The sequence below is a fragment of the Felis catus genome, chromosome D3, assembly GCF_018350175.1.
Source record: "Felis catus isolate Fca126 chromosome D3, F.catus_Fca126_mat1.0, whole genome shotgun sequence".
Taxonomy (NCBI): Eukaryota; Metazoa; Chordata; class Mammalia; order Carnivora; family Felidae; genus Felis; species Felis catus.
The window spans coordinates 13,882,183-14,915,000 of record NC_058379.1 but is presented as its reverse complement, the minus strand read 5'-3'; the positions used below and the strand labels follow the sequence as shown (position 1 = coordinate 14,915,000).

Genomic DNA, 1,032,818 nt, shown 5'->3' with positions numbered 1-1,032,818 from the left:
ACTCTAGAAGATAAATAGATGATGTGTACTGTGATGGAAATTAATCAAGGATTATTTTTTTTTTCAACGTTTATTTATTTTTGGGACAGAGAGAGACAGAGCATGAACGGGAGAGGGGCAGAGAGAGAGGGAGACACAGAATCAGAAACAGGCTCCAGGCTCTGAGCCATCAGCCCAGAGCCTGACGCGGGGCTCAAACTCACGGACCGCGAGATCGTGACCTGGCTGAAGTCGGACGCTTAACCAACTGCGCCACCCAGGCGCCCCTGTGATGGAAATTAAAATGTCACTGCTAAAAGATTTGCATTATGTCAGCTTGGAAGGACCTGGAACTTCTGGGTTAGGCTTTGTTTTCTCTACTAGCACTATCATTCATTTTACTATTCCAGGATAAAGGCACGCAAACTTAAAGGCATGGAAAGGAGAAACTTTTATCAATACTTGGCCAAAGGGCAAAGAGACAACTTCAAGGGCAGTTATAGTAAATAACTTCTTTAGCTAAGTCACCAAATAAGGTAGAGTGGTAATTACTTATTCCAATTTGAATTCTTCATAAGAAGTTGTCCTGGGTTTCCTTTAACGTAAAAGGTTTGGTTTTATTTCTCTAAATTTTTTAGCATTATATTACGGGGGCAGTTTAGACATTTCTGTTGTATATAAGTTTACTATTGAAGTATCGGATAAACCCTTACAATTACTATTGACAGTAACCTTTCAGATGTTAGAGTGCCCCAGGTCTCAGGTGAAGTTCTGAGAGACAGCCTTTCTTTCTTGGTAATACAGCCAAAAACACCTTTTCTTCCTGTAATGTCTTGCCTGATCTTTTTGCTAGGATCCAGTATTACCTCTAATTGGTTGGCTATCTTTTTCTTTAGGTTGTAAACTATCACTTTTTACAGATTTCATTTTGTTTGCTTTTAATTCTTTCTATTTTTAAATAGCTGTTCAGCCTCTTCTCTGCATTTTTTTTCCTGTCTTTAATGATAGGGATTTTTTTTTTTGTCAGTTTCATTTTCACTCCAGTTTTTAATACAAGGCTCAGCAGAAAAGAGCCTCAGCAGATAAGCACTTTTGATTGATGGAATTCACATCTGTTGTGTTTCCCCAAATGTATTTTTTCCTCCACAGCCTTTCAACACTCCCATCTTGATTTTGTTGTGCTAGATCATGATACTACAGGCCTCTGGTTAAGATTGGTGTTACTCAGTACCCAAAAATAACGTGAGAGTGCAAGGTTGTGACAAATGCTGTTAGAGGCAAACAAAAAAAAATCGTGGTAGAAGTGATACTCTTCTTCTCCTGATTCAATATGCAACTTTGGGTACTTGGTTTCATTTAGCTTTGCTTTCATTTCTTCATTTGTAAAATGACACATAAGCTGTGTTACGGGCTTTGTGAATAATTCAACTTACCAAACATTTGTAAATTGTGATGCCTATTGAATTTGGATATTAGTAATCAACCTTTAACAAACAAATTATTTTAAGAAGCTATTCCCTCAGCACTATCCAATTCCCTATTCCCAAGAAAAATATCTTGCTTTCTTGTGATTGTCCAAGGGCATGACTAGTAGTAGGTTTTAGAAACATAGGCAACTCTATCAAACTATAATCCATAATTATGGTATTGTTGCTTATTTACAAAATCACAACTGCTTATATAATTTAACTATGTTTCCTCTATGGTTTTTAACTAGTCCTAACAAATGTTAAATTATATGTTACGTGACTAGATTTTCTTAAAATTTTATTTATTTATTTTTTTCAACGTTTATTTATTTTTGGGACAGAGAGAGACAGAGCATGAACGGGGGAGGGGCAGAGAGAGAGGGAGACACAGAATTGGAAACAGGCTCCAGGCTCTGAGCCATCAGCCCAGAGCCCGACGCGGGGCTCGAGCTCACGGACCGCGAGATCGTGACCTGGCTGAAGTCGGACGCTTAACCGACTGTGCCACCCAGGCGCCCCAAAATTTTAAACCTTAATATGGGGGAAATCACTTAGCTTTTACAATTTTATTCAACTCATCTGTTTTAATTTTCTATAGCTATAATTTTTGTCTAATGTTTCTTATGGGAAATAAGGAATACACAGATGAAAAATTATTTTGTTGAAGACTATTAATTTTTAAGCCAGTAATTATGGTAGTCTCCAGGTAGCAAACATTCTCAAATTTCTTCTTGAGACTTTTTTGCCTGATTGCCTGAAGAATATTTTTAATTTTTGGAATTTAGTAGCTTCATTATGACATGTTTCAGTGTTTATGATCATTTTCTCTGGCATACTGTGAGCCCTTTCAATCTGTAGCTTTAAAGTCTTTTTTTTTTTTTTTTTTTTTTTTTAAATTTTTTTTTTTTTTTTCAACGTTTATTTATTTTTGGGACAGAGAGAAACAGAGCATGAACGGGGGAAGGGCAGAGAGAGAGGGAGACACAGAATCAGAAACAGGCTCCAGGCTCTGAGCCATCAGCCCAGAGCCCGACGCGGGGCTCGAACTCCCGGACCGCGAGATCGTGACCTGGCTGAAGTCGGACGCTTAACCGACTGCGCCACCCAGGCGCCCCGTCTTTTTTTTTTTTTTATTCCTAGAAAGTTTTAAAAAATGTTACTAATTTTCAAATTTTATATTTCCATTCTCTTTTTCAAGGATACCGATTATGAATATGTTCATCTGTCATATCTATAATTTTCTCTAATTCTTTTTTTTTTTTTTTCTTTTTTTCAGGGCCCTTTTGTTACTTTTCTCAATTCTATACTCTATGTCTGTTACTGTGTTTTCTTTAACACTACAGTTTCTTCTTCATTCTGCTTTCAGTAGAGCCTTCATTTCTGTAGTGGTTTGATTTTTACCCACATCTCTCTTGACTTGTGCCAACTCATTTTTCATTCTCTTTCGGCTCACCATATCCCTGCTCTTTATCTCTTAACTCTTCTGTCCCTGCTGTGAGCTCCTACTTTATTCAACTACTTCATTGAGTTATTTTCTCTTTTTTAATTCATTGGCAATATGTTTTGACATAACTTACATCTGATATATGACTTTTTTTTTTCCCTGAATAGAGTTCTTCACCTGCCATTTCTTTTCCCTATTTCCCTATGGTTTTTCTTTGTTTTTGTTTTTACCATATCTTGATGTAGATCTGATGCTGTTTCCTTTATATCATTTTCATCTCTAAATGAGATGAATTCTCCTTGGTCTTGTAGGATTCCTTTGGGGAAGGGTCCAAGGCCATGTTTTAAGCCAGCCAAGAGTTTTCCCAACTTAGTGATTAGAATCCTTGTAACAAACTTATTTGTGAATTCTTCAGTCTTTACTTTTACTGAGACAATGGATTTGCAATTTTAATGCGTTGATTTTGAAGATAGAGCCAATATAAACCTCTTCTGGACACAGCTCATTAGTTGTACTTAAAAATTAAAAAGTTTCTGGAGCACCTGGGTGGCTCAGTCGATTAAGTGACTGACTCTTGATCCCGCCTCGGATCATGATCTCACAGTTCGTGGGTTTGAGCTCTGCATCGAGCTCTGTGTTGACAGTGTGAAGCCTGCTTGGAATTCTCTCTCTCCCTCTCTCTTTGTCCCTCATCTGCTCATGCTCACTCTCTCTCTCTCTCTCTCTCTCTCTCTCTCTCTCAAAATAAACTTAAAAAAAGTTTAAAAGTTCCTGCATAAATATCCATGAAACATTTATAAGAAAAAGCAAAGTTATAGACAATCTGTGAATATCTACACACATTTTGTGGATATAGCCAGTAGCTATTATTTACAGATGGACTGAGGAAGTAATGCAGTCGTGAAATGTTGTATAAATGCAGTTAGTTTTCCCACTGCCCTAAAACTCTAAATTCAGAACGTATTAAGGTTATCTTCATTGTAGAGTTTACACACTCTTGACTGCTTTCTGTCCCATACTTTAAATCCCTCCTCCATAGTCTCTCCTATAATAGGAAAAAAGAGCTACCAACTTCACTAAGCAGGTATGGTAAACCTATTTATATGACTAGCAATAGTACAATAGAAGGGCAATTATAAACATATAACAGATTATTTGAAATCTATATTAAATAGACAATAGAAATATGCGCAAAACTATGGATAGTTTTCATATTTCCATTTTAATACAATACAAAAAAGGGAAAGGAAAAGTTTCAGGAATTAAATTAGCTCAATTAGGAGCATCCAGATATCATAAAGAAGTAGATTATAGACTTTTTCTACAGTGTCTGCTTTCCCGAGAGTCATTTTTTGGGTAGCACCCTTGTCATGTAGAAGTATTGGTGTGCCTGAAAACATGAAAAACTGGAAATCAGATACTAATAAAACATCAGAATAACAAGTGATCTTTTCTGTCTTACCAAGATGTTAACATTAAATGTGATTAGGTATGTGAAAGCACTTTATACGAACGTAAGCTTTAATGTTTGTCAAAATGTGCAGGAGACCAAATTTGATTCTAGCAGCCTCTTTTAGTCAGCTGTTGAGAACAAGTACCAGCTTCTATACTGTAGTGCCAAACTCTTTTATACTATGACCAGTGAAGATGGTAACAAGTCTTAAAAATACTCACTGGAGCAGTATGCAGCCTAACCTATATAGCGTTGAAGTAATGAGATATCATCTCCTCGGGCAGAGAGCTCTGCATTCTGGAAATCATTTAAGGCAAAACTCCCTGAAACTCCTTACTGGTTTAGGGAGGAAACCATTACCTCTAGCTAGTGGACTGTTGAGCGCTTGGAAATTTGTCTCACAGAAGGAAGGAGGAGCCACGGCCACTGTCCCTGTGAAAACACAGATTCCTACACATGCTCATCCTTCCTATTGCTAGACGACGAAATGGAGCAGTTCCCGTTTCCTATGGTGGTTCTCTTTCATTCCTGTTTAAAATGGAGACAGCTGGTCAGGGAGCTAACTAAATGTAACCAGCCTGAGGAAGATACTGGAGAGAGAAAGAGAGGGCATCAGTGACAATACCCCCATCCCTCAGAGGTTAGGCCGGCAAAAATAACTGAATCCCCATAGGAGCCTCCTTAGCATTAGACTACTAGTTAGATTTTATTTATTTATTTATTTTTAAGGTTTATTTTTTTATTTTGAGAGAGGCCGGGGGAGAATCAGCGGGGGAGGGGTAGAGAGAGAGGGAAACAGGATTTGAAGCCGGCTCTGTGCCGAGAGCAGAGAGCCTGATGTGGGGCTCGAACTCATAAAGCGTGAAATCATGACCTGAGCCAAAGTTAGGTGCTTAACCGACTGAGCCATGAAGGTGTTCTTGAACTACTAGTTTTTAGATCTTAGCTTTTTGTTCTGCAAATGATTTCAAAAAGAGAGTATGAGGCCACCAATGATGGCAGGAAGGCAGAGGGTAAGGCTGGTGGAAGGTCGATTCATAAATTGGTAAAACAGGGCTGAAACCTCAGTACGTCTTGCTCAATTAGTCAAGAGATGTGTCTTCAGTTCCTGAGGCAATGATACAACTTTTATAGTTTTGTTATAAGAATCATTATTATTCATTTTCATCATAATTACCAATGTTTTTTTAAACTATCTAGAAGTGTGCTGTCCAACATAGTAGCTGCTAGGCATGTAGTTATTTAAATTAAAATGTAACAAAATTAGAAATTCAGTTCCTCAGTCATACTAGCCACATTTCAAGTGCTTCATGGCTATATATGGTTAGTGGCTACCCTATCGGACAGTGCAAAGATACACTATTTCCATCATGATGAAACATTCTATTTGAAAGCACTGATCTAGAACATACTCTGAGAGCAAATGTATAATGTTAATTATATCTAGTTTACAGTCAAACAATTAAAGTCCAAAGTATGTATGTAAAATAATTACCTTTTAGAGATGGAGCCTACCATTGTAGCTTGGTTATTCTAGGCATAAATAATAAGATTTCTGAAATGAATGATTAGTGTCCACTAAGAAAGAACAAATACATGTTAATTTTAGACTCATGGACTTGAGGGAAACATGTATGGATAATGAAGGAATTCATTCCACTCAAAACCCTTCAGGGTAAGTCAAGATGAGAGAAGGTATTGATATAATTAATGTTATTGGTAAATAAAGAATAAAACATGAAAAACCCAATTCAAACAATCACACAGGATACTTTATACATTCCTGTTTTATGAAAATATGATGTCTTCTTGAATATATCTTAAAAGTGGTTCCTATAACAAAACTAAGCGTCTATAAAGGAAGAAGACTGATCTAATCCTTGTTCTAATATAGTAATGAATGTTATTACTATATCCAGAGCAGTGGGGGGAGGGGGATAATCAAATGGCAAATGAGCCCATTTTTTGGACATAAATCGAATAGTAAAAAATGAACAGTTAAGTACTTTGTAATTTATAGATATGCTCTACACAGACTTCACATTTAATTATTTCATTAGTAGTATTAGACGAAGTTTACTGAATGTGTGTTCTGTGCCAGCCACCTTCTTTACCACTTTACATGGACTGTCTTACTAAATTTTCACAGTAAACAATTCTATGAGTTAAAAACATTAATTATGTCCATTTTACGGATAAGGAAACTGAACCTTAGATAGTTTTAATACTTGCTCATGATGATATGGCTACCTAGGGATAGACTTGGATTTGAATGCAATTTTGCTTTAATCAAAACCCTGCAATCTTAACTGTGGTTGCCTTTCCAAGGACCAGGCTGAAGACCGCAGTAGTAAGCAACAGAGTAGGATTTAAACACATGCCTTTCTAATTCTAGGTGTGATGTTCTTTCTAGTTTGCCATATGCCTCTCATATGAACTGAAAATAAAGAGGAAATGGCCATAATTTTATATGTACTTTTAAATTTATTTTTTAATGTTTATTTTTGAGATAGAGCTTGAGCAAGGGAGGAGCAGAGAGAGAGAGGGAGACACAGAATCCAAAGCAGGCTCCAGGCTCCGAGTTGTCAGCACAGAGCCTGATGCAGGACTGGAACCCACAGACTGCAAGATCATGACCTGAGCTGAAGTCGGACACTCAACTGACTGAGCCACCCAGGCACCCCAATTTTATAATATTTAATGGGAATTCTTGAAGTCCCTATAAGGACAGTTTTCCTAAATTTACTACACATCAAGATTTGCTAAACAAGGGGCACCTGGGTGGCTCAGTCGGTTTAGCCTCTGACTCTTAATTTCTGCTCAGGTCGTGATCTCATAGTTCGTGAGATCAAGCCCTATGTCGGGCACACACTGACAGCAAGGATCCTGCTTAGGATTCTCTCTCTGCCCCTCCCCCACTTTTTCTTTTCAAAATAAATAAACTTAGAAAGATTCTCTCCTCCTCCCTCTGGCCCTCCCCTGCTCTAGCTCTCTCAAAAAACAAAAGCCTTAATGTAACAGTGATGATATTTACCATACCCTTATTTTAACATTGTCTTAATTTCAGATTACATTCATTTTTAGAGAACATTACAACCATGCAAACTTGGTGAAGAATATTTAGGGAGTTTCTTACTTGTAAACATAAATTATGATAATTTTCCTAAACTGGGTTATGAAGAAATAATCAAATATCATACCAAGAAGTCTAGGAGGAGGCAATTAATAATTCAAGACCAGGTAGTAGAGGCCTCTTTTTAGTTAATACATTTTGTCGTCCAAACAGTCCATGTCGGTTACCTGAGAACTTTGAGGGTTCTAGCATTCAGCATGAGAAATATCATGAGATGTGAAATTTCTGAAGAGTAAAAATCAGTTTTCTTTACTGGAATTCCCCTCAAAGTGAATGAAATCTAATTCAGCCAGTTGAATCACCGAACTCTTTTATTGCACTGGAACTCATAAAAGAATTTCATTCGAAAAACACAGCCTGCCATTTTCAACAACTTAAACCGATAGTCCATTCAATCACCTCATAACAAAGTAGTGTGGAGAATGACTTCACTGAAAAGGTGCCAGACTCTCTTGAGCAAAGCGGAGTTGGCATGAAACAGCAGAAGGGAAGGGCAGGACCAGGAAAGTAAAGAAGAGTTAACTATACTTTTTTTATTAGCTAGCATTTAAAATACGAAAGCAATAGGGGCCCCTGGGTGGCTCAGTCGGTTGAGCATCTGACTTCAGCTCAGGTCATGATCTCACAGTTCGTGAGTTGCAGCCCCGCGTCGGGCTCTGTGCTGACAGCTCGGAGCCTGGAATCTGCTTCGGATTCTGTCTCCCTCACTCTCTCCCTCTCTCTGTCCCCCAACTCATGCTCTGTCCCTCTCTCAAAAGTAAACATTAAAAAAATTAAAATATTTTTAATAAAATATGAAAGCAATAAAGAAATGATCAAGAAATAATATATAGAGCATCTTCCTGAAAATTATAGTCTGAGAGAAACCAATCTATATGAAATAATGGGAGATTTGTAAACTAACAATAACATAGGAAAATGATACATAGGTAAAAGTCAGTGCAAAAGAAAATTTTTACATCATTTTGTTGTAATGGGATTGACTGATTCCGTCTTTCATCAACTATCTTGCAGAAGTACTATCTGTCAAACATTGTTTCAGGTATGAGAAATGCAGTAGTGAACCAAACAGGCCCAAAAAACCTGCCCTTATAGAGTTTACATACTAGGAAGGGAGACAGAAAATGTATAAATTAGGCAAAGTACATAGTATTTTAGAAGGTGATAAATGCTATGGAATAAAAAAGCAGAGAAGAGGCAATGGGGGAGGTTGCAGTTTCAAGAAGGGTAGTTAGAGGCTGTAATACATCTTTTTATTAAAGTCATGGTAGTCTGTGGAGGCTGAAGTTGAAACAGGGCCAACCCCTTCTCCCTCCTGAAGGAAGAAGTGAAAGGAGTTCAGTGAAGAAATGAGAATGGTGTCAGGTACTTTGTTTATCCTTTTGTTGATTCTGGATTTGTTCTTTTATTTGTTTGGCCATTTTAGAAGTATATTTGGCTTTTTGGTGGGTCAGTTGGCCCTTTAGATAAAATTGGGCAGTGGTCTTAATATTATCCCTGATAGTAGACCACAGGTCCACTCATCATCCCCGGAGATCTCTGCACACACAGGTACAGTTCTGAAGAATACTAATATGGAATGATATTTCTGATAATGAGATTTTCACTTACAGAAAAAATTTTGCTCTATCCTCTTAAAATCTTGAGAAGTAATCCTAGTTAAAATCCATCTGCCTGTTCCCATGTCTCTATAAAACCAAGTCTTTCAAGGTATTGGCATTGAGTTCTTGGCAGTGTTCATTCATTGAGTGAGTAATGTACAGAAGATGTTTTCTTTTCCAAGCGTATCTAAATATTTCTTGTTTTGTCACAGTTTTACAAAAATGACTAAGTATTAGCTGTCCTTGTCTCTTCCTTTCCACTGACCCCTTCCCTCTTTCCTTTAGGCAAGCACAGATCTCTACGTATCTACAGAAACCTGTACTTGACCCTACTACTCTATTTTGTCTTACACTAGTGTGCCTCTAAAAATTTCCCCCTGCCTTCATTTCCCTCACTCCCCACCATGGTCCCAAACAAACCCCATTCCAGCTAACTGAAATAGTCTTCTCAAAGATCATCAGAAGTTCCATTTTGCCAACTCTCATGGTCTTTTCTAAATCTTTATTTAACTTTACCACTTGACCCTTTTAGAGAATCTCCCACCTTGCATTATATCCCTTAAGTGGGATAAAATGAAAGCATCCATAATGCCTGACACAAGAAAGTACTCAACAAATGTTGGGTGAATCTGAACTGAATACGACTCTATACTGTCTTAATTCTCTTCCAGCCCAATGATTTATGCGTTGTAGATACTCAGTGCACTTTGTACTTGTTTTGTGTATGAATGAATGCATGAGCCTGTTACTTCCCTGTCTCTTTGCATGGTTCCTCTTCCTCTTTCACCTCAAACATATGTTTAAGAACTTATATATTCGTCATTGTACTAAAGGCGTAATATTCATCGTGTCATTTAATTCTCACACCCAATTGATATGGTAGTTATTTCTCTTTTACAGATGAGGAAAATGAGACTTAGAACTCTTACATGACTTACCGCCTCACCCAATTAACTAGTACATGCATGGTGAAACCACCAGTTAATCTAATTGAGGTTGCTCTAGAGGACTCGAGTATTAGCTCTCTGCCCTTTCTTTATATTCCTCCCTTAAGGGAATCTACCAATTCTCCTCATTTCAGTATGCCAGTGCCATCGAAATGGATGCCTTTAGGAATCGACGTGCTATCTCGTTTCTCCAACCACTTGCTCCGTGCTGTCTTGCTATTATGTTGAACTCAAGCTGTTTAAAACAGACTTCATCCCTGTTACCTCAGGTGGTACTCCCTTTTAGTGGTTTAGTCAGTGACATTCTCATGATCCTAATCACTCAGACTTGAACATCTTTAACTTCTTTCTCTTTTCCATTTTCTTATCCTAACTCGCATCAACTGACACTGGGTTATTCCCAAGGGATACACAAATACATGAGTAATCCTTACACATGTCTGCCACAGGTAGAAAAGTCAATCTGAGAAATGTCTTTATTACTTCCCTTTAGTTAACAACTTACTTATTGTTCTCTGTCATTTTAGAAACATACCGTGAAAAAACTAAGAGCTGTTGGAAATTTTTTATTTATTGGAAACTGTTTTTCCAGAATCTTACGTAACTGGATAAATGATACTGGTCACTCTAGCTTCCTTCCTTGATCTGTGCAGAAAGGCATGTTTTCTTTTTCCCAGTTAGAAATGAGTGAATAGAGACAGAGTGACAAAAGACATCTAGAAAAACATCAGAAAGCACACAAATATTCTAAAAGAGGTATTTTTGTCCCTATGTAATATAATTCTGTGAAAGGGAATTGTTCTGAGAAGAAATAAATCTCATCTCCTGTCTCTCTTACTTTTGATGCACTCATTCTTGTCATGATTTGAACTGTGACCTATTCTGACCACAGCTTAAGGCTTTAATAACTGCAAATTTGAATGAAAACAAAAAGCATCTTTGCTGAATCATGAAGAATTTCATGAATTCTTGCTTTGGGGAGGAATCTAGTTACAAAGTACAAGGTTAGTTGTGGTGAGAAAGATCCTTAAAACTTCAACAAAACACTTAAGCACACGTATTACCAAGTTCCTTCTGGACCAGGCATTCTGCTAAGTGCTAGAATTTTTTTGTTTTCCCCAGCTTCTATCAGCTGTTTTGCTTTGATGTCTCCTCCTCTTTGCCACTGTAATCAAGCCTTCCTGCTGATGACATTTGCTTCTACTTGTGGCATTATACTAACTAACGTTTCTCGAGTGCCAAGGAAACCCAGGCAGGGATGAGTACTGGTGAAGAGGAAACAAAACTGTAAAATGGGCTAAAACATCCATACTGGAAGGAGACCTGGATTTGGTCATTTCTAACTATATGAAGGAGGTATAAAAGAGGAAAGGGGGGGTGGTCCTTAAAAACAAAAGAAGATGAGTAGAGAATGAGGAAATAATTATTAGACCATGGGCACTTACAGCTGTTGAGGAACTGAAAGAATACCAGAAATTCAGAAAGAGAAGAGCACTTGGCAAGATATCCTTCAGTACAACTAAAGATCCTTCAGTGTGCGGGTATTTACTGTGGGGAGGCTGTTTAGAAAACTAGCTCTGAACTCATTTTTGCTTAGGGTGAGTCTTAGGGTTTGTGAGCTGGCTTCACTCTGCTTAATCCTCCCCTCTTTGGTACTCAACCCCCCACCCGGACACACAAACGCAGAGTCTCTGAGAATTATCTCTTTTTTCACTTGAAATTCAGCTCACATTTACTTACTCAGACTTTTGGAAGTTACCACTCAGACAGATGCAAATTCAGTATTATGCCTGCCAAAATGTGCAGAAAAGAGACTCTTTTTTACACCTTCCATCTTTTGAGCTTTGGTCCTGCTCTTTCAATCTCTGCTAAATAGTAAATGGGGAGATTGTTGTTCAGATGAACACGAGTACATTTGCATTACTGAGCTTGCTGTTTCTAGTTCTAAAGCGATTCTTTACAGTTTCCTTATCAGCAAAGGAATTGCCTTGATTTCCTTTGATGATGTTTCCCGGCTGATATTCTAGAACTAACTAGCACAGAAGCAGTTCATACCCTCATGAAATGGCTCTTGCCCAGTAATCCTGCTTGATTTGAACATATTAGGCTTTAATTACAGGGTTAAGAGGATGGATGGAGAAGAAAGCAAAAAAATACCCACTGCCTCCAAATGAGCTCTATCAAATCAGCTTGACTCCCTCAACAGAATACAGGAATACATTTATATCATAACTGTTTGTTTATTTGAGAGAGACAGAGAGAATGAGCGGGGGAAGGGCAGAGAGAGAATCCTGAGCAGGCTCCCCGCTGTCAGCACAGAGCCCGACTCGGGGCTCGATCTCACAAACCGTGGGATCATGCAGGACCTGAGGTGAAACCAAAAGTTGGACACTTAACCAACTGAGCCGCCCAAGCACCCCTATCATAACTGTTTTTAGCCCTAGTTGCCAGCCATGAAGAATAAACACTTTAAAAGATGTAGTATGGGTTAATGACCTACTGAGAGATGGAAAGATTTTAAAAGAAGAGAAAACCATTTTTGACTAGTAAAATCACCCAGATTAAACTACCAAAATGAGTGCTCTCTTTCTATCTTTAACATTTCAGTGTATAGTTTTTTCAAGGTGTTGCCTTGAAAAAAATCTGGTTCTATAAACATGGACATGAATTTATGGGGCAATAAGATGGATGAAGGGAAATTAGTAGGAATGGCTTTAGAAAAACTCACATCCCCTTTGCAGCTTTCAGCTGCCTAGCATGGTCTCTTCCTTTCCTATGAATATAAATATACATTTTTAAATCATAAAAATATAGTGACAGAAGAGCTTTGTTTTTACAACTTTATTTTGTGCCTTGCAATTCAAAACATAGTCCATGGACCAGCAATAATAGCCTGGGAGCTTGTTAGAAATACAGATTCTCGGGTGCCTGGGTGGCTCAGTTGGTTAGGTGCCTGCTTGATTTCAGCTCAGGTCATTATCTCAAAGTTTGTGAGTTCCAGCCTTGCATCTAGCTCTGCGCTGTCAGTGCGGATCCTGCTTGGGACTCTCTCTCTGCCCCTCCCCTGCTGTATTGCACACTCTCTCTCTCAAAAATAAATAAACTTAAAAAAAAAAAAAAGGGGGGCGCCTGGGTGGCTCAGTTGGTTGAGCGTCCAGCTTCAGCTCAGGTCATGATCTCACAGTTCGTGGGTTCAAGCCCCACATCAGGCTCTGTGCTGACAGCTCAGAGCCTGGAGCCTGCCTCAGATTCTGTCTCCTCTCTCTGCCCCTCCCCCGCTCACACTTTGTCTCACTCTGTTTCTCAAAAATAAATGTATAAAAAAAAAAAAGAAATATAGGTTATCTGGCCTTAGTCCTACTGACACTCAGAATCTGCATTTTAACAAAATACCCAGGTGATGGATGCCCATCCAGGTTTGAGAATTACTGATCTAGGATTTGCAATTTGGGCTGAAAATCTCAAGAATAGTTGCTAAATTTCTATTTTATTTTTAGTGACCTCTGTAAGCATGTAAAAGTAGCATTAATTGAGTAATTTCAGACTAATATGCCTTTCCCAATTAATAATTTACTGTTCAAAAGAAATTGTGAGAGTAGGGGCGCCTGGGTGGCGCAGTCGGTTGAGCGTCCGACTTCAGCCAGGTCACGATCTTGCGGTCCATGAGTTCGAGCCCCGCGTCAGGCTCTGGGCTGATAGCTTGGAGCCTGGAGCCTGTTTCCGATTCTGTGTCTCCCTCTCTCTCTGCCCCTCCCCCGTTCATGCTCTGTCTCTCTCTGTCCCAAAAATAAATAAAACCGTTGAAAAAAAAAATTTAAAAAAAAAAAAAAGAAATTGTGAGAGTACCTTGGAATTTGAGAGACTTTATAAGGAAGGGTTGAAATACAGAGTGACTTCCTGTTTCTGAGAAATAGTTCGGGTTAAAATCAAAAAGCACCTTATATTTGGGTATATACCCTGGCATTACCAGTTGTGTTATCCACATTCCCAAATGTTATTGCATTTTTGTTATACTTTCAACAGTGTGTTTTATCTGAAAAGACATTAGTTCTTTTGGATTCTTAGTAGGATTTAGCAGATCACTTTTTACCATGTGATTGATTTCACTATAATGATATAATTTGAGTATCTCCTTTTATTCTAGCAAATGTTTGTTGAGTGTCTATTATGTATGAGAGAATGTACATATGAGCAGAACAGACAGGAGAGAAACAGTAACAATATAAACATAATGACAATAGTCCCTAAAAGGGTGAAAAAACACTTTAATAAGGGTGCTCCGGGAGGCCCTCTCTGACATGGTCACGTTTGAGCAGAGATCTTAAAGCCATACCCTTGGCATTCCTGATTCCCATCCTGTGCTGCTCTACATTTTTCTTCTTCCAAAGCACTTATCATTCTTTTAATTGCTAATTTACTTCATTATGCTCATTGTTAATTGTCTATTTCTCTCCACCAACAGGTTAGGGAGCTTTATTTTGTTTCTCCAAGTGCTTAGACTGGCACATGGTCAGGGCACTAAATAAATATTATTAGTAGATAATGAATTAAATTGAAACTGCAACTCAGGTCAGCCTGTTTACATCCACACATTGAAAAATGACACAGAGCTGCTAAAGAGCAGAAGAGAACAACCATAGCTGTATGGAAGAAAAGATCAAAGAACTTACTTGCCAGTGGAGGAAGCAAGTATGTTCACAGAACACTGTTAATTTAATACCTGCTGTAGATGATATGTGTTATAACAAGAGTACACATAATGTGCCGTGATAATTTTGAATTTTAGCTCTCAGAGTAAGGAAGAGAGGTGAAGTTTAACTGGGTCTTCAAGAAGCTGTAGAATATTGGCTTGAAAAGAAACAAAAAGATACTCCACGCTAAGCAAAAGGCGCAAGCAGTGTGGACACTGAAAGTATCTAGCACATTTCAGAAATAACTAGAAACTGGTAAACTTAGATTGGAAGCGTATCTTAGCAGCCTTGGGTATTTTTTTATGGAGTTTGGGTGTCTTCATCAAAGGTATTTGAATAGCAGTGTGATACTGTTAGGACCTTGTCACAGGAAAAGGACATTTCAGACGATGTATAAGTGAGTTTGGAGGCCAGAAAATGTAGGAGACGATTGAACTTACCATAGGTGGCATTATTTGCTTATGTGGCTCATCTTGCCTTCTACATCTAAAACAGATGAAGGATAAAAATTTACTATGTATTGCTAACAGTCCTCTAAATATTAAGTTGGGTTCCTGGTACACTTTCTCCACCCCTCAAAGTTAACTTGGAGATACCCAAAGTCAGTTGTTGTAGGAATGTTTACTTTTAAAAAGCAATTTCGTATTGAATTTTGGTGTTGCCCTGTACATGAGCTAGACTAGCTAGAGATTTGTATACTTCTGAAGGCAGTTCTGCGAGACAGGCAGCTCGCAACAGGAGAAAACTGCTCTAACATGTATTCTGTCAATGTATACGGATGCTTTGCCCTACCTGCCAGTGGCAAGGCAAAATTAAAAGTGACTAAGAATGCTGAGTTATCCTTTCAACATTGGAAATTAGGCAAGAGCTTCAAGTTCTAAATGCTAACTTTCTAGGGTATAAATGCATCTCTGAAAGTCTCAGGACAGGATTACCTCAGAAGATTTTAGATACTCAGGCCTCTCTTGTCTTTAATCGGCATACTACTTTTTACTGAACAGAAATTCTCAGTGATGATACTGCCTTTTTCTTTAAGGCAAAAAATGAAAAGAAAGATTTGGGTTTAAAAAAAAATTTTTCCTTATGTAATCTCTACACCCAACATGGGCCTTGAACTCATGACCCGGAGATCAACTGAGCCAGCCAAGTGCCCCCAAAAGAAAGTTTTAGATGGGAGGGCCTTGATCTTTTGGTTTGGCCATGGGGAAAGCAAATCAAAATAATTAAGCAGTTAGCATTCAGGAATATTGTAGACTAGATAGAATCCTTTATAATTTATCAAGTCATTAATTTCTGAAATCTCTCATACAGTGATTTAACTGAAAATTGCCGTAGTGGTTAAGAGAGTGGGCTTAAGAGGTTAGACCGTCTAGATTTGAATCCCAGCTCTATCATACACTAATTCTGTGAAGTTTGACCTCAGATTTTTATCTGTAAAATGAGATCAATAATAGTACCTCTTTTATAGTATTATGTTAAGGTTTGAATGAGATAATGTACAGTGCCTGGCCCATACTACGCATTGAATCAATGTTTTTTATATTGATGATATTGTTGATTACATTAAACTGGGTCCTGCTAATGAAAGTAACTTTTCTATCTTTAGGGCCTATAGTAGTCTAAAATAAATGCTTGTTGATTTTCTCTATTATATTTGTCCTAAAATTAGGTCATTTATAAAGGCAACAATGAATGAATATTTTAAAATCCTAATAAAAGACTGAATGATGTCCTATAAACCAGTGTAAATGATAATTTGGACTTGCTGACTGAAGGCAGGCCTAACTGTTAGATTGTAAACTACTTAATGTATGGATATCATGTATTATGACTGTCCACGAGGAAAAAATATTGCAGAGCAGAATTAAGTTTTTAACATGTAATATAGCTGTTATTTCACTTTTTAAAAATGAATATGTATAGACTTGGACTCCAAAGAGTTTTCTAGATGTTAAAATGGGATAATATCAACTGCCAGTTTTTTTTAAGACATCCATTAAAATAGATAGGTTTTTCAACAAGTAAGTTGAGAGTACTGATAATTCTGAAATTATTAACATTTGGGTACCATGTTGTTCAGTAAAATACTAAATTTCCACAATAAGGGTCAGATTCATTTAGGTAAAGCAACCCGTAGAAATAATAATTTAAAAAACATATTGGGGCACTGGGGTGGCTCAGTCGGTTGAACGTCCAACTCTTGATTTTGGCTCAGGTCATGATCTCGCGGTTTGGTGGGTTTGAGCCCCATTCATTGAGCACCCAGAGCCTGCTTGGGATTCTCCCTCTCTCCCTGTCTCTCTCTGCCCTCCCCCCTGCTCACACTCTCTCTGTCTCTCTCAAAAATAAATAAACTTAAAAAAAATAAAAAACACATTAAGGGGGTGCCTGGGTGGCTCAGTCAGTTGAGCGTCCAACTCTTGATTTCGGCTCAAGTCATGATCCCAGGATCATGGGATCGAGCCCCGCATCAGGCTCCACATGTGGAGCCTGCTTAAGATTCTCTCTTTCTCCTTCTGCCCCTCTCCCCTGCTCGCTCGCTCGCGCTCTCTCTCTCTCTCTCTCAAAAAAAAAAAAAAAGCACATTAAGTAGTGATGGTTACTTGCTTAACAAAAATATCTGCTATAATATTCCTTAAAAAAATGTTTTAATATATTTGATACATGAATTCATATAATTCAACAGCACCTGCATGGTACCAGCCAGTATTTTAGACACTGATGATATAACTATTTCTCAGTCCTTTAGCAGTTTATGGTCCTAATGGGAGACATTTACCTAAGATAATCTAAATCTTGTGTTTATACCATGTATATGAGAAATGGTTACCACATCCTTCTGTGGAAAAAAACCCACCCCAGCTTAGGGGACAATCAGGAACATTACCCTGAAGTGGTACTATCTGAGCAGATTCTTGAATGCTTTCTAGTTGTCTGGGAAAAAGGAGAAGAAACAGGTTGCCAACAGGTACTACTTTTTCTTTTCCTTTTTTTTTTAATTTTTTAATGTTTATTTTTGAGAGACACAGAGAGACGGGCACGAGCAGGGGAGAGAGAGAGGGAGACACAGAAACTGAAGCAGGCTCCAGGCTCCAAGCTGTCAGCACAGAGCCCGACATGGGGCTCGAACCCACAAACCGCGAGATCACGACCTGAGCCGAAGTCAGGCGTTTAACTGACCGAGCCACCCAGGGCCGCCACCAATGGGTAACTTCTTGATATCCCAACGAAGTAGTTAGAAATAGCTGGGGCACCCCGTGTGAGGACCTGCAGTTACTAAGGACAAGGGGCAAGAGCAGACAAGAAGCAGATCACAGAGGATTTCATTTGCCATCTATCTACAAGGAGCTTGGATTTTATATCCTGTACATGACGGGATTAAAGGGTTTTAAGCTGGAGAGTGGCATGGTCAGATTTTACTTTCAGGCTGATAATGGCTGGCAGTAGTATAGGGGATGGATTCCATTCATAAACAGCTTTAAAGAGTTTTTGAAATCAGGTGATATGTAGAGAACTGACAGAGTTCATTCAGTTTCTGAATTTCAAGTCCGACTCAATCATGAAGAAGTTGCTTTAAATACTTGAACAAGAAAGTACTTGTAATCACTTATATCTTGTGGAACTTACACATTCAAAGTTCATATTCAGAGGCAGTATTGTTGAAAGATCAAATAAATGTAAAGACTCTTTCGAAATAGATTTTAGGTCAGGATTTTATGCTTAATCAAGTATGCATACTCTAATTACTGACTTGTGTGTTTTTTACGTTACTATTATAATGAAATCATTGTGAACTTTTTCTTCTGGTTCAAAGAATAGTATTTCTACCCAGTTCTTTGAATTATCAAGATATATTTTTAAAAGGAAAAGGATTATGAAAGGATCAGTTTCTCTAGCTACCTGAAAAAGAATGCATTTTCACTCTTAATTTAGTAGCCATTTGAATATTGCCCAAATCTTACTCCAAAAATTCTTAAAGAATGCTCTGTTAGTATGTGGTGCCTGGGTGGCTCAGTCATCTAAGCTTAGGACTCTCGATTTCAGCTCAGGTCATGATCTCAAGGTTCCTGAGATTGAGACTGGAGCCCCACATCAGGCTCCGTGCTGTCAGCATGGAGCCTGTTTGGGATTCTCTCTCCCTCTCTCTCTGCCTGCCTCTCTCTCTCTCTCTCTCTCTCTCCCCCTCTCCCTCCCTCCCTCCCTCCCTCTCTCTCTCTCTCTCCCTCCCTCCCTCCCTCTCTCCACCCCCTCTCCCTCCCTCCCTGTCACTCAAAAATAAATAAATAAACATGTAGGGAAAAAAAGAAGAAGAAGAAGGCTTTCATAGTCTGCTCAGGCTGCTATAACAAAATACCACACACTGGGTAGCTTAAAAAAGAGAAATTAATTTTCTCACAGTTCTGGAGTCTAGGAAGTCTACAATCAAGGTGCCAACAGATTAAGTTTCTGGTGACATCTCTCTTCCTGGCCTGCAGAATGACCACCTTCTGGAGCTATATTCAAATGGACTTCCCTCCTTGCCAGTGTAAGGGAGGAAGGAAGGGAGAGAGGAAGGGAGTGAAACATGGAGAGAGAGAGGGAGGGAGAGGAAGGGAGGGAGGGGGAGAGAGACAGGAAGGGAGAGAGAGGGGCAGGGAGCGGGGTGGAAAGAGAGATTTGAGACCATTCTCTTTTCCTCTTCTTATAAAGCCACCAGTCCCATTGAATTAGGGTCCCACCCTTATGACTTCATTTAACCTTAATTACCTCCCAAAAGCCCTATCTCCATATGCAGTCAATTTTAGATGTTGGAATTTGAAAATATGAATTTGGGGGTGGGGGGAGGGACACAATTCAGTTCATAGCAGAGGCCAAGTAGACCTTTTCCAAGAAGTAAATAGAAGTTTAATTTTGAAGTTTTGGGGTCCCTAAATCTGTGCTTCAAGAAAACTTCTATTTTCAGGGCAGTAAAGTGGAGACAGAAGAGAAATAGTCCCAAACAAACACAAAAGGGACTTGCTAATAGCTGTGACATTTTAGAAAAATTGCATGCCAGATAATCCTTCATTAGCTGTAAGTAGGTTTATTTTCAAAGCTCTTATTTCTGCATGTTCTATTATCTCCAATGTCTGCCATTGTAATCCTGTAGCAGGGAGTCAAAAGGTATAAATACAGGGCTCTCACAGTGCCTTCATGTATTTGGTGATCAGTGGCAGGTAAAATTTGCAGAGACTAAAAGCGTTTACATCTTGGGTTTTTCTTTTATTTGACTTTGGAACAATTAAAGTGAAGATTGCAGGGAACTTTAGTTATATTGAACTCAGGGCATTTTTATGTGTGTGAATCTGAATTCAAGATTTTAAATCGAGAAACCTGCCAAAATCATACAATTTTAGAGTTGGAATAGAACTGAGAAAGTGTCTCAACTAGGCCCAAGACTGGGAAGGTGAGGCTTAGAGAAATTAAAGAACTTGATCAGTGCCACAGAGCCATTTAGAGACCAATATGGGACTAGGATCTACAGCTCCTGTCTTCCAGTGCAGAGTTCTTCGACTATACCCTGATGCTGTTCCCCATCATAACCAGCAAGTATTCTCTGATCAGGAATTCAATCTAGACTATAATGGCACGAGTACCAAGTCATTAATATTAAAGTTAAAAGCAACTTAACTTCTTTGAGCCCACCTTAGATACATTCTAAATCTAAAATTCTGACTACAAAAAGATAGTAAAAAAAATTAAACATATGTTAATTAATATATCAGTTGGTTCACTTTATTGCTATACTGCACATATTTTCTTTTCAAAAAATACATTTCTAACGACAGGGGACTTTTTTTTATATAATTAACATGAAGCAAAAGCCAGTCATACAAAAATCTAAATTTTATTTCTGATAGTATTTTTTTTTGACTGTTCATCTCACTTTGTTAGACTTAGGGAAGTCATTTTAAGCCTTTTGATTAAATTGAGTATAATGGAGAGAATGCCTGATTATAGAAATATAATATTGACTTAGCATTTATCTAACGTTCACTAAGATTTCAACTTCAAAATATTTTTCCAAGATTTCATTCTCAGCCTTCTCTTTTCTCTCCATTCTTTATCTGAGTTACCATAGTTCCTTCTTGAGTTCTCATCTACCTTATACAAATAGTTCCAGATCTGAATGTCTAGCTCCAACATTTCCCCCGAATTCCAACCTTCATTTCTTACTGCTTGCTGTATATCTCTCCTTGGATGTGCGTCTAGCACTTAAAAGTCCATTTGGCAAGAAAACACTCACCTTACTACCATTGAACTTGTCCCTTCTACTAAATTCCCTATTTTTGTTCACAGAACAGTTGCCTCCTCTGTCACTTGTTCTCAGAGCCTCAGAGCTAACTTTGATTTCCATGTCTTTTCGAGGCTATTCAGCCAGTCAATTGCTGACTCTAAGTCATGTTATCATTGTGTTATTCTTGCATCCAGAGTCATGGTATCTGCCTTCTGCTTTCAATTTCATTGCCAACATTCTAGGATAAGATTATTATTCTTTCTTGTTTGGTAGCCCTAACCTGACCTTCCTGATCTAGTCTCCTTCTATTCCAATTCAATCTTTTTTTTTTTTTTTTCAACGTTTATTTATTTTTGGGACAGAGAGAGACAGAGCATGAACGGGGGAGGGGCAGAGAGAGAGGGAGACACAGAATGGGAAACAGGCTCCAGGCTCCGAGCCATCAGCCCAGAGCCTGACGCGGGGCTCGAACTCACGGACCGCGAGATCGTGACCTGGCTGAAGTCGGACGCTTAACCGACTGCGCCACCCAGGCGCCCCACCAATTTAATCTTTTAAAAATATTTTTTACTTAATGTTTCATTACAAAATAACATACGTTCAATGGAGAAAATATAGAAAATACAGAAAAGTAAAAAGAAAACAGAAAATGCCTATATTCCCAATACTCAAATATAACCACTATTAACATTTCAGTCTGTATTCTTCCAATTTTTTCTGTGATGTGTGTATAATGTTTTTAAACAAAATCTTCCTAGTTCAGCCTGTATATTACTGCCAGACAATTACAGTATTATTCTTGAAGACTGAGTCTAATAATGGTTTTTCATCATTGCAGAAAAAAAGCTTAAAATCCTTTGCATGATATTTAAGACTCTTCCACCTTTGTTTCTAAAGGATTCTTGCCCCAGATCTGCAGAACTTAAGTTACTTGCCATTTCCTAACATGCTACAACCTCCCATCATAAGCTCACAGCATTTCCTGAAAATTCTACCTGTTCTTTACAGAGCAATCCAAATGTCACTCTCCCATGAACCCATCAATCACCTGCCCACCCCTATCCCCTATTCTTTAGGGAGTTGGTTCTTTTTACCTCCTTTGAACCTCCACACTACTTGCAACAATCACTGGTTCTACAAAATTAGTTTCTGTGTTACATATTTTCAACCTCTAGCATGATGTCTTAAGGATAATGAATATCTAGTAGATGTTGAATGAATAAATGAATGAATGAATAGTTGAGCACTACTCTGGGGTCACTACACCTCTTATTAAACTCATGAGAAAAGTAAGATTTTGTAGATACAGAAGAAGCTTAAAGAAATAAAACTTAAAAATAAATAAATAAAACTTACTTAGGTTAAAGGAAATTGATTAAGGAGACAATTAAATACTGGAATGCTGCAAATCCAAGTTTGTCACTTAGCTTCTGAGTTGTGATTTGGCTTTTGATCATTAATGAGTAGATGCTTATAGGGTGGGTTGCCCATTGCTTGAACATTATCCCGTTTTGAATAGAAAGGAGGTGGGGCGCCTGTGTGGCTCAGTTGGTTAAGTGTCCTACTTCAGCTCAGGTCATGATCTCACAACTCTGTGCTGACCTCTCGGAGCCTGGAGCCTACTTCAGATTCTGTGTCTCCCTCCCCTGCGTGAGTGTATGCACTGTCTCTCTGTCTCTCAAAAAAAATTTTTTTAAAGATTTCTTTTATAGAAAGGCAATGTTAGTCCTTCTGCTATGGATATGGAGGAAGTACAGGTAGATATTCCTTTCCCAGTTGCCTGGCAGCTGGCATATGGACATGTGACCTCAGTCAATTAGATGCCCCAACCCAGGACTCTGAATCTTCAGAGCTCGGGGCACAATAAATAGATAGGTATGGTTTGTGGCAGTTGCAAAGGAGTCAAGAGTATAGTAAAGCAAAGTAGCAGTAGCATCTCAGACATTTACTGTGGCATGATCTTGAATATGCATTTGCCCTTTTAGGGGCCTGCCCATTTTCTGAGCTTTCTGGTTCATCCTGAGATAGCCTATTCCGATGTGTGTTTTCCAAAACCACCAAACAATTAACTCAATTCTGACACTGCCTACCTGGAGACAGCGTCAGATCCCGCAGGTCAAGAGCTCAATCCTACCAGACTGCCCCCCTTCCCCCCACTTAAGATGCCTGCTGCAAGTCTGAGTTGTTACCACTGCTTCTGACTGACCATCTACATATTAGAGCTTCCCACAACCCCCTCCTCAGGTTCAATTAATTGGCCAATTGGTTCACAGAACTCACAGAAACATCCACTTATATTACTAGTTTGTTGTAAAGAATATTATAAAGGATACAAATAGCCAGATGAAGACGCCCATAGGGTGAGGTCTGGAAGGATCCCCTGTGCAGGAACTTCTGTCCCTATGGAACTGGGGCGTGCCACTCTCCCAGATGTGGATGCGTTCACCAACCTAACAGCTCTCCAGACTCCCTTTTGGGAGTTTTATGGAAACCTTATTCCATAAGCATGATTGATTAAATCCTATGTCATTGGTGACTGAATTCTTTATCTCCAGCCCCGCCCTCCTCCCTGAGGTCAGGAGATGTGGCTGAAAATTTCCCACCTTCTAATCAGGGTTGGTTGCCCTGACAACTACTTCCCATCCATAGGGGCTTTCCAAAAGTCGCTTCATTAACAGAAACTCAGGTGTGGTTGAAAGGGGCTTCTTATGAATAACAACAGGCTTTCTACCTTTATTGCTCTTGTCACTTAGGAAATTCTAAGGGTTTTAGGGATTCTATGCCAGATGAAGACCTAATATAATACAATATAATATAATATAATATAATATAATATAATATAATATAATATAATATAATATAATATAATATAATATAATACAGTACACACACACACATCTTATTACAAATCAAAATATCACACCTATAAACAAATGTCTGGCCTAAGTTGACTAGAGTCGGTTTCTGTCATTTGCAACCAAAAGCCCTGATAGAGACTTTAGTGGCGTAGCATCATACATGCATTTCAACTCCTAAAACATAATGAAGTAATTCTATAGAAATGGGACTACTAATGCCAAAAGGTATAGGAGTGAGGGCTATTTAGTGGAACCGCAGGGGGAAATGCCAGGTTCCTCTCTACAACTTTTCAAATAACAATGCATATGATACAAATGTGATCAAGTAAGAATTATGTTCACATCTGGCAAATCTTTTTCCTGCATCCACTATGTGCTCAGCATATGTTATTTAATCCTCACAACATTCTGTTAATTTCTACTAATAGAAGTTATGGAAGCTTGATAGGAAACAATGGATTAAACTCTGTAGATAGTCAGGAACTCTTTAGAATTCCTCAGCAGTACCCATTTATACTGGTTTTCTTTTGAAGAGAGAATGGTTTGAATACCCAGATTTCTGTAGCTCGAGGAATGTGTTAGAAAACATTCAGTTTTGTTTTTACTAACCTCTAATTTTTTTTTAACATTTATTTGTTTTTGAGAGAGAGAGAGAGACAGGGTGTGAGTGGGGAGAGGGGCACAGAGAGAGATACACAGAATCTGAAGCAGGCTCCAGGCTCTGAGCTGTCAGCAACAGATCCCAACACGGGGCTTGAACTCACGGACCACGGAGATCATGACCTGAGCTGAAGTCGGACGCTTAACCGACGGAGCCACCCCAGGCGCCCCTAACCTCTAATTTATTAATGTTAGCAACAAGCCACACAAGTATTAACAATATCTGGGACTTTGTCATCAGCTACCAGTAGGTATTTTAAAACATATTACAGTTACAGAAATCTCAAAATATTATTTATGTTGATACTGCTTTTTATTTTTTTCAACGTTTATTTATTTTTGGGACAGAGAGAGACAGAGCATGAACGGGGGAGGGGCAGAGAGAGAGGGAGACACAGAATCGGAAACAGGCTCCAGGCTCCGAGCCATCAGCCCAGAGCCCGACGCGGGGCTCGAACTCACGGACCGCGAGATCGTGACCTGGCTGAAGTCGGACGCTTAACCGACTGCGCCACCCAAGCACCCCTTGATACTGCTTTTTGAAATGGTTACAGTTATTAGACAACCTACTAAATGAATTAATAAAGAAGCATACATATTACTATATCACAATTTTTAAAAATATTTTGATAAGATTATTTCAATATAACTGGTTTCCTTTGTAATTCTAAGTGGCTAATTTTTTTTCATTTAAAACATTGTTCTGAGAAGGTATCCATAGGCTTCACTAGACTTCCTAAGAATTATTTTTATACTGGAACTAATATAACACTGTATGTTAACTATACGGGAATTGAAGTAAATTAAAAATCAAAAATTTTTTAAAAATTTGAAAATAGGGGCGCCTGGGTGGCGCAGTTGGTTAAGCGTCTGACTTCAGCCAGGTCACGATCTCGCGGTCCGTAAGTTCGAGCCCCCGCGTCAGGCTCTGGGCTGATGGCTCAGAGCCTGGAGCCTGTTTCCGATTCTGTGTCTCCCTCTCTCTCTGCCCCTCCCCCGTTCATGCTCTGTCTCTCTCTGTCCCAAAAATAAATAAACGTTGAAAAAAAGAAATTAAAAAAAAAAAATTTGAAAACAAAGAATTTTTTTCTAAAGATTTATTTTTATAAACTTTTCTTGTTCTCCTTTAGACTAGCTCAATGACTCCCACACTTACCTGTGCACAAGCATTAATTTAAAGGATTTTATAAACAAAACCATATATAGTTGGCCCTTGAACAACATACGTTTGAACTGCATGGCTCCACTTATCTGCAGATTTTTAAAATAAAAACAGTAGAGGGGCGCCTGGGTAGCTCAGTCAGTTGACCATCCGGCTTCGGCTCACGTCATGATCTCACAGTTTGTGGGTTCAAACTCCACATCCGGCTCTGTGCTGACAGCTTAGAGCCTGGAGCCTGCTTCGAATTCTGTGTCTCCCTCTCTCTCTGCTCCTCCCCCGCTCATGCTCTGTCTGTCTCTCCTTCAAAAATAAATAAAAACATTAAAAAAATTAAAAAATAAATAAATTATTAATCAATTAAATAAAAACAGTAGAGGGGCACCTGGGTGGTGCGATTGGTTGAGCATCTGTCTCTTGATCTCGGCTCAGGTCATGATGTCATGGTTCATGAGTTCAAGCCCTGCATCAGGCTCTGCGCTGATGACACGGAACCTGCTTAGGGTTCTATCTCTCCTTCTCTCTGCCCCTCACATGCGTGTGTTCTCTCTCTCTCTCTGTCTCTCTCTGTCTCTCTGTCTCTCTCTCTCTCTCTCTCAGACTACGTAAGTAAAAAAGCAAAACAGTAGAGTACTATAAGTGTATTTTCACTTCCTTATGATTAATAACATTTTCTTTCCTCTAGCTTTATCAAAAGAATACAGTATATAGTACATATACAAAATCAACTGTTTTGTTATCAGTAAAGCTTCTACTCAACAGTAGGCTATTAATAGTTAAGTTTGGGGGCAGTCAAAAGCTATACACAGATTTTTGGCAGCATCGGGGGGTCAGAACCCCTAACCCCTGAGTTGTTCAAAGACCAACTGTATACTGGCATTTTCAAGGATAATTTGCACTATATGCAGTTTTGGCCTTAAATGTCCACCTTTGAACTCAACCACCTTGGGTAAGATATGACTCCATTGTAAAGTGTTTTCAAGTAGATCCATTGACTCCTGGGAATTGGAAGACTTGAAAATAGCTCTAAAAATTCTCTGTGAGGTTTTTTTGTTATGTTTTCATTTTGATGATTATCTCCTTTAAAAAATGCATAGTGGAGCATGTAGATAGCCACCTTATTGCCAAACTTCTATGATTTGCTATTATTTCTGGATGTGAGTTTGTGTTTGCCATAGTCCCAGTGCCAAGTGGTACTACTCTGTCTCAGAGTAATAAGAAAAGTATGGAAATGGAATTAATGCATAGATGTTGGATTCTTGACTTGGGAAGACCAGATGATGTAAAGTCAAGCTGTGTAAATGAATTTTCCCCAGGAGCACAGGTAGAGACAAGTGGTGGGAGAATTAAGCCATCACATGGTCAATAAACATAAGACCATATTTGTTTGGGGGGCTACTGTATCAACAAAATAATAACATCTATTATATTAAATCAGTGTTGTTAACTTTGATTTGTGGAATGTTTGTAAACTTGTTTTAGAAGTTGTACAAAAGCTGTAAGAAGTTTATTACAGTTTTGTAAATGGGTAGTTTCAGTAGCTCAGGCCACAAACTTTCAAGTCTCTCTTCCTTTCTTTCTCTCCTCTTTCTTACTCAGCTAAAGCACCAAAGCCCATTGTCTATTCCAGAAGTTATTCCAGAATTAAGCCATTTCTCACTATCTCCACCACCATCTCCTCCACCTTGGTACCAACTACCACCATTTCTTGCTTGGACTTTGTAATGATTTTTCCAGGGCTCCCTGTTTTTAACCACGCTCCCATATAATCTGTTTTCCACGCAGTAGTCAGAGTGGTCCTTTGATAAAATCCAAAGTCTTAATCATGTTATGCAGACCTTGTCTCCTCCCCTGTCACACTCCCCATGGCTCACTCTGTTCTAGCCACACCAGCCTGACTTCTCTTGGAATACACCAAGCAGTCTTGCTAGGCCCTCTGCCTGGATTGCCCTTTTTGCCACGTATCTTTATGGCTTTTACTTCACTTCCTTTAGCCTTTAGGCCTCTGTCAGCTTTTAAGTTATCTGAGAGATCTACTCTGACCACTGACCTTGGCTTTATTTTTTCTTTATAATATTTATTAGTACTTGAAGTATCAATATTCATGTGTCGCTCTCCACTAGAGTATGAGCTCTCTGAGTAGAGAGAAGAACCTAAAGCCTTGTTCAGTACAGGACATGTGTTAGGTCCTTAATAAATATTCACTGAATGAATGAATCGATGAATAAATAAATGAAGTGGATGACTAAAATTAAGAAGATGTTAGAGATCTGTAAGAACTTTTTTAAAGGACTTGAATATCCATCAAGTTTAAGAAACTCTTTGAAAGAGTAAATTATCATTATGCATTACAATGATATAAAGCCATACATATGGTTAAGATATAGGGCAAAGTGAAAACTTCAAGCCTAGTCAAATCTTTTAGAATAGTTTGGGGGGCGCCTGGGTGGCTCAGTCGGTTGAGCATCCGACTTCGGCTCAGGTCATGATCTCAGAGCTCGTGAGTTCGAGCCCCATGTCGGGCTCTGTGCTGACAGCTCAGAGCCTGGAGCCTGCTTCTGCTTCTGTGTCTCCCTCCCTCTCTGCCCCTAACCCACTCGCATTCTGTCTCTTTTCTGTCAAAAATAAATAAACATTAAAAAAAAATTTAGAATAGTTTGGGATTTGTGGAGACATATCAGCACCATTTTTGTACTGGTCTTGACTCCTATTAAGTACCATTTTCCCCCAAATTGATGCATCCTTGATTTCAAGTTGCCAGCCTTGTATCAAAGTATCAGAACAATAATTTCAATAAATTTAAGAAATCCAAAGGAGCTTCTCCTTTCCTCTCTCAATCTAAACATCTTTTTTTACAGGAGAAAATAATATATATTAAGAAACCAAAATAATTGATATAATTACTTTTTAGCACACATAAGCTCTTAAAGGGTGACTTGGGAGAGGCTTCTTTACAATATTTAATATCATTTGACCCAAGAGTAGACTAAAATTTATCATTGTTATGATAATAAACTCCAGCCACTTCTGCATTATTTGCTAAGTAGAAATTAGATGACTTTAAAGTCCCTTTCCAGTTATGATATATGATCACAATGGCATAAAAAGCAACTAGCATCTAGTTTTATTTTCGAAGTAAAAGTATCATAAAAAAGGTTTCTTACTTCAGAATAACAAGTAAATATTAGTGGCAGACAGTAGCAGCAACTAACCAAAACAGTTTTCTGTTTCTTTCTTTAAAAACAATTTTCTTCAAGTCTATAAAGATAGTTGTAGTATAAAAAAGGGAGAAAAACTGGTCTAGTCTTGACTTTGAAAACATCCCATCACCTAATTATACTTCATTTTTCATTGCTGTAAAATGAAGATTTTACCTGCCTCTGTCTCCCTCTGGGAGCAAGCTAATGAATGAAATAATAGGATTTTACAATGGCTGGCTGGGGTGTCTGGGTGGCACCTTTGTAAACCGCCTCAGTCAGTTAAGCGTCTAACTCTTGGTTTTGGCTCAGGTTATGATATCATGGCTGGTGAGGTCGAGCCCCATGTTGGGCTCTGTGCTGACAGCATGAAGCCTGCTTGGGATTCTCTCTCCCTCTCTCTCTGCCACGTACCCCCCTCCCACCCACTCATATGCTCGCACTCTCTCAAATAAATGAACTTTTTTTTTTTTTTAAAGAATTTACACAGGCTAATTTATAGTGAGGCTTAAGTTTCAGAGCCCCTCGTATGCACCAGCCCCTTCTAAGGCCCTAATATCTATTTCTGTATGGGAATTTCGTAAAATGTTTTTTTCTTTTTCTTTCTTTTCTTTTTTTTTTTTTTAAAGTAGGCTTCATGCCCAGTGTGGAGCCCAATGCGAGGCTTGAACTCACAACCCTGAGATCAAGACCTGAGCTGAGATCAAGAGTCTAATGCTTAACTGACTGAGCCATCCGTGCACCCCTGTTTTGTAAAATGTTTTCTTAAATAGATCCCTAAATTTGTTTACGCTTCAGTCTGTATAAGAACTAAATCCACCACTGCATACTCAAGTGTTATGAGGTCTTTTGGAGAAATAATAACACAGAAGTCCAATTTTATGTTTAATTACCCTCCACTATATAGCAAAATCGGAAAACTTTTTGGTGTTTTGAAGTCTGCCTTGGGCAGCTTGATTTAGAAGGAAGTTTTCTGGAATGGGGAATCAGAAGACCTGGGTTTTAATTCTGGGTCACACTACTGCATAGGTGTGATTTGACACTTGTCTGAGATTTAGTTTAAAAAAAAAAAAAGTTGAAGGGTCTGATCTTTAAAACCTTTCCAATATGAAACATTCTGATTCTTACTCCCTAATGCTGAAATATTGTAGTTTTTTGTTGTTGTTGTTGTTCAAACTTGTTGGTTTCAGGTTTATTGTTCATGTAGTGTGATTACAATGTTGAAAGTCAACTAAGACCTTCGGAGAATTATCTTTCTTGAAAGTTTCTGGGAAAAGGGAACTTCTGAAAAATAATTCTATTTCTACTCTCTATCAAGTGTTCTTACTTACATTAAGTTAGGGTGTCTGTAGAAAAATAATTTATTTGATTGCCATTGTTGAAAGATTTCCATTTCTTAAAGAGTGAAGAAAATCATTTCAGTTGCGCATCTCTGATGAAATCATCTACTCTCAGCAAGCTGGATGGTTCTGTTGGCCCAAGGGCCTAAGACCAGAAATACTGCATTCTTGGCACAGTTCTCAGTTCTCACTATAAATGCAGTACCTGAGGTTGCAAGAGGTCAAGGAAGAGGGAGACAATAATTCCATGCCTAGCATTTCATCTTCAGTTAATTCTTAAAATGCCATCCTCTTGGAAGGAAAAATGTCCTTGTTCATGTTTGGAGGGAAGGATGAATTTAAAGATCATTTTTAGAGTAAGATTGGGATGGAAAAGGGAAAGAGATATCAGCAGATTTTTGTAGAGTACTTGCTCTGTAAAGATGTCACAGGGCCCAGCAATTCGACCCTTAGGTATATAATCAGGACAAATGAAAATGTATGTCCACACAAAAAATTGTACGCAAGTGATTATAACAGCATTATTCATAGTAGCCAAAATGTAGAAACAACCTGAAATGTCCATCCGCTTATAAGTGGATAAACAAAATGTGGTATGTTCATATAATGGAGTTTTATTCAGCAATAAAAGAAATTAAATACTGATTCATGCTACAACATGGATAAACCTTCAAAACAGCATGCCAAGTGAAAGAAGTCAGTCACAAAAGATGATTCAAAGGAAATGTCCAGAACAGGGAAATCTATAGAGACTGAAAGTAGACTAGTGGTTGCTCAGGAATGGAAGGGTGGGAGGGTAATAGCTAATGGATATGAGACTTCTTTATGTGGTGATGAAAGTATTCTAAAATTGACCATGGTGATGATTGCACGTACCTGTGAATGTGCTAAAAAACAACAACAACAGTGAATTGTACACTTTAAATGGTTGAATTGCATATCTTTATGTGAATTATATCTTTAAAAAAAACCCACTTTTTTAAAAGATGTCATGGGATACAATGATTAATCAAAACAGATTTAGACACGTATCCACCTCTGAAGAAGCACTTGCCATCCAGTTAGAGTATATGTGTGTATATATATATATATACACATGTATATACACACTCTATATATATATACTTATGTGTATATTTAAATATTTATATGTATAAATATATAATATAAATATATATATTATATATAATATATATTTATATATTTTTATATATAAATAATATATATATATATAAATATATATATATTTAAAACCGAAGCAAAGGGAGAAAATAGTAGGTCTTATACCAGGGGTGATGTTCAGCTGGGCTGTGAAAGTGGTTTTGGAGTTTGGATATTCTAGTTAGAGGGAATAGCATAAGCAAAGACAAAGGTGTAAAAATGTAACTGAATAGTAATTCATTTTTTCCTGATTATGGAGTTGAAGAATTTTGGTTAGAAAAGTGGTTTGAGGCCAGCTTTGTTTTGTCTTCTTTTGTTTTTGTTTTTTTATTAATATGGAATTTATTGTCAAATTGGTTTCCATACAACACCCAGTGCTCATCCCAACAGGTGCCCTCCTCAATGCCCATCACCCATCCTCCCCTCCCTCCCACCCCCCATCAATCCTCAGTTTATTCTCAGTTTTTAAGAGTCTCTTATGGTTTGGCTCCCTCCATCTCCACCTTTTTTTTTTTTTTCCTCCCCCTCCCCCATGGTCTTCTGTTAAGATTCTCAGTATCCACATAAGAGTGAAAACATATGGTATCTGTCTTTCTCTGTATGACTTATTTCACTTAGCATAACACTCTCCAGTTCCATCCACATTGCTACAAAATGAGGCCAGCTTTGAATCTTAGTTAGGTAAAGTTATTCTTTATACTGTAGGCCGTAGGGAGACATTGAAAGATTTTGAGCAGAGATGTGATATTATCTGAACTTTGCTTCAGGAAGATGATTATGATAATGTTTTTAAGATGAATTCCAGAAAAGATAGAATAGAATCTCACCAAGAAGAGGCAGAGGAAAGAGATAACAGAAATGGAAAGTGAAGAACAGATTAAAAGAAATATTTGAAGCAGAATTATAAATTAACTGAGACAGGGAATAGGGAAGGGTCAAAGTTAACCTGAAGTGTATGTGAGGGAAGAAACCAAAAACATACTTGAAAATATGGGCGTGGGGCTGGGAAAGGAGGTCGGCACAGTCTGATGCCATAGAGTTACTGGGACCCATTGAATACACGGTAATTAGGATAGCAGCTTGCAGTCACACACAGGAGCTTCGGGCGAATATTTGGAGCAACATTCATTTAGAGATCAGAGAAAAGAAGAGAAACTATAGGAGGAATAATTTGGAAAAACAAGACAGTTTTATGGAATTCAAGAGATATTTATAAAGAAGGGAGCTTGTGAAATGGAAGAAAGCTGAGAAACATCCCTTAGGTGTAATGGACAAACTTGAGTATAGTTTTCAGGCTCAACAGCGTATGCAGTCTTCCAGCAGGGGGAAAAAAAAACAAAGTTTCATTTCTAGAAGTCATAGAGTTTATTATATTTATAGAGCTATGCAACTGAAGATAAAGAACACATTTTGAGAAAACTATGTAAGAATGAAGGAGTATTTAGAGGAAAAAAAATACCATGTGTGTCGATTGCATGTCCAAATGCCAGTGAACAGTTCCTCCTGCATCTGAAATTAGGACATGAGGATGTTAGTAAATGCCTTATTTTAAATTACTTACTTAGAAATCTTGCAACTGGTGGGGCGCCTGGGTGGCTCAGTCGGTTAAGCGTCTGACTTCAGCTCAGGTCATGTCTCACAGTCCGTGAGTTCGAGCCCGAGCCCCGCATCAGGCTCTGTGCTGACGCTCATGATCTGTCTCAAAAAAAGAAAATATTTAAAAAATTAAAAAGAATGAAATCTTGCAACTGGTGTTCATTTAATATCTTAATGAATATTTTAGCTTATTGAAGCTATAGTCAGGCTATATCAGCAGGTAGGTATGCAGACATGGCAGTGTTTGATTGGTTTGATGGTTAGGTAAAATGTGATACAGAACTCGGGCAAGTTTTACCTACCACTTAACCTAAAACATTCCACAGCTATAGAATCAGAGGGAATAATAAAAATAATGAGAAAGTTTAGTTTGTAAATATAGACATGAGAGAAGATTGGGATATCCTGAACAGGAAAAATGTGAAAATGGAGGTCAATACCTTTTTTCCTATTTTTTTCCTCTCTATAAGGCCTTTATCTCCAAAGCCAGTCCGCTTACCTAAAAATTATTTCATTATACATGTTATATGTTTTAAATTGTTACATTCTTTGACCAAATAACTCTAGTTCTAGGAACCCATTCCAAAGAAAGCCCTAAAATATAGATGAATAATACGCTCAAAGATCTTCCAAACACAGTAATATTTAATAGTTCAACAAAGAGTTGAATACAGTCTTGGCTTCCAATTGCGGAGAAAGAGTTGTGAATGAATAAGGAGATACACACTGAGCAGTCATTAAAGTGATCTTTCTGAACAGTGACAAAATGGCAAAATGTTTATAATGCAGAATCAGATAAAAGAGGTAGACTGTTGGGGGCGCCTGGGTGGCTCAGTTGGTTACGCATCCAACTTTGGCTCAAGTCATGATCTCATTCTCCGTGAGTTTGAGCCCCACATTGAGCTCTGTGCTGACAGCTCAGAGCCTGGACCCTACTTCGGATTCTGTGTCCCCCTCTCTCTCTCTCTGCCCCTCCCCTGCTTGTACTCTGTGTGTCTCTCTCTCAAAAATAAACATTAAAAATAAATAAATAAATAAAAGATAGACTATGGAATTATATGTATAAATGGTCTCAGCTATATATAATAAAATAAATATGAGCATGAAGAAATAAACATAAGCATGGAGAAAAGTATGCCAAATTGTTAATGGACTTTGTCCTGGGTAGGATTATGGGCTTTTCTTCATAATAGTATATTTTTCCCAGATTTTCTACATTGGGCATGTACTTTTTTAATAGAAAATAAAGAATAATCATTACCCCCAAATGCAGAAGATCAGCTATAGGAGAGCCAAAGAACGGGAAGATAGATAAGTCAATGTGAATCATCATGGCTACCGAAAAAGCAATTTAGAATATAAGCCTTACTGACAATCAGTAGCATCACCACGTGCTGTCAGATTAGTCCTGTCTACTGGTAGCCTCTATTGAGTTTCCCTGGACTCAAACTAATGGAAGTCTCAATATAGATTCTGAAATCTAAGGACACTTTTATTTCCCTGGGATTGCTTGTGAAAGTGTAGCCTAAGCCTTTGATCTGAAAAATCTTACTTTTGCATTTATAATCACAAACAGATGAAGATAAAAGTTTTAACTTCATAATATTACATTTGCAAATACGTAAAACTACCATATGATCAATTGTTGCCTCTTTAATTTTGCTTCTACAATTATGTGTTTTATTCTTCTTTTTCCATAGGTGCATCATAAATGCAAAAGACTGAAGTTTTAAAAGAGGACAAAGGGTTTGCTGCTAAGATGAATCTGAGCAATACGGTATATTTTGTGCCATTCACAAAAAGGTATCATCCATAGATCCATGATACAGCTTTCTTCTATAAAACGGGAAGAGATTATGTCTTCTGGTTTTTCTATAGTTAATATTTATTATATTTTTAACAAAAATGGTAAAGTAAAAATATTGAATTGGAATAAAATTTTTTTACTTTCAAATTCTTTTTTTTTTTTTACAGATTTTCATCATTCTCAGTTATAGCTTACAATTTGGAGAAATATTTGTTTGAAAGAAGTATGCTTACCTAAATTTTCTTGGTTCCCATTATCAAATTATCTTCTGGAAATATATACTGCCTTTTTTGTTGTAAAGTTTTATGATTAGACTTTGAAGTAACATAAGATTTTTCATATCACTTTTACTCTAATTACAGAAGTAATAGGCTTTGCAGAAAATTTAGAAAATACAGATAAGCAGAAAGAAGAAAATTTAAAATTACCTGAAATCCCTACACCCACTTCAGATAAAACAAGCCTGTACGGAAATCGAAACTTGGAAATCCCTCTACCTGCTTACATCCTGCCTCTTTTGCTAAAACGAAACAAAAAGGACATTGCCTTATATAAGTTCCTAGAAGGATATTACTTGGTCCAAGAATGTACCCATTCTGTTCTTCTGGCAATGTGTAAAAATGACTGTTTCCTTATACCCTCACCCAAAACTGTATCTTTTCTCTATTACTTTGTCAGTTTAGTAGATGAAATTAGTTGTCTTATTATTTTAGTTTTTGCTTCTTTGATTACTAGTGGAACTATATGTATTTCATATCGTTAGTAGCCACTGCTAATTATTTTTTAAATTTCCTATCTGTGTCCTTTGACTATGTGGGTGGATGTACATATATGTTTGTGCTTACTTATATATATGTTTTCATTGAAGTATAATTGTGCTTACTTATATATATGTTTTCATTGAAGTATAATTAACATACAGTGTTATATTAGTTTCAGGTATGTACAATATAATGATTGAATACATTACTAAGTATGCATCAAGATAAGTGTGCTCTTAATCCCGTGTTTATCTATTTAACCCTTCCACTCACCCATCTCCCCTATAGCAACAACCACCAGTTTGTTCTTTGTATTTAAGAAGGTTTTGTTTGTTTGTCTCTTTTTTCCTTTGTTCATTTGTTTCTTAAATTCCACATATGAGTGAAATTGTATGGTATTTGTCTTTCTCTGACTTATTTCATTTTGCATTATACCCACTAGGTCCATCCATGTTGTTGCGAATGGCAAGATCTCATTCTTACTTTTACAGCTGAGTAACATTCCTGTGTGTGTGTGTGTGTGTGTGTGTGTGTGTGTGTGTGTGTGTACACATCACATCTTTATCCATTCATCTATGGACACTTTAGTTGCTTCCGTATCTTGACTACTGTAGGTAATGGTTCAATAAACATAGGCGTGCATATATTTTATTGAATTGGTTTTTTATTTTCAGTGGGTAAATACCCAGTAATGACATTACTGGAGCATATAGTTACTCTGTTTCAGTTTCTTGAGGAATCTCTATACTGTTTTCCACAGTGACTGCCCCAATTTGCATTCCCACCAACAGTGCATGAGTGTTTCTTTTTATCCACATCCTCACCAATACTTGTTATTTCTTGTGTTTTGATTTTAGCCATTCTGACAGGTATAAGGTGATATTTCATTGTGGTTTTGATTTGCATTTCCCTGGTGATGAGAGATATTGAGCATCTTTTCATGTATCTGTTGGCCATCTGGATGTCTTCTTTGGAAAAATGTCTTTTCAGGTTCTCTGCTCATTTTTTACTTGGGCTATTTGAGTTTTATGGGTGTTGAGTCCTATAAGTTCTTTATATATTTTGGATATTAACTCCTTATCAGATATATCATTCACAAATATCTTTACCCATTCAATAGACTGCCTTGTCATTTTGTTGATGGTTTCCTTCTCTGTGCAAAAGCTTTTTATTTTGGTGTAGTCCCAATAGTTTAATTTTGCTTTTTTTTTTTTTCTCTTGCCTGAGAAGACCTGTCTAGAAAAATGTTTTTATGGCCAATGTCAAAGGAAGTATTGCCTGTATGTTTTCTTCTAGGAGTTTAATGGTTTGGGGCCTCACATTTAGGTCTTTAATCCATTTTGATTTTATTTCTGTGTATGGTGTAAGAAAGTGGTATAGTTTCATTCTTTTGCATGTAGCTGTCCAGTTTTCCCAGCACCATTTGTTGAAGAGACTGTCTTTTTCCCATTGTATAATGTTGCCTCCTTTGTAGTAGATTAATTGGCTATGTAAGCGTGGGTTTATTCCTGGGTGCTTTCTCCTGTTTTATTGATCTTGTCTTTTTTTGTGTCAGTACAATTCTGTTTTGATTACTACAGCTTTGCAGTGTATCTTGAAATCTGAGATTGTGATAACTCCAGCTTTGTTCTCCTTTCTCAAGATTGCTTTGGCTATTCGGGGTCTTTTTTGGTCCCATACAAATTTTAGTATTATTTGTTCTAGTTCTGTGAAAAATGCTGTTGGTATTTTGATAGGGATTGCATTAAATGTATAGATTTATTTGAGTAGTGTGGATATTTTAATAATATGGTTCTTCCATTTCATTAATATGGAATCTCTTTCCATTTGTTTGCATCATCTTCAGTATCTTTCATCAATTTATATAGTCACCTGTCTGATATTAAGAATAACTTTTAACCAGCATATATTTTGCAAGAATTATTTCTACTTTATTTGCCTTTCAGTTTTGTTTATTGAATCATTCTGAAACAACCTTACTGATGTATAAGTGACATACAATAATCTGAACATATTTAATGGATATAATATCTTTTACCAAAATATGTATCTGTGAAGATAGTAAATCTATCCACCATTCCCAAAAGCTTCTTAATACCCCTTTTTAATCCCTCCATCCTACATCTTCTCATTCAACCCTATCCCCAAGAAACCACTGATGTGCTTTCTGTTACTTTAGATTAGTTTGCATTTTCCAGAATTTTATAGACATGAAATCATAAAGTATGTACTCCTTTTTGGCGGGGGGGGGGAGGTCTGTCTTCTTTTCACTCAATGTAATTATTTTGAGTTTCATTCACATTGTAGCATGTGCCAGGAGTTCATTTTCTCACTGTGATGCATTCTATTATCTGCATGTACCACAAATTGTTTATCTGTTCCTTTGTTGATGGGCATTTGGGGGCTATTAAAAATAAGGCTGCCATGAACATTTGTGTACCTGGCTTTGTATGGTCATATGCTTTCATTTTTCTTGGGTAAATACCGAGGAGTGGAATGGCTACATCATATGGTAGATATAGGTTTAGCTTTTTAAGAAGCTACCAAACTTTTCCAAACTCTATCATTTTTACATTCTCTCAAGCAGTATGTGAAAAAGGTATTTGACACCCTTGCCAACACCTGGTATGCCCATTCTTTTTCATGTTAGCCATTCTAATAGGCATGTAGTAGAACCTCAGGTTTTAACTTGTATCTCCCTAATGAATAGTGATATTAAGCATCTTTTGTTTTGTTTAGTTGCCACCCATATATCTTCCTTGGTGAAGTGTCTATTTTTTTTTTAATTTTTTTTCAACGTTTATTTATTTTTGGGACAGAGAGAGACAGAGCATGAACGGGGGAGGGGCAGAGAGAGAGGGAGACACAGAATCGGAAACAGGCTCCAGGCTCTGAGCCATCAGCCCAGAGCCTGACGCGGGGCTCGAACTCACGGACTGTGAGATCGTGACCTGGCTGAAGTCGGACGCTTAACCGACTGCGCCACCCAGGCGCCCGTGAAGTGTCTATTTTAATCTTTTCCCCATGAAAAAAAAATTTAAGTTTTTTTATTTATTGAGAGAGAGACAGAGACAGCACAAGTGGGAGAGGGGCAGAGAGAGAGGGTGAGAGAAAGAGAATCCTACACAGGCTCCACACTGCCAGTGCAGAGCTTAACACGGGGCTCAAACCCACGAAGCTGTGAGATCGTGACCTCAGCCGAAACCAAGAGTCAGACACTTAACTGACTGAGCCACCCAGGCGCCTCTAATCTTTTTCCCATTTAAAAAATTGGGTTGTTTACTTTCTTTTTATTGAGTTTTGAGGATTCTTCATAGTTTCTGGATACAATTCCATTATGAGACATATTTTGCAAAAATTTCTTCCAATCTGTGGCTTGGCTTTTCATTCTCTGAACAGAGGTCTTTCAAAAAAGCATGTTTTTAATCTTGATGAAGCCTAATTTATCAATTACTTCTTTTATGGATTATGCTTTTTTTATATGTCTAAGAAATCTTTGACCCAACATCAGAAAGATTTTTCTTATGTTTTCTTCAAGGATATTTTTAACTGTATGTTTTACATTTAGTTTTATAATCCGTTTGGAGTTAATTTTTGTGATGGGTAGGCATGGATCAAAAAAGATCCCTTTCTTTGTATATGTTTATACAGTTTTTCCAGCACCATTCATCAAAGACTTTCTTCACTGAGTTACCTTCACACCTTTGTCCAAAATCATTTGTTCACAAATGTGAGGGTCTCTTCCGGACTTTGTTTTGTTACACTGATTTGTTTGTCTATATATAACAGTATCACCCTGCCTTGATAACCATAGCCTTATGATAAATCTTGCAATTAGATTATGTCAGCCCTCCAAATTTGTCCAGCCCTCCAAAGTTGTTTTGCTTATTTTATGTCCTTTAGCATTTTCATATGCATTTTAGAATCAACCTCTCAATTTCTTTTTCTAAAGAACAATTAATATTGATTCTTCTGACCTATAATCACAGTTATTTCTCTTTTCAGTCTTTAATTTCTGTCACCTTTATTTTGTAATTTTCAATGTATAGATCTTGCACATTCTTTGTCAGATTTATCCCTATGGATTCATATTTTTGATGCTATTGTGATGTTTTAAAGATTTGATTTCCGTTCATATATAAAAGTAAAACTGAGTTTTAAACATTGATCTTGTATTCTGCCACTTTGATAAAATCACTTATTAATTCTAGTAGCTTTTTGTAGATTGCATTGAATTTTCTACATAGGTGATCATGTTATTTGTCAGTAAAAGTCTAACGTCTTCCTTTCCAATCTTGATGCTTTTTAAATTTCTTTTTTCTTGCCTTATTACACTCACATACCATCCAGCACAATATTGCAGACAAGTCTTGAGAGCAGACTTCCTTGCCTCATTCCTGATCTTAGGAGGAAATCATTTGGTCTTTGATATTACCTATAAATATTTCATAGATTTCTTTTATCAGGCTGGGGATATTACCTTTTATTCCAGGTTGGCTCAGAGTTTTTATCAGGTTTGAATATTGGATTTTGTCAAATGATTTTTCTGCATCTATAGAGATGATCATTTTGCATTTTTTTCAGATTGTTGATTTGGTGAATTACATTGATTTTTGAGTGTTAAACCAACTTTGCATTTCTGGGATGAATCCCACCTACTCGTGATATATTATCCATTTTATATGTTATTGAATTTTATTTGCTGTAATTTTGTTACAAGTTTTTGCATCTATATCTGTCAAGAATTTGGGGGCACCTGGGTGGCTCAGTTGGTTGGGCATCCAATTTCAGCTCAGGTCATGATCTCACAGTTCTGTTTGTGAGTTTGAACCCCCCCGTTGGGCTCTGTGCTGACAGCTCAGAGCCTGGAGCCTGCTTTGGATTCTGTCTCCCTCTCTCTCTCTGCCCCTACCCCGCTTGTGTACTTTCTCTCTCTGTCTCTCTCAAAAATAAATAAACATTTTTTAAAAATTATATATATGAAGAATTTTGATCTGTTTTCTTTATTGTAATGTTAGTTGTTTCTGGTGACAGATAATAAATCCAGTCCCCATTACTCCATCTTGGCTGGAAGCAGAAGTTCATTTAAGTTCTAGAAGTTATTAATCGTATGTAGTCAGACTTACTGATTTTAGTTAACAACTTTTGCCTCTGATATCTTGCTTATTAACTAAATATTCACCTGCAATTTATTTTAGAAGTTTTTATGGTCTCATTTTTTTATATTTAAATATTCATTTCTTTTGAGAATTAATTTAATCTATAGTATGACATAGTGATCTATGTGTTTCCTCCAAATGATTATCCATAGTACTTAGCTTTACTCACACTGATGCCAAAATATTCAAAAGTTTAGAATATATTTTCACGATTGAAAAGATTTTACTTCTCATAAGTTTAGTTCGTAGATCTTTTTGTTTTTCTTAAAAACAATCTCATAACTTCTTTTTTTTTGCAGTCTTCAAAAGGGGTATCTTTGACATGATGCATTGTTTCTCTTTTCTTTTCTCAAACATAAGCAGTGGTGGCAGTAGCACTTTTTGAATATTAGTTGTGTATTAGTCACTTGATCGACAACTAGACTTAAGTCACTTTTTCAATAGTATTGATATATTGACTTTATGCTTGATTATCAGCATTCATGGATTGACAGGATGACCTTCCATGATTATAGGCATAGTGCTGCAGGGGAATCCCTTTTTCCTGTTTAAAACCTTCAATGGCCCCCCAGTATACTTAGGATGAAGTACAAATTTCTTAATATTGTTTAAAAGGTTTACTGTGATTTTCCTTGGCTTAACTCCAGCTTCATAATTTCTCCTTCCAATTCTACCATACGTCCATATTGAAAGAACTACTTTTATTTTTCCTTAAAAAAGCATGCTTTTTCATATCCAAGAAAAAAGAGACTGGGTCACCCAATTATATGCTTCTATTAATTGTTTTTTTTCCTTTTTTATCATAGCAATCATTTATAACCATTTTGTTATTTGTATCATTATAGTGTAATATTTATTCCCCCACTGGACTCTAACTAAGCCCTTTAAGGACAGGGACAACATCCCATTTGATGTGGGACCAACACCCAGTATGTGCCTGGCATACTAGGCACTTGACAAATATGTGTTGAGTCAGGGAAAGGGTTGACTGGATAGATGGATACTTAGGGTGATGACCTACATATTCTAATGCTCTAACTAGACTAACCATATGAAGTAATATACAGTGTCACCTAAGGCTGTCATATCACAAGAGAAAAATTCTTCTTAGCACTAACTAGTTGTACTTCTTTGTTAATGACCCTCTCTCTTCTCTTCTCCTTGAACGAAGCCTATTGGCTCACGTTTTTAAAAGTACAATTTTATTGGCCAATAACTAAATTTCTAGCATAGTAATCTAATGGGTCAAGCAAGAAACAGAAACTGTCCCGTGTGTTGGAATGATTGATTCTCTTGGGAGGTGGTATTTATAATAAAAAATATAGGTGAAAGTTAATATTTCAATATTTTTCAAAAAATACAAAGGATGTATGCCAACTATGTGTAACTATTAACAACTAACATGTAAGAATGTCAAAATAATGTGCTTTTATTAATAGAAACTTTGAACTCAGAATGTTTTGTATAGCAGTCAAATAACCTGCCTCTTCAAGTGAACATTTAGCATAGTCTCCAAATTATGGCAATTTGTTACTTAATTACCTGATGTGTATGTCCATATTGTATATTAAGAGCATGGGCTTTACAGTTTGATCTGGGTTTGAGCCCCAGTCTGACAAATACTACCTGCCTGATAATGGGGGAGTAGGCACTTTCAGTCTTCCTTAGTTTGTTGTATAAAATCAAAATAATAAAGTCCTGCATTATGAAGCTGTTGTAGAGATTAAAGAAAATAACATATACATGTATGGAATGCTTAATGAATGTTAGCTGTTATTATTTCAATGTTAATTAGACCAAAATGCTTTTAAAAATAGATTTATTGAGGTACAATTTTAATACCATGCAATTCACTCATTTAAAGTGTACAATTCAAAAAAATAAAATAACAATTCAGTGGTTTTTAGTATATTAACCGTTGTGCAGCCATCACCGCAGTTTTCTTTTTTTCACAGTTTTAGAACATGTTCATCCCTCTAAAAAGAGAGTCCATTCCTTTTAGCTATCACCCCCAAACTCTCCTTCCCCCAGCCCCAGGCAACCAATAATCTACTTTCTGTCTCTATAGATTTAGTTCTTCTGGGTGTATTATATAAATGTAATTGTGTAACATGTCATCTTTTGTGACTGGCTTCATTAACTTGACATTGTGCTTACAAGTTTCATTCATGTTGTAGCATATATCGGTAGTTCATTTCTTTCTATGCCTGAATAATATTCCACTGTATAGATGTACCACATTTTGTTTAATCATTCACCAAATGGACATTTGGATTGTTTTCACCTCTGGCTACTATGAATCATACTGCTACCAATATCCATGCACACGTTTTTGTGTGGACATATGTGTTTATGTTTTGGGCTTATACCAAGGAGTAGAATTTCTGGATCAAATGGTAACTTGATGTTTAAGTTTTTGGTGAACTGCCAGTCTGTTTCCCAATGGTTTCACCATTTTGCATTCCCACCAGCAGTGTTGGAGGCTCTAATTTCTCCACATCCTTGCCAATAGTTATTTAAGTTTTTGATAGTAGTCATCATAGTGGGTATAAAATGGTATATTACTGTGGTTTTAATTTTTATTTATCTAATGAATAATCAGAATATCTTTTCATGTGTTAATGGTCACTTGTGTATCTTTGGAGAAATGTCTATTCAGATCCTTTACCTGTTTTTCTTTTGAGTTATTTGTCTTTTTATTATGAAGTTGTAAGACCAAGATGCTTTCTAATATTAATTTGTATTGCAGCCAACCAAGATGTTTTAGAAATAAGTTAATATCAAATCTTCTTTTTCTACAGGTACTAAAAACTTACCACCCAAAAATTTTATAAATGAGAGATAAGGCTGAGTGGGATATCAAAAGCAAAACGTTTGCAAATACCGGTCACCATGCCTAAAGGGGTGCCAAAGGACCCAGAGATTGCTGATCTCTTCTACAAAGATGATCCTGAAGAACTTTTTATTGATTTGCATGAAATTGGACATGGAAGTTTTGGAGCAGTTTATTTTGTAAGTAATTTTAGAATGGTTTAGAGAGATTAAGTTAGGGAAGTTTGAGTTGTACACATTCTATTACTTGTAAAATATACTTAGTTTTAATGTTTATTCTACAAATTAAATGTCTACAGTGGAGGCAAACAGTCATTGCTGAAAATCCAGTCCTAGAATTCTAGGCATTATTAAAGTCAGTGGTATCTATATCAACTGATTCTGCTATCAGGGTACTCCAAAAAATGTTCTAAGCTTGAATTTGAGCCCTATGCATTTTCGCTATATGCCAAGCTCTTTTTTGCCTCAGGGCCTTCCTATATGCTATTTCTCCACCTAGAAAACTCAGCACATTGCATCCCCATCCCTGCCTAACTCTTGCTTATCCTACAGATTTCAGATTAAGTCAGCTTACATCCACAAGATTGCCTTTCCTGTTCAACTTTCCAGCACTAAATTAAGACCTTTATGACCTCATAGCACCCTGTGCTTACACATTGTTGCGTTTATCATGGTTATAATTAAATAATTATGTGTGAGAATTTTTGAGTCATGTGTGTCTCTACCCCGACATAAGCACCATGAGGACAGGGGTTCTGTCTATCTTATTCATTGCTATATGCCCAGTATCCTGTATAATGTCTGATAGTAATAGGTACTCAATAAATGATGGACAGATGGGCAGATGGATGGATGAACATTATGGCCACACCGACAGATGGCCTAACAAAGATTTTTAGGAACGTTTCATGTCAAGTCAGTGTTTTAGGTTAAAGGGTACAAGGCTTAGCCCCCTAAAGTCAGTTTGAATTCCCAGAATGTGATTATCTTCTGATGAGAAGAATGAGAAGTGGCTGAAATGTTACCTTAGCTCATCACCTGAAATTCATTGCAGAAAATTTAGTTGGTCATTTACTTATTTAACCTTAGAAGTTTGCCTCCTCAAAGTCACAAAAACTTCCTTGAGAGCAAAGTAATCCATAAAAGCAAAGTAATATTTAAGTACTACTTATTGCTTGTTTCTCTTCTCAACCTGTTATCGAATCTGTTTTGTTTTGTTTTGTTTTAACTCTTTGACTTTTAGGTGATCTTTTATGTTTTGACATCTAGGTAGGGCTTATCTTCAGTTGTCCTTCCAAATGAGATTTTATTAATTGCATGTTTAGCTCCTCTTTTTGCTTCTGGCCAAATCTTCAGCCTGGGTTTTCCCTGAACTCTTTCTCATCCCTTCATGTCTGCGCTCAGCACTACTACATTTCTCCTTGACCCCCCTCTAATACTTGGCTTCCACTCAAGTACATTTTATCTTTGAGTGACCGTCCATGGCTGAAGAGGGTGCTAATTTTCTAGTCAACACTTCTCTGTTAGTCTTTAGGCTAAGAATAGTATTTAAGGCCCAGTCAAAGTCCTGTCTTCCTCAGTCACAGGGATGCTTTTATTTTAAGTCTATTTATTTATTTGCTTATTTATTTACTTAAAGTAATCTCTACTCTTAATGTGGGGCTCGAACTCATGACCTCAACATCAAGAGTCACATGCTCTACCAACTGAGCCAGCCAGGCACCCCAGGGATGCTTTTTTTTTTTTTAAAAGGACTTTTAAATTACAAATATACATACAGAAGTGTGCATAAATACATACCCATATATCTTAATATACAATTTAAAGAGTAATTAAAAGGTAAATCCTTTTATAAACACCAGTCAGTCTTGGTGTTTTATAAACACCAAGAAATAGAATATTTCCATCACTCTGGAGGCCCCACTCATATTAGGAGAGTCCACTATTTTGAATTTTATGGTGATTATTTTCTAGTTTATCTTTTTTTTTTTTTTTTTTTTTTAAAGCAGGCTTCACACCCAGCGTGGAGCCCAGTGCGGGGCTTGAACTCATGATCCTGAGATCAAGACCTGAGCTGATACCAGGAGTTGGACGCTTAACCAACTGAGCCACCCAGGCACCCCTCTAGTTTTTCTTTATATGTAACCCACAATATAATTTGGTTTTGCCTGGTTTTGAACTGTTTAAAAGTGGAAACCTTCTGTATATGTTTGTTGGTGGCCTATTTATTCTGCTCCAAGACACTTTCCTCAGCCACCTTTTCTTACTTTCCTTCTATTTATAACTCCTTCATCCTCTCAGAGTCTCTCTTGGCCAGAGTCAGAAGGTAGTTCCAATCTCTATTTGACTCATATTTTAAAAAGCAGCTAAACCCCTCTCAAAGTTCTCCTTTAGAATGACTACAATAAGCCAAGCATGTTTTGAAACTTACTAGCAAAGCTTTGGACTAGGGACCTACTTTATAATAGGCCACAGAAGACCTACTCATTCATTTGCTGTTTGATCTAAGGCCTCTTTAGCCAGAGTATATGCCTTTTGAAAATGAGGACTGTTTCTATTTCTTTACAACTCTAAAGGCTAGCCAATGCCCATTTACAGTAGGCACTAAATATATGTTATTTGTTGATATGATAGATGGGAGAAATAATAAAGATATTTGGGTGGTTTTGAAAATGTAATCATTAACTATATTGTATATTGTATTGCCTGTATACAAAAGTGAGTAGTACAGGCCCATATATACCCATAAGGCACTAAAAAACAGATTAAAGAAGAATTAACTTACACTTTACTGTAAAATTTAGAAAAACTTTAATTTTTTATCTATAATGGTCATGTGGTAACACCTTAAAAAAACAGATTTCTCACTGGCCACAATAATGTTTATGTGTAGTTCCTCCCTCACTGTTAATAGATTCTTCCTCTTGTCACTCATACCATGATGACCAAGAACCATCATCTCTTCTTTGGGCAATTGCAGTAGCATCCCAGCCCATCTCTGTGCATCCATTCTGGTCTCTGTTTAGGCTGCTGTCCACACTGTAGTGAGCTTAGGGGAAAAAAGAAGTGAGTCTAATCACATCATCTTTTTCTGTAAAGCCTCCAGGGGCTCTCTGTTCTTAGACTGAGATCAAAACCCTTACTGTAGCCAGCCTTCAAGGTCTTCCATGATGTGGTCCCTGTCTGTACTTGAGACATATTCCCACTCATTCTCATTGCCCTCGCTATAATATAATAGCTTTCTTTTGACCATTGTCATAGGATCTTCACATAAAGTGTTCTCTCCGAAATGTTTCCCCTTCCCCTTCTTCTTAACTCCTGTTCCTCTTTTAGCTCTCAGCTGAAACCTCATTTCTCAGGGAAGCCTTGCCTGACCTGCCAGAGTCACATCCTCCCATTTTTGTTTCTCAGAGCAACACATACCCTTCTTCCTAGCAACCGTCACAGTTGCAATTTCACATTTGTTTGTTATGATATTTTCATTACTCTCTATGCTACTATACAAGAGATAGGTACTGGGCATATTTACTCACTTCTTAGCCCCATACCTGACAATTTTTGAATGCCTATTAAGTATTTGTTGAATGAACAAATGAATCATAAAGAACTCAGAGAAGTTGGTACTGCTAATTAGTACTTTTCATGAATCCTAGCCATGCTAGCAAGCCATTAAGATCAGATTCCAGCAACCAACATTTTTATACCTAAACACTATAATTGTGTTAGACTTTTTGTAGTTTACAGCTTTTACGCAGAATGTTGCCAAGAAATATGTTTAAAGTGAATTGTAAGCTGGCACAGCTCACATAGAATCAATCAACTGAGAATATTTTCAGAAAAAAAATGGAAGCTATTAACTTGGTAAAATATCTGTGTGTTTGGATTTACATAAGTAATGCAGAAATTAGCAGTATTAACACATCAGACAGTAAGAAATTCTATATTAAAGGAAAATAGAAACAGGCTGGGCATGATTATTTTTGTATTCACTTAAACACTATGAAGCTTCTACGTTTCCACTGTTGCCTTGTTGAACTTAACATATCTTCTATAATCCACCTAAAGCTGATGATTAAGTTCTGTTCTTCTGGGTATACTTATTACCTTTCAGTTTTAGTTGAGACTTAATAACTAAGGCAAAAAGAAAAACTTATTTTTAATGTTTATGTTTCTCTATAAATTAGCAACAAGTGGACAGTAATCTAATTGTAGCTGGAAATGGTTAAGAAAATATCAGAAACAGTACTCTAAATATTTTTTGAATCAATGATCTTGCTTAAACTCCCTGAGATCATTAAGACTATTGGAAGTGTTAAATATGAATAATAAGTTTTAAGAATAACACTTGAAATTTTTTAAAAAGGGGACACCTGGATGGCTCAGTTAGTTAAACATCCAATTCTTAATTTCAGCTCAGGTCATGATCTCACAGTTCATGAGATGGAGCCCCGAATTGGGCTCTGCACTCACAGCACACAGCCTGCTTGGGATTCATCCTCTCTCTCTCTCTCAAAAATAAATAAATAAACAGTAAAAATTTTTTTAGAAAGAATAACACTTGAGATGTGTAGAAGTGGTAGTCATTCATAATATTATATGAAGTACTGGAAAGCTGAGACCCCACTGATAGTTGCCTTTCTGTGTACTAAAACATTGATTTTTCCTTGAAGTTTCATTTGTGAATTTTAACCAGTATAAAATTGCATTAAAAACTTCACATCTAAACAGACTCTTAACAATAGAGAACAAACAGATGGTTTCCAGAGGGGAAGGGAGTCAGATGGTGGGGGAAATAGGTGATGGGGATTAAGGAGTGCACTTGTTTTGATGAGCACCGGGTGATGTATGGGATTGTTGAATCATTAAATTGTACATCTGAAAGTAATATTACACTGTATGTTTAACTGGAGTTTAAATAAAAACTTGAAAAATAAATTTCACATCTAAGAAAAATCAACATGGAAATGTTTTTCAATTTTCAAGTCTGTGCTCCAGTAGACAGATTGTGTAAGCAAGTATACTTACAAAGTTCTAAGTAATGATTACTCTGTAAATGTAAAGAAATGTATTTTTATTCTAGAGAGATTCTTTTTTCAAAAGTCTCTGGTTCCAAATAAGCATTGATTATAAATAAGCTTAATAAGCAATTAGATAATACCATCTGATTCCATATTTGTCCTTCTTTTTTTCTTTTTATAAAGGTTAAAGATTTGGTTTAAAAAAAAAAAAAACCTGCAAGTTAAAATTACTCATTGCTTAAGCATTTCTTAAGCCTTTCCCAGGCTGCTTAGGCTGCACAGTAGATAGATTCATCCCCAAAATATCCGCTTTTCAGATACAATCACTCTAACCTTTATTGAAATACTGAATTTGCATCAACATTTCTTTGTTGCTGTCATATAAGCACTGTCTTAGTGTTAAATTTTAAAAGCCAGCAAAATGTGAGAGATTTTGTTTTCAACAAAAGTCCATCTGTACCTTATAAATGAACAAAATATCTTAAAAAAATGCCTTTGTACAGGCCTGCTGATTTGAAAACTCTAACTAGTAGACACCTTGTTTTTATAATAGGTACTTTTACCTTTAGAGCTTATAAAAAAAAATTTTTTTTTCAGTAAGTGTTCATTTTGTCAACAGTTTGTCATTCAGTAAGACTCTGGGGTTGAATTCTTTTTACATAAATAAGTTATTGTTTATTTTTTAATTTAAAATTTTTTTAATTAGAAATTCAGTTTTATTTGACGAGCTTCTTTAAGTGTATTTAAGAAACTGATTATGCATTTTTCTCTAAAATTGATGACCTGATTTTATCAGGGAGTGAATTTCTAATCTCTTACCTCAGAAACACCACTATAGCTTTATTGGTTTACAATAATAATATTATAGCACCAAAATAGCTCACTTATATCAGGAGTGTGTCACTGATATAGAGCCCTGTTATTAAAAGAAAGCCAAAATTAGATAATCTTTGAATGTCTGACATTTATTTTTCTGAAAATTTTAAAGAAATTATTTATTTTAAATCTCTTAAGTAGGAGGAAGACTGTTACTTGACCTGTTATTTTTATGTGTGCTTTCAGTGAACTATTGTATTTTGGGTGTAGAAAAGATAAAGAGAGATCATGAGCCAAGGCAATCTTTGTAGATGAATACACACACACATATGTATGTATATACGTAATACGTTCTCATTATAAAATATCAGTGCCTTTGGAAGTGAAAGTCCCTTTTAACATTTATCTTCTGCATTGTTCAATGTAGTAGACTATTTAGATTTAAATTAATTAAAATTTAACCTTCATTTCCTCAGTCACTCTAGCCACATTTCACATGCTATCCTATACAATGTAGATATAAAACATTTCCATCATGACAGAAAGTTCTATCAGACAGCACTCCTCCAGGGATTATCACTGATATATATTCTGGTATAAATTCTTTCATATTTTTTCTTCACATACATCACATTATTACTCTTTGGCAAAAGTAAGATAGTATACAGCTTGTTTTTTGTCATTGTATTTTTTACATCTTTCCATTTTACTCTGTATTCATATAGATTACCTCATTCTTTTAATGTTTACCTTATTATATGATCCTACCACATTTATTTAATTGATTGTCCATTGATGGACGTTTCACATGGTGAAGCCAGTGTGGACGTTTTGGAAATTTGCCTTGTTTTTGTTTGATTGGATATATTTTGTTAAACCCTTATCCTTTTTTATGTTATAGTATTTGCATGTATATAGATAAGGATGAAGAAAAGTTGTACCTTACGGTGGGGTGGAAATGTCTCTCTAGCCTAAAAGTTACAGCGTCTTTAAATTGTGATAATGAAGTTAATCAAATGTTAAAGTGGCTGAAACATCATTCATTCTTTTTATTTATTTATTTATTTTTCTTCTACTCTCTCAACACAGGCCACAAATGCTCACACCAATGAGGTGGTGGCAGTTAAGAAAATGTCCTATAGTGGGAAGCAGGCAAATGAGGTATGTTAAAGACAGTTGTGTACCTAAACTGACATAATCTAGTTAGTATGAAATTGACAGTAGAAACAAAGTTCTTTAAACGTTACTTTATCATATCTTTTTTATTCCTTTTTGTAGAGCATATAATAAATATTCTTAATATTCTAACTCAGTCAACTAATTTGTGGAATAGAACATAAGTTAGTATAATAGATTTATTATATTTGCTAATAGATTTCCATTTACAGGTACTAAAATTAAATAACACAAGTTTAAACAGCGTCTTCATTTATTAAACATTTACTTTGTGCATTTAAAATAACAAAAAGAATATTATATACGTATAGTTGATAATAAAATATTATTTTCAGTCTAAACATTGTATCATTTGCTTTATTACTTCAATAGAAATGGCAAGATATTCTTAAGGAAGTCAAATTTTTACAACAATTAAAGCATCCTAATACCATTGAGTATAAAGGTTGTTACTTGAAAGAACACACTGCTTGGGTAAGTCAGAGGACCTGTATTATTTATTTCCTGTTTAAATTTTTTTTCTATTATCTCTTTGATCTGTAAAATTGTCAGTCTCATTTTTGTCCCATTGACTTTTGTTATCAGTATTCAACATGTGTTAATACCTCAGAGTGTACCATGTGGTATACATTCTGTAAGACCAATATCATGCCTAGCCTATGGGAAATTTTATTCTATAAATAATCAACAGTGAAATTTTAATATCCTCTTATAATGGTTTATTTGCAAAAGTAAAAGAACCTTTTATTCTCATCCTAGAATTTTTATCTTCGTTATTTCTCACCCCCTACTCCATTTCCCCCCAAATTTGGAATCGTGCTTGGTGTTACCATCACTGTCTAAGTATTTTCAAACATGGCCTAGCATATGAGTAAAATGAAATAAGTCTTTTGTTCCACTCTGTCTTTTGAGTATATTTTTACACGATCGCGCTTCTGTTTTTAGGTTAACACCTTAGGCACTGTTGAGTCCATCAAGAAGCTACACTTTGTGCTTTAAGCAAACTGCATCTTCCAGTTTAAAGTCCAGCCTAACATTTACTGAGATTCATTTGTTGAGAAGTTACCATGTATAAGTGCTTTCCTATACGTGCTCTCCAGTTAGGGAATGGAATCTTTGTTCCTACATCGACTATCCAACAAAATACTTAAACGTTTCTTTTCAAGAAGCTTTTAAGACATCTAGAGCCATTGCTTCTGTTCTGAGCAGAAGAAATTAGTCAGAGGAGTATCTCATTATCTGGAAATCAGTTCTCTGGCAATCTCCACCATCTTGAAGGAGTCAAGAAAGGGATTTTAAACATGCAGAATAGATGTTACAAAATTAAGTGGTAAATCTCACGTGTTTCGAGTCTTCAGAAAATCCTCTGAGCTCTTATTTAAAGCCTATTTACTCTGAGATTACACAGAGTGCTAGTAAGCTTGGTTAACTAGTCTCTGTCCACAGTGGATTTGATAGGCTAAATAGAAGGAGCTCATAGGAACTAAACTGCTGGAGACATGCCTGCAAACAGCCACAAGACTGACGTGACCAGAAGGAAGAAATAAGGACGTTAGAAAGCAGACCTAACCATTTAAAAGTAGAGCAACTAGAGCTGTTTAATGTCCGGAGCAAACAACCAGCCACAGTTCAGATGTCCTTGTGTTACCGAATAGTAGGGAAAAGAATGTACGTGACAAAAATATAGACTTAACATGGAATTTTAAAAAATATAACTGTAACTGTAAACATTTTCTCTCCATTTGGTTTTAAAGTTCTATGATAATATTCTACATACTTAGTTAAAGGAAGTTAGATATGCATACTAATATACTTAGTTTAAGAAACAGAAGCTCAGTCAGCTTGACTTCGGCTCAGGTCACAATCTCACAGCTTGTGAGTTCGAGCCCCGCGTCGGGCTCTGGGCTGACAGCTCGGAGCCTGGAGCCTGCTTCAGATTCTGTGTCTCCCTCTCTCTCTCTGTCCCTCCCCACTCACACTCTCTCTCTCTCTCAGAAATAAAAATAAACATTAAAAAAAAAAAAGAAGTACGAACTTCCAGTTATAAAATAATGGTGATAAAAAGTACAACATAGGCAATATAGTCCATAATATTATAGTAACTTCATATGGTGACAAATAGTAACTACATTTAGGGTGCTGAGCATTTCATAATGTATATAATTGTTGAATCACTGTGAAGTATACCTGAAACCAATACAATATTGTACATCAACTATACTTCTTTAAAAAATAAATAAAATTAATGTTTCTGATTCTGCTTATTTTAATGTCAAGCAGAAAACTATAGTATGTCAAAACTTTAAACTCCTACATTTCTCATGTTGTTTTAAATTATTCTGTAATGGAATAATGTTAACCTATTATGTATAGTTATATATTTAATTACATATAGGTATATAAAAATTTAATAATTTAGATGTAAACATATAACTATTATACTTAATAATATGTAATATGTATGATATGTATTATGTACCTGGAATTACTGGAATTATACAGAATAATACCAATATATAAATCATATGTAATATATGATTATTATATACTGTAATAATATATATTATGATTATAACATTACATATCATGTAGTATATAATTTTATCTCTTATTCTTCTAAATTATGTACAAAGTACATAATACATGATTATGTTTTTACCTTAATTTTTTAAATGAAAAGAGCTAATATGTTAATATTGCTTATGTGTAGTTGATGATAGGAAATTTGTATTTCAAAAGGAAAATATGGTGTTTTTGAGAATAAGAAAATAATTTGTAGGAGTGTGTGTGCGTGTGCACATGTGTAGAGTATTGGTCACTGGCCACTCATAGGTCTGATCTTGTTTATAAATCAGTAGTCTGGGACACATAAAAAAAAAAATCTAAGATGAGAATAAAAGAATTTTCTCCTTTTTGCTTTTAAAAAGCCTCCCAAGATTGCAAACCCAAAAAGTATCAATAGTATTTTAATAGTATTGTTCCAGAAATGTTTTAAGTGAGGGGCGCCTGGGTGGCTCAGTTGGTGAAGCATCTGACTTCGGCTCAGGTCATGATCTCACAGTTCGTGAATTCGCATCAGGCTCTGTGCTGACAGTTTGCAGCTTGGCGCCTGCTTCGGATTCTATATCTCCTTCTCTCTCTGCCCCTTGCCTGCTCACTCTCAGTCTCTTTCAAAAATAAACAATAAAAACCTTTTTTAAAAAAGAAATGTTTTAAGATAAAAATTTAAATATTCCATGTCAGACTTGCAAGATAAGGTAACGATACATAGCAGGCTACGTCTTTAGATTGAGTTCTAAACGATATTTTCTTGTTTAGAACTGTTTTAAATGTGAAAATAAGAAATTTACTACTTACTGGTTTATTCTATTTAATTAGTATTTCCCAGCATAGGTTATATTGGCTCATATATTTGGTTGCCACTTTCCCCAAGTTACAAAATTTAACTTATACTGCAACCTAGCTACCTTAAAAGATTTTGCAACAAGGTAGCTTGGAAACTAGTAAATAAGTGGCAGTCTTAGCTTGACCATTTCATGTCCAGGACACTTACGGTGTTAGAACATTGCAGTTCGAAGGAGGAAATAACAAAACTATATGGTAAAAGTTATAAAAATGAGTTAGTGTCAGATGACCAAAATTTAATCCAGGTTCAATTGGGTCAGAATACTTATTCTTCTAGTAGTCTTAGTTTCATGGTTACTTGGTTGGTTTTAGCAGTTTCTTATTAACTGTGATTATTCTGGTTATTATTTTAATCTATTACAGTTGGTGATGGAATATTGCTTAGGCTCAGCCTCTGATTTGTTAGAAGGTAAGAATAAAAGCATTATCCCCTCCTTTCTGTTTTGCCTTGACAAGAATATTATCTACTCCTATATTAAAGAAGTAGTTTGGGGTTGCCAAACTACAGTTTGGGGTTGCCTGGGTGGCTCAGTCAGTCAAGCGGCCAACTCTTGATTTCTGCTTAGGTCATGATCTCTGGGTTAATGGGATTGAGCCCCGCATTGCACTTTGTGCTGAAAGAGTGGAGCCTTGGAGCCTGTTTGGGATATATTCATTCATTCATTCATTCTCTCTCTCTCTCTCTCTCTCTCTCTCTCTCTCTCTCTCTCTCTCTCTCTCTCTCCCCTGCTCTGTTCTTTCCTTCCTCCCATCCTCCCTCTCTCTCTCTCCCCCCCCCTCCCCTGCTCATTCTCTCTCTTGCTTGCTCTCAAAATAAATAAATAAACTTAAAAAGAAGTGCAGTTTGGGCAAAGCAAATGGATGGATGACTTAGACTTAAGGACTGCGTGGATAAGCTGTGCAAACTTTATCTCCACAGTAGCTCAAAGTATCTCAGTAATGATTAGCGACCTCCTACTCTTTAGTTCATGGCCCATCCAGGGCAGGTACTACTAAAATGTTCAGCTAGTGTGATGTAATAAATGTAGCCAAAAGCATCAAATTCATATGTGTGTATGAAAGAGAGGTAAATGGTGTCAAATTATACTGATATTTAACTCTTTCAAATATCTTGGCTTAGTTCTCTTCTGCAAATGCTATTGTAACACAGAGACTGTGTTAAAAATTTACATTAAAAAAAAACTTTATTCTTATATCATCCTTGATCTCCGAATAGAAATTGCTTATTAGCTGCTTTCACAAATAATGAAAACCTGTAGTTAGAAGAGGTAATTATAGAAGCTCTGTGGAGAGGAGAATAATACAACCTAAAACACTCCAGGCATTTAACATGTCAGAAAGGACTGGTAAATTTGGGCCTGGCCAGTTGGAATCAGTGGTGGCTTTGACTTCAACTGACACATCAATTAACAATTCATTACGATGACTATTAGTCTTCGTTTTATTTTATTTTAAGCAGTTCATTTGTTTGTTTTTGTACTTGGGTTTCCTGTTATCCAATTACTTACTGCAGTTCTATAGGAAATATATATCCCGTATATTTAGGTGAATGTGTTCCTAAATTGTCATTTGAGAGTACAAGATACTAAGAAGAATGAAACTCATTACTGCTTCTAAATTTTTCTTTCCTTCCTCAGTTCATAAGAAACCACTTCAAGAAGTGGAAATCGCTGCCATTACTCATGGTGCCTTGCAGGGGCTGGCCTACCTGCATTCTCATGCACTGATTCATAGGTAAGATTGGAGACCAGTTACAGGACTGCCTATTCAGGGAATCTTGAAAATTAGCGCATGCTCCACTTTGTAGGGTGTCTGTGGATTTATAGGAAGCAAAGAGATTGCTGCTGCTTCTGGATGTGAGAAGTTGTCAGAATTTAGCTTCTATCTCTGGGTCTCTCCCAGGTTTACCCAAAGACTTGCCTCACCTCTGTTCTATAATTAACTGTTCTCCAGGCAGGATGTTGGGGGAAATTTGAGGAAGGGCACAGCAATTGTTTGATACTATGCCAAGAAAAAAAATTAGCCTTCCTTGCATATATTTATTTCCTACCTGAGTTTGTTTCCCTCCTTCCTTCCTCCCTTCCTCCCTTCCTCCCTTCCTCCCTTCCTTTATTTATATTTTAAGAGAGAGTGGGGGAGGGGCAGAGAGGAAGGGAGAGAGAGAGAGAGAGAGAGAGAGAGAGAGAGAGAGAGAGAGAGAGAATATGAATCCTAAGCAGCCTCTTCACTCCCAGTGCCCCAGTGCAGGACTCAAACTCACAAACTGTAAGATCATGACCTGAGCCAAAACCAAGACTCAGACGATTAACCCAATGAGCCACCCAGGGGCCCTTCCTTCTCCTTTTCCTATTGCAAATTAACAAGTCAATCTTAAATAATTATGTGCTGTTTTCACCACTTTAAAATATTGTGCATTTCGATACTCCATATAGATATGTAGGAAGATATTATAGTCTTTACCTTGGCAGAAACTGTAACTCTGAGAGATTTAAATAACTGCCCATAGTTTCACAGGTTTTACACAATAAAGATTGAAGCTCAGATTTCCTAACTCTTAATCCAAGGCTTTCCTCTACCTTGTATTTTCTCTACCACAACCCCACTGTCCTCCCTCCAGTGTACTTCCTGCCACTAACTTCTCCTAACTAAAGATGTTGTTCTTAATCTTTCCTTCTCTCAGTAAAGAATTTCTAGTACAGTTACTTTAATGAAAAGTGGAAGAAGTAGTGGAATATGAGGTAGGTGTAAAGAATCTCAGATGGCTCAAAAGCAAAAGAAAACGCTTTGACATTTACTAGGAAGAAATGAGACTATTACATCATAGGTTCCCCTTTTGCCTGTTTTAATCACCCTAGAGTAGCCGTTACCAGTTACTGGTACCACAAAAGCAGAACTTCCTCATTACAGGCAGACCGAAATCCCTGCTGTGAAGTTGGCTTATTTTTAGAAGCAAAGAATGAACTTAACCACACCTAAAAAATATTGGTGAAATAGATTTAGCCATCACATCCATGGATTTGACCAAAAAAAAAATGTTTTTAATACATATCTTTGGTACCAAAATGTCATTACCGAATGCCAACTTGTCTATATGTGATTTTGCTGGTTCCCATTTAAAGCCATGGTTCATTTTTTTTTTTTTTGTGCCTGTGTTACCAAAATCTGCACATTAATTTAATGTTTTATTTTATATTATACTTTATCTTCTTTAATGTATAAAAGAAGTTGAAAAAACAAAAAAGCCCTTTAAAATATGCTTCCTGTTTAAATACCATGTCTCAGATTTTTTATTATTTTGATTTAAAGACAAGTCAAGAGCACCTGTGGGTCCAGTCGGTTAAGAGCCTCCAACGTCGGCTCAGGTCATGATCTTATAGTTCTTGAGTTCGAGCCCTGTGTCAGGCTCTGTGCTGACAGCGTAGAGCCTGGAGCCTGCTTCAGATTCTGTGTCTCCCTCTCTCTCTGCCCCTCCTCCCCTCATGCTCTGTCTCTATCTCTCAAAAATAAATAAACTTTAAAAGACAAGTCAGTGTTCTAACTGAAAGTAATAGAGAAAAGATATTTTTCTGCTGTTAGAGAAATAATGTTTTTTTAGTTTTCTCTGCCAACGTCTAAATGTCATCGTGAATAAAGAAACTGAATTTTCAAGAGAAGATTTTTGGAGACATTGTTTTCAAACATTTGAACCTTACCATTTTCACCTTGACATAAGTTTTCCTCATTCTCTCTGCTTTGTCTTTCCACGGCCCATCGATTTATAACTCTTGGTTCCTAATAGTCATTACACCTCATGCTTTTTTTGAAGAGAATAGAGAGTACATCCACATGTTTCATTCTAAATTATCATCCTAAACAATGAATTTTTTAAATCATATTTCAAAAGCTTTTTGCTGCGTAAAATATCTAATAGATTTAGTAATAACCACTTGCGATTCTTTGTCATAATACAATAGAAATGCAATTTCCTAATCCCTAATCCTTGTTTGTTTTGATCTTTCAGGGTCTTCTTTTTACTGTACAGTGTTATTTTTAAAATAACACCTTCTATATAACATGTACCCTCAAATGCCTTAGAGTTGCAGTTACAATTAAGGCAGAGAGAAAGGGTCACAGGCAAGAAAGAAAAGGTATGTGTGTAGTTGAGGTTTATTGGTAGGTAGATAATAGAGTTATTGAAGGTTTGTTTAGACTCTAAAAACCTTATGTAATTTGGAGAAAAAAAAAAAGGCAGTTACAAATGGTGCCAATTTTCCCAGCGTAAGGAATACCGTTGACGACTGGATCAGCATCTGAGAATATGCTTTTTTGAGTGTAGTAATTGAATGGATTTCCTTGTCTGCCATGTCTGCCTTTTCTCTTTGCATTCCCTCCCTCTAAAGAAAGCTCTACCTTTTAGTAATTACTATGACCTACCTGTAAGTATACCCAGGAATCTGGGCCCCCTTATAACATGCAATAATTACTAAATCCCCTTCTGGCAATCTGAGCAAGCTTTTTTTAAATAAACTTTTTGTCTTATTAATTGCATGCTCTGACCTATTCCATAATCAGAGTTGAAAAGTAATTTTCTAACCCTCTTATTTTTTCCTATAGGGATATTAAAGCTGGAAATATTCTTCTAACAGAGCCAGGTCAGGTGAAACTAGCTGATTTTGGATCTGCTTCAATGGCCTCTCCTGCCAACTCCTTTGTGGGCACACCTTACTGGTATGTAGAATTTTAAAACTAGAATTTTAAAACGTGCATACATGAACAAGATGGACTCATAGCACTGGTTTGTTTTGGTTTGGTTTTTTGACAATGTCTCACCATGTGCCCCAAATGAGATTTCATTAAAGAAGGATAGAAAACTCACTAGCAAAAAAAGAAACACTCTTAGTATAAAATTTCCAGTGACTTTAACTTGTTCAAATAAGGTTGATGTCGCTGGGTGTAAACTGAGCAGGATTATCAACTCACTGGCCAAGCTCAGGTTTTAGATTTCATTTAAGTTTCTTTTGAACTTTTCTCTTGAGGCAGAATGTCTAGACAAGGACAAGGTATTCTCTTTAACCTGTAACTAGCCAATAAGTAGAAATATTACTTTCTAATAAAAGAAATCCAGGTTCTTGTTTTTGTTTTGTTTTGAATTAATTTATTTAAATTCAAGTTAGCTAACATATGGTGGAGTATCGGTTTCAGGAGAAGAACCCAGTGATTCATCCCAGCAAGTGCCCTCCTTAATGCCCATCATATTTAGCCCATCCCCCCACTCTCCTCCCCTCCAGCAACCCTCAGTTTGTTCTCTGTATTTAAGAATCTGTTATGGTTTGTCTCTCTCTCTCTTTTCATCTTATTTTTCCTTCTCTTTCCCGATGTTGATCTGTTTTGTTTCTTATTAAATTCCACGTGAGTGAAGTCATGTGATATTTGTCTTTCCCTGACTGACTTATTTCGCTTGGCCTAATACCCTGTAGTTCCATCCATGTTGCTGCAAATGGCAAGATTTCATTCTTTTTAATCCCCAAGTAATATTCCACTGTATATATATATATATATACACCATGTCTTCTTTATCCATTCATGGACATTTGGGCTCTTTCCATAATTTGGCCGTTGATAGTGCTGGTATAAACACTGGGGTACATGTACCCCTTTGAATCAGCATTTTTGTATCCTTTGGATAAATACCTAATAGTGCAGTTGCTGGATCATAGGGTAGTTCTATTTTTAGTTTTTTGAGGAGCCTCCATACTGTGTTGCAGAGTGGCTGCACCAGTTTGCATTCCCACCAACAGTGCCAAAGTGTTCCCCTTTCTCTGCATCCTCACCAACATCTGTTGTTTCCTGAGGTGTTAACATTAGCCATTCTGACAGATGTGGTATCTCATTGTAGGTTTGATCTGATGGTGAATGATGTTGATGATGAGTGATGTTGAGCATCTTTTCATGGTGTCTGTTAACCATCTGTTAGCCAAAGAAAGGTCTTTGGAAAGAAGACATGTCTTCTGCCCATTTCTATCCAACATTTCTAAAGAACTTTGTTAAGTTTCCTGAAACTTTACCTAACTTGTCATTCTCACTTAAAATTTCACCCCCATCTATTCAAGATTCCTTTTCTTCCTTCCACAGATACATTGGAATTTCGTTGTACCTTGGAGAATGACTTATATCCCTGGATAATTACTTACCTACTAAAAAAAGTCGGCTACTATTTGAATTTTTTTTCTGTCAATGATCATCAAGTAGCATTTACTAAGCAGCCACTTACACTAACAGAAAACAAAGCATATTAAACTGATAAGGCCCCTCCCCTCCTATGAAAATCTATTATGGACAAACAGTATCCATTGCCATAGCCTGTTTGTTTATTTTCTACATTGCAGTATCTTTGAAATAGCTGATTATATTGTTTTAAATAGCTCCATAAGTATTTTTCCTGTTGTCTATAGTTATTTCTTTAAGTGTTTCATACATATTAATCCTTTACAAATCTTTCTGAGGTAGCTACTAGAATTCTCTCCACATTACAGATGGAAAAAGTGATATACAGGAAGGTTATGTAATTTCGCTGAGATAAAATGATAGTTAATGGTGGAACCAGGATTTTTTAAAAATAATGTGTTGTTTCATGTAAATCATTGAGTATATTGGCTATATTTTGAACAGTGTTTTTCCTAATGATTTGTGTAAGGAAATAATATCCTTATCAGATAAAACTTTAGAATATGCTCAAACAGCTGTTTCACTTTATTAGACGAATTTTGTTTTTAATTTGCAATATGAATTTTGCACATTGCATTTGGCAGGATGGCTCCAGAGGTGATCTTAGCTATGGACGAAGGACAGTATGATGGGAAAGTTGATATTTGGTCACTTGGAATCACCTGTATTGAATTGGGTGAGTAAAAGAGTTGTTTGTATTATACTTTTGAGAAACACTCCTGATTATGATTATGAATTCATTCATCCATCTATGTATGATTTAATAGGCTACTATTATATGTGGGCCAGGCACTGTGAATTGTTATATTTTTTCCTATGCTTTTGTATAACATCAGAAGATTGCTTTCTCTCTGCTACATTTTATTATTAACTTAAAAGAGTTTGAGGGATGCCTGGGTGGCTCAGTTGGTTAACCAACTTTGGTTCAGGTCATGATCTTGCGGTTCATGAATTCGAGTCCTGGCTCTGTGCTGACAGCTCAGAGCTTGGAGCCTGCTTTGAATTCTGTGTCTCCCCCTCTTTCTGCCCCTCTCGCACTCATGCTCTGTCTCTCTTTCAAAGATAAACCTCAAAAAAATTTAATTAAAAAATAAATACATAAATAAATAAATAAGAGTTTGAGCATACATAGCAAGTAACAAATGTGGGAATATACAATAGTAATAAGTGTTAATATTTGAAAAATATCCATTCTCCATATCATGAATGATAATTTATGTCCTCCTTCCCAGTAGTAATTTACAGTCCAACTTGTAAAGAGGAAATCTGAAAAAGTAATAGCAGGCTTATCAAAGATCTGACTATAAAATCTATATTTGACCCATTTAAAGAGCAACCTCAGAGACTTCATGTTAGATAGAAGTTAGAAACTCAGATGCCCTCGGCTTTAAAGTTGTTCCCCAAACATTGTTGCATTCATCCATTTATCTAAAATTGTCTAACATGCCACAGATTCTTATTTTTCTGATTGTGTATTTTGAACTTTAGTGTATCTTAAAGTCACCCTTATCCAAAGGTATACTGGCAAATTTATTTATTTTTTAATTTATTTTTATTTTTTTTATTGTATGAAATTTATTGTCAAATTAGTTTCCATACAACACCCAGTGCTCATCCCAAAAGATGCCCTCTTCAATGCCCATCACCTACCCTCCCCTCCCTCCCACCCCCCATCAACCCTCAGTTTGTTCTCAGTTCTTAAGAGTCTCTTATGCTTTGGCTCTCTCTCCCACTCTAACCTCTTTTTTTTCTTTTTTTTTCCTTCCCCTCCCCCATGGGTTTCTGTTAAGTTTCTCAGGATCCGCATAAGAGTGAAAACATATGGTATCTGTCTTTCTCTGTATGTTTTATTTCACTTAGCATCACACTCTCCAGTTCCATCCACGTTGCTACAAAGGGCCATATTTCATTCTTTCTCATTGCCACATAGTACTCCATTGTGTATATAAACCACAGTTTCGTTATCCATTCATCAGTTGATGGACATTTAGGCTTTTTCCACAATTTGGCTATTGTTGAGAGTGCTGCTATAAACATTGGGGTACAAGTGCCCCTATGCATCAGTACTCCTGTATCCCTTGGGTAAATTCCTAGCAGTGCTACTGCTGGGTCATAGGGTAGGTCTATTTTTAATTTTTTGAGGAACCTCCACACTGTTTTCCAGAGTGGCTGCACCAGTTTGCATTCCCACCAACAGTGCAAGAGGGTTCCCGTTTCTCCACATCCTCTCCAGCATCTGTAGTATCCTGATTTGTTCATTTTGGCCACTCTGACTGGCGTGAGGTGATATCTGAGTGTGGTTTTGATTTGTATTTCCCTGATGAGGAGCGACGTTGAGCATCTTTTCATGTGCCTGTTGGCCATCCAGATGTCTTCTTTAGAGAAGTGTCTATTCATGTTTTCCGCCCATTTCTTCACTGGATTATTTGTTTTTCGGGTGTGGAGGTTTGGTGAGCTCTTTGTAGATTTTGGATACTAGCCCTTTCTCTGATATATCATTTGCAAATATCTTTTCCCATTCCGTTGGTTGCCTTTTAGTTTTGTTGATTGTTTCCTTTGCTGTGCAGAAGCTTTTTATCTTCATGAGGTCCCAATAATTCATTTTTGCTTTTAATTCCCTTGCCTTTGGGGATGTGTCAAGTAAGAAATTGCTGTGGCTGAGGTCAGAGAAGTCACTTCCTGCTTTCTCCTCTAGGGTTTTGATGGTTTCCTGTCTCACATTCAAGTCCTTTATCCATTTTGAGTTAATTTTTGTGAATGGTGCAAGAAAGTGGTCTAGTTTCATTCTTCTGCATGTTGCTGTCCTATACTGGCAAATTTAACCAATGGTTCTCAGGTGGTGGGGGAGGGGGAGATTGGGTTATTGTGGAGTTGGAGAAAGGTATGCCCATTTGACCTTCGGGAGACCAGTGAGAGCTGGCTCCAGCACAAGACTGACTTTATCTAGATTTTTTTAATTTAAAATTTATATAAATACCTTTACTTTTTTAACATTTGCTTTTAAAAATTTCTTCATCTAGTTTTGGTTTGGTTCGGTTTTTGGTTTTGGTTATTTTCCTCCATTCTGGTATCCAAATTGATCCTATAAGAATTTCTGAGTTCCAGTTTGATTCTCAGACTATAGTTTTATTTTTCCTAAAATGTTTGGCTTGTGAAGACAACTTGAGATACTTGGTATTCCATGTCCCAACTGCTTCATTGACCCCTTCCTTGAACAAAGAAACATATGATAAATATACATGACTTGTCTCTTTTTTTTAACCTTAAGGAAATATTAATTTTTTTTAAAAACTGAATCATGGAAGAGAGAATATGTACTTAATTTTGAAAAAATACGTAATATTCACATGGTTTGTAAATCAAAAAATATATAAAGACATGCAATGAAAGAACTTCTTCAACCTCTGGCCCTATTTCCCCATTTCCTTTCCCACCTCTGCCAGTACACACGGGACACCGTTACTAATTTCTTGTATATCTTTCCAGAGTTTCTTTACAAATGTACAAACAAATATAGATATACATCTATTATATTCCTTTTCCCACCCAAATTAACATATGAGTGGTACTTTGATTTTTCACTTAACGACATCTTGGAGATCTGTTTTATATTAGTAACTTAAACCTGTTTTTCATTTTTCACTGTATCATCTTACTCTACTATTAAGGATATACCATAATCAATTTGACTGGTCCTCTGTTAAAGGATATTGAGGAAATATATTTCTTCTTTACATTCTAATATTGTGTTATTCTCTCTTCCACTGAAAGGGAAATTAACCTAATTTATTCACAATGATGGGGGGGGGGGGACTCAGAAATATATGCATACTTTAAATGGGACACCTGATGCACTTCCAACAATAGTATGTAGAACTTGACAAAGTAGTCCTCAAAGTCATAGGGCCAAAACTAGCCTAGACAATTTTGAAGAAGTAGAATTTGGACAGAAAAATCACTGTGCCAAAATCCATACCATCATAATTAAATCAATACAGTGTCAATGTAGGGAGAGACTAATACCCAATAGAACAGACAATAAAACCTAATTATATAAATTAGTATGTCAACTATACTCAAAAAGTATAGATACATGAAATACTTAAAACATGGCATGTCATATAATAAGCACTATCTAGGGGCGCCTGGCTGGCTCAGTCGGTTGGGCGTCCGACTTCGGCTCAGGTCATGATCTCACGGTTCGTGGGTTCGAGCCCCGCATCGGGTTCTGTACTGACAGCTCGGAGCCTGGAGCCTGCTTCTGATTCTGTGTCTCCCTCTCCCTCTGTCCCTCCCCTGCTCATGCTCTGTCTCTCTCTGTCTCTCAAAAATAAATAAATGTAAAAAAAAAAAAATTTAAATAAGCACTATATAAATGTAATTATTGTTACTGTTGTTACTATAGGAGTATACACCTTTATGGGTGTGGGAATAATTTTTCTAAAAGTATTTTGAAAACAGTGACAAATATGATAACTTTTAGTACTTTGAAATACAAAGCTATAACTCTCAACAATAGCCAAATTGTGGAAAGAGCCTAAATGTCCATCAACTGATGAATGGATAAAGAAATTGTGGTTTATATACACAATGGAATACTACGTGGCAATGAGAAAAAATGAAATATGGCCTTTTGTAGCAACGTGGATGGAACTGGAGAGTGTGATGCTAAGTGAAATAAAACATACAGAGAAAGACAGATACCATATGGTTTCACTCTTATGTGGATCCTGAGAAACTTAACAGAAACCCATGGGGGAGGGGAAGTAAAAAAAAAAAAAAAAAAAAAAAGAGGTTAGAGTGGGAGAGAGCCAAAGCATAAGAGAATGTTAAAAACTGAGAACAAACTGAGGGTTGATGGGGGGTGGGAGGGAGGGGAGGGTGGGTGATGGGTATTGAGGAGGGCACCTTTTGGGATGAGCACTGGGTGTTGTATGGAAACCAATTTGACAATAAATTTCATATATTGAAAAAAAAAAAAGAAATACAAAGCTATGTAAGGTACAAAAATTAAAAGACAAGCCAGAGGCTAATAGAAAGTAGTTAAAACATATGTAACCAACAGAGTATTGGTCCAGAACATATAAAGACCTCTTATAATTTCTTTATCACATTTCTTTATCAAAAATAAAAAGAGGGGCACCTGGGTGGCTCAGTCAGTGAAGCATCTTCTTAGCTCAGGTTATGACCTCACAGTTTGTGAGTTCAAGCCCTGCATCAGGCTCTCTGCTGTCAGCTGAGAGCCCATTTCAGATCCTCTTGTGTCTCTCTCCCTCTCCCTCTCTCTCTCAAAAATTAATAAACATAAAATAAATGAATAAATAAAAGGACAAACAGCCAGTAGAAAAATGGGCAAAGAACATAATCAGCCAGTTCATTGAAAAGGAAATCTAAATGGACATCAAACCTTCCAAGGTACTGAGACTCACTAGTAATAAGGGAGATGCAAGTTAAAACCCTTTCACATTTATCAGACTGGCAAAAGTTCTTGAGTCTGAGGATAATAAATTTGGGGAAGCTGCTAAGGAAACAGCAACGCACACACTATTGGTAGAAATGTAAATTGGTATAATGACTTTGGAATATAAATTGGCAACATCTAGTAAAGTTGATGAGGGGCAGTCTCAGTGACCCAACATTTCACTTCTAAGCATATTCCTTAAATAAATATTTACGCACGTGCACTGGAAATGTGTACGATAATGCAAGCTGGTGTAGAAGCTAGAAAATGTTGACACAACCTGAATTCTTACCCAGTGAGGAATGGATAAATTAATTATGGAATGCTCTATCACAGTTAAGGATGAACTGGATCTACATGTATCATCATAGATAAATCTCAAAATCATAACATTGAATATTTAACGAAGTTGCAGAAGTCTAGGTACAGTATGATGCCAATTATGAAAGTTTTATAAACACTTTATATTGTTTATGAGTGTTATTAGTATACATATACTAATAAAACATAAGAACATAGATGTAAAATGTAACTTCAGAATAGAAAATTCTCGGGAAGGAGGAGGGAGAATAAAGATATATCTACTTTCTTACTTTATTTGGAAGAAAAAACAAATATGGCAAAATACTGATAAATCTAAATGGTAGGTGTCATAATCTGCATGTTTTTACATATTTGAAATATTAAAGAATTTAACTTTTTAAAAACGAGAAATTAAATTCCTTTGATTAAACAACAACAACAACCCTACCCTCTGCCTAGCATGGAGTTAGCAGTATAGAGTAAATTTCAAAATTAGACACCCTGGATTTGAATTTTGACTTCGCCAACACTTAGTGGGCAGGACCACCCCATGTGGCTACACATAACACCAGCGGGCATTCACATAGTCTAGGATGTGGATGACACCTTTTGGAGTTGCATAACATGTTCATTCTGAGTGTGAGAGCCTGAACAGCTTTCTTAACTTCCTTGAGCCTCAGTTTCTCATGTAAGTGAAAATAACAATATTTATCAATAGATGTTGCTGGACTTCAGTAAAATAACACATGTAAAGTGTTTAGCATAATGCCTGGCACATAGCAAATGCTCAATTACAGCTAATGGCATTCGTACGTAGGATTATTCCTTTTTTTGTCATTTATATTCCAAAGTGAACCAAAATTATACTTAAAACACTGAAACCGTAGCAGCATCTCCTCAGTTATGAAAATTTAAGAGGATTACTACCCAAGTTGAATTTCACAGCTTATTAGCGTCCACCCATTGTTTTTACAATTTTTTTTCTTACCATAACCTTTCTAAATGTAGTATAGATTCTACCCTTTCCAGCCTTCTTAAATAAAGCAAACAGAATATACCCTTTTATGATCATTCAAGATCACCATTACATCAGTTTTTGTACTATGTAGATGTAGTAATGACTGAAGTTTCAAACAGAAGTTCACACTGGGTGAAACAAATAGTCATCCCAGGAGATGCTTCTAGTACTTTCTCTCTTGAGAGAGGCCCTGGTTTGTGCTTAATTTTTGATTTTATTTTTTTATAAAAATGAATTAAAGTATGTATGAAAACACTGTCTCTGTATCAGCCTAACTTTGATTGCCTTTTATAAAATGAACTACACTTACAAGCATAGACTTTGGTCAGACAAACTTGAGTTCTAATTCTAGCTCTGCCATTTCTTAGTTGCATGACTTTGGTCAAATTGTTTGAACTCTCTATGAAATTTGTGTAATAAGATCTCCTACCTTACTAGAATTGTCTGGATTAAATGAAAATCTGAATTTAAAGTTCTTCTTATTATAATCTCTATATACTGTACTCAATAAATGTTGGCCATTATCAACGCAATCATGATATATGTCATATTTCATCCAAGATTTTAATTGACATTCTAACATCTCTTGAAAACTGGTGGTCATTTTATAGGCAATCACATTTTATAATTATAATTGGCAGCATTTTTCCCCAAGTTTTACATAAAACAGTGTACATTTTATAGTCGGTAGCATCTTAGATTCAGAGAAAAATGGTAGTACCTGCTCAGTTAATATTCATTAAGTAAAATTGTTACCAAGGACATTTAACTTATCAACAATTATTCAAAATATATTATATTGCTAGTGCAATAGACCATTCAAGTACCTTTTTGACAGCTTTGCTATATATCTCCTTAGCATTAATCTTGTTAATGCATATATAAAAGAAGAGTATTTTTTTACATGAAGAAAAAAAAAGACCAAATTGCTGCATATAAAACTGGAAGCTAATGATTTTTCCAAGTTTTCTGTATGTTTGCAATACTTTAAATTGTACTTTTAATATTGAAATTACCTTGAAACTTGTGGATAATGTTGTACCCTTTCCTTATGACATTACTTCTATAATACTGCATTTTTTTTTCAAAGCTCCCTAATTTGTAATTTAAATTGCTAGGGTAACATCACAAAGGAGGAAGATGATAATGTTACCGGCACTGTCCCTTTTTCCTGGATCAAGCTCTACAGTTCCATAGTGGTGAAGCCTATTCTATAAATTATCTTTTGCTAAATTAACTTTCCACTGAGAGAACTAGTTACATGCAAGAATCTTCTGAAAACCTTGGACACTGAAATTGGCCAGTCAGCAAAAATTTTATTTTTCAAGATTATTTCAAGAGAAGTTAATATGATGTTCATTTGTTTAACCTACAGATGCTTAACTTAGTTTACCTATAGAGGTTATGATAGAAGCTGGCAAATGGTCCATTAGCCTCGTCAGGGCATTTATTGTGCTCAGAAATGAATTCTCCAGGAAAACAAAACAAAACCCAAAAACATGTCTTTATGTAGGTTTTTTGCCTGGACTTTTCTTCTTTCAGGTTAGCCACTCATTGTTTATCTGTTAATAAATGAATGTTGTGATGGCTGTTAGGGGAAGGCAGGCATATTTACTTTTCTGAAGCTGTTGCTGCTGCTTTTTTTTTTTAATTTTAAAGTTTATTTATTTAGTTAAGTTTATCCATTTTTAAGTAATCTTCACACCCAGTTTCGGGCTTGAACTCACAACTTTGAGATCGAGAGCCACAGACTCCTCTGACCAAGCCAGCCAGGACCCCTCCCACCTTTTTTTTTTTTTTTAAATCCCAGTACAATCTATCATAAAATGCACCAGGTTGTTAAAAAGACACTGAGACCTAGTGAAAATAACACATTTCTTGGATTCTTACAAGGTGGGTTGAAATCCCAATTTAGCCACTTACTATGTGACTTAGTTTCATTTTTCAGACTAGCTGAACCTCAGTTTATTTAGTTGGAAAATAATGCTTGGAATGATCACGCTTACCTTGCCGAGCTATCGTGAGAATTACAACCGACAGCAATGAGTGCCTGACATGTAGTAGGGGTTCAGTAAGTGGTAGTAACTATTGTTATCACTAATTATTATGTTTTTCAGGCACATTGGTTTGTAAGAAACCTGTTGCCACAAAAACTTGACCATTGTCTTTAAATAGAAATCACTATTTTTTTCTTTTAGTTAATACACCTTTTTTAGGATTCCACCCTCCTCCCTTCTTTTGAGAAGATATGAATTACATATCACAAGGTGGCTTCAAAAGCACTCCTAATTCCTACTTTGCTGCTTATGTGGAAGATCGTATGCAGACTATTATATTCTATAGTAAGGAGTTGACAAACTTTCTGTAGAGGACCAGATAATAAGTGTTTTAGGCTTTGCAGACCATACATTCTCTGTCATAACAACTCAACTCTGCTGTTGAGCATAATAACAGCCATAGACAATATGTTTATAAATGAACTTGGCTGTCGTTCAATAAAACTACATAAACAGGCTTCTAGGTGAATCTGGCCCGCAGGCCATAGTTTCCCAACCCTTGCTCTATAGTATGCTGGCTTAGCAATGAATCCTGTCACCATGGCCCAGAGGATTTATGTAGCACATCTAGCAAAGGACTTGAGCATAGCTGAGGCCATTTGAAACTAGTATTTAGCAAATGCTTCTCAGACCATAGAACTATGTTGTGTGTTTCGAGTACCTGTGGTCATGTGCTTCTAACTACTAAAGCTATTCTACCATTGTGTGGCTGGCTGTTGTCTTGTGTCGTTCACAGTGGAGTGTTGGCTACTTACGGCCTCACCATTCCCTCTTCATTTCCAAACTACTGCCTTTCTTGTCACTGTTGAATTGGGTTTTGTTGTTGTTTTTTGTTCCTTCATCCTCTTTCCAAATTCCTGTTCTTTCTTTAGTCCCCCTTCCTGGCTGTTTCTCCCGTGCAATTCAGTGTTCTTCTTAGCAGCTTGAATTTTATATCTTTTGCCATTTAGTGAGAAGGTTCCTATCCTTCTGGCAGTGAATGAAGCCATCACATAGCGTCTGACGGAAGCCCCAAGACTTAGTCGCTCCTCAGTCATTTTTGTGACTTCTTGCTGCCCAAGATGATTTGCTAACAAAGTTTCTTCCTTGCTTTAATTTGCCTTACCTTCATTTATTTATTCTATGGGTATTTTTGAACCACCAAAAATAGATACCAGGTGCTATGCTTAGCAGTGGGAATGCGAAGATGAATATAGTAGGCATTGTCCTTGTCCTCATGAAGCTTAGCAGAAAGGACCCACATTACGTAAAGAATTACACAAATAATTATGGTTGTGGTCCATAGTAGAAAGGAAAAACATAATTTGCAGTGACAGAATCTAATAGTCTGAGAAGTCAGAGAAGGCTTCCCTGAGGAAGTGCTTACAAGCATATAATAATCCCTGAATAAATATTTATGAAATGAATGCAAAACACAGTTATATTTAAGGTGAAGTCTGAAAGGTTGGCAACAATTAACCAGATAAAGTTGAGGGAATGAAAGTGAGAGGGGAGTCCAAACAGAGGAGGCAGTATGTGTGAAAGGTTCTAAAATTGGTTCTCTCAGTGAAGCAAAAGAAGAGGGTGGAGGCATTACTTCTCAGAATGAAATGCTAGAGGTCGCCAGGGTCATGTTTGTTTAATTTTTTTAATGTTTGTTTAATTTTTTTAATGTTTGTTTATTTTTGAGAGAGACAGAGAACAAATAGGGGAGGGTCAGAGAGAGAGAGAGAGAGAGACAAAGAATCCAAGGCAGGCTCCAGGCTCCAAGCTGTCAGTACAGAGCCTGACATGGGGCTTGAACTCCCAAACTGTGAGATCGTGACCTGAGCTGAAGTCAGATGCTTCACCGACTGAGCCACTTAGGCACCTCATCTACGGTCATGTTGATAAAGGTAAACTGGCTATGGTTTAAGGATCCGGACTTTGTCCTAAGAATGATGGGAAATCATTGATGGTTACACGATGAGGTCCTAGTTCCACCTGACTTTAAATACTTGAAGTTGGCAGAAGGCCAAGCTTTCCAGCGTGTCCCTGCTGAAAAATAAAAAAAAAAAAAACCCTGAATCTAAACCTGAACTCTTGTACATTTGAAACAGATACAAATCCATTTGTCCACATGACAACTTTTTTTTTTTTTAATGTTTGTTTATTTTTGAGAGAGAGACAAACCATGAGCGGGGGAGGGGCAGAGAGTGAGGGAGAAGCAGAATCTGAAACAGGCTCCAGCCTCTGAGCTGTCAGCACAGAGCCCAACACGGGGCTGGAATCCACAAACCATGAGATCATGACCTGAGCTGAAGCTGGACGCTTCACCGACTGAGCCACCTAGGCGCCTCCACACTATAACTTTCAAATTTCTACTTATTATCAGTTCATGCCCCTGTAATACTAGTATCTATTTCATGAGTGTATAGTATCCTGTTGAGAGGTTAAGAAAAAATATTTGCAGAATAGTAGACTGCCACATTTTAAAGGTATCAGAGAACATTTAGTCAAGACTGTAAGAGGCCCCTCCAAAGTATCATGAATGAATAACCATAGTTGTCTTCTGTGGGAATACTGTCAATGGCTTAAAGTTCACTACTCTTTTTTTTTTTAACGTTTATTTTTGAGAGAGAGAGAGAGAGCAGTCGAGCAAGTGGGGGAGGGGCAGAAAGAGAGGAGACAGAATCTAAAGAGAGATAGCCAGAGATAGCCAAATTGAGACGAATGCATTTGTAGGACAAGTCCAGTCTTAACACACCTGGCCTTTAATGTTTGTTTATTTTTAAGAGAAAGAAAGAGGCAGAACGTGAGCAGGGGAGGGGCAGAGAGAGAGAGAGGGAGACACAGAATCCGAAGCAGGTTCCAGGCTCTGAGCTGTCAGCACAGAACGCAATGCAAGGCTCAAACTCACATAAAGCAAGATCATGACCTGAGCCGAAGTCCTAAGTCCTATGCTTAACCCACTGAGCCACCTAGGCGCCCCCTAAAGTTTACTGCTCTTAACATTGTTCTTTCCAAATTTGGGGGGGAGGGGTTGCTTTCTTTTGTTTTCTCACCCTGGCTTTTTACAAGTTCATCCTTCTGTGAGTGAAAATGTCTTTCATATTACTTCTGCCCTAAGTTCTTGTTTCTTAGAATTGCAAAGAATAAGCCCTGTTTTCCATTTTAAAAGAGGTTGATAGAAGAATCTTTGCTTAAAAACCAAGTTACTCTGATAAAACCTGAGAATTAGATTATGAATTACAAGGGGGAACTGTGTAAGGAATCCATTAGGATAAGCACAGTAGAATGAGATTGTGATTTATCTTCTAGGGTATAATAACTAGTAACTAATATAAAATTAAGTGCTCAGAACTTGTTTCTTTCCTTTGGTCAACAAACTGAGCACCTTATATGTGAATAACATTTTATTACATGTTGCTTGAGGAATAAATAAAAGCTAAAGAGTATTAGGGTTATAAGATCTTCCTCTTAGAGCTAATGATTTTTTTGTTTCTTGAGAGAAAAGATTTGTATGTTTATGTCAGTGCAATAAGAGAGCACAGGCCAAGTAGGCAGTATACTAAAACAGAGCTATAGAAATTCCCAAAAAGAGACCATGATGGGCTGGGTTGGAATAAATCTATTAACAAATACCTAATTGCACTGAGTTTCTCTTTAAAGGGGGTGAATCTTGGGGCACCTGGATGGCACAGTCAGGCGTCCAACTCTTGACCTTGGCTGGGGTCATGATCTCATGGTTGGTGGGTTTGGGCCCCACATCGGGCTCTGCGCTGATGGTGTGGAGCCTGCTTGGGATTCGGCCTCTGCTTCTTTGTGACCCTCCCCTGCTTGTGTTTTCTTTTTTTTTTTTCCTCTCTCTCTCTCTATCTCTCTAAATAAATAAATAAATAAACAAATAAATAAATAAATAAACTTAAAAATTTTTAAATAGATACATAAAAATAAAAGGGAGTCAACCAAACCTTCCTTATTATTTATCTTCCCCTTCCTCCCGTATCCCGTCACCACCACCACCTGTATCATTTATTTGGCCCAGATGAGCCTTCAAACAGTGTTTATTGAATTGAATTATTTTATCTCACATGCTATGTTAGTAATGCTTAAGATGTTCCATTCTATAATAATGCTTCTCATTCTGTTTTTCTGTGCCGTATGGGTTTCATTTCCAATAAATACATATTTTTAAACCAATATACATACACACGAAGATGTTCATACCTGTTGTGGAAACACAAGCCAAGACCAGCCTTTTGAAGATACGTGAAAAAGAAAGAAATTTTTCTTTGTCTTTTTTGAAATGGGCTTGTTAGGAGCTTTGCCAGTGTACATTAAGATGACCAGCAGCCTCTTCTGAAGGACTGTCCTGGGCTGACCTTAGAGATTCAAATAAGTGGATTATGTCGCATGATGACAGTAATGAGCCGTTGATTTAGCAGCAAAGCTTTGCCCACAGATCCTTATTTCTCTATCTGCCTGATTTCTTTCAAGAAGTACTTTATCGTTTCTTTTCTTTCAGCGGAACGGAAGCCCCCCCTTTTCAACATGAATGCCATGAGTGCCTTATACCACATTGCCCAGAATGACTCCCCAACGCTACAGTCTAATGAATGGTAAGACTCTGCTCTCATTTTAAATCTCTAAGGAAATCACCATATGTATTTGGCACGCATTAAATTACATTTTAAACATCTGACCTAGAAACCATGTCATTCCTTCATTGTATGTTAGAGGAGGTGCAGTGGTGCTTTACAGGCGTGAACTGGTGATGCACGCACACACACACACACATTTTTATGTATTTATTTCTCACTGTCACTTGTACTGTGTTCTTAAACTGCGTGTAGGAACTGAAATTCTATAGGGAACATACCCTGTTATCTTCCTAATAAGTCTTGTCTTTTAAATCCTGACAGTCTCGTATTGATCATCTTAGCTCTTATCACTTCTCAGCAGAGATAAAGTACCTTCTCTGATGTCATTATTTTTCCACTTGTCATTTCTTTTATTATATGTCTATTTAAATATGTTGAACATACACTATCAGACCATACACTATCAGAAGATGTATCATTCCATATAGAAAATTATGACACTTTGATAACTGTTTGGGTCACAAGAGTTATAGAAGAAGGACAGTTTTAAAGAGACTGGACAAAATGGGATTCTCAAGAGAACGTTTTTTCATCCAGAAGGCATATTCCGAAGTTCTCTTCCCTTATGCTTCAAATTTTCCTACCTGGTTATAGGTGGTGGGTGTTGGAGAGGTTGCCAACTGGCCATGAAGAATATAGACTTGAGATTTAGGAGAGTTGTTATCTTGGGAAAGAAAAATGTGCATAAAACTATAATATGTGTAAATAATAGTATTTTTCATTTTCTTATATAAATTATGTTTCGACCTTGCTTATATATTAAGATATGTTTATGTGTTGACTAACTTTAAATTCTCCACATTCATTATCCAAATATGAATTTTTAGATACTATAAACTTGAAAATGGTCCACTTCTAATATTCCATATATTTTATTAAAAAGCTCTTAAAATGTAAAATTTTCCCTTGAGTGAGAATTATTTTAAGTAATCAGTGTATTCCACAGACCCTCATTTTCTTTTCTGTCAATGTATTTGCACATGCAGGACAGATTCCTTTAGGAGATTTGTTGATTACTGCTTGCAGAAAATACCTCAGGAAAGGCCAACGTCAGCGGAACTATTACGGGTAATTTTTCAAATTTGTATTTGAGAAGGGGGATTTGAAGTCATGTTGTAGTGGAATATGGTAAATCATTCCTATGGCGCCTCATCATGACAAACTAGATTAGAACATGCCGCCTTGTCATTTATCCAGAGATAACAGCAAGGCATAGAAACGGCAAGATTATCACAATGGATGTGCTGTACATTCCCCTGGGTAGTCTTTTCCCAATCTTTTCCATCCTCTCTGCTTCCCCCTCCCTCTTTTTGCCTTATGACAAAGAGTATTTCTCTTTGCTCTGGTCATCACTTGGATGTTCCTGTGACTAATATCTGCATGCACTTTAATACGGTGCTCTCAGGACAGTCTGCCAATGGTCCACATGCCAACCCTGGGATTTTCAGTTAGGTTGTTGACAAATCATCAGGCAGTGAAGATACACAATAAATACACAAAGCATACATTTATATCGCCTTACATCATACATGTTGGTGACAAGAGTATCATGTTAACTTTATTCATTTGATTTAAGCATCGTGGTTTTGAGCCTCTCTTCATGTAACATTTTATTATAAGCTTTATATGTAGGTTCCCTCAATATCAGTGAAGTATGTGGAGACTTGTACAATATAAAGATCTTTTATTTGGCACAGACTGGGCCAGATTTATTTAACCTCTTTCTGGATGTATATTTTTCAACTCTTTCGTTGGCTGGTTGGTTTTAAGGAAAACTCAGAAAGATTATATTGCCTAAATTTGAAAGCTTAAAACTGTCAGCTGCCTTTAGAATTGAAGAGCACCTTGTGTAGGTCACAAATTCTTGGTTTATGTTTTCTTTTTCTTACAACTCTGTAAACATTATCGTATTATTTTCTGGCTGTAAGTGTTTCTGAAGAGGTAGATCTGAAGGCAGCTAATTTTTCCATGGAAAATTAAGTGTTTTCATCTTGTAAATAGCAGCCCACAGGAACACGGTGGCAGAAACAATAGGACAAAGGACTCCCATTCCCTTTGGTGTAGAGCCATCATGCGTTCTAGACATGTGCTCTACTCTGTGTGTCTCAGCAACAGCTCCACACGTCTTCAGGGAAAAATGACAACCAGAACAAAACACCAGATAACCCAAGATAAAGTAACATCTTTATTACTTTGAAGTAGGTGAAGATTAAGAAAAAAAGGGGGGTGACATAGAAAGCCCTACCATAAAGGGGGGAAAAAAAGGATAATTTGGGGCTGTATTAAAATTAAGGGGGAGAAGAAAAATTAAAAATATTAAAAAAAACTAAGGGGGAGAAGCACCTCAAAGAAGAAGATACTATAAGGATTCAAAGACAAATTTTAGGGCACAGACAACAAAAGGATATAAAAAGCAAGTGGGCAGAGGTAAGAAAAGACACAGAAGAGAAAAATTAAGACACAGAATCATAAGCAATAAACGAATGTAATAAACCAACCCATTTAGGGTATTTCCAAGGATAGAAAGTTGTAGGGAAATAAAAGTTAAATGCAAGGGAAAAAATTCTAAAGATGATTATAATGAAGATGGCATCTGTGGAAGACAGGAGATCTAATTATATGCCAACCTATTACTCCTGAAGAAGAAAGCAAAACACATCTAGCAGAAGATACTTAAAGATATACCTGAAGAAAACTTTATTGGAAATAACTGTTTGGATCTTTATTTGACTTGATTTCATCTTAATTTGATTTGGTGGGCCAAATCAAACAAGCCCACCATTTACTCAACAGTTACTGATTGTCTACTACATGCCCAAGCACTGTTCCAAACACTAACAAGTAAATATATGATAAAGTAAATATATATTAGTTGGTAGTAAATTCTTTGCAGAAAAAATAAAGCTGGAGCAGGAGCTGGTGGTTTGTTTGTTTGTTTGTTTGTTTGTTTGTTTTAATTAACTCTACCCACAACATGGGACTCAAACACACACCCCCAGGTTAAAGAGTTGCATGCTCTTCTAACTAAGCCAGCCAGGTGCCCCAGGACCTAATGTTTGGGTGGGGTTTTTTCCCCCCTAAATTTATCTATTTTGAGAAAGAGAAAGAGATATGCTGGGAGGGGCAGAGAGAGAGGGAGAGAAAGAGAATCCCAAGCAGGCTCCTCACTGTCAGCAGAGTCAGATGCGAGGCTCAAACTCATGAAACATGAGATTATGACCTGAGCTGAAGTCAGACATTTAACTGACTGAGCCACGCAGGTGTCTCAGGAGCTAACTTTTTAGATGAGGAGTTAGGGAAGGCCTTACTAGAGAGGTGACTTTTAAGCAGAGGCCTGAAGAAAGACACCATGGAACTGATTTGCAATAACCTGATAAAATTCCTTGAATTCCAAGGGTAAAGAAAGACTTATACAAATAGGTTGAAAAAAATATTTGGGGGTGGATCTTTGTCCTGGCTAAGGTGCTCTTCAGTTATAAATGCAGCTTAGATTTTCAAGCCTTAAAAATTGAATCAATTTTTTTTTCTTAATAGCTTTTTAAACAATGGCTCAATAGCAAAATCCAGCCAATCTAGTGATAAAACAAGAAAGAAAGAAAGAGAGGGAGGAAAGGAAAAAGGAAGAAAGAATAAATTAGGAACCGAAGAAACTGGAACAAGGACTGGCAGCAAACACTGAATTTAAATTGGCCCCAGAACTTTTTATATATTTCTTTTGCTTGGTTAAAGGGACTACATTCTTCGGGGCTCCTGGGTGGCTCAGTGTCCGACTTCAGCTCAGGTCATGATCTCACGGTTTGTGAGTTCGAGCCCGGCTCAGTTCGTGTCTGGCTGTGCTGACAGCTCAGAGCCTGGAGCCTGCTTCAGATTCTATGTCTACCCCTGTCTCTGCCCCTCCCCTGCTCAGGCTCTGTGTCTCTCTGTCTCTCAATAATAAATAAATGTTAAAAAAAAAAAAAGTTTTTTTTTAAAAAAGGGACTACATTCTTCATATTGGTAGGTAATACGAATTTAGGAAGACAGAGTGAGAAAAGTAAATCTTCTTCCTATTCTGAGCCCCTCTCTAGAGGCAGCAACCACTATCACCAATCTTGTGCATATTTTTCTAGAGATATTTTATGCATATGGAAGTAAATATTCTTATTTTATTTTTGCACCAGTGGGAGCTAGCTCTAAACATTGTTCTAACTTGATTGTCTGTTTTACTTTATAGTATGTTTTGGGTACCTCATTCTTATGAGTGGCTCTCTAACATTCTCAGAACGACCATGCTTTTTTTAACCAACTTCTTTATGGGGTTTGCGATCTTTTGCTATTACAAACTGCTGCAGTGAGTTTGTGTACATGTGTCATCGTGTACTGTATATGGATATCTAAAGAATAAAATCATGGAAGTGGAAGTGCTAATCAGAGGGAATATAGATTTTAAATTTAAACAGATACTGACAAATCGTCCTCCAAAGAAGTTGTACCAATTTATAGTCCCACTAACAAAGATGAGGACCATCAAATTTTCAACTTGGCTCTCAGATCAGTGAAAAACTCATAGTTTTAATTTGTATTTCTCATTATGAGCTAAGTTGATGCATCTTTCATACGTTGAAAAGCCATTGGTTTCCTTTTCTGTAAACTCTTTGTGATCTTTACCCATTTGTCCGATCATTGGGCTTTATTATTATTATTAATTGGTAGTAGGTCTTGCAAATATTTTTTCCCTATTCCTCTTTTGGTGTTGTTTATGGTGGGCTTCTTTTGAGAGGTGATATAAAAATTTGTTGTAAGGAAGTCAACTTCCCCCCTCCTCAGTTGGCTATCTTATTCCTAAATATTCTTAATCCATTTTTTCTTCGCATTTTCTTCCTGACATTAAAACGTCACCTTCACATTGAATCCATTTCAATATAGAACCAAGGTAAAATCATTTATATGGTTAAAGAGCAGAATGTAAATGCTATAGGCACTGACAGTGTAAAAATACTAATGTAACTAGAATAACCTAGGGGTAGGAAAGAAAGATAAGTGTACTAATTTTCCTCTTTTTCAGAGTAGCTGGTCGATAATAATTCTTAAGTTGAGATGCATAATTAAAAAAAAAGTAATTCTAATCTCTGTCATCTTTTTTTTTATTTCCTTAACTTTAGAGGATTTTTTAAGAACTGGTAACTATTGGTGAAATTATAACTGAAGTTAAGCAATTACTTTACTTCATTGTTTTCTAATTCTGCTACATTTAAGTATACCTTAATTTCACAGATTTTCTTAAAATTAGCATGCATAATCTTCCCATGTAAAATTGTTTCTAGATATCCATTATCCTGTGTGAGAACATGTAAAATAACATTCTTTATTTCTGGATGACGGAATTTGGGATGTTTTTCTTTTACTGTCTTTTATGCATTTTTCTGTATTTAAACGTTTCAAGGAAATATACTTTCAAGAACAATGAAATCATTCTTTTTAAAGGATCTGGGGACCTTTTAGTTGTAAGGGTGTCAAGAGTAATGGACTTTGGAGAACAGGAGGAGATGGGGTCGCAGGCAGAGAGAACATGAGCAAAGGTATACAGGTATGAAACACATGTCATGAGTCAATAACTATCTAGACTGTACTATATGCATTGGATGGGAAAGAGGTCTAGGAGTGACTAGATTTGAGCCTACAATTACAACCATGAACCTGGCTGTAAAAGGCTAGACTTCATCATCAAGGCATGTTTTTTTGTTTGTTTGTTTTTTGAGAGAGTGAAAGAGCAAGCATGAGCAGAGGAGGGGCAGGGAGAGAGAGGGGGAGACAGAATCCCAAGCAGACTTCTGCCGGCAGCGCAGAGCCTGACTGGAGGCTCCAACTCACGAATGGTGAGATCATGACCTGAGCCGAGATCAAGAGTCAGATGCTTAGCCCATTGAGCCACCCAGGTGCCCCTGAAGGCATGTTTTGAAGACTTTGAGTATATCAGTTTTAAAAGGCTTGAACGGGTTAAGGGCTTAATTACCTTGTGCAACAAGTGCAGGGCATTGAGAAAGAAGATGTTACGAGCAGAGTCCAGAGCTGTAAGCAGCTCACCAATGTCATCATGGATCCAGGCTCTTTCTAAATTTTTTTTTTTTTTAACATTTATTTATTTTTGGGACAGAGACAGACAGAGCATGAACGAGGGAGGGGCAGAGAGAGAGGGAGACACAGAATCGGAAACAGGCTCCAGGCTCTGAGCCATCAGCCCAGAGCCTGACACGGGGCTCGAACTCACGGACCGCGAGATCGTGACCTGGCTAAAGTCGGACGCTTAACGGACTGCGCCACCCAGGCGCCCCGATCCAGGCTCTTTCTATCTTCCTACTTTATCATCTTCAGCAGGTGGTTTTTATCTTCTTGGTCACAAAATGGCTCCTGCATCTCTAGGAAAAGTCTTTATCCCAAGAGGAGAAAGAAGGAAGGGCAGAGGGGAAAACACCCTTTCTTCAGGTGCCTTGCCTGTTTCTTCTAGAAAACAAAACTGCCCTCAGAGACTTCTGTGCCTAGACAGCGTCTCATTTGCCAGAACTCTGTCATATTGTTATTTTTTAAGTATAAAAAAGGCTGGAGTTCAAGCAACCCTTTTACTTTCTAGTGTTCACAGTAGATGAAGGCAAGGAAAAGAAGCTGGAATGGGAGACAAATGGGACACCAGTGTCTGTTACAATGAGTGACACAATCAAACCCATGTTTTAGAAAGATGATAGTGGTGATAGCCCACCGGAAAACGAACACCAAATGAGCAAACCTGAGTTGTAGCCCTAGCTCTTGCAGTAGCTAGCTGTGTAAGTCACCTAACCCCTCTGTGCCTGAATTTTCACACCTTGAAAATGAAAGAGCTTCTAACAGCTATTCCTGTTCTAAAATTCACTGATCCTAAATACTAGCTTGAAGTTTACTCAAAACCGGTTTGCTCTTGTATAATTGCAAGCAGTAGAGGAGCAAAATAATTTACTCTCTCCCTTTCACTCTCATCTTGAAATATGCGGGCTACTCTTGCTTCTGGGAATGGTGTTTCATTTTCAGAAAGGACTCTTGGCAGAGGAAGAGATGTTTTATAAAAGCAAGAGCAAAAGCCACAGTTCCCCTGACAGCAAAGTCGGGGTGAAGAACCACAGGACATGTACGTGTTTTTCTCACAATGGCCCTACTTCTCTTTTATACCTGTTTAACTTAGGAAGAAATGAAATCTGTTCCATCATCTAGGGCCTAGCACATTATATCCCATTTACCCAATATCTTCAAATTACAATTTCACATAAGTGAATTTTCCGTGTAACTGAAACTTTTCCTTGAAAAAAACAAAACTTCCCACTTTTGATCATTTTCTGTGTAATCTCGTCAGAATCCATGATGTACTTTTCTGCCTTCTTAAAGAGAGCATAATGAACGTAATTTCACTTCTTGACGGCTCAGAAGCAGTAGTGTTTCGTCAACTCGTGGCATATAAAAGGACTGCCTGAGGAGCATTTTCCCCTTTGCAAAATAGCCCACAAACCTTTGTTCATTTTTATGTGGTTGGTTGGTAGGTGTGTTAGTCGTGGAATTTCTCTCTTTTTATTGTCAGGCTGCCCAAGAACTTTCAAAGACCGTTCTTTTTTACAACAAACAACCCTAGTTCTAACAGCTCTCCCTCCTCTATTCTCCCACTTTTATTCCCTCTTTCCAAACTGCTACAGACTGAGAAACCAGGAAACCATAATATGTGTAAAGATCACTGATAATATTGAAAGTGAGGGCTGTTTATACCAGGAAAAATTTATGGACTTTGGGGTAGTTCTTTTCACTCTTCAGAGGCCCTTTTCCCTTATTTCTGGTTGTGCAGTTCTGTAAAGGGAAAATGAAGCTGCCAGAATTATGACCTCTGAGTAAAGCTGCCATATTTTCACGCATAAACTCTACACGACCACCAAAATAGAAAACAAAATACACACAGTCGTTTAAAAGGGGTGTTGTGGAGTGGGTAGGAGAATTGAGGCAGATTATAACAATAATATTCTTGAACTCTACATCACTTATTATATAGCTTCAGACTTGAAAGTTACAAGCGTCTAAAGTACTAGTCATTATCGGTTACATGTTAAAGTAAATCTCAAGAATTCTCAAGTAGACTCCAGGACAAAGTCCACAAAATGGGGCTTGAGGAAGAAGAGAAAAGCATAGTTATCTCTTTATAAGATTTATACAAATTGAGAGGTTGTGCGAAATGAAAGTCATATCTTGTTATTTCCGCAAAATCAGCAGACCTGGTTATGTCTGTTTAGCTTTATAATGTAAATCTTGTGCCCCCAAATGTGTTTTCTCACTATCAGTTTCTGTTTTTTCTCCTCCCTCAATCAGCATGATTTTGTTCGACGAGACCGGCCACTACGTGTCCTGATTGACCTCATACAGAGGACAAAAGATGCTGTTCGTGAATTAGATAACCTACAGTACCGAAAAATGAAAAAAATCCTTTTCCAAGAGACACGAAATGGACCCTTGAATGAGTCACAGGAGGATGAAGAAGTAGGTCCAGTTTATTATAGCAGGTGCTCTAAGAGTGGGAAAGTTCTGGACTGGGCACTTTGTAAACCACTTTAGGCGATAAAAATGTAATCGGTGCCCCGTGCCTCAAGAAACATGCAGAATTGCAAAAGAGACATTCGTAAAACAAGTGTTAAACAAGACAAAATATGAAAAACGTTATCAAGATATGTCACCATGCAAGGGTCATAGTGGGGAGAAAATAAGCCCGCTGGGGAGAATTAGTGAAGGTTGTATGAAGGACACGACATGGGTGGTTTTTGAGAGACAGGCATAGGGCATTTTAGACTCAGGAAAGTGCTGTACTTTAGGGAGATTATCCTGGCAACAGACTGTAAGATGGGCTTGAATGTGTTACATTCTGTGGACTAGTCCATGCAAGAGGCAATAGGGCAATGTTGGTGGTGGGGGAGGGGGAAGGAAGACTTTTGAGAAACACTGTAAAGGTAGATTAGAAAATACAGTGCTTCTCACTGAAAGTGACTGTGACAGATGAGGAGGAGTTTGAGGTGACTCTGAACATTTTAGCCTGGGTGAATTGACTATGGCAATACCAAGAACAGAGAAAAAGAACCAAGGAGAAAGAATGGATTTAGGGTGATTTCGGTTTGGTGATGTTGAGTTTAAGGTCCCAGCATCATATGCTGCTGACCTAGTATACGGACGAAGTTTTCAAAGGAGAGGTGACTTTCTGGTTTCTCATTAGATAACTTAAGAAGGATTTGTTGAGGCAAGGGTAAGGACAGTTGGGATGCCTGAATAGTGATGTCCGGCAGTTGGTTGGGAAATTCAAACCCAGAACATAAGAAAGAGGTCTAGGTAAAGGGTGCTTAGCTGGGGGTCAAGAGCATTATAATAATAATGAATGACAAGAGAGCCGTGCCATATAAGAGACCCTAAGGAACAGACATCACAGGTGTTCTGAGAGTCCACAACTTCAAGCAGCCAGTGTATTGGATGCCACAGAGAGGTCATGTTAGACAAGGACCAAAACCAAACAAACAAACAAACAAACAAACAAACAAAAAACACGTTAACTGGGTTTTACAAGTAAGGCATTCTTGATGACCTTCATAAGAGCAGTTTTACAGGAATAGTTAGGATGAATAATAGATAACTGTGGGTTTGTAGAATAAATGGGAAGGGGGAAAGTAGAAACAGGGAAAGCTGGTTATGTTAAGATTCATAAATTTGGCTGAGAGAGAAAAGTGACAAAGGGCAGTATGTAGAGAGGTATGCGAGCATGGGGCAGGCGTCTTCATGTTTACAGGCAGAGTGGAAGAAGTCAGGACAGAGGCATGGAAATTAGAAGAAACAGACATAGTTAAAGAAGCAGGATCTCAGGAAGTGCATGAGATAGGAGCAGGAATATTAGAGCCTTGAACAAAAAGAAAGGACTCCTCGGGCACCTGGTTGGCTCAGTCGGTTAAACATCTGACTCTTGAGTTCAGCTCAGGTCATGGTCTCGTATTTGTGAGACTGAGCCCCATGTCAGACTTTGCACTGACAGTGTGGAACTTGCTTGGGATTCTCTCTCTCTGCCCCTCCCTCATGCACACATGCACGCTCACTCTTGCTGTCTCTCAAATGGATAGGTAAACTAAAAAAAAAAAAAAAATCTTCTTCTTCCTTTAAAACTAGATAGAAAAGAGGAAAGAAATGAACAATGAATTTTATTTTACCTTTTTGATGTGAAAGAAAAAATAACAATTATAAAAATGAAATTCAGAAAACTGAATTGGACTATAAAATCTCTTGATTGCACATATACCAATGTTCCCCTTTAATTGGGAAAATAAATCTATTAAACATGTAATGTGTTATCTACCATATTAAATTACCCAAATTACCTATGCCAGTGATTCCTTATATTGCCATGGCTAAGTAACAGTTCATTAAAGTTAGATACACACAGTATGACTCTTTGAAAATAGGATTTTTTTTGGAACTAAGGTGCTCTAATTATATTATTTAATCTTATATCAAAAGATATCCCACTGTGATGAGTAAATTATATGTGCTGATTATTTTACCACTTCTCAAATAGTAGTCTTTGGAATAGCAGTGATGAATACCAGTATTATTTAACAGATATATTTAATAAGATTACAGAGGTAAGCACGATAGAATTGCTTGAGGGAGGCAGAATTTAATTACCTATCCAGGACAGTAGAAATAGTATCCCTGCTTAGGCATGAAGTTATTCAATAGTGATTTGCCAAGGAGTATATTGCTTGTCGATTCTCTGGAAACTCTTTCCACTCTTAGTTTCCAAAGACCACCACCCTATTTGTAAATATGGACGGTCTTTATCTAGCACCTTGATTGTCCCTGAAAGTCTCTTACAAACCTGGCCTGATTTCTGCTTGCTGAATAGCCATACAATAATATGATCATTGCATCTGACAGGGGAAAGCCCTGGGATAGCAGCATTTGGGGCCTTATGACCCATGTCCATAATGGCCCCTGAGGAAGGCATAGAAGTGAATTTGAGATGTCTGAAAATGAGGGGGGAGTAGTGGAATCACTGCATAAAAAGTTTATCTTGGCAGATTTGGCAGAAAAGCAACTTGGCACTGCAGAATTGAGTGTGCTTAATAGCTTAGTCAATGAATTGGGACTTTATCTCTAGTCATTTTTTTTTTAACCCCCATGCCCCATTTTTATAGGACAGCGAACATGGAACCAGCCTGATCAGGGAAATGGACAGCCTGGGCAGCAATCATTCCATCCCAAGTGTGTCTGTGAGTACAGGCAGCCAGAGCAGCAGTGTGAACAGCATGCAGGAGGTCATGGAGGAGAACAGCTCTGAGCCTGTCTTGATGCACGATGATGAAAGCCCAGTCAATTCCAGTTCCTCTGTTGTGCCCAAGAAGGTAGGTTTCGGTTCTGTGGTACCCTCCGCAGCTCTAGGCTTTACCAATCGTAGTGAAGCCAGCTCAGGCCGCTTAGCATCCAGACATGTCAGTGTTCTCTTTCTACAACTGAAATATGGGACTAGACCAAGCCCTTGATAGTTCTCTTACAGTAAAAAGGTAACAAAGGACTCTGCAAGCTATAGCTGGGCCTATTTTCTTCATCTTCCTCTTGCTGCTCTGATGTCTACCATCATCAATAAATAAAAATAAATAAATCCATAGCCTCCAAGTCAAAGAAATTGATAAAATCCTCTCTAAACCAATAACTTTAATGCTGTACATCTTTTTAAAAAATTTTTTAATGTTTATTTATTGTTGAAGGAGAAAGAGAGCATGAGCAACAGAGGAGCAGAGAGAGGGAGACACAGAATCCGAAGCAGGCTCCAGGCTCTGAGCCATCAGCACAGAGCCTAATGCAGGGCTCGAACTCACAAGCCGTGAGATCGTGGCCTGGCCCAAAGTCGGACGCTCAACAGACTGGGCCACCCAGGGGCCCCTAAAACTGCAAATCTTAACAGCTTCCTGAGTATAATCCGTTGGTTGTACCCTTTCAGAAGTATGCTCACGGAAGTTTGTTTCTTGGGGTGCCTGGATGACTCAGCCTGTTGAGCATCCAGCTCTTCATTTTGGCTTGGGTCATGATCCCAGGGTCATGGGATAGAGCTCCATGCTCAACATGGAGCCTGCTTGAGATTCTCTGTCTCTCCCACTGCCTCTCTCCCCTGCTCGCACCCTCCCTCTCTCTCTCTATAAAAATTAAAAAAAAAAAAAAAGTTTTTTAATAAATATGTTTCTTAATGTATATTCCCAAGATACCATTTGTTTTAGATACAGTTTCTATTCTTTTCTGTTGTTCTCAGATTTATTTCTAATTCTAAAACTAGTTCTGTCAGCTGAAATATTCTGACTTTTCAGTGAATAATTCTGTTTTTGTATTTTTACTTTTCCAGTTAAAGATTCTCATTTCATACAGGATTATCATGTTTCATAAGTTGAAGCACTTCATAAAAAAAAAAAAACATAAAGTTCCTTTCGGAGCATTTTCTATGAGTATTTCACAGAATTACCAATAATTCTTTGGACCGAGTCCCAAAAATGTTTTGTGTGACTTTAGGTAAATAGTCCATAGTGTAGAATTATAAAAAAGAATCCTTTTTTATTTTTCCTTGTAAGGAAGGTGTGTATGTACTAATTTTAATAAATCTCAATAATTACACCCTAATTCCAGTGTACTTAGACTTCAATTGGTGCATTTTTGTGGGAAGGAAAAGGAAATTGAACAGGTAAGGATGAAGGGCAGGAGAAAATACATTGGTCCCTGGTCGTAAGTAGTGAAAGGATACACATCTATTTTCTAAACTGATTAACTTGGGGCGCCTGGGTGGCTCAGTCAGTGAAGCGTCTAGCTTCGGCTCAGGTCATGATCCCACAGTTTGTGAGTTCGAGCCCCGCATCGGGCTCTGTGCTGGAAGCTCGGAGCCTGGAGCCTGCTTCGGATTCTGTGTCTCCCTCTCTCTCTCCCCTCCCCTGCTCACACTCTGTCTGTCTCTCTTTCTCTCTCTCTCTCTCTCAAAAATAAATAAACATTAAAAAAGCTTTTTTAATAAACTGATTAACTTATTCATTTATCCGACAAAAATTGGTGAGGACCTCTACTATGTGCTAGGAACTATGGTAGGTCCTGTGGATGTATAGGAAATAAATCAGACATGGTGCTTTCATGAAACTTATTGTCTCTGGGGGAGATTAGGAAAATAACTGTGCAAATAACTGTATCATGTAATTATGAAACTTCTGCTCTGGGTAAAAGGATTTAGTCAATCAGGGAGTAGTGGAAAGACTACCTTATGAAGTGACATTTAAGCTAAAATTTCAAAGATAAGTAGAAGCTAGCTAACTTGGGGTGAGACAAGGAGGTGAGTCAGAAAGTAACAAGCGCAAAGGCCCTGAGACAAAGAGAACTTTGTATATTCAAGGAAGAGGGAAAAGATCAGAGAGGTTAGAGCTTGGTGAGCTATGTAAAAAGTGAATGGAGTCCAGAGAGACAGCAAGGACCCAGATTATCAGAAAGCCATGGAAGCATTTTGAAGAAAGGAGTGATACCAGACCAAAGTAGAAATCCACTAAGAGTTCAGCATTGGCAGCCAGCTCTCTTTGAACATGGGCAAGTGATCCTATATTTGAAGGGTAGAAAAGAAGGCTTTGCTGGAATCTCTTTTTGGAAGGAGCTATCATGAATGCTGACAGATTTGGCTCTCTCCCTTCTGTTCCCTCTGGGGCTCCATGGGTACAGGGATGAAAGGAAAAGGATTTCCACTGGATCCAGGACCCCTCAAATGAGAACAGAATTAGAAGATACTACTAGCATAGTCAACAAGAAGGAAAACCCTAGTCTTGAACTTATTGGGGATTTTAATTCTAATTTTTGTGTGATGGTACAGAGCTGTCTTATGATAATACAGGTTTTTCAATATTTTTTTCTCTTGCATGGTATAACCACTTAAGGATAGATGTTAATTTATATTCTGAAATAGAAGGTAGTTGTATTTGATCCATACGAAATGTTTGTCAGGAATAATTTAAGTTATATAATGCATTTCTATTTTATTATGAAATAAATATATAGAGAAAGTGTGATGGAAGAAATTTAAAAAACATCTGCAAATAAAACTGAATGAATTAACTTGAAAATATAAGCAGGCTAATCAAAAGACAACATGAACAGAGTAAAAAAGCAACCCACAGAATATAACAAAATATTTGCAGATTATATTTGCAAATCTAATGTTTGCTTATCTAATATTTGCATATCTAATAAGGGATTGATATCTATAATAGAGAGAGAGCTCCTAAAACTCACCAACCAGGGGCACCTGGGTGGTGCTTGACTCTTGATGTCGGCTCAGGTCATGATCTCACAGGTTTGTGAGTTTGAGCCCCGCATGGGGCTCTGCACTGATAGTGCTGAGCCTGCTTTAGATTCATACTCATTCATTCTCTCTCTCTCCCTCTGTCTCCCTCTGTCTCCCTCTGTCTCCCTCTCCCTCCCTCTCCCTCCCTCTCCCTCCCTCTCCCTCCCTCTCTCTCCCTCTCCCTCTCTCCCTCTCCCTCCCTCCCTCCCTCTCTCTCCCTCTCTCCCTCTCTCTCCCCCTCCCTCTCTCTCTCAAAATAAATAAACTTAAAATGAAAAAAACAAAAACAAAAAAATTCAACAGCCAAAAAACGAACAGCCCAAATCAAAAATGAGCAAGGACTTGAATAGACATTTTTCCAAAGAAAATAAAAACCATAGCACATGAAAAGATGCTCAACATCATTAATCATTAGGGAAATGCGAATCAAAACTACAATAAGATACCACCTCTTACCCATTAGGATGGCTACTATCAACAAAACAAAAAATGACAGGAATGGACAAGAATGTGGAAAAATTGGAATCCTTGTGCACTGTTGATGGGAATGTAAAATGGTCTAGCTGCTGTGGAAAATAGTATGGTGGTTCCTCAAAAAATTAAAAACATAATTACCACATGATCCAGCAATTCTGCTTCTGGGTATATATCCTCCCAAAACATGAAAGTAGTATCTAAAAGAAATGTCTGTATCCATGTTCATAGCAACATTATTTATAATTGCTAAAACATGGAAGCAACCCAGCGTTCACTGATGAATGAAGAGATAAGCAAAATATGATATATGCATACAGTGGACTATTATCCCACCTGAATGAGGAAAGAAATTGTGTCACATGCTGTAACATGGATGAACCATGAGGACATTATACTGAGTGCAATTTGCCAGTAATGAAAAGACAAACACTGTATGATTCTACTTATATGAGGTATTTAGAGTAGCTAAAACCATAAAGACAGAAAGTAGAATGGTGGGTGCCAGAGGCTGGGCTGAAGGGAGAAAAGGAGAGTTGCTTAATGGGGACAAGTTTCAGTTTTACAAGATGAAAGAGTTACGGGGATGGATGGTGGTGATGGTTGTGCAACATTAGAAGTGTATTTAGGAGCCCCGAACTGTATACTTAAAAATAATTAAGATGGTGAATTTATGTGTATTTTACCACAATAAAAAAGGGGGAAAATATAAGCAGACAATAAAAGCAGAATATGTTATATATGAAAACTTAGTGTTAAATATGATATTTCTTCATGAGACCCATTTAAATCCTATACCTGGGCTTAAAAATACATCATTTTAGGGGCATCTGGGTGGCTCAGTTGGTTAAGAGTCCGACTTTGGCTCAGGTCATGATCTCGCGTTTGGTGGGTCCAAGCCCCATGCTGGGCTCTGTGCTGACAGCTCAGAGCCTGAAACCTGCTTGGGATGCTGTGTCTCCCTCTCTCTCTGCTCCTTCCCATTCATTCTCTGTCTCTCTCTCTCTCTCTCTCTCTCTCTCTCTCTCTCTCTCTCTCTCTCTCAAAAGTAGATAAACATTAAAGAATTTTAATATGTATATCATTTTAAACACAATAGAAATAAAAAAGTATTCAGAAACTTTATATTTGTTGGTATGCTTGAATTCCTAAAAGTTTTCCACTTGGGAACATAAATGAAATAGGATTTTAAGTTCTCAATAGAAAATTTTATGTAATGGATTACAGGAATAAGGAAACTAGTTTATAATTCTGTCTGCAACTGTTAGTGTTATTTTATGTCGCAAACCTCTCTGGGCCTCAGTTTCTCCATCTGTAAAATCAGGAGTTGTTCTGTGTGGTTTCAGAGATCCCTTCCAGGTCTTAAATTCTATGTTTCTTTTCCTGTAATCTTTAAAGAAGCAGATCTCTAATGTGACTTTTAAGCTATTTTGTAAAGAGGTGCCTCAGGAACAAGCCTCATCCATACCTCCCCCAGGACAGGGCCTGCTTTTATATCTTACATTTTATGTTTGGATTTCACTTGAAAAGGAGGATTTTTCTTTTTCTTTCTTTTTTTTTTTTTTTTTTTTTTGAAAAGGAGGATTTTTCTAAAAGCCACTGTTCTGATCAGTCCCTCCTTCTTCATGCAGATGGCATAGTGGTGACACGTAGGTACAGGTAACATTTAGGTCACGGGTTGGATTCTCTGGGAAGCAGAGCTGAGACCATTTCATGCAGCAATTCATTTGCTTATTAGGAGTTTCCTTGGGGATCAACACCTGTGGAAGAGAGAGAAGGGAGCCGCGTTGGCCAGAGGGCAAAGTTGAAGTGAGATGGCTCCCAAGGAGCTCTGGGGCTAAAATGACCCTTCAGAGTTGTCCGAACTAAGCCAGAATGGCTGTGCCTTGTTACCCTCACGCAGATCAGTCATTGAACGTGAGCGCCCTGGGAAGGGTATGAACTTGCACAAGGCCGCTCTCTGCAGCCAAGGCAGCCCCTAAATGGACTGACAGCCCAGGAGGATTCTGGCAGCAAGTCTTTTCTTAGAGGGGAATCTAGGTGGTGCATTTCGGAGTCCACCATAATTTGTGACCACAAAGAATGTTTTTGAAAGGAAGCGGTCAAACTTGTCTTACAAAACATTTACCAGTTTTGTTTGGGTTTGTGACCAGAATCTTAGAAAAACCTACATATCACTGAATTACCATATTACAGTGTTTTACCCATTACCTCATTATCCTATTTTCTTTTCTTTTTAATATTTGTCACTAATATTATGTATTAAATTTTTTATCTCTTATTTCATTAGTAGAATGTAAATTTCATTAGGGCAAAGACTGTGCCTGCCTTGCTCCATAACGTATCTCAACACCTAGAACAGTGCCTGGCACAGCACAGGCACTCAGTAAATAACTACAGAATGCAAGAATGAACAAATAAAAAAAAAACAGGGGCACCTGGGTGGTTCAGTCAGTTAAACATCTGACTTCAGCTCAGGTGATGAGCCTGCTTCGGATTCTGTCTCCCGCGCTCTCTTCCTCTCCCCGGCTTGTGCTCTGTCTCTGTCTGTGTCTCAAAAATGAATAAATTAAAAAAAAAATTAAAAACACACACATACACACACACAGGGAATGAATTAATTGCCAGAGACTAAACATCATGCTATTTTGGTTCATTGAACATATGGATTAAAAGGGTTAAATAATCTTAAGTATTATCTTTATGGTTTAAAAGACTTGAGTGAAGAGCATTTCTCCAATAATTATACTCCAGTAATTAGAACAAACTTAATAAATATCAAAATACACATTTGTGTCCCCCCCCCCCACCTTGATTGTTACAATCAAGCAGGCATTATCCTAAATTAGTCAAACTGTAGATATGGAACAGATTACCGTTTTATATAGGAAGTAAATTTACTTTTAAAGGCCATGTGCAACCAATAAGAGTATGACTTGCAATTAACTGCTCTGCCTCCAGAATAAAGATGCCCTGATTTTAGCAGGATGGTTCTATCACACATCAAGCCCCAAAAAATGTAAAGTGGGACACCGAAAAATTTCCTTTGACGTTAGAATTCCAGGTTACTTCTTTCTCTCCAGTCCTCACCTTGAATCTGGTCTTTCCCAGGCCCTGAAGGGACCCTAATCTAATCTTCCCTTTGAGCACAAATGATTTGATAAGTCTAAAAGTATATTCTGACAAAATAAACTTTAAGCATTTCTTTCATTTTCCCTTGCTAATGTTGCCACCCTGCTCTTTCCAATAACAAGAATAAACACTGGGGCGCCTGGGTGGCTCCATCGGTTGAGCGTCCGACTTTGGCTCGTGTCATGGTCTCAGGGCTCGCAAGTTCGAGCCCCGCGTCGGGCTCTGGGCCGACAGCTCGGAGCGTGGAGCCTGCTTCGGATTCTGTGTCTCCCTCTCTCTTTGCTCCTCCCCCACTCGTGCTCTGTCTCTATCAAAAATAAATAAACATTTAAAAAAATTAAAAAGAAAAACAGAATAATCACCGTATCCTAGACTGTTAGCTCCTCGAGGGCATCTCTCTTCTCCTACCACCCAGCACAGTGTCTGTTACACAGTAAGCATTCAATAAACGGTTTGTGAACTTTTACAGGACACAACTCTACGTACACCTCAGTTTTCAATTATTCCCAAATGGCTCCAGGACAAACTCTCAATCCAGATTAGGTGTTTCGCTGTCACCTAGCCTGCTTCTCGGCCTCTACCCCACTCCTTAAAATCATGTATGTATGTATGTATGTATGTATGTATGTATGTAGCAGTAGCAAACAGATTTTAATAGCATTCTAACCAACAAAATCTATTCAGTTTTCCAATTAAAAGGTACACTTTTATTTTGTTAAAGTCTAAAGTCACTTACCTTTGCCTGCTGCCGCCTTCTATTAATATAGATCATAAGATTTTAATATATTAAAGTATTCGTTTTCAATTTATTATATTAGACATGCCTAATGAACTCTAATCATCATGGCCCCCTTTTAGGTATTATTTTAAAAGATCATTCTATCTTAATTCCTAAAGTTTTATTTGCCCTCTTTCCTATTAGTCGATGGTAGTTCTTTTTTTTTCTTTTTTCCTCTTTTTTAAAAAAAGAACAGCTTTCACCATTTTTGTGGGAGGGAAAAAAAAAAAAGAAATGTCCTTGAGGGGATAGGATGTTCTAGTTTAATTTTCACTTGCTTCAGTGGCCTTTCCTATTATTTTTGCTGAGGAGAGGGGCGGGTTCTTTGACTCTTCAACTCACATTTGGCAAAGTAAAAGTAAATTAACATATGAAGGTAATGTTTCTTAAGCAGGGCAGTCATACAGACCAGTCTCTATGGTAACATCTTTATCCTCAGCATGCTAGTCATTTTTGCTCCTTAGTAGCCACCCTCCCAGGTTGAAGAGAGCCTCGTCCATCTTCTTCCCTTCCTCCAGCCCCGGCTGTTGATAGCTACAACTGCTCATGTAGTAATTGAATAATTTTGAAATGAACAGAAACAAAAGGCATAGTAGGTTTGCTGATCCCTTCTGCACAGCGTAAAAAGTGTGGGAGTCTATAAAAAAGCTTCTCATCATCCGATAAAAGCCATTTTTAGATCCTCTTCCTGCCCCCATGTCAAGGTATGCTTGTGTGTCACTATTTTATGACTTCCTTAGAGTACAGAGTGGCAGGTTTTTACGAAATACAGATTCGAATTCTGTTAAATAATATAAGAGAAAATGTCATTTTCTCAGAATCTTCTCAGACCTGATTTCTTCTCAGACCTATATTCTTGAGCTCATTTATTCAGCAGACATTTCCTGAATGCCTACTAAGTGTCAAGCACTAAGAACTGCTAGGGAGACAGAGTTTTCAAACCACATCTGCTGTCTTCAGAAAGCTCACAGCCTCACACACAGACACACAAGTAAGTATGTGATAGTATGATAAAGATATACCCAAAATACAACAGAGTCCAGAAGAGTGGTTTCCAAGAGTTGATTTCAAGTTAACCTGGAAACTCTAAACAAGTGACTACACCATGAATCTTAATTTCAGAAGCATAAATAGATAACTTAGAGAAAAACTTTTAAATAAAAGTAGAGCCCTCTGTCCAGGGTATAATAGCAAAGTTTGTGCTTCATGCTTCATATACTTGACTATATTGTATAAAAGTTCAATTCTTTTTACTAATGATTTCGAACAAACGTTATGACAGCTTTTTTTTTAATCTGAAAAAGTTTTATTTATTTTTTTTACAGTGAAGGAACAGTATAAATTTACCTGGTTAACACAGATTTATTTAAAACTGGTCTTCACCCATATTGGTATTTCAAAGAGCAATTTTGTTTATTCCCAGATGATACTGTGTTAAAGATAAATTACAAACAAGGCCTATGATTTATTTGTCTTGGTAAAATAGAATATGATATTTGTTTTTTTTTTTTGAAGATTTTATTTTTAAGTAATCTCTTCCCTCAACATGGGGCTCAAATTTACAACCCCATGTTCAAGAATCACATGCTCTACCGACTGAGCCAGCCAGGTGCTCCGATATTTGTTCTTAATCTTCTAAAATCATTATTCAACATCAAAGATGTTGCCCCTCACATTATTTGTAAATAATATACATCAGTGCCTAACTGCATTAATTAGCAGATTGTCCCTTTCCATTATTAATCTTAAAATGTGTTCAGTTCAGAAAGTTTGGGAGTCAGATACGGTGGTCATTTTCGAAGGGACTGCGATTTGCAGGGACAGTATAACCGACAGACAAGACACCCAGTAAAGTTGATAGTTTAATTTATTTGTACTTGCTTCTCAAGTCACATTTCCCTCATTTCAAAATTGCTTCATTGTTTAAGTTGTCTTCAGAATTTTAAACTTGTTTTATGCAATGTAACTGAATATTTTAAAATTCATTTATTCATTCATTGGGACTCAGTCCGTGGAGCATGTAACTCTTGGTCTCAGGGTTGTGAGTTCAAGACCCATGTTGGGTATAGAGATAATGTAAAAACAAAATCTTAAAAAAAAATGATTTAAATTCATTTTCTTATGCATTTGAAATGGATATCCACTAGTAGGCTAAAATTTTACCTCATTTTGTGGTCTCTTGCATGACATTTGAAGACTTTTAGTGTGGTGATGTTATGAAGCTACTGTGAAAAACTAAGAATACTTTTAAAAATGAAAAAAATTTTAAGCTGAAATAAAGAATTATACTGTTGACATTATTTACTATATTTGAAGTAGATTAAAATTTTAGACCTATTCTCAGACTAGCTTTTAAAATAGTATTATGTTTAAAATATACCTTAGTGGGTTATTGAATTAACTACATTTTAACTAAAATCACTATGATTTCAAGTCTTAACTTTCCTGGTGTATCCAGTTTAAAAACTTAGAAAATATAATGTGAGGGGCGCCTGGGTGGCTCAGTCGGTTAGGCAGGCGTTCCACCTCCGCTCAAGTCATGATCTCACAGTTTGTGAGTCCAAGCCCCGCGTTGGGCTTTGTGCAGACAGCTCAGAGCCTGGAGCCTGCTTTGGATTCTGTGTCTCCCTCTCTCTCTGCCCCTCTCCTCCTTGCACTCTCTCTCTCTCTCTCTCTCTCCCAAAAATAAATATTAAAAAAAAAAATTAAGAGGCGCCTGGGTGGCTCATTCAGTTAAGCATCTGACTTCAGTTCAAGTCATGATCTTGTGGTTCTTGGGTTCGAGCCCCACATCAGGCTCTGTGCTGACAGTTCAGAGCCTGGGGCCTGCTTCAGATTTTGTGTGTCTGTCTCTCTCTTCCCCTCCCCTGCTCGCGCGCGCGCACGCTCTCTCTCTCTCTCAAAAATAAATAAACATTAAAAAAATTTTTTAATTAAAAAAAAGAAATATAATGTGACTTCTAATTTGCTAATAAGCAAGGTCCTAACCCACACGTGTTAATTTTTATCTGAGAGAAGATAGACTAATAGTAGTAAAATTATACACATTTGTGCGTGAATATGTTTCACTTTATTCTGTTCAGCAAACAGTGTAGATTCTGGTGTCACTATTTACCTTTGTAAATCAGGTTATTACAATTTGAAACTTACCTGCTACATCTCAGTCAGTTTACTTAATGTTAGCTAATTAATAATCACCAAAACTTTGACTTCTTAAGCCCTCCTGTAAAACCACAGGACTCCACCTCACCTGTCTCATCTGCTTAGTGGCAGTTAGAAGCTCCTTGTTTTTCTGGGACTGTAATATTAGGATACACGTAACTTACTAATAAACAGTCAGCAATGTGAATGGCGGTAGATCCCAGTGCCTTCCTCTCTAGAACCTTAAACCTAGTGCGTACATCCCAGTCTCACACCTGATCTCTCTTTGCCCTATAAAATAAGAGGTTAGATTTCCTGGGAAATAATATAGAAAAGTTTTAATTGGCCTTTCAAGGTTTTTTTCATATAAATCTCAAAAATATGGGTTGAGATATATTTTTAACCTACAGTACTATCTAATAGAACTTCTTGCAGTGATGGAAAGGAACTGTATCTGCACTGTTCAGTATGGTAGCCATAGTTAGTGGCTACCTTGAAATATAACTGGTGTGACCTGGGAACTGAACTTTACATATCTTATAGGACAGCACAATGGTAGCATATCCTTGAATTTGATGTATATGTCCCCAATGGCCTTACAGGTCCCTTCATTATTTAAAAACAAACTAGACCTCAATACAGTAAATTGAAAAGAAAAAAATCTCTAGATATAGATGTAATGGCATATACCTTCCCAGCATTCTGGAGCATTCTAAATTTATAAAAGGAAAAAGAAAATCAGCCCAATGGTAAATTTAATCTTGGCTCTTGGCTTTTACATAAAAACCTGAATATAAAATTTAATTTCCCTCAAGAATATATGTGTCTTGACTTTTCAAAATTTTAGACTATATAATAAAATTTCGTGTTTTCTAAACCTCTTCAATTTTTGTTTTCTGTTGAAAGAGGAATTATTAAAAAAAAATTCAAATAGTCATAGACAAAATGCAAAACCGACTTCTCACAAAAGAGAAGTGGATTCTCTTGAAACCCTAGGACAATAAGGGAATTAATTTCTCCTTCCCCTCCTGAACATGTACTATTTAAAAATCCCCCATGGTTGTACATGTTTTTGAGCTATTATTATAGTATCTTTTTCCCTGAAGGGTTAGAGCTACTTACTGACTGACCACTCCATCTTTTATAGAGAAAAGCATCACCCTTTGAAAGCATTTTCCCCTTTAAAACTCATTTAAATTACATTTAAGAAACACCCATTATTACCCTTCCAGGGAATGTTATTTTTCACTGGGCGTTACACCAAGATTAATCATCTCTGCCTATCAAGAAGCACAGATTTGATTAAATCAGCCAAGGGCATTAAATCCCAGCCTCACTCACTCTGGTGACCATACCGAGACTGAGTTGAGGAAGAATTTGTGAAAGTATCATTTGGTTGAAATTGCATGCCTGTCTCTTTAAATCTAAAAAAAAATCCTTTCAGAAGCTGTAGAGAGAAGGTGCTAGAACTGTGTACGATCATGACTGGAAAGCAGGATCCCTCAGTGACTGCCGAATCTTCCCAGCACAAGATAGAGAGGCAGTTCAGCACAAGCCTACACTGGTTCTAGGCAGAACGATGATCCTACCGAACAGATCTCAAATAAAATTAAATTGAGAAAGCAGATCTTTCAAGGGAATGAGGCGGAGGCTCGCTTTTATGTTAAAAGCAACCAGCATCCTCCTTGCTAGACATGGACATGACATTTTTAAAGGAATTATTTGGTTACAGCGTTTTAAGCAAACCGTTCTAAGGAGTCTGTACATTGCATTGTTTTTTCTATTCTTTTTTTCTTTTGCATATATGTAATTCTGGAGGTAAAGAAAAAGCCTGCCAGGGATTCAGAAGGCATCCCACTAGCGATCAGCTGACATTCCTAACTGAAGGCTGCAATGTGTTGCTTATTCATTTTGTACCGTGGGAGCTGCGGGGACTAGCAGAGAGCTAAACTATGCATTTCAAACAGCAGTGCTTGTGCAGAAAGAGGGGTGAGAGAGAGGCAGCCGGCGAGGAAAGAGCACAGCTGGACTTTCTCCTTGTTTTTATCCATTTCTGCAGGATCATGTATTCATAAGGGATGAGGCGGGCCACGGCGATCCCAGGCCTGAGCCGCGGCCTACCCAGTCAGTTCAGAGCCAGGCCCTCCACTACCGGAACAGAGAGCGCTTTGCCACGATCAAATCAGCATCTTTGGTAAGCAAACACCCCTCTACCCACCTTCCCTTCCTTCCCCTCCTCCCCATCTGGCAGCCTCTCGCCCTCCCTGAGCCTCTCTCGGCTTCATGGATGGGAGGAAAGGAGTCAAGAATGTTTTCTCCCTCCTAATAATTTTATTCATTTTAGAAAAAATCTGTTGGCATGGCAACCTGATCTCAGATATTTTAGCATTGTCTACGGCATGGAAAAAAAAAAACCTGTGTGTGTGTGTGTGTGTGTGTGTGTGTGTGTGTGTGTGTATTTATATATGCTGTATATGCAAAATAAAAGGCCTTTGAGATGAAGTTGCTAACCTATCCAATTTTTTAAAAGCTATTTGTCTTTTCATTGAAATAATAACGCTAAAAAAATTTTTAAAGGTGTTTGATGTATGTGTATGCAGGGCACTATGCTTCTTTTTGTATAGATGCATGTGTGTCTGTAATGTATACACACACATCAAAAGATAAAACACAATATATTTTTTCAAATATATCATTGCTGGTTAATGGATGTAATTGTAGAAAATAAGATACTAGCTTCCCAGGGCCGAGTTGCTGGTTCGTTCTGGTTCATTCATTTATTTATTGCAACAATGGTAGTGGCTGCACTTCCCCATTTAACCCCTGAAGAATTCCGTGGCACCAATAAAGCAAGAAGGGCTTTGTAGGAGAGGATAGGGGTGGTTGTAGAAGAAGGGATACTGTAGGATCCTTCAGCATTTTTACTATTGCAAATGTGATTGCTGGATGCCCTTGTAGTAGCAAAAGGGGTGTGTGCTGGAAGAGTTAGTTTTCATGCCTCCTCCCCTTGGCCCCCCACGCGTGCGCGTGCGCGCTCACATACTCACACACACACACACCGCTTCACCCTTGGCACTCTAAACTCTCTTTAATCTTTTGCTTCTGAATCTCACTTCACGGCCAAAAAATTACTGAAATATTCATTGTTTTGCCCAGATTGATGCTAGAGGTCACATGGGCAGAAAGAGTTAGTGTGTACTGCCTGGCTATTACATTTAGAACCTATGATGACATCATCCGAGGCCGACCCAGAAATTGTTTTTCTTGTCCTATTTTTTAAACCTGATTTCCACTTTTATCTCTCAAGTCTTTCAAAAGCTTCGATTGTCTTTGGAATGGATAATGGATTATCATCTTAAAATAAATAAATAAATAAATAAATATAAGGAAAATGGAAGTTAAAGCACCTACATATGGCTGTGCCTGCTGCTGTCTAAAAGCAAGCAATTTAATTGAGACTCCTTATCAGTAAGCCTGCCTTTAAGTTCCTTTGTGTGGAAGTTTCTTGTAATCTCCTTAATGGGCAATTTTTCATTTAAATGAATGTTATACTGTGTAATAGAGATCTAAAAATGTCCATTCTGTGTTTGCTAATGATTGCTAAGCACCTAAAAGACATGCTTTTGAGTCTACATAAAGCATCATGAATTTATTAATAAATAGCTTCATGTTATGATACCTGACCAAAAAAATATGTTATTTATGTAATATTATTACTTACCACCGACTCTAGTGAGACTTGTATGTCTATCCAGACATGCTCATGTTGAAATAAGAGGAGAAATGGTGAACAGCCACTGAGACTCAGAGCACCAGAAGCAGGTTTTGAATATGAAACAAACATTATACCAAGTAGATTCCCACCCCCCGTCTGGGACAGAGGGACAGATTCTCTCCTTTTGTCACCTGCCACACCCTCATTCTCACATCACATATTCATGACCTCTCCTACCTCCGAGTGTGATGTTACTACTGCCATGCCACAGTGCTCTGAAGTTCACATTTGTGCCTATCAGCCATCGCAGTCGTCTTCTCTGCTTCCCTACTAGGCCACCTCAGGACTATGGGCAAAGTCCTCAGGAACCCCTCTGAATCCTATAGGCTTCCTAGTGCCCAGACAGAGAACAGCTGAGGTCAGTCTCTGATGGACTTTGGATTTGCTAAAAGGCTCCCTGCCCCTATATTAAGTGAAAAACTGAGTAGCTGATAGGCTGTTGCAGTAGCCGCAAGATAAGTTGTTGTATGCAGAAAGCCCTCTCCAAATGTAATGCTTTGGGAGTCATGGTGGGATTGATGGAAGTTTATTAGAGGTCAGTGGTATTTGCATCCAATGGTTTTTAAAGAAGAAAAATGAATGATTAGAAGGGGAAAGTGGTATGAAAGTGGTCACACAGTTCCATGTCTCATTTTGGACAATCTAATTATTGGTATGGATATTTCAATGTATGTTACCAAGTACTACAGTTCTACGACCTATGTTGTTTTAAAGGTTAATTCCAATAGTCCAATAGGAATATATAAGTCAGGACACTGGAATATCAAAAAGAAGTATCCAAATTTTAAGAGTAGATCATGAACCCTACTGCTTTTCATGGATCTCAGCTCAAAAGAAAAGGACTAAAGTTACTTAAATGACATAAAGGTAGAAGCAAGATGCTGAGAAAATGAAAGTCCAGTATAACGAACAATCAATCAAGTCATTGTTGAAACCTCCCTTCACTTCCCATGATTGGTAGCAATACTATGTTGATTGATTGATTTTGGTTTAACTCTTTACAGTCTTCTAAATAGAAGTGCTGGCAAGTCACAGAGTGACTCAAAAGTGAACAACAAAAAGAAAAAGGAATTTAGAAATTATTTTTTCAATTAATACATAAATAAATAGATAATGAGTTTATATTTCAGACAGACTTGCAAACTGACAAAAAATTTTATATTCATTAAATTTGTTTTATCAGCCTACCTCTTCTACATAAACCTAAAAGAGGCCTACACCTGTGGTTTTTGCCCTTGGCATTTTTTTGTACATTGTGCTTTTGAATGGGGTTATTGACCAGTGTATGCAGTCCATGGGCTACAGGCTTTTACTGCTAGATGTTTGTACCATTTGGGCCCCTTAACACTGAGATTTTTGTGTTCTTATGCACCGCTGCACAATTACGTTTGTAACAAAGGAAAAGCAAGGACTGTGAACCTAGACAGCAGAAGAAACCCTGAGGAAACTTTAGAATCAGGTATATTTGTATTATAATCATTGAAGGGCAGAGATGATTGACTTTATTTTGAAAAACTAGGAAAAAGAAGGGCATATCATGGAACCTTTTTTATTTCATCCTTTCTTTTTCTTCTCCTGTAAGAAAGTTCATATTGGACTGATTCATTATCTGGAGAAAGGAGTTGTTTGTATAGTTCTTCAGAATTTCTCATCTGATTTATTGGGCCTTTGAAATGTGCCTTCCTTAAGTTTTTATTACTGGTGAATGGAGATCCTAATATTTTAATTGGATTAGTAACCCATGAGAGTGTTTTCAGCTGTTGTTACATCTGATGTCATTTCTTAAAATTTCATAATGTCTTGGGTCATATGGTAGTTCCTTCCCATAGTCGATGTTAATATAAAGAGCACCAAGCCCATATCTATCAAACAATTCAGATTTTGATCTTCTGAAGGAATTCTCACTGGAATGAGTGGTCTTACTACACAGGTAAATGTATGTTAGAATACACATTTGGGCCGGGGGCCGGGGTGCCTGGCTAGCTCAGTTGGTAGAGGATGTGACTCTTGATCTTGGAGTCGTGAGATCAAGCCCCATGTTGGGCGTAGAGCCTACTTAAAAAAAAAAAAAAAAAAAAAAAAAGGAAGAAGAAGAAGAATACACATTAGGGACAGGGGCACAAAACTCTTAGTTTCTAATCTCTAGGAAAGCGCGCAGACAGAAATGATTATTGTTCTATCCATGCAAACAAATATGGATTCTTTTACTTTCGTTTTACCAGATTTAATAGAAAAGCTCTTATAAAAATGGAGTTTTCATTTTGATTTTAAAAACGCAACCTAATTTTCAGCTAATTATAGAATTGGATACCTGAATGAGTTTGATAGACGAGCATAAAAATATTAGCGCCTCTGCAGTAAATGCTGTTTCACCTTTCATCAGCCCCACTGTTCTGTTTCTAAATACTTGAAGATGTGTCCTCTTCCTGGATAGTATAAGTGTACCAGAGGATGCTTATCAGAATGTTGTGTAGCTCCTCTTTCCTTTCTCTTGGCTTCTTAATCTCACTAAGATCATTACTGATACCATTTTTCACTTATGCTGCCCAGTCTATATGCCCAACTCCCATGACCAAACTCTCTGAATAAGCATGTTGAATGAATGAATGAACAAGTGAATGAGTGAAGTCTCTTCCAGTTCTGCTATCACAGGAGAATTTGGATTTGCAGGTGTACATTTCAAAGTTCTTCATGCCAGTGTTTATGTGTAAGGCAGAATTGCCTATTATCCATCATCAATTTTGGTATGAACTTAAAACGTTTTTTCCCTAGGTATTCTAAAGAGGGGGGTGTCAAATTTCTAATGTCAAAATGTGACCCGTTGTATTATTTTTTAAGAATTTGCTATAAATTTCATTTATTCTAAGCGCTGAGGTGACCAGTTTTTATCATAAATATCATATGTATTATTTTGATTGCATAAGTTGGCTTTGATCTCTTAAGAGGGTAACATTACCAGCCACCGTGCTTCTCTTTTATGTTCAGTAAGTTGTTTATTAGCCCTCTAGTGCAGTGTTCTGAACTTGGTAGGCAAATAGCACACTTTGGATGAAGTAGTGTGTTTTAGGTCCAAATTTTTGCTGGAATTAAACAAGGTAGATGGAATGACTGTAGAAATTTTCCGGAAAAAGTGCAGTCTAACTTTATGGCTCTTAACTTTTATATATTACTCCAGGTACGTGAAATGGTTAATAATTCAGTTTCATAAATTATACATACTTATTTTATAAGCCACAATCTGGATAAAACCAGTACAGTTTTATTGTTAGACTTCCCCTTTCTCTTGGATCTACTTATTCTGATCTATGTCCGCATCACTGGAAATGCTTGGTGGAGGGAAACAGAGACATACTGCTCAGACCCTGGCAGGACAAGAAAGAGAATCAGCATATATCAGACATCTGTGTGTCAGACACCTTGCTGGGCACAAGTGTTATCCCACTAGTGATCTCATCATAGCAGTGGCTCCTCTTGGGAGACTTCAAGATGTTAAGTAATTTGGCCAAGGTCAGTTGTATAGTAAGGGAGAGAATGAGATTTGTGTCCAAGGACCCTACTGGGCATGGCAAGATGCTACTGCCCACTATTAGTCAATCACAGTTTTGAAACTAGCATTATAAAAACTACTACAGTCACTACATTCCTATAACTTTCTTTCATTTTCAGACTTATTCAGCTTGTAACTTAGACTTATCACTCTCTCCAGCTTTGACTTTTGGGGGTGTTGATTCCTTCCATTACTTAATAACAGAAAGTTCATTCTTTTCTGCCTTGATGAGGTAGATTTCCTCAGGCAATTCAAGAACCATAGGATCTCAGTTCAAATCCTAGGCTTTATAAAAATTAAAGAGGCAAATTGCATGTGAAATGACATTGTAAACTGTATAGCATGATAAAATTTAAAATTATGAGTGATTTTTTTGTTCTGATCAAATAGTATATTCGTAAGACACCCAGTATAAACTTAAAACATGCAGGTGTACATAACTGTAGATAAAAATATTTTTGTGTATCACATTAGACTTCATACATAAAACATCTGGCCATACTTTTATTTAAATCTGTCTACTTTGCTTGAGTATGGAATTCTAAAACTCAGTATCTCTCTATGTGCCTAAGAAGGCAGTCACGTCGAAACGTAGAAAGTTTTGTTGCAACAAATGGAAGGAGATATTAGGAGTTTAAGAAGGTGATTATCCAAATTTCAGGAAGCATTTAGAAGCAATGTGTTTCTCCAGAACCTCAGTGATGTAAATGATAGCATGTTGAGCTTTGTAATTTGTCTTTGCCACATACTTGTGTGATCTGGTGTGCAGTGTGGCCACCCTTTTCACAGGCAGTCATTTACCAGTTAGGATAGAAAATGTTCCGACACAACTCATTTCCGTTTTATCTTTAGGTGCCTGGTTTAGGGAAACACCCATCCTGAGACTATTTGACCACAAGCTAGTCAGACATCCTGCTGGCAAGTTTTAAATGTGTCATGATAGCTTTAGGGTGTGCCATGCCCCAGCTTTGGGAATCTGATTAAAGAAGGAATACTAACGCGAAAAAATAAGTTTAGGGATAATACATATCTCAAATGCAAATTACCCTAGAACAGACACTTTACTGCCATAGTTGTATGAAAAACAAGTAAATTCAGAAAGGACTAAATGGGATACTTTCTGTTGATTGGAATTGTTGTTTCCTGATAGTTGAACTTCAGAAAGGCACAAACATGAGGAAGTGAAATATACACATATATTCCAAATGACTTCTTTCTTTCCTTTTATCGTGAAATAGTCCATTAAAAAGAAACATGATATTGTGATGACAAAATAAATTTCCTTTAGAGTGTTAGGTGCCCCTTTGGTGATGCTGTCCTTTTTTTTTTTTTTTGGTCTTGAAATATCTTCTGCTCTTATGTTCTTCATACTTTAAAGAGGGTTGTCCTTTAGAAAAGAGAAATGAATATGAAACCTAGTGTTAGTTTCAGCTGGAAAGGTTTCAAAGTTCGGCTAATGTTTAATGGTATACTTTGATAATACTATCCAGTTACAGAACAGCACTCTCTTGATAGTAAGGACTCAGTCTGGTATGCAGGGACACCTTCTGAAAGGAGCAAAGAAACAAACTGTTCTTTGTACAAAATGCACTTTGACCTATAAACTGAAAATAGTAAAGAGAATTAATAGCACAAAAATTTCTAGTAAAACTTGTTTAAGGGTTAGGTTGGGGAGAATTGGCTTATAGTAGATAGGAGTGACTAAATTACTAGTGAAAAACAAAGCTGAAGTTATAATTTTGTAATTAATTTTTTTCCCTAAAACAGGAAAGATGAGAATGAAGTGAGCAGAGAATCTAACAGGAAAATAAAGAGGGGTGACATATTGAAGGAAGGAGTGGAAAATCAGAAAAGGTTTAATAGAAAGACACAAGAGATGCCCAAACTTATATTTGCAATCTTGAGTTTCTTGAATATTCACTTGAGTGAAGGAAAAATTACTAAGAAAAGTAGCCACCTAAAAATTATAGAAATGCTTTCTCTTCTTTAGGAGAGCAAGTAAATAAATATATTGTAATTTGCTAACATCTCTTCTGGGGGAAGGGGAGGTGGAAGATAGAGGATTTAAAAGAAGAGAGTGTGCTCTCTCTCTCTCTCTCTCTCTTCCTCTTCCTCTCTCTCCCTCCCTCTCTCTCCTTTCACCTTCCATGTCTCCCTCATTCATATTAAGAATCAGGAATAAATCTTGTTCAACTTTAGGAATATACTCAAAATTCCTATTAGAAACATGATCTTTAAAAACAAGCAGTCAGATATAATGCAGTGGTTCTCAACCAGAGGGATTTTGCCCCCCAAGGGACATTTGTCAATGTCTACAGACATTTTTGATTGTCTTGACTTAGGAGGTGTGCTGGCATCTAGTGGGTAGGCCAGAGATGCTGTTAAATATCTTACAATGCAAGGATAGCCCTTCAAAGAATCATCCAACTCATTGTCAATAGTGTTGAGGTTGAGGAATCCTGGTGTAGTAGAAATAGCATAACTCTGGAACCTGACAGACCTGGGTCTGAATCCCAGCTCTGTGCCTTACTAGCTATATGACCTTGAGGATACGTATCATGATATATCAAAAATATGTAAATATAGTTCGGCTGAACGAATAAACGAACTCCCTCAAGTCTCAATTTCTTCATCTACAAATTGGGGGTGGTAACACCTACCTCATTAATGAGTAAAATGAGTGCGTGAATGAGATGGTTTTCAGGATTAGGGATCAAGAATATAAAGAGCAGGGGCGCCTGGGTGGCGCAGTCGGTTAAGCGTCCGACTTCAGCCGGGTCACGATCTCGCGGTCCGTGAGTTCGAGCCCCGCGTCAGGCTCTGGGCTGATGGCTCGGAGCCTGGAGCCTGTTTCCGATTCTGTGTCTCCCTCTCTCTCTGCCCCTCCCCCGTTCATGCTCTGTCTCTCTCTGTCCCAAAAATAAATAAAAACGCTGAAAAAAAAATTAAAAAAAAAAAAAAGAATATAAAGAGCATACAAAATAGCACCTGGTACAGGTGAGCATTCAGCCAATAGGTAAGTTGATGGTGGCAGTGTTAGAATTATGCCAGAGGGCTCCTCTACTTTGCCTGAAAGTTTGTCTTCCGTGAATCTGGTTACCTGAGTTCTGTTCCCCGACCCAAATCAGGTTACACGACAGATCCATGAGCATGAGCAGGAGAACGAGTTGCGGGAACAGATGTCAGGTTATAAGCGGATGCGGCGCCAGCACCAGAAGCAGCTGATCGCCCTGGAGAACAAGCTGAAGGCTGAGATGGACGAGCACCGCCTCAAGCTACAGAAGGAGGTGGAGACGCATGCCAACAACTCGTCCATCGAGCTGGAGAAGCTGGCCAAGAAGCAAGTGGCTATCATAGAGAAGGAGGTCAGTGTGCACGCTCGTGCCTTGTGCCGTAACCGGGCCAAGCCTGCTCCAGTGGCATCACGCGAGCAGGAGGCAGGAGAGGTGTGCTTTTTGGTGTTGGAGGGACAATGTTGCTTTGTGGTGACAGTTAAGAGGAGTTAGGTTTTGTGGGGCTACTTAAAATCGTCAATAAACACTGCAGGTATATGTTACGTTCTTGTCTATGCAAATGCATTCTGGGAGTCAATCCCCTGAGGGGGTCTGGGTACAAATAAAAAGAAACAAGGGACTTCTATCCTACAGAAACTTGTAGAGTTAAGACCTGCCACTGTGCCTGCCATACCCACAGTCCTCTTCAAAAGAAAACTGCCCTACAAATAGTCCCTTTTAGTGGTGACAGTCCCTGGCTTCACTGGACTAGGAATGGGCACCTGACCAATGGCAGCGAGTAATTAACCTGGCTATTGCTTACATCTTCTAGGAAACATCTCTTTTCCCCATCCAGGTCCTAAACCAATTTTTAAAACAGAGGAGAGAGTAAGGCAGAGAATCAAAATATGACTTTGATTACTGCTAAGTGTTAAATGGGAGAAGTGATTTATGTCTGAAGGGAAATGCATTAATAATACTGGACAAAACTAAACAGACTCACCTATCTAGGCACTGGAAGCACTAAACCAGTCGTCTTCCATGCCACCCCCTGTAAGACTTACACAGTGTGGGAAAGCAGGGGTGAACGTGTGCTCTCTGGGAATGGAGTGACTGGGGACAGAGTGCCAGGGGTGTCTCAGTAATTAAGCTCTTCTCCACATGGAAGGGAACATCAGAACTGCAGAAGCAACTTTCCCCCAGCAGCCATCAAGCTGTGAGGCAGCCTGGCCTGAAAAACCTCTGCCCAAACAGGGATGATATTGGTTAAATAAACCAGTCAGACACTTTCTTGGGGATTTGGTTTGGTAAAGATGTAGAGAGAGTTGTTAATAATGGGAAAACTGTTGATAATGGAAGCTAAAGGTGAAAAGATACATAAAAAGAACCATGAAGCATAATCCCTTCTCTGTCTCCTAAGTACCTCATCTTACGTATGTGCTGATATAATGGTCCCCTGACACACAGATTTGGTAACTTTCAGAAGCCAACGTTTTTGGGGTTATCTTTTATTTGGTCTGTGTTCTATCCATTTGGGAGCCCTCAAAATGTCCCAGTGTCTGACTGTTGTGGATTGTAGCAGGTACCTAAGAAAACAAAATATTATTAGCTTTGCCTATTGTACTAGAGATGACTCTACCCAGAAATCCAATAGTTGAAATAATTAATCAATTAGAGTTAGGTTCTTGGAAGAAAACTGGCCATAGTTACTTATCCATTGTTATAATTTAACCTGTGAGCTACCTACAATACAAAAAGAAAAAAAAAAACAACTTTTATTATAATCCATAGTTCACTTTTCATCCCATGTATTTTGTGTGTGTTCAATAAAACATGTTTATGGCTTACCTTCATATTTTTCCCATAGTTGGGAATGTTTTTCAATGGTAAACATTTCAATTTTTTTTAAGATACAAGAGAATCAGAGCAGGCATTTCCTTATTTTGTTTTTTATTCTTTGTTCACAAAACATTACATTATTCAGCGCTTATGGACTCTCTTCATGCATTGGAGAATATAGACAACTGAATTCTGTGTGAAGAACAATTTATCCTAGATTGTATATGTCATTTTATCAGGCAAAGGTAGCTGCAGCAGATGAAAAGAAGTTCCAGCAACAGATCTTGGCCCAGCAGAAGAAAGATTTGACAACTTTCTTGGAAAGTCAGAAGAAGCAGTATAAGATTTGTAAGGAAAAAATAAAAGAGGTAAGAGTACCAATAATTGTCATCACCAATTTGCCATTAGAGTGCTTTGAGTTTAAGGGCCTCCTGGCTGGCTCAGTCAGTGGAATATGTGATTCTTGATCTCTGGGTTATAAATTCACACCCCATGTTGGGTGTAGAGATTAGTTAAAAATAAAATCTTTAAAAAAAAAAAAAAGAATGGTTGGAACTTAAAATTGATTAACCTTACATTGTGATCAACAGTCTAAATCATTGAGTCTTTTTTTCAATAATTTTTTTAGTGTTTATTTATTTTTGAGAGAGAGAGAGACAAAGCATGAGTGGGGGAGGGGCAGAGAAAGAGGGAGACACAGGATCCGAAGCAGGTTCCAGGCTGTGAGCTGTCAGCACAGAGCCTGATGTGGGGCTCGAGCCCACGAACCATGAGATCATGACCTGACCCAAAGTTGGACCTTTAACCGACTGAGCCACCCAGGAGCCCCTGATTCTCAAACTTTTATCACCTAAAGGGATTATTAAAATGGATTGCTAACTCACCCCTAGATTTTCTGATTCAGTAGGTCTGGGTGGAATTTGAGATGTGCATTTCTAACAAATTCCCAAGTGATGCTGATGCTGCTAGTCCAGGCATCAGATTTTTTTTTTATGTTTATTTGTTTATTTTTGAGAGAGAGAGGAGAGAGAGTGAGCACAAGTGGGGGAGGGGCAGAGAGAGAGAAAGAGAGAGAGAGAGACAGAATCTCTCTCCAGGCTCTGAGCTGTCAGCACAGAGCCCGACATGGGGCTCTAACCCACAAACCTTGAGACCATGACCTGAATCGAAGACGAAGTCAGATGCTTAACTGACTGAACCAACCAGGCTCCCCCAGGCATCAGATTTTAAGAATCATTGATCTAACTCTAAACCATTCTTGCCGACTTCCAGTTTATTCTTCAGCCACTTGAGCCAGAGTGATCTTTTCAAACCATAAGTCTCATCATACAACCTCATGATTGTAACAGTCCGTTGGCTTCCCGTTGCTCTTAGGATAGATCAAAATACTAGAAATCCCGAAGTGATCGGCTGCTAGCCTCCCCTCCAGTGTCGTCTCACACCGCTGTTCCCCCACCTGTTTTCTCTACCCCTGACTCTTCACTGCTCCTGCCACTATGGTCACCTTTTGGTTCTTCAGATGTATCAAGTTCCACTTTTCTCCAAGATCTTTGGAGAAGACTGTTTCTTCTACCAGGATGTTCTCTGCACCCCCACCCTCGAACCCCAATCTTTCCCTCCGCTGTTAATTCTTACTCCCCTCCTTGTAAGACTTAGGATTGTTTATTAATACCTTAACTTAAACATCATTTCCCCAAGGAAGCGTTTCCTGACTGCCTCAACCGAGACAGGTGCCTCTGATTTCATAACACTAGTTTTCAGTTATCCTTTTTGTTTTTTTGGTTTTTTTTTTTGCCCATGATTGTATCCCTGCACCTGGTACATGTGAATCTCTGATAAATGAATGATTGATTCCTGAAAGTTTGGTTGTGGACCATTAGTGGACATGGAGAGTCCTCCTGGGGAACTGCAATGTGACCTGAAAGCTCACATCTCTTCAGTTCTCCCACCAGTGCTTATAGGTGAATTGCCTACAATTCCCTAGACTTTCCTTCTCATAAGACTTAGGATTTCTGGGGCGCCTGGGTGGCGCAGTCGGTTAAGCGTCCGACTTCAGCCAGGTCATGATCTCGCGGTCCGTGAGTTTGAGCCCCGCGTCAGGCTCTGGGCTGATGGCTCAGAGCCTGGAGCCTGCTTCCGATTCTGTGTCTCCCTCTCTCTCTGCCCCTCCCCCGTTCATGCTCTGTCTCTCTCTGTCCCAAAAAATAAATAAACGTTGAAAAAAAAAATTAAAAAAAAAAAAAAGACTTAGGATTTCTAATTTGTAGACTACTGGTGTATTAAGGTTTAATAAAATTCAGTATGGGACATTCTTTCAGTTTGTAAAATAATTTATTTGAGCTCATAGTCTCCATTAACAATATGGGACTTAGCAAGGCTCCTCTCCAATTCTTTTTTAATTAGGAAGTGAAAGCAAGTGGGTGAGGGTGAGCCTCAGGATCTTTAGTCCTGCCCAGATGAGCCACTGGTGATTGTTGGGACTGACAGATTTTTGTATTTAATCCCCACTGCCTAACTGGGAAAAATCTCTGACACTATAAGGTCTAGAAAACCAGACTGGGGGTGCCTGGGTGGCTCAGTCAGTTAAGCGTCCAACTTCAGCTCAGGTCATGATCTTCCAGTTCATGGGTTTGAGCCCCGCATCAGGCTCTGTACTAACAGCATGGAGCCTGAAACCTGCTTCAGATTCTATGTGTGTCTCTCTCTCTGCCCTTACCCTGCTCATGGTCTGTCTGTCTCTCTCTCTCTCAACAATAAACATTAAAAAATTAAAAAAGAAAAAGAAAAGAAAACCAGGCTGTAGGGAGAAATAGCCTAAGAAGGTTCATATTCTATTTTCTCTGAGTTATTGCTTGAGCCTAATTATTACATCATGATGGAAAGATGTTACTGGATCACAGGATAACATTGACTTTTCCCTAAGAAATTTGAAATGTTCTCATTTGCAGTTACATTCTGATGTCTAACACTATGCATTTACTCACTTTCTGCGGCCACACTTTGTGTGTGACTGCAGCCACCATTTTGAACTTTTATAACACTAAGGTATTTGGAGATTGCATGAACTCAGCCTGTAGAAGATTCTCCCACAGAACAGCATTTGAGAATCCTCACTCAGTCCTCAGGCATAGGCTATTTTTGGTATTCAGATTTATGAGTGCAGGAAACCACAGGCCTAAACTTATAAGTCTTTCAACATGCTCATGAAGAAAAACAAGCCTAAACTCAGTTTGAGATAGCCTCAATAAGCCTTTCTGTGCAAGGCTAATCCCCCTTATGAAGTAAAGCTTAGTTCTATGTAAGGTGGCACGTATATTTAGATATTGATATATTAAAGGTATTGCCCTTGGAGTGACAGAACAATCTCCATTATCCTCACTATTTGATAGATGACAGGGGTGTGAGCGATACAGGATGACAGATGGTCCAGAAATAATTTATTCTTTTTTTTTTGATAAACAATAACATTTTATAATAACAGTTTCTAGTATTTGTAAAATGCTAGAAATTTGTAAACTTTTTATGTTGAGACAATTATAGATTCACATGCAGTTGCAAGAAACAATGCAGAGAGATCCAGTATACCGATTACCCAGTTTCCCCCACTGTAATATCTTGCTCAAGTGTAATGCAATATCACAAACAAGACATTGACATTGATAGTCAAGACACAGAACATTTCTACCACCACAGGGATCCCTCATGTTGTATGTTAAAGCCACACTCACTTCCCTACAGAAAGAATTTATTCTTGATTTTAGAGTGAGGTTTGCTTGTTTTTGTTTTTTGTTTTTTTGTTTTTGTTTTTGTTTTTGAGAGAGAGAGAGAGTGCTCGAGTGAGCAAAAAAGCAAGCCCAAGTGAGGGAGGGGCAGAGGGAGAGGGAGAGAATTCCAAGCTGGCTCCACACTCAGCCCACAGACTGACGCAGGACTCAATCCCACAGTTGTGACATGATGACCTGAGCCAAACTCAAGAGTCATACGCCCAACCGACTGAGCCACGCAAGTGCCCCGGGAGTGCGTTTTCATGGTCACATTTGGATTTGGGTGTGCAATGTAGTGGTTAATGCCAAACCTAGTAGTGAAATCATGGCATCAGGAGACGAGTCACCCAGCCTCGCTGATGTGATCCCAGTTTACTCCATGCTCCATGCAGCCTGCTGTCTTGTTGACTCTGCTATTTCACTCAAGACTTCACTAGAACAGGAAAGTTGAAAATTGATTTACAAGGACTTCTTGTTTAAGGGCAAACATACTGTAAATAGTGTTGATGTCCATATCACAAAACATCAGGTAAAATAGATATTAGCATTTGAAGGAGATTTTCACTGAGCAGTCAGCCAAATCTTATAGATCAAGCTGTCGGTATGAACAATATGAACAAAAAAGAGTGCACTGTGCTTTCTCTAAAAATGGTCTTCTTGCTTCCTCCATAGAGTAAAGTAACATCTTAAGGGTTCCAATTCCCCGCTTTCTTCTCTTTACCCTTATGGTCCAGAGTAGTTATGAATTTTGTCCTTTTGGAAATGGTTCATTTACCCACTCATACCAAGTAAAGGATACTTTTTTCCTGGGGCACCTGGGAGGCTCAGTCGGTTAAGCATCTGACTTTGGCTCAGATCATGATCTCACAGTTCGTGGGTTCAAGCCCTGCATTGGGCTCTGTGCTGACAGTGCAGAGCCTGCTTGGGGTTCTCTCTCTCTCTCTTTCTCTCTGCTCCTCCCCCGTGCATGTGTGCATTCGCTCTCTTTCTCTCAAAATAAACAAACAAACTTAACAAAAAAAGGAATGCTTTCTGAAATTCACACTAGAGACATTTGCAGAGTTACCTCCTGTCTGTGAAATCTGTCTGCTTCTCCCAGCCTTGTCTTCTTTACTCTTGCTCCACATGGCAGCAGGTTATCTTTTCAAGATGCATCTCATCCTGTCACTCCCACATGTATAAAATCCTTTTCTCCTGTGCTACAGATCAGTGTCCTTAATTTGGCCTATGAGGCCTCTGAGGGTCCTGCTTCATCTCATGTCACACCGCACCCACCACCCTGGGCCTTCTCTCCGCTCCTCAGTTGCACCATGTTTCAAATAACCCACCTGATTTAGCACATGCCGTTTCCTCTGCCCAGAGTTTTCTCCCTTCTCCTCTTTCATTGGTTAGCTCCTACAAGTTTTCAGTTTAGTTGTTACCAAGATCCAATATATTCTTTAAAAAAAAAATCTTTTAATGTGTGTTCATTTTTTGAGAGACAGAGATGGAGACAGAGTGCAAGCAGAGAGAGAGGGAGACACAGAATCCCAAGCAGGCTCCAGGCTCCGAGCTGTCAGCACAGAGCCCTTGGTGGTCAGCACAGAGACGCGGGGCTCGAACTCACAAACCATGAGATCGTGACCTGAACCGAAGTCTGGCGCTTAGCCGACTGAGCCACGCAGGCGCCCCTCAAATAGGTTCTTTTAAATAAACATCCTGGTAGAACCAAGTCCTCCACCCGCATGGCAGCTGTGGCAGTAATTTTTGGTTCATTTCTCTGGTTCTTTGATTAATTACTGATTCCACATTGTGGCGCCCCACGATGGCGGTTATCATGTTCTTTTGCTCACCGTTGCATCCTCGCGCCTTGCACAGTGCCTGTCACATGATGAGAACTCAGTAAGTGTACGTTGATTGAATGAGGGAGCCGGTTATTTCCGAGGCTGAGAAGCCAGAGACCTGGGAAGTAGCAGGCCTCCCTGGCACTTAAATAATCAGTAAACACAAGTTGGGAGAGAAGGATTGCAGCACCAAGTATTCCTGTCCTTGTTCTCAGTTGCTCTCCCAGCAATTTCATCTACCATATTGTAAGAAACTATCAGTTCCTTTGCTCGATGAGACCAGCAAGTTTTCTGTTTTGTTTTGTTTTGTTCCTCTTTTTGTGAAGGAGATGAATGAGGACCATAGCACACCCAAGAAAGAAAAGCAAGAGCGGATATCCAAGCATAAAGAGAACTTGCAGCACACGCAGGCTGAAGAGGAAGCCCACCTTCTCACCCAGCAGAGACTGTACTACGACAAAAACTGTCGTTTCTTCAAGCGGAAAATAATGATCAAGCGGCACGAGGTGGAGCAGCAGAACATTCGGGAGGTATTTATTACATTCGTAACCGCCATCCCTGACTTACGAGACAGTGAGCTTTGTGAGGATCGTCCCTGTCTGTTTGTCCGGCCTTATATCCTTCACGTTTATAGTCTTTTTTTTTAATGTTTACTTATTTTTGAGAGACAGAAAAACAGAGTGCAAGCTGGGGAGGGGCGGAGAGAGAGAGGGAGACGCGGAACCCGAAGCAGGTTCCAGGCTCCGAGCTGTCAGCACAAAGCCTGACATGGGGCTCGGACCTGCAAACTGCGAGATCATGACCTGAGCCGAAGTCGGACGCTCAACCGACTGAGCCACCCAGGCACCCCGTGTTTATAGTCTTTATTGCCGTCCCTGACCCAAAGCAGGTATGCAAAAGTAGTCAGGGAATGAATTCACCACTGAGTAGAAGAAGAAAGCCCATTTACAGAACGAGGAGTCAACATTTTCCAAATAAATGTCACAGTTTTATCGAACACCTATTATAAGCTGTAGTATGCGGTGGAGAATCAAAAGAAGTAAAACAGAGAATTTCTGCCTTCAGCCTGCGTGTCAAACAGTTGTGTTTTTGTGGCTCCACATGAAACACAAAGTGACGGTATGATGCTCTACAGTTAAGTCATTGAGGCATCCGGTGCCACCTTAGTGCCAGGCGTTGTGCTGGTGATGCCAGGACTGCGGAGTTGTTGTGTATACATCCCGCCTTCCAGCAGCCTCAGTCTGAGGAGAAACAGACATGTAACAGGCTGGTTCCAACGTAACAGGTCAGGTACAACAGTGGACCTATAAATGAAGTGTCCTGGGAATCCCGTCACGAAAGGGCTGAGAGGGCTCAGGGCCTGATGAGAAGCTGAGTGTTCGAGGTGTACGAAGTGGAATGTCAGAACGAGGGGAGTCAGAAGCAGAATGCAGAGGGCCTTCCTTGTTAAGACATGTTATTTCCGTTTTAGCCTGAAGGCAGTTGCATCACCATCCTAGGTGTTTCAGCAGGGGAGTGAAGAGAGTTTTCTTTGAAAGACCTAGTGCACCAGTGTGAGGCTAGGCTACAGCAGGAAGAAGCCAAGTACAGTGAGGTCAGCCAGGACGTTCTTTCTCTAGGTCCACCTGGAAGAGGCAGTGGGGGCAGAGTGGATCGGAGTGACATTTCTGAAGCAGAACTGACAGTAATTCCAACCGAACGGCATAAGAATTTCAGGAGAGAGAGGGGTCAAAAATGGCTTCAAAGTTTCTAATTTGGGAAACTGGATGAATAAGACATTATTCACTGAGATGAGCACAGAATGTGACTCAGTCGCAGATACAAAGTTCAGTAAGAAATCGTTGTGACCTGGAGTAATCAGGGAAACCCTCACAAATGAGCTAGCATGGTAAAAATATCAAAGTCTGCGAAAAACCCAGTGTTCGTCTGCGCGAGGGAAAGAGGCACCAAAGGCACGTTTATGGAATGAGCATCGGTACATTCTGAGCTCCTTGGAGGGCAGCATTCAACTGGGAGGGAAAAAGGATGGAGCAAACTAAAATTTATCAAATACATGCAGTGAGCCAGGCCCAAGCCCTTTGTCTGTGTTGTCTTGTCTCATTGGAAGACAGACAAACCGCTGCACGTTTTGAGCCAGGCAGTGAGTGATATGCTAATACTGTGCGTTAGAGAGATTAGCCCAGTTTGGTTGGTGGCAGTTCACGGACTGATTCTAGCACGCATTCTCAGTGGGGGGTGGTACTGCCCCCGGGGGAGTAAGCATAGGCTCTTGTGGGAGAGGGGTCTCAGATATTACAATGGCCACAGTACATAAAGGGATATACAGTGTATCAGGTAGTATTCATTCACCTTTTAGGGGAGGGGGAAATCTAGAAAGCTCCCGGTGATGAAAACATAAAAATGATGATAATGGAAAAAGAAAAAAAAAAAAAAAAGAAGAAGAAGAAGGTTGCGAAACATTGGGTTGGGGGAAGACACTAGAAGCAAAGTGATCAGGTGGTAGGAAATAGGGTATGGACAAAGATGGTGGTGGCACCTGTCAAACAGGTGGATTTGAAACGTATTTTGAATATAAAAATAAGCAGGATTGGGCAGACTGTAGGATATGAGAGGAAAAAGGAGGGTAGAATCAAAGTTATTTCTAGGGTTCAAGGCTTAGTTACATGTAAATTTGGTCAGAGACAGAGAAGCCTAGAGAGAAGTGTCAGTAAGAAACTGATTAATTCCATATTAGACATGTTGCCATATTTGTTAGAAGGCAAAAAAGCCCAAATGAAAAAGCCTAGTAGCCATTTGGAAATAAGATGTTTGGGATTCTTTTCATCTGGCAGTTATTTCTCTTCTGATAGCACATATTTGGAAGAAGTGTGAAGCCAAGGGAACAATCAGTGCCAATAAAAGCTGTAGAAGACAATTATTCCTCAAAAGTTATAGAGACTATTATTTGTGACTTCACTAGAATCAGGTTCTAGTCAACTGAGTGAAGAATAACTCTTATAAGGGTACTTTTTTAAGAGTCTAAGTTTTTATGTACAAAAGTAATGCAAGAACATTAAAACAAGACAAACACAGAAAAATACATAGTTGAGTAGTGAAAGTTCTTGATAATCCCACACCGCCCAGTCTCTACCCTGACTACCATTAATTTGGCATCTGTATTTCCAGATTTCTTTCTCCTTGTATGTATGTACTCATACATTCAGCTTATATAAAACTTTAACTTTACAAAAATAAGGTTACATTAGTATCAGTGGGTTTATTTGATTTGCAAGCCATAGAAACAAATTCTGGCTGCATGAGCGTGGAAAGGAATTTGTTGGAAGGATATGCGGTAGATAACAGCGATGAAGAACCAACCTGGAAAAGATGAAGAATCAAGCTGGAAAAGCAAATTCTGTGACCTAGAGAGCAAGAGCCTAATGGACATTCCTCAGAGCACTGCCATTTGGTTGTATTTCCTCCCACCATATTTAATCTTTGTATCATTTCAGCTTCAGATTCAAATTCCTAGGAGGGCTACTCTCTGATTACAGATAGGGTGGAGGAGTTTCTCAAGCAAAAAAGAGGAGCCTGTTAACAAGAGAAGGGAAATGGATACTGAGCCTACAAAAATGTCTAGTATACTGTTTTGTAACTCTTCTCTTTCTTTTTCTCATTTACTCTCTAGGACATACAGCCCTATGTGGTTCTTTTTAACCATTAATCGTAAACTTGGGGGGTATGGCTATAAAATTATTTATTTAATGACATACTTCTCAGTGGATATTTTGTTGACGTTTTATAATATTACTAACAGTGCCACAGGGAGCATCTTTATACACAGATCTTTTTACACGTATGCAAATATTTTGTAGGATATATCCTCAGCAGTGGAGTCTCTGGGTCACAGTGTATATATGTAAATTTTTAATAGATATTGCCAAACTGGCCTCTATGGGTTTTACTCCCACCAAAAAGAGCACTTGTCTTTCTATTTCTTTGCCAAAACTGAGTATGAGCAGTCCTTTTAATTAATGGGAACATTTAAAAGGACCACCATAGACTGAGTTGAGCCTCTTCCTCTATCATCACAGATGCTCGCTATTTTCTAACCAGTTATGAAACCAAGAACTGAAACTAAGAAAGCGTTAAATGTCATAGGCTAACAACATCTCCATTAAAAGTCTGAACTCTAGTTCTTACTCAACCTCATCGGGCACGAGGACAAAATGTTTTACTTGAGCGAGATCAACTCGCTTTAAAGAAGTCAGTCGCACTTGGATCGTGGCTGGGAAGGGTTTATTATGGGACAAGGCCTGGATTCACAGCTTACACAGGACGTAGGGTCTTATATAGTATGGTGATGTGTTCAGGGGCCGTGGTGTATGAAAAGTACATGTGTTTTGACACTAAGCTCTCTCTCAGCTTGGGGAGATGCACCCAGCGTGTGATGTGAGCCAAGGGAAAGGGGGCCCTTGTGTCTCTCAGCTTAAACCGCCTCCAGGGCATATAGGCGTGGAGTGCGTTGGTGGGCAAAATCACTTGTACATTAAATCTGCTTTTGTTTTTGTTCAGCTCACTTTATTTAATTGGTATGAGCTAAAGGTGTGCACACAGGCGCACAGTACGTTGTGTCACTTGTACAGATGAAACAACCACTGCATCGTGTCTAGCTAGAACAGAGGGATTCTTCAGAATATTGTGTCACAGGCTGAGAGACAGCGTAACGCAGGAAAACGTAAACCATTCTCTGGGACATCTTTTAATGGGAACTGTTGAAAATCCCCAAACCTGAGCTTTAGCCTTAGTTCTGCTTTATGGAAATGGAATGATCTTATGTTAGTCTCTCAATTCCCAGATGTTTTACTGTCATATGTAAAAGGGGTAAGTCCTTGCAGTCTTAACACCTCATAGGGTTGCAGTGGGCATGGAATGAGATGCAAGAAATCACCTTTAAAAACTGAAAGCACATTACACGTTTTTACGTAGGCACAGCAATAGGCTCATAAAAAGTCAAAATAATAATAATAATAATAATAATAATAATAATAATAATGGCAGCTTATCAACTTATGTCTCAGCAACCCAGATGTATGAATTAAAGGTAAAGGGAATAACTTAAAATTGTTGACAGGAAAACCATTTCATTATTGTGTTTCTCTCACTTTTTAAATCATTTATAAACACTAGATTTGAGATATTATATGCAAATTTTCACTTCTGAATACAGAAAAATAATAATGATATGTTAATATGTTCCAAAGCATGTTCTTATGATCTTTCATTTCTTCACAAAGAATCACAGTTCATGGTGTAGGTACTGTTATCCTCACTTTACACCTGAGGAAACTAAAACATATATTAAAAGACGTGCCCAACATCATACATAATGACTGACTCACACACCCTGAATATTTTTCTGTCGATTCTCAAACTTTACAATACATCAGAATTAGCTGGGTGGCATGTTATTAAAACCAGTCACCTGTAGCCCCGGCATTTCGGATGCAGATATCCTGTGGCTAGCATCCTGAAACATCCCGTTAGACATAAAGGAAACCGTTTGATTTCTTCTGAAAGTGTTGTTTGCTTTGTCTTGTATTTTGTCCCCCCCATATGTTTCAGGGCTCTGGGCAGCCCAGACTCAGTTTGGACTTCTCAGTGTAGGAAAACATGTAATGAAATAAATGTCCAGTATTGGGAGACCTGGTACTCAAAGGTTAAAAATGAAATAGTAATCTAGGAACAGGACCTCTACCAATTGAAAGGGCTTCCCTTGGCTTTTCTCTTGGTCACTGGCCTAGAATAGCTTTAGTCTCTGAGGCCTCGCCATCCTTTGGTGCCACCTAGGGGCCAGTTATTGATTTTTAAAAGAAGACCGTTTGATGGTCCAGGTAGAGGAAAAATAAAACAAGGGAAAGCAAAATGCAGGAGGGCATGGGGAACGATGCTCTAGGAGATTATCTTTTTCCCTTAAAACAAATACAAATTGCATTTATACTTTAGATATTTCCCCACTAGCAAACATGCTCCCTGAGGGGATGTACTTGTTCTTGGCTCTATCCCTAGTGCCTACAGCAGTGCCTGACACATAGGACGTGTGCAACAAATATTTGCTGAATAAACAAATGAATGATTAGTGACTTTGCTCCAGTAATAGATGCTGTGCTGTTTAAAGGACTTCTCTTCAAATGCATACAAGGCCCAAGTATGCAAGATATTCTCACCAACACCAATATACAAATGTTATTGATATTGTGTGAAAATAAATGACTTGCATTTTCTCCCATAGTGGATGCCATCAGAGAAGAGAGGCACTCTTGTTCTAACTGAAAGTCCTACTCACAAGCCTTCTTCTTTCCTTGACCTTCTTAACTAATAGTAATACCAACCTCTGCAGAAATCTTACAGCATAAAGTTTGCCTCTTTTATAGCACTTACCACTTTCAACATTGTTCTTTCTCTTTTTTTTAATTTATACATAAAACCTACTTCCTTGTGTTAATTTAGGTTCTTTTGTCTGTATGTTAGTAAAATTTATTTGAGCTCGTTTAAGCCAAAACCAGGGAATTCATTACAGAAATATAGAAATACTTTGTAAAACCCAATAGCAATAATACTGCTGGTGTACAGGACAGCTTACCAGTTAGGAATATGGGCATCATTATATTCCCTGCATGTCTGTCTGCTTTTTCATTCTTTATGTTCTGAAGTCCAGCTTTCTCTAACCCTCAGCCCACATAGCAGTGGGTGGCTACCACATATGTAGTTTTCATATGCCCCTCAGTTCCAGCCACACTTAGAGGTTAAGTGTCTCTGCATCCCAATTCCAAATTCCCAGGAGAGAAAACGGATTGATTCACTTGGCTGTGAGTTGAGCATATAGCACTTCAACAACTGTGTAGTACATTTCCCTACTAGAGTGTTAGCAAGTTGAGGACAGAATCATGGCTTAGTAAACATTTTTAAGTACCCAGAGCACAGGGTACTCTGTTTTCTAGTTTTTTCTAGTTTTCTTTCTTTCCCCCCTTAAAGACAGAAAAACAAACGTACAAGGCAGGACAAAAAGTAAAAGAAAAGAAAGACAGACAGACATGAGTAGAACTGGAAAGAACAGAATGATTTGATCCAGAAATCATTAAACAGACTAATGGAAAAAATGGAAGACGAGAGATCTCATCTGTTTTTTCCCAGCCTGCTCTTACTCTGAGATCTTTTTTTTTTTTTTAATGTTTACTCATTTTTGAGAGACAGAGGCAGAGCATGAGCAAGGAAGGGGCAGAGAGAGAGGGAGACACAGAATCCAAAGCAGGCTCCACACTCAGCATAGAGCCCAACGTGGGACTCGAACTCACTAGCCGTGAGATCATGACCTGAGTCGAAGTTGGATATTTAACCACCTGAGTCACCCAGGTGCCCCTACTCTGAGATTTTAAAAAACAGATCATTGGCCTACTTCTAATACATGCAAAAATGAGGTTTTTTTTCCCATGAAAACTAAGAATATTGCAGACATTGCCAGTTTAAGTCTGTGATTTTCAAGTCTGACTACACGTTAGATTCACCTAGAGAACTCTTAAATATAGTGATGTCAGGGTCCTACCCCAGACAGTTATCAGGACTTCAGGTTGTAGGGTTGAGGCATCTTAAGCTTGCAAAGGTTCTTCACATGATTTTAATGGGCAGCCCATATTGAGAACCAGTGGCGTAACTGAAGAAAAATGTACTTAGATCTCTCCAGGAGACCTCACCCGAGGAGGGTTCATGGCAGCTCTAGGAGATATAAGAAGGGGTCAGGTGGAATTAATCCCACTTTACAGCTGGTGTAGTTGTGATGGCTGTGAAGTTGCCCATCTTGTAAAGTGATGGACCCACAAACAGAACCTAAACCTCCAGGGACAGTTAATCTAATCTCACTGAGTCGTGCTGCCGAGCACTAATGGGCTTAATTAAGAGACCGTTAGTAGTGCCATTCCTCGCCATCTCTCACTTAGTGGTGCATTCCTTCTAATTCACCTCCAGTCACCTCTCGCCATGTATCTTTTGCTCCTGAATGCAGGAACTAAATAAAAAGAGGACCCAGAAGGAGATGGAACATGCCATGCTAATCCGACATGACGAGTCTACGCGAGAGCTGGAGTACAGGCAGCTGCACACGTTACAGAAGCTACGCATGGACCTGATCCGTCTACAGCACCAGACTGAACTGGAAAACCAGCTGGAGTACAATAAGAGGCGAGAAAGGGAACTGCACAGAAAGCATGTCATGGAACTTCGGCAACAGCCAAAAAACTTAAAGGTAAGAGGAAACGGAAGTGGTTCCCTATTTGTGCTCCAGGATACGGTTGCGCTGGATTACGTAGTCCCTGCGCCTGGAGGACTGTCAGATGTGCCTGGGCAACTCCTCAAAATTACAAATTTCTGGGCCCCACACCCACGGAATCAGAATCTCCAGAAGTGAAGCACAGAGGCCGGATATAACAAACGCCTGAGGAGATGCTGCTTTGGAAACCATTGTACTGGATGATCTCTCCATTTTTCTTTGTATAATGGCCTGCAGTTTCTCTGACCCCTTCTTGTCCTGCCCTCTTTAAAATGGTAAATTGCGGACAAACAGCAGCCCGTGGTTCTAATCCCAGGAGATGAGGAAGTTACCTAGCAGGTGTATGGCAGAGAGATTTCATCTGTCATGCTGGATTATTCGTAGTAACTACATTGAGTGCTTCTATATTGAGAAAGACTAAAGCTACATCCAAGCTTGGTAGGAAAGAGTATGACTGAGTAGTGACATCTGCATGGGAGTGAAGAGTGAATCTACATGTGCCAGGCCCTGCACTAGAGATTTGGAATTCCTTTGGGCCTCACTGCCTGCAGATAATTTTAGCTGACTGCTGATTCACAGGCTCTGTGGACTAAGCCATTGCTGTATGTCAAGGGGGTCGCTGTCAGTGTTGACAGAGATACAAGGCCAGCCTCACAGTGGCCACGCTCCTGCCTAACCTGCCAAATCCTAACCTGTCTAATTAGTGATCTCTGTCATCACAACTCCAAGTGTTCGTGATATGCACATGTGACCATGAGGCAACCTGATGAACACCTTCGGGACTCCAGTAACACGGCCTACCTCCTCCTTGCCAAAATGCATATTTGATATTGCCACGTGAAAGTCTAACTTCTTCATGGGGGAAGAAATCTAAAATCACTTTTCCCTTTACACTTAGGCTGAAATCCAGTGGCATTGGATTATGATGTGAGGTATTATCCAGATGTTCTTTGTTGATTTGTCAGGAAATGCAGAGCAGTGACAGCCAGCTTGTACATTGCCACCCCCTTTCTCACCTGGAAATGGGTTGGGTTGGGCGGGGGGAGATGACCAAAAATCATAGGGGGAGAAAACAACAAACAATAGAAGACACCGAAGATTTTGACTTGGAAGCCATTAAAATAATGAGCAGGCTTTCAACAAACTAAGCTTCATAGTTTAGTTCAGTAGTTCTACAATCTGCTTAGAGTTGTGATCTCCTTGTAGTGGTTCATTTTTTTAAATCCGTCTGTAAATTCAAAATTACTTCTATGTATTTAATATAAGACCGAAAGTACTGGCAGTTAACTCTTATCTGTGTCGTATGTATTATTTTCATCATTACTGACTAGCAATGTGGGTCCCTGCACCAAAAGACAACGGGTCCCAGCACCTGTATTGTATTGTTACAATGGAAGTTTTCTGTATTTACTAATGTATTTGCGTTTTTGTCTGCACAGGCCATGGAAATGCAAATCAAAAAACAGTTTCAGGACACTTGCAAAGTACAGACCAAACAGTATAAAGCACTCAAGAATCACCAGTTGGAAGTTACTCCAAAGAATGAGCACAAAACAATCTTAAAGACACTGAAAGATGAGCAGACACGAAAACTTGCCATTTTGGCAGAGCAGTATGAACAGAGTATAAATGAAATGATGGCTTCTCAAGCGGTAAGTGGTTAGGTTTGGTGCCACACCTTCAAGAGCTTTGGGAATCAAGAAAATTCAAGATCCAGCCTTTTGTTCCCAAGATGATTCTTGCACAAATTTAGGATATTGGCGTTTTTTCTGCCCCAAGAACCGAGGAAGTGACGACGCTGAATAAAGCCAAGCCAATGTGGATATTTGCTGGAGTGTGTCTTGTAAGACAGAGCTCAAGGAATAACATGCTAAATCAGACCCGTGGCACATAGGGACTTTGAGGGCGAGATGGGATAGATACTGCACATAATATCATTTTTTCACTCATCAAAGATTGTGCAACTAGTGTCAGACACGAATGAATAAGACACACTCACACAGACACATTCATTCAATACACTTTTACTAAGCATCTGTGTTCAGCACTCTGCTGGGCTCAGAGAGAGTCATAAGCTAGAGAAACAACAGTTGGTTCTTGTCTTCACACTATTTGTTAGTCAAAAAGGTCAGATAATTAAGCGATAATAAAAAAGCATAATAAGTGCTTTGCAGTGGGAGGTATGGGGAGCTATGGGAGGATGAGTAAGAACAGCTAATCTGGTCTAGGGAAACCTTCCCAGCAAGAGCCAAGGAGCTTGAAGGCATGTACTGAAGGAAACAGGCACCATGGAAAGGGGCCTACATGGGCAAAGACCCAAAAGATGGAAAGTGTGCATTTGGGGACTGAAAGAACTTCGGTTTGAATACAAAGTTCAAGGAGGATGGTGGGAGCCCAAACTGGAGAGGTCATAAAGGTCATGGTAACCCAAGGATGGGAGCTTGCCTGTGATTCAGTGAAGTTTTCCCAATGAGATGAGTCTTAAAGAGTAATCGTTTGTCAAACAGGCGGAAAAGGAAAAAGTTATTCCCAGCAGAGGAAACAGTAAATGCAAAGATGCAAAGCCTCAAAGAGGACAGCACGTTTGAAGAACAATGAGTAGTTGTTATGGCAGGAGTATAAAGGGAAGCAGGTGAATAGTTGGGGATCAGACCCTCAAAAGTCAGGAGTTCGGACATCATTCTATTAACAGTGGAGAGCTGCTGAAGGCTATTTTAAGAAGGAAAGTGACAGGATCAGATTTATGGTCCAGAAACATACTGGCAATAATGTGGCAACTGTAGGTCTAAAGAGACGTTAGGAAACCATTGTAACCCAGGAACAAAACTATTGAAAGCCTGAACTGAGAACATGCTCCTGGAGATGGTGAGGAGGCAGAAGGATTTGAGAAATATTTAGAAGTTAGAATAGAGGGAGCTCAGTGACTAATTTGGGAGGTAGGTTTAATAACAGTGGAATGGGTCATGATTTTAGCAAGATAGAAAAATAGAAGGAAGGGTGAGTTTGGATGCTGGGCAGATAATTGAGCAAGTTGTGGACATGTTATCTGAGCTAGATGGGTATCCAGGTAGAGAGGTACAGAGATAGAAATCTATAGTTCAAGAGTGTTAGTAGGCAAAACAAATAACTAGGCATCCGTGTTATGTGAGACGGGGAAGTTGCAGCTGTTGGGAATACCCTGTCCTTCTAGCGACAGGAGATTTTTATTAGGAAGAGGACCAAGGGAAGAGTTGTGGACACCACCATTTGAGAGCAGAGTAGAAGCAGACCAAAGAAGGTGAACAGTCATTGTGGGAGGGGAACTGGAGAGATCATGTCATAGACACCAGAACAGAAGCTTCTAGCTGATCATTTCAAATGTGGCAGAGAGACCAGCCAGACCTAGCAGTGGATTTGTCCAGTGAGTGTCACAGACAATCAGTGGAGGGGTGGGGGTGAAAGACATTATAGTGCGTTGAAGAACGTGATTATAAAGTGAGATAGAAACTTTATAACGAATGAGATTACTTTTCCCAGCTGCTCATCAGTGAAGGACAAGAGAAAGAACTAGTAGCTAGAGGAAGAGACAGTTGAAAGAGGACTTCTGTTATTTGGGAAAGGCTTAAACGTGAGGTTGAGGGTAAGAGTGTATTCATTCATCCATCCATCCATCCATCCGTCCATCCGTCCAGTAAGTGTTTATTGAGTGCCCTACCATGCCCTAGGCATCCTGGGGTACTGCAGTAAGACAGTCATCAATCATGTCTTCTTGGAATTTATGGAGGAGTGAGGAAGCAGGTCGAAAGAGTCCTCTCTGTGTAACGGCAGAGTAAGTGCAATGTGCCAACAATGTAATCAGGAGCATAGGCTCGTCTGGAGAGTCAGAAAAGACCTCACAGATACAATGAGTATTTAAACTGAGGTGTAGGGAGCACATCTAGGCAAAAGGAACTGTATTTGTAAAGACAGGAGCTTCTGAAGAGCTCAGAGTCCATTATGTTTGGAATATAGAGAACGAGTCAAAGACCAAATGAGAGTAAGACTGGAGGGGTAAATAGGGGCCAGATCACACAGGGGCCTGTAAGTTTTCTTAAGGATTTTGTTCTTTATCCTAAAAGCAATGGGAGGCCATAGAATAGCATTAAGGGAAGGGAGACTGGCATCAGATTTGCATTTTTAAACAATCAGTCCAGTGACAGGCAGAGAATGGCCTGGAAGATGGTCAGATGGATCTCAGGGGATGGTGTATATATAGTTGCTGCTTTTACCTGGGCAGGAGCAAGTGGTGGCTAGACCGGAAGGGGGGATGGGATGGAGAAAGTGATGAAATTTGAGAGAGAAGCAGGAGGTGGAAGTGAAAGCATTTAGTAACAGAGTGAACACAGAGAATGAAGTAGATTAAGGATGACTCCCAGTCTCTAGTTTGAACAAAACAGTAGATGGTGGTGCCACTTATCTCTGTGGTAAAGAGGGAAGTTGAGCAGCTTGGGGAAGAGGGAAGGGAATGATCATTAGCTAATGTTAGTCATGCTGAGCTTGAGGGCCTGGGCACCATCCAGGTGAAGATGTCTCTAGCAGACCAGATAAGCTAGTCTGGGCCTCAGGAGAGAAGTCTGAAATAGAGGTGTAGAGGTGGGAGTCATCCGCATATAGATGGTAATGGCAACCTTGGGAATAGACGAGATTCCTTAGGAAGAGAGGTTCGAGGAAGACGTGAGCCCATGTGTAATGGCTGGAAGGGAGGGAGTAGCTGGAAAGGAGAGGAGGGAGGGAAAAACCAAGAAGCTGTGGTATCTCAGAAGACAAGAGAGAGATTTCCAGAAGGAAAAGGCAATCCATGGTATTAAATGCTGCTGGGAGTCAGGTAAGATAAAGACCCCTTGCCATAGAAGTAAGGAGCAGGATGAGAAAGTACAGGGAGAGGTTCAGGGGTAGGAGAGGGGAGAGAGAATTGCTAGGGACATAAAGGCCGATAGGATTTTCGTCTTGTTCATCTTTGTGTTATTAGCATCTGCAACAATTCCTGGTTGGCATACACCAAGTGCTTGATGAATGATTGTTACAGAAGATGGACAGAATGGGCTCCAAGAATATAGGTTCATGGTTGCCCTTGAATAAAAGGAAGGAAATGCCCTTTCTTCTGAGGCAGGGAGGAGATACAAGTAGGCATGATAAATGCTGCTATCCTTTACTGACTCCTTACCATGTGCCAGCCACTATTTTGGATATTTTTAAGTGTTATTTCATTCTTGTGAAACCCCTTTCACCTTTGAAGTAGTTACTGTTTCAACCCCAATTTACCCGCAAGGAAACTGAGGTTTATTGAAGTAAAGCCACTTGCTTAGGGCAAGAGTTGGCAAACTGTTTCTGTAGAGGGGCAGGTAATAAATATTTTAGTCTTTGTGAACCACAGGGTTGCTGTCACAACTACTCAACTCTGCTGTTGTAGTGCAAAAGCAGTCCTGGATGGTACATAAATGAATGAGCGTGTCTGTGTGCCAATAAACCTTATTGACAAAAATAGGCAGCAAGTCAGATTTGGCCCTTGGGCTATAATGTGCCAGCTCCTGGCTTTGGGGCTCACACAGTGGTAGTTAGCTGAGTAGTGATGAAGCTGGGATTTGACCCCATTTCGGGAGGAGTTCGTAAGCCTGGCCGTGTTACGTTATGAAGCTGCCATCACCTCCTTTCATTCACATTAATCCACTTCAGGAAACAGACATGGTATTTACCTACAACTCATTAAAACATTTTAATGAGTTTGATATGTGCAACTTTGGGATGATGAACAGCAGATACTGGAATATCCCCTCTGATTTCCAGGCTGGCACTTTCACAGAGCAGAGCTGGGACGGAATAACATAGTTACGGGCATTAATAATAGAACGCCAGAAAGAAGAGAAGATGGAGACGTTCCAATGGTCTAAACCGCCCATAGGACGAACCTCTCACCCACTGGGCCAGGGCTCATACTAATTAACAGAAACAAGGAGAAAAGAACAGACTTTCATTCCCTTTATTGGTGAGGAAACTCCCATATTGAGAGGGAATTGATACATTTTATTGGGAGCCAGTAAACCCTTTGGCATTTATCTGTAAGGCTGCTCCTGCTGCAGACTGTCGTATCTTGTGTCTCTTCTCCCTTCATTTGGGAAAATAAGAAAAGAGGTTTCCTCTTCAGCGGATTTTAGTGAAAGCTGGGTAGGATTAATTACTAGAAAATACCATGGAGATATGATTGTTGTTTGTTTTATGTTCATGTGATATACTTCTCTAAAGTACTAAAGAAGACACTGTGCAGATAACTTCCTAAAACTATTCTAACAACATACCAAAAGTTTCTTAAGATACTGAAATATATTGCTAATTGTCAAAAATTGCACCAATTAGGGAAGGGAGTGTAAAATGGAGAATAAGTGTCTTGGCGAAGTGGTCTGTGTAGAAACATGTGGATAAATTCAGTGTTGGCAGAACTACCTAATTCAAGGATTCTAATCTCTTAACTTCCCAGCTAAACTGAGGGCCTGATAGATTTAGACAAAACCAAGCCTAAGACAGGAGGATCATCAATCTCAAAACATAGTCCCACTAATAGCCCCAAACCTTCAGTTATGCTCATTGAAAGGTTGGCATTTGTGCTGGCTGACTTGGCCCATTCCCTATACAGGATCAGTAGCGTGGCATAATAATACAAAGTTCAGGAGCTAGAGGGAGCAAGGGGCACTCTATCGGCCTACTTTATAATCTGGCTTTGCCGTTTCAAACCCAAATGTGCTCCTTGAGATCATCATGGCTATCTTCTGTGGGGAAGAGATTTTGAACCTTGGCTGTCTTCTGTGGGGAAGAGTTTTAGATTGGCTGGCCAGCAGGACAACTTGTATGGCCAGGAGTAGGGACCGCCATCACTTGCTAGGATCATAAGTGTACTGTGGGATAGGCCCCAAGTGTAATGGAGATTTGACTCCTTTTTTAGAGCTAAGGATATCTCTATGTATGGTGGTTTGAGAGTTAAAGATACATAAGTATGAAAATGGTTCGTCAAAACCAAAATGATGATAACAGCTACTATTTACTAAGCGCTTGGTATGCATCTAGAACCGTGCCTAGGATGTCGTGTGAATTCCTTCATTTAATGTTCATACCAATCTTAGACAGTAGGAACTATTACTGATATTTTCTTGAGAGGAACAAAACGGGACCCGGAGAGGTAACTTCTCAAGGTAACACACCCGAGCGAATCGTGGAGCTAGACCTCAAGCTCGGGAGTCTACATCCAAAACCCACCGGCTTCATCACTGGGGCACGTAGCCCTCCTGACTCCTGCTACTGTGGTTTTAAGAAAACCAGTTTTTCTTAAGAAAAGAATGTGTTTGTTTTCCTAAGAAAGAATGCTTTAGGAATGTGTTTGCAGAACTTTGTAGCCCATGGGGCAGAACGCACTATTTCTGATTTCTAACTCTGAATGTACCCGGGGCCTCTGGTGTTCTGAGGGGGTCTGTTCCACTCTACACAAGGAGGCGTCTTCCAGCAGGCAGCAGGCACTGTGAGCCAGGGATGAATTACAGCGTGTGTCTTTTGTGCCCCACAGTTGCGGCTCGATGAGGCGCAAGAAGCTGAGTGCCAGGCCTTGAGGCTACAGCTACAGCAGGAGATGGAGCTGCTCAACGCCTACCAGAGCAAGATCAAGATGCAGACAGAGGCACAGCACGAGCGAGAGCTCCAGAAGCTGGAGCAGAGGGTGTCTCTGCGCAGGGCACATCTTGAGCAGAAGGTACGAAAGCACTGACTACTCTGGGTGGCGCACAGCTGCGCGGAGGACGGGCCCTGGCCCAGGGAGCCGCCCTTCGCGGAGCCCGGCCCCTGCACCTAAACCGGGCGCTGTTCACTCATTATCTGCTGTTACACTCCTAGGACCCCTGAGAGGTAGGCCTGATCTCCATCCCACAGGCAGGATACTAAGGCTCCAAATGCTGAAGTTACTCGCCTAAGTCTGACCCCACAGCCTAAGGAAGCTCTTTCTATTACCCTGCCAGGAAACCCTGTGCCTTCACAGCCAGAACAACATGGGTCAGCCGGTAGTTGATAGGACACTTGTGAAAGGCACAATGAGCGGGTAGCATGGCTGCTGAATGGTCCGAGGAAGCCAGATGCGGATTTGTTTTTTTATTTCCAGCTATTTCTAAACCGAAAGAAATCACCAGCAGGGCTCTTTAAAAGAAATTAAAAGGAAGAGAAGCTGATATTGCCCCGCATAATAAATGTTATCAGAAGTGAAATAGTCATTGCTGTAAATATTGCTGAGGAATAGGAAGTAGAAAAGATTTCATAAACCATCTAAAAGCTGTTAAGCATTTATTTGCTTAACCAGTTATCTGTACCTTCTTCTGATACTTCCCTGAGACCAACGGAAGAGACTATTTTCACAGCTCCTGTTCTAGAACTAAATTGCTAATGACCCAGGGGGCGTTTGGCTCTCTATGGGAAAGCAGCACAGTCTAATTGTGCTTGAGTGTCTTTTAGCTTCTCCTGAGCCATCTCCTGCTGAGACAAGACACTGACCCGGATCAGCCAAGCTGCTTGGTCTGCTAGAATGATAGCGCTGGCTCGCCCCAGGCGGGCCCCAAACATTGTTACTCTTGTGAGCAGATTTTGAATATAATGGACTAGATACAAGACGTTTATCCCAGGATTCTCCCAGGATTCTCCCAACCTTCCCCAGTCTAGTTTTTTTTTTAATTTTTTTTTTTCAACGTTTATTTATTTTTGGGACAGAGAGAGACAGAGCATTAAAGGGGGAAGGGGCAGAGAGAGAGGGAGACACAGAATCTGAAACAGGCTCCAGGCTCCGAGCCATCAGCCCAGAGCCCGACGCGGGGCTCGAACTCCCGGACCGCGAGATCGTGACCTGGCTGAAGTCGGACGCGCAACCGACTGCGCCACCCAGGCGCCCCTTCCCCAGTCTAGTTTACGTTTAGTTCCTGGGTGTGCGTTCGTCACACGTGTGCATGTGTGTGGATGTGTGTGTTTGTGAGCGCCTGCCACTAAGAGCGGCTCCTTGCTTGTGCTTTTGCAGATTGAAGAAGAGCTGGCTGCCCTTCAGAAGGAACGCAGCGAGAGAATAAAGTACCTATTGGAAAGGCAAGAGCGAGAGATTGAAACTTTTGACATGGAGAGCCTCAGAATGGGATTTGGGAATTTGGTTACATTAGATTTTCCTAAGGAGGACTATAGATGAGATTAAATTTTTTTGCCATTTACAAAAAAAAAAAGAAAAAAAAAGAAAAAAAAAGAAAACAGAAAAAAATTCAGACCCTGCAAAACCACATTCCCCATTTTAACGGGCGTTGCTCTCACTCTCTCTCTCTCTTACTCTTACTGACATCGTGTCGGACTAGTGCCTGTTTATTCTTACTCCATCAGGGGCCCCTTCCTCCCCCCGTGTCAACTTTCAGTGCTGGCCAAAACCTGGCCATCTCTTCTATTCATAGTACACGTCACAGTATTGATGTGATTCAAAATGTTTCAGTGAAAACTTTGGAGACAGTTTTAACAAAACAATAAACCAACAACAACAAAAAAGTGGGTATATATTGCTTTAAGCAATCACTCATTACCACCAATCTGTGAAAGTAAAGCAAAAAACTAAAAATAAAAATAATAATAATAATAATAATAATAAATGCCAAGGGGGAGAGAGACACAATATCCGCAGCCTTACACCTTAACTAGCTGCTGCATTATTTTATTTTATTTTATTTTTTTGGTATTTATTCATCAGGAATAAAAAAAAAACAAAGTTTTATTAAAGATTGAAAATTTGATACATTTTACAGAAACTAATTGTGATGTACATATCAGTGGTGACATATTATTACTTTTTTGGGGACGGGGGGGTGGGCGGGGTGAAGAGATCTTGTGATTTTTAAGAACCTGCTGGCAAGAGTTTAACTTGTCTTCAGCATATTCTGATTGTATCATAATCATTTTCTGCTGTTGCAGAGGATGTGAATACACTTAAGGAGCTCACAGAATCCCAGTAGCACAAATTGGGCTTTGGCAAATCGTGTATTTTGTGTATAGAAGGAATTTAAGGAGAGGTATTACTTATTTTCATATTGTATTTTAACTGTTTCTCTGATCAAATTTTTTTACTTCCTCCTCCTATTCCTCCCCACCTTCCTCCTTTTCCAATTCAGTATTTGGAGTTCAACACTGTCTCTCAATCAGATCATCTGGATCTTTTTCTTTATTTCCCTTCCCCTCCCTGAGTCCCATAACTTGGTCATAAATATTGCATTATTCACACTTTCAAACTGTGTATTTTCTTACAATAAAAAATGATGAAAAAAAAAAGGCTTTACTTCTTTTGCATGCACTTTAAAAAAAACAAAACAAAACATTTTTCAGGTTCCAAGGAAGAGCATGATAACTGTCAGAGCTTTTAATTATATTTGTAAATAAAAGTGTTCATCACATCGCCTTGCTGTGTTATTGTAGCAGGAAGTTTCCCTTCTAGGTTCACCAGTTTGTAATTCAGAGGGAGACCTGCCCTCCAGAAATCATTCTCCGTAGCCCTGGTTGCTTCTTGAAGAAGAGCCATCCAAGACTTTCAGGTAAAGCTGTATCTTCCAAGTTCTTCTACAGGGATGAAGATAATGTTGCACTGTTTGAAGTGGTCAATTGCTCCTTTTTGCCCTTTAGAAAAAGGCACGTGTGCATGCATGTGCGCGCGCGCGCGCACACACACACACACACACACACACACACACACACACACACACCAATGTGCCAGTCATACTTAGGCACATACACTGCAGAGAAAGAAGCAAGCTATTAAGGAGAGATTATGACCAAACATGTGAAATGATCCCACTGTAATAGTAGATCCCCTCAAATTCTGATTTCATTAGAATAATTTTATGTACATAACAATGAGGTGATAAAATATATAACTTTTTTTGTAATGCTTATTTATTTTTTGAGAAAAAGAGAGAGACATAGGCAGGGAAGGGGCAGAGAGAGGGAGACACAGAATCCAAAGCAGGCTCCAGGCTCTGAGCTGTCAGCACAGAGCCTGACATGGGATTTGAACCTACGGACCATGAGATCTTGACCCGAGCTGAAATCAGATGCTTAACCAGCTGAGCCACCCAGGCGCCCCTAAAATATACAACTTCTAATATACAGTTTTGGGGTCAAGACATTTTCAGGAAAATCTTTTATTTTTATGGTCCTAAGTCCTGGATGTTGAAAATTTATCTTTAGCATGATGACCTGAAGATCATTCTTGTGTCCTACAGAATGTTCAGTCATCATTAACAAATGTGACCAGTCATGTTCACTCTGACAGACTAAAGCAGAGAGATCTACTCAAAAAATTATAGGGGCGCCTGGTTGGCGCAGTCGGTTAAGCGTCCAACTTCAGCCAGGTCACGATCTCGCAGTCCATGAGTTCGAGCCCCGCGTCGGGCTCTGGGCTGATGGCTCAGAGCCTGGAGCCTGTTTCCGATTCTGTGTCTCCCTCTCTCTCTGCCTCTCCCCTGTTCATGCTCTGTCTCTCTCTGTCCCAAAAATAAATAAAAACGTTGAAAAAAATTTAAAAAAAAAATTATAAAATAATTATCAACCATAAAACCTTTGATAATTATCACCCAGTTTCCTAGCAGCTTCGTTCATTGAAGTTTCTATATTAGGCACCTCAGAAAATAACACTGGAAAGGGCTGGAAAGAATACTCATAATTGTCCATGAAAAACAGATAACCTGTATTGCATGCTTCTGCTTACTATTTGATGGGACACTACATTAAGCATTTTACAGATGAGGAAATAAGCTCAGACCAAGGGAAAGTGGTGGCCGTGGAGTATGAACTGAGACCTGTCTGATTCCAGAACCCACACTCCTAAGCATAGGTCACGCTGCCACTCAGAAGGACATATTATATGATTAGTAAGGCAGAAAAACTTCCCATGGTTTGTTTCATGTCCCTCGGGAGTGAAAAAAAAAAAAAAAAAAAAAAAAAACCATCTAGCTAGCCTGTTTAAGGGCTTATTTCCATGAGATTGTAAGTGCTGATCTTTATAAAAGTTCCTCCTCCACAAGTTTGTCGGTGATGTGCCCCAAGGTAGAGTCACCAGAAAGAAGGAATGTGAGTCCCTGCTCCTAACACCTGGAATAGACTGAGTCTTCCACCTCCTAGGACCTACATGAGGAGGCAGTGAGAAGAGACAGGAAGCAGAACGGCAGCAAGAGAACAGGAACAAAAGTGGTGCTAGGGCAGCAGTGGAGAGCCTGTGTCCTGTATTCTTCCAGCATATACTAATCTCCCTGGAAATAAGAAAGTATTGCCGGCTCGTCATATGTATGGTAAGGACTGCTTATGTTTGACTTGCAACTATTCATTCAATGAGTACCTTACAGGTCCGATACAATGCCAGAAAACGTAACGTCATAGCATCAGTGTCTCTTAAAAAGGTAAAGATGCTTGCCCTCCTGGAGTTTACATTAAGGGGTAGGAGGAAAATGATAACACAGTAATTATAATAAATTACCTTACACAGTCATAAGTGCCATAGATAAAGGAAAAGGGGAACGATAAGGGGGTACTAGAAGTGCCAAGATCATATTTTGCTCATTCACTCAAGAAATAGTTATCGAACATCTGTGTGCCTGGAGGGTGTGGCAGTAAACAGGTCCCTACTCTGTAGGAGCTCATGGTTTAAATCTCCACTGAAACAAGTAAGTCAAGGGACTAGGTTAATCAATAGTGGACTAAGACAAGCCATGACAATTCAAGTGGTAGGTACCACCAGGAGTTGGACTGAAACAATTACAGTCATAGGGAATACCAGACAACACTTACCAGTGATGTTGAATTGAGTAAAAAAAAAAAAAATTTTTTTTCTTGAATTTGCCACCATCTGTAATTATGTATCTGTTGAAAAAGCATATTCCAGGGGTGCTTGGGTGGCTCAGTCAGTTAAGGGTCTGACTGTCTTCATTTCAGCTCAGGATCTCACAGTTTGTGAGTTGGAGCCATGCTTTGGGATCTATGCTGACAGTGCAGTACAGAGCCTGCTTGGGAATCTCTCTCCTCCCTCTCTGCTCCTCCCTGGCTTGCTTTCTCTTTCTCTTAAGAATAAATAAACTTTAAAAATCCTTGGAGTTAAAAAAACAAAAACATATTCTGGGGCAAGTGGAAACATGCCCATGTAAGAACACCACATCCCCCTCCAATTTTAATGGAGTAATGTATTTTGTCAAAGGATAAGGTATAAAAAATATATTTTTATTCTAGTTTGGCATAGTTTGGCATAGTCGCATGCAAGTCTTTTCCACTGATTACAACTAAAAACTAGACCAAACACAAAAGAAACTATCTGAGGACCCTAGGGGAAAAAAAAAAAAGCATGTGGATTGTGGAAGAGTCACCTAGACAGAGGAATGAAGGTAAAATAAAATCATCCTCAGATGAAGAAAAATTAAGAGAATTTATTGTCAGCAGGCCTACTCTACCAAGAAATGCTAAAGGAAGTTCCTCATAGTGAAGGAAAATGATACCAGAAGGAAAAACTTGGATCTCTGGGAACGAAGGAAGAATAACAAATGATAAAAATCTAGATAAATAAAAGACTTTTTCCCGTCCTACATTCTTTAAAATATATATATATTTGAAAGCAAAAATTTTAACATCATCTACGGAGGGTTTTGATGTATGTAAATGCAATTCATGTGGCAACTATAACAAAATTTGGGGGTCAAGGACCCATATGGTTGCCATGCTTCTACTTATTACGTGAAGCTTATACTTGTTACAAAATGAAGAATTTTGTATTCTTCTTCTAAGCAGATTATGAAAAATTAGGTATGTATATTGTAATTCCTGGAGTAACTACCAAAAACAAAAAGAAAACCTAAAGAGGCATAACAGTCCAAATTCCAATAGGTAAAATATTCAAATAATCCAAAAGAAGGCAGGAAAGGGAAAACAGAGATATGAAAAGAGGAGCAAACAGAAAACATAACAGGGTCAACCTAAATCCCACCATTAGCAGGAATTACATTAAATATTAGCAGTCTACGGGGTGCCTGGGTGGCTCAGTCGGTTAAGCAGCCATCTCTTGATCTCGGCTCAGGTCATGATCTCACGGTTCATGAGTTTGAGCCTCACATTAGGCTCTGCACTGATGGAGTGGAGCCTGCTTGGGATTCTCTATGTCTCCCTCTCTCTCTGTCTCTCCCCTGCTTGTGTGCTCTCTCTCAAAATAAACTTAAAAATATATATATTAACGGTCTCTAAATAATCCAGTTAAAATTGACAGAGTGAATTTTTAAAAGGACTATATGCTATCTATAAGAGACAAACTAAATATTAAAGACACAGATAAGGTGAAAGTAAATGATTGGGCCCTGGAGTCTTGTTTTTTGGAAGATTTTTGATTACCAATTCGATTTCTTTACTGGTTATGGGTCTGTTCAACTTTTCTTGTTTCAGTTTTGGTAGTTTAAATGTTTCTAGGAATTTGCCCATTTCTTCCAGATTGTCATTTTATTGGCATATAATTGCTCATAATATTCTCTTATTATTGTTTGTATTTCTGCTGTATTGGTTGTGACCTTTCCTCTTTCATTCTTGATTTTATTTATTTGGTTCCTTTCCTTTTTCTTTTTGATCAAACTGGTGAGGGATTTATCAGTTTTGTTAATTCTTTCAAAGAACAAGCTCCTGGTTTCATTGATCTGTTCTACTGGTTTTTTGTTGTTGTTGTTTGGTTGGTTGGTTTCGATTTCTGCTCTACTTTCTGCCTTTATGCTGGCTTTGTGTTTTATTTGCTGTTATTTTTCCAGTTCTTTAAGGTGTAAGGTTAGGTTGTGTATCTGAGACCTTTCTTCCTTCTTTAGGAAGGCCTGGATTGCTATATACTTCTCTCTTATGACCGCCTTTGCTGTGTCCTAGAGGCGTCGGGCTGTGGTGTTATCATTTTCATGGACTTCCATGTACTTTTTAATTTCCTCTAAAAACTGAGAGCTTTCCCCCTAAGCTCAAGAACATGACAGGGATGTTCACTCTCACCAGTTATTCAACATAGTCTTAGCCTCCAGTCAGACAACACAAAGGAATAAAAGGCATCCAAATTGGCAAGGAGGAAGTCAGACTTTCACTCTTTGCAGGTGACATGATACTCTATATGGAAAACCCAAAAGATTCCACCAAAAAACTGCTAGAACTGATCCATGATTTCAACAAAGTCGCAGGATATAAAATCAATGCACAGAAATCAGTTGCATTCCTATATACCAATAATGAAGCCACAGAAAGAGAAATCAAGGAATCAATCCCATTTACAATTGCACCAAAAACCATAAAATACCTAGGAATAAACCTAACCAAAGAGATGAAAAATCTGTACACTGAAAGCCATAGAAAGCTTATGAAATAAATTGAAGAAGACACAAAAAAATAGAAAAAGATTCTCTGCTCCTGGACAGGAAGAACAAATATTGTTAAAATTACCCAAAGCAATCTACATATTCAATGCAATCCCTATCAAAATAACACCAGCATTCCTCACAGAGCTAGAACAAACAACCCTAAAATTTGTATGGAACCAGAAAAGACCCCAAATAGTTAAAGCAATCCTGAAAAAGAAAAACAAAGCTAGAGGCATCACAATCCCGGACTTCAAGATGTATTACAAAGCTGTAATCATCAAGACAGTATGGTACTGGCACAAGAACAGACACTCAGATCAATGGAACAGAATAGAGAACTCAGAAATGGACCCACAAACATATGGCCAACTAATCTTTGACAAAGCAGGAAAGAATATCCAATGGAATAAAGACCGTCTCTTCAGCAAGTGGTGCTGGGAAAACTGGACATTGGCATGCAGAAGAATGAACCTGGACCACTTCCTTACACCATACACAAAAATAAACTCAAAATGGATGAAAGACCTAAATGTAAGACAGGAGGCCATCAAAATCCTAGGGGAGAAAGCAGGCAAAAACCTCTTTGACCTCGGCCACAGCAATTTCTTACTCAGCACATCTCCGGAGGAAAGGGAAACAAAAGCAAAAATGAACTATTGGGACCTCATCAAAACAAAAATCTTCTGCACAGCGAAGGAAACAATCAGTGAAACTAAAAGGCAACGGATGGAATGGGACAAGATATTTGCAATTGACATATCAGATAAAGGGTTAGTATCCAAAATCTATAGAGAACTTATGAAACTCAACACCCAAAAAACAAATAATCTAGTGAAGAAATGGGCAAAAGACATGAATAGACACTTCTCCAAAGAAGACATCCAGATGGCTGACAGACACATTAAAAAATGCTCAACATCAGTCATCATCAGGGAAATACAAGTAAAACCACATGAGATACCACCTCACACCTGTCAGAATGGCTAACATTAACAATTCAGGCAATGACAGATGTTGGTGAGGATGCAGAGAAAGAGGATCTCTTTTGCATTGTTGGTGGGAATGCAAACTGGTGCAGCCACTCTGGAAACAGTATGGAGGTTCCTCAAAAAATTAAAAATAGACCTACCCTATGACCCAGCAGTAGCACTGCTAGGAATTTACCCAAGGGATACAGGAGTACTGATGCCTAGGGGCACTTGTACCCCAATGTTTATAGTAGCACTCTCAACAATAGCCAAATTATGGAAAGAGCCTAAATGTCCATCAACTGATGAATGGATAAAGAAATTATGGTTTATATACACAATGGAGTACTACGTGACAATGAGAAAGAATGAAATATGGCCCTTTGTAGCAACGTGGATGGAACTGGAGAGTGTGATGCTAAGTGAAATAAGCCATACAGAGAAAGACAGATACCATATGTTTTCACTCTTATGTGGATCCTGAGAAACTTAACAGAAACCCATGGGGGAAGGGAAGGAAAAAAAAAAAAAAAAAAGAGGTTAGAGTGGGAGAGAGAGCCAAAGCATAAGAGACTCTTAAAAACTGAGAACAAACTGAGGGTTGATGGGGGGTGGGAGGGAGGAGAGGGTGAGTGATGGGTATTGAAGAGGGAATCTTTTGGGATGAGCACTGGGTGTTATATGGAAACCAATTTGACAATAAATTTCATATATTAAATAAAAAATAAATAAATGAAATAGAGGATAAACAACAAAGAAACCATCCAAGCCAAAAGCTTATTCTTTGAAAAGAGCAACCAAATTGACAAATTCCTGGCTAGACTTACCAAGAAAAAACAAATTGCCAGTATCAGGGGTGAATAGGGGAGTTATCATCACAGATCCTACAGATATGAAAAGGATAATGAGAGAAAACTATGAATAACTTCATAGCAACAAATTTGACAACCTGAATGAAATACACTTATTTCTTAAAAAACCAACTTAACCAAAATTGACACAAGTAGAAATAGAAACTTAATAGCCCTATATCTTTAAATTTTTTGAATTTGTCATAAAAAGTTTCTCCAAGAAAAAACTTCAATTCCAGACAGTTTCACTAGTGAATTCTATCAACATTCAAGGAAGAAGTAACACAAACCTTACACAATTTTTTTCAAGACATAAAGAAGACAGGATCACTACCCAACTTGTTGTGTGTATATGTAATATCAAAACCTGACAAAGAAGGGGAGAGGGACAGACAAAATAGGTGAAGGGGATTAAAAGGTACAAACTTCCAGTTATAAGTAAGTCATGGAGATGAAAAATACAGCATAGGAAACACAACAGATGGTGACTACACTTGTGGTAAGCACTGAGTAATGTATAGAATTGTAGAATCATGTACACCTAAACCTAATATGACATTGTATATCAACTATACTTCAATAATAAAAAATATGGAAAGACTTTATTTAAAAAAAAGCAAAATATAAATGAATGTACCTTATAAATATGGATATAAGATTGCTTAATAAAATATTAGCAGATGGAAACTAGCAATATTTTAATTTTTTTAAAATTTTTTTTTAACATTTATTTATTTTTGAGACAGAGAGAGACAGAGCATGAATGGGGGAGGGTCAGAGAGAGAGGGAGACACAGAATCTGAAACAGGCTCCAGGCTCTGAGCAGTCAGCACAGAGCCCGACACGGGGCTCAAACTCACGGACCGCGAGATCATGACCTGAGCTGAAGTCGGACGCTTAACCGACTGAGCCACCCAGGCGCCCCGGAAACTAGCAATATTTTAAGAGATTTGTATTACAGGACGCCTGGGTTGCTCAGTCAGTTGAGATTCTGACTCTTGGTTTCGGCTCAGGTCATGATCTCATGGTTCATGGATTTGAACCCTGCGTAGGGCTCTGTGCTGACAGTGCAGAGCCTGCTTTGTATTCTCTCCCCCTCTCTCTGTCCCTCCCCCACTCACGTACTCTCTCTTCCTCTCTCTCTCAAAAATAAACATTAAAAAAAAAAGGTTGGTAGTACACAATGAACAAGAAAGGTTTATCTCATAAATACAAAGTTGATTTAACACTTGAAAATCAATGTAATCACTATATTAACAAAATAAGTGGGAAATTCATGAAATCATTTCAGTAGAAGCAGAAAAAGCATTTGGAAAAAGTTCTACATCCATTCATTAAAAAGATAAAAACCAAGAACTCCTAGCAAATTAAGAATAGCAGGAGGGGCGCCTGGGTGGCTCAGTCAGTTGAGTTTCCGACTTCAGCTCAGGTCATGATCACTGGTCCATGATTTAGAGCCCCACATCAGGCTCTGTGCTGACAGCTCAGAGCCTGGAGTCTGCTTCAGAATCTGTGTCTCCCTCTCTCTCTGCCCCTCCCCCACTCATGCTCTATCTCTCTCTGTCTCTTTCAAAATAAATAAATATTAAAAACAGACTGAGGGAGGCTATCCCCCTATTTCTAGGGTTATAATATCTTTTCCTATGTATTCTTTTCATGTGATCTTCTTGCGCATACACTTGACCTTCTTTGGTTGGGTTGTTGACCTTTTTCTGAATCATTTTTGAGTCTATACCTGTCCTAGACCAGGAAACTAACATACTACCATAATTCCTCATTGATTTTTCAGTCTCTATGAGTGAGAAAGTACTGTGGTTAGCAGAGAAGTCTCAAAGAAAACAGGAGTTTAGAGAGAAAAGAGTAAATTATTAAAACAAAATTTTTTAAACACTTATTTATTTTTGAGAGACTGAAAGAGACAGAGCATGAGCAGGGGAGGGGTCCAGAGAGAGGAAGACACAGAATGTGAAGCAGGCTCCAGGTTCCAAGCTGTCAGCTCAGAGTCTGACATGGGGCTTGAACCCTCAAACCGTGAAATAATGACCTGATCCGAAGTCAGACGCTTAACAGACTGAGCCACCCAGGCTCCCCTCATCTTAAATACAATACACATAAATACCAAATTATTAAAATGTTTAAAGTTTGAGAAAATCAGTTAAGGGCACGGGGAGAAAAAGGTACTTTCATATACCATTGACGTTGAGTATAAGCATGACATTTTTGGAGGGTGGTTTGTCAGGATCAGGACTAAAAATGTATATACCCTTTGACCTATTTATATGGTAGAAATTTACTAAATTACTTGCAAAAGCATTTATACATCTAGAAAAATGTGGACACACCGTTTATAATAGCAAACTACCAGAAATAATCTAATCACAGTAGGGGAACTAGACTGGTTCTTTACAGAACTCCCATAACAATAGAATATTTGTTCAAAATATAGATGTGAATTGTAGGCACCTTTTAACTAAAGATATACTGCACAGGGGTGCATTAGTTGGGGAAGAAACAGTGCCTAACAATGTATGCTAACATGGGTAGAAAGACCCTAATTTTTAAAGAGGAGATATGTAGATATATGGCTGACCTGGAGATTTAGGTTTCTGAAAAAAGCACAAACTGCTAACTGCTCCTGAAGAACCAGGAAGGTGGAAGGCACTTCTTCCCACGCTGTGTTCCTCGTCTAACCATGGGTGTGCGTTATTTTGCATATTTATTTTTAAGGTCAACAGGATAGTTGTTTTCTTTATAGGACTTTTTGTTTTGCAAATTATTTATTTATATATTTTTTAATTTTTTAAACGTTTATTTTTGAGAGAGAGAGAGTTTGCGAGCATGAGTGGGGGAGGGGCAGAGAGAGGGAGACACAAATCTGAAGCAGGCTCCAGGTTCTGAGCCATCAGCACAGAGACCAACCCAGGGCTCAAACCAATGAACCCTAAGATTATGACCTGAGCCTAAGTTGGATGCTTAACTGACTGAGCCACCCAGGTGCCCCTTATTTATATATTTTTAAAAGCTTATTTATTTTGAGAGAGGGGGGTTGTGGAAGGACAGAGAGAGAGGGAGATTGAGAATCTCAAGCAGGCTCCACACTATCAAGCACAGAGACTGCTGCGGGGCTCGAACCTACGAACCGTGAGATCATGACCTGAGCCGAAACCAAGAGTTGGACACTTAATCAACTGAGCCACCTAGGTGCCCGTTTTGCAATTTAAAAATTGAATTTTAAAACCCTGAAGTTAGAAAATAATTACCTTCTTCCTTCCCCCACCCCTCCAGAGAGGACACAAAGCAGCATTTCCAAGTTTTTTCAGAGAAGGAATTGCAGCAAAAGGTGGGGGAAAGACCCAGCCTCGCTTAGCACATGACAGGCCCAATCACGACCCCTTCTCCATCACAGACCAGGTCAGTGATGTGGACCTTCAAATATCTCCTTTCCTTTCTTTTTGGTACATTAAGTGGTGTCCAAGTACAGGTGACCCTTGAACAAATGGGTTTCAAAACTGCGTGGGTCCACTTACATGTGGACTTTTTTCAAGACGGTATGGTACCATAAATCTATTTTCTCTTCCTTATAATTTTCTTAAGGACATTCTTTTCTCTAGCTTCGTTCATTGTAATAATATGGTATATAGTGCATAGAAGATACAAAATGTGTTAAGCAATTATTTGTTAATTGGTAAGGCTTCCAGTCAACAGCGGACTATTAGTAGTTAAGGTTATGGAGACTGAAAAGTTATACACAGATTTTTAACCACGGGGTGGGGCGGGGTGCCACAAACCCTGAATTGTTCAAGGGTCAACTGTAACCTCCCCCCAACCCACCCTCCCACCTTTTGGGTACAGATTCCGTATGGATCACAAGTCAGAACAGTGAGAGGTGTAGCCTATTTTTTGGTCATTGTTCCTGTGCCCAACAGTACCAAGGGAGAAGGTGTGCCACTGGTTTCACTCAGGTGGAGAGAAGTCCTTTTGAAAAACAAAGGTACTTTTTGGGCAAGAGTTGGCCTAAAGCTTTGTGATTTATTTTTTTTTAAACCCTCAAGTTGGAATGGTTACTTTTTTTTTTTTTAATGTTTATTTATTTTTGAGAGGAAGAGACAGTGTGAGCAGGGGAGGGGCAGAGAGAGGGGGGAGACACAGAATCCGAAGCAGGCTCCAGGCTCTGAGCTGTCAGCACAGAGCCTGATGTGGGGCTCGAACTCACAAACCGTGAGATCATGACCTGAGCCAAAGTTCGACACTTAACCAACTGAGCTACCCAGGAGCCCATGCCCATGGAATGGTTACTTCTGCTGTAGTCTGATGGCACATATACAGCGTGGATTCTCTGTATGGTCCCTGAATCAAGTCCCGGTCATCAATGCTGGTCAGGGAAAGGGGCTGTCTCTTGACTTCCCACATTTATGAAACCCCATACCCAGAAGGGCAAAATATCTAGAGACCTGATTCATCCACACAATGTTTTTACTTTTATTCAACTATAAGCAAACAGCATAATTAACACAATAGTCCGCAACCCCAGATCGGCTTTTCTTACACAGACGAAGAGTGACCAGTTCAACAGGTAGACAACTTAGGGATTTTTGACAAACTCACTCAGCCCTGTAGTTCATCTAAATGGCAGTGCCTTAACCGCAAAGCAACTCTGCCTATTGCTTTTTCCAATACTGCTATTTCAAGGAGGCAGAGCAGGACACTTACTCCTAGTAAATAGTCTGAGATGTTGGGGGTTAGTGGACACACCAGCCTCTGGCTTTCTTGGTGAGAGACATGGCCATGGAAACATGACCCAGAAGTGCCATCATGCACAATTCCAGACTCAGCTCACAAAGGCAGAGGCAACGAATCTTTTTCTTTTTTTTTTTTAAACCTCCCTTCAAGAGTCTTTGATGCTCTGCTCTATTGCTAGAAGACCTGGTCTTTTTACCTGAATTTTTTCTTTCTTAAATTCTGGGTTGCTACTCTCATATTAACAATGTGATGACCCCATCCTGGTACCAATATATCCCTCACAAAGGAGTTCAAATTTGATCAAAACATAAACTGGGATGTGACTCTCTGAAATTATAAAAGGACAGGCAGAAGGAAAAGTCACTCTAAACCACTATCTGATTGCTCAGGCCTCACCTGTGAGGATGGGACACGGGAAAGCAGAGAAATCTACATGCAACACTGAACTTGAGAACACTGCTCCAGACCTCCAGGATGCTTTCTGTCTCCTAGCATTTCCCTACTTCCCAGACAGCTGCTCATAGAGTTTGGGCACATAGTCATCCCATTCAGCTTGGTAACATGTACCGGCCACCGGGGGCCCAAGCTCGTACTTTTTGCGGAAAGATGCCACTTTGAATTTGCCACGGTGGTCTCCAGATCGGTTGCTGAGAATGGGCTCGTCACACTTCAGCGGCCCGTTCTGCTCGTAAACCAGCCAGACGTAGCGGTGAAGGCCTGGAGGGAACATGCATACACAGCTAGGCATCAAGGATGGAGAGGTCACCCATGTTCATGTTCAACGTGCCAACTGGGAGGGACCCAGCCACCCCACTGACAAGAGGGACACTGAGGACCCGCAGAGGTAGGAGTCAGGACACTCACCTGCTGAAAACCCACTGCAATTGGCATGAAGTCCACAGCTGGCAGCAGGGCCTGGGCCTGGCCCTTGCTCACCCCTCCTACCACCTCTGCCCCCCACTCATCTCATTCTGGGCTCCCAGCCCATATCCACTGGGACCCGATTGCAAGTCATCTTCCACCACCCCCATCTGAACACCCACTTCACTTCTGCCGTAGTAACACTCCTCTAAGAGTCTTACTTTTCAGTTTAGTCTCCTCACTAGAAAAGAGCTCCATAAAGCTATGCTGTTTGTCTAGTTGACCGTCTTCACCGCAGGACCTACCCTAGTGCCTGGTAAAACTCACTGCAACCAACTAAGTAGCAAAGATGCTGAAAAACAACTAGTGTTCAAAGGTGCTTACAGGGTCACCTTCATCTGTCAATATTCATGGACTAAAACAACTATGGTCTGGGCATTTTTTGCTATGCATATTGTACTTTACTAAAGGAATATTTTTTAAAAAGCAAAAGGGGGAAAAAAAAGTCAGTCACTGAAGCTTTTTTTGCTAATGAGAACACAGCTCCTACTCGAGAGAATTGCTTTATTCTCCTGTGTGTACTTCCCATAATTAAACTGCCTAATTATATAACTGCCCTAGAGAACTTAATCGATCCCTGGAAAAGATGTACCTTTACTTTCCTCTTATGAATACATGAGAGGGCCTGAAGCCATCTGAAGCTTCAGGGTCTACAGATAAAGCATGAGCCTATGGCCAACTGTTCTTGTCGGGAACCTTCCTGTACCTCTTCAGACTAACACGGCTGGACAGTGTTTCCAACCACCTGACTTCCTTATTCCAGCAAATGAAAGCACCCTGTAACGCACAACAGGTGTAACATCTGACGTGGGGAAGTTTCAGTATAGTATTCTCCCTCTCTTTGTAACACAGCACATGCAATCTGTAATATAACACCACACAACATGTGTGCGTATCTTTAGTATACGTCTTGCTTCCAAGTCTTTTCAAGAGGATACCACCCTACACTTGCAACAGAAAGGAGCTATAAAGAGATAAAGAAGCCAGTTCTTTATAACAAATTTGGAAACTATGGTAACTTCTGAGGTCTTCCATGGGAACCAGCGAAGGCTGAATGTAGAACTCAGATGGGTTAACTGTGTTCCATCCACGTGCAGCAGCATGGCACTGCCACCCCCACCGCCCACCCCCGGGAACTGTTCCAAGCTTTCTGCAACACTGCTTCCTCGGAATGCTCTCACCGACTTCCCTGCATATGATGGCCTAGTGGCTGAGAGGCAATCATTAACAGAGGTGCCATCTGACCAGAACCCAAGGTTCTAGCCACCTGACGTCACTGCAGGTCTCAATGTCTCTGGCAGGCAACTGCCTTGGAGGTTGAACTGCACTGCCTGAAAGCCCCACTAGGCTAAGGGATCTCTGAGAACCAAAGTAAAACTTGCAGCCCTTTGGGCCACTCCTAATGTGCACCCACTACCCCCGCCTGCCTCACCCCCCAAAGCAGCTTTTACTGACCTGTGCCCTTGGGAGGCCCAGAGCCGACGTAATCAGAGAGGACTGTGCCACTGCTGATGTCGTTGCCCTTCATGTTGACCACCAGAAAATGGTGCCATTCCCTATAATGAGGAACACAGGACAGTCAACACACAGGAAATTAGTACACACTCACTGCACAGTCAGCAAGTGTGCACGAAGCACAGGCTCTGGGCCAGGATGCAGCGATGACACAGACAGACAGTCCTGCTTTCTTGGCCAGCACAAACCTCACCACTCTGCACAAGAGAGGGCCCAATACCTCCCTCTGAGATTTTCTAGGCAGTATCTGCAAACACTTTCGGGAAAGGGCCAGACAGTAAATGTTTTAGGCTTTGCCGTTCATACCGTCTCTGTCACTATCCAATTCTGTGGCGATAGTGTGAAAGCTGCCATTAACAAGACATAAATAAGTCATCGTGGCCGTGTCCCAACAAAACTTAATACATGAACACTGAAATTTGAATTTCTTGTAGCTTTCACATGTTACAAAGCATTATTCTTTCAATTTCAATCACTTAAAAATGTAAAAACCATTCTTGGCTCATGGGGCTCCACAAAAATAGGTATGAGACAGATGTGGCTCTGGGCTACAGTTTCTAGACTGCTGCACTAGGGACTGAGAGGTAGGAAATGCACACTCTGGCTTAAGCATGGGTGTGGACATCCCAAACTGGGTCTATTCTCCTGGCACAGCATGCCAGAAAGCACTAGGTCATATTTGGATGACCTGGGGTTCCTGGTGTTCCCCGTCTTTCCCCAACTTGCCTGTATTTGGGGTCCTTCCTGCTGGGAGCATCTGGGTCTGTCATGACCAAGGTGTAGAGTTTACCTGGATCAAGGCCATCCCATGCAATACTGGTGGGCCGGTTTTTAACCTGTAGGAAGGAAGCAGTGTGGAGTTAAAAAGTCAGAAATGCAGAAGCCAACACTCTTTGATTTCAGGTTCCTCAAAGGTAACACACAGTAGATTATTAATAAAAGCTAAAGTTTATTGACTCTGCTGAGAGCCAGGAGCTTACTAATATACATTATTTATTTTAGTCCCAACCACACTACAGGGCTGTTACCCTAGCATGTTATTAACAGAAAGAGGTGGGGTCCGAATTTAAACCCTGCCGCTGACTGAGTCCTCTAAACTGCAACCTCACACGGTCTGGAATGACAGGTCCTCTAGATTTTGTGACCAGGAGCTTAGCTGGGGCTTGCTAAAGTGCAATCTGAATTAACTGGACACTTAAAAATGCACAGAAAATGAGAAAGTCCAGGTGGCCCAACTGCATAGTGAGCCTGGGAAAACGTGGGCTGCAGAGAGGCACTTTATTTAAAACAATAAGCTCTGTAAACATCCAACACAGTACACTGTCAGAACAGTTTATTCACACCATTGCCCCGGAGCTTCATGACCGATAACTAGCAAGTGTCTGGCACTCCTTTCTCCGCTTGCAGCAGCCAGGGCCTGGTCTGGTCTCAGGCCCAGGCGTTGGAGGCCAAACGGTAGAACACTGCAGGCTGTTGCCCTCGAGCATTCCAGCTGCAGAACGAACTTAGAACTTACCTTCGGGTGGCTTCTTGCTCTTGCCCGCTAAGACAAACGGAGGAATCTGGGGGCGATACTGGTCACCCGTTACATAACGCGTCACATGGCCTCGGGTGGGGCCTCTGCCACCCAAACTGTGGCCTAAAATTCTGGGACCCGAGGGGAGGCTCTGGGGCAGCCGGGGCGACCTTGGCCATCACTTCCCAGGCACCGCCCCCTCCCCGCCCCTGCCCCCAAGGCCCAAGCAGTTTCTGGGCCTAGGCCCCGGCCAACGCCACGAAGTAAGTCCCTGCAAAGCAGATCACTTTCTCCTGCAGGCGGAGCTCCGCCCGCCACGTGCTGCGGTCCTGGTGCCCGCAGGTGCCTGCAGGCCTGCAGCGTGGGCACCGCGAACCCCTTCCCTCTGAGGAGCCGGCACACAGAGGCCGGAACATCCTTCCCATCTCCGCCGGGTCCCCTCCCCGGAGGCCTCCAGGCCTGGAGCAGAGACACGCCCGCCGCCCTCGGGTACCTGGGTGGGCGTCAGCACTTTGCCCAGCTCGTCGACCTCCGCCCCCGTGTATTTGACCTGCAGCGGATGCTGCGGCCGCTCGTCCACTTCCTGCAGGCTCAAAGGCCCGGACCACTTGCTGAGGTCAACCGGCATCGCTGAGCCGAGGTGGGCAGACGGCGGAGAAGAGACGCGGGAGGTAAGGGCACAGGCCTGCAACAGCAACTCCCAGCAGTCGGCGAGCTGGCGGGAGGAGGTGCGGGACCAGCAGCCGTGGAGACGCATGCGCCGGAGCCACAGCCTTGCCCTTCCCCTATCCTCCAATCACAGGCGAGGCCCGGCCTACTCTGCACTCTAATTGGTCAAAGCCGGTAGCACGGGGCGTCTCGCGGTCCCAGATCAATGCAGTAGGTTTTGCCTTTCTTTTTGCACTGAGGGTAGTTGCTAACCCGCTGCAGTAGCAGATTTCCAAGTTGCTGTGCCTCAATTTGCAAGACTGTTGTATCAAGAAATGCAATTAAACTAGCTTATATATATATATATATATATATATATATATATATATATATATATATATATTTATATATATATATTTTTATATATTTATATTTATGTGTGTGTATATATATATTTATTTATATGTGTGTATATATATATTTATTTATACATGTGTGTATATATATATATACATATATATGTATATGTATATATATATATTTTTTTACCATTTTGCATGATTCTTGCTCTATTTTTTAAATGCAGAAATGATAAGGCCTTGCTTCTTTTCCCACTTCTTACAGCAAACCTGGTTGCCCTCACCGCCCTGTACTTTTTGCGCATGCTCACGTTTTGGTGACTGCCAAGTGAGAGGGCCTGAGATCGAACTAATGTGCATTTTTCTAAACGGACAGATATATTTGCACATGTATTTGATTCCCCTGTACCCACTTGGTGCAAACAAGATTCCTGGGAAGTGGTTTTCTTTTTTAACTTATTAAACCATAATGATTCCTGTGTTGCTGACAATGGGCTCTGCCTCTGCCAGAACTGCTTTCATGGTGGCCACCAAATGCTTTCTTTTTACTAAATATAATGGGCACTATTTAACAGTCCTTAACCAATTTGACCTTAGGACAGTTTTTGACATTGATTACCACCTCTCTCCTCGCCCCCAGGTAATTAAAAATTGTCTGTTGTTTTCTTAGTGGTAAGAATACAAGTTCATTGTAGAAAATTCGGAGGAAAAAAAAACTAATGAATTAAATTAAAATCATTTCTATTACACTACATGGATATAAACATCAGTTAACAATAATTTCGTTCTGTTTATTCATTAATATAAAAATTGCATTAACCTCCAACATTATGGAATATATCAAAAAGGTATCAAAGTATATATCAAAAATATCAAATCAAAAATAAATCATTATTTAATGGCTTATTCTGTTCTAGATGCACCATAATTTATTCAACAATCCTCTTGATGTTGGACATTTATGGTTTTTGTTGTTTTTTCCTTTTACAAACATCAAGGAAATGAACATCTTTATACACATATATTAATGAGGGGCACCTGGGTGGCTTAGTTGGTTAAGCTTTGGACTTCGGCTCAGGTCATGATCTCACTGCTGGTGAGTTTGAGCCCCACATCGGTCTCTGTGCTGACAGCTCAGAGCCTGGAGCCTGCTTTGGCTTCTGTGTACCCCTCTCTCTCGCTGCCCCTCCCCTGCTCAAACTCTGTGTGGCTCTCAAAAATAAACATTAAAAAAAAAAAACTTGGTAGGTAGTTTCAGGAAAATTTTATTAGGGATGTACTAGGCCAAAGAGTACTCCAATGAGGACTGTCATTTACTGACGGTTAGCACTACCCTATGCCAGGCCCTAACTGAAGGGAGGCCTTGAAACTCAGAGTCTCATTACATCATCACACCAACCCAAAGTGGAAGGCACTGCTGTTACCCCATTCCATAGATAAATAAACTGAGGCTTGGAAAGGTGTAAGCCTGCCTGGCTACAAAAGCCAGACGCAAAGCCCTTAGGCACACCCTAGCTGGGAGTGCAAGGGTGAGGGGGGCGGGGGGTTGTAGAGGTGAGGCGGTCATGATCTGGCCTCCAGAAAGCTTCCTCTAGGAAAGGTGTCACCACGAAGAGCCCACTTGGCAACCATGAGAATGCGCCTCTTAGATCTGACTGCTAGGAGAGAATTTGGGTCCCAGCTGCTATGCTCTCTCTGCTTTTAAGCCAAGGTCGTGCTTTGGCAGACTTCCCCCACTGGCAATGACCGAGCTCTGCAGAGATACTATGGCAGAGCCTGAAGACGGGCTCCTCTGTAGTCAGGATGGACTTGCCTGCTTTCTTTGAAACTGCACCTCAGGTAGACGCTTCCTGCACAGGTCAGACAGCTCTCCCAGCCTCTTCACTCCCTCCCACTTATTTGCACAGCCATTTCCCCTAAGAAGTTTTTTGCACAGCTTCTCAGATGACCAAGAGTGACACTCCCAAGTTTAAAAGACAGTATGAGGACAACCTGAAATGGAAGTGAACTTGGAGTGTTAGGTCTTGGAACAGTGGGCAGGTGGATTTTGCTGGAATGGGGCATTTGGGTAGGGGCAGGTGGATGGCATAGCAATAAGGCTGAATAAGGCTGAAGAGACACAAAAAGGAATATCCTTTTATTTTTTAACCTAGGAAAAGTTTAAAAATTTCTTCAGTACACAAATACCCAGCCACATAGCATAATCTAAGAGCATGGGTATAGGAAACAGAATGAGTTCATATTCCAAATCACTCACCCAATACCTATGAAACCTTGGGCATGTATGACAGGCAGAAAAATGGCCTGTCAAAGATGTCCACATCCTAACCTCAGAATCTGTGAATATTGCATGGCAAAGGGGAATTATGGTTGCAAATGGAATTAAGGTTGCTAATCAGATGCCCTTAAAATCAGGAGATTATCCTGGATTATCTGGGTGGGCCCAAGGTAATTTCAAAGGTCCTTAAATCGGAGGGGGAAGGCAGGATTGTCAAAACCAGAGTGATGCCATGTGAGAAAGACTCAACCAGCCATTGCTGGCCTTGAAGATGGAGGAAGGGACCATGAGACAAAGAGTGCTGGTAGCCTCTAGAAGCTAGAGAAGACAAGGAAACAGATTCTCCCCTAGAGCCTCCAGAGTGTACATAGCTGTGCTGACACTTTTGATTTTTAGCTCGGTGAGACTTCAGACTTCTACCATCCAGAACTATAAGATAATACATCTGTGTTGTCTTAAGCCACTAAGTTTGTGGTCATTTGGTACAGTAGCAACAGGAAACTCATACAGCACGTGACTTATCCTCACGAGGCCTTAGTTTCTCCCTCTCTAAACTGGGATTACCAACACCCCTGAAATGATCATTGTGAGGATTCCATGCAACTCATCTGATGTGCTTCACACACAGCCTGGCACCTCCAAGTAGGAAGCTATTACTTTATTAGACATTCACTGTGTAAGACTCATATATAAAAATAAGCAAACATAAAATTAATTAGTTAAGTAATGTCCTTTAGTAATCCTACCACCCAAGTCAATGAACATGTTGCTGTATTTCCTTCCAGACTTCTTTCTATGCATATAAATGTGAATATGCATATATGAAAATATGATTTCAATATGACATACATGCTGTTGTGTAATTTGCCTCTCTTTGGCTTTCTCCGGTCATGTCTATAAATAAATACAGCCACACTTTTTTTAACCTGGCTTTTTATTATTTTATTTTATATTTTATTTCATTTCATTTCATTTCATTTCATTTCATTTTATTTTATTTTATTTTATTTTTTGAGAGAGACAGAGAGCATAAGTGAGCAAGGGGCAGACTCACCCAGGGCTTTAGTGGGGCTCGAGCTCACCTGATGTGGGACTTGAACTCATGAACTCTGAGATCATGACCTGAGCTGAAGTCAGATGCTTAACGACTGAGCCACTCAGGTGCCCAGCAACATTTTCTTTAATGTTTATTTTATTTTTTAAGTTTATTTAGCTTTGAGAGAGAGACAGAGAGAGCTAATGGGAAGGGACAGAAAGAGAGAGAGAGAGAGAGAGAGAGAGAGAGAGAGAGAGAGAGAATCCCAAGCAGGCCCCTCACTACCAGCATACAGCCTAATTTGGGGCTTGAACTCACAAACCAAGCAGAAACCAAGAGTCGGATGCTCAGCCAACTGAACTACCCAGGCGCCCCAAATGTTTATTTTTGAGAGAGAGAGAGAGAGCACCAGCAGGGTAGAGGCAGGAAGAGAAGGAGACAGAGGATCCAAGGTAGGCTTTGTGCTGACAGCAGAGTCCGATGTAGGGACTGGAACTCACAAACTGTAAGATCATGACCTGAGCCAAAGTCAGAGACTTAACCGACTGAGCCACCCAGGTGCCCCTACAGCAACATTTTTAATAGCTGCACAAGATTCCATTGTATGGATCGTCACTTGTTTATAAACACAAACCCCCCCCTTTGGAAACATGGAAGGCATTCTCACTATTATGCTCTAGAAACATCTCTGCAATACTTACCCTTTTGCATGAGGCCCTTATTGGGTTGGTTGTTTTCCCTTGAGGATAAAAAAAATGCTAAAAGTGGGTCAAAGAAAATTTACATTTTAAGTTTGAGATACTATGTTCCAGATTGGGTTGGGCCTCTGTGGTCAATTTTTAAGTGAAAAGGGTACCTAACGCTTTTATTACCCTGTCATTTATTTCAAATGTTTCAACCTCCACGAAGTTCTATATTCATGCTTTTAACAATATATGCAGAATATGTGATCCACATAAGAATACATACATAATTCTGCATTAGCCCTCTTTTAATATTTTATTTTGAACATTTCCTGATGTTAAATACATTTCCAAAAATGTTTTCTTTAAAATGGCTGACACAGGGGCGCCTGGGTGGCTCAGTCGGTTGGGCGTCCGACTTCGGCTCAGGTCATGATCTCTCGGTCCTTGAGTTCGAGCCCCGCGTCGGGCTCTGTGCTGACAGCTCAGAGCCTGGAGCCTGTTTCGGATTCTGTGTCTCCCTCTCTCTCTCTGACCCTCCCCCATTCATGCTCTGTCTCTCTGTCTCAAAAATAAACGTTAAAAAAATTTTTTTAATAAAATAAAATAAAATAAAATAAAATAAAATAAAATAAAATAAAATAAAATGGCTAACACAATGGGGTCATGCATTACTTAATCATGCAATCATGGCTTTTCATTTTCTCCCTTGTCAGACAACTGAGGAAAGTGGAAGTTCAGAAATTTCAGGGACTTGCTGAAGGCTGACAACCAGCTGAGAAGAAAGCCACTTGGTCTGTGCTAAGTGGTCTGCGGAGTCCAAAGCAGGTCTGGGCAGAGAGGCAGTTCTGTCAGCCAGAGCGGAAGGAGCCAAGCACTCCTGCAAATGTCCACGGTAAGTGTTTGTTTTCACCCAGAAACCAAGAAGTGCCCCAGAAATCCAGGTTAAAACCCCAGCCCTGGAGAAGTACGGAGGCTCCTGGCATACAGCAGAGGTGCTCAATATTTACTGATTACTCAGAGCACTGTTCACATATTAAAGGAGGTGGGGAAAGCAATTTTTAAAAAGGAAGAAAAGAAAAACAAATGTTATATTTATTGACACACATCCGCTATATACTTGCCTTTCTGGATTGTAGTGTGTGTGTGTGTGTGTGTGTGTGTGTGTGTGTGTGTGTGTGTGTGTCTGTGTGTGTGTGTGTGTGTGTGTCTAGGCAGGGAGTTTCCGTAGGTGCTGTCCTTGGGTAGCCTCAAATGAATGAGTCTGAGAAACCGCAGGTTGTTTTTGTTTGTTGAGTGAGGGGAGGAAATTCACTGATGTGGTTATTCGGTGGAGTGGCTTCATTCCAATTTACTCATTGTGCTTCTGCTAGAGAAAGAGTTTCACCAGGCAGGCCTAAGGCAAAAAAAAAAAAAAAAAAAAAAACAACCCTCTGTCCTGTGGCCGTGATTCAGAAACTGTTGTTGAGGCCATGCTTGATTTGGGATTGTGACATCAGAGGATCCAGGCACAGGCTGTTGGCCATGGAAGCTGGGCTGAGACATTGTTCTGGAAGTTGACTGAGATCTTGGTCTCCAGCATGCCACTTGTTAGGTTTTTTATACTGAGATTTTTGCTTTTCTGCTATGAGAATTTCAAAGCATTTTATTTTATTTTTAAAGATTTTATTTTGAAGTAATCTCTACACCCAACATGGAGCTCGAACTTAAAACCCCGAGATCAAGAGTCAAGTCACCTGCTTTACCAACTTGGCCAGCCAGGTGTCTCAAAGCATTTTAAGATACTCTTTAGGTTCACGCTGTCATCTTCTACATAAAATATCTTTAGGAAAAAATTAGACAGAAAATTAATTTTAAAAATGAGCAAGTCTTGGGGCTCATGGGTGGCTCAGTCAGTTAAGCATCTGACTTCAGCTCAGGTCATGATCTCACGGTTTGTGAGTTCGAGCCCCGCATCGGGCTCTCTGCTGACAGCTCGGAGCCTGGAGCCTGCTTCAGATTCTGTGTCTCCCTCTCTCTGCCCCTCCCCTGCTCATACTTTGTCGCTCTCTGTCGCAAACATAAATAAAAACATTTTTAAAAAATGTTTTTAAATAAAAAAAAGCAAGTCTATTTCCTCTAAAAATTGAAAGTAGGCTTACTATATGACCCAGCAATCCTACTTTTGAGTCTATATCCAAAAGAACTGAAAGCAGGATCTTGAAGAGATATTTGCACATCATTTTCACAGCAGCATTATTCACAGTAGCCAAGAGGTGGAAACAACCCCAAATGTGCACTCATGAATGAATGGATAAGCAAAATGTGGTGTATCCCTACCTGCAATATTATTCAGCCTTTAAAAAGGAGAAAGCCTTTGGTGCCTGAGTGGCTTAGTCGGTTGAGCATCTAAGTTCAGCTCAGGTCATGATCTCATGGTTTATGAGTTCAAGCCCTGCGTAGGGCTCTGTGCTGACAGCTCAGAGCCTGGAGCCTGCTTCACATTCTGTGTCTCCCTCTCTCTCTGCCCCTCCCCTGATCAAGCTCTGTCTCTCTTTCTCAAAAATAAACAAACATTTAAAAAAATTTTTTTAAGTTAAAAAAAAGAAGGAAACCCTGTCACAAGCTATAACATGGATGATCTCAAGGACATCATGCCAAATGAAATAAGTCAGTCTCGGAAGGACAACTACTGTATGATGCCATTTACATGAAATATCTAAAGTAGTCAAATTCCTAGAGACAGGAAGTAGAATGGTGCTGCCAGGGCTAGGGGAGGGGGCAGGGGAGAGAATGAGGAAAGTTCTAGAGATGGATAATGGTAATGGTTACCCAGCAGTGCAAATGTATTTAATGCCACATAGCTGTGCTTAAAAACGGTTAAGATGGCAAATTTTATGTGATGTGTGTTTTACCACAATTAAGCATAAAAACATAAGATAAAATAAGAACCAAGCAAATTCTGGATATACACACAATGGAATATTACTCAGCCCATAAAAAGGAGTGAAGCACCCATACTTTGCTACAATGTAGATGAACCTTGAAAACATTATACTCAGGGCATTGGGTGTGTGTCAGTCGGTTAAGCATCCAACTCTCGATTTCAGCTCAGGTCATGATCTCGTGGTTTGTGAGATCAAGCCCTGCGTCAGGCTCTGTGCCGACAGCACGGACCTTGCTTAGGATTCTCTCTCTCCTTCTCTCTGCATCTCTCAAAATAAATAAAAAAACATTATTTAAAAAAAAATCTTTGAAAACATTATGCTAAGTGAAAGAAGCCACACACCAAACAAAGGCCATATATTTTATGACTCCATTTATACGAAACACCCAGAATAGGTAGACACAGAATGCAGACTGGTGGTCACCAGGAGTGCAAGGAGGAACGACTGAGGAGCAACTATTTAATGGGCATGGGGCTTTATTTTGAGAGGACGAAAAATGTTCTGGAACTAGACAGAGGTGGTAGTTGCACACTGAGTGCCACCACTTTGTTGACTCTAAAATGGTAAATTTTAGGTTATGTGAAGCTCACTTCAATTAAAAAAAGAAAGAGCAAGTTCTAGAAGTCACCTGCAAACATGGTAAGCTCAGAGGATGTTAGCAGGATCCGTTCATAAACAACACACGCTTTTAAAGACTGGGAGGCAGAAACAGACAGATTATCAGGTGTAGACACTAGTGTTGTTTTTGCTAGCATTCATTTCTCTTTCAAGCACTACAAACAGCCCACTCCTCTGTCACTCTCATTGCTTACGGTTTAGGTGGCAGGCACGGGGATGGTCATGTAACCAGAGACATGGTTGATTGTCAATCAAAGCATTGCATCCCTCTCCTCTAGCCATTGGTTCTGGGATGCACAGGTGACCAAGCCAGGCCCATGAGACTCTATTTGGGAACCTTGGGTAGGACCACTGGGAAGAAGGAATCTCTCTTCCAGCCAGTGCTGCTGAGGAGAGAGGATGTCAGCCTGGGGCTGCAGGGGATCATCTTGTCCCCAAGACAAAAGAGGCTGCTTGAGAATGAGCCAACACAGAGGAAGGTAGCTCCTAGAGAGAGAGAGAGAGAGACATCATGACATGATGACATTGACACTGTTTGACCTCTGGATGGCACGAAGCCTGAAGCAAGAACTACCCTTGGACTTTGCAGATACATGAGCCAGCAAATTCCATGTTGGTTCTGTGCCTGTTTAAATTGGATGTTGTTCATTTGCAACAGAAAGAGTCCTTAGTTAATGCAGATAATCTCCTTATTAAAAAGGAGCTAGAAATAGAAACCAGTTCTCCCAAATCATGCTAAAACTCAGGGAAGCCTCATTCATTCAGGTTTTAGTGCTATCAAATTAGTGATTATTCAAACTGGGATCTCGACCATCTTCATGAAAAACAGCTTGCTTTGTGTCTTTGTGCCTGCCATGCCCACAGATCCTAGGAAGCCCCAGGAGTCCAACCCAACCCACCTGACCACCGGTCCACAAACTTGTCAAACAAATCACCTATGGAACAGACTTGCTCCACAGGATGACCTGGACCAATCAGATTTGACCTCTTGAATCTGCACTGGTATATAAGGAGAAACAGGCAGGTGTAAATGGCAGAGCTAATGCAGAAAGAAGCTGTACAGAGGGTGTAAAGGGGCCATTGAGAGTCTTGCACAGGCTGAAAATCAGAGGCAGCAGGGAGTTTGGGTAAAAACATACAGAGAATAGAGGAGAAATGGCTCATCACCAGTGCAAAAACAATGGATTCACAGAGAGAAAGAGGCACCTGGAGAGACAGAGACCTCTGAGCTCCAAAACTGACCTACTCCACAACAGGGCTCCAGGTGGGTGCCGGACCACCAGCATCCCTTCAGCAAACACTTTGTCCTTGATGTGACCTCAGCACATCTCTATCCCAAGACACCCAAAGAATCTGGCCAACTTATTTTTTTTTAATTTTTTTTTTCAACGTTTATTTTTGGGACAGAGAGAGACAGAGCATGAACGGGGGAGGGGCAGAGAGAGAGGGAGACACAGAATCAGAAACAGGCTCCAGGCTCTGAGCCATCAGCCCAGAGCCCGACGTGGGGCTCGAACTCACGGACCGTGAGATTGTGACCTGGCTGAAGTCGGACGCTTAACCGACTGCGCCACCCAGGTGCCCCCTGGCCGACTTATTTTTATGTTAATCAGGAAAACATAAACTGAAAAGTCTTTTCAAGTCTCAAGACTCAAGCGACTAAAACTGGAATCAAGTGCAAACTGGAATCTTTAGGGGCGCTTGGGTGGCTCAGTCGGTTAAGCGTCAGACGCGGCTCAGGTCATGACCTCATAGTTGGTGAATTCGAGCCCCACATCGGGCTCTCTGCTGTCAGCACAGAGCCCACTTCAGATCCTCTGTCCCCCTCGCCAATAGGTGCTTGGCTTCGGAAGTGTCTGGATCCAGGGGCTTAAGTGATGCCATAAGTACCTGTCTCCCTCCTATTTCTCAGCTTTGTTTGCCTCTGGGCTTGTTTCAATCTCAAGTAGACTCTCCCTTTATGTTGCCAGAAAGCCATTGTGATGGCAGCTTCTAAGAAGGCCCTGGAGATTCCCACCTCCTGGCATTCATGGCCTTGTATAGTCCCTTCCCCCTCAGTAACCCAAGCTTAACCAATAGCATACAGCAATGTTAATGGAATGGCACTTCTGTGATCAGGTTACATGAGATTGTGACTTACGGCTTGCTAGCACACTTTCTATATTGCCTTCTCAGCTTGCAGGCTTTCATGAAATAAACTGCCACGTGGAAAGGCATATGGCAAGGAACTGAAGGCAGCCTCTGGCCAACGGCCAGCGAGGAGCTGAGGTCCTCTGTCCAACAGCCCACGAGGAACTGACTCCTACCAACAACCACCAAGAGAGATTGGATGCCAATGATTCTCCTGTCAAGGCTTCTGATGAATAGGGTGTCCAGCTCCTGGTTAAAAACCTACGTGTGATTTCTCAGGCCTGCCCAGAGGCAGTGACAAAGGCTTCACCTGGCAGGTCTCACGGGGGAAAGCTGCCCTCCCCACACCAGCCCTGGTGCACAGCAGGCACACGGCAGTCTCTGAAGGGAGACGCATCAAGGACCACACCCCTCTGACCAGTCATGCTCTTGCACATGTCTGCAGTCATTCCTAGGCCTGGTGCCTTCATTCCTAGGTCTCTTCATCTGAGTTCTTGGGCAGAGGTCCTTTTCAGATACCTGTGCCAAGACCTCCTTCTGGAGGGAGGACAGGACCTTGCAGACACTTCCTCCGCCGTGAGTCAGTACCAGTAATTTTCCACCTCCAGCCCTGCTCTCTCACCCTCTGCACTCCCACCTCCCAATCTCTAAGATCCATAAAACAGCTGGAGCCTTTCATTCAGGTTCTTTCAACAGCAAGATGACCCCCACGTCTGTGCTGATCCCCCTGTGGCATTCCATGGGGGAAAATGCAACAGGGAGACAAGGTACTTTCGCCAGGTTCAGCCTCTTGCTTACACCATCACGCCAAGAGTAGCGGCTTGATGCTTTCGTTTTTGGCCCGACACTTCAGCGCTTGACTGAGCTCCTGAAAACGAGACCCAGCCTTGTCTGACACCTTGAGACGCCCTGATTCACAGTTCCCAGCTCAGTCACACCCAAGCCCCTAATCCACAGAAATTGTGAGATAATAAATGTACGTTGTTTTATTCATTTTTCTTTTTTAAATGTGTATTTATTTGGGGAGGGAAGGGGCAGAGAGAGAGGGAGACGCAGAATCCGAAACAGGTTCCAGGCTCCGAGCTGTCAGCACAGAGCCTGATGCGGGGCTCGAACTCATGAACCATGAGATCATGACCTGAGCTAAAGCCGGACGGCTAACCGACTGAGCCACCCAGGCGCCCCTATGTATACTGTTTTATGCCACAAAGTTAGTGGCCATTTGTTCTGCAGGAATGGATAACCAGTAATAGCCACCAGCAGCTTCAGGCTCACACTGACTCGGGTTAGCAACCCCAGCAGAAAGGAGGCTTCCACTGCTCAGCACCTCTAGCAACATCCAGGGGCTGCTTCTCACCAATCCAGACAAGGTTGTGCACCCAGCCCTCATCAACTCAACTCCCACCATGCCTGGGTTCTCACCCATCCCCATAGCTCGATCCCAATCGTGCTTTCTTAGGGTTGGGGCTGCTCTCCAAAGGAAAACAATTGTGCTGATACCAGCAAGAAGAGAAATAGAGACAAGAAAAGCAAAAGCAAGAGACGTCCTCTATGAGGAGCAAATGAGTATTGTTCACACCTGCACAGAGATTCTGGTCACCAGGTCAACAGAGCCACAGGAGGCCCTGTGTTGGCAAGTGCCTTGCATGAATACACATCTAATACTAATTACATATAATTTTGGTCACTTTAGTCGACTCCATCCCTACTTACTGACATTTTATGAGCTTACTAGAACTTTCTGCCTGCTCCAGAAATGAATACATTTATTATCACACACGAGCCTGGAATTTATTTTGACTTCCTCAACCCATTTGAATTAGTTTTTGCTGTCTAGAGGTCCAAGGAAAGTGAACAGAGAGAATAGATAACAAAAGGGTCCTAAACCACTTCCCTGTGGTTGAGTCAAAGTCCCAGAAGGGCAAATGTCACATGCATAGAAATGTATCTGTGTATCTATCTTTCATCGTCATCTGTTTTACGATTAGATGAATCCAGTCAGGGACACTAGCTGCTTTGAACACTAGGGTGTTGATGACTTGGGAGTTTATTTGCACTTTTTGTGGTGGGAGGGGTTGAGTGTGAGAAATGGAAGACATTTCAGTGAAATATAGCATCTTACTTGCCTTTGTAGTGACTCGAGATATAAATTCACGGTCGAGGGGGGCGCCTGGGTGGCTCAGTCAGTTAAGCATCCAACTTTGTCTCGGATCAGGATCTCAAGGTTCATGAGTTCAAGCCCCATGTCAGGCTCTGTGCTGACAGCTCAGAGCCTGGTGCCTGCTTCTGGTTTTGTCTCTCCCTCTCTCTGCTCCTCCCCCACTCACACGTGCATTCTCTTGCTCTCTCACAAATAAATAAACATTTAAAAAATTAAGTAAAAGCACAGTCACGGAATCTCATGGGCATCTGAGAACAGTGCACCGTATCTTACATAGAAGTTAGGATCCAATGTCAGTGCGTAAGGCCAATAGCAGGTGGAGCTCCCCTAACCTGTTTAAATTGTAGTCAATGTACATTTGAAAAGCACATTTCTGTTTAAGTAAACTTAAATTTCTCTCTCTTTTCTAAGTGAATATAGTGGAATTCACCTAAGTTATATATGTAGATGATGTATCTCCATTGCACAGTAAACAGTACCCAAAATAGGGGCACCTGGCTGGCTCAGTCGGCAGAGTGTGTGACTTTTGATCTCGGGGGTTGTGAGTTTGAGCCCCATGATGGGTGTGGAGATTACTTAAAAATAATAACAAATCTTTAAAAACTATCGAAAATAGACTGCAGATGGGATAGGGTTAGCATATGGAACATTTCTCAGGCAAAGAAAGGTCTCTCTAGTTTCAAAACTCAGAGGGGCACCTGGGTGGCTCTCTTAATTTCAGCTTAGGTCACGATCTCACGGTTCGTGGGTTTGAGCCCCACATCGGGCTCTGCACTCACAGCGTGGAGCCTGTTTCAGATCCTCTCTCTCCCTCTCTTCACCTCTCCTCTGCATACTGTCTCTCAAAAATAAATAAAAAACATTAAAAAATAAAAATAAAACTCAGATATCTCAGATATTAAAAATCCAATTTAGAATCATATCAGTCACATGGGCATACTGAACTAATGCAGGCCTTCTCCTGCTTCAAACACATAGAAATAGTAAAAAATTAATTAATTAATCAATTAACAGAAAATAATTAAATTAGCTGTGGTAAAAAACATATAACACCATCTTAACTGTTTCAACTGTACAGTTCAGGAGTGTTAAGTATATTCACATTGTGGGTGCCTGGCTGGCTCAGTCAAAGGAGCGTGCAGCCCGTGATCTTGGGGTCGTGAGTTCAAGACCCATGTTGGGTGTAGAGATTACTAAAAACACAAATAAATAAAGACTTTCAAAAATGTATATTCCCATCGTCCAACCAATCTCTGGAACTTTTTCATTCTTGCAGAACTAAAACTCTATACCCATTAAACACTAACTCCTGTCTCGCTCTCCCTGCAGCTCCTGGTGACCACCACCATTCTACATTCTGTTCCTGTGAGTTTGACTACTTTATTTTATTTTATTAAAAAAAAATTTTTTTTAACATTTATCTATTATTGAGAGACAGAGCATGAGCATGGGAGGGGCAGAGAGAGGAGGAGACACAGAATCAGAAGCAGACTCCAGGCTTGGAGCTGTCAGCACAGAGCTTGACAGGGGGCTCGAACTCACAAACCACGAGATCATGACCTGAGCCAAAGTCAGATGTTTAACTGACTGAGCCACGCAGGCGCCCCGAGTTTGACTACTTTAGATACCTCTTGGAAGTGGAAGCATACAGTATTCGTCTTTTTATGACTAGCATATTTTACTTAGCATAATGTCCTCAAGGCTCACTCATGTGGTAGCATGTGACAGAATTTCCTTCCTTTCTAAGGCTAAATACTAGTCCACTGTATGTATATACTGCATTGTCAGTGGACATTTGGGGGGGTTTCCCACCTCTTGGCTACTGTGAATAACCCTTCTATGGACATGGGTGTGCAAATATCTTCTCGAGACCATGCTTTCAATTATTGTGGATATATACCCAGAAGTAGGGTTACTGGTTCACATGGTAGTTCTATTATTTTTTTTGTAAGTAGGCTCCATGCCCAACATGGGGCTTGAACACATGACCCTGGGATCAAGGGTCTGATGCTCTACCAGCTGAGCCAGCCAGGATCCCCAATAGTTCTATTATTTTTAATTGCTGGATGAACTGCCAAATTGTTTTTCATAGCAATGGCATCCTTATACAGTTCCAGCAACACTGTATGGGGGTTTCAATTTCTCCACATCATCACCACTACCTGGCTATTTTTGGTGGGGGGGGCGGGGTTTGGAATAGCCATCCTAATGGGCGAGGTGATACCGCATTGTGATTTTGATTTGCATTTCCCTGATGATTTGTGATGGTAAGCTTCTTTTAGTGTGCATGACAATGTGAATATGCCTAACTACTACTGAACCATGCACTTAAAAAACAGTTAAAATGGTAAATTTTATATGTTTTTTACTACAATTAAAAAATATTTTAGGGGCGCCTGGGTGGCCCAGGCAGTTGAGTGTGTGACTTTGGCTCAGGTCATGATCTCACAGCTCATGGGTTCGAGCCCCACATCAGGCTCTGTGCTGACAGCTCAGAGCCTGGAGCCTGCTTCAGATTCTGTGTCTCCCTCTCTCTGTCCCTCCCCCACTCACACTCTGTCTCTCTCTCTCTCTCTCAAAAATAAATAGACATTAAAAAATTTTTTTAATATTTTTACATGAACAACAAAAAAAGGAATGAGGTACTGATACATGCTACAAGGTGGATGAATCTTGAAAATGTTAAGGGAAAGAAGCCAGATGCAAAAGGCCAATGTTGTATGATTCCACGTATATGACACGTCCAGAAGAGGCAGATCCATAGAGACAGGAAATGGTTGCCAGGGGTTGGGGTGTATGAGGAGGGAAATTGGGAGGTGACTATCAATGGGGTATGGGGCTCTTCTTGAGGGGATAAAAATAATCTGGAATTGGCTAGTGGTGATGAGTGCACAATATACCAAAACCCACTGTGAATATACCAAACCCACTGAACTGTACAGTTTATGCAAAAGCGTTTTTTTAAGCAAGTAACTTAAAAATATGTAGTGTTAAAAATACATAGCTTTTTAAAAGTTGTATCTTTATATGCCGTCTATAATGCATACGTATGTAAATGCATAGCTGAAAGGATAAACAACAAATGGTTTACTGCGGTTTTCTTTAGGGAGGAATACAGAATTTAAGAAGACTTGTTACAGGGACTTTCACTTCCCACAAATGGACTCAATTGTTTTAAATTATATTTTCACAAATATTCCTTTCAAAACAACGAACTTAACTTCTTCTAACTTGATTAGCAGAAAGGGTTTTAAAAGGTAGGAGACTAGGGGCACCTGGTGGCTCAGTTGGTTAAGCATCTCACTCTTGCTCAGGTCACGATCTCATGGTTGTGAGACCGAGCCTGGTATCAGGCTCCTCACAGAACATGGAGACTGCTTGGCATCCTCTCTCTCTCTCTTTCTTTCTCTCTGCCCCTTCTTCATTCACACACACTCTCTCTCTGAAAATAAATAACAATAAAAGCTAGGAGACTAAAGTAAGCCAGATAATTAGCATGGCTAATTGATTATTTGATATATCAAGTGTAGAGAAATTATAATTTTTATAATTATAATCATAAAAGACTATACATTATAACGAGCTATAATTTATATAATATAATTAGTACATTAAATTGTATTAATATATTTTCATATGATTATAATACAATAAATCATAAAATAAAATAACATGGGTACATATTCTGCATTCCCAGATGGCATGATGGTATTTATCCGGTTTTCTTCTTTGCCAGCTTCCATGCTAAGAGGTAAGGGCAACAGTTATTCCCATTTAAAAATGGAGGAACCTGAGGCTCAGAGAGATCTTGTAGCTTAGAAGCAGTGGGCTAGCTATAAATCCAAGTGCGTTTGATACGAGAACCCAGGGCTTTCTCATGTAGTCAGCCAGAAAAGAGTGGAATGTGGTGTGGGAAACAGAGAGCATGAGAAAATGAAGATGTCACTAAGGAGGTAGATGTTGAGGCCAAGAGCAGTGAAACTGGTGACTTGATATATACTTGGGTGAAGATGCCCAGGAAAGATGGCCGCTGGGGCGCCTGGGTGGCTGGCTCGGTTGGTTAAGCTTTCGACTTTGGCTCAGGTCATGGTCTCTCACTGTTCATGAGTTCGAGCCCCATGACGGGCTCTGTGCTGACAGCTCAGAGCCTGGAGCCCGCTTCAGATTCTGTGTCTCCCTCTCTCTCTCTGCCCCGCTCCCAGTTGCACTCTGTCTCTCTCTCTCTCTCTCCAAAATAAATAAACATTAAAAAAAGATGGCTCCCAAAAGACAGACTGTACCCTGCAGTAGAGAAGATAAGCAACTGAAGGGAGACCAGATGTCCCCTGGAAAGAGAAAGTAAATTGATTACCAAGAAGATAGTTTCTGTCAAATAAGAACCATCTGCAAGATTCGAGAGTTGCTTTGTTTTTTTACATTTATTTATTTTTGAGAGACAAAGTGAGACAGAGCACGAGCGGAAGAGGGGCAGAGAGAGAAGGAGACACAGAATCTGAAACAAGCTCCAGGCTCTGAGCAAGCATTCAGCACAGAGCCGGATGTGGGGCTCAAACCCATGAACTGTGAGATCATGACCTGAGCCGAAGCCAGTCACTTAGCCGACTGAGCCACCCAGGTGCCCCAAGATTCGAGAGTTTTGTGAGCAAGAGTTGCCAAAACAAATCCTCTCCCAGTACTACATTCAGTGTCCTCTTGGGCTGGGGCCAGCTTTCAATTTGTTCACTTGCCATTTACTGACCATCTATTATGTGCCAAGTCTTGTGCTAGATTCTGGGGATGCAGGAATAGATGAGACATTGTCCATACCTTCAAGGAGGCCTCAGGCTGGAGCAGGAAGACAGACATGGAAAGCAATGATTACAATTCAGATATAAGTTTCTGCAGGGTGCTAGGGGAACGCAGGGGAAGGGTACCTGCCCCTCCTGTATACACCACGGAACACTTCCAGGAAGAGGTGACCCCGTGAGCTTGAAGAATTGCTGGTAACTATCCAGATGAAGAAGGGAGCAAAGGGCATCCCTTGTAGTGGAGAGAGCAAGAACAAGGTCGGGGGCTAGGGAGATGAGAGAAAACATGGTTTGGTTGAAACAGCTGTTGTCTGATGTGGCTGGAGTTTGGGGATAAGGAGGAGCTCCGCGAGACAGAGGCCACGCTGTGTTTGTTCCCCAGTGTCCAGCACACCAGCACAGTGCCTGGTATCCGGTCAAGGTCAGATTTCCAGTAAAGACAGGGAACAGAGGGGAGGGGATGGCCTCCAAGGCTGGAGTGTGTGTCCCTGAAGGGCATGCATCTCTAAAAGAACGAACAAATCTGCTGAAAGGTGAAATGTCACATTCCTTGGGGTTTTGCCTTTTGGTGGTCTCATTTTATTTTTTTATTTTTTTAAGTTTATTTATTTGTTTTCAGAGATAGAGAGAGGTGGGGAGAGCTGGGGAAGGGCAGAGAGAGAAGGAGAGAGAGAGAATCCCAAGCAGGCTCCGCACTGTCAGCAGAGAGCCCCATGAGGGGATAGAACTCACAAACCATGAAATCATGACCTGAGTTGAAACCAAGAGTCAGGAGCTTAAACGACTGAGCCACCCAGGCACCCCGGAGGTTTCATATTTGTAAAAATACAATGTCACTACTATTTTGCCCTTGGAATGGGCAGAAATACATGTTGAAAAGAAAAAGGGGATCTAGGGATATTGAACCTCAGGGCAACTTACTTTTCCAAGAGTCTAATGTTCCATCTCCCTTCTGTTTCCACAAATGCCCTCTATCCTTTGAAAGCACCCAGCTGGCACCCTGCCTCTCCAGAACCCAGCTGAGAGCCGGGACTGCCAAGTCACAGAACCACTGTCCCAGAGCCCATGAAGGGATGGGCACTTTTCTCTTTCAGTGCCTATGTGTTCTGGTTTTACAGAGTGTTGTAACAAATTTAGTCATCTGGGTTCCAAGGAAGATTGTACATAAGTAGCAATTAAAGTAGCATATTGACTGGAGAAAGAAGCACGATCATATTAATAGTTACCAATAATTGGATATCTACTACATGCTGGGGGCTCTACTGGCACATGCCTCATGAAATCCGCCCAGTGACTTCCGGAAACTGAGGCTCAGAAAGGAGAGGATAGGGACACATAGAATCATCAGCAAATCTGATGCATAGGAAGACTGAAATCTGTATTCAGTGCCTCACCCACAAGCAGCATCAACAGAGAAACAGCAGTCTGGTGGGGTGCATTGGGTGGCTCAGTCAGTTAAACGTCCGGCTCTTGATTACGGCTCAGGTCATTATCTCACAGTTTGTGAGTTCGAGCTCCGAGTGGGGCTCTGTGCTGACAGCACAGAGCCTGCTTGGGACTTTTTCTCTCTCTCTCCGCCCCTCCCCTGCTCGCATGCTCTCTCTCAAAATAAATAAATACACATTAAAAAAAAAAAAGCAAGCAATCTGGGGCCATTTTGTGTGGGTGATAAGTCCCTCTAGTTTTTACAGATAGCACAGGACAGGACCCAGTGTTCAGAATGTCCACACACACAAAAGCTCATTGCTTGAACCGTCATGAGAAAATACTGCATTGTGTCCACTGGGCCCTGTTCAGAGTAAGGGAACTATGTGATACATTTCAGAAATATGTGAACTTGGATAAGTGGGTGAGTCCTGGCTTTGTCCATGAGCTGTGACCTTGAGCAAGCTCCTTGACAACGCTGGGCCTCCTCTCCTCCTCTAGATGGTGAGGGTTATTGTTGGAACCAATAATCTCTGAAATTCTTTGAGTTCCACGCAGCTTGGACCAACTCTTACCTTTTAGAAGACCTTGGCTGTGGGACCCAAAGTCCATTCAGGGCTGAGAGCGCCACCTGGTGATTCAAGTTCCTAAGTGAGATTTTCCCCTTCCTCCTGGGCCCAGCCAACAATTCCAGGTTAAAACTAAGAGATATTCTGTTTTGCTCTTTTCCTAACCCCTTGCATTTGCTTTTAAATGTTGGAAACATGTGCATTTTCCTAGGAATAAGGTACAAAGTTTTCACCACAAGGTTCATTTTGTTCTTTTTTTAAAAAGATTTTATTTTTGGGGCACCTGGGTGGCTCAGTTGGTTGAACGTCCGGCTTCGGCTCAGGTCATGATCTCGCGGTCTGTGAGTTCGAGCCCGGCATCGGGCTCTGAGCTGTCAGAGCCTGTTTCAGATTCTGTGTCTCCCTCTCTCTCTGACCCTCCTCCGTTCATGCTCTGTCTCTCTCTGTCTCAAATATAAATAAACGTTTAAAAAAAAAAGATTTTATTTTTAAATAATCTCTACACCCAGTGTGGGGCTCGAACTCACAACCCCAATGTCAAAAGTTGCATGCTCTTCTGACTGAGCCAGCCAGGCACCCCTCATCACAAATTTCTTAATCCTTGAAGCATTCCCCCCACCCAATCCAAGTTTTTACTACTCTGAGTAAATGTGAGGCCCAGAACAGAAGTGATTCATTTTATAAATATGGGCTTGAGGCCGTGACTTTATTTGGAAAGTTATTTCACCTCTCCGAGCCTTAGCTTGCTCACTAGTAAAATGTAGGTAAGAATAGTACCCACTTCAGAAGTCTGTGCAGAGGATGGAAGGAGACATTCCAATGAAGATTGGGCATGGCAGGAGCAAATAGTATATATTATGAGGGAACTTTCTGGAAATCTGACAGGAAGTCAGCCATCCACTGGGAAAGAAAGGATGTGAGAGGTGACCATGTATTTACCAGTTTAGCAAGACTAAGTTCTCCTGGACATGGAATGCAAGAATCTTAAGGTTGAATTAAGGTTAACACATTTGGTGTCGAGAAATGGGATGGGACGTTTGCAGGTTGGGGAGACAGACCTGACACAAACAATACTCAGATGCTGGAACCCCAAAAAGTTGGGAATTTCTGCTTCTATACCCCCAAAGGAGTTTGACTGAAATCTTCAGGAAAAGGAAAAATAATGGCATGAAATTCTGCCTGATCGAATACTCATTCAGGTGCCTTGGCAAATGCAGAGACCAAACTAAGTAAAGAGACACAGGCTTTTGTAAAGGCCAGTCTGCTCACAGTAGAGCAGTGAGGGAAGGAAGAACATTTTCTTTCCAGAAGACATACATGGAGTGATGGATAAGTAAGATAGAGAAGAAACTAGGAAAGAGGTGCCCTGAGTTCTCTGAGTCACTTAGTGGCTTAAATGTTTATTGAATGTCCATCACCTGCTGAATGGATAAATAAAAATGTGGTATCTCCACACTTCTCATGGGAAGGAGACTGGGCATGGGGGAGGGTGGGCAGAAGACTTACTCTTAAGATACAATTTCACTATAAAATTGTTTGGATTTTTTGGGTAATTCACAAATAACCAATGAAATATCTCTGTTCTCTATCCCATGTGTATATTATTTTTTTTCTCATCGTTCTCCCACTTTCCCATTTTTTCCTGCATTAAATTTTTTTATGTTTGTTTACTGAGAGACAGAGAGAGAGAGAGAGAGAGAGAGAGAGAGAGAGCAAGCAGGGGTGGGGCAGACAGAGAGGGAGACAGGATCTGAAGGGGGCTCCGAGTTGTCAGCGCAGAGCCTGATGCTGGACTTGAATTCACGAACTCCGAGATCATGACCTGAGCTGAAGTCAGATGCTTAACTGATTGAGCCACCCCTGCATTTAAACATTTTTTAAATTGTGGTACAATATACATAACATAAAACTTACCATCTTAACCTATTTAAGTATGCAGTTCACTGGCATTAAGTACATTCACCCTGTCAGGCAACCATCACCACCATCTGTCTCCAGAACGCTTTTTCATCTTGCAAAACTGAAACCCATACCCAGTGAACACTAACCCCCACTTCCTTCCCCAGCCCCTGGCAACCACCTTTCTAACTCTTTCTTAGGAATGTGAGTGCACTAGGCACCTCAGGTAAGTGGAAACAGTATTTGTTTTTTTGTGACTGGCTTATTTCATTTAGCACAATGTCAGCAAGGTTCATTTGAATTTTCTTTTTTGTACCATTAATGTTTTATTACTTTTCCAGTTAAAAAGACTAGTAATTACTTGTCAAAAAAAAATCACAATGTCGACTTATAAGACTAAAGGAAAAAGCAGAAATCAAAACTTAGTGTAAAATGTCATGACAGCTTTGTGGGGAAAAAAAATCACACACGTTGGAACTCAGCAGAAACAACTGGACGTTTCTAGTGACGTTAGTGACTATTTATAGATGGGTCATAGTTACATTTTATTTCCTATTTTTCTGTTTCTCATTGTTCCATGATGAGACCGACAGGCTTATAATCAGGAAAAAGCAAATGCCATCTAAGAAACAGGTATGTCAACTTTGGAAAAATGTTTCGTCCAAGTTTTCTCTGGAAACCCTGAGTTTACTAAGTTCTTCTATTGCCACAAATTAAATATACTTGCAGCCATGAATCTACATGTCCCAATTGGAAGTTAGGAACATCACATTGATTTTGGCCAACAAATGGCATTCCATCGGTGAGTGTGAGATCAAAGAACAAGAGACCGATCAAAGAGTCTTTTCTACCCGAGTCATCTGTTTGGCTCCTGGGAAATCCAGCCAGAAGTCTGACGTTGTGTCACTGGGGGAAAGTGGCGTCTTCCAGGGGTACTGGCTCTCGGCAGAGCTGATTGTAGATACAGTGTAGTGACGTCACAGTGACAGCCTGGAATTGGTTACGGCAGAGGTATTTACATCATGGAAACTGGCAAACACTGCAAGTCAACCCTCGCCCCTGCCCTGGCCTCCCCTCCCCAAGTGACTACCAGCTAGAGAATCTGTGGTGAAATATTTGCCAGGTGCTGCTAGGTGCAAACACACCTGTCTCAGGTGGGTGAGCCATTCCCCTTCCCTTCAGTCCCTGGCTGCTTGTTCCTCAGGGCACCAGATGGCCATTTCCTTGATCCGTCTGTTAGCACCATCTTGCTTTCTGTGTTTGGATCAGGCTTCCACGTTCTGTGGTTCTTTGCCTCTCAGAGACACCAAGCTTCACCCTCCTGTCTCGAGTCCAGAGAGGAGAGGCTGGGCTCCGTCAAAAATAGTAGACTCTAGGGGCGCCTGGGTGGCGCAGTCGGTTAAGCGTCCGACTTCAGCCAGGTCACGATCTCGCGGTCCGTGAGTTCGAGCCCCGCGTCGGGCTCTGGGCTGATGGCTCAGAGCCTGGAGCCTCTTTCCGATTCTGTGTCTCCCTCTCTCTCTGCCCCTCCCCCATTCATGCTCTCTCTCTGTCCCAAAAAATAAATAAACATTGAAAAAAAAAATTTAAAAAAAAAAAAAAAAGAAAAAGAAAAAAAATAGTAGACTCTAGGGCGCCAGGGGGGCTCAGTCGGTTAAGCGTCCGACTTCGGGTCGGGTCAGGATCACACAGTTCATGGGTTCGAGCCCCGCGTCGGGCTCTGCGCTGACAGCTTAGAGCCTAGAGCTTTGGATTCTGTGTCTCCCTCTCTCTCTGCCCCTCCCTGACTCACACTCTGTCTCTCTCTTTCTGTCTCTGTCTCTCTGTCTCTGTCTCTCTCAAAAATAAACATTAAAAAAAAAATAGACTCATCAGGGTGCTTGGGTGGCTCAGTCAGTTAAGGGGCCAACTCTTGATTTCAGCTCAGGTCATGATGTCACAGTTTGTGAGTTCGAGCCCCGTGTCGGGCTCCACACTGACAGTGCAGAGTCAGCTTGGGATTCTCTCTCTCTCTCTCTCTCTCTCTCTCTCTCCCTTTCTCTCTGCCCCTCCCCTACTCATGCTCTCTCCCTCTCTCTCTCAAAATAAATAAACTGAAAAAAAAAAAAACCATAGTCGACTCATTTGATGGCTCTCCATGTTTCCATTTTCTCATTTCATCCTGCCAGCCTCTTCTTAGAACTTCTCCAGGTTTCAGGAACTTTCTTGCTACAGGCTCTGTGTTCCAGTTCTTCTGGGCAGAAGGCAAGAGGGGAAATGGGAGGAGGGAGTGTCTGGGGAAGGTTTATCAGGCTTTCTTTCCCGGAGAACAAGCCGGGTTGCTTTTGTTGTTCCTTTCCCCCTGAGGTGCCAGCCTGTGGGTCCCGGGCCCATCCCAGTGGGTGTGGGTGGGATTCTGTCATCCACCTGTTTATACCTGTTGAAGTGAGGGGTGCCCAGCTGACTGAAGGGCCAGGCTGCTACCTGAGCTGCTCCCTCCCCACTGGCCTGCCCTCTCTGAAGCCCCCAGGAGAATATCTCGAGGTGGAACAGAGAAGCAGATTGTTGCTAAGAAACCTTTCAGCCTTGCCTCCAGGGAGAGGACAGAGGAGGAGTAGTGAGGCAGAAATAATAGGTAACCTGATGGCTTCAGAGACCCAGGCTGCAGGAGGGCTGGCTATGGAGTCAGGCATCCTGTCTCTCCCTCAGACACCAAACAAGACAACTGTGCCTCAGACCTGGGTTCAAATCAGCCCCCCTCCATTCATTTGTTAGGCTACCTGGCCTCGCTGAGCCTTCTGTGTAAATCCTGAGTGAGAATGCCTACCTCTCAGGGTTGTGCTAAGGAGTCAATGAATTAATGTAAGTAAAGCGCTTAGCCACAGTAACTTTTCAATTCACAGGAGGTGAAAAGGAAACAAAACAAAACCAGCCATGTGTAGCAGCCTGAGCAGAGAGGTGTTTGAGTCTCATGTTTAATATGTGATTGTGGGATTTAGGATTAACATGTGACTGTAGATGGGGGTCGATGCCTTAACGACACTTCATTGAGTCCCTTCCTACAAGTCGACTCTATCTTTCCAATGACCCACGAAGTGCAGATCATAAAACGAAGGCTCTGAAAGGTCCCTACCTTGTTAAGGACCCCACAGTGAACCCCCACGTCACTGGTCACTGTTCTAGACAGGGAGCTTTCTCCTGTCCAGAGCCACCTGAAATGTTATGGGACACCAGGGCAGGGCATTTCCTGACAGCTCCTGTCTCAGGGTTGGCCACAACCTGTACCCAGACCAGGGAGGGTGGGGGGTTTCCTGGGCTACAGAGCTGTCTTGAGACCCGTTCAGGGACGTGCCCATGTCGGCTGGCCCGGTAACACCCAAAGCATCTGGACCATGGCAGCTCATGCATAAGTGACAAAATTGAATTTTGCTTGGCAGGACTTGGTGTGGGACAAAGATGGGCTCCAGTCCTGGCTTTGCCACCAACCAGCTTTGTGACTTGGAGCTTACCCTCCTGGATCTCTAGGTATCTCATCTATTAAGTGGGATTGCTTGTACAAGGGTTGTAGGGAGGGCCCAATGAGATTAAGTTTCTAAAGTAGCTTTGGAAAAAGTCCCCAGCCATGCAAACTACTCAGCATTGTCAACCATCCTGAAGGAAGTTGATCCTTGTGGGGGTGGAGAACTAACTGGTCAGGAGAACCTCACCTTTGACTCAGCAAATATATCAGGAGGGCCGGCTCTGTGCAGTTCCTCTCTTGAGGTACCACCAGGGTCACAGAAAATTCCAGAGCCTCAGCTGGAAACTTGCCAGCTATTGATTTTACCTCTATCTTGTTGGCTTCAGGTCGGGAATGTGAGGTCAGGAGTTTGTCAGAAAAGCCTGCAGAGCTCCAAGACCAAAACCAATGAACCTCTCCTTTGTTTATTTAACAAATACATAGTGGGTGGTTAAGAGGTGCCAGGCACTGAGGAAACAGGAAGAGGTCAATGAGGATGAAATTTACTTTCCATCACAAGGTAGAAGATGAACCAACAAAACGGAAGGGAAAGGAAGAAAACTGTCAGGAGCTGGCTGAAGAGTTAAATCACTGCGGGAAAGAGGGGAAAGGGAAGAGCCGTACAACTTTATGGCTCAGTTCATCAGGCAAAGCACACGTTTCATTAGTTTCAAGAGGATTTCATCATGGAAGAAGTATTTCAGTAAGGGGCCTTTGGGCAACAGAACAAATGATTTTTGTCAATAGGAACTCGTGGGTTTTGTCCCAATATTTTATGATGAACATTTTCAAACACAGAAAAGTTGCAGGAAGGCAGGCACCCATATACCCCCCTCCTAGAGTCTAGAGTAATATTTTACTGTACTAATCGCAATTAAAAAAAAAATTGTGTTTACTTAGAGAGAGAGCAAGTCAGGGAGCGGCAGAGAAAGAGGGGGAGAGAAATCCCATGTAGGCTCAGAGCTGTCAGTGCAGAGCCCCAGGCGGGGCTGGAACTCACCAACTGTGAGATCATGACCTGAGCCAGAACCAAGAGTCCACGCTTAACCCATTGAGCCACCCAGGCACCCCACACTTTTTTTTAAAGGGGCTTCCTCCTAGGGCAGTTTCAAGTGTCAGCTCTTCCTGAGGATATAGAAACCTTGGTTTTCCTAGGACGGGATGGGATGAGGATGTGGCAGGGAAGAGGGATTTCAGCTCTCTGGGAATCACACTGGATGCGGTTGAGCGTGGTGGGGGTCGGAGGGGGGGGGGCAGAAAGCTTCCGAGAACAAGTTCTGCTGACCCCAGCTCTCGCTGTGTGGTCTCAGCTAGTTAACAGGAGAACAGGAGTCTCGTGGCCGCTTTTGGCTGGAGGTCTAAGGGATCATCTTTCTCCTGCTGTAGACTTGCCTTCGTTCTGCAAAGGGTAGGCGGGGACAGCCATGGCGGTCCTGGCGTCCGCCGGAGCACAGGAGAGCACGGGAGCACCCTGGAAGAGCTAAGCTGGGACGCCGAGGGGACCCTGAATCCTGCAGCCGGGCGGCCCGCCTCTCCGGGTGCTGCAGCCGGAGCGCCCGGCGGGCCGGGGGCCGGGGACCGGGGTGCCGTCCTGCGGCAGCCGCAGGGCTCTGCACGGCCCAGCGGTCCCCGCGACTCCAGGCTGCCGTCCCGGGCGCAGTGGGCTCGGGGAGGGACCGGCCTCCGCGCTCCACCCCCGACCGGGCCGGACTCGGCTCGGCGCGCCCGGGCGCGCGCCCTTTGCATAAAGCCCTCCTCCCCGGCCAAGGTAGAGGAAGTTGGGCTCCCGCCTGGAAGGGAGGCGGGAGGGAGTCCGGCTCCTGTTGTTTTCCGCGAGCGGGAGTGGGTGGCGGGCGCAGAGGGCGGGGTGCGCCCTCCCACCCCGGGCCGGGCGCTCCGGGGCCAGAACCGCGCCGGCAGCCCGGCGCAGCTCCCAGCCCCGGACTTCGGGCTCAGCCCAAGCATCCTTCCTGGGGGCTGCGTTAAGCGGAGCTACTCGGTCGTTCCGAGGACTCGGGAGGAGCGCTCAGTACCCCGGGGGCCGGGGCCCTAGGGGCGGGGGCGCACGTCCACCCAGCCGGCGCCTGCGCTTCCTGAGGAGCCCCCGGCCGGCATCGGGGGCGAGATGGCCGCGGGCGTCCGGCCGTCCCGGCCGCAGGTCCTCGTCTGCCTCGGGGTGCTGCTGGCCCGCTGGGTCGCCGCAGGTAAGGGGCCGCGATCCCGAGGGAGAAGTTGAGCTTCGCCGGGCCACGGGAGGGGAGGGGTGGGGAGAGCCGGAGACCCAATTCCCTCCGACTCCGCGGGAGCCCGTTGTGGCCGCGGCCCCGCAGCCGCCCCGGGAGGGTCTTGAGTTTCCTGCTCGCTGCTCGGCTCTCTTTGCAGGAAGGAATTTTCCCGGGCGCCTGATGGAGGGCAAGATAGCCCCAGTCCCTTGGAGTGGGCAGCCAGCGAGGCTGCGGAGGGCCTGCGGAGAGGTGATGGGAAAATTGGGGAATTTGAAGAGGGAAATTTTGAAGATAGGAAAATTGAAGAGACACGTGTAGGGGGCAGAGTGGTGTTTTGTTTTGGTTTTTTTGTTTTTTTTTTTTGTTTTTTTTTTTTTAAGGCGTCGGATGTAAATTTGCGTTCTGGTTTTACCTGCTGTGTTGGGGCTCAAACTCTAGGCTCCTTTATTTTTCTCTCCTTCCTCTGCCCAAGGTTGAACTCGCCTTACACTTGTAACCTGTGGCTTTCCCTACACACCCCTGCAAGCCGACCTGTGCAGACTAGCACATTCAGAACCCTGCCTTCCTCCTTCACCTAAAAAACAAACAAAACTGTTTTATTTTGACGTAATTTCACTTACAAAAAACTTGCCCTTGCACTTGACATGACCTCTTCCACTTGACATGATTGGCAGAAAGTCTTAAATGCTCCATCTGCGCTCTCCCTTGTAATAATAAGATCAGAGTGTTGCTTGAGAAAATATATAGGGTAAAAAAACATTAAAAAAGCATTTTTGAATTAATTCACCAGTGAATGCATGTCTTTTGTGTGCAGGGCAGGGTGATGAGCAGTGAGAGTGAGGGCTCAGGTAGAGGGAAAGGAGATGGGCCCAGGAGGGTGATGTAATTTGCCAGAATACTTGGAGCCTTATTTTCTGTGTTGCCCAGTGCAGCTCACACTGCTGATCTCCTCTTGTAGGTTCTTAGAGGAATTGCACTTTGAGCTTCCTAGCAGCAAGTGCCAAAAGTTCCTAATGGTCAGGCTCTCATAAGATTTTTTGTTTTGGGGCGCTTGGGTCATTCAGTCGGTCGAGCATCCAACTTCAGCTCAGGTCACAATCTCATGATTCGTGAGTTGGAGCCCTGCGTCGGGCTCTGTGCTGACAGCTCGGAGCCTGGAGCCTGCTTCAGATTCTGTGTCTCCCTCTCTCTCTGCCCCTCCCCCACTCATGCTCTCACAGTCTCTCTCTCTGTCTCTCTCAAAAATAAATAAACATTAAAAAAGATTTTGTTTTGTTTTGTTTTCAGCATTCATTTAAAAGCAGTAAAATTTCTCATAGTCTAGGTTTCTGGTTTATCTGGAAAAATCAGATGATCTGGCAGCACAGGGCCTACTTTTCCACTGAGCAGTGGTCACCCCTTCTCTCTAGGGCATGTGACCCCAAATTTGTCCCATCTCTCCTGTTGTAGTTACCCCTAACCCCCTTCAGTGATGGACCTTATGTGCTGACCCCTGCAGGCTTTGGACTTGATGGCCACTGTGCTAATGGAGAAAAGGAGAGGCCAGACAGTCTCCAACTGGTTGTGTCCAGAAGTTAAAGGTGATTGTTCCCTTTTCTCTGGCTGTCTGCGGTGTTTACTGCTCTGTGAATATCAGGGACCTGGGGACATCAGACCTCTGCGTTGATATCATCGCACTGGAATGAACCAGCTTCTAGGCTGTCTGCCGCTCACCACACAGGGACACTTTCTCTACCGCCATGCCCGGTCATTTTGATACCCAGGCTAAGTTCACCTTCGTGTGTAGTGCTAGGAGGGCTTCCGTAGCTTGGTGTATGTTTGTTGTTTATCTTTCAAATTGGGAGTTATCTTAGGGGGAAAAAAAAAAACAACTTTCTCCTGTCACCTAACTCTAGACAGTCTTCATGCCTGCACTGTCACCTGAGCTTATCAATCCTAGGTCATTCTTGGGGAGAAGTTGGTAGGAACATAAGTGGGTACAATCCCCCAACTCTGTAAAGGATGATAATATGAGGGCAGCACTGGGAAGTGGTTGCTCATGTTGCTTTTGGGACCATATTCTGAATTTAAGGTTGGTGGCCCGGGGCGGGGAGGGGGGGCATTCGAGGACCCTCTAGATACCGTGGGGACAGCTTCTAGTGACACAAACAGTTGTCTCATTGTCTCATCTTGTCTGATTGGGTGACCAGACGTATGAAGACCTCAGTGGCCGTCCCAGCTCTCCCAGTGACTTGTGTGGGCCCTTAAGTAAATCACAGAAGCTTTGTGAACCTCAGTTTTCTCATCTGTGAAATGAGGACTTGGCCCGCCTCATCTTGACCCCAGCACTCAGGACTGCCGCATCTCAGGATTGAGATGACCTCCAAGGTCACCTTCAGCTTCAGTGGTTAAAAAGAACGGAGTGAGCGGAGCCAGGAGAAGGGGAATGCTTCCAAATGGTCTCTTTTGTGATTGTGTCTTTCTGCTCCTTGGAGGAGAAGACAATGTTAGCTCAAGTTCCGAGATTCAAGTTTTGCCGGGGTTTTTCCAAGTTCTTTCTTTCTTCCTTTGCCAGGGAGCCCAGGAAGGGGCAGGTCTGCAGGTCTCATGAACACCTACTGCGTCTGTAATGCTACAGCCCGTCTTCTCTCCTCTATGGGGATTGCCACTGAGGACCTGGGTCCTCAGGCCTAATCACTTAAACTAATTCTTACCTGCCTTTCCAAGTGATCTTTCAGAAAGATTTCTTGCTGTTTTGGAATCTCTATCATTAGACGACATTCTCCGCCTCCCAGCGACTGACTTAGAGTTTTTTTTGTTTTGTTTTGTTTATTTTTTCCGTGCTGTCCCGGCATGTGGGAGTGGTGCAGCTAGGATGAGGGAGAGTTGGAACGTCCTGTGGCTCCAGGCTGGCTTCCAGTCTTTCAAAGGGAGCCCCTTCTAACCATACAAAGGGCCAAAGACAAATCACTGTTACTCTTTCTTTTATAATCGGGAAGGGTTGTCAGAGGCAGGTGGCAGTTTATTTATTTTTCTACCACTTTATTGAGATATAACTTACCTACGATAAAATGCACCCTTTTAAACTATGTCAGTCAGTGGTTTTGAGTATATTCACAAGGTTATGCAACCATCACCACTAATTAAGTCCAGAATGTTTTCATCACTCTAAGAAGAAGCGTCAGGCTTGAGTGTTAGCAGTTAACGCCTCACTACCTCCTTCTTCCCCCCACCCCCGCCAGGCCACTTTCCTCAGCCCTAGCCACCTGCTACCCTACTTTTTATCTTTGTAGACTTGCTCATTTCGGACATTTCATATAAACGGACTCACGATATGTAATCTTTTATGACTGCGTTCTTTCACTTACTATAATGTTTTCAGGATCCATCCATGCCGTTCATTCATCCCTTTTTATGGCCAAATAATGTTCCCACCATATGGATATACCATTTATCTACTCATCAGCTGATGGGCATTTGATGGACATTTCCATCTTTTGGCCATTATGAATCATACTGCTGTGAATGTACGTGTGAAGTCTTTGTGTAGACACGGTTTCCTTTCTCCTGGATGTCCACCCAGGAGTCGCATTGCTGAGTCATCCTGTTACTTTAACCTTGTCAGGAAATGCCAACCTGTTTTCCAAAGTCGCCACACCGTTTGAGAACCCTACCGACAATGCAGAAGGGTTCCAGTCTCTGCATCTTTTCCAGTATTTGTTAATTTGCTATTCTCTTTGATTCCAGCCATTCTAGTAGGTATACCGTGGTAGGTCCCTTACTGTGGTTCTGATTTGCATGTCTTTAGTGACTTATGAGGAGCATCTTCTCATGTGCTTACTGGCCTTTTGTAGATCTTTTTGGAGGCATGTGTTCAGATCCTTTGCCCATTTTTAAGCTGTATTATTTATCTTTTTATTGTTGAATTCTGAGAGTTCTTTATATGTTCTGGGTACAAACCCCTCATCAGATAAGTGATTTGCAGGTATTTTCTCCCAGTCCGTACATTGTCTTTTCACTTTCTTGATGGTGTCATTGGATGCACAGAAGTGTTTAATTCTGACAAAGTCCAATTTATCCGTTTTTCTTTCCTCGCTTGTGCTTTTGGTGTCCTGAGAAACCATTGCTTAACCCAAAGTGACAAAGATTTATTCTTTTATTTGTTTTCCTAAGCACTGTATAGTTTTAGCTCTTACATTTAGATCTGTGGTCCAGTTGAGTTAATTTCTCACATATGGTGTGAGGTAAGGGGTCCGCCTTCATTCAGTTGTCCCAGTACTGTTGTCAAAGGCAATTTATTTTGTGATGAAATACCACCTTTCGCAAGTCCCGTAGATTCACATACTTTGGAAGCTTCTGAGGTGGCGGAAAGAGAACGTGCTGGAGGATGGCAAGAAGTCTAGCTTCTGGTCCCACCCTGCTGCCTTCTCACTGCAGGACTTGGAGTTAGCCCACTCTCCTTCTTGGCATCACACTTTTCTCCTCTACTGAGTGTGACAGCATGAGTCAAAGACTCCTCATAGGTTCTGCCGATTATTCCTGTGCCTGTGGCCTCTTTGTATTTGGTTGTTGACTGTGGGGGGCAGGCTGGGGCGAGGGGGGGGGGCTGGAAAATTTCCACACTTCTCAGCAAAATGGGCTGCGTTTGCTTCTTGTTACCTGGTGACAGTCTGTGCCAGATCAGTGGCCCTTAGCCAACTGTCAGTCGTGAGTGAGCATCAGAATCACCTGGAGGGTTTGTTAAAATGCAGCCTACCTTCCACTGCCACGCCCAGATGGGTGATTTATCTGATTTAAATGTTCTGGGGTGGGACCTGATCATTTGCATTTCTAACAGAGCCACCGCCCTGCGGCTGCTGCTGCTGGTCTGGGTTTATGAACTTGCTGTTCCCTCTACCTGGCTAACTCCTACCTGTCCATCAGATCTCAGTGTGGCCTCCTGGAGGAAACCTTCCCTGGCGGTCACCCCAGCTGGACTTAGGAGCCTCTTCTCGGAGGCCCTGTCATAGTACTTATCACGCTGTATTGTAATTGCCAGTTTATTGTCTGTTTTCCCCACTAGCCTGGGAGATCCCGGACGTCTCCCTCTGTATTGCTTATCCTTGGCTCCCCCTGTTTTGCCCATCCTTGGCTCCCCAGTACCTAGCATAGGGCATGCCCAAAGTCGGAGCTGCAAGAGAGCTTTGACTCCAGGATCATTCGCACCTCAGATGGAGAAAGGACTGTGGGAACAAAGCCCAGGCCCTCTTCCTTTCGTCCCTTCTGGATTTCTAGGCAAATAAAACCATTTGGGTTCTGTATCGGTTATTTATTGCCACAAAGGTGCTGCATAATAATCACAAGATGACAGTAAGTGCTTATTGCTTAAGGGCTGGGGTTAATCAGCTCTGCTGATCTTGCCTGGGCTCACTGGCATGTTGGGCCATCGACTCAGCGGCTGAAGGCTGATCTGGAATGGCCTCAGCTCAGGTGATTGGGACCACTGGGGTCTGCACACCTAGCTTCCATCTTCCTCCTGGGATCTAACCTGGGCACCTTGCTTCTCAAGGTGACGGCTGGAGTGACAGTGAGCAAGCCCAATTACACAAGTGCTTTTTAAGCCTGTGTTTGCATCACATTTGCTGACATCTTATTGGCCAGAGCAAGCGTCAGGGTGGGAGGGCAGTGCAGTCAGGCGGTGAAGGGCGGTGAGGGGCCCGGGTAGTGGGGGAGGGGGACATTGGGGCTGTCTCTGCAATTGCCATTTACCACACGTTCATTAAAATCAGCACTGGCCAGTAATTCCCCCCCAGAGTGGAGGCTCTTAAAAACACACACCTGATTTTTTAAAAATCCTAATGTAGAGGGGCGCCTGGGTGGCGCAGTCGGTTAAGCGTCCGACTTCAGCCAGGTCACTATCTCGCGGTCCGTGAGTTCGAGCCCCGCGTCGGGCTCTGGGCTGATGGCTCGGAGCCTGGAGCCTGTTTCCGATTCTGTGTCTCCCTCTCTCTCTGCCCCTCCCCCGTTCATGCTCTGTCTCTCTCTGTCCCAAAAATAAATAAACGTTGAAAAAAAAAATTAAAAATCCTAATGTAGAGAGATTGTGCACAAGGGAGGGTGTTCCAAGATGAAGAAATGTAGTAACGGCCTGACCTTTCCTTGTGCAGGATTAGAGGCTCCGGTCATCGGAGAGGTTCACGAGAACGTTACTCTGCACTGTGGCAACATCTCGGGACCAAGGGGCCTCGTGACCTGGTACCGGGATGACTCGGAGCCTGTCTTCCTCCTGTCCTCCAATTCCAGCTTCCGGCCGGCTGAGCCGCGCTTCTCTCTGGCCAATGGCAGCTCGCTGCACATCAAGGCGCTGAGGCTGCAGGATGAGGGGAACTACACCTGCCGGGAGGTCCTGAATGAGACGCGGTGGTTCCGAGTGTGGCTGCGGGTGGCCCGTAAGTGCGGTGGCGGGACACTGGGGTCGGCTGGCCGTGCGCTCGGAGCCTTGGACTGGAGGGAGGAGGGCTTTGGAGCTGATGCCTGGGTTTCATCCCTGGCTCTGCTTCCTGCCCGCCGAGTGACCTCTCACGCCTGGATTTCCTTCTCTGTAAAATGGGGACAGAAAGAATTCTTGCGTCCTGGAATTCCTGTGAAAACTAGATTCTGGTTTATCTAGATAAAGTGCCGTTAATGGCTCCTGGCAGAGTAGTTAGCGATTCCTTTCGGCTAGTTAGTATCATCCTTGCTGTTTAATATCGTTTGATTGTGCACCAGAGTCAGAGTGTAACATGATGGAGTCAGTCTTGCCTGAGTTCCAATCCTAAAGTTATGTCACCTTGAGGAGGTAGCTTAATATCTCCGAGCATTAGTTTTTCTTTGTTAATTGGGGATAATGCATTACGTACCTTGTAAGGCCTAGTGCTCTTATGCTATAGTGCTGACCACGGGGCTTGACATGAGCTGCTATTATATTACATAGTGCACGTTCCAAAAACACCGTCTTATCTGTTGATATACACGCATGAATTTAGAATGGGGGTGGCAAACTATAGCCATATCTGTGGGCTGTATCTGGCCTGCAGGCTGTGAGTATTTTTTACATTTTTATTTTATTTTATTTTATTTTTTTAATTTTTTTTAACGTTTATTTATCTTTGAGACAGAGAGAGACAGAGCATGAACGGGGAAGGGGCAGAGAGAGAGGGAGACACAGAATCAGAAGCAGGCTCCAGGCTCTGAGCCATCAGCCCAGAGCCCGACGCGGGGCTCGAACTCACGGACCGCGAGATCGTGCCCTGAGCTGAAGTCGGACGCTCAACCGACTGAGCCACCCAGGCGCCCCAACATTTTTAAATGGTTGGGGAAAACAAAACCAAAAGAAGAATATTTGTGACATGTAAAAATTGTATGAAATTCCAGTGGCCATAAATGGAGTTTTATTGGAACACAGCCACACTCATCCATGTACATCTTATCTCTGACTGCCTCTGGTGCTGCCACGGCAGACTTGAGTGGCAGCGATGCAGATCGTATGGCCTGCAGAGCCTAAAATACGTGCTCGATAGCCCTTTACAAAGACAGTGTGCTGCTTACTGGTTTCGATGGGTATCCGTGTAGAAATATACGTGTGATCACTGCTCCCTCGTTTCCTCATCTGTAAAATGATTTACTTATTTCTGTATTCAACACAGATTGATTGAAAGCCCAATGCCAGGTACCGTTCAAGGCCCCGGCCACAGGAGTGAATAGGACAGACAAGGCCCCTGCCCTCGTGGAGCTGACACTCTGGTGGGGGAAGAAAGGTAGACAATAAGCAAGTACATAAATGCATCAGGAGATATCACAGTGATGAGGGCTATGCAGAGCATTGAGTCTGGGTGATTCTCCAAAACATTTTATTTTTATCTATCTATCTATCTACTTATTTTTTAATGTTTATTTTTTTGAGAGAGGAGAGAGAGAGACAGAGTGCGAGTGGGAGAGGGGCAGAGAGAGGGGGAGACACAGATCCCGAAGCAGGCTCCAGGCTCTGAGCTGTCAGCACAAAGGGGCTTGAACTTGTGAACCTCAGAATCATGACCTGAGCTGAAGCTGGCCGCTTAACTGACTGAGCCACTCAGGCACCCCCGAAACACTTTAAATTAGGGGGGTCAGGGCTCTAGGGTGGCTCAGTTGGTTAAGCGACCGACTTTGGCTCAGGTCATGATCTTGCAGATCGTGGGTTCGAGCTCCATGTCGGGCGCTGTGCTGACAGCTCGGGGCCTGGAGCCCGCTTCAGATTCTGTGTCTCCCCCTCTCTGTGCCCCTCCCCCACTCACACTCCATCTCTCTGTGTCTGTCTCTCTCTCAAAAATAAACAAAACATTAAAAAAAAATTAGGGGGGTCAGAGAGAACCTTTTAGAGGAAATGACATTTAAGCTGAATGATAAGTAGGAACCAGTCATGCAAAGATAAGAGTGATCCAGGCAGAACGATATCCAGTGCAAGGTGAGTTGAGTGTGGTGTGTGTGCTCCCGAGACAAGGCAGTGTGGTGCGAGCCCAGTGCGTGAGGGCATGGGACGTGTGAGGTAGGGCCCAGTAGGACTTGTGTTATGGGCTGAATTATATCCTTGTCCTTCCCCCCTTGCCACCCCCCCACCAATGTGCCAATATTGAAGTCCTAACTCCTGGTATCTGTGAACATGGTCTTATTTGGAAATAGGGCCTTTGCAGATGAAATCGTGTTGAGATGAAGTCATTGGGGTGGGCCCTAATCCAAACTGACTGGTATCATCCTAAGGAGAGGAAAATGCTGGGGCGCCTGGGTGGCCGAGTTGGTTAAGTGTCCAACTTCCGCTCAGGTCATGATCTCACTGTTTGTAAGTTCAAGCCCCATGTCGGGCTCTGTGCTGACAGCTCAGAGCCTGGAGCCTGCTTCGGATTCTGTGCCTCCCTCTTTCTCTGCTCTTCCCCCACTTGTGCCCTGTCTCAAAAATAAATAGATGTGAAAAAAGTTGTTTTTTTTTTAAAGAGGAAAATGCAGAGACACACAAGGAGAACATCATCTGATGACAGAGGCAGGAAGTGGGGGATGCAGCTGGAAGGAATGCCAGGGACTCATGGCCAGCTCCCTGGAAAAAAGCAAGGAAGGAGTCTCTCTTGGTCCCCTGGGCCCTTTGGAGCAAGAGTTGCCCTCCTGACTCCTCAATTTCAGACTTCTGTGAGAGAACTCACTTGTATGGTTTTAAGCCACCAAGTTCATGGCACTTGGGAAGGCGGCCCCAAGAAACTAATATACCTGGCAAGGAATTGAGATTTTTGTTGTGGTTGTTCTGGATGCCAGAGGAAACTCCTGGAACTTTAAGCGTGTGTGTGGCATTATTTCACTAACACATGCAGAATGTCTGTGCGTGATCTCAAGAAGGACTGATGCAAATAGGGAAGCCGCTTGGAGGCACACAAGATGTTGGTGGCCAGAACCATGGTGGTGGCAGTGTCCTTGGTGACAATGCACAGCTTCAGACTATTTTGGAGGTAGGCCAGTGAGACCTGTTGGGGGGGATTGGAAGTGGAGGATGAGGAAAAGCAAGGCTTCAAGGACACTTCTAGGTTTTTCGATGGTCTCCAAGGTTGCCCCCAACCCTTGAGGCTTATAGGATTTGGGAGTACAGTGTTTTCGTGTCTGGAGATGCCGTAGTTGAACTGCTGAATTGCCTGGGATGAATGTGGGTGTATTAAAAATGTCGCCCACCTTGGCCCAGCTCTATTCAGTGCTCACTGTGCTCTCATGGGCAGGTCACTCCAACTGCCGGTCATTAATAACTCCTCATGTCAGTCTGCTCAATACATATCTTCTCTTCTGACCCCCGAGTAAGATGGCAATACAGCTTGTTACTTTTTAAAAAATTATCATCACTCCCTCCAGTTTATGATGACTTTATCTGACATTGATTAATCATTGGCTAAGTTTACTGGAGGGTGGATTAGTTTCATTATTGCCCTGTAGGGAGATAAACGCAAGGCCTTTTTATGATGAATGTGAACTTAATTTTAAAAGAATCCCTAAAGGCGCGCCTGGGTGGCTCAGTCGGTTAAGCATCCGACTTCAGCTCAGGTCACGATCTCGAGGTCCGTGAGTTTGAGCCCCGCGTCCGGGCTGCTGACAGAGCCTGGAGGCTGCTTCGGATTCTGTGTCTCCCTCTCTCTCTGTCCCTCCCCTGTTTGCACTGTGTCTCTGTCTCTAAAAACTGAATAAAAATTGGGGGCGCCTGGGTGGCGCCGTCGGTTAAGCGTCCGACTTCAGCCAGGTCACGATCTCGCGCTCTGTGAGTTTGAGCCCCGCGTCGGGCTCTGGGCTGATGGCTCGGAGCCTGGAGCCTGTTTCCGATTCTGTGTTTCCCTCTCTCTCTGCCCCTCCCCCGTTCATGCTCTGTCTGTCTCTGTCCCAAAAATAAATAAACGTTGAAAAAAAAAAAAAAAACTGAATAAAAATTAAAAAAAAAAAAAAAGAATCCCTAAATGCAAATAGCTTTTGGGGCTTCCTGAGTTACTGTGATGTGATTCATAGTATGGACACTTATTCAGTGTCCTCAACTGGTATAGGCTCGTTTGTGAAAACAGGACACCGACTGTCTTAGTTTGGGCTGCTGTAACAAAAGTAACCTAGGCTGGATGGTTTCAACAACGAATACTTCTGGCAATTCCGGAGGCTGGGAAGTCGAAGATCAAGGTGCCGGCAGACCCAGTGTCCGGTGAGGCTTGCTTCTTGGTTTGTAGATAAAGTCTTCTCATTGTGTCCTCACTTGGCAGAGGGTAGAGAGAGAGAGGAAGCAATCTCTCCGGGGTCTCTCCTCAGAAGGCGCCAGTCCCATTCATGAGGACTCGACTCTTAGGGCCTTATCACCTCCCCCAAAGGCCCCACCTCCAAAAACCATCATACTGAGGATTAGGTTTCAGCATGAATCTTGGAAGGGTTACAAACATTTGGTCTGTAGCACAGATGTCCTCTGGTTCCACGTATACCGGAGCCCTCCAGAATCTCAGGTCTTGCTCCCTTTCTAGGAGAAGCCCAGACAAACACCAGACCCTCCGGGCATCAGGGAGCCTCTCCCTGCTCCTCCTCAGACAGTGGCTGAAGGAGAAGCCTTGACATCTCAGATTGGACTCAGCCCTTATTTTGCATGGAAGATTTTGGAATACGGATTAGGTCTGATCCAATCACTATTTCTGGGAGGGCCATGGTATTGCTGAGTGGCTACGAGCATACACTGAGGTCCAGCTGCCTAAGTTCAAATCCAGGTGCTGCTGGCTATTGTCCTTGTGACCTTGGGGAAATCACTTGAACATCTCTCACTTCAGTTTTGTCATGTGTGAATCAGGGATAACGGTGGAACCGAGGGACAGATTCACTGCGCACATTCGTGACATTAACGTGCACAGCCCTCAGCGCAGAACTGGACACGCTATACGCACTTGGTTTATGTTATCTTGACCAACTGGTCAAGCAGGTGATGGGATTCCTGTGGGAAAACTGCATCTCAGGTTCCCTGTAATCCGTTCATATCGAAGCCTTTTGAACAGGACCTTCTGTGGGTCAGGGACTCCGTGTGTCCAGATCTTGCTTTTCCCGTCTTTTCACTGACATGGTTGATAACTAAGTCTCTTAAGAGAGAAGTTTGGAAACGTTTCAACATGGCCTTGGAAGCTAGGAAAACAAATTCTGAGATGTGACAAGTTGTTATCTGTGAGTTTGAGTGCGTGAACGGACAGAGATGCTGTAGAGACACAAGCTGACTATGAAGCCAGTAGCCTCTCCCTCCTTACTGTTTAGACGTCTGCCTATTGATCAGGGGGCGTTTTATACCTCTGCCTTCCAGGGAGTCAGGTGTTTTACAATCCTGGAGTGATTTAATGTGCCAGGAATGGGCATTGCAATGTGATTTTGTCGTTTGTCTCAGAATGAAAGACTGTACTATTACTTGTTAATTTAATGGTGCAGTTGAAAAGCCTTGCCCTCCAGATTGGGACCGGCGCTCCCGAAAATCCAGAAATCCCTTAGTCCGGAGCAGTTCAGGGCTGCCAAGGCTGTTTATTTCATTGACTTACCCATCCTCTTCTGCCTCCAAATTGGGGTGGGTATGAGGGTAGAACTCCTGTGTGTTCCCTGCTGGAGGGATGGGCAAGGTAGCAGAGACCTTAACACATTCCACTAGACTTTGTTCTTCTTTAAAGATATCATCTCTCACGCACGGGGGAGCTGAGCAATCAGATAAGCCCACGAAAGCCACAGTCAGATCTCATGGCACATGGTGCCAAACTCCCTGTGTCTGTTTTTCTCAGGCCAAGCAAGTGTTGAGGGAACATTTGAGCCGTATGGCACACGGACAGCGAGGAAGCTGGTTTGTATCAACCTCCAGGACTCTCTTTGGAATCAGCTGGGGTTTGGGAGATGGGGAGCACTTTTGTCTAGCAAGTGATGTGGCCACCATTCCAGACTTCCAGGAAAGGGGCCTCAGGAAAGTCCCACGTTCCCTGGCTAATTGAGCTAATCTATTTGCACTCATTCTGTGATGCTGGCGGTGACACTCTGCCTCATGATAACATAAGGTCCTAGGGAAAGGGTGTGTTGGGCAAGTTGAAGAAGCATTGTTGGCCCCTTTCAGAAAATGGAGGATCCTTGCCCGGAGCGCGATTAATTTGAGTCTCGCCAAACTCATCTGAAGCAGAGATGCGTCCCTATAAGAAGCTGAAGATCTCTGGGTTCCGGCTTTGTGGATGGGATTGGCAATCACTAGGGAAATCGGGAGGCAGTGGGGTTGTCACATATGTCTCTATATTCAGTCTCTAAAAGTGGTATCAGAACAGTCTCTGCGAATTTTCCCAAGGATCTTATCTCATTCTAGAATCATAGGTATGCCCACTGATTAGCAGAGACTACCTGATATATTCTTAGGTCATTTTTTTTAATGTTTTTTATTATTTTTGAGAGAGAGAGAGAGAGAGAGAGACCGAGAGTGAGCAGGGGAGGGGCAGAGACAGGGAGACATAGAATCCGAAGTAGGCTCCAGGCTCTGAGCTGTCAGTACAGAGCCCGACGCAGGGCTCGAACCCACGAACTGTGAGATCATGACCTGAGCTGGAGTCAGTTGCTTAGCCACCTGAGCCACCCAGGCGCCCCTATTCTTAGGTCATTTTTAAATCAAAATGCTGGTATAAAGAGAAATGCCTGAAGATAACTCTTCTAATTGGCAGGGAACCCAAGATACTGAGGTGGAAATCTCCCATTTTGTGGGTCCCTGAGTCGTAAGTCAACTCTTCGAGACCCTTGACTGGCCAAACTATGGTTATTGGGGTCGGGGGGTGGGGAAGGAAAGAAGTGAGTTCCAACATCAAGAATGTTGGCAGAGGGGCATCTGGGTGGCTCAGTTAGTTGAGCGTCCGACTTCGGCTCGGGTCATGATCTCACGGTTCGTGAGTTTGAGCCCCACGTCAGGCTCACTGCTATCAGTGCAGAGCCCACGGCAGATCCTCTGTCGCCTTTTCTCTGACCCTCCCCCACTCACACTCTTTCGCTCTCTCTCTCTCAAAAATAAACATTAAAAAAAAATGGGTGTTAGCAGAGAAGAGGAAGGCAGTGGCACTGGTACGTTGTTCTAGAACAGGAATCGAACTTTTTCTGTAGAGGGCCAGATGATAAATATTTCAGATGTTCTGGCCCAACTGATAAGGTTAAAAACGTCCAAAACAAGAGTGTAAACGCATTACCACATTTTTTTAATTGACAAAATTCAAAGTATAATAATAAATGAGTACTTTTTTTATAGTATAGTGTAATGAGAAAAATAGAATTCCTTTTTTTGGGGGGATAACATTTCACTTAATTGTGATTCAAAGTTAGCGTTCTCTCTCATCAAATCGATTGCGAATATTCATCTGTGAAAACCATTTTTAGCCTGTGAGCTGTACAAAAACAGATAGTAGGCCACGGTTTGCTGATGCCTATTGAATCAATCAACAAGGATACTACCGATAATAATGTCAGGTAACATTTATAGAACATTGACCAAGGTCAAACACCAGGCTAAGTGTGCTGCTTGTATTTTCTTATTGGGTCCTTCAGTAACCTGGTGATAGATGTTTTTACTGTTCTTTTCGTCTCATAGGAAAGGCAGGAGAGAATGAGAAGGATGGGCACTTACCCAAGGTTGTCTATCTGTAAGTGGCAGTAGGATTTACACCCAGGTCTCTGAATTCAGAGGACAAGGTCATGGCCCCCAGGCAAAGGCACCCATCCAAGATAGAGCTGAGAACTCAAACTCCAATGACCAAGGCCTCAGTAAGACGCCGAGCCTTTGTAACCACTTTATATTTTTATTTATTGGCTGTTTTATTTTTGTTCCCCATCTCTCTTTCCCTTTGAGTGATTGTCACCATCACCCTGCAGGCAAAAAGGGCTGGTAGTTTCTGTTTGGGGATAAATTATCAAGCGGGTGGAGAGAGCAGTGGAAGGGAAGGAAGTGGGCACCTTCTCCTGTGTAGTAAAGTCAGAGCAAGGGAAGAACCCCAGGGACTCAAGATGGCGTCAGCTTTAATTAAGAAAGCAGACTCGGGGCACCTGGGTGGCTCAGTGGGTTGAGTGTCCACCTTCGGCTCAGGTCATGATCTCATGGTTTTGGGTTCGAGCCCCGTGTTGGGCTCTGTGCTGACAGCTCGGAGCCTGGAGCCTGCTTCGGATTCTGTGTCTCCCTCTCTCTCTCTGCCCCTCCCCTGCCCACGCTTTGTCTCTCTCTCTCTCTCCTTCAAAAATAAATAAACATTAAAAAATTAAAAAAAAAAAGAAAGCAGACTCAACCCAAGGGCTTTATAGATGAGATGTGACCTCTGAACGCTTCATTCAGGAGGCCTCTCAGGTTCTTTCATTTGATTTCTTTTTCTAATCCTTCCACCTGTTCCTTCTCATCCATTCCCTGTATCCAGCCCTGTTTCTTAATGAGAATTGTACTGGTCAGAAGCCCCTCCCACCCAGTTTCTGGGGGTCCACAGTATCCATTCTAGGCCACTAATGGCCCTCCAGACCACAAGTCGGAAGACTCAGGCTGGCCAATCTAACACACTACCTCTTTGCTGGCCTGGGCTTTGGCTGTCAGTGCTGCAGAGGTACCCTCTGTTTAACTGGATGCCCGCCAACTGTGGGCACGCCCTATTACCTGTTGGTCTGCATACCTAACCAGCTAGCCAGCAACAGTAAGTGGTACCTCCCATACTAATGGCATCATTTTAAAAACAGACCCTCTATGGCAGGTGACATGGTTCCAGCAGATCAATGCAACTGTTGGGAACCAGCCCCAACCTGAGAAGGATATGTCAAGAATTCTGACCTGGGAAATGCACAATTTCTTTTTTTTTTCTTTCTTTTTTAAAATGTTTATTTATTTTTGAGAGAGATAGAGCGTGAGTGGGGAGGGACAGAGAGAGAGAGAGAGAGAGAGAGAGAGAGAGAGAGAGAGAGGGAGACACAGAATCTGAAGCAGGCTCCAGGCTCTGAGCTGTCAGCACAGAGTCCAACACGGGGCTCAAACCTGCGATCTGCGAGATCATGACCTGAGCCGAAGTCGGACACCCAAAAGAGCGAGCCACCCAGGTGCCCCGGAAATGCACAATTTCTAGAGTCATACAATAGCCTCAGACATAGGTGAAATAGATGCTGTACTTTGAGGGGCTCTGGGAAAGCCTTTTCCTCCCCGGAATAATTTTTCCCACTGGCCTATTTCTGTTCAAATTCTACAGTCACAGATTTATTCCTTTGGCTAAGTGTTGCCCTTTCCGGATTCTTTCTGAAAGGGCAGAGGTAACACACTAAATGACTTTGGGATAAATAGGTGTTAAATATATTCTTTTCATCAAAAGAGATGCCTCAGCTTGGATGCACTGGCCACCAGCCATGGGATGGCATTTCTGGGGATAAGAAAGAAGTTCAGAAACGTAAGGGGAATCCGGAGAAGACCCAGCACTTACCATGCTTCCAACCTGACCAGCACTGTTCTGCTGTACTACTTGAGTATCACCATAGCTCCTTGCAATGGGTTCTAGCTTTGCCCGCATTTTACAGATGTGGAAGTGGAGGCTAAGAGAGGTTAAGTAATTTTCCCAAGGTCACACAGCTAGTGAATAGAGGCCATAGTTGGGCCTGGAACCAATGTTTCTTGTGTTTCAGTGTGAAGTTGTGCTAGGAGTCCCCCAGCCCACCCCCAGGCTCAGTGATTTCTCTGGGAGAACTCACAAGACTCAGCATTTGTAATTTGATTTATTACAGTGAAAGGATACAAAGCAAACTCAGCAAAGGGCAAAAGGCACATGGGGTTAAGTCTGAGGAAAACCAGGAGCAAGCCTCCAAGACTCCTTTTCCAGGGGAGTCCCATGGAACACGCTTAATTCCTCCAGGAACGAGTTGTGGCAACATGGGTGAAATGTGTTAGGAAGCCCACGAGACACCCAGCACCCTGGATTTTTACTGGGGGCTAATCACGTGGGCACCCTCGCCTAGCACGTACCCAAATTCCAGACTCTCAGGGGAAGCAGCTGTACAGCGTAAACCACACTGTTTGTGCAAATGGTTCAGGCCCATGAGCCTCCCTCTTGTCAGGTCTAGAAATGGCGAAACCCTCCTGAAATCCAAGTTCCAGTCGCCAGCCAAGGCCAACCTTACAAGCAGGCCTTTTTAAGGAACGCACTTGGGCCTGCCGTGTTAGCTCTAATGCACAGGTAGCCTATCCCCTCACCAGTGTTTCTGAAAAGGAGCGGTTTGCAGTTTCCCCTTTCCTATAAGGGTTGAACCCCTCCCCCAATAAATCAACGTTTATCTCAGGATTAGAACGCATAAGGGCATTTAAGCATAGCATTTGTCACATAGTAAGTATTCGATAGATACTGACATCCTCATTGTTGCTTCCTGATCATTTCTGCGTCTGTTAGATCTGGTAAGGAGCTCAAGTTAACTCTTAAGTAATGAATACTTTCCCCATTCCCCCTGTCATTCTCAGGCGGCCCCTATGAGGTTGAGGTCAACATCTCCAGCACCGGCACGCTCCCCAATGGCACCCTCTATGCAGCCAAAGGCTCCCAGGTGGACTTCAGCTGCAGCAGTCGCTCTTGGCCTCCGCCAGTGGTTGAGTGGCAGTTCCGGGCCCCCGATTCCAGCACTGAGCCCTTTGGAAGCAACCTGACGGTCAGCAGCTTCATTCTGCTGCTCATGTCACAAAACCTCCAAGGGAACTACACGTGTTTGGCCACGAACACGCTCAGTGGGAGACAGCGGAAGGTGACCACTGAGCTCCTGGTCTACTGTGCGTAAGAGGCGCTCCCCTCCCCCATGTCCTCACCTCGACCCTTCGTGAGCTGCATGTTTGTGCCTCTTCCTCCTGTCTACAAAGGCATGCCTGCTGCACGGGCCCGAACGTGCTTCTGCGGTTCCCTCAACACACACGTACACACCCAGGGCTCTGTGTCAGAGAGGAGTCACTTTTAGGAGCTTGCTGCTAAGTGGGGGACACAGGAGAGTCCCTGTGAGCTACAGAAGGAAATTAATGCCGAGCCTAATGCTTGCTTTTCTTTTTTTTTAATTGAGGTGAAAGTACAGAACAGCCGTTTAAAGATGTACAACTCCGTGGCATTTGATACATTCACAGAGTTGTGCGACCATCACATCACCTCTGTGTAGTTTCAAACATTTTCATCACCCCAAATGGAAATCCTATCCCCATCGAGCAGTCACTACCTCCTGTCTTCTCCACCCCCTGGCAACCACCGATCTGTGTTCTATCTCTATGCACTTGCTTATTCTGGATGTGTCCTATCAATGGACTCCTACCAATGTGGCCTTTCATGACCAGCTTCTTCTGCTGGGCATTACGTATTCAAGGTTCCTCCGTTTTGTGATGGAGTTAATATCCCACTGCATGGAAAGACCAAAATTTGTGTATGCATTTGACCATCCTCATTCTATGCATGAACTTGGGCCCTTTAGCACTGTTAGGAACCAGCAGTTTGTGAACCTTTCTTGTGGGAGTGAGAAAACAAATTCCTTGGGTGAAAACCACTGTAGACACATAGAGTGTGCTCATAACCCATGCTAACGACAGGAGGCATCAGAACAGCAAATTACTGAACAGGATAATAACACCTTACTTAATTCATACGTTATTCAGAGCCTTTATAAGTCTCTGTGTTCTCTCATAAAATGGCATTTATTGTAGACGAAGTCATATGTGCTTATTAGAGGAAACATGAGTGGAAAGAAAAGAATATCTCACTGTCATTTTGGCATATTATTAATAATTTTTCTTGTAGAGGACTTGTACCTACCCATCCATGTAAGATCCAAATTCTATTTGTGTGTATTATATAAAATCTATAAAGCATGTATAATACGTTTAATACATACATAATATACATATAGAACATATGCACAATATACATATATATGTGAATTTTCACATATAGCTGTTAACACATGGGTTACATAGGATTTACAGGTTTGTAACTTGTTAAATGTCTGTGTGTTCTTAGTAATGCCTGCACAGAGTAAAAAGGAAGTATATGTTAAGGGTGGGGGCGAATCCCACCTGTCACCCCCCCCGGGGACCAGCACTGTCCAGTCGAGCTTTTAATGATGATCGAAATGTTCTATTCTTTGTGGTCCAATACAGTAGCCACCCACCGCATATAGTCACTGAGCCCTTAAATAGCCACATGTAAAGGTCATCGTGGCTAGTGAGAATTGCAAAGACGAATGAGGCCCACGTCCTTGGAGACTGGACACTCCACAGAGGAAACCCGGACTACTGTCATGCACTAATTTGTGCTCAGGAGCTATTTCAGGGCACACTAAATGAGCATGACTGTTTCTCTGATACACTGGTTCTGTAATCCTTAGGGCCAGCTCAGTGGCTGATTTTGGAGTCTCTGATTAAGCCCGCATCCTCTGCTGTTTTGCAGCACCCCCTCCGTCAGCCCCTCAGTGCCGGGCAGAGATGTCACAAGGACAGCTCACGCTGCAGCTCACCTGTCGCTGGGACGGGGGATACCCAGACCCGGACTTCCTATGGACAGAAGAGCCAGGAGGTGTGGCCGTGGGGACGTCCAAGCTGGGGGTGGAGATGCTGAACCAGTCCCAGCTGTCAGATGGCAAGAAGTTCAAGTGTGTCGGGAGCCACATAGTGGGACCGGAGTTGGGAGCCAGCTGTGTGGTGCAGATCAGTGAGTCTGGCCTGCCTTGTCCCGGGTTGGGGTCCACCCATCTTCCTTTATTCCAAGAGCACCTTCTGCAAGAAGGTCTGGGAAAGAAATCCCAAGATGTCGTAGTGAACCGAGTTCTGTTTCTTCCTTTCTTTTGCTTTGTATCTCCTTCCTTTCAAACTTTAAAGATGCTTCACCAACCTTCTTGGTTCTCATCCAAACCGGTTTCTACTTGATGCATCCTAACTAAGCACCTGTTGTGTGCCAGGCACAGTTTCTAGGTACTGGAGGTGGAACAGTGAACAAGAAGTACGTGGTTCATTTATTAGCTATCTCCTGTTATGTAACAAACACCCCCCGACTTAATGGCTTAAAACAACAAATCATTTATTTATCTTATGATTTCTTTGGGCCAGCAATTCGGACAGGGCACAGTGGGGATGGTCTGTCTTGGCTCCGTGATACCTGGGTCTCAGCTGCAAGACTTCGTTGGGAGGGCTGAATTGTCTGAAGGATCTACTTCCAAGGTGCTCACCCATATGCTTGGCAGGTTTGCTTTCTCTCCATGGGGGCCTCTCTACAGAGCCCCTTGACTGTCTTTGCGACATGGCACTGGCTTTCCCCAGAGCAAGTGATGCAAGAGGGAGCAAGCCAGACAATTGCAATCCTTCCTCTGACCTACCTAGCCTCAGAAGTCGCACGGCATCCCTTCTGCCATATTCTGTTCATTAGAAGTGAGTCACTCAGTCTGGCTCCACTTTCACGGGGGGAGTGGGTGGAATTAGGTTCCACTTTTTGAAGGGAAGAGTGTCAAATCATTTCTGGTAACGTGTTTGAAATCACGACCATTCCTCTTTCCTAGGGCTTAAATTTTTGTGTGTGGGGGTGGGGGTCAGAGGAAGATAGAAAACCCAAAAACAAGTAAGATAGGTTCAGATAGGGATAATAATAATTATTTTTTTAATGTTTGTATTTTAATTTTGAGAGAGAGTACGCATGCGCTCATGAGCAGGGGAGGGGCAGAGAGAGAGGGAAACACAGAATCTGAAGCGGCTCCAGGCTCTGAGCTGTCAGTACGAGCCTGACGCAGTGCTCGAACCCACACACTGCGAGATCATGACCTGAGTTGAAGTCGGATGCTTAATCAACTGAGCCACCCAAGCACCCCAGTGATAATAGCTATGAAGAGAATAAAATAGCTATGAAGAGAATAGCTATGAAGAGAATAAAAGAGACTTTTAAAGAGTCTATCATAGGAAGAAGGCTACTCTTCCTAGGAGGTAGGGAGGTCTCCTGTGGTAGTAGTATTTTGAGCAAAGACCTGTAGGATGAGGAGCTAGCTAGGTGGGCTGAGTATTCCTGGCAGAGGGAATAGCAAATGCTAAGGCCCTGAGGTGGAAACTTATCTGGCACTTGAGGAACTGAGAGTAGACCACTGTGCGTGAGGCAGTGACTAGGCTAGATGGCTATTGTGGGTTGAATTGTGTCTCCCAAAAAAGATATGTTCAAGTCCTAATCCTGGGTCCCAGTGGATGTGACCATATTTGGGCTAAGAGCCTTTGTGGGTGTGATTAAGTTAAGATAAGGCCATGCTGGAGTAGGGCGGGCTCTATTCCAGTGACCAGTATCCTTACAAGAAGAGGGACATTTGGACACAGACACGCGAGGAGAATGTCACGTGATGATGGAGGCAGGGACTGTAGTGGTCCATCTACAAGCAGAGAATGTCCCTGGTTGCCGGTGACTGCCAGAAGCTAAGAGAGAGGCACGGGATGGTTTCTCCCTGGGGATCCTCCAGAGGCCTCAAGCTGCTGACACCTGAATTTCAGACCTCTGAGTTTCTGCACTGTGAGAGAAAGGATCTCTGATGTTTTAGGCTACCCACTTTGTGGTACTTTGTGAGAGCAGCCCCAGGAAACGAATACCACTGGAAGCAAGGACCTGAGGGTGTTGGGCTTTGTTGGCCATGGTGAGGATTTTCCTCCTAGTGTGTCAGGACGATCCTCAGAGGTGCGGCCACGGAGGGCTGACCTGCTGAGAAGTGAGCACTGTTATGCCAGGAGATGCGTGTTTTCCCAGGAGAGTGGCATTCCCATGGTTGACCCTTCCCCAGTGACTCATTCAGCAAACATGCCCCGAGTGGCTCATCTGTGTCCGGTACCTGGCTGGCCCCGGGCAACAGAAGGGACCAAGATTCACTTTCTACATTAGAACAGGGGTTGGCAAACGATGGCCCGTGGGATACACCCGGCCCCACTGGTTTTTTGCAATTTGATTAAAAAAAAATTTTTTTTAGTGTTTATTTATTTTTGAGAGAGACAGAGCATGAGCAGGGGAGGGGCAGAGAGAGAGGGAGACACAGAATCAGAAGCAGGCTCCAGGCTCCGAGCTGTCAGCACAGAGCCTGTCGCCTGGCTTGAACCCACAGACCGTGAGATCATGACCTGAGCCGAAGTCGGACACTCAACTGACTAAGCCACCCAGGCGCCTCACAATTTTATTTTTAATGAGATATAATTCACACAGCATAAACTTCATTATTTTAAAGCGTATAATGGTGGTTTTTAGTATATTCACAATGTTGTACTATCATCAGCACTGTCTACTTCCAGAACATTTCCATCGTTCCACAAAGAAACCCTGTACCCGCTGGCAAGTCCCCTCTAGGAAGACTGTGCCACTGACATTGAGTGTTATCTTTAATTTTTTAGACTTTTCCTATTTGTTTGTTAAGACATGGCATAATTTTTAATTTGGGTTTCTTTGATCCTAGGGGAGTTGACAATTTTTATATACTAATTGGTACATAATACTATGTACTAATTGGTTCCTATATATTTTCTGCGAATTGTCTGTTCATATCTTGTCCATTTGTCTTTCTTTTTTTTTTTAATATGAAATTTATTGTCAAATTTGTTTCCATACGATATCCACTGTCTTGTCCATTTTTCTACTGGGTTCATCTTTTCTTATTATTCCCTGAGAGTATTTTATATTCACCTAGTCAGTTAATTTCAGAGAACTGTCACTGCATGCCATGGATATTTTTCTGTCCTACTTGGCTCCTAAACTGCATTTGTGCTTCATTTCTGCTAGTTATCAGCAGTTTCTGATTGTGAAGGGGTCACCTACCTGTGTCAGCCCTCTACTTTTAGGTTTCTGGGCTCAGAAGTCCTTTTCCTGTTTCCAAATTGCTGACACGACGTTTGAACCCTCACAGTAGCCCGCAGATTAGACACGACAGTTTGTAAGTTGCAGAGGGGACATCGTGTGAACTAACTTACCCACGATCACCCAGCTTGTAAGTGACCGAGCTGGCACCTGGCCCAGGCTGATCTGACTCCAGAACCCTTGCCTCCCTCAGGAACCCCTTCCGCACTTAACCCAGCAAGTCCTTTCGGGGAAGAGTTACATACTCAGCATGGTGTCAGGTACTCTGAGTACCGAGTCCTTAACCTTCAAACGACTTAAAATTTCCTCAGAAAGATAAGTCATAGAAACGTGAAGTAGGGAACTGGCAATATCGCAGTAGTGACATCAATATTTGTTGAGCGCAAACCATGTACAAGGTGCTGTGCTGGGTGTTTTCCACACAGTACCTTGCTTAGTCCTCACGATCACCCTGGGAGCTAGGTGTTCATGTTATCGTCATACATTCATTTCCTGGGACTGCCATAACAAAGCACCTCAAACTTGGTGGTTTAAAGCGACAGATATTGGGGTGCCTGGGTGGTTCAGTCGGTTGAGCGTCTGACTTCGCCCAGGTCCTGATCTCGCAGTTTGTGAGTTCGAGCCCCGCGTCGGGCTCTGTGCTGACAGCTCAGAGCCTGGAGCCTGCTTCCGATTCTGTGTCCCCCTCTCTCTCTGCCCCTCACCTTTTCGCGCTCTGTCTCTCTCTGTCTCAAAAATAAATAAACGTTAAGAAAAACGAAAAATAAATAAATAAAACAGAAATGTATTCTCTCCTAGCTCTGGAGGCTGGAAGTTTGAAATTGAGGGGTTGGTGTGTCGTGTTCCCATCGAAGGCTCCAGGGGAGAGTCCTTCCGTGCCTCTCCCGGCTTCTAGTGCTGCCAGGCGTTCCTTGGCTTGTGGCTACGTTCCTCCAGTCTCTGCCTCTGTCTTCATGTCTTCTCTGTGTCCGTGTCTCTCTGGGTCCACTCCTCTTGTAAGACACCTGCTGGTGGGCTTAGGGCCCACCCTGAATCCAGGATGATTACATCTTGAGATCCTGAACTAGTTACATCTGCAAAGATCCTGTTTCCAAATAAGGTCACGTTCTGGGGTCCCACGTGAATTTTGGGCGGACGCTATTCAATCCACTGCACTCCCTGTTATGGATGATGAAGCAGAAGCAATGGGCTTGACCCGATTCCTGCAGCCGGAAGCAGGGCACGCCTTCTGAGTGGCGGGTAATGAAGACTCCCAAAGTGGGCCGTGGACGGCAACTCCCAGGAAGTGGCTAAATTATGGACTGACCCTGAGACAGGGTGAAAATGGCAGAGGCAGCTGACAGGTTTGGTGTTGTTTTTCCCCCACCCCTTCGTATTTTTCCTGCAGATCTTGTCTGACTCATCATTCTTGTGGCCCCTGAGTCCTGGCCAGTAATTTGAGTCTAAATATGTGCTCAGGATTAAGAAATGTGTCTGGAGAAGAGAACTGGGTGGACGTTTTCCCAATTCCAGGAGCATAGGGAAGCAGGCACAAGGGCCTAGAACCTTCCTGACTGACTCTGACATTGTCCAATTCTCCCCTCTTTCCTCTTGGTCATTTGAGCCCAGAGCTTCTCAGCCTTGATGTCCATACAGGTCACCTGCGGGTCTGGTTAAAAGGCAAATTCTGTCTCTCTGGGCTTGGGGTGGGCCCAAGACTCTGCATTTCTAACCAGATCCTAGAAAGTGCTGTTGCTGCTGGTCCTGAGAACATACTTTGAATAGCAGTGCCCTTGGGGGAGAAGAAGTCTCTGGATCATTGCCCTTGGGAGGACTAGTAAGTCATTGAAAAGTAATGTTAATGCTCACCTTTTGGGTACAGAACAGCATAGCTCCCCAAATGATGAAAAGTGATACTTTTGGGGATTCCTGCTGCCCACATCTCTTTGAATTGCTTGTAGGCCCCTACACGGAAGAAATCAACTCAAATCGTGATAAGCTGAAGCACTAACCAGCCCATTATGTGAAGGCCCTGGTGTCTATTCCATCTCTCGCAGATCTCTGAGGGCCCTGCATCCCCTCACCCCCGCCCCTGACCCCACCCCTGCACACAGCATCCTCTTAGGTGAAAGAAACTCTGAATTTATAGGTGCCACACTCACTGTTTGGGTGACTCAGCTTTTTGAGGGGCAAATGCTGTTTGGCAGAAGCGGGTTTACGTACATGACCTCTGTTTGCTGGGGAAGGGGGCACTAGGGGGACTGTTTGCTTTGCTTTTTATGCAGGATGAGGAGGCTGTGTCTCAAACTTAGGTTTGGGGGCCCCTGAATTGCAACATACAGATGAGGCATGTCACTGCTGCTGGCTTTGTGACCCCAAAGGACACAGGAGTTAACCACAGAGAAGGGGAAAGCACAATTTGGCAACATGGCAGGAACCTGACAATTGATCCAGAAGGGGGTGGAGCACCTGAGTTTCCTGAGGAAACCTACGTTTGGGTCTCTTTTGCTGACCTAATTTAGAGGGAGAGCCTTTGGGCTGCTCTATACCCCCACCCTGTCGCCCGTGTACATTGCCTCTTCCGTCTCCCCAGGGCTCCAGCACTGAAACCCTAGATTCTCTCTTGGGACAACCGCCTGTGGGAAGCGTGTGGTTTCACTCTCCCAGGCAGGAGCCCAGTGTGCCAGTCTGTGCCCTTCAGCTGCTGAAAATAAGGGCTTAATATATCACCCAAGATGAATTTGTGCATTTTGGGAAAGGCTTTCTGCTGCAAAGAAAATAAATGCATCGGGGGCACCTGGGTGTCTCAATCAGTTAAGACTTCGGCTCAGGTCATGATCTCGCGGTCCGTGAGTTTGAGCCCTGCGTCGGGTTCTGTGCTGACAGATCAATGCCTGGAGCCCGCTTCGGATTCTGTGTCTCCCTCTCTCTCTGCCCCTCCCCTGCTCACACTGTGTCTCTCTGTCTCAAAAAAATTATACAAAAGGAAAGAAATGGATTGCTAGGGTGCACCTTAGAGTTCCCCACGGCCCACTCAAGTCAGACCCTGAGGCCACAGGGACGCTGCATTCTGAGTTGTCTATGACACACTTGTGATAGACTGATGCTCCCCCCAAGATGTCCGTGTCCTCATCCCTGTGACTGTTACCTTACATGGCAAGAGAGACTTTGAAGCTGTGATTTAAGATCTTGGGATGGGGAGATCATCCTGGATTATCGGGGTGGGGCCGTTGTGATGACACTGACCTTCTGAAAAGGAGACAAGGAGGGTCAGAGTCAGCAGCAGGAGATGTGACGACAGGTGTAAGAGCGGGTCAAGGAGGGGCCACGAGCCACGGAATGCAGATGGCTTTAAAAAGCTGAAAAGGACGTGGATTTGGCCCCCAGAGCCTCCAGAAGGAATGCGCTCAGCCAATGGCTTGATTTGAACCCCATAAGATCATTTCCAACTTCTGGCCTCCAGAACTATAAAAGAACCAATTTGTGGTGTTTTAAACCACGCAGTTTGTAGCAATTTGTTAACCGCGGCGATAGGAAATGACAGCTGCTTTACTGTCCCCTCAAACGCTCTTGGCAGGCTGCGTGCCCATTTTTCATATGAGCAATCTGGTTATTACGCATAGAAGCCTATAGCATAGACATAAGGAGCATGGGCTACAAAAGCCTGGCAACTTGGCTGGTTTGCCCAACTCATCCTGGTTTGCCCAAGACTTTCCCCTTTTTCTCCCTGAAAGCCCCATGTCCTAGGAACCCCCTCAGTCGAGCAAACCAGGACTCTTATTCATCCTAATCCTAGCTGCACCACTTAACTCATTGTGTGACTTTGAGCAAGTTACTTAACCTTCTCTGGGCCTCCATTTCCTCATCTGCAAAATGGGGATAAGGACAGGGTTTTTGTGAGAACTAATTGGGTTAATAAGCGTAACCGTGCCTATCCCATAGTAGATGCTAAATAAATGTTAGCTTTTATTATCACACGAGACCAAGTGTGGTACAGAACTTCCTGTAGTTGTTTCATTAGGAAGGTATTAATATCCTTGAAAATCTCAGGCCACTGCTTGAGTCTCCTTGAACATTTGTCTTCTTTCTTTACCTTCTGCTCGCCAGGGAGCGCCTCCCTTGTCTCTGAGCCCATGAAGACTTGCTTCGTGGGGAGCAATGTGACGCTCACCTGCCAAGTGTCTGGAGCCTACCCCCCTGCCAAGATCCTGTGGCTGAGGAACCTCACCCAGCCCGAGGTGGTCATCCGGCCCAATGGCCACTATCTCATCACCCAGAATGGCCAGAGCTCCACACTCACCATCCGCAACTGCTCCCAGGTCCTGGATGAGGGCTACTACGTCTGTCAGGCCAAGAACCCGGTGGGGGTGCGGGAGGTGGACATCTGGCTGAGCGTGAAAGGTGAGTGGCCCCAAAGGAGGATGGTTGAGAGCTTCAGAGGACCTTCCACTAGCACGGGGACAGTTTGGTGCTTCCATATATGACCAGGTGGTCACTGCCATCTGGGAGAAGGCCTATCTGCTTGCCTGCGACTTGACAAGGTGGACAGATTATTATCCAGTCTTACATTTCCAACATTGCATGGGGAGAAAAAAGTAATTTATGTTGAGGCACGTGGCAGGCTCAGTTGGAAGAGCACGTGACTCTTGATCTCGGGGGTTGTGAGTTCAAGCCCCACGTTGGCATAGAGATTAGTAAAGAAAATATAAAATAAAGCTTAAAAAAATAATCTGTTACATCCCTAAGAATATATATTATAAAATATATTTTAAAAATACAAAAAGTGTAAGTTGTGACGCATAAGAGCAAAATGAACACCCAAGAAACTAGCAGCCTGCTTAAGATACAGAGCAGCGCCAACAATGCGCAAGTTACTTGTAGGTAGTGTGGCTAGATTTAGGAAATTAGAACAAAGCTAAAAAACCTAGGATGCCCTCTGAAATTTGCATGTCAGAAAAACAGAATTTTTTTAGCGTAAGCGTGTCCCACATTTTGCATGGGAGATGCCTATTCTAAAACATGATTCATTTTTTACCTGAAATCCAAATTTAAGTGGGCATGCTGTATTTTATCAGGCGACTCTACCTGTAGACTCCTTTCCAGTCTCATCCTGGGCCTCCTGAAAAATGTAATCACTATTCAAGAAAAATTTTCCTACATAAGTGAAACGCCTGCTTTTTTCACTCCACGTTTTTGTTCCTAGGATTTATTCACGCCAATATGTGTAATTATACTTCATACCTCCTCACTGCTGTAGGATTTTCTGTTGTGTCACGATTACACAACTAAGTCACTAATTTTCCTGCGATGGACCTTTGTATTGTTTCTGACTTTTTGTTGTTGTGATGAACAGAAGTGTTACTATGACAATCTTTTACCCAGTTTCTCCTGTACTTTCACAGCAGGTCCCCAGGCAAATACTTCTCTGGGCTATATGTAAAAGGAGTAGAAATGAAGGGTTATAGGGCATGTGCATTTGTATCTTTATGGGATAATACCAAATTATTTTCCAAAGTGGTTCTACTGATTTCCATTCACAACAGCAGTATGTAGGAGTATTGAGTTGTTCTACATTTTCGCTATCAGGCTTTGTGATTTTTGCCCGTCAAGTATGTGTGGGGTGGAATCTCACTGTTATTCTAATTTGCCTCTCTCTGGTTTCTAAGAAGATTGAGCATTATTTCATATGTGTATTTGCTATTTGTGTTTCTTCTGCGAAATACACGTGTGTCTTTTGACATTTCCTCCTTTCTTATAGATACGTACAAGTTCTTTAGAAATTCTGCTTACTAATCCTTATTAGTTTTACATGTTACAAATATCTCCTTTTAGTTTGTCTTTTTTTTCTTTCTTTATGCTATCCTTTCATGAGCGTTCTTTTAGTAGTTAATTTTATGAGTCTTGTATCATTAGCAATTTTTTATGTCTTAAGACATCCTGTCTCCTCCATGGCTGCAAAAGTCCTATCCTATATTTTCTTCTAAAAAGTTTTAATGTTTTGCCTTTCACAGTTAAATCTTTAATCCATCTAGAATTGATTTTTGTGAATGGTGTGAGGTAAGGGTCCAGTTTCTCCCCCACCCAACACCACCCAAATTTGGATAGCCATTTATTCCAACACCATTCTTGAATAATTCCTCTTTTACCCACTAATCTGTCATAAATCAAATTTTCTTTTATGTGTAGGTCTGTTCTTAGATTCTTGATTCTGTTCCATTCATCACTGTTTATCACAGCACTAATAACTCATACTCTTAATTTCTGTGACGTTGTAAACAGTCTTGATGTCTGGTAGACGGAGATGTTAACTTTCCAGTGTTTTTTTGTTTTTTTTTTTTAATGTTTATTTATTTTTGAGGGAGCAAGAGTGTGAGTGGGTAAGGGTCAGACAGACAGGGAGACACAGAATCCAAAGCAGGCTTCAGGCTCTAAGCTGTCAGCATGGAGCCCGACACAGGGCTCAAACTCATGAAACTCAAGATCATGACCTGAGTCAAAGTTGGACGCCTAACTGACTGAGCCACCCAGGCGCCCCAACTTTCCAGTGTTCTTTTGTATCACGTGCTTCATTTGATTCCCACAAATTGAGGAAATGAGATATTTATCTTGCCTTATGGAGAGGTCACATGCTTTGCCCAAGCTTATGGAACCAAAGGAAGACTAGGACCCAGGCAGAGAAAGGGCAATGTCGCTCTTTCACCTGCCTGTGTATCAATTTTAATACATGTTGCCCAAGCGAGCACTACCTACGGGTGTATCCAGTGGAAGACTCAACAGTGTGATTTGTCTTTGTAGAACCTTGGAATATTGGTGGGATTGTGGGCACCATCGTGAGCCTCCTTCTGCTGGGACTGGCCATTATCTCAGGGCTTATGTTGTATTACAGCCCTGTGTTCTGCTGGAAAGGTAAGGATTTCTTGGGTCCTTTTGCTTACCTTTTAGGCTTCTCGAAAGGGTGTGGGTGGGGGTCACCTGGGTGGCTCAGTTGGTTAAACATCTGACTCTTGGTATCTGCTCAGGTCATGATCTCATGGCTTGCCAGGAACAGCTCTGCCCTGACAGCGTGAAGCCTACCTGGGATTCTCTCTCTCCCTCCCTCTCTTCCCACTCTCCTGCTTACGTGCATGCATTCTCTCTCTCTCTCTGTCTCTCTCTCTTTCTCTCAAAATAAAGAAACTTAAAAAAAAAAGGGGTGTGGGTGGGGGAAGGAGGCCCTAACTGTGCTCCCCATTGAGGTCCCATTCTATAGGCTTCTTCCTTGGGTCCAGATGATGTGCAATAATGAATATCCTAAGTACCATTCCTGAATACCCTGTCACCTCTCACGTTGGGTCAGTCTTCTCATTTCTCTGTCCTTTTGTAAATGTTAGATCAAAAACATTTTTTGAAAGACAGATACCATATGTTTTCAATCTTATGCGGATCCTGAGAAACTTAACAGAAGACCATGGGGGAGGGGAAGGAAAAAATTTAGAGAGGGAGAGAGCCAAAGCATAAGAGACTCTTAAAAACTGAGAACAAACTGAGGGTTGATGGGGGGAGGGGAGGGAAGGGAGGGTGGGTGATGGGTATTGAGAAGGACACCTGTTGGGATGAGCACTGGGTGTTGTATGGAAACCAATTTGACAATAAATTTCATATTAAAAAAAAGATTATACAAATATTAAAAAAAATGTTTTTTGAGGCCGAAGTAGATGTTATTGGATATTAATTTTTTTCCTTTCTCCCTTCAGTAGGAAACACTTTCAGGTGAGTGTTCCTAGCATTGAGTCAAAAAGCCATTTCTGTGATCTGTCTTCACTGCAGTTTTTGTTTTCTCTCGTAAGAGCATTAATAGCAGCCACGGTTGAGGACCCGCCATGTGCCGGACACTGGGTGAGGGGCTTCATTAGGCGTGATTATAAACTCTGTCGTAAACTCTTCTGGATGGTGGTGGCATCGCCATCATCCAGATAAGGAGATGGACCCTCGGTGAAGTAATGTCTGCAAGCTCGTCCAGGAAACGGAGGGCTGCGCCTGCATTCAGATCCCGGTCTGACTGATTCCAAAGTCTATGCTCGTTTACAAGGCCCGGTCTCAGGGTGGGGCACGTTGCTGGGCTGTTACTGAAGCGGAAAGGCGGTGTGTATGCATGAAGCCCGGCCGTTTGTGCATTTATTTCATGTCATTTTCTAAAAAGAGCTAAACGGAAGCCTAAGTCCTGGTCTTACAGCATGTTTTGGGAGACTGGTCTGAGCTTGCCCAGAAGCCCCTCCCAAAAGGAAACCTCATTCGGGACAAAGCAACTAAATGGAACTTGGGTATTTCATTTCCTAAGGAGATTCTGGGTGGGAGCAAAGAACTCTTCTCTTTGTTCCTCTCAACCGGTGGTATTACTGTTCTGGGGTGATCTTTCCTGGGGAAACGTCACCTTTACTGCCCTATATTTGAGGGCCGTGAAAGACTCACTTTCATTCCCTGGGCTTATTTTCTCATAGGAGGAGACAGCAAGGCATAGCGGCAAAACGCTTTGGAATTAGTGGGCCTGGGTTCAAATTGCAACTCTGCCGTTCTCAAGCCCTGTGCTCATGGAAAATCCTTGACCCTCTCTGAGCCTCTGTCTCCTCATCTGTTTCCCAGAGGGAGACTGAAAAGATCAGATGACAATGTAATGCTCCCAGCACTGTGACTGGCCCATGGCACGAATGAGAAACGTACAGTCCAGCCGGGTAGGCAGAGCCAGTAATGAATCAGACAATAATTAAATGCCAAACCGCTGGGCATTCCCAAGTGCAGTCGTGGTTCAGGGCTTCCAGGGAGGAAGAGGACTTTACCTGGGCCTTGAATAACGAGTAGGAGGAGAAATTTCAGGAAGTAGAGCAGAAATAAAGGGCATTTCAGGAAAGGAACGTAGTAGCATTCGTGTATGTGCTGTGAGAGGTACTCGGATGGTAGGTCCCTGGGACAAAGAGTCACCTACCCAAGGGGCAGGCGGAGATAATAAAACCCACCCAGGAATATGTGATTGTCTGTAGGAATCTATGGCAGCATCGCTTTGAGAGATTCGTGTGTGGAACGCACAAAGATTTTTCCACATTACAAAAGAGGTTGCGATAAATCTAGTGTTTTGTATTCGGTAAAGGCTGATATTGGAAAAAGGTATCTTCTTGATTATTTCTCCCCCTTTGGAAATTAGGGGGCAAGACATGGGTGATGTCATGGTTTTGGTGGATTCAGAAGAAGAGGAAGTAGAGGAGGAAGATGTGGCCGAAGAGGAGGAAGAAGAGGAGGAGGAAGCAGATGAGAGGGAGGAGTCGCCAAAAGAAATAAATAAGCATGGCCACATCCATAGAGTGACCGCACTGGTGAATGGGAACGTAGACTGGATGGGGAATGGACTCCAGGCTCTGCAAGGTAAGCTCTTTTTCCTTAAAACCACCCTGCTAGGTTGCAGTGAGATTCCCAGTAAGAATCTTTGAGTGTGGGTTTTTCCAAGGGTGGGGAAGACAGTTAAAGTTTAATCTAGCATCTGCTATCAACTCCTGACACCACAATTAAACTGCCAAACATTTATCAAAGACCTACTCTGGGGAAGGTGCGATATCGGCCCTGTTTAGAGGAATACAAAGGACCGATGATAACTGTAAGCTGGGAGCTTTGCAAGACCAGTTAGGGTGCACAGAGTGAAAGCTGGGGAAGATTTAAAATGGAAGCAAGATTTTTTTTTTTTTTTAACATTGATTTATTCTGAGAGAGAGAAAGAGAGCATACACAACTGGGGGAAAGGCAGAGAGAGAGGGAGAGAGAATCCCAAGCAGGCTCTGAGCTGTCAGCACAGAGTCCGACGTGGGGCTCGATCTTATGAACTGTGAGCTCATGACCTGAGCCCCAATCGAGAGTCAGTTGCTTAACTGACTGAGCCACCCCAGGCACCCAAAAATGGAAGCAAGATTTAACCATCATTTTGAGAGAGTAGCAGAGGAGGAATTGGGTTAATTTTGCCAGATGGATGATAGGTTTAAAAATAACAGGACCTCAGAGAGAGTCGAGTGCCTTGAGCGGCACATTAGTTAGGAAGAGCTTAATGGCACAAGTAGGATATGAGGCAAGTCTTTCAGGGCAGTGTTTGAATAAGCAGAAAGGAGAGAGCATTCCGGGTGAAGAGAACAAGTTTATGCAGGTTAGACAGCATACCCAAGTGTATGCAGGGTAGACAGTGAAAAGAACGGGAGAGGGTGCCTGGGTGGCTCAGTTGGTTGAGCGTCTGACTCTTCAACGTTTATTTATTTTTGGGACAGAGAGAGACAGAGCATGAACGGGCGAGGGGCAGAGAGAGAGGGAGACACAGAATCGGAAACAGGCTCCAGGCTCTGAGCCATCAGCCCAGAGCCCGACGCGGGGCTCGAACTCACGGACCGCGAGATCGTGACCTGGCTGAAGTCGGACGCTTCACCGACTGCGCCACCCAGGCACCCCGAGCGTCTGACTCTTGATGTTGACTCAGGTCATGATCTCACGGTTCGTGAGATCAAGCCCCACATCAAGAGAGATTCTCTCTCTCCTCTCTCTCTGCCCCTCCTCAGGATTCTTTCTCTCCTCTCTCTCTGCCCCTCCTCTCTTCTCTAAATACATAAATAAAAGCATTTAAAAAAAGAAAAGAACAGGAGAAAAAGGGGAACATATACCCTGCCCCACCTGCTCCCCCATGAAATCCAGTTCTGAGGCTCTCCAGTAAAGGACTAGAAATTGCAATGACTGAAACCTGACGGTGGAAATGGAGTCCCCTCTTGTCGACCTCACTCAGACTCAGATTGGCTTTTCCCTCCTGTACAGATGACAGCAGCGAGGAGCAGAGTGACATCGTTCAAGAAGATAGGCCAGTTTGAAGAAGAGAACTGTCCTTCGTTATCCTGTCTTGAAAGCTTTGACTTGACTCACACCCCTGCCTGAGGACTTAAAATGGTTTGGGACTCTCAGCAAAAAAGAAAAACACACACACGTATATTTCCTGCCCCCCTCCCTTTTTTTCCCTAAATCGGTTGACTTGCTGTAAGTTTTCTCATTGATGTTAAAAAGTATCAGGAACGGGCAGTATGGGGGGGGAAGGTGCGTTCGGCATCTGAGGTGCCCCTTTTCACTGTGACTTCTGGCTTTATCCAGCTTGACTGATGCTGATCTGGGGGGAGGCACTTGAGCTCTGTGCTCAGGGCTCTCAGTGCACCATGAAAGGTCAGTGATCAGCTTGCCCCAACACACAAGGGAATAATGAGGGGTCATGGCCCAGGTAAGCTGGAGATCCAGGTGGACGTCACCTCCCTGGAAAAGGTGAGGAGATGTCAGTTGCCGATGCTAGTCAGAGGGAGGCAGTTTGGCTCAGGTTTTGGAGGCTTGAATCTGGGCCCTGTTTCTTGTTTCACGGGCTCGGGCACGTTGCTTTACCTCTCCCCGGGACCTCAGTTTTCCTCATCTACCAAATAGGTGGAATCATACCGGCCGTACAGGGTACGGTGGGTCCTAAATGAGGTACTTATGGGTGTGAAAGCGCCCAGGAGGTGTTCAGTAGATGTTGGTTATCTTCTCTTTTGCCCTCCCTGGTGGAAGAAACAAGGTCAACTGTAAATTACAAGCTGCCACCTTGGCCTCCCGTTCTTTGTTGAATGGTTTCAGATGAGAGCTCTCCTGATGGTATTTGCTTCCCCGGAGGTATAGTTCTTTTCAAAAGAGGTAGGGGCCCATAAGAGGAAGTGCCTTTCACTAGAACCTCTCATTTTGCAGAGCTTCATATTTATACAAAAGCCTCTTAGGTGACACCCTATTGGTTTTCAGAATTTCCCATTCTTCCTTTCTCCTGTGGCTTTGAAAGAAGGCAGGAGAAATGTTTTGCAGGGGAGTATCTGGTGAGAAGTACTCCTTGGGCACACAAGTTCATCCGGCCTCAGTTTCTAGATCTTGGAAATGGGAATGAGAAAACTTGTTTCCTTCCCACTTCCTAAGGAAATAGATTATGAGGCTACGTTGATCAATAATGCGAAGTTTGGACTGAAAATAACATATGATGAGTTTAAGCTGCTGTTTCCACATCCCTGGACAGTTCAGAGATTTTTGTTTCTCTGATTTCATCCAAATCTCTTAAACGTCAGGGACCTACTAAGGGCGCAAAAGATGTGTGCTAAACCTGAAAATCTGATGACTTGAGTTTGCACTCTTTACTGTTCATATCCTGCCTAATGGGCAAGACGTGGGGCTTCATGGAGAACTTCCTTTCTCCAGCAATAGGGACTGGGACTCCTGTGAGACGAGAAGCTGGTTATCTGCAGGGTTACCCTGGAGGTGTGGTTGGGACAGGTCTACTTTCTTGGATGACAAGACTGAACTGAGAAAATCACTAAAAGTGAGCCCTGTTCCCAGCTCAGAGCCCTGGCAATCACAGGAGCTGGCTGCAATTTCTACCCCTCAGGAATAGCTGCGACCTGCTAACAGTTCTTGTGTACTGGGTCTTTTGCTGCATTGTATTTCAGTACTTAACCACTCTGGCCAGCCTGAGTTAGCATTGTTTCAGAACAGGAGACTTGAGTTGAGTTGCCTAAAGTCACTGAACACTGAGCTTGTCTCCCTTTAGAATCTTCCGTCATTAAATTCCTGAGGAGCCCACTCTGCAGAGGCAACCATGTTTAAAAAGAGAATAAGAAAAGAAACAGGAAAAAAAAAATCCTTAGGTAGGAACACAGAGAATGATTTGTAAGATCACTGAGATGCTTTCCAGAACTTCCCTCTTCTCTTGCACACGCACTTGATGATCGAAAATCTTCGGGGAGGCGTTGTTCCACTATCAGTAGGGGGCTTCAAACACTATAAAGCCTAGATTAGCTGACCCATGACTTCTGTCACTTATATCTGAGCCCTATGTGCACATTAATATAGCTGGGTCAATTAAGAGTGCAGGTACTGGGATTCTTCAAGCTTTAAGGATTTTTACAGAATTAGGGCTTGCTTTTTATTTTAAGTCGACCCCCACCCCCAAAATTACAAGCATGTTAACAGTGGGTTACAAAATCTGTGTGGCAAAGTCCAAATTGTTACGTTGCGCTGTTACACAATCTTAACTGAATGTATTGTGAACTCCAAGATCTCCTTATCAGAAGCAGGAAGATAAATACTGAAGGGCTATCACAACTGACATTTCAGCAGGGGACACTGGGGAAGGGCTCTGGCAATCCTGTGGCTTTGATATTAGTCCTAATTCTCACAAGTACACGCAGGCCCTATTACTGCAGAAAGCCCGTGATGGAAAACTCCAGAACCCATGCACCAACACCTGGAAAATCATTCCTGCCGGGTAAAGTCTATCATGATGCAGTAAGTGCCATGGGACTGACCAGGAACTGCTGCAAAGAAAAATTAGCAGATCCCTCTGCGTTATTTACATTTTAATATTTGGTGTGTGTGTGGGGGGGGTGGGGGGAATGGGTAAGAGAAATTTATTCTGAGGTTATAATGTGGATTTTTTTAAAAAGATTATGGAATAAAGTTATTTTTAAATAAATATTTTAATGGTCTTGATTTAGACCTGATTAATAAAACTGAGAGATTTGGAGAAATGGGTTTAACCTCCCCCAGTTTTTTTGTTTTAGTTATTTATTTTTTTACTAGCTTTCCCATATTGGTAACAATAGCGGTCTCTTTGCCATTTTATTCCTTTCCTTATAGGTACTCTCTTATGCTTACTGAGACACCATCACCTTTCCCACCCTCCCTGAGAAACTTGTTCTTCCATTTTTTTTTTTCTCCCTGTATACACCTCTGTTTTGGTCAGACTGCATGCACCCTAACATGAGAGGAGCGGTCATCGTGGAGACCACAGATCTGCTGGACTGTCTGAAAAGATGACTTGTATCAGCTGTCCCTGTAGTTGTGGCTGGTCTTGGATTTCTTCACCGGGCTCAGCTAACTGGAGCCCCCATAGTGTCTCACTTTACCTCACACTTGAGGTGGCACCACTCACACCCCTTTCCTATTCTAGGCCCAGACTACCCCCCCCCCCCCCCCCCCCCAGTTCTTAGAGGAAGCTTCAGGTCAGTCTCCTTCTTAGGTCATCCCTCCTCCAACCCCTCACACTCCCTTTCTTCACTGCCCCCCAGGCTCCCTCCCCATTGTCCAGCTCTTTATCACAGCTGTCCCACCTTAACTTCCTTCCTTGCTAACGGAACCCATGCTTCCTACCTTAACCCCAGTATCCCCATGTTCCTTCCAACCAGCCCCTCCCCCCTCTTTTTTTTTTTTTAACGTTTACTTGTTTTTGAGAGAGAGAACACAAGCAGAGAGGCAGAGCCGGGAGACAGAATTTGAAACAGGTCCCAGGCTCTGAGCTGTCAGCACAGCCCAATGTGGGGCTCGGGGCTCGATCTCACCAACTTACATCATGACCTGAGCCAAAGTCGCACGCTTCACTGATGGACTGAGCCACCCAGGCATCCCCAGCCACTCCATTTTAATATGTATGGGTTTAATCAGAGCTGATTTCTGAGCCCCCACTTGGACTTCTGGCTGTTTCACTTCTCTCCTGCTGCTCCTGAGCACCCCCTTTCATGACCTTCAGTCCTAGGTCACAGCCATTTTTACCCAGCTTGTCCATTTTCGGACCCCCACTCTTCTTGGATCCCCCCTTTTTTTCTGGCCGGCTGTCCCTTTCTCACCGCCCATTTTAATCTTGACCTGGTCGTTTTCTCTCTCACACACACACACACACACACACACCCCGCCCCAACTGTCCACTGGGCTTGTCTTTGATTCCCATTTTTAAAAACCTGTGGCTTACGCCTTCCTCTGGCCCTCGGCTTTCCTCCCGCCCCCTGGGCTCAGCTCCTCTACCTGGGCTCCCATTGAAGCTTTGAGCTCCGGGCCTCAGCTCTTTATTCTCACTTTATTCTCCAGGCTCGTTCCTTCCCTGCCACCTTCTTAACCGCCCGGGAGTTCCCGGACCCCCTCCCCCAATTCTGTCCTAGGCCTTCGCTTTTTGTCTCCCTTCCCCCCAGTATCCCCGATCCCCGGTGTCTTCAGGTCCTCGTTCTCACGCGACAGTCTCCTGTCCATTCGCGCCCCCTTCCTCTTCACCTGGTTCCCACCCCCTCCGGTTTTCTTCCCGCCCCATCTCCTTGCCGCACCCCCTTTTCTACCCACACCTCCAGTAACCCCTTCACCATCCCCCCGCCCTCCCCCCCCCCATTGTCACCAGCCGCATTCCTTCCGCTCCCGGTTTCCCTTCCGCCCCATTCCTTCCCACTCCGTTCCTACCCCTCCCTCTCTTCTCTTCATCCCCGCTGCCCCCCGGTTTTAGCCTGCTCCGCTCACCTGCCCCCCCCCCAGCTTTCCCTCAACCCCGCCCCCCGGTTTGTATCCGGTCAGCGTTCACCTGCCCGGTCCCCCCTCCCCGCTTTCCCTCAGGCCCCGCCCCCCCCGTTTTGTCCTGTCTGCGCCCCACCTCGCTTTCCTCTCAGCCGCGTAACCCTCCCCTCTGTTTTATCTTGCACCCCGGTTTCCTTTAGGTCCCCCTTCGGTTTATCTTGCCCCCACTCCACAGTTTTCCCCCAGGCCCCGCCTCCCGTCGCCCCGCCCCCCGCGCGTCCCCGCCCGCGCCCGCCGCCATGTGACGGGAAGCAGCTGATGGCCTCTCCGGGCGGCGGCGGCGGCGGGCGCGGCGGCGGCGGCGGCGGGGCCGGGGCCAGGGCCGGGGCCGGGGCGGGCGGCGTGGGGGCGGTATGAGGGCCGGTGGCCCGGGGGGCTGAGGCGCCCGCCGCCTGCCGCGGGGCCGCACGCGTCCTCCATGGAGGCCGGAGGTGAGCGGGGTTGGGGTGCGCGGCTTCCCGCCGGGCGGGGCCGGGGCCGTTCTCCCCGGGGGCGGGCGGGGGCGCGGGCTCGGCCGTGGGAGGGGCGCGGCGGGGGGCGCGGGGCCTGGGCGGTCCGCGCGGGCAGGCGGCTGGGGGCGCGCCCGGCGCCCAGCTTTGTTTCACTTTCGCTGTCAGCGGCCGCCACCCGGTCTCCCGCCCGCCGCCGAAGCGACCCGAGGAGCACGGGCCGTTGCGTGCCGGGGATCCCCGTCCCCCAGGACAGTGGGGGGCTCCCGAGGCCCGACGCCTACGCCCAGGGAGAACGCGGGGGTTCGCCAGGCCCTGGGGGGGGGGTGATACCCAGGGGGGTGGGTGCCCAGGTGCCAGGTGACGCAGGTCTGGATGGGAGTCCGCTCTGCCCCTTACGAGCAGTGTGCTCTTGGACGGAGCGCATAACTCGAGTCTGTTTTGTATCTGCAAAATGGGGTAATAATAGCACGTGCCCCAGCGGGTGGTTGGGAGCTTCCCAAACTTGCATAGTCATAAGAATGGGGTCTGGGGTCCCTATTAAGAAAATTTATTGCGAGCCTCTCTCGGTGGAGACTGATTGGTAGAGGTGGGGTGGGGCTGGGGATGTTGATCCTTGCTGGCGTGTTTGATAGGGCAAGTGTAGGAAATACTGATGGGTGAGGTTCATGCTTCTACCCTTGTTAACAGCTGTCATCAGAAGACGGTGTGGAAGTCTGAGAATATCAGATACACTTGGAGAGTCAGTCCAATGAACATGTAATCTCGGAGTGCTTGTTATGTGTGCTTGTTACGCGAAGGCAAAACCTTCAGGTTATCCCTCCATCTCCTCCTTTCCAGCCACCTTGCCTTTAAACCCCACCTGTACAGAAATTTGGGGTGGGCTTGGGGTTTATTCTGGGAGTTCCAACTCTTGAATATATACCCCCGTGCTTAAAGGCAGTGTCTTTAGAGAAAATTCTCAGAAGGGGTCAAGGCCTAGGGTTCAGAATTTGTTCCAGAACCTCTTGGTATTCTTCCAGTGAAGTTCACGCTTCTTCTTGGTCTGGAGAATTCTGATTGTTGATGTTTGTGTTTCCCAGGCTTGTTTGATGGAGCCAGGGATTGTGGGTGGGTAGGTTCAAATCAGGGTATTCCCTGGGGTGGTGTAACTTTTTTTAATTTGGGAAATGACATTTCTTTGTTTGCCGCAGTCAGGCATTCAGTAAAAGGTGTAGAGGCAGCTCTCTCTGCCTTCCCATCCAGATAAGGGCTTTCTTTTCAGTGAGTGTGTTACCACTTTTTAAATGGCCCCTACTGTTTGTCTGAATCTTATGTGAATCTTTTTATAGCTTCCGCTGTTGTTTCCATTGACTCCTTATACTTAAAACTGAAAGCGATCTGTAGTTAGTCTCCCTTTTTAGCTGGAATCTGTTTCCAGTTCTGAGTTTTTCCTGATGATTGACGACTGTGTTTTGGGGTGTGGGCAGAGCTGTTGAGAGCTGCCAAGTTACTGTTAAAAAAAAAAAAAAAGGCCAGAGAGTTTTATGTTCTTTTGAAACTGAATAAAGCCCATTGTAATGGGATTACAATGGACAACAGTAGATATCTTCAGAGCAGTGGTTAGAATTCACTTTTTCTTTCGACAAATATTTATTGAGTATCTACTGTGTGCCAGGCATTCTCTAGGCCAGTCCTGACCAATAGAAATATAATGCCACATCTGTAATTTAGAATGTTCTAGTAGCTGCGTGAAAAAAAAGTGAAACCAATTTTAAAATTGTATGTGTCAATCCAGCATATCTAAAATATATCATGTCAACATGATTATTGATTTATTTTAGTTTTTTTTTTTTTTTTTTGGTACTAAGTTCAAAATCTGGTGTATGTTATATACTTAACAGCCCATCTTAATTCGGACTTGGCATATTTCAGATGGTCAGTGGTCAACTGTGGCTAGTAGTTACTGTATTGGACAGTACGGCTCAATAGCGAGCAGATAGGCAAGTTTGGGGTGTGGGTGGGGAAGAGAGAGGCAGTGAATACATGAAAACAAGTAAACAATCAAGAAAAGATGAGTGAGTGGTGCCCATAAAATTAAATGGGGTGAACAGAAAGAGACTGACCGATAGTAAGACCAGGAAGGTCTCAGAATGTGACATTGACACTGAGCCCCTGAGTGGTAGGATGCAGCAGGCAAAGATCTGGGGCCTGCCAGGCTGTTTTCCAGGCCCAGGGAACAGCTAATGTCAAGATCGCAAGGCTGGACAAACCAGCAAGCTTCCCGCTGGCTGGAGTCCTAGCTTTCTTGTCTGTGCTCAGGTGAATCTCCTTGCACAGAAGCAGCCCATAATAAGTATCTTTCCATTCAGTCTGTTTGTCCAAGTACATCCCAATGATGGGATGTACAAAAACCCTGATCCGTGGGCCTTTTCACTAAGAAGGGCCACGGCAGGTGCAATCCCGGATGAGAGCTGGATCCTCTCGGCTCTGTTTTTTGTTTTTGTGGGGGTCTTTTTGTTTTGTTTTGCTTTTTAAGTTCTGCACTAATTATGGCTTTTTCCCCCCAGCAGCCAAGTTTAGTTTGGGTTCAGACTCCCCTTCAGAATTTCTTTAACTCTAGAAACGAAGAGATAGGAGTCAGTGAGTTCTTTTCTTCTTTTGGCTCCTGGATTCCTGAGCCTGAAATAGCAGGAGATTAAATCTCCATATCACAGAAATAGAGTGTGAAATCTGGGTATGGCTCATGTTTAAGAAGCATTTTGTATGAAATGTTTGGCACAAGCGTCATAATACTTTAAGGGGCTTCATTTTGTTTATATTTAAAGAGGTATACCACATATATTTTTTTCAGCAAATACTGACTGACTGCCTGCTCTCTGCCAGGAACTCCGCTACGCACTGAAGAGAAAGATACAAGGTCCCTTTTAGCATGGAGTTGATGTCCTGGTTGAGGGGAGACAGATACTCCTCATCGTGGTGATTGTGCTATAAAGAACACGATGTTGAGGAGTTGTGAAGGAGATTGACTTGGGGCAGAGAAGAGCACTCTAAGGAGTTGTTATTTGAGCCAAGACTGAATGAAGAGAAGGGCCAGTCATGGAAGGGCATTCCAGGCGAAGAGACCAGCTGGTGCAAAGGCCCTGAGTTCGGAACTAATTGGGCACTGTGAAGGGGTGAGTGAAGGCTGGAGTCAGGGGCAGGGAGAGGAGAGTCATAAGCCCAGGTGGGGTTGAAGGCAAGGGGCCAGGTTATGTAGGACTTTAAGGGCACAGTAAGGAGTTTGAATTTTTAAGAGTGGCTGAAACTGATCACTCTAGGAAGTGAGGAGAATGGATGGCAGGGGCCAGAGTGGAAGCTAGGAGAGCAGTTGGAAGACTGCTTGGCGAGAGGTGATGTTGATGAAATGGTTTGCATAGATTAGAATAGTAGCCATGGAGATAGAGAAGTTAGGTTTGCCAAGTGTTTTGGAAACAGCCCTGATAAAACTAGTTAATGGATTTGGTTTGGGGAGGAAAGAAAAGGAGTCAAGGGGGACCCCTTTTTATATTGTGCAAAGCCTCCACAGTGCAGGTTGTGGGAGAAATGACCCAAGTGTGAATATTATCAGGGTGGGATAGAGACGTTTCCATCTAACAGGAAAGAATGTGCCTCCGCATCAGTCGATGACATCCAAGTTGCTCCACCTTCGCTCTCCCGACATTTTAAGCGAGATAGTCCTTAGTTGTGGGGCTGTCTTGTGCACCGTAGGATGCTTGGCAGCCTCCGCAGCTTCTGTTCATTAGATACCAGTAGCACCACCCCCAATCGTGACAGCCAAAATGTCTCCAGACAGCGCCACGTGTCCCCAGGGGGCACAATCCGTCGAGAACCACTGGATTACGGGAAGGAAGCATTGACAGAGATTAGGGCCAGGCCACCACAAGAAAATATCCAGGAATAATGAGAATGAAGACAACACCACAGGGGGTGGCTGGGTAACATTGAGAGACCGGTTTCGGATTTAAAATATAAAGTAACTTCTTACCATGCAGATAGTCCCATCCAAAGGAATATGCTCCCGTAGACCGGTACTTGTGTAGATGAAAAGATCTCACGTACAGATTTCTAGGAGGAATTACCTATACAAATAACAGTTTAGACAGACCCAATGTATTAAAACCTAGATTTATACATAGAACCTCAGGAAATGACTATTCTCTTTGCAAAGGAAACTTCTTAAATTTTCTTTAAATAGCAAAGCCACCAAAGGCTTGATATGATTAAAATGCTATTTAAAGAGAGAATCTTCAGCAGCACATTTATTTTATAACACAAGATCATACCCACATCTATAATGCATATACCAGGAGATATTCTATGTATACAGACATGCATCTCTCTATGTATACATGTTTACCACCCGTTTCATTGAACACAAGATACCAAGGTTCATATGTATCACTGAGAAAAAATGCTGCCTATTTAGCTATAAAAATTCACCGTTTGTAGGATATATCCTGATTTCAGTGGTCATATATGAAAAGACCTATAAAGATGTCTCCTAAAATATATGAAATAGGGGCAGTTTAAATCAGTATCTATCTGGTAACAGGTATAAAAAGGGTCAAGGTCTTGAAACTAGTGAAGTGGAACATAGACATCAGGAAATGACCTCATTCGGAGTGGAAGCCAGTTTTTATATTAGTATATATCATAATCATAATTAGTAGTCAGAAAATCAATTCTGAATGCCTTTAGCTTACGAGCTTCCATTGAGAACCTTCCTCTGGAGTAGAGGCTTGAACTAGGAAATGCCCTTCAGGTGGAGGAAGAAACACCAGCGCAGCACGTGCTGTTCACAAGGCACTGTGCTGGGGCCCTGAGAGAAATGAAAATGAACTCCTTTTGGTGTTTGAACAAGGGCGCTTAAATCCTGGTGGAGGGTGGACCAGAAGGAAATTAGTAAACTATAGGAGAGAATGAAGTCGGCAGGGTGGGACTCACTTCCGCTTTAGTAGAGATCATAGAGATAGGGATGTGCGCTAGGGATTCTCAGAAGCTCAGGTGTGCATACCAGTGAGCTGTGTGGGGCCTGGCCAGGTGAGACTCGTGTGGCCAGAGGTCATGGAAAGGAGGCGGGGCCGGTGGTCTGGGGTTCAAGGCCCAGGCTCCGCTGCTGTTCTGTGTACACAGGTGGGAGCCTGGAATGTGTTTGAGAGAAATGTCCTGATGTGATGTGTGTTTCAGCTTTAGCGGAGTTCCCTGGGGCGGGGAGGAAAATCAGGAGAGTCTTGTAAAAGATCTGGGCAAGATGGGATGAAGGTTTAAAACCAGAACAGACTGGAGATGGAAATGGAAGGCCAGATCGAGAGGTCTGAGCGGCAGGAAGCTGGGCAAACGCTGAACATTTTAGCCTCCGTGATGGGGAGGATGCTGGTGAATGAGAGGGAACCTTCTCGTGTCGGATATTCCTTCTTTCACCTGCTTCCCAGTGGCAGGTTCTTTTAAGGAGACTTTAAATACATTTGAAGGCCTCCTGATCTGCACTGTCTAGCTAGCGTGGTCCAGCCTGGTCCATCTCTCCTCTTTCTTCCTCTTCGAGCATTCATAGGAAAACGAGGCCTCCATTCACTGGGTTCACTGGCACAAAGGTTACTGTGAGTCACGGTTAACCAGCGGTGGCCAGTGCCAGAACTGAGTAACCGCACTGGAATGTGGCCTGTGGCTACTGCTATTGCCGCAGGTCATTTAAATGACAACTCCCTCCCGGAATCCAGAATATCACCCATTGCCTTGGGGAGACCGCGGCTTTCCTGGGTCTGAGTCAGCGGGGCGGTCCGGAGCCCGGCTCCCCACTTTCCCGGGGAAGTGAGGGTGTTTGTCTGAAGCATGCTGTCTCCCGTCTTAGAGGAACCGCTGCTGCTGGCTGAGCTCAAGCCCGGGCGTCCCCACCAGTTCGATTGGAAGTCGAGCTGCGAAACCTGGAGCGTGGCCTTCTCCCCAGATGGTTCGTGGTTCGCGTGGTCTCAAGGACACTGCATCGTCAAGCTGATCCCCTGGCCGCTGGAGGAGCACTTGTAAGTTCTGTCGACCCAGACCCAGACCCAGACCCAGACCCAGAGGAGCGAGGGAGTCCTCACGGTGGGGAACTTGAGAGTGCTTTCCCAGATTACTCCCTACCCTTTGTGGGTCTCCCTGCCCAGGAGCAGGAGAGAGGGAGTGGCTGAAAACCAGGAATTGATCATTGGGGTTTCTGGAGCCCCCTCACGTTTGGTATGTGTGAAAATCAATCCAGTGGAGATGATGTTATCCGTACTGTCATTTTTTAACAGCTTTAATGAGCCATAATTTACCCAGCATACAATCTGCCCATCTAAAGAGTACAGTTCAGTGGCTTCCAGTAGATTGACAGAGTTGTGCAACCATCACCACTATCAATCTCAAAACCACTGTCCTTGCCCCAGAGAGCGAGCCCACATCCCTTAGTTGTCGTCCTCCAGTCTCACTCTGTTCTCCAGCCCCGAGCAGCCGCTAATCCACTTTCTGTCTTTACACGTTTGCTTCTCCTGGACATCTCACATAAATTGAATTGTACACCGTGTAGTCTTTTCTGACTGCTTTCTCGCATTTAGGATCTTGTTTTCAGTTATCCGTGTTACAGCACGTATCCGTACTTCCTTTCCTTTTATTGCCAGATAAATGGCATAAAGATAAATGCCACATTTATTGCCAGATAAATGGCATAATGTGGAGACGGCACATTTTGTGTATAATCTGTCCATTGGTAGACACTTAGGTGGCTTTCCCTTTCTGGCTATTAGGAATGATGCTGCTGTGAACATTTATGTGTAGGTTTTGGCGTGGACGTATGCTTTCAGTGTTTCGTCGCATTAGAAACAGACTGTTGAGCAGGGGGGCTGTAGCATCCTGCAGTCCCACCGGCAATGTGTTATTTCCCCATCCTCACCAACACTTGTTGTCTGTCTTTCTGATTGTGGCATAGCCGTCCTGGCGGGGCAGGAAGTGGCAACTCATTGTTTGGATTTGCATTTCCTGATGGCTTCTGACGCCAAGCACCTTTACTTATGCTTTTTTTTTTTTTTCCTTATGCTTCTTGATCCATCGCAAATCTTCTTTGGAGAAATGTCCATACACATTCTTTGCCCATTTTGCTTTGAGATGTTTATTTATTTTTGAGAGAGTGCAAGTGGGGGAGGGGCAGACAAAGGGGGACAGAGAATCTGAAGCGGGCTTTGTGCCGACAGCAGTGAGCCCGATGTGGGGCTCGAACTCATGACTCTGGGATCATGACTTGAGCTGAAGTCTGTTGCTCAACCGAGTGAGCCACCCAGGTGCCCCTGCCCATTTTTAAATTGGGTGTTTGGTTTTTTTTCTGATGTTAACTAGTTTCTTTCTGTGGGGTTGGACAGGTCCCAGCATCCGAATGCTGTGAGCGCCTGGTCAAAGGGCCCAGCATCTGCATTTTCTCATTTGTGGCAGGGCAGTTCCATGTCTGCCTTTATTTATTCAGCCAGTATTGTTGGAAATCTTTTTTGGCCTCACACTGAGCCAGGGTCTGAGAATCCTGAAAGAAACCCAGCAAGGCCCCTGCCCTTGAGGGTCTCATTTGTTTTGTATTAGGCGTTTCTTCACATCACACATTTGATTTGACGTTTAATGTTTCCTAAGTGGAGTCTGAAGCTCCTTGCCTTGATGACAGGCACCGCCGAAGAGAACTCGCTGAGACGGTCCTCTGCACGCTGCTGGGTTTGAAGGATGTCCATTTGGCTGTTTGGCAGGATGCATCAAGGACCTTGAAACTGTTCTCTGGCTACCAGGGATCTGGGATATGGGGTCATCTATTTTTATTTACATACGCTGATTTTTGTCACGGAGTTGGTTCTGTAGTAGTGACAAAACAGAAATCCCTTAAAATCCAGTGATGAGAGGATGGTACAGGAACTTATGGCATTGCTATAGGGTATTTTTTGCAGCCATGAGAGATTTTCTTGCTTTAATCATGATATTCAGTTTCTTCTGTGTAGTCAGTTTCATGAGAATGCCAAAGCCATTCTTTTTGCTTAGTGAGCTCCTACTGTAAATGTAAGAGACTCAACTGTATATCCAGTCCGGTACGAATTTAGTCAGAAAAAGAATTTTTAAAAAAAGCATAAAAATGGAAACTTTTTCCAAAAATCACTCCTATCCAAACATCTACATTACCACAGGTAAATATATCCTTCTAGTATGAACTTAGGAAAACGGAAGTCGGAGTATTAATCCTTTTTGTGTCTCTGTTCTTTAAATATGAGAGAAATGTTATTGTTTAGTATGTTAAATGAGAAGTTACTTGTTTTAGGGAAAAATCACACATTGTGAAGAATTACTAGTAACTTATGATAATGCTTAATAATATAAGGAAGGTTTACTGAAAAAAGTAAGCTATAAAACCATATATGTAATATGGTCCCAAATTTGTCTTTAAAAAATGTGGGGGTGCCTGGGTGGCTCAGTCGGTTAAGCGGCCAACTTCGGCTCAGGTCGTGATCTCGCAGTTTGTGAGTTTGAGCCCCGTGTCGGGCTCTGTGCTGACAGCTCAGAGCCGGAGCCTGCTTTGGATTCCGTGTCTCCCTCTCCCTCTCTCTGTCCCTCCCCCACTCACACTCTGTCTCTCTCTGTCAAAAATGAATAAACGTTAAAGAAAAAAAATTTTTTTTAATGTATGTACATACACGTAAATAAAAACTGATCTGAAATGTTTACTCTGGTTAGAGTGGTGTTAGGATTATAGGTAATTTTTATTTTATTTGTCTCCCTTCCAAATTTTTCCCATAGTTCTCTATTATTTTTATAATTTAAAATAATTGATATTCTTAAAGTCCTTTAAAAGGGGAACTCTGAGGTCTTTATATGCTTGTTTGGATTGTTACACATTAAAAAAAATTAATAGCACCTTTGGTATTGAGCAAATAATCGATACTAACCAGAGAATTGTATTTTAATAATTTTAGAAATAAAGTTTTTAGAAGCTTAAATTGCAGTGAAGTTAAATTCCCCCTATGACCCTCCCTTGCCGCTAGCCATCCCCTCCCTATGCATGCACCACCTCCACACCCCCCCCCCCCCCCCCCCCCCCCCCCACGTAACTCAAGGGAGTTGATTCAGTGGCAAACTCCAAAGTCCAGGGGATCTGTTGAGTAGTAGGCTTGGATACCCAAGACTTAAGTTCTAGTTCTGCCCCAGATTTTGTGACCCCATGATAGAGGTTTTAGTATCTCTTTCTAATTTTTTATTTTAACATTTTATTTCTTTTTTTATTTAAAAAAAATTTTTTTTTAACGTTTATTTATTTTTGAGACAGAGAGAGACAGAGCATGAATGGGGGAGGGTCAGAGAGAGGGAGACACGGAATCTGAAACAGGCTCCAGGCTCTGAGCTGTCAGCACAGAGCTCGACTCGGGGCTCGAACTCACCCGATTTGCGAGATCATGACCTGAGCCAAAGTCGGCCGCTTAACCGACTGAGCCACCCAGGTACCCCAACATTTTATTTATTATTAAGAGACAGAGACAGAAAGAGCATGAGCATCGGAGAGGCAGAGAGAGGAGGAGACACAGAATCTGAAGCAGGCTCCAGGCTCTGAGCTGTCAGCACAGAGCCTGATGCGGAGCTCGAACTCACGAACTGCACAATCATGACCTGGGCCAAAGTCGGTCGCCCAACTGACTAAGCCACCCAGGCACCCCGAGTGTCCAACTCTTAATTTCAGCTCAGGTCATGAGCCAAGGGTTGTAGGATATTGCCCCGTGTCGATCTCAGTGCTGACCATGGAGTCTGCTTAAGATTCCCTCCCTCTCTCTTTCCCCCTCCCTCCTTCTGCCACTCACCCATGCATGTGCTCTCTGAAAAAAATTTTTTTTTGAATGATAAAGCTCTAAGCCAGGCCCAGTTTAGGACTTTTTAGCTCTGTTTCCTGTCTCCCCCATCCCTGAGGATACTTCCTCCTTGTTCCTGACTTTAGCGTGTGCCCATACCCAGGATTAAGCCCCCTTTTATTTACTCAGCAATTCATTCTTCTATCCTGGCCTTTTTCTCTTGTACCTCTCAAAACCTGACATATGCCGTATGTGTGCGTGTGTGTATGTATGTGTGTATACATACACATGCACACACACACATATATATACACACATAGATGTGTATATACATAATTTTTTTTTTCATTCTCTCTCAACTAAAACGTCAGGTCCTTGAGGGCATGGTTCCCTGCTGTTCCCACGGGACTCCAGAACAGGTCTGGCAGATGAATGGTCTCTCCCTGTCTTCAGCTCTTCTCCATTCTTCTCAAACACAGGTCTGATTAGGTCCCGTAGCTGCTTACACAATTCCAGTGGGTCCTCACGGTAGTGGGATGAGAGTCAAACAATGCGGCCAGGCACTGACAGGGATGCACAGGAGAGTGCTTGCTCTCCACTGTGCGGCCCCCTGCCCTCAGTGTGCACCGATCACACCTCTCAGCACCACTGTGTTCCTTCCTGTTCTCCACAGAAGGCCCTGTCCCAAGCTCCTTTACCTGGAAAATCTATCCTCATTTTTTTTTTTAATGTAAAAAAAATTTTTTTAACGTTTTATTTATTATTGAGAGACAGAGACAGAGCATGGGCATGGGAGAGGGAGAGAGAGGAGGAGACACAGAATCCGAAGCAAGCTCCAGGCTCCGAGCTGTTAGCACAAAGCCTGAGGTGGGGCTCGAACACACAAACTGCGAGATCATGACCTGAGCCAAGTCAGACGCTTAACCAACTGAGCCATCCAGGCGCCCCAGTATCTCTTTCTAGAGAAAGTACATTTAAAAAAAAAAAAGAGAGAAAGTAAATTTATGATACTTAAATGAATTAATCTGCAGATATGCCTTGGGGCGCCTGGGTGGCTCAGTCAGTTAAGTGTCCGACTTCGGCTCAGGTTATGACCTCATGGTTCTGAGTTTGAGCCCTGGATCCCGCTTTGGATTCTATGTCTCCCTCTCTCTCTGACCCTCCCCTGTTCACACTCTGTTTTCCTCTCTCTCAAAAAATAAACATTTTTTAAAAAATGTGCAGATATGCCTTAATTCCTTTGGAATAAAATAGCTACTACAGATTATTCCTTAATTCAAAGGCAAAAATTAGGATTCTGTAAAAAAATAAAACAAATGGAACTTCGGTCGTTCCCAGGTGTCCTATAAAGCTTTCTCTGCGTCTTGCCTTTTCTGTGCTTCTTCCCTGGATGGCAGACTCAGGCTCCTGTGCCTGGGCCAGGCAGGTCTACAAGGCGTGTGGGTTGAGCAGGGTCAGTCGAAAAGACATTATCACATTCAGATGTTTGTCAGGACGACAGGTTTTCAAACTGCATTGGCCATTGAGACCTGGGGTCAGCAGACTTTTACTGTGAAGGCGCGGATGTTAAATATTTTTGGCTTTGGGGGCCATACGGACTCTGTCGAGACCACTCAGCTCTGCCGTTAACAGCGGAAAGCAGCCATTGATGGTATGTGAAGGAATGAATGTGGTGGTTTCCGATAAAACTTCGTCTCTGAAAGCAGATTGCTGGCCTGGACATAGTTTGCCAACCTCTGATTTCAACTAATAGAGTTTTAGAGCTGGAGGAGCCTATGTTTGCCTCAATTCCATCTCCTCCCTTCTAATTTTACAGGTGAGCTTAGTGAAAATTTTGTAATAGATTTCAACCACACACTTGGCAAAAATATGATTTGCTTACAGCTTTGGGGGACAAATCTAATACATAAAGACGTCCTGTTATGTATACTCTGAGTATGGGATTTTTCATGGAATGGAGTTCCAGCTTCCTCATCTCCATTTCCCCCAGTTTGGTATGCCCGGAGTATGGTCAGGGCCACCCAGAAAGGTAGGACTTAACACTTGCACTGATAAAGTATACTGCAGATGGGAAACTTTGATGTTGGGGGCTGAACCCCTGGGGCTGTCCAACTTCTCAAGCCCGTGAGGTGGTGTCTACTGGGGGGAATGGTGGGTGGGGCCTGCGTCTTCTGTGACTCATCTGGGCCTGTGTTTTACCGTCAAGTAGAAGGTAAAAGCAGGGGGTCCGGCCACGGGATCTTTGAGGTCAGTGCAGTTCTGCACAATTCGGTGGGCTCTTTCTCTCCTTGATCACCTCACTGGTCGGTTCCTGTGCTGGACATACCGTCAGAGAGGTAAGCGAAAGAGCCTCACTGATTGGTTGGAACACAAAGCGAGTGAAGGTGGAAATCAGCGTGTACCAAGCAAACTGTGTTGGTCGGAAGAGGGTTTATTTTCCCGCTCCTTGGGGCTTTCTAAGCTCGAGATAAAGGGGCTCATCAGGCAGGGGAGCAGCAGTTGGGTATTCAAGTTCTAAGATCTGTCCTAGTTCCAAAGCTACGGCATGCCTTCTTTCTCATGGGAAACACTGAGTGCATCTTTCCTTCCATGCACCAAACCCAAGAGAACTTTCTGAGGAAGCGTATGGCTCCCTGGGGCTTCTGTGATCTAGTTATCCCACAAGGCGGGTCACCCCGTTGCAGGGCTATCACAAATGGGATGAACCAAGGCTAATGAAGTCTCTGTTACATGGATTCTAAAAAGAAATGAAAAGTCATGCCAGAATTCACGGAAGGCCAATTTGTTTCTAGAACTTTAATGTCTCAGATACCCTAAAATGAGAAGTTGGTTGGTTGCCTTGGTGACAATTTTAGACTCATGAAGGGATCTCTGCTTCCTCCAGCATCCCTAAAGGGTTTGAAGCCAAAAGCCGGAGCAGCAAAAATGACACAAAAGGGCGAGGCAGCCCAAAGGAGAAGACTCTGGACTGTGGGCAGATTGTCTGGGGTTTGGCCTTTAGCCCGTGGCCTTCTCCACCCAGCAGGAAGCTCTGGGCACGCCACCATCCCCAGGTGCCAGACATCTCTTGCCTGATCCTCGCTACAGGACTCAATGACGGGCAGATCAAGATTTGGGAGGTGCAGACAGGTAGGTCATTTCTGCCTGCGACAGGGGGCAGGGTCTGCCCAGACAGGGTCCGGGTGTGCATGTTCTCATCAGGGATCACGGGGGCCGCCAGGCCCCCAGCCGGCTGAGGGGTGTGGCTGTGACCAGCAGACCCGGTGCCTCCTCTTTCCCACTGACTGACTACTCCTGCTCCCACGCCAGGGCTCCTGCTTTTGAATCTTTCCGGCCACCAAGATGTCGTGAGAGATCTAAGCTTCACGCCCAGCGGCAGTTTGATTTTGGTGTCAGCATCTCGGGATAAGACTCTTCGCATCTGGGACCTGAACAAACATGGTATGGAGGTGATGGCACCACCGAGCGGCTCCGCAGATAACCATATTTGCTCCTTTCTCCACGTGACCCATGTCACCTTTATCTAGAACAGTGTTTCTCAACCAGTTTTCCTAAGGGGTCTTTTAAGACATTTTTTCCTAACCTTCCTCATCCCCATGAAATACTAGTATTGAGAATATACCATTTACTTAGGCACTGAGTGCGTATCTTTGCACATAAAAAAAGTAAGACTCCACCCCTATTGAAAATACATGATAGAGCATAGGTTTTCTCAACCATGGCATCGTTGACATTTTGGGCACAGTAATTCTTTCGTTTTTGTTTTTTTTTAATGTTTATTTCTGCGAGAGAGAGAGCACAAGCAGGAGAGGGGCAGAGAGGAGGAGAGAGAGGGAGACACAGAATCCAAAGCAGGCTGCAGGCTCCAGGCTCTGAGCTGTCAGCACAGAGCCTGACTTAGGACTCGAACCCATGAACTGCGAGATCATGACCTGAGCCTAAGTTGGACACTTAACTGACTTAGCCACCCAGGCGCCCCTGTGCATGATAATTCTTTGTTCCAGGCCGTCCTGTGCATTCTGGGAGTTGAGCAGCACCCCTGACCCCTACCCATTAGATACCAGGTGCACCTTTTCTTGTTCTGACAACCAAAATGTCTCCAGACACCACGCCCTGTCTCCATGTGAAGGGCAGAGTCTCCCCAGGTTAGGAACCACAGATCTAGAAGTCCTCCGTGTGGGATACTTCCTGTCAGAAATCATGTTTCTCTGTGAAGCGGAATCTTTGCCTAGAAGAGATCTCTTAGACTTGAGAGGGTCAACTTTTGTGGAATTTTGCTGTGAGCAGAACCGCATACAGAGGTGGCCCAGCAAAGAATTCCATACATCTCCAGTATTGAGCTTTAACTGGAAAGGTGACATAGGGAAGGAGAATTTATCTCCAGGCCACTTCTTCCCCACATGGGCAGGGACTTGGGGGCTGGAGGGAGGAAATGGCGATGTGGACAGTTGATGAAGAGGGCGTTCATCCCTGATAACGCAGAGGGACCGGTATTCCTGCCTCAGCCGTGACGGGGCCAGCTCCCCACAACCATGAGCTACTCCTGCCCTCTTAGAAACAAGCCTGCTGGGGGCTCTTCGGTGGCTTAGTCGGTTGAGCGTCCGACTTCAGCTCAGGTCATGATCTCGCGGTCTGTGAGTTCGAGCCCCGCGGAGCTTGTTTCAGATTCTGTGTCTCCCTCTCTCTCTGCCCCTCCCCTGCTCATGCTCTGTTTCTCTCTCTCTGTCAAAAATAAATAAAAACATTAAAGAAAAGAAACAAGCCCACTGACTTGTCAAACAGCCAAGGAGGTGCTTGTGGTGTCCTTATCCAGGGGCATCTGGTCACCAAGAGAACTCTGGCAGTTTCTGCCCTCGGCTGTGGAACGTGAAGTCATAAGATAGGTCTGCTGCCTGGGAAGGCTCCTCCAAGGTGGCGCCATTTTTAATGCATCCTGAGGCAGCTTGTTGCCACCATGTAAGGAAGGTTCTTGAAGCGACTTGAAAGTCTTTCGGTGGTGAGGGGCTCCTGGGTGGCTTTGTGGGTTGAGCATCCGACTTTGGCTCTGGTCATGATCTCGCAGTTTGTGAGTTCGAGCCCCGCCTCGGGCTCTGTGCTCAGAGCCTGGAGCCTGCTTCGGATTCTGTGTCTCCCTCTCTTTCTCTGCCCCTCCCCTGCTCACATTCTGTCTCTCTCTCTCAAAAATAAAAAAAAAATTAGAAAAAAAATTTCTTTTAAATAATAAAACCTTTCAGTGGTTGGGAAGGCAGGACTAGCTGAAAGGGACTGGGAGCAGGCCAGTGCACTAGGGCATTCCCAGGAGGGGAGGGGATGAAGTCGTGTTCCCAGGTCTGGGCCTGGCCCTACCCTTATGCCTGAATTTGTTCAACACTCACAGCCACCCTGGGGATAGGTGCTGCTCTGATATGACAGCTGAAGAAACCATGACTTACCTAAAAAAAAAAAAAAATTATATGGACCCACATACATATATGTAAACTCTTCAATGCATGACTCTATGTGTTCATGTAAACTTTTTTTCCCCCTTTTTCCCCTTTCAAACCCGAGTTCGTCTTGGTACCTCCTCCTACCCCGTCTCTTTCCCCATCTCATCCTCCCCTCCCATTGCATCCTTCCCTGTATTCCCCCGGCGACCTCCTGGCCCATGCTCGCAGCCTTCCGCATTCCCCTGTATACTTACTTGCATATTCCTGCTTGGAATCAGGGGTCAGTTATGGATTTGGGAGTCATCGTTCCACAAAAAGATTCATGTTATTCGCATATTTTATGCAAAATAGTACTCCATGGAAATTCTAATTGTTTTTCTTAATGTTTATTTGTCTTTGAGAGAGAAACAGAGCGTGAGCAGGGGAGGGGTAGAGGGAGAGGGACACACAGAATCCGAAGCAGGCTTCAGGCCCTGAGCTGCCAGCACAGAGCCCGACACGGGGCTCGAATTCATGAACCGCAAGATCATGTGACCTGAGCCGAAGTCAGACGCTCAGACGCTCAACTGACTGAGCCACCCAGGCACCCCTTCCGTGGAAATTCTAGGTCCCTAATGCCATCTGAATTAACGGGGTAGATGCATTCCATATGTTTACCCATTCTCTTATGCTTATGGACGGACATTTTAGTTTTTCCCCAAGACAGAACTGGAGAGGTTATGTAAGTGGCCCTTATGTGCTGAGGAAACCGTGGAGTCAGGGTTCAGACCCAAGTTCGCCTGACAGCAGAGCACGTGGCCCTCATTACTCTGCACCGTTGCTCATCCAGACACTCTGGGGAGGGTGAGAGAGCAGGAGAGGGGGAAGCCATTACAGAGTGTAAATGACAGAAGTACAGATAAAACAGTCTCAAATTTGGGAGGATGCTTCAAAGTTCTAGAGGTGGTTGAGGGACCTAAAAAGAATGTTCTCTCATGTCAAAGGGATCTGTCAGATCTGATCTATGTATATAGCCTTTCTCCCATTGATCTGGTGGGTTTTGGTGAAACAGAAAGTAGTGATTTCCTTGGGGATCAGAATATCGTATGAATCGGTTTCAGTGTTTAATGACAAATCCTGTCTTCTTCCTCTGCGTGAAAAAAGTGGGCCTTTGGGCTCAGCTGACAGAGAACCAGATGGGTGTACTGGGCAGGTGGGTGACCACCAGCTCTCCGGTCTTCTGACTTTGTGGTTTCAGGAACTGGCTCACCATTCGCTCCTTTTCTGTGCCAGGTAAACAGATCCAGGTGTTATCGGGCCACTTGCAGTGGGTTTACTGCTGCTCTGTCTCCCCGGACTGCAGCATGCTGTGCTCCGCAGCTGGAGAGAAGTCGGTAAGTCTCAAACGTTGGGTACCATTTTCTCTGCTGCCTGAGTTCTGCGAGACCTGGAGGTCTGAATGGGCCTCGCGTGAGAGGGAGAGTAGGCCCAGTGCCTCAAGATTCATGTGCAAACCAGCCCCAACAGAAGGCATGCTTGTGGGCCGTGACCTCCTCTTGCACACCTCTCTTCTGATACGCACTTTGACACAAACCAGAAGAGAGGAGATGCTTGAAGTGGGTGGTTGCTCTCACCACTGGATGAGGGCTGTCTGCCTTCACAAAATGGTAAAGGTGTGCTTTTTAAATTTCTTTCCCCTCCCCAGACTCTTAAGAATTTAAAAGTTGCAGCCCATGTATGGGTCTAATTTCCTTTGAACCATTTAACTTGAATCTCCAGAATGGGGAATGCCATTTCAAATCAGAATGGACAGTTACGTGTGGAACTTTGTCCTGAAATCCTGTCTGTTATTTCAGAAAGTATTAGAAACCCAAGAACAGTTTGGGAACGTTTTGTTTGAAGTTTAGATCTGTATTGAGCTATTTGCTATGATCAACCAAAAGTTAAGAGTTCACTATATGGTACAGCCCAGGTGGTTAATCATTCGTTTGGGGTTTGGAACTACGTGAAACCGAGTTTTCTTAAAGGGAAGAAAATAAAATCCCGTTTTTAACGATTAAAGGTTTAAAGTGATGAACTGTGTCAGACGTACGCACGATCGTGGGGCAGATTTCCACCATTCTGTGAACTCATGGTGTAAAATGGCTCGACAGGGTACGATCGCTTTGTTGGGAGCCCTGGCGTTCACCTCGGACCCTGCTGTTTGGTTTTAAGTGAAAGGACAAGATAATTCTTGGCTTAGGTCTGCAATAGCATATACTGTGATCTTGCAGACAGGGTTCAGAAGCAGAACTCAGAGAACATCTAGCTGGTGGCCTTCCTGAGCTTGGCTGGGTTTATTCTCCCTTACAGTAAGCTCCTCGAACGTGTACGTTGGTTGAGTGCCTCCAGAATTCAGACCTGTTTCTTTACTTAAACCTTTACGATGCGTTCTGGAAGAGCTGTACAAAGCGGGAGTGGAGAGCTTGGCTTCACCTGGCCACGGGGCCTGACGTGGGCATCGCTGTGTCGCTCGCTCACCATTCACATTCTAAGCAGTTTGCTGCCACCCCTGACCAGGCACCTGTTCCTTTCCACAGGTCTTTCTGTGGAGCATGCGGTCCTACACGTTAATCCGGAAGCTAGAGGGCCACCAAAGCAGTGTTGTCTCTTGTGACTTCTCACCTGACTCCGCCTTGCTCGTCACGGCTTCTTACGATACCAACGTGATCATGTGGGACCCCTATACTGGCGAGAGGCTGAGGTCACTCCAGTAAGGACGGACTCCCTGCTTAGGACTTTCTTGGCGGGGGTGGTGACTGATGAGAAAGCTGCCTTGGGTTAGGCACGTCCCTCGCAGAGTCCAGGGCATGGGAGGGGACAGTCTGGGTAAAAGGCACAGTGGGTTCGGTGTTTCTCAGGCGTTGGCTTGCAGGGGCACCTCGCCGTCAGTTACGTTCTCAAATTAGACCCGAGGGCTTCAGGGCTCCTGATACAGGAGGCGGTGTGTACTCTGGATTCAGCGTTAACGAAACCTCAAAATGACTCTTTCTTTCCATTTACTAATAACTGTAGTAGCAAATTCAGAACAGTCTTCTTACTGAAACTGGTATTTCCAAAATGAATTTTCATGTTCTCACAAACTTGGTCTTTTTCTCTTTGTCTCTGTTGTTTTCTGAAGCAAATAATAGGCAGTCCTATAATTATCATGTATCTTAACCTAAAAAAGGCTTTCAGTTTGTACTGTGGTATTAAAGTGAGGGCTGACCTACTTTGCATAAGGAAATCAGCGCAGGGAGCGCGACTAACCCTTCAGCCCCTTCCACAAGGCACCTGGAGCCTTAGGAAATGCGCTTCCCCCCCCAGTCTGCTTATCCTGAGGTTTTCCAGACGGGGTACAAGATGGGTCTTGAGCCTTTCCTGGTCGCACCATTTTGGCCTCCTGCCTGGGAAAGAAGATGAAGGGTGGAGAGTGGCCCATCACTCCAGGCCTGTCATCCTGTTCCTTTCTCCTCAGCCACACCCAGCTTGACCCCCCCATGGACGACAGCGATGTCCACATTAGCTCCCTGAGGTCCGTGTGCTTCTCTCCCGAAGGCTTGTACCTCGCCACGGTGGCGGATGACAGGTAACGAAGAGACACCTCTGTACGGGGCCTCGGAGCAAGTCCCTGCGAGTAATTGTAGCATTACCCTCTGGCCTGGCCTCAGGTCCGCTGATGCGCAAACGTGTCTTTTCTCTCTCCGTCCAGACTCCTCAGGATCTGGGCCCTGGAACTGAAAACTCCAATCGCATTTGCTCCTATGACCAATGGTCTTTGCTGCACATTTTTTCCACATGGTGGAGTTATTGCCACAGGGTATGTATCTGATAGCTGAACAGATGGGTAGCAGTTTCTGCTGAGTGTACTATGCAGCTTTTTAAGGGAAGAAAGCCTCTAGAATTTTCTTGCCTACGGTGAAGCCTTTAAAGAAATCCAAGAGGACACAAAATTCTAATATTCTATTCTGCCAATACAGGTTATCATTTACTCTTAATGTTCAATCTAAATGTAATTAAAGAGCTGTGATTCATGCCACTTAATGGGCCAAGTTCACAAGGAAGCAGAAATTGAGATGATGCAGAAATTTATATGGGAAACCATTTAGGGCAGAGACCACCTTACAGGGAACGTCCATAATTCAGGAGGTGGCGCTCTTCCCTCCGTTACATTTGAACTCACGGTGTGATCTAGAAGGGCTGTGCTCCCAGATAGCCCTTTGGTACCCCACCTTTGGTACCAAAGGTACCCCTTTGGTAGCTCACCTTTGGTACCAAAGGTGTCTTGAGTTCTTCTAATCCTCCCCGAAGCCTTAATTATTCAGCATTACAGCCTTCACATCGATTCCAACCATCAGGGTTGCACTTAAGCGTTGCAGTTCACTCTCTGGGTGTCTCCTGCCAATGCAAGTCAGAGTAGGAAGGTGAATACCCGTCACAGTGAAAACATGTATTTCTGAGGTCGGCCTTAAAGCGTCCGTCTCTGTTTTGTTTCAGGACAAGAGATGGCCACGTCCAGTTCTGGACAGCTCCGAGGGTCCTGTCCTCACTGAAGCACTTATGCCGGAAAGCCCTTCGAAGTTTCCTAACCACCTACCAAGTGCTAGCACTGCCGATCCCCAAGAAAATGAAAGAGTTCCTCACATACAGGACTTTTTAAGCCACGCCCCATAGTCTTATACTTGTTTTCTTGGTAGCAGGATAAACCTCCCTGGCAGGGGAGCAGCTGGAACCAGGGGCCAGTCATCAGGTCTTGGCTCCGAAGATCATTTCTTTTTGGGACTGTGAACAGAATGTAGGGAAACCAGAAACCAGTGGACTAGTCACCAGGGATTTTCTCCGTGACACGGGGAGGTCAGTCACAGAGGGGGACTCCGGCTCCACGACAGCTGAGCCTTCCCTTAAACCCTGAGTCCACTTACAGACGGCAGTGCCCAACACCTTTTAAAGTCATGGTTTTGATTCAAGCGCAGTTACTCATGTTGATTCGGTAAGAAGGGTTAGCAGGCCTCAGGAGCCTCTGTGTCGGGGCGGAATTGGGTCCCTCGACTGGCAAGCGTGGCTTCTGCCCCGCACTTAAGCGTTGTCGTGTTTCACACACAGTGGTGACACTGTTCTGAAGTTCTCTCCTGCTGGGTCAGAGTGGCTTTGATGTTGGCAAGTGCCGTCCTTCCTCTGGCTCCCCTCTGACCGGCAGGACAAAATGCAGGACAAAGTTTTCACGGAGCCGTGTGCCGTGAGGTATTGACTAAATTGCAGCTGACTCAGAGGCCGTGCTCCCGACTGATACACTATAAATGGCTTTTTTTTTTTTTTTTTTTTTTTTTTTTTTATAAACAGTGGTGTGCATGTGCAGGCGATGACAGATGTGTATGTCCGGTCCCACACAGATGTCCCCCTAAACTGCATGACTGTTCAGATGGCCACCGCGTTGGCAGGTGTTTGCCATTTGTAGCATATTTATTTGTATTTTCTCAGCAGATGTTAAGGTACAACTGTGTTTCCCTCCACGGTATCTAAAAACCATAGTTGTTAAGCCGACCAGTTGTGAAGATGTCTCTTCTTGATTGTGTAGAGAATTGGTGTGGCCGCCCCTTCGGCTGATTCTCGTGTACGCGGTCTTCCTCTGCTGCGTCACCTCATCGGACTCCTCAGCCGGTGTCACCTCCGCCCCTTCACAGAAATAGCTCCTTGAAAGTACTGTTCTCCTTCCTTCAGTGGCGTGTCATTATCTGATCAAGACACCTCATTCCAATGAAATCTGCCTTTGGAAAATTTAATATATTTTAAATTATTTTAAAAGAAACACAACACCTTATCCTTTGGCTTTCTTACTAGGTGCTTTTTGGAGGCCAGTGTAACATTATAAAACTTGTTGCAAAAGTACGAGAGTCCCCCCTACCACCTTTGTTGCCGAAGAAAAACATTTCTTTTCAAGATGAGAGGCTTCCATCGAAGGGAAAGTTAAAAAGCTTTTGGCTCACCGTTTCATTTTTTCCACTAAGAAAAAAATACCACCTCTCAAACCAAGTGAGTACAGCAGGACAGCGGGGAATGGCTGGGGCCAATTTTCAATTTTGTGGTTATCTTGAAATGTCACAGCGTAGTCTGAGGCTCTGGGCGGCTTCCCCGAGGCCCCACTTTGCCATTAGCTGCAAACTTTGCTTGGTGTCCTCGGGGAGCGGGTTGAACGCGAATGATGGAAGTAACCAACTTCTCCCTTTTGAATAGTATAAGAACCTGACACCTTTGTAAAGAATAGCCTCCGAGGAAAGCTTATTCTGTGATACCAGAGATGGGGGAGGCTTTTCACATAGATGCAAGTTGAATGACCGCGTGCTTATAATCGGCGAAGGAGTCACTCGTAACACAGCCAACACGCAAGCTGCTTTATTTTTATTGAGAACACTATCATAAATGCAGCCTGTTTGCTCTAAAATGCACTGCCACACTGCACAGGGCCTCGTCCTTGCGGCTTCGAGTCCGGCCCACGCTTGCCTGCCCTCCTTGCATTAAGGAGGGAATCCTAGGCCTGGCCCCCACGGGCACAAAGTGACTCTTCACTGTCCACACCGCAGTTAGGAACCTACTTTAAGAGGCGAAATAGACACTTTTCAAGTAAGGGAAACTGAGGCCCTGTGCCTCAGGTTAATGGGCCAGAAATCCATTAACACCTATTTTTTTCTTCATTAACACCTTTATAAAGTAGATATGGAGATGGTGCCACAGATTAGATTTACACACTTGATTCTGGAGATGTTCAGTTTACCTTGAGTAATCGAAGACACTGGTACCACATGAGATTGGGAAGCTTTTGTTCTAGACCAAAATGGGGTAGGCCAATTTCCTGCCATCTAAGCAATTGAATGGTAAAAAGCCTTAAGGCTAAAAGAAAGCCTTTTACTCTTTTTTCCTGTAAAACAAATGGGCAGTGCAATAAGAGAGCTGTGTATTAAAACTGTTTGCTATATACCTGCTCCAAACACAAACATGGTACTTTTTAAACCTTTGCCCACCCGTGTCTGGAACAGTTTTCCAAAACTTGGGGTGACTGTGGCTTCATCCCCCAGCCCGCACAGCAGTTCATCCCGTGACAGAGTCCCCTCTTCTCCAGTCACTGTGGGGCCCGCGAACGGTGGCGAATGGTCCTCAGCATTTAGGCCTCTGTGACGATCAGGTCCCTGGTGACCTGGAAAGCGGCTATGAGGGAACTCAGCTGAATCTTCTCGTTGGTGCCAACAGAAAGTCTGTACCTAAAAGAAATCAAACAAGGTAAGAATAGAGAATATCACGGACAGCTACCTTTTGACAAGAGAACAGTAGAGATCAAAGACAGAACATCTGCTGAAGGAGGAAAGGAGGCAGTAAAACTTCATTGTGAACAGTCCTCTTGAATGTGTCCCCTAACATTTTCTTCTCTGCCCTGAACACTCATTTATAATTCGATCCAAACTGGTGAGGAAAAGTTAAATAAAAAAATTGTTAGTTGTCAACGGCAGCGTCCTGAACTTAACTTTGTTCTAGCTGTACAGGGGTGTGCAGAATTTACATGACTAAGGATTACTTCTTCACTCGCAAAATGAATTGAGAGAAATTATCATTCAGATTCCCTTCCTCTTAATTCACTGGGAAGTATGGCTGACTGTGGTTCTGTGCTCTAGTAAAAGGTAAAGCAGGACACCGGTAGTCTATCTTGCCACCTTTCAGGCGCCCAGCCAGCGAAGGCAAAATCACGACATTCACAGCGTGGGGCTAAGGGACCTAAAGTGCGCATGTGGAAAGCCAGAGATAGCAAATTAGAGCTGGCCCTGTGTTGGCCTCTGTTTTGAACCCAATGCTTTTGTCTACTTAAATGATAGCTGCCAGCTTCACTGGGGGCTAATAACTGTGTTTATGGAGCCAGGCAAAGTGGAAAATTGAGTTTATGTTTACTTTTCCCCCCAATATGCTTTGCTATGCCAAAATGCTTTAATAACAGCTGGATAGCCGCTTGTCCCCAAGTGACCTGGATGTCGGAACCGAAGCAGGCCTTCCAAATAACAGCATTTCTAGAACCGATGTGGACCAGGCCTCTGAGGCCTAAGGAGAAGCCTTTATCTCAAATATGTAACTGAGCTGAACCTGTCCTTGTTTATTCATATGTTCTTTAGATACGCAAATCATGCCCTTCCCCATGTTTCTTTCAGCGATCTCACCACAAACGAGATTGTGCCATTTATGAATGATGTAGACAAAATTGCAACCATGCAGGTAGGAGGGAAAAAAAACACTACAGGGTAAAAAAAGGAAAAGAAAATTGGGAAATACTCACTCAATGTCTGCCATTTTGGTCAATAAATGTACTCGAACTGAAGATGGAAAGTCAACTGGGGGAAAAAACAAAATCAACTGAGTGAGGTCTGCCACTCGCTGCTACCAAAAAAAAAAAAAAAAAAAAAAAATCACACCATGATTAGGAATTTAAACATCAGGTGACACTAAACTTGTCTGGAGGCCTCAGATCACCAGGGACCGCACTTCTGAAGTGAACACTACAGGTTTTCAGTGTTTACCCATTTTGTGAGCAGGTTCCAAAGTGGTCACAAGGACACAAGATCAGCAGCACTGCTTTAGCAAGGGGGCAGCTCTACAAGGGAACTGGAAAGCCCAGTTCTCACTTGCTGTCCCGGTTTTACAAACAAATGTAACCAACTGAATTTTAAACGTCTATTCACACTCATTTCCCACAAAGTGCAGAGCTGGGCTTGAGTGGACCATGTTCTCGGGCAGCAGCCGTGCCGGTTGGCCCGGTGAGGCCTGGAGAGGCCCCGGCAGGACGATGGCGGACCGGCAGGACGAGTGTCTGTAGTTGGCTGTCGAGGAAGGAAGGGTTTGCCCGAAAAGGCCACACAGCAGATCGCCTGGAGCGCCTGAGAAAATCCTGATGCCCAGTTCCCTCCAAAAGGCCAACTGAATTGGTCTGGGGGGCTTCCTATACACTGCCAAGGAGGAGAACCACTTCTCTGTACAGAAGTTTCGACCAAGTGTGGAACTTCGCGTGGTTCGCTTCAGACTGCTTTGGTTTACACTGAAGACAGATGTTCCTCCTCCTCTCCTTTTGGGGGAAGATACCCTTAGAAATGACAGCGTGAATTACAGCATACTATTTGCTGCTATAAAGTACAAACCCTTGGAGGAATGAAAGTTGGCCCTCAGGAGTTTCTTTCCCCAGCAGTTTTAGAGGTTGAGAGAGTAGCTGGGGAACAAAGTTTCAAATAGCAACAAGACAAAACTAAAACTGAGGGGTCAGGTTCCTACTTCATTCCTGTTTCTTCGCTTCCAAAGTGGAGCCTCGTGTTCCCTCCCCACCACCCTTAAAGCCCGCCACACGCCTCCCCCTCAGCTTCTCAGCTAGGAAGAGCCTGACTTACCTCTGTGCACAAACAAGTGTATCTCTGTCAGGATGTCCTGTAACGCCAACCCCTTCAGTGTTTTCAACTCTGTAATATCTAGAGAGGAATGGTTACGGCAAAAGGCACAAATTCCAGGAGAAACCCGCTGCACACAATTTTGAAGCCAGACTCTGGTCAGAGTGACTTTGGGAAGTAGGGTTTTTAATCCTGACACGGCTGTTTCTTTCGATTTGAACCTGCATGCGTTGGACCCCAATTCTTATCTTTATTTTATTGTAGAGTGAGAGTGTGTAAGGGAGAAGGGCAGAAGGAGACGGAGAGAGAATCCCAAGCAGGCCACCTGCTCAGCTCAGAGCCTGACACGGGGCTTGATCCCATGACCCTGGAGTCATGACCTGAACCAAAATCAAGAGTCAGACGCTCCAGCGACTGAGCCACCCAGATGCCACTCCCCCCCTTCTAAAAAATTGTTTCTATCTTCAACAAGAGCTTCCTTCTGTCTCGTAGAGAACAGAGCTAAATGCATCTCCCAGAAGGCTACCCCTAGCTTTCCATTTCACCGCAAAATGAGAATAACAGTGGCCACTTGAAAATGATCACATCTGCCACCCCAAAGTCTAACTGCTTCTCTCATCCATGAGGAAAGTGGCTTCAAGCCATACCCAGGTCAGAGCCCTTGAGGAGGAAGGGCTTTAAAGGCAGGGAGCCACTCCACCCAGAGACCTGTTGTTCCCACTGAAAGCTGACCAGATACATACACAGCCAACTGCCTTTTGCCAGTAGGGTGTAGACACCGGCTGCAGGCTGGGCTCCTGGGCCAAGTTCTGGCCTGAGGTACCTAATGCGCCATCGGCAGGACGTGAGAAAGGATACTTCTGTAGGCTGTCGTGAAGTCTTGATTCAACATCCAGTCCAGAATGTTGGCGATGTCTGACTTGAGTGGGTGCCCAGTGCAGGTGTAGACGGTCTCCTCTGTCACCTTCCCAAAGGCCATATTGGTGCTCTGTGCAGATAGAGGGGAAGAATCATGGTGGCCGTCACCGCGGCGGGTCAGGAGGACACCGGAGGCAGCGATACAGGTAGGCAGTAATGTTATGTGGGTGCAGGGCAGCTCGAACCCCGCACGGTGTACCCTGGGAAGACCTGGCCTCGTGAGAGGATGCCACTGTGGTGTTACAGCTGCAGCGTCCTTCCCTAGCTTTCCCTTGTCTCCAGCAAATTATTCTTGCAATTTTTCAAAACACAAAGGTTAGGGGGAAATCTTTGGTACGTAGTGAGACGGAGATCTTACCAGGTGTGGATTTCTGAATTTCTAGGTTGGCTGTGCTGCTGCTTCTGTCTTTCTTGAGAAACTATTCCAAAGCAGTGCCTAAAGATTTGCTAGGAGTAGTACCATACCTGCAGAATGTTCAGAGCCCTTCGCATATCTCCGCTGGAAAGAGTCACAAGTGCTTTCATCCCGTCCTCACTTATGTCCACCCTGAAAGGAGAGAGGCAGGAGGACCTCAGGGGCCTGGAGAGCGCGAGCGTTCACCAAGGGAACGAGATGGCCTGGAATGATTAAGGCTTTGAAGTAACGAAAGAAAGGGAAGGACGGAGGGAGCAGAACTCTCCTGATCTATAGGACCCAGAATTCAGTCTGGTTTTAAGGAGTGTGGGCTTCGCATTAGCAGTCACAGCCCACTCAGAGTCTAGAAAGACCCTTATTTAGGACCAGGCATCGCCATGCTGAGCGACGGGCTTTGAGTTCTGTTCTGAGAGGAAAGAGCACCGGCGAGGCCCGGAGCATGAAGCCAGAGCACCCCCTTCAACAGGCAGCAGCTGGGGTTGGCTACTTGGCAACCGATGGATTCTACAGAAGGCAAAGTCTCGGTACCTTCCCTTCTAGTCAAAAAAGGCTAGAGGCATCTTAGCAGAAGGGACCTGGCAGCATGCAGTCTCCAATGACAAAAGGAGAGTAGGAGGAAATCGGGACAGCTTCCACGGGGGAGGAGGATGGAATCAGGAGAAGAACCAAGTGCCGTTTACGAAGAAAGTCCAGGAGATACCAGAGAGGATGACGACAGCTGACAGCCCGATGCTTCCTCTGTGCCCGGCACCCTACTTCGTTGTCTACACACATGATCACCTGTAAATGTCAACCGGCCAGCCATCCCAGAACCCGGCCTACGCTGCTCAGTCCCCAGGGCCCTCACATTCCCTGCTTTCCGATGTACTTACTTCTCTTCTTCTACAACATGTTCCAGGCGGGGAACCATGAGTTCAGGAGTCAGAGGACCGAATCGGAACCTCGTACAGCGGGACTGCAAGGCGGGGATGATCTTTGACAAATAGTTACAGATGAGGCAAAAGCGGGTATTTTCGGTAAATTTCTCAATCACTGGCAAGGGAAAAGAAAACAACCTCGTGTCCATTCGGATTCTTCAAAAGACCTGGAAACCCTGAACTCTTCCATGGTCACGTGAAGGGTACAGAAAACAAGAGGTGCAGATTACAAGCATGGAGGGGATGCTACTGTAACAAGAGAGGCGGTCCCTGTGGAGGTCAGGATGGGGGCAACGGCCACTCTCTTCCCAAAAGCTGGTGAACCGGTCATCTCTACAGGATTTTATAAAATGCTTCCTTTTTGAGGACTTGCCCTGATTCTGGCACCCCTACCATCGCCCTCCATAGCACCCTGCCCCTGCATTCCCCCTCCATAGCACCCTGCCCCTGCATTCCCCCTCCCCATCACCCCTGTCATCCCCCTCCAGCACCCCTGCCACCCCCCTCCATAGCACCCCTGCCCCTGCCATCCCCCTCCATAGCAAGCCTGTCCCTGCCACCCCCCTCCATAGCACCCTGCCCCTGCCATTGCCCTCCCCAGCACCCCTGCCATCCCCCTCCATAGCACCCTGCCCCTGCCATCGCCCTCCCCAGCACCCCTGCCATCCCCCTCCAGCACCCCTGCCACCCCCCTCCATAGCAACCCCGTCCCTGCCATCCCCCTCCATAGCACCCTGCCCCTGCCATCCCCCTCCCCAGCACCGCTGCCATCCCCCTCCAGAGCACCCCTGCCCCTGCCATCCCCCTCCATAGCAACCCCGTCCCTGCCATCCCCCTCCATAGCACCCTGCCATCCCCCTCCCCAGCACTCCTGCCCCTGCCATCCCCCTCCATAGCACCCCTGTCCTTTTGCATAAAATTCTATGGCAGGTTGGTGATGCTCCACCTTCTAATGGCGGGGCTGGGGGTACCTCCGTGTGGACTGTCCGGTGCACTTTGTCTCGAAGCCTTAGAGCATTCGAGAGAGTGATGAATTCAGAGAAGCTTATGAAACACCAGTTTCACTCTGCAGTTTCCCAGTGCTCTCGCATGGGGATCTGCCCAGACTGACAGCCATTCCACGGAGCAAATGCTGAAGAAAGGCTGCCAAGGCTTTTAAGATCAGAAGATACTCTAACTGTCCTCCTCCTCCTCCCAAACATGGGCTGCAATCCACTCCTTCTCCCCCAGAACTCCAAAAGATTGTTCTTCTCTCCTAGTTGGTTACCTCAGAATCTTTTTTTTTTTTTTTACATTTATTTATTTTTGAGAGACAGAGTGAGACATAGAGGGAGAAGGGGAAGGGCAGAGAGGGAAGGAGACACAGAATCTGAAGCAGCCTCCAGGCTCTGAGCAAACAGTCAACACAGAGCCTGATGTGGGGCTCGAACCCACGAACCGGGAGATCATGACCTGAGCCGAAGCCAGACACTCAACAGACTGAGCCATCCAGGTGCCCCAGTTACCTCAGAATCTTAATGCCAGAGATTACCAATGTCCTTTCAGAGAAATCAACTGCACCAGGCCCCTTAAGACAGACAACTAGCGTGATACTCTCCTTCCCTGCCAAATCATTCCCTTGGCAAATACAGAAGTCACGTCAGCTTTCTGAGTGCGACAACATTTCCAGTATTATTTTCTTGGCTACTGTGTATCTCGGGGTATTGAGAGCAGAAAGGTCTACCTAGCAGCTGAGGAATACAAGACGTTCCGTACCCGCTCTCCTCATCAAAGAATGCAAATTCTCAGCCCCAAAATGAACCCAGTGGAAAAGGAGGATGCAACACCTGTGTCTGGTCGGACTTGAAAGTCCCAACAGGGCTTCTCCCTTTAAGCTGCTGCAAGGGGAAACCCCCAATACAGGGAGATTTTTGTTCTAGACCGTCGGGTGGGATACACAGAGAAAGGGAAACCGATTTCTCTGGGCCAGAAGATGAACAAAAATTGTCAACAGCCCATGTCATTATCTCATGTCCAAAGTGCCTAATTCTCCTTCTAATGCACTCATGAGCCAACACACTATACCCGACAGGTCTTCCTACCTCTCCTCAAGGCGTTCTGGGCGTCTTGAGTCATGGCGTCAGCTTCATCCAAGATCACTAGTTTGAAGCCTTTCCTAGGAAAACAAATGGTACCATATGAAGATTTATTATTATTTTTTTATTTTAGAGACACAGAGACTGTGTGCACCTGTGCAAGTGGAGGAGGGGGTGGAGGGAGAGAGAGAATCCCAGGCAGGCTCCACACTCGGCACTGAGCCCGACACGGGGCTCGACCCCACGACTCTGGGATCATGATCTGAGCAAAAATGAAGAATCAGACGCTCAACCAACAGAACCACCCAGGCGCCCCCGAAGATGTCTTTAATCTCCCTTCAATCTCCAGGCCGAAACCTACATGTTCACATTTGTGCCATCAGGCCGGGCCTCAGAGAGTCCACTCCTCCTTGACCTCTGAGTGAAGCAAACAAGTGTGGCTGTGCAGAGGACATGCCCATCACTCTTTCAGCTCTTAAAGGGAACTGAGGTCTGACTTCTGCATTTTTTGTTACGCTGCTGCCTCTGGCACCTTCACCTTTGTCTCCACTCCGTGTCCTGTTGCTCTGGCCTTGCTTTTTTCCACCACCTCCACTCCTGCCTGCCTTCACCTTTCCCTTTTTATCCATCCTCATCACAATTTATTTTTGTTTAAATTCAAACTAGCTTAGGGGCACCTGGGTGGCTTAGTCGGGTAAGCATCTGACTTTGGCTTAGGTCATGATCTCACGGTTCGTGAGTTCAAGCCCCGCGTCGGGCTCTGTGCTGACAGCTCAGAGCCTGGAGCCTGCTTCGGATTCTGTGTCTCCCCCTCTCTCTCTGACCCTCCCCTGCTTGTCCTCTCTCTCTCAAAAAGAAAGAAATTAAATAAAAAAATAATAATAAATTCGAACTAGCTCACCTGGTCCTAGGATGTAATCGGTCTTCAGTTAACTACTAAAACAAAGTTAACGCTTCCCCAAGGAACTTGCTAATATAGCAAGTTCTGAGATGATGTTTTATTTTCACATTTGCATTATATCTTACCACCATCCTTGTACTTTTATCTCTTTTTAATGGCTACTTTTGACAAAGGCATTGTTTACCTTTATAGACTGGCAAAGGGGGAGGATTTAAAACATTAAGCTCTGTCATCTCACTGATCAAAACCTCTAGGGAGAGAAATTATACAAATAATTCTTACTTAAATATTGTCCTTGTGCTGGCAAAGCTCAGGATTGGTCCCCGAACGATATCTATTCCTCGGTCGTCTGAAGCATTCAGCTGAATGTGGAAGAGAGAAGCCGAAATAAATTAGACACATGTTGGTGAATTATCTATGAATTAATTTATCTTTTCATCAGTCCAGCTCGGCAAGCTAGGTCTCTAGGTCTAACAACAGCTAAGAGATAAGCACTATTAAAAAACCAAGATCACAATTGTATTTAAAACTCACAACTCACTAGATTGGTACATTACATCCTGAAAGGCCAACAACTGTGTTTCCTCCCCCTTTTGAGGACAATCACCGACATACTCTGGAGGAATAACTAATTGGCCTGGTCACAGTGAACACCTCTGGCATGAGCAGAATCGTGTTCAGTTTTAGCTACTGCAATCCAGAGCAACCCCGAAGTTACCAAGTCTTTAATGCATGGAATTAAGAACACTGGTGGCAGCAAGGTTCTAAGATCTCTGACAACAAAAAAAGTTAAACATTTTTTTTTGGGAATAGACAATATTTAGAATTCTGTGATCTATCAGTCAAATCTCAGCAGCAGACAGATGGCAGACTCAAAACTCAGTGGTTTGAAGAGAATTCCGTGAAGAGAGATTTTAAAAGGTATTGGTGGGGTGTGGGGAAACCACGAGGGCTACGCAATCTCTCTGGGACTATCGGGGCCCGTTACCAGCCCTAGGTCCTCAGAAATGAGTTGGGGTGTGGTGTTGGCATCTGGAGAAGGCAGTGTGACTTGCTCTGTGGTTCAGGATGCTGTCAGCCTGTGGTGGCCCCCAGGGCAGGACCAGGCATCATTCTCCTCTGACTCCAGCCAGGACCCCTATTAGCCAAACCTAACCAGGAGCCCGAAGACCAGGCAGCCTGCAGTCAATATAGCTTGGCCTTCCAGGGCAAGAACAGGGTGGAACAACATGAAGAAGAAATCTGGACAGCAAGCTACTGAGCGACCACTCCCTGAGTGACCACTGAGTGTTTGAGTAGAAATTGGCAATGGCAGAGATATTTATCTAGCCCTACAGCTGCCCCTATCTAATGCCAATCCAGACCGAAACATCAATTCCAGGAAAAGTGACTCGAAATATTTTATGTCCAGCAAAGCAACTTACTTGTAAAGTAAAACAAATCTAAGAGAAAAACAAACAAGCAACAAATCTAAGAGACTCTCCTTTGTGGACTAAGAATAATCCTATTTACCTCCAAGACCATGGAGCCAAATTCCTTATCTTTGTACAGCTGTTTAGCACAGGCTAGGATGGTAGAGGTCTTTCCTGTCCCTGGAGGACCATAGAGAAGCAGGTGCGGCAGTCGGTCTTCGCTAATAAATTTCTGAACTGAGGATTGGGAGGGAAGAGAGACCCCATCAGTTTCCGGGAGTTGCCTCATTCGCTGTGGGCCCTTGAGTTGGGCTGAATGCACATCAACCTCACATCCAACTCAGAGGCAGATGCAGGAATGAAAAATGGGAAGGACTCAGCTCTTAGAGCAACATTCCATAAAGCTCAATCAGATCTTTCAAGGTTATTACTCAGCAGAGACATCACCAAGAAATTCATACAGGTCCTCCAACCAGACTAACAGCAAATGACACATGGATGCTTACTGGTACTCAAAATGTCCTGATGAGAAATCAGATCATTCAGTGTCTGTGGCCGGTATTTTTCAACCCTGAAATACAATTTAGCATGGATTATAACATATGCAAATGCAAGGACATGCTGTTACGTGCAAAAGAATCCTTTCATATCCTAACAAAAAGAGGAAGAGAAGCAAAATCCTTTAAGTTTGAATACAGACCCCTGGTTCTCAACCAGGGGCAATTTTGCCCTCCAGGAAACACTCGGTGATATCTGGAGACATTTTCAGTTGTCACAACTGCGTAGAGGGTGCTACGGGCCTCCAATGGACAGGCCCCAGGGATGTCACTAAACATCCTACGATGCACAGGATAGTCACCATGCGCACACCCACCAAATATCTAGCCCAAAATACCAATAGTGCTGAGGTTGATAAACCCTGCTCTGATTTCCCCTCTCCAGCTGTCTGCCTATAAATAATCTCAACCTGGATGGGCACCTATCATTTCAAAGTAAATTAAAAACTGAACTCGTTCCCAAATACACATCAAAGATGAATGGATAGATAAATGGCGGTCTATCCATACAAGGGAAGGCTATTCAGCCATAAAAATGACTGACGCACTGGGGCGCCTGGGTGGCGCAGTCGGTTAAGCGTCCGACTTCAGCCAGGTCACGATCTCGCGGTCCGTGAGTTCGAGCCCCGCGTCGGGCTCTGGGCTGATGGCTCAGAACCTGGAGCCTGTTTCCGATTCTGTGTCTCCCTCTCTCTCTGCCCCTCCCCCGTTCATGCTCTGTCTCTCTCTGTCCCAAAAATAAAAATAAACGTTGAAAAAAAAAAACAAAACAAAACGACTGACGCACTGATACCTGCGACATGGATGAACCTTGAAAACATGGTGCTAAGTGAAAGCAGCCAGTCACGAAAGGCCACAGATTGATTCTATTTATATGAATATCCACAATAAGCAAATTCAGAGAGAGAAAGTGGATCAGTGGCTGCCAGGGGTGCAAGGGGATGGGGTGGTAATGGGGGAGTCACTGCCAACGGTATGGAGTTTCCATTTGGGGTGATGAAAAGTTTTGGAACCAGGCAGTGAGATGGTAGCACGACATCCTCAGTGTACTTAATGTCACTGAACTATACACTTTAAAATGTTCACAACTGCAAACTGTATGTTGTGTGTTTTTTCCACGATAGAAACAAACTGAACTCCTTACTAGACAAGACCGACTTGGAGCTTTCCGAAATCAAGCCAAATCCTATCAGTTTCTAAACCATCATTCAGATGCAGCTGTGAAAGTAAGACGGTTTGGAGTGCAAGCTCTGAATTCACCTGGGTTCAAATCCAAACCTATTTTCAAGCTCTGGACCTTAGGCAAGTCATTTAACCTTGCAGTATTACAACTGGAATAATAACAGCACATACCTCCTAGGGTCCTTGTAAAGATCAAACATCTAACAGGGTCCTTGGTGATCTAACAGGAAGCCATTTAAATACCACTTAACTAGGGAGCGTTATCATCATCATTATTTCAGTTTAGAATTTGAACAATAACTGCATTGAAGATTACGCAAGAGTAGAGGGCATTTTGGCACGGAAGCCGATGCAAAGTCGGAAGGGACTGAACCGCTACGCTGTCACCCACCGCGTAAAAGGGATGGGGGCGGTGGGATTAGGGCAGCGGAAGACATGACAAAAGTCCTAAAAGAACGGAGGGGACCGGGGAGTTGCGGATGCCAAGGCGAACTTCTGGGGCTCCGTTCGGCTGCAGGTCGGGGGCGGTGGAGCGAAGTCGGGCTGCGGCCGCTCCACTTGACCACCCAGGCCACCGATCCCCTTCCCCGCGGCAGCCGGGCCTCCTCCTACCAGGGCAGGTTTCTGATCTTGGCCTCCGCGGGCTGCTGCTGCTCCTTCTTCGCTGAGGTCTCCATGGCGGGGTGAAGAAGGTGTCCGGGTCCGCTGGAGTCGTCGCGTCCCCCGGGGGCCTGCACAGCCACTAGCCACAAGCGGACCCCGGGACCCTGGCACTTAGAGTTCGCGCGCAAAAGCAACTCTCGCGAGATTTAGCCGCCAGCTTCCGACTTCCTCCCTGAGTCCCGCCCCCTCTCCGTTGCCAAGGCGCCGGTTACCACGTTACCGGTAGGCGCCGGCTGCCAGCCTCCCTCCGGGTCCGCCCTTTTAGACCCGCGCTGCCCTCTAGCCGGTGCGGCTGGGCTTCCTGAGCCCCGGGATGTGGGGGAGCTGGAGAGGCAGGGCCACCCCTTGCAGCCGCCAGTCACCGTTACAAACTAAAGTCTCACGGTTAGTGCCAATTCCAGCCACCACCAAAGTTCAAACACCTACCGTTCAAAGGAACAGAAAGCCGCCAGCGCTAAAATAAAAAAAAAAAAAAAAAAAAAAAAAAAAAATCCGGAGGAAAAAACAACCCCAAATGATGGGGCCAGTTCTTGAATATAGATGCCCTAGGAAAAAAGGCTTGAAATACCTTTTGGCCCCAAAGCTGGGAGGTGAGTACTTTGAATTGATAAACGACTCCAAACACATACATTTCCAATCTACCGCCCAAATCCATGTCCCTCGCCCAACAAAAGCTAGAGAACCAAGCTCCAGAAACAAGTCCACAGTGAAAACAAAAAATAAACTTCCAGCTAGGTGAATATGTGTACCTGGAAAGGGCTAGTTATTAAGCACAGAGGGCAGGGTCCCTGATCTGAAGATCAGAGAATCAGTACTAAAATTTTAGTTGGGGGGGGGTTGTTTTTTTTGTTTTTGTTTTTTCTGAGATGAGGTGATTATAGATCACTTTTATTTTCTTCTCTCCTGCTGATCTGTATTTCCCAGCAATGAGTATGTATTACATCCATAATAAGTGGTTTTGTTTGTTTGTTTGTTTTGTTTATTAACGTTTGAGAAAGACAATATGGAGACAAGATGAGGCTGGCCTGGAGTCAGAAGTGTTCTTTTTTTTTTTTTTTTCTTTTTTTCTTTTTATTGTTTATTCTTGAGAGAGCGAGTGAGAGCGTGAGCGGGGGAGGGCCAGAAAGAGGGAGACACAGAATCAGAAGCAGCCTCCAGGCTCTGAGCTGTCAGCCCAGAGCCCACCAGGGGCTCGAACCGTGAACCGTGAGAACGTGACCTGAGCGGAAGCGGGACGCCCAACCGACTGAGCCACCCAGGGGCCCCAGAAGTGTTCTGATTCAGAAGTAGCCGCTCCTTCCACCTTATTACATCACTGACACCTGCTCTAGGAACACAGTAGAGGGACACTGGGGCAAATACATGATGGCAGTTATGCTTTACTCTAGCGCCTGCCTGGGGATTCATCTGAATCTGGTCAGATGTGGCTTGTGATATGACAGTGCCCATATTCTCTGCTTCGTCCCCAGCCAACTCTTAACTTTGTTCAGTTCCTTCGTGTTCACTCCGCCACTGAGCTTTGGCCAGCTTGCTTCTCTCCTTGTCCAATAATCTCTACTCCAAAGGTGTCTGTGAGGATTAAGGAACACATGTAAAGCATCCAGTACATTGCCACCTTACTCTCTCCTTCCCTTCTAGCACACTCTCCACCCACCCTGTTCTTGTTTCAAAAGCTTCCTCTCAAGCCAAACCTCCTCAAGAATTGGCTGGTCTGAGTATGCCTGTGAGGGTTCATTTTATGGGTTACATGACTGGAGTCTGGACGCCCAGAAAGGTGGTAAAATATTATTTTGGGGGTGTGTCTCTGAGGGCATTTCTGAAAGACATTGGCATTTGAACGGGTGAACTGAGTAAAGAAGATCACCTCACCAGTGCGGGTGGGTATCCCGCAATCCACTGGGGCCCTGAATGGAACAAAAAGGCAGAGGAAGGGTGAATTTGCTCTCTTTTGAGCTGGGACATCCATCTTCCCTAGCCCTCAGACATCGGCGCTCTTGATTCTCAGGCCTTTGGATTCAGACTGAATTATACCACCAGCTTTCCTGGGTTTTCAGCTGGAAGACAGCAGATCATGGGACTTCTTGGCCTCCAGAATCACGTAAGCCTATCCCTGTGGTATATAAAATATAAATATGAATATAAAAATATGGAACATAAAAACATAAGAATATATAATATTGACTCTAAATAAATGTTATTGATGTAATATATAATATATAAATAGTACATATGATGTCATATATATGTTTTTTAAATCTACATAACTATAGATATAAATTACACATAGATAGCCATTCTGCGAAGGGGCCTTTGCATTAGAAACATGATGCTACCATCTCCTTGAGCTGGAAGACATGAATGAGACTGGACCGAGTTCTCATAAAACGCTGTGTGCACTGTTGTTCAGTTTGCTTGGAATGCAGAATTCTTCTGAGTAATATTATATAGTTATGAGGTCAAGTATTGTGTGCCTCCCCGGTGGATCGTGAGCTCATTGGGAGGCCACGCTTTGATTTATTCAGCACTGTATTCCTGGTGCCTAGAATTGTGCATGGCTCAAAGGAAGCACTCAATTATTAATCATTGTTCCATGAATGAATGAATGAATGAATGATAATAGCTACTATTCATTAGACAGTTACTATGGGCCAGTGTTGTAAGTGCTTTACATTTATCATACCCACTCAGTTGTTGTGATAAGCCAAAGCAACTACCGTTGGCCCCATTTCATAGACGTGTTGAGTCACTTGCCCAAAAGTTTAGTAGGTTTTGTGGCTCGGTATAAGGGGCACAACTGGATCTTGCCAGGACAGGGTGATTCTATAGCCTGAACTCTTAGCTGCTAAGCTTGTATGGTCCTGGGACCAGCAGCAGCATCCCCTGGGAACTTGTTAGAAATGGTAATTATTCTTCTCCCCACCCAAACCCACTGAATGTGCAACTCTGGGGGTGGGCCCAGCCATCTGTGTTGTAACAGGCCCTCCAGGGAATTCTGATGCACTCAAGTTTGAGAACCACTGCCCTACCCTCTACTGCTTTTCAGTTCCTGAACATCTGATCACTTCACTTTCTAAGAAAGAGAATGCCACTCACGTGCGTACGCTGGAAGAACAAAAGTGTCCATTTAATGTTGTGAGTGTGTTTGTGTTTGTTTTTGTTATTAATTGAAGGTATAGTAACTTTGGGCAAGTTACTTAATGCCTTTGGACCTCAGTCTTGGCATTTGTAAAATGGGCAGGGGTAGGGGGCTGGACTAGAGACAAGGATGGCATTAAAAGCGTCTGAAGATTTTACACAATTCCAGTACCTGAAGTCCAGCCAGACCCATTAAAGTTGGCCTCGGTGTGGGGTGGGACCAGGGATTGGCATTTTAAAAAGCTTCCGAGGTGGTTCTAACAGCCAAAGTTGAACTAGGGCCTATCCTAAACCAATCACAGCAATCTTCGTCCCCTGATTGGCGTAAAGGTGAGCATGTGACCCAGTTCTGCCCAATGAGATGTAAGGGAAAATGGCAAGGTGGCAGGGGGTGGGGGTGGGAAGAGGTCCCGGTGGGAAAATTTTCCCCGTTTGAACTCTGTGGATCCTTGCCCTGGGTGATCTTTAGCTTTACAGAGAAAGAGATGAAGACCAAAATTACAAACTCACATGTCTCTAAGCAGCCTGGGAGTTAACTACGGCCTGCGTCTAGGGTGGCGGAGTTTGTAGATGAAAGATTTAAGCAGGAAAGGACTGTAGTAAGGAAGTACTGGATGGCTCACCATCAGTCACAAGACTGGAGACCCCGACTTCGCAAATGGGGCAAAGACGGCCCAAGGAACTGAAACCAAGGTCAAAAGTAGGCCACGGAACCAAGCCAGTAAGGAAAGTGCAGCTACTGCGGACCTTCGGAGGCTACTACCCCCGCTGCCGCTAGAAACTGGATGTCGCTTTCACCAATTCTGCTGTCAGGGAGAATTCACCAATTGTCTCCTGCACTGGATGCTAACTAAAGCTAGCGCCCCATTAAAAGCCTGGGGGAGACATGCGTAATTGTCCAGGCCCAGGTCACATGCTAGTGAATCCCTGGTATGTAGCTTGAATGTCGGGAAATGACCCCGCCTCCCACCAGGACTTGTAAACTGAGGACATCCTTGAATATAGGGGAAGGGTGCAGATACCGGTGGCCAAAAGATCATAAACGTCCACACAAACGTCCACTCTGCCAGTATTTGGCCACGAGGGACGGCCTCCAAATGTTGCCGGCACTTCTGATTTTTTAAAGGAAATCAGAAATTTAGATGTTTATGTGAAATTACTGTAAACATGGGCAACTAATTAAATTTCTTTTTTTTTTTTAACGTTTATTTATTATTGAGAGACAAGAGAGACAGAGAGAGACAGAGCATGGGCATGGGAGGGGCAGAAAGAGAGGGACACACAGAATCAGAAGCAGGCTCCAGGCTCTGAGCTGTCAGCACAGAGCAGGACGCGGGGCTCCCACTCACAAATGGGGAGATCATGACCTGAGCCGAAGTCTGACGCTTAACGGCTTAACCGACTGAGCCACCCAGGCGCCCAGGCAACTAATTAAAAAAAAAAAAAAAAAAAAAAAAAAAGACACCTGGTCAAGCAAAAATGTTGGATTACTTTATGACTTTTTATTTCCCGTGGACAGATGATCAGGCAAAAGATGCAGTCACTCCTTACGCTATGCCTAGATTGTAGACATTCTGGGAGGATTTAGGGTAAGTCATACTGGTATCTCCCTGTGAATTATGACATTGATGAGCATAGCCACAAACTTTTCTTAGGTAGGGACACCTGGGTGGCTCAGTCGGTTGCGTGTCCGACTTCGGCTCAGGTCATGATCTTGAGGTTGGTGCGTTCGGCCGAGCCCCTAGCGGGGCTCTGTGCTGCCAGCTGGGAGCCTGGAGCCTGCTTCTGATACTGTGTCTATCTCTCTCTGCCCCTCCCCTGCTTGTGCTCTGTGTGTCTCTGTCTCTGTCTCTCTCCCTCTCAAAAATAAATAAGTATTTAAAAAATAAAAGACAAAACAAACAACAACAACAACAGAACCCTTTTCTTATGTAATCAGAACCAGATGTGGGAGTGCTTTGCAAAAGAGCAGCTCCTCGAGATGGCAGGATCAGAAGTTACAAACAAAATTAGCAACGAAAGGCATTTGCTCTTAAAATTGAATTAGGGAAAGGGAGCCCTGGATTTTATTACTCTCAGCTTTGGAACAAACTTGGCTTTGGACACAGTACTTACTGCCTTAGTTTATTTTTAAGATTTGTTCTTATGAGAGAATGGGCTGCGAGGCTATCTTTGGAAGATGCTGGCAGAAGAAAATCAAACTGGGTCTTTCTTCTGAACATGTTTATACTGGTGAAATCATGTTTAAATGAAGAGCAAGGACTTGAAGGAGGGAAAGATCTCCCAAGGGCTATTGAAGCGTGTGTGTAGAGGAAGGGCCATCTTCTTTGGTGACCGCGGCAAAATCATCGACTGATAAGGAATGTGAATCCTCAGATCTTTTGGGGCACTTGTTCCCTTCAATGAGTTTCTCTTGTCAGAAGCCCCCAAACGCCCCACATCAGGGTTTAGGAAAACCACTCATCACCCCCTAACGTGTGTTAATTGAGTAACTAAGGAATGGTTATTTATCGATTCCTAAGTCTGATTCTCTTTGAGATTGAAAGGGTGATTCATATGAGTTTGCTCCATGGGCTCAAAAAATTTCACGTTTCTGAATTTTTTCTAAATTAAATATAACCTGGCACAAGTTCCTCCACTGTTTCTGCCTCAAGTCAAGGGAGTTTGGAAACGCATTCAGTTGGAGTTGTTGGGTACCTTGACTTTTCCTGGGATCATTCTAAAAGCCTAGGAGGTTGTGGGGAAAGAGGCCAGGAAATTTGAGTGAGGGCTTTCTAGTGTTTATATTTTTCTGCAGTCTATCGGAATAGATGCTCCTTGCCACAGATTTGAGGTTCAGGCTTCCCTGTACCCCTCCTTCAAAATTCTTCCACCTTCTCCTCCTCGCCTACTAACTCAAAGCGAGGTCCCGGAACCAACAGTAGCAACACTCTTTGGGAATTTGTTAGAAATGCAGGGTCTCTGGACCCACTCCAGAGCTCCTGAATCAGAGTTGCATTTTAACCAGGTCTCCAAGCAGCTGGTGTGCAGATTTTCGCCGGGAAGCCCCAGATACCACATAATGTATCTCTCTCCCACCATTGTGCTCCTCACTGCCACCGTTCTGCATCTCTAGCGTGGAATTCAGGGAGTCAGACCTCTGCTCTCTCAAGTAACACTCCCACCTCCTCACATTTTGATAATTCAACTCCCAATCCCAAAGTTTCTAGGCATCCAAGCTCCCCTGAGCCAGGCAAACCCAAAACCTAACCCCCAGGACTCTGAGGCTTAACTGCTCAGGAGAAAAGAAAAAAACAAAAACAAAAACAAAAACCCTTACTCTTCTGTGATGAGTCTACAGTAGAAAGTTAAGTCCAGTTAATTTCTCAGTCACATTATTTTGTCACATACATTATTTTGTCACAGGCCCTCCAGGCTGGTGAAGTTTTAAAAATATTTCTTCTTCCGGAGTCTTTCCTGATTCTCTCGAGTTTGAGACCCGCCTAATTGCCCTGGGCTAGAATCTCTGGGGTCATCATGATTACAAAAAGAGGAACAGGCGTTAGTTAATAAGGAGGGGCTGGCAGTGTAGTTACATTATGCTGGCTCTGTTTGGTGCTGGTCCGCCCATGGACCACACCGCCTTTGGGTCTATGAGATGGAAACGCAGAGGCCAAAAGCAGTTGGTGCGTACCTGTCGCACAATCTGTGTGCAGAATGAGGGAACTGTTTATCTCCCCTCTCTCGTCATAGCAGGGACCCTGGGGGATGTAAGGATGTGAGAAATAGACCTTAATATTGGCAAAAGACCGTAGATTCAATTCGAGGATGAATAGTAATAAGAAAATGCAAATTACTATCATTACTTACGTTGCATGGCAGAGTTACACAACACTTTATTATACAGTCGATGCTACACAAAGAACTGTTATTTATAGACATTTTGTCCTGTTCCTCCAATCCCCCTAAACCCACTCTTTCAAAGCATTTGGCCCAAGTTCAATGGCAATGTGATAAGACAAATGCATTTACTTCAAATACATCCAGTGCCGAAAAATCAAACGAGAGAGCAGTACTGAAAATTGAAGAGCCAGGCTTGCCCCAAGTCAACGTGGAGGAGAAGTTTTAAGCCTGAAGATATTTTAAGTGTTTCGAAGATAGAGGGTTCAAAATATATTTTAAAAACTTCTTTCAACTTAAGAGAAAGTGTATTTTTTTTAAAGGGAGGCACCTTAGAATTCAGTCGTGTTCCAAACTGAAAATACTTGGCAGATGTGCAGGAAATTAAAATATCTGCATGTTCATTAATATGAGGATTGGACAGTCGTGTCTTGAAAAAGTCATAACATTTAAAGGCCATTTAAAGGTACAGATTTAAAAAAAATTTAAGGAAAGCAAATTTCTTTCTTAAAGGGGTATCTAATTAAGTTTTCACGAATCTCATGGGAGTAAATGATTTTGTGCCCTCTGCTTTAATTTTGTTCTTAAATTTAAGGGATGTTGGACAAAAACAACATGCTCAGTATGTCATATTTTGGCAAATGTCAACCAGAACTGGCTTGTTAAACATGGGTTATCTTCAGTTTGTGCCAATTAATTAATTTAAAATGTTTTCTTAATGCTAAATTCAAATAAGTTCTTGGTTTTGATACAACGTCTAATTTTCTTCTGTTTCTCAGGTGATTTGAAATTATAATTGAGAATAAATTTCACAAAATTAACACATAAAAGGGCATCACTGGAAACATTTTCCATTGCATAATTCCAAATGCCATGGAAATGGTTGGCGTATTTGGATAGTCATGGAACTTAATTCCATACGTACATATTTCAAAATTATCCATCTGCTCAACACCAGGAAGGGTTTCAATGGTAAGATCTTGGTGTACCCAATTGTGGAGAACTTGGTGTGATAAAATTTGCAAAATCAAAATCGTGTTATTTCTTTAAAAAACAATTAGTGGGATTAGAAAGTTGGTCCAAGCCTGCAATATGGTGTTATGAGAACAAGAAAACAAGATCCTTTATTCACGTCTCCGTGTACTCCTGTGTGACCGCCAGGGAGAAGGTGCACACAGAAGTTATGAACTAAAGGTAACCCCCCAGATTCTGAGGACTAGGTGACGTTAGCTTAAGTTTTACTGTTAACCAAATGAGACCTTCTCACCTGAAATTGTAAGCGCTGAAAAAATAACAGTGACATTCAAACCGTGCCCTAAGTATATTTATATTGGAAAAATACCTTGACATCTTTAGTCCAAGTACTATAAACTATCCCAATACTAGTATTGAGCTATAGTTAATTCACTTCTCCTTTGATTTGTAGCAACTGTATAAACAGAATGGGTGCCAATTATTTATAAACACATAAATAAAGTGACCGTGGTAGATTGTCTGCAAAGATGGTTGCTGGCCATTCCTCCCATCCCTATGGGTGCATGAAGCTCCTCCTCTCAAGAGATGGAGTCTATTTCCTCACTTCTCGAAGGCTGGCCTTTGACTTGCTTTGACCACGAGAACATGGTGGCAATACTATCCCGGAACTTCCAAGCTGAGGCCTGGAAGTTTACACTTTAGCTAGAGGGAATACCATCTGCTGTGTCAAGAAGTCCAGGGATTCCTGCTGGAGAAAGAAGCCAATGGGAGGGGACTCCAGGAACTCAGCTGACAGCCAGAAGGCCCCGGAGACATGAGGGAGTCCAGCCAACACCACAAGAAAAGAGGCCCAGCTGTCCTATGCAGTCCCCAGTTGTTCAAGCCATTTCGGCTAAAGCCCCAGCCCTGTGAGTGAGGCCATCGTGGGTCTTTCAGCCCCTCGTGAACCCACCCCAGCTAACACCACATGGAACACGGAAGAACTGTCCCTCTGTGCCCGGCCCTAATTCCTGACCCACACACTCATGAGCAAATAAAATGGTTGTTATTTTAAGCCATCACATTTAGATGTGGTCTGTCTGTTACATCTCAGTAGATAATCTCACAGCGACAACTTTCTAAATCCTTAAAATTGGGGTTTACTAAATCTTAAAACATTTCGGAGGCTGAAAGGAAAAGGCCAGTAGAATATTCATTAGCCAAAGCTGTCATAACTAAGGGAATTTTTTAAAAGTCCTTTTGAAAAAGTTTGTGGCTGTGTTTATAAACTATCTCAGTTGCTAATATTTCTGTCACCGAGAGGGATTTGTTTGTAAGTTAGCTAATGTGTAACCTTGACCATAGCAATGACAAGAGTAGTTACTTCGATACTCACTTCATTTTCACTTGGTGTTATGTAAATGCAAAATTCCAAGGAAGGTGGGAATAATGAAAAACAGCATTACAAGCTGGGCCCTCTGCTAAGCACTCTGAGGCTGCAAATGTTATCTCTATAGAGCACACCCAACACACACGTATATTAATAGAAATACTTGTGTGCATGTATACCTGGACCTAAGACCAAAAGCAATTTATCTAGGGCTAGAACATGCTTTAAGCGAGTCAGAATTGTTATTCAAATTATAAATATGACTTGCAATACTAGTACTGAATTTTTAAAAACTTGGCCACCTCACGTTACCAAATTTGCCAGCCTTTTGACAATGGTGTGTGTGGAAACATTGCTAGCAGTTTTGTCGACCTCGAGATTTTTTTTTTATCTGCAAAATTGGGATAGATTTTTTTTTAAGAAAAGAACATTTAAATTAGCAGGTGACATATGGATCAGATACTAGCTATATTTGGTGCCTGTTCACTAGAAAATTACATAAAAGGATAGTTAGGAAAGGAGGTGAAAAAGAACCAGTAAAAGGAGCCAAATACTAAAGGGAAGAAAAGTCTAGTTTATACATAAGACATTATTAGCATAAGGCATTTTGTTCTGTAATGTAACTGTTGTAAATGTAGGAAGAGGATAGGAGAAAAGTGGTAAATATACAGAAAATAAGAAGAGAACAAAGTGAGTTTTTAGAAAACCAGACGCATGCACACAGAATGAAGGAAAGATCTATAAACTAGTCTACTGGGTTTCCATTTTTGGTTAATATTTTGGATTAGATCATGTAAAAACTTTTCCCACATTTGATACTCGTCTAGATAATGCTGGATAAAATATAATGACACGAGAAAAAAGGGGATAATCTTTAGGAGTCAGCAAAACAGAGGGTGAAAACCAAACTGGTAAGGATTATCTTCATGGAGCTGGGGAGGGGTTTCAGTTGTAAAAGTCCCAAAGGACAGGGGACAAGACTGGGGGGATGGAACTGTGGCCTCCACATAGACAAGGACCCTCAAAGAGCTACACCCTTAGGGAAAGGGTGGAGGGACTAGAAAAACTCATCCAGCCAACATAGATAATAAGGAAGCTTATCTCTTTTTTTTCTGGACCCTGAGTAGGAAAGAAATGTCCCCTCTGAATTCGTCACAACAGGACTATACTAACATAGGTTTAGAGTTCAAATTTATACAATGGGGAAATGAGCTAAACAAACTCTGAAAGGACAAACCTTCAGCCTAGATGTACCAGATGCCCACAAACAAAGATCTATTTGTTCAAAAGCACAGAACACACAAGGAAACAGTCCACCATGAGCGAGAGTCAACAGAAACAACCAACAACAAGATCAGATCCCAAACAGTTCAGATAATTGGTTTATTAAAGACCCATTTAAAATACATTGGTTGACAATGATTAAAGCCACAAATAAATGAATAAACACAAGAAAAGAACGACTCTTACAGTAGTTTTGAAAAAGAAACTAGGGTGCATTCACCTTGGTAAGCGATTTTTCCCTTTATCATTGTCAGTGGAACCAAATATTCAACATGAGACTGCACCTACGCATTGTATATTAACCAGAAGCAGTAAAGTTTCCCCATGAGTCATCCATTGTCACTCATTTAGCAAACATTTATCAATATCTGCAATGTGCCACCAATTGTGCAGGGCCTGGAATGGGGGCGTGGGGAGCGTTCAGCAGGTGAAGGAGACAGACTCTCCAGAGGGGCAGAGAGAATTGCAGGCAAAACAGACATTTAAATTAATTTCTAGCGTGATGCATGTGCCCAGGATGAAGGGAAGAAAACAAAGACCCAGGCTAGGAGGGGCCTAGGAAAACCCTAAGGAAATGATGCTTCAGCAGAAATCCAAAGGATGAGTAGAATTTATCCTGATGGAGGGAGTAGAGGAAGCTGTCCAAGCAGAGAGGAGAGGATGTTGGAAGGCCTGGATTCAAGATAGGCTGGTGCCTTTGAGAGTCTGCAAGAAGGCCACTAAGGTGGAATGAAAAAACCAGTGGGGGCGTAAGGTGTATGTGTAGAATCACCATGTGAGGCTGAATAGCTCTAGGGGCCATATTCTGAATATCATTATATGCTAGGCCAACCAGTTCAGATTTGGATTTATCCTGCAGGCACTGGGGAAATTTGGGAGAGAAAAGACCCGTCAAATTTAGGCTTTGGAAAAGACCTTTCTGGGGATGAGGGGCTAGATGGTTTAGAAAAAGGTAGACCCGTCATTCCTCAAGGTTGTTGTAACCACAACGAAAGGAAGTTCTTATCCTCCAAGTTTTGGGGGAAAATACTTGAACTATTTTGATAAGCATCAGTGGGGGAATAAAACAGTTAAGAGGATGTAAGCTTGGAAATACATCCACTGTGCATTCCTAAATGCAAAGACAAGCATAAGAATAATATATAGAACAGACTTCCATTTTTACAAAGAGAAATAAAACCTAAAGTCATCCCTGCATACATGTGTGTGCACAGTAAAAAATATATATTAATATGAAAGAAAAGCTCAAAAACTTCCAGCCCCCTCTTCTTATTCTTCAGGCTCCTATTGTAGATAGGTGTTGAAAACAATAACAACGATGCTTCCTGTTTTCAAATTCACTGCTGATTGTCTAAAGGAATGAAAAAGGAGGAAAACTCAAAATTGCTCCAAGGTCAAAATCATGACTCCCTCACTAGAAAGTGAGCTTCCTGGAAATAAGCCACATGTTTTATTCATCTTTGAATTTCCCCAGTCCCTGGCATGTAAATGCCCAATAAAAGTTTATTGGATGTGAGAATAAGAATATGGGAATTTGGGAATGCCCTAAAGGTTATGCAGAAACTGGCCAGAGATTACATTTTGGGGAGTTCAGTTCAACACATATTTATCAAGCCTTTGTCGTGTGCCACCCTGAGCTGGCATGTAGGGTGAGGGAGGCGGTTGTGTCTAGCAGCTTAAAGTCCTAACCTTAGCAACAAGCAAAGGAGGATTAGAAAGACATGGTCAAGGGTACCTACCAGCTTTGGAGTTAGGCAGACTGGGGTTTAAATTAGGATTCTTCCACTGACCAGCGGTTTGACCAAGCATAAACAGCTTAACCTCTTTAGTCCTCCACTTCCTTATCTGCAAAATAAAGATTATGATAATAGTGCCCACCTCAGAATGTTGAGAGACAGAAATGAGATATTCATGTTGTGCACTTAGCACAGTCCTTGGAACAGAGTAAGCTCTCGGTTCACATGAGATATTACTGTAGACAAATGTAGGGCTCAGATGAGTGTATCTGCTTGGTGCTACTCTTGCCAGTTACTCTAGAATATCTCTTTGGTAACTTTGGTAGGGAGAATAATGGTCCCCCAAAGATGTTCATAGCCTAATCCCTGGATCCTAAGAATATGTTACTTTCCATGGCAAAAGAGTCTTTGCAGATGGGATTAAGTTAAGGATCTTGAGATGCAGAGATTATCCTGGGTTATCCAGTGGGTCCTGTGTCATCATGAGAGTCTTTATAAGTGCAAGAGGGAGGCAGGGAAATCAGAGAAAGGTATGGCGGTGGAAGCAGAGGTTGGAGTGCTGTGTTGCTGGCCGGAGGTCACAGGTCAAGAATTGTGAACAGTCTTTAGAAGATGGGAAAGGCAAAGCAATGGATTCTCCCCTAGAGCCAATACTTTGACTTTAGCCCAACAAGATGCTTTTGGACTCCTGACCTCCAGAATTGTAAGATAATAAATTTGTGTTGCTTTGAGCCACTATCTTTATGCTAATTTGTTACAGCAGCCATAGGAGACTCATACAGTAATGATGGACAAAGAGATGGGCTGCCCAGACCGTATTCAAGGAAAGACTTGCTGTCCCGTTGCCGGGAACACAATCAAGAGATGGCCTCTGCTGTTGGCTTCTTTGGCTTCCGCCTTAGCTGCGGAGAGCTGTTCATCCAAGGTCATGTCCTTTTTGGGGCAGCTCACACCGGGTGACTGAGGGAGGCAAGAGTGGGATGGGGCTGTGCAAGCCTGTTACTTTGGCTCAACTCAGAAACTCTGACAGGCAATCATTGCCACAGAGCTTCCTGTGGGTTTGGCGGAGGCTTTGTTGGACGTGCACCATGGTTGGGCTTTTCTCTCTGCCCAGTTCTGCTTTGTTTAGAAAAAAAAAAAAAAAAACAGTTCTCCCTCCTGTGTTTCTCCTTTACTCTCATACTACCACACTCACAACACTTCTGACACCAGATACATGGGGGTTTTCCCCGCACCAAGCAATTCTGCAACACCAGCTGGGTGTCCTACAATTCAACTCAATTCTGACACTATATGCAGATAGCATCACATCCCACGGGTTCAGCGCTCAGTCTTGCCAGACTGCCCCCTCAACCGCCACCCAAGATGCCTGCTACAAGTCCAGCTCATCACCTATACTTCTGACTGACTGGCTGTAAATCAGAGTTCTTGCAATCCCCTTCTCAGGTTCAATTAATTTGCTAGAGCATCTCACAGAACTCAGGAAAATAGTTACTTACATTTACCAGCTTATGAAAGGATGTGATAAAGGATACAGATGAGCAGGCAGATGGAGAGATACATAGGGCGAGGTCTGGGAGTGTCCTGAGTGCAGGAGCTTCTGTCCTTGAGGAGCTGGGGTGTGTCAGCCTCCCAGCATGTGGATGTGCACACCAAACTGTAAGCTTTCCAAACCCCAGAATAGTGGGATTTTATGGACGCTTCCTCATGTAGCATGCTTAATTATTAACTCCATTTCTAGCCCCTCTGCCCTCTGTAGAGAACAGGGAGTGGGGCTGAAAATTCCAAGCTTCTAATCCTGGCTTGGTCTTTCTAGTGACCAGCCCCCATCCAGGAACCCATCCGGGAGGCTACACAGAGTCGCCTCTTTGGATCAAAAGATGCTCCCGGAGCTCTTATAGCTTAGGAATTTACAAGGGTTTCAGGAGCCCTGTGTCAGGAGCTAGGGAAGAGACCAGCTTTTATATTTCCAATTATCCCACATGCTTCCTTCCACTTGTTTTCACAGATGTTGAGTCCTAACTGTTGTACTTCAAACTCTGTTTCGGTATTCTACTTCCAGGAAAATCAACCTGTATCAGAAACCCATCTGACAGGGAAGAACTATATCTTTGAGATTGTAGGTCACTATTTAACTGTCTGGATTTTTTTTTTCAACGTTTATTTATTTTTGGGACAGAGAGAGACAGAGCATGAACGGGGGAGGGGCAGAGAGAGAGGGAGACACAGAATCGGAAACAGGCTCCAGGCTCCGAGCCATCAGCCCAGAGCCTGACGCGGGGCTCGAACTCACGGAGCGCGAGATCGTGACCTGGCTGAAGTCGGACGCTTAACCACCCAGGCGCCCCACTGTCTGGATTTTTTAAAACTTTTAAATTTCTTTAAAAATAGAAAATAGTAGCATTTTATCCATAATTCTTTCACCAGTGTGTTCACTGCTCTTCTGTCCCTTTCTTAAAACATAAAATAACATAACGTAGCATAATGTAACATAACATAACATAACATAACATAACATAACATAACATAACATAAGGTAACGTAACATAACATAAATAAAATAGAAATAAAAGCAAAAATCTGATATCTGATTTAGAGGGGCACCTGGGTGGTTCAGTTAAGTGTCTGACTTTGGCTCAGGTCATGATCTTGCAGTTTGTTAGTTCAAGTCCCATGTCAGACTCTGTGCTGACAGCTCAGAGCCTGGAACCTGCTTCGGATTCTGTGTTTCCCTCTCTCTGCTCCTCCCTGACTTGGACTCTCTCTCTCTCTTTCTCTCTTTCTCTCTCTCTCTCTCTCTCAAAAATAAGTAAACATTAAAAAAATCTTATTTAGATCTGGGGATAACATAACCTGCTCATGTTGTAAATAGGAAAGCCAAGTATAATTGCATTTGTAATTTCATGTGTGCAGGAAGTAATTTGCAGTGTTTAGGTGCTAGCCAAGTTTAGCTGAGGAGTAGAGATCTCATAGGAAAGTATAAAGTGGTCTTGTCTCCTCAGATGCAAAAGAGGGCACAAAATTCATCCTTTGGAGGGCTCACCCTCTGTTCATGTGTATGGATATTTTATTACCTGATTCAAGACATTTGAGTTTTATTTAATAAACCATTGTGAAATTTCCAATTAAAGCCAGTATATTGGGAGACACCTTTATTTCCTCTTCCTCCCAAAATCTGACTGAAAGACAATAAAGGGATGAGAAAGTACTAACTCACAAGGACAAAGAGAGTGGGAGAAGAGACAATAGTGGATAAGAGATTTCAACAAATACTGGAAGACAAAAAGTTGTTGGGGGGATTTCTGGTAAACATGGTAAACTAATACTCTACATTTGTTTTTGCTTCTTCCAGAAACCCCACTAAAACAACAAGAAGGAGGGGCACTTTGCTGGCTCAGTCAGTAGAGCACATTGCTCTTGATCTTGGGGTCATGAGTTCAGGCTCCACATTGGGCATAGAACTTACTTAAAAAATATATTGGGGCATCTTGCCAACCCCATCAGTAGAACATACAACTCTTGATCTCAAGGTTGTAAGTGTGAGTCCCACATTGGGTGTAGAGATTACTTAAAATTTTTTTTTTAATTAAAAAAAATAAAACAACATAAAGGAATAAAAAATCTATGTATTAGATATAGATGTGCCACACCTGAGGGGAGAGCAGTCACCAGCTTTCCATCTAGAATTTTATACCCAGCCAAGCTGTCACCAGAGTAACAGAGCAAAGATATTTTCAGACATGCAAGGACGTAAAAAAACTATCTCCCATTTACCCTCTTTCAATAAACTTTTGGAAATGTACTCCAACAAAATGTGAGTAAAATAAGAAAGAGTGAGATAAGACTCTAAGGAAGAAGAGATTCAAAGTGAGGAAGAGGCAAAGGAAATTCAGAGGACAATGGCAAAGGGATGATTCAAAATGACAGCTGTGCAGTAGGCCCTAGAGAATAACGTGTCCTGATTGGAGTAAGAAAACAAAATCTGAGAGATCTTGGAAAAACACGGAACTGATTCTTTGAATGTAGAGAACATACTGTTGATAAACCTATGACAGAAATGTTGGAGCCCTTGGAAAATTACTTAGAAACAATACTTAGAAAACCAGAGAAATAAAAAACCCAAGCCAATAATTAACTCTAGGAAAAGCAAAGGGTTTTATAAGAGAGGAAGCATGGTCATAGAGCATCTACTTGGTTTGATAGAAAACAATATTTATATGGTCATAATATAAACATTTCCTACCCCCAAATTGCTGTGTAATGATGTTGGAGAGATAGGAGAGGCCAAGTAAGGAGTGGTGTTAGTGTGGGGGAAATGAACCAATAGACATTCTAAAATTGATAAATCAAGAAATAGTAGTTTAAGTTTCTTATTTAGAAGGATGGTAATAAGTACCAGGGAAAAATGTATAAGGTTTGGGGATGGTTGCCCCTGGAGAATAGGACATGAAAACTAAGATGGGGAAGGGTAGGATAGAGGGGTTCTTTTAAATTATGTGCTTTTCAACTATATTATTTTGAATAAATCATTAGATATTGAAGATAGCAATATATACTATATTAGACTATAATAATAAGTCAGTCAGAGAAAGACAGATATATGTTTTCACTCACATTTGGAACTTGAGAAACTTAACAGAAGACCATGGGGGAAGGGAAGGGGAAAAATAGTTTCAAACAGAGAGGGAGGCAAACCATAAGAGACTCTTTAAATATAGAGAACAAACTGAGGGTTGATGGGTGGTGGGGGGGGGGGGGGGGAGAGGGGAAGATGGGCATTGAGGAGGGTACTTGATGGGATGAGCACTGAGTGTTGTATATAAGTGATGAATCACGGGAATCTACCCCCAAAACCAAGAGCACACTGTATACACTGTATGTTAGCCAACTTGACAATAAGTTATATTAAAAAAAAAGATCTTTTGAAATTTAAAACATTAATTAAAAGTTGCTTTGGTGCACTTTTAGAAACAGAATCTTCTCATGAAAATGAAGACTTGAGAAAATAGTCTCAGAATAGTGGTCAAGAACATAGACTTTGGGGTCTGACAGTTTGCTTTTTAGCCTTAACTCTGCCATGTGCTATGTGACCTTAGATAAATCACTTCACTTCTCTGAACCTTGATTTTTATTGCCATACAATGTGGTTATCAATAATACCTATGTCATAGGAATGATTTGAGAATTAAATGAGATAAAAATCAGAAAAATAACAATTAAGGAACTGTGCTGAGCATTTTGTACATATTATCTTACTGAATCTTCATAATCTGTAAATTTTGTGAAGAGTAGACATCACAATGCCTAATTGTTTAATTACTAATTATTTAATAAACATCAGCGGTTTTCTATTAGTATTTTTATGGGCATGAAGATGAATAGGAGAAAGAGAATGAAAAAAAAAGACAAACTCAGTAACATTCTGCTTACTTTGAGGCCAGATCTGTGATATCCTCTGTCCCCCTATTACACATAGTCTTGAATGTGAAATAAGAAGAAGGAAGTCGCCAGGACATCCAAGTTCTGTTCACAAGTGACACTTTTTTTGTTTAGCTCTGCATTGTTTTATTTAACCGTGGTAGGTGTGTCTGACTGGCTCAGTCAGTAGAGCATGGGACTCTTGATCTCAGGGTTGGGAGTTTGAGCCCCAGGTTGGATATAGAGATTACTTACAAAAAATAAAATTGTGGTAAAATATACTTAACATAAGATTTACCATTTTAACCATGTTTAGTTGAGTAGCATGTAGCACATTCCCATTGCTGTGTGACCATCATCATCCTTCTCCAGAACTTTTCATCTTCCCACACTGAGACTCCATCCCCCTTAAACACTAACTCCCCATGGCCCACTCCCCCAGCCATGGGCAGCCACAATTCTACTTTCTGCTTCTATGAATTTGACTGTGATGGGTATATCATATAAGTGGTGTTTGTCATTTTATGTCTGACTAAGTTCAATAAACTTAGCATAATGTTTTCACCCATGTTGTAGCATCTCTCCAAACTTTATTCTTTTTCACGGCCGAATAACACTCCATCGCACTATACGCCACATTTTGTTATTCGTCCATCAGCGGACACTTGGGTTTTTTCCCCTCTTGGCTATCATGCATAATGTTGCTATGATACATGCAGGTACAGATGTCTGTTTGAGTCCTTGCTTTCAATTCTTTTGGGTGTATAACCAAAAGTGAAATTGCTGGATTGCGTGGTAATTCTACGTTTAATTTTTTGAGGAGCCGCTATACTGTTTTCTGCAGCAGTGCACCGGGGTTATAACTTCTCCCCATCCTCACCACCACTAGGGGTTTTGCACATCCAATCCTGGGTCCATAAGGAAGAGACTCTGTTGCACAGATTTTTAGAAATAGAATTGCCAGGCCAAAGGATATATGCCCTCCAGAAGAGTTGTAACCATTGACATCACCACTCTTGGTATATGAAAGTGCTTATCTGCCATATTCTCACCAACCTTAGATAACTGCACTGTTAAAATTTGTTATGCTGATGGACCAAAAATATCTCGTTGCATAAATTTGTATTTTTCTGATTACCATTAGAGTATCTTTTTTGCATTTTTATTGGCTACCCATGTAATTTCGCTGTGTTTTAATCAGGTCTCTGTCTGAGGACCTTTGGCTTGTCAACCCACCGCATATGTGGAATGGCCAAACAAGAAGATGAATATGGGAAAGTGTTAGAAATGCATCCAATGACAATAAAATGACTGCAGAGACATTCAAGATGATCACCTTGAGTCATCAAGTTACACTGCATTTAGGAAGTAGAATAGTGTTCTACAAAGAGTTCTATCAAAAACGGTTAAAAATATGAAGTCTTAGTAATTTTTAAAAGCTGCCATTTATTGAACATCAACCATGCGTCATCCTCTGTGTTAAGGCTTTTCAAACATCATTTTATTTCATCTTGGCTTGAACAAGTATCGTGTCATTTTATGTTGTAGAAAGGAAGGTTTCTGGAGACTTGCCCAAGGTCACAAACCACGGTGAGTGGGTAGTTGGGTCCTAATCCAAATTGGTGACACCTTCACCCTTTGAGAGTGACATCTGAGGGAGGTCCTGGAGACTCATGGACCACGTGTACTATGCTTACCAGTGTCCCAAATAGTACAGGCCTTTGCTTTTGTTTTTGTTCTTGTGTGTGTTTGTTTTTTTTGTTTTGTTTTGTTTTTGCAAATCCAGAGTCAGTAGACTTTCGGGAGAGGACTTTATTGCAGTTCTGCTAAAGTGTGTGCCGTGATTCACTGGGAAATGACTTTAGGTGGTGCTTAGGCAACATTCAATGGGACTGAATCACTCAGTGAGGAAGTTATTCTCCGTTCCGTCCCTCTCAATCATCTCATCAAGGAGAGAGTCTCCACGTGGTGCTCCCAAGTCTATAACACCTCTTTGGCATTTGCTGATGTTGTCTTTTCACCAAATGCTGCCACAGATTCAGTGCTTCAGCAGGTACTAATGTCTAGGTAGAATTTCATAGCATTTTTAAAAAAATGATATTTACTTTTACATTCATCATCTCATTGTGGCAAGATGTCTGTTTCTCATTTGAACTAATAAAGCAAATTTCTCTTTTAAAATGAATTTACTTTTGTAAAGATAGTGACTCACTTTACAGAAAATTGTAAGCATACACTGTTACCAATTATGAAATAACTGGACAAAATTGTGAATAAAGGTAACACTTGAGTGAAGTTTTGGAGACACTGCTCCCTGGGTTCATAAGGGCAATATCTAAGCTCCATGGGTGTCACTATTTGTTAACTCTATTCATACTTGCCTGACTGGATACATTATATCACATGGGATGCTTGTTATAAACTTTTTTTTTCAAGTTTTTTAATGTTTATTTATTTTTAAGAGAGAGAGAAAGAGATAGAGCATGAGCAGAGGAGGGACAGAGAGAGAGAGAGAGAGAGAGAGAGAGAGAGACACAGAATCCAAAGCAGGCTCCAGGCTCCGAGCTGTCAGCACAGAGCCCGACGCGGGGCTTGAACCACGAACTGTGAGATCATGACCTGAGCCGAAGTCAGACACTCAACCGACTGAGCCACCCAGGTGCTCCTGGGATGCTTGCTATAAATGCGGATTCCCAGGACTTTAACGAAAGAGCCTTGGTAGGTAGATCTGAGATGGGCTGAGGACTACTGACATTCCAGCTCAGTTGAAATGGTGGACTAGGACTGTCTTCAAAAACTAAAAGCCAACCTCTGTACTTCCTATGACGAAAATAAAAAGTGTTCTCAATTTACCAGGTAAACTAAACTGGTACTGATTTATCTGATTCTGTGCACAGAAGCACAAGACAGGGGAAAACCTGTGATCTGTCCCACTCAGCATTTCTAATTTTTTCCCCATTTCTTCAAAGGAAAGGAAAGTCTTAAAAATTACAGAAGAGACTTGTAAAGGACCATCCGTTCCATCTTTCAGACTCAAATGCAAAAAGAGGTTCAATAACCTCAGGGTCTGGCCTTTCAGAAGGCAATCAAATTGTGGATGATTTGAGGCTCATCCGGGACAACGTGGGCAATTTTGCTCACTCACCACATGAATTTCTTTTTTCTTTTTCTTTTCTTCCTCCCCCTCCTCGCCAAGTCACAGATGGGTGCTGGAAGCCGAGCCAACACCGTGCCCTGAGGTGCAGACAGCTGTGGTGGGGTATGGAGAGGAGGCACAGAATGTGCCTGATGAAACTGACCAGACAGACGTTCCGATCGTGAGCCGGAAGGCAGGTGTGGGCTTCGTTTCTGACCTGGGCTGTCTGTGGGGAAGGTATGCGCCAGGGTAGGATAGCGTGCCTTGAATATGCCCCGGACTGTGGAACAGGTTTTGTTTTTTCTGCCAGCAGATGCTTTTTTGTAGTGTTGAAGGGCTTGGTGGAAGAACCAGCACATAGGAGCACATGGAAAATACATGGCCAGGATGTCAGCAATCACGTCACGGTTGCACTCTGGAAAGGGGTGATCACTTTGAACAACGCACACGCATTCACATGACAATCCATTAAGACTCCAGCCTGGGTAAACAGCGGGTGTTCTTTATCAGATGGCCTCCTTAGTGTATGGCGTGCTACAGGCTAGGGCCCTTCACGCCAATTGAACAAACACGGGGTTAACTTTTCAGTTTTCTATGAGGTGCTTTCGATGCTGTTTTTGGTAATGAAGCAGTGGACTCCCCTACAAAAAACAGATTTTTTATTCCTGTGTTTCTTGTATCTGTCAAGATACCTGTTGAGCAGCTGAAGATAGCATATGTTTGTAGGGGTAGTTACCAAGAACAACAAAAGATATTGACTTTAAAAACTTTAAAGATTCTCAACGTGTGTGCAGTTTGATCTGTGACATCTGAGGCCAGAAGAAGGCATGTCTCTAAAGGGAAAATGTAAAGCAGGAGTTCTCAACTTTGTGCTGATAGACTCTGTGCTGATAGAAAGACCCCTACTCGGGGCTCAGAATTACCCAGGGGGCCACACTCCAGACCAAACAAATCAGAATCTCCAAGGTGGGGGGTAGGACCTAGGCAGCAATAGTTCTAAAAGTTTCCCAGTGGATTCTCATGTGCAGTTGAGGTTATGAATCATTGCTTTAAGGGGACATTTCCTTACTGTTTTGAAAGTGGAGTAACACTTTTGGGGAAAACAGTATCCATTGACATCTCATTTACAAGGGAATGAAAACAGAAATCACCATACCATTTGCCTAATTTCCGCATTTTATTTTCTGCCTCGTTTCTAATTGTTTTATGCGAGTATTGGAAATCCTGCACTTTAGTGCCAATGGGGACCAAACAGAGCAGATGAAGATCCCAAGGGAAGATTGGGGGAAAAGGGACTGGAGGGGATCAGACAGTGTGAGCCCCAAAGTTGAGTAGCAGCCCTGCTCTCCTCCTGACGTGGGGGTGGGGGCAGACACAGCTCAAGTGGGGCCAGGGTTTTTGATTTCCAAATAAATTGCTCATCAGAATTTTTATATGTGAAATATCCCATTTTAGATATGTTAGCCACAGATTAAAAAAAATTTTTTTTAAACTCAATGCAGCCCAATGAAACTCATGTACAAGCCAAATTTGGCTGCCTTCCAATTCACCTGGTTTATATGCCTTTTAGGGAGCCGGGATTCTTCTTCTTTATATTATTGTGGTAAAATACACTTGCCATGAGATTTACCGTCTTAACCATTTTATTTTATTTTATTATTTTTTTTAAATTTTTTTAACGTTTATTTTATTTTGAAAGACAGAGAGAGACAGAGCATGAAAGGGGGAGAGTCAGAGAGAGGGAGACACAGAATCCGAAACGGGCTCCAGGCTCTGAGCTGTCAGCACAGAGCCCGACGTGGGGCTTGAACCCACGGACCGCGAGATCATGACCTAAGCCGAAGTCAGACGCTTAACCGACTGAGCCACCCAGGCGCCCCTTATTTTATTATTTTTTAATGTTTATTTTTATTTTTGAGAGAGAGAGAGAGAGGGAGGGAGAGACCATGAGCGGGGGAGGGGCAGAGAGAGAGAGGGACCGAGGATCAGAAGCGGACTCTGTGCTGATAGAAAGACCCCTACTCGGGGCTCAAACCCACGAACCGTGAGATCATGACCTGAGCTGAAGTCGGACACCTAACCGACCGAGCCACCCAGGCGCCCCTATTTTAAACCATTTTCACGTGTACAATTCATTGGCAGTAAGTACATTCATGGTGTTTTGCACCCGTCACCTCTGTCTAGTTCTAGAACTTTTCCATTACCCCAGCTGGAAACCCCACACGTATTAATCCCCTCCTCCGGCCCCCTGGCAACCACCAATCTGCTTTCCATCTCTATGGATTTGCCTATTCTGGATATTTCTTATCGATGGAATCCTACAGACCATGGCCTTTTATGTCTGGCTTCTTTCCCTTTGCATAATGTTTTCAAGCTCATCCATGTCGGAGCCGGAGCCGGAGCACGCCTCAGTGCTTCATTCCTTTTTAAGGCTGAATACAATTCCATTGTATGGATATGCCACATTTTGTTTATCCACTCATTAGATGATGGGTAGTTGGGTGGTTTCCACCTTTTGGCTGTTGTGAATAGTGCTGCTGTGAACCTTTTTGTGGGCACAGTTTTGTTTCAACAGAGGGATCATCCTTACATAACAGATGCCCCCATACCACTTGTCCCAACTCTGTGCACACTAAAAGGTACTCACGAGTCGGGGACTTAAGTATAGGGGGACCGAATTGTCCCGCTTTGCCTTAGATTGTCCCGGTTTTGGCACTGAAAGCCTCACATCCAGTAAATCAGTAGAGGGAGGTCTGGCAGTGCCTCAACTTGTCCACCAGTAAAAGTCTTCTCAAGGCAAGGCCTAATGGTTTTCATATTTTGACTGTGACTTCAGAAATCATTGTGACAAGTATGGGTTTCTTGCAGGTGTCTGCAATCACAATGATTTCAGGACGCTGTGCTTTGGTACAAGCCAGTTCCTTTACGTGCACCTGGAGGATTCCATTCCTTTAGTCTCAGCTTCAGAATTACCTCCTCAGCAGAGCCTTCCCAGAGCCCCTTCCCTTGCACGGGAGTAAAGAACTCCTCTTCTTTACTCCCAGAGCATAGTTATAGTTACCGGATGCATGTGCATGGGTCTCCCCATTAGACCAGGACTCCCTCAAGGATGGTGGAATGTTGCTGATGGTTTGGTCGGCCCAACATCCAACTCCTCTTCTGACAATAGCATTCCCCCTTTCCTTTTGGGAGTTCCCAAAGGAATTCCCCTTCCCGAGGGGAAAGCCCTCCCCTAATCTCCTACAACACAGTTTGGGTAGAGTTGATACCACTTCCCCACAACCTACACCTCACCTGTCCTCATATTCCATCCCCTTGGCTCACACAACTGGCTCAGGAACAGGCGGCCTACACCAGGTTAGTGCGAAACCAACTCTGCAGCTTATGCTGGAGCTGGTGGGAACTACATTGGAACTAAGCAGGAAGGAACTCTATTTGCGATAGGGTTGCTAAGCTCTCTGTGGCCACCTTTGCCACATCCTAGGGGAAAGCCACCTAAAAGTGCAGCCAGCACAGAAGAAAGCAGAACAGAGGGACAGAGAGAGAAAGGGATGGTGCCGGGCTGCTGTGAGTTTCCTCCCTTGGGCTTCCTGGTTATATCAATCACTTTTTTTGCTTAAACTGGGTTGCTGTGGGTTTTCATCTCTTGCAGTGAAAAGAAAACTGAAGAATGCACTGTGTTGTATTAATGTTTAAGTCCCATACTATAGCATCGTCCTAGCACATCATAGGCACTCAAGAAATGTGCGTGTCAATGCAGACTTTCGGACGTATACCGTCACTAGGTTGTTTTCGTAATGAAATAATATCGATGCAAGAAGAGTCAGGAAGGGGGGTTGTGGAGAAGTTGGAGGCCTCCCACATGGCTGGCGGGAACATTAAATGGGGCAAACAGCTATGGAAAGCAGTTTGGCAGTTTCTCGAAAAGTTAAACAGAATTATCATATGACCCATGAATCCCACTCCCGGATGTACAGGCATACCTCGTTTTATTGCACTTCCCTTTACCGAGCTTTGCAGATACTGTGTTTTTAACAAATTGATGGTTTGTGGCAACCCTACATCAAGCAAGTCTGCGGGTGCCATTTTTCCAACACATTTGCTCACTTTGTGTCTCTGTGTCACATCTGGGTAATTCTTGCAATATTTTCGACTCTTTCATTATTATTATATTTGTCATGGGGAATGTGATCAGTGATTACACCACACTGAAAGCTCAGATGATGGCTGGCATGTTTTAGCAAGAAAGTAGTTTTTAATTAAAGTATGTCCATTGCTTTTTTTAAGACACAATGCTATTGCACACTTAATACACCACAGTATTGTGTAAACATAACTTTTATATGCACTGGGAAACCACAAAATTCATTTGACTTGCTTTATTGCAATACTTGCTGGTCTGGAACCAAAACTGCAATGCCCCCAAGGTACACTTGTATGCCTCAAAGAATAGATAACAGGTGTTGAAACAACCCATCGTACACAAATGTCCGCAGCAGCACTATTCCCAATAGCCAAGCATATTTGGGTGGAAAAACTCAAACGTACCAGCAGATGAATGGGTAATCAATGCGGTTTATCTACACAATGGAATATTACTCAGCCATAAAAAGGAATGAAGAACTGACACCTGCTATGACATGGACGACCCTCAAACACATTATGCTACAGCGAAAGAAGCCAGACACAGAAGGGCAGGTACTGTAAGGTTCCACTTGTATGGAACATCCAGAACAGGTAAATCTGTAGAGACAAAAAGTAGATTAGTGGTCGTGAGAGGCTGGGAGAAGGAGGGAATGTGGAGCAGTTGCTAAGTATGTACGGGACTTCCCTCTGGGGTGATGAAAAAATTCTGGGTCTCTATAGAGTGGTGATGATCCCATGGCGCTGTGAGTGTAATAGATGTCACTTAGTGGTCAACCTTATGTGCATTGTACTGCAGTCAAAACAAAACAGAAGAATCAGGCCCTTCATCCAGGCTGCCACAGATGAATGCCATGTGGGGTGTGTCCTTTATCAGGTGCCCAGACTGTGCTCTGCCCCACGAGCCATGACCCCTGGGACCTGTGCAGGGCAGATGCCTTTCTTCTCCTTACCATTCAGCCGAATGCAGAGCTTCCTAGACCAGATGGTATAAGAAGGAAGCCAGTTTGGTTGATGGCACGACTTCACTGCAGTTTTCGACGCTGCTCCTTCACCGTGCCCGAAGTAGTCAGTGCGTGCCACAGCACACATCCTCTCCCATCCTGAGGGTGCTGCTGTAACTGAAAACTCACAGTGCGGCGTTGAGTGCTTACTGTGTAAAGCTGGCATAAATCACTGGACTAAATTGTCCATTATCGTGAGCCGAAGTTATCTTGCCATCACAAGAGTGATCTGGTTGCTTCGCTTGCAGTGGAAAATTAAGAGACAAAGAGGCAAAAGGCCAAAAGGAGAAGAACTCTAGAAAAGTCAGTTTTCTGATGTTGGAAAAACTTCACAAGGTTAACGCTAGGAGAGTTCTGCCTGCACTCATAAAAGGTATTTTTTTTTTAAAGCCATTTATGTTTTGGGGATCAATGAGAACAGAACAGTAATACTCCTCTCACAACTAGAAGATTTGGTTGTGTCCTGGGGGCTCGCATTCTGAGATTTCTTCCCCACCTCAGAATCAGTAGGAAAAAGAAAAAAGAAAAAAAAAAAAAAGAAATGCCCTGGGAACACAGTGTGTTGAGCCCTTCAAGAAGTCAGTGTTAGTTTTGTTCAGTGCCAGGGGTATTGGTCACCCCCCTACTTTCCAGTTTGGGTCCCTATTCACAAGGCAACTTAGAAAATATTGGGGACAGCTTATCGTTAATATAACAAGATGTGGAATGAGACTTTTCCTGTTGACCCAGAACTTCAGCTAAAGCTTCAAAGCTAAGGGCAGTGGGTAACAATACTTCCTCCTGTCAAGAGGTGGCCAGACTGGTCCCCTGACCATCAATAACCATCAACCTCCAGCCTATATAAAACAAGGTCAGATTTTATCCAGGGCAGTTTTTATCCAGGTTTCTCTGACAGGTCTTTGTAGGGGGTTTTCTTCTCCCCTCTGATCTCTAAGCCAAGAGAGAAGAGCTCAAAGAATCACTTGTGAGACTGGGGGCAGCAAGCAGGGGGTGGCTGGCATCTCACTGCCAGCTGAAGGCTGCCTGGGGCTGTCCATGACAGCAGGGCGAGGAGCGAGGGCAAAGGGCAAAGGGCAAAGGTGTATCCTATTTCCCATGGGCCAGGGTGTTTGTCTGGAGGTCTGAGTCATCCTGAAAAGACTCACCCAAGAGGGTGGCCTCCAGGACCTCAAAAGAGAATGTGGGGTACTTGCTGGGGTATGAATGAAAAAGAGGGTGTGCAAGAGGTCACCCAGTATGCACACTGAGTCCCCACAAGGTCCCCACAGAGGTCTCCAGTGATCCCCCAGTGTGCCCGAGTAAAAGAACCATGTGAGCGCTTGCCAGGACGTGGTGGTGGTGGTGGTGGTGGTGGGGTCATCTAACACCAGAGAGAACTATCCCTGAAGTCACCTGTTCTCAGCAGAGAACGCTTTCCCTTTTCCACACGCTCCCCTGCTCCCATACTCCGGCAGAGCCAGGAAGGGGCAGGAGAGGACACACCTGCCCTAGTCCCTGTTGCAGATTCCCGAGCCATCTTTGGGTCAGACCAGGGCAGGTGGGGAGGAGGTATTAAACTGGATATGAGAATAGAGTTTTGATTGGACTGGACTTCTAATATGAGACTCTTCTTACAGTTGAAACTAGTTGGAATTGGTGGGATTCCTATGGATCCAAGGTGCAAACTACCTTAAGCTATCCCAGGGGCAGCAAATGCAAATGCCTTCAGGGGCTAGGCAAGAAATATAAATAATGAATGAAGGGGCTTAGTGGAGGTCATGGTGAACTGGAGGGAGCTGTGTCCCATCTGAAAGGGGTTGCTGTCTCTCACATCCAGCCAGTTGTTTACCAATGAGGCCAGATCTTCCTGATTTCCTAGAAATGCCAGAAATCTCCATTTTTGGTAGTGTCTCCTGATTTTGGAATTTTTGGTAAGATTATCAGTCAAGGTTCTTTGTGACAATGATACAATCTACTCCAGGTAGTTCAAGCAAAAGTGCTTTAACAGGGTGGTGCTATGGACTGAATTGCACCTCCCCCCCCCCCCCCCCCCCCCGCCCAAATTCATGTTTCAGCTCTTCTCCTTAATGTACCTTTGCGATGTTTAGGAGGTAATCAGGGCTAGGGGAAGCCAAAGGGTGAGGTCCTAATTCAAAAGGGGGATAGCCTAATAAGAAGAGAAAGCCATGTGAACCATGCCTGTATGTGAGGACACAGCAAGAAGACGCCCTCTGAATCCAGGAAGAGGTCTCTCACCAGAACCTGAACATGCTGGCACTGTGATCTCCAGCCTCCAGAAGTGTGAGAAAAACACATATCTGTGTTTTTTAAAAGGTTTTTTAAATTACTTATTTTGAGAGAGAGAGAATGCATGACAGCAGGGGGAGGGGCAGAAAAAGGAGAGAGAGGATCCAAAGCAGGCTCCATGCTGTCAGCACAGAGCCCGACACAGGGCTCGAACCCACGAACTGAGAGATCATGACCTGAGCCGAAATCAAGAGTCGAATGCTCAATCGACTGAGTCACCCAGAAGCCCCAATTTATTTTGTTGAAGCCACCCATCAGTGGAATTTTGTTATGTCAGCCAAGACAGACTAAGACAGGTAGAAAGCCTGTAGAATCTCCAGAAGGACAAGAGTTGTAGGCTCGGGCTGCACAGCTAGGAATGATGCCCAAACCACCCCTGTGAATACCGTGCCGTGCCTTTCAGCACAGACCCCAAGCTTACACAGGGGCAGGACACCTGGAAGCAAGGTGCACTGGCTGTCATGCTTGTATCAGATAGAGTCCTCTTTGTTGCTCATTTCCAAGTATAAATCTCATGTGTCATGTTTAATAGAAGTGCTTAGGTCACATGAAACTCAGTTGCAAGGAAGGTTCTGGAAAAGTGCTTTGGTTTCTCTTGAGAAGGGCTGGATGGATGCAAAGTATAACAAATGTCCACTATAACAATTAATTGCAAAGGAGGGGTGGTGGTTGCGTGTGGGGGGATGTCAAACAACGCATTTGTGTGCTGCTTACAGCCCTGCCAGTGGATGACTTCTGAACTATGGGCTACATTCATTTTTTGCAATTTCTACTTGCTCTGAGGACAACTAGAAAAGCCAAATCAAATCATCATCATCATCATCATCATTATCATCATCACCTATTTAAAGGCATTCACATTGCTGCTGCAGCCACCGGGAATAGGGGGGCCAAGATTCTGAAACAATGTTGAGGTGAGCTGATGTATGAGGTGGCTGATGCAGCCACTTTTCCCCTTGGGGAACTTGCAAATTGGGGGACTTGGAATTTAGACTTTTCCCAGGTAAGGCTGCTGCTGCTGGGGGACAGAGAAACCAGCAGAATTTTGGCAGTGTCCTAGGACTGGAGAGACAAAATTAGGGACTATCCTAGAGCAAAGGGAACGGTAGTAAAGTGAGCTTGATAGATGGTGGTTTTCCCCTTAAGACATTTGGCAAATTCTGAAACTGTGCAGGCCAAGAGGCTAGAAGCCAAACAGAAAGCCCCTGAAAAACAGAGGAGAGTGTCCAGCAGTCTTGCCATGTTATGGCTATAAGGTTAGAACACAGGGCTGGGGGGGGGGGGAGGGGCCTCGGTGAACACCTAAAGACCTTAGTTGGAATCTCTAAAAGGCAAAGCCTTAGACGCAGGAGCCAAAGTTAGATGATATCTTATCAAAACCACAACCCAGCCTCCACCCAGCTTAGCTAAGATGATCAGTCCCCTTGCCATCTGCTTCCAGAGGGTGGGGAGCCCTCTCCAGAGTTAGATATTACCTGGAGACTTTATATATATTTTTTCATACACAGATGTTGTATGGTATTCAACAAAAATTACAAGGCCTGACAAGAGGCAGGACCAAATGGCTGAAAACAAATAGAAAAACAGGCAATAGAAACAGACTGTGCAGGTGACTAAAGTACTGGAAGTAAACCAGGGCTTTAAAATAACCATGATTAATATATTTAAGAGAAACAAAGCAAGAGAGGGAGAAAATAGACGAAAAGAGAATTTTACTAGAGAATTGGAATCCATGAACTTCATAGTCCAAGAGACTGAGAATATAGAGAACGCATTTGAGCTCCTCACCAGCAGAGGGATTTTGAAAATGCTGATTCAAATCTGTAGGAGCTGGAAAACCTTATGGCCCAGAGTCTGAGGGGAAAAAAAAAAGTCTGCCATCACTGGCTGTCATTCTCTGTACCTCTCAAGTGGCTTCCTTTAAGGGACACGTATTGTACAATGTGTTCTGAGTCACTCCGCTCCATAAACTCAGTTGCCTGGCATGGAGCTCTGTTTACCTGGAGAAAGAGGAGCCTTTTGCTAATTATCCTAAATACATCCTTCGAGCAATGTGTGTTGGGAATACTAGTAGTTAAGATGTTCAAGAAGTTGAAGCCTCTCTGGGATGACATTTGAGTTGACACCAAGTGACAAGGAACCAACCAGGAGAGAACTAGGAAATGCGGTCTGGGCAGAGCGGACAGAGAGAATAAAGAACTCTGAGGCAAGAATATGTTTGGTGATCAGTCAGGGCTGGACAAGCTTTTCTGGAAAGGGCCAGATAGCACATATTTTAGGCTTTCAAGTCACACAGTTCCTCTTGCAACTACTCACTTTTGCTGTTACAACAGTAAACACTGACATAAAAGGAATGGGTGGCAGTTGTCCAATAAAACTTTATGGGCACTGAAATGTAGAATTTCTTCTAATTTTCACATGTCACAAAATCTTCTTTTGATTTTTTTCCCCCAACCATATAAAAATATAAAAACCATTCTTAGCTCTGGGGCCATAGTTTGCTGGTATAAGGTCGTTTAGGTAGGCTGGTATCAGATCGTGGAGGACATTTCAGACATGGTAACAATCAGGTTAACGCCAAGCCCCTTTCCCCCTCCAAATGGAAAGCCACTCGTCAGGGTAACTGCAGGCCAGGGTACCAAAGCGGGGATGCAGCTTCCTACAGCTCATGGAAGATGATCAGGTTTGTTTTATTTTTTCCCATTAACGAGAAAGAACAAACGAACAAAAAGACAGGCAGACAGACAGACGCACACAAGGCTCAAAGAAGACGATCATGTTTGTTTCAACACACACACACACACACACACACACACACACACACACACACACACACCGAACCAGAAAGCCAGAGAGGACGTGAACAGGTTCACGCTGACGTTTCTCCGGCACGCACTAAAGGTTTCAAAGTTGGGTGCACACCTGCTCCCAGCCCCAGCGCACCTGCTGAGCGGTACTCCGGCCTCGTCTCGCGAGAGCGTGCCGTAGTAGTGGCCTCCACCCCCGCCCCTCCCCCTCCCCCTCCCGCCCCCGCGCCCAGCCCCCGAGGCCGGGGGCACTCCCCGCCGGCTCCCCCGCCGCGCGCTCCTCCCCCGCGCCCCCGCCCGCCGGCCCGCACGCACGCACGCCCGGTAGTAATTTCCACGCGAGCTCCGCAGCCCCGCGAAGCCCGCCCCCAGCCCCACCGCGCCCCGGCCCGCGCCGGGAGCCGGCCCCTCCGCGGGCAGGTGCGCGAGCCTGCGCGCGCCGCGGCCGCCTCCTCCCGCGGGTCCCTGGCGCGCCGGGCCGGGGCGGCTGCGCGCACGGCGCCGCTCCACCAACCCGCTCCCCGCAGGTCCCTCTCTCGCTCTCCATCCCTTGCCGGCGCTCGCTCCCCCCCCCCCCCCCGCCCTTTGATTGACAGGCAAGATGTCGGTGTGGAGCGAGGCAGGAGCGAATGCAGCAGCCGTCACCCCCGGAGCCCGGCGGCGGCAGCAGCAGCAGCAGCAGCAGCAGCAGCGCGAGGAGGAGACAGCAGCCAGCCGCAGTCGCCGCCGCAGCCGCGGGAGCAATGCAGACAGCATCTTGAGGACGCGCTAAAGCACCCCAAACGGTGGACAATGCCGTGTCACTGCAACTGGGAGGGGGGCAAAGCAGATTTTTTTTGACATAAAAGCCAGCCAGCCAAAAATATATAAATTTGCCCTTCACGGAGCCGGTGTGTAAAGAGTGAGCGCTGTTTTCCTTCGCCTCCTCCTCTCCTCCTCCTCCTCTCCTCCCCCCCTTCTCCTCTTTTTCCTCCTCCTCCTCCTCCTCCTCCTCCTCCTCCTCCTCCTCCTCCTCCTCCTCCCCCTCCTCCCCCTCCTCCCTAAGTGTACAGACAGCATCACATCACCTGGTTTGCTTCTGAGAAACAGCATCTCTCCTTTTCAGGGACCAGAGACTCAGAGAGAGGAGACATTCTAATGGAGTCTGCTTGATACCCCAAAATAAAATAATAAATTTTGGCTCTTGTCCCCTCCTCCCACCCCACCCCCTCAGCCCTGTGTGAGATGTTGGGTTTCTTCTTCATGAGACATTGTTGAGAAGTCGCAGTGGTTGGAGAGCGTAGGGGGTAGACTACCTCTACTCCCCCCCCCCCCTCTTTTTTCTCTCTGGGAGGAGGAGGAGGGGAAGGGGGCTTGCCGAGCAAGCGATGGATGAGGAAAACATGACGAAAAGCGAGGAGCAGCAGCCTCTGAGTTTGCAAAAAGCCTTACAGCAGTGCGAGTTGGTCCAAAACATGATAGACCTGAGCATCTCCAACCTGGAAGGGCTTAGGACCAAATGTGCCACCTCCAACGACCTCACACAAAAAGAGATCCGGACCCTGGAGGTAGGTGTCGCCTATGGGGGGAAAAGGCAATCTTTCCTTCCCTTTCCTTGCTCCCCACCACCCCCTTTCCTTTGATTCTGTTTGTTTGGTGGGGGGGAGGGTGTGGGAGGGTGGCAGGGCGGGCACGATTTGGTTTTCTGTGATTTATCTTCTTTGCAAAGCCTGCACTGGATGTCCCTTGACTGTACCGCTGTCATCTACGCTTGGCTGGATGTTGGTAGTAGTAGTAGTAATTGTTATTCTTTATGTATTATTATTCCTGCGGCTGTTATTATCATTTGCTTCCTCTCCGAGGAGTGAGTTCTCTCTTTTTTCCGCTTGTGGATTTGTTTATATGCCACGGGGGCTTGTGTGCTGGGTAAGACATTAAGGCGCTGCAGAGAACCCACGTGACCTTGCGCATTCTGCAGGTGGTCAAAAGGTGGTTTTTGCTCCCAGAACGGGGCTGCCTATAAATATAGACCTCTTCTGCTCTGGGCCTCCTTCGCAACTCCGCGATTGCTCCTTGGAATTTGTTTTTGTTTTTGTTTTTGTTTTATTTCAGTGATATACATGTCAGGAGGCAAGATGCATTAAAAAAAAAATCCCCTTTGAGCTACCCGTTTCCAAATCAAATCGTTTGATGCAGGGAGCTGTTGCAGGCCTGAAACGTGTAAAAAGATAACAAAAAAATATGCCTGGATCAGCACACACAAGTGGTGTAGGAAAATACTCTTGAATCTCCATAGGACGGTGAGGAGAGGGGTCGGAGGAGGAGTCATCGCTGGCGAGTTGTAACATTGTCTCCAACAGAACTTGAGGGGGAGTTTGAAGCAGTTTGGGGGGTGGGGTTTGATGCAAAGTTACTCAGAAAGAAGATGGCAGAAATTATTTCTTCCGAAGGCCATTTGGTCAAAGGAGGAAGGTTTCAAGAGCTGTAGAAAATGTCTGGTGTGCACATAATCACTGGGCATCCACGTTTGTTGGAAACATCTGAAGGGTTCCACTCACTTCTCCTTCAAACCAGCTGTACACACGGCTTGATTAAATTTGGGAACTCCTATTAGCTGGCATTTGCTGAGGGTGGTGGCTGTGGGGCTGGAAGCAAAGTAAAGGGGTTCTCCCTCTGGCGAAGCAGGCATGTGCAGTGCTGGGGAGGTTCCCTGTTTCCAGCCCACGAGTTTCCAAGGCCTGAACTCTTCAGCCCCTACTGAATCTTGGAGCCCTGTGCCTGGGTTCCAGCACGGATGAGCACTGCTGTCTGATTTACTTTTAAGTCTTTTTTTTTTTCCTCCATGATTTTAACTTTGGTTGTCAGCACACAGAAAGGTCATCAGTTTGAAAGTGGAGTGTGTGTGTGTGTGTGTGTGTAATATGCTGTTTGCTACCCTAGAATGCGTGTCTGTGTGCCCCTGTCATCTGGGAAAATTTCTGTCTTGGTGTGAGCAGTGCCCAGGATAAGATTCTGTTCAGAACTGCGGGTGGTGAGTAACTAAATAACTCAAAAGGGCCACCTGAGTTCTCTTCTGGCCTTTGGAGTCAGGAGTCCCAGGTGCTAGTTCATGTATTACTGTGCGCGTTTCTCCTGTTTTCTTTTCCTCTTTTCAACATGCCCCATCCTCTGATAACTCCTTGATGATGGTGATGGTCACAGCGTATCCTGGACTCCGTGGCTTCTTTTCTGCATAGAGGTTTTCTTTGCAAACTGGGGGATGGAGTTGCCGGAGGTTAGAGTTATTGGGAGTGCATCTGGGTGTTAGTTTCCTGGTTCCGGGATGCCACAGATCCCTGGTTTCCAGATTGCTCAGGGAAGGGTCTCCAGCAGTCAGGCCAGCTTCTTGCTTCTCAGGTCTCTGGGGCTGGGGTGGGGACACTGAGGAGGGGCTGAAGATCCCAGGTGCAGCCAAGTCCTGCCAAACCTCATCTAGGCTTTGGACCCGAGGGTTTTTTTTTTATCCCCCAAACTGTCACATTTTGTATGTTAAAACCATCTGAGGGAGCTCATTGAAAATGCACATTCTCAGCCTCTAACCCCAGAGACTCTAATTCAGGTGGGACTGGCAGGAGGCCCAGGAATCTGCATTTCATAAACAGTCCAGGTGTTTCTGATGCATGTTTTCACATTGACACTTTGAAAAATACCAACATAATAGGAGATAGGTGGCATATTCCTGCTCTTTGATGGTAAGGACTCCCTGCTCACAAACACTGGAGTAAGTAGTGAATTGAACAGACCATCCTGAAAACCGTGATAATAAGCAAAATTTAGTAGCGTGCATATCACCCCATATACAGTATGGACTTAGACTTCAAGATGTGTACTGCGTGGTTGGGGAGACAAGGCTAATAATAATATATGTGTGAAATAATGATGAAATCCAAACAGCAAATAATATGGGAGACAGCACGTAGGTCCATTAGGAATGTGTTCAAGCTACACGAAATGGAAAATCCAAGTGCAGTTTTAAAGCAAATGATGGCTTCTTTTTCTAGTATCGCAAGAAGTATGGAGGTATATGGCTGCTTGAGTTGGGTCAGCAAGTTAGTAAGCTCGGGACCGTTGTCTCTTTGAGTTCTCAATGGTCTCTTCCTTTTGGTTGCAAGATGTCTTCTGAAGCTTTAGCTGTCTCACTCAGGTTCAAGGCAGGGAGGAGGGGGACCGGGCGAGGAGCAAGCAGGGATAAAGGGTTCATGTCTTTGTTTCGCTACCTACCCCACAGATGATGTTGAATTATGTCTTCTTGGCCAAAACTTGGTCAGATGGCCAGTCCTTGCCTCAATGCTGGGAGGTGGGGACGTGGGGACACCATGGTAAGTGGTTTAGATGAGTCATGGTCCATCGCCTGGGTTGACTGGTTGCCACCCCATACATGCTGACATGGAAGAAAGCATGAAGGGATATTGGGTGGATAGCCAACAACAAGGGCCATGGCGTGTTATCAGGAGGTAGTCTAGCAGAGAAGAAAGACCATGACCTTTGGAGTTACACAAGTAAAGTTGTAAATTGTAGCTTTTCTACTTACTTTATCTTGGGCTAGTGATTTAAATTTTTTGACCCATGGTTTAATTTTTGGCAAAGTGGCAATAAAAGAATAACATTACCTATTTCAGTAGTTATGAAGATCGAAAGGGAGGACATTTTCAAGGGCCTGGTGCCATTTGTAACACAGCTGCAGGTGCTGAATAATTGATAGTCATGATGATGATGGTGGTATGATTAACATTACGTGGTGTGGAATAGATGACATGGAAGGGAACAGCTCAGATCAGGGGTAGAGAGGGAAGAGTTTGAACAGCATTTCCAAAGTGTGTTCTGTGGGTCCCTTGGTCTGAAAAATTAGCATTTTTCATTCTTGCGGCGAGTACTGAAATCCGGGCCCTGTACTACATGCTGGTGGTCAACAAGTACTCTGTAGACAAAACGAATTCCTTGGAGAATTTGGCAAAGGTTGAGATAAACAAAGGGAAACAGGCATCTTGACTGCAGAGACTTCTCAGAGCCGTTAACGATATCATCTATGTGCACGGTGACTCCGCGAGAGCGTGGAGTCTGCGGTGTTTCCTTTTTCCAAGGATATCCCTTGGGATTGATGTTCCATAGAATACACCCAGGGAAACATTTGGCAAAGCAGTTAGGGTAGCTCTCTTGGTTGGGGAGCTGGGGACCCTGAGCGCAGAGAAGGATGGGGAGAGCTGGCAGGTGGAGAGAGCTCGCTCAGCAAGAACAGCTAACCAGATAAAGGTATTTCATACCAGTTCATGCCTTCGTGGGGCAGCTGAGAGACCAGTTGGTCTAGAATGGAGAGTACCTGATAGAATGTCATAGGAAATGAATTTAGGTCACAGACTCTTGAGATCTGACTAAGGACAAGGGAGCCAGACTGACAAAGTTTCACTCCTTTGAGGAAGGAGATAGAAGTCTTCAAAGGTTTTGGAGTGAACACAATAAAAAGTTGTTTAAAGGTTAGCCTGCCAGCAGCCTGCAGCAAGGGCCAGCAAACTCTTTCTGTAAAGGGACAGGTAGTAAATAGTTTAGGCTTTGTGGGTCATACAGACTCCATCACAGCCTCTCGGCTCTGCCGTTGTAGCACGTAGCAGCCGCAGACGGACAGTTTTCCACTGCAGCTTCATTTATGGCCCCTGAAATTGAAATGCGATGTAATTTTCACATGTCACGAAATACTATTACCCCCACCCCCCCTTTTTTTACGTTTAAAAATGTAAAAACTATTCTTAGGTTGTGGGGCCTTATGAAAACAGGTGGTGGGTCAGATTTGGCCCAAGGGCTAGCTTCCTGATCTCTGACCTCTAGGGTGGATGATGCGGTTCTGCTGATCTTGCCCACATCACTCATGTGGTTGTGTGATCATCAGATGGCTCAGCTGGGCTGGATGGCCCAAGGTGGCCTAGCTCACATGGCTGGTGGTTGGTGGGGGGATGTCAGTTTTTCTGTACATGGCTTTCCAATAGGACAGCTGGATTCCTTACCTCGTGGAAGCAGCCATGTTCCAAGAGAACAAGCCCCTTTGCACAGCCCCTCTGAGGCCTCTGCTTCTGTAACCTTTGCCAGTGTCCCATATGCCAAAGCACGTTAAGTGGATAAGCCCAAAATCAATGTGGAAATGACTGTCTAAGGGTATGGATTCTAGGAGGTGTGGTTCATCGGAAGCCAATGAACAATCTCCTATAATAATGTAACAGATATGGAAGAAAAAAAAAACCCAAACCCCAAAATAAAACCAAAAGAGCATGGGAAAGAGGGAGGGTCATGGGATGGTCAGCAGAGGCCCCCTTGAGGTTTTACTGACTTGAGGAAGCAAACCAAGACGTATCTGGGGAAGGGACCAGGCAGAGGGAAGAGCAAATTCCTTGGGTGGGAACGTCCTTGGAGTGTCGTTAGAACAGCAAGCAGACCACTGTGGTTGGAGTTGAGTGGGCGGACGGGCAAGGGGTGAGGGACACAGTGGGAGACAGAATCAGGGCCCTGGTGATAGAGAGCTTTGATAAGATACTTGGATTTTGTCCTGAGTGTGAACGGGGAGGTGACTGACTTAGATTTTTAAAAGATCCTTCTGATTGCTTCAGGGAAAATAGACTGCAGGGATTAAGAATGGGGGCAGGGAGACAGTTTGGGAGATTGGTGTGGAAACCAAAACCAGGAGTCACTGTGCTTGGGACTATTAAGGTGGTTGGCGGGATGGGGCCGGCGGCTGGATTCAGAAGGTCAGGTGTGCACGAGGCGTTCATGAATCAGATATGGGGACAATAAAGAAGGGAGGGTTATCCCTGGGTGTTTGGCTTAAGAACTGAGCGAATGGTGGTGCCTTTATTTGAAACATGAGGACTAGAAGTGGGATAGGTTGGGCTTGATGGTCAGGTCCTGTTTGGACATGTTCCGTTTGTCGAGTAGGCAGTTGGATATTCCATCCTACAACTCTTGAGGAATGCTGGAGATGCAAAATGCACTTAAAATGTCAGGAACAGCATTTCATATTATTAAATATTATTAGTGGCTGCATGCTATTCTATGGACGTACCATAATCTAACAAATTCTATTGTCAGATCGTGTACATTTACAACTTTCTGTCATTATAAATAATGCCACAGTAGATATCCTTGTGGTTTGTAGCGGTCCTTTGATTCCAGCCCAATTGCTGAATCCAAGGCTATGCCAAGTTTCAGGACTTTTGGTAGGTGTTGCCAAATTACCTTCCCCCAGCCGTGTGAAAAAGGGCCTGTTCCCCCCACCCCCCCCCATCCTCAGTATGGGTTTATGCTTTCTTTTTTTGGTTGCCTATGTTTTGATGACTGAGAGCTCAGGGTTTAAGGAGGCAGTTGCTTCAGGTTAGAATATCATTCTTCCTGTTTCCAGTTGGGAAGGAGCTGGGGACCTGTGGACATAAGAGGAATTCTTGGTTTTCCGTACAAAGTGGCCCAGCCTTACCCCCTTCTGCCTTGTTCCCTTAAAGATATGGCAGGAGGTGGTCTCACAGCTCCGAGTTAGTGGCAGAAGTTATTTCGGAAGGGTTCACTATCCCATCTGGGTTTTTGGAACGGATCCTGTTAGGGAGCTTGTGATTTTTCGTCCTCGAATGGGCAGAATACTGAGGAGTCTTCCTCCTCCCTCCAGAGAATCGGTCATTTTCTGGGCTCCCACCCTCTGGGCCCCAAGTCTTGGGACCTGGCCTTCCTCCTTGCCCTCAGAGTGCTGCTTTGGAGCTGGGGAATGGGGAGGTGTCCAGAAGCTGAGGAAGACAAGGGACACAGGGCAGCTGTGACAGAGGATGGAGAAGCTGAGAGATGGGGAGGAGAGAGTCAAAGCAGGGACCCATTGTCTGCAGGGTTTCTGTGACCCTTGCAACATCTCTCCAGTGGGCAGTGACTGCAACAGTGGTTGTTCCTGTTTTACAAGTGAGTTTACTGAGGTTTAGAGTCACTGATGTGACCCAGTGTGACCCAGTGTGGAGGTTAAGACAGCCCCAGATACCGGAAGAGGTTTACTGCTCTACTGTGGACTCCCCAAAGGTGGCATGGCCTGGAAGGGAAGACGAGAGCAAACAGAGGGCAAAGGGGAAGTGCTGGTGATCTAGTTAATGAGAATCATCATGGTGGCTCCCTCTGCTGCTCATATACTTTGGGTTCATGGGTGACTTTATAGATGAAAACTATTGGAGAGAAACATAGAACCAACGGAGACAGAGTAGGGCATCCACAGAGACAAGGAAGAATGAGAAAAAGAGAGGGAAACAGACCTGAGATGTCCAGTACAGTAGCCACTTGCCACTTGGCTTTTGACCAGTTGAAATGTGGTGACTTCTGATTGAAATGGTATAAATGGTGTGATTATATTGGTATAAAATACACACCAAGTTGTGACCTCTTAGTATGAAGAAAAAAGTGTGGAAGATCTCATTAATAATGTTTTTAAGTTTCTTTATTAATTTTGAGAGAGACAGAGAGAGTGAGCAGGGGAGGGGCAGAGAGAGGGAGGGGGAGAGAGGATCTGAAGCAGGCTCCGTGCCCAGAGCAGAGAGCCTGATGTGGGGCTTGAACTCGTGAACTGCAAGAGCATGACCTGAGCTGAAGTTGGATGTTCCACTGACTGAGCCACTCAGGAGCTTCACCATTAATAATTTTTTATATTGACGACATGCTGCCATGATATTATTTCAGAGAGATTGGGTTAAGTAAAATTTCTTAAAATGAATTTCAACTGTATCTTATCCCTCTTTTTTCCCCTGAGGCTACTACAAAATTTTAAATTACACAGGTGGCTCACTGTATATTTCAGCTGGACAGTGCTGCTTTTGGCCATTGAGGTGGTTTCTCTGTTTTGCTGTAGTAGAAATCTTGTTCTTGATAAAGACTGAGAATATGGCCCCCCCCCCAGGGTTACTAGTCAGCCATTGATTAGAGCAGTGGATGCATTCCAAAGACACATGCCCTGAGTTTCCCTGGATCAGTAGGAAAGTGATATGAAGGCTCAGAAATAATAATTGAGTCTCTAGAAATTTTCATGGATTCTTGAAGTAGTATAACTTAGCGGTTAGGACGGCTTGGGATCCACAGTAAGATTGCTTGGATTCCAGCCTGAGTTCAAGGTACACTAGCTAAGTAACCTTGGGCAAATGAGCTCTCCTTTCTGCGCTTCGGTTTCCTGGCTTATAAAATTGGGATCACTTTGCATAGGATTGTTCTGATTACATGGGATCTTGCGTTAAGGGGTTGAGCGGAGCACCTGGCACAAGGCAAATGCTTAAAGGTTGTTAACTTTGATGGGTTTCATGATCATCCCCCCATCCCCGCCAATAGATTGGCTTGGGGAGGTTAGGGGATCTCAGCTATCCAGGGAGGTGCCACCCTTGAGTGTATCCTTCATTTATTCAGTGGATCTAACTGAACTCCCAATGTGTGAGAGCAAGGAGTGAGAAGAAACCCGTAGAAGCCTTCCATCCTTCCATGGGATGACGGCACACCTGCTTGGGCTGCAGGTGACGTAAGGGAACAACATTCTGATACTAGGTATGGATCTTTGAATTCGCCCACAGATGACTCACTCCCCATCAGTGCCTGGCAGGCTTTAGTCTTTAAACCGTGTGCTCAGCTCACCTCCAAGTTGGATAACAGTTACGGGGTTGGGCCTTGTAGTTCCTGGACTTCTCTTATGCTTATGAGGTGAAGAGAACGGTGGTATCCAATTGCTCGAAAATCATATTCTCTATATTCTCTCAAGATAGAAGGATGCTTAAGGGGTTGGCTAGGCTTACCTTTTGGCCAGTGTCCAGCGTGGTGATTTGGGGTGAGCACTACCTCCTACGGTGGCCTCTTAAAAAACTCATTTTTTAATGGCGGTAAAATATACATAGCATAAAATTTACCATTGTAACCATTTTAAAGTGTGCAACTTGGTGGCACAAAATACATTTACAGTGTCGTGCAACCATCATCGCTATTTATCTGCAGAACCTTTTCATCATCGCAGATAGAAATCCTGTGCCATTGAGCAATGAATGACTCTCCCCAGCTGCATGGTAACCCTGCTTTCCTGTCTGTATGAATTTGACTATTGGGTATCTCGTGTGAGTTGAATCGTATGCCCTGTACCTTTTGTGTCTGGCTTCTTTCCCCTGGCATTATGTTTCTAAGGTTCATCCACATTGTAGTAGGTGTCAGTTCTTCATTTCTTTACATGGTTGACTAATATTCCATTGTATGTATAGTCCATATTCTGTTTATCCAGTCATCTGTTGATAGACACTTTTGAGTAGCTTTCACCTTTTGACTATTGTGAATAATGCTGCTTAGAAACTTTGATGTACAAGTATCTGTTTGAGTCCCCACTTTGAATTCTTTTGGGTCTATATCTAGGAGTGGAATTGTTGGGTCATATGGTGAATCTCTGTTTCATTTTTTGAGGAACTGCCGTACTATTTTCCACAGTGGCTACACCATTTTACATTTCCATTGGCAAGGTACCAGGGTTCCAATTTCCCTACATCGTTGCCAACACCTCCTATTTCTGATTATTTTTTCATTAATTTTTTTTAAAATTATAGCTTTCCTACTGGGTATGAAGTGGTATCTCATTGTGGTTTTGATTTATAGTTTCCTGATGACTAATGATGTTAGGCATCTTTTCATGTGCATATTGGCCATTTGTATGTCTTCTTGGGAAAAATTCAAATTCTTTCACAAGGGCAGCCTTTTGATTGGGGTGAGTTATAGTGGTTAGAATTATTCTCCGTCTTTTGAGTTGAGTCTGCTCTCTGATGACTTAGATCCTGTGGCTCTAGTCTCTGGAGCAGAGAGAATGAGGCCACTCCTTCTTTTCGCTGAGAAAACAGCCTCAAGAAGAGTCTGCATCTAAGATCTGGAACCCACCAGGTAGAGACAAGAGATAGCTGTGCGCACAGACTCCTGACAAGTCTCTGGCCCAAATTCTGCAGCCACCACCTCTCTGCTGTATCCTCTGTTAGTTCCATTACAAAATTCCAGAATCTGGAGTCATTGGCAATGGCAAATTTCCCCCTTTGCGTGTGCACCTCTCCTAGCCAGAGAATCATGCTTCTAGGAAGTAGTTGTGAATGTTTCTCTGTGTGCTCATCCTCAAAGGCACTGGCGTGGTGCTTGGGCGGGGTTGGGTGGTTTGGACTCCAGCAGTAAGGGACATAGGTATAGAAAAGAACTCATCAATCAAGTGAGGGCATTCTGGGACTTTATTAGTTAGGAGGCAGAGCACATTTAGATGCCCCTTTTTGTATTTTTACCTTTATCTGGCTTGGGGAGACAGAGCTTTGTGATAAACCCTAAAAGCAATATTACTCTTTTAATATGTTGCTGGATTTAACCCATTAATATTTTGTTGAGGGTTTTTGTGTCCATGTTTATGAAGGATGTTGCTGTGGTTTCCTTTTTTTGTACCATGTTTGTTTAGTTTCTGTATCAGGTGACACTGGCCTCATAAAATGAATTGGAAGTGTTCCCTATACTTCTGTCTTCTGGAAGACATTGTGTACAATTGGTTTTATTTCATCTTAACATATTTTAAATGCTGGTAGAATCCAGCAGTGAAACAATATGGACCTAGAGATTATCCTTGCTATTTTTGGGGGTGTGGAAGTTTTTGAACTATAAATTAAATTAAAAAAAATTTATTCTTGGGGCGCCTGGGTGGCTCAGTCAGTTAAGCATTTGACTTTCGCTCAGGCTATGATCTCATGGTTCGTGGGTTTGAACCCCATGCTGGGCTCTGTGCTGACAGCTCTGAGCCTGGAGCCTGCATCGGATTCTGTTGCCTCCCTCTCTCTCTGCCCCTCCCCCACTTGCGCTCTGTCTCTCTGTCTCTGTCAAAAATAAATAAACATGAAACATTTAAAAAAAAATTTCCAATTTCCCTACATTTATTCTTGGGTGAATTTCGGAAGTTTGTGGCTCTTAAGGAATTGGCACATTTTATCTAAATTGGTGAATTTACATGCCTAGAGTTGCTCCCAGTATTCCCTTATTATCCTTTTAGTGTCTATGGGATCTTTCATTGCTGATGTCAGTAATGTGTGTTTTTTCTCTTTTATTCATTGCCAGTCTGGTTTATCAGTTTTAGTCACCTTTTCAGAAAACCAGGTTTTGGCTTTATTTATTGTCTCTGTTGTTCTGCATTCAATTTGATTAATTTTTGTTTTCATTATTATTGCCTTCTGCCTGTTTTGGCTTTATTTTGCTTTTCTTTTTCTGTTTTCCTGAGATGCTTAGACTGTCGATGTGAGACCTTTCTCCTTCTCTGAGTATTTATTGCCACCACTTTCCCATGAAGGACTGCTTTAACCGCATCCCACAAATTTTGATACGTTGTGTTTTCATTTCTTCCTCTCCGATGCATGTATATTTTTCAGACGCGTGTTCAGTTTTCAAGGGTTGTGGATATTTTCTGTTCTTGACTTCTGGTGTTTAATTCACTTACGGTCCATGAGGACATTTTATGTGGTTTCAGGTATTTTAAAATGCTTAGGGTTTATTTTATGGCCCAGAATATCTTCTGTCTTGGTGAAGGTAACATGTGCCCTTGCAAAGAATGTGTGTCCTGCTGTTGAGGGGTTTAGTGTTGTAGAACCACCAATTGGATCCAGTTGGTTGATGGTATTGTTGAGATCCTCTATATCCTTGTTGATTTTCTCTCAAGTTGTTTTACCGATTACACTGAGAGGAGAGTTGATGGCTCCTCCTGTCATGGTGGATTTGTCCCAATTCTTCTTGCAGATCCATCAGTTTTCGCTTCATGTATTTTGAGCTGTTTTGTTCAGTGTATACACTTGTTTTCTTAGTGACTTGCCCCTTTTCATTGTGTAAAGTTACATTTATTCCCAGTACTTTTTCTTGCTCTGGAAACTATTTTCTCTGATAATAATATAACCACCCTAGCTTTTATTTTTTTAGGTTTTTAAAAATTGAGGGAAGGGGTGCCTGGGTGGCTCAGTCGGTTGAGCATTTGACTCTTGATCTCGGCTCAGGTCATGATCTCACGGTTTGTGGGTTCGAGTCCTGCATCGGGCTCTCTGCCGACAGCATTGCGCCTGCTTGGAATTCTCTCTGTCGCCCTCTCTCTCTGCCTCTCCCCAGCTCACGCTCTCTCTCTCTCTCTCTCTCTCAAAATAAATACATAAATAAATAAACAAACTTTAAAAATTAAAAAAATAAAAATTAATGTAAAATTCATATAACATCAAATTCAACATGCTAACTACTTTATGGTATACAATGGAATGTTTTTTAGTATATGCTGTTGTACAGCCATCGCCCTTATCTAATTCTAGAACATTTCCATCACCACATACACACACACTCCTTACCTTATACAGGTACACCTCAGACATATTGTGGGTTTCAGTTCCAGACCACTGCAATAAAGTGAATATTGGGGATTTTTTGGGTTTTCCAGTGCACATAAAAGTTATGTTTACACTACACTACAGTTTAAGCGTGCAATAGCATTGTGTCTAAGCGAGCAATGTATATGCCCCTTAATTAAAAAATAGTTTATTGTCCGGGCACCTGAGTGGCTCAGTCGGTTGAGTGTCCGACTGTTGATTTTGGCTCAGGTCATGATCTCGAGGTTCATGAGCTCAAGCCCCACATCGGGCTCTGTGCTGAAGGTGTGGGGCCTGCTTTAGATCCTTTGCCCCCACACACCCCCTGCTCCTCCCCAGCTAATGCCCTCTCTCTCTCACTGTCTGTCTCTCTCTCAAAATAAATCAACTTAAAAAAATTAAAGAGTTTATTGCTAAAAAATGCTGATCCTCATCTGAGCTTTCGGCAGCCTCTTTGCTGGAGGAGGGTCTTGCCTCGATGGTGGTGGCTGCTGACTGATCAGGGTGGGGGTCGCTGAGTTGGGGGTAGCTGTGGCAGTTTCTTAAAATAAGACAACACATCATGTGCCACATCAATTGACTCTCCCTTTCATGAGCAGTTTCTCTGCAGCAGGTGATGCTGCTTGATAGCATTTTAGCCACAGTGGAACCTCTTTCAGAATTGGGAGTCCGTGCTCCCAAACCCCACCGCTGCTTTCTCACTTAAGTGTACAGAACGTTCTGAGTGCTTCGTTGTCACGTCAGCAGTCTTCACGGCATCTTCACCAGGAGCAGATTCCATCTCCAGGAGCCACTCTCTTTCCATGAGAAGCAACTCCTCCTCTGTTCAAATTTACCACGAGTTTCTAGCAATTCAGTCCCATCTTCAGGCTCCACTTCCAATCCCAGCTCACCCGCTGTCTCCACCCCATCTGCAGCTCCTTCCCCTACTCGAGTCTAGAACCCTCCCCACTCCTCCATGAAGGTTGGAATCCACTTTTCCCACACTCCTGTTAACGTGACTCTCTTGACCTCTCCTGTGAATCAGGAACGTTCTCAGTGTTCTCTAGAATGGTGAAGGTTTCCAGTTGACTTGGCCCAGATCCGTCAGACGACCCACTGTCTACGGCAGCTCATCTAGCCAGATGTATTTCTTCAATAATAAGACCCGAATGTGGAAATGACTCCTTGGTCCACGGGCTGCAGAGTGGACGTTATGAAAACAGCATTCATCTCGTCGTACATCTCCACGCCATCAGAGCTCTTGGGTGACCAGGTGCACTGCCAGTGAGCACTAATGTTTTGAAAGGGATCTTTTTTTTCTGAGCAGTGGGTCTCCACAGCTGGCTTAAGATATTCAACAAACCATGTTGTAAACAGATGTGCTGTCATCCAGGCTTTGTTGTTCCATCTGCAGAGCACGGGCAGAGTAGGCTTAGCATAACCCTTAGGGACCCTTGGATTTTCAGAACAGTAAATGAGCAGTGGCTTCCACTCAAAGACACCAGCTGCACTAGCCCCTAACAAGGGAGTCAGCCTGTCCCTTGAAGCTTTGAGGTCAGGCATTGACTTCTCCTCTCTGGCTACCAAAGCCCTACACGGCATCTTCCCCCGACCGGCGCTTCCACCTGGACTGAACATCTGCGGTCTAGTGTAGCCACCTTCATGAATGACCTGAGCTAGATCTTCTGGATAACTTGCTGCAGCTTCTACACGAGCACCTGCCGCTTCACCCTGCACTTCTGTGTTATGGAGATGGCTTCTTTCCTTAAGCCCCGTGAACCAACCTCTGCTAGTGCCACACGTTTCTTCTGCGGCTTCCTCACCTCTCTCAGCCTTCACGGAACTGAAGACAGTTCGGGCCTTGCTCTGGATTAGCTTTGGCTTAAGGGAGGGTTGTGCCAGGTGTGTTCTGCCATCCAGACCGCTGAAACTTTCTCCAGATCAGCAATAAGGCTGTTTCTTTCCTTGTCATTCGTGTGTTCACTGGAGTAGCACTTGTCATTTCCTTCAAGATCTCTTCCTCTGAATCCACCCCTTGGCTGATGGTTGGTGCAAGAGGCCTAGCTTTTGGCCTTGTTCAGCTTTTGATGTGCCTTCCTGACTACGCTTAATCATTTCTAGCTTTTGATTTAAAGTGAGAGATGTGCAGCTCTTCCTTTTACTTGAACACTTAGAGGCCACTGTAGGGTTATTAATTGGCCTAATTTCAGTATTGTGGTGTCTCAGGGAATAGGCAGGCCTGAGGAGAGGGAGAGAGACGGGGGAATGGCCGTCCGTGGGGCAGTCAGAACATACTCATTTACCAATTATTTTGCCATCTTATGTGGGTACGTTTTGTGGCACACCGAAACAATTACACTGGTAACATCAAAGATCACTGATCACAGATCATCATGACAAATATAATAATCATGAAAAACTTTGAAATATCGTGAGTGTTTCCAAAATGTGACCCAGAGACACCAAGTGGGCAAATGCTGTTGGAAAAATGGCGCCGGTAGACTTCCTCAATGCAGGATGGCTACACCTTTAATTTGTAACAAACAAACAAACAAACAAACACAACTACATACAACACCTGTGAAGCGCAACAAAATGAAGTGTGCTCATACCTATTTGTTAGCAATCAACCACCGTTTCCTTGCCCTCCATCCCCTGGCAACCATTCATCTATTTTCTGTCGCTACATTTTTCTTCTTTTCTGGGTATTTCACGTATATGGAATTATACAATATGTGATCTTCTCTGTCTGGCTTTTTTTCACTTAGCATAATATCTTCGTAGTTCATCCATTTGAATCGTGTATCGGTACTTCATCCCTTTTTGTGGCTGAATAAAATCCCATTGTATGGGTTTATCCACCCATCAGTGGACATTTGGGTTGTTTCCATCTTGTAGCTAATGTGAATAGTGGCGCTGTGAACATTTGTTTGGCCAGGGGCATGGGGCACTTTGGGAGTGAACTGTTTTGCCTCTGCCAGAAACTAAAGAAATGTTCCCAGGTTCAGGCTGGAACGCAGGAAGGAACTCCAGAGTTAGAAGTTCCTACTTTTTTGTGATTGTACGACACTTTCCTGGACACTTTATAAGTTCTTGGTTGGCTATTTAGGTTCTATATAACAGGTTATGAATTGTTTACACAGACTTCAGAAAAAGAAGTCATTAAACAAAAATGTCGTTTTAAAGACTTTTATAGACATGAAAGCAAATCATATTCATTATAGGAAAAATAGAATATGTGCTTAATTAAAAAGAAAAATGAACTCACTCCTCCCACCACCCATAGATGAATATTTGTTAACATCTTGTTATGGAGTCTTATAGACTTTACCTCACACAAACTTGTGTTTTTATGTTTTAGTTAAGAATAACTATACATATTTCATAGTCTCCTCTTTTCATCTTAAAGTTGGTTTAAGACATGAACGTCTTTCCCTGTCAAAAGCATTTCAAATGGCTCATAATATTCCAGCATAAAGATAGAGCATAATTGAGTTGACTGCCCACCTTTGGTGACTTATTTGGGGATTTTGTTTGTTTGTTTGTTTGTTTTTACTCTCATAAACACAGCCTTAATGACTACTTTTGAAATGAAATCTTTGTGAAGCTCTTTCATTGGTTTCCCTAACAAGTACACGTAAGGTAGAATTACTGTGTGCTTATAAGGCTTTTTTTTTCCCTCTTGGGCCCAATGGTCCTTTAGAAGGATACCTGTTTATATAGCCTACTTATAAAAGTTGAGGAGAGTAGCCTGTAGCTTTGTATCTTCAGGAATGACAACGGCAAGAGGGAAGTGTTTCCAGCAAATCTTCAACTTAATAAAAAACATATAAAGTCACTTTACTGCATCTGTGAGTCAACTTGTAATGAGCCGAGAGGCTTGAGGTGGGCCTGGTTTTTAAAAATGCACACTTTCCTTTGAAATAAATACAGTTAGAATCATGTCAATGACAAGGAAGCCTCATGTGAGATGAGATTTTTCTGAAACGACATCATGAAGGGATTCAGGTTTTATAGAGGAGACTTCTGATTTCCAGGGATCACACAGTCGGTCAGTTTCTGGGACCGGGCAGGAAAGGAAAATAGGCCGGGGGTAGGATATTTGGGAGGTGACATATAAGGGCCATGGTTAATTGGAGAGCCTGTGTCACATCTACATATGTCAACATTGCCAATGGATAGTATTTAGACCTAATATTTTTGGATGTTTCCATTTTCCTATGGAACCCCAGAATCAAAACTATGAATAAAAAGCAGACATTGCCTCGTTGTTATCTGATCGAGACCTTCACCATTCTCGTCTTTAATTCACATGTGTGTGTATACGTTTAATTCTGAGTGAGGAAAAGGGAGGTACAGACAATCAACACTACTGAAATAATTTGTGAACACCAATGGTTTGTTAATTGCTATTTCAGATGTTTTTCTCCCAGTCCCACCCATTCATGGTTTGAAAAAAAATTAAGTTTATACCGCTTAGCCTGGAGAAGGTGGGATGACCAGTTACCTGTTGATTTGATGATGTTTGCTTATTTTCAGTCTATAATGATGGCAGAGTAAGAGAGGTGACTGGGGCCACACATACACACACTTCACACCTACACGAAAGTAGGGAGAAGAGCATAATGGACCCTTATGTACCCATCACACAAACTCAATACTATCAAATTATAGCCAATAACTCCTCCCCCCCATCATGCCTAGATTACTTTGAAGCAATTCCTAAACCATCACAGCATTGCATCCTCAAATATTTCAATGTGTATTTCTTTTTCTTTTAAGTATATTTATTCATTTTGAGAGAGAGAGGGTGTAGGAGGGGCAGAGAGAGAGACTGAGAGAGAGAATCCCAAGCAGACTCTGCACCATCAGCACAGAGCCTAATGCAGGGCCTGAACTCATGAACCATAAGATATGACCTGAGCTGAAACCAAGACTCAGCCGCTGAACTGACTGAGCCTCCAGGCACCCTCAATGTATATTTCTAATAAATACCAAGTACTCTGTTTTAAACATAACCATATAACTATTATTGCATTAATAATTCCTTAGTCACTTATTTTCCTAAGCCACAGATCAAAATACTTATACACAAAAGAGAGGTGTACTTTAAAAAAAATTTTGTTAATCTTTATTCATTTTTTGAGAGACAGAGAGAGAGAGAGAGCACACGCACAAGTGGGGGAGGGGTGAGAGGGAGGGAGACATAGAATCTGAAGCAGGCTCCAGGCTGTCAGCACAGAGCATGACGTGGGGCTCGAACCCACGAACCGTGAGATCATGACTTGAGCCAAAGTTGGACGCTTAACCCACTGAGCCACCCAAGTGCCCCAAGAGGGCTGCACTTTTGAAGCAGCCACAGTGGAAGGCATTGCCTTGTCCTAATTCTGCTGGCATTCCTTAAAGACATCCTTGAAAGTCATCTTTCGAGTCACTTTACAAGAAAGCAAGTCTCTTGATTTTTTTCTTTATCCCCAGTAGTGGCCTTGATGGTGGCTGTTTGATTCCCAATGACTTTTGTGTGTTTAAAACATGAAAATATTCGAACCTGCTCTCCACGAACAAGATGTGTTGCCATGGCATCTGCAGTCATGACAATGTCCTGGGCACGGTGTCTGAAGGGAAACTCCAAGAGGAGAGTCATGGCTTTGGCCCTGGGGTACGTCTTCAGCCATTTCTAGTGTCTGCTCCAAAAGGGCACCTGGTCGGTTAGCTCCAGCACACATCCACTCTCTTCTTCAATCATCCCGCTTTGCGTTACATGCGTTAGACCTACAAAGCCATCCTGCCCACGTGGGGCTTACAATGTACAAATACATGTTTCGCGTGTCAGGCGCTGTGCTAGGTGCTGAGTACTAGGTACTGTGCTAGGTACGGGGACACAGTATTTGCTCAAGGTTCCAGGGATGTGAGAGTAAAGATAAGACTTGAAGGATGATGGAATTAACTGGAGATGAGGACAGGCTGTTCCAGGCAGAAGGATGGTGTGTGCAAAAGCCAAGGGGTAGAAAGATCACGGGGTGCTTGAAGGACCACGCAAGTCCAGCGTGGCTGGATTATAGAGTAATTCAGGCCCATTTGTAGGCGAGGGAATGGGACAGCTCTGCTTCCTTTCTCTAAACTGGGTTCCTTTGCATCCTTTCCCTGCCTCCTCTCCTCCTCATTATAGAAAAATGAGGCGGTCTCATTTGCCAAATTGAATAAAAGTCTAATCTATGATCTCCATTTCTGAAATACGATTTGAAAGCATAACATGAATTTATTGGTCCCCCAAGGTGGAAGCAGGTCCTTGAACACCGCAACAACACAAGCCATCCCTTAATAATGGTACATGGGCAAGACCTCCAGCCGGGCAGGGGGGAGGGGGAGGGAGCATAAAGCCGGGAGGAAAGAGGTGGCGAAATGGAAATACGTTTAAAACCCCATGCTTTGTGGTTTATTATTAACAGCAGGGCAGAAAATGTCTCTGCAGAGTTATGAAAAATTCATTAGTAGCATGCTACAGGTCTGAGATGCTGGTCATTATTTGATCAGATTAACGCTAATGAGAGCAGTCTTAAATTAACTCAGATTAAGAGGAGGACTCTCCCCCTTACTGTTCAGTCATATGTGTATAATCACATTTTCTCACAGCCAGTTGCCCCTAGTTGTCTGCTAAGATGGGAACGAGGGGCTTTTTGCAAAGGTGGAACCGGGCCGGCCAAGGGTGCGCTGAGCCCAGATACCATCTTGAAACCAGGGTCCGATGGAGCAAGAGTCCCTGGGCTCCAGCTTTTGCCTCGTCTCCCTGACACTGCTCTTCTCTTTTCCAGACCCCTTTCCTTCTTCCTGGGTCTGCTTCATCCCAAGTACAATATCCCAGCGCTGAGTACCCACAGCGTGCCATACAGCTTTCTAGGTGCAGGGGATACATCCTTTGAGTAAAACAGGCAGAGTCCTGCTGTTGTGCCTACTCAGGGGAGACAGACAATAAATAAACATAAGAATAAGAAAAACTAATCGAAGGTGGTAAGTCTTATAGCAAAAAAACCCCAAACAAAATAGAGCAGGCTTCATGGAAAAGGTGACATTTGAGCAAAGATTGAAAGGAAGTGAGCAAGCGAAGATGTCCAGGGCAGGCAGAAGAACATTCAGAGTAAGGCAACAGCTCATGCAAAGGTCCTGAGGTCTTGGAGGAACAGCCAGGAAGCTTGTGTGACCAGAGTGGAGCATTGAGGATCAGGTCAGAGCAGCGAAGTAAGACCAGTACAGAGAGCTTTACTGAGTGAAATGAGGTGCGTTGAAGGTCTTTGCACAGAGGAGTAACATGATCTGACTTGAGTTTTAATGTTATCCTTCTAGGGGCGCCTGGATGACTCTGTCGGTTAAACATCTGACTCTTGATTTAGGTTCAGACCATGATCTGGTCGTGGGATCGAGCGCTATGTTGGACTCTGTGCTGACAGTGCAGAGCCTGCTTAGGATTTTCTCTGTCCTTCTTTCTCTGCCACTCCCCTGCTTGTGTGCACGTGAGCTCTCTCGCTCTCTCTCTCCCTCAAAATAAACAAACAAATATTACTCATTTAGCTCATGGTTGAGAATAGATTGTGTAGTAGAAGCAGACAGAGGAGTTAGAAGACTATGTATGTGAGAGATGAAGGTGTCTCACACCAAACTGGTGAGCCATGGTTGGATTTTGGATATATTCCGAAATTACAGCAAACAGGATTTCCAGATTAAAAAAAAATTTATATTTGTGTATAGTCGACACACGACATTACACTAGTTTCAGGTACACAGCACAGCGATTCGTCATTTCTGTACGTTACGCCGTGCCAACCACAAGTATAGCTGCTATCTGTCCGCATACGATGCTCTTACAATACATTGACTATATTCCCCATGCTGTAAGGATTTCCAGATGCTTCTTTCACCTTGCCTGTTGATCGATGTGAAAAATGATGGTATTTACTGGTTGCATGAACCCGAACTCTTGGTCGCAAGTAACAGAAACGTACCTCAGATTGCTTTTGCAAAAAGAAGGAATTCTCCTTCCTTATACAATTGAGAAGTTTATGGGTAGCACTCGCTTCCACATGGCTGGATCCAGGTACTTAAAGGCAGGGATGCTTCTCTCTGTCCCTGAGCTCAGCTCTCTTGCTGTGCTACTTTCATTCAGGTGGCCTTTCCTGGTGGTAGCAGGATGGCCACTGGAAATGCGACTCCTACATCTTATCACCTTAGCTGCTGTGGAGGAAGAGCATGACTATTTTCTATTTTTGTGTTTAAAATAATTTTTTTAATGTTTATTTTTGAGAGAGAGAGACAGAGCATGAGCAGAGGAGGGGCAGAGAAAGAGGGAGACATGGTATCCAAAGCAGGCTCCAGGCTCCGAGCTGTCAGCACAGAGCCCAATGTGGGGCTCGAACTCAAGAACTGTGAGATCATGACCTGAGCCCAAGTCAGACGCTTTAACCGACTGAGCCACCCAGGTGCCCTGAGCATGACTATTTTCTGGTGACTCTGATAGATGTCCTTTTTGTGGGTCATGCGTGGTTCATTTCTCTATTCCTGTAGTCAGGAGGGCACTGTGTTCTCCAGTTCAGTTCTGGAGGGAGATCAGCTCTTCCCAAGCTCCTGTGGACTGAGCAGGGAGGTTCTCCAAATAAAAGCTGGGATGTTGTATCCAAAAAGTAATCAGCTTGGTCGGAGGAAACAATAGATTTTGTCATCCCAGCATAGCTGGAATTCTTAACCCAGAATTCCAGCAAATGCAGGAAAGTCGAAGCAGGGTGTAAGGATCGAAAGCGTAAAGCATATCCTGAGGATGTCTGGAAGTTCAAAGTGGGGTATTTCAGGGACCTTTCAACTCAGCATTCACAAAGTCAGCTGGATTTACATAATAGAATCACACCACTAGTCCATTCCAGGAGCAAGAAACCTTTGCTTCCAGCGTGTTCTCCTGTCTGGCCTCCCAAGATGGGCCATGTGTCTTTGTTGGGATAGTAATTGGCTGGAGGACTGGGACATCGTGCCCAAATCCCAGCCCCACCAGCCTCTCGCCACTATCTGGCTTTGCAAGTCACATAACTTTACTGAGTCATAGAGGATACTGGGAGAATCTAGGGAAAAAAAGGATTTTTGTTTTTGTTTGTTTAGTTTTGAGGGAGAGAGAGAGAGAGAGCACATGAGTGGCGGAGGAGCAGAGAGAGAGGGAGACACAGAATCCGAAGCAGGCTCCAGGCCCTGAGCTGGCAGCACAGAGCCTGATGGGGGCTCAAACCCATGAACCGTGAGATCATGACCTGAGCCCAAGTCAGAAGCTTAACCAACTGAGCCACACAGGTGCCTGGAAAAAAGGTGTTTTTTTTTTTTTTTTTTTTGAAAAAAGGGTTTTTAAAAAGTGCTTGGGAGGGGCTCCTGGATGGCCCAGCTGGTTAAGCATCGGGTTAAACGTTCAGCTCAGGTCATGATCTCACAGTTTGTGAATTTGAGCCCCACATCGGGCTCTGTGCTGATGGCTCGGAGCCTGAAGCCTGCTTCAGATTCTGTGTCACCCTCTCTCTGCCCCTCCCTGCTTGTGCTCTTTCTCTCTCAAAAATAAATAAATAAATGTTTTAAGAAAAAAAAAGTGCTTGGGAGACTGTGGACCCACAAGGCGGGGCCTGACTGCGTTGCTTCTGGTTAATGAATGCTTAACATTCCCTAACCAGAGTTAGGGTTTCCAGAGAAGATACAGGATGCTCAGTTAAACTTGAATGCCAGGTAAATAATGAATACTATTTCAATATAAGTATACCCAAATATTGCAAAGGACATACTTACACGAAAATATTATTTTTATTTATCTGAAACTCAGATCTACATGAATGCCCTTTATTTGCCAAATCTGGTGGCACAAGATGATCATACCAAGGGAGATGTGTTATTGTTACCAATCACCCATGACTGCTCAGTGAAAACCACTTCATGCTAGGTAGGACCAGGAACGATGGGACTCCAGAGTGTAGACATCATTAATGTTTTTTTTTTTTAATTTTTTAATGTTTTTTAATTTATTTTTGAGAGACAGAGCATGGATGGGGGAGGGGCAGAGAGAGAAGGAGACATAGAATCTGAAGCAGGCTCCAGGCTCTGAGCTGTCAGCACAGAGCCCAACGCGGGGCTCGAACTCATGGACTGTGAGATCATGACCTGAGCCGAAGTCGGATGCTTAACTGACTGAGCCACCCAGGCGCCTGCATCATTAATGTTTTTATATTGGATGTGAATGAATGTTTTGTACTGTCTTTTGACTACAGGTTTATGGCCAAGTCTGGATTCTCAAATTTGGCTGTATACATATGTCAGTCCTATAATATCACATTTAAAAATTTTCCTTTTGAGGGACATGTTGGTGGCTCTCGGTGGCTCAGTCAATTAAGCATCCAACTTGGGCACAGGTCATGATCTCACAGTTGGTGAGTTCGAACACTGCATCAGGCTCTCTCTGCTGTCAGTGCAGAGACCGCTTCAGATCGTCTATCCCTCTCTCTTTCTCTGCCCCTCCCCTGTGTTCTCTTTTTCTCAAAAATAAATAAACATTAAAGAATTTCTTCATTTTGAGATAGGTTTAAGTTTTGGGTAACAGTGTTGGGTCTTCCAGGTTTTTTTTCTTTTATTTCTTCTTTGAATGTTATTTATTTTTGTAGGAGAGAGAGATAGAGTGTGAGCAGGGGAGGAGCAGAGAGAGAGGGAGACACAGAATCCGAAGCAGGCTCCAGGCTCTGAGCTTTCAGCACAGAGCCCGACATGGGGCTCAAAGTCACAAATGGTGAGATCATGACCTGAGCCAAAGTCAGACTCTTAACTGACTGAGCCACCCAGGCACCCCTTGGCTCTTCCAGTTTCGAGCCATAACTTTGGTCTTACTCCCCTCAGCATCTCAGTTTCCCCATCTGTACACATAGGATAATGACAGTGCCTACCTCATAATGTGGTCATGAGGGTTAGCTAATATGTGTAGAGTGCTTAGCTCAGCATCTGGCATATGACTGTGCTCTTAAGTGTTAGCTGCTGCAGGTGTAGTAAACCTGTAGAGATTAATCTGGCTGCTCTATAATCAGTGTTCCAAATTAACTTCTCAGCTCTCTTTGGAAGTTTTCTGGTTGAGTCGTTCCTATGGTTTGGGCTTGTGCTTATCAGGTTGAACCCCTAAAGCAGAATAACAGGATGCAGTGTTGAACTTGACACGTATGGGAAACTTTCAGCTCCAAATTGGGGGGAGAAGGAAGGAAGGGGAGGACTGTTGCCTCTAGGTTTGGTGGGCATGATTTTGTCGGTCTTGACTGTACATTCTGCCCCAGGTCCAAACAGGCATGCGGTGGTTAGCAAGGGGGATGGACATCGAAGCCTGCCTTTAAGCCGAGCCATGGACACGTGTCCCCTTTTGAGCCAATGTCTTCAGCTCCTGGTCCCTAACTATTTCCATCTATTCCTCTGCACTTGGAGGCCCTGAGCAAATGCTGGGGATAGGTAAAAATGAATGATGTCTAGGGGTTGCCCAAGAACAGGGGTAGACGGGGCTAGCCCAAGGTTCACCCTGTGTGTTACATATGCTTTCTTTTGCTTGAGATCATTTAAAATGGAAATGTTTTTCAAGCTTGGTGTTTTTATCCGTATGCTGCTGAGAGAGAAATGTTTTTAGAGGACTGTGGGAGACACAGCCGCTGAAGTCTCTGTTCTGCAAGACTCTCATAGCTTCTGTAAAAAGAAGGTGCTTGGGGTTATGAAATTTCAAGAGGCAGGTCAAAATGTGCTGCTTTTTTCTTGAAATGAGCATTTTACCAGTGAAAGACCAAGTTGTTTGAAAAGTCTGGATCGACTTCAGTGTTAATCTTGTAACCATAGCTAGCATTTGCTTGGCTCCTACTGAATCCTGGGCACTTGCCTGCCCTTTCTGTGCGTGGCTGCCCAAAGTGTGGTTCGTGAGGGCGTGGCACTGGTGCCACCGGGAGCTGGTGACACACAGAGCCTCAGAACCTGGCTCAGACTCATCGAATCGCATCTTAATACAGCCAGGTGATTTGTGTGCACAGTAAAGTTTGAGGAACACCGATTGAACCCTCCGAACAGCCCAGTGTTACACATTGCATTAAAATTTTTATTTTTATTTATTTTTATTAAAAAAAAATTTTAATGTTTATTTTTGAGAGAGAGAGACAGAGTGTGAGTGGGGGAGGGGCAGAGAGAGAGGGAGACACAGAATCCGAAGCGGGCTCCAGGCTCTGAGCTGTCAGCACAGAGCCCGACATGGAGCTCGAGCTCACAAACCGCGAGATTGTGACCTGAGCTGAAGTCGGACACTTAACTGACTGAGGCACACAGGTGCCCCTCCATTAAAATTTTTATTGTGGTAAAACATACATACTATTTATCATTTTAACCATTGGTAAGGTTATGATTCAGTGATGTTAAGTACATTGACAGTGTGGTATAATCATTATCACTGGCTGTAACCAAAGTGTTTTTTAAAATAAATGTTTATTTATTGATTTTGAGAGAGAGCAAGAGAGCGAGAGGGAGAGAGCAGGGTAGGGGCAGAGAGAGAGGGAGAGAGAGAGACAGAGAGAATTCTAAGCAGGTTCCATGTTGTCAGCAGTGAGCCCAATGTGGGGCTCGATCTCACAAACCATGAGATCATGAACTCAGCTAAAATCAATAGTTGGATGCTCAACCGACTGAACCACCCAGGCGCCCCTATACCCAAAACGTTTTTATCATCCCCCGCACAAACTCTGTACCTGTGAAATAGCACCCTTCTCCTTCTTCCCCCAGTGCCTGGTGACCTGTACCTTCTGTCTTTATGCGCTTGTATATTCTAGGTACCTTGTATAAGTAGAATCATACAATATTTGTCCTTTCATCTGGCATATTAAACATAGCATGCTGTTTTTTTTTTTAATTTTAATGCTTATTTATTTTTGAGAGAGACAGAGATAGAGTATGAGCCAGGGAGGGGCAGAGAGAAAGGGAGACAGAATCTGGAGCAGGCTCCAGGCTCTGAGCTGTCAGCACAGAGCCCAACGTGGGGATTGAACTTACCAACCACGAGATCGTGACCTGAGCCGAAGTCAGACGCTTCACCGACTGAGCCACCCAGGCGCCCCCGTAGCATGCTGTTTTCAAAGTTCAGCTGTGTGGTTCTAGCGTTTATCATCACCTGATTCCCTTTTATGGCCGAATAACATTCCATTGTACGAACAGACCACATTTTGTTTATCCGCTCATCTGTTGATGGACATTTGGGTTGGTTCCACTTTCTTGATTTGGGAATAATGCTGTTATGAACATGAGTGTACATGTATCTGTTGAGTCCTTGATTTCAGTTCTTTTGGGTGCACTCCTAGGAGTATTAACTCCCTTTGCCTATGAAGAGATTGAGATGCAAAATGACAAGGACTTGTCTGGAATAACACAGCGGTTTGGTAGCGATGCTGAGTTTCTGCATTTCCGCGGTCCCTCTTCTTGACCCCCAAGGCCCCAGGCACGTGCACTTTAAAGAGAAGGTTGGATGTTTTTCTTCCTTTCTAGTGGTGACAGCACAGCCTTCTGGGAAATCTTGGGCTTCAGAGTCTTCCAGATCTGAGTTCAGATACCCAGCACTTGCCCTGGCTAAGTTTGGTATCATGCACACATTACCTACCCAATTTCAGGTAGGTCCTGAGGTCCATTTTCTCATCTATAAAATTGAGATAATGTGCCTACGGCAATTTCTGTGAGGATTAAATGAGGGGAAAAATAATCCCAGTGCCTGACTTATAAGTATTCAGCAAGTAGAGTAATTCTGCATGTTAGTAGAAATAAGGAAGTTCCTAAAAAAAAAAAACAGTTATACCCAGAGGTACCATGTGATCCAGCAGCTTCACTTCTGGGTATATACCCCAAAGAATTGAAAGCAGGGACTTGAACAGATATTTGTACACAACTGTTTATAGCAGCATTATTTCCAGGAGCCAAAGTGTGAAAACAACCCAAATGTCCATTGATGGACAAATGGATAAATAAAATGTGATACATACACACAGTGGAGTAGTATTCAGCCACGAACAGGAGGAGGCTACAACATGATGACCCAAGAAAATATTAAGCTAAGTTAAATAAGTCAGACACCAAAAGACAAATACGTTAGATCCTTGAACAACACAGAGGTTAGGGAAACTGACCCCCCCCCCCCGCCGCCACGCATTTCAAAACTCACATACAACTTTTGACACCCCCCAGACTTAACTACTAATAGCCTACTGTTGACCAGAAGCCATATCGGTAACATAAAGAGTCAATTAATAATATTTTGTATGTTTTGTGTATTGTATACCACATTCTTATAACAAAGGCTAGAAAAAAACGCTACTGAGAAAATCACAAGGAAGAGAAAATACATTGACAGTACTGTATTTATTGCAAAAAAAAAATCCATGTATCAGTGGACCCACACAGTTCAAAGCCATGTTGTTTTAGGGGCCGCTGTACTATATTATTCTGTTTACATGAGAAAGCTAGCGTGATCAAAGTCATAGAGGCAACACTGTGGTTTCCCCGGGGCTGCCGGAGGGGGCGATGAGGAGTCCGCGTTTTCCTGGGGACAGAGTTTCAGGTTGGGAAGATGGAAATTTCTGGAGATGCATGGTGGTGATGGTCACGCAACGATGTGAATGTACGTAATGCCACTGAACGGTCCACTTACAAATGGTCAAAACCGTACATTTTATGTTAGGTATCTTTTACTACAGCACAAAAATAAGGAGACTGAAAGAAGGGAAGAATGACTTTTTCCAGGTACTTATTTTGTATGGGACTGCGTTGATTACCTTGCCTTTACTACCAGTGTTTGGTGCCTGAGAAAGGCCTGGTTCTTTTTTTTTTTAAATAATATAATGGTGACAAAATCATCACCCATAAGTGATCAGTGTTGTTATTTGATGCTGACCATGTGTCGGAGACTGGGTAAAACGCTTCCCGTATGTTACCCTGTCTTCCTCCACGCAGTAGCCCGTGAGCTAGGTGCCATCGTGAGCTGGGTGCCACAGTTGAGAGACGAAGTACGTTTTCTGGGTAGTCATTGGTGGGAGCAGGATTTTAGAGCCTTGGGATGTGCTCTCCTGCAGGCCACCCTGTGGTCCCTCCTGGGATGCCTGCCCATGGGCGATTTACCAGGGGCACTCTTTGATCTTAATTATGCCTCCACATTGCCAGGGAAGGGTGGGTGGTGAAGGTCACTGGGCCACCTCTGCCAAAAGCAAGGTCATCTGTGGCTTTCACTGCCAGTGGCTGCTAAGCGATTTTTCTCCTCTGGGTTGGTATAAACACATGATGAGGAGAACGGATGTTCAGGGAAACTTCCTCAGTGCCAGAAAGTGCTCTTGGAAACGGCACTGGTCCCTTCTGGGAGAGACCCACCCGTTTCCTCCATCGAAAGCAGCCCTGACATATGCAAATCAAACTCGTAATTCACCTCCAAAGCAGCAGCTTCCAGACTCCTAATTGAGAGATGCTAATTAGGGATTATGGAGTGCTCGTCATCCTTGGGCATGCACTGCACACGATGTTCGGTGCTTATAACACCCCTGTCAACAAGTTATCAAGACTCCTGTTTTTGTTCCAGAAAATATGATGGGCCGGTGAAGCTTTACGTGGTTCCCTAAGTACGAAACCAAGGCGAGGATGGGGAGAGAGCTGGTTTTTCTTCCCTTTTCTCTGTTGTTCGATTCCACACGCACACGAGAGAGATCACCAGGCGGCCATTACTTCGTTTCTGAAAAGGCTGCGTTGGCCCACGTCGCAGGGTAGATCAGCGCACACTTTGGAATCGGGCCTGCGTCCGGATCTCAGATTTGTTCTTTATTTGTTGTGTGTCTATGAACAGCCCCGTGTCTCAGTTTTTCCATCTGTAGAATGCAGATAATCACAGGACCTACCTCTCAGGGTTAGGATTTAATGAGATAATACATATAAAATGCTTAGCCCTCTACCAGGCATGGAGGAAGCAATGATATGAATAGCTTATGGCTGCTGCCAGTATTATGTAGTTATTATGTAATATGCCACTACATTAAAAATTATTAGCATGAACTCTCTTACCCTTTAAGGAGTAAGGTCAATAGACTATTATTATTATTTTAATATTTATTAAAAAATTTTAAAATGTTTATTTTTGAGAGAGAGAGAGAGAGAGAGAGAGAAAGAGAGAGAGAGGGGAAGATACAGAATCCAAAGCAGGCTCCAGGCTCTGAGCTGTCAGCACAGAACCCAATGTGGGGCTTGAACTCACAAACTGGGAGATCATGACCTGAGCCAAAGTTGGACGCTTAACTGACTGAGCCGCCCACCCAGGTGCCCCTGATTGTTTGTTTATTTTGAGAGAGAGAGCACGAGCAGGGGGAGGGGCAGAGAGAGAGGGAGACAGAGAATCCCAAGCAGGCTCCACACTATCAGCCCCATGTGGGGATCAGTCTCATGAACTGCGAGATATGACCTGAGCTGAAATCCAGAGTTGGAGCTTAACGGACTGAGCTACCCAGGCCCCCTACAATTTATTAGTTTTGAAGTCCTTTTTAACAGAAAATTTTAACATAAAAGGAAAAAATAGTAGAATAAGCTTTTGTGTATCACCCAGATTTAACAATACTTAATAGCTGGCAATCTTGTTTCACTTGTCTCCATCGCACTGTGTGTGTGTGTGTGTGTGTGTGTGTGTGTGTGTGTGTGTGAGAGAGAGAGAGAGAGAGAGAGAGAGAGAATTTTATTTTTTTATTTTTGTTTTATTTTTTAAATGTTTATTTATATTTGAGAGAGGTGGGGGAAGGGGCAGAGAGAGACTGAGACAGAATCTGAAGCAGGCTCCAGGCTCTGAGCTGTCAGCACAGAGCCCAACATGGGGCTTGAACTCACGAGCCATGAGATCATGGCCTGAGCCAAAGTCAGATGCTTAACTGACTGAGCCATCAGGCACCCCTATTTTATTTATAAACATATTTTTTAAGTGTTTTTAAGTATTTATTTTGAGAGAAAGAGAGAGCAAGTGAGTGTGAGAGGGGCAGAGAGAGAGGGAGAGAGAGAAAATCCCAAGCAGGCTCTGCACTGTCAGAGTAGAGCCTGATGCAGGGCTCGGACTCATGAGCCGTGAGATCATGACCTGAGCAGAAACCAAGAGTCAGTCACTTAACCAACTGAACCACCCAGGCGCCCTGAGAGAGAATTTTAAAGCAAATCCCTACGATTATAGACTTTTATCTGTAAATACTTCAGCCTGCATCTCAAACAGATAAGGACTTTTATATGAACACAAAGCTGTTACCCCAGCTTACAAAATAAAAGAGCCTAACTTCTTAATATAATTTAATACACAACCCATGTCCAAATTTCTCCAGAGATTTTTTAAATGTCTTTTGCAGGTGATTGGTTTAGATGAGGATCCATAAGAGGAGGTCACATTGCATTTGGTTGATATGTCTCTTAAATTCTTAATCTTCACATGTTCCATCTATTTTCCCCACATCACTTATTTGTTGAAGAAATGGAGTCATTTGTCCCATAGCGTTTCCATGCCTCCTTGGTCTATGGTTCACCTTGTTCCTGTATCCCCATATTTCCTGCCAAACAATAGCTAAATCTAGAGACGGTTGATTAGGTTCAGGCATATTTATTTATTTTTCTTTTGCAAGAATATTGGGATTTGTAATGCTTACACCAGAAGGCACACAGATTGCACTTTTAGTGATGCTGAGATTGATCCTATGGGATCAGGTGTTGTCAGCCCGATCTACCCATTATAACGTGTCCCTATAGGCTTTTACCCAATGACTGCATCCACTGACAACTGTATCTAAATCTCTTATTCCATTAGGGGTTGCGGTATGATGCTTTCCAAATTCTATCATACCTTCTGTATTTTAAGCTATAATTACTTTATAAATAACTTTTGTTTATCACCTTTGTGGTTACCTGTGATTACCCTGAAATCCAGTTTATATGTAAAGGCAAGATACATGCCTATTCTTTCCCTTTACCTACCAAAATTTCAAATATAGAGTTGGTACACCAGCAACATCCAAAGATGACCAGTGATTCTTAAGAGTATTATTATAAGTTAATGGATTGAAAAAAATTGACTTGATATGTTTCGACCCATTACAGACATTACTCCTTTTGAAGCTCAAAATATACATTTTTGGCTACTGGGAACCACTTTAAGTTGCCTCCAAAGTTCTTTGGATATGATCTCATCTTGAATGGTTTCCATGCCTTTTGGTACAATAAGTTTTCCCAGGATTATTTTGTTCCCCTTACCTCTGGAATCAGCTGTTTCTTGAAGAAGCCCTGATTCTTTTTAGAGAGAGTGGTATTTAGAAACCACAGTTGGGCATCAGTGGTGCTCATTGCTAGTGGGTTATCATTCCAGTAGATAGATATGTAGATAGTAGTAGATATGTCTTTTCCAGACATATTTTTTTAGAAAGAGAAAAATGAATCATAATGATATTTTCAACTTAAATGTAAGATTATTATGATTTTACTTAACTTTTGATTTTATATTTGTATCTCATTTCTCTTAAGCTAAGCATCTTGGTTTCTAACTACATTGACCTGGATATTTACATATGTTTCAAAATAGTGATATTTATACTGTTACTATTTAAATAGGAATACTTAGAAATACTTAATAGAATTAATAATTTTGCAATTTTGTTGGTCATTAGGATACTTCCTGCTAGATACCTGTACACTCAAAACACTGTTTTAAAAGAACACCTTTTTTTCCTCTCTTTAGCTGTGTCACCAACTTGTCATACAGATAGGTTCATTTGCTGAGGTTTTAAATTTTAGTTTTAGCCTTTGTCAACAAAACAAATATATATATTAAAACGTATTAATAGTACCTCTTTCTTACACGAAAACTAGAGTCCGTTATGCACTACATACTCTAATAATCTAAAGTAGGGCACCCCTTGCTTACTTCTACTTCACCTTAGTTATTTGCATCATTGCATTTATAGATTTGGGTTGCAGTCGATTCTCGTTATTCATAGTCGTTATGTTCTATAAAGTCATCACTGAATTAATGAGCACTGAACCATTGCTCCAGGGGGGCCAGGGGTGGGTTCCTGCAACAATCTGGTCACGTTTTCACCAACTGATCAACACACAGCCTTGTTTTATGTGTGTTTCTGCTTAAAGACACCTTATTTAATGTACATTAATGTTGAACTCATGGCCAACACTACTGTTACTCATGCTTGAACGAAGCTTCTGTAACACAAATTTTCTCTGTAAGGCACATCACAGCCTTCTTGTGCTTAGGAACACTAGACAGCACGTCACCACTATGCTTGGGGACCATTTTTAAACAGTGAAATCACAAAAAAAGCACAAAAATATGTCTCTAAATAGACCGTAGAAAGAGAGCTGAAACGGGAGGCCAGATCGTCACTTTCTCTGACCTCAGTGAGCAACTCAAATTGTTTATTTGCTCCGCGTATGTCCCCAAATGACTGAAAACACCATGTGCATTGATTTTGGGGTTACAAACACATTTTAGCAAGTGGGAAAATCTGCAATAGGAAATCCATGAATAACAAGGATGAATTGTATTTTATTTGTTGATCTTCACTTTTTTTCCCCCCCTCCCTCTCCAAAAAATTGTAAGCCCCATGAGGGGAGAGACCATGCTTGTGTATGTCTGGTAGACGGGGGAGGCTTAATAATGACGGATGAATGACTCCCCAAGTGAGAATGGATATTTTCTACTCTTATAGCTCTAAATACTTGTGTTTAATTTGTGTTTCCATGCTTCTGAAAGAGTAGTTCTTTGTCAATAAGACACTGGTCGGGCACAACAGTCATCACATCTATGAACTCTGTTAATTCTGGGTCTTTAGAAATGACGTACACAAAGTCAAACTCATATAAAATTCCCCCAAGTTCTTTATTTGGGACTGTTGTTCACCCTACCACATGATCTGCTTGGATTTTTTTTAACTAGGCAACTCTACTAGTCTGTGCAAACTGTGCTTTCATTCACCCGAAGGTGACTGACGTGTCCTCCTTCAGCCACAGAGACTCTGACCAACAGGCTCGTTCCATCGTCCTCATAGCTGATATTGAGCCATGAACTTTAGCCGGTTCGGGAGAATTTCTCACAGAATTTCTCTGAGCAGAAGTTAAAGCATTTGCATGAGATTGGCTGATGAGATTTTGTAGGATGTTGCTAATTTGAGACTCGCTGGGTTTGCCCTGTCTTCAGATAGGTGGGAACATTTCTGGGTGTGATTAACAGCCTAAATATACCACATCAACATGCCTGCAGAGGAGCTAAGCTTCCAAGGAGCTTGGGAAGGAGCCCTGGCTGCTGTCTGGGGAGTGCTTCTATTAGAGTCTCCATCATACTTTGTTTACATTTAGTGCATCAAATTCTAGGCAAATAAAAGTATACAGCCTCCATAAATAGCTGTCACACAAACATACATTTGCTAAACTCTTCAGGGATTTGCATTCGTATATGTAAGAAGAGCATCTACTATTTACTGATTACTTCTTATTTTCAAAGGTTCAAACTACTTTACTAGCTGTGCATTCCTCTGTGGATGCCGTTACAACATTATTTGTGATGGAAAGGCGTAGGGTCAAGTGAGTCCAGTGCATTGACTTAGTGATTGATAATAATTACTGTCACTTAATGAGTATGTGCCACGTGCTAGGCATGGTGCAAAGAGCTTAGCATTGATTGAATTTAGCCCTCACAGCAGTTCTGAGCAGATCGTATCAACATCTCCATTTTGCAGATGAGTAAGCTGAGGTTCAGAGAGGTGAAGCAACCTACCCAGAGGCACACAGCCTGTTAGTGGCAGAGTCTAGGACTTCCTGACTCTAAAGCCTGTGCGCTAACCGCCTTGGTTAGAAGTGCCTCTAAAGGTTTCTTTGTGATAAGGTCTCACTGTGTGGCCTCAACGACAGCCTCATTCAACTTGCTTAATATTTCTGAGCATTTATCATGTGCCAGACATCACGGGTGGCATTTGTGCAATTGAGAATAGCGGTGGCAGCAGCCAGCACTTAGTATTTAATGTGCCCAGTGCTGTTCTGAAGATTTTACACATATTGGCTCATGTAATCATCACAACCACCATTTGAGGGAGGCCTGATTGTCATACTCATTTTACAGAGGAGGAAACTGAGGCCCAGAGAGGTTAAATCAGAAGTTAAAGTCACACAGTGAATGAATAGCAGCCAGGATTCATACTCAGGCACCGGGGTCTCTGAGCTAGACCACTCCACTGTTAACTGCCTCTCAAAGAGAAATAAAACAGTGGCATCAGGAGTAAGGACAGGACCTAAGTAGTTGTAATTAAATGAGAAGGGTTGTTGTGTGTCTCCCTGCGGTGCGTCCACAGTTTCATAAGTTTGCCCTCCTAGCACTTTGCTACCTGTTGTTTGAAAATCCGTTTTGAAGCCAGGTCGGCCCTAAATTCAGAAACTCTGCTTCTATTTTTTTTCCCTCTTTAATATTTAATTTTGGGGGGAATGCAAGTGGGGGAGGGGGAGAGAGATGTGGGACAGAGGATCTGAAGCAGGCTCTGCACTGACAGGCTCACAGCAGCGAGCCCAGTGTGGGGATTGAACTCATGAACCGTGAGATCGTGACCTGAGCCGAAGTCGGACGCTCCCCGGCTGAGCCACCCAGGCTCCCCAGAAACACTGCTGCTCTGTGCTCCAGTCCTTCCTCCCCTCCACCCCGTTCTGTGCTGTGAGCAGCCCCTCTGGGAACTTGCCATGCCCACCCTAAGCACCGAGTTTATTTACTAAAGTTAAGAGACTGCATTATAGGATGTAAGTGTAGGAAAGGCATTTCACCTCCCTGAGATGCTCTTTCTTTATTTAAAAATTGAAAATCATAACTGCACCTGTCTCAGGAGGCTCTTGTGAGGTTTCAAGTTAAACGCATATGAAGTAGTTGGTTTAGTGCCTGGCCTATAGTAAGTGCTCAGTAAATGGCACCAATGCATTACTATTATTGATCTGTTCTATTTCAGTATAGGCAATGCTCTTATTATTATTATTTTTTAATGTTTATTTTTGACAGAGAGAGAGAGACAGAGCATGAGTAGGGGAGGGGCAGAGAGAGAGGGAGACACAGAATCGGAAGCAGGTTCCAGGCTCCGAGCTGTCGGCACAGAGCCTGATGCGGGGCTAGAACTCACAGACTGCGAGATCATGACCTGAAGTCGGCCGCTCAACCGACTGAGCCACCCAGGCGCCCGTTATTATTCTTGATTCCAGGTCAAATCCACCGTCATAGAACCTCCTTTATTATTTTTTATCATTTAAGTCGTTAAAAAGTACTGATAGAATGTATGACTCATTCTGCTGGTTAAAAATTAGAATATTACAGAAAGCAAGCACTAAAATATCCTTGACCACCCTTCCAATTCTGGGGGCTTACTCCCTGCTCCCCCAAATTAACCAGCATTGCCAGTTTGCTGTGTATCCTTCTAGACTGTTTTCTGTGTATTTGCATATACATCGTTTTGTGTAAAAATACATATTTTACACATTTACTATGTACGTCATTCTGTAATTCTCTTTTTTCACTTAGTAATATTCCCTATCATTCCTTCTTTTTCAAGAATCTCTGTTTTTGCTGATTTTGTGTATTTCTTCTATTGTTTATTGAGAGTGGAATATTAAAGTATTATTAAATATTTAGAGTATAAAGAGTATTCAACTAGTGGGGTGCCTGGGTGGTTCAGTTGGTTGAGCGTCCGACTTCGGCTCAGGTCATGATCTCATGGTTGACGAGTCAAGCCCCGCGTCGGGCTCTGTGCTGACAGCTCAGAACCTGGAGACTGCTTTGGATTCTGTGACTCCCTCTCTCTCTCTCCCCCTCCCCTGGTCATGTTCTGTCTCTCTCTGTCTCAAAAATAGATAAACATAAAAGAAAAGGGCTTTCAACTACTATTATTAAATTGTTTCTCCCACCAGTTCTGAGAGTTTTTTATTTCATGTATTTTGGGGCTTTGTTGTTAGGCACGTATATGTTTATAGGTGTTAGTCCCATCTTTAGAGTGCTGCATTATACTCTGTGGAATGTATACCAGTCAGCAGGGGTGAGGGTATGCAGTAACAAACAACCCTCAAGTTTCAGTAGCCTAACACAATAACAGTGTGTTTTCCTCTCATGGTGTATGTTCAGTGCAGGTCAGCAGGGGTCTCTGGTAACAAGAGCTCGTGGGCTTAGGCTGGTGGGGGCTTCAGCCTCTCAGTCACTGAGGCAGAAATTCCCACACTGACTCTTGAAAGCTTCTATTTGGATGTGTTAGCTGTCATTTCTACTCTTGTTTCATTGGCTAGAGCAGGTCATATGGCCGTGCCTTACTTTAAAGGACATGGAGAGGTGTATAGTCTTTTATGAGAAATGAACAAGGAATTAGTGAGTAGCACTAATGGCAACGATCATATGGATGTTCAATAGCTTATTTAACCATTTTCCTATTAAAAGTCATTTACGAGGTTTATTTATTTATTTGTTTTTAAGTAGGCTCCACACCCACTGTGAGCCCAATGTGAGGCTTGAACTCACAACGCCGAGATCAAGATCTGAGATCAAGAGTTGGGCACTTAACTGACCGAGCCACCCAGGCGCCACCATTTAGGACATTTCTGATTGTTTTGTTATTGTACACAGTGCTGCAACAGGTAGCCTGGTACATGCCTACCTGAGGATTTGCCTTCCGCCACATTGCGTTTAAAGCTGATGGGTACCCTGACCCATTCCTTGGAATGTTCCTCTCACCTGTTACTTTGTTCAAGGCAGTTGATAGCCACAAAGAGACACAAAGGCCCTGCAAAGCAATTCTGTGCCTAGGACCAAGGTAGCAATCCCAAATCTCTCTTCACTGTTGGGGGCTGAGCAGCCTGGGCCTCCGGGACTTGTTTACCAATAAGCTACAGTTAGAGCACAGGGGTTGTTCAATGCAGGGGTAGGAACATGCCTGGTTTGAAGGACCAGAGAAGGTTTATAAGAAACAGTATTTGAAATGCGTATTGAAAGGTCGTTAGGAGATGATAAGGGGGAAGGAATAGAGGTTGCAAACAAGAAACAGGGCAAGGGAGCGCAGGGTTTGTAGCTGGATTGCGTGGGAGTTGATCGTCAAGACCGGGGCCCCATTGTCGAGCGCTTTAAATACTTCGTGGGATGGGCATGGGGAGCCACTGAAGGTTCATGAACAGGAGATTGGCATGATCACAAGTGCCTTAGGATGCTGCCCAAGGCACCACGTAGGGCTTCTGTTTGCAAAGTCAGATGCTTAGAGGTGCCAAAGAGGCCATGATGATGAACGGGGCAGTGTTGCTGGAGATAAACCTACAGTCTGAGTAACAGTAGCTTGCCTGCTAGGCCAGGGCAGCACGAGTCAATTGTCAGTCCTCCTCTTTCAGTCAGGAAGCCATTCCTAATGGAGTTGCCCTGGACTGGGTGTAAGATGATAAGGAGTGAGGGTGTGGGGAGGAGATGGGACACGCTGGGAGAGGAGGACAGCCACTACCACGTGCCCACTGAGGTTTCTGTGCAGAAATGCAGGCTCCGAATTGCCAGATCTTCTGTTGTCTTTCAAGAGAGGCCAAACGTTCAGATTTTAGGGGATTCCTGCTAATTTTTGTAAGTTGACTTATTTTTTTGAGAGAGAGAGAGCATGAGCAGGAGAAGGGCAGAGAGGGAGAGAGATAGAGGGAGAGAGAGAGTCCTAAGCAGGCTCCATGCTCCGTGCAGAGCCTGACACGGGGCTTGAACTCCCCAACTGGGACTCGAACTCTGGAGCGGTGAGATCATGGCCTGAGCCAAAATCAAGAGTCAGATGCTTAACCAACTGGGCCACCCAGGCACCCCAATTTCTCCCAATTTTTAAAGGTTGCAAACCAATGCAAAATTGAAAGAACACTTTTGTGGGCTGGATGTGGCCTGTGAATGGTCCATTTTCATTCTCTGCTGCTGGGGAGAGAAGGACACAGGCCATATAAGGATATAAGGATTCAGTGTATTGATTATATTTTGGTAGACCCACAGATATGTTCATCCGTGGGTGCTGCTACCCAATTCTTGGGGTTTCTCAAACCCAAAGAATATTCCTCTTATAAAGGAAAAAAAAAGACTTTTAGATACGTTATATAGACTTAATTATTTTAATGCTACTTAAATCTCTTCCAACATCAGACTGGTTCTCAACCAGCAATGAATCTGCTCCTGCTCCCTCCCAGAGGTCATTTGGCAATGTCTGGAGACATTTTTGGTTGTTATGATTTTGGGGACCATGTTGTGCCACCAGCATCTAGAGAGTAAAGGCCAGGGGATGCTGACCAACATCCTGTAATGCATAGGATGGCCCCCACAACGAAGAATTGTCTGGCGTGTGGGTCAGTTGATTAATGTCTGACTTCGGCTCAGGTCATGATCTTGTGGTTGGTGAGTTCCAGCCCCACATTGGGCTCTGTGCTGACAGCTCAGAGCCTGGAGCCTGCTTTGGATTCTGTGTCTCCTCCTCTCTCTCTCTGCCCCTCCCCCAATCTCTCTCTCTCTCTCAAAAATAAATAAACATTAAAAAATTAAAAAAAAAAAAATTGTCTGGCCCCAAATATCAATAGTGCCCATATGGAGAATCCCTACAGAAACCTATGTATAAAAGTCTTTTGTTTATAGATGTTAAACAGTTATGAAGGCAAAAGAAATTTGCAAAAATTAAATGCAAACTATTTTGCAAGCCCAGTACATTCCAATGGATAACGTCAATGATATTTTACTGAAAGTCAGTCGCTCAGTAAAACTTGCACAAGACATCACCTACCCTCACACAGGTTGTTTTGTCTTTGGTGAGCCTTGTGTGTGTGCCCTTGGTGGCTTTGTGCTCCCGTAGTACAAGGAAGGAGGAGCGGTAGGCATGACCTCATTTGGCTTTTACTGGTGGGGGCGGGGGGGGGGACTCATTATCTGTTTTCATTAGCTTGTAATAATTAAAGTAAAACAACCGGGCACCAAAGGCTCATAAATTACAGGCATTAAACTTGCCGGGGAGGACTGGTTTATAAAGTGGGCCTCCAGATCATCCAGCAGGTGTATATTCTATGTTCCGTTTTTAAAAATTACCTTTGAAGTGAAAACTCAAAAACTTCTTGTATGGAACTTATGGAGAATTCTGAGAACTCACCCGAGGACCCTCAAGTTTCCACGTATCCTAGGTTGAGCAGCACTAACGTGGACAGTATCAGGATACGTGGGGTTGGGGAAAAAAGAAGTGGTAGTGGAATTACTTGCTAATCATTCACCTGGCAAAGTCATAAATTGGCCATTTCCTCAAAGTCTGCTTAGTGATAGGGAAGGTTTTGGTAATTCTGCGGGGGTGGGGGGCGTTTAGATGGCGGGAGGGTGTTCCGGGTGTGTAGGCAAGAGATCGTTGATCTTCTTCAAGTCTTGGAGAAGCTTCAAGGAGGAAGAGATCTTTGAATCAGGTCTCGAAAATAAAAACAGGAAAACTTTTACGGATATATCGCAGGCCAGAGCTTCTAAATTTGTCGGGATCCATGAACACGCAGATATGACAGTTTTCCTCGGATTCCCTGGGGAAAGTTTAGCCTGTGAGGTCAGCCTCACAGCAGTGGTCACATCAGTGTTGGTTACCACTATTTCCCCCCTGCCTGGCAGGTATGCATACACAATACATGCAAGCAGGTCATTGCATATTGCTTAGAAGAATGAATGCGTGGTCATGTTGGCTCAAAGTTCCCTGCCCTCATGTCTCCTTGAGGGGCTTGTCAGACCCGGAATCTTGGTTCTGGGGGAGGAAAAAATTCACTGCCGGCACAGACTATTCCTGGGACAGTAGTGGTTTTGTATGACCTTGTACCCCAGCTGACATGGGATGTCGCCGATTCTCACCGCATGGTCTTGTCTCTCTGGGATGTTCTGCTGACCCACAGCCCTCCACACGTGGATCCATCCCTAACTCCACACTGTATTTAGCTTATGCGTATGAACGTGGCTCACCTGCCACTTTCATCGAAGCAGTGGCAAAGCACTTGGTATTGCCAGCCACGGAGACAGGCGCAGGGATGGAAGGGGAGAGAAATCAGAGATCTTATAATCTCTTTGTGATATTACAAATCCGATTTGCCAGAAAGCAGAGGAATGGCCATAAACGTTAGTTGAGCGTGCATTCAACAATCTGAGCTTCTGTTTTCTTTATCCATACGACGGGGGTGAAGGCTTCTCCTCCACGAAGTCATGACGAGAATCAAACAGATCACACAGAGTGGAAGTGGTTTGCAAACTCTAACGTGGGTAACATCTCTGGGATTTGGCATTTAGTACCCGTGAATTTCTCTGCATCCTTCCGGGGAGCCCAGAATCCTTCACTGTTCTCTTGGTTCTGCTTTTGTCCACGGCTGTGCAGATGGACCCGGGAGGGAGTGCCGATAAAAGGGCCATAAGCAGCTGAGGAAACGCACTGCAGATTCCCACAGGTAAAGTCAGTTGAGTGTTCCCCAAGTGTCCAGTGTGCCGAAGTGCTTTGCATGGGTTACTTCTTTGACTCCCCAACCCTCCCGCCCGCTCCCCCCCCAGTGACAGCGAATGCCAGTATCCCATTCATCCCAGTTTGCAGGTGGGAAATCTGATGCACCGAGAGTCTGATGTCCAGAGCCACACGGCCAGTAAGTGGCAGGACCGGCTCACGACCTTTCTGGAGCCGGTGGCCCCACTGAGAGTAAACAGAGGGACAAAGGAGAAAAGTCACAGGAGATGGTCACAGGTGGTTAAGAGCCAGTTTCAAGAGGCAGGGGTGGAGAACACGGGTGAAGGTAGGTGCATTAGTTTCCTGGGGCTGCCAAAACAAAATTCCACAGACCAGGTGGTGAATACAATGGAAATGTGTTCTCTCACGGTTCTGGAGGCCAGAAGGCTGATGCCAGCTGTCAGCAGGGCCTGCCTCCTTCCAGAAGCTGTAGAGGGAGGATCCTTCCTTGCCCCTTCCGGCTCCTGGTGGCTCCCGTGGTTGGTGGCCGCATCCCTGTAGTCTCCCTTCCCTCCCCCCTTCCATCTTCATATGGCCTTCTTCCCTCTGTGTGTCCTAGTTTTGTCTTTTATAAGGACACTCTCATCGGATTTAGGGCCCACTCCAATTTAATATGACCTCCTCTCAAGTCTTACCTTAGTTACATCTGCAGAGATCCTATTTCCAAAGAAGGTCACATCCTGAGGTCCCAGGGGGACATGAATTTTGGGGAGACACTATTCAACCTACTGCAGTACGACAGACAGATTTAAGTGGAAGACCCGTGGGGGGCGGCGTGGCACTTGGTGGTGGTGACTGCTTCCTTGGGGGGATTTCGAAGCTCCCCCAACCCCCTGACATGTGAGCGGCTCACAGCAGAAAGAAACCAGGTCCCTGCGTCCTGGTCTAGAAACTCACTGTACGAATCCCAGGGATGTTTCTCCTTTCGGGCCCCCTGGGGATCAAGCACTCTGCTTCTGAAACTGCCTCAGCGAGGGGTCAAGAGATGCCATTCATTGCCTAGTCAAAGATGTCACAGGCACCCCATCTTTATTCCCGGGCTCGGCTCCCCTGCCCCGGGTAGGGCCTCTCACCTCTGGGCCCGCTGGAGACTCTCATCAAAAGGTTAATTTGGAACAAACTGTTTTCAGAACTGCTGGAAACAGTGTCTGCCCTGAGGGGACTGACTGCCAATGAATTTTTTTTAACTAGGTAAGCCTCCCTAGCTGTCATTTCACTATCTTTACAGGCCCCCCGATTGCTCTCTTCCTGAAACACAACATTCAAAGAGCCGCGATCAGAGAAAATTCTGGCCTCTGGAGCGTTGAGCTTTTCTCTCTACTTTGTGTTTTAAAATCTGGCTCCTTGTCGAACATTTAGACAGTATGCAAAAGTGTTAAGAAGTACAAAACAGTTCCATAATCCCACCACCCAAAAGCCTTCGCTGAACCAGGTTTCGTATTTGTTTTTTCCTCTTTATGTATCGGGGTCATCTACATTCAGTGCTTTGTATCTGGTCTTTCTGGCTTGACCTTACCTTATTAGCATTTCTGTATCATTTCAAAACTCTCAGACAGTGGGGCGCCTGGGTGGCTTGGTCAGTTAAGCGTCCTGCTTCGGCTCAGGTCATGATGTCACAGTTCACGGATTTGAGCCCCACATCGGGCTCTGCGCTGACAGCTCAGAGCCTGGAGCCTGCTTCCGATTCTGTTTCCCTCTCTCTCTGCCCGCCCCTCACTTGTGCTCTCTTCTCTGTCTCAAAAATAAATCAACATTAAAAAAACCCTCTCAGACAACTTTAAATCCCTGTGGACAAACGGAACGACAGTTTTCCATAAGGGCATTCATTAGAACGCAGTCCTTCTATACTGACAAGATTTTGCCGTAAGAGTCCAGGGTTCCAAATGGTCTGAAGGCCACAGGTATATTTTTTTGTTTCCCAGAACAATATAATGTACCATCATTTGAATAATACTAATCTCTACTTTTAACGAAGAAGCCAAGGTACAGGACCAAGCAAGGTTCAAGATCCAAACAGCTAAATACCAGCAAAGTAGCTTTTCCCACTCAACGTTGGCTGCTTAATTAGATCTTGGGAGAAGTTAATTTTCATATTCAGTACATAACGGCATCAGAAATCTAAGAGTGTTGTTTATTGCGTCACCTCCCAGGGGTTGAGAGAGGCCTAGCCCACTTCTGTTCTTTTCGTTAGGAAAGGCCCAAACAGAATTATGCAAATTGGGTGTATATTTTAAATGTTTTCACTTAGAAAAGCAACACGTTTATCACATACGATACAGTGACTAACGATTCACACGGCCTTTTGAGATGGCATCAGATGGCTGAGCTCATCATTTCTGGCTTCAAGGCTCTGGACAGTTGGTCCTCTTGGTCTAAGAAGCATAAGCCCTAGCTTTTTTTTTTTTTATGTTTATTTATTTTTGAGGGAGAGACAGAGAGAGCAAGCAGGGGAGGGGCAGAAGGAGAGGGAGAGAGGGAATCCCAAGCAGACTCCATGCTGCCCGTGCAGAGCCCAATGTGGGGCTTGAACTCACTAACTGTGAGATGACCTGAGCCAAAATCAAGAGTCAGATGCTTAACTGACTGAGCCACCCAGGTGCCCCAAGCCCTGGCTTCTTGCCAAGCAATATGGTGGGTTTTAAAATTTCCTGTGTGTGCTCCTTGTGGTTGTAGTGATGGAGAGTTTGCGATCACTGTGAATCGTATTTGTCTGGTCAGTACTACAATGTATTCAGCAAGTGTATTGAATAGCGTATTTCTGGAAGAGATATGGTTCCTGTCTTCAAGGAATTAACTAGCTCGTGAGGACATGGACTTGTAAAGAAAAAAATTTAAAGTGTGATAAGAAGTCCTTGGTTCTCCAACCAAGTTCTTGAGAGTTCTACATTCAAGAACTGTGATAAGCAGAGGAGGGAGCTCTTGCTTGGAGAATGTATTAGTCAGCTTTTGCTGCAGAAACAAACAGTCTGCAGTTTCAGTTACTATAACAGACACTCTCATTTCTTGCTCATTAGTCTGTGAGTCAGTACAGCAGCCGTGCTGGAAGGCTGTGGCTTGGGTTCAGGTCTGCTTCATGGGACTCTCCTTCTGGGACCCAGGTTGTACGAACAGCAGCTACCTGGGCATCTTCTCATGACAGATCACAGGGGTACAAGAGGCCGAACCGAGCTAGGTGTATGCTCAGTGTGGCAAACATCGTATCAATTTGCATTCCATTGGCCAGAGCAAGCCACGTGACCAAACCCGTCATTAATGGGGTATGGGGATTGTTCTCCGTTTGTGTATATAAAAGAGAGAGAGTGGAGAGAGAGAGAGAGAGAGAGAGAGAGAGAGAGAGAATGTCTGCCAATCAATAATCTACCATAGAGAAGATTTAACAGAGGACATAACCTTCAACTGGGTTTTGAAGGATGCATAGAAGGTCATCAGGCATGACTGATTCATGGAAGTGTAGAAACACATGGCATGTTAAAGACAAAGTCGTGACTACTACCGCCGCTTCGTCTAGTGGGACCTATGGGGCCTATGTGGCAGGAGTGTCGGTAGTGAATTTCAAACCTGATCAGTTATAGGAGGCAGTGTGCCCTCTGGTCTTTGTGAATGATATCCTTCCCTTAGCTAGGGACGAAGCAGCAGAGATGAGCATACAGGTGCCCACCTGTTTTCTTAGGATCACACTGTGGTGTGCTTCCTGCTCAACTCATGCCTGCCTTTTAAACTGACATTTGAAGAAGAAAGATTTCCCAAAGAAACACACTTCAGAGCCTCCTTTCAAGAATCCCATGGTGCTGTATAACACTGTGTCCCGTAATAAGAGGATACAGGTGAAGCTTTGGCCCTGCCCGTGGCGCTCAGAGCATTCCTCTAGTTGTCTCTAAGCGATCTTGTAAAATCTTGAAGCTTTTCTAAAAGCGACGGAAGTTTAAATTGTGATAACGTAGAAAATATTGCCATGGCTGGGGTATGCCCTCTGAGGGCAGGAGCATTATTCAAACCTGCCTTCCTGAGCCTTTTGCAGGAATAAGTACAAAGCAACCACTGGGGAGTTGTTAAGGGTATAATAGCACTAAACTGAGGCTTTCTTGGTATAAACTTGATGTAAGGGCAAAAGAATTAGAAAAGGGAGTAACTTTCACACCACGTGATTCGGGATTATTTAATGCCATGTGCACATTCCAGCAACAGTATTCCCTGATATTAACAGGTGCACACATACTACACTTTGGGAAATGGCATCTCAGGTAATTGTGCTGGAGGATAAAGCCAGTTAAAAAAACATAGGATCCGGGTTTGGGGGCAGTGGAAGGGGACCTGGAGAGGCTTTGCCACTGTCCTTTTGGTAAACGAGGTCAGGTAACTTAGACCTGGTAGGGAGGAAATTTGTTTGATAAAAGACAACGGTACGGGTAGTGATGTCCAGATCTTGTTCAGGCGGTGGAGTCCCTCTTTCTAAGTGAGATCTTACAAAGATTCGAACATAGAAAGTGGGTAAAGTACCACTACTAGGATACTGGAATCCTGCCTTTTAGACTCTGCATGGAACCCCTGAGGGGTCCATGGAACCCAGTTTGAAAACCATGAGTAGAAGGCCATGCTTCTTGGTCTTGGGAGTCAAAACCATGTTGGAGTCTTGATGCTGAGACTAACTTGCTTCTTGGCTTTGCACATCATGCCCCTCCTCCACGTCTTACTTTCCTTACCTGCAAAATTGGGTTGGCTCACTTTTCGTTTTGATATTCTAAATATCGAAGGCCACAGTGAATTAAATACTGGAATTGCACAGGACGTTTCATTGCTCAACTACCTCATTGCCTGAACAGCTCGAATGAATAGCCTACAGCTTGGTGTGGAAACCCGAGTGTGACCTATTCAGAGTAGATAGCTTTTCTCCGGGTGGTGTTGGAAGGTTTGTTTGTGTATGGTAGTGTATGACTTAAGACAGTAGGATCCTCCGTTCCTGTGTGAATCAGAGCAGACATCGAAGTCTCTTTGGCCTCAGAATTCTATGAATTCTCTATTCAGATCCCAGAGATGGAGTCCGGTCTTTATGTATTTGCGTCATAGTGATACTTAAGAGCTACACCGTAGACATCCTCCAGGTAGGGCAAATTTCATGAATCGTGCTTCCGTTTACGGTTCTACTACTGAGGCTGGGTGCTTGGGAATATTTTGCCTTGATGATTTCCCTTAAAGGTGAAGGTGGGTGTGTATTTCTCATTTGTTCAGATTTTAGAAGCCTTGTTTTTCTCACAAAGCAGCCTCGCTCAGAAAACCTGCTAGTGGATTCGAAAATGTAATCCAGAAGAAAGCTCAACTCGGTAGATAATGAGTCTCGCAAACAAGCGTGAACAGAGCCAAAGTTCACGAGTCTTCTAGTTATTTGTTCCCGATGTTTATTTGGAAATGTGTGTAAATGGATATACGACAAGCTCACGGAAATCTGTTCTGTGCTTCGCTTTTCCATTGATGAATTGCTTTCATTTCCACACGTAATAGAATTGAAGGTTTTGAAGACACGCTGTAGATTGATTGCTGTCAGCCACTGTCTTGCAAATACCCACCCCCGATGTCTTGCTTTTTGTTTTTTTTCTTATTACCTTCTTCTTTCTTGGGAACTAATTGTCACTTCACTTTTACCCAACCTGAATCTTCAGTGTTTTCCGGGTCTCACCAGGAGCTTCCACCTGATTCTTTCTCTCTAGAAGACAAGTAGTATGATTATATTGAATACCTTCTCAGTAAGCCATCAGCTCCCAAAGAGGGTCAGTGAAAGGATGATTATAATGCCAGCGTTATATCGCTTTATAGGAAGACAAAAGGGAACATGCTTTTTTTTTTTTTTTTTTTTTTTTTTTTTTAATGCAGGAAAGATGTGGCTAAAATCCCCCCTCCAGATACTTCTGGAAAGCTATCACATTAATTTCTCTTCCTTTGAATTTCATGACGAAACCCTGTGAGGTCAACTTACTTTAACCTTGCCCTCTTAGAGGTGGCTGGTTTGCTTGCAGATTTTTCCATTCACTTTTTCTGATATTTTCTCTCTCTCTCTCTGTGTTCTGTGTTCTCTTAATCTCTAAACAGGTCAGGGCAGGAGAGCAGTTTCCATTGGGGCTGACGTCAGTCCAGCCCTGCAGATTAGTTAGCAGAGGGTGTTGGGAGAGAGGTGCAGCTGTTGTGCATTTACCTGGAGACCAGATCTCACCTGAGGTGCCTGGCGAGCGCCGTCTTGAGCTCCCAGATCTGGCCCATCCAGCTTCACAGGGCGGAGGACTCATTTCTTTGAATTTTAGAAATTCTGGCTAAAGAAAGCACACCTGTTCAGTCTCTGCTGCATCAGTGTGGCAGGGCTCCCCATCCTGAACAAAGACAAATCATGGTGGCTAATCTCATAGATGGAGTCAGAAAGAACCAAGCATGAATCTTGGTGTGGTCACTTCCTGTGTTAAGCTGAGCGGGTAATTTAACCTCTCTGAGCCTCAGTTTCCCTATCTGCCCAACGAGGAAAATAAAAGTACCTGCCTCATAGAATTGTGGAAGGGCAGTGGCTCTCTGAGGGAGGTCCCCGGCCAGCAGCGTGAATTAGTATCAGCTGGGCACTTGTTAGAAACACAGATTTTTCAGATCCCACCCCAGACTTACTGAATCAGCAACTCTAGAGTGGGGCCCGGCGATCTGTGTTTTAACCAGTCCTCCAAGGGATTTGGTCTGCCCTAACCTTTGAGAACCACTGCTGTAAGAGTCAGTGAGATGATCGTGGACACACCCAAAGCTTATCCCTGCCCAAGGTAGAAGCTGTGTGAAGGCAAGTGATTTTTAAAAAGTTTAATTCCAGTATAATTAACATACAGTGTTATATTAGTTTCCGGTGGGCGATACAATGATTCAATAATTCTATAAGTTGAAGGCAATTGATTTTTAAATGTGTATCATCCTGGAACAGTGCCTGGCACATTGTAGGTACTCAGTAACTATTTGTGGAATGAATGAATGAATGTTAATTATGATCATGGTCACCCTATTGCTTTTTTATTACTAATTATGACATACTATCTTCCTACTTTTTAAATCATGGGATCAGATCAGAAAAAGGGAAACTTGGTGTAATTTAGTCCAAATCTCTTCAGAAAGACGAGGGTGTATGGTTTGTCCTTTGTGGTTATTTTATTTAGTATTTTCCTTTCATTATGGCTCCGTGTCTCGTCCCCAGGCGTAAGGCAGCGCTGTGATTCCGACCCTTGTCACCTGGCTCTTCCGCATAATGTGTTTTTCTGCTACAAGGTGCTGTCCTTTTTGGGAGGAGAATACATTCACAGTAGTTCTCGGTTCTGCCTAATTTTCCATTGCTCGTGTACCGTAGCTATGGTACGTAGCCTGTGAAGAAGCCTTTTCTCCTTCCTCCTCTGAACACCTGCCCTCCTGCATCGCTTTTGCTGCTTCTGGAGTTCTGAGCGTCCCAGAGTAAGTTGCATTGACCACTGGTGCGCACACGGTGATTTGGGGCTGCGTGTGGCATGTGAGCAAAACATTTTGCATTTTAATAGCTATGTGTTCCATTTTATTTGTGTTAGCAAATACATAACTAGCACATCAAAATTTTGGCTGTTCAGATGTAGGATAGCGCTAACATGAGTCGTGATAGCAGGTCTTCATTAGCTTGAGTACAAATTTGACAGACGTAAAAATCACTGATTTTATTTATTTAATTTTTTAAAGTTTATTTATTTATCGTAGAGAGAGAGAGAGAGAGCACAAGCAGGGGAGGGCAGAGAGCGGGAGAGGGAGACACAGAATCTGAAGCAAGCTCCAGGCTCTGTGTGACAGCTCAGAGCCTGAAGTGGGGCTCCAACTCACAAACCGTGAGATCATGACCTGAGCTGAAATCGAACACAACCGACTGAGCCACCCAGGCACGCCGAAAATCCCTGATTTTAAATAAACAGCAGTGGCTGGGGCAAAGGTCAGAAAGGTGGTAAGCAGGTAGCAAGGTTGGAAACAACACCGGTCCAGGGCCTGGGAGCATTAATCTTTTTAGGGTTCAACACAGCTGGGTTTGAGTTCAGGATCTGCCATTTACCAGCTCTGTGACCTTGGCTAAGCCATTTAACATCCTTAAACAACTGTTTTCTCATTCATAAAATGTGACTAATAATTTTTCCCTCCTCCCAGTATATGGAAGCTCTGTATGTTTAGTAGAGGAAGGGGATTATGATGCCACTAGAGTCTGTTTTCTGTTTTTTAAAAGACAGTCTACAGTTTTTTTTTTGTAATTCTTTTTTATTTTTAATTTTTTTTTTAACGTTTATTTATTTTTGGGACAGAGAGAGACAGAGCATGAACGGGGGAGGGGGAGAGAGAGGGGGAGAGAGAGGGGGAGACACAGAATCAGAAACAGGCTCCAGGCTCCGAGCCGTCAGCCCAGAGCCTGACGCGGGGCTCGAACTCACGGACCGCGAGATCGTGACCTGAGCTGAAGTCGGATGCTTAACCGACTGTGCCACCCAGGCACCCCTACAGTTTTTTAAAAGATTAAAATTTTATTTAAAAATTTTTTTTAAATGTTTATTTTTGAGAGAAAGAGAGAGCGTGGCAGAGAGGGACAGAGAGGGAGACAGAGTGCAATCAGGGGAGGGGCAGAGAGAGGGAGACACAGAATCTGAAGCAGGCTCCAGGCTCTGAGCTGTCTGCACAGAGCCCGACGTGGGGCTCAAACTCACAAGATGTGAGATCATGACCTGAGCCAAAGTCAGATGTTTAACCAACTGAGCCACCCAGGCACCCCTAATTTTTTTTAAGGTTTATTTATTTATTTTAAGAGCGAGAGAGTGAGAACGAGCAGGGGAGGGGCAGAGAAAGAGGAAGAGAATCCCAAGCAGGTGCTCTGATGTCGTCGTGGGGCTTGACTTGGGGCTCAAACTCACAAACAGTGAGATCACGACCTGAGCCGAAACCAAGAGTTGGACGCTCAACTGACTGAGCCACCCAGGTGCCACAATGAATGATATTTTCTAGTTTAAGGATGTCCCATGCAATATTTGGGACATATGCTAAAAAAAAAAAAACAAAAAAACCCGATTCATTTATCCAAAACTCACATTTGACTAGATGTCCTCTATTTTGATTTGCTAAATCTGGCAACTCTGTAGCCCTACAATATTTGCCACTGTGCTTTTGGATAGAAAGCCCACTTTCCTGTACTTTAGCTATCTAAACCAGGGTCAGCTGCTGGCCAGCCTGTTTTATGACCCCAGAGAATCGTAAGATGTAAGTCAAACCCTTATTTTTAGAGGTGCTTTATTTATAAATTGTAGCCTTTCTCAACTGTGATTTTGTCCAAAGTGGTGACAAATGTAACTGAAAAGAAAATCAAAGGGAAAAGTCTTTCTAAATACGTGTTAAGTATGAAGACCAAACTCCTGCCCTTGTCAACACGGCTCACATTTGTCAGGGGCTCGCTCTGTGTTGGGCTCTGTCCTGGGTGCTTCAAGCCTATCTGTTCATTGGGTCCTCCTCATGACAACACTGTGAAGTAGAGATGATGATCATCCTCTGTTTCTCAGCTCAGAAAAGTTAAGGCACTTGCCCAAGGTCACACAGCTCATACGTGGTAGTCAGGGTTTGAATCCAAGCGGTCTGACTGCAGAGACAGTTTTGACCTCTCCGCATTGTTCAGTATATATGTGTGATGAACTTGTAAATAAAACGTGTGGAAACTTTGGAGGAACTTTTTTTTTTTTTTTTTATCGGGGCTGGCTTAACAGAGACATTTTATAATGGGAATTTGTTGACCTTTATACTGAAAATCCCCTTTTTCCTTTCCTGGTACATTTCCTGGTACATTACCTTTAGCAAGTGTAGACATTTGTTACATTGCAGAATTTTCAAATTTTCAAACCAAGCTCAAAATTATGTTCATTATGTTTGGCCATTCAGTGTTTATGAAGACAGAAATTAAAAAAAATTTTTTTCAATGTTTATTTATTTTTGAGAGAGAGAAAGATGGAGTACAAGCAGGGGAGGGGCAGAGAGAGAGGGAGACACAGAGTTGGAAACAGGCTCCAGGCTCTGAACTGTCTGCACAGAGCCCGACATGGGGCTCAAACTCACAGACAGCAAGATCATGACCTGAGCCAAAGTCGGATGCTCAATTGACTGAGCCACCCAGGCACCTGGAAGATGGAAGTCTTTGATCACAAATGACATGCTGGCCCGGGGAAAAGGTAGTTGTGACAGTTTCTCTTCGCGAGGATCAGAGCCATATCGGAAAAAGGAAAAATGTGTGCCCCTATATGCCCTTATCAAACTATCTTCCCATATCCTGAGCCAAGTGGGAGACTTAGTAAAAGCTCTGCATTGTCCAGACTGTTTGCAGTCAACCCTCATTAACCAGCCCGCTGGGGGGACGTGATGACCCTGTGGGTGTAGGAACTGCGGGCTGACCAGGAGGGACAATTCCTATTGCACAGTGACACAGGGTCTCGAAATGAACAATCAACCACAGCTTGTTTTTTTTTTTTTTTTAATTTGAGTATTTTGTTTACCATGAATTTTTTCACATTGATTTTGGAAAGCATTGCATTAAAATACCGTAATTTTATTTATGTTTTTTGTATATATTTGTTATTGCATTGAATATTTAATGTGTATTTTATTTATATTTTATTACTTATCTATTCTAGTCCTAAATTTTTTGGCACCCCTTAAACTTTGCACCCAAGGTAACTGCCTCACTTACCTTACCCCAGCCCTGGTTCCCCCACTTAGCGACCCCGTCACGCGCTCTCTTCTTCTTGAACATTTGTCACAATGATGATCTCCTCAGAAGCTGACTTTTTTGGAAGAGCCCTTCATGTTTCTGAATTTATTATGCCAATAGGTTCTTTGCTGGGAAAGATGAAACCACCTTTTGGTCTCAGTGATTTGATGTGTTGCCATGCTGTTCTAAGCACTTTGAAGAGAAAAGGTGCCTTTGCCAGAATCACTGGTGGTTTGGAGGCATGTGAATTTGTGGTGTCACATCAGGCATCCGTGCAGCTCAGAGCTCATCCTCCTCTCACTCTGGCCCGTCACATTTGCTTTTCACAGTTAATAGTAGGGTCTAATACCAGTTGACTGAACACCTTATCAGTGTTGGGTACATTCTTAAATACGGGTTTCAGTCATGATGCCGATGTTCTAATGATATGAAAGATAATAAAATGCAGTGGGTTACAGGGGTGCCTGGGTGGCTCAGTTGGTTAAATATCTGACTTTGGCTCAGGTCACGATCTCATAGTTCGTGGGTTTGAGCCCTGCGGTGGGTTCTGTGCTGACTGCTCGGAGTCTGGAGCAGAATCTGCTTTGGATTCTGTGACTCCTTGTCTCTGCCCCTCCCCTGCTCATGCTCTGGCTCTCTCTGTCTCAAAAATAAATAAACATTAAAAAAAAAAAGCAGTGGGTTACAAGTTGTAGGTTGGGCTTGCCTATCTGTGATATCTCAAAAACCCAATCAATAATAATGAAAATAACCAGCTTGTTATACCTACAGTGAAGAGGAAACATACATGTATATAAACTCCCTAGCACTGTGCCTGGTGCGTGCTGAGTTTTCAATAATGGTAGTCACTATTATTTTGAATTTTATGTGTATTTTCTGTTTTTCTCACCTTTTTTTTGATGCATCCATTAAATGTTCTTTGAGTACCCACCGTGTGTCAAAGACTAATTATAGCACCTTGCCTACAGGCAGAATCTCTTTCATAGAGGGTCTGTTCTTAATGGGTATGTCTTTTTAGTACTACGTTTCTTACTCGTTGTGTTCCAGAAAAATATACACACAAATTTAGGTATTGAATAAGAACTAATAAGCCTCTGTATTGGATATTAGGTAAGAGTCAGTAAACCTCTGAATAAGTAGTGAAGGACTTTTGTATTACTTTTATATTGCTGCCTACAAATTGTCACAAACTTAGTGGCTTAAAACAATACACATTTATTATCTCAGTTTCCATGGGCTGTAAGTCCAGGCACAGTTTGGCCGAGTTCTGTGCTCAGAATCTCGCGGGGCTGCAGTTACAGTGTTGACTGGGCTGCATTCTCCTCTGAAGGTTGGACTGGAGAAGAATCTGGTCCCGAGCTCATTCACATTGTTGGCAGAATGGATTGCCTTGCATCTTTGGGATGGAGGGCCCCACCTTCTTGCTGACTGTTGCCTGAAGGCCACCCTCACATCCTAGAAGTTGCTCATTGTTCCCTGACCATATGGCTATCTCTGTAGGCAGTTTACAGTATGGCTCTTTGCTTCTTCAAGACCAGCAGGGAAGCCTTTCTCTCCAATCTGCTAAGATGCAGTTTTATATAATGAGTCCTAATTATGGCAATGACATTCCATCACTTTTGCCCTATTCTTTTGATTAGAAAGCAAGTCACGTGTTCTGCCACCATGTCAACCCATGAAGGGCAAGGCTTGTACCAGATCATAACAGATCATGAGGCCACCTTAGAATTCTGCTTACCATGGCCTCCTTGGAGAAAACACTTTGATGTTAGTGTGTTGGCTTTCTTTAACCTCTCATAAGACTTTATTTACAATTTATTTTGTGATTGTGTCTCAAAGGGGTGGGGAGTTGATGGAAGTGTAGCCTTGGGATAAGTAGAGATCTGTGTTTTTATCACATGCTGAGTGTTCATGATGTACCAATCGCATTCGTGAAATTGTTGAGATAGTCTGTGCTTGCAAGATGCTGGGGATCAATAGTGTCGAGGTCCTGTAAAAGGGAAGGACTTTTTTTTTAAGTTTTAATTTAAATTCCAGTTAGTTAACCTACAGTGTAATATTAGTTTCAGGTATACAATATAGTGATTCAGCACTTCTGTCACACCCAGTGCTCATCAAGACAGGTGCACTCCTTAATCCCCATCACCTATTTCCCCTGTACCCCCAACCACCTCCCTCATAACCATCAGTTTATTCTCTGTAGTTAAGAGTCTGTTTCTTGGTTTGCCCCACTGTCTCTCTTTTTCTCCCTTTGCTCATTTGTTTTGTTTCTTAACTTCCACATACGAGTGTAATCATATGGTTTTTGTCTTTCTCTGACTGACTGCGCTTAGCATTATACTCTTTAGTTCCATCCATGTCATTGCAAATGGCAAGGTTTCATTATTTCTTATGGCTGAGTAATATTCCATTGTGAATATATATCTTCTTTATCCATCCCTCTATTGATGGGCACTTGGGCTGCTTCCATAGTTTGGCTACTGCAAATAATGCTGCTATAAACATAGAGGTGCATGTATCCCTTTGAATTCGTGTTTTGGATTCTTTGCGTAAATACCCAGTAGTGCAGTTGCTGGATGGTAGAGTAGTTCTGTTCTTAGCTTTCTGAGGAACCTGAAAGGAAGGACTTTTAACAAGAGTTTACATAGCCTGGGGTCATCTGATCCTGCTTTCTGCCTCCTAGCAGGGATTTACTTTAGATGGAACTTACCCTTCCCAAACAAAAAGAATCCAGGAGACCAAACAGCCCCTTAAAAACCGCCTACTGTTTTCTTCAAGAAAGGGGAAAAAGAAAAGCTTCACTAACCCCTTCTCAAGCTGGAGGACTTTTGAAGTGTGATTGCATTTGGCTCTCTGCTAAGACAGTTGTGGAGAGGTGGGAGTTTGGCCATCATTGTCTGTGTTCACAATCCGTCACCCTTTTGAAGTGCATTTGAGTCTCCCAACCCTCAAGGTGCGGGTGGGGGTGTGGGGGAACAGGTTGCAAGCGGCTGATGTGCAGAAGGGAGGATCCGCAGGAAGCGACCCGGGAGAGGTGTCAGGTTGCTGAGTGGAGTGTAATATATGAGTGTTTGCAAGCGTGAGCGCACGCGCGCGCACACACACACACACACACACACACGGTGTGCACAACAGACTGCCAACCTTTTTGTGTGGGTGGACATAGTCTCAAGCCAACTGAAACTTCTGCGGGGGTGTTTTCATAGGAGACTGCAAAATAAAACAGTATTCCCAACAATTTGGGGACTTGAGCCCATTATATTTGTAGGGCATCTGCTTGGTGGTTTCTGCTGCATTAATGATCTGGCATCACTGGGTATCTTTGCACTGCACAAAGCTAGCACCCAAGTCACCTAGCTCATGTTAAAAAAAAAATAGGAAAATTACCAACCGAGTGCTTATTTTTGTACCAAAGGGGATTTCCACGGGGGGAGAATTTTCCTCCCCTCTGAAGGCCGTTCTACCTCAAAGGCATGTCTGTTCAGCCAGGTAATGGGGACGGCATGAAGACAGAAGGAAACCAGAATGCAGCCCCTTGTATGGGACTCACAGGAGGTGCCAGCAAGGCTTTGATTGTATTTTTGGACACTGCAAAGCTGGTGTGGTTTCCTAGTCAACCTTTCATGCCACCTGATAATGGAAACTGCTGGACGGACTGGAGTGCTTTCTTTTTCTCCTAAAAGAAGCTGAGATCTCAGACTCGCTGGGTCAGGGAGAGCAACCTCCTCACCTTTCTTCTGCACAGCATGCTGAGTGCCAGAGCTATTCTTAGTTCATGTGTATTTCCTTGGCACCCATACCTTGGTATTTTTTTTTTCCTCCAGATCGTTCCTGCTGTGCATCATGTGGCTTGAAACTGGCATTTGCCACAGCTCAGGAGGTAGATACTAATGAGGCATTAATTCCTGATAACGAAAGCGTGGGTGCTGGATGCCTTCCGAGCTGAGCACCAATCTCTGTTGACCTGGGCAAAGAGGAACAGGGCAGAGGGGAGGAAACCACTCCCCTGTGGCACCTCATGGTTCTCTGGGGGAAGTGTCTCAGCCCTGCTTGGCACTGCACCTGCCTTGTCAAGCTCTCTGCGTCTGAACCCTAGCAGAGCCTTGACCTTGCTGATAGGAAGCCAGCTACCAGAGTACCCATTTTGTAGAGATGGAGACCGAATTCCTCGGCTGTGTGTTTGAATCACACCTGAGCTTTGTTTTAATTGAGGTATAATTTGGGACACCTGGGTGGCTCAGTGGGTTAAGTGTCTCTTTCTCTTTTTTTTTTAAGTGTATTTATCTTAGGGAGAGAGAGAGAGAGAGAGAGAGAGAGAGAGAGAGAGAGAGAATCCCAAGCAGGCTCTTTGCTGTCAGCATGGAGCCTGACTCAGGGCTCTGACCCATGAACTGTGAGATCATGACCTGAGCCGAGATCAAGAGTTGGTTGCTTAACCGACTGAGCCACTGAGGCGCCCCTCAGTGTCTGACTCTTGATCTCAGCTCAGGTCTTGATCTCGAGGTCATGAGTTCGAGCCCCGCGTTGGGCTCCACACTGGGTGTCGCGCCTACTTTAAGAAAAAATAAATTGAGGTACAGTTTACATCCTATAAAATCCCCCCTTTAAAAGCGTACAGTTCAATGGTTTTAGTATATTCACAGGGTTGTATAACCATCACCGCTATCCAATTCCAGAACTTCCCTCACCCCAGAAGAAACATGCTGCCCATTGGCAGTTGCTCCCCTACCTCCCTCTCACCAGCCCTTGGCAGCCACTAATCAACTTTCTGGCCCTCTCTATTTGCCTATTCTGGATGTCTCATAAAATGGAATCATATAGTATGTGGCTTTTTGCCTCTGACTCCTCTCACTTGGCATGACATTTTCAAGGTTCATCCATGTGGTAGCACGTATCAGTGCTTCAGTCCTATTTCATGAGCAAATAATACTCCATTGTATGGATGTGCACATTTCATTCATACATTTCGCGGTGGACGGACATTTTGGCTCTTTCTGCTTTTTGGTGATTGCGAGTAGTGCTGCTGTCTGTGTTCATTTGTGTATGAGTTTCTGTATGCACGTGCGTTTTCAATTTTCTTAGCATATACCTACGAGTGGCGTTTCTGGGTTGTGCGGTAACTCTATGTTTAGCTTTGGAGGGACTGCCAAGCTGTGTTCTGCCGTGGCTGGTGCCCTATTACTTTCCCACCAGGAGGGTACGAGGGTTCCGGTTCACCACGTCCTTGCCAGAACTTGTGACTGTCTCTCTTTTTGATTATAGACAACCTAGTGGGTGTGAAGTAGTTTGGAGAACTTTTTAAAAATACCACCACCTCTCTACTTCTGATTAACTGGTTTGGGGATAGGTTGTAGGCATTGCTTTTGTTATTACTATATTTTTAATTCCCCTGGTTGAGTCTTACGTACAGCCAGGTCTGAGAACCACTGGGCCGATGAGATAGTTAGTAGGCCTCTACCCAGGGCTGGGACTAGGCACCACCCTTGGGTGCAAAGTGTAAGGGGCAGAGGGAAAAAAAAAAAAGTGAGTGATCAAGGCATATCCTTTTTTAATGCAATATTTAAAAATCAAAATTGGGGTGTCTGGGTAGCTGACTCGGTTAAGCGTCCAACTCTTGATTTTGGCTCAGGTCACGATCTCACAGATGTGAGATCGAGCCCTGCATCGGGCTGCGTGCTGGGCACGGAGCCTGCTTAAGATTCTCTCTCTCTCTGCCCCTCCCTCGCTTGTGCTTGTTGTCTCAAAATTAAAAAAAAAAATTATTGCAAGAAGTCATGATAAATAAGATAACATTTTCTATAAAGACAGCCACGACCCAGCATTTGTATGATTTAATGTCTCTCTCCTTACCCTAGACCTGGCACAGTTTGATCCTGCCTTTATTTAAAATTGTGAAAGTTTGTTCTCCATGGATTTTTTGGGGGAGTATTAATTAAAAAAAGTTTTTTTAATGTTTGTTTATTTTTGAGAGAGAGAGAGAGAGAGAGAGGGGGAGGGGAGGGGCAGAGAGAGAGAAACACAGAATCCGAAGCAGGCTCCAGGCTCTGAACTGTCAGCAGAGCCAGATGCAGGGCTCGAACCCATGAACTGTGAGATCATGACCTGAGCCAAAGCAGGACACTTAACCGACCGAGCCACCCAGGTGCCCCAGAGGGGAGTATTAATTTTGATTTACAAAATTAATTGCATTAAAATAGAATTCATCTTGATTATTGGTTGATTTTGTGTGTGTGTGTGTGTGTGTGTGTGTGTGTGTGTGTGTGTGTGTGTGTGCTTCGTTCAGTTTTGCACCTGGGGGTGAATTCCTCATTGTTGTCACCTCTTCTACTGGCCCTGCCTTTTCCTGCTTCCAGATACTTAATTAAACACCCACTATGGTTTGGGTACTTTTAGTTATTGTTTGTGATCTCATTGTATCACACCTAATTCTTGTAACAATCCATTTGAATGTAGATGGTAGAATCCTCAGTTTATAGATGAAGATACAGGGTTCAGAGACACCATGTGACATAACCCAAATCACTCAGCTAGTATGTAGTGAACCTAGATTTGGACCCAGATTTTGAGCCCAGAGATGATGCTTTTCCCACATTATGGGACATGTTCAAGTTCACAAGCCTCAACCAACCCTTCCAAAGGACAAAGATGAGAACACTGAGCCTGAGTCCCTAATTCATTGGACACTTGCTCACTATTTTTGAAAAGGCTTTTTGGTTTACATAGAATCTCATTCCAGTTTTTCCTTAAATTTCATTAGCAATTCATTCACTTGGCTCAGCAAATAATTATTGAGCCCAGCTGTGTGTCCTGTCTTATGGTGATTCTGGGGCAGGGACCAGATAGCCACAGTCCTGCATGTGGAGTAGAGATGTAGTACTATTTGTTAAAATTCACTTTATAAGCAACTTCTCATAAAATTGATTTTTTTTTTTGTATGTAGAGCAGGGGTCCCCAAACTCTTCTTTTTTTTTTTTTTTTAGTTTATTTTTTTATTTAGAGAGAGAGAGAGTGTGTGCACGAGCCGGAGAGGGGCAGAGAGAGGAAGGGAGAGAGAATCCCAAGCAGGCTCTGCACTGTTAGTGTGGAGCCCAACACAGGGCTCGATCTCGTGAACTGTGAGATCATGACCTGAGCTAGAGTCAAGAGTTGGATGTTTAACTGACTGAGCTATCCGGGCGACCCCCTTGCAAACTTTTCTATAAAAAACCAGGTAGTAAATATTTTGAGCTTACCAGGTAGCGCAGTCTCTTATAGCTACTCAACTCTGCAGTTGTAGCACAAAGCAGCCGTAGACAGTATGTAAACTAATAGGTGTGCCTGTGTTCCAATAAAACTTTATTTGTAAAAACAGGCTGAGGTCTGAATTTGGCTTTTGGGCAGTAGTTTGCTATCTGTAGAGGAAGATGTATCTTTGAATAGAAGCTAGTGTGGGAGAAAATGCTTGGAAGAGCCTGAAATTGGCCGATGAAGAAGACAGTATCTTGAAAGACAGGAAACAAGATAGGAAGAAATGGGAGAAGTGGGAATATTGTGTTGTGAGAGTCCTCAGTCTGGGAGGCATGCGGAGGAATGAGAAATCAAAAAAAAAAAAAAAACCCAGCCAATTAAAAAAATTTTTTTGGGGGGGGTTGCTTTTAATTTATTCTTGAATTTTAAATAGGAAAAAAAAACCTGAGTTAGAACAGATATGTTTAAAAGGACATATGGGCTGCTACTTTTCCCCCTTTGACTCTCATCTTCCTTTTTTAATTATTATTTTTAAATTTCACTGTGGTGAGAACATTTGACATGAGATCCACCCTTTTAACAGATATTAAGGGCACAACACAGTGCTGTTAGATATATGTAGGCACAAGGGTGTGCGTCAGATTCTGGGATGTATTCGTTTTGCATAACTGAAATCTTATGCCTGTTGATTAGCAACTTCTCATTTCCTCATTCCCCCCGACCAATGTTTCAAAGATCGCTTTTGAACAAGACACTGCTAATTTAAAAAGTGAGCTGTAGTGATTGAGACCGTAGGGCTGAGAATGTAGGAATCTCCCGTTCCCCTGCTCCGCACACTTCTCATGTGACTTTTGAACGATTTCGCTTTTCTCAAGTGAGAGATGACCGTGCTTAACCACGTAGCAAGGTGACCCAGTGGTAATTCCTCATCAACAAGGGAATCCAGTAGCCCTTCGAGGTAGAAGTTGGGATGTTGCAATATTCCACTTTGAGACCTCCTTTTCCCATCTGTTGGAACTCAAGTCTCCTGGCTCCCGGTCCAGCATTATTTCCATTACACCATTCAAGTGTGATGCAAGGTTTGGCAGAAAAATGTCCCAGGGTGGATCCAAGTGGGAAGAGAAAAAAAAAAAAACACAACTATGGTTTATGGGTATATACACAACTTCAAACGCAGTGAAATGGATCTGAATGAAGCATGAGGGGGCGGGGTCTCCATATAAAGTAAATCAGTGAAACCATGGATAAAATATTTTTTATATAAAAAGTTTCTAGAACCTGAAAAGGGCTTTAACACAGAGAGGACCTTTTTAAATGGTGATCTTACTTGAAAATACTAGATTTGTAAGCACTGTTTCCAGGAGAACTAACTCTATTGTGGAATTCTGAAGTCGAGCTCCTAAGCCTGAAACTTACAAGTTCCGTTGACAGGGGATGATCATGGTTGGAGGAAACACATAGCAAAGGTACCATCCTGAGCTCCTAGGACACTTGGCTGAACACTGAAGCCTGTGGGCACCCAAAATGGCTGGATGTTGTACCGATCTGAGTTTGAATACTGGTTCTGCCAGTAACAGCTGGAGTGACTTTGGACAACACTTTCCCCCTTTGAAGGCTTAGGGACTCGCATCTCTAAGGGAGGATAGGAAGGATAGTGCCAATGCCTCACAACAGACTGTTGTGAGGATAACCCAAGACCTTCTTTCTCACACTGTAGTCCCTGGACCGGGAGCATCAGCATCACCTGGGAACTTGTCAGAAATGCAAAGTTGGGCATCTCCCCAGACCTGCTGAATGACAATTCTGGAGCTGAGGTCGGCAATCTAGTTTTTTTATTATTTTATTTGAGAGAGAGAGAGGAGGGGAAGAGAGAGAGAGAGAGAGAAAGAGCGAGCGAGCCAGAGAATCTTAAGCAGGCTCCATACTCCGCATGGAGCCTGATGCAGGGTTGGATCCCACAACCCTGGGATCATGACCTGAGCTGAAATCAAGAGTAGCTCAACTGACTGAACCACCCAGACACCCCAGTTTTTTTTTTCTGAGGGAAAAGATTTTTTTTTTAATTTAAGTATAGTTGACACACAATGTTACATTAGCTTCATAGTGTACAACATAGTGATTGGACAGGTGCATCACATGTGTGTCACCAGCTGTCACCACATGATGCTATTAAAATATCATTGACTATATTCTCTATGCTATACCTCTCATCCCCGTGATGTGTTCATTCCATGGCTGAAAGTCTGTGTCTCCCACTCCCATTCCCCATGTTGTCTGTGCCCCCACCTCCACAATCTATATCTTACCAGGCCCTCCAGGGAATTCTAATACACGCTCCAGTTGGAGAACCATTGGCCTAGGAGTGGACTTCTCACCTCAACACCATGGATATTTGGGGCTGGGTAATTCTTTGTTGCAGGGGAGGAGATGCCGTCCTGTGAGCAGCGTGTCGGGCCTCTACTCACCAGACACCAGTAACAACCTCTCCCCACCAAGCTGTGACAACCAAAAATGTCTCCAGACATGGCCCATTGTCTCCTGGGGACCCAAATCACCCCTAGTCGAGAGCCGCAAGTTTAGGATAAAGTGAGTTCCTGGCCTCCGGTAGGCTCAAAGCATTAATTATCTTTATTTTCCTTGGCAGTTTGGCCATTTGAATCGTGATAGGAAAAAAAGAAAAAAAAAAAAAGAGGCGAGATGCCAGCCTTCCTACTTCTGTGCGCTGCTGACACGGTGGCCTGATGTCTCATTTAAAAATAGTTACACCCTTTAAACTTTCTAACAACATTTTCCTCTGGGTTGAAGCTAACCACGGAAAATCTCAGCCCTGGGGACTCGTGTTAATTCTCCCCCAAGAGCTAAGTAGCTGCGCGTGGGGATTTTGGTGGAAAGTTTTAGGCCTCTGTGACCACAGGGCTTGCTGCCCAGATGCGCGGGCACACGGTCCATCCACTTCACCTTGGACTCCTCTCCCGTGGAAACCACACAGCTGGTGCCCTCCACAGCCGGCTGCCTCACCTCACTAATAATAACCAGGAGAGATCTGTCTTCCTGTGCCGGTGAACTGTCTCTCGTGCCTGGATTCTCCTTCCACACGAGACCCGGGTTGGAACAGGCATCTGAGGCTGGGAAAGGAGGCAGTGTCCCCGTGGCGTGCCTTGGAGTTGGGTGAGCTGGGTTCTACTTCTTCCTCTGCTGCCAAGTTGCACAGGAGATGCCGGCCAAGTCTTTGTGCTTCTGTGTCTACATCTGTAAAGTGGGTGCTGTGACATATCTTTTTTTTTTTTTTATTACGGCAAACTATTCTGTTACATACAGTAGCATAAAATTTGCCATTTTAACCATCTTAAGTGCACAGTCCTGTGGCCTTAAGAAGGTTCACAGTGTTGCACAGCCATCACCATCATCCATGTCTAGAACGTTTGCAACATCCTGATCTGAAACTCTGCACCCGACCAACCATCACTCCCCGTCAGCTCAGGCTGCCTTAAAATACCACAGGCTGGGGGTGGGAGGGGTTCAAGCAACAGAAACTTATTCTGTCACGGTTCTGGAGACTGGAAATCTGAGATCAGGGAGCCAGCAGGGCAGGGTTCTGGTGAGAGCCCTCTTCCTGGCTTGCAGAGAATCCCAAGCAGGCTCTTCACTGTCAGCGCAGAGCCTGATGCGGGGCCGATCCCACAGACCGTGAGATCATGACCCGAGCCGAAATCAAGAGTCGGATACTCGTCCGACTGAGCCACCCAGGCACACCTCCTGCTTTAGTTTTATTGAGATAGAATTGACACACAGACTGTATAAATTTAATCTGTACAGCATAATGACTTGTACACAATAAGTTAACATCCATCATCTCATGTAGATACAACAAACTAAAGAAGAAAATGGTTTTTCTTTGTGATAAGAGCATGTAGGGTTTCCTTCTCGACTCCCCCCTGCCCTTAACCTCTGGTGACCACACATCAGATCTTTTTTTCTATGAGTTTTGTTTTGTTTTAAGATTCCACGTATAGGGACGCCTGGGTGGCTCAGTGGGTTAAGTGTCTGACTTCGGTTCTGATCATGATCTTGCGGTTCATGGGTCCGAGTCCCGCGTCTGGCTCTGTGCTAACAACTCGGACCCTGGAGCCTATTTCAGATTCTGTGTCTCCCTCTTCTCTCTGCCCTCCCCAGCTCACACTCTGTCTCCCTCTGTCTCAAAAATAAATAAACATTAAAAAAAAAAGATTCCACATATGAGTGAGATCATATAGTATTTGACTTATTTCACTTAGTATAACACCTTCGAGATCCATCCATGTTGTTGCAAATGGCAGGGTTTCCTTCTTTTTTATGGCTGAATCATATTCCATTTATCCTTATAAGGATGCTTATATCCTTATGTCCTTATGCTGATCCCATCATGGAGGCCTGGCTCTTGTGACCTCATCTGAATCTAATTACTTCCCAAAGGGCCGCCCTCCAAATAGCATCACACTGAGGATTAGGGCATCAACATATGAATTTAGGGGAGATATAGGCTGTCCATAATACTCCCTACCCCCACCCTCCCTTGGTACTCTCTAAACTACTTTCTGCCTCTGGGAATTTGACTACTCTAGGTACCTTATATTAAGTGGAATCATACAATATCTGTCCTTTTGGGGAACGTAATTTTGATATGGTGGAAGCTTTTATTTGTAGTATTCGACTCCCTTTGAGTCTTCCCAGGAACCTTCAGGGCTGAGTCTGGCCTGCGGAAAGTTTGGAAGTGATGAGCCCTGGGGAAAAGCCAAAGGTCACATATCTGAGTGAAAACTGAAAAAGAGAAAAACAATGCTGGTGTTTTATAATCACTCTCAATAGGGGGTTAGGGCAGAAGTTCTTTGGGCTGCAAATGATTCGAAATTTTGGTCCCAAAGATTCAGCCTTCCTTGAGTCAAGCGCTGAGTGGGGCAGACAGTCTTGTTTGCTTTTCCAAAGCCATGCACCTTCCTTCTTGCTTCCCGAATCCTAATCTGATTTTGTTCCTGCTGTCTGAGTAGCATGCCCTAAAACAGCTCACTCAGGAATGGTCTAAGCCAATGATGTCTTCCTTGCAGTGATTGGTTGACCATCTGACGCACAACCACTAGAAATAAAAGGTTGTGTGTTTCCTTGGTCTTGAGGCAGCTTTTTTGATGACATCTCCTCTTCTTCTTCTTCTTTTTTTTTTTTTTAAGTTTACTTATTTTGATGGGGCACCTGGGTGGCTCAGTTGGTTGAGCATCCAACTTCGGCTCAGGTCATGATCTCAGAGTTCGTGGGTTCGAGCCCCACGTCAGGCTCTGTGCTGACAGCGCAGAGCCTGGAGCCTGATTCTAATTCTGTCTCTCCCTCTCTCTCTTCCCCTCCCCTGCTTGCATCTGCCTCTGTCTCTCAAAAATAAACATTAAAAAAATTAAAGTTTGTTTTTGAGAGGGGGGAAGAGAGAGAGGGAGAGAGAATCTCAAGCAGGTTCCAAGCTGTCAGTGCAGTGCCTGATGTGGGGCTCAAACTCACGAACCATGAAATCGTGACCTGAGCTGCCGAAATCCATAGTCATATGCTTAACCGACTGAGCCAGACATCTCTTCCAATTATCACCTTTTGGTGGAAACCAAATATGTGGGCCTGGCTGGCCATCAGGATTCTGGGATGACTTCTTCCACCCACCAATTCCAAGGTATGGAATTTCAGAAATTTCCCTTTGAGAAGACCATTTTCAGTTCTGGCGGTAGCTGGCATCGTCGAGGGTTTTGCCTCTCTGATACGGAGCTGAAAATGTCCATCCCAGGTCAACATGCATTCGTTAATGAATGTTGTGCAGAGGCCTTGCTGGAGACAGGATTTCTCCTCCTCCTTGGTCTCATGCCTTCTTTTCTTCTCTCTTTTGTCGTGTTGTTCTGCTGTGGGATTGGGGATTGGGCCGAGGTGTAATCTCTTGGAAGGGCTTCACCATTTAGAGGTGGGAGGAGACCCAGAGGGCCAGCTGGGTGGATTACAGAATTATAGGTCTTGTGAAGGTGGGTCAACTGGTGCTTCTCTCTCTCCCTTTGTAAAATAGGTATGATGACATTGGCTGAGAGCATCTCTCACAAAGTTGCTTTTCAGGACAGATGAGGTTTTTTATTCGTTTTATCAAATAATGTCACTCCACACTTAACAAGGCTTCTGCAGTTCCCCACAGCACAGGCATGAAATCTGCCTCCTTGCCATGACTATAATAGGACCTCCATGATCTAGCCCCTGCTTGTATCTTTGACCTCATCTCCTTTTTCCTTCACCCATGATATTCCAGCCCTTAGTTCTTGAAACATGCCAAGTGCTTTCCCACCTCAGGACCTTTGTACATGCTGTGCTTGGCCTCCAGCCCTCTCTGTAAGGAGATTTCTTTGCCTGGTTCGGGTCACAGACCATCCTTCCCTGTTATGTGCTCGAAGCTCTTTGTTGAAACCATTGCATTTATCACAATCTGTGGTTATCTTTTTTATTGCTTACTTGTCATCACTTTTTCTCACAAAAATACAAGTTCCATAAGGGCAGGGATCAAGTCGACCTTGTTATCCTAGGGCTTAGCACAGTGGTTGGCAGTTGTGGGAAATCAACTATTATTCATTGTTGTCTATATGGCAGTTACTATGAGAAGCACTTGAAAATATTATCTTATTCCACTATGTGTTTGGTTATAAACTAACCTTATTATTAAGAGTAGTAGTAGAAATTTATATCAGTTAGATGTAATAACTACACATAGCCTGATATACCCATTATGATGTCATTGGCTTCTTAAAAAATTTTTAATGTTTATTTATTTTTGAGAGATACAGTCAGAGTGCAAGGGGGGTAGGACAGAGAGAGGGAGACACAGAATCCAAAGTAGGCTCCAGGCTCTGAGCTGTTACCACAGAGCCCGATGTGGGGCTTGAACTCACAAACCATGAGATCATGACCTGAGCCGAAGTTGGATGCTTAACTGACTGAGCCACCCAGGCACCCCATTGTCATTCACTTTCAAGATAGGAACCAATCCTGGCTTCCTTGTGTATTCACTTTTTGGTGCTAGGCAGGTACCATGCGTGAAATGCATATGTGATGGATAGATTGTTGCACAGATGGGTGGATGGACAGATAGTGGGTGGATGGTTGCGTGGATGGATGGGTCTGTGGGTAGATGGTGGATGGACTGTTGCGTGGATAGATGGATGGGTGGATGGACAAATGGTGGGTGGATGGTTCCATGGATGGAGAGCTGGATAGAAGATAGGTTAGGCCCCAGATCTCTGAAATCATAGGATTCCAGGGTTGAAAGGAACATCAAGACTCATCTAATTCAACCTCCCACCTACACGTGATTCCTGTCTGTTCAAGTAGAAAGAAGCCAGTATAGGTGTGTTCATGGGTGTGTAGGGGGCAATGAATGGTAATTTGGAACACAGGAAGTTATAAGTATCTGTCAAGACCTGTTTGGATGTCACTTCCTCCAGGGAATTAGCTCAGATTGTCCCTCCCAGACATCATCTCTCTATCCTTAGAGTACTTTGCTTATGCCTCTACTACAGTGCCCACTGCCCTCTACAATCAGGTGAAGGAGCTGTGTACGTACCTATTCGCTTCTCTAGGTTCTGAACTCCTTGAGAGGGGGATCTTGTTCGGAGCTGCAAGCTTCTTTCCTCCTTAGGTGGTCTGGCCTCTTACAGCTGCACAGTGTTTTCCTGCTGAGGCCTGTAGCTGCCTTTGAGATTTCAGCGAAACAGGTGTCCTCTGTAAACATGCACAGGACACCATGGCATCTTCTTAGAGGGTCCCTGAATAGGATTGTGGTACAGAGGGTGGGGACCCCTAAGCTATTCAGTCTCCTGTTCCCTCTGTTCTCACGAGCTTGAGTGATATGACTTGTTCTAAGATACATAGTCACTAATGGACCCTGCTGGACTTGAACCCACAACCTTGGCCTCTGGCTCCCTCTTTTACCAGCTCAGCTGGCTGCCATGGCTCGTGAAAGGGCTGCAGCTTCGGAGCCAGATGGCCCCGGGGTCAGCTGTGCCACTGTCCGGCCAGACTCGTGCCAAGCCAGTCAGTTGACCTCTTGCTTTTGTCATGTTGACAGTGAGGCCAACCTGGTAGGTTCAAGAGAGTATACACGAAGAGCCTGAAACCTGGAGCCTGCTGTTGCCATATGTTAGTTGCTGAGACAGTTGGGAGGCACGGTCCAAGGAGGGGCTGTGGGGCAGCAGTGTGGTAGCACAGTTACCATATGAAAGGGGGTCACAAGAAGAAAACAACTTCTTTCTCTCTCTCTCTTTCTCTCTTTCTCTGTGGAAAGTAGCTTTTCACTTCTCTTTGCTGTCAACAACCTCATCGCTAGGTTGGTAGCAGATGGTTGGAGTTGCCAATCTGTTGTGTTTGTATCTCTTTTTCACCAAACCCCCGCCGCACCCCCCCAAACAAGCCAAAACAAACAAAACAAAAAAAGTACTCCAGAGTCCAGGCTGGGAATCCAAACCCAGGACCGATTGGGCGGCTGCGGGTTTTGTGCATGGAGAAGGCCTTTCATTCGTTCATTTGGTCATATCCTTCATTCATTCGTGGATCCATTCTGTGGATTAATGGCTTCCCAGCAGGGGGAAACCACTGTGCTCAGAGTGGGGAGAATGCAGAGATGAAAAAAGACAAGGCCCCCTGCCCTTTGATATGTAAAATCTGGTGGAGAAATTAGGACGTGAATATAAATAACTCTAATACAAGGAAATATGTTTTAGGGGGCAGGCGTAAATATTGTGCCTTAGGAGTTGAGGGTGGTAAGATGAGGATTATACTTCTGGGTAGGGAAGAAAGAGAGCTTCCGGGGACAGTGAGCATTTGAGCTAGAACTTGAAGCATGAGCAGAAGGTCACAGGACAGGGACGTCATTTCAGAAGCACAGAAAGTTCTAGAGCAGGACCTCTCAAACCAGCATGTGCATCAGAATCACCTTGTAGAAGACACACTGCTGTGTCACCATCAGAGTTTCATTCAGTGGGTCTTCTTGTGGACTTGGAGTGAGAGGCTGTGGGGTTCATGATGGGGGAGAAGTGGGCAGGGCCCCGCTGGCCAAGGTAAGGCATTGGGATGGTCATCAGCATGCGTTGGGGATCTATGGAATGCATCTTTTGGGGAGAAAGGGAAAGCATGTAGGCCACCGGAGAGCTTCCTTGGGTGACATCCTCAGGACCTTGGGCCTCTGTCCACCACCACAGCAAGTGGGAGAATGCCCCCAGCTTGGCTCGACGGCACCACACTTCTGAAGGGACCTTCTCTCAGCAAATCCTCAGCCCTCTGTAGTCATCCCTTTGTTCAACCCCCAAACACACCTGGAAAGTGGAAAGGAACAGGAACGGCTTTTCGCTGAGGGGGAAGAAACGGGGCTTGGGGGAAGAAATACCTTGGAGAAAGGCTTGCATCTTGCTGTCCAAGATGGCAGCCACTGATCAGTTGCACATGGCTATTGAAAGCTAAATTAATTAATAGTCAATACAACTTTGAATTCAGCTTCTCAGTTACACGCAAAAGCCACATTTCAAGTATTCAATAGCCACATGGGGCCACTGGCTACCATCTTGGACAGCGCAGATACAGAACATTGCCCTCGGCAGAGAAAGTTCTATTGGACGGTGCTGGCTTAAGTGGTTTGCTGAGTGAGGTTCTGTCAGCTTGTTCAGGAGAGAGCCAGCTGGGAACCTGGTCTTTGGAACAGCTCTCGGCGTGGTGCTCTTTGTGCTCTCTGACTTCACTTTGCTGATCCGTGGTAGCCACGTGTGTCCAAGTCTCCCTGCTTGGAGCTTTGTGTGCTTGTAGAACAAAACCGGGGGTCACGCTCCAACCCTGCGCCCCACCCGCCTGGCAAGTATTCTCCTCTGAACACTGACTCTGTTGCCAAGGTCCCAGGTGCAACACAGAGACACGGAAAAATGCTTTTCCTTGCCCAGCAGAGCCGAGACTAGTGTAAACCTACGTGGGATACTTTTGCCCTTGCCCCGTTGGTGTCACCTATGGGGATGATCGTGGAATTTTTGAACTTGGAGTCACTCTGGAGAGCAGCCATTTTTTAACCTCTCATTTAATAGAAAAATGAGTCCATGAGACGTCCCACAGCCACTTAATTGAAGGACAGGGAGTTGAATTGGGGGGGGAGGGGCTGTCTTTTATGTTAGTCTTTTGTCACCTGTGTGTTCAAAAAGCCTAGTGAGGGGTGCCTGGGTGGCTCAGTCCATTAAGCATTGGACTCTTGATTTCAGCTCAGGTCATGATCTCACAGTTTGTGGGTTCAAACCCCACATCGGGCTCTGAGCTGGCAGTGCAGAGCCTGCTTGGGATTCTCTCTCCCTCTCTCTCTGCCCCTCCTGTGCTCTCTCTCTCTCTGTCTCAAAATAAATAAAAAACCTCTTAACCCCAAAAAGCATAGTGATGTTGTATGGTTCATCTTGGCTGGACCATTTTCTGGCTCATTTGAACATTTCCAGCTGTATTTTGGGGTCAGAATCCTTTCCTGTGTGTGTGAAATTTACCAACTGGGGAAAAAACATAAAAATCACTCAAACCACTCCCTGATTTCCCATCCAGAGCTGCTCAGTATAAAGCAAGGGTCAGGGTGACAGTAATATTGAGAGTTTGGCAAAAATCCTTATAAAACGGGAATGAGGTTAGTGGATGCGTTTATAGCCTTTGTGCTTCCTCCTGAGGGATTTTACAGATTCCCCTCATTCTGGGGTAAATTGCACAGCCCCTGCTCTGTTCTCCACCTCTCCCACTCAGATCTGCTCCATGCCTATGCCCCATTTCCTTCAGGAGCCTGCGTTTGCCATAGGGATAATCCTGCAAATCTTGGAAAGAGTTATATTGTGCGTTCAAGGGAAAGGGCTTTGGGGTGTTCATTTCCTAAGAGATCTGCTAAAACTGGGTGTGTGGTTTAGAAGAATCCTCCCCCCTCCCCACCATGAGATGATGGACATATTTTGTATCTGTGGGGTCCAACGCAATAGCCACAGGCCATGTGTGGCTACTGAGCGCTTGAAATGTGGTTAAGGCAGCTGAAGAACTGAATGTTCACTTTTATGTAATTCTTTTCTGGTTTTAAAATTAACAGTTTATTAAAGCCATACCCTTTATGGAAAAGTTCCATACTCTCACTGTCCTTATGCTTTTAGTTCAGCTTCTATATAGTATTACCCTGTTCGTGTAAGTCTAGCAAATTCGGCGGTCCTATAGAGGGGATTTTGCATCATCTTTGCTTCCGCTGACAACTGTAGTGAATTTAAGCATTGTCAAACAATTTAAACCATATTTGTAAATTTAATATACAGGATTTTTTTTTTAAACATACTCTAGGGGCACCTGGGTGGCTCAGTTGGTTAAGCATCCCACCTTGGCTCAGGTCATGATCTCATGGTTCGTGAGATTGAGCCCCGCGTTAGGCTCTGTGCTGACAGTGTGGAGACTGCTTGGGAGCCTACATTCAGGTCATGATCTCACGGTTTGTGAGTTCGAGGCCTGGAGCCTGCCTCAGATTCTGTCTCCCTTTCTCTCTGCCCCTCCCTGGCTCATACTCTATCTCTGTCTCTCTCAAAAATAAACATTTAAAAAAGAATAAATAATAAAAAAAAAGCCATGCTCTAATTGTTGACAAACAAGCCTTCCCAACTATTTACATAGCACGTATAAATCTTAAAATATCAAGCTTATAAAAATGTGCTGGGCCTTACTTAAGCCCCTTCCCAATAGTGTACATAAATTGGACACAATTTCAATGTAAAATGCACGTCTAACTCAGTTATTCAGTTACACATTTCAAACCAGAAAGGTGAAGTCTTATTCTAACTGGCCAAATTATTTAAAACTTTAAAGGAATAGAAAATAAATACTCCAAAGGCTCGAACTCTTTAATCCAAATATTAATACTATGGGTTTAATTATCTCATATGTCTGTTATTCATCCTAGATTTTCCCAGAACTTAAAGATGCCAACCCATTCTGGAAAGTAGTTTATCTCACACAATTCTAAGCTCAAATTCTAAGGACGTTCTTTGGGCATTGAATTCTCTGATTGCCTGATGTCACATAATGACTAGGAAAGGTGCTTTCTGGATTTTTTTTTCTCACTTTCTGGATTTTTGGTCAGGGGTGCCCATAAGCTGCCCTGACACTGTTTATTCACTGTGCTAAATATTTATCTACTTTTGTTCATCTTAATTTCCTTGTGTGCAGCCACATATGTTGAGTCGCCGGCTGGACTACTGAGCAGTGCAGCTGTGGACAGAACAGGCTTCCATGGTCAAAGTTAAGTTGTTGCCTAAAAGAGACTTCCTTTTAGTGCCCGTGTGTTTTGTGTTTTTCCTCTGATGCCTCTGGTCTTTATTTCTGGGATCTTAGTTCTACTTTTCCTGTAGTTTAAGCAGCGGGTAATAAGGCAACATATTGCTTAGGGCAACCCCTCCACGGATATTTTTGGCTACTGATTGCATCTACCTTTGTCTCCCGGCTGTCCATTGATGACAGATATGGCATCTAGAACTTCTGCCTGATTCCTCGCCAGCCATGCTTCCTCTAGTGCAATACCTGCTCCTTCCTTCCTTCCTTCCTTTCTTCCTTTCCTTCTTTCTTTCTTTTACATCTGTCTTTGTTACCCGGAAGTCTCATGGTTCAAAATGTAGGTGCAGGGGGGCACCTGGGTGGCTCGTCGGTTAAGCTTTTGATTTCGGCTCAGGTCATGCTCTCACGGTTTGTGAGTTCAAGCCCTGCGTCGGGCCTTTGCTCTCAACATAGAGACTGCTTTGGATCCTCTGTCCCGCTCTTTTCTCTGTCCCTCCCCTGCTTGCACCATCTCTCTCTCAACATAAATAAACAATTTTTAAAAAATGTAGGTTCCGAGGGTGGGCCCCCACCTTAAGAGCTTATGTTTCTCTGCCCAGCTTGGTCCCTGGTGAATGATTGCAGAGGGCAGAGGGGTGGGCAGTGGGAGGTGATTTAGATGGCTGGCTTTTTGCTCCCCTAAAAGGTCAGCCCTGGACAAAATGTGTGTTATTACTTATCACTCTTCACCCAGGCCCTCCTCGTTCCAGAAAGGTTGGGAGCATTTCCACCTGTCGCCAGCCTAAGATTGCCTTAGGGGGCACTGCATCTTGTTTTTCTCCCTTCTTCTTCTCCTTTTTAGGATTGTGGGTACTCCATACATCACTCGAAACTGTCCTCTCTGGAATTTCAGCCCCTCAAGACTCATTAATTTAATCAGATCACCTAATTGGCACTGCAGTGGTAATGAGTGATTTAAAAAAAAAAAAAAAAAAACAACACCCAACAACACAAAAACCCCCGAAGGCAGTGGTTCTAGACTTTTTGCCTTTGTCGGAACTATCTGGGGATCTTGTTTAAAAGAAATGAGAAACCCCCCTGTGGCCCCGAGTGTATTTGATCCTGCATGTGTGGGTCGGGGCAAGCAGGGGCTCAGCATGTGTATTTCTAACACTGTCCCCAGGGCGTTCCGCTGGAAGTAAAGCGGGACCATTTTCAAGTGTGTTGTGAAAATCAGGAATGGGATAGGAGGCATGGAGGCCGATGCGGCCTCTGCTTGTTTGCCAGGGGACTTTTAGGCAAGTTACATTGTCACTCTGTGCCTCCAGTTTCTATTTTCATGATGGGAAAAACTGGGCTCTTAGCCCTTAGTGTATGAATGCAAGAAAATATTAATGAAGCACTTAGTACAATGCCTGGCACATAATAAGTGCTCAGTAAAACTTAGCTGTGGTTACGTTTGGGACTCTGTTGTATCGAATAGTGTGTTGATAACAGCATCACTATTCGCATAATGATGTAGCAAAACAGTAGGCTCAGGCTGGCATATAAGAAGTATCAGCAAATGTCAGTTTTATCATTCGAAATACATCCTACAAATACTGTTATATTTCTAATTATATATTATAGGTCTATGAATTCCTATCTATGATTTATATACAAATATATATTATATAGTATGTATACTACTGTATTCTGTATTTTAGCATGTTTTGTTATAGCATAAATATTAAAAAAAAAATTTTAATGTTTATTTTTGAGGGAGAGAGAGACAGAGTGCAAATGGGGGGGGGTGGGGTGGGCAGAGAGAGAGGGAGACACAGAATGGAAGCAGGCTCCAGTCTCTAAGCTGTCGGCATAGAGCCTGAGGTGGGGCTCGAACCCACCAACCACGAGATCGTGGCCTGAGCCAAAGTGGGATGCTCAATGACTGAGCCACCCAGGCATCCCAAGTTATAGTATAAATGTTAAAATTATAATAATGATTATGTGAGAAAGTTACCAGTGGGCCTGGCATCTAGTAAGTGCTCATTAAATCCGTGAGCTCTCTTTTCCTCCTATTGTTATAATGTTTGTTAGCAATAATAATGTAAAGAAAAGGCAAAGCCACCAGCAGCAATGAGGGTTTTGACTCCGAGTGGGCATGCAGCGGACATTTTCCGGCAGAAGGAGGTGGCCTGGTCAGCATCCCTGGCCTGGTGGACAGCCTGGACTGGGGGGTCCTGTGTGCTCCTGCCTGAGGGATGCTGCCCTCACTGGGAACTGGGGTGGAGAGAGGAGGAAGGGCGCATCCCCCAGGCCTCCAGCCCTCAGCAGGGAATTTGCCTGCAGATGCATATTGGGCGGGTTACTTGAGATGTTATCCAGTGGAATAATTCTCTCCCCTGTCAGCTGGCCCCACCACCGAGCTGGGGATGTTATGACAATGGTCGCCCTGGCAACCGCGGGAAGGCGTCGGGTGGCTGAGCCTGCTGCGGGCCCTGGGAACCCACAGCCTTGGCCTTAGAGCCAGGGCCCTGGTTCTGAACGTGCAGCACCCGCTGGAAGAGGGGTTGGGACTCACTGAGAGAGGCCTGGCCCTCACTCGCAATGAACCACCAAGAAAAATGTCTTGAGTACTGACTGTGTGCCAGGCGTTGCTCTGCCTGCTGGGGGGGATGGGGGGGCAAAGCCTGTGGTGCTCTTTTGAGCTGGCATTCTGATGGGTGTGTGTGATGGGGCTGATGGGGGGGCGTAACCATGGAAACCAATCAACAGGATCATTTGTGGGCTAACGATAAGTGCTACCGAGGAAAAAAGCAGGGTGGTGTGATGGTGACATTCACGGGGGGGGGGGGGAGGGTGGGGGTGGGGGGTGGGAAGGGGTGGCACCCGAAGGGTAGGAAAGTGCCATTTGTGCCTGCAGCTGGAGGAGCTCCGGGCAGCAGGAAGAAGTGCAGAGGTGGGGCGCTGTGGGTTCATGGCTCCAGTGTTCTGCTGCTGGCCGGTGCCTGGTAGCCAGAAGGCAGGAATAGTGGGGTGCTTGCCGACAGGCAGCCCTGAGGGGTACAGAGCATTCTGGAGCCTGCCTCTCCCTCCGTGTGATTTTAAGGCCCGGGATGCCACATTTCTGAGCCTCAGTTTCCTCGTGTGTAAAACGGGTAGGAGATGAGACCCTCCCCTTGGTGTTGCCATGAGGTTTATGTGAAGGTGATTTGTGAAAGGTCACTAGAAGATGCTCAATCTGCCCTGCCCTCCCTTCCAGCTTTCACATACTCTGCTTTTGTTATTTTATTTAGAAAATTTTTAAGCATTTATTTATTTTTGAGAGAGGGAAAGAGAGAGAGAGAGAGAGAGAGAGAGAGCATGAGTGAGGGAGGGGCAGAGAGAGAGGGAGACAGAGTCTGAAGCAGGCTCCAGGCTCTGAGCTGTCAGCACAAAGCCCAAGGCAGGGCTCGAACCCATGAACTGTGAGATCATGACCTGAGCCGAAGTCTGATGCTTAACCGACTGAGCCACCCAGGCACCCTTGCTTCAGTTACTTTCCAAAAAAAAAAAAAAAAAAAAAAAAAAAGCCCCTAAGGGGCACCTGGCTGGCTCAGTTGGAAGAGCATGTAACTCTTGATCTCTGGGCTGTGAGTTCGAACCCCACATTGGGTGTAGAGATTACTTAAAAAAATAATAAAACAAAACGAAATAGTACCTAAGCAGTGATGGTTTTGGACCCCACCAAACCAAACCCCAGGGGCTTGTCCATGGGTGGTAGGGTTTATCTTAGTTGAGATTCTAAGTGAAAAGTTCCCCATTTCACATTAGAGATTTCAGACATGATTATTTATAGCTCTGTCACATGTCTTGACTTTAAACAATTTTTTTGTTGTTTATGCGGCTAAATTTCCCATCATGCTAATACAGAGTACAGTAATAAGGCACTGACGATGCTCAGATCCAGGAGGGTCTGAAAAATTTTTCCATCTGCAGTGGAAGGTGCCAGGCTGCCCCCTGGTGTGCAGATAGAGAACTACATCTCTGCATTCTCTCTTGAGACTCCCAGGATCCTTAGGACCCCAAGGCCCAGAGACCTTATTTTGCACCCTCCCTGCAAAGGCAGGTGGTGGGCTCGGCATGGATGTGCTATTTCCAGGAGTGCTGTGTTTCTTCACTTGCAGGTGGAATCTTTGGACCTTTTACAGTTCTGCTCTGCTTGGACTTGAATTGAGGGTGACCTAAAAATAAATGAGGGCACCTGGCAGGGTGAGGACATACAAAGACCATTTCCAGTTGCGCGTCTCAGACTTGACCTCTAGGCTGTTCGGACCCTCTGCTTCAACACAGAGTTCTTGTGAAGAAGGCACATGACTGGTAATCAGACCCTGAGTTTAAATTCTGACGTGGTGCTTCTTCAGTTGTGTGATCTCGGCAGGATTCCAACGTCTCTGAGCCTCAGTTCCCCATCTGTAGCATGTTAATAACAATCTAACACCTACTTCAGCCTTGTTGTGGTGCTCTTATAAGGGAGAATTCTCGAAACCAGTGTGGAAAGGAATTTATTTACTGACGTAGAGGGATGAGCTTTACCACTGAAATCCCCCCTCCCCAACCCCCACCGCCCCCCTCCCACCCCCGAGTGTGGAGGTCAGTGCCCCTCACACCCTCTGGGGCAAAGAATCAGCGTTTTTGTTTTCCCGATACTTTGTAGCCAACGCTTTTGTAAAATATAAAATGGCTTAGCGGAAAGATGAAAGGGACCGAAATACCCAAACAAAGTACGAGCCTCACTTTGAAAATATTAGATTCAACAGACATAAAAGCACTCTGTCAAATAGCTATCGAAGTAACTAAATGCTCTCAATTTCTGTATTTATCGGCAGGCGGCTGGCCTTGGGGCAGGAGTCCTCAGGCCACAGCTAGAATAGCTGGTGTGGCCTTGCCTTAGGGCAGGGAGGATGTATAATTGATTTTGGATCCCTAGCTCTTGGTATTTAGAAAGCACCTTAAAAAAAAAAAAAAAAACCACCACACACACACACACACTGTAAAGGAATGAATGACAAGCCTTGCTTCTAGACTAAACATAGAACTCTCATAATTATCATCCTGTGATCGTGGCACGTTGGCCTCTTAATTTTGCTGTTCTCTTAATTTTGCATCCTTGGTACCTAGGCTAAACCCTGGCTGCTCTTCTGTTCTGGCTTCTCAGGATTTGTGTTTGCACGTCTGTCTCATCTGCCCCGCTGGGAGCTCCTTCAGGCCTGGATTGGTCCAGGCTGCTCTTGGGATCCCCGGGGCCCTGGACAGGGTCGTGTGCCTCAGTGCTGCTCTGTAAATGCCTGCTGCTCACAGGAACCCACAGCTCTGGAAGGGAACTGCATGGCTAGGGTGCTGCACCGTCTTCCAGAACTCAGTTTGTGCCCTGGTTTTATTGCCTAAGGATCCGGATGCTTAAGCGTATCAGGGAAACAAACTGCTTTCATTACATAATGCAGGCAGTAGATGGACCTTGCCTGACCCTCAGAGTCATTGGGATGCTTGTGTTTTTTATGAATTCTTGGCCCTTCCCCAGATTCACTGAATCAGACTTTCTAGGGAATGGGTCTGGAAGGTTGATTTTTGAACAGACATCTCCAGATGATTCTTATGGTCAGGAACTTGGAGAAGGAGGAAGTTAATATGTAAAATCATCTGATACCTTGGAGAGCTGCAGAAACTCTATAGCCCTCAGTCTCCTCATCTGTAAAATGGGATATCACTTTGTAAAGATTCAATGAAATAATGTCTATGAAATGCTTAGTAGGTATGTAACTATATATGTTATATATAGTTATATAGTTACATCTATAGTTCTACATAGTATAAATTATTACATGTATAACAGTTATATATATGAATTAAAAAAAATTTTTTTAATGTTTATTTTTGAGACAGAGAGAGACAGAGCATGAACGGGGGAGGGTCAGAGAGAGGGAGACACAGAATCTGAAACAGGCTCCAGGCTGTGAGCCGTCAGCACAGAGCCCAACGTGGGGCTCGAACTCACAGACTGTGAGATCATGACCTGAGCCGAAGTCGGCTGCTTAACCGACTGAGCCACCCAGGCGCCCCTATATATGAATTTTTATATATAAATTTTTTTAATGTTTATTTTGAGAGAGGGAGCAAGTGGGGTGGAACAGAGAGACAGAGAGAAAGAATCCCAAGCAGGCTCTGTGTGTCAGCACAGAGCCCGACATGGGGCTCAGTCCCACGAACCGTGAGATCATGACCTGAGCCCAAATCCAGAGTCAGACGCTTAAGTGACTAAGCCACCCAGGCACCCCATAAACATTTATATGCAAACTTATTTAATGAAATGGTTGACAATTTTACCTATCATATACCTATACGTATATCTATATCTATATCTATATCTATATCTATAGATAGATATCAAGTATTGATACACGTGATTTCATGTAATCTTCAGAAATACAGTAAAAATATAAAACTTAATGAAATGGCTGACAGTGCCTGTGTCTCTCTTGTTGGTAAATGTCTGAGTTTCATGAGATATGCAGCCACTTATCATATAATTAATTCAAGCTTATGGAAAAATTGTAAGATATACATGCACGGAAATAAGCAAATAAATCTCACCTGTGATAACCCAGAGATGCAACGTAACCATTTCTCAACTTTAAACGGGGCATCAATTGGACCTGTATGGCCGTGTCACCGTGAAAATTAAATAGACAATTCATAAGGAGTGTTTATCGCAGCATTTGGCTCGGAGAGAACCCCTGTTGGCTGATCGCTGCTGCTGTTATTCTAACCACTGATCTTGGGGACCTGGTGGGGGCAGCTGCTGATTCCCAGGGTACCCATTTGGGAAGTGTTGTTTGCTCTCTGCCTAGTCCAGCTTCACGCTTAGGGTGGGTTTCTGGGATTTCCCCCTGCTTAGATGAGCTGCACTCTTGTCCTGAAAGGACAAGGAATTCTTGTTCGTCTTTGCCTCAAGGGGAAGCCCTGGTCCTGTTAACCCAAGAAGGCTGCCCTCCCTGCCCTTCTTCCCTACTCCGTCTGCTTCCTAAACCCATCTCTCTGCCTCGTTCCTAATGCATCAGAGTGAGGGATGCCCCTGGATTCTTGGTCCCGGGCAGGTGTGGGTCTGGTCTCTGGGTGACTCTGGAAACACCTCCCAGAATTCAAACATTCCTTCGACAGAGAGTTAGGGCACGGTATTTGTGTTGGGGGAGGGCTCAGCCTGCCTTCTGCACAGACAGTATCTCACGTGATGTCTCGGCAGGCCTGGGAGGAATACGTGCATCTTACCAATGAGAAAGTAGGGGCTCAGGGAGCTGACATGACCTGCCAAAGTCTCGGAACTGGAATTTAGAAACTCACTTCTCCCACAATACGTGGGGACCTTCCCGAGATGCGTGAAGGGTCCATGCCCGACTTTGGATTTCCACTTCTGTGGGAAGGACCCATGAGCAACCCCTAGTGCAGCATCCTCGTTTAGGGAGGGAGCTCTAGATCATGCCGTGGCTCCCTTACTTAAATTGTTGTGTGGATCTGGGTAAGTCGTTTAACCTGTGGACACCTCAGTTTTCTTGTTCACAGAATGGGCTCAGAACCCCAGCCTCACCGCTAGCATTGTTGCATGGGATTAAAAATGAACAAACACACTCAAAGCACTTACCCCACCGCGCCAGGCTCACCGCAAGTATTTAGTAAATGGTGGCTGCTCTCCCGGCTATTATTCCTGAAAATGCTTTGTCATAGCCGACAAAGATGCCCCCAGCAGACATCACAGAACTGCTCCCATCATGGGCTTTTGACCCTGCTATCAAAGGAATCCTTCATGCAGAAGATTAAAAAAGAATGAGATAGATCTGTATGAACTAACAGGGAAAGATTCTCGAGGCTTGCTACTGAGCACAAAAAATAAGGTACAATTTACATGAAAAAAAAGAAAAAACAACCCTACACATCCAGTTCTGCAGAGTTTACACACACACACACAGACACACACACACACGAATGTGCATAGAAAAAGGGCTGGACAAACTAGTCTCAGTAGTTACCTCCATTACCTCCAGGGAGAAGACAGCCAGCCTTAGCGGAGTGAGCAAAGGGAGCCTGGCTTGGCCTTATCTGAAATGGTTTAGCTTTTTTTTTTTTTAAATAAAAAAATGCTTAAGTAATTAAAGTTAAAATAAAGTTATCCTTTCTGCAATATTGTGGCTTTGGAATCAGACTTGGGTTTGAATCTCAGCTCTCTACTTACTAGCTGTGCGATTATAAACAGATGACTTAACTTCTCTGTGCCTAATTTCTCCACCTGTAAATTGTAGATCTTCACAACATCCACTTCTGGGAACGGGTGGATATCCTGCTAGGGTGCATGTTAGCCCTTCAGCCGGGGCTTGGCATGTGAAAGTGCACAATAATGGGCCTTTTATTTCCACATTCATGCTTATTTCATTTACACTTCCAGATCTAGAAAGGGCTCCTTCACCCTTTAAGATATCCAATGTCTTCATTATTAACCAGTTATTTTTTTAATGCTTACTAATTTATTTTGAGAGAGAGAGAGCACATGAATGGGGAAGGGGCAGAGAGAGAGAATCCCGCACAGGGTCCACACTCAGTGTGGCTCAATCTCAGAACAACTGTGAGATCATGACCTGAGCCAAAATTAAGAGTTAGATGCTTAACCGACTGAGCCGCCCAGGTGCCCCCATTATCAACTGGTTAAAATGCAAGAAAAACTGGGATAAATTTTATGACAGAATAGGTAAAAGTAAAATGCCAGGGAAGATTTGATAAGGGTTTGCTGAAGAAGGTGACATTTGAGATGGAATCTGGAGAAAAAGTCAGATTTCTATGAGTGGGTGGAGCGGTGTCTCAGTTAGCTGTGTATCCCACTAATGCTGTGTAACAAACAACCACAAAGCCTTAGTTGCGTACAACGTACACATTCACTGACCATGCTTCAGGGGGTCAACTGCAGACTCCCGGTTGTTCTGATCTTGGCTGCGCTCGCTCACAGCCAACAGCCGGGCAACAGTTGACTGTTGCCTGAGCCGAGATGGCTTTGTCTGGGATGTTCGGGCAGACTTGACTTGGCTCTGTGTAGTATCTCCTCCTTCAGCTGGTTCACCGATTAGCCTGGACGCGTTCTCTTGGAGATGGCAGGTCTAAGACAGCAAGTAGAACCATGCAACGCCTTTTTCTACCTGCTGAGGCAAGAAGCGTTGCCAACTGATGGAAGAGTTATGGGCGCAGACTCTGCCTGTCTTGTGAGCTCATTGTAGAGGCACATTGCAAAGGTACGGAGGCAGGAGGCATAGAGGAATTGGGGCATCTGTATAATCTGCCACAGGGAGGCATAGGAAGGACTTCCAGATGGGGGAGCCTGAGCAAAATCATAGAGAGGCGACATTTGAGGTGCTAGGTTGGGGAATTGGATGGAAATGAAAGAGGTGAGGAAGGAGAAATGGACTGCAGTTGAGCCCCGGATAATGTCTGAATTTGAATGTTATTCTATAGAACAGTATTTCCCAAACTCATTAGTTGGATGCCACCATTGTGCTTTTTGCCATATCTTCGTATGGACTTTAAGCCAACTCAATTTTATTTTACTTTTTGTTAAAAGAAATTTAAGTTTATTTATTTTGAGGGAGGGAGGGAGGGAGGGAGAGAGGGAGAGAGAGAGAGAGAGAGAGAGAGAGAGAGAGAGAGAGAGAGAGAGAATCCCGAGCAGGCTCCATGCTCATTGTAGTGCTGGATGTGGGGCTCGAGCTCAGGAACCGCGAGATCACGACCTGAGCCGAAACCAGGAGTCGAACACTTAACTGACCAAGCCACCCAGGCACCCCAAGCCAACTCAATTTTTAAAAACATACATATATTTAAAAATAAAACATTATGCAACTAGCATAATGGAAAATGGTACCACTTGCCCTAAATGGAAGGCAGTCAAGAAAATAAACACAATGAAAACAAAAGTGTCATTACTTTGTGCTCACTAGTTACCTGCCCCAGGCAGTGTCCTGCCTGTTCTCTATTGTAAAGAGAGATTAGCCAGTGTTAGAGATGCAGTGTCACCGAGTAGAGATTGCTTCCTGGATATATGGTCAGAGGGGTGAGGAGAGATTTGGATAGAGACGGACACTCTTACTATGGGATCCGTTGTTACTTAAAGTCACGCCTGGGGAACTCCTCAAGTTATCAGTGGTACCCACACTTGGGAGGTGCTGCTATCCAAGAATGGGTATTTGAGCAGGGTATTGACATTCCTCCCCCCCCCCCCAGCTCCTGCCATTCAACATCAGGGCTTAGTCTGGTTTTTCAATCTTCTGTGACACTGAATGCTTTATTAAAGGTGTAAGAAACCTGGGGCATCTGGCTGTCTCAGAAGAGCGCACGACTCTTGATCTTGGGGTTGTGGGCTCTGTGCTGACCGTGCAGAGCCTGCTTGGGGTTCTCTCTGTCTCTGTCTTCCCTGTTCATGTGTGTGTGCACTCTCTCCCTCTCTCAAAATAAATAAATAAACTTAAAAAAAAGAAGTTGAGATAGCATTGTTTTTATTTATGTCAAGAAGCCACATTCTTATTTCTTTTGCCATATTTGAAATCCAACACGGGCATATATAGGCATAGAATCATAAACAGTAGAACTCTTTATTTAGGAGAAAAGCCTGAGGAAGGCCAGTTAGCAAAAATCCCAACTTTATGGATATTGTTAACAAAGTAAGCATGTATTACTTTTAAGCAATTTCTGTAAGTTGGTGGACTTGAATCGTATGAATTTCAGAATCAAGATTTAAATGATGAATTAGGAAGACAGCTGTTTTTTTTTTTTTAAATGCAACCAAAAGCACATTTTCTTACAGTATAACTTTGTATGTTTTAAACTTTGGAGAAAGGATACATTTGATCTTTAAAGAATATACATTTTGAAAGGTGCCTGGGTGGCTTAGGTTAAGCATCTGACTTCAGCTCAGGTCACGATCTCATGGTTCAAGCTCTGCATTGGGCTCTGTGCTATCAGCACGGAACCCCTGTCCCCCGCCCTTCTCTGCCCCTCCCCACTCTCTCTCTCTCAAATAAATAAACATTAAAAAAATCTTTAAAAAAAATATACCTTTGAAACAGATTAATTTTAACTTTTTGGAAATGCTTTTGGGGATGGTGGTAGTTAGTAAATTTGGGGCATAACCCCTCCAAGGTAACTGTGGAAGATGCTTGTGACTTATGTAGCACAAAACCAGCACCACAGCTATGATTCGGAGTGGTTCTTCAGTGCCACTTTGCACGAAAAATCCCTTTTAACCCTCCCCACAATCCTGTGAAGTAGGTGCCCTTTAATCTTCATTTTTCAGGTGAAAAAAAAAACGAGGTTTAGAGCAGTTTTGAAGCGTATGTGAGGTTGTGGGCAGTGCAGCAGGGACTGGAGCTCAGGGTAGCCTGGTTCTGGTGCCGAAGGTTCTGGCTCTTCCCTGGAGTCAGACACTGCCTCTTACTCCCAACACACTAGCATGAGATGAAAAATGAAAGACTGACACAGGAGCGTCATCTTCCTCTGGTTCTATATTGTGCTCTTCTGGGTTTTCAGTTATTAATGAGCCCTCAAATCAGTGCAAAGGAAGCGGGTCTGCAAGGTGCACTTACTGCCATAAAAGCGTGATCTCAGGGTCCGAGAGATCCGCTGTGCTCTTTCTTCTCTCTCTCTCTCTCGTTTTTTTTTAATGTTTATTTTTTGAGAGAGAGAGAGAGAGAAAGAGAGAGAGAGAGAGAGCAAGCTGGGAAGGGGCAGAGAGAGAAGGAGACACAGAATCCCAAGCAGGCTCCAGGGTCCGAGCCGTCAGCACAGAGCCCGACGCGGGGCTCGAACTCACGAACTGTGAGATCATGGCCTGAGTCGAAGTTGGACGTTTAACTGACTGAGCCACCCAGGCACCCCTGTACCTTTTTTAAAAAATGTTTATTTATTTAATTAGAGAGAGAATGCACGAGCACAAGCCAGGCAGGGGCAGAGAGAGAGAGGGAGAGAGAATCCCAAGCAGGCTCTGTGCTGTGGATGTGGAGCCCGACGTGGGGTTCCATCTCACAATTGTGGGATCATGACCTGAGCCAAGATCAAGAGTTGGACGCTTAACCAACCGAGCCACCCAGGCGCACCAATGTACTTTTTAAAACACTGTTTTCAAGTTTTAAAATGACTAACTCTGCTTCAGTAACAAGCCAGCCGTTATCCCATGTGTGCATGTGTATAAGTATTTCTGTAGGGTGCATTCCTAGAAGTGCAATCCCTGAATCAAAGTGAGTGACTATTAAAACTGAGACTAAAATCAAATTGCCTTCTTGTGGCATTCTCAATGGTTTGTCCCCCTCTTGCTGGAACTAGATAGCATAGGTGCTAAAAAAAAACCATTGCTCATTTTAAACATTTTTCCATTAATAAGCAGGTAATACATATACATTGTGTTTTCTTTTTTAGCATTGTCTCATAGGACACCAGTTCCTTTGTGTTTTTGTTAATGTTTATTTTTGAAAGAGAGAGAAACACAGAGCATGAGCAAGGGTGGGCAAGGGGCAGAGAGAGAGGGAGACACAGAATCCAAAGCAGGCTCCAGCTCAGCTGTGCTGACAGCTCAGAGCCTGATGTGGGGCTTGAACTCATGAACTGTGAGATCTTGACCAGAGCCGAAGTCGGCTGCTTAACTGACTGAGCCACCCAAGCTCCCCTATACGTTGTATTTTCTAATTTTGCTACAGAGAAGCAAATAGAAATCTCTATCAATAATCTTAGAAAAAGTTTTTAAATATATATTAACTTTTGAGAGAGAGACAGACAGACAGAATGTGAGTGGGGGAGGGGCAGAGAGAGCGGGAGACACAGAATCCGAAGCAGGCTCCAGGCTCTGAGCTGTCAGCACAGAGCCCGATGCGAGGCTTGAACTCTGAACGTCAAGATCATGACCTGAGCTGAAGTTGGACACTTAACTGACTGAGCCACCCAGATGCCCCTCAATAAATAATCTTAATATTTATTAATCTCATTGTTAATAATCTTTACTAATCTTAATTATAATAATTTTACTGATCTTAATACTTATTAGTAATCTCATTAATAATCTTGATCTTAATCATAATTGTTATTAATCTTAGTAATCTTAGTCACCTGTCTTTTTCTATTCACCTGTACATGTATAGTTTTATAAAATTCATGCATTATTTATACATTATAAATATTATACATATTTTATATATTGTTTTTAATGATATGCGATCATATGGACACATTGTAATTTATTTACATCATCCCCTATTGTTGAAGAGTTGGATTGTTTCCAGTCTTCCATGGCTATTATCAACTTAGAGCAAAGCTTCATGAATATACTTACTTATTTCTTTAGTATAAAACCCTACAGCAACACTGTCGTTTAGAAATACATTGAAAGTGCCAGATGTGTGCCAAGTGTATAATTTTAAATTTCCTAGTAGCCACATTAACAAAGAAACAGATGAGGGGAGCCTGGATGGCTCAATAGGTTAAGCCTCTACTTCGGCTCAGGTCATGACCTCTTGGTCCATGAGTTCGAGCCCTGTGTCGGGCTCTGTGCTGACAGCTCGGAGCCTTGAGCCTGCTTCGGATTCTGTGTCTCCCTCTCTCTTTGTCCCTCACCCATTCATGCTTTGTCTCTTTCTCTCTCTCTCTCAAACATAAACATTAAAAAGAAACAGATGAAGTTCATTTTAATAATGTATTTTATTTAATCTGGTATATGCAAAATACTATCATTTAAACATGTAATCAGTATAAAAATATTAATGGGATATTTTACATTATTTTTTTTCCTACTAAGTCTTTGAAATGTGGTATGGATTTTACACTTGGCACATCTCAATTCAGGTGCTAAAATTTCAATTGTATTTATTTATTTACTTTGTTTTTTGAGAGAGAGCGTGTGTGAGCATGTGAGTGGGGGAGGGGTAGAGGGAGAGACACAGAGAGAGAATCCCAAGCAGGCTCCATGCTAACCACGGAGCCTGACACAGGGCTCAATTGCATCATCCTGGGATCATGACCTGAGCTGAAATCAAGAGTTAGACACTCCCCAACTGAGCCACCCAGGCACCCCTAAAGTTTCATTTTAAAGTAAAGTGTAAGTCTATTAAAATAGCAGTTATATTCAGCAGAAAAATATTTTATATGGCTTCCATTTTTTTATTAGAAAAAAAAATTTTTAATGTTTATTTTTGAGAGACAGAGCACAAGCAGGGAGGGGCAGAGAGAGAGAGAGAGAGAGGGAGACACAGAATCCGAAGCAGGCTCCAGGCTCTGAGCTGTCAGCACAGAGCCCGATGCGAGGCTCGAACTCACAAACCATGAGATCATGACCTGAGCCCAAGTCGGACGCTTAACCGACTGAGCCACCCGGGTGCCCCTGGCTTCCATTTTTTAATTTCAGTGAAATAAAATTTAAAATACCATTTTGGACATTTCACACAGACATTAGATCAATTTAATTTTTATAAACCAAAGCAGAGATGGGAGTATGTCTGGGTTTAGGATCTGAGAATCCACTGACATGTGTCAGGGTCTGAAAAAACAACTTAATCTCAAAAATGAGGTGACAGAACTCAGGAAAGGATGAAAAAAAGGAAATTCTATTCATTAGGGTAAATAGGCAAAAAGTAAGAAAACTTTGTACGAATCAGACATATGTGAAAATCTCCACAAGACAGGCAGTGATGCTTGAGTAAGAAGTCAGTCCAGCAGGAACAGAGGCTTGGATGGGAGCATCCGAGCAGGACAATGGTCCAATGCTCTGGGAAGTTAAATTCAGCAGATTGAGCAAATAAAAAAAAATACTGAGGATTGTTTTTCTCACTGCCTGAGAAGAGTGATACAGATGTGGGAAGAAAAAAGGATAGAATAAACCCTATGGTGTTGGATTGTGATTGGAGGTATTGATTATCGATGCATATAGATGAAAAAATAAATATAGGCATAAACTTGCGCATCAACATATACATAGATGCATTTCACATGCACACATCTATTGCCTAGGTTGTCCACTGAGGGGATTGCAAACGATGATACCCCAACATCAGTAAGCACACCAAGCACCCAAATCTTGGCTTCTAAATACCATTTCCCACTTAGAGGAACCAGTCAGTGCTCCCCCTTGGAGAGGGGGCTGATTCCATAGCTGGGGCTGGAAAATTTTTGTGTTGGAAATCAAAGAATGATTGTGTATACATCAAAATATATTTCTTTCAAGTGTTTTTGGTTTTGTTTTTTTGTACCTGTGTAAAGAAAATGGTTAAAACAAGTCAGAAAATAAAAAGACAGGTGGGAGAGTTCTGTAGACATCTTAGTCGAAAGCCTTGCTCTGATGTACTGATAGATCAGACCTTATTCATACAGAAGTAAGTTAGAGAAAAAACATTCTTTTTGGCATTTTTGATTCTAAAGCTCTAGATTGAGAGGCATCTGAATGGCTCAGTCAGTTAAATGTTCGACTCTTGATTTTGGCTCAGGTCATGATCTGATGGTTCGTGAGATTAAGCCCCACCTTCGACTCTGTGCTGACCGTGTGGAGCCTGCTTGGGATTCTCCACACCCCCCCCCCCCCCCCCCGCTCTCTCTCTGTCCCTCCCCTGCTTGTGCACACACTCTCTTTCAAAATAAATAAACTTTAAAAACTCCCAAAACTCTAGATTGAGATTTCAAATGAGAATTGGAGCATTGATACATTAGCTTGATGTAATTTTGTGCCACTGTTGCAATGGAACGTAGACTTACCAAGAAGAAGGCAACTTTCATTTTATTAGTAAGATGAATCAAATTAATATTAACTTAAAAATGAGTTTTCAGGGGGCACCTGGGTGACTCACTCGGTTGAGTGTCTGACTTCGGGTCAGGTCATGATCTTGTGGTTTGTGAGTTCTAGCCCCACATCGGGCTCGCTGCTGGTCAGCCTGTCAGCACAGAGCCAGCTTCAGATTCTCTGTCCCCTTCTCTCTGTCCCTTCCCAGCTTGTGCTGTCCCCAAGATAAATAAAAGACTCTTGAAGAAAAATGAGTTTTCTGGTTTCTTCCAATGGGCTTCAGTCTCAGGCAAGCTCCCCCATATGGCAGCAGGGCTGGCCCTGGGCACCTTCTGCTCTGACGATATCCCTTCCCCACCCCCAACTGAAAAGGGAAGTGAGGGCTGTCTCCTGAGCACTTGGGAAGGGTAGCTGGGGAGGGTCCTTGGGGGACCCAGTCTGGCTCACTCGTTATCCTTGATCCAAATGCCGTGGCCAGGCCTGGGTCACGTGCCCACCCTGCAACCCGGGTGAAGTGGGTTGGTGAAACCAGCCTTACTGGAACCATATGGACTGGGATCCCAAGAAGGAAGGTTCCCCAAAGAAAGTTGAAATACTCTTTTCAGCAAGAGGGGAACGCAGACTAGCCGAACAGAAGCAACAGATGCCCACTCCCATCATCCCCCGCTCCGAATTTTGTGGTCTTAGAATTCCAGGATTGCCTTCCTGATAAATGTTGGTTGACAGTGCTTTGAAATGCCAAAGGCATTTACACACCTATGGATTTCATTTTTGTTTCATTTAATGATCTTTATTAAACTTATTTTATTTTTAAATGTTTATTTATCTTGACAGAGAGAGAGAGAGAGAGAGAGAGAGAGCACGTGTGCTCACGTGCAGGGGAGGGGCAGAGAGAGAGGGATTGAGAGTTGCTGGGCTGGGCCTCACCAACCGTGAGATCATGACTTGAGCCGAAATCAAGAGTCGGATGCTTAACTGAGCCACCCAGGAGCCTGCAAATATATTTTAAGTTATAAAGATGACAGTAGGCTTTGGATAACGAGTGAAACCAAGCAAAAATATATTTACGTCTAACCACTTTTCCTCACCCCATCCACAGAGTCTCCTGTGGCTCGTTAGCAGCCGGGGGCGTGTCTTCCGTACCGTTCTCTGCTCACGCGCACGTGGATTGCCTTTCTTTTGTTAATGTTGTTAGTTTTTATATAACTAGTTTTCCTTTCTTGTGTCAAGGCATCTCTCTATAAGCGTGGGTTCACGTCCATCCATTTCTAAAAAGAATTTGTGAATTTGTGAATATTTGCATGTGAATTAAGATTCACATAGTGCAAGAGGGTTTAAATGAAACGTTTCTCTGCTGTACTTTTCATCTCCGCGGCTTATTTATTTTATACCTGGAAGTTTGTACCTCTTAATCCCATGAAAAATGCAGCATTGGGAATATAGTTAATAATACTGTGATCACTTTGTATGGTGACAGATGTCACTGCCCTTCCCCACTTATGATAGTGCATAATACATAGAATTGTTGAATCACTGGGTTGTACATTGAAACGAATCCAATACTGTATGTTGATTATACTTCAGTTAAAAACTAAAAAAAAAAAAAGCGCAAAAAAATGTTTCTCCCACCCTTCTTTCCCACTCCTCACTCTTCCCTTCCCTGGAATATTAGGAATCCTCCCAGAGAGTATCTGCAGGTATAAAGATATGTAGGGACGCCTGGGTGGCTCAGTCGGTTAAGCGTCTGACTTTGGCTCAGGTCATGATCTTATAGTTCGTGGGTTTGAGCCCTGCGTCGGGCGCTGTGCTGATAGCTCAGAGCCTGGAGCCTGCTTCGGATTCTGTGTCTCCCTCTCTGTCTGCCACTTCCCCACTCATGCTCTGTCTCTCTCTCTCAAAAATAAATAAACATTAAAAAAGTTTAAAAAAAGATTTAAAGATATGTAAATGTAAACATTTCCCACATGCATGGGAAACTATTTTTATTTATCAATGTATCTCAGAGACTGCTCTGTATGAGTAGGTAGCACGCTTCCTCACTTTATTTTATCGCTGCATAGTTTCCTTGTGTGCATATACCTGCATTTATGAATCTCCTGCTGATGGACCCAGGGTGTTTTCCATCTTTTCCCATTGCAAGTAGAACCGTAAGAAATATTCTTTTTACCGTCACTTTGCACAGGATGGCATCTCTAGGTGAGTTCTTAGAAGTGGAATTGTTGGGTCCAAGGACTTGTGCAGTGGAAATGTGGAAGATTGCAACCAAAAGGCTCCCCTCAGTAAAGTGCTACCAGCGTGTGTCCCTCCTCACTGCTGTGACACCAGTCTTTAAAATAGGAGTTGCAGGGGAGCAGCGCGTGGGTGGCTCAGTGGGTCAAGCAACTGACTCTTGATTTCGACTCAGGTCATGATCTCGCGGTTGGTGAGTTTGAGCCCCACGTAGGACTATGTGCTGACAGTGTGGAGCCTGCTTGGGATTCTCTCTGTCTCTGTCTCTCTTTTTCTGCCCTTCCCCCTGCTTGCTCTCTTTCTCTGTCAAAGTAAATAAACTAAAAAAAATAGAATAGGAGTTGGATGGTTTTCGGGCAGGGTGAAGGCAATGGGGAGATTCTTGCTTGTTCTCCTATGGTGGTGTCTCTGAGATGTGTCCTCTGTTCTCCTCCGTGTCTCCCCAGAGCAAGCTGGTGAAATACTTCAGCCGACAGCTGTCCTGCAAGAAGAAGGTGGCCCTGCAGGAACGCAACGCCGAGCTGGACGGCTTCCCCCAGCTCCGGCACTGGTTCCGGATCGTGGATGTGCGCAAGGAAGTCCTAGAGGTGACTAGAGACCGTCCCCTGCCCCCTGCCCCTTACCGGCTGATGCTGGTCCCTCGGAGACATGGTTTTTGCCTGTGCCTGGCACATGGTAGGCCCTCCATAAATATGCATTGGGTGAAGGCACAGAGGATCTTCGATGCTGTCCAGATGGTTAAGAGTGTGGTTCTCTGTTCAACTGGGTCCTCTTCCAGCCCTGCTACTCATTAGCTCAGTCACCGTGGCCAAATCACGTTACCTCTTAGACCAGTGCTGCCCAGAAGAACCTTCTGCTATGGTGGAAATGTTTTGTACCCGTGCTGTCCGATACGGTAGCCACGGCCACATGTTTGCTCTTGAACACTTGAATTGTGATTAGTGCGTGTGTCATTAGTGTGGCCAGTGGCCACCATATTGGGCACCCCAGACTGAGGGCCTTACTTTTCTCATCTGTTAAGTGGGGTGATGATGGTCTCCTCTTCTGAAGTAGCTCGTATGACAAAATGAGATGATCCATCTAAAATGTTACATTCACTCTCTGGCACCTAGTAGCATCCAGCGAGTATCAGCTTGTTATTATTGTTGAAAACTTTGATAGTAATAGGAGTGGACCACGTCCTGAAAATCTCGAGGATGGTGAGATTTTGTCCTACCCTCTTGGATCCCAGGCTGTTTCCAGTAGCCAGTCCAGCCTGTCCCAGTGAAACCCACTTACATTCGTTGAACACATGGGGCCAGGCATTGTCCTAAGGGTTTTACACCCAGGACCTCAACTGTTGAGGCTGTTCAGACCCTCACAATGACCTTTTGAGGTAGGGACCGTTATCCCCATCGTGCGGATCTGGAATCTGAGGCTCAGAGATGAAGCGGCTTCCCTTGCTAGTGGGTGGATGGGTCTGGAAGCTTGGGAGGACTCTGGAGCATGTGGGAGGCACTGTGATTTCTCTCCCTCTTCCTCTGGCCTGGGACTCTCTGAGCTGGGTAGGAGCGAGGGTGCTGGGGGCCCCTGGGTGGCTCAGTCAGTTAAGCTTCTAACTTGGGAAGTTTGGGAAGCTGACTGCTGTCAGCTCAGAGCTGGCTTCAGATCCTCTGTCCCCCTCTCTCTGCCCCTCTCCCTCTCAAAAATGAATAAACATGAATAAAAAGGAGAGCCCCCCCCCTCCCTCCCCCCGCAGGACCAAATGCCATTTCTCTCAGTGCACACTTCTTGCTTGAAACGGCCTTTGTTTTTTCCAGACCTTGACCTCTATGACAGCTCGCCTGAACCCACCGGATCCTGAGCTAGACAGAGGACCCGCACATTGCCCCATCCCTGCCCCCCATTTCACGCATGCGCACTAGATGGTGTTTGATTCTATGTTATTTCCTTCCCAGGATGGAGGTTTCATGTGAATATTCTTAAAATGAAAGGTCATATATAACTACAGGCAGAACATCTTATTTTATTTTAAGTTTATTTATTTATTTTGAGCGAGACAAAGCACGAGTGGGGGCGGTGGGTGAGAGGGAGAGAAGGAGAATCTCAAGCAGGCTCTATGCTGTCCTCAGAGCCGGAGGCGGGGCTTGAACCCATGAAGCCGCGAGATCATGACGCCAGCGAAACCAAGAGTCAGGAGCTTAACCGACTGACTCCCCCCCCCAGGCACCCCCAGATAGTGCATCTTACTTGCACGAGCCAGTTCACTTCTGGGAGGCTTTTGGGACCATGTATTTATCAAGTGGGATCAATACAGAAACACAGTCTTCTCGGCCAGGGGTTGAAAACTGGTGGCCCCTAAGCTGTATGCGATACACAGACATTTTTTTCTTTGTCTGATACAGCATTCTCAAAAAATTTTTTTGAGCTAATATTTAACAGATAAGAGTTTGCATTAAAAAACCCAGATCTCTGACTTCTGAAAAAATCCGAATTACTGAACACACCGACCTAAATTCCCATTCTGCTGCCCCGTGGATCTTACAGGTCCCTGCTAGTTAGCAGTTTTGCTCATGTACATTTACCTGGCCTGCAGGTGCCCCAGCTCTGGCTCCTACAGTAGTCTGTTCCTGTCCTGGGTCCAAGGCCACTAACTGGGGGATAGGGAGGGAGCTGGGCTTCCAGCCCTCTGACTGCAGCTCCTGTGTGAGTCCCCCCCACCCCCCCAGGTCCCCTTTCTGAGGAGGAACCAGCAGTATGGAAAAGGCTCCCAAGCAACTGCCTGAGTTCCTTTCTTCCTGTGTGACCCTGGGCAAGTGGACTAACCTCTCTGAATTTTAGCATCCTAATTACAGACTAATGGTGATGATAAAAGTACTTACTTTATGTGGTCTTTGTGACAAAAGAAAATCCAGGAAAAGCACTTAAAACAGTGCTCCATCCACTTCATTTTCATTTATTATTATTCTTTTATCAAACAGACGTGCATCTTCGCTTTTAGTCTGGGTTGTTAAGGCTTTGTCCATTTTTGATGTCATTATTACTTCTGTGATTTTTTTCTGTGGCCCCAACTTTTCAGTGAAAATTGGATATTTGGGGGGTAAATTATGGGATTACAGTGCACAAGTGAGTCCTGCAGTGAAGAGGAGAATTCTTTAATGTTGTGAATGAGTTCTTCTAAATATGATTCATTTTGTACCTTCAGATCCTGGACTGTCACTTTTCTTAAGGTGGGGTTTATGTGCACTGCGTCCCTATATGAGAAACCCCAATTACCGTTCTCTCCTGCTCCCTGACCTAGTGCGCTGGAAGGGCACTGACTGGGCTTCGTGGCTTTTGCCCTGCCTCTGTTTTGGGGGGGGTGGATTTTTTTTTACTAATGCGGTTTTCCCCCTTCTGGCTGCCAGTTTGTGTGTGTGCATTGGGGATGTGTGTGTGTGGGGAGGGGGGGGACAGGGTAGGTGTCCGATTTTGTTGTAATACACAGGCATGGCCACAAGAGGGCAGAAGTAATCCACAATGTTGTCCTAGAGTCTCCGTCTTTAGGTATTTAAAATTCTTATTTAAATAATAATATATGTAAAAACATTGCATACCATTAACTGCTATAAAATGAAGGCTCTCCATTTGATACACATGTATAGATGTCAATGCATAAATATGCATAAATGCATAAAGATGCATAAGTATCGAAGTTTGACAAATTTAAAGGTATATCTATCTATATTATGGTGTCCAGGGACACATCATTTTGGGAAAGGGGGTGTGGGAAGGGACACCTGCCCAAGACATTTATAGCTGGCAATCCTACTGGTTCTGTTCCCAGCTGATCTCTCCAGAGGTGTCCCTGTCCCCACCCCGTGTTATACCCCAGCCTTACCATTTTGTCTTAGAATATAGACCCATGCCCTGGGGGGGCTCAGTCACCAGTCCAGTTTCATTTCCAGCACATACCCACAGTGTTCCAGATTACTGCCCCTTAGGGTTCCTAAAGCCCCAGTCTGGAATCTCGAATGGGTGGCTGGGGAGGACAGCCACCAAGAGACTTGGGCTATCCAGTTTGCTCTGCTCCAAGTTTGCCCTGCACTGGGGACAAGCCAAGCTGAACAGGACACACAGAGAGCCATCCAAAGACAAGGAAAGTGGAGCCCTGCCCATAAAGACTTCAGAAGCTACCGAGGGGGACAGATAATTAACTATCACCATCTATGGAGCGCTAGCTATGTGCTAAAGATAGGTGCTACCTTACAAAGTACAAGCACTTAAGACACCCTTTGTAAAGGTGAGTAAAGTGAGGTTCAGAGAGGGTAAGTGACTTGCCCGAGGCAATGAGTGGCAAAGCTGAGATTCAAACCTCAAAGGGAGGCCTGTTGGACCCAGGAGTCAGAGACCCAACCTTCCGCACAGGGCCGGGTGTTCCGCTGGGTACCCCTAGAGGGCAGCACGGAGGCTCAGCGCACTTTCCTTCCCTCTGGGTGCTTGAGGTCCCTTCACGTTCACCGAGCTCCTTACTTCCCTCCTGCAGGAAATCACCCCTGGCCAGCTGAGTCTGGAGGACCTCTTGGAGATGACAGATGAGCAGGTGTGTGAGACCGTGGAGAAATACGGAGCCAACCGGGAGGAGTGTGCCCGCCTCAATGCCTCCCTCTCCTGCCTCCGCAACGTCCACATGTCAGGTGAGCGGGCCTTGGGGATGGAGACCCCTCCCCAGCACATCTGCCTCGGTTCCTCCAGATTTCTGTGCCCACTCTGCAGGCCAGGATGAGACGGAGTCAGCTTTGGATGGTAAATTCCACTCATGAGCAGAGGAGAGAGGAGCAGTGGTGGGGTCAACTCTTGGAAGCTCTTGCTCAAGGAAGAGCTGAGGTCAGAGAGCATATGGATCTGGAGAATAAGGGCCCAGATGTGGAGATACAGGGTGTGCATAGGTGATCAGGGTCTTTTTACCAGAGACATTCTTAAATGCCTTTGTATTTGGGTCTGTATCCATCTAACTTCTTATCTTATTATTATTATTTTTTACCTAAACCATATACATTCATTGTAAAACAAAACAGAAAATAGATCAAAAGAAAATGATTGCCCAAGCTCTACCCCCTAGGGAACTTACTGTTGTGATTTTGGTAAGTGTTTTGGTGTAATCGGTACAGACAAGGGGGTATGTGCATAACTATTTAAAAAAATTTTTTAATGTTTATTATTAAGAGACAGAGAGAGACAGAGCATGAGCATGGGAGGGGCAGAGAGAGAGGGGGAGACACAGAATCGGAAGCAGGCTCCAGGCTCTGAGCTGTCAGCACAGAGCCCCGTGTGGGGCTCGAACTCACGATCCGCGAGATCATGATCTGAGCCGAAGTCGGACTGTCAACCGACTGAGCCACCCAGGTGCCCCACATAACTATTTTAAAAAAATTAAAAAAAATTTTTTTTTTAATGTTTATTTATTTTTGAGACTGAGAGAGACAGAGCACGAATGGGAGAGGGGCAGAGAGAGAGGGAGACACAGAATTGGAACCAGGCTCCAGTCTCTGAGCCATCAGCCCGACACGGGGCTCGAATGCACGGACCGTGAGATCGTGACCTGAGCTGAAGTCGGACGCTTAACCGACTGAGCCACCCAGGCGCCCCTAAAATTTTTTTTTTAATGCTTTATTTATTTTTCAATTTTTTTTCTTAATTTATTTTTGGGACAGAGAGAGACAGAGCATGAACGGGGGAGGGGCAGAGAGAGAGGGAGACACAGAATCGGAAACAGGCTCCAGGCTCCGAGCCACCAGCCCAGAGCCCGATGCAGGGCTCGAACCCACGGACCGCGAGATCGTGACCTGGCTGAAGTCGGACGCTTAACCGACTGCGCCACCCAAGCGCCCCAATGCTTTATTTATTTTTGAGAGAAAGAGAGACAGAGCATGAGTGAGGGAGGGGCACAGCGAGAGAGGGACACAGAAAACGAAGCGGGCTCCAGGCTCTGAGCTGTCAGCACAGAGCCCGATGCGGGGCTCCAACTCACGAGCCGTGAGATCATGACCTGAGTCGAAGTTGGACGCTTAACCAACTGAGCCACCCAGGCGCCCCACATAACTTTTTAAACAATAGAATTAGGATTATCCATGCACATTTTGAAACCTGTTTTTTTTTTTTTTTTTCACCTCATGAAATAACTTCTGTGACTTGTTTCATCAGTTTGGGGTCCAGATTGTTAAGAAATAAAATTCAACTGGAGATCAGTTGCGAATCAGGCGGCATCCTTTCCAGCAAGTAGAGAAGTTGTACAAAATGGAAGGTTTTTATAGGCAGGAGGGAGGGACAAGGGAGTTCTTAACAAAACAAAAAGGAAGATTGTTTCAGGAGAGGTTAAAACTAATTAAGTCCGGGTTTGCTATCTTGGTAGAATGACTCAATTTTGGGCGTGTTTTTTTCTTCCTTAACATCCTCTTTCTTTGATCTTTCCCATTAATTGCTCAGACCCCTGTTTGCCTTCATTAGCGGGACATCAGATACCATCCTCTTGAGGCCTCCTGCGTCTCCCTAACCTCATGATTTCCCCACAAATTCTGGGGCCTTTGCAGTCCTAAGGGGTCAGCTGGGCAAACACCAGCCAAAGGGTTATTGGTCCGTCTGCCTGCTTGTTTCCGTTTCGGCCACAAGGTGTCACTGTAGAACTTTAGTCTGGGGCAGTCAGGCAGGTGCTTAGTCACAGATGCCTTTGCTGGACTCAACGTGGAGCATTCAACAAGTATTTACTGACTATTGTGTTCCAGCAGGGCTGGAATACAGCAGTGAAGGAAAGAGAACATATATGACACAGGTTATTGGCTCAGATCCCCACGCATGCCCTTTTGTATTCTTTCTTCCTAGCAGATCTTTATCCAAGCTACAATCAAAGGGACCCTGAGTTGGGGGCTGTCCTGTCATTGAAGGATATGGTAGCATCCCTCGCCTCTACCTGCTAGATACCAGGAACACCCTCTCTTCCCCCAGTCCCGGTCATGACAAACAAAAATGCCTCCAGATAGTCTGGTGAACACTGCCACGTAGCTTTCCAGAAAGTTCGTCTCAATTTATGCCCCTCCCCTGTCCTTCCTCCTTGCCCCCTACAATGCAGGAGAGTGAGGATTGAGGTTAGGTTCTTAATTGCTTTTCAGAGTTCAGTTTGCACCTTCTCACAGAGTTGTGCTACTGAGTTTGGAGAAGCCCTTGTAAGTGGAGCTGCCCTCCGTGGGTTGAACACTCAGCCTTTGTGACATCCTGGGCTGGGTGAAACCTCGAGAGGGCCTCTAATCTGCTGTTTTTCAGTTTTGATCTAGATGCACAGAAATGAGGGGCGCCTGGGTGGCTCAGTTGGTTGAGCATCCGACTCGTGATTTTGGCTCAGGTCATGATCCCAGGGTTGCAGGATCGAGCCCTGCGTCGGGCTCTGCACTGAGCATGGAGCCTACTTAAGATTCTCTCTCTTTAAAATAATAATAATAGGGGCACCTGGGTGGCTCAGTCGGTTGAGCGTCCGACTTCGGCTCAGGTCATGATCTCACAGTCTGTGAGTTCGAGCCCCGCCTCAGGCTCTGTGCTGACAGCTCAGAGCTGGCAGCTGCTTCGAATTCTGTGTCTCCCTCTCTCTCTCTGCCCCTCCCCCGCTCATGCTCTGTCTCTCTCTCTCTGGCAAAAATAAATAAACATTAAAAAAATTAAAATAATAATAATAATAAAGATACACAGAAATGAATCAGATTTACACTGTACACACATACACACAATGTACCCACACAGGTACGTAACTGAAATGAGTCTCATGGAATAAGGAATTACCATCAAACTCATCTTACCATGCACACTATTTAGTATTCTTTGCTTTTTTATTCTGTGTCACTTACCAAATACTGGTAATGACTGCCACTTTTATGTCACACCTCACTTACGGGTTGTGAGCCATGGTTTGGGAAACACTGATGTCTTTGATCCTTGTGGGGAAGAAAAAATTTCCCCCCTACCCTTCTTGGTACTGGGCTGGGAGGGCCTCTGTAATATAGGACAGATTAACAGGAGAAAAACAAACAAGGTCTATATACATGGAAGAGCCCAGGAAAACTGAGTAGCTCGTCAGAGTGGCCCGTCTCTAGCTAAAGACAAAAGAGGGTGTTAGATGGGGGTGTGGGAGGCAGTTATGGGACGTGACCAGGAAAAGCACAATTAACAAGGGTAAGGTGGTTGTGCGAAAGAAGTCTCTGCCGTCTCCACTGATAGGAGTTTGTAGAGATTTAGAGTCACGTTTCTGATGCTGACGTGTGGAGGTTTCCCTTGTAAATGTCAACGTCTTTTATAAAAGCGTGACTTCTAATCCGTTTTCAGAGCTTCACCTGTGTCTGCTGTTTCTTAAAAATAACCAGCCTAGGGGCGCCTGGGTGGCTTAGTAAGTGTCCGACTTTGGCTCAGGTCATGATCTCACAGTTCGTGAATTCGACCCCTGCATCAGGCTCTGTGCTGACAGCTTGGAGCCCGGAGCCTGCTTCCGATTCTGTGTCTCCCTCTCTCTCCCCCCTCCCCTCGTGTTCTGTCTCTGTCTCAAAAATAAATAGAAAACATTAACGATTAAAAAAGATGATCAGCCTAAAATAACCCTTATGCCAAAGAGACATGCTTTGGGGTGGCCGGTTCAGTTCCCCTTCACCCTCCATGCCTCTACCAAGTCTTTCCCAGGCAGCTCAGATTCCGTCTACGGGTCCTGCCTCTGATGCCGGCCTTACGGCCACTGGGGGCCTTGACGGCAGTGGCCAGGTGCTGCGCGTTTGCCCAAACCTTGTGTCGCTTAGCACACAGGTCGGCATGAGGGGCAGCTCCACTCAGTACCGCATGGGGTGCGTCACATTGAATACAACCCAAAGAACTCTTTATTACTTGTTACAAGTAAGGGGAGCCCTCGGAGCATCGCCTCTCCCAACAACGAAACCGGGGGAGTTTGGAGCCGCGGGCGCGTGTGTATTCACAGAGGAGCTTGGCAAAGGACATTTCGGTCTAGAATTGGGGCGAAAGACAGAGTCCAGGTCCTGGTTGATGGAAGTCACGGGGCCGGCCGGGGTCGGCATCCTCCGTACTCTGGCTCCAGTGAGTCCCATGTCTGCGTGCTCACAGGGACTGGAATCCTGCAAAAACAACACGAGTGGGCATTAGGTCAGTGTTTACTTTCGAAACAGCACTGGGAGTTCTACCACTGATTTATTGTCTCTGCAGCGGCTGGACTCTGTCGCAGCTTGGTGGTGGCTGTTTGTTTTTTACATTCTTTCGTTCCCTTAAAGTCATTAACTACTGAGGTATGTTTTTCTGCAATCTTTATGTATTGCAGGGGGTTCTGCAAGAAAAGTGCTTGTGCAAAGAGGTGCCTGTCAGGCGTCGATCACAAAATGGCTGGGGTCCTAACCTGGCTTCTCTGATGTTAAGAAAGCTGTATCTCATCTTCTCTGGGGACCCCTCACTCTGTCTTGTCGACACACTCAACTCCAAGTTCCCTTAATGTCATACTTTATTTCTCCTCTTCCTGTACACAGCAGGGACGCTTGTCACATTTTAATTTAAATTTCAGCCTTTTAGGGGGAGTGAGTTTTTTAAATTTTCTAATTTTTGTAATTTTATTTGTGAGAGAGAGGCAGAGCACAAGTGGGGGCGGGGCAGAGAGAGAGAGAGAGAGACACTGAATCCGAAGCCGGTTCCAGACTCCGAGCTGTCAGCACAGAGCCCAACGCGGGGCTTGAACCCACGAACCGTGAGATCGTGACCCGAGCCGAAGTCGGACACTTATCCCACTGAGCCACCCAGGCGCCCCGGTTTTTTTTTTTTTTTTAATTAAAAAAATGTTTATTTTTGAGAGAGCACAAGTAGTGGGCTCTGTGTTGACAGGCTGACAGCAGCGAGCCCGATGTGGGGCTTGAACTCAGGAACTGTGAGATCATGACCTGAGCTGAAGTTGGAGGCTCAACCAGGGTGTCCGGGGATGCCTGTCTCCCCCTCCACAGGTCAGGGATCGTAACTCTTCTTGTGAACCATTTTACTCCCGGCCAGACGTCAATATCTGTAGGGACTTAGTAAATATTTCTGAATTGCTACCTGAAACCCATGCAGATCACCAGTGGCTTAAAGGGCATGGTCTTTTGCACGGTTTGCAAAGTAGCTCAGGACTTGGCTTCTGTTTGGAGCCCCACCATTCCCATTTCCCCCTCAAGCCTTAAATGTATTGGACAAGTCTACTGGTTACTTAGCGTTTCCCAGGTCATGCACGGATTTCACACCTTGGCACAGGCACCACTACCTGGAGTCCCCTTTCTCTTTGTTCTCCCAGTTAATCCCTCCTCAGACCTGACTCCTGCCTCAAAGCCTCTGCACTTTGTTGAATGGGTGAATGAATGAATACTTCTGTCACCAGCTGACCGTGTCTTACGGTGATTGTCAGTCTCCTCTCCTTACTCCCTCATGTGACTGTGATCTTCCCTAGGGCAGGCACCCTGCTAGTCACCCTTTGAATGGATGTATCAAATCTGAGCCTTGCTCCCGGCTCAGATTGCCCAGGTGGAGGAAAGATCCGGGAAGCTGTCTGATGTGCTTGCTACCGCTCTCCACCAGGGGGAAGCAGTGAGCCATCCTCGACCAGTTCTTTTAAATATTCTCTCAGAGACGATCATCATTCCTTAGAAACTTCTAATGATCTCAGGATCTGTGTGGTTCCACCATTCCCTGCCCTTCACTTTAACCAAAAATGTTGTCCCAAGCTAGGGAACAAGCTAGTGTCTTTCTCACCAGACTTTTAGACTTAAGCGTCATACTGTATTTATTGGCCTTGGTGGCACCAGCTCTCAGCCAGAGGACTGGGGTCCTTCACAGTGGTGAAGTCAGATGTCTTACATTCTGGTGGGTAGTGGTGATTCAATGCATGTTTGTTAAATGACTGAAGGAATACAGGTCGTATTGAGAAAGTCGTGGAATCCTATGGAAAGCGGGAAGCTTTATGCCTGGCAAAGTGTATGATCTTGGCCCGTCTCTCTCTTAGAGGATCGAGCATCTTTTATTTTAGACTTGGGACTCTAATCTTAGTTTCCTCCTTGGGTGTTGAGGGTTTCTTTATTTCCCAGTGTCCAAGAAGCCTCCAAGTTAGGAAAAAACTACCCCTTCCTCCCATCTGTGAGCGTGTTAGATCAGCCTGAGCCTGAAACCCAATTGTTCTTTCAACAAGTTCAGGGGACCCCAAAGCCGTAATGCCTTAATCCTTTCTTGTCATATCAGATGTGGCCTGAAACCAAAAAAACCATCCATAAATCCATTCAAAACGTATTGAATGCCTGCAATATGTCAGGCACTGTTCCGATCTCTGACAGTGCACGCTTCGTGTCTGTCCTCAAGGGGTTTACATGCTATGGGGGGGGGGGGGGAGACAGATGACACGTTATAATCGTAATAAGAAGTACATTATCAAGTATGTTTGGATGAGTGCTGTGGGGGAAAGAAAAAGTGGAACAGTGTCGGGGGGGTGGCCATGCCCTCCAGGAACAGGAAGGGGGCAGGTTGTCCTATGAAATAGCATGATGAGGGCAAGCCTCCTTCCTCTTCCGTTTTCTTTTCTGCTTCCCCTTCTCAGTCCCTCAGTGTCTGCCAGCAGAATGGAGTCTGGAATCAGACGAACCCGGGTTCTGCTACATTCTGGGTCAGCCCCCTGTTAGCTGTACGATTTTGAGTATGGCATCTCGCGGTTCGGAGCTTAGTTTTCTCGGTATGAGGATAAACATGATGAGCATTTTCCCCCATGGGTCGTTGGTGGGATTGCATGAGGCGATACGGGCAAAGCGCAGGGCCTGGCTTGGATTCGATACACGGTAAGTCTTACTGTTACCGTTACTGTCATTGTCATACCCTCACCCCTGCCCCCGCCCTGCGACTGCCATCACTTCTACCTGTACTGCATTTCCACCAACACGATCGCTGCCCCCATCCCCATCCCCACCCCCACCACCACCACCAGGGTCCTCTGGCCTTTTTCTGCCTCCGGCTCTTTTCCCTCGACCTTCTCTCCATCCTTCTCTCTTTTTTTCTCCAAAGGGCCCCTGGCCTTCGGTGTTCTCTAATTCTTTGTTTCTCTGATTTCCCTTCCCTCTGAGCCACTGTCTCCCCCAACATTGCTGCTTCTTTAGAACCTGTTTACCCCCTCTGTTTGACTTGATTGCACTCTAGAGGTGACCCACCTTCCCCTGGCCAAAAGCATTAAACAGACAAGCCCAAGCAATTTTTCCATGGCACACAGCCCCATTGTCTCCATCATGGTCGCCACAGAGCTAAGGTCCTAGGGTGAAATTGATTTGTTTCTGGAAGAGTGTGTTCCTGCCCTTTGCTCCCCCTGCCCCCTCCAGCCCCAGACCGGAGACCTCAGGCCTGAAGACAACAGGCTCCCTCCTTTCCTCTCTGGGTCACACACACAGCTGCGTATCAAAGAAGGGCCTGGAAGGGACAAGGCTCAGATATCAGAATACAGATGCTGTGCTTTCTCTCTCTTGTTTCCTCTTTGCCCTTATTCTTCTTGGTCTTTGGGCTGCTTTCAGGCCAATAATGGGCAGTCATTTGCGTGTTTGCTTTCCCAAGGAAAAAAACCCCAGGTTCCAGATGATGGAAGACCTTGCTTTTCTCCTTCCTTTCTTCCACACTTCCTTATCAAGCACTCAGTGTCTGTCAGGCGCTGTGCTAGTTTCCAGGGCTTGGGGACTTTCTCAGGCTTCAGGGTGGAGCTGAGACCCAAAAGCAGGAGGAGGAATTCTCCTGATGACTTGGTGGGGGGAGGGGGGGGCGGTGGGAGCACGCAGAAGTGCCTTGGGGCAGGAGGGAGCAGGTGGCACCCTAGGCTCAGAGAGCCCAGTGGAACTGCACGGAGCTTGCACTGCAGAGTTTTGAGCCGAAGATGCATGATCACCGTCCAGTTTGCAGACCAACACTCTGGCTGCAGAGTAGGTGGGTGGCCTAGACTGAGTTTTTGGGAAGTGCAGGAGGAGGCTGGGGGTGGGGGCGTGCTGGTGTTGCAGGATTGTGGTGCGCAAAGGTCAGGAAGGAATTCTTGAGAGGCTGTATGGTGCAACTTTGTAAGCTTATTTGAGTAGCTCGCGGACAGGACCCGGAGGCCGAAAGGGCTGCACTTTTGCTGTGCGAAGCTGGTGATTATACGCTTAGTGCTCGAGGGGATTATATGCTGCGTGCAGGGAATAGTAGATCATAAATGTCTTCGAATCTCTACTCATAAAACCGCTTTCACAAGATTTTCCCCGTGCTTCTCATTGAGCTTGACGTTAATTATGGGTGAGATGTGCAGGCAGTCACGAGACCCTTGAAGAATGTAGCCACCGGCACGTATCTGATCCTTATCGGAACTGTGCAGGCTGAAGTTCAGCCTGCTGAGCTAAGGGTGAATGTTTTTCTGCTTCTGCCCCTCATCACAGGGAGAGAGAGGAGGCCAGGGTACCCCCATACCCCTGCAGCCTCTCGGAGCTCCCTTTTGTCAGCTCCCCTCCCTGCCAGCTCCTCCTCGGGCACGTCCAGAGGGAGAACTGGCAGCCAGGAGGAGAACAGGATGCAAAGTGGCCCTGAAATAGGACAGCCTCAGATGCTCTCTTGTTTCTTCCCAGTTTGGGCTTTGAGCGGAGGCCACTAGAACCCTGCCTTCGCTACAGCCTTCCTTAGACTGGAACAAAGAGCCGTCCTGATTGCCCCATTGTTGCACTTGCTTCTAGCTTTGGGCTGGCCCGGCAGCCCAGGGAGAGGGCCCCTCCCGAAGCCTGAAGCGGCTGGTGTGTACCAGACCTGACTTCCTCTCCTTCCCTCATTGTGCGCTCCCCAGCCCTGATCCGTAGGTTCTCGGGGGGCTGCTTACACAGACGTAGCACCGCGCTGGGTCTCTCCACGGCAAGGGAGAGGCACCGAATGCCACCTTACGGGCAAATGGCTCATTCGCTCCCAGGATGCATCCCAGTCTAACTTCCTGTCTGAGTCGCTGTCGGGGACGAGGACATAGTGGTGGCTAAAACCCACCGGCTTCCCGCTCTCATGGACCTCATATTCTAGGCTGGCTAGATTCATGTGATGAGTGAAACTTACATTCATGAAATTGAAATGAAATTAATTTTGTACAGTCAATAAGAAGTGAAAAAAGTTTTCACTTAATAAAAATTTTCACTCAATTTTTCACTTAATCAAAAGTGAACAGATTCACTTTTTCCGTCTCACCAGCCACCTTAAAAATTCTTTTTAATGTCTATTTATTTTTGAGAGAGAGAGAAAGAGAGACACAGAGCACGAGTGGGGGAGGGGCAGAGAGAGAGAGAGAGAGACAGAATCTGAAGCAGGCTCCAGGCTCTGAGCTGTCCGTACAGAGCACAACGCGGGGCTCGAACTCACGAACCATGAGATCGTGACCTGAGCCGAAGTTGGATGCTTAACCGACTGAGTCACCCAAGCGCCCCTCATCAGCCACCTTTCTAGAGATACATGGAGCAGCACGGATGTCAGGCATTCCCATCACTGCAGAAGGTTCTACTGGACAGGGCCGCTCTAGAATGTATTGAGAGAAATGATAAAATAGGAAAAATGACAAATGGTGACCAGTTTCACGTGGAGAATTAAAGTGGGGTGATACCATGGTGACCAGGGGCCTGGCTTCGATGGGGTGGTCACAGTGGCTGTGTCAGAACAAACCAGCGAGGCAGAACCAGTAAGATAAGTACAGTGAAGAGATTATCGCAAAGGCTTGGCTTAGGGGGACTGTTGGGGCTGGTAGGTTAGACTCTCAGGAAGGGCTGGCTGGCATCCACATTGCTGTCCCCCTGTGTTCCCCTCCTTGCGAAGGACTGAATCAGGCCGATCCAGATTATTGAGGATAATCCCCCTTACTTAATAAAGTCAGCTGGCTGCTGACCTTCATCACATCTACAAAACAGCTGCACAGCCTCACCCACATTGACGTTGGACTGAATAAGTGGGGACTACAGCCACGTCGACACAGAGGACTGACCGTCACAGCGAGCCTCTCTGAGAAGGTGCCGTTGAAACGAAGTCTCAAATGACCAGAAGTTACCAGGTATGAAAAGCTGGGGAGACGAGCATTTTGAGAAGCGCAAATGAGTCATGCCAACCTCCAAAGCATTTTTTTAAATGTTTATTTATTTTTGAGACAGGGAGAGACAGAGAGCATGAACGGGGGAGGGTCAGAGAGAGAGAGGGAGACCCAGAATCCGAAACAGGCTCCAGGCTCCGAGCTGTCAGCACAGAGCCCGACGCGGGGCTCGAACCCACGGACCGTGAGATCATGACCGGAGCCGAAGTCGGACGCTCAACCGACGGAGCCACCCAGGCGCCCCCCCAAAGCATTTATTTTAAGAGGCAGAAAAGAGGCCCTCGTGGCTGAACCATAGGCTGTGCTCCGGTGACTTGTTGCTGTGTGACCGTCGACCCCCAAACTTAGTGACTTAGAACAACACGTGCATTGTTATCTCTTCACGATTCTCTGGGTTGCCTGGGCTCAGCTGGGTAGTTCTGTGGTTCCACGTTTTCTGTTGGCTGGGCTGGAGCATTCAAGACGGCTCACGCCCATGGATGGCAGCTGGCAGTGGTAGCTGGTGGGAGTGGAGTTTGGGCTGCCTGCTGGGGCACCCACCTGTTGCCTTTCCGTGTGGCTTGGGCTGCTTATAGCGGGAGTAAGCGTTCCAAGAGGGGGCAAGTGGAAGCTGCCAGGTATCTTAGAAGCTAGTTCTGGAACGGGTACGGTGTTGCTTCTGTTGGTAACTGTATCAGCGGGGGCAGTGGGAGAGCAGGAACGCTGCGAGTGTAATGGAAGAAGGAATTTATCGTGGGACTCCAGACCTCATACAACTGTCGGAAGAGCTCAGGAAGTAAAAGTTCAGGAGGGGAGACTGAAGATTCAGAGAAAGGTCTCTAACCTGTCCTGATGCAGGTAAGCCCACCTGGCGACATCTGGAGGGAAACCAAGAAGACGACTGGTGTAGACGCCTCTGGAGGTTTCTTAGATCTTTGGAGCTGGTGCCTCTGTGAGTTTGCAGGCCAGTGTCTGGTGTTGGATTTGAGGTCGCTGTTGGCCCCCAGGGCCCAGTGTCAGGATGAAGAGAGCTGGCCGTGGAGCAGGAAGAAGAGAGGATAAACCAGACCAGCACCCCCGCATCTGTCTCCTGCTGTCCCTGACCCGCGCATCAGAGCATCACAGCTTTACTTCGCTTCCCAAATTCTGTGCAACTTTGGCCGATTTTAACCCGGAACCATACAGAGAAGGGGAATCTGGAAACGAGGGCGCCAGCATAGCCAAGCTGACAACACGCTAGACTAGTGCAGGGAGCAGGGGCCGCTGGAGAGAAGGTGTGGGGGAGAGACAGGCAGGGACCAGCTCAGGGGCCTCGGAGCCGTGGCAAAAAGCTTGGGTTTCTTCAGAACAGAATGGGAAGCTGTTGGAGAGGTTTTAAGGAGGGGATTGTCTTGGGGCGCCTGGGTGGCTCAGTCGGTTACGTGACCGACCTCAGCTCAAGTCGTGATCTCACGGTTCGTGAGTTCGAGCCCCGCGTCGGGCTCTGTGCGGGCAGCTCGGAGCCTGGAGCCTGCTTCGGATTCTGTGTCTCCCTCTCTCTCTGCCCCTCCCCCTCTCATGCTCTGTCTCTCTCTCTCTGTCAAAAATAAACATTAAAAAAAAAAAAGGGAATTGTCTTGACTTGATTCCATTCAACTCCTAAGTCAAGGGCGGATGGAACTTAGGGACGTTTTGTCCATTGGCCACTCTCCCTTTCTCCTCCTTCGTCCGTTAGTTCTGCTTCCCTTGGGCTTGGCCTCAACTTGCCCTGTTTGTTTGACTCTACCTTACCTTCCTTACCTGTAGAATGGAGGTGCTGGTAGTATCTTCCATAATTATGACACTATTGCCAGAAAAGAAATGAGTTAACGTAAATAAACACATAGCCAGATGTCTGGCAAATTGCATGCTTACTACATAGTTGGCTATGATTATCTTTATTATCATTTTGAAAGTCAGAGCCCCCACCCCGCCCGCCAGCCTTTGTCTTACAGCCAAGGAAGCAGACCCCTCTCTGAGAAACCTGGTCCAGGGCTCAACCTGCCCTTCCCGATATAGCTGCTACTCTCACTTTCTTGCAGGCCACCTTTGACCCTTCTCTTTAGCCCCCTGCCACTTCATGCGGTCCGCTCTGGCTTTTGTGGGAACCCCCCAGTGGGAACAAAGAGGGCCTGGCTCCCGGCTATCATCTCTGATCTGAGCCATGGTCCTCCTTCTCTGTATTCCTTGCACCTGGGAGGTAAAAGAGCGGAAGCATTGGGCACAGAACTTGTACTGTGTAGTCTGCAGGGGCCGAAATGTTTGAGGATCGTGGGTCCCGCGTCCACTAAACCAGATGAACTGAATCAGACCCAAACTGTTAAATCTTAGAATCAGACCCCAGCTCCTTCCCCCAGGCTCCTGGTTGGTCCATCTCCAGATGTCTTCATTAGCTCCTCACATCAGCTACCCTGACCTAATTGCATTTCCTTGAAAAGCCTGCCGCAGGGCCTTTGCACAGGTCATCCTTTCTGCCTGAAGCGTTCTCCCCTCATCTTTCCGTGGCTGGTTCTTTGTCATTTTGTTCTCAGCTCAAATGCCACCTTGCCAGAGAGTCCCACATCCGTCTCAGTCACTCACAGTCCCATTACTCTGTTTTGTTTTCTTCACGGTTCCTATCACATGTGAAACGATTTTGTTTATTTGTTTGTTTCTCTACTCCTCACCAGAGCAGTGGTGCTCAGACCTGAATGTGCATCAGAATCCCCGGTAGGTCTCTCGGACTTTCTGTTTCAGCCGGTCTGGAGAAGCGCCCAGACACCTGCGTTTTGTAACGAGTTCCCTGGGTGCTGCTAGTTTGGGGATGCCACTTTGGGAGCTGCTGTGCCAGAATTGTTCCAGAGCCTGGCTCAGAACTGTCGAGCAAAAAGTAGTCAGTGAGTGATCAGATGAATGATGGAGACCCATGAAAATAGTTAAGAGCAGATATTGGTTGGGTCCTTACAGAGACAAGTGATGTGCCGGGCTCATTTAATCCTTTCAACTTTCTAAAATATTTATTTAATTTTGAGAGGCAGAGAGAGACAGAGCGCGAGCAGGGGAGGGGCAGAGAGAGAGAGGGAGACACCGAATCCAAAGCAGGCTCCAGGCTCCGAGCTGGCAGCACAGAGCCCGACGCGGGGCTCGAACTCATGAACCGCGGGATCATGTCCCAGGCCGAAGTCGGACCCTCAGCCGACTGAGCCACCCACCCCGGCACCCCCTCATTTAATCCTTTCAGCAACCTCATGAGGTTCATATGATTATTCTTTCTGTTTACTGGTAAGAAAACTGAGGACCAGAGAGGTAGCCTCCTTGGCCCGGGTCACGTAGCAACTGAGTGCGTGTCAGAGCCTGGGTTGGAGCCCAGGTAGGTCTAGCTGCTGTTAAGCCAAGTCTCCTCCCGTAAGAAAGCCATTGAGAGATGGCTTCTCCTTAACCCTGCGGGCGGGGTTGGTCCGTATATTTCCATTTGCTCAGTTTGAGTGTGCATCCCCCTGGTGGTTATGCAGGGTAAAGCAGCTTAAACCAGAAACGAGATAAAAAGACCTTATTAGAGCCCCCCGTATACATACTGAATAACAATGGCATTGCCCGTCCACAGAACCCTTCAGTTTTAGGAAGCCCCTGTCTGCCGGTGATCTTATTTGATCCTCACAGATGTACCAGTGGTGGGTAGACCAGGATGAGCACCCATTTCACAGGTGGGAAAACTGAGGCCAGCAGAGGGACACTTTGACTTGCTGCAGAGCAGGGGTTGGAACTGCGGAACCCGTTCCTGCTTCTCAGTACAGAGCCCTTTCTGCTGTGGGCTGTTTGGGGATGCTGGCCGGGACCTCGTTGCCCCTCCAGGTTGAATCCCAGAGCTGCCCAGCTGGGACACTGCCCTGTGGTGGGTGTGGCTGGGAAGGGTCCGAAGTCCCTTGAGACTCATCAGAGCCCTGGGAGGCTCCCCTTTCTCCCAGCAAGGGTCAGTCTCCCTCGGTGAGTATTTCTGCCCTGTTCTTAGCAATGGTTCTGAGAGAGAGTGGGTATGTGATCCTTGGGCATGTGATTATATTTGAAAAGCTGAGTCAATATGCAGGAGGAAGCAGGGAGGGCGGGGAGGATGGAGAGAAGCGTTATCGGGTGTTATTTTTAGGAACCATATTCCCTACCCACCCCCACCTCACGCCCCCAGTGTCCCAATATTGGGATGGCATTGCTGGAAATGAGATGGTCTCAGTTTGTTATGGTCATGCTTTTCACTCAGGTGGCCTTTTAAGGCGTTGTTTAATTATTTCCCTGATTACTGATTTAACAATCTTGCACGAGAAGTAACCCAAAGCTATTGTTTGGGGGAGGGGGAAGACAAGGACCCAGCTCGAGTGTTACTTACTATTTTCAAAACGGATACATAGAAAACAGTTCCAGAAGGAGATACGCTTGGATATTTTAGCATCTTGGATATTGTAGCATCGTTGTTTTGGATTAGGGGTGGTTATGATTTCTCTTTTTTTTTTTAATTTTTTTTCAACGTTTTTAATTTATTTTTGGGACAGAGAGAGACAGAGCATGAACGGGGGAGGGGCAGAGAGAGAGGGAGACGCAGAATCGGAAGCAGGCTCCAGGCTCTGAGCCATCAGCCCAGAGCCTGACGCGGGGCTCGAACTCACGGACCGTGAGATTGTGACCTGGCTGAAGTCGGACGCTTAACTGACTGCGCCACCCAGGCGCCCCATGATTTCTCTTTAGGTTGTCTGCATTTTCTATCTTTCTGGGCACGAAGCAACCAGTTGTGTAAGTTCCTAGAAAAAAATTTGAAGGAAAAAACTCCTCCTCAAACCCAGTTTGTTTATCTTGTTCTGTCCCCCTTGTCATATGTGCCTCCCCCGGCTGCTGGTGCCTGTTGGGGCTGTTTGCCCAGACCCTGTAGAGTTCAGTGATATTATCTATTCATCAAACCTCTCCTCTTTGTGTCTGTTCAAAAGAAAAACTTCCTGGCTGCGTGTTCTTGAAGCAGGCCTTCCCATGGCTTAGACAACTCCTGATGACGCCTCAAGGTGCCACTTAAATGCCACCACTGCCAGGAAGCCTGCCTTGATTGCCCCTGCTCTTCTCTTGTTATCAAGTTATCCTGTAGTTGTTTTGATATATAAGTATATAAGTCTCCCATGTCAGATTATAAATTCCCAGACAGCAGGTACCCTCTCTTGGCCACAACAAAAATAATAACAGGAAATGATTGAGTGCATAGTATGTGTCAGGGATTATCCTGCGCTGATTTTAAGGAAAACTCCACTTACTCTTCAGAACTTCCCCACGAGAGAGGGACTTTTGTTTTGTTTTCTGATGATCGGACGGAGGCACAGTGGGTGAACGAAGGGGTCCAGGGTCACGTGGCCAGTAAACTACAGGGGCCAGGACTTGAGCTCTGCTGACCACACACTTGAAACACAAACAGGTGCTTCTTTTGTTTTCTAGAAAAGTCTTCCTCATGGCAGCAAAGTAGCATTGAATGAATTAACAAGCAAATGAACCGTCACGATTTAATCATGGAAATGATGCCCTTGGAGCAGAAGGTTGAAGCATTTTTAGATTTGCCCCAGGAGAGAGTAGTGAGCGGAAGACAGTTTCTGTCTAGATGTCAGCGGTGGGCTCCCTCAGTAGAGATGAGGAACAGATAATGAGAGAGAATTCTCTCTAAAATAGACGTTGGCAAACAGTCCACCGCCACGTTCTCCCTCGACTTTTGTAAATAAAGCTTTATTGGGACACCACCACACCCACTTGTTGACAACATCTATGGCTGTTTTCACACTATAGCAGCAGAGCTGAGCTATGTGGCAGGGGTGGTAGGGCCCAGAAAACCTGAAACACTAACTGTCTGACTTCTTACAGAAAAAAATGTGGTACCCTTTGCGATGAAAGGCTAGGCAGGAGAGGACTGTCGGCTCAAACAAATACACACAGGCTTGAAACCGGGAGAGGTCTCGGTCTGATGTAGAGGATCCGCCTTTGGGAATAGGGGAGTCAGTAAGCAAAGCGGTCCCCAGGCTGGAGGAGGGACATTGTCCCTGGAGAGCTCTACGGTGAGGATAAATTACGGCTTGCACCGTGGTTCAGCCTTTACGTGGAGCTATCCTTTCTGAATGCCTTACAGTGCTGTGTGCTCAGGGGAGGGAAGAAAGGGCGTGAAGGATGCGCATGCTCAGAGAGGTTAAGTAACTTGCCCAGGGTCACACAGCTAGGACCTGTTAGAGCCTGCCTGCACTCAGACTCATGCCAGTCTCACCCAAAGCATGCACTGTCATCACGCAGAGTTTTAAATGCCAACTTTTCTTTCTTTAAAGAAAAAATTTTTAATGTTTATTTATTTTTGAGAGAGAGAGAGAGAGAGAGCACGAGCGGGGGAGGAGCAGAGAGGGAGACACAGAATCGGAAGCAGGCTCCAGGCTCCGAGCTGTCAGCACAGAGCCCGAGGCGGGGCTCGAACCCACGAACTGTGAGATCATAACCTGAGCTGAAGTCAGACGCTCAACCGACTGAGCCCCCCAGGTGCCCCAAATGCTGACTTTTCTTGCCTGTCTCCGCCAGACTGTGGGTTCTCTGGGGGTGGGGACCACGGCGCGTTATCTCTGGAGCACCTTCAGACCAGTGCCCTGCGAGGCGTCCCACTGGCCCAATGGGATTCTGAGTGTGGGGCGCCTCACGCTCCAGATCTCCCTCCTGACCTCACCCCTCACTTGGAAGAGGAAACGCGAAACGGCCTCCCTTCCCGCAGCCACACAGAGGGCGTGTCGACACCTGCACGTCAGCCCCGTCCTTGGGAACAAGCTCAGTTTAGCTCTATCATCTGATCGTTTGCTTTCTTTAGCGCTTTTGTTTTCTCCTCTGTCTGGTGCTTTGTGGAGGAGAAATGAGGCGGGCGGGCTGTGTCACCGGATACAGGGATGCCCTCCAGAAGTGAGGCTGACACTGAGCTTCGAGCTCTCCCTTCTGAGGACCTTCTGCCTTCATTGTCACAGAGGTTGGAGGGCTTGAGACGCACGTGGCTGTGGTTTTGCTTTAAGCCCTAGACTCCTTGCTCGAAAAAGTGAGGGTCAAATAGCTGCTCAGCTGCAGACACTTGGATGCTTTTTCCTCCCAGTGTTTATTGCCCTGGAGACACCATCCCACCGGGACCACCTTGTGATGGTTCCCGACGGCCACCAGGGGGTGCTGCCCGCTAATCTTCCCTTTGCCGAGCCGTCAAAGAATTGGCTCAAGTGCCACTGAAAAGATCTACGCTGATGTGCCAACGACGAGGAACCTCGGTCTGATCCTCTCAACTTTCAAATAGGGAAAAACCGAGTCCCCGAGAGGAGAAAGGCGTGGCCCAGCCACGGCAGGGGACAAGTGTGGGCTTAATTCTGTGAATTCTGTGCTACCCACAGAGCATTTTGGGCAGGCTGAACACAGGTGGGTGGGGGACCTTTAGTCTGGACTCGAGAGAGCTGCCCGGTCTCAGCACAGGCTGCTGGTTCCTTCCTGCCTCCCATCGGCTCAGCAGGATAACCTTACTGCAGGGCTCATGTCACTGTCACTTGTGCTCTCTCTCTCTCTCTCTCTTTCTCTCTCTCGGTCTCCCTGCCATGCTGTAAGACCAATTAAGACAAGAAAATGAGCCGTAAAAGAAGAAACCTTGAAAAGCAGGCTCCAAATCATAGCTGCTGGAGATGCAAAGGGAGTTCAAAGAGACAATGGCTTCATTTCCTTGGGAGACATCTCAAAAGAGCTTGGGGCCAGATGTGGGGTGACTCCTGCCGCAGGAAGCTTCCTGGAGCCTGTCCATAGAATGGCTATGAAGAGGAAGAGTCTGACTTTCACTTTTGCGCATGCCTGGCCCTGGGGCACATAGATCAAAAAAGACACAGCCATAGTTGGTGTGGGAGACCCCCGGGCTGTAGTGAACCTGGGCCTGCCCCCTCCCCCCTCCCAGCTTGTCTTGGAAACAGGTGTAAAAATGCTTAACCATTTGGTGTTGTCAGCAGGGGTGAGATGAGGTACACTTTCCCCTGTCTGGGCCTGACTCCCCGTCCCCCCCCCCCCCCCCCCCCCGCCGTGTTTCAGCAGGACCTTACTTTGGGTCTTTTGGTTCGAGTGAATTGGAAATCATATGACCTAAATGAATGGGCTAAGTCAAAGATTTCTCTCCCTGTTCTGTTCTGTCGCCAGCCTGCTTCTGGAAGACAGGTTCCTCAGGAGCTGACTGGCCACGGGGCCCAGGAGCTGGAACCATCCTGCTCTGTGATGGGTGTGGGCAGCTGAGGGTTTTGCGAAGACTTTGTTGGGTTAAGCCCCTGAATTTGACAGAGCTGGTGCCCCTTGGGTGGGGGGCGTTGTGACCTTCTTAGTATTTTGGAGCAGACAAAAGGTAACGACCAATCACAATCTTCCCTTAACATATTTGGGAGGTTGGAAAAGTTCCCAGAGTCTTTTATAGAACCATGGGACTATATTTATTCCCCCCAAATGAGTAAGCTTTTAGACTAAGGGGCTTTTAGGCAGGAGATCAGTGGCCATGTGAGGGGTGGGGGAGCCATGCTTAGGAATGTGATCCTTGTCTGTTAATGCCATCGGACGTCACCAGATCTCAGGGCCCAGGTAGGACTTGGGGAGCACAGCATGTAAAGGGATAGCACAGGGTTTCTCAGCCTCGGCACCATTGATGCCCTGGGATGGTTAATCCTTTGTGGTGGGGCTGTCCTGTGCATTATAGGGTGTTTGGTGGCATTCCTGGCCTCTACCGCTAGATGTCAGTAGCACCCCCCACCCCCCCAGTCTTAAGCTGCAAAATCAAAAATGCCTCTAGAAATTGTCAAATGCTCCTGGTTGAGAGCCACTGCCTGGATGATGCTCTGGGTCTGATGATGACAACGTAAGTATTCTGAGGCCAGACGAAAGCCAGGAGATTTTTGTGGACTGAGGTTCTGTAAAAGCACAGAAAACCATAATTGAGTTGGGAGGATGATTTTCCCAGGGGTCCTTAGTCACATTTACAGGAACCAGATGAAAGCTAGGAGCTTTGATGTGCCACACACACACACACACACACACACACACACACACACTTACACAATCTCCCCCTCTCTTCCTAGGGACCTTGTTACAACTTCAGTGTTGCAGGTAAACAGCTCCCAAGCATCCTTTTCCTTGAAGAGAGATTCTGTGAAGGGGGACGATTGTGGACATTGCTCAGGGCTGGAGCCCAGATGCTTGCATCAGCCCTGCCCTGCTTTCTCTGGATAGGGGAGTCTGGACGAGCCACATGGCCTAGTTGAGCCTGGTGTCCTGGTCTGTAAAATGCCCCGGGGAGAGGAAGGATGGTCAATGAATCTTTCCCCAGTGACTCCTTCTCTGCGGTTTGACCTTCATGCCAGGCCAGTGAACCGACAGCAGTAACCATGTATGTCCCCATGCTCATAGACAGCTCTCCAGCTCACACTGTGGCCTCCAACTGATATTAGCATTACATTGACCCCTCATATCAACTCCATGGTGCCTCCTTTGGGGCCTTTGAACATAAGAAATTATGTTGCGTTGTTTCTTCTGGGCCCTTTGAACATAAGAAATTATGTTGCGTTGTTTCTTCTGGGCCCTTTGAACATAAGAAATTATGTTGCATTGTTTCTTCTGCCTGCTACAGAGGCTGTGGGCTGCCCCCTTTCTCACTAGTCTCAGCTCCAATGCCTTAGGAAGCGTTCAACACACAGTATGATTACCTTTGCCATCATTATTTGTCATAGACGGGGAAGCACGGGGGCCGAGAGAGCCCAGGGGAAGGCCTGAATGCAGCCAGGTGAGTCCAGGGGACACTTTCTAGAAGAAGGACCCACTACATGTGATGCCAAGGTTGACAGGCTGTTTGGGCTTCCTTCCTTGCTTCCTGCGTTATTTTGATTTACTGCCCACCAGATGCCAAATCTCAAATCTGCCAAGGGTGGATTTGTTTTCTTTCAAATCATCGTGGCTCAAAAACTCTTTCTCTCCCCCCTGCAATATCTTTTTGGAATTTTTTTTTTTGCAATATCTTTTTGGACCATTTTGTGTTGTAAAATCTATCTGCAGACTTTCAGTGCTGAAGTCCTTAACGTGCATGTTCTATGGAAAATGTGCCCTCTTTTCTTTTTTCTTTTCTTTTCTTTTCTTTTCTTTTCTTTTCTTTTCTTTTCTTTTCTTTTCTCTTCTCTTCTCTTCTCTTCTCTTCTCTTCTCTTCTTTTTCTCTTCTTTTCTTTTTCTCCCCTTCCCTCCTTTCTCCTTCCCTTCCTTTCCCTTTTCTGGAAAGAAGAAGGTAGTGTGTAGGGGAAAATGCCAAAAGCTTACCCAACTTGCACTTGATCCTTGTAGCAAAGACCAGAAGGTGAATGAGGAATTCTAAATGGAATCCCTTGTCAGCCCTGACCATGGGCTTTATTCAGCAGGACGTTTCAGGTTCTTGTTAATTCTATGACAAGACACTGAGCTTTTGGCAAAGGGGCATTATGTCATCATGGTGGGGCCAAGAACGTTGGAGTGGAGGAGATTAGAGGTTTCTTTCTGAAGGAAGGGCTTGGTGTCCAGTGGATCTTTCTAGATATTCATGGCGCCAGTGCACGTGGAAAGAAGGATCTCCCCCCTCGTGGTGCCCGCCTTTTGCGAGTCTCTCCCTGAGCCGAAGTCTGGCATTCCTGCTTCGTGCAGGGCATCGCTCCATGTTTGCGATGCGCTAGACGTGAGGTGTGCAAGGGCTTTGCACGGGTGGCCCTCCTTCATTCTTTTCACAACTTTGTAAGGTCGGAGCTGCCCTTTAAAAAGGGATGAGGTGGCCCTCGGAGAGGTGGATGAATTTGCCCAGGGCTGCACAGCTTTGACAAGTCGCGAAGGCGGCATCGCATTTGGCACGTGACCGCTGCTTTGCAGCATACCCCGAGGCTCTGAAGGACAGCTCAGAAGAGGGCGGCATTTATTGAGAACCCAGGGGCTCTACAGAAGTCACCCGAGTGGATTCCGCCAGGTCTGCTGAAAGAAAACCCAGGACTTGGGGAAGAGGCACCATGGCGTAGCAGTGACCTGCTGGCTCACATCCAGGCTAATCCCGGCGGGTAATTTGATGCCCTACGAGTAGACTGGACCAGAGCAGCTCAGCAGTTAGGCCTGGAGGGAGAGGGAGGTGAGGAGCAGGGAGAGGCGAGGTGATGCCAGGAGGAGGTGGGGACAAAGCCTGGAGTCTGAAGGAGAGCCCTGCTCTGCGATTTCAGGCAGCTTCTGGCCTGGGCGTGGCTCTCTGATAGAAACAGAATCAGGGTGCCTGTGTGTCTCCCGTAAAAGGCTGATACCGTGAGGTGGTGCATGTGAGAACTTGCGGCTCTGCACCTGTGTGTAGTATGTGCTCAATAAATGACAGATGCCACCTTCGCTGTATTACTTCTAGGGCTCTGGCTCAAACAGAGGTTTCCCAGGGGCAGGTATGAGTGGCCACTGCCTGGGAACTTTCCTTTAAATGAAGCATCCGGTGAAGGGAAGACCTGGGGTCCATGCAGCGAGGGGGCATCGCCCTTGTCTGCCTGATCGTGACATTTTCCTTTCCCAGTGGGCCGAGTCCAACTTTCAGCCAGTTTTGAGGCCCGAGGGCTCCGTGCCTCAATGCTGGCAAGTCGATGGGAGCCCAGGTACATGCGGGGGTCTAGGGTGGGCGCCGCTGAGGGGGAGAGCAAAAGGAAGAAGTGTCGGGCGGTCCCGTGAGACGGGCAGCACCGACTCTGCCATCACGTGGTCCTGGTCTCAGTGTCTGGGCTCCTGCGAGGGACTTGCTTGTAACCTCGGGGAGTTGGTTTATCCCTTCAGGCCTCGGTGTCCCCACCTGCACGGTGGGGATGAGGCTGGGCACTTGGGGGAGGCCGTGGAGGAGGGACTGTGTGAGCAGGTGGCACCTGGTGGCTTTGCAAGCTGGAGAGGGCCCAGCAAAGCAGGCAGGGGACACGGCTAACAGTGCCACAAGGTCACGGTGCACAGGGACAAAGGTCAGCATGGATGCCACTCGCCACCTGCTTGCATCTTGTGGCCGCCCTGTGGGTTTGACGGCTTCTCGGGGCCACAGAATATCCCTGGATTCTCTGACCAGCAGCTGCTCCTCTCTCTGACTCGCTGGCGTCCTCTCAGACTTGGGCTGTGGGCAACGGCTTCCCGTGGTGGAAAAACAGCTCCGGGCAGGGCAGAGAACCCTGGATTTGGACCCCAAACCTGCCTTGAATCCCTTGTGCCCACTTCCCGGGTCAGGAAGGGAAGTCATGTCACTGTCTTTAAAAAGAGAACTGGAATTCTTGTTCTCCTTTCCTGCTGGGACCTTGGCGAGGACTAAACAAGGTGAGGTCCCAGAAGTGCTTTGCAAGCTGTCAAGGGCAGGGAGTCGGGAGGCACTTGCCGAGATGGCTGCTTCTGAAGCCTCAGTGTTCTCCGGGGCCGTGAGCGATGAAGAGGCGGAATCTCTCTGTTGGAATGAAGTCCTTGGACCTCTAGTTGCCTACCCCAAAACATGTGCATGCAGACACGATACAGATTTTATAGACACACACTCGAGTGTCTTTAACGGCATGCCCTTGAAAAGAGCCAGGTTTGGGGCGCCTGGGTGGCGCAGTCGGTTAAGCGTCCGACTTCAGCCAGGTCACGATCTCACGGTCCGTGAGTTTGAGCCCCGCGTCGGGCTCTGGGCTGATGGCTCAGAGCCTGGAGCCTGTTTCCGATTCTGTGTCTCCCTCTCTCTCTGCCCCTCCCCCATTCATGCTCTGTCTCTCTCTGTCCCAAAAATAAATAAACGTTGAAAAAAAAATTTAAAAAAAAGAAAAGAGCCAGGTTAGCTGTCTACAGAGGTCTTGGCAGTCAAGAGACAATGGTATTTTTTTTATTTATTTATTTATTTATTTATTTATTTATTTATTTATTTATTTATTTAACTTGTTATTTATTTAAGTACTGTCTACACCCCACCTGGGGCTTGAACTCAAGACCCTGAGATCAAGAGTTGCTTGCCCTCGGGGTGCCTGGGTGGCTCAGTCGGTCGAGCGTCCGACTTCGGCTCAGGTCATGATCTCGCAGTTCGTGGGTTCGAGCCCCGCGTCGGGCTCTGTGCCGACGGCTCAGAGCCTGGAGCCTGCTTCGGATTCTGTGCCTCCCTGTCTCTGTCTGCCCCTCCCCCGCTCATGCTCTGGTTTTTTTTTGTCTGTCAAAAATAAACCTAAAAAAAAAAAATTAAAAAATAAAAAGAGTCGTACACCCTTCTGACTGAGCCAGCCAGGTGCCCCAAGATACAACGATACTTAAGAGTCAGTTCGCTCGCACACTTGGCCGTATCCAGAATTTATTAGATACCTACTGTGTTCCCAGCCATGTGGCCCTGGGTGAGTCATTTCATCTCTTTGAGACATCATTCCTGGCGTGAAAATTCGGCAGTGGTTGTTCCTACTTCTCTGCTCGTTGTGGGGGCGAAATGAGATCAAATATGCACAGCGCGGAGCCTGGCATAGAGTTCCAGTAACTGGTCCTTGCTGTTATGATCACGGAGCTCTAATTGTTACCGTTAGGTTTCTGCACCCGTCTGATCTCATTTAGTGCTTCCGGCAGTCCTCCAAGGATGCTCTGACTTCTCTTCCGATGCCGCTTGGTTTTCGCACACTGTCTTCTGTGTGAATTAAGTGCCTGGCGTTCACGGCCCCAATTTATGGACGAAGAGAGAAGGAGAGCTGTCAAAGCAACACCGCCTGATCTCGGAGAGGCAGAGAAGAGGGGTCCCTCGCCTGCCTCTAGGGAGACGCACCGGGTTGGAGGATTCTGCCGGTGTGATGCTGGCACAAAACTTATCGTCTAAGGAAAGAGATGGCCAAGTGTTGGTGGAGAGAGATTATCAGCCAAAAAGTAGGATAGAAGAGGAAGGAGCTGAGAAATGAACCCAAACTTTCTTTTCAAGTGTATTTATTGGGAAGGGAAAGAAAGATGTGGCCGGGGCGTGTTGACAATACCATCAAGGAGTTTCTTGCTCTGGGCAAGTATTTGGATTTCTCATGCTCCGCCAGTTCCCCTGGAGACAGGGGCATGGGAGGAAGTCAGATTTGGGGACATGTCACATCTCTTTTCTTTTACAGTCAAGAAATCTATTTAATTAAATTTCCTTTGAGTTTGAGCTAATTTTCTCTTCTGTTTTGTTTCTTTCCTAAGACGTCGGTCAGCGCAGAGTTTATCAATAGAAATGACAGTATTAGTAATAATAGAAAAAAAGGGTAATAAAACCCAAACAGCACCCGCATCCTCTGTTACCTTAAGTCTGTGAAGCCGCCTCTGTCTCTTCAGAGGAATCGGTCGTTAGCTCGTAGCTCACTTAGATTTTATTTTCGTGTCTGCCTCAAGGGTTTGAAGCTTGAGATCTAAGAGAGTTCTGAGAATATCTTTTTAATCATCCAGGAATTATTCAGGCTTTCTTAGGAGCTGGCATATCCTCCTTCCTTCCCTCCTCCTTCCTTCCCTTCTTTCTTCCCTCTTCCCTTCCGTCCCTCCTTCTTTCCCTCTTTCCTTCCCTCCCTCCTTCCCTCTTTCCTTTCCTCCCTCCTTCTCTCCCCTTCCTTCCCTCCATTCCTCCTTCCCTCCATTCCTCCTTCCTTCCCTCCCCCTTCCTTCCCTTCAACCTTCCTTCCCTCTAGCCTTCCTTCCTTCCTTCCCTCCAACCTTCCTTCCCTCCCTCCAACCTTCCTTCCTTCCTTCCTTCCTTCCTTCCCTCCCTCTTTCCTTCCTTCCTTCCTTCCTTCCTTCCTTCCTTCCTTCCTTCCCTCCCTCCCTCCCTCCCTCCCTCCCTCCCTCCTTCCTTCCCTCCCCCTTCCTTCCCTCCAACCTTCCTTCCCTCCCTCCAACCTTCCTTCCTTCCTTCCTTCCTTCCTTCCTTCCTTCCCTCCCTCCCTCCCTCCCTCCCTCCCTCCCTCCCTCCTTCCTTCCTTCCTTCCTTCCTTCCTTCCTTCCTTCCTTTCCCTATTCTAGCCTGACCAGCTCTCTCTGGGGGGAAATGGAGAATGATTTGGTAAGGATGAGCCTGTCTCCTTTATGCCACTTCGAGATGTATTATATCATCTAATCCAGGTATTGGCAGACTGTGCCCTGCAGGTTAAATCTGGTCAGCTTCCCACTTTTTAAAATCAAATTTTATTGGAATACAGCTATACTACCTATTCATTAATGTATGGTCAGAGGGTGCTTTTGCTCTATAACGTCAGAGTTGAGTTACAACAGAGGCCATGTGGCTCACAAAGTGAAATGATTATTGTCTTGTGCTTTATAGAGAAAGTTTACCAGCCTCTGTTCTAGTCCCTGACTGTTGTTTTCCTGCTATGTATGCTTGTAAACAAGTAGGCTCTTTCACTTATTCATTCATCAAGCATTTAGGAAACTCTTTGTGCCAAGCTCCATGTTAGGTACAGGGGTTTCTTTTCTTTGAAGATTATGCAATGCAGTAGGGCACAGAGGACCATATGGTTGCAGTGGTGACACAAAGGAGGAAACAGGGAATGTTTTGGAGGCTGAGTGCCAGAGAAAGCTGGGAAAGCCTTCATAGAAGAGAGGAGATATTTGAGTTGGGTATAAAAATGGAAAGTTACCAAAAGGCTGGGGGACTATGACCTCCCAGGTGGGAGTAGCCTGTAGTGAGGCATGTAGTTGTGATAAAATGAGACCAGCTCAGGAAGTGGAGGTCAACCTGGAGGAGGGTTTGGGGGATGAGGAAAGAGATGAGGTTAGTGACATAGGTGAGGAGCCACATGAGGAGCACTCTGTGGACAGGAATGATGACTTCTGTGTAGTTCCGTGGTGTTTAGCTCTAAGCCACAGTTCATGGGCAGTGTATAGTTGATGGGATTAATTAGACTAGGGGGCACCCCAAGGTCACCTCATCTGCGGGTAACTGTGTTGCTGACTGATCTGGATCCAGGTTGGCTTTCCACTTTTATACCCATCTCAGATGTCTCAAAGGTCTCCCAGACCTTCAGAATGACTTCATCTTTTTGGAATTTACTCCTCGCCTTCTAAGGCCAATGGAAATGTTAGTAGCAGAATTATCAAGGCACGGTTCCTGTTTGCACAATGGAGTGCAGATGGCAGTTGGGAGACTGGCCAGGGGACAAGGACCTGCAGTCTGGTGTGTTCCATAGAATGTCTGAGCAAGTCCCAGAGGGTCAGCCATGTGTCTGGATACTGGATGCCCTTTGAGGGCCTGAGGTCAGGGCTGAGAGGTCCCAGAGTTGGCAAGATTCAGATTAGTTGACCTCAGATGCTGGCTGCCCTTGTAACTCAGGACAGCTTGGCCACAAGGGCAGGTCCATGGTTTGTACATTTGCTTTGATACTGAGGTTTGGAGATCTGTGCTTCTTCATCTGTGAAATGAGGACAATTAGAATACTCCCTTCTTGTGATTATTTTAAGAATTTAATGAGTTGCAATATATAAACCAAGTGCATGGTATATAGTAAGCTCTCGATAACATGACTTAGTAAATAAATACTGTCCAGGGAAGCATTTTCTAAATGATATTAGGATTTTCACTTAAAAAAAACAAAGCAAACTGGTTTCTTCTCTGCAGGACTCCTTGGTGTCGTTTGTATGTTGTTGTGCATGTGATTTTACTTACAACATCATGATTCCACCTGAACTTGGCTACCTAGTATCTCGTGAAGCAGGCTTTGGGAAATGCTGTTCAAGGAAACAGTGGGTATTGGGGTGATATCTACTGAGGATTTCCTCTCTGCCAGGCACCATGCTGGGCTCTGGGGACACAAGAGTGAAAAAAAGTACACAGTTTTGGCCTCACAGACTTTGGGGATAGCTCCTAGAGCTAACACGAGAGTCCTGAGCTTCTCTGCTCCTCAGTGTTAGAGTCTGTAAAATGGGAACAGTAGGAACCCCTGCTGCATTTTATCTCACTAGGGAGTTTGGAAGATCGTATGAGATACTGGCTCGGGAAGGGGGTTAATGAAACTGAACTGTGGAGGGGGCATACATAAGCATCATGCAGGAACTAAGAGCACAGACTCTGGAATCAGTTGGCTGAGGTTGGGGACGGCCATGTGTGACCTTGTGCAAGTACCTTAACCTCGCTGCATCTCTGTCTTTTCTTCTACCAAACGAGGGGCGAACTACGACTACCTCATAGGATTGTTATGAGGGTTCAATGAGTTGTAAGGCACTGACATATACAGAGTGCTTTGTAAGAATTACAATAATATTAATAATGGCCAACACTGACCCACTCTTTACTCTGTGCCAGGCACTTAACATGGATTGTCTAATTTATTCCTCACAATGACTTTATGTGGTATTATTATTATCCCCATTTAACAGATGAGAAAACTGAGGCTTAGAGTTAAGCCACTGACAAGGGTATGTAACTAAGAAACAACTAAATGTTAAATCTGGTTAATGGACACTGCCCCGGTTATTTTGGAGGCAGGACATGGCCACCAGGCAGAGGTCACCTTCCAGGTGGGCATGGAGAGGGGAGCCCAGAACTGGTGAGGGGGCTTGCTGCATTCGGTTTAAGATTTATGAGGCCACCCAGGTCCAGCGTTCAGACTTCTGGGAACAGGTACACCTTCTCCTTTCTCTTTTTCAAAGTCGCAGACTTGATTCTCTTTCTTCCTCCTTTAGCCTTTGGGATGGCTTTCTGAAGGCAGAAGTAGAGTTCAGGGCTCCTGAGAACAGATCTGTAAAAGAGAGAGCTACTTTCCACAAGAAAATGTGAGCCCAGATACTTTAATCATTTCCGTGTGTGTGTGTGTGTGTGTGTGTGTGTGTGTGTGTGTGTGTATCTTTAAAAAGATCTTGCCAAGTACTAATACCTGCCTCTGCTAATGTCAGGCAGTGATTTATCGAGGTCCCTTTACAGTTCATGTGTCTCATGCTTGTCATCTTCTGAATATTTTGAGTGTGGGGTGCCCGACCCTTTCCCCAAGAAACAGCATATTTTAAAAATGCTTCGTTGTTGTTGTTTGTCTGCCTATTAGAGTGTTTTTTTCCTCCTTGTCTCTTAAAAACTCCCTTTCTCCTCCTTCCCAGTGCCTGGTAGCCTGACCCTGCCTTGCTTATCTCAGACAGTAAAACAGGAGCAAGCTAATGTCAACCCCCAGGGACAGGATGTTGCCGCAGCTGTGGCTGAGTGGCCTTTGCAGAGAGAATTTAGTATTTTAGCACCTGGAAGGGTAGTGCCTCTTCTCAGAAGGTGGCTGAACACAGGTTCAGGGTGAGACTAGGTCAAGGGGGTGGTTGTCCTGAGCATAGGTTGTTAGGGAGTGGGGTACATTCATTCATTTATCCATTCACCCATCCATTCTTCCTCCCTCCCCCTCCAACATTCTTTCTTTCTATCCTCTTCTTTGCTCCTTCCATCCATCCATCGATCCATCGATCCATCCATCCATCCATCTGTCCATCCATCCATCTGTCCATCCATCTTTCCATCCATATATCCAGCCATTCATTTATCCATCCATCCATCCATCCATCCCTCCATCCATCCCTCCATCCATCCCTCCATCCACCACCCATCCATATATCCATCCATCCATATATCCCCCCACTCATTCACTCAGTCCACCCACATATCCATCCAAACATTCATCTATCCTTCCACACATCTATCTATCCATCCATTCCTCCACCTATCAATTCCCTCACCCACCCATCTTCCATCCAGCCACTCATCTGTCTATTACTCACCTATACATTCACTTCCTCCTCCATCTGCCCATCCCTCATCTATTTTATGGGCACAGAGTCCCTCACAGTCCCTTCTATGCACCAGGTGCTCTGCTGAGTGCTGGAGATTTAGAAATTATGAACAAGTCCCTGCTCTTGTGGACCAAACTGTCTAATGAGGGAGACAGACCTTTAAACAAAGAAAGGAGATGATTTGAAAATTTGATAAACACTTTGAAGAAAGTAGTGAGAGAGCCATGTTAGCTAGAGTAGTCAGAGATGGTCTCTCTGAGTAAGTAACACTTGAACTGAGCTTTGGAAAAGGTGAAGGGGAGAGGAAATGGCATAAAAGAATTTTCTAGACTAAGGGAATGGTTGCATGAAGGGGAGAAGTGGTTCCTGCTTGAGGAGCTAACTAGAGTTCTCTGTGGGTGAGGCTATTACATCCATGCTCCATCCATGTACCCATCCAGCCATATGCACATCCGTGGATGTGTGCATCCATACGTTTACCTATACATGTATCCAAGCACGTACCTGGCCATCTATGCATCTGTCCATTCATCTGTGTGCACAGCCACGCACCCGTGCATCCATCCATCGAGTCATCTATCCATCTATGGCCCATCCACCCATGCACAGATCCATGTACCCGTGTACCCATTCGTGTATGCATCTGTCCATCCATGTACTCATCCGCCTATCTATACATCTAACGGACATTCATTGACAACCTACTATATGTCAGACACATCCGTTTTCTCTTACTTGATCTCCTACCAGCATGAACAACTGACCACTTTTCCCTTTTGGAAACATTCTCTTCTCTCGGCTACCAACAACACACTCTCTCCTGGTTTTACTCTTACCTTATCTGTCCCTTACTTCCGTGCCTAACACTGAATGGACTCCTCTTCCCCCAGAATTGCTCTTCCATTCGAGTTTTTCCTTCTTAGTAAGAAGGAGATGGCAGGTCCATCTTTCTAGTTGCTTAAGCTCCAAGTCTGGGCGCCATTGTGATTCCAGCCCTCTCCTCCCTCCTCACATGCTTTATGGCCCCAGGTCACATTAGTTTTGTCCTTAAAATGTGTGTCAAGTCTTTCTGCTTTTCCCCACCAGTACCCTAGTCTTGCTTGAATGACTGTAGCAGCCTCCTCTCTGGTTTCCTTACTTTCAGACTTGCTCCCCTCAATGCCTTCTCCATGACTCCCCTGCTCAAAACCCTCCGTCTCCCTGTCTACCTCGATGGCCTCATCTCTTTCTATTTTCTCTCTTACTCCAAACCGTTCAGTCACACTGAGCTTTTTTTCCCAGTCCTTGGAATACTTTTCTCACGTCAGGACCTTTGCATATGCTGTGCCCTCTGTCTGGAGCCTTCTCTCCCTTCCTTTTCCCTAGCTGACTCCTAGGGAGTTACATTCTGGCTTAAAAGTTTTTCCTCCGGGGGCACCTGGGTGGCTCAGTCGGTTGAGCGTCCAACTTTGGCTCAGGCCATGATCTTGTGGTTCGTGGGTTTGAGCCCCACAGCGGGCTCTATGCTGACAGCTCAGAGCCTGGAGTCTGCTTTGGATTCTGTGTCTCTCTCTCTGTCTGCCCCTATCACACTTGCACTCTCTTTCTGTCTCTTTCTCTCTCTCAAAAATAAATAAGCCTTAAAAAAAATTAAAGAAAGTATTTCCTCTGGAGAGTCTTCCTGTCCCCGCCCCCTCCCAGCTCAAAAGAGCACCCCTCTGTTTTCCCTTGGACTACCCCATTCCTTTTCTTTGTAGCACATGCCCCAGTTTTTAATTACATATATATTTGGATGCTTATTTGTTTAAGATCATAGTACTGTAGGACTCCCTGAGGCCAAAAACCATCTCTGTTTTGTTCACCATTGGGTCCCTATCACTTCTTCCAGAGACTGGCTCTCGGTTAACATTTATTAAAATAAGATGAAAATGTTCTCACAGAGCTTATATCATATAAGGATATGATAAGTTTGCATAAAAATATACTAGGTAGGAAATTCTATAAAGGTAATTCAGACAATAACAGTATCTAACTTGGATTAATTACTCTGTATCTGGCATTGTGCTAAGCGCTTTGTATGTATTATCTCATTTAATCCCATAGCACTCACTCTGAGATAGGTGCTCATTTCACAGATGAAGAGACTGAGGCACAGGAAGGCTGAGCCTGTTCTGGTCTCACACGCAGTTCATGGCCAAGCTGGGATCTGCACCAGATCTGTCTGAATCTAGAGCTCTTGCCCCTCGGTCTCCGCTTTCTAGGGCTTTAACATAACAGAAGCTCAGTACAGGTTTCCAGACCAGAAACAGGGCGAGGCTCTTTAGGTGGTCTTGGCGGAGAACTTGAGAGCTCTTTTGCTTCAAGACAGGGAGGTAGACCAGATGAACCACACCTGGAAGTCCAGCACTGGCCTTCCTCGGAAGGTCCTACCAGGGCAGGTAGTGCCCAGGTAGATGTGTTTTCCCACCTGCTGTGGCTTCTGCCAACTTTGGTCGCAAAGTTGAGGGCAGTGTGCAGCTGTTGAACATCTGGTTGGGCCGGGGCGGTGGTAGCATGCTTCTCTGCCCTTGGTGTTGGGTGACCTTGTTCTCTGCCCCAAGCCCTTCTGTTTCTTCCTATTCGTCCTGCCCCCGGGATCTGGAACCAGAGCCTGGTTTTCAAATTGCAAGATAACGATTTGATTTAGCAATTTATCTGATTAGACTTAAATGTATTTATTACATGCTTCAACATATTCCAGTGAGCTCTGAAAATGAACCACAGGACTGTCCTGGGGTGAATTTCCGGGACCCGCTGGAGCAAGTTCAAGAAAAGCGTAATCTACTTAGAGGAAAACAGAAGCAGGCCCTAATCCAATCGGCATCTGTTTCAGGCAGCACATCCCCTGCCTCCTGCCCACAACCGCGGTGCTCCCTAGACCTCTGTCTGGAGGTTGGAGAGGGTTGTAGGGGTTGGTCTTTGGGACATTAGCGGTCCTCTGGATTCTCCCTCCTCGAGAACTGCAGAGAAGACCTTACTTACCCTTTATTTATTGTTTTAAAGTAATATTGATTTCCCTTTTTGATACTAAAATCATTTTTATTCGTAAAAATTCTGGATAAGAAAAAGTATAAAAGAAAACCCAAATCACTCATCATCTTGTCCAGATTCGCATTTTATGGTGGGTCCTTTCAGTATTCAAAAATGATTTCAAAATGACCTAAGTAACACAGGATTCCATTTTAATTGCTTTTTTTTTTAAAATGCATTTTTAGGGGCATCCGGGTGGCTCAGTTGGTTAAGCATCCGGCTTTGGCTCAGGTATGATCTCGCGGTTCGTGGGTGCAAGCCCCGTGTCAGGCTCTGTGCTGACAGCTCGGAGCCTGGAGCCTGCTTCCAATTCTGTGTGTCTCTCTCTCTGCCCCTCCCGGCTCGCGCTCTCTCTCTCTCTCTCTCTCTCTCTCTCTCTCTCTCTCTCAAAAATAAACATTAAAAATTTTTAAATGCATTTTTAACAAAATAGGAACAATATCAAATTATATAGATTCTCCTATATCCTTTTTTCTCCTCCCCCCCTTTTTTTTGATGAAGGAGGGTCATGTCATTATTTAGCTTTTGAAAACATCACATTTAATAGCTACACCCTATTTCTTCCTGTGGATGTAGTGAATTTACATAACCATTGGCTTTTGGTTATGTTGTGCTTTCTGGTGATGTTCACCGCCCTGAACATCTTTGTATCATTTGCTGCTATTCCACTTTTTAAAAAGATAGTCTATTTTGGGGGACGCCTGGATGGCTCAGTCAGTTGAGCATCTGACATTGGCTCAGGTCATGATCTCACAGTTCATGAGTTTGAGCCCCACATTGGACTCTGTGCTGACAGCTCGGAGCCTGGAGCTTGCTTTGGATTCTGTGTCTCCCTCTCTGTCTCTGACCCTCTCCAGCTCATGCTCTCTCTCTCTCTCTCAAAAATAAATAAACTTAAAAAAAAAAAAAAGATGGTCTATTTTTTAAGTTTTATTTATTTTTTTTAGTAATCTCTACACCCCAGTCTCACGACTCCGAGATCAAGAGTCGCATGCTCTACTGGCTGAGTCAGCCAGCCATAAAAGATGGTCTTTTTTTAAGAGCTGATATAATCAGCATATAATGAACTGCACAAAGTATACAATTTAATGAGTTTTGACATATGATCCACATGGCGAACCATCATCATGAATCAAGACAGTGAATGCACCTGCCATCTCCAAATTGTCTATGAGTAGTACCTTTGTTCTCGCTGCACTTTAAATGACCTCCTGTGGTCTAGAATGTTCTCGGCAACTCTGGATCCCCCCCAAGGGGCCTGCAACGCACCCTAGGGCGTGTCCTGCACGTGGAAGATGTCTTGGCGGATGCTTTCTTGGTGAATGTAAGTTAAACTCCTGCTTGGTGCAGGCAGCTGCTGGCCATGAATGCCTTCAGTGACAGGGAGCTCACTCCCACATACGTCAGCCAGCCCCTTTCCGTGGCTGTGTGCCTGGCCCACCGCTGAGCAGTCTCAAAGTGGCCTCCCAGCACATCTTACGCCCTCTGGAAATTCTGACCCCCAGGCCCCACGGGGTGTACCCCTGGCCTCCCTCCTGACCACTGCTGTTTTCCTTTTCATCTTTCCCTGGGGCCGATGTGAGTTTGACCAAGGTGATGAGTGGGACACACCCAGTAGAGCTCAGTTTGGTAGGAGAAAAGACATTCAGCAACTAATTATGTAAATGATGATTTAACCCCTGGAGTGAGCTATGAGAGCGTGTAATAGGGATCTGGCCTTTCTTGGGGGGTGGGGTGGGAAATGCCACGGTCAGGGAGGACCTCCATGGAAAGTGATGGTTAACTTGCCTTTTGCTTGTTGGAAGATAGCATCGTATATGGTTCTTTTCAGTTCTCTTCTCTGGACGAAACATTTTCAGTTCCTTTGGCCATTTCTCAGTGGGCTGGACCTTCAGACCTCTCAATCCCCTGCCTGTTCTTCATGGTCTTTGTGCCACATGACCAGAGGGCATGGAGAGCCCAGCCTCTGGGGACAAGATTTGCCTAATCATGCGGCCAGTCCTTGCTTTAACGGTTCCTGTTCCAGCCCCAGGGCATCTTCAGCAGGATCAAAGGCTAGCTTAGAAGCGACAGTAACCACAATGAAACAACAACACTCTGGAGTATTTATCACATGCTTCTCTTCCCTGTACTGAGCATTTCCATGCACATGTTCCGATAATACTCCCAATGACCATATAATAAACGCCAGCCCTTTACAGCACGTGCTGTGTGAAGGCTCTGTTGTGAGTGGTTTATGCATCTTCGCTCACTTAGTTCTTATAGCAACCTTACGAGGTGGGTATTTTTATTATCCCCTCTTTACAGATGAGGAAGCTGGGGCAGACAGGTTAAGCAACTTGCCCCAGGCCACACAGCTGGGATCAGACCCTCCGGGTCAGTGGTTGGAGCCACTGATGCTCTAGACGGCCTCGGCTGTGGCTCCAGGTGAGGAAGTTAAGGCTCGGTGGGGTCCAGAAGCCTCCCAAGGAAATGGTGACGTTGGGAGTTGGCCCCAGCAGTGTGACTCCAGAGGTCACCCTTAATCCCTGTTGTGTTTTACCTCCTCTTTGAAGGAACATCTGGAGGAAAAGGAGTTTGGGTGAGTGAGGTCCCAGCCTCTGTAGGGAGAAGGGAGTCTTTGTTTATCCGTTGCCACAGTCCCCAGGGTCCACTCTGGGCGTCGTGCGCAGCATCAGTGTTAGCACCCAGACAAGGAGGATTGCGAGAGAGCCATTCGCGAGAACCCCAGTTCAGATCTGGAATGGGGTGCCTTGAAAGAGCAGTGAGCCTGCTGTCGGAAGGGAACTCAGCAGGGGCCAAAATGCGTATTGATGATCTGGAGTGAGTGTTGTGCCAACTTTTCCCCCTTTTCTCTGTTTATTGAGTCATTAATTAGAGCTGTCTAATTTCCCGTGCTGTTCTTATCTGGGAACGCGAGGAGGGTGTTTGAAGGAGGGAGAAATCAGATCATTATCTCCCATGCCACGCTCCGAGCCTAATGAAGTTTTGCTAGAATGGTTTAGAAATTCAGATGTGAACGGACAGTTAGGTCTTAAGGGACTTCTCTTTGTCAGCAGACTTTCTTTCCCACAGCAATAGAAACTTCTTTGGAAAGACCAAACGTTCTTCAATGGTTTGTTAAAACTTCCACGAATAGGAACTGAACGTGGTTGAAAGCCGAGTTGGGGGATTCCTGGCAACATTGGCAAAAGGGCATTCTGCCCTGTGACCCGCCCATTGCGGGAATTTGGCCAGAGCCGTTTGGCCATTCGTTTTTCCCGAGGCTTCCTTGTGCCGCGTTGCGCAATGGTTCAGAGTGCGGGGAAATGAGGATGTGAGAAGGTCTGTGATATGAACCTTACTTAGAAAAAAAACCAAACATGTTTATTTATGGGGCGCGTGGGTGGCTCAGTTGGTTGAGTGTCGACTTTGGCTCAGGTCATGATCTCGCAGTTTGTGGGTTCGAGCCCCGCATCAGGCTCTGTGCTGACAGCTCAGAGCCTGAAGCCTGTTTTGGATTCTGTGTCTCCCTCTGTCTCTCTTTGCCCCTCCTCCACTTGTACTCTGTCTCTCTCTCTCTCTCTCTCTCTCTCTCTCTCAAAAATAAAATAAAATTAAAAAAATTTTTTTAAATGTTTGTTTATTTTGAGGGGAGGGAGGGGCAGAGAGAGGGAGAGAGAGAATCCCAAGCAGGCTCTGTATTGTTAGTGCAGAGCCCAATGTGAGGCTTGATCTCATGAGCCGTGAGATCATGACCCGAGCCAAAATCAAGAGTTGGATGCTTAACTGTCTGAGCCACCCAGGTGCCCCCTGGACCTTACTTTTAAGGAACACACAGGTTTCTGTAGGAGACATATGTGTATACTATTAAATAGAATGAAGAGTTACACCTGCTGTGGTCCAGGACTTGCCCCCTCAACCATCATGATCTACCAGAGGTTCCATGATGACTAAGAAAAGACAAAGCCAGTTCACAGATCCTTGGAAAATGTAACTGCTCCTTCTGTGTAACAAATCACTCCAAACGTGGTGCGAAACCCTTTTATTGTGTGGATGGATTTTGAGGGTCAGGAACGGGGAGAGGGTACAGTGAGGATGGCTTGTCTCTGCCCCATGATGTCTAGGGGCTGGAAACATCCAAACGCTGACCCACACTCGCATGTCTGGAGATTGTTGCTGGCCGTTGACTGAAAGAAAGCTCAGCTCGCTCCTCTGTGGTGTTCCTTATGGCCTGCCCACAAACACAGTTCTGCGTTTTCTGGTCATCACATTAAAAAAGAATAAAGAAACGGGCAACGGTTTTTTCTCCCAGCGTTACTGACCTAGAATCGGCATATGACATTGCGTAAGTTTGGGGTGTATGATGTGATGATTTAATCTGCACGTGTATTGGGAAATGATGACCACAGCAAGGTTAGTTAGCACCTCCTTCACCTCACATAGTCACCATTTTGTTGTTGCTGTTGCCATGGTGAGTAAACCACAGCTCTGCTCTCATAGCAACTGGAGGATATAATGGAGCGCTGTAAACCGTAGTCACCAGGCCGTCCGTTAGATGTCAGAAACGTATTCATTTGTAACTGAAGGTTTATACCCTGACCGACGTCTCCCCACTGCCCCCACGCCTCGAGTCCCTGGCAACCACCATTTTTGACTCTCTGTTCCTGAGTCTGATGTGTCCAGATTCCACATAAAAGTGAGCTCATGCAGTGTTTAGTGTTAGTCTTTCTCTGACTGGCTTATTTCACTTATCATAAGGCCCTCAGGGTTCATCCGTGTTGTTGCAAATGACAGGATTCCTTTCCTTTTTTGTGGGTGAATAATATTCCATTTATCTCTCTGTCGTCTATCTATCTATCTATCTTATCCGTTCATTGATGAACACTGAGGTTAACTTGGCTATTACAAATAATGCTGTGGTGCAGGTGGAGGTACAGATATCTGTTTGAGGAAGTGATTTCATCTCCTTTGGATGTACACCTAAAAGTGAGATTGTTGGCTCACGGGGTGGTTCTCTCTTTAATTTTTTGGAGGAACCTTCATACTGTTTTCCATAGTGGCTGCACCAGTTTGCATTCCCACCAACAGTGCACGAGGGCTCCCTTTTCTCCACATGCTCGTTAATACTTGTTCTCTCTCTTTTTTGTTTTGTTTTTGTTTTGTTGTTGTTGTTTTTGGTAATATCCACTCTAACAGGTGGGAGGTAATACCTTCATGCAGTTTTGATTCGCAGTTCCCAGATGATGGGTGATGTTGAAACACCCTTTCTTGTACTTATTGGCCCGTTGTATGTCTTCTTTGGAAAAATGTCTGAGTCCTCTGCCCGTTTTTTAATCAGATGTTTTCCTTTTTGGCCATCAAGTTCATAGGAGTTCCTTACACATTTCGGTTTGGAAATATTTTCTCCTGTTCCGTAGCTTGCCTTTTCATTTTGTTGATTGTTTCTTTTGCTGTCTAGAAGATTTTTAGTTTGGTGTCATCCTGTTGATTTTTGCCTTTGTGGCTTGTGATTTTGGTGCCACGTCAAAAAAAATCATTCCCAAGACCAATGTCAAGGGACTTTTTCCTTTACAGTTTCTTCTAGGAGTTTTATTGTTTCACATTTTACATTATGATTTTTTAATGTATATTTATTTTTGAGAGAGAGAGAGAGAGAGAGAGAGAGAGAGCGCGCGCATGAGCAGGGGAGGGGCAGAGAGAGAGGGAGACACAGAATGTGAAGCAGGTTCCAGGCTCTGAGTTGTCAGCACAGAGCCCGACGCGGGGTTCGAACTCATGAACCTTGAGATCATGACCTGAGCCGAAGTTGGACGCTTAACTGACTGAGCCACCCAGGCACCCCTCACATTTTACACTTAAATCCTTTATCCATTTAGTGTTAATTTTTGTGATAGGTGTGAGTTAGGAACTCAGTTTCATTCCTTTGTAGCATGTATTGAAGAGACTGTTCTTTTTCCGTTGTGTATTCTTGGCTCCCTTGTCAAAATATTAGTTGACCACACACGCATGGGTTTATTTCTGGGCTCTCGCTTCTGTTCCACTGGTCTATGTATCTGTTTTTAGTGCCATTTTGTAGTATAATTTGAAATCGGGAGACATGATGCCTCCAGCTTTGTCCTTTCTCAAGACTGCTTTGGCTCTTTGGGATCTTTTGTGGTTTCAGATACATTTTAAGATTGTTTTCTTTTTTGTTTCTATTTCTGTGGAAAATGCATTTGAATTTTGGTAGGGATTGCGATGAAATCTATGGACAGGTAACATTAATATGTTTTACTTAACCAAAGTTACCTGCAAGATATACTTGTATTATGTCATGAAGATAAAAAATTATTGAGATATTTTACATTCTTTTATTTCTTGCTAAGTCTTTGCAGTCTGGTGTAGATTTATACTTGTAGCCCATCTCAGTTCAAGTAGCCACATGTCAAGTCCTCCGTAGTCGTGTGTGGCTGGTGGTTTCCCTAATGGACAGGGAGCCTTCAGAGCTTCCAAAGATAAGTAGTTTGTGAAAATGAACAAGAAATTTGTCACGCTGGGGACTTTAACCTATTTCATGCAGAACTCAGTGGTCTGGCCCCCAGCGGCCTGCTGAAGGAGATGAGAATAATGAAGGCCTTTTCCAAGTTCCAGGCGGGGCTGTGAACTGTCCAGGAGATGCTCTCAATTCCTGCAGAATCGCCAAAGCCTCTCCTCTTCTAAACAGGCAAACCTAAGACGCCCTCCGCCACTTTAGGACCCCTCCTCTCTGTGGCTGCTCAGCCTTAGCACACAGCTGGTGACAATAGCAGTCACGAGAAGCACCTTTTACTGACCTTCTAACCAGGCGCCAGGCGCGGTGTTAACCCCATCATACATACCTTATCGCACGGATACTCCCACCACCCTGTGACATGGATCCTTCTAAGATCCCCATTTTATAGAGAGGGAACTGAGGCAGAGAGAGGTTAAAGTAGCTTGCTAAGAGCTGTCCCCATGTGAAGCAGTGGTTTTCAAACTTGAGCCACGGGGACGCCTGGATGGCTCAGTCGGTTGAGCATCTGACTCTTGGTTTCAGCTCCGGTCACGATCTCACAGTTCGTGAGTTCGAGCCCCGCATCAGGCTCTGCGCTGACAGCACGGAGCCTGCTTGGGATTCTCTGTCTCTCTCTGCCTCTTCTCCTTCCCTGCTTGTGCGCGCTCTCTCTCTCTCTCTCTCTCTCTCTCTCTCTCTCTCAAATGAATAAACTTAAAAAAAAAAGGAATTCCCAGGAGGGCCTGTAAAAAAACAGACTGCTGGGCTCTACCACAAGAATTCCTGATTCGCTAGTTCTGGGGTGGGGCCTGGGAGCTTGCATTGTTAATGAGTTCCCACTTGATGCCGATGCTGCCGGTTTGGGAGCCCCAGTTTGAGAAGCACTGAGCTAAAGTTACCCCTTCCCCCAAGTTGCTTCGCTTGCAGGATGGTTGAAGGAACTCAAGGGCTTTATTCTGAAGCAGAGGTGGGGACACACTCATACTCCATTGTCACAGAGAAGAAGGGCTGTCACAGGGCAGAGGGGGCTGTGCGGTGTGCGTGTAGAGGGCAGAGCAGGGGCAGGAGGGTGGCAGTCACCTTACCTGGAGTTGGGCTTCGTACAGGGAAGAACTTTCTCTTAGCCAGGCCTGCCCTCCACGCGAGGGACCTCTAAAGTACCCGGGGCCAAGAGGGTTTGAGCTGAGACCTGGCATCAGTTGGAGAGCAGGAGAAAAATCCCTTCTTTGGTGGATTCTGTGAGGACTCATCAATTTCTTGAGTTTGACACTCTTTAAAAAAACATCCCAGCGCATCTTAATTTTGATTTAATTTTATTTTGTTTCACAACATTATTTTTTCACTTATTTTTAGCTTCGTTTTTATAAGCTCATTAACTCTGCTTGTTTTGTTTTTTTCTTTCTGTTTTCTCTTTTCTAAAAGCAACCAAAAATAATTCCCCACAACCGAAACAAAATGAGGACTTTGCCGAAGGTCTGGGATGGTTAAGTGTGGTGTGACCATCCCCATAAGGCTGTGACTGCCCTTCCTTCCTTCCTTCCTTCCTTCCTTCCTTCCTTCCTTCCTTCCTTCCTTCCTTCCTTCCTTCTGCATACTAGCTGGGAATGTTAAGGTGGGTGGGGGGGAAGCTGTGATCGTTGGATTGCCAGTCAGGTATCTCCTCCAAAATGAGAAATGATTCATTTTATATTAAACCGGTGTTGGGTCGAGACGCTGCAGAGTCTAGATTAATGGAGTCCTAGCTCATGAACGACGTGGACTTTGCTGCTTGACAGGGAGGTTGAAAACCAGGACAGCTGGTTGGGTCCCCTTGGCTAGCCGCTCACCGGTGCTCAGTCCCCGAGGGGTCGTGGCCTTGATGGAGAGGCAGTCTGGACACCTTTTCCTTCCAGCGGCTGTGGACAGAGCCACAGGGATTGAACCTCACAAATGCTCCATGGCTGACGAGTCAGTGATGCTGATTCTTGCTTCCCAATGACCTGAGTCCACTTGTGCTTCGCGAGTCATTGCGTTAACTGGGGTCAAACCATGGGATCTTTCCCCTGAGTTCCAGCCCTGCCGTCCCAGCCCACTGGCCACCTTGGCGTCCCATTCACCTGTCGTTCCTTCAGCAGATATGTATTGAGTCCCCCCACTGGGTACGGGGTGCTGAGCTAGCGGGAGGGACAAAGTGCAGAACAGGATGGGCAGGGCTCGCACGGGACTCATGTTGGAGCAGGGCAGAGAGTCCACAGACAAGTAAACTAACGAATAGCCTGGTGCCACCCACTGACACGTTTTATGAACGAACGACAACCAACAGGCAGGGTGAGGGGACGGAGGGGGGTGTGGATGAGCTGAGCGGATCACGTTTAGGTTGGGCAGCCAGGGAAGTGCTTTCCGAGAAGTCAGCAGTGCCTCAACTTGGCAATCTCGGGACGCAGTTTTGGTTGTCACAGCTGGGGGATGGGAGAGTTCCCGGTCTGTAGTGGGTACAGGCCCGGGGTGCTGCTGTGCACAGGACAGCCCCCCTCACAAAGCATCACCCAGCCCCAGATGTCAACATTACTGCAGTTGTATGTTGATGTAGACATGCAACATCTACAGAATCCTGGAAGAAACTTCTGGAAAAGGGAAGAACAACTATAAACCTCTAAGGTGATGTATTAAGGCAATGCTGGCTCTCGGTGAGGGTAAGTCTCAGCAGCTAAACAGAGTAGGAGTTAATTTCTTTATAACGTTTATTTATTTTTGAAAGACAGAGCGTGAGCGGGGGAGGGGCAGAGAGAGAGGGAGACACAGAATCCAAAGCAGGCTCTAGGCTCCAGGCTGTCAGCACGGAGCCCGACGTGGGACTCAAACCCACGAACTGTGAGATCATGACCTAAGCCGAAGTCGGACGTGTAACCACATGAGCCACCCAGGCGCCCCTTAATTTCTAAGTCATGTAAAATCCAAAATGGTTGCTTGTGCTTTGGAGGTAGGGCCAGTGCTCTGTTCCAAAGGGTCATTCAGAGCCCGGGACCTGGGAGCCACTGTCTTCAACATGTAGCTACCAGGCTGCCCTGGATATTGGCACCCAGAGGGAAGGTTGGTGATGGGTGGGAGTCGGAGGTTGCAGTGGATGTTTTGAGGGACCAGGTCTCAGTTCTGTCCCTGTTCTGTTGGCCAGAGCGTTAACTGCAAAGGAGTCTGGGAAATGATGTGTAATGTTGGCGTCGGAGGAGAGAGAGGAATTTTTCTGTGTTTGGCCAGCCAGGGTGGGGATGAGCTGGTGTGTTGGAGGCTCAGCAAGTTGTTCCCCGGAATGGGGTTGGGGGAGAGGGGAGATGGGCAGGGGCCTCAGTTCGAGATGCAATTAGACAGACATGCCCTGTTTTCTTAGTAATAATACTGGCCAGTGAGATCTAGCCGGGATTGGGCCTCAGCTGTGTACCCAGCCCTGGGCTAAGCCTCTTTCAGTGGAAAGCTCACCTGATCCTCATACCAGCCCTCTGAGGTCAGTACTATTTGTATCCCCATTTCAGAGATGAGGAAAACTGAGGTTTAGCGACGTTGTAGAACTTGCTCATGGTCACACAACGAATGAAGGTTGGATCCGGGATTTGACCCCAGTCTCTAAGAGGCTGTGGTGGAGACCTTTGGCTAGTGGTTCCTGAACTTGAGTGTGCCTCAGAATCATCTGGAAGGCCGGCTAAAATGCAGACGGCGGGGCCCCACCTCTGTGGTTCTGCAGTGGTAGATCTGAGGGCCCTAGGAGAGGGCCGTATATGTCATATAGATTCATCATACTCCATGCAGAGAGACTTCCAGAACACCTTCTTTGGACTGCACACAGTGGGGGTCAGGAGGGTGCAAGCAGAGACTACTTTCCTTCCCCAAAAGGAGTTTACAGTGTGACAGAGAAAACAAGACATAAAACAGGGAAACTTAATAACCCGAGAGATTATGAAATCTCAGCATAATTATTAGGGTGCTGTCCTAGGCAGAGCACAATTAATTACCTTCTGAATGGTGCAGATCGCAAATATTGTGGGAGCTAAAAGAGGGAGCCGTTACCCCTGATTGGAGGAGGCAGGGAAGGTTTGAATAGAGATCTTTCTTTCCCACTGAAAGAGTGGATTTCAGGATTTTCTGGTTTATTGATTTACTTTTTTATTATCCATTTCCACCTACTAGAATGGAAGCTCTTTGGGTGCAGGATTGTAACTATCTTTTCTACCACCACACCCTTAATCCCTCGAATCGTGCCTGGCATACAGTAGGTTCTCAAGAAACATTTGTTAAACAAAGGATTCATTCTGTGTAGGGACTCCTAAGATGCATTTATATATGAGGGTTCCCTCACACAGAGAAATATTTCCTTGATCAGATGCATTAAATGAGTATAATTTCCTTTCTTGCAGGACTTGTCAGAGCCTTTAATTGGCAAACTTGCTTGGAGACTCTCCAGAGTGAGTTGCTGACATACAGTGATACCCAAACTTGTTAGAGCATCGGATCTCTCTTTCCCATGGCACCTGTCGATGCATTGTGGAGGAGTTTTATTTGGCAGAGTCCAGTTTGGGGAATGTTCTACAGTGAGAGTGGTTTTATTGTGCATCTTCTCCCCCGTCTCTCTTTTGTCTACATCACACTCAAGTCCCCACTCCGTGGTTTTCAGGTGGCAAGGGGACATCCTGGTGGTCAGGTGGAATTGGGAGGAGGGTTTCTAAGATACAGTGCAGCCGTGAGTTTCCCTGAGAGGCCCAGGAAACATCTGCTTCGTTTTCTCCTCCCTTTGTTTCTGGAGCAGGCATGTGACAGTGATCAGCTGTCGGGTTTCATCAGGCCTCGAAGCCTCCTTGTGGTGCTGCGCATTCCCCACCATGAAAAGGAAGTGTCACAGTTGCTCTGGCTGAGTCTGAGTGGGGCTGAGCGGAACAGGTTTGCGTGACCCACATCCCTCTTGTAATGGATCCTGACGGGGAGGGGGGGAAGGTAGGTGACAGGCGTGGGGGCACAGTCACTCTGGAAAGCAAGATGCCTGTTCTTGAGGTCCAGCCGATGTCTTGAAGCCTCCACAGGGATTAATTTGAGTTTTGATTCACAGAACACTGGAGTCTGAATGTGACTTAAAAGGAGTGGCGTTTCGACACCTGCTAAAATGTGGGTGAACCTCAAAAACATTAGGCTGAGTGACTGAAGCCAGTCTCGAAAGGCCACGTATTGTATGATTCCATTTCTGTGAAAAGTCCAGAACAGATAAACCCATAGAGGCAGAAAGCAGATGGCTGGTTGCCAGGGGCTGGGGGAGGGGGGTTGGGGAGTGACTGCTAATGGGTATGGTCTCTCCTTTGGGGGTGATGGAAATGTTCTGGATCTAGATAGAGGTGTTGGTTGCACAGCGTTGTGAATGTAAATACTGCTGAAGTGTGTACGTTAAAATGGTGAATTTTATGTTAGGTGAATTTCACCTCAATTTAAAAAAGTCCTCAGTCTGACTCTGTCAGTGTGGACAGCGGGACATAGAACTGAACGGATTTGGGGATCCATTCTGGACTGGAACAGGGAGTCTCACCCCAGGCTACGATTGCAACGACCTGGGGATTTTTTTTTTTTTTTTTTTTTTTAACGTTTATTTATTTTTGAGACAGAGAGAGACACAGCATGAATGGGGGAGGGGCAGAGAGGGAAACACAGAATCGGAAGCAGGCTCCAGGCTCTGAGCCATCAGCCCAGAGCCCGACGTGGGGCTCGAACTCACGGACCGCGAGATCGTGACCTGAGCTGAAGTCGGACGCTTAACCGACTGAGCCACCCAGGCACCCTGGGGATCTTTTAAAACCCTGGCTGCCTGAGCTCCACCCCCCAGAGCTGATATAATTGGTCTTTGGTGGGGTCAGGGCAGCAGGAAGCAGGGGTTTAGAACATGTCGGCAGGTGAGCAGCAAAACCAGGGCCAGAGCAAGTGTCTCCTGAATCCCGCCCTCCCATCCCGTGTTCCTTCTTTATACCCACATCCCTCCTGAGTTTCAACGGTCAGGAAATGCCAGACTTTAAGACAGCGCTCATGTTCTATTGTGCACGTGAATCACTCAGGGAGCATGTTCCAGGGAAGGGGCGGGTTCAGCAGGTTCCGGATGGGGTGTGAGAATTTGCACGCTTAACCAGCTCCTGTGTGATGCTGCTGCCACTGGTCCCGGGACCACACTTAGCTGGGGCCTGAAATGCAAATAAATCAACACAGACACAAATTCGGGTGCAGAGATCTTTTTTAAGCCCACCTAGCACAAGGTACTGATTGAGAATCAAGCTCTCTTGTATGTCCTCTGGTCATTTTAACTCATTTAATCCTGACACCAGTTCTATGAAATAAGTATTTTGATTGACCCTGTTTTGCAGAGGAGGGCTCTGGGGCTCAGAGGCAGGAGTAACTTGCCCACACTCGTTCAACTAGCAAGTGGAAGTGGTGGGGGGGAGAAGGGGGTTCTGTACTTTCAACTCTTCTCTGTCTCTGCTCCCAGAGTGACGGGGAGGGCCAGACCTGCTCCTCTTGGCCCAAGATGGCTCAGAGGGGGCCCTCTGATGTTCAGAATTCAAATTGAGCACAGCTTAGCCAGTTCTTACAAAGGTGTGTCTTTGGCGGGGGGGGGGGGGGAGCAGGGGTGGGGGGGTTTAGGATTCAACAAGTGGGTCCCTTAAATTAAGAGTTTATAGTTGGCTTCATTAGAGCTTCCCATCTTCCTTCCTTCCTTCCTTCCTTCCTTCCTTCCTTCCTTCCTTCCTTCCTTCCTTCCTTCCTTTTTTGTTTACTTATTTTTGAGAGAGAGAGATCGAGAGAGAGCATAAGTGAGGGAGGGGCAGAGAGGGAGAGAGAGGATCCTAAGCAGGTTATGCACTGTCAGCACAGAGCCCAACTTGGGGCTCAAACTCACGAACCATGAGATCATGACCTGAGCTGAAATCAAGAGTTGGACGCTTAACCAACTGAGCCCCCACCCCCACTCCCGCCCCCACCCCCGCCCCCGCCCCCACCATGCACCCCAGGGCTTCCCATCTGTTGAGGGTGAGCTCCTGATGTCTCGGGCAGTGGATGACCAACTCCTCCTGGTTTGCCTGGGACTTTCCTGGTTTGAGCAGAGAGAGTCCCGCATCCCTAGAGATCATCCCCCAAGTCCTTGACTCCCCGGGATGATCGATCCCCCAGCTCAGGATTCAAGAGTTCTTTCCCAGCTTCCAAGGTGGCTAGGTTGGCCAAGGCCAGCAAGGCAGGACGTCTGAGGATGCCCCTACGCTGAGCCATTCCCACCTATGGCCTGCCCCGGTGACTAGCTTCCACCTTTTCTAACTATGTGCCTTTGGGCACCCCTGGCATTGGTCTGTGATGGGAAGGAGGGCCCTGCTCGCGCTTTCGGAAGAGCCTCTTGAAGGCCACAGCTGTGGTTTCGATTCCTAGTAAGGCCCCAGAAGCAGTGAGCGACTTGAACTGTGGCTAACTATGTTGAAGGATCTTCGGATTTACTGCAGGAAACACAACACTTATTATCTTGAAGGCTGGTTACGTGATGGGACGGTCGGAAAGATTTGTCTTTCCCGAGGAGGTAAAGATAGTGAGAGCAGCACAATGATAACCATGACGACAAAACCACAAAACGGGTAATAACGACAGTGATTATTCTGGCTACTATTTGCTGAGCGGGGGGTGCTCCAAATGGACCGTCCGCGTGCTGGCAGGCGGTATCCCGGCAGGGGTCAGCACGCTTTTCCTTAAAGGACTGGACAGTGATACTGTAGGTTTTCCAAGCCGTGTGGTCTGGGTCGCAGCTCCTCACCTCTGCCGTTGCCGTTTGGTGAAGCCGGCCATACGCAATATGTAAACGAACCAACGTGGCCGTGTTCCGGAAACATCCCCCCCCCCCCCCCCCCACGAAAATAGGTAGCCTGGTCTCAGGCTGCAGTTTGCCAAACTGCCAGGGTAGCGGAAGGAGCACTGTCTTGGGGAGTCAAACTCGGGTTCCCCCGTACAGCTCTGCCGCTTTCTAGCAGTGGAACCTTGGCCTCCCTGAGCCTCAGTATGCGCATCTATAAAATGGGGACAGTGATGGGCCCAGTCTCAGAGATTAAGCAGTGAGGATGAATGCGCGTCCAGAAGACCTGCGTCACAGCAGGTGCTCGTGTCTAAGCTCCCCAGGGTGGCACGGGGTACACGGGAGGTAACTGGTACCTCCTCCAGAAGCCGCGGCGACGGGACGATGATCTGCGTTGTCCAAACTGTCTCCCCAACCTGCAGACTCTACCTTTCTGTGCAATGGACGCGCCCGCCCCCCTCCGGGAAGGAACGCGGCGTTCCTTCCCCCAGGTTTTGCTTAATGAAGGAGAAGCTCAAGTCCTTCCCTCCTTGTTTTCATGCCCAATAAATCACCCTGACAAGGGCTTGTTATTACTTAACTCTGTACCTTGTTTCGGCAGTTGCTGTAGGAGTGGGAGGGGGAGGCGGGCGGAGAAAAACATCCTTGGGCCCTGAATTGCTTCGGGAATGGAAATATTTTTTTTTGTGAATTAATATTCATCAGATAGATCAGGTAAACATCCAGTAATGACAACGCACAGGCGATTTATCAATTCCGGTTTCAGATCGCAATGATCAGTCGAATGGCACCGGGACACTGCAGTGAAGACTGCCTAGAAAATCCCATTTGCTCCCAGATTGGAGGGTGTGAAATCCATTTTTCAGTTTTATATGAAGAATGATACCCTCTTGTCAGAGCTGGGGCTGGGAGTCCACTGGAACTCCTTCCTGAGCCTCAGACCTGGACAAGAAGGTTGGCAAACGCTGATTTCGGACATGCGACAAGACTCCTGGGGTTTTCTGGTAAAGAGTAGGGGAGGGGGGAGAAAAGAGGAGAGGGACCCCAACTTCCCCCTCCCCCCCACATCTCGTGTTTCAGCTGCTCTGCTCAGAGATCATATCATTCCCGCTGTCCTCACGCAAACCCAGACATTGGTGCTATTTATTACTATTATTCGTCGTATCATCCCCATTTTGCAGGTGAGAAAGTGGAGGCTCAGTGTGGAGAAGGTAGCTGCGTGCTGTGGTAGCAGAACACTGCCCCCCACCCCCACCTCGCAGAGATGTCCACACCCTAATCTCTGGACCCTGAGAATGTGTTATCTTCCATGGTCAAAGGGACCTTGCAGATGGGATTAAGTTAAGGGTCTTGAGATGCAGAGATTATCCTGGCTCATCCAGTGGGCCCCGTGTCATCTCAAGGGTCCCTACAAGAGGAAGGGGAAGGCAGGAGGGTAAGAGAGAGCCGGCTTGCAAGATGGACGCGGTTGGTTTAGAAGGTGGGGGGGGGGGGGCGTGAGTCAAGGAACGCAGGGCCCTGCAGAAGCTGGAAACGGCAAGGAAACATTCTTCCCTAGGACCTCCACTCTGGCGACACTTTGACTTTAGGCCAGGAAGACCCATTCTGGACTTGTGCTGTCCAGAACTCTGCTCCGCTGAGCCCCTGAGTCTATGGTGATGTGTTACAGCAGCCGCTGGGGACGGACATGCCTGTCCGAGGTTACCCGGCCGGCAGGTGGCTCTGCTCAGCACCCCTTCTGCAAGCATATCTCATAGCCCTTCTGTACTTCTCAGTTACCTTCCTCCAGGGCAATTTCCGTGGTAAGAAACGCAGAGTGTGTAACATTCCTCAGCCCCAGGGCCCCTCAGGAGTCCCATGCAGGTGCCTCGTGGCCTTTCCTCAGCTGTCGGCACTTCCTGCTCCCCAGGCCCTTCCCACCTCTTCTCCATCCAGCTGGATCTGCTTTTGTCCAACTGAGTGGCCAGCGAGGCTTGGCCTCCCCAGCTGCGCAAAGAACATGCACCCAGGCCTCTGTGACTCTTGGGGGTTTATGGTTTGCTAATTAGGAATAGCAGGTGAGGAGGCACCAACAGGAACTCCTTCCTCAGAGGTCCCTGCTCCCCCAGGGCTGGGCACAGGTGAGGTCCCAGTAATGCCTATAGAAGAGCCATCTCGGTTCCTCGTTCTTGTGACCATCTGACGTGGTGTCCAGAAGGCCACTGGAGCCTCTGTTCCCCCCTCCCCCGCTTTTTAATGTTTATTTATTTTAAGAGAGAGAGATTGAGAGAAGAGAGCACACACACGCGTGAGCAGGTGAGGGGCAGAGAGAGAGAGAGAATCCCAAGCAGGCTCCGGGCCGTCAGCACAGAGCCAGACGCGGGTCTCAATCCCACGAAACCCGAAATCACGACCTGAGCCGAAATCAAAAGTTGGATGCTTAGCCGACTGAGCCACCCAGGCACCCCACGGAGCACGTGACTCTTGATCTCAGGGTTGTGAGTTCGAGCCCCACGTTGGGTGTCGAGATGACTTCAAAAGAATGGAATCTAAAAAAAAAAATAAATAAATGAACAATAACTGAAGTGAACGATTCAGTGGTATTTAGTACATTCGCGATACTGTGCCACTGCCGCCTCCCTCTAATTCCAGAACATTTTCATTAATCCCAAACAAAACGCCACACCCATTAAGGAGCCGCTCCCCGTTTCCTCCCCCACCTAGTCCCTGACAGCTACCAATCTGCTTTCTGTCTCTAGATTTGTCTGTTCTGGACGTTTCGCATAAGTGGAATCCTACAATATTTTCCCTTTTGGGTCTGGCTTCGTTTACTTCGTGTGTTTTCAAGGTACATCCACGTTGTAGCATGAATCAGTGTTTCAGTCCTGTTTATGGCTGAATAAAACCCCATTGTGTGGACGGAGACACATTTGATTTATCCATTCGTCCATCGATGGACATTTGGGTGGTTTCCCCCCTTTTAACGACCGTGAACATTTGTGCATAAGGCGTCGTGTGAGTACCTGCTTTCAATTTTTGGTGTTTATACCCCACGGCGAAATTGCTGAGGCATGTGGTAACTCTACGTTTAACTTTCCGAGGAACCCCAATCCAGTCTTTGTGTGATGATTTCTTTCACGATGGCAGTTTGTCCCGCGAGAAGCAGGGGCTGTCTTGTGTCTGCTCTCTAGTGTGTTCCCAGCTTCTGGTTCTGAACTCGACACAGAGACGGCATTTCGCAAATGCTTGTCCGGTGAGTGAGTGGTGAATAAAGGGACCGTGGGCTGAGCCTCCTGTGCAGAGGGATCCCGGGCACTTTGGGGGCTGAGCAGTGGATCTGTGACCTATTGGCTCTATTGGCAAATGGGTTGGATTGGAGATCTGTGGAGGGGGTCAAGTTGAGCCAAGGGGGGGGGGGTCATTCCTGGCTCCATTTTACTACCGAGGAAACTGAGGCTTGGAATTAAGGGCACATGCCTGGTAAATGGCAGGGCTTGGATTTGAACCTACATCTGTTTGACTCTGAAGAGCATGCTCCTTGCCCAACAAAATGTGCTCTTGTGGGTAAACAGCTTCACTGGGCCCTTTCAGGAGTGTAATACGAGTCTGGAAATGTGCAGGACAGCTTATATCTCTTCCACGTTTCGTCGGGAATGATGACGATGGCACCTCGCTCCTTGCTATGTGATCCTAGGTGATTTCCTTGCATTATGTCCTTGAGTCCTCACTCACCACCTTACTGGGTAGATATCATTTGCCCTGACTTACAGACAAGTAAACTGAGGCTCACGCGATCTCTTGCTCACAAAAGCTTAACTAGCAAGAAACAGAGCTGGTATTTAAACACGGGCTTCGTGGGGCGCCTGGGTGGCTCAGTCGGTTAAGCATCCCAGTTCAGCTCAGGTCATGATCTCGTACTTCGTGAGTTCGAGCCCCGCATTGGGCTCTGTGCTGATGGCTCAGAGCCTGGAGCCTGTTTTGGATTCTGTGTCTGCCTCTCTCTCAGCCCCTCCCCGGCTCACATTCTGTCTCTCTTTCTCTCAAAAATAAACATTAAAAAAAAAAGAAAAGCAAGTTGAAGGAAAAATAACATTAAAAAAATGAACACAGGCTTCTGACCCTGGCCTCCACTCCTCCTAAACTCATGTTCTCCTGCCGGCAGGCTGGTGTGGCCTCTTCCATGCGTCTTGGAGACCGGTGATTTTCTCTAGGTGCCAGAGGGGATCTGGATCTTTCTGGATCACTCCCAGAAAGTCTCAGTGTCCTGGAAATGCAAACCTTGTCACGTCTCCCCCGTGTTCTAGCCTGTTCCACTTGGCGTGCAGATCTCTGTGTGAAAAGGTGGCAGCGTTTTCCAGAGTGGGTGTTGCAAGGAGGCCAGGAGGGTGGGGGGTGTTGCTGGAAAGATGCCACCCCGACAAGCCGGGCCTCGTCTGTTTTCCAGAAAATACTAGAGATTTTACAACTCTGTGCCCATAGCCTCTGCAGTGTGTGGGAGAGAGGCACACAGTCCTGGTTTTCCAGGCTCTTCCAACAGCAAGGGACGGATTTCCAGTGGCTGAAGGATGATGAGTTGGTATCCCTTTGCACTGCAAGCCAGAAGGATGTGTCTGGGGGGCATTTCTCTGCTAAAGCAAGGAAGCCTGACACCAGCTCAGAACAAGGGGCTCTCTTGTGGCAGATGATGTCCAGGGAGGCTGGTAGAGTGGAAGTCAGTGCTTCGCCGCGGCTGGGGGACAGCTGTTCGCCAGCGGTGTTCTCTGATCCCCACTTAGTTAGGCTGCCTCATTCTGTCCCCATCCGGCTGCCTTCTGACAAGAGCCCTCTAGTAGAACATCACCATTGTTGACCCAGCGAGCTTGATAAAGGAGGAGAGGACCTTCTGCCCCTTGGTTGCAGTTGGTGTGCCTTCCCAGCCCATTTAGAGCGACCGTTGTGTGTGTGGAGATGTGAGAATTGATGTGTGTGTTATTGACGTGTGTGTTGATGTGAGTGTTATGAGCATGTGTGTGTGTGTGAGTGTGTGTGTGTTGATGTGTGTGTGTGAGTGTGTGTGTGTGTGTGTGTTGATGTGTGTGTGTGTGTGTGTGCCTGATGCAACCCAGTGTTTGCCGTGGCGCCTTCACTTCCAGGACACCCGGTTATTTTTAGGGATGACGCGTCCACCATCAAAATAACTGGCTATTTTTACTATTGGGCGCGTCAATCACATCATGACATATCCCGGCTCTGGAGAAATAGCGGCCAACAGCAGTGAAGACGGGGAAGGACGCGGTGTGAGTCAGACACGGGGGCAAGGGGAGAGGGCGAGGGGCCGCAGGGCCGCGAGTGGCTGTTGATCTGACTCGAGTGACTGGGACCCCTGCTAAGAGCCCCCTTGCTCGAGGGCTTGCTCTGCACCAGGCCCAGCGCCTCGCACGCGGCACGTGGGGTCCCAGGGACTCGGCACGAGCATCCTCGAGGTAGGGACTCCCATGATCTCTGTTGCGAGTGCGGCCACTGGGGCACAGAGCCCGGCAGCCTGCCGACGTGTCGCCTGGAGTGTCACGGGCTGCGTCTGAGCCCAGAGCCTCACTTCTGAAGCATCGCGTCTGCTCACAGGTTTATTGCGGAAACGCCACGTCCTTCCCCTTTGTCGACATCCGCCTGGTTATGAAGCGGTCGCTCGCTGTGGACACCGAGCTGGGCAGCTCATCTCCTGGGGGTGGAGAGAAGTACAGACAGGGACACGGAAAAGGCGTGTCTGTTTCGTCAATAAGGAACAGTTGAGCTAGGACCCAAAGAGCCCACGCCTGGACACGGCGTCCACATCTGGGCGGTGCGGTGGGATGGCCCGCGGGCCTTCTGATTGGTGAGGCTCCCTTCCCTGCCTTGTCCACGCCCATCCGTCATGTGTTCTGTCCAGATGTCTCTCGAGTTGACGTGCGTCCCTCCTCCCCCACACCCATGGCTAGTCTGGCCGCCCTCGTCTCTCTGCTGGCTTCCCTGCCAGTCTCCAGAAGGCTCTCCCTGCCATCAAGGGCACCCGCCTTCCACCAGCAGTCCGTTCGACGGGAGATAAGCGTCGATCCGTGTTTCCAGAACTGTGTGCCATAGAATAGGGGTCCGGAAAATACATTTGAGAAAGATGCGTGCTGTACCTCTCCCTCCATTATCAAACAGAGTCCCAGTGTCCCATCAAACAGAGGCGTTTTGTTTTGTTTTTTGTTTTTTGGCCGCTCACTCATTCAGTAGCTATTTGAGGACCTATTATGTGCCAAGTTCAGTTCTAGGTGGGAGAACAGTAAACAAGGTAAAGTTCCTGTTTTTATGGAGCTTATATTCCAGCTGGGGGAGACAGACAGTAAATGAATAAACCAGAAAAAATCAGCGAATGACTCAGTACTTTGAAAAAATACAGCTTTGATATAATGGGGGGGGGGGGGGAGCGGGAGGAGAGGGGAGGCCGTCCGGAGAAGGTGACATGGAAGCTAATGAGCTCCAGGACAGGGAGCCAGTTCTTGAAGGATCTGGGGAGAAGAGCTTTGCAGATAGGGATGAGCAAGTGCAAAGGCCCTGAGGTGAGTCAGTATATTGGAAGGAGAGAAAGAAGGCCAGTGTGGCAGGAGGCAGGCGGGTGGGGGAGGAGGCAGGGAGGAGTGGAGAGAGAAGCTTGTAGGTGCCAGAAGGAATTTGAATTTTAAGCATAATAGGGAGCCATCGAGGTTTACAGTAGAGGAGTGAGGGAGGGCCTGTTATATGACCCATGCCAGATCAGTTGTTGGAGAGTGTGTTGGAGGGGCGTTAGAAGGGAGGCAAGGAGGCCAGCCAGGAGGCATGAGCTGTTGGTGCTTTGGACCAGGCAGTGGCAACACTGATGAAGAGAGCAGGATTCAGGATGTGTATAGAGGTAGCATGGACAGGCGTTCTGAGGGATGAGAGGGACAGAGATGCGTCCAGAAGGCTCTCAGATTTTGGCCGCAAGCAGCTGAGTGGATGGCGGTGCTGTGTATGGGGTTGGAGAGTTGTGGGGGAGTTGCAGGGGGCCAGGGGGGACGGTGGAGGGGTCCACCCAGAGCTCTGCTGGGAGAGTGAACCCCCGGCTGACTGTCCCTCCCCTCCAAGATTCAGCTGACGCCATCTCCTCTCGGAAACACCGCCTGAGCTGCCAGACAGGCCACGTGTCTGCGCGTGGATGAGGCGTTGCACGCTTTGTGACCGTCGTCTGTCCGCGTGACTTTGCTCTGACCCCAGCGGGGACGGGTGCCTCGTCTGTCTTTCTCACAGCTGTGTCTCCGGGTACCTGACGCTTAGTAACTTTTTGTGGAAGTGAGCAGAACTGATTATGGGAGAAGTCAATGGAAGGGAGGGGCTTCCCTCAAGAATGCATTCCCGACATAAAGACAGGGATTGGAGCGTAGCCAAGAGGGGGGCATCCTATTGGTGGGAAGAGAGTCAGGTAGTAGCAAGAGTCCCAAACACGGTCTCAAATGGTCTGGGTTCAAACCCCAGTTCCTCATCTTTCTACTGTGTGACCTTAGTCAACCACTCTACCTCCTGAACCTTAGTTTCGCCACTAGCAGGAAGAGAATCGTCGTAGCTGTTGGCGTAAATGAGGCAGCGTGAGTGAAAGCATCTACACAGAGTCTGGGGGAACGAGGAAGTATATGATGGCAGTAGAACCTGAGAGGTTCTGAGCACAGGCTGGCAGTGATCGGCCTCCCCCTGGGTTTTCTCTGCCTGGAGAGGACTTTACAGACTGTGTCTCCATCCTTAAGGATCAGATTCCTTTTTTTTTTTTTTTTTTTTTTTTTTTGCCTTCCTTCATGACCTCCCATGTTTGGAATGAATTGTAGGGCTTGGAGTCTAACTGTGAGATGTATGAAGCTTTCTGACTTCAGGTTGGTTGGGACACTAAAAGGTCTTAATCTTGACATCTGGATAAATGATTTCCAAATGGAAGTCCCTGGACCAGCAGCACGGGTACCATCTGGGGACACTCGCTGGAGGTGCAAAATCTCAGACTCTGCCTCAGGCCCAAGGCATCGGGACCTTGGGCGTGGACCCCATGATAAGTATTTCAACAACCCTCCAGGGAATCCAGATGCACACTCAGGTTTGAGACCCACTGGCCTCGAGCTTCCAGCCTGTAGTATGTCTTTGTCTTTCATGGGGAGAGGATCAGAATGTTCAGGTTGAGGTCAGAGTTATCTTCTAGTCCAGGTTATTTGAAAGTGCTCTGTAGAACACTAGTTTCCCCCACGTGTGGTGGAAACTCGGTGACTCGAGTTCCATGATCAAATAAGTTTGAAAGATGCAAAGCGTCACAGAGCTCAAGTCCTCCTCTGTAGGACTTATCAGAGCCTTTAAGATGTTAATATGCTTTGTGAATCTCCAGTGGGAGGGTAGAGCACACGTTCTTTCTCAAACTTACTTTCAGGACTTGTGTTCCACGGCGCACAGTTTGGGAAAGATGGATCTAGCCCAATCTCCCATCCAATGGACAATTTTATCTCTAAATTTATGATTCTGCAACTTTTTCCCCAAGGCATCTAGAGACAGGGAGTTGTTGACTTTATGAGGCCTCTCATATTCTTTTTCAGAAGGGCTGTTAGCAACTGTTCGCATTTGCCTTATACTAAGCCAAATCTGCCTATCTGCCATGTCTTCCAGAGACTCCTCTCTCATGGTTCCCCTTCCATGGACATGGTCTGTCTTTGGTAGCTAGTGAAGTATTGGGGAATTGCTTCTTTTAATTTTTTTTTTAACGTTTATTCATTTTTGAGACAGAGAGAGACAGAGCATGAATGGGGGAAGGTCAGAGAGAGACAGGGAGACACAGAATCCGAAACAGGCTCCAGGCTCTGAGCTGTCAGCACAGAGCCCGACGCAGGGCTCGAACTCATGGACCGCGAGATCGTGACCTGAGCCGAAGTCGGATGCCCAACCGACTGAGCCACCCAGGCGCCCCTGGAATTGCTTCTTTTAAATGGCTTCTGGCCCATGTGCAGTGTCCTAGAAGTGATTACAAAGCACAAAGGTAATATCATTGAGCAGAGAGGTAGTTTAAGACTCTTCTGTTGTAATTTGTCCCCATTCTGTCTATTTACCACAGTTAGTAGGTCCAGCCTAAAGATCTGGGGGAGATCACAGCCTTTCTCGTCAACCTGTTTCGGTGAAATCCAGAAGTTTTGCTCCTGTGAAACTTCCTTATGCCTAGCCACGTGGTTTACTACTCTTCCATTCCTAAACTACATTTGCATTTCACTTTCACTAACGAATCAATTGATGGATTGACTTCCTTTTTTTTTTTTCCATTTGTCCATGTATTCATTCCAACACCTCTCTGCCAAGTTTCCACTAGGTGCTTCAGAGCCAAGGCTGAGCAAGACCAATTTGATGTGCACGGACCTTACGGTCTATAGGGAGAAGAACGATGATAACATTAAAAACAAAACCCACAAATAACGCCTTTTGAATTTGTGCTAAGTGGGAAGGCAGGGATGGAGAGTAACAAGGGGTGGAGACCAGCCCTGGTGAGGTGGTCAGGGAAGGATGCTTGATGTCGGAACTGAGGGCTGATGGAGCTATAACCCATTGCTTTTGGCTTCTTGATTCTATTTGATTGTTTATATCATTATAATCAGACTTAGATTATTAGGACCCAGAGGGTGGGAACCAGTTTTCATATTGTGCTTAGTATAAAGACATAGGCATTGTGGTTTTTCTCTCCTTTCTTCATATTATAGCTGTCATATGTATCATACGAATACACATTGGAGTAGTTTTTGGAGTATCTCCTGGGCATTTGGAATATCTGTTGTCAGATTCTGAGTCTCCTTTGGAGAACACTGATTTTTTAAAAATATAATTTATTGTCAAGTTGGCTTACATACAACACCCGGTGCTCATCCCAACAAGTGCCCTCCTCCATGCCCATCACCCACTTCCCCTCTCCCCCGCCCCCCGATCAACCCTCAGTTTGTTCTCTGTACCTAAGAGTCTCTTATGGTTTGTAACTATTTTTCTGTAACTATTTTTCCCCCTTCCCCTCCCCCATGGTCTTCTGTTAAGTTTCTCAAGATCCACATATGAGTGAAAACATACGGTGTTTGTCTTTCTCTGACTGACTTATTTCACTTAGCACAATACCCTCCAGTTCCATCCATGTTGCTGCAAATGGCCATATTTCATTCTTTCTCATTGCCAAGTAGTATTCCATTGTATGTATAAACCACAACTTCTTTATCCATTTATCATTTGATAGACATTTGGGCTCTTTCCGTAATCTGGCTACTGTTGAAAGTGCTGCCATAAACATTGGGGTACATGTGCCCCTATGCATCGGCCCTCCTGTGTCCTTTGGATAAATTCCTAGCAGTGCTATTGCTGGGTCGTAGGGTCGTTCTATTTTTAATTTTTTGAGGAACCTCCACACTGTTTTCCAGAGCGTGGAGAACACTGATTTTTGTTTGTTTGTTTTGTTTTGATTTTCTTAAGTAGTCAATCTGTTAGGTTCAGGCTGCACATTCTGTCTTGCCTTCTGTGGGTGGTGGTCCAATGCCAGATCATTTCTCGAAGTTTTTGCGAGGCTTCTTTGGGTTGGTTCTAAGCACACGGAGTGTTTCTCATACAGAGTCAGGGAGTGCCTTCTCCAGCTCTTGCCTTTTGGGGATCCTTTCCACATTCTCTGGTTCCCAGGGGCTTCTGGCCAAAAGCTTTCGCCTCCTGCCCTGTTGCCTGGTTCTAAGAGGCTGACCCTGTCCTTGCGTTGAGACAAAAGAGGGCGAGAGAAGCCCTGTGGATTCTCCCTCCCATTATTGGCCCCTATTCCCAGTTCCTCTGTCCAGAGGAACGGGTTTTCTCTTGGGGGCGTAGGTGTCTGAGTTGTTTCTGTTTCATGTGGGTGCAGTTTTATGGCTAAGCTGACATGGGGGCAGGGCTGAGAGAGAGGGAATCAAAAAAAAAAAAGAAGATTCTCTTCACATTCTTCTGCATGCAGGGACTCGTTTCGGGGTGCTCTGCGTGGAAGGCAGGGCTGCCCTGGAACATTGACTCCCCACCCCACCCTCGTGCACGGTTCTGCCTGCTTTCAAGGCAGGGGCGGGAATTGAAGGGAACGCATCATTTGCCGTATAATTGTCATTCTTCACGTTTTTATCTCTGTCCCCTATCACCCTGCTGTTAACTTACATTCTTTGAACCTTCAGGCAGCTGCCTTTGTGTTTTTCCCAGAGTTTTTGGGGGCCCCGGTGGGGACGACAGGGTGCCACCATGGACACACGCCATCAGTGCCCAAACCAGAACCGGGGTGGGTATTTTCTACGTGTTGGCCCACTAGACCCTCATAACAATCCCGTGAGGTAGGTGATGCTATCCCCATTGCAGAGGTGAGAAAACAGAGGCGCAGAGAGGTGAAGTCAGGATCTAAACCCTCACCTGAGCATCGTCACGCTACCTGGGGTCTTGTCTAAAGCATGTACATGGTGTCGAAGCTGCTTCCCTGGGTCCCTTGCCTCCCTCTCCTGCTAGGGGACTCTTGGGTCAGGGGCCACATCCCCCCTGTCCTTCATCTATAGCATGGGGGAGATCTTAGCATCTCCCTTGTGGCACCATTGCAAGGACTGGGTTAGGAAACGTAAGCAAGTGTTGAGAATCGTGTCTGGCACGCAGTGGGAAGCTCTCGGTGAAGGGTGGCTGTGGTCCTTGTCACTGTTATCATTTGTTCCTTGTATACCGAGTGCTGAGCAACACAGCAATCCGCATACAGAAGGCTCTGTAAGTATTCGTTGAAATATTTATGGGGTTCAGTCATTTGTGAGACCCTTTTACCCTTTCTTTGCAAGTTTATTTACTTATTTTGAGAGAGACAGAGGCAGTGCGAGCAGGGGAGGGGCAGAGAGAGACGGAGAGACGGAGAATCCCACACAGGCTCTGTGCTGTCAGTGCTGAGCCCGATGGGGGGCTCGAGCTCACAAACTGTGAGATCATGACCTGAGCCAGGCGCCCTGAGAACATTTTCCCCTTAAAACACAGTGCATTTTACTTTGTCGTTTCTTTTTTCAGAAATATGTCGGCATTTTTTGGCCATTACCCTGTTTCTTTGCCCAGCTGTTGAACTATCCTTGGGTGGCCCTGAGGAGGCTTGCACTGGGGGGCTTGTGCCCATCCCTGCTTTTTCCCTGTTTTTATCCTTTTTTTTTTTTAATTTTTTGTCAGTTGAACTACTTCTGTGTCCCTCCACCACAAGAGGGATAAGGAGCAGCTCTGGGTTCCTATTTTGGCTTTTTCATTTAGTAGCTGTATAGCTTAGACAAGTAAAACTTAGGACCCCCTTCCCCCCCATCTCACCTGTACCTTGTGAATGAATTTCTACCTCATAATGCTATGAGGAGTAAAATGAGATAGTACAGGCAAGGTGTCTGCATAGCTCCTGGTGCATAGTGGGTCCTGAAAAAATGTTTGTTTCTTTCTTTTTCTCTTTTTTAAATGTTTATTTATTTTTAATGTTTATTTTTAAGAGAGAGAGAAAGAGATGGGGGGGAGGGGCAGAGAGAGATCGAGACACAGAATCTGAAGCAGGCTCTAGGCTCTGAGCTGTCAGCACAGAGCCCAAGGTGGGGCTCGAACTCCCTAACCATGAGATCATGACCTGAGCTGAAGTCGGATGCTCAACTGACTGAGCCACCCAGGCGCCCCTAAATGTTTATTTATTTATTTTTGAGAGGCAGGTTGGGGGAGAGTACAAGCGGGAGAGGGGCAGAGAGAGAAGGAGACACAGAATCCGAAGCAGGCTCCAGGCTCTGAGCTGTCAGCACAGAGCCCGATGCGGGGCTTGAACCCATGAACTTGGAGATCATGACCTGAGCCGAAGTCGGATGCTCAAACAACTGAGCCACCCAGGCGCCCCTGTTAGCGTCTTTATTTACCCTTGATAATAAGATAGCCAGGAGTTCCTGCTGCAACGGAAGAGCAGTTCCTCCAGATCTGAGCCGGGGGTTCTGGTCTAGATACAGCTGGCAGGAAGCTGGCTGAGCAAGACCTCAGCACCTCCCCAGTCCTCACTCCCTGGTAAGTGCCCTGCAAATGTTTGTGGGATGAAGGAGTGCCTGGACGGCTCAGACTTGAGGCCTTATCTGTCAGCATCAGACTGCCCCCTGGGGTTAGTAACTGGGGCAGAGCACCCCCATTGCTAATATCTAGACTCGCTTGTTTTCATCTTGGTCTGTGATTTTTATCAATGTAGATGGTTTAATTATTGTTGAGACCTGGGGGGACATCTTTAGTTTTCGCATTTGTTCCTTACCCCTGGGCTTGGCAGCTTCTGGTTTCAGAGATTCCTGTGGAATCATCCTCGACAGGGTGTTTGGGCTCCAGTGACAGGCGGGGTGCGGGGCAAGGTTAGGTGTTAGGGGGACGGGCCCACTTGTGTGGGCCTCTTCCAGATTGAGCCAGCAAATATTTATTGGTGCCAGTGTTGTGCCACGGGCTGAGATGGAGAATGCCAAGACGTGGCCTCCAGGAGTTCACGGTCGAGCTACAGACGTGGACAGATCCGCTACTCAAGTGCAGCGGGTGGTCTGCAGGGTCATGGGAACATCTGTGGTTGTCCTCTGGATAAGTCCTCAAATCCCCACCTTGGCCTGTAGGTCCCTGCTGGCCTCCCCTGCCTCAGTTTCCACCCACCCCGGCCCCACTGGCCCCTTGCATTTCCTCCTGTGGGTCCCCTCCTTGCACATGCCGGTTCTGGCTGGGACACCTGCCCTCGTCCTTTACCTGGTTCACGTGACCCCAGCTCAAAGGTTACTCCTTAGGAACCTCTCCCCAGCCCTCAGCTTCTTCTGTTCTCTCGTAACTAAGTCACTGAAGTATGATTCTGCATTTAGTGCCTACATCCTCTTCTAGACCCGCGTGGGACACTGTATGTCTGAGGGGAAGATAATACCAACCATGTATGTAACTTAAAATTTTCTAGTTAACCACATTTAAAAAACACACAAAGAAATAGGTGACATTAATTTTTTTTTTTTTACTGTGGTAAATGTACACAGCATAAAACTTACCATTTTAACTTATTGTTAAGTGTGCATTCAGTGGCATTAAGTAAGTTCACTGCCCCTCCCCAGATCTTTTCCATCATCTCAAACTGGAACTCTACCCATTCAGCAACCCCAGCCCCTGGTAACCTCTATTCTGCTTCCGTCCGTGAAGTTGTCTGCGCTGGGTACCACATGTAAGTGGAAAACATAACAATATGTGTCCCTTTTGTTTCTGGCTTATCTCAGCATAGTGTTCAATGTTGGTGAATGTCAAGGTTCATCCATGTGGTAGCGTGTATGAAAATGCCCTTCCTTTTATGGCTGAATAATAGTCCACCGTATGGATATATTATGTTTTGTTTATCCATGCATCGGTCGATGGACACTTGGGTTGTGTCTTTTAGATATTGTGATGAGTACTGTTTTGAACATGGGTATACAGGTATCTGTTTGAGTCCCAGCTTTCTATTTTTGTGGGGTATATACCTAGGGATTGCTGGATCGTAGGGGTAATTCTGTGTTTAGCCTTTTGAGGAAGGAGGTTAAATTTTATGTTATATTTTCTATAACCCAGTATTTCCAGAAAGGTATCATTTCAACGCGTAATCAATCTAAAAATTACTGATGAGCAATTTTGCTGCATTTTCACGCGAAGCCTTTATGATGTGGTGTGCAGGGCGTAAGCTCTGTGTGGCTGGGGAAGCCATCCATCTTGTGGACCCGAGTGCCTTGTACATAGTGGGTGTCTAACCCGAAGATGTATACACATAGCTACCTGCAGGGGGAACTGAATGACGGCTAAACAGCAGCAGCTGTGATAGTAACAAAATGATGGCCTACTGTGTGCAAGGCTCTTTATTTTCATGAATTCTCAAAACAAGCCTATAAAGCGGATACTTTTTTTTTTTTTTTAACATTTATTCATCTTTGAGAGACAGAAGGAGACAGAGCATGAGCGGGGGAGGGGCAGAGAGAGAGAGGGAGACACAGAATCCGAAGCAGGCTCCAGGCTCCGAGCTGTCAGCACAGAGCCCGACGTGGGGCTCGAACCCACGAATCGCGAGATCGTGACCTGAGCCGAAGTCAGACGCTTAACCGTCTGAGCCCCCCGGGCGTCTCTAAAGTGCGTACCATTATTATTCAGTTGTAGATGCGCAAACTGCCGCTCAGAGACATCAAGCGACGTACCTCAGGTCACACAGCTGGGATTCAAAGCTGGCTGGGTTCTGTTGTCCTGGGGCAAGGAGTTATCTCAGGAGGCACTAAATCTAGATGTCTTGGAGAAGCCCCATGGCGCCCATGGGTGGTGTTCGCCTTTGTTAACAGCGGTGGAGGAGGAAACGAAGGTTTACCCAACACCCGTTTCCTGGAGGCATCCGCATTTCTCTTTGCCTCTGGGTCAAGACTGTGAAGGTGACCTCAAAAGATATACCTCCCATCGCGCCAGGCTGCAAAGCCCTCACAAGCACTGTCCCTGTAGAGCGAAATTGGGAGAGAGAGGAAGGCAGCTGCCCGCCCCGCTGGATCCATGTGGCGAGGGAGAAGACGGAAGGATTGGGGAAAGCTGTTCTCCAAGTCAGTTGCCCGGAGATAAAAATAAGGTGCTTTGCAGCGTGCAAGGTGATCTAATGTTGCTTTGAGCTTTCTCGAATTTGCCAACACAAGAGGTTATGAAGCTAACATCATGCCTGTCAATCAAAGGCGGGCCGAGCGCTGGAATTCGAGCAACCTCAGAGGTTATCTTTTCGAATGTGGCCTCTCCTGGTGTGGACGCTCTCCTGCCGCATCCCTCAGAGCTGATGGGAGCCAGACCGGCCTCCTAGCGTTACCCCCTTCCCCTTCCTCAGAGGCCCCTGGGGCAGCCCGTTCTTCTGCAGGGATAAGGACATCTTCCCACCTGCTTTCTTTGGTCCCACCAGACCTTTATTTCTCAAGACTTTATCCACCCAGGGCAACCCCAGGCTTGAAAGGAATTTCGGCTCTGACAAGGCATTTCCCACCTCCTTTGTTTCCTGCATTCAGGATGGGTGATACCAATAATAGTATCCGTCATGGCCGTTAGGATTTATGAGTGTTCAGCAATTGATTCATGTCACAAATATTCATTGAGGCAACATGTCATTTATGCATCATGACAAAATATCTACATTTATTAATTTTTCCCCAGATTCGTGGAGATGTAATTGACCAATAACAGTGTATAGGTTTAAACTGTACGATGTGATGATTTGATATACACATATGTCGTAAAAAAAAAATCTGTGTTTGTTTATTGCCAGGCACTGTGTTAGATGCTGGGCACTACAGTGGTAAGAAAGTCTGGGCCTCTGCCTTCTGAGAACGTGTATTTTAGCAGGGAAGACAGATGGTAAGCAAATAGACAGATAATTCCCATCAATCCTCATCATTCTTGGAGTCCATATTTGCAGATTCTCCTTGGTGCAAATACAATGTATTTGTATCTCCCAAATCCATATTTGTGTGGTGAAAAATTTGAGTCCCGTGCTGCTCACATCCTCAGCTGAGGTCCAAGGAGGCAACACTGTCTGCTTTGCTCTTACAGTGATTTGCAAACAAGAGTCCTTTCTGAGGTCTTAAATTTAGCGTCACTTTTCCCACAGTTCTTGTGGTTTTTTTCTGTTGGGGTTTTCAGTGTTTAAAATGACCCCTGAGCAGAGGACTGATGTGCTATCTCATGTTCCTGAGCACAAGAAAGTTGCGAGCTGCCTTATGGAGAAAAATACATTGTTACAGAAGCTTTGCTCAAGCTCCCTATCACAAGCCATGGTGCTGTTGGCCATGAGCTCAGTGTTAATGAATCAACTATCTATACTTAATAAGGTGTCTTTAAACAGAAACCCACATAAAAGGAGATGACATATGGATCAGGTGACAAAAGTGGGGCAGAGGCTTGTGGGAACCTAATCTTGTGTTTCCACGAGGAACAACGGTTCGGTGTTTGCAGCATCCCTGTAGAATAACGAAATTTGACTGTATAACTGCGAATAATGTAAATTGACTGTGTAACATAATAATTCCACTGAGTGGTGAGGGTTTGAGGAAATGGAGGAGGAGGAGGACGACGACGACAGACAAGGAGGGTGGAGGTGGTGAATAATGATGATGAGGGCTCAGCACAGTGGGAAGGCAGGCAGGGCCATGCCCGAGGCCGCGTGGATCCCAGCAGTCGTGGTGTTGGACTAGCGCACTGTGTAATCTACTCCGCTCACTGTCCACGTCGGGCTGTTGCGGGCTGCAGTGTGATGCTGACAGTCACTGGGGTTCAGAACCATGGTTCCAACAAGACTGCAGTACCCAATGTCAGACCCCATTACTACCAACAGCGTGGATGTTAAAGATGGTGCCCTGAGTGCTGCTTCTATCCTTGAGCCCCTAGATCTGGACTCGTGTGAATTTGGGCTTCTGTCAGTTCTTCCAGGGCTTGCTGCTCACGGCTGTATCCAACGTCCTAACCGCGAGATGCTCTGGGATGTGTTTTATTGCAAAATTCCCTGTATAGATGCTAACTGTGAAATTAACCAAGAAGCCTCGCTTTCAGTTTCAAATGTCCAACAGATGGTCACAGTTGTTCTCTTCAATCTGGAGACAGGAAGCAGCCCGGTCACAATTTTAATTGTTCTTGACAATTAAAACACTTAAATATTGTCAAAGAGTATTTACACAGTGGAGGCGAAACACCGTGGGGTTTGGAGCAGGATAGACCTGAAACTTTTTAGATGGGTGGACACGGGGAAGGTCCCTGCTCTTCTCCAAGACTCAGTTTCAACTTCTGAAAAATGGGGCTGATAACCTGTATCTGCCCAGGGGGCTGTGAGGATCAATTCAGAAACGCCGTATGTCATTGTCATGGAGCAGCCAAGGTAACATACTCTGGGGTCAGACTGCCAGAGTTTAGATCTTGGCCTTGGGCAAGCGTTTCAACTTTTCCAAGCTCTGATCTCACCAGCCTCACAGGGTTGTTAACGAGAATTAAATGTAACGAGGCATGAGGTTAAGAGGGTGTGTGGCCACAGTGAGCACTCAGTGAACGTTAGCTATGGGGTCATTATGAAAAGTGCTTTCTTAAACGCTCACTGGGATGGCAATCGTCACCACCATCGTCATCATCATTGAAGACAAATCACAAGTCGGCTAGGATGTGTAGAAGTCAGAACCCTTGGGGCACCTGGGTGGCTCAGTGGGTTGAGCATCCGACTTCAGCTCAGGTCATGATCTCACAGTTCGTGGGTTCGAGCCCCGCAATGGGCTCTGTGCTGACAGCTCAGAGCCTGGAGTCTGCTTCCGATTCTCTCTCTCTCTCTGTCTCTCTCTCTCTCTTTCTCTCTCTGTCCCTCCCCTGTTTGTGTGCAAGCTCGCTCGCGCTCAAAAATAAGTAAACATAAAGAAAAAGAAATCAGAACCTTGTAATTGCTGGTGGGAATGTGAAATGGTGCTTGCTGCAATAGAAAAAGTTCAGTGGTTTCTCAGAAGGTTAAAACGTCGAAATACCACAGGACCCAGCAGTTCCACTCCTGGATATATACCCCCAAAGAGTTAAAAACTAGGTGTTTGAACAAATAACTTGTATGCAAACATTCATAGCAGCACTGTTCACAATAGCCACAGGTGGAAACAGCTTAAGTGTCCGTCCGCTGATGACCGGATAAACAGTATGTGGTATAGCCAGACAATGGAGTATTATTCAGCCGCGAGAACGAATGGAGATTCTGAGACACCTACTACACCGTGGATGAAAACATTTATTCAAAGTGAAAGAAGCCAGTTACCTAAGACCGCATATTATATGATTCCATTTACACGAAACATCCGGAATAGGTAAATCCAGAGAGACAGAAAACAGATGGGTGGTGGCCAGGGGCTGGGAAGAGGTGGGGGAAGGAGGAGTGGCTGCTTCATGGGTATGGGAGTCTCTTTTGGGGCGATGAAAATTTTTTTGGAATTGATAGAGGCAACATTGCAAATGTACCTGATGCCGCTGGATTCTACACTTTGAAATGGTCGATGTGAGTTGCACCTCTGTGTTTAAAATTTAGCAAATAGAGAAGAAACTTCATTAGAGCGGAAAAGCTTCCCTGAAGTTAGTAACTGAAAGGCTCATCTCTCTGGATGTTTCGGTGGGTAATCAAGTCGCAAATGCTGTATCAAGCAGGGTGTGAGAGGCATTACTGGGTCAGAGTCCAAGCTCCCTGCCCCGTCTATTCTCCCAGATAACTTGCCCAGACTGGGGTCCATGCATTTGTTTGCTCCTACGTGGGGACACTGGGGGGGGGGGGGGAGGCAACAGTGCCCAGTGGGACCCACGGCTTGGCTAGACGCCGAGCTCTTTAATGAGATCTTAGATTAAGATTCTTGCCAGTGTTGAATTGCTTTGGCAACTGTGTGTTTTTCATTTGTCCTTATTTGCTTCTTTTTGCAATTGCTTCCAGAAACGCAAACATTCTTCCTGGGTTTCAGGTTTCGCTCTTTCAGGAATTGTGGCTAACACGGGTGTCATCTTTGACTTTTGGAGGGTCAGACAGCATTGCTTCTGGTGCTGATCTAGAAGGTCTGTGTAAAACGGTTCAGCCTTTCCAGGGCCTTCTGGATAGTTCTCTCATTTCCAGAGGGTGTCAGGAGGCTCCCTGGAAGGTTGTGATGGTGATGGGTGTAGACCTGGACTGGAAACCACACTCCATCACTTACTAGCTGTGTGATCTTGGGTAACTCAGCCTCTCAGATAATTGCCACTTCCTTCACTGTGAAATGGAGACAGTGGCAGAAGTTTCCTCCCAGGGTCTTACGAGGATAATGTGAAGGTATGCATATAAAATACTTAGAACACTATCTGACACACAGCGTTCAATAAATAGTAACTGTCATCAGTGTCAGTAACAACTGTTGTTACTTTTTCTCTTTACCAATGACTCCAGTGAAATATTTTCTTTTTTTTAACTTTTTAAAGTATACTTATTTATTTTGGAAGAGACAGAGACAGCGTGAGCAGGGAAGGGGCAGAGAGAGAGGGAGAAAGAGAGAATCCCAAGCAGTCTCCACGCTGGCAGTGCCGAGCCCGATGCGGGGCTTGAACTCACGAAACCACAAGATCGTGACCTGAGCTGAAACCGAGAGTTGATTGCTTAACCGACTGAGCCACCCAGGCAGCGCCCCTCCAGTGAAACATTTTCAACTACTTCTAAAAGTTCTGTTTCTTGCTGCAAAGTTATGAGGATTAAAGTAAAAACTTTTTTGTTGTTCCTCCAGTGACTTCAATCTAATATTTTCAGCCAACATCTGAAAGCTGTGTTTCTTGTTAGGAAGTTGTAAGGATTAAACTAACAAGTGCTTTGAAATAGTCACGAAAATTACAAGTAGTGGTGAGGCTGGAATAGCAGACTTTTTCCAGTTCTGCTTCTGAAGGGCTAAAGCACATATGCATTCTGATGCCGGCTCTGAAATTCAGACAAGTTCTAAGTCACACGTTTGCCTGTTTATAAAATTTTAATGGGAAGGGACAAAGAAGTTAGACACTTGCCCAGACCTTCTGAAATCATTTTTCTCCCTTGAGAATGGCTTTTATTTCTGTTAGTCCCTTATCGGAGAATGTCAAAAGAAAAACCCTTACACCTTGAAATGTCTTTAATCAAGCCTCAGACCTTTCATTTCTTCAAACCTATTCCCTTCTCCCCGCCCATTTCAAGACTTGAAATAAAACGATTTTCCAGAAACGGATGACAAGATAGCAAGAGCCACGATTAATAACCCCCAGAGCACCTTGGTACCACACCTTCCCTATTTAAAATGAAAAATTACCTTTTTCCCTCAGACTTTATTAAAAAGAGGATCAAAGGAGAGAGGGGAAGAGTTGATATAATACAGCCCATCAGCGAACACACTTCTGAAGCTGCAGCAGAGAGAAGCCGCATCCCCGTCAATCGAGCAGCTGGCAATTTGGATAATGAAACGAGGCACTTGGCTTCTTCATTCCCAAACTTCTGATTTTGAAATGCAGGGGTGGAGAGGAAGAGTAATTGATGGAGAGGAGAATTTGGTAGGGGTAAAGCTTGCTTGCGCCCTTCTCATCTTTCTGACTTCAAACAACTTTAGGGCAGGGATTCTTGGGGGCAACTCGGTGCTTTCTTGAACCTGGTGGAGGGTGTGTGTGTGTGTGTGTGTGTGTGTGTGTGTGTGTGTGTGTGTGTGTGTGTTTGGAGGAACTCTTAAGCTTCGGGGGAAGGTGGGTCCCAGCACAATTGCAGGATGCCATGTGACAAAGAGGGAAGAGAAGATGTAGGTTTATTAGCCACATCCTAGCACTCATCCAGAGCTCATTTATTTTCTTTTCAATTTTTTAAAAATTTTTTATGTTTATTTTTATTTGTGAGGCGGGGGGGAGACAGAGCACAAGTGGGGGAGGGGAGACCGAGAGGGAGACACAGAATCTGAGGAACAGGCTCCAGGCTCTGAGCTGTCAGCACAGGGCCCGATGTGGGGCTCAGACTCACGAACTGCGAGATCGTGACCTGAGCCAAAGTCAGATGTTTAACCAACTGAGCCCCCCAGGTGCCCCCCGGAGCTCATTTATAAAATGGGTCAATAATACCTACCTTAAAGCGCAGGTAAGATGAGCACTGAACCCCCTGAGTCTGGCCGGTGCCCTCCAAATGCCAACTTTTATATCCTAACTCCCCAGCCTGTAGTCAGTGAATGTCCCTGGCTCCTGGCTGAGGACTGTATTCATTTCTTAGGGCTGCCATAACAAAGCCACCCAAAGCAGGTGCTTGCAAACAGCAGAAACAAGGGTGCCCGGGTGGCTCAGTCAGTTAAGCATCCGACTCTTAGGTTTGGCTCAGGTCGTGATCTCACCCTCTGTGAGTTCGAGCCCCGCACCAGGCATGGACACTGACAGTGTGGAGCCTGTTTGGGATCCTCTGTCTCCCTCTCTTTCTGCCCCTCCCCCTGCTCATGCTTTCTCTGTCTCTCTCAAAATAAATAAATAAATAACACCAGCAGAAATACATTTCCTCACAGTTCTGGGGGCTCCAAGTTTAAAATCAGGGTATGGGCAGGGCCATGCTCCCTCGGAAGTCTCTGGGGGGAGAATCTGCTCCCCACCCCTCTCCTAGCTTCTGGGGGTTGCTGGTAATCTTTGGCGTTCCTTGGTTTGTATCTTCACCTCTTTAATCTGTGCCTCTGTCTTCACATGGTGTCTCCTTTGTGTCGTTTTCTTTAAAAAATTTTTTTTTTTTAGCTTTTATTTTTTTTATTTTTTTTTTAATATGAAATTTATTGACAAATTGGTTTCCATACAACACCCAGTGCTCATCCCAAAAGTTGCCCTCCTCAATACCCATCACCCACCCTCTCCTCCCTCCCACCCCCCATCAACCCTCAGTTTGTTCTCAGTTTTTAAGAGTCTCTTATGCTTTGGCTCTCTCCCACCCTAACCTGTTTTTTTTCCTTCCCCTCCCCCATGGGTTCCTGTTAATTTCTCAGGGTCCACATAAGAGTGAAACCATATGGTATCTGTCTTTCTCTGTATGACTTATTTCACTTAGCATCTCACTCTCCAGTTCCATCCACGTTGCTACAAAAGGCCATATTTCATTTTTTCTCATTGCCACGTAGTACTCCATTGTGTATATAAACCACAATTTCTTTATCCATTCATCAGTTGATGGACATTTAGGCTCTTTCCATAATTTGGCTATTGTTGAAAGTGCTGCTATGAACATTGGGGTACAAGTGGCCCTATGCATCAGTACTCCTGTATCCCTTGGATAAATTCCTAGCAGTGCTATTGCTGGGTCATAGGGTAGGTCTATTTTTAATTTTCTGAGGAACCTCCACACTGCTTTCCAGAGCGGCTGCACCAATTTGCATTCCCACCAACAGTGCAAGAGGGTTCCCGTTTCTCCACATCCTCGCCAGCATCTATAGTCTCCTGATTTGTTCATTTTGGCCACTCTGACTGGCGTGAGGTGATACCTGAGTGTGGTTTTGATTTGTATTTCCCTGATAAGGAGCGACGCTGAACATCTTTTCATGTGCCTGTTGGCCATCCGGATGTCTTCTTTAGAGAAGTGTCTATTCATGTTTTCTGCCCATTTCTTCACTGGGTTATTTGTTTTTCGGGTGTGGAGTTTGGTGAGCTCTTTGTAGATTTTGGATACTAGCCCTTTGTCCGATATGTCATTTGCGAATATCTTTTCCCATTCTGTTGGTTGCCTTTTAGTTTTGTTGGTTGTTTCCTTTGCTGTGCAGAAGCTTTTTATCTTCATAAGGTCCCAGTAATTCACTTTTGCTTTTAATTCCCTTGCCTTTGGGGATGTGTCGAGTAAGAGATTGCTACGGCTGAGGTCAGAGAGGTCTTTTCCTGCTTTCTCCTCTAAGGTTTTGATGGTTTCCTGTCTCACATTTAGGTCCTTTATCCATTTTGAGTTTATTTTTGTGAATGGTGTGAGAAAGTGGTCTAGTTTCAACCTTCTGCATGTTGCTGTCCAGTTCTCCCAGCACCATTTGTTAAAGAGGCTGTCTTTTTTCCATTGGATGTTCTTTCCTGCTTTGTCAAAGATGAGTTGGCCATACGTTTGTGGGTCTAGTTCTGGGGTTTCTATTCTATTCCATTGGTCTATGTGTCTGTTTTTGTGCCATAAAAAAATTTTTTTTTAACGTTTATTTATTTTTGAGAAGAGAGAGAGCACGAGCAGGGGAGGAGGGAGAAAGAGAGAGACACATAATCTGAAGCAGGCTCCAGGCTCCAAGCTGTCAGCACAGAGCCTGATGCAGGGCTCGAACTCACAGACCGTGAGATCATGACCTGAGCTCAAGTCGGACGCTTAACCGACTGAGCCACCCAGGTACCCCTGTGTCCTTTTCGTATAAGGCCAGCAATCATTGCCTTTATGGACCCCCAACCCAGTGTTACTTCATCTTAACTTGATTACATCTGCAGAGAACTTATTAGCAAAGAAGGTCACACTCACGGGTACTGAGGGTTAGGGCTTCAACGTGTCTTTTTGGTGGCTACAGTTTAACTACCATAAGGACTCATTGGCTTTGGCTTCATGGATTTGTTTTCTGTAGGGCAGGTTCAGGGATATAGTCACCGGATGCAAGTTTATTTATATGCTTGTTTTCTTTAATCCTCTCCGGCGTCTTGTGAAATGTATGGTTTTACTCCCATTTTACATAAACATTTATGCAACATTGGCTGGGTGCCAGAGATTACGCTAAATGGTCTACTTCGTTGTCTTTATCATCTTCAGAGCAAGCCTAGGGGAAAAGCTCCGCCGTGAGTCCTCTTTTAGAGTTGAAGAAGCAGGGTCTTGGCAAGGCAAGGTCAGAGCAAGTTAACTTCTAAGCATCGTGTTGCAAAGTTGAGGTGTTCTGCTTCCTTGCTTGGTGTTTGTTTAGAATTAATTCTTGTTCTTTCCGTTCCGAAAGCCAGTCTTCCAAACACAGAGCTGTCTCTCTGTCTTCTGAGGGAGCCAGAGAGTGGGGCGATGTGCTCATTACCTCCCGTCCCTGACCTGTAATTCAGGGCCATGGAATGTCTGCTCTGGAGACTCAGGGATCCGGTGGGAGAGGAGACAGAGGGAGAACATGATTCAATCATATCATGTCTTTGTTAAAAAAAAAAAAATCTAAGATGAGCCTGACTTCTGGACAGACCCAGGAGGTTTTACAATCTCATGCTCCATTTTTCTCAGTCTAGAAAAATAACTTCTTCCTGAGGAGCGGTCTTAGGACTCCTAGGGAGCAGAAGGGGTGGCAGGAAGTTCTGTAACATCCCAGGCATCTCCCCTTGATGTCCTGCAGGAACCTGAGGCTCAGCCTGTGTGACCCTGAGCTCGCCACCTCCTTTTTGCAGTTTCCCTCTCCTGTACCTCCTGTCGCTGTGATCAGTGCCACCAGCCACCGTGTGACCCAGGCTGGAAATCAGGAGGCCAGCCTTGGTGTAGTGTCATGTTTAAAGATGTGGACTCCAACCCCAGCTGTCTTCCTTCTAGCTGTGTGGTCTTGAACAAGTCACTTAACCTCTCTGTGCCTCAGTTTTCTCATCTATAAAATGGAGTGATCTTTGCTTACTACCTAGAATTGTTGTGTAGCTATATAATTCTTTTACATGTAAATTACACAACAGTGTCAAAAACGCAGTATGTTTCCAATAAAGGTTAGCTATTTTTTTCTCCTCTGCTTGTGGCCATTCAATCCATGTCTCTTCTTCTCCCAACCCTGCCCCAGGTCCTTATCATCTCCCATCTAGATGCCTTCGGTGGCCTCAGGCTGGGCTTGCTGCTACCTCTGATCTGTCCAGCGCTTTCTCCATACTCTGGCCCATATAGCTTTCCTAACGCTCATCTGATCGTGTCCCTTCCCTCCCCTTCCCTGATCATGTCCTGTTGAGCCACAAGAATGGATGCCTACACGTGAAAAGATGCTCATCATCACTCATCATCAGGGAAATGCAAATCAAAACCACAACGGGATATCACCTCACACTTGTCAGGATGGCTAAAATCAACACACGCAAGAAACAACAGCTGGATGGCGAGGATGTGAAGAAAGGGGAACCCTCATGCACTGTTGGTAGGAATGCAAACTGGTGCAGCCACTTTGGAAAACAGTATGGAGGTTCCTCAAAAAGTTAAAAATAGAACTGCCCTACGATCCAGCAGTCCCACTACTGGGTGTTTATCCAAAGAATACAAAAACACGAATTCAGAGGAATTATATGCGCCCCTCTGTTTATAACAGCATTATTTACAATAGCCAAGATATGGAAGCAGCCCAAGTGTCCAAGGATTGATGAATGGATGAGGGAGATGTGGTATATATACAATGAAATACTCAGCCATAAAAAAAGAATGAAAGCTTGCCATTTGCAGCAACATGGATGGAGCTAGAGAGTATAATGCTAAGTGACATAAGAGAAAGACAAGTACCATATGATTTCACTCATATGTGGAATTGAAGAAACAAAATAAATGAACAAGGGAAACAGAGAGAAGCCAAGTAAGAGACTCTAAATTATCTAGAACAAACTGATGGTTACCAGAGGGGAGGTGGGTGGGGGGTGGGGGAACTAGGTGATGGGATTAAGAAGCACGCTTGTCATGATGAGCACAGGGTGACGTGTGGAACTGCTGAATCACTATATTGTACACCTGAGCCTAATACAACACCATGTGTTAACTATACTGGAATTAGAGAAACAAAGAATGGATGGCTACACAGCCGTGCCCCCGGGTCTCTGGGACAGCTTTAATCACAGAGGGACAGGACCATCCCACTGGGCTCCAGCAGGACTTGATGGCAAATGGACCCCATTGGGCTATGTGATTTTTAAGCCACGTGATCGGGGAAGCACCAGCCCCTGCCGGGGTGTGATCAGGGGCTGGGATATAACAGTGATATGACGGGCAGAACTTTGACTTCCAGCCCCAGACTACTTCTCAACATTTGTCTGTTGGGAAAGCCAGCCCTTCCCTTGGCATGAGCAGGGATTTGGGGGCCCAGGTCTTGTGGATCTAGCCGAATGGCCAGGAAGGAACTTGGCTTCGATCGTTTATGGTTGGGGGAAGTTCCAGCCCCTCCCTTGGCATGAGCATAGGGCTGAAGTCTGGGCCTTGGGCTCACAGCTGCGTGGTGTGGCGGACCAGAGCGTTAGCCTCCTCTGTTCCCCAGTTTGACGGCTGCTGCAGGTCTGAAGGAGCTCTGCAGGAGACCACCTTCCCTTGGGAGGCTAGCCGCAGGGGATCCCGTCATGTTGACCCCTCCCTCTCAATAGCCCCCTGCACTTAGGAGAGCAAGTCCCTGCATGGTCCTCCTTAGTCGTTATTTCCAGTCTTGGCTTGAGTTTCTTCCTCCCTCCAGAGAGCTCCACACCCTTTTAGGTTTTTAATGTCACAATTTGCCTCACGCTGAGCTGCTTTTCCTCCAAACACATCACGTTTGAGCATCTCCTGGCCTTGACCCTGCTGTTCTGTCTCGACCTTCCTTCCTCCACCCTGAACCCCATTCCTTTCCTAGCAAGTTCTCTTTCAACCTCGAGGTTTGGGTGTAGGTACCACGTCCTCTGGGATGCCTATCTCTACCCTTCCACCGGGAGCTGGGTCGCTCACGTGTGCTCCCACCTGCACTTCCTCTGACGTCAGATTCTCTGCCCCATCGTGGGTACTTACTTACTTATGTAATCGAGGTGAAGCTCACAGAACAGTGGCCAGTCATAACCTGAGCTGAAGTCAGACGCTTAACTGAGCCACCCAGGCACCCCGAACAATGGCCATTGTAACGTGAATAATTCCATGGCATTTCGTGCATTCAACCACCACCTCTCTCCAGTTCCCAAACATTTTTGTCACCCCAGGAGAAACCCTGGACCCATTAAACACTAGCTCCCCATTCCGCCTTCCCTCCAGCCCCTGGCAGCCACAAATCTGCTTTCTGTCTTTATAGATCTGTTCTGGACACTTCATAAACGGGATCGTATGTAATGTGGCTTCTTACACATAGCATAATGTGTTTGAGGTCCATCCAAACTGTAGCACCTGCCAGTACTTTATTTTTCACGGCTGAATAGCATTCCATTGCATGGGCATACCACATTTTGTGTATCCATTTGTCAGATCAGTGGACATTTGGGTTGTTTCTACCCTTTGCCTGTTGCGCTTCATGCTGCTGTGAACATTCACATACAAGCGTTCAGGTGTCTGCCCTCACTTCCTTTGGGTCTGTACCTGGGCGTGGAATTACAGCGATTATTGCATTATCGGTCTTCCTGCCAGACCATGAGCATCCTGAGGGCAGGGGAAAGACAGACCCCCCCCACCCCAGGGGCTGGCACAGTGAGTACCCGAGGAGCAAATCGGATGAGTCACAGGCATCCAGAATAGACGTCTCCAGCACCCTCAACCATCTGCCCATTGGCCTGCCTCATGTGGTGGTCCAGGCTCTGTGCTGATGACGCGACTCATTTTATCTCGTTAACTCACTCCTCACTCACTCTGATACTTGCTTGTGTCCACTGTCCCTCCTCACCCTGGTCTGTCTGAAGTAGTCCCCCAGCACATTTTTGTGGCCACGCCCACTTTCTTTTCCTCCATAGCACTTATTACCACTGGCTCAAAGATGAGATATTTTATATGACATCTTATAGACAATGTATTATATATGTCATTTATTTGTTCATCCCCCCTTTAATCTGTTTCCCCACTAAGAACATGTGCTCTGTTAGAGGACAGGGATCTTGGTCTTTTTAAGTTCATCGGCCTATCACAGTGCCTAGAACAGTGGCTGGTATACGAGAGGCATTCCAATATTTATGAAATAGGGGCGCCTGGGTGGCTCAGTCAGTTAAGCTTCTGACTTCGGCTCAGGTCATGATCTTGTGGTCCATGGGTTCGAGCCCCGCACCAGGCTCTGTGCTGACAGCTCAGAGCCTGGAGCCTACTTCGGATTCTGTGTCTCCCTCTCTTTCTCTCTCTGCTTCTCCCCCGCTCATGCTCTGTCTCTCTCTCAAAAACAAAATTTTAAAAATAAACTGAAAAAAATATTTGTGAAATACTCAGGTGAACGAATGCATTTAATCCTTACCTACAAGGGAACCATGATCATTCTCATTTTACAGACCCCAACACTGAGGCTCAGAGAGGTCACAGAGCTGGTCCTTGGTGGCACCAGAGTTCTGAACCAGATCCCTCAGAGTCCCAATCCCATATTTTTGTCCATTTCCCTGGAGGCGGGGGGAAGAGCTCTAGCAAGAACACCCACGGTACTTTTCTGTGGCCTTAGAACGCAGTGTATGATTCAGACAATTTAAAAAATAGATTTATTCTCTTAAACATATTTTATTTAGGTGAATCGGACAACGAGTTTATATTTTCTGAGCAGATACATCAAGCCAGAGCTTTCCGGGTAACAGAGAAGCTGGTCTGGGCTTGACTCTGTCTGCCTCCAGCGCTCAGAGTTCTTCAGCCTCTCTGAGCGTCAGCTTCCGGAAGGTGCACAGGATGGTGGTAACATCTGTGGCACGACACGTCTCCACACAAGTGCGCACTCTTTAAAGGGGAGGTAACAACTTAGCACCACGGTGTTGAGAATCACAATACGAGTAGCTGACATTTATGGAGTTCCTGCCATGTGTCAGGTGCTGTCCTGTGCTATCGCATATGTCCTCATACTATTCTCCGGAGGCAGGTCCTACTGTCCCATTTCGCAGGTGATAAAGCTGACTCAGAGAGGTTAGGCGAGTGGCCCAGGGCCGCACAGCCAGACATAGGGCCAAGTCATAAGACTCCAGAGCTGGCTCTCTTAGTCACTGGGCTAATAGTATTTATGTCTGAATTTCGAGATTTACGCACCACCATAGTGTTGGTGACTTTGGTAGAATGTTCTGGCAAAGTCTGGGAGAAGGGAAAAGGGAGAGCCATGTCAGAAATGAGTCCTGCTCTGGTATCTATTCCCATCTGGCTCATCCATGATGGCCTAGGGCCTTCGGTGAATGCGGATCCCAGCCCTCTGTGTCGATGCCCCAGGGTCCTGGTTGTTGAGGTGGCCCAGGCCCTGGGTTTGAATCCCAGCTGCCAGTCCCCATCTCTGGTGTGACCTCGGTACATCTTCGTCTCTGCACATCCATGACCTTATCTACAAAGTAGAGATCAAAATGGCCCTCTGCCCACAGAGTTACGAATATTAAATAAGATGTAAAGCAGTCCTAATATTACAAGTGAAGAAAGCAGAGACGAACCATTAAACAAGATCTTACAGCACTTCTTAAAAAAATATGCACAGCAAACCATCTGGCAGGCTCCACAGCCAAACGTTAATAGGGATGATGGCTGGGCTGTAGACCAACATTGCCTTTTTCCTTATCTGAATTTTCTAATTTTTCTATAATGAATATATAATAACAAAATGGGTAGTTTTAATTAAAAATGGGGCAGTGAGTCAGTCTTCACGAAAGCACTTTGCAAACTGTCAAATGTTCTATAAATCAGCTCTTGTTATGGTCCTTATAGTAATTATTCTCGTTATTGCTAGTTGGCCACGAGCTGGAATTTATTTCTGCCCCTAATCTCTTCCTTGGCCCGTGATGGGGGGGCCACTCGATCGCCTTCTGCCAGGTCCTGCTTTTGCATGCAGCGGTCCCCACTGGTTTCTCTTTTCGCAGCCACCACCACCCACGTGGGGACCAGCGACACCTCTCGCCTGAAGCCCTGCAAAACCTTTCATGGGCTCTCCTTGTCCTAGCAGGATCTTCGAGAAAGGAACCTCCCATCAGAACTCTCAATGGCTTCCCACTGAACTTGGCATATAACCCACACTGCGTTTTGGTGCACGGTCCTGGTGGTCTGTCCCTCACCTGTCCCTTCAGCCTCTCCTTGAGCCACCCACCCTATTGTTGCCACACCTTGGGCACACTGCCTTCGAGAAGGCACCCCGAAAAGGGACCTAGGAAAGTGCCTGCCCTAACGTAGATAGGAGTCCGCTTAGCATGGAGTCTGTGCATATAGACCACATTGATATTTACCCTTTCAGTATGGCGGAGGAGTGAGAAAATGTTAATGCGCAATTGGAATTTTTATTTTTATTTTTTGGTTTAACTTATACCAGGGCTGAAAATCCCAAGCTGCATTCAGACAGTGGGGATTTTTTTTTAACGCCTCCATTCTTTCCCTAATAAACGGCTGTAGGACTTAAAAAAAAAAAAAAAAGCTCCTTCCTACCTGTATGCCCTTTCCTTGGCTGTTGGCGATCCCCTTCTTGTCCTCAATGCCAGCTTAAATGGGGCTTCCTTAGGGAGCTGAATGCTCTACCTGAAGCCAGCCCCACCCCCAACCCTTTTACTGTTAGTTTTTTTCAGTTGAAATTTGTATTGAGCTAATTGTAGATTGCCATGCAGTTGTAAAAAATAACACAGAGTGATCCTGATGCTAAAACAAATACCACAGACTGGGTGGCTTAACCAACAGACATTATTTCTTACCGTTCTAGAGGCTGGACGTCCAAGATCAAGGTGCTGGCAGATGTTTTCTTGTGGAGGGTCTTCTTCCTGGCTGATAGACAGCCACTTTTGTAGTCTCACACGGCCCTTCCTTCCTCGGACTTCCTGTCTCCCCATCTCCTTATAAGGGCTCCACCTTCACCACCTCTCTTAACCCAGTTATCTCCCAAAGGCCCCACCTCCAAAGGCCATCACTGTAGGGGGTTAGGATGTCAATGTCAGGGTTTTGGAGGGACACAAACATTCAGCCCGCAACAGATCCCTTGTCGAGTTTGCTCAGTTTCTCCCAATTGGTAACTTTTGGTAAAATTGTAGTGCCATGTCACAGCCAGGTTATTGACATTGATGCAACCTCCTGATCTTGTCCGGGTCTCCCCAGTTTTATGTGTACTCGTGTGTGTGTGTGTGTGTGTGTGTGTGTGTGTGTGTGTGTGTGTATTTAGTTCTATGCAACTTTATCACCTGTGTGGGATCACATGTCCTTCACCACGTGAAGATACTGGACAGTTCCAATGCTCTAAGGGTCCCTTGTGTGTGTCCCTCCTGCCTGTGTCCTCCAGCCCTAAACCCTGGCAACCACCAATCTATCCTCCATTTCTAAAATGCGGCCATTTCAAAAATGCAATATGAATGGGATCTTCTGGGATTGGCTTTCTCTGCTCAGCGCAGTTGTCTGGAAAGTCACCCAGGTTGCTGCATGCTCAGTAGTTCATTCCGTTTTGTGGCTGAGTCGTGTTCTGCAGTGGGCAGGAACCACAGCTTGGTAACCATTCACCATTACTAATTCTCTTATCACATCCATTCTGGTTGTCCCCGCTCCCGGCACTCATCACCCTCTGAAATCCTTTCATGACTGTGTTTTCTGGTCTATTGTGTCTCTCCTTAAGTGGAATATTAAACCTAGGGTACCAGAGAGCCTGGACTGGGTGTGGTCTGCTATGCCTTTCTGGAGCATAGTGCCTGGTGCATTCACAAAGCGTTGGATGATGGGACACCTGGGTGGCTCAGTGGTTAAGCGTCGGACTTTGGCTCAGGTCATGATCTCATGGTTTGTGGGTTCGAGCCCTACATCAGGCTCTCTGCTGTCAGCACAGAGCCTGGAGCGTGCTTCAGATTCTGGGTCTCCGTCCCTCTCTACCCCTCCTCCGCTTGTGCTCTGTGTCTGTCTCTCAAAAATAAACATTAAAAGAAAGAAAGAAAGAAAGAAAGAAAGAAAGAAAGAAAGAAAGAAAGAAAGAAAGAAAGAAAGAAAGAAAGTGTTGGATGAGGGTTTGACCGAGCACACAGCCACAGCAGATCTGGGAGAAGTTGGTGCAGTGTCTGAGAAAGAGGTCAGGGCGAATTTGACTTCTGCAGAATTCCTGTATCTCATATAGGGGCTAGCTGTTAAAATTGCTACGTAAGGGAAAGGTTATCCTCGAAAATCCTATCAATCATCCTGAAACTGCTGGAATTAAGATCCTTGGAAATTCAAAAGCGAGAATTCACTCCTTTGCTTTTCTGGATATTTGACTTGTGGGCTTCACAACTACAGGAGAGCAGGTGGGCAAGGCTGTTGAGTGGGGGTTATAGTGAGAGAGTCAGCAAAGGGATTTCATTCTCTGGAGGAGCCAAAGGGGGATGGATTTATGTAAATGTGTGTGCAGTATAGTATGAACACGGTGTGGTGTTCATACACAGCGCAGTGTATATAGGATGTAATGTGCATAGGCTGTAAGGTCTATAAGGCGTAGCATGCATGCACAGTGTGGTGTGGATGGCGCGTCACGTGCACATACTGTAACGTGCATTCGCTGTAACGTGCATACGCTGTAACGTGAATACGCCGTATGATACGTTCACGGTAATGTGCATGTGTAAAGTACGTTCTCTGTAACGTGCATACGCCGTAAGGTACGTTCGCTGGAACGTGCATACGCTGGAACGTGCATACGCCAGAACGTGCACGTGCTGTAACTTGCCAGGCTTTGTCAAGGCTTATCTGTTGTCTCTCTGCTCCTTTATTCCAACTCAGGAGGCAACCTTTCCAAACAAGACTGGACCATCCAGTGGCCTACCACGGAGACGGGGAAGGAGAACAACCCCGTGTGCCCCCCGGAGCCCACGCCGTGGATCCGCACCCACCTCTCTCAGAGCCCCAGGGTCCAGACCAAGTGCGTCCAGCACTACTGTCACGCCAGCCCCTCGCCCGGGGCCCCCGTGTACACCCATGTGGACAGGCTTACCGTGGACCCCTACCCGGGCCTGTGCCCGCCACCGCCGCTGGAGTCAGGCCACCGTTCCCTGCCCCCGTCGCCCCGGCAGCGGCACGCGGTCCGCACCCCGCCGCGCACCCCTAATATCGTCACCACCGTGACCCCTCCCGGCACACCACCCATGAGGAGGAAGAACAAGCTGAAGCCCCCGGGGACCCCGCCGCCCTCCTCCCGGAAACTGATCCACTTGATTCCAGGTTTCACCGCTCTGCATCGGAGCAAGTCCCACGAATTCCAGCTGGGTCACCGTGTAGACGAGGCCCACACACCCAAGTAAGTGTGTTTGGTGGGTGCCCTGGGGCCGCTGAGCCCCGGGGCTTCTGGGGGCTGCTTCATGGCCCCAGGACCGTGCCAGGTTAGGGGAGCCTCGAATGCGCTTGTGTTTCTCTTCTTCACTTGAATGAAAGGTGGCTTTTCATGGAGGGCCCGCGAGAAGATGAATAGCATTTCCCAGAAGTGACCCTTTAAAAACTTTTTGTTTTCATTTAAGGTTTTATTTTGTTTTTGAGAGAGAGCTACATGGTGGTGCAGGCAGAGGAGGGGTAGAGAGAGAGAGAGAGGGAGAGAGAGTCTTAGGCTCCACGCTCGGTGCAGAGTCGGATTCAGGGCTCCATTTCATGACCCTGAGATCATGACCTGAACTGAAATCAAGAGTCCGGGGCTTAACCGACTGAGCCGCCCCAGTGCCCCAGAAATGACCCTTTTTACGGTATGGGTCTTCCTCAGTTGGGGTCAGCAAACTGCAGCCTGGGGGCCAAATCTGTATTGATGGCAACACAGCCAGGACCGTTCCAGTGCGTGTGGTCTGTGGCTGGTTTGTGCTGCAAGGCTGAGTTGAGTGTGGTCTGCAAAGCCGAAACTGTTTGCCATCTGGCCCTTGACAGGGAAAGCTGGCCGGCCCCTGCGGAGTCTATCCCAGTGATGCTCCTAGAAATAGGCTGTGAGCTGCACACCTACCCTTCCATTTTTCTAGTATTGCATTAAAAAGAGTAAAAAGAAACAAGTGATGTTTTAAAAAAAAATTTTTTTTTAAATATTTATTTTTGAGACAGGAAGAGACAGCATGAATGGGGGAGGGTCAGAGAGAGAGGGAGACACGGAATCTGAAACAGGCTCCAGGCTCTGAGCTGTCAGCACAGAGCCCGACACGGGGCTCGACCTCACAGACCGCGAGATCACGACCTGAGCCAAAGTCGGACGCTCAACCGACGGAGCCACCCAGGTGCCCCAAAGCAAGTGATGTTTTTATAATAGGTGTCATTTAACTCAATATATCAAAATATTACCACGTCAACATAGAATCACTGTAAGATGATAACACGGAAATGTTTTGCATTCTCTTTTCCATGCAAAGTCTTCGACATCCAGTGTGTGTTTTACTTTTTTTTTTTTAAATTTTTTTTTTCCAACGTTTATTTATTTTTGGGACAGAGAGAGACAGAGCATGAACGGGGGAGGGGCAGAGAGAGAGGGAGACACAGAATCGGAAACAGGCTCCAGGCTCTGAGCCATCAGCCCAGAGCCTGACGCAGGGCTCGAACTCACTGACCGCGAGATCGTGACCTGGCTGAAGTCGGACGCTTAACCGACTGCGCCACCCAGGCGCCCCCAGTGTGTGTTTTGCACCCACAGCTCCTCTCAGTCCAGGCTCCCTGCATTCTTAGTGTGCAATGGCCCCTTAGGGCAAGTGGCTGCTGTGCCGGGCAGCATGTGTATGGGACGCGCTCGGTGCTTATAATGAAAAGGCACGTCCAGGTCGGGGTGGGTCAGAGAGTAGAACCAGACTATCGGAGCAGAGGTCTTGGGACAGAAGCTTAGGGTCAGCCTACAGGCAACCAGGGGAGAAAATCATGAAAGTGGGTACCGTGTGCACCCGGCTCTGGTTTGGGGAGGATCTTGCTGCTGGCAGGGTGACATGGTGTCTGTAGCTACATACTGGCTGCTAGGAGGGGATGGGAAGCTCTCTGCAGGGCCCCTCAGAGGCTGACTGTGGCCAGGTGCCTTGCAGTCTTTGGAGGTTCTCAGTGTCTTTTTTTTTTAAAATTTTTTAATGTTTATTTATTTTTGAGAAAGAGAATGCGAGTAGGTTAGGTGCAGAGAGAGAGGGAGACACAGAATTGGAAGCAGGCTCCAGGCTCCGAGCTGTCAGCACAGAGCCTGACGTGGGACTCGAACCCACAAACCGTGAGATCATGACCTGAGCCGAAGTCAGACGCTCAACCGACTGAGCCACCCAGGCGCCCCGGTTCTCAGTGTGTTAAAAATGGGAAAACATGCTAAGCAGGCTTATGAAAGTGGGTAGCATGTTTTAAAAATTTACACTGGACAAAATCGCCATGAAGGCATAGAAGATAAAATGATAGTTTGTGATCTTGCCGGGAGATACCATAAGGAGTCTGAAGCTGGCACCTGGTGTATGTAAGAGCCCCGCATCCCTGCTCCGGGATCCCTGCAGCTAGGATGTGGGGGGGCAGTGGGGAGAGTTTCCTCGCATTCCTAGTATGTGGAGGCCCATGTGAGGGCTGAGACCAGCCACAGACACCATAGAGTGTCCTGGGAGGAGCCACAGGCAAGCAGGGCTGGTCCAGACTTCTGTAGGAAGCAAAGTGCAGAGGCCCTGACTGAATCTGACCTTCACTTTGGCTTCTTGTGACATTGCAAGGGCTCTCAGGGATTTCCTGACCCCCACTCCCTAGCTGTGCCCGTTTGCCTTTGACTCGGGCATTTATCCAGGGCTGGCTCTCCAGCCTGGGCAGGTATGCAGAAGGACTCAGGGGGCCTGTCCCAATCTCAGACCCTCTCCCTTCCTCCTGTCTTAAGCAATAGAGAACCCACATGCCTGTGAAGTGTTGCTTTTTTGACATGGTCCCAGGACTCTCTTGGACTCCCACCTGACCACTTCTGTTGCCCTCAGCCACCCCTTTGGGGGTTCAGAGCGGCACCTGCCTCTGAGCGTCTTCACCGATTGAGCCAGTGTTTTGTGAGTGCTCAACGCCGTATGCAGGTGGATGTAAGACATTGGTTATCAGCTGCATCCTGCTATAAATGTAAAAATTCGTGTCTCTTAGAATTAATGAACTATGGTTTGTTCTAGGCTCTGGGCTAGTCGGTGGGGGTATAATGGGAAGCAAAAAAAGACATAACCTTGGCCTCTTGAAGTCTGACATTAATCAAATAACCACACAGAAGTATTATGAAATTGTGTCCAGTGCTTATGCACAGTGTTACAGGCTATAAAGGTGCAGGGCAGGACACCATCAGAGCTCATGACCAGATAGAGCTGATCGAGTTTGAACTGGCAGGGAGGTGGAGGGGGGGAGGACTAGGGAGGGTCTGGTCAGGGCGAGTTCCCAGAAGTGATAATTTAGACTGAAGGCTAAGACGCAGCTAAGATAGCGAAGGGGTAGAGGTGGAGGGTATTCTAACCGAGAGGCGGGAGGGGCCACGATACATTTGAGGAATTGACAGAAGGTGACAGAAGGCGTCTGTGGCTACGGGACCGAGGCATGTGATGCAGGAGGCGACTCGAGTTAGGCAGGAGGCAGCACTATTCGCAACAGCCCCAAGGTGGCAGCAGCCTAGGTGCCCATGGGCGGATGAGTGGAGAAACAAAATGTGGCCTCTCTACCCGGTGGAATATTATTCAGCCGTCAAAAGGAATGAAATTGTGACACATGCTTCGATGTGGATGCATCTCAAACACGGTATGCTAAGTAGGAGAAGCCAATCACAAAAGGAAAAGTAGAAGGGTGGGTGCCGGGGGCTGGGGGAGGGGAACGGGGAGTTCGTGTTTACTGGGAGTTTGTGTTTACTGGGTACAGAGTTGCAGTTTCGGAAATGAAAAGGTTCTGGAGACGGATGGTGATGATGGTCACACAAAATGTGAATGTACCTAATGCCGCTGAAACTGTAGCCTTAGAAATGGCCAAAATGGTAAATTTTATGTTATATATATTTTACAGTAACAACGACAAAAAATTAGGCAGGAAGCGTGCTCTGTCTCTTTCTCTCAATGTAAATAAACATTAAAAAAAGTTTAAAAAAAGTCGGGGGGAGGTGCCTGGGTGGCTCAGCCGGTCAACCGTCTGACTTCAGCTGAGGTCATAATCTTACAGCTCGTGGGTTTGAGCCCCTCATTGGGCTCTGTGCTGACAGCTCGGAGCCTGGAGCCTGCATTGGATTCTGTGTCTCCCTCTCTCTCTCTCTGCCCCTCCCCCACTCACGTTCTGTCTCTCTCTCTCTCTCTCTCTCTCTCTAAAATATAAATAAACATTAAAAAAATTAAAATTAGGCAGGAAAGCTAGAGGTTGGCACACTTTTTCTGTAAGGGGCCAGATAGTGAATATATCAGGCCGTGCGGGCCATGTGGTATGGTGGCAAAAGCAGCCATAGGCAATAGGTAAATACATGGACATGGTGATGTTTCAATAAAACTTTATTTGTCAAAATAGCCGCCTGGCTGGGTTTGGCATCACAGGCTATAGTTTGCCCTGTCAGAAGCCATGCTGTAGACAGTGATTCTTCTCCCTTGATAAGGCACTGGAAGGTCTTTAAGTGATTTTGGTGGAAGGCACGATCATATGTGACGGTCACTCGTAGTCTGAAGCTGTGGTTTCTCCCAACTGTGCGTCTTCCTCCCCTCTCCCTGTGCTCTTTGGACACATGATCTTTGCTCTACGTTGATCATGTGTTCCGACACATGATCTTTGCTCTACGTTGAACAGGTGAAGTGAGAGAGGCTGACCTTTGGGGGTTTTCTCCAGCTGTCTTGAGCTTTGGTTGACATATAACATTATGTACATTGAAGGTGTGCAAGGTGATGATCTAACACACATAGGTATTGTGAAATGATACCACAATTAGGTTTTGTTAACACATCCATCACCTCACCTCACATAATTTTTCTTTTGTGATGAGAACATTTACGATTTGTTCTCTCAACAACTTTCAAGTATATACTATGGTGTTGCTAACTACAGTCACTAGGCTGTGCACTAGGTCCCCAGAACTTACTCACCTTCCAATGAGAAGTTTTTATCCTTTGGCCAGTGTTTCCCCATTTCCCTCACCCCTAACTTCTGGCAGCCACATTCAACTCTGTTTCTATGTTTGATGGTTTGAGATTCTACATGTAAGTGGTATCATGCAGTATTTGTCTTTCTCTGACTTATTTCACTCAGCATAATGCCCCTTCAAGGTCCATCCATGTTGTAATGGCAGGATTTCCTTCCTTCTTCAGGGCTGAATAATATTCCATTGTGCACACACACATGTGGGTATCATTTTCTTTATGCATTCATCTATTGATAGGCACTGAGGTTGCTTCCATGTCTTGGCTCCTGTAAATAATGCTGCTACAAACATGGGGGTGCAGGTATCTTTTCAAGATGGGAATTTCATTTCCTTTGGATACACACCTAGAAGTAGAATTACTGGATCATACTGGTAATTCCATTTTAATTATTTTGAGGAACCTCCATACTGTTTTCCATAGTGGCTGCAACAACTTACATTCCAACCAGCAGTGCACGAGGGTTCCCTTTTCTCCGTATCCCTACCAGAACTTACCATCTCTTGTCTTTTTTGATAATAGCCATTCTAATGGGTGTGAGGGGATGTCTCATTGCAGTTTTGATCTGCATTTCGCTGATGATTACTGACATTGTTGAGCACTTTTCATTAACCTGGTGGCCATTTGTATATCTTCTTTGGAAAAAAAAATGTCTATTCAGGTTCTCTGCCCATTTAAAAATCAGGTGATGATGATGATGATGATGATGATGATGATGATGATTTTTTGCTATTGAGTTGTAAGAGTTTCTTCTTTTATTTATTTTTATTTATTTTTTAAATATGAAACTTATTGTGAAATTGGTTTCCATTCAACACCCATACCCAGTGCTCATCCCAACAGATGCCCTCCTCAATGCCCATCACCCACTTTCCCCTCCCTCCTACCCCCCATCAACCCTAAGTTTATTCTCAGTTTTTAAGAGTCTCTTATGGTTTGCCTCCTTCCCTCTCTGTAACTTTTTTCCCCCTTCCCTTCCCCCATGGTCTTCTGTTAAGTTTCTCAGGATCCACGTAAGACTGAAAACATATAATGAAAAACCACTAGCCAGTTTGATCAAAAAGAAAAAGGAAAGGACCCAAACAAATAAAATCAAGAATGAAAGAGGAAAGATCACAACCAACACAGCAGAAATAAAAACAATAATAAGAGAATATCATGAGCAATTATATGCCAATGAAATGGGCAATCTGGAAGAAATGGACAAATTCCTAGAAACATATACACTACCAAAACTGGGACAGGAAGAAATAAAAAAATTGAACAGACCCATAACCAGTAAGGAAATCGAATTAGTAATCAAAAATCTGCCAAAAAACAATAGTCCAGGGCCACATGGCTTTCCAGGGGAATTCTACCAAACATTTAAGGAAGAGTTAACACCTATTCTCTTTAAGGTGTTCCAAAAAACAGAAATGGAAGGAAAACTTCCAAACTCTTTCTGTGAAGCCAGCATTACCTTGATTCCAAAACCAGACAGAGACCCCACTAGAAAGGAGAACTATAGACCAGTTTCCCTAATGAACATGGATGCAAAAATCCTCAACAAGGTATTAGCCAACTGGATCCAACAATACATTAAAAAAATTATTCACCAGGACCAAGTGGGATTTATACCTGGGATGCAGGGCTGGCTCAATATCTGCAAAACAACGTGATTTATCACATCAATAAAAGAAAGGACAAGAACCATATGATACTCTCAATAGATACAGAGAAAGCATTTGACAAAATACAGCATCCTTTCTTGATAAAAACCCTTAAGAAAGTAGGGATAGAAGGAGCATACCTCGAGATCATAAAAGCCATATATGAATGACCAAACGCTAATATCATCCTCAATGGGGAAAAACTGAGAGCTTTCCCCCTATGGTCGGGAACAAGACAGGGATGTCCACTCTCACCACTGTTATTCAACATAGTATTGGAAGTCTTAGCCTCTGCAATTAGACAACACAAAGAAATAAAAGGCATCCAAATTGGCCAGGAGGAGGTCAAACTTTCACTCTTTGCAGATGACATGACTCTATATGGAAAACCCAAAAGATTCCACCAAAAAACTTCTAGAATTGATTCATGAATTCAGCAAAGTTGCAGGATATAAAATCAATACACAGAAATTGGTTGCATTCCGATACACCAACAATGAAGAGACAGAGAAATCAAGGAATCGATCCCATTTACAGTTGCACCAAAAACCATAAAATACCTAGGAATAAATCTAACCAAAGAGGTGAAAAATCTATACACTGAAGACTATAGAAAGCTTATGAAAGAAATTGAAGAAGACACAAAAAAATGGAAAAAGATTCCATGCCCCTGGATAGGAAGAACAAATATTGTTAACATGTCGATACTACCCAAAGTAGTCTACATATTCAATGCAATCCCTATCAAGATAACACCAGCATTCTTCACAGATCTAGAACAAATAATCCTAAAAATTGTATGGAACCAGAAAAGACCCCGAATAGCGAAAACCAAAGCAGGAGGCATCACAATCCCAGACTTCAACCTATACTACAAAGTTGTAATCATCAAGACAGTATGGTACTGGCACAAGAACAGACACTCAGATCAATGGAACAGAACAGAGAATCCAGAAATGGACCCACAAACATATGGCCAACTAATCTTTGACAAAGCAGGAAAGAATATCCAATGGAATCAAGACAGTCTCTTCAGCAAGTGGTGCTGGGAAAACTGGACAGCGACATGCAGAAGAATGAACCTGGGTCACTTTCTTGCACCATACACAAAAATAAATTCAAAATGGATGAAAGACCTAAATGTAAGACATGAAGCCATCAAAATCCTAGAGGACAAAGCAGGCAAAAACCTCTTTGATCTTGACTGCACCAACTTCTTACTCAACACGTCTCCAGAGGCAAGGGAAACAAAAGCAAAAATGAACTACTGGGACCTCATCAAAATAAAAAGCTTCTGCACAGTGAAGGAAACAATCAGCAAAACTAAAAGGCAACTGACAGAATGGGAGGAGATATTTGCAAATGATATATTAGATAAAGGGTTAGTATCCAAAATCTATAAAGAACTTAGCAAAGTCAACAACCAAAAAACAAATAATCCAGTGAAGAAATGGGTAAAGACATGAATAGACACTTCTCCAAAGAAGACATCCAGATGGCCAACCGACACATGAAAAAGTGCTCAACATCACTCATCATCAGGGAAATACAAACCAAAACCACCATGAGATACCACCTTACACCTGTCAGAATGGCTAACATTAACAACTCAGACAACAACAGATGTTGGCAAGGATGGGGAGAAAGAGGATCTCTTTTGCATTGTTGGTGGGAATGCAAGCTGGTGCAGCCAGTCTGGAAAACAGTGTGGAGGTTCCTCAAAAAACTAAAAATAGAACTACCCTACAAGCCAGCAACTGCACTACTAGGCATTTATCCCACAGGATACAGGTGTGCTGTTTTAAAGGGACACATGCACCCACATGTTTATAGCAGCACTATCAACAATAGCCAAAGTATGGAAAGAGCCCAAATGTCCATCGATGGATGAATGGATGAAGAAGAAGTGGTATATATACACAATGGAGTATTACTCGGCAATCAAAAAGAATGAAATCTTTCCATTTGCAACTATGTGGATGGAACTGGAGGGTATTATGCTAAGTGAAATTAGAGAAAGACAAAAATCATATGACTTCACTCCTTTGAGGACTTTAAGAGACAAAACAGATGAACATAAGGGAAGGGAAACAAACATCATATAAAAACAGGGAGGGGGACAAAACAGAAGAGACTCATAAATATGGAGAACAAACTGAGTGTTGCTGGAGGGGTTGTGGGAGGGGGGATGGGCTAAATGGGTAAGGGGCACTAAGGAATCTACTCCTGAAATCATTGTTGCACTATATGCTAACTAATTTGGATGTAAATTAAAAAAATAAAAAGTGAAAACATATGGTATCTGTCTTTCTCTGTATAACTTATCTCACTTAGCATAACATTCTCAAGTCCCACCCACGTTGCTACAATAGGCCATATTTCATTCTTTCTCATTGCCAAGTAGTATTCCATTGTATATATAAACCACAACTTCTTTATCCATTCATCGGTTGATGGACATTTGGGCTCTTTCCATAATTTGGCTATTGTTGAAAGTGCTGCTATAAACATTGGGGTATAAATGCCCCTGTGCATCAGCACTCCTGTGTCCCTTGGGTAAATTCCTAGCAGTGCTATTCCTGGGTCATAGGGTAGATCTATTTTTAATTTTTTGAGGAACCTCCACACTGTTTTCCAGAGTGGCTGCACCAGTTTGCATTCCCACCAACAGTGCAAGAGGGTTCCCGTTTGTCCACATCCTCTCCAGCATCTATAGCAAAGACATTCCAAACCCAGCAGAAGAAGAGAAATAATAAAGATCAGAGCAGAAATAAACAATATAGAGTCTAAAAAAACAGTAGAGCAGATCAGTTATACCAAGAGTTGTTTTTTTGAAAAAAATAAACAAAATTGGTAAACCTTTAGCCAGGCTTCTCAAAAAGAAAAGGGAGAGGACCCAAATAGATAAAATTATGAATGAAAATGGAATTATTACAACCGATCCCTCAGAAATACAAGCAATTATCAGGGAATACTATGAAAAATTATATGCCAACAAACTGGACAGCCTGGAAGAAATGGACAAATTCCTAAGCACCCACACACTTCGAAAACTCAAACAGGAAGAAATAGAAAATTTGAACACACCCATAACCAGCAAAGAAATCGAATCAGTTATCAAAAAACTCCCAACAAATAAGAGTCCAGGATGAGTTTTAAGAGTTTCTTACAGGGGCGCCTGGGTGGCTCAGTCGATTGAGCGTCCGACTTCGGCTCAGGTCATGATCTCACGGTCTGTGGGTTCGAGCCCCGCGTCGGGCTCTGTGCTGAGGCTCAGAGCCTGTGCTCAGAGCCTGGAGCCTGGTTCGGATTCTGTGTCTCCCTCTCTCTCTGCCCCTCCCCTGTTCATGCTCTGTCTCTGTCTCAAAAATAAATAAACATAAAAAAAAATTTAAAAAAAAGTTTCTTACATAATTTGGATGTTAATGCCTTACCAGATTTGCAAATATTTTCTCCCATTTTTTAGGTTACTTTTTCATTTTTTAAATTGTTTCTTTTGCTGTGCAGAAGCCTTTTAGTTTGATATAATTCCATTTGTTGATTTTTGCTTTTGTTGTTTGTACTTTTGGTATCATATCTAAAGAAGTCAACCAAGGGCTCTTTCCCTATGTTTTCTTCTAGGATTTATAGTTTCAGGTCTTCCATTTAAATCTTTGATCGATTTCAAGTTAATTTTTTGTGAGCGGTGTAAAATAGGCATCCAGTTTCATTCTACTGCGTGTGAATATTCCATTTCCCCAGGGCCATTTATTGAAGAGATTATCCTTCCTCATTGAGTGTTCTTGGCTCCCTTGTCAAATATTAGTTGACCATATATACTTGGGTTTATTTCTGGACTTTTGATTCTGTTCCATTGGCCTTTGTGTCAATTTTTACGCCAGTACCACACTTTAAATGTGAGCGTTTCCCCAGACTCTTGAGGGATTTACTTTGGATAGAGTTGAATCACCAACTTTTTCGAGACCTTCCAAATCGACTCATCCACCGTCAGTTGTTTTGGAAATTGTCTATCAGGATTCAGGCCAAGTTTAGCCTTGTTCATCAGGGTTCTTTTATCCAGTTTAGCAAGCTCAACACTTGTTGCTGGTGGCTCACCTCAGGAGATTCTGAGATTCATGGTGTGAAGGTGCAGGCTGACCACTTGGCCCGGGACCCTGCTATGAAATCTACAGGGATATTAGGGCACTTGGCCTTTGGGAGTTTAAAAAAAAAAAATCCAAGCCAGAGACATGGTACCTTGGACTATGTAGGGAGAGGGAATAGGGGAAGAGATTAAATCTAATCAGTGAGATTTAGGAAGAGATTTTAGAGAGACACTAATTAGTTGAGTTGAGTTCCCCTAAGTAGACTTAACAGCCAAAATTTGCTTTGGTCTCAGCTCCTCCTGGTTCTGCAAGGGAGTAGCCTTGTGACTTTGGATTTAACCCGAGTCTTAGTTTTCTCATCTGTGAACCAAAGGGTTTGGAATATGTGTGTGCTATTTAATCTGTGGTCATGACCCGTTTGTGGATGGTGGCACTATTTTAATGGGCTGTGACCCGCATTAAAGTAATGAAATAGGATAGCCTTAGGTATCAGGACGTATTGCATATGGTGAGCCTCATTATTAGTGTTGTTTCCTGAAGCACACATATATGTATGTATGAATATTATACGTGCTCTGGGAGCTCTTTCTACTCCGGGCAGCTTTGATTCTAGAACAAACCCCATCAGTGGTGAGGTGAGAAGGTTTGAGAAGCCAGCCCTTCATCCTGAATTACTGGGCTTACTCTAGTTTCCATTGTCTCATATCTGGTTTCTTCTCTCCTTCAACCCTGTCCCCCCTGCTGGGCACGGTTTTTGGTTACCAACTTGGCCATCCTAAGTCCACCTTTGTTTCTCCTTAGCGGGTAAAGAAGAGCTTCAGAAGTGACAGGTCTGAGTCTTTCAAGGCTGTTGGTTCTTGTTAAGTTTTCAAGCCCCAGCACCCTGGTAGGTTTCAGTTTGGAGGAAGGCTGGGTTTTAGACACTTTATCCTTGGCACCCCCATGGTGGTGAGTATCAGATGGTCTGTTTGGGTTTGAATCCTGCCCCCAGTAGTATACCATGGGCATTTTTAGAAAAAAGCATAGCAAGAAAAGAAAATATATTTTTTAAAATATTTGTTTGTTTTTGAGACAGAGAGGGAGCATGAATGGGGGAGGGGCAGAGAGAGAGGGAGACACAGAATCCGAAGCAGGCTCCAGGCTCTGAGCCGTCAGCACAGAGCCCGATGCGGGGCTTGAACTCATGGACTGTGAGATCATCACCTGAGCCGAAGTCGGACACTCAACCGACTGAGGCACCCAGGCGCCTCAGGGAAAGAAAATATTATCCATAACACATCTCTCACCTCTATTGGGAGCCTTGGTATGTTGGAAAATATCAGAATTGCTGTGATTGGTTTTAATCAAAACCATTTTTCTTAGTTAGTATTCATTCTCAAAGTCCTGTTTGCTTTCTTCTTTTCCTTTTTCCTTTTTTTTTTTTTGCATTTAAGTGTGTGGTTTTACTTATGTGGCATTACTAAAACTCACGCATGTACACACGTATGTACATGCAGGGACAAAGAACTACTCTGTTTTTTCCTCCCCTGCTAAAATCAGTACTTGATTATTGTGGAAATTGAGACAACACAGGACGTGTGATGAAGAAAGTGGAAAATACATGCTGGCCCTTTGTTTTCTGTATATGTGTATATGTGTTTATAGAATGTATACACACATACACGCACAGAGTGTGTTTTATCAACAGGGCTGAATCGTCCCCAAGGGAGCAAAAATTGTTTCTTGGTGGAGGAAGACAAAATAAAACCCTTGATATTACAATAGTTTGTGGCCCTCCAAAGAGCCACTTATGTAAACAGATATATTGTATATCTGTGGTATTACAATTTTCATTGGAGTTAGGGATGACAGTTAGAACAAAAATCCAAAATGTTTCCTTGAAGGTTCATAATGTCAAAAAGATCGAAAAAGACTGACATGGCTCTATGGATGTAATCCTATAGATACAGTTAGGCTTATACATTGGGAGTTATCAAGGGTCCCCCGTATTCTTATCAGTCTTTTCTCTCTCTGGTTTTGTGGCCACACTTACATGGGTCAGCTGGCATCGATTCCTTATCAGCCGTTTGGAAAATTAAATCCGTGCAATCTCAGGGATTCTTCTGGTCATCTGACCTTCAGCCCAGAGGTGCCATGGCATTGGTGTTGGAAGAAGGAAAAACGTAACAGTTCTTATGTGTGGAATGAGTTGTATGTCTTCACATTCCTCCCTTTGCCCATGATACAAAGGCTTGCTTTCTCTTGTCAGAGCATCTGAAAGGGTCAATTGGATTCCTGAAAACTGATCACATTTTAAATGCATGAGAGAACCTCCGTGTTCCATAGGAATTCTATTGTGAACCCCTTCCCTTTTTGGCAGATCTTTTTTAAAGGTAATTTTCTTTCTTTGAAAAAAATTTTTGAAATGTTTATTTTTTTGAGAGAGAGAGAGAGAGAGAGAGAGAGAGAGAGAGAGCAAGCGTGTGAGCAGGGTGGGGGTAGGGCAGAAAGAGAGAGGGAGACACAGGATGTGAAGCCGCCTCCAGGCTCTGAGCTGTCAGACGCGGGGCTCGAATTCACGAACCATGACCTGAACCATAAGTCAGACGCTTAGCCAACTGAGCCACCTAGGCACCCCTTTGAAGGTAATTTTCAATGACAATTTTGTTTTAACGACAGAAGTGACTCCCAGATACATCTTTATTTTGAAAATACAAGCAATCGAAGTGTAAGCCATACAAGGCCGAAGTCCCCCTTTCCCTTGCCATAGAGAGAGGCTCCAACTGTTAATACTTTGATAGGAATCCTTGCATAAACACATATATTTGTATTGCATATATAATATATTTAGTTTACTTTCTTCATAATCCGAACCACACTCTATGCAAAACCGTGTGACTTACCTTTGTCAGCCCTGCATGAATATGAATATTCCATTTACGACTTTCTCATGCTTTGATCCCTTTGAGAAATTCTGTTTTCCCACAGGCACATCTGGGAGGTGCCATTGGGCAAGTCTCTGCTCTGAGGCCTCTGTACTGTTTTGGGGTGACACATTCCACCGCTGCCCTTCTGAAAACCCTCAGCTGGCCAGTGAGCGAGGGAACCAGGCTGGATGAGACTGACCTTCATCCTCACGCTCCTGGTTGTCGCAAATTCAGATTCTGTGTGTGGCCTGGGCTGGATCATTTATAGCCAGTAAGAGCAGGCTTTGCTCAACAAGTTAATTATGTGCATAGGATTTCAGGAGGGATCTTTTTGTTTATCTTAGAAAACTAATTACATGCAAGCACTCAAACTCCCTGACACGCATCTATAGATCATTGTGCTAATTATTTATTTTTCAGGTTTTTTTTTAACTTTATTTATTTATTGAGAGAGAGGAGAAAGAGAGAGAGAGAGAGAGAGGGAGGGGCAGAGAGAGAGAATCCTAAACAGGCTCCCCGCTGTCAGTGAAGAGCCAGATGTGGGGCTTGGTCCCACAAGCCATGAGATCATGACCTGAGCCAAAATCAAGAGTCAGATGCTTAACCAAGTGAGCCATCCAGGCGCCCCCATCATAAGGGCAAGAGTGGAGTGATTATTTGTACATAATAGTATATTCCTTTAAAAGGAAGGTTCTGGGGGCACCTGGGTGGCTCGGTCGGTTGGGCGTCTGACTTTGGCTCAGGTCATGATCTTACAGCTTGTGGGTTCGAGCTCCGCACTGGGCTCTGTGCTGACAGCTCAGAGCATGGAGCCTGCTTTGGATTCTGTGTATCCCTCTCTCACTCTGCCCTTCCCCCACTCATGCTCTGTCTCTCTCTCTCTCTAAAAATAAATAAAACTTAAAAAAAAAAAGGAAGTTTCTGCCATGCTCCTGCAAAGGGTCCTTTTAGGTCTAATTAAGCATTCAGACAAACGAGATTAATATAAGTCACGAGATTGACCTGGGGAGGTGCAGGGTAGCATCAGGTGTCTCTTCTGTGGGTCCTCAGGGGCTACTCTTCCATGCACCTCCCCCTCAAGGGCAAGGTGATGAGACTCACGTTTAAGGAGGTATGGGAGCCATCCCGACTTAGGGGGCAGTAGCTCTTGTAACAGCTCCATCTATGTGGCTTCCAGGGGTCCCGCAGGAGATGTGCCCAGTCGTAACAGTCATGCAGCTCGGAGTCCCTGAGGCTGTGGAGCCCTCCTTAGGTATTTCAAGTTCATGGCGAGAACTCCCAGGGCACACGCAATCTGCCAACAAGAGGCGATTCTACCGCGAGCGGTGTGGTGTCTTAAAACCGTTGACATTTCCCGTTTAGGGATGTTCAGAGGATCAGAGCCAGAGAATCAGCTCAAGGTCAAATGTCCATTTACAGAAGACAAAGAGGTTACGTTCGCTCTTTTCCGTAGCTTCTCTTTAAAAGTCTTGTAGGGTGTACTTGTCACCAATTCACACTGAATTTCTTCTCGTTTTGAATCAGGGAGGTCTTTAACAAGATCTTTTACAATTTATATACTACCAAATAATATATATATGTATATATATGTATTTATTTATATTTATATATTATATAATTATTTAAAAACATACTATTAATTTATAATACATTAATTAATATATTAATACATTATATATTAAATTATATAATATAGATTATAAATATATATATATATAAATATATATGTATATTATATAATTTATAAATATCTCCAGTAAAATCTATGCTTATCAATTTTTTAAAGTGTCGCTATTACTTTGCATAAGAAAGTGACATCCGCAGCCCCGTCTTCCTAATCAGTATTGACACAGGGCCCCCTCTCCCAGAGAGGGAGAGAGAGGATCCTAAACAGGTTCCGCACTGTCAGCACAGAGCCCAGTGTGGGTCTCGAACCCACGAACCGTGAGATCATGACCTGAGCTAAAATCAAGGGTTGGGCACTCAACCAACCGAGTCACCCAGGTGCCCTTGCCCCCGAGGCTTATGAAAGCACCAGTGAGGCATCATTCATGGCCACATTCCCACTGACGTCGCAGCTCTCAAGTTCCGTCATGAAAAATTAGCTTAGCCGTGTGCTTAGGGTATCAGAAATTATTGTGGTCATGTGTGCTGTGAGCTGGGTAACCTGGCGTTTTGTCGGAAGTACCTGGTTATTTACAAGGAAGATGCTCTTCTGGTGAGATTTGATCCTGTTAAGTTAAGAAGTTTTACTTATCTGGCCCCCGGCTCAGTCTTGTGTTCTACACACTCTCTTGGAGGGTGTCCAGAGGGACCGAGCCCCAGTTGCCCGTGATGGTACAGCCTGCACCCCCACCCCACCCCCGACGTCACATCCTTTATGGGCTTTCCTTCCTTCCCTGCCTCACGTCTCGACTTTATCATGCTTCCTGGGATCACCTTCCAAATACACTGTTTGCACCCCCAAAATTTCTCTTGGGGTCTGATTTTGGGGGGACCAAGCTAAAAACAGGTCATTATTAATATAGTTGCATTAAGCTCGATACACAGCGCATTTCCACTAAATGAAAAGGTTTGTTGATGGAATAATGACTATAATAATATGCATGACGGCCATCACTTACTGAACACTTCTGGCATACCGGCATTTTTTACATGGTTTATTTTATTGACTCCCATTTTGCAGGTGAGGAAATAGGCTTTAAAAGAGAACATGTGGGGCGCCTGGGTGGCTCAGTCGGTTAAGCGTCCGACTTCAGTTCAGGTCACGATCTCGCGGTCCGTGAGTTCGAGCCCCGCATCGGGCTCTGGGCTGATGGCTCAGAGCCTGGAGCCTGCTTCAGATTCTGTGTCTCCCTCTCTCTCTGCCCCTCCCCCGTTCATGCGCTGTCTCTGTCTCAAAAATAAACGTTAAAAAAAAAAAAGAGAACATGCGTTGTCCAAGCTCATTCAGACTAATTAAGTACTGGAGTTGGAGTTCGTTCTCCCCCAAAGCCCCTGGGGACACTGGAGGATGGGGGGGGCGGGTAAGGGCATGGGCTCTGGAGCCAGATGGCCTGGGTTTGCATCCGGACTTTACCACTTCCCAGTTGCGTGCCTTTATTCCGATTTCAGTGTCCCAGTCATGCAAAAGAAAAATGGAGACCATGCAGTGAATCCAAATGTCACCACCCCTTAGTTTCTCTTGCTGTGGAAATGTCCGTGGGACGTGCTCCATTTTATAGACCGTGTCTCAATTGGGGTTTGTCCGGTGTTTCTTTATGATTATATTCAGATTATACAGTTTTAGTAGAGATGTGGTGGCATCCTCAGTGCATCAGAGCAGGAAATGCTTGTTGATTTGACCCATTACTGGTGGTGCTAATTATGATCATTTGGTGAAGGCGCCCTCTGTGCGATTTCTGCCCTGGACGGTTACCCTTGTACCCATTGAAGTTAATACATATCTTGTGGGGCGATACTTAGAAACCACGTAAATATTTTGTTTACTCCTCAAGGTTTCACCACTGATTTTAACATCCACTGATGATTCTTGCCTGAATTAATTATTACTATGATGGTTTCCAAATGGTCATTATCTAATTCTGTCATTTCTTCCACATTTGCTGGTCAGCTTTATACCGGAAGGATAAAACTTCCCCTTTTTCCTTCCTTGTTTGTATCAGTGTGGTCTCACGGATTCTTACTTGATTCCATAGGCTATAGTCCTTTGTTATTATTATCTATTTTGACGCTCAGTTACTTATCTTCAGTGTGGCCAGTGGAAGCCCCTTCGAGCTGGTTCCTGCTCGAACCATGTTAAGACATGTTCTTCTCTTTCTTTGAGCATTGCTTTATTTTCTGGCACAAGAAGATACGGAATTTCTACCCGAAGGTGGATGTTCTTTATTTTTTTTTCCTCATGTAGAAGATACTGTTTGTAAGGAGCTTGGCGCTGTGCTTGGTGCAAAGTAAGTGTTGGCTCTTATTAATATCATTACTCTTACGATGATGTGCTAGCCCTTGACAGACCCTCAGACCTCCTGATCTTTTTCTAGGAGCCGTGGACGGGCAGGCTCCGCCAGAGCACAGCTGGGTGTCATGAAAACACGCAGTATCTGTTTTTTTCTGGTACCCAGACCCTTACCTCACAATGATACAGTCTTCAGGGCTTGTCCCCCGAGAGGTGTAATTTTCTGAGAAATTACCAAGTACATAGAAAAGTGCAGTGACTAATGGAATGGACCTTTGGGTCCCAACCATTGCTCAGAATGAACGCGTAGGAACATCTTGTCCTTTTTGCTCTGCCATTTTTGCCCCCTACCCTGAAACAACAATGTGAGATTTGTTTGAAATCCATCCATGTTGATACACACGTAGCTTCTTAGTCATTCGCTTTCATCTGCTGTGTAATATCCCGTTGTATGAACACACAACTGAGTCCCCTGTGGTTTGCTGAGTCCCCCGTTGATGGATATCTCAGTTGCTCCCACGGCTTTACCATTGTCACCGGAGCCGCAGTGCGTGTTTCCTTGTGCCCGGGTGCAAGTGTTTCTCTAAGAGGCATCCTTCAAAGTGGAATGGCTGGGCCAATGTATTTAATACATTAAAATTGTATTTTAGGGGAGGGAGGATCGCTTTAAGATGGCAGTGCTTTCAAGAATCAAAGGGGCGGCTCCTGGGTGGCTCAGTCGGTTGAGCGTCCGACTTCGGCTCAGGTCATGATCTCGCGGGTCGTGGGTTCGAACCCACATTGGGCTCTGTGGTGACAGCTCAGAGCCTGGAGCCTGCTTCCGATTCTGTGTCTCTCCCTGTCTCTGCCCCTCCCATGCTCATGCTCTGTCTCTCTCTGTCTCCCAATAATAAACGTTAAAAAAAAATTTTTTTTTGAATGAATCAAAGGAAGGCTCAGGCATTAAGACTGGGAAGGGGGTAGGCATTTTGGTGGCAGTGGGTTTTTCTGGAGTCCATCAAATGAAATGTCTAAGAAGGCTGGTACTGCACCTGTTGCCTCTTGCTCTTGACCACCAGAGACAGAGGGGGGAAGTATTAAGAGCCAGAGGGGGAAGCGATGTGCTTCTCTCCTCCTTTCTCTTTATCCTAGACAGATGACCAGACTGGAGGTGCTCCGAGAGGGGCTGCCCCAGAGGGCCCCCAGGCACAGTTACTGAGGAGGCCAAGCTTGCTGGGAGACAGTTTGCAAGGAGCTTATGTTGCCTTTCTTTTACCACTTTCATTATTAGCATCTGTCTGGAATGTGCCAGGTTCTATTAAAAATAGTCAGGAGCGCCCGGGTGGCTCAGTTGGTTGAGTGTCAGACTTCGGCTCAGGTCATGATCTCGTGGTTCGTTGAGTTCGAGCCCCAGGTCAGGCTCTGTGCTGACAGCACGGAGCCTGGAGCCTGCTTCGAGTTCTGTGTCTCCCTCTCTCTCTCTGCCCCTCCCCTGCTCGTGCTCTGTCTCTCTCTGTGTCTCAAAAATAAATAAACATTAAAAAAAAGGCATATCTAAAATATGCCCATCTAACCACGCACCTCTCTCCCTCCCTGATCCTGTGTCCTGGGCAGATTTGGGGGATTGTGTTGGCTCCCAGGTCCCCGAAGGTGGCCCCCCCATGGCTCACCTCATCTGGTCTCTGGTCGCCCTGTACAGTTGTTTCCCATCTGGCTCATTCCCTAGGTTGCCTTTGCCGCCACTCTTAGCTCTGGGAGAGCCCTGCTGGTCTTTTCTCAGCACGAGGTTCTTAGTGAGGATTCAGTAGACACTTGGTGGGCATCTGTTGAATGAATGGATGTTGGTAGTAGCAATATCAGCATCAGTGATGTATTGAGTGCCAGTGAGGCCTCAGGCATTTTCTTGTTTAATTCCACAGCACCCCATGTGAGGTGGGCATTGTCATCATCCCCATATTACGCACGAAGAAACAGAGTCTCAGAGAGGGTAGAGAAACTGCTTAGTGTCACAGCCAGTAAGTGGGAGCCGAGAGATCAGACTCAGCCCTGACTCCAGATCCCTTAACTGCTGCACCTTACTGCTTCCTGGATAGTGTTGACTTCTGCCCAAGAGAGACTTGGGTTCGAATCTCTGGTGTTGGTAGTCCGGATACAACAGGTTGCTACCTTGTTGTATCTGTGTGTTTGTGGAACAATACTTTAGGGCTGTGATTTAGATACTCTGGGACTCCAACCTCTCAGGCAGGCAAGATGACTTCAGGAGGCCCATGGGACAACTTGAAACCTTTCAAATTATGTCAACATTTAAGGGCTATTCAAAAAAAGTATGGTTGGCACATCAGATCCAGGATTCATTAGAAGCTGTTTGTTGCTTAAGATGAGGCTGGCAAGCAAGCAAGCAAGCAAATAAATAAATGTCAATTTATTTTTAGTTTATTATTATTATTATTTTAATGTTTATTTGTTTTTGAGCGAGAGACAGAGTGCGAGCAGGGAAGGGGCAGAGAGAGAGGGAGACACAGAATCCGAAGCAGGCTCTAGGCTCCGAGCTGTCAGCACAGAGCCTGATGCGGGGCTTCAACTCATGAACTGTGAGATCATGACCTGAGCCGAAGTCAGACGCTTAACTGACTGAGCCACTCAGGTGCCCCTAATTTCTTTTAAGTATATTTACTTTGAGAGAGAGAGAGAGAGAGAGAGAGAGAGAGAGAGAGAGAGAGAAAGTGGGGGAAGGGCAGAGAGAGAGGGAGAGAGAATCCCAAGCAGGCTCCACTCTGTCAGCGAGGAGCCCAATGTGGGGCTTAAACTCATGAACTGGGAGATCACAACCTGAGCCGAAATCCAGAGTTTGACGCTTAACCAACTGAGCCACCCAGGCACCCCGTAAGAAGTCAGTTTAACAAACCAGTAAAAAACGATGGTACTTCGATATGGCTTCAGAAAGCAGTTCAGACAGCGAATGAAGTTTGGGGAGTACCACCTCAAAGTTATCTTCCGACCACAAAAGGTCAGGTTTAGCTTTCTAAAGTGGATGAAACACACAAGTTCACAGAGGGAGGAGGCAGTGTCTAGAGTTGTAGGTGGAAGGGTTTGGATAACTGGTGGGGGAGGTGTGCAGTTTTCCCGTGTGGTTTTCCACTTTGTGTTAATTTCCCTGCTTCCCTCTCTGCTGCAGAGCCTGGTTCTTGGAGGGGGGAAAAAGCCTTCCTACTCTGGAGCAAGCTTGTTGGAGTCTCCCCTTTGTGGAAATATGTCTGTACCCCTTATCAGTGTTAAAAATTCTCGGGATGAGACAAAGATGTATGGAATTTGTTCACATGGAATGTGAATCCAGGAAACATTTTCTGGGCCCCGACCGTGGACCAGGCACTAGGGTGAGAATAGGGATACAGCGATGGGTGTAGACGCAGATTCCCCTGGTCAGTGTCAGAAGTGCTGGGGTAGAGGCAGACATAGAGTTTACAGATTTGATCCCTTGTCGTGTTTGAACGACGGAGGGAGTTTATTTCCTCTGAGCAGAAGTGAGGAAGTGACATTTTAACAGGACCTTGTGCAGGTGTGTTAGAGTTGTTGGCTGGGCACGGAGATGGGGAGACATTTTGGTACCCATTTTGACCTGGCTCAGCTGTGGCCACATGTCTGGTAAGTCTAAGGCTGGCTATTGCCCCTCCAGTTCCACGAGCAGGCATTTTTCACAGAGCCTGGTATGACTTCAGAATCCTTAACACATTCCGGGAGAGTCGCTCTCGGTCAACGGAAGGTTTGACTAATATCTGATTTCCATCCTTTCCCAGGGCCCTTCCATTCTGGAGGTTAGAGCAAATGGTTCTTCTCTCGATGGAGATGTGACTTAGAATGTGAAACTAAGATAGGTAAGAAAGAACTAGAGGGAGAGCATCCTCCTTAAGCTGGGAAACATCATTTTTTAGCTACGATTTAGGACACCCTGTGGTTTTATGGCACTGTGATTATGTTATAGATGCACTTATCCCCAAATCATCCAGAAGCATCATCCTCCAGGCCTGTTGTTTATGCAGGCCACAGGCTGCTTAACCACAAGTGAAAAGATATGTTTTGCATGGCGCTGGTATCTTGAATGCATAATTATAGTTACTGTTATTACCCTGATCAAAGGAAAAGTATGAGGATTAGATTCGGTTTGAGGTGCCCAGGAATAAACGCCTGTCTCGTGGGCAGGACAGTTCGGGGTTTCCTAAGAGACTTCATTCGTCCGGTAGAATTTATGGTTTCTTTTTCTCTCTCCTCGTGGCAATCATGTTGAGTTTTTGCTTCTCCAGCTTTCCTCGGCACTGGCAGGCGCCAGCCTTCTGGGAAGCAGTGTCATTTGGCTGCCGAATTAAATGCCCCACATCCACTCACTCTAGAGAGTGGTGCCATTTCTGGAAAGAGAAGGCCCTGCTCTCTATCTTGATATTTGACCTAGTTGATGGAATTTGAAATGAACCTTTTAGTGTGATAAATGGGGAGACATAAAAACTCCTTCCAGGGCCAGCTTCTCCACTGTGCTTTGGCTCCTGGATGGCACCTTGAGTCACAGAGGGCATCTGCCCAGCACTTTGATTTAAGATAATGGGGGCCTGGATGGAGGTATGATATCAGCATCACGTGGGGCAGTCACACCGAGGTGGGCAGCATGTGAGGCCTTTGAAAGCCAAGGCAGAGGTTAGGAGCAAGGCCGGGGACGGCTGAGACTGCAGAGATGGATCCAGAACCTGAGGGCCATGAGAGAGAAGCTGTTCAAAGCCAAGGGTGTGGCCTTAGCATGCCAGTTGGAGGGTAGCCACGAACCAGTCATGACCACCCTTACGTAGGCTCTTCTGTGTTCCTTACTGGGTCAGGGGCCAGGCCTGGATCCACCCCAGAGTGAAATCTGGCCCCAGCTGTAACTCTGTACCATTATATGCCAGATGGAAGGCTTTGATAATTGAATTTCATTCATTCATTCATTCATTCATTCACTCATTCATTGGTCATGTATTTTTGCCCACATGCTGCAAAGTCCTGCAGGGACCCTGGTGAGCAAATGACCCCTGCTTTCCAGGAGCTGACAACTGAGCAAAAAAGAGCTATTTATCAGCAGGCTTGTAATGTGTGTTGTGCCAGAGAAAGAGGACCAGTGGTTGGAAGCAACGGTAGGATTTAGAGTTCGGGTCCCGACTTGGAATTATCGTCCAGGCCCCAGCTGTTAGTGAACCTTCCCTCTCTCTTCCTTTGTGTGCTCTGGGAACAGTTCCCCAGGAGATACTCGGGGGCTTTTTTTGTTCTTTGGACACGCGGATGCTCGGGACTTCTCTTTTCTCAGTTCATCCCAAAGAAATACCACTGCCGTGAGGTTTCCTGATCAGGCGTCAATGGTGTGCATCAGTTATACGGTCTTTGGCGGTGTCCTTGGGCTCTCCGGCACCGCATCAAAACCCTCACTCATTTGTCCATTCTTTCATTCTGCAGACTCTGTTTTCAGTGTTTATGATGTGTGAGAGATCTGGGGTGCAGAGTGGCAAAAAACCCAGCCTTCCTCTTGCAGAGCTCAGAATTCAGAGGAGAGACAGACTGGAAGCATCAGTTTGTTTATTATTTATTTTTAAGTTTTTATTTAAATTCCAGTTAGTTAACGTGCAGTATGATATTAGTTTCAGGCATACAATAATGTGGCATTTCCATGTAACACCTGGGGCTTATCAGAAGTGCCCTCCTTTTTTTTTTTAAGTTAATTAATTAATTAATTTTGAAAGAGAGAGAGAGAGAGAGAGAGAGAGAGAGAGAGAGAGAGAGAATGCATGGGGGAGGAGCAGAGAGAGAGAGGAAGAGAGAGGGAATCCCAAGCAGGCTCCATACGGCCACTGTGGAGCCCAACGCAGGGCTCGAACCCAAGAAATGTGAGATCACGACCTGAGTCCCACATTTAGGCCTTTAATCCTTTTGGGATTTATTTTTGTGTGTAGTGTAAGAAAGTGGTCCAGTGTCATTCTTTTGCATGTTGCTGTCCAGTTTTCTGAACACCCTTTGCTGAAGAGACGGTCTTTTCCTCATTGGTTATTCTTTCCTGCTTCGTCAAAGATTAATTGCCCATAGAGTTGTAGGTTCATTTCTGGGTTTTCTACTCTGTTCCATTGATCTGTGTCTGTTTTTGTGCCAGTCCCATACTGTTTGATCACTACAGCCAGCTTTCTAATACAACTTGAAGTCTGGGATTGTGTTGCTGCCGGCTTTGTCTTTCTTTTTCTAATTTGCTTTGGCTATCCTGGGTCTTCTGTGGTTCCATACACATTTGGGGATTGTTTGTTCTAGCTCTGTGAAAAATGCTGGTGATATTTTGATAGGGATTGCATGAAATGTATCAGTTGCTTTGGGTAGTATACACACTTTAACAGTATTTGTTGTTCCAATTCGTGAACGTGGAATGCCTTTCTGCTTCTTGATGTCTTCTGTTTCTTCCATCAGTGTTTTCCAGTTTGCAGTGTACGGGTCTTTTACCTCTTTGGTTAGGTTTATTCCTAGGCATCTAGTTGTTTTTGGTGCAGTTGTAAGACCGATTCCTTAATTTCTCTTTCTGCCGCTTCATCATGGGTGTATAGAAACGCAACAGATTCTGTGTGTGGATTTTGTATCCCGTGACTTTACTGAATTCACTTACCAGTTCTAGCAGTTTTGGGGTGGCGTCTTCTGGGTTTCCTATATATAGTATCATGTTATCTGCAAATAGTGAAAGCTTTATTTCTTCCTTGCTGATTTGGATGCCTCTTGGGTTTTTTTTTCTTGTTGTTGTTGTTTGATTGCTGTGGCTAGCATGGAAGCATCACTTTCTTTTCTTTCTTTCTTTCTTTCTTTCTTTCTTTCTTTCTTTCTTTCTTTCTTTCTTTCTTTCTCTTTCTTTCTTTCTTTCTTTTCTTTCAATTTCATTTTTTATTTTTTAAATGGAAGCATCAATTTCTAATTCAGTAAGGTAAGGTCTAGGGGAGAGGAAGTAACACTAGGGCTGAGGAAGCCGCGATGAGGAGCCCCTAAAACATTCGAGGGAGCCAGGGGCAGCTTCCTAGAGGACCTGTCATCTCAGACGAGGTGAGAAAACTGTCCCTGTAAGGGCTCAGGTAGTAAATACAGCAGGCTCTGCAGCCCTGTAGTCTGTCTTACATCCACCTAACTCTGCAGCAGTGAAGCAGAAACAGCCATAGGTGGTTTGCCAGTGGATGAGCCTGGTGGTTTTCCAATGAAACTTTGTTTACAAAAACAAGTGGGGGGCCAGATTTGGCCCTGAGGCTGTAGTTTGCCAACCCCTGACCTAAGATGAGACCTGAAGAGTCAGTGGGAGTTGGCCGGGTAAAGAGAGGGAAAGTGTCCAGGCAGGACAATAGCAGGTGGAAAGGCCTGGGAGCCAGGACTGGTTGGAGAACTGAAAATAGTTTTGGGGCTAGCTGTGTATGTGTGCGTGTGTATGTGTGCGCGTGTGTGCGCGCGTGTGTGTGTGTGTGTGTGCGCGTGTATTGCGTGTTTTTGTGTGTGTGTGTGCATGTGTGTGGGGGGGGATGGGGTAAGGAGGGAAGGAAGGTTTAAGGAAGCGCTCTTGGGCACTTTGGAGTTTGTCCTGGCGACCGTCAGTAGGGAACCGCTGCAAGGGCTAGGGGCGGCATGACTTGCCCTGTATCACTTTCAGGGAGGCCCGTTTTGGCCTCAGGGCCTCAGGCCAGTTGCTCGGAGCCCCTTTCTTCCTGTTTCCCATTAATTAATTCTCTCAGGTATGCGGTGTGCCTTCCAGAACACAGGAGAGTGTGGCTCTGGTGACATGGCTGAGCAGAGGTTAACGGGAGACGGTGCCATCTGCTCTGGGTGACTGGTGGCAGATGAGGGAGCCCCTGACCCCTGTCCTAGTGCTGCTTGCTTCCCCACGTGTGTCACCTCCAGTGGCCTCCCAGCCTGTGGCTCCTGATGGGCCCTGCTGGGACTCTGTAATTCAAAATGAACATGGCCAGGGGCTGTCTGGTCGCCAGCACTGAGCTCTCCACCCCCTCCTCCTGTTCCCCTTAGGCTGGAGGTATTTATTAACTTGGGTTAATAGAGGAAGAATAAAAGTATTAACAACTCTCTAGGCCTCCAGCCGGGGCTCCCTCCACCATAGCTGGGCTTCCGGAAGCTCCGAGGAGAGCAGGCCAGGTTAGTTTTCTGGAGTGGTGCTTAATGACTTTTAGGAGACAGTCACCGAGGTCGTTCCTTGCAGCCTGGCAGTGCTTCAGGATCCTGATGCGTACATTGGGGAGGTGGCCCTTCTGTGTCTGTCAGCTGCATCGGTCGCTGGGTTAGCCGTTGCCGCCTCACCACCTTGGGCTTTAATCACCGAGTTGGGGTGGGATATACCTGGGGGTGAGGCGAGCTGTGTTGGATGTCATCTCACGGGACCTGGGGTTGGTACCAGCTTTGACTGGACTCTCCGAGAGGTTGCGACTTAAAATGTTCAGTTTTCAGGGAAGATGTGGAGAGATGGGTAAGAGACATGTTCTTCGCTCCGGGAACGAACGGGTTCATTTCCTTATATCCTCGTGTCGCAGAAACCCTGTGTTTGAGAACCTGACGGTTTTCCAGTGTTCAGGAAGCTTTTTGAATAGCAATCCAGCCCTGCGGCGAAGTTAGTTGGGCTTTGACCTTGTTCGGACAGGTGAACAGAGAGAGGTTCAGGGCGACACTGTTAGCTGTGGTTTCCCTCACGTGGAGCTGACCCCCCACTCCTCTTTGGCTCTGTCTGAATGCTTCTATTATCATGCTACAGTGCAATTAATAATAATAGGAAGAGCTAACATCGATTGTATCTCTACCATGTTACGGGCACTGTGATTTACATGGAGTATCAGCTTGTATCACCCTGTGAGGTAGCTGTTATCAGTAACTCTCCTTTATAGTAAAAGAGACTGAGGTGTAGGCAGATTATAAAACTCACCTAGGATCACGCCTTCTCTCTCAGGGATTGGCAAACAACCACCTGAAGACCCAGTCTGCCCCTCCCCCCCCCCCGCCGCCTGTTTTCGTAAATAAAGTATTATTAGAACACGGTCACACCCATCCATCGACCTATGGTCTGTGGCTGCTTTCACAGTGCAATGGCACATTTGAGTAGTTACAACCCAGACCGTATGCTCGGCACAGCCTAAAATATATGCTATCTAGCCCTTCCAGAAAATGTTTGCAGACTCCTAGCCTTAGCTGAAGTGGCAAATGGGATATAAATCTGACCCACGGGCTGAACTCATGACGATACGTATGGTAGGCTGTCTCTATAGCTGCCATGCCCATGCCTGTCATCTGTTCTTCCAGCAGGTTTTAAGTCCCTGTTTTCCAGACTGCTAGCCTGTGAGTTCTTTCAGTCAGACCCTGTCTTACTCATTTCTGTCACTTCTTTGCTTAACACAGCATTGGGTACATAGTTAAAGGGTCAGTGAATGTGGATGGATGGGTGTGTGTATGTATGTATGAGTGAATGAGTGGATGGATGGACAGGTGGATTGGTAAGTGGATGAATGTACCCACAGCATTGGGTACATAGTTAAAGGCTCAATGAATGTGGATGGATGGATGGATGGATGGATGGGTGGATGGGTGGTTGTTCACATGGGTGGATTGGTAAGTGGATGCATGGATGGATGGATGGACAGATGGATGGGTTGGTAAGTGGATGCATGGGTGGGTGGATGGATGGATGAATGTATGAATGGATGAGTGGATGGATGGATGGATGGATGGATGAGTGAATGGGTAGATGGTTGGATGGTTGGATGATTGCCAAGTGGATGGATGGATGTGTGGATGGATGGATAGATGGATGACTTTCTCAGCACCACCCCCCCCCCCACTTCATTGGAAGTCATCCCTCCTAACTTAGTCTAGTGTTCTCTCTATTACACAGTGAATATAAGAGAAGCTGTTACAGGGTGGCCCTTTTCCAGTTATGCTCCTTTTTAAAAAAATTTTTTGGGGGCGCCTGGGTGGCTCAGTTGGTTAGATGTCCGACTTTGGCTCAGGTCATGATCTTGCAGTTTATGGGGTCAGGCCCCATGTCGGGCCCTAGCTTGGAGCCTGAAGCCTGCTTTGAATTTTGTGTCTTCCTCTCTCTCTGCCCCTCCCCACTCACAGTCTATCTCTCTCTGTTGAAGATAAATAAACATTTTTTAAAAATTAAAAAAAAATTTTAAGTGTTTATTTATTTTTAAGAGAGACAGAGTGTGAGTGGGGAGGGGCAGAGAGAGAGGGAGACACAGAATCCGAGGCAGGCTCCGGGCTCCGAGCTGTCAGCACAGAGCCTGGTATAGGGCTTGAACCCACGAACCCTGAGATCATGACCTGAGCTGAAACCAAGAGTTGGATGCTTAACCCACTAAGTCACCCAGGCGCCCCACAGAGGAAGCGTTCTTTACTGTTTTTTGACACAAGCCTCTTAGAGTTGTCCTTACCTGGAATTCAGTTTTCTGAGCATTACTGAAACACCATTGTCTTCAAGCGATACTTACCGAGTCACATGGCAAGCACAGTCCTGAGTGTGAATTCATGGGGGCCCTTCCCTAGAGCTGCTGCAAGACATCTGCACGAGAGGGGTACTCTTTTGCTAAGCCAGCCGGGAAGGAAGTCCAGAGAGAGGCAAAACAGCATCACCTTTTTGAAAGGGCTGCGACGAGCCCAGACTCGGCGATGTGCATAGACGTGTTTTTATCAAATGCCAAGGCTCCAGAAAAGCAAGTCCCCGGCAGGGTACTTTTCTGTAAGTGAAGGATATAATTGGTGTGCAGTTTGCAACCTAATGTCAAGGGTGCTCCTGACTGCATTTCGCAAAAAGATACCAGCAGCTAGTGGGCTCCCGTTCCTGATATGCCCGCATCTGTTAAACCACACAACGTTCTTCCCAATTCCCAGCCGAGGAATTGATGGCATAAAGAGCCCGGGGAAGAAACAGTCTCTGCCCTTGAACTCTGGACTGTCTGGAGACAAAGTTAATGATGTTGGCCTCCCCCCACATTTGCAGCGAGCCTCTGGTGTGGTTCTGCTGTGAGTGGGACAGCATGGGAGCCTCTGGCCCCTGGCTGCTACTTCTTACCTGAGCCCTGATGTGCCAGCAGCTTGCTCTGGCCGGGTCTGCATATGCAATGAGAGCCTGGTGCTGTGGGGGGCTTGGGTGGGGCAGGGTGAGAGCTGTAGGACTCTCCTCCCCACTTGGAGTGTTTCGTGGCCTGGAGGATACACACGGCACATGGGTTCCCAGGCACTGCATTCCCAGTTTTTCCTCAGTTGTCCATTTAGATTTCAAAGAATACTCCTGAAGTGTGGGGCATCTAGGGGCTCTGTGGGAGCCAGAGGGGCCTCTCAGAAGTTAATGTTGCATTCCAGGTTATAATGGACAGCAGCTGGGATGTCCGCCTGGGCCAATTTGCTGTGAGCGGCTGGGCAAACTTGGCCTCCAGTGGAGAATTTGTGAGTTCATTTAGCCATGGTGGCGAGTGCAGGTGTAACAAAATGATAGAACTTGCTGGAACTGTTCAAAGTTTCCAGGGTTCTGCAGTTTGTCTTTTTCTCATGTGACCCCGTGCCTTCTCCCTCTCTTTTCCTTATCTGCCCCTTCTCATTGGGAAAGGGTCACATGCTCCCCCATTTTTTTCCTCTTCTCCTTAGCTTCTTTAAAAAAATTTTTTTTTAATGTTTATTTATTTTTGAAGGAGAAAGAGACAGAGCGTGAACAGGGGAGGGGCAGAGAGAGAGGGAGACACAGAATCCGAAGCAGGCTCCGGGCTCTGAGCTGTCAGCACAAAGCCCCACGCAGGGCTCAAGCTCACAAGCCGTGAGATCGTGACCCGAGCCAAAGTCAAATGCTTAACCAGTTGAGCCACTCAGGCACCCCTCTTCTTAGCCTCTTGATTTGCAGTTTCTAAAATTGAGTATTAGTTTATATACAAATAAAAACAGGCTTTAATTTAAATGAATTTTGGTCTGTGTATATCCCCAGGGACCCACCTCCTCAGTCAACATATAGAACATTTCCTACGCACTCTGGAAAGTTCTCTCATGTCTCTCGTGTCCAATCATCTCCCCACCTTGAAGGCAGCCACCGTTCTGATTTTTATCACGTAGTTTAGATCTCGTACAGAACTTCATATAAACGGAATCATGCATCACTTATGCTCTTGCGTCTGGCTTTTCTTCACTCAACAGAATCTTCCTGAGATGAATCCATCTTATTGTATATATGAGTAGTTCATTCCTTTGTATTGCCTTATTACTCTATAGCAATAATGTTTCCTTGTGTGAATACGCCAGGGTTTAGTTACCCATCCTCCCTGGGATAGTTTCCTGGGATCACTGTAACAACCTATCACAAACTTGGTGGCTTAAAAAAAGCAGAAATGTATTCTCTCACAGTTCTGGAGGCCAGAAGTGCAAAATCAAAGTGTTAACCTTGCTTCTTCTGAGGGATCTGGAGACTGACTTCCTTGCCTTTTCCAGCTTCTGGGGGTTCCCAGCAACCCTTGTTTTTTTGTTTCTTGTTTTTGGCATATAGCTCTATTGTTCCTATCTCTGCCTCTTTCTACCTAGGCCTCTTCCCTCTGTACATTCTCTCTTATAAGGATGCCAGTGTTTAGATTTCATGCCCGCCCTAATCCAGGATGAGAGCCTCTTAACTTGATTAGATCTGTAAAGACCCTGTTTGCAAATAAGGTCACATTCACAGTTGCTGGGGGGTTAGGACTTCAGGATATCCTTTTGAGGACACAGTTCAGCCCCGTCCACACACACTGATGGACATTTGGAGTGTTTCCAGTCTGGGAGCATTGAGAAGGAATCTGTTACAAACATTCTTTACAAGTTTGCTTGTTTGTTTTTCTTTTTTGGTCAATATACATTTTTCATTTCTCTTGGGTAAATACCTACCGATAGAATTTCTAGGTCATAGTGTAGTAACGTGTTTACCTTTATAAGAAACCGGCAAACTATTTTCCAGAGTGCTTGTACATTTTACAAACCCACCAGAGAAGTCCATGGCTCTGCATCTATGGTTCCCAGCATGGAGCAGTTTTGTCTCTCAGATATTTGGCATTGTCCGGAGATGTTTTTGGTTGTCTTAATTTGGGAGAAGGTGCTATTAGCATCTAGCACCTGGGGTAGAGACCAAGGATGCTGATAGACATCCTACAATGCATAGAACAGCCCCCACCTTCAGCCTCCAGGAAAGAATTATCCAACCCAGAGGTGCCTGGGGTGGGGGGAGGGCATCCGACTTTGGCTTAGGTCATGATCTCACAGTTCATGGGTTTGAACCCCACTTCGGGCTCTCTACCGTCAGCACAGAGCCCACTTTGGATTCTCTGTCCTCCGCTCTCTCTCCCCCTCCCCTGCTCATGCTCTCTCTCTCTCTCTCACTCTCCAAAATAAACATTAAAAGATTATCCAATCAGAAATATCAATAGAAAGGGGTATCTCATTGTATTTTAATTTGACTTAATTAATTCATTAAGTTGCATTTCCCTGATGACTAAAGATGGTGAATGTCTTTTTGTGGACTTAATAGCCATTTCTCTCTCTTTTTAATGATCTGTTCATCTTTTGCCTGTTTATAAATTAGGTTGTTTTTCTTTTAAAAAAATTTTTTTATGTGTATTTATTTTTGAGAGAGAGAGAGAGAGAGAGAGAGAGAGAGACAGAGCGTAAGTGGGGGAGGGGCAGCGAGAGAGAGACACACACATAATCTGAAGCAGGCTCCAGGCTCTGCGCTGTCCGCACAGAGCCCAGCACAGGGCTCAAACCCACAAACCATGAGATCATGACCTGAGCCGAAGTTGGACACTCAACCCACTGAGCCACCCAGGCCCCCCAGATTGTTTTTCTTTTTAATATCATGTTGTAGGTCCTTTGTCAGTGTATGTATTGTAGCTGTTTCCTCTCGGTCTGGAGCTTCCTTTAACACTTTCTCGCGATTATCTTTCAAAGAGGCAAAGTTTTCCATTTTAAATGGAGTCCAATTTATCACAGTTTTTTCTTTTATGCTTAGTGCTTTTTATAGCCTAAGAAATCTTTGCAAATCCCAAAGACACCAAGGTACACTCTTGTTTTCTTCGCGAAGCTTTATAATTTTAGCTTTTATGATGGGCATATTATCCATATCACGTTAGCTTTTGCATATGGTGTGAGGTAAGGGTCAAGGTTCATTATTTTCCATTCAGACATCCAGTAGTTCCCATCCTGTTTGTTGAAAAGACCACCCACTGCCCATTGAGTTACCTGACACCTTTGTCAGTTATGAATTGGTCATTTACACGTGACTCTATTTCCGGACCCTGTTCTGTTCTTACACCAGCACCGCAACTGTCTTGATTACTGAAGTCTGCCTGGTCTCTTCTCTCCTTGTCTACCCCTTCTGTTTCTCTCTCAACTTCCCTCCTTCCACTGGGTATCTGGGAGAGAAAAACCAAGCTAATTTCCTCTTCTTTCCTGCCTCTTTGCAGTCTGTCTCCCTTTCCATCGTGCGCGCGCGTGTGCGTGTGTGTGTGTGTGTTGATTGATTAAGCCAGGAGTAACAAGCTTTAAATGACTGCACCCAACATCCCTGTTCTTGTTAACCAGTGTTCTTATCTTTCGGTCAGCACCTTAGTTCTCACGGTCCCAAGAACCTCATATCTAAACAGATTGGCCAAGTCTTATTCTTCCCCTTGCCTTTGACTCTGTCGACTTCTTGAAATCTCGTCTCCTCCCCCCACCCCCACCCCCCCCCCCCCCAAGTCTTCCTGGAATCAATACGAAAAGGTCAGGTTTCTTCTTTCCTAATGAGTGACTCATCAGGCCAGGGCTGGAGACTCACAGCTATCTCTGTAAGGGATCGAAAATGTTTCTTGTCTCTGTTGATTCTCCCATTTATTCCTGGCATGTCCTTGTGCATCTGGGATGATGCCATTGGCTGTGTCCTGGCATTGCAGCCCCCCTGCCTGCTTGACGTGGATCATGGAGCATCTAGCAGCCCAAAACTGCGTGGAGGGGAAGTGGGGGGCCAAGACTATTTTTTTTGCTAATGATCCAGAGAAACGATGCTTGTTGGGTAGCTATCAGCAGCAAAACCACCTAAAGTCTCATGACTCTTCAGGACCGAATGGAAAAGTTCTACTGCTCATCACATCACAATTTAGGAAAAGTCCAGTTTTTGTATATGCAAATGATAGATCAGAGCCTGTAGTGATTCCTCGGTATCTGAGGGGTGTTGCTGCTTATGTCCAGGTATAGTTTAAAAGATATACGTTAAATCCTATCTCCAAAACATACTCCGTTTTAAAGAATACATTGAAACCAATAGTCAGAGCAGGCTTTAGAGACAGCTTGAGTCTAAAATACTTAGATAATAAAAATTTAGGATTTCATGGATCTTCAAATGATTAGCTTCCTTAAAGCATATACTAGTATTTCTATGCCAGAAATACATAATAACCATTCTCTCGTACAACCAGGAAATGAGATAACAGTTGTTCTTTCTTGCAGGCACTCCTGGGGAGCAGGAATGGGCTCTGTTTGCGAATCCTATGCCCTCACAAAGTGGAGACCAAAACCTGACCCATCCCCCTGCCTCTTCTTATATAGACTGGGGAGGAGGGGACCGTGAGAGGTGGGGTATAGGGCTGACTCTGCCCCCTCTTGTTACCCTTGTGGGAAGGAGTCAGGTCCCAACTCTGGCTCATTGACAGCTCTCTTTAAGAAAGCGGAGTTATTTAGGGGCACCTGTGTGACTCAGTTGGTTAAGTGTCCGTCTTCAACTCAGGTTATGATCTCTCTGTTCCTGAGTTTGAGCCCCGTGTTGGGCTCTGTGGTGACAGCTCAGAGCCTGGAACCTGTTTCAGATTCTGTGTCTCCCTCTCTCTCTCTGTCTCTCTGCCCATCCCCAACTCATGTTCTGTCTCTCTCTCTCAAAAATAAATAAACATCAAAAATACAATTTACAATAAAAAGTAAGTGGAGTTATTTACATCTTTTATTTTTAACTTTGGGCCATACCCATAATTCTGGGATAATAGGAGAAATCCTATCTGCTATCATACTGTTACTAGGAACAGTATCATGCTGACCATATAACCTTTTAGACTTAACCTATATGTATGGAAGGATATTACCTAGTGTTTCTTGTCTGCGTTCATATATAGCCCTCATTTATCATAAACATTTCCCCAAGATGTCTACTTTGACTATAATTTCCATTTATTATTATTATTCTTTTCTAATTTTTTAATGCTTATTTATTTTTGAGAGAGAGAGAGAGAGGGAGAGAGAGAGAGAGAGAGAGAGAGAGAGAGAGAGAGAGAGTTGGGGGGGGGAGGGGCAGAGAGAGAGGGAGACACAGAACGTGAAGCAGGCTCCAGGTTCCGAGCTGTCAGCACAGAGCCCATCGCGGGGCTCGAATCCACAGACCGCGAGATCATGACCTGAGCTGAAGTTGGGTAGCTTAGCTGACTGAGCCACCCAGGGGCCCCTATAGTTTCCATTTTTTAGATTGGCACATAGCATTGCATCGTGTGGACACCCGTGGTTCTCAAATGATTCCTCTTTTACTTGGGGGTTTCCATTGATTTCCAGAACTTTAATGTTACATGCAGATAGCAGGTAGCACCGCTGTGAACATCTTGGGCTCATGCATGTAACTCCTTGCTCTCAATGACTTCTTCCCTTTGGAGAAGATTTCCTGGAAGTGGGAGGTGGGGTTGAGTTTGCAAACCTCTTCAGTCTCTGTCAGAGCTTAAATTAGCGCCCTCTCGCCCCGCACCCCCTCCCCCTACGAAATGCAGCCAACTTGCAGCTGTGACGGCTCATGGGGACCTATGGGGGGCTATCTGGTCAACACTGCTACATGTCATCTGCACTGCATACACCTCTTCTCTCTCCAGCTGCATATCCTGCCCCTCTCCTTCCCCGCCTGTCTGCTCAGGGACTTTTGCCCACATCCTTCCCTCTGTCTGGATGCCTCTTCTCTGTGCCTTTTCCCCTCTTTCATTCATTCCTGTTTATTCCTTAGATCTCAGATCTGGGCGGAAGTGTCACTGTCTTCGTGAAATCTCTCCTCTCTTCACCACCTTCAAATGTCAGGCTCCCTTATCACGAACAGTTCTTTTCCCTGATAGCTTTCATCATGATGTGTGCTCAGACATTTATTTGTGTAATAAGTGGCTGGTGTTCGAGTCCCTGGTTAGGACTGACGGTGGCGCTCATCACGGCATGCCCAGTGAGTCTCTGGCACCTGGGCGTTTAGAGTTTGCTGTATGAAGAATTCCCTCTGAGGCTGCAGAGCAGGGAGGATGCCAGTCAGGACGTCGGGGATTTTTATCAGTCTTGCCTCTGTCTTGTCTCGCTTTGACTCCTCCTTGGGGATGGAAACAAAATCAGGGCTTTCAAAGTCTGACTTCAACAGTCTCTAAACACCTTGATATTAGATACAGAAGTGTGGTGTAGATAGGGGTGTTCAGGAGGGGGAGGCAGTAGAGGGTCCACAGCCTTCATCAGATTTTATAAAGGGTAATGAACCCTCTAGGTGATAATGACCGTCAGCCTGGATGCTTGTTGGCGTGTCTTTGGGACCCTCACTCTCTAGCGCTCCTTCCCCCACTCTCTGCCTGAGCTCTGAGTTAGTGGAGAAATAGGACTAAAGGATGATGGAGATGGGGATCGGGCTCAAAATATACCCTTTGCTACTCGGAGAGATTGGACAGTGTGACTTTCATCTGTGGATGAACAACCTGAGGGGCGGTCACTGCCCGCCCCCCAGAGTGATCAGAGCCACCCAGTCCCTGGCATTGCCCGATCAGGGAAGGCCTCCCTCGGCAGGGGCGAAGCCTGTACTTGTAGAACTTCAGGCCTGGAGGGGGACATGGGCACCTGTATTTCCTGCAGGTGAGGGGTTACATGTTGCCAGCTCCTCTGCCAGACATCCAGACTCCGTGTCACTCAGTCACCCTCCCTCCGTGGAAGGACTGGTTGGGGATGCAGAGGGACCCCCTTTCACATGGGAAGAAACGTTAAGGGCGGGAGACACCTGTTCCCTGCACGCCCCTCAATAGTGGCCTCAGAAGCCCTTATACTTCTTCTATTCTGAATCTGCCTCTTCCTATAATCACACAAGGCTAAAGCTAGAAAGGACCTTAGAAACATCTTCTTAAAAAAAATTTTTTTTACGTTTATTTATTTTTGAGAGGCAGAGAGAGACAGAGCGCGAGCCGGGGAGGGGCAGAGAGAGAGGGAGACACAGAATGTGAAGCAGGCTCCAGGCTCCGAGCTGTCAGCACAGAGCCTGACGCGGGACTCGAACTCATGAACCGCAAGATCATGACCTGAGCCAAAGTCGGATGCTTAACCGACTGAGCCACCCAGGCACCCCTGGATTTTACCTAGACGGTGTACCATGCAATAAATTCATGTGCGTTTTGCAGAGCTTGCAAACTCCAGCACTTTGTAGGACCAGTCAGGAACCTCAGATGGATGAAGAGGCTCTGGTGTAAGGTGATGAATGGCAGTTGACATCCTGCTTCGACTCAAGGAGTCATAATAGGGCACGGTAGAGAGTGGGGCAAACGGGCAAGTTCATGCCCCACCTACAGAAGGCGGTCACTCCTTATCTCCACTTCACCATTGCCCTGTAGAATGCAGCTCCTGAATTACTTCCACTTATCACGAGAAGCCAGATTATGGAATTTCTAATGTGGAATTTCTCTATTTGAAAAAAAAATGCTGCCAACAAATCCATACGTAAGCCTCACTAGAGCCCGATAAAATCTGTCTGCTGTCCAGATGTTGACTCTACAGTTCACCCCTTTGCGTACTGCATTCGAGCCCCCACAAACCCATTTAATAAGTGCTTTCCATGAAGTCCACCAAAATACAAAGCCCACTGGGTCCGTTGTTGGGCCGTTGGTCAGGAGGTTAGAAGTCCTCTCTTTTAGGGAGATGGTGACACTGTGTCATTACCTTGGACCTTGTCAGTGTCTCCATATTCAAATTATATATGGCAGAGGGAATACAGCAGAGATCAGCACATACCTGAAAGGCCACGCTTTGCCAAGACTGCTGTTGACATATGTATTCAAGCCCCATGCCAAAGAGGCTAAAAATAGTCTCAGGTGTATGGGTGGCTGTTTTGTTTTAACCGCCTCCAGGCCCTTGACGACTGCCACCTCATTAATCTTCATGATGGGCAGTCTGGCTTGGAGGGCAAAGTTGGGCTTCGAAGTTCACACACTTAATTCTGCCTGGGCCCGAGTGACCCTCAGTCTCCCCATCTACTCATGAGCCAGCCACTCACTAACCTCGTGGACTGGCTGACCAGGTGACCTGGGGCCAGGATTTCAAGGTGTAAAGGTGGAGGTTTTCTGGGGAGTTTGCTGACCGGAGGTTTCTCTCAAGTAGTAAGAGTAAAACCCTGAAGGCCACATTAATTTAAAGTTTGGTTTGGCCAAGCACGGTGTTTCTTCCACGGACAGCAAATAATCAGATTTTAGTAAAATAGTCCCGGAGAAAGTGCCCTTCTCGAGGACCTCTGTGCATTTCCAGTGACCTGAGAAGAGCCTCTTTATACTTAATTCATAATCTAGTTATAAAAGATTCTTAGCAGCTCCTCCAAACAACACTCTGTTAACCCAGAGGGAGTTACTACCTTAATTAAAAGTCATGAAAGTAAATTTATTTTAAAATGCATTATACTTGAACTCTCTTTGCATTAGACAGGCTTCTTTTGGTCGTAAGTGATTAAGTCTCCCGACTGGCTTTCCCCACACCATGACTTTGTTGGCTTTTGTGACTGCGAACTTCAGAGGGATGACCAGCTTCAGGTATGGTTGGATCTAGGTGCTTAAACAATGTGGAAAGGACTCTGTCTTGATTCTTTCTCCGTGAAAGCTTTGCTTTCCTGTGGTGGTCGGCTTCGCCCAGCTCCAGGCCTCAAATAGTTCCAGGCTTCCAGGCTCAGTGGTAAAAGCAAGGTTTTTGAAGGTTCCTACAAAGTCCTGGGATTGGCCTTCACTAAATCAGCTTGGGTTTCATGCCCATCCTTGAAACCACTCCTGTGTCCAGGGAGGTGGAACCAGCTGATTGGTACAGGTACACACACACCTGTCTGCTCCATACAAACCATGTGGGTGGAGACCCAGGAAGGAGTGGGTCCTCAAAAGTGAAATGACCCTGCTTTATGGGAGCCAAAGGAGAGGAGATGGATGGTAGGCAGACTAGACCAATATAGCTTATCTACATTTTTTAAACAATTAAAGCCTCAACCCCAGGTCAGCCTAAACTGTAAAAGGCATAGTTGGCAATGTGCAGCTGTGAGATAAGAAGTTGTCTGAATTATCGAGTTTTCCGTGGTGCCGTCCTTACTTGAATGATCACCTGAAGTAGAGCGGGAAAGTGGACGATGACTTTGGTCAACTTGAGGAGTCGGACCATGGGCACGTCTTGCTGAACTCTTCCGTTCTGAAATCCCATCCCGAGGGCTGGGCAGGGAGGGGCAGCTTGTCACTTGAGAGGAAGAACCAATCTTGACTCCAGAAGTCGGACCGTGAGGATCCGAAGGCGGGAAAGATAGGCGTTAGGTCCTATCCAAGAGGCAGTGAGGGAGGGAAGAACACACTAGGGGAGGTGGAGACAGAGTCCGAAAATCTCATTACAGAAGAGCTTGTGTTAGTGTAGATTTTTATCCCCCGGGCACTTTCATACCCATTATCTTACTTGAGCTGTACCACAACCCGTGTGGTTGGCAGGTCAGAAATCCTTGTACTCGTTTATTGCATAAAGAAACCAAGACCTATTGAGGTTAATTGACTGGATCAGCGTCAGAGAGCTAATTGGTAAGAAGTCTGGGAATAGAATCCGAGAGGTTCGAGACCAGTGACACTCAACAGACCTATCACGCAAACCACGTACACAACTGCGAATACTGTAGTAGCCGCATTAAAAAAAGGAAAAAGAAACAGCTGAAATTGATTTTAGTAATTTCTTTCATTTTACCCATTAAATCCCAAACTTCATTTCAACATATAATCAATATAAAAGCTTGAGGTATTTTATATATATATTTTTTCAGATTTCAAAATCTGGCGTGGGTTGTATATTTCTGGCACATCTCAATTCAGAGTAGCCACGTTTTAAGTGCTCACTAGTCACATGTGGCCAACGGCTGCCATATTGGATGATGCAGCCTGAGCTGTGTTAGGTTGAATGGGTGGAAGCCGTACTTTGGAATCCGGCCTTTCTGGGTTCAAACTCACTCCTTCAGTTTAGTGACTACCTGAGGAGCATATGTTTTGTGCCAGCTGCTGAGGTTATAATGACAAATGAGAAAGACTTGGTCTCCACCTTCATGGAATTCATATTCTAATGAGGGAGGCTGCCGCAAGACAAATTCAAAATGAAAGACATAAAATGTTTCAAATTGTCCCCAGCGCTAGGAAAGACACACACAGCGTACTGAGACTGAGAACGATGTGGGGGGGGGGGGTCAGGAAGGTCTCTCTCTCTGTGCTACTGAAGCTGAGATCAGAAGGATCACAGGAGTGGCCATATAAAGAGTTAGGGGCGGGGAAGATAGAAGAGGGTATTTTAGGGGCATCTGGGTTTTTCCATCATTTGAGCTTCTGACTTTGGCTCGGGTCACGATCTCATGGTTGGCGAGTTCCAGCCCCACATCGGCTCACTGCTGTCAGCGCAAAGCTCACTTTGGATCCTCTGTTCCCCTCTCCCTGCCTCTCCACTGCTTGTTTATATAAAAATATATAAACATTAAAAAAAAGAAGAGGGTGTTTTAGTGGGAGAAAAGATATGTGCAAAGGCCCTGAGGCAGGAAAGCAGCTGCATGTTCCAGGAGCTGAATGAAGACCAGTGTGGCCAAAGCTATCTGGAGAATGGCTTGGAGGAGACTCATTTGCCCTGATACCCGGAGTGCTTGACACTTGGTAGATTGTCCATGAATATTTGTTGGTTGGACGGATAGATGGATGGGTGAATGGGTGGACAGAGGGTACATTCCTTATACGTTGTCTCTGGTTGCTTTGGTGCTAAAATGGCAGAGCTGAGTAGTTGAGTAGAGATTCTATAGCTTACAAAGCCAAAAATATATATCTGGCCCTTTGCTGAAAAAAAGCGTGTTGACTTCTTATTTATAAAATGGGGACAACAGTAAGATTAACTTCTTTTAAGAGTTGTGGGTTTTAAATTAGAGGGGGATGTGCCTTGTCTGCCCCAGAGACTAGTCTCTGTATACTCTCAACAAAGCTGAGTTTTCTTCCCTGAATTCCCCCCAAATCCTTCTCCGAGCTCCTGGTCCAGTGCTCCTGCGGACCTTTCGTATTTCTAGGCAGCTGAAATGGGAGATCAAGTTTCCTCTTTGGATACCTCAGTTCTTCCTGCACGTTAACATTTTACTTGCACAGGGCGGGTAGGATGGGGTGGCTGTGGCTCGTGGACCCTGCTGCGGTGACCCTCTTTCGTTGGCACGCGGGCCGACTTAGGGGTTTCGTGACTATTAATTTCGGCCACGCTTCACTTCCGAGGAGCCCAGATTCTTACTGCTCTCCGTGGAGAGAAACTTAGACCAGGCCCCTTAATGAGAACGTTGTGCCTCTCTTGCCACCGTGAAGTTGTGAGCGTGAACACGAATTTAGATGAGAATTTATGTATCCAGGGGCAACGCAGAGAGGCAAGAATCCCCCAAATACCTGCTCGCCGCCAGGTGAGTGTTGTTCTGGGCGCTGGGCAAAAAAAGCTGAGTGCTGGGGAGAGTTTCTAGATTCTCAGGGTGAAAGCCGGAAGCCTGGGTGGGATTCATGAGGGTGATGGTAAGTGCCCTCCACACCACTGGCGTTTGGGGACTACATCGTTCTTCTGTGGTGGGTGTTTAACGGCTTCCCCACCGGCTACCCACCAGATGCCAGTAGCACGCCCCTCCCCAGGTTGTGACAACAAAAGAGGTCTCCTGACATTGCCCATTGTCCCCCGGAGGGCAAAATCATCCCTTGTTGAGAAGTACCGGTGACGAGGGACCCGTCGGATGTCTGTGTGAGTCCGGAGACAGCTGCTATAAGGGCACAGGGCTTAGAGGTCCCCTTGACCGGGGTGCGCTCAGCCAGCTGTGCGACGTTGGGCAGGTCACTTAACCGCTCGGAGCGTAACTCCCGCCTCAGAGGTTGTTGCAGAGATGAAGTGGGATGGGGTCCGTGAAGTGTGCCCACAAAGTAGATTTGTCTGCAGGTGTCGATTTCCTTCTCTCCTGGCTGCCCTCCTCCCCTCCTCCTCCTTTTCCCCTTCCTCCCTTCTCCCCCTACTCTGAGAATCCTTCACCCTCTGAGCTGGTCGCTAGGGGCCAGTGGGCACACGCCAGCCTCCAGGTTTCTCCCTGCTCCTTCTCTTGCCTTTCTTCATGAGATTCAGCGTTGGAGGTCACGTGTCAGGGTGAAGAAAAACTTGAGTTTGATTACTTAAAGTTCCCTTCAGAGAATGGCGCGGTCTCATAATTTGCAGCTGCATGAAAGAGTCCCACCTGGGGCTCCAAAAAGAATAATAGATCAGTGAGATCCGAACCTTAAATCCGCTCGCCCTCCTGGATGGGTGACAGGTATGTGGATGAATATTTAACGATACTGGCTTTGATAATGAAGAGCTGCTACTCCCCCCCCCCCCCCCACCAGCCCTGTCCCCAAATCAGGAAAGAGAATTCCTCTTCTTCATTCTGGCCCCGTGGATGAATGCGAGAAGCATCAAGTCAAAGATTGGGGAATAATTTGCCCTCCCCAGCCCCCAAACATCACAAGTAATGCTGTGCCGAACTCATTTAGTTCTGCCTTAGAAGCAGTGGGTTGCTGGCTTCCAAGGAACTCAGGCACTTGAAATGAAGTCAGCCTCCGGGAGTAATTTGTGTTTTTGCCTCATTCCCTGGGGAGCAGCCCCATCTCGCCCCACTCTAGAAGCCCTTTCTCTGGTACCTGCTCATCAGGGCTTGCAGAAGATGGGAAGGAAGAGAGAGCAAAGAACATAAGTGTGGAGGCTGGACGTGCTTCCCTTTCCTTGTCCTGCCCTGTCGTCCTATTCCTGTCCCTCACCTTCCCCTGTTTTATCTTTTTAAGTTTATTTATTTTGAGAGAGAGCGAGAGAGTGCGTGTGTGCACGTGGGGGAGGGGCAGAGAGAGGAGAGAGAGAGGATCCCAGGCAGGTTCCGCACTGTCCGTGCAGAGCCCAACGCGGGGCTCGAACTCACGAACCGCGAGATCATGACCTGAGCCAAAGTGGGACGCTTAAGCCTCACCGACCGAGCCACCCTATCAGACGCCCCACCTTCCCCTATTTTAACATAACGTATTTAAACGTAATGCATCTGTGCTGGTGTAACACGTACAAATTATACGAAATGAAAGCCTCCCTTTCCTCCTGCCCTAATTGTAGTCCCTGAGCAACTGCTTTTAACCCTCTGCGGTGCATTTGGAGGGTAACAGGGAACATGCCGAAGTCTGTCAGGGTCCCCTGGAGGAACACACCCAGAGGATGTGTGTGTGTAAATCTCTCGATCTCTGTCTCTCTGTCTTTATTATCGTTATCTCTATCCGAGAGATTTTAGGGAATTGACTCATGCAGTCGTTCAGGCTGGCGAGTCCCAAATCTGCACGGCAAGGCAGCAGGCCGACAGTCTCAGCAGGAGCCGATGTCGCAATCTTGGGTCGGGAGGGAGGGAGTCTGGAGGCCGAATTCCCTCCCACGTGGCAGGTGCTGTGTTAAGCCCTTTGCCAGCGTTGTATCGCTTACTCTCAAGGGTAGAGGTTAAGTTCATTGCCTCGTCTTAGGGTGGAAGGAAGGAAGCCCAGGTGGGAGCCGCTTCTGCCGACTCCAGCCAGTGGTGTCTCTGAGGGTGTCTGCTGTGGAGCCCCTGTCTTGTTCCCGGTGGTGGCCTTTGTGGCCCTCCCCCCCTTCCCCCCTCCCCAGTCTCACTCTGAGACCCTGTCCCACAGACTTCATCCTTTCTTAGAAGGAAAAGTTGCCCTCACTTCCCAAGGCCTGTCCCCTGGAGAGGAGCTTGGGAGTCTCTCGTGAGTGGAGACGAGATTTTTTTTTTTTTTTGCCGCCGGGAAGGTAAGGAAGGTTTGGGCTTCTTCCCCACCGGCTGCCTCTCGCCGAGAAGGAGGAGGATCGAGAGCCCTGGTCACTGCCGACGTGGGGATAAGACACTCACAAACCCAACGGCAGCCTTCTTGTGAGCCTGGGAGGGTTAGAGTGGGTGACTTACACCCCGGCAAGCCTCACGCGTATGCAGCCTGCATGGAAAGGGAGGTGGGTGGTGGGCTGAGCTCTGCCTGCTCCGTGCCGGGCAGGTGCTGGGAGGAGCAGAGAAAGGGTGTGGGTCAGCTGTCAGTGTCCCTCATCCCCCTGCCCCCTCGCCACAAGGGTCTCCTCGGGCTTTCTTCCTCACCACAGGATTGCCCACTGGTTTGTATATGACGGGAGGCAGCAAAGGGCATCCCTGCAAGAGCTTAAGGTCATGACAAAGCCAACATCTGTCTTGATTCCATCCACCCGTCAGGTGGCTATTCCCGTTGGCTCACTGACTGCCTCCCAGTCATGATTGTCCTTCTCCACGCCATTCTCCAGAGAGTTCCTGGAGCATTAAGCGCTTCCTGCCTCAGGGCCTTTGCACATGCCTTCTCTCTCCCTGGAGTGCCTTCTCCATCTCTGCCCCCACTCTTTGCAGGGCTGACTCCTTCTAATCCTTCAGCTGCTTAGGTCTTCCTGACCACCTGATCATCCTCAATCAGCATCCTGGGTGCTTCCTTTATAGCACTTGGAAATGATTTTATGTATTTGATTGTCAGCCTGTCGGCCAACCCACGTCCCAGCTCTCGCAGAGCACAGAGGCAGCAATAGTCTGTAAACAGGTAATTGCTCATAGAATTCTATAAATCCTAAAATAGTGATAAGGGATAGGAAGGGAAATAAAGGGCCCCAGAGGTCAGGAGGATCTGGCTTAGGCGGGACAGTTGAAGAAAGTGTTACAATTGAATGACATTTAAGACAAGCTCTCAAGGACGTGTAGACATGGGCTAAGTACCAGGTGGAGTGGCCTGCCCTACCCAGAGGGGCCAGCAGGTGCAGAGGTCTGGAGGCAGGAACAGTGTTCGTGTGTTCGTGGAAGGAGGGTTGGCATGGATGAAGCATGGTGAGGGGGGAGATGGGTCATGGCGCTAGGGAGGTCGGCCAGGGACAAATCTTGCATTTCTTAAAAAATGACCAGTGTGATGGTACGTCCCATTTTTTCCGCCCTGTTACGTGTTAGGCCCTGAGCTAAAAGCTCCGTACAGCTCCTCTTCTTACAACCACGGGTATGACTATTCTCAGGGTGGAGATGAAGGAACGGAGTCCTCCAGAGGTTAAGGTAACGTGCCCAAAGCCCCACCCTGCAACCTGCAGGGGCAGATCAGTTTTGAACTTGGGACTCCAAGTTCATTTTAAACTTGCTTCTGTCTACGCTGTGTTCCTGTATCAGGTTCCTGTGCCCCAGTCTCCAAGGCCCCCTGGGGTACAGGGAAGTGTGAGCACCCCCAGGCTCCCCCGTAATCCACCCCAGGAACCCAGCATCCCGCCCCCCTCCCCAAAGCCTTCATACACAGGCTTCTTCGTCATGCGCTTGCTTGAATGCTCCTTTATTTCCATCCCCCCAAATGCTTGGAAACATTCCCATTGCTTGTTAAATAAAAGATGAGAGGCAGATAATGAAATCCAGATGCCCCCGAGGCCCTTGATGTCACCTGCCAGTTTTTCTGTTGGTCATTTTTTTTTTCTTTAAACAAAACAGAAGCGAGGTTTGATGGTTCGGAGCAAGAGGCCGTATTCAAATGGCATCATTATCTGTCGGGTCTGGCTCTGGTTTATTCTCTTGTTTCTCTCCTTGGATGCGGGGCTGGGATTCAATATTCCGCGTGCCTTGCAGATGATTTTTCAGATACCTTTCGGATGCCAAGGTCCTATCCAAACCTGCCTCCTTGAGAGGTGGGAGCAAACCTACTCTGTGACCTTTTATTTTCCCCCGAGGGTGAGAACTCGGTATGAACCTAGACTCTCTACGGTCAGATGAATTTAGTGTCTGTCTCTGCTCCAGGCCAGTGGGCTCTTCATCTGGGTGATTTGCTCCCAGGAGTCACTGGGCAGTGCCTGCAGTCAATTTTGGTTGTCACGATCGGGAAGGGAAATGCTACCAGCATCTCATGGGTAGAGACCAGAGATGCTGCTTGATGTCCTGCAATGCACAGGACAGCCCTTCACAGCGGACAGTTGTCTGGCCCCAAATGTCAACAGCGCCGAGTCTGAAAGACCGTCAGATCGTGATTCCTGTCGGAAGCTGTCCCGTCTGCTGCCTTGTCCCCAGTCTGGTGCCTGCACTCTGTAGAAACTCCGTAAAAGTTGGTCGGGTCAGCGGTCTCATTTGGCTGCTCTCAGCCAGGAGTTTGGGGATAGCTACATCTGCTTCTGCATCTGTGTGTCCCTTCCTTCCCCATTCCTCTCCAGCACCCCTCAACCACGAGTAATTCCTTGACTTGCTCCTTTCTCTGTGCTTGCTCTTGTCCTTTTCCCCTGGCTAACTCCCATTTTATTCTTTAACACTCAAGCCAGATGTCACCTCCTCCAGGAAGCCTTCCTTGACTTCCCCAGGTGTGCCGGCATCCCTCCTCCAAACCCTATCACACTTTCTGCCCACCCAGTCGTAGTGCTCGTCACCATGTGAAATCCATCAGGTTGTGGATAGATGCAGCCCCGTGCCTCCCCAGTGGCCCATCTGTATCGTAACCTGACCCGGCTTCCTATTCCTGATGACCGTCGTCCCCTCAGAGTTCTTCCTAAGGGGCAAAAAAAAAAATCACATAGAGATTCAGAACGGACATTTTAGGAGTGGGGAGCTGTGTTGGCCGCCATAACAAATGCCCACAAAGTGCGTGGTTTAAATAACAGACATTGATTCTCTCACAGTTCAGGAGGCTGGGAGTCCAAAAGCAAGATGGCTTCAAGGTTACTTCCTTCTGCAGGCCCTGAGTGAGAATCCATCACATGCCTGTCTCCTGGCTTCTGGTGGTTGCTGGCAATCCTTGAGGTCCCTCGACTTGTAAACACATCACTCACATCTTTCCCTCCACTTTCCCCTGGCTGTGTCCCCTCTGTGCATCTCAGATCTTCCTCTTTATTTTTAACATTTTTAAAAAGTTTGTTTATTTATTTTGAAGGAGAGAGAGAGAGAGAGAGCACGTATGTGCACATGCACACAGGGGAGGGGCAGAGAGAGAGCGGGGGAGAGAGAATCCCAAACAGGCTCTGTCTCAGGGCACAGAGCTTGATGTGGGGGCTCGATCCCATGAACCATGAGATCATGACCTGAGCCGAAATCAAGAGTCAGGTACTTAACCGACTGAGCCACCCAGGCACCTCTCTTCCTCTTTAAAGACACCAGTCAGTCATTGGATTTGGGGCCCACCCTAAATCCAGAGTGATCTCCTCTTGAGATCCTTAACTTAATCATATCTGCAAAAAGCTTATTTCCAAATCAGGTCCCATTCACAGGTACTGGGGGTTGGGACCCAGACATATCTTTTTGAGGGACACAGTTCAACCCACTATAGATGCTCGAGGTCAAGTCAACTTGCTACCAACTAGCCCGACGATCTTAGACAAGGTACTTGACCCCTTGGAGTCCCCACTGGGTCACAAGCCGATAAAACATAACGAGCATGTAGCCCAACGATCATTAGATGGGCAGGGGAGGTTCCTTGAGAAACAGCCTCTGAGATGGAAAATAGGGAACATGACATTTATTAGGAAGTGCTCTTGGGATCAACACCTGGGGAAGAAAAGGTTGGAAAGCAAGATGGATGGGGGAGGCAGAATAATGCCCCCGCAAAGATGTCCACATCCTGGAGGGTGTGAATAGGCTACTCTTACGTGGTCAGAGGACTTGGTCAGATGTGATTGAGACTCTTGTGATGGGGAGACTATAAGGACATGGGTCCTTGGAAGAGGAAGGTAGGGGGAGGAGAGTCATAAGTGTGACCACAGAAGCAGAGGCCGGAGCGATGCACTCTGAGGGTGGAGGGAGGGGTCATGAGCCAAGAGACACAGGCAGCCTCTAGAAGCCGGAATTGATTTTAGTCCTGCGAGACCTAAAGCAGACGTCTGACTTCCAGGACTGCACGATAGCACATCTGTGTTGTTTAAAGCCATTAAGGTTGTGGTCATTGTTACAGCAGCAACAGAAACGGGGTGGTGGTGGACAGGAGCGGACAGGAGCCTCAGCAGAGGTCGTAGGCAGTCCTACGGGGAGGTTGGTGCTGGAGTGCGCTCCACGTTGGAGCGATCGATCGTCTTCAGGTGTGGCCTGACCCCTGAAGGAGGTTCAAGTTTTAGCACTCAGCAGCTGAGCAAGCCCCCTGATCCACAGAAAGGAGGGGAAATCCCAGCCCCTACTTCCCTGTTCTCAAGAGGATCCCGTGAGAGAAGGCACAGAGAGCCGGGCATCGGAATCAATGGGAGAATGGAGTCCTGGCTTGAGTTTTCAATTACTATTGATTTAACACCCAACAGTAGGTTCACGGAGGTTTGACTGAAGCCGTAGATCACTGTTTCCTAAAGGAATGTTTTGTTTTGTTTTGTTTGTTTTGTTTTGTTTTGCCAAGGTTTAGTACCACCAGAAGTTCTCAAAATTGGTTTGTGGCCAAGTTAGTTTTGAAAATTCTGGGGGCCATCTCCTTGTGTAATGATTTGGTGCACAAATATGTGGATTAAAGGCCCTGATGAGGCCTGCAAGTAAAGAGGCCCATTTCACTGCACTTAAACTAGGAAGTTCTCAGACTAATTTACCTTGGGGACCTTTTTATTCATATAATAACTATCCAGATCTGTTGGAACTAGTGTTCTGAGGAGCCTCCTGGGGGAAATACTGCCGGAGATCATTGATCCGGAGTGACTTAGGCTTAGGAACATTTGTGGCCTGTTACCAGCCCTCCCCAGATGGTCACTCCTTGTTGCTGGTTTTAGAGCCAGAATCCCAGTTGCAATTGGTGGGTGACTGTGGGACCAGTCAGGGACTCTGCTGTCCTCACCTCTTATTATTCACACCATCCTTTTTGTATACGATGCAACCAGGGCTCAGAGAGGCCAAGGCACTAACTAGCTCAGGGTCACATAGCTAGGAGGGGGTACAGCTCAGCTTTGAACCGTGGCTGTCCAAGATTACAAATACCCTCCTATTCACTTTATTTTATGTTTTTAACAACTTTATTGAAATAATACTCTCATGCCATCCAGTTCACCTGTTTATAAACTGTGCAATTCAGTAGTTTTTAGTATCGTCACAGTGTTGTGTAACCATCATCACCATCTGATATCAGGACATTTTTGTCACCCTGAAAATAAACTCTGTGCCCGTGAGCAGTCGCTCCTTACCGTAGGAGTCCCTGCAGGCTCCTGGCCACCTCCCCAGTGCTGCCCCTGACAACCATTAATCTCCTTTCTGTGTCTATAGATTTGCCTGTTCTGGTCATTTTGTATAAACCAGATCATACACTGTGTGACCCTTGTCTGGCTGCTTTCATTTAGAAAAGTGTTTTGGAGGTTCATCTGCCTAGCAGGTAGTCAGTACTTTTTTTTATGGCTAAATAATGTTCCAGTGTATGGATAGACCACATTTTGTTTATCCATTCATCAGTAGATAGGCATTTGGGTTGTTTCTACTTTTTGGCTGCTGTCAATAGTGCTGCTCTGGGGGCGCCTGGGTGGCTCAGTCAGTTGAGCGTCCGACTTCGGCTCAGGTCATGATCTCGCAGTTCGTGGGTTCGAGCCCCGCGTCGGGCTCTGTGCTGACAGCTCGGAGCCTGGAGCCTGCTTCGGATTCTGTGTTTCCTCCTCTCTCTGTCCCTCCCCTGTTCATGCTCTGTCTCTCTCTCTCAATAATAAATAAGCATTAAAAAAACTTTTTTTTAAATAGTGCTGCTGTAAACACTGATACACAAAGTTTTGTGTGGTTTTCGTATGCATTTTATTGATTACAATGTCTGTTTCATATCTACAGCCATGACATTGGACCAGGCTACTTTTTAAAAGCATAATCATATTTGTTTATGTGTTAATTTGCATACAGTGAAATTCACCCATTTTGTAAAATGTTTATTTACTTTTGAGAGAGAGAGAGAGAGAGAGAGAGCAAGCGAGCAAATGGGGGAGAGGCAGAGAGAGAGGGAGACACAGAATCTGAAACAGGCTCCAGGCTCCGAGCAGTCAGCACAGAGCCTGACATGGGACTCAAGCCCACGAACGGTGAGATCATGACCTGAGCTGAAGTTGGACACTTAACTGACTGAGCCACGCTGGCGCCCCTAAATTCACCCATTTTAAGTACAACTCAAGGCATTTTAGTAAATTTATGGAATATGTACCCTTCGCCATACCCCAGTTTTAGAACATGTCCACCACCCTAAAAAGACCTCTTGTGCCCCTTTGCCATTAATCCCTGCTTCTGTCCCCCTTCCATACGACCACTGATCTGCTTTCTGTCTCTACATATGCAACTGAGACACTTTTAAATCTGTTTTCCAAGCAGAGTGACCACTAGAAGATGTTCCACTTTCTGAATGTCTATCCCTTATGGGAATGTGGAGAATGTGGACGAGGGAGCTCACCTCTTTGAGTCTTGTCTCCTTATCTGTGCAGTGGGGTTGATCCTTGCAGATGGTTTTACAGGATTAGAAGTCGTAATTGGTGAACGCACTTGAAACACTCACCTTAATGCTGGGCACACGGCGGACGCTCGGTGAATTTTAGACACTGCGGTCACGTTGCAGCAGCTCTGGGAGGCAGGTGTCATCACCCCGTTTTATAGATGAATACACTGAGGCTCAGAGCAGCGGGGGGAGGTGCTGGGAATGAATTCCAGATGGGTGGATTCCCCCTGGGCCTGGGCCCTCTCACCTCACCAGCAGCCTAGATTTCCCAGCAAGAGTTCCTGCAAAGGAGGGCAATCCCTGGCCCCAACCTTGCCTGGCGGGGTCTAAGTGCTTTGTTACGGCCCAGTCTATCAGGAACCAATTAGGGCTGAGAGCACTTAGCTGCGAGTGTGGTTTCTGGGGCTGATGGTAATGAAGCAGATGGGAACTGTCACCCAGCGGCAAAAGGCCACATGCAGCTGTTTGCCACAAGCTGAGGCCACACTTGAGGCTGGGGCTTTAGGACCTGAAGTTATCAGGATAAAGACTGGGTTAGGGACCTCTGCTTGGTGTCTCTGGGACCCCATCAGAGCACCTGCCACTGTGCCCAGAGGAGCTAAGAAATGGTTTCCCTGAATCACAGTGTCCTGCGTCCGTGTCCCTAATTCTTGATGCAGAAGTGGGTTTATTGCCTAACTGGAAAAGCACTGGAATAGACAAAGCTGACGTTTTTCAGTGCAGCGGAGAAATGGCACGTGCGTCTCCCCCTCTAGGGGAGTGTCCTTTGCCTGACTGGTCTCTGCTCCCCCCGCTGGCCTCACCTTCCTCAGGGAGCCTTCATTCTTCCTTCACTGGGGTTCATGGCCCAGACCAGCTCCCACAGCACCCAGGACTGCCCTTCCATAGCACTTTCTATGGTTGGAATTAAACATCCTTGAATGAACTCGAAGCCCCTCGAGGGCAGTGCCTGGCTGGTCCGGTTCACAGTCCTCTTGCCAGCATCTGGCCCCAGGTCTGGCACAGACAGAGGAGGCCCATAGGGAGTATTTGTGGGGCTCATCACTAAACAAAAGCCCAGATGCATGAGCCCTTCTGACCATGCCCTGCTCTCTAATCTTAGGCTTGGTAGCTTCTGACCAAAATCATTCGAGCTTGAGATTCTTTTCCATTGTGTCCTGAGCTTGGTGTGATGCAGAGGCCAGCAAACTTGTTCTGTGAAGGGCCAGGTAGTAAGTATTTTAGGCTTTGCGAGTCATACGGTCTCTGCTGCAACAAATTCCATCCTTACCGTGTGAGAGCAGTCCTGGACAATAGGTCAGTGAGCAAATGTGGCTGTGTTCCAAGAGATCTTTATTTAGAAAAACAAGTGGTGGCCACATTTGGCGGGAAGCCCACAGTTTGCTGACCTCAGGTGTGGAGGACTGTCGTTGAAAAATTGCAAGATCTGGCATTGTAGAACCTGGGGTCGGGAAAGGAAGGTGATCCAGGTTATGTGTGTGGGCTTGGAAAGGGGTTGCTGTGTGCGTGTGTGTGTGTGTGTGTGTGTGTGTGTGTGTGTGTGTGTGTGTTTTCAACACAGCAGACCTATCCAGTGACTTCCATCGTTGAGGCCAGAACAAGTGAAATATACCCAGGTTAGACGGCCTCTGGTTAGAAATAAAGTATTCATGGCTGTTAAGGGAATAAGGGCTTAGAGAGCGTTGTGTCTCAGTCAGAGCTCTAATTCATGCAAGGAGCAGAAATCCCGTTGTCAAGAAAATTCATAATTATGCAAAAAAAAAAAAAAAGTGAGGTTTGTTGGAATAAGGGAACCTGAGGCTGGAGTTGCACCAGGAACTAAGTAGGGCCAGGAATCCAGGAGACTGTTGCCTCTCTGTGCCCCTTCTTACCCGCTTGCCCCTCTGCAGGTCGGCCTGTCCTGGCTCTGCACACAGCAGGAGGTGGGCGCCAGTGTGGCAGCCTCAGCCCCCAAGTTCACACACCTTCATAGCACAGGGTTTGCAGCCAGCCAACCAGACGCGCTGGGTCCCAGCTCCGGAATCCCAAGAGAGAGACTCTGATTGGCCCATCCTAGGTCAGGTGTCCGCCCTCATCCAATCACCTCTTGCCGAGGGGGCGGGTCCGTTTCGGGCAAGCTCCATTGCAGGTGGTGGATGTCTTCGGACGCGGGAGGATGGGGGCCGTGTAGACGTGTTGAAAGATGTCTGCTGAATGGAGGTGCCGGGGTCTTCTTCCTGGTGACTGTCAGGATTAGGGAGAGCATGAGTGGTGAGTGGGTTGAGTAGTATCTCCCCACAGCGATGCCCACCCCGAACCTCAGAATATGACCACATTTGGAATACAAGACTTTGCATGTAATCAAGTTAAGAGGAGGTCATTCTGGATTAGGGTCAGCCCTAAATCTGCTGACGGGTGTTTTTAGAAAACAAAGGGAGGTCTTGCACTGTTGGTGGGAATGCAAACTGATGCAGCCTCCCGGGAAAACAGGGTGGAGGGTCCTCAAAAAATTAAAAATAGAACGACCCTACGACCCAGCAATAGCGCTACTAGGAACTTATCCCAAGGATGCAGGAGTGCTGATTCATAGGGGGCACATGTACCCCAATGTTCAAGCAGTGCTTTCAACAATAGCCAAATTATGGAAAGAGCCTAAATGTCCATCAACTCATGAATGGATGAAGATGTGGTTTATATATACAATGGAATACTACTTGGCAATGAGAAAGAATGAAATCCTGCCATTTGCAGCAACGTGGATGGAAGTGGAGGGTATTATGCTGAGTGAAATAAGTCAGAGAAAGACAGATACCATATGTTTTCACTCATATGTGGATCTTGAGAAACTTAACAGAAGAGCCTGGGGGAGGGGAAGGGGAAAAAATAGTTACAAACCGAGAGGGAGGGAGGCAAACCATAAGAGACTCTTAAATACAGAGAACAGGGTTGATAGAGGGGAGAGGGGAAAATGGGTGATGGGCATTGAGGAGGGCACTTGTTGGGATGAGCACTGGGTGTCGTATGTAAGCAACGAATCACGAGAATCTACCCCCAAAACCAAGAGCACACTTTGCACACTGTATGTTAGCCAATTTGACAATAAATCATATTTAAAAAAATAAGAGACAAGAAAAAAGCGAGGAGAGGGACACTCAGACACAGACGCACCGAGGAGGAGGCTGTGTGAAGACAGAGACAGGCACTGGAGTGAGCCGCTACAAGCTGAGAAACACCAGGGATCGCCAGGAGCCATTGGGAGATGCTGGAGGCCAGGAAGGGTTCTTTGGAAGGAGGGTGGCCCCTGTCAACACCTGGATTTTAAGCTTTCAGCCTGCAGAAACGTGAGAAAATAAATACGTGTTGTTTTAAGCCACGTGATTTGTGGGAGTTGGTTATGGCACCCCAGGGAAACTAACACAGTTGGTTAGGCTATCTGCCATGCTCAGAAATCTCATTAGCTAACGTGGCCGATACACTCAGAGACACTGAGGGCTTTCCATGCATTATCTCATGTGATCATCACATTGGCCCTGTGACGTGGATACCATTTTCATTCCCATGCTACAGATGCGGAAATCGAGGTCTAGAGAGACTGAGTATCTTGTTTAAGTTAGTAAAGAGTGGACCAGGGGTTTGGACCCAGGCATGTGATTCAGGAACCCATGCTTTTTGACAGTCTTGCTTCTTGGCTTTCCAGGGACCCAATTTAGTGTTCCTCGGGGATTCCTTCTCTCCCCAGTGGTCTGGTTGCAAGCAGGGGCCCCGTTGTTGAAGAGACACTGAAGTCAGATCCGAGATCGGGGGCAGTTGGATTCTTTTGGCTTTCCCTGTGACCAGTTTCCCCATCCATGCTGGAAATGTGGTTTTCCACTTGACCACTTGGCTGGAGGAAGTGGTGGGTGGGATAGGGTTTTATGGCTGTAGTTGTGTGGAAAGCTGAGTTTCCATAACTGAGAACAATTGATGCAAAAAGATCTTTCCAGGGGCACCTGCAGCTCAGGAACCATTCACCGTGAAGGTTCGAATGTGAATTTCCTCCACTCAGGAATGTGAACTATCCTCCTCGACATCCAGATAATCCCAAAGATTCTAGGTCTTCTGTTGGAACACCCCATATGAAGCAGTGCGCAGATCAAATCATACCCCGAAACGAGACTCAGCTTTTACCCAGAAATTGCCCAAACGCCTTCTGTTTATGTGAATACATCCCGGTTGTAGCAATGTGCTGTTTTGTCCTTTTTCTCCACGGTTTCTTTGCAAAGTAAAGAGACTAGCTGATTTCAGCCTGTTTTATTTACACCGCATGGAGTGGAGGTAATTTCAGTGCTCTGCAGTCTAGACCCACCCTCCCCCACCTTGTGGTTGGAGTGCACCGCGCTCAGATTGGGAGGACGTCCACCCCGGCAGAGCAGATCTGGGAGAGACTGATCTTCATGGGGTCTGTTTGTGTTCATTTCCTTTGGCCTCTAATCCCGCTCTCTGGGAAGATTGCTGGGTAGCTGTGTGTGTTTAATAAATTCAGCCTAGCCTGAGACACACGAGTGGTTTTTCAGCGGGAGGTGGGCCTTTTAAGAACTCCAAGGTGCAGTTTCTTTGCTGTTGTTGTGGCCAGGGGATCAGTGTCACGAGGGGCAGGCAAGTGTCCTCCCATTCGGCTCCGTGGACTTTGTGCAGAACAGCCAAATGGCCTTGTTGGTGGCCATCGGCGACCCCCGGCAGCTAGCCACCAGGACCAGGGCAAGGTGCATAGGAGCATGGAGAGCAACATTCAGGGGGTTCGCTTTGGGGTCAGGCACGTGACTGAGGTTCGTGGTGCCTTCATTCTGTGCTGCAGGCATCCACCGACCTCACCTGGGTCCCGGCCCCACCTGGCACACTGCTGGTACTCCATAAGTATTTGCTGAATGGACGCATTAAACCCTGCTCTGTGGGTGAGAGAACGAGAATAAAACAGGTTAAATAACTTGCTCAGGACTTGGCACATGGCAGATCTTGAGTTTGGGACTTGACATAGGCCTGGCTCCTGAACCATGTGTCTGTCTGTCTGTCTGTCTGTCTCTCTCTCTTCCTGACCTCAGCTCGATCCTGGCTTTCTTCTGTGCCCCTTCGTTTCTGGGTTGGCTTTTTGTAGGGGATCGATGAGTTTGAGCGTGAAGAGAAAGCGAAGGAGACAAGGAATGGCTGGAAAACTGCCCTTCCTCCCTGCTTCTCCCCGAGTCCCCCAGCGAGCTGGCTGGTTTCCCTTCCAGTCTATTGTCCAGCTGCGAGCAGAGAAAAATGGCCCCAAACGCGTGCTAATGTAGCTGTGGAAGATCTCCTTTTGAGCTGAACATCGCATTAGCCAGAGAGGAGCTTTTCAAAGGGCCACGGTGTGCTGGCCGCCCACTTCACTGAATGTTTCCATCTTTCTGCAAGTGGCTGAAGCCTTCGACTTGTTCTCTGGGAATATTCCAGTTCGGGGAGTGGGGGGGGGGGGGTGCCGGGCAGGGCTGAAAATGATCCTTAATGAGGAAATTAGTTCTGCCAACCCTGGGGAATCTGGAAGACAAGGAGTCTTGGTTTGACGCCATCCATAGGCTCCGGAAGTTGTTTTTGAAAAACTGATGTGGTTTTGGGAGAACAAGTTGGGCTAACTTGCCTGCTCACCCCAGAGACCTTTTTTGTTTGTTTGTCTTTCCCTTTTTAGTTTGATGGGTTTATTTGAGATCTGCGTATAGCACCTGTTTTTGAGATTCTGTAAATCACTCTTCCTTCACTCATTCATGTGTGTGGGTATCCGTTATGTGTCAGGCACTGTGTGCATAGCTCTGGAGTTAGGAATGAATGAAGTGAACGTGATCCCCACCCTTGCAGAGCAGTTCTGAAGAGGGAGATGACTGAGTCCCGCACCTTTGCAACGGCAGCTGGCACGGCTACTTGGTATTTGGAGGATCTTTAATGGGGTCTGTAATGGGGAATCCGATGGGGAACGTTTGGCCATTGACATCAGGAAGGGCTTCCTCAGGGCAATGGTAATTGCACTGCTATCTGAAAGCGTAGAAGAAATTAACTGGGAGCGGACGGGGGCAACAGCATATGCAAAGGTCCTGGGGTGTGTGGGAAGCATGTTGCATTTGAGTGACTGGAGACGGGCAGTGTGGCAGAGGAGAGAGCAAGTGTGAGGGGACAGATCACATGGAGACTTTGGAGGCTGTGTCACCTTCCTGCAGCTGCTGTACCACACTGGGTGACTTCAAACAATAGAAGTTCATTCTGTATCGTTCTGGAGGGCAGAAGTCTGCACAAGGCATCAACGAGGCCGTGCTCCCTCCAAAGGCTCTAGGGGAGCATCCTTCCTGGTTCCCCCCAACTTTTGGTGGCTCCAACGCATTCCCGGCTTGTGGCTACATCACCCCAACCTCTCCTCCTGTTCACACGGCCTTCCTCTCTGTGTCTTCTCGTCTTCTGTGTCACATCTCCCTCTGCCTTTCTCTTCTGAGGACACTTATCATTAGATATAGGGCCCAGCTGGATAATCCAGGATAATTTCACTTAAAGATTCTTAACGTAATTACATCTACACAGACCTTTCCCCTCCCCCCCCCAATAGGGCAACATTCACAGGTCCTGGCGGATACATATTTGGAGGAAGGTATGTATACCATTCAACCCACCACAGAGACAGTGGTGAAGAATTTGATATTTATCTTTTTTTTTTTTAACATTTATTTATTATTGAGAGACAGAGACAGAGCATGAGCATGGGAGGGGCAGAGAGAGGGGGGCAGACACAGAATCCGAAGCAGGCTCCAGGCTCTGAGCTGTCAGCACAGAGCCCGATGTGGGACTCGAACTCACAAACCGCGAGATCATGACCCGAGCCGAAGTCGGACGCGTTACCGACTGAGCCACCCAGGCGCCCCAGAATTTGATATTTATCTTATGAGCCTTGGGAAGGCACTGAGGGGTTTTAAGCAGACATGTGGTGTGATGAGATTTAAACTTTTCAGAAGTCTTCTTAGTGCGGAGAGAGGGTCGGTGAGCATTAAGGTGCAGCGAAGAGGTGTTTCTCTCAATCACCTGGGGAGAGGTGATGGGGGCTCATCCTGGAGCGGTGGAGGAGATGATGTTGAGGAGTGGATGGAAATAACTGGAAGCTCGTTTTTACCAGCTTGAATCATTTGTCCAGTGTCCCGCTGCGTGATGGCCCTGATGTTGAGAATCGTACAAAGACCTGGTAAGAGGACGCCTCTGTTGTTTGAACGAGCCATTGTTCCTTATCTGGGAGATGCCGACATTTGCTCCCGTGTTGACAATTCCCTCATTATGTGCCTTTCTTGTGAATAAATGTTTTCTTCAGTGCAGTTAATAGCATTCTCATCCACTTAAGTGCACACAGTGGCAGGAAGCCAATTAAAGCTCGGGCAGGCTGTCTATATCTCCATATATCTCCATGGCATCCGTGCGGCATCATTATTTTTCAGTGGCTTGTTATTATTATTATTATTATTATTATTATTATTTTTACAACAATCAGGACAGTCCTGTGCAGGAAGAAAGAAACGAGAAGGGCAATCTGGTGCTTGTTGGTTGCATTTAAGGTTTGCATCGCATTCAGGACCTCACTCTCCTCTGATGCTGAGGTCAGGTCGCGGCTGGGGAGGCAGGGTGGTAGATGGACAATGGTCACTGTCCTGTGGAATGCACAGGAGGCGAGCAGAGAGCAAGGCGTTTGGTCTAGCCCTCGGGCTTTGGGATGTGACGTCTCGTGGTCGACCCCTACCACCCCCAGCCTGTAGCTGCATGGCTGTGGGTAGGTCACTTAGCCACTCTGTATCCCACCTGTGGAATGGGAGACGCGTACCTGCTTTACTGGGCTCCTGGGACAATTAAACGGGATAACGCATCAACGATACTCAGGAAAAGGGTAGTCATAAAGGAAATGAGACCCAAGGTGAGGAGGCCGAGAACTCGGGGAGCAGACTGCCGTTTTATTTATTTATTTTTTTTAATTTTTTTTTCAACGTTTATTTATTTTGGGGACAGAGAGAGACAGAGCATGAATGGGGGAGGGGCAGAGAGAGAGGGAGACACAGAATTGGAAACAGGCTCCAGGCTCCGAGCCATCAGCCCAGAGCCCGACGCGGGGCTCGAACTCACGGACCGCGAGATCGTGACCTGGCTGAAGTCGGACGCTTAACCGACTGTGCCACCCAGGCGCCCCCAGACTGCCGTTTTAGATGCGGTGGTCGGGACGGGCTCTCTGATGAGGGCACACTGGGGCACAGAACTGTGTGAAATAATGGAACAAGCCGTATGGATTTCTGTAGGAAGAATATTTGAGGCTACGGGAATTGTATGTGCAAAGGCCCTGAGGCAGCCAGGAAGGACTGTGATGGCCCCAGTCAGGAGACAGGTGCAGATCAATAAACAAGAAGTAACATAATGTCAGGTGGTGGTAGGAGAAAACAAGGAGCAGAATAAGGTGAGTGAGGGGACAGGACGTAAGCATGGGTGGCCACTGGCGGCTTTTGTGGGTGGTGGTCAAGAAAAGGTCTCTCTGAGGATCTTGATATCAAAGCTGTGCACATTCTAGACAGCTGGCTATTGGAAACTGCTGTGTGGAGCCCTTCCCGCTCTTCGGTGTTGATGCTGGCTGTGATCTCAGCTCAGGGGTAGGGGGGTGGCTGCTCCCAGCTGTGGGTTGCTGCCCCAGAGGCCCCCGCCAGGGTCCATTCTGTGCAAGGGGGCCCAGAGCTCTGAATCCAGGTGTGCATAACTTCTCACAGCCAAACTGTGGACAAAGCTAAGAAGGGGTGACAGATGCACCCAGTGATGAAAACAAACGACACAGGAGGTCATTACAGTGGGGACCTCTCGGGAACTGGACCGAGGATCCGAGGAAGGGACGGGGGAGCGTATTAGTGTCTTTGGGCTGAAACAGGGCAGCGTCAGTGATAGAGATCGGTAGCCCCACAGTTCCAGAGCCAGAAGCCCCCAGTCAGGGCATCTGCAGGTCTGTGTTCCTTCGGAGGGCTCTGCGGGAACCACGCCTCTCGTGGCTTGCTGGCCATCTTTGGTGTTCCTCGGCCTGTGGAAACATCACCCTGATCTCTGCCTTATCTTCATGTGGCTTCTCCCTGTGTCTCCTCACATCATCTTCCCTCTGTGTGTCTGTGTCCAAGTTTTGCTTTTTTATAAGAGCCACAAGTCCTGTTAGATTAGGGACCCACCTACCCTAGCATGACCGCATCTAAATGCAACGAATTACATTTGCAACGACTCTCTTTCCAAAAAAGGTCACATTCTGAGGTGCCTGGGTGGCTCAGTCGGTTAAGCGTCTGACTTTGGCTCAGGTCATGATCTCATGGTTCGTGAGTTCGAGCTCTCCATTGGGCTCTGTGCTGATGGTGTGGAGCCTGCCTGGGATTCTCTCTCTCTCTCCTTCTCTCTCTGCCCCTCCTGAGCTCTCTGTCTCAAAATAAATAAATAAACTTAAAAAAAAAAAAAGAGAACACAGTGTGTTTTAAAAAAAATAAAGAGGCTTAGCCTGTGGACATCCAGGGAGAAAGAGCTGATACGGATCCCTCCATCACCTGGGAAGGAGAGCTGCTTCCTTTGGTCTCCGTGCTGGGTGCTTTTCAGGGAAGCTTCCCAAGTAGTATCCCGCAGAGTGGTTAAAGGTACATCCAAGTATCGATCAGCTCAGTCCCCTGGCTGCCCAGGGCAGTTGGAACCCCCTCATCTGTTGCCCCAGTGCACGCCTTGTATCACTTTCCATGTCTGGAGGTTTAAAACGGTTGAGGAGTCCAGCCTGACATGGACTATCTCAGGAAACCTTCTCAGCCACCCAGGGGAGCAGGGGTGAAGGCTGAGGCTCTGCAAGGTGACCTCCCAGGTCCTGTTGCTTAGGGGTTGTCTCGGCCATCATCTGGATGGGGCAAGGGGAGGTCACGGATGTCTTTGGATCATCTGGAATCACTCAGTAGTTGACATACTAGTTAGTCGTAGGGAGGATTGGGGCGAGAAGGGTCCTTTTTGGGAAAGGCACTGTCTAACCCAAGCTAGTCTCTTTACAAGAGAGATTAAGCAACATTGCTACGCTACCATAGCTGGTCTGCTGCGGAGGTGGGTTCTGATTCCCATCCCGACCCCTGAGCCCACACCCCAGATGACTTCGTCAGCTGCCTCCAACAGTGTTAGGATGTAGGTCCTCCCTTCTTGCGGAAGGGAAACCCAGGGTGCAAAGGAGCAAATCCCAGATCTGTCTGAGTCCAAATCCACATTTTTCTTGGCGTCCACCGTGCAACTTGGCTGTAAGGACAACTCAGGTTACGCGAGGACCGTTATCGCCATGATTACTTCTGAAAGTCTGTACAAGTTGTGCGTCTGAGAAATCCACTCTCATTTGGGATTCACTGTCCACTGGTTTTCTTATGATGCAGATAATGTGTTGATCGTGGGTGCGGTGGGACCCCAAAGAAGCCCACGCTGGGGCCTGGCAACCTGTCCAGGGTGGCAGGTGGCCCTGCTCTGCACTCAGCCAGCCTGGCTTTTACGGCTCCTTTGTTAATGGTCATAAACTTGGCATTCGCTCTGGTACTCGGGGAGCCCTGACCCTCTAATTAAATTGGATCTGAGCAGGTGGAGAGAGCACTCAGCTGCAGAAGATATTTAACAGCTGCAGGGAAGGTGGAAGGGAACCAGACTCAGCCGGCTGGGCTGGCTGTCAGCATCCTCTCGCACAGGCTTGGCCTCCTTTTCCCAAGGGAGGGCGCCCTGTCCGTACTGGGAGCCTCGTGGCCTTCCCGTGGGTCTTCTCAGAGAAAAGCAGTTACCTCTCCAAGTCTCTCTGTCTCTCTGTCTGTCTCTCTCTCTCTCTCTCTCTCTGTGTCTCCCCCCTCAGGACTCTACCCCCGTATCATCTCTCCATTATCAGAAGATGGGTTAGACACTTATCAACACGTGTTTTTAAATTGTGATAAAATATACATAATGTGAAAGTTGTTTTTAGGTGTTAGTTAGTTAGTTTAGTTCAGTGGCATTAGGCACATTCAGCCATCACCACCATCAGTCCCCAGAACTGTTTCGTCTTCTCAGATTGAAACACTGTAGCCATTACACGCCAGCTCCTCACCCCCTTTGCCTCTCCAGCCCCTGCCAACCATGATTCCACTCTCTGTCCCTATGATTTGGACTGGTCTACAAGCCTCATGTAAGTGGCCTCATAATGAGATTTGTCCTTTTGTGACTTTCTTATTTCACTTGACCCGGTATCTTGAAGGCTCATCCATGCTGGGTCAGGTGTCAGAATCCCCTTCCTTTTTTTAAGGCTCAGTAATATTCCACTGTGTGGATAGAGCATATTTTGTTTATCTACTCCCCTGTGGGCGAACACTTGGGTGGCTGCTTCTACTTTTCCGCCATTGTGAATAATGCTGATGTGAACGCAGGGGTATAAATATCTTTTTGAGATCTTGCTTTCAGTTCTTTTGGGGTATATATCTAGAGTCGCATTGCTGGGTCACATGGCAATTTTGCATTTAATTTTTTGAGAAACTGCCTTAGCTACGTTCTCCAGTAGCTACAGCACTTACATTTCCACGAGCAGCGTGCCAAGGCTCCAATTTCTGCATACCTTCCACGCATTTTTAGGCCCCTTGGTTACCTTTTAATTCCTCCTCTCAGACAAAGTTCAAGGGCCGAGTGATGACCCTTCGGCCAGCGGAGCTCAGGGAACATGGAATCGGGGAAAGTAAATAATTCGACAAGGAAGAGCAGAGTGGTTCAGCCCGAAGGCATCGGAGTCAGAGATGGTGTAGCTGAAGCCTGCATTTACTGCTCACGGGGCAGATGACTTGAACAAATGACTGTCCTCTGTGAGCCTCAGGTGTCACGTGTCAATGAGGACACTAAGCAGGACCTGCTTCCTGGAGTAGGGAGGACGTGAGGTTGTACCTCTAAAGCATCTAGCCTGGGGCCTCACACGAGATAAGCGCTCTGCGAATGTCACTGAAGACGGGAGGTATTTATCTACTCGGCCACCTGCTTATCACAGAGGCACGGATTGTCTGTTGTGACCTTGGCTTCTCAAGACCTGGTCCTTAACGTGCAAGGGTTCTTAGAAGCAGCTACTCATCTTCAGTGACCTGAGCAGAGATAGGGTTGAGGAAGGAAATCTAACTTATTTTTATTAAAAATTAAAAAAAAATTTTTTTTGTTTAAGAGAGAAACAGAGCACAAGTGGGGAAGGGGCAGAGAGAGAGGGAGACACAGGATCCAAAGCAGGCTCCAAGCTCTGAGCTGTCAGCACAGAGCCTGACCTGGGGCTCAAACCCATGAACTGTGAGATCATAACCCCAGCTGAAGTCAGATGCTCAACTGACTAAGCCACTCAGGTGCCCCTTAAAAAAATTTGTTTATTTATTTTTGAGAGATAGAGCGTGAGCAGGGGAGGGGCAGAGAGAGAGGGAGACACAGGATCTGAAGCAGGCTCCAGGCTCCGAGCTGTCAGCACAGAGACCAAAACAGGGCTCGAACTCTTGAACTGTGAGATCATGACTTGAGCCGAAGTCAGACGCTTAACCGACTGAGCCACCCAGGTGCCCCCGTTCTGTGTAACTTCTTTGCGGTGGCGGTAGGGGGGACTTTGTCTTGGCTCCTTAACTAGACTGTTAGCAGCTTGAGGGCAGATGTCTTGACATATGTTACTCCATGCCCCTGGACATGTTATTCTGCCCTATCTTTCAGTAAATATTTGCTCAGAGAATGAATAGAAGACTGGATACTGCCTCAGTTTCCTTATCTGTAAAATGGGTTCAACAGCAATAGTACCTACCTTACAGGGTGTTTGGGAGAATTAATTAAGAGCACACAGTAAATTCTTTTAAGGACAGTGCCGGGCACATAGGAAACCCTGAGTCAGTGTTATTTTCGAGGGCTTACGGTGCTGTTTGCAATATAATATGGGGCTCCGGGGACTGGGGATGGTTTGTAGATAGGGAGGACTTGAAACACTTGCGAAGTGCCAGGCACATGCTCTTTACGCACATCCCCAGTTTTACTCCTTAGCCTCGGAGACAGGCGCTATTTCCATCCCCAGTGTAGAGACGAGGAAGTGGAGGGTCGGTGCACTTGGAGTGACTCACCGGAGCCCACAGCTTAGTAAGCGGCAGAGCGGCACCTGGCTGCCTCCCGCATCTGGTAGCGGCTCGCCTTCCCCTTCCCCTTTCCTTTCTCAGCCTTCCCCATCTTCCTCTCCCCGCCGCTTCCTGTCCCCCTGCACTGCGAATCCGAATCCGGAATCCCGTTGGCTCAACTAACGCTTTGCCTTGAAGCCACTTGGGGGGGGGGGAGGCTGCGTGAAGTTGCTTCCTGCCTGCCCGAGGCCCGGACCAGTGGTTATTTGCAGGGATTTCTGACGCAGCTGGTCTCCTTTGGCAGAGTAAAGCCCCAAGAGCCTCCGGACGCAGGCAGAGGACTAGTAAACGGTGTCCCTGCTCCCGGAATCACCTGGGACTGAATGCAGTTCGGCAGGAGCCATGACCCTCGTGCATGTGGGTCCCCTTCCGGGGCGAGGTCCCTTTGCGGGTCAGGGGCACCATCCAGCCCACTGTGCCCATTGGCTTAATCAGAATCAACTCATGTGCCTGTTCTCGCTTTTCTCCACATCCTCATTGGCACTTGTTTTCTTCCATTTATTTTATTTTATATTTTATTTTATTTTATTCTATTTATTTTATTTTGTTTTATTTTATTTTATTTTTTTAAATCTTTTTATCACTTTTGAGAGAGAGAGAGTGGGGGGTGGGGGGGGGAGTGGAGAATTCCCCAGCAGGCTCCGCATCCAGAAACCGTGAGGTCATGACCTGAACTGAAAGTGAGTTGGATGCTTAACCAACTGAGCCACCCGGGAACCCCTCTTTTCCATTTTTTTAAAAAATGTATAGCTATCCTAGTGGGTGTGAAGGGTTATGTCTGTGGTTTTCATTTGCATTTCACTAAGGATATGTGACGTCTTTTCGTGGGCTTGTTGGCCACTGTTTGTATATCTTCTTTGAAGAAATGCCCATTCAGGTCTTCTGTACATTAAAAAAAATTTTTTTAATGTTTATTTATTTTTTTGAGAGAGAGAGAGAGAGAGAGCGAGAGCGACAGAGCAGAGTGGGGGGAAGGAGCAGAGAGAGAGGGAGACACAGAATCCGAAGCAGGCTCCAGCCTCTGAGTTGTCAGCACAGAGGCCGACGTGAGGCTTGAACTCATGAACCGCAAGATCACGACCTGAACTGAAGTCGGACACTCAACTGACTAAGCCACCCAGGCACCCCAGGTCTTTTGTGCATTTATGTTCATTGGGTAGTTTGTCTGTTTCACATTCATCATCTCTCCTTCCCTTGAACTCCACCAGCCTGATCGTCACGGTGACATCTGCAGAGGGGAATAAGTACAGACTCTGGGTAGAATGCCACCTCTGTGGGCCCTTGGGCAAGCCGCTTCCATTCTCTGTGCCTCATTTTCCTAGTCTGTACAATGGGGACATGGTCCTTTACCTCCCACATTGGAGGAAGATTAGACCTCTGAAGATTGGAGGTCATGTAGGAGACATGTGTCCTTGCGTTCAGCATGGGGAGGCCCCCAGGAGACAGTAAAGCTTCTTAGTAGCTTGGTTTTTTTCCTCCTGCTTCTCAGTTTTATCTGTGGTTCATGGCTTGGCCCGTGACGCATCCTGCCTTCCTGGATGCTTTTGGGTCCACAAGAGATCTGGTGTGGACCCGAGAGCGTGAGGGAGACAGCCTCACAGCATGGGGATTCTGCACCCCAGCAAACAAGGGGCAGGCAAGGGCCTCCTGGAACCTCAATGTGATGGCTGTGTCTGCATCCAGCATGGCCTTTGGTGGGCAGCCGTCTGTCTCTGTCAACCTGCGGTACCTCTCTGATGCATAATGCATCTTGATGCTGAAGTCACGCCGAAGGCAGTTAGCACCGGGAGGGCAGGCATATTCAGGGGCAAGACGGGAGCCTCCTGTCCAGCTCCCCAGGTCCCTGTGGCTCAAGGTGAGGACCAGTGACTCGGTGTCCACTGCCGTAGTCTTTCTTTGCAGGCAGTAGGACTCCAGGTTGTATCATCTCCCAACGACTGAAAGGCTGCCTTTGACGTTGCTCCTCCGGTCCACCGGTGGAGACACCAGTTGCCCTTGATTCCCATGAAACAGTGTCCCAAAGTGCAGCAGTTTTCTTTCTGTTCTAAAAACCCACTTGCACAGCGTCGCGTTTTTCCTCCCATGCCCTCAAGAATACAGCCCTGATTTCTTTTGAAAGCCTTCTGCAGCATCACCGAGCCATGTCAGGTCCTCCCCGGAGCCCTGTTCCTATTTTCGCGAGAAGGTTTGCAGCTTTTCCTCCGAATCAGAATCTGTTTGCCTGTGGTTGGAAAACACTGCGTGGCATTTCGAGATGTGGTTTCCTTGGAGATGGGAACATCTGCCCCGCAGATCTGGGAACCTGCACGACCACAGACCAGCTTTCGTGCCTGGCGGGATCTAGAAAACAGATCTCTAGGTGCAGAGCAGAAGCCATCAGCCCTCTTTTTCTTTTTTAAGCCTGCCAAGTGCCACAGAATGAGGCCCCTTTGATGCGATAATGTGAGAATGAGAACTGATTTTTTTTTTTTGAGATCACTGCCGTTTAATTAACCTGTGTGCTGGCAGCAATTAGTTCAAGATGCTTAAATAAGTAACACACAGCCAAATTCTCTTTATACATGCTTGTGTCAAAAGCATAAGGTAATAGATGGATTGTGAGTTTTCCAGGTTAGCAGGGAGAGATGAACAAAACTGCCATGACCCTGCCCTCTTGAAGTTGGTAGTCTAGATCAGGGATCAGAAACGAGGGCCCGTGGGCCAGGTGTGGCCCCTTGCCTGTTTTGCAAATCAAGTTTTATTGGAACACAGCCTTCCTTCTTCCCTTCCCTCCCTCCCTCCTTCCTGCTTCTCTCCATTCATTCTTCTCTCTCTCCTTCTTGCCTTCCTTCCAAGTTACACACACATTACACTGATGGTAGGCATTTTATTGTAAAAGGATCACACATAGTCAAATGTGGAAGTTTCCCCAACGCCCTTCCTCCCACTGTTCTTCTCAGTGGAAACCCTTCTGGTTCTTTTTCTGTGGCCTCGTGGAACAAGAAAAGAGGCAGAACTGAAATAAAAGCATTTACGTGAGGTCTTAGAATTGCAATTTGGGGAGCAAGGGATTCAGGTAGCAACCCCATTTGTGTCCCACTAGGGAACACGAGTCAGGGGTTTTTAAAGGCAGCAAGGAATGCTTGGATGCATTGTTTACAAAGAATTTTGATTCGTGTTGGTGGCAGAAAACTAATTTTGGCTGAACATAATTGGTTGCTAAGGCTTCCACTGAGCGAAGTCTCTTACTGTAGCAAGTTGCAAGTTGTAGCCGAGTCCTTGGACTACTTGCCATTTGGTCCAGTTCACAAGTTCACGGTTCTGCCTGATGATGATGGACCTACGACCCACCTTCTTAATGGCCTCCTGGCTTCGTGTTAAAACCCCTTGCCATTACTGACTCCCATTTATGTCACCTTCCACACCTTAGATACATCATGTGAATATATAGGAAGTACATCCAAACATTTTGTAAGTATATTTATACATATTTATGCTTACGTATTTATATAAATGAGATCATACTATATGTGTTGCCTGGCAGTTTTCTTCACAAGTCCGTGTGTTGTAGAGTTTTACGTGTCTGCTTGTGGAGAGCAGGAGCTGGCAAACCATGGCCCTTGGGCCAAAGCTGGCCCGCCCCTTGTTTTTGTAAATAAAGTTTTATTGAGCCGTAGCCACGCCCACATGTTTATATATTGCCTGGGATGGCTTTGTGCTTCAGTGGCAGAACTGAGTAGTTGTGGTGGAGACTGTACAGACTACAAAGTCCACAGTGTTGACCATCTGGCTTTTTTTCAGAAGTTTGCGGTCTCCAGCCGTTGAACCACCTCATTCTTTTTAACGACTGCATCATATTCTAAAGTATGGATCCATCGTGTTTTATTCAATCCCTCCCTTTTTAAGATGTCTCCCGCCTTGCTCTCTCTACATATTCCTCTGGGGACCTGCTAGGTGGGACTGGCTCTGGGGCGCCTGGGATTATCATAAACACTACACACTTCTCTGATGCAGAGCGGGGTGGAGCTTGGGTTTCCAGAGCTGGGGGCGGTGATGGATTTCACAGCATATGTGGTCGTGTGCCTGTGGCTGTTTCAGAGAATATCCTTTGCTGCTACATTTCCTTTCTCCTTCTGGCATGCTCCAGCCCTGATTTAGCCTAAGCGCTCAGCCCTGATATCTGGTTTGTGGGGACCCCGAGGAGAGGCTAGCAAAGGGAGGGGTATTTTGTTCCAGAGCATCAGTCTGTGCCAGAGCCCCTGGTAACAGTGCAGGCAGGCGTCATGCATGTAGACTTGCCGAACAGAGCAGTGGTTCTCAGGAGTGGGGAGGCATTTCTGGGGAGCTCGTTAAAGTGCAGATGTCAGGTCCCTGCCCCCAAAGGATTTGAGAGGCTCTGGGGCTGAGGGTACTTAGTCTGACCTAGAGAAAAATTGAGCTGTAGACTTTTTGAAAGAGAAATTCAGCTTTAGTGGCCTCGGTGGCCTCAAGGCTGCATTAGGGGTCTTTGGTTGCAAGCCGGTTGGTTTAAGCAGAGAATGAATTTCTGTGGAAGATTCCGGGGTAACTCTTGGGAGAGACAGGAAAGTTCAGAAAGGAGCAGGATCCAGAACATCCTAGGGAGTCCAGGTAGCAGGGGTGGCTTGACAAGCTTTGCGGGGAGCCACCAGGAGACGAACTGAGCGTCAGAGACGTTTTCCATCATTGTGAACGCCGGTCAGGATTCCTGTTCTTCAGACAGAGTCTGACTGGTCTGACTTGGCACCTGGTGGCTTGGGGATGGTAACCTCTGTCCCTTGGTCGATTCCCCTAACAAGACTGTGCTCAGAGGAGAGAAAATTCCCTCAAAGGGAGGGGGGTGAATGCTGGACGGTCGAATAACCCACTGCAAAGAAACAGGACAGGTCATTGGCCAAGACATTAAATACACGAGCCCTTGGGGCAGGGAGAAGCACCGGGATTAGAAGGGCGAGTAACAGTTCCCAACGGGGCCCCTCCCCTGTATTACTTCATCCCAAATGAACAAATTTTGCATCATAACAAGTCACTGCTGGACGCGAAAGTTGAAAGCAGGTCAAAGGCCTTGGTTTGTAAAAGAAAAAAAAAAACCCACTGATTTCAGGCAATAATTCTTCAAACTCCTATGGAAAAAAGAGTTTCAGACTTACTTCTTGGAGTCACTGTAGGACAGTCACGAATGACTTATTGGAAATTCCACACTGCTGGGATCACGCTAGCTGAAGTTTTTGTTCAGCTCATGCTGACTCATTTGCCCCCCGCAGCAGCTAGGGGCAGACGGAGGGTCTGGAGAGGTTGTACCCCACTGGATAAACAAGAAGGCTGAAAACCTCACAGATTCTGACCCGCCCAAGGTCACACGCTCTAAGTCTGGAGGAGAGGGAGTCGCATCGCAGAATCGTCACAGCGAAGATGGATGAGATTTGGGGGCTGGTCTGCTCTAGGCCCTCATTTTACAAGGAAGGAAGCCGAGATCACGGCGGCTTAAGCGGCTGGCCCGGAGCCCCCAGCTGAGCCCTGGTATGGCGCGTCCTTCCCGAGCCATCAGCAGCTGCTGTCGTCTGTGTGTCAGGCTGTGATGGAAGCATTTCAGCGCGGATCTCCTAGAACAACCAGGTTGAACTCTGGGCCTCTTCAGGCCTGTCCATAAAGACTCACTGTCAGTTCGCTTTCCTCGGGGTAAAGGAAGCGCCTTTGAAGTATTCCGTAGGTGGCGAAATACTCAGTTCCCCTGAATAAATATTTCTAGCCGACTCCAGCTTGCCGAGAGAGAAGGCCCTTTGCTGGCTCAACACTTGAGCAGACAGTTGTGAATTCTGCATTTGCTTAGGATGCTGACCCTGGATGACTTTATATGGAGATGGCTGGGGCGTTGAGGATCCAAATGACAGCATGCTTCCTTGCCGAAGTGTCCCAAGCAAATCCAGGTCCTACGGAGGCTGCCGTATGTTTTAGGACTCAGAGCATTGGGGTCAGACAGAACCAAGTTCAGTTCCTGGCTCTGCCTTTTAGATGCTGTGTGACCTTGGGTAAGTTGCTTAGCCTTTCTGACTCTCTGTTTCTTCACCTGGAGATGATCCCCATCTTAAAACATAAAAGGAGCTAATGCATAGAAAATGCTTAGCACATGACCAGGTACAAAGTAAGGGCTCAATGAACGGCAGCTATCACGATCGGAACCAAGATTATACCTAGATTAGAGAATCCTTGTTCTATTTATTTTTTTAATGTTTATTCATTTTTGAGAGGCAGAGATAGAGCGCAAGTAAGGGAGGAACAGAGAGAAAGGAGACACGGAATCTGAAGCCAGCTCCAGGCTCCTAGCTGTCCGCACAGAGCCCGATGTTGGGCTCGAACCCACAAACCGTGAGATCATGACCTGCGCCGAAGTCGGATGCCCAACCAGCTGAGCCACCCAGGCGCCCCGAGGATCCTTGCTTTAGCCAAGAGGGGAAACCAGCATCAAAACCCCCCGTGACTTGCTACGTGACAACAGAGCCAGGTCAGGAGCTCAGTCTCCTGCTTTCCTCATCCAGTCATCTTATCAACCCAACACATGGCCTCCCTCGGGGTCACTCAGTAGGGCGGGTGTTACGGGCAGAGGGTAGTGGTGCTGCTGACTCACCCTTCCTGGCCCCTCCCCTCTCAGTCTCCTTTAGGGTTTCTGATTTTAGGGGATGTTTATGAGTCCAGCGACTCCCTGCCCATGGGGAGGCCGAGCAAAGGGGGCAGAAGCCAATGTTGGTCACCACTTATTGGGCTGATGGAAGCTGCCCATGTCCCCCTGGCCCCAGGGAGACAGCAAGAGCAGACCTCTCTGCCAATTTGTCTCGGAAATTGTCTTTCTTCAGGCAAGGGGAGGGGGAAGGGAGCCTAAAAGAAAACATCCAGCCACATGCTTCTGAAATCTCTGCCCAAAATCAGTCATCCTTTTTAATAATGAGGGCTGTCAGAGCCCTGGTTCAGTCGGAAATGATGGCCTGTGTAAATATTTGGTCTGTAACTGATTTATGGGTTGGGGAACAAAAAAATAAGATTAGTCGCTAATCACAGGGATGCAGGAAAATCAACGGGCCTGGAAGGCAGAATTGAGGTTGGCTGTCTGGGTGAGCTCAGATGGGGTTAGGGGGAGGCTGGGCCAGGCTGTGCAGTGGTATTCACTTGGAGAGGGGGCTGCGGGCTTCTGGATTATTCCATCATGATGGGCAGAGAGAGGCAGCATTGTCCATGGGCAGGTCAAGAACTGGGTGGGACCAGCTTTGTGGCAAGACGCCCGGTTTGCAAGCCCAAGACTGGCTCTTGCCAGCGAGCCCTCAAGTCAGCCACCCAAACAACCCTAAGCGTGCACAGACATCCCTGTAAGATGGGAAAATATGCAGTCAGCCGTTATAGTGGAATTAATAGAGCAATTTGGAACAGGCTTTGAAGTCGGTGAAATCTGTATTCGCACCCCAGGCCTTCATGGAGTTGTGACCTGGGTACTTGATAGAGAACACCGGTTACCTCAACTGCAAACGGGAGGTTATCCTTGCTCCTACCCCAGATGAGATAGCACGTCCCAGGCAGGTCACCTGCTCCCAGCGTCTCGGCCAGACGCATCTTGTGCTGACATCAGCGGTCCTGCGATTACTGGCATTCACAGCCCCAGGTGGGCTGATACAGGCGCTTCACCTTCCCTGCAGGTGGACTCCCACTCCCGCCTCAGCCACTGGAGGCAGCACACGCCTCCTATTAGCCCCGATAGCATGGAGGCAAAGCGGATGCATGGGAGGGCCACCCTCTCCCCAACTCACCTCCTCCAGAAGCCCGCCAGCGTTCACGTGCCGGTGCGATGGAAGCACACGGACTTTTCATGCATTCGTTTACTTAAGTCAACTCCCGCTGTGTGCTGGGTCCTGTCGTGGACTCTGGGGACCCGCAGGGAGCAAGTTGCACAGGATCCCTCCGTGGGTGGGAGGGACTCACGCTCATCGAATCATCAGAAAAACGAGGGTGTACTCCAGAATGTGGCCAGACCTTGAAGAAACGTAGAGGGGCCATGGCAGGACCCGGTCTAACCCAGGAGAGGTCGGGATGAGGAAAGGAAAGACCCCGGGTGGTGGGACTAGCAGCTCTCGGGGTGAGCCACATGATGGGGAATGGGATTCAGGGGTTGCTTTGGGTGGTTTGCTTTACTTTTCCTGACTTTGAGGTAAGTCCAGACCCTACTAGAACAGGGCTAGCGGGCTGGAGCCCGCGGGCCAAATTCAGCCCACTGCCTATTTCTGTAGGTAGTTTTGTTGGAACAAGCCACATCCGTTCATCCACACGTGGTCTCAGACTGACTGCATGCTGCGTCGGCAGGACTGAGGCGTTGTGACGGAGAACGTAGGACTTGCAGAGGCCTTTTACAGAAAAGAATTCACCAACCTCTGCACTAGAATATCTTTCCTTTCCTCTCTCATTCCTTCTTCCTCTCTTGTACTCGTCCTGGCTCTGAAGAAGTGAAGTGGTGTCTTAGTGTGTGTGTATACACACACACACACACACACGTGCACACACACGCACACGCGCGCGCGCACACACACACACACACACACACGCTCTTTTCCCAATCAGGTCTCGGTAGAAGATCTGTTTGATATTGAGAACTGATCTGTTACTGAGCAAGGTTTAACCTTAAAAAAAAAAAGACATGGGGCACCTGGGTGGCTCAGTCGGTTAAGCATCCGACTTCGACTCAGGTCATGATCTCATGGCTTGTGAGTTCGAGCCCCGCATCGGGCTCTGTGCTGACGGCTCAGAGCCTGGACCCTGCTTCGGATTCTGTGTCTCCCTCTCTCTCTGCCACTCATGTTCTGTCTCTCTCTCTCAAAAATAAATATTAAAAAAAATAAAATACTGTGTATCTATTTTTAAGAAAACAGTTTTTAGGTATGTATGTGTATATATAACATGCTTAACCACATGCTATAATATATAAATGTATATATAAATATATATTACACTATACTGCATATTATACTATTATATGGTATATATATATAAATTTGTACACATAAATATAATATATACTACATTATATATTATACATGGATATATAAATTTACATACGTATATGTAGTACTCATACTGTGATATAGTGTATTATATATATTATGTACATGTATTATATGCCATGTACTATAAATATGTAAGTTAATATATAATACATATTATATATACAATGACACACATATACATATGTTTAATTTCTAGGAATCTATAAACAACCACATTTTTATATCTGTCAACTAAATCTGAGATACCAATTACTAAGTGACTGATAGAAGCCATTTAGGAAACAAAATCCATCTCAAATTTGATCTTCAATTTAAAACTTATTGAAAAAATAATGAAACATCATTGAAATATTAAATAATGTTTGACCACATTATTCCATGTTTGTTCCCCTGTCTTCTAGAGTTTTTTTTAATAAAACAAAGAGAAAAATTCGAGCCAAAAATACTGTATGCCATTTTACAGTTATGTTTTTTTAATTATTATCAAAGAATACTCTTGTTGCTAAGTTCAAATGGCTACTAAGTTCAAAGCCTCAAAGTAACAAAGTACCTACTCCCCAAATCACCCTGCCTCCCCTCCGCCAGCCTGCCCACCCCCTCTTGTAAATTCTTCCAGGAAATGTTCCTCTACATGGGAGACTGTCCAGCTAAGACCGGGCATTCACACGGCACAACTGATTTAGGAGATGTCAGAGGTCTCTTTCTCTCACCCCGCCACACTCTTGGCTGGCAAGTCCCAGAAGAGCTGTGTTCCAGATGCTTCCCTTTCCTCCCCCTCTGATGCCCAGACCTCGGTCCGTGCCATCATCATCTTTTGCCTGGGTGACTGCCACAGCCTCCCCTCGGGATCCCGTAATCCCATTCTTGCCCACCCCACAGTCAACTCTCTACACACTGACAGAGTGGTCTTCCCAGAACAGAATTAGGTTTTGTCCTCTTCCTTCTTAAAACCTGCTGGCAGGTGCCCATTGCTCTCAAATAAACCCCACCTCCCTACAGTGGCAAGCACTCACGTGGCACCCACCGATCGCAGTGATCTGGCCCCATGGCCCCTGCTTGTGCCTTCTGCCTCTCTACTCCTTGCTCACAACGAGTTGACCTGCCCTGGCCTTGGACTCCCCAGCATCGACTTTGTCTCACTGCCTGGTCCCCTCTCCCTCAAGATCTTTGCATTCTGGCTTCTTTTTGACCTTCAGTTCTCAGCCTAAATACCGTGTCCCCAGGAAGGCCTTTGGAAACCTTGTTGTAGCCTTCCCTCTTTCAGGAATGTTTCATGTCTGCTCAGTCTGGTCATCGCTGAATCCCAGTGATGGGCAGCCTCCCTCCTCAGTCCGTGTGGTCCACAGACCATCGTGTGTTTCCCCTGAGGAAAGACGTCCAGGGTAAAGAGGAATTCTTTGATCCTCTTCATGGATGCTTGTCCATTTTCTCTTGATTTTGAGCCTGACTTTCACGTCATCTTTGCCCATAAAGAGCCTCAGTCTGTCTAGAGGGAAGGAGGCATCTTGGCCAGGGACCAGTGCAGGAAAGAGGATTTACCTAGCAGGTGCCACACACTCTCTCAGACACTCCAAGTACGTTATTTCATTAGATCTGCATACGATCTTGTGAAATAGAGGAATTATTATGCATTTTTACAGGTGAGGACATTAAGGTTCAGAGAGGTTAAATGACTTCTTGAAGGTCACACAGCTAGTAAGAGGGAGAGGTCTAGGTCCTGCATTACTATTATACATTTTTCTAACTGTAGGAAAATACTTAGAGCATAAAATTTACCATTTTAACCAGTTTATTTTATTTATTTTTTTGTAACTTTAAAAAATGTTTATTTCTTTTTGAGAGAGAGAGAGACAGAGCATGAGCAGGGGAGGGGCAGAGAGAGAGAGAGAGAGAGAGAGAGAGAGAGAGAGAGAGAGGGGGAGGGAGACACAGAATCTGAAGCAGGCTCCAGGCTCTGAGCTATCAGCACAGAGCCTGACGTGGGGCTCGAACCCATGAACTGCGAGTTCATGACCTGAGCTGAAGTCGGACGCTTAACCAACTGAGCCACCCAGGCACCCCATTTTAACCAGTTTAAACTGTACAGTTCAGCTGGATCACCACCGTCCAGCTCTAGAACTTCCTCGTCACCCCAAGCGGAAACCCCAAGCCCATTAACCAGTTACTTTTTTTTTTTTTTAATTTTTTTTTCCAACGTTTTTATTTATTTTTGGGACAGAGAGAGACAGAGCATGAACGGGGGAGGGGCAGAGAGAGAGGGAGACACAGAACCGGAAACAGGCTCCAGGCTCCGAGCCATCAGCCCAGAGCCCGACGCGGGGCTCGAACTCACAGACCGCGAGATCGTGACCTGGCTGAAGTCGGACGCTTAACTGACTGTGCCACCCAGGCGCCCCTAACCAGTTACTTTTTAAGTCCCCCTCCTGCCCCCTGGACGACCACTAATCTGCTTTCTGTCTCTGTGGATTTGCCTTTTCTGGAGATTTCATATACATGGAGTCATAACGTGTGGTCTTTGGTGTGCATGTGTGTTGCACTAGCTAATGTTTTTGAGGTTTCCCCACAATGTAGCGCGAATCAGTACTTTGTAATACTGGATCATCTTCCTTCGCATGGGTCGACCACAACTTGAATGTTTATCCATTCATTTGTTGATGGACTTTTGGGTGGTTTATACCTTCTGACTCTTGTGAATGATGGTGCTCTAAACATCGTGCACAGTTTTTTGTTTGAACATCTGGTTTCGGTTCTCCGGGGTCTGTGTCTAGGAGTGGAATTGCCCCATCATATGGTGTTCTTCCCACAGTGGCTGCCCCTCTGGACAATCCCACCAGCAAGGTGCAAGGATTCTGGTTTCTTCATATTCTAGGGCACCTGGTGGCTCAGTCGATTAAGTGTCTGACTTTGGCTCGGGTCGTGATCTCACGGTTTGTGGATTCAAGCCCCACGTCGGGGTCTGCACTGACAGCTTGGAGCCTGGAGCCTGCTTCAGATTCTGTGTCTTTCTCTCTCTCTCTGCCCCTCCCCCTGCTACCCACCCCCCCCCCCCGCCTCAAAAATAAATGAATAAACATTAGAGAATTTTAAAAAATCAACTCTTCTAGCCTCTCCAGCATTGATTAATTTGGCCTGTTCTCGAACATCATGTAAATAGAATCATCATGGAGTCGTACAATACAAGCGTTTCTGTGGGTGGTCTTCTTTGCCCGACACTCTATCATTGAGATTCAGCCACGTTATAGTATAAGCTGTAGTTTTATCTTTTTCATTGCCATGCGGTGATCAATTGTATGAGCATACTGTACTTTGTCCTTTCTGTTATTGATGGACACGGAGACTGTTTCCAGTGTTTGGCCACATGAATATTGTTGCCATGGGCATTCTTTTGTGGACGTGGGCACTCATTTTGGTTGGGTGCATACCCAGGGGGTAAATCTTTTGCTTAGAGGGTATGTTCACTTTAGTTGATAGGTTTTCAAAATGGTTGTACCACGTTACAGTTTTACCAGAATTGGTGGGGGGGGGGGAGGGGGGAGGGGGGCGGTGGGGGGAGGGGACTTCTGGTTGCTCTCTATCCTGGCCCACTTTTGGTACCGCAAACTCTCTCTTCAGCCATTCTGGCGGGACCCGTTCTGGAATGTACTTCACATGCTTTCCAATCAATGTCTCTTCCTCTCCCTCTTCTCTGCCCCTTTCTCCTTTCTCCTGTTTCACCTGCTTTTTCTTCTTAGTACATTTTACATAAAGCTGTCTACCAGGAAATCATTGCTGTGAGATTATGCAGTTGATGTGCAAGTTCATTTTTAAAATTTTAACTGTTAAAAGACAAAAATTTCACTCTTGCCTCGTCTGAAGGCATTTCATATTCATCCACACCTGGGGAAATGCAGCTTACGGTGTTTGATGGACTTACTCATGCTTCCTTTTACCGGGTGCTCTCGTAGATCAATGTCATGCTTGGGGTGTGTTTGAGCCAGAAATGAGGGTTGTAGTCTGTGGTCAAGAGCATGTGCTACCAAACATTCTCCTGGTGTTAGACTTACAGGCCTTTGCTTTTCCAAACTCTCTCCTTCCCTGGGCTCTGTGCACCGCCCCACCCCCTTCCCACCCAAGAACTTGGTGCTATTATTTGGTTTTGAAAAGGGTCTTGCTGGGGCACCTGGGTGGCTCAGTCGGTTAAGCATCCGACTTCGGCTCAGGTCATGATCTCACAGTCTGTGAGTTTGAGCCCCGAGTCAGGCTCTGAGCTGACAGCTCGGAGCCTGGAGCCTGTTTCAGATTCTGTGTCTCCCTCTCTCTCTCTGACCCTCCCCCATTCATGCTCTGTCTCTCTCTGTCTCAAAAATAAATAAAGGTTAAAAAAATTTTTTTTTTTTTAAAAAAGAAAAGGGTCTTTGCCTGGAGGCCTCATTTTTGGGTAATCAGATCATGTCAGCTGCAGACGACTTAAATGGCCCCATCTGGGAAGAAGGGACAGCTCGTGCAGCCCCGTGTAAGACCAGCGGGCATTGTTTTCCTCTCTGGGAAAACGGTTATGGGCAAGTGCTTTGCTGCACAGAGCGGGGTGTGAGAATGTGTGCTGTGCCTGTCCCCCGGCCATGCTTGCGAGGAGCTCGTCCGCCCCCAGCTCGCTCATTTCCTACCAACTGGCCGAGCCGGATGCTCCAGACGCCGTTAATGAGACGCCGACGTTTGTAGCTGGGTGAAGGCATCCGAGTTCAAGCGGACACAACCCCACATTCAAGGAAGTGAGGGTAAAGAGACCACACTTGGCTCCCATCAAACTTTGGGAATAGAAGGTAGTGCAGAGGCACCTGGGGGGCTCTGTCGGTTGGGCGCCCGACTCTTGATTTCGGCTCAGGTCACGATCCCAGAGCTGTAGGATCAAGCCCCTGCGTCGGGCTCTGTGCTGAGTGTGGAGCCTGCTTGGGATTCTCCCTCCCTCACTCGCTGCCCCTCTCCCCTGCTTGCGTGCTCTCTCCAATATTAAAAAAAAAAAAAATTAAAACTACCCAAAGCTATCTACACATTCAGTGCAATCCCAATCAAAATTGCACCAGCATTCTTCTCGAAACCGGAACAAGCAATCCTAAAATTCATATGGAACCACAAAAGGCCCCGAATAGCCAAAGTAATTTTGAAGAAGAAGACCAAAGCAGGAGGCATCACAATCCCAGACTTTTGCCTCTACTACAAAGCTGTCATCATCAACACAGCATGGTATTGGCACAAAAACAGACACATAGACCAATGGAATAGGATAGAAACCCCAGAACTAGACCCACAAACGTATGGCCAACTAGTCTTTGACAAAGCAGGAAAGAATATCCAATGGAAAAAAAAATTTTTAAAAGTGGACAGACTAATCATCAGTTTGGGACCCCCTCCGTGATCTTTGCAGCCAAGGCTCTGAGGTACTGGCTGACCAGTGGGCACTGATCAAGAGCCTTTGGAGTACAGGGCTGCCTGCCGGACCTAGGCCAGGGGTGGCACAAGAAATCAGGTGTGCCTCTGCCCTCAAGGAGCCCACAGCTGGAGTTAATGGAGAAGATGCTGGCAGCGCAGGGCTCCTGGCTTGTAGATCGAAACCGGGCTGCATTCCTTTAGAATCCTTCCAAGACAGAAGCTGCCAGGTTGTCTTTGCTCGAGTTGAGGCACGTGAGCTTGGGTGAGAGTCCATAGGCCTGGCTTCTGGTCTTAGCTCTGCAACTGTGGGTTGCCTGCTTTGTGTTAGGTGCTAGGCGACAGATCCATCCCGTGTTTGGTGGGCACAAACTGGGGGGGAGACGCACATCCACTCAGTAACCGCCTAAGCAGCAGCAGAATTGCAACCGGGATGCACTGTGTGAAGGAAAAGCATTTAGTGCTAGGAGCACATGTGACCTGGAGATCTGACTAGTTCTGAGGGTTGAGGACTGTGTCTCTAAGGAAGGGATGCCCAAAGTGGATCTCCACTGGCAGGATGGTCCAGAGGGTGATCCCTGAGGGTCTCTTGAAGTTTTTTGTAAGGAAACCTTTGGAAGTTTTTACGCATGGGGGTGGGGGTGGGGGCACGGAGGAGTGACATGTTACAGTGCGGGCTCTTTAAAACCTCGCTTCGGTGCCTGGGTGGAGAATAGATTATAAAGAATCAAAAGTGGGATGGGATTATTCAACCATGGGAAGGAATGAAGTTTTGATACATTGTTACCACATGGATGAATCTCAGAAACGTTAGGTTCAGTGAAAGAAGCCAGACGCAGAAATTCACATCTTGTGTAAATCCATTTATACGAAATACCCTGAATCGACAAATCTAAAGGGACAGGAAGCAGGTCGGTAGTTGTCGTGGGCTGGAGGGCAGGGAGCGGAGAGAAACTGCTTAGTGGGTACAGGGTTTTGTATGGGGGCGATGACACTATTTTGGAACTGGATAGGGATGGTTGTTGCACAACATTGTGAATGTGCTTTATGCCACCAGATTGCTCACTTTAAAGTGGTTACTATATATGATGTGAATTTCGCCTCAATATAAATAAAAGGTAAAGACCATAAAAAATAAAAAAAAAAAAAAGCAGTGGGATTGAGGGTCTGATTCCGACACAGCAGCAGCAGCTGAGTTGAGGGAGGAGAGTGGCTTGGCCCAGAGCTGTGTGGCCGCAGATGGAGACTAATGAACCAATTCGAAGAGGTAGAGTTTTCTCAGGATCTTTTCGTTTAGATAGTCCATGCAAATTAGGCTCCAGGAAGGTCAGAAGAACTTTGCTCGATTCCAGCGCTGGAATGAATAATCCTTTGCGGTACCTGGTGAAACCAGTGCATTTTCCCTAAGCACAGATTATGGCCCCTGAGCTGAATGAGACGTGCAGCTTCAGCTCCACCCGGCTCTGGGGCTGCTGTCAGGACAGCCTGCCATGTCAGGGAGCTCCGACTTGCCTGCCTGTGTAGACAGCAGCATGGTCCACCCGGGGCTCATACGGCCCCAAAGGATGGAGCTGCCCTCGCTGATGCTTTGTGCCATCCCATTTTGCTGCTTTCCCCCAAACTGGCCCCGAGTCCAGGGAAGACATTTATGCAATAGGTTTCTGATATCCTGAGATCTTGGAGAGGATGTTCTTTTTAATTACACCTGCAGGATATGCTGCAAAATATGCACTGAATCTTACACAGTCACAGTCATTGGACACAGTCATTTGTGTCTGTTTTCTCCTCTGAGTGCGCTGGGTAATGAGGGCAAATGGTAAAGGTGAGTCCCATATTCTGTCCATGAAGGCTTCCTCGGTGGGCGGGAAGTGATATGTGATTTCCTTCCACCTACTTCGATCAAGAAGCCATTCATTCTCCACGTTCTCTTTCTCCTCCCCTCTCTTCCTCCTGTCTGTCTTTCCATCCTCCCATCCTCTCTTCCTTCATTACATCCAACTTTCCATCCATCTATAAGCCTTTGTTCTTTTCATCCATCCACCTGTTCATTCATCCATCCATCCATCCATCCATCCATCCATCCATCCACCAATCCATCCATCCATCCACGCATCCATCCATCCATCCATCCATCCATCCATCCATCCATCCATCCATCCACGCATCCATCCATCCATCCACCCATCCGTCCATCCATCCATCCATCCATCCGTCCATCCATCCATCCATCTATCCACCTATCCACCCATCCACCCATCCACCCATCCACCCATCCACCCATCCATCCATCCACGCATCCATCCACCCATCCACCCATCCACCCATCCATCCATCCACGCATCCATCCACCCATCCATCCATCCATCCACCCATCCTTCTTACATCCCTTCCTTCCTTTCATCTATCCATCTCTTCATCCATCCATCCATCCATCCACCTTTTTATCCATCCATCTACCCAACTAACATTTATTTATATATACCCCTTCTCTGCTCCATCTGTGGCCCTGAGTTGGTAAAGCAAATTGACTCTCTGCAGTCACTGAACTACTGTTAAACTTGGGCTTAGACTTGGTTCTCCTTATACAAGGGATCTGGCTTGTCATTTGGTGGCCCAGTGCCTCAAGGCTCCTGTCAGTGTTTTGGAACTAATGATGGGATCTCTTGCCAGAGGATATGACTGCATCCTATTCACCTGCCAAGAGTAGCGGTGGGCTACTGCTGTAGCCAGAGTTGCTGGATGTTTCAGGTGAAAAACACGGCTTGGCTTCAACTTTTGGCTTCTTCAAGGTTAATTCCATGCTATATAGACACCCAGTTTAACATGGTCACAGTGAGGTTCCCAACAGGTAACCTCGCTCTGTGCAGGGCCCTGTGCCAAGCACGTCATCTCGTCGAATTGTCACGACATCCTTCTTAGGTAGGTGCTATTGATTTCCCCATTGTCCAGGTAGGGAAACTGAGGCACAAAGAGAGGAGATCACTTTCCTGAGGTCACGATCAGGACCTGAGCCCCGGTCTCACTGATCCCGAAGCTTGCTGAGTTTAACTCCAAAATTAGATTGCCTCGGTGTAGATACCTACTCTGTGAATCTCCCCCATTTGGAGACTCTTGTGGAATGAAATGCCTTGTTTCCCTCTCGGGCAGGGAGAGCCAGCTAACATGTGCTGCTGTAACAGGAAGTACTTTCCTGGGCCTTGCTTCAGACCCCCAGGGAGATAATAAGTGGGGCTGCCAGCCCAACGCAGTGAGGGAGAGACTTTGCAGGCGCACTTAGATTCCTTAAAGCTGATGAGCAGCAGACCTCCTGGAGAGGGTGACTTTTAGGCTGCCCGTGTGTGGGAGGCCTCCAGCCTTTAATTAAGGCACCTTCCTGGGCTCTCCACCTACAAACAGAGAAAATTTGCAAGGAGGGTTCACTTTGGCCACAAGATGGCGCCCAACTCTGGGCCCGACCTGAATGGGGCCGTGGTGGGGGGTGGGGGGAAGGGGAAGGATGGGGGTGGGGGGAGGGCAGAGTGGTTCGTTCTGGATGCTGTGCCAAATCACACCCTCTTAAACTGCTCCTTGGGAGGGGGGAGAATTTTCCAAACCAACCCCAGAGGTTCATTCCATTCAGCTGGTGCCGAGCCAGGGTCTGAGAGATCCAGCAACGAAAACGACAGGGTCCCTGCCTTCAAGGAATTAGAAGGCAGCATGCTCAGTGCCAGTCATAATCCAGATTGGTCATTTCATAAGCTTTTAATGAGTACCTACTGTGTGCCAGGTTCTGTGCTAGTTGCCAAGGACAGAGAAACAAACAGTACAGAGTCATTGCCCTCAAAGACCCACAGTTCACTTGGGAGACAGACACTAAAAGAACAAATTTGGGAAAATAGGCAAGTACAGCCACAGGGATACATACAGAATATCGTAGAAGAATGGAAGAGGAACACCCGACCCAGGCAAGAAGGGAAGGGGAGTATCAGGGAAGGCTTCCTGGAGGAGAGGACACCAGAGCGGAGTCAGAGAAGACAGATGGGGATTAGCCAGGCAGGGACGGGGAGGGTATTCTGGGCAGTGCGGACAGCACCAGCCAAGGGTGACAGGGGAGAAACAGCACCCAGCTGGTGACTGGAGCTCAGTGAAGTCTGGATAGGACAGCATCAGAGCCAGGTCAACATGGGAGGTGGACATTGGTACCAGCTGAACGACATGGGGGCCGCCCCCTCTCAGTTCGTGTGCAGTGACGGACACATTGCCCTCTCGTCTGCTTCTGTCTCCCTTTCAGAGCCAAGAAGAAAAGCAAGCCCTTGAACCTCAAGATTCACAGCAGCGTGGGCAGCTGCGAGAACATTCCGTCTCAGCAGCGCTCGCCGCTCCTGTCGGAGCGCTCTCTCCGCTCTTTCTTTGTGGGACATGCACCTTTCCTGCCCTCCACCCCTCCTGTCCACACCGAGGCCAACTTCTCTGCAAGTAAGTCACCCGCCCGCCCCGCCGGGGCTGCTGAACCCTCTTGTCTGCCAGGTGTATGCTCCCCGTTCTGAGAAGATGCTCGTAAGATGCTTGGAACGCGAGGCTCATCTCCCTCCCACCTGCACCGTTCACGCCCCTTGGGATGGTTTGAAGGGAAGGGGCGTAATTAGCACTTGGGAGGTTGACTGGCTGTTGTCATCGGTCCCCCTGTTCCTACTCTTTCTGTCTGCAGGTGTGGAGGGATAACAGAGGGAAGCAAGCATGCAGGGCATTAAAGGAGACATCAGCTTTTTCTCTCTGCTTCTCTGCTGCCCGGTCACAGGATTTCTCTTGGGTCACTGCGGATAAGGCATCTATGATTGAATTTTGTAATTTTTTTTTTTTCCTCCCGCTCGGGTCAACATGTATAACCCTTCATCTCAAAGACGTATTTGGGTTCAAACTAGGCTGAGCATGGCCTGGGGTGTTTTACATTCTGCTCCCACGAATTTCTGCCGGAGACAAAATGGTTATTACTCGGAGTGGAAATGGAACTTTCTGGTGATCAAGGGTGGAGGTTTCAGAAGGCGTTTAATCTTCTCTGCCCAGAGGCCCGTTTTGCTGAACAGGCACAGATGTAGTCAGAGGGGAGCCCCTGAAAAAAGCCCAGCCAGTCCTCCAGCCAAGACATCAACTTTTATTGGCCGGGAGCTGAGGAGGAGGAGAGGGCTGCCAGAGTGCGAGGGAAATAAGCCCCCGGCCCCCAGCACAACCACAGGGTGATCGTGTTGCTGGTCTGATAAATGAGCAGCAGTGTTTACTGAGTGCCTGTGCGTCCTTATCACCCACGTGCCTGACCTCATTTAGTTCTCGCGACAAGCCATGGTGCAGACGAGTTATTCCCATTGTACAGATGAGGAAACTGAGGCTCAGGGGCCTCAAAGAACTTGGCGAAAGCCACACAGCTATTGAGTAGTGGAGCCAGGGTTTGAACCTGGTTCCTTCTCGCTCCAGAGCGGATACGCTTCACCATCACACACGATTTGATCCGGGATCCCCCAGATACTCAGCGGGGGGCCTTTCTCTAAACGTGGGGTTCTATCCTTTACCTTTGCCAGAAGGGTTTTCGGACTTTTTTTAGGGGGGCTATGAACCCTGTGAGAATTTCACGCAATCTGTTGTTTCTCTCCCTGGAAAACGGCACATGTAACCTCCAACACAGTGTCTTGAGGTCAAGACTTAACACAGTCAACGTAGCACCGCTAGATGGTAGGCCTGGGCAGAACGGTGAGCTCAGTTTACCGTCTGCACATGTGCATCATGCGTCCGCCGCAGGAATCCACTGAGGGTCCAGAGCCAGAAGAGGCCCGTGTGGACGTCAGTTAGAAGTTCCAGAACCTGGCTTATTTCAGTGCCCAGGGGGAGCAGGCCCTGAATCAGGCAAACTAAAATAGCACCCATGACACATATCAACGCCAGAAGGCCAATTTATTAATTTGTCGAGAGAAATCACGGTCAGAGAGACCGTAAATGCTCCATGGGGGTGAGCCTGTGTGCAGTCAGAGGGTGGCTTGGGAGCTCAGACGAGGAAAAGGGGGTGATGACGTATCAAATGTGTCCTAGCAACAGGGTGAGAGGCCCTGGAGGGAGGCGCCTGGGTGCCAGTCCCAGCTCCGTTTCCTTTTTTTTTAATTTTTTTTTTAACGTTTATTTATTTTTGAGACAGAGACAGAGCATGAACAAGGGAGGGGCAGAGAGACAGGGAGACACAGAATCGGAAGCAGGCTCCAGGCTCTGAGCCATCAGCCCAGAGCCCGACGCGGGGCCCGAACTCATAGACCGCGAGATCGTGACCTGAGCTGAAGTCGGAGGCTCAACCGACTGAGTCACCCAGGCGCCCCAGCTCTGTTTCCTTTTGAGCAGCGTGCCTGACCTCAAGCAGGGCAGAGCCTTTCTGAGCCTCAGTGTCTCCGTCTGTGAAATGGAAATAATAATAGATTCCCCAGATCAGCTGCTGCATGTCAGGTCATCTGCACGGTGCCTGGCACACAGTAAGTGCTTGATAAGTGGTAGCTCTCATCATGATGTTTGTTAGCTCCTTTTTCCAGGCAGTGTTGACATCCTCTGGCTTGATGGTTAATCTGAGGGCTGTGGGTAAATGCCTTTCAGTTTCTCCCCCCACTTCCCTATGGCCCTAAGAGTGCTTGGAATTTACCTTGGCATGACGCCGGGTGGTTGCATCTGTCTCCGGGCATCGCCATCCCACGAGTGATGTTAGCATGGCCATCTCTCGGGGTTTGACCACAACTCTGCACTTGAGTTCTTTCCAGAATAGAAACATCTTCAGCGTGCTCAAATAACCACAGACTTGCACATTTAGATCCCTCCTCTCCTGCTGGAAAGTTTTGTGAGGATTCCCCATGACTCCCAACTTTTCATGCCTGCCCTGGTCTCCACGTGAGAAGACAGATTTCTCTCCTCTGTGGGCACGAGCAAAGTCCCTAATTAAAATCAGCCCTTAGCACCGAGACCCTAGAAGCACAGTTGCCTGTTTGGACAGTCCTGGTCCTTGTATGCAGAGAGGTCACCCTCTGATCTTCCATAAAGGAAGAAAGTAGCATCTGAGTCTCAGCAGGAGAAGGAGTATGTAACTCAAATATTAGCTGGAATCCCATGGACCGGTCCCATTTCCACTGATGCTAACACATGACAGAGACAGGCAGCCTGGTGGAACAGGCTCCAGGTTAGGAAACACAGTCTCTAGGATGCCACCGAGTGCTCGTGCGACCTCTGTCCCTCCCTGGTTAAGGCTCACCACACGCTTTGAGGCAGGCATTATAATTCCCATTCTGTAGATAAGGAAACAGAGGCTCAGAAGGGTGAATGGTCTTGCCCATGTCATAGGTTTTGAATCCAGATCCAACCTAAGCCTGTATCCCTGCACTTTGGTAAAGCAAATTCCTCTCTCTGTCTGGGTCTCAGATTCCCCAGTTGTACAACAAAAGACTCCGTAAGGGTCCATTCCAGAGCTTAGAAACTCTGTGTTTCTAAGGCTTACCCAGTGAGCTTTTCCTGGGCAAATCTTTTGACTCACAATGCTGGTTTGGGGACTCTGGGCTGGGGCGGTTGAGAGGACACGTTGGTCAGGCACTGGTGCCCCCGGGCTTGTAATAGTCCTGTTCTCCTCCTACTGTGAACTTCAGAAAAGACCTCTCTGCCTTTGGGCCCCAGTGCCAGCCCAACCCCCCTCTGACCCAGCAGAGGGAGCCCCTAGAGCTGCGTCTTGTCACTGTCCGTTCTGTCTGTGGCCGCACGGTGAAGATGACCGTGAAGATGGTGATCCGCCATCTTGTCACCCCTACTGGTGATGCCTGGGGACAGCGTTAGGCAGATCTGGCCGTAGAGTGGCCGAGACCCAGACCCTCAGAGTGCCCAGCTTCCTCCCGTGGCCTGCGAGGAGGACTTCACCTCCTTGGGGCTTACCCTCCATTTCTGGTTTGGGAGTGACGAGCAGGGGGAGGGAGGGGAACGGCAGGAGCCCCAGCTTGCAGAGGAACCTTTCTCGAAGGCTGACTATGGACAAAACACGAGTTATTAAGCCCTGCTGCTCAACGTGGAAGATGGTGACTCAGGAGTGAATCTACTTCCCGAAGGAGTAGAGAGCAGTGGACTTACCTCTCCGTCCTTGCGGCGTTTATTCGGCATTTCATTTGGGCATGCCATGTTGCCCAGATGGTGTCTGATCGGATGCCCTCCACCCATGGACCAGTTTTGGTCCAACAAGCTGGGTGCTGCTGGCTCCTTGTAGGGTATCTCTGATTCGGGCCGAACTGGGTCAGGCTGCTGCTCTCATCCCCAATAAAGCATCTTCTTCAGAATGAAACAATACCGGCTAGATGGGAAGGAGTAATCACTCATCATCGTTCATTACCGGCTGGTGGAAGTGACTTGGGGAGTATAGCCACTAAGTGGTTGCTGACATATTGTTGGGCAAATCACCGAACCCCCAGTGTCTGTTTCGACCTGGCAAGGATGTAGTGAGGACAAAATGAGGAATGAGTATAGATTTCCCAGCGCAGTCGGGGTGGGGGAGTGCTTAGAGCACTGAGTCTCCACAAAGGGTAGCTTTGGCAGCTATCGGGGCTCGTTAGATGATGGCATGACTTGTAACAATGATGGAAATGGTGATGATAATAGCAATTGGCATTTATTGTGTGTTGACAGTGGTACAGGCAGCTTCAATTCAGGCAAAGCAGTTTACTTGTACTGTTTCGCCTGAGCCCCACAGTGCTCCATCAGGTAGTTTCTCTTCTTATCCCCATTTTGCAGATGAAGAAACTGAGGCTGAGAGCATTTGAGTAGCTGGCCCAAGATCACAGGGGCAAGCAGGAAGTGGAGTTTGCACCCATTCTGAATGCCTCGTTCTGTAATGCAGAGGAAATGCGGTTGTGACGCCCTTCGCCGAGACCTGTTTGCTCATCAGACAGAGACCTTAACTCGTTCCAGTTCCCTCTCTGGCACCCCCGCCTCCTGGGGGGATTGTGGTGTTGGGGGTCAGCCTTGCTCCAAGGATCGTCATGTTTGTGAGCATGCTGTGCTCACTCAGAGAGCAGCACCCACGCTGGCTGACAAACCACTGCCCTGCCAGACTCCGGTGTTGATACTCAGGGGATCCATTGTCCCAGGTGGTAGCCGTCCCTGTGGGGGCCAGGCAGCTGCAGAAAGCGGCCAGGGCATCTCCGGTAGAAGATGAGGAATAACAGGCAACTTTTGCCTCCTGCAGTTTTCTGGGTGTTTCTTTATTAGCTGTCTGTGGGGGTCTAGCCCTTGAGGGCAGCAGTTACCAAAGGGAACAAGTGACTGATGATTCCCACACTTCCCCCTCTTGGTCCTAATGGCACCAGCTGGAGTTTTACACCGGGTCCCCGTCTTACAAAGTGCTGCCCCGCGCGAGGCGCCTTGAAAGACGGCGTGGCCCTCACCTTGCCCTGTCTCACCGCCCTGTCTCTCCTCCTCTTTTCGCCAAACATCTCCTGCGCTTTTTCTTAGACACAAGGCGGCAGATAGTTGACCCTCCGTTGAGGGCCTGGCCTCATGTGCCTCGAGGCTGAGTCAGAAGCCTGATTTGTTGAGGGAGGCAGCAGGTACAAACCGATGAAGCTGAACTGCGTGCTCCCAAGAAACCAGCCTCTGGAAGGGTTGCAAAGAGACTCGGGACGGGGGTGATTATATAATGGGGTTTAATGAGGCTTGAGGCCAAGGTTCATTACCCCCCGGAAGAGGACGAGGGGGAGCTGCGTGTCTTGACACAACTTTGCAGCCTGAACCACATTCTCGTCTCAGAATCAGGAGAGATTTTTGAGGTATTTGTGCCTGACCTGACTCTGTGGTGGCGGTCTGAAGGGGGGACCCCCGTAGGTCGCATTGGGGCACCCCAAAGGATGTGTCTCCCCCACACTGAGCAGGTCAAAGTGCTGTTCCTTATCCCTTCTTCCCCCCTCCCCAGCAGGTACAGGAAGCACCCGTATTGCCTGGCATCATTGCTGTATTTTAGAAACTCAAATACCAGCGGGTCCCTGACACGTACTGACCACCTGCTACTTGCCAGGCAGGTCTTGGTCTGGGTCCTTTATAGGCATGAAGCTGTGTATTCCTGGAAACAAAGAAAATGATCCAAAAAGGCTCATGATGGAAAACACTAGTCCCCTGTACCATCCCTCTGTCTATCCTGCCTTTTAAAAACTCCTTCTGTGTTTTGACGGTCACTTTCACCGTTTAAACTAGTGTCCCAGGGCTTCTCAAAGTGTGTCCAAGGCCAGCAGCGTTGTGTATCACACGCGAGCTTATTAGAAATGCACATTCTTACTTTCCCCCTTCAGACCTACTGTATCGGAAGCTCTGGGGAGGGGCGCCTGGGTGGCTCAGTCGGTTGCATCTGACTCTTGGTTTCAGCTCAGGTTGTGGGATCAAGCCCTGCGTCGGGCTCAGCGCTGAGCGTGGAGCCGACATGGGATTCTGTCTCTGCCCCTCTCCCCCCCTCAATAATAAAGAAATAAACATTAAAAAAGCAGCAGCAGCCCTGAGGGAGGTTCAGCAACCTGAATTTTCACCAAACCTCCAGGGGATTCCGCACACTAACATTTGAGAATTGCTTGGTTATATGACAGTCTTTAAAAAAAAAAAAAAAACAACTTTTAATTTTGAAATAATTTCAAACTTACAGAAAAGTTACAGAACACTGCAAAGGACTCCTGTACCCCCCTTTACTCAGATTCGTCCATTTGTATTTTTATTTATTTATTTCTTTAATGTTTATTTATTTTTGAAAGAGAGAGACAGAGCGAGATAGAGCACGAGTGGGGGGGGGGGGGGCGGGGGGAGACACAGAATCCGAAGCAGGCTCCAGGCTCTGAGCCGTCAGCACAGAGCCCGACGCAGGGCTTGAACCCATGAACCGTGAGATCATGACCTGAGCCGAAGTCAGACGCATAACTGACTGAGCCTCCCAGGTGCCCCCAGATTCATTCATTTTTAACATCTCCGTGCATTCACTTCCTCTCTTTCATTCTTGTGAGCCCTTTGGGAGTGGGTTGCATAACCACACAGAGGTACCGGATTCAGTAAACTTGACATTGACTCGAGACTTTCATCTACCCATATTCCTGTTTCAACAATTGTCTCAATAGTATATTTCATAGCAATTTATTTTTCTGGTGCGGATGCGATCCAGGATCACATATTGCATTAAGTTCTTGTGTCAGGCTTGAATAGTTCATCAGCCTTTCTTCCTTGTTTGCGACTTTGACGCCTTTGAAGAATGGGGGCTGGCTTCTCCACAGAACGCTTCTCAATTGGGGCTTGTCTGTGTGTGTTTCTTCGTGTTAGACCCAGGCTGTGTGGTTTGGGCACAACTGTTACTTACATGCTGGTGTGTCTTTTTCAGTGCATCCAAGCTGCCAGGTGTTTGAATTTTTCTGAAGAAGTCAGCAACTGTGACTTTTATGAGAAATCTCCCAGTTGTAAAATGCTAGCATCCAATGAAAAATCTCTTAACACTGTGTGAGGTGGTATTAAATAATCCCACCGGGTTGTGGGTTGTATTTGGTCTTAGAGCTCCCAGTTTTTAACTTCTGTCCTGAAATCATAGAGGTCAAAAGGCACCTGGGTGGCTCAGTCTGTTAAACTTCTGACTCTTGGTTTCAGCTCAGGTCATGACCTCGTGGTTCATGGGATCAGAACCCCTACATCAAGCTCCGTGCTGTCCAGCGAGGAGCCAGATTAGAATTCTCTCTCCCCGCCCTTTCTCTGCCCCTTCCCCTCTCATTCTCTCTCTCAAAATAAATAAACTTAAAAAAAATTTAAAAACATAAATAAAAGCGTAGAGGTCAGAACTGATAGGGAGCTCAGAAATCACAGAATCCAAGCCCTTATTTTAAAGATGGAGAAACTGAGGCCAGAAAGTAGAAGGAACTTGCCCAGGGTTTCAGAGCTGGGATTTGAACTTGGATCTCCTGATGCCCGGCTGATAGCTCTCTCTATTATGCCAGGATGTTTGCAAAGTTAGCCCTTCTTCCGCTACTGACTGTGCTCTAGGGGAAGGAAACAGTGCCTTCCTTGAAAAGGTGACACCTTTTGTGTGCAAGGAGGGCTGGTGGTGTGTGTGTGTGTGTGATGCATGTAGTTATGAATGTTGTAGAGGAGGCAGCTTCTGGGTTTTTATCATCAACCCTTTCTTCTCTGTAATTTTGCAGTCCTTGCCTGAGCACAAACAGTTTGGGCTCAGCATGCAATAGACAACCTTAGACCTTTTGTTATGATTGCTCCCACCAGGAATTGTAGCAGCAAAAATTGGTCGGTAAGTGGTTGGCATTAGCCGCCAGGGGGTCATTTATATCTATTGGAGTGAGTCCTGATCCTTGGGCAGGTACACACTGTTGGCGTGGGCAGTCCTGTTCCCTGTCAGAGGACCTGTGTCTGACTGTACCTTTGTCCCAGTAACATCCCCCGCCCCCCAACCCGCCGCCATCCCTGGTGAGTACTTCAACTGATTTCATAGCAACAAGACCAGAAGTAGGGCAAGAGTTGCCCTCGAACAGTGCAGGATACACCAGGCATTCATATTCCTTCCTCGTACTTCTGTATCCCCATTCTGCGGATGAAGAAACTGATGTTCCAGGAGGAGAAATCCATGCATGGCTGCAAGTTACACAACACATCAGAGCTAAGACTAGAACCTTCAGACTCCATCCAGGTTGCATGTGCACTCTGCACGATTTGGCCAGACTTCATTTCCATTAGGTAGTAGGGACCTGGTGGGTTGTTTTCATCAAAGTTGTTTCTTTCCCTGATAGAGCTAATTCGTCTCTAGTGACCCCATCTTGCACATCTCTTCAGTTGAGCAAGCCTGTATTTTATCTAGGTGTGATCTTTGGCCCTTCCTCTCCACGATGCCCCATTTCCAAGTCTTATTGAGTTGATCTTCTAAATCATTCTCCATCGCAACTACTCAGTTCTGCCGGGTAGCATGTAGAGCCATAGACTTTCTTCCAACAGAATGCGTGTGGCTGTGTTCCAATAAAACTTTATTTACAAAAACTGTCAAGGGGGCAGATTTGGCTCATAGGTTGTAGACTGTGAGTTCTGTTCTTCCGGGGTTTTTTTTTCCATATCCTCCTCCATCACCAGCACCTGGTCCAAACTATTCAGTAGTCTCCACGTGGATCTTTCCATATTCATTTCAGTCCCATATCCAGTCCACCAGAGTGATCTGCCACAAATGAGAATCTAGCTCCCAAACCAGGGTTAAGATTCTACCACGACCTTAAGTGAACTGTGTTCTCTCCTGCTTTGAACCCGTGGGCTCCTGGACACCCTGCCATTGTCGTCACTTTATCTGAACTTCTACTTCCTTGGGAAAGAATTTCCTAACTCCCCAAGTGGGTGTCGGTCGCATCTCGTCTCCTCTCTTGCGCTTTCCTTCTGAAGCACTTCCCGCAATCCACAGCCGTCTGTTTATTTTTATGAGTATTTGCTTAATGCCCTGTTCCCCCATTATCAGTTCCACAAGGGCTGTGACCGCATTTCTCTTGCTCATTACTGTTTCCACTGTGCCTTGCATGGAGCTGGCACACATCAATATTTTTAAAAGGACAGTAACATTTTTGAGCATTCACTTTGCAGCCAGCACTGTGAGCCTTCAGCTACTCAGAATCTAGAGGACAAAGGAGAAAGGATTTTGCTTGTTGCCCTCCAGAGCTGCAGAGCCGGCTGAATTTGGCATCATCGAGGCAGGAACTGAAGTTGCTGGACTTTGATGCAGTCTTTGGGATGTCATGGGTGGTCTGCTACCTTAACTGGCCAAAGAAACAGGCACTCAAACAAAACTCTCAAAAACAATTTTGTTGATTAGAAGCAAGCAGGTCTTTGTCACTGCCTGGTGGTGGTAGGACTAACGTAGAACTTGACACAAGTGACAAACAATCCAAGTTGAGTTGTTGCTTTTAGTATGAAGGTCATTTATTAGCACATGTAACTGAAAGGTCCAGGGGCTACTAAGTAGGCTTCAGGTATGGCTGGATCAGGGCGCTCAGTTCATGTCAAGCCTCAGTCTCTCTGTATATCTTGACTTTGTTCTTCTCCAGGATGGCTACACTTTTAGGCTCCATGTGGCAGTAAGATGATCCCAAAAGTCCCTTTCCTGCTCTGCTCCAGAATGGAAGAGTGAGAATGTTTAGGTCTGAGATTCACTGATTCAACCAGCATGACCGTATGCTCACCTCTAAACCAATCAGTGGGGTCAAACATGTGGGATGCTAATTTATTGGCTTAATCCTAGACTGTGAGCTTTACCTTTGGGCTTAGAAATTGAGGGGTGTGCCTAAGAATGGAGAATGAATGCCAGGGAAGCTGATAACCAGTGTCCTAAAGTAACAGTGAGTAACAGGGGTCTCTGTCCTCAGGGGCTTTGAGGAGCATCCCCCTGGCCAGATTAGTTCATGAGCCAAATTAGTGGGGACACATCTCCACATGGTACAGAAAACACTTGCGGTTCACCAAACATCTCCCTTGGACTGCATTTCTCTATGATCCCTGGCAAGCAGTTGCTTTGCTATCCCTCCGACATTCCTTGGGAGTCTCTAGGCAGCACACAGCCTGGCAGAGGAGGTTAACCCATGGTACCAGGTAGAGGCTCAGTGCCATTCCCAAGGCAGATAGCATCCCACCAGTGGCCAAGCGCCAAGGTGAGAATTGGATAAGCTTGGGTTTGAAATCTTGTCTCTGCCATTTTATTACTTAACATCTGTAGCCTCAGTTTTCCCACCTTTAAGATGGGCATAATGTGGCAGTCATCACGATGGTGACCACCATTGTTGTGGCCATCAGTACTACTGTATGATGTATGGTGTTTGGGTTTGGGTCAGTTTTGATCCTCATTGGTTTCTGCTGGACATCACCACACCTGCCCCCATATCTGAATGGAGTAATCAGTACCGAGTGAGTTCCTGATATGTAAAGTGTCTTAGTCCACTGGGGCTGCCATAACAGAATTCCACAGACTGGGTGGCTGTGTAAACAACAGACATCTATTTCTCTTAGTTCTGGAGGCTGGGAAGTCCAAGATCAAGGTGCCTCTATGGCCATCTGGTGAGGACCCTCTCCTGGTTCTTGCTGTATCTTGCATGGTGGAAGAGGGCAAGCAAGCTCTCTGGGTCCCCTTTTATGTGCGCACATTTCCTTCATGAAGGTCTGTCCTCGTGACCCAAGTACCTCCCAAAGACCCCACCTCCTAAGACCACCACACTGGGGGTTAGGATTTCAACATATGAATTTTGGAGAGACACAAACAGGCAGACCATAGCACTGAGTATCATGAAAGCATCAAGGAAATGTCTGTTACAGCCCCTGACCTCGGAGAATTTGTAGTCTGGTTGGCTAGGAGCCACATAAGACACAGCCAGAAGCTCTGGGCCAGGAGTTGGGAGATCTGGCTTCTTCCCTGAGGGTTGCTACCCCTGGTAATGTGCCCCTTGTCAGATTTTGCTCAACAGTTTGGAGCCCTGGTTTCTTTATCTGGCAAATGGGCATGTCAGTGATATCTGCTCATCTCACAGGAATGTTGATTGTTGGGAGGTCAGTGACCACCGTCTGAAAACTAGGAATTGTTCGGATGGACAGAATGTCATAATCCCTGCCCAGTACAAAGCAATACAGACAGGCAGCTGTTACGCATTTGTAACACTATTTAATCTGATTGTCTGGGCTTCTGCTCTGATTGGTTGGGTGCATGTTCTGATTGGCTGAGCCTGTCTCCTGATTGGCCGGGCCTGTGTTCTGATTGGTTGGACGAGTGCTCTGATTGGCCAGGGCCCATCCCATAACGATTGTTAAATAGTCTCAGACCGCACCCCCCCACCCCTCCAAACAGAAGTGCCTACTTCATTAAGCATAAGAAAATCTTCAAGCCTCAGTTTCCTGATATGTAAAGCGAGTAGAACCATATTGTCCTTGCAAGGTTGTTGTGAAGGCTATAGGAGATGAAGTGCTGTTGCACTGAGGTCACCTTCCTCCAGCAGGTTGTGTGCTCCATAAAGGCAGTGACTTGTCCATCTTGTTCACCGCTGTATCCTCAAGGTCTGGCACATCGTAGATGCTGAAAAAGTGTGTTTTGAGTGAATAGATTAAGCCCAGTGCCTCATGCTAGGGGCATGGTTGTTACTCAGTAAATCTCGATTGAGGACATCAGAGGTGAAGGATGCACTTGCCGTCGGGCAGTAGAGAGAGGTGAGGACTGTGGAAAAACACAGAGCACCGACCCCTTCTAAAGAAGGCAGCCACCAGTCACTTCCAGCCCCTCTATAAGAAGGGGACAGGGTGTCACCAGATTATCCACATTTTCCAAGAGAGGCCAGACACGTAGATTTTCGTGGGCAGTTCCACAGTTTTAGCCTAGTGGCAACAGAGAAAACGCCTCAACAATTCTGTCATATGTTAAGCAACATTTATAAGGGATGCCACCAACTTGTGACCATACCTGCCATACGTGGCATGTCCTTTGCTATTTCTTGTGACAGGAACTTTTCAAAGAGGTGGGGTCAGGGGTGCCCAGGTGGCTCAGTCAGTTGAGCGTCGGACTTCGGCTCAGCTCATGATCTCGTGGTTTGTGGGTTCAAGCCCCACATCGGGCTCTGTGCTGACAGCTCAGAAGCCTGGAGCCTGCTTCGGATTCTGTGTCTCCCTCTCTCTGCCCCTCCCCTGCTCATGCTCTGTTTCTCTCTCTTTCTCAAAAATAAAAAAAAATAAAAAAAAAAAAAGAGGTGGGGTCAGCCTTTCTTTCCACCCTCAGGACTGTGCTCCTGGGCTGCCCTCCTGACCTCCTCTGTCACCCACATGCCACAAATTCTATCCTCCTCGCCACACCTCTGCTCCTAGGGTGTAGCTTTGGAAACTGATTGTCATGCTGGGCCTTTTACTTATTTGTTTCTCCTTTCGAACGGGGAGAGTCCTCTTCCTGCAAATAACAGGCTGCTTCCCAGCCCTCAGATAGCCTTGTCCCAGCCCCCCACCGATGGTGGCCGGGGTCTGGGCTGATTACCAGCGCAGACCCTCGCTCTGATGCCCGGGCCCCGCCAGCTGCTGGGCAAGATCAGAGGACCTGCTTTTCGTCTCAGGCCGCATTCTCCTTGGCTGGGGATAAAAGTGGCAAGCGTCTCACCAGGCCCCATGCTGCTGTGTTCGGGGCCGGTAAAGCAGTCCTTCCCCCTGTTGAAAGTCAGGGCATCGCCAGGCAGGTGCGGGTGGGCACTTGGCGCCCGCATCCCCCTCCCCCTCCCGTTCTCTCCCCTGTTTATTCTCCCCTGCCCTCCTCCTCTGTCAGTCTTCATGTGTGTCCGCCCCTCCTCTCTGTCTCTCCTTTTGCCTGTCACCATCCCTTTCTCTCTCTCTTCTCCCTCCTGCCTCCAGTGACCCAACTTTCCCAGCCTCCTGAGCTTAGCCAGCCACTGTGAGTGCCACGTTCCTTGGTAGAGAGAATCTGGGCAGGTGAAGGGGGGCTGGAGGGAGGGAGGACCACCCCTGCCCCACCCAGAAACCAGAGCTGTGGGAGGAAGGCCTAGCCTTTGGTGTTAAGTGCTGAACAGAGGGACTGAGGAGCAGGTGGCAAAAGTGTCCTGTCTGTGGCAGGAGCTGGCATGCTCGTTCGGATGAATGCCCTTGCTGATCCCCTCACGACAGTCCCTCGTCGTAGGCCCTTAGGTGTTCATCGGCACACCCAGCCTTGCTGCCAGCAGTCTTTATTTTCTGTTTCCCTAGGCCTTCCCAGCAGCCTTTGGGCTCCCTGTTCTCTGGAAGCTCCGGGAGCCGCTTTGAGGGGCACCAGTGCCTCAAGGCCCTGACCTTGCCTCCCACAGTGGCTCTCTCTGGTGGGGGGGGGGTGGCTAAGCCGTGTCAGGACCTTCTGGGTTTGGAGGCAGTGTGCTGCAGCCTGGCCCTGAGCAGCCAGGCCACCTTAGGCCGCCACCTCCCCTGTTTTCCTGTCTATGAAATGGGCTAATGACGGTGTAAGTCTCCCTGACCTCACAGATCTGCAGTGGGGATCCAATGAGCCATGGATACGCATGAGCTGTTCCAGGCCGTAAAACGCTGTGTGAACGTTTAGGCCGGTGCCAGAGGTTGGCTGCATTTTCTCTAAAGGGCAGCCTTACATAATCGAGTGGGCAGGGCTGTGTTTCAGTAAAGCTTTATTTGTAAATACGGGTGGCAGGCCAGGTTTGGCTCAGACTTCAGACCTAAACAAGGCCTGGTTTCAGGTCCCAGCTCTGCCCCCTACAGGCCGTGGGGCCTTGGGTAGGTGATGTCTCTGAGCCTCGGTTTCTCACCTGCAAAGCTAGGAGAATAGTCAGACTTGCCTTGTGGGGTGATTGCAAGATTAAACGAGAGGACGCGGGTACATTTCTAGCACAATGCCAGGCACGTGGTGAGTAGGGACTGAATCCCAGCATTTGTCGTTCACATAACGTTACTGACACACGTGCATGTCAGGTGCGTTGTACGCGTATACACACACAGACGTATTCATTCAAGGAGATGTGACTGTTTTCAGTGCTGGGTGTGGAATTGCAAGAGCAGAGGTAGGATGGTTTTTGGCGAGGCTTTTCATCCCGCCTTATTGAACGCGTCCGCTTCACCGATGGCCCTCGTGAGAAGGTATTCATCCGAGGGCCTGTTTCTTCTGTCAGGGCCACCATGCCCACAGCTCAGCTTATCCGCAGTGGGGTGACTGCTCCATCACAGCCCCTTCCAGATAGTCTGGGATTCTGTTTTTAGGGACAGTGGTTGGAGCGGTACAGTATGAAACAGAGGTTTGCCCAAGAAACAGTATAGCCTCTGCACGTGTGTGAACTTAATTCTGAAAGTAGACATACAGTGTGGGGGATCCAGGGGTCTAGAGGGAGGAGGCAGTCTGTCCTTACCCAGTTTCTCTCCCTCTTGGAAACCCCACAGAACCTGGATAGGGGAGTGGGGGGGCGGTTATTGGCAAAAAAGGGGTGCCTGGCTTAGAGATCTTCAAGATTGCATTTGTCAGGGCTTTTTCTGGTGCAAGTAATAGATACCCATCACATACTGGCTTCAGCAGTAGTGAAGTGGTGAAGTAGGAAGTTGCTAGTTTGCGTACTGAAAAAAAGCAATCTAGATATAAACAAGAGCTTCAGGAATGGCTGGATCCAGGAGCTCAGTATCATCAGGGCATGTTCTTTCTCTGTCTCACAGTCCTGCTCTCTTCCTTGTGGGTTTCGTTCTTAGTTAGGCTCCCCGTTCGTGGTGGCCTTTGGTTGTTCCAGGTTTCCATCGTTACAGACCTGAGTGCATCAGGAAAAGGAGTTCCACCATTAGATCTGATTGGTCTGATGGGGGCACATACGTGTGTGTCCTGAACTGATCCCTCTAGTCAGTTGGAGAGAATACACTTGTGTGGCCTGAATCCATGGAGTGGAATCCAGTTAGGTTGCATTAAAGGGATTGGATCTTCAAGAAACACCAGGGGGATGGAAGTCCCAGCGTAGGGATACTGCGCAGGCAAGATCAACGACTAACCCTTACAAGAACCCGCTGTGGGCAGCGCACCTGTGATTCATGCTGCTGTCTGCCTCTCTTTGCATTGAGTAGCCAGAGGGAAATGTGAATGATTATTTATTCAGAAGCGGAGTGGGAACCTATGTGATGAGTAGCACCCTTTCTGCTTATTTGAGATTTCTATTTCAGAGAGCGTCAGGAATCTCTTTTTGCCCTTTCCCTGTCGGTTTTCAGCCGGCACGAAAGGAGGAACTGCTTCTAGCCTGGGGGTTCCATTAGTTAGCATTCAGGTCACCTGGGTTGGGGGTGGTAGCTTTTCAAAATTCTGATTCCCAGGCTGCCCCCCCCCCCGACCCAGTCCAATGATATCAAACCTGCTGGAGGGTGGGGCCCAGGCATCAGTACATTTAACTTATTTATTTTTAATCTTTTTTTTTAAGTTTGTTTTTTTGAGAGAGAGAATGAGCAGGGGAGGAGCAGGGTGGGGGGGAGACAGAGAATCCCAAGCGGGCTCCACGCTGTCAGCACAGAGCCCGACGCGGGGCTCCAACTCACAGACCATGAGATCACAACCTGAACTGAAGCCAGGAGACAGAGGCTTAACCGACCGAGCCACCCAGGCGCCCCACCATCAGTACTTTTTAAAGATCCCTGGGTGATTGGAACGTGCAGCCAGGGTCAAGATCCAGCTGAAGTAGCCAGTGTGTTCAGAGCTATCCTAAATGGGTAAAGCCAGGCTCTCGCAGGATTTTCTGAACACCTACGACCTCCGTGCAGGGGATGCGAACTTTCTTTTTCTCACCTCAAGCCCCAGAAATAGGTAGGAGACAGGCTTTGCGCTGAGATGTGATCCCATGTGATTTACAGATGCTGGGGCCCCACTGGGGCCCTATTTCACCGGCACTTGTTTGTGCTTACTGAAACACTGATGGCTGTCAGATTATCTGGTCCCCTTGCTGCCGTCTCCACCCGGCCTGGCATCAGAGCATGTGCTCAAGCCCCAGAAGGCACATTTGCAGAGGTAGAGGAAGCGGGTGGGCGGGCAGGTGTGAGATCCAGACGGAGCTGTGGTTCCTGTGGATGACACACGGATCAGGCCCTGGGGACAGGGCCAGTGAGGAGCCTTCAGTAGGCGTCCAGAGGGCCTGGCCTACCTGCCCCTCTCCCCCCAGGGGTCATTCATTCATCGATCAGGTGCTTGTGGAGGACCTACAAAGTCAGGTGCTGTGTGGCAGTGTCAGAATAAAATCGCTGACCCCATACCTAAGGTTTAAAAACATTTTTTTTTTAGCGTTTATTTATTTTTGAAAGAGAGCATGAGCAGGGGAAGGGCAGAGAGAGAGAGAGAGAGAGAGAGAGAGAGAGAGAGAGGGAGACACAGAATCCCAAGCAGGCTTCTGTGCTGACAGCTCAGAGGCTGACGCGGGGCTCAAAGGGGCTCAAACCCACAAACCGTGAGATCATGACCTGAGTTAAAGTCAGATGTTTAACAGACTGAGCCACCCAGGCGCCCCTCCCCTTCCTAAAGTTTAGGACTAGAGAAGGCCCTGCCAGTTCTAAGTGCTGGCTCTATGGGTTATCTGCATCTGAATCCCCGTTCCCACCCCATTCTCTGAGGGTGGGGATTTAACAAAAGCTCCCTTGGAATTAGGACCAGAGACCAGCCCCCAGACCAGGCTGGGGACCTGCTGATGTTTTCAACCAGCTGCCAGCCAGGTGAAAATAAAAAACAGGAAGCAGTGTTTCCATCACGTATGTTTCTGAACTAAAAAGCCCTTTGGTTGGAGATAATATCCTTCATATCTTTTTGGTGTTAAATGTTCTTTTTAAAATGAAATGACGGGTAATTATATAGATGGTGATTTTTTTTTTAATGTAGTTTCTTTCTTTGGAAGTAAACATTGCCAACTTTAGTCCCCTATTTATTACATTTTCTGGTCCATTAAGTGCAAGTCAGGAACCTTTTCTCGGGATTGGAGTTCTAGAGGTGGATGATTAATATTATTTAGAAACAAACCCCTTCAAAAGGGATCGTACATAACCCCCCAGTATATGAATCAGAAGATAATAAAAGTAGTGTTGTTATGCCCCTGTGCACAGCAGGGGGCGTGATGTCCTGTCCCTGTCCCTGTCCCTTCATCCTGTCCCCTGACGGTGGGGGCCCTGAAACACTTCTTTGAAACTCAGTTTGGAAACTTGCTACCCTAGGCATTTCTGTAAATGTTATGAATGAATGGGGAACCCGGGGCCCTGAGGAGACAGAGTATTTTCCCCAAGTCCTGATTCCTAAGTGGGTTCAATCATTCCGAGGCTGATGTGTCATTGACGAGTTAAAGAGACCCATTTCTAACCCCAATATGGATTTAGCACCTGTAGGTGCCAAGGGGTGCAAATCTCCTTGTAACAGCCCTGGGAGGAGGCGGGGTCTGATTTTCCTACTTTGAGCAAGGAGAACATGGTCCGGGGGAGTCATGTGGCTCTCTCAGGGTCACCGAGAGAGAGGAAGGGCTTGGGGTCACATATGTTTTCATTCTGGTACAGGGCCAGCTCTCAAGTCTCGGAGGGAGCTTTGGAAATACAGGCTCTCCTGCTCTCCGAAAGTAAAGTGCTCCTGTGACACCTTCCGGGAGCCAGAAGGGTGTAAAGCAAAGAAGCAATGACGATCTTGTAAAAGCAAAAATCCTCTTGTTGGGATTTCTTTTGCCTAGAGCTTTCGGGTAGCAGGAACTCCGGCTCTCCTTACAGTGTCTTGAGTTGATGTCTTCAAGAATCGTCCCTCCATCTATCCCTCCAACCGGAAATATTCTTGAGTGCGTACTCCCTGTGTGGGCTCCAAGGGTACGGGGATGACTAGACGTTCAAGATCTCCGTCCTCGTGGAACATCCCGCCTGCTAGGGAGACAGATAGAACTGAGCCAGTTATGGTGGTGGTGAGTGCATGTCTGGGATGCTGTGAACATTAAAACGGGAGCAGTGATGGTGGGGGAGCAGGGACACCCAACCCCGCCACTCACACTGAGACTCGAAGGGTTGGCCAGATGACAACAGGGGTGGATGTGCATTTAAGGCAGAAGGAACCCCTGTGCTGAAGGCACTGGACAGGTTTGGGGCGCACAAGAGTCTGGATGGAGCAGGGAAGAGAGGGAGAGGTGAGCAGGAGCCAGATCTGGGGATTTAGTTTGGTATCTGGGGGTTAATCGCAGTGCTGGGGGAAACTTCCAAGCCTCAGGCTCAGGTGCTGTACCTTGCCTGTGCGGTTCCTGCATTTCCCTCCAGTGGCAAGTTCTACCTGACAGGTGCATCTGTTTCCAGTTGGAATGAGTTCCCCCAACACATAGGTTGAGTTCCTGACTCCTAGCACCATAGGATGTTCCTATTGGAAACAGGGTTGTTGCAAATGTAATTGGTGAAGTTAATACGAGGTCATACGGGGATGCCTAGGTGGCTCAGTCAGTTAAAGGTCCGACTTTTGTTTTCTTTTTTTTAATTTTTTTTTTCAACGTTTATTTATTTTTGGGACAGAGAGAGACAGAGCATGAATGGGGGAGGGGCAGAGAGAGAGGGAGACACAGAATCGGAAATAGGCTCCAGGCTCTGAGCCATCAGCCCAGAGCCCGACGCGGGGCTCGAACCCACAGACCGCGAGATCGTGACCTGGCTGAAGTCGGGCGCTTAACCGACTGCGCCACCCAGGCGCCCCCCGACTTTTGTTTTCAGCTCAGGTCATGATCTCACGGTTCGTGAGAACCCATGTTGGGTTCAGAGCTGAAAGTGTGCAACCTGCTTGGGATTCTCTCGCTTCCTCTCTCTCTGCCCCTCTCCCCGCCCCTCTCTCTAAAGAAATAAATAAACTTAAAAGAATTTAAAGATGAGATCGTAGAGGAGTAATGTGGGCCCCTGATTATGACTGGTGTCCTTATAAGTACAGGGAAATCTGGACATAGAGACAGAAACACACAAGGAGGATGCCCCATGACCATGCAGGTGAAGATTGGAGGGATGACGCTACAAGCCAAGGAACGCCGAGGGCTGACCGGCAGTCAGCGCCAGACCCTGGAAGGGGCGAGGGAGGATTCCATGGAGTCTCTGAGGGAGCCGGCACCTGGATTCCAGACTCCCGACCTCTGTAACAGCGAGAATGCATTTCTGCCGTTCGGAGCCACCTAGATTGTGTTCTGGCGGCCGTAGGAAACTAACAAGCGTCTACAAGGGGTACGTCTTCAGCCCCGAAGTGTGCGGCTGCCATGCTGATGAGTCAGTCTCCCGGTGACTGCGTAATCAGTCTGGGAGTAAACTGGGTGCTTTTGTGAAAATGCCATGAGCTCTTCTCAGCTGTGAAATTGCTCATCAGTCATGCGTTCGAGTGATCGCCTCGCAGATGGCCTCCTAGTGACCATAAAGAGTTAAGTGCTGCTTCCCAAAATGCCCCACTGGCTCCCTGGATGGCTGTTTGCCTTGGAAGAGAATCTCGACAGGCAGCCCATGGGGGCTCTTGGTGGAGGAGAGGGTGGGAGGCCATTAGACACAGCTGTTGTCACCCATCCTCAGGCACGCGGGTCTATACTGCCTGCCACACTGTGGTAACAGGCTCTTCAGATGAAACCATTTTCCCAGCCTAAAGAGCTTCACCGGCATCCCCTTTGCTACTGTTGTCACCCTGCTTTCTGATTTAATAGTGAACTAGGCAAGGCACTTCTTGATTCAGAAAGGCCACCAGTCAGTTGGCATTTGACGGGATGAGCGTTGAATGGATTCAAAACCCCCAGTATGAGCCAAGTTCTGCCATCCCTTGTGTAATGTTTGGCTGGACTAGTTAACATCTCTGAGACTCAGTTTCCCCATCTGGAAATTGAGGATTCTTCTGCCTCCTTCACAGCTGTAAGATAAAGATTAAATTAAAAAATGGATGGCAAGGGGTGGCTCAGTCGGTTAAGCATCCGACTTCAGCTCAGGTCATGATCTCACAGTTTGTGGGTTCGAGCCCCACATTGGGCTCTGCAGTGACAGGACAGAGCCTGCTTCAGATCCTCTGTCTCCCTCTCTCTCTGACCCTCCCCTGCTCATGCCCGCACTCTGTCTCTCAAAAATAAATGAACATTTTTTTAAAAAATGAGTGGCAAAAGGGCTTCTAAACTAGAGTGCTGTCCCAGTGGGGGAGGGTGACTGAGAAGGTTCCTAGGCCAGGCGGGCAGAAAGAAGCTTGAAGCAGGCTCCAGGCCCCCGGCTGTCAGCTCAGAGTCTGACGGGGCTTGAACTCACAAACTGTGAGATCATGACCTAAGCGGAAGTCGGATACTTAACTGACAGCCACCCAGGCGCCCCTCTGCAAAAATTTTTAAAGAAATATATATCAAAAATAAAAAATGGTGTATTTGCATATGTATATGTATGTATATGTGCTGTTATGTGCATGTTTATAATCAACAGCACTTTACCAAATAATAAAATTTTAATGCAATATTTAAAAAAATCCAATGGCAACTATGGCCTGTGGGATGGCTACCTGTTTTTGTTAATAAAGTTTTATTTGGGGTGCCTGGGTGGCTCAGTCGGTTAAGCGGCCGACTTCGGCTCAGGTCACGATCTCGCGGTCCGTGAGTTCGAGCCCCATGTCGGGCTCTGTGCTGACAGCTCAGAGCCTGGAGCCTGGAGCCTGCTTTGGATTCTGTGTCTCCCCCTCTCCCTCTGACCTTCCCCCGTTCATGCTCTGTCTCTCTCTGTCCTATAAATGTTTAATATTTTGTTCTTCATGGACTTTTTGCATTGATTTAAAAAACAATTGCATTAAAATATTTTTACCTTGATACCTGAATGTTTGGCCACTCCCTTAACTACCCCAGCCCCGGGCTAGCCCCTCCCCTTAGTCCTGGCCCTGATAAAAATACTCAGAAACTGAACTTCGACTTGAGAAATAGAATATGGCAAGTTTCTGAACGCCCTTTATGTGCACTCCTGATTGCGTTTCTTCCTTTCCCCCCAGAGATGGAGCTGTCCAGTATTTGTTTGACCACGTCTTACTTTTCTTTGTGGGACACCTCCTGTGTCTGTCTGGAGACAATGCATGGTTTAGTTCTGCATGTTTTTGAACTTCATAAAGGTGGGATCATACTGCACGTGGTCTGCTTTTTTAAGTGAATATTCTGGTTGTGAGATTCATTCAAGTCTATGGGAATAATTGCAGTTCATTCATTTTTATGCTGGCTCATGCCGTTTTACCAACTCTGCAACGCATAGATCTCCCCACAGATGAGCCTCTCTGCAGTCGGCTTGTGGATATTTGCAATCCACGGCACCTTACAGTCGCTGTCTGTCTGGCAGGGTCAGGCCATACCTGTCACTGCTTTTGCCCTTCCAGTGCACACGGATGTGACTTTGGCTATGTCGTCACTTCTGAGCCATGGTGCATTATTGATCTTGCGTGAGTTGAATTTAATTGACGTTTGAAGGGTCTTCAAAAATATTGCACTCTACCTTGGCCTTGAGACAAAAAAAAACCCTCTTCTATGTGTATTATCTATACAGAAAGTCATGGGCACGGAGCAGCGTGATACATGATCCAGTATGTCTAAATCAGTCTAAAAGAGATTGGAAAATAACACTAAATTTAAAGATTTAACTGTAAAAAAAGCACCACCTGATAGATTAATTGGCAGCCTCTTTCTTTCTTAGTGGCTCGTAAATTGATGACCTTACATTCAGTGGCATCTTAAAAGTCCATGAAATAGGGTAATATTCCATTGTGGGAAGAGACCACAACTCACGCATGCATTCCTTCGGCTGATGGACATTTGGATTCTTTCCCAGTTTTTTTACCTTGAAGTATTTGCTTTTGGATATTCTCCTGGTGTGCTTGAGCATCTAGGACAGTTTCCCAAACTTCTCTGGGGGTATCGTTTATTTGTGGAGGGTTTATTAAAAAACCCTGACTTGTGGGTCTCATCCTGAATCATCTGAATCTCTCTGGGGAGAAGTCTGGGACTTAGTCCTCGGTGCAAGTGCCCTCCTTCATGTTTATCAGGAAAGTGTTGGAAAGTCTGATCAAGGAGACATTCCTGGGAGACCATCTGCTAGGTCAGAGTCTGTATGTCTTCCCTAGACGAGATCAGAGTTTCTCAACGTCAGCACGGTTGGCATTTGGGGCTGATTAATTCTTTGTGGTGGGGACCGTCGTGTGCAATGGAGGATGTGTAGCAGCATCCGTGGCCTCTACCCCTGAGATGCCAGCGGCCTCTCCCTCAACCCCAGAGAAGTCAGAGTATCTCCAGACATGGCCACATGGTCCCGTGCGGGACAGTATCAGCCCTGGCTGAGAACCACTGGACTAGATGATGTATAATCAGTTGTCAAAATGGTTGCATCAATTTATATGTTCACCAGCAGTACGTTAGGTGTCCCAGTTGCTCTATATTTTTGCCAGCTTTCCTATGGCCAGAACTGTTTAACTATTTTGCCCATCTGGTGACAAGAAAATGGTGTCTTAGCTCAGGTTCGGTTAGTATTTCCCCGATGGTTGATGAGGTTATAGATTTTGTCCCAAGTATATTGGTGTCTCGTGTTTCATCCTCTGTGAAATGTCCATGTCTTGGCCTTTTTTTTTCCTGTTGAGTTGTCTTTCTTTTTTCTTATTGATATGTAGGAACCCCAAAACATTCTGGATTCTAAATCTTCGTTACGTGTGCGGCAAATCTTCTCCTTATTGTCTCTTTTGATGAATAGAAGTTTTTAGCATTCATGTAGTCACATACATCATTTCTTCCCTTTATGGTTTTGCTTTAAAAAAAACGTATTTAATCAATTCTTTCTGCCCCGAGGTCATAAACATATTGTCCTAGATATTCCTCTAAAAGTTGTGAAGTCTTGCCTTTCCCATTGAAGTCCTTAATCCACCTGGAATTGATTTTGGTATTCGGTGTAAGGTAGGGCATTATTTTTTTCCCCCCTCTAAACGGATGGCCAGTTTCCCAACACCATTTATCAAACAACCTTCCGTTGCCCGCACTGATCTGCCGCGCCAGCTGGTCATTGATCAGGTCGTCTGAGTTCATCAGGACCGTTCCTCTGCGTTTTACTCTGTTCCACCGGTTGTCATTCATGTATGTCCTTTGCTCTTCCTTTTCCATAGATATCTGGGTCGTTTTTTAAATTTTGCATTAATTTTCTTCTAAAAATCGTTTTCTCTTGGCACGCCTGAGCGGCTCAGTCGGTTAAGCGTCCGACTCTTGATTCTGGCTCAGGCCATGTATCTTATGGGTTGTGAGTTTGAGCCCCACGTTGGGCTCCTTGCTGACAGTGTGGAGCCTTCTTGGGATTCTCTGTTTCCCTCTCTCTCTGCCCTCCCACCCCCCCAAATAAATAAATAAACATTAAAAACCTTTAAAAATACTTCTCTTTTAAATCCGCTCTGGTATCCCAGAACAGAAAAAGGACGTTGGTGAAAAACACTAGTGAAATCCAGATAAAGTCTGATGTCGGCTTAATGGTCACGTACCAACACTGGGTTCTTGGCTTTGACAGATGCACTGTGTATATGGAAGATGCCCCAGGTGCAGGCACCGAGTGCAAGGTAGATGGGAACTCTCTGGGCTCTGTTTGTGGCTTTTCCATCAATCGAAAAATATTCCCAAGTAAAACCTTGATGTAAAAAGATTTCTCTCGTTTCTTTAAAAAAAAAAAAAAAAAACTTTTTTGCCTTTTCTGTAATTAACACCTTCTCTTAAATCCTTAAAATTCATCACTTACTTTTACATTGTTAATTTATCATCCCTGGGGTTTAAGTCATTTACATTTTATTTCTTTGGCCCATCTTTTACATTTTTGCATCTGCTTGGCAATTTGTAAATAATCTCCTTTCTTTTATCTCACTGTTCAAGGTAAAAAATTCTTAATGTCTTCTATGTATTGGAATTCTAACTCATTTTTTAATACATTAAAAAATTTTTTTAACGTTTGTTTATTTTTGAGAGAGAGAGAAAGAGAGAGAGAGACAGAGAGAGACAGAGCACAAGTGGGAAAGGGGCAGAGAGAGGGAGGCACAGAATCCGAAACAGGCTCCAGGCTCTGAGCTGTCAGCACAGAGCCTGACGCGGGGCTTGAACCCACAAACCGTGAGACCGTGACCTGAGCCGAAGTTGGACGCTTAACTGACTGAGCCACCCGGGCGCCCGGGAATTCTAACTCATTTTTAAGTTTTTTTTAAATTATTCATCTTTCATTTGCTCTCAGCTTTATAATGTCCTCATGATCCCCTACCCTCCGTTATTTAAGATCTGTCATAAGTCATGGGGCTGTAATTTATAGCCTAAGGGACACACTCAATGGTAGTGTAATAACTCCACGTGGCGACAGATGCTAACTAGACTTATCACGAGGCTCATTTCCTAATATATAAAAATATCAAACCACTATGATATATACCTGAAACGAATAGGCTGTCGTACGTCAGGTATACCTCAAAAAAATATATATATAATTCTTCCCTCCTCTGCTTCTTTATGAATACATTTTTACGTTTTTGGTCCTGTCTGTAGCAGCAGTAAAAGCTCGGCCATGGGGAGACACTAAGGAGCGATCGCATGAAGGGGGGAGACAGGAGGCTTGCTTCCTTCCAGCCTTGGGTTTTAGCAACCCAGCCTTGGGTTCTGGTGAAGGAGGAGGTCCTGTACCCCTAGAGGATAGGCTGTGGGTTAACTGTCTGCAGCCTGAGATGTTTGTTTTGCTGGAGTAGCCACGTCCGTAATGGCGTGGGCAGGCTCTGTGTGTGGCGTCCCCTCCTGCAAATCCATGGCCTGGGTGCCTGGAGCTGTTGTATTTGGGCCTCCCTTACCTCCCTCGGATGGGCTCAAGCTCACTGCTCTCACATCCCCTACTTCAGGATGGCCAGAGGATCTGCTTCTGGGCCCCACTCCGGTTTTCCAAGAAGATAGGTATCGTTTGTCTCCACACTGACAAATGCCATCTACTCAGAGGTAACCCTGGCTGATCGATCACAGATTTCTCAGGGCAGAGGCAGATCATTTCTGGGGGGATGGGTGCTAGGCATGGCTGGTCTCAGGGGACACAGCCCTGAGTTCCTTCCTTCCCTGTGGGCAGTTCACAGGGCAACAGCCGTTTGACTTGAAATAGAAATTCCTCCTTGCTGATGCGTTTGAACGGTAGCCTGTGGGAGAGGTAACTCCCTTGTGACTTTATCGTGAGGGCATCTCCGTCTAGCCCCTTTCTGCCTGGAGGGAACCTTCTCCTCCTTTTAATCTTGGCCTGGCAACTCTCTGCATTCACGTTAGGCCTGTGCCGATTTGGTGTCCAAGGAGCACCTGGTGGGAGCAGGGACTCTCAGACTCTACAGGGGCCCTGAGCCTTGTGGGGGCCTTTAAAGGCCCATCTCGCACATCCTGCCTTTCTCCTTCCATCAGAATAAATAAATGTTTTATGAGGGCTTTAATGACTTCCTTTTTTACTTTGGAATTTTGTTTAATGAGCGATAATAACAGCTCACATTTTGTATAGTGCTTTTTGGCTTAAAAGTACTTTTTTTTGTGTATTATCTCATCCGATAAATAATGATAATTATCCCCATCCTACCCCCAAGTAACTTGATTCATTTTCTTCATGAGTACATAGAAAACACTGAGGTTTCATTTGGATTCCGGGTGTTAATAAACACTTAGTATGCTTAGAAAAGGAGCCAGCCAAAGATTATCTAGATTTATTATCACAATATTTAGCATATTGGAATATAGATGAAGAAAAATAATCAAGCATGAAAAATGTAGATAAAAGTCAAGTCTTTTTTTTTTTCCGATAGAGAAAAACAGGCCTAGATTAATAGTAATCACAAAGCAAAATCTCAAAGTTGTGTTTTGATCATAAAGTTAAGAGTCTAAAATATTTTTCACACACAAAAATAGAGATAGGAGGTCAGGCCGTAGCATAGGCTTACAGGTTTTGTTTGCTTTTTGTTTAAAATTTTTTTTTAATGTTTGTTTATTTTTGAGAGCACGCACACGAGAGAGAGAGAGAGAGAGAGAGAGAGAGAGAGAGAGAGACACACACACACACACACACACACACACACACACACACAGACTCCGAAGCAGGCTCTAGGCTCCGAGCTGCCAGCTCAGAGCCCGACACAGGGCTCGAACCCACGAACCATGAGATCGTGGCCTGAGCTGCAGTCGGACACTTAACCGACTGAGCCACACGGTGCCCCTAGGCTTACGGTTTTAAAGTGGCATCTCTTGGGCAGCCCCAGGCTCAGCTGTTCTTTCATTCAACAAACATTTATTTGGAGTCTTGTTCTACTGTCAGTCTCCTGTCAGCCCAGGAAGTAATTTTACTTCTCCTGGAGGCCATTGGCTTGGGCTGTAAGTCCCCAGGTCTTTGGAGAAATGACACCAACGGGAAATAGTTCCTTGTCCTTTATCGCAGGATTCCTGGTTTTTGCAGAAGACGCAGTCTCGACCTTCCCTTCCTGCAGCCTGTGGGTACCACCCATCAATACCACCCTCCTCCACCCATTCAGTGGCCGCAACTCCCAGAAAACCTTATGTCCCCAACTCCTGCCGATTTCCACTTCCCAGCTAGTCCCCAAATTGCTCCTCTCCAGCCACGTTCCCATTGCTGGGGCAAGGCCATGACTACCACGGCCCCAGCCTCCCGGCTTGCCTTCTTCCAGTTCATTCCCCACACTGCCGCCAAAGGGATCTGTGCAGAAAGGCAGATCTGATCGGTTACTCCCTGCCTGTAACCCTTCTGTGACTCCCCAGAGACAACACTCCTCAGTGTGGCCTCTGAGCTCTGTATGCTCTGGGTTTCATTTCACTCTGTACCTCCCCCAGCCCACCAACTCCTCCCCCTACGCACACAGGCACATATGTTCTCTCTCCCTGCCTTTCTCTTTCTCTCCCTTTACCTCCCCTCTCTTCCAGCGATACTGATTTTCTTTCGGCCCCTCATGCCACCATATTCTCTCCTACCCCAGGACTTTTGAACATGCTCTTCACTCAGCCTGGAATCAGTTGAACACCCAGAATACATGTCACCCCTCAGCCTGAAACATGGCAGATTAGTGTTTCCGTAAGGGGATACTGAGAGGTATTACTCATGGGGGTACATTAGGCATATGTAACACCACTGCCTTAGAATTGTGTAGGTGTTATTTCTGTTCTCCTTCTTAGTTCCACATTTGTTTCCTTCTCCTGTTTCCTTCTGGCCCAGCTTTTTGTTTGTTTGTTTGTTAGTTTGTTCAAAAAACTTTATTTCTGGGGTGCCTGGGTGGCTTCAGCTCAGGTCATGATCTTGTAGTTCATGAATTCGAGCCCCACATCAGACTCATTGCTGTCCGCATAGAGCCCACTTTGGATCCTCTGTGCCCCCCTCTCTGACTCTCCCCTGCTTGCGCTCTCTCAAAAGTAAGCATTAAAAAGACCCCAACTTTGGGGTGCCTGGGTGGCTCAGTCGGTTGAGCATCCGACTTCGGCTCAGGTCACGATCTCGCAGTCTGTGAGTTCGAGCCCCGTGTTGGGCTCTGTGCTGACAGCTCAGAGCCTAGAACCTGCTTCAGATTCTGTGTCTCCCTCTCTCTCTGCCCCTCTCTCCCCCCTGTCAAAAATAAATAAACATGAAAAGAATAAAAAAAAAAAAGAAAACCAACTTTCTTTCCTCTATAATGTATGAACATAAGTAGTTTTTAATCCTTTTCAGACTAAAGGAAGACATAAATGTACAGGCAAGTGTTAGGTTTCATTACGTGATTCAACCGCGGTTCACCCCTGAGGGCCACTGGGGTGTCTGCTATGTGCCAGGCACTGGGCTACTTGGCCACATTTACACTATGAAATTTAAAACAAAGGGGGGGCGCCTGGGTGGCGCAGTCGGTTAAGCGTCCGACTTCAGGCAGGTCACGATCTCGCGGTCCGTGCGTTGGAGCCCCGCGTCGGGCTCTGGGCTGATGGCTCAGAGCCTGGAGCCTGCTTCCGATTCTGTGTCTCCCTCTCTCTCTGCCCCTCCCCCGTTCATGCTCTGTCTCTCTCTGTCCCAAAAATAAATAAACGTTGAAAAAAAAATTAAAAAAAAAATAATAAAACAAAGGAAAAGGAGGCACGAAGAGGTGGCTTGCCCAGCGTCACAGACCAGCAATTGGCAGAGTCTAGTTTTTTTTTATTGTTTTCAAATAAGGTATATCTTTATTTTTTTATTTTAAATCCAAGTTAGTTAACATACAGCGTAATAATGATTTCGGGAATAGAATTCGGCGATCCATCACTTCCGTATAATACCCAGGGCTCATCCCTTAATGCCCACCACCCAGTTAGCCCATCCCCCCCACTCAGCACCCCTCCAGCACCCCTCAGTTTGTTCTGTGTATTTAAGAGTCTCTTATGCTTTGTCTCTCTCTCTCTCTCTCCCCGGGTTTTTTTCCTTATTTTTGCTTCCCTTCCCCTATGTTCATCTGTTTTGTTTCTTAAATCCCACACGTGAATAAAATCCTATTTGTCTTTCTCTGGCTTACCTTGCTTAGCATGATACCCTCCAGTTCCATCCATGTAGTTGCAAATGGCCAGATTTCATTCTTTTTGATTGCCGAGTAATACTCCATCGTATACAGATACCACACCTTCTCTATCCGTTCATCCATCCATGGACATCTGGGCTCTTTCCATACGTTGGCTACTGTGGAGAGTGCTGCTATAAACGTGGGGGTGCACGTGCTCCTTCGAATCAGCAGTTTTGTATCCTTTGGATAAATACCTAGTAGTGCAATTGCTGGGTCGTAGAGTAGTTCTAATTTTAATTTTTTGAGGAACCTCCACACTGTTTTCCAGAGCGGCTGCACCAGTTTGCCTTCCCACCAGCGGTGCAAGGGGGTTCCCCTCTCTCCGCATCCTTGCCAGCATCTGTTGTCGCACAGAGTCGAGTTTGAATGTCAGCTCTGTTCTTTCAAACCTGTGCTTTGAACCACTGCCTTAAGCTTCCTCTGGAGCACTGGCCTACCTCAGGGCCCTGTAATTATTTGCCGGCGTGGCTTTCTCTGAGACCGGCCTGTGAGTTCCGGGAGGGCAGTATTCCTGGCTTGCCTCGTGTATTTCTGGCATGTGGCATGATATTTGAAATATAAAAGGGGCCCCATAAATATTTGTTGAGTGGGTATCAGCTTGGGCTGGGTTTGAGGGCACAGTTTTCTCTTATCCCAACGAGTGGAGTGAAGAACGTTTCTAAACCATTCGGGATTCTGAGAGTTCTGTCTAATGGAAGCTTTTTCCAGTATGTAACGTGCTGGACATTTTCTGTGGTGGTGAGAAAACCTCTCCAGCCAGCGTGAGTTTGGCGTGCTGTTACCTTTGTCTGAGGCAGGGAAGGGTATTAACATGAGTTTAATTCTGCTTGACCTTTTCTGTCGGGGACAGGGAGAAAAGAATCTTGATAACTAAATTGTACAACCCTCAAATTGCACAAATAGGCTCATTCCGAAGGAGCTGCTAGTTGAATAAAGTAACTTTTGTTGTCTTATCAAAGAGGCTCTCTGCAAGAGAATCTTTCTTTTGCTTCGCAGATGTTTTGGGTGCAGAGGCTGGGAAGGCTGATTGTAACATGTAAAATTAGATGCAGGAAATGATTTAATCTTGAGTAAATCACATCCCAAATCCTGGATTCCCAGAGGATTGGGTTCTTTTTCCATCCCCCCCAACCCCACTTTTAAATCAGAAGTGCAGAGAGGTATGGGGACATGCCTAAGGTTGTTGGTGGGAGTGGTCTCAGACTCTCCCATCAAATGGTTGAGTTTGGCCCCTGGCATCATCTTGCTTGTGAGGCCAAAGCTGTTATATAACTTTCATGTGCTGAATGAGATCATCCCTGAGTTCCCTAAATTGATAGAATAGGATGCAGATACATCCCCAGGATGTGTATGGCGTGTCTGTGGTCCCTCACCCGTCTCCCTTTGCAAACTTGTGTTGTGGAGGCTGAAACATAGAGGTATAGGTGACGGGGGAGGGGGCGGTCAGAGGCAGAGGCTGACGAGTGGGGAGAAGGTCCGTATTATGATGATTCTTTTATATTTGGCTTTGGAATTTTGGAAGAAAGCTTTTTCTAAATGTCGACGTACCTTTAGACTCATGGGAAGATGCAAAAATGGTACGGGGTTCCATGGATCCTTCACCCAGCTTCTCCCAGTGACGTAATCTTACATAACCATAGTACATCACCGAAAACAGGAAAATGACACCGGCGTGATACAATGAACCCAGCCACCAGGGAAGGTCTCTGTGTTTACATGCTCATATATGTGGATACAGTAACTGAATTCTTGATCTGTGCCAACCGCTTTACACACTGATATCATTCAAACCCTTTTAAGAGTGCTTTTTAGGTGGGTGATGGGTATTGAAGAGGGCATCTTTTGGGATGAGCACTGGGTGTTGTATGGAAACCAATTTGACAATAAATTTCATATATTAAAAATAAAAAAATAAAATAAAATAAGCTGAAGTTTCCATGGGGAAAAAAAAAAGAGTGCTTTTAGGTGGATACTGTCTTTATCCCCATTCTAGAGATGGGGAGACTGAGGCACAGACAGGGTACATAATCTGCCTAAGTGCATGCAGCTAGGAGGTGGTGCAGCTGTGAGACAAACCTGGAATCTGACTCCAGGGCCTGCGCTCAGAGTTTTGTTCTTCTGTGCTGCCTCCTGGAAGCGGGGACTTAGACTGCATTTTCCTAATTTTGCTGCAGCGGTTTGCAGATGGTGGGGACTCACTGTGTGCTTAGGTTTGGCTTGGAAACATAGGTAAGGATGGTGCAGGATGACAAGATCGGCTCCCCCTGCTCTCTCAGAACTTGCTGGCGAGTCTAAGTCACACGAACTAGGAAGGAAGGAGCCTGAAAAGAAAGAGAAGGATGGGAAATACCTACACATTGTCATGGCCCAGAGAAGTGCCTTGACATGATGCCAGCGTCCTAAGGCTTGTAGGCAGAGAACGGGTCCACCTTTCTGGCCTTGGCTGCTCATACTGGAGCTGGCATCCCATAATGGACCTAACTTATCTCCATCAGGACACAGATACCTGCTCGCCAGGAGCTCTAGAGGGCATAAGCTTCAGCAGTAGTTAATTCACAAGTGCTTTCTACTGTGCGTACCTCAATAATGTCCTCATTTTTCCCCCCTTTGTTTTCCTTCGAGCAGCCATCGCACAAATGCGTGGTTCCCGGGTAAATATCAGTGAATGACAGGTGGCCCGAAGTCACACAAAGTGGTACCTGGAGGTAGTGAATATGAGTGGGGGCAGAAGCCAAGTAGGACAGATTGATTCCAGTTCAACAAATAATGACTGTGCACCCATGATAGGCGAGATATTGCGCGCACCGCTCAGGATCTAGGGGACCTTAGCTCTGACTCCAGAGCACCTTGCATGTGAAGGCTGCAGTTTTGTAAAGGGACAGAGCTCTGAGACGTGGGTTCGAATCCCAGTGCCTATGTCACTGACCAGCTGATCAACTTTGGGCAAGTCTCTTAAGCTCCCTGACCCTCAATTTTCTCATCTGTAAAGTGACGATAATACTTTCATTGAAGATCAGCTGTGATAAATGCAAGAAGACAGATGTAAAAGGCCACATAGTATACAATTTCATTTGTATGAAATGCTCGGAAAAGGTAAATATATAGAGACGGGAAGTAGTAGATTAGCTGTCGCCTGCGGCTGGGGATAGGAGCAGGGAGTGACTGCAAGTGGGCATAAGGTGTCTTCCAGTATGATGGAAATGTTCTAAAACTGGATCGTGACGACGATGATCCCAGCTCCCAATTTACCAAAAGGCACCGAACTGTACGTTTAAAATGAGTGAATTTTACAATATGTAAATTCTACCTCAATAAAGCTGTTTTAAAAAAGTCTCAATTGTGAGCCTCCAGCGAGATGATGAATTGGCATCACTTAAGACATCATGACATGCTGTCCACACGTGCATTATCATTAGCATTTTCAAAATTGGAAGTCGACCGTTCTCCGCAGCTGACAGCACACAGGAAACGTTTCTGGGAGAGAGCAATTGCACCAGCTTGGTAGCCTGGCAGTCTAGCATACATCATTGTAGTGGGTCAATGAAAATTGAAAGTTGTGAATTTCTTTTTTTTTTTTTAATATGAAATTTATTGTCAAGTTGGTTTCCATACAACACCCAGTGCTCGTCCCAACAGGTGCCCTCCTCCGTGCCCATCACCCACTTTCCCCTCCCTCCCACCCCTCGTCAAGAAAGTTGTAAGTTTCTTGAAGGCAGGGGCTGGTTTGGGATCTGTGTCTCCCCAGGGTCGAGCAGAAATTTCTGTGTTCAGCGATGGTGCCCTGTTCTTTCATGGACCAACCCTCCTCACAAGAATAACTAGGAAAGTTTGACAAAACAGTTTTTAAGATTTGGTTGAAGGCATCAGCATGCTACTCAAGTAGTGAGGGTTCCAGGAAGAAAAGAAGCACAGAGAAGTGAGCCCAACATTCGGCATTGCGTTTCCCCTCCAAGTATGACTGATTTCCAAAATGGCAGCTGAAAGACTGAGAAGCCGAGAACTTCCTGCATCTCATGAAGCCGGGGAGCAAACGTTGGAGCTCAAGATAAGCAGAAGGGGTGCTGGTAAATACCCGTGTGTCCAGTAGGAATCCTGGGGGGCTGCACTCTAGGAGGAAGGGTAAACTAGAAATGGAAATAGGCCAGTGCTTATAAAAATGAAGCTGAGCTTCAACTCTGCTCGGTCCCTGATTGGATTAATGTGATTTGCCCTCTCTTAACTGCCTGCCAAAAGCAAAATTTCAACCCTCTCTGGAGAAAAACAACATCATCCAGAGACTCAAATTATCTCAATTTTCATACACAATTTTAGGAATTCAATAAAGGTATAAATTACCAGGCATATTAGGAGGCAAAACCACATGACTTAAAACCAGGAGCAAAAGGCAGACCCAGAGGAGATCCACATATATGAGTTATCAAACATGGGCTTTATCTTTTAGTTTGCATGAGTTAATTTCTTCATTCATTTTTTTTATGGGATTTGCTGGAATTAGGAGCTGTCTCCCTAAATGGTCTAGGTCTAATTTAGGTTTTCTAAAGCCAACACCATTGAGGTATAATAATTTGCTCCCATTTAAATTTACCATTGGATGCGTTTTGACAAGTGTATGCACACCTGTGTAAGCACCACCACAATGAAGAAACAGAACATCTTCGTCGCCCCAAAAAGTTCTCTCATATACCTTTGCAGTTAGTCCCTCCTTTCCCCATGTCCCATCAACCACTTCTCTTCCCTTTGTCGCTGTACATTATTTTATGTGTTTGAGTTTCATATACATTGACTTATACAGTATGCACTCTTTAGTGTCTGGCTTCTTTTCTTTCGCTCAGCATAATGTTTTGGAAATTCATCTATGTCATTGTAGTTATCAGCTCGTATTTCCTGGTAAGACATGGACTTTAAATAACTATGATTAAGATACATAAGAAATTCAATGACAAGGTGCAGAATTTCAGCAGAGATCTAGAAACTGTAAACAAATCAAATGGACATTCTAGCACTCAAAAATATTGTGACTGAAATTAATAATTCAACATGGCAGATTTGACAAGTCGGACACACTGGAAGAGAGAATTAATGAACTGGAAGATGAGTCTGAAGAAAATATCCAGACTGAGCCACAAAGGGAACATTAAGATAGAAAACACTGAAGAGAATGCATATGAGATTTATGGACATGTCAGAATTGTCTAACATATTTATAATTGGGATTCCAGAGGGAAAGGAGACGAAGACTGGGACAAAAAGTTTGAAGAACTAATAATGGAGAATTTTCCTAAAATGACAAAAGACATCCAGTTACAGCTTCACGAAGTGCCTTGAATCCCAAGCAGAATGAATACAAAGAAAACTATACCCAAGGGCATCTTGCAAAACTGCTAGGCCCAGTGGGCTACATAACCAAATCTTGGTTCATGGAGGGCTCTCAGCCATTGCTCATTACAAGTATGCATGTGGGAGGGGAGGGTAGAGGAGGGGAGGAAGGAAGAAGGAAGGAAAGGAAAGAAGGAAGGAAGAGAAAAAAGAAAGGGAGATGAGTCATGGAGCCTAGCTTTCTTTCCCTGATTTGCCACGTGTTATAGATTGTTCCCTGGGAAGCAGAATCTGAGATGGGAATTAGCATGTAGGAAGTTTCTTAAGGAGCACTCTTGGAATCAGCAGCAGTGAGGGAGTGAAGGATGCAAAATTGGACAGAAGTTGGGCTATGATACAGTCTCGGTAAGGACCGCATTGGATTCACAGAGTAGTCAGAGGTTGGGCTGGCAATGCAGACTTGTTCTGAATTGGGCTGAAGAACCCCTTTATGTGACATCACTATGTGACCAGCTTTTAGTGGGCTGTTTCCAGGGATGGAGTATGATTTTGGGCAAGGCTGCTTTCTTTAGCTAAGGGCAGTTGCTGGGAATGGGTATCTGAGTGCTACATCATAGTACTCATTAGCTCACTGGTACCCCTTCCATTCCTTATTCTCATAGACAAAGGCAGGCCTGAGAACCCAGCACCCTAAATTCTTTTTTTTAAATTTTTTTTAATGTTTATTTATTTTTGAGACAGAGAGAGACAGAGCATGAACGGGGGAGGGGCAGAGAGAGAGGGAGACACAGAATTGGAAGCAGGCTCCAGGCTCTGAGCCATCAGCCCAGAGCCTGACGCAGGGCTCGAACTCACGGACCACAAGATCGTGACCTGAGCTGAAGTCGGACGCTTAACCGACTGAGCCACCCAGGCGCCCCCCAGCACCCTAAATTCTATAGCCTTCTGGAGTTACCCAGTTTCTTCCACCCGTATACAAAAACCTAAGTCCTCGTATTATGTGAATGAAGAAAATACATTTCTCTTATGGTGCATGGGGGTGGAGGGCCACTTACCTATCTGGGTTTTGGTGACTATTTTCTTCCCCCTTTTTTTTTTTTTTTGAAATTCACTCATTTAATGATTCATCATTGTTGAAATACTTACAAAAATACTTCTGAAGCACTGTACCAGGCCCTGAATTCTTTCTCCTTAAAATCTGTATGTGTTATCTGTTGCATGACACATTATCTCGAAACTTAGTAGCTTGAAACAGCATGGGTTTATTACCTCCCAGTTCTGTAAGGAATTTTGGAGCAGCTGAGCTGAGCAGTCTTGGATAAAGGTCTTTCATGAAAGCGCATTCAGGGTGTTGCTGGGGCTGTGGTCTCACCTGAGTCTTGACCAAAAACAGTCTTCCTCCATTGGGGCTGTCGTCACCAAATGACACAGACTAGGTAGTCTGTAGACAACAGATACTTACTTCTCCCAGTTTTAGAGGCTGGAAGTCCTGGATCATGGTCTCAGCATAGACAGATGAAGACCTTCTTCTTGGTTCATAGCCAGCACCTTCTTGCTATGTCCTCACATGGTGGAAGGAGCTAGGGAGCTTCCCAGAGCCTCTTTTTATAAGGCATGAATCCCATTCATCGGGGCTCCACCCTCAGGCTTAAGCCCTTCCCAAAGACCCCACTAGTTAATACCATCACCTCTGGAGGCTGGGATCTCAACATGTGACCACAGCAGAGGCTGGAAGGCCCGCCTCCAAGATGGTGCACTCATATGGCTGGCAAGCTGGTGCTGGCTTTTGGCAGGACAGCTTTGGTCCTCCCACAGGAATCTTCCATTATGGCTGCTTGAGTGTCCTCCTGCCATGGCGGCTCTAGTTTCACACAAGCTCGTCTCGACCTCTCTACGTCGCATTGGTCTTTCCAGTCTGCTTTCTCGAGGCGGACATGGTGATAAGCTGGTGTTTTCCTGAAGACTGGAGGCTTTGGTGGTGGGCAGGTAGTGGAGGAAGAGTAGCAAAGAAGAGCAACGCATTTAATATTGGTTAACAGATATCACTGGGTCATTGAGCAGGATGCCACCCCTGTCCCTGAGCTGCTACCATGTCTTGAAGGCACAGGTTCTTCTAGACCAAAATGGGATATGATGCGTGTGTGGGTGTGTGTAACTGGAGAGAAGGGAACATGCTTCTCTCCTGTTCTCATGCACTCTGGGTGTGTCGCACCAGGAGAAAACAGAGTGGGTGGTCACCTCTGCTGTTACCCCAAGATTCATCCACCTGCCCCCCCCCATTGCAGGTAGACTGGCGTAGGGAGCACCGCAGGAGCCAGCGGCACCCTGGACATCCCCAGTGTGTATTTGGGGTGGGAGGAGAAGAGAACTAAACAGATTTTCTTTTAAGATAAATTTTATCTCACCTGCCACCACTGCTATCAAATTCAGGCTGAGTCTTAGCACATCAAAAAAGATATCAGGACAGGAAGCAGAGAACAAGTCTATCCATACTCACCTATTAATAGAGAGATAACACTCGGAGAATATCAAAGTAAATTTCAGAGGCAGTGGTGACATTTCCAGAATAAACATTAGTTAAACACTTAGGAGCGACCGTCAAAATTATTTCATGGGTGTAAATGAAAAGCCAGCCCTGTAATGTTGATTCATTTTCCTCTCCCCAAGTTCCCACAGTTGAACGCACAAAAGGACGGCACAAGATATTAAGAGGCCTTTCTCGCATGGAGATGTCAACAGCTTCCCCTTTTATCTTCTGGTAGCTTCCCGTTGCAACAGGATCAATTATTTGCTCCTAATAGCGAGATTAAATTCACATTTTATCAGACAAGGAATCACTGTTCTGAGCAGCCCACCGAGGGAGCTGTGTTCCAGAGTTGCAGAGCATTTTTTGTCGAGCCTGAACAAGTGCGGTCAATTCTCAGTTACCCATTTGTGGTGCTTCCTTCTGTGTGTCTCCTTCTTAGAACAAGTTTGCTCTAGATTTTTACAGCTTACTTATTTCAGCTGCAAAAGATCATTTATGCTTATTGCAAGAAATTTAAACAATAAACAAGAGTATCAAGTAAAACGATCAAATTCCAATCCCAGAATATGTCCAGTTAAACCAGTTTGAGTGAATTCTGCCTGATTGTTTTTCTATACATGGGTGTTCTACTTTTAAGATTGAGTTAAACATGTGTTATCCTACACCGTGTATATTTTCACTTAATCTATGGAGGACATCTTTTAATATCAATACATATATGTTTATGGCATTAACATACAGTATTTCATACTTTGGATGCATCATAACTTATTTGCTCCCCTCTTCTACTCAACTTTTCACTGTGTCAGTGCCACAATGTTTTGTGTCTAGGTCTCTGAGCACAATCCTACTTGTTTTAACCTGCCTCTGAACACAGAGCCTGAGGCAAGGATTAAGTGCTCATGCTTTATTAGGGAGGTACAGTTCCAGGGCATTGAGAGTGAGGGATATGGAAAAATGAGGCAGGGCAGAAGGAGAGGCAGTGCAAGGTGATGCATTACCTACCCCCACCCCAGCCACTGATGCATTGTGAGCCACAAAGGGGCATGGCCGTCATTCAGCAGGTGCATCTGTTCTTCCACATGGGATGTCCTAGGACAGGTGTCGCAGAGCAACCATGCCTCAAGAACGGTCCACTAAGAAGGGAAGGGAGAGAAAATGGATCTGCCTAGCTGCTTCTCACCACCCATCTTCAGGGGTCATGGTTCACTCACAGGGCATCAACCTCCTTATACGTTTAGGTTGTATCATCCAGCCCATTTAACAGGTGCTCATAGAGGCCAGGCCCCGTGCTTTGTGGCTTGGTGTCTCCTCTGCATCCAGAGTGGGAGACTCCAGAGGTTCTGGATGTGCAGTTAATCAGCCTGATGTGGCTAAACCACACCTGACGTGTGGAATCAGCTTGCAGGGTAGCCACTGGGGCAGAGAGAGCAGCTGAGGGTCTGGGAGGCATTGGAGTTGGGAGAATCTGGCCAGTGATGCGTCTGACAAACAACAGTCTCTACTGAAGTAGAACTGTTAGGCCAGAGGGTGTGTGCATATGGAATTTTGATAGATTCCAACAAATTGCTTTCCAATAAGGTCATACTGATTTACAGCCCCACCAAGAAAGCATGAGAGAGTCCTTTCCTATCCCTCCACCAGCCCTGGGAACTATCAGTCTCCATCAATATTTTCCAGCTTGATGGGTGGAAACAGTTTGGTGTTAATGGGCAATTATTTAAGGATTAGTAAGAAGTTAAGCATTTTTTCATAAACAGCTTGGCTGTTGGATTTTCTTCTGTGACTTCCCATTTGTATATCTTAGAACAAATTAAAATTTCTGTTTTCTAGGGAGCTTCTAGAATGCTTTTACTGTGAAGTACAGAGGCATTTAAGTAGTTTCCTGATTAAGCCTAAAGAAAGACAACTTTCTACCAAAAAGAATGGTATCATTCCTTCCGATGTCAAACACATTTGTGACCTTTTTAAAAAAATTTTTACCGTGGTAAATTATATATAACACGAAATGTGCCATTTTAACCATGTTTAAGTGTGTGGTCCTATGGTATTGAATGCATTCACATTGTTGTGCAGCCATTATCACTATCCGTCTAGAGAACTTTCTCACCTTCCCCAACTGAAACTCTGTCCCCATTAAATGACTAAGACCACTTTCCCCTCCCTCAGCCCCTGGCAACCACCGTTATAGCTTCTGTCTCTAAGAACGTGGCTACTCTAAATACTTCATATCCGTGGAATCATGTAAGATTTATCCTTTTGTGACTGGCTTCTTTCAGCATAATGTCCTCAAGGTTCACCCATGTTGTAGCCCGTGTCAGAATTTCTTTCCTTTTTAAGGCTGGAAACACATGTGATTTTGAATTGTTACTGGTTAGAATTACCCATGGTTCTCCAGTAGACCAGGGGTTTAGGAAGTGATTATTAGAAGACATTCCAGCATGTTCTTTGAGCGCCGGTTCACCTGTCACTTCTGCTCAGCACCTGCTCCTGGCCAGAGAGTGTTCCTTTCCCTTCTGCTTCCCCCTGAACATAAACTTTGCGGATGCCTACCTATGCCATGACCCAGCCTCTCGCCAACCTGCTTGCTGATAGCAGGGGCCTGCAGTGGATACACATTGTGTGAGTGTGTGTGTGTGTGTGTGTGTGTGTGTGTGTGTGTGTGTGTGTGTGTAATTATTCTGATTGCGATAAATTTTAATGACCGCATAGTGTCATATCAAAATATGTCCTGTGTTGTATTTACCCATTTCCTTATTGTTTGACGTTTGGATTGTGTTCTATTTGGGGGCATTCGAACTAGTTCTACAATTTCAAAAGAATCTGCATAGCTCCAGAGCTTGGTATAGATCCACGATTATTTCCTTAGGAGGCATTTTTTAGTAGAATAATTTCTGTGTCACAGAGTGTGCCTGTTTATAAAGCTATTGAGTTATATTGCCAAATTACCCTATGAAAATTGTATTGATTTATACTCTCTGAAAGCTAAAAATCTTCCTACCCAGGAGGCTGGGTAACACAGTAGAGAGAATGCTCAGAAAAACATACAAAAAGAAGAAAACCACTAAAGCCGTCCTGGGTCTCCCACTGTCCAGCTGGGTATGTCTGGGCATGTCTGTACCCGCTCCCCACCCCAGTCACCGTGACTCTCTTCTCCTTTGTGCAACCAGGAAGCTGGGTTAGCTCCAGCTGGCAGACTTTTTCCATAAAGGGCCAGATAGTGAATAGCTTAGATTTTGCCGGCCGTACGCGGTAGTCTTCAACTGGGGTGATTTTTCTATGTCTTTGGTTATCACAAGTGGGGAAGGAATGCCACGGAGCATCTCCTGGGTACAGACCGACATCCTACGATGCACAGGGTGGCCGTCACCACCACGATTTACCCAACCCCAGATGTCAGTGGTGCCACAGTTGAGAAACGCTGCCATATGGTTTCTGTCACTACAGTGCAAAGGCAGCCGCAGACGAGGCAGAAGGGAACAGGTGTGACTGTGTTCCAATAAAACTTTATTCGTGGGCACTGAAATTTGGGTTTCGTATAATTTTTGCAGGTCACAAAACCTTTCAAAAGCTTGGTTTTTAATTGTTTTTAATGTTTATTTTTGAGAGCAGGAGAGAGCGTGAGCAGGGTAGGGGCAGAGAGAGGGGGAGACACAGAGAGGAAAAAGAGGCTCCAGGCTCCGAGCTGTCAGCCCAGAGCCCGACGCGGGGCTCGAACTGGTGACGTCAGACGCTTAACCAACTGAGCCACCCAGGCGTCCCTAAAAGGTTTGCTTTTAACCGTGTAAAAGTAAGGACTATTCTTAGAAGAAGGCCTTCCAGCCAGGTTGCCAACTGCTGGGTTTCAAGACTGCTCGAAGATTCTTGTCAGACAGAGGGAACAGATACTATGTATTGAATGTTTATTATATGCCAGCCACTGTACCTGGATTGTCATCTTGTTTAGTCTCGTATCACTCCTGTAGAATGTTCTTATCCCCATTTAATTAATTAATTAATTAGTTTGTTTTTTAAGAGAGAGAGAGCACAAGCTCAAGCTGGGGAGGGGCAGAAGGAGAGAATCTCAAGCAGGCTTCACGACCTGTGTAGAGCATGACACGGGGCTCGGTCTCCCGAGTGTGAGATCATGACTTGAACTGACATAAAGAGTCAGACACTTAACCGACTGAGCCACCCAGGCACCCCTTTATACCCATTTTAAAGATGAGCAGCTTGAGGCAGGGGAAGATGAAGTCATTTGCCCGGGCTCTCTCAGTTACAGAGTAGCAGAGCTGGGATTTGAACCCAGGTGCAGCCTCTTCGGGAGCCAGTGCATGAAATCAATAGGCCCCTTGGCTCCAAAATCACATGCCTCTTCCCCAGGCCTAGAGGTGTCTGTTTGAAGTCAGGACCAACGTGAGAAGCGGGGAAAAGAGGGAGAGAGGTGGGGGGTACGGAGTAGTGGGGAAATGCAGGGTGTGGGGGAAATGTCAGGGAAGGCTCTGCTTCCTGCTGTTGGAAGGTAAGAAAGAGGTTCCTAGAATCCCCTGTGCACCCCAGTCCGAGCTATTGGCCCCCAGCCGTGTCCATCCCAGGCCTCACAGTGCTTAGCTCTATGCTGTTTCTCATGGGGGTGTCCCCACAGAGATCCACACTGTCCAGGGTGGGCCTGAAGCACATTTACTTTCACGAGCACTGTCCTCCATTAAAATTGTTTTTTTTCTAACTCTAAATTTGTTTCTAACTCTAAAATTGTTTTTTTGTGACTTTGTTGGCTTCAAGACAGCTGTGATCCATGCTGGATTCATTATTATAGACTCATTATTAGTATACTCCTCTTTCTTCTGATTCAGATGAAAAAGCATTTTTGTGGGTCCCTGGCACTGTCCTTCCTGTGCCGACTGGAGTAGCAGCCCTGACGCTGTTTTCTCAGAGTTCTGGGATCTGGTCACACCTGCCAGGCTTGCATTCTTGAGCGAGTATCTCTGTTCTCTGAGCTGAGACATCCTTATCTTGAAAATTGTAATTGTGACACCTCATATATCTGCATCAGGAGGTGACAAAAAAATGACCCAAGGTTTCATTCATTTGTTTGCTCATTCCTTTATTCGGTGGGCATTTTTCCCTTAATTGAGCAGCTACTATGTGCCGGATACCTCTAGGTATGGAGTAAGACACAGCCACGTCTTTGAGGAGCCTGTGGTCCAGGAGAGCTTGTAATGCAACACTGGCAAGCGTGAGCCATCATTAGGCACTTGGTAGGCCCTTAACGAGGCCAGGAAGTAGGCACTGTTTTCAGCTCCATTGTACAGATGAAGAAACTGAGGCTCAGGGAGGTTAGATAATATTCCTTGGGGGGGGGGTGCTCCCCTTGCAGGGTTGAGCTGGCCCCACGTGGTGCTGTCCCTGTGGGCTGGGCACCCAGGCTGAGGAACCATTGCTCACGCTTCAAGGGCCTTAGCGACAACCCACAGTGGCAGCCACTGTGCCCAGACTCTGCCCTGCTCTCTCCAGAGGGGCATCAGTGGTGTCAGAAACCCTGTACCCGTCTGTCATACCTGTCGGTTGGCCTCAGATCCACAGAACCCGTGGGTTAGTCTCCTGTCAGCCGAATGCCCGATACTGTCACCCTCTGCCCATCAAGCCTGCCCTTTGCTTCTTTGAAGTTTCCTTTCCAGGGAGGTCTGCTGATGCAAGATGGGTGGTGGAGCATGAGGCCAGGCAGCTCTGAGCTTTGCCTGATCCCCCCGGAGATCCCCTCCACCGGGGGAGAGATCAGGGGGCTCAGAGAGGTGAGCAGAGCCCAGGACTCTCAGTCCTCACACCAGGAGGGGGCATAAACCCCTCGAGGCTGCCACAGACCCTGCAGTTTGGAACCTTCTGGAAGGGTTCCACCCTGAGTCTCATGCTGGCTCTGCCTTCCGCCAGCTGTGCACCTGTCTGAGCTCAGTTTTGTTGTCTGCAGAAGGGGGATATCCGTGCCCCTTCCCCACGGCCATTGGGAAGACCGAATGGGGTCATACGTACTAAGCTGTTAGTATACTGAGCACATCTCAGTTGTGGTCGTTAGTTAATATTAGAGGGATTTCCTCTGTGCAAACTAACCTAACCCCTACCTTAGTTTAATGCAAATAGACCTTCAGCAGTGACCAGTCTGAGCCACACAGATCCTGGGCCAGCATCTGGGAGGCTGAGGTGAAACAGATACATCTCTCGTTCTTGAGGAGAGTGTGGTCATTGAGCCTGGTGACACAGGACCCCTCAGCCTGCAGGTGCCGCCCTGGGACAGGCCTGGCTGCTGCCCAGGGTCCCGTCACCTACACAAGTGCTCGTGGACTCCAGGCTGGTCAGAAGTCTGGGAGGCAAGCAGGGAAGCCGAGTGGGTAGAGAGGGACCTTCTCCCTCCCCAGCTGGGGACTCTGTCTTCCCCTGTCCCCTGTGTTGTTCATTCATCACTGCTACATCAGTTTCCCCTTGCTTCCTGGTGGCGAAGACACACGTTCGGAAGGGACTGTTTGCTTCTTAAGGAAAGAGACCTCATAGTCCCAGATCCAAGCCCAGTGGCTTAATGGGAATGGGTGGCTTAAATGACATAAATCCATCACTCACGGTTCTGGAGTCTGAGGGTTCAAGATTAAGACGCTGGCAGACATGAGAACTGATGAGAACCTGCTTCCTGGTTTACAGATGGCCGGCTTCTCCTTGTATCCTCACCTGGCAGAGAGCAGAGAGACAAAGCACCGTCTCATGTCGTTCTGTAAAGACACTAATCCCATTCATGACTGCCCCACCCTTCAACCTTGTTGCCTCCCAAAGGCCCTGTCTCCTAAACCCATCACATTCTGGGTTAGGGTTTCAACATACGAATTTAGGGGTGGGTTTGGGGGGGGAAGCACATATTCAGCCCCTAGCAGAGACCATTGATGTTTTGCTTGGGTAGCAAGGATTTGCTGCTTTATTTAAATGTTTAACTGTTCGACTTTTATCTGTTCAGCTCTCCTGGGCACTAGGCTCTGTCCTGACCATTTGCACACATAGTTACCTCGCGGCGTCCCACCCCAGCCAGGGCCGCCACCCTGGGATGCAGACATTACCATCCACAACAAGGAGACAGAACAAGAGAGAGAAGTAACTTGCTCGTCATGCCCCAGCGACATGTGAGCTCTTGCTGTCACCCTTATTAGTGGGTGCATTTGGGGGACTTTTCCCATCCTGCCCTTCCCTAGAGGGAGCCTCTCTGACCCTTCCTCCTTTTCCAGAGATGAGGGTTATGGCTGGAGGGGGGAGCCAGGAGCTGGGGACTAAAGGCAACGCAGGGCAAATGAAAGCTGACTAGAAGCTTCCGGTGGTCACAGGCCAAGTGGACCAGCCACATCCAAGGAGTGGTACTCCTGAGCGTCCCTTGTGTTTGTTGAAGGGTAGTTACATGGGATGTTCACAGGCATCATGGGGAGAAGAGAGAATTCCAGGCTCAAACAAGTTTGAAGATCCTGAGTTCCAAAAAAAATTCCGGGTTCTAACAAGTTAAATGCGGTCTCTTTGCCTACAAGGCTTTACAAAGCTTGTAATATTCTTAACATCCACTGTGACTTTTCAAAACTTAACGATCATGGATTCACCGTCTTCTTCATGGAGTATCTCTCGGGTCATTGTGGTGTATGTGATAAGTACCGGAAGAAGCTGAATTATATCTCACAACCCCAGGTGCTTTCAACTTGCAGTCAGAGAAGCAAGAAGAATGCTTACCATGGTCTCCATTTAACGGCTGAGGAAACTGAGGCACGGGGAGGTGATGTGACTGGCTCTAGTTAGTAGCAGAGCACCCCTAAAGCCCAGCCTGATCCCCAGCCCTGGGCTCTCGCCAACAGGCAAAGCTTCTTTGCAGATGTCCCAATGCCCTCCCTTAACATTTCAGAGCCCTTCTTCCTTTTATGGATGAGCCCTCTTCACTTCAGCCTCACTGTTCCTTCTTTGGCTTCTTTTGCTTATTTCTGGAATCTATGTGAGACATAAAATAAACCCACTGTAATTTAGTCCGGTGGACTCCCCGCCTCCGAGCGATGGGGCAAGAAGTTTGAGATCCTTGTTGGCAACACTGGAAGGACCTTGTGGACGTAGGAACCCTGTTGGCTTGCTGAGAGTGTCCTTCAAACTCAGATCAACCAGGTTGCCGTGATAACACGCACTCTAAGTCAGGGTGCACGTGTCTGTCCGCCAACAGACTCTTGGGAGAACCTCGGAACATGCAGAGCCACTGAAATCCCCGCGAATGTGTTTGACTCCTTCTTTAGAAGAAGCCACCAATAATATTAGAAGAAAACACGAGAGATCGGAAGTCTTGAACGTGGCCTGCAGATATGTTTTGCTTGGTCCCTGCAAACGAGTTAATTTTTCCCTGAATTAATGGTCAGTATTTAAAAGTTAGGAAATTTCATATAAAAGTCTGAATTTCCGGTTTCTCGTGGAAGAATCCAGAAAATCCAGCAAGCAGGACGCATGTTCCTGCTTGGCCACAAAGGACCAGAGGTCAGTGGTTGTCACCCCCCTTTACATTGGCACATGGTCTCCCAACTTGCTATAGTTCCTCCCATTCCTGGTGTCTCCCCATTAACGAGGCAGAATGTCAGCTGCCACTTAGTACTATATACATACCGTTGTAATATATATTCTGTCCTATTCTATTCTATTCTATTCTATTCTATTCTATTCTATTCTATATGATTTTATATTATACATACTGATAATATGTAGCATTAATGTTCATGAACAATTTCCTGCATCCATATCCCTATAAAAATTAGGAAAACGATCGAAAAACAGAGAGGGCCCATGTTTTTTTTCTAACTTCTCTGTCTCACTTGTCTGACTTGCAGGCACTGAGATTTCATATCCTCGCTCTAGATCGAGGACTGGCAAACCGTGTTTGGCTTGCGGGTCAGATCTGGCCCATCGACAGCAACACAGTGTGCAGCCACCGTGGAAAACGGTTCCTCGGAAGGCGAGACCTTGGAATGACCACACAACCCAGTAATTCCACTGCTACATATACACCCAGAAGAACTGAAAGCAGGCTTTTGTTTTATTTTTATTGATTTATTTTTTAAGTTTATTTATTTTTGAGACAGAGAGAGAGCATGAGCATGAGCAGGGGAGGAGCAGAGACGGGGGGGGGGGGAGGAGAGAGAGAGAGAGAGAGAGAGAGAGAGAGAGAGAGAGAGAGAGAATCCCGAACAGGCTCCACAGTGTCAGCACAGAGCCCGACATGGGGCTCGAACCCACGAACCATGAGATCATGACCTGAGCTGAAACCAGGGTCGGATGCTTAACCAACGGAACCACCCAGGCACCCCTGAACACAGGTTTTTAAACAAATACTTGTACACAAATGTTCATAACAGCATTATTCACAGTAGTCAAAAGGTGGAAACCACTCATACCCATCAGTGGGTGAACGAATGAATGAAATGAGGTTTTTCCCTACAATGGACTGTTATTCAGTCATCAAAAGGAACGGAGCCCAGACACCTGAAACATGGATGTGCTTCAAAAACACCATGCTAGGGGGGACATCTGGGGGGCCCAGTCGGTTAGGCAGCCAACTCTTGATTTCAGCTCAGGTCATGATCTTGCGGTTCGTGAGTTTGAGCCCCACATCAGGCTCTGTGCTGACAAGTGTGGAGCCTGCTTGGGATTCTCTCTCTCTCTCTCTCTCTCTCTCTCTCTCTCTCTCTCTCTCTCCCGCTCTCTCTGCCCTTCCCCTGCTCTCTCTCTCTCTCTCTCTCTCAAAATAAATAAACCTAAAAAAAAGACAACACTATTCTAAGTTAAGAAGCCAGACAAAAATCTACACAGAGAATGATTCCATTCATATGAAGTGTCCTGAAAATGTGAATCGGTAGAGACAGAAAGCAGATTGGTGGTTGCCAGGGGCTGGGGGAAGAAAATGGGGAGCGGCTGCTTGACCAGTCTCCTTTGGGGGTTCTGATTACCGTTTGGACGTAGACAGAGCGTGACGTTTGCACAACACCGTCGAGATACTAAATGCCGCTGAGCCGTACACATTAAAATCATTTTCTGTTGTGCTCGCTTCGGCAGCACATATACTAAAATCATTTTCTGTTAACGTGAATTTCACCTCCATTGAAAAACAAAGTCCGGCGCCCTGCCTGTGTTTGCATGGCTGAAAAGCTAAGAATGTAGTTTTACACTTTTAAATACGTGTAAAAATCAAAAGAATAATAATACTTAATGACGTGTGAACATTATATGAAATTAATTTTAGCGTCCATAAACAGTTTTATGGGAAAACGGCCAGGCGTATGGTCCGTGGATGCTTCTGGACCACAGCAGCAGAGTTAAGTAGTTGCGACAGAGACTGAACGGCCCACAAAGTCTGAAATATTTCTTTCTGGTGCTTTACTGACCAAGTTTGCTGACCGCTGCTCTAGGTCCCTCTCAACCAGGTGGCTGAAGTAGATGCAAGAGTCGAGAGGTGGGCGTGGCCGGTGGGCGTGGCCAGCGGGCTCCGGTGGGCCTGGACGTACAGGGATGCACAACCGGGCTTCCCTTGGTATTAGGTGTTGCGGTTTCCCGGGGCTGCTGCAACAAAGTGCCACAAACTGGGGCGCTGGAAACAAAAGACATTTATTTTTTCTCTCCTGGTTCCGGGGCTAAAGGTCTGAAGTCAGGTTACCGGCAAGGCGGTGCCCTCTCTCTGATGCGTCTGGAGCAGGATCCTTCCTTGACTCTTCCTATAGCTTTTGGTGCTTGCCAGCCCTCTGTGGCATTCCCTGGTTTGTAGATAACACCACTTCAATCTCTGCCTGTCCTTCCAGGCGTTCTCCGTGCCTGTGATACCATGTCCCACTTCTTCTGTGCATCTCTGTGTTCTGGGTGGACACACGTTTACTTGCTGGGGCGGGGGGGGGGCACCTCAACCCAGTACAGTTAGACACCCCCAAGACTTTTGATTCCAAATAATGAGCACAGACTATTCATGCCTTATCTGCTGTACTCTGAGGCTGAATGGAATAAGCGGAGAGGGATATTAATTAAGTGCTAAATTAAATATTAATTAAGCACCTTCTAAGTGCTAAGCATCATTCTAAGTGCTTGGTTAAGCCTCTGAGGAACCGGTGAGGCACAAAGAGACACAGCAAGAATTTGCCCAAAGTTTTACAGCTGACATGTAGCCGAGCCAGGATGGTAACCAGGCACAGCACAACGGACTCAGGAGCTTTTATTAACTCTGACAGCCCACCTTGCAGGGCTGCTGTTTAAATTCTCATCTTGGAAGTAAGTAAGGGAACGATCTCAGAGAGGGTAAGAGACTCGGCCAGGGGCAAAGCGGAGATGGGAACTCGGGAAGCAGAACCTTGCTCTTTCCCGTGCGTGGGAGCAGCCCCTCCCCGAAACCCCCATGCCTTTAACATCCCATTTCTTCCTTACGCAGGTGGAGAAAGTCTTTTTTCCCCTGCCCTCACCGGAGGGTGGTATCTAGAGATGAAAAGGGCCCAACAGATGCAAAAGAAGTCACCTGGAGGCTTTGAGTGGGGACTCTAAAAACCCTGAGCTGGCTCTGAGCGCTCACCCATGAAAACCCCTTTCAGCCTTTAGAGAATCAAGGTCCTATTGACACAAATGCCAAAGATGTCGACATGCGCTTGGAGGCCGTGCTGCCTGCTCCAAGGTAAAAGGCGTAGATCAGGCCAGTGAATGTGCTTCCCCGGAGTTCATCAATCTTGCTTTTGTTTGGTGCATAAGCGAGGATGATCACATTGAACACATCCATCATGAGGCTGTGTTCCTTCCCGCAAGAATAGGAGCACCAGGTAGAGGAGATGAGGGTGTGGTCCAGGGGTGCGTTTGGAGCCCGGCTCCGTGGAGAATGAGGGCAGGTGTCGGAGGGAAGAGGCTCTGAAAGTGCATCTGATTGCATCCCCGCCCACCCATCAGGCTCAGAGTTTTCAGCACCTCGTCCCTTCGGCACTGACTATCAATCACGTGGCTTTTGAAAAGCCTGAGAAGATTGCACCTTTGGATTTGGTTTGCTGAGCTTGAGAACCGGCGACGGGGGCCGCCTGATGAATTTCTGTTTTCCTCTTTGAGATTTGCAATCAGACCGACTTTGAGCCTCGGCCCCGAGCACCTTCACCGGCTCAGGCTCAGGCTCATTCTTCGGTGATTGGCCAAGATTGGCCTTTCTGTCCTTAGTCGCTGGGCTGCGTCACTCACCTGGGCGCGGTGGCTTCTCTGAGAACTTGGGGAAACTTTGGGAAGACGGAGAGCCATTTGGCTGGTAGAACATGCGGGTGCCTGACTGACCGCACGATGCCTGCAGCAGTGACAGGTGTAGGCAGCCTGTCCCAACCCCCGTGCCCACCAGTCAGCCCACACCCTTGATAAATAGTTGGCACTGTGGTCAAGAGCCCTAAGATGTTTGGGGGGTCACACTCAGTGGCTCTCTTCCTCTTGTGTATTGTTGACATCTCTGATGTGGAGCGGGACATGTGGCATCTCTGATCCAGAGGAGGCACACTCCCCCTTGTGGTCCCCAGAGCAGGGGGCCTGGTCCTACAGCCTTGCATCACCTGGGAACTTGTTAAAATGCAGATCCTCAGGTTTCACTGAATCTGATTCCCCGGCAGCAGACAGCCCAGAAATCTGTATTTTTCACACACTCTAGGTGAATCTGATACACGCTTCAAGTTTTAAAAATAAAGCTGTTATTTTTAGAAAGCTCCAGCAGGGGCGCCTGGGTGGCGCAGTCGGTTGAGCGTCCGACTTCAGCCAGGTCACGATCTCGCGGTCCGGGAGTTCGAGCCCCGCGTCGGGCTCTGGGCTGATGGCTCAGAGCCTGGAGCCTGTTTCCGATTCTGTGTCTCCCTCTCTCTCTGCCCCTCCCCTGTTCATGCTCTGTCTCTCTTTGTCCCAAAAATAAATAAACGTTAAAAAAAAAAATTTTAAAAAGCTCCAGCAGGCATCAGAGTCCCTGGAGCTTGGTTCGTATACTGCAAAACTCACCCTTTTAAAGAATTTTAAACCCTTTTAAAACAATTCACTGGTTTTTAGTATATTCACAGTGTTGTGCAGCCATCCCCCCTGTCTAACTCCAGAAAGTTTTTATCACTCCCCTAAAAAGAAAACCCAGACCTATGGGCTGTCACTGCCTATTTTCCCTCTCTCAAGCCCCTGGCAACCACTAATCTACTTTCTGTCTCTTATGGATTTACCTATTCTGGACATCTCATCTAAATGGAATCCTACAGGAGTGGCCTTTTGTGTCTGGCGTCTTTCACTTAACACAATGATTTCAGGACTCATCCGTGTTGCGGCATGAATCGGTACTTCGTTCTTTTTTATGGCCAAATAATATTCCGTTGCAGGGACATGCTACATTTTGTTTCTCCATTCATCAACTGATGGACATTTGGGTCATTTCTACTTTGGGGCTCTTCTAAATAATGCTGCCGTGAATACTCAAGTTTGAGAAACCGCTACAGGGAATTCATCAGCATCCAGACACGTGGGTCTTGCTCTGCCCGTTCAGAAGACAGATTCTCTTAGAGTCCGATTCACATGAACCCGACTTTGGAGACTGATGTATGAAGCTGGAATGTCTGTTTATTAATGTACAGTGAGAACTTGCTGTCATGGGTACTGCATTTCCCGAGGACCCGGTGATTGTCCCGTTTCGTCTGTAGCCCACCCTTCCTGAACACCAGCTTTTCTTCAGGAGGCTCCCTGGGGAGCATGGAACAGGGAGAAGGCAAGTTTGTCGTAGGGAATATCTGAAGGCCTCAGGCTGGGACTGCCGGCTGTCTCTGGGTGGGCCAACTGAGAGTTCAGGCATAAGGGACCCAAGTTTAGATCCTGAGTTCAACACTTGCTAGCTATGTGACCTAGAGCAGGTTGCTCAGCCTCTCTGAACTGCTTCCCTTTTTGAGATGACGATAACGAAGATGTCGTAGGACTACTGTGCGGAAAAAGCGGGACAGTACCTGCAAAGTGTTTGGTACTCTTGCCCAGTACATGGCCCATAAATGGTGGGTACCACCACCGTTACGATGATTAGCCATCTCATGATCGGGTTGCCTTAGGGACTGTAGATATCAGAAATCTGCTAGTTCCATCTGCCTTCGTGACCTCGCATGAGGTCAACATTCTCCTGCTTGTAAGTGAAACAACCTTAAATATTGAAAAATGAGGATCTGATAATGACTGGAGTAGCTCCCGGGGCTCAGATGACGGGGGCTTTGGTTTCTCGCCATCTTTCTACTCTGCTTTTTAAGTGTGTTGGCCTCCCTCTCAGGGAGCCCTTCCCATAGGTGGCCCCTGGACCTCAGGTGTGCAACCCACCAGCTTAGCTACTGCGGACAATAGAGCGTGCCTTAACAGAAAAAGGTGGGGCGGGGAGGGGGGGAGAGGGGCTGGGAAAACCCCCCAGGGCATTTCACGGTCTCTGATTGGCCCATTTTGGGTCACATACTGGCCCCTGAACCAATCGCAGTGCTTTAGATTTACCACGCGCTTGGATTAAGGAAATGCACACTCTCCCAGGACCGGAAGGGACATTCAGCCTGCCCTGCCCTGAGACGCCAGAAAGGGAGTTTCCCACTGGAAAACCAGGCTGCTGTTACTACAAGGAACGACTCCAGTGCAAGACCCCCGTCTCCCAGATGGGCTGGGAGGGTCAAGCCAACCCCTGCGACTCCCTTTGCTGGTCCTTTCATAGTACACTGAAAGGAGTAGACCCTCCTTCAGTCTGTCCATATATTTACTCCAGTTGTATCAGGCTCTGGATCTGGGTTCCTTCTAACTCTTTGGTCAGGGATTCTCAACTGCAAAATGATTGCCATTTGCGGCTGGATAATTCTTGTGGCGGGGGCTATCCTGTACATGGCAGGACGTTTTACGGCATCCCTGGCACCCACCCATTAGATCCCCCCTGAGAAGTTACCACCCACAATGTCTCCGGATTTTGCCAAATGTCCCCTGGAGGCAACATCACCCACTGTTGAGAACCACAGTTAGTGTTGTTTCTAGGTCCTTCGATCCATTAGGAGTTGGGCTAGTTTCACTCTCCGAGGTCCAGCCTCTTTCCTTACCTTCAAGTTCTCTGTACCCCCTCTACTGACAGCACTTCTCATTGGTAAACCACGGCCCCCCTCTCACAGCTGCCACATCCGGACCCAGGACCTGTCACGTCTCTGGCATTTCAGTCCCATCTAGGGATGCTTTGGACAGTGGGTACCCATCTTGACCTTGGAATGTGATGTTACGGGGCTGGCTCCCCCATAGTCTGCCAACCACAGTGTGACACATCTCTGAATGGCGCTTTGAGCGTCAGGGGACTGAGAGAGGGAGGCTGTCTGTTGCCTGGAGTTGAGACCAAAGATGCCTGGTGTTTTGGGTTTCTTGAGGCCGGACTGGGGTCTTTCGCAGCAAGCTCGCCTGGTCTGTCCCTGCTGAGCCCACTCAGGCAGTAAATTCCATGAAATGGCTCTGTGTGGGGAACTTCTCAGCGGCCCTTTGTTCTATGGACAATTAACTTCCACTGAACATTAACTACCGGGCGACTGCATAATTAAAAAACATCACATTTCCACTGGGGGAGAACTTCAGCTCAAGCAACTCAGAATGGCTCTGATTTAAGATCCATAAACTCAGTTCAAGGCAATAAATATGTAAGTAATTGATGATGTAGTGTGCGAGGAACTTAAGACCCATCCATCACACTCGGGCACGCAAGGGCTATGGACACGCTTGGAGAACAGGACGAGAGGAAAAGAATAAATGGCCAGAAGGACCTAGACAGTTCTGCCCTACCCATAACTCATCGCTGTTCTCCGCAGAGTCATGGCCTCGTTCCCTAAAGAGTCTTGTCCCCGGGTTTTGTCTTCTCAGGCCAGGGAAAAGAGCTGCTAAGCAAAGCTGCAAACAGGCACCTGGGTTGCTCGAGGGGAAAGCCACCTTTTATTGCACACCTACTGTGTGCCAGGCACTTGCTTCGTATCCATGGGTGGCCCTTAGGGAAACTCTACAGGATGGGTTTTATCACTCCCATTTTACAGAGGAGGAAGTCCGAAGAGGGGAAGACAAAGAATCATAAGGGCAGAATTAGGAATTCGAATCAGGTCTGCCCCTGTAAATTTCATTCCATTTTGTCCCTCTGCCTCTAAGGCAAAAAAGAGGGGGTTTGGGCCCCGGGGTTGCCTGCACTGCGGTCCACAAACGTGTCCTCTCATCCGTGTCTGGGTCCGGATGTTAAGCCCAACTTGTAGATTCCAGCCTGTGGTCTGCATGTCCCCCGCTTCTCCCCGCCCCACGCCTGTCACTGATCTGCCGTTTCTGTTGGTTTATTTCAACGTGAGACCATTTACAATTGAAATTGATGGAGCACAGGGCTGGCTGTTTTTCTCCCTTCACAGGGACATTTGTGGTGATGGCAGCGTGGGGGCCTCTGTCTGTCAACTCTTGTTTTGTCCTCATTTAAGCCTGAGCCGGGCACAGTAAGCCAGCCTCTTCCAATTAGCATTTTCCTTCAGGTCAAGGAGACAGGTCCTGTATCTGTGTGGTCCGAGCTGGCTTTGGATTGCTAGCCGGGCCCCTAAGCTTCTCCGGGTCTCCAGGCTGTCTGTCCTCATGCTGGGGGGCTTCTCTCCCAGGAAGGGTACAGAGGAAGACCCCTTACCAACTTTGCTAGTGGTCTCTCTTCCCGATTGTCTGAAGAGAGACCATGAGGCTCCCAAGTGGGGCTCCGCAGTTAAGGAGATCTAGGTTCAGCTTCCAGAAGAACATTTTTCCTTAGGTGACCCCCAGCCTCAGTTTTCCTGTTTGCAAAATGAGATCATTGGTACTTAACTCACAGGGCAGGTTGGTCATTCATTCGTTCTTTTATTTAATAAATATTTGTGGAAGTGCCACTCTGTGCCTACCATTGTGCTAGTTAACGAGGCAGGAGGGAATGAAAGAGACCCTGGACACATAAAGATGAATCATTGGTGGCTCCCACTCCCATGGTCAAGGGCTGTGGGGAGGACAGATTTCGTAAGCAGGGCTCTCCATGTGATGAGGCAGCTGGCCCGGAGGGGTGAGCACGGGATGCTCCGAGAGGGTCACGGCAGGGACGTTGCCCACCTGTGCATTCAGGGAGGGCTTCCTGGAGAAGCCATGCCTGAGCTGGATCTTGGAAGGGGAGTTGGCATGAGTCTGGCTAAGAGGAGTGGGGAGGAGAAGCATGTTCTGGGACGAGAGAACAGCATCTTTAAAGGTGGGAGGTACAGAGCTGATCCGTGGTGTGAATGTGACTGGGGGAGGGCTGGGGCGGGGGCTGGGGACAGCCATGGGGCTAAGGGCAATTTGGAGCCCACAACGGGCCCTCACCTTCTGCTGCCTTCCAGATGCATGGGGCATTTTTGTCCCCTTGGCCACGATCAGCAGATTCTTCCTCTCCATCGGGCCTTTCTCTGTCACTTGAGTGGTAGATATGACCGATGACAAAGGTCCTTGAGGCAGTGATTGTGGATACCCCAAGCCTACTCTCAGGATCATATTTAAGGAACCCACACACCCCCCCAGCACCCACCAAACTCCCACCGCATGCATTTCCTTATTGAAAATTTATTTCCCAAATAAACCAAGGTGGATCTATTATCCTAAGAGACTCTTCTGGATTTCTAGATAAGATTTTATTCCCTTTTTGTATTTTAATTTTATTATCTTTTTCTATAAGCTGCTTTTGACATTTCAGGATGATCCCCCTCTGCCTCTTTCCACACCATAGCAGTAAAATTATATCAAGGGGAAATTCGAGGGGAGAGTTTCGGGTAGGGATACTAGAAGAAGAAAGCTTTCCCAATACATCTTTTTAGAGTTGAGGGAAGACTGATCATTAATACCACTCCCCCCCCCACCCCAATCTGTGGGGTGGTAGCTCACGGAATTAGAGCCCCATTGCCTCACTTTCCCTGTCCTGCCCCCCACAAGCCCCTGCTCCTCCTCCACCCCGCATGCCTCCCCGTCCTACTTTTAACATCTTGGATTCTCCATCCATCATCCCCACAAGGAAGATAATTACTCGTGTGGCACGGGGTCTCCCATTGTTTGGTTACGAGGTTAAAAATCCCTGATACACTTTAATAAATTCAGCAGTGAGCACATTATAAAATGTAATTAAATGCCTCAGCCATTCTCTCTTCCTTTACCGGCAGTGAAATTTAATTGAGGCCACCTGAGGGGCTGAAATAAATCACAGGTGATGACTCCGGGATTCATGTTGCTCCCCGGGAGAGGGAGTGAGGGCATCACCGTCAACTTGTGGGGAATTCAGGGGATCCCCGCTCAGCAGGGACCTGCCAGGACTCAGATACAAGGTGGCAATGGCTTCTTCAAAGGGGGAGAATGATTTTAGTGGGTCCACTGGATCTTGAAGGTGCTTCTGGTGTGGCTTCAGTATTTAAAAAAAAATCTGTAACCTGGGGCCAGGAGGAATGGGTGTGGAGAACTTTGTGATTCCCTGTCTGCCCCTGTCACCCTGTGTCTGCACTTTCCTGCCTCTTGCCCCGCATATGAGCCCTCTGTCCGCTGTGCTACCATTTGCTCGGTGCCCTGACTGCTCATCTGTCCTACCATTTGCTCAGTGCCCTGACTGCTCATCTGTCCTGCCAAGGTCGACTTCTACCTGGAGACCCTCTCAAGAAGGCACTTTCTCTGTCTCCTCCCTCTGGCCAAGACCGGCACCACCATGCCTCCAATTATAACTTATGGATTCTCATGGTCTTCTCTCTGTGTCGATGAAGTGACAGCTGGGTAATCTGATTAATTAGCCCAGTCAGAAGCAGTGAGAGGAGAGAGTTAATTTTCCTTCCCCTCTGCTTTCACGAGCTGACATGGATTTCAGCAGTGGCAGGTAATCAGAGACATTGCCTCCTCATGGATTATTCTACCAGGAGACAGGGAGGGCTAGGAAGAACACAGGCTCAGGGTGAGACCCGTATGGGTTAGATTCTTAGCTGGACTGCTTAGTGGTCCTCCTGTGCCTTGCTCCGCTCTTCTGTAAAATGAAACAACCCGCAGGATGCTGGGATCAGGTGAGCAGAGGGACGACACCAAGTGGCCATGCACATTTTGGCCTGGAGAATGCAGGTCATTTGTCCAAGGATCCACACCATGTAAGTGGCAGACGTGCGTCTACAATTCAGGTCTTCTGGCTTCGGAGTGGGGGGTGGGGGAACCCTCCACAATGGATATGGATATCAAATAATCACATTATATACTTTGGATATCTCACCACTTTACTTGTCAGGTATACCTCAATAAGACTAGAAGGGAAAAAGGGGAAAAAAATCTCTCTGCTAATCAGCTAAGGAAATGAGTTGCACAGCCCTAAAAAAGGGGTTGACACACTTTTTCTGTAAAGGGCCAGGTAATAATTATTTTTGGCTTTGTGGGCCATACCATCTCTGACACGGCGACTTAACTCTGCTGTCGTAGTGAGGAAGCAGTCACAGACGATGTATTAGATGAGTGGGTGAGGCTGTATGCCAATCAAGTTTTGTGTACAAAAGCAGGTGATGGGCTGGTTTTGGCCTGAGGGTCATAGTTTGCCAAGCCAGGCACTCAGTCATGGTCCTTGGATAGCTTTGTCATGTTCTAACTGGTGCATAAATCCTTGAGGCAGAGCGATGATGACAATGACAAAAACAATAATAACCATAATGTGTCAGGCACTCAGCTCAGGCCTTTTCCAACTACATTACCCCATTCGTCCTCCTAACAAGCCTGGGAGGGAGATATTATGACTCCTTTTCCCCACGAGACAAAACTGAGACCTAGAGGTCAAAGTGCCCCAAATCTCCTAGCTAGTAGTTGGCAGACTGGACCTCTGCAGTGAACCCTTGCCCACACTCCATGGGGCAACTTGGTGACCTAGAGGCCCTTTCCATTCGGAAGTGAAGTATGCCGCTCTGTCTCCTCGGGAAGCCCATGTTCAGGGCCTTGTCCCTAGTTTAAACCCCAAATACATGTGCATTGATTTGACCCTGATGCCTCCATTCCATCCCAGTCCTCTTATTCTAAACAGGTAGCTTTGCCATTGCTGTTTGTTTTGAGTCAACGCCATGGGAATCCCTGACTCTCCCCTGAATGGTCTCTTCCATCAGGAGCAAATAGCACTCTCCTTGCTCATCCCTCCCATCTCTTACCAATGTCAGCCCCCTCTGTCTTGTTTCTTCCCCTGCGACAAGGCACCCAGGCAGTCTTATGTATATACTGACCAGCGCCAGGTGGTTCTCTGGATGCCTCTGTAGCCATCAAGGGCCCTAAACAATGAAATTTGGACCTTGGGAAATGGGTTGTAGCTGTCTCAGGGAGAAAATAATGCCCAAATACACAAATAAACTCAATTTGGCCTCGAAACACCATGGAACTGTAACCTTTAGAGACACCACATAATTAAAAAAAAAAAAAAACTTTTAGATCTAGTATATTTGAATTGTATATTAAAGCAAATAGAGTTGTTCCCTTCTATGTGAATAATAACATGAGCAGCTTTAGCCAAGGATTGGTTGGCCCCTTGGATAAATCAGGAGGATTTTAGCCGGCGACTGGCCTGTGACCCCACAAGAAAAGTTGAACGGTCTCAGTTTCATTAGTTGCTGGTATCTTGGAGCCCAGAGAATTTGCGACTTGATTTGAGCGCAGTGCTGTTGCGAAGAACTCACTCAGTCTGTCATGTCCCTGGGCTGGAAGCTTAAAGGCAGCTTGGAGCTTCCATTTCATTTGTGGTGGTTTCTGAGGATGAGCTCTCGGATTTGGTGCCCCTGCTCAAGCCCCAGCTGTACCACCTAGAATGGAGTTATGACGAGTAAATGAAATAATACATCTAAAGCACTTAATCTGAGTCCTGCCATGCAGTAGGTGCTCAATAAATGTTAGCCATGATTATTACTAGTTTTCTGTGCCCAGAGGTCTTTATCTCCATGGAAACATTTAAGGATAGTGTAGCTTGCGTCTGAAAGGGTAGAGAGCTTAGAGGCTGCAACAGACAGCTTCTTGTGGTCTTTTCCAGTTCTAGGACTGCATCGCTTAAACAATTTTTACATTTGGCTCAGAAGGAGACACATTATCAGGGATGGATAGCAAGGCTTTAATTTTTTTGGAAACTGAGTTCAGTCCTGAAGTACACCAGATACTGGTCGTGGGACTTTGAACAATGAAGTTTTCATTTTCCTTACTTCTAAACTGGGAATACAGCCTCATAGGATTGTTTGGATTAAGTGAAGAAATGGCTCCAAGAGCCATATCCCCACTTGGGATACATACCAAGCCCGAGCATTACTCCTCTGTGGACTGATTATTCTGCGATGTGGATTTTTTTTTATTGGGGGCTGCAAGTGGGATCACGACAGCTCAAGTGGGAGAGGCCTGGGCTGGGGAAAAAAATGGCCTTGTAAGGGTCAGGGCTGATGTTTTGAGCCTCGGTGGGGTGGAGAGTTGGAGGAAGGGGGAGGAGAAATTGGAGGGAGCGCCTATTTTTGCCCCAGCCTGACTGGGCTATTCTCCCCTTGGCCACCAGAGGGAGCTCTTAAATGCAGGAGACCACCCCCCCCCTCCCCCCAGCACAGCATCCCGACTCTGCTCTAATGAACTTCAGGGTTCCTTCCCCTTGCTTTAAAGCAAATCCCAAAGCCCCCACTGCTTTACTTCCCTCATGAAATGCATCGCTGTCTGAAATTACCTTGGGCTTTTATTTATTTACTCACTATCTGACTCCCCCTCTGGACTCCAGGCTCAGATGCTGTATTGGTTTCCTATGGCTGCCGTAACAAATTTCCAGAAACTCAGTGGCTTCGAACACCTGTTTATTACCTTACAGTTCTGGAGATTAGACGTCCAAAATCAGACTCACAGGGCTGAAGTCGAGGTGTGTCAGTAGGGCTGGCTCCTTCTGGAAGCTCTAGGGAAGAATCTGTTCTCTTGCCTTTTCTAGCTTCCTTGGCTGTTGTCCTTTCTATCCCCAAAGACAGCAACTGTCACATCTCCTTCTCTAACTTGGGCCCTCCTGCCTCCTCCTTCCATATATAACGACTCTTATGATTGCATTGGGCTCACCTGGATAAGCTTTAATTTAATCAATCTGCAAAATCTCTTTTGCTTGTTAGGTGACATACTTACGGGTTCCAGGGATTAGGACATCTTGGGGGAGGGATGTGGGCATAATTCTACTCAACAAAATATTGTTGAAAAACTGGAGGAGTGACGGCTGAAATGAACAACATACTGTTACACCACCTCCCAAGACTCTGCAGCTCTTCCCTGAGCTTATAAGGGTCATTGTTCACCATTTCCTTTGCTCTTTCTAGACAGAGGGAGGAGGCACGGACATACAGGGTGGGTTGAATTCCGTGTATCTGGAGAGCAGTCTGGACTAGAAACATCCAGTTTGTTCTGTCTGTGGTTCAAATCCTAACTCAGTGACTTCTTAGTTATAGACAATTGCTTATTGCTTCTAAGCCTCAGTGTTCCCGTCTATGAAATGGGGATGAAATTGGCTGTCATTTATCGAACCCAAGCTATGTGACCTGAATTAAAAACCTCAGCCCTGGCCTTTATTTGCTGTGTGACCTTGGGCAAATGGCATAGCTTCCTGATTTACTTGGTGAAATGAGGCTAATCCTAACAGCTGCTGCATTCTTGCACGTCATATATCGTAGTAGATGGATTACATGAGATAATATATGTCAAGGGATTATTTGACAATAGTGCTTGGCGTACGATAATGCCCAACAAATAGCATACTTATTTTTATTTTTCTTATTTCTTTTCTTCTTCATCTTCGTCTCCAGCATGTTTTTCTCCTCCTCTTGCTTTGCTATATCATCACCTGTTTTTACCTGTTAAATGTTTTTAAGTTCTTTTTGTTTCTTTTTAAAGTTTTTAATGTATTTATTTTGAAAGAGAGAGGGAGTGCGAGCAGGGAAGAGGCAGAGAGAGAGGGGGAGAGAGAATCCCAAGCTGGCTCCGCGCTGTCAGCACAGAGCCCGATGTGGGGCTTGATCTCTACCTGTTAAATGTTTATGGATGTTTTTTGAACACCTGGCTCTTCTGTTAGCCTGAGTTCCTTCCCACCAGGTCAGAGCCCGAGTTTCTCATTTTAAAGCTCTTCATAATGCGAATGCTTTATTAATGTCGGTTCCTTGTGTCGAGGCTTCTGTATGTCCGTCTGGCTCCTGAGGGGGTTTCAAAGACTAGGGCTCCTGGTTTATCCCCTTTCTGTATGGAGGAACTTCTGAGAGAGCATAGACAGGTACTTGTAGGAGAGAAGAACCCTCCTTCCCTGCGATACTCCCATTCTGTACGCTAGAAATGGAAACATCTGAGAAGACATTTCTATTATTCTACCCCTGGGACTGAAGGCACCAGGAACGCACACAATTCTGCCTCCACGTCTGCATGGCTTGTTATCAGAAAATTAGAGTAGAAAAGAAGCTTTGTTCAGCTATGGAGACATCTTAATAGGCACTTTGATTGTTAAACAGAAGTTTCTGTATCAGTTTAATTGCTGTAAATGCTGTTTGCCTTCTCTGTTATGATAAGGCCTGGATTTTCATAGATTTCTCCCCCCCTTCCCTTTAAACAGTTTCTCTTTGCTTTAAGGCTTGAGTTGGCAAGTTTAATGAAATCCACACGAAGAAAGGAAAGAGGGGATCTCAAAGTTCACATCTGCACACCCACGGACGAAACCACACGGAGATTATTATTGCTTGAGACTAATGATGCTGTAGCTGCGTAATGTAATTGACAGAATTCACCCCTTCCATCAGATACTGGGAAATGAAACCAAACAACTAAACTTAATTACTTCTACTTCTTGAGAAGGTGCTATAATTGAGAATAACAGCCTAACTGGGATATGAATCTAAAAGTGAGATGTGCTTATAATAGAGGATTTGTTCTCTGCAGACTTAAGCCTCAGAAGTACCGTTTTGGTTTCTTTCAGGGCAGGGGTGGGGGGGGCGCGAGGTGGCTAGAGTTGTGGAAGACATCCAGATCAGGGATTCTCAACCTTGGCATTTGCAACACTTGGGGCTGGTTGATTCTTTGGTGTAGGGACTGGCTTGTACGTTGCAGGATGTTGAGCAGCATCCCTGGCTGCTATCCACTGGATGTCAGTAGCACCTCCCAACCCCAGTGTGACAGCCAGAATTATTTCCAGATATTGCCACTTGTCCCCTGGGTGGGGCAGAAGTCACCTTGGTGGAGGACACTGGTGTAGGGCCTTTGGAGGACTTAGGAGCCATTACAGAATTACTCCTTGAGGTTCTGCTGGTACTGAGCTGTGCGACCTTTAGCAAAGTCACTGCATTTCTCCGAGCCCTTGTGTCTTCCTTGTAGGGAATAACGCGAACACTGACTGCACAGGGGCGTGGTTTCCAGGGATAAACTGCACAGCATAATGCCTGATGTATATTGAGCGATCAGCTAACTCAGCACTTCGTTATGATACTCTTGAACTCAGCAAACACATCTGAAGTGTTTACTTTGGCTCTGTGATGCAGAGGTGAAGGTGTGGTCCCTGTCCTTGTGGGAGAGGCAGATACACAGAGACTCCTTGGTGCTCCCTTATTCTGCACCCATGGCAGACATTGCTAATCAATCGTGGTGTTCTTTCCTGCTGGGCCTCAGGATCTTTCTTAACACGGTTTTCTAGACAGCCACTACCAATGTCCCATGAGATGAAGCCCATTTGGCACTCCTAGTTTTCTAGACTCCCCACGAGGAGGCTGGGTATCTGTGCACACTACCACTCTCTCTTCAGCACAGCTGTCCCATCTGTACCTGCCCCGGTGCAGGAGAACGCATTTTAGAGAGTTAGCAAGGAGCGTCTGTCTTTCCAGATCAGAGTGAAGTCTCCAAAGGAGGTGGCAATGGAAAGAAAGCTCTCTTTCGGTCTTTTTTAAAATTCATTTTTCTTTCTTGTCTTTTTCGTTTCCCTCAGAAATTGAAACAAATGGTCAAATGGCTCGGGCTTGGTGACATTTAATAGCCCAACTAGAGGAGATTCCACTGGCGATGATGCTGATTGATATATCATGCTGTCTCTCTCGTGGATTTTCTCTTCCCTTTGGGCTTGGAAAATCACCAGCTCTCCTAGAAATGGTCCCAGTTTCACAAGGGTGGAATCAGGGTTTTTGGGAACAGCTTTCAGAGGACTGTGGGCAGTGTCATTAGACAGAGGAGGGGAGTGAGCGGGTTGGGGTTAAATGCTCCCTGATCGGTTCAGACATGCCGGGCTCCCAGCGAGCACACCGCTCCATAGCAATCGCTGTGAAAAATGAGGTGTGTGTTTGCAGCTCTGAAAATAAGAAGTGGGCTCCATCTATCTGGCTTGAGAAATGAGAGCTGGTGTGTGGGTCAGCCGGTCGTTCCCTGTCTTCCTAGCTGGCAAAGATTCCATGGGCAGAATTGCTTCATTTCTGCTTCGTTTCTCACCTTCCTGGGGCCTTTGAGGTCTGGGAGGAGGGATGCCAGGGCAGCCAGGTCATGGAGTCAAGGTGGGGGCTGGTGCTCAGCATCTGCGAAAGAAGTCTCAGAACATAGTCAGAGGTGAGGGGATAATAGAGGTCGCTGGGATTTCACCTAAAGCATGAAAGGGAAGACCAGATGAGGGCAAGCACCCAGTCTGAAGTCTGTACAATTTATTGTTTCTTCCTCATTCCCATTCATCCATCAGCCTATCTATCCATTCATTTATCTATCCATCCATCCATCCATCTACCCACCTACCTATCCATCCATCCATCCGTACATACGTACATACATACATACATCTACCTATCCATCCATCCATCCATCCATCCATCCATCCATCCATCCACCCACCTACCTATCCATCCATCCATCCATCCATACATACATACATACATACATCTACCTATCCATCCATCCATCCATTCATCCATCCATCCATCCATCCATCCATCCACCCACCTACCTATCCATCCATCCATCCATCCATCCATCCATCCATCCATCCACCTACCTATCCATCCATCCATCCATACATACATACATACATACATCTACCTATCCATCCATCCATCCATCCATCCATCCATCCATACATACATACATACATACATCTACCTATCCATCCATCCATCCATCCATCCATCCATCCACCCACCTACCTATACATACATACATACATACATACATACATACATACATCTACCTATCCATCCATACATTCATCCATCCATCCATCCATCCATCCATCCATCCATCCACCCACCTACCTATCCATCCATCCATCCATCCATCCATCCATCCATCCATCCACCTACCTATCCATCCATCCATCCATACATACATACATACATACATACATACATCTACCCACCTACCTATCCATCCATCCATCCATCCACCCACCCACCTACCCATCCATCCATCCATCTACCCACCTATCTATCCATCCATCCATCCATCCATACATACATACATACATACATCTACCCACCTACCTATCCATACATACATACATACATACATACATACATACATACATACATACATAAATACATACATCTACCCACCTACCTATCCATCCATCCATCCATCCATCCATTCACCTATCCATCCATCCATACATCTACCCACCTACCTATCCATCCATCCATCCATCCATCCATCCATCCACCCACCCATCCACCCACCCACCTACCCATCCATCCATACATCTACCCACCTACCTATCCATCCATCCATCCATCCATCCATCCATCCATCCATCCACCCACCCACTGACTATTCTACCCACCCATCTACCCACCTGTCCATCTACACACTCATCTGTCTGTCCACCTACCTGTCCGACCATTCATCCACCCAGCTATCCAGATATTCAGCCAGCCAGCCAGCCAGCCATTCATTTAGCCAACCACCCACCTACCCATCTGTCCATCTACCCACTCATCTGACCATCCACCCACGTATCCAACCATTCATCCATCCACTCACTTACCAACCCCTCTATCCATCCATCTGTCCATCCACCCCCTCTTCCATCCACTCCTCATCAATCCATCTACCTATTTTAACATGAGTTTATTTAGATGGTACATGTTTGGACATGTTTTAAATAGTTACTGACAATATACGGCAAGTGATACTAGTTTTCTATATAGAGTGTGCTTTTAACATAAGTGTGTTTAAACAAAAAGAGCTAACTTAAAATAGTAATAAAATAATTTTGTGGCTGGACAGGACACGACAAGACTGGGAAAGTGGGACGTGCATGCCTGGCGTTTGGAAATCTACTGCATTGGAACTTTGCACACAAGGGCATATGATCCAGAGTCCCTCAAATCTGGACCCGCATTGCTGTGCAGCCTCCAACATGTATGATCTTGCACAAATGACGTCCTTTCTCCAAGCCTCGGTTTCATTGTCTGTAAGGGGGGGATGCTAACAACCCCCTGTCTTTGGGGTGGTTTTGAGGATGTAACGAACTTAAAGCCTGTGAGTCACTTAACACATGCCTGGCACAATCTAAGCACTCTGTAAATGGAAGCAGAGCTCATTTTTATTCTTTCCACAGCTGATTTCTTTCAAGGCATTCCCTGGCTGCCCTGCCCAGAGGACCTTGCTGAGGTCAAGGTGACGTGTGTCAAACCAGTGTTCCATTTGGCTTTGGTTTAGCAAGTGATGGTGGTAGGTCACTGTCCTTCCTGAAGCTGGAGAGCCTCCCTCTTCCTTCTCGGGCTTGGCCGGAGCCCGTCCCACTCTCATCCTCTGTATAACAGGTGCTTCTCCTCTCTTCTCTCCCTGCAGACACACTGTCCGTGCCTCGCTGGTCCCCGCAGATCCCTCGTAGAGACCTCGGCAACTCCATTAAGCACAGGTAGGCTGGATTCCTGTGGGCACCGGTACCCACCTCCGGTAGACATCTGGCCCCCAGAGTGGGGGAAGGCCAGGCAGATATGTTGCTTCAGTTCCTGTGTCATCATGCCTCTCTCTCCTCTGCCAACCGAGACCTCAGTGTGCCCCCTGGGGACTGAGATGTCGGCTTCTTATTAACCTGGCCCTTACAAAACCAGCACATAATGGTTAAAAACCAGGGATTTGGAGTCAGACTGTCCTGTGTTCGCATCCTGGCTAATAAAGCTTTGCAACCAGAAGGAAGTTACTTAACCTCTCTGAGGCTCGGTTTTCTCATCAGATAATTCTGCCTACCCTTAGGGTGTCATAAGGATCAATGACATAATATATGTAAAGTGCTAAGCAAAGGGCTGATAATAACCACTCGGTAAACGGTATCATTGTCAAGAGAAATGTTGTACAGCCTAATTTTGGGTCTCCCCACCCAGAAGACAAGATTGAATTCTGAACTCAGAGGTACTCTCTGGTGAGCTGTAGGTCAGCCCAGAGCTCCAGCCCTGTTGGGTCCGTGGAATAACCTCACCAGGGGTACACCTGTCCTATCAGGAAGGACACTTGTATCTACTAGACATCCCTTCTAAGCAGTTCTTTGACTTTCCAGATTTAACTTTCCACGTTTTATGTCATTACCCTCACAGTCTCTTCACAAACTCATTGGGGTAAGTAGCACAAGTGTGATCATATCCATTTGACAGATAGGAAACTGAGGCCCTGCACGATTGAGAGATGGGTCTACAAGCTAATTGACCTCGGCACTCTGTATTCTTTGGGCACTGCTGCTCAGAGTTTTCTTTCTATGTACCCAGAGGCATCTGGGAACTAGCCGAGGGACCCGTTCACTCATTCATGGATTCTTTGCACTAGTATTTGTAGAGAATTTACATGCCTTGGTTTCAGCACTGCGCAAGGCGTCGGGAGCCCTTGGGGAGCTCGCGGTGCAGTCGAGGGCTAGATGCTTAACAGACCATGACAGTGTGTGGTATTGGGGCTATAAGGTGGGGGGTGAGGGGGGGGCGGTACCAGGGGCAGACATATCGCCATGGGCGGGTGGGCCCGAGGTGGGAATGAGCACACTGTCTCCCGGAATGGCACCTTGTCAACAGGTTTTCAAAGAAATATGTTGACAGAATAGTTGTTAAGACCCAAATGAGAAAACGATGGAGGAAGCAGTGAGAAATACGTGATAGACGCGTCTGTGGTCGGGCCGTGAGCCGCAGAGAGAAAGGCATCAAAAAGAAGGGCCTTTTTTGTGTGCTTCCCAATACCCCGGGCTCAGTTCTACCCCTAGATGGGTCCCACCCCTGGCTCAGCTCCGCCCCTGGATCGGTCACGCCCCTGGCTCAGCCCCGCCCCTGGGCCGGCCACGCCCCTGGCTCAGCCCCGTCCCTGGATCGGCCACGCCCCCGGCTCAGCTCCACCCCTGAATTGGCCTCACCCCTGACTCAGCTCCCCCTCTGGATTGGCTTCACTCCTGATCAGCTCCACCTCCGGATTGGCCACACCCCTGACGAAGCTTCATCCCTGGATTGACCCTGCCCCTAGCTCCATCTTGCCCTGGTGGTGCAACCCCATCCCCCAGCTTTAGCAATTTAGATCTGGTGGTACCTCATATTCGAATGCTGATTCTCAGAGGAAGGATGATGGTCTTGGGCATCAGGAATGTCTTCTTAGTGGAGCCAGGACTGGGGATGCCCTGTTACTCTTTAGTGTGACCCCGGGCCCCATGCCAGGACGGGAGACCTAGACTCACCCCAGCCTTGGTGAAGAAATGAAATGGAAATCCCATTCCATCCACTGTCCTCAGAGTCACCTCAGGCAGAGCTCAGAGAGAGAGCTGGTCCCAGAGATGGGAGAGGACTGGAAAGGAAAGAGAACTCCCGGCTACAAAGCTCACGCCGCCTCCCCTCCATGCCCACACTGCTGGCCAGGGGGGTGGACCACAAGCCCAGTCACCATTCCTAAGAGCTGCCAAATCCCATAAAGTAGACCCTGCCAAACTCACTGGCCCCGTGGAAGGGGCAGAAAAAGGCTTAACCAACCCCCAGTCCAGAACTGGAGAGGGAGTCTTCTTAGCCACAAGAGTCTCCGTTCAGAATGTTGCTATTTGCCTCCATACGGAGGCTTTGAGCTGCGCCTCATTCGGCTTGGAGAGTGACTGACCCAAATCAAGCAAGTTGGTGCAGCAGAGGGCTGCAACCTTGCCCTCAAAATTCTCAAGCACCAAGTTACATAATCACTTTTGATTTTCATTTTGACACTCGGAGGCAGTGGAGATTAGCTACAACTCCTGCTGAAAGTGGCAAAAATTGAAAATGAAAATTAACTCTGACCCGGCAACCTGCAATACTTTTCTCGGGCAGCCCGCCCACTGCCTGGTATCTCTTGGGGGAAGAAAGCGCCCCAGCGGCCGCGGGAGCCCCTGGAAGTTAATCGTAGGCACCTCTGTTCCTGGCTGGCAGCTGTATATCAGGGGCGTCCAAACTGCCTTCTGTTGGCAACAAGTGGTGGGGGGGGGGCTGGGGGGCGGGGAGAAGATGAGCCGATGGTCTGAAAAGAGTTTTCACTTTAAAGACTCTTCTGCTACTCAGGTTTGAGGCCTCGGCTCTTTGGGAGGGGGGGAGGGGGAGGCCCAGGGTGGGGGGAGGGGGAGGCCCCGGCAAAGCTCCCCAGATGGTTTGATTGGCAGAGAGGGGGCACCGGTCTGCCAGCCTCCCAGGAGGCTCCACCTTGTCTTGTGGTCCTCTGAGGGCCGTTCTAGCCCCCCACCCGTCACTCTGTCCCAGAACTGAACTTGGCATATAGCAGACCACTGGGCAATACCTGTTGAACGAACGCAGGATTGTCATGAATGTCCAGGGGACAGTAGAGTCCCAGCCCAGTCGAGTGAGCACTGTCTACATGCCAGGCGCTGTGAAGCCCCTTGAGGGTGCATAACCTGTTTCGTCCTCCCAGCACCTGTGAGGCCGGTCCTGCTCACCATCCCCACTTTACAGAGCGGGAGACTGAGGCTCCAGCGGCCCAAACAACCTGATGAAGTCACGCCCCTCGGAAGAAGCCAGGCTGGACCCCGGGGCCTGTGCACTCACCCTTCACGTGGTTCATCCTGAGAGACAGCTGGGGGTCACCGTCACCTTGGCCCTGAACGTTTTCTGTCTCTTTTCCGCAGGTTTTCCACCAAGTACTGGATGTCTCAGACGTGCACAGTCTGTGGAAAAGGAATGCTTTTTGGCCTCAAGTGTAAAAATTGCAAGTAAGTGGCTGCACCAGGAAGTGTTTTCAGGGTGCCTGACGTCAGCTAGAGCCACGCCAGCCTTTGAACTAGCTTGCGGAAGCTTGGTTTCCTAGCTTTCGGGAGAATCGCTTGCCCTACGTTTCAGAACCGCGTCCTAAGTGAACCTCTGCCTTTGGGCAGGGGGTCAAGCAGCACAATTGTGAATGAAAACCAGAGCGGACGGATGGTGCCGGAGATGTTTACCGGCGTGTGTGGAGCCACGGCGGTACTCTGCATATTCGCAGCATTTAACATGAGGGGTTGGCACAGTTTTTTTTTCTCTAGGTGACCGGATAGTAAGTATTTTAGACTTGGTGGGCCCAGGGGTCTCTGTTACAGCCACTCAGCCAGGCCTTGTAACTAAAAAGCAACCGGAGACAATATGTAAACAAAGGGGTGTGACCGATGTATTTGTTCTAGTAAAACCTTATTTCCATAACTGAGCGGCCGGCTGGCTTTGGCTCCTCAGCTGTAGTTAGTTTCCCAGTTCCTGAGTTAGAGTTTCCTGAGTTAGAAGTCCTTTTCCTCTTTATTTTTTCTCCTCTGCGTTGTTGGGGCGGGGGTGGGGGGTGGGGGGGGTGGGCGGTGTTCTGATGCTCCCCATTTTACAGATGTGAACGCTGAGTCTCGGCAAGGGGAAGTCACCTGCCTGCGGGCACACGGCCCCGACCCCCTAACTCCCCTTCCTTCTGTGGCATCATGTCGCTCTCGAGTTCTCACAACCCTCCCCTACTCCACACACGCATTCCAGGTCACAGCTGGCAAAAGGCAGGGAGGTGACAGAATAGAGCTGATGTCCAGTATGGGCTCTGGAGTCAGAGTAAGATAGGTTCAAATCCCGGCTTGTGATGCTCTTGCTGTGTGACCTTGGGCAGTTCACCTCACCTTTCTGTTCCTGCCTGTGTGTGTGTGTGTGTGTGTGTGTGTGTGTGTGTGTGTGTGCGCGCGCGCGCGCTTTATCTGCACGAAAGGAATAATCGTCACACCTGGCCGATCCGGTGTAAGCATTCAGTAAATCACGAAAGGACACAGCACGGTGCCAGCCTCTGAGCTCTGTCCTCTGTCAGAGGTCACAAGTGCCTTTTTGCCTGGCCTCCCTCTCTCTCTCCCTAAGCCTGTGTGAAATACCTCCCTGGTCCAATCCCTAGAAAATTGTCAGTAATATTCAGCTGTAGCTAAGACTGACCGATGGAAGTACATCTTTCCGTCTGCTTTATAGGAGCCATTTAGTTTCAGAGAATGTAGGAGTCCCTCTGTCCTTGTCCAGCCCAGGCTGGGAACTCCCATTCGGGCTCCTTCAGGCCCCCCAACATCCTGTCCCTTGAGGGAGGGGGGAGGGGACAGCAGCAGCATAAGGCGAGGTGGGGAGACTATTACCATCTGGAGGCCCACGTCCCCACCTTGGTCTTCCTTAGACCCTGGTTCTCAGGTGAGGCCTCAGGATGGTGGCCTCTGGGCTTTCTGACTCCAAGGCCAGGCGGTGGGGTCCGACTTGAAGGCTGTCTGATGTGTCCCATACCCCAGCTGCTCGGGGCGGGGTGGGGGTGGGGGGGGCTGTCTCATCCATGCGTTGTCACACCGTGTTCTGAGGGGAAGCGGCAGCCCTCACATCCTCACACCTGCGGAGTGGAGGCTTTGAAGTCGGGTAATTAGGTGACAGGGACGCAGCCAGGAGTCAGTGAGGCTGAACACCTCCTGAGCCATTTAATTTTCAGCCCTAGAGGCGGAACTCTGAGGTGGCCTTTGCTCCTGTTCTCTGTTCCAGAAGTAATGAACAAAGACTCAGACCCTGCCAAGGGTTGGGGGAGGCCTCTGGGAAAGGGGTGGCGGCGGCGGGGGGCGGGGGGTACCTGGGGGAGAAGCACAGGCTTTGGAAGCAGCCAGACCTGAGTTTGAGCCCCAGCTCAATTGCCGCATTCTCTGTATGAGCTTGAGCGAGAGGCTTGTTGTCCTCTCGCGACTCAGTTTTCCGGTCTGCAAAGTGGGTTGACGCTGGTGCCCTCAATGGAGCTACCGGAAGGGGCCAGCGGACCGTTCTTGCCCTCGATCACGGTGTTTCGTCAGAGAACGTTCTTCCTCACTCCACCTTGCGCAGAGATGGCTAGATAAGAGGCAGCATTCCAGCCAGGTTTGGATTTTGCCGTCGATCTCACCACTTTGCTCAGCTCTCAGAAAAGCTGCCAGAGCAGTAAAAGCAGAGTCCGGAGTTGCTATGAAAGTTCCGACATGCTTCCGGTGTTTTTTTTGACACTTGTGTAACGACAACCATTTTGTACTTGGGTTAACTACAACAGAGCTTCGAGCTATCTCTAGTACGTAATTATGAGCTGGCTTTATTTTTACTGCTGTCACCAGCTGAAGTTTGGATTCACTCTTCCATGAACCAAATCCTGCAGTTTTTACGTGGTTTTGAAGATGGGCAAAATTTGGGACACACTGATGGGCTGACAGAAGGGTTGGATGGGGGACAGAAACGGGTAACGCACAGACGCCGTCGCCAAGGGGTTTAGGGAAAGACGCACCTACAGAGAAATGGGTTTCGGGGGGACTGAAGTGCATGCATAAAGAGAGTGACAGATGGCATTGCACAGAGGGGGCACGGAGAATGGGGAGGCAGCTTTTTAGAAAAAAACGGGCAGAACTGCTTGTTCGTTTACTCAGCTGTTTATGAGCAGCTACTCCATAAATGTGCCAGGGGCTCTTCTAGGCAGCAGGGACATCACAGTGAATAAAACGCACAAAACCCCTGCCCTCCTGGACCTGACGTGCTAGGGGAGGGACAGTAAGCAACGCAGTAAAACAGATCATCTGTGCAGAGGGTGCCAGAAACTCAAGAGAAGAAGGAAGCAGTGAAGGAAGAGAGGAAGGGCCGGGCTTAGGGCTAAGATTTTAATTAAAGTGCTCAGGGAAGACTTTATACTTGAACCGGAACTTTGGAAAAGCAGTGATGTGTGGCACTGGACATTTCCTGTTCTCCGGAAGCATTCCAGAGCCGTGGATTTGAATCTGCCCTGAAGGCAATGACTTTTTTAGTTTGCTTGTTCTTTTTGTTGTTGTTGTTGTTTGTTTTTTAAACCTAAAGCAATGTTGGTTCTGTTGTTGCTAGAAACTCCCTGGGTGAAAGGGATTGGATTGGACCCTGGTGACTCTACAGTGGTCCCTGGGCCAGCAGCAGCAGCACCTGGGGGCTGTTTAGAAATGCAGACTCTCAGACCATGCCCAGACCTGCTGCACCAGACTCTGCAATTTAAGAGACTCTGCAGTTTAATCACCGTCCTGGTGATTCTTGCACACATTAAGGTCTGAGAAGCACTCCTCTGAGTGATCCCCAAATTCCCTGTTAGAGCTGATTTTCTTTGTCTAGATAACGGGTCTCAAACTCGAGTGTGCATCAGAATCCCCTAGAGGGTGTGTTAAAACACAGATTCCCGGGCCCGCCCCAGAGTCTCCGATGCAGCAGGTCTGGGGTGGAGCCCCAGGATTTGCATTTCAGTAAGTCCCCTGGTGCAGCTGATGCTGCTGGTCCGGGGACCACTGCTCTACAAAAAAGTGGTAGTTTGCCAACATCAAGCTTTCTTTTCCAGCCTGACATTTCAGCACATGAGGTTTGTGTTTGGGGCTTTTGTTGTTTTTTTGTGGTTTTGTTTTTTTGTTTTTTGTTTTTACAGACTGGTCGATCTTTGCTCACTATTTTTCAGGCTTTTGTGCTGTGTTTCATCTCTTGGCCTCAGTCCTATAAACTTGATTCTTCTGCATCATCGTCTCTCCGGTAATATTTGTGTGATAAGCCAAATAGAGAAGGCATGACTGGAACCCAGGCTGTAGGTCAGACACACAAGCCTGCGTTTGAATCCTGACCCTTCCACGAATAGCTGTGTGACCACTTCTGAGCCCCATTTCTTCTCCTGTCCAAATAATATCTACCTCACTCGACTATTTAAAAAAACAACAAAAATACAAACAAATAAACAAAACAAAAATTAAGTGAGCTAACACGTAAGGTAAAATGCTCAGTCTGTACCTGGCACATTATAAGAACTTCATAAACGAAAGCTAATACTGTTACTAACTTTACGGATTAATTTTGGGGTACCCCCCCCACCCAGGAAGCCAGGATACTTGCGAACGTCTAACCCCCTTTCCTCCTGCCTCGGCTTAATGGCCACTTCCTCCGGAATTATCATCAGCTGTCTTGTTGGCGTTCTGAATAGAGAGATTAGCGAACTAATAGGAAATTATGCTCAGAAAGCAATTTGCAGTTATCTGAATTGAGGACTTTTCATCTAATAGGTTCATGAGCGCGGAATGGAGTTTCGTTCTAAGTGGTCGGATGTCAGCACCATCCACGTATTGTCTGCTGACTGCAGATTCAGCTGTAGGAACGTGCTGATGGGTTTCCCAGCCCTCGTTCATGCCTTGTCTGCATCTTTCCTCCTCGGGGTCCTTCCACAGGTTTCCGCGGAGCTGAGTTCTGGTTCCTTGGAAACCCGTCCACCCCTATCTGCGTGTCTTACGGGATAGTGCACAGCGGTGAATTCCGTGGCTTGTGCTCTAGGCAGGGAGAGTTTGAACCGAGGTATTTTTGTGCATATGTGTGTTTTTTGTTTTTTTTGTTTTGTTTGCTTTTACTGCATGCGCTGAGTATGGAAGGGAGGGGGACATCCTTCAAAACTGTCGGTGGAGAAGTAGCATTTGAATTATCTGTCTCTCCTGCGTGTTTTAGCCTCCCCTCTCCCCACTCCTTCTTTTGGGTTGGGTTCAGTTCAGTCAGCATCTCTGGTTCGGTGTGTGCTGTGAGGGGCGTTTCTGTGCTACCTCTTGGGGTTCGAAGGTGAAAGAGACACCGTTGCTGTCCTCCCGATGCTCACGGTCACTGCTAGTGGCTTAAAACTTAAAATCATCACATCTGAGTCCCTCCCAAGACTTCTTGGCCCAGACTCTGGCCATAGGGCGTAGAAACCTGCATTTTTTTTTTATTTGTTTATTTATTGACAGAGAGAGAGAGGGAGAGAGCAGGGGAGGAGCAGAGAGAGAGGGAGAGAGAAAATCCCAAGCAGGCTCCACACTGTCACTGCAGAGCCCGATGTGGGGCTCAAACCTACGAACCACGAGGTCATGACCTGAGTCGAAATCAAGAAGTCAGATTCTTGACCGACTGAGACACCCAGGTGCCCCGAAACCTGCATTTTTAATAAGCTTCCCAGAGGATTCAGATTTGCACTGGGGTGTGAGTGAGGAACATGGTTCTAGAAGGAGGGGTGAAGCAGGTAGGTAATTATTACTGTAGGGGGATGTGCCCAGGCTGCACCAGGCTGGGAAAGGGTGCATACATGATGCACATCAGGGGGGCTGTCCCGGAGGCCTTTGAAGTGTTGAGGGAGGAGGGACACCTGGGTGGCTCAGTGGGTTGAGTGTCTGACTTTGGCTCAGGTCATGATCTCGCGGTTCGTGAGTTCAAGCCCCATGTCGGGCTCTGTGCTGACAGCTCAGAGCCGGAAGCCTGCTTTGGATTCTGTCTCTGTCTCTGTCTCTGCCTCTCTCTCTCTCTCTCTCTCTCTCTCTCTCTCTCTCAAAAATAAATAAACATTAAGAAAACAAAAAAAGAAGCCCTTGAAGTCTTGAGGAAGGAGTGGGAAGTAGCCAGGTGGAGCAGGGGGAAGGGTGTTCTGGGCGAGGTCACAGGCAAGGACACAGGCACGGGCAAAGCCTGGATCAGGACTTAGAAGGACTCGAGCATATTTTTCAGTTGTTTGTCCTGGGTGGGGCCTGGGGGCCGGGGAATACCGATTCTTCTGTGCAGACAGGGCACCAGGCCATGCCGCTGTGACTCGTGGGTGCTACTCCCTGTGGCTCCCAGCCTGGGTAGGGACCGCTCGCTCCCCATCCAGCCCGTTCCTTGAACCCTGGAGCTGTCATCTCGCTGGAGTGGGTCACTTGCCAAGGGCAAGGCCTTGGGGAGGACACTGCTGGTATCAGGGTGGCCTTTGCTTCTTGCGGAAAGTAGGAGCAGGCAGAAGCCAGGAGTTCTGATGTTCTCCCGGTCACCTGCTCTTATGGCCTGAGACGCGAGGGGTTTGGGAGTCAGAATGTCTGGCAGGTGCTAAGTCTCCTTTTTCTCTAAGGCCAGGGAGCAGTCGCTCCTCTGCTTTGAAGACAGAATGCTGAAGTTAGCGGTCACAGAGCACAGTCTTCCCTCACCCACATGTGACTCGATGGTCTGCTTACCTTCCTGGAGACCTCATTTACCGGTTGCTGTGGGAGCTGCTGCAAACAGTTCATACCTGAGACCTCCCCGGGGTGGGGGGGGGTTGCCCTTGGGTGATTGTGGCTGCCTCACCCCAAGGTGCCCGGGAAGAAGCCTCCCCCTGCTCCGGGTGGCTCAGAGCCAGGTGCAGGGTACAGAAGGCCAGCCTGCTTGCCTCAAGGCAGACACGCTCTGTGGTGCAGTTCACAGCCCAGAGCCCCGGGGGGGGGGGATCAGGCTGAGACTAGAGTCACCTGAAGCCACATCTTTGCTTAGCTTCTCCCCCATTCCTTATCCAGCTTCCCCCGCAAAGGAAGCAGCCTCTCTTGGAGAACTCTCTCCACTCACAAGAACACCCATCTCAGGATCTGCTTCTAAGGAACCCAACTTAGCATAATAAAACAACAGCAGGGGGCAGAGAGAGCTGTTTAGGTCCTGGCTCTGCCCCATCCTGGCTGTGTGATTCTGGGGAAGTTTCTAAACCTCTCTGAATTGGATGTCATAGGACCTGTGAGTGCACCAATCGCATTAATGACTTGAGGATTCCCTCAAATCAGAATCTTTCAATAAGTTGGTCAGCACGTATTAAGTTGCAGAAACAGATTTTCTATTAATGCAAAGAAGGAAGAGAACCCTACTCACTAAATCACCTGCGTGGGTTGAAGTGAGGGAAAGTTCTGGAAAATGTAGCACATTTCCTCCTTTTCCATAGTTCTCGTTCCCCATTTGTCTTTTAGGATATTCTGAACCATCCTTCTTGGGAGACATGTTCAAGCATTTATAATTGGGTTTCTCAACCTCAGAACCATTGAAATTTGGGGCCTGATAATTCCTTGTTTGGGCAACTGCCCTGTGCATTGCAGGATAATTAGCAGCGTCACTGGCATCCACCCCCCAAATGCCAGGAGCACCCCCAACACACACACACACACACACACACACACACACACACGCACGCACACAGACACATACTCCATCCCAAGTTGTGACAACCAAAAATGTCTCCAGACATTGCCAGATCTTCCCAGGGGGAGCAGAATTGCCCTTGGTGGAATTGACTCTGGTTTATATAGTGAAACAGTCATTGCCAACCAATGGGACTGTGGTATACTTGCAATTCCGTTCTAGAGTGCCGCTTTAATATTTATTTATTTTTGAGAGAGAGAGTGCATGCACGGGAGAGGGGCAGAGAGAGAGGGAGACACAGAATCCGAAACAGGCCCCGGGCTCTGAGCTGTCAGTACAGAGCCCGATGCGGGACTCGAACCCACAAACTGCGAGATCATGACCTGAGCTGAAGTCGGACGCTCAACCGACTGGGCCACGCAGGCGCCCCTGGAGTGCCAACTTCAGAGTGCCATTACAATATTCAATAATGCGATCGAACATCTCGGTTTGCCTGGGACTTTCCTGGGTTTAGCACTGGAAGTCCCATGTCCCAGGTGACCCATGTTGGTTGGGGCATGTCTGTGCAAATAGAAACATTTCCTGTGTTCTGATTTAGGTCACTGCCCACTTCTGTAGGGGTGAGACCCATAATCATTTCCCTGGGAAGGTAAAAAGTGAGTTTAGAAAACTGAGTTAACTAGCTCAAGACTTCCAATTTATTGCGGTGTTTGAATGCCCTTTAAACACGTTCCTTCTCCTTCTGCCTTCGGTAGCTTGGCTGGATGTGCTCGCACTTATTTCTTTCCATATAAGCTGGCACTTTACTAATTTTCATTAAAAAAAATTTTTTTTAATGTTCTTATTTATTTTTGAGAGACAGACAGACAGAGCATGAGCAGGGGAGGGGCAAAGAGGGAGGGGGAGACACAGAATCTGAAGCAGGCTCCAGGCTCTGAGCTGTCAGCACAGAGCCCGACATGGGGCTCAAACCTGTGAATCGTGAGATTATGACCTGAGCTGAAGTCGGATGCTCAACCGACTGAGCCACCCCGGCGCCTCTACTGATTTTCATTTCAATGAGCCGTGGCTCTGTTATTGGATCTTTCTATTTGGAGTTTGTGTACTTATTGGTTCTTCTCTGGGGCTGTATGTTCTCCTAACCTGTGTTTTTGCATCAAAATACCGTGATTTATCTGAAAATTTCCTGGTTTTGCCCAGTGACTCCAGCCACAGGTGATGAGGTGGAGGTGTGGAGTAAGCCATGGTTGGTTTGAGCAACGGGGTGCACTCATTTTCCTGGCCCTGGAAAGACTGAGGAGTTGATGAACACGATGCTGCAGCTGCCGTGAAGTTCCTGGAAGCTTCGGGAATTTATACCCCACACAGGATATTGGCAGGATATAATTATAAGCATGCATTTCAGAGATCACCAGCTTGAAGCCTGAACTTACTTTTCCATTAATAGAAACATTTCTGTTTTTGCAACAATCAGAATGGGAATTCACGGTCCCTTATGGGAGTTTTTGCCCAGTACGTGCAAAACTTTGGGTCCAATCACAGTTGTATGTGGAGGATGATTATTTTACTGGAGGGGCACCTGGGTGGCCCAGTAGGTAAGCATCCGACTCTCGGTTTCGTCTCAGGTCATGATTTCACGGTTCATGAGATCAAGCCCTACTTTGGGCTCCGTGCTGACAGTGCAGAGTCTGTTTGGGATTCTCTCTCTCCCTCTCTCTCTGCCCCCCACCCACACTCTCTCAAAAAAAAAAAAAGTAAAGAAAACAACTTAAAAAATAATTCTGCTAGACGCTGAGGTGGGCATTGAGTGTGATGGATGGTGCTGATGGGATCATGTATTGAGGGCTTACTAAGTGCTGGACATTTTGCTGAACAGCTCGCATGCATGATCTCATGTAATCCTTGCAACAACCCTGGAAGGTAGGGTCTGTTCCTCCCCCATTTTACAGATGAAGAAACGGAGGCCTTCAGGAGTAAATCCAAAGTCTCCCAGTAGGTAGATCTGCTCATCAAACCACCAGTCTCTCTGACTCAGCATCCCAGGCTCTTAGCCGCTTTACGTGGGTAAAGGGCCAGCCACACAGTAGGCCAGCAACAAACGCTAGCCCCCTCTCTGCTTCTCCTTGACTTAAACGGGCAGAATGGAAGATGCAAATCTGATCTCAACCTGACCTCAGACCAGAGCTAGTAATCTTTTTCCTCCTCATTCCCTCAGCCTGCTACCCTCTCCTCTATTTCTTGAATTGAAAGATGGCGAAGGTGGGGGGCGGTGCCCGGGGGGGCTCGGTCGGTTAAGCGTTCGACTTCATCTCAGGTCATGATCTCGCAGTTCACGGGTTCGAGCCCTGCGTCGGGCTCTGTGCTGACAGCTCAGAGCTTGGAGCCTGTTTCGGATTCTGTGTCTCCCTTCCTTTCTGCCCCTCCCCCACTCATGCTCTGTCTTTCTCTCTCTCTCTCTCTCTCTCTCTCTCTCTCTCTCTCAAAAATAAATAAAAACATTAAAATATATATAAAAAAAGGAAGATAGCAAATGGGTCTTTGTGTTCTGATGAACACCTGCGGGTCTTAGGAACCAAGAAAACTCTGTGGTCACTCTCTCCTCTCTTGGGGAAGTTGCAGGATGGGGAGGGGGGGGACGTCTCCAACAGCTAATAAATCTACAGCTTTCCTGCAGTATATCTTCTTACGGAGAGAAGTGCTGGGTTTTCCTGATCATTTTTCATTATTTTTTGGAGCCTGCGGTATGATTTATATGTTAACACTCCCCACCAACCTTGTTCATCTCTGTTGTTGGGTTTTTTGTTGTTGTTGTTGTTGTCGTTTTTTTTTTTTTTTTCTTACCCAGTCGCGGGCCAAAGAGCTCAGCCTCACTGAGTTGTCAGCGGGAAGGGGAAGAAGTGTTTTGATATCCTCCACTGAGAGCATATGGGGCATTTCTCGAAGCATTGGCTTAAATGAGAGACCACAGGGGAACCAAGATGAGACAGAACTGCTCAGTTGGGGGAGTCAGTGAAACAAGCCCCACTATAAAGGGGGCAATGATTTGGTTTTGTGATTTTGCAAGAAGCCTTGAGGAGCACTTAGTGCGGTGACCTGGGAGAAGGAGAGCAGAAAGCAGGAAGTCAGGAATATAATGCGTGCGGGAGCTTTGTGCCCTTTAACTGTACATATTCTGCCCGTAGAAGTGGGCGGGGCGGGGAGGGGGGGAGGGGGTCTTTGCACAATGCATATCCAGCCTTTGCCTCCCCGTTTAAAATCCTTACTTGGTTCTCCCTTGCTGTCAGGGTAAATCCAGGCTCCCCGTGATACGCTGTGCCGTCCCTTACTGAGCTGTCCTTTCGCCCCTCTCACTGCCTCCCTCCTTGAACCCAGGACTCCAGCATCACTGAAGTCTCAACCCCTGCAGTAGGCCACCTGCCCACCAATCAACACATGCTCGCACCGCCTTGTGTTGCTTCTGCCTGGATCTCCCTTGCACACTTCGGCCAGCTCCCATTTATCTTTCAGGCTCAGCTCGGTCACCTCTTCCTGCAGGACGCCCTCCTGGACTCCCCTCAGGTCCAAAGTGCCACACCCGGTCCTTCACCATCATCCCACGTAATGTAACTACGTTGTCTTCGCCCGTGTACCTGCCTGTCTCTCTGACCGGACTTCAAACTAGTTGAGGGTAGGGCTCTGCCCGTGTCCTTCACTCTCTGTACCCCCAGGGCCGGCACGGTACTTGGCACGTAGAAAGCGCTCAGGAAATGTTTGTTGGTGGAGTAGATCTCAAAAGGAGCTTCTGGAGAGAAAGTGGTTCTTGCCAACCCAAGCCCCCGAGAACCTAGTTCCGATCCACAGGGGATCCTTTCTAGAAAAGGGGCAACTCTGAGGCAGTGGGATGGATGGAAAGATGTTCGTGATCGGAATAGTAAGAGATGGGTTTACATACCTGGATGGCGAACGGTGTGCTGGATCTTGGCAGGAGAGATGATTAAAGAGAGAATTCTTGCCCTGTTTTATTACACACACCCTGAGACCTCACCCCGCACCTGGCACAGAGGAGGAAGGCAATCACATCTTTATGTGCATGAATGAATGAATGACCCTGACTCTGCTCTTTACTGTCTGTATGAGTGGCCTGCTTCCTGAGCCTCAGTCTTCCTGACTTTGAAATGGGCACGGTGGTTTCCACCCTTCATGGCTGTGTTGTTCAGAAAAAACAGGTTATATAAGAGGTAGGCGTTTCTTTAACGTTCCCTCATTCAGATGCTGGGAGCCAGGTTTTCAAAACATCATTTGTTCTCTGTAAGGAAGGGCTGTGCCCCGCTCAGGTGGATTGCAAAGCAAGCTGGGGTGGACGAGACAAAGTCAGGGTCAGGGAGTTGGGCTGCAGACTTTGTAAATTGGTTACAACTGCCCAGTGAACCATTTGAAATGGACATGACTGTGTTCACCAGCAGGAATTTTGCCCGCCCCCCTTCGGGGAAGGCTAGCCTTCTGATCCCAGCGCCACACGGGTCTCTGGGCTCTCGTCTGCCCCACAGGAAGGCTGGGGGCCATGACAGATCCACTAAGGAAACAGCAAAGCTGCTCATTTGTCCCCCACCGTTCCCGGGCAAGGTCCATGCAGGTCCATGTGCTTCTGGCCCAACCCCTGTCCTGACCTCACTGTGGGGAAGAGGGGACCTCGAGAGAAGAATGCAGAGACGGACACACCTGCATTTCACAAACTGTGAGAGATTCCTTTTATAAGAAATAGGAATCATTTTTCAAGAAGCCTTTTGATAGAGACCATTCACGCCCGCACACCGGGGGCGGTCAGTGGCATTCGATGGCTTTCCCTTCTGCCCTTCCTTCCTTGTCTTTCCTTTTCTCTCCTTCTGTGTCTGTAGTGTTTATGCAGCATGTATTATGCACCAGCCCCCAGGCCAGGCACTGAAAGGGGGGAAGGAACGGGAGGCTACAAGGATGAGGAAGACCCAGATCTTGCCCTCAAGATAAATTCACACATTTAACTGTCAGACGGAGAGGATGTCTCATTTAGCCAGCAGCTCCTTTGGGGAACAAGATATCCCACGAAAGCAACTTTTCTCCTTTCTCCGTAACTGAAGCTTATCCTATTAGCTTTGAAAGTTAAAAAAAAAAAAAAAATTAACCTTCTTCAATGAAAAGTCTTAAATAAATCCTTTCCAAGTTTCCAGGCTATGTGAGGTTCGCGTGGCATTCCCTGTGTCCACTCAAGTTGTTTCAGCCTGTCTATGGAAACCTTGACCTGTGTGCTGCCTTTGTGGACCCCACTCGAGCATTTTTTGGTGAGATCCTCACTACAGTTTTGCAGACGAGGAACCTGGATCTCAGCAAGGCGGACGGATGTCCCCTTGGTGTGGGGAGGGCAGAACTGTGGTTCAGGCTCATGTTGGCTTGACTCGGAAACCCAAGCTTCTAACTGCTTCGGGAACCCCATATGACCTTTCCCTGGTGCCTGGCGTTGTTCAGAGCCACGATGCTAACTCATGGTGCTCCTCTGGGCCAAGTTTGATAGGGAGCTTTGTCCTGTCAGCTGCGTGCCCCCCCCCCCCAGCCCTCCCTTTTCTCTGTGTGGAACGAAGCACCTGGAGAAACAAATTCATTAAGGACCGTGGGCCGCAGACCCACAAGGGACAGGGAGTAGAGGCTCGGCTTTGGTGTGAGAGCTTTGGGATGGCCGCATTGGGTTTTGAGCCTCCTTTCATGATCATGGTGTCCTGTTTGGGCTCGCCTCTTTCTCAAGGCCTCAAAACAAGGATTCGAGGGCAAGTGTATTGAAGAGGTGATCCAGACCATGCCAGCGGGGGAGCGGGGGAGTGAGACCAGGAAGGGAAGGAAGGAAGCCAGCACTGGGTGCTTCGCTGGGCAGGTAACGGCTCTGGGTAGCTGGCGTCCAGTCTCACCTCTGACACCTCTGAGCCGTCCCACCCAAGGGGGAGGAGACTGGGATCGTCACCAGCCAGGTCCCACCCGTGGGTGTTTCAAAGCTCCAGGCATTGCAGTCAGCCCACAATTCAGCAAGAGAAAGTCCTCCACTGGAGAAAGTCCTCCACTGTCTCAGGGGCTTGAGACACAAACTAGCAATAATAAGAATGACTATAACAAAAACAGCAGCACCTGCTACTTCAAGTAATCGTCCTGGGCACCCGCTTGTGTCATATCGTTAGTTTTCTCTGCGGCTACGCAACTGCGGATACTACGTTTCTTTGCAGCTACAGGTACTATGATTTTCCCCATTTTACAGATGACGAGACTGTGGCTCAGAGCGGGTCGGCGACCTACTCAAGTTGTCACAGCCAGGAAGTGATAATGCCGGACCTTGAACCCAGATCCCTGCTTCATATTTTCCTGACCCCATTTCGCCTTTTTGGAGGGGGGGGTGCCGTATTCTGGAAGATCTAGGCTTCTAGACACGTCTTGTTTGGGAAGTAGAATGTGTCTTCCTCATTCAGTGGTTCTGGCATTCACTCACTGAACACCCACGTTCCCGGCAAAGACCGAATCAGAGCCTTGGAGGTTGAGCCTTGGGGGTCTGATTTGGAAGCGGGCGGTCGGCCTTAGTTTTCCCTTCTATGGGCAGTGAAAGGAAAAGTCTCATCGGGGTGGAATCCTGTGCATTTTCTTCTCTGGCTCCTTCTTCCCCTGCCCTTGAGGGTCTGTATCATTTCAGCGCGAGGCTAGTCGGCCCACTCAGTTAGTAGATGCTAGTGCTCCATGTACCTCCGTGCAAAGGGTTAAGTGTCTCAGCGTGAAAGTTCTCTGGGCTTTTCTGCAAGAGCAGTGGCTGTGCCCCCCTTGCTAGGGCCGCCCTTTGAAGCGCTGGCCAAAGGGACAAGCGTTCCATCTCCCACCTTTTGGCCAGAGATGAAGGCTTTTCTCTAACTGCAAAAGACAAGCAACGAGGGATACCGGAGGGGATCATGCCTGGGGGAGGCAGGGCACAGGCTGAGGTCACAGGAGGCTCCACCTGCCCCGTCCTGGTTCGGGCGTGGTCCAGCGGTGGCATGGGACTGTCTGCGCCTGCTTCAGAGTGCTGCCCACGACAGCGACCCGGCTTCTCCACACCTGCACGTCACCATTCCAGCTGCGCTCGTTAGAGAAGACTCGTAGGCGGGAGAGGCAAAAAGGAAAAATTTCTTTCTGGAAGCTTCCAGGGCAGAATCAAGCAATGTCAAACAGCAGTGAGTGCAGAAACTTCTCGGTTCCACTCTCATTTGGCATCAGCGGATTCCCCAGCTCAGGGCTTCCCAAGCATCAGTCTGACCTATCCCGGCTGTGACAGCCTCCAGTGACTTCCCGGGGCCTGCAGAATCAAATACAGACGGCTCGCCAGGGTTGCGGGGGGCCCTGTCCGTGTCTTCCTCCCCTTGCTCGTGTCTTTATCGCTTTGTGGTTCTCTTCGGCCTCATTGGCCTTTAACCTCTGACCCCTGAACCCACCAGCTTGTTCCTGCCCCCCACTTTTGCACCGGCCGGAAGCCCTTCCTTCTCACTTCCATACCCTCCATCCGGTTTCCCTGAATGATTTTTTTCTTCCATCTCAACACACCTGCCATGATCTGATATTTGTTTACGTGGTTTTTATCCCTCCCCGTAAGCATAGCGGCTTCATCTGCCCTGTTCCCGGCATGTCCCCAGGACCTGGGGCCCAATAGGCCCCGTTAAGTGTTTGCAAAATGAATGAAGGGCTAGTTGCACATTCCCTGGAGCTTCGAACTAGGGTTTGGATGCAATACCAATGACCTCCAGGGGGACCGGGACTTGAGAGTCCGGGGAGCTTTAGAAAAGAAAAAGACATGGTGTGCCTGGGTGGCTCAGTCGGTTAAGCGTCCGACTTCGGCTCAGGTCATGATCCCACGGTCCGTGAGTTCGAGCCCCACATCGGGCTCTGTGCTGATGGCTCAGAGCCTGGAGCCTGCTTTGGATTCTGTGTCTCCCTCTCTCTGCCCCTCCCCTGCTCATGCTCTGTCCCTCTTCCTCAAAAATAAACATTCAAAAAAATTTAAAAAAAAAAAAGAAAGAAAAGAAGAAGACAAATTTGCAGTAAGGTGGGATTTTTATTATCCTTGTGAGGTCAGGCAACTGTAGGGGAAGAGCAAAGTGACATCTTAGGCTTGTCTCAAAGGAGGACATTTTGATTGTGCTGGTTAGAGATCCTAGGAACCTTCCCACTTATTCACCCCACCCCCAAGATGTAAAGGAAGAAGAATGAAGGTTTTACAGGCATCTGCGTGGTGGTTAGAGCTGGGCTCGGGACTTCTGTCTGTTACCGGCTATTTGACCTTCAGCAAGTTATCCAGGCTTGCCAAGCCTCAGTTTTTCACTCTGTAAAATGGGGATAACAATAGTTCCTACTTTTTATTCTTTTTTTTTTTTTTTTTTGAGGTGGGGAAGGGCAGAGAGAGAAAGGGAGAGAGAGAATCCCAACCAGGCTCCATGCATGGAACCGAATGCAGGTCTCTCTCCCAGGACTGTGAGATCAGGACCTGAGCCAAAATCAAGAGTCAGATGCTTAACGGACTGAGCCACCCTGGTGCCCCTAGTTCCTACTTTTTAGGATTGATATGAGGATTAAATAAATTGCGTAAAGCCCCGAGGGCATTTCGTGGCTCATCACAAGCACTTGTTCTCAGAGCTTGTACCTCTTTTTTTCTTTTTTAGTATTTTTTTGGGGGGAGAGCGCAGGTTGGGGAGGGGCAGAGGGGGTGGGGACAGAGGAGCTGAAGCAGGCTCTGTACTGACAGTCTGACAGCAGTGAGCCCAACGTGGGGGCTCGAACCAGTGAACCGCGAGATCATGACCTGAGCTGAGGTCAGACACTCAACTGACCAAGCCATCCAGGTGCCCCCCAGTAGCACCTCTTAATGCTTTTCAATCATCTTAGACTTTTAGGGGCCAAGAGCTGCCACTTTTTTTGACAGTTCTCAATTGTCTAAGCTAATTTGTCCCGAGTTGATTCAGTCATTCGCTCACGACCCTGTCGTGATTTTGTCATATGTATGTTAGCAGCCTTCCTTTTATTTATTTACTATTTATGGCCTTTTAAATTTCAATACATTTATTTAAGGATGGAAATGTGTCTTATTACCATGGGTGGAAAATCAGCATCACTTCCATTAATATAAGGCAACCAGGAAAAAAAAATGGAAAAATGGAAAAATAAATTTATTATTTTTTTTAATGTTTATTTATTTTTGAGAGAGAAAGAGAGAGAGAGACCGAGCACAAGCAGGGGAGGGGCAGAGAGAGAGACATACACAGAATCCGAAGCAGGCTCCGGGCTCTGAGCTGTCAGCACAGAGCCTGACGCGGGGCTCGAACTCACAGACCACGAGATCATGACCTCTGAGCCGAAGTCGGACGCTTAACTGACTGAGCCACGCAGGCGCCCCAGAAAAATAAATGTATTACATTTCCTGTGGATACTGTCGCCTGTCCAAATCTGGGACTGGGCTTAGCATGTGGTAGAGAGATATAAAGATGTGTTAGCACCAGAGAGTTCCCCGATGCAGTCAGAGAGAAGGAGATTTGGAGATGGACTAATGTTCTTACGATGTGATCCGGCATTATTCCATGCTGCCTGCATTCCCCCCCCCCAACCCCCCACCCCCTGCCCCGCTTCATCCCTGCACTCCTGGCGGCCTCAGGGCTAACCTTTCCATATGAGAGAGGAATTCAGTGCCCTATTAGGGCCCAAAAGACTGAAGACAAAAAAATAATTGGGCAAATGTGCATAGACGTTCCAAAACAATCAACTAGACCAGTGGTTCTCACACATGAGCACATATCACACTCAGGTGGAGGGCTTGTTCCAAACATGTTAACTGCATTTCAGCTCTGGAGTCTCAGATCCATCAATCCGGGGTGGCGGAGGGGGGGGGGTCCCAGAAATTGGCATTTCTGAAAAGTTCCCAGATGGTGCCGATGTGACTGGTCTCAGGACTCCACTTTGAGAACCACTGAGCTAGACTAATTGGGGGAGTCAAAGTTGAGTCTATGACTGGGTGTTGAGACCATTCTGTTAAAGAGAACTGTCAAATCCCTAGAGAGGAAGAAGGTCGAGGGCAAATCTAAAGCTCCTGTGCCTCTCTGTGTATTTTAATATTAAACCTCTGAGCAGGCTAAGGGTGTCTTCTGGCAAAGATGTTGGCTGTTGGAAGTTAGGCTGGCGTGCATAGAAATGATAAGGGAACCCAAAAGGATGCAGGTGGGGTACCCATAGCATCTGCCACAGCGTATATCTTTCCTACTGACATAAAACTCTAAACGGAAAAGACAAAGCCAGGTCAAAATTACTTGGGGTTTCTATTATCTATTATCCTTTTCAAGTCTGGTAACTCTTTGGGGGACAGCAAGGTGACATTGTCTCAAAGTAGGACATTTTGACTCTAAACTCTTCGTACGTCTAAAACTGAATAGCCGTGACTGATCTCATCCTAAGGGGAAGCCATGGTTAGCTGTGTCCTGTTGCTTGAGGCTTTAAGAAAAACGAGAAACCACCTTTGGTGCCATTGACCTGAGGTTTCTGCCAGGAAAGCTCAGTTAATCTGTTTTTCCATCTGTAAAATGGGAATGATAATAATATCCATTGTGTAAGGTTGTTATAAAGGTCCAATGACATAGTGTATGTAATATGGTTAGTGCCATGGTTGCCAGATGAAATTACAAGTAAACAGTGGAAGATTATTAGGATTGGATGATGATGATGACAATAAAGATTAAAAATACAGACCAAAAGTGGATATATCTTTCAAAGCATAAAGTCCAAGTGGACATGGTTGGTGAAAGAGTTGCTACCCACTCTGAACCACCCAGGACTGACCTGTGAGGGGAATGGCAATAGACTCTCTTCAGAGTTGATTTCCTAGGTGCCAAGGAGATACTTTAGCTGCCCTATCTCATCTCAGATTTTTGTATCCACAGCTTCTAGAGATTTCTAAACCACCAAGGCATCACATCCATCTATTCATCCATCTACCTACCCACCCACCCATTCATCCATCCATTCATCTATCCATCTATCCATCCAACCACCATGTGTCCATCCACTCATCCATCTATCCATCCTTCCATCCGTCCATCCATCCACCCATCCATCCACCCACTCAGCCACGATTCCATCTACCCACCATTCCATCCATCCATCCATCCAACCACCATCTGTCTACCCATTCATCCATACATCCATCCATCCATCCACCCACCCATTTACCAACCCATCCACCCACCCATCCATCCACCCATCCACCCACTCACCCACCAGTCCATCCACCCACCCACCCAGCCTCCCAGCCACCCATCTTTCCATCCTTCTCTGTCTTTCTCTCTCTCAGGTTAAAGTGCCACAACAAATGCACCAAAGAAGCCCCACCCTGTCATCTCCTGATCATCCACAGAGGAGGTAAGTATTTAACACTTGGTGCCCTAGGGGTAGGGTGATGCAGGGGCTCCTGCAGGCCCTCTGAGATAGCTGTCCCATCCAGGCCATTTCTGTGTACCTCTTAATCCCCCGATATTTGCCAATTTTTTCCTTTCTGATGCTCTTCTTCCTGCCATCTGTCCCCTTCATCCATTCCCTGTGCCTGTTCTCCCTGTTCCTTGCCCCGCTGCTGGTCTCTCTGATACTTTAGCCCCCAGATTTATCTCCCCCTCCCTAACTCTTTTTCTCTCATTCTTGTCTGCTCTCCTAATTTCCACTCTCCTCTCTTTCCCCCCTAATCTCATTGCTTTTCCTTCCCACTTAAAAAGAGTGCTGGCTGAGTGTTTCCTCTCACATGCTCTCCAGACTCAGTCATTTGGCCCTGCAGAGGTGGGCATGGGGAGGGGTCGGGCTTGGGTCTGTTGGTTTTGGGCCATCTGTGTTCTGTCCCCTGGGGCTCTGGGAGTGTCCTGGCCAACCTGTCCAAGCAGCGAGGTAACAGCTGCCCTTGGGAGAGCCGTGGCCGGCCTTGTATCTTGCACAAAAAGCAAGACCAATTTAGTGCGAAGGAAAGACCAGAAGGAAAGGCTTTTCCCTACCTGCCAGGGACTCAACTGGGGAAACCTTGTAGTCCAGCTTTCAAAATAGTTCCCCTGATTCTTGTCTCATAGGGGAGTTATCTCTGGCTTCTGTTATCTACGTTATAGTTCATTCACCAGGGGACTCTCTGGGCCTGTGCTGTTCAATACAGTAGCTGCTAACCACACCTGGCTATTTAGATTTAGGTTAATTTAAATGAGATAAAAATAAAAATTCCATTATTCTGTCACACCAGCCACGTTTTAAGGGCTCAGTAGCCACAGGTGGTGGCTACCATATCGGATAGTGCAGACAACCAACACTTTCATCATCACAGAAAGTTCTGTTGGATGTCACTGGTTCTGACCTCTGCTATTCAATGTACAGGAGACCTACTGAATCAAAATCTGCATTTTTAACCGAATCTGTGGGCAGTTCCTCTGCCCCTTAAGAGGCAAGACTCTAGGGTACAAGTTGCAAACTCAGGTACCTTCCAGGGCCAAACCAGGATCCTAAATAAGAGAAGGTGGCCAGGTGGAGCCATGCAAAGTGGAAGGGGAGCCCAGGAACCATCTAGAGAGGACAGCCACTCCAGCAATGATAGAAACAACGTGGACCTGAATTTTTCTCATGTTTCAAAGAAAAGCCCAAATAGTTGTATTATTTTCAGATATTAGCAACTTACTACAGTTTTAAAATTCTTGCTGGCCAACTCCCTGCCCTCCCATCTATAGGTGGGCTAGAGCCTTGGAGCCGATGTTGAGGTACACAACCTGCTGATGTGAGACGGAGTCCCTCCTTGTCCCTGCTATGTCCCTCCCAGCTCCCCTGGCCTTGGTCAATGCACGCTCCAGGGAATCTGCCCCGATTTAGAATGAGCCCAAGGGAAACTCAAAGAAGGAAGCAAATTGCTGCCGAAAGCCTTGGGATGTGTTCCAAAGCCATTGGGCCGTTGGTGTTCGATGATCTTTGCATTGCTTACCTCCACGAGGGGAGGAAATTGCACGGGAAGGAAAAGTCTTCAGCCCTCCTGCCCCTTCCCACCCATCCTTAATTAAGAACCATCTGTTCCTTGCACAACTGTATATGCTCAGTGAGGCTATTTTTTAAAGCTGAATTCTCACAGCTCTTGACCTCTTGTCTTGCTTGGGTAAGCTTCATTGGGGAAACCACCTCCTAGCAGTCTTTGCCGGAGTCCAACTCCCATGCAGAGACCAGAACCAGCCTGCTGCAAGGTGACCTGCTTCCAGAGGCCGACACCTGAAGAAAGCCTCCCTACGTGCTGCCTTCATGGCCATGCCCCCTTTGCTCAAAGGCAGCAGGTGCCTGTACATGCAAAGCCAGTGGCACTTGCCAGAAGTCCTCCAGCTTCTTGCTTTCCCCCCATCCCCCACCCTTGTTGGTAGAAAGTTTAAAATATAGTTGGTTTCCATGGAGATGGCAGCTCAGGCTAAGCAGAAAAATTAAATTCCTGGGTCAGCCCAAAGCTTTAACTTCTCCACCAACACCGCCCCCCCTCCCACCGCAACACAAAACAGCTGACAAGTAACACTGCCAGGCATCAGATTTGAATTTGAGCTCCTCAGTTTGCCCCTCCCTGTGGTCCCTATAAGAAGTGATAATACGAGAGGGGTGACGGGAAGAGAAGCTTGGATGACGTCGTTTGGATTTATTTAGCATCAGCTGTGTGCCCAGCTTTTTGTGCGACTTCAGGGAGGACATTGAGGGGAGGTCTGCAGATACTAAGCCTTCCTTTCAGGGATCCCTGTGGCCTTGTTTAGGACAAACGTGTTTTGACATGCAGCAGGCTGCCCGGGCCTGAGAAATCCCACAAATGACGAAAGAGGATCCCGACACAAAGGTTAGATGGAGGCAAGGACGGGTGGTCATTCTGAGTTTATCCATTGATTGTAGATCTTAAGGAATCAGGAACCTCTTGTATTTCAAAGGAGGGTCAATTCTGAAATGATGCCCACGTGAAACAATTATGGTATCGAACACAAATGGATAGCTTCAGCTTCATTATCAAGATGTACAGTTGTCAAGTCATTTCTTAACAACGTAAACATTCTAGAAAGCACAGAGGACACCCGATCTTAACGCCATGACCTGACAACTATCGTTTTTGGAGGATTCCCTTCCCATCCTGGGGGCAGGCCTTCGAGATGGGGTCTGAGCTAGGCTTTCCTGGCAGAACGGTTTAACACGAAGCGGTACTTAAACTCCCAAATTGCTGTTTTTACCCCTACGGATCCAGCAAGGTTGGTCCGGACAGAGTCCGTCCCGTGTGACATCAACAACCCTCTACGAAAGCCACCCCGGTATTCGGACCTGCACATCAGCCAGACGCTCCCCAAAACCAACAAGATCAGCAAGGTGAGGGCGGGGTCCTGCTGGGTCGGGGTCTGCTGGGGCTGCCGCTGCCTGGGAGGGGCGGGGAGGGGAGCTTGAGTGAATTGCTCTGGAAACCTTCACCTCCCAGCCCACCTGGGCTCTCCTCGTTCCATGTGGTTTATGTAAGGAAAGCTTAGGGGGCATCCAGCCCTCCGTGGAGAGTGAGTGTGCCAGAAATCTGTCTAATTTAGAGAGAGGGCACACGGAAATGAGAATGAATGAATGTGTCGAGGAGGGAGCAGTAGGGATTGCGGGAGAGTCTAAGCAGGGTTCCTGAGTGATCCAGACCCAGCTCCCTTTGCTCTGTGAGATGTTTTGCCAACCTGCCGGGATTAACCTTGCAGATGGCTGGGTTGACATATCTGTTGAATCGGACCACCGAGGGACGGAAGACTGTTTTTTGAGCTCCTGCTTCAGACTAGATAGATGGATATGTGGGGGGCGGCGGGGGGGGGAAGGCAGGCTCTGAGCCTCAGCCAGTTTGATTGACTTCTGGCTGGTCCTCAAATGGTCAGCCTCTCTATGCACCTGTCCACTGTGGCATGGAAATTTCCAGCATGATTTCCATGTGTTTGGTCTGTTGGTTGGACTGCACCAGAACCTTCCCAGGGACACTTGCAGCCTTATGGTGGGAGGCAAAGCCTGCACGTGCCAACAGGTGATTTCTCAAACTCCCCAGTGCTTCTGTGCACCGTGTTGAAGGTGGGTAAAGTGCAAATCAATCCAAGCGTGTGGGAAGTCACCACCTGTGTTCAGGACCCAAATGAGCGTCACGATGGCTCGGTGACCTCTCACTGGCAAGGCTCTGTCTCGCTTCTCTGCATAAGGCTGGAGAGAGTATTGCTTCTCCCCAGTCCATCCTCCAGACAGCAGCCAGAGTGATTCCTAATGAATGCAATTTGAATCCTGTCCCCCTCTGCCTCAAAACCACCCAGTGGCTCTTTACTGCATTGAGAAAACAAATCAAGCTCCTTCTGCAGCCTGCAAGACCGTGCCTAATTTGGTCCCTCGCTCCGTCTCTGACCTCCCCTTGTACATCTCCCCACCAAAGCCCATATGTTCTTTCTCTCACACACTATCACCCACCGTTTTTACTACTAGCTCTCAGCCATTCACCATCTGGCTCCTTGTGGCGTCATCTAAGCAGTTGAGAGCTTGGCCTCTGAAGGCAGGCGAACCTTGCAGTCAGCCCTGGCTTCTCCCACTTACTAGCGGTGAGCCTCAGGGCAGGCCACTAATTTCTCTTGGCCTCAGTTTTCCTGTATATGAAATGGGTACGTTCCGGTTATCTACCGCTGCACAGCAAAGCCCCTCAAACTTAGTGGAGCACGACAGCCTTTTAATTATGTTCGTGGAAACTGTGGGGACTGAACTAGGAAAACTTACACAGCTGGGGGCTGGAATCTTCTAGAGCAGAGATTGGCACACTATGGCTCACAGGCCAAACCAGCCCAGCACCTGCACCTGTTTTTGTGAATAAAGTTATATTGGCATGAGCCACACCCATATTGTCCACGGCTGCTTTCACACTATGATTGAGAATTCAGTGGTTCCAACGGGGACCACATGGCTCACAAAGCCTAAAATATTTGCTATTTGGCCATGTTAAGAAAAAGCATGCCAGCCTCTGAGCTAGAGTCGTCATCAGTCACCTGTCTAGTGTCTGCCTGTGGTGCATCAGAGACCGGGTTCAGCGGAGACCCAGTGGAAGCATCTACATGCGGACTTGCCTTATGGTTTGGGCTTCCTCACAATATGGCGGCTTCAGGGTGGTCGGGCTTCTCACCTGGCAGCTCAGGGCTTGACAAGCAACTGAGCAACAAGGCAGAAGTTGCCTGGGCTTTTGTAACTTAGCATTACCTTGGTGCGTTGTCTTGACTTGTCACTAGCCAAGGATCGGTAGTATCAGTTCTGCTCTGTCATACTGACGGGGGCCGTCGTGTTCCTGCTCAGATTCAAGGGGAAGAGGCACAGAAACCACTTGCCGATGGGAGGAGTCCAAGGAATTTGAGGCCACGTTTTAAAATGTCCACGGTGGCTATAATAAGAGCACCAGCCTCAGAGAGTGGTCTTGGGGATGAAATGAAGTAATCCACATACAAGCATCTAGTATGGTCCATGGCACATGTTAAGCATCCAGAAAATTCTAGATACTGTTTTCAGCTTAAATCTTGGGTTTCCAATCCAGATCTTAGGTCGGGTCCACTCTTTCTTTGTTATTTGCATGAGATACGTATAGGTCTCTAGAAAAAGGGATCCCCACCTCTGGGGGTGCTTAGGAGGCTCAAATGGTACGGCTCCTAAGAAGTAACTGTGCATGTCTAGAGAACCCATCCTTTTCTTTGTGACATCTCAGGGGGCGAGCTGCTCAGAGCATCTCGAGACCTTCCTCTCTGGCTTTGCCAGCATACTGAGCCTCTTGATCAGATGGGACAGAAACACGGGTCAGCTAGATCAGTGACTGTGACATTGTTCTGCTTGTCTACCAGCGGGAGAATTTGATAAGAGAAATAAATTAACCTCTATTTAGAAAGCAGCTTTGACTTGAAGGTGGACAGGATCTATCACAGGGCCGGGTTATTTTTTCCTCTCTTTCTCTTCTCACTGGCTTCACACAGATTCTTTTTGTCAGGCAATGATGTGGTTAGTGCAATAGATTTCTGAGCCAATTTGGTCTGAAGGCTTCCTTTTCATTGCTCTGTCTCCTCTCCTGTCTGGCTCAGTCAATCCAAGTTCACAAAAGCCCGGCTTTTTCTCCCGACGTAATGGTTAGTTAGAGCGTGCATTTTGGAGTCAGAAGGCCCAGCCTTCGAACTTCGTTCCTTCACTGACTGTGTGGTCATAGCAAGCTCTCTCTACCTTGGTTCCTTCCCCTCCTCCCCCATTAAAGGGGCAGCACAATAGCAGCTATGACTGGGATTGTGGAAAGGAGTAGATGCAGTGATAGGCGTCAAGGATTTAGTCTAACCCTGGATGGTCAGGGCAGGGAATGGCTTGATGGGGGAAAGAGGAACGGAAGGAGGAAGAGGAGGCAGAAAGAGGAAGGGGGAGGAGGGGGAGGGGGAGGAGGCAGAGGAGAAGAAGAAACGGCAGTATCTGCCAGCTCCTTGGGGGACCAGGCTATAGCCCTTGCCCCTCCAGGTCAAGGCATCAGAACCCCATCTGCAGTGGTGTCCAAGGCTGAAGATGCGCCTGCTGTAGTGACGCTATTCGAAATGGCTGCACGCCGGCTTGCCCTTTCCAGTTGGCCTTGCACTCGGGCCAGCTCCATGGACCTCCAGCAGGGCCGTGGATCACTGTCCTGTTCTTCCATCATGATTGTGACTCAGCTGCTCTTCTTGGGTCTGCTCCAGTCTGTTACTGCTGACTGGTCTCGTCCTCTACCTTCCCCTCTTCTCCATGTCATTGCTTCTGCCTCCATGTATTTCTCATAACCTTGGCTTCTTTGTTTTCTGGCCTGTCGTGGCTCTTCTGTTCTCTTTGAACCTCATCTCGTCTCTGCCTGTGCGCCTGATGCTGTCGGCCAGCTCATCTTTTCATTCCATATCATCGTCATGGGCCAGCTGCCATCTTGTTTGGACCTGTGGTCCTGTGTTGGGGTGGGCTGTGGAGGTCACAAGACAAGTGTGGTTGCTTAGGACTGTCTGTTCACCACAGTCTATTGGGTTGGAGGGTAGGGACAGTTTCCTTAGGAAAAGTCCATGAGAGAGGCAGTTACCGTCGCCACCGTGTCCAGATCAGTGCTCAACTGGGTGGAATGGAATGGGAACATGGGAGATAAGCATGCTTTTGTTCAATTCCCAGAGTCAGATGTGAGTTTCTTGTGACTTGGGGCAACCTTGTGCTTCTGCTGCTGGGCTGGGGGTAAGGACCCAGGCCACTAACTCTCTGTATGACACCAGTAAGTCACTCCCCCTCTCCGAGTCCCAGTGTCCCCATCTACAGAATAAGGATTTGGACTGGGAGGTCTCTGAAGGATGTTTCTATATCTTAGCTGTGCTCTGAAAGAGGAATTATGCCACTAGCCCTTCCTGGAATGATCTGATTTGAGTTTGAGTTTCCCTCGATGGAATGCAACCTCCCGTTGCTGGTCCCATTGGGCCATAGATCTCGGTCTGACCCAAAGAAGGAATTTCCCCTCCTGTTGTAGCAATTTGGCCAAGGAATGTGGGCACCATATGCAGCTGTCTCTTGAAATGATTCTGTTTATTCACATCAGCCCTGAGCTACAAAGATGAGAAAGACCTAAATCCTTCCCTCAAGAAAGTAGAGATAATTCCTTGCTCCATAAATGCAATTCCTCATTCCAATCCTCCTTCTTTTCTGTTAATTCACTCATTCATATAACACTTATTACTACCTCTTATGTTTTTGTTTCTGTGCTAAGTTCTGCAGATTCCAAGATGAATAAGACACCATCTAGTAGGAAGAGATATACATTTCCCTCCCTCTCTCCTTCTCTCCATCCCTCCAAGTCTCCCTCCCTTCATTTCTTTCTTGTTTTCCTTCATCTAGCACCCATCTATTTAAGGACCACACTGTGGCTGGGAATAGGGAGCTCCCAGCCTAGAGGGCAAAACAGACAAGTAGGATGAGAAGAGACTGGGTAGAAGCAACAGCTGAAGCTGAGTGAGTGGGAAGAGCCAGCACCAGGAGCAAACGATGTGCTTGACCTGGTGGAGCAGGGGGTCAGAGGAACTTCCCAGAGGAGGGGAGCTGTGAACTGTGTCTTCTAGGCAGACTAGGGATGGACAGATATTCCAAGTCAAAATAACAGCATGTCCCAAGCCTTGTAGATGTGAAGTGGCCTGGTTGGTGTTGGGGACTGTGAGCCCCCTCATCCAGCAATAATGTAGCACCCCTACCTGATGAGGTAGGGTCAGTGGAAGCCTAGTGGAGAGTCAGAACTTTTACCACCACCCAAATAATGAGGCTACTCTGTTGTGCTTGGTGTCAGTGAAGGCTACATGGGGAATGGTAATAGTACCTCTTAGTAGAAATAGTACCTCTCCCAGAAAGTGCGTGTCAGTGGAGGCCTATGAAGGGGCTGGAATTCCCACCCCACCCAACAACAATTAGGAGCCCCTCCTGTCCTCAGGTGCCGACAGAGGCAGAGGGCCTAGGCATCTGGCCCTACCTGGGAATAACAAGACAGCACACGCCCTCTTCCCTGCTAGGGCAGGATCACGGGAAGCCAGCTAAAGCCAAAGGTTTAAGTAAGACCCAGAGTCTCACAACTTAATACCCAGATGTCCAGGCTTCAGTGAAAAATCACTTGTCACACCAAGAGCCAGAAAGATCTCAAACTGAATGAGAAAAGACAACCCATAGATGCCAACACTGAGACAAGTGAGATTTCAGAATTATCTGACAGAGATTGTTAGAGCAGTCATAAAACTATTTCAGCAAGCAATTACAAACACTCTTGAAACACACGAAAAAAGTAGGAAATCACTGCAAAGAAATACAAAGTCTCAGCAAATGAATAGAAGATATAAAGAGGATCCATATGAAAATTTCAGAACATATAACTAGGAAATGCAATAATTAAAAGTAAAAACTCAGTGGGGAGACTCGGTGACAGAATGGAGGGACAGAGGAAAGAATATGTGAGCTTGAAGATACAACAGTATAAATTACACAGTCTGGATAACAGAAAGACAATTGACTAAAAAAAAAAATGAGTAGGACCTCAGGGACCCTTGGGACAATAATAAAAGGTCCAACATTGGTGTCATCAGAGTGCTGAAGGAAAGAATAAAGAGGGCAGGGCTGAAAAAATTCTCCAAGAAATGATGGGTAAAAACTTCTCAAAATGGGCAAAAGACATAAACCCCTGTTCCCGTTTTTCTGATTTAGAAGCTGATACGCATACCATGTTCATGGATTGGAAGATGCAACATAGTTAGGATGTCAGTTCTCCTCAAAATTGATGCCCAATTGCTATCAAAATCCCAGCAAAATATTTTTTTTGTAGATGAAGACAAAATTATTCTAAATGTTATATGAAAAGGTAAAGGAACTTGAATAACTAAAAACAGTTTTGAAAAAGAATAACGTGGGAGGAATCAGTCTGCCCAAATTCAAAGCTTATTATATAGTTAACAGTAATCAAGACCAAAGAGGATATACAGATGGCAAGTAAACACATGAAAAGATGTTCAATATCATTAGCCATTAAAATGCAAATTAAAACTACTGTGAAATGTCACTGTACTATCAGAATGGCTAAAATAAAAAATAGTGACAATACCAAACATTGGCTAGGATGCAGAGAAAATCAGTCACTCATACATTGTTGGTGTAAAATAGTGTACCCATTCTGGAGAATGGTTTTTGCCTCTTCTTTAAAAGCTAAACATGACTGGGGTGCCTGGGTGGCTTAGTCAGTTGGGCAGTCAACTTCGGCTCAGGTCATGATCTCACAGTTCATGAGTTCAAGCCTCCTGTCGGGCTCTGTGCTGACAGCTCGGAGCCTGGAGCCTGTTTCGGATTCTGCGTCTCCTCTTCTCTGCCTCTCCCCCCACTCACTCTCTGTCTCTCTCTCCGAAATACATAAACATTAAAATATAAAAATACAAAAATACAAAACTGAAACTAAGCATAGCAGTTTATGTGCTGTCAAGAAATTGCACTCCTGGGCGTTTATCCCAGAGAAATAAACATTTGTTCATACAAAACCTATACCTGAATGTTCATAGAAGCTTTATCCACAGTAGCCACGGAGGGGAAACAACCCAGCTGTCCTTCAATGGGCGAATGGTCACACACACTGTGGTACATCCATGTGATGAAATACTACTCAGCCATCAAAAGGAACAAACTATTGGTACATTCAACAACTTGGATGCATCTCCAGATAATTTTTCTGAGTGGGGAAAAAAAGCGCCAATCCAAAAAGGTTCCATACTGGATGATTCCATGCATAGAGCATTCTTGAAATGACAAAATTATAGAAATGGGGAACAGATTAGTGGTGCCATGGGTTAAAGATGGGAGGGAGGCATGTGAGGAGACAGAGAAGGAAGTGGGGTGGCTACCTGGGGTGGTGGAAATGTTCTGTATGTGGACTGTATCCGCTCGCCATCTGTGTTGTGATATTGTGCTATCATTTTGCAAGATGCAAACATCAGAGAAAGCTGGTGAAGCCTGCATGAGATCTCCCTTACTTCTTTTTTTGAAAACCAATTTATTTATTTTTGAGAGAGACAGAATGCAAGTGGGGGAGAGGCAGAGAGGGGGAGACACAGAATCCAAAGCAGGTTCCAGGCTCTGAGCTGTCAGCACAGAGCCTGATGCGGGACTCAAACTCACAAACCTCAAGATCATGACCTGAACTGAAGTTGGATGCTCAACTGACTGAGCCACCCAGGCACCCCAGATCTCTACTACTTCTTAAAACTGCGTATGGGGGCACCTGAGTGGCTCAGTCAAGCGTCCAACTCTTGGTTTTGGCTCAGGTCATGATCTCATGGTTCATGAGATCGAGCCCCACGTTGGGCTCTGTGCTGACAGCTCAGAGCCTGCTTGGAATTCCCTCTCTACCACCCCCCCCATAAATAAACTTTAAAGAAACTGCATGTGAATCCACAGTTATCCCAAATAAAAAGCTCAGTTGCAAATTATGTCGTCAACATAATCACAACCATTGGTTGACAACAAAGTGCCTCAGCCCAGTGGGAGGGGTGTAGGTACATTCATAACCTCATTGAAACTTCACAGCGGACCCAGCAGGTGGGTGTTCTTAGCCCGTGTGAGGGACAAGGAGAGACTGAAATTCCCAGAAGTGAAGTCACTTACTTGGAGGCAGGGGGAGTGAGTGGGCTCTGGGAGGGTGACATCACAGCATAGGCACCCATTGGGCATCTGATGGAGAATGCCCGTTTCCTGTCCCCCTTCTTGCCCTCCTATGCTGGTTGGTGTTTCTCACACTGACTCTGGAGTTTGGCAGGTAAACATACCTGTTGTAAAATAACCAGGTCCTACAAAACCATCCCCAGGCACCCGGAACCAGTCAGAGTGATGGACCTCTGAGTAATAGAGGGACCACGTGACCACTGTCTTGTGAGTGGACAGATTAAAGTTCCAGCGATGCTGGGATTGAGAGGCAGGAATCCCTTTTATATGATGTTGAGGTTTGCTGGCATTATTCCCACTTTACAGGAGGCAAAACTGAGGGATGGAGAGGTTAAGCGTTTTGTCCAGAATGTATGGGGAAGGGGTGGCTATGGGATTTGAATCTGGGTTTGCCTGACTCGGGCTCCTGCTGGTTTTAGTTTCCTGGGGCTGCCTTAACAAATGACCACAAACTGGGCAGCTTAAACAACAGACCTTTTTTCCCCCTCGCAGTTCTGGAGGCCGGAAGTCTGAAAACAAGGTGTTAGTGTGGGATTGGTTCCTTTTGGAGGCTCTGAGCGAGGATCCATTCCATGCCTCTTCCCTAACCTCTGGTGGCTCTGGCAATCCTAAGTGTTCCTTGGCTTATAGATGCGACAATCCAGTCTCATCTCTGTCTTCATGGGGTCTTTTCCTCTGTGTGTGTCTCTCATTTTCCATTTCTTATAAGGGCACCTGGAATGGGATTCAGGACCCACCTGAATCCAGAATGATCTCCTCTTGAGATCTGTACCTTAATGACATCTGCAAAGACCTTTTTTTCCAGATAGGCTCACGTTCTGAGTTTCCCAGGGGGCAGGTCTTTGGAGGGACACCATTCAAGCCACTAGCCTGCTCCCGATCCCACCGCCGCCAGGGCCCTTCTGAGGGTGCACTCGGGGGTTCCGTCTTCGGGTTTGCTTAGAGCAGGTTCGGGGCCCAGCAGAGGCCACGCCGGCTCCGCCTGACACGTGAGGGAAGATGCTTTCGCATTCTCTCTGGAGCGGCCAGGCTGTCGATTCTTTAATAAACACTTGGGAGGAGAGGTGTTAGGATGGAAAGAGCACTCTGGGCACCTCGGCGTGGGACTTTCCAAAATCAAAAAGGCACAGGGAGCTTGGCTGTCGCCTCCGTGGCTTTCATTATGTGGTAACCTTTCAGTCCGGAGTCCAAACAGCGGACAGGAAATTGATGCCAGAAACTGTTCCTTCCACAGCTGGATGCAACCCAGATTGCAGGTGGGGATGATGAAGCAGGTGGGACTTTGGAAGGTTCTGGTGGCTGAGGAAAGGGGGGGACTAAGGATGCCGGGGTGGGGTTCCTTCCTGCTTGCTCACTCTCACTCATGTGTCTCTGCATCTCTGCCTGCCCCTGTCCCCTGCCCTGTTTTCTTTCCGCAGGACCACATCCCTGTCCCTTACCAGCCGGACTCGAGCAGCAACCCCTCATCCACGACGTCCTCCACGCCCTCCTCGCCAGCACCCCCCCTCCCTCCCAGTGCCACGCCGCCTTCTCCCCTGCACCCTTCCCCACAGTGCACAAGGCAGAAGAACTTCAACCTGCCAGGTACCTTTGCACTTGGGGAGTTGCGGGGACCGCGGGAGGGGGAGGTTGGGTTCGAACCAGAGCCGTTTCCAGCCGGTCCACGCTTAAAGGCGATGGGTTGAAGAGATGCGGGTGAGTCTTACTATGTTCAGGTCAGTCACAACATATTACTTTATCTGATCTCAGAGGATGAGATGGATGAGAGGATCCAGAAGGTTCTCCCAACTCATAAATTCCAGAGTACCTAGCTGTGGATCTGAGACTGTGCACCGGGCTATGAGATGCTGGAGAAGCCACTCATGAGATGTTTTGGCTTCTTGGCCTCCTTTGTCATTCGACTTAAGAAAGAGATCTTTCTCTGCTCAGGTGGGCCAGACCTAAGAGTCTTCCTACCTCTTCTGAGGTCCTTTCCAGCCCACTTCCTCTTCTAGGGCCCTAAGGATTTTCTAGCTCAGCCATATTTGCAGCACCACAGCTGATGTCAGGAAGGAGGCCGGTGGGATGAGGTCTGACTTGGCCATGGAACCAGAGTCTAGAACGGCGTTGTTCCCTCTGGTACTCTCTAGCCCCCTGTGGCCGTTTAAATTGAAATGAATTAAAATTAAATATAGTTAAAATTTTAATTCCTCAGCCACGATAGCCACATTTTAATTACCCATTAGCCACTGGTGGCTGATGGCTGCCGTATTGGACAGTGCAAGCATAGAACATTTTTATCATCGCTGAAAGTTCCACTGGACAGTGCTGATCTAGGGACTGATTTCCACCTAAGCCTGCAGGTTTCATGCAGAGGGAAAAATTCCAGGTCCTGCGGTCACGGGTCACACTTCCAAGCCTCATCAGCCATGACGGAGTGACCAGTAGGCAGATGAAGGCCCAAACCCACACCTGGCCAAACCCAGATACAACTACCCGTTTAAGGACAAGCTGTCACCTACCCTCATTGTTTTGATCTGGGCTAAGTCCATAGGAGGAGGGCACATTTTGAAGTCTTACAAGATTGGGAATTTTTGGTTACGTTCAAGCCTGAGGAAGTCTTGTATCTGTCTGGTATGAGGACCACTCACTCACTGGGCAGCCACCAAGGACCATAATGTGAGTCACCAGCTGGAATCATTCCAGTGAGTGCCTCCCAGAGTCAGTTAGGCAAAAACCACCTGCTGTGTCCACGGACTGGGTGCTCCCCCTGCCACCTGCAGGATGGTCCATTTCTGCTTCACTGGAAGGGGGCAAATGCAAGAAGGGCGCTTTGACACTCCATGACCCTCCCTCTGCCCCAAACCTGGGGGGAAGCGGGTCTGGGCGCTTTCTTACCCCTGCTCCATCCCATTCCCAGACACTGACTTCAGGGAATTTCCCCGGAAACTGCTGCACAGCTTCCTTATGGGCCAGGGGCTGGGAGGGGACCTCTGAGGGGAGACCTGTATGTCAGAGTGCCACAGCTCTTTCTGTCCCTAGAGGACTCTGCTGGTGAGAGACCTGGCTAACCCGGGGTGATCACTGTTTCCCTTAGCTCCCTCACTCTTTGGGGCAGGGTCCCCGAGGACGGGTCCTTGCCCGTCTGCTGCTAGCCTGCCAGTGATCCGCACCTACTCCAGAGCATCTCATGACAGTGACGTCATTTGGGGTGTGGGCTGAGGGGTCCTCCGAGGGCAGGCACTTTAGAACAGCAGTTAGGAGTATGAGCTCTGGAGCTGGGCTGCTTGGGTTGAAATCCCAGCTCTACCGCTCAGTCTCGGCGTTGTGCTGGAGCAAACCAGTTACCTCTGTGTGCCTCTGTTTCCTCATCTGTAAAATGGGGATAATGATAAAGGCATCTACTCCATAGAATCGTGGAAGGACCACACCTCATCATACATGTACCGAGTTGAGCAGAGCGAGTGTCTCGCTGAAGGTCTTGACACATGCCAGCTGGCTCCATTATTACATAAACATAACAAATTGCCATGGCTACCATTTCTGGCGTTTCTCATCATCACTGCTAATTAATAGGGGCGTAATCCGAATTGTGGAAATCAAGATGAAATCCTCACATACCCTGGCATTCAGAGCAGGGATCGAATTAATCCTTTTTGAGGAGGTAATTTCACATTGTCTGTCAAAGTTTTATAGGTACATTCCGTGGACCAGTGATATGACTTCTAGGATTTTATATACAGATATGCTCACATAGGGTACAGGGATCTGTACGTAAGGATTTCATTGAGATAGTGAAAACTTTGGACTCAACCCAAGTGGGGAATGGTTAAATACAATCAAGAGAGGAATGGTTGAATACAGTGTAATATATCTACATAACCAAATATTCAGCCACCCTTAAAAAGAATGGGGTGGTTCTTTGTGGATATCCTGACATGCAAGGTGTCCACAATGTGTTGTAAGTGGGAAAACAAGTGATTTGCAAAGCAGTTGGTATAATAAAATCCTATTTATTCTAAAATAATTATATATAGTCGTATGTTTATACGCATGTGTATATATACTTGTCTATTTGTATATGCACAAAAAAGCCTGCAAGAACTTCCTGGCAGCTGTTTCTAAGAAGAAAAATTTTATTTTATGCATTGCTACAGTGTATAGAGTACCAAGGAACGCACCCGTTTTATAATTGAACAATAATCACAAAATGCGATATTGAAGTGGAAAACAAAGTGGGACCTTCCAGAAGAGCAGCCAGACCTTCTCCCTTGACTTAGGAGGTTTTAGCAAAATTCCCTCAGAATGACAAGTGCCTGTCTTGTTCACACAAGGTCCTAGTCACCCGTCACACCCTTGACTACAAGCCTCTGTTGATGGGAAAGGCAGCTGTGGTTATGGTTCCCTGCCAAATGTTGGGTTTTTGAAGACTATTCTGGCTAATACCTAGGCATCATAATGTTCTCAGCATTGACTGATACCTAGAACATGCTTTTCCAGAAGGGTCTATGGGGTTAACAGGCACCTGGCTCACATGTTGACCTCAGGACATACGGAAGAAGGGTTTTTAGTTGGAAAACGAAGGTACAGGCTTGGTAGGATTTATGATTGACCTCCTTGTTCTCCGCCACTTGCTTCTGAATTCTGGGGCCATGTTTGACATGGCAGGTGGCTTATGGGTGTGCTTCCTCCCTTCACTCTGCCCTGATTCCGTCTTTATACTCCACAGTGCTCCTTCCCTACCATGATTTTGTTCATTTATTAACTTATTTAGTGTCCGTGTCCTCTGTGACAATCAGAATTATCAGCTTCGTGAGACTGGGAAACATGTCTGCTTCATTCACGCTTCTACACCGGAAGGCCAGCACATTGCCTACAGCTTAAGGCACTAATTAAATGGGGGTTTTCTCAAATGAATGAATGAATGAGCGAGTGAATGACTTGAAATTCATGCACTGCCCAAGGCTGCGGATTTTTCTCTTCAAGTCGTTTCCTGGCCCTCAGACTGCATCCATCATAAGACATGTTTATTGAACATCTACTATGTACCCGTGGTATACAAGGCACTAGGTATAGAGCCGTATGCACACCAGACATGCCCTGTTTGAGTTTCCAATGGCTGCTGTAACAAATCATCACAAGCTTAGTGGCTTAAAAGAGCCCAGAAGTATCTTTTGGGATGAGCACTGGGTGTTGTATGGAAAACAATGTGACAATAAATTTCATATATTAAAAAAAAAAAAACCAGCCCAGAAGGGCTATCTTACAGTGATGGAGGCCCCAAGTCCAAAATCGTTTCACTGGTGTCCACAGGGCTGGTTGCTCCTGAGGTGCTAGGGAGGAATCCACTTCCTTGCCTTTCCTGAGCCTCCAGCGGCTGCCTGCGTTCCTTTGCACACGGCTCCACCGCACTCCCACCTCTGTTTCCGTGATCGCGTCTCTGACTCTCTAACTCTGACCCGTCTGCCTCCCTCTTGGAAGGACCCCTGTCATGGAAGCGGATGTAGTCACAGTCTCCAGGGATTAGGATGTGGACGTCTTGGGCAGAGCGGCCTCACTCGGCCTGCCACAGCCCCTGTTCTCGTGGAGTCTATAGCTTCGCGGGAGAGACGGGTTAACCACACAGACGCACACCTGAAATGAGTTGCACCAAGTGCCATGAAGGGAAAGAATGGCGGTACAGCAGCCATACAGCAAGTTCAAGAGGAGAGCAAGTTGAGGTTGAAGGGTCCGAGGTGTCTGAGTTCTGAAGATGGGGGAGAGTTGGCTGGGCAGAGGGAGGGGAGCATGTGCAAAGGCCCTGCCCCAGGAAAGAGCTGCAAAAATGTCCCCGTGGCCCGAATGCCGTGACTAAGGGAAAAGTGGCACCAGGTAGGACTCAGAGCTACAGGGATGAGGCTTGGCCGGGCCTTGCAGGGCCACGGCAGGAATCCAGATTTTATTTAAAGGGTGTAGGCAGAAGATGACTTACCCTCCATCCTTCCTTCTGGAAGACGATCCAGGCTGCTTTGGGGGGAGGCCTTAGGGAAGGAAGGAGGGAAGGAGGGTTTCGGGGTAGAAGTGAAGTGCCTTCAAAGTGGCCTGCGTATCTCTCTGGCCTCCAGCCACCTGAGGACTCCCAGTTCCCAAGACCTCGTCAATGCCAGGGAGTCAGGAGCCACTCGGATTCATCATCAGGAACGAGCTGTTCTCTGGCACACGGAGGGGTTGAGGAGGGAGGGGGCTGGCTCTGTGCGTGGAGACCTTCGCCAGTGTCCCTTTGCCTGACCCCTGTCCCTTGTCAGAGCGGTTTTTGCTGTCCCTCACCCAGCTGCCGCTCCATAAAAGAATGTCACTGCTGGCTGTCCTTTGCTGCAGACACCGAATCCCCCGTCCCCGCTGGGGAGGGAAGAGATCAGCTAAGCTTCTTGAGAACCCTGGGTAGTTTTCTCTTTTTGAATTTTAGCCTCTTGTTGACTGCGTGCGATGAAAAAACAAAAAAACAAAACCTAAGTTATCTAACAGAAGAAAGAAAGGTCCTTGAAGTCCTGGAGGTTGGTTTTGTTTTAAAGCTTTGCTCTGTGACCTTGACTGAGTTGCTTCTCACCCTGGACACCTCATTTTCCAGAATCAGGAAATGCATCCGTTTGGATTCCAACTATCTGGGATATTTGGGGATTGCTGTGCTAGGAGAGAGTTGATTAATTGAATAAACACGAGTTGTGCACCCACTGGTACCAGGCCCCTCTCTGTCCTGGGGAGTTAATAAATCAGTTCCAGCCTCGGGGGCAGCTAATGACTTCGCTCTTTGAAACCGATTTTCTCTTAATTATAAATCATTCTTGTCTGTTTATTAAGAGAGCTTAGAAAGATATTGGCTTATTCGCTGCAGCGAATGCTTATTCAGCACCACTGTGCACTCTTACCTCATGGAATGATGATCTCAGCCCTGCGAGGGAAAGACTGTGATTATCCCGTGGAAACTGAGACTCGGAGAGAGTTGCCCAAGCTTTTACAAACAGCCAAAGGAAGAGTGAGGATTCAGCCCTACAGGATCAGCCTCCCACTCCTGCTGTCCAGCTCATCTTTGCTTTAAACCGGAAGGCAACAAACTTTTTCTATCACGGGCCAGATGGTAATATTTTAGATGTTGTGGGCCATATAGTCTCTGTTGTTGCGAATATTCAGCTCTGACGTCATAGCATGTCGGCAGCCGGAGACAGCATGCAAATGAATGAATGTGACTGTGTTCCAGTAAAACTTTATGGACAAAAGCAGGTGACGGTCCAGATTTGGCCCCTGGGCCACGGCTTGTCAACCCCTGGCCCCAGCCTCTGAACCACTGCAGTAATGCTTGGTGAGTCAGCTTGGTGAGTCCTGTCCCTGCGGGTAATAAAATTGCTTCTGGAAGCACGTTCACCAGTTTGGACTCCTATCTGACCCCATTCCTGCTCAGTGTGGCCTCTCCACTGCCCACGATACCCTTGTCCCCCACCCCTGCTCCAGGCCCTCCACCCCACAGGAGTAAGGGGTAACATTAGAAACCTCGGGGATGTCTGGAACTGGGACTGGGAGTAAAATGAATTGTGGGTGAATCAGCAGTGAAGCTGAGGAAATTTCTTTTTTCCCTAAATACAGAAATTAACCCATGCTTGTGGTAGGCAGAATAATGGTACCCCCAAACTCACCACACTCTAACCCCAGAATCTGTGGATCTGTGACTTTATAGGTGACTTGACTTTGCAGGGATGATTAAGTTACAGATCCTGAGGTGGGAAGATTACCCTGGATTATCCAGATGGATCCTAAATGTAACCACAAGGGTCCTTATAAGAGGGAGACAAGAAGGTCAGAGACGGTAGGAGGTGATGTCAGGACAGGGGGAGCAGAGACTAGAGTCGTGGGCTCAGAGCCAAGAAGTGCAGGCAGGCTCTAACAGCTGGAAGAGGCAAGGCATGGATTCTCCTCTGGAGCTTCTGGAAAGAACCAGCCCTGGCGACACCTTGCTTTTAGCCCCTTGTGACTTATTCCAGCGCCTCCGACCTCCAGAACTATAAGAAGATAAATGTGCTATTTTAAGCCACCAAGTGTGTCATAATTTGTTACAGCAGCAACAGGAAAACTAATACAATGCTCAATGTAGAAAATTTGAAAAACACAGGAAATGCATAGTTTCCCAATTTTGTTGAGATGTAATTGACATGTAACATTGTATATGCTTAAGGCGCACAAGGTAATGACTTGATACATATGTGTGCTGGGAAATGATCACCACAGTCCAAGTTTCTATCCATCACCACCCACAGTTACAAATTTTCCTCCTTGTGATGAGAACTTTTAAGATCTACCCTCAGCAACTTTCAAAGATACAGAACAGTAATTGTGAACTGTAGTCACTATGATGTGCGTTACCTTGCCAGGACTTCATTTGTCTTCTGATTGGAAGTCTGTACCTTTTGACCAGCTTCAGCCTGTTCCCTAACCCATCTGGTTGTTTCTATGAATTTTTTTTTTTTCAAATTCCGCATGTTACGTGATCTCATACAGTATCTTTCTCTGTCTGACTTAATTCACTTAGCACGGTGCCCTTGAGGTCCATCCATGTTGCAAATGGCAGGATTTCCTTCTTTTTTTTAAGACTGAATAGCATTCCATTGTATGTACATGTGTACGTGTGTGTGTGTGTGTGTGTGTGTGTGTGTACCATTTGCTTTATCCGTTCACCCATCAGTGGACCCTTGAGTTGCTTCCATGTCTTGGCTCTTGTAAATAATGCTGCAGTGAACACGGGGGTGCGGATTATCGTTCCAGGAATAGTGATTTCGTTTCCTTCGGATATATTCCCAGAAGCTGGATCACGTGGTAGTGCTATTTTTTTTTGCGGCACCCCCATGCTGTTTTTCCCAATGGCTGTGCCAGTTTGCATTCCTACCCACAGCACCCCACTCTTTCCCCTTTCTCCTTCCCCTCACCACACTTCTCTTTTCTCTTTTTGATAGTAGACATCTTAACAGGCGTGAGACGATATCTCATTGTGTCCTAAAGGATTTTTTGAAAGCGTCTGTAATCAAAGAGGGGAAAAAATGACTATTTTAGATTATGGTTTCACAGACTTTTCTCTGTGTGTATGTGTCCCTGTGCAGTTAACAAAAATGGGATTGTGCTCTGGGTGACTCTCTGTTCTCCGGGAGCTGCCCGTGGGAGGGTTGGCTTGGATGTCCAGAGCTCTGCTTCCTTTATACATGCTCTCAGCCCCTTGTCATTCAGAAGGTCTGCAGAAATCTGGAACCGCTCGAGGGTGGGCAGGGAACCCATGTGGTGGCTGTGGGAACCCAATCTGTGACTTGCAGGGACAGCTCGGGGCAGTGCTCACGTTGGTATTTTCATTCTTTTGCCAGCGTCCCACTACTACAAGTACAAACAGCAGTTCATCTTCCCAGGTGAGTCCGTGCACGCTCAGGCCCTTCTGAACGAGCCTGCTGAGGTGCGTGGGTTGCTGGAATGGATGAAGGCGAAGGTTGTGGGGATGGGCGAGCTCTAAGAGGATGGCGGTGGGACCACTAGACCCCAGGATAATGGTGGGACGCAGAGGTGGAAAAGGAAAGACTGGGAGGCCCCAAGGGCACAGTGGTACCAAGGAGATCCCAAGGCTCAAGGGCAAGGCCTGAGGAGGTGGTCTGCAATAGAAGGACAGGCCAGGGTAAGGAGGGGTCCAGAGCCCACGTGGCAGGGGAGAGGTGGTCAGAGGTGAGTTGGGCACTGGGAGACGTGAAACCAAGTGGCCTCACCATCCCAGAGAGAACTCAGGAGTTGGGGGGTGATTCGGAGGTGACCAGTGGATGCTTCGGGTCAGAGGCTTGGGGTTCTGGCAGCCCCCTAGTCAAGAGTGGGGCATTTGGTTCAGGATGTCATCTTAGAACCCTGGTGCTTCTGAGCAGGAAAAGCGCAAGTGATTGAGGAAGGGGCAGAGGGGACTGGCCAGCCCCAGGGGCACCATGATCTGGTGAGAGGTTACTAGCTGCCCCATCTCCCAGCAGTTAGGTCTTTGGGGGGAGACTGTGGACTCCATGTTGGATTTCTGACTCTCACGTCTGCCTCTCAGATGTAGTGCCAGTGCCAGAGACGCCGACCCGGGCGCCCCAGGTCATCCTGCATCCGGTGACCTCGAATCCAATGTAAGTGGAACAGAGACCTCCTTCTCCTGTCCTGGGTCTTCAGTCTGCTCAGGGTCACTGTCTTCTGTCTTCCTGGTCCTGGAATTGATGGGGTGGGATACTGAGGGAGAGAGAGACACGGGGAATGACTCAAGGAGGGGGAGAGGATGTCAGCCTCCCTCAGCCTAGGCCCAACAAGTCGTCTGTGCTTTGTGTCCTGACCCTGCTTGTCAAGTGTGATTTCCAGGGGCTGGACCGTTTCCTCAGGGTCCCCAGACTTTTCTATGATCAGAAAGCTAACTTTCGGTAATAGCTAGAACTTAATGAAAGAACGGTCATTCTACGTCATTGTCCCTCCCTTTAAAAAGAATAATTGAGGCTGATACCAGGGATCAGCAAACTACAGTCTATGGGACAAATCCTGTTTGCCCCTTGTTTTTATAAATAAGGTTTTATTGGGTGGCTCAGTCGGTTGAGTGTCTGTCTTCGGCTCAGGTCATGATCTCATGGTGAATTTGAGCCCCGCGTCGGGCTCTGTGCTGACAGCTCGGAGCCTGGAGCCACTTCAGATTCCGTGTCTCCCTCTCTCTCTGCCCCTCCCTCACTCACACTCTGTCTCTCTCTCTCTCAGAAATAAATAAACATTAAAAAAATTATAAATAAAGTTTTATCGCAACACAACCATGCCCATTTGTTTACGACATACTATCTCTGGTGGCTCTCAGACTACAGCAGAGCTGAATCGTTCCCAACAGAGACCATACGACCTGCAAAGTCTAAAAGATTTACTCTCTGGCCCTTTACAGACCAAGTTTTCTGGCCCCTGGTTTATACCATTATAAAAATAATACAAACTAATTTTGGGAAATGTGGACTGTTCTGTAAAAAAAAAAAAAAAAAAAAAAAACAGGGAAACTAATCACTCATAATCATATCACCCTTAGAATTTTGATGTGTGCTCTGTCTCTCGTGTTTTTATATACTTGTGACTCATGACATATGCCCTTTCCAGCCTGCTTTGTTATCCCTTAAAAAAGCTATAGCATTGCATTTTTCATGTGATCTCAGACTCTTCATTGACCTTGGTCTCCATGGCTGTAAAATACTATTATCGATGTAGAACAATGGCCTTAACCATTTCCCTCTTGCCAGACCTCCTATCTTCCCATAGTTCACTGTTGTCAACAGCACTGCAGTGAACGTCTCTGTACGTGGCACCTTTGGCGTCCTTGGGACACACACTCTCTTTCTAGGTGGGGTATTGTTTGTGCAGCCGCAGTGAAACCACCTTCCTTGACTTAACTTCTTCGGCCGGTGGCCCAAGCGTAGGGCATGCTGGAGACCTAATTTCGATCCGACCGGTTTCCCAACTCACGCTTTTGCCCATTTGGTTGTTCCTCTGCCTCCCCCCTAACTGCCGCGCCCTTCCTGCCCCATGTTGCGGACTTTGTTAAAGACCCAGGTGGTACATCCGTGAAATCAAGGGGGCAGCAGTTTGCCAGGGAGATGGTGCTGACTTCCAGCTCCGGGCCGTTCCTCTGCCGCACATAAGCCAGTTCCACAATGTGTGCAAGACGAACTCCGGGTCATTAACTGGCAGTCGGGGAGCGCCCGCGAAATACGGCGTCGGTAGCTGCTTGCGGTCTGCTTAAAAGTGCATGGAGTGACGGCCACTAACACTTCACAGGAAGAAGTAATTTAATCGCCCAGTGACTGTAATCACGCCTTGATGCAGGCAGAGGAAGGCTGCCTGGTTTGTTGTTGGGTGAGGAGGGACTCCAGCTGCCTTGCTCCACCCGGATCTCCCCAAAATGCCAAGTTCCCGGCAGATGTTCCCGGGGCCGGCCGGGCCGTAAATGATTGGTTGATAGGAAAGCAGAGGGCACTTTGTGACCCACCCTTCTCTCCCCCTTTCGTTCTTGCAGCCTCTCAGACTCCCTCTGGCCAAGAGCCCCTCCCGGAAGTGGGTTGGCTCTGTCTGCAGGGTCAGCAGCCTCTTGGGGTCTCAGGGTTAGGAGAGCGGTGGCCCCTCAAGTGAGGGGGTGGGTAGGGGCCCCTGCTAAGCTTCCAGAGGTGTTCATTGTGATTCCTTCCTGCCACCGGTTCTGTGTCTTCGGCAGCCCAGTTACAGTCTCTCCACTGCACTCCGTAAACACATACACCTCCTCTACTCCGAAAACACACCCCCAGAAACACCTCTAACACACACTGTCCCCCACGTCCCCGTCACATGCCGTGTGCTCCAGCACTCCCCTCACGCCCCAGTACGTACCCAACTGTCAACACACGGTGAGCCCCCCACATCCCCCACGGGGTGCACCCAACTCACGTGTGCCCAGAGCAACCCCTGCACAGAGCACATCCCATAATACCCACGCAGTACCCAATCTATACTTAGTACTCACACACGCAAACACACTGATCCCTCCCCAGCCCTGCACTCAGCCTGCGCCCACGCTCAGAACAGCTGCAGCTCACGAGCTCAAGACTGCATCACACTCGCGCACGGACCCAAGCATGCGCGCGCGCGTGCTCCCACCTGTGTCTTCCAGTCCTTCCAGATACGGTTTTGTTCGTTCTCACTCCACGCATCCCGGTTCACCGTGATTGGCAACATCCAGCCAACTCAAACACTGCGAGTTTTCAAACCACATCCCATAATCTCTCCGGGGAATTTCCATCATGCTCCGTCTATTCAGTTCATGCCTGACTTTTGGCCCGTGTCACTTTCAGCCTTCCTGCACGATGTCTCCGTACTTGCTTTCGTCCCTTCGGTAGTAACATAATAGTCCCCAAAGTCAGGAGCCACGCAGGTTTCGACTCTGTATCCCTCGGAGGGCCTCGCCCCGTTCCTGACACATGCAGGTCTCCCCCACTATCCGAAAGTAGAGCATTCCTACAAAGCCTTTCATAAGCCAACATGGTGTCGTGCGAAGACGCGATTATCATTCATTTATAATGCAAAAATTGGCGGGTGTCCCCAGACCTGAGAACTTTCTCCCTTAGGCTTCTCTGATACCTTAGGACGCCTCTTGCTAACGGATGCACAAAATAAATCGAGATAAAGCACAGATGCTCATGGATACTGCTCAAAGGTGTGGAGGCTTGAGGCTGAGATGCTGAGGGTAGTGCCCAGGGAAGGAGCTTGGAGGCATCACTCACACTGCTCAGGGTGCCCGCTGCCTCCGTAATGGCTCGCGGCAAAGCAAAAGCTGAAGGCAACTTTCGCTTGTCACCCTTTTCCACAAAAGCACAAGTCCTCTTGGAATTTCTTTTGGTCAGCAAAACAGACACTAGTGTAGATCTTTCATAAAAGCAAAGCGGCATGGTGCCGACTTTCAAAAAGCAGGGGGCGGGGGGGGGGGGTGTACCTGTAATCCCGAACGCTAAGGTTCTTCCAGAAGATTCCGAACCCGAGTGAACGTTAGAGGTCTTGTTCATTCTTTCCTAGCACACACCCAGAGTTCTGAGGATTCTTCCACCCGTGGCATTAGGCCAGTTTATAAGGAAGCTGCCAGATTAGTGGAAACCAAAGCAAGAAAGAAAAATGAGCCCTGAGCAGCCCAGAAAGTCTGTTGAAAACAGTGTCCTTGTCCTCGCTTCTTCATGGGGAGGTTATGGATTAGTTTCGACGCAAGTGTTGAAGTGGATTTTGAGATGAAGGCTTGATGGCCAGGGCTTCTCGTTCAAGGACTCTTGATACGCGGCTAAACAACACACAGACCTACCTTTTCACGCGAGGGTCACATCTATTTTTCTTTTCTTTAAAGCTTGGAAGGAAATCCATTACTTCAAATTGAACTGGAGCCAACCTCAGAGGTGAGATTTGGAGAGAGTGATGCACCTGTTTCCCTGGGGTTGCCCAGCGCTTGGCAGAGCCGATGGATGTCTTTAATGACGCGGAGGGCTTGGGGCGGCGGGCGGTGGGGTGGCCCTGTCTTTGATGGACGTTCTAACAAGCAGGGGCCCCTCCCGGCACCAAGCCTAATGGGTCGTTATACGGTGCGCATCACGGAAAAGCTAGCTGTGCACACGTTGGCAAGAGATTTACATTCTTAGCGGAAAAATCAGCCTAGGGCCAGGTGAGTACCAAGGGGGATGTGCCCCACTGCCTTCCAAAGAACACGTGGGAGGAGGCAGCGTCCTGGGGACACCGAGCCTGGCAGGCTTTTGAGAATGGTCTGGGGCTTCTTCTCATCCGCCAGAACTTCTGGAGGAATAAACGAAGTGTCCTGGGTAAGAACCATGGACTCTCAGCCCTGCGGGTGGGCCCCGAACTGAAAGGAATAGAGCCAGGGTTTCCAGAGAAAACCAGGTCCTTTCGGCAGGTATTGTGGTCGTTGAAAAGTTATCCCTGGGGAAGCCAGTGTTTCCTGTGTTGTTTCTCCTGAGTGGGCCGCGAGGGGCAAGTTTGCTCAGGTTTGGGCTCAGGAAGACCAGCGGCCAGCCAAAGGGCCACTGCCTCAGGCTGCTTAATCAGCCCCCAAGCCTCTGGGAATCCCCACTGGCTGGGGTGCCTGCTGCTCCCTCACTGGAGCTAAAGAAGCCATGGGACAGGACACTCCCAGCCCCCATTCTGGGAAGGTGGGTCCCTGGCCCTTGAGCGGCTAATGATCGTGGTGGTCACGCCTAAGTGTCCGGGGGCCCTGTGGGTGTGCTGGATAAAAATGCGAATTTCTGGCCCTGGCCTGCTGCTTTCTGATTGAGCAGCTCTGGGTGGGGCCCAGGAATCTGCATTTTCCCAGGAAGCCCGGTCGCTGTTGCATACAGGTGGTCAGGTCTGTGCAAGGAACTTAACAGCCTTTCGTGTCATGGGAAACCTCACACCATCCCCAGGGGCAGATTTTATCAGCTCCGCTTTATGACGGGAAAAAGGAAGCCTCAGAGAAGTCCCGTGGCTTGCCCAAAGTCACACAGAGGCCAGATTTCCGCTCACTTCTTCTGATTGTAAAGCCCGTCCTATCGGCCAGCCTCTCTGCCCTCGCGGCTGCATAGGAAGCCCAGGTGTCTGGCCCGTGCAGAGTAGCTGTGACCTCTCCCTTTTTCTGACTCATCCATTCCAAATTCCCCGGGGGAAATAAAAAAGGCACTCTCCATTGAGGATCGTCACATGTTGTGTGCAGACAGCTGAGGCACACGTAGTTTAGCCTGTTGCCTTTATCACACACGCGTAAGGAGACAAGCCAAAACATCGCGGTAGAATAGGAGGGCGTTGGATATTAGGAGTTGAGACACCTGAGGTTTAACCCTAGCTCTGCCTGGCTGTGTGACAGAGAGCCGGGCATCTCCCAGGGTGACCAGTCAACTCTGTTTGCTGGGACTGAAGGACTTCCCAAGGGGACTTTAAGTAATCTCTGCACCCAGTGTGGGGCTCCAGCTTACAACCTTGAGATCAAGAATCGCATGCTGTACTGACTGAGCCTGTCAGGTGCCCCCACCAAGGGGACTTTCAGTGCCCAGACCAGGAAAGTCCCAGCAAACCGGAATGGGTGGCCCCCTAGCATTTCTCTTCCATGAACCTCAGTTTCCCCCTTAGCACAGGAGCGTGGGATTACCACGATCTCCCTTTCAGCCCCTTCATTGTATACGATTCTAGACGAGAATGGCCTGCACTACTAGGTCTGTGTGCACACCAGCCGAAAATGCACATAGAGACGTGTCTAGACCTGCACCTGCCCAACAGGACCCAGTGGGACCTCGTGGGAAGGCGGGGCAGTGTCAGGAGCCACTCTGACCGCTGTCCCCTTTCTGCCCACAGAATGAAGAGGGCCACGACGAGGCCGAGGAGTCGGAGGACGATTTTGAGGAGATGAACCTGTCCCTGCTCTCAGCCCGGAGCTTCCCACGCAAGGCCAGCCAGACCAGCATCTTCCTGCAGGAGTGGGACATCCCTTTTGAGCAGCTGGAGATTGGCGAGCTCATTGGAAAGGGTCGCTTCGGGCAGGTGTATCACGGCCGCTGGCATGGCGAGGTGGCCATCCGGCTGATCGACATCGAGAGGGATAATGAGGAACAGCTCAAGGCCTTCAAGCGGGAGGTGATGGCCTACAGGCAGACGCGGCATGAGAACGTGGTGCTCTTCATGGGTGCCTGCATGAGCCCACCCCACCTGGCCATCATCACCAGGTCAGTCCTGCCGGGGATCCCCACCCGTGGGTCCGTCCCCAGAGCTGTGCTTCTGGCAGAGTCGAGAAGTGGGGGTTTCCGGTTGACTCGTCGTTCCGGTGAATGGAGCGTCTCCAGCTCTACCGATTCATAATTGTGTGGTTCTAAGAGTTGAGAGTCCAGGAAGTGCTTTTGATGGTAAAACTCTTTGGCAGAGCAGGGCCACGGGGAGAGCACTGAATGGAAGTTAGGAAAGTTGGTTCTAGATCACCCCCCGCCCCCCACCGTGCCCCGAGTGTTTGTGAAACGATATCGCCGAGACTCACTGTCTCCACGTGTAAATTGAACGGATTGGGCTAAATCGGAAGTCGGCAGACTTTTTCTGTAAAGGGCCCTGTAGAGAATAGTTGTGGCTTTATGGGCCAGACCGTTTCTGTAGCAACTGCTCCACTCTGCCACTGTGGTGGGAAAGGAGCCCCAGACGAGATGTAAGTGGATGTACGTGGCCGGGTGCCAATAAAACTTTACTTATAAAAGCTGGATTTGGCCCTCGGTCCCTGCTGTGCCGATTCTGGACTAAGATTGTGACAGCTGTTACTCTGGCTTTCGTTAAAGCAGCAGATGACATGTGGAGAGCTTTACCATTGCTATCTTAAATATCCAGGGTCCGTGGTCGATACCTGCACAGAAGGGGTAATTAACAGAGAACTGACATTAAGAAAACGTCAAATGATAGCAACTTCCCTGAACTTGCTCTCTAACCTCACCCAGTGATGTGGGGCATTGGAAAAAAAAAAATAGCTTTGGTTTCAGTCGAACAGTTGTGAAAGTATCCTTTGGTGTGTGTTTCACCTTTGGCTGCCGTTCTCCTGTTGCATCAGGACTGGCCACAGCAGTGCTGTTCTCGGTATGGCCTGTGATGCCAGGAGTCACTTAGGAGCTGTCTGCTTCCCATTCTCGGCTCAAGCGATAAGATCTCAAACACGCAAGCCTCTCCTCTCGGCAGGTGCGTAGCAGGAGCTGTGAGCTCAGGGAAGAGCTGGTGTGTTTCGGGTCTGTTCCCTTGTGATACAGAGCATCCTTGAGTCCATTTATGAGATCTCAGTGGTCAGAAGAAAATGGGTTATTGTCTGTCGTCATTGGTTATGCAGATGATGGATTGACTGGAACCCATGTGTCAGTTGGTAAATGTTTTCAAAGGATTGGATTTCAGGAGATGGCTCTTCAGTCCTTAGACCAGGGTAAAAATGGTCATCCTCCACTCTAAAAAGGACAGAAGAGGCTCTCAAATAACCAGCTCAGATCAGATTTAGGGGCTGAGCTGTTCCCATGAAGTGAGTGTATCAGTAAGCTTTTGCTGAGTAACAAATTACCCCCAACACTCAGAGTTTTCCTCTCTTCTAAGGACAGCTCTGTGCTGAGCCAGGCCCAGTAGCTGGGCTCTTGGATATGTCTGTGGTCAGCAGGCAGGTCAGACAGGGGGCTGGTCCTTCTTGGATGGCCTCATTCACATGTCTGCAGGTTGGCAGGTTATCAGCCGCCGTGCCCCGATTCTCTTCCTCATGGTCTCTTATCCCCCAACAGCCTAGCTTGGGCTCATTCCCATCGTGGTCTCAGGGTTCCAAGTGAAGGAAGAGGTCAGGCCCTGATGGGCAAGGGCCTTTCCCTCCTCTCTCTGTGTTGCATTGGCTGACGCACATTGGCCAAACCAGGTTGCGTGGTCAACCTAGATTCCCAGCACGAAGAAACAGACTCTGCCTCTGCATGGGAGGATTTGCAATGTCACGTTACAGGGACATAGATGCAGGGAGGGGGACAGTTTGTGGCCACTTCTAAAACCTGCCACCACTCCTTTCCTCCTCTGTGATCTAGAACGTATCATTCTCGTGCAGAGCCCTTTACTTGGGGTGCATGCCGCTGGCCTTCTGCCCCACTGCTCCCACCAGTCCATCACCCCAAATTTCCCTCTGGCCAGCTCCTCACCTTCTGGCTTGTTAACTCCTCTTTTTTACATCCCCAAACTAAAAATTTGAAATCCACTGTCTCCTCTCCTTACCTGGCTCTTCTGAGAACCTCTCGCCTCCCGCCCTCTGACTTGCTTGGTGTTATTGGTGGATCCCAGTTCCCCGAGCCTCCCTCACCCCTTTCCCAAGGGCTGGCTAATTGGAAGTGGAGAGATTCAGTTAGCAACCATCCTTGAAGAACGAGTGGTCATTATGAAAATGTGTCACTCATCCCGTAAGCCAGCTGCGTTTCTGGCCCTTTTCTATTATGTACAAACTCTGGGCCCCCCCCTCCCCCCCCTCCCCCCTCCCCGAGCACCATAACTGCCTGCAGATTTCGCAAATAGCGCAGCCTTTTCCTGGCACCGTGATAAAGACTCTGCAGCTTTGGGACATGTAATTGGTCTCTGAAGTGTTTTGGTATTTTGCGTGAAGAAGCCAGATGAGCCCCCGAGTGGCATTTATACCATATTATTGTGTCATTACATATTTATCTTAGGGAGGGGCCCTGTGCATCCCTCTCTCCCGTTTAGTACCGTCCACTTGTTGACCATCAGGTCTCTTCTCTGAACGTTCAGTTTGAAACCTGGTATTCGAGTAATTGGATTAATCACCTGCATCCGCATAATTGGCTGGCAGAGGTTGATGGTTGGACAATAGCCAACCAACTGGAACAATTTTTGGACCCTGGATTTATTTTACAGAGAACATAAGACCAGATAATTACCTGGCATATTCCGGCTAAATTCACAATGGCGTGTTCTAGCCAATTACTTAGTAATTATCATCGAAGTTAACAAGTATTTCTAAGATTAGCTTCCTTGTAATGCGATGTATATGGCTCTTGGGGAATGAGTAATAACCAACTAGTTACCCAATTGCTAGACCCACAAATACAATTAGCCGCAGGATTGCTAAATCGTTTCACGATTGGGTCATTATGAGATTATTGCTAAAGCTATTGGCAGTCTGCGCCATCGCTCATTTTAAAAACTCCAAATGGAATTTGAAAGCCGACAGAGTTGAGTGAAAACACCTCCCATCGTTCTGCCTTGCTGCAGCGTTCCCTGGGCCTCAGTGTCCCCATCTGCTAATGAGGAGGTAGACGTCGACGCTTGTGGCAGGGTCCCTCTGACTCTGACAAAATGCTTTGGTTCTCGGGGGATGGGCTGGTTTGAGAAGCAGCCTGGAACAGCTCTGGAGCAGGGCTTCTGGAAGTATGGCCACCCCCGGGTCCCCTGCGTCAGAGCCAGCAAAGGGAAGAAGGTCTTCTAAATGCAGATGCTTGGGTGCTACACCTGTATTAGTTTCCCGGGGACATTGTGATTAGCACATACTTGGTGGCTTAAAATGACACACGTTTAGGGATGCCTGGGTGGCTCAGTGGGTTAAGCATCCTACTCTTGATTTCGGCTGAGGTCACGATCTCAGTTTGTGAGTTTGAGCCCCACGTTGGACTCTGTGCTGAGCCTGGAGTCTGCTTGGGATTTTCTCTCTCCCTCTGTCTCTGCTCCTCTCTCTTTCTTTCTCTCTCTCTCTCTCAAAATCAAATAGACATTTTTAAAACAACACACACTTATTGTTCTGCAGTTCTGAGGTTGGAAATCCAGAGTGGGTCTCTAAAGTGAAGGGCTGTTCTCCTTTCTGGAGGCTCTGGAGTAGAACGTTTCCTTGTCTTTTCCAGCTTCTAGAAACATTCTTTGCATTCTTTGGCTTGTGGCCCCTTCCTCCATCTTCAAAGGCAGCATCGTAGCCTCTTGCTTCCATGGTCACATAGCCTTCTTCATGGTCACAGGTCTCACTCTTACAAGGACACTTGTGATTGCATTTAGGACACAGCCACCCAGAAACACCTCTCATTTCAAGACTCTCAGCTTAAAATTTTGTTAATGTTTATTTATTTTTGAGAAAGAGACAGTGTGTGAGCTGGGGAAGGGACAGAGAGAGAGAGGGAGACACAGAATCCGAAGCAGGCTCTAGGCTCCCAGCTGTCAGCACAGAGCCCGACGCGGGGCTCAAACCCACGGACTGCGAGATCACGACCTGACCCGAAGTCGGACGCTTAACCAACAGAGAGCCACTCAGGCACCCCTCAAGACCCTCAATTAAAATCACATCTACAAAGTTCCTTCTGCAATATTGAGGTCACAGTTTCCAGGGATTAGAACCTGGATATCTTCAGGCTCCAGTTTTCAGTCTATCACATCACCTTGGACCTAGTGAATCAAGTCTGTTTGTAGGTTAAGACTTTCTAACCAAGCCCCCCCCCCCCAGCCCATTCTAATCTGACTAATATTTGGGAACCACACCCTAGGGAGTATTACCAGGGAGTACCTACTGTGTACCCAGCATAGTGCAGAGGGAAATGGAAACAGGGAAGTTTTTGAAAAAAAACAAAACAAAAATAGACCAGACAAAATTACAAAATAATCAGGATCTCGGTGGGAAGAAATTTATTTATCCGGTGGTGACAGGAACATGGACCAACCTACCTCAGTTAAGCAAAACGCTACAATTGACGTCGCCAGGAGGGCCTCATTAGGGGGGCCTGATCCCACTGAACCATCGGGGCCATGTTACAGATGTGGAAACTGAGGCCAAGAGAGGAAAGTGGGGCCAGGACAAGAGCACAGGCCTCTGTGAATGCACTGCACCGTCTGACAGCTTGCAAACCCCATCGTCCCCCAAAGCTTGTCCATTCAGTCATTCATTCATTCACCAGATATTTAGTAAACACATTACGTAGCAGACACTTCTCTGGATGCGAGGGGATGATGGTGAGCAAGACAGATGTGGCCCTTGTTCTCAGAGTCCTGTCATTCTAGTGGGGGAGACAGACTACTGCTAAGTAGCAATGAGATCGTTTGAGTAGGATCATTTGAGTGTGTTGAAGGAAATAAACCAGAGCTGTGCCGCAGAGGGACGGGGGGACTGGAGTTATCTTAGGCGTGCATTGTGTGTGGGAGGATCCAGGCAGCCTCTCTGAAGAAGTGACATTTGGGCAGGGACCGGAGTGTGAGGAGCCAGCTGTGCAGACAGGGCGGGGCACACCCAGTGGAGGGAACAGCACGTGCAAAGGCCCGGGGGTAGAATGAGCAGGCTGTGCTTCAGACTGGAAACAAGACTGTGGTGGCAGAACGTGGTAGAGAAGGACGAGAGGGCAGCTGGTGAGGAAGGAAGCTGGCGGGAGCCAGCCTGGGGCCAGGAGGGGTGCTCACGCCTGGTTGAGACGGGCACTTTTTAAAATAATACCAATGCCTGCAACAGTCCCTCAGCCTCAGCTCTGTGACATTTATAGGGGTCTGGCCTGTGCGCTGTAGAATGGTTAGCAGGATCCCTGCCCCCTGCCCATGAGGTACAATGGTACCAAGTCCCTAGTTGTGAGAACCGAAAACGTCTTCAGATATTGCCAGGTGTCCCCTGGGCAAAGTCACCCCCCAGTTGACAACCAGTGCCTGAGAGTCTCTGATTTAATTAGTCCGTATAGGCCTGGGGTTTCTGTACAAAACCTCCCCACATGACTCTTTCTGGCAGCTGGGAGACCCCCCCGAGACCCTCTCCTGTAACGGCCTGGAACACTGGTGAGAGGTCTGGATTTTATGCTCAGGGAACCAGGCGGGTGGTGGGCCGGGGGAAGGGGGAGGGGCGGGCAGGAACTGGTGTCTTCAAGGACAAATAAAACCTGAGAAACTCCCAAAATAGAGGGCGGGGGCCCAAGGGGAGTATTTTGACAGCCGCCGAGGCAACAAAAGCTCAAGGAAATGTCAGTGTATCGCCCCGGCTTCCCCCTACGGTCAGAGCAGATGACTTCACCAGGCGCCAGCGTTCTTTCCCCGCAGCCCAGCCCGCTGCCCGAGGCCAGACCAGACTGGGAAGCTTTGGGTTGTGAGAAGCCCCGCGTGCATGGTTGCTGTTTTGAAGGTATGCACCAGCAGCGCATGGTTGCTGTTTTGAAGGTATGCACCAGCAGCGGGGGGGAAGCCACCGCTAGGGAGGGAGAAGCCGCCCCCTTCTTCCCAGAAAGGTGTCACAATGTCCCAAGGCCCTCATTAGCTCCCGCTGCAGCCCCTCCAGCCCCGTCTCTGGAAAGGAAGAGACGGTGAGCTTCGGGGGGCCGGGCAGAGACTACAGCTCCATCACATGGTTCCTTCCCTTGCACCTGCAGGAGGCACAGCTGATGCTCATGTCTGAAACCATTTCCCTGCTTGAGGGGCATTTATATTTAATGTGGATAAATGCAGAGCACCCAGAGTAAACCAAAAAAAAAAAAAAAAAAAAGCAGATTCCACCAGCCTTCAGCAAGCGCTTTGCTTCGGACCAGGCGCGGCGATCTTCTCCCATTTATGATTGTGCCCACTTAACAAGTGGGAAAACTGAGGTCAGACGAGCGCAGGGAGCCCCCTGCCCGGGTCATAGAACAAATAACTGAGACACCCTGGAACGGAGCAAAGCTGTATCTAAACATCAGGCCAGCGTGTTGCTTCTTTGCCCTGCCCTGCATCAGCCAGGGCAAAGGGAGTAGGCAAGAATCTATCGCGGGAGTTCGCCACCGCTGATCACATCACACTTACCTGGGGGACTTGGTAACCGTACGAGAGCGAGGCCCCATCTTAGTTCAACGAGCCAAAGCCTCTGTCTTTTTGATTACGTTCCGGAAGACGAGATACACCACAGTTTGAGAGCCACTGGAGTTTTAAGCTGGTTTCATTTCTTGTGGCTTTGATTCTGTGTATGTACTGAAATGTCCTGTAAGTGCCGTGGGGCCAGCACACACGCGCGCACACACACACACGCACGTCTTGCATATACACTCCATGTTACATACTTTCCCTCTCTTGCTCTTCATCTTACAAAACACAGTTACTCACTTGCTCGTTCCCTTCAAAAGACTCATTTTATTAACATCAGCAGTTCACTAAGTTCCCATAGCCCATAAGCCCCCCATCGCCCTCCTCCAATCTTTTTCTAGAATCCCCAAATTGTTTAAAGCCATGCTTCATAGTGTGTGGACCCCTGGCTAGCATCACCTGGGGACTTTTTAGAAAAGCAAATGTAAGGGGCGCCGGGGTGGCTAATGGTTAAGTGTCCCACTCTTGATTTCGGCTCAGGGCACGATCTCATGTTCAAGCCCTGCTTCGGGCTCCTCGCGGAGTATGGAGCTTGCTTGGGATTCCCTCTCTCTCTCTCTCTCTCTCTGTCTCTTTGCTTGCTATCTTACTCTGCAAGGAGGGAAAATTTGTTTAAAAAAAAAGAGAAAGAAAGGCAAATGTAAGATAAAGAATCCCCTCCCTCCCAACCGGAAGCTCTGGGGGTGGGTCCAGCTCTCTGGGTGTTAGGAAACCCTTCAGGACCCGCTTCCGTGCACTCGAGCTCAGAGCCATTGCTCTGAAGAAACGGGTTCCCACCTCCTACCCTGAGTGAGCAGACTTCTCTGCTGCCGAGAGCTGCACACCCCGATACCTCCTGCACCCTCACCGAGCGATTCTGCCAGGCGGCACTGAGAGGTGAGCAGCTGGGTCCAGAAGAGGTGAGGGCCGGGAATGTCCCAAGGTGAAGACCAGCAGGGGCCTGACAGCCACCGATTAGCTTCAGTGCTAACGTGAGTTCACCGCCTTCCGCAGACACGTATGGGACCCTGGCTGAGTGCCAGACCACATGCTGGGTGCTCAGAACATAGTTCCTAGAGTTCATGCAGAGACTTTCCATTCCAGCTAAGGAGACTGTCAGTAACAAGTGAAACAGACAATGAAGTAAAATAATAAAGCATTGCATTAAGTGCTATGAGGGCCACAAACAGGGAAGGTTCAGAGTGACAGGAGGGGGTCAGAAGAGGTGTCTTAGAGGAGGTGACATTTAACTGAGACCTAATGGTGAGCAGCAGAGACAGAGCAGTCCAGGCAGTGGTACAGCAGGTGCAAAGGCCCTGAGGTGGGAATGAGATGGGCACGTTTGTGGGCCAGAAGGAAGCAGGATGGTAGGAAAGGGGCTGCAGGGCCTCAAAAGTGCGGATAAAGGTGTGGAGTTTATTCTGTTGCATCTGGAAGCCAATGAAAGGTTTTAAACCAGAGTCACTCACACCCCCCCATCCCCCCCTGGAAGTTTCCTGATGGCCTGGCTGCTTGCTGCCTCCTCTTGCACTGAGCTAGTTGGTTGGGTGTATCAGACTCATTTGGTTGAGAGCGGTGACAGCATCAGCCCAGCCCTGAAGGACACACACAGAGGAAACAGGACTCTGGGGTGTCCTGACCGTCAGTGTGGTGTTCCCACCTGTGTGGGACTTCAGGAAAGACGCCTGAGCGGTTGCTCTGCATTCGTGAAGTTGAAGATGCTTTCTCCGGGATGCGAGTAGGAGGGAGCAGGACAACAGGGGCATTACGTAAACATCTTATTGGGATTCAGGGCTTGGGATGTGTGCCCCAGGAAAGAGAAGGAAGGACAGGATTCCCCCACTGCTATCAGGAAGATTTTTTTGTTTTAATTTCTCATTGGGCTAGTGTCCTCTGTCCCACCCAGTCGCCGGGTGCCCAGAATCTGAGTACAGTTTTGCGGTCACGTGAGGCTGACGGTATCCCCCAGACGCACGCGATAACCAGCCACACCCGTCTCTCGGGGACAAGGTAGTAATGAAATCCCGTGGGGCCTCATTTGCACATCATTCCAAATCCGGTCAATATCAGGAGCTATTTAATAGACGATGTTCAACTCTGGATCAGTTCTTGTTTTTCATGCTTTCAAACCTAATAGCTCCAAGCTGCAGTATTTAACAGACAAATGAAGGGCTCTGCCTTCTGCTAAGACACTAGCCGCTCCGTGCCCGAATGAGATCTTGACTTGCTTTTCCTGTAACTCTGTACTTGTGGGCTTTCTGATGTTTTTTTCCCTCCAGGCCAGTTTGATTGTCCTAAATATAACATACAGGAGTGGGGGAGGGGGCGCTGAGCACATGGAGACTCTGTCCCCCCTCATCTACTAGAATCGGCTTCCTTTCATGTTCAAAGAGCTGAATTGCTTTCCCTTTATAAAGCACAGCTGAAAAGGTTTTTTGTCTGTGGCTGCCTTTAATTGTGCTAGAATGTAGAGCACCCCGGGACTTTTGTGAAGGGAGCGCTATAAATGCACTGCATCATTATCATTATTATTATTAGCATCATCGCATGTACATTGCATACGCCTGTTGGTAAATGATCACATGACCAGCAGAGGACTTGCCTGGGTGAAGACTTTGCCACTGGCCACCATGTTCCTCGAATCTCAAAGATCCTAAATTAGCGTGCGTGCCATCTGTCATCACTTAACAAGTAACTTGTGTGTCTTACCGCCCAAGTGAAAACTCGTTTGTTAGTGAGAATGCGGATCAGCAAAAAGAAGAACATGAAATTCACCTGTAATGTCTGCAGCCGGAGGCAGTCACATTAGCATTTCGGTGTATATCCTTCCAGGCAGTTCCCTCAGTGTGCGTGCAAACTCTGTTTGTATTTGTCAGAGTAATGGTAGCTGCTGTAACAAATAAGCCTTAAAGCATTAGGTGGCTTTACACAATAGAAGTCCATTTCTTGCTCACAGAATAGTCCAAGGTGGGTGTTTCTGGGCGGTAGGTGGCTTTTCCTTGTGTGGGGGGGAATCCAAGACCAATTCCATCTTTTGGACCCATCCTTAAGGCTCAGGGACCTCTGCCTCAGCTGAGGAAAGAAGAAAATACATAGAGGTCGCATGCATCCTACCCATGCGTCACGGGCTGGCACCGTCCCTTGACCACACCTGGCTGCAGGGGAGGCTGAGGAAGAGCCAGCCAGCTGTATTCCCGGTAGGAAAACGACATGGGTTTTGGTGACGAGCCAGCAGCTCTGTGACACACATTTGTGGATAGATCTTCTACCCACTGAAGACAGACTCACCCAGCAGCACTGGTCTATGACTTGCTTGTTTCACCAAATAGATGTATGAACACTCCCTTTTGGGGGGACTTGAGTCTATGGCAAATTTCTTCACCTTTATGAACCTCTGTTTGTTCACCTGTAAAATGGGATGACCTTTTTCTCTCTTGCAAGGGAGTGATGAGAATCAGAGATCAGGCTACAGCCCAATGCCTCCTATAAGCAGAGGTGCTCAATACCTTGTGTCTCCCAGTTGCCATAGTAATAACGATGCTATTCTAACAATGATGATGGCGATAAGGATAGCGGCAGAAGCAAGTAAGAGTAGCAGTATTTTTTCTCCTTGGCAGCCTACAAGCCGCAGGTGTTCTGCGTTGATTATAATATCAGATGATGCGAGGCGATGGCTGTAGTCCGACCTCTGGGCCTCGTAGCCCAGCTCTGCTCCTGGCTTGTACGTTGGCCATGTTACCTAACTTCTGTAAGCTTCGAGCCATCCATAAGGAGATGTTGAGAAAGGAGCTGGATATACTGCTCTCCAGCTCAGATGGAAGGTTGCGGCTGGAAATAACCGTGTGTGAGTCATCTGCATAGAAGTGGTGATTGAAGCCGTAAGCTCCTGTGGAAGCTGAGGCCATCCAGGGAGGAGCAGGAGGTCGCCCAAGGACGGAGCCTGGAGCATTCCAGCGCTGCGTGTCTTGGTGGGGAAGGGTCCCCCCCGTGCACAGGGGACTGAGGAGGAGCAGGCAGGGCTACAGGAAACCAAAAGAGCCTGGGGTCCTGAAGCCAGTCCCAGGCGGTGCCCCACTGCCCACCCCCACCCCCGACAATCCCCTCGTATGACATCACTGTGTTTTATTTTCATTAGAGCGCTTCTCACCATAAGATGACGTTTTGTTCCTCGGTTTGCCTGCTTGCCTTTCATCGGTTTTCCCTACACCCCTTCTCCCAACTTAGAACATACGCCCCAGGAAAGCAGAATCTCAGCTGTTTGACTCACCTCTGTATCCCCAGCCTCTAAAACACGAGCTCCTCCTTAAATACTTGTTGGATGAATGGATAACTGTTTCCAAAAATACATTCACACATATTATCGCGGCCTGATCCTCTAGGCAAGTATAGCGGCAGACAGTGAGTGGTACTATTTATTCAGCATCACCGAGAAATGAGTGGGACATAAGTGAAATGTAGTACAAACCGGGTGGGGGGGTGTGCCTATGGGACGTGGGAGAATTAACAGGGATGAAAAGAAAGAGATGCCAATTATGCGATGTGAATTATAACAATGCAGTACAGAGACTGAGTGATTAGGGGGTATTGGCCCCAAACGTTCATCATATACGAGGTCCTTCCTGGGTGTGATGGTGGGAGTAAGGAAGGGAAGGCACGACCTCTCCCGTGGAGCTCACAGACAGGTCACTGGATGATTCCCAAACAGTGTCATAATCTCTGCAAATGTACCTAGGGGGTTATGGGGACCCAGAGCTGGCCCCATACCCAACCAAGGAACTGGCCAGATGGACAAGAAGGTATTGGCATTCTTGGGGCACCCAGGTGGCTCAGTGGGTTAAGCATCCGACTCTTGATTGTGGCTCAGGTCATGATCTCACGGTTTGTGGGGCCGAACCCCGCGTCGGTCTCCAGGCTGGCAGTGCGGAGTCTGTTTGGGATTCCCTCTCTCCCTCTCTCTCTGCCCTTCCCCCACTTGTGTGTACTCACTCTCTCCCTCAAAATAAATAAATAAACTTAAGGATGCCAATACTTTTTTTTTTAAACAGTAAGAACCATAATGCAAAGGGCTGGATGTGGGAGGGAACAAGACAGGGAAGGGACAGAGGAGTCAGGAGCTGGGGTATATAGGGTCCATACGGGTGCTAGCAAGAGATAAGAAGCTAGAGACAGTCTGAAAGGACCTTGTGAGCCAAACTAAGGAATCCGGACTTTTCTCCCAGAGGCAAGGGGAACCACCCAGAGTTTTAGCCAGAGGAGGGACACAATCCGGTTTGCATTTCAGAAAGACCACTTTGGGGTAATCCCTTTTCTTAGAGGAGCTTGCGGCAGGATTGTTCTTCTATCCCCCACCCCCACCCCCCCTCCAAGAATGGTGTGGACAGTTCGTGTTGATTCTCACCAGGCATCAGTGGGAACAAATGCGTGTTTGAATGCCCTAGGTTCTGAAAGATACTTGGCAGGACTCCCTTAGGGGACAGCAACAGCAAGCTGGCGGTCCTTTGGAAACAAAGGCATTTTCAACAGCTTTCACTATTTACCCAAGTTAAAAATAGCCAGCTGCACTCCCATGTTTTGAAGGCAAGTGTGGGCAACATCAGGTCCTTAACATGTGTTCCAGAAACCAGAGGGACGGTTCGCTCAGCATTGCTGGCAGGCCGTGGTTAAACAGAGATTTGGGAGCACGGGGGTAGCTTCATGGAGGGAGGCGAGGTTGTAATTAAAAGCTAGTTCCCGGCCATCTGATCAGCCTGCGTGCAGATACTGGTTTTTCTGTCTTTTGTTTTTTTTTTTTTTTATTTTTATTATTTTTTTTTTTTAAATTTTTTTTTTTCAATGTTTATTTATTTTTGGGACAGAGAGAGACAGAGCATGAACGGGGGAGGGGCAGAGAGAGAGGGAGACACAGAATCGGAAACAGGCTCCAGGCTCTGAGCCATCAGCCCAGAGCCTGACGCGGGGCTCGAACTCACGGGCCGCGAGATCGTGACCTGGCTGAAGTCGGACGCTCAACCGACTGCGCCACCCAGGCGCCCCATGGTTTTTCTGTCTTTTGAATGAGTTTAACAACCCTCTGAAGGAGGAACTCTTCAACTCCTCCGATTATGGACAAGGAAGCAGATGAAGCAGTGTGCCTAAGGTTAGAAAGCTGCGGAGAGGCAGGATTTGAACTCAGGACTGTCTGATGCAGACCAAAGTCCATATCGAACTACCCTCTCCTTTTCTTTCCCTTCCCAGCTGTGCCTAAGTCCATCACTCTTTTTTTTTTTTTAAGTTTATTTATTTACTTTGACAGAGAGCGAGCGAGCTGGGGCGTGGCAGAGAAAGGAGAGGAGAGGAGAGAGAGAGAATATCCCAAGTAGGTTCCACTTCCAGCATGGAGCCCAATGCAGGGCTCAAACTCATGACCCACGAGCTCATGATCTGAGCTGAAATTCAGAGTTGGACGCTTAACTGACTGAGCCACCCAGGAGCCCCTTCATCCTTCTTTTTAATGCCCCACGGTTCCCTTAGAGCCCTCCCCTGATGATCCTCTCCCCCCTAGGTGGGGGAAAACGCTGACCTCCCTCTGGGCCAGGTTCATTTTCCAAACCACCAAACACGCCTGGCCTATGACTTGTTGACTTGGCAGGTGCAAATCGAAACCCTGGCATGTGTCCCTTCCCTCTCCTCGTGGCGGCCTCCAGGCTGGCGTGGGTGGGCAGGGAGCGCGAAGCGTCAGACCAGTACGTGTCCACTGCTCTGGGAACTCGCCGGACCCTGGCTTTTGGTCTGATGTATTTCCAAACCGGCCACGGTTGCTTGAGCACTGCTCAGCTTCTGCTTTGTCCCTGCCTGGTTGTGTTTAAGATAATTAAGCCCATAAATCAAATAATAAATAGCTATTGACTCTTTGTCATGGAGTCTATCGGGATTGATTGACCACTGGGAATACTGCTTTCCTCAATCAATGGGGAGCCAGGGGGATGAATAAATCTTGATAATGACTGGCAAGAGGAAAATCAATAGGTGTATTAAAGTACGCATTGGGAGCCTATATCTTTGAATGCAAAATAACAGTTTGCTTTGGCAGAGGAGGGGAAGCAGAGAGGCAGGGAGCATAGACACAGCCAGGGTCCCTGGATACAGCAAGGTACCTGGCACACCTTAGGTGCCCATTCATTTTTTTTTTTTATTTTCTTATTAATTTATTTTTTGGTGAACTGCAGAAATCCAGTGAAAGGTCTGCTTCAAACGGAAACCGTGTTCAGTGTTTACTTGTTTCCATTCTCTGGATGGCGAGTGCCCGGCAATCCCATCTGCCTGCGGGCTGCCTTGCTCTGTTCTGGAAGGAAAGGGAGGAGGGAAGGACTGCACGTGATGGAGAACAGAGACCAGGCTGCTTCAGGGCAGGCGGCACCTGTTGAGAAAGAGATGGCTGAACTCCATCAGGGACAGGGAGCAAAATCCCAAGAGTTTGGTCAGCACGTCTGGTGGGAGGTGCCTCTGAGCCTTTTAAGAGGCGATGCCAAGGTGGCAGTTAGATAGATGGCTGTTCAGGGTGCCGTTCTGGACAGGAGATACAGCACTGGCGGCCACCTGTGCTGGGAGAAATGAGGCGCCATGGGCCTGGGGAGAAGGTCTGGGGCAGCGCTTCCTAAAGTGGACCTCCTGGGCGGGGCCTGAATTTGCATGTTTAACTCGGTCCCAGGTGATGCTGATGCTGCAGGTGTGGGAACCCCACTTGGAGAGCCAGTGGTCCCCTGGGGGACAGATTTACGTGAGAAGAAGGCAGAGTGTGCCTGTAAGGAAGCCCGAGAGGGGCCAGGGGTCGAGGAAAACCAGGAGGGGGTGTGATCGTGGAAGCCTAGGGTTCAGCAAGGGAGAGTGGTCAGCAGTTTCGGAAGCCGGTATGGAAAGAACAGGCAAGACGCAGCTGGAAAAGTGTCCCCTGGAGCTCTTGTAGCCTTCACATTTCATCGGCCTGGGGTTTTACACTATTTTCAGACTTCCCTGATAACCTGCCGGTGATGTTTGCCAACCCCACCCGCGCTCTTAGGTGTATACCATGTGAGTTTCCAGCTTAGGGCTAGGGTTCAGGTGGAATGGATCTCTTCGCCCTCTGAACCCGGAGGATGGTGACATTTCAGTGATGCCAGGGACAGTCTCAGAGGGGGCTGGGGCACAGCTGGAAGATCCAGTCCCAGGAAGAGTTGCCAGCAGGAAAGAGCTGCCATGCATCAGAATGGCGGTATGGATTCGCTGAGGCTGGAAATGAATCCACTGCTGGGAGGTGTTCTCTCTGGGCACGGCTTAGTATTGTTTTCAGAACCAGTCATTGATGCTCAGCCATTACGGTCCTTTAAAAGGAAGGAAGGGAAGTCGGTTGCTTGGTTGAATCCTTGTTAATAGGAAAGAGGGCTTTGCTGTGAAACGGCGCTCTCAGAATTAAGGGTAACATACGTGTTAAGCGACTACTGCATGCAGAGTTCTAGGGACTTTAGAGATACTGCTTCATTAAATTCTTGTCCCCATCTTACAGACGAGGAGGCTAGGACTTAGGGAGATGAGATGGCTCATCCAGCTAGTGTGAAGCTGAATCTGGCTATAAAGTTGACCTGTCTGATCCCAGAGCTTGAGCCTTAACCCCACCAGGCTGTACTGTGTCCTCTTAAGAACTGAATTAATTTGTTGTTCGAATGTTCTTTGTGGCTGTCTTCCAGGGCTCTCTGGATGAGTTTCATAGATCACTGTCATGGTCTGGTCACTTCTCTTATCCTTGAGTACAGAATAAATTTCATGAGAATTTTTCCTATATAGAAATTTTAAACTGGAAAAACAAAGTTCTTGCATGTCAAAGCCAAGCTTCTGTGTATCTCCCAGGGCCTGGCCTTGTGGCTCATGAGCAAATACAAGCTGGGGGCGTCTGGGTGGGTCAGTCGGTTGAGCATCAGACTCCTGGTTTTGGCTCAGGTCATGATCCTGGGGTCATGGATTTGAGCCCTACATCAGGCTCTGTGTTGAGTGTGGAGCCTGCTTGGGACTCACTCTCCCTCCCTCTGTCCCTCTCCCCTGCTCACTTAGTCTCTCTCTCTCTCTTAAGAAAAGAAAAGAAGAGAAAAGAAAATACGGTAGCTGATGCTCACCAAAATAGCCTCTAGAAAAATGTTGGTTTACCAGTTGTCTGGATCTGAGTAGTTCTACTTTCATGCAGGTTTGTTGATATAAGTTTTTCTTTTGTATTGGTAATTATTTAAAGCCTTTATGAGCCTGGGTTTCTACATCTATACAATGGAGAGAATAATAGTCCCTACCTTGTGGGATTATTGTAAGGATTAAGTAAGTTTCTACATAGGAGGCACTGAGGCTGTTACACATTGTGAAAATTGATAAAGGAAAGCCTCACTAAAGTGGACGCAGGATGCTGGCAGGGGAGGCTGGAAGGGGGAGCTGTACCACTCAATGTCAATGACAGGAAGAATTGTCAATTACAGACCCCTAACAGAAGTATCTCAGCAGGAAAGAATCCTCAATTCCAGGCAGGGAAACGATGTACATTGCTTCTCCTACAAGATCCACTACCCCTGGAACTCAGCTGATGAGAAACTGTCATCACCCTGAGCTCTTTTTTTTTTCCTGTGAACTTTCCTTTCCAAACAGTCCCTCCCGACTTCCTCTTCCTTCTCCATAAAATAATGTGCCTCTCTTTTGTTTGTTGGACTTGGCCGATGATTTTACCATCGCTTGCTTATATGGGATTGCAATTCTCTGCTGGTCTCAGATAAACCTGTGTCTGCTCGTAAAATAACATTTTTATTTTTAAGGTTAACATCAAGTGCTATGTAAGTACTGGCAATTCTTGTCATTGTAGTGATTGTTGCTAGTAGCCCAGTGTCGTGGGTACCCAAGGGAGGTGATGTAAATACAGTGCTATCCTGTGCTGCAGGAGGAAGAACATCGGATATGGAGTGAGGAGTCCTGGATGAATATTCTAGCTTGGTCACATGCTGGCTGTGTGACCTTGGACAAATCACTTCACCTCTCTGAGCCTCCGTGTCTTCATCTATAAAGTGGGGATAACAGTGTATGTGTCCCTGGGTGGCTAGGAGGAGGAAATGGAATGGCAAGACTGAAAACCCATCATAAAATGACCAGGACTAGAGACATGTGGGATAACTTTAAAAAAATCACATAATAATAATAGCAGTTTACAAAGCATTGACAGCATGTGTGGTGTTATTCTAAGCACTTTGACCTTTTCCCAGCTACCGGGTGAGGTTGCTACTTTTGAACTGGTGGAGCTGGGATCTGAACTCCTGTCTGCTGTTGTCAAAGCAGGTATACATAAACACTTTATTGGTGAGGACAATTTTCTTGTTGAATTGGCAGGTGGCAGGGACCCGAGTTTCAAGTTGGGACTGCAGCTGAGGGATGCGGCAAACAGTTTCCCCTTCTTGGGGCTCCAGCCCTTCAGTGGTCTCCTGGGCAGTGACCGTCCCTGTGCCGTGACCGACTGATGAGAGGCAGGGCCACCTCTCCCCAGCTGTCATCTCCTTTAGGCAAAAACAGAGAGTCTTGTGGCTGAGAAGTTGTTCTTGCCTTTAATCAAAAGGTCTGTCTCCCAGTCCTCTTCAAAAGAGGATTCTGTTTCTTCTAGGTGTTCAAAAGACCCAAAGGAGCGCACCGAGCAGGGAACAGACCAAGTATCTTCAAAGGCGAGGAAGGGGTCCCAGCCGTCTTCAGAATTTCCGCAGCTGAGGCCCGTCCCTCCAAGGTAGTTATTAGAGCAGCCTTTCGGGACTTTCCGGGCACAGATCAAGGATTCTCGGTGGACTTGTCTGGAGTGTCTGTAGACCAGTGAGACCTGCCCTGGCATCTCAGTCGCCGGGTCTGATCTCTGTGCAACAAGGGCTCCCTTTGACAGGCTCCCAGAACCAGAGATGCTGTGCCTTCACCCAGTGGATTATCATTCTTCCTTGTTAATAAACCTCTGTTTCTCAGGCTCAGCTGGCCTTACAGCCCTTCCTCCTGTAGGAACTCTGCCTTCTGTGGCTGCCCTGCCCTGCTCCTCCTCTTCCGCTTTCAGCTTGGGTGCTGAAGATTCCCTGGAGCTTCTCTCTCTAGCTGCAGAATATAGAGGTGGAAAATGCGTGCTGTTTACAGGGCGTCTGGAGGGACGGGCCTTCTATCATCACATGCTGAATATGGCATCGAAAGGACATGGGAAGGAAGGGGCCAGGAGTTCAAGTACTACTTCTGCTGTGACCTTAGACCACCCTTTAATCTGTTTGGCTCTCAGTTTAGTTGTTTGTGGATGATTATAACATTACCTACTTCATCATGATCTGGGTCATTTACTTCCTTGACAGCCTGGTTGGCCAAAAGCGAACCCTTAGGAGTGAATGACCACTCGCCCATCCATTTGTTCGTCCATCCACCCATCCGTCCATCCATCTTCTCATCAATTCACCCATCCATATCCTACCTCGTACCCCACTTTACAGATGTACCCACACAACACCCACCACCCCACCTTCTCCCCACCCATCTCACATTCACCTGTCTTTCCCATCCATCCATCCAACATCCACCAGCGCAAGTACCCCTCCTCCTACTAACTCATCCTCCCACCTGCCACCCACCCATGTGCCCATCCACCCAGTCACATAAAGATCTAGCCGTCTAGACATTTAGCAAATAGTTGAGACCCCATCAGGCGCTGATGGAGTCAGACAGCGTGTCATAATTAAAGCCAGCTCCTTGCAGCAAAGCAAGATGACAGAGCCGGGTGGGGAAACATCCCTAGATGGGCATTGCCGAAGACTGGACTTCCACGCTGTCACATTCCCCGATATGAAAAGAAAATGGACCGCCCAAACAAACAAACAAAAAAAAAACAGGCAGCAAGGCTAGAAGTCTCAGAATCATGTCTGCCTCCTGTGTTCTTGCCTTTGGTGCTAATTTTTATGGAAATCTATGCTGATGAGCATGGAAGCTGAGACCCTGGAAATACATGGAGGAAGAGAGGGCGATTTAGGGCGGCGGGGGTTGGGGGAGAAGGTGCCAATTTAGTAGGCTCGGAGGTGGCTTAGTACATTTTCCAAAGGTTGGCGGTGGTGAAGGGAACCAAATGCAGGGCTGTTCCCTGCCTACTTTACACCCCATTAACTCTCAACTTGTAATAATTTATCAGTGGCAGGCTGGAGTTTACTTATTCATTATTTATAGAGAAAGTTTGCGAAGCAAATCAGTTCAAACAAGATCACAGGGGGGTAGATTTAACCCACTCAAGAAAACCAACCGGAGGAAATGCCTCAGCACAATCATTGTCTCCAGGCGGAGCTGCTGGGGACAGACGGGTACCCGCTGGCCTTAATGGTTCCTGCCTTGCAATTCCAGAAACGTTCACTTTATCTCTAAGTGGCCTCTCTCTAAGGAACCCATCTCCCCGCGCCTTCCCTGCCCCATCCAGTCCAGATTTGACAGTTGGCTCTGTGTCGCCCTTTCAGTCTGGCAGTAAAAGCCTTCAGTCAACCGTAGTAAGAGAATATCTTTGGGGTCAAGTGTCAAAACCAGGTCCCTTGAGCTCCTTCCCCTTGTGACATGAATGGCCATAGCTTTCTTTAAATGTCTTAAAGATCTCTGGTCCTTTCGTTTAAGGACGGCCTCTTAGACTTGATGTCGGGACACCTGGTTTCCCATCTGGATGCTGGATGGTGCTGGACCCTCTGCTTCCTCATCTGTAGAATGGGCACGCTGCTCCCTATCCCACAGAGATGTTTCACGCAGTCGATTACGCTAGAAAGATGAGAGTGTTTTGTAAACAAAAAAAATTCAAAACAGATGTGAAGGGACAGATAGTTTTTCAGATGGATGTCAATGACAGTGAGGGTGTTTTTTCCTTTATTGAGTCAAAATGAGGGGTTTCAGTTTTCCTCATAATTCTGAACCTTGGTTAACATTAGGATTACATGGGGAGCTTTATAAAAAATTATTTTAATGTTTGTTTATTTTGAGAGAGAGAGAGCAAACACACGGGAGTGGGGGAGGGACAGAGAGAGAGAGAGAGAGAGAGAGAGAGAGGAAGAGAGAGAATCCCAAGCAGGCCCCATGCTCTGAGCGGAGCCCAGCATAGGGCTTGATCTCTTGACGGTGAGATCATGACCTGAGCCGAGATCAAAAGTCAGACGTTCAACCGACTAAGCCACCCAGGCGCCCCTAACTGGGGAGCTTTTTTAAATCTAAGTTTTAATGAGTGATGGCAGGACTCCACCCCCAAAAGGTCCTGATCCAAATTTTCTGTGGCGTCATTTCATTCAACCTCTCCAGGTAATTCTGTCATGGACCAGGATTAGGAAGCACTGTACAATTCCCAAATGAGCCACGTCAGACTTCTCCCCCTGTCCCTAAATCAGGAGAGCGTCGTGACAGGGACCTTGGAGTCTTGACTTCCTGGCTGCTATATTCATTCTCTCGAAAGGGCAGACTATGTCTTAGTTATCAGAGTCACCGAGAAGAATAAATGTGCCAGCACAGGTAAGGTACATTTCTTTGATGGCTACAGCACAGTTTGGGCTTGATACGTGGTAGCTAATATCACTGTTGTTACTTGTTAGGGGTTGGCTAATAAAATGCCAGCTGCAAGTGGCATCTGGGGTTCCCTGAGACGAAGTTAAGGGACAAAATTCAGTTTCCAAAGAGCAGCCGAAGCTGCTTCCCAGAAGACTGGGAAGAACAGTAGTAACGAGAGTTACAATCGGTTGAGCGCTTACTGGGTACCAGAGCTCCTGCTAAACCCTTTACTTGAACGGATGATTTGGGGCCATCTTATAGCTCCCCTGCTGAAGTAGGTGTGACTGTCAGTCCCATTTTACAGATGAAAGACCCAAGATGAAGACATCTAAGGAGGAGGCAGGAAGGCTGGGAGTCGGGCGCGCAGCCTGTGCCCTGTGAGTTGGGGAGGAGACAGGCAGTGAGCATGGCGGTCCTATGCTGGATGGTTAGGCATGTGCCTGGGATCCTTCAGGTTCTGCCGAAGCAAAGAGACCATTCTCACGCCTTGTCTTTTCAAGAGCATCTGTAGAGACCTGGGTTCTAGTCCAGGCCCCCCGGCTTAGTGCCGAATGTGCTCAGGCAGTCTCTTCCCTTCTCTGAGCCTCAGTCTCCTCCCTGTAAAATGGGGCTGATGAGAATACACAGGATCATGCGGAAGATCCAAGGTGGTGATGCCAGTGAAGGTTGTAGAACAGTGCGCGTGGGGAGTGCTAATGAAAGCTGGTGATTATGTCAGCCATACTGTTTTTCGTGGGGATTGCACAGACCCGGAACTTCTCTCTACTACTTAGCTGTGCATCCTTAGGCAACTTACCTGCCCTCTCTGTGCCTGTACTTTTCTTCGTCTGTACAATGAAGACAGTATAGGACCCACCTCATCAGACGGCTGTTGAGAATTAAAACATGCAAAATATTCAGACGCTCAGAATGGCATAGGGCGTATCTAGGTTGCCATTGTTGTTCTCGTTAATATATTCCTAATTCATCTGTCTGTTTTTATTTTACACCCTGTACTAAAATGTAAGTTCCACGAGGGCAGAGGTGTTGCCTTTTAACCTCTCTACTCCCTAAAACAGCAGCCGACAGCATGGTAGGTGCTCAGTAAATACTCGAATGAATGATTGAATGAATGAATGAATGAATGAATGAATGAATGAATGAATATTAGCTTTCAGGTAGCACACGTATCCCTTAGAATATCCTGGGTTTTAGCTGTTCCACCACAGCATCTGTCTGACGGCTTTGACATGGTGTGATGTGACTTTTGGGAACGCAGCACTGGCCGAGACTTTGCCCACCCGTCTGTCTGCCTGTCTTAAGACACAGAGACCTTACTCCCTCCTTTAGAAGAGTTCGCCATCCCCTGAGTCATCCAGATGTGAAATCTGGCAGTTATCTTCCCCTGGATTTAGGCACTGCCCTGGTCATCACTTACCTGTCACTCAGATGATTGCCTCTATGAAGGTGATCGCCTATTTGGGCTCCAGAAGTACCCAAGACGAGTAACTGCCTCATTGCCCCCCTCCCCGCCCCGCCATCTTGGGCTCACTTCCACTGGCGACAAGGGACGAGCGTCACATTACGAGGCCAGAGTAGCAGTAGGTTGGAGCCAAGTCCCATGGGACAAGGTTTCCTCATTCCGCTATGGATGACTCTAGAAGGACATTTATCGGGACGGTGGCTGGGGCTCATAATGTGATTTCCCTTTTGAATCGGTCACAAAGCTCACTTCACTGCTGTGTGCAGAACAGATTAGAAGGAGGGAAGTGGGGAAGGAGGGAGCCAGTGAGAGAGCGTTGGGGTCATCATACAAGAAGGACTCTTAGAGCTTCCTGACAGCAGCGGGAGGAGGGGGGTGACTCTCCCTGGGCCCCAACGTCCAGATGATATTGGGACGATGCCTGAATGATGGCTGACGCATTCTCCCTTTGCCTTCTCTACATCTCTTCTGGAAACCCTCTTCCACAGCCGCCCCTTGGCCCCACGCAGCAGGCCCTGCTTCCTCCTCTGTGCCCGTCCTCCCATTTGTGGTCTGAGCTTGGGATGGAGGGTGTTTTCACATCTGCCTCCTCCATTAGACCACGAGTTCCAGAAGGTCCTGGATTGTCTCCTGGAGCCCTGTGACCAACCCCAGAGTCTAGCACTCAGCCTGGGACCCAGGAGACCGTCACCCATCTGTTGTATGAATGCATGCCTTGGGTGGTTATTACTTAAAGGGAGAAAGGAAATGAACGCGCCGTTATTGTGTTTAATCCTTATGAGGAAGAGCTGCGTTTTTGTGGGGACTCTCTCTGTGCCAGGCACAGCAGTAAGCTCTTTAGATGAATTGTTTAATTTTCAACACAGTGAGTTCAGTTCATCAAATCCAGCTTAGGGATGAAATAAACGGAGGCTCAGAAAGATAAAGCCACATGTAGTGCTAGAGGCAGGGTTCACATCTGGGCATTTCTTTGACAGCTCATGAGGAAGGTACCATCACCCTTACTTTGCAGATAAGGAAGCAGAGGCTCAGAGAGGTTAAATAATGTGCCTCTGTTATTCGACTGAGAAGCGCCCGAGCCCATCCGTTCCCTCTGAAGTCCGTGAGCTGTCTCTGGGCCTCTGTCCAGCTGCTCCCCTTGCAAGAGAGAACCTGAGGTCTGCTTGTCTGCTTTTCTCCTGGAAGGGCCCCCATACCGGGCTGTCTTCTCCCACCTCCTATGTGGTTTTTGAAGATGCATCAGGAGGTGACAGATAGGCTTGTGGACAACACGGAGCTCTTCTGACACCAAGAGAATAGTATTTCTGAATCTCTGAAGCAAACAGCTCCTGGTAGGCATGCACCAAACAGGGATAGAAATTGCAACCTGAAACCGACAAGTCAGGGAAAACAAACAATGTTTGCTAAGGAGAGGATATTGGCTGAGAAGAGAAATGTCATTTTCAGGCTTCCAAGAAGGTATTAACCTATGATATAGAGAACCAATAAAATCCATAGTCTATTTCTTCTGGGCTGCCTGGTTGAAATAATTCATGAAATTACATCTGAGAGCCTTGACATTTAGTTTCTAATTTTGACAGAGATGATGTCTTGTTGGCCCAATATGGTGGGGTATGTGTGTCAACTTTGAAGGCGCCTTCCCAGTCATAGACATTCAAAACCTATGTCCCCAGTCGAAATTTTCAAAAAGGGCTTTCTTTGTCAATAATTCACGTATGTGTTCATTCGCTCGCCTGTCCATCCAGCCGGCCGTCCGGCACAGACAAGAAACTCAGCATTGTTCCAGGAAGGAGCAGTGGAAACACCGGTGTGGGCAGGGTGTGATGAGAGCCTGTGGAGAGGGGAGCTGGGCTATTTGCTGATGAGTAAGACGTTTTGGAAGTGGGAGATGGAGGAGAGGGGTGTTCTTGGTGGAGAGGACAGTAGAGGCAAAGGACGGAAAGTAGGAGAGGGAAGATGCCTCATTTGGACAAATACCAGTTCAGTTGGATTGGAATGAATGGTGCCCAACAGGGTAGGGGGTGTACGGAACGTCCCAAAGCATACATATCTTGACCCTCAGGGGTGAGTAAACGTAATAATAAGAGTAGATCGTTACTGAGCCTTAGTGTGTGCCAGGCGGTGTTCCGAACGGATCATCGAATACTACTTTGGGTTAGTGAAGGCTCACAGCCGTCCGTGGAGGTGACTGTGTTTATTCATCACCTTTTTACGCATCAGGCTCGGTCTTTGTCCATTTGGGCTGCTGTGACAAAATACCATAGAATGAGTGCCTGGTAAACAGACAGTTATTTCCCACCGTTCTGGAGGCTGGGAAGTCCAAGATCAAAGTGCTGGCAGATTCAGTGTTTAGTGAGAGCCTGCTTCTTGGCTCATAGACGTCTGTCTTACCACTGCTACCCCATACCGTGGAAGAGGCAAGGTCACTCTCTGGGGTCTCTTTTACAAGGGCACCAATTCCATTCACGAGGACGCCACCATTATAACCTAATCACCTCCCAAAGCTCCCGCCTCCTGCAAATATCATCACCTTGGGGACTAGGTTTCCACAGGAATTTGGGTGAACACAGACATTCAGTCTGTAAGCAGGCTCCGGGAAGTTTCGTTCTTGTCTGGGGGCTCCCCCAGGGGCAGGGCGGGGTAAGCAACAGAAGCACAACTCTGCTTAAACAGGAGTCTAGGGAGGGTGGATGAAACTCACAAGGACATGGGAGTAGAATGTCTGGTCTCTGGTTTTAGGGGAAGGGGGCGGCATCACCACGTGCTGGCTCCAGGTTTGAGTTAAACCCTGGACCTCCGTTTCCTCACCGTTCGATGGGGCCAGCTATACCCACCCACTCGTGGTGTGTTTACAGTGATGTGATTGATGCCTCCTTCACAAGACGGTGTAGAGACTGGCATGATGTCGGAGCTCTGGCCCTGAGCTGTGGAGAGTGAGTGGCCTCGCTGGTCCTTTTTGTATCCATCCCAGCCCCGCCCCCGCCCGGACATCCCCTCCCACCAGCCTCCCCAGAGCTTCCCCAAGTTGAGGTGGCTGGGGGCCCTGGTGCGTTAAAGATCTCTGCCTCTTTGCCCTGGAAGCTTTGTGGATAGAAGCTAGAGATTTAAGCCAGCCTGAGAGGGCAAGGTTACCCGGTGAACGTTGGGAAGGACTTCTCTTGGTGCCCTGGAGTTAAGAGCTTAAGGGGCGGGGGGGAGGAACCCCAAATGAACTCGAGTGACGATTTTTGCCCGTCCCTGAGAAATTGGCACAGACTTACATTTTGTTCGGGCACCTCCTGAACTGGGTTTTGGGGGAACGACAGGACTTTGAATTGAAACAGATTACCAAGGCAAGGCTTGGTGACTAATGGAAATATTGGTAATAGGATTACATGGACTTTTCATCTTTCCCAAGAAGTTGCAACACTGTCACACGGCAACCTTTTCAGGGCACGGAACCTGTGTTTTTAATCTCTCTGGACATTTATTTTCTGTTCTTAAATGATTGAGAGGTAAGGTCACATCCCGGGGCGACTTGTTTTCTATCTGTGAGAAGCAGGAGAAAAAGCTATTAACAAAAACCTGAAATTGAATCTCCCCGAGCACAGGTTCCCCTTCGCCTCTGCTTCTTTGAAACCACTGCGCTGCCCAGTTACATACAAATGGAGGCGTCTGCGGGCACGTGGAAGAGAGCCATGCTGCTTTGGCACCAAAGGAGACACGGCTCGCATCCCAGAGACCGGTTTCCCCGGTGATGTTTACGGTGGAAGCGTGACCCCGGGCAGAGTATCTCATTTTCACGTTGCTATTATCTTCCTCTTTCCTGCGCTTCTTGTGCCCGTACTCGTGGTGTTAGGATGTGATTCCGTGCTATTTGGGGCTGGTGGTACCTACCCTGCGTTCTGGGAAACCCTGATTCATTTAATCCCCACGCCTGCACACCTTCCCCTTCTTCCAGTTGTGTATTAACCAGGAGCTGTAGTCAGGAGAGGATAGGCTTGTGCAGCAATCCTGAAATCTTCATGGCTTATTCAGAAAATTTACTGGGGGGCTGCCTGGGCGGCTCAGTCGGTGGCGCGTCCAGCTTCAGCTCACGTCATGAACTCGTGGCCTGTGAGTTCGAGCCCCGTGTCGGGCTCTGTGCTGACGGCTCAGAGACGGGAGCCCGCTTCCGATTCTGTGTCTCCCTCTCTCTCTGCCCCTCCCCCGCTAGCACTCTGTCTGTCTGTTCCTCTCAAAAATAAAGATTGAAAAAAATTAGAAAAAAAAGAAAATTTACTTCTCACCCACATAGATTTGCTGTAGGCTGGGCAATGTTCCAGGAAGGCTGTCTTCCATTCAGTCACTCAGGGATCCAGATATTCCAATCTGTGGCTCTGTCCTATTTAAACAGAGATTATAGGGACACCTGGGTGGCTCAGTTGGTTAAATGTCCAACTCTTGAATTTGGCTCAGGTCATCATCCCAGGGTCATGGGATCCAGCCTTGGGTCGAGCTCTATGCTGAGCATGGGGGCTGCTTGAGATTCATTCTCTCTCTCTCTCTCTCTCTCTCTCTCTCTCTCTCTCTCTCTTTCTCTCTCTCTCTCCTCTGCCCCTCTGCACCCCGCCCCCACCCCCTGCTGCTGAGCACACACTCACTCTCCTCTCTCTCTCTCTTTCTCTCTCTCAAAATAAAATATCTTAAAGAGACCTTACAGGGGCGCCTGGGTGGCGCAGTCGGTTAAGCGTCCGACTTCAGCCAGGTCACGATCTCGCGGTCCGTGAGTTCGAGCCCCGCATCGGGCTCTGGGCTGACTGCTCAGAGCCTGGAGCCTGTTTCCGATTCTGTGTCTCCCTCTCTCTCTGCTCCTCCCCTGTTCATGCTCTGTCTCTCTCTGTCCCAAAAATAAATAAACGTTGAAAAAAAAAATTAAAAAAAAAAAAAAAAAAAGAGAGACATTACAGATGGGCTTCTCAGTATCCCAACCAGAAAGTGACAGAGATTACCTGTCATTGGCCGGAGCCAGTCGCCTGGTGCTGCGTGCGTAACTGCAGAGCCCGGGCGGTGTGGTCTCCGGTGGGTCCTAGAGGGAGCAACACGGAACAGAATTGAGTGAACACACGGCTGTTGGCTCTTCCATGCACATTTTCTAACTTAATCCCCCCAGACCCACGAGGCAGATTCTGGTTCGCCCATCTGCATTTATTTTAAGCAACCTGCCGAAAAGCTTAAGGGTACCCGGACTGGATGTGAAACTCAGTTCTGCCCAGCTGCAAGTTCTGAGCTCCTAACCACAGGGTTACTGCTCCTGCCTTCCCGATACATTCTCTGTCCCCTCCATTCTCTTTTTCTGTCGCCACATGTAAAAGGAACACTTCCTCCCAGTACATCCCCCATCTCTAGTTCTGTCCCCATCCCTCTTGGGGTGACGAAATGGTAGTTCGTTTCCATCCAATGCTGCCCATCCAGCCTGCCCTAGATCCCCTCGGTGTTCTGGATTTATCTAAAAAGCTTCCAGTGCAAAGGACACATCTGGCTGGCAGAGGCCTATGGGTTGTGGAAACTGGGCAAAGTTCCTTCCCTGATTGATTGACAAGCCTGAGAAATCGGGATTTTCCTGCTTCCCACACCAGGGCTCCTCTGTGCCCCGCAGCAGGAAGAAATGAGTGGGGACTTTTGTAAACTCCCCATTTTCTTCCTTTTGTAAACAACTGTATTGATTTTATTTATATTCTCTCCTAAAGCTTGCTCATTTAAAGTATCCATACAGTTCTGTGGTTTTTAGTATATTTACAAAATTGTGCAACTCTCACCAAATCTAATTGTAGCACCTTTTATCACCTCAAAACAAACAAACAAACAAACAAACAAACCCTGGGGCGCCTGGGTGGATCAGTCGGCTGAGCGGCTGACTCCGGCTCAGGTCATGATCTCACGGTGCATGGGTTCGAGCCCCGCATCGGGCTCTGTGCTGACAGCTCAGAGCCTGGAGCCTGCTTCGGATTCTGCGTCTCCCTCTCTCTCTGCCCCTCCCCTACTCATGCTCTGTCTCTCTCAAAAATGAATAAATATTTTAAAAAACACAAAAAGAAAGAAAACCCCTGTCTCCATTAACCCTGTCACTCCCTACCCCCACTCTTACCAACCCCCAGCCCCTGGCAACTGAGCTTGCCATTTTCAGACCGAGAAGCCATGTTTCTGTTGGAACGTGTCAAAGGCCAAGGGAATTGCAGACAGAGTGCTTTCTGAGAGGGGAGAGGCTGTGGTCAGTTCTGCAGGCCTCTCCCCACGCCAGTCACAAAAACATACCCCGAGATGGGCGTAGACGTGCATACAGATGCAAAGACGCCCCCCGACACACGTACGCAAACACAAATGTACACAAACATAAATACGTGCACACGCGTGTACCACCTGCACGCACCCATGCACACAGATTCACTACGTATGCACACACGTGTTCATGTACACAGAAGCATACGCACGTGGAGGGGGCACTGGCCCCCTGCAGAAACAAGAGTGTGCACGCACATACGGGTACGCACAGACCTGTGTCGTGCCTGAGGCTTTGGATTCAGCTATGGTGACCCATTGCGTGGTGTCAGAGGCTCAGGAATCTCCCCCGTGGTGGCCCTGCGCGAGCCAGGGGTCTGTAAGGGAGGTGTTCTGAAGCAATTTGGGATTTGCCTCGCTTGGATGGACATTCGTCCCGCCAGTCTCGTGCCCGGGGAGCTGCCTGGGAAGGCTCTGGTGGGGTGCAGTAGGAGGTTTCGGGCAGGGACTGTGGAGAGGAGGACGCAGGCTTGACGTGGGTGCCCGTGTTTGAGTCACGGCATGGCTGACCCAGGCGTGTCTTTCCCTGGAGCCTCCTCCCGTCCAGGAGGCAGCTCAGTCCGTCACCACTGTTGTGTAACACAGGCTCGCAGATGAATTCCTGGCTTGCGTTCGTGCTGACCCAGTTCCTCCTCCCTCATCGGCCCAAGCGAAGCCCAAACAGAGCCCTGTCCCTGCACCTGTGACCCCGGCTGACGCTCCTGTGTCGTGTCTGCCTTGCCCTCCAGACTCCGACATCCCCACACCTGGCTGGGAGCCTCAGCTCGCACGCGTGGATGGACTAATGGTTGAACAAGTGGGAGATCCACTTGGCCTTGACCACACCCAGTTCCCAAGGCAAAGGAGAAGGGTTAAGCTCTGTCTAGTTCTGATAGCCCAACTTCTGTTGCCCCACCCCAGTTTCTTAGAACAAGGGTGAGCAAATGTTTTCTGCAAAGAGCCAGACCGTAAATATTTTTAGCTTTGTCATACAATCTGTATCACGAGTACCCAACTCTGCCATTATAGCGAGATGCGTCTATAGAGAATGAGGGTGTGGCTGTGTTCTAATAAAACAGGATTGACTAGGTATTTACTAGGCCGTTGTACCTATGCTCTTCCAAATCCTCGGTGAACCCTGGAACAATGAGCTAGCTGGGTGTATGCTGGGGTGCCCCAGTATCACGGGCTTTGTCAAGAAAGGGAGAGGCTGGGGCGCCGGGGCCGCTCAGTGGGTTGAGTGTCCCGCTTCGGCTGTAATCATGATCACATGGTTTGTGAGTTCCAGCCCCGTGTCGGGCTCTCTGCTGTCAGCCCAGAGCCCGCCTCGGATCCTCTGTCCCCCTCGCTCTCTGCCCCTCCCCTGCTCACGTGCTCTCGCTCAAAACTGAGTAAACATTATCTTTTAAGTGCAAAGAAAGAAAGAAAAGAAAAGAGAGGCAGTGAAAAGGCCAGGGGGTTGGGGCAAACTGGATCCACAACCTGGCCAGGAAGGGTCTTGGGGAAGTCGTTCATTTCCTGGAACCTTTGCTTCCTCATCAGAAAAGTGGGGAGGTGAACCGTTCCGCCACGGGGCTCCAGTGAGCTGAAGTGAGCACACGCTTGTCGCAGGAGCTTGGAAAATGTTGGTGCCCTCAGCCCTCAGCCCTGTTCTTTGTATTTCCCAAAGAGGCCATGTAGCGTAGTGGTTAAGAAGCAAGGGGCTGGTGTCGGACTGGGGGTAGGCAGTTCCGCTTCGTAGGTCTCCTCTGCAGGGGCTTAGCGGGTGACTTGACCTCCCTGAGTCTCAGTTTTCCCACCTGTGAAATAGGAATTCTGCTTCCCTAACAAGGCTGAGGTTGGGAACGCAACTATGGTTGACCCTTGATCAGCACCGGTTTGAACTGCACAGGTTCACTTATATGCAGAGTTTTTTTTTCCCTTTGGAGAAATACAGTACGGCAAATGTGTTTTCTTTATAATTTTCTTAACATTGTTTTTCTCTAGCTTACCTTTTTGTGAGAATACATATATGGGACACTTAACATAGAAAACATGTGTCCATCGACCGTTTATATTATCAGGAAGGCTTCCAGGCAGCAAGAGGCTGTTAACAGCTAAGCTTTCAGGGAGTTGGAAGTTATACGCGGATTTTCAACCGTGTGTGGAGTATGTGCAACCCCCACGTTGTTCAAGGGTCAGTGGTAAATAAGATCATTCATGTAAAACCCTTAGCAGGGTGTCATGGGAAGGTTCAGTGAATCGTATTGATGATTCTTAGGAGGCGGCATGGCTCTGTGGCTGCAGACCCAAAACAGAGCCTCAGGCAGATCTGGGGTTCGAGTCTGGCTGTGGGAAATTCTGTTTCCCTCTGTGTTTTGGCATCCCCATCTCTTCTATGAAGGAGGTGGCCCCAGTGATCTATAACGCCGGTCTACAGCCTGAATTCTAGAAGTTGCTATACACGTTCTCTTACATCGTGGCCAGGTAGGTGCCACACTGAGATCCATCTCCTGGGAGGCTAGAATTCTCCCATCCCCCTTCTGTGTCCCCCTCCCCACCTCACCAAGTCCCTCCACCTGCTCGGGACCTGGACCCTGTGGGCAGAAAGGACACGGCCATTTGTTGGGTTATGCACACCACTCATTGTCTGCCCCTCCTTCTCTAACCAGGCACAGTTATTTAAAAAAAAACAAACCAGATTGTTAACTCTGCCTTCTTCATTAGGGATTGAACTTTTCCAGGGCGAGAATGCTACTGGGGCTTCCAGATAAGGACAGGTCACTTGCTGTGTGCCCACAACATGCTAAACCCTGTGCAGAAGACAAGGCACAAAAACAGACAAACAAACAAAAACAAAACACACACATACACAAAACAAAACAAAAAAAACGCTTCCTGCCTTGAAAGAGTCACAGCCAGAGAGGCTTATGGATGTGGTTCACACTGTACTTCATTCCAGTTTGTTACCCGTCCAGTATTTTCTAAACTGTCTATACAATAAATGTGGGTCTGGTTTCATTTCACTCTGACTCAGGGGCGCCTTTTTTTCCCCCTTTTTCTCTCATTTGACAAAAGTCAATGTGTTTATTGGGAGAAAAATTAGAAAAGAGAGATAAGCAGCAAGGAAAAAACTTGTAAAGCTCTTAATCCCACTCCCTGCAAATAACCCTGCTGACACCTTGGAGCCTGTCCTCTGTGGGTTTTTAATGCATATAAATTAGGGGCTATGCATATACGTTTTTTAAATGGTAATTCAATTTACTGTTCAGCTTTAAAAAAGAAAAATGTGGTTCTGGTCAGGGAGCAACAAGAACTGATACGTTTCGGCAGCCAGCCCTGGACGGGAGGACCGGTGTGGTCTTTCGGTACTCTGCACAGACAGGGAAGAGGCTGAACGCTTCGTCGCTAACTTGCTCTGGCTCGGCTCCTGGTCTGTTTTGCGTGCTAAGCCAGGAAGAAGGATCTGCCTTGGCACAAAACACCGCTATTCCAGCCGCAGTGGATGGTGGGAAGAAGGAAGGTGATAGGAGTCGCGTGTTCATTCGCTTGCTCCAGGAGCGTTTCTGGAGCCCCTCCCCTGGGCCTGGCCAGCCGTGTGCCTCGAGGGTGCATCCAGAAGCTCTGAGGACCGCTTCACATGGCCGAACCCTCTTCAGCCTGCCCAGCATATCTCTGGGTGGCAGCTGGGAATTCCCAAACAGAAGCGGCAAATGGACAGTGAGGCCAGACACGGGCTGGCCCTGGATTTGGCCTTGAGTTGGGGGGAAGGGTATCTCAGCGGAGCTCAGCGGACAGACTTTTCCAGAAGTCAGGCCATCTTCAGTGGGTTCAGTTCGCTCCTCTTTGCCACACCATCTTTTCCCAAGGGATTTTATAAAATCCTGGAAGGATGTGGTGTTTCAGAGCTGGCCTGAAATCCGGAGCCTGTCACCTACTGAACCGTGGGACCCTGGGCAGGTCACATAACCTTCCTGCACGTGCATTGCCTCATGTGTAGCCTAGTGCCTGCCCTCCTGGGAAGGATGGCCTGAGAAGTGCTCAGCTCAGTGCCTTGTCAGAGGAAGCTCCATAAACGGAGACCGTTGTCCCCCTGGCCCCATTACAAGCGGTGCTGAGTAGTGGGTACTCAAACTGGACACAGAGGCCACATACATATATTGCCAACTCCCTTCCCTCCTCACCCCACCTCACAGATCACAAAGCACTGCGAGTTCCAGAAGTTTCCGGTAGCTTGCCTGAGATCACACAGCCAGAAAGGAGCAGAGCTTTATCCCAAGTGGTTCTGATTCTGAAGTGTGTTCTATCCAGGCTGACTCACTGCCTCAGTTTCCCATCTGTACGTTGGGAATAACCATACCCACTTTAGAGAGAGCTTTGAAGCATTGAATGAGATGATCCCTGGAAACCTTTGCTTCTGCCCTGGTCCCCTGCTCTGCCTTCCAGAGATGGTCATCATCCTGAACAAGACATGCCTGCCCTTCTTGGAGAGATGAGACAAGAGGCACGTGGTGAGAAGTTGCCAGAAATCGATGCAGAGTCTTCGCCCTAAGACAGCATGATGTGGTGGGAAGGGGGCCCCTGGTGTCCCCTCTTGAGAGGACAGCCTGACAATTATTAACGGAGGCACCCACCCCTTTCCCCTTAGTCGCTACCTAACCCATGTTAGTTTCTCCACTGTCCTGCTTGTTGAACTTAGTCTATTTGCCGTTATCTGGTCCTCCACAAGAATGTCAGTTCCATCAGAGTGAGGAAATGGCCCTTTCACTGCAAAAACCTGGCCTGTAGTGCTCGGTTGTTGCGTAATTGGCAGGAGGGGAGGGTTTGCAGCTTGGAGGGATTACTTGACAGGTTTCCCACAGGGTGGGACAGGTTCCGCTGGCCCCAGATAGCATTGAATTACATAGGGGGTGACCATTCTTTTTCTCTTCAATCCTTTTTCCCTCCTTCCAGTGACATTAAGGAGAAAGTCTCCATCCAGTGCTGGTATCTGACACCTTCTTAACCCTGACTTGCTAAATTTTTTTTAAGTTTATTTATTTTTGAGAGAGAGAGAGAGAGAGAGAGAGAGCATGCAGGTGCAAGTGGGGGAGGGGCAGACAGAGACAGAGGATCCGGAGCAAGCTCTGTGCTAACATCAGAGAGCACAAGGCAGGGCTCGAACTAACGAACTGTGAGATCACGACCTGAGCTGAAACCAGGAGTTGGATGCTTAACCAACTGAGCCACCTAGAAGTTTACCCCTCAACTTCTTTTTTATTAATTAGTTAATTAATTAATTTTTAATTTACATCCAAGTTAGTGAGCATATAGTGCAACAATGATTTCAGGAGTAGATTCCTTTGTGCCCCTTACCCATTTAGCCCATCCCCCCTCCCACCACCCCTCCAGCAACCCTCTGTTTTGTTCTCCATATTTAAGAGTCTCTTCTGTTTTGTCCCCCTCCCTGTTTTTATATGATTTTTGTTTCCCTTCCCTTGTGTTCATCTGTTCTGTGTCTTAAAGTGCTTATGATTTTTGTCTTTCTCTGACTAATTTCACTTAGCATAATACCATCCAGTTCCATCCACGTAGTTGCAAATGGCAAGATTTCATTCTTTTCCATTGCCGAGTAATATTCCATTGTATATATATATATATACCACATCTTCTTTATCCATTCATTCATCGATGGACATTTGGGCTCTTTCCATACTTTGGCTATTGTCGATAGCACTGCTGTAAACATTGGGGTGCATGTGCCCCTTCGAAACAGCACACCTGTATCCGTTAGATAAATACCTAGTAGTGCAATTGCTGGGTCGTAGGGTACTTCTATTTTTAGTTTTTTGAGGAACCTCCATACTGTTTTCCGGAGTGGCTGTGCCAGCTTGCATTCCCACCAACAATGCAAAAGAGATCCTCTTTCTCCGCATCCTCGCCAACATCTGTTGTTGCCTGAGTTGTTAATGTTAGCCATTCTGACAGGTGTGAGGTGGTATCTCATTGTGGTTTTGATTTGTATTCCCCAGATGATGAGTGGTGTTGAGCTTTTTTCATGTGTAGGTTGGCCATCTGGATGTCTTCTTTGGAGAAATGTCTATTCATGTCTTTTGCCCATTTCTTCACTGCATTATTTGTTTTTTGGGTGTGGAGTTTGCTAAGTTCTTTATAGATTTTGGATACTAACCCTTTATGTGATATGTCGTTTGTGAATATCTTCTCCCATTCTGTCGATTGCCTTTTAGTTTTGCTGATTGTTTCCTTCACTGTGCAGAAGCTTTTTATTTTGATGAGGTCCCAGTAGTTCATTTTTGCTTTTGTTTCCCTTGCCTCTGGAGACAGGTTGAGTAAGAAGTTGCTGCAGCCAAGATCAAAGAGGTTTTTTCCTGCTTTCTCCTTGAGGATTTTGATGGCTTCCTGTCTTACATTTAGGTCTTTCACCCATTTTGAGTTTATTTTTGTGTATGGTGTAAGAAAGTGGGCCAGGTTCATTCTTCTGCATGTCACTCACCAGTTTTCCCAGCACCACTTGCTGAAGAGACTGTCTTGATTCCATTGGATATTCTTTATATTCTTTCCTGCTTTGTCAAAGATTAGTTGGCCATATGTTTGTGGGTCCATTTCTGGGTTCTCTGTTCTGTTCCATTGATCTGAGTGTCTGTTCTTGTGCCAGTACCATACTGTCTTGATGATTATAGCTTTGTAGTATGGCTTGAAGTCTGGGATTGTGATGCCTCCTGTTTTGGTTTTCTTTTTCAAGATTGCTTTGGCTATTCGGGGTCTTTTCTGGTTCCATACAAATTTTAGGATTATTCTAGCTCTGTAAAGAAAGCTGGTGTTATTTTGATAGGGATTGCATTGAATATGTGGATTGTTTTGGGGAGTGTCAACACTTTAACAATATTTGTTCTTTCAATCCAGGAGCATGGACTATTTTTCTATTCTTTTGTGTCTCCTTCAATTCCTTTAACAAGCTTTCTATAGTTTTCAGTGTATAGATTTTCACCTCTTTGGTTAGGATTATTCCTAGGTACTTTATGGTTTTTGGTGCACGTCTAAATGGGATCGGTTCCTTGATTTCTCTTTGTGTTGCTTCATTATTGGTGGATAGGAATGCAACCGATTTCTGTGCCTTGATTTTATATCTTGCGACTTTGCTGAATTCATGGATCAGTTCTAGCAGTTTTTTGGTGGAATCTTCTGGGTTTTCCATATAGAGTATCACGTCATTTGCAAAGAGTGAAAGTTTGACTTCCTCCTTGCCAGTTTGGATGTTTTTTATTCCTTTGTGTTGTCTGATTGCAGAGGCTAAGACTTCCAATATTATGTTGAATAACAGTGGCGAGAGTGGACATCCCTGTTGTGTTCCTGACCTTACGGGGAAAGCTCTCGGTTTTTCCCCATTGAGGATTATATTAGTGGTGGGTCTTTCATGTATGGCTTTTATGATCTCGAGGTATGCTCCTTCTATCCCTACTTTCTTGAGGGTTTTTATCAAGAAAGGATGCTGTATTTTGTCACATGCTTTCTCTGCATATTAGAGGATCACGTTGTTCTTGTCCTTTCTTTTATTGATGTGATGAATCACATTAATTGTTTTGCGGATATTGAACCAGCCCTGCATCCCAGGTATAAATCCCACTTGGTCGTGGTGAATAATTCTTTTAATGTATTGTTGGATCTGGTTGGCTAGTATCTTGTGGAGGATTTTTGTATCCATGTTCATCAAGGAAATTGGTCTATGGTTCTCCTTTTTAGTGGGGTCTTTGTCTGGTTTTGGAATCAAGGTGATGCTGGCTTCATAGAACGAGTTTGGAAGTTTTCCTCACGTTTCTATTTTTTGGAACAGTTTCAAAAGAATAGGTGTTAACTCTTCTTTAAATGTTTGGTGGAATTCCCCCAGAAAGCCATCCAGCCCTGGACTCTTGTTTGTTGGGAGAGTTTTGATTCCTAATTCAATTTGTTTACTGGTTATGGATCTGTCCAAATTTTCTATTTCTTCCTGTTCCAGTTTTGGTAGTTTATAGGTTTCTAGGAATTTGCCCATTTCTTCCAGATTGCCCATTTTATTGGCGTGTAATTGCTCCTGATATTCTCTTATTATTGTTTTTATTTCTGCGGTGTTGGTTGTGATCTCTCCTCTGTCATTCTTGATTTTATTTGTTTGGGTCCTTTCCTTTTTCTCTTTGACCAGACTGTCTAGGGGTTTATCCCTTTTGTTAATTCTTTCAAAGAACCAGCTCCTAGTTTCATTGATCTGTTCTACTGGTTTGGTTTTTTTTTTTTTTTTTTTTTTTTGGTTTTGATAACATTGATTTCTGCTCTAATCTTTATTATCTCCCGCCTTCTGCTGGTTTGGGGTTTTATTTGCTGTTCTTTTTCCAGCTCCTTAAGGTGTAAGGTTAGGTTGTGTATCTGAGATCTTTCTTCCTTCTTTAGGAAGGCCTGGACTGCTATATGCTTCCCTCTTATGACTGCCTTTGCTGCGTCCCAGAGGCTTTGGGCTGTGGTGTTACCATTTTCTTTGGTTTCCATGTACTTTTTAATTTCCTCTTTAAGTTCATGGTTAGCCCATTCATTCTTTAGTAGGATGTTTTTTAGTCTCCAAGTATTTGTTATCTCTCCAAAGTTTTTCTTGTGGTTGATTTCGAGTTTCATAGCATTGTGGTCTGAAAATATGCATGGTATGATCTCGATCTTTTTGTACTTGTTGAGGGCTGATTTGTCCTAAACTTCTCTTTTAAAACAAAGAGGAGGCCTCAAGATCAGAGCATTTGGCCACAAATGCCAAGCTAGAATTTCATTTTGCTTGACATATGGGCTTTCACTGTACTTATTTTTTACATTTATTTGGGGGTAGAGATTCAGGCTTTCTGCCTGGCAATGATAGAAAGTAATGATACAGATTTTTTTTAATACACTCATTTTTGGGGGGAATGCAAGCTGGTGCAGCCACTCTGGAAAACAGTATGGAGGTTCCTCAAAAAACTAAAAATAGAACTACCCTACGACCCAGCAATTGCACTACTCAGTATTTATCCAAGGGATACAGGTGTGCTGTTTCTTTTTTTTTTTTTAATGTTTTTTTAATTTATTTTTGACAGAGAGAGAGAGACAGAGCATGAGCAGGGGAGGGGCAGAGAGAGAGGGAGACACAGAATACGAAGCAGGCTCCAGGCTCTGAGCTGTCAGCACAGAGCCTGACATGGGGCTCGAACTCACAGACTGTGAGATCATGACCTGAGCCGAAGTCGGTCACTTAACCGACTGAGCCACCCAGGTGCCCCAACAGGTGTGCTGTTCGAAGGGACACATGCACCCCCATGTTTATAGCAGCACTATCGACAATAGCCAAAGTCTGGAAAGAGCCCAAATGTCCATCGATGGATGAATGGATAAAGAAGATGCGGTATATATATGCAATGGAGTATTACTCGGCAATCAAAAAGAATGAAATCTTGCCATTTGCAACTATGTGGATGGAACTGGAGGGTATTATGCTAAGTGAAATTAGAGAAAGACAAAAATCATGACTTCACTCATATGAGGACTTTAAGACACAAAACAGATGAACATAAGGGAAGGGAAACAAACATCATATAAAAACAGGGAGGGGGACAAAACAGAAGAGACTCACAAATATGGAGAACAAACTGAGGGTTACTGGAGGGGCTGTGGGAGGGGGGACGGGCTAAATGGGTAAGGGGCACAAAGGAATCTATTCCTGAAATCATCGTTGCACTATATGCTAACTAATTTGCATGTAAATTTTTAAAAATAAAAAATAAAATTAAAAAAAATAAACAGAGCCAGAAATTTGACATCAGAGGAATGATCGATGACACAGAGAAGAAGTAAAGTGCCATCTGATGGGTTTAAGGAAGAAATCAAAGGTAGAACCATTGCTTGGAGGCAGTAAGTTATCTTAAGTTTTCTCGCAGCCCACAAAATAAGCTTCTCCATGTTTAAGACTGTACTCTGAATAAATTTCAGAGTATAAATTTCAGTATACTCTGAAATAAATTTCCTTTATGTGGTTAAAAAAATACACTTATTTTTTCAAGGCAATGCATCTAAAGAAAAAGTATTAGTAAGTGATAAATAATGCCAATCTGGCAAAAATCTCAAGGTGATTCTGGAATGATTGCAGTGAGATACACAGTCTGACCCTTAGGAAATGATAATACACACACACACACACACACATACACAATATACATGATTACATATATATACATATACGTATACATGATTACATATATACATATATGTACATGTATATGTGTACTTATATATGGTGTAGAGTGAGGGAGGAGCACGTCCTGGCATGTCTTTGGACAAGGTCAAGAACAGGTCTCAGGTGGCGACCAGACCACACAATGTGACCAGAGGCAGAGGACCAGCCAGGCTACCATTTCCTGGAAGTTCTTCCTGTGGTGAGCTAGAGGCTCCTGCTTCCCTAGCTGACTGCCTGCACCCTTGGAGCGTTCCTACCCTTGTAAAGCCCAGACCACGGAGGGCAGATGCCCACCAGATGCCCCAAAGCCTGAGGTCACAGTCAGGGACAGAAGCACTCACTGATTATCACAGCCCCATCTCAGAACTTAAAGGGCCCAGAGGAGCCAACCTTTGGCCTCTGGTCTTAGCAAAACTGGATCCAGCCCTGGAGAGAAGAAGCCAGTAAGACAGAGTCTAAGCTTCCTCTTCCCCCCACCCAACCCCCGACTTCTCTGGGCTTTGCAGCAAATCAAAGGCTGGAGGAGGGCAGGAGTGTGCGTTGGGGAAAAGTAAGTCCTGCTCTCATGGGCAGCTAGGCTCCTGCTTTGCATATTCCGGTGTCTGGCGGGCCACCGTCGTCTTTCTCGTCTGGCTGGGACGTGAGCCTTCTGCCACCAACCTCCTACTAAATGGAACTCTATAACTCTTCATTTCCTGGACGCACATCAGGTTAAGCAGGTGGCGAGCAGCTGGCATTTCTCACTTGCTTTCTGGCATTTCCCATTTTTAATAGGAAGCTAACCTGGCATTTTTTATTAGAAAGCCCCAGAGTCCCAAGGTTTAATATCTTCAGTGTTAGATTCATGAACGACTTGGAAGTTAAGAGATTGCCTGCGGCTGGAGTTTGATGGAGTACGCAACTTGTCGCTTGAAGCGTGATTTATTTGCTCAAGGGAAGGGGGAAAGAGAGGGGCACTTAAGTGGGTTTTGAGTTTTGAGAGGTGGAGAATGCTTAGAAGTGAGTGAACAACCAAAGGGTTATAAATCCCGTCTGACAGAATAGAGTGTTTTAAAACAACAGCTGACTTTGAAACCAACTGCCTTGGGAACACAAATCAGCCAGAGCTAAGGACTGTTTCCACCCAGCTGTTTCTTTTCTTTGGAAGATCAGCACTTGAGGAAAGCAGGCCCTGGGAGATGTTCTCTAGAGCCCAGCCATATGGCCTTTGCTGTGTTACTCAAGTGTACCAGCCTGGTCCTACCCCAGGGCCTTTGCACTGGCTGGTCCTTCAGCCTGGAACTCTCTTCCTCCAGATTTTCACGTGGCTGCCTTCTTTCTTCAGCTCTTGGCATAAGAGTCACCTCCCCTGAGGGACTTACCCTGACTATCCTAGTGAAAGAAGCCCCCAGCCCCACCACTCTCTGTCCAGTAAATCTATTTATTCTCTTCTTAGCACTTCTGCTTCTCCGAACATCTTTCTATTTGCTTAGTTACTTATTTATTGGCTGACATCTCCCCTGGCCGGTCAGCCCCATGAGATTAAGGACTGGGCCTGTCTTGCACACACCTGGAACAGAATACTGCCCTGCCCGCAGTGCCACTCTCACTAAATCGATGGTGAACTTAACTGATGATCTCTGGGCCTCAGTAAAATGAGATTGGTCTTGAGTGGTGCTTCACAAAGTGGGAGTCTCTGGACCACCAGCATTAGCATTACCTGGGAACTTACTAGAAATGCAAATTCTCACAGGCGCCCGTGTGGGTTAGGTTAAGCGTTCGACTTGGGCTCAGGTCATGATCTCGCAGTCCATGAGTTCGAGCCCCGCGTCGGGCTCTGTGCTGACAGCTCGGAGCCTGGAGCCTGCTTCGGATTCTGTGTCTCCCTCTCTCTCTGCCCCTTCTCCGCTCATGCTCCTGTCTCTCTCTGAAAAATAAACATTAAAAAAAAAAAAAAGAAATGTAAATTCTCTGGACCCGATCCAGACCCTCAGAATCAGAATTTCTTGGGGTGGGACCAGCCATCTTTGTTTTAACAGGCTCTTCCAAGGGACTGTGGTGCACATGCAGGTTCATCAGCCACTGGACTTGTGCTTGAACACCTCTGAGGTCTAGGCAGGGAGGAGATTATACATGCCCGGTCTAAAGACCTTCCCGTTTAAGACCAGGCTTCCATCACCAAGGGACCATCTGTTACCCTCAGAGAGCCCCAAAATAAAGCCCGCAAGCAAACAAGCCAAGAAAGGTGAAGGCAGACCCCTGAGAGGTAGTTTCTGTTTTATTGGATGTGGAGTTGCAGTGGGGATCTCACTCCCTGCGAGGTCTGGCCATGTGAGGCAGCCTGTAGCATTCCATACCCCGATTCCTTCAGGACCTTCTGTATGTTGGGAACGCAGCTGTGGCCAGGAGCACCTAGACCCAGCCTTCACGGAGAGTAGTCTGGAGGAGATAATCTGTCATCAAAGATTCCAGCCAGTGTGTGTACAATTCCAACCAGGACGAGTGCTGCAGGGATGAGGTCCGTGGTACTGCAGGGACTTACAGGGCACGAGGGAACTAGTTGGGGAGGCCAGGGAAGGCTTTTGAGGACAAATGGGGAGAGTGTTCCAGGCTGAGGAAACAGCACAAGCAAAGGCCCTGAGGTAGGTGTGTGGGACTGGAACTCAGTGAACAAAGGGGAGAGTCCCAACAAGAAGGGGGTGGAACAGCCTGTCGGGGCCAGTCTGTATCACACCTGTGGGCCCTGGAGGAGTTGGGTCTGTGTCCAGAGACTCCGGGGTGGGGGTGGGAGAGAGGTAGAGGGGGGACTGTAGCAGGGAGCGACTGGTCAGCTTTGCATTTTGAAGTGGCCGCTAGGAGTGCTGGATAGAGACCAAATTAGGGAAGCCGGAGAGGCCGTGAAGGTCACTCGTGGTCACCTAAGCAGGAAAGCATGAGTATTAGCAACGATGTCAGCAGTAATATCATTAGCAGTGATATGAGCTGCTGTTGAAGGAGTATAGGTTCTGGCCAGACGCTGGGCCAAGCACCGTGCCTGTGCGATCTCATTGCCTCCTCACACCCTCCTGCGATGCAGTACGTCCTGTCCCACTGGGTTAGTTTCCCAGGGCTGCCGAAACGAAGGACCGCAGACTTCGTGGCCTGAAACAACACAAATGTATCTTACGATTCTGGAGGTCGGAAGTCTAAAATGGGTCTCACAGGGCTAAAATCAAGGTGTCCACTGCGTTCAGCCTGGCTGCTGTAGGGGACAAATCTGTTCTTGCCTTTTCTGGCTTCTAGAAGCTGCCTGCACCCCTTGGCTCATGACGCCCTCCTCATCTTCAAAGCCAGCAAGGACTGGTTGAGTCTTTTACTCACATCTCCCTCTGCCTCTCTCTTCTGTCTCTGCCTTCACCTTAAGGACCCTTGTGATGACAGCGGACCCACTGAGATAAGCTAGGACAGTCTCCCCATGTCAAAAACCGTAGTTGCCTCTGCAAAGTTCCACGTGCCTTATAAGGGGAATAGTCACCGTTTCTGAGGATGAGGACGTGGACAGCTTTGGGGGACCGTTGTTCAGCTGGCCACGCCCACAGTAGCAGATGGGGACACTGTGCCCCTGATGAGTCTCCAAAGCCATGTGGGCTGAGAGGTGCCAGAACTGGGCTGGGGGCCTGTCTGACAGTCTTCGGAGGAGGGGGCCCCCAGCCCACACTCCCCACCATTCATTCACACTGGCCTGGGTCCCCGGGCTTGGTGCTGAGGGGTTTGGAGGAGGGAAGGGAAGTGGCCACCCCAGGCACCTAGATTTCTCTCCTAGTCACCGTTCTGGCAGAATTAGCCAGTTTGGACGGAGGCCCTTGGAGATGAGCCTTCTAGATGGTTTTATCTCATTGTTTCTGACAATCCTCTTTGGGGCTGGTTTACAACAAGGATCGTCCACTTACAGTGTCATCCTGGCCAGAAGGCTCACTGTGTCACCCGGGACATGGGGTCAAAGGTCAGAATTGTATGAATGACCTGTCTGGGGTCAGGGCTGAAGAGACCTCTGTATCGGCCTGCAGACAAAGTGAGACATTTCTGGGCCTTGTTCTTCTTGGAGAAATGTGATCTTTTCGCAGAGAGAGATATGGAGGTGTGTGTGTGTGTGCGTGTGCGTGTGTGTGTGTGTGTGTGTGTGTACTGCCCCAGGAGCTAGGGAAGTACTCACTATATCCTGAAGCCACTGAAACACCTCCTGACCTCCAGACTGACTCTGCTACCAAGGCCAGCGGGCCTCATTAATCTTCGTTGCCATAGCAATGACATTATGGCTACCATTTACTGAGGGCATATGACGTGCTGGGGTCTGAAAGTTATGGAGCCAAAGATGGGGGTCAGGAGCATCAGCTCTGAAGCCAGGCTGCCTGCGTTCAAATCCCAGCCCTACTTAACCTCTCTGAGCCTCAGTTTCCTTATCTGTAAAATGTGGCTGAGCCAAGACTTGATTAAATCCAAGATGCTGTCAGTTACAATATGCACGTTGTATTCACGTACTACAAAGAGAGAAATACAGTGCCAACAGAACTGTTACCTGTCCATCAATCAGACACATTCTGATTTCGGAGACGTTAAACTTCAAGGAAATATGCATCTTGGAATCCATGGAATACAGCAAGGGTACCCACCGTGGGGGGGGAGGGGGGCTCTCCTGCTTAGTACCTGTACCTGTGCTTAGTACCCCGGTACCTGGCACATAACAAGGGCTCAGACACATTAACTGGAATTATTACTATTACTCCCATTTTACAGATGAGGAAACTGAGGTTGGAGTCCCTTCCCGAGGTCACCCCGTGAGTAGTAAATGGGAGAGTCGGATTTGGATTCACTTGGCTGCGTGTCTCTTAAATGGCCCCCAAATCATGTCCAGCACCCACACCAAAGAGGAGATGAGAGAAAGATCAGGACTGGGCTGATCCCATGTCTGTGTGTCCGTGAGCAGGTCCTCTGCCCCTCTGGGTCTGCATATCCTCGTCTGTAGAAATGGGGCCACAGTGTGGCTCCTGCAAGTTGCTGTGAGGGTTGTAACCCTTCATCCTCTCCTTTCCCTTCCCCACCTCCCACGCTGCAAATGGCTTTTGGGCACCAGTGTTAGCCACAGAAGCCCCAAGCTCAGAACAGCTGCCAAAGACACTTGGACTGACTCGTCTGGAGTATCTGAGCCTCTTCCGCCCTGGATACCTGCCCGATGCCTGCTCCTGCTTCGAGCTCAGCCTTCGCCCCGCACCTGCACTCCAGCTCAGCCCCGGATAAATACCTAATTCCTCTGTAGACTCTGCCCCTTGGGACTGCGTGAAGCGCTTAGAAATGGATACCTGGGGTATCAGTGTTGGGTTAGATTTTCTTTTAAATTTCAACACCATGCCAATTTGTTTCTAGCAGACTTTTTTGAGTATAACATCTGGCAAAGTGTCCAGATCCTGAGAGCACAACCTGATGAATTTCCACTCAATTCACACTCATGTGCCAGCCAGCACCCAAATCAAAACATTGCCTGCACCCCGCCCTCCCCTCCCCCGCCACATTGGACCCCTCACGCCCTTTCCGGCCTCCCCGGCCCCCAAGGGTCACCACTACACTGACTTCTAGCACATGGGTCAGTTTTGTCTGGTTTTGCACTTTGTGTAAATAGAGTCATTCGGTGCGAGTCTTGAGTCGTCTTTGTTTAACACTGTGTTTATGAACGTCACGTTTTTTGCAGTTAGCAGTAATTCGCTGATTATTATCCAGTACGATACGAATATATGCTGTTATCTGGCTCTGTCGCAATCAGTCCATCTTTCTGTTGATGAACATTTGGATTGGTTCCAGTGCGGGGCTATTATGAATGGGCTGCTATTAACGTTCTCGTACCTTCTGGCATATGTCTGTGGGTGAATGTGAGTACGCATGCCTGTTGGATATATATACTTAGGGAAGGAACCGCTGATCGTGGGGTGTTTGTATATTTCACTTTGGTAGACGTGCCAGGCTGTGGTCGTGCGAATTTACATCCCACCAGTCGATGGATGTACTCCAGCAGCCCCAGAAACCACAGGGTAGCGAGAGAAGCAAAGATTTTCGCAGCTGCTCCCAGAAAGGAAGTTGGGAGCAGGGAAGGAAATGGAATGGGTGTTTGAAGCCTGAGACTTGCACACAGTTACCCCGGGAAGGAGAGTGTGGGGGTCTTGAAGCCTGTTGCAATTATTTGCTCTGCCGTCTGCAGCGGGAACAGTATTTTCTGGGCTCTGGCCTGTAATGAGTGTAGGTGGCTGTTCAAGAACCGAGTATCCAGGGGAGGGGGTCCACCCACGGTCTCCGCCAATCCCCCATATTTAAATGTCAGTGTGGCTTAATTGGCTGCACAGCCCGCCTCTCTCCCCCTCTCCTGCAGTAGCCACAGCAAACGTACCCCCCAGGACAGCAACAACAGGGGACAGACTTGAGTCACCGTGGCTGCCTCCCACCAGCTTACGGGGCGACCTCGGACGGATGAATCAGACCCCCCGGGCGTCAGCTACGCTGAGAATCTCACTAAGAAATGAGTCTTAGTGAAAGGTCACAGGAAGCGTTTTGGACGGGTATGTGGGTGGATGGGTAGATACGTGGCCAGGTAGACAGGTAGGAATACAATGGATGGACAAGCAGATGTCATATGCGTATGAATATAGAGCACATATTTACACAAGTGTGCGTACGCATTTGGCATTTTATTGATCACTTACTACCTCGCCTAACAGCCAGCGTTTCATGAGTAGGGTACTTGCTGTGCACTGGGCATGGAGAGATGTCCACACCTTTACACACCTGATTTCATGGGGTTCTCCTAACCACCTCGTAAGGCAGGAACTATTGACTCCATTTTACAGATAGTGAAAGGGAGGCTCAGAGAGGTTAACTCACCTGCCCAGGGTCACACAGCTACTCACTGATGCCACCAGGATTCTAACGCACAAATTCTCACCACGATGCTATACTTCCCACCAGGTGCCAGGCACGGCACTCAGTTCCTTCTCTCACTCAGTCCTCGTAGTGACGCTACAAGGTAGGTATCACTCATTCTCTTTGCTAGTTGAGGAATCCGAGGCCCAGAGGGGTTAAGTAACCCACCCAAAGACACACAGTAAGGAGCAGAGCCGGGATCTAGCTTCAACTGCACAATCTCAGCCAAGTGGAGCACATAACAAGGGCTCGAAAAATACTGAAGGAAGGGCTGAGAGTATTTTAGCAATGAAATCATAGATTAAAAGAAAAATGCAAGCCATCAGTTTTGACAGAAGATGGAACATGAACTTCCCTAATGCCATTCCTTCCTTTTCCAGCCGACACTTGCTCCTCTGAGCTAGATTTGGCGCCAGAGGCAGGGAATGCTGTGGTAAATAGACTTCATTCATTTATTCATTCACTCATTCATTCTTTCCCTCATTCGGTGAGCACGTATTGAGTGCCTGCTGTGTGTGTGCCGGGAACGGAGCTACCATAGAAGGGACGGATGGATGAGCAAGCAGGCAACTCAATGAGAAGGTGTCACTGTCGCTGCATTAACATCCTTTTCCGTCTTGTCATTTATCTTAAACCACTGGTCCTCAAAATGAACTCAGTGAGTCTGAACATAGTTTAGAAAACCCTCTAGACGGGCGTCTGGTTTGGGGGACAGGGTATCCGTGTTTACACACAACCGTCTAAGGGCTTGAATGCATCGTTGGCTGATGGTCCTTGGTGGATATGAGCCACCACCTTGCTGGTGTTTCATCACTGCCCCCACCGCCCACCTCAGCAGCTTCTGGCAAGGGGGAGCAGCTGGGACAGGTGGCTGGCAGAGTGCTGTCTGAGTGGCGTCTCAGGACCCCAGAAGTTATTGGTTCACGCACAGCTTTCCTTCCGTGCAACCCTGGGACGGAGGGAACGTGGCAAGCCTGCCTCTGGACTGGGTTAGGTTCTGCGGGCATCCTGAGATGCTGGCGGTGGGGGTGTCGGTGAAGACCCCGAAGAACCCCAAAGAACGTGCTCCCAGATCTGCATCCCGGAGCCAGACCTGAGGTCCATTCACAGGCTTGTTCTCCAACAGGCGCCGTGGGTCACTCTCATCTGAACAAGTGCCAATAATGTGTCCTCTCCTTTTGCTTTTCAGCCTGTGTAAGGGACGGACTCTCTACTCTGTGGTGAGGGACGCCAAAATCGTCTTGGATGTCAACAAAACGAGGCAGATTGCCCAAGAAATTGTGAAGGTACCACAGGGAGGGACTCCCTCCCGAGAGATGCAGGGTCTGGCTTCAGACCAGCAGTCTGGATTTAAAAAAAAAAAAAAAAATTAGACTTGCCCTGAAAAATACCACGCTGTATGTGAGTAAGAGTTTTGCCCAGATACCACCATTAGGGATGGTCTCCCGATGTCTGGCTTCTGTCTGGTGCCTCATCATCATGATAATTGGGCACGTAAGGTACCAGGAGAAGCTTGTGTTGTTAGAATCCCTTACCCCTCGGATGCTTGAATTCCCATGAGTGGAAGCCCTCTGTCTCTGTCTCTCTCTCTCTCTCTCTCTCTCTCTCTCTCTCTCTCTCTCTCTGCAGCTGCCGGGGAAACATCCAATTGTTGGGACTGTTGTTTGGGCTTAAAACAAACTGGAACATCCTGTGTTTTCTGGCAGGTGCCTCGTTAGTCAGTTGACTGGGACTTTCATTTCCCATTGGAAGTGTTAGGACTGAGCTGTTAGAAGAGATAAAATGTGACTGCTCATAAAGGCAAAACAAAAACACACACACACACACACACACACACACACACACACACACACACACACACAAGAATCTCGACACTCACCCTTGAGCTAGCTTCTCCTCCGTGGTCTTGATCACTGGATCATGATCTGTCCCTTGAGGGAATGTGGTGCCTTCAGCGCTGATATGGGTTAAGTAGCTATAAAACAAACGTCCTGCCGAGGGGTTATTTGTTTCAAAGAGGAAGTGCGGGGAGGTGGTTGACGGCATCCCTCAGCCTACTCTGGGGACCACCTCTCTGGTTCGTCTTCAGTTTTTCTCCCGCTCGGGATGTCTTCCTCTGGGGCTTCTTCCAGAAGCTTCAGAGCCAGGGGGGAACAGTTTGGCCGTAGTCTGAGGGCGGTGGCAGAGGCGTGCCTTGAGGACCCTGCCCGGTCCCGCACAGCCCCACCTGCAAGCCTGTGCGTTTGGGCCCCAAGCAGTGCAGCTGTTCAGGGTGCTCTTGAACCCGAGCCAGGGTGGCGCCGAGCGCTCCGTGTTCCCTGACGACATCCCGTTTCCTGGCTCCTTCCAGGGCATGGGCTACCTGCACGCAAAGGGGATCCTTCACAAGGACCTCAAGTCAAAGAATGTCTTCTACGACAACGGGAAAGTGGTGATCACAGACTTCGGGCTCTTCAGCATTTCCGGGGTGCTGCAGGCCGGCAGGTGAGCGGCGGTGGAAGGGCACAGAGGGGTCCTTGACGGGTGACAGTCGGGGAGTGAGAAGTCACCCGAATGGCTTCAGGGGACCTAGACCGGGTGTTGGGCCTGAGGTCGCTTGGCTGAGCGGCGAGGCTGTTGCTAACGCCAGGTCACATTGTGATTCCCTTGGGACCTGTCTTGCGAGCGGTGCCTTACTGGGCACGGAGCACCCCCAAGCCCTGAAAGCCCTTGCCCTTGAGCTTAAAAGGGAGACTCCCCCTTTGCCTGGAAGACCCGCCTGGCAGGTGGCCTCACCCAAGAGCCCTTGCTGCATGTTTTCTTGGGCATTCCTACATGTTAGTACAACATGAGTGTCAGTTAACGGATTTAGAGTGAGACCCACCTGCGGCCCCACTTGATCGTGACTTCGGTTCCCTGAACTTGAGTTTCCTTGTCTGCAAGAAAAATGATGGGTCTGATCATGCCTACCTCATAGGACTCTTGTGTGGATGAACTAACACAATCAAGCATCCTGCACCTTGCGGGAGCACAGAAAACACTACGGAGTAGCTGCTGCTGAGCTGTTGTAATTACGATTAATTTGCATATACCTCCCCCCAGGGTCACCCAGGAGAATCATTAACCATCCTTAAGTAATTAACTCTCAGGAGCCACTCACCCGCCCGAGGGCAAGCTGCCTCCAGTTGACCGGGAGAAACAGCTTGATTCCAAATAAACAACCCATGATTCAGAAGGTCTGCCCTCTGTGACTTTTCATTTGGAGCCTGAGCCACACGCTCGCAAACTTAAAAACCCTGCGGTTCTCTCTAATCACCCCTCTTCTATGCAGCTTCACTCACACTCTCCTTTTACTTCCGTTTCAGTGGCTTTGGAGAACCACTGATCTCTTTGAGGGTGACACCCCAGGCCCCCCCACGCCCAAAGTGAATTTCGTTCATGCTATATAATACCTATAATATCGAAGAGCATCCCCAAATCAGCAAAACTTGATCTGGCTGCTTCTGTGTGATCTAGAAACAGAGCGCAACAGAGGCCGAAGTTGCTGTTTAGATTTTACTCCGCCCAAAAAGATTCCGTGCAGTCTCCAGAACTATCTATAGCCCCTGAGCTAAGAAAAGAAGTAGGTAAATGAGCAAATAGGTCAATGGGTAGATAAATGGAGAGTGTCCCCTCAAGTTAGAACCCAAGAAGCCAGGAGGGCTGACTCGTGCAAATTCCTTCTTCCCTGGGTCTCCCCAGCAGCGCTCACTTGCGCATTTGCTGGTGGAGGGATTGCATGCACACACACACACACACACACACACACACATTCATCCATCACTCCAGGCTGAGGGGCTGAGAAAGCAATTGGTAACATCACTATGCACTCAGGTATTTGTGTCCAGACAAAAAGAGGCCCAGCAGATGCTTTCTTTATCCGACTTCAAGGCTCTTTAAAACCCAGTGCCTGGGGCACCTGGGTGGCTCAGTCGGTTAAGCGTCCAACCTGGGCTCAGGTCATGATCTCGTGGTTTGTGAGTTCGAGCCCCACATCGGGCTCTGTGCTGACAGTGCAGTGCCCGTTTCGGATCCTCTCTCTCTCCCTCTCCCTCTCTCTCTCTCTCTCTCTCTGTCTCTGCCCCTCCCTCCCCCTCCCTCCTGCTCTCAAAAATAAATAAACATTAAAACAAGAAAACAATTCCTCCCTCCTGGAGGCATGTCCACACTGTCTCTCTTTCTCCTTGCCTGTGGATTCTCTCACCGGTGGAGGAAAAGGGGACAGGGCCTCTGATTTTTTTCCTTTTGATTCTTGGTCTGCTAAAGCCCCAGGGTAACAAGGAAGAAAGGAAATGGAATGACATGGGCCTCCTTTCCTTTCCCTCATCTTCAGAGGCCCCCTGTCAACCAGGAGGCAAGTTCAAGTCAAGGGCAAGGCGGCGGCTGGCCTGATTGTGTCAACACAAACCTGGGTAGTGTTGGGAGAGGCCAGGGGGCCCCCAGCGACCTCTCCCAGAGGAAATCCACATTTCGCAGCTGCCCACCTGTCACCGCGGGGTTTCTCCTGTGCTTATCTCCCCGTTCCAGTTGTGTGCAGGGCTTAGTTTAGTGCAGGGCTTCAGTTTGCTCCGTAAGGGTGCTATTTCTCCAGGAATTACTGTAAAATTGTGGTTGGGAGTCTCTGGAGTGACTGCGTCCACGGCTTTGGGCAGGTCACTGAAGTGCTTGGAAACTCTGTGCTCTCATCCACAGAGCAGGGATTTTATTCATCCTGTCGTGGGTTTGCGGGGATTAAGTGGGATGGACAGCCTGGCACACAGTAGGCACTCAGCGGGGTTACTTGCTGTCCCGCCCTCCCTTCAGAGCTTGGGTGGATCACAATGCTGGCTTCCCAGCAGGGGGAGATCTCCCGGGCCAGGCAGGGGTGAGGGTCACCCAGGGAAGTGAGCATGTCCTGAACATCCAACCAGACCCCAGGGCTTCCCCCAGACCCGTCCCCAGCGTTGCTTGCTTACAGCTGTTCTGCCATCATTGAGAAAAGGTGTCATTTTCGGTGCCAGCCACGATCATGCCGGCCACGTGCAGACAATTATTAATCAGTAATAACCATCATGGAGATGATTTGAGTTTGCCACCCGGTGGGCCCATCCCCATGGGAACAGGACACCCTGGAGTGGCTGGGCCAGACCTGGGGTCCAGCCCCCTCCCAGGTGTGTGCCCACGCCCACCCCAAGCTGAGGGTTAGGGAGTGGCCAGCACCCCTCCTCCTCCTGACCCTGCCCGCAGTTCCAAACCTGCACTGAGCCAGTGAGTCTAGGATAGGCAGCAGGGACTGTTGGAAAGAGATCAGAATGGAGACGCTCTCCCTTCTGGCAGCAGCAGCCCACCCCCCCGCACCCCCAGTGGCCTGGTCCTACCTGGAGAGTGTCGGCTGGCCCGGGGCCACCGCTCTTCCTTCAAGGGTGATGTTCTTTGTGCTCTAGTCTCAACCCCGTCTCTGAGTCCTCAAGATGGACAAGTTAATTACTTTGAAATGATGTGCCCATTGTGCAGATGGGAGAGTGGAGACTCAGGCCTGCTCAGGGTCACATGGCTAGTCAGCAGCAGGTAGGTCCTTCAGTTACCGCAGGCATCCCCATTTCTGGAAGCAAGAGCTCACTGGGACCTGCCAACTCGAGGGCTTGCCAATGTGTTTCAGTCTTGCTTTCCAGCAGAGGATGTGTTCTAATAGGTCTGCTGTGCAGAGTAAGTCCTGTGTTACTGATGCCAAAAGACTGGAATTTGGACCATCTCCTTATTTTATGTATAAATTAGAGCGGTGACTCTCAACCTGGGGCTCTCCCGCCCCCCTGGGACATTTGTGATGTCTGGAGACATTTTTAGTTATCACAACAGGGGAAGAGAGGTACTGGGGAGCGGCCAGGGATCCTACAGTGCACAGGACAGCCTCCACCACAAAGAATTATCCAGCCCCCAAACTCCTGGAGCCTTGCTTGTCAGGGGTCCTTGTGGACCCCAGTGTGTGGTCCACAAGATAGCTTTAAGGAGGACGTGAATAAGCCTTTTTCATCTTAATTTTCATGCGTACTAAAAAAAAGTGCTAGTCTCCATTTATGGTCATGTTAAGAAGTATGTGAAAACAAAAAACCCATTTGTAGTAAATAATAGTCTAGAGCAGCACTGTCCAATACCCCCCCCAGCCATGTAGAGCAATGGAATTTTAACTTTAATTAAAATTAAATAAAATTGAATGTTCAGTTATTTAGCGTCACTAGCTGAATTTCAAGTGCCCGGTAGCCATGATGGCTAGTGGCTGCCATATTGGATAGCACAGACAGAGAACATTTCCATCATCATGGAAAGCTCTATTGGGTATGGCTGCTATAGAAGGTGTTCAGGTAGGGCAAGAATCATGATCATGGGATATGAATGAGTGCAGTCCAGGGAAGTACATCACGCCTGACATAGCTCAGTAGCCACCCTAGGAGAACTGTAGAATCCAGCCGGCCCCAGGTCCCCACATTTGGAGGCTCTGGACCATCACAACCTCACTCTTGATGGTTGGAGACATCCATGCGCCTCTCCCTTCGCTGTCCACTGGCCCTTCCCTGGGAGTCTTGAATCAGTGGAAATCTTGTAGGAGGTCTGTTCAGATTTCAGTCCCAAATGGAAAGGTCTGTACCTACTTACAATGTGAAGAAGGCAGCCAGCATATTTCCTCCTCCAGGAATTTATCTTAAGGAATAATCGTAGATCTGAGTGGGAATACATTCACAGTACCTACCTAAAGAGGTTCCTCACAGCGTTGCTCATAATGATGGAAGGGGCAGGAGCTACCTAAGGCCCATCAACCAGGGGTTGGCTGTATACATTTTAAGAAACACATAGGATAGCATGCTAACGTGCCAGTTACACACACCTTCTTTAAGTTTCTAGAACACCCCAAACAGGGCTTGCCTTACACCTTTGTCCCAACTTCCCCTTCTGCCTAGAATATTCTTCTCCTTATTCATATGGCTGGATCCTTTATGTCCTATCTTAGCTCACATTTTACCTAAAGTAAGTTCCCTCTTATCTTTAACACATTCCCCTGTTTAATTTTTTTTTTTTTTTTTTTTGCATAATGCTTATCACTATCTGTGTTTTTCCTGTTTATTTAATTCATCTTCCATCACCTTCTCCTACCAAAGCGGAGGCTCCAGGAGGGCAGGGACCTTGCTGGACTCCCTCACCGCTATGCTCCCGGTGCCACAAACACAGAGTTTAGGCATAATGGGTTCTCCATAAATTCAGTCAATCCTCATCATTTGTGGATTCCAGATTTGCAAATCTGCCCACTCACATCTGTTTGCACCCCAAAAATCAATCCGCACATTTGCAATCATTCATGGGCATGCACAGGGTGGTGAAAATTTGAGTCACCTGATGCATGTGTTCCCAGCTGAGGTCAAACAAGGGGACACTCTGCGATCTTGCCTCAGCTCTCGTACAGAGATGACCAGGGGACAGAGATGGGAGGGGGCTGTGCAGCGCAGGGCAGGAAGCCCCGCTCCCCCCCACCCCGGGCCAGTTGGACAAAGCTTTGCAACTCTGGCATCTCCTTGTGGGGCAGCCTCAAACACATCACTCAACGCTTCTGAGCCTTGTTTTCCTCTTCTGTAAGATAATGAAAATCGAACGTACTAGGATGAGTTGCTTTTAGGGTTAAAGATTACAATCTGTGTGAGCTGTGCGTGTGAAGACATATTTCCTCTAGGAGCAATGATTCCATATTTGCTAACTCACTATTTGCAGAGACTTTATAAAACATAACTGCCATGGATAACAAGATTCAGCTGTCGTTGTTGAATGAATATGTAGAAGGGGGTGCCTCAGAAGTAGTGGGACCCGATGATGGTTTGGGTGTTGGGTGTCTCTCTCCAGACCAGTCTTCCCTGCCCCTTCCACTGGGTCTCAGCCTCAAGTACAAGGTCGGACAGTGCCCAGCAGTGTGTGGTGGGGGTGGGGGCCAGGACAGAGATGGTCCAGAGACCCAGGGTCAGTGCTGGGGGGCTGGTCTGGTCCTCCCTGGGCTGTGAAACAGGGCTGACTCTGTGTTTTGCTTCTCCAGGCGAGAGGATAAACTCCGCATCCAGAATGGCTGGCTGTGCCACCTGGCACCAGAGATCATCCGCCAGCTGTCCCCCGACACAGAGGAGGACAAGCTCCCCTTCTCCAAGCACTCAGATGTCTTTGCACTCGGGTAGGTGGCCCACCCAGGCAGAGGGACATTTCCCAAGCCTTTCTTCCATGGCTCTTGGAAGAGACGGGGTGCTTATCTTCTGGGGCCAAGGTGGTTAGGTTTCTGGGTGAGTTTGGGGGTATCCAAGTGGGGTGTGGCAGAGGGATGACCCTAGCAAACCTTCATGCCTGGTTTCTAACCATGTGACCATGGCAAGTTGCTTGACCCATTCATTCCTTCACTGAAGCAATAAACACAGAATATCTACGGAATGCCTACTGTTAACAATTATCCAAAACTTAGGGAATTAAAGAAGTATTTATCATCTCAAGTTTCTGGGGTCAGGAATTTGAGGGTGACTTAGTTGAGTGGTTCTGAGCTGGTTCAGAATTTCTCATAAGGTTGTGGTCTAGATGTTGGCTAGAGCTGTGGTCTCATCTGAAGGCTCAATGGGCCTTCAGTTCCAGGGTGGCCCACCCACATGGCTGTTGGCAGGAGGCCTCAGTTCCTTGCCCTGTGGGCATTTCTTTAGGCTGCTTGAGTGACCTCACAAGTTGTATTGCCTTTACGAGCTGGTCTCAGAAATTACACATCGTTGTTTCTGCCACATTCTGTGTGTTAGAAACAAGCCTCTAAATCACAAGGAGGTGAATGAAGCTCTACTTTTTTAGAAAGGGATATCTAAGAATTTGTAGACATAGTTTTAGACCACCAAAGACGACTCCTCTGTCTTATCTAGTAGAAGACTGACAAGGAGGTCGTCGATTTTAGCAGAGTATGATAAATGCTATGCTGAGGATAAACACAGTCCCACAGGACTGTGGGAGTAAAAGAGGAACTAAATTCAGCCTGGGAGATCAGAGAGGGCTTCCCAGAGGAGGTGACTCCTGAGCCTGAGTGAGAGGTTGAATATAAGTAGGCCAGATGAGGGTAGGGCAAGGTGTCTAGATAGAAGGAACATGTGAACAGGCCCAGAGTAACAGAAAACAAATTGTCCACAATGGAGGAACATGTGGGGAGTGAGAGGGGAGGGAATGAGAGATAGAGAATCAGGAAAAAAAATGAGCTGGGGGTGGTGACACGAGAGACTAGAGAGGGAATCGGGGTCGATCCTGCAGGGACTGAGAGGCTGGGCTGAGGAGTTTTCATCTTCATAGCACTGGGGAGCCATTGATGGTTATTAAGCAGGGGGAGTGATGTAATCATACTTTGAGTTTTGGAACAATCACTCTGCTGTGCAGAGAATGGAGAGGAGAAGGACAAGACTGAGGGGCTGGGAGACCAATCCAGGGGGGATTGCTGGCAATCTCTACCAAATCACTGCCAGTGGGTTTGGATGCTGGAAATGGACATAAGAAGCGATGGGGGGGCGGGTGGATGGGATAGGGTTTGATGATGGGTAGAATGTGGGTGGTGCCCAGATCCCTACCTTAGGCAGCTGGGTGGAGACTAATGTCTTTCACCAAGAGAGAGACCCTGAAGGGGAGGCCTGGCCTATGCTGGGAAGGCAAAGAATGCAGATTTGGACACAGTGAGCCTGGGCTACCTTGGAAATGGCCAGTGGAACCAACTAGAAGGCAGCTGTATCTACACATCTAGAATTTGGGAAAGAGGGGTGTAGGGCATCTGAGCAAGGAGAGAGAAACCACACCCATGAAAGAGAATGGGATGTCTTTGGAAGCACAGAGAAGGATAGAAGGTGCAGGACAGAGCGCCCTGAGAAGGTGCATCCAGGAAGGCTTCCAGGCTCCCCTCCCTCCAACGGCCATGCTAGTTCTCGCCTTACCTTGTCCACCAAGGTGGTTGCAAAGATTGCTGGTTACAAGCAGAGACGGCACTGGGGAAGCTGTTTGGGGAAGTTGCAGCCCTGCAGATGTGTGCAATTAGACTTAGCAACACCACGAGCTGTCAGACCGTCTTCTGCGGAAAAGCACCCCTACTCTGTCCTCTCTGTACATCTCGGTGGTGGGGGATGGGGGAGGCATTTGCTGGCCCATCAGGATTCTCGACATCTATCACTTGGACCCCTTTAGACGTTGTCATTTGCCCTGATGAGTTTATGCCCAAATCTTTACCTCGTTAGAGACTGTAATCTGAAACCAAACTGCAATAATTAAGTTGGTATATTTTAGTATAAATTTAGCGAAAGGAAAAAGAATGTAATTAACAAAATGTACCAAAGTGGGTAATTGGTTTTCCACTGGAGTTTTAATCTTTAGCAGTTTATTTTTTTCTTCGTGTGAGTTTCTCTTGAAAGTTGGGTTTGAAAGGAAGTTTTAATGAGGCTTTTATTCCTGACACTGCTGAATTCTAAGGGACCTGGTGCTCTTGGTTTCCTGCCAATTAGGTGCTTCTTGTTGCTTGGGAACATCATGCTCAGGCAGGACTTAGAACAAAACTGGACTTTTAAAAGCATATTGAGGATCATGCTAAGGTTCTTGTGGGTGCTGTCTCATGGAATCTTCACAAGCATCCTTTGTGGCAGGGACCATTGCTGTTCCCAAATGACCGGCGAGGAAACAGGCTCCAGGTGGCTCAGTGATTTGCCATGTGGTCAGGGGTGGATCCGGAGTCCAACTTGGGACATCCCAACTTCAGAGTTGGAGCTTTTAGCCACGGGGATTTCAGAGTCATTTTACCACGAAAAGCCCTATTTCCCTTAACTGTGAATCAAAGAGAATAAAACCGGGGAAGCTTTCTGAGGATTGAGCCAGAAAACACCTGTAAGGCATGCAGCACGGGGTCAAGCTCCTAATAGGCTCCCTTCCCCCTTTCACATGAGCCCTTGCCTGCAATCTGTCTGTGCCTCCTTCCCCAGACCCCAACCATCAGCTGGAGGATTGCCGACCCTGAATCCTTCACTGCCCCAATTAGGAAAGACTCTGGAACAGGATGGAGGGCAGGTTTCTCATAACATAATGGCCAATGGTGCAATTCTACAGTCAGATCGACTAGATTCAGCTTCTGGCTTGCACCTCTTATTTGCTGTGTGACCCTGAGTAAGATATATAACCTTCCTGAGTCTCTGTCTCCTCTTCTGTGAAATGGGGATAATGATAGTGCTTCCTGTTTGAACACGTAGGTCTTTTTTTTGTTCAGGTGTGTTGATGGCAATAGATGGGGGAAACAACTGTCATTGAAGAGATGGCTTGTTATTCATGGTTTCCAAAGGAGGGGGCACATCATATCAAGCAGGGCCACACAGGGAAGCACCAGGGTCAGTGAGGAGGAAGATGTGGGCAAGAGCCTTTATTATGATTTACTTGGGGAGGAGCTGGTGAGGCAGGGTAAGCAGGCTAGAATTGGCTAGTTTGACTAATTTAGTGGGCTCTGGAGTGCAAGAGTGTCCCAGTAGGGCAGGGGAATATTGGCTCTGAGTGGAAGCCTGATGGGGGGAGGGGCGGGGGGGCTTTGGATTGGCTAGTTTGCATATGAGAGCGCCTAATCCTAACCACTAGACCACCAGGGAGCGACGAGTTTGCATATGAAAGGCATACTCACGGGAGAGTCCCTTATCATCTTTAGGAATAAGCTTGCCCTACAGAGAGCGGCAGTCCCTCCAGGGTCAGGGAGGCCCCCAGATGTCACATCATCAAAAGGAAAAGGCATGCTTCCTATACGTCCCCCATAATCATTGCAAATGAAGAGGACTTCGCATAGTGTCTAACACAGAGTCAAAACTCAGTCAGTGTTATTGATTATTACGACGACAACAGTAATCATCTAGCACCTTAACGTGGCAACTTCCTGACCATCTAACGCAACACCCCAACACCCGGGCATCACCGCTCCTTGCCCCGGAGGGATGAGGCTGGCAGGGAGAGAATATGCTGAGAAGTAGGACCCTAGAAATAGCTGGTTTGACACAGTCCTCTGATCAGTAAAGAGGATAGCAGAGTGCTTCGTGTTCTTTAAAGCAAATTTGCATAAATTATCTTAGATTAGAGGAAAGATCATTTCCTAGGATTGTTTCAGATATTTCCTGAGTTGGGAATTTTGTTCCCAGTGAGCTGAGACCTATTCCTATGATACAACTCAGCAATTCCCCAGCACCCAGTGAGTACCCCATGGCATCCGCCAATGTCCTCACTGCCACCCACACCCCCCCAGCAATTTTTCCCCACTATTCCATGAGCTGGTTTATATTTAGAAAACAAAACTATAAAAAAATTCTATCCTATCACCCAGAGTTAGCCATCGTTAACATTTTACTATTTCTTTTTTTCCTGTCTATACATATATAATTTTTTAAGAGTAGGTACTACCTTATATACAGTCTTGTGTCCTGCTTTTTTTACTTAGAATTATATATTAAGCATTTTTTTCATGTGAGCAAAATTTCTTTGAAATGTTTTAATAATATCATATTCCGTGTTGTTTTATGGAGTTACCATAATACATGCAACCTATTCCTTTTGTTGAACGTTTGTGTCGTTTCTCCTTGATTTGATATTATATATGATGCTATAGAGAATATCTTTGTAAGGGGATTTTTGTATACCTAAGTATTTCCTTACAGTGGTTTCCTGGAAGTGTAAGTCTAGGGTCAGAAATCCTAGCCATGTTCCATTAAACTTCAAGGTGCTAGGTTTTGACTCATTTTAATTCAGGCACCAGGGAAGGTATCCTGGGATAAGCATGACTTCTAAGACATCAAGGAAGCTTTAGGTGTATCTCTGCTACCAAAACACAAGCCCTGTGAGGAAGAAACTAGGAAATAGAGGGCTGGGTGTGTGTGTGTGTGTGTGTGTGTGTGTGTGTGTGTGTGTGTGTGTGTGTGTGTTGAGATACAGGGTCAAGAGTGACATAGCATATCAACACCCCTTAACAACATCTGCCAACAGCACAATTTGGTATGAACTCCACGCCAGGGAGTGGCCTTTCAAGACCCAACCAGCAGAGGCAATCATCTGGCAAATGGGCACCGGCATGAAACCCAACCTCAGCCAGATCGGCATGGGAAAAGAAATCTCGGTAAGTCCTGGGTCAGTGCCAGCTCTTGGGAACAAAGAGAAAGGTAGATACGGTTCTGGACCTTCTTTTTCCTGTGTGTTAAGGTTATGAATGGTTCCCCAGAGGGTGACACAATAGCATGCCCACAGCCTTGTCAGATAGTGATTTGGAGCTTAGGAAGTGTAGTTTCTGAACTATGCCTGCAATTCAGGTTCCTGCCTCAAGGGTGCAGTAGCACTTGGCCAGATTTTTCCTAGCAATGAATTGCTGAATCAAGTAGAACCAGTGAATTCCTCTTTTACTGTTACTTTTAAAAGATATCCATTAAAATGCTACCCATACTAATGATTCTAATTTTATTTGTACCTACATGAAAATTTTTAAGGCTTATCCAACTCAGAACACCATACACAGAATCAGAGAAGCCTGAGTATAAATTCATAATCACCCTCTAAAACACAGCAGGAAGAGTCTTGTCTTTTGATCAGAAGGCAGATAAGTCAGGGGAGGAATAATAATCTGGTATGTTTCTAAGGATTACCTGTATCTAGGTTTCTTTTCTGAGGTGAGGTGATTATTAAAAGTAACTTTCTACTCTTTGACTTTGAAGAGCACTTATGGTATGGGGATGTGGATAGAGACCCCAGGATTCACTTTTCTCCCTTCCTTTGAGGAAATAAAAATGCCCAAGAAACTCCTCGGGGAGCATTATTGATTTTAGCATATTCCAGACCTTCTAGAATAGAAAGGACCTGCCTAGTTTGCTATATGGGCTCGTGAGTTGGATGAGTGGAAAAACGGATGGATAAAGAGTTGGATGGATGGAAAGAGGATAGATAGATAGATAGATAGATAGATAGATAGATAGATAGATATGCATGAATTGGAATGAGTGGTCGGATGGATAGATGAGTAGGTGGATGGATGGATGGATGGTGATGGACGAATATGCAAGTGGGACAAATGGGTAAACAAATGGACAGGCCCAATGAGATGCCAAAGACATCATCGTTTATGTTAAATCACCACATGCTGGTTTCTTTTAGGACATTCTTCTCTTTTGCTGGGCCTTTGAACAAGAAGAAAGACCTACCTTCACTAAGCTCATGGACATGCTGGAGAAACTGCCAAAGCGAAACCGCCGCCTGTCTCACCCCGGACATTTCTGGAAGTCTGCAGAGTAAGTGTTCTCGCTTAGCATCTCTCCCCACTGCCTTTGTCCTCTGGCTTTTGCCACCTTTTTGCTTCTGCCTGCCATCTCCTTCCCATATACCCACCTCCCTCCCCCAGCCACCACCCTTCCCTACCAGGTTTCCATTCAGGGGAGTCTGCTCTGGGATTCGGGTCCTGGAGGCTGCCTTCCAGGGTCTTGGTCTTTGTGGCTACGTGGCTGCTTCGTTGTCTATGTCCTCCTGATGAAGGTTGATGCCCCAGTGAGTCTGAACATCATGTACAAGGCAATACCCTGAACCCACCCAGCCCCCTGTGTCAGCTACTCAAGCATGCTCCTCCGGGGGGCCTGGCTTTCAGGAAATCTCCCCCCTGGGCCAGCAGCCACTCCCCATCACGGCATCTCTCAGCTTCCAGAACTTTCTGTTGCATGAAGACAAGGGTTCTCAGCTTCTCCTTGCTGTAAGTGTCTCTCCGGCTTCCTCATTAGAGGCTCTGTGCCCCTCCCCCTACTTGTTCTTGGATGGAGATCAGTGGTTCTGAATGAGGCATCTCTCTGGGGGCCTCCTTCCCAGGCCCCAGCCTCAGCGATTTCTCCAGAAGGTGAGGGTGAGGCTGGCCCAGATGAGGCTGCCGAGGGGTCCCTGCTCCCCACTGCCCTGCCGTTCCAGGCACACGTGGTTGCACACACACATACATAGAAACTGAACCTGGAAACACGCCTCCGCACGTGTGCATGCGCATGGGAGCACTCAGGTACACACACACGCCCGACACAGGAACATTACGTGAAAACACACCCAAACACACCCGGTACGCAAGCCCACACGTGTGGGCGGACGCAGGCATACACACATACACGGTTACGTTACGTGACACACGCATGCAGACAGCAGCACTTCATCACCACACGCCTCTGCACTGATGCGCAAATGGAGGTACACGCGTCTCCAAACCTCCAGCTGCGGGCACAGGCACACCAGAGCGCTCGTCAGCATCTCAGCACGGGACCCCGCGAGGATCCCCAAGGCAGCAAGCATCCTGTGGAACAGAGGCCCGGGGGGGGGGGGGGGGGGGCTTGGCTACCCCTCCCCCCACCATTTGCTACCCCTCCCCCCACCATTTGAGCCTGCTGTACCTGGAGGACAGGATCTCTTCTTCCCCCAGGGGCTCAGCCTTTTCCCAGACAATGAAGGCAGCACAGACTTCCCATGTCGAACAGACATGGATTGGAACCCCCGCTCCCCCGCCTCATCGCTGTGTGGCCTTGGGCATGTTCCTTGGCCTCTCTGAGCTGCAGCGTCAGCCTCCAAAGAAGGAGGGCGGTAAACGGCTTTAGCGGGGGCGCCGTGGCCATGCCGTCAGGTCGTGCGCTGGGGCGTTTGGTGCGGTGCCGCCCACGTTAGCAGGTGTTCTGTATACTTGAGCCGCCGTTGTCTGCCAGGAGCGAGAACAAGCGGTATTCTGCTGGCCTTCCAGGATTGAGTACAGGTTGAACATGAAAACGGAGGGAGGGAGGCTCTAACAAGTGAGGACTCTCTCCAGCTAACGGAGCTCAGGCAAGTCGGAGAACGAATCGCAGAGCTCTGGGTGGGTCCCAGGAGTGACCGGGTGTTACAGAACTCGAGTGTCGTTTGGGCCATCACCAGTGGCCTCTGCTTTCCGGGGGTCAAGGAGGAGAGGGCAGGAGTTCGCTGAACAGAGGGGCTTAAAGCTCCCTGGTTGGAGGGAGAGCAGAGGGCTTTCTTTTCTGTATTTTTCCATGCCGTTGGGCTGAGAAAACAGAGACTCTAGAGACCGTGTGGTCTGGCAGGATGGGATTCTAGGATCAGTGAAATTTTCTCTTCACTCGCTTTTTTACTCCGTCTGGGTGTGTTGAATACCTACTATGTGCTAGGCTCTATCGTAGAACGCAAATACAGTGGTGAACAAAACTAATAAGCCCCTGGCCTCATAGGGTTTACATTCTACAGCAGGCACAAGAAGCAGGTAAACATGTTTTTAAAAGAGTCATCATTTCAGATGGAGTTGTGTTGAAGGGTGGAAGGGAAGGCTCGGGGAATGCCCCTCGGAGGAGGTCCTGTTAAAACAAAGCCCTTGGGGCGCCTGGGTGGCTCAGTCGGTTGAGGGTCCGACTTCGGCTCCGGTCATGATCTCACGGTTTGTGAGTTCGAGCCCCGCGTCGGGCTCTGTGCTGACAGCTCAGAGCCTGGAGTCTGCTTCGGATTCTGTGTCTCCCTCTCTCTCTGCCCCTCCTCCGCTCATGCTCTCTCTCTCTCTCTCTCTCTCTCTCTCTCTCTCAAAAATAAATAAACATTAAAAAAAATTAAACAAAAAACAAAGCCCTTGAGGGGAAGCCAGGCCTCCACGTGGAAAATCTGAGCCCTCCAGGCGGGAGTGAGCGTGCAGTGCTGGTAGAACAGAGAGGAAGTGGGTACGACCAGGCCGTGGTGAGTCGGAGGGAGAGAAATAGGAGGTGAGGTCCCAGGAGTGGTCAGAGGCCAGATTGGCATGGTAGGAGCTGGGTTTTTTTTCAGAGGATGACAGAGCATTCTAGAAACTTCCTCAGAACCAGAAGACCCCCCCAAGAGGCCATGTGGTCCCACACCTGCTCCCCCTAGGGTCATCCACTGAGTGAAGGTTGTCGGGGTGGGGGGAGGGGGGATGTGGAGGGCTTTTCCTTTGTGGAATAGCTGGCATTGGGTTTGGGGGTCCAGAGATCGGAGGGCAATTCCCACCTCTGTCCCTACTGACTTTGCTACTCTGTTTATTGCCTAGCGTGGCCATTTTCTTGGCCACGTCATAACCCCTCAGGGAGAGGGAATATAAAAAGACACTATGAATCGAGACCTGAAAGGAACAGAAGTCCTCTCTGCTTCTCACTGTCAAAGTAGAAAAGTCCTGGGGATTACCTCCCCGGTGGATGCAAATGTCTGTGCCCTATTCCTGCACCCGTGGCAGACATGGCTAATCTATCACAGCACAACCACCATCACTCGGCCCTTCTGCTAGCCACTTACTGAGCCAGTTACTCAGGATCAATGCACGGGATGCTTTCCTTGGCCATTCCAGATTGATCCAACCTTCTTTTACGTATGGAGGAACTATGAATCATGAAACTCAACCACATCCGCAGGGGGTGCTGTCAACGAAGTTGGGAACACAAGTCAGGCTCCAGCTCCCTAATCCGGAATTTTCTCTCCCCACAACATCAGCCCTTATGGTTCCCTTGGTCACACTCATCTGGCTTTGAGATGGTCACCCTGGTGGTGTAGTCAATGCTGGAGTCCTTCTAGAAGCCTCCTGGGTCAGCGTCAGATCGGCAGAGGGTTTGGCCAAAGGAGACTCAGGATCTGGGTCCTTTCCAGGCCTTTGTAATCCGCGGAGGGTACCAACCAGGAGGTCCCAGCTGCAGCCAGCATGTTGCGGATACGAGCGGCTAACTCCAGGCTTACCTCTGGGGTCTTGGGTTTGCCCCTCCAGTGGGTCACCCTTGAGGAGCGGGGGCTTCCAGAATCCCAGTGTGCGTTAGCACATGGGGAACTAGAGGAAAGGCTGGGGACAAGCCTGCATTCCAGAGCGGTGCATCTCGAAATTTAATATGCGTCCACAACAGCCAGGGAATTTCTTAAAATGCAGATTCCCATTCTATATGTCCGCAGTGAGGCCCAAGATCTTGTATTTTCAGCAAGCCCCAAGGTGATGCTGGTGTGGCTGGTCTGCGGACCACCCTTTGAGTAGCGAGGGTCCAGACCTTTGCTGCGCAATAGTGGCCACTCCCCTCATGTGGCCCTTGAACACTCATAATGTGGCAAGACGGGATGTCCTGTGAGTGTGTAAAATCCACACGAAATCTTGAAGACTCGGGATTAAAAAAAAAGTGTAATTTGTCCCATTACACATACAGGACTGGTGATATGTTGAAATTACAGTGTTTGGGATATAGTGGGTTCAATAAAATACACTATTAAGTTCACCTTTTTTTTTTAACCTTTTAAAATATGACTAGAAAATTTACAACGACTTGGATGGTATTTCTTTTTTTTTTTTTTTAATTTTTTTTTTTCAACGTTTATTTATTTTTGGGACAGAGAGAGACAGAGCATGAACGGGGGAGGGGCAGAGAGAGAGGGAGACACAGGATCGGAAACAGGCTCCAGGCTCTGAGCCATCAGCCCAGAGCCCGACGCGGGGCTCGAACTCACGGACCGCGAGATCGTGACCTGGCTGAAGTCGGACGCTTAACCGACTGCGCCACCCAGGCGCCCCGGTATTTCTTTTTTTAAAAAACAGCTTTGTCGAGCCAGAGTCCACACATCATATAATCCTCTCCCCTTAAAATATACAACTCAGTGCGTTTGGGTATATTATATTACTCGTTTTTAAAATTGTGGTAGGGCATATATCACATGGATTTGCCATTTTAGCCACTTTTAAGTGTACGATTCAGTGACATCGATTACATCCACAGCGTTGGGTAGCCGCCGCCACCATCCCCAAAACCTTTTGTCCCCCTCCGAGCAGAAACTGTACCCTGTAAACAGTAACCCCCGATCCCTCTTCCTCCCGGCCCCCAGTAACCTCTCCCCTGCACCCTGTGCCTATGAACTCGCCTGCCCTAGGTAGTTCAGACAGGTGGAATCATACAATATTTGTCCTTTTGTGTCTGGGGTCTTCCCTTAGCATGTCTCCAAGGTTCGTCCACAATGTGGCATGCATTAGAACGTCACTCCTTGTTACGGCTCAGCACCGTTCTGTTGGATGCACGGCCCGCGTGTCGTTTCTCTGATCATCTGTTGGCGGGGACTCGTTTGTTTGCACCCTGGCTACTGTGAATAATGTTGCGGTAACAGTGGTGTGCATGTATCTGTTGGAGTCCCTGCTTCCGATTCTTTTCAGTAATGGTGTAGGTCCATCGCACATCATTGGTCTGGGTCATCACCTTGACCGCCAGCGTGATCTCCATCACCCAAGTACCGCTTATAAAACATTAGTAACAGGTACTGTGTTAGGCATTCTGTCTGCCTTATCTTGCTGACTCCTCAGAGCCCCCACCTAGGAGTCAAGCACTGTTACTGTTTTACTCGCAAGACAACCAAAGCACAGAGAGGCCGAGTGCCTTCCCAGTGGTCACACAGCTAGTAAGGAGGAAAGCAGGCCTTGGAATCCAAGTTGGTCTGAACCCTAAACCCATGATATTAACTCCTCTGCTGCCTTCTAGGCGCAGATTACCTGAGTACCTTCAGGGTCCCTTTCCAGAATCGTGCTGGGAGAACGGGCATAAACATCTGCCGTGCTTGCCCAGATCCTGGCTCGACAGAGGTCAGCAAAGCCTCTGCCCGTAGCAGGAGCCTGTGGTGTGGATCCTGGTCTCCCCTCCGCTTCCTGGATTTCCAGTCCTTCCCAAGCATGCTACACGTGCCACGAATGCGGGTGTTCCAGCACCACATGCCCTCAGCCCAGCCCCCACGCTGGTGACCCTCCCTAGTCCAGAGGCTACCTGATCAAGTGGGAGGAGTTCTAGGTTCAAATCCTGGCCCTGCGGCTTCCTGGCTGTGCACCCCTGGGCAAAACACTTAGCCTCTCTGGGCCTCCATTGTCTCATCTGTAAGAAGGGTACAAGGCGTGTATCTTGCAGGCTGTTCTCGGGTTTCAATGGGATCAGGTATTTGTGGCGCTTGGCACAGAACCCAGTGCATAGTAGGACCTCGGTACAAATGGGTGTCCCTTCCAGCTCTTCTTGCAGGGGACAGGAACAGCTCATCTCAGACCCCCTAGCCCGCCGAGAGGGTGCTCATCTACCAAAGATGACACTACTGTGTCCATGTGACCTCTTGCCTCTCTCTCTTCTTCTCTCCCCACTCCAGGCTGTGACCGTTGGACAAAGGGACAGCACTCAGCTGCCTCAGCCCCCGAGCCACCTCTCCTTCCCCGCTCTGCCCTCTGCCAGCTCAGGAGGCCAGAGGCTCACCATCAGAGGGTACCGACCCCGGCCGGCCTGGGAGCACTGCACGACCGAGGTCGGCAGCTTCCCCACTCCCCAGACCCGTGCCCTTTTGCCCGGGCAGGGTTGGGGACCCCTGAGCTAGGACTTACCAGGACCAGCCAGGGAGATGTGGAATTGATCCGTGAGGCCCCGGGGGGCCACGTGGAGAAGAGAACTGGAGGCTGAATGCAGAGCGCCCCTGGGCCACGGAGACGAGGGCACGAGGCCTACTCGGGCAGGCTCGCAGGACCGGTCTGGTCTGTGTGTACATGTGCGTCCCCGTGCACGATGCCGTTCGCTCTAGATCCCCTGTGACAAGCGAGAGCCAGGCCGCCCCGGCTCTGGAGCGCCCCTCTGCTGACTTGGTCCCTGGGTGGTGGGTTCCAGCTGTGCTGTCTGGAAAGATGGGGTGGGGTGGGGAGCTAAGCACCAGCTTCGTGGAGGCCTTGGGGCCCAGACCTGGGCAGGGGGGCTAAACTGCTCCTGTGTAAACATCTGTTCCCCCAGGCCTGTCATGGGTTTTGGTCTCTTTGCATATGGCTCCGAAGTACACAGAACAGTCTTGTATGTCTTTTGAGCTCTGGGTCTCTCTGGGGTGTGGTTCCCATTTCTGCCACCTTCGCCTGTTCTGGGAGAGCACCGTCCCTCTTGGCCTCCTTGCCCCCATGCTTCCCCCTGCCATTTGAAAAGCACAGTGGCTTCCTGGCCGAGATGACTTCTGGGGACTCCTTGCAGCTTGCCTTCGCCCACGACACCCCCCTGAAGCCTGGGCCCTGAGAACTGGGGGTCTGGGGAGGAAGTTCTAGGACATTCCTTCTCCCTCCTCCTGTTCTGGCATCTACACCAGCTAAGTTTGTCCACCACGGCGATGGACGTGGGTCCCTAATATATGTATGTTGGATTTCACGGCATATGCATGGCATCCTGTTTGCAAAGGATCCCCCCTTTTCACTCTTAATAAGTCCTGTTGGGGAGGCGGGGAAGGAGGCCGTAGACGTTCATTCTCAGCTCCAGCCTGGTGTGGAGCTCTGAGTGGTTTCCCCATGAGAGGTCTGCCTGCGCTCCCTCAGGGCCCATGCCTTCTATCCCTCCCTCTTGCTCCCTCCTGGGCTGGTGGCTTTTCCCAGCCACTCGGGACCACGTGTTCTATAGGAAGGATCCAGGAAGCAGGTCGGGCATGCAGCGTCCTGCAGGGGGCCTCGGTCCTATGTTCTTATGTTCCATCCCTTACGAGGGTATGTCTCCTGTTCCCAAAGCCCCTCTGACCTGGCACCAAAAGGACATCTGTCCCCCAGCAGGGCAGTGGCAGGGCAGCTGGCCAGCAGGCAGGATACCCAGGGTCCGCCCATAGCCTCTCCACACTCCCCGGGCACTTCCCAGGCTTGGTTTTCCTCTGGTCACTACCTTATCCCGATGGCCCCCTCTCAGAGAGGGGACCAAAGACTTCAAAAACCTTGCCTGAGTATAGATTCAACCTCCCACCTGATGTAAGGGGTATGTGCGGGTCTTCCCCACCTTGGGTGATTTCCAGACTGGTTCATGCTTGAGGGGCCAAGCCTGCTTCCAAACTGGGAAAAATGATGAGCTAGCCATGCTTCCCGAGACCCTGGCCAAGGGGAAAACCCTGAGCCTCCCAGGGGGCCTTCCTGAATGGACTCCCACCTGCAAAAGACCGGAGACTGAAGGCCCCCGTGTGGGCTGTTCCTAAGTGGATGGTCCTCTTCTTGGGGCTTCTGTATGTAACTCTGTGGCTCTTGGCTCAACATTTGTGTATCTTAGGGTCGTTTTATACACACTGGCACAAATCCCAGCAAGCCTTTCGGCAGACCAACCCCAGACATGGGTGTGAACCTGCCTGGGCTCTGCCCAGCGGCCCCTCCGAGGCCTGAAGTCCAACCCTGGCTTCTGTTTAATCCAACCAGGACTTTGGGGTCTGTGCACCCCAGTCTTTGTCATGGACCTGAGCGCAGGAAAGGAAATGAGGAAGGGAGGAAGCGGGCAGGACGCATCTACCCCGAAGCCAAAATGCTCACCAGGACAGCAACTGGCTCCTTCTTTCTGCCCTCATTTCCAGAATTCATTAACACGGTCACCCAGAGCCCTTGGCAAGACCCTGCAGGGTCCCCAAAGACTGCTCTTTCCATCTGTTCATGACCACCAGCTTAAGATTGAGGACAAGGTGTGAGGAATCCAGGCAGAGACCCCAGCCTTCCTGGTTCCCTAGGACCTCCTCTGCTTAGCAAAACAGGGTTCCCTGGGCCTGTCCTGGGCCCCAAGTCACCTGATCGTGATTTCTCCCTCTTCTCCCACAGTCTGACCTTGCCCCCGCCTTCCTCAGTCTCCACAGCAGCCAGGCTGCCCCAGGTTTCCAGCCCCTCCCTGCCGCCCCCCACCCCTCCTCCTGGCAACCACCTTGAATTGTTTAGAGGGCAGTTTTAATTTGCAGACATTTCAATTCAGTGGGAACCAAACCTCTGCTTTCCCTGCTGACCTCAATCTTCTTCATGAGTCAAGTATTGGGAGGAGGTCATATTCATTAATCTTTTGTGAGGAAAGAAAAAGGGAGGTGTGTGTATTTTTACATCGTAATTGCTTGACTCGTTCTGTAGAATCCACACAACCAAGAGTTGTGTGTGTGCACCTGTGCTGGTCACAGCTGTGTGCAGGTGCCCCACGCCCAGCCGTGAGCTGTTTATCTCTGTGCCCTGCTTTGAGCAAAGCCTGGTACCCACCAGCTTCCCAAGTACATCGGTCCACAGAGTGAAGATTCACAGGGAAGCCTTGACTTTGCCTTCTTTGAAGGGCTTGTGGATTTGCACACTAAATTCCATCCAACTCCCCGGGCCATGTGTATTTCCTAAAATGGGGACTCCTTTCCGGGGGAACCCCCTTGGCCAGATGTGGGGATATCCCCATGTCACCTTCCACAGCATGAACTTGAAGACTCGAAGTCTTTACTTAATTCTGTTTTGCCCTGGTTTTCCTTTTGCTGGTCAAAGAGAAAAAAAAAATCCCATCTCGCCACAAACCATCCCCCTCTTTCTGGATTCTTGATCCATAGAAACCTTGGACTGATCTCTGATGACTAGACTCTTGTATCTAGGATACCTGGTTCTGCCTCTTTCCCACCCCACCCCCTCAAAACCAGACTTTATCACCTCCCACGATTATTGTCCCCCCCCCACCGCCAGTGGCCGATCATCTCGGGAACGTGAACAAGGTGGCATATGCTCGGCCCAGGCCCAGTCCCTATCTTGAGAAATCTAGAACCAGGCTTGGCAAATTATGGCCCCGGGCCAACCCACCACATAGTTTTCACCTTCTCTAATTGGGGAACAACGAGAAGAAGATTTCATGATACGTCAAAACCCCATAGAATGCAAATGTCAATGACAGTCAACAAAATTGTATTGGCACGGGGCCACAGCCATTCATTTACATATGAACCACGGTTTCTTCTGTGCTCCAGCGCCACAGTTGACTACTGGTAACGGACACAGTGTGGCCCATAAAGCTGAAAATATTTATAACCTTGACCTTTACAGAAGACTTTTGCCAACCTCTGCCCGAGGGGACTGTCTTCCCGAAGAGGCAGCCAAGTTGCATATGGCGCCCAAGAGAAGAACGGGAACCAGGCTGGGAGTTACAGGGGCAGAGAACCTGTTCCAGGGAGGGAGGAACTTTCTAACAGCTTGCCCCAAGATGTAGTGGGCCGCCTGGGGAGGTAGAAAGCTCCCTGTCCCTGGAGAGGGATGCGCAGACATTGAGGCCACTTGGTATACACGATAAAGAGGGAATTCAGGCTTTGGAGGATAGAGGGACAGGTTCTAAGACTGTGTTGGGCCCAGCCTGCCATAACAAAATATCTTAGATGGGTGACTTCGACAACAGAAAGTTCTTTCTCGCAGTTCTGGGGGCTGGAAGTCCAAGACCAAGGTATCAGGAGGAATGGTTTCTCCTAAGACCACCCTCCTTGGCTTTCAGCCTCTAGCTGTGTGCTCACATGGCCTTGTCTCTGAGCACGCACATCCCCAGTGTCTCTCTCTTCTAGGACACCGGTCTGATTGGGTGGGAGCCCATCCTTACGACTTTTTCATCTTAATCACCTCTTTAAAGGCCGTATCTCCAAGCACAACCACCTTGGTGGTTAGGGCTTCGACATACGAATTCAGGAACATACGGTGAGGTGTGTGCTACGGTGGGGGGAGCGGTTCAGTCCCTAACAAAGACCCTTGATATTGCTAAGACCCTGATGGTAGGAACCTTCCGGGCAATGCTCCTATTCCTGGCTCTCATTCCCATGCTGTTCTCAACCTGGAGTCCCCAGATTTGCCCTCCCTGTCCTCACCCCCTGCCAGCCTTCACCCAGCTCCCCGCCAAGGACTGGTCTCATTCCAAATATTCCACCACCCAGGCCCCTCCTGACCGAGGCGGCCATAACAAAGCCCACACACCAGGCAGCTTAAAATGACTGTCATGGATTCTCTCATGGCTCTGGGGGCTGGAACCCTAAAATCGAGGTGTCGGCGGGACCGTGCTCTGAACCCCCCCACCCTGCAAGGGTGTCCCTTCCTGCCTGCCTCTTGTTAACTTCCGGTGGCTTGCTGGTCACCTTTAGCATTCCTTGGCCCACAGCTGGATCCCTCCATCGTCTGACTCCACCATCACATGGCCTTGCTGCGCATCTGTCTCGCGTGGCTGTGTCGTAGAAGGACACCATCCCGCTCAAGTTTGACCTCACCTTAACTCATGATACCCTCAACCACCCTGTTTCCAAGGAAGCTCACATTCTGAGGTAACCAGGGCCTAGGACCTCAGCATATCTTTTTTTTTTTTTTTGGTGGCAGGGACACGATTCAACCCTAACACCCTCTAAGGAGCTTTCTCCCATGCCTTGACTGGTCACCTTGGTCCCTCCATAGCAGACCCCCTAGGACAAAGGTCCCAGAATCCCTGGGCCATGAGGGTTGGGACACCGAGGTGGCTCTTCTCAAACCCGACACCTTCCTCCCTGGGTCCTGTAGTCCCGGACTTCGTCTCCACAGCTGAGGCCGGGCAGCGTGTCTGTTGTGGGGTGGTCACTTGACCACCCAATGCACTCGTTTCGGCCCAGTCTGAAGGGGTTGCCGGCACGACAACCCCTTTAGTGGATGCTCTTGCCCAGTGGCAAAGGAACAGACTGTGGCGAGCTGTGCACCTGCTGCGGCCTTTTTTGGCCATGCCTGTGAAGGGAGGATGTTTCGAGCAGGCTCAGGCGGATGTGCCCCCAGGGCCCCAGTCGCCCCTAGCCCCCCCACTGCGGCCTGCACCTGCGCGCACTCGCGAGGGAGTAGTCCTGACCTCGGAGGGGAAGGAGAGGCAAATGCAGTCTGGGCTTCAGAACACGGGGACCCGGGGGCTTGAAGATTCTCGTTCTTCCTGACTCTCCCCGCGTCGTGCCAGCTGGACCATGAGCCTCTCCAGTCACTGCTCCTGACGATCAACCCGAATGACTGGCTTCTGTCTTGAGGTCCTACCAGCCACGCCATTCTCTAATGAGGCAGAGCGTCAGTGGGAGGCCTTCACCCTGAGCGCCTCGACTCGCCTATGTGCTAGCACCTGGCCTACTGCCTGGCACATAGTAGACGCTACAGGATGCAGAGAGGGAGAGTTGCTGGGTGAGAGCGAGGCACGGGCACAAGGGGCCAGATGCCCTTCCTTGCAGGGAAGGCAGAGCGGATCCACAGACAGGGCCCGGCGCCGATGGGATTCCCACAGCCAGGCTCGTGCTGTGGATCCCACATCATCCCCAGTGGGTCTGCCAGGTTCAATGCACTTGACTCCTAGAGACCCATTGGTCGGGTGTCCCGGGGCATCTGGGCCCTGAGAGGCAAGAGTGGTGATCCGTCTCTTGGAGCCTCAGTTCACTGAGCACTTACTACGTCCCAGGCCACCTGAACCCCCAAGACGGGACAGTCCTGGGAGCGAGGTACCATTACCCACATTCTGCAGGTGAAGAAACTGTGGGAAATAGATGGAAGCCAGCCTATTAAGTGGTAGAGCCAACATGTTAAACAGGAGTCTTTGGACTCATGCGCGCCCAGCCTAACCCATCACCATTGTGAGTGGCTTATGCCCAGCTGCCCATCGGGATATTACTGTACCAACCTCTGACGTCATGTGCAGCTTGTAACCGGGAGAGAGGGAGGGAAAACAGGAAGCGATTGAAGGAAGGTACGGGAGAGGGTGGGGACCCTCGGGGGAGTTTGCACAGAAGCTCTCACTTGTGCTCCCAGAATGACAGGCTGCCAGCGGCTGGGTCCCTGGGTCCCTGGGTTCCTGGGTCCCTCCAGCTCCCCTGCTGCGAGCAGCCTGTGCCATCAGCCCGGCCCTCTGCCTCTCTTATACTGGACATTTATGTGATCCCCTGTCCCAAGAAACTCACCAGTGAGTGCCCCTCCCTCTCAGGGGTGGGAAAAGGTTCTCTTCCTGCTCATTGGGATCACACAGTCCCTTTCCTTAATACCAAGAATACGAAGGATTCATCTCTGTGGGGCTGAGATGGCTGCTGTCCCACTGAGGACTGAGCTGGAGGAAATGGGTTCTACCTGAAGTTTGCGTCATCTAGGTTATGGCCTAGCTTACCAAACATGTTCCATAGACCTTTGATTTCACAGCAAACTAGATGGAAATAACGCTGCATTATCAGAAGGGTCCCAGGACAAATTCGCATTGGAAATGCTTGCGTAAAACACGACCAAATTTATTTCTTGGTTGCAGGACTTACCAGAGCATTTAACCACCCTACTGTATGCTTGAAATCTTTAAAAGGCTGACAGCAGGCTGCTCTTCCCAAGCTCTCCCAGACTGGTTTCTGAATCCAACAGGACTAACCTCTGTGAATTTGCCTTGATTACTTGCATGGTACTTTGAGGGCGAAGGCCAGTGTGCTGGCCCACAGAAAAGAGCACCAGGATTTACCAAGCACCTGTCTAAGAGTTGGCCTCCCCAGGGGCTGGTACTGTGAATGATGAACCTGGAAGGTGAATGAGATGTATCTGGGCAGAGAGATGAGGCTGGGGATGGCCACTGGCCACCAGATGTTCCTGTGTTTCCCTTCAATGCTGGTGGGAAACGCTGAGTCCCAGAAAACTTTGCCCCTGTCACCTCACATGCTCTGCCCAGGCCTGCTGAGGGCAGACCTCCGTTCCATGCATGTGGACGGCGGTTTCATGCACAAGGATGCACGGAGTAGAAAACTCTAGCTGATTGTGTCTTTCACTGGAGGGGGCCGAATTTGCTGTGTGCTGGGGACTGTCCCAACATACCGTGGCTCGGAAACCAATGTGGAAATATTAGAGGATGTCCTGCCCTCAGCAAGGGGAGGAGGAGTGTCAGCTGGGTCTTCAGCAGAATTTTTATCTTCAACTGGGTTATTGGGATGAATGTCTAGAATGATCTAGAAGGGTGATCTAGCCCAAGGAGGGCAAACATGTGCCATTCCTGCCACCGCTGCTCCCTCCTATACCCTTGGCAGACATTACTAATCAATCACGGCATGCCTTTCTGCTGAGCACAGATACAGCCTTAGAGCATCAGAGTAACCATCCCTGATCTCCTGCCACCTCTCCTTTCGGAGACAGAGCTCAGGCCCCGGGAGGAAGATAAAGCCTCCCAGCCTTGGTCCTTTCTTAGACGCAGAGGTGGGTTTAGTACCGAGGCCTTGGAAGCTTCCAGAAGGCCAATCATTTGAAGTTTTGGCTGTAGCTGGTGACAGTCTGTAAGGTCCTTGCGGGCGTTCATTTTCGGTCAGGAAATTTAGGAAATGCAGAAAGAAAGATTCTGTCATTAAGACCCTGTAGCATGATCCTATTGGGTGACCTGCCTGCTTGCAGAGAAATCATTTATCTTCCAGGGAACTGCTTCTCCTCGAGGATGCTGAATGTTACCACCTACCACATAACAGCTGGGCTGGAAGGCCCAGGGACCTTAAGGAAATATGTGTGTGTGTGTGTGTGTGTGTGTGTGTGTGTGTGTGTGTGTGTGGTGCTAGGCAGGGGAGCAGGAAGTGCTGTGCTTGGAGCGGTTTGTCAAAGTTTCTGTGGTTCCATACAGACATCTCTGAAGTTAAGAGATGTTGCATATAGAGGGGAGGAAGAGGAACCGACTCCAATTGCTTTTGGTTTCTTCCCTGCAAGGAAGGCTCAAAATCAAATTGTCACCCCAGTGAAATTCCCTGAGGTCCTAGTGGACCACCAGCTCTACTCCTGAGCTCCTGAAACGGCTGCGATGGCTCGGTGGCTTGAGAGTGCTTTCCCCCTGCTCCCTCTTCATTTCCTCCCTCCTCTTATCCTCCACCACCACCACCCCCTGCTTGATAGCATCTCCCCCCGGACCGTGAGCCGAGGAGAAAGTTACACAATAGTAGAGACGAGAAAATAGCTGCCATGTATTTAGCTTAAATTAGCTCAGAAGAAAGGCTCCCTCCCTCCATTGAGCGGGCAGCAATTGTTTATGCCAACGTGCTATTTGCATCGTGCCTTCTTAGATTTGAAAGTCTAATGATCAAAAACAAATCTTAGTTTTTCTTTTCTCGACACTTAAAAAAAAAAAAAAAAAAAAAACAACCCACCAGCTTGGCGAGTTCTTCTCGTTTAAAAATACCCTGACTTCCAGAGCTGGAGTGAGGATTTTGGAAAGCCTGGTGCTAGAATGGCAGGAAGAAACACAGGCAGGCAATAGACAGAGAGGCCTTTTTGGAGTGGTGAGTGATGATCTGGTGAAGGTCAGAGAGGGGTCTTCGCGCCTTCACACACATGCCGACGTCCGGGCCAGTTGGGAGTACCGCAGGCCTGTTTCTTCAGCAGTGGGTTCATTGGGTTATTTATTGAGCATCACTACATCTTGGGCCCTGGGCATTCAGTCGTGAGTGAAACAAAGTCGTTTTTTTTTTTTTATGTTTTTTATTTATTTTTGAGAGAGAGACAGAGTGTGAGCAGGGGAGGGGCAGAGAGAGAGGGAGACACAGAATCGTAAGCAGGCTCCAGGCCCTGAGCTGTCAGCACAGGGCCCGACGCGGGCCTCGAACCCACGGAGCATGAGATCATGACCTGAGCTGAAGTCAGACACTTAAATGACTGAGCCACCCGGGCGCCCCAAGAGCCACCGTTCTAGACAGAAGAAGCCGCAAGCACGAAGACCACCGGGGCTGGGGGGGGGGGGGGGGGGGACGGAGGCCAGGGCTGGCGAGCGGGGTGGACGGCAGATGAGTGGCACTGGGGACGTGGGGGCCGGAGAGTTGGAACATCCAGGCTGGGGAGGGTCTCCGAAGTCTTCTGAGGGCAGTGGCAAAGCACCGGGGGGTTTTCCGGAACACCGTGTCGCCATCTGATCTTCGCTGGTCTGAGCCACGGCGTGCGTCTCCTTGGCCAAATCACTAGGGTCCAGATCAGGCGGCTGCCATCTGCAGCCTCACGGGAGAGAGAAAAGGAACCCTGACAGAGGGAGACGGGAAAACCGGAGGAGGAAGCTCCTTGAGTGACCAAGGCACAGGAGACCAGGCAGGAAAGTGGGTGGTATGGTCGAGAGGCGGCGGCTGGACCCGTCCCCCGTGGCTGACGTGGGCATGGGCAGGCGGTGGGCGTGGACGAGCCTGGTAGGGCCTGGGGCTCCACCCTAGAAGCGGATCTCACAGACGCCAGCAGACCCGGGACCGGGCAGTGGGGCTGTGGGGCAGCTGGGCGTCACAAAGGACCAGGGCTGGGAGAGCTGCTCTGGGAGCTGGGGATACTCAGCCAAGCACCTTCCAAGAAGGATGCTGAGTCGACTGGGGTCCCGTTCCCAGTCTTGGACAATTAATGCAATGCATTGGTCATCCAAGATTGTAGCCATTTTCCTTTGTTTATTTTTCTATCTGTGTTGCTAAGAATAATAATAATAATAATAATAATAATAGTAATTATCAAATGGGTACATATGAACTCGTGTAAGTTCAAGTAACTGCTACGTAGCTACAGTGTAGACACCAGGCTACCCTCATGTACTGGTCCAGCCCCGGCGAGGCTCCCACCCTGGCCCACTGGCCTCCCAACCAGCCTCCTACGGAGCGCTGGCCAGCGCCCTGCAAACCCTGGGCAGCCAGCTGGGCCGTGCCTGGCTGGACCGGGCACTAAGGGAGGGGCGGGGCCACCGTGGGCTACCTTGGGCCAGGCCTGAGCACAGCTGTGAGACGCCCAGAGTCTTTTCTGGCTCCTTCCTCCCCCTTCCTAAGCAGCCCTCCCCTGGGTGGGGGGAGGGGGGGCCTCTGTGCTCCCTGGCCCAGAGAGTGCTTTTCCTCTCCCAGCCCACACGTACCTCCCGACCTTGCTGTCAGGAATAAACCCTCGGAAAGCCCCAGGCCTTGGCACACAGAGGCCGGAAGCCCAAATGGCGGGATGGCGCTCAGGCATCCGGTCACTGAGAGCCTCCGACCCCCCACTGCCAAGCTGTGGTCCAACTGGGAGCCTGTGCTCCCCATGGGCTCCCCCTGTCAGTCCCACATTCCAGAAGGCACTGCCGCCGTGTCCCTCTGGCACCACTGGAGCTCCAACTTTTTGGCCTATTGGTGGATTGTAAATGCCACCATTTGAGCTTCTGAAGGGTTCTAGAACAGTCTTCCCCATATATGCAAGGCTTGTGTCCCCAGCCACACTCATTACACCCTCCGCTGACCCCTAGCATCCACCAACCCTTTTCCCGCCAGTCCCTAAGACTGCATGTCATGTACTTGTTCAGTAAATATTTAGTAAGTGCCTCCTGTGCTCCTGGAAGAATGGGAAAGAACAGTGGTAAGAGTGGTAGCTGCCTTCAGGGAACCTGAGTCCAGAGGAGCAGGTAGACAAGTCCTGAGAGATGTCCCGAGGCCCCAGAGGAGCACCCAACCCCAACAAGGGCCCTCAAGGAAGTCTTCTCAAAAGGAGACGACTTCTGAACCTTGCCTTGAGGGTGGGTGTGGGAGGCAGGGAACAGTGTGCCAGATAGAAGGAACAGCCCGTGTGCAGAGGGAAGATGGTGAATTTGTTGAAAGCCTGACCCTGAGCACTTGTTCTGTTCTCACCTGCTTTCCCCCAAGCATGGCATCGGGTCCTGGGAGACCCCATCCCTGAACAGAAGGCGCCCTGGCTCAGACATAGAGACCTCGACTTCTCCCATGTCCTGGTCCCAGCAATTGGCCTTAGCATCCCGGAGAAGACAATGTCCCGGGAGGGTTTTGTACTTGCTAGAGTCAGGCCATACTTAGGCTGCCTCACATTCTCTCTGCGTCTCTCTCTGGCCCCGTGGGCCTCCCTCTGTGTTCCTATCTGTCCACACACGTTGTCTCTGTTTCTTATCGCTCCTTTATTGGGCTCTTCAGACCCTAGGCCTCTCTGCTGTGGATGGGTTGGTGATCAGCCCTTCCTCTAAAGCATTTCCTTCCCTGTCTTTGCTTCCTCTTCACAGTCCTTCTACCTCTTCTTGTGACCTGTGTCTCTGATCTCTCTGAGCCCCGCACATCTGTCTTGCCCCACCAGAAAGCTGTCTCACCGTGGCCTCTTTTCTGGAGGGTTAATATCACTCTGTGCATAGGCCACTGGAGTGTTGAGGTCAAGGACATGCATGAACGTGGAAATTTACTGACGGAAAGACCCTACCCTAAGGTTTTCCAACTGAGCATTACAGGTATGATGGGCAAAATACTAGTTTGTTACAGAGTGGCTGAAGAAGACCTGGGGATCATAGTGGCCACAGGCCAGATCAGAAAGTATGGGAGAGAATGTATCAACCCTCTTGGTGGGATGTTGTGTCTTACTGTCCTTATAAATGTATGTCAGGGCTTGAAGGATAGGAAACATAGCTTCTTTGCTGACCATAGGACCTCCCATGGCATGTGTGTGTGGTTGCTGTAAATTTTCAGGGCTTGCTTATGTGCTTCAACTTGACTCAACATGCATTTCTTAAGCAACTCCCTGTTGTGGATAACGACCTCACCGTCAATTTTTCAATGCCAGCACTTCCCCCCAAATATTCCTTGGAGTTTTCTAAGCTCCATGCAGCCTGCTAGTACTTAGAGTATCCCTAACCCTCAAGGCTGTTGGAGGGAGTAAATGAAATAATGGATGTCAATCGCATTGCACAGTACCTGGCACACAGTAGGTGCTCCGTAAATGTGGTTTCTCTTCTCAGTACCCCAACTGAAATGTCCCCAGGAGCTGCACCTCTAGGGAAATGTTCCTGATAAAAAAAACAACTGAGGAATGGAATGGCGAGGTGGTGGGTGTCATCCATTTTCTTAAGCACTGGTGCACTGGTGGACCTGGGGAGGGGTGGCCAAGTCTCATACAACACCTTCCAGCTGCTGTGGGGTCAGCAAGACCAGTCCCCTCCAAGGCCCCAAGATGGAGGCCAAGGGCATTCACTGGGGGCCAGATGAGTCTGGTCACACGCAGTGAGCACCCTTGCCCATGCCAGGGCCAAGGCTGAGGACATCCCAAACTTGGGCCAAGTCCCACCCTGAGCTCCTCGTTCCTCTCTCCCTGTGCTTTGACCTTGCACCGGGGTCCTCTCCGTGAACTTTACCGCATGATTCGTTTGGTTGATTACTATCAAAGTTATTGACCTTAGGAAAATTCTCAGTTGTAAAAAGCCTTTCTCTCTATGTAAACTATGCTGTTACCTTTTCTACACAAAAAGTATATATACCTATAAATATTATACATATATATTATATATATATTATATATATATATGTGTGTGTATATATATATATATATATATATATATATATATATATATATATAAAGATGAATTCTTGTACAGACCAACACGGACCAATGGCCCATATTGTTTTCTCCATGTTTGTGCGGACTGTTGCTGAATGGGTTAATGTAAGAAGTTGGTTTCATGTTTTCCTTTTGGGGCCACTTCTTTTCTTCCCCTTCTATCTTTGTCTGTCTCAGTCTCTGTCTCTCTCTTACTCATTGCCAACATCTCGTCGCTGCGAAAGAACAGTCAATTCAGATGCCATCCAGGAAAGGAAGGCCAGATGGATGGAGGGTCCACTGTGTATATTTGTACAGAATCATTTATAAAGTTTTCTACACTTCTCAAAAAAGTATTTCTAATTTGGGCTGTTGGACAAGTTGTGAGCCTCTGCACCGGCAAGCCTATTGTTTCTTGTGTTTAGTGCAATGTTTAGTGAGAATCCAATTGTCTGAATTATTTATGCCAATAAAGAATTTGAGAATCTGCATCACACTGCCGCTAAAACAGATATGAATTCTGTTGTTGTTTGTTGTACGGAAGGAATCTCGAGACGTGACACAGTATATTAGTCAGCTATTGCCACAGTGATGGTATGTAACAAATTTCCCCAAAACTCCATGGCTTACAACAACTAGCATTTATTCTCATGCTCCTGGGTCTGTAGGTCTTGGAAGGCTTAGCTAAGTCTCCTCTGTAGGCTTCTGGTCAACTTCAAGTGTGCTTCACCTGTCTCCCAGTTTCAGGACCCGGGCTGAAGGAGAAGTTTCCTGGGGCATGTTCATCCTACAGCAGAACACCAGTGCAGAAAAGCGCAAGCAAGTCCTATGACCCAGCTTCTCAACAGGGTGGGGCGGCGAACTTCACCCAGAGCAGGAGGGGAGGGGGAAGGGAAGTGAATGTTTGCTGGGCCGTAATGCAAATTATCGTAGCCTGGCCCAGTATTGTTCCAGCCAGACAGAGATGAGTTTTCTCCCCCAGGGTGAATATGGTGGGATTAATAAACAGATACACACGTACACGCGCACACATGTACACGTAGGCGTAGGCACATACAACTAGGGCTCTGCGTATTGAGCTCTGTGCCCAAGCCAGAAAGTACTTAGCTATGTCTCACCGATCCCTGCAACATCCCAATTCCATTTGCGAGATGAGGAAGCTGGGTGCCAGAGGCTGAACTAATTGGCCCAACCCAAGGTGAGAACCCAAAGCTTATGCTGTGTTGCACACACGCACAGCACAGCAGCCTCTCGGTACCTTGGACTGCTAAAGCACACTTGACAAAGCGCTTTTGCGAAACAAGATCTCTTCTGAGTGGGGCAGGGAATATTCAACTCCTGCAGCAGCAGAAGGAATTGAGAGCCGGGGACACAAGCTGTGGGACAACTCGGGTTTGAATTCCCAGCTGCCTCCCCGGGGGCCCCTGCTGCCAAGAGAGGGAAAGCAGAGCTGGCCTCATCCAACCTAGAAAGTTCTTCCAGGAACACGCTCCAGGAGTGAGAGCACGTCGACGGACCCGGAGTCAAGTTCTAGCCACCACATGCAAGCTGCCGCTTAACTTCTCTGAACCTCCACTTCCCCAGCTCTAGAAGAAGTACGATGATTGTCCCTCTAGCACCTGCCTCCCAGCGTTGTGAGGCTTATGTGAGTTAACACAAGTATTTGGAGCAGAGCCGACCCCTAGTAAGTACTTCCAGGTTTTAGTACTTGTTACTAGTCTGGCTGTGCTGTGGGACCAGCCGTAGTGACTGCAGAGCAAACCCTACCCCGACTCTCTGCCCTCCAGAATGCCCAATCCCTGCTGAGCATTGACCCGGGTTCCAGCCAACCCCACCCCCCCCGCCACGCCCCAAGATCTTTCTCGGAGAATCGCAACTGGGATCTGACGCTCAAACCTTGTCGGCACACCTTTAAAGCATGACTTCTTCCCACTCACCACCCTCGAAGAGGGTGGTGGGTCTGGGGTGCCCCATTTTTTACAGATGGGGAAACTGAGGCTCCACAAAGTGAAAACCTCACGCAGCCCCTGAACTTCAGTCCTGGGCTGTACTATTCAGACAGGCTGTGTGGCCTGGCTGCCCAGGGATGCCGATTCTCGGAGCCCAGGTTTATTTGTGAAATTGGATGATAACTGCTCTCACTTCAGAGATTGAACTGAAAGCAGGTAAAACATTGAACAGCGTTCCCGGCATAAACAACCAATAGACCTTAGTTATTTCAAGCCCAGTTCTGACATTTAGCCTGGGACAGTGTTGACGTGGGGAGGAGGTGTGGGACAAGACCAGAACCTTCCATCCCCACCGCTCCTATTTCAAGCAGAAGAGACGGAGCCAGAGTCTTCCGGGGGCCTGGAACTAATTGATTGTCCCGGTTCTGGCTTGTGGTCCTCTGTGGCCCCAGGGCCACCATTAATCAGGCACAGCAGGTGTTGAACTGAGTGAAGGAGGCCTTTCAAGTCAACGGAACTGAACAGCTCATTAACCTCCGTGCACAAGCTGTAGGGCACGTACCTGAGAGCCAGAAACAAGGCACAGAGGAGGGCCACCCGGCTGCCCAGGTGGCAGGGACAAGGGCTCTCACACCCTTCTGGCCCCTGGGTTCCTCCTCACCTTCACCCACATGAAGACCCTCCAGAGCCCCCCCTCTTCTCCCATCCGCCATCAGCTTGTTCCCAGACAACGACGCTAAGCAAGTTACATTTGCCACCTGATATCATGGCCACCGTCGTCCTATGAAGCAAATACTTCCCTGCCCCCCTCATTCAGATGGAGCAGCTGAGGCTCAGCGCGGTTCAGCGACTTGCCCTCAATTGTACAGTGGTGAGTGTGGAGCCAGGTTCCAAACCTAGACAGTTTGAGTCTGGGGCCCGTGTTCTGAACTGCAGTGGTGGATGGCCTCCAGCAAAGACAGATTGCAATGCGTTCAAGCAATTGCAACGAGTCACTGGTTCGCAGCCCCGGCCAATGTGGCCCCCTGGGGACATCTGGCAGTGGCCCGCTGGAGGATGCTAGTGGCACGTAATGGCTAGAGGCCAGCGATGGTGGCCAGCATCCTGCAGGGCACACGACGGAAACCCCGCCCACGACATAGAATTATCGGTAGTGTCAAGGTTAGGAAACCCTGCTCTCAATGTTGCCACGAATAGGGCAGCGAAGGGTGTGCTGGCTGGGTCTAAGGCAGAGCATTTGAGAAAACTTTCCTAGGGGCGCCTGGGTGGCTCGGTCGGTGAAGCGTCCGACTTCGGCTCAGGTCCTGATCTCAGGGTTCAAGCCTCGCGTAGGGCTCTGTGCTGACAGTTCAGAGCCTGAAGCCTGCTTCGGATTCTATGTCTCTCTCTCTCTCTCTCTCTCTGCCCCTCCCCGACTCGTGCTCTGTCTCTCTGTCCTTCAAAAATAAATAAATGTTTAAAAAATTAAAAAAAAAAAACTTTCCTGGAAAAAGGCAATTCACCCACTTTCATTTCCAAGCGATGTAAATTATTAAAAGACAGATTCAAATGCAAGTTGTAGTTACTAAACACCTTCCGTGTGGCCGGCCTAGTTCCGGGGCTGCCCCCAACGTGCGCTAACAGTCGTTCACTCAGACATCAACCCGCCACGTCACAGTCCTTGCAAGTGGGAGTCGTCACCCCCATTCCCTAGTTGTGGCAGCTGGCTCAGGGAGGGGGAAAGTTACTCAAGGCTGCACAGCCAGAAGGGCCCCCGTCAAGCCCGGAACCTGGTTTTCCAGTCACAACCCCACTTCGAGAACAACAAACTGAAGCCAGCCACTCAAGGAGCCTGCCACGCCCACGCACGGCCGCCCCAGCCAGGAGCATCTGGATGCAGAGGCACGTGGGGAACCCCTGGAATTGCGCTGGAGTCTGGGCTGTAAACCAGTGAGCAGCCCTGCGGCCTCGGGTAAGGCACTTTGCCTCTCCGAGGCTCCTTGTGCTCCTCCGCCAAATGGAGATCCTGACCGTGCCTCTTGAGATCCTTATGAATACTCCCCGACTCGGCGGCGTGAAACCCTTAAAGTGTTTAGCACAGGGTGAGCCCTTGGGGCATGTTTTAGTTTGGGACATTCTGGGAAATAGGGTTGGGACTTGGAGGGGGGGACATTTGTGGAGGGCCTCGATTGCCAGGGTGAGGTCTGGGGGCTGGGCCTGACGAGCGGTGGGGATCTGGGGGTCGCCGGTCTGTTGATGTGGTCGTGAATCCCACACAGCCCTGGGGTGAGCCTCCCTCCCTCCTGAAACAAGCCCTGTGCGGGGAGGACGCCCCCTGGGCCTTTCCTACATCTTCCCAGATGCTCCTGGAGGTCCAGGCAGCGCCAAGTTGGGGATGGAGCAGATATGGCCTGTGCAGGTTGCTCGAGCTACAGAAGGGGTCGAAGTGGGCAGAGGCAGGGCTCCGGCCCCCGGCTCAGACCGTCTTCTCACTGGCCTACGGATCCCAGGGGCGGTCCCCCTCTCAAGCCCCTGCTTTACCTTGCAGAGCTGACTCCCGCATGCTCACAGGAAAACGTGTGCGCATAAGCACCCACAAGGCGCGCGCACACGCGCACAGGCGCGCGCGCGTGGGCGTGCACGCGCGTCCGCTCGCCCACTTTTAGAATACTCCAATTCCCACTGCTTATCCCACGTGCCCACACAACCCTTGATCCCCACACACTCCCTCCCCCCCGCTCCCTCCCCCCACCCCTTCTCTCCACTTGGGGCTGGATACGGGCAAGCCTTATCTGACTTCTGCATGTGTGTTACCAAGACGTGCCTGAAGGTCGCTGCCTGTCTGAACAATCCAGGATCATTGCTTCTGGAGTGGGCGGCTGGTTCTGGGGCTGCAGGCAGGCAGGCAGGCAGGCTGGGACTTGCCAGCACCCAGCTCTATGCCGTGTCATAAATGTTCTCGCCCTTCCAAGGGCTCTAAATTACCACGTCTGACAATTGGGTCATTGTTTTCCCTACACCATTTATAACTCAGGAAGCTCTCCTGGGGGGTTACGTGCATATGAAATGCCACTTCAGCAAGTCAAACAAGGAAAAACACATTCTTAGGCTCCAGGAACAGTGGCTTTAGCTGGTATATGGAATTTTCCTGAAATATGTTCATGACAGGCTAGTGTAATCAAAAAGCAAAAGGGCACTGGGTGAAACAATGTTAAGTACATTTCTTTAATGCAGGACTTGTCAGAAACTTTAATATGCTCATGTACCTTATAAACTCTCCCAGGGGGTACTAGAGGATATAGGTTTCTCAACTGATCTATCCCTAGAACATTTTGTTCACTGTATCTTATTTTTTTTAATGTTTATTTATTTTTGAGAGAGAGACAGAGACAGAGTGGGAGCAGGAGAGGGGCAGAGAGAGAGGGAGACACAGAATCCGAAACAGGCTCCAGGCTCCGAGCTGTCAGCACAGAGCCCGACGCGGGGCTCGAACTCACGAACTGCGAGATCATGACCTGAGCCGAAGTCGGACGCTCAACCAACTGAGCCACCCAGGTGCCTCTGGTCACTGTATCTTAGAGGATTCATGGAATGCTTTGAGAAACATTGCCCTCACCCATAGAAAAAGTTCAAAGTATATTCTTAGACCCTTTACAGACCATATAGCCTACTGGCTTATATTTCCTGGACCATGAAATGAAGAGGAAAAAAAAAAAAACTTTAGGGAAATTGATACATTGTCTCAGCATTTTATTTTACCAAGTAAATACATCAAAAAAGAAGCAGGAAAAAAGAAAGAAAGAAAGAAAAGAAAGAAGGAAAAGAAAAAAGAAAAGAAAACAGCAAAATCCAAATACACCTGCAGTTTACTGCCACCATTGTTTTTAAAAAGAAAGGCTAGCTTATTACCTGAATAAATAAATAAATAAATAAATAAATAAATAGGGTGACCATAATGTGAGGAATAAAAATTCAAACGCCCTCGTATTTTTCTCATTTCTCCAAAGCCCCGTGAACACTTTGACACAGACCAGCAGGATTCCATATACAATGTCCAGGGGCACCACCAGCTTAGTGTTACAGTTCCAGGCTCTGGAGTTGGAAGCCAGGGCTTTGAACCCGCTCTCCCGCTCAGGGGACCTGGGCCCTGAGTGGTTGCCGCTTATGCGCGCCCCTCCCCCTCCTCCGTGTGCCTTGCTTCTAAGGCTGCTCCTGTGACTTGGGAAGACCGTCCTCAGGGTGCAGGAGGTGCTTCCGCCTCCCCCACCCCGGGGGCAGCCCTTAGCAGTGACTGAAGTCAGTGGGAACCCTTGAAGGAGGACGACTTCCGAGGTGCACCTTACACAACAGCGACAGGCTGAGGCTGGGACCTCCCCTGAAATGGCTCCTCGATGGCGCCCTCTGTTGCCCATCCCCGCTGGGAACACTTCCTTAATAAATGGCTTGCGTGAGTCTCCCCATCTCAGGTTCTGGGAGAACCCAGACGAAGACCTTATGCAAATTCTGAGCTTCAGTTTCCTTAGGCGTCATACAGGGACATGCACCCTAAGAATCGCACCCACCTTCCTAGCTGGAAGCCAAGACGACAGGGAGAGATCCATGTGAGCCATTTAGCAGGGAGCCTAGCTCCCAATTCAAGAAAGGCTGGTAATAGCCATTGTTCTTACACCGTCCTTGGAACCTCTGTGTGTTAGGAGTTTGTGCTGACTCTCCCCAGTCCTCAAACCCAAGAGATCAGTTTGGTACAAGAAAGACGGGCTATGGAGTCCCGGCCCACTTTGGGATCCCGGCCGGAACCGGCTCTGCCCTGGTTCTTTGTTCTCTGCGACATTTTCCAATCCCAATGAGATTCTTTTAAAGAAGGAAAGTCAGATCCCACTTCAGAAACGACGGCTAGAAGTTCTTCAGGAAACCAGAACTTGCTAATTGCTGACGCCACTTTGACAAGGAGGCAGATGTGAAACACGATGTCCCCTGGACGCTGACCGGGGGGAAGTGGTAGATCGATCAGTATCACTCACTGATGCCATTGGCAATTACTTTATTACATTTTAAATTGAGTCCTTTTAAAAGGCTGCTTTCGTTTTCACTTGCCACATATTCGAAATACTTGGCTCTCGGGGCGCCTGGGTGGCGCAGTCGGTTAAGCGTCCGGCTTCAGCCGGGTCACGATCTCGCGCTCCGTGAGTTCGAGCCCCGCATCGGGCTCTGGGCTGATGGCTCGGAGCCTGGAGCCTGTTTCCGAGTCTGTGTCTCCCTCTCTCTGCCCCTCCCCCGTTCATGCTCTGTCTCTCTCTGTCCCAAAAATAAAAAACGTTGAAAAGAAATTTTTTTTAATAATAAAAAAATTTAAAAAAAAGAAATATTTGGCTCTGTTACTGATTTCTGTGTCTCAAGGTAAAAATTTAGATCGAAAGACCTAGTGTTGTTTTTCACTACAACAGGAGTTGGCCAACTACAGCCCCCACCCAAGCCCCGTCTGGCCTGCCACTGATTTCTGTACAGACTGATTCTTATATTTTATTTTTTTTCCAGGCTGATTCTTGTATTTTATTTTATTTATTTTATTTTTTTAATGTTTATTTATTTTTGAGAGAGAGAGACAGAGCGTGAGTGGGGAAGGGCAGAGAGAGAAGGAGACACCGAATCCAAAGCAGGCTCCGGGCTCTGAGCTGTCAGCACAGAGCCCAACGCGGGGCTCGACCCCGCGAACCACAAGATCATGACCTGAGCCAAAGTCGGACACCCAACCACCTGAGCCACCCAGGAGTCCCTGATTCTTGTATTTTAAATGGTTGGGAGGAAAAAAAAGTCAGAAGAATATTCATTCCATGACATATGGAAGTTTTATGGAATTCAAATTTCAGTCTCTATAAATAATGTTTTATTGGAATATAGCCATGGCCAAGGTATGGTCTGTGAAGCCAAAAATATTTACTATCTGGCCCTTTACAGAAATTGTTTGCTGACTCCTGCATTACAGAATTGTCAGCCCTCTCTAGGGAAGGAGAAGACAAGTCTGTTCAAGATGGGACAGTGAGAGGACATCAAGCCACAAAGGAATGTGTTTGGGAAGGAGATTCTTTCCCTGACGTCAGTCCCTCTCTTGAGACTGCCTACCTTGTCTCCTCCTTGCGGGTGTATGCATCCCAGCATCCCTTTCTACAGCAGCGCTGCATGATTCTGCCCACCCGTGGTCGCTGATTGGTTTAGGGGTAAACACGTGACCCATGCTGGACCAATCAGATTTATTTTCCCGAGAATTTAGAATTCTGACCTGGGACTTGCAGGGGTGATTGGGTAGTATTAGGAGCTAAATCTTTCACTCAAAGAAGGTCAGGGAATTTCTGCTGCTGACATCCCCAGATGTCATTTCCTTGATTCCTGGGACTGTCCAGATGCTCTGTATTCTAACCAATTCTCCGCCTTCCTCTTTTTTTCTTCCAAAGCTCAAAATCACTCTGGTCGCTTACAAACTAAACAAACCTGAGCGACCTGGTCTCTAGCCCAGAACTCTGCTCAAAATCCATGCGATGTCAAGTCAGGTCTTAATGCCATTTTGCCTCGTAAAGAGGTATTTATTGCAAAACATCCAGAACCATGAAGATGGAGACAATTACCTTCTAAGTAAATTAGAAAGCTCTGAACAGAGCAAAATATGACTCAGGGCTTATTTTTAAATATAAAAGAAAATTGTACAAAATGATTTCTGAGTCAATTTTATTAAAAAGATGCCCTTAAACTAGTATTTTATTAAGTAACTTGTTGAGCCTATTGGCGGCCCAGTTTTTTTCATCGTTGCCAGATAGGGATATGACATGACCTTAGAGGATGAAAGTCAAGACTGATGCAAAGTTACTGAGAAGCTGTAGAGACATTTCGAGGGTTGGACAGAGAATGGTGTTACACTACGGAGAACGAGCAAGGGCTTCATAGACTTAACATTGGAATCCCAGCTCTGTGGCTCACTGGCTGTGTGACTTTGGGCAGGCGGCATGACCTCTCTGAGCCTCAGTTTCACCATTCATATCACTGGAGACAATACCAGTCTCCATGCCATGGAGACTGTAGGGTTGCTGTGACTATTAAATGAGATAATACATGTAAACCACTTACACAGGAAACAATTTTAGGATGAGCCACCCAGACAAATGTCAATGCTCCTTCTAGGTGGGAGGCATCTCTCTGTCTCCATTTGTCACAGTGTAAGCAACCCTACAGTCTCCCAATATGTCGGGAGAGTAGGCTCTTCTGAGAGTTGAGGGGTTTTTGCCCCCTTTGCATCCTTACCCCCCTCAGATGCTTCTTTTCCGGCCTTGGATGATTTCCTTACACTCACTATCGGAATGTGCGATTACTCAAGAGGGGCCTCCACGGTCTTTATAGACACACTAGACAGATAAACTAGGCACCAGGTGGGGGAAATCTTGGTCTACACTTGGGGCTTTATAGTCAATCAATCCTCCCGTGACACTGGGGAAGCTGTGCTCTCTGATGTGGTAGCCAGCAGCCACATATAGCTATTTATTTTTTTTTATTTATTTATTTTTTTATTTTGGGGACAGAGAGAGACAGAGCATGAACAGGGGAGGGGCAGAGAGAGAGGGAGACACAGAATCGGAAACAGGCTCCAGGCTCCGAGCCATCAGCCCAGAGCCTGACGCGGGGCTCAAACTCACGGACCGCGAGATCGTGACCTGGCTGAAGTCGGACGCTTAACCGACTGCGCCACCCAGGCGCCCCCACATATAGCTATTTAAATTCAAATGTAATTAATCAGGTAAAATCCAAAGTCAATTCCTCTGGTAGACCAGCCACATTTCAAGTGCTTGATAGCCACGTGTGGATAGACGCTACCACCTTAGGGTCGACATGTCCGTCATGGCAGAAAGTCCTTCTGAACAGTGATGACATGTCGTCTAAAAGTGGTATCGGCCCCACTTTACAGATGAGGAAACTGAGGCTCAGGGTCATGCAACTATGCGACCGAGCCAGGATTGGCACTCAGCCCCCTGAGTTCAAACCACCAGACCACGCCACCTCTTCTACTGGGAGACCCAGTGTCAGAAGTAAAGAGAATATTCTAGTAAGAAGCAGTAAGAAATCACCGAGTGGACTGCCTCGTGAGTGAATGAGTTCCCTGTCAAAGTGTTCTAGCTGGATGTTGTGAAGGGGAGTCGGTCCAGAAATTGGGAGAGAGTTCTGGAAAAGCTGGTTCATTTTCAGCTCAACACGGAGCTGGGCTTGAAGGACGGAAAGACAGGACATAGAGAACTGCCCAGCAAAGCAAAAGAGAGAGATGAGTAAAAAAAAAAGAAAAAACAAAACAAAACAAAAAAAGAATAACATGGCAACCCATAGGGACACCTTACCCACTAAGCTAAGAATATCCTCCCTCCTATCTTCATTCTCTCAGCAAAACTTTCCAGACCTGCCCAAGGCAGGAACAGCCGGCCACATGTGGCCCTTGAGCCCTTGAAATGTGGCAAGTCTGAATTGAGATGTAAGCGTGAAATACCCACCAGATTTCTAAGATGTTCAAAAAATCAGGAAGAACGTGCACTATCTCATCCGTACTTTTTTATGTTCATTACACATTGACACGATCCTTTTCGACCTTCCTGGGCTAAAGTACGTTACAATTCATTTCACCTGTTTCTGTTTACCTCTTGAATGTGGCTACCAGAGAATTGACAGCTAGGTCTGTGGCTCACAGTGTATTTGTGCTGATTGGTGCTGCTCTACAGACCTACTGTGTGCCCGTCCCTGCCTTGCAGCCCGCAAGAGGGTGCAGCATGGGGGGGTGACTGGGACCAGAAGCCACCGTGAGATCCCAGACAGGGGACGGCTGATGGGTGCATCGGCGGCACTGGGTGGGTAACAGAGTGGACAGAGGTGGAGCTCAGACTTGTGGCTTAATTGGGCAAGTGAACAGGCAATTCTGGCGCCGTGGGCTTGCACAGGGGGAAGCCCAGGGCACGAGAACTCAGGCAAAGCACCTGCCTGGCCGGGACGGGGCGGGGGGGGGGGGGGGGGGGTGGGGAGTGGGGGGAGATGGTCTCAGAAAAAGCTTCCAGGAGAAAGTGATGTCCAAAATTAGGTCTGAAGAAGGTGTAGAAATCACCTAGCTTTCCCAGAACCCTCTCCCAATTTCTGGAGTCCCCTTTATGTCTCGCTGGAGATGACTTTCACTGACGGGGAGCTCATTCACTCACAAGGCAGTCCGTTCCATGATTTCTCACTGCTTCTTACCAAAATATTCTCTTTACTAGTGACACACGCCACCCGGGGCCAGGGTGAAGTCACCTGAGTCCGGAGCCCCTCCCTTGCCATCCTGAAGCCCCAGTCTGTACCCTGGGCACCTGCCCCACGTCTGGCTCATGACGGCCCCATGGCTCACAACCCAGCCAGCTGCCTGCTGCCTTGTCACTTGACAAGCCAGGCAGGCTGAGTCATGGGCTCAGCTTCTCCCAACCCACGTGGGGTCTGGGTCTGGGCCAGGGGGATGAGCTGCCTGCCAGGGTGTCCATAAGTCAGACCAAAAGGAGCCCATGAGCCTCACTGAAGATTAGACCTAGGAATGTTCTGGAATCCCACACTGCACCTCAGAGCTCCCCAAGGGGCAGACCCAGCAGACAGGCATGTTATTCTACCAGTGAGGAAATCAAGGCACACGGGGCGGGGGGGTGTCCTATTATAATATATAATAATATTAATCATTACATGATAATATTATAATAATCATAATTATATATTATATGTTATAATTGTAATAACTGTTATTGCTACACATGGTCATGGTTAATTGTTGGAACATGCCAGCTTCCTGTGTACCGGGACCTGTCCTCACGGCTCACTGCTACATGCCCAGTGCCCATAACAGTACCTGGCACATAGTAGGTATGTGAGTTCTTTTCCTGAGTAAGTGTGTGAACAACAATAACCACTTCTATTTCTCAAGGATGTACGAGGAGTTACATATTGATTTGTGTGTTCTCTTAACTATTATCTGTCTCCACCACTGGGGCACGGACTGACTCTGTTTTGCCCACCATTATGTCCCCAGCACGGTGACCCACACATAGTAGGTGCTCAATGAGTGGTGTTGAATGAAAAGATGGATGCTGGGTCATTCGTCGCTGATCCTCCCGCAGCCCAGGCAGGGAGGCAGGGCTCTTTAGCACGTTTCAGAGATGAGAAATTGAGACCCGGAGAACGGAAGTGACCTCTGAAGGTCATGTGGTTGATGAGGCACAGAGCCAGGATTGGGACCCAGGTCTGTTACTACAGAGACTGTGTGTGCTCTTCACTGCTGGGTCTTTCAGCTCCGGGTGGTAATGGGAGAAAACACGGGTGGGAGGGGCTGGGGGGGGGTGCTGGGAAAGACTACTGAGGCAGAATCACCCCAGCACTCCCCAGCCTTGCCCAGGGAGTCCTAGTCACAAAGCCCTGTCCACATGGTGTCCCATTTGGTGCTCCCAGCTCCCAGGTGCAGCAAAGTCCAGAGAGGTAGAGTAACTTGCTCAAATTCACACAGCAGGTTCGACACAGGTCTTCTGACTCTACATCTAATGTTCCTTCCCCTAAACCCCAGCTGTGACTCACTTGGAGCCCTCATATAAGCAGGGATACCTGTCGGTCAGGAGAGGAAGCTTGTTTCACGACGACTTGACTGTTCTGGGCAGCCCGGCCCAACACATCTGGTGACAGATCCAAATTCCATACTTTGCTGTGTGACCTTGAGAAGTGGCCTCCTCAATTACTTTATCTGGTAAATGGGGACCTACTTTACAGGTGGTGGTTAAAATCCCTCACTAGGTGTCTGTCCTGCTGTGTGACTTCGGGAAGAAGCTTAGCTTCTCTGAGCCTCAGCTCCTTCATCTACAGAGTGGAATTACTATAGGCCCACCTCCCACAGCACAAGGTGGGCACCGTTCAGGGCCTGGCATGTAGTAAGTGTTCAATAAAAGATGGTCTGGGGGATGGTCTGCGACGCCCACGGGTGTCCCTCCTGAGGAGCCAGCCGACAGGGCCTGGCCGCTGTGGACCCAGTGCATCACTCTTGGCTGCCCCCAGCCAGTCAGGGGGGAAACCTGAGCCACCCTCCTCCTGGGCAGACGCTGTCACTGTCCCTGCTGCCTCTGAAATGAAAGAAAGGTCAGAGCCTAGGAAAGCAGGGCTGGAGTGTGCTACGGAGGCGGCCGGTGGGAGAGGAGGGGAGGGGTGGCCCGCAGCTGCCTGACTGCCCTGCTCTCCCCAGGGGAGGCCTGAACCGGCCAGGCCTGGGTGCCGGGGCCCCCCTGCCCGGGGCTTGGCCTCCCTGCCGGGCAGAGCCGCCTCCCAGCCTGCCCCTGGGGAGGGGCCACCTGGTGTCAATTAAACCCCAGCCACTCGGCCGCACCACGCCAGGCGGCTGATTAGTGCCGCGGCCTCTCCAGATGGGGAGCACTGCCTGAGAGGGGGCGGCTGCCACCACGCGAGGGTGAGGCCTCTGCGGAGCGGGGTGAGTACCAGGCGGGGGCCTGGCCCCCCGGGGCAGGCGGGCGTGGCGAACCCAGCTTGGCCATCTCAGGAAGGGGGCTCCCCTTGTGGTTTGCTCTCCTGGGGCATTGCGGGGCCTCCCAGCATCCCCGACCTGCTCCGCTTCCGCCCTACCTGGTGGGTACCCAAGGGGACCAAATGCCAGCCCGGCGTCTTCCCCGGGCCGTGCAGCTGCAGGGGCCAACCCCAGACCGTGGCTAAAGGGAACCTGACGGGGGAAGGAAGGATCAGTCGGCACAGACTGAGGCCTTAGGGTCCCAGCTGCCTCCTCGCCACCCCATGTGGAGCTGGTTCCTTGCGCCGGCCTGTCTGGGCATCGAAGGCCGCGTTCCTCCGACTCGTCGGCTCGTGCTGTAGGGTGGCCCCATGCGCTTGGCTGGCCCGAGACCCCACAGGCAGCAGGCATGGGCAAGCGGCTGCGCCGCAAACCGGAGTCGGGAGGAGGCCTCTGGCTTGCACGGCTGGGGGCCAAGTAGGGCCCCGGCCCAGGATCCAGATACTTCTGGGGACAGCGTTCCAGCCTACAGGCCAGGCAACTCTAAGGGGCCGGGCCACTTCCTGGTTCCACTGGGTTGGGGTGGGGTGGGGGGCGGGGGAGTCAATCCCCGCGGTGGCGAAGGATGGAGCGGCTGCCCGTCGGTGGCACAGAACGCGGGGTTAGGGAGGGACTCCCGTAACTCCAGGCAATGAGGGGACCCGTGACTTGTCTCTGGTTCTGCGCTGTGAACTCTGAGCCGCAGCTCCTGGCTAATCGGGCTTCTCTGATCCAAGGAAGGGGTCCTGTGTGACAGGTGGTGTTGTCTCTTGGTGGTGCCACAGGGCGGTGTGTGGCCACTGTGTGCTCGGGGCAGAGGCAAGGTGCGTTTGGATGGGATGGCAGAGGGGGGAGGCTGGGCAAGGCCGAGTGCACAGCCACATGCCTGTGCCCCCGGGGATGCACTGGGAAGATGAACAGACAAGATCACTCGTGTGGATCTCGGGAGCCTGTTCTGGACAGTGGCTCCCACGTGTAGACAGGGGAGGAAGGAAGGGTCACTGTAGAGAGCTCTGTGCCCAGCGGGGCGTGGCCACGTGTCCCCATCAATGTGCGTGCGCCCGTGTGGTTATAAGGATGCCAACGTCGTGCCGATGAGGGCTCCTTGGTGGCATCCCTGGGTCACTGTGCTCCACTCCTTCCAGCACAGTCCATCTGGCGGGGTGAGTGGTCCCCAAGGGCATCCCCTCCAAGCTTACTGGCAAGCCAGCCAGTCAGTCTCCCGGGTGTGCCTGGGGGAAGGTAAATAGCTCTGTTTTCTAGACCCCATTCTACCCGGCTGAGGCCAAGCTGGGCTGGCGACTGGACTCGAGGACTCTGTCCCTGGAACCCATGTCTGTGACTCTGGGGCAAGTGGGGAGGTAGGGGGCAACCGCAGCTGAAGCCCAGTTATTACCCAGGGAAATACTGGATCTGGTTCATTTCCTCCATAAATATTCATCACCCGCCTCCTAAGTGCTGGGACTCGGGCTCAGAACTGAGAACAGGGCAGTGAACCTAGAATTCATTCATTCACTCCGAAACATTTATTGAAAGACACCTATCCTAGATGCTGAAATTACATGGCAGACAGAGCTCCAATTCACTCGCCCCTCTATGCCTGCATTCACCCCACGATTTTTATTGAGCACGCCCTGTGCCCAACCTTTGTATAAGCCGCTGCAGATACACCAACAAATCTAGGCAATGAGAAACCATATTCTCTTCCAACTTCCCCTGCTGTCTAAGCACAGCGAGCCTGGATCTGGGAGAAAGCCAGATGCTTAAGACGCAGAGGAACATTGGGGTTCCTTCTCTAGTCCTTTTGCAGCAAGGGACGAGGGCTCTATTTAGCCGTGCAGCTGCCACTTGGAATGTCCCCAGCGTCCTCCTGGGATTGGTGGCTTTCACTAGAGCCCCATGGTCATGGCCACGATACATGGTGTTGGGTCCCTGGGAAATAGCCATGCCAGGACAGGATGAGCTTCACGCATATCCACGGTTTAGTTCCCTTGGCCAAAGGAGTTTGATTACTTTGGGAGTTAATTTCCAAGTATGCCCAAAGCACTGCCTGGGGAATTAAAAAATACTAGAAGGCACCTTTTATTATTTTTCCAGGAGTCAGGCACTTGCTTAGCACATGACCCATCTTACTGAATTCTTGCCCGGCCCTCAGGTGGTAGCTCTGTGACTTTCCCATTTCACAGCTACAGAAACTGAGGCTAGGAGAGACTAAATTAACTGGCCCAGGGCCTTTCTGACTCCAAAGCCTATGCTTTTAGCCTTAAACTAGAATCCTCAGGGAGTTCCTGATTAGATGGGGACATAAGAGGATGTCTACACATAGAATTTGGATGGGGCAGCATGAAGGACGCTGTGCCCCACTTCAAGAGGGTACGGGGGTAGATAAGAAATGCAGGATGGGGTGGCTGGGGGGCTCAGTCATTTGGGCATCCAGCTCTTGATTTCTGCTCAGGTCATGATCCCAGGGTGGTGGGATGGGAGCCCTGTATTGGGCTCTGCTCTGGGCATGGAGCCTGCTTAAGACTGTCTCTCAAAAGAGAGGAAGGAAGGAAGGAAGGGAGGGAGGAAGGAAGGAAGAGAAAGGGAGGGAGGAAGGAAGGAAGAGAAAGGGAAGGAGGAAGGAAGGAAAGGAGGGAGGAAGAAAGGAAGGAAGAGAAAGGGAGGGAGGGAGGGAGGGAGGAAGAGAGAGAGAGAAAGAAAATGCAAGACAGCAGAGGGGCAAGGGGCTTCTCAGTCTTTGCAGCCACAGAGCGCTTTTGTCCAAACAAAACCTCATGGAACTAGGTCAAACAGAGCTATTCTGCATGAAACTCTGATCCCATGCCCTTGGGGGACCCCTGAGGACCCTCGGTGAACTTCTGAGGTGTGCAGACAGCTGGAAGGTGCTTTGGTATGAAGTCAAAGCCAGCCCGGGTGAACATGGCAGGTGAGGATACCTGGCAGGTGATGGCAGAGGTGGCCTTGAGGGGTTGGGGGGGATATAAACAGGAATGGAGAAGAGCACACAGTCACTCATTGAAATATTCACTCACTGGGGCGCCTGCGTGGCTCAGGCAGTTAAGCATCTGACTTCAGCTCAGGTCATGACCTCGCAAGTTCGGGAGTTTGAGCTGAGCCCCACGTGGGGCTCTGCCCTGGTGGTGCGGAGCCTGCATGGGATTCTCTCTGTCTTGGGATTCTCTCTTGCTCTCTTAAAACAAACAAACAAATAAATAATCACTCATTTGACGAATGCTCACTAAGCTCCTACTATGTGCTCCATATCTAGGCACCAGGAATGGAGTGGTGCCTACAGAAAACCAAGCTCCTCCCCTTGAACAAGAACTGATTCTCTGTACGACCTGACTGAGGAGGCCCACGGATTGGAGCAGAAGCTTTGCACAGAGGGCAGGAGAAATGCCTCGTTCCTTCAATAAATGCCCATGAAGTTCCTGCCATCCGCTTGGCCTTGACACTGGGGTCTCAGTGATTGTCAGGCTGTCCCTGCCTGTCTCGGGTCAGGTTCTCTAGAAGTAGAGCCTGAGACATGACATCCTGCGCACATGGGTTCTGGAAGGAGAGCTTTCTAGAAAGAGCGAGTGAGGAAAGCAGGAGAGGGCAGAAGGCGCTTAGCAAGGCTGGGATCTCAGCTGGTTCCCGCAAGGGATTCTAGAGCATGACTTGTGCCGCAGAGTTGATCCCGCCTCCCCTTGCCCGCCAGTCTCTGGTTCCAGTTGGGGTCAGCTGGGGTGAGGGGTGTCATAACCCCCCCGGCAAGTGAGTTTTCCTACGTAAGGCAACGCTCCAGAAAAAAGGTCAGCGGCTGCCGAACGGGCACGTTGGCCTGGCCAAGGGGACCCAGACGAGGCATCAGACTGGTCTAGCTTGCTGCCCCTGAGTCGTTCCTGGCCCAGCGTAGGAGCTGAGGACGATACAGAGGGCGTGTTGCCCCCGTGGAGAAGACAGAAGCCGAGGGAGCCCCGGACAGGGTGCCGGACCCAGTGTGGGCAGTCAGGCAAATGCAGCAGTGAAGAATTTGGGGCCCGGGTTCAACTCCTAGGACTGCCGCCTGCCGGCTTGTGACCTCGGGCCGGTCACTTCACTGCTGGAGCCCGCGTTTGCTCGGCTGTGGGATGTGGGGTTTATGTGAGAATCGCACAGCCCCGTTCCAGCACGTGGTGACCTACTGGGACCTGGCAGGGGGCGGTGCTGGCGTGCGGAGGGCGGGTGGGATTGCAGGGCACCCGCCTTCCCGAGGAACCCCATCCTTTCCCGCAAACTCCGGAGGCACCTTGGGGGCCGTGGGAGATGAGCCAGAAACAGCTACCCGTGGCAGGTCCCGGATATCACCAGCGCTTTGGGTCCCTCAGGAGGCGGCGAAGGGAGGACGTGCGTGGATGGAGCAGAGTCGGCTCCGGAGGGGCCCGGGGCTTGACTGAGCGCTGGAGAGGGCAGGGCACTGGCACTGGCCCAGGCGCAGGCCCCCTTCTTTTCCCCATGCCGACTCCAGAGTCCAGAGCCCTGGGCTGAGCAGACCATGTCCCTCCGTAGGGCTCATTCATCCGTTCGTCCATTCAACTGGCACTCTTGAACACCCACTAAGCGCCACGCTCCGACGATGCATTCATGAACAAGGCAGAAAGGATCCCTACAGGGGCGCCTGGGTGGCTCCGTCAGCTAAGCCTCCGACTTCGGCTCAGGTCATGATGTCACAGTTCGTGGGGTCAGGCTCTGTGCTGACACCTCAGAGCCCGGAGCCCGCTTGGGATTCCGTGTCTCCCTCTCTTTCTCTCTGCCCCTCCCCTGCTCGCACTCTGTCTCTTTCTCTCTCAAAAATATATAACCATTTTTAGAAAATTAAAAACAAATACAACACCAAAGACAGGATCATGAAGCTCGTGAAGCTCAAAGCTCACAGTGGGGGTCACCAAATGCCAAGGACAGGGGACAGAGAGAGGGACATTGCCCGGGAGACGACAGCGTTGAGCGGTTTCTGGGCACCATGGGGCAGAGCCTGGGGGCGGAGCTGTGAGGACGTGGGCTCCGCTCGGGGAGCGGACGGAGCATAAGGCTCTACTTCCGAGCCGTGTTCAGCTGGGCGGAGGGGACGTGGGGCTCCAGCGGGGACTGTGTCCTTTGAAGAACGTGGGGTGTGTCTGAGGGCGTGTGCGTGTATCTGTGTGTGACTATGTATCTGCATCGTGTGTCCGTGTCTGTACCTGTGAGTGTGTGCGTCAATGTCTACACCTGTGACCACATGCGTGTACCTGTGCGTCAGTGCGTTTTCATCAAAATCTGGATCTTTGGGGCTAGAAAGAGTCTTGAGGCTTATTCAGTACAACCTTCCCCCCGGCCCCACTGCGCAAATAACAATCCTCCCTCCGTGTGCCCCACACCCTACAGCCTACATGTTCCCATTCACTGTTCCCTGAGGCCCTCCCAGCAGCCCCGCGAAGATGGCTTCATCCCATTCCACAGGTGGGGAAACTGAGGCCGGGAGGCCCAGCGTGAGATGGCAGTGCCTCTAAGTCACAGGACCTGGTCTTTGGCCAGATGTCAGCTCTGACCACTCATTGCTGTGTCTCCTCAAACCCAAGAGCTTATGCACATCACGAGACGCCTATTCAAAGCCCATGTGCATTCATTATATTATTTCTTTTCTCCTTTCATTCTATCACTTTCTTTTTTTATCCGATTTCTCCCCGGGGTTCCACTTCCCTTCCACTTCACGAAGAATAAATGAGACTGTAACTTTACCGTCCCTCGCCCCACCCCCTTCCCCCCTTGCCAAATGCATTTTGAAAAATCACTTTTCCATTAAGAGGGAACTTCTCATAAAAACGTTTAAATCAAAGTAGAGTTCGTTATTCAAGAAAATACGGTTAGGAAAAAAAATTGGTTTGCAATGCTCCCCATGATTCCCCGAGAACAGTGCATTATAAAGAGACACTTAATGCTTACAAAGAAAAACAAACGATCTCAAATAAGACCAAATATTTTCACAGAGTCAAGCCCCAAAGCAGAAAAAACAAATTTAGTCTTAACCAAGCTGGCAGTTACTGTTAGCCAGCAATTCGCACAGATTCGGGGGAATCTCCTTTCTCTCTCTCTCTCTCTCTCTCTCTCTCTCTCTCTCCCCCTCCCCTCCCCCTCCCCCCCTTCCCATCCCTCACTGGCTCCTGACTATGTCTTCCACTCTGCCTTGCTGCTGTCACTCTTGCAACAATAATGGCAGCCCTTCATGTTGTCACTGACACCCTCCGTACCCTGACCTCATTGGTCCTCCCACCTGCTCCGTGAAGTGGGCAAGGCTGGGATGATCCTTTGTCCTCATTAACATATTGGGAGCCCGAGGCTCAGGGAGACATTACAACTTGTCCCTGGTCACACAGAGCTGGGCCTTACCCCCACGGTGTGTTTTCCAGTCCAGAATGTTCCTCCCCAAGGCATCACAGAGCCTCCCGTGTCTCCTTCCCAGGCGCCACACCTTTATGTCAATTTTCCTTCTGTTTTCTTGACTGGGATATAAGATACGGAGACGGGAACATCAGGAGAGGGTATTTATTTTTTATTGTTTTTAATGTTTATTTATTTTGAGAGAGAGAGTGCGCAAGCAGGGAAGGGGCAAACGGAGAGGGAGAAAGAGAATCCCAAGCAAGCTCCACGCTGTCGGCACAGAGCCTGATGCGGGGCTCGAACTCATGAACTGTGAGATCATGACCTGAGCCAAAACCAGAGTCAGATGCGTAAGTGACTGAGCCACCCAGGCGCCCCAGGGGAGGGTATTTTTATACCTTTAGATATCTCTTCCCCAAGCCCCATGAAGTAAGAGTAATAGTAGTATTCGAAGTGGTTACCATTTATCAGGCCCTGACCAGTGTTTAGGTGCTGGTGTGAGCCCCTAAAACACCCCGGCCCTACCTACCATTGCTGGAAACTGGCACAAGCTAGTTGAAGAATATTAAATTGACCAGGTAGCTGGTGTGGAGGGCCTGTCCATGGTGACCAGCAGGGTACTGGGATGAGGCTAAGCTTTCGGAATATTAACTCTAAGTGGGCAATAGTTTTTGAGCCACGGGGATGGTCTGCAAAATGGTATGTGGCTCTGTGTCTTTCAAACATAGAATACTTTTTTTTTTAACTTTTTTAATGTTTATTTTTGAGAGAGAGAGAGAGAGAGAGAGAGAGAGAGAGAGAGAGAGAGGAGCAGAGAGAGAGGGAGACACAGAATCTGAAGCAGGTTCCAGGCTCCGAGCTGTGAACACAGAGCGATGTGGGGCTCGAACCCACGAACTTTGAGATCATGACCTGAGCCAAAGTCGGACGCTTAACCGACTGAGCCACCCAGGCGCCCCAAACATAGAATACTTTTAAAGGGCACATGTTCTCTCAGATGCTTCCCTCTCAACATTACCATAAAATATTTTTCTTATGATGCTGCTTAAAAGATGCTGCTTCATCACCCTAATAATGCGATGACACCAAAACAAATCCACAAATTAAATGTGATCACAATTGCAAGACAAATCCAATTTGAATTCAAAGCCTGTATGCAATGGGCAGAGTGATGTTTTGCTCACCGTGTGAGCGTAGGACAGGCCGCCCAGAGGGCTTTTTGAATATCCCCCCACCCCGGCCTGGAGTGGGTTCTCCACTGACTCAATTTTCTGCCATTTCTCCCCCCGCCACCCCCCTGCCCCATACACTGCTATGGAGCCTCTGTTTGTACAGCGTGGCATTCTGGCCTCATTTCTGCATTACATCCACAGCCTTTCCTTATTATTGTGCTGGGATTAAAGCAGGGCAGCTCAGCCCAGTGGCCATCATAACAGAACAGCCACTGGAACGACGTGGCAATCCTCAGCGATAAGATGGTTATCAGGGAATCCGGGAAAGGCCGATGATCATGTCCTACAAATGGCCACACAGTTACAACTCTTATAACACAAGCATAGTGGTATGTGACCCCACCCCCACCCCAGAGGACCCCAATTTCAGGCACTCAGGTGCAGGTGCATCTAGCAGTCACAGGGTAGCATGCATCAAAGTTGGGGAGCCTAATTAGGAGCCTATGGTGGCATTAAGGAGTCATACCAGGAGGACTCCGGAGGCTAACACGGGAAGGCAGATTTGAACAATGAGCTAACGGAAGGTGGGCAGGATGTGAGCCTTGATGGTGATGCCCAGGGAACTGGCACGGGTTCCCTGAGCTTTCCAGAGCCCTAGGGAGCCACGAGGGACGAGAAAGGAATCAGCAGGCAGGTGGGCAAGGGCAAACCTCAGCTGGGTTGTTTCCAAGCACGCTGGGATCCTGGGCTTGGCTGCACTTGATTGGTCTGATCCTTGATTTCTTTATCGGTTACATGCAAACAAGACTTTCCTTTATACCCGGCAGCATAGGGGAGCACTTAAGGGCGCAAGCTGGGGAGTCCTGCGGACCACAGTCTGAATTCTACCCTACGACTTACCACCTATGGGGCTTCAGGCTAGTCCATAAATATGGCTGGGGATGTGTAACCCAGACCGTAAAAGGGAAATCGTATTCGTACCTTCCTACAGCTATTGTCATGGTTGATCTCAATAATATTTGCGAAGGGCTCGGGACGGCGTCTGGACTCCGTGAGCTCAGCAGAGTATAGGCTGCTGCTGTTTTTACCATGATTGTACCATTGTGCTATCACCAGAATGCCTTCACGCACCTGTTACCCACCTCTCCGTTGGTCTGGGTCCTAGCTTCTCTCAACATATGGATCCTGCTCTCTGTCTCCAAAACTTTATCAAACCCGCCCCCTCCCCCCCCTCCCACCCACCACACCCAAGCTGTTCTTTCACTAAAGCAGGTTCTCAACCTATTTCATGCCATACACCCTTTGGCAGTCTGGTGAAGCCTACAGAGAGCCCTTCTCAGAGGAAACGTCTTTTAGTGCAAAACAAAACAAAACCAAAAAACAAAAAACGCACAGGATTGCCAAGGAACCAATTACAGTAAAACCTTGGATCGCGAGTAACTTGTGCTGCAAATGTTCTGCAAAGCGAGCAAACATTTCTAATAAATTTTAAATTTTTTTATTTTTTTAAGTTTATTTATTTGAGAGAGAGAGAGAGAGAGAGAGAGAGAGAGAATCCCAAGCAGGCACCAGCCACACTGTCGGCACAGAGCCTGATACGGGGGCCCGAACCCGTGAACCATGAGACCATGACCTGAGCTGAAGCCAAGAGTCGGACCCATAACAGACTGAGCCACTCAGGCGCCCCTCTGTAAATTTTAACTTGATAAGTGAGCGATGTCTCTCAATCCGAGTCGTCTGTAATGCCAGACATCACATGATCACAACTGAGCCAATGGTTCTTGAAATTCGCTTTGATATACAAGCACTTTGGGTTACAAGCACGTTCCCAGAACGAATTCTGTTCACAACCCAAGGTTTTATTGTATATTGAAATACCGTTGTCAAAAAGGTACGTTAAAGAAACAAATGTGATACGTGCTTCTCCGTTGAATCGTTAACAAGAGAAGCTGTGAGTCCAACAAAGACTCTTATTCTGAAGTAGTGATGAGTGTAAGTATCTCGAGATGATCTGCAACGATTCTAAGGTGACAGGAAATCCAATGATTTTCATTGGTGATAAAGTCACAGGTCTGGTAAGACCACTGTGGCTTTTTGTCTATGTTTGTAATGAAAGCAAGTGCTGAATTTCAGTTAGGGGACAGTAAAATTAGGATGGGGTTATTTTTCCCACCCAAGTTCATAGCCTCCCTGAATTGTCTCCATAGACCCCCTTGCTCCAAATCCAGCCGTGTTAACTGTCTGTGCCAATGCGTTTGGCTTTTGACCGCTAAGTTTGTTAAGCTGTGACTTACCTCTATTCAAATGTTCAAAATATTTTATCCAAGCACATGCGCGTGGCTAAAAAATAATTAAGTAGGGGCGCCTGGGTGGCTCAGTCAGGTAAGCGTCTGACTTCAGCTCAGGTCATGGGCTCATGGTTCGTGGGTTCAAGCCCCGCGTGGGTCTCTGTGCCGACACTTCAGACCTGGAGCCTGCTTCGGATTCTGTGTCTCCCTCTCTCTCTGCCCCTCCCTCACTTGCACTCTGTCTCTGTCTCTCAAAATAAATAAACATTAAAAGAAATAATTGAGTAAAAGAGAAAGCCTTACATTAAGAAGCAGATGTCCACCCCACCCCCTCCTACTGAATCTGCTTCCCAGGAGTGACTGTTCTTACGTTTCCTGGCTGTCGCCTCTGCGGTTAACTACAAATCTCTGAAAACTGTGCTTACGTTTGGTATTTACTGGTTTGCAGACCTGAGACCTTATCCATTGACATTTCCCGCCCTGTCCTCCTAATATAGGTGTGCCATTATTTTTAGGTTCACACTAGTTGCTTCGGCAACTTTAAGAAATGCCTTCGCTCTCTTACTTCTTATTCCATCAACTACAGGCAGTGTATCTTGACTCCACACTACTTCAGATGAGATGCCGGTGTTCTGCCTTCCTTTCGCCTCCCCTTTTCCCTGCATTGGCATCATTGATAACCCACTCTCTTTAACATTAGGTCCCGCAGGGATCTGGTTTGATTTCTCCTGTATCCCGGCACAGTACGTGGGACACAGTCGGGGGGCAGTAAGTCTGTGTCCTGTGTGCTGCCTCTCGGCTGTCTTATGTACCCCCTAACCTGGTTGCCTGCTTGGGCAATGAGCCCCTAGCCAACGCCATGACCAGGGAATGGAGCAGGACTAATGCTAGGCAAGCTTCTCCCTCCCGATTGGCCAAAGGACATCATTGCCCATAATTATGCACTACAGGAATCCTCTCCTGGTCTTGGGTCTGAATTTGCCGCTAGAGCTTCAAGGAAGCTTCTTCAGGGAGAATATTAATGACTGTCTGAATCATTAGCATCCCTCCTGCCAGCATCACTAGACTTTCAGCCAGGCAGAAAATGGCTCTGGGAAAGGAGACAGCAAGACCAAATTTCAGAAGGAAGGAGCCTCTTCAGGATCGTTTCCAAGTATGACAACTTGCCTCCCACATAGTGTTCCTGTTCAAGAAGGGAATCTATTTCCTGTGAGAAAGACCTTTCTAGAGCCCGCTCTCTTCACTCAGGCCTCTCTAACATGCATCCAAGGCTTCCCAGTCTCTTGGGACAAAGTCCAAACTCAAACTCAGCCTGAGGCTGTGGACTCCAGCCAGCCCTCTCATTCCTTCCAGCTTCACTACCTATGATCTGGCCAGATGGAGCCCCCCACAGTTCCCCAGGCCAGCACTGTCTCTTGCCTTTGCCTGTGCACATGTGGTTCCTTCTGCCTGGAAGGCCCTTGTCCCCACACAGCGATCCCTCCTGGGCCTTCCTGCCTCAGCTGAGATGTCACCTCTGCCAACAAGTTTGTCTGATCCTCCCCGGTCTTGTGCTCTCCCACAGCCCCTCTATGCATCCCTATCGTAACTCATATCCTACTGAATCAAGATTGCCTATTTGCTCGTTTGCCTCCCCCTCTAGAATACAAATCCCTTGAAGGTGGAATCCATATGTCATTTACTGTCAGGTCACAACAGTGCCTAGCACAGTGCCCGTAAGGTAGAAAGTGTCCACTGCATATGTTTGTGATAGGCTATGAGTGGATAGATGTTCTAACAGATGTGCAGATGGGTAGATGAATAGATGGATGGAGGAATAGATGGACAGAGAGATGAATGTTTGGATGGATATCTGGATGGATGGATGGAAGGATGGATGGATGGATGGATGGATGGATGGATGGATGGATGGGTGGATGGATATATGGATGGATGGATGGATGGATGGATGGATGGATGGATGGATATATGGTTGGATGGATGGATGGATGAATGGATATGCAAGTGAGTGAAAAGGTTAGTGGTTGGAATGGTAGACATTAGATGACCTTTTGGTCCTTGATAAAGGTGTATATAATAAGAAATGCCACAGGGAACAAACTTCACATTTCTGTCAGCCTACACTCTGTCATTGATGGAGATATCAAAGTATGTGCCCTATTGATTGACCCTATTTCATGTAGCCCTAAGTTTAAGTTCATGTTCCAACTTTCCCCAGCTCTGCCAGTAACACATGAGGGATATTTCATTCAAAAATGTCTCTTGGGGCGCCTGGGTGGCTCCGTCGACTGGGCGTCCAACTTCAGCTCGGGTCATGATTTCGCGGTTCGTGAGTTCGAGCCCCGCGTCAGGCTCTGTGCTGACAGCTCAGAGCCTGGACCTTGCTTCAGATTCTGTGTCTCCCTCTCTCTGACCCTCCCCTGCTCATGCTCTGTCTCTCTCAAAAATAAACAAACAAAAATTAAAAAAAAAATAGTCTCTCACCCTGGGATGCCTGTAAGCATCCAACTCTTGACATTGGCTCAGTTGGTGATCTCACAGTTGTGGAATCAAGCCCCACGTGGAGCTCCCCAGTGGGCATGGAACCTGCTTGGAATTCTCCAGTAGGGGAATAGGACATAGATGGAGAAAGAAGTGAGGGTGTCCCTGATAGGAGAAGGCACAAGAAAAAGGTAATACTCTCTCCTGTGAAATAGGTGCTATTAGCTTCACTGTAGAAATGTAGAAAGTGAGGCACAGAGGGGTTCACAGAATAATTCAAGGTCACGTAGCTGATAAGTGGCAGAGTCAGAATTCTCCCTGCTTCCAGGACCCAGGCTTTTAACAACTGCATGGCCTCTGGCACGGCATGCCGCGAGCACGAGAGAGGGACCGAGAGTGGTCTAAGCCAGGTGCCAGGTACTTTCTGGAGAAGAGGTGACGCTTCACTCAGGGCTGTGGATTCTCTGTGGACCTGAAGGGAGGTCGTTCACAGAATTGGAGGGGGGCTGTCCCGTGGTCCCTGATACGTCAGTGGGAAACTCCGTGGGGTGAAGCTCGAGCTGAGATCTGACCAGGGGCAGGGCATGCACTTCCCGGCTAGGGTACCTTGCTCCATTTCCCCGAGGGAGCTCAGTGCCGATGATGGAGCCCAGCTTGGCATCAGAGAGGCCTGTGCCAGCCGTGGGACAGGCAAGAGACCAAGGCCAGCGTCTATCCCCCAGTTTGAGCACCTGGAACCTCTGTTTCCTCAACTGGAAAGTGAGAGCGATAGGGTCTACTTTACCCAGTTGTTAGTACAGGGATGATGTTATGTCAACCTGGCACATAGTAGGGCTTGGTAAACGGTGGGTCCCTTCTCCGGTCCCTTAGGCACAAGCAACCTGCTCAGACCATTTCCAGAGATGGTCCCTTGGGAGACATAGAACCCCTTTGAGAATCTGATAACAGCCAGAAACTTTCTCGAAGGAAAAAAAAATGTATCTGCACCTCGAATTGGGTATACCTTTTTAAGAGGCTTGCACACCAGTGCAGATGCAAGGTCAGACCTTCTGGTCTTAGGACCAAGGTGTAAGTCATAATTGCTCACATTGCATTTTGGTGATTTTGGATTTTGGAAACCCAAGGGACCACAGATGATCCAGTTTGAAAGTCTCTCTATGGATAAGCAAGAAAATGCTCTAAAGGGTCTGTGAATTGATAAAAACAACCACCACCACCCTTGCTTGGACATTTTCCGTGTTCTGAGCTTTGCACATAGCCTCTGATATGTATTAGCATTTCTTTTTTTTAAGTTTATTTATTTTGAGAGAGAGAGAGAGAGAGAGAGAGAGAGAGAATCCTAAGCCGGCTCTGGGAACACAGAGCTCGGAGCCCCATGCAGGGCTTGATCTCATGGCTCTGAGATCATGACCTGAGCCCAACGCAGGAGTCGGGACACTTAACTGACCCAGCCACCCAGGCGCCCTGCATTAGCATTTTCTAAACAAACAAAGCCATCTCAGCTACGATCCCCATTTTCCGGACGAAGACACTGAGGCTCAAAGATGTGGTGTTACTCACCAGGGATCATTCAGGAAGTGGCAGAGCCAGGATTTGAATCTGAGTCCGTTTACTTCTGACAGTTGTGTCTCTAACGAGAGAGGATTAACGTGACTGAAGGCCACTTGTGGCTCATAAAGATCAATGTAGTGGGACAGTGCCCTTGTAGGACCCGAGCTCACGGGGCTAGATCGGAAGCAGAGTGAATGCGGTGCGAACCCCCACTCCTCTAGTAAGACCTCAGGGGTGGCCAAAATGAGCCTCCCTGAAGTGGGCTGTGCTCCCTGCCTCGGGACACGCTGTGTGGACCGCACACTGACCTGAGGCTCCCTCAGCCCATTGCTGCCAAAGCTCTCGGAGGTTCCCAGGCCGGCAATACGTGGCCTGCTCTTTTAGCAGGGGCAGAGAACAGCGGACAACATTTTAGTGACAGCACAAGGACACCCTTGAGTCATTCCTCGAATTCTGAGACTGGCTGGTAACAGGAGAAAGAAAACCATCGGAAATCGGTTGTCCAGGGTCCTCGTCTCCTGGGAGGGACGCGGGAGTGGCTTTTTCTCCCCCGTGACTTTGACAGGCCGAGAAGCGCCCGGCTGACAGCCTGACGGCGGTGTCCTCCCACACGCAAGGCTGAAAGACACGCCCAAGTGGGCGGCTTCAGCCCCTGAATGGGCTCAGCCACCCTCCACGGCGGCTGCGACTGAACGACCAGATCGTGTCAGTTAGAGCCGTGGCCGGTGGACGCGTTGGCTCCCTCTGTCACCTCCGCCCATGAGATGTGGGAGATGCATCACAGCAGAAAGGAAGAAAGAGGCTGCCTGGAGGAAAGAGACTGTTCCAAGTCTCAGCCTTGTCGGGGCTGGACGTGCTGGGGGCCACCAAGCATATTATTGACACTTCTGGGCGCCATGGCCCCACTTTTGAAATGTGAGGGGCCGTATCTCTTTTGGGATTGGGGCTGCGGGCTATTGACCGTCTTGAAGAAGAAATATACTAGTTTGCTACGACCGCCACGGACTGGGAGGCATAAACCACATAATTCTACCATCTCACAGTTCCGGAGGCTGGAAGTCCAAGATCAAGGTGCTGGCAAGGGGCCGTCCTTCCAAGGGCTGTGGGAAAGAATCTGCCCCCCACCCCTTTCCTGGTTCTGGTTGGCCTCGGGTGTCCCTGGACTTAGAAGCGGCTAAGGCCCTAACTCTCCTGTGCATCATCTTTCTCTGTGTGTGTCTCGCTCTTCGTATGTGCTCTGTTTCAAGGACACCAGTCATATGGCACTGACCCCCACACCCCGGTTGGACCTCTTAACTAATTACATCTGCAATGATTTTATTTCCAAACAAGGTCACGTGATCAGTTACAGGGGTGAGGACTTCAGTGCCTGAATCAGAGGCCGGGGGGAGCACAACTCAGCCCACGAGACAAGACTGCATCACAACTTAGGAAGCATGGTTTGAAAGTAGTGATCCCTTCTGTAAGTGGTCAACGGAGAAGAGGAGGAGGAGGAAGAAAATGGAGAAGGGAGAGGGCACGTGGTTACGAATGAGTGTCCCAAACCCAAGTGTAAAGGACACACGCCTGTCACCAGAACTGGGTTGTGGTTCTTCCCGTCCCTACCTCTCCCTCCCCACTCCTCCTCCCCTCCCTCGTACTCTCCCTTGTCCAGATAAGTGAAGAGTACGGTGCCTGGGCATTTTGAGACTGATTCCCGTAGACGAAAGAAGACACCCCTACAGACAAGCGGATTGAGTGGCCAAGGACAGGCGGGCAAGCTATTGGGGGTTTGGAAACAGTGTTCAATGCATTTTGCCTTCTTAAGCGAGAGGATTCAGAAACTTCCCCCACCTTTGCGCTCTCACACTTTAGCATCCCTAGAGGGTCAGCTCATAAACTTGAGCGTAAATCTGACCCACCCGAGGACCAGGCTAAAAAAAGAAAAAGGAGATTCCCAGGCCCCACTTCCAGAGATTCTAACCAGGGCTGGCTCTACGAGTTGTGGGGCTCAGAAATTAATGAGCATTTCAAGATGGCGGCAGAGAATCTCAGCAGAAGCCTGGGGCCCTTCTGAGTGTGAGGTTCTGTGTGGCTGTCCGGGTTGCTTGCTCAGGAGCCTGACTCAGAAAGGCTGGGGTGGGGCCCTGGAATCTGCATTTTACCAGGTCCTTGTGTGATTGTGGTGCCATTGGCTGCAGACCATCCTCAGAGACACCTGGCCCAGAGCGGGAGCCACAGGAGATTCTGGACGTGCAGATTTGGGCCGCAGCTGCCTGACTGTCCCACTCCTCACCAATCTCTTAAAGATGGTCTGGAAAGATGTCAGAGCAACTTTCAGAGTCCTGAAGGGCTGCCTTGTGGAAGAAGGTCCCTGCTCCCACACTCCCTGGCAGCAGTTGGAGAAGAGGTAACCTCTAGGGCTTGGTCCCCCTGCCTATCCCACCTCTGGAGAGGACTTTGGCAGAGTCCAAAGGACAAATGTTTGGGTCCTGGGCTCTCAGCCCCTCATGACTCTCAGCCCCGACCCAGTTTGTGGGTGGCTTTGGCCGAGCCTCATCCCAAACGGATGTTCGGGAGTCTGGGCTTGACTGTGCAATGTAGCTAACTTCCCTGGGCTAGACAGAAGGCAACAGCTGGAACCCCCCCACAAAGTCAGGGCGAGCAGCATTTCAGTGGCAGGTGGCCTCCCCAGCACCATGTTTAAGGGACCCGCACCAGAGAGCTCCAAAGAGAATGCTCCCTGGGATTTCAAGAGAAGCAGTGCCTGAGACAGGGTCTGACATTGCCTTTGCCTCGTCTCGCTAAGCCTGGGACTGGGGTCAGCTCTACCCCAGCGCCCGGCATGTTGAGGGGGTGAATAATCAGTTCACATGCATCACGAAAGAATAAAGAAAAAGTAAAGGTGGACTCTCATGTGATCTTAACCTTCCAGTGCTAAAAGTAGCCAGCGTGTCCTCACCTCGTACCAAAAGATGAGGGGCTTTTCTCAGGTCTATGACCCCTGGGATCCTGCAGTCCAGTCGGTGATTTTAGATTCTGTAGGAAAATACTATGTTCTGTAGAATGAGGCAGTGTCATCAGTACTGAGGGGTCAGGAAGGGAGAGGGGGGACCCATCGTCGGGGGGGGTGGGGGGGATCGTCAGTGGGGGGGTGGGGAGGAGTGGGTTCCTGCAGAAGGTGGGGGTCGATTTGGGCACCTCCAGCCACAACCCACTACAGTAGTGAATCTATGGGGTTCAGTATCCAGTTGGATGCTTTTCATTCCCATTCCTATCTTTACCTCTTGCTGAGGGTTAAACAGAGTCCCCCAAAAAAGATATATCCAAGTCGTAGCTCCCCCATACCTGTGAATGGGACCTTATTTGGAAATAGGGTCTTTGCCAACGTGATCACGTTAAGGACTTCTTGATGGGTGGGCCCAAGTCTAATGATGGGGGTCCTTAGTGGAGGAAGGAAGCCAGGGAATACCAAGGATCACTAGCAACACCAAGAGGGTGAGAGTACCTAGCTAGGACCGCCCCTCCCCCCTTCCCATACAATTGTTGCAACTTCCTGTGACTCTGTAATTATTTCAAAACCAAAAGTTTGTTAAAAGAAAAAAATAAGAAAATAAATGTGATCTGCAAGAAAGAAGAAGAAACTGAGAGGCGGGGAACGAATTGTCCTTTAGAAGCTTCAGGGGACATGTGGCCCTGCAGGTACCTTGACTAAGGATTTGCGGCTTCCAGAGCTATAGGACAATAAGTGGCTGTTATTTGAAGCCTTGTTACAGCAGCCGCAGGAAACCAGCACAGGTGTAACAGACACAGGCCTGCCTGGCTGGATTTCACACATAGTAAGTGCTCAATAAATACGTGTTGGTTTCAGGGGGTTACTTTTCCTTACACAGACTTTTTTTTTAATGTTTTTAATATTTATTTTGTGAGAGAGAGAGAGCACCAACGTGTGCAAGCAGGGGAGGGGCAGAGAGAGAGGGACACAGAATCCGAAGCAGGCTCCAGGCTCCCACCGGTCAGCACAGAGCCTGACACGGGGCTCCAACCCACGAACCGTGAGATGGCGACCTGAGCCGAAGTCCGACATTTAACCGACAGAGCCACCTGGGTGCCCCCTCCTTACACAGACTTTTAAACTTTCTACCACGGATCTGAAGGTCAGCGTAACTCAGACATTCCTCAGGGATGTAGGGCACAAGACTGCATTTGAAAAAGGGGGGTTGTTGTTATATTTGAAAGGCACCTTATCGAATGAGTGGTTGCCCAAAATGTGGTCCACCTGAGAGCTGGTTAGAAATATAGCATCTCGTGATTAGAGTCAACAGGACTGTATTATAAACTTCAGAGTTGCTAAGAGACAAGATCCTGATTGTTCCCACCACAAAAAAGAGATAATAATTATGTGACGTCATAGAGGTGTTGACTAATCGTCGGGCGATATATAAATGCGTCGCATCAATGCACTGCGTACCTTAAACTTACACAGTGTTGCATGTCAATTACAGTTCAATGGTCATAAATAAATAAGAAAGAACTGCAGAATCTCAGGCTCTGCCCCAGACGTGCAGAATCAGAATCAACAGTTCAGCAAGACCCCCCCAGGTGACCCATGTGTACATCAGAATTCAAGAAACCTCAGCCAGGGCACTTTTGCCCCACTCCCAATTCGTGCTTTTTGTCCTTTTTTTTTTTTTTTTAACAGAAGTTACTTTAATTTTTAAGAAGCAGGGCAGATTTCTTATGTTATTAAAAATTGGTGGAAGCAAATCTCATAATAGAGTTGAAAGACAAAACGTATTAAAAATCCCAGTTTACAGTGGTTTTTTCAAAAATACTTTTTTAAAAAGTTAGGTATAACTCACACCATTTCTGGAAATAAAGATCCATCACCCCTAGAATCTAGAGTCCAGATAAATATACATCAACAGTGTGACATGGGCTGAGTGCAGGGGCCAGAAGCTCTGGGAGGTGGGAGCCTACCTGGGGTAGATCTCTTGCGGACCCCAGGCAGGGGCCCCTGAGGACTCTCCTGCGTGGCTGCTGGGGCCTGGAGCCAGAGTCCCAGAGGGCCAGCTGCACTGGGCAACTGGGCAGCCGCTGGTCCCCACTGCCCACTGGATGCCCACAGAGCGAGGCAAGGTGATAGGGGCTGGGTTCACCACCAGACTCCTCACGCGGCCGCGGTAGGCTGGAGATCAAGGGCGCACCTGGGTGAGAGGCCCAGCCCGTGTGTCTGTGGGCTCGGGCAGGTCCCTAAGGTGTAGACGCGCTACGGCATCCACTGAGGCTGCCGGCGCGGGGCCCGGGGTGTGGATGCCCTGTGTATCCACCTCCAGCTGGAGCACGTTCTCACCCTCGGTCACTGCCAGGCAGGGCCGCTGCCTGTCACACAGGGCACGTCACCCACGTGAGGAGTGGGCGCACCATGATCTTCCCGCAGCAAGACGTGCTTCTCCGACACCTGCAGCTGCAGGCAGGAGGGGGTGGGGGGCCCCCGGCCCCGGCCCAGACGTAAGATGAGGCCAGTGGCCGTCTGAGGCCACACCTCCAGCTCAGGTGTGCATCACAGAGCGGCCCCCAGGCTGTCTAGAATGACAACTCCCCCCTGCCTGCGAAGAACAGGCCCTTCTCCAGGGGGCCTGAGAAGCATGGTGTGACCCCCACCACCCACGTGAGGGTCCCCAGGGGCCACCTGTCCAGCCTCAGTCTCCTCGCACAGCCACTGATCCCAGAATCGCCCATGGCCGCCGGGATCCTGGCGCTGAAGCCGCCGACAGGGAGGCCCCCCACAAAGAGAGTCTGGGCCCAGGGGCTGGCTCCCTGTCCCCTGGTGCTTCTGGCCAGGCCCCTCCTGGCCCTGGGCCCAGACCCCGTCTGTCCCCAGCTGGATCCCATCACAAGGGCACCATGTGCCACACCGACCAGCCCACGATGGCAGCTGGGCCTTCTGAGTGACAAAGGGTCTGTGGTCCGGGAGGAGAGCCAGGTGGCCATGAGGGTGCCCCACCCCCATTTTTTCTTAAGTGGGCTCGTGCCTCTCAACAATCTTTTTCTATTTCCGGAGCCCCTAACGCTTCATCTATAAAATGGGACCAAGACTGCTGAACTCATTGGGCTGTTCTGAAGACTGAAGATCAAATGGAACAAGTCCTGGACTGGACATGCTGTCCCCTGCCTGGTCCTCCCCCTGTCCCTCTTGTGGACATCATTCTCCCAGCATCTGCAAAAAACAAAAACAAAAAAACACACTGGCTTTTTCTCCCTTCCAGGGCAGTTCTTGATGGAGGTCCTTCCATGCAGGCACAGAAGAAATCAGTGTCCGTGCGATGGGGTCCAGCCTCACGGCCAGGGCAACCTTGGCCGCCAGTCGTGGCTTTCTCCCCGCTCCTCTGCCACTGCTGCTATATGTCCCCATGGCTGAGATTAGTCCCTGGGGCTGAGTCAGGTGATCCCAAACCCCAGATCGGGGCTGCAGCTTGATAACAAGGGCCAGACTTTTCTTCCAATGAGACTCCCGGCAGCTTTCATGGGACGGATCTGAAGGTTGAGTCCGCAGAGGGAGGGAGAGAGAGGGGAAAGTGCTCCAGGTGGAGGAAGCGGCATGTGCAAAGTCCCTGGGGTGAGGAAGAGGGAGGGGCAACCAACCACAGAACTGAAGGCAGCCAGGTGTGGCTGGAACGTGGAGCTGGGGTGGTGAGTGATCAAGAGAGGTGAGCCTGGGACACAGGCAGGTCTGGGTCAAGGAAGGGCTGCCAGACAGCTTATGGAACTTGGGTAGTGGGGAGTCAAGGAAGAAGACAGATAAATTCAGACGGACACCCAGCTGGATGGGCATGAAGAGAAGGCAAGAGACCTACAGTTAGCAGGTGTTCACAGCAATCCTGGTGAGAGAGGGTGGGAACCTACGGCTTTCTAATATGGCTAAGGAATTGAGGAGGCAAATGGTGCCTGTCTCACCTCTGAACTCCCAGACTTGACCTATTCAGATGGCAGGAGCTAGAGAGTATCCCCAGCGGAGGTCAGGCACATCTTGGTTCAGATCCTGCTCATGGAGGAACTTGCTGTGTGGCCTCAGGCAACATGCTCCAGCTCTCTGAGCCTTGGTTTTCTCAACCATAAAATAAGGCTAATTACCTATCTCACAGGAGACATCTACTCTACTACTGTGTGAGGTTAAATGAGAAAATGCACATAAAGAATGGTGCCCAACAGAGTCGCTGTAATTATTTCATTTATCACTTGTTAACTCTCCAGGGTACCAACACCTATTCTGTGCCACGTTCTGGGGACCCAGTGAACAAGACACTGTCCCTACTCTCAAGGATATCGCAGGCTAGCTTGGGAGGCAGGCATGTATATAAAAGGGAGAGGAGAGTTAATCATGCCTACTGTACCTCGCAGGTATGGGCCATGGGCGGCCAGGGGAATGTTTGAGAGAGAAGCTTCGAGTGTAGACAGGCAGTGAGAACAGCCCCTGGGATCCCCAGTGCCAGCTGCCAGCCCAGGAAATCAGAGCAGGGGAACATGATCAGGCCTGGAAATCTCTCATTGGCATGGACTGACCAAGGGATGGATGGTGTGTGTGTGTGTGTGTGTGTGTGTGTGTGTGTGTTAGGGTGGGCGAGGTTGCCTAAATAGCCCAGATCACGAGGCTCGTGGTGCAGGGTTTGTGACAGCCACTGGATCACGGGATCCATGGAAGAGATGCCACCTGAGATGAGAAAGGCATCCTGAGCCTCGCCTGGCCCTGGGCTGTCTGGAGAAAGGGCAAGGGTGAAAATAGCCCTGGACTGTCAGAAGCTACAGGCTGGAACAGCCTTCAGGATGGCACCTGACAGGACCTATTAACCGGAGAACTCAGCCTGCCTCTGACCTTGCCATGTCTAGAGCAGCTGCGGCCAAGGGGCACGTTGTTTATAATAGTAAAAAACTGGAAACAGCCTAAATGCCCATTAGGAGGGGAGTGAATAAGTACAATGTGGTTTCTTTAACGGATACAGCAATTTAAGAAGAAAGAGGTAGATCTGTGAGCCTTCATGTAACAAGATCTCACACATCCTGTAGAGGAAGAAAAGAAAGTTGTTACAGGGCAAAGTGTAAAAGGGGATAACATTCATGTCTATTTCAACATCTGTACATATACAAAATAACACTGTATGTTTTACTGATACCTGCATTTGTATGTATCCATGGAAAGCAAGGTTGGAAACATACACAAGTAATTCACAGCACAGAGTGCCTCTGGGAAGCAGTTAACCTTAGAGGATATTTGATACCTAGAACAGATCAATTTTTAACACTCCTCTAGATGACAAGACTACTTGCAATAACAATTCTATAATAAAAATTATTATTCTCATGGTTTGGTCTTTGGTTTTAAAGAATGAATTTCAATGTTAAAGATGATCGTGAATGAGTGAAACATCTGTGCCTTACAAAACAGAGAACAAAAAATATTATACCTAGCGATTTGTTCTCCATTTCACTCAAGTTTTAAACACAGATAAGTTTTAAATGCCACTCCAGGTAGTGACAAAGAGTGATTGGAATAATTTGTTTCCGTTGTTTCTCCGTGTCTATAATCACTGTTTATTTTGAACCTACTGCTTAAATGTAGGTATATTATCCCAGAGGTTGGAGACACAAACCGAGCCCAAAGGTGACTTTGAACAATTCCAAACTGTTAGGAACTTTTGAAATGTAGCTGAGTCTACCTGTGTCGGGATCCAGTGTATAACCAGGGGGTTCTCTGAATTAGCTTCCAGGTATAATACCATCTTCACTAAAAGTAATAAAAATGGGCTGATTTGAAACTTAGTCTCAAAACTTAACAGTAATGCAGCAGGGGTTTACAACTTAGACAAACAAAATACTTTCTCAGGGAGGAGTATTTATTTGATCACTGACTTTGGTTAAAAGAGACACTGCTCAGTGATAATAAAAAGCAGACTGACTTCAGTCGGTTTTATTATTGCTGCAAACTTTTCTACAGACCTCTCATTGTTGCCTGCTTTCAGGGCGGGCCACCCCCCTCAGCCCCGCCCTTGGGACCTCATTGCTAGGGAAAGCTAGGGTCTAGGCTAGGGGGTCAAAGGGGACTTTGGCTTTACCTGTCATTTTCTAATTTTTTCCAGCATAGTTGGCTAAGAGTCTGACTCCAAAGTCAGACTTCCGAGGTTCAAATCTTGGCCCCATGAGTGCGTGACCCTGGGCTAGTTACTTAATCTCTTCTGGCCTTGCTTTCCTTATCTGTAACATGGGGCTAATGATGCCTTTGTCAAAGAGTGTTTGTGCCGATGACGTGCGATACTTTGTTTAAAATGCAGAGAAACATCTGGCATATGGTAGGTGCTCAATAATGTCAGCCACGTTTTTAGGGGGACAATGTATTCATATATTAAGCACGTTGTTTTTAAAAATACATGCCTAGGGGCGCCTGGGTGGCGCAGTCGGTTAAGCGTCCAACTTCAGCCAGGTCACGATCTCGCGGTCCGGGAGTTCGAGCCCCGCGTCGGGCTCTGGGCTGATGGCTCAGAGCCTGGAGCCTGTTTCCGATTCTGTGTCTCCCTCTCTCTCTGCCCCTCCCCCGTTCATGCTCTGTCTCTCTCTGTCCCAAAAATAAATAAACGTTGAAAAAAAATTAAAAAAAAATACATGCCTAAATAAATAAATTTAAAAAAATAAAAATATATGCCTAAACATACTCCTACCTTTCAATCCAGGCAATCGCATTCCTTGGTATTTACTCAAAGGAGTGGAAATCTTTTGTCCACACAAAACCCTGCAGACAGATGTTTGCAGCAGCCTTACTTATAATTACTAAGATTTGGAAGCAACCAAAATACCCTTCAGTAGGTGAGTGGATAAAGTGTGGCCCACCCACGCAATGCAATGTTATTCAAAGAAATGAGCTAGCAAGCCATGAAAAACGTGAAGGAACATTAAATGTCTATTACTAAGTGAAGGAGGCCAATCTGAAAAGGCTACATTCTGTACGATTCCAACTATAGGACATTCTGGAAAGGGCAAAACTAGGGGGAAGAAAAAAATCAGTGGTTGCCAGGAGGTACTGGAGAGGGAGGGATATATAGGCAGAGCAAGAGGATTTCTAGGGCAGGGAAAGTATTCTATCTGATACTGTGATGGTGGATACATGTCATTATACATTTGTCCAAACCCATAGAATGCGCACCACCAAGAGTGAACTTGAATGTAAACTATGGACTCTGGGTGATAACCATGTATCAACACAGCTTCACCAATAGTAACAAACCTCCCACCCTGTGCAGGATGTTGACTGTGGGGGAGGTTTGGGAGGGTGGGCAGAAGGATATAGGAACTCTGTGTACTTTCTGTTCAATTTTGCTGCAAACCTAAAACCGCCCTAAAAATTAAAATTTATTTTATTTTTTTTTTAAATTTTTTTCAACGTTTTTTATTTATTTTTGGGACAGAGAGAGACAGAACATGAACGGGGGAGGGGCAGAGAGAGAGGGAGACACAGAATCGGAAACAGGCTCCAGGCTCCGAGCCATCAGCCCAGAGCCTGACGCGGGGCTCAAACTCACGGACTGCGAGATCGTGACCTGGCTGAAGTCGGATGCTTAACCGACTGCGCCACCCAGGCGCCCCAAAATTTATTTTTTTTAAAAGCATATGCCTAGGGGTGCCTGGGTGGCTCAGTCAGTTAAGTGTCCAACTTCGGCTCAGATCTTGATTTTGCGGTCCATTGGTTCGAGCCCCATGTCGGGCTCTGTGCTGACAGCTCAGAGCCTGGAGCCTGCTTCGGATTCTGCGTCTTCCTCTCTCTCTGCACCCCCCCTCCGCTTGCGCTTTGTCTCTGTCTCTCCCCAAAAATAAACATTTAAAAAAAATTTTTTTAAGCATGTGTCTAGAAAAAGGCTAGAATGCCAAAATGTTAATCAGGGTTAATGCAGGGTAGTAGAAATATGTGAAGTGGTTATTTTATTATGTGTGGTTCTTACAAAGTATGACACCTCCCTCCATCTCGAGGCTGGAAGGCAGGAAGGTAGTCTCCTAGGGCCTCAGCTGCTGAATCAGAGCCCTGCCCTCAGCACACCCTTCAGCTTTGGGTCTGAGGCTTCGAGATCTATTCAGGACAGCTGTGACCTGGCCTATGGAACTCTCTGGCATGACCCAGGAGGCACCTTCTCTCTCTGGGTAGATTTCCTTTGTCTGGAGTGGACTCAGGGAGAACCCAAGCTGCTGAGGAGGTAGGAGGGCCTTGGGCCAGGCTGGCAAAGAAAATGGGGGCTGCTTCAAGGTTTAGAAGGATTCTTAGGGTGGAGAAATAGGGCAGGGGACTGGGCAGGAGCCTGCCTGGACACCAGACCTGGTGCTTGTCCATACACCTGTCCACTCACCTATCTCTTTGGCCTGTCCGTCTGTCCATCCATCCATCCATCCATCCATCTGCCATCTGCCTATCTGCCAGTCCCTGCTCTCATGCATCCATTTAATTCGTTCATTTAGTCCACAAATATTTATTGAGCACCTACTATGTGCCAGGAACTCGGCTAGGCCTGGGACGTTGCTGTGTGTGAACTGGGCGGACACAGTCCCTGCCCTCCTAGGGCTAACACTCTAGTGCGGGACACAGCAAGAACAAGTAAGCAAACAGATAAGTATATAATCACAAGTCAGGCAAAGACCCAGGGGGAGACGACCAGGCTGCTGCCTGTCTCCTTCCGGCTGGCCCTCCATCCGCAAACGCTGGTACCTCTCCTGACGTTGCTCGCTCTGTCCTGCTAACGAGGGGGTCTGCGCCGCCGAACTTGCCTTCGCTCTTGCCCCAACTCGCCCATTTGTGAGCATTTCTGGGGCACCTGTTAAAGATACAGATTTCTGGAGACACCCACGCGGGTGCCCTGAGTGTTTTAACAAGCTCCCTGTTGTGAAAGGCTGCTGTGCACGGCCCGGGGAGGGAGGGGGGAGCCTGGAGCTCCACCTTCTCCCCCTCCCTTCAGCTGCAGCCCTGTCGTCTCAGGTACAGTCCCAGGATCATGGGGACATCTGGGTCCAGGTCACAGGGCCCCAGAGGACTCACCTGGGCTGGTTCTCACGGCCTGGGGCCCTGCGAGGGAGGGCTTGCCGGGGCCGGGGGGGCAGACCTGCTCAGTGCCAGGCTGCCAGGCCTCTGGGAAAGCAAGGAGAAAGGTGCCCACGGGATCCGGATCCGCCCGCCCAGCTCCGAAGCAGAAGGAGGAGGAAGAGGAGGAGCCTTGAAGGGTCTCCCCAGGTAGGAGGCCTGGGCGGGGAGGAGCACAGCCCTTCTGCCTGGTGGGGAGGGGCCTCTTCTGCCAAGACTTGGTAAAGAGGCCTCAGTGAGGCCCAGCCCAGGTACCGCCCACCTGACCATCCTGGGCAGGGTCTGAATTTGGTTAAGGAAATTGTCCCGCTGAAGGCACTGGAAGGGTCAGGGCAAGTTTGCCCCGGGGAAGAGGGGAATTAGTAAGGCGTTCCTAGGGGTGGCAACAGTGGGAGCCAAGAACGGGGCTTTTCAGCATTCGAGAGAGATCCACACCATCCCCATTTCCTGAAGCTCCCGGTATACAGGGAAAGGAGGAAATTTCTAAACAGAGTGTTAAAAACTTGCTGCTGTATTTTAAATGCTTGCAATGAGCTAATGGGGCCGCATTTAACACCCACCCCACAACAGGGCAATACAAGTGTGCTGGTCCTAGGAAAATGAAGGGACTTGTTTTAAATATTGATTCATGGCGCGCACGGCAGGTGCCACAGCCTGGGGCTGGCCAGAAGTTAAAAGCTGTCCGATGAACGTCCCTGCTTGGGACCCGATCACTGCATCTTGGTGACTGTGTGAGCGACCCCACAGTCATTCAGTTCAGAGATTCAGAGATAACGGGTACCTGCCTTTGAAGTTCCTGCTCCGGGCAGAAGGAGGCCTGCCTGCGGGCACTAGGGAGACATGTAGGACTTCAGTGAGGGGACCTGGGGGGTGTGGTTGTGTTGCAGGGTCACGGAGCACAAAGGCCAAGGAAGAATTCTGGACACGTATGGTGCCACTCAGTAAGTTTATTTGAGTAGCACAGAGACAGGACCCGTGGGCAGAAAGGGTTTGCCCTTTTGCTGTACGAAGCTGGTGACAAGACGAGGAGTGTTCGAGGGGAAAGGGACGTGAGGGGAACAGCAGATTATCAGTGTCTTCTTCGAAATTCTACTCGTAAAATTACTTTCGCAAGCTTTCCCTGGTGCTTATCGTCCAGTTCGCTATGGACTGTCCTTCAGATGTGCAGGCAGCCATGAGACCCTTGGAGAACATAGCCACCGGCACGAATCTGATCCTTATCAGAACTGTGCAGGCTGAAGTTCAGCCTGCCGAGCTAAGGGTGAACGTTTTTTTGCTTCCGTCCCTCATCAGTGGGATGAGGCAGGCCACCGTGGGAGCGTGAAGGAAGCATCTCACCCAACCCGGGAGAGCCAGGGGGACTTCCTAGAAGAGGCGGGTCTCCCCTGGGACCTGGAAGATGAGCAAGCATGAGCCATGTAAGGAAGGGCACAAAGGGGGCTCCCAGAGGAAGGAATAGCAGGGACTGGACAGAGGAGGCTGGAGCCCTTGGTAGGACTGCTGAGAACAGAGAGGTGCGTCGGCAGATACAGAGAAGGATGTCCTCTCGGGTGTATTCAGGAACTCGGCCTTTAGTTCCTGAAGTCGGTCCAGCCAGACTTGCTTTGCTTATGGATATTGCCAATGCGGATTTTTGCATAGATTTGGGTTCTTTGCTGACACATCGGAAAATACAGAAAAGCAAAAACAGTTGGGGTGTTTGTCATGATTGGGAAATGCACGGGCAGCCTGTGGCTTTCTCTTTCCCACCCAAACCAGTAACGTGAAAATAATGGCTTCCGTTCCTGGAGAGCCCAGTGGGTGGGTGTCTGGCCTCAGGACTGTATAGACAAGAGATGGATAGAAAGATAGAGGAGTAAGTGATATATGATGTATATGTTAACTATTAAAAACTTTAGCTGTTATATATACTTATTAAATATATAAGATATATTTCTTATCTGTTGCCACGTAAACTAGTCACCACAAACTTAGTGGCTTAAAACAACACACAGCTATGGTCGCAGTTTCCCTGGATCAGGAAGCTGGGTTTGGCCCAGCTGGTTCCTCTGTTTCATGATCTCTGATGAGACTGCAGTCAGGGTATCAGCCCAGAGTGAAGTCTCCTCCGAAGGCTCAGCTGAGGACAGCTCTATTTCCAAGCTCCCGTGCCAAGCGCTTAAGAATAACAACACGTTTGTGGGGTACCCACCCCCGTCCTCTCAGCATCATATCTATGCCTCTGGCACCCCTGACTGCTTCCTTGTCCCATCTCCTCCCTATCTCTGATGCAGGGCCGTTTCTGAACGTTCTGGGGGCTTCAGTTCCCAAGGGAGAGATCTGACTGCCTGGCTGGATTTTGAGGGCCAGCCTTCACCATAAGACTCAGGCTTTCCCGGGATTGTGGTTGTTCCCACGTGAGTCCCTGACCACATGACATGGAAATAAACCCTTGCTGGGGCGCCTGGGTGGCTCAGTCGGTTAAGCATCTGACTTCGGCTCAGGTCGTACATCTCATAGCTCGTGAGTTCGAGCCACACGCCAGGCCCTCTGCTGTCAGCGGAGGCTGCTTTCAGATCGTCTGTCTCCCTCTTTCTCTGCCCCTCCCCCACTAGCACACGGAGCGCACAACCCTGACCTTGACCCTTGTTAGCGTGTGAATCTCCTCCAGGCCAGTCCGCCACACCCAACTCATACACTCATTTATTCTCTCACTCATTCATTCACTCCACACTTTGTGTTCACACCTACTGTACGGGCAGGCACTGTGTTGCTCAAAAAATGTATCATTCCTCCCCTCCTAGAGTTAAGTATGGGTATAAATCAAGTACACTGTTTACAAAAACGGGAGTTATGTTCCGTATTAGAGGTGTGGGGGGCTGGCCTGGCTCTGCTTTGTGTAAGTCTAGAGAAATTAGCAACGAGTTGCCTCTCTTGGAAGGAGTAGAAGCTAAGCCAGAAGGGAAGCAGCGAGGAAGGGGCGCTTCAGACACAGGGAACTGTATGTGCGAAAGCACCGAGGCACAAAATGGCAATGATGTATTTGAGGCAAGCTGGAAAGTCCATCGTGTGTAACATTTTGGCGAAAGGGGGTAACAGGAATGGGGAGTGGACAGAACAAAATTGGAAGAGAGAAAGAGAGACCTTTTTTAAAGAGGGTGGGATCCCATACAGTAAGATGTAGCACTATGGTCTCGCCATTCCATGGTCCTTCTGTCCTGACCCGAGAAGCCAGCTGTCACACGCAAACAGCTCTGAGGCGGGCACATTCTGTTCACCCTGCAGTGCTATATCTTGTTGGGTTTGCTCTGGGGGTGAGTTGCCCGATTTAAAATTCAGGAGATTTTACATTAAAAGAACAAAGCTCAGGGTGCCTGGGTGGCTCAGTCGGTTGAGCATCTGACTTCAGCTCAGGTTACGATCTCGCGGTCGGTGAGTTCGAGCCCCGCGTCGGGCTCTGTGCTGACGGTTCGGAGCCTGGAGCCTGCTTCGGATTCTGTCTCCCTCTCTCTTTGCCCCTCCCCCGCTCATGCTCTGTCTGTCTCTCTCTCTGTCAAAAATAAATAAACATTTAAAAAATTTTTAGATCAGATCATCTGGCCACGCTGGAACTTCCACATTCCCACCTGGAATGATCGGCCGGAGCTGAGGGGCGCGCGTCGGTTCAGCATCCCCTGGGTGCAACAGGGCACCTAGGGTGGTCGCACGGAGGGTCCTAAGCTCTCCGCTACCCTTTCCAGCCCCGGCACCTAAAGGGGCTGATCTGGGCTGTTCTCCAGAGGCCAGGCTGGCTGAGTCGGCTTCAAGGCAGCTCTAATCTGCCCAGACAGAGGGAAGCAAGGGAAAGAGGGCAGGCAAATGGAGAGAGTAGAGCCCAGCAAGCCCCTGCATGTCTTTCTGCCTCCTCCCAGGTGATTCTCAAAGTTCTTCCTCTTCATCTGTGCCCCTATCCCCCCCCCCCCACGCCCTGTAATCTCGTACTCACAGCTAAGAATCCAGTGCCCGGAAGAGTGGAGTTCACCACTTCCCCTGAAGCAGGAGGAATAAAGACATCACCTCACGGGTTACTGTGGGAAGAAACAGGCTCATATCCATGAAGTGGTGGGCACAGTACCTGGCACTTTGTTCGAGAAAAGACAAATGCGTCTGTGCATTAATATTTCTTCAATCTAGTTCTTTCTCGAAGTGTCTGTAGCAGACGCCGTCAGTGCCCTGCACCGATCCGTTACGATTTTTTCACCATATTTGTGCACACTGGCTCCCCGTGTGCGTTCACTCCCAACAGCCGGAACCCGCTTTGCCTGGGAGAGAAGCCCAGTATCTTGGAACTTGCATCCTCCTGGGGGTGGTCCCTGCCCGGTGATTGAGCGGGAGGGGTGTGGCCTCCTCACACCCTAAGGGGGACAACTCTGGGGTCTTGTCTACACTGTCTGCAGCACTTCCCTACGAGACCGAGCCTCTGGGGACTTTACTGATAGCACACCCCTCTCTTGGTCACCTTCCCTCCCTGTTCCCACCTCCCTTTCTCCCCTTCCATTTCTCGTGGACATGTATCCCAATCAATCACTGCCATACAAATCCTCATCTCAGGGTCTGCTTCTGGGGAACCCAACCAAAGACATGATCTCTTTTCATCTCAGCCTTCCAAATGCCCCTCCCTCCCAACCTGGTTCCGTTGCCTCCTTGCTCTCCCCACCTCCTCCCTGCTCTGCCTTCCCCTCCCAGCCGCCTTCCCCGGGCACCTCCACCACCGACTTGGAAACAGATGGCATCATCTGGGCGAGAGAGCTCCCTTTGTGGTGATTTATGATCCTTGATTGGGCAGCCGTTATTTTTAGCTGCCTCTCTCCACCTTCTGCTGCCCTCCGTGATGGGGAAAATTCTGCCCTGGTTTGTGGGCATGAGAGGGTGTCTATGTCAGTAGTCTTCAACTGAAGACACTTTTGCCCCCCACACCCCTCCCCAGAGACATTTGGCAATGCTGGGAGACATTTTTGGCTCTCACACTCACAGCTGGGGCAGAGGGTGCTCCTTGTGTCTGGTGGGTAGACTGGGGACGTGGGCAAATAACCTACAAGGCACAGGACAGCCCTCCCCCACTCACAAAGAATCATCAGGTCCCAAATGTCAGTGGTGCTGAGGTTGAGAGCCCCTGGGCTATGTGTTTCTCTACTTCCTTTATTTTGTCGCAGGATGAGGATGTCATGTTCTCCTCCTGGAAATATAGAGGGGAAAAGACCAAGATGCTGTGGGGGCTGCTGTTTGGGGCTTGCAATGAGAAAAGGCCCAGAAGTGCTAACACCTGACCCATGTTGGCCTTGGCTCTATGCTAGACCTGTAGCAAGAGGCTTATGCCATTAGGTTCTTCCTTTCTCACGGACGCCCTATGAGATGGGGACTCTTAATACTCCCCGTTTTGCAGGTTAAAAAATTGAGGCTCGGAGAGGTAGGGAGTGTGACTGTTGACGAGCACATTTGAGACGAGACTGTCCATGTCCTTAACCACTACACTAGATTTAGTCCGCTGGCGAACAGCTTATAGAGTGCTTACTCCAAACAGGATACAGCTACGTCTGTTTATTGTGTAAGAGGCATCTGTGGTCCCAGCTTGAAAGCAGGCTGGGTGGGTACCCAGGAGAACTGACCGTCAGACGCAATTACCAAGGCTCTGGCCTCATGAGGGGATAAGGTCCTATCCCTACGGATGTTCCAAGTCGGACAGGTGTGGGTCGTTGATGGCCCTCCGAAGCCTCTCCTTGCGATGCATCAGTCAGCTTCTACTGTGTAACAATCCACCCCCAAATGCAAATGCTTATGATTTTAAGTCACTATTTAAGTTCCCAATTCCGCAAGTTGGCATTGTAGGCTGGGTCAGGTTGAGTGGTGCTCATGCATCGGTGGTCAGCTAACCAGATCAACTGGGGGCTGGCTGATCTGGAAAGCTTTAAGCTAGGATGGTTTGCCCCTACCCCAGCTAGCCTCTCAGCCTCCGGCAGGCGATTCTGAACTTGTAAACGTAGTGGTACAGGATATGGGGCACTAGGAAATGTCACTTCTGCTGTATTTCGTTGGTCAAGCAAGTTACACAACCAGTGCAAATTCAAGGGGCGGTGAGATAAACTCCACCAACTTAGGAAGAGTCACAAAATGTTGCTGTCATTTTTTGTCATCTGCCATGGGGGCGTGTTCCTTCCAGGCCCAGGTCCGGTATTTATGTACAGTCTTCGTGGATGATGGCACCAGCACTTAATCTGGCTCTGAGAAGCTGTCAGTTACTTAGCTATGTAGCCTTGGAAAGTTACTTAGCTTCTCTGGACCTCGGTTTTAGTTGGTTGTTTTTTTCAGTTCCATTACAGGTAAAATATACCCCTCCTGCCTGCCTCGTAAGTTGTCATAAAGCTCAAATAAGACAGTGGAGAAAGGAAGGCCTATTATTTCATAATCTGTCCTTGAGACAGAAGGAGGCCCGGCTGTTTACGCTGGGCACGTGCATCTCTCCCCCTGAGCTGAGTCTCCTGTAATTCATCAGTAGCCAAAGCTTGACAAGCCCCCAGTGGTTCTCCATCAATCCTCCTGTCTATTTTCCCAGGGAAAACCCAAGTGGCTTGGCCAGAAAAATCTCAGGACCTTTTTTCCCTCAAGTTCGAATATTAAGCATGGACCAAGGGCCCCTCTTGTGGCTTTGTTATTTGGTCTCAAAGCAAATTTTTGAGATCCGTGCCCTGAGCTCGTCTCAGTGAACCTCTCTCTCTGGCAAAGCCTCTCTCCCAATTGACAAACAACAAACACAGCCTGTGTGCTCTGGGACATCTCCTAGGTCCTGAGAGAGCACGAAAGAGCTGGGTCCTCCCAGATGGGGCCAGGTCTGTGGAAGAGGATCAGGCTGGCTCAGTGCACGGTGGCCCTCCTGCAAAGATCATAGCAAGCCTCCCACAAGCCTGGGGAAACTGAGGCCAGAGGCATTAAAAGAGGAGCTTGATTATCCATGCTGGGATCATGGGTCTTTGGACTATTTGGAGAAGAGGAGAGAGAATGAACATTGTCATTCAGTTATTACAACTGATTCATACTATTCAGGGCTGGCTTTGTGACAGTGTCCCCTCCCTGTCAAAGCTAGGGACCATTCCTGTCCCATTCGCTGTTGTAGCCCTGTGCACAGCACTGGGTCCTGTCTACGAGATGCGGAGAGGTGTGGAATGGTCTCATTTAATGCTCCAACAACCTATCCAAGTGGGTACCATTATTACCATCCCCATTTGCAGATGACAAAGCTGAGGCCCGGGGCAGGGAGAGGATTGAAGTCACGCAGCTGGGAGGTGGCAGAATCAAGGTTCAGACCGGGTCTGTCTGGCTCCGAAGTTCATACTCTTCATGGCTGCACGGTGTCCCTTCAACTCCGCTGGCTCCATTATAGTCCAGGACTTTGGACAGGGTTCAGGAGGGTTACAGACGAGCACCTGCAAAGCAGAGAGATGACCCGGTGGGGCGGCGGGGGCTGTGGGGGGGCGCTCTTCCTGGGGAGGGGGAGGCAACCCGCTGTTCTCTCTGGCCTCCTCCAGATCAAATGCACCCTGCCCCCACTTCTGGTGCCAGCGTGTCATGTAGCAACAGGGACCAATTTGGACTTTTTGTACTGATTTCACACTTATTACATACTTACTCGTAGCAGGCACTGCTCAGAGCTTGGCAGAAGTCATAGCCACAAGAGCAAAGCCCGGCAGGTCCATCAGGCCTTGCAAACAGTCACTGCACACCCAGGGCCCTCTGGAAGGAGCACAATTAGAAAAATAAGGGACCAAGTGGACATTTAAGGTGCCTCCTCTTTTCCCACCCCGTATAACAAAAAAATCCTGCTTTCTCCTGCGTGCACGGGAAGTAAGGTTTTAAAAAAGCATTATTGAGCATGGCTGTGTGCCAAACTCTGTGTGTTCCCCATGGTCGTTGATCATATTCTTACAGTGCCTCTACGTTTATTCTCCCACATAGAGGGATTCCATGAAAATTGGAGTCAAATGATGTCACTCCCTGTTCAAAACCTTCTGGTGACTTCCGAGAAGACTCAGAGTGAGGTCCAATGTCCTCACCGTGGTCCATAAAGCCCCCATTATCTCTAGGGTCTTTTCCTATCGCTCCCTTCTCACTGGCTCTGCTCAAACCACACTGCTGTTTCTTCAGCACACTGAGCATGCTTATACCTCAGGACCTTTGCACTGGCTGTTCCCTCCAGCTAGAAACCTATTCCCCCAAGTATCCGCATGTCTCATTCCCCCACTGACATCAGGTTTCTGATGAAATGATTCCTCACCAAAGAGGCCTTTGCTGACCACCCAGCATCCCCTCTCCCCACCATGTCCCTACCCTGTCCTATTTCTCTCCAGATCCCCATTATCCCCAGACACACCAGAACGTCAGATGTTAGCTTCATGAGTGCAGGCAGCTGAAGTGTCCACTCTGTGTCCCCGGGACCTAGCACAACACCTGGCACTTAGGAGGTGCTCAAAAAGCATTTGCGGAATGAATGAACAAATGATGAGTGACCCTGTCAGATTAGAGTGAATGATCCTGCTTACAGACGAGGAACCTGAGACTGTGAGGTGAAGGGACCCCCCACCCTGTAAGAAGGCACCAGATGAGGAAGAGGACATAGGTCTATGACCTTCATAATATTCCGTCCTCCAATCTTCTATTGTTAGACTCTTACATCGTTTCCTCTCTCCAGTCAGTAACTTGATGACCCTCCTTACACATTCACCTTTTGTCCTGTGTCCGTTCAGTTTCTTAAGATTTTATTTCTTCCCTTGTTTTCCCTGTTTCTGCCACTGTATTCTGGAGGCTTAGATTCCAATTATTATTATGATCATAAAATAGTTTCACGGACTAGATCTTGCTTCAGATAATTATTTGATATTTGCATTGTCAATAACCACCGGGCAAAAAAATAGATCTATCTTTTCATTTTCCTGGTTTTATCACTCAGTATCAGTGCTTAAAAACCACCATCCTCTCCACCACATTCTTGGATTATTTACCTTGATTTATTATTTGGTCAATTGGGGCTTATATCAGGGTACTTTTTTTTTTAAGGACACATAGGTGGCAAACTGTGTAAGCCTGTGTGAGAATGTATTTCTGGTGCCTTCCCACATAAAGGCAATTTGAAGAGTGCAGAATTCTTGGATTATGATTCGTTACCCATGACTCGGTGTGTGTGTGTGCGTGTGTGTGTGTGTGTGTGCACGAATGCACATGCGTGTGCACGCACACACGTGTGAAAGTACTGTGTTCAACTGTCACAAACATACAGTAAAACGCAGAAATCTTTAATTAAAAATTTCGACAAACAAGTTACCCATGTAACCATCAACCAGGTCAAGATAGAAAATATTTCTACCACCACGGAATGTTCCCCCTGGGTTCTTTGTATTCATTCTTCCACCCATATGATGCATTCTGAGAATACTATGGTCTCTTTTCGTCTGTTCTTGCACCCTGATTATTTTAAGGAGGCTTCATGCCCAAGCAGGGCTTGAACTCATGAGCCCGAGATTGAGAGTCATAGGCTCTACCGACTGAACCAGTCAGGTGCCCCTCTTGCACTCTATATAAAGGGAATCACACAGTACGACCCTTATGTCTGGCTCAGCTCAGTCAACACAACACCTTTGGGATTCATCCACCCTGTTACACGTACCACTGGTTTATTCCTTGTATTGTTTCCATCTGAGTAGGATTCCACTGAATTAATATACCAGTTTGCTTTTCCATTCTCCCACAGATGGACACTGGGGTGGTTTCCAGTTTGGGACTACCATTCTCATGCAGGTCTTTTTTCGGACATCGGGTATGTGTGTGGGAGAGGAATTGCTAGATCATAGAGACAGTCAATGTTTACCTTCGTAAGAACCCGTCAAACAGTTTTCCAATGTGACTGGACCAATGCATACTAGTTCCCCATCCTGAACAGCTCTTGAAATTGCCAGGGTTTCAAACAATTGTTGTGTTTTTGTTTTTGTTTCGTTTTTGCTTTTGCCTTGTTCCAACCATTCTGATGGGTGTGGAGGGAGGGTGTGTGGTTTTAATTTGTGTTTCTCTGATGACCGGTATTATCCATCTTTTCATGTGCTCATTGATTGTCCTTCAGTCTCTGGCTTTGTTTTAATCTTCCGTTTCCTGTTTCCACTGTAGCTTTTAATTCAGCAGTCATGCTCGCCTCTCTTCAGTCTTCCGTAATCCCAGCTATGCCTCTTTCGGGAATGCTTCCTATGGTTTCTTAGAGGTGGCATTCCTTAGAGTTGTCTCAGGAACACAGATTAGAAATTTGATGGTTGACCCTGATTCCTTTATGATCTTCCCATCACATAAGGATACACCGTGCCATTCTTTCGGATACACCATCTCCTATTTGCTCGTTCTTTCTACGGGAGCTTTCTGCCGATACAGTGCAGCCAACTGAACCACGTTTTTCTAAGATTAGGCATCCTGTTGATCCTTCGGGGCCCAGTAGAAGTCAGAAGGGGAAAATTGAAGTTGTTACAGTGAAACATGTCTCGTTTGGGATTCCAGCCACGTGGGGGAGCGGGCTAGAGACTTGCGCCATGAGCAACCTCATCACGAAGTTCAGCTTTAGGTCAAATAGTATCCTTTCTCTGGTAATCGTGGAAGCAGGGGGAAGTTGAGGTAGTGTCCTCAGTCCCTCGCCAAGCCTGTCTTTCCTCAGTGGCAGTCGGCCATGGCAGCACCATGGGGTTCCCTATAACATGGCGGCCCCTACTGCATCCTTCCCATAGGCACCAGCTGGGATAATCGAGCTGCTTGTTACTCCCCGTTCCTGACAGTGGTATGCTCGGGGACCTCTCCTGCTGACTTGACAGTGACTTATTCTTTCTCACATGAACTTCCACGGATCTGTTTCGACCTCCCTCCCATCTAATCCCATCTATACTCTATCTTGCATAACTTACCTAAAGTTTTGGGCAACGTGGATGCCAAGCTTCCTTAGTTTACGGCACCAATAAAGGCTTTCCCCCTGGATTTTATATTTCATTACTAGCTTCAACAGATATCCTGAAGAGGAACATAGACCCAGCTCCAAAAGCCATCAGCCAAGCCCAGAATTCCTTTGCTGTCCCCCGAAGCCACAGGAAGCTGGCATCTAATTAAATAGAGATCAGACCTCACCTGATAACCCACTCACTGTATTTTATTACACAACCCAGGAACCCTCTTATTAAATCTAAATTGCTCACATAACTGAGTGTACTGTAGATGTTTAATCATGGCCCAGGGCCTGTTTTTCTGCTCGAACTAAAGCACTTCCAGGTTTGGAGAAAAGGGAAGAGGAATTATTACACTAAAGCCCCTGAAGCTGTGGAAGGGCTTTTGTTTTTAAATGAGGGACAATCTGAGGGGCACCTAGGTGGCTCAGTCGGTGTTAAGCATCCGACTTCGGCTCAGGTCGTCAAACCCCACGTCAGGCTCTGTGCTGACAGCTCAGAGCCTGGAGTCTGCTTCAGATTCTGTGTCTCCCCCTCTCTCGGCCCCTCCCCTGCTCACGCTCTGTCTCTCTGTGTCTCTCAATAATAAATAAACGTTTAAAAAATTAAAAAATAAATAAATGAGGGGGAGTCTGGGGCCGGCCCTTCCCTCAGAAATGGTTCCCTCCTCCCCCCAACCCCCCCAGCACCTTTGAAGTTAGGCCAAGTCCACCCCAACTAAGTCAACAGCCCAGGCTTCGGCCAAGTCATAGATCAAGAGGTGGAGCCAGCAGTCATCTCCTTCCGGGCCCTGAGAAGCGCTCCCAACATCTCCACTGAGTGCATGCATTCCACATCCCATTGTACAGATGAAGAAACCCAGGCTCAGAATGGTCCAGTGGGGGGTCACACAGCCAGTGTGTGGCACAGCTGAGATTTGGATCCATATTTTATTTCCATTACTTCTCAGAGCAGACTGATGAGTTACGTATGATTATTTCCACTTTACTGGGAGGCAACTGACACCCCAGGGGATAAAACTGAGTGCCAAGCTCCCCCCACCCCACCCCCGGTTCGGGTGTGGTGGAGCTGAGACTCAGCCCAGGCAGAAGGGTCGAGGAACCTGCTGGTAGTTCAGGACAGAGGTGTGACCTGATGGGAGAGTCTGGGGACAGGATAGCGGGTACCTGACTGACGAAACCTCCAGAGTTGGTGGGGGAGGGAGTAGGTAGATGATGACTGAAGTCTCCAGAATGGTGGGGAGGGGTAAAAGGAACAAAGAAACCTGTATGGGATGAGACAGAAGAGGCAACCACAGGATGAAGTGGGGCCGAGACAGGGCAGCTGTGAAAATCGAAGGAAGAAGTTCTTTCGAATGACTGGGGGTCATCAAAGCCAAAGCTTCCTTGGAAGGGGCACGGGATAGAGTAGGCTGGTCTGACACCTGATTCAGGAAGTCTGGGGCCAGCTCAGAAATGTACATTTCTAACACCTTCCCACTTGATATCCATGCTGCTGCTCCAAGGACCACCTTGAGAACCTAGCCCGTCACGGAGGTGTGGCTTCAGTGAGAGGAGGGAATATGAGCATGGCTTGGGGTTCAAGGTGCTCAGCCAGGTCCCTGAGGTTTTCCTCCTTTCTCTCCTGGCCTGGCCCTTCCTGTGGTCTCCCCCGGACCCTCCATTTATTTCTGGCCCTCTCTTTTGAATGGAGGAATAGCCCACACCCAATATGGCGCACTAATCTGAAAGGCACAGGCTTGTTGGATTTTTTTTAATGTTTTTTTATTTATTTTTGACAGAAAAAGAGAGAGAAAGAGAGAGAGAGAGAGAGAGAGAGAGAGACAGAGCATGAGCAGGGAAGGGGCTGAGAGAGAGGGAGACCCAGAATCTGAAGCAGGCTCCAGGCTCCGAGCTGTCAGCCCGGAGCCCGACACGGAGCTTGAACTCACAAACGCGAGATCACGACCTGAGCCGAAGTCGGACGCTTAACCGACTGAGCCACACAGGCGTCCCATTTTTTTTTTTTTTAATGTTTTGGTGGATTTTTACAAGGATATCCACCTGCATTGCCAGGTGTATATCCACACATCTGGATCAAGATGCAGAACATTTCCAGCACACCTTGCAATCTCACTCGTGAGCTCTCGTAACCAATAACCCGCCCCTAGAGGTAACTACGATTCTGGAAGGAACAGGGTCCTTCATCTTGAAGTTGCTAAGATGGAAGCACACAGAATGCTCTCTTTGTGCCATAGGCCCCTTCTTGATAGTTGGACAGTGTATTTTTATTTCTCGCTCCACAACACTCTCTCCAGAAAGTGCGGGTTACTGTGCCCGTCGACAATTCCCCGTGCCTCTTCCTCTCTACAAGTTGTGTCTCCTCAAGACCCTCCTACTGCTCATCGCTCTGGGCCCGACAGAGATTTCTGTATTATCTGTTTCAATTCTCGAAACGGCCCTGTAAGGAAGGTTTCTTTTCCTGCCGTTTTACAGATGAGGTTCAGAGAGGTGAAGACATTTGCCCCAGATCCCACAGCCTATAAGAAGCAGCCTCAGCCAGCTTGAATCCAGACCCTGCCCTTGACCACTGGATGATCCTGCCTTCCCTCCCGTTGGAGCCCTGGGACCGACTAGACATGCCATCAATGTTTGCTAACTGACTAGGTGAAGCGAACCCCCTTAAAACAGCTGTCGGTCTTGCTGTTTGGTTTTTGGAGTTGCAATGTTGAAAGCGCCTAGGATTACTTCCCAGGCGGTAGGTCAAAGTCAGACCAGCTTTGCTCATGGGGTGAGCACTGGATTCACGTCCCCAGTGGTCCAGCCTCAGCTGGCCAGTCTGGGAGGCTGAGTCCAGGGGCCTGGAGGTTGGGCTCCCTGATGGACGTCTCCAGGAGCCATCAAGGGTGCAATCCAACGGACTGTTTTTTTGAGGCATCCTGGAGCCTTCCTGGACCCCCAGGTGTGATCTTTATGTGGCCAAAGCACAAGGCCGCTTACGTAGGCCATGGAAGGGACCTGTGAGGATGTCAAAAAAGGATCATTTTTTTCTCCCCTGGTTTTTCGAAGCAGAAAAGAGAGAGAGAGAGAGAGAGAGAGAGCTGGGGGAAATGGGCCTAATTATAAACGAGGATTGGCATGAAGTTCATGATGACTCATTTTTTAAATTGGTGTTTGACAAGAACAAGAAAGAACTGAAATCAGGACAATTAGGAACTAATGAAGAGATTAAAAAACAGAGAGAAACGCAGGTAAAAGAATGAGCCTGGAAGGCCAGGCCTGGAAATGACTAAGTGTGCCTCGGGGCCAGGCTGGGAATGGGCGTCCCACAGGGGATCTGTCTAGAGACAGAGCGACCATCATTCCCTCATTCCAGATCCTTCTGTAGCTTCTCAATGCACATCAGAGAAAATCTCCATGTCTCACCTTGACCTCCAGGTTGTAGTCTAAGTGATGAGCTCATGTCTACCTGTCCAGCCTCATCCCAAGACATGCGGACCCTCATCCGTCCACATCAGGATTCTGGCATCCTCAAACACAACTTCAGGGCCTTTGCACGTGCTCTCTCCTCTGCCTGGAATCCCCCGTCTTCACGTGAGGGGCAACGGTACTCATTCTTGGCCTTCAAGTTTGTATTTCAAGTCAGAGTAAATGTTCCAGAACACCTAGCTGAAGTAAGCCTCCCTTATCATTCTCATTCACTGCACCCTATGGCATTTCTTCATAGCCCTTATCGGGGCTTGCAGTTAAAGCTTTTGTTCATTTGTTTGCACCTATGCTGCCTAGTTCCTCCTCTGAGCTATGAAAACAGAGGCCATGGGTATTTTGTTTACCAATACATCACCCAGCACAATGAATTACCCCTAGTAGAGTGAGAAAAGCAGCCACCTAATGCTGTGCTTCCAATGCCAGCTTCAGGCACAGTTGGATCCAGGTGGCTTCGTCATCAGGGGATCTTTCTCCGTTCACTTAGATCTGCTCTCCTCCGGCTGTCTTCATTCTCAGGCCTTTGTTCTACCAGAATAGCAGCTCCAGTGGGAAAAGAGGCTCTCTTAATCACTTCAGACAGAGTTGAGCCACTATTTATCCATTGGACAGGCCTTCACACTTATCACTCGGCACCTACTATGTTCTAGGCACTGCTTTAAGAACTGGGGAGCCATCACTACACGAAAGGGACAGCGTTCTTGTCCTCTTAGAGCTTATGTTCTAGCAGTAGATGCAGACAACATATAAGTCCGGATAAGAAGGCCTCTAAAATAATCGTAGCTGAGAGGGGGTTGGAGAGTAATGGGCAGGAGGTAGCAGATATGTGGTACCTCTGAGTGCCCTGGCCAGAGCCACTGGCTCCTCAACCAATGTCATGGCAGTGAGAGGAAGGGGGAAATTGTTCCCCAAAGGAAGATGGGAAGGAAGATCCCACCCAGAAAAGGGTGGGATGCAGGCAGTCAGGCAAACCCAGGAGATGCCTCCAGCAAGTGCCCATGGCGTGTCCTCCTCTGTACCAACTATCGGGGAAAAGGCTCGGGCACTGGATGAGAGAGGTTGTTTCTGGCCCCATGGCTTAGGGTGGTGGTCCTCTCCCCCAGGGCGGGACGATGGTGTGTCAGGACCAGCCTAGAGACACTAGGGCACTCGAGTGTGTAGAGACCTGACTCGAGACAAATCAGAGCACATTATAGGAGGCCCCCACACACATATCCCTGGCAGTAAGAGAAACTTTCAGGAGCGGAAGAGAAGGACCTAGAGTCTCCCACGGGTGCATGAGGGCTGTATGCACCATCGCCCCCTTTCAGCCACACTGTGCCTGATGCAGTGAACTCACCGGTGGGAAGGGGCACTCCTGGTGGTGACCAGGACTTTATTTCTCTGCGGTAATGTTTTTGCAGCCTTAAAATCAGGCACGCCCGTGAAGGTGCATTGCCTTATCTCTTCTGTAGGTCTCAGAAGAGTGAGAGCCAAGAATTCCAATTGACCGAAATAGTTGGTGCCAGAAAGGGTACCTCCCAGAAATAATTGTGCTTTTGGGGAGGCAGCCAAACCTTGGGTGGGGTTTGTTTTCAGCAGGCTTAGAGGCCTTTTGGGGTTCCTTCATGTCTTTGGGAAGTCATCTGAGGCTGTGGGATTTGTGACCAAGGGCTTAGAAATGCCGTGTCCTCAAGATGACCCTCTGGGACAGGAGTAACACCTGATTTTTATCTAAATGCCATCTCAGAATGTTTGGAAATGACTGCCTAGACCACCGCGTTGAACACAGGCACAGGCTCAGCAGGGAAGTGTGCTGTGATCTGCTAGTAATGTCTGCCAGGGGCAAGGGAAGAGTGGGCTGTGTGCACAGGCCAGCTATTTACCAGCTATTAGCTGATGAAATGGATAATCTCGTGCATCCTGGTGAAAAATGCCCAACTAGAAATAGACGCAGAGCAGTAACAGAGGGATTGTTCTGAGGCCCCTTGTCACGATGAAGAGCAGACTGAGTTCAGACTGCTCCTGGCTCCGCCGCGTATGTCCTGCATGACCTTGGGCAAGTTACCTGCCTCTCATAGCCTCGGTTTCCTCATCTCGTTACTACCGCAATGACATCACTCCTGTCAAGTAGTATTTTTTAAAGATTAAGTGCGATCATATATGCAAAACGATTCAATACATTCTATGTCTCTGCTTCCCGCCCTGTCCCCCTGCCTGGGGGGTGAGGCAGGGGGGGGAGGTGAGAAGTCAGGAAGGGAAGGGAGAAGAGCCTGGAATAACTGGATAAGGAATGTGTGGAGGGGCTGATCTAGACAGGAACTGAGATTGGAACAACTGGAAAGGAACAGGAAGTTTAAAAAAAAAAAACAAAACCCAGAGCTTCCACTAGAGATATGAGCTCATCTGGCTGGCACACAGCTGCCTGGAAAGGCGGTTGGGAGTTGTGGCTAAGAGCATGAGCTTTGGAGCCAGACTAGGCAGAATGGAAACCCAGCTCCACCTCGTCCTGGCTGTGCACTGTCACCTCTCCGGGTCTCAGTTTTCTCATCTGCAAAATAGGAGCAAGTAAGGGAGGCTTCCTCGCAGGGGCAGGGTGTTAATTAAAAGAGACCTGAGGGGCAGGGGGCTGGAGGGTGGGGAGACTGGGTGGCTCAGTTGGTTGAGCATCCGACTTCAGCTCAGGTCATGATCTCACGGTTAGTGGGTTCGAGCCCCACACTGGGCTCGCTGCTGTCAGTGCGGAGTCCACTTCGGATCCTCTGTCTCCTCCTTTTCTCTGCCCCAACCCTCAACTCGCACATGCACTCTCTCTCCCTCTCAAAAATGAATAAGCATTTATTTTTTTAAAATTTTTTAATGTTTCTTTATTTCTGAGAGAGAGAGAGAGAGACAGAGAGAGAGAGCATGAGCAGGGGAGGGACAGAGAGAGAAGGAGACACAGAATCCAAAGCAGGCTGCGGGCTCCGAGCCGTCAGCCCAGAGCCCAACGCAGGGCTCAAACTCATGACCTGCGAGATCATGATATGAGCTGAAGTCAGACGCCCAACTGACTGAGCCACCCAGGCGCCCCAATGAACATTTAAATAAATAAGTAAATAATGAATGAATGAATGAATGAATGAGACCTACGGAAAGCACCAGCACAGTTCCCAGCACATAGTCTATACTGCGATGATCGTAGTCGTAATTATTGTTATCATCATGGTCTAGCAACATTCGCTTCTCTGTGGCCTGGAAGTCCACCATGAGGCTCCTTCTTTCCGCCACATCATCACCGCATGAACCTGGGGAGATGGAATACCTCCCGCTGCGTCCAAGAGATGCACCGTTCCTGTGGTCTGGGGTTGGAGGGCGTCCAAGGCTGCTGGGTGACCACGCCATGCCGAGGCTTCTGAGTCCCATCCGGGCAGATGGCGTCTCCTGGGTCCTTCATTAATTATCACACAACAGAACATTGCTGCTTCCCACTCTGATGCCCTGTAATCAGCCAAGAACCCTCACAATTCGATATTTGGAAACAATCAGCCCAGTTCACGGCCTCGGCACCATCAATTAATGTGGACGTGGACATAAATTATGGGGAAGCAGGGATGCACACAGGGGGATGAGGTCACAGCAGCCACGAACCTCTGGCTCAGATGAGATTTCCCCTGGAACGGGGCTGATAGTGGGGTGCTTCACCCCTCAATCCCACAGCGGGGCCGTTCTCCATCAGGGGCCTTCAGGGACCCAGAGGCAGAAGCCTGTGGCCAGGACCTCAGGGCTCCGATCCAGGAGGATGTGGGAGGAGTCCAGGTCGGCCAACACTCATACAGGCCACCTCGGCCATTCCCCTGCCTCCACTGCAGGCTGTTCCTAAGAGGAAGAAGCCACAAAACCACTTACGTCTTGGGACAGGTCTCAGCTTCGGATGTCCCTCTGGGCAAGACGACAACACTGATGCCCTCTTCCAGCCCAGGCACAGGCTAAGGGTCCTTCCTGGACCAAGCAAAGGGCTCCTTGGGGCCCACTTCCTGGGAGGCCCACCCTATCTGTTGGGAAGCAAAGGCTCAGAGGCCAGGCCAACTCTGTCTTGAGTCCTCAGACACGTAGCAGCTGCGTGACTGCGTACAGGTGTCTTAACCGCTCCCTGCCTCAGTTTTCACATCTGGAAAATGGGGATTTCAAAAAACCAGACGGACCGGTGGGTTTCACACAGCGCCTGGCGCACAGAGAGTACTCAGGCCGTGCCGGTTGCCCGCGTAACGGTTAACAGATGGCCTGCTAGCTAGGGTCTCAGAGGGCTTCAGAGATTACAGAGCTCTTGAACACCCCAGTCCCATGGATCCTCCGAAGGCCAGGAAAAGAAAGCAGACCAGAAGTCATCTCAAGGCGCTACCGGGGAGGAATCCACATCCAGGCTCGCTCACGAGGCTCTTGGCAGGCCTCGGCTCCCCGCCCCGTGGGCTTCTCCGTGGGGCTGCTCACAGCTTTCCCCAGGTCAAGGGCTCCCAGGGACCCGCGAGTACTGGGTCAGCCGCGTTGCAGCCATCGTCTTAACTAATCCTAAGGCAAGGGCAAGAGAAGGCAGGGAGACAGAGCCTCTGTCTTTTTGGAACCTAATCTCAGAAGAAGCGTCCGTCATTTTAGCCGTGTCATTAGAAACAAGTCACACTGAAAGGCGCGGGCCTCACAGGGATGTGGGTGTGACCACCAGGAGGCAGGGATCACTGGGGGCTCCGTGGGGGCCACCTGCCCCACAGGGACAGTTAGCCAGGCACCAGGTTGAATGCTTTGCCGGCAGCATCCTATATAATCCCGATTTACGTGGGTGGGGTGGGAAAGTCTGCCAAATGCTGTTCCTCTCCCTGTTTCATAGGTGAGAAGGTTGAGGGTCAGAGGAGTCAGGTGACTGGCCCCGAAATCAGGAAGAGCGGCTGGAATTTGAACTGTGTTTTTGTCATTGGCATTTTGCTCCACAGAGGTCAGGCCAGTGTCCTCTGGGATGCAGCCACAGACCGTCTGGGCTGCCCTGAACTTGGGAAGTTGAATATCTGACTAATGGGGTCAGGAAGCCAGCCTCCTGGCTGGTCAGGGGAACCTTGCAAACGAACCGTAATTCGGTAATGTAATTTCCTTGACTAGGGAAGACTTAAGTCTTCTGGGCCAGCAGGAGCAAAAGATGTGCCCTGTCTGGCTTGATCTCATGGGACGCCTGAAAGTTACTGAGGATTTGCAACCGGCCGGCACTGCCTGCTCAGGTGAAACTGGGAGGGTGAAACTGGTCCCACTGGGAGGAGGTTGCCTCGGACCCCCAGAGATGGCAAAGCACAGTGGCCCAGCCAAGGAAGCAAAGGGAAAGGGCCTGTTCATTCCTGACCCCAGCAAGCCCAGGGCAGGACAGACTTCCAGACGTGGGCAGAGCTCATACCCAGAAGGGACGGGGACCCACACCCCAGCCAGCCGGGTTCGCCATCCCACCTCCGGCACTATCTGACTGTAGGACCCTAAGCAAGCTACGGACGCCTCAAAGCCCCGGTTTCCAGAATTGCAAAATGGAAGAGATGGTAATCTAACCTCACAGGACCACCGCGAGGGCCTGCAAAGCACCCTGCAGAAAGTAGTTGTCTAGCAAATGGTGACTCTTTTCGGCACGGGGGGGGACACGCCGGGCAGAGCTGTGTCACCACCGTGCTTGTTTCCCTCGTGCCTGGCACAGACTCAGCCCTTAATCACGTTGGGCTAATCGATTAGAGAATCAAGGAAAAATGTAATTTCTGAACAGGGTGAGGGTCAGAAGCTGCACCTTCCAGACTTGGGACCTTTTCTCAGCTGCAGAGTTGACATGAAGTGGGTTGTAAGCCTATTCTATAGAGAGCTTTGGCCAAAGGCGTCAGCGACGTGAACTCCCTGCTTGGCAGTCACGTGCCCTTCAGCCACCTCAAGGGAACAGACTGCCCACGACACCTGAGGCGTAGCCAGCCTGGTAAGCAGCTCTTGTGCCTCCTTGAGAGGGCTCCCTGAGACCCCACGGGGATATGGATTAATCCGGGGTGCCTGCCCTATGTCAGCTCTACCCTAGACCCTTCGGGATGATCTGTGGCCATTCGCAACATACTAGGAAACCTGAAATAGCGTACTCGCTCTGTGACCTTGGGAGAAGGCTTGACCTCTTTGAGCTTCAGAAAACGGGACTCATCTCAGCACCTACAGAGCTGTCCTAAGGCCTTGAAGGTGACACAAGAATTGCAGTGCCTGTGCCTGATAGAAATCCTCAGTTACTGGTAGCTCCCCGTTGCTATTAAGAGATGTGCTTCTGTAGAGGGATTCTGCAGCCCTAAAGACCCCCTCGGGTCCCGAGGAATAAAGCTAGATGTGTTTCTCTGGAAGCGGATCAAGGAGGAGCAGGACATGGGCTGGCAGCTCACAGGAGGGAGAAGGGACTGGGGCCTTTCTGAAGGCTAACGGTGGGCTGGGGACAGCCAAGAGAGATCCAGGTGTCACCTTGCACTCCTGAATGTCTGCCCTGGGTGCATCAAGCCTCCGCTCACAGAAATTTTGGTGTTGGCACAGGGGACAAAGAGACCGCCCCTCACAGCTCAGTGCTCTAGGGAGTAGCAGTGACAGAGGAGAGCAGGCATGGGGCAGAGAGAGGGACACTTTCAGTGCTCATCAGAGCTCCTGGCACTCAGGATATGGAAGCCGGGTGTGTGGGCGTGTGTGTGTGTGTGTGAGAGAGAGAGAAAGAGAGAGAGAGAGAGAGAGCCCATGGCGTGGGACACTCTTCAGCAGTCAGGCCTTCCAGGACCAGCAGGGAATCCAGTGTGCAGGGCTGCTGGAAGAGACTTCTCATCCACCGGGAGGGCTGCCTGCCGAGTTCGGGGGCTGCTGGCTGCAGATGGTCAGATATTAAATTCTACTCTGCCTCCCATCTGGCGGCTGCACTGGCTGGCCTGGAGAATTCCCCGTAGGCCAGCTCTGGGTTCTGGACAAGCCACTCTGCCCCGACCCGACCCTCCAGTGACCCTCAGACAGGGCTGTGCTCAGCTAATCAGGAGAGTCCTCCCCCTCCTGCCAAGCACCCGCCTTCATCCCCCCTCCAAGGCGGCCACCTCTGCTCTCCCCTCGGAATCTGCTCATCCAGAGCAGGGGCTTAAAAGAACACAGGGTTGAGCATCAGATTCACCGGGTTCTGATCGTGTTCTGGTTCCACTGGGCATTCACCTGGACCTCTCTGAGCCTCTGTTTCCTCCTCCATGATTCCTATGACACAGGGCCATTGGAAGGACAAAATAGGGTCTCTCGACCTTGATGCTGCTGACTGATCCCCTGGTCTGGATCATTTTTGTGGTGAGGGGCTGTCCTGCACTTTGTAGGGTGTCCAGGACCACCATTGGCCCATCCTTGGCCCATCCTTGACCTCAACCCACTAGATGCCGTGGCACCCCACCCCGACTTGTGACAACCAAAACTGTCTCCAGACCCTGCCAAATGTCCCTGAAGGGTCAATGTTGTCCCTGCCAAAAATCACTGCTGTGGGTGTTTTGTACTCTGCCTGGCAGGTGGGGAACACTTGATAGACAGAGACTGCCCCAGACCAGCATCCGGGGCGCTTAGAACATTTCCTGGCACACGGTAAATGCTCAACAAATGTTAGCTCTGACTGTTCTCTTGCCAAAGGACCTTTCCAGTCCTTGGAAAGCAGGCTTCAAAGTCTGTGGTTCAACATGCATACATCATGCTTGTATGGAGAGCTGTAGGCCAGCCTGGGGTGGATACATAGGTGGACCCGGCTTAAGTAGGTAAAAGCAATGCGACCAGAAGATTGAGGGGGGAGGGGGGACACACCTGAAACACAAGAGGAGCACCGCTCTCGTCTCCATCACCTAGTAGTTTTCTATCGCCACTGTTGTCCTTACTATGATCACTTAGCATTTGTTGGCCACGGACTCTGTTGCAGGCAGTGTTCTAAGCACTTGAAACATTATCTCACGGAATCATCCGGATGACCCTAGGAGGTCACTTCTCTGATTCCGTCTGTTGTGCAAAGAGATGACGGTATTTCAGTAGCTTGCCTGAGGGCTTGTGACAGAGGGCTTTCTGCAGGGTCCCAGGGGCGCCGTGCAGAGAAGGGTTACCCAGCTGGCGGGTCAGGAAAGAGGGGCTGATATCTGAGCTGGGTCCCGCGCCCTTCCCAAAATTTCAAGGAAAGGAGGGAGGGTGGGGAGGTCCAGGCAGTGGGTGCGGCCTGAATAAGGCTTTGAGGCTGGAAAGGTCAGCTTTCATTCCGCAAGACAGCCGACTTGTGGGGGAAAGAGGTGCAGAAAAAGAGACAGTAGCAGCCCTTCCTGTGCCTCTCCCCGGGCCTCTGCCCCAGCTCCAGCCGGGCCGGGTGGGCAGGACCACCCGCCCACACCCCACCCCACCCAGGGCCTCCAGTAGCCACATCTGTTCCCTACTCAGCCTCATTATGCACGGAAGTGTTAGGATCTGCTGGGCTACGGTGGAGACTGATGGTCCCAGGTTGCCCAGGACTGAGGGGGTTCCCAGGATGTGGAACTTTCTGTGCCCAAACCAGGATAATCCTGGGCCAACCAGCAAGGTCAGTCACCCAACCCGTGGCCCCTTTACCGGCCCTTTACACAGGCCACCCTGGGCTTCTGCGGGCGAATCAGCCCCGCTTTCCACCCAGCCAGCCTTCTGAGCACCCCCTGAAAGGGCAGGCCTGGGCCAGGCGGTCCGACAGCTGCTTCCCAGATGCTTGGCAAAGCCCACCTTCCCCGGGGCGGGAGAATCCGAGCACAGCCGCGGAGGCCCAGAGAAGGGAAGGGACTTGCTCGGACCTGCGCCCAGAGGCCAGGTCTTCTGGGTAAGCAGGATAATGTCCCTTTAAGTTTAAAGGACAATAATGATAATAGCTGAGGTTCATCAAGCTCTTGCTACATCCCCGGCCCCATCATGAGTAATTCACCAGCAACATGGCACTGAAGGCCCATCCTGACCCCAAAAGTCTTTTCTCATCAAGATCATTTTTACAGAAGGGGAAACTGAGGCACATAGAAGGTAAATGATGGGGGCAAGATTCAAACCCAGGAAGCCAGACACCCCAGCCAGAGGAGGTAACCATTGTGCCACATGGTCTCAGAGGGACAGCATCTCACCTGGCCCCTGATCGCATTGCTGTGGACAGTGAGACCCTTTCAGAGTACTACAGTGTGGAACACACACACCCCCTTCTGGGTCTTTTGTCCCATGGGACGCTTCCCTGACACTGGAAAAGTCACATGCTTAACGTAAGGTCTTGACTTGAGGATCCCCATGGCCTTTCCAGCACTGTGGTAGGTCAGAGCCATGGTGGACGGGGACAGGGTGCGCCTCCCGCAACTTCTCCCTCCCAACCTTGTGGGAACCAGTAACTCTCTTTGCAACTACAGGGCCCTGATGGATCGTGGCAGGGGACAGGAGTCAGAAGTGAAGGAGAGATGGCATTCATTCAGAACTCTTTATTTGCAACTTTGTTAGGCGTTAGAGAGCCGGCCAGGCAGGAACATGACACAGACACAGAGGAGCAGCCAGGGAACCAAGAGGAGTGTGGTCTATGATGAGTTGGAGGGGAGCCCAGGAGACTCAGAAACACAGAGGGGGCACTCACCCCAGTTTCTGGAGATAAGACCGGTCTCCTGGAGGGAGTGATATCCTAGCTGAGATTTGAAGGAGAAGTAGGGTTTAGCCAGGGAAAAAAGGTTAGGCAGATATTCCAGGCATAAAGAAGAGCTTGTGCAAAGGCCCAGGGGTGGAAGACAATGGCCTATACTAGCAATTGTCAGTCACTTTATTCTCTGGCCAAAGTCTGGGTCATGGCGGGGGGACAAGGGGAGAGGAAAGGCTGGAGAGGTGGGCAGGGATCAGATAGGGATCTGGAGTTCATTCTATCTTAAGGACAACAGAGGGCCACTGATGGGCTTGGAGTAAAAGCATGGCAGGATTGATTATGTTTGTGTGTCAGAATATCACTCTCACTGCTCTGAGGAGAATGAATTGGATAGATGGGGTGAAGCTAGTGTAAACGTGGGGTTGTATCTTCTTAATTCTCCATCTTCAATATTATTACAGTAGATGGATGGATGGAAGGGAAGGAAGGAAGGGAGGGAGGAAGGAAGGAAGGAAATGAATGAATGAATGAATGAATGAATGAAACCCATAAAACAAATTAATAGGGGTACCTGGGTGGCTCAGTTGGTTGAGCGTCCGACTTCGGCTCGGGTCATGATCTCGCAGTTCGTGGGTTCGAGCCCCGCGTCAGCTGTGCTGACAGCTGAGAGTCTGGAGCCTGCTTCAGATGCTGTGTCTCCCTCTCTCTCTGCCCCTCCCCTGCTCATGCTCTGTCTGTCTCTGTCTCTCAACAATAAATAAATGTTAAAACAATTTTTTAAAAACAAATTAATCAAGTTCAAGAAGGAAATATTTCAACTTAGAATGGGAGAGAATTTTTTTTATAACAATAAGAATGGAAACAAAGACAGAAAGAGCTGCCTTAAGAGGCAGTGAGCACTCTGTGTAGGGGGATATTGAAGCACAGAATGAGATAGGACTCAGTCTCACAGGGGTAAACCACAGCATTGGTATCTTACTTTGTATAGGACTTCACATTTCTAAAACAGTTTCATATTCTTTGTCTCTTAATTGTCATAACACCCGTGTATCTTGACTAGCATCCTGAATATAGTCTCCTTCTCACAGATGAGGAAATTCAGATTCACAGAAGTTAAGTGACTTTTCCAACTAGTAAGAAACAGAACTTGCCCTGGAAGCCTTCTCACTCCCAGTCCGCTGCTCTTTCCAGAGAGCCCCAGCTGACTTCTGAAGTTGCTTCTAACCCTGAAATGATGGATTTCTTAGTAGAAGATACTTATGCTTGCACTCACAATAGAAAATATAAGGTCAGCTCCAACTTGGAAAGCTGATTCGTCAGGACGGGCAGAGTAGCACAGTGGAAACAGAACAGGTTGGGAGTCATCAAAACTGCCTCCTACTGTCTGTGTGGCTTTGGGCAAGTCTTCTCACCTCTCTGAGCCTCAATTTCATCTACAAAATGAGGGTTGTTAATATCATTTTCATAGGGTTGTTGAGAGAGACAAGGTATATAAAGGGCTGTATCAGTCAGGATTCTTTTTTTTTTAAGTTTATTTATTTTTGAGAGAGAGAGAGAGAGAGAGAGGGAGAGGGAGAGCGGTAGGGAGGCGGGGGAGGCAGATGATGTGAAGAAGATCTCTGTGCTGACAATAGAGAGCCCACTGTGGGGCTGGAATTCATGAATCGTGAGATCAGGACCTGAGCCGAGTTGGATGCTTAACCAACTGAGCCACCCAGGTGCCCCGGTCAGGATTCTTTTGGTTGCAAGTGACAGAAACCCAACTCCAGACAGACAAAAGGGAATGTATCGTGTCCCTCGTTCCCTCTGTTCTCTGCTTGTCTCTTCTTCTCTTAAAACGGAACCCTCGGTCTCTCCTCCCACAGATGAGCCTCTTCCAAATGGCATGGACAGAACCACCCTCAGCAGAGAGAGAGAGCTTCCTTCACCTAGTAACAGTGTATCAGTCCCAGGGAAAGCCTTTGATTGGTCCTGCTTAGTCACATGCTCACTCTGCAGGCCAATCGCTTTGGAAGAAGGGAATGAGGTACTATGATTGGCTACACCTTAGTCCTGTACTCACCACCATGGCCAGGACACATTACAAAAGGCTACTAAAACCCATTACAAACACCTAGGACAGTGTCTGGAATGTAGTAGCTGCTCATTAAATGGGAATGTGGTTGGCACCATTTCCTGGGGGTGTCAGTGACAGCTTTGTTTGTAGAGAAGTCTGGAATTGTGACTTAAAATCTTGGGAAAATTCTAGCTGGGAGAGAAGGTCAGCTACATACGCCTTGTTAACGCTAAGTTCATGTTCACCTCCATGGAGACCATCGTAGGTTGAACCAGCATCCTATAGGTGTCCTCTGTAAAAGAATTTACATGTAGCAGAAGTAAAATGGGGGTCTTGGGAGACAGCCGGGCCACTCACCAAGGGTTCCCACACCCTGAAGCATGCAAACTTGCTTCTGTGGTTATTACTCTTTTATTCACCCAGTCCCTTTCATTCATTACTTTATTCAACAATATTTCTGTGCACCTTCTTAGGCCTGAGGATTCAGCAGTGAAGAAGACACAGCCCTCATGCTCTAAGTCTAGCTGACTCTCAGTCCTCACTCTTTTCCTCACCTGTTGATAAGCTTTCAATGTTTACCTCACCAATGAGGGGATAAAAAGTTGACACACAAATTATGGTTCACAATGTACGTGGCTGAGTCAAAGAACTTGTGTTCGTTCAGTAACAATTCCAAAATGATTCTATCTCTTCCCCTTTGGGAAATTTCTTAGGAAGGAGGCACACACCCATTCCATAACTCCCTGAGGTTTTCAAGCTGGTTCCAAGCCCAGGGATCATATGCACAAGGCACATGCTCTTTGGCCCACAGATCACTCTTTAGATGTAATTTGTTGCCAGCGTTTAAAACTCAGTAGATTTCTAAAATCTGAATCTGAGGCTTCTCTTGGGAAGCCAGATAGACCTAGTGATGATGGATGCATGTTCCACATAGAAATGATTGGCTGGACCCACGTTGTATCCACCCCTTAAATAAGACCTGTACTCTCCCATTCTTCAAGGTTCCCACACGATGCATTTTTCTGAGTCATGATGCATTAACTGGCTGGTTCCTGCAGGCATTTGACAAAGTTTGCTATCCTGGGAGTAGAGAGCATTGGGGGAAAGTGTCAGCTTTGCCAAGAGTCTCTGCCTACTCAAATTGCCTCCAAGCCTGCCCAGAACCCTTTCTCTCCGCCATGGCTCCTCCAAAGCCTCCATGGAGCAAAAGACATTTAGCCTGGGGAGAGAGACAAGTGGCCTTATCCAGAGGCAGGTGAAGCCCAGACTTGCCTTTTTCACACTCTGTTTTCAAAACCCAGCCTATTAGGTGAAGCCACTTGAGGAAATAAAAGGCAGAGATTCAAGTGGTTTTCAGTGCATCAAAGATGAGTGAGTGTTTTACCCAATGTGTCAGGAAGGCAATTTCCAACATCGTCAGAATTACCTTCATTCAGCCTTTGAATGGCTGGATTCTCAGACTTCTCTGAGCTCAGAGAGCCTCTTCAATGGGCATATGAGAGCAGAGCAAGAAATGGATGGTTCTTTGGCTCGCTCTCAGGTTGGGGAGGGGTGTTCATCACTTTTGGGTGATTTGTGCCCATGGACTTCCAAACGCTAGCTAGAAATAAAGAAGAAATGATTCACGTTCTGATTCAGAGAGGGTTTATTAAGTACCTACTATGCACTTCAGATTCTGTCTACAAGACAAATCCGTAAATTACGTCACCAGCTCAGACCTCTTTTGAATCTTTATATCTTTCTACTTGACATTGCCATTTGAATGTCTCCCAGACTGCAAACATCCGTGTTCTAAATGCAGCTCTTTACCTGCCCCCGCGACACACACACAGAAGACTCTCTCACGTCTTCCCAGCTCAGGAAATATCAACTTCATCTCCGTAGTCGCTTAAGCTAAAACTTCAAGGTTGTTCTTGACCTCCTTCTCACTCATCCACAACAGCCAATTCATTGCCAAGTCCTGATGGTTCTTTCTCCTAACTGATCTGTTCACTGGGTAGTTAAAGTACTGCTAGCTGCTCTAACAGATAGACCCCACGCTCGCAGGGGAATCCATAGAATAGAAATGTATTCTTAGATCAAGTAAAGTCTAGTTAAGGACCCAGATGATGATTCGGGGACCCAGGGAGCTCCGATCTTATGAGTCCACCAACCCTCAAGGCATCGCTTCCAACCAACGGACAGAAAAAGAGAAGGCAGGGAAGACACATCTGCTTCTAGCCACTTGAGCCCAGAAGTGATGCCATCACTTGCATTGGTGAGAACCAGTCACATGACGCCATCTAGATGCAGGGTCCCTGGGAAACGTGGTCTCTGGCTGGGCAGCCCCTTCCCAGCCACAACATTACACTATGGAAATAGACAGCCAGCCATCTCTGCCTCAGTTCCCTGCCACTTCCCCCATCTAAGCCCCCGTCATGTGTCACTTGGGTGACTGAAACAGTCCCCTTCTGGTCTCCCTGACCTCATTCCTATTGCTTCTCTAGTCTTTTCTTCACACAGCAGCCACAGTAGTGCTTCAAACCATATATCAGACCGTCCATATCACCCCCCACACTCAGAATAAAACGCAAACCCTCACTGAGGCGTGCAAAGCTGGATTAGCCTGGTCCCTGTGACCTCTCCCACTTTGTCTTCTTCTTCCCCCATCACTCGTGCTTCCTCCAGCAACCACCCTCATCACTGACCTGTTCTGTTATCTACACTCGGATCACCTTTCCAACCGGCTGATCTTCATCTTCCAAGACTCAGCTCAAACATTAGCCATTTCTTCACAGAGGACTTTTCAGTCCAAATGGGACCCTTCAGGGAAGGGCTAGTTGAGTATTTGTGTGGCTCCTTGTTTATGTCCTTTTCCCCACATAGGCTATCAGTTCCCAGAGGATAAGAGCAGTTACCTGTTCTCTTTACTGCTGTGTCCCCAGCACCTAGCACATTACCAGGTACATAGTAGAGCCCAGTACATATTTGTTGAATGAATGAATGAATGAATGATGAATGAATGAATGAATAACGTGGTGTCATTGACTCCCTGGCACAACTAATGTGGTAGGCTCTATTACCATTCCCATTTCACAGATGAGAAGATAAGGCCCAGAGACAGGCAGTGGTTTTTCCTAAAGGCACACAGCAAGGAAGTGGAGAATCTACAGCTCAGAGCTCTTTCTAGCTGGGGCTCTCCTTAGCAATCCTATTTGGAGGTACTTGGTGAGACTTCTCTTTGTCTTCTCTCAGACCTCCATTCTCTTCCCACTTCCCAAGATCCTGGGAAACTCACCACTCCTTCCGATCTCCTCTGGATCCTAGGCAGGTACAGCTCATGGCAGGCACTCCTCCTGTATCAGTCAGGGCCCTGGCAAGAGAGGGATGCACACTCAAACTGTGTAATCAAAGAGAGACTAATGAAGAGTCTGTTTATGAAGGTGCGGTCATGGTCAAGAGAAACCAACAAGGCGCATACAGGAACCAGGACCATGGGGATCCTCACAGAGCAAGAGGAGGGAGCAGCCAGCAGAGTGAGCTGTGTGGGAAGAGCTGCCTTTAACAGAGGGACATAGCCACTGTTCCCCCAGCCCACAGGGAAGGACCCAGAATGGAATAAACCCACCCTCACTGTCCTCCCAACTCCCACTGTTCTGCCCATGCTTTCCACTGGCTGATTCCAACCAGAAGCTGGAGGCAAGGGGCTCTGCTGATTGGATCAGCCTACAGGGGAACCAAACAGAGATGCTGAAGTGGGGTGAATAGACCTGAAGGAGCCAACAGCAGCCCACGAGACTTTCAGGTTGGAACATAAGAGGTAGCGCCATCCATTAGGGTCTCTTTGGTTTCAGGCACCAAATGACTCTGGCAAAACTCTAGCAAAACCAAGAATGTACTGGAGGGATTCAGGTAACTCTAAGATTTCAAGGAAAAGCTGAAAAGCTGACCCTCAGGGGTAGGAACCCACACTCCAGGACTGTACCTGAAGGGGGAGGGGAGCTCCCCAAAGAAAATTGAGGTGCAATTGCCAGAAGAAAGGATGCAAGGGCCGGGCCCACACAAAAGGAATGAATGAATGAATGAATGACAATAAAAACAAGAGATGTCCTCACAAGACTCACTGCTACCAAAAAGAAAATAAAACCAAGTCAGTTGAGAAGCTAATGTTTCATCAAACCTCAGAAGGATCACTCATTGGTGCTCAATCAACATTTGCAAGTTGGAAGAATAAATGAACAAAGGAATACTAAAGAATGTGGGCTTTACCCAGAGGGCATTGGAGATGTTGAGGTGTTTCCAGCTCAGGAGGTGGCATGGTCAGATTTGCATCTTAGAAAGGTGTCTCTGACCTGCATGGGGAGACTGGACTACAGTGGGCAGGGAAGCCGTAGATGGGATGCCCTAGATGAGCAAGATGGCGGCTCAGACTGGAGAGTGGTCATACAGAAGGAAAGATAGAGTTTGAGGGTTGGGGCACATTCAGAGCCTTTGAGACTATAAACCTGTGGCAGTTGATCAAGCTGCTAAATAAATGCAGCTTAGAGCCCCATCAATGGGCCTGGATGGGACAGCTGCAGCCTTGGTGAGGTGATGAGGAGCGCTTGATGTGAGCAGCTACAGCTACTGATATGCTAGTAGCTTGTCAGATGCTACAGTCACCTCTAACCCCCCCATAGCTGTGGACTCCCCAGGCCCATGCCATGAACCAATATGAATATCCCTCTATCTCCCAAGATGATGGAGACCCAGTCACTGGCCCCCAGGACCTTCTGTTCTGTTGGGCAGAGAGAGATGGGCACAAGGATAACCTTGCCACCCAAAGGAGGACTAGGGGATCACTCAGAATCATCTGGCAGGTGCCCACCCTCTGCTTACAGATTTCCGGGAAGTATGGTGCAGCCCAGAATTGAACTCTGGCTGCAGACACATGACCTGCTTCCTGCTGAATCCTGAGTCACACAAAATGAGGCAAGGGGCTAATTCTGCACTGGACAAAATGCAGCCTCCAACGGGTTCCAGAATGTGCCATCACTTCTGGGTCTTTGCATGTTTCTAGAGTTCCTCCCCCTTCCCCTGCTCCCCTCCTCCCTTCCCTGGGCCAACTCCAATCTTCGCCAGACTTCGGCTTGGAAGTTACACCCACGGGATAGGAGTTTCTTTGTCCCAGGCTGGGTAGGCCTCCTTCCTGCTCCCACCACCACCTCCCATTATTGCCCACGATACCCTGCCTTGTCATTGTGTGACCTTGAGCCATTCCTTAGCCTTCTCTGAGCCTCCCTTTCCTCCCCCCTGGAAAACAAGGTCATAATAGTAGCCTCCTAACAGTCTTTATGAGCCTTAAATGGTGTGGCTCTTATAATGCATCTAGGAAGGTACATAGAGCAGAGCAGTCAGTGTTAGCTGTCACTGGCCTCAGCCACTTCTCGGTCAGGAGACTTACTGCAGAATCTGCTACAGACCTTTGCTTTCCAGAGGCAGAGGATTTTCCCAAGACCTCGGATGGCCCCTCATTGATTCTGGCAAGACTCCTACTAGTATTGATCAAATATCATGGCTGCCTTCGTCTCAAGGGTGTTCGTTGGCCCAAGAACTGTGTGCATGGAGACCTAACAGATTTCTGAATGAAATCGTGGATACCTTTCTCGTGGCATCACCTCAGACAGGGGTTAGCAGTCCTTGAAGGGCTTGGAAAAGCCTTCTTTTATATACTGAATGATGAGGTTTCAGAGGGATGGTGGGGTCTGGAGCCAACCGCCAAGAAAGAATACTTGAGATGTCTTTGGTGCAAAAAGGGTGATTTTACTAAAGCATGGGGACAGGACCCGTGGACAGAAAGAGCTGCACTGGGGTTGTGAAAAGTGTCCTGTTATATAGTATGGAGCTGGCGGAGGTAAAGTCAAGAGGAAGTTTCTTTTAAAAAAATTTTTTTTAATGTTTGTTTATTTTTGAAAGGGGGGGGAGGGAGTGGGGGAGGGGCAGAGAGAGAGGGAGACACAGAATTTGAAGCAGGCTCCAGGCTCTGGGCTGGCAGCACAGAGCCTGACTCAGGGCTCGAACTCACAAACTGGGAGATCATGACCTGTGCCTGAGATCCTGACCTGAGCTGAAGTCAACCGACTGAGCCAGCCAGGAGCCCCAAGAGGAAGTTTCTTAAAGGGATTTCCATACGCTAAAGAAGACTCACAGGAGGCCTAGTTATTGTCAAGCTAAGGTTGTTTTTCCCTCCAGCAAAGTATTATCATTAAGACAGTAGAGAGTTCCTGGAGATTAGGCTATTGATAAGATTGCCTTTTTTTTTTTTTTTTTAATTTACTAAGATATTTGTAAACTGATGGAGACTCAGTGTCTCGAATGACTCTGATCTCTTACCAGTTAACCATTTGTTTTCCCCTTTCCTTTGCTCTTGGGGCAGCCAGGAGTGCCTGAGGGATGTCACACACCTATCCCCCTTGTTGGTGGGGGAGGGTGGTGTGTGCCTGGCAAGTATGCTTCCTTGGCCCTGAGCTTGCTTTATGCTCCCTCATCACTGAAGATGCTATCCTCTTCTGTGCTATTATTCATTGGTTACATAACTAAAGGTTTTACTTCCTGTGTTCATCAGCCCTTTATTGAGCACCAACTGTATGCACATCCTCCAAGAGATCTTTTCTGCCACCTTACCTACAATTACCCCCGGCCCAGTCCCCTCTCTGCCCCTTGCCCTGTTTTTGTCATAGTATTTATCCCAGTCTGACATCATATTACTTGTTTCTTTGCCGATTTGTGTTGTTTATGTCTTTACTTATTTTGTGGTCGGTCTCCCAGACCAGAGCATCAGCTTCTTGAGGGCCAAGACTGACTCTGCTTTACTCACTCTTATGTCCCCGCAGCCTAGAACACACAGTTAGTGCTCACTGAATATTTATCAGATGAACACATGCCAAGCACTGGGCCAGGGATTTTGCAAGGGGAAAAAAATTTGAACAATAAGATGTGGATTCTGGCTTCAAAATGCTTATTCATGGGGTGGTCAAGAAAAAACAATTACAATTCTGGACAGAACCTGGGTGTATTCTGAGAGAGAGAGAGAGAGAGAGAGAGAGAGACCTTACCATTCCCCAAGGGCAAGTGAAGAGAGATGGGTAAGAGACTCCTATACTGACCACAGTTAATTCTTCACTGTCTGTTTCCTCTCCTGGCCTAACTACAGATTCTAAATGGACAGCAGGGACCATGTCTGTCTGGTTAATCATTAATCCAGGCACAGGATGGAAGGTGGCACATAGTCGCTCAGTCAATGTCTTCTTTTAGTTTTAGTTGGGAGATTGAGACTAGGGTTGGAGTGCAAGGGATTTCTTTGGGAGGTGATCCCAGAAAAATATGTGTTATCATGCAAGTTACCACGGTGGGAAATCAGAGCTGAATCCCGCAGGGGAGGCTTAGGAACCAGTGTAGACCACACATCTCAGAGTTACCTTACTCAAGGGGACTTATGTCCCAACTCCTGTCGGGCAGTGGTTGAAGGCACTCTAAGGCGGGCGGGAGGCGGGGAGGGTATGCTAATCACCGCCCCCCCCCCCCGACATTTCTTCTGCAAAAGAGGAAAGGTGCTTCAAGCTAGAGTTTGGATCAGTATGTGTGAGAATTGTAGATGCCAAGAAGATACAGGTGGGGCACTGCTGGAAGGTGCTACAGTAACTGTTTATTGAATGAATCAATAATGGACGTTGGCTGGGTGCCTGCTACATGCCAGGTGCCTTGTAGCTATTTATTAATATGATTTTCAAAGCTTTTGAAAGACAGGTAGATACTGGGGCTCAGAGAGGCTAGGTAACTTGCTCAAGGTCGCACAGCAAGCAAGAGGCAGAGCTTAGATTTGGCCCTGTCTTGTCTGGTTCCATGCCCATTCTCTTTCTTTCATAATGTCAGCTGGCGGGATACTCTGGGCTAGAAAATATTCAAGAAGGGTCACTGTTTGTCTCATTCATCTTGTTTATCTGTCTTCTTTTTGGCTCCAGGTGTGGGTCAGCCCAGCCTTGTCCCAAGCTTCAGCCAATGAACCCCCTTGCCCTGAGGTCACTATAACCCTCCAGGGCTTCACTTCAACCAAAATTCCCCCCTTAAGATTGGTGGGCTTTGGAGTCCAATAGATCTGGGTTCAAATTCCGGAGCTGCCACTACTTAGCTATGTGTCCTTGAGCAAGTCATTCTACCTCTCTGTGCCTCTGTTTCTCCCCAAAGAAGGTCAATGATACCCAGCTGCAAGGTGGCTGTGAAGATTAAGAAGGATTAGCATGGCCCATAGTAAGTGCTCAAGAAATGGTAACCATGGCGATCTCCAAGAAGTGATGCTTACTTATTTGTCACTTGCTACCCCACCTTGCTGTACCCTGAGCTGCTTCCTTTACCCACTTCCTCCTCAGTATCAGCAACCAACATGTAGGGGTTTCATTGCACAGACCCTGGAGCCAGTCTTCCTGGGTTCAAATCCTGGCTCCTCCACTTAGCAAGTGAGCAAGAGGTAAGGTGTAGGAAGTGCCTGCCATGTTATGAGTGCTCACATGCTACTATGTGTCTATCCAAGTATTTACCACCATCATACTTCTTGTTATTGTCATCCTTAATATTATCTAAAAGTCCTGTGAGTCAGCAAAATACTATTAAACACCTACTGTGTGCCAAACACTAGGTGGAGCGCTGGGGCCCAAGACATGAAAAAAACAGGATCCCTGTCCCCAAGGAGCACTGGATCGGATGGAGACGCAGAGCCAGAGGACAATGAATACAGAGCAAACTGATCAGCACTGGGACAGTGGGAGGGCCAGAAGAGCATTGATATCACATCCAGTGAAAGGCCAAAGCGTCCACACCCTTCCCTGTGGACCCCCAGACACAGCTTTCTCTGAACACCCTGCTATCCCCTCTGTCCATACTTCTCACTCGGCTCCAAAGCTCCCACTTCCTGCCCTACAGCATGGCTAAAGCTCTTGATGAGTCTTTATGCTTCTCCTTGGCAACCCAGCCGTAAGCCTTTCAAGGCCAGGGCAGTATCTTAAGTTTCTTTTCTACGCCATGAAGTAGCCAACACACAACGCTGCCACGGTTTTATGGATGCTGGCAGGAGACATGAGACTCCTGGGTTAGAGACATGGGATTTTATTACTCCTAGCAATAGTAGTAACCAGGGTATCAGCATTTGTGTCAGTAGCCCAAACCCCAGTTCCCACAGGGCAACACAAAGAGGACCAGGTGTTGTGGTTTGGACAACAGGAGAGGAATCTCACATTTAGAGAAACTGAATTATTTATAATGGGAGTAAGCAAACCTGCCCTTTGCTCTTGAGGAAGTCAGTGTCTTTTTTTTTTTTAATTTTTAATGTTTATATTTGAGGGAGGAGGGTCAGAGACAGAGGGAGACATAGAATCGGAAGCAGGTTCCAGGCTCTGAGCTGTCAGCACAGAGCCCGACATGGGGCTCAAACCCATGAACCATGAGATCATGACCTTTGCCAAAGTCAGAAGCTCAACTGACTGAGCCACCCAGGCACCCTGGGAGTCAGTATCTTTATTATACAGGACAGTAGGCATGCCTGCCTTTTGCTCTGAAGGGAGATACTATTTCCATTTTTCAAAACTGTTATACAAACATCTTGAAAAGAGAGTCTGGAAAAAAGGCAATCAGTGCCTCTTCTGGCAAAACTTGCAGAAATGAATAAGATAGGTGGTCTCCCAACAAATATAGATGGATGGATGGATGGATAGATGGATGGATGGATGGATTGGAGGATGGATGGATGGATGGATGGATGGATGGATTGGAGGATGGATGGATGGATGGATGGAAGAATGGATGGATGGGTGGATGGATGGATGGATGGATGGACAGATGGATGGATGGATGGATGGATGGATGGATGGATGGACAGATGGGTAGATAGATGGGTGGATGGATTGGTGGATGGATGGATGGATAGATGGATGGATGGACAGTTGGATGGATAGATGGATGGATGGATGGATAGATGGATGGATGGATGGATGAGGATGGGTGGGTGGGTAAGTGGGTGGATGGATGGGCATGAGGATTAAAAATTGTGATGCTTTTTAAGCTTTATTCCTAGAAGTCATAAGCACTTCAGGGCTTCCTTGGAGGAGGATACGGTAGTCAGGGATCTTGCCTCCTCTCCAGTGATTTCTCAGGAATTCCTCCTTCACTTATTTTATATATTGGCTTCTGCCTACAATTCCATTTGGAAATTTAAAATATATGTATTACCACAGCTAAAACAAGTTTGGAAATCATTGGTGTAGAAAAGTAATTCTCAAACTTAAAAATGTGTCAGGATCACTGCAGGTTTGTTGAGACTCAGATTGCCAGACCCCACCCCCAGAGCTGCTGATTGAGGACCACTTTTGCAGAGAAACTGTCCTGATTCTTCCATGCAAGAGAATTCAGTTTTTGAGTGCCTGGGATGTACTAGCAAACTGCGAGGGATATTGAAGTCTATACAAATGGATTCAGGCATGGCTCATACTTCTCAGAGATCTTCTAATCTCGAAACAGAGACAAGAATGCCCTACATATTAATAATAACAATAACAATAATAATAATAGGAGAAGGAGCTCTCACTGTCTGAGCATGTTCTATGTGCCAAAGACCATGCGAAGGGCTTCACATGCATTATCTCAGTTAATCAGCACAATTCTGGGAGGTAGGGACTGTCATCACCCCCATTTTGACAGATGAGAAAGCTGAGGTACGGAAAGGGTAATTAACTTGCCTAAGGTCACACAGCTAGGAAGCGGCAAATCCCAGGACTAACTCCAAAGCTTTTAAATCACACCATATCCTTGCACACTCCCCTCTTCCACACAATTAGAGTATAAGACAGTTTGCTTGAGTGTCAGATTAAATAAATCAAATGCCAAAATATATGAAGCTAATGGAGCTCTAGGCTGTCAGGCTGAGAGGAAGAAAGTGGGTTCTCTCATTAAGGCTTTAAAAGACAGGGTAAGGCCAGCAGAATCGCTTTCTGGGGTTCAGGGCGGCGTAGACTGCAAAGCATGGCAGGCTAGCAGGCTGGACTGTGAACTTGTCTGACTTCCTCATTGTACAAAGTCCTTCAGGAGCCAGGAATCCTGCCTGGGGGTTTTGGTTGCCCCAGCCCCTGACATAGTGCCTGGTATGTAGCCCACCAAAAAAGAGGAGACAGCGGATGATTAAATGGACACTAGAAGACGCCATGAGAGTTCCCACACCAGTCGCTCTCGAGTTTGTTTTTCGAATGAAACCTGGTCTCTCAGATTCACAGACAAAGAACAGACCAGCTCAGAATGGAGGGGGAGAGAACGGGGTTCAGGGCACCCTTCCCCACCCTTCTTCCTCCACCTACACAAGACACTGCTGCGGGACCCAAGGGAGTCCTAGAACAGAGAAGGAAGCTGTGCTCCAGTCGTACCCCCTTAATTTTATAGATGGGAAAACTGAGACCCAGAGAGGGGAGGGGCCTTGCCCAAGGTCGCACAGTGAATGGAGGAATGAATGGAGAAGTTGGCCCCAGGTTGGTAGTTTCCAGAACACTGAGCTGGCATTTCCATCTGCTCCTGTCTCTACCACCTCCCCATTACCCTCCCCCAGGGATTGGTCTCAGAAGTTTCCTAACTCTTAGAAATAAGTCCAAGTGTGTCATCTTTTCTATGCATGTCTCTGGTATGGGGGAAGGGTGGGGGGAGGGACAAAATTGCTAGATCGCTGCTCTGATGGGGGGAGGGAGCCGTCATTGTTGCTGAGAAGCTGTGCCATTGAACTCCAAGTATTTGCAAGTGGAGGTTGAGGATCCAGCCCAGATCACTGGGGTGGCCTCGCTGGCATGGAGTAGCCAACCTGGGACCAGAAGACCGCCTGCCTCAGTTTCCCCTGAGGAGTTTGCTAAAAATTTAGCCTCTTGAATCCTCTTCTCCCCCCTCCGAGACCTACAGATCCGATATCTATGGAGGCGCGGTCCAGGAACTGGTGGTCTTCTCAGGTAATTCTCATGCCCCTGGCAGTTTAAGGACCACTGCTTTATGTTCCTTTTTTTTTTTTTTAAAGTTTGTTTCTTTATTTTGAGAGAGAGAGAGCATGCAAGCAGGGGAGGGGCAGAGAGAGAGGGAGAGAGGGAAGTCCATACAGGTCCCATGCTGTCAGCACGGAGCCTGATGTGGGGCTTGAACTCAAACCGTGAGATCAGGACTTGAGCCGATACTAGAGTCGGATGCTTCACTGACTGAGTCACCCGGATGCCCCTGGGACCACTGCTTTATGTTCTGATTAAGACCTGCCTTGCATTCAAACATCAACAGGGACACCGCCAGGTGCTGAAATCCATTCTCTCGGTCAGAATTCTTACACTGATGGCTGACTTTGAATGTGAATGCCTTTAGGTGGACCCTGCCCTCCAGTTAGCCACAGGTCCTACCGCTCCCTGATGTCTCAGGGCCAGCCCACCTCATCTGTTCCCTGGAGGCACTGGCTTCCCCAGGTCTTTGCCTTCAAAATGCAAATACTTTGATTCCCATTCACACCCCCGTGTGACAGGCTATCAAACACTCCAGGGTTTGGAGGAGCCTGAGATATGGCACCTCGGGTTGAGATGGGGGAGTACAGGAGGGGGTCCTGTATTGGGGGTGCAGGGGAGAACAAAAGGACTAAATAAGGCTCCTTTTGAGTTTTCAGTTCATTCTCTGGGGTGCTCAAGACGCCCACACTCTAATGCCCCCACCTTCACATCCTTTTTGGTGTTTCCTCTATGGACAGACACTGCAAGACTGAGTAGCAGCCAGAATATACAGACAGCCCCCAGGATGACCCAACAGTCTCATGCCATTCAGGTCAGCTCAGCGTAAAGGGGACCCAGGCCCGGAGGTCCCCAAAGCTGAGTGAACAGGAGCAGAACGTACCTGAAGAGTCTCAGGAAAACAGGAAGGCTATAGTGAAGGTTTAGCGCCATCTGTCGGTCATCCGGGGAACTGCCCCTGCCGAAACGGCTGCGTAGAGCAAAGGGCAGCTGCAAACTTGCCGGGGCGGGGTTTCCCGGGCAAGAAGTTGCCTCCATTTTGCCCATTAAAGCACCTGAAAGACCATTGGTTCAGTTTCTCCTGGCCTTTCCAAGGTTTTAGACTCTTTTAAAAAAGCTACTAAATACTGAAAACCCTCTACCCCAGAAAAGAGCACCTGGGCTTGATTTTGTGTATACTTCCAGGAACCATCTTCTGGTTCAGATCACTCTTCTGAGACTGAGAGATTCCAAGGGGTTTGTCCAAGCGCCCACAGCCCATTAGTGACAGAACCAGGCCTGGAAGCCAGGTGTTCCAGCTTCAAATCCAGTGTTTCCTAGGCCCAGGCAGCCTCTTTAAGCCTTAAAGGGCTCCTCCCTCTTTCTTCTCTGCAGGAGTCCTATGAATGAATGTCTACCAGGGGTGTTTGACCAGTCAGTAGCCGTCCTGGGGACTGTGGCACCCCCACCCCTCGCAGGAGTTCTAGGCCCTCAAACAACCTCTTTCCCTGCTCCCTGGCCCTGCTGGCCTGCCCTCCCACAGATGCCCTGGTGCCACTATGGTGACCCACCCCTCTTAGGGGCACCAGAACCAGCATCTCAAGCTGGGAGCCAGGACAAGGATCTTATAGGCCACTAACAGGCTGTTGCTCTTGGATCAATCACCAAACCTCCCTGGACTTTGGCCTCCCCCTGTGTAAAATGCCACGGCTGGGGACAGCCATCTCTAGGGCCCTTCCGCGGGCTGCCCCTCCCACTCTGTGCAAGACTGACCCACAGGCATGATCCTTCATAAGCATATCTAAGTGACTTCCCAAGCCAGGCACCCAGGGACAGGGTCTAATTCTTTTCCAGAATTAGAGGACCTGCGTGGGTGGGCGGGGGGGGGAGGACAAGTTAAGGGAAGGGGCATCTGTGTGCAGTGGGAGCAGAGGGAGGACACAGAGGAGGCACCCCCCCCCCCCGGGTCTTTCAATACTCCCTGTGGGTCTCCACCTCAGGACAGAGAGGCCAACCAAGGGGCATTGCTGGCGAATGGAGGGGTGGTGGAGGACAGGGAGTGGCTGGGAGGGGCACAGCTTTTGGTATACAGTTGGTGGCTAATTAGGGAGCTATTGCCATTTCATGGCTGGACCCCAGGAAGCTCTTCATTCATCGATTCAACAAACATTAATTTGGTTTCTGTTTGGAGCACAAGCTTTCTAACTTGAGCGTGGACCAGCCTCTCCTGGAGAACCTACATGAAACACAGCTCCCTGGGCCCCCACCTCGGTGTCTGCTTCCGCAGGTGTGGGGCAGGGCCCAGGAACTGGTAACTAAGTTCTAAGGGGATCCTGAGGCCTCTGGCCCAGGGAACATGCTTTGAGAAGCACTGACTTTGAATGACAGATGAGACAGACCCTTGCTACCCTTGTGGGGCTCTTAGCAGCCCAGCAGGAACCCAGCAAATATCCTAAAGTGGGTTTCCTCAAGAAAAGGCAAGCGCAGGGCATTAGGGGAGCCCAGAGCAGGAGCCTCCCCGGAAGAGGGGGTATTTATGCTGAATCCCGAAGGCTAACTAGAAGTGGCTCAGCAAAGCAGCAGAAGGGGGAAGTTTTTGTTAAACACTTACTTAGAATGTGCCAGAACCCCTCTCATATTCCTCATCTAGTCTTCCCAGTCAATGGGAGGGAGGCAGGATTGACCCCACTTTACCCACGAGGAGGCCGAGGCTCGGAGAAGCAGAGGACTGACCCAAGATCACGCAGCGAGAAAGTAGTCCCAGTCGGCCAGTGCATAGGACACCTCCCCAGCTGCTGCACCCCTCCCCGTGCTGCTTCCCACCCCCCTCCCCTCCCCTGGGGGGGCTGCCACCCACATGCAGCTGCTGCCCGGCCTGCCGCTGACCAGCCGCGCTCTGCCGCTCTCCCCACCCCCACCCAAGCCCTTCAAGTGTTTTCGCTGCTGGGTGAATTCAACAGATGCCTTTCGATCGCAGCCTATTAAATTAGCCCCTCTCTGCAGCCAAAAGAAGATAATTATGTTTTCATTAGCCCTGGATAATGTATTACCCCCTCAGTGGCAGCCACATCAGCCAACCTCCTCCTTCCCCCTCCTCCCCTTGGTCCCGCTGGAGCACTGTGCTCTCCTGGACTCACCTCTAAGCTGCTGGGTGGGGACTGGTTCGGGCCCAGGGTGGCAGAGAGGGGGGACAGGCGGCAGCCTCCTTTCGGCCGGCAGAGGCCTTTTACACACCCACCATCCACACGGGGATTGAGGGTGTGGGCCCCAGAGAAGCTCCAAGAATAATTGTTCTCATGGTGACCATTTATGGAGAGCTTGCTCTGAGCTGACCCCTGGATGTGTCATAGCTGCTTGACTCCTACAGCAGTTGGGGAGAAGGGTGGCTTTACCGACATCCCCCCCCCCGCCCCGTTTTAAACACCACGGGGGGTCTTGTTGGAATCAGCTTAGAGTGAATGCCCAAGCAGCCTCGGAGAGGAAGAGACATCAGGGGGCACCACGCATGAGCAGCTTTCGGGGACCGCCACTCCACATAGTCCCGGGACGGCCACATGGCTGTGAGTCTCTGGTCCCAGCGCCAGTTGTTGAAGCCCTCCGGGGTCCATGCCCGGCACAAGCGAGGGGAGCCCCCCAATGTCAGACACGCCCCCGCCATCCCGAAAGAAGGTCTCTGACTTAGTCACTCTCTTTCTCCACGAGGTGGCGGGGGCAGGGAGGGCCCCACTTCGGGATCAGCAGGACGTGAGTTCTCATAGTTGCTTTTCCACCAATGAACTGGGTGACCTGGAGCAAGCCTCTGTGCCTCTCGGAACCTCTGCTTCTCCGCCCCCTCCCCAAATGTACGATGAGACTAAGAAAAGGAATCATCTCTTAATTTTTATGATGAGCCCATGAGATCTACCTATAAAATGCTTGGTTCACGCTGACAGCCATTCTTTCTACTGTGAGGACTATATTGTCCGAGTCCCCTAAGCCGATGGCAATAAACACAGTAAAGGAAGGGGAGTCCCTGCCTAAACTCCACCCCCCCCCATCTCTCTCTCCTTCTCTTTCTCTTTCTTTCTCTTTTGCTCTCACACCCGCACGCAGGACCCCTCAGGACGACAAGCTCCCACCCTGGGCTCCAAGGCCCCGTCTCCCCACACCTCTGTCTGGAGAGCCACATTCGGGGGACTTTGCTGTCAATTGCACCAGGACACCTGGCGGTGAGGACAGACCTGAAGGAGCAGGGTTTCTGTCTCCCTCTCCCCAAACCCAGGCCACCTCTGCCTTTTGCAGACATAGCTCAGCCTGGGCCCTGACCCCACCATCTCGTGGCTGCCCATTCCCCACCAGCCACCCATCTCCCCAGATCGGGGCAACTGGTTCTCCAGGAGAGGAGGTGCCCCGCCTTAGGCCTATTTTGGGCCCAACCCCGCACGCAGGCGAGGTAGCTGCTCTGAGCAGGTGAACGGCCAGCCCAGCAGAAAAGTGGCTTCCTTTCCCCTGGCTTCCTGATTTTCCCCAGTTGCCATGGTAATTGAGGGAAGCAGCATTCTGAGTCTGACACCACTGAGAGCCTGTGCTCAACTTTGAAATGGTTCAGGCCGGGGAAGCTGGAAGGACTCAGCTGCGGCCCCACGTCCCCGGGGTGCCCCATCCAACGTTTATGTCACTATTAGTCTCGGCATTGTTACTATCTTTTCTGGCTACTGTTTACTGAGCATTTACTATATGCCAGGCATTTTTGCCAAGAGCTTCACCAGCATCATCTCATCGTACACATGTTCCCGACGACCTCAGGCCCATTTCACCACTGGGGAAACCGAGGCTCTGGAACTTGGCCCATGTGGCACAGTCAGGAAGTGGCAGCAGAGCCCTGGGGCCCAGAGGGAATTTCTGGCGTCTTCTTTCCAGGACCAAGCAAACAGCTCCGTGTACCCGCCAGCTTACTCCTTGTTCCTTCCTCCCCTCCTCATCCCCCCCATACCTCTCTTTCTGGCCCCAAAGTCACACCCCCCTCTCCGGAGCGTCATATGCAAGAGGCTCTGAAAAGCATTTCTTAGTGACAAGGGGTGGGGGGGGGGGGGTTCTTCTTTGCCTCATCTCTGCAGAACTCAGAACCTGAAGAGGCTTGTTTCTCTCAGCAAGCCTGGTGGGGGAAGTCGGATCAAGCCACCTGGAGCCAGGTGGGGTGTGTGTGTGTGTGTGTGTGTGTGTGTGTGTGTGAAGTCTCCTCTCTTTCCTTGATTTGCTGTTTCCCCAAGAGTGTGTGAGCAGCAGTAACAGTGAAATGCAAAATCCTTTGCAATCTGCCCAGGAAAAGACAGCTTTTGAGACGGGTTTATATGGTTACCCATATGTTAGAGCCCCTAAGAAAGGGAGGAAAGCTTGGATCTCCATCTTCTCCTCCCACAGCCCAGCCCCGGCCCTCTCCCCACCTGCAGGCCCACTGGGCCACAGGTGAGCCAGGCCCCTCCCCAGCTGCCAGGCCTAAGTGCTGCTCCGGAGAAGACCGGAACAAGGCAGCGTTTCCAGAACTGGCTGCTTCTGTCCCAGTCTGCCCACCCAAGAGCCAGGGCCGGAACCCAAGCTGCGGGCTCCTGGGGGCTTCCGGCCACGCCCCGCGTGGGGGAACCGCGGGGCCCACTGTCCCGTTAAGGAATCCTATCCAACACTGATGCAGAGACCGAAAGAACCATCCCCGCCTCCCGTGGGGCCTTGTCTGCCCCCGAGAGCTGCCCTGTGGCCACTGCATTCAGCCCCCTCCAGGCTCCCAGAAATCGTCGTGGTGTGTGTGTGTGTGTGTGTGTGTGTGTGTGTGTGTGTGTGTTTCCTGATAGGGGGGAAAAATGGAAATTAGGTTATATAAAAGATGTATGCTTTGGAGCCCAGAGCGGCTCTTTTAATGAGGGTTGCGACGTCTCCCGCCCCACACCCATAAACCAGCCGGGTTGGACGTCACCGCTAATTCGTTTCAGCGATGATAGGATAAAGGAGGGACATTAAGAAATAAATTCCCCCTCACGACCCTCGCTGAGCTCACGGCTCAGTCCCTACATATTTATGCCGCGTTTCCAGCCGCTGGGCGAGGAGCCACTTAGCGCGGCGGCTCCTCCGAGGGGCGGCCAGGCGGCGAGCGGCAGCCGGGCGGCCGGGGTGAGCCAGGGGCGCACGCGGGGAAGCCCGCAGCCTCCGTCCCGAACTTGGGTTCGCTGGGGCGGAGGGAGGGGAGGGGACTCGGGAGGGGTGGGGGCTCGGCGAGAGGGGGCGGGGAGGGATCAGAGAGGCACAAAGCGGAGGGGAAGGGGGAGGGACGCGCGCGGCTCCCATCGGGAGGTGAGTGGGTGCCACTGGCGCCCTCCAGCCGCGCGGGGCGGCGGACCGGGAGGATTCGGAACCGCGAGCGCGGCGGCCGCGGGCGCCCGGGAGGAGGAGGTGGAGAAGGAGGAGGAGGAAGAGAAGGAGGAGAAGGGCAGGCAAGCGGACCCGCGGCCGGGCGGGCGGGCGGGCGGGCGCGCAGCGCGAAGAGGCAGCCTCGGCGCTGCCCGGCTCGGCGGCAGGTGAGTTCTCGGCCCAGCCGTCCCGCGTCCCCTCCCGGTGCCCTAGGGCTCCCCGCCCCGGCGCCAGCCCCGGGAGTGCACGGGAGGCGCGGGGTTTGCCGCGCGTCCCAACTTGGTTCGGGCGACCCTGTTTTCTCCTCCCAGCGGGCGGCCCCAGGCCGGGGGCGCCGGGCCGGGGGTCGACGCGCCCGCCGCGCTCCAACTTTGCAGGGACCCGCGTCCCTCTCGAGCCGCGCGCTCGGCTGCGAGCTGCGCGCCCGCGGTAATGGCGGACCCCTTGGCACCGCTCGCTGTCCCCGGCGGGCAGCCCGCGGCTGGGGGACGCCGCTCCCCGCGGATCGCTGCACCTGCCCGGCCTCAACTTTAAGCTTTGCTGCGCGCCCGGCCCTCCGGAGGTATGGCACCTGCGCGCCCGCGGTAATGGCGGACTCCGCATCGCTGGCCTCCTCCGGCGGGGGCCCGGAGGCTGGGAGGGCTCCGCTCTCGGGAAACGTCCCTCCTGCCTGGCTTCCAACTTTGCGAGGATCCTCGTCGCGCGCCCGCGGTCATGGCGGGGCCGCCTGCACCTCTTACTTCTCCAGCCCGGGCGGGATTGGGGTGTAAGAGCGCCGGCTCCCAGAACCTAGGAAAGTTGTGCCTCTCGCTGGAAAAGAGGCTCTGGGGCTCCTGGCGCGCGCGTCCCCCGGACGGACGAGGGGCGCGCTCCGCGGTTGGGATTTGGGACCGGGCAGTGCACTGCGAGCAACGGCTTTGCTTCCAGGTGATCAAGGGTCAGGGCAGGGTCCCCGTGAGATCCAGCTTCCAGGACCACCCGAAGGTCCCTCGGGTCCGAGGGTCCCGACAGGGCTCTCTGGATTGCGCCCTAGAAACCCTGAGACCCTCGCCTCCATCCCGGGGTGGGGGGCGGCACTGCGGCCGGAGCGCCCCGGGCTCTCTGCGGGCTGGAGACCGTGCTGCCTGCGGTGGGCACCCGAAGGGAAGAGGTGCGCGCTGACAAGGCGTAGAGCGAGGACAGGGATCTTCCGAGGGACACCCCTGGGCTCCAATCCTAGATTTACCTTTACCGGGTGTATGGCCTCAGTTCTCTTGTCTGTAAAATGGGAAAAGCAGTTCCTTTCTCGTGGGGCTGTGGTGAGGACGTTAAAAAATTATGAATGTGAATAAAGTGCTCAGTGTTTCTGATAGTTTATTATTATAACGCCCCTGGGCCAGATCCGGGAGACTCAGGGTCAGGTGTTTCCTGCCAGTAGGACCTACAGATCCGCCCCTCAAGGCCCCCAGGCTGGGGTCGGAGGCACTTACCTCTAGTGGAACCCGAGTAGTCCAGGAGAAGATGCATAGGGTTCTTCCTGGCAGATGAGATCCCATTCTAATTCCATAGTTTAGTTCAAACCGTGCACACAGACCCCAGAAGAATCTACAAGTGGCCAGTGATGGAGCACCCCCAAGGGGGTCCCTGAGCATAGATGTGGTGCTGGTGAGCCTGCCCAGGGCACATGGTCTGGCCTCCGGTGGCCCACGACCTTGACAGAGAGGAAAAAGGAACTAACCCCTCAAGCCAGCCCCCCTGAGGAAGGAGAAGAACCTTCTCCCTCTCTTCTACCCCTTTCTCTAATTGGGGTTGGGGCAAATGCTACCGGTTCAGACTCAGGGAAGCACTGATTTTCCCCATTGTTATTTCGAACTTGAAGCTGGCAAGGGGCCTTTGTGCCCCAGCTGGCAGGGGTGGTGTCAATTCTTCTGTGCCCCCAGGCACCTCAGCAGACAGATCTGAGAAGCCTGGGCAAGAATCCTAAGGGAGACAGTCTACGCCACCACTTTCACTACCACCACCCCAGTCCTTACGAAGAATCCAATTTCCAGAACCCCTGAAAGAGTGCACGGCTTTGTGCCATCGCCAAGGGGAGGTCACATAATAAGGTATCCCTGGAATACCCCAGAATACTCCCCTGAACTCCCCCAGGTTACCAGTGCAGTGATCTGAATCCCATTTTGCAGATGCAAAAGCTGAGGCAGATTAAACCCAGCGACCTGCCCACAGTCGCCTAGGTGGTAAGTACACAGCTGGAGAATTTAGTCTCAGGTTTTAGCTCTTTAATCTGCGGGAGGGGGGCACCCACGTCTGGACACCTTAGTGGTCTAACAAGTCCATGTGGATGCCCTTGCACCCACAGCCTCATTTCCTGATACGTCTGCTCAGCAAGAGACTACCCCAGTGGTCAGGGGCACGACTGTGTCTCCAGAAATTGTAATTTCCCCAAAGTCCCTGACCATGTAGAGAAACAGCTGTCAGCATAGTAGAGAGATCTGGTGAAGATCTTTGCTTGAGACCAAGCCACTTAACCTCTCTGAGATTCAGTTTCATTATCTGCAAAATGAGAACGTAACTCCCACAGGGTTGTGTTGTAGATTTTCTTCATAATGTATGTGAAAGGTGTTCTGGAAACGATAGGTTTATGCCAAGATTGGTGATTCCAGAGGAAGTCTTCTGTCGCACTCTTTGGGGCCAGTAGTGTGGCTGTGGTTTCCAGACCGGTCTGCCCTATGCTTTTCCTGTCCCTTCTTTATTTTCCCCAGATGGCCAACGCAAGCCGTCTAGGAGGCTGTCATCCACACAGAAGCACCTTGCAGGAAAGGGTGAGAGTCTAGGAGTGGTGAAGCGGGGTGCTTTTCTTCCTGAGGGCCTCTACCTCTGAGGCCCAAGGCGCTGTCCAAGGTACCAACTGGACAACTGTCCCAAAACTTTCCTACTGGTGGGGTGCCAGTTTCCCAGGACACAGGAAGACTTGGGGGGGTCAGTTCACCAGGGTATTGTGAGAATGCACAGATCTGGCTGTGGTGCCTTCTTGGCTGTATGTTTTGGGGTGTCTTATGACAAGACTCAGTATATTGCCCATCATTCTGGTTCTGTGGGTCTGTGCGTGCCTTGGCAAGCTTTGGAACGTGGTTGAGAGCCATTGGCAACAGTCTGTGCCCTTTAGAACCAGGGCTTTTCCTAATTAGAAACTGGAATGCGCAGAAGTTGAATTTGGCATTTTAGGACCAGTTTTCACCTGGCCCGTTTGAACAAAGGGGCACACTTCCCATTACAGGTCATTGTGGGTTGTGTGTTTAACAACACAGTGGCTACAATGACTGTAGATATGACCGTTTTTTTCATCCTCATACATGATAGCATTTAGACCTCACTAATCCAGCAGCTTCTGAACGGCAGCCCGGTAGACTGTCGCCATCAGAACCCAAAAGCACAGATGCCAGATTCTGACACCCAGGTCTAACGAGTCCGCGTTTCCGAGGGAGACCTGAAGTTTCTGTGTTTTTAACATGACTTCTGCAGCAGATTCTAATCCCCTCAGCTCTTGTCCACCACCTCATCTTCCAGAGGGGGAAACGAAACTCAGAAAAGGTATGTGACTTGCCAAAGGTCACACCGCACTGTATTGACAAACCTCTGTGTCTTGACCCTTTGCCAGTGCTCAATCTGATAGCATCATGTTTACTCCAGGATAGAGAAGCCCCATGGTTTCCGAACTTAAAGGAATTTGATTACGTCTCTCCCTCTCTCTCCCTCTCTCTCTGTAGTGCGCTCTCTCTCTCTCTCTCTTTCTCTCTCTCCCTCTCCCAGTTGTTGTCAGATTGTTCAGGAGAGACTGATCAGGATTCCTTCCAGTCTGACCTTGTTGGTGCATCAGCCCTATGACCCTGTGTCTTGTTGGGCATTAGCTCCATTGGTGGACCCGTCTGTCCTTGCAGAGAGGATTTCATTTAAAAGTGATCTATTGGGTAAAATTTTAGGGGCCGAGTAATCACAGATGCTGATAAACCCTGTCTAACTACCATTGATTTCACCAAAACCATTGGTTGGAGCTCTTCCACAGCCGCGTCGGCCCCCGACCCAACCTTTCCAAGTCCTGCAGGTTTATATCACTCACAGGCCTGTTCCTATGAACAGCACCCAGCAATGCTGGAAGATTGAGTCTACTTGAATCTGTTAAATAAAAATGATCCATCAACAGAAAAGGTCCCTAAGTCCCCCATAAAAGTGTAGCTAACAGGGTGCAGCAGGCATGGGTCTTGGCATAGGCGTGTTTCGTGACGATCGGCCGAAGATGAGTAGCAGTTATCTGTGGCTCTGCGGCAGACGTCAGCACATTTGTCAAATGTGTAATGATGAGTGCTAAACGGCAGGCTCGGTGCCGGACCCCAAGGGCAGATGCTCAGATTAAGGTGGGGTGAGCTCCTCTCCGACGAAGCCTGTGGTCTGGTCGGGCAGTGGGCTCCAAACAAGCCTTGTGGCACGTGTGCCGGTTCTGCGGGAGAGGCTGCAGTGAAATGTTGCAGCAGGCATCCCGAATGGACGACTGGGGGTATCCACGTAGGACTGCTCAGAGGAGGCAGCATCGGCCTTACTGATTCGTAGCATCCTGCCAGTGACAGGGTCTCCGGTGCCAAACTGGGTCAAGTGCAGCCAGGTTGAAAGGCAGAGACCACACGGAACATCGAGAAGGGATGTCATCTGGGGAGGCACCTGACACCAGGCCCTAGCACTTGCGGATTCTGTGACTCGGGGTGAGTGAGTTAACCTCTCTGAACCTCAGGTATGTCATCCATAAAATGGGGGTTATGGCTAGCGCATGGAGCTGTTAGGAGGATGCAGTGAGAGAGTATATGTGGAACTCTGGAACGGGAAACAGCATCAGGCCAGTGTTAGTGATCAGAACAAAGCAAAGAAATGGAAACAAGAGAGACCCCTTTAGTTAGCCCTCTGACGTGGACCATGCCTGTTCTCGCTCAGCGTCGATTTTCTCATCTGTGAAATGATGTTTAGCATTCAAGGGCAATGCCATTCGGAAACCTGCAGGAATGTTCTGGCTGCCTGCTACGGGCTTTGCATTTTGGGCTGGTCTGGTTTAGTTTTCTTTTCTTTGCACCTTTAGGTCAGAAACCCCACCATTAAATATTGTTTATGTCACTTGCGTGGCCCTTGAAGACATTTTCCATTTACAACCCCTCAAAGACCTTTTCCACTTTAACGTTCTGGGGCTTGCCGGAGACCAACGTTTGCCCAATTCTCGTCTGTCAGTGGCATTCGTGATTTCTGCTGACAGTTCCTGAAGGAAGACTGGTCTGTTAGCACCAGAAACACAGGGGCCCTTGGCAGGGGTGAAGTTCTCACTTCCAGCCCGGGCAACGTTTTCTCTTTCCTCACCTCTGATTTGTGATGTTCTGCCCCCGACCATCATAAGGTCACCTCTTGTCAGTTGGGGTTCCCAGAAAACACAGGTCTTCTTTGTTTGTTTGTTTGTTTGTTTGTTTGTTTGTTGGCCACTCAAGCTGCTTTAGGCATCTTGACTAAAGGCACCTAAAAGAAATTCCACAGATTATCGGGGGTATCCCAAAAAGTGTCTCGGCTTCTGCTGGGAAACTTGGCCCACCGGTGTTAAATAATACTCTGGAATGCCCTCCTTGTTCAAAACTTGACAGCTACATCATTACCATGGGGATTTAAATGGTGGGCCTTTCTGGAACCTGTTTCCAGGTTGAAATGAAGAAGGGCACATGGCAACTTCAGATGCTGTGGATGACCAGTCAGTGCTTCTGAGTTAAAGGGCTTCTTGTCATGAACAAGAGTCTGGGCAGCCGTTTCTTCATCTAGCAAACGAGCCCCAAGCTCCCAGCTCTGTGACAGAGCTCCGCAGGAGAGGCTGGGGCGTAAAGAAACAGAAGACGTTCTCCCTTCCCTCAAGGGGCTCGGGTGTCCAAGAAAGCGACCAACTTGCCCATAACTAGAATGCAGTGGGGCACATGATGTGGGCCGTCCATCGCCTTGGGTCATTAAAACAGCCGTGTGGATTTCATTGTGCTGTATTTCATCCCAGGAATTGTAAGCCTAAGAATGTAACCTAGGGGGATAAATCAAAATACCACCTGATAATAACTGACATATTTTGGGCATGTTTCTTTTTTTTTTCCCCCTTTGGATTTTGAGGCAGTCTCTTAGCTGTGACTGTTCAATATCCAATAAGGAAAATGAAAACAATTACGTTCATGTAACCAGAATGCAGGTAATGAAAATAGTCAATAACATCTATGTGCTAGTTCATTAAGATAAGTCTTAGCTGGAAAAACCTTCATCTGTCATTTCTTTCCGAGTATCACTGTAGTCGCTGAAATAAAATCCTTTTATTTCTCGCCAGGCAGGGCATAAAATAATGAGACAGGATGGATGTTTGGGGTTGATATTTTTATTGGTTTTGATTATTTTTTTTAACAAGCATGCAAAACTCCTACGTGTAGGTAAATATTTCCTTAACTGCTGTCTTCAATGCACAGGATTTCTTGGGGGTACCTCCTTCAAGGCTTGCCTTCCGAAATTACACATTTCTTTCCGACTCTCCTGCCTAATGATGGCTTCTTGGGCTTTTGGGGGGGGGGGATTTGCATTTCAGAAATAACAAGAAGTCATTGAAAGGCACATTTTGTGTTCAAGATGGGTGATTACACGGGATGAAATCATGTGGAGATTCTGTCTTGAGGAGGGGCTCTTTTTAAAAAACAGTATGGTATAATTAGACTTGGAGGTTTTTTTTTTTTTTTTGTCTGGTTCCAAACGGGTGTCTAAGTCAAGCATTGTGCTTTGTGCACTTGATCTTGCGACTCTGATGACGAGAACCAGCCCCCATGAAGCCAACAGCCTGCCTGCTCAGGAACCACTTGACAGCCTGTTTCCATGTTGCGATTGGCTTCTGTCCCCTGAGCGGTAGGGATTAGATTTAATACTCCAGTTGCCATTGTTTAAAATGTGACCTTAACTGAATATTTGGGGACCTTTTGCAAGTACAGGTAATTTTCTTAGGTGTTATAACAGCACTGTGCACCTTGTGAGACACTGTCTTTGAGATATGCGTGCTTAAGAGTTAGGGGCTGAAGCTTCATGACATTTGCAACTTATTTTCAGATGGGTCGGGAAAGATAGATGCAGACCGAAGATAATAGGGTAGGTAGATAGATGAAGTCAGCGAGAGCTGATAGATGGATGGGTAGGTGGGTAGATGGACAGATGGACAGACAGGTACAAGCAGGGCAAATATAGCAAGTGGTAAGAGTCGTCCAATCTGGTTAGAGGTTCATAATTGCTATTGTACTATTCTTTTCAATTCTCTGTGTTTAAATATTTCATAATGAGAAGTGGGGTGGCAAGAATAGCTTTAGGCTTTCCTCTGTGTTGAATTTTCCCAAGTTTCTCGCAAGAATAACATGCGGCTTCTCGTCTCTGCCCCCCCCCACCACCACCACACACACGCGTACGCACACATGCACACACATATACACACGCTCACGAGCACCGCTTTTCCTGGAAGAAATAGTCCTGCAGTTTAGCAGAATGTCACTGTTTTTCATGGCAGCCTTTCTTTACATTTTCCCCCCAGCATTTTAATTAGGGCTATGAGTCACTGTGCTTTATGAAGGCTGGTGACAATGTCATTTACGGCTGTTTAGCATCCCAATCGAGCCCTCTTCTGAGGCGCTCATTACATCAGGGGCATTGAGCAGTGAGCAGACACTTCTCTCTGTCAGCAGCAAAACAGGTTCTGGGCCTCTTGAGGAATTCAGAAACAAGGTGGAGGTTCGTCTCTGGAATATCTTCCCCAGTTGCCTTTTCCACTGCGAGGCTTGATAGCCCGGGTGTGGTTTGAGTGCGTTTCAGCTCCAAAAGGTGATCCAAAATTGAGGATTTGACATCCTTCTTGGAGACAGCAGGCTCTTCTCCCAGGCACAGGGGTCTGCCTTGCCCTGACATTGGCTTTTAGATGTATGAGACCCCTCTGGATATGAGGTGATGGCAGGAGGCAGGATTCTGGAGCCCATCCAAGCCAGATTCGAATCCAGCCACTGCCACTTACTCATCCTGTAACCTTGGGCAGGTTATTGAATCTCTCTCTAAACCTCGTTTTCCTCTTCTGTAAGCATGGGGATGATTCCACCTCACTGGGTTATTGGGACCGTTAAATGCTCAGTGCCTATTGGGTGTTCCGTGCATTTATTCGTAAGGATGAGGATCACCATTAAGGTAATCCAGTGTAGACATGCTACACCCTTGACCATTGCGGTTGCTTCTGGTACTCCTCATTCCTAGACCCTGGTCAAGGTTTCTCAGCCAGGGTCCAACCAGGAAACAGAAGACACCTGTAGCTGTGATACTTTGATTCCAAGATAATGTAACGAAAGTATTATTTAAGAATGCAATTTAAGATGCCAGCAAGGGAGAGTGAAGCATTTAAGGACCAGCAACTGGGCCAGTGATGACCACCCCAGGCCCAGTGGAGCAGGGGGAGGGAGCACGTTACCGAAACCTTTGGGCCATGGAATGGGGTGTGGGGAGCTCTCAGAAGAAGCTGTGCTCAGAGAGGAATGTAGACCTCTCCAGACCACAGCACTGAGATGGCATGGATCCCCCTCTCCCTCCTCCCCATCTCCCTTTTCTCCCATTGGCCAAACCCGATCAGAAGCCAGAGGACAAGGATCCTGTTGATATCCATAGAGGTCAGACTCCTCCCGGGGCCCAGATAAGTTAGGAGAAGGATGGAGAATAGGTCTGGGGCCAAAGGATAGAGAACAACCATCGCTGCACAGACAGAGAAAAGAGGAAGACCTTGTTGATTATCAGGAAGAAAGCCAACCCCAACTCGGCATCTTTGGGCAGAAACATGCTTCCCTCATCTGGGATGAGCTGGAGTGTCTCCAGTTTTCTGTAGGATCCCCATGAAATTCTCAAAATGGATCCGGCATTTACTTTCATTGCAAGCACCAAAATACATCCCAAGGTACTTTGAGGAAATGGGGAGTGGGCATTATAAAGTCCAATCCATTTCAAGGCATCATGACTTAAGCAGCAAATTGTAGGGTAGCATCTTGGGTAAATAAAGCATGCAGTCTTCTGAGGAGGTAAGGCTTATTGGAGAGGCTGCTGAAATAGGCTTGGTGTTCAGTGAACAAGCAACCAGTTGGATGTCTACTCCATGATGCTCTGAGCACATAGCTGGAGGCGATGGCCAGGTATGACGTACCTGCCAGGTATTCATGTTGTGAAGCAGGAGTTCTTAGATGCCTTCGAAGCAAGGCATTCTAGTGGTGGTGTCCCAGGGACCCTGAAATTTTGTTGCTGACCTTCGAAGAGCTGTAGATCAAACATGGAGGAACTTCTTGGCCAAAGCCCCATGATGATGTAGAAAGAATCACAGAGTAGGAGCCGGGGCACCGGTGGGGGTCCAGCAATGATGTCAGCACAGGCCAGCATTCTTCGCACACATGCCGAGGGCCGGGTGCTGTGCTAAGCGCTGGGCTCGCAGAAACAGAACTTTTCCAAGTGGTAAATTATGGTAAAATTCACATAACATAAACGTATCATTTTAAACCGTATGATTTAGTGGTATTTGCATACATCCTCAGTGGTTTACAACCATCAATTCTGTCCCGCTCCAAAACATTTCCCCACCCCAGTGGGAAACCTTATCCCCACTAAAACTTGGAAACAAGCGTTCCGACAAAAACCTGTACATGAACGCTCAGAGCAACACCATTCGTGATTGTCAGTAGGTGGAAACAACCCAAATGTCCATCAACAGGTAAACCAAAGGTGGTGTGTCCATACAATGGAGTAATATCCAGCCATAAAAAGGAATGAATTACTGACGTATGCCACAACGTGGATGAGCCTTGACAACATGGTGCTGAGTAAAACAAACCAGGCACAAAAGACCACGTGTTGTAGGATTCCGTTTGTACGAAATGCCCGGAACAGGCAAATCCATAGAGACAGAAAGTAGATTGTTGCCAGGCGCTCGAGGGGGACGGGCGGGGAAAGGCAGGGGAGAGAGAGAGTGCTTCACTTGTACTCATTTTTTTAAATCTCTTATTTTGAAGTAGTCTTAGACTTACAGAGATGTTGCAAAAATAGTGCACCAAGTTTCTTTATCTCCCTTATCCAGCACCCCCTGATGTTAACGTCATTCAGAGCTTTGGTACAATTGTTAACTAAGCTACCAACCTCACTTGAATCTCACTTTTCCCACAAATGACCGTTTTCTGTTCCCAGATCTTATCCAGGATCCCACACACTTTTAGTGCTAATTTCTCCTTAGTTTCTTCTCCTCTGCGACAGTTTGTCACACGGGCTGCCTCTTAGGAGTTTGAAACTTCTGAAAGCTACTGGTCAGTTACTGTGGAGGAGGTCCCTCAATTTGTGTTCAATGCTTGTCTCACGATTGGAACATGGTGGTATCCCTTTTTTAAATTGACTCATTAAATACTTGTTTTGATCGATAATAGACAAATGTAGCTGGCATCTCTGTACCATGGTTCCGTGGATATTATTCCTTAAGATGAGGCTATAATAAGGGCGCCTGGGTGGCTCAGTCGGTTGAGTGTCTGACTTTGGCTCAGGTCTAATCTCACCATTTGTGAGTTCGAGCCCCGCGTGGGGCCCTATGCTGACAGCTCAGAGCCTGGAGCCTGCTTTGGATTCTGTGTGTGTCTCTCTCTCTCTGACCCTCCCCCACTTGTACTCTGTGTGTGTCCCTCTCAAAAATAAATCAACATTTAAAGTTTTTTTTAAAAAAGATGAGGCTATAATAAGTATTTAAGGTAAAAAGTGAATCAACTGTGAGGAAGACAGATGATTGCATAGGTGAGGCGCAGGTGGTCGGGGAAACACGACATGGTTTTGTGTAATTTTCACAAGAGCCTCGCAAAGTAAATACTAGTATTTGCCATTTTACAGATGAGGAAACAGAGGCACAGAGATGCTAGATGTCTTGCCCAAGGCCACCCAGTCAGTAAATGGCAGAGTCAGGATTTGAACCCAGGGCCTACAGTCTTAACTATGACAATCCCCCGTAAGACTTCCTTCCTGCCTCTGTGATGTCAGCTTAGATGGTGCTCGTGGTGGTTTTACTTTCCAGGGGGGGACGTTCGCAGAGCTCTGCTCAGTAAGGCTGAATCAGGCGGGCATGTGTCGCTCAGGGCCGAGGGAGGGGTATCTTCTAGGGGCTTTCCAGATGCACTGGTACAACATGGGATGAAGACCCAGCCAGTGCAGGGAACCCCAAGGTAGAGTCACCTAAGGAAAATGAATGAGATCTTGGACTGTGTGTTCCCTCTAAGTGAAGGGAAGCTGGTCTCTGTGCAGCTCTTGTCGGAACGAGTAGGCAGACTGCTTTGACGTCAAAAGCGAAAGCTCCATTTAGAGAGAAAGGTGTCACTCCAGGAAGGGTTTTGTAAACCCCTGCACCAAGTGGAGTGAAGCAGCAGCTAGGGAGTTAAAGGTGACTGCTGTGTGAAATGCTCCCCCGTTCTCGTAGCTGTAACCCAGGGAACATGAGGGCTGGATGAGCATCGGCCACGGGGCACAAGCGGGGACAGATGCAGAGGGCTGTCAGGAAGGTGGGCATCCCATTAAACACCCAGATCAACCAGGGGCACCTATGGCAGGACCCAAGGTCACTAAGCACATCTGTCCTTTCATTGGGCAGCTTCTAAAGGTGACCTTCCTTGTTTCTCTTAAAAACTCCCTATGTAACAGGGGTCCCACGGTCAAATAGATACCTCCAAGGTCCTGGCAAGGAACAAATGAGTGAGGGCGGCTGCATGGGGCTGAGGGGAACTGGAGAGCCCATGCCCCATCTACAGGGGGCGCTGCTATGGGGTGCCTGGGGGGGCTCAGTTGGCCAAGCATCCAACTCTTGATTTCTGCTCAGGTCATAATCTCACAGTTCATGAGTTCAAGCCTCATGCTGGGCTCACCCTGACAGCACGGAGCCTGCTAGGAATTCTCTCTTTCCCTCTTTCTCTCTGTCTCTGCCCCTCCTCTGCTAATGCACATGTGCATGTGCTCTCTCTCTCTCTCTCTCTCAAAAAATAAATAAAAATAAACATTTAAAGTGGGTGCCACTACCCACCCCAGCTGTGTGCCGACATTCAGAAATGCAGATCGAGGACTAGCACACCGTCCAGCATTCCAAAAAAAACCCCAGAAATTTGCATTTCATGTGAAACTTCCAGGTTTTTTTACGTAGTGGTAACCAATTTGAAAAAAAAAAAAATGTTTTTAGCTCTGTTGACCAAACAGAACTCATGTGTATGCCTATGGGCTGTTGTCTGTAGCATCTGACCCAAGACTTTTTGAAGCAAGTGATACCCTGGGTCTAAAAGCACTTTTGTGCAGAACCGTTTATAGTTTAGGTGGAAATGAAATTTCGCTGGCAATTGCCATTTTTGCAGGTCACAAAACAGGTGGATATCTGCAATTTTACTCGGTTCGACCTAATATTATTCTGCCCCCTTGACTCAAATATTCTGCTTGAAGCCTGAAGGGACTGCAAAAGGGTAACACAGGCATTTAGAGTCAAAGTGGACCAGGGTTTCTCAAGACATAAGGGCACACCAATCGCCTGGGGTCGTCTTAAAATGCAGAGTCGGATTCCTAGGTCTGGGTTGGGGACTGAGGTTCTGCAATTCCTAACCAGCTCTCAGGTGGTGATTGCTGGTCCGTGGACCACAGTTTCTATATAGTAGGCACTGGACCGTGTCCATCACTGGTGACTTTACAAACTTTGTTGAGAACCCCCTCCTCTTTGCCTCTCCTTTTTCTGAATCCAAGTGTTCTTACCCGAGGATGTGAGGTCTCCTTTATTTGTTCTTTGATTTGTAATGGGCCGTGTTATCACCTCCCTGTAGCTGTGTGACAGCAACAAGTGAAATGACCCCGGCCCTGCCTTCCTGTGTGGCAGCCACCAGCCAGAATAGTGCTCTGGATGTGGCACAGGGTTCTCCAGGTCCCTACGGTCCCCCTCGCTCCCTCTCACCTCCTGCCTGGGCCGCCTCCTTCAATAGTGTGGACTCAGGGATTGAGACTCTGATTTACTGAGCACCTACTGTCTGCTGGTCACCTTGCTGTGCCCCAGGGATCCAGTGGTAAACCAGAAAACCAGGGTTCCCGTCTTCAAGGAGCATACGGTTTCATAATTCATTTAGGATGATAGGTTTGGGGAACAACATAGTTACTCAGTAAAAGCTGAGTAAAGGAAGGAGTTGTGGCTGGGGTCTCTGACACTATGATCTTTCTTTTTATTTTATTTTTTATTTTAAAAACTCTGTTATTGCTTGTGGCTCCCTTCATCAATACTAGACAAGTATAATCAGCTTTTTATCCTAACAATGAATTTGATCTTTTAAACATTTTCTTTGACAAGCAATTAGTATGGGGTCTATGGAACCCTACAGAGCTCTAGGGTATCTAGGACACCTGAGAATCCTGAAATTGCATGTGCGGCTTCTGTGATGATTTTCCCCCTGCCTTCACCTGTCATGGTTTCTTCCCACCCCCCGTTATCAACCCTGGATAGGCAGATAATAATTGGAAGTGGTTCATCAGGAAGGGTGGGGAGGGATAAGATACTTGACTGCTTGGATTTATTTTGAATAATCAAGAAACAGTAAAAACAGACATCAAGGGCATCTACTGAGGAGGCTGTGCCTCACATCCTGAGATGAGCATTAGTGTCAAATATAGGACCCCGAATACATTTCCTGATTTCATGGGGGGAGTAAGAAAAATAAGCATGGAACTTGAGGTTGAGAAGAAATCATGCAAGAGACCTGAATCCTAGTTCTGACTCTGTCTCTAAGAACCTTTGGCAAATCCTTCCCTATCTGTAAGCCTCAGACTTCTCATCTGTAAAAGGTAGGGTTAATCCAGTGACTTCTACTCTTATTGCTTACTGGGTCATGGAGTGCTTAGACAATCATATTAGGGATTGTCTCCCCATGTAAACACACATATGCACGTGGTCACAAAAGTTGTGCACACAATTCCAGGATTGTCAGGGATCCCTGAGCCCTGCTGGGGGTCCATAGACTCCATATTATGAACAATTGGAATAGAAACCCCCTACAGTCCTTTCAGCGACCAATTACTAAAATTATAGGTGGTTATCAGGCCAGCTGAAATAAAAATACACAGTATTTGGAAAGTGACAACAAAAAAGTCTTTGAACTGTCATTATTTGTAGGTGATATAATTATCTACTTAGAAAATCTGAGACTAAAATTTACTGGAGATAATAAAAGAGTTTATCAAGTAAAAAAAAAATAAAAAGCAACGACTTTGAGCTCAGACAAACTTGGTTTGAATCCCCATCATTGGCAGTGGCTGCATCAACTTCTATAATACAATTAATCTCTTTGAGCCTCAGTTTCAGCATCTATAAAATGGGAATCATAAGATCATGTCCTTCATACAGTTGTTGCAAGAATGAAATTAGGTAATTCAACAAAGTGTGTATATACACAAATGTTCAAAATATTGGGTTGAATTTGATCATTTGCAAAACCGCTAATTTAGGAGAGTTAAACCTAATTAATAAAAATTAAATTAAAGAAATTGCTGTGGATAGCTGATCATTTATTTAGTAAATATTTATTTTGTGCTTACCAAGTGCTAACATATTTTAAGAGAGTGAATGATATCTTTCAAATCAAAGCAGACCTAGGCTGCCTTTACAAATGTACATCAAACCCATACCTGCCTTGGTGAGCTATTTTTCCTCCTGTCTTTCACCCTTGTCCCCACATCCATGCTAATATAGGGCAACCAAAATGCATTTAGTTAATCTGAGAGGCTTGATCTTTTACTCAAGTTTAACCCATTTACATTTATTGTTTTTACTGATATACCTGACATATGTGGTGTTATTCTTAGCGTCGTAGTTTGCATTTTCTATTTAGCATGTTCTCCCTTTGCTGAAATTCATTTGTAACTGATTCAGACCTACGTGGATACTGTGATCTATTTGCAGGGAACTTTCAAGTTAAGGGAGCAGATATTATCAGTTCTTCCTTAAGATAACCACTCTTACTTCTTTTTCCTTCCGTGGGCACCTTTTGCTTGACCCAGTTTCCCTGCACCAGGGACACCTGGGCATGAGAAGAGAAACTTGGTTGAGTCTCAAGTTAATACTGAGCAGCAATTTGAAGAGTACCATTCTTGATGTTGTCCTTGAAATAAAGATGTAGCATCGCTACTACAGTTGAAATTCACAGTTTACAAAGTGCAATTTACAGCATCTGTCTTATTTAATCTTCACAAAAACCTCGGACATGGTTGTTATTACCTTTTCAATTTGACAAAAGGAAATTGAGATTCAAAGTGTTTAATGACTTGCCCAATATCAAATGGCTGGGGAATGAGCCAAATCAAGTGTATGTTTCCTGTAAATATACAGTGTTGATGTGTCCCAAAATTATGGAAATAATGATATCAGGAAATGTTGACTTTTGCAATATCCAAGACCAGAGTTAAATTATTTATTACTATGCAAGCAGGACAGTTCATCCAAATAAGGTTCATTCATTCTTATCCTTTCTTTTACCGTATTTTTCCCCTGCCCTCTGACGCTCTCAGCCAGGAAATAGCATCACATTCCATCTACTTGTGGAAGCCAGAAGCTGGGAAATCACCATGGACACCTCTCTCTCCTTTGTGCCCTCTACCCACTCAGTCACCACATCTTGTTGACCCAAACTCCTAAGTATCTTAAACCTACCCTAAGGAGCACCTGGGTGGCTCAGTCGATTGAGCATCTGAGTTCAGCTCAGGTCATGATCTCACGGTTTGTGAGTTCGAGCCCCATGTCGGGCTCTGTGCTGACAGCTCAGAGCCTGGAGCCTGCTTCAGATTCTGTGTCTCCCTCTCTCTCTGCCCCTTCCTCACTCATGCTCTGTCTCTCTCTCTCCAAAATAAATTAACATTAAAAAGATTTTTTTTTAATTATAAAAGGGGTGCCTGAGTAGCTCAGTCGGTTAAGCATCCAGCTTTGGCTCAGGTCATGATCTCATGGTTCATGGGTTCAAGCTCCACGCTGGGCTCTGTGCTGACAGATCAAAGCCTGGAGCCTGCTTCAGAATCTGTGTCCCTCTCTCTCTGCCCCTCCCTCACTCACACCCTGTCTCTCTCTCTCTCAAAAAGAAACATTAAAAACAAAGTTTAAAAAAATTAAAAAAAAAAACCCTGCCCACTTTCCCCCTTCCTCCCTTCACTATGCTAACCACTGTCATCACTCATTTCTGGCCTGCCACAGCCTCCTAACTGGGCTCCCCGTAGCCAGCCTTGCCTTTCTGACCCATTTTCCATGCAGCAACCAGAGTGATCTTTATCAACTGTAAACCTGACCATAGAACTTCTATCCTCAAAACTCTCCAGTGCTCATTACTGTAAGAATAAAGGCCAGAATCTTAGCTTAGCTCTCAAGAGACCAATGTGATCCAACTTCTGAAGACCTCTCCAGATTTATAAGACATTGGCTTTCTTCTGCCACAGTGGAGAGGGCACAGTGGACTACCTCAAATATCTGCTCTCTCCCTCTGCCTTCTCAGCGCCTTCTCTCCTCCCCTCCTCCCTCTTACCATCCACCCCTTCAGTCTGGCTAACTCTGACTCTTCCACCAGGAAGCCTTCCCTCACCACCACCGCCCAGACTGTTTGGTTTCCTGTCCGTGTTCCTGCTAACAGCCTGTATTTCCACTTTGTTCTGCCTGCTGCACTTGTCACTAATACCTCTTTTCCACCCCACTCTCCCCCACCCCCAGCTTGTAAGCTCTGAGGGCAGGGAGCTATCTTATCCATCCCTGCTTTTCCACCGCCATCCTCCTTGCTGACCCAGGTGGGAGCTGTGTACACTTTCATAATGAATGAATGGATGGTGTGAATGGAAAAAAAAAGGAAGGAAGAGAGGAAGGGAAGGAGAGAAAAGGGGAGGAAGAAAGAGAGAAAGAGGGTAAGGTTAATTGGGGGTATGAAATATGCACTAAGCCTTTGTAATGGTTCTTAAGCAATGTTTCAGAGCCCACTGGTAGTGCTTCATTTTTACAGTAATGAGGCCATCCTCTTGGCTGTGATTATGTTCACATATCTGGCCTGAAATTGCTCATTTTCCTTGAGGTGCAGTCGAAAGCGACTCTAAAAATAGTCACGGAGCAGTGCCACACGTTTCACATAGATTATCCCATTGGATGTACTCCCACTTCATTTATACCTGAAAGGTAGAAACCATCATTGTTCCCATCTTACAGATGACAAAGCTGAGGCTAATAGGTAGTAGAAGTGGGTCACAAACTCTCGTCTTCTGGCTCTAATGCTCGCCACTCTGACTGCTGCATGACACCACCAGCAATGGAGCATGTCTGGCGAGGGTCGCGGGCAGTGGAGGTGCATCTTTGCGGATTTTTGTGCCACTGAGGGGTGATGGAAGGAAGCTAATTACCTTAGCCCCAAACCCTGGGGTTTTCTGTCTGTATGATGGATTTAGTGCTCTACAGCTGACTGAACTCACTCATAAAAATGAGCTTTGCAAAATGAAGATGAAATGTAGGCTCCCTAATTCCCCAGATCTATTCCAACATGGGGACGACAGCCCTGTAGCTCTCTACTGATGATGGGCTGGACCCACGATACCCCCATCCCACCCCATGGTGGTGACTCATCACCAAGATCCGGGGCCTGAGTTTCTGGCTGCCTCTCTTGAGTTCCACATTCCAACACACCAAACCCTGCTCCTTTGGTGATGCGAGGACTCGGTGACAGGCACCCACTCCACTGAAAACCAAGACCAGCCTGTGTGTCCACAGCTTTTAGTTGTCCTTCGACACAAAGTACTTTGAGCAACGTATGCCTGTCCATTGACATCACAGAGGACCAAGAGCATAATGGCTGCCAGTGTGATAATTACTAGCAAAAGCGGTGGGAAGAAGAGTCGTCTCATGGGCACTGACTGTAGGTACGGCATGTTGTAAGAGCTCAGAAAATATTAACCATTACTCCGTCTTCACGGACACCCTGAAGAAATGCTGTTCTCATCCCCATGTTATGGATGCAAAAACTGTGACTCAGAGAGGTTAGGCAAACTGCTCACCATCACAAAGCCAAGTGGAGAAGCCAGAGTCCAGATTTAAGACAGTCTGGCTTCAAAGCCCACGCTCTTTGGTTTCTATATGATACAAAAACAGAGTGAAAGATGAATAAGTAAGCATCACCAAAGAACATATAAAAAAAAGAATATATGATAAAAAGTAAGCTTTTCTCCCACCCCCCCCCCAGCTTCCCAGCCCCCTTTCCCAGAAGCAAGCATATTTACCAATATCTTGGGTGTTTTTCCAGAGTTGTTCAATGCATCATCAAACTTCTATGGAATTATGGATGAATACATAGGATGGATATGTAAATATATATATTTTTTATTTATTTTTGGGACAGAGAGAGACAGAGCATGAACGGGGGAGGGGCAGAGAGAGAGGGAGACACAGAATCGGAAACAGGCTCCAGGCTCCGAGCCATCAGCCCAGAGCCTGACGCGGGGCTCGAACTCACGGACCGCGAGATCGTGACCTGGCTGAAGTCGGACGCTTAACCGACTGCACCACCCAGGCGCCCCTGTAAATACATTTATATGTCAGTGCTCTCCACCTTTTAAAATTTAATAGTGTATCTTGAAGCTGCTTCCCCATTGGTCCTTTTTTTTTTTTTTTTAGAGAGAGAGAGAGAGAGAGAGAGAGAGCGAGTGCACAAGCCAGGGAGGAGCAGAGGAAGAGGGAGGGAGAGAATTTCAAGCAGACTAGGGCTCAGCATGACCTGAGAGTATGACCTGAGCCTAAATCAAGCGTCAGATGCCCAACCGACTAAGCCACCTCCCCATCCCCATTGGTCCTTTTAGATCTATCCCCCACCCTTATTTAATGCCTACACAGGATTCCACTGCATGGATGTGCCATTGTTTATTTAATCTGTTGATACTCTGAACAACCCTGCAAGGAAGGTGTGCGTGTGTGTGTGTTAAGGATGTTCCCTCTAGTGTATCTGCAGGAGAAAGTCCTAAACATTGAATTGCCAGGCCAAAGATCTGTGTATTTTAAGTTTTAGGCTAAATCTTGCCAAACTGCCATTCAAAGAGATGATACAGTGCAGCAGAGTGAGAGAGTGAGGGCTTCCCGAAGCCTCACGACGAGGCACGCTATCAAACTTGAAACCCCTGTGAAGCCTCATTCTGCTAACTCTGAACTACACTTGCAAGATGTGGGCATCCGATCTGAGATCAGGGCCATCACCACCAGCAAGCTGTAGTCATGAAACTGGGGGAGTTACATGTCTCTGGGACCCCCAAGACACAGAACGCCAGCTCACCTCCTTGATTTGCAGAGGTTGGCGGGTTTGTAGCAATGACTTGCCAGCGTGGGAGAAAGCGTGTCAGCTTGATTCCCGGGTGGTGTTCTCTCGGGGGAAAGACTGCAAATTAGCAGTTTGGGAGATACAAGGAAGTTGGTTGTTTTGTTGTGTTTTGCTGTTGTTTTTTTAAAGAGCAGGGTTGAGTTATGGTTTGGGTCTTTGGTTTTGTTTTGTTTTTAAGAGATGGAGACTTGGAATTCGTTCTTAAATGAGATTGAAGGGAGATGGCAAATGGTGCCATAACTCCGTCCGCGATTTTGTGAGTGTGCAAGCAGAAAACACCCAGGAGTTCACAGGCTGGGTGCTGTTTCTTCGATACTGCTCACTTAAGAGGTAATATGTATGTAATTAAAAACAGCATTTAGATGATGTTCAAAGAGAAAAATAAGGTAGTCAGTGCAAAGGATGTCTCCCTCCTACTTCTGACTGCTAGTATTCCTTGTGAATTGCAACCAGTTGCTACCCATTCTTTCCAGAATATTCTCTGCATTTACATGTGAAGAATTCACACATGTGCATCTTTCTTTTTGTACCTTGGAGCTCATTTTGTACCTGTGAATAGAGAGCTGGCTCATTCTTTTTATTTATTTATTTATTTTGAGAGAGAGAGAGAGAGAGCAAGTGCATGCATACATGAGTGGGTGGGGTGCGGGAGCAGAGAGACAGAGCCGGGGAGAGAGAATCCCAAGCAGGCTCTGCAGCTGTCAGCACAGAGCCTGATGCGGGACTTGAGCTTACAAACCGTGAGATTATGATCTGAGCCGAGAAATCAAGAGTCAGACGTGTAACTGACTGAGCCACCCGGGCACCCCTGTTCTTTCTCTCCTACTAGCCTTTGAAACCCAATGTGTGTTTTGCTCCTGCAGCAGACCTCCATGGAACCAGCCACAGTTAAGGAGTTCAATGGCCTCATGTGGCTAGTGGCTAGCCTCCTGGAGGGCACGGCCCTAGACCCTCTCCCCCCACCTGTTGTTGATCCACGTTGAATGAGCCTCTTGCTTCTCCAGGCCTCTGTTTGCTCACTTTTGAACGGAGGTTGGGTTGGATCATCTCATCGGCTGCCCTTCACCCTAACGTCCTCTGACTTTCGGTGCTACAAATGGAAAGTCACGGACAAGCCAGGACAGTCAGGTCTTCTATGGCAGCTTGATCTCCACATCTAGAAGATGGGGACAATCAATGGTGACCCTGATCAGAGTGAGGATGAAAAAAATATGGCAACTGATGAGGGTGTGCTTTCGGGAGGAGGATAAATGAGGCGTGTTGGTGTTAGGGGTGGTGTTAGGATTAGGACCGACCCTGGTAAGCGCTCAGAATCCACCTGCTAGATGCAAGGTTGCCGCCTGGGTTCACTTCACCTTGTCCATGGGTAAGGTGGGGATAGCAGTTTCTCCTTGCGGTCCCTGCCAGGATCAGATAAGGCACCCGTGCCGAGGGCTCAGCGCCGTGCTTAGCACACAGGAGACTCTCCCTTACTAGAGACTGCTGCCCTCCCCACCCTTCTGGTTGCAAAAATGCAGCCCAGAACGGGGAGCGGCTTGCCCAAGGTCGCACAATGAGATGGTACTGGCAGACGCTGGCCTATTTTGGCTCCCTCCTTCTCCCTGGCAATTGTCCCGAAAGTCAGCCGCTAATTTCCTCGCAGCCAGGTAAATGAAATAAATACCCCCGACACCACTGAACTACTCGAATGAGGCCCGGGTCCAAGTATTGTTTCCACGGTATGCACGAGGGCGTGCACGCGTGTGATTTGTTTAAAGTCACTGCTCCAAAGGGTGGAGGTTGGGTCGGCAGGATACGCGGCCCGGCACCCGGCTCCTTGTGTTCAGAGCCCTGTACCGCGACCAGCGCCAGATTCCGCCGTGTGATTTCCAGCACAGGGCCCCCTCTAGATGGCACATGAACGACCTCTGGCAAAACTGCGATGGTGTAGAAAATTAAAATTAAAAGCCAGGAAGCCCGAATCATTGCATATTATGTAACAATAACAGGAAGCCATTTCTTCTGAGCGTTTGCTGTGTGACATTGCTTGAGGACCCCGATTTCGCTATTTTATTTAATCCCCCTGGTTACCCAGGGCAGTGTAATTGCTTACCAACCCCATTTTACAGATAAGGAAATAGAAGTCCGGAGAAAGTAAAGAACTCCTCTGGAAACAGAGCCAAACACAGAGCAAAAAAGGCCCTTAAAAATCTCCCCTGTGGGGGCACCTGGGTGGCTCAGTCGGTTAAGCTCTGGACTTCGACTTAGGTTGTGATCTCATAGTTTGTGGGCTCGAGCCCCATGTCGGGCCGTGTGCTGACAGCTCAGAGCCTGGAGCCTGCTTCAGATTCTGTCTGTCTGTCTGTCTCTCTTTCTCTCTCTCTGTTTCTCTCTCTGTCTCTCTCAAAAATAAATAAATATTAAAAAAAAATTTTTTTAATCTCCCCTGTGGCAGAAGGGTAGCCAACCACCCCAGCTGACCCAGGAGCCTCCTGGACACTGGACATTCACAAGCTGGGACAAATCGGTCTCCCTGTGGCAACTTAATGTATTCATCTGTTAAATGGGGATATTTGAACCTGACCCTGGTCAGAGTGAGGATAAAACTACGGCAGTAGGTGAGGATGTGCTTTGGGGAGGAAAAGGAGGGAGACAAAAGTGTTGCGGGATTGTTATTAGGATCCAGATAGATCCTGGGGAGTGCTTAGAGTCTGGTCACTGAGACACAGGGCTTGTTCTCTCTCTCTCTCTCTCTCTCTCTCTCTTTCTGTCTCAGCAGACAGTGAATATCCCTGCTCCTCCCAAGCCCAGCCTCTTTCCGGTTGTTTCCAAAGATCAAGTTGCCTTCCTAAGGCCGAAGTCTGAGAAACAGCACCCCAATTTCCCGAGTGCCAACCAGCAGCCCTCCCTGATTTGGAAACCAACTGAGAAAGAGGAAAAACTGAGCTTGGCTGGGAAGGCGTGTGGATCGCTTTATTCTTTTCCTTTTCTCTTAAGCCAAGCCCAGGTTCTGTCCTTTCCAAGGTCTGGCCCAAGCCAGAAGTGACAAAAAAAAAAAAAAAAAGCCCTCGGAAACCTCGCCTCCCTAGAAGCTTACGTGTGAGTCCCTTCTTTAATTAATGAACAGAGTCCACTGCCTAACTTGGACGCTCAAGAGAGATCTAGAGGTCCCGGCTGTCTCTGCTTCCACCTAAACAACGAACGTCCCGGGTTCAGTACCCAGAAGAAATGAGTGAAGGAAGCCAAGGGGTGGGGGGAGGGCCGGTCCTCCACGGTGAGGAGAGACACAGGGGCTCTGGGTGGTTTTCTCTGCAGAAAGAAGACACTCGGTTGGTCGACACACGGGCCACGCGCGCTCACACACACAGCAGAGGAATGACACAGCATGAGGGCGATGCATGAATACACAGAGAGAAACACACACGCACAGCGACGCCAGATGGAGAGCGCAGCCCGGGCTGGGCCCGGGGATTCATTCTCCCCTCACCCACGCACAGGGACTGGTGGAGTTACATACTGCGAGCTGCAAAGGGGGAGGTGGACTTGCTCCCCGCCCTGCCTCGAGGGGATCCAGGAAGTGGCACCTCCTTCTTGGGGGTGTCTGCCCCCGCCTCCTGCTCGCAGAGGCAGTGGAAGCCGGTCAGCTGCCTCAGCCCCCGGATGACCCCGGGAATTCGCCGAAAGGGAAACGAGGGAGTGAGTGTCACTTTGTTGGTAGTGGCAGATGGGGGCACCCTCCCCGCGCTGAGTGTGGGGACGATGCCTGCAGGGAAGGGTGTTGGGATAGAGCTGGAACCAGGACTTGAACCGGGGGACAGAGAACGATGGAGGGGTCCTCTGCTGCCTCCCTCCTGCCCCCACTCCACCCACAACCCACAGACGACCTGCTCCAACCCAGACACGTAGGACTCACTAATAGCCGCCTGCTGTGTGTGCATTCCACAGGTGCACACACACCCCCCCCCCGGGCCATAGCATCTTCAGCGAGGTCCCCTGTTGCGCCCTGGTACCCCCAACCATACCCTGTGTCTCCAAGCCTGGGGGAGCCAGGGAGAGTGAAGAAAATAACCAGAATATGAAATTTAAAAAATCAGACTGTGAGTTTAAAAGCTCGGGCTCAAGAGTGGGGCACACCCGAATTTAAACCTCTCTTTGCCATCATTTCTGCATGACCTTGGACAAGTGAACTACCCTTCCCAGGCTTCTCATCTACTGAAGGGTAATTGTGAGGATCAAAGGAGAAAAAATATATACATTAGGAGCGTACATACTCAATAAGTGTCTGCTATGTTTAATCTTTTGGGATTTTTCTTCAGTCAACAAATACTCATTGAGCACGTGCTGTGCGCCTATGCTAACCCTTAGGGGGACACAGTCGCTCTTCCAAATGTTTCCGCATTAGGGTTTCGGGCTGTCTGTGGAATGCAGATGCCCTCCAGAGTTTTGCGTGAACCCATGTCTTCCGTATTTATCACACCAAATTTGGTTTATACTGGTTTGTAATGCGGCCACGTCTGTCCTTTTGAGCCTGGAACAAGTCGCTCATTACAAAAATGGTCAGAGAGGCCAATTGACATCATTGGTGGCCCTCCTCCTTCCAGTGGATTTGTTGTGGGGACTTTGGGGGTAGCTGGGACACAGGGCCCAAAGGTCCGTGCTGGCTGAGCTCCTGACCCGTGAGTGGAAAATGTTTGTAAACCACAGAGAGCCAAAGACCACGTGACAGGTTGACTTCACGAGGTGGGAAAGAGATAAGAGATAAGATCGTGATTCTTGCCATCTGATTTCCACAGTTATCAGTGGTTTTTCAAGGAGACCCTCGGTCTTAGAGGGCTTTGCTCATGGGAGATGAAAGCAGGCAATTTGCAGCTCACTGGGAAGGGCCCCCCACTCCCCTCGAGGAGGAAGGATTTCATTTCTAGGTTGGCTTCCAAGCTCCAGCGTCTCGTGGTTGGACTTCTCAGTTGGCTGCATTTTCCATCTCGGTTTTCAAGGTGGTGTTGGGCACTCCACATCAATCTCTCTTTTGTGATTCTCTCCACCCCCTCCCTTGTTCCTCCTCTCCAGCACGGGTCTGACGGGCTGGCGGCGCCCGGAGAAGAGTGTGCCGAAGCTTGCGTCACCTCTAGACACATCTAGACACATCCACCAGACACATCTCCTCCCCAGTCTGCCTGACCTGTTGCTTGGGGACACGTCCCACGGCTGGTCCTGACGTCCGCCTGATCAACCATCGCTTCCTAGAGAACGGGGAGGAAGGCAGACGCAGGAGATCATGCCACCGATGGCCGGACAGCAATGAGCGGGTGATGCCGTGTTGACGTCAGAGACGGAGAAGACAAAGCCCCAGAGCAGGTCATTCCTGAGACGCCTCGGCACCAGCCCCCTCTTCCTCCGAGCACGCCCTGAAGCCTGGCTCCTCCTGGTGAAACCATCTTGGCTTGACGCATTTTGAGGTCTTCAGACACCTGGGTAGTAGACACCATGGAGAATCAGGTGTTCAGCGTTCAGCAGATCCAACCCAACGTCATCTCCGTCCGCCTCTTCAAGCGCAAGGTGGGGGGCCTGGGGTTCCTGGTGAAGGAGCGGGTGAGCAAGCCGCCCGTGATCATCTCCGACCTGATTCGGGGGGGTGCCGCAGAGCAGAGCGGCCTCATCCAGGCCGGTGACATCATCCTTGCAGTCAACGGCCAGCCCCTGGTGGACCTGAGCTATGACAGCGCCCTGGAGGTGCTCAGGGGCATCGCCTCTGAGACCCACGTGGTCCTCATTCTCAGGGGCCCCGAGGGCTTCACCACTCACCTGGAGACCACCTTCACTGGAGACGGGACCCCCAAGACCATCCGCGTGACACGGCCTCTGGCTCCCCCCACCACCGCTGTCGATCTGTCTCACCAGTCATCGGCCAGCAGAGAGCACTCACCGGCAGTGGACAGGGCCACGGGTCCTGGCAATGGGCCGCAGCACGCCCAAGACGCTGGGCAGGAAGCCGGCTCTCTCCCCCATACCAAGAGCCGGGCTCCCGGGCCCCCGGGCCAGGACTCTGCCAAGAAGAGCATCCAGGGCAGCCAGAACAGTGATTTGCTCAAAGAGATAGAACCTGTACTGAGCCTTCTCACCAGTGGGAGCAAAGGGATCAATGGCGGGGGACCTTCCAAGGCAGAGACGAAGGATGCAGAAGTCCAGGTGGACAGGTAAGCCCTGTGTGTGTGCATGGACGTGTCGTACGCAAACGTGTGTCGCAACTCAGTCTCACAGCCCAGAAGCCGACCCGAGCCGTCCCAGACACCTGCAGAGGCACATGCCCTCAACCGCTCTTGCCTCTTTCTCTCAAAACTGCAACCGTAGGAACAGAACGGGCGTAACCTCCAGCCTGTATCTCTTGCCACGAGGCCCAGCTGACAGTCGCGGTGGCTGATGTCACATCTTCCGGCAACCCCTCATTCAGCATGGGTATTTTTGCGATCTGCAATTCATGGGGCAGAAGACTGAGGCTCAGAGAGGAGGGGCCCTTCCCAAGTCACCCCGTGAGCGAGAGCCACGTGTCCGCGGCGGCCTCCGCATAGGGTGAATGCCAAGGTCCTGGGAAGAGAGAGGGGATGGGCTGAGGCCTGCGTAGGCCTCAGCCTAAACCAGCTCTCGCCTTGGGCAGCCGCTGGAGAGAGCAAGGGAGGTTCTAAGGGAAGGGAATGGAATCGAAGTAGAGGCCCTGTCCCCCCCCCCCAAAACGGCGCTCTTGCTCAGAGTCTGCAGGAACCAAGGCGAGAACAGGAAAACCCGGGTCCCGGCCCCTCTGTGTTTGCCAGATTGGCATTTTCTGACTCTGTGGAGGAAGAGAACAGGTGACACAGTGGGTGATTCTAGCTCCTTCTCTGGGGAGGAGTGGGCAGCTGGGCCAAGGGGTCAGAGAATAGTGGGTCCAGGGACAGAGGAGAGAGGCAAGCTTCTCTGTGCGCCCATTCTGGTCTCAGGTTAGCACAGCCCCCACTTCTTATCCAGCCCCCATGTGGGGCCACCCAGAAACCCAGGACAAGATTTCCCACCCACCCCCCCACCCCGTCCCCAAGGACCCCTGAGTGTCCAGAGAGCACTTAGAGGTCCCCAGGGTGTCCCTCAGGAACCTGGATTAAAGCAACTCTCTCCAGGCCCCTGCACTGGTTTCATTTAACACATGTTTGTTGAAGACAAACCCGGCACCAGGGGTGGAGGGAACACGCCGACCCTCTGACCTTGTGAGTGAATGAAATAGACAAGCCCCGTGAGCTTGGGGACCTTACAGTGTCACGGGGAAAAGGCAAAGAATCAGTGAGATAAAAATGTTAACATAAGTAGGCCGTCAGATATGTGCTAAGGAGATACACGGAATCAGACGGGGGTCAGGAGGTATTGCGGAAGGTGTATTTCAGAGAGAGAGGCTGGGCAGGTCTCAAGGAAGCAGATGTTGGAAGACCCGGAGGGAGGGGAAGAAGGGCACGTCGAAGCTTTATGGAGGAGGGGCATGCCGGGCAGAGGAATGGCAGGTGCCAAGGTCCTGAGGTGGGAGGGTGCCTGATGTGGTGGAAGGCCTGCGTGGGACCCAGCCTCCCTTCCTGACGGGTCAGCCCCCCAACCAGCCTTTGAGGGGGGCCCTCGGTCTATGGCACCGCACCTCAGGCCACCGTTGCATCCTGGAGTTTTCCAACTTCTCCCACCTGGGCAAAAGCCCAGCTGATTCCAGCAATACCCCGAGCGGGAAGGTGGGGTCTCTGCCAGAAGCCCCAGGGGTTCCCTGCTGCCCTTTGAGCTCCTGTCCTTCAACCTGCTTCTTCCCTCTTCTGTGAGCTCCTGGGGGGGGGGGGCGCAGTTTGGAGTCTCCCCATACCTTTGGTCCCATCTCCACAGGAGATGGAGAGTCTTGGCCCCAGTACACAGGACACGGTGTTACCCTCTTGGTGGGGCAAGTGGGTGGGGGCCCCTATTGTCCTGACCTTCCTTGCCAGAGCTGGGGGCTGGGACCAGTCCTCAGGGCTGTCCTGGCATACAGAGATCTGGGGCCCGTTTCACCCATGACTAAGCCTGGAGACCCTCCCCACCAGGCTAGAGCCGGGTCCTCAGGGGAGCTGCCATTTCCCAGGTGTCCCTACGACAGCACCTGCAGCAGAGATAGCATATTTTTGTTTTGAGATAACATAGGTCTTGATGTAGTTTCTGGGCAGCCAGCGGCCCCCAAGTCTCATCCGGTGGGCTTAAATCCTAAAGCATCTATAGAATCCAGAATCAATCATTGGCCTGGTTTTCTAGGAGGACCAGATGTGCCCCCCCCCAAAACGAAGTCTTCTGAGCACAACCTCTTCGTCCCATTCTGGATATATGTGCCTCCCTGCTCCTCAACACCCCCTTCTCCTAGGAAGAGCAATGGGGCCCTGAATGAGTGTGACAGTCCCCTCCCGGAGGCTGTATTTAATGCTCCATATGCTTGGTTCTGATTCTCAGCTGGGCATGGGGTGGGCATGGGGTTGTGAGCATCAGAATTCCCTGGGGCTTTCCTTCAGCCCCGCCCCAGACCTAGGAGCCTGAATCTCCCTGTGTGACATAGAGAAGTCCCCCGGAGGGTCCCTCTTAGCATTGGGAGCTCGGCCCTCCCCCTCCGAGAAGCCAGTGTGACCCTCTCCCAGCTGGCAGTGGCGGGATGCAAAAACCTGATGCAGGACACTAGGCTTGGGTGAGGTTGCCAAACGTGAAGGACTTTAACGGGAGCCTGGCCTCAGGGGCCCCTCCAAACACCGCCTCCGAAAAGCAGCCTTTGTTTCCCCGAGGACCGGGGCAGGACATGCTGGTCTGACACGGGGTCTCCTCTGGCAGACCTATTTTCCCAAATTGGGAGGCTGCACCTCAGCTCTCAACCCGCCCTCATCCATCACAGTCCTCCCTCCAGTGACCAAAAGGAGCAGGAAACACTGCTTTGGAAGAAAGTGGCCCAGGGCAAGTACAGGGCTCCATGAACCCCGCTAGGGTAAACGGTTCTCAGCAGGAGTATTATCCAATAATAGTGCATGGTCCCCTAGCTCAGTGGCCCATGCCTGTGCTCAAAGCTCCCCACCCCCCACGTTAACAAATATTTTCAATTTTTTTAACGTTTATTTATTTTGAGGGACAGAGCACGAGCAGGGGAGAGGCAGAGAGAGAGGGGGAGGCACAGAAGCTGAATCAGGCTCCAGGCTCTGAGCTGTCAACACAGAGCCTGACCCGGGGCTTGAACCCACGAACCATGAGATCATGACCTGAGCAGAACTCAGACGCTTACCCGACTGAGCCACCCAGGCACCCCCACAAATGTTTTCAAATGCCCCCTTTCTTAACCAGGAGCTAATAATGCCCTAACTATAAACTAAAGGAGACCAGGCATAAAAGTAATTTATCATAACAGAAGCTGTAATTTCACCTATCAGCACTCAGCTATTTGCCCCTAAACAGAGAATTGGTCCACTCACGACCGTGTCAAATGCAGGTGGAACCAGGTGTATTGTTTTGGCCACTCAGATGCCACCAGCGGTGTCTCCTTGGTGATGTGATCTTCCGAAATGGTGACAGACTCCCAATGAAATGATGTCCTGTCTTTTCCCAATGGTTGCATGCACGGAAAACTGAGTGTATTTTAAAGCCATGTTTTAGCGTAAGACTGAATCGGGGTCTTGACTCAGAAGTTTAAGCTTGCTTTTCATCTTGGTTGATGTGCTAAGGTCGCATGGCAGGCAGGACCCTTCTTCCTTGTGTGGGTTTGCCCCTGGACCATCCCCAATGCCACCTCCTTTCCACCGTGATGCCAGGGACCCTCACCATCATTGGAAAAACCAAAAGTGCCCTCAGAAATCACCAAACTAGGTGACAGGAATAAGAGCCTTGTTAAGTGTCAGCGTCCCAAGTCAGGAAATGCAAGCCCAGAGACAGAAGGGTCTTCAACGTCACTCTCCGGGCTTGGCGGGCTGGGGACGATTCCAGCCCCTTGGAGCACGTGGCCGCCTGGAAATTACTCAGCCTTCCAGTGGCTTCCCCATCCAGGCTGCTTTTTGGGGTGGGGGTCAGAGCTGGCAGCCTGGATTCTGGATGCCCAGTGAGGCCGGCTGCCTACCAGGCCTGGAGCCCCACATCCGGGTCACAGCCAGCAGGCTGTGGCTTCCGGGGGCCAAGCAGAGGCTGGGGCTGTCCCTGGTTCTCAGCGGTGCCCTTGACTCTCCTGCTCTCTTGGCCTCATTTCCTTCCTTCCGTCTTTCCTCTTGGACGCGGACCTATTCACCTGCTTCATCTAACTCCTTGCCCTCACGGGGCGTCCCTAGTCCTGTTGTTTGGGAATGCTGGCCCTCCGTTGGGGAGAGAAGCGATGTTTAGTCTAGACACAGTCTCGCCCTTGATCCCAGGGGGAAGGTGGGCCCGGCAGGTGGTGGCAGTGTGCGGGGAGCATAAGGAAGGGAAATCTGGGGGCTTCTGGGACCTTCGGCACTTGGGAACGGTCACTTTAAAATGCTGCGTGTCAGAGGATATCCAGGTTGTTCAGACTGCTGCCCTGAAGGAGGGTTCTAAAGAGGCCAAGGTCCCTGGTCCAGCATCCATCTGGACCAGCCGGTCAGCCTCGCCCTGCGTTCTGATGACTTCTCCACTCGCAGGGCACTCGGTTACTTACAGAGAACCTTCATAATAGCCATCTCTTCAGAGCTTGGGTGAATTCAGCCCTGCTTCCTAAGTAGGTTGTATGGTTTGGGCCGCCTTATGGGCAAGGAAACTGACGCTCAGAAAGGTGGGGCAATTTGCCCAGAGTCACACAGCCCTGGCCACAGAGTGCTCATCTTGGTTCTGCTAGAAATCTCACGGTGGGTGGCTACAGTTGAAGTTGACACGAAACCGGGCGAGAAGAGGTGGCTGGAGGCTCAGAAGTCAGTTTCAATCCTAGAGAATGAGCTTAACTGGGGAGAGGAGGTCTCCTGTGACAAGCCTCTGTTTTATGACCAACATACTAATCAAGCTGTACTGAGCCCTCCAGGGGGCCTGGCCGCACACTAAGGTCTTTACATCAGTTACCTCATTTGCTCCTCGTAGCACCCCATTTTCCTAGTAAGCAAGCCAAGGCTCAGAGAGGCACAGTCACGTGTCCCAGCTCACAGAGCCAGCAAATGACAGAGCCAGGACTTGACCCCAGGCCCATGCTCTTGGCCTCCACTAACATAGATTACACTGTTGGCCACAGTGCACTTGACCGCTAGCCATCAAGTTTCTGAGGACTTGGGGTATTTTCTCAGTCTGGAAGGGAAACTGAAGTGCCCTCCACGCAAGATAGCACCCCAGGAGAACTGACCTCAGACCAACCAATGACCGCACTGATTCCAGGACTGTCTGCAATAGAGGGTCTCCTCCGTGACTGCACTTGACATGTCTTATGGCTTTGAATCAGTCCGTTGGCATTGACTCCCATGACTGCCTTCACACTGAACCTCAGTGCAAGTTTTCATTCTCACCTTGACCATGTGAACATAAGGGGCTTCCCCAGTCCGTCGTTTCCTGGGGAGGGGAGAGAAGTCCTGGTTATAGAGCTATTACTCTTACTTTGCACTCTCTCCTATCTGTGTCCCCGTCATCTTGTCAAGTGGCACCCAGCCCCTCATTCTGAGGAGGAGCTATGGAATGAGCCCACGCAGCCACCCATTCATCCCCAGATTGTGTGCAAGGAAGGGGAGCTTCTCACCATCTTTCATTCAGCAAATATTTGCGGAGCATCTTTTCTGCCCCAGATACTGTCCTTGGAACTGGGGATCCACTGATGAGCCTCTGCCATTATGGAGTCACAGACAAGAAATGAATGATAAACAGATAGACTCAGGCTCTCAGGCAATCATGTTAGATAGTGACACATGCTATAAAAGAAATGAAGTAGTGATTTGAAGAAATATGGCTTGGGATTGGGAAAAAAAAAAAAAAAACTAGATCAGAGGGTCAGAGAAGGCCTCCCTGAAGAGGTAACATTTATACTGAGGCCAGAAGGTATGAACCATGTGAAATCTAGAGAAGGGCGTTCCTGGCAGAAGGTACAGCAGGAGCAAAGGCCCTGAGGCAGGAACAAGGTTGAGATGTTCAAGGAACGGAAAGAAGGTCTGTGGGACGTGAGTGTAGTGAGTAGGAAGAGAGAGCTAGGCGCGCATACCCATACACACACACACACACACACACACAGCCCAAGCCATCCCTGCCCCTGCCACCAAATATTCATTGTATCCATTTCCCTTTGCAGTCGTAACAAATGACCACAAATGTGGTGGCTTGAAACAGTATACATTTATTCTCTTACAGCTCTGGAGATTTTACATCTGGAGGCTCTAGGGGCAAATCTGTTTCCTTACCTTTTCCAGCTTCTAGAGCTGCATCCCTTGCCTTTCTTGGCTGGGGCCCCTGCCTGCCCCTTCCAGCATGAGCATCTTGCTTCTGGAGTCTCATGGCCTTTGTCTTCCATGGCAGAACTCCCTCTGCTTCCTTCTCATAAGGACACATGTGATGGCATCCTTACGGCCATTATAGTTAATGGCCCATCCAAGATGATCTCCCCAATTTCAAGATCCTTAACTTCATCACCCCTGTAAAGACCCTCTTTCCATATAAGGTAACATATGTGGGTTCTGGGGATTAGGATTTGATGTCTTTGGGGGCCATTTTCAGCCCCCCACCCCCATCCAACAAGCCCTACTGAGCAATTCTGTGGCCAGACCCTGGACTGGCCATTACTATGAGGTCTCATTGGACTGGGCTCAGTGTCCTTCCTTCTAGACCCCCCTTTGCCATCATTAGCTACATATTTTAGGAAAGCCCCTTGACCTCTCTGGGCCTCGGTTTCCTCATGTGTAAAAGTAGCGTGTGGGCCAGATGAGCCCTAAGATTCCTTCCAGAACTACCATTCAGGGTCCTCCTGAAGGTCAATGGTGGGCACGCTCATCACAGGCCAAGCAACTGACCGGTCCACCTCCTGTCAAACCCACCTGGAAGGTTCACTGCTCCATTCGACCTCCCCAGACCATCACTCCAGGGAGAGGCACTCAAACACCCCTTTAGGTCAGAGGTCACAAACTGGGGCTCGAGGGTCACACTCAGATCTCCCTCGAGTTTTATTGGGCCTGCAGAGTTTTCTGAAAAAGCGATTTCGTGGCAAAACAGAGAAATCAAGAGGTTTCACATTAAACCTGATTTCCAGCCTCTCAAAAAATAAAGAGAACATCGGAAGAGCTATTAGGACCGAGTCTCTATTGTGGGGAGACAACCAGCCTTGGGAGCTGTGCAGGAGCTGGCATGGGCTCTCCAGTGGCCCAGGATCCCAAACCAGCCAATCTGCTCAGCCCAGACGCTGCAAACACTGGAGGTTGAGGATCCTGCCCAGCATTTGTGATGTGAGCAATTACAGTCGTGATTGCTGCTGAGCCCAGAGGCCCTCACCTCACTTCTCAGCTAGAGGATTGCGGTGAAATTCCAGCTCTCAAGAGCATACTTTTCTCTCTCACAACCTTCCCCCACCCCAGCACGGAGAGCTCTAGAACAAAGCTTTGCAGAGACCCCAGATTCATTTTCCACAGCCCCCAAGTCCTCCTGTTTTAACTTAGCTCCCAGCATCCACAGCCAGGTGGAGGGGGGGTGGCCGAGAAGGGGGGTGGTCAGGGAATAGTGTGGTGTCTGTGGAGAGATGCAGCAGGCTTCCTGCCAGGAGCAGCTCTCCTCAGCAGCCTCCTTGCCCGGTTGGGCCAGAGCAGGTGACCCCCACTTCCAGACTGTGCCCTGCACACAGGCTTGGCCCTCCTGCTCCCCATCCTGGATACTTGGGGTTGGTTGGTGGTCAGCACTGGGCTGATCAACACATGTGCCAACTTCCTGTGGAGTTGAGCCCATCCCCTGTGTGAGAGTCCGAGGCCTGGCCCCCAGGAAGCCGCCCAGTTGGAAGGATTTGGCAAAGGTTCTTAGAAGGTCTAGAGATGCCAGACTGACTGTTGGCTTGGGTATGATTGTCTAGCTAGCAAAGTGGAGGAAAAGGAGCTTTAGTTTAGTCCTTGCCAGAAAGCATAGAAAATGCTCGCCAAGTGGGAGTTAGACTTCCATGCCTGGTTTTATGGGGGGGGGGGGAGAAGAGAGGGAGCTTGGGGGATGTTGATATTTCTGACCAGGAGGGCTCCTTGCTGTTCACAGCCAAGAGTCAGGCCCAGAGCCCTCCCAGGAAGGTGGGTCTTCAAGGAGGTCTGTGAACCACGTGGGGTGCTTTTGACAATGCAGGTTCCAGGGTTCCCTGGGGACCCAGACTCTCCAAAGGGCGAGTTCAGGAGAGTTTTAACAGTTGATGCTGATGCACTCTGAAGTGAGAAATGCCAAACATGATGGCATGATGGCCCCGGGGTTACTGGTCCACCTAGAATGCAAGCCCACTGGAGGATGGCCTTTCCAGAGGGCTAAGGACACCTGAGAGGAGATAAAAGCCACTTAGTGAAGACAGTCTCTTCAATCCCATCTGGGAACAAGGGACAACTGGTAAATAAAGGCTTGTGGACACAGAGATGGGTATAGAACAAGGAAGGGAAGGACTGGGAAGCATGAGATCGGGGTCCTCAGCCACACCCAAGCCAGTGCTTCTCAGTAAGGAGGAGTACATTTGGCTTCCTCCCCAAAGGGACATTGGGCAATGTCTGGAGAGATTTTGGATTGTCACAACTGGGAGGGACTGTGGAAAGGGAAGGAGTGTTACTGGCATCTAATGGGTAGAGACCCCCTAGAGAACGCTGCTAGACATCCTACAAGGAACAGGACAGCCCCCCACAACAAAGAATTACCCAGCCCCCCAAATATCAATAGTTCCAGGTTGAGAAGCCCTGATCTAAACTGAGACCACTCCAGGCAGCTGGAGGGACCCACACTCATGAGTATGGCAAAGGAAAGTCACCATCCTGGCTTCTAAGAAGTCAAAACAGTCCCCATCCACCTCCACCTATGGACTCCCAGTGTATTTATTTAAATGAAGAAATGATACATTAAAGTTACGAAAATCTCATTCAACAGATAAAAACATGCAACACCCCTATTTCATTTGGAAGGAAAAATCAATACCTAAATTTGAAGTTCTTCAAAAGTATGAGGTTCAACCAAATGGCCCCTCCGCTACCCTCTTAATCCCTGTTCTCAGTGATTCTCAGCCAGCACAACAGCAAGAAGGAAACACCTGACTTGCAGGCTTTCTCCACTGCTCATTGGTGCTGTGACCTTTGACAAGTTACCTAATCTCTCTGAGCTTCAGTTTCCTTAGTTGTCGATGAAGATGCACATGTTTAGTTAGTTCTGACTATGTGTTAGGCATTTTACATGCATGACTTCATTTAACCCCCAGGAGAGGAAGAGTGTGAAGTGGGTGTTGAAGGTTGAGTAGGAGTTGGTTCCTGGCAGAGGGAAGATGAAAGGGCATCCCGGGGACGGCAAGTATAAAGGTAGCAGTGGACAACAGTGCTCCTCGGGAAGAGGGGAGAGTGGAGATCAGGACTGAGAATAATGGAAGTTGGGAATCTAGAATGGAAGCAGAGAATTCCCAAAGTCCTGTGCTCTGTGAACAGCTTAGAAAGGGTCTGGGTATCTCTGTCTGTGCCCCCCAACCCCCAGGGAAGATGCCCTTCTTGGCTAAGAGCTACGTGCGTCCGTTCCCCAGTGTTGAGGGACGTTAGGCTTTGAGGGATGCTGACTGCTATAACCAATATGTCCAATGCTACAACCACCAGCTACATTTGGCTACTTAAACATGATGAAAGTTAGGTAACATTTAGATTCAGTTTCTCAGTGACCATAGGCACATTTCAAGTATTCAATTGCCACACGTTACCAGTGGCTATAAAACTGGACAACATAGACGTAGGATGTTCCTCTCATCACAGAAAGTTCTACTAGACCGTGCTTGCCTAGAGGAATCTTTTTTGTTATTATTATCTCAGAAAGAGAGAGAGCGCATGAGTGGGGTGGAGGGGCAGAGGGAGAGAGAGAGAGAATGAGAATCACAAGCAGGCTCCACACTCAGCATGGAGCCCGATGTGGGGTTCAATCCCACAAGTCTAGAATCATGACCCGAGCCAAAATCAAGAGTCAGACACTGAACCAACCAACACACCCAGGTGCCCCTTAACTGTTTCATAGAGAACTAGCATTTCCCTTTTTCTGTTTCTGTCTGATCATCCCATACATTAGCAGTAAGAGCAACCACCAGTAGGTACCACACAGCTAAGGGCTGTAAGCTTTACCTTATTTAACCTTTGCAGCAATCCCATGAGCAAGGTATTATTAACCCTATTTTAGAGATGAATAAATGGAGAATTCGAAAGTGTGAGTATCCAAAGTTGCACAGCTTATAGCCAGCAAAGCCAAGAGTTGAACCCAATGCTACCCAACCCATAGCCCATGCTCTTAACCAGCAAACTACCCTGCCTGTACGAACCCCATCAAGCAGCTAGATCCCAGGGTGAGCAAATTTGCAGCAATAAGCCAGATATTTCCCTCAGACCTGGTTATCACTGTCAGACTGAGAGTTGGGAAATACTGACATGTACTTCTGTTTTTGCTCCTGGGTGAATGGAAACAAAATAGTTCAACCTGGATGTTCCCTCTGGTCCCATATTAAAAATATTCTTCCCCTGCTCCTCCCACAGGACTCTTAAATAAGTTTGTTGTTGACAAAACACTTCAAATGCATTATTTAAACAGAGGTGTTAAAGGCTTTTTACAAAGGGGGGAACTGCAACACAGAAGTAGCTCTCCCTGAAAATTCACACAAGACAAGCGATTTTGGAGTTGCTTAGGTAATTGTTGCCTGTTTAATTCTTGCAAACTGGCCTCATTCGGCAAGAGATGTTGCATTACTTGCTCCTTAGCCTCTGGCTTAGAGTAACTAGTTTTTCCTGTCTCTGTTTTAAAAAAGGAAGGATCTGGGCCAAACATTATTCAGACCTAGTTTCAAATCCCAGCCCTTCTTTGTCTTACTGTGGGAACTCGGGAAACTTACATGACCTTTCCAGGCTCAGTTTTTGCATCTGTAAAATAGGGCTTTTGTTGTCTGTTGGGATAAAATGAAGTAACATCTGTGCAAGCACCTGGTATGTTACACATGCTCCAACAATGCTAACCTCTCTTCTCCGCTAAATCGCCACTTATAGTCATGTGGTATCATGGGATCAGGACTTTCAGAGCTGAGAGGGAGCAGAGTGACATTTAGAGCAGCCCTCTCAACAGACAATTTCTCTGTTTATCACCATGTAGGTGAGCCGTTGACTTGTGAAATGTCTGTAATCAAGAACTACTCCCTGTGTGTTTTGGTGACATTTTTAAAGAGGGTAAAACAGAATGTTCCCTCTGACAATTGCAGACCTCTCCGACCAGAAGAGTCAAAGTGGCTCTGACGCAGGCCACCAGGACTTTTGGAACATTGTGAGGAGGAGAGGTCTGGATGGCCCCGAGTGAGCAGCCAGAGGGCTTGAGCCCTGGCTTCCGATTGACCCCAAATGACTGTCAGCGCCAGACTAGAGGTTGGGGGAAATTACAGAACCAGGATTCTAAGTCCCCAAAGCTGGGAATGTAGAACAAAGGGCTAGGTAACAGCTTCCACACCTGGGACCAAAACCAAGAGGGGCTCCAGAGTAAGCCACAGACAGATGCTATAATCAGAGTAAAAGTGGACGGGCGAGTTCAAAAGAAGCCAGTTGTCAGGAAGCAGGGGGGTAGCGCCTGGAGAGAGAAAGAGACGAGGGATGGTCAGGAGGTCTGGATTTTGAGGCAAAGTCAGTCCCATCTCAGCCATGACTTCTCTCCTTCTTAGAGGATGACCAGGCTGTGGAAACTAGCTAAGATAGTCTCCCCCTGAATCTGAGTTCAAGAACAGAGAGCCAGGAAAACTTTGCCATTAAGAAGCTAGCCTTTTGAGTCAGGAACCAGTCTGGGTTTGAATCCCAACTCCATCATCCCTGGCTGTGTGACTTAGGCTAGTGTTTTAACCTCTCTGAGCCTCAGTTTCCTGATCTTAGGAAGATTCTGAGGATTATGATTATAGTAATGAAGATGCTAATGACGGTGATGATGGAGGAGGTTGGTGATGCTGGTAATGATGGTGATGATGGTGAATATTATGATGTAATGAAGGTGATGATAGTAATGATGACATTGATTATGGCAATGGTGATAGCAATAATGGTTATGCTGATGAGAAGTTGGATGAGGAAGATGGTGGTGGTGATGGTGATGGTGGTGATCATGGTGGTAACAATGGAAGTTTGGATGGTGGTGATGATGGTGGTGATGGTGATGATGGCCATGGTGATGGCAGTAATGATGGTGGTGATGGTGATGATGGTGGTGGTGGTGATGATGGTGATGATGGTGGTGGTGGTGATGGTGGTGATGGTGATGATGATGGTTGATGGTGGCAGTGGTGGTCATGGTGATGATGCAATCGTGATGGTGGTGATGGTAGTGGTGATGGTAGTGGTGATGGTGATGGTTGCAGTTGTGATGGTGGTGATGATGCAATCGTGATGGTGATGATGGTGATGGTGTTGATGGTGAGGATGATGGTGGTGATGGTGATGATGGTGGTGATGGTGGTGATGATGGTGGTGATGATGGTGGTGATGATGATGGTGATGATGGTGATGATGGTGGTGATGGTGATGATGGTGGTGGTGGTGATGGTGGTGATGGTGATGATGATGGTTGATGGTGGCAGTGGTGGTCATGGTGATGATGCAATCGTGATGGTGATGATGGTGATGATGGTGATGATGATGGTGATGGTGGTGATGATGCAATCGTGATGGTGATGATGGTGATGGTGTTGATGGTGATGATGATGGTGGTGATGGTGATGATGGTGGTGATGGTGGTGATGATGTTGGTGATGATGGTCATGATGGTCATGATGGTCATGATGATGGTGATGATGGTGGTGGTGGTGATGATGGTAATGGTGGTGGTGGTGATGATGGTGATGGTAATGATGGCCATGGTGATGGCAGTAATGATGGTGGTGATGGTGATAATGGTGATGGTGGTGATGGTGGTGATGGTGGCAGTGGTGGTCATGGTGATGATGCAATCGTGATACTGATGATGGTGGTGATGATGCAATCGTGATGGTGATGATGGTGGTGGTGGTGATAATGGTGATGGTGGTGATGGTGGCGATGGTGGTCATGGTGATGATGCAATTGTGATATTGATGATGGTGGTGATGATGCAATGGTGATGGTGATGATGATGATGATGGTGAGGGTGGTGGTGGTGATGATGGTGATGATGGTGATGGTGATGATGATGGTAATGATGGTGGTGATGGTGAGGGTGGTGGTGATGATGGTGATGATGGTGGTGGTGGTGATGATGGTGATGGTGGTGATGGTGATGATGATGGTGGTGGTGATGGTGGTGGTGATGGTGGTGATGATGCAATCATGATATTGATGATGGTGGTGATGATGCAATCGTGATAGTGATGACGGTGATGGTGGGGGTGGTGATGATGGTGATGGTGGTGGTGGTGGTGATGATGGTGGTGGTGGTGGTGGTGATGGTGGTGGTGGTGGTGGTGATGGTGGTGGTGATGATGGTGATGGTGGTGGTGATGATGGTGACAGGGGTGGTGGTAATGATAATGATGCTGATGGATGGTAATAATGAGAGCCCCCACTTCAGAATGGGTGTGAAGAGTGGGCGGAAAAACTGTGACCTTGAGCATCTTAGCCTTTGTCTCACTTACACCGTCTATAAAATGGTGGTTAATATTCACACTCACCTCACAGAGTTGTCACGAAGATTAAATTAAAACATTTGTAAAGTGCTTGACACACAATACGTGCTCAATAGACACTAGCTATCATTCTTAATGGTATTTTATTTTTTTGCTCTGTTCCCCTCATTTTCAGAATCATTTCTGTTTCTCTTGGGCTGGTAAAGTCTTATTATCCGTGTTTATTCAGCACTGAGATACCTTATCACCCTGGACCCCAGGACTCGTTATCTTATCTGTGGGCATTAAGTTGTCCAGGGGGGTCTGCCAGGAGATGAGCCTTCTGCGTTCCTAGGTCTTTGAAACGGGGAGGGAGGAGCAAAAGCCCTGTCATGGTCATTCTGAAGGGATGTCCACACGGTGGGTGCACGCCACCCATCGGTGCCGACGTCAGTGCGCTTTGTGCTTGACGACGGGGCTGCCTTCCCACGTGTTGCTGGCGATGCTACCGAGGGGCACGCTGGGTGCCTACAGCTTGCTGGCTCTACGTAGAGTCACGTGGGTGAACCATGGAGGTTCTGTACAGACTCGGAACTTTGAGGGCAGGGCAACCGGCCTGTCGTTCCTGATGTCTCACCTTTCTCACTTCCCCTGCTTTGCCTTTCAGAGGTATGGATGGCAAGTCACACAAGCCACTGCCCCTGGGTGTGGAGAATGACCGAGTCTTCAGTGACCTGTGGGGGAAGGGCCACGTGCCTGTCGTCCTCAACAACCCGTATTCAGAGAAGGAGCAGGTAAGTGGCTCTCACACTCTACCCGCGGTCCCTGGCCCTTCTCCGGTGTGAAGATGGGGGGAGGGATGCCAAATGGCCAGCCATGTGGGGATGGAAATGAGCCACCATGGCTGAGGGGCATTGAGGCCAGGAGTGTGTATCCTGGGATATGGATTTTGCCTTTGTTTTGTTTTGTTTTGTTTGTAATCTTGCTGTACCTCAAATGTAATTCTGTTTCCACCAAAAAAGGCACTCACATGCCATTTGCACTCCAAATTTAGAAGGTAAAGACACATGGTAAAAAGTTTTCTTCTCTCCCCTAATCCCAGCCACACGGTTTCCCTCCACCGAGGCAAGCAATAGTCATCATTTCTGTGGTCCTTTTAGTAATACTTTATGCATAGACTGATGAAAACACACAGATATTATTTTCACACAAGTGAGAGCACATTATACATGTTGCTTTGCACTTTGCTTGTTTCACTTACCGCTGTATCTTGGTGATGAGTCCCCATTAGTGGGCAAAGAGAGTCCTGGTTCTTTTTCATGGCTGTATAACATTCCATTGCATGGCTCCGCTGTACTTACTGAGCTCATCCTCCATAATGGACACTTCAGTCGCTGCCAGTATTTTGCTGTGACATCCATAAATGCCTTGCTGTGGCACATGGACAGACTTTTCAATAGAATAAATTCCTAGAAGTGGAATTTCTGGGTCCAACATTACATACATTTGTGGTTTTGGCAGACATTGAGAAATTGCTCACTGTAAGATTGTCCCAAACCTACCAGCCAAGCAGGAGAGTGGTGGTTTCCCCACAGCCCTGCCAACCTAACGTATTACCGAATTTTTCGGTCTTTGCCAGTTTGCGGAGATGTGTTTTGACAGCTGAGTCAATACTGTTTCTGAGCACGGATAGATTTGGCCACAGATCAGCAGTGCCTTTTTGTCACCTTCTCGGGTAGCTAACGGACCAGGCCAGTGAACCCCATTAAAGCATATGAATTTCCCACCCAGCCTCTGCACTGCAATAAAGTATAGGCCAGAATGACAAATGCGAGGTCAGAACCGGGAGATGGCCCAGGTCACTCAGCAGGCCACCTTCTTCTCTCCATGTGTCTCAAGCCCTGGATGGCATCGGGCAGGTTGCCAAATTCTGTCTTCTGATGCGTGTATGTGGATGGCACCTTTCACTACCACCGGTTCACCTGAGCAACGACCCAGAGCCTCTCTGTGTAGCCTCAGGGGAGGATGGGACATTCCAGAGCCTCGGTGGGGATTGCTTTCCTCAGCTGCTGATAGCTGGCCAGGAAGATAAGGATGTCACGGGTCTGCAGTAGGTCAGAGCCGTGCTCCCACCGGCCAGTTCCTCTCTCTCTTGCAGTGACCTCTGAATGCTTGGAAGATGAACAGCGTCGTAGACTTCTGCTATGCTGTCCTCAGAAGTCAGGGCCACGCTGTGAGCAGGAGGGGACTACTTTCCGTTCATGATTAAATGAACAAAAAAGTTAGCATTTTTCCTTGTATTCTCTTTAACTTACAATAAAGGGGTATTGGCATAATTCAGACCCTCCCAAGACAAATAAAAAGGGCAGAAAGAGGCAGCCTCAGGCTAGATCCAGGCTATGGACATGAAGTGTTAGGTCTGCACTCTAGCGTCCTGAGAGAAATTTATATCTGTACTTTGCATCTACTGCCAGAGTTTTGCAATTTTATATAAATATCATAATCACAGCTTCTCTTAACAAAATGTGGACAATCTGACCACCTCGAGCCTGTGTTCTAACGGGACGATAATCTGCATGGACTGAGCAGCAGCTGTCCCTCTAGACAGAGCAAGGACTCCCTAGTTTGTCTCAATCCCCGCTACTCCATATCACATCCCTCTTGTTAAGGCTGTTGTCTGTTGTCACCTTTTGTAACATCAATGCTGTTGATTTTCTTAGGATGAAAGGGAAATATTTTCACATCCATGACTTGGTGATAAGCGGCAGTTAGAGTTAGACCAAGAGATTTATATGTTTCAGGAAACACGAGGAAGATTTCGTGTCTTACAACAATGAAGAATATTCTTTCATGCTTACTATACATCTGTCTTGAAGTTAGCCAGGCTGCCTTGCTGGTTTACCTTAGCTTCCTACCTGTCCCCTCCAGGTATCGGAGTTTATAATTGCTGGTCTGCAGTAACCCCCGAGATCTGACTCACAGAGACAAAGCAGAGGAAGCCTTGACCCCACTAGAAAGACCCTTAAAGTCACTGCCGAAATCGGAGCAGTGGCAGGATGAGAGCCATCTCCTTTTATGCTGTCCACCTCGGTTAGACAGTGATAGCTTGAAAGCCATAACCTCGAACGCCAAGCCTGAGTAGTGAGGTTCTCAATGTTGGGAACAAGGCAAGAGTGATTAATAGGACCGCTGACCACCCCATTTTTGGAGCTTTGTGATGAAATGATCAAATGTCTTAGGTCAGGCAGGCTGCTTTATTTCCAGAATTCCATAAACTGGGTGGCTTACGAACAACAGGTATTTATTTCTCACAGCTCCAGAGGCTGGGAAGTCCAAGATCAAGGCACAGGCAATTCAGTGTCTGATGAGAGCCCACTTCCTGGTTTCTGGCAGGTGTCTTCTCGCTGTGTCTTCACAAGGCAAAGGGGCATCTCTCTGGGGACTCTTTTATAAGACATTAATCCTCTCCATAGGGGCTCCACCCCTGTGATCGAATCCTGTCCCCGAGGCCTCACCTTCCAATACCATCGACCTGGGGGTTAGCTTTCAACATATGAATTTGGGTGGGGGACTCAAGTGCTCAGTGCGTAGCCATCAGGGAGAGGTGCTGTGAGACCTTGTCTCAGGGCCCCTCGAAATGGCAATTCCCTTTGCTTGGAGAAGTAGAGAAGGTGCTAAAGAGAGAAGAAAAGACTGCATCTTCCTGAGATGAAGGCAGCCAGGCAGTTTTAGAATTTGGGAGCCCCTGGACGCATGGGATACAGACCAGCAGTGGTTAGGGTGTACATTCACTCCTTTATCATGAGCAAATCCTTGGTGTCGTCCGTGATCCCAAAACCTCTGGCCAGCGAGATCATCCTGGCTCAGTTGTCTGAGACTCAGTGTTCATATGCCTCTCAGAAATACAGCTGGAAGGGGACAGAGATCCAAGCGCCTGGTTAAATTGGAATCCAGCCCCAGAGCTAAAGGAAGCAGCCCTGTTACCTCCTGCTAGACATCTCCATAGGCACAGTGCTGAGAAATGTTTCCCAGGCTGAGCAAATTAATAGAAAAACGTAACGTTCTTCGTTCTGTCCTAAAAGATCGGCGTATGTGCTTAGTCTCTTCTCTACCTGCTCAAAGCCCCTTTACCTGGAGCTCCTGGGATCGGCTTCCTTCCTCCCAGTTGTAACCCACATTTGCTGCTTTTTTAGGCATCTGTGGGGCATTGTTAATAACACAAAGAGAGACCCGGCTGCTACCTGCCTTCGTGGGTCAGGAATAGACAGCAGAAAGTGGAAGCATAGCTGGTCCGCATCTTCCCCAGGGACCCGGCAAACGGCAACAGAGTCCAAGTGAAGCAGGGCGGATGCCGGTTAGACAAGAGAAAGAACTTCCTGATTCAGAAGACTATTAGCTCCCCAAAGGAGTAGTGAGGTCTGCTTCATCCTTCTTGATTCTCTCCTTTGTCCGAATTCAAGTAAAATCAGCCACAGAAGCACCTTCTCTTAAACCAGTCTCACGAGGCTGAAATGTCAACCTGTATCTAATGGTTATTTCTCTTGCTAACAGTCTGGTCCAGCAGTGGGCATAGCCAGTGAGACCCAAGTCCCTGGAACACTGGGTGTGATTCTAATTCTCATCTTTAATTGTATCTGGCATGTGCTGGTGGATTAAAAGGATCAGTTTACCCATCACCAAACATTCACCCCATGCCTGCCATGTGCACAGCTCTGGTAGAAGCAAAGATGAGTAGACATGGCCCTCCCTGCCCTTAAGACCTTCGCAGACAAATGTGGGGAGACAGACACAGATACAGCGCAATTAATCTAAAACACAAAGGGACACAAAACACTTGGGGAACATAAATACCTCAGCAGGTATCAGGAAAGGTTTACCTAAAGAAGGGACATTTGAACTGGGTTTTGAAGATCACGTAGGAGTTTGCCTAGTAGGAAGTAGGAAAAGGTATTCTAGTAAAAGGAATAGCAGTGGCTCATACACTGCCTTTTTTTTTTTTTTCTTGCTAAGGATCATTATTGAACTTTTGAGGTTGTCTTTAGCGTTAATACCAGCAGGGACACATATTGAATTTTGACACCATTCTAAAGGCCCTTTTACGTAATAACCCTCTTAAGTGCAAATGCCATCCTGGGAAAGTGACTTGAGAAACTGCCATTGGTCTATTCTCCCTGCAAAACCTAGAATTTGAATCAAGCCCTTCTCAGCTTCCCTTCTTATTTTTTTTAATTAAAAAAAATTTAATGTTTATTTATTTTTGAGAGAGAGAAAATCCAAAGCAGCCTCCAGGCTCTGAGCTGTCAGCACAGAGCCCGACACAGGGCTTGAACTCACAAACTGTGAGATCCTGGCCTGAGCTGAAGTCAGACTGAGCCACCCAGGTGCCCCTCAGCTTCCCTTTCATTAAGCACCTTACCCGCCCGGTTTGCTTTCCTAAAGGGGAAAAGGGTGTCCGCCTTAAGGGCAGAATGTCTATTTTCAGATGCTAATTAAGCATTGGTCGTCCAGTCCTTAGTAGATGTGAGGGAGGGTCTTGAGCCTGGGGGAGGTGGGATGTCCACTGCCCCCTTCCCCCCATCTTATTCAGCCTGCTGCCTGTCTCTCCAGCCTCTTGCTGACAGAGATGATCAGGTAATCAGAGAGATGACTGTTTTATCGAAATCCCCCTCCCCCTGCCCGTACTACATCCGGAGCCTGGCATTTCCTCACCCCTGGGGACCTGGGGCTGGCTGGCTGCTTTCAAAATGTCAAAATCTGTTGAGAAGCTCTTCTCTACTATGAGGTACGCGTCGGCATCATCCCAGTCTCTCTGGGGAGCCCCAAATTATGAGGCATGTGGGGAGTGCTTGCGGATCCCCAGTCTTGAGACGATCAGAGGAGGTCTGGGCCCCTCTCCACTCAGGCACAAGCCCCAGCTGGCCAGCAGGTGCTGGCTTTGCTGGAAACCGAAAGGCGAAAGGCGGCAGCCAGCCCCACCCCGGCTGCATCCGAATGAAGGCAAACCAGCAAAACTGTCTGCCTCTCGATGACAACCCAGCCTGCCACAGGGAAAGCTAAGTCAGCCCTGACTCACCGCGCGTTCACGATGTCAGGACAAAAATAACAATAATGAGGATTCCGACACTACCCTGTGCGGTGTGGCCATTGGAACCCTCAGACTCCCCACCCTCAGCACGGGGCCAAGAGCTCAGCTCTGGGGTCCGCTGGGTTTGGGCCTCATCCCACTGGTGACCTTGGACAGAGAACAAATTCGCACCTGCACCGAGGCTCTGTTTCCTAACAGATTCATCCAGTCGTGGGGAGGTGAGGTGTGGAATGGCAGGATCTGTGGCAATAGTCGCTGATATTTGCTGAGCAACCTCAGGCACGGTGCTGGGCGCTTCGGGTCCGTGGTCTCCGTGAACCCCCAGCCCAATTCAGTGAAGTTCTATCGCCCCCATCTGACAGATAACTAAACTGCGGCACAGAGTGTTACCTGGATGAAGGTCACGTGACTAGTGGGTGATGGAAATGGGCCTTGAACCCAGGCCACGGAGCCCACTCTTAATTCTTAAAGGTCCGGCGCAGAATAAGCATTTCAAAAATGTGCATGATTATTATCGCTGCTTTTGCTGGCGTTTCATCTGGCTAATTCTCATGTTGCTGATTCAGACGTAGATTTACTGCTAATTGTTATATTGCTCACGGGAGGCACGTAGGGCAGGAAGCGCGATCCCCGTTATACAGATGACACCCATGGGGCTTAGAAAGGGAAGGGAAGTGGCCACGGAGTCACCGAGTGACACAGCTGGACCTGTCTCCCTCTGTGACTCCGTCGTCGTTCTCGTCGATCGTTGAGATGGAGACAGTGTGTGTATCTTTCTGCCACTGCTTGAGGCCAGGCTCTGGGAGGATACACTGCGAGCAGCCTGTCTGCCGTGGGAAGGCGGGGGCTTTGCGGGCCCAGCTCTGTTGCCTGTCAGCTGTTAATTTGAAGCTTGTCATTGCACCTCTCAGAGCCTCTGTTTTCTCCTCTGAAAAATGGGTTTACCATGAGGATTCCGTGAGCCCCTGGATGTGCAATGGCCTGGCCCCAGCCGGGCACCGCATAGGCACTCACGGAACGCCGCTCACGATGGAAGGAGATGGGACACGATCACTGCCCTGGAGAAGTTCACCGCCTGGGCGTCGTCTTTTCGTCAAATAGTTGCCTCGACCTCCGGAAACTTCCATGTCCGGGACAAGCTACAGACATCACATACACGCACACACGGCAGTTAATATACCGTGATAGTTGGAATCTCGTAGAATCACACTCAGACGTTCCCCGCAGACCTGCCTGGCGGCCGTTAGCCAGAGACACTGGCTCTATCGGGCTGCCGGTGGATTATTCCCTTCCCTAAGCCTCTCTGAGCGCTTAAGGAAACTCCTGTGTTTGGAGATTAATCTCTCTGTGGGAAGGTGCCCAAATCGCAAGCGATAAACTGTTACTGAACTCATTATCGCCCCCAGCTCAATCGGACTAGCTATCCCTTGGTTGGTTCCAGCTCGTGACCAGGATAAGACCATCTAGGCTGGATTTCCCCAAAGTGCCTTCAGTACCCCCCTCTGTTACATTACCCAGTGCTCCAGGGACGCCCTCAAACAGGGGACAAAACCAGCCTCAACAAAGATACTTCTGGGAATTATGTGGGGCAGAGTCTTCGTCAGGCCCCAGCGGCAGCCAAATCCAAACCTTGTTTCCCTCCACCCACGATGTCACCTGCTCGTGACCCTCAGGGTCTTTATAGGTCATTTAGCCATGAGACCAGCCTTCCTATGCTGCCGCCCCAGGTGTTCAGAGCCAGGGAGGAGCCAGGAAGCGGGGCCTGAATTGATGGGGGTTTGGGTTCAGCCCTGCAGGAATTTCCACGTCTTTTGCTAACTGTTGGTTTTAACAGTGAGTATATTCAAAGCAAGCCGTCCTGGCGCCTTCCAGTGCGACAATGATGTCTGGTTCAGGAATCCGTGACACCACTCCGCGTGCTTATTCATCGCATCAAACCGCATTCCTACTCTTTTCCCAGATAAGCCAAGTTCGGTCAAAGTCACTTTTCCTCCTCTTTGTGGAAACTGGTAGTTCTCCAAGCAGATCCTTAGAGGTCGATAGAGCCCCAACCCACTTCCATTTTCCGAGGGTCCTAGGATATTTTAAAAGGTAAAAAGGACAAAACATAATCACCAAGCTTGTTGTGCATTTTAAATATTTACCTTTAGCTGGGGCGCCTGGGTGGCGCAGTCGGTTAAGCGTCCGACTTCAGCCAGGTCACGATCTCGCGGTCCGTGAGTTCGAGCCCCGCGTCGGGCTCTGGGCTGATGGCTCGGAGCCTGGAGCCTGTTTCGGATTCTGTGTCTCCCTCTCTCTCTGCCCCTCCCCCGTTCATGCTCTGTCTCTCTCTGTCCCAAAAATAAATAAACGTTGAAAAAAAAAAATTTAAATATTTACCTTTAGCAAGTTAATGCTCTCATTTAAACACGCACACGGTGCCAATGTAGCAGAAGGGGGTTAGGCCACAAGGTAATTCCAAGATTTCTTTTCAAGTGAATTCGGGGCGCCTGGGTGGCTCACTTGGTTAAGTGTCCAACTTCAGCTCAGCTTCTGATCTTGCAGTTTGTGGGTTCGAGTCCCCAAGCCGGGATCTGTGCTGACAGGTTGGAGCCTGGAACCTGCTTCGGATTCTGTGTCTCCCTCTCTCTTTCTACCCCTCCCCCACTCGTGCTCACTCACTCTCTCTCTCTCTCTCTCTCTCCCTCCCTCTCAAAAATAATAAAATAAACATTAAAATTAATTCATAATGCACAGATACATTTTGGTCTGGTAATGGGACCAAATTTAGAGTTGTCTAATAACATTTAGTTGCCTCACGACATCAGTGCAACTTTAAGCATCTACTCAACAAAATAACATAAAGACCCCTTATCTGCAGAGGCCCTTGTCTGTGGATCCAAACTGTGATGGTCTGACTCTGGAGTACCTCCTTTCTTTAATCATCCTCTACAGAAAACGGATTGTTGAATCGGGGAGAGGGGGGTGGAGAATAAATGATTTCAAGCTTCAGTGGACTTATTATAAAGAATGAATCACTTTAGAAATAACGCTTGGAATACACTACAAGGAAATTATACTCCAAGGTACGAAACATAGTTGGTTAAGTTTTTCTTTTTTTTTTTTAATGTTTATTTATTTTTGAGAGAGAGAGAGAGAGAGAGAGAGCACGTGCACAGGATAGGCAGAGAGAGAGGGAGACAGGATCCCAAGTGGGCTCTGTGCTAACAGCAGAGCCCGATGCGGGACTCAAACCCACGAACCGTGAGATCGTGCCCTGAACCGAAGCTGGACGCTTAGCCAACTGAGCCCCCGAGGTGCCCCAGTTAAGTTTTACAAGTAGCAATTTTTTTCACAGCACAGATGGGCACATACCTGCTGGTTTGCGGGTCTGTGGTCCTGGCCCCTGAGCTGCCACAGCTCATAACCGGGTTACACTTGCTGCCTTGGGAGGCGGTGCCCACAGGCTGCGACAGTGCTGCTTGAGGCTGTAGCTGAGGGCACGGCGTGCGGCATCTGGCCCCCCAGGGTGGCTGGCCTGACGCCCAGCTCAGCCCCAGGATGCTGCCCTCGTTTCTGGGACAAGCCAAGTGCCGCGGGTTGCTGCAGGCCCAGGAGGGAGAAGCTGTCCCTGGTGCTGACAGTCAAAGAGTAAGAAGTTACTTGCCTCGTACAGGTTTGGGCTTTAGCTGCTGGGTTCGTTCCCGGGGCTGTTCTAACAAAGCATGACAAACTGGGTGGTTTAAACAACAGAAGATGTATTGTCTCACGGTTCTGGAGGCTGGAGAGCTCCTGGAATCAAGGTGTTGGCAGGTTGCTTCCTTCTGAGGGCTGCGAGGGAGAATCTTCCTCAGGCCTGTCTCGTTGGCTTGGGGATGCTCACACGGCTTCTCCCTCTGTGTGTGTGTGTGTGTGTGTGTGTGTGTGCCTCGAAATTCCCTCCCCACTTCTTTTTAAAAGTTTATTTATTTTTGAGAGGGAGAGAGAGCAGGGGAGGGGCAGAGAGAGAGAGGGAGACACAGAATCCGAAGCAGGCTCCAGGCTCCGAGCTGTCAGCACAGAGCCCGACACGGGGCTTAAACTCATGAACTGTGAGATCATGACCTGAGCTAAAATCAGATGCTTAACCGACTAGGCACTCAGGTGCCCCCAAATTTCTCCTTTTTATAAAGGCACTGGCCATATTGGATTAGGGCCCACCTGAATGACCTCATTTTAATTTAATTGCCTTGTTTAGGACTCCACATAAGGCCATATTCTTTTTTTTCTTTTAATTTTTTTAATGCTTATTTATTTTGAGAGAAAGAGAGAGTATGAGCAGGGGAGAGAGAGGGAGAGAGAATCCCAAGCAAGCTCCACACTGTCAGCACAGAACCCAACGCAGGGCTTAGTCTCATGAACCGCAAGAACATGACCTGAGCCGAAATCTAGAGTCAGACCCTTAACTGACTGAGCCACCCAGGTGCCCCAAGGCCATATTCTGAGGTGCTGGAGGGTTAGGACACCAGCATATGAATATGGGAGAGACACGGTTCAGCCCATTAATGGTTCCTAAGATGTTGTGTCTCCCAGAGGCTTCCCTCCCTGCTGTCAAGCTCTTGGCCCCATCCCACTGGGAGGCCCCTGACTGTGACAGACCACAGTTGGGGGAGGGCAAGGTGCTTGGCCTCTATTTCTAGATCTCCCAGATTCTGATGTCTCGTGTCTGTCTTCCTGCCTTCAAATCCCCCCTCCCTCCACCTTGCCATCTCTTCTGCTCCTAACTCCCTAATCTCTGCTAGAAAGCTCCAGAAGGTTCCAGAAGGCTCGCCATACTCCCACTCACGAAGAACCTGCGAGTCAGTATTGACTTGGTCCCTTGCCCTCCCACCCTCTCACACCCCCAGGCTGTCTTTGCTGCTGCTGGCACCCCAATCTCCAGCTCCTCCCACCCCCCTGCAGCTGCAGCTGTGTTCCGCCTTCCCACCTGCACGTGGGTCTCTCTGCCCTCACCCTCTCCCCACTGCAGCCCTTGCAGTCATGTGTTCTGAACTAGAGCTTTGATAAGCTCCCCCCTGCATCAGGCAGCTTCCAGGGTCCCCCCTTCTCTACTAAGTCAAGACAAAAGCCTTTGGCTTAGCCTTCGAGGGGCTCTATAATTTTGAAATGCATTTAGACCTGGCATCCATCAGCACGGGCTACCATCACAAAATACCACAGGCTCTGGGGCTTAAACGTAGAAAGTTATCTCTCATAGCTCTGGAGGCTGGAAGTCAGAGGTCAGGATGCCGGCACAGTCACATTGGGTGAGGGCTCCCTGCTTGGCTTGCAGACGGCCGCCCTCACTGTGCCCTAACTCTGCCTTTCTGTGCGTGCGCTGAGAGAGAAAAAGAGAAAGAGAGAGATGTCTCTTCCTCTTCTTATAAGGCCACCAGTCCTATCAGTTTAGGTCCCACTCTCATGGCCTCTTTTAACCTTAATTACTTCCTAAAGGTCCCGTCTCCTAACAGAGTCATATGGGGAGTTAGGGCTTTAACGTATGAATTCAGGAGGGACACAGTTCAGTCCATCGCAGACCTCAAGTGTTTGTAGCATATGCAGATAGAGCTAAGTGGACAGCGGGTAGAGAGAAAACTGTATCTATATCCAATTATCTGTATAAGACATAGAGACAGAGATACGTATGCATTCACCTACAGAAACATATATACTCATAAATTGCAGGCAGGGATAAGGGCCTTGAAGAAAAATAAAGCATGATAAGGGAACAGGGAATATCAGTGGTGGGGTGCTGTTTTAAAAGATGATCGGGAGAGATCGCTAATGCAGTTGGAGACATAAGTAACATAACTGAAGCATCCAACCACTGGAATTCGATTCTTTGGATCAAGAGTCCACACACAGACTTTTCTGTAAAGGGAGAGGTAGGAAATATTTTTGGCTTTTGTGGGCTGTATGATCTTGGTCTCCATTACAACTACCCTGCTCTGTTGCTGTATCACAAAAGCCTCCACAGGCAATATAGAAACAAATGCGTATGGCCATGTGCCAATAAAACTTTATTTACGAACACTGAAATTTGAACTTCATGTACCTTGTATGTGTCATGAAACATTACTCTTTTTTTTTGATATTTTTATTCAACAGGCTAAAAATGGGAAAACCATTCTTAGCTCATGGGCTGTATAAAAATGTGCAGGGGACCAGGTTTGGCCCCCGGGCTGCAGTTTGCAAACCTTTGCATACAACCTTATGAGGCTTCTCCCAATTGTGCGATGAGAGTGGGGACCACTGTAGGGCCAAGAACACAGGTTGCTGGCACACAACAGGTGTTCGATACGTACTCATTTTTTGTTGTTGTTCTTAAGTAGGCTTCATGCCCTGCATGGAGCCCAATGTGGGGCTTGAACCCATAACCCTGAGATCAAGACCTGAGCTGAGCCAAAGAGTCTGATGCTCAACCGACTGAGCCACCCAGGCACCCCTCGATACGTATTTTTTTAAATTTTTTAAATGTTTATTTATTTTTTAGGAGACAGAGACAGAGCATGAGTGGGGGGAGGGGCAGAGAGAGAGGGAGACACAGAGTCTGAAGCAGGTTCCAGACTCCGAGCTGTCAGCACAGAGCCCGACGCGGGGCTCAAACTCACAGGCTGCGAGATCATGACCTGAGCCAAAGTCGGATGCTTAACCGACTGAGCCACCCAGGCGCCCCCCTCAGTATGTACTTTTTGGAGAAGAGAGAGGAGGGAGGGGGCAGAACGAAACAGGGTGCAGTCAGTTAAGTGTTCAGAGCCTCCTGTCTGTTTTTAGGGGCAAGCATCTGGGCACCCCCCCCCAGAGCCCACCAAGACCTAGCCCGTGTCTCCTGCCACCTGAAAAACTTCCACTGACTACCCCAGACACGAATCTAGAAGAGGACACGCGTAGCCACAGCCCAAAGCCTGCGTGTGCCCTGTCCCCAGCTTAATAACTCACAAGTGCCACTAATGTGCATTTTTAGCGAGAACCTTTCAGTCCCCACTCAGAAAAGTCATTTGCATCCCCCATGCAGGGCCCCTGACTGCTATATTAATCTCCCCATTTGTCCCCTCCTGAGTCATCTAATATGACTGCTGGCTAATTAAAACATCAAAGCCCGAAGTACAACAGCCCCGCCAGAGGCCTCCTAATGCCTGCTTTCAGGGGTGCCGTTCGGCGCAGCCCAGGGTGGAGCGGGGCAAGGCCCACGCCCGGGGCCCCCAGGTTCTGGGCTCGAAATGACCACCCCTCGCACATCTGGAGCCTCCACAGATGGCCTTTTTCATTATGCCTGTTACCTCGCTACTTCCACACCCTGCCGATGAGGGCTGCTCGCTGTCCCCCCCCCCGCCACCAGCCGCACCCCATGCCTCTTCCTCCCACCTCACTGTGCTCCCCACTGTCTGCCCTCGCACCCCCTCTCTGGGTCCTAGGCCTGACCCCAATGCCACCAAGGCGCCTCTTATCCCCCGTCTGGGATTCCAGCTACTCCTCAGCCTCTGGAACATCCTTAGGGATGGTCAAGAGAGTTTGTAACCTGGCTGAGTGATGCCCAGTTTTTAGGGAGAGTGGCCGGGGTGCTCCATAACTTGGGGCTGAGCAAGCAGAAAATGTGAACGGGAGTGAAGGGAAGAAGGATCTTCTCCTGCCCCCGGGGTGGCAGGACTGTAGTGATACTTGCGGCAATGACCCCAATGACCGCACTGGCAGGTGCCCTAAGGGTAGCAGATTCTCATGCAAGCAGCAAGAAGTGATGGCTGACACTCAGGAGGCGATTGCATTCATCCAGGTGAAAGATGATGTTGGCCTGGCCAGGGGGCTCGCCAGTTGGATGGGAAGTGAGAGGAGGCGGTGGGTTCTAGAGCTATGGAGAAGCTAAAATGGTGGGACCTGAGGAGGCACTCGCTGCGGGGGATGAAGAGAATGATGTCCAGGACAGGCCCCAACTGTGGCTTGCACAGGTGGTTGCATGGTGATGCCCAGCACTGAGACGGGAATCGCTGGGGATGACCGGATCTGGCCACAGCAGGGAGGTGTGGAAGATGAGGAGTCATGGCACCTTCCATTTGTTCTCTGCTAACTCTTGCATGGTTCTGGAGAGGTCTTTAGCATGCTGTTCACCTACCCTCTGGGCCCCAGATTCCAACATGGCGGCACAGACGCTTTAGCACAGAGCTTCTCTAGTCTGCTGGCCAGAAAGGTGGCTGTGGTATGCCTCTCACCTCAGGACCTTTGCATAAGCTGTTCCTTCTGCCCACAAGACCTTGCTCTTCTCTCTTTGCCGGATTAATACCTACTTGTCCTGCAGGTCTCTACTTAGAAGCCAAATGCTCTGGGTCAGGTGCCCCTTCTGTGGGCTTCCACAGTGCCCTGTACACAACCAACTTCTCACGTTAGGGCAGCCATTGCACCTGGTTTTAATGACTCGTAAACTGTCATCCGTCCCCTGACCCCCGTCTTGTACAATGAACTCCATGAGGGCAGAGATCACATCTGTCTAGTTTGTCACTGTAGGCCTGGCCCTTGCTACCTTGCTTGGAGCATAGGAGATACTCAATAAACACATGTTGAATGAATGAATGATGCATAATGGCCAAGAGGCAGGAGAGTCAGCAGTTCAGGACATGGTTTGAAAGACAGACTGCTAGGATTTGACTCCTGGTTCCAGTTTACTAGCTTTGTGACCTTGGACGACTTAGTTAACCTCTCTGTGTGCCGCAGTTTCCTCATCTGTAAAATGGGCATGATAAGATTTTGCTTGGCACATAGTGAGTGCTTATTGAATGCCAGTTTCCAGTAGCAGTCCTTCAGTGTGCTCCGTGATTTCTTTCCCGGACTTCATCCAGTTCATTGGAATTCACAGCTTCCTCACCATCCTGAGCCCCTCAAGCTGATGAGATGATGATTCGGCCTCCTTTCTGACTTCATCTCCTTGAACTAACCGTACTCACGCACTCCAGCCACACTGGCCTCCTCACTGGCCCTTTGAACTTAACAAGCTCATCTGTACCTCAGGGCCTTTGCCCTTGCCTTTCTCTCCTCCACTTAGTCATCAATATATATCCTTACAACCAACTGATATTATATCATTTGGGTGTTGGTTTACTTATAATTTATCCCCATTTCTCTGACAATAATGTCCCAGAAGGGCGAGGACACTCTCTGTCTTGCTCATTACAGTGTCCCCAGTGCCTAACAGTGTCTAGCCCATAATAGGTCCTCAATAAATACTAGTTGAGCGTGAGCATGCCCTGACACAAGGTCACTACCCAGTGCTCCGATCTTTGGTATGAATGTCACTCCACATTGGCTTGTCTTCTCCCTTCTCTCACTCAGCTGTCATGTCAAGGTGTGCCTGCTGCCTCTCCCTGACAGCCGCTGACTGACTGATGCTTGTCTGGTGTAAAAGCAGGTAGACAGTTCCTCAGAAACACCCAAGACAGAATGTGGTCCTTAGTAATGAGGTCTCGATGATGAGGGCCACGATGGTCAGCCCAGGACTTATCCCCCACCACCTACTGGGCAATTTGTTTATAGAAGTGAAGACAAATGGGGGACTGAAGGTGCTCAAGACAGAGGAGCAGTCAGTGCAAAGGCCCTGAGGCAGGAACGCACTGGGCATTTTTGAGAGACAGAAACCTGAAGTTTGGGGAAATATTCATGTTCAAAACTATCCAATTAAATCTTCTCTGTTTCCCCAGTACTCGCCAGAAATAGTGAGTTTGGGCTGTAGCAGGAAAGCCCGGAAATCCAAGTAACCTGACCTAGCTTCGGGTGTGATTCCTCAGGCCTGAAAGCCAGTACTGCTCAGAGAGGCTGATGGTGTCCCTTGCTCACTTGCTCATTCAACAAACATTCATTGCGTCCCTGCTGTATGCTAAGACCTGTGTTAGACACCAGAGAGACCACCTTTGAGTTCCTGGCCCCTCTCCCCAGAACGGAGCCCAAAAGGCTTTTCCATGGTGCCTCCTTCTTCATAGGCAGAGGGACCAGGTTCCCAGCCACCTTGCACGTGTCACCCCGGGAGAATCGAGTCCTCTCTCTGCAGACCCTTGGTAACTCTGGCAGATTCCAGGAAGAATCCCAGAGGACTGTTTTCGAGTGCCCCCCGAACCCCGTCTCATGTTCCACCTCCAATCTCTCCTCCAGCCCCCTGCCTCGGGAAAACAGTCTCCTACAAAGAACGGCAGCCCCTCCAAGTGCCCGCGCTTCCTCAAGGTCAAGAACTGGGAGACCGACGTGGTCCTCACTGACACCCTTCACCTTAAGAGCACATTGGTGAGTACCCCAGCAGGGCGTGGCCCAGCCTCACAATTAACCACATTTGGCATTGACTAAGCCTTTGTTGTGGGGACTGTCCCGTGCACTGTAGGACGTTTAGCATCACCCCTGACCTGTACACGTGAGATGTCAGTAGCCCCCCTGAAGTTGTGACCGCACCAAAAATGTCTCGAGATATTACTTACTGTCCCCTGGGTGGGAAGTCCCCTCCCATTTGGGAATCACTGGCAGATACTTACTCATGGAAACACTTTCTTTTTTAATTTTTTTTAATGTTTTTATTTATTTTCGAGAAAGAGAGAGAGACAAGGTGCGAGTGGAAGCGGGGCAAAGAGAGAGGGAGACACAGAATCCGAAGCAGGCTCCAAGTTCTAGGCTGTCAGCACAGAGCCCAACGTGGGGCTTGAACTTATGAACTGTGAGATCCTGACCTGAGCTGAAGTCAGACGCTTAACCGACTGAGCCACCCAGGCGCCCCTATCATATTTTTAACAGTCAGCAAATCACCACATTGCTTTACATTTTTGTTGAAATTGAGCTTCTTAGAAGAACATTGTATCGGTGAGTTATAGCCGTGTAACAAATTTCCCTGACACGCAGTGGCTTGAAACAGCCACCACTCATTTTTCAAAAGTCCACAGACTGCCTCGGTTGTCCTGCTGGTCTCAGTTGATCTCAAGCATCTGCAGTCATCTGAGGGGTCAGCTCTGGGTGGGCTGGCTAGGATGGCCTTGGCCGTGATCGCTCACCTGTTTCATGTGGTTTCTCTCATCCTCCAGCAAGCTGGTGCGGCCTGGTTCCCGTGGTGGTTGTGAGGTTTTCAGAGGAAATGAGCAAAAGCATGCTTGATCTCTTGAGGCCTAGTCATGGGATGGGCACAGTGTCACCTCTGCCATTTTCTATTGGCCAAAACCAGCTCACATTCAAGGGGAGAGGGGAGAGGTTCCACTTCTCAATGACAGTTGCTGCAAAGTCACATTGCAAAGGGTGTGGATGCAGGGAAGGGAGGCATTGGGACGACCTTTTTTGCAGTCAATGTGCCATAGACGTGTTCAGCCATAGTAGTTCTTCCTTGATGAACATGGGCTCAGAAAATACTTGAGGATTCGGTAGGAATGAGTCTGATTCCCAGGGACTGCCAGTCAGAAAGCCCCTCTTCCCCTCGTTGGGTAGAGCAAACACTTTGGGGACCTTCGAATGCTGCCCATCATTCCTCACCATGCCTGATGACCACACCCTACAATGACTTGAAGCTGGCACCTGAGCAGTGCCGTTTGGGAATTAAAGGCCAAGTCAACTCCACCACAAATGTCAGATCCATGGCCTCAGCCCCCCACGTGCCTCCAAGTGGTAGCCCAAATCTCTCTTTTCCCTCCAGGAAATGGGCTGCACCGAGCACATCTGTATGGGCTCCATCATGCTCCCCTCTCAGCAGATACGAAGGCCTGAAGACGTCCGCACAAAAGAACAGCTCTTCCCTCTCGCCAAAGAGTTCATTGACCAGTACTACTCATCAATTAAAAGGCAAGTGTATGTTGACTCCGGGGACCCAGGACGAGTTCCTGAGTGCCAGGGACAAAGACTTCGGCTCCAACAATGCCGACAGTTGAACCAAGAGTAAGGGCTCTGCCCACCATACACACACAGGTTGAAAACTAGCGGCCCAAGGGCCAAATCTGGCCCCCAGAAAGGTCTTTGTCTGGCCTGCAAAGTGTTGCTTCAATTTGAAATATTTCAAGCAACTCCATGCCTAGGTATACGTGCCCAAAAGAAACTCTCACACGTGTTCGCCAGAAGGTATGCGTAAAAATGTGCACCGAAACATTGTTATAATAGGGGAAAAAATTAAAAAGAGAGAGCCAACCAGAAACCACCTCGACTCCCTCAACAGGAGGATGCATGGGTAAGTGATGGTATTTTCTGAGTCAGGGAATATTACACAGCTGTAAAAAGCTGAATGAGTTAGCGCTCGGCACATTTGTGGGAATGAAGCTCGCAAACAAACTGTGCAAAAGGAAGAAAGGATAAGTTTGTGCAAGAATGCATTCAGGGTAGCATCATTTATGTAAGCTTTTTAAACATACAGAACAATATTGTATGTGATTTAGGGAATATATACACGTGTGACAAACATATGAAGAAAAGCGTGAGACGCTTCCAGGAAGAAAGTGGGTTATGATGGGAAAATAGTCCACAAGGAATTATAAAATCATTCCTCTTCTATTATTTTTTTAAGTTTTATTTATTTACGTAATCTCTCCACCCACCATGGGGCTCAAACTCACAACCCCGAGATTAAAAGTCATACGCTCCTCTGACTGAACCAGACAGGCGCCCCTCATTTATTATTTCTTGGGCTTGAGTATTCATTATATTGTTTTTGATACCTTTTTGTAAGCCCCAAATTTTTTACAATAATTTTTTCAGCTTTCTAAACTTGAATTCCTTGTCATCGTTTAAAAATTAGGAGAGTCCCCTTTACAAATCAGATTTCCAGGGGTGCCTGTCTGGCTGAGTCAGTGGAGAGAGTGACTCTTAATCTTGGGGTTGTGAGTTCGAGCCCCCTATTGGGTGGAGAGATTACTTTAAAATAAAATCTTTAAAAATAAATAAATAAAGGGGCACCTGGGTGGCTCAGTCGGTTAAGCGTCTGACTTTGGCTCAGGTCATGATCTCACAGTTTGGGAGTTCAAGCCCCGCGTGGGTCTCTGTGCAGACAGCTCAGAGCCTGGAGCCTGCTTCGGATTCTGTGTCTCCCTCTCTCTCTGCCCCTCCCCTGCTCATGCTCTGTCTCTCTCTGTCTCAAAAATAAAAAAATAAACACTAGGGGCACCTGGGTGGCGCAGTCGGTTAAGCGTCCGACTTCAGCCAGGTCACGATCTCGCGGTCCGTGAGTTCGAGCCCCGCGTCGGGCTCTGGGCTGATGGCTCAGAGCCTGGAGCCTGTTTCCGATTCTGTGTCTCCCTCTCTCTCTGCCCCTCCCCCGTTCATGCTCTGTCTCTCTCTGTCCCAAAAATAAATAAACGTTGAAAAAAAAATTTAAAAAAAATTAAAAAAAAATAAACACTATACATATATATATATATATATATATATAATAAAAATAAAAATCCGATACCCAGTTTCTCTTGAAAGGAGACCTTTGGTTTTATTTGTTTGTTTTGTTTTTTCAATCAAATTTTGTTTGTTTGTTTAGAATAGAATTTAGTGATTCATCACTTACATATAACACCCAGTGCTCGTCCCATGAAAGGAGACCTTTGAGCCAGACACGGGCTCACCTGTTGGCCACAGTCTCCACCCAGCCAGTTTAGTCCCTGCTGGGCCTTTGTGGACATTGGAGTTTGCAGTCTGCTTATGCTTGAACTACTGTCTCCACATATGGACCCAGACTTGCTGCAGCTTCTGGCCTCCCGGAATGGCTCACTCCTTCCTCTGACCCCTAACTCGGGAGCAGAGGTGACACCCCCATGTCCCTTCCCTCCTTGCTCAGGTTTGGCTCCAAAGCCCACACGGAGAGGCTGGAAGAGGTGAACAAAGAGATCGAAACCACCGGCACCTACCAGCTCAAAGACACGGAGCTCATCTACGGGGCCAAGCATGCCTGGCGGAACGCCTCCCGCTGCGTGGGCAGGATCCAGTGGTCCAAGCTGCAGGTAGGCGGTGAGGCTCTTCGGTGGGTGGGGAGGGAGGGAGGGATGGAGCTGTACAAAGGATCTGCTCTCACCAAGGCCACCTGGAGGGTATGGTGAAGTCCCAGATGGTAGGCGTGGGGTCCCAGATTCTCGGATCGGGACTCAATCTGCTTCATAGTCGTGTCTCACTTAGCCGACATGCTGGGGATTTTTTTAATGTTCACTTATTTTTATTTTGAGAGAGAGTATGAGTGGGGGAGGAGCAGAGAGAGAGGGAGAGAGCAGGCTCTCTGTCCCAAGCAGGCTCTACACTGTTAGCACATGGAGCCCCATGCGGGGCTCAATCTCACGAACCGTGAGATTGTGCCCTGAGCCGAAATCAAGAGTCAGACGCTCAACTGACTGAGCCACCCAGGTGCCCCAACATGGTTTTTTTTTTTTTTAAAAAAAGCAACTTGCTCGTCTCTTGGTAAGGCTTATGCTCTCCAGTTTACCACAGACCCCACCACTCCCTTTTGTATTCCACCTACTCTCTGCGTATTTATATTGTCCACCTACTCCCTGACAGCATTAGATTCTGTGTCCCCTGATACGATTTCTGCCCCCCTGGGGAATAGTTTGAAGTCAGACGTAGAATAGTTATCAAGGTCAGCGGGGTTCTGTTTGATTTTTCTTTGTTTTGTTTTGTTTTGAAATCCCTCATCCCTAGTAACCTAGCAGGAAATACATGCAGCCCACTCAGGTCTCCCCTTTGCTCATCACCCCTTAACCACGTTCATGTGCACACCAGGCCTGCCTTCAGGGGATTCTTCCTGGTTTGACTGACCGTGGTTATTAGGATGGGAAAAAGAAACCGTAAAAACCCAGCCCTGATCACATTAGGGGAGTGCTCCCTACTCTGGCGGGACAGCAGGTGGCACGGGCTCCGGGTTCTCGTCCCGTGGGAAGGCTGCACCGGGGGAGCCGGGGAGGGAAGGAGGAGGCACCCGTTCTCACCGTGCATCCTTCGCAGGTGTTCGATGCCCGCGACTGCACCACGGCTCACGGGATGTTCAACTACATCTGCAACCACATCAAGTATGCCACCAACAAGGGGAACCTCAGGTGAGCCCGCCAGCCCCGGGGAGGGGGGTCTGATGTCCCCAAAGCGTCGGCCCTTGGGTGCGGAGTTGGCTCACCGGCCGAGGAAATGCTCTCCCTCTCCTCTCGGGGAGACGTGCCAAGCCGCGAGAGGGGGCCTGGCCTCTTGTCCCACCTGCCGTGTCCTGTCTCTTCCGGGAGACACAGACTCTTGCAACCCAAATCACGTTCAACCCTCACAGTTCAGTATCACCTGTGGAGGGGGCAGGAAGGGGTGTTTCCCTTTCCGGGACTCGGAAAGTCCCATTGCCAACAGTGACCTGCTTTTACCAGCTCTCCGTCTTTTGCCTGCATTTCAAGGACAGTTTCTCTTCCTGCCGCTGGGGGCACTGTTCCTTCAGGTTCGGCCAAGCCAAGCCACACCTTGGGTTCCTCTTGCCCCAAAGAACAAAGCCCCAGGGAGGAAGCCAAGGCAGGGAGGCACCATGTGAGCTGGTGGCTTCCACACTGGCAAGTTGCAGCTGGAAGGTGACCGCTGGGGCCCCGCAGCCCGACGGTTAGACTTGTTAATCCCGTGCAATCAGTCCCTGTCCCAGCTGCTGAGGACCAGCCCCACGGTGGGGCCATGTGGGCCGCTGCAGGGATATTCCCACAAGCCCCAGGCTGCACTGCGTCACCCCCATAGTGGCTTGTTTGTATGAAGCATGGGTTTTCCTGGATGTGCCCCTTCCTTGAGAAGGAAACAGTGTCCCAGCTGAGCCTACCAGTAGGAAAAGGGCCTGTAATATAAGCCCAGAGCCTGCTCGGGGAATTAGTATTTAGATCTTTTCCTGAAAGACCTCAACCCTCAGAGAACATCTTTTTGAGATCTTCTATTTAAGAAATATTCAGCTGATTCCTTTTTTTTTTTTTACACTTTTTTAAAAATTTATTTGAGAGAAAGAGAGAGAGAGACAGAGAGAATCCCAAGCAGACTCCATTTTCAGCATGGAGCCTGATGGAGGGCTTAATCCAACAACCATGAAACAGTGACCTGAGCCGAAATCAAGAGTCAGACACTCAACTGACTGAGCGATCCAGGCACCCCATTTTTTTTTCACAAGTTTTTAAAAATGTTTTCGATATTTATTTTTGAGAGCGAGAGAGAGAATGAATCTGCGAGGCGAGGGAGGGGCAGAGAGAGAGGGAGACAGAGGATCTCTGCACTGACTTCCCGAGAGCCCCCACGCGGGGCTCAAACACACGAACCGCAAGATCATGACCTGAGCCAAAGTCAGACGCTTAACCGATGGAGCCACCCCAGGTGCCCCCACAAGTTTTAAACCACAAATCTGGACGGAAGAGGTTCTTAAGGGAATGTGTACCATCTATAGAAATTATCAAAACATAACAGAGGAAGGCAGGCAAGGGAGAAGAAGGGAGGGAAAGAGGGATGTAATTTAAACGAAGCAGGCACTCGATGTGCCGTTCAGTGAAATAATGTTCAGGAGGCATAAGTGTGTTCTATTTCTTCCGTTGGTCTCCGTTCCCGCACAGAGAGTAAGCATCCCACACGCTGTGTGTGAGTCTGGTGTTTCTGAACATGCTTTTTAAATACATATATTACACAAACACCCTGTATTTGGTGCTCAACCAAAGAAACAGCAATGTGTTTTTGCTGCTGGAGGGAACACTGACCGTTTGACTCGTTCTGTGTTCATCTCCAATATGGTGCCTTTGCTACAAGATTGTTAAGAGCCCTGTTGGCCCTATACAACTTCTACCTTCAGCCCCCGTTGTAGACTCAGCCCCAGGTACAGCGTCCCATCCCTGCAGCATTAAATGCAATACTGTAATGTGCACACGGCAAGACCTACATGGGCTCAGAAGGAAGGTAGTCCTGGGAACAGACGAGACAGGAGATGCTTTGTGGACGAGGTGAATCTGAGTCTGGCCTTGAACTTGGGTACATGACAGCAGAGATGGATCCCAGCCAAGATGGGTAGCAGAGCAGAGTTCCAGGGGCAGGGTGTGTACAGAAGGTCTGCAAGCAATGGGTTGGACCTACCGTGTGACCCTCATGTTGACCCGAGCCAGGGTGGTGTCTCCCATAGCCTGGGATTGAGTCCCCTGATGAGACTGTTGAGCCGGGATGGCAGGAACTCCTGCGATGAAATAACATTGAAATCACGTCGTAAAGAAGTCATTCTCCTTTCGGTTGCTTTCAGTCCTTCTGATGATCCCCAAATCCCAGTTTGATGATGAGACATCATTAACACCTAACACTCCCGATCTCCCCCTTAGGGGAGCCAGCTGGGTGCCAGCTCGGTGCCTTCCACAAATGACAAATCTTCCTGCAACATAATAACAGTATATGGTCTCACAGTTGCCAGTTTAGGTAGGTGAGGCCAGTGGCGATCTCCAGTTTTCCTTTAGAGTAAATGAATGTGAGTACAAGGGAAGTTGATTTCTTCTTAGTCCTATGTCTGTAGACTTTGGTATGGTACCGGGAGGGGTGGGGGTGGGGCGAGCAGGGGAGAAGTAAGGATGGCGGTAAGAGCAAGAGTGGAAGTTGGGGGGCGCCTGGGTGGCTCAGCCGGTTAAGCATCCAACTTCGGCTCAGGTCATGATCTCGCGGTTCGTGGGTTCGAGCCCCGCGTCGGGCTCTGTGCTGACAGCTCAGAGCCTGGAGCCTGCTTTGGATTCTATGTCTCCCTCTCTCTCTGTTCCTCCCCTGCTCACACTCTGTCTCTCTCTCTCTCTCTCTCTCTCTCTCTCAAAAATAGAGATTAAAAAAAATTTTTTTTAAAAAGAGTGGAATTCGTTGTTTCCCTGGAGCTTACCGGCTGCCCAAGAACCCCTGGAAAGCTGGCCCAGGTCAAGGGTGTTTCAGAGTCTCCAGTTAGAGCAGCCTTCTCCACTCTTAAGCGAGCTAGCATGGGGCCCCCCATATTCCACCCTTCCTCAGACCAATGGTCCAGTGGAGGGACAGGGCACGCTCCCTCCCTTGCAACAGCGGCTCCGTGGGCCCTTGGGGACCTTGGCACAGAGGTGATCCACCCTGAGCCTCTTTTGGTGGCCTGGATGGCGCCCTTTGCAGTACGCCCACAAGGTGCTGGCCCTGCCCCGAGACCACATCTCCCTCTCTCCACCACAGATCCGCCATCACCATATTCCCCCAGAGGACGGACGGCAAGCACGATTTCCGAGTCTGGAACTCTCAGCTCATCCGCTATGCCGGCTACAAGCAGCCTGACGGCTCCATCCTGGGGGACCCAGCCAATGTGGAATTCACAGAGGTGTGTGCCTCCCACCCCGCCCAGTCCCCCAAACTGTCTTCAATAGGCTTTTCTTCGTTTCCTGTTATCATGATAGGGAAAGCAGCCAGTGGGGTACCGTTTACTCCTCTGCAGACCTCCTGCTCCTTCGGGCGGTCCCCAGTCGAGCTGGATCCCTTACAGATGGTCATTTGGTCGTTTCCATCCATTTCCTCACCCGACCCTCATGATAGGAGCTGTTGTCACCACCACCTCCCCATTCGGTGGCGACGCAGACGGGTAGCACAGGTTAGCCACGGTAGCTTCCGGCGTCTGTGCCCAAGGGAGACGCCACGGACAGACCCCTGCCTAGAATGATCTCAGGCACACAGCCCGGCACCCCTTTTCCTGATCGCTCACTCATCCCTGGCCGAGGTTCTTCTCTGTTCTTTCCTCAAACGCCACCCCGGGACCTTCTTCAGGACTGAGCTGGCCAGACCAAGCCCTGCTCCACTCCCTGGCTGCCGACTTCATTTGCATGCGGCTTTTCTTATTAAAATGTTATTACCGAGAAGAAGGGGCTGTAACCAGGGCGACCAGGAGTTGCACCTGTGCGGGTTTAGACTCAGCCAGACTCGCGGCTCCACTTGGCTGAGCGCTAACTGCATAGTTGGCTGACCTTGTCTTCATGGCCACCAGAACATAAATGCCACAGCCCCTCCCTTCCCTTCTGTCTCCAGAAACCTCGCTGACTGCACATGTTTGCCTAAGCCCCTGATTTCGAGCTTCCTCTTTCTACTAACACAGCAGAAAGAATCACCCCAAACATAACCGCATGACCGTATCTTTCGAAACCCTCTCACTCTGCCCTGGTCAGTGTGGCAGCCGCTGGCCACATGTGGCTACTGAGCCCCGGAAGTGTGGTGAGTCCAAATGGAGGTGCGTCCTAAGTGCAAACCACACACCGGGTCTCAAAGACTGAGAACAGAACAGAGAGTAGGAACCGCCTCATTAATAATATTTATCTCCGTTACCTATTGAAATAATATTATAGATAATGGTAGGCTAATCTATTATAGTTATTAATAGTTAATACACCTATTGAGTTAATAAATATATTAAACTTTATGTGAATGTTAAATATCTTTATTATGGTAATATTAATAACGTATTTAATCATTTATCATGAACAAATTAATGATGATTAATACACTTAATTGTATGTTACACAGTATATATTTGACACATTTGTTGGATGAATATATTTCATATTTAACTTTAATGTCAAATATATTCATATATGGATAGCAATACTTTAATACTAATAAGTTGATACTATTAATCTAATAAATATTATAATTATGATGATTAGTAACTAATAATCAAACAGTGTTGAAACTTTGAAATTGTTGAAATATTATTAAGATGAATATACTATTTAAATTATTTCACCTGATTTTTGTTTGGACTTTTGTTTACTTTTTCTAATGTGGCTACTAGAAGAATGTGTTAATTCCCTATGTGGCTTGCTTTATATTTTGATTGGACAGCCGCTCTAACAGATGCATTTATGCACAAATTCTGATCATTCTGCCCTCCTGAAATATGATAGGCTTTCTTTATCTCTCAGGGTGCTCAATGCAAACAGTTCCAGAGCGAGTTTCGAGTTTTGTAGGACATGCCAGACCCTGTGCTCGAGGGCGTTACAGACACAACAACCAGATTCAGCTCTTATCCTCGGGGAGTCCCCGGGCCACAAGAAAAACTCAGAAAACATAACAAAGCACAGTGCAGGAGGACAGATTTGCCTTCTGTCCTGTGGACCGGGAGACGTCACACAGACGTGTGATGTCAGAACCTTGTAGAGGAGATGGCGTGGCCCAGAGCCTCCAGAGAAAGGTGCTGTCGGCAGGCTTGCGTTGGGATCTCTGCCCCTCCCCCCATTGCCATAGCACCTGGAGGGGCTGGGGACGGGTCGGCGGTGGCCGTGGTGTGACCTGGCCCTTTCCGGTTGCAGATCTGTGTGCAGCAGGGCTGGAAACCCCCAAGAGGCCGCTTCGATATCCTGCCACTCCTGCTCCAGGCCAACGGCAACGATCCCGAGCTCTTCCAGATCCCCCCAGAGCTGGTGTTGGAAGTGCCCATCAGGCACCCCAGGTAAGAGGGACTGGCATGGGGTGGGTGAGGGTGGGAGGATTCACCCAGTGCCTCCCCCTGGCCCCCTAACCCCCCGACTCTCCCTCCAGCCCAGACAGAGGCTGAAAGGGGGCCTTGGTTCCTTCCTGGGCCTGGGCAGAGTGGGCCTCCCCAGGAATGAGCAAATCCTCCTGGACCAGCCAGGGGGCCACCATCTCTTCTGAATCAGAATCTCGCTCCTCCCCCTGCTCCTAAGCAAGCAACCAGAACTTGCCCTTTTTCCAGCCGTATGGGTAGAAAAGCAGAAACACCTCTTGTCTTGTTGTGAGCACTAGAACTGTGTGACCTGAGGTGGGTCAAGTCCAAAAGGAATTTGGAGCCAGGAAGGAACTACAAGGGCTGCGCCAGCCGCACCAGCAAAACTCACACTTTGAGGGGCCCCTGGGTGACTCAGTCGGTTAAGCGTCCGACTTCGGCTCAGGTCATGATCTCATGGTTCGTGGGTTCGAGCCCCGCGTCGGGCTCTGTGCTGACAGCTCGGAGCCTGGAGCCCACTTCGGATTCCATGTCTCCCTCTCTCTCTGCCCCTCCCCCACTCATGCTCTGTTTCTGTCTCTCAAAAATGAATAAATGTTAAAAAAAATTAAAAACAAAACACGCTTTGAGAGTGAAGGAGATCCTTAGTGAGACTCTATCCTTGGAGGCAAAATCGAGGGGCAGGGTAAGGGAGGGGTGCCCCAGAGCTCAATAATCAAGATAAATATTATTTTAATGTAATATACTTATCAAAATGAATCTCTATATCAAAAATTGGATCCAAATTTAAATTTTTTTATCTGAAAATTTCAAATAAAGACAGGATCCAGTTCAGGGCTGAGATTCAGGTGAAGCAAGCAAAGTAAGTTATGCACGTGCAAGGTGAGACCCGTCTTTATTTAAATTTGGGATATTTTGTTCGCTATGGATTTTTTTTAAACGTGTATTTATTTTTGAGGGAGAGAAAGACAGTGTGTGAGCAGGGGAGGGGCAGAGAGAGAGGGAGGCACAGAATCCGAAGCGGGCTCCAGGCTCCGAGCCGTCAGCACAGAGCCCGACGCGGGGCTCGAACTCACGAGCCATGAGATCATGACCTGAGCCGAAGTCAGATGCCCATCCAACTGAGCCACCCAGGCATCCCTCATGATGGATTTTTTTTTCCATTAATTTTGATTTTTTGAAAAACGTTGAGTTAATTTAGAATATAGTGTGAATAAAAAGTAGCATTAGACTCAATTCCTCGTTTTGTTGGTGCACCCTTAAATTTTGCATCCAGGGCTAGTGCCTTATTTATTTCACCCTAGCCCCAGCCCTGGAGAGGAACCAAGTGTCCTGAGGCTCATGACACTGCCCAATATCTGGGAACTCACCCAGTCTCCCTGGTGAAGCCTGGCCTACATTCATTAATGCATTCACTTACTCATTCGCTCATTCAACACGGTTTATTATTCCTGCTCTGGGCCGGCCATTGTAGCTGACTTCGTTTCTGCCTCCATGACACTTTTGATCTCAAGGAGAAGAATTTGCACGTACTGTTACCCAGATAACCACTTAATTCCAATAAAGTGCTGCAAAAGAAATTTTATGATGCCCAGAGGGACAAAGTTGCCCGACCCAATCTAAACTGGGCATCAGAGAAGGGCTTCCAAGAGTAAGCAACATTTTAGCTGACAATTTAAGTCTGGGTAAGGGCTGGACAGACACAGAAGGAAGAGAGAAGATCCCAGGAAGAAGGGACTGCCATGCAAAGGCCCTGAGGTAGGAAGGAATTCGGCAAGACTCCCTTTTCTCCTGGATTAACTTTCAGGGTGGGTTTGGGAGAGAAACAGCAGCCTGGCGCACTGGTTCCCAGGCCCGGATGTTCACCCAAATCACCTGGGAAACATGTTTAAAATGCATATTATCAGACCCAGCGGTGGAGACTGGGATCCCACAGGTCTAAAGCAGAGCCCAGGAGTCCGGTTCTGACACAGCAAGTCCCGGGAGGTTGCTGGCATTTCCGCGTCCCCAGACCAAGGCTGTCCTGCCCACATGTCTGCCTGAGAGACTCCTGCCCCATGGTGAGCGGGGCTGTGTCGCTCTCCACAGGTTTGAGTGGTTCAAGGATCTGGGCCTGAAGTGGTATGGCCTCCCCGCTGTGTCCAACATGCTGCTGGAGATTGGCGGCCTGGAGTTCACCGCCTGTCCCTTCAGCGGCTGGTACATGGGCACAGAGATTGGCGTCCGCGACTATTGTGACAACTCTCGATACAACATCCTGGAGGTGAGGTCCCTCCCCCGCCGTCGCGATGGGCCAGCAGAGGGCAGAGGGCGTGGGCCCCACAGTCCTTCCCCACAGCTGAGCTTTGGGGCTTGGAAACGTGGAAACTTCCGCAACCTTGGTGGAGCCCCTGGCAATTCCAGGGCATCCACAGCATGAACAGCGCATGTCCTGTGGGCTAAACACTGTTCCAGGCACCTTGTGTGTGTGTGCTCAGTTAATCTCAGCACAACCTCCAGGTATGATAACCCCCATTTCGCAGATGAGGACGCTGAGGCCTTTGGGAGGGTTAAAGTGACAAGCTCAAAGTCACACAGTGGCAGAGCTGGGAAATGAACCCCGTCGGGCTTTAAGGTCCAAGTTCATAACCACCCGGCTACACAGCTTCTTGTTAGAAGGGTTTGAAAACGACCCACGAACCTGGGACATTTCTTGCCTCTTTTCTGCAACACAAGGGAAGGGGGTTGGCAGTGGTTGCCCAGCATCCGCATTTCTGGCTGGAGGATCTCATTCCCTCCTGGCTGAATCATCCTCATCTGCTGAAGGCTGCTGGGGTGGAGTCCGGAGCTCAGATCTGGAGAATGCATCGGGATAGCTGTGGTCTTGCCAGCAGCCGTTGTCCCTAACAACTGTCTGCTGTGGTGGGTCTTGTTTCGAAAGGAAGCACTGAGAAACAGAGAGGTTAAGCACTGGGCCTATGTCACACAGTAAATAAGGCAAGATTAGAACTCAGAATCAAGGGGCGCCTGGGTGGCTCGGTCGGTTGGGCATCTGACTTCGGCTCAGGTCATGATCTCATGGTTCGTGAATTCGAACCCTGTGTCGGGCTCAAAGCCTGGAGGCTGTTTTGGATTCTGTGTCTCCCTCTGTCTGCCCCTCCCCCACTCACGCTGTGTCTCTCAAAAATGAATACACGTTAAAACGTTTTTTTAAAGAACTCGGAGTCAAGCCTTAATTAGGCTTATGTGGTTAAAATCCACAGGCGTTCATGTGGATGGACCTTGAAGACATTACGCTAAAGTGGGTTAAGTCAGACAGAGACAAATACTATATGATACATACCGCTCATATGTGGAATCTAAAAAAGCCAGACTCATAAAAAAAGAGAATTGAACGCTGGTCACCGGGAGCTGGGGGGGTGGGGGGGAGGGGGAGTTAGGGAAGAGGTGTTTAAGAGTACAAACTTGCAGCGTAAAGATAAGTAAATTCTGGAAATCTAAGGCACAGAAGGGTAATTATAATCCACAGTCCACTGAATTGTACACTTCAAAGTTGCTAAGAGACTAGATCTTAATTGTTCCCACCACAGAAAAAGAAATAATAATTATGTGACATGACAGAGGTGTTAGCTCGCAGTGGTAATCATATTGCAACACATAAATGTATCAAACCAACACCTCAAATTTGTACCCCTTAAACTCACACAACGTTGTGTGCCAACTGTGTCTCAACGTTTTTTAAAAGTTCCATAGGTATTAGCTTGGAAATCGAAGCCCGGGGTCCTCAGCCTTGCCACACACCGGAGTCACCTAGGGAACTTCATTATTGCCACATTCCCACTCACCGGGATTCAGAGATCGTTGCTCAAGGATGGGGCCTCGATACCAGCATTTTCCAGAGCTCCCCAGAAGATTCTAGAGGGCAGCCACTGATCTGTACAAACTTCTGGCAGGAAAGGAAGAGACATTTCAGGCAATTTCCATAGATGTGCCTCAAGTCACACTTGGGGATTTTTAAAAATCACATAATCTTTGGGGCGCCTGGGTGGCACAGTCGGTTGAGCGTCCGACTTCAGCCAGGTCACGATCTCGCGGTCCGTGAGTTCGAGCCCCGCGTCGGGCTCTGGGCTGATGGCTCAGAGCCTGGAGCCTGTTTCCGATTCTGTGTCTCCCTCTCTCTCTGTCCCTCCCCCGTTCATGCTCTGTCTCTCTCTGTCCCAAAAATAAATAAATGTTGAAAAAAAAAATTTTTTTTTAATCACATAATCTTTTTTTTTTTTTCCCCGCAAATGCGTTCCATTCTTTTAAGCAAAAGAATGCTGTAGGAGTAACAGTCTCAGCATAATGGCTACACATGCTTTCCTCTCTCACAAAATTACTCGAGTTTTTTCTGTATTTATGTAAAGCAGCGAATTTCGTTCTTTGTATGTGTGTGTGTGTGTGTGTGTGTGTCACTATCAAAGGACCACAGAGGAACCCAACGCCTCGGCCTCAAAGAATGAATTAATATGAGATCTGCTTTCATGATTCCTGCTTACTTTTGATTGCAGAGAGTTGTTCCCGAGTAACTCAGATGAGATCCTCTCCCACTCCAGCCCTCCAGGCCCAACGGCTGTTATGCACGAATGTTGAGAGCAGGGCTGGGAAGCAGTTTACCCAGACCTGAGAAACTGTCGTGTGCTAGCCCCGTAATGAGACCTGGGCTCCCACAAGTGACTGGAATTGACAGAGCAAGGAACAGCAAGGCTCTAATTAATGAATTTGCTGTTGGGTGTTTCCCACTCCTGACATCAGCTCCTGAGTCATAACATAAATGTCAGGAGGTTTTTGTTTTGTTTTTTTCCGATAGTTTTGCCAAAGGAGTCGGCCAGCTACGGCGGCAGCTCTCGGGTCCTTGGACGTTATGCGTCTGCCTGGGCTCCGGCTCTGAGGCCAGCTGGCTCTCTGGACCTCTCTGAGCCTCAGTTTCCTCATCTGTTAGATGGAGTCAGACAGGTGTCCGCCTGAGGTCAAAGCACCCATGATCTGGGTCCCAAGTGTGGCTACCCCAGGCGTGGAGCAGGATCAGTAGAAAGCTTTTCCGTCTAGGAGGCAGATGATGTCACTCTCAGACCCACTCTTCTGCTTAAAACCCTCCGAAGACTCTTTCCATGTACAGTATTGGGAATCAAATCTTGACTCCTGGGCTCATCCCAGATCCTGCATGATCCAGTCCTGTCTTTATCTCCCACCAACTCCCCTGGCTCACTACCCACCCCTCAATACACCAGCCTTCTTTCTGTATCTCAGACGGTGGAAGCCTGATCCCACCACAGGGTCTTTGCACATGCTGTCCTCTCTGTCTACAACCTTCCTCCGTAGATCTGAAGATGCCTTGCTTCTCATTATTTTGGTCCCACCTGGTATGCCACCTCCACAGTCGGTCCTCCCTGACCGTCCTGGCTAAATCCGGCCCCCGTATTCCTCTTCATCTCATATCCTTGTCTTATTTTCTCCCTAAATAGTAAATGTCTCCCTCCCCCACTAGAAAGTAAACTCAGAGGGGTGGCTGGGTGGCTCAGTCAAGCGTCCCACTTCGGCTCAGGTCACGATTTCGCGGTTCATGAGTTCGAGTCCCACGTTGGGCTCTGTGCTGCCAGCTCGGAGCCTGGAGCCTGCTTTGGATGCTGTGTCTCCCCCTCTCTCTCTGCCCCTCCTCCACTCACATTCTGTCTGTCTCTCTCTCTCTCTCAAAAATAAACATTAAAAAAGTTCAAATAGGGACACCTGGGTGGCTCAGTCGGTTGAGCGTCCGACTTCAGCTCGGGTCATGATCTCACAGTCTGTGAGTTCGAGTCCCGCGTCGGGCTCTGTGCTGACAGCTCAGAGCCTGGAGCCTGTTTCAGATTCTGTGTCTTCCTCTATCTCTGACCCTCCCCCACTCATGCCCTGTCTCTCTCTCTCTGTCAAAAATAAATAAACATTTAAAAAAAATTTTTTTTAATAAAAAAATAAATAGGGGCGCCTGGGTGGCGCAGTCGGTTAAGCGTCCGACTTCAGCCAGGTCACGATCTCGCGGTCCGTGAGTTCGAGCCCCGCGTCAGGCTCTGGGCTGATGGCTCAGAGCCTGGAGCCTGTTTCCGATTCTGTGTCTCCCTCTTTCTCTGCCCCTCCCCCGTTCATGCTCTGTCTCTCTCTGTTCCCCAAAAAATAAATAAACGTTGAAAAAAAAATAAATAAATAAAAAAGTTCAAATAAAATAAAATAATAAATACATAAAAAAGAAAGAAAGGAAACTCAGAAATAAAAGGGCCGTCCACGTCTCTCTAGTTTCCTGCTACCAGTCGGTTCTCCATTAAAAAAAAAAAAAAATCTTTTGAATGAGTTAATCAGTCCGGCAATGAGTTGACTAATTCGTTAAGGAATTCATCAGTGACCACCAGCTAGCCCTGTCTCTCCACGGGTGCCCCAGCCTGTGAGTCTGTGTTTCCTTCCTCTTCCAGGAAGTGGCCAAGAACATGAACTTGGACATGAGGAAGACGTCCTCCCTGTGGAAGGACCAAGCACTGGTGGAAATCAACATTGCTGTTCTCTACAGCTTCCAGGTAGCACAGCACACACGTCCCGGAGGGGAACTAAAACGCCTCCAAGGTGTAGAGCAGACAGTCGTGACACCTGGCTCCTGGGGGGGGAGAGGGGAGGCACCAACGAGGTCCACTTCCCATCACTTACACCTAATCTCCATTTTGGATCTTGGGTGGGGACCATTAGAGGAAGCGGTAATAGGTGGGGGAGGGGAGCTGTGACCTGTTGCTTATGATCGATGACAGTTGGGCTGGCAGGCGGCCTCCTTTGTGTCCTGCCCACCTCTTCGGGGTTCAGACTATCACACAACAGACACAAGTACTCATCCTCATTAACCAGACACGCACAGGCTTCTCAATGCGTGGTGCTGTGGTAAATGATATTTTGTAGGATGAGTTTAGAATTTATCTATCATCTAAACCATGATACTCGTTTTTAAGTTTAGTTTATTTATTTTGAGAGCGCGAGAGAGAGAGAGAGAGAGCATGCATGCAAGCAGGGGAGGGGTAGAGAGGGAGAGAGGGAGAGAGAGAGAAACCCAACGCAGGGCCCGAACTCATGAACCGTGAGATCATGATCTGAGCCGTAATCAAGAGTTGGACGCTTAGTTGACTGACCGCCCGCGTGCCCCAAACCATACTCCTTTGGAGGGCAAAAGGAAGACACTGCTAATAATAATGCCAGGGTGATGGGCGTAAGCTGGCGTTCTCCTGGGCAAACCTGTCGACTGCAGAGTAGAGCTCACGCTCTGTTAACAGAGCTCAGCTCTATCCTCTGGGGGCTGAGTCTGGGAAGCTAGACCCTCCCAGACACGCACGGAAGGCACACAGAGAATGAATGCATCACGTCATCGGTGGACACAAATGTGAACTGCGGGCCCCCAGGTCAAGAGCAGGGAGAATGGATACGCTGAGGAATATCCCAGGGAAGAGACAGGCTGAGATGGCCTGAGACGGAAGCAAGCCCCCTCTTCTCTCTCTCGGCCATGGGCGAGTGAGGCCTCGGGAGACGTTGAGGAGGATGGAGTGTGGTTCAGTGGGCTTGAGACAGCAGGGATGTGAGCCGGATGAGTGGCTGAGGACGGAAAGTGGGCAGAGAGGGGAAGCACTGTTTACACACGGTGGGAATCCAGACCGGCCCACCGGAGGGGGCCCCGGGGCCGGTTATCCAGATTTGCAGTCTACCCACCTCTATTGCGATTTCTGCCTCGCAGTGTTAATAAACCCATCCTTGGGGCGCCTGGGTGGCTCAGTCGTTAAGGCATCTGACTTCGGCTCAGGTTATGATCTCACGGTTAGTGAGTTCGAGTCCCACATCGGGCGAACACAAGCCCCACTTCAGGTGAGCCCTTTCTCTCTCTCTCTCTCTCTCTCTCTCTCTCTTCCCCTCCCCCTCCCTCCCTCCCTCCCTTCATCCCTCCATCTCTCTCTCTCTCTTCCTCTGCCCCTTCTGGGATTCTCTCTCTCTCTCTGTCTTCCCCCTTGCTCACTTGCGCCCTCTCTCTCTCTCTCTCTCAAAAACTAAATAAATGGATAATAAACCCATCCTTAATACTTAAAATTCTTTAAGAGGATTCTGTATTACTGCCATAAATGGAGAGTATCGGTTGCCATAAATAGAAGGTAATTATAATATTAAGTTAATCAGCAAATAATCAGAAGGAAAACAACACAGAGTGGTCAAAGTCTAGCTAAATGCTGCCTGAGGGTCCTCTCTCTTATTTAAAAAAAAAAAAAAGGGAGGGAGGGAGAAAGGAGAGAGGAAAATTGGCGAGAGGTATTAAAAGATGTATTAGCGTCAAAAGGAGACTCTTCCCTGGATGTGATTGAGAGAGAGATGCAGAGAATCAGCTCACAAGGCCTCGCAGCATCTCCAGGACCACCCTTTGGGAAGCGCTCCCCGTGGAGAAGGGAGTCCCGGAAACACCCCAGCTCCCCTCCCGCCTGACTGTGCCCCCTCTCCTCCCGCAGAGTGACAAAGTGACCATCGTTGACCACCACTCTGCCACCGAGTCCTTCATCAAGCACATGGAGAATGAATACCGCTGCCGGGGGGGCTGCCCCGCCGACTGGGTGTGGATTGTGCCCCCCATGTCTGGCAGTGTCACCCCTGTCTTCCACCAGGAGATGCTCAACTACCGACTCACCCCGTCCTTCGAATACCAGGTCCCGCCCCTTCCGGCCTCTTTTGTGCTAAGTCTCCAATACCTGATATATGCATGTTTGGCTCCAAGCATGTCTCAACTCAGACTTCCTCTGCGGACGCCCAAGTGCTCCATAGTCCACGTGGCTAGCGGCTCCCATATTGGACAGCGCGGCCCTATCCAGAACACTAATGGAGACAAAGGGAGTGGTCAGGGGTCCCCAGGAGAGGGCTTCAGAGGGACCAAGGGCTGAGTGAGAAGGTCTAGCAGGACAACACAGGCAGACTGGACCGGCCACTCGGGGCAAGGACCGCTGTGGTCACCGCCGGTAGATCTCCTCCCTTCAGGGGCTGAGGGTTGGGCATAGCTGGGCAGCCACAAGTACCCAGGGAGTCCCGAGCCTCTCCCAAGAGGAGCCAGATTCGCTCACTGCAGTGACCATCGTCCTCTCTTCCCAGCCTGAGCCTTGGAACACCCACGTCTGGAAAGGCACCAATGGAACCCCCACAAAGCGGCGAGCCATCGGCTTCAAGAAGCTGGCAGAGTAAGTCTCCTGGAAATAGGTGGGGACTGGAGGTGCCTCCAAACTCGGAGAGCGCCAGAGAAGGAGGCTGGGCAGATGCCTATGCCTCTGACCTCTTGTGCGATGTGAGTTCTCCATTTTCTCTGACCACCTCGTGCCTTCTGTGCCTGAGGGCCTGAGATATGGATGGATGTTGCGCCAACCTTTTTTCCTTTCCAACCTCACTTTCCTCACCTCTGTTTCCTAAATTCTTGTCTTGGAGGCAATGGCGTTTTGATAAACCAGCTGTTCTGATAATAATAATAACAACAACAGATGTGTAACATTTGTCCATTTCCAGGGTGTAAATACTCCCCACATGGCCAATTTCAAGCTGCTAACAGGAAGTCACTGAACCCAGAGGAGGGAGGAGCTGGTACAAGCCAACCCAGGAGGGCTCTCTCTCGCTCAGGGCTGAACTCTAACATCGCTCCTTCAGTCGTTCATTCATTCATTTGGCCAACAAGTGAATACCGAGTGCCTGTTCTGTGCCAGGCACTGTGCTAGGCTCCAGCAATGCCTGATCAGCCAGTTAAATGATGTTCTTGTCAAAGCTCAAAGCCATTCACTTGTCCAAGAATCACACAAATACAGTGCGCCATCGAGGAATGGTTTCGTGGTGCCGTAAATAGACCGAACCCAGTTTGGGAGGTCAGAGAGGGCTTCCTTCAGAAGATGACAATTGGGCTGAAGAATGAGATGAATAGACTAAGATGAGCAAAGGAGAAGAGGGAAGGGGCTTATGGGCCAAGGCCACTGAAGAGTAATAGGCCTGAAGAATGTGTGGCCAGCCAAAGGACCCGCTGACAAGTGAGGTGGGGCTGACCGAGATGATCGAATGGGGATGCCAGCCTTCTCCTAAAGAAAGCGAATTCCACTGGCCCCTTCAGCAGAGACCCCTGTTTGGAGTTAAAGTGCTGGCACAGAAGCTAGGCATGCACTGAGCTGCTCCTCCATTGGCCCTCTTGGGTCCAGAACTCTCTGGATACAATCCCTAGATGTACAACAGGTGCCACGCAGGCCACAGACCCCAGAAGCGAGGGCTGTGGATCCCACAGGGACTCAAACCCAGGTCCTGGCTCCATTCCCATGGCCCAGAGCACCTGTCTCCCTCTCTCCCGCCTTTCTCTCTCCTTCCACCTAACCCCACCTCCCAGCCAAAAGAGAACACATCAGCAGCCATTCTTTCCTAACAAGAGAATCACAGGTATTCTCAGGGAGAGCAGCCTTTGGCTTCAGTTCGGTTCAACTGTTTCTGGGAGAAGAAGGGAGGAAGAAATCTAAAACATTAATTGCACTATTAAGTGAGGGGTAGAAACAATGGGAGTTAATTATAGATGCTTTTTTATGCTCCAGTCTTTCAAAGGGAATCCTCCAGGCACCTTTTATTCTTTTCTGTTTCTCCCCCTTGGCTCAGAATGCTCCTGCAATGTGGGTGGTTTCCCTGATTCTAAAAAATGATGAATTTACCATCAGTAATCCCCAGGTGGGGGTAATTAGCGATTTGTCTACTCTGAGGTTCCTAATAGAGCCGGGATGCTGGCTCAGAAGGTGAGCCCAGCCATTCCCGAGCCACTGCCTGTCTGCCACCCCGGTGCCCTGGTAGATGGGAAGAAAGGAACACTGGCTCTGAATTCTCCATTTAGCAAGAAAGAGCCTCGACTTGATATTTCAACTCCCCAGGGCTCCGGTGGTAGCAGCATCTTTAAAAATCATCCCTTCTTTTGATATTTATTTAGCACCTATTAGATATCAGACTCTGTGCGAGACTCTGAATATGCAAGCCTGACTAAACCAGACTAGTCCTTCCATTGTGGATCTATAAACCTCTAAATTTCCTTCTAATTCAATGCCTGGTGATTTATTAGTGATTCTTTCTCTCTCTCACTCTCTCTCTCTCTCTCTTTCTCTCTTTCACACACACACAAATGTAAGCCCCGTGACACCTACTTTTTTATGTTCCTTAGCTCCTATAACTATACCTAGCAGATGTTCTGCACTCGACAAATGTTTAATTAATGAACAAATGAATGAATGAATGAATGATTGTCTTCGGGGGCAATGCTTGGCAAACCAAGGTTCTCAAGACTAGATTTGGACAACCAAGCAACAAACTAACAAAACCAACCATGGTTTTAAACTTGGGCTTCTAGTGTCCCTAAAACCATCAGAGATCAAGAGAGTAAATTCTCTCTCATTACATTTCGAGGATCATGGTTCTGGCCCCAAAGTCCCAGCCTAGCATCTTCCCTTTTTTCTACATTTCCCATTTTCCTCTCCATTCTTTTCTCTCCAGAGCCGTCAAGTTCTCAGCCAAGCTTATGGGGCAGGCAATGGCCAAGAGGGTCAAGGCGACCATCCTTTATGCCACAGAGACGGGCAAGTCGCAGGCCTATGCTAAAACCTTGTGTGAGATCTTCAAACATGCCTTTGATGCCAAGGTGAGTAGGGGGAAGCACCAGCTCCCTGGCCCCCGTGGTATGTATAGTTGGAAGGGGAGAGAGTGCAACAGAGAAGAACCTTTGAGAATGGATGATAGCACATCCCGAGGTAGCCATCAACACACATATGCACATCCACCTAAATTTCAGGGGACTTTGATGTCCTCTCTTCCCATGACCTTCTAGGAGCCTAGGAGTCCACAAATTGAAACCCCATCTCAGAGCAAAATCTTAGAGGGTTTATGAAAAAAAAAAACATTCTGGGGTCAGCTTGGGAAGCTCTGCATTAAACACAGTTCAGTGGGTTTCTTTGCTGAATGACTTCTTGGACGCTTGAATTTGCAAGTCTGTACGGCTGACCCTTGAAAAACATCGGGGTTAGGGGCACTGAAAATCCACATGCATCTTTTGACTCCCAAAAACTCAACTACCAATAGCCTATTGTTGACCAGAAGCCTTACTGATAACATGAACAGTTGATTGACATGTTTTGTATGTTACATGTATCATTACCATATTCTTACAATGAAGTAAGCTAGAGAAAGGAAAATGTTATTAAAAAACCATAAGGAAGAGAAAATGCATTGACAGTACTGTATTTATTGGAAAAAATCCACGTATAAGTGGACACACACAATTCAAACCCATGTTGTTTTAGGTCAGCTGTATTCTAATCCCCCAATGAGAAGGGGATAGAATATAAACATGTTTGTGCATGGCTCACTTATTTTCAAGGAGCCTCTCGGAAGTCTGGGCTTCCCTAAAACCTACTTGGAGAAATGTGGCCCAAGAGATGCTAAGATAGAGGGCAATAATCTTCCTTAAGGCAGGGATCTCGGACTTACTTGGCCCAGGCCCCATACTGCTGGAGGGAGGATTAGCAAGGAGACTGAGCAGACCTGGTCAGATCCAGCCGGGCCATTCCCAGCCTAAAAGTGGTCAAGAAAATTCCCGGATCAGTTGGTTATAAGAAGCCCAACTATCTCAATCAAGATCTGTCTCTATTAGCGGCCGACCCCTTCCACCATTGCTCCAGGTTCTTTGTGGTCCTTCAGGCCACTGTGACTTTAGAAAAGTCCCACACTACCAAAAAGCTTTTAGTGCTACCCACTTGAGCCCATTGAATAGTGACACCCAGAACTTTTGGTTCTTCTTCCAAAGGAGATGGCTCAAGATGACTCATCTTTTTCCTCTCTCTTCTTCTCCTTCGCTTTTTGTTCTCTCTTACCTCTTCTCCTTGTCACCACCTCACTTCCTCTCCCCCCACCATCCTTCCCCCTCACCCACCTAGGTGATGTCCATGGAAGAATATGACATTGTACACCTGGAACATGAAACTCTGGTCCTAGTGGTTACCAGCACTTTTGGCAATGGCGACCCCCCAGAGAATGGGGAGGTAAGACGAGCTTTCACCTGTTCTAGCATGTTCCCCATCAGGGGGAAGAAGGAAGGGCCTCAGTTACACCTGCCATTCAGTTAGAAAATCCTCCCAGAGCCTCAAAGCCCACGACTTGGATTTGGATCCAAGTTCACAAAGATTTGGGACAATTCCAAGACCTCAGCCTATTGGTGCCCACTGATGAGCCAATCTTTAGTGACAATGCTGTCGCCTTAGTGAGCTACTTCTTTTGGGATGGATGCTCCAATTAAGAGCTTGGCATCCCCTGCTCCAGATGAGAGAAGTAAAGTCAATACTACTTGGCAATGAGAAAGAATGAAATACGGCCTTTTGTAGCAACATGGATGGAACTGGAGAGTGTTATGCTAAGTGAAATAAGTCATACAGAGAAAGACAGATACCATATGTTTTCACTCTTATGTGGATCCTGAGAAACTTAACAGAAGACCATGGGGGAGGGGAAGGGGGAGAAAAAGTTAGAGAGGGATGGAGGCAAACCATAGGAGACTCAAAAAATGAGAATAAACTGAGGGCTGATGGGGGGGTGGGAGGGAGGGGAGGGTGGGTGATGGGCACTGAGGAAGGCACCTGTTGGGATGAGCACTGGGTGTTATATGGAAACCAATTTGACAATAAATTTCACATTAAAAAAATTTGTAAAGAGAAAGCCATAATGGGGATTTGTGTGCTGGGAATTGGGGGTCCACACACTGTAGCCCTTTTATCATCTGGCCCTTTCACACGCATCTGCTGCCCAGCCTGAACCCCTAACCGTCTCTAACATCCTGGCCCCCAGAGGCATCAGGCTCCTTCTTTTACCAGCCAGGACCCCAGATGCTCAGTGCCCTACCCTATTCTGGGTTCATAGACCCATGCTTCACATTTTACTCCTCTCTTGGCTTCCAGAAATTCGGCTGTGCTTTGATGGAAATGAGGCACCCCAACTCCGTGCAGGAGGAAAGGAAGTAAGTGAATGACCCTCCAGGGTCACATGACATACTCTGTGGGTAACTGAAGATCGTCTTTTGGCCTCTGGGGTTCACATTTGGGTTCTGGCTGGGTTTTGTGACCTAAAGCCCCTTTGTGAGCAATTTTAGCTGGTGGGTGTCTGGAGTCCACTGGGGCTGATATTTTGGCTTCTCTGGTAACTTCACAGCCCCATGTCTCAGTTTCCTTGTCCATACAAATACCTGCCTTAACTTCTTGTAAGAATCAAAGGAGGAAATAGATATAATAGCTCTAAGCGTCTTATGAAAACTTAGAAGCCCTATGTAAATACCAATTCTTATTATCTTTCCCCTTTGGAAACCTACATTCAAAAACAGCAAAAGTGAGCTCCTTTTCCTAAAACGTTTCCATCAGACGCTCATGGTGGAGTTGTAGCTAATGTAGAGGTTGAGTTCAGTAGATAAGATACCTCACAAGGCAAAAATGAAACAAACCAAAAAAAAAAAACCTGTAGCCAAAAGACATTCATGCTGAAATCGCATCCCAATGTCAGGTTGGGTTCTAAAGGTATTTCCTAAGGTGACAAATACCTGTAATGATGACCACCCTTGCGAAGCCTGTAAGTCCCCCCTAAAGTAGACAACATATGGCGTGTGCATGTTGAGCTGTCTTTCCATTAGGCCAACACGGCGTCTCCTCCAGCGTGGAGCAGAGCAGACGCCACAGCTGACTGGTGTTTGGAGACGGCGGTCTGCGGAAAACCTCTCCTGGGTTTCTCTTAGCCAAGCACCTGTTGCCAAATTCACATACATTCGTTCCATATCCAAGGGGTAGCTGAGTCCCTCGTGATCGGTCATCTTTGACCATGAGCACCTGAGTCCTCGCTCTCCCTGCCCTTCTTTCCCAGTGGCCATCACAGGCTCCCCCTCACCCCTCCTTCAGGGAGAGAGAGGGCACCATCCATTCTCCCCTCTAGGTACCCGGAACCCTTGCGTTTCTTTCCCCGTAAAGGGCCTCCCCTCCCCCAAGGTGACACAGAAGTCCATGGTCTGGCTGCAGCCCGTGACAGCCAGCAGAGGTAGAGTGCGTGTGTGCATGTGTGTATGTGTGTGCATGCGTGCATGTGTGTGCAGGCGTGAGTGTGTGTGCACATGCATATGTGTGCGTGTGCATATGCGTGCGTATGTGTGCAGGCATGCATTATGTGCACGTGTGCGTGCATGTGTGTGTACATGTGCGTGTGTGCACATGCGTTCGTGCACATGTATATAGCGCGTTCATATGTGCATGCAGGCGTGTGTGCGCAAGGCGTGTGTGATTGTGCACATGTGCATGCATGTCCGATGCCCAAGCATCCAAAGCCACCTCTGGGTATCAAGGAGACCTGCCCTCTAACCTGGGCTGTGCCACTAACTCACTAAGCAGGCTTGAGCAAGGCGTTTGACCTCTCTGGACCTCAGTCTTTCTCATCTGCCAAATGGGGAGAACCCATCTCTGCCCTGACCACCTCTGGGACTTGTTGAGAGGCTCAAAGGATAAAAACAAAGAGGAAAGCGTTTGGAAAAACCTCAAACCTCATACAAATACATGTGCTGTTATTTTTAACCCACAACCATCAACCATCCCTCCCACACTAACAACACAGCCACCCCCTGATATGTTGCATGACTTATTTGGAGAAGTGACTCAGTGTGAGACTATTTTAGGGCAGAAAATACACTTACATATATTTAGAACTTTCCTGATGCTGGAACAAAAACTTTGAAGAACATCCAGCTTAGAAACCCTGCTGCCAGAATGCACAGTGTCTTTTTTTTTTTTCTTTCGTCTTCTGCACTCATATTTGTTAAGCTGTTGTGTTTTGGTTTTGGTCTCTTGTTTTGGGGGGAGTTGTTCTGTTTCGTTTTTTTGGTCTGGGGATTTTGTTTTTGTTTTTATTTTGTTTTTGCCTTGTCTGAGAACAGACCTTACCACTTTTAGAGGAAAACGGGGAAACTGGATCTTTTTTTGAAGTCTCAAAGCTCCTGAGCCTCTCGTGCTGAGGTCTGAGTTCCAGTGACATCTTCCTTCCCCTTCAAAATCGTTTAATAAGAAATTCAATCTCTTTTTATGCCATGTCTCAGTGCGGAATTGACTTGAAATGGGAAATGTGACAGATCCTTGAAACATCCAAGGACCATAACTTGATGAAGAGAGAGTATTGAATGGGAATTGTCCAGCACGATCCAATGAAACTTTCTAAATGCTCTATGTCTGTGCCATCCGATAGGGCAGCCACCAGCCACACGTGGCCCTTGAGCACTTGACATGTGGCCAGTGCAAGTGAGGAACAGAATTTTTAACTGTATTTATTTTGAATCAATTTAAATTTACCTTTATTTTATTTTATTTTATTTTAATTTTTTTTTCAACGTTTATTTATTTTTCGGACAAAGAGAGACAGAGCATGAACGGGGGAGGGGCAGAGAGAGAGGGAGACACAGAATCGGAAACAGGCTCCAGGCTCTGAGCCATCAGCCCAGAGCCTGACGCGGGGCTCGAACTCCCGGACCGCGAGATCGTGACCTGGCTGAAGTTGGACGCTTAACCGACTGCGCCACCCAGGCGCCCCTTAACTTTACTTTTAAATAGCCACGTGTACGGGCGCCTGGGTGGCTCAGTTGCTTAAGCGCCCGACTTCGGCTCAGGTCGTGATCTCACAGTTTGTGGGTTCGAGCCCCGCCTTGGGCTCTGTGTTGTCAGCGCGGAGCCTAGAACCTGCTTCGGATTCTGTGTCTCCCTCTCTGCCCCTCCCCCACTCTCTCTCTCAAAAAATGAATAAACATTAAAAAAAGTTTTTTTTAAATAGCCACACAGAGATACCAGAGTGGACATCACCAGTTAGTTCCTGGCTACTCAAAGTGAGGTCTGGGGATCAGCAGCATTGGTGCCTCTTGGATGCTTGTTAGAATGCAGAACTTTAGGCCCTGCCCAGATCTGCTGAATCAGAATCTACACTTTCTGGGGCGCCTGGGTGGCTCAGTCGGTTAAGCGTCCGACTTCGGCTCAGATCATGATCTTAGAGCACATGGGTTCGAGTCCCTCATCCGGCTCTGTGCTGACAGCTCAGAGCCTGGAGCCTGCTTCAAATTCTGTCTTCCTCTCCCTCTCTGCCCCTCCCCCACTCACACTCTGTCTCTCTCAAAAATAAATAAACATTTAAAAAAATTTTAAAAAAAAGAATCTGCACTTTAACAGCATCCCAAGATGATTCTTGTGCTTGTTAAAATTTGGGAAGCAACGAAGCGTTCTCTAATGGTTAGGGGGTGGTCTGATCTATTCGTGACTTTTTTTGCCAATTAAATCGTTTTGGCTGTCTGGCTCTCGAGATCCCTGAGTTGAGTATGGTCAGAAACCTCTTTAAATACAAGCGGGGTCATGCGCAGATGGCTAGCTCTAGTGGTGGGTAAGTTTATCCATTCTGGAAGAGTCCATGGAAGTGTTATGGTCTCAACCAACATGCAAGAGAAGGTCCTTGAAACAGGACCTCAGGAGGAGGTTCCAAGCCAGAGCTCACAGGGTCTCTTCTGTTTTGGCAGGAGCTACAAGGTCCGATTCAATAGTGTTTCCTCGTATTCTGACTCCCATAAATCATCAGGTGACGGGCCAGACCTCAGAGACAACTTTGAGAGTGCTGGACCCCTGGCCAACGTGAGGTGAGCAGGGGTCAAGGGCCTCAGGGAAGCCATCTTGGGGAACTGGATTTAGTTGCAAAGTGGGCTTAAGGTTCCTCCCTTGTATTCCTGTCCGTCTCTTGAATAACCAGCCGCACTCTAGCTCTCTGGGGACTCCCCTCGCCCCATTAAAGCACACTACCCAGACCCCTTCCTATACACACTCTGTCAGAGCCCCATCACCCAAATCTCGCCCCGTCATCAGCACATCATTTGTGCCGAAGGATGTTAATCCCTGGAAATTACTCAGTAAGCTGCCCTTCCCAATGATATGTTACACCTAATAGAAACTTCTGGAGACACCCTGCCATGCCCCAGTGGCTCTCAACCTGGGACACACATCAAAATCATCTGGAGATGTTTGCAATATACTGATAATCAAGCCCCATTTCCAGAGATTCTGATGTAATTGGTCTAGAATTGGGCACATATTGCCTTTTTTTTTGTTGTTTAATTTCCCCAAGTGACTCTAACGTGCAGTCTGATTCAAAAAATACTGGCCTAACCCCATGTTTACCAAAGGGCAGTGGTCACATACCAAGAGATCATTTTCTATGGGATACGGGCAGATATTTTATATTTCAACAGTTGGGAATGCGATCCAATGAGCATTTAGAAAGAAAGAAAACTGCAGATCCCTGGTTTCACAGATGTTTGTGAAAACAAGGTTGATGCACACTGAGTATCCGGGCCTGGCCACCAATCTTTCCGACCTTTGCTGACCGAACCTTTTCCTACCTGCTCAGGACAGTGCTCGGTAGATGGTACACATCACGAGGGGTCCTGGATATCGAAGTCTTATGCCCAGTAGAGCACGTTGTAATAGACTTTATTTTTTCCAAGCAGTTTTAGGTTCACAACAAAACTTAGAGGAAGATACAGAGAATTCCCATATATCCCCTCCCCCAACAGAAACAGCCTCTTCCACCAGCAGCGTCTCCATCCAGAGTGGTCCACTGGTACGGTTGATGAACCTACACTAACACATCATCATCACGCAAAGTGCATAGTGTACATCCGGGTTCACCCTTGGTGTTATTTTCTATGGGGTTTGACATCAGTGCGTTGTTTTAGTTTGACATTGAAACACCGGTTTTGTGCGTTGACAGCCGGACCCGTTTTTCTCTTGTTGAATCTATCACGGCTCAGAGCAGGCATTGGCAAGCAGGAGCCTGGAGACCCAATCCAGCCTGACCACTGTATGTTTTTACACAACCCATGAGCTGGGAGTGGTTTTTGCACTTGAACATTGGCAATTCACTTGAGGATAGAAACCGTTACCGTTGAACCCCAATTAAGCAAAATGCCACCCACCCCCCCAAACAAGGAACCCCAGTCTCATAGGTAGACATATTATTAAAAAATCATCCTCAATAACTGTAATTAATAATTTTTTAAATGTTTATGTCATCAATAAAGACGTGCAGGAATTTGTTTTCTCTCTGTTACGAAGGCATCCACATAACAGCTTCGATTTTGTTTCTTGGCCTAGAAACCTAAAAATATTTACTCTCCGGCCCCATGTCTAATAAGTTTGCCAATTCCTGGTTTGGAGGCTTAAAATGGGAAGTTTGAAACCCCCAGGTGAAGGTCATAATAGAAACGTGAGTCTAGGAGATGACTGGGAGGCAGGTCTTTAGGTGCATCAGGAAACGTATTAATGCATGAATTACCCGAACCATCTGCTAGTGAACACAAGTGGTTTTGGTGAGGTGGTGAAGACAAATTCAAAGCAAGCTAAACAGCGGTAATAAGTAAATAATAGTATCAGCAGTGGTCACATATGGTGACGTCGTGAACGTAAACATCGCATGTTTGAGGAACAACGGCTTAACCACAAAGCCATTACTCGTGCTGGGAATTTCCAGTCTCCACTGGGCTGACGTTAAGGGGGGCGTGGCTTGGGAAAGAAGTTCCTGGCCCCCCTCCAACCAGTCCACTCCTAGTTATCAGCTCTCCTGTCACACCATCACCCTTGGAGGAAAAGGTAAGGAACCCACCTCCAGGAAGGGCATGAGCGGGCAGGTGGGGGAGGGGGGCTGAGGGGGCAAACACTGCCTAATCCCATGTACTTTCTTTAGAAAGCCTCTACAACCAGGGAAAGAAGGGCAGGAGAGGAGAAGAGGCCCAGAGAGGAAGCATGCATGTGGGATTAAAAGAAGCAGATGTTAACCCATGCTAACCTTCACCTGACCCGTGAGACCCCCGGAGCCATGTCAAGTGCATTCTCCAATGACAGAGAGAATGGGAGTCCCTTCCCAGATTCCCCTCCTCCTCTCTGCTTCCCCCATCTCAATCTTTCACCAACCTGACCCCTTCATTCTAAACAAACGGATTGGGAGGCAGAGGCAGAGACAGTATGGAATAGCCCACACAGATCCTCGCCTGGGCTTGTCTGAGATGACAGTCTCCAGCAGAAAACTCCAGGCTAGGAAAGACGTGGGGTGGGGCGTTCTCGTCCCACTTGTGTGAACCTGTCACTTCTGCCCCAGTGATGTCGAGACCCACAGCCAGGACCAAGTGTCAGTCGGACAGCGAACTAGCAAGAGCGGCCATCTGCCACACAGCCCTCCCCTTCTCATACCTCAGTCAAGGCCACCCCACCTTCACAGAGAGGAAAATCTCATTAACCTGACCCCCCCTGATTCAAGCAGCCACGTTTTCTTGGTGGTACCTATGCAGAGAGGGTTTGTGAGACAAATTAATGTCAGAGACATTGCAAGGGGTGGAGTCAGCATCTTTATAAATCTTCCATCCCCTTGTAGAAGCACCTGTTTACACACCAACATTTGATGTGGGTTTTTTAAAGTTTTTATTTTAATTCCAGTTAGTCAACACACAGTGAACATTTGACGTGCTAATGACAAGGCCTTCTGATCTCGTTAATGCAGGTCCCTGAGGACTTCTGTGTTATGGTTTTCATTACCTGTGTACTTAAAACTAATCTGCTTGTGTCCCTTGTAGAATTCAAGCCCTCCCATAAAATAGACTAATTTCTCCAGCTTAGAAAGGGGCACACAAGACACAGCCAATGGTTCTGGGTCATCGCTATCCCCAGCTCATCCTCCTTAGGACCATTGGGAATTTTCTCCTGAGGATGGTCATACCTTGCAGAGACCAGAAGGAGAGGAGAAGAGGCCCCAAGGGCTCCCAGATTTTTTAAAATGGCCTAACCCAGGTGGGCTTGGGGCTGTCTGACCACCATGGGCTAATGGAGATGCTTCTGGAGATGCCAGATGTGTTAGTCTGCTCAAGCTACTGTAACAAAATATCAGAATGGGTGGCTTCAACAACAGAAATTTATCTGCTCACAGTTCTGGAGGCTGGAAGTCCAAGATCATGGTGCCAGTAAGATTGGTCTCTGGTGAGGCCTCTCTTCCTGGTTTGCAGACGGCTGCCTTCTTGCTGTGCCCTCACATGGCCTTTCCTCTGTGCACATTCAGAGTGAGAGAATGCTATTGGGTATTTCTTCCTCTTCTTCTAAGGACACAAGTCCCATTGGACTAGGGACCATCCTTATGACTGTATTTAACCTCAATTACCACCTTAAAGTCCCCATCTCCAAATACAGCCATATTAGGAGTTAGGGTTTTGATATATGAATTTAGGGGAAACATGGAGTCCATAAAACCAGACGCCCCTCATGCCCCACAGACCCCTAACACAGACCATCTGTTGTCTCCTCGGCAGGTTCTCCGTATTTGGCCTTGGCTCCCGGGCTTACCCTCATTTCTGCGCCTTTGGACATGCCGTGGACACCCTCCTGGAGGAGCTGGGAGGAGAGAGGATCCTGAAGATGAGGGAGGGAGACGAGCTCTGTGGGCAGGAAGAGGCTTTCAGGACCTGGGCCAAGAAGGTCTTCAAGGTAACCACCTGCCCAGATCCCAGAAACCCAGGGGGAGAAGTCATGACCCCGAGACCTCCAAAGACAGAGTGCCTACACCATATGAAATAGAAGAAACCTGAGAGAACTTCTGGTATTTCCCCACCGTGTGTCCAGCCAGGATACAGCTTTAAACAACTCAGATGAGTTTGGGTGGCCTTAAAACACACATTCTTCACCTAGAATCTAACCTCCTGCATCATGGGCAAGGAGTTGGTCTATAAAACATTGTGCTCTTGGAATTTCAGAGCTGGGAGGAATCCATCCCGCGCTCACATTTGGTAGACAAGTAGACAAAAAAACCATAAAGTAGGTTAGCCACACCAGGGGGCTGTGCCTCGACCTGGAACTCAGATCTCACCGATTTGTCTACTTTGACATACTTATCCCTCTTGAGCTAGATCTTTGCTGACCAATGCAGGAGCTGCCGGCCCCATGTGCTATTTAAATGTAAATGTGAATGAATTCACATTCAGTAGGATGAATGGACAAGTGAATATAGTAGGTCTCTACAGTGACATATTATTTAGCCATAAAAAGTATAAAGAACTTATACCTGCTACAACGTGGATGGACCTTGAAAGCATTATGCTAAGTGCAAGAAGCCAGACACAGGTCTATGATTCTGTTTAAATGAAGTGTCCACAATAGGCAAACCCATACAGACAGAAATTAGAGTAGTGGTTGCTAGGGGGTTGGGGCCGTGAGAGTGGGAGTGACTGCTGACAGGTACAGGGTCTCTTCTGGGGGAGGAAGATGTTCTGAAACCAGATTGTGGTCGTGGTTGTGCAACTTTGTAATTCAGTGGGTTACACTCAAACCCACTGAACTGTACATTTGAAAGTGATGAATTTTATGTTACATGAAAAATTTCTAGGGGCGCCTGAGTGGCTTAGTCATTTAAGCATCTGACTCTTGATTTTGGCTCAGGTCACGATCTCGTGGTCATGAGATCAAGCCCCACGTTGGGCTCAGCTCTGATAGAGTGGATCCTGCTTGGGATTCTCTCTTTCTCCCTCTCTCTCTGCCCCTCCTCCCCCTCTCTCTTTCAAAATAAATAAATAAACATTTTAAAAAATTTGCATATATATGTACATAGAAATAATTAGGTGATTAATTACAATATATAATATTGTATATGAAGACAGAAATATTATATATTGCATAATTGCAGAAATATATTGATATTACATAAAATAATTAAATATATATACTATAATAGATGTATAAAATTTTAATTTTTCATTAAATATGTAACTCTAATATACACATATTAAATAGAAGTTAAAAAACTCTATTTAATATACACATATTATATAGAATTTAAAATCTCATTCCTTGGCTGTGTATTTCATATTTTCAGCAGCCACAAATAGCTATTGGTTACTATATGAGACAGCACAGAACATTCCCATCATGATGGAACCTCGTATTGCACAGGGCTATTCTAGACATGAGGTCACAGGGGAAGAAATGAATAATGGCCTTCTATCTGCATGGGGGCATGATTCGATTGGCCATCCTGGGAAAAACGGAAAGCCATGAATACGGACCTGCCACCTGTCACCTGCTCCTTCCTCCACCCTGGAATGCATTCTCTTCAGCAGCCCCAGGAGAAAGTGGATTAGGTAGCTGCCTATCATCCAGTTGGCATTTTCCGTCCTGCATGTAAATGCAGATAGAAAGAGGGGAAACTGAGGCCCCTGAGCTAGAAGGATATTTATGGGGGGAGGCTGTGTCCATAAGCCTCTTTCTGGATTTCTTCCTAGATGAGGAGAACTGAGATAACTCGGCTCTTTTTACCTTGAGAAAACTATGGTTCTTGACTTCGTCAGCCAACTTCGATTGAACGCCCCAGAGTCAGGGTCTGTTACAAGCCCCTATACCCTTTGGTTATCACCGCCCCCCTCCCATCAAACTCCCAGTCCTGACAACCGCTAATCTACTTCCTGTCTCTGGGGAACTGCCTGTTCTGGACATTTCATACGAATGAAATCATTTAATATGTGGTCTTTTGAAATCAGCTCATTCACTTAGCATGTTTTCAAGGTTCGTCCACATTGCAATATATATATTAGTACCTCATTGCTTTTTATGGCCAAATGATACTTTGCTGTACATATATATCATATTTTGGTTAGCCGTTCATCAACTGATGGACATTTAGATTGTCTGAAAATCAACGCAAGGCCAAAAAAGGGTTAAATCTGCCCTTAAAAGCTTTTTAAGTATCAGTGGCTTTTATTCCAAAAACCTGAATTCCAAACAGTAATTCTTAGGACCACTAAAGTCGGAGAACTTATGAACTTGGCAAAAAAAAAAAAAAAAAAAAAAAGGAAAAGAAAGGAAGAAAATTTCATATGCAGGTATTCAAACATTCAGTATGTTCTGCTTTTAATGTAATTTTTTAAACCTTTAGAGGAAGATGGATGGGAAATTCTAAGGTGTTTATTTTCTTTTTTAATGTTAGGTCTCTACAAATATTGGTTTTAGGAATAAATGACGTAGAAGTTACATGTTAAGTAGAGGTTAAATCCTAAACTTATTAGTAAATATGATATGTCCAGCACATCAAAGGCGTTCAAAAAATACTGGATGGATTAGTGGATGGATTGATGGATGATTGGCTGGCAGGTATGTGGTGGGATGGAGAGATGGATGGGTAGGAGGGTAGATAGATGGAAGGAAGGAAGGAAGGAAGGAAGGGTAGATGGAGAGATGGACAGATGGATGGATGAATAGATGGAAGGAAGGGAGGGAGGGAGGAGTGAGGAAGGGAGAGTGGAAGGAAGGAAGGAAGGAAGGAAGGAAGGAAGGAAGGAAAGGAGGGGAGAGAGGAAGGAAGGGAGGGAGGGAGGGTGGAAGGAAGGAAGGGAAGGGAAGGGAAGGGAAGGAAAGGAAAGGAAAGGAAAGGAAAGGAAAGGAGAAAGGGAAAGGAAGGGAGGGAGGGAGGGAGGGAGGAAGGAAGGAAGGGAAAGGAAAGGAGGGGGGAGAGGAAGGAAGGAAGGAAAGAAGGGAGGAAGGAAGGAAAGAAAGAAGGAAAGAAGGGAGGAGGGGGGGAGGAAGGGAGAAAGGAAAGGAAAGGAAAAAAGGGGGGAAAGAGGAAGGAAGGAAGGAAGGAAGGAAGGAAGGAAAAAGAAAGGAAAGGAGGAGGAGAGAGGAAGGAAGGAAGGAAGGAAGGAAGGGAGGGAGGAAGGGGGGGTGGAAGGAAGGAAGGGTGGAAGGATGAATGGGTGGGTAGGCGGAGGGATGGAAGGATGAATGGACAGATGGGTGGATGGATGGATGGAAGGAAGGAAGGGAGGGAGGGAGGAGTGAGGAAGGGAGGGTGGAAGGAAGGAAGGAAGGAAGGAAGGAAGGAAGGAAAGGAGGGGGAGAGAGGAAGGGAGGGAGGGAGGGAGGAGGGAGGAAGGGAGGGTGGGAGGAAGGAAGGGTGGAAGGATGAATGGGTGGGTAGGCAGAGGGATGGAAGGATGAATGGACAGATGGGTGGATGGATGGAAGGAAGGAAGGGAGGGAGGGAGGAGGGAGGAAGGGAGGGTGGAAGGATGAACGGGTGGGTAGGTGGAGGGATGGAAGGATGAATGGACAGATGGGTGGATGAACGGATGGAAGGAAGGAAGGGAGGGAGGGAGGAGTGAGGAAGGGAGGGTGGAAGGAAGGAAGGAAGGAAGGAAGGAAGGAAGGAAAGGAGGGGGAGAGAGGAAGGGAGGGAGGGAGGGAGGAGGGAGGAAGGGAGGGTGGGAGGAAGGAAGGGTGGAAGGATGAATGGGTGGGTAGGCGGAGGGATGGAAGGATGAATGGACAGATGGGTGGATGGATGGATGGAAGGAAGGAAGGGAGGGAGGGAGGAGTGAGGAAGGGAGGGTGGAAGGAAGGAAGGAAGGAAGGAAGGAAAGGAGGGGGAGAGAGGAAGGAAGGGAGGGAGGATGAATGGGTGGGTAGGTGGAGGGATGGAAGGATGAATGGACAGATGGGTGGATGGATGGATGGAAGGAAGGAAGGGAGGGAGGGAGGGAGGGAGGAGGGAGGAAGGGAAGGTGGGAGGAAGGAAGGGTAGAAGGATGAATGGGCGGGTAGGTGGAGGGATGGAAGGATGAATGGACAGATGGGCGGATGGATGGATGGATGGAGGGATTCATGTCATGGTTTCGAGCTGTTGGTGGAGAGTCCCTCTTGGCTGAAAGAGGTCACCGGAAGCCCTGTGTGTGCCACAGGCAGCCTGCGATGTGTTCTGCGTGGGAGATGACGTCAACATTGAGAAGGCAAACAACTCCCTCATCAGCAACGACCGCAGCTGGAAAAGAAACAAGTTCCGCCTCACCTACGTGGCCGAAGCTCCGGAACTTACACAAGGTACCTCTCCCCCCGCTCCTGGGGAGGCACGCAAGACGGGGGGGGGGGGGGGGGGGGGGGGGAGGGGGGGGCAGGAAAGACAGGAGTTCTCACCTCCACCCACTTAGAGGAGGTGGGTTTCATTGCTTACCTTTCGTGCAATCCTCTCAAAACAAGTCCACTGCCAGCGCCCCCCCACCCCTGCTCAGCCAGGCGTGTCCTTGGATGTCCCTCCCTCCAGCAGGAGGATGTCACTCTGACCTCTTCTTCTCAACTCAGCTCGACCAGATTTGCTTTTCCTTCGCATTCTCCACAGCCGGCACCACCCCCCCTCCCAGAGTCATTTCTTTCACCTCTTGGCTTCACTCTGGGGACAGTGGAAGTGTGAAGAGAGGGTCAGTAGAAGCTGGAGGGTTTGCACCGACCACAGTTTAACCCCATCTCAGGAAGATTGTTGGTTTGCTCCCCGCAGGTCTATCCAATGTCCACAAAAAGCGGGTCTCGGCCGCTCGACTCCTCAGCCGCCAAAACCTTCAGAGCCCTAAATCCAGGTAGGAGCACCTTCGGTTGGCTCGGGGTTACCCCCCTGTGCTCCGGGGGTCACCCACGATCGGGGCGGAGAGTCCTGGTTGGCTCGGGGGACTGGCTTCCCCGTTACTGTTCCAAGTGCCACGGGGACCCCCCTGCTGCCTTGCAGCATCGAGATTTTCCTGCTTTCCCTCTGCCAAGCTCGGACCTAGAAGGTCCAGGAACGGAGATGGTGGCGACCATCAAGGAAAGCAGAAACAGGAAGGATTTATGAGGCATTTTTGATGTAGACCGCACCCTTGTCAGACTGCTAATGTGCATCGCACCCCAGCATCCCGGTCAGAGAGCATTTCCTCCTTGTGGGTCCTTCTTCTCTGTGGAGTCTTGAAAACTGGCTACCCGGACTCCGTTGAAATTCCTCTGGGACGACAGGAGGTTCGTCACCTCACAAAACAGCCCGCGCTGTGTTTCGAAGTGCAGGTTGTCAGAGATCATCTTACTCTCGCTATGACCAGAGGGCATCTTCCTAGCACTTCATTTTGACCCCGGTTATACTCGAGCGACACCCAAACCAGATTCAGTTCTTCCAAATGGGAGACCCGCTAAGAGCCAAAGCCACCAACCAGCCTCTCCTGGGGTCTTGATTCCTTCCTGTCGTTCTTCCTCAGGCCTAGTTTCCCGAGCCTTTCGCTTTCGTAAAAGGACACGCTGTGCCCTGTCGGGGATGTCGTTCTCAGACCTGGTCACAGTGCAGTGGAGGACCTGTCGGAGCCACCACGTGCCCCGAGGCTCTTATAACCTTATAACCACCACCCCCCGTTTGAGCGGGACACCCTGAGGCCACCCAAGATGTCAGGCGTTGTCCTGATTGCCACGTTGCTCTCGCATTAAGCTTGCACCCTTGCTGCTCTTAGACATCAAGTGTTTTCAGAGTGATGGAGCCAGGTCTGTCCCTCACTGTTCTTGAGTAAATAGTATTTGTGGCCTTAATGAAGTCCTTTGCATTGATCCCTATTGAAAGGCGTTTTTGGTTTTTTTTTTTTCACTTTCCAGTTACAGCCCACAACGCTGTTTTGAAATCTTGATTCTTTGCACATGGCATAGTACAAAGAGTAGGCTCGCAAGCTGGACAGCCCTGGGTTCTGCTGCACACCAGCTGTGTGACCGTGGGCAAAGTCACTCAGGGCCTCGGAGCCCCGTCTCCTTATGTCAAAGGAGAGTGGTGGCCATAAAGATCGCTGATGGTTAGCTAGTGCTTTCTGTGTGCCGAGAGCTGTGTTGAGTGCTCTCTGTGTGGGATCTCCCAGAACTCTTTGACCAGCCCAGGAAGTAGGTGCTCCTCTGACCATCAACACTTTAAACATGAAGAATGGCGATCAGAAAATGCCAGTGACTTTTCCAAGGTCACGCAGACTCGGTTCTCTGACTCCAAAGTCTGTATGCCGGATGGCTCCACATGTGACCTCAAGAGCATTGCAAAGCCGTTGTATTAAGGACAAGGTGCTCAAAGCAGCTAGCATATCATACCTTTCCCTTCTCTTCCTTGTCTGTCCCAGCATCAAACACCTGCAAATTTAGCATGCATGCTTTCTATGTGGGCTCCAAACCTCTGATAAAGTTACCAGCAGGATGAAGCCCCCAGAGCTCTCCATGTTCTGTCTTAGCTCCTCAAGCGTGAAAGAAATGGATTGGGAAATTAATCCCTTTGAATAATTAGTTAAATGCTACATTCGGAGCATAATGATCTCTGATACAGGGAGGGACTCTGTGTCTGAAATACGCACCCTACTTCCCAGTCTGCTCTGTGGAAAGCGATGACTTTGGTAGCCCAGAGGAGAAGGGACCGAGAATCCACTGGAAATTTCCTTTAGCAACAAGCTCTGAAAAGCCAGATCACAAAAATTACTCCCTAAACCATAAAAAGCAAGGTCCTTTGCAAATGTTCTGCATGCTAAGTTGGACCGAGTCCCAGAATAACCCCCACTCACCTCTGGAAAGGACAGCCGACTCTATGCTGAGGGAGGGAATACGTCAGCAAGGTTAGGACCTGGAACGTAGTATTAAAACCAGTCATGAAGGAGCACAAAAAGAAATCAGATTGTATACAGGTGTCTACGTCTTTAGAAGCACAATCCATAACACTACCTCTTTTCAGGCTTTCTATCGTCTCCAGCTTTATAAGTTGGGGTTTTTTTAAAAGGATGATTGAGGCAAAAAGTATGATACTCTCTCCCATTTTCCCCCTGCCCGAGTCGGCACAAAGTCATGGTTTTGGGGCCAGGAGGCCATGGGCAAGATATCACAAATCATTCCTCCGCCCCACAGACCCTTAATTGCAGGCAAAGTGACCTGCAATTTCTCTTTCTCATCGAAAGAGAAAAATGACCACGGTTACTGCCTGGCCAGGAGATACACTTTCTAGGTACACCAATTAGCAAACAATAGAGAAGCAGATATAATGGAGTGGTAATGGGTAATCGGGTTGGGTGATCTTGAGTCCCAGATGTCAGAAGGAGAAAGGAAGACACAGGGTAGGCTTTAGAAAGCAAATGAGGACAAAGGAGGAGCGTCTAGGCAGAGGCTGGCAGGAGCCAAGGTGCGGCAGGGGTCCTGAGCACTGAGGCATCGTGGAGGGTGGCAGGACATTACAACGGACAGTTCCTGGTGGGGGAGCTCTCGATTCGTGTCTCGCCTCGGATGAAATTGCTTCTCTCCAACTTTCCCGCTTCGACAGAGAACATCGACATTTGGCTTAACCCAAAAACTCAAGCGTCCGTCTTGCCTCCTGGCCCTCCCTTACACTGCACATCCAGCTCACAGCCGGTCCTCTGGTCCTATGGGACTTGGCTTTCAACTTCGTCTCAGACCTACAGCTGCCACCTGGAGCAAAGCCCTGTTCATCAACGGTATTTGTCTCCTTGTGTCTTGGCTTTTCTCTCAAAGATACGTTTCCAAACAGCAGCCAGACCAATCTTTTAAAAACGTAAATTGAATCCTCTGCTGCTTCAAGCCCTTTAGTGGCTTCTCACTGGATTGAGGAGACCTTCAAACTTCTTGCCATGACAGGTCATAATGAGGCCTTTGTCATCTGGCCTCTGCCCGGCTCTCTGATCTCCTCCTCCAAACACTCCAGCCTTCTTTCCCTTCCCCAAACGTGCCACACCTTTTCATACCCCCAGGGCCTTTGCACATGCACACTCTTCCCAAACAGATCTTTGCATGTTGCCTTTTTCTCTTTGTTCAGGTCTCTGCTGACATGTGACATCACAGAGGGCTCCCTGACCATCCTTATCTGATGGTCACTCGGCCCGCTGCCCCCAGCCCATCACCACCCACCCATCCACATCACCAACCCCCTCTGAGACCTTTTTAAGTTGCTCCTCAATGAGAATAGAACACTTTGTTGTGCGTCCATCACTGTCTCACCAGTGCCTAGAACAGTGCCCGGCACTCAGTATAAATTTGCTAAGCGAATGAAACTTGAAACTTACAATATTTACTCTTTACACTGAAGAGTGAAAGTAGCTATTTTTTTTTTCCATTTAATGCTGGATGTTAGCTGACTGTTGTTTCATCTGTGAGCCCGTCAATGAGCCACTGCCAAGCACACGTGTGTGTTATGCTTCTGTGTGTGGATATAAATCACAAGCAGTGGGTACTCTGGAGGAGGGGATGGTGAGGCTCCAAATGACTGCTACCTTCCCGTCCCTCCCTTTCTCCCCTTCCTCTGTACTTCTCAATGGCCCATATGTGTCCCAAGCTTAAAAAAAAAAAAAAAAAAAAAAAGCTTACAAAATCCTATACAATTCTTATAAACCCCTCCCCCCCCAACTGAGATTTAAGACAACTGGTCTCTAGGTTAGTGCAACTGGGAAGGGGCTGGGGGGAAATCTGCTTCCCCCACAAGGTCTCAAGGACCAGCCCATCAGGGTGTCCTGGGGCCACGCAGCCATTCAGCGCTGGGCTTAGGAAGTCATGCCTGATCAGAGGCTTGCAGAGTCCCCCGGGTTAAATTCCCAGCCTGGGGCACAGCCTGGGCCCACCCAGCTAACCTGCCAGCTGCCTCCCCATTTCTGCCCTTTGGCCGCCTGACCACGTTATGTCACGTTCAGGAGGACTTGGGAGAAATGACTGTGAACGTGAGCCAGCTCAGCAAGTACGGGTCCTCCGCATTTCTATTTTGTACCGCCCATAACGGAGGCAAATATACTTCTGAAAGAAATCGTGATGATCTAGGAGAAAGTGGGAATTGATTTGCGGGCCTTTCAAAGGCTTCCTGTGGTTGGCGCGAGAGGCTCCTAAATGAGCGGCCCCACAGCGCCCCCTGCTGGCTCTCAGCCTCTGCTAATTCCGATCGTGGAACTGGCAGGAGGTGATGATGTCTTTGCTCTCCAGGAACCAGAAATCCCTATGAACTCAGAGCAGAATCAGTCGTGCAAGTCCTTATAATTGACAAGATTAGTGTCCCAGGGATAGCAAAATCTGTCCAGGAAAAGAGAATGGGACCCCAGACCCTGACAGCACCATTCACAATTTCAGCCACCAATTTCCCCCACCAGACTAAGGACGGGGGTGCCTTGCTTCAAGAAAATACTTGCAAAAGTGAATGTGCCAGCACAACTCTTTTTAATAATGGTGGCTATTTGCAGCACAAAAGGCTTCTTGGGTGTGCCAGAGACTCCTTTAAATAGCGAGTCCCATTGATCTATTCAAGTGTTGATTTACATTCTGTGGAGAATGTAGAAACTTCACATTGAATACGAAGGGTCTCTATCAACTGAGAACCAATTAGCAACGAAGAAAAGCAGGTTGAAAGGCAGACTCAAAGAGTACAAAGAATCTGATTTTCAAAGTGTGATGGGGCCCCCAAGTTTCCAGGTGGGTCTGTACTAAAACTTTGTAAAGGACCAGAATGATCGTAGTCTGTGAATTCATTCTTGAAGCCTTCCCTTGGCATACGCCTTCTGCCCTTAAAATTCAAAAACCAATGCAAAAGAGAAGTACCTGACAGCTATAAATAAATTTCTCTCCGCGTTTTCTCCTTAGATCTCTCAAACTTATATTGGTGGATTTGCACGTAACAAAGACCAATTATGTTTCTCATTTCCGTGACAATATGGGGACCCTCCACTTACAGAAGAGGGGTGGAGCTTGGGATTCCCAGGAGAGCCGGCATTACGCAGAATGGGGACTGGGCTACCTTGGCTCCAATGGGGTAGTGGTTCCTGGGAGAACCCCAATTAGTACTGAGAACAGAGTCTGTTATGGTGGCTGGTTAACCCTGGGAGTCTGAGGTCTCTTCATCTAATAAATATTTCTTGAATACCAACGATGTGCCACGCACGGTCCTATTTGCCAGGAATAGAGCAGTGGAGAAAACAGATTCCTTGCCGTCTAGAACTTGCATTGCCCTGGAGGCCAGGGGGGCAGGCAGGGGGCCAGACCACAAGCCACATGACGATGTAAACTCTACTAGAGGGCAGATGGCGGTAAGTGGTTTGGAGAAAGGCAGGTGAGGGAAGATAGAAAAGCAAGGAATCTGAGGACTGAACCCTGAGGTACGCTCATGCCCAGAGTTTGGGGAGACAAGAAGGAGCCGCCAAGGAGAGAAGACCAGGAGAGCCTGGGGTGCTAGAATCCAGGACAAAGGAGTTGAGAAGGAGGAAGTGAGCAGATATGCCCAGTGCGTCTTCCATGACCAAGAGGAGCGCTCGGAACTTTCCATTGGATTTGCAATGCGGAGCTCATGGGTACCAAAAGCTGTGGTGTGGAATGATGGGGGCAGAGGACTTGGGGCCTCGCGGAATGGAAGGAGGGGGATTGCAGCCACAAGAAGAGACAAAGGAGCAAGGAGAGGAGGCAGTAGCTGGTGACCCTTATCCAACTGTTCCTCGACTTCCCCTCCAGCCGATCAACGATCTTCGTGCGTCTCCACACCAATGGGAATCAGGAGCTGCAGTACCAGCCTGGGGACCACCTGGGCGTCTTCCCTGGCAACCGCGAGGACCTCGTGAACGCCCTGATGGAGCGGCTGGAAGATGCTCCCCCAGTCAACCAGCTGGTGAAGGTGGAACTGCTGGTGGAGAGGAACACGGCTTTGGGTAACTATGGCCAGGGCCGGGGACCCCACCCGGCTACTCCCGAGGCTCCTCCCCTTACCCCGGGGGCTCCAGGGGCAGTGCGTGGGGGGGGGGGAGGGGGGGAGGAGACCCGTCCTTCTTCCCCATCACCACGCCAGGTGGCAGAATGGGTCTCTGTCACCTCCAGTTTTTGAGACTGAAAACTCCTCCCGGGCTCATGGCTGAACAACCTTGGCCCAACTGGCTGAGCCCGCGTCCATGGACCAGCGTCCATGATACCAGGACACCCATAGCTCATCCCTGGGGGCGGGGCTTCTGCCTGCCTTCATCACCACCGCCTCACTGCGCACCGAATAAGTAGCAGCTGAGTGCCCCTCCCTCCTCTTAAAATGAAAAGGCACTATATGCAGCTCGATGGCCCACTAGAGGTTGAACCACGTTTCTGGCCTCATTAGATCAGGTTCCGGTCGTTTCGGTGACCATCCTTGACATTCCTGTTGAAGAACTTTCAAAGGCAAATGGGTCTCGGTGCTTCAGCTCAGTAGGCGCAGGTAAGCGTAGGGCTCAGGTACGAGGGACCACAGTGACCTTACATGACAGCCCCTGATTTGGTGACATATCACCTTTCCGAAGGAGTTAGGGTGTACCGTCAGAGCAGAATGTGGAAATAGTATGTGGTCAGAGCCCTGCTGAAAAGCCCACCGAAAGATACCACTTTGGGGGCGCCTGGGTGGCTCAGTCAATTAAGTGTCCAACTCCTGATTTCAGCTCAGGTCATGATCTCACGGTTCGTGTTCTGTGCTGACAGCGTGGAGCCTGCTTGGGATTCTCTCTCTCTCTCTCTCTCTGCTCCTCCCCCGCTCAAAATAAATAAATAAACATTTTTTAAAAAGAAGAAGAAAGGGGTGCCTGGGTGGCTCAGTCGGTTAAGCATCCGACTTCAGCTCAGGTCACGATCTCGCGGTACATGGGTTCGAGCCCCGCGTTCGGCTCTGGGCTGATGGCTCAGAGCCTGGAGCCTGCTTCAGATTCTGTGTCTCCCTCTCTCTCTGCCCCTCCCCCGTTCATGCTCTCTCTCTGTCTCAAAAATAAATAAACGTTAAAAAAAAAAATTTTTTTTAATAAAAAATAAAAAGAAGAAGAAAGATACCACTTTGGAGAGACAACACTTTATCTTCATAAATCCTACCCAGCCAAGTTCTTCCTTGGTGTTGGACTAGCACTTTTTTATCTTGGGTTGAACCCTTAATCTAAAGTAAAGGCTTGTGTTTAGGGGCTATATCAGGAGCAAATTACACAGACGCCCTACAGTGTAGTAGTCAGAACGAGGTCTGGAGCAGTGCTGCCTGACTCCACACTTATGAGTTGTGTGGCCTCGGGCAAATCCCTTTACCTCTCTGTGCTTCTTCCTTTTTTCTCAGTGGCAACACGGGGATGATGATAATAATAGCACCAATCACCTAGGATTGTTGTAAGGACTAAATGAATTACTGGAGAATAGCACTTGGCCTAGAGAAAGCGCTAGAAAAGTGTTAGGTATGTTTGCAATTTTAAATACTGAAACCCCACTGAGAGGTTTGAGAGGCTGGCACCATGAGAGGGCAGACAGAGCCAAAATAGACCCATAGCTTGTGTTCAGTAGGGGGGCTCACTGCATAGAATGCCACGGGACTGTCTCATGCTATTTAAATAATGGCTTATTCTTTTTATTTTTGAACTGGTTTGCTCAATTGATTTTGGATATGCGCCTTGCATAGATGAGGTGATCGTGTGGTCCCCAGAACCCTGGGTGTAGATGTGGAACATGGAAGGTGGCAAGCCAAGGCTCACCGGCCCCGTCCTCTGTCCCAGAAGCAACTCTGGCCTTCCTGGCCTGGACCTAAGCCCTCGGAGCTCAGACTCTCCTTCCCCCCTCCACCCCTCACCTCCATAGGCGTCATCAGTAACTGGACAGATGAGCACCGCCTCCCGCCCTGCACCATCTTCCAGGCCTTCAAGTACTACCTGGACATCACCACACCGCCCACACCACTGCAGCTGCAGCAGTTTGCGTCCCTGGCCACCAGCGAGAAAGAGAAGCAGCGACTGCTGGTCCTCAGCAAGGTGGGTCCCTGGCCTCGTACAACCCCCAAAGGCACCTTTCACCTCCTAGTTGGCGGAGAGTTATAGAACTATAACCACAGCTGTCCAGCAGGTGGCAGGGTTGAGCAAGAGTTGCCAATTTCTGTTTGCAGGCGGCCGCCATATTGGCTAGTCCTGACCATCTCCCTTCATTCTAACTAAGGTCTGACAGAACGAGGGTAACTCTTTTGAATCTCAGAGTTCTCTGGCCTGGTAGAAATTGCTGTGCTAACTCTTGTTCCTCCTCCCTTCGCAACTCTTGAGCTTCCATGAGTTCTATCTGAGCCCATACTTAGGAGGAAAAGAAATAGAGAATCCCACTTGCCCTGTTTTAGAGAGAGGCCTTTCCCAAAGCAGAGGACTTATTGGTAGGACTGCAAGATATGGAAGCCCCTCTGATGGTAAAATGAATCAAACAAACCCTTCTATCATCCTTGCTTTGAAGCCTAGGGCTTCCTTGCCCCAAGCTGCTGCAAAACCTGGCTCCGTAGAATCCTACCCAGGGGGGCCACCCAGACTTCTCCCAGTGGAGGCTGCTCTCCACTAAGCAACGTTGGTTTAGCTCTCTTCCGCTGTCCAGGAGAGGGCACTGAATGATGGGCAGAGAGGAAGAGGCTAATCCAAAGAATGCATATTAAGTCGACCCTTGAACAACACTGGGGTTAAGGGTGCTAACCACCCCCCATGTAGTAGAAATCCACATATAACTTTTGACTCCCCCAGAATTGCCACAAATATAGCCTACGGTTGACTGGAAGCTTTACCAGGAATAGCAACGGTCGATTAACACACATTTTGTATGTTATACGTAGTCTATACCGTATTCTTATCATAAAGTAAGTTAGAGAAAAGAAAATGTGTTTGAGGGACCCGTGTTGTTTGAGGATCACCTGTATTTAAAAGTGAGAAAAGTAACACCAGAAGGAACGTTTATAGAGAGTTGTAAGGGGTTAACTCTGGAAAGTTGGAAACAGATTGGAGAAGTCAGAGCATTAATTTTCATCATAAGCTTTGCAGAATTGTTTCACTTTTTACGCTGTGTACATGCATAACTTTAATTTAAAGGTGTAATTGATGAGTCAGGGGCTGCTATGAAGAGGGACCAGAGATCAGCACTGTTCGGACGGGATGATTTCAAGTAGAATTTGATAAACTGTATGTCTTAGCCCGTTTCTTCCAAAGAGCGCAAACTCTAAAGTGGGATTAAATGAGTGAGGATTTTTAATAAGGGAAACACCTGTGTGAGAGAAAAATGGCAAAGACTCAGGTAAGGCTGGGAGAACCATCAGACCTCTAACAAGTCTGACCCCAAGTGAAGGAGAGGGAAGGAAGTTTGAATGGAAGCATCTAGAACGGCAGCTGCAGCCTTGGGAAGGACCAGCACTGGTGACCCATGTCTGTTTCTAGTGGGTGTCCATTTCAGACAGCAGTTCCTGAGGCTCTTGGCTAATTGCACCCTTGTAAGCTAGAGATCAGTGAGACTGGAGGTCTGGGGGGGGGGGCACGTCCTTAAGGGTGCCATACCCTATCAATAGAGCAAGGGTCGCCTTTAGGAACATGGGAGAAAGCTTTGTTATACGATGCACTTATAATAGGCTTTCTTCCTCAAAGTCTGAGCATCGTGTAAGCAATAAGCGAATGCCCAGGGCAGCTTCTGAGATGTAGGAAAAATAACTCCAGAGCTCCAGAGGGGCTGTGCTGTCCACATGCCCCTGAACATGGTCCTCCACACCCTGACCTATTCCTTTGGGGCTGTCATTCACCATCTTAAACTTGACCTATGCTCTCTGCAGATGCATCGTCTCCAGCCCTGCAAACTCACAGATCACAGCTGAGTTCTGTATCAACGAGTCACAACTCCTTCCATTTCCAGGTCCTTCTCTCTTGACCTTTACATGTGGCAGGACCTATAATAGTTGGGAGCACAGATTCTGGGGCCACACGGCCTAAAGTGGGTGTCAGCAACCTTTTCCCATAGACAGCCAGGTAGGAAGTATGTTAGGCTCACGGTGCCTGAGGTCTCTATCGCAACCCCGTAAACTCTCCCGTTATAGCCCAACAGCATAGACAGCACCTAAGTGAGTGGGCGTGGCCAGGGTCCAATCAGACCTCATTTGTGGGTGCAGAAATTTGAATTTCATTTCACATTCTCGTGTCGTGAAATAGTATTCTTTTGATTTCATCCCCAGCTCCCATACGTTCAAACACGTAAAAACAACTCTTAGCTCCTAGGCTCCTATGAAACAGGTGGTTAAGCCACATTTCCCTGTCGGGCTGAAGTCTGCCACCCCCCACCTGGATTCAAAACCCAGAATCACTGCCTTAAAGCCAAAGGGCGTCCATATTTGTCTGTTGCGTCCTACAGTCGTAAGAATTAAAAGCTGGCACGGAGTAATTACTGCATAAATGTTAGCCATCATCCTGGACATCCTGGCGCCCTCATTGGAAGTGTGTACCGGGGCGGGTGCGAGTCCTGTGTCCCTCTCCTTGGCACAGGGCTTGCAGGAGTACGAGGAATGGAAATGGGGCAAGAACCCCACCATCGTGGAGGTGCTGGAAGAGTTCCCGTCCATCCAGATGCCCACCACCCTGCTCCTGACCCAGCTGTCCCTGCTGCAGCCTCGATACTATTCAATCAGTTCTTCCCCAGACATGTACCCTGACGAGGTGCACCTCACCGTGGCCGTTGTCTCCTACCACACCCGAGGTGGGCAAGGGCACTGGGAGAGCCTCCGGGTCTGCGTTTGCCCCCAGGGGCCTCTGCAGGTCTGCCAAATCCCAAGTCCCCAGGGAGGAGACCCATCCCCAAGGCCAGGAGCTGGGAAAGGGGCAGGGCAGGTGGATCGCCCCTTCAGGCAGAGCCAACCCGGTGCAGAATCAGGAAGCGAGAAGGATGTGCGCTTGAATTCTTCTCTACTCCCCAAGCCTGAGAGCCCTTTTACTGTCATCTCCTCATCGCCGCCCCCCCCCCCCACCAAGGCAGCGACTCAAACAAGCCACCCCCACCCATCCCTCGGGGTGGGGAGCTCCCTGCTGCGTGATGTCCAGCTGGCTGTAGGTCAGTCAGATACCTAGCGTTTTCCTTCTGTATTTTCCCTCCTTGATAAAGCAGTTAAAATGCACAGTGCCTGGGGGAGCTCTGAGACCAGCATCCTGGAAGGTCACCCAGAGCACACTGACCGTGACCTCAGTGGCAGGATCTGAATCCGACCCACCCTTACCCACAGGAACCCTGGGCGGTTTCACAGCCGTGAGCTCACCCCAACCATACCATGTCCAGACAAGGAATTCCAAGGCACAGACTTGGCATGGGGCTCTGGGCCTTCTGCTCTGGAGGGAGCGGGGAAGCCGGGGACGGGGAACCTTGGGGACAGGAGGCGCGCCAGACCGCCTTGGTTCCTCTGCTAGATGGAGAAGGACCAATTCACCATGGCGTGTGCTCCTCCTGGCTCAACCGGATACCGGCTGATGAAGTGGTCCCCTGTTTCGTGAGAGGGTGAGTGGCAACTGAAAAGGAATGACCGTTGTCCCAAATCTGCATATGGATGTCCTGAGGTGGGGTAGGTGGACCAGCCCTGCGGGTTCTAGAGAAATGCCTGAGTCAGACAGAATTGAGATCAGCAAACACTCCGAATCACTCCAAGTTTTTAAGTCAGTGGGATCATGGGAGGGCGACGCAGCAGAAACTGGGCAAGCCCTCCAGTTCAAGTCAGGTCAAGGTAACAAATATGTATCAAATGCATGTCCTGGGCTGGATGCTGGGGCTGCAGGAGACGGCCGGGCAAATGCAATATCCGCTTTCCTGGAATTGGCAACCTTGTGGAAATTCTATCTGATGTCTCCCGGCCACCCTATCCGTTTCCCACTTTCTTGGAGATGGGGAAGATCCAAGCCATCCCCCCACCCCCACCCCACATCGATCAGAGCTGTTCCTCCCAAACTCACTTTATTTTTTTTAAGGTTTATTTATTTTTGAGAGAGAGAGAGAGAGAGAGAGAGAGAGAGAGAGAGCGCACGAGTGGGGGAGGGGCAGAGAGAGAGAGGGAGACACAGAATCCAAAGCAGCTCCAGGCTCCGAGCTGTCAGCCCAGAGCCCGACGCGGGGTTCGTACCCAAAACCGCGAGATCACGACCTTAGCCGGAGTCGGACGCTTAACCGACTGAGCCACCCGGGCGCCCCCAAACTCACTTTAAAAGGGCATTCCTGCCTACGGTGAACAGTGCTATACTGTGCACTTAAAAATTTTGTTAAGAGGGTAGGATTCATGGAAGTGTTCCTACCACAATCAAATAAAAAATACAACTTAAAAAAGTTTTCACAATGAAGGATATACCTGAGCCCACGCTAGGTTCCTGCTTTGGCACCCAGTAATTTCCCTGCCTGAGCAGTGGTCTCGACCAGTGGTTTTTCTCAGCTGCTGGGAGTAGAGTGCTCATGGGATGGTCCATATGCCATCAGCGTGAGAACCCCCGCCGTGGTGCTTCAAAAATACAGTATCCTGAGCCCAGACTTGCTGCATTGCCCAAAATTCGGCACTTTAAACACCCTCCCCCACCCGTGGTTCTCTTATACACGGCAGGCTGCTCCCTGATCTTGGGAGATCCCACGGGCGGTTAAATCGCTACTTCTCAGAGCGGGGGATTCTCCCCCGCCCCCCGTCCCCGCCCAGGGCACATTTGGCAAATTCTGTGGACACTCTTGTTTGTCACAGATAGAGGGTGCTCCTGGCATCTCGTAGGTAGAGGCCCAGGGGGTGCTGCTCAATATCCTACCACGCATGGGGCACCCCGCCCCCCCGCAGCAGAGAAATGTGCAGCCCCAAATGTCAGGAGTGCTGAGGTTGGGAAACCCTGAGTTAAATCGATCCCACTGCCCTTTGCAGCTTAGCCCAGCAATGAGGAAAATCGGGAATTGGAGTCGTAGCCAGACTACCTCCTGTTTGGGGGATTCCCCAAATCTCTGGGACCCCCGCCCCACTCTGATCAGACCCCACATGAAGAGTGCGATCCCACTGAGTTACCAAGACGGTCAGGCATCCTTGATCAGACTTGGGCTCAGCCAGCCTTCTGATTCTCTCTTTCTTGCCCAGAGCACCCAGCTTCCACCTGCCCCGAAATCCCCAAGTGCCCTGTATCCTCATCGGCCCAGGCACTGGCATTGCCCCCTTCCGAAGCTTCTGGCAGCAGCGACAATTTGATATCCAGCACAAAGGTGGGTCAGAGTTCAGCAGCCGTGGGGTTTCCACCCCGCCTGGACCCGGGGAGACCCGCCTGTGTCCCAGCCACCCGGACGAATGATGGCGTTACCTCTCTGTTGCATCACTGCCTGGGGAAGGGCGGGGGGGTCATAGTACTGACCGGACCCAGAGGTGAGGTCCACGGTTGTACTCCAAAGGACACATCCAAACAACTCTCCCAACCCAGTTCATCCTCGGGTCTGAAATTCCATCCCCAGACCACATTTCTTTGACCGTTTAGATAGGACCCATCTGAAACGTCACGCAGACCTGGAAGAATAAACCTTAAGCCTTCTCAAATGCATGTGTGGGTGTGGGATCGTCCCAAAGGTGGTTACTGGAGGGCAAGCCTTGCTGTGTGAGAGACACAACACATCAGCTTTGGGAGGAGAGAGAGCAAGAAACCCACAGTGGCGGTATGCGTTAAACGGGGATTTATTGAGCGTGTAAGAAATGCCAAACGCTGTTGTGGGTGCCACAGGCACAACGATGAACAAGACAGGGAAACAAGTTAAAATAATATTAATAATAATAATAATAAGCTTCCGTCCTAGACCAGTCATTCTGGTTGGAACAGCTAATACTGATAAAGGATTCGCCGCATGCTGGGCTCCCCTGTTTTACTTCTCAGTCACCCTGGAAGATAGATGCTATTTTTATTTCCATTTGCACCTGGGGAAATACACACCCAGAACATTAAGTAAGCTGCCCACCATCACACCGAGCAGGGATTTGAACCCAGGTAGTATGGCTCCACAGTCTAGGCCTCTAGCACTACCCAATTGGGGGAGGGGGGTGCTAAATAGCCAGGGGGTGGGGGCAGAAGGAAGGATTGAGACCCTGAGCACACCGTACCTGCTTCCCTCAGTGTGTGCATGTGCATGTGTGTGTACCCCAGCCTGTCCCCGTGCTTGTGTGCCTGTACCCGCAAGGTACACACCAAGGCTTTCAGCACCCCACCCGTGGCATCACCACCCACAGCCCCAGGTCAGGCCTCAGAGCTGTCAGTGACACGAGATCTTCCCGGTCCCCAGGAATGAGCCCCTGCCCCATGGTCCTGGTGTTTGGGTGCCGGCAATCCAAGATAGACCACATCTACAGGGAGGAAACTCTACAGGCCAAGAACAAGGGGGTCTTCAGAGAACTCTACACGGCCTACTCGCGGGAGCCAGACAAACCAAAGGTAACATCCGGCCCGTTCACAGTCCCCACACCCCAGCCCAACACCTGCAGACACCCCCACCTTTCCCGAATTCTCCTGCGGAACATTGCTCTGTACTTCAGGAAGCAGGAGCACAAAAATACCGATTCAAAATATTTAACAGCCCATATCCTCTGATGCCACTTCTATGAAATATCTGGAACAGCCAAATCCGTAGAAACAGAGAGCGGAATTGTTGGTTACCAGGAGCTGCGGGGACGGGGGGCTGACTGCCGATGGGCACAGAGTTTCCTTTGGGGGTCATGAATAACTTCTAGAACTAGACAGAGTGATGGTGGCCCAAGATTGTGGTATACGAAATGCCACTGAATTGTCCACTTTAAGAGGGTTAAGCGGTTCGTTATATGTGGTGTGTATTTTACCAGAATTAAAAAAATACTTAAAAATATGAATAATAAAAAACCGAAAAACACACTTAACAGTCCATTAGAGGCACTACCCGTCAGAATGGTCACAGGCCACCGGACTGGAGCACGCTCCTGCTGGGTCTTGGGGAGACCCAGGGGGCGGTCCCCGGAAGGGGCCCAGGGCAGCTGGGGTGGGGTGGGCACTCAGAGGGTCCGGGCAGCGGCTGTTTGACAACCCATGTGCTGGGTTTGTGCGGGTGTGAACTGAGAGCCCCTCGCCCCTCCCGCCTCTTGCTGTCTGGCCTGGGGCCTCCCCGGGACCCCAGCCCAGGATGCCCGCAGGCGCGAAACCCGCACCTCGCGGAGAACAGGCGTTCCCACCCCGTGGGTGACCGCTGGCCGTTGCAGAGGGGAGCAGGTAGATAGTGCCCTGCTCTGTGCTGCTCCAGGGGGTGGCGCTGGGGTGTGTCCTCCCCCCAGAGGGTCCTTAGCACAGCTGAGCCCCATTCACACACCCTTGGCTTGGCTTTCGCTGGCTTACTCACTCCTCCCGGTCCCCTGGGGTCACGGGTGTCGGGCTCCGCTCCCCTGGGGGAATGAGCTGCACCGGACCCCAGCTCCTCCCCATGGCTCTTCCTGCTCCCCGCAGAAGTACGTTCAGGACATCCTGCAGGAGCACTTGGCAGAACCTGTGTACCGAGCCCTGAAGGAGCAAGGGGGCCACATTTACGTCTGCGGGGACGTCACCATGGCCGCCGATGTCCTCAAAGCCATCCAGCGCATCATGACCCAGCAAGGGAAACTCTCAGCGGAGGATGCCGGCGTGTTCATCAGCAGGCTGAGGGTGAGTGACAGGCCGGCTTCTTGGACCCCTTTCCTGGCATCCAGTTCCCGTCTCCTCTTCCTCACCCCGCCTGTCTCAGTGATCGGGGGAGCCTTGATGACATCCCCGGCTGCTCCATTTTCCCATGTGTGGCTCAAGGTGGAGGATACTGGTGGCCCCAGACCATAGTTGAGAGAGAAGGAAGGGTGACTGGGCGCTGGGTCAGTGCAGGTGCAAGTATGAAATAGGGATGGCGGCAGTGCTGTGTGAAAATAACAAGTGAGTGGGCTGCTGGGTGGCTAGATAGAAACCGTCCACACCCAACTTTTCCTGCCCCCAGAACCACGCTGCAGCACTGCCCTGCGTGATGGTGCAGGTTGAACACTGCACAAAAAAAAATTTGTCTAAGGCCAGCCACCCTATGTTTGCACAGAGCCATGTACCTTGGCACGGAACTGTGTCTACCCCAGAAAGAGGGGTCCTTTCACCTAATTTGCACAGAGGCTAGAAGCAGCCCAGCAAGCAGAGTCCTGATTGAGTGGCCCGCTGCCCCAAATAGGAGGAACCGAGTCCCATGCCTCCACAAAGCTCCAGAGATGATCCCATCCTTCCCCCTTCTTCCCTAAATGAGCATTAAACATTTTTTTGCACAAGAAGTCTTGCCCTAAATCTAATGCTAAACCCCAGGTGGTTAAAAAAAGAAGAAGAAGGAGAAGAAGAAGAAAAAGAACTTTCTGGTAGAAATGCCACAGATCCAAGGGGAGCGGCAGAGAGCTCCTATCGCTCAATCTCTTTGGTATGAGCCTTGGAGACACTGTCATAGATTCCCAGACCTCTGCAGAATAAGGTTCAAAGACTACCCCAACTAAAGGTGAACCCCTTCTACAAACGTGCAACTTCCTTCAGGACCGAAGGGTGCCACAACCGAACTCTGTGCCTCGTTGTGCTTCACTGTGATTCCGCGCTGTTCCCCCAACCAGTGCCCTGCCTCAGCAGTCGGGCACACTTTCCCCTTGTTGAATCCTCAAGGACACGGCCCTGGGAGGATGTTCTTGCTGCCTGCCCCTCAGTTTGCTGAAGGGGCTCCCACATTCTCCAGAAACTCTCAGATGCCAGAAATCGATCATCCCTTGTGCTGTTTCTTGAAGCCCCAGAGGAGATTCCTCTTTTTTGGTTGTTTATTTCTGCGCAAAGATGCCCGTCTTTGGATAAACTCATGTGTGCCCGCCAAGTCTCCACTCTGGTGGCCGTGCAGTGTTCCCTGAGTGCTAAACGGGCACTTTTCTTTTCTCCCATCTCTGCTGGCTTCTTCGGGCTGTGATGCCTTTTACACTCCACCCAGCCATGCCCAGAGCTGAACTTTGCAGGAACAGGAGGAGGGAGAGAAGGGGAGCGAGGTTTCCCTTTGACCCCCTCACTCCCTCTGTCCTCAGAATCGGCAGCTCTGTTTCTGGATGCAAAGCGAAATGTCCTTTGCCCCCTGGGCTGGAGAGACGGCTCTGCGTTGGAGAGCCCAGGGTCTCGTGAAACGCAGCCCTGGAGGCCAGAGATCCTCCAGGGGGCGCTGGGTTACACCTTGTTTCTTTAGGAACCGACTTCTTTAGGGATATTCCATTCCAGGGTGTCAGCGTTGTCTGTCCCTTTCCCGCCTTTGGCTGGCATTTGAGGGCTGTTTCTGTCCCCCAGGATGACAACCGGTACCATGAGGATATTTTCGGGGTCACCCTGAGAACATATGAAGTGACCAACCGCCTTAGATCTGAATCCATTGCCTTCATTGAGGAGAGCAAAAAAGACACTGATGAGTAAGCAGCCTCCATCCTGTGGGCAAGGGGCGGGCAGGGGTGTCAGGCTTCGTTTCACTCTGGCTTTCCCACAATGTGGGGGGGGGAGGGGAGAGGGAGGAGGGCAAATGCACATCTCAGGCCACCCCACACCTGCTGACTCTGAAACTCTGGAGCCAGAACCTCGGTTTGTGTTTTAGAAAGCCCTCAGGGGATTCTGAGGCCCCTCCATGTGTGGGAACCCGGGCTTTGGGTGCCCAGCGTCTGCCTGGGGCGCCCCCTAGTGGAACAATGGCTCCAGCCTCTGGGAAGGCGTATTGGAGCCACTGCTCCCGGCATTTACACCGCCTCCCACGCCCCCCAAGTCGCTCAGAACATTCTCATCCACACAAATCCCAATTGGTGTTGTTATGACGAGTTTACCGGCCTTCTGGAAGTTGCTGGGAACAGTCAGAGGCGTCGCGAGACTGGATTGAGTCTCAGGATTTCAACCTTATCTGAAGGCCTTGACCTTTGAACTGCGACTGCAACGTCGCTCACCCTATTCCCGCCACAGAGAACTTCCAGACCACCACCGGATGCCCCTTGTGTTGAATTAAGTGGGAATTCGGCTGTCTCGTTTTTGGTAGCGGAGGGAAGACACCCCGTTTCTTTTTTCCTTAAGTTTGTTTATTCTGACAGAGAGAGAGAGAGAGAGAGAGAGCGCCCATGCGCATGTAAGTGGGGGAGGGACAGAAAGAGGGAGAGAGAATCCCGAGCAGGCCCCGCGCCACCAGTGCAGAGAGCCCGATGCGGGGCTTGAACTCACAAACCTCAAGATCATGACCTGAGCGGAACTCAGATGCCACCCAGGCGCCCCAAGACGCCCCATTTCTTAAGCAGCCTCCTTTCTCCCCCGTTAGGATGCCATAGTTCGTGCCCAGTAGGCCCACACTTGATTGCCTTTCAGATTACAACCCCTCTGGCTGTCAGAAAGCCCCTTTCATTGTCCCTCTTCCTGGCCCTTTGTGTTGTTCATCCCAGAGGAGCCCCAGCTGGGGGCGAGGAGTGGGGGGGGTGGGCAGGCTGCAGAAGAAACGGCAGAGCTTGGTGCCCTGTGCCCAGAGCTTGGTGGCTTCCCTGGGGCTCTGCAAGGAAACAGAGCAGCTCTGTTCTGTGACACTAACTCCCTCCCTCCCTGTCTTCCCACAGAGTTTTCAGCTCCTAACTGGCTCCTCTTGCCCAGATGGATGGCCGGGGGGGCTGTCCCCTGCGCGCCGGCAGGGGCGGCTGCAGGTTTTCAAAGCGTGGACACTGCTGAACCTTCCCTACGGGACCCCACGTGGCCCCCGCTGTCCCTCTCGTCCTGTCACCGTGGTTGTTCCTCCTCTGGGTCCCCACCCCTCGGTGGTTTCCTTGGCCCTCCTGGGTTTTCTCCTTGAGTTTTCCTGCCGCAATGCAATGCCTTTATAATCCACAGTGGCTCTTCCAAAACTGCGTCCCCCTCTCTCTCTCTCTTCCTGACAAGGGCAGATCACTGGTGCATGAAGTCACTGGAACATGGCCGTCGCTCCTATTAGGGCTTGTTTTCTGGGGTCTCCCCTGGAGAGGCTGCAGGGACTGGTCAGGAGAGTCCCAGCCAGTCCCTCTGCCGCTGAAGCCCCCCCCCCCTTATCCTTTTTTTATGATGACGTCCTCGTTGTGTGTGTATGTGTGCACGTGGGTGCACGCATGTGACAGGCCTGGGTCCCCGTCGTCCGCCCTCTCCCCTGGACAGGCGTGTTGCCGGCAGCCTCTCAGTGCCCCCAAACCGTGCCCTGGCCTTGTATTGGTTCCTCACGTGTCCATAACTTAAGATCTGTGCTCCGTGTTCCTGAAAATCTTATCCCTGAAGCACCTTAACGGTCCCGGTTGCAAAGGGCAGGGAGAAAGGAGTGTGACGATTAAGGGGAAATCTCCATCAAAAAGGGGCTCACGGAATTGCATGCGTTTAGATCCCAGCACGCACCAGTGAGCAGCCCTCTCTGGGAAACTAACCCATCTCAAGGATTAAGCAAACCCCCTCCCTGATCCTACCCTGCCCGAGCCAGATAGGATCACCTGATTTGGCCCTCCCCAGATAATCCTACCCGCAAGTCTGGGAAGTAATGTTCCTGTCTTTGCCACCAGGTGACTTGGGGCAAGTCACTTGTCCTCAGTTTCCCCTTGTAATGCTATGAAGCTAAAAAAATAAAAAAAAGAAGAGTATGAATAGATGAAACTTTAAAGTGGTGGAGACTGGAGAGCATCTCAAGGAAGAGTCTCATCGCCGGGTTTTTTTGTTTTGTTTTGTCTTGGGGTGTTTTTTTTTTTTTTCTCCAAATGGGGACTTGCTGATCTGCCCTAGGAAGGAAATCACAGAAGCCCGTCCAAAAGGGTAGTTGGAGAGGGAAGCCATAACGAGGCTTCACATAGCTTCTGTACGGGACCACAACCCAGGGTGGCCTGCCCCACACGCTCTTGGACTTCTACGAGTGATCCCGTGGTTTCAAGCCTGATAAAATAATTTTGACACATTAACGAACTTTGACTCCAATCAAAAATGGCCAGCAGTCTTCAGTGCGAGGGGCCTGCCCTGGGTCCCCAGGGCTGGAAGGCGAGCCTTCAGACAGTGGGTGCTTCTGTTTGGTTGTGTCCTAGCATACAGAGAGACAGCTTCGCCTTTCTGTAGGGCACAGTGGGCATTTCCTGATGCTCCGCTTGGGGGGCCTGCCAAAGAGAAAGCGCCCCCGACCCTCTCTAGAAGGGACTTAAGACAGGGGGCGCCAAAGAGGCGTCCCCAGGAGGGGACAACCTCAGAGATTCTTAAAGGCAAAGGGCAAACTAGACCTCGCCTTTCTCCGCCCGTCATTCAAGGAGGAATTCATCAGCGCTTCCCTCTCCAGACCAAGCTCTGCGCGTGCTTCTCCGTCCCCAAATAAGTACTTGTGTGAAGTTCCTCTGTGCATCTTCTTCGTATAGCCCTGCCCTTCTAGTAGCAGGCAGGCAGCGGGAAACATCATCTCATTGTGTCAGGGAGTCCAAAGCAGCGATTATAGAACGGGGATGCATCTTTCGTCCCCAAAAAGGAGTTTTGTTTTTAGAGTAAACGCCTTTCAACTCCCGACACAAGCTGCTTCATGATGCCCGGGGAGAAGACTGGAGATCGGTCTGATGTGTTTCTCTCCTTTGCCAGAATCCCTGTTAGGAAAAACCTCGCTGTTATGAGCCTATCGGGAGGCAGAGTGAAGTCCAGGTTCAGGGTTTAGGTCTGATCCAGGGTGGGTAAATGCTGCCCTCTTGTGGTGGTTTTTAGTTCAGTCCCAGTAGCCCAAACGAGGGGCCCAATTTGGCTTCACAACAGGTGAGCAGAAAGTAGGATTCACTGGGCGTTTGGGGGTCACCTAGGCTACAGCCCTTTTGGTCCCTCTCCGCCTTGAACTGGCCTGCCGTGGCTCCAACCGCATTTAACAAAAGTGAGTTTGGCCAAGAGGAAGGAGACATCCCCAGCAAACAGGAAAAGGTGAAATGGTCACGCTCCCCATCTTGACGATGAATCCATAATCACGTCTTGACTATGAATCCCACACCTCGTGTTATGAAAGAAGAGAGGTAATTAAACTCCCTGAGCGGAGGAATGTTTTCCTGATTGGTTTCCACAGAGTGAGGCAGCCCGGGACCTTTCCGTTCGGGGAAATGCTTCGGACTTACCGAAATGGAGCTGTTTGCAAACGGACCCGAGTCCAAATGCTAACTCTGTCACCCCTCCTCCCTGTTTCCACAGACAGCCCCGGGCTGGTGACTTAACCTTTTCAAGTCCATATACAGCACCTATGTAGCAAAGTGGGTTAAATGAGATAATGCCCGTAAAATAACCAGTTATGCCTCCTGGCCCGCTGACGCTTTTGAATTTTTTTTTCCACTTCATCAGTAACTGTATGCAGAAGGCGCAATGATGTGTACAGAACAATATACAGTTCCTGTTTGTGGAAGATTAGAATCTCGTATGTAGACACACAAGGCTTAGAACCAACATACATGTCTGGGGTTCGAGAACTGGGTGGATTGCACCTGCCGGCCTGGGAACACCAGGTTTCGAGGAAGTAGGAAGAGTGGGGACGAAAGGCACAGACTGGGAACGGTAAATCGGGGCTGGCTTCAGGCGTGGCTTTGGAAGGCTGTGGAAGCTGACGGTGGTGAGGCAGATGCCTGGCAGGTGAGCAGGGGCCAGGTGCTAGGGAGAGGCGAGGGCATGTCGAGGAATTTTGACTTCATTTGGTAGGCAGCAGGAAATCCCTAAGAACGTTTTTTTTTTTTAATGGGAAAAAATAAGGCGCCTGGAATTGCGCTTGGAAAAGAATATTGGGGCTGCAGCACAGAGCGTGGCTGGCCTGTTGAACTATCTGTGGAGTACTGCGGTTACCAAGACTGGACTGAGGGAAGAGGCAGATGCAGTGACAAAGCCACTCCAGGGGCTGAGTCACCAGGAACTGGAGACCTATCTGTTGCGGAGAAAGTCAAGAGTCTTCCCTCTAGGCTGAGAAAGGAGCCTCATGAGGAAAAAGCAAAACAAAAAACAAAAAAACCAGCCTCATGGGAAAGAAGAGTTTACACTTGTTGCCATGATTACCAGCCAATGGGGTGAATCCTTCCAGGCTCCGGCCATGCCTGCATGCACACAAAGAGAACTGACCCCAGGCCAGTAGACATTGGCCTTAGAACACGGGATTTTCTTGCCAAACACATTCTCGGCAGCCACCTGCTTTGGACTTCCAAAAGGAGGTCAGGTTTTGCCCGAAGTCCAAAACAAGTGAGATTTTTTGACCCAGATCACGGGTAAACAGTTTCTATGCCAGGATGGGCCAGCCAGATGCCTGGGCCCCTTCTCTAGAACATTGGCCATTCGTGCCATCAGGAAAACTGTGGGGTTAAGATCTTGTTTTAAGCCGGCCATTAACTGGCATATTTTCATCTCTGCTACCCTGACCTCTAATGTGTCACCGTGGCCCCCTTACCCACAAAGCCTTCTGTCTGAACTGGCCGGTTCATCTGAGACCACCTGCAGGTGACAAAGAGAGAGAAATATCCATCTGGGCATCCTAGAGGATTTGTCCATCCTCACTGACATCTCTCAACCCTTGTAAGGCTTCCTGCATCCAAAAGTCCTGGTTAGCTCAAGAATTAAAGGCCAGGGGCTGGAATGGGGGAAGGGAGATCTGAGAGTCCCTGCCCTACCTCCCACCGTCCGGGACTCATCACAGATGGTCCCACGAACCTGAATCTGACCTTCCGGCGCTGACACAAACCTGGTCTCTCCTTTCTCTATCATACACACCCTGTCCTCGGTCCCCCGCCAATCCCTGCCCCCAAACACCGATGAGCCTCGGGTGAATCTTAGGTGAGGACCCAGCTAAATGTTCACCCCTGGAACACGGGTCTTGAGTCTATTCCCTATGACTACTTGTCAAAGCCCCGTGCAAGGGCGGAGGTCAGGGGTAGAGATGCCTTTGTTTGTTGAGGCGTCTGAGTTGTCCTGGAATGTCCGAACGGTTCTGGACAAGAAGGACATGTCTGCCTGGTCCAGGACAGCAACCATTCTTAACGAGGTGGCCCTGGCAGGCAGGACCGAACAAACCTGCCTTAAGATGCTGCTTTTCTGTAGTCTTCCAGAAAATGACTCCAGGACATCAAAGTGCCCAGCTTGGCTCCCAAGCTGTCAGAGCCTCTGGTCGAGGGCCAGCCAACCTCAGCACTATTGGCATTTGGGCCCAGTTCTTTGTGGTGGGGGCTGCCCTGGGCATTGTAAAGACAGGATGTGGCATGTCATCTCTGGCCTCCACCCACTAAAAGCCAGTATCAGTCCCCGTCCTGCCAAATGTGACAACCAAATATGTCTTCAGACATTGCCAGATGTCCCCTGGGAGCAAAAACATCGCTCCTGGCTGCCCCAGGCCTTTTCATCACGGACCTACTGGAGTCAGCGGAGGACCCCTCGGCCTGATGGCTTTGTTTCCGTTATCTGCCACCAACTTGAGACTCCAAGGATTTGGTGGGGGGCCGGGGGGATAAAAAAAGTGGTTTCACAAACTCCCTCCCAAGACAGAAGGATGCTGCTTCCATCTCGGTAGGAGGCTGTGCCCTCGGCATCGCTCTGATTATGACCTGTGAAGGCCCAATGCCGTGCCGCCCTGCCTCCACCCTGTTTCCCTTGTGTCGCGCTGTCTTGTGATCGTAGACCCACTCTGGGCTCAGCAGTGGTTTTCTGGAAGGCAGAAAGAGAGAGAGAACACGCAGTTGGCCGCCCCTCCTTGCTGTCCCAGTGGGTTTCCATTCAGGGTTGAGGAGCTGGGGAGGTGGGCAGAGTGGGTGTCACATGTCACCAAACACACACACACACACGCCGTCAGAAACTCGGACGTCCCCCTACCTCTGAGCTCTCGATGCTGCTAATGTCCGCCCAGTGTCCCATGCGCTCCGGCACCTTCCTTTAAGGACTGACGCCCGCCCCACGCTCCTCGCGAGGTTGTCCAAGCTGTGTTCACTGCATGCTCTCCTTCTAACTCGTCCTTGATGGAATTCAACACAAGTCTACTTATGCCTGTTTGCATTATGGTTACCATATTAAAAAGTGGAGTCGACTTCACTGGCTGTTGTCTGTTGTTTGATTTGCTTGGAGCTTCTCCCACCTTTGCTTGCTGTCGCTGGCCAGGTGTCCCCCCCCACCCACCCAGGAACCCCACCCTGAGGGAGGTGGCAGAGATGGGTTGGGGAGTGGTCTGAGGCAGGGGAGGGGAGAGGCGGGGAGGGAGGGAGGGAGAGCAGTCCACCTGATCCGAGGGAAAGCCGCCAGAGCTGCAATATTGTCGCAACAGAAATTTCAGCCAACAGTGCAGGGAATTCTGAAGGTGACCTTCCGGAGCTGTCCCGTGATTTGCGGCCAGAAGGCCGGGTTTCATACCCCTCTGTCAGCCAGTCCTGGACCAGCCTGCTCTCTGCAGTGGAAGCCACCCCCGAGGGGTGGATTGCTGAGGGCACTCCAGGATGCTTCCAGCAGCTGGGGAACAGTTCTAGAGTCCTGACATGGATCCAGATCCCGGTGGAGCATTCCCAGCATCCTGTCCACACTGCCCCACAACACCTTTGCCCCCATCATGGCTGCATTCACTGGATGGGCCCCAAAGAAACTGTACCACCTTCGCCCCAGCCCTCTCTCCCTGTATACACAACCCTGAGGACCCTAAAACCTAATTCCTAGCTAGCTTCAGACCCGGTTCCAGAAGGAAGGAGCCTCAAAAGCACCAAAAGGACAGATGAAGAGGAGCTTACCCCAAATGCCCCGACAGGATGGTTAGTATAAAAGGATAAACTGGGGGGGTGGGGGCCCCCAAGGCTTCGTCGTGCCCTTCTGGACACGGCCATTTGGATGCCGTGACCATTTTGACCTTCACGCCTATTTCCTGGCCCAAAAGCACAAACAGCTAGATAGCCTTTTAAACTACAGAATAACTTCCCCAACATCAAACATTCCCCACATACCATCCCTGCCTTCTCCACCCTATTCCTGAACCTCAGGCCCAAGTTCAAATGCGAGATGCAGGTCAGAGATGGGGGTGGGACCAGAGAAGCCCTCAGTGTCCAGCTCTACCCTGCCTCACAGAAACTAATTAAAATAATGGCTAAGAGTTATCAAATGCCAATCTTCATGGGAATAGACGTGTATCATTACTCAGCTTGGGAAACTGAGGCACAAGGAGATGAGCCAGTTTGTGCAAGGTGAACGTAGCTAGTACACGTTACAGGTAGAATTCGAACCCAGACTGTCCAGCTCTAGAATCTGCATTCTTCACCACCAGCCAGTACTGCTGCCAGGAGACCCAGACAGTCAAAGTTCAAATCCCGGCTCTTCCACTTCCCGGCTGTGCAACTTTGGACGAGTTACTCAACCTCTCTGTTTCTTCCTTTCTGCATGTCTAGTAGGCTGCGGTTGTTTCAACTTCATTGCCTTGCAATGGGATTAAATGGGTTCATATATTAACATATTCAACACACATAGAACAGTATAGGATAGGATAGAATAGAATAGTCCCATATACAAATAAATAAAGGTCCTAGCTTCCGATGTTCTCAGCTTTTTTTCTCTTATTCAAGCTCCATCTTTCTTTTTAATTCTCCATCTTTCTTTTAAAATGTTTTTCTAGTGTTTATTTTCGAGAGAGAGTGACAGAGTGCAAGCAGGGGGAGGAGGGGCAGAGAGAGAGGAGACACAGAATGTGAAGCAGGCTCCAGGCTCTGAGCTGTCAGCACAGAGCCCGACGCGGGGCTCGAACTCACGAACTATGAGATCATGACCTGAGCCAAAGTGGGACGTTTAGCCGACGGAGTCACCCAGGCGCCGGTCACACGGCTCCTTCTTGGCATAATTCACCATTTGCTATTCAGCCCTGGGTGCCTTAGGCACCCCTTCAGACTTCTGTCATCAGAGGAGACATTTTAAAAGCCAATTCCTGGGTTTCTCCCCCTGCCTGCCCATTAGTGCTTGCTAGGGATAAGTTCTGACTTCGGAATTTTTAACCAGCCCCCCAACCTGCACTGGAGTTTTGACAAGTCCAGCCTCAGAGGTGGCTGGGAACAATTTAACATTTCTCTGCATCCTGACTGGGGTGACTGCTGTTGCCTGGCAACCAGGTGAAAAAAAAAATCCAAGTTTACACCAAAACAGAACCTTCCCAACCACAAATCAAAAGGAGAAGGGGGTGGGAGACAAGTGGGGGAAGGAGGAAAACGGATCTTTGAGTCATTGCAGGTCCATATAGAATATGGGCCTCACAGTCAAAGAGTAAAAATGTACTTTTTTTTTTTCTTCATTGGACCCTTGGCAAAATCACCGAGAGAACAAAACCAGAGAAATTATTTACAATCGAGGGATCAGTATGGAGCTTGGAACCCACATCACTACAAGGAAATCGCTTTAGCAATGGCCTCTGGAGGAAAATAAGATTAAGTTAATCAAACAGCAGACAATTAAAGCTGAGTAATTAGTAAAGGGTTTTTTTTTTTTAATCTTTTTGTACTGCTAGACTTAGGGAGGGAGGGGAACAGGGGCGTGTGGTCTCTTGGTCTCTCGGCAGTCTGGGTTTTCTCCGCTGGAACTCAGAGTTGATATCGGAAGCCTCTCTTAGCTTTTCCTTACAGTTCCCAGGAACGTGAGATCTTCAAGTTATGAGCCCCTCCTTCCTCTGCTCCCATTTCTGGCCTCACGGGGACGTGGTGGGGAAAAGATACTAAGCGCAGGAAAGCCTCTGAGACCCACTGTAATTTCCAGGTGTGGTATCCACGGCCTTGGTGAAACTGTGCGGTAACTGAGTTTCATTTTGAAGGCTTTGAAAAGAGTCACTGATGGAAATGCCGTTTTTAGCAGAGAGCTACAGGCCAATCTGTGGGGAGAGAGACACCTGTTCCTTTTTCCTCCAGGCTGGTGGCTTCCCCTTCTTTGAAAAACACACACTGCCCCCAGACTGCCCTTCTGAAACATCTCCTTTATCCGTCATGCCTTTTTTTACAAGGCATTCAATGCCGCCAGGGACCAGAGGATCAGGGCCATCCCCTCTGGCCAACATTCAGTGCTTGCTCTGGCCACAGGCAGGCTTTCTCAATTTTGGTTGCCTCCCTGGCTCCACACAAAGCTTCCCTGTCTGTGGGCTCACCCCAATGGTTCTTTGTGTGTGTGTGTGTGTGTATATGTGTGTGCGTGTGTGTGTTTTGCCTTTGTCTTTTATTTATTTATTTTGCATATAATTTACTGCCAAGTTAGCTAACACACAGTGTGCTCTTGGCTTCGGGAGTAGATTCCCATGACTCATCACTTACATAAAACACCCAAGGGCTCCTCCTGAGTGCTCCCCTCAATGCCCATCACCCATTTTCCTGGCCTCCCCGCCCACCCCCCAAGGGTTCTAAAGGCAGCTTTTCTCTCCTTCCGGCTAGCCTTTGTATCTGCTCCTCCCCTTACCTGGAAAGCTCACCCCTCCTCTTCGGCCGACTCCAATCCCATGTCTATTGCTGAGGGCTGGATTCAAACACTGCCTTTTCAGCTTCTCTGTACCAGTCGCTTGGCGCATTGGAGAGATTGCTTTGCAATCGTTATGTGTGTCTGCGCGTGCATGTTTTATCTGCCTCTATGTATTTGTTACCTCTTGCCACTGAATGCTGAGTAACAGCCAACCACATAATCTCCCTGGCACACTGCATTACTGCAGATTTCGGGGTCATGCGGCTGTGACCAGCAGTCCTGCAGCCACCTTTACTGTAGCTTCGTAAAACCCATCAGAGACCTCTGACATCCAGAGCGGTGAGATCATAAGTTTGTGAGGTTTTTTTTTTAAATGTTTATTTATTTTTGAAGGAGAGAGAGACAGAGTGTGAGTGGGGGAAGGGCAGAGAGAGAGAGAGAAAGGGAGACACAGAATCCGAAGCAGGCTCCAGGCTCTGAGCTGTCAGCACGGGGCTCGAACTCACGAGCTGTGAGGTCATGACCTGAGCTGAAGTCGGCTGAGCCACCCAGGCACCCCGTGAGGTTTTTCTTATAAAGTGTGTTTATTTATTTGAGAGTGAGAGCAAGCATGAGCAGGGGAGGGGCGGAGAGAGGAGGAGAGAGACTCCCAAGCGGACTTTGCGCAATCAGCACGCAGCCCTACGTGGGGCTCGATCCCACAAACCGTGAGATCATGATGGGGTCTGAAACCAAGAGCCGATGCTTAACTGACTGGGCCACCCAGGTGCCCCTAAATTTGTGGTAATTTATTACAACAGCAATGGAAAACTCATACAAAATCTGCATTAAATCTGTGGTAGTTTCATATTCACTACTGCTCTAGGAAAGAATCCCTTTCCTTGCCTCTTCCTGCTTCTAGAAGCTGCCCTGTGTCACATCTCCACTCTCTGCCGCTGACCCTCCTGTCTCCTTATAAGGACCTTTGTGATTACATTGGGCTCACCCAGGTTGTCTAGGAAAATTCCCCATCTCGAGAGTCCTAACCTAATTACATCCGCAAAGTCCCTTTTGCCATGTAAGGTAACTGTGAACTTGTGATTTATAATAAGAAATATATATTTGGTCTTCACCCCTGTTTCTGGCAAAGAGTTCCTAAAACCCTTGGGATTTCCTAAGTGTTAAGAGCGATAAAGTTGTCTCATTATTCCCAACAAACCCCTTTCACCCACACCTGAGTGGATGTAAATGCGGTGAGTTTGGGAAAGCATCTGGGGATGGGGGGCTGGTTGCCAGGGAAACGAACCATGTGACCAAAGGGTTGGAACTTTCAGTCCCACCCTTCCTGACCTCCCGAGGAGGGGAGAGGGGTTGGAGGTTGTTGAATCAATCACCAGCGGCCAATGAGTGAATCAATCATGCCTTTGTAATGAAGCCTCCATAAAAACCCAAAAGGACAGGATTCAGAAGCACCAAGATTGGTGACCCCGTGGAGATTCATGGAGAACGGTGCCCTTTGAGAGGGCATGGAAGCTCCTAGACCTCTCCCCGTACCTTCTATCTGGCTGTTCCTGAGTTATATCCTTTTATAATAAGCCAGTGACCTGGGAAGTAAAATGTCTCTGAGTTCTGTGAGTCATTCTAGCAAACTGGTTGAAGAGATCCAGGGAACCTCTGATTTATAGCCAATCAGAACTACAGGTAACAACCTTGGCTTGTTAAGTACCGGCTACAGGGGGCTGGGGCAGTCTTAGAGGTCTAAGCCTGAACCTGTGGGGGCTGATGCTATCTCCAGGTAGACAGTGTCAGAACTGGGTCGAGTTGTAGTGTCGGAGAATTGCTCGGTGGTGCTGGGAGAAAACACACACACACGTCAGAGGCTCCAGGGATTAGAATGTGAACGTGTTTGGGGGCTACCACTCAGCCTACAGTAGTCCGCCCTCTGGCCCCCGGAGACTGATGCCCACCCCCACCCCACCCCGTGCAAAATACAGCCAGCTAAACTGACTTGCACTCACAGGATTACTTATTCACCAGAAATATAATGAGGATTTACTGTGTGTTAGGCCCTTTCATAGACACTGGATGGAGATCAACCAGGAGGGCTCACATCTGTTGGAAGGAGAGAGACCGTAATTTTTTTTTTTTTTTTTTTTGAGGGAGTATGTTATAGTGATAGATGGTGATAAGTGATTTTGGAGAAAAAAAAAAAACAGACGGAGAGTTTAAATAAGGCAGTTTGGTGGCGGGTGGGGGGAGGTCTCATCAACCATGTGACTGAGGGAGCAAGTCAAAGGGTAAGTGAGGAGCTGGGAAGCCAGCACTCCAGGAAAAAGGAACTGAACTAGCAAAGGCCCTCGGCTGGAACAGAGTCTGGGGAAATGGACCAGAAGAGAAAGTGTTTGTAGACATATTTTGAGAACAAGGAAAGCCATTGGGGTCGTTGAGGGGTGTGGAAATGGTCTCTCTAGTCAGATTGTAGCGATCTCTCGGGAGAGGAATATTGAAACCCTCCGGCCAAAGATAACCAGATGTACACCATATGCTGATAGTCCACAAAGATGAGTTTATTCGCAGGGAGAGGGCACCCTGGAGGAGCTCTGGGGGGCCTTGTAGGATGGGGTGGGAGGGGGTTAGTCTAGCATTTAGGCTTATAGTAGGTAATTTTAAGCGGGGGCTATACTGCCTCTGCGTTCAATACATACAGTCAGCAGTTCAGCGAGAGGGAACTGTAGGATTAATTTCAACATCTAGAATCTCCCCTGTTGCCCAAAGAGAAAGAGACTCATTCCCTTCTTCCCTTCTCAGAGCATTTCCTTGAGAAACTGCGTATGTGTAAATCTTTCCTCTGTCCTTTGATCTGTACACAAATCTTTTCTGTCAGTGCTATTTTTTTTTATTATGGTAAACTACATGTAACAGAAAATTTGCCATTGAACTATTTTTAAGCATACAATCCGATGGCATAAAGGGCATTCTTTTTTTTTTTTAATTTTTTTTTCAACGTTTATTTTTGGGACAGAGAGAGACAGAGCATGAACGGGGGAGGGGCAGAGAGAGAGGGAGACACAGAATCGGAAACAGGCTCCAGGCTCTGAGCCATCAGCCCAGAGCCCGACGCGGGGCTCGAACTCCCGGACCGCGAGATCGTGACCTGGCTGAAGTCAGACGCTTAACCCACTGCGCCACCCAGGCGCCCCATAAAGGCCATTCTTAATGGCATATAACTGTCACCCGTATCTCTTTCCAGAGCGTTTTCTATCACCCTAAACAGAAACTATAACCATTAAGCAATAACTCCCCATTGCCTCCTCACTCCCAGCCCTTGGTGACCACCAGTCTACATTCAGTGTCTATGTATTTGCCTCTTCTAGAAGTTTCACACCAGTGGGATGATACGGTATCTGTCCTTCTGTGACTGGCTTCTTTCACTTAGCATAACGTCTTCAAGGTTCATCCGTGTTATAACACATATCAGTACTCCATTCCTTTTTACAGCTGAATAATATTCCACTGCACATATATATGACATTTTGCAAATCTTTTTGAAAGGCTAAACAAGCCGGGGCACCTGAGGGACTCAGTTGGGGCTGAGTTGGTTGGAACTCTCTCTCTCCCTTTCTCTCTCTGCCCCTCCCCTGCTCACATTCCCTCTCTCTCTCTCTCTCTCTCAAGAATAAATAAATAAAAAAAATTTTTTAAAGGCTAAACAAGCCTCGTGACAGTAGTAAAATTCAGGAATATTTTCCTTAAGGGCCTGAGAAACATCTCTTTGAAATGTAAATATCAGGGAAGATAGTGTCCCTGTCTCCCTGTGACTGTGGGGGTTTAGCCTAAGCGTCTTGTTCCAAGCTGTAACCACTGGCCTGTGGTAAAGATAAGAAGTTTGCATACTTCCTTGAGCCAAAGGCAATTCGCTAGCACAATGTGTACCCCAATTACCAAATGAGCTTAGGATGAACTAGGAAATATGTGACCAGGTCCTCATCCCTGAGGACAAGTTAACGTTCATCTCGAAAGCATGTATGTGACCCGATACTTGGCTGTATATCAAAAGAGTGGAATTTTTCCGTCCTCGTAATCTCATTAGCGGATTACCTGTGCTGTGCCTTAAGTCTGGTTTAATGCCTGCTCCCACTATTGAAACGACTCTTTTCTAGAATTGTGGAGAGGATTTTCTGGATTGGCAGGAGACTTTACTTTTTTCCCAATGGCGTCTTGGCCATCTTTGATCAGAACTGGGCAGGGGTGCCTGGATGGCTCAGTCAGCTAGGTGTCCGACTTCAGCTCGGGTCATGATCTCATGGTTCGTGGGTTCGAGCCCTGTGTGGGCTCTGTGCTGTCAGCCCAGAGTCTGGAGCCTGCTCTTGATTCCGTGTCTCCCTCTCTTTCTGCCCCTCCCCTGCTCACGCTCTGTCTCTCTGTCTCTCAAAAATAAATAAACATGAAAAAGATTTAAAAAGAAGAAGAAGAAGAAGAAATGGGCAGAGGGAAGGCCTGGATGGCATCGATAAGAAAATAAGAGTTGTTCTTAAGAATGGCGTACCAATCACCTGTGCAGCTGTGGGGTCTGCCTTCCACCTAAGGGGCTGAACACTTTGGTTACTAAAGTCTTAGGGTCATTGGGGCTGATTTTCACATTCTTGTGGCCAGAGTGAAAGCCAGGGGAACATTTAGGAGCCACACTGGAGACATGGACCTAGACTGTGGCTGAGGAGAACGGAGGGGAGGAGACAGATTGATGACCATTAGGAGTGATCTGTGTAGAGAAGAGAATTGCTTCCTCGTTCCAAAAGAAGAAAAAGTTTTCTCGGAGAAACTGAGGCAGAGAGAACATACCCTCTGCTTGGGCGTTTGAATATGGATAGTGCTTCCCAGCACACTTAAGACACGATCCCAAGCCTCTTTGTAAGCCCTGTAGGACCTGACAGAGGCAAGTAAGTACGGGCCGCGGTTGACAGCATGGAATCTGGGTCCGCCACGTCATTCCAGTTTAGAGCTGCCCAGCTAAGCCTTTTCCCATTTCTTGATCCACAAAATCAAGGGCACATGGCTGTACTATGTTGTACTATGCTGTTTAAGTTTGGGGTTTATTTGTCCTGTGGCAATACTAACTGACATATACGCACGGTTTCATTTAATAGGAAGATCTGTTGTTGTCTTTCTTTTGCCTCAAAAAGTGACGTTTACTCAGAGAAAAAAATGACAAGAGGTCCATCCCTTGGCTGTCTTCCCTTCCCCCTCCTGCTCCTCCTCAGCGCCACATGGACTGAACCCTGGGTAGGGCTAGGTAGCAGGACAGCCCCTCAGATGAGGTCAGTCACATTGAGGGGCATCTCCTCAATGGAGGTGTGTAGAAGGTCTTCATGTCCCGAAGAGTCCTCTCGCCTTAGGGAGATCTGTTGTTTCTCCCACTTCATAGATGAGGAACCCAAGGCACAGTGGGTGGAGCATGTGACTCTTGATCTCAGGGCCGCAAGTTCGAGCTCCACACTGGGTGTAGCGATTACTTGAAAAAATTGCCAACAATAAGGCCACTTAAAAAAATAGGAGATCGAGGCAAGGTCTTTAAAGAGGTAATTGAGTTAAAATGAGGTCGTTAGGATGGTCCCTAATCGAACAGGACTGGTGTCCTTCTAAGAGGAGACTAGGACACAGACACACGCACAGAGAAGACCACGTGAGGACAGAGGGAGAAGACGGCCATCCCCGCGCCATGGAGACAAGCCTCCGAAGAAGGCCACCCTGCCCACACCTTGAACTCAGACCTCTGGCCTCTAGAACCATGGAAAAATACATTTCTGTGAAGCCACTCACTCTGGGGTGCTTTGTTACAGTGCTTTAGCAAACGAATACAATCAGTAACACACTTTTTTTTTTTTTTAATTTTTTTTTCAACGTTTATTTAATTTTGGGACAGAGAGAGACAGAGCATGAACGGGGGAGGGGCAGAGAGAGAGGGAGACACAGAATCGGAAACAGGCTCCAGGCTCTGAGCCATCAGCCCAGAGCCTGACGCGGGGCTCGAACTCCCGGACCGCGAGATCGTGACCTGGCTGAAGTCGGACGCTTAACCGACTGCGCCACCCAGGCGCCCCTCAGTAACACACTTTTGAACAAATGTATTGAGGTGAAATTCACACGACATAAAATTAAACATTTTATTTTTTTTTAAGTGAGCTCTACACCCCACGTGGGGCTCTAACTCACAGCCCTGAGACCAGCCAGGCAGGTGCCCCTAAAACTAAACATTTAAAAATGAACTACTCCGTGGCAGTTAGTACATTCACAATGTTCAACCACCACCTCTATCTAGTTCCAAAATATTGGAACAGTTTCTCCCCATTCCTCTATAACATACTTTCATCCAGTACTTTCCCTGTGTCGGGCACTGTTCTATGCACTTTACCCCAATGTACTCATTTAATTCTGTTGACAGTCCCAGGAGGCCAGCATTCTTCTTTTTTTTTTTTTTTTTAATTTTTTTTTTCAACGTTTATTTATTTTTGGGACAGAGAGAGACAGAGCATGAAGGGGGGGGGGGGGTCAGAGAGAGAGAGGGAGACACAGAATCGGAAACAGGCTCCAGGCTCCGAGCCATCAGCCCAGAGCCCGACGCGGGGCTCGAACTCCCGGACCGCGAGATCGTGACCTGGCTGAAGTCGGACGCTTAACCGACTGTGCCACCCAGGCGCCCCAAGGCCAGCATTCTTCTTATTATCCCTATTTTACAGCTAAGAAGCTGCCCCTCAGAAAGTCTGACCTGCTCGAGCTAAAGAGCTCGTTAGACAATTGCAAATAATAGACAATTATTGAGGATCGACCATGTGTAGGGTCTGGGCCATGTCACTGGGCACCCACAGGTGATCAAATGCTGTCCCGATGCTGAAGTTGCTTTTGATCTAGCAGGAAAGACAAATGTTGGATAGTTATAAATTAATTAATGACGAGACTGAAAAATCCTGGGAAGGAATCATACCTGGGGCAGTGGGGCTGAGGTGAGGGAAGAAATGTCATCTGGAGAGGTTAAGCTAAGGCCTGGAGGAAGAGAAGGAGTAGCTCAAAGGAAGACATTCTAGCACAAAGTATATTCTAGGCAGTGGGGCCAGCATACATGTGAAGGCCAGAAGTGGAAGGAAAGAGACCAGGCTGGCTGGGGCATGACTAGTGAGGGAGAGAATGGCTTCAGATAGGCAAGGAGAGGTAGACAGGGGTCTATCCCTTTGCAACAATGTTAGAGATTTCAGATTCATTTCTAAGGGCAGTAGGGAGCTATGGATGGCTCACCATCCACTGAGAGTTAACTTGATAACTTTATTACTTCCAGGGCATTCTGATTTCCAATTTGGGGTGGGGGCTACCTTGGTGAGCCTCTAAGTACTGACAACAAATCGTTCTATGCCTGTGTGCCCCGCCCCACTCACCCACCCAACTGGACTTCGAACTCCTGGGAGGCAAAGACAGCATCTTTCTCACATCTGTATCTCTAGGGAACACAGCACAGGGCCTGGGTTAGTAATAGTAATAGTAATGGTAATAATAGGCACAGACACCAAAAAAGAGTGCCCACCCACACCTGGGTGGCAATTCCTGCTTTGAGCGTTCAAACCCAGGCTCTACCATTTTTGTGTCTGTGACTTTGAACCAGTGGCTCCCACCTTTATGAGCCTTATTTTCCTTATTCCTTATTATTTCCTTAATGATACTAGAATGGGTATCATTACAGTACGTAACATAGAGGGCTCGAATAAGTGAAAGAACCTGTAAAATGCTTGGCACGGTACCCTCTCAAGAATATTAAATTAGCTGTTATTACGGCATACTGGTTTAGAGCACAGTCAAGCACAAGCCAAGCGGATCTGAATTAACATCTAGGACACGGGATTCTGAGTAAGTCCGTTTATCTCCCTGAAGCTCAGTTTCCCCATCTGTAACTCAAGGCGATAAAAGTTGATAGGGTTATTGGGAAGATCTGATGAGCTCATGCACAGGAAGCGCTCCGGACACATAACCAAAAAGGGAATCTGCTTTGATCGCTGGTTCGCAGCCGCAGGGCCCACAGCACAGCTGGTTTGTTAAGAACGGGTTTCCCTGGGTCGGCCGTGGCCCGCGTCGCGGGCGGGGGGGGGGGGGGGGGGGGGGGGTGGCCACGGGTGTGGGCGGGGCGACCTGGGGCCCGGCCCCTCGAGGCGGGTGGGCGGGGCGAAGCGGAGGGCCCTGGCGCGCGCGCGCGGCGGGCCCAGGTACGCGGACAAGATGGCGGCGGCAGCGGTCGACAGCGCGATGGAGGTGGTGCCGGCGCTGGCGGAGGAGGCCGCGCCCGAGGCGGCGGGCCTCAGCTGCCTCGTCAACCTGCCCGGCGAGGTGCTGGAGTACATCCTGTGCAGCGGCTCGCTGACGGCCGCCGACATCGGCCGCGTCTCCAGCACCTGCCGGCGGCTGCGCGAGCTGTGCCAGAGTAGCGGGAAGGTGTGGAAGGAGCAGTTCCGGGTGAGGTGAGCCGGCCGCCCCGCCGCCCGCGCCCCCGCCCTGCGCCCCCTGGGCCCGGGCCTGGCCGGCCCGCGCCGCCGCCTCCCCGCTCGCGCGCGGACCCCTCCCCGGAGGCCACCCCCGGACCCCTGCCCGCGGACCGACAGACAAAGGCCTCCAGGCCGCCGGCTCCCCGAGCCCCTCGGGTCCACGCCGCTGCCCAAATTGCGCATCGGGAAGCGCCCGGCAGCCGGGCCCGCCTTAGAGGGTCACGACGGTAGGATCCCTGCTGATCCATCCCGCGCGCTTCTTTGTGCCCGACTCCGAGTTAAAATGTTTACATGGATCCGGCGATGCAATGATCTTAACAGCCCTTGGAGGAAGCGGACGCAGCATCCCCTGCGTGCGGGCGGAGAGCACAGATTTCGATGTGGGACCGCGGATAAATCTGGCCCTGGCACACTCGCCGTGTGACCTTGCGGGGTAGCGACTTCCCTTCCTTTTGAGCCTCATGCATCGACTTTAGGCGGTGATAATTAGACCTACCTTTTGCTGTTAGTTATTAAATGAGATGATGTGTAAGGAGCATTTACGCGGGGCCCGGCTCTCGGGAGGCGCGCAGGAAATGTTAGCAGCCCTTGTCGTCACTGTTATTGTTGCTGCAACTGGCCCCATTTTATAGATGGGGAGCGGAGACACAGCATTCCTACTGCTACGCCAAGGTCACGCCGCGAGCGAGTGCGTGCGTGCCGGGTGGAGATTTGAACGGGGTCCATCGCCAGGGCCCCTAGTGCCGCTAAACCATACTGCTCGTTCCCTGGGTCTCAAGGCTGCCTTTGATTTCGCGTGTCTGCCTTTGAGTCTCTGTGAAGCTGAGGGGTTGTTTCTCTCCTTGTAGGTGGCCTTCCCTTATGAAACACTACAGCCCCACCGACTACGTCAATTGGTTGGAGGAGTATAAAGTTCGGCAGAAAGCTGGGTTAGAAGCCCGGAAGATTGTAGCCTCCTTCTCAAAGAGGTTCTTTTCAGAGCACGTAAGGATCTGTTGATGTAGCTCCCGGCTTTTGCCTACTGTGGTGCATGTGTCTGGGTCTGGAGGCTTTAGCTCCTCCAGCTCTTTTCCGTATCCGTTTTTCAGTCCTCACAATCCCTTACTCACTTAGATGGCCGCAAGAGTCATTGTGTCCTTTTCCTCCTATCCAACAACACGAAGCCATTTGTCCCTGCCAGCTTTACTTTTCTAAAGCCAGCGAGAGAATGGGGCTGGAGGGGGAGGGACGGAACTGCAGCACAATGTCGAGGGAATCCAGATCAGCATTCTTTCCCTGCAAAGGGGGTTAAACCTATTTTTCGGAGCCTCCCCTTGAGTTGGGGAATCATCAGTGATTGAACGCTGTACAGATTTCACCCAGTAGTTTTCCCGGAAGGGTTGAGGAAATTAATACAGTTTTTCTTCTCTGTGGCTTTGAAGATTCTAACCCGTGGTGAATAGCACTATTTGTTAAGGTAGCAGAGGATTAGAAGCGATCTGTAAATCAGAATTATTATTCCCTCAGCTAAATTATCTTGCATTACATATCATTATCCCCGAAAAGTTTTTGTGTCTTTGTTGTTTTTCTTATTATTGCTGAAATGCATGGGGTTTTGTTGTTTGTGTTTTCCCACAAAGTGTCTCAGAATTTCTGTATCAGGTCCTGGTTCTTTTTGTAACTCTGGGAAGTAGTTCACACTAATCTTTTAAATTTATTTCTTAGTACAGGGGTTGGGGGGAGGTCTGGAAGTAGAGCCAGTCTGATTTATTTATTTTTGGGTTTTGTTTTTTTTTTTTTTTAAAGTAAACTGTACGCCCAATGGGGGGCTTGAACTCATGACCCCTGAGATCAAGAGTCACATGCTCTACCAAATGAGCCAGCCAGGCACCCCTGATTTATTTTACTATCATGGTTTACCGAAGATTAATTCCTCTTTTCTTCTTTCTTTCTTTCTTTCTTTCAAGATTTTATTTTTAAGTAATCTCTACACTCTATATGGGGCTTGAATTTACAACCCCAGGATAAAGAGTTGCATGCTCTACCGACTGAGCCAGCAAAGCACCCCGATCAATTCCTGTTTTCTAATGTTAATTAATATTACTTCATAGGGTTCATACATGCAGAGTGTTTTCAAGGCTTTTCAAGTTTTGAAGGGGAAAATTTGAACTTTGGACAAATTTGAACTTATTCTTCTGTGGAGAATAAAACTAGATACTCCCCAGTATAATTCATTTCTATAAATAAACGTTCGTTGATATTAGGATGGATAGTTTATGTTCTGGATGAGCCATGTCCTGGCTGAAAGCATTCATACCATATTTTAAAAACTGGTACAAATTGTTTATGGGTGCTAGATATATTTGATGCACTTTGTCATGGGCTGCTGGTTTGCAACTCCTACTTCTAGTCCAACTGGTTTTGTGTGCATTTTTAACAGCCTGTGTGTTTGTCCAATAATGATGAATTGTTATGTTTTTTCCTTAGCTCCCTCTTTCCCTGTACCACTGCCTAATTAGAAGTATGTCAAAGACTTTGAATATAGTAGGAATATACTTAAGATTGATCAGTGGGCGAATGATTACTTTGGCTCAAGACCTTTCTATTCCTGTGTTCTCTGCATGCACACAGGTTGACATGAAATTTCCTGGCTACTTTTAAAACCAAGTGGGGGGCGCCTGGGTGGCTCAGTCAGTTAAGCGTCCGACTTCAGCTCAGGTCATGATCTCACGGCTCGGCTCATGAGTTGGAGCTCCGCATCGGGCTCTGTGCTGACAGCTCAGAGCCTGGAGCCTGCTTCAGGTTCTGTGTCTTCCCCCTTTTCTCTGCCCCTCCCCTTCTCATGCTCTGTCTCTCAAAAAATAAAAAAATGTTAAAAAAAAAAGTGTTAAAAAAAAAGTGGAAGAATTAATAGAATTTTAAAGCTCATTGGTACCATCACCTAAATTTACAGAGGAGAAAATAGGCCCAGTGAGTTGAGCTACTTGCCCAAAGTACTAGACTTCTCTCTCTGGGTCTCTGCTCCTACTTGACTGCCTCATAAATTGCATGAAATCATTGTGAATTATGATACTGAAGCTACAGACTATGAAAATATAATTAATGTACAATTGACAATAAAATCTGAACAAATTCTTGATACTGGACTACTTTCCAGCCATGGTGAGTGGTACAAGATAGCATAGGATAGCAGTTACCACTGCCACGAACATGAGCATCTTTGTATCTCAGATTTGTGTATGAGAGTGACAGCACTGTTGCCTGTGACTGAGGCCTGTTTGTATATGTCTTCTTCATAGGTCCCTTGTAATGGTTTTAGTGACATAGAGAATCTTGAGGGACCAGAGATATTTTTTGAGGATGAACTGGTGTGTATCCTAAATATGGAAGGAAGGTAAGTCATAGTTTTAGCAGGGATTGTTTTTTGTTTGTTTGTTCTAATAATAATGCCCAGAATTAACTGCTGTAATTTGTATGTGGCCGAGCCCTGGGACATGTGCTTCCAAATCTTTCATGTCTTGCTGTAATTATATTTTTGAAGAATTCTGTGTAAATAATATAAATACACTGAGACAATTGATATTTAAATAAACCTTACAAAAATCTTTTTGGGAAGAAAAGAGAATGTGTATTTGTTCCCACTGTGGGTCACATACGGGGCTCTGGGAACTTGTATCTGTTATGCCATTTAGTAATATAAACTACCCTTCCTTTATTATGACCTCTCCATCCACCATCACTGAATTTGTGTGTTATGGGTTGATTTTTTTTTTTTTTTTAATTTCTTAGGCATGTCTTAATGGATGATTTTTTTTTTTTTTTTTTTTAACAATTTCTGAATTTGGGTAAGAAGTCATCTTACTTTGGCTATGAACATTCTAGGTATCTGGTTGAGTCCCTCTTTTATGTCTCCTGATCAAGAAGAATCCATCATCTCTTGGTTGTTGCTTACAAATTTTTATGCCTTCTATTTTCTGCTGTGAAGGTTAATTTCCAGTTTACCTAAAAAGATGACTTGGCTTCCAGTGTAACATACCTGTGAAAAAGGTTTTCTGCTCTAACAGTTTGGAAACTATTAGTGATGGAAGGTAGAAATGTAGCTTAGCATCTTCCTAAAGAGAGCTCATTGTGATATGTCTCACAAACAGGAAGTAAGGTATTCTTGTTGTTTTTAAAGGGATTTAGGAGAGAGAAATGTCTATCAGTGGAACAACTGTAGGGGAGAGGTAAGATGTGCCACTATTCTAGGCCTTGGATGAGTTCAGATGCAGAGGTCATTTTTCTGTTTCTATTTTGGTTTATCTATAAATGAATTAAAGTATGATCTAAGAGTCAGCATTGTGCAGCCTTAAAAATAAAAGCTGGCCTGTCTTTTTTACATATATATGCATATACTTTAAAATACATAAATGTAACATATATACTGTTTATTAGTTATTTTAGTTTTTTAAAAATTTTTTTTAAACATTTATTCGTCCTTGAGAGACACAGAGAGGCAGAGCATGAGCAGGGGACGGGGAGAGAGAGACACACACAGAATCCGAAGCAGGTTCCAGGCTCTGAGCTGTTTGTTAGCACAGAGCCTGACGCGGGGCTCGAACTTACGAACTGCGAGACCATGACCTGAGCCAAAGTTGAACACTCAACCAACTGAACCACCCAGGCGCCCCAAGTTGTTTTAGTTTTGGTTTGATGTTGAGTGCAGACTTTGTTTCTTTTTGCTTATGCTGTTTCTCCCTTCCTCCTTACTCCCTCCATTTGTGTTGGTTTCCCGGCCCCGCCCCTGTAATTAACTTAGGTTGTGTTCCTCATGCCAATATACATCCACGTTCGTGGGGATAGCACATCGTTATTTCACAAAATTTTGATCATTAACTAGGTACTTTCCTATATCTTTTTTTTCTCATTCAGCCATTACCTTGTGGAAATCTAATCAACTGATTTGATTCATTTTATTAACGGCCGTTTACTGTTTTACAGTATGTACCACAGTTTATTTAACTACCCTGCTATCGATGAGTAACCACTATCTTCTCCATCTTATGTTGCTGGGGAGGGTGATGTTTTTCGTGGTGTCATTTCTAAGTAATAGGCTCGTAGGAATGAGTGTCCGAGGTCAGGCTATAGAATGTTATTGAAAAACATAAAAGATAGCGTGTCCTTGGGTGGGGAGACTTATTATCACAAAAATGTCAGTTCTTCTAAAATTAACACATAGCCCTAGTGCCATTCCATTTCAGTTCCAAAAAGAGTTTGGGGACAGGAGGGTTTTTTTGTGTGTTTTAATTGGATAATATTGGCATAAAATATATTGAGAACAATAAATTCACTAGAAAAGCCAGAAAAAACAATTTTTAAATAATCACGATGTAAGACTTGCATGGCTAGATGATAAGGCATATGATAAAGCTAGCTGTAATCAAAACAATACAATGTTTAAATGAAAGTTGAGAGCGACATCAGTGATAATAATTCAGAAACAGGTCCCAGAATAGAAGATGATCTATTTAAAGTCAGAGGGGGAAAGATGGCATATTTAATAAATAGTATTGGAGGTAACTGAATATTCATCTGGAAGAAATTAGAACATCATGTAGCAAAATTAAGTTCCACAAGATTAAATTACCTAAATTTAAAAGTTACCACAATGAAAATCCCTCAATTAAATAGACTTCGGGTCCAATCTAGGGAGACCTACTTAACCAAGACTGATAATACAAAAGCAGTACAAGAATATAGACAAAGGGTTTTTCAATAAGAAATAAACTTCCCTATGAGCAAAGAAACTGTAAAGAAAGCTGATAGAATTCTTAAAATTTCTAAGAGGAAATTGAAAAATGTACAAAGGAGGAGGACATTCAGAAAAGAGCAAATCCAAGTAGCTGAGAATCATGTAGATCTTTAAATTCACTCTTCACAGAAATGTTAAGTAGTAACAAAATATTGCTTTTTTCACCTCTTTCATTGGCAAAATGACTAAATAGGCACAGCCAATTAAAAAGTATACTGTTGGGGCACCTGGGTGGCTTAGTCAGTTAAGTGTCTGACCAGCTCAGGTCATGATCACAGCTCATGGGTTCGAGCCCCACATCAGGGTCTGTGCTGACAACTCAGAGGCTGAAGCCTGCTTTGGATTCTGTGTCTCCCACTGTCTTTGCCCGTCCCCTGCTCACACGCTGTCTCTTTCTCCTTCAAAAATAAATATTTTAAAAAATTTATTAATTTAAAAAAAAAGTATAGTGTTATCGTCTTTTTAGAAGTAAATGTCATAGATATGTCACCCCTTGGCGTGACATAATTTGAGCCTAAAACAGGGTTATTTTTAAATGACAGGGAATATGCTCACATTTGTAAATATTTTGGGTATTCTTGAAGGAGCCTGTTTGTTTTCATTCCCAGCAAATGCTTATTGTGCAGATACGGAAAGTATAAAAAGGAAGAAGGATAGTTTTCCAAAAATGCTAAAGCATTAATCTCTGGATATTTGAAAATATTTTGCTTTTATGGTGTTCTGTTGGTCTTTAAAAAGAGTACATCTTCAATAAAGATTTGAAACAACATATTAAAAATGGCATACACTATACTTGAGAAAATGACCCAGAGTGACCATCACTGAAACATTTCAGTAAACCTACTGGATTTTAAAAGAAAAGTCCTTTGGGCATCCAAGCAAAAAAGATGAAGTCACTTACAAGGGAAAGAAAATCAGAATATCATCAGACTTTTCAACAACTGCTCTGTGTCAGAGGAAAAAACAGTAACATATTTAAGATGCTCAAGGATCAAAAATGTCAGCCAAGGATTTTTATATCCAGCCAAACTGACTTCCAAGTATAAAGACTGCAGACCCAAACTTACCAACTTGCAAGGACTCAGGGACTTTTGAGCCCTTCATGAGAAATGTTCTAGAAAATAGGACAGTGTCAGACAACCAAAACAACCAGAGAGACACTGACACAAGGACTAATGGTGACCATCAAATCCGTATTTATTTGTAAGATTGCATCCAAGTGACAGTTAATAGGGTAGAAGGTATTGTATGTAATGGCCATAAACCCTTTTAATATAGATGTAGTACAACTGTTTAAAAAGCTGAGCAGAGAATAGGGCAGAATGTAAGCAAAATAAATTTAGCTCTTTTCAGTACTCATCAAGGTGATAAATATATTGGTCTCGTTATTCTGAGGCTTGGTATATGTATGTTTCTAAGAGGGATGTGGAATAAAGCAGACGAGTCACTAGGTGATATTCTAAGTCGTCTCTGGTATCCTGGATAAGTAGAGTATTCTTGGAAGAAAGAAAGCTATAGATACAGAATAGAAAATGGTAAAAATTGTATAATTCTGAATTTGATTTAGAAGTGTCAGTATGAATTCCTGATGTATATTTAAAAATAACGTAGGTGTATGTGTGTGTGTGTGTATATACACACATAGACACATGAGATTTATTATTTCTGTCCATTGAAAAGGTTCAGAAACAACAACCAGTAGAAATGATGATCCCTAGTAGTCAGACAGTGGTCTTAATATACCATTTCCCATCAAAAGAAGCCAGGGTTTTGGGGAAAGGGCTGATTCTAGGTCTTATACAGGAATTGGAAAAGATCAGGCTGGAGAATCTTGAAAGCCTGGAACCAGGTATCAGGAGAAGTACCAATATTTCATGTTGTAAGTGTTCAGGGACCAACGTGGAGAGGCTTCCATTGGCCAGAGATAGGATTTGAGCAGTAGCTTGGATAATAACTGGAATGGGATGAAACACACCAACTGCGTTTAGCTCCGCTAGTTCATAATTATACTTAGCAACAACTAATTGTTCACCTCTGGAGGGTAATAGAAATCCAAGTTATTATTATTTTGAAAAACAGTAAAAGGAAAGACATGAGCATTTATCCCGCCTTTCCTATATATTATGCCGTTGGGGGAGCCAGATAGTAGATGAGAGGAAATTATTCCTTGTAGAAATACTCTGGCTAATAAATGAAGAAGGGATGGTGGAATTAGAATATCACCACTTTGCGACCTCTAACGAATTAACAGACCTGGGCACTGAGGAGCGGTGGCTGCTAACATCACCAAAGAGACAGCCAAGGCGTGATTGCCTCCTGATGGAAGGACTTCCTTGCCAAATAAACAGAATCTGAATCTGATCAAGCCTCTACATCCAATTTGCAGGGAATTCAGAAGACAGAAGAGCATGTGAAACTATACCTTGTGGATGCAATCAGCAGATTCCAGACTGGGAAATTCAGGTCACACAACCAGGTTTCTTCAGCAAATAAAGTGCAAGGGACAGAAAAGATGGAGGGGACCCTGTGGATTAAGAGACTTGAAAGACCTCAAAACTGGCTAGAGAGTTTAGGGCTGTACGTTTGGTGAGGCAGTGATGAGCATGGAGGTGTGGGTTGTGATTGCTGTGGGTGGGAGGAGAAGGTCTTGGAGTTCTTCTGGGGTGTCTGCAAAGTTTCTCGGCCTGAGTGGTGGATACAGGGTTGTTTGCCTTATACTAATGCATTAAGCTGCTTACTTGTTTCGTGCACTTTTCTAGATTGACACACTTTACAACTCAAAGGTTAAAAGGCTGGTGGAACCTAGCTCTGCTGACGGTCATTTACTAACTGAAGAGTGAGAGGCCTTTCTTTCTGAAGTCACGCAGATAAAGTAATCACTGTCACCCTGTTTCCCGTGATCCCCATGTACATTTGGTATGTCTGGTGAAGTATCTCATCCACTAGCAAGTATTTATTGAGCTTCTGCTATGTGCCAGACCTATCCCAGGCACTGAGGATACAGCGGTGAACAACACAGAAAGCACTGCGTCTGTGGGGCTTACCTTCCAGTGGGGGAGAGAGTCACTAACCTAGTAAGATGATTTAGTACATTAGAAGAGGAGAAGGGGCTCTAGACAGATACTAACCAGGCAAGAGGGTGAAGCGGGGAGAGGGGAGAAGGCCTTACTCAAAATGGCATTTGAATGAAAACCTGAAAGGAGGTGAGGGTGGAGGTTGCAAATCTCCAGGGAACGAACCTTCCAGTCAAGGACCTGAGAGTGCTGAGGCCCCAGGTGAGCACCGCAGAGCACGATGGCACAGCAGGGAAGCCGGTGTGGCTGGAGGCCGGGCAGAGATGGGGAATAGCAGGAATTGAGGTTAGAGAGGTCATGGGGCAAGAGTTTAAGGCACCGTCGTTAGGACTGGAGCTTTTACTTTGAGCGAGGTGGAAAACCCCTGGAGACTTGGGTACGGGATTTTTGTGCCGTGACTTAACATGTTAACTGAAGCGCTCTGGCTGCCGTGTGGAGGGGCAGGATTTGAAGCTGGAAGCTCAGTGAGGACGCAGATGAGCTAGTGAGAAGTGTTCACCTGTCCGATACACGCTGAAGATAGAACTGATAGCTCTGGTGGATGGCTGGAATGGTCTGCGAGAGCAGGCCAGCAAGGAGGGCAGGATGGCCCCAAGGTTTGCGGCCTGACTGCAGCAGCAGAGTCGCGTTCACCCGAGACATTTCAGGAGCTCACCGGATATCCGAGCGGGGATGTGGAGTAGCAGTTGCACGTAAGGAGAAGTGTGTTCTGGGAAATAAGTTGAAGGCTGCCAGAAACAATATTTGAAACCATGAGACTGGACGAGATCACCACGGCAGTGATCGTAGAGAAAGTCGGCCGCCCAGGGCCTGAGTTCCCTGAGGCAGGTGCCCAGCGGCCAGCAAAGGATTCCAGACGCCTCACCCCTAGCTCCTGAGCCTCGACCAACTTTTCAGCCCCAGCTGAAAAGCCCCAGCTTTTCAGGTTTCTCTTGGATTTCCTTTTAGTCAATCTGAAGCCACGCAGGTCAGTGTTTCTTGGATTTCAGCACTACTGATTCAGTGTTACATTACAGATGCAAAGTCCTAAATTGTGTTGTCTGCTTCTGTGATAACAAGTGCTGTGTGGTCATGAACCAATTATATTCTTCTTGTTAAGTAGACTCTTTACATGCTGTAATTAGTGTGAAGGGAAGTAAAAAAAAAAAAAAAGTAATCGGAGGTTTTTATAGTGTCTTGATTCTCATTGGCTTATTTGTTTGTTTTCCAGAAAAGCTCTGACTTGGAAGTACTACGCTAAAAAAATTCTTTACTACCTACGCCAACAGAAAATTTTAAATAACCTAAAGGCATTTCTTCAGCAGCCTGATGACTATGAATCGTACCTTGAAGGTGAGATCTCAGCGATGATCTTCCAGTAGGCAGCTAAGTTGTCACTCTCAGCAGTAGCGGATACCGTCCCCAAGGGTGGAGCAGTGGAAACGTGGACCGGGCCGGGCCGCGTGGGCTTCTGGAGGTGGGATTGTGTGGTCTGATCACTTAGGTAGGCAGAACTGCTCACCCTAGAGCTCATTTTGCCAGAATATTTGGCCATCAGCTGAAGCAAGACAGCGCCTTCTGAAGATGCATCATCAGTTCAAAGCACAAGGCTGATATTTAGCTAATGAGGTTAAATTCCCTGTTTGTCTAAGCTTTCAAGCGTCATTTCCGAATCAGAAATAAATGTATCCAGTTTTGTCTCCATGGGACCTCATGCAGATCCCTTCACCTCCCTGGTTGGAGTTTAAGGAGGACGAAGTGCCCTCGTGCATCAGTGAGTCTGCTTGTCCATAATGAGAAGTGAGGAGGAAGAAGTTGAGTGGACGGATGCGGTGAAGGGAATAACTTTCTGTTCCTGCTAAGTCGGGCAAAAACAAAATGTGACTTAATTTTTTCTTTTAACTAATTTAAATTCCTAGCGTATCACACAAACGCTCCCATAAGTCTTGGTTACGGAGTACAGATACGCCTGTCCGTTCACTTTCATTCCCTGCTCCCCACAATTTACCCAGTTCGCCGGTTTTCTTCCTTGCCAGCATTTCCGTGGTCATGTCCCCGCTCTGTTACTGTTGTCGTGCGGGCTGTCACCAGCTCTCCCGGCAGCAGCTTTCTGAGTAGCACTTGCTTCCCTGAGCCTCATGGCTTCTGACCCCCTAGTGCTAGTCCAGCCCGAAACCTGGCCTTTCCAACACTCCGAGTGGCCACCTGATTTCCTTTGTTTGTTGTTGCTTTTTGGTGCCTTCCGTAACCCGGACCTCCCCTAGCCCCAGACTTTTCCCCATTACTCTCCAAAACACACCCTTTGCTCCAGCCAGTGTTGTCCTCCCTCCTGGCTTTGTATCTTCGTTAGTGGTATCCCCCTCTCAAATCCTGCTTGCCTGCAAGAGTTCCAGGTCCTGTGTAACTTCCGTTGAGTTTCTGCTGACTACTGCAACGCGTGCAGATTTTACTTGCCTCGGGAGGGGTGCAGGCAGTAGCATTGGCTAGTAGACCATGGTTAATGTCTGTTTCAGGTGTGGGCATTTTTCTCCAACTGATCATTAACTTTCTTGTGTCCCTGGTCCTTTAACGTTATTATGATTCACTGCATACTCCATGGTGCCCAGTGTGGATTCTTACTGATTGTGTAAAAGTCTCATATCCAGAAGGAAGTGAAAAATCTGTTTCAGTTGATTAAAATCAAACAGCCTTATCACCCTGGAATTTTCTATGTGTACTGGAGTTGAGAGTCCCCCACTCTTCTGTTCATTCCACAGTCAGGAACAGTTTAACAGGGTGTGTTTTCTGTAGCTTATTTATAGAGACGATTGCTTCTTTTTCATCTTCCAAATACAAAGTAACATGATTTTCCATAACTCATCCAATCAGTACTGTAGGCACTGGGTAGCCATTGAAAGTTTTTAAGTGATTGAGCAGGAAGTTGGCTCCAAGGTTTTGACTCTTGGTGACTGACAAGAATAATCTGATAACTATTAACGAAGTCTAGGAATCATAGCATTAGGATGGAATGGACTTTGGAGAAGACCTGCAGCCAACAGGTGAGGAAACTCCATCCCGAGGAAGCCCAGGAGCCAATCCCTGGCTAGTGGCAAAATTAGCACTGGGGTCCCAACTCTTGTTCACTGCCTTCAGCTCCTTTGGGATGTTGAGTAGGGGGTCAAGATCCTAAATTGAATTTAAATGACTTGAATTTAAAATGACTTAAAAAAAAAAAGCAATAACTGCAGCTTCCCAAGTGAAATTGTCTTATAACCAAATGATCAAGTTAGCCCTTTGTCATCTGGTTAGAAAATGACCTAAGGTCGGGGCGCCTGGGTGGCTCAGTCATGTAGGCGTCTGACTCTTGACTTCAGCTGGGGTCATGATCTCACAACTTGTGGGTTCGAGCCCTGTGTGGAGCCCTTCATTGGGCTCCACGCTGCCGGGGCAGAGCCTGCCTAGTATTCTAAATACATACATACGTACGTGATTCTAAACAAATACATACATACATACATACAAAAGAAAAGAAAACGACCCAAGGTAATAAAGAGCAGAGAGGTGATTTTCAAGACATCGTGTCTCCAGTGTACTTTGTACAAGTCTTTGGCTACAGGTCCCCTGAGTGTCACTATTTCTGTAATTCAGAAGTATAGTTACCCCCAGAGTTCATTTACTATTTCACCTTTGAGGGGTACAGTTTGTGGAAATCTGTCATTGTGAGGGCTTTCAGCTTTAAAAATTTTTTTTTAAGTAAAGGAACCGGCTTATGCCATTAAGTGTTCATCTTGGGAAGATCTCCTTTATAGCATTTATTCCTCTTTGTAATAGAGTATGGGAATATGCTGCATATCACGTGGTTTCTTGAGTCCATGACCTTTGAGAGAGAGTTTGGTTTATTTTTATTCAAAAAAAAATATTTTTTTAATGTTTATTACTTATTTTTGAGAGAGGGAGAGACAGTGCAAGCTGGGGAGGAGCAGAGAGAGAGGAAGACACAGACCCCGAAGCAGGCTCCAGGCTCCGAGCTGTCAGCACAGAGCCTGACGTGGGGCTGGAACCCACGAACTGTGAGGTCATGACCTGAGCCGAAGCCGGACGCTCAACTGACTGAGCCACCCACCCAGGCGCCCCTATTTTATTTTTTTAAAATAAAGTGTGTAAACTCCTTTGTTGTGAGAAGATTGCTCCTTTTCCATGTATCAGCAGCAGGGTCTGGCATCTACAGATGAAGCTTATCTGGCAGGTGGTGGAAAGAAGGATGGCCCCAAGTGTCTGTGCTGAGTGACCAACTAATAGGACGAGGGCAGAAATAGGAATTTATTCAGTGATTCCTGTTTATTTTCAGGCGCTGTATATATTGACCAGTACTGCAACCCTCTCTCTGACATCAGCCTCAAAGATATCCAGGCCCAGATTGACAACATCGTAGAACTGGTCTGCAAAACCCTCCGGGGCATGAACAGTCGCCACCCCAGCTTGGCCTTCAAGGCAGGTGTGGAATTGCTTTGGATCCAACTGTATTTGCAAAAGAAAACCTAGCAGAGCTATTGGTTAATGTGAGAAATTCTGTAGTATGTTTCCATTATGTCACCAAAGAAGCAGTTAATGACACAACCACATGTTCACTTGGAAGTGTGAAAGACTTTAACTTCATATTCTTTCCTCCACCCTCGACTGGCATCACCTACTGAGTATTGTTAGGACATTGCCAGTGTCTGCGTGTGACAGGTCGTTTGGGATGCTGGTCACAGCCTTGCCAGTGCTTCTGTCCTCAGAGTAGATCTCTGTGTTTCAGGTGAATCCTCCATGATAATGGAGATAGAACTCCAGAGCCAGGTGCTGGACGCCATGAACTACGTCCTTTATGACCAGCTGAAGTTTAAGGGGAACCGAATGGATTACTATAATGCCCTAAACTTATACATGCACCAGGTAAATGTGGGTGTATTAAAACATAATCATATGTCTTTTTGAAAGCTCATTTTTGATAAATTGTATAGTTTGGAGTACAGATACATGGTCTTTTCATCTCTCAGTGCCCAGTGAAACTCACTTTTGCCTCCACTGTAAGGGTATTGCTATGGATTTTTATTTCTTTATAGTGTCCTCTGTGTGAAAACCCTTGATCATTTCCTGTCTAGAAATACACATTTCTCTGACTTTGTTTGGTTAATTTGTGTCTTATGAACACTAAACTGTGAAACTAATCGGATCTTTTTCCTACACTGGCTTCTAGAAGCCTTGGAAGAAATCTGGCCAGCCATTTTGGCCAAATTGATACTTCGTTTTTATGTGCTTCCTTCTTGACACTGTTTTCAGATCTGTATGTATTCAGACACTGTTGCTCTGTATGCTAATCTTTTTCTGTCGTATTTCATACACTTTCCTTGAAATGACCTTAAATTCTTGTGGAAGAACAGCCTATCTGCGCTGACAGAGCGGAGCCTGCTTGGCATTGTCTCTCTTTCCCTTTCCCTCTGCCCCTCCCCTGCTCATTCTCTCTCTTTTTGTCTCAAAATAAATAATGAAACTTAAAAAATGGAAGAACAGCCTAGATCACAGGTCTGTAGACTTTTTTCTGTAAAGGGCCAAACAGGCCTTTTGGTTTGGCAAGCCAGATGCTCTGTGTCCCAACTGCTTAGTTCTGCCATTGTAGTTGAAAGGGGGCACAGACGTTACCAAAACAAATGGGTGCGGCTGTGTTCCAATGAAACTGTATACGCGGACATAGAAATTTGAGTTTCATGTAATTTTTAATGTGTCACAAAACGGTGTTCTTTTGACTTTCTTTAAACACTAAAAAATGTGAAAGCTCTTCTCATGCGGGCCGTACGGAAACAGGTGGTGGCCTTGGCCCGCGGACTGCAGTTTGCAGACCCTTGATCTAAAAAAAGCAACTATTCATCCACTTAAACCACAAAACCTAGTGTCGTTCCTGATGCACAGTGAGTGCCTAGTAAGGACTTGCTTTGAAGGAATGAGAAGGGAAGGTTCGTTTCTGTGAAGCTAAGGGATTATTTTTCTCCTTCAGGTTTTGATTCGAAGAACAGGAATTCCGATCAGCATGTCTCTGCTCTACTTGACAATTGCCCGGCAGTTGGGGGTCCCACTGGAACCTGTCAACTTCCCCAGTCACTTCTTGTTAAGGTGGTGCCAAGGTGCAGAAGGGTGAGCCACCTATGCCATATGTTGTGATTGGTCCTCGGGATTCACTCCCACTGTGCTGAGAGGAAGTGTGGTAACGGAACAGAGGTCGACTAGGGCACGGGGGGTGGGGCAGCTGTCTTGTTCCTTGGCCATCAGTGACCGTATTCTGGTTCTGAGAGAAGGGCACTCTGGATCTTTCTGTATTACTTCTTAAAGCTGCATGTGAATTTACAGTCATCTAAAAGTAAGTATAAAGACTAGGACTAGGGGTGCCTGGGTGGCTCAGTCGATTAAGCGTCCGACTTCAGCTCAGGTCATGATCTCACATTCACGAGTTCAAGCCCTGAGTCGGGCTCTGTGCTGACAGCCTGGAGCCTGCTTCCTTTCTGGGTCTCCCTCTCTCCGTGCCTCTCCCTCATTCGCACTCTGTCTCTTTCTGTCTCTCAAAACTAAATAAACGTTAAAAAAAACAAAAAGAGGAATAGAGGAGCACCTGTATGGCTCAGTTGGCTAAGGATCTGCCTCGTGATTTCCGCTCTCACAATTTCTGAGATCAAACACTGTCTGGCTCTGCACAGACCACGTGGAGTCTGCCTCCCTCGCTCTCTGCCCCACACCCGCGTGCACATGCACACTCTTTCTCCAAAATGAATAAACATTAAAAAACATGTGTAAGTTTGTTTATTTTGGAGAAAGAGAGTGTGTGTGAGCGGGGAGGGGCAGAGAGTGAGGGAGACACAGGATCTGAAGCAGGTTCCAGACCCCACGCTGTCAGCACAGAGCCCCACGTGGGGCTGGAACTCACGAACCTCAAGATCCCGAACCTGAGCTGGAGTCGGACACTTAACCAGCTGAGTCACCCAGGTGCCCCAAACTAAAGAAACTTTAAAAAAAAAAAAAAAAAAAAAAGAGTAGGACTAGGAGTTCAGGATTTTAGGGGGATCTTAAAGTCCTTTTGTTGCAAAGCAGATCAGATCAAAGAGTTCTTTTTGTTTAACAAGGAATCTTGCTTTTTACTTTTTTTTTAAGTTTTTATTTAAATTCCAGTTAGTTGACATATGGTGTAATGTTAGTTTCCAGTGTACAATTTAGTGATTCAGCACTTCTGTACAACACTTGGTGCCCATCACAACACGTGCACTCCTTAATCTCCATCACCTATTTCTCCCATCCCCCCGTGCACCCCCCCCCCCCCGTAACCATCAGTTTATTCTCTATAGTTAAGAGTCTGTTTCTTGGTTTGCCTTTTTTTTTCTTTTCCCTTTATTTGTTTTATTTCTTAAATTCCACATATGAGTGGAATCATGTGGTATTTGTCTTTGTCTTTCTCTGATGTATTTTGCTTTGCATAATATCCTCAAGTTCCATCCACATCCTTACAGATGGTAAGATTTCATTCTTTTTTATGGCTGAGTAATATTCCACTATATATACACACATATGGATATGTATATACATGTATATGTATACACATACACACATACACACACACACACACACACCACACCTTTTTTATCCATTCACCAGTTGATGGACACTTGGGCTGCTTCCATAATTTGGCTATTGTAGATAATGCTGCTATAAACATAGGGGGCATATATCCCTTTGGATTAGTATTTTTGTATTCTTTGGATAAATACCTAGTAATGTGATTGCTGGATTAACCTTTTGAGGAACCTTCATACTGTTTTCCAGAATGGATGCACCAGTTTGCATTCCCACCAACAGTGTGCAAGGGTTCATTCCCCTTTCTCCACATCCTTATCCACACCTGGTGTTTCTTGTATTGTTGATATTCACCATTCTGACAGTGTAAGGTGATTATGTCATTGTAGTTTTGATTTGTGTTTCCCTGATGGCGAGTGATGATGAGCATCTTTTCATGTGTCTGTTGGCTATTTGTATGTCTTCTTTGAAAAAATGTCTATTTGTGTCTTCTGCCCATTTTTAATTGGATTATTTGCTTTTGTAGTGTTGAGTTTTAATGAGTTTTTTAAATATATTTTGGATACTAACCCTTTATTGGATATGTCATTGGCAACTGTCTTTTCCCATTGTGTAGATTGTCTTTTGGTTTTGTTGATTGTTTCCTTCGCTGTGCAGAAACTTTTTATTTATTTATTTACTTTTTATTTTATTTTTTTGTTCTTTATTTATTTTTGAGAGAGAGAGAGAGAGAGAGAGAGAGAGAGAGAGAGAGAGCAAGCACTCTCAGGGGTGGGCAGAGAGAGAGGGGAGACACAGAAACCAAAGCAGGCTCCAGTCTTGGAGCTGTCAGCACAGAACCTGACCCGGGGCTCAAACCCACAAACCCTGCAATCATGACCTGAGCCGAAGTCGGTCGCTTAACCGACTGAGCCACCCAAGCGCCTCAGAAACTTTATTTTGATGAAGTCCCATTTGTTTATTTTTGCTTTTGTTTCTCTTGCCTCTGGAGACCTATTTAGAAAGAAGATGCTACCTGTGCTCCCCTCTATGATTTTAATGGTTGCCTGTCTCGTGTTTAGGTCTTTCATCCATCTTGAATTTATTTTTATGAATGATGTAAGAAAGTGGTCCAGTTTCATTCTTTTGCGTGTAGCTGTCCAGTTTTCCCAACACCATTTGTTGAAGAGACTGTCTTTTCTCCGTTGGATATTCTTTCCTGCTTTGTCAAAGATTAATTGATCGTATAGTTGTGGGTTCATTTCTGGGTTTTCTGTTCTGTTCACTGATCTATATGTCTATTTTTGTGTCAGTACCAGACTGTTTAGATCACTACAGCTTTGCAAGATAGCTTGAAGTCTGGAATTGTGATGCCTCCAGCTTTGCTTTTCTTTTTCAAGGTTGCTTGGGCTATTTGGGGTCTTTTGTGGTTCCATACAAATGTTAGGATTGTTTATTGTAACCCTCTGAAAAATGCTGTTGGTATTTTGAGAGGGATTGCATTAAATGTGTAAATCGCTTTGGGTAGTTTACACGTTTTAACAATATTTATTCTTATCCATGAGTATGGAGTGTTTTTCCATTTTTTTGTGTCTTCAGTTTCTTACATCAGTGTTTTATATTTTTCAGTGTACAAATCTTTGGCCTCTTTGGTTAGGTTTATTCCTAGGTATCTTACGGTCTTTGGTGCAATTATAAATAGGGTTGATTCCTTAATTTCTTTTTGCTGCTTCATTATTGTATAGAAATGCAGCAGATTTCTATATGTGGATTTTGTAACTTGCGACTGACTTTACTGAATTCGTGTATCAGTTCTGGCAATTTTTCGGTGGAGTCTTTTAGGGTTTCTACGTAGAGTATCATGTCTTCTGCAGATAGTGAAAGTTTGACTTCCTCATTACCGATTTGGGTCCTTTTTATTTCTTTCGGTTGTCTGATTGCTGAGGCTAGGACTTCCAGTACTGTGTTAAGTAGCAGTGGTGAAAGTAAACATCTGTCTTTTTCCTGACTGTAGAGGAAAAGCTGTCAGTTTTTCCCCATTGAGGAGGATACTAGCTGTGTGTTTTTCATATATGGCCTTTATGATGTTGAGGTATTTTCCTTGAAACCTACTTTGTTGGAGGCTTTTATCATGAACGGGTGTTGTACTGTGTCAGAAACTTTTTCTGCATGCATTGAAATGTTTGTATGGTTTCTTTGAAATGTTTCATTGAAATGTTTGTATGGTTTGTATCCTTTCTTTTATTAATGTGGTTTATCATGTTGATTGATTTGTGAATGTTGAACCACCCTGGCACCCAGGAAGAAATCCCACTTGATCGTGGTGAATGATTCTTCTAGTGAACTGTTGGATTTAATTTACTAGTATCTTGTTGAGAATTTTTGAATCCATGTTCATCAGGGAGATTGGCCTGTAGTTTTCTTTTTGAGTGGTGTCTGTATCTGCTTTTGGTATCAGGGTAGTGCTGGCTTCATAGATTGAATTTGGGAGTTTTCCTTCTTTCTCTATTCTTTGGAATAGTTTGGGAAGAATAGGGATTAACTCTTCTTTAAATGTTTGGTAGAATTCCCCTGTGAAGCCATCTGGTCCTGGACTTCTGTTTGTTGGGAGATTTTTTACTACTGATCCAATGTCTTTGCTGGTCATGGGTCTGTTCAAGTTTTCTGTTTCTTCTGTTTTAGTTTTGGTAGTTAATATGCTTCTCGGAATGTATCCATCACTTCCAGGATGTCTGGTTTGTTGGCTTCTAGTTTTTCATAGTACTCTTTTAATTGTATTTCTGTTTCTCCTCTCTTACTTGTGATTTTATTTATGTGGGTCCTTACTCTTTTTTGATAAGTCTGACTAGAGGTTTATCAATTTTATTAATTTTTTTCAAAGAACTGGCTCCTGGTTTCCTGGATCTGTTCTGTGGTTGTTGTAGTTTCTGTATCATTTATTTCTGCTCTAATCTTTATTATTTCCCTTCTTCTGCTGGCTTTAGTTTTATTTTTCTTTTTCTAGCTCCTTTAGGTACAAGTTTAGGTTGTTGATTTGAGATTTTTCTTACTTGACATAGATGTGTATTGCTATATACTTCCCTCTTAGGACCACTTTTGCTGCATCCAGAGGTTTTAGACCATTGTGTTTTCATTTTCATTGGTTTCTGTGTATTTTTTTTATTTCTTCTTTGATTTCCTGGTTGACCCATTCACGTTCGGAAGCATGTTGTTTAACCTCCTTGTATTTGTTTTATTTCTAAATTATTTCTTGTGGTCGACTTCAAATTTCATAGCATTGTGGTCAGAAAAGATGCATGGTATGATCTCAGTCATTTTGTATTTGTTGAGGCTCGACTTGTGACCTAATATGTGATCTGTTCTGGAGAATGTCACATGTGCACTTGAAAAGAACGCGTATTCTGCCGTTTTAGGATGGAATGTTCTGAATATATCTGTTAAGTCCATCTAGATCAAAGAGTTCTTAAAGTCTTATTTTGCAGTCTTCCATAAAATCTCCCCTCCCTCCCTCCTCACCAGAGAGAGAGAGAGGGAGGATGGGGGAGGGGGAGACAGCAGGGTAGCTGAGTTCTTCACTCATGTGCACAGCAAATGCTCAGTTTCTTATCATCAGTGATGCCCCTTTTAGGTAAGGTTGGTGACTGATGTGCATTTTGTAGACCAGGTCAACAAGTTCTGTTTTGTTCTCCTTTAAGCTTGGTGTCCTATTGGACATAAAGCTTTTTTTCAGCTGTAGTCTAGCTTTTGTGAAAGAAATAGTTCATCACATAGTCAGAACTATTTTCTCATTAAATGTGCCATTTAGAGGAAAAAGAAACGAAGTTATTTAATTATTTCCTGTGCTTTGAATGACCTTGTAATATCCTCTGGCGAGTGATGAGCAGTATAGTAGTACCTGAGCTTTATGTGTTGGGCTGGGTTCAGACCTCGGCTTCCTCTGAGCCTCAGTTTCTTCCTCTGTGAAAATGGAGCACATGTTTTTCAGGCATTTGGAGGATTGAGATGGCCCAGTGCTTTATACACCTAGTAGAATTTGTGAATCATACCTGGAAGAAAGGCGTAACTCATCTCTGTATTTCTACCCCCTAGTTTAAAAAATAAAACATGAATAGATGGAGCCTCCTGGGTATCCCTCATCCCCTCCTTCTTCCTCTCCTCTGCAGAGATAACCACCAGTTACCTGCAAGTTTCTGTTATTTCCATGCAAATTTTTATAGTTCATTACACATGTATATTTCCTTAAATGGTATGTATGCATGGGCGTCCTTTCTTTTCCAGATACCCCTTTCTACACGTATTGCGTATTGCGTGGCTTTGGGTAGCAGGTACCCACTTTCCTTGATTGTAAATGGGGAATATGCTCTCTCAGTCCATTCTCTCTGCCTAGGTAACCCAACCGATTTCCCCAAATATCTCAAAAATAATCTTAAATGCCCATGTAATCATCCACCAAGGATCTCTGCATGATAGAAAGCATTTAAAACTGCAGTTGCCATATTATTTGCCACAGAAACGGATTGCTGGGCACAGTTGTGCATGGTAACAGTATCATTTTTTCTTCTCAGGCTACGGTGAATGTGCACTAACAGTGCAGATGAGCAATAAAATAATTTGTCCCTACGCCAGGCACCTGGCAGAAACAAACACCGAGCCCCTGGCTGCGTCCTCAGGGCAAAGGAGTCAGGAGGCCGGTGAGAATAGTGCGGGTGCACAGCCCATGAAGTAACGGCCGGGCTGCAAGCCCTCTCCTCACCTGGACCCACGTTCATGCCCTTGGTCTCTGATCTGTCCCTGCACCAAGACCCTGTTGTCTTACTTACTGTAACTTTATCGTTTACTAGTACCTGGTAGGTCAGACCCCCCCCCGCCATCGAGTTCTTCAGAATTTCCTTGGCTTTTCTTAGCCTTTTGCTCTTCTGTAGATTTAGAATCCATTTACCAGCCTCCTTCAGAAGTCCATAAGGATGTTAATCGGTACCAGAGTTTACTTTCGATTGGATTCATAGATTAATACGAGCAATGTTTCAGTGTTTTGCTCCTGAGTCTGTCTGTGAACGGGATGCCTCCCTACACGTGTAAGTTGTCTTTAATATCCTTAAAAAGATTTTATTGTTTTCTTCATGAAGTTCTTTAACTCTTGCCAGACTTATTCGTTAAGTACCTTAAATATTTATTGCTAATGTAAATGGTAATTTTTAAAATTATATTTTCTAAGTATTGATGATGTATAGGGATATGACTGATATTTAGATATAAATCTGATAATCATCCCCTTTGCTGAATAAATTATTGGAGCTAATTGTCAACTCTTGTGGGTTTCCAGTGTAGATGGTCATATTGCCTGTGAATCGTCACCATTTTGGTTCTTTTCTTTCTAGCCTTTGTACATTTGTTTCTTATACTTACTCTGATGGCTGGGTGTTCTCACACAGAGTTGAATAGAACCAGTGATAGTGGGTACCCTTGTCTTGGGTATGACTTTAGGTGGAATGCTTTCAAAATTTCATCATCAGGCATGACGTTTGGAGTATTTCCTTTCATTGAGATTATCAAAGCTGCCTTCTAAATTCCTAGTTTGCTTAAGTTCTTTTTAATTCTTCTTCTTCTTCTTCTTTTTTTAGAAAGAGGGTGAGAGTGAGCGAGGGGCAGAAAGAGAGGGAGAGAGAATCCCACTCAGCTCCCCCACACTGTCCGTGCAGAGCCTGAAGCAGGGCTTGAGCTCACCCAATGCAGGGCTCAAACTCACGACCCAAGAGAGAGAATCTGAGCCAAAGTTGGATTCTTAGCCAGCTGAGCCACCCAGCTGCCCCTGCTTAAGTTTTATTAAATAAGTAGGCATTCGATTTTTTTTTTTCCAAAATCTCTTTTCTGTATCTACTGATAAAATCATACATTTTTCTTCATACGTGCTGAAATAGATTTTTTAACATTCAATTATCCTTTCATTCTTGGGGTACATCTGTCTTAATCATAGGATTTTTAAAAATTCATTGCTGTATTTGATTTGCTCCTATTTTATTTAGGATTTTTGTCTGTAATCAATTTGTGTGTATATGTGTAGTTCTTCTAGACTCATAAAAAGAGTTGAAGAGCATCTCTTATTTTTGGAACATTGTGTCTGTCTTGCTACAGGAAGTATATTAATATGACTCTAGGAAGAAATCTGACTGGGCTTTTTAAAGCAGCCCAAGTGAGGGGAGCCTGGGTGGCTCAGTCAGTTGGGTGTCTGACTTCAGCTCAGGTCATGATCTCATGGTTCATGGGTTTGGGCCCCACATCGGGCTCTGTGCTGACAGCTCAGATTCCATCTCCGGCTTCAGATTCCATCTCCGGCTCTCTCTGCCCCTTCCCCACTCGTGCTCTGTCTCTCTGTCTCTAAAGTAAATAAAAATTAAAATAAATAAATAAATAAATAAATAAATAAATAAATAAATAAATAAATAAATAAATAAATAAATAAATAAAGCAGCCCAAGTGAAAGTCTCCTGCGTGGTTTGCAATGGGCATAAGATCAAAGTGGAACAGCTGCTCAAGAAAAAAAAAAACGCAACTGTCCCTGAAACAAAGACCCTCAGGAGTCCTCAGAGAATGTTCTTGGTAATGGTGATGAGGACTGGCTTTATGTGACCTCCTCCCACCGCTCCGCTCAGCTCAGGCCACCACCCTTTTTGAGAGCACGGTTCACGGGAGGGGTGGCAGGGTCAAGTGCGGGGGCTCAGCTCTCTGGTCTGCAGCCAGGTTCCCAGGCTGAGCCCTGAGTTCCCACCGGAGTGTGTCTGCAGGGTCGGGGGCAGGACACTTGGCAGGGCTGGGTTCTGTAACTTTCCTCACAGCCCCAGGGGCCTAGGGCCCACAGACGTTAACTGTGCTTATCTGCAGAATCATAAAGTGCCTCGGGCCTTCCCACCCAACTTCTGATAGAGCGTTTTGTAGACTAAGGTCAATAAATTCTCTTCTGTTCTCTTTTAAACTTGGTTTGATCTGGCTTAATCTCCTTGCAAAACTATATTTGATGCCACGCATCGGTGCCGTTTCCTAAACATCTGTGTCCTGAAGTCTTAACACAGCAGGGAATGTCTAAAGGGTCAGATTTTGAACTTTAGACAAGGCCTTACTATTTTAAGTGAAAATGCTGCTGTGTTAATAATATTCAGTCTCTAATTTGAGCTACTTGTGGGGAGGGGGGAGGGGATGTTAGACATTGCCTTGTTCAGCTCTGACTTGAGATTTGGCTGACTGCCTGTGCTGTTTGGATAGGGCGACCCTGGACATCTTTGACTACATCTACATAGACGCTTTTGGGAAAGGGAAGCAGCTGACAGTGAAAGAGTGTGAATACCTGATCGGCCAGCACGTGACGGCAGCACTGTACGGGGTGGTCAACGTGAAGAAGGTGTTACAGCGAATGGTGGGAAACCTTTTAAGCCTGGGAAAGCGGTAAGGTTTTCGTGGTTTTCCAGCACTTCTGCAGAGTGCATGTCTTTGGAGGCTCGGATTGCCTTACAGAGGATTTTATTTGATGGGCCTCCCGTCATGCGGCAAAGCCGTGGATGCCGGGAGGCACAGTTGGGCTGTCTGCGGCTATCTACCCACCACAGAGAGAAACGCATCCTTGTGACATAATGCTGTCCTGGCTTAAGATGTACTGAGTGACTTTGACACTTTTGCAATGGACTTTTGTGCAAGTTTTCTGTAATATTTTCAATATTTTCTTTAGTAACCAGAATATTTGAGACTGGTAAAGGTTACTTTTCAGGGCAGTATGTTCTTCGGTCCAAGTGCCTTGTCGTCCCTTGGTTTATACATTTCTATCACTTAGATAAGAAAGCAAACAAAAGTATGAAACCATTCTGCCTCTGAGTCCAAGGGAATATGTCTTACAGGGAAAATAGAAGATTGTATGTTGTAGTCGTAGTTCCCTGCCTAACGGTGGAATTCTTTGTTCTTTTAAAATAGGCTGTATTTTTTAGAGCAGTTTTAGGTTCACAACAAAATGGAGTGGAAAGTACAGAGAGTTCTCCTATTACCCCCTCCCCCGCACCTCCCCAACATCCCCCGTCAGAGTGGGACACTGGTTACAGCTGACGAGCCCCCACAGACACGTCATCCTCAGACTCTACAGTTAACACCCGGCTTCCCTCTTGGTGGCGTACGTTCTGTGGGTTTGGATGAACGCACCGTGACGAACCAACCGTCGTGGTACTGTGCGGAACAGTTTTACCGCCCTAAAAGTCCTGTGTGCTCCACCTAGGCAGAAGTTATTTTTGATTATGTGCAGCGTTATTGAGGTGACTATACAGTGAAAGTGCTTACAGTTTTCATGCCCATCACCAAAGTGGGGTACAAAAGTTAACGTTTCTTCTGGGGCTTTTTTAATATTGTTACTAAGATCATTGTAACTATTTGCCGAACAGAGAGGAGGTATCGGAATCCGAAAAGGTGTGTGGCCTTTGTGTCCATTACTCATAAAACCTGGGTCTCGAAAAAGAGGGTCTCAGCTGAGAAGCAAGCAGAAAGTGAGGCCGTGATTGATTTCCCCCACCAGGGAAGGCATCGACCAGTCTTACCAACTCCTGCGAGACTCCCTGGATCTGTACCTGGCGATGTACCCGGACCAGGTGCAGCTTCTCCTCCTGCAAGCCAGGCTCTACTTCCACCTGGGCATCTGGCCAGAGAAGGTAATTATTTTACTTTGATGCTTTGCACTTGCGTTAGAGAGGAACTCTAGCTTGAAAGGCGGCTCTTGGAAGTTTATCCTCCCGTCAGCCTGGAGGATAAACGTGAATTTATTCACTCTCCCCATCTCGGCCTGTCAATTAAATGTTTTTTGTCTCCTTTAAATCTAAAAAACTTGGCTACACTGCCAGGGGTTGCCTGTTCTCTTTGTGGTCCATGCCTTAAACACCTGGAAGCACAAGGCCTCAGCTCTGCAACCCACCTGTTGGTGCCCACACGTGTTCCCCCCGGGTCACCCTGAGTTAGCAAGGGGAAGCAGAACTTTAAGTGTTCACCCTCCAGCAGTGCTGGTGGTGCTCACACTGACCATGTGAGCACCCCTGTTTAACAAAGGAAAAGTAGATCTTGGCTGTGTTCCGGTCCAGCTGCTGGGTCTCACGGACTGGTTCCGTCTTTGAAAACTGTGGGTTCTGATACAGTCCCACCTGGGCTCCTCCTTTTTCTAATGTCGCCTGTGGCCAGCAGCAAGCCCTTTCAGAGGACCGCGGCGTCTGCGATCAGAAACGCTCCTCAGCGAGCTGTGGGTGCAGCAGGTGTCTGAGTGCGAGGGTGTGTTACAGCGTGGGAGCAGCTGCGCCTTTCCATCATGCGCTGGCTTTTCCAGGGGAATATGTTAATAATCCATTATGTCTGTTTAGAGCAGCCTGGCAAGAGAATTTTGTTCTGAGTGCTCACAGGGACATCAGCATAAAATCATCCGTTCGTGTTGTTAGAGAGGGGTAAATAGTATGACCCCACATTGCTTAGGTTTAAACTATCTCATTTATTCCCCACTTCAAAGATGTGGAATCGTTCTGAGAAAGGACCCATCGGTGGGAACATCCCTGAGCTCCTATCTTAAGAGGTCATCTGTAGTCCAAGTAGCAGATGTCCTCCCGGAACATCCTGTGGTCTGCCAGAACCAGACCCTCTACCGAAGTTACCACCTACTTCCCAGAACCCTCTTATCCACAGCTCAGTCGTTCATTTTTTTCCCTCACTTTATTTTTGATGCTGGGCTATACATAACTAACTCTTGTCACTTCTTTCTTCAATTGTAGAATGCCGAAACCCTCTCAAAGCATGACTTTTTAGATGTAAATTCTGTATTAAATTACACATCAGCCTTAGAAGGGGTAAGGTTAACATCTGCCCTGGGGGAAAGTCTGCAGGAGCTCTGGCATCCTTACCTTTCTTTGATGATGGACTCCGTTCAGTGCTCATGCTGTGCACTGGGGAAATACCTCAGTACCCTCCGTGGATGACCAAGAGTGCCATCCTGCCAAGCAAATGTCACTAGAACAAGATCCCGGTTGCTTACGTGCAGAACATTTTTCCTCATGACGACCATTCGTTTGCTTCTGGGGTTGAGCACCTTAGACGGCCCCTCATGCGGGGATCAGGAATGCAAAGTCGCTCCCCTCCACGAGAGTGCACTTGAGCTAGGCGGGTGCCACCAGAGAGAGTGGGAACACGGGGGCTTCTGATGAGGAAATTTCCAGGGGACACTGAAGCCATGAGGAAAGGCTCCTCTCCAGAGAAGGTGTTTGAGGTGGACCTTGAAGGGTGGGAAACCATTCAGAGGGCAGAAAAGGCAGCTGTTCCCGTGGGCAGGGGCAGCCTGTGCCTGGCACGGAGGTGGACGGGCCCGGCACTGTGGGCCCACCCAACGAGGCTTTGTATGCCCGTACTCATATATGCGCGTGGAAACGTGAGCAGCTGTGTGCATATTTTTCAGATCAGTTTCTGGAAGGCTTGGAATTAGTGTGGCCTTATTAGTTCCCAAACTGGGAAGACTGGAAAGCTTGTTTTCAGTTGAAGTAAATCAGAAAGAGCGAAGAAACACAAGCCCTCTGGGTCACTGTCGTCGTAGTCCAGGGTCCTTGTGGCTGTGACGGGACGAGACAGTGGAGGGTGGTCACGTTTTGAAAAGTCACTGGCACCAGACGCCTCCTTCCAACCCTGTGGGGTGGATGCCGGGTTTTTGTCATTCTGTAAATAGTGAAACTGAGGCACCGGGAAGTCAGGTAACCTGCTGAGGCCACCCGCGCTGGCGTCAATGGCGTTGGGAATTGCGCACAGGCAGTTCGGTGCCCGAGCCCACCCGCACGCCTCACCCCTGTGGGCCAGCGGGCTACGGGGTGGGGGGGGGGGGACGGTGAAGCCAGCACCCGGGCCCGTTCTGCTTCCTGCTGCCAGACCTCCCTCCTCAGTTTGACCTATAGCCTATAGCCCTCCCTCCCTTCCCTCCCCCTCCTCTACGTCTCACTGGAAAAGATACCCTTCTGGTTTTCCAAGGCAACTGTCTGTGCTCCAGATCCCACTCTGTTTTCCTTTATTTCTCCTATGTCTACAACTCCCTGTTTCTGCTGTCTGCCGTTGGCGTTCTGCTGACTCGGATCGATCTTTCTCATCTTTGGGGAAAAAACAAAACGCGCTCCCATGACATCCCTGCGGCTGCCTCCTTATCTTTCTCCTCCCCTGCAGGACTCCAGCCCCAGATGGCCGCATGCCTGGCCTCCCACCTGCGCCCCAGAACATGGGGACCATTTCCCCCCTCCACACGCCGCTCTTGCCAAGGAAGCCAATGACCCCTTTTGACAGAAACCGTTCTTTTTGTTGACGAATCCACAGATACTTGTCTTTCCTTACCTTTCTGGATCACTGAGGGCCATTCACTGCTCAAAAACACTCTGTTCCTTTGAGTCTGGTCCATGGTTCTCAGCCTCTTGCTAGTTCCGTGTCCTAGGTTTCTTCCCCGCAGGGTAGTTTCTAGACTTCGGTGAACACCTTTCCCCGAGGTGAGGTCACCTGGCCTTGCTTCAGTTACCGTCCGCAGGCTGACCGCCCCCGACGGACGCTCTGCCTGGACCCCGGGCTCCAGACCCGCGTGCCCAGGTGTCTGCTGCACATGTGCCCGCGGCCCCATCTCCTAGACCGCCGCCCAGGCCTCCTGCCTGCTCTCCCCCCTCCGCTCTTACCCCTCGGAACCTGTTCCGTACACTGGGGCCGGAGCAATCTCTGAAGATGTCGGCCCTGCCCCTTCAGTGCTCAGAGCCCTCCGAGTGGCTGCCTCGGTGTCGTGAAGATCAGGCTCATTCTCTTCGTCATGGCTTACTAGATTCTCGGCAGTCTGGCCCTGCCAGCCTCAGCTGCCTCGGTGTGCTCACGGTTGCCCCTTTTGGACGCTGTGCTGCCCGGCCGCGCCCTCCACTCGCCCGTGTTCTCTCGCCTCAGTGCTTGGTGCGCGCCCCGGCGCTGCCCCAAACGCCTTTCCTTAGGCCTCGGTCCCATTGGCTGCGCCTCCGAACCCCTTCCCCAGCCCGTCCGCGGCAGTCCAGGTCCCCTGTGCTGCCAGCCGTGTGCTTGCGCTGCCGCAGAACGTCTTCTGAGGACACTGTGGCCGCGTGTGTACTGTGCCTTCGCCAGGGACCGGGCTCCCTGAGGGCGAGGACCGCATCTGTGTGGTTCTTCAGGGTAGCGGCCCGCCTGGCTCTCCGCCCAAGGCCCGAGACGCAGGAGGCGCTCAAAAAAATGGTTTGGACGAGTGACTAAGATCTTTGTTAGATAATGAGGGAGAGGATATCCAGATTTTCCAACAAGGGAGACTGTTTGGGCGCATTAAAAGTGGGTATTTGGATGGGGCGCCTGGGTGGCTCAGTCGGTTAAACATCCAACTCTTGATCTCTGCTCAGGTCTTGATCTCAGGGTCATGAGTTCGAGCCCCATGTTGGGCTCTGTACTGGGTATTGGTGCGCCTGGGTGGCTTATTCGGTTGGGCATCCAACTCTTGATTTCGGCTCAGGTCATGATCTCACAGTGGTTCGTGAGTTCGAGCCCTGCACTGAGCTCTGTGCTGACAGTGCTGAACCTGCCTGGGATTCTCTCTCTGCCTCTCGCCCCCTACCCCTCAAAAAAAACGGGTGTTTGGAGACCAGACTTGTTTCAGGAGCAGGAGGAAGTGTTCAGTTTGGGGTTTGTTGGATTGGATACGACCGGGGCCATTGAGTGCAGCTGTCTGAGGACATCGGGCAGGGGCTCCCCGTATCAGCGTCTGGTGGCTGAAGCCCCAAAAGCAGAAGAGCCCCAGCCAAGTGGAGGTCTACAGCATGGAGCCAGGCACTTCACAGAGAGCCACAGGGGAAACCGGTAGCCGGGACAGAACAGGGTCAGCACACTGTGCTGCCTGGATTTGTGGATATGTTTTATCAAAGGCACATTTCGAAAGAGGCCCATCTGCTTGCTCTTTTATCGCTGGCTACTCTCCAGCCACAGGGGGCGGAGGAGAGTAGTTGGGTCCGACACCATGTGGGCCACAAGGCCGCAGTTACTCTCTGGCTCCTTACGGTAAAGGTTGCCAATCGTGAATGACAGACCCCTGTGTTCCAAGATCCCTACCCCCAAAATTGTGGGCTCTTGGGATTGTCAGCCTAGACATGTGTTTGGAGACATCATAACACCCCCCCCACCCCTGCCACTGTCATCAGTACTGTCCTTCAGGAGCACACCAGGCCCCTGTCATGGTATCTTTTCTGTTTCTGCCCTCTCCCTTCATCCTGTCATCTGCACATCCGGGGACAGGGAGTGGTAATTACCCCTGAACCTTGTCTCTTCCTGATGCTGCAAGGGAGTTTAAGCCTTCCCCTGTGCTTACAAGACTCCCAAGATAGGTCTGTTGCACTTATCTGCAGGGGAGGGGCTGCTAGTTAGGGAGGGAAGCTGTATCTGTAGAATGTAGCAGAAGTGTGGTCAGAAGTAACTACAGTCGGGGCGCCTGGGTGGCTCAGTCGGTTAAGCGTCCGACTTCGGTTCAGGTCATGATCTCACAGTTCGTGGGTTTGAGCCCCACGTCGGGCTCTGTGCTGACAGCTCAGAGCCTAGAGCCTGTTTCAGATTCCATGTCTCCCTCTCTCTTGTGACCCTCCCCTGTTCATGCTCTCTCTCTCTCTCTCTCTCTCTCTCTCTCTCTCTCAAAATAAATAAACATTTTTTAAAAAGTAACTATAGGGGCGCCTGGGTGGCGCAGTCGGTTAAGCGTCCGACTTCAGCCAGGTCACGATCTCGTGGTCTGTGAGTTCGAGCCCCGCGTCGGGCTCTGGGCTGATGGCTCAGAGCCTGCTTCCGATTCTGTGTCTCCCTCTCTCTCTGCCCCTCCCCCGTTCATGCTCTGTCTCTCTCTGTCCCAAAAATAAAAAAACGTTGGGGAAAAAAAAAAAAAAAGATAAAAAAGTAACTATAGTCAACCCTTGCACAGACGGAGCGGGGTTGGGGGGGGAGGTGTAGGGGTGCTGACCCCTGACACAGTCAAAACTCCATGTATAACTTTTGACTCAAAACTTAACTGATGGCCTGCTGTTGATTAGAAGCCTCTCGGATAACAACTAGCTAGTTAACAGATTGTGCATGTTTTATATGTAACATACTATATTCTCATAATAAAGTAAGCTAGAGGAAAGCAAATGTTACTGAGAAAATTACAAGAAAGAGAAAATACATTTACGGTCCCGTACTGGAAAAAATCCTCATATAGGCGGACCCATGCAGTTCAAACCCGTGTTGTTCAAGGGTCGGCTGTAGTAGGACCTGCACACGGGAACACGAGGAAAGCCACACGCAAGCGCCGGAAATAGAACTCACCGTTCAGACCCGATGCTTTTAGCTTCAGAGGATGAATATGATTAGTGTCCCCCAAAGTAAAGCACAGTACAAATTAAAGCAAAGGTGGGGTGGTGGATGGAAATTGGCTCTCAGTTGATACTGGTTGAAGCTGAGTTTGAGGTGCTTAGGGTTATACCATTCTGTCCATTTATGTGTGTGTGTGTGTGTGTGTGTGTGTGTGTGTGTGTGTGTGTGTGTGTTTTAAGCAATCTTCCTGATTTTTTTTTTTTTTTAATTATTTTGAGAGAGAAAGGGCACTCTCACAGGAGGAGCAGAGAGTGAGGGAGAGAGAATTGCAAGCAACACTCGGCACTCACTATCAGCCCAGAGCCCAGCATGGAGTTTCAGCTCATGAACCGTGAGATCATGGCCTGAGCAGAAATCAAGAGTCAGATGCTTAACCGACTGAGCCATCCAGGAACCCCAGTTTCTATGGGTTTGAAAATTTTCCTAACAATGAATTAAAATGCTCCTGCTCTTGCTCTGGTAAGAAGGTGGTTGCGACCTTAGATTTGGAGTCAGCCCCCCCAGGTCAACATTCTCCCTCCACACTTTTATACTCTGGGACCTCCAGCAAGTTCCTTAACTTGATGATGCCTGATTCCTCTTTGGAAATCAGCATCGACTATACTTCACGCTGGGAGGATGAAATGAAATAAATGTGATGGGCTTGGCACGAATCAGTGATCAGTGGAGAAGAAGCATTCACAAAATACTGAGATCCTGCAAATACCAATCTGGAGGTTAGGAGTGGGTTTCATAATAACATCTTACACTGCAAAAAACTAGGTTTTGGTGTTTTTTTATGTTTGTGTATTTGAGGGAGAGAGTGCATGTGTTTGCATGGGAGGAGCAGGGGAGTGGGGAGAGAGAATCCCAAGCAGTCTCCACACTCAGCGCGGAGCCAGACTCAGGGCTCGATCTCATGAACTGTGAGATCCTGACCTGAGCCGAAGTCAAGAGTCGGGTGCTTAACTGCCTGAGCCACCCAGGCGCCCTGCAAAAAGCTAATTTTCACAGCACTTTTGGTGGGTCAAAATACATCAAGAAATAGGACAGTTACTAGTCATCATCTGATAACGTGAATAAACTAACTTAAAGGTAAAAACCGTTTGCTGGATCTGGGACTAGAATATAGGTCACTCTGTCTGCTTACCTACTCTGTCTTAGGGCTCAGTAAATAGGAAAAGATCCTGTTTCCAAAAGAAGAACATGTCAAAGACCCTCTGCTAAATGGCGTCATAGAATAGGTGCTAAGTGATTTTGTGTGTGTGTGCGCGTGCGTGTGTAAAACTTTATTTGAATTTGCAGGTTTCCTTAGCAGCACTGTGTACGGTAGGAAAACATAACCTTGGCGTCAGCTCTGCTGCGAGCAGCTTAGTCATTTAAATTCCACATAGATGTGGTTTCTCCTTGTCCACTTGAGTGCGTGCGGAATTGCACTGCGAGTTAAAATAGCTGAAAATGATCGGTACGTGTTCAGAACCTTGAGACCCACGGCTTCATCAGCTAAGCTCACGGGCATCGCTCCGTGGCTTCTGTGTAGCCCCTTCCCCCTGGGTAGTCGAGGCAGCTCTGTCACACGTCCCCTTGATCTGGATTGAAGCAGCTGAGCAGTTACTTTTCTTCCCAGTTGGTCAGCGATGTATTAAAACCCTCTCCTTTCTGCATATAAAGAACACTGACCAGCAAGAGTGTTACCACCTTCTGTTGGAGTTCCCCAATCCAGACACGTCCGTGGGTGGCAGGCTCTTGCCTCCTCACCCCTCGCTTGTTCTGGCCCACCGTGTTTCTAAATAATTCCCACGTTCCCGCTGGTCGAATCTGCTGTGGGACCAGTGCCCGGCGTTAGAGGGGAGACCGCCAGCTCCCAGACGTGGGGGCCATCAGCACGGCCCCCAGCTTGCCGTCTTGTGCCAGGTTAGGTAGCTCTAAATCCTGTGCCGCAAAAAAGAAAAGGCCTAAATGAAAATATTATCTCCTAGTCTTTCTGTCTTGTCTTGAAGGTGCTTGACATCCTCCAGCACATTCAAACCCTAGACCCCGGGCAGCACGGGGCGGTGGGCTATCTGGTGCAGCACACGTTAGAGCACATCGAGCGCAAGAAGGAGGAGGTGGGTGTGGAGGTGAAGCTGCGCTCCCACGAGAAGCACAGAGACGTCTGCTACTCCATTGGGCTCATTATGAAGCATAAGAGGTGAGTGCCCGTGGCGGCCATCCCCACGCGGCTGCAGAGGACACGCGTGCCTGCCAGCACGCGTCTCGGGAGCCGCCGCGACAGACTGGCCACCGCGGGAGCCGCCCGAGGCCGAGCTGGTCTGAACCGCATCTACCCTTTTCGTTTTGTAAGAAGAGTCTCGCTGTCCTCCCTCAGGGTCTTTTAATGGGAGAGCTGTAAGCTGGGGGGGTTTCCGCTCATTTCCTCGTTGTCCTGACCCTTCGTTTATCTCCATCCCTGTGAATCCGAGTTGCAGGTAGGGCTTGCCTGTCTGTAGGGCAAGCTCATGGTCAATTGACTAGGCAAAACTCAACCGCGTCCACAGTGACAGTGCCGGTTACGATTTACGTGCCACCGGCAGGCTGGGAGCGGAGGGTCCTGTTCTCCCCTACGTGTTATTGCCAGACCTTTAAAAATGCACCTACAGAGTAAATGGCGACTGGTATTTCATTGTGGTTTTCGTTTGCATTTCCCCGGTTGACTGCGCGGATGGGCTAGTGAACCTGGAGAAAGAAGCTCATTCAAGTTTCCTTTTATTAAGCATATCTTCAAGTCTTCCTGTTTTTCATTTGAGTTATTCGTCTTTTTTAGGGGTTTTCAGTCCTTTATCCTGTTACTTGTGTCTGTTTGTGTATACGTTGCCAATATCTTTTCCCAGTTTGGGGCTAGTATTTTTTATCCTTTTAGTGCATTCTTTTTTTTCTTCGACTTTAATATGGAAATTTCAAGCATATATGAGTAGAGACGAGGATAGTGAACCAGACGATGCTCCCATAACCAGCTTCAACAGTTGTCGTGAGGGTCTGCCTTCACTCTTTTCATCCCCCTAACCCCGCCCCTCCCTGGAAGCTGGTACCAGATGTCATTCCATCTGTGGCTCACCTGTAGCTGTTTCAGTGTGTGTACCTAAAAGGTAAGGCCTTGCTGTCTCCTTTAAAAGTACATTTACCATCCTCTTGTATCTAAGAAAAAAACAACCCCTTCACCTCCTCACTTAGGTCTAGTCAGGGTTCCTGTTTCCCCAGTTGTCCTGTAGTTTTTTAATAGTCTGCTTGAATCTGGGTCCTTTTAATACTATTAAATTGAGTACTCTTTTCCCTTATGGGCTGTATTTTTCATACCTGGTTTATAAGAACTCTTTTTATGTCCTGTGTTATGAAGCTAGCCTACAAATTCTGTGTTTTCTATCCAGGCCTTTGTCCCACTAGGACACTGTGCGCTGTTCTCAGGCCTGGGTCCTGATCCCTTTTTCCATTTGGATAACCAGTTGTCCTGTGACTCTCCGTTGAAGTCTGTTTTTTCCCACCTGAAGTGCTATCTTGATAATAAGAGGGGTTTGTAAAGGGAGCCAAGAGTGTCCTGAAAAATGCTTATTAACAGGGATAAAAGCAGGTAAATTTGTAAGAACATGAACTTAAGAGAAGCCAAGCCATCCTTTATATATTTCATAGTTGCTGTGACAGGGTCCAGGGAATTGATTTGCCCTTGCTCTTATGTTAATTAGGTATGGCTATAACTGTGTGATCTATGGCTGGGACCCTACCTGCATGATGGGACACGAATGGATCCGAAACATGAACGTCCACAGCCTGCCTCATGGCCATCATCAGCCTTTCTATAATGTTCTGGTGGAGGATGGTTCTTGTAGATATGCAGCCCAAGGTGAGTAACTAGTCCTGTCTGTACCTGTAGTGACACACAGGCACATTTTAAGCACACATTTGAGCGCTCCAATATTGTGAGCACAGTCATCAGTTTATTTAGAGATGGCTAACCTCATCAGGGCCAGTATTCTGCTAAACATGGGTGGGTATGCCGTGCTGCAGCCATGCCTTGGGTTAGTCACTGCCCCTAGATTCTTCCCTCCATCACCACCACACCTAGGACCCCGTTTCAGTGCTGTTGCCGACCTCTGCCGACCTCTGTCATTGCCTTTGCCAAATTCCCAAAAGTCTTGCTGCCCAGTGCCCTGCCCATGTGGCCTGCCTGAACTGGAGGGCACCGAGTGGACAATGTTGGAAGGATCACCCCAGCAGCCTCTGGCATCCTGAGGCGGGCGGCCTGCTCTGCTTCCCCGGGGATGCCCTCAAGTGGCCACTGTGGGAACTGCAGCCCACGGCACTGGCTCTGAGAGCCCCTGGTAGTCAACAGGTGCTTGGTGGTGTCTGGGGCCACTGCCAGCCCTGATAGGTGCTCGTCCGGGGCACTCGTGAGGGGGGAGTGGGTGGAATCTGGAGAGGCAGGTTAGAGGCAGATGCCCGCAGTGTGGGTCTCCTTTTTCCTTGTTCCTCCATTTAGTGGGATGAACTTACTGTATGGCTGCCTGTCAAGGCATTCACAGCTTTTGTTTTATTAATAAAAACAAACACAAACGTGGGGCGCCTGGCCGGCTCAACCTGAAGAGCCCGCAACTCTTGATCTCAGGGTTGTGAGTTCAAGCCCCAGGTTGGGCGTAGAGATTACTAAAAAAAAAAAACATAATAACCACAAATGCTAATGTAGTGCTGGTCTGTGACAGGCAGTGTTCTGATGTATATTAACTCCACTTGAGAATAGGAATACTGTCCTCATCATACTCGTGTTGTACATGAAGAAACTGACGCGCATGGGCTCATTCCAAGTTTAATCTAACAAAGTGTGAATTTGAACCTGACACGTTGGCTGAGAGCCATGCCCTTAACTGTCATTGCCACACCTGTTTGTGTCTGACCTAAAGCATCAGGTTTGACCTAACTCAGTATTGTGTTGGTAAATGTAATAATAGAAATATCGGATGTATAAAAATCTCAGACTAGAAAGTTTCCTATTCATGTTAACTCCTCAGAAGCTGAGAGAGGGTTGTATACAGAATTGAGAGAGATTCTGTTCATTGAGGCTGTGCAGGAAGCTTAACCTCCATCAGTATGCTGGGACAGTTGTAGGAGAAGGGTCTGTGTGTCCCCTGTTAGGTGAAGGGGCCGATGGGGATTTCATTTAACTTTTGAAGCTGTGCCATATTAAAAAAAAAAAATCATACCAACAGTGTCTAAAAACCAACAAATGATTTAGAAATTATTGGATGATTTGGTGGACTCTTGCACCCCCACTAGTCACCTGGTAAGCATTGCATGTCACATATCCCAAGAGTGAAGGGCACCGTCCCTTCCCCAGCATCGCAGGCCAGTGTCCGGGGCTCCATCGTGTGTGTGCCTTTGCTGCCCTTTACGTACGGTCGATATTAAGACATTTAGCATTTAATATTTGAGTTTCTAGAAACATACTCACTTTAAAATGGGCTTTTCAGAGTAGGTAAAACTGGGTATGCAGTTGTAGGTGTTCCAAATTTGGTGTCTGTATTGAAGATTGGGGAATTCATCTCAAACAGATCTAAGCAAACATGCGCTGTAATGTCAGGTTTATCAGAGTCGTGGTGTAGTAACGACTTAAAAAACAAAACGAAACAACTTCCTGTCTGCTTGCGATTCTGCATTCTAAAACTGAGATTGAGCTGAGTGAATGTGAGCAAGGTTCGCAGTTGCCTTTCTTAGTTTGAAATTCTGAGACTTTTAGAGGCTCTTAGAGGTGGACGGCCAGGATTCCCCTACGAGCGCTGTCCGTCTGCCCGGGGCCCTGTCGGCCCTCGGTCGCTGTTTCCCAGGTGCCGGGCCGCGGGGCCAGAGAGCGTCCTGGCCTGTGCATTCCGAGGGGCTCAGGGGCTCCGGGGCCACCACCTCTTCCCTGTCCTTCCCCTCATCATCTGTCCGGTCCGCGGATGACGCCAGCCGTGTCTGCTGCACGTCCTGTTTCCATCCCCTGATTTCCATTCCTGCCCCCCACGCTCCAGCCACACCTGCTCCTTGCCTGTATCGTGCCGTCTCTCACTGGCATCCACCAGACTCCCCTGCACGGCGGTGACCTGGACCCCGTCCCACAGCCTCCTCTCTGCTCCCGCCCCCGGCGCACTCCAGCCAGCCAGACCTTGTTCTTTGAGACCGTCCTTCGCGCAAGTCTTTGCGCAGGTGGTTGTCCCTCACGAGCAGGCTCTTTTCTCTAATGCTTCAGGTTGACGTCACTTCCTTCCAGCAGCCTTTCTCCCCCCGGCTGTTCCCCCACAGGACTCAGATTGGGTCGGCTGTCCCTGCTCCGAGCTCCCTGACACCCCCCGCCCCTTCCGAGTCCTCACACCTTCATGGGAATTGCAGGATTTCCCGTTGACCATCTGGCCCTCTCTCTCCATCGCAAACTCTGTGCGTGTAGAGCCAGACCCCAGTCTGCCCGTCTGGTGAGGAGTCCATGCCGCGGGGTGCTCCAGACCCCAGTGGATGCTCACATCTGTCTGACAGAGAAGCTTATAGACACAGATGCAGTGGTGCTGGCGGGGTGGCTCAGTCGGTTGAGCGTCCGACTCTTGATTTCGACTCAGGTCATGATCTTGCAGTTCAGGGGTTCGAGCCTCGCTTGGCCTCTGCGCTGACAGCACAGAGCCTGCTTGGGACTCTGTCTCTCCTTCTCTCTCTGCCCTTCCCTCGCTCACACTCTCTCCCTCAAAATAAATGAGTTAATTTAAAAAAGAAGTGCAAAATAATGAGGTGAGTGTAAATAGCGCATCATTAATAAGATGCTAACTGTTTTTACAACTTTGGATTAAGAGCATTTTCAAATATGCAAAATGGTCAGAAGTATACATCGAATACCCCATACACCGTCCATTAGATTCAACAGCTAGCGTTTACCATATTTGTTTTATCTGTAGGTAGAGATTTTAGGTTTCTGCTGAACTTTTTGAGAGACTATTGCAGACCTAACGACCCGAATGCTTAATCAGGCGTCGTGTAAGAATAGGACGTTTCCATGCGTTGCCACAGTCACATCGCCACGCGTGACAAGTAAACGTCTGCTGTCTGATGCCTGGTCAGCGGCCCCGTTTCCCACTTGCCACCGGCCTGGCTTTGATAGCTGCTTGCCGCTCTGTCATGATCCAGCCAGGATCCTCGCACTGCGTTTGGTTGCTGTCTCCAACGGCAGAGCCTTTTCTCTTCCTAAGACCGGTTCATTCCTCATTCCTCACCTCGTTTTCTTCCTTTCTCCTGCGACTGACTTCTTGAAGAGTCCAGGCTGGTTGTCTCGCAAACGCCTAACATTCCGCGTGTGTCTCACCGTTTCCTTCTCTGCATTATCTGCAAACTGGAAGCAGAGTCTGAGGCTGGATTAGATCAGGTGCATATTTTTGGCTACAATGCTCACTGTCAGATGCTGTGTGTGTCTCCTGCATCTCCTCCAGAGCCCGTGTGATCGATGTCCCACTGGTGGTAGGCGGAGTTTGGTCACTTAGCCAAGATCGATGTAAGACACAGTTTTCCCTTTGCAGCTAACACTGTGACGTCCCGTGAATATCCTGCTCCCGATAACTTGAACCCTTATTTTTGTTTTAGTACCTGTTGAATCTCCTTGCCTAAATTATTGCAGGAGAGTTGCAAACGCTGCCCTTGTCTTTCATTTCTGTGAACGAGAGCTTCCCTGTCCCCTCCCCCTCCCCCTTTTTCCTTCCTTGCTTATTTCCCTCTCACTTCTTCCCCTTTCCCGTAAATTCCTGAGTTAATTTATTTATTTATTTATTTTTAGGGAGACAATGCCAAGTGGGGGCGGGGGCAGAGGGAGAGAGAGAACAAACACACTGTGACACCTGGCTGGCTCCGTTGGTAGAGCATGTGACTTTTTTCTTTTTTTAATAAGGTTTTATTTTCATTTTTGATTGTTTTAATGTTTATTTATTTATTTTGAGAAAGAGAGAATGCAAGCAGGGGAGGAGCAGAGAGAGGGAGAGAGAATTCCAAGCAGGCTCCCTGCTGTCAGCACAGAGCACGGGGCTCGGTCTCACAAGCCATGAGGTCATGACCTGAGCTGAAATCAAGAGTCAGACGCCTAACCGACTGAGCCATCCAGGATCCCCTATGTAAGATTTTTTTATAGGGGCGCCTGGGTGGCTCAGTCAGTTAGGCGTCCGACTTCAGCTCAGGTCATGATCTCAAGGTTTGTGGGTTCAAGCCCCGCTTTGGGCTCTGTGCTGACAGCTCGGAGCCTGGAGCCTGCTTCAGGTTCTGTATCTCCCTCTCTCTCTCCCTTCCTCCCCCGCCTGTGGTCTGTCTCTCTGTATCTCAAAAAGAAATAAACATTAACAAAAAAAATTCTAATAAAAAAAAGGTTTTTTTATATAGGTGTGTTTTTCAGTTCATTTACTTATGAGAGAGAGAGAGAGGGCACCTGTGTGTGTGAGTGGGGGAGGGGTAAAGGGAGAGAGAGAATCCCAAGCAGACTCTGCACTGTCAGCACAGAGCCTGACATGGGGTTCGAACTCAAAAACGATGAGATCATGACCTGAGTTGAAATCAAGAGTTGGATGGCTTAAGCGACTGAGCTACCCAGGCACCCCCAGCATGTAGCCTTTGATCTCGGGGGTTATGAGTTGAAGCCCCGTGTTGGGCAGAGAGATTACTGAAAAATAAAATCTTTAAAAAAAAAAAAAACAAAAAAAAACCCACTTATTTAAGTATTCTTTGAACATTTCCAGTTTATTTGCATCAAATTATTTTGTTTTTAAACGTTTTCGTGATTTAAACGTTCATCCTTTGGCTCTGGTAATCCTGTTGGGTAGAGCCCACTGATGAATGCTTCCCTAATTCTAAGCTCTCCACAGAGAGTTGAAGAGTGAATTATAAGCCACATACATGCATGACATCCTCGAATAGTTTTAGTCTGCATAATTGAGAGAATTTTTCTCTCAATATGTGAGATTTCAGCTAAACCCAAGTGGGGTCCTGTATAGTGTCTTTTGCTCCCACTAGGGGGCTCACTTTTGCTCCCACTAGGGGGCACACTTCAGCACTTTCTAGACACCGGGGGAGGGGCAGCACCTCGTGCTCAGCTTCCCACCCCTCTCCTCCACACTCCCACCCCCCCTCCCCCATACTTAGCTACTGCAGAAAGTGAACATCACAGATGGTCTGAACGGGAGTCAGCTGCCCATCTTGGACGGCCAGGAATTCAGCGCAGTGTGAAAATCCCATTCTGACGTGTGTTCTGTATAGAATGACAAAGCTCCTCCGGGAACACCAGGGACGTGGGGTGCCTCAGTGAGTGTCAGCTCCCGTCTCCATAATTTGTCTTACACTTTCAAGCGAGAGTGTCCACCCACGAGCCGTCCGTGGCCGTCTGCGTGTGCCGGCAGGTGCGTGAGGAGCCCCCGTGGGGGGTGGAGTGCACGTTCTCAGCCATTTCAGAGGTCGATGTGCTCACTCTCCTGTGTCCTGGCCATTCCACCTCCACTCCTTCCACTGGAGACACACTCAGACGTGTGTCTGTGTTCTTGTCGGAATGGGACAGCAGTGTCATTCAAAGGCTCGCCAGGTGAATTGGGGGTCTGTCAGACTGCGGAATGCGAAGCTGCAACTAAACGAGTTGCAGATAAATGCTTACGGTATGTTTCACATAATAGACACAAACAATACCAAGTTCTCTTTCTATGTAGTTATGTCTAGCTACTTCAAGAGGGGAGGACTCTGCTTGGTGGTCCCATAGGTTTACAGGACTGTACTTACATATCTGGGCGGCTGAAATTTGTTTTCAGTAGGCTGCATGCCCAACATGGGACTTGAACTCATGACCCTGAGATGAAGAGTCTCATGCTCTACCAACTGAGCTGGCCAGGTGTCCCCTGGGTAGCTGAAAATAAGATACGCAGAGACGGGGCACCTGGGTGGCTCAGTCAATTAACCATCCAACTTCAGCTCGGGTCATGATCTCACGGTTCCTGGGTTTGAGCCCCACATTGGGCTCTCTGCTGTCAGAGCGGAGCCTGCTTCACATCCTCTGTCTCCTTCTCTCACTGCCCCTTTCCTGCTCTCGTGCCCGTGCGCTCGCTCTCTCTCTCTCTCTCTCTCTTTCAGAAATAAGCAGACATTTCTGTGAAAAACGTCAAGGGAATTGGGAAAGACTTCTTAAGAATTCCCTGGGACTTTTGGGGCACCTGGGTGCCTCAGTTGGTTAAGCGTCCGACTTCAGCTCGGGTCACGATCTTACAGTTCATGGTTCTGTGCTGACAGCCTGGAGCCTGCTTTGGACTCTGTGTCTCCCTCTCTCTCTCTCTGCCCTTGCCCCATTCGCAGCTCTATCTCTCAAAAATAAATAAACGTTAAAAAAAATTGACAAAAAAATTTCTCTGGGACTTTTAGGTAGGCCCTGTTTGATATTTTACTTACTTTAGTATTGCTTAGATTTTTCATTACTCTTCAGGTAAATTTTTTTCAACTTTGTCCCTCTTTTTTTCAACTTTGTCCCACTTTTCCTCAAAAGTGTTTTCGTGTTAGTACCTTCTTTCCTGTTTCGCTAGGAGCCTGGGCAGGTAATGCACAAAATCCGGGCCCCGCCCCTCCTTACCAGCCGGGCATGGGGCTGTGAGGGTCACCGCTGCCGACCCCCCATGTGGTTGGTTCCCAGCCGGTCTGTGCTGTCCGTGCCTCTTTTTGGGCCCACACACAGGATCCTGTGCAGCCACTGTGGGGTCACGTCTTCTCCCAGATCCATGACCATAACCTGGCCTTGACCTTCCTGTCCTCTTCCCAACCCTTAGGAGCTGCTACTTAATATCCAGAAAAAGGAAGGGGAAAAAAGGGTGAAACGGTGCTAAAACATACACCTGAATTGCCAGGGCAGTTGCAGTTGCCATTTTGGTCCAGTCCGTCCTTTGTGGTGGGGACTGTCATGTGCGTTTGTTGATCGGCGGCCCTGCCCTCCTCCCACCAGATGCCAGTGGCAGCCCCCCTTGTGACAACCAGACCCGTCCTCACATCCTGCTGATTGTCCTGCAAGGGGCAGAACAGCCCCCAGTTGAGAACCACCGCTCTCCACAAACTGGCAGTAGAGCAGTTGTTCTGAATGACCCACTTGAATTCTTTTTATTTTCAGTATTTCTATCATGCCTACCAGTGACAGGGGACTGTGGTCCCTTCAGAGCAAAACAGCTTTTTTGCCTCTCGGTGGTATCCCCAGAGTCCAGACCCTCCCCCTAATACTTGTGCGTTCCTCGGCAAGAAAACCCGAGGCCCCTCGGCAGCTGCCCTGGTTAAAACACCTTGGCCGTGGCTGCACCCAGAGGCCTGGCCAGGGAAGATGGCGGCAGGCACAGTTGCAGGAAGGGGCATTTTCTCAGCCAGTGGCATTTGTAAACATCGGAGGGGTTTTTTTATACTTGTTTTTTCTAGTTGCAGCTCTAGAAACCTATAAAACCAGGCACCTGGGTGGCTCAGTCGGTGAAGCGCCTGACCCTTGATCTCAGCTCAGATCTTGATCTCAGGGTTGTAAGTTCAAGCCCCGCGTCAGGCTGTGCCCTGGGCATGGAGCCTAGTTATAAAAATATATAAGTAAGTAAATACTAACAAGAAAGAAGAAACCTGTAAAACCTAAAGAAGGAAATAAAGTTCTCTGTAGAGGTCTACTATAACAGCAGCTATCCGTGTTCACAGACTACTCAGTCTCCCTTCTGGAAAACCCCGGGCCCCTGCATCCACAGAGCACCGTCAGCCAGAGCCTGCGCTGCCCTCCTGGGGCCCCAGCGGGCCCTCCAGCCAGTCCTCGCTCCTCCATCCATGAGCCCCTGCCCCCCACCCCCACCCCCCGTCGTGTGTCTCCTACTCTGACGCCCTCAGCTCTGGAGCTGGACTGTCTGCGTTTGAGTCCCAATACGTCTGGGGCCAGGTCTTGCTGTCTGTGCCATGGGGTACTCGGCTGCAGATGGGAGTTGTGACAGGGGCCCCTTGTGCAACAACGCGTGCGCACTGTCAGCTGGGGCCTGGCTGGCCGTCGTAGTGCCTGGCACACTCCCTGGCTGGGAGTGCCCACGTGGAAAAGAGAGAGGCACAGTGTGCCGTGGACAGAACGGCCCTGCCGTGTGGCCTCCGGGCTCCTTCGGTGCAGTGTGGAGTTCCCCTCCCCCTTGCGTCGCAGGATGTGGGAAACAGGTCACTTGTTTCCCGGCTGCCTGTCCTGTGCAGGATTAATGTGCCGTGATGGCCACGGTGAGCTGCAGTGGACCATTGGACTGCTCTTGCGCCCTCGCTAAGCAAGCTTAGGGTCACCTCACGGTGTTCACCCTCGCATACGGATTGTATGTGTTTTCCTCGGCAGCACTGAGTCTCAGACTGGTGCCCCCGAGTATGTCCTTCTAACGCAGTCTGAAGAAACACAGCCGCTGTTAGCCCAAAATTTCTTTAAATCCCTTCCTGTTTTGTTAAAAAAAAAAAAAAAAAGTTCCGGATTGAATCACGCAATTCCTTCCCCTTCCCAGCATCAGTTAAAGTCAGCGCTTCCAAATGATGCTCCGGTGGAGGCTGGAGACGCTGGGGATGCAGGGCCTCTGGGTGGAGGGCGCTGAATGTCCTGAATTTGCATTTCAGGATGTTTAACCAAGCTGTTTTAGGGACAGTTGGCTGCACTGTTTGTGTTAGGCCCTGGGCTAGGCTTGCACAGAGACTCAGTTGAATTAATTTGAGTGATAGGCTGTGCAGAGTGTGGCTGTCGATCAGAACTGAGACTGCCCTGGTCCCCAGTCCGAGCGGGAAGATCTGCCTGGCCCAGCTCCTCTTGGTGCCGGGCCGTGGGGGGCGTGGCTCGGCTTCTGGATGTGGGGGGCTCAAGACACTGTCCTTTCATTGGGCCCTCAAGGGAGCCATTTTTCAAAGTTTTTTAGGGAGAAGCGATATGAAAGGATTTCAGCCTTTTTTATTTTATTTTTTAATGTATTTATTGGGAGAGGGGGAGAGAGAATCCCACTCAGGCTCCGTGCTGTCAGTGCAGAGCCCACTGCAGGGCTTGAACTCATAAACCGTGAAATCACGAGCTGAGCCGAAATCGAGAGCCAGGCACCCAACCGACCGAGCCACCTGGGCGGCCCTAGGATTTCAGCCTTTTAAATAGCTTGTACGTGTTGTCTTCTGGTGGTTTTCGTCGTTCTGTTTTGAAGGAGTCTTTCGGTTTCTCTAGTGGCAGAATGGCGAGCAGGGAGAGGAGGTAGTGTGGTTTCCTAGGAGACCGCACAAGTAGGGATAACCCACATCCGTACAGGTTGGAGGTGCGAGCCGCTCGTCGACTCCTCCCACGGGTTCCTGACAGCCCAGAGCAGGCTCGCTGCACAAGCACCAGCCGGGATCGGAAGGCACCGGGCGGGGGGCGACGCGAAGTGAGGTCTGTGTGGAAGCTCCGGTCAGTAGAGGAGATGGGTGGCAGGTGCCGGACTTGTAGCCACGTGGTGTGGGGGCTTCACAGGGTGAACCTGTGGCAGACATCGGGCAGGCTGGGATGCCCTGGTCCCTTACGCTTGGCTGTTTGCACGATCAAGTCAGAGGACCGTGACGCATCTGTAGTTTACCGGTCCCGAAAGGCTGGACGTTTGCCGGGGCAGACTTCTTGCTCAGAGAATAGGAAACACTCTGTTTAGTGCGGAGCCGGTGGGGCCCATTCCTCCAGCCCCCCACTGTCCCCACCGCCCCCCGCTGCCTTGGTCCTGTTACCTCCTTCAGATCCCATAAACAGGCCTCTCCTTCTCCACCTCAATCCTGCTGCACGAGAGGGGGCGAGAGATAGGACGCTCTCTGGATAAAAGATGCTACAGAAGTGTCCGTGTTAATAGGAATGTCCATGTGCCTCTTTGCCAACAGAAAACCTGGAATATAACGTGGAGCCTCAAGAAATCTCACACCCTGACGTGGGACGCTATTTCTCAGAGTTTACCGGCACTCACTACATCCCGAACGCGGAGCTAGAAATCCGGTACCCGGAGGACCTGGAGTCTGTGTATGAAACGGTGCAGAATATTTACAGTGCAAAGAAGGAGGACATAGAGTAGCGTCCAGTAGAGGACACCGAGCCTTTGCCGCTGCCGCTGTCTCCAGGAGAACAGGATTCCGGAAGAAGACGTCTCCACGGATCCCTCTGGATTCACACCACCAGGAAAGCACCTAACCAGTAGCGCTGGTTGCCTCCCACCAAGTTTAAATAACGTGTGCTCTCCTCCAGCTGCAAAGACAATGTCGCTCTCCGCCTACACTAGTGAATTCATTTGACGGCACTGTGTTCAGTGGCATGGCTTGTGTGCTTGTCCTGTGGTGACAGTTTGTGACACTCTGTCTTCATGAGGCCTCACAGTCGACACTCGTAGAATCATCCTTCCCGCCCACTTCCCGTTACGTCTGTCTACACTCGTCTCCGACCGTTTCATTTGCCGGACGGATGGGGTTCCATGTTTGCACCGGTTCCCTTCTGGTTTCGCCGTGGAGCGCGTGCGGCCCGGAGTCGGGACCGCTTGTCTTTTCGCCCTGCGTGTAGTTGCTTCTTCAGAGGCGAGGCTGCGAGCGACGGCAGCAGCATCGGAGCGGCGGGGACGCGAACACGCGGATTGGTCATCAGAACCGTTCGGCTTTATTTGTTCCAATACGTGAAACAGATTTCAGCCGCTTTATCTCTTCCTTTATTTGAAGCGGGAGCACGGCAGAGCGTTGCCCGCCACGTTCCTCCCAGGTCCGTGCTCCTGTCTGCGAATCCCCAGTTTTCTGTTTCCTTACGTGAAATCTTGTGAGAAAGTGCACCGTAATGGCCTTTATGGATGGATTTTCCCACATTCGTCTACTCTCCTTCCCTTTGAAATAACTACTTTTTTCTCTCCTTTAATTTTAAAAATTATTCCAGTATCATAAATAGATCTTAAGTCAGTGATGGGTTCTCTTTATAGTAGGAAGTACAATCTGGTGTTAGAATGTTCACTTTTAGAAACCACACTCCGTGGTCTCCAAAGACCTAAAGGAGGTTTCACTTTTGTAATCAGAAAAAAAGAAATAATGAACCTTATGCATTTTTTAAAGAGGAAAGAGGAGGGTCCGTGTCCCCCGTCATCCCTTAGAATCACTCTTCGACCCTGCCGGCTGTGGCAGGGTGGACGCAGGTAAAACGTCTTTAACCTGAGGAGTGTCGATCCATGGGGAAGGAGGCGGGAGCGCCCTGCTTTCTCGAGTCCCCGCTGCCCTGAAGGTCCCACTGGCTCCCGCCCGCCACTCTCGACCTGCCAGTTCTCACGCGAGCTAGCTAATTCGTAGTTAACCAGTAGAAGCTACCTTCGGGAGTTAGGACCTAGTTACTCTCTGAGTTGCAAAGAATCCAGTCGCTCTGGTGAGCGAGGCTTCGGGGGCTGTGATCCGACCCCGCCTCGCCGCCCTTCTGTGCATTTGCATGTGGTTCCCCACACCCTGTTTGATGACTGCCTCATTTCCCCCTTTGGAAGCCCTAGGATGACCGAGGTTTGGGGAGGCCACCCGAGACCACTTAGTCACTGACGGCTGGTGAGCAGTTATTAGAAAGAGGCGAGGGTCTGGCGGCCCCTGCCAGCCCCAGCTGCTGTCGCCAGTCAGATCCAGAGCCTGATGCTTTCGATCGGCCTGGGAAATGTGACCACTCACAGCACCCAGCCCGCCGAGGCCGGGGGTCTTACACTACTCTCGTTTGAAGGTGGGAACCAGTTAATCCAGAGGTAATACTAACCAGATGCATTACTAAGAAACTGTGGAGCATGCTGAGTTATAATTGTTGGTTTTCTGGTTTGATTTCCTTTTTCCTTAGAGTAACATCAAAGCCAAGAAGGATGGTTTTACCTTTACTGACCCAATGTAAATATGTATCTAGACCGTTTTTAAATGTGTTTCTTCATGAATGCTTCATTTGGCTCCAGGAAGCCTGTGTCACCTGTGTAAGTTGGTATTTGGGCACTTTATATTTTTCTAAAAACGTGTTTTGGATCTCCTGTACTCTAATAAATCATAAGTTTCTTTTTAAAATTTTTTCCAAAAGTTTTCTCCATTTTAAGAAGTCCTGTTACAACAAAGTAGGACTTTCACAATGTTAAAATACTAACTATTTGGATAGAGTGACTTCTTTTCTCTTCAAATGAATGCCAAGATTTTTTTGTACAATGATTAATAAATGGAACTTACCCAGAGAATCCACACAAGCGGCCTGCCCGGTCTCGTTTCGGAACAGAAAGCCCAGCCTTGACGGCAACAGAACGTCTCTGGCTTCTCTTCTGATCCAAACATGCAAAACTTGGCTCTACTGAATTTTTCTTAACGTTGGTGAGTGAACAGGGTACTTTGTTCTGCGGGTTCCTTGCCAAACAGCAATTTTAGAAGCTGGCTAGGAGTATTGAGGGCACCTGGTTACAATGCGAACATTGCAGCTTTTTGCTGCTGTTAGAGTACTTGTTCAAAAGGAGAAGGGCAGGTGCCCGGGGCGTTGTTAACGAGGTGACAGCTGCATGACGTTCCACGTGTCCACAACGCCCTGCAGAGCACGCACTGTCCGTGATGCCCCCGCGTGCCGTGCGGTGCAGAGCGCAGCGGTCAGGGGCCACATGGTCACCGGTTTCCTGCACCGTGGTGGTCCCAGACCTTTAACGTCCTGTTGTGCGTTGTGACTTCATGAGAGGACAGTGTACTGTGCTGTGTCTTCCCTGCTTAGACCCTAGAACTTTCCTCTGCCACACGGACGGACACACACACACAGCATCCCCGAGGTCCAGGGTTTGCAGACGTGCTTTGGGAAACACTGTGTGTGTCCAAAACTAGTCCACCGTATCCTCAGGCTAGTTTGGCCAGGCGTCTCTCTCTCTCTCTCTCTCTCTCTCTCTCTCTCTCTCTCTCTCTCTCTCTCTCTCTCGTTTGAAAACTTTGGTCTAATCCGATTTTGAAAGGCTGGCTTCACGTTGCCTCCACCTGGACCTCATGGTAGCTTCTCCATCATAAGTGAATTTCCACCGCAGAGTTGTTTTTCGCCGAAACCAGCATTCGTACTGTTGCTAAATCGGTTTTGCATTTTACAATACCTACTTAAGGACTTGTTCTCATTTTAAAATGTCTCTTTCTTAACACATGAAATGGAGTCAAACGCTCATGTTCTAGGCTCTCTTCTACCGCTAGAAGGGAAAATAACTTGTTTTCCTTTCTCCATATTCCAAGTACATAAAACTGGATTACCAGCAGCTTTTTAATTTGACAAGTAACCTGTGGCCATAATAATCCAGATGTAGCTCTTTATGTGTTTCTGTCTGTTTTCTGGAGGAAAGGAGTGAATGTTCACCCAGATGAAATGCAGAATCTGGCCCTGTGACCGTTTAATTCTGGAGACGTCGATGGTTGTGGTGCATGTGTTATTTTGTATCGCAAGCTTACTTTGAGCCAGCACTGGCCTCACCTATATTCTTCACGGCAACCCTCTAAGGCAGGGCCGGGCGGTCGATTATTGTTGCGGGCCATGTAAGGTCACGTGTTCTTTGTTTTCGAAAACGTAGAAGACCTTTTCAGCTCGAGGGCTGTAAAGAAAACGGGCTCTGGGCTGGTCTGGCCCGTGGGCCACAGTCTGCCGAGCTCAGCCAAGGTGCGGGCCCCGCCAGCGTCCCACCAAGCAGACGGGGAGCCGGAGCGCACTGCGCGCAGGTGGGACAGCGGGCGGGGGACCCAGGGACCCGGGGACCCAACCTCCGAGCGCCAGCTCTTGACTACCACACTACCGCCAACTTTAGCAACTACCTCGCACTGGTTTTATCCTTTGCAGCCACTTTAACTTCTAAACGTTTCAGTTCTGAACACTTAGAGTCTTGAGAGGAAAGGACATTCCTTCGGTGAATAAAATTCTGTGCAATTATAGAATAAATGTATTATGGCCATTTAGCGATGATTGTATTAGGGTAATGCTAGTTCTGTAATAAATAGACCCAAAAATATACCGTGGCTCGAACACAATAGACCTTTCTTGCTCACCTAACAGCGGGCAGGGGGATGGGGTGGGCAGGGGGCTCCGCTGTCTGCTTCGGTGTGCGGCTTCCACCTGCCCCGAAGGGCAGTGAGCACAGAGGGACACGTCCCGGGGTGGGGGGGGGGGCGGGAGGGCTCCATGCGGGGAAGCTGGAGTGGCCCTTGGTGGCACTGCCTCTCACGTTCCACCGGGGGGGGGGGGGGGCTGGGAATGAAGACCTGGACACCGATGTGGCCTCCCCACTCTGGGTGTGCTCCCCACGGCAGGACGTGCCTCCTCCCCGGGGAGACAGCCTCTGTGAGGTCAGACTTTCGGGTGGCAGATACCGCTCGGTCCGGAAACTTGCTTTGCTCTGGCCGCAGCAGCACAGCCACTGGGGGTGGGAGTTTAACTCCTCCGTCTACAGCAGATGGCCACGGGTGGGGGTAAAGAGAGGAGGCCTCAGGACAAGCCACGTGTGTCACTTCTGCCTCAGGAGCCACACAGGTCGCGGACCCACCCACGGCATAACTCCGAAGGGAACGGCCTCCCGTGCACCCGTGGAAAAGGAAAGGCTTGGGGGCCCTGCCTCATCTGTGCCGCTCACCCCAAACCTCTCCTACCCACTTCCTGTGTCCCGCCAGAGTCAGTCCACCCTGGCTCCTTGGGGACCAGCCCCCTGAACTAGAAGTTTTGACCCTCCCCCCGGTCCCCGTTCAGTGGGGATGCAGGGGCCAGACAGCTGCAGTACAAACTGCCACCTGGAAGAAGAGTGAGACACACAGAAGCCACCGTGCTGCCAGTGACGAGATACTCTGCTGGGCAGGTGGGCAGGTACCATGAAGCCGCCCTGCCCCCCACAGTGGGGGGAGGGGGTTGGGGAGACTGGTTGCTGCCGCCCCTCCTGCCCTCTGAGCCCAGTCCTCCCTGGTCACACCACTAGTGGGGGGAGGGGGCGCATCTTCCCTGGGAGCTGGGCAACTTGACCGAGTACTTCCCGCCTGGTGCAGGTCTGGGGTCAGCCCCGGACGTCTTTCATTTTCCCCGCTCGTGATTCCTCTGGGAACAATTCCCTCGAACCCTTAGCAGACTACTCCCCTATCTGTGCCCGTGATCATAGTTCTTTGCCAGAACTTGCCAGACTGTTCTGTTTTCTTGCCCGTGCCTATCTCTGCCCCCACCGCCTGGCTTAACAGCGGCCGCTTGAGTCTGATATTAGCCACAGCTGGGTCAAGGTGTTTAACGAGCCTGCATGGCTCAAAGTGATCCTCCTCCTCCTCTCGTGCTGGGGGTCGCACAGAAGCAGTTCCCTTTTGGAACCTAGGAAGCCCGGGATTTCTGACCCCTGGTTCTCGCGTTTTCCGCTGAGCATCTTCCTCGTGATGACCTTGCTGTAAGCGGCAAAGGGCAGCGGGCACACGCTATATTCTCTCTTCGGCTGCTTCCCCTAGACCAGATGCAGCACCCCAGTGGCTCCAAACGCTGCAAACGGTAAGCAAAGCCCCAAAAGCGGCCCTCGCGCCTCCCAGCCTCCGGCAAGGTGTTCCTTGCCACCTCACTGCCAGGCTGCCGCCATGCGATTTAGGGTTTTTTTCACAGCAGATTCCCCTTTCAAGCGTTTTCGTTTTGTGGGTGACGGGGGTGCAGGGGAGGGTGGGGTTTTTTTAAGTTTAGAGTTAGGCTAATGTTCCCATAGGAAATTCTTCCCTATTTGGCTGTGCAAAAAAAAAAAAAAAGGATAATGATGGCAAGTTCTCTGGGGTTTGGAAAGACCTAAAGGCAAATCGTTCAGTGAACTTAGGAAAGGAAGTTGACAGAAAAAAAGGAAAGAAATTTGGGAGAGAACCAGCCGGACAGCATGCATTCTAGAATCCTCGAGGGGCCAGAATTCCTAACTGCTTCCCTTAGAATGACACAGATCTTAATGGAAACTTTCATAGTCAAGCCGCAGAAGTCGGAGCACTCAATGAAAGCTCGTTGTTGTTGTGTGTGTGTGTGTGTGTGTGTGTGTGTGTGTGTGTGTGTGTGTGTGCGTGTGTTTTCCCTGTCTCCAAAACCTGGTCCTCCCCCCAGGTTTTGGAATTCTCTAATACCGCACCACTTAACTATATGGTGATGTCCTCCCTCAGTCATGGCCCCAGGACAGAACATTGACTTCCCTCCTTCCTGCTAGGTTCTTTGGCTGGTCTCATCATTAAATTGACACAAGACAGATGAACAGGAAATAAAATAGTAGCAAATGTAATCTCTTGCAGGAGCCCCTAGAAATAAGACACTCAGAGGCGTGCCCACGGCAGGCAGCATTCGTGCCTTCTAGACAACCAACACATCTGTGAAGAATCGAGGGCAAGGGGTTTGGGCGTGGGGCCGCAGATTAGTGGAGAAGCAGCCAGGGTGGTTTCCACAGCCTTCTCGGCCCCGCGTTCCCGCCGGTGATAAGGACGCCTCTCTTTCTCCGGGCACGGGGCGGGAGTACCGTGCGCAAGGGAGAAGGATTTCCTGCTCTCCGGGGGACAAAGGAGGGTCAAAGTGCCCTCCTTGCCCTGGCTGCACTTCAGTTCAAAATGATCAATAAGCCACAGTGGCGTCTTTGGGGGCGGCCTGCCCTGAACCCCACGTGCTGTTCCCATGCAGAGGACTTGGCCCACAGGCTCTCCCATATCCCTCCCTGTACCCCCTTCCCCGGCTCTGCTCAGCCTTTTTTCCAGTATTGCCTCCCCACCCATCCCACGAACCTCAGACGAGTTTTTCCTCGTCACCTCCCCCGTGAAATTGTTTTGCGGTCCCTTTTTTTAGGTGAAATTCACATGACATAAAGTGAACCATTTTATTTTTTTTAATGTTTATTTTTGAGAAGGAGAGAGAGTCCGAGTGGGGGAGGGGCAGAGAGAGAGAGAGGGAGACGCAGAACCCGAAGCAGGTTCCAGGCTCTGAGCTGTCATGTCAGCACAGAGTCCGACGCGGGGCTCGAACTCACAAACAGATCACGACCTGAGCTGAAATGGGATGCATAACCAACTGAGCCACGCGGGCGCCCCTGAAGTGAATAATTTAAAAATGCACAGCTCAGTGGCAGTTAGTGCCTTCACAAAGTTGTGCGACCGCCACCTCTGTGTAGATGAAAACACTCTCGCCACCTCAAAGTAAAGCCCTTTACCCCATTAAGCGACCACTCCCCATTCCTCCCTCCCCCAAGCGCCCCATCTACTTCCTGCTCTATGGATTGGCCTGTTCCCAACAGTTCATGAGGGTGGGATCAGGCAGTACGTGATCTTTGGCGACTGGCTCCTTTCACTTAGCGTTTTCACAGGCCGTCCACTCCGTAGCATGAATCAGTGTTCCAGTCCTCCTAAGGCCAAATGATGTTCCGTTGTGTGGACGCGCCACATTCTGTTTATCCATTCAGCTATTAAGGGACCTTTGGGTTGTTTCCACTTTTGGACTCTTGGGAAGAGACCTGCCATGAGCCCTGAATGCGATGTTTAGTCTGCTTATGCACCATATGGACACCTGTGCTTTATACATCCGGAGAGTAACGGCTTTTCATCCTCCCCAACGACCATTTGCCCTTCGGGGACAGTGTCGTCCCTCTCTGGGAGGTGGCACTGGGAAGAGCCGCTGTCTCCGTCTTCTAGCTGGTCGACCCCTGGTGTCTTGACTGTTCATGGCCCCCACCTTTGTGCCAGGAGCTCTGCCCGGAGAAGTGCCGTTTCTGTCACCTGTAACTGCTGACCCGTATATTCTAAGGAACTTTTGGGATCCCTGTTACCCGGTCTTTGCCCTGACTTGCCTCTTCTAAAAATGGGATGGAAACGGGGCGCGTGGCTGGCTCAGTCAGCGGTACATCAGACTCTGGATCCCAGGGCTGTGAGTTCAAGCCCTACCTTGGGCGTAGAGCCTACTTAAAAAAAAAAAAAAAAAAAAATGAGATGAAAGAAAGTGCAGTTGTAAGACTTTCTGGGTAATGGCTACCTTTGTATGAAACTACTCTACCAGGAGATTAGGAAATGTGAAAGCTAAAGGCCTCTGCTAGACCATTGTTCCTGACATTTTACAAAGAGAAATAATGAGGCCCGTGGAGGGTATAGGTGCCTTCGTCTGGCGGGTGGCTCAGATCAGGTACTCAAGCCTGAGCCTTTGGACTTGACTGCGGAGGTGTTTCTGTTGCCCCCAAATTGCTTCCTCTGAGGGTTTTCTTGTCCTGCAGGGAAACTTGCTAATAGCATCATCCCTTACTATTTGGCATTCAAAACCTTGTTAAATTTCTCCCTTGCTAACTGCCGTGGCAACCTCCCCGCCAGCTTCAGCAGTCTCTTATTTCCCTCACATTCACTGTGACGGAGGATGAGAAAGCGTTATTTATCCCTCATTGTCTGGGAAATTTGTCCTCTTGAAGTTTGGGGAAATCTTATTCAAAACCTGCAAAGACTTTTTAAATTTTTTTAAATGTTCACTTATTTCTGAAAGAGAGAGAGAGAGACAGAGCATGAGCAGGGGAGGGGCAGAGAGAGAGGGGGAGGCACAGAATCCAAAGCAGGCTCCAGGCTCTGAGCTGTCAGCACAGAGCCTGACGTGGGGCTCGAACCCACAGACTGCGAGATCATGACCTGAGCCAAAGTCGGACGCCTAACTGACTGAGCCACCCAGGCGCCCCAAAACCTGCAAAGACTTTTTATAGGCAGTTGCTTTTTTCCCCTCTGGCTTTATGGGAGTGTAATTGATCTCTGGAACTTAACTCATCTTGTGTAACCGTAACCTAAAATATGATTTCTCCTCAAGCAGGGGTCGCCGACTTCTCCTGGAAAGGGCCAGAAAGTAAGTATTTTTGGCTGAAATTTCAGGCCACACGATTACTCAGGCCTGCCCTTGCAGCAGGAAAACAGCCATAGGCAATAGGTCAATGAGTGAGTGTGGCTTTGTGCCAATAAAACTTTATTGACAAAAACAGGCATGGGCTGGGGAAGGCCCACAGGCTGTAGGTTACTGACCCTACTGTACAATCCGCTTGACTATTTTCTTTAAACGGAAGTCTAAGCAGAAGCAACATCAAAAAGTTGAAAGAGGGTCAGGGCACCTGGCTGGCTTAGTCAGAAGCATGCAACTCTTGATATTGGGGTGGTGAGTTCGAGCCCCATGTTGGGTATAGAGATTACTAAAAAATAAATAAACTTTTTTAAAAAGTGGAAAAGGGTAATAGAAACCCACATACCCTGCACCAAGGTTCAACATTTACTATATTTTCTTTATTTCTCTTCTCTCTATACGTTTTCCCCCCTGACCCATGTGAAAGTGTCTCAGACAACCTGAGGCTTCTCCCTAAATTCTTTGGTGCCTCTCTCCTAAGAACGAGGATGCTTTCCTCCCCAACCACAGTGCCGTGCGTGCGTAAGAAAGTTAACAGCAAGAAGCACATCCTCAGTATCATGAGACTGGGTGTTGAGGACCAACCAGTGTTCCCACAGAATCTCACACCACTTGCGATTTCTCTGGAGCACCCTGGGGAGCACCTGGCCCCGTGGGTAGAAGTTGTTCAAGAGAAGCTGTTGAAAATCACTCACCAGGAAGTCTGTTTGCCCGAGGTGAGCCTGTGGCGTCCTGACAACAAGAGACCTGTGGTTTCAGGTAAGCTTCGGCTCCGAGATGTTCCTTGACGAGGGGCATAAAATTCAGCAGAAACAGGGTTTTTTTGTTGTTTTTTTTTAAAGCGTTTGCTAATTTAGCAGAGATGTGTGGTCCCCCCCTTCTGCCCACAAAGGGATGGGTTGCTTACATTTTCCAGTCAAGGCTTAGCGGGAGCCCCCACAATTAGCACTGTCTGCCCAGAAGCTCTGCAGAACTCAAGGTAGCGGAGTTCTCTCATAAAGGCTCATACGCGACCTTGCGACTTTCTTCCTTAATTAGGTACCCTGAAGACCCTCATTCCATTGACTGCATTGGCTCTAAGAACAATGATTTGGGCCCAGGTATAAGAAAATAACCCATCTAGGGGCACCTGGGTGGCTCAGTCAGTTAAGCGTCCAGCTTCCGCTCAGGTCATGATCGCACAGTTTGTGAGTTAGAGCCCCGCGTTGGGCTCTGTGCTGACAGCTCGGAGCCTGGAGCCTGCTTCGGATTCTGTGTCTCCCTCTCTCTCTCTCTGCCCCTCCCCTGCTCACTCTCTCTTTCTCTTTCTCTCTCTCTCTTAAAAACAGAGAGTTTTATTTTAAGTTAGGGCATTGGGAGTGTGGTGCCTGGATGGCTCAGTTAAGCATCGGACTCTTGATTTCAGCTCAGGTCATGATCTCAAGGTTTGTGAGTTCGAACCCCGTGTCGGGCTCTGTGCTGACAGCTCGGAGCCTGGAGCCTGCTTCGGATTCTGTTTGTCCCTGTCTCTGCCCCTTCCTTGCTCATGCTCTGTCTCTCTCTCTCTCTCTCTCTCTCTCTCTCTCAAAAATACATAAACGTTAAAAAAAAATTTTTTTTTAAGAAAATAACCCATCCAGGGGCGCCTGGGTGGCGCAGTTGGTTAAGCGTCCGACTTCAGCCAGGTCACGATCTCACAGTCCGTGAGTTCAAGCCCCGCATCAGGCTCTGGGCTGATGGCTCGGAGCCTGGAGCCTGCTTCCGATTCTGTGTCTCCCTCTCTCTCTGCCCCTCCCCCATTCATGCTCTGTCTCTCTCTGTCCCAAAAATAAATAAAAAACGTTGAAAAAAAATTAAAAAAAAAAAAAAAGAAAATAACCCATCCAAACTCAGCCTAAGAAGACCCTAATTCCGTTGACTGCATTGGCTCTAAGAACAAGGATTTGGGCTGAGGTATAAGAAAATAATCCATCCAAGGTCGGTCTGGGGGCTGTGCTTTATTTCTGGGTCTGGTTCTCAGCAATTCCACTTGCAAACACAGAGAACCTAATGGCCTCTCTTCTTCTGAGCCTGCCCATCGTGTGAATGAGCCAGTGATGTGCTGATGCATCGAAACGTTCGCATTCTTGCCTCTTACCCCTCCTGGGCCTCAAGCATCTACCCTTCTTGGCCCATGCAGGATGCTTGGCCGTGGGTAGGGCTCCACCAACAGCCGTTTCCAGTTACATCTTCCACGAGCCCCTGTCTTCAAATGCTTACTTAACCCAACGCCCTCCACTTCTCCCCTCCCAGGCTGGGTGGGAGGGGGTTGTTTTTCTGAGCCCTGGATGACAGAGATGTTCTTCCACAAATGCAGACTTGAAAGCATTCATCTGGAGAGGTCCAGCCCGGAGTCTTGTCAGGACTGGAGATACCACGGGCTGGGGCTCACCCAAGTCCCTTCCTTGGTCTAAGCGGATACTGTTCCCGAAACCTCCAGTTTTGCACGCTTGCAACCGGCTTCTCCGTTAGTGCTTGGCGTGGGCGGCTGGGCACAGGGCCGCCGTTCTCCTCCATTTCCGCCAGTCTGTTCATCTGCCTTTAGGGCCTGGACCTCATGATGTGGAAGACACAGTCAGCAGAGGTTTAGAACCACATGGGACTCTCCTCACACCCGGAATAACCTGGTTCAGTGTGGGGGTGATTTAGACTCACAGTGGCCCGAGTTGTGTGCTGCCTCGGCTGTTTAGACCACACGTGGCTCTGGGAAGCAGGGGCTCATTCACCCCAGTCTGGCTGGCATGTTTCATGCCATTGGGCCGTGAAGCCGACTTCCCTTCTGGTGGGGCAGCAGGGGCGGGGCGAGACCTCAGTGGGATGTAAAACCGTGAGCTCCCAATGGCAGCATTCACACTTATTCCCATCTGTATCCACAGCGGCTGACACCGTGGCGGGCAAATGCTTCTAGAACGTTAACTGAAGTCCCTTCACCTTCCCACAACAGATACTCTGCCCCAAAAGCACAAACATCCCATACTGTCCAAGCTCACACTCCTCGGAGCCTTGATTCTGTGCCAGGATAGAATAGAACAAGGCAACCTCTTGTATAAAAGTGCCTACAGGTGTCTGTGAAATTGTGACAAAATGTCAGAGAGTGTAGTTCACGTGAGTTAGTTGAAGTCCCAGGGCTAGACTCGGGGCATGCCTTATGACCTGTGCCAAAGCATGACTTACTCTTGTGCACATCATCGTTTTGCCTTTCCAGGCGGGGGTTAGAAGCTGCCATCCAAAGGCGTTCGGAGGACCACCTGTTGATCTCTTGGTTTCTCAGGATGGTAACTCATGCTCTGTGTCTATGGGTGTGTCATTTATCGTCGGCTAAGATTCCCTCCACGTGTGTCAGGCCTTCCACCTTCCTTTGCTCGTAGTTTTCCACTGAAACTGTCGGGGCGTCGTTTACCATCCAGCCTGGTTGCAGCCTCCTCTGGGGGCTGGGGGTGGACGTACCCCTGCACAACAGAAGGGCTGATTCCGGGTCTCAGGGGCTCAGGTTGTGACATGTGGAGCCGCCATCCCCAGGTAAGCCACAGAGCAGGGAGGCAGAGGTCTCCTAGCAGTGTTGTGCACGTGGTAACAGAGACAAACAGATGGTTCCGTGGTGAGGGCAGGCCAGGAGATCTGGGGCAGCGGCTTTGTAGTTTCCTCTGGCCGTGATGGACTCTGCTACGTCACTGTCCAGGCAAGGTACATTCGGCATGAGTCACCCCCATCAGGCAGCGGCCCAAAACCATCAGCAGCACTAACCTGAGCATCTCATTAGGCTCCTGGCACCCCGCGACCTGGCAAGGGAAGACTGTGCTGAGCAGGGAGCACCAAGAGAGCCAGAAAGGAGCGAGCCACCACACAAGATGGCCCCGGTGTCCTGCCAGCTGGTCTCACACCCCAGGCTACGCCGTCCCCTCCCGGGAACCCGTGTTCCCATTTGGGAAGGAGAGAGCGGGAGACTGGGAATTTTCCATTTTCCCTCCCTGGGTGACTCAGAAGAAAACCAGATCTGTTCCCAGCTTGTTTTTAACTCCTTCTGTCATTTCTCTGGCGGAGCCTCACAGATCGAAGGCCGGGAGGACCTCGTCGGGCCCCACTCCACCTCCTGACCGTAACTTCTCCCCGCGATCTGCTTCCGGATGCCTCTGCGGGGCCACCCACTTGCCTGGGTGTGCCATCTCTCTGTCCTCATTTCATTAACAAAATTCTTCTTAATATTCTTATTTACTTTTGAAGGAGAGAGACAGAGTGCGAGCAGGGGAGGGGCAGAGAGAGAGGGAGACGCAGAATCCGAAGCAGGCTCCAGGCTCCGAGCTGCCAGCACAGAGCCCGACAAGTGGCTCGAACCCGGGAACAGTGAGATCGTGACCTGAGTCGAAGTCGGACGCTTCACCGACTGAGCCACCTGGGGGCCCCCCCGTATCTTCATTTCGTTTTATATGAAGACACTGCCACCCCTTGGTGCCCCAGTGACACATGGGGTTCAGGAGGCCCTCCTGCGAGGCTTTGGCCGCTCACTGCTGCGTCTGTTTGCGTGGATTTGGAACACACCTGGGCTGTCAGCACAGAACCCGACGCGGGGCTCGAACCCGTGAACCGTGAGATCATGACCTGAGCCAAAGTCGGACACTCAACCCACGGAGCCACCCTGAAAAAATCCTTTGAGAAGGAAAAAGGAAGAAGCCATCCTTTCCATGAGATGCCCCCACACCTTTCCAGACACATAGACGCGAGTGATGGGTCACGTCTGTTGTGTTCTCCTTTTGCGCGTGTCATCTTCCCAGAGGGCAGGCAGTCCTCCAAATTGTCAATAATGACGGGTAGCACGGCGAGGCCCAGACTGACAAATGTCTTCTGTAAAGGAAGGGCCGGATAGTAAATAATACAGGCTTTGCAGGCGTGATGGTCTCTGTTGCAACTGCTCAGCTCTGCTGTGGTGCGAGGGAAACAGCCAGAGACCTAAACAAACGGGCATGGCCGTGTTCCAATAAAACTTTATTTGCAAAACCAGGGGTCAGCCATGCTTTGTCGACACCTGCAATAATGCATGCGTAGTCAGTGGGACCGCCTCTGGTCCCTTCTGTCCCCAGATCATCTTCATGTGCTTAGCGCAGTGCCAAGGGGGTACGAGGCACTCGGGAGATAGTTGGCGGTTGGCGAAAAGTACGTCACAGGAAGCCAGGGATCTAGCAGGACCCCAGGGACAGCTTACTCCATCTTGGTTGCTGTTCCATAGCTAGTTCTTCATTCTTACAAAAAGAACCCAAACTTTGTTCTGGCAGCAATGTACCTAGCTCCCCCAGTTAGATATGAACTACCTACAAGCGGTGAAAGCCAAGTATGGTTAACCCAGTTTGCCAGCGATTGGTCTGGGAGAGGGTGTGGGACTCAGCCTGACACACAATGCATCTGCACAGAGATATTGGTAAGATTTCGCTCCCTGATGAGAGGAGAAGCCTTTCCTTTCTGCCTCTCCTCCCATCCTGATCCGAATACCTATATTTTGAGAGGATGTGATGTCTGGAGCTGCTGCAGCCACGTTACAGCCATGAGGGGGAGAGCCCAAAGGACTGCAGAAATGCCAGCCCGGGGCCCCAACTTTGCTCAGCTTCTGTACCAACCCTGGAAATGCTCATCTCCAGCTTCTTAATAAGAGAGATAATATCTGTCTGTGATGTTTACACCAAGCAAGTATTCTTTACTTAAAGCCTGAACAGGTCCTAAATAACCGAAATAACGCATCATTCTTATTATATAAATAAATGCTCATTGGTACAAAGAGAAGGCAGCTTAATATGTTTCCTCCTACTGTGGCTACACAGTCTTGAATGTCTCCCTGTTCACTTTCCAACCAAATGTGCAGAATCCCTGAGGAGAAGTTCCCTGTAGATACCAGGGAGACAGGGGCCTGAGGAGCCCCAGCTGGGGAGAGCCATCTGTCTCCTCATGTCAGTCTTAGAGAAGCCCAACTCACGTAATCCCTCTGCGTTTCGATCCAAGAACTAGCTGAACAAAGTATGGCGCGAGCCATGGGGGAGGTGGCAGAACATTCTCCCACAAGAACAGCCAGGGAAGAAAACTCCAGGCCTCTCTTCTGAGGGAACTGGAGCAGGCGTGGGAATGTCCACCTCCTCATCGGGACGGCGGCCGCACCCCAAGAGCAGGAGTCCCTAATCTGACAGCCCACATTTGAAAAGTCACCAGGCGACCTTCAAAGGGACTCTTTCCTCCGACGATGAGCTGGTGGTTACGTCTCCCGGGGTTCTCCGCGGCAGGCACTCGGCCAGGTGGCCACTCACGCCCCGTGTCCCTGGCTCCTCAGCCGCCCCTGTGTGCGGCTGGTCTGCTCAGCCCCCCGTCCTGCCCTGGGGCTGACACTTCCCACCAGGCCAGCATCTCTGCTCTGCCTTTGCGTTCGCTAGGCATTCCGCGGACAGGAAGGAATCCCACGTCCCTGCAAGCCGAGGCTGGGGGAACAGCGCAGATAAGGTGGCCTCACTGTCTTCGGTCACTAGGCACCGTCACCTCCCTCACCTTCCTGGAGAAAGACCCTGAGACCAGGGGCTTCGGGCGTGGCCACTTGTGGGTAGTACGTAAGTATTGCCCTCACAGCCAGCCCTTGATCGTTCATAGTAAATGGGGGGCGCCTGGCTGGCTCAGTCCGTAGAGCACGCGACTTGATCTCACGATTATGAGTTCAAGCCCCGTGATGGGCTTCGAGCTTACTTCAAAACAAAACAAAAAACAAAACAAAACAAAACAAAACCACCACCTGGCCTCTCTGGGTACGTTGTGTGGACCTAGCACCCTGGGTTTCAAAGTCTGGTCCCTGGGCCAGCTACATCAGCATCTCCTGGGAACTTGTTAGAAATACAGGCTCTGGGGTGCCTGGCTGGCTCATTCAGAAGAGTGTGCAACTCTTGATCTCAGGGTTGTGAGTTTGAGCCCCACGCTGGGTGTAGAGATTGCTTAAAAATAAAATCTTGAAAAAAAAAAAAAGAGAAGAGAAAAAAGAAATGAAACACAGGCTCTTGGGCACCAGACCCACTGGATCAGGAACTCTGGGGCTGGAGCCCAAGATCTGTTTGCAAACAAGCCGCCCCCCAAGGGCTTGTGATGCACGCTCAGGTTTGGGAACTGCTGAACTGTGAGCTCTTACGCACAAATGGTTTGAAGGCTGGGAACACTCTTTTGTCAGCTTGCTGTCTTGAAAGCCTTTTGTGAAAGGGGATTCGGGACCTCTGTGCTGTTTTTTTCCAATTAATATTCTATTTCTTACAAACACAAATTCAAAACACAGTTCTTCCCTAAGATTTTGTGTTGAATTTATGAATCCATTTTGTTTATAAAATTGACTGCATTTTGCAATCACTTCTTTTTTTAAAAAATTTAATTCCCCTTAAATACTTTAAGTGCACTCATGAATTTAATATATTTGATTTCTTCTTAAGCACTTTTCAAAACCTTCCAAGTACTTCATGAATTAAAAAAAAAATTTTTTTTAATTTTAGAGAGAGAAATAGAGCACAAGTCGGGGAGAGGGGCCAGAGGGAGAGAGAGAGAGAATCCCAAGCAGGGCTCAATCCCACGACCCCGAGATCATGACCTGAGCTGGAACCAAGAGTCAGATGCTCAACTGACTTAGCCACCCAGATGGCCCTCATGAATTCTTATACATCCACTAAGTTGAACTTTTGAATGTGGCAAATCTCCTTTCTCTTCAACAGTAACATCCTCTCTGCAAACTTACAACTTTCAAATTAAAAATCTGCCCGATACAATGTGAATGTGCTTCACGCCACCGAAACATGCGCTTAAAAGTGATTAAGAAGGTCAGTTTTGCGTCAATGTGTATTTCGCCACATTTAGGAAAGAAGATCTGGCCATACTGACGACTCCGTACCTTTAAAATGGGAACCACAAAGCCTTCCTGTTTGAGGATGCCAAATTCTCTTCCATGTGTTAAGCGCTGAAAATACAAAATATACATAGGTTGCTTTCCATTATAAGATAGGATGAAAATAAAGACCAAGAACTATGGCTTTGCTTTAGTTTTTCATCTCCGTACTAAATAGTACAACCCGTCTGGGGAGTAAAGTCCTAAGAAAAGCGCCGTGCAATCCCAAGCAAGCTGATGCTCCCGGGAAGTACAGAAGTCTGCAAACTGCTCTTTGGCCAGGAGGAAGGAATTGATTTTTCCAGGGACCTCAGCCGAATCTTAATTGTAGTCACTATGCCAATGGAAGATTCCGGGTCCCCTTCACTCTCCATGTGGGGCTGTGGTCTCAAAGCCTAGATTCCCTGGGTCCGATGGCAGATACCCTAATTGACCCCCCCCCACCCTGATTCTCCAGCCCCCGTTTTTTCTTCAGAGCTGCCGAACTGTGCCGTCTGCACGGCTTCCTCCTGCACTGAATTCTTCGCACCTGCCAGGGTCACGACTCCTGCTGAGAACTTTCCTCGCCCCCTGCTGATGCTGCACCCTGGGGCCCTGATGATGGCGCACCCCAGGCTCCTCCTGGCTCTTACTCCTGTAGACTTCCAGAGAAGGAAGAGCGTGGTGGGAGTCGGGGGCAGCAGAGAAGGATTTTCCAGAAAGGAGAACTGACAACCGGTCTTTGGAGAACGAGCCTCCAAGAGAAGGAAAGCTCGAGGTGAGGGGAACTCATTCGAGTCTGACAAGTGAAACAGCAGCTGGCCACACTGTTTCGTGGCCCACATCTCGTGAGCAGCCTTCGTCCCTGCTGAGCCCCCCTCTTCCGTCGTCTGGTGGCAGCACGGGACTGGTAAGGCCCGAATGCGCAGAGCAAGGGCTCAGTGAGCCGGCCAGCCTGGAGGGGGCTGGGCAAGGGGCTGCCCCCCTCCCCTTGGGTCCTGTCACTCTGCTCTATGCCCGACTCCCTCCTGCCGCCAGCAAGAGGCACTGGCCTTTGCCGTGAATTCTACCCCGCGCGGTGCTCCATCACAAATATGGAAAAATGTGGGAAATGCCTAGATAAAGTCTCCAGATGGTGTTTCACCACGCAAAGTGAGCTAGTACGTAATGCCCCGGGGAGGGAGGGGGGTGGTGAGGGGAGGCAGCTGGGGAAGCAGCCTTGCTCCGATCCTCCTGGGCACCTGCTCCCTGGCGAGGACAACGGCAGAACCTTCGTGTCCATCGACGGAGATATTTACGCACACAATCGACCGACGCGAGTCGCCCGGGATCGGTGCCCAGGGCTCTAGGGACGTGTGGAGGAAGACGGGAACGTTCCAACCTTGGCGCATCTTGGAGGTCAGTTGGTCTTGCGGGAGGGGAGGGGTGGGGGGTGTCTGCTCTATCCAGGACGCCGAAGAGGGCGCCCCCCTTTCAAAGTCCTCATGCTCCTCTGCAGAGTGGATGCTATTATTATAAACCCATTCTATAGATGGAGAAACTGAGGGTCAGCGAGGGGCACTGAGTTGCCCAAGGTCTCAAGGGAAAAGAAACAGACGGTGGAGAGGGATGGCTCCCTCAGGTTCAGAGAGATGGGGAGTCCCCCCACCCCACCCCCACACACTAGACTTGGTTCTGATTCCTCCTCATGCCCTAGGGGGCAACAGCACTTCACAATTGTGTGCTTCTGGCGGCAGAGACCCAGGTTCAAATTCGACTTCTGATACTAATTGAGCAAGTGTGGGCAAGTCGTTTAACCTGCAGGCCGGGGTCTCTGTTTCCTGTGGGTGAACAGAGAACAGTCCCTCCTCCGAAAGCACTTTCTCGTTCACCCCAGGAGCAACACGGGCCCTCAGAGAGCTCCCCTGTGCCACCCCAAGTGTGCTGTGTGTGTGTGCCGTGTTTTGGTTCCTGTCGCCTGCACAACAGCCCGTGTCCTGGTTTCACAGATGCAGACACGGAGGCAAAGAGCAGCAAAGTGGCTTCTCGAGATCACCTGACCCGTGAGGGGCGGGGTCCGCATTTGAACCCGGGTCCTCCGCCCGACCAGAACTGCCTCCGACATCCCTCAGCGCTTATTTAGTGCCCAGCACCGTACACGACCCACTCCCTGGGTAGCTGCTGGTACTGATGAGGTCTGGTTCCAGGAGGGCTGCATGGAAGTGGAAGCCAGCCTTCCAGGTAGAGGAACAGTATTTACAAGGTTCGCCGGGGAGGGAGCAGGTGCCGCAGCTTCCAGATTCTCTGAACATCATGCATAAAAGAAGCAAGTGCTTAAGCCGGTGGCACACTACAAGTTTCTAAGTTATTTATAAAGAGCCTGAAGTCTAGAAACTTCTAACAGGCGGAGGTGTGTTCTCCAGACTAAGAATAGCTGACAGGAGAGGCTTTCTGGTGACATCAGAGCACAGCAGCAGCTTGGGGGCGGGGCCGTGGTTTCCTCCAGCTTTGCAACATCTGCCCAGGAGGGCTCCACCTTCCCTCCAGAGAGGGCCTGACGAAGGGACAGGAAGGGGTCTGGCGATCCCGGAACAAGCGGGGTTTCCATCGGTCTGTGAGTTCCTTTTCTTAAAATTTTTAATGTTTATTTATTAGAGAGAGAGACAGAGGGAATGAGTGGGGGAGGGGCAGAGAGAGAGGGAGACACAGAATCGGAAGCGGGCTCCAGGCTCCGAGCTGTCAGCACAGAGCCCCACGCGGGGCTTGAACCCACAAACCGTGAGATCATGTCCTGAGCCAAAGTCAGACACTTAACCCACTGAGCCACCCAGGCGCCCCAGTCTGCGGGTTCCTAATGTGTCACTTCTCCCCTTCCTCACCATCCTGCTGTTTGACCATCCTGCTGTTGGAGCAGAAGTCAGCAGGGGAGGGCACAGGGCAGGTCCTGGGATTTGGAACATAGGTGCCTTCATCCTGCTCACCCCTGCCTCTCCATCCCTCAGTGGGGGGGCTTCTAACAGGAGCAGACCCCGGTCCCCCACCCCTGCCCACCACACCAGACACTTCTCAATGCACACTGAGTTTGGAACTTGCTCAGAGCGCCAGCAGGGTGACCCCTGACTTTTTCTGAAGTCAAAATAAATTCTGGGGCTAGAGTACAGAGATGAAGTCCTCCCAAGGCTAAATTGTGGTGCCCCCCCCCCCCCCCCCCCCCCCCGCCAGGAGCTGTGAGCTCCTACTGGAGGCTTCCGAGGAGTTGGGAGGGCTAGGGGGAGAGAAAGGAGAAGGGAACAGTTTAAACAAAACTCAAAACACTGTTTCAAATGATGTCTTGCTGTTTTCAGGCTCTGCCCGTTTGAGTTGATTCGTTATCCGCAAAGCTCTGCCCACCATACTTGGCCCCTGGGGGATTTTCCAGGCTATTGGGGCTGCACGTGAGGATTCTGACCTTGCACCCTGGCTCCACACAATCTAGCCCCCAAACCTCAATTTCCCCCTTTCACCGGTGTGGTTCTGCCTTCAAACATTCAGTTGGGGCTACATAAATCATCTTTTTTTGTTTAATATGAATTGTTTTAAGTTTATTCATTTATTTTTGAGACACACACACACATACACACACACACACACACACACACACACACGACACAAATGGGGGAGGGACAGAGAGAGAGGGAGAGAGAGAATCCCCAGCAGGTTCCCACCATCAGCACAGAGCCGGATGCAGGGCTCAAATTCAAACCGTGAGATCACGACCTGAGCCGAAATCAAGAGTTAGTTATGACACTTAACCGAGCGAGCCACCCGGGTGCCCCGACAAATCATCTTTAAAACTCGTGACACCTGACTTTCAGAGCGCCCAAAGCCTTCACCTACACATTTTGCCTTCAAGGAAGGATAAAGGCAGATTTTCTTTCTTTCTTTCTTCTTCTTCTTTTTTTTTTTTTTTTTTTTAACAAAGGACACACTGAAGCCAGAGAAGAGAAGCTACTTATCCAAGGTCGCACTGACAGCCTCCCCCAGATTACTCACGCTCCCTTTACCAGGATTGTCCCTACCGCCCGAGGACCCACATGTACCCTGAGTGGAAAGACAGGAGGCCACCTGTGGGGCGTCCCTGGTGCCCTGGCCACGCGCCCTCGAGGCTGATAGGCCACTGGAGTCTCTGGGACGCGGGGTTAATGAACCACATCTTTCAGCACAGCTGCCGAGCAGCTGGTCCAAGGTCACACTACCGGAACTCACCAAGAGAATACTGATACGTGTGCACCCGTGCTACCGGGTGGCAGAGGAATGCCACCGCCACGTTGATGCGATTTGTGACTCTCCACCCTGGCGGCCTCTTCAAAGCCACCAACCCCGGAGCCCCTACCCCCAGGGTGTCTGATTTCTTGCGCCCAGGACGCAGCCTGCCCCTGTTTGCTTTAGGGGCGCCCCAGGCGAGCCTAACTTGCAGCTTGGGGTGGAGACAGCGTTTCTCAAACTCTCCTGTGTATTGGAATCATCTGGGAGGTTAAAATACGGCCCTCCCCCACCCCAGCCTGATTTTAATTGGGGCCGGGGGTGTGGCCTGGGCATTAGGGTCTTGAAATGCTCCCCCAGGTGATTCAAACGTGTGGCCCGGTTGGAGAACACGGTTCTGGTTCGTTCTGCATCCGGACTCTTGGCCCCACCCCTGATCTCCTACAGACAGGGCTGCCCTGCCCTTGCAGAGTCCTCCCGAAAGAGACTTCGGTCCCGTGTTGCTGCTCATCTATAGATAAGCGTCTCCAGAAAACTCTGTTCTCGGCTTCTGAATGTCAAGAAGAAGTCAATCCGAAGCAGTACGTCTTCTAGCTGCCCCTCCCTGAACAGGAAATAAACACTCAGCATGAGTGGCATGAAAACGTGCCCCATTCTACTGTGCTTTGTGGGCAGAGACAGAGGGAAGGGGGCCTTTGCTGTGAGCCAACCGCCAGGCCTCACCACTCATCTCTGCGGGGTGCGGGGTTGGGGCGGGGGGGTCCTGGTTCATCAGCCCTCAAGTGCACACTGCAGGATCTGAGCCCATCAAGGGCTGTCTCCTTTGTGCCCTTGAATCGTGCCCTGGCCTGACTGAGGTCCCCAGGGAGGGATGCCTCCTTCTGGATGCCCCGGCTCCCGGGACCCTTCCCAACACGCACACTCCGTTCCTGTTGACCCGCAAGCCCACGGGGACCCACCGCAGTGCTCGATTCGTTGCTGTCTGCACCAGCCTCCCTCTCCCCGGAAATCCACAGGCCCTCTCTTCACCCTGTGACATTTGGTGTCTGGGCTTGGGGCCCAGGCTTGACAAAATCCGGGAGGCATGGCCTCTTTGGCCCTTCCTACCTTACTCCCTCCTTCTGTGGGGCTTAGCCTGGCCCCAGGGGATGAGCCCCAGCGTCCTCCTCATCACAGGCTGTACACAGCTTCTTCCCTCTGCACACTCCCCCCAGTGCACACGTGCCAGCTGGTGCAGGGAGCCTGCCCTCTGCCAACCCCCACCTAGAGGCAGCCAGGACAGGCAGCTGGTTGGCCCCGAGCTGGCCCAGAGGCCTGCCCAAGGCTGAGCACCCTCCATGCGCCAGCATGCTGTGAGCACTTCATGTGAAGTCTCAGGTACCCATTTCACAGATGGGGACCAACGATTCCCCAGGCAAGTCGTGGCCTGAGGCCGCAAACAAGATTTGAACCATATCTCCAACCCACCCCAACCTCTGCAGCAGAGGCTCCCAAATTTGAGAGTACATAAAAATCAGCCCAGTAGGTCCCAGGAGCCTGCACCTCTGTACAAGAATGCAGGAGACCCTGACATAAATGGCCCGGGGACCAGCCCTCCCCTCACCCTGCTCTGAGTCTCAGGGCCTCTTCTGGGCCCAGCCAGGGTTGTCCTTGCTGCATGACCTTGACCTCTCTGAGCTTCCTGTCCTGGGAAAATGAGAGCACTGAGCTAACCAATTGCAGGGAGCTTTTCAGTTCTGCTTCGAGCCCTCCAGCTTGGCTCCCATCCAGCGTGACGTAGGGAAGAGAGAGGGGGCTCTCTTTCGGGCTTTCTCCCGGCAGGCCGCTCTGCCAGGTCAAAACGCTGAACCCTGCCCAGGATTTGCACCTGCCTCCACATCCAGTGGGACTGAGAAGCCTCCAGGCCACGTCCCTTCCCCACCCACCCACCCCCTGGAGTCTCAGGCACAGAGGAAGCCTCCCCAGCGAAAAGGACCTCCTGCCTTTCCCTCACACTCACATCCTTCCTTTTCATGAGGCAGGAGAGCCGGATCTGGTTCCCATCCCTGCTCTCCGCAGCCAGCCCCGGGAGAGGTCTAAGAGACAGCCCAGAGTGGACATCTGGGAAGGGCGCCCGGTCAGCTGGAGCAGGCCCCGAGCTCTGCTGAGTCAACACGGGGAGCGGGAGGCCCTGGGCCCACCTCCGCGCCCGCCCGCACCCTCCGCCGCCAGCTGCCCTAATGGTAGGTGCCTGCTGCGTCCTCTCCCAAGTAAGCCCCAAATTATTGACTGTGCCGATTCCGAACCCCAACGTGTATTTATCATCCTGCCTTCCAGGCGCTCAGCTGGGGTCTTGCTTGAACACGCAGCCGTCCTGGAGGGAAGGGGAGGAGGGAGGGAGAGAGGGAGGTGGGAGGTGGCGAGGTGCTAAGACAGAGCGGGTGGCAGGATCCCAGCCCGTGTCCTGCCCTGCCGGTCAGCTCGTGGTCCCCCAGATGGCTGCCCTGACACCTACCAGCACGCTGGAGGTGGGGACCTGCCTGAGGGCCAGGCAGCCGAGGGGACAGTCATAGTAGAAGGTGTACCAGAGCCCAGTTTTCTTCACTGTCTGTACCTGTTTGCAGCCACAGAGGTGGGCTTTTGGGAAGGGTCTCTCTCCCTGCACCCGAATGTGGAGTCTGTTCCCACAGGGGCCCGGGGACAGTGAGGATGTGAGAAGCCAGTGTCTCAGTCCCCAGCGCAGTCTTGGACCCCAGCCCGCACACCTTTCCTGAAAGGATTTGGGCAACTGCCTGAAGGGGTCTCGTGGGAGCACAGTCATGTCTGCATCCTGCCCCCGACATTTGGGGATGGTGCAAGGCTTCGTGTGTGGTCCCCAGGTGACCTGCATCAGAAACAGCTGGGGCCCTCGTTAAAAATGCAGATTCCTGGGCCACGCCCTTTATGTACCGCTGAGGCACAAAACCATTTAAGAACCACCCACGTGGCGGCCAAGAGCTTGGACTCTCCAAGCCCTGAGTTCCTCATGCTTATAATGGGGATGGAGAGGAGTGAGGAATGCAGATCCCACGTGTTGTCATAGGATCCAGAGGTAAATACAGTAAAGTGCTTAGCCCTCGGTGAAGGGCATCGCCTGGGTCATTACTCAGTAGCACAGTGAAATTATGGCCAACTGATTCAGCAGAGGGAGGAAGTGGATTTTCCATTTTCTTCCCTCTTTTGCCAGCTCTGTCACCCGGCTGGCAGGTCACAGAAGAGTCTCAGTGGGAGACCCCAGCAAGACGTGTCACTGGTTCACGGGCCAGGGTCTCGGACCCACCGGGGCCTCGCTTATAGAGCACGTGAACCTGAGCATGCGATTTGAGCCCTATGAGCCTCAGTTTCCACATCTACAAAATGGGAATGCTAGATTGCCAAACCCCCCATCATTCGGCTGCCGTGGCTGAGTGAGATACTTTAAGGCAAGCCATGCCGTTACTCAAGTGTTTCTCGATGGATGGGTGAAGAAAGAAAATGCGGTATACCCGCACAACGCTGTATTCCCTGGCAACTCAAAGGAGTGCCATGCTGCCCCCTGCCACAAAGCGACGACCCTTGAAACCATCCCGCTAAGTGAAAGAGGCCAGACACAGAAGGTCACATATTACAGACTCCACTTACATGAAATGTCCAGAAGAGGCAAATCCATAGAGACGGGACAGTAATTAGTGGTCATCAGGGGTCAGAGAGAATGGGTGACCGAGGGGGGATAGGTTAAGGGTGTGGGGTTTCTTTGGGGGACGGCGCAAATGTTCTAAAATTGATTATAGTGATGGTTGCCCAACTCTTTGGAGATACCGAAAACCGCTGAATCGTATGCTCTAAACGGGGAGTTGTCTGGTATGTGGATGACATCTCGATATAGCCAGTACCAAAAATAAAAGGCCATCGGTATCAGAATCACCTGGAGTTCTCATTTCCCATGCATTCCTCGGCCTGCTGAGTCTGGACCTGTGCAGGGGGCCCAGGAATCTGAATTTCAGCAAGAACACCAGGTGATGTGCATGCACACAGAATCTAAAGAGCCATCCCCCTGGGAAGACAGTCTGGTCAAGGCTGGTTTCCTCGGCACTGGGGTATTTGCGGGTGCAAACCCACACTCCGGTAATTTCCTAAGGCTGTTGTAACAGATGACCCCAAACTTGACGGCTGGCAGCAACCCAAATGTCTTGACCCACAGTTCTGGAGGTCAGAAGTCGGGAACGGGCCTCACTGGGCTGCCATGGCCGTCAGCAGGGCTGTGTTCCTTTCTGGAGCCTCTGGGGAAGGATCTGTTTCCTTGCATTTGCCAGCTTCCGGAGGCCGCCTGCACCCCTCTGCTTGCGGGCCCTTCCTCCGATCCAAAGCTAGCGATGCCTAGTGGACTCTTTCTCACATCACGTCGCTCTTGACCCTGACCCCCTCCTGCCTTCCTCTTTCACATACAAAGACCCTCGTGATTCTGTTGGGCCCACCCACATGGTCCAGGATAACCTCCCCGTCTCCGGGTCGGCTGGCGTGCTCACAGGTTCCAGGGATAAGAACGTGGACGCCTTTGGGGGCCGTTATTCTGCCTTCCATACAGTCCTGCTGCTCAGTGTGTAGGATGCCTCTCCACACAGCACAGATCCTGAGTAAATCAAAGCAGTGCCATTTGGAGCCCCCACAGGGTGGCTGCATTCGGGTCTGAGAAGCAGTCCTACCAGACCCTCCCACACACTGATGATGACTCTCTCTGCAAAGCCTGCCGCGCCGCTCGATGTGAATCGATGGCGACAGCGAAGTTAAAATAGATTCTGGGCCCCTGCCACCTCTTTCTGCTTCTCCGGTGAGCCTGTTTCTCGGACAACAGGGCCGTTTGACGCCCGTCCAAGGACAGGCTTCCATCTGCCCCCTGCAAACTCCGGCAATAGGTCACTATTTATAATTATATAAATGAGAGAAGGCCGCCCTCCCCAAAGAGCCCCTGTCTCCTATTTTTAGGCAGCCGGCCCTCCCTCCCATGGAGCTGCGTCCCTCTGTGGTCCGGGCTGTGGGCTCCAGCTACGGGTTAGGTTGGAGATGCTGGGGGCAGCCCGGGAGGGTGGGGGGCGTGAAGGATCCGGGGAACTTGGCCACCCGGAAGGATCCTTATCCCAGGCAGTCGAGAGGACATGATTTTCCAGCTCGGGGGGGGGAAAAGTCTCGGAGATGAAGAGAGGGAGCAATGCTTGTAAAATGCTCTTCGAGACGGCAGATGATTTAACAAGCGGAGGTAAGACCAAAGTTCGAGCGCGAGTCCCGTTTAATTGTCTCACGGGGTATTGCAGGGAGGAGAGCGATGGAGAGACAGGAGAGTCAGCCTGGCTACAAGGTCCTGCTCTTGACCCCCATGAAAGGGAATGGCCAGGTGCGGAGGCCACGTTCCGTGCCAGCCGTTCACCTTGCTGAGCCCTCTCGAGAAAGATGGGGCTGTGGACCCCTTCTACCGATGAGGACATCAAGGTTCAGAGGGTAAAGCAGGCAACCCTTGGGGCACACAACCAGGAAGGCCAGAGCCATTGCGGGGGATCCGATATGCCTGTCTGCTGGAACACGCTGTCGCCCAAGGTTCACCTAAAAGATCAGGGTGCCTAAGGCGAGAAAGGATTGTTTAAAAGATAACCAAAAGGGCAACTTTAATTCAAATGCCAGATTGGGGGTGGGGCGCCTGAGTGGCTCAGTTGATTGAGCCTCAGACTTCAGTTCGGGTCATGATCTCATGGTTCATGGGTTTGAGCCCCGCGTCGGGCTCTGCACTGACAGCTGGGAGCCTGGACCCTGCTTGGGATTCTGTGTCTCCCTCCCTCTCTGCCCCTCCCCTGCTTGCACTCCGTCTCGTTCTCTATCTCAAAAATAAATAAACATAAGAAAAAAAGGGCAGATCGGGGATGATTCTTCTCTGATTCCATTCATGAGACCAGCAGGAGCCTTAATGAGCTTAAGAGAAAAACTGCCCGTGTTAGAGACTAGACGTGGGTGTGGGCACCTGCAGGGATCCCCTCCCTTCCCGCCTCAACATATTTTATGGGAGCATCACTAATCCTTACTTGTTTGAAGTGGTTTAGATGTGCTCTTCTCTAAGTCCGAGGCTAAGCCAGGTGGCACTTGTATTCCCTGTAAATTTCTTAGAGCAGGGGCCTGAAGATCAAGGCATTTTGTTTGCTCCCAGAACATTGTGGAGCCTTGGGAGCGCCCCTAAGTGATTAGAGGGAAAAGGAATCGACACAGATGAATGATAGGAACTGCCATTTATCCAGCTTCACACCTGCATTCTGATTCCGGTTTACCATACATTCTGAATACCTTGGTTTTCCCATCAATAAAATGGGCACGTGTTAGGTGCCCCTCCTCCAGACTCCCACAGCAGCTGGTATCCATTAGCTGTACTGGGATGGTCTGTTTCTACCTCTTTCCTTCCTGACTCGGGGATCCTCCAAGGTCAGGAACTGGCTCCTTTACTGTAGTATTTAAGGAGCACCTGGGTGGCTCAGTCGGTTAAGCATCTGACTCTTGGTTTCGGCTCAGGTCACGATCCCACAGTTCTTGGGTTCAAGTCCTCGTGTTGGACTCCATAGCTGGCAGCACAGAGACTGCTTGGGATTGTCTCTCTCTCTTCCTCTCTCTCTCTCTGCCCCTCTCCACTTGAGCTGTCTCTGTCTCTCTCAAAATAAATAAATTAAAAAAAAAAAAAATCCTGGCACTCAAAGCAGATGAACGAGGGCCCCTGGCTGCCTCAGCCAGAATAGCGTGCGACTCTTGATCTCAGGGTCCTGGCTTCCAGCCTCATGTTGGGCGTAGAGATTACTAAATAAATAAACTTAAAAAAAATAACGCATGAACCTGTGAATAATGGTCTACCGTGTGGTGATGCTGCAGTGGGCTCAGACCGGCTTGCAAGATGGAATCGTCAGACGTTCAGGAATTTTGCAAGCCCCTTGTCAAACTATTGGTAGCTTGAAATTGATGGAATATTTACACCACCGATATGGGCAAATGCTACAAAGTAGGGCGTCCCCAGCTTTACCTGCATACCACCACTAGATAGCGCTTCCCCCGTCAGGCACTGTTTTAAGCCCTTTCAAATACCTACGTTTCGCCCTCACGCCACCCGGAGGAAGGCACCATTATTATTGCCATTTTACACATGGGGAAACTGAGGCCCAGGGAGGGGAAGTCACTTGCGCACATATGGTCTGGGAGCCTTCCCTAACGGGAAGGTGGGAGAGCCGCAGGAAAACCATCCTTGAGGTCTCTGGGCACCGCTGTCCTTTGTGGACTCACGGTTACCAGCCATTCTAATCTCGGCCACCCGTTTTAATCAGCTCCTCGGGGAGAAGAGAGGCAGTTGCCTGGTGACCGAAGTGTTTTCCAGCCCCCGGAAGGGCACGCCATGTAAAGCGAACCTAAAGATCCCCACACGGGGTGCCCCTTTTGCAGGGCTCCAGATGCAATCAGCCGAGCCAGACCCCACGCGAGGCACAGACCTCCTTCCTGCTCTGACGCCACCAGAGCCACTGTTAGGATGGAATTAAAGCCGTGACGTCCTAGAACAGGCAGCAGCAGGCTTCGTGTGGGGGAGAGCCCATGCTGTGTTCGTGCATCACCGCCAGAGCAGGGGGGCAAGGCCCAGGCCCCCCACACCTCACAGATACAGCTGTCCACCCAGTTTGTGCCTCCGGCCTGCCCATTTGGGCTCGCAGCTGGGGCTAGTCCTGGATTCCCCGAAGCTCAGCTTAAGGGATGACAAGAGTCTTTCCAGGAACCATTCTGGCTCGAACATTCCGGATCTTTCCTGGCCTAAGTCAGCCCGTGCTTGACCCCTCTGCCTTGTCACCTCCTGTGTGTCTGTCTGCCCATTCCTCCAGGAGTTCCTTAGGAGCCGAAGGGTGGCTCCTGATTGTTCCTGGTTTGTGGCCCCAGGACCCAGCCAGGGGTTGCAACACGTCAGGGTTTCAATAAATGTGAAATGGATGAATGAACGAACACTTGGCCTTGGCCTCTCCACCTTCCTGCTGCCACAAGGAACTCCTGAGTATCTCCCCAAGGCTTGCAGTCAGGAATAAATACCCCCCCTGGTCATCACGTCCCAGGCTCCCCCTCCTCCAGCTCCCTGCTGGCTCCTGAAGGTGGCTTGTTGGCAACAGACCCAGGAGGGCGGAGGGAGGCCTTGAGGAGGCCTCTCAGAGGAGGTGATGTTTACACTGAGATCTGAAGAGGAAGCCCCAGCTGTAGGAAGAGGGAGGGGAAGGGACAAGTGCCAGGACTCATCTAGGAGCTGACAGGAGCCAGTTGGGCTTGAGGTGACTGTGTAGACAGGTCATAGAGTGAAGACAGACATCCCACACGCTGGGGCCTCTTGGTATCACTGAGGGGCAGAGCAGAGCCATGCTCCCCCCCCCACCCTACTGCCCCAGAGCTTTCTTCCCCACCCACCTGCACTGTCTCTAGCTCTAGGAGCAGCTATGCCGAGGGGGCGGAGGTGCGGTCCTGAAAATGCTATTTTCTGTGTCTTCAGCAGAAAGCCCCATCATTTAACCCTTGGATAATTTAATATAATAAAATTCCAGGAACTGGTATTTTATTTTATTCCAAACTTTGTTTACTTATTTTAAAAAATTTTAATGTTTATTTATTTTTGAGAGAGAGACAGAGCGTGAGCGGGGGAGGGACAGAGAGAGAGAGGGAGACACAGAATCCGAAGCAGGCTCCAGGCTCTGAGCTGTCAGCACAGAGCCCAACGCAGGGCTCCAGGGCTCGAACGTACAAATCATAAGATCATGACCTGAGCCGAAGTAGGACGCTTTGCTGCTTAACCAACTGAACCACCAGGCGCCCCTAAAGTTTATTTATTTATGTTGAGAGAGAGAGAAAGAGGGAGAGCGGGGGGGGGGGGGGGGGGGCAGAGAGAGAAGGAGACACAAAATCCCAAGCAGGCTCTGTGCTACCAGCACAGAGCCTGAGGATGTGAGGCTCAGACTCACGAACCATGAGATCATGACCTGAGCGGGAATCAGGAGTCCAGTGCTCAATCGACTGAGCCACCCAGGTGCCCCAGGAACAGGTACTTTTTTTTTTTTTTTTTTTTTTTTTAGGAACGGGTATTTTAAATGAGAATAAAATTGTGTCCAGCAATTGTGGGTAATTCCGAAGGGGCCCTAGAACCCCTTTCCTGGTCCTGAGACCAATGTGGATTTCTAGATTCCTTCTTGCCTTGAAATGCAAACTCTGGGTCCAGTTAACTCAGACCAGCTGATGCCCCACAGCCAACACTCCCCCAGCTTGGCTCTCTCGGCACTGCCCAAGAGTGCTTTGGAAACGCAGATTCCAGGTACTGCTCCAGAGTGCCAACAGAGTGTAACGGGCATCTGGATCTTCACCTAGGAGGGGGGTCCCTTTCCTTCTTTCCGCAGCTCTGGCTGGTTGCAGGACACTGCCCCCTCCCCCCACCCCAGGGCTGTGACTCTCACTTTGGACCTGTGATGGGGAGGAATGGGCAGTGCCCTCCCCAGTGCCCTGTGAAGCTGCTGTAGGTGGGCCCATCTAGGTCTTTGTGAGCACCTACACTGTCACAGAGCCTGGCATCCGGGACAGACACCAAGTACGTGCTGAACATTGACGGCCACATCACGAAGCACTGTGGAGCGCAATGGCCTGGCCTTGAGACCTAGAAGATGTTGACTTTGAATTTCTGCCCTGGCTGTGTGACCTTTCTGAGAATCGGTTCCTCCCTTGTAAAATGGATGTGATTCCACAGCAACTGCCTTGTGCTTCGTCCCATGCCAGGCCCTTCTGATAGACCTGTCATTGACTGTCATCGTCCCCATTTTAACTAGAAGGAATCAGGGTCAAACAGGTGGCAGGACTGGCCCAGGTCATCCAGGCTGACCACAGCATCCCATTCCTTAAACCAATTTAAGGCAAAACTTCTCCCAGGAGGCTCAGGGACCACCCTCATTACATTCTCTCTGGCTTTTTGGAAATGCAGCCTCCCGGGCCCTGCCTCAGTCGGAATGGTGGGGGAAGGGGGAGTCCCCTGCCCCTCAAGTTTGAGAACCTCACCCCCCCACCCCGGGCTCCTGGGCTGTGTTACTAGGATGGGCCGCTCTGGCCTGGGGTTTGTCCGCTTCATCAAGGTGCTGGGGAGGGGCCAAGGACTTTTCCTGGAACAAAGCCAAGCCAAGCACCCGGTGCGCATTTAAGTGGGATTACTATTATTATGTTACCTTCACTGCTGTTCGCCATCGAGCTAGTTAACCCTGGCTGTGTTTCTTCACTGTCCCAGGTGAGTTTCCCTCCTGAGATCTGGGAGGGTGTGGTGGAAGCGGGGTGGGGGTGAACACGGAACCTCCCAGGGGGCTGCTCCCGCCCACCTACACCCCAACTCTGTTCACACCTGCCTCTTTCCAAAGCCGGCGGCGCTGCGGAGGTGGTGCCGAGCCGCGAGGAGCCCGGCCGCCGCGTGGGGGACGGGGGAACCTTGGCGGGGGGCTCCTAGGCCCTGCACCCCCTTCCACCCCTCCCCACCGTTTCTTGCCGGGGGCAGGGCGCTCCCCCTCCTCCCCGCGGTGCTCGAAGCCGGCGCGCGCTAGGACCGCGGCGCGCCGCCCTCCGCCGCTATAAGAGGCCGCGCTCGCGCCCCACGCGGAACCCGCGGCTCAGACCCGTCCCCGGCGTCTCGACCCGCGCTGGACCCGAGGCCGGACCCGCCGCGGCGCAGCCGACGCCAGCCCGGGGCCTGCGAGGGACGCGCGCCCCGGGGTCCCCGCCGCGGGCACCATGGGCGCTGCCCACTCCGCGTCCGAGGAGGTGCGGGAGCTCGTGGGCAAGACCGGCTGTGAGTATCCGCGGGGACGCGGGCGGGGACCGGCGGCCGGTCGGCCGGCTGGCGCGGGGCTCCCAGCCCACTGCCGCCCGGCCGGCTCCGCGCCGCCGCGCTGTGTGACCTTGGGCCGGCAGCTGGCCCTCTCTGCGCCTCAGTCTCCCCCTCCTGCAAATGGGTCCCCGCCGGCCACTTTGCAGGCTGCGGCGAGGAGCTCCGCGGCGATGCTGAGTAAGTGCCGCGGCCGCTCAGCCTCGGCGCCCTCGGGGTTGGCAGGGAGCCCCCGGGCCTGGGGACTGCGGACCCGGGAGGGAGCAGGGCTGGGCGGGCGTCCCGGCCGGGAGGGTGAGCGCCCGGGCCGCCCAGCCGGTGTGCGCGCTCCGCACCTGAAAGTCGTTCGGGTTCGCGAGGCGCAGGGGCCGGAAAGTTTTGAAGTCGACGGGACCTGGGTGGCAGCCGGGCGTTCTCCGGCCGTGTGACCTCGGGCGGGTGAGCGCCTCCCCCTGCGCCTTTGTCCTCCCGTCTGTAAAGTGGGTTCAGGCGGGCCCACCTCCCCGCGTAGCTGGCAGAGCCCGGGGAGCACTGGGCTGGAGCCCGGCGACCTTCCTCAAGCGCTCCTGGGACCCGCAGAGGCTGCGCGCCCCGCATTCGGCCCGAGGCTGGGCGCACGGAGCGGTCTGGCCGCGGGGGCCCCCCGAGCTGACCGCAGGGAAGTGATGGCGGAAGCGTTTGTCCGCCCCAGTCCAGCCCAGCTGGGAACTTGACCCTGGGCTCTGACCTCGGGGTGCCGGGTTCTGCCACCCGCTGTGAAGGGGAGCGTGGACTGAAGACCGAGGGAGGCCGGGTCCCCAGTGCGAGGGGGCGCACTAGACAGGGCGATGTGAATCCTGCCGACACCGCTTTCTGGCTGTGTGACCTTGGGCTAGTCACTTCCTCTCTCTGTTTCCTTCTCTCTAGAAGGAGAGTTCTGCTAGTACCTGCTAGATGCCCAAGATATGGGAGCTGCAGTGTTATTTCAAGGGAAGAGCTGGCACCTGCTTTGAATTTTGTGCAGCCAGGTCCATAATTGGTCACCTGGGTGGGGGTGGAGGTCACCCAGCCACTTGTGCCCAGGCTGAAAGGCGACCCCTGCTGATCCTAATCTGAACAGCTCTTTCCAGGAGAATTGGGTGAAAATTACAGAAAACACCTTAATAACTGGTCTGGGGAGGGTGTGTGTGGGTGTGTGTGTGTGTGTACACGCATGCGTGCATACACACATTCACACACCACGTACATGCATGTGTATATCTTCCCGTGGACAAATACAAAAGTATTTGCGACTGGAGGGGGGAAAAGTGTGTACTATATATAATATGGAACACTTTTTGGTTTAAAAATAATAATAACAGGGGCGCCTGGGTGGCTCAGTTGGTTGAGCGTCCGACTTCGGCTCAGGTCATGATCTCACGGTCCGTGAGTTCGAGCCCCGCGTCAGGCTCTGTGCTGACAGCTCGGAGCCTGGAGCCTGCTTCCGATTCTGTGTCTCCCTCTCTCTCTGACCCTCCCCCGTTCATGCTCTGTCTCTCTGTGTCTCAAAAATAAATAAACATTAAAAAAAATAAGAACCTATGTTTACAATCGCTTTGTTTACATCAAGGACTCTGGAAGGATCCACAAGGAAGAATAATGAATACTTGGAGGTTTGGTGGGAGGGATGAAGGGAGAGGGAGCTTTTCATTATAGTTTTTTTTGCAATGTTTTCATTTTTGAACAACGTACGAATGTTTTACTTCGAAAAGTTTTAAGTCCAGTTCAACCCGAAGGCTAACATGAGAGAGGAGGTAGGATTCCCCTCTTTGTCGGGTTTCCCCGGTTAGCTGCACACTCTCTTGCTGCCTTGTGTCTGGACTGGTTGAAATCAGGGTTCCCTGGAGCTGGGATTTCTGCCAGAAGGGTGGGCTGGCCACCAGCCTCCATCACTCAGGCAGCCCCCGCACAGGCGGTTGTGGGGGATTCCATCTGTTTGTGAGTTTGACAGCTGATGGGACTGCAGAGCATGATGGGAATCTTGTCAGTTTCCTGGGTGCGTCAGGTCTGGGGTAGGGGGTGGGGGGAGAAGACTGATGCTGAGTGTTCCCCCCGTAGCTTTCCTACAAATGGCTGATGTGGCTTCCCTTCTTGTTGCCCCAGGATTCTAGTTGTGTACCCCAAAGGGAGAAGAGAGACGGGGGGGGGGGTGGTCAGGAAAGGGGTTCTGAAGTCAGAAAGGAGAATGAATGCCTTCAGTTCTCTGAACTTTCAGCAGGTGGAAAGTTCCACCTAGTTCTCTGATAGGGGCTGGTACAGTGTGGCGCTTTTACCCGTTCAGTGAGTATTTGTTGACCAGGGACTTGGAGATTTAGAGGCTGACGTCCCTGAGGGGAGTTACACAGTGGCACGAGAGTCCGAGGAAGGGCAAGGGAACAATTCTTTAGAGAGGATCAGGAGGGCTTCTCTGCAGAGGCAAAAATGGAACAGAAACCTAAATAGGAAGGAACCAGCTACGTGCAGGTCAGCAAAAAGTACATTTTGGGCAGAGGGAACAGTCAGTGCAAGGGCCCTGTGGCGGGAAGACGTTGAGGACAATAAATGAGAATTGTGTGAGAGGAAGGTGCAGCTATAGTGAGGGCTCAGTTTGTGGGAGGAGCCTGATTTAAAGGGGTCTTGCTAGGTGTGTGGCTTTGGGCGAGTGTGTGGTACTATTGGCCGTGTTTTAGACCCATTTGTCCCCATCACTCTGAACCACGGCTAAGAGTTAAAGCTTGGTCCTACTTCTTCCCAGCTGCGTGACCTTAAACAAGTCCTTGTACCTCTGAGCATCAGTGTCCCCATCTGGATTCTGGGGCGGTTACATGGATTCAGTGACATGATGTATATATGTATGTCAAGGGCTTGGCTTGGCATGGGAAGGTCAGCTCCCAGGATCCTGCTCCCGCAAGAATCCGCGGGAAGCATTCAGCCTAAAGGCCCAGTCAGCCAAGGAACGGGCTGTGCCCACAACGTTGCTGGGCTCCCCGGCCTCTTTGAGCACCAAGACAGTCCCTAATTTGAAGGGTCAGCCTGGCCCCTCTCTGAGGACTCCATCTGGAACTGATGAGCACGAGATGGTGACAGTGGGCATGATTCCTTGAGCACCGGGCTCTGTGCTGAACCCTCTGCGCGCATTCTGGCGGAATCTTCATAATAACCCTCCATGGAAGATGGCCATGTGGCTATTTTACGGATAAGGAAACTGAGGCTTGGAGGGGTGAAGCCTCCAAGGTGGCAGCCCCAGGGGTCATAAGTGGAGGAGCAGGGGCTCAGAGGATCCCTAAGTCCGTTTCCTCCGACACTGTGCTTTCACGGTGTTGAGTTGCCTCTCTGATGTCTAGGAACGCAGAAGGGGTAGGAACAGGTTGCTCGTCTCTTTTTCTCACCTCCGGGCCGTGGTGCAAGCCATTCCCTCTGCCTGGAGCACTCTTCCCTCGACTGTGCATAATTTGGCGTTTATGTCAGGAGATGCTTCTGTAACCAGCAGCCAGGTTAAGATGGCAAACACTTCCCCTCAGGCCTGTCTTTTTGCAAACCCCTTCGTCGTGGTTCAGGGCTCCGTTGCGCCCTTCCAGAAGCCGCCCTGGTTACTCTCCATCCAGCCTTTGAGGGTTAATGTGCATCCTCGAGATGGCCACGCCCCCTGCGTCCCCTCCCGTTATAGCACACATCACACCCCGGTGGAACTGTCAGCTCTGTCACCAGCCACCCCCTCGAAGCTTGGCGCTTCTCGACCGCAGGAGACGTGGTGTCTTTCTCATTCACCTTTGTATGTGTGCGTGGTCCTCGGGCCACAAGGCGCTCGTGTTGGAGGGGCGGAGACCCCGGGGACTTTACAACCCAAGGGGTGTTGCCCGGGAGCGACCCCCGGTGCCACCCCACCGGCCGGCCTCGGCCACGCCCGCCCGGCACCGTGAGATCCAGTCTGTGGGCTTCAGCGCTGAGCCAGCCCCGCCAAAAATAGGCCTGAGCGCAAGCTCGCCCACACAGGGCATCTCTGGGTTCCACGCCCACCTCCCCTTGCCTGCGAGAGTCTCCTTGATTGATTTAAAACCTAAAAAAAGTCATCCAAACATCTCTTCTGAGCCGAGAAGGCTGACTACCTAGATTGTTAAAATTCACATTAAACCCTGAGCTGGCCTTTCTCTTTCCACAGCGGGATCAGTCCCGAGGTGTGACGGGGGGGGCCCCCTGACGGGAAGAGAGGCCCCTTGGGAATCACTCACCGAAGGTGTCCGTCCACTCCCCTTCACCACCTTGAGCAGGCGTGGCCCCTTCCTGCCACCCGCCTCCCCCCCCCCCCACCCCCCCAATCTGGTCTGCTCCTGAGGCTGCAAAGGAAATAATAAATGAAGAATTCTGGGAAAGGTGGAGGGTCTATTTTTTCCTTCAGGCTTCCAAACAGCTCCACAGGCCTATCTGTGTACATGCCAAGAAGCTTCCAGAAGGACGAAGGAAAAACAACGTCCCAGATCTAGAGTTAGACCTCGTCATGGTGACAGTGAGTGTGCACCAGGCGCCCGTCATCTGCCGAACTCGGAGCCGAGCCGTGTGGTTTACGTGCACAGCTGCTCTCGGGCCCCCCACTCCGCCCCCCCCTCCCCCCAGGTACACCTTAGATTCCCGTTTGTCAGATGAGGCCCCGGAAGCTTCGGGGAGCGGGCCCCTTGCCCGAGGCCGCAGGCTACTGAGAAGTAGAGCCGGGGTTCAGTTTCTGGTCTGCTCCCCAGACCTCTTCACCAGGGACGGAGGCTTGTGTGGCCCACACGGGCGGGGTGTGGGTGGCACTGCGTTTTCCACTGGCCTCTGGCCGCCGGGCACTACTCTGAGGTCGTAAAGGCTTCGGCCTATTTGCCGTGCGTTATGTTCCCTCTGGATAGCCAGGCCGACTGGACCCCTTCCCGGCCCTCCAGGAGCTCAGGGCCTTTGAGGGGTGCAGGCGCCCTGGCCGGTACCACTGAGTTCGTCCTGTCATCCGCCGAGGCCTGTGAAGTCAAATGACCGATAGCACCTACCCAGCCCCCTTTCTGTTTCCTGTGGGTGGATTATGGCTTTTGCCCTGGGCTCTGGGGTCACTCTGTAAGCCCCACGAAATAGGGTGCACTGCTGTGTCTGTGGGGCTCTGGCGGGGTGGGGTTGGGACCAGACCCCCAGCGCTCATCAGACTCCTGTAAATCCTAAATCCTCCCGTAATAAGAAAATAATTAAAAACATTTTTTAGGACAAGGCGAAAAGTGGCCTCTGGGCAAGGAGGAATAAGCACGTCTGTGGGGCCTGGGGAGGATCTGTCACCACAGGCTGAGCTCTCGGGGTGGGCTGGGGCCCGTGGTCTGGTGGTGATGTGGGCACAGTGGTCCCGGCCCTCGGGAACCCTCCAGAGCTTGGTAAGGTGGGCAGTATCCAGATTCTTCCACCCCTGCTCATCCCGGGGAGCTTGCGGTGCGGAAATGTGCAGGCTGCTTCTGGAAGCCTTTAAAAGGGCCGGGTGGGAAATGTACTTAATTCGTAGGCACCAGAAGCACCTCTGCCCTCTGGCCCAGCACTGCTAATACTTTGTACTCCGGCTGGGCCGGATCCTCTCCACTTTCACGGTAGCATATGTTGCCAATTTACAGATGAGGAAACGGAGGCTCAGACACCCGAAGGGACTGCTCAAGGTCACTTAAATGCTCAGCGTGGAACCCAAATTCAAAGCTGACTCTCCCACATGACCTAAGCCCCACACAAGCGGGACAGAAACCAAGGATCTTGTATGTCTGGGAGAGGCAACGCCATTACACCGTGACCTCTTAGACAGAGTCCCACATGCTCGTTTACTAAGTTGGCAGGGGGAGCATTGGACCTTGAGGCAGACAGGCTTGGTCTTGTGCTGTCCCCAGGGAGGACAAGCTCGGTGGGGGGCATCACGAGGGGGAATTGGGGGCTCTGAGAGCGAGAGCTGGAATGTGCTGCCCTCTCCGCTCCGTGGGGTCTCATGGGTGGCTCACGTCTGTTTCAAAGAATCTGTATTTTCCCTGCAGGAAAGTAATTGGCAGGCCGCTCAAGACTTCCTATAGCTCCGCGAATTAGGAGTGACCAGATCCCTTATGCGTCTTTCTTTCTCACCCCAGCCCCAGCCCCAGCCCCGCTCTGGCAGGATCTCTTTTTGTGAGTTAATGGCCCCCCGGAATGCAGCACGGACTGTCACCAGTGCCCAGACATGCCGCAGGACCCAATCATCCAGACGGAATACCTCGAGTGTCGTGTCGATAAGGTGCTTTTTACTCTCACAGAGCCCTCCAGTATCTGCTATCTCAAGTCACGGGAACATGGTGTTTTTGGCTCAGAGGTGCCCACTGCTTTGGGGAGATAGGGCGAGGGGCCCTCTCGTACCCACGTTGGTGGGACCAGGCGAGGGGATGGGGAGGAGGCGACGTCTGGGCCCGTGAGCCTCCCTGCCGCTCGTGCCAAGTTTATTATTAATTCATAAAGCCAGAAGGTCGAGTGGGTGATTTGCGCCGGTGGTGGCAGCCACCTTAAACGCGAGGACAAAAAGGCCCTTTGTTGTTCCAGCAGTGTGACCTTTGCGGATGGGCAAGCTGTCAGAAGTGGGTCTTGGGCTCTTGGCACGGCTCCCTAGGAGGCGAGAAGGCACATTCAGGTCTCGGGGATCAGGTGCCTCTGGGAGGGCGGGCAGGCGGCCAGCAGGAGACCTCACTACTGGCGTGGCTGAGTCCTAGACTGTGATGGAGGGAGAAGGTGGCCACGGTCAAGGACTTTGTGGGCTGAGGTTAGAAGGGGGGGGGGTTCCCTTCCTTCCTCCTGAGCATTTATGCTGGGGTCCCAGTGGTCAAAGAACCCTCAATTGAGCACTTAGCAGTTAGGCCCAACACACCTGATGTTCCTGGGGGTTCTCTTGTCTTGTTCTCACCTGCATCCCCCAAGACTGCAGCCAGGGTCCCACACAGGCACATGCTGGCCTCCCCCGACCTTGGCCCATAGCAGCAGATAGATGCGGCTCTGAACTGTGGCACCGCCTTTCCCTGTCTGGGCGAGTAACTTTGCTTCCACGTCTTGGTTTTCTCATCTGTCAGATGGGCACGTGTTGCAGGGCTATTGGGAGGATTAAATGAGAATTTTAGCAAAGCCCTTGACATATCGTAAGTGTTCAGTAGCTGTTGGCAAGTACTAATTCCATTAGAAACCACTCAGAGGCAGGGGTGCCTGGGTGGCTCAGTCAGTTGAGCGTCCGACTTCGGCTCAGGTCGTGATCTCGTGGTCTGTGGGTTCGAGCCTCGCGTCAGGCTCTGTGCTGACAGCTTGGAGCCTGGAGCCTGCTTCGGATTCTCTTTCTCTCTCTCTGACCCTCCCCTGCTCATTCTCTCTCTCTCTCTCTCTCTCTCTCAAAAATAAGTAAATATTAAAAAAAAAAAAAAGGAACCATTCAGGGGCTGGCTGTGTTCCTCCCTTTTTAAAATTTCATTTTTCATTTTGTGGAGAGTGGGGGAGCGGGGCAGAGGCAGAGAGAGAATCTTCAGCAGGCTCCATGCTCAGTGTGGAGCCCGATACGGGGCTTCATCCCACGACCCTGGGATGGTGACCTGAGCCCAGATCGAGAGTTGGATGCTTAACCGACGGAACCACCCAGGCGCCCCATACAATTTTTCCCTTTTAGGGCATTCTGTAACTTCGCTAATTCATTTCATTTTTTGACATGGCCGCCATTTGACACAAGTGACATTAGTCTTTGTTTTTCCCTGTGCTGATGATCAGGGACCTTAACACGCCTTAATTTGCGTCACTCTGTGGTGCTTTTTCTGTTTTGAAAGCCACTCATTGGTTTGATTATTCCTATGTGCAGACCCTATTAATTCTTGGAACAGGTTTCCCCCCCAGATCTCATTGTCTTATGTGCTCCACCTTTCCATAGGCTTTCCAGTGAGTCTCTGAGTCAGCAGCTGTCTGGAAGTGACTAGATTTTGCCAGGATCCTCCTGGGATCGCTGGCTGGCTATATCTTCTCTCAGCACTTTGGTTTTGGTCCCTTGCTGCTGTTGAGAAGGCAGCTCTTTGGTCTGATTCTTTTGTGTGAAATCTGCTTTTGTACCTCTGAGATTTTGGGGGTTTTGTTTTTGTTTTTAACTGCACTTTGTCTAGGTGGATTTGTTTTATTTGTCCTGCTTGAGAATGGTTTATGCTCTTTGATTCTGAAGAAGGCTTACGTCTTACAGTATGAAAAATGTTCTCTCCCCGACCCTTCTCTTTATTTTCTTCTTCAGTAATTCCTATTAGAAATACATTGGACCGGGGTGCCTGGGTGGCTCAGTCGGTTAAGCGTCTCGCTTTGGCTCAGGTCATGATCTCACCGTCTGTGAGTTCGAGCCCCGCGTCGGGCTCTGTGCTGACAGCTTGGAGCCTGCTTCAGGTTCTGTGTCTCCCCCTCTCTCTGACCCTCCCCTGCTCATGCTCTGTCTCTCTCTGTCTCAAAAATAAATAAACATTAAAAAAAAATTTTTGAAAGAAATACGTTGGACCATGTCATTCTGTCTTGAATGCCTCTTTACTCCTCTCTGATATTTTCCATCGTTTTACTGCTTTTTGCTGTATTTGGAGTCTTTTTCTTAGGTCTCTCTTCCACTTCACTAATTCTCTCTTTAGCTATGAAAATCTTATTGCCCCAGGGTACCTGGGTGGCTCAGTCGGTTGGGCATCCAACTTCCGCTCAGGTCATGATCTTACCATCAGTGAGTTCGAGCCCCACGTCGGGCTCTGTGCTGACAGCTCGGAGCCCGGAGCCTGCTTCAGATTCTGTGGCTCCCTCTCTCTCTGCCCCTCCCCGGCTTGTGCTCTGTCTCTCTCAAAAATAAAATAAACATTAAAAAATTTTAAATCTTGCTGCCCCTTAAGTTTTTAAATTCCAATGACTTTAAAAAAAAAAAACACGGGGCACCTGGGTGGCCCAGTCAGTTAAAAGACTGACTCTTGATTTCAGCTCAGGTCCTGATCTCATGGTTGTGAGATCAGGCCCACATTGGGCTCTGCACTGATGGTGTGGAGCCTGCTTGGGATTTTCTCTCTCTCTCTCTTTCTTTCTCTCTCTCTCTCTCTCTCTCTCTTTCTTTCTCTCTCTCTCTCTCTCTCTCTCTCTCTCTTTCTTTCTCTCTCTCTCTCTCTCTCTCTCTCTCTCTCTGCCCTTCCCCTGCTCCTGTGTGTGCACGCTATTTCTCAACAAAACTTAAAACATTATGAGTTCTATATGGTTTTCAAACTCACTGCTTTTGTCATAGTGTTCTTTCATTATTTGTAAAAATTTAACACTTACTACAGAGTTTCTTCTGTTTCACCCTCTTGTGGTGCCATTCCTTGTTAAAATTAAAGAAAAAATTTAAACTCTACCCCCAACATAGGGTTCAAACTTACAACCCCAAGGTCAAGAGTTAGGTGCTCTACCGACTGAGCCAGCCAGGCATGCCCCACCCCCCCCCCGCCCCGATTTAAAAAAAAAATTTTTTTTAATGTTTATTTATGTTTGAGAGACAGAGACAGAGTGTGAGCAGGTGAGGGGGCAGAGAGAGGGAGACACAGAATCTGAAGCTCCAAGACTCCAGGCTCCAAGCTGTCAGCACAGAGCCCGACGTGGGGCTTGAACTCACGAACTGTGAGATCACGACCCGCGCAAAGTCGGATGTTTAACCAATTGAGCCACCCAGGCCCCCCCCCCCCCGATTTTTTTATTGAAAAAAATTTCTTGAAGTATAATTGACATACAATGTTAGTAAGTGACCTAATGATTTGCCAATTCTGGACATAACTCAGTGCTCAGCACAGTAAGTGTGGTCGCCGTTTATCACCGTACAGTGTCATGACGATAGTATTGTCTCTATTCCGCACGCCTACCTTTCATCTCTGTGACCGAAAGTTTGTGACCCTTAATCCCTTTCACCCACTCCTCCTCCCACACCTTCTGTCTGGCAACTACCAGCTCCTTGTATTCAAGAGTCTGTTTTGTTTTCTAGATCCTACATAGCAGTGAAATCCTATGGTATTTGTCTTTCTCCGACTTATTTCACTTCGCCTAATTCCCTCTAGGTCCATCCTAGATCTTGTATTGTCGGATCTTGTTGTCGGCGACACTTGGGTGCTTCCGTATTTTGGCTATTGTAAATAGTGCTGCAAGAAACATAGGGGTGCGTGTGTTTTCAAATTCGTGTTTCCATTTTCTTTGGGTAAAATACCCAGGAGTGGAATTAATGGCTCGTGTGATTTTTTTTTTTTTTTTTTTGAGGAAACTTCATGCTGTTTTCCAAGGCTGTTATGCCAATTTACATTCTTAACCGGCAGTGCTCGAGAGTCCCTTTTCTCCACACCCTCACCACCACTCATTTGTCTTTTTGATATTAACCATTCTCACTGGTGTGAGGTGATCTCTCATTGTGGTTTAAATTTGCATTTCCCTGAGGAATGATATTAAACATCTTTTCACATCTGATGGCCGTCACTTTTCTTATATATCTTCTTAATGTTTATTTTGGAGATAGGCAGAGTACGAGTGGGGAAGGGGCAGAGAGAGGAGGGGTTAGAAGATCTTAGATGGGCTCCACGCTGAGAGCTGAGTCCTACACAGGGCTCAAACTCATGAACCTCGAGACCATGACCTGAGCCGAAGTCAGACACTGAACTGACTGAACCACCCGGGCTCCCCTGGCCATCTTTTCTCTTTGCGAAAAAAATGTCTATTCAGGTCCTCTGCTTGTTTTTTATTTTTTATTTTTTATTTTTTTTTTTAAATTTTTTTCAATGTTTATTTATTTTTTGGGACAGAGAGAGACAGAGCATGAACGGGGGAGGGGCAGAGAGAGAGGAAGACACAGAATCGGAAACAGGCTCCAGGCTCTGAGCCATCAGCCCAGAGCCTGACGCGGGGCTCGAACTCACGGACCGCGAGATCGTGACCTGGCTGAAGTCGGACGCTTAACCGACTGCGCCACCCAGGCGCCCCTTTCTGCTTGTTTTTTAAATAGAATTGTTCGACATGGGTGGGGAGGGGGTTGGTGTTAAATTGTATGAGTTTTTTATATACCTTGGATATTAACCTCTTACTGCACGTGCCATTTGCAAATATCTTCTCCCATTTGGTAGGTTGCCTTTTGGTTTTGTTGATGGTTTCTTTTGCTGTGCAAAAGCTTTTCAGTTTAGTTTAGTGGTCCCATTTGTTTCTAAGCTTGATGTCCAAGAGATTATTGCCTATGTTTTCTCTTGGGGCTTTTATGGTTTCAGGTCTCGTATTTAGGTCTTTAACCCATTTTGAGTTTGTTTTTTTGGGTATGGTGTGAGCAAGTAGTCCAGTTCTATTTTTTTTTTTTTTTTTGCACGTAGCTGTCCGAGTTTTCCCAACACTGCTTATTGGAAAGACTGTTTCTTCCCCATTGTGTATTCTTGCCTCCTTTGTCATAGATTAATTGACCACAGGAGCATAAGTTTATTTCTGGGCCCTTGTTCCTGTTGCAGTGACGTAGGTGTCTATTTTTTTTTTTGCCAGTATTCTACTGTTTTGAGTATTAGAGCTTTGTAGTAGGTTTTGAAATCTGGAACCTGTAAGTCCATCTTTCTCAAGATTGCTTTTGCTATTTCGGGTCTTTCATGGTTCCATACAAATTTTAGGCTGATTTGTTGTAGTTCCGTGAAAAATGCTTTTTGCTGTTTTGATAGGCATTGCTTTGAATCTATAGATTACTTTGGGTAGTAGAGACATTGAACAATATTCTGCCAATCCATGAAGATGGTATATCTTCCTATCTGTGTCCTCTTGAATTTCATTTATCAGCGTCTTATGGTTTTCACAGTATATGTCTTTCCTTCCTTGGTTAAGTTTATTCTTTTTGGTGCAGTTATAAATGGGGTTGTTTTCTTTTTTTTTTTTCTTTTTTTTTTTTTAATTTTTTTTTCAACGTTTTTATTTATTTTTGGGACAGAGAGAGACAGAGCATGAACGGGGGAGGGGCAGAGAGAGAGGGAGACACAGAATCGGAAACAGGCTCCAGGCTCCGAGCCATCAGCCCAGAGCCTGACGCGGGGCTCGAACTCACGGACCACGAGATCGTGACCTGGCTGAAGTCGGACGCTTAACCGACTGCGCCACCCAGGCGCCCCTGGGGTTGTTTTCTTAATTTCCTTATCTGCCACTTTATTATTAGTGTATACAATTGCAACAGATTTCTGTATATTCTGTATCCTACAACTTTACTGGAATTCATTTTGTTTCATGTCTGACTGCTGCAGCTAGGAGGACTTCCACTACTATGTTGAAGAAAAGTGGTGAGAGAGGACAACCCTGTCTTGTTCCTATCTTAGGGTAAAAGTTCTCAGTTTTTCACCATTGACTATGATGTTAGCTGTGAGTTTTTTGGCTATGGACTTTGTTACATTTGTTCGGGTATGTTCCCTCTAAATCCCCTTAAGAGTTTTAATCCTGAATGGATATCTTGTCAAATGCTTTTTCTGCATCTTTTGTTATGATCATAAGGCTTTAATCTTTTCTCTTGTTAGTGTGACGTATCACTTTGATTGATTTGCAAATATTGAAACACCCTTGCATCCCTGGAATAAATCCCACCAGATCGTGATGTTATTAACACATTTAAAACAAAAAGGGTGCCCTTCCTTTTGTTAATTGTGTCTGCTGATTGTCCCTTACGGTGATTCATTTGCTTGCGTGGTTTGATTTTTGATTATGAGCTTATGTTCGACTGGGCTGCCTCCCCTGGTTTTCACATCCTCTTGGAACTATCTTCAACGCCTGATTTATGCTGAGGCCAAACCAAGTGGAGAAGGGCTTATCTAAAGTACCTCTCCCATGAGGGTCCCTCACAGTGCTTTTCATTTATTTCTAGTACCTTAGAGATGTCACTGGTCTAGAAACAGTTTTTGCATTGATTCCTTAATTTGGCTTTCCTGCACCACACGGGTTTGGATCTTGCACCTGTGCATGGCACAGACTTGGCATCTTGGTACATCACAGGCCTGCCCTCTTTCTCTTGCATCCGGTCACCTCCTTAGCCAAGTCCACTTCCTTGCTGATTGTCGGAGACAGTAGGGAATACTTTTTCTAGCCCATCTTCCATGGGGAAGCAGCCTTTTATGCTTCAGCTTCTGATAGGAGTCTCCCTTCTAGCCTCCATAGAACCACGGCCACTTCTGTCACTCAGTGGGCTGGAAGCTTCCTACCCTTAGCTGTTAGAGCCTGTAACCATTCTCACAGCCCTGGGCCACCTCAGCAGCATCTCATACTCCCACCCTGCTGGGTGTGACGTCCCTCCTTGCTTCTGGCCTTGAGAGTGTCCCTTGCTTTTGAGCTTAGTGGTGTATGTGAGGTTTTTCCTATTTTATCCAGTGCTTCGGGGATCTGTGCTGGGATGGAGGGTCTGGGTTAGTTCCACGTAGCAGGAACTGGAGTTCTTTACCTAATAAGCCTTCCTGCTTTCGGTGAGCCTGTCTCCGCTTGATTTGGCCTCCATCTAATTCTGGAGTTGAAGACAGTTCTGGAAGGATGTGGGAAGCCATTTGTTTCCTTGGATGCTCTGAAAGACGCCCACTCTTCAAATCTCTGCTGGTTCACTCGCATCTCCCCCCACCCGCCTTCCCCATCTTTAGTCTTCTTATTACAACAGAGACCTCTTTGTCTCTTTAGTGACAAATGATACATGTTCCTTGTCCCCCTCATCCTCAACTTTGGGCACAGAGCAGCTCCTGCCTCTGAGTAAATGCTACCACATGGCAGTTATTGCTGGGATCGGGCAAATGGCAAAGCGCACAGCAGTAGGAAGGTGAGCACAGATGAGCAAAGCCCAGGCTGTGTGATTCTGAGAGTCGTGCTCACCCACTCTGACCGGGTGCCAAGGTGCCTCATTGCTCCTGGGAGGAGGATAGTTTCCAAAGTCAAGCCCCTTCATTCTGTCTCAGCTTCTGCTATGGAAGATTCATTCCGTGAGGAAAGATACCCACAGAGATCCTTAGGAGACCCTCCATACTTGAGATTAAAATAAAAGCCATCCCCGTGCTGGCCGGGGCCAGGGGCAGCCCCTCCCAGGAGTTCCTTGGCTCGTAACTTAGAGACTGAGTTGAAGTTGGCATGAAAAGGGTTCGAAGGTGCTGGATAAAAGCCAGTAGCGGACCTCCTTGTTCCTACTTCTGCTTTGGAGATTAGAATTGGCTTTGATAATTTCCTTCTCAATGCCGAGTGCGTCTTTGTGGGTTTTTTTTTTTTTTAAGTTTGCTTATTTTTGAGAGCACGCTCATGAGCGCGGGGGGAGGCTAGTGGGCAGAGAGAGGGAGAGAGAGCATCCCAAGTGGGCTCCGTGCTGCCAGCGCAGAGCCCGATTCGGCGCTCGAACTCACGAACTGCGGGATCATGACCTGAGCTGAGATCACGAGTTGGGACGCTTACCCAACTGAGCCACCCAGGCGCCCTGCATCGCTGGTTTATTTACAAATCCCGGCGGTGAGGTGTGGTCCCTGATGGGTACACACTGAGCGTGTGGCGCAGGGGAAGGACGGAAGCAGGGCGTCCGTGAAGCCACGTGAAGCATCTTCTGTACGACGGGCTGGTCCCTTTCCAGGCTGTGGAGGTCTCCATCCACTCTTAGCCCTCCTCCCCCCACCTCCCTCCCGGGGCCCAGGATTAGTCATTGCTTTGGCTGGAGCCCCAGGCAGCGTGCAGTTGCCTCTTCCCTCCCCTGTGAGTGAGCTGGGAGACCTCGGAGGAGCAGAGTAGGCACCACAGGGTTATTACTTTAAGGGCATCGTCATAGCCCTAGTGGCAACTCTGGTGTCTCAGCTCTTCCCGCTGGGTCCGGTGCAAAATATATGTGATTTTCTTAAAATTAAAAAAAAAAATTGTTAATGTTTATTTATTTATTTATTATTTATTTTTTTAATGTTTATTTTTGAGAGAGACAGAGACAGAATGCGAGTGGGTGAGGGGCAGAGAGAGAGGGAGGCACAGAATCCGAAGCGGGCTCCGGGCTCCGAGCTGTCAGCACAGAGCCCCATGTGGGGCTTGAACTCACGAACCCCGAGATCACGAACCGAGCCGAAGTCGGACGCCCAACCCATGGAGCCACCCAGGTGCCCCTGATTTTTTTTTATTTAATTGGGGAAAGACTCACACAACCTAAAACTTCCCACAGTCACCATTTTTGAACCTACAGTTCGCTGGCTTAGTTAAGCGCATCCACGGTGTTGTGCGGCCATCAGTTCCAGGGCATCCTCGCCGCCCCCCCCCCCCAAAAAGAAACTTCGTGCCCATTAGCTGCCCCTGAAATCCCCCCGCACAGAGCCCGTGGCAACCATAAATCTGCTTTCTGAACCCGTGGACTCGCCTTTTTGGATGCTCCATGTAAATGGCAGGCTACAGCGGTGGCCTTGGGTGCTTGGCATCCTGTTTTCAAGGTCGTCTGTGCTGCAGCAGGTGTCCGTGCTTCCTTCCTTTCTGTGGTAGGATGATGTGGGGCTGCGTAGGGCTACCCCGTTTGGTTCATCTGTCGACCACTTGATGCACGCTTGGGTGTCCCTACCCTCCGGGGATCGCGCATGGCGTGTCTGCGACTCTGATTGTTTTCCGGGGTGTGGACAGCTTCAGGAGGGTGGTACTCTTGTGATCTCTGTATTCCGGGGGAGGCGGGGACAGTTTAGTGGGACGGGAAGCTGGGGACCGAGCCAGCAGCTCTTGGCAGAGATGTTGTTAGCTCACCTTTCTGTCTGGCCTGGCTCACCTCTGTATTTGGGGACTTTGGCTGGTGCTTGGGTTGAGTCCTGGCCGGTCTGTCAGGACATGGCAAGCCAGAGAGCTTTGGGGGCCCTGGAAGCCACCGAGACCTTCCCAGTGATGCCACTTGGCGTCCTGGGGCCTGCATCCAGGGCGGCACGGTTGGGGAGACGGGGAGGCAGTGTGGCTCCTGCAGAGCCCCTGGAGAGATCAGGTGCATAATGTCAGCCGCCCTTGTCCTTGCAACTGTGTTTTGAGACCCCCACCCCCACCCCCGGACGGCTACACCTGCCGACCCCTCAGCGGGTTCCCTACATCCTGTCCTTTGCATCCACCCTGCATACTGTCACCAGGCACATGCGATCTTGTCTCTTCCCTTAGCATCCTATGTAAACTCAGGGTGAGGTCTGAATGCTTGAGTTCAGTATGTGTGACTACCACTACTTACCTCCTTTCTCCGCTGTCCTCAGCCTGCCTTCTGCCCGGGCTGAAGAACCCGGGGCTTCCTGAGCTCTGCCCTCCCTGGCCTGGCCCTCAGCCTTCAGGATCCCACAGGGCATCAGCTCCCTATGGGTGCTTCTTGGCATGCTGACACCACATTTCTTACCCTGGACCCCAGGGAGGTGACGTGCGTTTCCAGTAGATAAGGTCTCTGCTCGTGTCTGTACCCCCAGCATCTACCGGGCGCCCAGTAAATGTCTCTTAGTGAACAGCATCCCTCAGAGGGAGTCAGTCAGGTCTCCCCACACCCCTGGGAGCCAGCGTGGATTTGGGAAGGACCAAGCGCTATTTTAGGTGTCCTTTGCCACCAGACTCGGGCCCCTGGAGATACAGGCTCAAGTGATCCTGGCCACCCCATAGTGGGTGTGGTGAAGGCTGATGCTCGATCTCCTCCAGAGTCAGATGAGGGAGGCTGGGCCTCGTGAGGGATTTCATGCCCCTTTTCTGGGTCTCCTACCTCCACCTCCTTGAGGGTTGTCTCTGACCTCCTGGTCTACGCGACCCTCCTCCTGCCCGGTGACCCCTTGCTCAGCACAGCGAGGCTGTAAGGTGGCTCCCACAGCCCGACAGGGGAGGCCAGGACCAGGCAGAAACCCCGTGTCCGCATCGCTCCACATTCCTCTCGACCCCGAACCCTGGCAACCCCTTAATCTTTCTGTGGCGAGATTTGCCTACTCCGGACGTTTCACATACACGGGATCCTACGATACGTGGCTGCGTCCGGCTTCTCTCCTTGGCATTATGTATTCAGGGTTCATGGATGTTGGAGCACGTGTCCACGCTTCGTTCCGCTTGTGACCGATTCCTATGCCACTGTGTGGACAGACCACGTTTTGTTTATAGTTTCGTCTATCGTTGGACGTTTGCGTTGTTCCCTCTAGGCTATCGTGAATGGTGCCGCTGTGAACGCTCGTTTGTGGGTTTTTGTGCGGACGCGGTTTTCATGTATCTCGGGTACGTGTTTGGGAGGAAGATTCCTGGATTACGTGGTGAATCTGTCTTTAATTTATTGAGGATCCACGGAATTGTGTCCCACGGTGGCTGCACCGTGTGACATTCCCAGCAGCAGCTCACGAGGATGTCAGTTTCTCCGCAGTCTCACCGGCGCTTGTTACTGTAGGTTTTATTTTTCATCCTAGCCATCAAAGTTGAAATTGAAGATTATACAAGGCATCTCTGATAATTACAGAAAAGTTAAGGGACCGATCAGCAAAGATAAGGGACAAGAGGAAGAGAGGGATGTCCTGTAAACCTGCCGCCTGGAAGCACTGTGCTATTTTGTTCATCCTTTCCTATTTTTTCCTGTGCACACAACTATATCATCACGGACTTTCGTGTACGTGAGATCTTGTGGCCTGTTGGATTTTCCCTCTAGCGATATCCCATGAAAATTGTTCTGTGTTCTAAATATTTAAAAAAAATTTTTTTTAATGTTTATTTTTGAGAGAGAGAGAGAGACAGAGTGTGAACGAGGGAGGAGCAGAGAGGGAGACAGAGACGGAATCCAAAGCAGTCTCCAGGCTCTGAGCTGTCTGCACAGCGGGGCTCAAACCCGGGGTCATGACTTGAGCTGAAATCGGATCCTTAACCAACTGAGCCACCCAGGCTCCCCTAAATATTTTAAAAATGTTTCTTAAGGCTCTGTAGTATACTGCCTTTGGGATGTACCAGGATTTATTTCAACCCGTTTCCTTATAGCTCACCACTTCCCCAATTTTAAAGTTTGCTTATTTACATACTTATTTATAGATTTTTTTTTTAAGTTTATTTTGAGAGAGAAAGAGCATGCAAGCAGGGGAGGGGCAGATAAAGAGCGAGAGCACACGAGAATCCATAGCAGGCTCTGCATGAAGACTGACGCAGGGCTGGTACCCACTAACCATGAGATCGTGACCTGGGCTGAAATCAGGAATCAGATGCTTAAGCCACTGAACCACCCAGGTGTCCCATGAGTTTATTTTGAGAGAGAGAGGGAGGGAGAGAGAGAGAGCGGGCACGTGCACATGAGCAGGGGAGGGGGAGAGAGAGAATCCCAAGCAGGCTCCACGCTGTCTGTGCAGAGCCCGACGCTGGGCTCTGTCTCCCAGTTAGATCATGAGCTGAAGTCAAGAGTCATGTGCTTAACTGACCGGGCCACCCAGGTGACCCAGTTTTTTTACTGTTTTAAACAGGCCAGGATGATGACGGTTACCTGTTTATCTCTGTACAGTCGTCTCAGTTCCTCAGTATTTGTTCCTAGGGATCAAGTTGCTGGTTAAAAGCAGATACCAGCACTGTCCAGTGCAAATTATAATGCAAGGCGGAATAATTCTAAACGTTTTCAGAAGCTACATATGTAATTCTACGTTTTCTAGTAGCCATGCTTTAAAAAAAATTTTGTAATGTTTATTTTTGAGGGAAAGCACGAGCAGGGGGGGAGGGGCAGAGAGACGGGGAGACACAGAATCCGAAGCAGGCGCCAGGCTCCAAGCCGACAGCACAGAGCCCGACGCGGGGCTCGAACCCACGAACCGAGAGATCGTGACCTGAGCCGAAGTCGGCCGCTCAACTGACTGAGCCACCCAGGCACCGCCCCTGTAGTAGCCATGTTTAGAAAAGAAACAAGATACAGTTAATTTTAATATTTTACTTCTAAAATATTTCAACGTGTGACCAATATAAAAATTATGGAGACTGTGTGCATTCTTTTTTGTACTAAGTCTTTGGAAGCTGGTGTGTATTTTACACAGTTTCACACCTCCGGTCCCAGCTTGGACTACACACACACACACACACACACACACACACACACACACACACCACACACACACCACACACACACCACACACACACCACACACACACACAGATTGGGCCAGTTAAACCCCCACCAGCCTGTGGAAGGGTGTGACCTCAACCCTCAGGCTGAAATCTAAAACCAAAGATAACGAGGTCAACGTGCCAGGCACCCAAGTGACTCTGCCTCTTGTCTCCATAGCACCCGTGACCGCCTGGGGACCTGGAGAAGGGCTGAGGGAGGAATAGGGAGACTAGAAGAGCTTCCGTCCTTGGAGCCCCCAAGGGCGCTCTGCACACAGGTGCACACAGGTGCCCACAGGACACATCCTCTGGGGGACCCCGGGACCTGAGAGCGCGTGAGGTCTTCAGAAGTCAGTTCGTGAGGCCTCGGATGTTCCTTCTCCCAGTCCCTGAGCCCGGGGAGGCTTCCCCGAGTTGAGCTCCGAGCTCTTGGCTCAGGGGATTTGGGTGCCGAAGACGGGACCAGAAATGGGAAGCTGTTTTCCTCATCCCTCTGCTTTCAGTCAGGCACGACAGGGAAGGGTGTGGGCACCCGTGCGTGCGCTTTGGATGCAATTCGCCGGAATTTCATTAGACAAACCTGGTCTCTGATTTCTGGCGTGCCCACCACCTCTTGTCTGTGTGAGCGTGGGCACGTCTCGGTGTTCCCGTCTCTAGAATGGGGGTACACACCATCCCTAGCCGATAGGATTGACGAGAGGGTTGTGTGAGTAGGGCTGACACAGTGCCCTTGACACAGTCAGCGCTCAATTGACGTGGACTGCTGTGGTTCCCGGGATTAGGCACGTAATTCA

At 47.2% G+C, this 1,032,818-nt stretch overlaps 8 protein-coding genes, 10 long non-coding RNA genes and 1 other non-coding gene across 39 annotated transcripts in view; 9 read left to right on the top strand and 10 right to left on the bottom strand.

Moving 5' to 3' along the window:
* The window catches only part of TAOK3 (TAO kinase 3), a 181,645-nt gene extending 49,672 nt beyond the window's left edge, over positions 1-131,973 (top strand). For 3 of the 4 annotated variants that reach the window (XM_023241471.2, XM_019814602.3, XM_011287798.4), the window contains exons 2-21: positions 34,645-34,747; positions 43,473-43,683; positions 50,427-50,498; positions 50,886-50,987; positions 54,282-54,327; positions 55,556-55,652; positions 58,512-58,625; positions 60,707-60,798; positions 73,448-73,541; positions 74,570-74,651; positions 81,936-82,103; positions 84,791-84,997; positions 97,536-97,670; positions 105,927-106,163; positions 107,870-107,998; positions 113,544-113,747; positions 121,256-121,495; positions 122,959-123,171; positions 129,087-129,269; positions 130,572-131,973. In XM_023241471.2, the coding sequence (XP_023097239.1) occupies positions 43,564-43,683; positions 50,427-50,498; positions 50,886-50,987; positions 54,282-54,327; positions 55,556-55,652; positions 58,512-58,625; positions 60,707-60,798; positions 73,448-73,541; positions 74,570-74,651; positions 81,936-82,103; positions 84,791-84,997; positions 97,536-97,670; positions 105,927-106,163; positions 107,870-107,998; positions 113,544-113,747; positions 121,256-121,495; positions 122,959-123,171; positions 129,087-129,269; positions 130,572-130,733 (2,697 nt within the window). In that variant the 5' untranslated portion in view covers positions 34,645-34,747; positions 43,473-43,563 and the 3' untranslated portion in view covers positions 130,734-131,973. Of the gene's footprint in view, positions 1-34,644; positions 34,748-43,472; positions 43,684-50,426; positions 50,499-50,885; positions 50,988-54,281; positions 54,328-55,555; positions 55,653-58,511; positions 58,626-60,706; positions 60,799-73,447; positions 73,542-74,569; positions 74,652-81,935; positions 82,104-84,790; positions 84,998-96,942; positions 97,295-97,535; positions 97,671-105,926; positions 106,164-107,869; positions 107,999-113,543; positions 113,748-121,255; positions 121,496-122,958; positions 123,172-129,086; positions 129,270-130,571 lie in introns of those variants that run through there. The other variant, XM_019814603.3, reaches the window with a different exon arrangement.
* LOC109493231 lies at positions 131,920-139,420 on the bottom strand. The gene is made up of 2 exons (XR_002147343.2): positions 138,725-139,420; positions 131,920-132,136 (listed from the first exon to the last, which is right to left on the bottom strand). It is a non-coding gene; the product is annotated as an uncharacterized LOC109493231 (long non-coding RNA).
* Positions 139,421-143,203: 3,783 nt separating this feature from the next.
* Positions 143,204-148,204, bottom strand: PEBP1 (phosphatidylethanolamine binding protein 1). The gene is made up of 4 exons (XM_003994709.6): positions 147,934-148,204; positions 146,651-146,760; positions 145,865-145,965; positions 143,204-144,205 (listed from the first exon to the last, which is right to left on the bottom strand). Exons 1-4 carry the CDS (start codon positions 148,195-148,197, stop codon positions 143,988-143,990), a joined length of 693 nt encoding a protein of 230 aa, XP_003994758.4. The 5' UTR covers positions 148,198-148,204; the 3' UTR covers positions 143,204-143,987.
* A 4,947-nt stretch (positions 148,205-153,151) lies between these two features.
* LOC109493230 lies at positions 153,152-159,112 on the top strand. The gene is made up of 2 exons (XR_002147342.3): positions 153,152-153,339; positions 158,165-159,112. It is a non-coding gene; the product is annotated as an uncharacterized LOC109493230 (long non-coding RNA).
* Positions 159,113-174,220: 15,108 nt separating this feature from the next.
* On the top strand, positions 174,221-208,584 carry VSIG10 (V-set and immunoglobulin domain containing 10). 4 transcript variants are annotated; one of them, XM_011287800.4, is made up of 9 exons: positions 174,221-174,642; positions 180,789-181,070; positions 191,636-191,938; positions 193,590-193,850; positions 201,087-201,380; positions 203,775-203,885; positions 204,716-204,728; positions 206,155-206,372; positions 207,792-208,584. In XM_011287800.4, the coding sequence occupies exons 1-9, from the start codon at positions 174,564-174,566 to the stop codon at positions 207,842-207,844; spliced, it is 1,614 nt and encodes a 537-aa protein (XP_011286102.2). In that variant the 5' UTR covers positions 174,221-174,563; the 3' UTR covers positions 207,845-208,584. The 4 variants fall into 4 exon arrangements, with proteins under 4 accessions (XP_011286102.2, XP_019670160.2, XP_011286101.2 ...); XM_011287799.4 differs by having other exon boundaries at positions 174,223-174,642; positions 204,713-204,728; XM_045041380.1 differs by lacking the exon at positions 174,221-174,642 and adding an exon at positions 175,896-176,243 and having other exon boundaries at positions 204,713-204,728.
* Positions 208,585-212,642: 4,058 nt separating this feature from the next.
* WSB2 (WD repeat and SOCS box containing 2) lies at positions 212,643-235,561 on the top strand. Of its 2 annotated transcripts, XM_023241470.2 has the most exons (9): positions 212,643-212,791; positions 218,679-218,847; positions 225,530-225,774; positions 225,955-226,086; positions 229,344-229,444; positions 230,630-230,802; positions 231,547-231,657; positions 231,781-231,888; positions 232,566-235,561. In XM_023241470.2, the coding sequence occupies exons 1-9, from the start codon at positions 212,779-212,781 to the stop codon at positions 232,726-232,728; spliced, it is 1,215 nt and encodes a 404-aa protein (XP_023097238.1). In that variant the 5' UTR covers positions 212,643-212,778; the 3' UTR covers positions 232,729-235,561. The 2 variants fall into 2 exon arrangements, with proteins under 2 accessions (XP_023097238.1, XP_003994757.1); XM_003994708.5 differs by lacking the exon at positions 212,643-212,791 and having other exon boundaries at positions 218,645-218,847.
* Positions 234,444-246,659, bottom strand: RFC5 (replication factor C subunit 5). Its single transcript, XM_003994707.6, has 11 exons — positions 246,465-246,659; positions 244,620-244,684; positions 244,214-244,350; positions 242,984-243,063; positions 241,807-241,880; positions 239,681-239,840; positions 238,859-238,940; positions 238,334-238,463; positions 237,479-237,556; positions 236,380-236,434; positions 234,444-235,321 (listed from the first exon to the last, which is right to left on the bottom strand). Exons 1-11 carry the CDS (start codon positions 246,527-246,529, stop codon positions 235,225-235,227), a joined length of 1,023 nt encoding a protein of 340 aa, XP_003994756.1. The 5' UTR covers positions 246,530-246,659; the 3' UTR covers positions 234,444-235,224.
* A 16-nt stretch (positions 246,660-246,675) lies between these two features.
* Positions 246,676-266,606, top strand: LOC109493229. Of its 2 annotated transcripts, none has more exons than XR_002147339.3 (3): positions 246,676-247,105; positions 248,491-248,613; positions 265,513-266,606. It is a non-coding gene; the product is annotated as an uncharacterized LOC109493229 (long non-coding RNA). The 2 variants fall into 2 exon arrangements; XR_002147340.3 differs by lacking the exon at positions 265,513-266,606 and adding an exon at positions 254,956-255,562.
* LOC123381114 lies at positions 247,352-248,923 on the bottom strand. The gene is made up of 3 exons (XR_006587638.1): positions 248,797-248,923; positions 248,385-248,625; positions 247,352-248,084 (listed from the first exon to the last, which is right to left on the bottom strand). It is a non-coding gene; the product is annotated as an uncharacterized LOC123381114 (long non-coding RNA).
* An 11,646-nt stretch (positions 266,607-278,252) lies between the features above and the next one.
* On the top strand, positions 278,253-712,336 carry KSR2 (kinase suppressor of ras 2). Of its 5 annotated transcripts, none has more exons than XM_045042232.1 (21): positions 278,253-279,234; positions 367,411-367,551; positions 371,469-371,619; positions 451,186-451,699; positions 532,673-532,857; positions 597,120-597,189; positions 600,394-600,477; positions 618,990-619,057; positions 621,912-622,030; positions 631,324-631,489; positions 639,262-639,303; positions 639,966-640,038; positions 643,788-643,836; positions 645,776-646,143; positions 663,366-663,482; positions 692,327-692,423; positions 693,488-693,621; positions 699,206-699,337; positions 704,161-704,290; positions 705,316-705,449; positions 711,307-712,336. In XM_045042232.1, the coding sequence occupies exons 1-21, from the start codon at positions 279,055-279,057 to the stop codon at positions 711,311-711,313; spliced, it is 2,961 nt and encodes a 986-aa protein (XP_044898167.1). In that variant the 5' UTR covers positions 278,253-279,054; the 3' UTR covers positions 711,314-712,336. The 5 variants fall into 5 exon arrangements, with proteins under 5 accessions (XP_044898167.1, XP_044898166.1, XP_044898169.1 ...); XM_045042231.1 differs by having other exon boundaries at positions 278,255-279,234; positions 621,906-622,030; XM_045042235.1 differs by lacking the exon at positions 278,253-279,234 and adding an exon at positions 325,814-326,087 and having other exon boundaries at positions 621,906-622,030.
* Positions 321,804-324,744, bottom strand: LOC123381428. The gene is made up of 2 exons (XR_006588354.1): positions 324,598-324,744; positions 321,804-324,327 (listed from the first exon to the last, which is right to left on the bottom strand). It is a non-coding gene; the product is annotated as an uncharacterized LOC123381428 (long non-coding RNA).
* Positions 407,858-409,418, bottom strand: LOC123381427. Its single transcript, XR_006588353.1, has 2 exons — positions 408,153-409,418; positions 407,858-408,061 (listed from the first exon to the last, which is right to left on the bottom strand). It is a non-coding gene; the product is annotated as an uncharacterized LOC123381427 (long non-coding RNA).
* TRNAR-UCG lies at positions 453,581-453,665 on the bottom strand. The gene has a single exon. It is a non-coding gene; the product is annotated as a tRNA-Arg (tRNA).
* Positions 712,337-737,291: 24,955 nt separating the features above from the next.
* NOS1 (nitric oxide synthase 1) lies at positions 737,292-919,333 on the top strand. 3 transcript variants are annotated; one of them, XM_011287802.4, is made up of 30 exons: positions 737,292-737,611; positions 832,610-833,736; positions 847,948-848,074; positions 863,494-863,622; positions 865,004-865,149; positions 867,119-867,281; positions 868,273-868,364; positions 871,477-871,618; positions 873,594-873,733; positions 875,837-876,011; positions 880,210-880,311; positions 882,262-882,456; positions 882,893-882,978; positions 885,293-885,437; positions 886,729-886,833; positions 887,743-887,801; positions 888,761-888,862; positions 891,363-891,479; positions 895,188-895,362; positions 899,598-899,736; positions 900,188-900,266; positions 906,151-906,344; positions 908,257-908,426; positions 910,941-911,151; positions 911,853-911,940; positions 913,535-913,656; positions 914,716-914,864; positions 915,900-916,094; positions 917,760-917,878; positions 919,049-919,333. In XM_011287802.4, exons 2-30 carry the CDS (start codon positions 833,027-833,029, stop codon positions 919,062-919,064), a joined length of 4,392 nt encoding a protein of 1,463 aa, XP_011286104.1. In that variant the 5' UTR covers positions 737,292-737,611; positions 832,610-833,026; the 3' UTR covers positions 919,065-919,333. The 3 variants fall into 3 exon arrangements, with proteins under 3 accessions (XP_011286104.1, XP_044897369.1, XP_023097236.1); XM_023241468.2 differs by lacking the exon at positions 737,292-737,611 and adding an exon at positions 808,231-808,288; XM_045041434.1 differs by lacking the exons at positions 737,292-737,611; positions 888,761-888,862 and adding an exon at positions 805,084-805,303.
* Positions 763,021-763,814, bottom strand: LOC109493225. The gene is made up of 2 exons (XR_002147335.3): positions 763,600-763,814; positions 763,021-763,378 (listed from the first exon to the last, which is right to left on the bottom strand). It is a non-coding gene; the product is annotated as an uncharacterized LOC109493225 (long non-coding RNA).
* On the bottom strand, positions 770,811-805,095 carry LOC111557273. Of its 2 annotated transcripts, XR_006587867.1 has the most exons (5): positions 804,881-805,095; positions 802,648-802,819; positions 793,025-793,099; positions 771,281-771,384; positions 770,811-771,077 (listed from the first exon to the last, which is right to left on the bottom strand). It is a non-coding gene; the product is annotated as an uncharacterized LOC111557273 (long non-coding RNA). The 2 variants fall into 2 exon arrangements; XR_002737198.2 differs by lacking the exons at positions 770,811-771,077; positions 771,281-771,384 and adding an exon at positions 788,525-790,039 and having other exon boundaries at positions 804,881-805,085.
* Positions 899,403-903,480, bottom strand: LOC102900184. Of its 3 annotated transcripts, none has more exons than XR_006587866.1 (5): positions 902,389-903,480; positions 902,232-902,290; positions 902,028-902,123; positions 899,867-901,809; positions 899,403-899,677 (listed from the first exon to the last, which is right to left on the bottom strand). It is a non-coding gene; the product is annotated as an uncharacterized LOC102900184 (long non-coding RNA). The 3 variants fall into 3 exon arrangements; XR_006587865.1 differs by having other exon boundaries at positions 903,044-903,480; XR_002737197.2 differs by having other exon boundaries at positions 902,232-903,480.
* Positions 919,334-936,072: 16,739 nt separating the features above from the next.
* On the top strand, positions 936,073-990,799 carry FBXO21 (F-box protein 21). 4 transcript variants are annotated; one of them, XM_023241465.2, is made up of 13 exons: positions 936,073-936,337; positions 937,210-937,345; positions 939,640-939,734; positions 946,416-946,537; positions 949,512-949,658; positions 949,962-950,098; positions 951,198-951,334; positions 959,996-960,175; positions 961,284-961,416; positions 969,097-969,308; positions 970,834-970,991; positions 989,916-989,948; positions 990,507-990,799. In XM_023241465.2, the coding sequence occupies exons 1-13, from the start codon at positions 936,099-936,101 to the stop codon at positions 990,782-990,784; spliced, it is 2,007 nt and encodes a 668-aa protein (XP_023097233.2). In that variant the 5' UTR covers positions 936,073-936,098; the 3' UTR covers positions 990,785-990,799. The 4 variants fall into 4 exon arrangements, with proteins under 4 accessions (XP_023097233.2, XP_023097235.2, XP_006938577.2 ...); XM_023241467.2 differs by lacking the exon at positions 990,507-990,799 and adding an exon at positions 990,424-990,455 and having other exon boundaries at positions 936,074-936,337; XM_006938515.5 differs by lacking the exons at positions 989,916-989,948; positions 990,507-990,799 and adding an exon at positions 981,017-985,122 and having other exon boundaries at positions 936,075-936,337; positions 969,118-969,308.
* Positions 990,800-1,000,274: 9,475 nt separating this feature from the next.
* On the top strand, positions 1,000,275-1,002,744 carry LOC109493224. Its single transcript, XR_002147333.2, has 2 exons — positions 1,000,275-1,000,468; positions 1,001,816-1,002,744. It is a non-coding gene; the product is annotated as an uncharacterized LOC109493224 (long non-coding RNA).
* The last annotated feature ends 30,074 nt before the right edge of the window (positions 1,002,745-1,032,818 follow it).

Bases quoted from the DNA above. Each gene is read 5' to 3' on its own strand.
- NOS1 (XM_011287802.4), top strand. From the start codon at position 833,027: ATGGAGAATCAGGTGTTCAGCGTTCAGCAGATCCAACCCAACGTCATC. The intron at 911,941-913,534 runs GTGAGTGGCAAC...TTTCTTGCCCAG, and splicing joins GTCCCCTGTTTCGTGAGAGG to AGCACCCAGCTTCCACCTGC. The intron at 913,657-914,715 runs GTGGGTCAGAGT...CCCGGTCCCCAG, and splicing joins ATTTGATATCCAGCACAAAG to GAATGAGCCCCTGCCCCATG.
- RFC5 (XM_003994707.6), bottom strand. From the start codon at position 246,529: ATGGAGACCTCAGCGAAGAAGGAGCAGCAGCAGCCCGCGGAGGCCAAG. The intron at 244,685-246,464 runs GTAGGAGGAGGC...ATTGTATTTCAG, and splicing joins AAGATCAGAAACCTGCCCTG to GGTTGAAAAATACCGGCCAC. The intron at 235,322-236,379 runs GTGAGTATTTCC...GATTTCTTTTAG, and splicing joins ACCAAAATGGCAGACATTGA to GTACAGACTTTCTGTTGGCA.
- PEBP1 (XM_003994709.6), bottom strand. From the start codon at position 148,197: ATGCGTCTCCACGGCTGCTGGTCCCGCACCTCCTCCCGCCAGCTCGCC. The intron at 146,761-147,933 runs GTACCCGAGGGC...TCCTTCCTACAG, and splicing joins AAGTGCTGACGCCCACCCAG to GTTAAAAACCGGCCCACCAG. The intron at 144,206-145,864 runs GTCAGTAAAAGC...TGTTCCCTCCAG, and splicing joins TGGGCCTCCCAAGGGCACAG to GCCTTCACCGCTACGTCTGG.
- FBXO21 (XM_023241465.2), top strand. From the start codon at position 936,099: ATGGCGGCGGCAGCGGTCGACAGCGCGATGGAGGTGGTGCCGGCGCTG. The intron at 949,659-949,961 runs GTGTGGAATTGC...TCTGTGTTTCAG, and splicing joins CAGCTTGGCCTTCAAGGCAG to GTGAATCCTCCATGATAATG. The intron at 951,335-959,995 runs GTGAGCCACCTA...CTGTTTGGATAG, and splicing joins TGGTGCCAAGGTGCAGAAGG to GGCGACCCTGGACATCTTTG.
- WSB2 (XM_003994708.5), top strand. From the start codon at position 218,660: ATGCTGTCTCCCGTCTTAGAGGAACCGCTGCTGCTGGCTGAGCTCAAG. The intron at 218,848-225,529 runs GTAAGTTCTGTC...TGCTTCCTCCAG, and splicing joins TGGCCGCTGGAGGAGCACTT to CATCCCTAAAGGGTTTGAAG. The intron at 230,803-231,546 runs GTAAGGACGGAC...CTTTCTCCTCAG, and splicing joins GAGAGGCTGAGGTCACTCCA to CCACACCCAGCTTGACCCCC.
- KSR2 (XM_045042231.1), top strand. From the start codon at position 279,055: ATGGATGAGGAAAACATGACGAAAAGCGAGGAGCAGCAGCCTCTGAGT. The intron at 600,478-618,989 runs GTAAGTGGCTGC...TCTCTCTCTCAG, and splicing joins CTCAAGTGTAAAAATTGCAA to GTTAAAGTGCCACAACAAAT. The intron at 619,058-621,905 runs GTAAGTATTTAA...TTACCCCTACGG, and splicing joins CCTGATCATCCACAGAGGAG to ATCCAGCAAGGTTGGTCCGG.
- VSIG10 (XM_011287799.4), top strand. From the start codon at position 174,564: ATGGCCGCGGGCGTCCGGCCGTCCCGGCCGCAGGTCCTCGTCTGCCTC. The intron at 174,643-180,788 runs GTAAGGGGCCGC...TTCCTTGTGCAG, and splicing joins GGCCCGCTGGGTCGCCGCAG to GATTAGAGGCTCCGGTCATC. The intron at 181,071-191,635 runs GTAAGTGCGGTG...TGTCATTCTCAG, and splicing joins AGTGTGGCTGCGGGTGGCCC to GCGGCCCCTATGAGGTTGAG.